General features: G+C 44.3%; 9 protein-coding genes and 2 non-coding genes across 15 annotated transcripts; 5 read left to right on the top strand and 6 right to left on the bottom strand.

The window, feature by feature from the left end:
* Nucleotides 1–436,464: 436,464 nt before the first annotated feature.
* On the top strand, nt 436,465–924,722 carry LARGE1 (LARGE xylosyl- and glucuronyltransferase 1). 5 transcript variants are annotated; one of them, XM_064491518.1, is made up of 15 exons: nt 436,465–436,584; nt 563,917–564,104; nt 660,128–660,429; nt 669,061–669,143; nt 683,369–683,492; nt 715,142–715,313; nt 816,860–816,964; nt 851,883–851,995; nt 853,835–853,960; nt 877,365–877,520; nt 893,517–893,680; nt 902,388–902,666; nt 916,910–917,056; nt 920,516–920,711; nt 923,117–924,722. In XM_064491518.1, exons 1-15 carry the CDS (start codon nt 436,493–436,495, stop codon nt 923,312–923,314), a joined length of 2,445 nt encoding a protein of 814 aa, XP_064347588.1. In that variant the 5' UTR covers nt 436,465–436,492; the 3' UTR covers nt 923,315–924,722. The 5 variants fall into 5 exon arrangements, with proteins under 5 accessions (XP_064347588.1, XP_031319013.1, XP_064347589.1 ...); XM_031463153.2 differs by lacking the exon at nt 436,465–436,584 and adding an exon at nt 438,632–439,132; XM_064491519.1 differs by lacking the exon at nt 436,465–436,584 and adding an exon at nt 439,156–439,404.
* On the top strand, nt 561,625–561,697 carry TRNAA-AGC (transfer RNA alanine (anticodon AGC)). Its single transcript has one exon. It is a non-coding gene; the product is annotated as a tRNA-Ala (tRNA).
* LOC116156593 (U6atac minor spliceosomal RNA) lies at nt 868,217–868,341 on the top strand. Its single transcript, XR_004140443.1, has one exon. It is a non-coding gene; the product is annotated as a U6atac minor spliceosomal RNA (small nuclear RNA).
* A 59,794-nt stretch (nt 924,723–984,516) lies between the features above and the next one.
* Nucleotides 984,517–990,041, top strand: LOC105097161 (protein HP-20 homolog). The gene is made up of 3 exons (XM_010989660.3): nt 984,517–984,628; nt 986,501–986,629; nt 988,447–990,041. The coding sequence occupies exons 1-3, from the start codon at nt 984,622–984,624 to the stop codon at nt 988,890–988,892; spliced, it is 582 nt and encodes a 193-aa protein (XP_010987962.3). The 5' UTR covers nt 984,517–984,621; the 3' UTR covers nt 988,893–990,041.
* A 2,589-nt stretch (nt 990,042–992,630) lies between these two features.
* Nucleotides 992,631–996,849, bottom strand: LOC105097160 (protein HP-25 homolog 2). Its single transcript, XM_010989659.3, has 3 exons — nt 996,732–996,849; nt 994,776–994,913; nt 992,631–993,603 (listed from the first exon to the last, which is right to left on the bottom strand). The coding sequence occupies exons 1-3, from the start codon at nt 996,772–996,774 to the stop codon at nt 993,152–993,154; spliced, it is 633 nt and encodes a 210-aa protein (XP_010987961.3). The 5' UTR covers nt 996,775–996,849; the 3' UTR covers nt 992,631–993,151.
* A 4,848-nt stretch (nt 996,850–1,001,697) lies between these two features.
* LOC105097162 (protein HP-25 homolog 1) lies at nt 1,001,698–1,008,131 on the bottom strand. Its single transcript, XM_031463148.2, has 3 exons — nt 1,008,009–1,008,131; nt 1,003,512–1,003,649; nt 1,001,698–1,002,340 (listed from the first exon to the last, which is right to left on the bottom strand). Exons 1-3 carry the CDS (start codon nt 1,008,049–1,008,051, stop codon nt 1,001,883–1,001,885), a joined length of 639 nt encoding a protein of 212 aa, XP_031319008.2. The 5' UTR covers nt 1,008,052–1,008,131; the 3' UTR covers nt 1,001,698–1,001,882.
* Nucleotides 1,008,132–1,021,937: 13,806 nt separating this feature from the next.
* Nucleotides 1,021,938–1,029,845, bottom strand: LOC135322521 (lysozyme C-like). Its single transcript, XM_064491523.1, has 4 exons — nt 1,026,897–1,029,845; nt 1,025,341–1,025,505; nt 1,023,581–1,023,659; nt 1,021,938–1,022,135 (listed from the first exon to the last, which is right to left on the bottom strand). Exons 1-4 carry the CDS (start codon nt 1,027,030–1,027,032, stop codon nt 1,022,069–1,022,071), a joined length of 447 nt encoding a protein of 148 aa, XP_064347593.1. The 5' UTR covers nt 1,027,033–1,029,845; the 3' UTR covers nt 1,021,938–1,022,068.
* A 12,772-nt stretch (nt 1,029,846–1,042,617) lies between these two features.
* On the bottom strand, nt 1,042,618–1,050,791 carry LOC116156478 (YEATS domain-containing protein 4). The gene is given in 8 exon segments (XM_064491522.1): nt 1,042,618–1,043,573; nt 1,044,014–1,044,101; nt 1,044,192–1,044,284; nt 1,045,849–1,045,943; nt 1,046,046–1,046,112; nt 1,047,718–1,047,775; nt 1,047,777–1,047,835; nt 1,050,404–1,050,791. Coding segments are annotated over 8 exon segments (588 nt in total). The 5' UTR covers nt 1,050,455–1,050,791; the 3' UTR covers nt 1,042,618–1,043,496.
* Nucleotides 1,050,792–1,056,795: 6,004 nt separating this feature from the next.
* LOC135322522 (lysozyme C) lies at nt 1,056,796–1,062,238 on the bottom strand. Its single transcript, XM_064491524.1, has 4 exons — nt 1,061,893–1,062,238; nt 1,060,351–1,060,515; nt 1,058,564–1,058,642; nt 1,056,796–1,057,115 (listed from the first exon to the last, which is right to left on the bottom strand). The coding sequence occupies exons 1-4, from the start codon at nt 1,062,026–1,062,028 to the stop codon at nt 1,057,049–1,057,051; spliced, it is 447 nt and encodes a 148-aa protein (XP_064347594.1). The 5' UTR covers nt 1,062,029–1,062,238; the 3' UTR covers nt 1,056,796–1,057,048.
* A 25,025-nt stretch (nt 1,062,239–1,087,263) lies between these two features.
* Nucleotides 1,087,264–1,092,681, bottom strand: LOC105097163 (lysozyme C-like). Its single transcript, XM_064491525.1, has 4 exons — nt 1,092,285–1,092,681; nt 1,090,725–1,090,889; nt 1,088,927–1,089,005; nt 1,087,264–1,087,476 (listed from the first exon to the last, which is right to left on the bottom strand). Exons 1-4 carry the CDS (start codon nt 1,092,418–1,092,420, stop codon nt 1,087,410–1,087,412), a joined length of 447 nt encoding a protein of 148 aa, XP_064347595.1. The 5' UTR covers nt 1,092,421–1,092,681; the 3' UTR covers nt 1,087,264–1,087,409.
* Nucleotides 1,092,682–1,100,865: 8,184 nt separating this feature from the next.
* LOC105106612 (lysozyme C-like) lies at nt 1,100,866–1,106,225 on the top strand. The gene is made up of 4 exons (XM_064491528.1): nt 1,100,866–1,101,208; nt 1,102,603–1,102,767; nt 1,104,479–1,104,557; nt 1,106,011–1,106,225. Exons 1-4 carry the CDS (start codon nt 1,101,073–1,101,075, stop codon nt 1,106,075–1,106,077), a joined length of 447 nt encoding a protein of 148 aa, XP_064347598.1. The 5' UTR covers nt 1,100,866–1,101,072; the 3' UTR covers nt 1,106,078–1,106,225.
* Nucleotides 1,106,226–1,120,676: the final 14,451 nt, after the last annotated feature.

Raw genomic sequence — 1,120,676 nt, forward strand, 5'->3', positions numbered from 1 at the left:
TGCTTTCCCAGTCCTCCTTGAACCTGAGTGCAGGCACATGACTAAGTTCTGTACAAAAGAGAAGGGCTACAGGCAATTCACGGTCACACTCCGGGTCTCTGCCGCTCACAGCGTTTAAGATTCCACCTTCAAAAGGCATCTGGGTAAAGACTATTTATTGAACACATGTGTTTATTTCTGCTCCCTCCGACGCTGCACTCAATTGACAGTAGGATTTCTGCCACAAGGACGCTAGGCTCTCTCCATCATCTCCCTCTGCCATCCTTAGCACTCCGCCCCAGTGCTTATCACCTCATGGTCCCAAGATGGCTGCCGCACTTCCAGACACCTATGTTTACATTACAGTCAAGATAAGACGGGGCCGCAAGGCTGAAGGAGAGGGATCAGGCTGTATTCTTTAAACTGATTTCTCAGACACTTTGCAAGGCCAGTACAGGCCCACGTGGCCACACCTGGCTGCAGAAAAATACAAAGAGGTGAATATTATTAGCTGCGTATGTTGTCATTCTTTCTTAGAAAAATGGAGAAGGTATGCTGGGTAGGTAACAGGTGTCTACCACATTGCTGTAGAAAAATCGTGGCTCTGGAAGACAGGAAAACATGTCACTGGCTGTAGCTATGACTTCGGCCAGATCAGATAAAGGCTCTGTGTCTCAATTTTTCCCTTCTGTAAAAAAATAGGCAGTGAGTGATATGAACCCCAGCCACGTCATGCAATTAACATTAGGGCCGAAGGCACTTCACAAAGTTTTTGCAAGAAAAAGTAGAAAGCTCTGCCTGTGTATGAAGAAGCACCACAGTATCCTATTATTCATTTTGATAAGGAGGCTCAGGAAGTGGACCACCATCCACGCAGGAAAATGTTCTCCCAGGAACGAGGGGACACGTGCGATGTGTGTGTGACTCTGCAGCGACATTTTTAGCATAAGCATCTGATAACTTGGAGTCTATTCCAACTGTAGCAGATAGGTTTGTTTTTTTTTTTTTAGCATTCAGAGATAAAATATGTATTGTTAGAACATATTGAAACCAGATTAATCTAAGGAATAACAATGCTGGAAGCATGAGGCTGTTGTGCTGGGAGCCTGGCGCCCTGGGTGGCTAAGTGAGCGGCAACAGTGAGAAGGGAGAGAGAGCTGATAATGCCTGTATCTGATGTGCGGGAGGCAGTCCATGGGGCCGCCTCCTCCAACAATTCCATTTCTTGCTTCATTTCCTGAACAATCCCGTCAGTGGCAGGGAAGGGGGCAAGCTGGCATTCTTGCTGCCTGCCTGCTGAGTAAAGCCAGGATGATTAATTTCCATTTGCAGAAGGCTGAATTATCTCTGCCCCCCACATGTGAGCCCGCATTGTCCTGTAATTTCTTTTCCCCTCCAACTTCATTTCAACACCGGTCTAGATGGGACTGTGGGCCAGCAAGCCAGGATCACTAAATGGCCGTGCCTTTGGGGAATTAGTATGTTTGCTGGAAGATGATATTCAATGCATCTTTATTGTTAATGGTAATAACAGCTAATGGTTATTGAACACTTACTATGTATTGGACTTCAGTGTGCATGATTTTACAGACGATTAAATTGAGGCATGAGAATTGTAAGTAACCTGTCCAATGCCTTACAGCTGATAAACAGTACAGCTGGAATTCAAATCCAGCTTTCTGATTCCTGTATCCTTAACTGCTATGCTATTCAGTGACCAGCTCTGGTACCTACTATGTGTCCGTTAGTTAGACACTGTGTTAGGCATGGGGAATATGGTTACTGACCTCGAGGAGACAGGCTTGTAAATGGGTGTTATAAATATTTACTGAAATCTGGATGGAAAGGAGACACAAAGGGAAATGGATAGTTCTAACAGGGAGGAAAGAAAGTATCACAAAGAAGGTGATGCGAAGGTGATGCTTGAGCTGTGTGTTATCGTGTATTACTGTATCTGAATCAAGAGCCCTGAATGTCATCCTTTCCATACTCCGAGTGGCCCTGTGACATTGGGCAAAGCGATTTACCTCTCTGAGCCTCAGAGAGAATTGCCTCGACCCTACAGCTGGGTGGTGGTGAAGTCTTGTAACTTTGTGAAATGTCACAGTTGTGTATAGCTGGCAGGCTTTACTGCTGCGGACTTCTCCTATGCTATGGGGTTGGAGGCTGGAGCAGGAATAATTTATTTTACAATTCCTCCTCCTTAGCTTTCAAGAGCTCCCCTGGCTTCTTTCTCTATTAGTGCATTTCATTCTGATGAGCAACTCAGAACCAGAAGCCTTTCCCTGTACCTCAGATAGAAGCCTGGTGTGACACCCTCAGGACAGAGGATGTTGTAACTGTCCACGCACTGATGTGAATCACCCATGCTGGCAGGTTGGGGCATGAGGACTGGCAGACAGCCTGGCCAACCTCCCAGGACTCCCACCTCAACTCAGTTTTGTTATTCTTTAATCTTTATAGCACATATTTTTAATAGGGACACATTTGGGAATTCATAAATTGATTCACTCAATCAGCAAAGATTTATTGAGTTCTAGCTGCATGTCAGGCACTGTTGTAGGTCTTGGGGATACAGTGGTCAACAAAACTGGCCAAAAAATTTGCATTCATGGGGCTTATATTCTCATCACAGAGGCGATTCCCATACACAAAATGCCAAGTAAATGGGGACCTGAGAAAACTTTTGTATCAGGCCTTCAAGGCTTCTCTATAGTTCTCTCATGGTTCATACTATCTTCTCCATAATCCTCCACACTGAACTTCCTATAGTATTTTGACAAGGTCCGGCCCCCTTTTGTCCTGGTTCTTCGTACATGCATCTCTCTCTGCCTTGCCTTCATTACCTTCTTACCTGGATAATTCCTCTTCCTCTTTAAAATCTAAACTTACAGTATTATACTGTATAGCACAGGGAAATATAGACAAGATCTGGTGGTAGCTCACAGCGAAAAAAAAATGTGACAACGAATATATGTATGTTCATGTACAACTGAAAAATTGTGCTCTGCACTGGAATTTGACAAAATATTGTACAATGACTATAACTCAATAAAAAATGTTTAAAAAAATCTAAACTTAATGTCACTTTAAGAAAGAATTTCCTGTACTCTCCCACCTTTACTCCACACACATCGTGGCATCTTAGATTTACTGGCTTTCTGTTTTAAGGACAATGCCAAGTCATTCAGACACTAAATTGATAGTAAAAATGTTGTGAACAGTTATATTCCAATACATTTTATAACCTAGATGAAATGGACAAGTTCCCTGAAATATACAAATGAACAAAACTGACTGAAGAAGAAATAGAAAGTCCAAAGCCATGTATCAAATAAATTGAGTTAGCAATTAAACCCCATAGATGCCTTCAAATGGTGAATTCTATCAAACATTCAAATACAACATAATAGCAACCCCACACAGTTTTCCTTACAAAATCCACAGAGGGAAAAAAATAAACCTTAACCCCTACCTCACAATATAAACTTATAATGGATTACAGACCTTGGTCTAAAAGCTAGAACTATAAAATTTCTAGGGAAATAAAACTATACCTTCATGACCTTGATGCAGGCAAAGGTTTCTTTGAAAGGACATCCATCAAAAATTCACTAGCCATAAAAGAAAAATATTGGAAAATTAAACTTCTCCCCAAAGGTACTGCTAAGAAAATGAAAATGTAAGCCACTAACTGGGACAAAAAAAATCACAATGTGTATATCAAACACAAGACTTATATCCAAGTAATAAAAAGAAGTTCCAACACTCAACAACAACAACTAAAAACATGGAAGCAAAGAAGCCAGACACTGCATAGAAGAAGACATATGAATGACTAATAAACACGGGTAAAGGGAAATGCAGGTTAAAACCACAGTAAGAAGCCACCACGCAGTAATGGGAATGGTTAAAATTTTTTTAAATAATAAAGGAGAGAAAGGAAGGAAGAAAGAAAAGAAATCTGATAGCACCAAATGTTGGCAAGTATGTGGAGTAAACACAAATTTCATTAATTTTGACATAAAATGGTAGAGATGCTTTGAATAAAGATCTGGCAGTTTCTTACAAAAGTAATCACACACTTACCCCAGAGTCTTCTGCAATTCCAATCACAGATTTACCTAGTAAAAAGAAAAATATATGTTCATATATATTATATAAATGTATGCAACGAACAAAGCTAAACTGTTATGGAAAAAAAAAATCCGAACAGAAGTTGCTACCTTGGCAGAAGGAACGTGGAGTATCGCCTGAGAAAAGGCACTTGGGAACTCTGGAGGGATGATTACAGTCCATGGTTTATAAGGATTTGCATCACATGTGTTTGTCAAAACTCAGAAAATAGACGCTTAATATTTGTGTGTTTTATTCTATGTTGACTTTACTTTAAAAGAAAATATGTAAAGAAATAGTGATTCAAGTTAGCAATACGTTCTGAAATATTTAGGGGGGAGTTGATTGACATCTGCAAGTTACTTTGAAATGCATCAGAAATAGGCTAGATTGATGGACGAATAGATTAGTAGACAAATAGATACATAATAAAGCAAGTAAAGTGTTAATGGTGGAATTTAGGTGGCAGGTATATAGGAATTTACTATAAGTTCTTTTAACTTTTCTGTATGTTTGAAAACTTTAATATTGGGAACAATTATGCTGAAGCAAAGAAGCCAGACACAAAGGAGTACAAATTGCAAGATTTCATTTATGTGAAGTCCTGGCATAGGCAAAATTGGTCTCTGTTGATGAGATCAGTGGCTGTCTAGGCTGGAAGGCAAGGGGAGTTGCCTGGAAGGGCAGGAGGGAACATTCTGAGTTGATAGGAAGTTTCTGTCTTCACTGGGGCACAGGTTATACGGGTGTATATATATGTCAAAATATTTCACACTGCTCACTTAAAGCGGGTGCATTCTTTTATTGTATCTGAATTCTAGCTCAATAAATGTGATTTAAAAATTCTCTCTATTACGCTATAACCAAGTGTCTGCCCCTCTTTCATGTGGAGCTGGGGGTTGGACGGGGGTATCTAATGCCTCCTAGTCTGTCTTCAGCCAGCAGAGGCTCAGACCTCCCCCTGCTCCTTCTGGTAACATCCTTCAGCTGTCTCATCCCTGGTGCTGAGAAGGGGTCTGTACCTAATGACAGAGCACCTCAGAGCAAGTCCAGGCTGGTCCCCCTCCTTTGCCCCCTGGGAGCCAGCTTAGGTGAGCTGTGTCAAGGAGCAGGAGGACACTGGCATACATCACCGCCTGGTGTGGGGAAGTGGGAGCTGACAAGAAGACGCCTTGAAGCCAGGGGTGGGACACCAAGGCAGAAGCGGGACCATCCATTCTGTGTACCACCGTGGCTTGGAAACAAAGTCCTTCCATCCACCAGTGAAAGCACATTCTTTGAAAGAAGTCAGCTCTGGGCTGGCTCTTTTTTTTTTTTTTAAGTCAGGGCAGCGTATTGAGTCCTCTCAAGTCCCTAGAATTCTTCTTTCCTCTTGGTCCTCTTCCCATGCTCAGGTAGGTTTTACTTTAGGACCACAACACATAAAGTGTGACATAGCCTTCTGAGGACAGCTTCTGGAGACTGAGGTAAGGGAAGCCACCTGCAGCGACCTAAGGATGCCTGTCTGTTTCCCTCCCGTCTGCTTTTAACCTCGGAGCATCTCATAATCTTCTGCAAGTTTATGTTATTTTTTGGTACCTTCCTTGGTGAAGTCGAGGTGGGGTGATACAAATTCATTCTGTAGCGGGACCCTGCCACATCTCTTTAAACGCCTGTGCTTCCTAGGAGATTGGCAGCATTTTGAGGGTGGGGACAGCATCCTGTTTCTCTCTCTTCCTGAACAGCCAGGCATAAGCCATGGTGCTGTTTACCGAAGGGGCATTATTTTCTGAGCATTGGCTACATATATTAAGCATCATTAGGGGACAAAATGAAGAGAAGACGTATTGTTTTTTCCCTTAAGGAATGTGTTCTCCTGTCATGAAGACAAAGCATTTCCACATAAAACAATTAGGAAAAAAACACAAGTGAGTACAAACTTGGCTCCTGGCTTCCTGACAGTCAATTTCCCATTCCTTTTATGGGAAGACAGAAATTAGGAGTGATGTGTGCAGAATGCGATTCTTGGGAACTTTGTCACAGAGGGACTGTAATTTGACCCAGCACTTGGTGGACCTGTGTATTTTAGATAGATAGGGAGGAAAGGGGGAGTGACTTCTCAGCAGAGGACTGGGTGTAAGTAAGGCTGGGAGATGCGCATCATTACTATTACTACATTGTTTATCCAGTTGAGACTTTGTCATCTCTGATAGACTTTCCATCTCAAATGCCTTCCAGATTTCCCATCACTCCAAGAGGCAGGCTCCTTTTCCTTCTAATCTAAGTTGTAGGATTGCAAAATCTCATTGGCAACCCAAAGAGCGGGGTTCAAATGCCTGCTTTGTGAGGACGTTGCTTGGTGCTATAGTCCAGAAGTTTTTGCACAGGGATGAAAATAATTATGTGCATGTACTATTTCCCCCACTGGAGTGCAGGCTCTTTGAAAACTGTTTCATGATTCATCTCTAAGACCAACATCCTACCACCAGGCTCAGAGCCACATACAGATTAAACACTCAGTATCTATTTGCTTTAGCAAAACACAAGTTATCAGAATTTAGTGATCAGCTTTTTTTTTTCCCTTACAGTTAAGCCCCTTGAGAGTAGGTTTTAGCGAAGAAGGAAGAAGGAAAGAAAAGCTTAGGTCCCCAGGTTTGAAAATATAGGAAGACACTGGTCATGGTGTAGGAGGTACAGTGCGAGGCATTAGAATGGACGGTATTAGGCTATAAGTGGGATTTAGGGGGAAAAAACACTGGAAGAGTTGGCTGTGATCACTGCTGCACCTAACTTCTGGAGTTGTTGAGGCTTAGTCCTGTAGGTAGTAAAGAACAAAGGTGTGTGTGTGTGTGTGTGTGTGTGTCTCATTAAAAATAAAAATAATTAGCAATTTCAAAAATAACCCTAAATAGGGCCAAAGGAGACCTGGATTTGAATCCTGGATGTGTTAGATTGCCTTAATGATCCCTATTTTTTGTGCCCCTCTCCCCAGAATCCACACCCTTTGTCATGACCCTTTGCAACACCCTCCTATTACAAATCTGGGATCAGGTATTTGATCTACTTTAGCCAACAGAATGAGGTAGAAGCAAACACGTTCCATTTCCAAGACTTGCTTTGGCCAATAGAATGAGACAGAAGTGAGCATGTGGCAGTTCCAAGACCATGTGCATGTTTCCACCTGTTCTCTTTTACCTATGCCATGGCCCGGAGCGGGACCTTCCCAGGCTAGTCTGCTGATCCCAGGAAGAGGATTAGAGACATGTGGAAAAAACCTGTCCAGAGCAGAGTCCTGCCGAGATTGGCCAACCCTTGGAAAATCAGCAGAAATGTTATAAATCATAAACGACTGGTGTTTAAGTTGCTAAGTTTTGCTGTGGTATGTTACATAGCAACAGTCAACTAATACACTGGCTCTTCCATATATTCACTGGGGAGACTTGGGCAAAACATTGACCCTCCTGTATTAGTCAGCTAGAGCTGCCATAACAAAATGCCCATAGATTGGGTGGCTTAAACCACAGAAATGTATTTTCTCACAGTTCCAGAGGCTTGGAAGTCAAAGATCAAGGTGCTGGCAAATTTGGCTTCTAGTGAGAGCTCTCCTCTCTCTTCCTGACTTGTAGGCAGCTGCCTTCTTGCTTTGTGCTCACATGGCCTTTTTTCAGTGCTTGTGCAGAAGCAGGAGGCGGGGTGGAGTGCGTGACCTTTCATGTATTTCTTCCTAGAAGGACAGTAATCCTAAGGCACCCAGCCTTCTCCCCTCATTTAATTTTAATTACTTCCTTAGAGGCCTCATCTCCAAATACAGCTATACTGACAGGTAGAGCTTCAACACAGGGATTTGCAGGGGAAACACAAACATTTAGTTCTAACATCTTTCTCAGGCTTTTTTAAATCGTAGGGGTGCCTGATACATAATACATATTCTATAAATATTTGTTGAACCAAGGAGACTGGACTGTATGATTTCTAAGATCCTTCCAAGGTGGTTCTCCCTTAATTTTTTTTTCTTCTTTGCCACAAAATCATCCAGACTTCATGTGAAAGGAGAAATTTCTCTTCTGTTGAAATGAAACTGTCAGTGAGTAAAAGGAGGGGCATGGAGATGCCTGACACTTACATGCACATAAGTATATTTAATCTTACTGAGAAAGGAACTCAACGATTTCATTCAACGTGGTTTCTCTAGATTCTACATCAGCTTTTGGCATATAGTAGATACCTTGATATATTTACAGAATATAAAAAGAAAAATAATGATTGAGTTAATGAGTCAAATAAGGGCTCAAGCCTGCCTGTAGCTATTCTCAGAGAATTCAGGGAAATGAGCCAAAATAAAGTCTGAGTCACTGGAGAGACAGGGTCTTCTGCTTGACTAATAGGAATTGCAAAGACGGAGACAGAGGAAGTTCTGAGCTGCCCTGATGGGTTGAGTTCCCCTGGGGCAGTTAACAACCCCTGCCTTCTTCCTCTGCCTCCCTTCCTGATTATCGTTCCTCCCGGATGTGCCACAAGCATGTCAGCTGCAACTTACTCCAAACCACACTCATTTCCCAGCTTCTTTCTCCCGAATTAATGGTGCTTGTCCTCGGTATCTGCCTAGCCGTCCAAGTGAGAGATCTGAGTCATCTGCTTCCCTACAATTGCCCCTCTGGAATGGAAAAATCCAGCTTGACCTTAATTACAACCACTGAGCTACTGTTTGCTGGGGCTTCACCAAGGACCAGGCACTGCTCTATGACGACAAGTGATCCCATCTAACCCTCCCAATAACCCCATGAGGTGGGTGTAACCTTTATGTTACAGTGAATAAACACAGGGTCAGAAGGGTTAAGTGACTTTCCCAAGGTCACAGAGCTGAAGGAGAGGGTTTGCACATTACCAGATGCACTTTGAAGCCCCTGCCCTTTCCAAGCTGTCAGCTTATCTCCAGGTCAGATGTTCCCTTCTCTTCCTTTTCCAGTGTCTCCATCCTAAAATTGGGCACTCACCTCTGCTCCCAGGCAACCTGTACATCTCTCTAGGAGAGCTCTTATCACACGAGACGCCAATTATTCATCTGCTCACCTGTGACATGTGGAAAACGTCTTATTCTTCCCTCTAGTCCCCATTCTCAGCTCCGTGTCGGGTCTACATAACACCTGCTCCAGAAATACTTTAAGAAATTAATTAAATCCTTACATTTCTAGTTATCAACTATGTTATCTTTCATGGAGTAGAGGGTTACGTCTTATACAAATTGTTCTTTTCTATAAGAACAAACCTTTCTAGCCCCCAAAATGTCCGTGGTTCTCTTCAGGCACACCTGCTATCAGACAAGAGGTGAAGATCTACCCTGACACCCCACCGGTTGGAGGGCCTGGAACTCCAAGGGTCTAGCAGCTCTTGAAAGGATTGCCCTGCCAGGGGATTCTTAGTGAGTCTAGCTGAGAAGGGCTAAGAGGGAAACTTCCCACCAAAAGTCTAAAGCAGTTGCAGCCTGTTTCTTTACTGCATTTCCCAGACCTTGTGCCCACCAGATATACTCTCAAAAAGCCAACAAACAACAACAAAAACAAAGAAAATAATAACCTTTGACTTCCTGTATGTAAAACATGGTTCTTGCTGCATACTTGTACCTTCCCTTCCTTCAATATCGCAGCTCAACTTTTTTTTAGCCGTTTCATTCTCTCTATCTTTTGGAATTCATGCTTGGGCACCAAGTAGACTCAAGAAAAGACTTCTGAAAAAATTGCCTGCTGTTCCGAAGAGGGAAAACACAGCAGGACAAGCCTGCTTTGCTGAAGGCGGGGTGGGGGGAGGCAGCCATCTTGACTGCCACCTTCTTCCAACATTCAAGTAATCCCTGAATTTACTTGGTAAAACACAAACCAGCAATTACCCAAGACAAGAAGTGAAGTGGTTTTATTTTTGCCTGTTTTTTTTTTTTTTCCTACACAAGAGAAATGACTCTCTCTCTCTCCTTCTCTGTGTGTGAGAGAAAAGATTTTTATCTTGCTCTCAAAATAACTAATCTTGGGCCAGCAGGACAAAAAAAAAAAAAAAAAAAAAAGCACTGCTCTGTTATATTTCGAGGATATTTCAAAGAATGGGTGGGGAACTGCTGATACAGTACCATTGGTGTGGACTGGTGAGGGCAGGAGTTTGGGGAAAATGGGTGTTTCTGTGGAGAAAGTAAAGCAGGGCTTACTTGATTGTCTTAACTGAGGCTTGTTCAGACTCACCTCTGCCCTTACCCCCTAAACTTCAGTATCTTAGGAACGTGAGTGCAATGACTTCTGAAACCCACTACCTGGAGTTAGGCCAGACTTCACAGGTTGAGTTCACAGCCCTCCAAGGGACTCTGATTCAGACATCAGTAACAGAGCTGGGACTTACCAAGCACCCTCATTTCTGACCAGCTGTCACGACTCAGGGGTTCTCACAACATCCTCAGATTTACTAATTTGCTAGAATGACTTGCAGAACTCGGGAAAACGCTAGGCTTATCCCTACATTGTTGTTACAGCAAAAAGATGCAAAGGGAGGGAAGCACAAGGTGACGTCTGGAAAGACCCCAGACGCGAAGCTTCTGTCGTGTGAGGGTGTGTACCCTCCGAGCCACTGTGGGCTATCACCAGTGAAAGGCGCTCACTGGTGCTTACTGGGATTTAATTGCAAGAGTGTGATGGATTGACTCATTGGCCATGTACATGAACTCAGTTTGCAGCTGCTCTATCCTGGAGGTGAGGCTGATGTCACATGGCACAAAGCCTCAACCCTCTGCTCACTGGCACGGCTGGTCCCCTCCTGAGTCATCTCATTACCATAAACTATCACCGCCAGGAGTCACCTTGTCAGCATATACTGTCAGGTGATCAGGTGTGGTCAGAGGTATTCACCAGGAATAGCAAAGGCACTCCTAGTACTCAAAAAATTCCGAGGATTTAGAAGTCATCGCCCATAAATGAGGACAAAGGCCAGCCAAATTCTTAATTACACAGCGAGGAAGCCCAGAGTCCGATGTTAAGTATGATTTAATGGGTTTTACCATTTCATCTCTCTTCAGTCTTTGTCTCTTCAGAGTGAACGGTCTGATGCAGGGTGCTGCCGACCCAGCGCGGGATTCAAGAGCCTGAATCTCCTCTCGGGTCCCCCATCTCACTGTGTGATCTTCGAAGAGTCTCTCAACTTGCTGAGTGAGCCTCAGTTTCCCCAATCACAAGTGAAAGCGTTAGACTGTAATCCATGACCTGCGTCAAGCGGGTGGCTCTATGGCTGAGCCCCGAAAGCCCTCTGAGACCCAATTTCCTCATCTTCAAGATAAGAGGGTTGGATTAAGTGGTTTCCAAGGTCTCTCGCTGAGCCAACAATCATGATTTTAGTACCGTGTGACCTTCTCAACATGTGAGAAGATGACTCACCCCTATTCCACGTTGCGACACCATTTTCCAGTTTACTGTTCTCTTCTTTCTCAGGAGGAAGACAATGGCTGGCTACCACCCTATCAGCTGCCCCTCACACAGACGCATGAGAGGATGCCGAAGATTCTTCTGTCTCAGCTCTGGGGAAGCGAAAGAAACAGAAGGTAGGAAACGGGAATAAATTGTTAAAGGCTGGTAACGGACCAGCCACGAAGTCATGGCTGGAAGAGTTTTTGTCCCCTAGATAGATATTAATTTTGCATTAAATACTACGTTGCAACATATAGGAAACCATTTACAGGAAAAGGGCCTCAATTCCGAAACGTGAGCATTTTCTAACTGTCAGGCGAATGTGTTTTTCTGGAAGCCCATGAACATTTTGTACTTAAAATGTGAAGTAAATAAAGACTGTATGATAATGCTGCTGATATTCTCCAGAGCAAAAGCAAGAAGTGTCCCTTTTTTGAGCTCCTAAAGCCCCCTGTTCCATGCCTTTGTCTTAGATGTTGGCAAAACAAAACAAACAAAGCATTTACTTACTAGTCTGTCTGACCCTCTGAACCAGTAGCTTATAGACTTTTTCGATCATACACCTCCAAAATGGGTATAAACTTTGAGCACATTCCCAAAACATGTATTATTTACTTTTAAATTACACGTCTTATTTTATTAAAATACATCTATTCTGCACAAAATAACAGGAAAAAAGGGAGATGAGTTAAAGACGAATTTATTTACAATAATTATATTTGACATGATGGCACAACAAAAATCTTGTTACTGTCACTAAAACATATCAGTATTAATATTTTAGTGAAGACTGTGATTCTATATGCTTTATTACTTTTGAAAATTATGATTTATCATAATGTGATACACCAGTTTGAAGATCTGGCTCAAAATCCAGTTTATTTTGATACTTGGTTTTATTGGTCATCGTAACCGAAAACCGAATAGTATGGGGTTCAAGTAGAAGAATGTGTCATTGGCTGGGCTGACTAAATCATAATAGTTATTTTCCAGTTATGCAAAGGTTTTTGTTCAAATCTGGCTAGTTTATTTTTATACTCCCTCAGATCCATTACTTTTCCTGCAAATAAAATGGGAGGTACTGCATTGTGTGGGTATTATATAGCATATAAAATATACGTAATATTTATTATGTTTATAGTTAATGTTTATATATTTATAATATACTTTACATTTTTGGAACAGTTTTAGGTTCACAGCAAAAACTAAGTGGACAATAAAGAGTTCCAATACAAGAAACAAGGGTTCCTTACACACGCTGTCTCCCCACTATCAACATCCCATACCAGAATGATGTATTTTTTACAATCAATGAACCTACATTAATGCATATTTATCATGCAAAGTCTGTAGTTTACATTAGGATTCGCTCTTGGTGTACATTCTACATGTTTTGGCAAACGTATAAATGGACCCACCAGTAAAGGATCACACAGAAGAGTTTCAGTACTCTAAACGTAGTTTCATCCATTTCTCCCCCAGCTCCTGGTAACCACTGATCTTTCATGGTTTCCATTGTTTTGACTTTTACATAATGTCATATACTTGGAATCACACAGTATGTAGCCTTTTCAGATTGGATTCTTTCACTCAGTAAAGCATTTAAGGTTCTTCCATGTCTTTTCAGGGCTTGATAGCTCATTTCTTCTTAGCACTGAATGACATCTCATTGTATGGATGTACCACAGTTTGTTTATCCATTTGCTTACTGAAGGACATTTTTGTTGCTTTCAAGCTTTGGCAATTATGCATAAAGTTGCTGTAAACACCTATGCTCAGGTTTTTGCTCTAAGTTTTCAACTCCTTTGGGCAAATACCAAGGAGCATATTGTTGGATTGTGTGGTTATGACTATATTTAATTTTGTAAGAAACTGTCAAGCTGTCTCATTTTCTATCATTTTCAATTTCCAATAGTAGTGAATGAGAGTTCCTGTTGTTCCACATCCTCACCAGCATTTGGTGTTAGCATTTGGATTTTGCCATTCTAATAAGTATACAGTTGTATCTCTTTGTTGTTTTAATTTGCAGCTCCCTAATGACTACGATGTTGAATATCTTTCATACACTTGTTTGTGATCTACATGTCTTCTTTGATGATATGTCTGTTCAGAGTTTTTATTCATTTTTAATCCTTATGTATAATTTCCTATTGTTGAGTTTGAAGATTTTTTTTTTAGTACGTTTTGGTACGACTTTTTTAGTACGTTTTTAGTACGTTTTAGTACGACTTTTATCAGGTATGTCATTTGCAAATATTTTCTCCCAGTCTGTGACTTGTCTTCTTGTTATCTTTACACTGTCTTTTATAGAGCAGAAGTTTTTAATTTTAATGAATTACATCTTATCCATGATTTAATTGATGTGGTATGTAAAAAGTCATTGTCAAATCTAGGGCTTTTAGATTTCCTTCTGTTATCAGCTACGAGTTTTACAGTTTTGCACTTTACAGTTGATCCTTGAACAATATGGGAGTTGGGGGCGCCAACTCTCTGCACAGCGTAACTTAGAGTCAGCCCTCCTTCTGTGTATGTGGTTCCTTTGTATCCACGGTTCCACACCCGCAGATTCAACCAACTGCTGATTGTGTCCTGTAGTATTTGCTATTGAAGGAAAAAAACCATGTATAAATGGACCTGCACAGTCCTAACCCATGTTGTTCAAAGGTCAACTGTATACTTAGGTCCAATTAGGTATAGAATATGATCTATTTTAAGTTAATTTTTTGTGAAGATGTAAAGTTTGTGTCTAGATTTTTTTTTTGATGTGAATGTCCAATTGTTCTAACACCATTTATTGAAATCTCTCTCTCTCCATTGCATTGCCTTTGCTCTTTTGTTGAAGATCAGTTGACTATTTGTACTATTTATATGGCTGTGTTTCTGGGCTCTCTATTCTGTTCCGTTGATCCATTTGTCTATTTTTTCACTAGTACCACACTGTTGATTATTGTAGCTTTATTGTTAAGTCTTGAAGTCAGTTACCAACAGTCCTCCAACTTTTTTCTACCGTTCAGTATTGTGTTGGCTATTCTGGGTCTTTGCTTTCCATATAAACTTTAGAATCAGTTTGCCAGTATTCAAAAAATAACTTGCTGGAATGTGATTGAAATTGTGTTGAATCTATAGATCAAACTGGAAAGAACTGACAGTTTGACAATTTTGAGTGTTCTTACCCATAATCATGAAATATTTCTCCATTTATTTAGTTCTTTGATTCCTTTCATCAGAGTTTTGCAATTTTCTTCATATAGATTTTGTATGTATTTTGTTAGAGTCATATCTAAGTATTTCATTTTTTGGTTGTACTCTAAATGGCATTGTGTTTTTAATTTCAAATTCCAGTTGTTCATTGCTGGTATACAGAAAAGCAACCGATCTTTTCATATTAATCTTGTATTCCACAACTTTGCTATAATCACCTGTTAGTTTCAGGAGCTTTGTTTGTTTTGTTTTTTATTGATTCGTTCAGATTTTCTACATAGACAACCATGCCATCTGCAAACAAAGACAGTTTTATTTCTTCTTTCTCAGTCTATCTAATAATTAATTAATGCATGCTCTTTGTAAAAGAATTAAGTGGCACAGGAAGCTATAAAATGGAAAGTAAATGTTTCCATCTCCTCTCATTCTCCAAAAGGAGCAACAGTTACTGTTTTAACTGTGTGTTACTCTAGTCGTGTTCTATGTATATATAGACTTTTACATGGTGTGCCTTTTTTAACATTACACAGAAATCTTATTATATATTCAAACTGCAACATGCTTTCCCCCATTTGGACATCCTGAGCTACATAAATCTACATTACTAGTTTTCCAGATGCATAGTAATTCCTTGCATAGATATACCATTAAATATTTAACGAGTATCCTCCTGGTAGACACATAATTGTTTCCTGTTGTTCAATGTTACACATAAAAGTACAGTGAATACGTCTGTATATATATTTTGTGTTCTTATGCAAGAATGTTTGCGGTATAAAATTCCTGGGATAAGAATTGCTAGGCTGAAGAAAGTCATATTTTAAATTTTGACTGAGACTAACAATTTCAGCTTTGACACATGAAAAGCTTGGAAGTCATCAGTCTTGTTCTTACAAGAAAAGCTGGACAAATTGAAAATCAATAAATTTTCTTGGATCTATCAGAGAACCGTGATCATGGGACCAAAAACCATCTTGAAATCTGGGCAGACACATCCAGAGAGACCTAGCCTGGGGTGGAAGCTGCTGGAGCCATAAACAAAGAAGCACTTCAGTGGGAGTTCTGATGAATTTCTGGAGGCAGAGTGTGGACGAGTGTGGAAGTGAGAAATTCCTGGTGGCTATGGTCCTGGCGGGAGGTGGGGGACTCCCTGGGCTTTAGCTCCAGGAGCTCCACCAGGTGTCACTGTTTCTTGCAAGGCAATCCTTATGAAATAAAGTCAGAAAATTTTTCATAAGAAATGCCTAATGTCTGGAGGAAAGACTGCCAGGGCCTTTTCCCAGATCAGGCAAGGGAATTTTTCTCACTCCAGAAAGAAAAATTTATGATAAAGAGAGGTTAGGCTTACAGTAAATTGACTGGGAACACTGTATCCAGGGAACAGAGTCAGGTGTGGGGGAAAACAGCTATATAATTGAAGAAAACACTGTGAAGTCACAGCTCTCGGGACATAGGACCAGTGAAACACTGATTTATATTGGAAGATTGTGGAATTCACCTCTCCCCCACACCTCATTAGCACAGTAACGGTATTTCAATAAAATAAGAACAGATTATAGCTAAAAGAGATAGAAGACACAGGCTCTCTCTGAAGAGTGGGGCTTAGGGAATTCCAAAGTAAACAGAGGAGACAAAAACATGGACATTAGAGGAATCTGAAGACTCTGACATCTATAATTAAGGAAAATTTAAACAATGACCAAATATTAGCCATATTTACACAAATCCTTACAGCAGAGACCTATTTTTTTCTGTTTCTATCACCCGATACAAAATACCTGAGTTTCACCAAAATTATAAGACTGGCCAGAAGGCAAGAAAATAAAACCCAATCTAATAAGACAAGTCAACTAACAGAACCAGACTCACATGATGCAGATGTGAGAATTATCAGACAGGGAATTTAACACAAGTATAATTGATACGTTAAGCATTCTAATGGGAAAAGTAGACAACATGAAAGAACAGATGGTAATGTTAACAGAGAGATGGAAAGTCTAAGAAAGAATCCAAAGGAAATGCTAGAAATCAAAGCATGGTAAAAGAAATAAAGAATATCTTTGGTGGACTCATAAGTAGACCGGACATGGTCTTGAACACGAGCCGATAGAATCTTTCCACACTAAAATGCAAAGAGGAAACAAAATAAAACAAAACAAAAAACACTCTAGAACTGTGGGACATTTTCAAATGTATGATATGTGCATACTGGATTACCATAAAAAAGTAAAAGTGAACTGAATAAAAGAGATATTGGAAGTAATGATGACAGAATTTTCAGATTAGATGATAGAAATATTTATAGGTATTATATATAAAGCTATTAGTAGACACACATATATTTCCTCATTCTGTTAGCTGAGAGGACCTTGAAACAAAGTCACCTCAGGAGCAAACAGAATACCTTGTACCAAGATCTTGGTTTTTAATAATGTTTTTAATAATGTTTTCTAATAAGAGGAACCAGTGCTCCTTGGAGAAGTGGCTGATTCTAAGACTGGGGCAGTGAATTTACAAGATGAGTCTGGGGCATCTTGTAGTTCCAGAAAATAAGAGAGTGTTTTTTGGTTTTTTTAAATACAATGCCAGAGGATGCCAAGGGGACGCAGGAGCCTATTGAAAGGGCTCCCAAAGGAAAAGCTACATTTTAAGCAACAAAATAAAGTGGCATTCTATTCGAAGTATAGAATAAAAATTTATGAATCCACACTGATGGAATGAATTATTGAATAGATAAGTGGAGGAGAAGAGACATAACTCCCACGCAGAAGAATTCCAGATAACTCACGCAGATAATCCACCTCAAGGAGTTGCAGCATCCCTCTCCTACCCTTAAGTGTGGGCCAAACATAGTGATTTCCTTCCCAAGAGTACAGTATGCAAAGAGAGAAAAAAGAATCCAGGGGAGAAACCTGACAAACACTGCTCTTGCCAGGTGATACAGGTTAGCATCATGAAGCAGGAATTTGTGGTGACAGTATGCACCCTTTATACGATGTGATGAGAATGGCATCGTATCTCTTTAGTCTTCCTCCCAAGAACTTGTCATCCCAGGCAAAACATGAGAAAAACATCAGAAAATCAGTTGAGGGACAGTCTACAAAATACTTCCAACGTCATCCAAAACAGGGAAAAATCAGAAACTTGATCATAGTCAAGAGGTGCTTCCGAAGACACGATGACTAAATATAATGTGGTGTCCTGGATGAATCCTGGACCAGAGGAGACACATTAGGTAAAAACTAAGGAAATCTGAGTGAAGTAATGACTTTAGTTAATGGTAATGGATCACTATTTGTCCATTAGTGGTGACAAATACACCTTAATAACGCTCAAGATGTTAGTAATAAGGGACAATGGGTGTAGGGTATATGAGAACTCTGTTCTGTCTTCTTAATTTGTATGTAAATCTAAAACTAAAAACTTATTCAAATTTTTTCATTGATGTTGACAAATTTCTCCACTAAAACGCATCAACAGACACTTCCACCAACTATGTGTGAAAGTTTCTGTTTCTCTGTACCCTTGACAAAAGAGAATATTATCAATCCTTTTAATATCTGTACATTTGAAAGGTGACAAATGATATCTCACTGCTTAAATTTGCATTTTTAAATTACAAACGAGATTTGGCATCCTTCTTCTCATTGATCGGCCATTTATATTTCTTTTTCTACAGCTGTATGTTGTTATCCCTCGCTCATTTTTCAAACTAGTTGTAGGGCTTTTGGTATGGCAAAAAGAAAAAAAAAAATTAATCCTTTTCCGTCATAGTTTTGCAACCTTTCTGCAGACTGTTTTCTTTTGATATTCTCTCTTCAAGTTTTTTAATATGCAGGAAATTTTAAACACTTTCGATAATCATCTCTCTCTTAATTTACAATTTTAGAGGTTTATCACACTTCTATTTTATTCTCAAATTAAGTCCCCAGTGGCTTGATTACAGTAAATGAGTCCCTTCAAGCTAGTCCCTAATTATTTCAGGTGTTCTTGAAAGGACGTCTCACACCGGTTCCCAGACCGCTGTCAGTTCAAATTCCTCCTGGGCTTTGCTTTTGTTCTTCCCCTGTTGTGCCACGTGTTTTCTGAAAGCCATGTGGAGACAGGTGCCTGTGTCAGTCCTGGATACACTAGCGCTCAAGACTGCTGTCCTTCCATCACGGCAGGTTCTAGTCCCCAGGCTGCCAGAATAGGTCAGTTCAGTACGATGGTAGAACATCTACCTTTTTGAAGTGCGTTTTGAAATTTGGTTCCTGTACACCTCTGGCCACTCACCAGTCATTCTTCATATCCCTTGCTAACTCCTCCCAACTTCCTGGTGATTAAATGCCAGATTAATGCTCCAGGACTCAGCCTTTGGCCTCTTCTCTAGCAACAATCATTTCTTGGATGGTCTCAGTTCCTTTCACGGCCGTAACTAATGCTTCCCAGTGCTACATACATATTCCCAGTTGTAATTCCACCTTGGACCTCCTCTTTCCTCTGTGGATTCACACATCCAAGCCTATTCAGCCTTCCCACTTGTTTATTTAATAACCATTTCGTAGTTCACATGTCCAAAACTGGACTCCTGATCTTTGCTCCCAGGCTTCAACAACTCAGTAACCAGGAACTCCATTATTCCAATGACTCAGGCCAAAATTGTTGGAGTCGTACCTTACACTTCATCCCACACCCCATACCCAATCTGTCTGGAAATTCAGTTATCTGTAACTTCAGAATATGCCCATAATCCAGACATTTTCCAGTACTCCTATTGATAATACTCTGACGGAAGGCAGCATCGTCTATGTTCTGGAATATGCTTAAGGCTTTGTCCCCTAGCCTCTATTCTCTATATGGCCACCAGAGAGATCCTTTTAAAACACATCAGAATATTTCACTTCTCAGCCTAAAACCCTCAAATGGCTTCCCATATTACTTGTTAAAACCCCAAACTTTACCATCGGCCTTGGGCTGTAAAGTTATTCTGGCCCCCTGCTATTTCTCGGACCTGGTCTCCAATAATCCCTTGCTTTCTCCCTGGGTTCTACCCACGTGAGGCTCTTTGCCAGTCCTTGAGTACACTAAGCATGCATCCACGTCAGGGCCTTGGCAGTGGCTGCTTCCTCCACCAGAACACTCTTCTCCACATAGCCCCGTGTCTCACTCTCACTTCACTAAGGTCTCTGCTGATATGACATTTCCCTGTAGAGGTCGTCTCCAAACCCCTTACAGTGGCAGCTCCCCTCACTCGGTCATCCTTTCACCTGCTTCATTCTCTGCCATCGCATTTGTTACCAACTGACATACTGTGGTTGTTTATCTGTTTATTGTATAACTCCCTCCACTAGAGTACAAACTCTATGTGGAACAGATATTTTATTATATTCTCAGCTGTATCTCTAGCAAAAAGTACATTGCCTGGTGCTTAGTATATACTCTCAAATATTTGTTGAATAAGTGAATATATCCCTTTATGTTCCTGGCAGCCATATATGAAGTAGACACCAAACTCTGAATCTGATTCCATCTCTTGTCCCCTTTTCCTTCTAAGCTGCAGCCATATTTGTGTCCCCTGGTGTCTCAGTGGCCAGCACACTGGACCACTTGATGCCTTTGTGATGAATAGAATCGAATTCCAAGAGCCTTGCAAACTGGAGCAGGGCCCAAAAAGAGCAGAACAGAACTCTGGGAGCAAGTTCAGAGTATGACACTGAGGAGAGTAAACAAAAGCTCAAAGTAGAGATGGTTAATGAGTAGCATTGTGCCAGATCTATGTCAGCATGGATGCAGATAAGTGAACAAGATGCAACCACTTTTCTGTGCCCCTTTTCCTTCCCCAGGAGCTCATTTTCCTTCTATTCAATTCCAACTACCAGCCACTCTTGGAAAAGGAGGCAGGACCACGTAGTGGAAAGAGTCTCAGACTTGGGTTAGAACCCTGCCTCTGATACTGAGAGCTGAATGAACTTGGACACATCATTTAATCTTCAGGAATGTCACTTTTCTCTCTGTAAAAGGCAGCTCACAATGACTACCTCTCTAGGTCTGTATGAGTATTAAATGAGAGATGGTAGAAGAAAACCTTACCATCCATACCCGACATAAAGCAAGTGCTCAGTAAGTGTAAACTGAAGCTATCTAGTTGGCAAGAATTGATCAACTTTGTATGTGACCTTACATTTGTTTACTTTATTTATGGTTTCAGCTGATGGAATTCTGGAAAGCTGAGGTCTGCTTTCTCTCTTTTAGGCTCCCCCCACCCCTCCTTCCTTGAATGTCCTCTTTCCTGATTCTCTGGACCCATGGAATTCTTACGTCATTCTGATTCCTCTACTCACAGGATGGTGAACTCTTGAGTTTTAGAAGAAAGAGAAACAAAAGAGAAGGTAGTTGGATATTTTTATCTGGAGAAATAGAGGAACCAATTCGCGCGCGCGCGCACACACACACACACACACACACACACACACACACAGCCCATGGTGATGGAGAAGGATGACAGTGGAAAAGAAGTGATTTCTGTATCCCTGCCTCCACATTGACTGCTATAAAAGCAGAGCTGTTTAACAGAGCCCTGGGACACCCCCTAAATGCACTCTCCTCCCTGTGTGGCATCAGCAGTTTCCATCATTAGGAAGCAGCAGATGCAGGTTAGGATTTAGAAGAGCATGGGCCCCCGGGGCAGGCAGAGCTGTCTTGATGAGAACAGACTGGGGCACCCTCGGGAGCTCTGGTTTCTGGCCCACAGGAGGGAAAAGGAGGCTTCAGGAATTAGATCTAAACCTGAATTCTGGGAGGAGGAACTGTCTCCAGCACCAGGGAAAGTTACCCTGGGAGTGACACACTTGGAAACATTAGAGAAAGAGAAAGCCACCTCCAGAACGTTCTGTCTGAGCTGCGACTGCGATTTTCTTGAGCTCCCCTCTGAGTTCCAACCCACTGCAGAATAATCCTCATGCTGATTAAGAAAAAGTTTTCCTCCCAGCATGGTGTCCTCACAAAGAACAACTTTTAGGGCCATAACCCTCTGTTTGAATTCCATCTCTGCCAGCCACTAGCGGTTGACTTGAGGAAAGTTACTTAACATCTCTGAGCCTCAGCTTCCTATGGATAAACGGCGAGTGATAATGTTTGTCTCTCAGAGTTGTTTAAAGTATCAAATAAGAGGGCATATGTGTAATGTGAATATGCAGTTGTTAATCATTTCTCATTTACATAGAGTATTTCCACATGGCAAAGCCACTTTCTCTTTCCCAGTTCTCGGAGAATTTCTGTAGTGTGGGATACAAATGTTAACCAAAGGGAATGTGACTTACATTCATTTCACTGGGGCTTCCTGCCTGTATTATTTCTCCCATTTTGCCACCTCACCGTGATCCCTCCTCCCCTCCTTTTCTCTTCAGAAAGATAATGTGGTCATCCATGGACCGCTCTATGCAGCTGGTCCTCCCCAAACTGCTCTCTTTTAATTGTCTTGTATTCCTCACCTCTGCTATCAACCAGGGAGTCCCAACTATTGTCCCTATAAATAAAGGTAATAGAGTATGCAGTACTGCATAATTCTTTGCTTCAACCCTCTCTTAATCCATTCTCCATATGGCCATGAGACTGCTTCATTACAAATTCCGAAGGCTCTCCTCTCCTAAAACCCTCCAGTGACCTCCCAACTGATGAAGACGTACAGGCTTTTACAATTACCTGCAAGGTCCTCGTTTGTTCTTCCCTCTGTTCTTCAAGTTTCTTCTCTAAGCTGATCAGCAGCTAAGAGTGCCAAGGCATGTCTTTCCTTCATTCGTCAAGCTAGATGGGCAACAGGAAAATTTTCCAGAGTAACCAGTTTTATTCCTCCACTTTTGTCTTAAAATCGTTTACCAATTTAGCTTTGTTTATTGGGGAACACTGAAGAAATTAATCTAACTCATGGGCTCTATATCCAGCTCCACCTCCTGGGATCTGTGTAACCTCAGGAAACTAAATCCCATCTTGCCCATTTTATTTGTAAAATGAAGACAGTCAGAGTACCCTATGTAAACCCCCAGTACAGTGCCTACCACTTAGCAGGTCATAAATAAATGGCAACTATTTTCTCTGCATTATATGGCAGAACCCAGACTCCTGTCCTATTAGGTAAGACCCTTTTTAATGTCATCTAAACCTACCTAACTCTGAGATTGAGCCTGTCTCTCTGTTCTAATAGACAGTGCTCTGCAGCTATATTTAACTTTCATTGTTTTCTAAAGAAAGTATATGTTTTCATAACTGTTTTCTTGGTCTCCATTCTACCTGGCAAGTACCTACTAAATCTTCAAGACCCCATTCAAAAATTGGGTCAAGATGGAAGGCTGAATTCACCTACTTTTTATAACTTTTGCATAAAAATCCCTTTGAGTGATGGAAAAGGTATCATAAAAGATAGTAAATATTGAACAGCACTGGAAAATGTAAGAAGATGTCATCGGTGGACCATAATTTTGATGTATATTTAAAATATAGAAAGCAGTCAGAATATCTCTATGTCGGGCTATCTGAGAAACCTTTTGAAAAACTCCTGAAAAAAAGTACTTGGAAATGATGGATAAAATCTTACAAGCATTCTTTCAAATGCATAGCTGAGCTTCTGAGAATGAAGGATAAATCTCCAAGGACCTGAAACAGAGGGAGACATGAAATATTCAAGCTGTAAGCTGCCACCCATGTAGAGACTAGCCCGGGAGCATTTGCTGTGCTTATTAACCAAGAGGTTTGAGTTTTAGTGGTTGTCACAGAAGAAAACAAGGCCTTTGGCTTTTTAAAGGTGAAAATTGGAACTGAAACTCTATATAAACCTGGAACCCTCAATGCGCAACACTGTGGGTAAAATAGTGTATTTGAAAAAATATCTCCTGCAACAAAGGAGACTGCGGGGTAAAGTGTCTGTCACAGCATGGGCTTTGGGAGGGGGAACATCTTCCCTGTTTATTTACAACCATAGCTGCTCATTGTCAGAAATTGAGGTTCTGAGAAACCCCAAGCACATCAGGGTCCCTCTAGTAACAAATGAAAATCTTTCAGGAGAGAAATGCCTTCAATTTAGGCTTCACAAAGTTTTAAAAGCTGGATATGCATTGAAGAAGATATTCAAGTTTAAGAAGGAAAGCATGTGAAAATGAAGCCAGAGAGAGAGATGCAGCAGAAAGGAAAAATGCCAGAGTGAGACTCTCAATAACTTCAGCTGATAGAATTACTGGATTCAGACTATAAATAGAAAATTAAAAGCAGAATCAAAAACATAGGAAACAAACACTATACGTTAAAAAATACAAAGTAGAATTGACAAAGAGCCAAATAAATCTTCTTAAAAATGAGATACACTTATTGAAATCAGTAATTTAGTAAATGGTTTTAAAAAGAGAACAGATACATTTTTGAAGTGGAATGAATATTGGAAAGTGTTCAGAATGCAGCACAGAGAGTAAAAAAGAGTGAGAACATGTAAAATACAGAGAATAAAGAGAGAAATTTATAGATTTCTAGGGAAGAAATTGAGAGAATGGAGGGGTGTGGCAATTGTTGAAGATATAATGGGTAAAAATTTCCATAATTGATAAAGGAATTATGTTTTCAGATTTAGGAAACAATGAATACCAATCAGTAAATTTTTAAAAAATCCACATCTGAATCTATGGTTATAATACCAAAGAACATGAAAATAGAGGAAATTTGCTAAAGCAAGAAAGAAGGAAGACAGAGAGAAAAATAGCTTTCAACCTAAAATTAATAGCTTATTATTTTTCAGGAAAACAAAACTGAGTTTATTACCTAAATTTCCTTACTAGCGACTGTCTAAAAACCGTATGTCAGAAAGAAGAAACTTGTATCCAGAGGAAGGCGTTAGATACAAAGAGCAGTGGGTAATTTAACAGATAAAGGTGATATAGAATTTTAGAAGTATTGTCTATATGAAACAATGATAATAAAAATGACTAATTTGGAAGTGAAAATATATGGGCTAAAAATAAAAATAATATGAATATATTCCAGCAAAATTCTTCTAAGTTCCTTGTAAAACTCTGTAGGTGATTGTACAGTTAAGTAATTTTAATGATTAGCACAAAAATAATAGAAATGTACTTGTGTAACTTACAAAAAAATTTTTAAAAACTGATCAAAAATAAGACAGGAAAAGGGAAAAATAACTATAAAATAGATAAAACAGAAAGCAAAAATAGATATTAATTCAAATATAAATGAATATACAAATATATAAGAATATACAAATATATAATATTTATATTATATGTACATTGTATCATATACAAAATATATATATTATTATATATATAAGACAATCAAATATATATGTGTGTGCATTATACACATGTAAATACATATATATGGAGAGAGAAATTGGATATTTATAGCTTGGTGTTATGGTTGGAACGATGTTTCCCCCAAAATTCATATGTTAAAGTCCTAATCCTCAAAATGTAATCTTATTTGGAAATAGGGTCGTTGCAGGTAGAAATGGTGACGGTGAGATCACACTGAAGTAGGTGGGCCCCCCATCCAACATGACCGGTGTTCTTAGAAAAAGGGTAAACGGTGACTCAGACATACACACAGAGAGGAGACATGTGAATTCTAAGGCGGAGATCAGGGTGATGCTTCTATAAGCCAAAGACTGCCAAAAATCATCATCAAAATAACCGGAAACTAGGAAAGAGTCATATTTTCTTCGCAGACCTCAGAAAGAAAGAACAAAAACTATTAACACCTTGTCTCAGATTTCTAGCCTCCAGAACCTTGAGACTATAAATTTCTGTGTTGAAACCATCCAATTTATGGTACTTTTTGTGGTACAGTTACAGCAGCCTTAACAAATGAGTGCACTCAGTTCTATGTGTTTTACAAGAGACGTGTACTTAAAAGATAAGTACAAACAAACACTGAAAGTAAAATCATCAGCCTAAACCTGTATCAGGTAAATTCTGGAAAAGAGAAACCTGGTACATTATAGTGATATCAGAATTTTAAAACTAACTTGAAAACCAAAGCTTTGTGTTAATAAAAGGATCCCTAAGTGATAATAAAAATATACTTCACTGGGAAAATGTGACAATTCTGAAGTTGTATGCATATTTCAGAGCTTCGTGCACTTTACATGTACCTTCACATACATACATAATTTATGATGAAAAATAAACAGAATTCAAAAATAAATGATTAAAAATTACAGTGAATAACCAGAGGATATTTTAATACACCGTTCTCAGTATTCAACGAAAAAGCAGACAAAAAACTGAGTATATAAAAGGAAAAAACAACACAATTGACAAAAAATTTGAGCAACATAATTGACAAGCTTGATTTATGAGTTCTAAGAACACTGACCCCCAACTCAAAGAACATACATTATTCTTGAGTCAACGTTTATAAAGATATCACATATGAAAAATTCACACAGTCAACATTTATGAAAATAAACAACTATCAGATCATAAGCTTAGTCTCAACAAATTTCCAAAAGTCATCACATGCATTGCCTTTCTTACCACAATGCAATTTAAATTAGAATTTTTTTAAAATTCAATATTTCAAGAAAGAGAAGGGACTGGAGCAATGTAAATAACACGTATCACACTTTATGGGATACAACTGAAGGCACAATTAGAACAAAAGTAATGTCCTTTAAAAATTGTGCTAGAAATCTGAACATTGATGAGATAAATATTCACTTAAGAATTCAGAGTAAAATAAAATGGAGTAAAAACAAAGCTGACCAGATAGGGGAAAAACAAAGATAAGAACATACAACCATAAATAGAAACAAACTTAAAATGTACAGGAAACTGATGCTAATAGCTTTTTTTTAAACTCTAAACTAATAAAATAGATAACCTGGCATGATTTATCATACAAAAAAGAGATAAGGTCTAAGTAAATAATATAAGGATGGAGTAGAAAAGAGAGACACATTTACAGATGGAGGGAAGATTCAAAAGATAAGGAAAAGAATGCTATTTAAAAATAGATTTTAAAAATTTTATTACTTGGACAATTTCTTAAATACAGAGAAAACATAGCTTACCAAAACTAACAAAAAGGGAAACAAATTCAGAACAGACCAATATCATTAAAGAAACTGAATATGAGTTAAAAAAAAAAACCACCACAAACAGATTTACAGGTAATTTCTACTCAAAGTATCAAGAAACAGCATTCCAATGTTATGGAAATTCTCATAGAGAAGTCAAACAGTGTTAAGGTAATAGTCTAGTTTCACTATATAAGCCTAGTATGCCCTTTATATCAGTATTAGACAATGATTCTGTGAAGATAAAGTGACAGGTCTATCACACTTAGAGGCCAAAAATGATCAAAATGATCAATGTGTCTTAGCAAATCAAACGTTGTATAAGTTTCTCTCTCTCTCTGTCTCTCTCTCTCTCTCTCCATCTTTCTATTTCCATAGACTCATAATTATGATAAAGTTTGGTTTACTCCAGAATACAAGAATTTAACATTAGATCATTTGCTTTTGACATTCACCATATTTAGAGATTATAGGAAAAATGTGATTATCTCATTAGGAAATGAAAAAATAATGCTAAAGATGAATACTCATAGGGACAAAATTCTTAGCAATTAAATTAGAAGAGAACATATATAATTTCATACAGTATATCTATAAAAGACCTGCAGAAAATGTCATAATTATTGAGCAAAACAGTAGAACCCATTCCTTATCAAATCAGAAATACGACAGGGCTCTCTGCTGGCACTGCTTCTACTGTGGTCCTTGCCAGTGCACAGCGTTGCTGCATTGCCCAATATGCTTTACGACATCAAAGGTGTTCCCTAGAGGAGTACAGAACTCAACCTGCATAGCATTACACTGAGGTTTTATTAGCAGAACTAGACAAGGAACAAAAAATATTAGAGTTGAAACTTCCCTTAACACCCAGATATTATGATTGCTAGTTTAGAAAATCCAAGAGACTCCATAAGCAAATTATTAAAATTAATAAGAGTGATTGCCAAGTTGTCTAGAAATAAGATAATCATACAAAAGATATTTGCCTTCCTATTCAGCAGCAATGAATAGTTAATTAGGTAATGATTATTTACAAGGAAGAAAATGATCAGATACTTGGAGAGAAAAAAATCTAAAGAAAGACCTTTATGATGAATATAACATCGTTTTAAAATATTGTAGAAATTACATACAAAAATGGGAAAATAGCCTGTGTACATTGATAGGATTAAGACTGTAAATCTGATTCTTATACCCAAATATAGGTAAACATTCAAATGATTCTAGTTAAAATCCCAGCAGAGTTATTTGTGGACTTTAATAAGCTGATTCTAAAATTTATTTGGAAAATTAATGAGCCAAAAATGGGCCTTTTTGAGAAAGAAAAACCTGGTGAAGGAACATGCCCTATCAAATACGAAACTAATTCTATCTATGTGCTATTTTGTTAAATATGGTATTTTAAAAGGAATAGACAAATCGAACAACAGACCAGGATAAAGAGCCTGGAAACAAAATTGAATAAATAGAAACTTAACAATTAAAATAGGTATTGCAGACCAGTGGAGAAAGGATAGTTTATTGAATGAAAGGCGTGGGAATATTTAACTGTGCATAGGGGGAAAATGGATCCCTAACTCATTCATAAATAAAAATATATTCCAGGTGGACTCAAGACCAAAATATAATAAGGGATCTTTTTAATCTTTGAAAAAAAATTGAGAAGACTGTCTATATAAACTTACAGTAGCAAAGTTTTATTTTAATCAAACACAAAACCATAGAGCATAAAGAAAAGTTACATTATATTACATTAAAATCGATAACTTCCATAAATCAAAGCTCACATAAATGAAGTAAAAGGACAGACCACAAATTGCCACAAGATATCTGCAATTCAATATGATTAATGTGAATTACTAACTAGAACATATAAGAAACTTCCCATCAACAAAAAGGTAAATTAATCAATAAAAGGTTAATTCACAGAGAAAATAACAAAATACCCAGTAAAATATGAAAAGATACTCTATTTCACCAATATTCAGGGAATTGAAAATTAAAACTACAAAATACCATTTCGTAACTGCCAGTTAAGTAAGATTTATTAAGGATGACAATACTAAGTATTGTGAGGATGTGGATTAATGGCAACTCTTAAATGCTGTGGTGGGACTGAAAATTGTTTCAAACACTTTGGTGAATGATGTGGCAATATCTGTTATAGAAGAAGATAAACATACTTGATGACCCAGCAATTCCACTTATGATTATAAGTCACAGAAAAACAAAATATCAAAGGGAAAGAAAAATAAGGCAAATTGGATTAGGCTAAATGAGAAACAAGGACAGAAAAAGTCAAATTTGGGGAAAAGCAACTACGAATGCTAAAGACAGTTTTCCCACAGAATCTCCAGAGAAATGTCAAGTAAGAGTGAACATATACAAAGATCTAGAGGGGAAATGGAGAAATAATCAGATAAATTAATTAAAGAACTAGATTTGAAACAGCTGCTCACTCCGAACTTCTCTCCCTTCTCCATATTGGACACCGGTGGCAATGGCTTTTGCTCCTGGGAGAAAGCCTTGAGAACCGGTATATAAACAAAGCAAGTAACTTTTCCTGTAAGGGCTCTTAGCACAAGTGTTGGCATTGGGGAAATAAACATAGCAGAGTCTGAGTTAAATATGTAAGAACATACATGCATGCAGAAAGAAAGTTTCAGTCTGGGGAACGTTAGTTGCAGTTAAGGTCTCCAACAAAGTAGTTGGAAGTATAGGTTTAACTTGGGAGACCTCAGGTGCTCTGTGTCCAGAGAAACAAGATAACAACAGCCAGATGCTAAAGCAGAAAAGCTTTACAAATGCACCTTTCCCCTCATTTGTCATCACTAAGGAAGTGCTCTTGTAATGTGCAGAATTTAGATTCATTGACAGGTTTATAAAGATATGTCTTTGATTCAATAACATGTGTAACATCTTCCACTATTGTCCAGTCTAACCTTAAACTACAAATAGGAACAGCTAAGAATCATCTAATACTTGAATAAACATGCACCTTGAAAGAGGCGTCAGACTGAATAATAAGAAAAATTGCCCCCCACATAAAAACAAATTATAATTGAGGATATAGAGAAAAAACTTCAGAGTAAATATAGCTAATATCCTCAGGGAGATTAAAAAACCATCTGCTATGAAATAGAACCACCGTTTTAGAACTTAAAAATAGGATAATTAGGAAAAAATGTATTAAGAGATAAATGGCAGAATATGAATAGCTGAAGATTCAATTAATGAGCTGAAAGACTGAACCAAGTAATTAGACTAAAGGTATAGTACAGTAAGACAAAGAGATGAAAAATATGGGAGTTAAGAGGTATTAAGAAGATACAGAACTTCCAATATCTACTTGTTAATATATTCAGAAGGAACAATCACAGGTAAAGGGATATGGTAGTCAGGATAATGCCTCCCTAAAGGTGTTAATAGACTAATCTCCAACATACATGAATATGCTATGGTGCATGATGCAGCAGACTGAATAATGGCCCCTCAAATATTTCCATGGTCTAATCCCCAGAACCTGTGAATGTTAGTTTATCTGGCAAAAGGGACTTCGCAGATGTGATTACGTTAAGGATCATGAGATGGGGAGATTATCCTGAATTTTTCAGGTGGGCCTGCTGGACTTCCAGTAAGCCTCATAAGAGGGACACAAGAGGGTCAGAGACAAAGGAGAAAGCGATGTGGCAACAGAAGCAGCGAGGGGAGCCGAGGAATGCCAGGAGCCTCCAGAAGCTGGAGAAGGTAAGGAAGAGAGTCTTCCTCGGAGCCTCCAGAAGGAACCAGCACTAGTGACACCTTGATATTTGTCCTTTAAGATTCATTTTGGACTTTTGACATCCAGAACTGGGAGATAATACATTTTATCATTTTAAGTCACTAAGTTTGGATAACTTGATAAGCAGTGATAGGAAACTAACACTCAGAGGAAAGGGAAACCAAGGCTATAGATAAATTCAAAACGCTGATCAGTTGTCCTTAAACATTTGGAAACCAATGTAATTCACTGTATTAACAGACTAAAAATGGAAAATTATATGATATCTCAAAAAAAAGAAGAAAAATTATTGTAAAATTCAATATTGTAAAATTCAATATTCAAATTACAAAATTCAATACTGTAATATTCAATATCCTGATGAAAACTCTCAGCAAACAAGGGATAAAAGGAACTTCCTTAATCCCATAGTGAGTACCTCTGGGAAACCTACAAGAAACACTTAGCACTGAAAGACTAAATGATTTTCCCCAAAGATCAAAAACAAGATAAAACTGGGCCCTCTTGACACTTCTACTCAATATTGTATTGAAAATTCTAGTCAGTGTAAGAAGGTGAGAAAAGGAAATAAAAGGAATCCTAGTCAGAGAGAAAGAAGTAAAGCCAAATTCACTGGTGGCATAATCATCTACATTAAAAAAACCATATAGACGATACAAAACTACCAGAACAAATATATGAATTTAGCAAGGTTGCAGGATGACGTCAGTATACAAAACCAATTGTATTCCTATATACCAGCAATGAGCAACCAAAAAATGAAATTACAGGAATGATACCATTTTAATGGCATCAGAACTACTTAGGGATAAACCTAGTACAGGGAAAAATAAAAAACCTTACAAAGAGAGTATAAAGAGGATGTATGTAAGTGAAGAGATGTGTCATAGATTGAAAAACCAAATAACTCAAACAGATTTAGATTTTTCCCCAAAATAATCTGTAGATGAAATACAATTCTAATAAAAATCCCCCCCAATATTTTTATAGTTGATTCTAGTATTCATATAGAAATACAAAGAGCCAAAAATGAGCAAAGCCAGTTTGAAAAACAAGTACAAAGGATTTAAACTATTTAACTTCAAGATTTATTCTAAGGCTACATAAATCAAGATAGATAGACAAATAGATCAAAGGATCAGCGTAGATTCTTCACAAATAGACCCACACTTACATGGTTGATTAATTTTCAATGGAGGTGCAAAAACAGTTCAGTAGATAGAGTGTATAGTTGTTTTTTTTTTCAATAAATAGTGGGAGAGCAGTGATCTATCTATCTATCTATCTATCTATCTATCTATCTATCTATCTATCTATCTATGTATCTATCTATCCATTATCTATATCTAAGAGCTTCTATTTATACTTTGCACCATATAAAAAATTAACTCTAAAAGGATCATAGAACTAAATGTAAAACCTAAAATGGTAACATTTCTGGAAGAAAACACAGAAAAATGATCTGCCATCTCGGGTGAGGCAAAAATTTCTTAGATACAAACCAAAATCATGATCTACAAAATAAAATATTAATAAATTGAACTTAATTAAAATTAAGAAGCTCTACTCTTTAAAAGATACTTTTTAAAACAGTGGAAAAACAAATTACTAGCTGGAAGTAAATACTAGCAATTTACATATCTGATAAAGAACTTACATTGATATAAAGACCCATTAATACTCATTAATAATAATAGAATAACTCAATAAATAAGTGAGCAAATGATTTAGTAGACATTCTATCAAAAACATACATGAATGGCAAATATGCACATAAAACAGTGTATATCAGTGGTCACAAAGAAAATATAAATTGAAATACACACAATAAGATGCTAATACGTATGTATTAGGATGTCTAAAATTAAGAAGACTGACCATATCAAATAATGATAAGGATTTGGGGCAGTTCAAAATCTCATTCACTACTGGAATCAATGTCACACAGCATAACCACTTTGGAGGAAAAATTTAGCAGTTTCTAAGAATCTACACATACACTTTCCGTTGTAACCAAGGCATTCCATTCCTGGGCATTTGCCCAATATATATAAAAGTGTGTGTCCATTTAAGACTTACACACTAATGTTCATAGCAGCCTTATTTGTAATAGTCTCAAACTGGAAACAATCCAAATATCCATCAATAGGTAAATGGATAAACAACTTGGTGTTTATCTACACAAATGACTACTACTTAATAAAAAGGATTGAACTATTTATACATGCAGTGGCATGGATAAGTTTAAAAATAACTATGAGAATTAAAAACAAACCAGACAAAATGGGGGTACATATAGTTGATTTCACTTATGTAAACCTCTAGAAAATTCATACTAATGTATAGGGCAGAAAGAAGATCAGTGGTTGCCAGGGGTAGGTGTGAGATGGAGAGGTGAAAGAGGGAAGGGTGACAAAGGGCATTAATAAACTTCTGAAAATGATCTATATGTTTATTTTCTTGATTTTTATGATGATTTCACTGGTGTGCACATGGGTCAAAACTTACCAAAGTGTACTCTTCAAATACATTCATTCTATCATATGTAAATTATACTGCACTAAAGCTGCTTAAATAAAAATATTTAAAATGATAGCAATGAATTATAACTTACTGAATAAAGTTTTAATCAGTTAAAATCAATTATAAATGGATAGTAAATCTAAATGGGAAAGATAAAACAATAAAGATTCTAGAAAATAACATAGGAGATAACATTTGTGACATTGAGATAGAGTTTTGTGAAAGTAGATGCAAAGAAACTAAGAGGGAAAGTTGGATAATTTGATTATGTTAAAATGAAAACTTTTGTTAACTAAAAGACAATATTAAAAAAAAAGTAACAAAGCAAAAAAATTAAAAAGTAACAAGGCAAGGCACAGAGTAAGGGTAGGTAGATAGGTAGGAGATAGATCTAAACAAAGAACTGTGTCCTAAATATACAAAGAACTCTTACAAAGTACTAAGAAAAAAATTAGTACAATGTTTTTAGTGGGGAAGATATTTTAAAAGGCACTTTACAGAATAGGCTACACAAATGATCATTAAACTGTGAATGAAAAGATGCACAATCTAATTGTAAAGGCAATACAAATTAAAACCACAGTAAAATACCACTACATACCCAACAGAAGGAAAAGCTGACCACACTAAGTGCTGACAAGGGACTAAAACTTCATACACTGCTGGAGAAAAAAGTGTAAATTGCACAGAAGCTTTGGAAAAACTCTTTGGCAACAGCTACCAAAACTGAATATAGGCATACCCTATACAAAGGATCTAAATAAACTCTATGCCTTTCAAATGCTTTTCTAGAGCTCCCTCTATGACCCGGGTGTGTATCTCTTTGGGTTTGTACACTCCAGCTTTGGCTAGACCTCTGCCTCATGGCCACACCTGGCTGCACTGTAACCAGAGATGGGGATCCTGGGTGAGAGCGTACCTGTTAACCAGCAGGCTGCCACTGCCTCGAATACTAAGTTTAATTGGTAGGCTTTATCTCTTGTCTGGTCTTTTTGGATTGGAATGCATCCTTGCTTAAAAGTTCCTGTGGTCCCCACAGCCTTAAAGTAAGCTTAATCTCCTAAATGACATCTAAGGCCTTCATGATCTGGATCCTGTCTACCTCTTTGTCCTCATCTACTAATTTCCTCTGACGGGACCTCTCCTGAATAATTTGCTGTTTCCTCTGCATGCTGGGCTACTTTACCCCCTGTGCCTCCTCAAATGCAATTCCTTCTGCCTAAAATACCTTTTACTCCCCTGTTGAGTTAGTGCTTATCCTTCCTGACACCTCCTTCAGGAAGCCCTCCCTGACCCCAGCACAGAACACATCCGCCGTCCCTCCTCGGGGTTCCTGCGTCACCTGTGTGCTTCCTCTCAGGGCAGCAAGCAATCCTTATCACAACAGTCTGCTTCATTGCTCTATATCTCTTATTCAATCGGGAGTTTTAGAGGCAGAAACTCTGTCGCTTATTTTTGCAATCACAGTCTCTGAGATAGTAGTTGCTAAATTAATGTTCATTGAATGAATAAAGGGAAAGAAGAAGGGAAAGAACATACCAGCTCCATAATTTCACCAAGCATAAGCCTCAAAACACTTGGAGAAGGCATTCATCTCCCACAAGATAAAGCAACATCTGGCAGGCATCTGCAAGTCCTCCTCCGTGGAGAAGCTTCTGGGAAATCAGAAATGCAAGTGATAAAAGGCTTGGGCTATTTTCTTCCATAGGGTATTCACTGAGCCCCAAGGAGAGCTACGGGGAGGGGCTCAGGGCAGCAGCCAAGCAGAACCTGATTATAGATCAGCTGTCAAATTCCAAAAGAAATCTTTCTCATGCTGGACAGATTGCTTGCTGAGGATCATTAACCATTTAGGACATATAGCATTTTTTTCCTGTTACATTGCTTTCAAACCTAGCAATATGAAAATGAAACCCCATTATGACAAAATCATCTTTCATTCATTATCGGAATCTCATCTTTCAAGTGTGATTAGGGAGAATGTGAGGTTGTCTCCCACTCTTCGAGTTACATCAGGATAAATAAGACGGTAACTTTGTTTGAGAGGTTCTAATGCAGATTAGGTTCAAAAGAGGTGGGCTCCAACTCTTTCTATGTATTACACACCTACTATGTGCAAGAAACTTAACATACATTATTACATCTATTCTTAGCATAATGAGATAGCTGTTATTATAATGACAAAAAAGTCTCAAAGAGCATCAGTAAATGGTACAAATTTGCAGGCAGTGTCAGAACCAAGATTTGCCATTAGTTAATTAATTTATTCATCCAATAAATAAATAATTATTGACTGCCTAATGTAAATTCTATCCCTGGATCAGCAGTGAGAAAATACAGTCACAAGACATAGTCCCTCAACCCACAGCACAGTAAGAAAAGGCAGGCTATAAATCATTAATTATAGTAAATTGGGGTGCTAGGGTACTATGGTAACAGAGAGTCAAGGAAGTCAGTTTGCAGATTATATGCTGGCTTCTTGGAAGAAGTGACACTTAAGTCCAGACCTATAGGGCAAGTTGGGATTACACAGATAAGAACTGGAGAAGGAGTTTTTTTAGGAAGAAAAACAGCAAGTTCCAAGTCCTGGGGTTGGGAAGACCATGGTGTGAAGTTTTCAAAATGGACAAGGGGGGAGTGGAGAGAAGGGGTGTTGAGAGTTGAGGCTGGAGAATCAGCGGTAGTCAGATCATCAGGAAATCTGCAAGTCATCGGACACAGCTGGACATCATGCTAACCACATGGGAATCCATGGAGGCGTTTCAATCAGGGAAACAGCCTGGATAATAAAAAGAACTGTGGCCTCCTCGGCACGTGCCAGGCACCTTCTAAGCAGTGTACCAGCATTAACACTTTAGCTTGGGTTGTCATACGATGTATTAACCAAATCAGGACACTTTGGGGAGCAAAAAGTAGCATTATTAATAATTATGCTGCAACAAATAGGCAAACTTGTTCCAAGCAAATCAGAATACAAGGTTACTCTAAATTTAATTCCCATAACCAACCCATGAGGTAGGTACTATCATTATCTCCATTTGGTAGATAAGGAAACTGAGGCACAGAGAGGTTAAGTAACTTACCCAAAGGCACAGCAAGTCTCTCTGATCAGTGACATTTCAGATTTGCCTCTTTTGAAAGTTTTTTTTTTCATTAATGTAACAAGTGATGATTGGTTTTCTATTCTATGCCAGGTGCTCAGAATATGGCAGTGAACAAGAGGGCATGGAGTCTGCGTTTGTGGTGCTTCATTCTGGCGGAATGGAGCTAATGGACTCAGAGAACTTCCAACTTAGGTGTCTAGAGGACAGACCAAGGAAGTAAATATGTAACATAAAGTCAAGCAGTGGTAGTTGCTAAACAGGGTCGTGAGACAAAGCAGTGGTTCTCAACCAGGAACAGTTTTGCTCCCCTAGGGAGCAATTGTCAATATCTGAAGACATATTTGATTGTCATAACTGAGGTGGGTGGTGCTGGCATCTACTGAGTATTGGCCAGGGGTGCTGATAAACATCCTACAGTACACAGGATAGTACCCACCTCCCAACAAAGAACTATCCAGTCTCAATGTCAAGAGTGCTGAACTTGAAAAACCCTAATACACACACAGACACACACACTTCATCACCACCACCACCGTCACAACTTTGGATCCCTGCCGATACCCTTGCAACCAGTCTACTCCTCCCAGCAACCAGGTATGCACATTCATTGCTTTCCAATGTATTACACAATTTAATTGTGATGCATTCTATTTATTTCCTGTCATCCCCTGCTAGAATGTAAGGTCTAGGAGGGCAGAGACCTTCATTTTATTCACAAGCACCTAGTACAATGCCTGGCACACAGGAGGAACCCAAAACATGAGCCATGAATGAATCCCTTTAATAAATCCCTTTAATTCTACCCAAGCCACATGGCAGCCAGACTCCCAAGCCAATAAAAGCCTTGGGAACATTTATTCATTCATTCAACTAACCATTAAGCCTACTAAGATATATTGAGTAACTATTTTGCTTTCTGCCTTCAGCTGGATATTGGCAAACCCTCACCAATTCATTTTCTATTCCCTCCTCATTTAGTTTCTTAATTTTCCCCAAACATGCAATGTTCTTTCAAACTCTGAAGGCTTTGCCCCTATGATTTCCTCTGCCCAATGAATAACAGCGAACACTTACTGAGTGCGTTGTTCTAGTGCTTTAACTGTATTTACTTATTTGGTCTTCATAACAACACAGTGATTTAGGCACTTTTCATATCCCTGTGTTGACAATGGAAGAAAACTGAGGCCCAGAAAGGTGAATTAAATTGCCTGATGTCATATAGCCAGTAAGTGAGTGATTCAAACACAGTCCATTTGATTCTAAAATATCTCCTCTTTTAACCACTATACAGCAGAGAAAGGCCCTTTCCTGTTCTTTATATGCCCCAAACCATATCTTTTTCTAAAGTAGGGGTCATGAACATAAAAGCTTTCAGGAATCTGGCAGGTAAGAAAAATAGGTGAAGGCATTAGATGAAAAGGAGTCGTAGGCCTGTAGTAAATTAGGGACTTACCCAGTTTTCCAACAAACACTGCATGTGTCAAGCAAAATGTGTTTCTGCTGGATTCAGTTCACAGGTTGAGCAACAGCAACACTGCTTCGGATACACCTCAGACGTCACAGTGTTATTTCCTCCCTCTTGGGGCTCCCAAAGCCTTTGTGTACTTAGCACTTCATCTGTGACAACACCGAGTAGGTTGTTAACACACAACTGACTGAGTGCAGAGACCTACAGTATGATGGGGTCCAAGCTGCCAAAGAGAGCGAAGTAGCCCGCCTTCCTGAAGCTTCGGTCTGGTAAGGTGACAGACCTACACTAATGGTCCTCATTATAGGACAGACCCCCTAGTAGTGCTCCATATTACAGCCACAGTGATGGAAGCCTGTCTGGGATCGAGTAGGGGAGCAAAGGAGAAATGGGTGAAAATGGTCAGTAAAGGCCTCCAAGGTCACGGAGGCAGAAACTGTTGAGGGCAAGGGCATTGCAGGCAGCAAGGACTAGGTCTTGGAGGTTTGAAGAGCCTGGAATTATCAGGGAAACTCAGAAATACCCATCTGGCCACAACTAAGGTCCTACAGGTACAAGAGTTTTGTTTGGATGCAAAATTTACCCTGTGGGCTAAAGAAACTACTGAAGGGTTTTAAGATGGCAAGTACCATGACCAAGAAGGTTAAGTACAAGATAATTTAAATGGGTGGGTGCGTCTGTATTTTTCTGGATGGGAAAGGAGGCAATGAACAACATTTGAGAACAATTTAAAAAATTTGAGAGGTGGAGAACATATGGAATCTCAAGGACTTGCTAACTGATTTGGTCCAGAAGAGTAAGAAATAGTCTAAGATGATGACCAGATTCCTGGCTTTAGGAGGGTAAGTGCATCGTACGGTTGTACCAGGATACAGAGAGTATGGTTAGAAGAGCAGGATTTGGGGAGAGACATTCTAAGTGCAGCAGAATTTCAGGTGCTTGAGAAGTATCTGAGTGGAGATTCCGAATGAGGCGTTATTGCATAGGTCTGGAACTCAAAGAACAACTCTGGGATTAGTTGAACCTATGAGAGAAGATGATTTCAAGTGGATGCAGAGTGAATAGAGGGGGAAAGACAGGAGCCAGGGCAGGACCCTGGGGGAACAAGAAAATATGAGGGGTAAGAAGAGAAAGATAAGGCTGCAAAAGCAGCTGAAGGAGGTATGATCAGAGACAAAAAGAGAATTACAACAGAAGGAAACCAAGTCAACATCATTGCAGATGCCAAGGTGTCCACTGCGTTTATCGACAGAGCGGGCAACGGTGACTTTGCCAGGGGAAGTGTCAGCCAATAGATAAGGAGATCTTGATTACAGTGACTGAATGGTGGTAAGTAAAGAAGTGGAGACAGCTAGTATAGACAGTTTTTTTAAAGAGCTTGGCTCTGAAGATGAAAGAAGGAAGCAACTGGAGGAGAACAGAATGTCTATGAAAGACATTTGAGTATGTTCCTCATCTGAGAGGAAGCAGCCAAGAGGGAAGAAAAGTCTGGAAAAGCAGTGTCTGGGTTGAGATGGGGAAGGCATGAGATCAAGAACACAGGTGGAGAATGTCCACACACAGGAAAGAGAAGACCAGTGAGCCTGGGAGAAAGGAGGTGTAAATGCAGGTAAAGAAATATTTCAGGTACCCCACCAGGAAGTGTGGGAAGGTCTCATCTGACACCATCGGTTTTCTCAAGGCAGAAGGAAGGAAGGCCTCCACTCAGGGTACCAGCTTCATAATCTCGCGGTCCACCTCCCACAGAGCTGCTTCTGGGCTTCTGACTCCTTGTATCCTTGTACTTCTTGAGGCAGTTGGAGGGCTTCTGTTGTCATAACAACAGGATGCGGCATTTTAATTAGTTCCTAAAGCATGTGTGTGTGTGTGTGTGTGTGTGTGTGTGTGTGTAGGCACAGATGGACTTGAATGTGCTAGTAAATGTGATGTGAATATGGTCTGCAGTGTCTAAGAGCGTTAGACTAGCTGTTTCTGTGATTAAGCATGTGGATAATAAGCTGGCAAGAGTATGTGAGTCATTTTTGTATGTTGATGTGTGGAGTTGGAAAGGCAGCACGTGGGGATGCACGTTAGCATGACGGTGCGTACCTGAAAGAGAGTTTGGTGTCTGGACGTGTGTGTGAACTATATGCAGGTTTCTGTGAGGAAGAGCCCACAGGTGCATGAGTTTTGAGTGTGTGCCAGTGAGTGAGAAGGTACATGTCTGTGTGTATATAGTGTGCTATCAAGTGTGTGAATGTGCATACAGGTGTGTGTGAGAGTGTGCATATGGGTCTGAGTGTGCAGGCATGGGTAGCTACAGAACCTACTGTTAAGGTCTTAAAGACCTTACGAAGACTTGTTAAAATTTTCTGTATGCTCCCTTGCATTCTTCATACAGACTTCAAATTTTATTCTGGCTACTTTCTTCTGTGTCACCAGTCCCTGAGCGCTGACCTTCACCTGGTTTCACCTGGTGTTAGGGGGAGTCACATGCTTTGTGAAAACCCTGCAGGTGCGTACATATAGTGAAGAAGAGCAAATGTAGATCAGAGCGAATGTGAGAACAGTGGCGTTGTGTGTATGTTTGAGTCTGTACATAAATTGTATGTGAGAGCTGACTTTGCTTTGAGAGAAAAGGGGCAGAGCTCAGCTCTCTTTCAATAAGTATTTCTAGAGCAAATTCTGTGTGTCAAGCTTTGTTCCAGATGCTGGGAAATGATAGTAAACAGAAAATCCAGTTCCAGTTGTCCTAAAGCTTACAACCTAGTGAGGTGTGACAGACCATAAATTAAAAAACTAATACATAACATGTAGGGGGTGACAAGTATTAAGAAGAAAAATAAAGCAGATAAGAGGGATGGAGAGTGATGAAACACACTCTTTTCATATGAGATGATCCAGGAAGGCCTGTCTGGGGAGGTCACACCTGAGCAGAGGTGGGTTTGGGGTGACGGAGCAAGTAATGAGGTAGCCAGGGAGTGTTCCTGACAAAAGGAGGGCAAGAACACCTCGGGTGGGGGGAAGGCAGGTGGGGTGCTGAGCAGGGCAATGAGGCCAGTGTGTCTGGAGCACGGTGATACAGGGAGAGAGCGGGAGGGGAAGGAATGAGCCACCGTGTGTGTGGCCTCACAGGGCATAGTCAGGACTTGGGATCTTATTCTGAGTGCACTGTATCAAGTCAGAGGAGAGTTTTATCAGAGAAAGTGCCATGAATTGAAAAAAAAATTTTTTAAGGAGTGCTCTTCCTGATGAGGAAGCTATAGCCAAAAATCCAGAGGCAGTGGAGAAGGTCAAAGGAGGTCAGGCTATGGACACACTGGGAACGCAGCTCAGACAGGCCTTGATGATACTGGGATGCAGTGTGAGTCAACAGGACTCCCAGGTCTCTGGCTTAAACCACTGGAAGGATGAAGGTACCACTTATGAGGATGGGGAGGAACACAGGAAGTGCAGGATTAGGGCTGGAATTAAGACTGCTATTGGACGTGCTAAGGTCAAGATGCTTGTTGGATTTCTGAGTGGGGATGTCAAGTAAGCATTGCACATATGAGTCAGCAGTTTGAGAAAGAGCTCTGAGGTGGAACTAGAAATTTAAGAGTTAACAGCCTATAGATGGTATTCAAAGCTTAGAGACAGAACAGAACCATGCAGAGAGCACTAGAACTGAGTTCTGGGGTGGGGAGTTGCCCCAACATGTTGAGGTCAGGATATGGCAAAAGATCCCACAAAGAACCTGAGAAGATGCCTCTAGGAAGGTATTAGGAAAACCATTTGATTCTGCTGTCCTGGAACTGAATGAAGAGAACATGTCAATGAGAAGTGAATCATCACATGTGTCAAAGGCTGCTGATAGACAAGTTAGATGAAGACTGAGCGCTGGCCATCGAATTTGGCACCATGGAAGTTATTAGCACTTTGACTTGAGCAAGTTCTGTGAAGAGGTGGGGCTGGCAGCCTAAATGGGGCAGGTTTAAGGGGTGCAGTATGCTGGATGGGGATAGACTCATCCCAACCTAGTCCTAAGGCAAGAGTCCTCTGGCACCAACAGCAGCTCTTGTGGTCCACTGACTGGGCGGGATGTGAGTGGCAGCTTGAGCTCGGCTCAGAATAAGAGGGCTGTGGATGGGGTTCCCTTTGGAGAAGGTGGACACGTGATGACATTCTCCCAGGGCTGATTTACAGCTCCGTGTTCAGAGTTGTCCAATATATGGTAATAAAAAAGAGACACTGTATAGAGGATCTGAGTTGCCAAGATCACCAAGTCCACTCTCTCTAATAGGGGAGGAACAAAGTCCCAGAAGGAACTCTATGACTGGGTTACCTCACATAGCAAGCCAGGGGGGCAGAAACTGAGGGCCTTGAAGGCTCTCAATGAGGTTTACTCTTTCTTCTCCTAGGTGGTAAGATTTCTGGGGCCAAAGGTCCCCAAACCAGAATCTCCAAAAGATTTTACCCAATGATATTGAACATCATGTTTCTGGAACTTAATTATTTCAGGCAAGTATTTGAATTCTACTAAAACATAAAATCCTACTGAATCGTCAAAGATTTACATTTTCTTTAGCCAGAGTCCTTTTGGTGTAAATGAAGAATTTGAGCTCAGTCTTTGACCAGGGGTGGACAGAGGAAGTAAGAAGGTCCTGCTCATCAATGACAGGATCACCGAGTTGGAGCAAGGATGGTCTGGGAGACCTAACGGAAAGCACCGATGTGCCCAGCATTTAAGTCTGCTTGGGAGAGAGCTCTAATCAAACCTAGACCGGGGCTGGAAGGCCTGGCCTCCAAGTCAGACTGCATCACTTGAGTATTATATGACCTTGGGCACGACATTTGTCCTCTTCTCATCTTTAAGACATAAACAATGATGCTCTATCAAAGGCCTGTTCTAAGAACTGATTGCTTAATCCTCATTCAACAAATATTCTTTAGAATTTTTTTTAGAACTGCTTGAGGCATTGGGCATAAACAGAATTGTGCTTTAAAATCTACTTTTTTTCCCCTTTAGTTACTTTCCACTTATTAGTAGATGGCCTTTGGTTGACTTAATGGAGGACCTACAGGTGGTAATTTCAAAATTCTAGCCTGGGATTTGATGTAGTTCACTTAGGAGCCAGAAGAGAAAAGCGGTCTAGCAGTGGGTCTCTTTTTACATTCCCAGAAATATCTACAAAATGCAACATGGGGCACAGTGACAAATGAAAATGTGAGGTCTTTTGTTTAGAAGTTACTAAAAATTTTAAGATGATGACAGCAGAGCATTGAGCCCAGCATGGAGCACTATGTCCAAAGGACCTTGTACAACAGCACAGGTGGTAAGTCCACCAAGACTTGCTTTCATGGAATTCTTGTTCCCAGGAAAAAACTCACCTCCTTAAGATATAAAATAAGGAAGAACCAGCAGAGGTTTTAATCGAAGATACTACAAGAAAATGGAAGGAAGGGAAGAGGAAAACAAATTCACAAAAAGAAAAACGCTCACCGGAAAATGTTGCCATGAAACATTGGGAAACTGTCAAACTTATGGGGAAGGAAGGGCGCCAGCCCATCTGCATAAAGATGTGTAATTTCTTTGTGGGAAAAAGTCCTTGAAAATTATGATGTAATTCTTACATAGGAACCAAACCATTTCTAGGAATCACTTTTAGTCCTTGGCCAACAGTCCTCTCCCAGATCTCAGCAGGACATGTAGGGCAGCCCCACACCACTCGAGACCCTTGTGCAGAACTTACTATCATGTTACAACTCCCATGAGAAGACTGGCTTCTTGGATGGTTTTCCCTTGTGCTCTGGGCAAACTCTTACTTTTGCAGTCTTGAGGTTTTTTTTCTTTTCTTTTCTACACTCCAAGAAATACAAGGAAAATAAAAATGTTATCTGTTATTGCTGAACCACTTTCAGATGGCCAGTTGGAAGGAGAAGTTTGTTCTTTGATTTTTTTTTTTAATGGACAGTAGGGCTGGTGAATAACCCATTGTGAACCTGGGCTTTGACCTTCACAGCTGGAGAAACTGCAGCCGCTTTTAGTAGCCTTGTGATCAATCTAACGACCTTTAATGGGACATTTTCTCCTACTCAGGCTGATAATCATACGTGGCTACCCCTCTCCCATTACAATACTGACTCTTCACTAAAAGAACACCTGAACTGTTTAGTTTTTCTTTTTGTGGGCTCCTTGGTTGCAAGTCAGAAATAAAGTTATGTGGCACATGCTTCTCATCAGTTCTTCTGAGAATTGTGCTTTAGACACTGTTTACCTCCAGCCCCTCTGTAAAGTGTGACACACTCATACGGCTTTGGAAAAACAAAAGAGGGCAATGAAGTGTCCTGCCATGGAGGGGGTGAGTGGTCCAAGGCGGGAGTGAGGATTTTGGAGAAGAAGAACCCACAACTGAAGAGAAGTTGCACCAGTCAGGACAACAACTGTAGTTAATATGAGCCTGGTATCATTCCGAGGGTTCAGGAATAGGAAGCTGGTTTTCTGCTCCCTGCTCCTCACCTCTGGACCACCTCCCTCTCCCAACATATGAGAGGAACTTGTTCCTGAAGGCGGAAAGACTGTCCTTCAACCACTTTTATGAAACGTATTTCTGATCATGTCACTCCCTTAAAATCCATCAATAATGTCCATTGTCCTTCAGAAGTCCTTCATAGGGCAGAAAAGTGTATGGTATGATTTGACTTCCGTCCACTTCTGAGGTTTCATTTCTCTACTTGCCTGTTGCCACATCCCTCAAAACTGTAACTCTCCTGGGAGCAAAAAATGCAACTCAGTTTTCTCTTCCATCTTAGTTCGTTAACTCTCTCATCTTTTCCTCATTGCCTTGCTTTGCAGGTGCTGAATGAATGACTGAATCTTAAAATACACGACCAGGACCAGCAGAGGAAAGAGCCCAGAGATGCCCTTGGTGCGGGGGTGACTTCCCCTTTCTCACTGGAAGCTGAGAGGCCTGCCATGCATTTTGAAGTTTGGCTTTGGCTTCCAGACCCCCAGGCTTCTCAAGTGCCACTTGATTTATTGCTGTTTGTTTCTCCTGCCTCCTCGAAGTGGCCCCCTCCTGCCTCTCCAGTTGGACATGAAACATCAGCAGGCAAAGGAGTATTTTCCTGACAGTAAGTGAATGAGCACTTCTCAGCTCTGTCCTCTTTCCTGCTTCTCCCAGGTGGAATGCAGGGCAGTGGTGAGCCACCTGACCACGCAGTCAGGGGTCACGCCCCAAGGAAGCCAGAGAACAGGCCAGATTCATGCAGGGTGCCCTTTACCCAACAAGGGCTCTGGAAACAGCCACAGGGAAACTGAGCTTGAGGAAAGTCAGCTCCATTTTCCCTCCAGCTCCCGTAATGTCAGGGGAGTGTTATCTCCATTCATTACTAAACGTCTGTTTAAAGTTTCAAAGTCATATATGAAGTTACTGCCATTTATATATCTGTGCTTTGGGAAGACCTTACATTCCCTGTGGCTTGGTTTCTTCATCTGTAAAATGGGACAAATACAGTATTTTTCTCAGCATGAAGAATAAATGAGTTAAAATGCATAGAGTGCTTAGAAAAGTGCCTGGCACATAGTAAGTACTAATTATTATTATTATTATTATTATTATTATTATTATTATTATTATTATTATTATTATTATTATTATTATTATTCTGTGTAAGGATAGCGTTCAGTTTAGATTGCTTCCACATAAGCCTATTGGACAAATTCTGCCAATAACAGGCTACACTTCCAAACTTGCAAGACAGCTACAGGCCTCTGATAAGTATCAGGATGCAGGCTTGGCTGCATGTGATGGAGACCCCAAACCAGGATGAAGGTTTATTCTTTCTCACATGAAGGTTGAGCTGAAAGAACTTCGCAAAGCCACCAGGAGGCCAAGATCTTTCTCTCTTTTCGCTCTGGCTTCCCTGGGGAGTAGCCACATCTGAATGGCCCAAGCTTCCCCCAGCACCCTCCCCATTTCATCCTGGGAGCAGCAGGAAAGAGGAAAGCAAGGCCAAGAATTGGAGATGTGGTCATCAGCTCTGCTGGCCCTCCACCGCTCAGGACTAGTCCTGAGGCCACATCTGAGGGAGCTAAACTCTGTCCACGTGCCTGGCGTCAAATTCCATGATTCTGGAAGAAGGGCAGGATGTATTGGGGGACAACGTTTCTGCCATACTTGGAGTTCACAATAGAACAACTACAAACTTCAGACATTAGGGCATAACCAGAGGCTCAGCAGCACACACTCTGGAGCCAGACTACCTCAGTTAAAATCCCAGCCTTGCTGCTCACTAGCTGTGTGACCTTGAGCAAGTTACTTGAGCTCTCTGTGCCTGTTTCCTCATTTGCAAAATGCAAAAAAATAATACTACCCAACCCATAAGAATTAATTATACACACAAATCTCTATCTAGTTTAGACTGTGGTCACTTTATAGTAAGCACTATAAAAATGTTTGCTAGTATTGCATTGGTGAACCCTTTATTTTTATAAACTCCCTATTTTTTAAATTAAATTTAACATGTATCTAACTTCTTCCAAGGCAACAGTATCCATGTGCCGATAGTAAATGAAGTATAGTGTTCTGGTTATATAGAATTTTTTTTTCTAATATAATCAAATTTATAATGACACAAATCCATAAATCCTAAAATACTATTTTGGAGGTTTATGCACGTGACACCTGCATCTTGCACATCACTAGTGCATGTGCCCACCACCTCCGGAAATAACCAGAAGACTCAGATTCCCATCATTTGCTGTTTGACCCTGGGCTGTCATTTCTCTCTTCTGACACTCAGTGAGTGCCCTGCTCTATTAAACCAGGAGAGGGTAAAGTCCTTCTCAGGGTGCGGCTGGGACGATGAGATGAGAGAGCGCATGGGAAAGCACCAAGACCTCGAGCCTGGCATGGGATAGGTGTGCCGCAAAGCCCAGCTGAATCTGAAACTCCCCAAAGACAGCTTCTGTCTTTGTTACCCTCTGAGAAGGGTCGACTGTGGGCAGCTTCTTCCTTTGAAGGCTTTTGGAGCGGAAGTAGCAGTTTTAGAAACCAATGGCCCATGACTTTCTTCTTTGCTGGATATAGAAGTATTTTCTTTGAAGAGGGAAGTACTGAATCTGCCATATAATGGTCCATTTCTTACAGTTCCTGTGAAAAGGAGGGCATACGGAGGTCAAGAGCGAGCAAGATGGCCTCCAAACCTGAGAATGTCCTTGAGACAACAGCTCCCTTCTGCCTGCCTCCCCACCTCCATTTCTTTTCCCGTCCTCACCTGTTCCCCAGACAGGTTCTGGAGATAGAATTTTCTTAGAACTGGGCGGGGGGGGGGGATCTCTATTAGAGACGCAGCTCCTTATCTCGACTCCTTATCACTCCCCAGCTCTCCCAGGTCTCCAGCTCATCACATGTCTCGTAATTTCTTTCTGCTTCTTCTTTCTTTATTTAAACTCCTGTGTCCTCATTTCTTGGATTTGCTTTGCAAGATTAAAAGGGAGTGAGTGTGCTGTCTTGAGACCTGAGGTGACATTTGGGTCTCTTCTTTTTGAGAAAGTTCAGCTCCTTTCCTCCTGTCTTCCATCCCTGACGACAACTTCAGATGCCAGGAGTGGCAAGTTCTGGATTTTAATCACTGCACTAGTTTCATGACTTTGGACACGTCAAGATATCGCACCTCCAAGAGGCCAATTTTCCTTTCTGGAAATCCTCTTTTCTGGGGGAAATTAAGTCAGGAGATACATTTAAGGGACCTAGCACAATTCCTGGAATGGAACAGCCAATCAATCAATGTTTTTTCTTCTTCTTTGCCTTCCTTTGGTTCTCTTCACTCCTCTTCTAATTCTTCCATTACTACAAAGCCGGTAAACCTTAACCACAAATCGCTGAAGTCCCAGAAACTCACAACTGGGGCCAGGAAAGGAGAGGAATCTATTTATTGTTGATGCTGATGAATATGATGCTAGGTTATTGAGTATCTACCTTGTGCCAGATCATTTTAGTACCATTTTCATATATATGAACTCACTTAAAATCTTCCCAGAACTCCTAAGACATAGAAATGCATGTCACTGGCTAGAGGCTGCAGACCTTGCCCAGAGTCACTCCAATTAAAAACGAGTAGTATTTGAATCTGTTCCCAAGTGTCTTTGGTGATTGAGGTGAATACACTTTCCACGACCTCATGCTTGGGTAAGATGATGGATCATTCTGGTCCACTCAGGAACACAGAAACTATTCCAAGTATCTAAAGCAGAGGAAATTTATCACAAGGAGTCAGTTACACAGGTGAGAGAAGAGCTGAAAGACCCTGCAGGGTTCCAACAGCTGCAGGCAACTCAGAGGTGCCAGCAGGAAAAAGGGGCTGCCACCCCCACCCCCACCTCATAAGGGCTTTAACCTTATGGGGAGATGAGGGAGCTAACAGAGGCCAGAACTGGAGACCCTCCAGTGGGAACTGCAATGGGGACTGCCCCGCAGGAGCTGAATACCAGAAGAGAAGATGCTAAAGCTGGAGATGCTTCCAGAAGCCCAGAGAAAGAAGCCCCAGCTTCTCTCCTCTGTAGTCTTCTTCCAGTGCCTCCCATTGGCGGAAACCACTTGGCAATGAAGGGCAAAGGATGGCGGGGAGGGTGTGGCTCCCTGGGTGGTGAGCACAGCAGGAGATTACCTGGGAGTGAGCTTTTGAGAAAACCATGCAAAGAACCACTGAGGTAGCCATGACGGAACAGGAAGAGAGATTAAAAGAGGGGCCAGTTAACATCGTACACCTACGCTGAAAGAGAGGAACAAAGGAAAGTGGTTGGATGAAGGAAGGAGAGCTCACTTTCATTTGAGGTGATTTTCTGCCTGTCTGGTTTGACTAAGAGTCTAAGATTAAATAGTGTTTTCTTTTTCTTCCAGAGAGATAGATAAAATGCATACTTCAGGGGAAGGAATCAGCCCAAAAGAAGTTACTGTAATAGGAAAACACCTGCACCTACTGGTAAATCTGGCACAAGTACTTGAAGAAAGGTTTGTTATGGAAACTGATGGCCCACCGCAGGATTGTGAGGAAGAGAGCGCTGCTCAGAGCTGGGAGGAAGGCCATTGTCAGGACCGCAGTTGGTGGTGGTGTGGGCTGGGTCCTCTTATGTTCGCTATAGCTTAGAATGGAAAAGGCTTGGAAAACCGTAAGAAGGCCACCCCAGGCCCCAGGACCTCCCGAAAATGCTGCAAGGACCCTGCCCCTCTCCCCTACAGGAAACGCAGCGAGTCTGCAGCCAGGAGCTCTCCTGCACTGTCCGTCCAGAAGGGGTTGCAGCCAGAGACGCAGAGCTGATTCTGTGTTACAGCTGGAATATATATCTGTCTGGCACTAACAGCACAAGGGGTAGAGAGACAGTCACTGCACTTTTTCTTATTTCTTTTGGTTTCTGTTTGTCAGTCCACATCGGGCATCTGCCCTTTTCTGCCCAGCAGGTAGACTGTATCCTGGGGCCGTGTTGTATTCTGGCTTCTTATTGGCTTCAGCCAATGGGAGGCACCAGCTGGAGCCTGAGGATGGAGGAGTGAGACATGCAGGCACTTATCTCTTGCTTCCTCCCTGCTGGCTTCAGGTAGCTTCCCTGCCTGAGATTACAGTGCTTTAAGTCAAAGGCAATAGCTTCTTATAGTTGCTAGTCTGTGGCTGCTTCCTCATCCCTTGCTGGTCCTCTCAACTCCACCCAAATTTCTGTAAACAATGTTTTCATTAAACTTTCTCAGCAAACTCTTTTGAGTGTGCTCTGTGTTTCCTGCCTGGACCATGACTGAGACAGCATCCCTAGGATGCTTGCATAGTCACAGAATCTCTAACAGGAGATCATAGAAAACCCAGATGGTGTCAGACATGAGAAGGCCCTTGAACATCACTAGGTCTAACTTCCTTACTTTGCAGTTGAGGGAACTGAAGCTCCTCACAGCTAAGTTATGGCCGGTGAGAAAAGAATCTTATCCCAGAATATTTTCCACAACATTACACCAATTTTTTGCCTTAAGTAAAAATATTTTTCTGTGCCAATTACCTCTTGTAAAACTAAAAAAAATGTGTCATCGCAGCAGAACTGCCTTACATAATATAGAGATTCAAAAAGCTGCTATTAAGCATAACATACACCGAATATAACAGCAATTTATGTTATGCCACCTTGCCGTGTTTACCCTGAAATTCTGCTTTCTCTTGAGAAACTAAGATGCACATTTAGGTGTGAATGTGGATGTGCCAACACACATAAGAAGATATATACACACACATATACTTACATTTCTTTCATATTTTCTGTATGCATAAGTACATACTCACAGAATTTTGATAAGATAATAAGATTTAATTATCTCATTATGTATGAAGATTTGAGGACCAAAGAAAATAAATGACTTCTTCAAGATTACATAGATAATCAGTGTTAGTTAGAGGCTGAGCCAGAATGGTGTTATTTTGATTTCAGTCTATTTTTTTTTCCACTAAATCATGTATCTTTTTTTGTAAAGGAAATTTAAATGGTTGAATAATAACAATCAACACTCCCATTTGTCCTTTTCTTTAAAGTGGTTGTAGAATCAAAAGTGTCCTTCCAGTGAAAAAAAAGCAATAATGAATATATGTATGGTCATGTATAACTGAAAAATTGTGCTCTACACTGGAAATTGACACAACATTGCAAAATGACTATAACTCAATAAAAAAATGTTTTAAAAAATTTCCTTCCCATATTCCATGTCTGTTTAGTCAGTGTTTCTTCTTAGTGAAATTTACATCTAGCATTATAAATTATAACCATTTATCGGGACACAAAATGGCAGGATCTTGATCATACTCAGCATTCACCAGCAATCAGCAGCCCTGGTTCATAAGGAGGAGGATTTGAGAGATTTCTCTCCAATCTTTGTTAAAGTGGACATCCCTGATGGTCTGCCCAGTTTTTAAGAGCTTTGTAAATGGCTCTCTCACCTCTAGGGGTGGTCCCCAGGAACTAAGTGTGTAAGGTGATTCTGTGTCTCTGGGCACAGATGATTAGACCAAGAGGTGGGACGTAATGGACTCAAGTTAGCCAACCAGATCCTCTTCCCCCAGGGATTTGGAAGTAGGAGAGGAAGACTCCTGAAAACAGAGAGGCGGAGAGAGAGGCAAAAGATGCAAAGTCACGTGGCCAGAAAATTTTAGAACTGTGATTGGCTACTATCCACCGTATGGACTGGCCAACAGAGAAACTGGACCCACAGAGCCAGAGTGGTAATATGGCCCCTGCTACCAACAGCTCCCACCAGGACTTGGCCATCTTCCTGCCCTGGGATCATGGTCCATGTCCTCCTGTATTAGAATACTTTCTACTTTTATTTTGCTTAAATTGTTAAGTTTGTTCCTACTATTTAAAAAATGCTCTGATAGCTCACACACCCTAAAAAAGTTCCAGTCAACTATGAAGAGAGCTTCCTTGAGGGACAAACCCAGAACTGCTGGGCTGAAAACAGACTCAGCATCAGTCCTGTGGGTCATGACACGTCTAATGCACTAGGTTTGCTTAGGTTGGACCTGCATGAGTTGGCTCAGAAAAACTCCAAGTCACTTGGATAAAGGGGGACTTTACTAAAAAAAATTACATTTTACCATAAGGGCATAGGGATACCCAAAGAGGTTAGGTAACCACTTATTGAGGGCTTACCAGGTGCCAGATACTTCCCACAAGTTGCAACACTTTGTTCCCCCAAAATTTATTTTTACTTCTCCCCACCCCTTGCAGATGAGAAAATGAGAGGCAAAGAGGTTAAGAAATACGAATCAAGTTAAAATCACAGTTGAGTGCTAGAGGCAAAACTTGGAGGCAGAAGACTCTACGCACAAGACACTGATTCACTGACGGGTCTCCTGCCTTAAGGAACCAGTTTGATCACTCTCCTAGCTTTCAGTTTCACCCACTCTCTAGGGCTGGCATCAGCCTGACATCCACACCCGCCAGAATTTCTTCCAGAGGCAGACAGTCCTTAGCACTTGGCCAGCCCAGTTTTGGCAAAGTCCAGCTTTGCCAATGTCAGACCTTCTGGAGGGCTTATAAAAACACAGGTTATTGGGCTCCACCACCAGACCATCTGATCCACTAGATCTGGGGTAAGACTGAAGTTTGCATTTCTAGTACGTTCCCAGGGGATACTGAGGCTTCTGATCTGGGGGACCACAGTTTAAGAACCTAGTCCAACCATTTTATTTGACAGGTGAAGATGCTGAGGTTCAGAAGGTGCAAGCAACCTTCACTGGGTCACACGGTGAGTAACGGAGCCTTATAACCCAGACCTGCAGCTCCTCATATCCTGTTTTTCATTTCACTTGAACATGCTCACACACTTTTCAGGGTGAACATCAAGGTAAAAGTAAGTATAACAGGTAATTTTTCAGTTTTTCTGGGCAAGAATGATTCAGGATGCCGTTTAGACCTAGAATAAAAGCTAGAAGTTTTGTTTCCTAACTTTTGGGACTATGTACCCTTTCCCTGTTCCATGAAGTTCCCTCTTTGGGATGAAAGTACTGAGTTATGTAAGGACCCTTGCACCTTTCAGTAGCAGGACGGGCATCCCCTCCCCTGAGTCCGTGTCCTCATCTAAATTCGGAAACTCTGCTATTTACTAATCATGAGTGATTTGACCAGTTTATTCATTTCTACGAACTTCTCCATCTATCTGTGAGAAGGGAGCAATCATAACTCCCTCACAGAGTGGCAGAGAGCCTAAAATGACCCTAAACAGTATCCAGCAGAGCCCCTGGAGGTGAGGGGGTCCTCCAGGACTGTTAGTTCTTCCCTCACTTCTCTTTAAAAACAGAATAAAACAGCTTGCAGAGTAAGAATAGAGTGTAAGGCCTTAGAGATCATCTCGTTCAGTCTAAGCATTTTGTAGATGGAGAGACAGAGGTATGAATCATGAAAGCTGGGTAGAACAGAGAACTTTTCAAGGGTCAGGTCGTACAATCATCTCTACAGTTGTTTTTGTTTTTGTTTTTCTTCCTAGAATAGAGTGTATTTACACATGCAGTGGCCCTGCCTGAAAGCTAAAAATTAGATCAAGTAAATCCTAGGTGCCATTAGACAATATATTAAAAAAAACACCTTGTAAACTGAAAAACTGAAGAAGATAAGTTACCTTTTTGGGAACCTTTTATGTGCCAAGCACTATATTACATTAGCTCCTTCACTTGTTTGATCTTAACAACAACACTGTGGGGAGGGTATTTCTTCTCTGGTTTGCAAATATAGGAGGAAAATGAGGCTTAGGGAGAGAGTGTGGCTGGCCCAAGGGCACAAAAGATAGTAAATGGCAGAAGCAGGACTTGAACCAGGTCTGTCTCTCACTCCCGAATGAATATAAAGCCTTCTTACTTGTGCTGTACAAACACTGTCGTTGTGATGCTAAAGATATACCAGGGACCACTTGACCATCTGGCACCTTAACAAGGGTACCATTTGCATGCAAATGCCCCATTTGTCAGGATCATTGGGTCTCAAAGTCAGGTCTCCTTTAGGGCCCTGAGAATGGGCAATTTCATTACAAGGGAAATGGAGATGTACCAGGACCCATGACATCCATCCACAGTCATTACCTGTACCCTACCTGTTGTGCTCCATTTGACCGCGTACACAGAGGGGATCTCAGATCAACAGATCAACGGTGGCTCGTCTGAACTGAGCACTGAGCAGAAAAGTCAATTACAGAGAAACAGCCAACACTTGGGAATATCTCCTTCCCGCGAGTTATCAGACCTTGACACACCCAGAGGGAACTGTAGTCAAGTTGAAGAGCTGTTACACTAAAAATGAATAGGCTTGTTAAATTCATTCCATTTTAGCCCTGAGGGGTAGCAATAGGGCCATGAGACGGAAGTTGCTGGGGGTCAGACTTGTCTTGACACACAAAGGAACTTTTCATTCATCAGAAGTGCGCGAAGATGGAAGAATGGATTTATAAGGCAAAGAGGTCCTTTTCACTGGAGGTGGATAAATACAGCTTGCATGAATGCTTTTAGGAGATGTTGAAGATAACGTTCAAGCAATAGGTAAGTGGTTGTACTATTAAGAATTTTTTCTCTTACAAAGGGACAAGCATTATTGCCAAGTAAGTTGGGAATACCCAAATCTTAGCCTCATCCCAGTGACCACTTCCCTGTTAGGTTCTTGAGGAACTTATAGAAACAGTGGAAAATGAAAAACAAAATGAATACTTTATGATTGATGGAGCCAGTGTGTTTCACCCCAAAGGAAAAAAATCCAGTATCACTAGGTTACAGAAAAAGCCTCATCTATGTACCCGTTAGGATTTCCACCTTCTTTCAAGCCCCAATGGATCTTAGAATCATAAGCTCTCTGACGTGCTGCACTGGCCATGAAAACAGAACGATGACAGGTTTGTCAGATGTGCAAGCAAGGAAGAGAGGAGAAGAGATCACAATAGCCAGGTGTTATGTGGGCTCTAGCTTAGCTTCCAGCCCAGCTGCGTGGAGGAAGCAGAGGGGAAAGACCCATGTACGTTTATGCAGTGTTTCGATGCGTGGTGACACTGTGCACTGCCAAATGTGGTACCGTGCGTGGCCCGGACTGTAAGATCGATCGCACTGCTAATTCCCCTGTCCTGGCAGAGGATTGGCAGGGGTGCTGCCTGCATCTTCTCCCTCTGACACTTAATGTGTGCATTGGACTTCACAGGGACCAATGAGGAGAAGGTGAACCTGGAGGATAATATACTAAGTGAAATAATCCAGTCACAGGACAAATACTTATATAAGTATGATTCCACTTATGTAAGCATCCAAAATAGTCCAATTCACAGACACAGAATGAATCGTCATTCCCAGCGACTAGGAGCTGGGAGGGATGAAGAGTTATCATGCAATGAACATAAAATTTTAGTCACCCTAGATGAAAAAGTTCTAGAGACCTGCTGCACAACGTGGGTTAACAATACAGCACCGTGCACTTCACAACTTGTTAAGAGGATAGATCTCATGTTGTGTTAAGTACGACAAAAATGAAACAAAGCAGAACACGAACAAAAAGACACCAGGAAACATTGGGATGTGTTGGGTACGTCTATTACCTCGACTGTGGCGATGGTACCACAGGTGTTTGTATGTGTCTAATTCATCAAGTTGTGCACATTTACTATGTACAGTTTCTTGTATGTCAGTTATACCTCAAGAAAGCTGTTCTGTATGTTTTTTTCTCTTTTTTTTCTCCACTCTTTTATGTATTTTCCATGCTTTCTACACTGAATGTGATTCCCAAGCTAATGTCATCAGTGTGAACTACACCTTCAAACTTCAGACTTGCATATTCGACTGCATCCTTGACATCTGTACTTGGATGTCTAATGAGTAGCTCTTTGAGCTTAGCATGCCCCAAACCTACTCCTCCCACAATCATGTTTGTCTTAGAAAATAGTAACTCCATCCTCCCTTTGGTTAGGCCAATTCCTGGAGGTCATTTTTTACTCGTTTCTTTTTACCACTAGCTCAGGTCCAATCCATAGCAAATCTGTTGCCTCTACCTTCAAAGTAGAACCTGAATTTGACCATGTGGTCGATTACACAACTATTCTGCAACCATCCACACTTCTTTCCCTGTGACGCTCCCACCTGCAGGAGAAGTTTTCCTCTTTGCCTTGTTGAACTCAGAAGCAGTTCTGTGACTTGCTTTGACCAGTCTCTCTTTTACAGCTGCCACTGTTTCAGATGGAAACTATCTTGCCAGCCCGCATCTTGGAGTAAAAATGACATGAGTCAGAGCCACAGACATTCCCCAAAGCACGTGTACTTCAACAAGAAATAAACCTTTGTTGTTCGATGCCACCTTTGTTACTGTGGCAACTCGGAGCCTATTCTGACAATCGCGAACCACTTCTGGTCACCTCTACCGCGATCACACTAGCCCATGCCTCCTTCATCTTCAGGAGTGAGGCGCAATAGCTTCCCTGTTTCTACTCCTTCCTCCTATGGTTTATTTTCCACAAGGGAGCTGAAGTGATCCTCTACATACGTAAATTGAATCATAACACTCCTCAACTCAAAATTTCCAACAAGTTTTCTTCTTACTCAAAATAAAGGACGACATCCGTGCAGAATTGTTTACAAGGTCCTACATGACCTTGTGGGTCATTTCTTCCACTCCCAAGTTCAAGATCATATCACTCAGACCTCATAACCTACTCCTCTCCCCCACCTAACTTAAGTCACCTGACCTCCCTGCTGCTCCCCAGACATCTAAATACGATCGTGTCTCTTAACCTTCGCACTTGCTGTTCCCTCTGCCGAGGTGCCCTTCCCTCAGATATCCCCCGGCTTCTCTCTCACTTTCTCTGCTTAGTGCAGTGCTTCTATGTCCCACAATTTACCTTTAAGCCTTGCTTCACCTTCTACAATTCTTTATTTTTCTCCGTAAGGTATATTATTATCTGGTCTACTCTACATTACTTTATATACCATCCATTTCCTCCGCCTAAAATGTGAGCCTCACGAGGGCAGGAATTTTGGTTTTTTCACTCACTATATTCCCCAGGGCCTCAACTGGTAACTCAGCACAGGAACAAATAAAATAGTGTTGAGTCAATGAACAAGTGAACTTTTTTTTATAACCAGAAAGAGTTTAAAAACACACACACACACACACAAAAATGAGTAGAGAACAAAGTATTCCTTTAAAAAAGCAGCTTAGCTGTGGAGGAGACATGTTCACATACTAACATGTCTCAAATTTAAGGGCCATATTAATGAATGCTGTCATATGAGTGGCATCTCTGATATTTTAAGCTGCCCACTTTGAGGTCAAGCGGCACCTTATGTAGTTAGCACGAATTTACTCATTTCTTGCTTAAAAATAAACTGCCTTAAAAAAAAAACAAACCTGTCCCTGTTTTGCTGACAACAACATTTAAAAATCAACTAGGAAAATCTGAAGTAAAATCTTACCCTATTTTACAGTTTGGTAGAACATTACCATTTTTAAAGATCTTTTGCATTCTTCGTCTTTCCTTGTTGAGGGGCCTTCACCCCATTTTATAGTTGGGGAAACAAAGGCTCTTAAGGATGCGGTGACTTGCCCAAAGTCACAGCAGAAGAGAAGTGGCAACACCAGAATTCGAACCGAGGCCCCCTGACACCAGGACCGAGGGTCCTGTTTACGCTCCAAGTTTATCGCACTCTGTATAAGGTACTGTATGAAATAAAATCACGTGAATTAAAATTCTTTGCAAACGGCAAAGCCAAAACAAATGCTTTTCCTTCCTTTCTTCTCCTTTTTAATTATTGCTGCTACTACCATTCACATGGCTTATTTTGAAAGCTGTGACCTCACTGAAAGGGTTCGAACAAAAGCATCTCCCAGGGTCTTTTTCAGCATCAATAGTCAATGATTTATTTTCCTTTAAGATCCTCTGGCATTACTAAATGGGCCTGGGCAAGTCCTTCCAGAAAGATCAAAGAAAAGGCTGTCAGGGAGGAAAGACAAACAGGAGAGAGTTCAACACCTCAAAAAAAAAAAAAAAAAAAAAAAAAGGTAATTATTTCAGAGCAGGAGAAGCCAGCCAACAAAAACACCACGCTTGAGGGTTTCAAATGAAAGTCTCTTTTCAACCATAGCTTTAATGGAAACCACTAATGAATCAGGGCACCTGGTAAGAAAGAAATAACAGCTTCAAAGCAGGTACGGGCTGGGCTGGATTATAGAGGCTGATCTAAGCGAGCAGGACAGGACACGGAAAGTTGGTTTTATTGTGCTGGGAGGCACCAGCGTTGAGCGTATCCATCACTTATTCATTCTCTTCAACAAATGCTTGTTGAAGGCCTACTATGTGCCAGGCATCACTCTTGAGATAATTCATTTTCTAGCTGTGAGAAGAAGCATGGAAGCTAACAGCAAACAAGCTAGTCCAGATGTGGTATCTCAGCCACCTCACTCTTCAGTGTCTCCCTTAAGCAGTAAAGGCTTGGAAGCTGCTACATGGGTAGATGCCTGGGTGAACTGACAAAGGTGCATTTGTTGGTGGGAACATACTCTGTATTAGTCTGCTGGGCTGTGTAACAAAGTACCACAAATAGAGTGCTTAAATGAGACATTAATTGTCTCCTGGCTCTGGTTCTGGAGGCTTGAAATTCAAGATCAACGTGTCAGCAGGGTTGGTTTGTCCTGATGGCTATGGGATTGTGCGCCAGGCTCTCTCCTCAGTCTATAGGTGGCTGTCTTCTACCTGTGTCTCTTCACATAGTCTTCTCTCTATGTCCAAATTTCCTCTTTTTATAAGGACACCAATCATATTGCTTTAAGCCCACCTTGATGGCCTTATTTTAACTTGATTACTTCTTTAAAGACATGGTCTCCAACAAAGTCACATTCTGAGGTACTAGGGGTTAGGTCTTCAACATATAAATTTTTGTGTGTTGGGGGAGGGACATAATTCAACCCATAACACGCTCCTTCTCAGGCAAAATCAGCCATGATAGGGAGTAGACAAGGAGGTAGTTTAGTTCAGTTGAACTATAATTTAGTGAAAGTCTTGCGATCCATCAGGCACTAAGATGCCTGGGACACGGCCCTGCCCTGAGCAGTAGTTACATCCACGTCCCATTGTTTCATGAGCTTCCCACTGGAAGCCAGGATCTCTGCTAGGCACTGGGCATGCAAATATGAATGAGAAATGACCCTAGTTCTCTAAGAAAGATATAGAAACAATGATTACATAATGAGGAAAATACACCTACCCCAAGGCTGAGACACTAGGGAACACATCACTTCGGAGGTGACAGCTGGATTAAACCAAGAAGGAGACATAGAAGTTACCCAAATGTGATTGAAGTGTCCACTCCTCTCTGCATCATTCCGAGTTCTCTAAAGACTCAGAACCAACAGAATGTGCACGTGTTTATGCGGATGGATAAAATCTACAAATCTATCTACCAAGAGATTGATTTTTTTTTGAGGGATTGGCTCACATGATTGTGGACGCTGATGAGTCCAGCATCTGCAGGGCAGACTGGCAGGTGAGATGTCCAGGAAGAGTTCATGTTGCAGCCTCAGTCTAAACATAGACCGAAGGCAGAATTCCCTCTTCCCTGGGGGAGGTCCGTCTTTTTTCTCTTAAAGAGAGTGGATGAGATGGATGAAGCTTGCTCACGCTGTGAAAGGTAACCTGCTTTATTCAGTGTCCACTAATTTAAACGTTAATCCCATTTAAAAAATACTTTCACAGCATCATCTAGACTAGTGTTTGGCCAAATACCTGGGCACTGCAGCCTAGCCACGCTGACATATAAAATTAACCATCACACTCTGTCCCCTGTTTAGTAGGGGGCATAGATCATACTTGCATGCCCTGGTCTTCTATGGGAGGAAACCATGGTACACCTTGCCTCATTCTGCTCGGCATCTGGTGGTCTTTTAGACCAGCTCACAAATGACCTGGGTGTTGCCAGGAGGCATCCTGACGTGGCAGGTGGTCATCTGATGTGTGAAGACTTTTAGCACCTTGATTACACTTACTCAGTGAGAGACGGTAGGCAGACAAGTTCTCAATACCCAAAGTGATGCTCCCTTCTGAGATTCCCAGAAGCTCCATGCTCAAAATTTGAGAGCAAAGAGCGTCATTGCTCTGGTTGATAAGACTACCCTGAGGAGATACCCCTTGGACTACAGTGCAGGCTTGGTTTTCCAATCTAGGACAGTTCCTAGACACCCCTATGTTGCCCCTCACAGTAGACTTGTCTCCCTACTGGCCCAGCACTTTCTCTATCCCTACCAATATTAGGACCATTCCCAAGAAACAAATACCACATCCAATTCATCCAATTTCTTCAGAACATCAATCACTAACCTGCATTAAATTAGTATGTTTTTCTATTTCCTTCACTAGAATATAAGGACCCTAAAGGCAGACCTGTAACTGTTTTGTTCACTGCAATTTCCATAGTATCCAGAAGAGCTTCTGGCACATGGTAGGCACTCAATAAATACTTGCAGAAAGAAAGAAAGAAGGATGGGAGGAATGGAAGAAGGGAGGGACGGGTGATCCTCAGACCCAGGACCACTTCTCCCTGACTCTCTCCCTCCCAGTGTTTTCCTTGGGGTCACATTCCCCTAGGCCTCTTCTTTTCTGACTCCCTGGCTCATTAGCAAATGAGTAATAATAATAGTAGTTACTAATACCTATCGGTTGTTCACTGTGTGCCTAGCTCCATTCTAAGGGCTTTATAGTGAATCCTCATAACAATCCTGTTGATACAATTATCATCTCTACAAAGAAACGGAGCCATAGAAAGATGAGTAAATTCGCAAAGGTTGCGGAACTGGTATACGGCGCAAAGCTTGGGTTCAAGCTAAGGGAGTCTAGACGCCATGTCCATCCTTCTAACTAAGAGCACTTGTTTTCTCTACCTTTGAATGTTAAGCTTTGTAGAAGCTTTCCTTTATGCCAAGTTACTCCACTTCCACAAAGATTGACAGAAGGACTTGCTGCAGCTCTGAAAACCCACAAACTGACTTCTCAGGGGGCCCCGGATCACACCTCCCTCCACGTCCATTGGGCAGCCTGCATTGCTAGGCTACTGCTATTGGGAGCAGTGGTCCACACATAATTATGTTCTAAATTGTACTGACACTGGGGAAGGATTTTAGGATTCCCAGGGTTTTTTATTCTTTTATAATTGAGTCATATATTTTGGTTTTATCTCCCAATAACATTTTTTTTAAGTATCATCATTCCTATTCTGTGGCCTATATTTGGCAAGCTATAATATACTTAATAGAAAAAAATGATTTTTGAACATTTTTACATATTACTCACAGTGCCTAAAACATGGCTGAGCACATAGGGCAGATGCTAAATACAGCGATAATTGTACTGTGACTCAGGATATTTCTGTCAATCCAGTTCATCAAGCTGTTAGAACCTAAGCATATTCATGCTGAATCACTGAACCATCTAACCCCATGCACATGCTATACTGAGTCTGGAATTACCCAACATTTCCCATTTCCTTTAAAAACTGAAATAAAAATTCCTTAAATTCCTTATTCAAATACTCTCCCAATCTGAACTATCTTCCATTTCCAGCCATGTATTTCACCAGGTTTACATATTTTCCTAACACAGCCTGTATTTTGTACAACTTTGTACTTCTCATATTATTACCTTTTCTTATACTGGCCATCTCCTATTTTTCTCAGTCTAGATAACTCCTATTTATCCTTCAAAACCCAGTTAAAAATAGTTTTCCCCATGTAGTATTTATTTGTAACCCTAGAGTTGTTTATTCCACTCTGTATTCCCATAATTTTTGGTACATAAGGTATTGATGGCGCCTAACATAATGCATTGTGATTTTTTAAACATTTTTTATTGATTTATAATCATTTTACAATGTTGTGTCAAATTCCAGTGTAGAGCACAATTTTTCTTATATATAAACATATATATATTCATTGTCACATTTTTTTCTCTGTGAGCTACCACAAGATCTTGTATATATTTCCCTGTGCTATACAGTATCACCTCACACCAGTCAGAATGGCCATCATTCAAAAGTCCACAAATGACAAATGCTGGAGAGGGTGTGGAGAAAAGGGAACCCTCCTACACTGCTGGTGGGAATGCAGTTTGGTGCAGCCACTGTGGAAAACAGTATGGAGATTCCTCAAAAGACTAGGAATGGACTTACTGTATGACCCAGGAATCCCACTCCTGGGCATATATCCAGAAGGAACCCTACTTCAAAATGACACCTGCACCCCAGCATCCATAGCAGCACTATTTACAATAGCCAAGACATGGAAACAGCCTAAATGTCCATCAACAGATGACTGAATAAAGAAGATGTGGTATATTTATACAATAGAATACTACACAGCCATAAAAACTGACAACATAACACCATTTGCAGCAACATGGATGTCCCTGGAGAATGTCATTCTAAGTGAAGTAAGCCAGAAAGAGAAAGAAAAATGCCATATGAGATCGCTCATATGTGGAATCTAAAAAAAACCCAAACAAACAAAGCATAAATACAAAACAGAAATAGACTCATAGACATAGAATACAAACTTGTGGTTGCCAAGGGGGCAGGGGGTAGGAAGGAATGCATTGTGATTTTTAAAAGGAAACATACTCATCCCTGTATCTTCAATATCTAAGGCAGTACTCGGCATGAGCTATTTTCATATTCGTGAAATCTTTTTTTGCGTGATTGCACGGATCTCATATCCTTTCAAAAAAATATCAAGCTAGTGAAGTGTGTCACATAGAATACCTTAATAGTCATTAATCAGAACTATTTGGACACCTTGGATACATATCCATCCAGTACCTTGAACTTGAACTTGACCTGACAATCAAGCACAAAACATTCCAGACATATTATGAATTCCAAAAACCCAGACAAGAAATGCTCATAAACTCCATGAGTTTCACCAAGTTGGATTCTAAGACCCAAAATGTGTTTTATTGCCAGCCTAAAGAAAGCAATTTTGAAAGGAGACTGTTACAGTATCTTTTAAATAGTCTTTTTTCAATAATAGAAGTAGTTCACACTATTTGCATAAAACTTGGAAAATACCATATATGAAGAAAGAAATAAAAACAAAATGTATAATTCCACATACCCCCCAATAACTACTATGATGTCTTTTGTCTTTTTTTCTTATTAGCATGTTATATAAAAAATTAGTGACAAAATTCAATGAAAGTGTTTACCATCCTATTCTTTTCACTTCATATATTTTGAGCCATTTTCCATGCCATTAAATATTATTTGAAAACATGATTTTTATGACAATACTATCTGCTCACATTTGTTTAGCTACCTTCCTCTGGTTGCACATTTAGATTATCCCTTTGTTCTTTTGCCTCTATGAGCAACATTGTGATGCACATGCTGTAACAGAAAGTTTTCTTCAATACTAGCTTATGGTTTAAGCAGGATAATCTTTTAAGGTTATAACTCATGCCCAGGGACTGTGTGGGTACAAATTTATGGACCATGTTTATTGGCCACACTGCTTTGGAAGAGCCAGGACCTAGGACAAGGAAGAGCTCGGTCACTGGCCGTTCCCTGACCTGTCTGGCAAACCTCTCAGGTGATTGGGTTGAGTGCATATGTGGGAGGACCTTTGATCGTAAAAGGAGGGCCTCCAGTCCCAGGATATCACATGGTGCCCTTAGAGATAAAACGCCATGTGATCAGCTTTAACCTCCTTCAGGATGTGTGAGATCTCAGTTGCAGGGCCCACTGACTGTTCCTACTTAGGACACAGGAGAATGCTGGGGCCAAACCAGAACTCTCTTGGACAAGAAACATGGAAGTAACCTCTGAAGCAGCAAAAATAGTTCAAGACTCCACATTCAAAGGGAGTGTCAACTCAAACCCAAGAAAGAATGGAGTCCATGTCCCAAAGGGAAGCTCCAAAGGCAGTTTGGTCAATTTGATGCGATGAACAAGGTCTCTCTGGCTCTGAGTCCTCCTCTGTACTCGAGCTCTCATCCTGGCTTTGCCTCTTGGAGCTTTCTGAGCAGGTAGATAACAACTCAATGCCTTAGCCTCCTTTTTTAGACAATAAGTAGTATCTACCTTGAGTTAGAGCTGTAAAGATTAGAAGGGCTTTATAAAAATATTAAGAACAAGGTTGTGGCATATAGTGCATAGTCTGCAAATAGCAAGAAGAAGAGGAAGAAAAGGGAAAAAGAGAAAGCAGAAGGGCGTTGTGTCAGATTCACTGGGAAACAAACTCTGAGATAAAGATGTGTGTGCAGGAGGTTTCTTGGGGAATGATCTCGAAACTGACGCGTCTGAGAGAGTGAGGGAAGCGGGATGGGACAGAGGGAAAAGGTGAAGCACTGTGACGTTGCAAGAGAGGCTGTGCCCAATCCCAAGGGGATTCTGAAGCTGGGATGGCCCTTAAGAGTTGTCCTGAATTTGCGGCAAGGTAGCCAGGCCCTGCTCCTGAGCAATGAGTCATTGGATGCAGGCTGGCTCCAGGGAGATGTGACCTTGGGTGAGGCAGCTCTCTTCAGCCAACAATCCCAGCATCTAGGGGAAAAGACTGTATCAGTCCTAAAGAGAAGATTTAGGTAGTGAACCATTGCATCCACCAAAGGAGAAAACCTGCTGTTTATCTAACACTTCTACTACGTCCCAGACACATCTTCACAATAAAGTGGAGTATTTTCAGTGTTTGCTCTGTTCAGGGCACAGTTCCAGTTACAAATATCAACCCACTTGCTCCTTAAAACAGCCCTATAGGAAGTATTTGTGATGAGCACACTCAGAATGATTAAAAGATTGACCCACTGTCACCCAGCAGGTGACAGAGGCAGGATTTGAACCCAGTGGTCTAACTCCAGAGTCTGGGTTTTAACCTCAAGGACAGTGAAAGATACTCGCTGCTCTGGAGGAACTCACTGTTTCATCAGCAGTGAGACAAATGCTTGTTAAAGGTGGTGATTAGTTATCCATCACTGCCCTGATAAATTACCATAGCAGCTTACAACAACACCCACTTATCTTCTCAAAGTTCCATAGGTGGAACCCTGTTGCAACATGGCTCCACTGGGTCTTGTGCTTAGTTCTAACGGGGCTGCAGTCAAAGTGTCAAGAAAGCTGCTTCCTTTCTGGAGGTTCTTGGCATCCACCTTCTTCCAAGCCCATTCAGGTTGCTCACCAAATTCAGTTCCTTATGGCTGTAAGACTGAGGTCCCTGTTCCCTAGCGGGCATCATCTGGGGGGCAGTGTTTGCCCCTAGAGGCTGCCTGCACTGCTCCTCCTGTATTCCAGTAGTTCCTCCTCTGGTAACAGCAGGCTGAGTCCCTCTCCTGCTTCAAATATCCCTGACTTCTCCATCTGTCATCGTTTCTTACTCCAGCCCTTTCTGTGCTTTTAAGGGCTCATGTGATCAGATTGCATCCTCTGATAATCTGAGATAATCTCCTTATCTTAAGGTCCATAAACTTAATTACAACCAAGTCTCTTGTCATGTGACATAACATACTCATTCACAGGATCCAAGGATTAGGGTGAAGACATCTTTAGAGGGAGATATTCTGCCTTCTACCAGCATCTAGGGCAACAGACACCCCAGGCTCTATTGTCGCCCACGATCTTTACCTTAATATCAGACAGAACTACTTTTATCCGTGTCACCGGCACCCAATAATGATGAGGGTGGGGCACACAATTCAACTGTCCGTACTGTTTTGGATCTTTCCCTGCTTAATACTTTACTACCCCCTATGCTCTTTAATTTGCCTGCATTTTGGGCTCCTTGTTTTTATCCTCCTGCCTTCAAACTCTGTCCTTATTCCTTATGCTTAATACAGAAGGGGGCTTCCCTGGTTGCCACTCATGTCACCTACAATAACAAGGCTCCTGTGGTTGGCCAGTCCAGGAAACGGCTCCACCAGACGGATCCTTCCTCGTATTTCTCCAAGACCTTCACTGCCTGGCTTCCTCCCACCTCTCCAGCTCCGTTTCACTCTGCTCCTACCTGCCCCCTCCCACCCCCGGAGGGTGGGGATAGTGTCTTATTCAAATCTGTAACCATAGCTTCTAGAATGGTGGCTGGTGTAGGGTAAGCAATCAAAACAAGTTTGTCAGATTTTGAATGGAAGGACGGTGGCTGGATGGATGGGTGAACTAAACGAATAAAAGAACTCAATTAGTTATGGGATAAGAAACATTGCCTTTTGCCAAGTGTGACAATTCATGAGTTAGGCCAGCAGGGTGAAACCCAAATGTATTTCCTTTGTAGTTTTTGTTAAACAAATATTTACTGAGTGCCCCTATAAATTAGATTCTACAGTAAGTCCTGTTGGTGATGAATAAGACATGCTCCTCGGCCGGGGAGCAGTTTACTTTCCATCAGGGAGTGTAGCTATGTACACACTTGTTTCAGTTTCTCTCCCCCGAGCCTCCTGACCCATCCTTTCCTCATCAGTGCTTCTGCCATTCTGCTTCTCCTTCCCAAATCAATTCCAGTACCCTGAACGATGCTGGCAACTCTTTAAAGGAAGAAATTTCTCATCTTAGGTTCGATTTTGGAAACTAAGTGTTAGGAGGGGTTTGAGAGCTGGTTAAATGTCTTCATGGGCAAGAAAGAGAATAGAAAAGAATGCAAAAGAATTTTGTTGTTTTGATCGTTTCATGCTCACTTTTGAGGTCACTTGCATTTAAACTTCCATTCTTTCTGGTGTCGATAAGCCAATTGTGGTGCTGGTTCCATGGTCAAACCAAATGAGAGGATCACCATGGCCATGGCAAAGCAAGAAGTCTGCAAGCTTTGGGGCCAGTGTGGCTGGAATTTTCTTGTTATTTGTTTTCTTTTTGTTGAGGTGAAATTCACATAACATAAAACTAACAATTTAAAAGTGAACAATTCAGTGACATTTAGTATATTCACAATGTTGGGTGACCCTTACCTCTATCTATTTCCAAAACTTTTTCATCACTCCAAAAGGAAACCCCATATCCATTAAAACCACTCCACATTCCTCCTCCCCAAAGCCCCTGGCAGCCACCAGTCTGTTCTCTCTGTCTCTATGGACCTTTCTGCTCTGGTTATTTCATTTACATGGAATCATATAATACGTTGCATTTTAGTTTCTGGATCCGTTCCCTTAGTGCAGTGTTTCTGAGGTTCCTATATACACGTTGTTGTAGGTATCAGTCCTTCATTCCTTCTTATGGAATAACATTCCATTATGTATATGTATATACCATAATTTGTTTATCCATCCATCCACTGATGAATATTTGGGTTATTTCTACCTTTTGGCTATTGTGAATTATGTTGCTATGAATGTGCATTTATGTTTATTTGTTTAAGCACCTGTTATCAATTTGGGGGTGTATACTTAAGAGAGGAATTCCTGAGTCATTCATATATATGTGTATATATATATATATAGATAGATAGATATAAATACACACACGCACACATATATATATACACACACACACGTATATACATACATATATAAATACAGAACTTTTTGAGGAACCCCCAAGCTGTTTTCCACAGTGGCTATACCATTTTATGTTCACACCAGCAATGTATGGGGGGAATCCCCAGTTTCTGCAATTCCTTGTCAACACTAGTTTTTTTTTCCCCATTAAATTACAGCTATGCGAGTGGGTGTGAAATGGTTTCTCACTCCTTACCCACCATGTTTCCTATACTCCATTTCCCATTTTTCTTCCAGTTGGAAAGCACTTATTCTTCAGAAATTTTGCCTCTTGCATTGCCAACATGGGCCTTACTGTCTCCAGGAAACTCCGTAGTCCTGACCCACTCCAGACTAAGCCCTTTTATTTTGCAGGGGTGCCTTCTGGGTTCTTACAAGGTATCAGAAGGCCCGAGTCCCAGTCTCTGCCCACAGCATACCAAGTGGTGGTTTAGAGGAGGCGACTTTAACTGGAGGAGTCTTAGTTTCCTTATCTGTTAAATACATAGGGATTAACATTCCTCGCGGGGTTGAAATGGGACTCAGATAGACTATGAGTTGTAAATGCTTTGTGGTGCTATTGTTATGACTATCTAGAAGGACTGAGCTATTTTGAGTGTGTTTCTCCAGCATAGCATCTGGAGAACAACAATAGAAGATCTAGCATGAATGAATGCATGACTATTAATATCATTATTACTGCACTGTGGGAATGTCACAGAGATGGACAAGATATTCCAGCTTTTCTTTAAACAAAGAATTGCAATAGATTGAAGTACATGCAAGCTGGAGAGTGCATAAATCTGGTCTTGCAAAAAGATTCCTGCTGCTCCTATATAGTGCAATTCTAGATCCATTTGCAAAGTGAGGTAGCAGGCTCAAAAAGCAACCCACTTTCCTTGTTTCTCCAGCCATATTCCTGACCTATTTTGGGGTGGGAAGGCAGGAGTATTATGGTCTTAGTTCATGGTCTGTCCAGGCCATGGTTTCGCATGCAGAACAGAAGTGCAGTCCTTTCCATGCATGGGACACACTTGGTCCTCATCCCCATTTGGTAAAAGGATCTCCGACCCCAGCTACCCGTATCTGATTCCGATCTCCACCGTTCATAATAGTTTAGCTTCAGGCTTACAACTATGGGCTCTCCATTATCTTTTTTTATGCCTTTGATCACAGCCATGTTCTCTTATTATTACATAAAATATTTTATCTATAATTTCTACACAATTGGATGAGAGAGAAGTTTCAGAACATTGTCACATCTCTAGATCCCTAAAGGGATCTTTATTGTTCTTCTACCATTTAATTAACCGGGGCTGTCTGGTTCATAACTACTCTCTCTCCACTTATAAACAAACAAGTAACTTACATAAAGTTTACTATGTTTGGTCTTTATAACAACACTACATGGTAGATGGTATTATTATCCTCATTTTACAGCAGAGGCATTAATTTGATATGTGCATGTGAAATTGCATTCTTGTTTTACTCTGATTCTCACTTCCGTTAAATTTGATGTCTGTACACACTATATGAGTGTGAGGAAGAGTGTGTGTGCGCGCACACACCCCCCTATGTGCACATACGTGCAACAGATATCTGCATATGCACACTGTAGATACACTTCTTGGTCAATCAGATGTTGAAAGGATCTCTGCTTAGAGCTTGTCAACGCCATCACTTACTTTTTAGCTGTTTAAATAGCAGCAGAATTGTTCACTTGTCTTTCCCACTTGGATTGATTGGAGAAATCAAGGCCTTTTCAGTGAGCCCAGCCTATCAGCAGGCTACAGAAGGGGTGCCTTTTGCCCCTTCCCATCCCTTTTTCCAGAAGCCAAGGAATATGGAGAGACAGGGAGCACAGAATCCGACAGTAATGGGCTGTAATTGAGTTCTGCGTTTGTTTTAACTGCCCGGGTGTGATTGCCTGTGAAAATGGTTTGATTTTATGCTCTTTGTGAAGCTGTGTCAAGCTCCATTTGAAATAACAAGGGCCTTCCCTTCCTTTGCTTCTGGCTCAGAGTGGGGAGGAGTGGAGTAGGGGAAAGAAAGGAGAGTAGGCTTCCAGGAGAGCTTGCGAGGGAAGGACTAGAAGCGATGGGGCGTGGAAGTGAGTGGGCAGATGGGGGAGGCAGTGTCATAGACTGCCCTCAGGTGACCTGCAGCCTCAGCAGAGGACAGGTGGAATCTGCACCTGGCACCTCCCAGACGTCTCCTCCAATCAGCAACGGTTCTGTGAGGACTAGGCAGGCAGGCATTTGGTGAGACCTGCTCCGTGTCTGTGTACAATGGTCAAGCATGAGGGAAAAGTGGGAGAGGTCAGAGGTGAGACATCCTAACTACGGCACCATAAAACCCATGCTGTTCATACTGCCTCGCCCTGGCTATTTCTTACAGAGGTAGCTGTGACGCCCAGTTCAGTAATCACATGTAGCTACTGAGCACTTAAATTGTAACTGGGCTGAGACGTGCTGTAAGCGTAAGATACCCACCAGATTTCCAGGGCTCAGTGTGATAAAAAAAATTTCAATTATCTCGTTAATAATATTTCATGCTGATTCAATGTCAAAGTGATAATGTTTTGGATATACTGGGTTTAATAACTTATATTATTAAAATTAATTTCTCCTGTTTGTGTTTTATTACTGTGGCTCCTGGAAAATGTGAAATTACATGTATGGCTCACATTATATTCCTACTGGACAGCGCTGGTCCAAAGACCGAATCCAGCCTGCTCCCCTAGGCTCCCGGAGGCTGCAGGGGTTAGCGCTGAGTTCCCCACATGGCAGTCTCACTCTGGCAACCCCAAATGGAGCTCAGTTTATTATATACTCATAAGAATGGTTTCATGAGCCCTTAATTGCTGCAGTGAAGGCTCAAAAATGCTTGATAATCTGATTCCAAGCACTGTCAGAGCTGCAGGAAATGTTGTGGGTGGAACTGGGGAAAACACTTAAGACGGCACAGGTTTCACAATTCCCAGGAAGGCACTTGCCACCTCTGCCGTCCACTTTGAGCCCTTGTCCCTCTTCCCTCCCTATAGACCACCATCATTCTTTCTTTACTTTTCCTTTTCTCTCCTAATGCTGGGGAATCAAAGCCAAACATTGATTGAATAGCGACCATGTGCTAGCTTCGTACCTATGGTCATCACACAACATGCCTATGAGATAGGCACCACTGTCCCCATTTGAAAGATGAGGACCCTAAGGCTCAGGGAGCTGAGGGCATTTGCCTGAGGTCACACAGCCAGTAAGCAGCAAAACTGGGACTCCAAGGGCAGGCGGTCTGAATCCAGTGCCGGTGCTAATTCTATTGCTTAACTCCGCCATTCTGTTTCCCATTTCGCTAAAACCATGTCTGGCGGTTCATTTCAATACCCTCTTCCTCACTCAGTCCAAGTGGCCCTGGGCCTCAGCTTCACAGGAGGCAGAACGATAGGACCAAGAGGGAGGTAGCTTTGTCTTACCTTTTGTAATAGATACATTGTCTTGCCTTTTTTTTTTTTTTTCTTTTTGATTAGTTGATCTCCTACCTTCATATTCAGGATGTGGAAGCTGAAGTGGGGGGGTTTCTGCATCCTGGGTGCCCACCTCCAACCTAACTGGCTTGCTCACCCATTTCTTGCATGCTGCATTCTTGCTGGTGTGACACTTCATCTTCTGTCCCAAAGCCTGGGATGCCCGGTGCCACCTCTTCTGGTATATCCTAGTCTATTCACCTCTAAGGCCCAACTTAAGTGCTTCCTCCTGTTGGAAGTCTTCCCTGACCCTGCTTAGCCAGACATCATCTCTCCCTGTATCTGTCTTTTGTTCTTTTCAGTCCTTTTCAACCTTGCATTTCAATGATGATCATGCTTCTCATCTCTCCTACAAGCTTTGGAAGGAAAAATAGACATTGTGGTGATTACACGGACTTTGGAGGCAGAGGCACTTGGCTTCATCTTCCGGTTCTGCCACTTACTAGCTCCGTGACCTTAGGTAAGTTGTGTAAACTCTCCACCTCTCGGCTTCTTCATCTTGAGATACGAACGATCCTTAATTTACGATAGTTTGACTTAGGATTTTTCGGCTTTATGATGGTGCAAAAGCGACATGCGTTCAGTGGAAACCATACTTTGAATTTTGAATTTTGATCTCCTCCTGGGCTAGCGACACGCGGTACAATAGTGTCCCCTGACGTCGGGCAGCTGTAGTGATCTGCAGGTCCCCACCGGCCACACAGCCACGAAGGGGAACAGCCAACACGCTTACAACCATTCTGTACCCAGGATATTCTGTTTTTCATTTTCACTACAGTGTTCAATAAATTAGGTAAGATTTTCAACACTTTATAAAATAGACTTTGAGTTAGATATTTTGCCCAACTATAGGCTAATGTAAGTGTTTTGAGTATGTTTAAATAGGCTAGGCTAAGATGTGATGTGCAATATGTGAAGTGTATTAAATGCACTTCTGACTAATGATATTTTCAGTTTATGATGGGTTTATAGGGACATAACCACGTTGTAAGCCAGGGAAGACCTGTACCGATATCTGCATATAGGTGTTGTACTAACATCTACATCACAGGTGTTGAACCCAGCTCTGCCTCTTACTAATCATTTGACTTTAGATATCTCCTCGAGCCTCAGTTTCTTTGTCCTTAGAATAGGAATAATAATACTTCTTTGATAGGTTTTGGGATTAAAAGATATCATACATAAATATATACACAGTAAAATATGACATAAAGTAGGTACTCATTAAATGTTTTATTGAATGAATTAATAAATTAGTAAATGGGGATAATGGTGTTCAGGGCCAGAGATACACAACAGATGGAATCAGAGTTATTTTTTTCTTATTTAAAGGCTACATGGGCATTTGTAGATATTGAAGATATTTACATAAGAATTAAAGAATAAGAACCATTTAGTGAGCACCTTCAATGCGCAGATATTTAAAAATAGTATCTGGTAACTTTATGAGACAATAATTATTACCCTCAACAAAGCTCTGCTCGATTTAGAATTGAAGCTCCCCAACAGTACATGCTGCCACTCAACAGATGGGGGAATTCAGGTTTTTTCAGAGTCAAGACACTGTTCATCTAAGTGATAGAAAGGAAGCTTAAAATAGCATAAGCCAAAGGGAACTTATGATTCGTATCATTGGGAAGAATATAGGTCTCTGAGAATTGAAAGAACTCCTGGAACCCTATGTTTGCCAGGAGCCCTAATTATACCCATTTAATTTCTACCTCTTGAAAGTTGCGTATTATTTACAGGCCAAATACAATGTCGTTTCTCTTCATTACTTTCTCTGTCTCTTTCCCTTGAAACACTAACTGCTCCATTCTCAGATTTCCCAAATACTTTGTTTATATGAAAGCACTTGCCACACTCTGCCTTATATCATGGTGGTACTTACCTTTGTATACACCTATAGACCAATTCAGCATCTTTTACATATTAACTGTTCAAATAGTTTTGAAATAGACTGATGGATAGATCAAGAGATGGCTTGCCAGGTACATAGATAAATGGGTAGCAGTAAGGTGAAGATGTAAATGAATGGATAGATGGGTGGATAACTGTGGGATGGGAAATATACTGATGGATAGAACTGTGGTTGGATGAATGGATTGAAGGATGGATGTGTGCAAATAAATGGATAGAGGGAGAAATTGTATTTGTGATAGATTGATAGACAAATGGCTTACTGAATTAGTGGATGTATGGGTGAATGGACAGATGGGCAACGAGATGGGTAGCTGAATGACTCAACCTACGCATTTGAAGGACACCTGTCCCTTTCAGGTATGCCTAGAATTTTAGTTATCTCTTGTATAAATAAAGTATGCAGCTGGCAAAATGTTCCTTAGTTGTATTTTTTACATGGTAAACTCTTAGAGGACATCAGAAAAAGCTGATGCCTAGTTTAGATGGAGTCTGAGGAAATGTTAGTAAAATGTTTACCTATTATGGTTTTTATATTACACATTGCAATGTGTCTGAGTATCTTACTGAAGAATAAAAAGAAAATCAAATTTTATACAAACACGTGACAGTCCATCAATTGACTTTACCTCCCTCTTGGATTCTGAGACTAATGCTGCCTGCTTTGACCAGGGAGGGAGAAAGAAGTTGGAGGTGAATGGAGCGGGAAGATGGACTAGTTATCACTCATCAGGTAAAACAACACTCCAAGAAGCAAATCCTACTTGCTCCCTTTAACCTACTGTCTGCTGCACTCCTGCCACCAGGTTCAGCTGCTTTGTCTGCTTCAGAATGAACAGAAACAAAGCTGTATTTTGGAGCTAAGTCAGGAAGAAAAGTCGTATGCATTCTTAGATTTAACGGTAGCACCCAAGCTCAAATCTGACTCAACTGGAACAGAGAGGAAGTATCACTACCTTGATATTAGATGTAATATGGTCAGAAGCTGTACAATAGAATGGTTACGTGTCCTTACAGGCAGGCAAATTTGGGTTTGTGTCCAAATTCTTTCTCTTATTGAGAGAAGGACCTGTGTTTTCTAGCACCATAGTCAACCAGGTGTCTTCTACCAGCTCCCCACTATCAACCCTCCTGCTGAAAACAACTGTAAGTGCTGAGTAAAACATTTTGATATCTTTTTGAATGCTTCTTTGAGCTGGCAAGAAGTTAAGTGATGCTCATAATAAGGACCTAGAGATATAAGATAGCTCTGAAGCTGCCTGGTGCCTGGAGGGGCATTTTCTGATCTTTGTGAAACTTAAGTTTTTGCAACTTTACGGGGCTTAGAGACAGAATACAAAATGCAGAGTCCACCCAAGACAAGAGGGCGTCTAACACAAGATCTCCTCAATAAAGCCAGGCTCTACAGGGCTTTAGTACACTTTAGTGTACAGGAGAATTAGAAATACACAACCTGAAGGACCACAAAGAAATTAGCAAGAAAAGAAGTTTACCCAAGAAACCTTAGCAAGGAGTGGAGAGGAAAAATATTCCGTGAGAAGTTATAAACACAAACCGGCCAGCAATACAAGGTTGCAGTCAGAATTCACTCTAACTGTTGAATGTCTAGCTAAGAATTTCATTTAAAATGGTCCTAGTCTTGTTTTCCAAGGCATTTGGCAGAAACCTAGGTCCATCTTCTCTGGAATAACCATCTCAAATTATGTCTAAAGGTAAAGTTTCAAGAAAAATGTGCCTATCTCAAAAAGGTAAAATATTAATAACTCTCTACAATGTTTTACAGGGTAGACCTAACTCTCTCCCTCAACCCTATAGTTAGCATCTTTCAAAATGGCAAGCTCTCATTTGACTCCTGGGTAATATAGCTTTATTTGAAAGAAGAAAATAGAATGGAAGATCAGAATAAAATTAGAATAAGAAGGAGTAGGGGAAGAAGAAGAAGAAAGGTACAAATGTACAGAAAGGAACATATTTTACATGAGTGTTACTGTATCGCTGGACATACATAGACTGCGACAATTTGAATTAATATAAATAATGCTTGAAAGTGTATCTTTACACTCAAATGTTTGGTGAGATTCTTTTTATTTACTTGAAATAATTTCCTAAAAGTATAATTACTGAATTGAAGTTACTGAACATTTTGGTGTCTGCTGATTCCCAATGGCATAACTTATACAAAAGAGCCTATAAAACTTCAGTGAGGCAAAATATAAGGGATTTAATGTTATTTTTATGAAAAGGTAAGGAAATACAAAGAGTAAGAAAGGCACTGAATTTTAGTGTGATTATTCACTAAATATCTCTTAAGCGTATGATTCTTATCAAGGAAATTCTAGCTGCTGGGGAGACTGCCATAAAGAAGTAGTCATAATTTCTGCCCTCCAGGAACGAACCACAAGTAAAAGGAGAGAAATAAAGAGTTGTGTATCCGTGCTTGGAACTACGCCAGCACATAGTGGATGTCCAAAAAACATTTGTTGAATTAAATAAACAGGTAAGCAGAGTGCAGTGATGCCACAATCAGGTTGTAGAAAGGATTTTTCAGTTGAGCCTAAGCAGGGACAGGATGCAGACTTGACAGAGAACTTCCTCAACCAGTTTCAGGGTAAAAACGTGGTGCCCTGGAACAAAAGGTGAAAGGTGAACTTCTGCCTTCTACCTGGAGCCTCATGCTGGGAATTCTTCTTGCAGAGACTTGGGAGGTGAATGCTAGCAGGCTTGGGGCAGAGGTGGACAGTGGAAGCACACGGTGCCTTGAGTTTGAGCCTTACTGAAAATCCCCAAGATGCAAGCCAGCATTCTGGGTTGCTAAACACCTGATGTCCCAGGAACTTGGAATTCGCTGTTTTCCACATCTGCACCACTCTTCCCCAAGATAGGCTGTGGTTTACTCCCTCACTTCATGTGGATCGAATGTCAGCTCCTCAGAGAGAATTTTCACGTCCCTCTTGAACTCCACACCTCTCCTTACCCTGCCTAATTTATATCCATTTGACTACCAGGTGACTACTATTCTTATTTGTTAATTGTCAACCTCCTGCACTAAAAGGTAAAAGGAGAAGATATTTGTCTTTTTTGCTTACTATTATAACCCCAGTGTTCAGAACAGGCGTGTAGTACGTAGCAGAATTTCTGCATAGTCAACAGTTAATGATGTTCATGAAAGACATTGTGTCCCCACCACAAAAACGTAGGAGAACTCAAGAAATTTTTGACGGTAATGGACATCGATTACCTTGATTGTGGCGATGATTTCACAAGTACGTGCATATATCCACACTCATCAAATTGTACACATTAAGTATACACAGTTTTTGTATATCAATTATACCTCAAAAAAGCTGTTAAAAGGAAGTTCAATACGTATGTGTTGAATTAATAAGTAAATAAAGGCGATTTTGCCTAAAAACCATCTTATTTAGCTACTTGGTTCTTGTAATAACTGCCATTCACTGAATGATTACTATTTTCAGGCACCATGTTGACTTTTGTTTGTGCATTATTTCATTTAATCACCCAAGAAACATATGCAATGAGCCCCATTTATTTCTCATTTTTTAGAGGAAAATTTTACAAGACAGAGAGGTTTTAAAATGTTCTTGGCACAGTGGTTTTTATTTGTTACTGTTGTTGGGCTTTTTGCTTTATTTAACATAAAGAGGGCTTTGTGTGTCACCTTGATTATATCACGTAGCAGCTAACATAACAGAGTGAGGTCATGGAGGGAACGTGGGATTTGGAATTGGGTCACCTGAATTCTTGCTCGAAGTGGAGGTAGACTCTGTCAGACTGTGGGACTTTGCTGGAGCCTCACTTTCCCCGTCCACAAAATGAAAGCTCCTCTCTGCCTCCCCTACTTCACAGGACTATTGCGAGCACAGTACAAATTAATAAACGTGAAGGTTCTTAGCAAGCTATAATTTGCTATACAAATCTAGCCATACATTTTTAGCTATCCCCTCAGGGGAACTAGGTCTGAAAGACCTGAAGTATCTGAGCTTCCAAGTTTATCTTCCTTTGCATATTTCATTTGCCTAACTTTGGTGGACAGGATCATTAATATTAATGTTCAGACTTCATGAATTATGCACCTGAACCAAGAAATTTTTCTTCTACCTTTCTCATCATATACTTCATCTCACAAGCCCAATGAACTTTTGCCACCAACAAAGATCCCACAGAAAAATGAAGACAGGATGTGTCCTTGGGATGGCAGAACACGTGGCCATCCCCACACTAGGCATCATTGACAGTCAGTGGAAAGTCTAGACGCCCTCCTTCCCTCCAGATGCCAGCACGCATCTACATTTCCAAGTGTTGATCTCAGTTTTCACAAAAATCCAGTTGGATCATTTGCCACCTGCTGTTTCAGGTGGAAATGAGGATGGAAATGACCGGAGGGGAAACCTGGGTGTACACTCAGTCAATGGCTTGTCTACAAGGTAGTGGCTGCCGAGGAGGCACATGGAAGATGTAACTTTAAAGGGAGAGAGGGAAGAACATATATATTTGGTAAATAATGATGATGATATCACATTTCCACAACAATCAACAGATGCCAAGGGAGACAGAAGGGAAGTACGTATGGTAGGCAGAACAATGTGCTCACCCCAAAGATGTCCGCATACTGTTGCCAGCACCCGTGAAGATGTTATTATACATGATAAAGCATTAAGGTTGCAAACAGAATTAAGGTTGCCTATTGGCTGACTTTAGATGGGCTGATTGTCCTGGATTATCCAGGTGGACCCAGCGTAATCAAAAGAGTTTTCAAATGGAGAAGAGGGAGGCAGAAGAAAATGCATCTCAGAGTGAAAAAGACTCAACTTGCCCTTGTTGGCTTTGAAGATGGAAGTGGGCCAAGAGCTAAGTGGTGTGGGCAGCCTTTAGAAGCTGGGAAAGGCAAGTCAATACATTTTCTAGAGCCTCCAGAAATGAAATCAGCCCTACCAGCATCTCGATTTTAGCCCAGAAAAACTCATTTTAGACTTCCAACCTCCAGAACTGTAAAATAAAAAATCTGTGCTGTCATCAGTCACTACGTTTGTGGCTATTTCTTACAGAAGCCATAGGAAAATAACACAGTGCCAATACTCTGATGAATGTCATCTAGAAGTTTCTTATCAGAGATTCTGGCTCATTGCCTTGAAAGCTAGAATACTGAGATACTAAATCAACCTGGAAGTTACAAGACCAAAGACATTACCCCTAGTGAAGCTGAAACCAGTGAGCTGAAAGATTTGCCTCCTCTCTGAATCTCCACTTATGTATCTCCGAGAGGGCTGGACATTGGTCTCCAGGGTTCTTTTAGAACTGAAACCAAAGTGTCCAGGAACGTTTTCCCTCTGTGGCTGGTGACCACTGTCCTGATGGGAATGGAACCACTCATGCGCCTGTAGAAGACTGAGGAAAAACACCAAGATTGTTTTCAGAGACAGTTCACAAGTATATGGGACATTTCATAATGTTGCTGTATTAGGTATTCACTGCTGTACAAAAACTGCCCCCAGACTTGTAGTTTAGGGTAAGGGACACCTGTTACGTCACAGTTCCTCTGGGTGAGGACTCTGGGCACACCTTAGCTGGTGCCTCTGGCTCCACATCTCTCTCTCACCAGATTGTAATCAAGGTGTTAGCTGAGGTCACAGTCAAGACTTGACTGGGGGAGGATCTGTTTCCAAGCTCACTGATGTGGCTGCTGGCCGACGTCACGGCCTCGCCAGCTGCTGGCTGGAGAGGTTAGTTCCCTGCCGAGTAGCCTTTCCATAGAGCAGCTCACCGCTGGGCAGCTGGCTTCCCTCAGAAGGAACGAGCCACAGTCTTAATGGGGTCTAACATCTGAAATGACACCTGATCCTTCTCCTGTAGTCTAGTCATTAGAAGAGAATCAATAAGTCCAGCTGACAGCCAACTGCCGGGGGCAGAGGATGACACAAGGACATGACCACCAAGAAGCACGGCTCATGTGGGCCATCTCAGAGGTGACATACCTCAGATGCCCCCTCTAATATGTAGAATGATGAATCGGTGAATATCCCCAACTATTACAAAGTATAATGAATTTGATTCTCACATGAGAGGAAAATAAAATCCTATTTTAGGATGGCTGGTTTGACCAAAAGTTAGGAGATTGATCTAACGAGGCTGGAGTCATGTCTCCAATCCCCTTGTGGGCCTCCACCACCTCCGCCCGGCCTGGGTCTGCTGAGGATGAAAGATGGGGGCCTTTCTGCTGTACTCTCAGTGCAAGCTGCCATCATTTCACACCTAGATGACTGCAATAGCTCCTTAATGGCCTATTGCCTTTTAATCTTGCTCCTTTTCAACTCATTTTCTACAAAGTAGGAAGAATATCTTTAAAATAAATTATGCTACTCTGCTGCATAATATCTTTCAATGGATCTCATGTACTTAGGGCAAAGCCTGAAATTCTTATCAACCTACAAGTCCAGGGTGATCGGGCAGCTTTGTCTCCAGTCTTGTTTCAGGCTTTTATTCCCCCTTGTTCCTTACCCTCAGCCCTTCTTCCAGTCCCTTGAACCCATCAAATTATTTCTTGCCCAGGCCCTTTGCACAGTGCTGCTGCTTCTTACCTGATACAAGTTTTTTTCAACTCTACCTGGCTAAGTTCTGCTTAGTTTAAATGCCGTAGCTTCCAGTGATGTAATTTGTAATTTTACAAGTGGTTTTCTTGTTTAAGGTCTCTTTCACTTGACTCCAAGTTTCAGAGGAGACAAATCATATCTCATATGCTCATCACTATATATCATCATCTTTAAAACATGCCTAGCACATAGAAGCTTGACAAATAGTTACCAAGGGAATGAAGAAAACACAGGAATACCCAACTCTAGCTGGAACAAGCCACATCTCCTTCCCATAGGTCTTAAAGAACTATATACACAAAGAAAGAAGAGCAAGACAGGGGAATTACATTAGAGACAGGACTCTAATAATCGTGTAGGATTTCTTTTTTCCGACACTTCCTAGCTCTAAATATAGCCTTAAATCAATCAAGCCAAAGGGCTACCATGTCTGTTTCCTCCCATTGTTCAAATATGTATCCTAATTACTTCAGTGAACCTAGAGGCCCCACAGAAACAGGATCCAGAGAAAAAAGTGTTTTCTCCATGGCAGAGAGCCAACCTTCCTAGGCTGCCCACAGACCTCCAGCCTAGGGCAACATCTATAGGACACGCTGTCTCTTGGGAGAAAAGAGAACAGCCGAAAAGGAGAGAAAGAGAGAAGTAAGTCTGTACCATCGCTGACTTACGGAAGGCAGAAGGAGAATGACATGTGCACTATCCTCTGAGTCCCTTGAAAGTTCTACCCATCAGGATCCTGGTCCTCATAAAATAGCCTGGAATAAGGCCGTTAACGCCAGCCTCCCCCTTCCAACTCTTCCTCGCGGACTGAGGTGGGGGATGCTGTGATCTTGACATTGCTACGTCTTTAGGGAGAACCCAAGATAGGAGCGGAAGAGGGATGGACAGGGACCCTGGACCCTTTCTCTTAGAGAACAGCAAGTTATTGGAATGAGGTGGTTCCTGGATGTGCGGAAAGCTGAGGTGCTATCTTGGAGATTTTACTTTTCCCCTTAGATAACGCTAACGTTTAAAGAGTGACTCCACGTTTATTAATCTGACCCCACAGCGTCTCTGCGATGTTGGTAGCTACAGGACTTTGATCCTATTTGAAAGATGAAGCAACAGGCTTAGGTCAGTTTTACTTACATGAAAACACTGCCTGCAAAGAAATATTTTGAAATAACTCTTTTTTTTTAAGTCTATGATCTTCTTTTAAGTGCTGCTTCAAAAAAGTGTTAGAGGATCTAGCTTTTTATTAATTTATGCACATATTTGTGAAAATGCTGACTTTGGTTGTTAAAGATCAATGTCTTTCCTCAAATATTTCTTTCCTCTTCTTCTTCCCCTCTTTTCCCACCTCCTCCCCTTGCTCTCTCAATATCTGCTGAATAATTCAGTCCTAAGTCTATTAGGTGGGGTACCTATGGGGAAGAGCGCTGCAGTCCCCCAGAGCCAGAGGTCCAGCCCGGGAGCAGGGAGGACTGCCCGGAGCAGAGTAACCTGAGCCCCACCAGGTAAGGAGGACAACCAGCAAAGGGGCAACCTGATGTGAAATGTCAGGACCTGGGGCATCTGGGGAGGCTGTGCACATCAGGGGGGGTCACCCCAAGTGTGGTGAGAGGGGCGTCCATAAAGAAGAGTAGCCCTCAGGGCCCAGGTGAAGTGAGAAGGGTGTCTGTTCATGTTGCCCAGTCTGGGAAGTGAGAATCTGAGCGGGAAGAAGAGCAGGACCCCCAGGAAGGGCCGACTCCGGGGAGTATCAAGTCGGGTGAGGCAAGGGGGTGTGCTTAGAGTGGAGAATTAGAGCATGAACAAAGTGAGGAGGGGGTGCCTCGCAGAGGGTCCCAAATCCCAAGAGTGTACTGATGATAATTCTCAAGAGTGTACTTACATGTGGGGGCAGCCCAGGGCGGGGGTATCCGAGACCCAGCAGGGTGAAGAGGTGTCCATACAGTGCGGTGGGCCTGCGTGGGCTGTTGGCATTCAAATGGAGTGAGGGGGCCATCTGCTGTAGGGGAGGCAGTGGAGATGGGAGATTTGTTGTGCCCAAGGGATTGACCAAATACGTAAATAAAGTAAGGACAGTGGGAACCGTTTGGAGAAGGGAGATACAGATATGGAAAGGCAGAAAATTAGAATGAAACTGTAGTGTTGAATTACAGTCAGGCCAAATGCATGGCCTTTAATATAGATAGACAGAAACAAATGGCAACGTGTGAATATACACACATAGGTTCCCTGGCTCTGTCTACCAAGGAGAGCTGGGAGTGACATCCCAGTAGCAATGAACACACCCAGAGCTCATAGCTTGGCTTCTCAATACCATTCTCCCCTGAAAGCAACCTGAACTCCCTGGGAAACAGCTTATTCCAGGGGTGGGCAGGGGATGTGCAAGATGAGACTGAAACATCTTGTAACAGAAAGAAATAATAGGAACATTTTCAAAGGGACCCACAACCCAGCTTGAGTGGAACCCCGCTGGCCAAATTGGGAACAACTTGAGTAATCAAATACGTAAGGATAATAACAGGTTGTAACACACTGAATAAAATAGAAAACCACTAATTCATATTGATAAAAATAACTTACAAGTGTGATGACAGTGGCATATTTACATAATGTCAAAGTACTTTCCCATAGAAAACGTATTTGTTACAAAAGGAAGAGTAGTGACTTTGCGGTGGGGAAGTCTGGCAGACTCCACCTTACTTAAGAGAGCAAGAAAACAAATGCGATCACCCACCCACCGGATGGGATGCAATGAAAAGAACGCCGCATCACTTCCGCAGCATTTCTGCCAAGGCTGCAGAGCCTCAGTCTAATCATAAGGAAATATAATATAAAACCAAATTGAGAGATATCCTGCAGAATAAATGACCTGTACTCTTCAAAAGTGTCAAGGTCATGAAAGTCAAAGAAAGATTGAGAAATGACTAAGGAAGACCAGAATTACATGAAACTTGATGGAATGCATGATTTATAAGTCAGTCTTTTAGGTATAAGGGAAATTATTAGGGCAACTGGAGAAATGTGAATGGATCTGTGGAGTGGATGGCAGTGATGTCTTCATGCTACCTTCCTGGCTTGAGTGGTATGTTGTGGTTATATAGGAGAATGTCGTTGTTTGTAGGAAATACACACTGACGTATTCTTGGGTAATTGGACATCAGGGTGCCAACTTACTCTCAAATGGCTTAGGGAAAAAAAAGTGTTTGTAGTGTGTGTGGTTGTTTTTTTTTGTTTTGTTTTTTGTGGTAAGTTTAGTGTTGTCTCAAAAATTTTAAAGGGTAACTGGAGGGGTAATGCTTCATTGGTTAACAAAAATGCCAAAGCCTTTGCTTCGACTGGAATTAAATAGTGATAATAGTTTATATATATTAAGTATTTAAGTATTTAAAATATATATACTGTATATATATGTATATATATATAAAGTATTTAGTTTATATATATTAAATATTTAACACTGCATTATTAGTTTGAACCATGTGAAACTGTCCTTTACGTAGATCAAAAATTATCAAATATTGGCAATTTCTCACGGTTCAAACTAAAACACTAGATTGGATTAAATCATTTGATTGCCAAAATGAAATTACTCTTGAGGATGAAAGGAACTCAAAAAGTTGTGGTACCTGCATGAGATTTCCTCCAGGGTCAGGGTGAAAACGAACCCACTATATTTAATATATATTAAGTATTTATGTTTACGCATAGTAAGTATTTAAGGCACAGCACTAGTAATTTACCTTGTTTAATGTTCTCATGAACCCTACAAATTACGGTTTCCAGATGAGGAAAATTTGATGAATGACACCCAGTTAGTAAGTAGGGGAGCAGGAATTCAAATGTGGGTCTGCTTGACCCCAAAACCTGGGCCCTAAGCAACTACCCTACATCATCTATATGCTGGTAGAAAAGACAGGAATCCTAGAATTTTACTGTGCCTGTCACTATGCCCCATGAGGTTTGAATTCTTTGTGCAATGTCATTAAAAAATCACATATGAGGTTTGATGTTCATCAAGCTCTGTCAGCAGCTGCCATGTTTAAATGATCCAATCCTGTGAGTGGTCAGTCAGTTAGTCAATATACTTTGAGTAGCTTTTTCCAGCAGAAAACTGACTTTGAAAGTCTCCCTCGCAGTAGTGATCACACACTGCCCTTGTAATCTATCTTTCTCAGAAGCCAACTGATAAAAATCTTCTAACAGGCAGCCAGGTTGTTTCCTGAAACTTCCCCTAATGGGCTCAGAAGAAGCTGTACTTTGCAGAATTGCCTGTGCTGTGCTGTCATTTCTGAAATAGAATGACAAAGGCTGGACTTGATCAAAAACTGTGTGTACGTGAAGCTGAATGCCACACGGAGCTCTTTCTGTTGTCTCAGAGTCTCAGCAGAAATCCCAAAGGGCTAGAATGTACAATGGGTGACATACACCCCCATATCCTAAAATGAGATGCCATATCCCCATATGGGATGTGGAAAGAACATGTTAAAACTGGTTCTGCCGGCAAAATCCCTTACCTCCAGCCTGTAAAAATGCTGAGTCGGGAGTATTGGGAGAGCAGAGCCCTTTGGAGAGGGCTGCTGGGATGTTACAGCGTCTTTCTTCCTCTTTCCCCTCAAAATGGAAGGAAGTGCGATACCTCTTGACATTAAATTAGATGATAACACAACATGGTAAACTGATTATACTTTAATAAATATATGTAAACAGATACAAAAAACTAGACTGTAGAGGGTTAGCGAAGCCACGGAGAGAACTGACCTCTATCCCTGGGGATTACAGGGCATTAGGAAAGGCGTGAGTGACCAAGCCCACTGTGAGTGGAGTTCTACTGGGTGAAATTCAACCCTTCACTGACGCTGGGGCAGAGGTGTGTATTTCCTTGCACCAGATATCAGCCATAACTAAGAAAGCTTTCCAGGAGCATCTCTGAAGAATTCTGTCCATGAGAAGTCTAGAGGCACCCAATGAGAGAATGCACTGCCAGAAGACCAAGGGCGGATGGGAAACACAAGACTGCCCCCCAGAGAGCACACTGGTTTCAGGAAAGGGATTTTGCTGATGGATGATCCCAAGAAAAGCAGACAAAAGTGATCCAGGAAGGAAAAGTCCGCTTTGACCGTTCACCAAGCCTAGACGCAACATCAGCTCCCTGCAACGTCAGCCACGTGAAAGTACGCCCCTTCCCTGATCCCCTCTTCGTCTGGGCTGACCTTGAACGTGACACAAGCAGCACCTTGCCAGAGCAGCAGGTGGTCAAGAGGAAGACAAGAAGCCAGCCACGGCCTCTGTCCTCACAGGGGGCCAGTTTACAAGCTGGCTTTACACTGCGTTCTTAGTTTGAATCACGTGAAACTGTCCTTTAAACAGATCCAAAAGCATCAAATATTGGCAATTTCTCATGGTTCAACCTAAAACACTAGGTTGGATTAAACTGTTTAATTGCCAAAATGAAAGTCTTCTTGAGAATGAGAAGAACTCCAAAAGTTGTGGTGCCTGCATGAGATTTCCTCCAGGGTCAGGGTGAAAACTAACCCACAGAGAAGTCTCAGAGATCAGAGGGAGAAACACAACGTACAGTCGCACCCACCAAGTCCTGCTCACCCGATGTAATGGGAACACGTATGATACACTTTCCTGTAGGAAAAAAATTACCTCGTATGTTCATGAATTAATATGGAAAGTAGTCATTCTTTGATAAACTGATTTATTCAATACAGAGTTATTGAGATACTAGCACTGTTTTAGGTTCCAAGAATGCATCCTGAGGTGAGCAAGACAGAGGAGATCCTTGTTCTCAGGGAGCTTATGTTGTTTTGGGAGGTTTAGAGGGCTGGTGACCGCTAGCAAAAACAACAACAACAACAACAACAACAACAACAACAACAAAAACAAACCCAGATCTTTCGAAGATGACCAATAAATATTGTGAAGAAAATCACTCCTGGGCATATATCAAGAGAAGACTCAAATTTGAGAAGATTCATGCACCCCAGTGTTCACAGCAGCACTATTTACAGTAGCCAAGACATGGAAGCAAACTGAATGTCCTTCGACAGATGACTGGATAAAGAAGTTGTGGTGTGTGTGTTTATACATATAATCTTTCACAGCCAGAGGTCAAAAAGTATTATTTAAAGCTGATAAATCATGTAACAGAAGTATATTTTAAAATATAAGAACCAACTAAAACAACCTAAATATCCATTGACACGTGCATGGAGAAAGAAGTTGTATTATATATAAAAAAGGAATGCCACTCAGCCATAGAAAAGAATGAAATAGCGCTGTTTGCAGCAACATGGATGGACCTAGAGATGGTCATACTAAGCAAGTTAGACAGAGAAACAATGTCATATGCTATCACTTATATGTGGAATATTTTTAAAATGACACCAATGAACTTATTTACAAAACAGAAAGAGACTCACAGACATGGAAAGCAAACTTACAGTTACCGGGGGGAAGAAGGGGGGAGGGATAAATTAGGAGTTTGGGATTAGCAGCCACAAACAAATTATCTACACAGTAGATAAACAACAAGGTCCTACCATAGGGAACTATATTCAGTAGCTTGTAATAGCCTATAATGAAAAGGAATATGAGCTGATGGGAGACCCAGAACAAAAGGAGTTCCCCTTGTGGGCAGGAGCACCAACTACAGTCCCCCAGTGTGCGCAACCCTTGGGTGGGGACAGCCCAGGGAGAGTGTGGCCTCAACATAAAAATGCCCCAGTGGGTCCTGAAGGTGTGACAACTGGGGACTGTCAGCCGACTCCACCCTTCAAGGCAGACTCCCTCCTGAAGGGAGGCTTTAGTGAGACATTCCCATGTCTGTGCCGACACCCACTTCACAGATGAGGCAACTGAGGTCCAGGGAAGTTGGGTACCCCGCCTCAAGTCACTCCATAATTGGCAGTTGTTATTCTAACCCAAGCCTATCCCAAACCAAAATGTTTGCCACCGCAGCAAAGGGACAGAAACAAAGCGATGTGGGTGAAAACGTACAGCACATCTGAGGTTCTCTCATTGGCTCCCCAGGGTTTTCACTCCCTCCTGATTTATATCTTCACAGCCTCACCCAAGCTTTATCTTTTAGTCTTTTCTTTCTTCTCCCAAAAGCCTCAGCTTCAGAAAAAGTTCACAGGCATGCGAGCATCTTAAGCTGTTTCCTGTCTCCATGGCTTCACACATGCTCTTCCCTCATCTGGAAAGTCCTCTCTTGCTCTTGCCTTCATTTGTAGCTGTTTATTTTTATTACCCATTTCGTTATTCATTATCCAAATGCCTTTTGCATTTGACCAAATGCCTTAAGTTCAGTGGTCTGTATATGATCCATGGTTGTTTCTTCATTCAGTGGTCCAGTCCATCATGCACCACTATGCATGGTGGTCGCATGGTGGTCCATGCATAGTAGGGTTCAGAGAGTATTTTTAGAATGAATGAATGAACCAATAAATGAATAAGCAGCTATTTCTACTACCAAGAATTATTCCTGGTCTTTGGCCTTCTTTCTTATTCCCTATGTGTGCCATCAGGTGAAGATGAAGGCTTTACCCAAGCAGCTCCATGAGATCATTGTAATAACCGTTTATATTGTTTACCAATACCCACTTCATCTCTACCTTGGGACACACAGGGATGCTTGCCCTTATTTGCCTAACATAAAGCATTAGGCTTACTTTGAACAATGAAATTTAAGCAGAAGTGGTGTGTGCCACTTTAGGGTGGAAGTGTCCCATTGCCAGGGCTCTCGTCTCCTGCCAAGGAGCATCACAGAAGCATGGGTTGCCGTGGAGATGCCTTAAAGCAAGACCTGGGATGGGAGCCCCCTACCAGAGGACAGCTGCTCTGGAGAGGCACCCACATTGACAGCAGATGTTACCAGAGCAGGAAGTGCACTTTGGTTGTGTCAAGTCATGCAACAAAACGTGGGATTTGTTTGTTACTCTAGAGAGTAACTTGCTGTGTTTTACCAACACAGGCACGATCTCACAGAACGTGAGAATTAGTGAATCCGTGGTAGCTTGCACATCCTCCCACATGTCAGATGTGAGCTTGTTCAATTTCAGATTCCCAGGTCCCATCCACAGAGATCTGAGATTCTCTAAGCTTGGGTTAAGGTTTAGGAATCTGTTTATCTGTTTTCATTGAGCTTCTGGTGAGTCAGATGTGCAGGCATGTTTAGGAATCACTGTATTACTGATTACCAATATGAAGTTCTTTATCATATAAAAGGCTTCCCCACTTGGCAGCAGGGACAGGCTCAAGGATGCCCCGTTGGTACTGGCAGAATCTGTATTGATACCACCGTATTTCTTCCCATTCTGCCACACTGCTCTGAGTCCAGGTTTCACTGACATCAAATACACGGCCTTGGGCAAGCCACTTCACCTCTCTGAGTCTGCTTCTTTGAATATAAAATGGATAATAAAGCCTTTCTAACTAGGTTGTTGGAGGAATCAGGATGGGCCTGAATCACACTCATCAAAGACATTCAATAAATGGTGCTTACTACCATGGAGAGACTGCAGTCCAGAGAAGCACATGAACTTGACCGAGATTACACAGCAAGTTTATGTAGAGGAAGAAAGAGAGCGCAGGATTGCTTCTGCTTCTCCACATCCTCCCTTGTGCAACTAAAGCAGGAGGTGGACCTTCAGGTAAGAAAAGGGCCTGGGCAGGTTAGGGAGAGCAGCAAGCCAGCTCTGCTCTGCGGGGCGTTGGGGCATGGCTGGCTGCCTGCCTGGCACATCAGGTCCCAAGTACCTGGTGCTAAGTGAAAACCTGCAGCCAGGCAGCAGGAATGCGATCTCTCTGCAATTAAAAACTAATGGCTTTTAAATGGAGCGGCTTCTTAAGCTGGCAAAAGCCAAGTTGCCTCCAGGTTGTCACAGAAGATGGAGAGAAAGAAAGTGAAGGTGAAACTTTTAAGCCCAATCCAAGAGCATTCATTTAAAACTGCCCCGACTCCTCCTTTCTTCCAGCCCACAGGCAGTGTCTCTCCAAAGGGTGGGTTAGGTTTTCTATGGGTGGAGAGCCCAGACCACTGAGATTTGGACCAGGCTAGCTACTTTCTTCACACCCAGCCAGTTCTGGGGCCTTCTGGCTGGGTTCAGTGGTCAGTCATTCACTTGACAGACACACGGAGCTGTCAGTTAAGGGCTGGGCTGGGATCTGTAGGAAAACCAGGATGTGAATACTGCCGCAAGAGGCCTGGCCCGCAGTTACAGCACTTAAGTTCTGCTCCCAGCTCTGCCAATTGCTTACTGTGTGACCCTAGGAAGGTTACTTCCCTTCTCTGTGCCTCTTCATCTATGAAATAGCAGAAAAGGCTGATTCATCATGTAATAAAAATAACAATAATAATAAGCAACATTTATTTAACACTTACCACTTCCCAGGCATTATTCTAAAGGCCTTATACTTATGAACTTATTTAATTCTCATTAGTCTCATTAGTCATTCCCATTTTACAGATGAGTAAATTGAGGCATAGGAAATTGCAATAGCTTTCTGCAAGTAACACACTTCATAAGCACCAGAGCCCCCATAATCTCAGCTCTCATGGTCTGGCTTTCAAGAACGTGCTCTGAAACACTTTCTCTCTCTAGGAGCTGCCCAGCCTTACCAGATCATGGATCCAAGGAGAGCTGGACCTCCTGTCCTCAGAGTTTTCTTCCTTGGTAGAGAAGCAAAACCATCACCATATTGAGCACAATGATCTGGAACAGACTAGACTGCAGTTTAGGGAAGAGAGAGAGAGGACGGGTCCTACTGGTCAGGGAAGGCTTCATGGAAATGCCGAGACTGGGTGCGGTCCCTGCCGGGTAGGCAGGACATAAGCAAGGGAAAAAGCAGTGGACATTTCTAGTAACAGACATGCAGCATCAAAGCCCTGGAGGTTAGAAGGCGTGTGATGTGTAAGCCAGAGAGCATGGCCGAGGAAGCCGTCACTTTTTGTAACCACCTGCAACAGCCCTGCACCATCCTCCAAGGCTCAGCTCCAGCATCATCTCTCTTCCCACCCCCTTCATAACCACCCGTCACCCAGCATGAATTTGGCTGCTCTCATCTCTGTACCCCTTGCCTCTTCTGCTGGACTGTGAGCTCCTTGAGGTCACAGTTGGGGCCTTGTATCTCTTTCCCCTCTCTGTACCCCCAGTTTACAGAGCCTGGTACCATGTGATAGGCACTGGGGGATGAATTCATCCTGGTGATAAGATTTACACCAGGTAAGATCAGGGCATGGTGAGCCCTGACTGGCTATCAAAAGAATTTGTATTTGATTTGAATTTAGACCAGGGGAGTTGAATGATCCTGGGCAGAGGAGTGACCCATAAAATTTGTGTTCTATGAAACCCACATTGGGTGGGTGGGCCAATATCTATTGCCTTTTCCATATGAATGTAAGACCAGAAGAAGAGGAGGGACCAATGACTCACATCCTATGAACCTTATGAGGCTATCGGTAAGGCTGAGGGTGATGATCATGGTGATGCTGACGGTGGTGCCAGTCAAGTCTGCCTTCTGGATGCTGTTCTTCCAAGAATCCTTTCCCCTTAACCAGGCATATTTTTTTTTTACTTCTTTTTCCATAGAATTTCTCTCTGCCAGCTCCTATTTCACTTCCAGGTTCTAAGACAATGACTTTCACATAGTAGGTTATGAAAAATGAGGACAGAAAAGGTGCCTTTTACAGCTTCCAGCACTTAATAAATTTTAGGTCAAACAATCTGATTGAAGATTTCCAGGAAAAATACTTTTTTTTCATATTACCCAGGTAGCCAATTTTAGCATTATACTATACTTGAAATTCAGTGGTTCTTTGTAGTTAATCAACTACCCTCCAGCTACATCAGAGACGTGGGAGAAGGAAAAAAGAAAGATGGATCCTAAACCTGGAAGCTCAGAAGTGCCCAGAGCATTTTTTTTTTCAAAAAGTGAGAGGAGATAGAACTTAAGATAAATTGGGATGGAGGGCTTTGAAGTCATTCAGACAAGGAGAAAGGTGTCCAACCCGCTCTAATCTCGGAGCTGGGCAGGAGAATTAGCAGGTACTTAGAGCTCTTATCAGCAAAACTAGTAAAGACAAGCAAAAGGATAATTCTTTAGAAATAACTAGAGAGAAAAAATGAGCCTAGAATTTCTAGTTGAAGAAACAGGGACCTGATATTTCAAATGAAGCCACCTGGACTTTGCGTCCTCGTGTTTTGGAAGCACATCTTACAGGTATCTAAGAAGATCTGCTACTCATTTGAGGGACCAGTTAAGAAGACAGAATTCTCTCTTCCCTTAACCCTATCTGTGTCTTTCTAGGTAATTATGGCTCCCGAGACCCAGCTGTGGAGACAGGACTTTTCATTAGGAAGATGCAGTGCAGCTTCAGGTCCCTGGAACCTGGAGGGAGTCCACACCTGACAAGATACACCCCAGTAGGATTGCAAATGGCATTTGCTCAAACATAAATACACCCCCCACTTGTCTCTCTGCAAGGCCACTAACTGCAGATCCTTCAAGTTCACACTCAGACGTTCACTACACACTCATGTGCAGACAGTACGCAGTCACACATAAAGCCGATCACCTCTACCAGCCTCACTTCGCCTCTTCGCTAACTTGCAGGTAATGAGCTACCGAATCGCATTCCCACTATCATAGGAAATTCCCTACCACCGTCCTACCAGTACTCATGAGCACAGACACCCCGCTCTCACGTCACCTCCCACATCCTTTCATTTCAAAAATTGATGCTACATCAGTAAACAAGGTAGACATGGGCTCTGCTCTCATGGAACTTAACATTCCAGTGGAGAGAGAAAGAAACACGCAATTATATAAATAAGATAGATTTAGACAGTTATCAGTGCAAAGACAAAATTTAAACAAGGTAACATACTAGAGACGAGAATTGTTGAGCAGGATCCGGGAACGCACACTCCTACCACTCATATGCACTACACCTCAGACCCCTCAACTACAAATAGCGCCACACGTGTACCTTCCACAGTTACATTTTCCTCTGCCACCCCATGTTGTCACCCACTAACCTCCCACATCTCATCACTTCTACAAATAACTACACACATAAGTCCTTCACTGCAGTGCTCCACCACACACCACCCATCACACACGTACCCGTTTACATATGAGTATACCAGCGTCGCAGTTTCACGCGCATGTCCCCCTCATCACAACTCCCCTCCTTTACCACGCTCTTCTACCTGGATATGCGCACACGTAATTCCCCACAACCACAGGACAGCTTCACCAACATGACTTCACAAGCACCGTACATCACAACCCTCTGGTACCCACGGACTGAACGTTCTGTCTACGCAAAGACACACTCACACACGCCTTATTTACACACAAACACACACAGCAGATCTTACATTTAGCCTCATTCTGTCTCACAAGAGAGTGCATCTGGTCTTGTTTACCAATTTGCTTTAAGAAATACAGTTCCCATTATTCCTCTCACCAGCCCCAAGAATCGTTTAGTCTGTGGTTGTGTTAAGACAGAGCTGGCTCTGATCTCAGACCAGATAGCATCTATAAACAGTGACAGGAAGAAAAAACAACAATAATAAAAAAAATCTTTATTTGGTTGAGACCCAAGGCAGGAACATTTTGCCATTTCCCTTGAAGTCAAAGCCGGAGGGAATTTGCCTCTTCCTTTCCCCCACCTCTGCTTCTGCACTTTCTTAGCTCTGCCACTGGCCGTTCCTTGTTGGGAACAAAGATAGCTCCAAACAGAGGTCTCCTGAAGCCAGCAGCGTAGGAATGTGGCTGACTCTTCAATGAGAGAAATACCCAGAGGCATGTCTGCCCACCAAGCTGGAGAGGTGGGGGTGCTGGAGGGGAGTTAAATGAGCCAAGGGGACACATCAGAGGTCGTTATCAGTTGTCTATTGCTTACTGGCTTAAAACAGCATCCACTCATCATCTCGCGGGTCTGTAGATAACGGGCCCAATGTGGTTCTCTGCTTAGAGCCTCAAAGGCTGAAATCGATGTGCCTGCTAAGCTCAGTTCTCACCTGGAGGCTCTGCGGAAGAATCTTCTCCCCAGCTCACTCATGCTTGGAATCGGGTTCCTTGCCGATATAGGAATGAGGCCCCCATTTCTTTGTTGGCTGTCAACCAGAAGCTGCGCTGAGCTCCTAGAAGCTCCCCCCTCCACATTCTATGCCATCTACGTTCCTCCATCACATCCCTCTCACACTTTGCATCCCAACCTCCGTCTCGGACCTCTAGACCCGCCTCTAAAGGGCTCACACGATTAGGTCAGGCCCACCAGGATAATCTCTCTAACTTAAGGTCAACTGATTTAGGACCTTAATTACATCTGCAAAATATCTTCACAGCAGTACTTATTAGTGTTTGAATGGCTGGGGGGAGGTGTGTGTAACCACAGGCTGGGAATCGGGGTCCTCCTAGAATCCTGCCTACCGCACCCTGACTGTTGGTATCTGGCTTATATAAATAGCTTACTTCTCCAGGATTTCCCTTGGCCCTTACTTAGCCAAACATCTCCATTTCCACTTTGATGTTAGCTCCTGGCTTTATTCCAGTCATAACTAATCACTACGCTGAGGCCTGAGAGTACACTCTCCTTTATACATTGAGCCTTCAAATATCTGGCAACAATTAGCTCACCCCTCCTAGCCATCATGTTGCTGCATCTCGCAAAGCCAGGGCCTTCCATTTTTCCCCATGAGGTCCTCTTCTCTCCTGGCCTGTATACTCTAAGTACCATGACATGCCATCCCTAAAATGACATTTAAAAGTCACCGAGTCCAAGCCTCCCCTTTTGCTATCGGGAAGCTCGGGTTACCAGGGAGATTACTGAAGGTCCAACAGCAGAGGGCTGTTAGAAGCACAGCATCCCTGGCTACTCCTGGTCCACGCGCCCTGGCGGGGATCACGTGAATCTCCCCACCCAGCAGACCAGGGCAGCAGTCTTGGTGCCAGAGACCAGAGGGAGAAGGAAACCGACACTTGCCAAATCCACTCCAAGTGCCAGACACTGGGCTGGGCATTTAACACGCCATATCCTAAATTCTCATAATAACCCTTGAGTTGGTGGTTCTCAAGGAGGGGGCAGTTTTGCCCCCAGAGGACATTCAGCAGCATCTGGAGAGACTTTTGGTTGTCACAACTCGGGGCAGGGGGTGGGTTCTGCTGGTATCTAGTGGGTAGAAGTCAGGGATGCTTCAAACATCCTACACTGCATGTGATATCTCCCCAGTAAAGAAGTCTCTGGGCAAAAATGCCAATAGTGCCAAGATGGAGAAACCTTGCTTCGAGTCAAAGCCAGCTATCCCCAGTTCATACGTCCCCACGATTCTCAGACTGGGCCAGACTTTTAGGCAAACTGGGCTATAATGATAGTGATTATCTTGGTTGTGTAGACTATTACATTCCCCTCCTCCAAGCTGAAAAGACTCCAAGTTTCCCTCAATGTTGTCTCATGTGTGCTCATAAACAGTTTTCTCTGCATCTGTCTAAAGGGACCCACCAAGCTTTCCTTCTACGTCAGACCTGCCAGTTGTCTCCTGGCCAGGACGGTGAACACCTGTGCAGGTGTATGAAGGTACTTCCTCCCTGACTTTGATGCTCCTTACCCAGCATCCTTCTCCTGAGCACTGCTACAGCCACTACCACCCTTGAAGTTCTAAGGTGGCACTCCTTTCCAGGAGCTCACAAACAGCCCCACAGAGGAACGTTTTCCTCTCCCCAGCCTTGCATCTCACTTGACCCTCTTGGCCCCCAAACAGGGCTGCCAGAGCACCAGTATCTCAAGTGTATTTGTAAATGACCACAGGAGAAACCATTTCTCCAGTCTCTGCCTGCATTGTCTCTTTTCCTAGGATCTAGATGCCAAGTTAGACGTCCGGGCTAAAGGAGCAATTTGTGAGATAAGCAGTGTTTGCTTCTCCCAACCCTCTTCCCCTTTGCCCAAGCACTAATGCTGTTCCTTCCACCAAATACCCTTTAGAAAGCAAGTAAACTTGTGAAAAATGCATCTTGGCATGTCTACTCCACAATCCCCTGTCACTGCCCACACTAGACATATTTCAGGCCAAATCTGGGATGTTTGCTACGTACCGAAGAGGAAAGTGAGACACAGAAAGCTCAAGAAATATACCTAAAAGTACACAACAGTTAAATATTGGGGCTAAGATTCTTTCAGGCTCCAAAACCTGTCCTGGGGGCATCTACCTATTTCTGCAGAGTTGGAGTCAGCTGCCTACTTTCTTCCTAAATGTGAGAGAATAGCATTTCCCTGTCTCCCTGAATCTACCTGTCAGTGACAAGACTCAGCCATCCTAAGACCGTCTTATATAAAATAGCTAAGACATTCCAGCTTCTCCTTCTCTGTGTCTTTTATTTCATTTTAACTAACATTTCTTTTCTTTATAGTATTTATCCTAAAATGTAGGTCCCATAAAAACAGTCATTTGACTTGAAATTGCTCAGCGTCACGGCAAGCCCCTGTCTGCATATGTGTTAGTTAGCTCAAGATGCCCCACCTGAGTTTTCTGAAGTGCATTTCAGTCTTTTTTCAAAACTTGGGTTCCTTCTCCTCCATCAGGAGAGCTGTGTTTTCACCTGGCTGGAGCCAAGTCACCCCACCTCCCCTTCACTGGAGGTTGAAACTGCTGCCCCATTGTTTCCCTGGCCTCCTGGTTGAGTGAAGTCTGGGCACTCCCTCCTCCCAAGGTTCTGCAGGCTGTTTCCCTCAGTTCAGAGAGACCTTTCTGGCTCAGTTCCCATGGGAACAGAGGTTCACATTGCTGAGCCTCTGTGCGGCCAGAGCACCAAGATTTCTCTGTGAAAACTCATTGCGACACACAGTGGGCTCCGTCAGCACTCTGGCCTCCTCCTGTTCTAACCCAGTGCCTGCCACCTTGCTGTGTGCAAGAATCACCTGAAGGGGGTCAGATTCAGCGGGTCTGGACTGGGAACCAGGAATTGGCATTCTTATTTATTTTAATTATTCAAACAACTCTGATACTTAGCCAAGTCTGAGAACCACCATTCTAACCAATTAGCAATCCTGCCAAGACATCCAGGGACCCAAGGCCTCCCACTAATGAAGGATAGGGCCGGGTAGAATGGTCCCATTGCCAAATCCAATTTCTTGCCTCTTTCAATTATTCATTCATTCACTGGTGATTATTGAGGACTTATCAGGAGTCAGTCACTGCTTTCAGGTAACACAGCCCATGGGGGGACAACAGTCTTCATCAAGAAAACAACTGTAGGAGCTCTCCACCCCTGGTCCTTTTACTGTGAGCAGTGCAATCCTGGGTCCAGAGCACAGTTCAGGTTTTGGATTTTAAATGCTGTGTGTGGTGCGGGATGGGGTGCAGGCAGTCAGGAGGGCAGGATAGGAGCAGCGCACATGTAGATGAGAGAGCCAGTGTTCAAGTGGAGCTTCATGGACAGTTATACAATTAAAAAAGTAAAGACCTTGGGCCAGCATGGGTCAGTGATGTAGCCGCACCATGAACAGAAGATTACAACTCATCCAATTCTAGTCAACTATGGTCTGTCAGGGAAAGCTAGTCCTAATTTCCCTGACAATCACAAAAGGGCCTGTTGAGAATCACTGGACTCACTCTTTAGAATGATAACCAAGTGCAATTTATTCTATAACTTTGTATATTATAAGCCACAAAGACCATTTGGTGATATCCTTAAAGTGATTTTCCTAAGAGTTATTAAATTGATTAGTACCACATATTTGTAGTAGAAAATGAGTTAAGCAGCATGTCAAACAAATTGTATAAAATACAGAAAATGAAGAAGGTATAAAGAAGAATACTAAAATGACCCTCAATTCTACTGCCCAGCTATAACCCTTGTCAAATGTTTGGTATATGTATTTTCCTGTCTCTCTCATATATACACATATATTTATTTACATTTATATGAAAATTGTATGCACTGCATACTATTTTGAGTTGTTTCCCCCATCATTACCTGTTTTCAGAATCACCTACGTCAAAAGTATTTAAATTTGAAGGCTAGTTTTGTGCCAGACACTAGGTCTGGCTCTGCAGATCTGAAGGTAGCAAAACACATGTGGCTGTCTTCTTCACGGAGCTTACCTTCTAGTAGGAGATAATCACTTACCAAGTGGAAAAATGTAAAATAACAGCTGTCATAAAAGCTATGAAGCCAAGATGTCTGATGCCAAGAGAGGGCACACCAAGCAGGCAAGAATGATGTGTATGTTGGGAGGCATGGTGTTGGGGAAAAAGTCATGGGCAGTGCAGTGGGCTGAACTGAGTACCCCCAAAAGTGCTCTACAAGTCCTGATGTAGCTTTACTTGGAAATAGCAGCTTTGCAGATGTCATTAAGGATCCTGAGATGAGATCCCTCTGGACTGAGGGTGGACCCTACACCCAACACCTGGTTTCCTTATAAGAGGAAAGACAGGAGATATAAAATACGCAGACACAGGGAATAGGGCCGTGTAAAGACAGAAGCAGAGACTGGAGTTAGGAAGCCCCACATCAAGGACTGTCAAGGGTTCCTCACCGCCACTGAAAGCTAGAAGAAAGGCATGAAGAGCTTCTCTTTCAGAGCCTCCAGATGGATCCAACCCCTCTGATACCTTGATTCTGGACTTCTGATCTCCAGAACTAGAAGAGAAGACATTTCTTTTGCTTTAGGCCCCCCAGCCCATGGTGGTTGGTTTGCGATGGCAGTCCTGGAAAATGAATACAGGGGTTTTCTGAAGGAAATGACCTGTGAGCAGACATCAGAAGGGTGGGAAGTAGTTATGAAGGAGCAACTCCAGGCGGAGGAACGAGGTTGCTCAAGGACCGCCAAGTGGGAGATAGATGGGTGGATTTCAGAAGCTCAAAGAAAGCCGGTGTGGCTGAAGAGCAGAACATGAATGGGAGTCTAAACAAGAGTCTGGGCTACCCACAAGTTCGCCTCCCGTCCTCGCAAAGATCAAGGTCTTTATGCAAAGAGCCATGAGAAGTCACTGGAAGGTTTCAGCAGGGCGGGGGCTGGGGCGGCTGGAGTGCGGAGAACAACTGATGGGGTCACTGGTGAATGCAGGAAACCAGGCAGGAGACAGAGCCCAGGGAAGAGATGCAGGGGAACGCTGACTGAGCAGGTAACCCTGTTCTAAACAGCTTGTATATATTATCTCATTTAATCCTCATACCCCTCCCCCCTTAAGTAGCAGGTACCCTTATCATCCCCATTTTACAGGTGAGAACACTAGGACACAAGAGATTAACTTTCGTTGTGTCATAGTGATAGTAAGTGGCAGAGATGAGGTTTGGACACGTCTGGCCCCAGGGCCCACCTTCTTGAGTATTAGCATAAATGAGGTGACTGGAAAGATGGAGAGGAATGGACAGACTCCAGAAAGTCTGCTTTAAAGGGTAAACAGAACTCAGGTAGAAGGAGGGCACATGAGAGGACGTTCCAGGAAAGAGAAGGAACATGTACATAATCAAAAGGGAAAGGTATGGCATATTCCTGCCAGGATGAGGCCAGTTTGCTGGAGTGCAGACTGTGGCTCACATCACGAAAAGGCTTTAGTTGCAAAAGTTGTCCCTAGGAAACTTCACCAGGCTTTACACTTTGGCTCCCTCCATAAAACATTTGCGGCCAATGCGCAATACCGAGAAAACAATGAAAGTGAATTAAGATCTGGGGGAGGAAGGCGGGGGCGATAGTTACCCCCTCCTCTTCTCTAATGAAATCTTTCTCCTCTCCATTTCTTCCTTCCCCTATTAAGAAAAGGGCCAGGAGACAACAGGCTGCAGAAGGTAAGTCAGGAAGCTGAACAGCAGCCCTTACTGTCCAATAAATCACAAAGCCCATCATTTGAGCTGCCAGAGAGCTTTTACCCGGGGTCTAGGACAGGGTGTACTTGTGCTCAGCCACTTTCTGAGATTTATTCACAATCTTGTTCCCCTGAAAGTCTTCCTCTCGTGACCCTGGGACCGACAGCTCGGTGAGTGGCCTGGCAGGCGGAGAAGGGTGGGGAGAGTGGAGTCACTCCAGGTCGTGGGACTGAAGATGCTCCCATAGAAAAATTCTTGCAGTCAAATGGCTGGAAGAGACCTCCGAGGACATCACTCCAAACGCTCCCCTTACGGACGTGGAAGCCAAGGCTCGGTGAGATTTCTCCTATGACCTTCCAGTGCATGGAGGGAGCGATTCGCTCAAGGCCACCTAGCAAAGGCCACCAAAGTGAGAGCCAAGGCTAAAACCCCAAGCAGATCCCTTTGAGCTTTACCAGAGGGTATCTGTATACGCAGCTGTGATGGTTATCTCCACTGCAGAATTACAAATTATATCTTAATTTTAAATTATATAATTATCTTCCCGTTAGGATGAGAATTTCCGGAGGTCAGAGACTTCTTTTTAATCCCCGTATTTTAATACACAGCATGTAATGGGAACTGAGTGAGCAATAAATGAGTGGATACATGAACAGATGGATGGATTGATGGATGGATTCGGGGAGATGCTTTCTTCATCCTGTTTCTTCCTCGGAATGTGATCTGCCTTTGAGATTATTCTGATGTTATCAAAGGGGCTAAGCAATGACTACGGTTGAACTAGAGAATATTGTAAAATTTAATGAATTTTTTTTTGACACCTTGATTTTTCCCTGGTCAGTAGGCGTTTCTCACAGGACTTATGTCCTCTTACATCTACAGATGTTGGGAAACTTCTGTACTACATCACCTGTTCTCTTCACCTGTTGCCTATATGCTGGATCTTTGATAAGAATTTGTTTTTTATCGAAACTTATCTGTCCTGTCTCCCATTCACTCATCTCTTCATTAATTCTTCCTCCACCAAAACAAACAAACAAACAAACAAACAAAAAGCAATCATCACCAATACCTTCCTCCTTCCCGTTGTCTAGATGAGAAATCTTAGGGTCACCTGTGACTCTTATCTTAAATTCAAGTTAAGTCATCATTAAATCCACCTGCTCCTCCCTCCACAGCATCTCTCTGTTTATTTGCTCTTTCCTATTTCTGGTCCCATTAACTTATTTCAGGCCCTCACTCCCTTTCCCCTTGCATCGTTCCCTTGTTTCTATTCTCTTACCGTGATTTGTTCAGCCTAGCACAAAAGTGGTTCTTTTTCTGGTCATAGGACTCACTCCCTGCCCCACACTTACACACATCTCCTCCCCTCACACAATCATACGTACAAATTCACACACACTTACACATATGCTCACATACACTCACATTTTCTCCCCCTAGGATTGGTTTCACCATTAGCAAAACGGGGTCAGGGATGACCGTTTCTCAGGGTTTGGTGCCATGTAACTGAGAAAAGTATTACTAGGCACTGTCATTTATTAGGTATTTAATAGTCGGGAGGCACTGCACCATGGTATTTACAGCATTACACCATCTATCGCTCACAATCATCCCAGAAGATAGCTTTCACCTTCATTTGATTAAATGAGGACCCTGAGGCAAAGGGCAGTTAAACAAGTTGCCCAGGTTTGAGGGGTGGATTCTGAATTTGAACCCAGGCAGCCTCTCTTGAGAGCCATTGTACTCAACGGCTGAAGAATACCATTTATATTTTCTATACAGCTCCTAGTAAACCTCCTGGCAACATTAGCTGCCCATTTAATATTTCCACTTGTATCCCCCATGGAAATGTTGACGGCACAAAAGTGGACATTTATTATGTTGCTGGATTGAAAGAAATTGGGGTTGGAACTCCCAGTTTTATCCAAGCTGGAGTAGCTTGTGTCAGACCAATCCTCTTGTCAAGAACAACTATAAAAGCCAAACCAACGCTGACAACAGAAATAACACCTACAAAAACAGCTGTTTGAGGGCTCGAGAGAGAGACCAAGGCAGCTGAGACACGAGAGAAGGAACGTGCTGATTTATCTGCCATGGGGAGTGGGGTGAAGGCTGCAACAGCAAAGCTTTTGGTGGTCTGAAGGGACTGGGGACACAAACAGTATGTATGTGTATGTATGACTGAATCACTTTGCTGTACACTTGAAACTAATATTGTAAATCGACTACATTTCAATAAATAATAAGAATTAATAGAAAAATTGGGGTTCGTGGTTGTTAAATCCTCCAGGACATGAGAGGCTGATACTCTCTAAGTATTCTTGTTCAAAGATTTCTTATATTAACGAGTTTGCTGAATGTGGACCTAAAGGTCTCAGCACTGACCGTCGGTGCTTCCAGTCCAGAGCTGCTTTGTCACTGCTAGAAGCAATTTGGGGAAGATATTTTCCTCCCATCACCTCCTACATGCCATCAGTCTCCAATTCCTGTTGTTTCTGCCTCCTTAATATCTCCCTAATCTTCCCTTCTTTCCCATCCCCAAAACCTACAGTTGCTGCCTCGAATTTCTCAGCTCTTCAACATCCCTCTCCTGGATTACTAACCCATCTCCCTGCCCTCGCTGCTGTAATCTATTCTTTGCGTGCATGCTAAACCTATCTTCCTAAAGCTAGGATCTCATCAAAAGATTCCTTGATTAAAAACTTTCCATTTCCCACTGCTCTCAGAAAAAGGAAAAAGAGTCCAATCTTGTTAGTGTGATCCAAAAGTCTATTTATGCCCTGGCTTCTGCAAACCTCTCTAGCTTCTTTTTTTCATCCTCTCATCCTCTGATCTGCTGTCTCAGCCTACTGCGTTTCTCTAGCCCCCATCCACGTATTTCCGTAATACTCCCTCTTCAGGAAAGAGTCACCCTTTACCTTCTGCCTTCACCCAGCTCAGTACTATTAGCAGTCATACCCAGCACTCGTAACTCTACCAGGACCTTCCCTAAGTGGCCCCTCTTTCCCACGCTTGTGGCTGCAACACATCACCTTTCCTGTGTTATCACAGCACTCTGTCACTCAGAATTTACTATGCCAGAGAGAACTGGCCAGCTACTCACTTCTTGCCCTTGCTGATCACGACCTTGCCAAGGGTAGAGCCCATGTGGTTCGTCTGTACATCTCAGATGGACAGCGCAGCTCTTGCCCACCACAGCCAGTATGTTTAAATGACTAAAAAAGAAAAGGAGCATGGAAAGAAATGTATATGATGGTATGTTCTTCCAGCTGCCAGGCTTCATTCAAACTAAGCTAGAATGGGCTGAGGGCAGAAGCAACTCAACAGGTGCGACATTTCTTTCAGGTCTTATAGCTCCCAGAAAATTACTTACTGTGAAATAAGGCTTCACCCAGGACTCTCTGGTTACAAGTCACAGAGGCCCAACTCAAACTAGCTTGGGCAAATAGGGAATATTATTGATCCACACACCAAGTCACAGGAAGGTCAGGGAAGGCTGACACCACGGAGTCTAAGCTCACCCTCTCATGATTCAACTTTTGTCTTCCAGCTTCACTCTCCTAGATAAATTTATGCATTTGGCAAGGGATTTGGGCAATGTTAGCTTCAGGCTGACATCTTTATAGTGCCCTTTCTACTTCAGAAAGGAGCTTTTCTTACTCTGTTTCGGTTCTCCAGTTGGGGAGTTCCAGGAAGGACTCTGATTGCCCTGGTTTGGTTCATGTGCCCTCCTCCCATTGGACTAATCACTCTTGTTGGGAATAAAACAATCTTATTTTGTCCAAAATGGGCTGTATGCTCATCTGTAGCCTGGGAAGAAGGTGGAGTCAATGAGAGGATGGCAGCTCTCCCTTTGGACCCTACGACTAGGGAAAGAATAGAAGTTCCGCTGGATGCCACTGCCATGGTAGCCAGGAGCATCACTGGAACTAGAAAGCCATGCCAATGTGCATCAGTGAAAATGGCTCTAGAGGAGGATTTGGAAAACTATGAAAGGGTGGTGTATCAATTTAACTATTGCTGCCTAAAAAGCAACCCCAAAACTTAGTAGCTTAAGATAACACCATTTAGTCAGTTCCCAGTTCTGCTGGTTGACAACTGGTCTTGGCTCAGTTGGATGGTCTTCTGAGCTTGATCGGGCACACTCCTGAATCTGTAGTCAGTTGCCAATCAATGAGTGGCTCTGTTCTGGAGTGCTGACTGGCTCAACTAGGGTGTCAGAGGTGATGGAGCTGTGCATCCCTCATCGTCCAGCTGGACAGTCTGGGCTGTTAACATAGTGGCTCGGCATGGTTCCAAGAGAATGAACAAAACTGTGAGATGTCTCTTCAGTCTGAGGATAAGAATTGGCACAAGGTTACTTTTGCCATATTTTATTCACCAAAGAAAATCACAGGACAGCCCAGATTCAAGGGGCGAGGGAAATGGACCCACTTCCAATGGGAAGGACAGGGAAAAGTAAGGAATTATGGCCATTTTTTGCAAACAACGTGTCATAGGAGGAGAACAGTGGGAGAGTAAGGGGAAATAGAAGGAAGTGAGGGGTTGACGTCTAGGGAGGATGGAGGAAACAGAGGGACTAAAATTATGAGTAGTGACCTGGGGAGACAGGGTAACCTGGTGGGATTTGAGGACCACAAAGTCAAGTTCAGGTGTTGTCATCTTGACAGCAGAGTCCAGAGGACAAACACGCCATGATCTTAGCTTCATGGCACCCAGTTCTAACACTGCACCTTTGATTTTTCACCAAGTGTTTCTTTTTCCCCCCTTGGCTATCTCTAGTAAGACACTGAGACTCTGCCTTGGCCCAGAGCTGCCAGGGACAAGAACAAGCCAAAGAAGAGAGTTTGTGAGTTTGTTTCTCTCCTTTTGTCTATGCATTTTGCTTTATAAAAATTAAAAAGACAGAAGGAAGGCAGCCCCTGTGTTCCACTCAACTGGCTGTTAGGGGACTCCGGAGGCGAATTAGCACTTGTGTGTTATGATGATAACATCTAGTTAAGCTAGCAAAATGGCCCCTCCGAGTCCAGCAGTGGAACTGGTGGATGGGAGCCGTCACAGTATCTGAGAATGCTGAGCACTTGCTCCTAACAGGCACGCTAGAAGCTGCAGCAGAGAGAAACTCCTTACTCAGGAGTTTCTGCCTGGGGCTAACATATGAGGCGCTGCCAGTGGAAGTGGGTGGCTAGAGGGAAGGTTGAGGAGTGAACCCTGGAAAGAGCTCACAGTTTGGCAACAACAACAACAACAAAAACCCTGTATTTGTGAAAAGTCATTTTTGCCACTTTCAAACTGGGTATCCTCGGGCAAGTCAGTCTCTGACTCACAGCCCCCACACCTGCACAATAAAGATAGTAATAATACCTGCTTCAGTAGAAGATGTTAATGATTCAGTGAGATAAGCTGGCAGTAATGCGAAAAGTTTAAATGCAAGGCATAGTTCTTGCTATTTGGAGTAAGTTGAGTTCTGTGTCAGAAGCACGATACAGAAGGAATGATGAAGTTTCTTCCCAGGGCTATAAAAATCCCCACTCCTATTCCATAGTTCCAAATAAATGAAAATTCTCTAATCAGAAATGTAAAGGAAAAGAGCTCACTTATAAATGGCACCCTGCACCATTAATCCCAGAGCCATCCCCCCCGTCAACATAATTATTCAACATGTATGACAGCATGGGTTGGGCTTGGACTGAACTGGGACCACTGGACCCACAATCCCAGGCTTGGGTCTCCAGAGCTCCGTCCGCATTACTGAAACACTGGAAAAGACACCTTGGCTGGAGGGATCACGGACTAAGGGCAAGCAAACATAGCTGAATTTAAGCCAATACGATAAACATTTAAAAATTTTGTCTCCTCTTAAAATATAAAGTCAAGAAATAGAACACGTACAACTGCACTAAAGAATCACTTACTATTTCTTCATGACTGAAGTCAGGGTGTTTTGTGTGTGACTAAAACACATCAGTAATGATGCCATTAGCACGCACTGCAACATCTGACAGTCACGCATATAGATCCTTGAGCAAATTTTGTGTGCAGTGAAGCTTCAGGTGCTAGGGAGAGAGAGATTTGAGGAATTGGGTGGGGAGGCATTAAAATGGTACCAAGTGTTTGAGCACAGAAGAGGGTGAAAGGGAGAGAAGGACAAAAGAGGATGTTCAGTGGAGTGAAGAGAGTGTAAGTTCCAAAGAGGACTGGGTATTTTCTGTTTTTTCTTTTCTTTTTCCTTTCTTCTTCTCATCATTTCCTGAGTGCCTTGGAATATGCTGGCACATAATATATTCCCAATAAATGTTTTCTGAATAAATGAATAAAATTAAATGAAGAGCAGAACACAAATCAGGTGGCATCCCATCCAGGGTGGAATATACATCAAAACAATACACTTAAGGAAAGAAGCTATTCACGATAGATGATACATCAGTTCATTTAAGTGAAATATCCAGAATAAGCAAATCTACAGAGATAAAAAGAAAGTAGTTTAGTAGTTGCCTAAGGCTGGGGGCTTGAAGGGAAAACGGAAGTGACTGCTACTGGGTCCAGGGTTTCTTTTTGGGATGATAAAAATATTCTAAAATTGACTGGTGATGGTTGCACAACTCTGCAGATATGCTAAAAACCACTGAATTTTATACTTTAAATGGGTGAATTGTGTGGCATGTGCATGGTATCTCAGTAAAGCTGTTCTGTAAAAAAAACCAATATATTTTGCATGCTATATTCCACCCCCAACTCCCGCCCCAGAACCTAAACTATAAAACCCCTAAAGCAAAGAGTTTGGCAGCAACATTTCCTCAAAGGAACGGGAAACAAGTCCTCCTACGCTTCTTCCGGGGGCCGTGTGTCTCTCTCATGCTCAGCTGGGACTGTATTACATGTCATGTGTCCACAGTTCCATAAGCCACCTGCCACCACTGTCCAGGACTTATGTGCGTGACTGGGATGGCGGCAGCTTCCTCGGTGTGAGATAAAATTAATGTTTTATGGCAAGATAAGAAAATTTTAAACAAAAAATCTCTGCCCTTTGGCCTCCTCTCTCCCCCATACTAGTGTCTGCATGATGCATTGACCAAAACTCCCCCATCTGCAGAAATACTCCCTCAACCGTAGAGAGCAACATTCTCCTAGCATCAGCAAGACAGCACCTTAAAGATAACATTCCTTCTTGATCTCATAAGGAGTCACATGACACTGCGATCTGGATTATGTAAACTGTCAATCATACACCGTTTGATTTAACGCCTTCTGTCTCAAAAACCTTATATAACTCTGCCTTGTCTTCTATCAGGCAGAACAGTCCTCAGAGCTTTCAGAGATGCTCTTCCTGGGTTATAATCTTCAAATCTGGCTCAAATAAAATTCCCCATTTCTTTCTTAGATCAACTGGTTAATTTTTTGCCGATGCTGATTTGTGTTCAGAAGCAGTACAAAGGCTGGCTGGGCTGCTCAGCCTAGGGAGGTCTATGGCTGGGGGACCAGAGAATACAGACGCACCAGGTGGGCATCTCCTTCAGTAAGAAGAGGAAGAGAAAGGACTGAGCTACTCCTGAGTACTTCCTCCTTTCCATCTCACCAAAGAGAAAAAAAATACAACTTCAGCAGAAGCAAAATATGGAGGAGAAGGGTGAGAAGCCAGGAGTGTTACACTAATTCATGTCCCCACGAATGGAAAGGAACAGCAGGAGCAAGAAGGAAATGTTCCATCTTCACCGTTAAGTGAGAGGACCTCTGTAAAACACACAGCAGAGTGTTTGACTCATAGTGGGCATTCAGTAATAATATCAGCAAAATAAAAGCAATGATAGTCACAAACATTGCACAGACAGTGCAACAGGTGCCAGAGACAATGCTAAGATTTCCTGTAGGTATTTGCATTTAATCTTCACAACAATCCTAGGAGGCAGGCATGATCAGTAGATTGAGCCAAGTGAATTCACCAATATTTTACTGTTGAATTTAATAATATCCCTACTTTACAGATGAGAAAATAATTCTGATTAATATTGTTGCTGTCAATGTACACTGCCAATTTTTGAACTCACAGAAGGCCCCCAAATGAAATTCAATGTAAGACACGTACCATGGTTTCTTCTTCCCTTAATGGGGCTGAATTTGCATTGGGTTACCCTCCCCATCCCATAGCAGCTCTCCTTGTGCCCTGGAGAATATCCAAAATTTGGGGGCAGGGAATCTTGAGTGGCTTGTTGTGCGCTCATCCTGGGACCCACCCTCATCAATAGTTCCACCAGTTGGGTGAAGATTTAGCACACTGAGCCAATGTGTACATGATACGGTGCCAAGAGAACTAGATGAGCAAGCATGATTCAAAAAAATATAATTTAGAGCTTCCATCAAAGTGACTAAATCCAGTTAGATTATAGACAACAGGAATAAACTCATCCATGAATGCATGTGTTCTTTCACTCAAAATATATTTATTTGTTGGGTGTCCACATGTGCCAGATATTGTATTGGATGCTGGGATTTGGAGATCAACAAGGGAGACAAGGTATATACAGTTGCTTTGTTAGCTTACACTCTAGTTCTGAAGATAAACAAGTAAAACAATAAGATAATTACTAACTGTGACAAGTGCTACAAAGCAGGATGAAACAGAGTGTAGGTAGGTGGAAAGGGGATCGTTAGCAGTTTGTGGTTTGTGGTTTGGGAAAGAGCTGTCTCATAAGAAGGAGACAGTCATGAGAAAGTGTAGGAGTAGGAAGAGCTCTCTTGTTCACAGCAGTACCTTGTTCCAGGTTCCTGAGCCGGGAATGGCCATGGTGAGGTTGTAAGAATTAGACCAGAGGGACTGGAGTGGAAGAAGGGAGGAGGAGGAGGAGAGTAGCAGGAAATGAGATCTAAGCAAGGACCAGTTTGCACGGGGCCTTGGTAATGAATATGAACTTAATTTCTTGTGACTAAATATGAATGAATCCCCTCAGGTTAAAAAATTCCCTCTTCAAATACTGGATGAAGGAGGACTGGAAGTGACCATGTGCTTCCCTAACGACTTAATGTTTGAATTATGCTGTGAGTCAGCATAGCGACAACAGGATACATCTACGGAAAGCTATTAACAGAGCTATGTTTTTTCCTTATAAAGAAGGTGAACATCTGGTCCCTCTGGGACACTCAATGCACAGCTGTGGTCCTGTGTTCAAACCTGAGAACCACACTTTCAAAACAGTATCAGCAAACTGAAGCACATCTGGAAGACGGAAAATAAAATCCAGAGGGTCTGTGAATAACGTGAAAGTGCAGGACCACTGAGCGAAATGTGGCTTCTTGAACTGAAGAAAAGGAGATTTGGGAGATGTAAGAAATTTGCGCTTTAAAGTCATCATCTCATTGAATCTATCCAAAGGCATTGTGGGGCATGGAGCATCATTCCCGCTTTCACTTTCCACGGGAGGAACCTGGCATTTAGGAAGATCCCCTATCTAAGATTTCATAACTGGTCGGTGACAAGGTGGGACTGGAGCACAGAACCAAGCTGGCGTTCTTATCACTACATCTTACTACCCTCAAAAGAAAGATGGTCATTTACTCATCATGAGCCCGAAGGACAGAGAGAGGCAGAGGTTATGTTTAGGCAGAAGTGGTCCCCAGAGAAGGAGGACTTCCTAGGAACGTCTGTGCTGTGTAACAGTGGGGATATACAGCATCACCTCAGGAGGTACTTGACCCAAGACTGGAAAAACTTTTGTCAAGGAAGCTGTGGTGGGATCCCACATGGTTGGGGCGGATGGACTTGGGCTCTGAAGTCCCTTTCAGCACCCACAAGATTCTCTAGTCGTGTCTTTGGGACAGTTTCCATTCATGCAGAAATTGTATGCTCAAAAGACTGTGGGTGGCATATAGACCAATGGAGTAAAAGTGAGAGTCCAGAAATAAACGTGTACATCTATGGTCTGTTGATTTTTGACAAGGGTGCCAAAAAAGAGAATGTATGGCAAATGCCCTCCTTCTCTTGGGCGTCTCTAGAGTTTGAGCCTCCCACTGCCTCATCCCTTGTAGTTCTGCGCAAGGTCATCTAAGGCAATGTGGAGCAAGTCCATAAGCTCTGATTTGACTCCTGGCTCTGTTCCCCTCTTGGACAAACAGTCCTATCTTAAGATGCTGGCTCAGGGATACTGCACAAACCCGTCTTCAGACCATATTCAAATCCATTTCACAGATTCATCTGGCCCAGATACAAGGCTGATGTCACTCTCGACCTGAGTTTCACAGAAGGAGGGAGGTCAGGAGAGTGGAATTTTCCTCTCTTCTTGAAGAAATAATCATCTAAAGTTAGGAGGAAAATCCCTACATATAGATTAATACAAGCATGACCACACTTCATGCAGCAACATTATATTACTCATTTTCACTATATATGATAAATCAGCAAGTACATTCATGCAACTTACATTCCACAGATGAGCAAACACATACACAAAAACCCCCCTACATGACACAATCATTCCGTACATACACATACACATCTTTGTGCACACCCCAAAGTCTCCATCTGCACAATCACAAGAAGTAAATGCATGTGCACTTTCAAATTCCCGCATACAAACGCGTGCACACACATAGTACAGTCATATTCATAAGTATGTATACACACCTGTTACTAACCAGGGCCATTAGTAAACTATCCCCAGCCTGCCTGATTTTCCTGCAGAATCAAGTTCAGAAACAGCCTCATCCCTCTTCCCCAAGCCCCCTACACATGGGAGCAGATGGAAGAACTGCCTGTGTCTATCAGAGGAAACACGGGCCCCCTGCTTGTGTACAACCTCATCTACAAATAAATGTAACATCACATTCACTAGTCCCCTGGTGCTGGGGATTAGTTAGGAGCATGGGTTGGTAATCTCTAGATAAACAATTACTCACATCCCCCAAATTGGAAGCCAGCTGGAAAAGTACGAAAAGGCCTCCCTCTTTGTTTTGAACAAATGAACCCTCTCTTCAAATACCCTTTAGCAGAAAAGCAGACAATAAGAAGCAAATGGAAGGCTACTAATCTCTATTTTATTTCATAAGAACAGTGTCTTTTTTTTTTCATTTCACAGAAAGTGTTAATGAAACTATAAAAGTTAAAATCTCGAAAAGCTTATGGACAGGAAGAGAAATAAAATTATAGCCACAGACATTCCAGCCCTAGACACGGTTTGCCATTCCCCCAAGTCTCAGTTTCCTCATCAATGGAATGAAATAAACTACAAACTCCTACACTGACTCCATTCAGACTCATACATTTGACTCCATTCCATGTCTAATGTCCTATGCAAGCAAGTATATATTGTAAAATGAATATCAGACTGACCTGGGTTTGGATTCTAGCTACACTGCTTACTGGGCGACTTCAAGCAAAATAGTGAATTTCACTAAACTTTGGAGTTCTCTTCTGTAAAATGGGGAACTGATACCTACCTTGCATGATTATTGGAGGTGGTCAGTCAATGATACAATGATTGTGAAATGCTTTATAAAACATAATGAATCTAAAAGCATTAGTTGTTTATTGACTTGCAGAAGTATCTCAGTAACTCATTTGCCATGTGTATTAAACTTTAAGATTATGGAAAATAAAGGTATGTAAAGTGCAGTGTATGGCACAGAAAAATTAAAAAGTGATTAATTAAATGAATTCCTCTTCTATTGCAGCAAGATTAGGGTACTACTATGGAGCTAAGATTACACACATAGTATTTTTATGACCTCTCAATCTTTTGTAGGGATCTTATTTTGTATCTGTATATATATTACAAGCTCTCTAAGGACACCAGGCAGCAAAAGCTATGCTTTGTCTTGAAAGTCAGTACAATATATTGAATCATGTGTCACAAGGTCAGAGATATAGCTCTGGCTTGGTACGTTCTGGATAATTCCAGAGACTCGCCATTAGGACTCTCGGGTCCTCATTTTTCTCATTTACGAGATGGCTGCTATTAATCTATTACTGTTCCACTTCATATGGCTATTGTGAGGATCACATGGAATAACCAATATGAAAGAACTTTAAAATGTATTTGGTTATTAATCAAGTCTGTGTCTAGGTCAGCAGATACTGCCTAAGTAGAGGCTAGGCTCGTTGTTTGAAACCTCTCAACCATGACCTCCTGGTCAATGGATTGCCTACACCAGCAGCTGGAAAGCTTTATCCATTAAAGGGTCAGATAATAAATACTTTATGCTAACTCAGGTAACACTGAGTATCTCTCAGAGTAAAGCGGGAAGACAGTGTCCATCGCACTCAGTCCTGCTGCTGCAGCACAAAAGAAGCCATAGACATTATATAAAATGAATGAAAGTGGATGTGTTCCAATGTAATGCTATTTACAAAAACAGGAGGTAGAACTTCTGATCTAGACAAGATGATGTAGGTCTGATTTTCCCTGATCCTGCCCCTTCAGCACAACTATAGATCCCAATCGTGACACAAAAGACATAAAAGAAAACCCTGACATATAGTAAGAAGAAAGCAAGCAGGCTTGGGACCCTAGGACTAGAGGAACAGAACAGTGGCTGGGCATCTTGTACCTCCTACCCAACAGAAGAAGGCCACTTAGGCCTAATGCTTTTTTACCCATGACCTGATAACAGAAAACATCTCACATAGATTCATTCCTCCTCTAGAGCAAATAGAAGACCCTCTGACAGCATTAAGTAAGACTAGCGTCACAGCGAGGTGCTCTTGTTTTCTTACAGGACCAGAGACTCTTCTTTTCTGTTGAGAGATAACAAGGCCAGCAGCAGAATTAGCAGGGGAGACTCAGTCACAGCCAGCTCCCAGCCCAGGCAGCCTATTTGTGCATATGGACCAGACACTCTACTCCCCTCGCCAGAGACACCAAGGCAAAGGAGGGGCACCAGTAGGAAGATCTCCAGCAAAGAGACACCTAACAGCTCCCTGCCCCACCCCTAGGAAGTCATTCCATCCCATCAGGCAGCACCAGCAGGGACAAAATGGAATCTTAGCAGCTTGGTAAACCAAGGAGACCAAAAATAACACTACAAAGTCACTAAAAATTAAACTTTCGTTGGAACCAAGGTCCAAAAAAGTTGGCTAAGACCTATACACAAAACCAAAATGAGATGATTGCTTGCTAAAATACAAGATTTAAGTAGAATCCAGTGTTTCCCAACATAATAGATGTAACTGATACGATAAAAAGTGCTGTAGGAAACAGAGACTCCACTCTTCAAGGGTGAGTGCAAAATCTCACAATCTTTGAGTCCAAGCACAGAGGCAATAATGTTCAGGAGCCCAAGTCACACTCACTTGCTGATCTTGGAGCACCCCCTGGAGAGGCAGGAGTCACCTAAGACTTCCCTGGGAACACAGACACTGGTAGCAGCCATTTTTTTGGAGCTCAGTCTACCATGAGCAATACATTGGAGTTCTTTCCTTAGCCTGTTAGCACCAGGGGCTTACCCATTAACCAGTGAACCAGCACCTGTCCCAGGACCCCACAGGCTGAGGAACCGGCCATGCTGGGACCCAGCCACATCCTCTAGACCTACATCAGCTTCAGTATCCCCTGAGTTGCACAAACAGCCACCCCAGGACCTGGTACCATCCACCAGTATGTCAGCAACCACCACACAAGGCAGAATCTGACAGCCAGCTGGGCCAGGGACCATTCCTACATACAAGTGCACCCACAGTTATTGACCCCACCACAAAGGAAGGGTCCACACAGCCCACATAGGGATCACCCTTAGAGGACATAATTATTGTGACCAGAGGGAAGTGTGGTGCTTTGCCCTGTAAGACATCTATATAAGACCCCTTCTTATAAGGGAAACATACCTGACCTACCTAATACAGAGAATTAGGCAAAATGAGAAGATTAAGAATACGTCCCAAAGGAACAAGACAAAACCTTAGAAGAAGAACCAAGTGAAGCTGAGATAAGCAATCTACCCAATAAGGAGTTCAAAATAATGATCATAATGATGCTCAACAAACTCAGAAGAATGAGAGAGCACAGTGAGAAGTTCAACAAAGAGTTAGAAATATAAAAAAGAACCAGACAGAACTGAAGAATGGAATAACTGTAAAAATACACTAGAAAAAATCAACAGCAGGTTAGATGATGCAGAGGAATGGATCAGAGAAAAAAATAAAAAGAATGTTTTAAAATGAGAGTAGTTCAAGAGACCTCTGAGACATCATCAAGCAGATAACATTCACATTACAGAGGTCCCAGGAGAAGAGAGAGAGAAAGAGGTAGAGAACTTATTTGAAGAAATAACAGTTAAAAAACACCATAACCTGAAAAAAGAAACAGACATCCAGGTCCAAGAAGCACAGAGAGTTCCAAACAAAATGAACCCAAAGAGATCCATACCAAGACACATAGAATTAAAATGGCAAAAATTAAAGACAAAGAGGGAATCTTAAATACAGCAAGAGAAAAGCAATATTTGCAAATAAAAGAATTCCCGTAAGACCAACAGCTGACTTTTCAGCAGAAACTTTGCAGACCCAGAAAGGAGCCTCATGATATATTTAAAGTGATAAAAGGAAGAAAAACTTACAATCATGAATACTTCACCTAGTAAGGTTATCATTCAGATTTGAAGGAGAGATAAAGAGTTTTACAGACAAACAAAAGCAAAAATAGTTCATCACAACTAAACCAGCTGTATAAGAAATGGTAAAGGGATTTCTCTAAGGAGAAAAGCAAAGGCCACAACTAGAAATATGAAAATTATGAAAGGAAAACTCTCACTGGTAGAGACAAACATACAGTAAAGGTAGCAGATCAACCACTTATAAAGCTAGTAGAAAGATTAAAAGGCAAAGTAGTAAAATCATCTATATCCACAGTTAAAAATACCCAAAACAAAAAGATATAAAATATGATGTCAAAAACATTAAACATGATTGGGGGAGTAAGAATGCAGGGTTGTTAGAATGTGTTCAAACTTAAAAACCATCAGCTTTATAGTAACCACAAGCCAAAAATCTATAATACATACAAACACACACAAAATGAAAGTAATCCAAACATAATACCCAAACTAGTGTCAAATCACAAGAGAAGAGAACAAAAGAAGAAATAAGGGGAAAAAAGAACTACTAAAACATTCAGAGAACAATTAACAAAATGTCAGTAAGTACATACCTACCGATAATTACTTTAAATATAAAAGGGCCACACAGCATGATCAAGTGGGATTTATCCAAGGAATGCAAGGATGGTTCAATATTCATAAATCAATTCATATGATATACCACATTAACAAAATGAAGAATAAAAATCATATGACCACCTTGAAAGATTCAGAGAAAACTTTTTACAAAATTTAACATCTATTTATTGTAAAAGCTCTCAATAAAGTGGGTATAGAGGGAGCATACCTCAACATAATAAAAGCCACATATGACAGAGCCATATATCATGCTTAATGGTAAGAAGTTGAAAGCATTACCTCTAAGATCAGGAACAAGACAAGGATGCCCTCTCTCACCATTTTTATTCATCATAGTACTGGAAGCCCTAGCTACAGCATTCAGACAAGAAATAGACAGAAAAATAATCCAAATTGGAAAGGAAGAAGTAAAACTGCCACTGTTTATAGATGACAAAATGCTATATAGACAATTCTAAAGACATCACAAAAAACTATTAGAATAAGTGAATTCAGTCAAGTTGCAGAATATAAATTAATACACAGAAATCAGATGTGTTCTATACACTAACAATGATGTATTAGAAAAAGAAATTAAGAAAGTAACCCCATTTAAAATTGTATCCAAAAGAATAAAATACCTAGGAATAAATCTAACTAAGGAGGTAAAAGACCTATACTCAGAAAACTATGACATTGACAAAAGAAATTGAAGATGACACAAACAGAAAGATTTACTGTCTCCATGGATTGAAAGAATTGATTTTGTTAAAACCATACCACCCAAGGTAATCTACAGATTCAATGTAATCCCTATTAAAATACCAATGGCATTTTTAACAGAACTAGAGCAAATAATTTAATAATTTATATGGAGGCACAAAAAGACCCTGAATACCTAAAGCAGTCATGAAAAGAAGAACAAAGGTGGAGTGATAACATTCCCTGATTTCAAACTATACTACAGAGTTACAATAATCAAAATAGTATGGTACTAGCACAAAAACAGACATATAGACCAATGGAACACAGTAGAGAGCCCAGAAATAAACCCACATTTAGATGGGCAGTTAATCTATGACAAAAGGGGAAAAGATATTTCTTTAATAAGTTGTGCTGGGAAAACAGGACAGCTACATGCAAAAAAAAAAAAAAAAAAAAGCTGGACTACTTTCTCATGCCATATACAAAAACAAAATCAAAATGGACTAATGAGTTACATGTAAGACCTGACACCATAAAACTCCTAGAATAAAACATAGACAGTACAGTCTTTGACATAAGTTTTAGCAATATTTTTTGGATGTGTCTCCTCAGGCAATGGCAACAAAAGCAAAAATAAACAAGTGAGACTACATCAAATAAAAAATCTTTCACGTGGTGAAGGAAAATATCAACAAAATAAAAAGGCAGCCCACTTAATAGGCTGTTAAATGTTAAAATTAACTTAATAGGCTTTTAGATATTAAAATTAACATTTGCAAGTGATATATATTATAAGAAGGAAATATCCAAAATAGATAAAGAACGAATACAACTCAACACCAAGAAAACAAACTATCAGATTTAAAAATGGGCACAAGACCTGAATAGACATTTTTCCAGTGAAGACATATAGATGGCCAACAGACACATGAAAAGCTGTTTGGCATCCCTTATCATCAGGGAAATGCAAATCAAAACCACTAGGAGACAATGCGTCACACACACCTGTCAGAATGTCTGTCATCAAGAAGACAACAAATAACAAGTATTGTTGAGACTGTGGAGAACAGGGAACCCTCACGCGCTGTTGATGGGAATGTAAATCAGTACAGCCACTGTGGAAAACAGTATGTAGGTTCCCCCAAAAACTTAAAAATAGAAGAACCATAGGATCCAGGGATTCCATTTCTGAGTTTTTCCCCAAAGAAAACAAAAGTGCTAAATAGGGAAGGGAGATTAAGAGGTACACACTTCCAGTTATAAAATAAACAATTCCTCGGTATACAATGTACAACACAGGGAGTATAGTAAATATTATTGTATTAACTTTGATGACAGGTGGTGATCATTTTGTAATGTGCAAAGGTATTGAATCACTATGTGAAGTGAAAATAATACAACGAAATGTAACTCATTACCCTTCAATTAAAAAATAAATAAAATAAAGTCGCCTAGACTGTACCCTAGAGATTTCAACTGTTTTACTCTTAGGCCCAGGCTTGCTTATTTTTCAAAACTTCCCAGGTGTTTCTAGTATACAAGAACCCTTGAGCCTTGAGCATAAAGTGTCAATCATTCTTGTCTTCTTTTTTCCCCCTTATCTTACATTTAATCAGACACCCAAACCTGGAAATATACCCTCAGAAAACTTTTAAACATTTCCCTTCTGCCTATCAAGACTGCTTTAATTCTGGCCTTCATCACCCATCACCTGAACCGATATAACAGCTCCAGACTGCAGTGCTAGTCTCTTGCTCTTCTCCTAGAAAAATAACTCCAATGGTATTTCTGAACTGCAAATCTGACTGTGGCATCATTCTTCTGCATCAAATCCTTTGTAAATTCCACTTTGCCTGAAAGAACACTTCTCTGTATTCTTGTATTTCTTTTGGCATATTTCATCTGGCCCCCACCGACCACTCCAGACTCATCTCCATCACACACACCTGTGTCCCTCCCGCACAAACAGCACTTCTCACAGTCCTCTGGACGTTCCTGGATTTCTCACTGCTTCATACCTCTGTGCGCACTCGGCCTAAAATCAACTTTTTAAAACCTTCTTCACTGGAAAAATTCCTACTTTTCTCTCAATCCTCAATCTTCTCAATGACCTCTTCCAGGAGAAGTGGCTCTTCACTTCTCTGTGGCCCTCTCCACAGCACTTTGCTCATATCATCTCTCTGCGCATTCATCCCCACACTCCATCCTATGTTTCTAAAGTCAGTAGCCAGGGAGGCTACTGGGTTACAGGACTTGGAACATAGCAGCATTTTTAAATGCTGAAATAATTGAAATAAAGAAATGAGCTCATTGTCACATTTTTTTTCTCTGTGAGCTACCATAAGATCTTGTATATATTTCCCTGTGCTATACAGTATAATCTTGTTTATCTATATGTTCATGTATAACTGAAAAATTGTGCTCTACCGTGGAATTTGACACAACATTGTAAAATGATTATAACTCAATAAAAAATGTTAAAAAAAAAAAAGAAATGGGGGTCAAGGTACCTGTTAGAACCCTAATCCTGCTACTCATTCTTGAATTTTGGTGTAAATATTATCTTCAGGGAGTCTTTTCTAAGATGCATGAATGAGGTATGATGCCTTCAGCTATTTCCCCAGCTGCACCATGATTTTTATATTGCAGCATTCAGTACATTTTCTCCTGTACTTCATGGTCTGTGTTTCCTGCAGGCTACCAGCTTGATGAGATGTGGGTCTGAAGTTTTGCTGCTTATTGATTTAAACCTAGTGCCTAATAGAAGGGAGATGCTCAATAAACAATGGTTGCATGAGTGAATGGATGGTCTCTGTCTAGGGATCCGTCTCTATGTACATAAATTATCTCTCTTTGCTTCTTACAGCAAAGATCTGCAGCGTCACTGTCTCAACATCATTTCTTAGCAACAGGATATACTATCTCCAAGCCAAATTGTTGGACCATCTGTACTCCCCTGACTTGGGAATGCTTTTGCTGCCTGAGTGGTGGAGAGGTGACAATACATGACTAATCTGCTTTGTCAGTACTTGGATGTGACATCACTCTGCCTACTGAGCCTACAAAAGTCAGCAGTTCCAATGGGCTTTAGGACCTGCTTACACTAATTACAGAACATACTTTTGTATAGGGAGCAGGAGAATTTGAACTGAATGTAAAGGATCTCAAGAGGGGAGGCAGCTTTGAAAGATGCGATGTTATCATCTGTGCTATACAAATTGAGTTTGGGTTGAAATATGAATTCTGTTTGCCTGACTCAAAGCCCCTGGTGAAAACATCAGTGTTACTGTAAAATACAGTGACACACTGGAGCTCACACGTTATACTGAGAGGCCTCCAATAAGACGGTGTAGCACAAGTGGTTCTCGTTTATTCTTTTATTCAGTGTTTGAGGGAGCTGCCAACGTAATAATAAATTCTTCTTCTCTGGAAGAGGGCACCAGATGAGTACAAAACAGCATTTTTGGTTTAAGAAAAAGTATGCATGTTGGGGATGGAAATCACTTTGCATTTTTTCAGTTCCTTCCACAGAAGAAGGAGGTGGTGCTAGAAAAATACACACTCATTTGTTGTCACAGTAGCTTAACAACAGGGACTCCACACTGTCTGTTTTTCTAAGGAAAATGGAGCCAATAGAGAGTTCCTGAGAACTAATAGCAAGATGGGGCAGGGACCAGAATGTTGAAATGGACCATCCCTCTTGTGACCAGTAAGGTTCTGGGGGACAGCACCATCAGAAAGGACAAGAGCATGTCCAGTCTGACTGCCAAGACACATGCTGGGTTTGTATAGAATGGGATGGACTTGATTATGACACTTAGAAAACCTAAATGAATAGTTTTTAAACTTTGTAAATTTAATTACTCCATAAGTTTTTTTAAAAATGTTGAGCATGCATCACCAATATAACTGTCCCTGTCTCTTTTTCACTTTCCACGAGCAAAATATAAACTCCATGAGGACGAAGACTTTGTCTTATTCACCACTGTATCTGAACAGCCTAGAACAGTGCCTGGGGCACAGTGAGTGCTCAGTAAGTAGTTGTTGAACAAAATAATAAACCTGTGAATAAATACATGTGTATTTATTTATGAATTATAGTCACATACTTAAACAAACTAATGCATATTCACGTAGTGAAATGTTATGCAAACTTTAATGCATATTACAAAAAGGAAAACTTTAAAGAAAAGAAAGAGACACAAATGTGAATAGTAGTTCTAGTGATTTCCCCATCCCCCCAAATAGTTCTACCATTTCACATTGGATATAAAATTATTTTTTGCTTCAGGGTGAATATGAATCACCAATGAAGCTTTTTTGAATAAATATTTTTATTCATCACTCCACTTTCTCTCCCCCCCAACATTTGCCTTAGATTCTGATTTAACAGATAACGCTTTGAAATTATATTTTACAAGTCCTGGAAAATTATGTTGTAGGTATAGTACTTGGAATTACACTATTCACTCCAGGTCCAAGTCTCTGGAGTGAGCCAGCTCTCCCTTCCTCAGTGATAAAGTTCTCTGGAGCCTGGTTTTACAAATAAGAAAACACACACACAATCCCCATGGGCTTGGTACCCCAAAGATCATGTTCAGTTACTGCCAACACATGGCAGAATCTAAGATCACCTACAGCTATGCCTGAGGTTGGGTACTGGAGGACATCTATCTCAGGACCATGGACAGCTCCTGGGAGCTTATCTGCTGCCCAACTCCAAACAGCCTCCTATGCATCATTCTCAGTTGTCTGCTGCCCTCTACCTGGGGAGTGCAGAGTAGTACATATGTCTATAAGATGCTGGAGCCGGGGATATGCTCCCCAAGCCCTCTACAACACTTGCAGTGCACTGTAGCGGTCTCTTAATTCCCAAATCTACCTTTGTTTCTTCTCTAGTTCTTTCTCTAGAATGCTCATGGCACTGACCAGCAGTTCACAGCAACATCAATAATTAATGGCCACATAGAACATCATAAAATGAACCAAGAAATGTGGGGATGAGAGAATAGCACCCCAAGTGGGGGAAACTGACAAAACAATTCTACTAGCATATATGAAATTTGTATTGCATGCTTGGCACTGTGAAGGAAGTAGCCAAATTAAGTATTGTTTTCATTTTTAAAAACTTCTAGATTTTTAAATAATTTTAGACTTATAGAAAAGTTACAAAATTAGCACTGAGTACATTTCTAATGTTGACAACTTAACCATAGGTCAAATACCATAATCAGGAAATTAACCTTATAGAGTATTCAAGTCTGACCAGCTTTTCCCTAATGTCCTTTTCCTGTTCCAGAGGCTAATCTAGAATTTCACATTCTATTCTTTATTAGTCATATTTTCTTTGTGTCTTTGACTCCGTGACATTTCCTCAGGCTTTCCTTGTTTTTCATGACTTTGATATTTTTGATAAGTGCTGATCAGCTATTTTGTAGAGTATCTATCAGTTTGGGTCTGTCTGATACTTCCTCATGATTAGTCTGAGGTCACTGACATTGCATAAGTTATCTCAGTGGCCAGAGCTAGGAAATAAAAACATACATAATACGTATCTAACTTATTTATCTATATATCTATCTGTATATATTTTAGAATCATAGTATCATACTTATATCCCAAATTTCAATCCAATGCCACTAAGTTCATTCTAGCTTTTCTCCTTTCCTTACTTGTAACTTTTTTCTCTGAAAAGATACCTGGATCTCATGAACTACTATTCACTTTTTGTGCAACAAAAATATACATGCAATAACAGAACTGTATTGCATACCTTATGAGAATACAGTATTTATGCACAGTTCTTTTTGTCTTTAACCTTGTAGTGTCCTGTTTTTAAAAAGAAAAACTGCTTTCCAAATGTACAGTATCTTTGATGTCAACTTATAGTGTATGTGTGTATGTTTGTGAGTGTGTTTTACTCAGTACCTTCCATAATTTAAATGTTCTTACTAGCCCCATTTCCCAAATGTAAACTGAAATTAAGCCAGTAGCAACAGCAGTTAATATACCAGATGACCACAGTAGGTGAGGAAACAATATGAATGTCACAGAGGCATTCTGTCTCAGACATGAGCTCCTCTCTGCTCTAACCACTTTCATTTGTATTGACACCTGCTCCACAAAGTTTAGGATTACTAATTACATATAAGAGCTTTGCATAAGCAACAGCCAAACCTTCTCCTGATCCCTGTTTTCCAAAGTCTGTGCATACACAGACATCTATACTTGCCTGTCATGGCACTTATTGCTGTCTATTAGAAACTATCTTTTTACTATTATGTCCCCATGTCTCCCCTACCCCAGACCCAAAGTCTCTGAGGACATAGATTTTGCCTTACTTGTATCTCCATCTCCATTGCCTCTCTTAATGCCCAGAATGGAACTGGCCCTCCATCAATCTTTCCTGAATGACTGAATGAACATGGGCCAGACTGGGGCTTCTTTGTTTAACCGTGTCCTTAAATCCCTGCAGCAGATCACCCAATGTGCTTGCTAAAAATGTTAACCTTGGGCCCTACCTGGAAATCAATAGACTGGGGAAATTCCCAAGGATCTGCATTTTTACAAGACACCCAAGAATTCTTACTTACTTTCAAGTTTGCTAACCACATGCACACTGGCTAATACATACTGACAAGAAGAGCTTGGTGGAATGGAGTTACCAGGGGAGGCTTTTTGAAAGAGGAGTTATTGTCTGATTTTTTTGAAGATGGACCTGACCAAGCCAAGCCAACCCAAGGCCAATGTACCCTGATAACAAAAAGGTTGATCACAGTTATTTCATGCCTTCTTCAGTGGTCTGGGAGAGTGAAGAAGCCTTTAGAAACTTTTTTCTCAGAAGCCACAACCCTTACCTATGTGTATGGCTACTGTTTATATGTAAATGCAAAAATATGTTCTGGGACCAGCTCTGTCACTAAATCTTTGAATAACCTTGAGAAATTAATAATAATAATAATAATAATAATAATAATAATAATAATAATAATAATAATAATAATAATAATAATAATAACAACAACAACAACAACAACTACTGCTATAGTAATATTATCATTATTATTATTACTTACCAAACATTAAAAATATTCGATATACATTGCTAAGCTTTCCATGTGCATTGTCTCTTGTATACTGACCTTAGACCTAGTTACTATTATAATTTATATTTTTCACAAGGACATGCAGATTCAGAAAGATTCAGCAACTTTCCCAAATTTGCACCATTGACCCCTTTCCTCATCTGTAAACTGGAAATAAGAACCCCTCCCTCATAGAGATGCAATGAGTTTTAAATTATAAAAGTTGCTGGGAAAATTTCTGGGTGACATGCAAAGAACCACTGACTGAACTCTGAGGAAAAGGGCTGGGAGTTGGAATGAGAGGGAGATTAACATTCCTTGTATATTATTTAATACTTCGTGAAATTTGTGTGAGCTTTCATTATAATAAATGAAAAAAGTAAAAAATGTTTAAATAGGATACAGTGAGAGAGAGTAGAAATTGGAAAAAGCAGAAAGCTGCTACCAATGCTGGACTGGAGGGAAAAAGAGAAGGGGTCAGTATCACCAGGGCCCAAGGATCAGAGTCATCAGCAGAAGCTGGAAACAAAACATGCTTGTGAGTGGAAGCTGAAGTCATTAAGGAGATATAGTTTCAAGTAGAGACAAGGCAGAGAGTGAAGGAAGAAATACTCTGGTTTGATAGATTACTTAATATTCAAAAATATTTACTGCCTGCCCCACCACCATGGGAAAAGTAAATTTTCCCACTCTATAACTTGCGTTGGCCAAGAGATACTGGCAAAAATGACACAGGCAGAAGCTTCAAATATGCTTTCACGGTTGGACTTGCTCACTGGCACTCAAAGAACATGCCCCGAGTAGCTAACTGGTCCCTGAAGAATAAGAGACATGTGGCGTAGAGCATGGAGGAAGGATGCCTCAGATAATGTGCAGAATTGAAGCACAGAGCATAGTTCCCTCAGCCACCACAGCTCCAAGCAGAGCTACCCCAACAAATCCATGGACAAAGGAGCTTGAAACAAATGCTTATCATAGTATGCCACCGTGTGTTGTGATTTCATGGCCATAACTGATGGATACACCTAGCTTCTCCTTTCCTTCTGCTCTCCAGTCCTTCACCATAGCTCCTACTGGCCACACCCAGCCAGAGGCCAGTTGATACAGGGCTGTGGGAAATACAGCCTCCCTGTGGTGAGATCACCTTCCAGGACGTTATCCCTGGCTTCTAGCTAAGAAATAGACCTACTGAGAAGCAACGCATGATGTGATGACAATGATGAGGATGTGATGATAAAAAAGTTAACATTTACTGAGCATTTAATATGCTACAAGAAGCTTCTTAAGTTCCTTACATGTAGTAATTTGACCCTCAGAACAACATTATGAGATTGGTGCTATTAAATATCTGTTTCTCTATTTTACCTGTAAAAAAACAATTGAGGCACAGAAAGGTGGCCTAAGATCACATAGCTAGCAGATGTCAAGGACAGTATTTGAACTCAGGTAGTCTGGTTGCAGAATCCACAGCTTTGACCATTACAGTATGGTGCAAAAACCTTGTGCTTTCCATAGCTGTAGTTAATAGATATGAGTGTGTGTGTGTGTGTGTGTGTCTGGCAGTGATGGAGGGGAGGGACTGGTTCCTAAAGCTTAATCATAAGCATTGTGAATTTACAAGCTTTGTTCACCTTGAGGAAGATGGATGGGGAAGAGGCGGCTGGGCTAGGGCACTGCATCTTGGAGCCAGGCTGATGAAACTGAGGCTGTAAATCCTCCTTCTGGAAGCAAACCCTTCTTCCTGAAGAGAGTGCAGCTGCGAAGCACAGGAGAGGGACACTGTCACCTGGAGTATAGACATGACTGACAGGGTCCTTCTCTGGGCGCCTGGGCAGCTCAGGGACAGATAAATGCAAGTGTGACAACAGTAGTTTTCTGTTCTCTTCTCAGGTGTAGGAGGAGGGAACAACCCAGGGGCTGTTCCCAGCAGCTTCAAGGGATAATGGGCTTGGATTTAGGTAAAACTAGGTCTCAATCAGGGCCCTTCCTCTTATCAGCTCTATGACCCTAGAGAAGTCATGTCATGTCTCCCAACCAGCCCACTGACATGGATGATTCCCCACGTGAAAACTAGATAATAATTACATCTTCTTCAGACGGTTGTCAGGGAGATTCAGTAAAATAATGTTCAATAAAATACCAGCTTAGAGCTTGGCATCTGGTAATGTTCAGTGCTTGTTGGAGACAAGCTCCCTCTCTCCTTAACTGATGGTGATGAAATGACTAATGGTAGTAAGTGGTTTACCTACGATCAGACCCCAAGCATCATGACAGCACATTCCGCAAGAAACACAGCTAAAAGTAAATGCTTCCCCTGATGTTAGAGGCGGTAGAGCCAAGAGGCTATGTACACGGACTTTGGCTAAAGTTACCTGACTTCTAAGTCCGACCCAACCACTCACCTGCTATGTGACTTACAGCAAGCTTGTTAAGGTCTTGAAGCTTTAGTTTCCTCATCTGTGAAATAAGCAGTAATACCAGTGTCTCTCCTGTCAGGGAGTCACGAGAGCTCACTGAGCTACTGCACTTATGCACTTGTCACAGTCCCTGGCACATGGTAAACTCTTGGTGTTCGCTACTTGTGCTCATCACGGTGCACGATATAAGATGCATTGATCAAAGGTGTGGGCTCTGGAACCAAACTTTATGAATTCAAAACCTGGTTCTGCCAGTTACCATTGTGTGATAAGCAGCCTGGGGCAGTAGCTCAGTCCTCCTGTGTCTCAACTTGCCCACCTGCGTCACGGCAATAACAATGTAATCTTCACGGAGGTTGCTGTAAAGATGAACGGAGTCGGTACGTGCAAAACACTCGGGGTAATGTCTGGCTCAAATAAGGATTCAGTAACCATTATATTGTCTGAATTTCTAAAAAGTATCTAGTTTGTGGGGGGTGGCAAAGAGCATTTTATCAGGTCATAAGATCACTGCATACAGACATAAAACTCACTCTACCAGGGCCATGAAGCAGAGATGACCAAATCAAATACCAACAAAAAACCTAGGAGAAAGGGGTTAAAAATAAGCAGAGGTTCCTGACTGGACAGGAAATGAAGTTAGGGTGTGGTTTTTAAGCTCTGTTAGATGGAAGAAAACATACAAATAATTGGATCTGCAATACAGAAGAAGTTCTCAAAAATTATATAGATATAATTTATATATTTTGCATACATGTGAACATATATATTTTTGGATATATAAAGTATGAAAATGTGGCAAAAAAGTAAAGGATTCTCTATACACAATATATGGGAGAGTTAAACTGGTCTATAATTATGAGAAGCAGTATGGTCTATAACAGACGTTAAGTAATGTTTCATTGAATGAATGAATGAATGGGTATTGGAGGAGTACTCGATATTATGAACTAATGATAAGCATGATCAAAAGAGCACAGAGACCACTGGTCTACAGAATTCTTTTCCAATTCCTAGCTCAGGAACCCAATCTCTCCCCATCTCAACTGCACCTTTACTTTCTCTTGTTCCTCCATCCATCTTCCTTCTACTTGTGGTTGTTCCTCATTCTCCAAACACAAGCTGCCTTGCTTCCCTCTTTGTTTGAGATATCCTTCCTTTTGTCTCCATTAATCTCCAACTCACCCTTTCAAACCCTATTTAAATGCCCTCCTCCTGGGAAATCTTTCCTAACTCCCCCAACTGCCTCTTTCCTCCTTGCTTCTCTATCACCTGATACAAAATTCTATTACAGCTCTGATCACAGTGTGTTGTAAATAATCCATTTCGAACCTGTCTCGCCCTTCCTTGCTTAACTGTGACAGGACAGTGCTAGGCACAAGGTAGATTCTAATTTCTTTTAGTAAAAAAAATGCACAAAATAATGAATGGATGGTTGGATGGATGGATGGACGGATGAATGAGTGAATGTTTTCAATTCCAGGGTGGCTTCCTGCCCTTCCCTTCCCTTCTAGCAGAGACCTCTTTCCCCTGACTGTCCCTGGAGGACTTACTGCATTATTGTCTCACCTTTCTTAATCTTCCCTCTTTGCATATCTAGCCTCCTCTTTATTTACTTTCTTATACCTTTCTCACCCTCCCAACTCTCCTCAACATCTCCCCCACCATATCCATACCTGATCTTCTGACCTACCTGTTTCCAAAATGCCTTTTCTGCATCCAAGTCTCAGACTGATCCTTAGCATCGCAAAAGTCTCCTAAACCATCTACCAGGCTCTTTCCTACTCAATGTTCAGAATTCTTGTCTGGCATCACCACCTCCAACAAGTCTTTTTGTACAACCAACCCAGACTCTTTAAAGAAGCCTTTCGGGATTCCAGTCAAGCTACACTAGGGCACCCTCATCCTCTGCAGCCTGGCTGTACATTCATTTCCACCTGATGCATTTGCAATGTGCCTGGAAATCTTCCCACTGCTCTGGCTCGGCTCCCAGGCTGCATGCTGCGACACAGGGAGCTCTGTGTCAAACTCGCAATTAACGAACTACTGTACTTAAGCTAATCTCAGTCTAATTAATGGCTGCTTGAGCCATCAGTGCTGATAAAGCAGAACTGTACCAGCTCAGGGAGCTCTGCTTCCTCCAGACTCAACCGTGTCAGAACAAGGATGTGGCACCCACCCAGCCTCCTTTAGTGTCCAGAGATTTCTTAGTTCAGTCACAGGGGATTGAGCATGAAGATGAATTTGCATTTTCCAGCCGTCTAGACAACTTGGGAAGTGCTCTCCTGGGGACCAAGCTCCAGTCGTTCCCCCACCTCACTTAAGGGTGACCTCAGAAGCCTGAAATACACACTGAAGTGTTTGTCCAGCAAATTTGCTTACACTTAGCCAAACTGACATTTTGCTGGTGAAAACTTCTCCAGATATTTCTATTCATTTCCTTTAAGGATTAAGGTAACATTAGCATACAGTTTTTAAAGTTGTATAAAGTTAAAACTTCCCATTAATAAAATATTACATGCTGGTCACAGAAGATTTAAAAAATATGAAAGAATGAGAGGCAACCTCTTAAATAATTTTGATACATTCCCCTACAGTCTTTTTCTGTGCAGTCTTTTTCTTTCTTTTTTCATTCTCAATGTTTGCATAATTTCAATCATTCTATGAATGCAATTTTGAATCTCGATTTTTAAATTAATATTTCCTAAGACCTTCTTTTGCCTGTTGTGGTTATGAACATGCATCTTGAATGTAAAAAAACAGTAATAGCTCATATTGAGCATTTCCCGTGGTCCACAGTGCATGTTACTATGTTACATGTCTTTTCAAACTTGAATCTGTACACTGATCTTGCAAGGTAGATACTATTATACCCATTTATGCACTCGGGACACTGGGGCTCAGAGAAATGAAAGGACCCTTCCAAGTTCACAGGGCTGGGAAGCAGTGGAGGCACAGTTGGAATTCAGATCTAGATCCCAAAACCTGCCTTCTTCTTAACCACTAAGCAAACTGCAGCTTAAAAACACATTGACCATTTTTCTCTACACTGATGGTCCTTGCACATTTTCATGCACATGCGAGAGAAAAATCTATTTAGATTTAATAGATAAAAATCTGTTTAGAGTTCAAGCATTTTGGGGATTCATTTTTTTTTTTCTTCTTAGTAGGTGGTTTCTAGCAAACAATGTGACAGCCGAGGCAGAAGCAAAACGGAATGGGAGCTGTATGGATTTCTCTTTGTCATCCACTGAAACCTCACCCTCAAGTTCACATTACCATTTCCCTGACTTTAGTATCATGATAACACAATCCTCGTGGCTACTGACATAACAAGGGCTTAGAGCGTGCAGATTTAGTTTGAACGTGAACTCTGTCAGTTGCTGTTTTCGTGGCCTTGAACAACTTACATACACCCTTAGTTTTCTCATCCACAAAATAGGAACACTAATGCCCATCCTACAAAGATAATTGCTTTGAGTCTTAAATGAGGATTAAATGAGTCAGTAGAGGTAAAGCAGTTCAGTCTGTCCTTACGAATCAACAGAGTCCTGTATATGCTATGTACTTCTTTCTGTATGACTTAACACATTTAGGGTTTTCGCTTTCCTGATAATACATATTACCATTCATTCAGTCATAAGTTTTTGTTTTTACTAAGTGCCAGTTCTGAGCCAGTCTTTGAGCTAAATTAGAGACACATGAAGATCAAAATTTTTGACTCCCCTCTGAAGTTTTCTCTCTCTCTTCTGAGAAGTCCAGGCACTCCTGCCTGAAAGCAGAGACAAGGAGAGAAAGCAAACCCCAGACCCCTGCAGTGGCTCCAGCTCCAAGCAGCGTAATGGTCCAGGAGAAGCAGGAGCTCTGCCAGCGCAGTGTCCCTCCACACAGCGGTGGTTCTGGGTGAGGCATTTGTGGCATGAGGATTCCCCAAACATCTATTCAATTGTTTGTACTAATCACAACTCTAGTCAGTGGTTTAGCCAAAGAGAGTGAAAATTGTTGGCCCTTTGTAACTCCCTTTATACATGGCTCAAATTCTCCTCCTCCTCAGCTCCTTTGTTGCCCCAGTGTTTGCCATACCTCCCTGGACCTGCTTCTAAAGTGGAGCTGGGTGGAATGTTGGTTACTTTATCATGGTTTATTTTGTCATGATTTATTTCATTAACATATGGATTGGATTCTTATTTTAATATCATTATCATGGGGTGGCTCTATCACCAGGACACAACTTTATTATATCTGTGCCTTCTGCTCCATTCAGACAAATTCTGTGTACACACACAGCTGATCTCATTTTTGTGATTCCAAGGATATAAACATACAGCAGTTTCTCTTTCTTATTTTCGGATGCTCCATCTGCCTATATACTTTTTTTCTACATTTCATTCCTGTATCTTATTCTCCTTCCGTTAACTGATATTGATAATCTTTCCTCATCTGATATAAAACATTTCCCTTGTGATCAATACGGCTTATTTAGCAGAGTTCACCATGTAATCGGGTAGATAGAATAAAATCAAATACATAAAACTTCATTAGCAAAAACAATCTTACATCTGAGCAGTATGCACATGGTAGAATGGAGACAGAGGGGAGTAGTTAATTCTGCTTAGAGTGATCAGGAAAGGCTTCTCAGGGAGGTAAAATCTGAACTGTGTCTTGAAGATTCAGTACGAGACTTCTAGACATCCTCCCAATCACAAAACAAACAAACAAACAAACAAAAACTCCTGAGAGGTTAGTGTAAAGATATGGAGACCTGCACCATGATGGACCACATAACTACTGGGTTCTCTAATATGGCTGGAGCACAGGGAGTGTGGGGTGGGAGACGGAAGATGAGAATGGAAAATGGGTTTGAAGCCAGATCACAAGGCTGCAGGACTCCACAGGGCTTCAAACTGTAGGTGATTAGAAGCCATTAACTAATAAGCAAGCAAAACAAAAATCTGTAATTAAAATACCGATCTTTCAGTGAGCCTGAAATAATGTGGCCAAGCCCTCTACACACATTTCATGAATTTCACGGTTAGAGGTTAAAGGAAATTAAATGAGACTAAATGACAATGCCATATGGTATTACAGTCAGTGATCCAGGAATGCCTTGACCCTGCATAGGAAACCATCCCAACCCTACCAAGAAGTTCTAATCCAGATAGTAAAAGAGGCAAAATTTAAATCCAGGTCTGACCCACTAAGTCTGCACTTTTAATCACGTTTGAGAAGGATTGCTGGTGATTGGGTGGGGAAAAGCTTGGAGGAGGTCGAAAGGAGAGCAGAATATTACTGCATTACTCGAGGCAAGAAGAACCTGAACTGAAGAAGTCACCATGGGGAGGAGAGAAGGAAAAAGAATGGAGACCCCCCCCCAAATGCCAGGATACCCACTGCCTGCTCAGCCTTCCTCTGTACCTACCACAAATCCAGAGATGACATAACAGCCCTCCTCAAGCTTCTTGTCACCTTCGATTTGCAACTGACTCTTCCTTGTTCTTCACGAATCATTATTCTAGACCCAGCTCGTGCTCTGCCTTTTCTAGCCTGGCCAGCTCCAGCCCAACACAGCCAGTTTCTCCTGAGGTCCTGTGGCACTGTTTGTGGAGTGATGGTGAATTGAGTTTTACTTTATCTTTGAATCTCCAATGCCTAGCACTGTATCTGACACAAAAAAGGCAAATGAATAAATAAACTCTGTACTTGAGTTTTCTGAGTTTAAGTTTCCTTGAATGAATGAAAAGGGGATGATAAGTCCTATCTCAGTGTATAATTTTGAGGATAAATGTGATTTTTTTTTAAAGGGGATAAACGTGTCTTGCAGGTTGCATTGTGCAATGTGCCTGGAAGGAAATAGTGTGGTTTTCATCACCAAGAACAACAGTTAATTTTATGTGTGGGTTAAGGAGCATCCATACTTGTGGTCCAAAAGTATTCTGAGTGTGTCTGTGAGGGTGTTTGGGGATGAGATTAACACTTAAATTGGTAGACCGAGTAAAGCAGAGTGCCCTCCCCCAGTGCAGGTGGATCCCATAAAGTCAACTGAAGGCCCGAATAAAACAAAAAGGCTGACCCTCCCCGGAATAAGAGGAGACTTCTGCTTGGCTGCCTGTGAGCTGGGACGTGGGTTCTTTTCTTGCATTCAGACTTGAGATGAAAAATCAACTCTTCTTGGGTCTTGAATCTGCAGCTTTCAGACTGGAACTTCAGCCGCAGACTGGGACTACACCATCAGCTCCCCAAGGCCTCCAGCTGGCCAACTGCGGGTCTCGGGACTTCTCGGCCCCCGTAATCACATGTGCCACGTGCCAGTTCCTTGTCATAAGTTCCTCTCTTCTCTCTCTCTCTCTCTTTACACGCACACACACACACACACACACACACACACACACACACATCCCTCTCTGTAGACAGATAGAGAGAGAGAAAGAGAGAGAGAGAGATCATACTGATTTTTTTTTTCTCTGCAAAACCCTGACCTACTTGACCTGGTTATTCCTAAGGTCAACATTTGACAATTCTTCTCTTCTAGGAAGCTCACACTGAGATCCAACCCATGATAAACAGAGTAAGAAATGGTACTCTGGGGAACTTGGGCAAACACAAGGTACGGGGACTGGAATGGACTGAGCATGCGGGGGTCAGGCAGGGGAACACAGCAAGGCCAGAGGCACAATCCAAATTTCGACAAAGTAAGAAACCTCAGAACGGTCCTCAAAACCAGAGCAGGAGCAACGGAAGATAAACCACAGGGTTGCAGTCTGAGGGTTCCAGTTTGTTAATGTCTGTCGCAATGGATCAGGATGCACTCGGACTATCTCAGGAAACAGCACAGAATGAGAAGGGACCAGACAAAACGGCTGGCAGGTAGCACAGCATGGGCATCTCTAATTCAACAGAAAAGTCTTTAAAAGATTCAGTGATGCAGAGTGAGTTTTAGCAAGTGGCTCAAAACAAGAAAGAAGAAAGGAAAGAAAGAAAGAAAGGAAAGAAAGGAAGGAAGAAAGAAAGAAAGAAAAAGAAAGAAAGAAAGAGAGAAAGAAAGAAAGAGAGGAAGGAAGGAAGGAAGGAAGAAAGGAAGAAAGGGAAGGAAGGAAGAAAAGGAAGGAAGGAAGGAAGGAAGAAAAGAAAGAAGGAAAGAGGGAGGGAGGGAGGGAGGGAGAAAAAGGTCAGGGTGGCCAGGGGCCGGTTTTTAAGTGGTAGCTACGATTTGGTGTGAGAGCAGGAGAGACGTGATGTCTTGAACAGGTCAGGTAAATTAAAGACTCCGAAGGAAAGCCTTGTCCTTGCTTCCTTCATTCTTAAAATATTTGAGCCTAAGCATTCACTTTTCAAAATAATTTCTGTCCAGAAACCTGTGCAGCCTGAATAACCCTGGACTTCAGTAGGGAATGAGTGCCTCCAATGTAGTTTTAAACTCATTTGTCAGCCACAGTCTTCCCGGAGACAAACGGGCTCTAAAAACCCTGGAAACACCATCCCCTGGCTCCACAAGGTCCCTGAGAGACGTGTCCTCGGACAGCAGAGATGCAGAGGAAATATGAGTGGAGTGCCCTACCTGAAAGGAGACGCTGATCAATGGGGTCTTGAATGTCCAGGAAGGACTGGATATAAACCACATCGGCCTTGCTGTAAAAGAGCATTCAGGGCTCTTGATGGAGGAGCCGCCCGACTTTGAACCAATCACAAAAGGCACAGGCATGATAAAGGACAGACTGGTGGATCAATGCTGGGTCTGGGCCAAGTCGGCTGGTGGAGCCAGATGAGGGTTACTCAATTTCAAGGTCACCTTCCTGAATCAAGAATGGTTACGAGTAACACGGTAGGCAAAGGGTGTGGCTCAGTGGCCTGGGCTGATCTCCAAGAATGTGTTTATTCTTACAGAGGCACCTGGGCTTCAGTAGCAAAAAGATTCTTTTCTTAAAGAATTATTTTTCAACACCGTTTACACCACTCTAAGCTATGAGAACTTTATGATTTACATAGCCTCTCTGATTTATCTGTTTAATAGAAATTAAAATGCTTTGGGTACAAACGAGAGAAAACCAACTTAATCAAGCTTAAGGGAAAGGGAATTTGTTGATTCACTGACTTATTAAAAAGTCCAGAAAAATACAAGAATTAGGCAAGGCCAGATCCTGCGGTTCAGTCAAAACAGTCAAGAATTCTGTTACTCTCTCCAGTTCTCACAAGAGTCTTTCCATATGAAGGAAAATATGACAGCAGGCAACCCCAGATCCACAGTTTATTTCCCATGGAAGTAAGTCCTTCCAAAAACTCCAGCAGAAGGTACTGTGGAAGATTCTAATTGGTCCAGATTGGACCATATTTCTATATCCCTAAGCAAATCCCTTTGGCAAGGAGAACAGGATATTTTTATTAAAGGAGAGACGTAAGAAAGGGTAGTGAAGTGGTGAAATGGGTGGTACACAGATAAAAGGAACAGATGCCTGTACTTGTTTCCTTTCCTACGTTTTTAAGACCAGATGAGATAACGACTTAAAAATCGGATTGCAAAGTGAAAATTCACATAAAAATTCCGAGCTGTCTAGCACTTAGCATAGGGAGAGTCAATGTTAATGTTTTATTTACCGGTTTCCACAAATAGCTGAGAAATAAATCTGGGATCTTTTCTTGAATTTTCTTCCCACATTGAGTAACAGAAAGATGCAGTTTCTGAAATAATGAGACGTGAGTTCAAATCTGAACTCCCCTCTGTTACCAGATGCGTGACCTAGGGCATGACTTATTAGCTTACAGGACTGTGAGGCGGATTCAAAGAAACACACTATGTGGAAGCACTTTGTAACCCAGAGAGCTGTGTGCAAACGTTACAGGAAATAGTCAGAGTTATGAAGCCATGTTACAGTACAGAGAGAGATGGGGAGAGTGCAGATGGCCAGGAGCTGAAATGTTTCCCAAAGCCCTGCAGGGAAGCTTCATGGCTTGAGGTTTGGAAAGGTCAGTGAGACACAACTCTCTGGAGTGGTCAGTTACAAAAGTAGAGGCAGCCGGAGGCAGTCACGGATGCCAGGGTCTTTTGGTAGATGCTTTAAGTGGAGAGAAGTCCAGGTTCAAGACTTCTCAGCTGGGCCAGCTTCTCTCCATCATCCTACATCACTCTGGTCCTGCAGCCCACACTCTCCTTCGGAAGAATTAAAAGGACTTCAACAAAATAAAGGCTATGCCGAAAGCAGAGTTTATTGTTACTATCTCATTATCCAATGGTCAAGGAACCCTGGATAGTCCTGGTCTATCCAGACCTGTCTTTAGAGGAGCTGGGAAGGGCAGGGAGAGAGAGACTGGAGATGAGGGTTTGAAAGATTTGGCTAGACTACACGGATGTCTCCTACACCAGACTCTTGGATTTAATCTGACCTGGTGATCCCTGCCAGACAGAGAAAAAGAGCAGCTCTGTTTTTGGCCATGCCCCACTTATAATTCATTGATTCAATTGAAGTACTTTATTCTTATTCTCTAAACATCCCATAGTATTGCTCAATGCTGATCTTTTAAAATTCAAGAAATCCCCACTCTGTGCCAGGTCCTATGCTAGGATCTGAGGTGTGAGAATGGGTGAGTAACCCATGTTCCCTGTCATCCCAAGGGGCCAAGGAGGTAAGAACAGTGCAGCACGATGGATGCTCTAACAGAGGAACCACAAGAGCGGTACCAAACCCCGTCCAAGGAGGCACTCCAAGAAAGCTTCCTAAAGGAGGTGACCATCAAGCAGAGCTGACTTATACAGACAAAGGAATGTGGGAAGGACATATCAAGGCAAAGAAATATAAGAAGCAGCATAGTATATACAGAGACTACGAAAAGCTGTGTTTTACTAAAGGGCAAAGTGAAGTAGAAATGAGTTGGCTGGCGGGGGTGGGGGTGGTAATAGCTTAAGGGTGTGTGGTGTGTGTAAGGAACATAGACCTTGTCCTGTACTTGTCAGGGAGCCACTGAGGGGCCTTACATGGAGTGCATGGTCTTATTTTCATTTCAGAATATCTTTATGGTGTCTGCATGGCTGATGTATCAGAGGTAGAGTTGGGTATAGGAAACAGAGAGCGAGAGCAATAACTCAGGTGGAAGATAATGAGGTTTTGAATGAAGACAGAGCTCTCGTAGGGATGAGAGAAGAGATTTAATTTAAAAATATATACGTAAGGGAAAATTGGCCAGACAGGCAACTAAAGGATTGAATGCAGGGTGGAGGGAGAGGACAGAATCAAGTATTAAGCCCCAGGCTTCTGACTGTGGGCATCGGTGGTACCATTAAATGAGTCCGTTGAAATAGGAAGGGCAGGCTTAGTGGGGAGCAGTCTGGGGAAAGATAGAAAGATGAATGTCACCAGACTAGAGGCGGTAGTTAAAACCACAGAATCGTGTGCTATTGCTCAAGGATAACTTAAAGACTGATGAAGAGCTAGCTGAGTACGCCAGGAATCCAAGATGTAAGGAAAGAAAGGAGGAGGTAGAGCAGATAAAGAAAAGAATGGCCAGAGAAGGAAAGGCAAAGAAGAGAGAAGCTTCAGGATGGAATGGAAGTGGTCATCATTTTTACCAAATGCTGCTGAGACATGAGGTGAAGTTCAGACAAGGAAGTGTCCTTCGGACGTGGCAATTAGGAAATCACAGATGAGAAGGGTGCTTGCAATTGAGCGTGATCCATTTAGGGGAGCCAATTAATAGCGTCCCTACCTTCCCAGTCTGTGGGCAGAACCAACTGAGAAATTGAGACAGAAAAATCAGATGGGAAGCAAAGGGGGGCTTAGAAGAAGTGTAGTCCGATAGGCTTGCTACTTCTGCTCTCCCCTGAGCTAACCTCCTCCCTCCTCGGTTTAGTTCTCTTGCTTGCAGAGTAGAATATGTCTGAGTGAGTTTACCGTGTGGATGAACAGATAAACCTCAAAGAAGGGGAGGAAAGGGCTGAGCCAGCAGGTTTCAGCTTTTTTTCCAGTATCATCAATCAGACGAGTCCATCCCTCCACAGAAAAGTGGAAGGAACAGTGAAGCTGCCTTTTTGGTAAAGCTTCGTTCTAGGAGGGAAGGAAAAGTTGCCTTCCTTCTTTGAAACAAATATGAGAGGGGAAAATAATGTTCTCCTCCAACACTGGTGGGGACGAAATCCAAATTTCAAGCCACTGAGGAGTGAATGTGAGTTTAATGTGGATGACTCATTCTGGGGACCAGCCGGGAAGGACAGCAGAGAGAGACTGGACAGAGATTTGAGTGACCGGGTCAGAGCACGTGGGTGTCCTCCACACCAGCCGCTGAGATTTTGTCTTACCTGCCCCGAGGCCATGACTCCTTGACTTCAATTGGCATTACACCCTGAGGCAAGAGAAAGGCCTCCTCACCTTGACCAAGCTGAATTAGCAGAGCTGGTCCTCAAGAGCACTCGGCTTGGAGTCAGAACATCTGGACTCTGATGCCAGCCCTTTTACTTACTTCTCATATCACCTGGAGTAAACCTTTTACCATTCTGATCCTCACATTTCTCATCTCTGAAACAACTGGCCATTAAAAAAAAAAAAATCTCATAGGGTTGTTGTTAAAATCGACTCAAATGGAACCAAATCAGATTAGATTAAGATCAGTAGGAGAATACACGTGAGAACGCCTCAGAACATTGCCCAGGTGCTCAATAAATCCTTATTGATCCTAAGTCTATTTACCAGCAGCAATGCTATTCTATAAAAGCATCTACGAACTACGACTTAGGACTATCATACGTAACAGTTAGCGTACTCTGGCCCTCCGGGAAGATTTCCTTTTTGTTTACGTAGAAGAAATACCAATCTAGGAGTCTGGCTGATTGCGCAGAGCACAGCAGTGTCTTGTCAGAATCACTCTTTCCTAGAGTTTAGTCACCAGCTTTGCCAATTTGGATCATCAATTCTGTCTCAGTGCCTAGAGGTAATGTAACTCAAAGGGATAGATTAACACTGCCCAAATTTACAAGAGACCTGGTATGTAACACAGGAGCCAGTGTATTTTTTAACAACTCTCCTGATCATTGGTGATAATATTCAATATGTTACATTTATTTACTTGATCATTCACTCAATGTTTAGTTTCATTCTAGGCTAGATATTTTGATTACAAAGATGAACAATAATGATATCTTCCCCTTAGGAGCTAACAGTCTGTTAGCAGACACAGGCATGCAAATAGATGCATGAAAAGCAAGAGATGAGTGCAAAATTCCAAGTCTAGGGACCTCAGAAGAGGAAAACCCTGCTTGGAGGAAATCAGGAGAGATTTGAGGGTAGCAGCTGCTTGTGCTGAGTCTTGGAGGGTTGATAGGAGTTTTTCAGATGGGGATGGTGGGAAAGAACACTCCAGTCAGAGGAAACTAGGCTCTGGGGACATGAAACAGCCTGCTCATTCTTGCTACTGTTCATTCCAGAAACAAGTGTAGTGGCAATGGAGGGGTGGATGCAAGTGATGGAAGCTGTAGTGGAAAGCGGAAAGGTAGATGCCACATCAGGGAAGACCATGGATACGAGGAGCTTGGACTCAGCCTGTGGGCACGGGTAGTGATGGGGAGGGGCTGGGATGAGCCAGTCTCTGCCTTCAGTCTCTGCCACATGTGAAATCAGCCTCCTGGGAAGTCACTTGCTGACCCTGATGTCGGAACACGCATACACCGATGACATTCAGCATTAAGAACATACAGCTCACCCCATTAGCGCATTTCTCAGTTGGTTTGCCATCATCATTTGGCAAAGCACCTGCCCTCCTCTTCCATGAATGAGGGGAATATTCTATGTCCCACTTGGGTAACCTGTTTCCATGAACAAAATCGTCTTTCTAACCTGTTACAGCATCGTTCAGCAGTCAAGAACACGCAGCCAGAGTGCTTACGTGTGACTCTGGCTTCTCCACGGACTAGTTGCTGGACCTAAAATGTGGGTTCAAGACTTTCATGCCTCAGTTTCCTCATCTGTAAAATGAGAGCTAATGTGACTACCTACCTTAAAGTGACGTGGGATTAAAGAAGTCGACACATGCTCTCTATATGAAGGGCTTAGTACAGAGCCGGGCTCGTGGGAAAAGTTACGTAATGTTAGTTGTTGCTGTAATATCTTAGCAATTAGACCTTATATTTAAAAGTTCTGTTCTAGGCTGTTAAAGACAAGACAGCAGGCCCAAAGCAGAGCTGCTTATGTTAAGTCCCAGGTCACCAAACTGAGACTTAATTACAGCCTCAGCTCTCCCAGAAAGGGCATCTTAAAACAGTCAATAAAGAGTTGCTTGGTGATCTACTTAGGTAATCTGCCTGATGGACCCCTGCCATTCCCTAAAGGAAAGCAACCTTGCAATAAGAACCCCCCCTTTTTTTTTCCTGGTATAACTTCCTCATTCCTGCTCTCTTCTGCCTTTAAAGTCTTTCATTTTGTTCAGTATCTCAGAGCTCCTTTCTATCTGCTAGATTGGATGCTATCCAATTCAAACTGATTTTTGCTCAGACTCTTAACAATTCGCAACATGCCTCAGTTTATCTTTCAACAAGACCCACGGGATTTCTCTAGACTCTGGGGGACTTTGTCCAGCATTAATTAAGGAGATTCAAACTGCGTAGGTTCAAGTCCCAGCTGTGGCCCTCAGTGTTCACAAAATCTTTGGCAAGTTACAAAACTCTGCTAGCCTCAATTTCCTCATTTATAATATAAACGCAATAATACGCACCTAAAAGGATTATTGTGAGCGTTTAACACAATAACGTCTATAAATGTTCATCTCACACGGAAGAGATAATTTCCTCTTCCGTTCCATTAGGAATCGGCTAACACTGATTCTTCCCTGTGACCCAAATAAGAAAATAAACCCAAATGAGAAAGAACACATAGGGAATTTCTGTCAAATAGGTTTCAGAGACGAAAAAGTGAGTTAAAACTGACTTTGAATTTGTCTTTAAGCTCAGTGAATAGATTAGTCATGATTAATCCAGACACTAATTTGCCTAAGCTGATTTGAAAATTGTGAAAAATGTCTTCTTTCTCATTGACCCTAAACTCCAGTCTTGGGCACATCCATCCCAGGTCCCTTTCATGTAGATAAATGGTGCTGAAATTGTACGAACTGTGATAATTCACCTTGGTTATAGCCTTTGAATTCCTGTACAAGCTGCTTTTGAAGTCCTAAAGTGTACATCTACCTGACCTGAAGAAGTGCCAGTTTGAAGATAACTTTGAATTAATCTAGCTGCCCTTCAGAGACACTCAAAACGAACACCTGCTATAGCTTCACCTAAGCGAACGTCCATTTACAAACATTCCTTTTGAAATTTACCCATCTGGGCAGCCAGTTTCTCACTGGTAAAATGAGGAGTTTGGATTATCAGAGGTTCTTAATGAAAAAATATATACATAAAATGGAAAGACGATTTGGGAGTTTATCAGTATTTTCAGGGTGGGTATGCTTTCTTCAAACAGTGCAAGCCTCCTGGAGATTCTGAGAGTTGCTTTCCCTGAAAAGGGAAAGAAGAGGAAAATGCAGTAACTCTCCCTCCCCTGCTCCCATTACTGAGAAACCCAGAAACGTGCAATGAAGGCTATTCTTGGAGGAGAATAAAGAGTATGGGGGGAGAGGAAATGCTAAGAACTATTGGGTTACAGTACTTTTGAGCACTTTGGTAAACCCTTGGAAGTGAGGCAGTTGAGAGAGCATAAGTTTAGATGCTGGAGAGGTGATAACAAACCCCAATTATATCTTTTGTTAGTGAGAATAAAAGGTTGTTCCAGGCTTAGCCTTGATGTCTCCGTCTGTAAAATGGGGATGATGATAACTATCTCACAGAAGAGTAAGGGAGAGAGCAAATGTAAAATCATAGTAAGTGCTCAGAAATGTTAGATGCTTTTTCTCTAACAACCTGAATCTATGATTCAATGAGTAGTGGTCACAGGCATCCATATTTTCACAGTGTTAGGAAGAAATTTCTAATATTGGGGGTCTCCCAGTAATGGAATAGGCTGCTTTAGAGGATTCTGAGACCCCCAACTCCTATTGTCTCCTGCAATTGCTGGAAATAGTCAGACATAGTCACAATAATCTGCTTTTATTGTCATTTTAAAAGATGATGAGATAGGAAGTTGGATTAAATATTGTTTAAGCTCGAAGACATTAAGATTCTTTAAACGTCACTTCTAATTTTTAAAATTCCCCAACGGATAAGCTGGATGCTTCTAAAGACATCAAGGTTATTCACAGGAGTTCACAGTGAGAACATCCCAGTGACCCAGAGAAAGAAGATCCCCAAATATTAGCTTGATCAAGGAAAGAAAGTTCTACTGACATTATTTAACCTCAGGGGTGTCTGCTTCCTTGAGACACCATCGAATTAATTGCTCTAAGTATGTCAAAATGGAAATTACTCAGTGTCACTACTGCAAACTGAAAAAAAAAAAAATGGACAGAAAAAAGTATTGAACAAAATGGTAGCTCATTGACATGACCCCAAAACAAACAGTTTCACTTCTTCCCCTCTGTGAACTGACCTGAATTAACTTCAGTGTTTATCAGAGGGAGGGCAAATAAGCCAAAGCGCCTTACAGGCTGCTGTAACCTCCTCTTCTTAGAGAGAAAGCAAGGTTTCAATTTCCTCATCTCCACAATAGGGGCAAACTTGAAAAACCATGTAGAGCTGTTGTAAGAATAATTAAGATCCATTTTTCAAATTGTGTGGGGTTTCTTTGATTTGTTTGTTTTTGTGTTTTGTTTTATTTTTGCAAAATGATACAGCCACTTTGAGAGACAGTTTGACAGCTTCCTATGAAACTAAATGTACTCTTAACATACAGTCTATCAATTGCATGCCTTGGTATTGACCCAAAGGAGTACAAAAGTTGTGTGCATACAAAAAACCTGTACAGGAATGTTCATAGCAGTTTTATTAGTAATTTCCAAAGTTTGGAAGCAATCAAGATGTCCTTCAGTAGGTGAACGGATAAACTGTGATATGCTCAGGCAATGGAATATTACTTAGTACTAAAAAATAAACTATAAAGATATGAAAAGACATAGAGGAAACTTAAGTGCGTATTACTGAGTAAAAGAAGGCAATATGAAAAGGCTACATACTGTATGATTCCAGTTATATGACATTCTGGAAAAGGCAAATCTATGAAGACAGTCAAAAGATCTGTTTCCAGGGGCTGGCTGGGATGGTGGAGGAATGAACAGGTGAGGCACAGAGGATTTTTAGGGCAGTGAAAACACTCTGTATGATACTATAATGATGGATCTGAGTTGCTATAACTTTGTCCAAATCCATAGAAGGTACAACAGGAGTGAACTCCAAGGTAGACTATGGACTTGGGTTAATTATGATGTGTCAAGGTGGGTTCACCAGCTGTAACAAATGTACCACTTTGGAGGGGGGGTTGATATTGGGGGAAGCTGTGTGTGGGAGCAGAGAGAATATGAGAAACCTGTCTACTTTCCTTTCAATTTGCTGTCAACCTAAATTTGCTCTAAAAAATCTTTTTAAAAATGTGTTTCTTGAGTCACTACAGTTCTCCTTTTGAAGAGGTTATGAAGAAACCAAACAGATAGTCTGGGACCTCTCACGCCACAATGTCCAGAGTAGCCCCATATTGACTCCAAGAGTTTAAGGTTTGAAAACCCTTAAACTCTTTCATTTATTCACTCAGCCACTCACTCATGTATACTTTGTTTTGCTATCTGCCAGGCACTGTCCTAGACTCTAGGGATACACAGTGGTCAAGACAGACAAAGTCCTGGCCTACAAGGGGTCATATTCTAACAGGATAATGCTTACAGGACTGAGGGGAAAATGGTTATTATCTTACTAGAGGACTGACTCTATGAAAACCAACAAGTTTGGCTGCCACTTGGAGAACGTGTGAAATCTGAGTCTGGAAGCCAAATCACTATGTCAGATTCTTCAAGAAGTTGTACCCATCTAGCCAAAAATGCTTTTGCTTTGGGGAAAGAGAGTTGCCAAATGGCAAGATGGGTTCCATCGGATAATCCAGGCATCCTTCCCTGAGTTGGGGCAAGAAGCCCACTGCTCAAACTAACTTGCCAAACAGCCTCTTTGTAATATGAAAAATTCACCACTCTCCACTATTTAATCATACGGCTGCTTAGTCTGCAATCAAAGGCTGTCTATGGATTGCCTTGGGGCAGTTTTTCCTAAGCATAGGTCATTTCTATACCACTTTCGAGATATTTTTCCCTCTTTTTTGCCATATCCAAATACCTTTATTATTATTATTTACTCACTATATAGATTTATGTCTACTCACATCATACTCAGATTTACTTAGACAGGAATCTCTGTTAATAAAAAACCAGAACCACGTTCCACAAACCAGAAGTTATACATAGGGAATAATCACTACTTAGGCACAATAATGTTATTAAACTCTAAAGTGCTGTTTACTAAAGATTTTGAGCCTGAGGCCTGCTATATCTTTGTTAAAATGTACTATAGCAAGGGTTAGAATGCTGCTGAAGATATGCTGACACCTAACTGGGACTTTCTGCTTGTCTTAATCAGAAATATGGACATTGAAAAACAACTAACTGTCTCAATTTGTCGCTCAATGTTATTTAATTCCGTGGCTGCCCAGCACCTAAATACATCTCAGGCACCACCCGTGGACCCAAAATAAATAGACTGCCAGATATCTCTCTAGCGAACATGGGCTTATTCAGAATCAGCAGGGAATTGCAATTCAGGGTCTGCAACCACAGTGAGCCATGTGCAAGTCCCCGCATGGCAAGGGAAAAATACTTTTATAGAAAAGGAAGCTGAGAGGGCCACTGTAAACAAGGACTCTGGCTTTTCATTGGTGAGTCCTTGCCTGGAAAGAAGAGGAGTCTTCCTGCTCAGCTCTGCTGTCATCGCAGGGTGTGAGAGCACCCCCTTCAGGTCTCCTGACTCTATTTAATTGAGTCTTCTTTGTATTCATCTTTTTATACACGTAAACTCATTTCAAGTCCCAGCAGTGTTGAGTGCCCCACTTTGGGAAAGCCATTTCAAGAGAGCTTGCTTTTCTGTAGACCTTAAATTACACTCTGTGACACCTCAGTTCTAGGAGACAAGCCCTAGATATGCTTCCAGGAGGGCTGGCTGTCCCTGGATGCCTGATGATTTCCTAGGGTGAGGGGGACAGCTGGGACACATGTCTCCCACCATCCAGCTGATTAGTCTGAATGTCTTTATATGGTGGCTAAGTCCCAAAAGCAGCAAGAAAAAGAGAGTAAGCACTAAATGTGAAAGTGATTTTCATTCCTTTGCTACCATTTTATTGGCTCAAACTAACCAAGTCACATGACCAAGCCCAGAGTCAATGGAGGAAATGACTTGTGGTATAAAGCCTTGCATGGTTTGGGGACATGCTCACCTCTCTGGTTTGTATCTGTAGCTAGACTCCCCCAATTCACCTCACCAATCTTCTTCCTCTAGGCTTCTATCTACCTCACTCCAACCCTATCTTATGATCTAGACTTACGGAATTAGTTGCATTCCTTATTGTCTCCATGTTTATTTGCACCTCCGGCCCTTTGCACATGCTATTTCCCAAGCCCCAGACACCTTTTTTTTTTTTTTTAAACTACCACCATCCCTCCTGTTTCTTGTGGCCAGCTACTGGTCATCCTTCAGCTTTAAATGCAACTTCCTACTGAAAGCTTTCTGCCAATCCTCTGAGACTGTGTAAACTTTTCCAAAAATGTGTTTCCATGGCACCCAGCTTCTGCCCTGTTACATAACATAAGAAACTTGTCTGTTTGCTTACTTGCATCCCCCACCAGCCTATGGGCTTTACAAGGATGGAAAGCATGCAGATTGGATAAGGAGAGAGTTCCTTTTCTGCGAACACGGCCCGTCAAATTTGTTTTCTCTAACCTTCCTGAGGAAAGAGTTCTCTAGAATAGAAGAAACTGGTCTGTTTCCTTTTTGCATTATGACGGTGTGAGAGCAGGAGAGCTCAGAACATCGAGACATGGCGTTTTTCCATTCTTGCTGAACTCATGTTTGGTTAATGCGTTAATAATTGGCTTCCTGAATTCGACCTGTTCTCCTCAGGAAACAGTTTACCTACCATACACAGTTACTCTAACATGCTCCCTGGGGATGTTCCTCGGATGGAGAAGAGAAGATTCAACTGCTAAGATGTTAAGAATTTTTTCACCTTTTAAAGCTCTTATATTTGTAGACGCAAATGGGGAAAAACTGACCCGTAGGGTACAACAATGAAGAGCAAGACTAGAACTTAACGGCTCACAGCCTTACGTCAACAGAGTCCTCAGTTCTCCTGCTTGCAGGACACGTGCTGTGGGGCAGACCCCAGGAGCACCTTGGTGAGTAAGCCTTGTCTGACCTCCAAGGGTTAGGAGGACATTTTGCTTTTGATCACACGGAACCCCTCACACACACACCATCCCACCACCATAAACATCAGCGTGGAAACAATAGAAATGTTCTCAAATTAGTCATCTAAGAAGAAACCTCTAAAAACCCATCCCCCCACACCCAGTGGTCATTAGATTGGGATGCCACATCTTGTCCACAATGTACAAACACAGCCGTATGCATAGAAGACTCAATAATCATATTATAAATAAATTGATGATGTTGGCCTACGGAAATATAAAGTCCATATTCAGGCCTGTGTTCAAGGGTGTAAAATTATGAACATAAGGCATATCTTCTAGAAGGTGCTGAACAAGTCTCTGTTGAATGAATAAATGAAGCTGAGGCCCTAGAGAAGGCCATAATTTCCAACAAACACGGTAATCTCAGGAGTCAGCCTCTTCTTGACATTCCTTCTAAAGTGAATGTTAATTATCCTTGAAATCTGATCCAACACTTTGTCTCTGATTTTTCTCAAATATGTGAATAGAAGAAAAAATAACGGGAAGGTCACCTGGGGAAATAAATTCTGTGACGGTAGGCTTTCAGAGAGAGATTTGATTCATGCTGGAACATCCAAGATGGAAACTTAGTATGTTGCAATGGAAGAATCGTGGCAATGCCTTTGGACAGCCACATGAGTCCTACCTGTTGCTTCTCACTCCCAACCGCTAACTTGGGAAGATGCAAGGCCATTATGTTAGAGCAGGCAGACAGCTAGATATGAGCAGAGAAAGGGACACAGACCAAATGGCAGGAATTGGGCAGAAAGGAGGGGCACGGGCCAAATGCAGGAAAACATACATCATGTAAACACCAGGGGTCCCTGGGCAGAGAAAGAAAAGTAGGCACCTTTGGGATAATAAGGGGCCACACCTTTTGGCCTGGAGACCAACAAAGAAAGATCAGAAAAGGCAGAAATTTCCAGTGTCCAAATGTAACCTTTTGCTCATTATGCCCTCATTTCAATAAAATTAGCCTTGCAGGTCAGAAGTGCCCATCATGCACCGACACCATGACACTTCCGATCCAGACTAAATAAGGACAAAAATCCCTCCTCCCTTTGGGAAGGTGGAGTTGGGATGACAATCAGGAAATACGACCCCAAGCCCTTCCCGCCTCAATGAATATTCCGCCCATTTTTACACACTATATAACTAACTTGCCAAAGAAACTCAGGGCAGCCGCTCACCTGAGCCTGCCCAGTCTCCCTTTGAGAGTGTACTATCCATCCTTTAATAAATCCTCACTTTACTTTTCTTAACCTCTACGTCTTGTCTCTGAATTCTTTCTGGGACGGGACAAGAACCTGGAACACTGGCTGGATCCACCGGCAACAATTAGAACATCAAGGCTGGGTCTGAATAGAAGCTAACTTGGCTCTGCGCCTTCTTCCGCCTCCTAAAGCTACAAATGCATCTCAGGGTGAATACGAGGACGGCACATGGCATAGAGAAAGTTCTGTGCTGCAGGCTGATGAACCTGGGTTCAAATTCAGACTCTCCAGATAACAAACTCTAGGAACTGCATACATTATTTCCCCTTCTCAGGTCTTAGTTTCCTCATCTGTAAATACCTACAGTAATGCCTCAGGTTGTGCTAAGCAGTGAAAGAGAAAATGATTTGCAATGAGCAGGGCTACATAGTAAAAGCTGTCATTGTCACTACTGTAAAGACAGAACTCTTGGCTACAGGAACTTAGAATCGAATCAGGAAGATCGATCCGTGTTTGAAGCTGGAATTTATGGAAACCCACACTCCTAATCCATCTGTTCCTTGAGTGACTGTCAGTTGTTGCTTGTCCACTTAGTAAATATTTATTGAGCCCCTACAATTGGTCAGACAGTTGGCACAGAGGGGATATCATGGCAGGAAGAAGAGAGACAATCACTCTTCTCACGGACCTTTTAAGCAGGGAACCTGCAGACACACGCAAACTGGATGTTAAGAGCTTCTTAAAACAAATTCCATTTGATCGCCTCCTATCTTATGCTTGAGTGCTATGATCGCTAGAGTTGTTCTAACTGCCTGATCTTTGAAGCCATAGGAATTGGCAACAACTGGGCAAACTATTTGGCTTTTCTTTTTTTTTTTTCTGGTGTGCTGATTTGATGTACGAGCCAAGGGGGAGGTTAAAATACTCCTGGCCATGGAAGGGATATGAAAAGACTGGGTGTGGAAGGACAACAAGGCTCAGGGATTACAAGGCTTGCCAGTCTGAACATTTTCATCAGCATTAAGAGTCCAGCTCAGAAGAAAGAGCTCCCAGGCTTTTCCCCAGACAGGCCCTTTAGACTAAAATTTTAGGAAGGAAGCCTTTGTAGGGGCAGGTACAGGGCAACGTGGCCTCTTTCTCTGAAGTCAAGACTAATAGAAAAGAAAACTGGTGACTCCTTCAGGAATGCAGATAAAGCTGAAGTCACCATCTTAGTGAGAAAGTCATGAAGGACTCTGAGGAATAGAAAAATGAGAGAGCTTGTGAAAATCAGAGCCTTTTTTTTTTTTTTAATTTGCTTTTTCATACAGATCAGAAGTAAAAACTCCTTTTTAAAAAGAGAGTGAAAAGAAGGGACTGTGTCTTTGAGAGAAGCTGAGAAAGGAAGGTGTGAATTGATTCTATTCCACTCTGCAGCCAAGCAAAAGCCTGGGTGGGGTCTGCTGCAAAGGTGACATACCTCCAGGGGCTCTGCTCGTGGCAGAGTGGGCAGAATTAGCTGTTTGGATGCTGATCTGGACCAAGGAAGGCAGCCTGGGGCTGAGACTCAGAAAGACCAAGGAGGGTTCACTGAATGAGGATTTTGGTTATAAAACCAGAGAAAGCCACCCCCTCGTAGAGCGACTCCCTCGTTTCACAGACGGAAAAGCTGAAACGCAGGAAGGAAGGTCAGTTTCCACTGACAAAGACTCTCCTTGACTCGATTTTAGTCAGTCTCCTTGGAGCTGCCTTCTTGAAAAAGCTTCGACCTTGGCCCCCCATCCTGTCTTAAAACACATCTACATGGCCCAGGTTTAGCAAGAATCTTGCTAAGTCACTTTGTCAAGGACCCTCTAACCTTGATGAGCCGGTCACCCTAGATAATCTGATCAAGTTCTTCATCCCTCACTTTTGATGTGTAAATCCTTGGCTGCCTTCAGCAAGAGTCCTGTTAAGTTGGTTTAGCAAGAATTTCCCCACTACTAGTGTCTCGTCTTAGTAATTTTCCATCCGTTGGACCCTTCACGCTGCTTATGGCTATAAATCCCCAGCTTTCTTTGCTGTGTTTGGTGTTGAGCTCAATCTCTTTCCCTTATTGCAACAGTCTTGACACCTATTGTGATAGTCCTGAGTAAAAAAGTCTTGTGCACCATTTTCGTAAGTGTCTGAATAAATTTTTCTTTAACATGAACTCTAGTGACCCTGCAGAGTAAGAACCAGAGCCCATGACTCCAAACCGTGGGCTCTTTCCCCCAGACACTCAGGTTTATAGGTTCATACCACTCTACCATAGCCTGACACAGGTCCCCTCCCTTGTGGATCACAGGCAAGCCTCACAGCAGGTCTTAACTACTTGCAAAATTTTCTGCTGCAATCCACTCTCTACAATGTGGGCAATGCAGTATTGCCAAAGCTTGCGTGACCAGATAAACTGATGGCCCAAGAGCAGGCTCTGTGAAGACTGAGGTTGAGCAATCTCTGAGTTTACATACTGGAGGGCTGGTGGCCGCATCTGGCCACGCCCTCAGATGTGTTTGACCCGCTGAGTATTTTTAAAAGAAGAAATTCATTGGCACATGAACAATGAAAATCAAACTGGAGAGTTAGCTAAAAGTCTAAATTATTTGCCTTGAGAAACATGGAACATCTGGCCATACTGGGCCAGCATTTCCAAAAGGCAACAGTCCAATGGAGTGAGGGGGCTGTTGTACCCCTAGATGAGGGGTGTACTCCCCAGTATGTCCCAGCTCTCACCGTTCCCTATTGCTTTACACCCACCCCACTCCACTGAGTTATTTTAACTGCCTAATCTTTGAAAGCATATGAGTTTGTAACAACTGGGGAAACTGGCTCTTTTTGCGCTATGTGGGATATGCAAGTTAAGGGGAAGAGAGGAAATGTACCTAACGGTGGAAGAGACATTAAAAGGTTGGGTAAGGAAGAGAGAAGAAGTTAGGGAAAAGTATCAGAAATGACTAATGGAAAAGTTTAACCAAGCAACGCACACCACTTTCAATAAAATCTCTACTTTTGAACGCTTTTGTTGTTTGCTTTGAAAGTTACAGAAAAGCACTGGGAGTCAACTAAAGACAGGCACAGCTCAAAAGCAGGGACTGCCTGGAAGGCTGGCCCTGTGAAATGTGGCCTGTGGCTCTTCCTGGTCACGTGATTCTCCTGCATAAAATCTGTCCTTCTTTCCTACCTAACTGCGGGCCCCTCTTGAGCAAGGACCATTCTTTTTTCTTTGCATCTCCAGTTTCTTTCCATCATTTTCTTGAGTAAGTCCAAGTTCCTGAGACTAGAACATAAGGGCGCCAAGATTCGATTTACTTCCCAATTCTTTTTTTCTTACCACTTCCTCCAAAGCATTGTAAACTCCATCATTACCAAAATGTTCACAGTTCTCCAAATGCACCTTATTCTTCCACACCCTCGTGCCTTCACATTTGATGTCTCCACTGCCTGCAATTTCAAAGCTCACCAAGCAAATATAAATTTTTTTTCTTCAAACCTCAGCTAAAGTATCTCCATGTCTTTGAATTAATCCCAGATTCTCATTTCTCCGCAGGCCAAATGAGTCATTCAGCCATCTTTGTGCATACCTGCATTACATCTATCCCCTTCATCATACTGTGATGTAGAGGATTATCGTCCCAAAGGTATTCAGAGCAAAAGATACTAGTAAATGTATTATTCCACAGCTCAGTTCCTGCTTGTTAATGTTCTACAAATGAAACATTGGTCCATGCATGCACTTTTGTTTGACCTTTAACTGTAGGCTGTCCACTGAATGGATGAGTATGTGGATGGATAAACACACACAAGGCTTAAGAAATGGAAAAATGATTCGTGAGGTGTCTTAAGGAAAACTGCTCCTCTCTGTGCCCATGTTGTCTTGGCTCCCACACACTGAGGCTGCAATCCTCCCACACCCAGACTATCTGCAGACTTAACATTCCTACCATTGCCTGACGGGGCCCTACCCCTGTGTCCCCCTAGCCCAGGCAGTGCTGCTGGAGATGCTACTGCTTGGCAGCCAGAGTGCCTAAGGCAATGTCTCTGGGTCACAGACTGTCCCACGCATGAGGCCAAATTAAGCCTCTGGCATGATTCTTCCAAGTATGCTTCATAATTGGACCAGCAGATGTCTTTGCCCTCTTGCCTGTCATTTTTCTTGCCATGCACTGAAAGCCTTCCAAAAGGGCTAGACCCTGCACTGGGGAAGTTCTCATTGATCAGACACTTGCACATTCTCTGGGGGTTTCCTTCCTAATTCCACGGGGCAAACTCAGTGCCCTCCCCCGGGGAAGGGACCCCTTCAGAGAGCTCGCCCCAACTTCCAGGAGCCTCCTTTAGCTCTCTGCTTCCTCCTCCTATTCCGTTATTTCTCATTTGGCAGGCTTGACTTTACTCTTGTGATTCTCTTGGATGCTTCTGCCACATATAGAGGTCTACCTCTCTCACTAGTCAGAGGGTTTCTGAAGAGTAGGAACCACCTTTTCTCATCTTGATGGGACCCAGCTTAGCACTGGCCAAAAGCTCTTCCTTAATAATTATTTGTTTCATTAATAATGGTCTTAAAACCTGGCATTTAGTTGTAATAATAACTATACAATTAATGATATCTACAATTTATTGAACACTGGCAGACATAAATTATGTCAATTAATTCTGCCCCAAATCCTGACGGGTCATATTATTTTTTTTCCATTCTCCAAAGCCAAAGCTCAGAAAGGGTATGTGACTTGCCCAAAGTCACACAGCTTAAAACTAGTACCCACTTCTTTGATTTGAACAAAGACCTGACATCAAAACACATCTGCAGAATGAATGCAAGAGTAACTATGTGAATGTCTGCATTTGGAAGTAAATAAACAAATTAATGGAGCCTAAATATGGCAGTGTGAGCATGATCATGTCATACCCACAAATGCTGTAAAATTGCACAGCCCTTGTGAGCTGCAGGTGCCTGGGATCTTAGAAGCAAGAAGCTCAGGTACCATTCAGTCTCCAAATTGTTGCCCGACTGATGAAGAAGGCTGAGGAGTTAGGGTAGGGTAGAAGGCAGGGGAAAGGAGGAGGAAGTTGACAGAATTTTGCTTTATCCTGTTCTTTGGCTTGACACACATTTTTCTCCAATTCAAAAAGAAACAAAAACAGAGATCTCTTTTGCCTCCCTCTGCTCTTCCCAAACTCTCACGCTCCTTCCCACAGGTCCACAAAACTATCAAATATCCACTGAAGTGGAAAAAAAGGAGAGGTTTTCTATACTTCAAGTCACAAGTTTGGGAGCACCTCTGGGGATGGCTCTTTCGAGAAGACTTGATCTGTCACCTCAGTAACTACACCATTCTCCACGAAGTCCCCCGGTGCCTCCAGCAGACATCGCTCTCGCTGGCGGAGGCGATCTGGGACCAGAGGATTCATCTTATTGACACAGGGGAGTGGGGACTCAGAGCCCTTTTCTGTAAGTGGATTTTGCTTGTGCTCTCAAGACGAGGGCTGAGAGGGGTGTCAAGCTTTCTTGCTAAGCACACTCTGTAGCTCCCCCAAAGACCTGGCCTCAGAGGCGTGGAGGTCGTGGGCCCTGTGAGGTGGGTAGCAGGACTCGAGGGCTTCCAGACTTCCTCAGGGACTCAAAAGTCCTACATTCTCTCTGGTCTCTCAGAAGCTTTCATGATTGCCATTTTCTCATCCTCAGAATGTGCTTCTCTGGTCTCTTCATCTAACCCATTGCTACCCAGACTTGTGGTTCTCAGCCCAAAGATCACCTCCTCCAGGAAGTCTCCCCTGCAGATTTGGTTACAGCAACAGAGTGGATAAAAGTGTGGCAGCTAGAATCCCTAGTCCTGGAGTTGTACCCATAACTATCACTTATGAGCTGTGCTCTTTGGGCAAATTACTTTACCTCTCTGTGCTTTAGCTTCCTCTTTTAGTATTAAATTGGGAGAGTAATGTTGCGAGCATTAACTAAGTTACAGCATATAAATCACACAGAACAGTCCCTGCCGTATAATAAGAATTCAATAACTGTCAGTTACTGCCATTATTATTATGATTTTCCTTTACTGCACTTTTGACACTGGGAGTTATTTGCTCACTACCAGCATTTGCTCCCAGACTTCAAGATCCAAGAGGTTCAGTGAGTGTGTCTGTCTTGTTTGCCGCTAAATTATGACTGCTTCGCGTGGCACATCAAAGACTGAATAGATTTTGAATAATGAGTGACTCAATCAATGAACTGAAAATCTTTAACCAACGCCCAAGTGACACCAGATCCCGCTAAGAATACTTATCATATATCTTTTTAAATCCTCAAAGCTTAGCACAGTTCCAGGCGTCTGATAGACAAAGAAAGAAATATTCTTTTGGATGGGCAAATGACACTTTTTTTTTTGCAAGGAGGTAGAAGAATAGTAGAAACGGGAAATGCAATCTCCAAGCTTGTGCAAAAAGGCTGCAAAGTGTTTGTTCTTGCAAATGCTTAACTTCCAGTGCAAATCATTTGGGATAAAGGGGCTTGCCATGTAGCAACCTATGAAAACATAGAAAAGAAGCACAGTTGTGGTTGCCAAGTGAATGTGTTTCAGGCAGGTGAGAGCCGGTTGTGCTGTGAGGGGGGAAGCAGAAACTAATACCTCACTACTGTAATTAGTGAACTTTGGCTTCTGCCCCTGCTGTCCATGCAGTGCTGGTCTGCGGAAAGTCTTCTCCCTGGTACCCACCAGGCGCCAGGCTAACAGGGGCTCTACCATCTTAAGATGTCACCATCTCAACACAAGACTTCAGGGTTTGCAGCACCAAGGGGATGAACACGGAGAATCACGCAGCCAGCAGTTCAGGGAAAGAAAAGGGGCCTTGGGACGTTTGGGCTCTGATTCTAGTCAGCGCCACTGGATCTGAATCTTTTGTCTGATTCCTAGAAAGCAAAAGTCTTTGGAAGTAGAGTGGGAGTGAAAAATGCATTATCTTAAAAGCCGGCACTAGAATTTTTCTCAAGGAGGAAATTGTCTTTTATAAGGGAAATACTTTAGGAAGTTTCTTGGGGTAGGAGGTGGGACTCTGAAAGCATGGATGTTGGCAGGAGCTCTGGGAACAAATAAGCCACTCTGCATGAGATAAAGAGACAAATATAAAGGAGAGGAGATCTCATTTGTTCCTAAGAAGGGGAAGATGGTTAAGAGAATCAGATGATGTTCTTGAGATCTAAACCACGCTCCAACTTTCCTCTCTTATACACACATCTTCAGAAAAGTTAACCAACACAAAGACAGCGTAATGTAAGCCTATTGTGCATGAATATATGTGGGCTGGGGAGGTTGAGGTCCTATCCAGGCTGACCACATATGGAACCAAGACACCATGCACTAGAGAGTAAGACATCCCATTCTGCAAGGAAACCAAAGACTAGTGCCCAAGGCAGCTATGAGAAACGTAAAGTCCCCTGGGAACTGTCAGAAATACAGCAGAGTACTTTGAATTTCCGGAGACTAGGATGGAGGCCAAAATACATCTCAGTTAGATCACAAAAGACAGGAAGAGTCTGGCTGGAATCTGGGACATCTATAAATGAAAACATTTTTTCTCTAATGTTCTGCAGTTGTAAAAATCGCACGCTAAAAATAAGAGAGTTCATGGGAAGAACGGATTGGGGAAAATCATTCAGGACTATTTGTAACCAGAGACTCAGAAGACAATCACAAACCTCGCACAAATACAGAGTTAAGGTTGCGCCAGCGAACGTGCCCAGACCAGAGTCAGTCCTCGGCAGCTTTACACCTGGGCCTTATGGCTCCTTGGACTAACACTTTCACCAAAATTAAAAATACGATCCAGGGGGTAACTCTTTTCCTGAATCCATCCCTTTAACGTGGGGGAAATGTCTCCCCAGATTCTCCAGAAGCTTAGCAATGTAGAAAGCACAGTAGCTCTTGAAGCCATCAAACTGGCCGTTACGTCTATTGGCGTGGCAGGGTCACTGTCTTCTGTGGCAAGCTCTTCCTTAATCATTGGAAAACTTGCTCTTTGTCATGTCAAAGCATTCATGTGCCAGGGAAAAACTGTGAATGAACTAACATGACTCATGCATTACACAGACATCATGCCCTTAACCGATCACATACAAGATAATTCATGTCAATGGAATGTGCTGTGGCAGAACAGACCGTACGGACTACTTGCTTCTCTCCATCCCTTCTTTGGCTTTTTAAAGGGGATGATGGAGACTTTGGGGCATCTTGGAACCAACTGAATCATACATTTGAAGCCCTGTTTACCCCAGGGAGCATCCCTTGCAACAGAGTGGCAGTGATCTCGGACAGAAAGCCAGAGGAGCCGTGGAAACCTGCATCTTAAATATTCTGTCACTCTTCCAAGACTGAGTTTTGTCTTAGAAATTTAATTATAGTTTCAGAAACTTTTCGTTGTTGTGTATTCATTTTATAGCCTTTTACTTATTCATTCATTTTTTATTAAATATGTATTAAGTGGCTGCTGTGTTTAAGAGAAGGAGACAAGATGTGAATATATATTAATGTGTACTGTTTTCTAGGCCACCTCTGCCTCTAGATTCTGAAATCACTTACATCAAATGTTCATCTCTCTCTATCTTTGCAGTCTGAGTCTTGGCCTGGCATAGAACAAGTCTCCATAAATCCTAGTGAATGAATGAATAAAACTACAACTTACTTATCTGGCAGTGAAACTCACATGCCTTGGATCCACAAGAGCCAAATTTGAATCTTTTTTCTACCCACACAGATAAAACTTTACATGTTACTTAACTCTCCTAGCCCCAGTTTCCTTATATGAGCAATGGGAACAAAAACAGTTGTGACAATTAAATGGAATAATGTGTGTTAAACAGTTAGCTCAGTGCATGGCACAATTTATACGCTGAATAAACGTTAGTTTGTTGTTATTATCATTACTATCATTTCAAATGTATGAATAAGACATGCACCTTGCCCTCAGTGTATATATATCAATAGCTCTAAATGACTCTAGATATCATTTAAGTAATCATTTTACTGGTGAGAAGACTGACTCAGAAACGTAGAATGATTTGCTCTAGATAGATTTAATAAAAATCAGTTAAGAAGTGACAGCACCGTGACTAGAAGGGTGTCCTAAATCTTATTGTAGACATGACACTTCCTTGAAGACATACGGTTTCATGTGTTTTTCCCTGAGTGTTGCTGGTGTTGCCCTGGAGACCTGCAGCAACCCCCAAAAAGATGGCAAATACCATCATCTTCATGAAGCAGTAAGTGTTCATTAATTTGCAAGAAATAGGAGTCAACGTAAACTATATTAAATCGTAGAAGAGGTCACTGGCTCACGTGATCAGAAAGAGTGAACATGACAGGCTTCAGCGTGGGCTAATGCAGTGGCTCTGTGATACAACATGAAGGGCCTCGTTTGTATCTGAGCTCTGCTTTCCAGCATCAGCTCTGCATCCTAGGGCTGGCCTCCTATCACGGTCACAGAATGGGGATAAGCAGCAATCTTATGTCCAGTAGAAAGCAAAGAGCTCTATCTCATAATCATCAAATAACATGGTGAACTCTGTGATGGCTGGACCACCTCCAAATCAGTCCAGGTAATGAGAAAAATTTGATGTGCCAATTGGCTTAGACTTATGGTATTTTCAAATAATCACTGTGGACAGCAAGGTGGAATTGACCTGATTGGCTTGGACCAATCAGAGCTTATTCTGTAGCTACGCCTGGGGGAAAATGCCACCCAAAATAGATGGCTGTTGCAGAGTGGGAAAGGAGGAGAATGGGGAGCTGACAAACTACACCTTGGTTATAAGAGAGGAGGACCGAAAGGGATGCTGGACATGTTGGAGCTATATTTAGAATAAGGTTTTCTTGATTCTCATGCAAGTGTGTTTTTTTTCTGCTGTCTGTTCACTCAGGAGCTGGGTCCATTTATTACGGATTCTATTTTTGCTCTCTGGGGTGAGTGTGGTATGGCTGCCAAAGCACTGACAACAGGGATGCTTTTCTCATTGCATCACTACTTGATATGTACTTGGTCTACGTGATGGTCTGCAAAGGATTAGAATGAGTTTGGAGGACCCCAGAGGTCAGAACAAACCTATGGTCACTGAGTGGATCTTATGGGAGCAGGTCAGTTAGAAAGAAGTACACAGACCTGGTGCTGTCCAGCTGCGGCTCCTCCGTTTGCCCATTCCTATCGTGACAGCCAGAAGATATCTAACCTCACCGAATCATTGAACTGCTGCCATGAACATCTTCTGTGTGCCTTTCAGTATTCATCAGTGTGCATTTATATAAAGCACACTCCTAGCTGTAGAAAGCTAGGTAGCAGGGCAAGCCCACGTTCAACTTCACTAAGTAGCAGAGCCAAGCTGTTTATCAAAGCAGTTGTTCCATTTTCCACTCTCTCTGTGAATGAATGGGACTCTTACTGTTTCACATCTTTGGCATTAATAGATGTAATGTTTTTTCAATTTAATATATTTATTTTGCCTTTCCCCAACAATACAGAGGTTACCAAATTTTTGTCATAACTTTTTCCTGCTCTGTGAAATGCCTTATTTTGCCTTTTGCTCATTTTCTGTTTTTATTTATTTTATTTGTTATTTTTATTTGTCTTTTTATTTGTTTCGTAGCCATTCATTATATATTCTGGATACTAATCCTTCCTTGGTTGTACATATTGCAGATGCCTACTTCAACTTTGTGGCACACGTTTGTGGTATCTTTTGATGAGTAGAAATTCTTACATTTAATGTACTTAAAATTGTCAAACTTTTCTTTATGGGTTGCCCATTTTATTTGAATCTTGTTTAAAAAATTCTATCCTTTCTGAGGTCAGAAAGACGTTCTCTTATACTGTCTTCTAATAATTTAAAACGTTTTCTTTCACATTTAAATCTTAGATCCATCTGGATGTGATTTTTACATGGGACATTCAGGAGAGATCCATTACTACATTTCCCTATGAAAAAGCACTTGTCAATATATATTGAAAAATAGGCCAACACTTCTATTGATCTGAAACATTGGCTTCATCATCTATCATGACTCCGTATAGGCAAGGGTATGTTTATGATACTTTATTGTGTTCTCTTGGAGTAACTGTCTCTTTTTGCACCAGGACGACAAATTACTAACTGTTATTGCTTAATAGTAAGTCTCGATATCTGGCAGGGTGAGTCTCTGCCTGTTTTTTTGGGGGGAATATCTTAACTACTAACAGGCTCTTGATTCTCCTTTATGATGATTAGAACCAGTGTATCATTTCAAGGAAGGTTCTTCTTGGGATATTGATTGGAATTTTAGTGAATTTAGAGATGAATTTGGAAGGAATTGACATGTTTCTGACATTGAGTTTTCCTGTCCATTAGCATAGTATCTCTTTCCTAATACTTGAAAATTCTTTAATGACTTTCATGTAACACTTAATAATTTCACCATAAAACTCTTGGGCAACTTCTCATATATTTTGGTGATTTTAAAATTTTGTACATATTATTGGTTATTGAATTTTCAACCTGACTGTTGCTAATGTATAGAAATGCAGTTGATTTTTGTATATTGATCTTTTATCTGGAAAATTTGCTGAACTCTCATATGCATTGTTAAGAATCCTCTATAGATTCTTCGTCATTTTTGATATAAAAGATCTCATCTTTAAGTAATTACACATTGATTCTTGGTTTTCAGTGCATTTATCTTTTACTTCCTTATATTTGTGTATAAATGTAGAAATAACTTTTTTTTTAATTCAAAATTTGAGAAAAGTTTCAATGTTGTCACAGGTGGGTGTGGAATTTTGATAAATTCATTTTTGTATCCATTGAGGCAATCATTTATTAATACTTTCCCTTTAACTTGGAATGTTATAGTTATAATAATATGCTTTTCTAGTCTAGAAACAACCAGGCATCTTTGGAAGAAACTCAACTTGGTCGTGTTACATAATGTACTTTCATGTTTATGGATTGTTGGATTTAGAGCATAAGTGTATATTTAGGAGTGAGATTGCTCTGTAATTTTCTGTTACTATAATAGCACAGTCCAGTTTTGACATTTAAGTTATGGAAGGCTTAAATAATTCATTGGGACATTTTTAAGCATTTAATTTACTTTTTAAAAATTTTATTGAAAATTTACGTATAGTAAAATTCATTCTTTTGGTATACATTTGGTATGGTTAATTTTTTTTTCTATTTCAGCCTCCTTATAAACAGACATGTAGTGGTATCTCAACCAGTGACTAATGGTGTTGAGTATCTTTTCATGTGCCATCCATATCTTCTTTGATAAAGTGTTCAGATCTTTTGCTTATTTTTAAAAATTGGGTTATTTGTTTTCTTATTGTTGAGTTTTAGAAATTCTTTATATATATACTTGTGTATATATATGATAAACAAACATTTTGTCACTCTTACAACACTGGTCATTCTTCAAGTTATGATTTCTTGCTCCATTATTATTTTTAGAAACCTCAGGTAGTTACTTTGTGTGTGTGTGTGTGTGTAGAGCTTTTAGTTGTAATCAGTGGGAGAGTTATGCTATCAAGAACTAATTGCATTTCAGCCTGCACCAAAGGTCAGTCGTTTTTTATTCTCAAAAAGTTTTCACAAAAGATTGGAATGATCAGTCCCTTTATGTTCCATAGTATTCACATATAAGACCAGCTGAGCCTCTGTGGGTAGATTCTAACTGCCCACGTGTTTTGGGCTGGTCGTAAGATCATTCAGTTGTTCCAGTTCTCCTTTAGCTGGTTTGGTAATATACCTTTGGGGGGGGGGAATTTGTGATTTTACTTAAGTTTTAAAATTTATCAGCATAGAGTTATTCGTGATATTCTTTTTTAAATCATTGTTTTATTTCTAGTCATGGCTCTTTTTTGTCACACCATTATTTATCTTTAGCTCTTCCTTTTTTAGGGGAGGGGCTTTATCTTGCCAGAGGTAGACAAACACTTTATTGTTTACAGAGAGTGACTTTATCTTCTTTTTTTATACATTTCCATTCTACTTACTCTCTTCCTGTTCTCGTCTTTATAATTGCCTTCTGTCTACTTTCTTTGGGTCTTTGCACATATTTTGCTTGTAACTTCTCTAGTTGGATGCTTGTTTCATTTATTTCTATCTATCTGAAATGTAATCATTAAACTTTATTCTTCCCCTCTATGTAATACTTTAGTTTTATTCCACATGAGTGTAGGTTTGTGATTAAAATTTTTTAGGATAAACTCTTGTATCTATTAGTTGTATATTTCTAATAGTCTATCCCACGGGGAAAACACAGCCTTTCTTTTGAGACCCCTCTAGTTTCCAGTCCACTGTACTAGCTCTGCAGGACCAGCACATGCTCTGTTGGTTTCCCCACAAGAAGAGTCTCTCTGTGTATGACAAGCCTGACCTTCAGCCTGTATCTACAGTGGCAGGACCCTTGGGGAATAAGTGGTTAGCAATTGTCAACTCACCTAGAAAAGACTCTTTTCTCTCTGGAATTTTTATTCATTTATTCTTTGCTTTCACAGACCTCAAATGTCTTTAAAAATGCCAGCTTTGCAATTTACTAAATTTTTTTCCAGTTAATGCAGTGGGAATATGAGCTTGTTACAACCTACGACATATTACTTAGAAGTAAAAGTCCTTTTTGCACATTTAAAAATTATTTATCCCATCCTTATGTCTCATAAATTTGTATTTCTAGTCCTGAGCTCTCTCCTGATTCTTGAATTCATAATTCCACTGCCCTCAGACCCACCAACATGAACACCACACTTACAGTCCTCACTCAGAATATCCAAAATGGAACCCCTCATGTACTGCCCCCACATCAGCTCAGTCCTCACATGCTCCCTGCCTCTGTTGATGGCACCACTATCCCTCCAGTCATCCAAGCTGTTTCTGCAAACACTTTCCATGCTACACAGTGTTAATGTGAACTGCTGTCTACTTACCTCATATCTTTAACCATAATGATCGGTTATGGAACAAAACCTTGACTCAAGATGGGCCAATCAGAATGCTTCACTGGGAATGTCATGCCTACATCTGAAATAAGAGGGCCTTTCTCACCTGAAAAGACATGTGTCTGTAGCTATTTGAGACCATGGTTCCACTCTCATGGGTAAAGCAGAGCTGAGAGGGGGATGTTGATGTGAAGAGAGTAGCAGAGATGGGGGGGGGAGAATCCTGTTGGCATCATTCTAGTCACCCATGTTCTCCTGTAGGCTAGGAAATGTCTATAGCCTTAACTAGTACAAGTCGGGTTTCTGTCATATACAACCAAGAGGGCTCTGACCTCAGAAGCAATTCAATACATTTTATTAGGCTTAGGGTGGAGCATGAAACTATAGCTAAGGGGTTAAAAAAAAGAGAATACTCCTAGAAACCCATTATTAAATGGGGGATGGATAAATGAGACATACTCTGAAAAATGATCATTCTGTGAATGCTACCAACAGAAAGTACTGCATGTGTCAGAGACGGGACAGTGCCCTTCTGCATAAGGTCATCTATGGAGGCTTCATGGAGGACAGAAGGAAACCATAACACAGGAGGCAGCTATGGACAGAGACAGTAATGACAGCGCATGTTAACTGAACATTCACCACATGCCTGATGCTGTTCTCAGTGCCTTGCGTGCAATAACCATTTAAATCCCTCAATAACCCTAGGAGGTAGGTAGTATTATTCTCCCCATTGTTTCAGGTGAGAAACTGAGGGACAAAGGGATTGGCCAAATGCCCAAGATGGCACCGGTAGCCAGCAGCAAGGTGTAACTACAGCCACAGGCAGGCTGGCTCTTCTCTTAGCCACTATGCTGTACTGCCCCCCCCACCCCCCCGCCGATGGTCAATCAGGCCTTGTAGCTGAAGCACATCACATGAGAAACATGATCACGTGTAAGTTCTTGGTAACGACTCCCCACTTGTTTGGAGTAAACATTCCTACAGAAAAGAAGTAGGAGATAAGATTGAAAAGCTAGTTTGTAGGTCACATCCTAAAAGCCCTTCATTGCCATGTGAGTCTGGACTCAATTCTGTTTTCCTAAGATCAATGCAGCTAAACCACGATCAAGCCACAGTGCAGGTATCAGTCTTCAGAGTCACCGGGCACAACTGCTGAAGTTGTGCACTGCACAAAGGCACCTAGGTGCAGGGGCCAGTGGGGACTGAAATCCAGCTTCAGAATCTCTCCAAATCAGGGGCCCTGCACAAGGGGTACCCACCTAGAGATTGCACCTTTTTATAATTTGCACAAAATACTATATGAACTAGCAAGGGCCTGGGAAAGTCCTAAGAAAACTGGGAAACCGTCACAGAGTCCATTACTGAGGCCATTTCCGGTGCCAGGCAATGAACTGGATGTTTAAATGCTCTGACTGTTCTAATCCTTCCAACGTGCAGCATGGTAGGTTATAACTTCCCATTGCAGACAGTAAGTAAGGCAAGGAGGAGCTATGGCACTTACTCAAGGCGGGGGGGCCAACATTCACGTCCAGGTCTCACTCCAAACAGCGATGATGCGACAGTCCTCCCACCCTACCTCTTCAACATCAGTATTACACAAAATGTCCACCCTTCGACGCCATGCTATTCGCATGCCAGTGACAGGGGAAAGCTAGCCAGCTAGTACCTGACCAGTCACACCTAGGACCAAAGACCCTGCTGAAACCTCCCAGGAGCCCAAGGAGGGTTAAGAAAATGAGCTTCCGGGTTGGAAAACCAGATGGAGTGGACTGTCGTTTGCTTTGAATCCCACCAGGAAACAAAGCACAGAAGACAGGTGAGCAGTGTTTCTGGCAGCAGACGAAAGTGAAAATGAAATCTCTTCCAAGCTGCCAACGTGCACCTCTCCTTCAGTTTAACAATATTGCTGAATCCGCAGCTGTGGACATGCCAGTTATGGTTCAAAACCCTTTCTGTTTTAGCCCCAACTCAGTCAGAATTAGCAGGGAAAGATTTTTATTTTTTTTTAAAGAATGCTTTTCGGTCATTGTCCTCCAAAGTGGATGTTAAGTCACTGTGACTGTGTGTGAGGACTGGTCAGAGAAGCCCCCGGAGGTTTTCCTCAGGTCAGTGAAGAGGGCATTTTGCCCCACTTCCACACCCTGGTCTTTAACTGGTACCTTCTTCAAAAAGATTTTTTTTCCCCTCGAATTTTTAAAATTTCAAACATCAAACACGGCCTCTGAGGAATCTGGTTGAGGGCACAGAATCCTTGCCGACCGAAGGGAAAAAAGAAATGATTTTGAATTAAGGAACTTACTCACGTGAAGAGATGCTACAATAAGACCTGCATACGGGTGGGGAGTCAGAGAACCAAGAGATTTATTCTAAGAAATAAGAAAAGGAATGGAACCCTGCCACTCCTCTACACTCTCTGTGTCATAATCTACACTTACTAATTCATTTAAACATCACAACAACGTGATTGGTCAAATACCATGATTATCATCCCTTTTTGCAGATGGGAAAACTGAGTCACTGAGCAGTTAAACAAATCGCTCAAAGCCAAAACCATTGGTAGAGCTCTGGCTGAACGCCCGGGGTTTGGACCAAGAGGCTGTATTCCTGACTACCATGCCGTATGGCCTCCTGCTGCTTGCTTTGCTTCAAGGGGCATTTGTGAAGACAGTTCTCACACAGCTGAATGGAAGGGTAGCTTCATGAAAGTACCAGTAATGTGTCATGGGTACACATAAGAAGAAGCTGGAGGCGGTGGAAAACTAGAGCAGGTAGATCTGGGCAGGATCTTGAGAAGTAAGTAGGACTTCTGAAGGGCTACAAACAAGAGGAGAGTCTTTTTTTAGATGGTTCCTCTCTCCTGAGCTCGGGTATACAACTTCTTTTTGAATACTTTGAATCTGGCCATTCATTGAGATTTCAACTCAACATATCTAAACCTGAACTTGGTAGTTTCCGTTTCCTTCCAAACCCACTTCTCTTGTTCTCTGCTTCAAATGGCAACCCCTCCATCCCCTCAACCACTCAACTTAGGAATCAACCTTGATTCACCTCCTCAATATCTCATCAACAATTATCCTGTGTCTTGCCATCTTATTTTAACAGGAGAGCTTGGTCAAAGGGACACACAGGAGCATCTTTGGGAAATTCTTCATGGGAGATACCCTGAGGTCAGTCCATGGAGAGCTCACGTAGGAACAAGTCAAGAGACTCAGTTTGTTAGACTTGTTAGTCACTAACGGCTGCAAAATGAACCCATCTTCTTGAGTCTCAAATTCCTCTTCTGCAAAATGGCAGGAGAAACAATAAAAAATGAAAGTTGATGTACTAAATTATTTCTAAGTTCCCTTTTGGTTCAAGCATTCCCTCCTTCTTTGTCTTCTGACCAGTCACTTGGAGGATGAAGAATCTGCAATAGATCCCACTTGGTCTCCATCAAGATTTAATTAATCCTTTCCCCATTCTTCAAAAGTTCTGAAGTGAGAAAGAGCTTGATGCAGCTGTGCATTCTGTTCTCTACAAGGTCAGAAGCCCCAGTGAATTGCCTCACTGAGGTCTTCTGGTCCCCATCCTCATTATCAAGGTTATTCCATTGGTTTCCCTACCCAAGACCAGGCAGCAGGTCTAAACAGCTTGAACAGAGCTTCGTTTTCTATAAACCACACACTGGTTCCTGCCTGCATCCCTCAGGGTGAAGTTTTCTCCCAAGACGAGACATCCCCTGACCTGTCTTGTCAAGCCAGTCACATGGGGAGGTAAAAAGAGAAAAATTCAGGTGAGAGAGAGAAACAAGTTTAAGACCAAACAAGAACAGGAGCATCAAAACTCCTCCAAACCTGAAACAAGAAATCACAAAATAAATAGGCACCCACGTGCAGTTAAGAAGTTGATTTTTCCATCCCCAAACGCTACTCTCTGCTTCTCCCAAGATCACAACTCAAGACTGTGTCTTTGACAAACAGGAAATTCTCCTTTGGAGTAAAATGAGGCAGAAGAAACCGTGAGATCTTCTTAGAAGTCAACGCATGTCACTATTTTACAGTCTGCCAACTTTGAAAAGGTAGGGGTTCAATCGATATCTGTCAAGTAAAGAATGGATGCATTAACATTGTAATGTTCTTCTCAACAGTATTTCAATAACAAAATCCATTTCAAGCCATCATAAATATTTGACCAAATAAAGCAAGATTTCTTTCTTTTTTCCCAACCACTTGGCTTTTGGATCTCCATTTTGTTTTTATTTTTGTTTTAGAAATCTGTCAGTTTAAAACATACTATCATTATTACATTCATTTCATTGACAAGGAAACTGAGGTTCAGAGAGTCCAGGCACTGACTGACAAGTAATAGAGTTGTGAGGAGCACCCGGGTTTGGATCCAGTTCTACCTGGTACCCTTCCCATCTCACTGTGAGTTGATAGGAGGGAATCTGAGCAAAAGTCAGGACCAATTGTTTTAAGTTGCATCACCCTCCTACTCTCTTGCTGAGAAAGTAGAATTTTACCTTCCTGCTTGGCTGTTCAGACATGCCTCTTAGAAGCTGCGTCAAGGAGGAGATGGTGCTTCTCGAAGGAGTACCCCTTCCCATTTCTAGAAGTGATGACTCTGATGCAAGGCTAATATCGCACCCCTGTGGAGTTTTCTTTTTACTTAATTGCAATTAAGGAGTATTTCAGCTGGGACTCCTTCCTCCTAAGAATTCATCTTAAGATGCTGAAAGTGCCATCAGGTATATTTTGTTATTCTCTTTCATTCCAAAGAGGGGTGGGGACAAAACAGCTTTCTCTCCAGGGGTACAGGATGAGGAGGAGAGGACCACAGTTCTACCCTTTTGCTCTTTCCGATCTCTATCACTGTAACCCAATCTAATCCACTTGTAGGTTAACGAAGTTTGTATACCCCTATTGATTCTTGTGAAGCCCGCTGGTCTTTCCAAAAGACTTGGGCCCAAAATACAAAGGCTGACGTCAACCTCTTAGAGATATCAGCATTAGCTGGCTTGTGTAGATATCAGCTCAACGGAGTGTAGGCAGATGCCAGCTCTCGAGGGAAAAAAAGAAGGAATGTTTCTACACTGCAAAGGTTTTGGTCTTCCAAATAATTGACTCATACACTTGTACTTTTAAGAGTTGCCATCCTTTAAAGATAATTTTTGTCATGATGTTTCAATGTCTGTATCTTGTCAAGGTGAAATATTGGTCAAATTACTGGTGGATAGTGCCAGTATTCATCAATTAATATTGATGCATATCACATCTGTACATATGTGCCCATGTACCAGCACACACAAACACGCACACACGCACGCACACACATGCACACACACACTTTAGCATTGTTAGAGAGGAAGTCTTATTCCTACGACCTGATGTTTCCTTGCACGTGAATTAAAACATCCCCGCCTCTCGCTGACACCTCACTCCCTCATCCTCTGGGTGCGACGGGCAGTGCCTGCTTTCACAGTGAGTTTGAGAAGAACCCTGCATGTGTAGACCCGCCTCTTCCATTCCTGCTTCTCTTTGGGAACGCCCTGCTCTCAACCATATGGTAAGTTCATCTGTAAAGTTCCCCCTCCTGCTGCTGAGACTTTTCCCACCCTTGCCTGTGTCTCAGGTGGATGGTAAGTCTGTTCACCCTGAAGCTTCGTATCAGGAAGCCCATGGGGGGCCACTCATCCAAGCCACTGGTCCACCTTTAACAATGCAAATACTTTGCTCATCATTCGCTGGATTCCTTTTTCTCTCTCAGTTGGTTCAGAACACAGGCAGAGGAAATAGGGGAATGATGTGTATTTACAGCAACAACCCTCAACAATGACAACTACAGTGGTCCTTCGGTATCTGAGAGGAATACATTCCAGGGCCGCCGCAGATACCAAAACCTTCCCATGCTCAAGGACCACAGTCGGCCCTCCGTAAACGCAGCTCCACGTCCACAGAACCAGGCAACCCCGAATGGTGTAGTGCGGTATGTATTCACTGAAAAAAATCTGCATATAATTGGACCCGCACAGTTCAAACCCATGCTGTTCAAGGGTCATCTGTACTTCTGTTTTCTAACCTGTGAGCAGGCAGCGGCTAAAGGAAGGGAGCAAACACTGGCTGCATTGATGGAACACAGAAGCGTTCCCCGGATACCAGTCATCAGATATCCCTTCCTGTAGTTGTGAGGGGCGGGAAGGGAATCCTGGCTTCCTGTCTGGACTCAGCCATGAAACCAGCCCCATCACACGACCGCCAAATAGACATTAATAAGCTTCCATACACCCCCGTGACCATATGCCCCTCGTGAGCACACGCCCCCCCGTGAGCACACGCCCCCCGTGAGCCTTCTACCGGCCCACTTTGCAGATCAGGCGCCACCTCTCTGGGCCGTACCTCCCTCACCTACGGCTGTGAGGATAGTAGAAAACGGCGCCACCCACCTCGTAGGGTTTCTGGAGAACAAAATGAGACAATAGATGAAAAGTAATTAGTTTCTGACACTCCAGCGGTCTCAGTAAAGGTTACCTGGCTGTGTTATTTTCTGTTTTGTTTTTATTTCACGTCATTACTTTTGACAATGAGGCCCAGCGAGGTTTTGCATCTTATACAAACATTCATTTCACAAACTGGCATCTGTTTGCTTTGACGTCTCACCCATCCGTCATCTCGTTATTAGCGTAATGCTGAATCAGCCTAAGTGGGCCGGTCTCCTTTTTATGTGAATGGTGTTACAGTCCTGAAGTTTTTTTTTTTTTTCAAAGTGATCACCTTTAATCTAGAGAGACAGGACCTCTCTGTGCAAGAGTTCAAGCTCAGTCCTGCACTGATTGATAAAGGTGGCAAAGTCACCAGCCTATAATTAATCACTCAAAGGTCAACATTTCCATTTTCTCCAGCTCTATCTCTGACGCGTCTGGGGTGAGGGAGGCAAGGAGCAAGAGAAGGGCCTCTTCGCCCTTTGAGGGGGTCCCACTCCTGTGAGGCCCCTGAGAGCCACAGCTGCAGTAAGAGCAGACCAGGTCATGAGGCAGCCGTGACTTTAAGAGCAGGTAGTTCAGACAGCCGGGGCACTGGGGCAGAAAGGGTACTGGCCTCTCAGTCAGGGGTTCTGGGTTCAAGTCACCTACCTGCCTCTGATTAGCTGGGTGAACACTGACAACAGAAGGGAACGAGCATTTCTGAATGCTTACCCTGCCAGGCAGCTGAGTACATGATTTCATTTCACCTCTCCACGAGGGAGATGCGATTCCCTTCCAGTTTACAAGGAGTGAAAATTAAGCTCAGACTAGTAAATGCTTACTCGAGGGCACACAGCTAGAAGATTACAAATATAGGACTCAAACCCTAGAGACGGGCCCATTGCCCTGCATCCTTTCATCACCAACATATCACACTTCTAAACTGCAAGATGAGGATGCCTTGACATCACCGTCCACTTATATGCTGCTCTTCAACCCAGGAGAAGCTCTGTGCTGTCTCTTCCGTGATGCTGCCTCTGACCCCAGCTAGGTGTTATGTCGCTTTATCCTTTACATGCCCGAGTTATGGTCAGTTAGAGGAATCTTGTCATTACCTCTGCCTCAGATATACTAGTCCTTTATAAAAACATTTTGCTTGTGCCTATAATGGATATAAATTATTAGGTCCTCCCAGAATTTTCTCCCTTCCACCTGGAACAGCAATTTCCTTTCCTGGAGCTTCTCTTCCTACAATTCCAGCCATGGTGGTCAGGAGACTGCTGTCTTCCTCCAAACCCTCTCTCCCGGATTACATCAAGTTCAAGCCAGCCAGTCATCTCCCATCGTTTCTCCACTCTCAGTTGATTGGTCCAGGCACAAAACAAACAAAGGAAGTAGCAAGACTGAAATTGGAGGATTCACTGGTGGCCATGTCCCATGCCAAGCAGAGAGAGCACTGGGAACAGACTGAAGCAGAGACAAGGGGATCCTGGTGGTGCTCAAATTTTCCACGTCCCATTTAGCTGCACCTCTACACTGCCTGCCATTTTGTAGTTCAGTTGATAGCAGGATTCCCTTGCAACAAATGCTACCTTTTGTCTTCTTAAATTCAGTTTGATTGTAAGTAAAATACCCTAATATAATATATACCCACCCCCTTTGGGGCATATATATATATGCAGGGGTAGTCAACTCTTGTTAGTCAGATTCCATATTTACAAATTTCACAGTTGCTAAAATTATTTGTAACCCAAAACCAATACACAGGGCACTTTTGCAGCCACTTGCAGATGTATAGAGGGATGAAAAATTTATTGGCCAACATGCACATACTCAGCTGAGGTTGAACAAAGCATGGGACTGTCTTCTTGTTTCAGCTCCTACTGTGAAGGTGTCCTTTTCAGTCTGTCTAGTGCTATGTTTTTTATATTTTTGCATTTTGGGGGGAATTTTGCTATTTAAAATGGCCCCCCAAGCCTGGCGCTGAAGTGCTGCTGAGCACAAAGAGGCTGTGACGTGCCTTATGGAGGAAACAGGTGCATTTGATAAGCTTCATTCAGACGTGAGTTATGGCTCCGTTGGCCATGAGTTCAATGTTTATGAATCAACTGTATATATTATACAAGGTGTATTTAAGCAGAAAAACACACACAGAACAAAGTTATGTATTGACTGATTGATGAAAATGTGACCAGAGGTTTGCAGGAATCCAATGAACCCTGTATTTCCTCTTGGGAATAGTGGCTCAGTATCTGTTAATTCAGTGTTTACCATGACTTTGCAGAATGTAACTACTGTGTGTGCAGAACGAGTCAACTGTAGATATAAGTACCTACGCACATATATTGTATGTGTATATATCATATATAATATGCATATCTGTATGTAAATATATATATAACATAACTAATGTGAATAATGAATGAAAATCAACTGTATATACATGTCAGTTCTCGTTACTTATGCACACATATGTATGTATGTAAAGAGAACATAACCACCATTACTATGTATATATATATGTGTGTGTGTGCATGTGTGTGTGAGAGAGAAGAGAGATTTATTATAAATATTTTCCAAAACTCCTTTGATGGGCAGGGACAATTTCCTACACATCCCTGACCTCTTTTCTCACCAGTACCCTGCTCTACTCTTACTGTTGAGTAAATAAACGTCTGCTGAATGGAAAGATGTTGATTGTCTCACCTACCTAATCAGATGCTGATTATCAAGCACCTACTGAATCACCAGGGACCATATATTATGGTTCATCTGCACAGAAATCCTGTGAGAGCAATCAAAACCACTCCCAATGAAGGAGAGCTGCTTATCCTGGGCCTGCCTGTTGTTAGGGGTGAGCTGCTGGAGGACAGGTGGACCCTGGTCTCTGTACCCAATTGTAGGCCTGGAGAGTAGCTTCAAGAGGAAGGTATGAAATAGACACACGGACTTTGTTTGTCTAAGTACCCGAGTTCCAGTCTTGGCTGCGCATTCATCAGCTGTGACCCTTTGGCTGGTCACTTGATATTTGTTCCATGAAATAGTCCTCTTGCTTTGAGATATGCTCTGGACAACCCCTTGGCCAGCAACCCTGAGCCGTGTGTCAGTGGGGACGTCCCTGCAGTCACATAGAGGAGGGGGTTCTAGAGAACGACACACTCTCAGTGCCTCCCCGATATCGACTCATGCAACAGGCAAGACGAGAGAGTTCTCATAAGACAACACAGAGCAGTCACCCAGCGAGGACTTTAGCCTACAGCTTGATACTTACACGACCAGAAATAACCCGCCAGAGTCAAAGCTAAAGTGCCAGCAGGGATGAAAGGAGGCTGAGTAATTAAAAACCTCAGTGAGGATTCTGCAATAAGGGGAAAGGTGAACTGTGCCATGGTGGGCAGAAGCTATCCTGGGGCTACTTTCAAATTAGGAGAACAAACAGACAACTCCCTGAGGACCCTTCAGTGATTTGGAGAGCCAGGCCTCCGTGGTCAGGCCTCCTGTGTGTGCCCAGGAGCTGCTGACTAGTCAAATCTATTTCATAAAAGAAAATAACTGCTTACACTTGACCTAAACACTTTTAGTTGGCAAAGCACTTTCCTTATATTGTCTCACGTTTGATTCTCTCAGATACTCTAGAAAGTAGGCGGTTTTAGTGATGAGGAAATTGAGATAGAAAAGTTAGATGAATCGCACGAGGTCTCCATGGCAGGGACGGGTGAGGCTGGGGCTAGAACTTAGGCCATCTGATCCTAAACCCAGAGCCCTTTCTGCCCACCATCACTGTCCCCACTAGACTTCAGGACACTAGGGACTATTATGACCATGTTCTCAGCTCCTTCCTGGGAGACAGCAGTGATGAGCCTAATTGCCCATATGGAGAGCAAAGAAACAGGATACTTACAAAGGAAGAAATACCTTCTCATAGAATAGGGGAAAATGTTTTCAAATAGTCCCCAGAGGATTCCAACGCACAGTTGGGGCTGAGAATTACTGGACGAGAACAGTGTTTCTCAAACTTTGGCATGCATCAAAATCCCCGGGAGGATTTGTTAAAACACAGATTGCTGGGTCCTACTCTTCAGTTTGTATGAAACATTCAAAATAGGCAAATCTACAGAGTCAGAGAGCAGTAAGCGGTGTCTGGGGCTCAGGGGTGGAAGCGGGGGAGGAATATGGGGAGTGACTACTAATGGGTACAAGGCCTTTTTATAGACTAATAATCATACCCTAAAATAGATTGTTGCAATGATTGTGCAACTCTGGGAATATACTGAAACTATCGAATCGTACATTTTAAACAGGTAAATTGTATGATATGTAAATTACATCTCAAAAAAAAGAGGAAAATTTGAGCAAATTTAAACAAAAACACTTCAAAAATAATTAATAATAATGTCAGAAAAAGAATCCAAGTCAACAATCATTTCAAAAAGTTCACTGAAATTTGATGAAATATCAATTCCAGAGTTAAGATTAAAAAAAATCAGACATTTTAAAGGTCAAAAATAAGACAAAAGTATGAAGAAACTTTTATATATTAGATGAGAAATTTATAAAAACAATTCTTGTGAATGATTTTAATGCACCTTTCTCAGCCTTTGACAGAAAGGATGTGAAAAGAAGAAAAGGGCATAGATTTAATAATTTAAACAGTATGAGAAAATTAATAAAATATATATAATTATATTAACATCAAACAGAAAAACACCTTTGTAAGCCTTCATGTGATGTTTACAAAATTTAATTATATAGTAGAAACTGTAGAGGCCAAATTCTCTGGCAACATTGCATTAAAGCTAGAAATTAATCGCAGAATGTAATCAAAACAATGGGAGAAAAATCACTTGGAAGTTAAACAACATTCTATTAAATAAGACTTGGTTCAAAGAAGAAATAACTATAATTACATGCTATTTAGAAAATAGCAAAAATGAGAACAATATTTATCAAAACCAATGGGAAAAGGTTACCCTTTACCTAAAGTCAAGTCCCTTAAAAGCTTTCATTATTGAATAGAGAATAATGTAATTAGAATCACTAAGCATTTTGTTTTTAAAAACTAACTAAAATAACACCAAAATCAACACCCAGAAAGGAGGAAATGATGTTGTTAAAAGCAGACATTTGTGAATTAAAAATAAATAAAATAGAATTCTTAATTAAGCTGTGGAAGTAATTCCTGGGGTCTAATAATGAGAATATGACAATGTCCAGAAAGACTTCTCGGAATGACATATGAAATGCTGGATAAAATATGGGGCTTGAGCTTTTACAGGCATGGTTCAGCTGGCTAGGGGGAAATACAAATCTTTAAAGGCCAAAAATAAAAAATTAAAAGAGCAAATGCAGAGAGATAAGTGAACCCTGTAGCACCATCTGGCCTCAGGACTTTTGTCATCCCCTGGTGGCCCAGAGTGTGAATTTTAAAGGATTCCATGTATGATGGGGACAAGACATGTAATCAGAAGACAAAACTTGGGACACACAGATGGGAGACCCTTGCATAAAGTCAACTCCCCCTAAGGGCAATGCCACTCGTGGTAAACTAAAATTACACACACACACCCTAAGAGATGATAGACAGGCAATATAGATTCTGGTCTCTCTTGGACTTGACTCAGGCTTATGTGAAAAAAAATAATAAAAACAAAAACAAAAGACAAAAGATTTCACCCAGGGAATCATTAACACCAAGTTTACACTCACAAGAGTTTTAGCTACCTTGACCATTGCCCTCAAAGACAAAATAAAAAATATAATGTCAAGTGTCCTGGAATAATAACCCCCTCTAAGCCACTGGCAGTAGCAAACACCTCTCTGGAGAAATATACCCTAAATTCACCCCTCAAAAATTCCTACCAATCATCATATGTTTTTGTATGTTTCACAAAACATCAGCTTATAATCATAAATCACAGGAGCTGTGGGAAAACTTAAGCCCCCATAATGTGAGACAGCAGAAGCAACTAATCATATTCACAATGACCACAGATGCAGGAATCATCAGACAGACAATATGTAATTGAATATATAATTTATTTTTAAACCAAAAGAATTAAAGTTATGCACTGTTCAGTGCAATCCCTATCAAAATCCCAATGGACCACTTTTTTTGCAAAACTAGAAAAATCCTTCCTAAAATTCATATGGAATCTCAAGGGCCCCAAATAGCCAAACACAATCTTGAAAAAGAAGAATAAAGCTGGAGGACTTAACACTTCAAATTTCAAAACTTACTGCAAAGCTATCAAATCCAGCAGCAAAATGAAAAGCATCATTCACAGCGACCAAGAAATGCAAAGATCACTTATGAGAAGATCTATTAATGCAACATTGCATATGAATATATTTAAGGAGAAAACAGAAACAACTCTAATAGAGGAGGAAAAGACAGTCGATAACATTCAAAGTACATTCTATAATCCCAAAATTTGGCTTTTGGGGGAAAATTATGAATCGAAGATTTTACAACATAGTAAGATTTTATATCTAAAACTAACTACTAACATTATCTTTAATAGTGAAAAACTAAAGAGAATTCCTCTTAAAACCATAGACAAAGCAAGCAAACAAGATGCTCATTGTCATCATTAGCATTTAGCATTGTTCTGAAAATTCTCAGTAGTGCAATTAGCATGAAACTCAAAGAAGAGCTATGATTATCGAAAAGATGACAAAATGATCACTTTGCACAATAATGCGTTATATTCTTATAAAACTCCAGAGAAACCAACTTTTAAAACATATCTTTTAGGTTAGTTTTATAAAATAATTTCATAGAAGGTATTGTTAAAATCTGTACCTTTCATACATATCGAGAATAATCCATGAGAGAATGACAAAAAAAACATTACATCACAGTAACCAAAACATAAAATTCTGAGGGAAAAAAAAACTTTTTGAAGAATAGGTAGGACCTATGGGATATACTCCAAAAATTTGCTGAAAAAAAAAATAAACATTTTAATGCACAGGCAAGAAATATTCATGTGTGAAAGATTTGTGCATTAATTCTTCTGGAATTTATGGGCTTAATGAAATCCCAATTACATTCCTAATGGAATTGGTTTGGAACTTAATTATTGGATTCTTAAGCTCTCCTGAGGGAGAAAGCAATAATAACACAAACAAAAGAGATTAATAAGAAAACTACTGAGAACTTTTTAAAAAGAGTGATTAGGAGAGAATTTTCTTACAAAAAAATAAATGAATCAAAACATACAACCATCAGAATTGCATGATAAAAACAAAAGGAGAAAAATCATTACAGGAGGGTGTTTGAGAAAGAGGGCTGGTTCCTAGTTGAGTAGGGGAAGTTCACAAATCAATGAGGAAGTGAGAGAGTGATTATTCAGGATATTTTATGGAAAGATTCACTATTGGGTTAGGGGAATAAAATTGTAGATTCAACCAAACCACTACACACCAATTCTGTGCTGATGAAGAGTTAAAAGCAGAAACAGACAAATCAAAAAATATACAAACTCAGAAACCCAGGGAGAAACTTGGGTGAGTGCTCAACCGCCTGCAGTCAGTCAGAGCCTCTCCATCAAGCCCTGCCTCCCTTCTCATTCTCTCCTGTTTCTAGCCCCTCTTGAAGTCCCATGACGCTAAGTGCTACGGCCTGTCTCTAGAGTTTCCCCGTCTCTTCAACCCAGCTGCCACTTCACCTGCCCGGGCCACTGACCACAGCAGTTGTCTCCAGGCATCTTCTGGTTCTGCATCCCTCCAGTCCATTCCCCATCCAGCAGTCAAGTGACCTTCATCACATGCAGATGTATTTGCCTTATTGCCCTCCTTACTCCCCTTCCTATCTGTTGCACTTACGATACATTCCAGAATCTAAAATCATGTTATCTGATCCCTCACAGCTGCTCCAATCCCAATCATCTCCTCTCACTCATTCTCCTGCTCCAGCTACACTGCCTTCATCAGTTTCTCTAAAGTGAGAAGCTTGGGAAGAAGATAAAAACAGGCAATAAAAGAAATAGCTAAAGAAAATATTGATGGATTTCATTACACAGCACCTTAAACACTCTCTACATAAAAATCATCAGAAGTAAGAGGATGAAAGATGATGAGTTGGAAAGAGAGGGATTGGGGACACACTAGACCAGGATTCAGATGCACTGCTACTTAAGGACTTTCCAATTAGTGAGATAAGAACAAGAATTCCAATTGGAACTTGCATCTGGAATATGCCCAGGAAATTCACCAAATAAATGCTTAAGACAGATAAACATGTGAAAGATTTTCTTTGTTAATTAGTCAAAATAAAAGTTTGAATTACAAGGTAGCATTTCTCACCTATTGCTTAGTCAGTAAGTACATTTTTTTCCTTTTTAAAAATGTTTCTATTGACTTATAATTTATACACACCAAAGTATGCAAAGTGTTCAATGTACATAGTTTTTTACATCCATGTACTCTCACCTGGATCAAGATACAGAACATTTACAGCTGCTGAGAAGCCTCCTCAAGCCACTTTCAAGTTAGTATCCGCCTCCTAAAAAGAAACCATTATTCTCACTTGTTTCATTAGTTTAGTTTTGCCTGTGGTTGAATTTGGCGAAAACGGAATTTTACAAAATGTCCTGTATCTGTTTTGTTTTGCTCCAATGTAGCAAACGCCTCAATGCATTTATTTGTTCTCCTTTTGGTGGACATTAGAGTTGTTTCAGTATGGACTTTGTATGAATAGATTTGCTAGGAATAGTCTGGTACATGTGATTTTGGTGGACTTATGTATTCATTTCTCCTAAATATAAACCTTGGAGTGGATTGCCTGGGTCATAGATTTGGCATATGTTCAGCTTTACTAGATGATGCCAGTTTCACTGTTTTTCAAAGTTATTACACCAAGGATTGATACTCAAGCCTTCTACAATGAAGTCTGGTGCTCTCTCACAAAACGTGAAAAGGAATGCTCCTTCCTCCTTGCCTTCCTCCCTCTCCTTGCATCCATCTTTCCTTCCTCCTTCTATCTCCCCCTCTCACCCCTTCTGTTTCACTCTTGAATCTCCCCACTCAACCTGTCCCCACCGCATTCCTCCCTCTCCCCGTCCCACTCCATTTCAGACCATTTACAGCTGGAGATGCTTCTGGCTTGAGCAAGCCTGTAAAATAGACTCTGTGCTCCTGGCATCAGCAACTGCCTAATTAGAGGCACAATTTGTGGTCCAGGGAAGTCTCCACCAGCCTAATGTGCCTCGCAGAGCTGCGCTTCTGCCCATAATTACCTCCAAATTCCAGTCAACAGAAGGGCAAAAACATCTGTATCAAGAGTGATGAGAAAGCCCTCGCCCAGGGTCCTTTGGGAGGGGAATGTAAAGGAGCCAGCGTGAACACGCGTTAATCGGGCCCCCCTTTACTTCCTCTGACAGCTTTTCAGCTCCTCCTGTTGCCTGTCTCCCTTGCCCGAGGGAGAGGACTTAGTTTCTGCTTCTGGAGCCAGTGTTTATTATTTAAATAGGAGAAGGAGAAAATAAGGCATGGACCATCGATTCTTTAAGTGTAACACTGAAGGATGTTGTACAGTTAGTTGGTCCCTAATCATTAAAGGACCGAGGTCCCTAAGTGATTCCCTTTTCCCCATAGACAGAAGATGGAAGTCTTTCCTTACAGTGACAGATCTCTCATTTACAATCCAATACCACCCATTTACCTCTCGCCTCAGCATCCAGCTGGTGGCAGGCAGTGAGAATCAACGGTGAGAAAAAACAGAAGTGGTTCCTACTGGAGTATTTCTACAGCCTAGTCGTGTGTTAATCGAGTCATAGTTCAACTATTTATTTAGTGACTGTTTCACGTTGGGAAGAGATGTAGAGGGCAGGAAGGCGGCGTCTTGGACAGGGGTGAGAAGGCCACGAAAGGCATCACTGAGATCTACAGAATGAGTGGGTGATGGGGTGTTGGAGGGCCAAGGACCAAATAGCCTGGAGGGAGAGGCTTCCATGATGGTGGGAGGGAAAGGGCCAGAATTACAATCAGGCACCAGAAATGACTGAATTCCCTGGTTGTTCCCACTGGAATATCATAGGCAAGTGAAGCGAGTTTCATTTGCTGGAGCGGAAGGAAGAGAAACACCATTCAACAGCCATCATTTCTTGACAGCTTACTATGCGCCATGCAGAAAAGGTATTTTCTCATTTAATCTTTACAGTTATCTTTTGACGCTGGCCCTCCTATGATCCCCAGTGTACAGAAGTGGAAACTGAGGCACAGAGCAGTTAAGTACACTTTACAAGGTTGCCCTATTAGTAATTTCTGAGCCAAGTGTACAAAGGATTCCTGTGTTTCTTTAGTAGCAAATCTACTGTTAGCCCAGGAAGATCCCACCCAAACTTAGTGAGGCAGAAAAGCTTCGCGGGGGCCCCTCTTTCCTGAGGCCAGGGTTGTTGGTCCCGACTTGGCCAGCCGACCTTCTGAGACACATTTACCCAAGGAATCCGGAGCAGCTCAGGAAAGGTGAGAGGAAGGTGCCCTGTAACGTGCTGGAGGGGCCAGCAGCACAAACTCCTGTACATTCAGCAAGGTGTCACCCAGTGCAGCAAGCATGACCTTACTCCACAAACCTCAGGCTAAAAAAGATTTCAGAATAGGTTCTTTTTCTGAACCAAATGCAATCTGGCTCCTAGGGCCATTAGCGGGTAGATCATTTCTCTTTCTAAGGTCACCCGGGAACTCAGAGCGACAGAATCAGTGCAGAAAATGTTGTGGGGAGCCCTGTTTTTAATTCCCTCCAGGCCCAGTGTTCCCATCTCCCTCTACAGAGGCTCGTACTTGTCCTCTCCATGGGTGCGCCAGCCCTAAAGTCCACCCTCAGGAGAAAAAGATGTTCATTCATTGCCCACTGGGGCGAGTGAAACTCAGCCCTCCATTTGCTACACGGCAGAAGCAGACATCACTCAGCACTTCCTAATGAGCTTAGGGAGAATCAGGTTATCCTCTGTGTGTGTGTGTGTGAGAGAGAGAGAGAGAGAAAACAAAAATCCAAGTACAATAAACTACTCCAAATATGAATACCAATTGTCTCAGCATATTGGGATTTTGGATAATTTTATTTCTTTCTCTATACTTTTCCCTCTTTCTAAATTTTATATGACTGACCTGTATCACTGCCATAATCAGAAAGGAAAGAATAGAAGTCCTTCCTCCCTCCCTCCTTTTTCTTCCTTCCTTCCTTCCCTTCTTTCTTTCTTTTTCTTTCTTCCTTCCTTCCTTTTCTTTTTCTTTCTTCCTTTCTTTTCTTTCTTTCCTTCTTTCTTTCCTTCTCCCCCCCCCCTCGCTCGCCCACTCTCACTCTCTCTCTACCCCACCCCATGTTCACTCAGGTCTGTATAATTGCACGGTTCCTTCCCTGAATACGAGCTCCTGGGATCCCACTACACTTTATGCTGTGATTTTGTTGCCTTCTGTCCAGCTGCCATGAGCGACCGCTGTTATTATCGCCAGCTTTCCTCCCGCCTCCCAGTCCAGAGACATGGGAGCTTAGAAACCCAGGTTCTCCATCTCATAGCTGCCAATTAGGTCTCAGATTGTGGTGACTGTGCTTCACGCCTGGAGTCCAGAATTGAGAGGGGATTTGTTGGTGCCACGGGGGTCTCCATTAGGCCAAGAGGAGAGAGAGGGGACAAGTGGGACAAAGGGAAAAGATGCTGCAGCGCTGATTCTGCAATTCTGTGTGTTTTGACAAGAATAATTTAGTTCTAATTACTGACAGTAATTATTTCCCGGCCCACAGTGGGAAGCTGCCGGCTTGTAGCTTTGGCAGAGTCCAAGGATCTCTTCTTGGGCAGTGCCTCTGTTGTGAAGCAGCTTGGACCCTGAGGACCTCCTGGTACAAACGGCTGAGGCTAGAGATGAAGGGGGAGCAGAGAGGAGAAAGTCCAGGAGGGAGAGCGCTGAAGGAGACCAGGCCGATGGCCAGAGCATCCCCATCAGAGCACCTGCCTGTGGAAAGAAGACTGGCCTCAGGGCCAGGAGGTGCGGAGGTTAGCACCCAGCTCTGGTGCTAACTTGCTGTGCAAGTGCGGACCTCTTTAAGTCTCAGCTTTCTCATCTGTAAAATGGTGATGACACCGCGCCAACTTCATAAGCTTGTCGTGAAGATTGAATGGAAAGTTCTAGAAGAGAGGGCCTGTGTAGGAGTTTGGCCTCCCAGCCCTCTTCCTACCGTCCTTGAGTTAACTACACCCCAACTCCCCCCACCTTCTGTTCACATGTCCCAGGGAGCTCCCCTCACCTGGCTCCAGTGGCCCCAAGCCAATCAGAGCACACAGCTCAAAGGCCCTCAGGTTCTCATATGAAGAATGTAAGCGTGCACATCAAGTTACAAAAGCCTGATGGAAATTGTATACGTAGCCAAAGTGAAGTCACTCAAGAAAACTGAAATGTCCAGTTTTCTTTCCTTTTTTTTTTCAATGTAAGACTAAAACTATATTCATTCAGTGTAAGAAAACTGATTAATTCATGCCCATCAGACGGTCTCTTATGGAATGTCTTTGGTTTTCAAAAAGCATGAGTACCAATTAATCATTACTTAGCAGATGCCCTCTTTTACATATAGCCTTCTGAAACATTCGATCCCGGGGGGAATACCTACAGGGCTGCTTGCATGTTAAAGAGGATGAGATCCTAATTAATTCCCCCTGCCTCTAACAATCTGTGAACATCCTGTGGAAACTGTAAGTCTCCTGACACGTGGAGGGGAGTGTTTGAGGGTTTGGGAGTGCAGCTCAGCAAACCGGAAACCACACTGTATCACCAGGGGGAGGAATGGCTAAACAGAGGGCACTCTGCTAGGTTTTTTCCACGGGTTTTCTCACCAAGGTCTCACAGAAACCTGAGAGGTAGCACACTTTACAGATTGGGAGACTGAGGCTTGGAGAGGTGAAGTAACTTCCACAAGGTCATCCGTAAGAGAGTGGTGCAGTCAAGGTTGGGAGGCAAGGCTTCAGAACTTTAACGGGGATCATGCCCAGAGCCAGTCGTGCACAGCTCCTCGAGCAGGCTCAGAAGCAGCAGCTGCAGCTACGTTCCTGATCCCTGGGTCGTTGCTCAGATGTTTTGCTGCTGGAGTCAATGGTTCTAGTGTTGGGACTTCTCAACTCCTCAAATCCTTGAGTGTGGCAGTGGAAGCAGCCCCCTAAGGTGGGTTGGTTCTGCAGCATCATTCTTGGGAGGTCTAGGAGCCCAGACTGCTGGCCACTCCCCTAACTCTTCCAAAGATTTTGAAAGATCCTAAAGCTCTGTTTAACATATTTCCTTCTGAAAATATTTACTATAGTGTCTGTTACCTGCAGCTGACTCCTGATCAAGTTAACACTCAACCTCACTCACCATAAACATGCTTCTCTTATCCATAACAGGAGGAAAGGAGATAGCCAGCGTGTTTGAACACAAAGCAGAGCTCTTCCATGGGCCTCATTTTCACTTTACCCAGTGGGTTCCATCTTCTCACCCTGGAATAGCTCTGACTGGAGTGAGTTCAGGGCTGTTGATTCCACTTCTTCCTTTTCCCACTTTGCTGCAGAACTGCTCGCAGAACACACTTAAGGAACAGTGATGCATCTTCTTTCTGAGATGCCCTCTAATTGTAAATCAGCATTTAGGAAGCCCTTGCACGTTTACAAAGGATTTAGCAAAAATATTTCTCTATCTGTTCCTTCCTCTGATACAGCACACCAGGTTCTGGAATAGAGCCTCAGGACTCACCTGAGGGAGGCTGAAAGTCTGTGCAACCAGACTATGAATGAGCACATTCTGGGAATCCAAAGGCCCTTCCAGCACACCCTCCATCTCTCCCCTGCTGGAAGGCAGCATGGTTCTCTGGAGCCCCCAGGCCTAGCATAAGCATTTCATATTTATACCAGTTTTCCATAAGATTATGCAACTGTGAACAGGTATTTAATCATCTGGTCTTACTGTTGCTTTGACTATAAAATTAGGATTACAATCGTACCTACTCCACAAAGACATGGTAAGAATTAGAGGAAACACTGTGTATACTTCCCTTAGAACTGGTCCAAACAAAATTAAGTTCTGTATAAGCATTCATAATTCTTATTGTTTGTTTAATTTACAAGGTGAACATTATTTCCCCACGTTACCTTTGAGGAATCTGAAGCTCAGAAAAGTGAAGTCACTTTCCTAAACTTTCTGCTGCCACTTCCTGTCTGTCAAACAGAACGTTGCCCTCCTGCCCAGTACAACACAAATGTTCCCTTCTCTGTGAAGCTCTTTCTCATACATGCACACTCAGGCGTGAACACACATACACAAACACACACACACACACACATGCCCTCTCCAGGTTAGAGATACTTCGTTTACTCTATTTTGTTCTTCTCGTAAGACTTAACACATTGTAGTATATAGTATATACATTGGAGTTTATAGTTAACAAGGGCACGGTTATCCCCTTTTATAAATTGCAAGACTCTACAAGACAGAGACCCTATGTTCTAGCATTTGAATTTGCCCCAGTGACTGGCATCACACTTTCCACATAATATATAATGATCTCAATATTTGTATATGGACTCTCAGTTTATATCAAGCTTTCATTTGGTCCCATCACTCAGCTCTCACTATTCTCCATGTGGATTGGGTGTTGATCTCTACATCTTACAAAAAAAAAAAAATGCTGGAGATAGGATGCCACATAATTCATAAGAGCGGGGATTTGAACCTAAGTCTGACCTCAAAGCTCGTGGTTTTTCTGATGCACGACTGTCACTTCCGTAAGAAGCTTTGGTGCGGAAAGGGATGGGATGGAGTGGGATGGAGTGGAGTACAGTGCAGTGGGGGAGGATGGGCTGGAGATGAAGCACAGCGACGAGAGGTGAGGCGAGGACAGCTTTGCAGGTAGACGAGTGTGCATTATCACAGTCAGACAGTAGCAGAGAACAGGACAACTGGACCACATTTCCACAATAAAACTACTTGTTCCCTGTTTTTCTTCAAGGCTGTTGTGAGAGTGAAATGAGATAAAAAAAAAAAAAGTGCTGAGGGGAAAGCAGTGCTCCCTGGAAACATAAAGAGAGTTAACGCTATCCCAGCGACGACAGGAGGGGACAGGCTTCTGGGAGCTCTCCCATGCAGTAAGTCCTGGCCTGGAGATGCTGACATCAGAACTATTGAGGGCAAGCAGCCACTCTCGCTCCTCTTACAAATGCAGGGTCCACTTCTCTTTCTCTCCCTGGAGTTGAGATGTGTCAGAACAAAAGCTGAGGACTAGACCCACCAGGCTCAGGTCAGCTCAAAGGAACCGGGTCCCTGAGATCAGCCTGGGTCCCATTTCTAGCAGGTCAACAAATGGCAGGAGTCCTGATGGGGATGACGTGGGGAATCTGAGGGGGGCCCATGCAGAAATCAGGACCATAGCTTTTGGTCAGCATCTGGCACCTAGAGCTAAGGCAGCAAGGACCCACTCCACCAGAATAGGTCACCGGAATGTCCCACTAGCAGGTGTATAAATGACAGAATTGACCAGGCTGCTCTTCCAGGAGGAAGTCAAGAGTTTCCATCTTCAAGAGTTTCCATCTTCAGGGTCCTGTGCCTGTCCCTATCCCCACCAAAACATAAAGCTATCCGTGCCAACTCAATTCAAAGCAAGTCATGTCCCTGCTTTAATAACTGATGGGATGTGTATATGTTATGGGATGGAATCTTAGATTCACATCCTGAGCTACATACCCCTTGCATTTTCAGACATTTCCAGACTCTGAGGATTGATTTAAATGAGAGTCCAAGGAGCATATGAGAGGGCCAATGATTAGCTACAGGGTGTGATCCAGGACCAAGGCCAGCCACTGATTTATTCTTTTTATTTTTCATTTATCAAACGTGACAAATAAAAGATTCTCCCTGGCTTTCAGGAGCTTGCACAAGACAGACATGTAAATAAATTATTATGTTCTTTGAGCAAAGTGCCATGCCACAGGCAAGCATGTTACTGTGAGGGCACAGAGGAGAGCATCTTAATCAGACTCCGGGGAGTGAGGGAAGGCTTCCAGGAAGCAAGGAGGCTTAGCTCGAACATTGTAGGATAAGAGTGAGTCCACAGGATTACTAAGAGGAAGAAGAAAGTCTGGGAAAATACTTACTACACAACTTGCATTTCCTGAGACTCTGTTAAGTGCCAGGTACTCTGCTAGTGATGGGGATGTGTGATGAATGAAATAAACGTGGTCCCTGGCTTCATGGAAATTGCGCCTAAGTACCTAACCAAAATACCGTATAAACTCTGGGTTGGCATGCCTGATAGTAAAAGGAATTTGAGAGAGACTTATTGGTAGCAAGGAATGGATGCAAGTCAAAGAAACAATGGAATCAAGGCTCCTAGGGATACAGTCAATGACTTTTAGTTTGGGAATTTGAACCAAAGTCCTAGGGAACAGAATGGTGCGATGGGGTGACAGATTGATGCTATAAGACTGAGTCTGAGGAAATAGCTCTATCTCTGTGTCTTTTGATTTAGAAACCAAAGCTTTATAACCCAGGGAGAGAAGGCAATACAGGTGGAATAGAAGGTGAATCCCAAGTATTCACTTGATGATTTTTGGAACAGAAGAAATTTGTTTGGCTGTTAAGGAGGTGGAGTATTATCTCCCCTCAGTCACCTTGAAGCAGAGAGACGATGACCTTTCAGCTAAAGGGTGACTTCGTGGTCTGGGTCAAGGGAGCAAGAGCTAGCAGGTGCTGGGGATGGAAGGAAATGGTGGGTGCAGCCATTGGTGACCCCTAGGAGGCACCTCATGGGCTCCTGCAGTAAGGGATTTAGATGGATGGGGTCCTAAGGGCTCCACGGTAGGGACTGAGCCGGGTAAGAATTTTGATGTGGCCCCAGAGAAGTCATGATACCCTAACTCAAAGGCCACCACCTCCTGTTCATCGAGATGCCCCTTCTTTGAGATCAGAACACCAGATCTCAGGCCAAGATCCCTTGAAAGACAGAATGGCCAAGAAGTTAAAGTGAGCCCAACTGACCAGTTTCTACACTGGTACCTGCATCTCCCTTCCAAAATGCAGTAAAAGGAATAGAAGCAAAACCAGGGACGTGTGTTGTGGACGGCAGGGAACTCTGTCACAGCCTTTGAGAGCTACATGGATTAAAAGCAAATGCCCCTCCCATGTTAAGCAGCCCTCTCCCCTCTGAGCTTCCACACTCTCCCTCCCACTCCTTCTGTTTCAAAACCTCTTACCTCTCCTTACTACCTGTGAACTTTCTTTACCTTACCTAACCTCACCGCCAACTGCCCACGTGGTGGTCAGCTAGGCTAACTGCCCCCCCCCCAATCCAGAACTACTCATTGTCCTCTGAAAGTCCTTTTCCAGCGGGTCTCAGGTCTGGATTCCCTGGGCAGAAGCCAGGATGTGAAAGGAGAGAGCAGGGAGAGGTGGTTTGATGCCTCACGCTCCTGTGTCAGCTTATTACATAGGACTTCCTGGAGGCAGTGTTTACCTGGGTAGGAGAACAATGGACAAAGAACCCAAAGACAGGATGAGTGGGAGAAAGTGCATCAAGGGTGCAGCATTCAGCCCCATTTTACAAGTGAGGAGAAACTGGGGCCCAGAGAGGCTATGTGACTCAGCGAACGTCACACAGTGCCCAACTGGCTGAACTAAGCTATGAATCCAAGTCAAATGTGAATTCCAGTTTTGAGTCAGAAATTACATTATGTCCACAATAATCATTCATTCCAGTTAACATTTGTTGAATGTTTACCATGTGCCATGCCCCTGCTCTAAGTATATTTCACATGAAATAAATCACCTGAGCCTCACAGCAAACCATGAAAATGTTAGCATTCTCCAAAGAGCCCCCAGATTTTTCAACTTTGACTTTCTGAAACTCCCTTGCTGCAGTCAGGCTTGAGATCAAAGCGGCCCCAGCTGTAAGGAATAGAGAATGAGAAGATACTGAAGATACCCTCAGAACATGGTGGGTCCAGGAAATGTGCTTAACTTCGAATGGGGACATCTTGGAACAAACAAGCTTGGAGGTCAGGAAGGAAGGAGAGAACTAGAGTTATGGATCAGACCCCACTTGCGCTGATTTACCCTTACCCCACTGCTGCCAGGATGCTCAGAGGGAGTGTCCAGTTTACTCCAGCACTTTAATCTTTCCACAGAAGGTGAAACCATTTGATCTGGGGTCTCTAGGGCAGTAGACTTAGCTCCTGACACTTACAATGCCCCTTTCATCCTCACAGTGCCCACATGTAGAAACACTTGGATTCAAATTCTGCTTTTCTCTTCTGAGCTGTGCAACCCTGGGCATGTTACTTAACTTCTCTGAGTCTCAGATTCCCATCTGTAAAACTAAGATAGATGATAAAGATGGTACCTAATTCAGTGGATAATTATGAGGGTTAAATGAAAAAGATGGTGCAAAATGTTTAGCATCATGCTTGGCACATTGTGAGACCTCAATAGACCATTGCTAAGGCATTATTTTTTTCTAGCTTTACTGAGGTATAATTGAAAAACGAAACTTTAATGTTTGTAAGGTGTACAACGTGATGTTTTGATACACATATATACTGTGAATGACTAGTACAGTAAAGCCAATTAACATACCCATTATTTCAAAAGTGGGAGAATGCTGTTGAAACAAGTTCCAGTTGGCACCAACTCAGGGATATTTCACTACCCCCAGATCTGCCGGGTTAGCCAGTGAGGAAACACCATATCCTTCCCCCCCAGCAGCTGCCACGCTACGAGCACCCCATCATGTGCTACCAGGTTCCACAGCAGTCAGTGGGGCACATTAGATGGGCGGGAGCATGTGGTCCCAAGGGAAGGACAGACATGGGAGGCGGGCAGAACACTCCAGGAGACATGATGTCAGAACCAAAGATTCTGGGAACAGTGCATGCTACAACGCTCACTCTGTCCCAGCTAGTTCCAGGACTCTTCCTCCCAGAAAGGTTTTAAAAAGAGAGAGAGAGAGAGAGCTCAAGGATTATTTTACTGACTTTAAAAGCCCTGACCTTTTAATCCATCCCTCTGAAGGGAAAAACGGTTGCGCTTCACAGTTCCTTTGGAGTCAGTGACCCTGAACACATTCCTTGAAACAGGCTCTTGTCAATCTATATACGTTCAAGTTAAAAAGATAACAAAGTGCTCTGATTCTGAGAACCAGCAGTCCTTGACAATTAAAAGGCCCAAAATGCATTCATCTCAAACTCTTCTCTTTTTGGATCCGAAGATTTTTCTTCCTATTTTTCATTCACTTTCACAATAATTCAATCAAGGCAACACCCTGAGCATACTTTCTTGTCCCGTTAGAAGAAAGTCTTGCAGAGAACACAAGTAAGAGAAGGGGGCCTCTGTTCTTAGAGATCTTAGCCCAGGGGCAAGGCAAATTCAATTATTCACCCCAGCAGTATTGTCAAGTGTTAGGACTGTAACAGTGAGCCACACAGACACAGTCTTTAACTGTGTGGAGGTTAAAATCTAAAAAAAAAAATCTATTGAAAATAGGTAATGGGAAAATCTAAAGTTAAATTCAGGGGACCAGATAGATGGTGAGGACAGGAAAGAAGCTGAAAGTGTAACTGGATGAGGCTGGTACCGAACCCAAGTTTGGCTGCTCGCCACTCAAAAGGCCAATACTCGAGAGGCAAGTGTCGGTGGAAAGGAAAACGTGCTTTATTCAGGTGCCCAGCAACCTGGGAAGATGGTAGACGAATGTCCTAAGAGCATCTCCAAGTTGCCAGTTAGGAGACAAAGGATTTAAAGGCAGTGTGAGGGAGGGGGCGGCAGGGTGCGTTCTCAGATTGGTTGGCATCAAGGGGAAGTTTCGAGCATCACCAATCTCTGGTTTCAACTGATCTGAGGTCTATGTGCCTGCAGTCAGCAATTCTCATCGGGTGGGGAGTCTGCTCCCTGCAAAAACAACTTAAAAATCTATGTCAGATCTTTATCTCTCAGGGAACTGGGAGTTCCATGACTCTGCTAATGAAGCTGGTTTATAGTCTAAATTGTTACCAGTTTTCCAGCCCAATTTTCTTTATTTCTACATCTTCACATTTCCTGAGCATTAACTCTTGAGCCAGGCTTTTGAGACTCAGGGGAGGCCTGGGAGACTAAAGGAAAAAGCCTTTTACTTTAAAGGACAGGGACACAGGGGCTAGTATGCAGTTGGAATCCCCCCTTTTCTTTGATGCCCCTCAATCCTGAGGGCAACAGGTGTTGGACAAGAAAGGGAGTAACAGCTTGGATAGAGGTTAATCATCAACTCGGCAGAGGCGTCCCTGCTGTGCACCAACTCTGTGACGGATGCTTTGCAAGTACTGTTTCATTTAATTCTACAAGGAAGGGGTAGAGGTTGTGCCACCGTGTGAGGAAACTGACTGACTCCAGATCGCATAAAGAGTATGGGGCAGAACGCAGATCTGAACCCAGGTCTCACTCCAAGTGTGTGTTCTTCCAGCAATCGGAGAAGTGCTGCAGGTTAAGATGCTGGATCCAGGGACCAAAGAACTGACTGGCTCCTAAGTACGTGGCGCTAGTGAAGCAAATTCTTCATGCGACACTGAGGGCCGCTGAAATGGACACAATTCGTCACAGACTGAACACGTGGGCTGCGCTTTCCTTGCCTCGGGAGAAAGCCTCCTGTTGGAGAGTTTCTGTTTCCAGCTACCCTTTGAGTGACGAGGAAGGGGCCCCCATTTGTTCATGGGGGGGGCTAGATGAGTTGCCTAGGTTTGCCGTAGCAAACTGTCACATGCTCGCAGTAACAAGTTTACACAACGGAAATGTTTTGCCTCCGAGTTCTGAAAGCCAGAAGCCCCAAATCAAGGTATCTGCAAGACCATGCTGCCCCTGAAGTTTCTAGGGGAGAATCTTTCCTTGCATCTTCTAATTTACGGTGGCTCTTGGTGTTCCTCGGTTGTGGCAGCATGACTCCAATCTCTGCCTCCATCTTCACATGGCTTTCTTCCCCATGTCTCTGTATCCTCTCTTCCTTTTTATAAGGATACAAGTCATTGGATATGAAACCTACCCTAAATCCAGGATGACCTCATCCTCATATCCTTAATGAAATACATTTGCAGAAACCCTATTTCCAAACAAGGTCATATTCTGAGATTCTGGATGGATATTATTCGAGTGGTCCTATTCATCCCACTACTGGACCCCATCATTTACTTCTATGTTTCATAAAGACAGATGTTCATCAACTCAGAACAGTTCTTTCTCAAGCTTCACATTAGGGTATGAGGGAAAAGTGGAGAGGACATGGTCCACACTGACCCGAAAAGTTTTTGTGTTGTTGAGAGCTGTAGTAGTGACAATATGGAATATGAGCTGGGAGATACTGCTTTTAGTATTAACCTCATTGTTTACCAACAATGGGACCTCGGATACTTTATTTAGCTTCTCTAGGAGCTCCATTTTTCAGATAAGGAAATGGAGGCTTAGAGAGCTTTAGAAGAAGCTAACTGCCACCAAAGATTTTTGTTATCTCTTCAGTAGTATAGGTCATTGCTTCAAAGTAGCTGACCAGCCAAAGGTTACATTTCAAGTTCGACTTTGATCCAATTGGGCCCTTTGAAAAGATCTTACTAATCGAATGTGTGTCACCTCCAGGCTGAGTTGGCTAAGAAGTGGTTATACCTCTTCAATCCTCTATTTCTCTGCATGCAGACTGAATGAAGAGGATTCTGAGGGTCTAGGAGAGGGTGGAGCCCCCACATGGGAAGGCCCCAGTTCCTGAGTCACCACAAGGAAGGCCGCCCAATAACAAGGTGCATGAAGGTCAAACTGTGAAGTGAACACGAAGTAAACCTCTATTACATATTCCTTACCTTTGAGACTTTATTCATTATAGCACATAATATCACCCTAAATGATACCCTATCCAAAGCCATGAAATGAGGGGGCTGAGATGCAACTAAAATCTTCCTTTAAGCCCCATAGTCTTCCCACCATATTTTCCTGTTGCAAAAGATGAAAAGGAGCAGGATCTGGACTCAGGCCAGAATCTCCATCCCAGAATCAAGATGAGCATTTGGCTGGAATAGACTTTCTCCTAAATCTCCCAGGAAATTAAGGCTGACGAATGCAGTATAAAGACAAGCCAAGTGCTAAAGGGGGTCACAGAGTGAAATTGGAAAGGCAGACCGAGGGAATCAGCATGGAGATTGTTGAGGGTGAGTTCAGGGCCAAATGTGGAGGGAGATCTCCACGTGGATGGGAGATTCCTCAGTTTGTGCAGAGGGAAGCGTCTTTGAGATGCAGAGTTACCTCTTTCAGACCTGCCACTTCCTCATCTTCCACAGACCCAAACCAACACAGAACAACTTTTTAAAGATGTTTTATTATTCTTTTAATAAACCTAAGTCTCTCTTCTCTCTCTTGCCACAGAAATGTATGGGCCTAAGGTTAAAAAAAAAACAAACCCTAACTACAAATTCAAACATCAGATATTAAAAGTCAACTGTTGGAGTTTAAAACATAAAATAAAAAGAACGCTTCTTGTACAGCACATGCCTTTGAAAAGCCTTTGTGTTTCCCATTATTGAAGTGATGGTATTTTATTCAGCCAAACATAAGAAATTTGCAGCCATTGTGGGATATCCAGAGGAAATTCCGGATGGAATTTTCTCTCTGAGATTAAAGGCATGTTTGAGCAAATGCTTAGCATTTTATTATACATAGGAGATCCCATCAGTGCCGCGGCTTTGTTAGGTGGTGGCAAGGCCTTTATTGCTGCATTTAATGCCTTGTGTTGTAATAAATGTTTTACATTCAGAGCACTAGATTTGAAGCCTGACGGACGTGATACTCAGGAATTCATCATAAGGTTTGGGTCTTTGGAACCCAAAAGAATACTCAAATCCAGCCACCCTGGCTTCAACCCAAGGAAGAGACCCTCACAAAGGACAATGACAAATGGGAACACTCAGTAAAATTTTATTATTAGTTGGGCTTGTGCCCAAAGCCCCATGCAGAGCTCTCTGGTAAATTTCGCTGGAGGATGAAGACCAAAACCTGGGTGAGGAGAGTTTTCTCCACCCCCATGGGACCAAACCCTACATGTTGAATGACAACATTCAAGCCTGAGAGAGAAAGAGAGGGCAGCGAGAAAAAAGAGAAGGAGAAAGAAACTGTTGTCATCTTAGTGCTGTCTTTGTAGGTGTGGTCACCCTCACCACCAGGATATGGAGCCGAATCAGATATCCTGAATGAAGAATATCCTGATGAAGAACTCCCGAATGAAGGGTGAAAGGAAAGCAAAGTTGCAAGGGGAGGGGAGGCAAATCGTTTGAATGCATCTCACACCCTTAAAAAGCTACCCTCCCTCCGAACACATCCCTCCCTCCTACCATTTGTGTTTCCTTGGGACACTCACTGGTCTTTCTCAGATGATTCTCCGGAGCAGTAAGAGGAATGAAAGTTTCTACAGCCATGCATTGACTCTACACAGATGGTGCCTCCTGCAGGTCAGATTAAAACAGGCCCTAAAGAATGGCTGGAAGGCTGGCTGAATGAAGATGGAGGTCAGGTGGCCCCAGCTGGAGAAAGGAGGATGACCAAGTGAGGAGGGCACAGGTCTGAGGGGGATTCAAGAGCAGGATGACAAGACCGGAACTGGAGTAAGAACTGAGATTCCTGGCTCAGAAGAAACAGGGGCCAGGCTCGCTCCGGGGCTGCAGTGCAGGTCACCAGGAGATGCTCAGATAGGCTAGGTAGCCAAGGGTTATCTGTTTCTCTCTGATTAAGAGACTGCTTAGTTTCAGAGCCTGAGGCAGGCCAGGCCTGCTTTGGGGACTAAATGGCCTGTGCTGCGGGGGCTTGGAGAAATATGGGGGCAAGGAGCCAGGCAGGTTTATTACACATTCCAGGTGCCAACCGACAAAGGAAGTGGAGTCTGGCAATCACAGGCCAAAGAACTGCCAACACTCTTGACAATCGTCGTTTGATTTAATTGTTCTGAGGCAGCACTGCTCAGCAGTAAATACACTTAGGAGGCTTGCAGAGGACTTGGACAGTCTGCTGGCCGCTGCGGCGTGATGAACAACTGAATAACTCTATCAGAAAGGGAGGGCGGGCCGGGGGAGGGAGAGACAGCTGTGAAGAGAAGTGTGCTGCCCTATTGTTCCGGCAGAAAGATGTCCGGGACTCAGAGCTCAGCAGTTCCTCCTCTGGGCCCTGATCCCTGATCTGGAAGTTTATTCAAGGCCATTTCTGTTCAGAGCTCTCTGTCCTGCCAGGGCTTTTGTAGGTCTTCCAAACACTGGGCACGTGCAAAGGGCTCTCCTTAACCAGAGCTGTTAAGTGAAGGCTATAGAAAGTAGCTGTAATTACTTATATTTGTTGAACATTTGTAATTTTCAGAGCACTGCCTAAGCGCTGCTTTCTAAGGATTATTGCATTTAATCCTCTAAATAACCATATGGATTCAGAACAATTATCATACCCACTGTTTAGATGAAGAAACTGAGGCTCGTGTATGTTGAGTAACTCTCCCAGGAACAACAGCTCGTCAGCAGCCCATCAGGAACTCACTCAATTGCCCACACCCCAAGCTACATTACCAGGTTGTCAGGAACCCAAGGGCCTGATGAAAGCAAATGTTTGGTGACATTCCCACTAGGATGCATTTGGCTGCAAGTAATAGATTGTTTGAGAGTAGCTTAAAGCCTGGGAGTGGTTACTATTTGCTTAATAAAGTCAGAACCTCATCAAGGCAAGGTCTCTGGCCAAAGTCCCTGAGGTTTCTTGGCCCTTCCCTTGTGGCCAAAATGTCCCGCCACAGCTGCAAGTATCACTTCCCACCTAACAGCTCCCACCCCATTTCTCGGCTCCCCTTTACAGTGAGGCTCTTCAAAATGATTTTCCATACTCTCTGTTTCCCCTTCATGTCCAGCCATTTTTTTCTGGAACCAAATCCAATTAGGCTATTTTTTGGCACCAATCCCACGGAAAGTGCTTCTTTAAAAGTCACCAATGAGCTCCACATGGTCCAGTTCAAGAGGCAAGTCACAGTCCTGATCTTACCCCATCAGCAGCATCTGGTACACACGACATCTCCCTCCTTTGTGAAACATGGTCTTGCTTTGCTTCCAGGACACCACTCACTCTTGACACACACCCCCCTTTTTCTTTGCTCACTCTATCTTAGTGCCCCCTGCTGGCTTCTCTCCATCTTTTCCAGCTTCCAGCTGTTGGTGAGCCTCAGGGCTCACGAGTTAGACCTCCATGTTCTGTAACTCATACACAGTCCCTGAGTAGTATTATCCAGTAAGGTTGAAACACCATTTACAAACTCATCACTTAAAATACATGTCTCCAGCATGAAATTCCAGGCCTAAATATAAAACTGACTTTCTAACATCTCCACTTAGGTGTCTCCAAAGTTCACATGCTGCCCCGAACAGAACTTTTAATCTCACTCCCTCTCCCGAACTCAATTCTTTCTCAGCTTGACGCTTCTCAGTAGAGGACAGCTCTACTCCTCCAGTCACTCAAGCCTGAAATACTGGAACTGTCTTTGCCTTCCACCTTGATTTACCACCCCACACCCAACCCATCAGAAACCTGTGTCGGGTCCATCTTTGGAATAAATCTGTACTCAGACCATTTCTCACCACCTCTTCTACTAGCTGTCTGGTCCAAGCCCCTATCACCTCACAATAACCCCTTACTTTTCTCTGTGCCCCCACTTTTGGCCTATTATATTACATTCCCCAAAGAGCAGCCAGAGCCATGTTTTAAACGCACAAATCACTCCTTAACTCTAAATGTTCTAATAGCCTTATTTACCCACTTCCCCTCCAGAACGTAAAAAACCCATTCTCTGTGCCTCACGACCTCTCTGATCTTAATTCCTAACACTTTCAACTTATCTCAGTGTAACTGTGGGTTCTGATTTACCAATAGGTTATGTAATTAATGTAGATAGTGACGACCAGAATTTTCAGTGAAATAGAATGAAATAGAATAGATAATATCAGGGTGCATTGTGCATGATAAAGATGAGCATTCTTTTGTGAAATTTTGATTTCAGTATGTGTATGTGTGCACAAATATGTGTGTGTGTACTAGTCCGAACAGAAAATTTATATCTCTCTGTGGGTCACAGTGCGAAAGGTTGAGAGCTAGCTCACTCTGCTCCCATCATTCAGATTCCTTTTTAATTTCTCCAACATGCCATCATACCACCGCCTGAAGGACTTTGCCCTCTGGAATTCTCCTGCACCAGATATCAGCTTTCTCACTTCTTTTCAATCATTCCTCAAGGTTCCCCTGATGAGAGAGGTCTTCCCTGGTCACATTGCATAAAATAGCATTCCACCTCTATCTGCCCTACTCTGCTTAATTTTTTTCTCATACTCTTCTCACCACTTGAAATACTGTAGATTAATTTTTTAAACTAGTTCATTGTCTGTCTCCCTCCAGTTTAAGTTCCATTAGGGTAGGGATTTTTCTGTCCAGTTCATTACTGTTTCCTGGCAAATAGTGGGGACTCAATAAATGTTTTTCAGATGAAGGAATTATTCAACTCCAAAAGTATCCTTTCTAGAGATGGGAATAAGGTATTCTCCCAGGGTATTCGATCTCTCTCACCAAGGGAAGCTCGGAGAAGCCGCCTTTGAAATGCTGGGTGAACTCATAGTTGGGAAGGAAGAAGCTAGACACCAGGGTGTAATCATAAGCTGAAAGCCGAAAGCTTCCCTAAATGAGTTTCTCACTCCGCAGACCCGAATCCATATTGGGCTCTGTGTCTGGACATCAGTTTGGAAGCTTCTTATCTGCCATCCCCAGCTTCTGGCTCAGACCCAGGACAGGCCCCAGCTCCACTTTAAATAGCACTGAGAGGTTAGTTGGTTCATCTCATATCCCATAATGTTTACTGAACATTTCTGTGTGGGGCACAGCTCTAAGTTCAGGGGATAGAGCTGTGAATAACATAGACAAAGTCTTTGTTCTGATGAAGCATACGTGGTAATAAATTTTAGAATAATTAAACTAATAAAGTGGCTTCAGCTTGATTTAAGTGGTGAGGAGAAAATTAAACAGGGTGATGTGACAGAGTGAGAGAGGGTGGAGGAAACAGGACAACATGAAATAAGGCCAGTTAGGGAAATCTTTCCCGAGAAGGCACGTTTGAGCAGAGATAGGGAAAATGTATGGGGTGGGTTATGTCACTGCTCTTCCAGACAGAGGCAGACCTTGCTGTGCACAGGTGTGTGGGACCGTTAAGAGTGGCCATGCAAGCTGAACAAAGCAATCGTAACAATGGGAACAATTATGATTGTTCCATGGCCTTGAGAAATGTTTGTCCAAACATTACTCTGACTTCCATCTGGAAATCTACAGGGAAATGAGAAAATAATAAAGTGAATGCAACAGTTCTATTTCCCTTCTTATGTATCCCCTCTCTGTGACAGGACTGTATGTTGCTGTCCATCCCCATTGGATTTGTTGAGGGCCATGGAATGTAACTTCGGAGCGAAGTTTTAAGAGCTAGCTCTTGGTTCGTCATGTGTCCCTTTCTGGTCTCAGTAGGTTCTGATCCACGTGCTGGCGAAGTAAGGTGATGTAGGACAGATGACCCCCGGTGCTCTCGCAAGTTTAATGAGAAACAAAGCTCTTTTGTTCAAAGCTAGCGGGTCCTAAACTACAGTGTACACCAAAAAGTAACCAGAGGGCCTGGTGAAGCAAAGAGATGGGACCCATCCCAAAGTTTTTCATTTAGTGGGTCTGGAGTAGAGACCAAGAATCTACCAAGTTCCCAGGTGATACTGATGCTGCCTGACCAGGGATTACACCTTGAGGATCACTGTTCTAAGTCAGTAAGATCTGGGGGTTCATTTGTTATGCAGCACAACTTAGCCTACAGTGAGTGGTATGGAACAGAATTAACCAGTGATGTACAGATACGCGGAAAGAGCGATTCAGGCAGAAGTTACTTCAGGGTTTGGACGTCTGACAGATTGGAATTATAACCCTTACAATGACTTATCGTGTGTCAGGCATTGTGCCAAGATTCATGAAGATGAGTGAGAGTTCCTGCTCTCCAGAAATTTATACTCTTGGAATGTCTATCTAGATTAAAAAAAAATGGCTCCTAATTGCTTCTGTTACCCAAAAGGACAATACCTATGACTCCTCTAGGTAACTTTAAACTGAATCAGGGTGGGCCAATAAGAATATTTCTCCCAGAAATTTAAAATTTGGTCGTAGATCTTCTAGTTAAGCCTGACCGATCCTTGCAGAAGATGGCAAATCAGGATGCTATTGTGTGGCCAAGGATAGCCTACCATGTGTAATGAAGAGTAAGAAAAGAAAGCCTTAGAAGGATAATTGTTCCAAGAAAAGCAAACATGTGAGCTAGAGAGATTGTCTTGATGTCTTTCCAGATCCTGGCTCCGTTTTTTGCCTAGGGCTCAGCTACTTCTTTCCCCTTGGGTGACATGAGATACTTACATATTTTTATAATGAAGTCCCCCGATCCGTCCGCCAAATTTTTTTTTACTTTTTGCTTTAGCAATCTCCAGTGGATATCTATAACTTACAGTCAAAGAATGATAGGAATGGAGTTTTTAAACAAAGAAATACAATAGGGTGTAAGAAGTGTAGTGGCACTAGTCCACTGGGTGTTCTCTGAATGGTCTTGATGAGTTTGATTATCCTAACAACTCCGACAAACACATTATCCTTATGCTCTAAAATTGCAAGATGGATGTAATTATGTGTTTCTTTGGCAGTGCCTACATACATAATAACTCACTAATTCTCATCCCCAACTGACCAGACACTGTGTTTAGACAGGATGCCACAGAGGGGATGGTCGGAGGTGGCATGTTCATTCTCAGAGCCAAGAAGGGAGTGGCCTTCGAAGGAAGAGACTTTATGTTACGGCTTTACAAGTTCCACCCCAACCCCAACCCTGGAAGTGTCTCCTGCTTGGTTTTAATAATTAACATAGAACCTACTCCGTGCACTAAAGAACTTGAATTCTTACCTCAATTCTGATGTGTGACATTATCTGCTGTTGGAAATGTTTGTTCTCATTTTCAAACTGAGGTCTGTTCAGCGCACATGCTACCAGTGGGATGATAGTGGCGTCTCCAGGTGCGTTCATGTCTTCATTTACCCAGCCAGCCAGCCAGTCAATCATCCACCTGTTATTCATGAAAAATGTAATTATCAGTCACCTATTCTAAGCCAGTCTTGTGTTGTTGATATGGAGACGCTGAAAATATAAACATAATTACAATACAATCCCTACCTTCCAGAAGTCTAAAGTCTTACGATAGTTAAGAACACAGACTTTGGAGCTTCTTCATTTTTAAAATGATGACTTGTTCATTTGTTCATCATAAATTATTTTAAATATTCATTGAGGTAATGCATGTAAATGAAGCACCAAGAATTGTCTAGTATTTAGTATTCTGATAAGTATTTTACATACGTATCTGTTCTTTTATGTTTAACCTGTCTTTGTATTTAAAATGGTTCCTTATAAATAACATATAGTCTGGTGCTCATTTTTTATCCAATCTGAGCATCTCTGGAGCGTTACACCATTTCCATTTAATGTAATCATCAGTATGACTGGGTTTTAAACTACCACATTGCACGTTTGCGTTCTTTTTATTCCATCTGTTCTTTGTTCCTTTCCCCCTCTTTTCCTGCGTTCTTTTGAATCAATTCAGTGTAGTTCAGTATTCCATTTTGTCTCTACAGTTGGCTTACTGACTATCCTTCTTTCCTTTATCTTCTTAGTGGTTGCTCTCAAGTTTACATTATACAACTTTAATTAATCACAGTCTGCCTTCAAACCACTGTATGTACCACTTCATGGGTAACATATGAGTTAGACCTTCTCCCTCTCCCCATCCCTTGTGCTACTGTGATCTTACAATTTCCTTCTGCATGTGCTGTAAGCCTCACAATATATTGCTACTATGTCTGCTTTAAACAGTCAATTAGCTTTTAAAGTAATTAAAAATGAGAAAAAGTATTTTATATTAATTCCAACATTTGCCAGTTCTGGTGATATTTATTCCTTTATTCCTTTATCTGGTGATGTTTATTCCTTTATTCCTTTACGCAGATTGAAATTTCTATCTGATACCATTCTCCTTCTGCCTAAATAGCTTAACAACTCTTGCAATGTAGTTTGTTCATAAACAGGCTCGGCTTTTATTTTCCCAATTGTTTTTGAAAAATGTTTTCATTGGATAAACTACTTTGGTGGTTCAGTCAAATACGTCACTCCAGCATCTCCTGGCTGCATGAATTTTGGTGAGAGGTCTGCTGTGATGGTTGAATTTGTCCCTCTGCACACTCTGTGTCTTTCTTTTACTCCGGCTGTTCTTATTTTTCTCTTTTCCAGTAACCAGGAAACTAGCAGTTGGGTAAAATCACAGATATGTCACGGCTGTGGACAGTTGACTCTGTATCATACCCTATAATATGCAGTCTAGGCTAATTGTGATCATTCTATCCCGTTTTACAGACATACTTAGCTATGGACATGAGCTCTGATTGCAGCCAATGAGATGCGAGAGGAAGCTAACTGGACAAAGCTTTCTGCATTCTTAGAGGAAGGGAAGGAGGGAGGGAGCGGGAGGTGGAAAGGGTGAAGGAGAAGAAGGAAATGAGGAGAAAGAGAAGGAGTAGATTTCTCCTCTCTGTTTATGTCTTTCTGTAGGATGACAATGGCTGAAACTAACAAACTGACTTAAACTGATAAAAACAATAAGGAAGTTCATCTCAAGAAAGCGAAGTCTAAATGTGGGAAGCTTCCAGGGTTAGTTGATTCCGTAACTCAACCATGTGATCAAGGACTCATATTTTTCCCACGTTTTTGTTCTGTTATTTCAGCATCTTTTGACTAATCCTTGGACTGACAACAAATGGCTACTCATTCAAACACATTCAGAGGGAAAAACAGTCAGAGGCTGTGCTGCCTCCACTTTCTTCTCTGCTCTGTTCCCCTGCCCTGCCTTCTTCCTCATCCTCTTCGTTCCCCTTCCCTCCCTCTCCTCTCCTCTCCCTCCCCTCCCCCTATTCCCCTTCCCTTCCCCTGCAGAGATGGCCCAGACAGCACTGAAGCCTCGGAGGAGGACTGTACTTGGAAGCCCTGAGGAAGGCCATCCTGCTGAGGAGGGCCATCCCAGAGGAGAAGGCTGCTGTGGCTAAAGCTAGGATCATCTCAAACGGATGCAGCTTTTTCTGGAGATGCTGCCAAAAGCAGAAAAACAGAAGGCAAATATAAAGCTTTTCCTCCTCTCTGACAGCATCTCCTTGTCGGCAAAACTGAACAGGAAGCCAGATGGCAGGGGCGTTCAGGAAATGTAATTTACAAAGGCTCCCAGCCTCAGCATTATAGAGAGAGGTACAGGTATGTTACCTTTACTAAAGAAAAATGGGCTGGGAGGGAAGAGATGATGATGGTGATGATGATGGTGATGATGATCTTGGTGATGATGATGATGGTGGTGATGGTGATGATGGTGATGATGATCTTGGTGATGATGATGATGGTGGTGATGGTGATGATGACAATGATGTTGGTGATGGTGGTGGTGATGATGATGGTGATCTTGGTGATGATGATGATGGTGATAATGATGGTGATGATTGTAATAATGGTGATGATGACAATGATGTTGGTGATGATGATGATTTTGGCAACAAAAATAACAGTTTCAATAAAAATACTAACAACAACAGCAGAATATTTAGCATTTGTGGCCAGGTCCTGTCCTAAGCACTTTGAATATATTTGCTTACGAGGGAGAAGGAAGGAAAAGAGGAGAAATCAGAGGTAAAAGGTGAAGAAGGAGGAAGACTACTGCTCTGTAGCTTTTCATCCCTGAGAAACTTCATTTGTCCTTGTTCTTGCTCACATCCCTCCTCTACACACAAAGGGGAAAAAATTAGCATGTGTTGGATGAGAAGCCAGGGGCTGGTCATGGTGCTGAGGACTCTTCACCACACCGTTACCTTAGCTAATGTTCACAATAACGTATGTTAAAGAGAGAAACAGGACAAGACAGGTTAAATAACTTGCTCACTGCCAGCAAATACCACAGATGGTACAATTTAATTCTTTCTTATTTTAGAGCCCTGGCTTCTTCAAGTTAAGTGAAAAGAGTAAAAGCTATTCTCACCCCGATATCCAAAACCAGAGCTCACACCTGCGCCCTCTCAGGAGGTTGCTTCCATCTCCCAGAAGCTCTGGGGCTGCAGTGTCTTTTAACTGGGAATCTGGGTGAGTCAGAAGCCTCTGGCCTGGGGCAAGGCACTCTGGCCTAAAGAGGCTTTGCTTTGAGAAAGGAGTTTTGAAGTTGACAATGAAAATAATTTCCCTGCTCCGCCCAATAGAGCCAAAAGAGCAGGCCATGAAAGTCTGTCAAGAAGAGTTTAAAAGAAAGAAAAATTAAAAGTGCTGCCACTTGTGTCATTTTTGTAAGATTCCCCATGTGAAAAAATGACACGAATGAACTTATTCACAAAACAGAGACAGACTCACAGACGTAGAAAACAAACTTATGGTTATCAGCGGGGAAAGGCAGGTGGAGGGATAAACGAGGAGTTCAGGATTTGCAGATACGAACTACTATATATAAAATAGATAAACAACTGTATAGCACAGGGAACTATATTCAATACCTTGTAATAGCCTATAATGAAAAAGAATATGAAAGGGAATATATAAATGTATGTAATTGAATCACTACGCTGTACACCAGAAATTAATACCACACTGTAAACTGACTGTACTTCAATTAAAAATAAAAGAGTTGCCACAACCTACCTCCTCCAAAAAAGTGGACATAATTCAAGACATGATAAATTATCTAAACTAAATAGTCCCAAAAGACCAATAAACCCTTTTTCCAGCTTTACTGGGATATTATTGACATATAACATATGTCCGTTTAAGGTGCACAGTGTGATAATTTGATATGCTCATACATTGCGAAATGATTATCACAAAAAGGTTAGTTAACACTTCCATTCCCTCATATAACTACCATCTATTTGTATGTGTGATGAAAAAGGTTAAGATCTATGCACTTAATTTTTAAGTATATTATACAGTATTGTTCATTATAATCACCCTCCTGTATACTAGACCCCCCCAGAACTTATGTTTCTGATAGCTGTAAGTTTGTACCCTTTGACCAACACCTCCCCATTTCCCCTACCTGCCAGCCCATGGTAACCACCATTCTATTATTTATTTCCATGAGTTAGGCTCCTTTAAACCCCACATATTAATGAGATTATGGAGTACTTACCTTTCTCTGTCTTATTTCACTTAGTGTAATGCCCCCAAGGTCCATCCATGTTGTCATAATGGCAGGATTTTCTTCTTTTATATGGCTGTGTAATATTCCATTATAGCTATATGTATCACAACTTTTTATCCATTCATCCATTGATGGACACTTGTTTCCATGCCTTGTCTATTATAAATGATGCTGCAGTGAACTTGGGGATGTAGCCACCTCTTCAAGATAGTGGTTTCATTTTGGCTATGCACCCAAAGTGAATCTTGCTGGATCATATGATCATTCTATTTTTACTTTTTGGAGGAACCTCCACAATGTTTTTTATACTGGCTGCACCAATTTCCATTCCCACCAACAGTGCACGGAAGTTTCCTTTTCTTTAAGTCTTTGTCAGCATGTATTGTTTCTTCCTTTTTGATATTAGCCATCCTAACAGATGTGACACCGTATCTCATTGTGGGTTTGACTTGCATTTCCCTGATGATTAGTGATGTTGAGCACCTTTTCATGTACCTATTGGCCATCTGCACGTCTTCTTCGGAAAAATGTCTATTTTTAAATCAGATTGTTATTTTGCTATTGAGTCCTATAATTTCCTAATATAGTTGATAAGGGTTTAATATCCAGTAGACTTTTTTACAAGAGCCATAGCTTTTAAGGCTTCCTGTGTATGGATGTCTTTGTTGGGAGAGTAGCAACATGAGCTGCAGTTAGTCAAGTTCATGTTAGTATGAATAAATTTATTGTCCTTTCCCAAGAGACCTCATTGGTGATGGAAGAGAACAAAGACATCCAGGCCCTGATGCTCAAGACAGGAAGGAAAAGGGACCACTGCATTCATTTCCCATTACTTGTCAGTTTCTATCACTGCAGAACTAATTATGACAAACTTAGAGACAGCACATTTATTATCTCATAGTGTGTGCATCAGGAGTTCCAGCATGCACTTCAGTTCTCTGCTCAGCGGTCACAAGACTGTGGTCAAGTCGTCCACCTGAGCTGGGTTCTCATCTGAGACTTGAGGTTCTCATCCAAGCTCACTCAAGTTGTTGGCAGGACTCAGCTCCTTGCAGTTGTAGGATCCACAGTGGCTTGCTTCTTCAAAGCCAGGAAGAGAGAGAGAGCAAAAGTTTAGAGCAAGCTGGCCAGAAAGATGAGCCTTATGTAATGTGATCACAGGATGTCCTATCACATTTGACATATCTATTGGTTAGAAGCAAGCGTCAGGGGTTGTCTACACTGAAGGGGAAAGACTCATCCAAGGGTGTAAATACCCAGTCGAGGACTACAGGGACCACCCTCGAGTCTGTCTGCCACAAGCCCTGGGGCTGCAGAATAGAGTAGTGATGAGATGCTGATGAGAACTCCCTGCTCTCTTAACTTTCTCTCTATCACGGACCTATCACTCATTTTTTTCTTACCTTGCCCTCCCACCCACCTGGGAGACCATGAATCAGCTCCTGAGCACATCTCCCAGGGTCCCACATGCCTGGAAACCACACCAGAAGTCTTTGCTTCTCAGGGCTCTCCTGGCAGATCCAGGAGCGGGAGGAAGGCCTCCAAGTGTTCTGTGTGCATCAGCGGATACATGCCTAAGGCCCCTGCACTAGGGCCTACTGTGGGAATGGAGAGAAGGGGTTAGCAGGTGATGAGAACCGACATGACTATGTTTCAGCCTCCTCCCCTGTCTAATCTCTTATTGACTGAGAAACGTCACAAGGAGGTGTCTGGGAGGAATTAGCACTAATCCCTTTCCAACCCTGCAGCGCCTTCACTCCCCAGCCCTCTCCTCTGCCTGGATGCTCCCCTGGGAATATGTCAATCACAGAGGATCCTGGGTAACCAATTAAGATGCTAAGTAACACGCCACCTTCAGAAATGCATTAGCCCTGGTCCCACCAGCACATTTTTGAGTTCATCACAATCAAGGTGAGATCTGGAGCATCACAAATGAATTAAAAGGCGAAGACGGAAGTGGGGGAGGACAGGCATGGGGCAGGGTTTCGCTTAAAAAGGAAAGGAGAGGAGAAGAGATAAAAGGGAAGAAAAGCAAAGGAGAAAGAGAGAGAGGAGGAAAGGAAAAGGAACTAATTTTTCTTTTAAAACTTAGTTCTGCTGCTATAAGCGGGGACAGACAAGGCCCCCAGGAACTTACGTGTAGTACACAGGTAGGCCTGCTAAAAGGCGAGATTCACAGTAGTGAAAATGTAGCAACAACCAATGGTCCAAGATCAGGGTCCTGCCAGTTAGAAAGAAGGCTGGTCCTTGTCTCTTGGGTCCATATTTCCCAGCACACAGCTTGATACAGAGGAGATAGTCTGGAAATGTTTGTTAAACAAACTAGTCTTTTCTTTCCTACACTAATGTTTAATCACGTCATCCCTCTCCAAGGTTCTGGTCACCCTATTTTCATTCACTCATCTGTCAGTTAATCCATTTATCAGATATTTATTGAGTGTTGTCCAATCTGTGCCAGCACTGTGATAATAAATAATGATATAACGGTGATTCAGATGACATGGTCACTTTCCCCGCACACCCCTGTTATTGGGCAGATATTCATAAAAGCTAGAAGGTGTTGTAAGTGATAAGTATTAGGTTAGGACCCATAGGAGAGGCATACATAGCCCATAACCCCTCTTTATGGGATATAGAGGATATTCTGGAGCTAGGTACACCTAAGTTCAGACTTAACAAGTGAAACCAGGCAAGGGGTCTTGGGACAAGGGTATTCCATTCAGAGAGAAGAGCGTGTTCCAAGCCCTGATGTCAAAGTAGCACAGCAGAGGGGATCAGCGTGGCTCAGAAATGGTAAGAAGAGGGACCAGGTACAGATTATCAAATATAAGAAGTACAGGAGTGTCTGAGATATACACCTGGAGGAATAAACAGGGTCAGACTGTATTTCGTATTTTGTTCCGAGAGCAACAGAGACCTCCTGGAGGGTTTTAGGCAGGAAACATGCCATAATCCAATTTGTATTTTAAAAGTTTTACCCCCAGCATAGAGAACAGATTCAAGGAGGTAAAACTAAAGGTAGTAAAACTAGTTATGAGGGAGACCGAGACAACAGTCCAGGTAAGAGAGAAAGATAACTTGAATGTGTGTAGTAGCAGAGGTGATGGGGAACCATGACGAGATTTTGGGAAAAGAACAACACTGACAGAACTTAATGGTCAATTTTGCATAAGGGAACTGTCAGGTTCCTCCTGATACCTCTCTTGTCCAGCTGGGTAGTTGGCGGTGTCATTTACTGGTGGAATAGGAAGGAGTTTAGAGGAAGACAGGGGCATTCATATATCCATGGGACATCCAAGCAGAGACGTCCAATAGATTTCAAGAGAGAAGTCCAGGCTAGAGGCATCAGCATACGGGTAGGAGTCAAGGTCATGGAAATAGATGAGCTTATTCAGGGAGATGTGGGTCCTGCAGCCATGCCTCACCCTACTTGTTCCCCCTTCCCCGGTCAGAGCCTTGACTCCCCACCCACACCAGAGGTTTGAACGTGGCTGAACTCCACTGAAACGGACTTTATAGCAGCTTGGGGCGGGGGGGCGTGAGGGGGGAGAAAGCTTCCTTAGCATTAGGTTTGGACAACAGAAAAGCTTTCTGCTGTTCTCACTGTGATTCTTAGAGCCAGAAATATGTATTTGGAAAGTTGGCTATTTTTATACTGCCTGTATTTGCTGCAATTATTTCCTTTCAGTTTCCCTCAGTGTTTGGTAAAACTCTCTGAAAATACCAGCCTGTCTCAGTTGTGTTAAAGGGACAGAGGAAAAGCGAGTTTTGTCAAGCTTGGGTTGGACTACTGAAAGGGTAGCTGTGGCCCTCAGGGGCTTGGCGTGGTGTCAGAGGAGGAACCAGCCAGGAAGAGACCCAGATGGAAGGTAAGACCCCGGGCAATGGAATTGGGAGCCACTTGTACATCTGACCCCTCTTACTTGAAGGTGGTCTTCCAGCCTGATTCTATGCTCTCCCTTGTTCTGTGAGATGCAGTAGAAGGCTGTGAAAAGCAAAAGGAGATTGGAGTCAGACTTTGATCCCCAACCTTGCCATTGAACAAACCGAGAGACCTGGGACAAGTGACTTAACCATTCTGAGCTTCTGTTTTCTCACAGGCAAAATGGAAATAATAATAACCTTTTCTCACAGGCAAAATGGAAATAATAATAACCAGCCTCGCAGTATTGATAGAAAATGTCTGCAAAACCCAAGGCACAGAGTAGGGACTTGATACACAATGTCTACTGTCAATATTATTCCTGTGAGTAGCCATAAGGAGTGAAGAACAGCTGAGGACTAGAATTCAGAATTCAAGGATGAGCCTAAAGGTGTTGAATCAAAGGCAAAATTGGGTCAACACTGGGGTCAAAGCCAGGCAGTGGATTCAAACCCAACAACTGGGCAGAAGGCAGCCTGTAGGAATTAGAAGCACAGAACAGAAAGGAGATAAGAGGCTCCAGCCTTCAGAAGATGCCAACTTGAGACCAAGCCATGCCCCAGGTTTTGCATTCTTGTAATTTTCCTTCCAGAACACAGGCCTACCTATCAGCTCAGTTCCCCTGTGATTGGAGGTCAACCCAGTGGCCAGAGGGAGCAGGTGCCTGGAATACACTGGGCATTCTGATGTTCCTTCTGGGATGTTGAAGTTATTGACCTGTTCACACTGTGCCCCCACTGCTTGCCAGTGACTCTGGGTGCCGCCCATGTGCTCTCTCTACCTTCTCCATCTGCTCTTTCCCTCATCTCTAAGAAGTCAAGCAGGACGAGACCTCAGATGCGTCCCCATCTGGGCACCTTTCAAAGATTGCATGAGTGACAGCAGAGAGCAACTTGTGGCCTCCAGCCCATTTCCTCCCCCTTTGCCAGTTGTCTCTGTTCCTCTTCCCACCTCCCACGGGAGGAAGTGGATGGATTACAGTCATTCCCCAGGAATTACAGCTGCAGAGATGACAAGATAGCTAAGAAGTGGGTATGTCTGCACGATTCTCTCCCTTTTTTGGTAGACATTTATGATGCCAGAGATGAAAGGGCTCACGAAATCACAAAACCCAGAGGTTGCAAGCTCAAATGCAGTCACCTCAATCCTGCGCTCCTTTGTCCCTGGGAGACAAGGTACCCAGGGACACAGGCCAGAGTGGTACAGTCTCCGAGGTGTATGCCAATCAGCACGTGGCATTCTCCTGTGGGCACAGGACAAGAGTTGTCACAAGAGAATGAGCTTCAGTAGCTGATAGATAAAAAGTCACGTCCCTGCTCCTGGATGCAAGTGAGGGACCAGGGAGCCCTGGGAGCTGTCAGCATGTATGTTATTGATGTGAGAAGTCAGCCTGGGATCAAAGCCAAACTAGAAAGAAGTAGAATCAAGACACCTGGGAGGCAAGCAGCTGCAGCCCCACACCCGTGGTGAAACCCGAAATGAAACAAACCCTGAATCCCGCTCTCCCTCGGGTTTCCTGGATCAGGGCCAGCTGGACACCTTAGTAGACTTTCCATTGCTTGACCTGCCACAGCCCCCTCATGATTTCCTACTTAGAGATTCTGCCTGTTCGAATCTCACTTTGGATCAACATGGGCCCCTGACAAGGAAGCCCACACTACCACTCTCTTCTCTGCACTCCATCTGGAGTGTTGACAATGCTTTGACCTTTGGAAAATTACTTAACCTCTGCATCTTAGGTTCTTTATCAGTAAAATGGGATAATGATAGACCTGCCTCCGAGAACGTGCTTACGCCAACACATGAATGCTCACGGCACTTTGGTACCTGTTACTGCAAAGACAGTAGTGGTAGCACTGAGAGGAGTCATATCAGGATTGGTAGCAGTATTGGTGACTCGAATTCTGGGCAAATTGTTCATTCTCTTTCTTGCTCTGTGGCCCAGGTTAAGTCGTTGGGGATAAGATCAGTTAACTTTGTATCCAGTATCTCCTAAGTCTGAGGAAGAGCCTGGGTCTAAGAGGGACCATGCAGAGGAGTCACCTGACTGATGAGGTGTCAGTCAAGTGGAGCGCACTAGGATGCGGTGACAAGAGGTGACAGTCAGACTGAGGTGTCTTATCAGAGGAACCACGAGAGGAAACAGCTGAAGAGTCAAGTTCAAAGCAAAGCCCTTATTGCTCATGGTTAGCCAATCCTGGCAAATGCAAGTCAACCAAGTCCTAAGGTGTAGAACCAGGTCAAGATTCAGGCACAAATTAGAACAGCTCACAGTGAAAAAAAATGTGACAATGAATATATATATATATATATATGTGTTCATGTATAACTGAAAAATTGTGCTCTACATTGGAATTTGACACAACATTGCAAAATGACTATAACTCAATAAAAAATGTTTAAAAAAAAAAAAAAGAAAACAGAACTGGGGTAGGACAGGAGGAAAGAAAGGTTCTGGGGGATGGCTATCTGGCCATGTGATCTTTGGTGAACTGGACTGCTTCCTCTAGACACTGTCACCAAGGGAGTTGGCATGTTCTCAGCTCCACCTTAATCGTTGTTGGTTGTGAGGGTCACAGGGATGGGGATGGAGAGAGCTAGATTAAAGGGTCAGGGTCAGGGTGGACAACAGCTACTGAGGATTCAGTGGCAGTTTCTGCAAAGCACCCATGGGTTATATAATTCTGTGAACCCTGCAAAAAGAGGGGCAATCATTCCTGTTATTTATTTTGTGCAATTGTCAGCCTCCAATGTGATCCTGAATTCTTCAGATGGCAAAGAGGTCACCAGTCTGCCTGGTATCTCCCTGATCAGCCCCTCCTCCTGCCACCAAGTCACTCCAGGTAGACAGAACAATTCTCCAGGGAAACCAGGAGATCTCACTTCCCTCCTTCATAATACAATTTGTATTATGATAATCCACTTGTCACATCTCACTTCCCCCTTCCTGCTGGAAGCGACGAGGGCCCCTCTCATTACATGGCTGCCAGGCTTGCTCCAGCCCAACCTGCTGCAGAACTGACTTGTCATGTCTACCTCACCATGGGGACCTGCGGGGAGTCAGAGCCTCAGGCAGCCGAAACGCCCGAGGGAAAGAGGACCGGCTGCCTGCGTCATTCCCCATCTGCAGCACCACGGCCAGCTCATTAACAAGTGCGATAGAAAGTGCCGTGGATGGAGAGTGCACAAGGAGGAAGGGGACCTACTTTTGAACTTAGAGCCAGGAGGACACGAGTTTTTGTAGGACATTTTACACCTTCCAAAACACTTTCTCACATTCTCTCGTGTGAAGCAGGTCATGGGGAGGTGATTATTTCTCTTTGCACAGAGTTAGCTGCCATGCCACAGGGGGAGAAAAAAAAAATCCCTGAACTCTGAGTCAGGAGCACTCGTCTAAGTAATGTCTCTGCTACTACCCAATTTGTGAATCTCTGCCGTCACTTAACATTTTCAGTCTTCTCAGCTCCAAAACTGAGGCAATAAAACCAATGTTAAGAGGACTTGATCAGATGAACATAATTTAAAAATGCTTTCTAAATTCTAAAGTGCTGTAAATATTGATCCATTATAATGATTCTATTATGAAACTGTGGCTCAAGCTGAAGTGATGATGTGTCAGCGAAGGGAGAGAGGGCAGCCGGTACCCTGGAGCCAAACTTCCCAAGTTCCCGTCTCTACCCCTCCTCTTCCTCACTCTGTGGCCTGGGGTAAGTTACTTAACTTCCTTGCGGATGCATTATTGCATCTGTAAAACGGAAAAGAACAAAAGCAACTTTGAGCTTTATTTTGAGGATTAAGTAAGACAGCGCAGGCAAAGCACACAACACAGAAGCTAGAATATCATAAAGTTTGATAAATAGGTGGTACCATAGTCATCATCATTATTCACTCCTAGTTACTAAACTACGGGATCAGAATCCAGAATCCATGATTCCCAGTCCAGTGCTGCAGAAGTCTCCCATCGATCTGATGCCTGTAATCACCCCGATCTCGGATCGGGGAGCACTGGCAACTGTAGTCTACCTTTCTGTTACTATAGACAAGAGAACTGGGGTTCAGAGAGGGAACTGAATTGCCCAAGGACATAGGAGGTAGGGATAGAGCTCAGACTTCAATCCAAGCTCCTGAGCTCTCAGTCCAGTGCACCTCCCACCCTTCTGCTGAGCCAGAAGCCCTCAGACCTTAAGACAACAGAAACTGTGAAGGACCATCTATCTATGTCTCGTCGCATCACTCATGTTGGGAGGCGGTCACAATGCAGACGAGGAGACAATATTGCTACTCCAGGGCCCTCACTCATCTCAGGTCTCCTTGGAAACTTCATGCTGAACACCAATGTTGAAGTGAAAATCTAAAGATTCCAAACCGAAAGGAGAAACTGCCTTCAGAGAAAGAAAAGTGAGAAAGGTAACTTATCAACAGGTACCAGCCATGCCAGAAAACAAAAGAATGGCCTCTCTAAAGCTCTGAGAAAAAAAAACAAAAAAAAAAAAAAAAAATTGTCAGTCTGGACCGAGAAATTTTCTTTCAAAACTTAAGGTAAAATAAAAACATTTCCAGACAAACACAGACTGAGAGGATTTGTGGCCCCCAGGCTCGTACTACAAGAAATGAAGTTTTTTTGGAGTGAAGGAAAATTATTCAGATGGATACATGAAAGTTCCAGAAGGAACAGACAACATTGGAGAAGCTAAGTTTATGGGTCACTAATAACTATGTGGATGGTTCAAAGGAACAATAATAACACTGTCTCATGAAAAGTACAACCTGCACTGAGGGAAATATACGGTAATAATAGCAAAACATAAAAAAGAGGGAAGTGGAATTAAGCTACAGTAAAGATGTAGCAGTGTCTGGATGTGATAAAAGTATTAACTGTAGGTACGCTATAATAAGTTTAAAAAGTGTTTTGTAATTTCTGGGATAACCACAAAAATGATGCTGAAAGATAGAAAAAAAAAGTTAGAAGAGGTAAAATGGACTAGTGAAAATCCATAATAAATACCCAAAAAGTAATAAACCGGGAGTAACAAAGCAAAGAACAGAATGGACACATAAAAAACACTAACACGGTAAATTTGATAGTCTTAACCTCAATTTTATCAGTAACTACATTACGTTAAAATAAATGCTCCAATTAAAAGATTTCCAGACTAGAGTAAGAAAAATGAGACCTGCCTATGTGCTGATTACAAGAAATACATTTCAAATACAAAGGACAAGTTAAAAGGGAAAGGATGGAAAATATGTATCATATAATATATAAACACTACGCAAAAGAAAGCAGGTGTGGCTAAATTAATACGAGAGAAAAGTAACAGTAAGGAAAGAGTTAGATAAGTGAAAAAAAGGAACCTATAATATAATAATAAAAGCCAATTCACTTGGAACATATAGCTATTCTCAAGTTGAAAGTACTTAATAATATACCTTTTATATATAGACTTGTTTTTATTGAGGTATAGTCAGTTTACAATGCTGTGTCAATTTCTGGTGTACAGCATAGTGCTTCACTCATACATGAATATACATATATTCATTTTCATATTCTTTTTCATCTTATAGTAAGCTACTATAAGATATTGAATGTATTTCCCTGTGCTATACAGTATAAACTTCTTTATCTATTTTGTATATACCAGTCAGTATCTAAACTTTAAGGAGACAGAGCCAATGGGAGATACAGAAAAAACTACAATAAGGGCTGGAAATTTTAACACACGTATCTGAGTAAAACATAGTGCAATCAGAAAAAAATAGTGAGGCTCCAGAAGATTGGAACAACATGACCAAATCTGACCAATCTGATCAAATGGGATACTTCCAAAAGTGCAGAATACACATCTGTTACAAGTGAATATGCAACATTTATCAAAACAGACTATAGCCTAGGCTACAAATCAAAGATTTCAGGGAAGGAAATAATTTAATGTGGATATTCTGACGACTATGGAGTTAAATTAAAACTCAGTAACAGAAAGATAACTAGAAAATTTCCAAATGATTGAAACGTAGGTAACACATCTCTAAATAACCCATGTGCAAAATTAAACTCAAAATGGAATTTAGAACATATTTTTATCTGAATACTAAGTATCTCAAATACTAAACATCTAAATTTGTGAAATACGAAGCTAAAGCAGGACCTGGAGGGAAAGTACATATTTACGGGCATATATTAGAAAAAGAAGAAAAGTGGAAAAATCACTTATCTAAGCTTCTAATTCAACAAACTTGACCCAAAAAACCCCACTAAATTAAGCTCAAATAACGTTTAAGGAAACAAAAAGAGAAACAGAAAATATTACAAGAGAATGTAGAGAAAAAAAGAAATTAACAAGATCTTTCCAAGATCAATAAGACAAGTAAAACAGTAGTGAGACAAGGAAGTTAAACAAACAAATTACAAGTATCAGGAATAAAAAGTTATATTAATACAGAATTTGCTGACATTTAAAGGATAAGAGAATACTATGAGCAATTTTATGTCAATATATTAATTAAATAGATAAAATGGGCAAATTCATTGAAAACCATGATTTACCAAAAATTTTCCTAGAAGAAATTGAAATTGTGAACAGCCCTACAACTACATGACTTTGCTGGCAGATCCTATCAGACAGTTGAGGAATAAATAATACAAATCTTTTAAAAACTCTTACAGAGAACAGCAAAACAGAGAATACTTGCTAACCTCCATTATAGTTCAGTGTAATCTTGTCTTAAAACTTTACAAGAACATTGTAAGAAACAAAAATAGAAGTCAATACCCTTCCTGAACAGAGAAGCAACAAGCCAAATCAAAATATAGGCAAAAATTGAATTCAGTGGCTATTTTGATTTATTCTAGTAATGCATTGAAGAAATAAATATCACATGAAACATTATAAAAATTGATGTCAACTTCTCTTGTAAATATAGAAGTAAAATCATAAAGAGCAACAATAAAAATAATACTTATAATTTAAAAATAATTACAGAAGAAGATGGAAGAGGAAAAAGAGGAGGTAGAAAAGAAAATTTCATAGTAGGATTTATTCCAGGAAAGTTGATTTTATATTCAAAAATCAGTCATATAATTCATCATAAACAAAAGAAAGACAAAAAATATGATTATCTCAAAAGAGAAAGAAAAAGCATTTGATAAAATTAAACACCCATTTGTGACTTCAAAATAAGGAAAAATTCAGTAACTAGAAATTGAAAAAAAAAGTTTTTAAATCTGATAAAGGGATATTGTCAAAAAATACCTATTTCTGACATACTCAGTGGTGGAACGTGACACTAGGAACAAGACAAAGATTTCCACTATCATTACTTTTACTAAATTGTATCAGAAGTCTTAGCCACAGCAATAAGGCAAGAAAATAGAAATAAAAGACATAAAGTTTGGAAAAGAAGAAGTAAAACTATCTTCATTCACAGAAAATTATTCACAAAATTATGTAAGTAGAAAAACCAAAAGATCCTTTAAGGAAATTACTAGAATTAACAAGTGCATTTAATAAAGTTAATGAATATTTGATCAGTATATAAAAATTAAGTGCATATTTATATTCCACAGCAAACAATTTAAAAATGAATGAAATGAAAAATTTAAACTTAAAAACAAAAACATTTACAATAGCATCAGACATACCAAGTCCTAAGGTGCAACACTTCCATACTGACCACTACAAAACATTGCTGAGAGAAATTACAGTATTTAGATAAATAGATAGTGCATATTTATTATTTAGAAGACTTATTACAGTAAAGGGGTCAACTTCCTTCAGACTGATTTATAGATAATGCAATCCCCAACCAAATGCCAGAAGGTTTGTGTGTTTGTATGTGTACATTGATAAGCTACTTCTAAAATTTATAAGTAGAAAAAAAATTACAGTATGCAAAAAAAATCTTGAAGGATTTGGAGGACTTCAATTGTCACATTTCTATGCTTACTGTTAAGCTACAATAATTATGAATGTGTGGTCTTGGTTCAGTGATAGATAAATGGAACAATGGCAGCTCACAGAAATTCAGAAATAAATCCTCACCTGCACTGCACTTAATTTATGTCACTGGTCTCAGTGCAACTCAATAGGGGAAAATGGTCTTTTTAATACATGATTGAAGCAGCTGTGTATTTATATTTTAAAAAAGATCTTGACTCATATTTCACCTCAAAAATTTATTTGAGGTGGATCACATTTCTAAGTATAAAAGGCAGAAATATTAAGTTTCTGGACAAATACATAGAAGAATATCTTGTGACCAGTGGAATGTAAAATTTTCTTAACAGGACAAACACTAATTTTCTAACTAATTTTCACAAATGAAGAAACAGATAATATGTACTTCACTAAAATTAACAACTACTATTTATCCGAAGAAATGATCAAAGAAGTAAATCGGCAAGCCATAGACTGGAGGAAATTCTCAATACACATATCTGACAACGACTCACATCCAGAAAACATAGTTTAAAGAAAACTTCAAATAACCACATTTAAAAGTAGGCTAAAAACTTCAATAGGCAATTCACAAATGAGAACACCCAAATAGCCAATAAACCCATGTAAAGTCGTTCAATATTGTGAACGTGCAAATTAAAACCACAACGAGACACTAGCTCACACTCACCAGAATAACTAACACTCAAAAGACAAGAAAATGTAGCTTCTGGGTCGTAAGTGACCAAGAAATTCTACTCTTAGTATGTAAACAAGAGAAATGAGCGTGTAAGTCCATCAAAGGGAAGTACAGAATTTTTATATCAATTTAGTCATAATAGCCAAATCCTAGAACTGATCAAAATGTCCAACAACAGAAAAAATGATGAAATTTAGTATGATAGGTATGAAATACTACACAGTAATATATATGAACAAACCACTCAAACAGAGAGCCACATGGATTCATCTCAAAGGTCTTAGACTGAATGAAAGAGGCCAGTAGTTTCCATCTTCTGACTAGACCCTCATGCATCCAAGTACACACGGTATGATCTCATTCACAGATATTCCTGAACAGACCAAAGTAATCTATGGTGATTAAAGTCAGAACAGAAGTTACCTCTGGGGTGGTAATGTTGACCGGGACCTTTAAGGGCAGGAAAGAATCTTCTGAGGTGTTGGTGGTTTTCTATATTTTGGCCAGCATGGCGGCTACAGTCATATACATATATAGGCATTCATTGAGTTCTTCACTGTATGTAAGTTAGACTTCAATAAAAAAGAGAAAGAAGTATTGAATTGCCCTTTCAAGTCCATTTTCCTGTTCCATTATCTTTCTCTTGTCAAATTGCAAGCACATCTGTATTTTATAGATACTAAATTTTGATCTATTAATGGTATTAAATTTTTTCAGATCTATTATTTATTGATTCTGCCCATTGATTTTGTTTATGGAATCTTTTATCATGCAGAGTAAAATTTTTATGTAGACAAATACTCTTCTTTTAAAGCTTCTGAGTCTGTAACTATGGTTAGCAAGTTCTCAAGGTCCCAGACTGGGCATGTATTTCCCTGGACATTCTGTAGGATTTTTATTCCTTCTTGTATATGTATATATTTAAATCTTTAATCTATATAGAATTTTTTGTGCATACTGTGTTCTGTGGATTGAATTGTGTCCTCTCAAAATTCGTATGTTGAAGCCCTAACCCCCAATGTGACTGTATTTGATAAAAGGGCCTATAAGAAGGTAATTAAGGTTAAATGAGATCATTAGTGTGGGAGTGTGACACTGTAGGATTAGTACCCTTGTAAGAAGAAACATGACTCTTGGGCATATATCTGGAGAAAACTATAATTCGAAAATACACATGGACGCCAATGTTCACAGCAGTACTATTTATAATAGCCAAGATACGGAAACAACCTAACTGTCCATTGACAGATGACTGGATAAAGAAGTTGTGGTATATATATGATACATATGTTTATAACAAATACAAAAAAGAATAAAATAGTGCCATTTTCAGCAACATAGATGAACCTGGAGATCATTGTTCTAAGTGAAGTAAACCAGGAAGAGAAAGAAAAATACCATATAATATCACTTGTATATGGAATATTTTAAAAAGACACAAATGAACTTATTTACAAAACAGAAACAGACTCACAGACATAGAAAATAAACTTATGATTATCAGAGGGGGAAAGAGGGTGGGAAGGGATAAATTGGGAGTTCAAGGTTTGCAGATACTAACACACGCATATAAAATAGAGAAACAGTAAGTTCATACTTTACAGCACAGGGAACTATGTTCAGTATCTTGTAGTAACTTATGGTGAAAAAGAATATGAAGAAGAATATATGTATGTTCTTGTATGACTGAAACATTTTGCTGTACACCAGAAATTGACACAACATTGTAAACTAACTATACTTCAATTTTTAAAAAGTTTGAAAATAAAAAAAAAAAAAAGAAGAGGAAGAAGAAGAAGAAAAGACATGAGAGAGAATTCCCACCAGAAACCACACCTTTCCAGGACCATCATCTTGAGTAACTTAGCCTCCAGAACTGTGAGAAAATAAATTTCTGTTGTTTAAGCCCCCAGTCTATGGTGCTTCGTCAGAAGAGACTAAAGATAACCTCTTATGGAAATCCATTTTTATTTTCTTCCAGATACATAATCAAACCCAAAAGATTTTAAGTAATCTTTCTTTACCCCACTGATTGAACTTCTCAAATATTTGGGGATGATGTTCGGATTCTCCATTCTATTACATGGATAAGTTTGCCATCTCTACACAAATTTCCACACCATGTGAAAGAATAAATACCCAGGAATAGCCATTTAAAAGAGAACACTGAGTATCAGGCTATACTATAAGGCTCCTGAAATCAAATTAGTAATAGTGTTGCCAACGGGGATAAACTGAGAAGTGTACTTTCACGTGTTGCTGGTGGAAATGTGAAGGCCACAGCGTTTGCAGAAATCAATTTGCCCAACAGCTATTAAAATACATATTCCCTTCAACAAGCCATTTCAGTTCAGGGTATGTACATACAGAAATGAAAGTGTAAGTACATAAGGGCATGAATCCTAGGGCGTTTACTTTAGTGTTGTCCTAAGTGGCAATGAACTGGAAATAAAGCGAATATGATTAATAGATCAATGGCTGGGTAAACTATGGAGCATTTACATAGAATATTGGACAGTCCATAACAGAAAATTACTTAAAGCTATTTGAGGACTTGGAAAATTTCCCAGAAGGAGTTGTTGAGTGAGAAAAGTAAGATTCATGAAAGACTGCATATTCTGCCCCATCTGTGTAAGTAAAACACCAACCAACTTCTGATATCTATGTGTATGTCCCTATCTACATACAATCACATGAACACTAAGAGAAATATGGACAAATTCAGCATAGGTTGTTAATATAAGCATACAGTGAGAGCAAAGGGGAGAGAAGGGTTAAGTATGTGGGGAGAAAAGGACCACGCTAAGAAAAAGAAGGTTTATGAGTACATTTACACATTTCTGTAAATTGTGTGCATGTGCGTGTGTGTGACTGTGTAGTGGAATACGTACAAAATCCTTTAAAGAATTTTCACATGAAAGAAAAAATATTGAAAATTAATAAACTGAGTTTAAGCACAAGAAGTTACAGTTAAACACCTGAGAAATAGACGATGGAACAGTAGAGGAAATATCACAAATTAAAGCAATAGAATATAAAGAGCTAGAAAAGTGACCAATAAAATTAAAACCTACTCATTTTAAAAGACTAATAAATTCAATAGATGTCTGGCAAGATTAATCAAGGAAAACGGAAGAAGGAGTACACACAGTAGCACGTAGAAATAGAGAGATGTCTGCCAAATGATACAACAGCTTGTCCTCAGAATCTAGGTTTGGAAGAGGAGTAAACTTCACTTACGCCAACAATTGAAACAGTGATGAAATTCGCATCCACCTTAAGAGTATCTATAATCATACGTGTAGCTACTCCCACACTACAGTGGGTTTACAATGGGAAGATGTGGATCAAAGTAAACATCCTCAACAGTGAGACAGTGAGAAACCAAATCAATTTCCAAATATTTATTGAAGGTTAACTCTGTGCCAAGCCTTGTGCTAAAAGCTTTTGTTTCTTTCTCCTCTAATCTTCAGAGCAATCTTGTAAGGTAAGAACTATTATTATTAATTCACCCATTTTTTTCAGTTGAGGAAACTTCAACATAAAGACTTAAATAATTTGTCCAAAGTCAAATAGTTTGTAAGTGATACGAGCTGGAATCATCCCAGGTATTCTGAACCTCAGTTTCCCACTTGTGGAAGGTGGCTGGTGGCCTCTATCTCACAGGGGAGGACTTCAGAACAAGGAGATCAGGAGACTACATTCAAAAACTACGAAAGGTGGATGGATATTACTTATAACATAGTAACTAAGAGCCCCCAGTCTTCAGAGACAGACAGATCAGAGTTCAAGTCTCTGCAACTGAGAAACTGTCTTGAGAAGGGGACTCTCTAAACCTCAGTTTACCGTTGCCAGACTGAGAAAGTGAAGACAAGTGAAGTTGCATTAAATTTGACTTCAGATAAACAATGAATAATTTTTAGCCTATGTATGTCCTACACAATGCTAGGAAAATAATTACACTGAAAAAAACTACTGCCCACTTGAAATTCAAATTTAACTGGGCAGCCTACATTTTATCTAGCAACCCTGCCTGAGGTTTCTTATCTGAAAAGATGGATAAGGTAAAGGTGACTAACTGCCCAGCACGTTAGTGTCACTGAGTGTGTTAGTGTCTCCAAATAGTCATCCTATTCTCCCTTACTAATAGAAGCCTCAATTGTAGCTGAGCATATAGCTACCCAAGTAAATGGCTACATTTCCGAACCATCCTTGTAGAACGTTGTGACTTAGTTCTGTCCGATGAACGTGACAGAAGAGGAGAGGGTGAGGTTCCCAGGAACTTGCCTTGAAAGTAAAAGGATATGTCCATCCTTGACCTCCTTTTCCTTCATCCTGTTTCACAAAACATGAACGTGATGGCTGGAATTCAAACAGCATCTAGACCATGAGGATTAGCCATGAGGCTTGTGTCTGTCCTAGGGTTTGCAGTCATAAGAGTTGGAAAGACTGGGGAGTAATGACCATTAACAGTGGTCCTTAACTTGGTTGCATATTAGAATCACCTGGGCAGCGTTTAAAATCCCCAATGTCCTGAACGATTAAATTAGAACCTCTGTGGGCATCTGTATTTCTAAACGCTCCCTAGGTTACGTTATATGGCCAGAGTTGAGAACAGCTGTCCTAAATTCTCTTCTGTGTTTCCCAAACAATGTCCAATGGATAACAAGTTTCACTATGCCTTTCCATGCCCAACCAATGGAAGTTATAACTCAGTAAGTTTTTGTTTTCACCAAGCACTCCAGAAGATGCTTATCTTCAGTCAGTTTTGGAAAACACTGTCTGGGTCAGTGTGTCTGGGTCTGTGCAACTAAAATTAAAATGATGATCAGAATCACTCGGAGAGATTTTTTTTTAACAACATTATTGAGGTATATTTTACATGCCATAAAATTCACCCATTTCACATGCACAATTCAATGATTTTTAGTAACTTTTCTGAACGGCACCATCAATCAGTTTTAAAGCATTTTCATTCCCCAAGTAAGATCCCTCATGCCCACTGACAGTTAATTCCCACTCCCACCCCCAGCCCCAGACATTTTCTGTCTCTAAAAATTTGCCTCTTCTGGACGTTGCCTATAAATAGAATCATACAATACGTGGTCTCTTGTGTCTGGCTTCTCTCACTTGGCATCGTGTTTCTGAACTTTTTTCACTTTGTCATGTTTTGAACTTTCACTTTGTCACGTTTTCATGATATAGCATTTGCCAGAACTTCCTTCTTTTTTGGCTGAGTGATATTTGGAATGTTTGTTAAAACCCAGACCTAGTAGTGGGATCCACCTCCTAGAAATTCTTATCCAGAATAATCTGCATTTCTAACATGCTCTCAGGTGCTACTGATGCTGCTGGTCCACACATCACACTCGAGGAGAGCATTGGTCCAGGAAATGCCAAACCATAACCACCTTCACTAACACACCTGTCTACTAAATACCATCCCCCACCCCCATCGTTATGAAGGGGCCCTGAGCATATGGGATCTTCCTGAGGAAGCTTACTGCTGGAAGTTGCTTTTATTTTTACTTTGTCATCTACTGACAAAGGTGTCACTGCAACAGAGTCCCCTGCCAAAATCTCGGAAGACATTTAGAAAAACAGAGAAATCAGATCATGGACACGTGGAAGCATTACATGTGTCCAATAACTGGGAAGAAAATATTTTAACTTCACTGATAATTTAAAGGATAAAAATTAAAATCGTATTACCCTATCAAATTCTCAGTGATGTATTTAAATATCAGATGCTCCATGTCGATGAGGGTGCGGTGAAATGAGTGCTCCCATGTACAGCCGGTGGAAGATTAATTGGTAAAACCATTTTGGAGGAACATAGCAATATTGTCTGTATCAAGACACTTAAAATGTCCGTGCTCCTTTCTCTTCTTAATTATATTTTAAAATTAATCCTAACAAAATAAACAAACACACACACGCATATACAATGCTGTTTGAGGCAGTGTTGTTCTTTCGTGTTGAAAAGCTAACTGCAACTTCAGTGTTCAACGTAGCAGGGAGAGGCGCTACTCATATTTTAATACATTCAATATGGTACGGAGGCCGAGTGGTGATTTTTTTGCTCCAACTTAGAAGAGTTCAAACCCCAGCCGCGGCAATTACTGGCTGCATAACTGTGGGCAGATCACTTAATATCGCTCTGCCTCAGTTTCCTCATCTATAAACTGGGTACAATAATATGACCTTCCTCAAATGTGTGATGGTTAATTTCATGTGTTGACTTGACTGGACCACAGGGTGCACAGATACTTGGTAAAACATTATTCTAGGTGTTTCTGTGAGGGTGTTTTAGGGGGAGTTTAGACTGAGTTAAGTAAATGGTCCTCCTGTAATGTGGGCCTCACTTGAAGGCATGAAAAGAACAAAGAAGGATAATGCTTCTCCAGAGAAGAGAGAATCCCTCCCACCTGACTGCTGTCGAGCTGGGATGCTGGGCTGTTTAATGTTCAACTCAATTGAAACACTGACTCTCCTGGATCTCCAGGTTACTGACTACAGAACTTGGGACTTGTCAATCTTCACCATCATGGGAGCTGATTCCTTGTAACAGATCTCTTTTAATAGATGATAGGTAGGTAGGTAGGTAGATAGATCAATCGATAGATCAAATATATATAATAAATGTGTTCCTACTGATTCTGTTTTTCTGGAGAACTCTGGCTTATACAAAATGGCAGTACGGTTATTCCTCAAAAAATTAAAAATAGCATTAACCTGTGACCCAGGAATACCACTCCTGGGTATATACCAAAAGAAGTGAAAGCAGAGACTCAAACAGATGTTTGTAGGTCCCTGTTCATAGCAGCATTATTCACAATAGTCAAAGGGTGGAAGCAACTCAAGAGTCCATTGATCAGTGAACTGATAAACAAAATGTGGTCTATATCCATACAATGGAATGTTATTCAGGCTTAAATGGGAAGGAAATTTCTGACACACGCTGCAACATGGCTTAACCTTGAAGACATTATGCTCCGTGAAATAAACCGACAAATACTGTATGAGTCCACTTACAGGAGGCACCTAGAATAGTCAAATTCATAAAAATAGAAAGTAAAATAGTGGTTACCAAAGGCTGCAGAGAGGGGAGAATGGAAAGTTAGTATTTAATGGTTACAGTTTCAGTTTGGAAACATGAAAAAGCCTAGTGGTGGATGGTGGGGTTGATTGTGGAACACTGCGAGTATACTTCATGCGACAGAATTATACACTTAAAATGGCTAAAATGGTAAATGTTATGTGTACTTTATCACAATAAAAAAAAATGAAAGAATTACTCACTTCATAGAGCCTCTGTAAGAAATAAATGACTTAAAATATGCAAAACGGCACACACAGTAAGCATGAAGTCAATGGTGTTTGTTTCACAAATAAAAAGCCCACGTATTTTCAAAGTATATTACATGTAAAACTACTCAGGAGAGGAGGTAAAATTAAAATGCAAAATGATGCATTACCTTTACAATTCCAATTTTGCTTGAAATGTTTTTAAGATCTACATATATCTATGCATAGAAAAGGAAGAATGTGATCAGGAGCAATGAAATGTTAACCTGATTTGTTCTGCGTGAGGACAGTGCACGTGATGTTTGCTTGCCTTAATATGTTTCTGATTTTCCCAATTTTGACAAAGGATATGTGTTATTTTTATAAACTTCACCCCTGAATGATGATTTGTGGTGCTGAAGGGGTGCTTATCTGTGTCCAATATCCTGTTGACACTTCCTTGTTAACTGCAGGTGCCTTTCTTCCCCCAGGAGGAGAGCCGACCAGCGTGCCATCTCCATGCACTGTTTATATCCCCAGACACTTCATCTGTGTGTCCAAGTCAGATCAAGGGTCTCTGTAGTAAGGACATTCCTTGGAGCATTTGCTCCACATCCCACCTTCAGAATAATTTTGAGAAGCAACAGAGACCTGGAGACTACAAATAGGAAATAGGAGTCAGGCAAGAAAGTTGGCTCCTGTCAGAGATGGGCAAACTTGGCACTTCCGTGTGTCTTCCACTTTTTTGTCAGTTCCAGAGACATCAGGGTACTCCCCCTACGTCCTGTATAATCAGGGCTTAGTTGGGTATCTCCAAGTCTGCACTAATTTCAGGGCTGTCTGCTGTTAATCACATTTTCTCTTGCTTTCTGGGTAATGGAGGATTTCAGAAGGAAAGCAAAACTCCAGAGAATGTCACATCACATCCTTCAAAATTTGGCCTTAAGTCTCATCACCTTGTTTCAGGTGTCCTACATCTAAAACATACCAGCCTCAGATTTTCCCCATCTAATGTGGGGAATGTTCACACCAGGCATATACTTTTATCTCTGCCCACACGTCTTCTGCCTTTGTCAAAATACTTCCCACTTTTCAAGCCCTGAATGGGTCGTCATCTTTGTGCATCCTTTCCCAACTCTACAGACAGGATGGAGCTCCCCATCCTTTGAGTTGTCAGGGCAGTTGGCAACCACCCAAATCATTCTCCCTTGATGTATCTCCCTGGACAACCAGAATGTGAGCTTCTTGAGGGCAGGCAAGGTACTCACTCAGCTTTGTAGTAGGAGCTCAGTTGATACAGATCAGATACTAAAGTACTCCGTTCCATTTCACCGTGGTTGTGACATATCCCCAATGGTATTCACAAGCTCGTATGCTAAATGGAGAGACTACTTTGCATGGCTGACAGGAGAATGTGAAGATCCAATAAATCACTGAAAATCTCTTATTCAGAAAGTTCCAAAATGATCCCAAGGGATCATGATAATAACCATGAACTTGCCTGACTCCAATGAAGCAAGCTGCGCCCAAAACATTGCTCTGGTCACAGCCTTGCTTTATCCTGCTAGAAATGGAAGCTTTTCAACTGCATTCACCTGAACAATTGAATGGCTCATTGCTTGGGAGAGGAACAATTGAGTATTCAACTGTTGGGAGAGGAACAGTTGAATGATCTCCATTGTTTGGGAGAGGACTGACTGAATGTTCCACTGCTTTGAGAGACGAACAATTGAACATGAAACTATTTGGAAGAGAAATAATTAGGCATTCCATTGTCCAGGAGAGGAACAATGTCATATCCTACTCCTTGGGACAACATTTAGGGACAGACTTTGACCAACTGAGGACCCTATTGTACCTAAAAGTTCGTTTCCAAGTCATTTATTTGTTTGGAACAGAGAACATTTTTACCCAGAGAAACAATGTTTATAATGATTTATAGATTTGTAGGTTGCCAGCGTAATATCTTCTCCCTCCTCAGCATCAATTAACTTTCCCTTGTATGTGAAGTAGAGGGCAGGCTTCGGTTTCATTTACACCGTCCCTCCACTTCTGATGGTGCATCAGCAAGGAAGTGTATCCCTAAGTTCAGCCCTGGATGGCGCATCACCTGCCTTCACTGCAAACGTGACCTCTTCCTTCACTGTCCCTGTCCATTCAGTCCTTCACAGGTAGAACACACCAGATAGCCAGCCAGGTCACTCTCACAACCACTCTACCTAAACTGAAATCAGTGTATTTGCATAAAAGAAAGTAACTTTCTAGGCCAGTCCCTCCTCAGGGTGTCCTGCATGGTACATTGACTCAAATATTTTGCATCCAAAGGTCAGTGTTAAATCTCAGGTTCCTAGAATCCATTGCTTTATATTTCTTATGTTCCTAGAAGTGGAAGTTGTACCATCTGCTCGGCCACTGGGACAAGATTTCAAAGCCTTCACTCCCTTTCGGCTGGTTGCCCTCTTCTAGGCACTGAGATATATCTCTGACAGTGACAATGTCCTTCAGATAAGATTTTAAATAAATCCTCCCATCTTCCCTTTTCTCCATTTTTATATCTGTGATAATTGTTTACAGAACTGGCTGCCGCAGTCACCCTCCCAATAACCATACCGGTGGGCAGCCCCCTCCCATGCTGACTCTGGGTTTGACCATGTTACTTGATTGACCAATGGGGTAAGAGTCAGTGTGATGCAAGCAGAGACCTGAAAAGTGCTTGTGTATTGGGGCTCGCTCTATCTAGTCTTAAAATTCTGCTATCACATGAGCAAGGCTGGTCTAGCTTGTTCAATGATGGGAGATGCATGGCCAAGTAAGTCACCCCTGTTGCCCCAACTGATGAGCTTTCAAATTCCAGGCGTATGAGTGAGGTCACAGATTACCCACGCAGTCACCAGTCACTCTGCCAGGTGACAACAGGCTCAGGAGCAAACCCAGCAAAGGCCAGCCACACCGGCCCAAACTGAAAGAATTAGCAGATCCATGGAATCAGAAGCTGAAAAGATGATTATTGTCTTAAGCCAGTGAGTTGTGGAGTGGGTTATTACACAGCAAAAGCTAACTGGTACAGTAACTGATACCTAAAAGTTGGGAGCTGCTGTAACTAAAATCTAAAACATGTGGCATTGATTTTGGGATCAATGGATGGAGCCTGGAGAAGAGGCAAGGGAAATGTTAGTGAAGATGAGGAAAACTGAGCATGCTGTTAGTGGCAACTGGAAAAGTAGTGAGGAAACTGCAGTAGAAGATGACCTGTGATATATATTAGTGGAACAGTTAGTAACTCTGTCATGTGTGGTAATATAGGACAGCAAATGTGCTTTTGGCCTTAGCAAAATTATTTCTGAGAATAATGTTGGAAAGAATCAGTTGGCTTATTTAGATGCCTGTGATCAGATGCAGGAAAAGAGAGGGTAATAAAAGGAAGAAGTGTTCAGTTTGCAAGCAGAATTTAGAAGACACAAAGGGGTCGGGTTTTGCAAAATTGTAACATAAACTTTTTTTTTTTTAATATCAGTCTCTTGGGCCAGTAAGAGATTCTTAAAGTAAGTAATAACCTCAAGGTAAAGGTGAATTAAGGATGTGGCTCTAACTTCATAAAGACCTCGGAAAAATTAAATGAGCTGCCTCTCAGACATTCTTAGCTAAAGAAAAGGGCTTAGAAGACTCTTAGGGAAATTGTCCCAGGGTTAAGACAGGCTTTATATATGTATGTAAGATAGTGGTCTTACAATCTGATACATAGAAAATCCACAAAGTGTTGAGGTACTTTTGTCAGTAAAAGTGCCATCAGCTTTAACTGGATATGACTGATATTGCTCAAATTGCAAGAAGACCTCTATGCTCCCAACTGTACATGGACATAAAACAAGCAGAAAAATCTACTCAGTTGCCAACACAGGCATTTCTTATGGAAAAGAAAGAATATCTCAAAAGGGAAGGCTGAGAGCCAAGATAATGGACCCTTGAAAACAAGAGACCTGGAGTCCCTCTCAAGATGTTAAACTGGGTGTTGATCAAGAACACTGATCTCCACAGGAGGTGGGCAGGGCAACAGTGGCCTGGAGGGATTTCAGAATTGCTAAGATTGCTACCTGCCTTCCATTGTTTTCATTTTTATGATTGCCCCAGGGACCAGCATTCAAAGAACCACACCCACGGAGCCTCATCCATATCTGGACATGATATGGATCAGGAGACCCTGGACTTTAATTCTGATGCTCTAATTCGATGATATTTTAGAGGATCCAGAGATGGGACAAGCATATTTTGCATGTGGGTGGAATCTAATTGATTTTGCAGGGGCAAACCGTGGTAGATTGTAAAGGTGGCCACAGATTCTTCTTTAAAAGGCTTGCACGCTGGGAATTTTCACTCCCTTGCTTCTCTTGAAACTTGCCATCATTTGAATAAGGCTGGGCTAGTCTGCCATGTGAAAAAGCCTGAGCTAGCCTGCTGGATGATGCCAGGCATGTGGCACAGTTGCCCCGGCTGCTCCTAGCTAGAAAACCACCAGAAATTTGAGTGAAGCCATCTGAGGCCAGCCAACCTGCCAATACCAAGTGAATGCAAACATACGAGCAAGCTCTGGTGAGATTCACTGAGTCCAGCCCACGCAAAAGATCCACCCATCAGAGATGTGAGCAAAAAACTGACATACCCCTAAATACCTATGGTCTACTATTAACCACCGTATCCGAATGGTACTGTAAAACCATCAGAATAAATTACACATAGTTTAATTTGGGAACTTTAAACACACTCCATCTATACTATGTACTTACCACTCCCCCTCATCCATTCAAAACAATGTTTCTGCCTTTATTTACCTTGAAGAAGCCTTGCCTCTTACCTGACTGTAAACCTCTCTACCAAAACATGTGACATGGTGGTTAATCACACAGGCTTTGGAGTCAAATTACCTGGGTTCAACTCTTAACTTCATGGTTACAAGTTCTGTGACTTTGAGTAAGTCATGTGACCTCACCACACTCCATTTTGTTAAAATAGGGATAATAATGGAACTCACCTCTAGGGCTGTGGGAAAATTACATGTATCAGTATGTGTTATCTGCTGACAGTGGTGCCTGGCATGTATTAATATTGTGTGATATCCGTTTCCATTATTTGAGGTCCAAGAAGAGTCTTAGCCAATGGCAGATCCCCCCTACTTCCTGGTGCTTTGAGTAGCAACGTATTTCTATAAAGAAGTAATCATTAATCGAAGATGTGGGGAATCCCAAGAACTAATCAGATTAGGGAGCGGATGTGCTATGTTCACAATGCTGTCAGTACAAGGTGCTTGTGCAGCACTTTTCAGGATCTGGGAATGTTCCTCAGCCGTTATCTCAACCATCTCTGCCACCTGCCCTGCTAAGTTCTAAGCTTAAAAATGGGTAGATGACTTTTTACACGTTAGTGCTGTTTTATTATTAGAATCTACCTTCCTGTGCACAGGAAATAAGAAAAAACCTGTTGTACCACCTCAAAGTTTGGCCAAGGCTGAGGAGAGCTGCCCCCACCGATGTCCACATCCCACCTTCCTGATGGAATCTACCATGTGACCTGTGGACTCCGCTTTTCACAAGACCTTCATCAAATCCCTGGACAATCAAGCATCCCAGTATCTTAGAAGGCAAAGTCACAACATTGCTACGTGAGACAAAACCTGGAAATGAGTCCTCAATAAGCTAGCACAGGTGGAATTTCCCTAAAGAGGGAGGAAGAAATAATGAAACAGTAATTCCATGAACTGAGGAAGCTGCCTCAATGCAAAGAGTCTTCTTCATCTCCTCAGACATGAGGTTTATCACTTCAAGTCACCTGTCGTGCCAGTAGGAATGAGTACCTTGAACAAGCGAGGCACAGTCTGTTGGTATCAGTGAACACCTGCACTGATTTAATCTGTCCTTCTTGCATCCTGCATATTTGTAAAATAGGATTCTGGATTGTGCCTCGGAATCTTCTAGAAGCCAACTAAAAATTCTGGTGCTGAGCTCAAGAATGTGCGTCCCTTGGGTGGGCGGAGCTTGGGAAGCTCTTCTTAATGACCTCCCCAGGTGCCCCTTGTGCACTCTGTCGTGTAGGTCAGGTGCTGACTTGGGCTATAATGACAAGAAGCACCATGAAGAGACTTAGGAAGTGAGGAAACAGAGTGCATCAAATATCCATTCTTAACAAGTCCCTCCTGCAGTTAGAGAGAGAAAGAGAATGAACATCTGCACAGAGCACTTTTTACATCAAGACCTGACACGCACAACCATAAACACACACGCTTAGCTGAAACAAAAGTTTCCTGAAACAATACTTACTGAAACTTCCCTACGCGACTCAAACTTCTTCAGTCTTTTTAGCATATACTTTTTTAAGAATACAGTCACATTAGAGTAAATTGTTTTTTTCCACCCAAAAATGGATTGCAAAAAGCACGGATGTGGAAGAATTGGGGTGGTGGTCATAGTGGAAATAAAAGCAGACAAGAATCAACAGCTTGCCTTTTTTCTTTGCAGTGAGAGCCAGTCCCTATGTTGATCAGAAACAGGATATAATGAAACCCCTTTCCTCCTCTTGCATCAGGGATGACTGTCTAGCTCCTTTCATGAAACGGATGTTGTGCATCCCCTAAGATGATTAAAAATCTTGGGAAAGAGGAATTGAGAGGAAGAATGGTAGTTAAGCAGGAATCCAACACACTGACCTGGGAGAAGTGAGTAGAGTAAGATGATTTTTGCTTTGTGGGGACTCAATGTTGTTTCTCATGTAGGAAAAACCCTTAGGTCAATATGAATCTGCAAAGACCATGAAAAGGAATAAATATATATATGTATAAATGAATCACTATGCTGTACATTAGAAATTAACACAACATTGTAAAGCAACTATACTTCAATTAAAAAAAAACAGGAGATCAGGATGACACCTGCACCCCAATGTTCACAGAAGCACTATTTACAATAGCCAAGACATGGAGACAGCCTAAATGTCCATCAACAGACGACTGGATAAAGAAGATGCGGTATATTTATAAAATGGAATACTACTCAGCCATAAAAACCGACAACATAACGCCATTTGCAGCAATATGGATGCTCCTGGAGAATGTCATCCTAAGTGAAGTAAGCCAGAAAGAAAGAAAAATACCACATGAGATCGCTCATATGTGGAATCTAAAAAAACCCAAAAAACAAAAAAACAGAGCACAAGTACAAAACAGAAATAGACTCACAGACATAGAATATAAACTTGTGGTTGCCAAGGGGGCGGGGGGTGGGAAGAGGTAGACTGGGATTTCAAAATTGTAGAATAGATAAATAAGATTATCCTGTATAGCACAGGGAAATATACACAAGACCTTATGGTAGCACACAGAGAAAAAAATGTGACAATGAATATATATGTTCATGTATAACTGAAAAGTTGTGCTCTACACTGGAATTTGACACAACACTGTAAAATGATTATAAATCAATAAAAAAAAAAGTTTAAAAAAATCAGGAGAAATTAAGTGGTGCATTGTGATCAAACACCTAACTTTCCACAACGTTCTTTTATTCATTCAACAAATACTTATTGAGTACCTAGTAGAAGGAGGGATAGAGCAATGAACAAAAAAGACAAAATCCCCTGCCTTCATATTCACTTGCTCATATTCCACTGGAAGAAGGCAGAAATCTTTAAAGTGAACAAAGTATTTAGTATGTTTAATGGTGGTAGGTGTTAAGGAAACAAGGAAGAAAGGGTGACAGGGGGTGTTGGGGCAAGGGCTGTAATTTTAGATAGAGGTGACCAGAGAAAATCTCACTTAAAAGGGCCTGTAGTGGGTAGAATCGTCCACCCACCTCCCCCGAAAAAAGCTATGTCCAAATCCTAACCCCTAGTACCTGCTAATGTGACTTTATTTGGAAGTGGGTTCTTGGAAGATGTAACCAAATTAAGAAGACACTATACTGGGTTAGGGTTGGCCCTAATCCAGTGGCTGTTGTCTTTACAAGAAGAGGAAAATCTGGACATTAAGATGGAGAAGAGAACAGCATGTGAAGACAGACACACAGGAAGACAGCTACGCGATGGCAGAAGCAGAGATCAGAGTCATACAATTGCAAGCTGAGGAAGGTCAAGGATTACCAAAAACCACCAGTAGCTAGGAAGAGGTAGAGAAGAACCCTGCCCTAGAACCTTCAGAGACAGAGAGTGGCCCTTCCAACAACTTGATTTCCGATGTCTAAGCTCCAGAGGGTAAGAGAACAATTTCTGTTGACTTAGGCTGCCTGTCTTGTAGGACTTTGTCATGGCAGCCCGAGGCAATGAATGCAACGGCATTTGAGGATATTTATGAAAGAGATGAGAAAATGCCCCATGTGGCTATCTGGAGGGAAGAGCTTTCTAGGCATAGGGACACCCAGTGCAGAGGCTCTGAGATGAGCACATGCGTGACGTGTTCAGTATGAGCAAGGAGACCGGTGTGGCTGGAGCAGGGTGAGCAAGGAAAGTAACAGAAAATGAATTCAGAGAATCAATGGGAGCCAATTCACACTGGCCCTTGTAGTTTGATAAAAATTTTTTTTTGGCTTTTACTTTGTGTGAAAGGAGGAGGGGATTGAACAGAGGGGTTACTGGACGTGACTTCCATTTTAATAGGCTTGCTCTGTCTTTTGCAAAGAGAATAAGCTAAAGTCAAGGTGGAAACAGGGAGACCAGTTAGGAAGCTGTACAAACAGTCCAGGAGAGAGATAATGGGGACCTGAAGTGGGATGTAGCAGGGTTGCTGGTAAGAAAGGGTCAGATTTTAAATATATTTTAAGGTATTGCCAATAGGATGTGCAGTCAATTGGCCCCCACGCTTGCCACCAGGCATCACTAATCTGCTTTCTGTCACTGTAGATCAGATTTACATTTTGTGTCTTAGGTTTTTCGCTCAGCAAAATGTGTCTGAGATTCATCCAGGTCAGTGAATTTGTCAGTAGTTATATTACGGTTAAGTAGGACCACTGTGTGGGTGTAGGATAATTTATGTTTCTGGTCAGCAGCTGATGGACAGTTGAGTTGATTCCAGTTTTGAGCTATTATAACTAAAGCTTTCAGGAAAATTCATTTACAAGTCTTTGTGTGGGCATATGTTTTCACTTCTCTTGGGAAAATGTCTAGGAGTGCTATGGCTGGGGAGGGGGATATGGTAAGTATATGCTAAATTTTTAAGGAACCATCAAACAATTTTCCAAACTGATTATATCACTCTATATTCTCATCAGCAGTGTATGATTTCCAGCTGATTCACATCCCTGCCAATACAAGGTCAATCTTTCTGATTTTAGGCATTCTGCTAGGTATGTAGCACTGTCTCTTTACAGTTTTAATTTTTCTTTTTTCATCTCCAATGTTGTTGAGTATCTTGTCACATGATTGTTGGCAATTCACTCACCTTCCTTTGAGGAGTATCTGCTCAAGTCTATGATTTAGAGGTATAAATATACGATAAATGACTCCTGCTTAAAGTGTGTAATTTGATGACTTTTGATATACATATATCTGTGAGACACTTGTAACTTTCCTTCAAAGAGTGTTGGACCTTGTTCCAGCAGGCATTTAAGTTACTGGATGATTGCCCATTCTTTCTGAGGTTTGCTTTGAAGCTTGGCTAGGTTGCATTTACAGTAGACTTTAATCCAGGATAGTTTATCCCTACTGCTAAAGCATGACTCCTCTGGGGTCTCTACTGAACGCTCAGTGTTCAGCTAGGACTCTCCACTCAAGCTAGTCGGAACTCCAATGTCTCCAGCCCTGTATAGGATCTGGGGATTATTTAACTTACAAGCTCCCTGGTTGTTCTTTGCCCGACCTTGCTTTTATACCCTGTGCATTTGTGAATGTATCAGTGGTTTGGTATTCATCAACAGACTCAAGAAAACCCACAGTCAGATGTCTGGAGCTTTCTCTTCATAGCATCCTCCTCTCTGATTCTCTGCCCTGCCAATTCCCGCTCTTGTCCCTCCAACTCTGATCCTTGTCTTCTCAACTTGGTAAGACTGTCATGTTTTGCCTGAGATCCCCCTTGCTGCATCAGGGTCTAAAAAGTGCCTGCATGAAGGAACCCAGGGTATTCATTGGGTTCAGCATCTCTCAGGAATGAGAATCTGCACTATCTCTTGTCCAGTGTCCGAAAATTGATTTTCCCCATATATTTTGTCCAGCTTTCTAGCTGTTTACAGCAGGAGAGTTGGACTAGTCATGGTTGTTCCATTATTTCTAGAAATAAACAAAAATCTTGTTTGGGCTTAAGTATCTTTATAAACACAGATTTAAATATATTTTATAGTTCTTACTCTCTTTTTACCAATACATGGCTCATAAAGGTGGCTTCCAAGTCTTTTGGACATAATGCCATTAAGCTGTAATAGCTTTCTGGGTTCTAGGAAGATGGTTCCAGGCTCATCTTAATATTTTGTCTGTCCCAGGTCTGAAATCAGACATTTCTACAGAAAGCCCAGGTTTCTTCTATTGGGAAGTGGGATTTGGAAACTACACAGTGGATATCAGGGGTACTTAACTGCTACAGAGATAGTCGTTGTATCTAGTACTTTTCAGTGGGCCAAGCTAGAAAATGAAAGTTTTGTTTCCTTTTTTCATATGAGGAAATTCATTATGAGTCATATTCAAACTTCCAAATCAAATTCAGGATTTAGGAGTTTTTATTTAATCTTTTCAATCTGACACCTATATATCTTTTCCCCCACATTCATAATTCTGGTTCTCAAGATACATACCAATATAAGCACTCATTTAATTTTTCTCACAATGTACACACGAAAGTCTCAGAATAACCATATCAACACTACACCAACATTATGATTACTGCAGATGCTTAAGTGTTTTTTATAGATATTTTTATCCACGTACTATATGCCACTAGAGATGTAGTCAAATTATTGTGTTTTGAAGTCACTTGAAATAATTCTCTGTTTGGCCATTGAATGCACAGTTAAATTCATTTCTTTCTCTTTGCTTTCAATCTTTAGAGAGTACTGTCTTTTAAACTTGATTTTGCTTTGTAATTATGTAAAACATCTTTCTGTTTCCAGAGTTGAGTCTATAAAGCAAGATATATTCAGAGATATTTAACTTCATCTCCTACATCCCTCATCTCATTTCTACACTGCCCTTTTAGGTATGTGGAACCTTTTTCATTTGTATTTTTGGTTTATCTTCCCAGCATTATTATAAATATGTACACATAGACATAATTTATATCTCACCTTTATCTTCTAAATTACACACACTTTTCTCCACTTTGCTTAATTTACTTGCTTTAGTCCAGAATATATTCCGAGATCACTCCATTGCTGCTTATAAACATGCTCTTTGTTATAGCTGTGTGGATAAACCAGAGCTTACTCAACTAGTGCCCTGTTGATGTACTACATTTAGCTTTTCCCACTCTTTCATACACCTTTCTTTTTGCCCAAGAATATTTTCAGATTCTCCTTTAAATTTCATGAAATCTTTGAAACAGGAATCTCGAAAGACCAGTTTGGAGGTAAACAGACGGTGAGAAATATACCCTGTTTATGTCTTATTTCAATTTAACAAGTGTTATTGATCCTGTGTTACGTCCAAAGCACTGTGATGAGTGTCACAGGGGACACCAATGTAAAGAGAACCATCCTGCCCTAAAAGGTCCCAAGTGAAAAAGAGAGAGAGAGAGAGACAATTAATTGTATAATAAGAGGCAGAATAAGATCAGTGTTATAGAAGAATCATAGATGAGAAGGTAAAGAAAACAAAAAACATGTGATGACTTATACCTGGGAAGAATCAGATACAACTTCATGATGGAAGAATATCGGCTGTTTGAAACAACTGCAAAAATTTTGACCAACATACATGGAGAAGGATGGAAATGCCAGGAAGAATTGAGGGCATGAACACAGGTGTGCTCGAGGGACATCAAGGGACGTGTGAAATGAAGCTGGGGTGGGGCTTGTTGAAAGGGAAGCATTCAGAGGTGACATACGGATAGCACAAAGTTATGGTTTGGGAGTCAGACACCAGAGTCCAAATACTGGATGTTCGCTTACACTCTGATCTTCAGCAAGTTCCCTCAACATATCTGTTTGCTTATCCTAGGCCTGTGGTGAATTATCCCTTGTCCGGCTGAGTCCTAAAATAGGATTCCACAGTGTCTGGCATAGATGATGACCACCTTCTTCACCCTGGACTTCTGAGATGACCTCCCCATTTTCTGAGCCAAGCTCCCTAGTCTCCCCACCTCTCCTGGGCTGCCTTTCTCCTAAGGATGCAGGGAGGAGCTAGTGGGGCAGAGGAAGCCTGGCTTTTATTCTCAGCACAGAGCTCTTCTTCCCCAGGGGTCCGCCTTCATGGTGTGGGGAAGTGTTGGCTTCCATGGCAACCACCTCCACCACGCACACATCCCTGCACTCAGGTCTCTTCTCCCAGACACCTCAGGAGAACTCTTCCAAGCTTGGGATGCTGGTTTGCACACAGCAACGTCTCAGCCATCCTAAGGTTATGTAAGCCAGAGGAGTTCCCCCAAATTGTCTTTCCCGACGCCAGCACATCTTACTCTTTGTTGCTACATCAAACTCCTTCAGACATTCTGATATAAAATTACCCTTCCTGTCTCCTCGATAACAAGAATATTGATGGCTTGATCGCTGACATTTTAACATGCATTCAACAAACACTTACTAATTCCCTCATTTGTACTAGGCAATGTTCTAGACACAGAGGATAAAGTCATGAGCCAAACCCCCAAATAAGGCTGCTATCAAGCACACGACATATGCCAGACATTCTGCTCATTACTTTATGTTCATCAGGTGGTTGAACCCTTTTAGCAAGTCTGTGAGATCAATATTTCTGTTAAATCCATAATATAGGTGAATACAGTGAGCGTTGGTTAGAGGAACTCACTTGATATCTGAGCTTGTAGCCTGCTCTTCCTCTGACTAGTTGTCCAATTTTACCCAAGTTTCTTATGACTGCCCTCTGTCTCAATTTCCCTGTCTCAAAAAATGGGGATTGTAGTAACTCCTTTCAGTGCTTTGTGAGAAATAAATGAGCTCTTACCTGGAAAGAGAGTGGAGCAGTGCCTGGAATATTAAGAGTATTTCATAAATGTTAACAATTATTATTATATGTTTCCAGACTTACGGTATGATAGAACATTCATTTGTTTAAACATTTGTCCCATTAGATCATGAGAGTCTAAGGATTTCAGTTTTGTTTTTTTCAATCTCAAGACCCTCATGTATGAAATGGGGTTATTAATGCCTACTCTGCAGCTGCGTTGCAGGATTGGAAGGAGTGTTTTACGTGTAAAGTACCTAGCACAGTTCTTAATCTATAGCAGATGCTCAATAAATTCCTATTATTACAAGTATTATTGTTATGAGTCTTATTACTATTAAGATAATTTTTCAATGACTAGGATAGTTCTGGTAATGGAGAGAGTGTTCAAAAACCATTCTGTGACTCAAATAGAAATAAGTGGAATAGAATTGATTCGGAAGCACCCTCTTTGCTCCACTGCCCAAGGGACCTGGCGGATTTCCATTGGCGCCCATCTGTTTCCTGAATGACAACTCATCACTCACTTGGGTTAACACTGAGCACTGAGGGCTTACCCCTGCTAACCACTTAAAAACTAATATTGGGTTTGCAAAAACTGCTTTTTAATGATCCTTAACAGCCCTCCAGAAAACCTCATTAGCAGGCGCCGAGTCACTTGGGGCTGGGCAGAGGGAGTTCCGCGTGTGTGGCCAGAGGTCGTTAGCGCCCACTTGTCTCTGATTGAAGGCAGAGCGTGTGCTACGTACAAGCTGCACAAAGACTCCTCCCCCGGGTCTCTGAGAGTCCCCTCTTCCTCCTCCGGTCCATCCTGTCTGGAGCGCTGGGGCTCAGTCACCTGCCAGCTGACCTGCCAGACTCCAGACTTCTCCCACACAGGTCCTCCCTGGCCCTAAGAGCTAAGCGTCATTCCTCTGCTCCAAAGCCCAGCACGGGTCCCTATGGCCTCTGCCACCAACTTTGAGCTCTTCACAGGGGCCCCTTCCCACCTCCCTCACTTGCTTCTTATGACTCCCCCACCCTGAGACCGTGTAAATCAAGTGAAGCAGGATGTTCTATCCCAGTCCACCATTTTCCCTGCTTCTAAGCTTGTGCACATGAAGTATGTCCTCCGGATTGCCACCGCTCGTGCCACAGTTGTCCCCATGGCAATGTGAGGGAGGAGAAAAGACTCGGCTTTGAACCCTGTAGATAAAGGTTCTTATCCTATCTTCGCTCCTAAACAATTCTTTACTGTCAGCAAATACATCACTCCATGGCCCACCTGTTTTTCCTCATTGTTCAAAATATTGCAACAGTATCGAAATTTAGGGCCAGATAATTCTCTGTTGTTGGGGTGGGCCTGTACATTGTAGGATGTTGAGCAGCATCCCCGGCCTCTGCACACCAGATGCCAGTAGCTGCCCCTTCTCCCCGGTCCTGACAATCAAAAATGTATCCAGGCATCTTCAAACGTCCCCTGGGGAGCAAAACTGCCAGCAGTTAAGAAGCATTGCATCACCCCGACTATAGGAACCTCTGTAATATTCCACCCAGGATACTGCAATTTTCCTCTCCCCATGTCTAATCCCTCTTTTAATAAAAAACAGCAACAGCAAATACTTCTGTAGCACTCATATTATGCCTTTCATTGTCCTTAAGAGATCCACTTCTGTCTGCTAATTTATCGTCACCTACCCTATGAAGTAAGTACTTTCATCGTCTCTGCTTTACAGATGAGGGAATAAGACACACAGAAATTAAATAATGTGCCCACAGTCACACAGTCAGAGTTCAGTCCCAGGCAGTGTGTCTCTAGATTCCCTCTTCCAAACCCATAAAGCTGCTTGAAATAAGCAGGTATTTTGAAATAAGAAAGATCAAGGTTTACATTCCAGCTCTAACACCTATGAGCTCCAGAGCCTTGGGCAAGTTGGATCTCTGGCTTCCAGCAATATGGAGATAATAATATTTATGTTGCAGGACCATTTGAAGCTTAAAAATAACATATATATAAAACTCCTAGGACAGGTAGGTCTGACCCACAGAAGATGCCCAGTGAAGAGGGATGATGAAGGTGGTGGTGACAGAGATCAAAGAGGAGCTGAGAAAGCAGAAGAGGAGAAACTGTAAAATCCTAGGAAAGAAGAAAAGATCAGTGACTATTTCCTTATATATCTCTCCCTGGTTCGGGCAAGGTCCGGCGTAGAGTAGATGCCATACCTCTGTCCTTCTAGGACCCCAGAGCGTGGGCTGGCAAACTGCAGTCCACACGCCAACCTGGCCCACCATTTATTGTTGTTAAGAAAGTTTTATTGGAACACAGCCCTGCCTGCTCACGTATTCATTGTCTATGACTGCTTTTGTGCCACAGTGGCAGAGTTGGGTAGTTGCAACAGGGACTGATGGCCCACAAAGCCAAAAATATTTGCTCCTGGGCCTTTTACAGAAAAGGTTTGCCTACTACTAACATATAATTTGAATTAGAAATCACAGAAGGTGAAGATCTCCAATATCCTCTCCTGGCTCAAATACATCCTGTGATTTTCTGAGTTCCCAGCTCCAAACTCACCTCTTCCATGTTACTTCTAAGAGACTTCCCCCAGCACGGGCTCCGCTCTCACTGCCCCCCTTGCACCCTCAGATGAAGGCACCATGCTATTCATGTCCACCATCTCTCAGTTTGCAGGTGTCTCACGACTGCTTCCAGCATGTGCTTCTGCAGACAAACTCCCCGGTGCTAATTCCATGCTGTTGCCAAGGGCCGCCCTCTGAAGCTTTCTGACAGCTCAGCTGTCAGCTTCCAGATTGGAGAAATGACATCAGCCTCGTATTCAGAGGGAAAAAAATGGGGAAAGACTCAGGCGAGCCCATAGGTGGCCCAACCCCTTCTGTCTTGATTTCCCCTCCATCCTTCCTGGGGGCTCCAGACCTGGTTGATCTCCTACGGACACCACCATGCCATTCACCAGCTATCAAAACTTCTCTCTGACTTGATCAGTTACAATAGGACAAAGCACTCTCTTAAGAAGAATTTAGACACTGGAGGGGAAGAATAAAACAAACACAAAAGTATAAAGAAAAGGAAGTTCTGAGTCCATTTTGCCTTCCAGAAATGAGTGCTCAATTTCTAAGTTAGCTTCCGACACCAGCTCTGGGACTCGGAGGCATCCCTCTTCATGAGGGAAGACAATTCTGAAAACAGGTTCATATGCTCTTGTCACTGCTGCAAGGCGGTTTGAGGAAGTGGGCACTGATCATCTGCACCCTCTGTCATGAGAAGCAGTCTCTTCCAGAAGAAGAGGGAGGGGATGGCTATTGAGCAGTGTTTGCTGTAATGAGTTACTACTATTCAAAAATACATAATAAAACATCCCATTCCGATATACAACAATGCACATTATTGTTTATAAATGTCAGCTACCCGGAGAGCCCACACTGTGAGCCTGTTTTTATTTTTGCTCCCAGACAGGACCCTATTTCTTTTCTTTTCTTTTTTTTTTTTTTGAGTAAGGAATTTATTGGGAGAATGCATTATAGCTTCTTTTTCTCAATTGAAGTATAGTTGATTTACAATGTTGTGTTAGTTTCTGGTGCACAACATAGTGACTCAGTTATACATATATATATTCTTTATCATATTCTTTTTCATTATAGGTTATTACAAGCTACTGAATATAGTTCCCTGTGCTGTACAGTAGGACCTTGTTGTTTATCTATTTTATGTATAGTAGTGTGTATCTGCTAATCCCAAATTCCCAGTTTTTCCCTCCTCCCCACCCTTCCCCCTTTGGTAACCATAAGTTTGTTTTCTATGTCTGTGAGTCTCTGTTTTGTAAATAAGTTCATTCGTGTCATATTTTTTTAGATTCCACATACAAGTGATATCATATGATACTCGTTTTTCTCAAGATGTTTCTTCCTCTTTGAAAGGCTTGAAATTTCTAACAAACTCCTTGGGTCACCTTTCCACAGCCTGGTGAGACTGGCATGTTGGCGATGAGAGAGCGAGGATGCTATCTGAATATTCACAGTTCCCATGTGTCAGACACTCTTCTAATTACTTTCTGTGTCTGATTTTATTTAATTCTCATCTAAACCCTATGAGGTAGATATGATCATCGCCAGGGCCAGAGGACTAGGGTGAAAAACTGGGTGCCTAGGGCTAAAATATTAAGGAGGCATTTGTTCTCGGGGCTGAGCCAGCAGCAGCCCTGCACTAACATAACCAGGGGAGTAGGTGCTCCCTTAAAGTTTACACTCTAGGCCCCTCACTCACCTCAGCCTCATCTTGGCCCTGATCATCACCTGATCAGAGAGGTTGTGACATCAAAATTACACTCCTGAAATTTGATAGTCTGCCCAACTCCAAGGAATTCACCCTTAAACACTGGATGCTGCTGCTCTGAGTATGTGATGCAGGCAGGTACCATGGAAACAGGGTGGAGGGCTGTTAAAAGAGTTGCGACCAACTGGTAAACTGGATATCTTAAAGAAACAAGACTCTACTTGATGGAGTGCTCATCCATTAAGGGCCACACTTTGACCACAGCTGAAAGAAGGCAGCTACCTCCCCACCCCTCCTGGTTTGCTGCCAATCCTACCCATCTCTCCAGCGCCTTTTGTTCCATTCCTCCTCGGTAGCAATTGCCTTCCCTCCCAGTGGAGCACACCTGCAAGTCTCTATAGCACTCCTGAGTCTCTCTTCCAGATAATTAATTAAAAATCCAAAATAGAGCATTACCTCACGCCTCCCTGGTGCCATTCAACAAGAGATCATTTCCCAGCTGGATAGCTTGTTGCTTGCCACTTCTTAGTTTAGACTTCCTGTGTGGAAAGCATTGAGGAAACAGAGGAACAGAGTTCTTGTCCACCCCCAGGTGAATTTCGCAAGACAGTTTGTCTAACTGTCCCTATGTTCTAGTTAATCACAAGAATCTGAACATAGAGAAAAAATCCACCTGGTCCCTCGAAAAGAGGAGAGTGTTCAAATAGCGGGTAATACTGGATTGGCAAGAACTCAGTGGGTTATATGATGTGTGAGACACTGTGCAAGTTTTTGCCAAGGACACAAAGACGCACGTGCTGAGGCTCTGCCCTCCCTCTGACCTAAACTTATGGGCCAATTAACACCTTCCCATAGATCCATCCTTCCAGAAATGTGGAGACAAATTGTTATTACTCGACTAAGGAGCACATTGCAAAGAGACATCCAAACCTACCCAGCCCCTTGCTTTAGCTTTTACTTCCCTGGTGAAAAGAAGTGGCATTTTGCTTTATTATTCAACAGTTAAGCCTCTACCCTCCACCTCTAATTTAGGAAGCAGGTCTCCGTCTCACCTCACCAGGCTCAGGAAGCTCCTTTCCTATCCCTGGGGAGACCTCATGGTGCAACGGAAGGAACACGGACTCTGGAGGAGTTCTGTCTAGGAAAATATGAGCTGAAGTAGGAAGGTCCCTCCTGGTCCAAATGTAACCTGTAGATGCTAGTTAACACTTAGATAGCATGGATCTTGTGCCAGGGACCGTTCTGAGTCCACACAGAAACTCTGTGATTTAAACACAATTATTATAGTTATGTTACCAGTGAGTTGAAATACCTCGGTCAAGTTTGCACAGGAGAGCTTGGTGGGGCCGGGACGGCCCTGGCAGCCCAGCGCGAGGGTCTGTGCTCTTCACTCCGACGCGTCACGCTTCTTGTACAGAATCTCGGAGATGAGTAAGGACCACAAAAATTAAAATGCAACTGCATTTTAAGGCAATAGGGGTAATTCTCAGGTGCCAGAAAGAGTGAATTTAAAGCAAAGAGGTGAGCAGGAGCTGAGGTGAACATCCAAATTGGGATTAGAACAAAACACGGGATTTAGGAGTTACGACTAGGGTTTTGATACCCAGCTCGGAACGGGAACTGACAGCTCATACCTGGGTGACCAGAAGAATCCTCCTGTCGCAGGATTCATAAAAACTCTGAGTAAAATATTTTATTTTAAAAAAAGAGAAAATTCTCCGGAAGTTAAAATGATGGGAAAATAAAGGAGTGTGGTCCAGAAGGGAAATCATCGTTTTCCCTAGGACTTTCAATTTCTAGTGGCCAGAATTCAGGTTTTAACAGCTCGTGCACCCGAAGAACAGTTGAAAAAACACAGGACTTGCTTAGGGTGAGAGCTGAGTCTGGAACTCCGATGAGAAGACAAGACTCTCAAAGTGACTTAGGAAAAACACATTTTAAAAAAACTTGTTCTCCAGAAGGCAAGGTTGGGATATTTGCTTATCTCTGGGTAAAGCAGACTAAAGCCTCCCCAAGAATCTCTACCCATAAACTCTACCTATCCACACATGAGTCTGGGTCCAGAATTCACATACGATATACAGTCCAAAAAATATCCCAAAACAAAGATACAGCTGTGAGTAGTTCTGGCAGAATATAAGCCAAATCCTCTTTTGAGGCACACAGTTTAAACTCAGGCCCCTGAGGAGTATTGTTGCAAAGAACACGCACACACAGGAACAAATTACACAATATGTAGAAGCGAGTCATTATGATTCAGATTGAAGACATGAACAACAACAAAACCCAAAATTGCAGAACTAGGCTCATACAGACTCTCAGTGTTGGAATTAACTTCGGGAAAATTAAAAATGAGCATATAATACTATATTTAACAAAATAAAATAGGATATTAAAAGTAGGACAAAAGACTATCTCTCCCCCTCAAAAAAAAAAAATTACTATCAAAATGGACCAGGAAATTTTGGAAAAGAATCAAATGGAACTTCCAGAAATAATAAATGAATAAATAATAATCAGAATCTCTATGAGCAGATTACACGGCAGATTATACAGAGATGAAGAGACTTGGTGAGTTGGAAGAGAGGTGTAATTAGTTACTAACATTGCAGTCAAGGGAGACAAAAAGGCAGGGACTATGAAAAAGGAGTCATGGAGCGCAGAGCAAGAGGTTCTCATAACCACCACTCTCGAAAGACTAGAGAGACCAAGTACATGTAGAAAGATTACTACCCGAAAAAAGTGTCAGAATCACTGAAAAGCACAGTTCCACAGGGTCCGGAAATCTAATAAATCCCAGAAAACAGAAACGCACGCTACTGTCAAAGGGGCTGCAGACTGACAGATGACTTCGCATCCATGAAAGTGAAAGCCAGAAGGTGATGGAATCATATCAAAAGTAGTGAGAGAGAATCACTGTCAATCCAGAACGTATGTATTCAGAGAAACCATCTTTTAAGAAAAAGAATAAGGGAGTGGGTAGAGCACGTGCTTGGCTTGCACAAAGTCCCCAGTGCCTCTGTTAAGGGAAAATTATAAATAAAGACATTTTCAGATAAAAAATAAATAGATAATTTCAGATAAAAAATAATATTTACTGTCAAGAGACCTTCATGAAGTATGAACTTCGAAAGGGGGGAGAAAAGGTGAGCCTCAAAAAAGGTGTAAGATACAAAGAGGGATAGTGAGGGGAAAAAAAGTAAATTCTGGAAAAGTAAATGAGGGTGAATCTTAACAGTTTAGAAATGAACACGGCAATAACATGTCTCATTTATGAGGTTAAAAAGACTAAAAATAGGCATCATTTTTATTACTGGAGAGCAAACAGCAGAAAAACATTCTACGATCCTTTTATTGTACAGAAAGATAATAAGGATAAACTTTAGATTATTTTCAGTTAAATATATGTGTTAAAACATCTCACCACGAAAAGAAAAGAAGGAGCTAACTTTAAGACTCAAAGATCTTAATTCACAAGATGGCACAAAAGGAGATGAAATTGGTAGAAAGATGGAAATTAAAAACAAAAAATGAAACATGTTCCCTTCCCCTGCTTGGAGAAGGGGCAATGAAATCTGCTGCCCGCCTGAGCTGTGGGAAGATGTCTCCACAGGATGTCTCTGTAAGTCAGGACATACGGATTCACAAAGGAAAACCGTTGCCAATAAACATGAGCTTGTCGTAAAAGATTACAAACTACATGAGAAATGTGTCAAGGAGAGTGAGCAGACATAGAAAATGTCAGAGTCACACCCCAAAAACTCTGAATGACAATAATTAAAAAAAATAACAACAGTACGCTGTAAGCATAGCACTGAGTTTTAGTGAAGTTACGCTGCCTTTCTAGGTTTTGGTTTGTTACATTTTACCCAACATTCTGACGTTTTGGAGCCAAGGCCAGGGACAGAGCTTTCAACTTAAGTATGTTTAAAATATTCAAAGAGATAAAAGAAGAAAGTCAATCATATAATAACTACAACAAATTGCCAACAGATTTGAAAAAGAACCAAATGCAAATTGTGGAAATTAAAGATATAGCCACAGGAAACAAATAAATAAAGCCTCAGTAAATAGACTGAATGGTAAATCTTTAACTGAATTTCAATTCTGCAACCTACTGAGTAACCCTAGTTAGGCAAATTATTTTATGTCTCCCAGCCTTAGTTTCCACATTTTATAAAATGGTCTATTAAAGACTCATGGATGTAGAAAACAAACGATGGTTACCAAAGGGGAAAGGGCGGGGTAGGGATAAATTAGGAGTAGGGCATTAACAGATACACACTACTATATATAAAATAGATAAACAAGGACCTACTGTATAGCACAGGGAACTATACCTTATAATATTCAATATTCAATACCTTATAATAACATAATAATGGAAAAGAATCTGAAAAAATATATATTCATGTATATAAATAACCAAATCACTTTTGCTGTATACCTGAAACTAACACTGTAATTCAACTACACTTTAATAGAATTTTTAAAATTTTTAAAAATTAAAAAAAGATCTATCAATAGCTATCTTATAAGGTTATTGTGGCATTTAAATGAATAATATACATAAAGTCTGCCACATGGTTAATCTCAACCTTGTTCCTTTTCCACATGCCTGCCTAATTTTTTTTTGCCTTGTATTTTAGTTATTTTTATACTTGACTTTTTCACTACCTGATTGTAAGTTCTTCACAAGATCTAATACAAAGTGCACTGAGAAGGTTTTGGATAAATAAAATTTTATGTAATATACGTAATATAAAACATACACAACATAAGTAAAGTAAAATATATCGGAAAATGAAGTAAAACAGGAAAACAAAGATCATTATGCAAACACACTCCAATCTTTTTTTTTCAATTCTGAACAATTGGCCCAAGTTTGAATGGATGGTTCCTGGCATTCAGCCACACTTATTAAAGTAGCTCAAGAATCAGCAACCTTTTTCTGTTAAAGACCAGGGAGTAAATGTTTTAGGCTTTGCGGACAACACAGTCTCTGATGCAACTACTCAGTTCTGACATTGCACTGTAATAGCAGACCATATGTAAGTGATCAACCCCGGCTGTGCTCCAGTAAGATTTTATTTATTAAAAAGAGGTAGCAGTCTGGATTTGGCCCATAGGCCATAGCTTACCAGCCTCTAAAGTAGGCTACTTTTTTCTATGCCCTTTTTGCCATTTAGTTCCTGCCTTTTCTCGTCCTTATCACGCTATATGGACATTATGAGCATACGCATCTGCTTCCGTTACTGGACTACACACTTCTCCAGGTTAGGCGCATAGGTGATTCATTTTTGCAGCCCCCAGGAGTAGCTAACCAAGCCTTGGCACAGGATAGGATCTCTATGCATACTGACTGTAGAAATGAATGCTTGAGGGTCCCCTTGAATCCACACCAGTCTTAGCATTTACTTGACTCATAGAACGTGACAGAAATGATGGGGGAGTGAGGGCTTCTGAAGCTATGGCATAAGAAATCTTACTGCTTCCTCTTGGGTTTCTTGGTTCCTGCGCAGCTATGTAAGAAATCACGCTGATCTGTGAGAGAGAACATTTGCTGAGATGACATGAAAAAGGAAAGTGACCTGAGTAAGACTGGATTTCCAGTCCTCCCGGTCAAGGCACCAGGCATGCAAACAAGTTATATTGGACCCTGCAGCCCAGCCCAGCCCAGCCATCAGCTGAAAACCATGAGTGATTTTAGGTGAGGCAACGTGAACAGAAGAATCATCCAGCTGAGCCCTGTCTGAATCCCTAGCCAATGAAGTCATGAGATATCATACAATGGTGGCCACTGCATTTTGGGGTGGTTTGTGATATAGCATCAGATTATTGGAACCCTCGGAGTTGTAATTATATCAAGGAGGTAAGCTCCATCTAGGTCTCTGGGTGCCTCTGTTTGAGAAGCAGTCTCCTCCAGGCAGTCTTGGAATTTTCTTGTCCCGTCCTTCACTTTTCCAGAGGGCTCTCCTGGCTTATGATGGCCTTGGAAAATCCTGCCTTCAGGATCCAGACCAAGCCTTGCAGATCCCCCAAGAAAGGCCTTTCTGGACAACTCCAGGCCATAGCCTGCGGGCACTTCCTTCTCTATAAATCAGTAATATGTATTTCCTGTGCCACCCTTTGGAAATCCTTACATCACTATTACATAAATTTTTGTTTAAGTCTTACCCAAGTTTTAACACTTTATGCTCCTATATTTGTGGGAGACTGGGCTGTCTGACTTCTGAGTTCTCACCCAGCTCAGCAGTTCCCGGGTTACATCTAGGACATCTGAGCTGCAGCCTCTGGTCTAGAATTGGAACCAATCTAGACTCTGCTCTAGACTCCAGTCAGCTCTAAACTTCTCTTTAGTGATACAGCAGAGGCAAGACCTGGAGCAAACCCCAGGGGGCCATTTGACGCACAGGCAGAAGCACAGTAGGTTGGTGGGTCTCCTGTAATCTCTGCATCCTGCAGTGACAGGTACCTGGATCCGGGCACAGCTGAACTCCAGGGGAGGGACCCCAAGTGGTGCTCTCCTTTTGCACTGGGTGGGCAGGAAAGTGACTTTTGCAAAGGGAAATACACATTCTGGACTTGTGTACTAGGCAGACTGAGGCTAGGTGCCAGATATTGAGAGGAACCCTGGGGATGACCAGACACCCAACACCTGGAGATCTTGAGAAGCAGGTGTCAGGCAGAGCCCCTCCCACTAGGGGCGGGGCTAAGATCCAGCTCACTGGTTGCCAGGCAACCTGAAGAGCGCTGGAGGGGTCATTCAGCCATTCCTTGGCCCCTTTCCCTTTACGCTGCCCCACTGGCTAAAACAGTGGTAAACCACCCGCCGCCTTCATGTTGCTGGGCACCATCCCCAGTGGAAAGCAGACAAACATGCTCTGAGCGTCTTGAACACTATCAAGAATTTCTTTTTCTCACACTGTGCATCCTTGAGCAGTCCTTCATGAATCCACGGCAGATGTTTCTCAGTCCTTTCATTTTCCTTTTTTAGAGGAATTGTAATCGGCTGTGCTTTAATTAGGATCTCCCTCAGGACACTCCGGCTTTCTTCCACACCCGGGAGGTTGCAGCTTCCTTCTTAGTGCACCAGGCTGATTAGATTTCTCAGTTCTCTAAAATTTGCTGTCTCGAAGCCTAATACCCTCGTAGTGATGAGGTCTGTTTCTCCCCTTCACCTCTGCGTATTGTGCTCAGTCCAGGCGCCAGTCCTGGGTAAGGGGCTTTCTCTGACTTCAGATCCCTTTCTTGGCCAGATAAGCTGGCCTGGCAGATGGAACGGCTCTCAAGTGAAGAGCTTTGCCAAAGGTGAAAGGTGCCCTCTGCACTGATTTGGAAAGTCCTCTGTGTAGCAGACTGGCACTCACCCCACTGGGTTAGATCTAATTTGCAGGGACCAGAATAAGCCTAGTACATGTTGTAGCTTCTCATTCATTCACAATCACTTCTTCCATGAATTTTTATGGGGCTCTTATAATGTGCAATGGAGATATAAACATGGTTCTGAATTTCTCAGAAATTATTAGCTAGTGGGAGAGACCAATAAACGGAAAGACAATTACATACAGTGTGGGGTTGTAAAAGGTGCTTTGCACAAAGTAGGACACCTAGGTGGGCATCTAACCAGCCTTTGGGGAATTGGGAAGGATTTTTGGAAAAGCAACGTCTAAGTTGAGATTTGAAGGGTAAGCAGGAGTTTCAGGCCAAGGAGGCTGGGCATGGGGTGAGAAGACATGTTAGAAAAGAGGAGCGTATTCTAGGCAAAAGGAAAACCCTAAGGCAAGAGACAGTGAGGCTTGTCCCAGGACCTGCAAATAATTCACTGACTCTGAAGTGCAGTAAAATGGGCAAGGAATTGAGGTGAGGTGTGTGTGAGGAGTGTTTGACAGCTAAAGATGGCATAGTAGGCAGAGGACAGAGCATGCAAGAACCAGTGAAGCAATCGGGAGCCGTGTTAAGTTACTTGCATTACATCTGGTAGCAGTGGGTCTCTCCCCCTTTACATCACTTCCAGTGTGGACTTCAGGACCCGGCACAGGGTGCCCGCAGGAATTGGGAGAGCGCATAGCTACTCACACCCTAGTTAGGGCTGGTTCTGGCTGTAGGTGCCGTCAAAACCTAAAACACACACCAACACTGCTCTTTGAAGCCTGCAAGCCTTCTGACAAAGGAAGCAGTCTTGAAAGGACAAAATGGGTCCAGCAGAGAAGTAAACAGAAAATACTTACAGCCTCAGTGAGCCAGGAGCTGACTGTCTTGGGCTATGGAAGAGGAAGCCAGAGTGATGGGCGAAAGCTGTTTGCAACTTTCTGTTGTCAGAAACACCCTCACTACATCCAAACATGGACCAGTAGCCCCTCCAGGTAGCCCCTACCGTTAATATTTGTCACAGATATATGGGTTGCCTTTTTTTTTTTTTTCATTTTGAAATTTTAGAGTTTATCTCAAAAACTTCTTGTTGGGCTAGAGGATCTAAGAAAGGAGAAACGGGGCAGAGAGGGCAGTCGTGTTTGTTACTTTTTGTCCAGATTCAGGGAAAAACAGAGGAATAGAGCTCTCCAGGGGGATCCAAGGTCAGGAGAAGTAGGAATTCATGGAGATCAGAGGTCAGAGCAGGACTGGACTTAGGGACCAGGATAAGAAAAGATTAAAAGGCAGGAAGACATCAGAAATTGGAAGTTGGCCAAAAGACAAAACCACAAAACGCCAGGAACAGACTGGACCAAACTACCAGATATTGAACATCACCAATTACCAATCAATTGATAACAACGGATAACATTATCACCAATGTTGGTAGATAAAGTCGTTATCAATGTTAACGATGATAACTATTATTATCGGCTGGTAGCGGTACCAGTGGTCACCATTGACGACGACAATGTGCATTTATCAGGCACTTATGGTGTAGCAGGCACAACATTTTCTAGAAGATGGATAGACAAATGCAGACACACTTGCATACATACATATACACGTGCAGTTAGATGGCTAGGTAAGTAGGTAAAGAGACAGCAAGACTGTCTCCTGCTCCCTCTGATGAGTAGATAAAACCTAATTACTTCAAAACCATAACTGAACAAAGTGCTTCCAAAGTTAATAAAGAAGGTTTATGTAGAGCAAGAAAGAGACACAGGCACTCTTATCAAATTGAAAAAATATGCTAGCACAAAAAACTGAATTTTGTATGCAGCCTGGGTGAGGACTTTTGCCATAATATTAACTCTTGCAGGACAAGGTATCTGATTTTTTTTTTTAACTACTCCAGGCTATTGAAGAAAAACAAGGGAATAAAAAGTCAAGAAGGAACCCAGGGCAGATAGTTCCCAAGTCTTTTCCTGACCTCACTTCAACCACCATGGTTTTCTGTCTGCCCCTACCCAGCCACAGAAACAGATGCAAGAATCTTGAGATGCAGAAGGAGGCTGGAAACGTGATAAATGCTAGGGAAGAATAAGGATCTTGAAAAAGAGGGGTGAGGAAGGGAGGAGGGATGGGGCTTTGGGAGAAAGGCAGGAATCTGCTTGACATTCTTCACAGGCTGGGAGATTGCAAGGGCGGCTGGAGGCTGGCAGCCGGGACTCGGAGCTGCTGTAAAAGCCCTGTTATCCAGAATGATGAGAACCAGCTAGTTGACAAGATGGTTAAAGATGAGAAATCTCTAAAAATGAAAGCTGCACATCTTAAAACTTTTGTTTCAACCCAAAACGTATGCATGCAGATTTGTCTGCCCTTTGCCCTGGGACCCAGATCTTTCTGTCCACGTGGTCCTGCAGATGGGATACCCCAGTCTTCCTGTATAAGCCTCCTTTACGTCTCAGTTTCTGGTTTCAAATCCTTTAAAATGAGATGCGACCATCGAGACCCACGTGAAGCAATCCAAGTGCAGAGTCCTTCTCCATTTTTACTGCTATTTTCCAACCACTGACTATTACCTCGCGCATACCTGATTGAACACCATTTTTAAAGGACTTGGCTTTTCAAAAATTTTCCAATTAATTTAACTTCGTTTTTATGGAAACACCGCTCTATTTCCTTTTACATGCACATTTTATCAACTTACATAATTTCTAATTAGGTTAAAGTAACAAGAGTTGCAGGATGTTAAATGGAATTTTCACTGTTGACCCAGAATTAGGCAATGTTAAAGCGACATCAGGTCGCCCACATTCCAAAGGGAACTGAGACTACTGGGCAGCCTCGCACCTCCTGGGATGTCAAGGGGAGACTGAACCCCAGGCCCCTCTCTTCTATATAAGCAGATCCCTAGGGGAAGGGATGGAATTCCAAGATGCCAGCAGAGTTCTCACAGGTGTATGTTTTTGTTCCTCCATCATGACCCAAGAGAGGGTCCTTTCTTCCTCCAAGTCATGAAAAGAGAGCTCTGAGGGCATCACTCATAAAGACTGAGGACATTTCACTCTTTGCTGAGATGCTGGGAATGCACCATATTTTCTGATCTTCCCCTGCTCCGTCCCTATTTGGGCAGAGGGAGAAGAGAATTAGGAAGAAATGCCAGGGCAAAGAGGGAGAAGCAGCAGAAGAGCCTGCACGCCCACAGCTGTGGCAAGGAGGAAGGGTCACGTGTCGGTTAGCGGACACTGCAGAATGTCGCCATGAACTGGGTCCAGGGAGTTGGCCACTAGCGAGGGGGCTTCCTTAGCAAAAGTCTATGAGTCAGAATACAGGGAATGAGCTGAAAACAGGCACTACATCTTAGCACCATGCAGCCGAGGGGCCCCCGCTGAGGACTGCACATATGTCCCGGGGACAGTCAGCATTTAAATGTCACCACACAAAGGGCATCCCTGGGAATCGGTGATGGACACAGCTGCCTTACAGCATGATTCATTTCTCCCCATCGCCAGTGTGCGTCCCGGGAGTTAGAGAGAGGAGATGTTGGTAATCACCGTGGAGAGAAGAGAGTACTTTTAGGCACTGTGTCTGTGTTTGAGCATAAATACACAGAGACCTAGAAATTTTTTTTTAATGTGGCAGACCTTTATAGGGTACCTACTAAGTAAGATACCATATAAAGTTATTAAGCATTAGAAGTGCTAAGTACCACTTTAAACACTTTAATCTGTATATACATTCATTTCTAAATATTCATTTGTATATAAGAATATAAAAGAACATACACAATGTATGCATTTTATCCAATAAAAGTAGAACTTATTTATTCAGGAGTAGGTACCCATGGCAGACACTGCTACCTGCTTACCCACCAACCAGCCTTCTTTCCTTCTTCCTTTCTAAGAGATCCTGATTTTATCCTGGGCAACAGTATACGACCCCCAGTTGGTGAATCATGATTGTTCCTAGCCAGTTCTCCTTGATACATGTCTATGCCTTCTAGAAAGGCAAAAAGGAACATGTGCTGGGAAATCTTCAGACAGGTTTTGTTTCTCTGATTAAAAAGACAGATCGCTGAAACCGCCCCTTCCCCTCTTCTTTCTCCTTGGATGTGGTTGTGGTCTCTGGAGCTGCAGCAATCATTCTGTATTTGTTAGGTGATAGCTGTGGTCATGAAAAGTAAATGTGCTAAGGATAGTGGAGCAGAAGGATGAAAAGATTCAACATCCTGGATGGCACTACTCAGTGGCTGAACCAGTAACAGTAACAAACTCCTTAATGGGGAGAAGGTGGGTGCTTAATCATTGCTTAGGTTTTATTAATATCCACCCTCAAATAGACTTATTCCTAAACTACTGCATATCAAGATTTAAAGTCCCTTCTATTTCGTTCAGTTGTGCATTTAAGTATATTATGTCAGTGGTAAAAATTGTATCAATTGTATATTAAGAAACAAAATAAGATTTGGAAGACTCAAAATAAGGTTTGGAAGGCTCCAAGTGAGTTCCTTCAGAAGAATAAGATATAAATATTACACTAACTATGAAAAGTAACTTCTATGTAATTAGTCAACCTCGAATAAGAAGGGATTCAATGACTTAAAAACATGATTCTGATGAGAAATATATATATCATCACAGGGTTCTGTCAGAACAAGCAGAATTATGTTCTCATTACTTTTCTGAGCATGACTGTTCTAATTATAAAAGGATAAGATTTAAAAACAAAACAGAAGAGATGTTCGTCAGTAGCTGGGTTTCTTGAGCAAGACAGAAAAAAAATGGAGGGGGAGGTTACTTAATAAGTGGAAGCATCACTTCAGTACTAATAGGAAAAAATAAGAAGATAAGTCACACTCCAGATTGATCTGCATTAACTTTTGTTACCCTGAGCCATCAGAAGTTCACTTGCACTGTGGTTTGTCAAGTATCATGTATGTGTCTCCCCCATTTGCTGAAGATGGGCACTCAGATCCAGGCTGGGAGGGGCCCCGAGTGACTCTGAACCATTTGGCCCTACGAGTCTCCTGAATGGACCACTCTTGATACACGAGTAAATCTGCTCTGAGGAAGAGAGTAACAGGACTTTTACATTTTGAAAAGCAGAGGCCAGAAAAATGTCTTGGTCAAACCTCTTTTGATCTCAAACGACAGAATCCAACTTAAACCAGCTTTAAAGGATGGAGGGGTAGCTGTTTGTGGCTCATTCAAAGGGAAAGTTGGGTAATTCCAGGGCTGGATACACAATGTTGACAGGAATCAATCCCCTTGTCCCCAAACTCTGCTTTCTATCATATTGACTTAATTTTCAGCCAAGCTTTCTCCATGCTGGTTGGACGAAGAGGGATACAGGGCAGAATCTCCTAAGAGCTTCTTGCTGGTGTGATCCCAGCCTCAAGGCAAGAGGAAAGAACGTGGCTCCCTTCCAGAAGTCACAACAGAAAGTTCTATAATTGCAAGTTATTGATGCCCAGATTGGGCCACATGCCCAATGTGTTGTTTGTTCTGCTTACACAGCTATAACGAAGTACCGTGGACTGAGCGGCTTACACAGCAGACATTTCTCACGGTTCTGGAGGCTGGAAGTGTGTGATCAAGATACTGGCATGACTGTCCTCTGATTAGAGCCCCTCCCTGGCTTGCAGACGGCCACCTTCTCACCGTGTCCTCACAGGGCAGAAAGAGAGAGGGCTCTGGTCTCTCTCCCTCTTCTTATAAGGATGCTGATCTTACGATGGGGGTCCCACTCTCCTGACCTCATCTAAACCTAATTACCTCCCAAAGTCCCCACCTGCAAATACCATCACATTGGGGGTTAGGGCTTCAGCATATGAATTTGAGGTGTGGGAGACACATTCAGTCCTTGATACCCATCCTGAACCAACTGCTATGTGAAAGGGAGGAGGCTATGCTGGGAACAGCCAAGCTCGTAAGTACCCTTCCCTGGGGATAGGGGTGAATTCAGCTCTACCTGAACCACACAGACTGAGTAAGTGAGGAGTGCTTTCCCAGAGGAGTATCAGGACGCTGTAATAAGAAGGGGGATGGATCCCTGGTAGAAAAAGAAATCAGGTTTCTTCTACAGATAAGGAAGGTTATTGAACTACCATTAACTGAGTGTGTTCGATGTGCTGAGAAAGATGCAGGCACTGTGTCTGTTAACTACACAACAACTTTCAGAGAGATGTCATTACCCCATTTCACAATAAAATCAGCTGAGACTCGGAGCATTTGGGAAACTTTCCCCAGACTCACGAAACTAGTAAGTAGAGTTTTGGGGACTCTACTGTGAATACGTCTCAACTCAAAGTGCCTACTCCCTGGGGTTCTGCCTTCTGTTGTGCTGTTTATAAACCCACCAGCATCACAAGCAAGTCCCTGCTCAGTCCGAGGGGGGAGTAAGACTGGTGCTTATTTGCTACATTCTTGGGACCGGCAGGTCATTTCAATGATGAGCAGAAAATTGAATGGGACCTTGGAATGGAGACACAGCTAGTTAATTGTGAAGAAAGGACACATTCAAAAATTATAAATACTGAATAGTCTAGCTCTATTAGAAATGTAGCAGGAAAAAAAAAAAAAACGAACTGGAATCATATATCCGAAAATGCTGAGTGAATGCGTCAGGGAATTAAAATGTAAGGAACTATTTTTCTCTTTATACTTTTCTGAGCTTTCCAAATTCTCTACCGTGAGAATGATTTGTTTTTAATCGAAGAAAAAAAACTAATTTTGAACAATCCTGGAAATAGAGGGTGAGAGAAGTTAAAATAACCTTGAAAATATTTGAATCAGTTTGAAAAGCTGGGAAAAGCTGGAAAAATCTTGTCAGGTTTCTGTGAATGATTTTTTTTGTTTGTTGTAAATGAAGCACTGGAGTTAATAGCAAATTCTCTGCATGAACGGAAGTGAATATTTTCATGCCCTCCGGCACTCAAGAGGCCAGCAGCACACAGTGGAGGTATATATATTAACAACCTGGACATGGATGCAAATAAATAGCAAGGTTGAAAAATCTGCTGACTCAGCCAGACTCCCAAGGTTGGCGGAGATGAAACAAGATAAACTCTGAGAACTCTTCCTGGGAGACCCAGAGCTTCTAGGATCACGGGTAAAAGGAGAGGTAAGCGGTGAACTTGAAGAAAGAAAATGCAATGGATTTTTTCCCCGGGATGCAAAGCCCTGGACAGTTCTCTGTAGGGGCTCCCTCCTGGTCACCACGTAAAATCCTTTCTCGTGGTGCAATTCAAGAAAAGAGTCTAGTCAGGGCCCCTCAGACCTTCCCGTCCATTACAGTTTACAAACCACTTTCTCATTTACTGTCTCATCTCACTCTGGTGTATTAATCCCCCTGGGTGCGGCCACACTGGAAGACTTTCCATATGTCCTGATGTTCAGAAGAGCAGAAGATCAGGCTCCAGGGAAGTGGACCTGGAGTCGGGTCCTGGAGCGATCTTGTCGCCTACAGATGCAGACTCAACAGTTTTCCAGCTACTGTCTAAAGCAGCCAAGCAGTGGGGGACCCTGACAATCAATGGAGACCGGGAAAGGAACAGTCAGATGTCTAAGCCCATCTGGACAAGAGTCAGAGTAGAATGAGTTTCTGTCTCCTGACTACCTGGATCTACATCCCAAATCCACCAGGTGAGTGCTTTGTGACCTGGGGAAATTCCATCCATCACGAGTGCCTCAATTTTCTCATCCTTGAAATGGAACCGGATAACACAATATGTTTCACAGGATGGTTGTGAGCCATGAAGGAAGTAATCCAAGTAAAGGAATTAGAACAGAACCAGGCACACCGTAAGCACCCAGTCTTTGCTGTTTGTACAGTTATCCAAGGTTAAGAATGAGCACATGTCCCAGGAGACCAAGTAAGACGACCTTAAGAGGAGATGCAGGAATTGCGGCTTCACTTCACTGGATAGAGTCCAGCTGTGACAGTAGGCTCAGAGGCCAACACCATGCCCTCTGGGCCGTGCCATAGCTGTCTTGAAGCTTCCAGAAGAATTTAACAAATACCACTGAATGCACAAACGCATGATGTTTCCTCTGCCTAAATTCAGGGTTGCCCCATCCTCCCTCATCACCGGCTCCTGAAAAGACCAACTTGAAACTCATATCAACGTTTCAGTTGTCAAGATGTGATTAAGCCTTCGGGAAGATTAATTACTGACTTTCTTATGCATTAACCCCCCTCCCCCGTGCTCGTTCCCTCCCCTCTCCCCTCCACTAAGCCTCTGAAAGAATCTAACATGATAAACAAGGATCTAATTAGCAACTTGAATTCCAGCTTAAGATCTTTTGTGAAGGTTTGGTCACAGACGCTGCTTTAATATCTGAGGATTATTCTTCCGCATCCAGAGAGACCTCAGTTACTTTCCTGGGCCTTTGAGGAATTTTCTCTCATTTGAATACTGCTGCCAGCTCCAAGGACCTACTGAGGAGTGGACCCAAGATTAGCTCTCTCTAGCGTTAGGCTTCCTTCCCCCTCCACTTACATCTTCAGAGGAAGCCAACTCCCCACACTCGAGTCTCTCTCAGTTGGGATGACAGGGGATGTATGGGTCTCCAGTGCTGCTTCAGGTAGGGAGAGATACAGCAGGGCTCTGGGTCGCTTGCTAACCCAAGGGGCAGTGTAGCTTTGATGGTCGAGGTACTCAGTGTGGCCGCAAGAGACCATGTTCCTTCTCTCCCCCTGCCATTCCCACTGCTCCGCCCTCATAGGGGTCCATACTGCCTCTTGCCTGGACCACATCTCTCTCCGCTCCACTCCCCCCCCCCCCCCCCGTCTTCAGTTCTCTATCACTTTCACGCTACAGCCAGATTCAGGGTCCTCAGTGCAGCTTGGATCACAACACTGTGTCCAGACAAAACCTTTACTGGCTGCCCGATGACCGAAGTCCAGAGTCCTTACTCTGGCATTCAAGAGCCTCCCTGCTATGGATCCAAACCATCATATCCACACGTCTGCTTTACCCTCACTGAAACCCCCCTTTCTAGCTCTCCAAGGTGTACACAGAGGCTCATTAAGGACGTCCTGAAATCAACTGAGTGTATTGTGACCAGCATTTTTTTATGACTCAAGCAAAATGGCATGGCTTTTCCTTAAAGCAGGCTCTGTGCTCAATCCTTACCCATACTCACAGTCTTTTCACACTGACCCTGTGACATAGGCGATGTGGCCATCCCTGTTTTACAAATGAGGACACTGGGGCTCGGTGAGTTTAAATAAGTTGCCAAATGTGGTTAAGACAGGCTTGAACCCAGGTAGCCTGGGGGCAGAGGCCATGTTCCTAACCATTATGCAATCCTGCACTGCATCCAGGAGGGTAACTGTTTCATGAAGGTCTGCTGCTGCTGAATATAAATGTATACACTCATGTGTACACTTAAGTGTAACAGAAACTGTGTATTACATTGAGTGCATGGTGTAAAATGTGTTTTACTGGGGCTTGTGGTCAAAATGTGTGAAACCCACTGTTCTAGCCAAACTGAAGGAGCTTCCAGTGGTTCCTCACACTTCTGTGCCTCCAAGCCTTCACCCACTCTGATCCTTGCACTCGAAATGTCTTTCCTCATCTTTTGCCACCTACGTATCTTCAGCTCAAATGTCATCTCCTCCACAAAGCCTTTCTTAGGGCTTCTCTCCAGCCCGTCTTCTAAAGCAGAAGCTTCTCAAGGACTTGAGTGTATTAATTTCCCCATCAGAACTCACTATCCGACTGACCAAGACTCATCCTCCCAGAGGTTTTCACGCTTCCTTCCCATCAATTTGATGGTTTTCTGGCATTCAGCTTCCTTCTGTGTCAGTTCAGGGCAGTGGGAAGAGGGGTCCCCAGACCAGCAGCTACAGCACCACCTGGGAACTCACTAGAGATGCCAGTTCTCAGGCCCCACCCAAGACCTACTGAATCCGAAATTCTGAGGGTAAGCAACAGGAATTTGTGCTCTAACAAGCCCTCCAGATGATTCCGACATTCACTCAAGTTTGAGAACCACTGGCTTCAGGAAAAGTCATTCTTATTCAACATCAGAGAAGAGTTTCGTCTATCAATCTGGGCCAGCTGACTGCCATGTGATACTGATAAGGACAAGGTCATGGGATCAACCTCATGAATGCAGGTCAGTGATATTTCTCACTGGCATGTTGAACTCTAACCCTAGCCATTGTGCAGGTGTAGGCTATTTAAGTCCTAAGAGAAACTACGAATGAATGCTTCAATGCTGTCCGCTGCTCAAGGCTAACTCGCAGCTCTAAATTACTGCAGCTCTGCCCCTGCTCATTCATGGAGCCAGGCGTGGGCCATGAGCTATCAGCATCAGATGTAGGCATTAAAATCAAAACCAGGAATGGACAAGGCAATGATTAGAGACCAAAAGAACTTGGGCAGAGTACCAGTCCATGAGGCAAAAACATTTTAGGAGTTATGGCCAAGACAGATTGCAAATGATTACAAAAGACAATGGAAGTCCACATGGGTTTAGGATGAGAATGAAATTTCACAGGACATGCAAGGTTGCAAAAACAACAAACGAAGAAGGCTCATTTGGGAGCTAGCTCTTGGATTCAAAAGCATTTCCATGGACATTTTGTATTTGGAGACTCAAATGCACATTCTAAGTTAAGAAACAAGATCACATGGTGAGGAAGTGGCAGAGATAGGATGTAAATCCAGTCTTTGCTGCCCCCAGCCTCCCTGACCTCAGGGAGCTGCCTGATCTTCTGAGAGCACCCCTCTCTCTCTCTGGTCCTCTTCCTCTGTGCTCCAGCCCCACGACCACAAATACCACCATGCCTGATCCCAGGGCTCCACACTTCCTGTTCCTTCTCCTTTAAGTTTTCTTCCTCTGGAGGTTCCCACAACTGTCCCTCCTCATCCTTCCAGTCTCAGATCCTATGCTGCTTCCTCAGAGGGGTCCTTTCTGACCACTCAGCCAAGCTGCCCAAATCAATGACCATAACTGGATGGCTTAAAACCACAGAAATTTAGTCCCTCACATTTCTGGAGGCCGAAAGTCTGAAATCAAAGTGTCAGCCAGGCCACGTCCCTCTGAAGGCTCTAGGGGAGAATCTATTCTGTGTCTCCCTCTCTTGGTTTCTGGTGGATGCCAGCAACCTTCAGCATTCCTTGGCTTCTAGATGCATCACACAAGTTTCTGCCTCCATCATCACACAGCATAGTCCTCTCTGTGTCTGTGCCCACATTTCCTTTCCTAAAAGAGGACACCACTCATTGGATTAGGGGCTGCCTTAACACAGTATGAGCTCATCTTAATTTGATTACATCCAAAAAGACCCTATTTTCAAATAAGGTCACGTTCATAGGTTCTGGAGGTTAGGACTTCATGTATCTGTTTGCAGGGGATGCAACTCAACCCACAGTAGCCTCAGATGCTTCCCACCCCGGTGTCTTATTTTATCATCTTCATAGCATTTGTCAGTACATGAAGTTATCCTATTTATTTATAAACATATTCATTGTCTGCCCCCTCCCACCCGCAACAGAAAGTAAGCTCCTTACAGCCAGGGTGCCCGTCTATCGTGTTCACAGCTGAATCTGTGCACTTAGACTGGGGCCTAGCACACAGGAGAGTTTATCACATAGTGACTGACTGAATGGCTTCTCCCCGCTGGGGTCTTTAATCACCTGGACCCACCTCCCCAATCACAGGGATGAATGTATGACATTGGCCAGCCAATCAGAACTGTTTTAAGGATAGATTGTGTAAGAGAGGGAGCTGTGCTCTTTCTTCTGAAGTTACTGGCTCTGCAGATGACAGATGGTCCTGTAAGGGTGGCCACGCAAAATAAGGAATGACCGATACATGTTTTAGTATAAGTACGTCCCAAATACTGCATGGGACAGACTTATACTAAAGCAGGTATTAGCTGTGTATGTGAGATTCACATCTAACTGGGCTTCTGTATTTTCACTTGATGAGTCTGGCAACTCTGTGATGTCAGCCTCAAAATGACAGCAGCCATGCCGGAGAAGAAGCTTGAGAATGAAGCTTTTCTAGAAGAAAACAGAGCCAGGAGGAAAAAGACGGATTCCCGGTGGTATTTTCCAAGTGCCCGGACCCAGTCTTGCCTAAATGCTTCCTTCACCACTGGGACTTCCCAGTGTCGTGGGTCAATAAAATTCTCTTTTTTTCTTCCCTAAACTTATATATACATATTTATATATATATATATATATACACACACACACACACATACATACATATTTATATATATATATATAAATAAATAAAATGTGTGTATATGTGTATATATATTCATATATATTTTCTATATATATATATATATATATTCTTTTTTAGATTCTTTTTCATTATAGGTTATTACAAGATATTGAATATAGTTTCCTGTGCTATACAGGAGGTCCTTGCTGTTTATCTATTTTATATACAATAGTGTGTATCTATTAATCCCAAATTCCCAATTTATCCCTCTGCCCCCTTTCCCTGTTGGTAACCGTAAGTTTGTTTTCTACGTCTGAGTCTGTTTCTGTTTTGTAAATAAGTTCATTTGCATCATTTTTTTTTAGATTCCAAATATAAGTGATATCATATGTTTCTCAAACGTTTTTGAATTAAGTTTTTGCCCCTTGCAAATGAAGGCATTCTGGTGAATGCACGTCACTTTCTAATCGGTGCCAACTCGTGGCTTCATGAACACCAGAAGTCCACGATCTCTCCATGTCCCTCCCTGTTTTTCTATCATTTCCTTCAAGGATCCCCGTTTCATTCTGGGTGGTCCTCCCTTTGTGTTCAGGCCACACATCTCAGCAGCCACTTGATGATCTGCATCATCAAGCCCGTCAAGATGCAGAGCAAGCACCGGTAAGGCAAAAAAACCTCTCGTGGTGATGCTGCTGGTTACTTTTCAGGGTGTAAATTCAATGCGTCATATTATGCAAATCAGGAGTGATGAATGAGAGGGACAGAGAAGTTGAAGAAGACAGAGAACCCCATCCTGCTGCTCCAGAAACTTCAACGGAGCCTCTGAAGAGACCTCCCAGTGCTTGGTCTGGGTGCTATAGGTTTCCCGAGCTGCAGGACCCCAGCCTTTTTTCCCCTTCTCCAGCCTCACTGCAAAAGTCCGAGAGAAGACCCCGCTGATCAAGCAAGAGTGACAGGGAAGAAGAAGGTCCACAGAGGCAAGGGGACACCCAGATGGCCTCACCTGCAGATGGCTGGGGCGTTACTCCTGCTGTGAACTGTGTCCCTTTGGTTCTAACAGTAAATCTCTTGCTGAAGTGGCAGACAGCTGGGGCTGCTACATTTCATTTTGACAGATCCTGATTTGATAAAGATCAACTCTCTCATTCCAGGCAGAAGAGAGGGAAAAGGCCAGATACTAACAAGCCAGTCCCTGAGCATCTGGGAAGGAGGGAAGAGAGAGAACTCATGGCCTTGCCAAGAGGTCATTCAAATGGCCATGGGCGAGGTCTTGAACTCCACTCAAATTAAACACTCAGCCTTCTGAAACAGTTTTTGCCAAGCATATACTTCATAAATAAAGACATTGTTTATTTATCCCCCAAATATTTATTAAGATTAAAGAATATACAAACACTGTGCTCTGCACTCGGGAACCCAATAGTGAGCCAGTGTAAACGTGGCCCCTTCGCCCTTGCTTCTCTGGTTGGGAAGATGGCTATTGATCAAAGAAATACTTAAGTAAATGAAAGCATTATTGTGTTAAATGCTTCCAAAGAGAGAAGCATGTAACATGAGAACAAATATGGGAGGTTCAACAGACTTCATTCAATATTCAACAAATATTTGTCGTGTCCCTGCTGTGTGCCAGACACCGTTGTGGATGCGAAGCAACAACCAGACCTTATTCGTCGGCGGTTTGGGATCTGTTTATGAACTGGAATTATCTACCCCCCAGTGCAGAAGCTCATCTCAGTCCCAGCTTGTGTACCGAAGGTTCCTCCCACTCCGTTGCCAGTTTCCCGGTCACCTCCATCCCAGAACAGACACTTTCCACACCTATTAGTTTAAGCCTGCAAAAGTCCAGGGTCTTCAATCAGTCACCCCAGGCTCTCGGGAAAGCAGAGTACAGGCAAATGAGAGCTCGAATCAGAATAGAGCAGGCTGATATTTGGGTTTTGGACTCCATCTGTGAGACGGGTAGAATTTAGAGAATTACACAGTAGAATTAATGTGGTACCCAACTGGTTAGCGTTCAGAAGCTCTGCACTTTGCTGATGATTCATGAGGTGGGAAGACTGGAACTTTAACTGCTACATATTGGCCTTTGCATTTTTTTAAAAAAAAATATTTCTGGCTGCCTATGGCTTCTCTCCAAGTGATGGTTTCTGGAAGAGTTTGACTTCAGACCCACCCACCACAGTCCGCTGAGAAAAACCCAGTGGTTGCTTCCTTGCCACACAAGCGCCCTGGCTCTTTCTATAAAGTATTCTGGTTGTTTGGCCCAGACTCAGAATTCTCAAAAATTTTGCAAACTTAGAAAGCATCTTGCAGCATCTCATGGGTTAGTCAAGTCCTTTGACTGATGGTAGAAACAACTCACTTCAAATGAGCTGACACAGCAAAAATAAAAGCGAGGAGGATGTTTTAGGAGGAGACAAGCATGACTTACAGAACCCAAGGGAGTAGAACGTCACTGGGCCCCACAAAGGTCTGGAACCAGAAACTGGGAAGCCAGTAGGGAGCAAGAGGGCCACAAGTCACCCTTTTCCCATGCAGAGTAGCTGTCTCTTTGCTCTGTGCTCGGATGGAAAGATGACCAACCTACAGTCCCGGCGTTTCCACATCCTTGCTTTCGGCCACACCAGAACTAGCAGTCCTCTTCCTCTGAAGTTCTAAAATGCAGCCACTCACTCATTTAATCGCACTTGTGAGCCACCTACCATAAATGCTTTGCAAACATTCTGTCATCGAGGTGAGCTCTTCAAAAACCCCAAATTACCATTACGAGGGTCTTTGGTGAGGGTCTGATAAGTGTCATTCCCTCCCACACCTGTGTACGGAACAATTTGAGGAATGAGAATATCAAAGTCAAAATGTTATTGGTATTGACTAAGGCTAGGCTGGATTATGTGAGTCATGTTTGTAGGTTTTCTAAAACTGAACCCATGCGTTTAAGCCTTACCCACTCAGACACAGGCAAACCTGCCGAAATTGGCCCAAGGCCCTAAGCAGAGATAAAGAGTCACTGCCTGGAAGAGCGGCTTAGAACTCATATACCCCAAGGGCAGCTCCCGAGAGGAGCTGAGAGCACTGTGATCCGTTTACTTCTTCTAAATTTACCAAATAGATAAATCACCTCGCCTCACCTCGGGCAGAGTGTCCAAAGAGGCAGAGAGTGCTCAGGAGGAGCAGAACAAATTTGTCACGTGGAAAGAAACATTAAGAACAGGAAAAGCGCTATTCAGCTCCAAATAATCATGTTTAATATTCATTCTCTCCCATTATCATTTAAGTTTTTTAAATCTTTCATTAAAAAGTCTGATTTTCTTCCTTTTTTTTTTTTTTTAAAGTTGTGTGGACATGTTTTTCTGCTCATATTTTGGAAAGTTTGGGATTTTGTTTGTCTGTTCTAGTGGTTTGCCTTTATAACTATAACTAGTGTGATGCTTAGTTCTCTATTCTTTAGCCAGAATCCATCAGCTCCCTAATAGGAATTGTGACAACAGTATGTTTTCTCTTCCTCTTACATCCTCTTTTTCATTCCCACCCAAGTTTAATTGATTCTTTTTTTTTTTATTGAAGTATAGATGATTTACAATGCTGTGTTAGTTTTAGGTGTACAGCAAAGTGATTCAGTTCTATGTATGTATTATTTTCCATTGTAGGTTATTACAAAGTATTGAATATAGTTCCCTGTGCCATACAGTAAATCTGTGTGTGTGTGTATATATATACTTTTTCATATTTTTCATATATATATATACTTTTTCATATTCTTTTTCATTCTAGGCTATTACAAGGTATGGAATATAGTTCCCTGTGCCATACAGTAGGATCTTGTTTTCTATCTATTTTATACATAGTAGTTAGTATCTGCAAATTCTAAACTCCCAGTTTATCCCTCCACCCTCCCCTTTCCCCCCTGGTAACCATAAGTTTGTTTTCTATGTCTGTGAGTCTGTTTCTGTTTTGTAAATAAGTTAATTAGTGCCCCTTTTTTCAAATTCCACATATAAGTGATATCATGTGATATTTTTCTTCCTCTTCCTGTCTTACTTGACCTAGTATGATAATTTCCAATTCCACCCATGTTGCTGCAAATGGCATTATTTTACTCATTTTTACAGCTGTAACTCACTTTTCTTATTCTCTCTTCCATGTCCCTCATTATGTTTTCATTCATGCATAGTCTACTTATGAGCCTTTTCCAATCAAAAGAACCTTCATTCCTGTGATGGATTCATTTTTATCTTTCTCTTCTTTTCCCCCCGAGTTCTGCCAGCTCATATTTAAACACTTTTTTTCATTTTACCATATTTTCTCTGACCTACTGTATGCTCACTTTAGACTAATTTTATGGAGGTGATTGTTTCATTGAGATTTTTTTTTACATAATGATAAAATATTTATTTTTAAAAAATCTGCTTTATAGTAATATTTTATAGAAAGAATGATGAAGCCTCAGAGCTTGGCTTGATCCTTAAATGAACCCAATCTTTCAACCAACCCACACTCACATACAAAGAAGACACAACCAGCACCACAAACTGCCTTGGAAATGCTCAAGACTCATGTCATCATGCCTGTATCCCTGTTGTCAGAACCACCGGAGTTCTCAGACCCTCTGGATGTCACTTACCATTTGGACTTTCATTCCCACATGGTAAAATTTATTATTTAATCTAACCACTCCTCTACCTTGCTTTCACTTCTGGAAAACTTAACTTCTTTGCCTTCTGGAACTCATAGCCCATTATCAGCAAAATCCCTTATAGTCTCACATCTGCTCTGAATTACCCCTTCCTCTTTCCCCTCAAAGTGAAGCCTGGCCCTAACTAAGGGCAATTTTTATCTCCTACAAGCTTCTCAGAGCTGGCTGATTCCCTCACCTCCCTCTGCACCTCTGGACCTGGAGATGTGGTGTTTACCCCACTCATTCATAATTGCTTTTTTTTCAGACAATTTTCACCCTTTTCTCCTTGAAAACATTGACTTTGAGGCTTATGCCATCATATTATATCACAACTACCCTTCCTTATTGCAGTCATCTATAGAAACCCGGATCAACCCCCCCATCGCTCAAAGATTTGGCACCTCACTCACTGCAACTCCCTAAACATCATTCTGAATTATTTCAGTATCATCACTTCCTCCTCATAGCATATTTTCTACGTTTCTTTGACCCTTCATTTCAAGGATCTCATTCTTCACCTAACTTGGTCTCTCGTTTTTATAATCACATGTAGTTTTTATCATTGTGACTAATTGCAGTCCCTCCTGAACTGTTTCAGGCATTCTAAGCCCTGCCTCCTTGGAACTTTCCAGTTCATTCTTTCCCAGCACCAATAATTGTTTAATCCAGTGAGGACCTTCCACATACTGATTCTACCATCATTTTACTGTCCCCTACTTCATACCCTTACCTCCTAGTTTATCCATCTCAGATTTCATGTTCCCTTACCTATATCTTCAAACACCCTGCCATTTTCTCCCTTTATTGTATTGGTCTGGATGCACGCGTGCTTGAGTGCACGTGAATGCGCGCGCACACACACACACACACACACATACACACTCGCACATGCACATATTTCGCCGGGGCTTACTTTAAACTTATGACCACTTCATTCATATGAGCCCTTTAGGAACACTCAACAATCACAGTAATTTTCCTTAGCGCCTTCATTTTCCCTCTCCCCTAGACAATAACTTTGCATTTTCTCCTCAGGTCTCCTTCCTTGTTTTGCTCTCCGTTGATTATATTGCTTCTGTTTCTTTGAAGAAATAGAAGTGATGCAAAGAGAACTCAGTTACGCTCCCCACACCACATACACGAACCTGCTAGATTTATTCTCATATACTGTGTCCGCTTCTGTTGTCAACAACAAACTACACATGCTCCTATTAAAAGTCAAATCCTTCTCCTGTGCAGGGGGTCCCATCCTGTCTCATTTAATAATTACCATAAGCATACTAACATACTTGCATTCCTTATATTAGTAAAGATACCATAGAGAAACAGAATCCATACAAGATAGATGATAGATAGATAGATAATAAATAGATGATAGGTAGGTAGGTAGGTAGGTAGATAGATAGATAGATAGATAGATAGATAGATAGATAGATAGATAGAAAGAAAGAGACTGATTATGAGGAATTGGTTCATGCAGTTTTGGAGACTAAGAAGTCCCACAGTCTGGCACCTGAGAGCCGGAGACCATGCAAGTAGGGAGAGCCACTGATGTAGTTCCAACCCGAGTCCAAGGGCCTGAGAACCAGGAGAACCAGTGCTGTGAATTCTAGTCCAAGTTCAAAGGCTTGAGAACCAGAAGCACTGATGATGTAAGTCCCAGCCTGAGGGCAGGAGAAGGTGTCCCAGCTCAGCAGTCAGGCTGGGAGAGCAGATTCTCCCTTCCTCCACATTTTTGTTCTGTTCAAGCCCTCAACAGATTGGATGATTCCCATCCGCCTTGGGGAGGGAAATCTACATTGAGAACTGCTTTATTCAGTCTATGAATTCAAATGCTAATCTCATCCAAAACACACTCACAGGCACACCCAGAAATAATGTCTAACCAAATATCTGGGCACTCAATGACCCAGTCCAGTAGACACATAAAATCAACCATCACACTTTTCAACTCCACCTTCCTGCGGCTCCTACCCCATTGTCCTGTTTCCCTTTATAGTAAAACTCTCGTTGGTCTTCCTCACCTCCCATTCTATCCTGATGTTATCCAGTGAGTTTTCGTCTTCACCCTTCCACATCCTGATAACTGTTCCTCTAGCCTTCAACTTGCTCAGGCAAAACCCCCCTGGCTGTCCTGCCTACCCTGCCTCACCTGCAGACTACTTCCTGGATTTAGGGTTTGTCTGTGTGAATTTCTCATTCAGTCCTATCTCCCCTGTTTCTCCTTAGGCCCAACTGTTCAGGGAAGCTCCTGCCATCAATTTACATATCAATTTCCGTAGTTCCAAATAAGGGCTCACTGGGGTTGCCCTCTGGACGTGCCATGAACTTTGGAGAATGTGTTTGGCCATATCCTCCTGAGGTCTGTAGCTGTGAGCATGCGGTCTGTTTCCTTTCCTCGCCTCATTTGAGCTTCACTGTGTAGGGCAGCTCCTCTCTATGTATTGTGGTTCAGGGTTACAGATGTCTCCTGGTTTCACTAGAGATCGAGCTTTTATTTCTTTCTACATAATCCTTGTTGCTTTGAGGGTGACCTCCAAGGGGAGAAAGGAGAAACAATCTCTCTCTCTGTCATTTGAAACTGGAAATCCCAAGGTACGTGATTAGTAATTTGCTTTTGAGAAGATAAATCTGGCCACAGTATTTAGGTTGGATTGGGAGTAGCAAACTGACAGGCAGATGGTCCAAAAAGAGGTGTCCAGGAGGCTTTTGGATGTTAAAGCTGGAAGAGGTTAGAGAAGGACTGAGCCAGACGGTGCCTTTAAAGATGCACCCACTCCAGTGTGCCAGTTGGGGCTCGATGGTAGATAACAAAAATGAATTCTGCTTTATTTTTTTTAAGGCATTTGAGACAAGGAGTCAAATGCTTGTAAAATCAGTATAAGGTCTGGAGAGGTACGTTCTAAGTAAGGAACGACCAGGAATGATTCTAGAGCACCCCAGAACTGGCTCACCACGGGAGCCTCTGCGACAATAAGGCTACTTGGGGAATCAGAAGGCCACTGTTCCTACTACCCGCTCCACAATCCAGGCCTCGGGAGCCCGATGCCCCGAGAGCAGATCCGGGAACAACCCACCTGAAGGGTGATGCGGGGTTCGGAAAGCCACCAGCAGGATGTTGACCCCTCTAGAGCCTGAGCGGTCTGGACACCGGCAACATAGACACTTCATGTATCCTGTCCCTTCCCACTCATCTCAGTTCTGAATCCAAGTCTCACATGTGTCTGACTGGCAACATTTTACATCAAAAACTGTACCTTCAACTGAGAATATCATTTTCACATCCCCAAAATGTCCAGTATAGAAGAGAACATAAAAGGAAAATTGCAGCAGATGGTGAGCAGAACTGCCTAACGTTGGTCCAACTTTCTTCTCCTTCCTCTTGCGCTCGCTTCACTGATGCTCCAGCTGCTAGCGTCACTGATTCCCTCAGATCCCTTTCCTTATTCCACAGTCCTCTCCCACAAACGTCTCTGTTCCTCCATACCACATACCATTACATTTGCTTATCGTGACAGTCCCAGGTGTTATTAACTCCCAGTTTATGGACAAGGACACTGAGGCCCATAAAAGGTGACAATTTATTGACCCAGTCAATAAATGATGGAATTGGGACTTAGCCTCATGATCGAACTCTGAATCCCTTTTGTCCTGTTAAGTTCAGGAACTTCTTTGACTATGTCTCCTAACCTGAGAAGGGCATCAGCCTCTCCTGAACAAGTAAAATAGATTTCGTTTGTTGTTGTTATTTTGTTTATTTTTTTAATTGAAGTATAGTCAGTTACAATGTCCCAGTCTTGCATATACATACATGTATTCATTTTCATATTATAAGATACAAGTTTGTTTAAAATCGTTCTCTTAATCCCTGTTTTCTCTGAAGCCTGGTTACCCTGTACCCCTCGCTGCTGCATTTCCAGATGGCGAATGCTGCTGCCAGCCTGGCTGAGGGCCACCCATAACGTCACTCTGTTCTTAAGGGGCCGCCATCTTGCTGGTTGCTGTATTTTGCTTGTGTGGGTCATTAAGTTTTCCCTCATTGGCAAAAGTTATTGATGGCCACTTGCTCCTGAATATCCGAAAGGAATCTTCTGGTCTCTTTAACCCTCAGGGCTGCTCAGTCTGTAAACTGACTGGGGCCCTCAGTGGCCCCAGCTTTCCCTGATAACCGTAACTTTCCTCCACAAATCTGGCCAAGTAAAAGTTCTCATTATTTCTGGACACGCCCCTGCTTTCATGCCTTTGTTGAGAACTATTCTGTCTGCCTGGAGTTTTCCTTCTCTTTCCCAATGCCTGGGAATCCAAATCTTCACTTATCTTACAAAATTTATCTCAATCAACCCCTTTTCCACAATATTCTCCATGAACTCTCAAGCAGTTAGAGGTAAGTTTTTCTAATTCTGAGCTCTTTTGACATTTCTATCTGTATCTCTCCTATCACATCGTGACTTTCTACTTGGTATTAAATAAATATGATGCAGGTTGAATTACTGGCCCCAAACCTTGTATCCCCCTGTGATAACATTACACACCTGCACTCTTGGCATGGCTAGATGTACTTGGCTTTGTGCTTTAACATGTGACTGGCTCTGGCCAATGGGATTGTTAGAGAATGTGATATAAAGAGAAGCTTGAAAAGGACTTGCATAGCCAGGCCTGTCTTCTTGCTTTTCTGCCTTTTGCTGGGGGAAAATTTAAGGGTAGATGTTGGTCCAAGGAGAATGGCAAGTGCAGGGAGCAGATTTGTACCCAAACTGCAGCTTGAAACCAAGCCTAACCTAGACAAGCCAAATCCCAGCTAACCCGCATCTACATAAGTAACAGACAAGCACCCAACAGCTCAATCTCTTCACCTTCCACAGATCATGCGCTCCTAGAAGACAAGCTTTCTATCTTACCCTTTGTACAGCTTTGTGACAACAACATCTAAACATTATAGGATGCTTACTATGTATTATATGAAAAAGCTGAGGTCCAGTAAGGTCTAGTGGGTCATCTAAAGTTACATAATGAAATAGTAATGGAGGAGGAAGTGGAAGCAGATTAGAGAGACGGACAGAATGGAGAAGGCCAGCGGGGAAGAGAAGTGATGGCAAATGGGTGTGGTTGGTGTCCTTCCATTGGAGAAGAGTGGAAAGACAGGGCTCCTGACCCTGGTTGCATTTGCCTGCATGTCTCCATCTTCCCTTCCTCTGGTGTCGGCTCTCTGTGATTTCAGTAGGGGTGACTCAGTCCTACCCTGATCCAGAAATGGGCACATGAGTCAGCCCTGGCTAATCACTGAAGTGCCTCTGGCCAAAGTGATGGGTTCAGGCTTGAATATCTGACTGCAGTAGATCCAATCATCATGAATTCCAGAACTTTTGCAGGAACAACTGAGAAATCATAGCTCTTCTTTTTTCCACAGGGATTATTACATAAAAACATAATTTAAGTCTGGAGATGTGAGACTCACTGTGTGAGGAAGGCTTATTTAAGGATGAAATCAACCCAACAGGAAATAAAGCCAGGAGGTGGGAAAGGAGTGGGAGAAGAAAGACTGAGGCCATTGTGTAAGCAGCTGGACCCAGCATGACAGAAATCAGCAACCATCCTCTCAGTTACGTTCATCAGTAAGCTCTCACCAGTGCAGATTCCCTGCCAATTATTATTGAAAGTGGCCTGGACTTGGACGAGACGTGCATAGTGTATGGGAACATATGCCCTTTTCAAGATGCATGAGCTTGGTAAGTCCCTTTATCTCTGCTGAACTTCTAAACCGAGGAATAATTGATATTCAAGGTCATTTCCTTTATGAATAATCATAATGATTTCTAATATTCATCTATCACTTGCTATCTGCCCAGAATTAGGCTAATGTACTTATGGTATTTGTTCTTCACAACATTTTATGGGGGCAGGTCCTGTAATTATGCCCATTTTACAGATTAGTAAACTGAAGTGCAGACAAGCAAGTTATTCTCTCAAGGTCAGAGAGCTGGTAAGTGGTTTAGCAAAGATATGAGCCCAGTGGTCTGTCCCCCACAACTGTGCTCTTAACCACAAAACCACCTGTGTAGTTTTTAAATGAAAACAAAACACTCTGGTGGACAGAGGGCAGGTGGTGGGGTGGAAAGAGCCCTGGTTGGGAATTAGGAGAATCTCATTCTAGTCTTAGCTCTGCCACTAAGTTTTTCAGCTCTGGATAAGTCACCTTCCCTCTCTGGGCCTCATTTATTTTCATTTGTTCAATGAAGGAGTTGGCCTAGATGCTCTGAAAATCATATCCAGTTTAAATATTTTGTGATTACCTCCACGACTATACCACTGGGTCAAGCAGGGCCATGCGGGGGCGGGCAGCCTGGAAGTCCCCGCTGCTCTGAGGGTCAAAGGTGCAGCATAGCACCCAAGGCCTGGGGCATCCAGGAGGCCTTTGGGCTCCATTTATTTGCATATTGTCTAAGGATGCTTTTGTACCACAACAGCAGAGTTGAGTGCCTGTGATCAAGACCATATGGCCGGCAAGGCCTCAACTAGTTACCATCTTTTCCTTTCCTGGAAAAGTGTAAGAAGATCACATTTATTTTCCTCTCCTGGCAGCTGATGTATTCAAACCACTGGCTACTGGGCCCAGAGCTATTCTCACCAAAACTTCCACTCCCAGTTCTGAGCTCTAACCACTGAGGACGACAACTTCCTGCGCCAAACAGAGAAATGTGATAACATACAAGCACCGTTATCTTTGAAGCAGACCTGGAGACTCCACCTAGAGGGTCTACTTCTCTTTTCTTTAGCACCTCAGATCCCTCCTGGTTCAGGGACTGTTGGCTCCAGCATTGGCCTCATCCCTCAGCAGCTGGGATCCTCCCAGGAAGAAACAGTGGGAGTTCAGATGTGCTGAGAGCCAGCACGGCCCTGCACACTGCAGGGGAAAGTCGGAAGCACCCTCTCCTAGCCATTGTAGCTTTTCCACAGCAAGCAGGCTGCCTGCTTGCTTTATCAGAAGGACATGGGGCCAGAGAAAGGGGATAAGCTTTGGAGGCATTGGTTCTAGTATCAGATCTCCGGTTAGTAGTCCATGATCTCGTGCAGGGCACCTAACCTCTAAGAAGTCTCAGTATTCTTATCTGTAAAATAGGAGCAACAGCATCGAACTTCTAGCGGTGGCTCTGCACTCTTTGGTCCCCACCCCCTTGGCCCCGCCCCTTCCTTATTCCTCTTTATGGACCCATCTGGATGGACACGGAGAGAACACAATGGAAATGCAGAGGGAGAGACTGGTGTGATGTACCTACAAGCCAAGGAAAACCAAAGACTGTGTTTGGTGGTCAGAAGCTAGGAAGGGGCAGGAACGGTCCTCCCTTGGAGCCTACAGAAAGAGAGAGCACGGCCCTGCCAACACCTTGATGTGGGATGTGTGAGACAATACACATCTGCTTTTTAAGCCAACATCTGTGGTACCCTGCTATGGCAACCCACAGAAACAAAGACACCAGCTATTATTGTTATGTGATTAAAAGGCTTATAGAATACAAGAGTGCTTTTATACACTTCAGACAACCCTCTGTTTCTGGGGTCCTTTGGGAGCCTGGAGAGAGAGCAGTCTGGTTTACAGAATCATAGGAGATTTTATTGGAATCATTCTTTTTATGACATCATGGAAACAAGACCATGAATATCTCCAGCCTGGTTCACTAGGTGAGTTTTAACTGAGGTTTACATAAGTCACAAAAAGACCCCTCCCTGCTCCTTTTCTAATGCCTCCTGGCTCTCATGCAGTTTCAGCCTAACTCCCATCACTACAATAAGCCATGTCTCACGACAAGCCACAGGAGTGTCATAAAGAGACAGGAAGAACCAGCCAGGCAGTGGAGCCTGTGTCCCCGTCTCAGAAGGCTTGTCATCAGAGGTCACATCCTAACTGGTTTACTTTCTGCATTTGCTTCTTTTTCCCGAGAGCTCTGAAAATCTTCCACATGGAATCAGACTTCAGACAAAATCTTGGCACCAAGTCTATGACCTAAAAACTTCCTCCATGTATTTTTCCATCCAACTTCCCCCTGGTGGTCATATCAACTGGAAGGTATATATCTTAGCAGACAGATGCATATCCAGAGTGGACGTAGTTGCCCATCCGGCATTCATTTGTCAGATTCTCCCTCTTCCTTTTCCATCAGCTGTGAGCCTCAGGAAACTCACCCCACTGAGTTCAAGAATAGGTCCGAATTGGTCTAAGTGTAGTCTCATTTCTGTGGCCAGGGGCTGGTACAGGGCTGAGCAGAACCAAATGCAGGGCCATAATGTGTGAGGGGAATTCTGCAGGTGGGCTAGTGAGAAAAATTTCCTCATTCCGTATCACTTTGGCAATTCTGGGTCTTTTGTGATTCCATGTAAATTTTAGGATTATTTGTTCTGGTTCTGTGAAAAATGTCCTGGGTAATTTGACAGGGATTGCATTAAATCTGTGGATGGCTTAGAGCAGTATGGCCATTTTAACAATGTTAATTCTTAGCACAGGGAACTATATTTAGTACCTTGGAATAGCCTATAATGAAAAAGAATATGAAAAGGAATATCTATGTATTTATATATAGTGTGTGTAACTGAATCACTATGCTGTACACCAGAAATTAGCACAATGTTGTAAGTCGACTATAAATTGAAAAAAAATTTTCCTCACTTAACCAAAGAGTTGAAGAGGGAGACAGGGAAGGGAAGAGAGAGGTCAGAGAAGAGAAAGACATGTAATCTCTTTTTTTTTTTCCTGAACATCCCTCTGTCTAAGGGTGAACACAGTACCCCGGATAGCAGGGGTGAAATTTAGAAATAAGCTGGATCCTTGATAAAAATATTGAATTGCTAAATCAACCATTTTGGAAGCCTGATATATTTTCTATTATAGGAACTTATAAATTTTCTTTATTATTGAAGCCAGTTTGAGTCAGTGTCTGATAACAGCAAAGGCATTTCAACAAATAAAATGTCATATATTTTTAAAACAAAATTACATTATTGAAAATAAAGTTTATCTTGCTTTTTCATTTACCAAGAGAATGCTCCTATGTCAGTAGATAAACTTAATAAATTTAATTTTATAGAGACATTAATTTATTTTGAAGAGACATCATAATTTAATTATTTACATATTTTGGATAATTAGATTTTTCCATTTTTCGCAATTACAAATGACATTGAAATCAACATCTATAAACAACCGTATTTAGTTCCTTAAGAAAGACTAGAGAAGTAGAATTTCTGGTTCCAAAAAAAAAAAAAACTTTTTGAAGGTTTTTGATAATTATTTTCTAGAAAGACTAAATCCACTTATAGTCCCATTAGTGTGATATAAGAGAACCTATCCCACCACAATGTAAATCAAAGGCAAGTTATTAAGATAAAAGAATAGTGTTCTCATCTTAATTGAAATGTTTGATTGCTAGTAATGCTGTATGTTCCTTTGTTTACTGGCCATATATATTTTTCTTCAACAAATTGCCCATTCATGCTCTTACTAATTTTTAAATTGAGGTTTTATATTTCCCTGCAGACTTGTGAGAGCTTTAGAACTAATATGTGCAATAAACTTTAAATTCATAATTTATTTTAGTCCTCAGAATAATTTCATTAGGTAGGTTTTGATTAAACCCATCTCACAGCAGAGAAGATACAGGATCAGAGAAGTTAAATAACTCTGTAGCAGTCGTAAAGGTGTGTTTCAAGTCCAAGCACAGGACACACAATACCCACTCAACATTTGCCATTTGAAGTGGCTCAGCGAGCACCCAGGCTCTATTCTTTCTCCTGCAGGTGAGCATTTGTACGTGGGCAATTGTCTAGTTCTCCACACAAAAGAGATGCTGGCAAATATAAGGGTGTATTTTTTCCACTAGGTATGTCTCCTATTCTTCTGATATAACCTCAGTTCCCTGAGAGTGGCATGTTTCCCACCGTCAGAATGTCCCCCAATGTGGTAAGAGTAGCAGTGAACACAAATGTTCCCAATGCATGAAGTCTGGCCAGTAACTGACTTCACCACCTGCTTCTTGCTTGCCAGCAACTGCAGGGGTAACTGCATGCCACGCGGACAATGACAGATGATGCAAGTGGTCATGGGACACTTTGGGCTCCCATTTTGGTAGAAATTATAAAAGTAATCCAAGGTGAGAAACTGGAAGGGGTCTATCAGGGTTGGGAACCACTGACCAGTGGTCTTGAAACTGCATATAAGAATCACCAGGGAGATTTTCAAAAACCCCCATGCTCCAGGCCACATTCAATACCAACTAAATCAGAATCATCTCGGGGAGTGGGACCCAGACATCCGTGTTTTTTGAAAACTCCCCACGTGATTCCAACATGCAGCCAAGTTTGAGAACTAGTGCTCTAGAATCACACTTCTTTTCTTTAATTTTTTTATTTTGAGGGGAGGTGATTAGGTTTATTTATTGTTTGTTTTTTTTAACAGCAGTACTGGGGATTGAACCCAGGACCTTGTGCATGCTAATCACGTGTTCTACCACTGAGCTATCCCCTCCTCCTTTATAATCACGCTTCTGATACCCTGTCTTGAAAAGGAAACCTTGCACTCAGAGATCCAGGAGGACGCCAGGAGAGAGAGAAGGAAGGAGGTGCTCAGGTAGAGCCTGGAGATGTGGTAGGACCGGCAAGCCCACGCTGGGTGGCTTCTTCACTGCCTGCCTCAACTTGAGGATGTCCTTTGATTTAACAGTAAGATACCTCCAGCGGCTTAGGCGACAGAGGTCGAGACAGTTCCATCTACCTTTGAGTAAACTCATACACTAGAAAAGTCAGCTCACAGTCTGAAGAGAAGGGCGTGGGTCAAATACTGAGGTGGGCCCTTGGCTTAAAAACCAAGTAATCGTGAGGAGATGGAACTTACAATTTTTTTTTTTTTTTAAGAAATCTCTCTTGAGCCCATGAGAAAAGATACAAGCTTGAAGCTGAAAGGACCCCGGGATCCTTCTCGTCGAGCATGGTATAAATAAAATAAAATAAAATAAAATAATAAAATAAAATAAAATAAAATAAAATAAAATAAAATAAAAATAAAAAGGGCAAACATGCTGAAGTAACTCCTTCTGCCTCTAAATACAGCGAACTCCCATTTCATCCTTGCCTCCTTTGATTCTTCTTTCCACCTCCACCGTGAGCCTTCTCTGGAGGCTAATTAAATGGGGGTTATTCATGCACAAATGTGCTTCATCATTTCTGTTATCCCAGAAAAATCTTTCTCCCCCATGATCACAATTCAAACTGTTGCCTTATCTCCCCTGGCGGTTTGATGTTTTCTGCTCCCTCTTTCCCATCATTCTTAGCAACATCACTCTGAAAACCCCCTGGTGCAGAGCTGGAGCTACAATCCCTAATTCACATACGAAGAGACCAAGAGCATTCCTAGGGCCGAAGTCTACTCCGCAGAAGAGCCGAGAAACACTGAGACACAAATGCGGCCAGAGAAATAGACAGCAGCTCAGAGACAACCAGAAAGCAGACAGATGCTCGGAGGTTCAAAGAAAGAGAAAGACGCAGAGATTCTGGGGGACGCAGAGACAGAAACATAGGAGGGATAGATTCAGAGTCAGGAACAGAAGGGCTAACTTCCACTGGAGGCAGGTCTTAGCAACAAAGCCTACCTGCCGACGGGGGGTGTTGGGGCATTTCCGCTGCCGAGTTTCCCCCTGTGCAGCTGTTGGGACTAGAACAGGGGTGATGAATGAGTTTCATTTTGTGTGCCAACTCCAACCGGTCGGCAGTCACTTACACACCATATTGACAAGGATTTGAGGCTACACCTGGGCTCCTAGGAAAAGACCACAGTGATGGATTAGCAATGTCTGCCCTGGATGTGGGTGATGAGAATTACAGCACGCATGCCAGGTGCTCTCCAGCTCTGAAGTTCATTGTTTCTAAATTCTAATTTCAGCTCTAACGTTCTATGATTCAATGCAACCATGGCGAAAATGCAAGATCTTGCCACTAAATGCAAGATCTTCCTCTAAAATTGTGACTATTAACTGCCATCATTGGGGATAAAGGGAAAATATGACAAAAGGAATATTTAAAGAGGGAACATTTGTGGTTTTTCTTCTTTTCTCCCAGAGCTTCTAGAAATATGAACACTTCAGCGTGCTGGAGGCTGCTTTTTTGCATCCCTTGGAGAGATGGAAAAGGGGAGACAGCTGGAAAAATTTAGGGCAGTTCTAAATTATTTAAGACCCTTTGCTCTACTTGTACTTTCCAAAAGAACACAGGCACCAAGGTTTGAGCCCCATGCACCCTGCTCACTCAATAAGAAATATGGACGCTTAGGCTGTGAAAATGAAATAATCACAGCGTGTGCTCAGAAACATCTGAAAGCTGAAGTTTAGTGATTTGTGTTTTACAGTTCGGGTAATCAGTCCTCCAGGAACTGAAATCTGTGAAGGCGTAGGGATGGCTGGCAAGGAGTTCAGACCCGTGGTGTTCAGAGGATGGGGATCTTGGGGGACACACTTCTCTAGTCTGAGGTCGAGTACAAGGCTGCCCCTGGGGGTTTAGCCTTCCTAGCGACCCTTACAGCAGAGGCAGCTCTGTAATGCGATGCTTTGGGTTTGGGAGTCTGGAAACCACTTTTAGATTCTAAATATTTCAGGAGTATGTTTATTTCTCTCCGACTTTCCCACTCATGCCTTCATCATCTTTCACCTCGACTCCTCCCAAGGCCTTTTATCTCTCCTCCTTATCTCTTGTCTTGACCCGTTGGTCTATCCTCAACCCTGCAGCCAGATTGATCTCTTCAAAATGTGCACTTGACCATGTTGCTCCCATTTAAAACCTCTGGATAAAATACAAGGTCCTGAAACTGCCCTAAGAGCCTCCTGATTCCCATCTAATACGCTACTGACACCATCACTGTTGCGTCTCCCCTCCACCGTGTGCTCTTCTCTGCCTTTGCTCCTTGGCTCATGCTGCTTCATCTGGAATGGCTGGTCCATAGCTCTCTACCTGGCTAGCTCTTTAGCCCCTCATTGTGCCCTCTTCTGCACAACATGACATTTATCATATTTGATTGATCCTGTCTCCTCCTCCAGACAGGATTTCCTTGACAAGAACCACATCCTTCTCATCTCTCATTTTTGCCATCTGAACACGTGCCAGGCACCCTATCTTTGCTGAATACAATGAATGAATGAATATAAACAAGGTACCTAACTTTTACAAGACTCACTCCTGTTCTTGAACGAATTTACCCAAGGGAAGTTATAGTCTATCTTAAAAAGGATTAAATCAAAGTCAACTTGCAACTTCAAATGGGTTATACTAACCGTCTACCTATCCCTTTTCTAACTAGTCTTCCCATTTTGATCATCTTCTTAGCGAAACATTACTCAGCTACCCACCCCCTCCCTCATCATGTGGAGTTATTGTTCCTTCTTGTGGTTTCCTTAACATGTAATTTTACATCTTTAACACGGGGTAAATTTTAATTTTATATATCAATATCAATATCAGTCTCCTTGGCTAAAATATGAGCTCCTTGACGGCAAGAATTGTGGTTGATTTGCTTTTGGAAAAAAAATTTTCACAGTGCAGACAGGAATCATCTAATACTTTTTAAAACAAACAAGTGAATTATTTATTAGAGTACCTTATATTTCTTGAGTACTTCCTACTTCTCACAACAACTCAAAGAGGAAGATGCCACTGTTAGACCTATTTTGCAGATGAATAAATTGAGTCTTCTAGGTGGTAGGTCACTTGTCTGAGGTTACATTACTCCCCAAACTTGAAGCTAGACCTGCCACACTATGTAGTGCCTCAGTGGATAGATGGATGGATGGATGGATGGATGGATGGATGGATGGATGGATGGATTGGTGGGTGGATGGATGGATGGATGGATTGGTGGGTGGATGGATGGATGGATGGATAGGCAAATTACCTGGGTTCTAAAATCAAAGGGAAACACTAGACATTCTTCACCACCTCTACTACCCCCAGCGCACAGTCATGATTTGAGAAGACTAAAAATTCCAGCATTAATTAAAGATAATGATTTTAGTGGAAAGAAGGGAAGAAAATCTGGCAGGAGAAGTCAATGTTAATTTACCAAGAAATGACAGTCCCTTAGTACCTGCATCCTTTCTGAAATTTTATTTTAAGTTATGGGGTTTAAATCTTTGTCGAGATTTCTTCGTTCTTTTTACTCCTTGAATATTACTTAACTTGTGTGTGTGTGTGTGTGTGTGTGTGTGTGTGTGTGTGTGTTAGAGATGAATCTTCTTCCTTTTTACAAAAGAAATATTGACTTTGCATTTTGTTAAACAAAATTATGATTGCACTAAGAAGATAAATGGATTTATCTGGTTTCAAATGCTGCTGGAAAACATTATTTCTTCCTGATACTTGACATTTTCCTGTTCCAGAAGGAATTCCCACTCAGTCTAATTACTCTCTCCTCTGCACTGGGTCTCCATCACTCATTAGTTTCCAGCTGGGTGATGTATTTACAGGGAGTTTTCTAATTACCTTTATTTTGTAGGCATCCTTACCTGTAGGTGGCCAGTGAACGCTTACCTAAGCCAGACTGCTGATCTCCACTGGCCATTGACCTAATAATACCTGCAATCTGTGTTCTCTCTCTCTCTCTCTCCCTCTCCCTCTCCCTCTCTCTCCCTCCCTCCCCTATTAGGCAATCAAGAACAAAGAGCCACACCATACAGTATAAAGAATATCATCAAATGTAAGTTTCTTAAAGGGTCAACATACTCAACATGAAGAAGGAGGGATTCACTTTTGAACTGACTCTTCTCAAAGCCTAAAGCTTATCTAGCGAAGGTCTCTCAGTCACGTCATCCTGGTGCACGCGTTCTCTGCGCTCTACCAGATGAAACCTCTGGCTGGTTGCTACCAACTGCCACTCTCGTGAACACATCAGCAGCTCACCGAAATTTTCAATAACTAGAGTGACTGTATAATTTCTCATCCACATTAGGGTACTTTTGGAGGTCAAAGGGGCACTATTATAATTACACCAGGAAGACAAGTGCAAACTAGGACTATCCCAAGCAGAAACCCTATCGATAACTGACTTAAGCATCCTTATGTTCCATCCCTTAACTTCTGTCTATGGTTTTCAAGTCCCACGAGGCTTTGTGATGAAGCTATGAGTCTGTTCTTACTGTGACTCTCATTATCCATCTCATGCATCCACCAGCCTCCTCACATCACGCAGGTTTACTTGACCACGACTGCCTGTGTCACGGAGTTCTCTCCTAGACTACGTGCCAGGTGATGGCAGGAGTTGGGTCTCTGTGTCACTAGCACTTGGCACAGTTTCCAGTATCCTGTTAAATATTCGTTTTGCACTTGAGCGGACAGCACGCACCATGTAACCTGATTCACTGGTGGCCCAGTAAAGACCTCTGGGTCACGGTAATAAAGACGATGGAAATTCACCCATTCACTCACTTCCCCGTTTACTTGAATAAGTATTTATGGAGCACCTGCTATACACACGCCTTCATTTGTGGACAAGCTAGCAGAGGGTGGTCTCGGCAAGTATGTTTTACATTCTATCCTAAAGTGAATCAACTGATATCATGTGGATCTTATGCCTTTTAGTCCCTAAATTTTTAATTTTCCATTTGCTGCTTTTGCTGTCCAAAACACTATGCCCACTTTCTAGGTATTAAGTTTGTATTTTGTTTGAAAACTGGGGCAGCGGGTTTTGATCCCGATATACCACAATGGGATAATATGATAGATTAAGCCTAGACAGTCACAATTAATTCCTAAACAGACTTAATTTAATTTCCCTTCTCCAATAAACCCGATTTACCTCAGAGGAGGTGTGACACGTCTGATTAGACACAGCGATGCTGAGAGCAGCTGGCCTTACAGAGGAAAGGGCTGTGTGCACCGAGCGATAAGAGATCAAAGCAGAGTGGGATTCCTCAGCGGTGTGATTAGCTGTAATTCAGCAGAACCTCCAGTTGGGTTGTCCCTCCAATGCTCTTTAACTGGAGAAACAATGATGCTGGGAGGTGGGTGGGGAAGGGGAGGCAGGGTCAACCCTCACTTAGCATTGGAACTGCAGGGAAAGAAGAGACTCGTTCAAGGAAGTAATTTTATAACTTTTGAATGCTAACTCAAAGTCAGAATTTAGCTCTCCAATGGAGTCCTACTGAGGAAAGAATGAGGCCAGTGCTTCCAAGATGGCCATTTTCCCCAAAAGTATTTAGAGAAAGTGATTTTTAAGTCAATGTGCAAAGTATTTTTTAATTGAACAGGCATTGATTAAGTCTCTACTAATGCTTGGGGCACGGAACTTTTGGACCACACTGATTAACCCTGGGTGTGGAGAGTAGTGAAATTAATAAGACTCACCAGTTCTTTTGCTAGTTCTCAAAAACTGTAGATGTTGAAAGTTGCAGGCTGTGGATTTCTCCCTCCAGTCACCATTGTTAATTCTCCCTGATAATTTGATAATTGCCAGCATTTATTGAAGCACTGATAACTGCTTCAGATATCTGAGATCTCATCTTTTACAAGGGCAGTTTCATCATCTTGCCTCTCACTCCTTTAGCATCCTTCCCATGACACGATAAAGACAGCTGACTCTGTTTTTAATTCTTGCTGCTGCCATGACAAGCAGTGCTACCTAACTTTTCTGAGCCTCAGTTTCTTCTCAGCATGAATGAGGATGATATAACCTGCCAAATGGAGATCAAATAAAGTAACTAACAGAAAGTAGCATCTAAGATGTTCTCCTTAGAACATAGTGTCTTTCTTTTCGAGAAGCTGCTACAATGACACACCGCCCACGAAAATATTTTGGACAATTTCCAGGTTAAGCAAGGAGGCATCACGATCAGGGGGTCCCAAAATGATAGCTGGAGAAAGAAAGACAAAAACACATCTTAATTGTGACTCTCTTGAACAGAACTGAATTTTAATTAAGCCACAAGATGGGAGACACCATGCATTTCCAGGCAATTACGGAACACCATAGGGGGTGTTGTAAAGTAAAAGGCTGCAGGCTGAGTGACTTCAGAAGTTCACCAATTCCACTGAAACACAGAGCCCAGGATGCCTTGTTGCTGACAGGGAGCAATATCTGTCAATGAAAATAGGAGAGAACTCTGGTGGCAAGACCAAGAGAGTCGTCAGAGGGGAAAGCTGGAGTCTTTCGTCTGAACAGAATGACCTAGAGCCCTTTCCATGTAGTGCTGGGCACACACTCCCACGTTCTTGATGGATAGATGTTAGTATCTTATCCACAGCCGGCTCTACTCATGTCAGCATCAGGTCCAGTGAAAGCAGGGCAAGGTGTGTAGGAGGAGGGACGCAAGACCTGGAAAGCTAAGGCTGTCTGGGAAGCTAGGACAATGAATCAGCAGGGAATAAGGAATCTTTAGAGGACTGGCAAAATTCAGCACAAATCTGGAATCTGGTGATGGAGCCTGGCACAGGTTCCTGAGTGGGAATGCTGATTATATTTTAGGGCTCATTCATTTCCTCAGAGCAATTCTATGCGCCAGGCGTTGTGCCCAGTGCTTCATATAAATAAAATGAAGTGTGGTTCATTATGCCCATTGAACAGAAAAAGAAACTGAACCTCAGAGAAATTAAATATATATGGTCAGGAATTTCTCCCAAATTTCACAGCCCATAAGTGATGAGTGAGGATTTCAATCCAGGTGTTTGATTCACAACCCACCCACTCCTGATTGCTGTGATATTATGAAATATAATGGATGCATTCAACCAGATTCAAAATTCAGAGGAGACACTGTCAAAAGGGAGCAAGCTGAGGTCAGAACACCACAAAGAGGGAGAGTGAGGCTATAGCGTGGGTCCAAAAAGTTGAACTAAAATGTGAAGGACCAAATCATTCTGTAAAGTCAAAGCAGTTACATCGTGGTCCAGAATGCGTGAAAGTAGGTATGTAGCAGAGGTCAAGATGCAGACAAGTAGGACAAGGAACTTTACCTTGTGTCAATCTCTGCCTCATCCTGGGAGCTTTTATATACTCCATGTTGAGAAGTACTATCCTCAGGTTTTTTAAACTGCTCCCTAGGGCGCTTCTTCGCCTTGTCTGCTTGGAGCATTCTTACTCATCAGTTCAAAAGCAGAGGCTGAAAACTGGCAGCCCCCAGCCTCCTGCGGATGGGTTTAATCCATCAGCACAAGGTTCTTTAAAAGGTTAAATCGAAACGCCTTTGGAGAGGACAGGAATTCTCCAGCTGCATGAAGCTCCTCCTCTCCCTATTGTCCTACACCTGATCACTTTAAATATTTATTTTATCCACCTAGACCCTGAGTTTGTAAGCCCAGCTCAGGGTATCACCACCTCCTGGAAGGTGCCCCTGATTCACTCAGTCAGAACCTTCCCCTCTGCTCCCCTAGCACCTTGCACCTAACTCTGTCACAGAGTTTATCACACGCCCATTATGCTGCTATGTTTTTCTCCCATGTCAGACTCTGAGTTCCTGCAGCACAGGCTCCCAGCCCTGCTCACTTCTCCAGGACTGTGTGGAACACAGAAGAAACTCCATAAATGGTAAGTGGGTGCATAGCTATCTGGGCCTTGGAGGACTTCCCTGCCAAAGCGTAAAATGTGAGGCCCAGGGATAGGACGACAGTTGACATGGTAACTCATTGGCTGTCCTCATAGAAATCGGTGCAGCCAGTGCCATTTTCAGCCAAAGAGACTAAGAGTTTGGGCCTCAGATGGCTGTCCTCTTGCCCTAAATATGCTTCTGATGAGAGCAGAGGTCCTCACCTTTGGCATAAATTCTCATAGCAGGAGCCATCCAGTGGCATTCCAGCTGGTGGTAACCATCCTGGAAGCCTTTCTATTCCCAGCTTCCTCTCTCAGAATGGAGACAGTTGGTGGTGCTCAGCTCACGTGATCCTGGAACAAGTGCCTCGTCACACACACACTCGTGCACACACACAACACATGCCACTCCAGACTCATCATCACCTAAGTTAGACTCATACAGAAACGGTGGGAGACAAACATAGCAACAAGTGGTGCAGCCCAGGAAAGAGCAACAGGCAGGAAGACGTAGCGGAAAAGAACCCTGGGCCACTAGGGAGGCTCGGGGCTGAGCCCAGCCGTGCCTCTGCTAACTCTGGGAACTAGGGCACGTCAATCACAGGGTGCAAGGGGAGATGCTGGGGGAGCACTGTAGGGACACAGAGTCCAATTCAAACTGCCTTGAATGAAAGGGGGTCTCACTGACACAGGTAACAGAAAAAACACAGGAGTGAACTGAACTTCAAGTGTGGCTGGATGCAGGTCCGTAGGCGATGTAATCGGGATGATTTCTCCCCATCTATCGGCTCTGCTTTCCTTTGCACTGGCCTCTTCCCAGAAATCTCAGGCTTAATTTTCTTGGGCTCAAGTCCAGCCCACAAGAGAAAATCTCCCTCTTAATAACCTCAAAAGTCATGAGATTAGCTCTGATAGATATTCGGGGTTTCATGATGGCACCTGGAGCTGCAGGTCAAGTCAGCTCACCTTGAACTTCATAGAGGACCTCTGGGCTTTGTCGTTGGTCCTGTTTTTTCTTTCTACAATTCCTCCTGAGATGATTTCATCTGGTCCTACAGTTTTAAACATCATCTCTATCCTGAACACTCAGTACATTCCTGTAGCTCTGACCCCTCTTTGGAACTCCAGACTGGTGTGTCAAACTCCCTCCTGCACATACCTCTACTTACGTATCTATTATTCATCTCAAGTTTAAATTTTCCAAATAGAATTCTACCCCAAGCCCACTCTTCCCCATGTCTTCTCCATTTCATTAAATGTCACCACCATCCACCAAGTTGCTCAAAACAAAAACTTAGGGGTCATCCTTAATTCCTCTCTATCTCCACACTCCAGTCCATCCCATTAGCAAGTCCTTCTGATGCCTCCTTCAAAAAAGAAATCCCACACAAGTGTAGTTTCATGCAGCTGCTATGGAAAACAGTATGGAAATTCCTTATAAAACTAAAAGTAGACTTACTCTATGATCCAGCAATCCCATTTCTGAGCATATATCCAGACAAAACTATAATTCAAAACGACACATGCATCCCAATACTCACAGCAGCACTATTCCAATAGGCAAGACATAGAAGCAACCTAAACGTCCATTGATAGATGATTGAGAAGATGTGATATACATGTACATACGTACATAGTTATACACACAATGGAATACTACTCAGCCATAAAAAGAATGAAATAATGCCATTTGCAGCAATATGGGTGGACCCAGAGATGAGCATACTAAGTGAAGTCAGTCAGACAAGGACAAATGTCATCTTATCACTTATATGGACTTTAAAAAATGATAGAAATGAACTTATTTACAAAACAGAATAGACTTACAGACATAGAAAACAAACTTATGGTTACCAAAGGGAAAAGCAGGAGTGGGGAGAATAAATCAGGAGTTTGGGATTTGTAGATACTAACTACTATATATAAAATAGATAAACAACAAGGTCCTAGTGTACAGCATAGGGAACAGTATTCAGTATCTTGTAATAGCCTATAATGAAAAGGAATATATATATATATATATATATATACACATATATATAAATGAATCACTATGGTGTACACCAGAAATTAACACAATATTGTAAATCAACTATACTTCAATAAAAAAAAAAAATACCTGGTAATCAGATCAACCCATTTTCTGAGAACTCCCAGTAACTAAGAGGTACCACAAATAATAACACACATAAAAGTCCAACCTTTTCCTAACTTATCCAAAATACTAGATTTATTCAATATGTTCTGTTCAAGAAAGTCTGTTGAGGTTAATATGGGGCTCAAATTCTGGGCTATTTAGACTCTTGGTTAAGAAGTTCAAAAGTGAGTTAAGAAGTTTGCAGGGAAGCTGCCATTAAGCGAGGTTGCACTTCTGTACCAATAAAACACACCGCAGTGTATTTCATTTTAGCATCAGAACACGTTGATGGAATATTTCCATTTCCCCTTTTTTTTTTTTAAACATACGAACACCAATAAGGATGGGTTTTTAAGTCAAGGTAGATATTCCATCATCCTGAAGGGGGCTGGTTTGATTTCATAAACAGAAGTTGAACTACTTAGAAGGCATGAACTAGATCATTCTCCTCCTATAAATACAACGGAGCAGACTAACCTATTTTCAGATGACATGACATCTTTTTTTTCTCTTCTACAGCTTGTATTGAGTCTGATTTTAAGAGCCGATGATCAACAGTGTGGCCTCATTTGCAATGATGAAAGGCTGAATTTTTTTTTCACTTGTTTACTCTCTTTCAATCAATTGCCTTGAGATTTTAGAGATAGCTTCATTGATTGCCCAAATCTCCCCATCCACTCTTCTATCAATACTGAGTTCAAGGGCACAGGAGGTACCATTTGTCTTATTGATGTAATTCCTCCTTCTATTTCCACTGGCCTAGCTTGGATCAATGTTATTAATAATACAATTGGTATCTTTCCAAGCCCTCCCCTCCCTCAATCCCCAAATACATTTCAACTTTAACCTCCCCATTAAAAACATTCACTCTTTCTCAGAACATTCTGAAAAACTGCACTCTCAAGAATAAACCCTCCCTTGATTGTCTCTGAGCTAAGAGTATTCAACCGTCAGCGGACGTTTTTAAAACTGCATGATGTACATAGGCAGGTACAGGCTTTGGGAGTCTCTGTTTCCAATGTTTGCATGTTATTTTCATTGCACAGGGTTTGAAAGTCCAGTTTCACTTTATCTTTCTACTATAAGCGATCATTCTTTTTATGTATTTCAAATCCCCCCCTTTTTTTTTATTGTAAGCTTCTTGAAGGTAGATATTGTATTTTAGCCACCTTCGAGTCTCCCCTTTGGTTTAGCAAAGATCTTGGCAAAGGAGACATTCAATAAGCATTTGGAGGATGCGTAAGTAAGTGAATTGTTAGGGTTTCCATGGGGGTGACTATGTTATTGCAGCTACAGATTTTGTAGAACGTGGATTCAGAATGAGTGAACTGCATCCGCTGGACTGAGCTTCTAAGAGACTGGATATCCCTCATCTCTGTATCCACAAGAATGAACAAGCACAGAGAAAAGGACAGCAACACTTTAAACTGAAGGTTACTAGAGTGAAAAGTTGCATGTAAAGCTTCTTGAATTCCACAGGCTGCTAGACTCCTTCCGCTGGGAAGAGAAACTTGATGAAAAGTACTTAATGGGTTCAGTGGTGCCCCTACTTCCCCAAAAGGTAAGTCCAAGTTCAAATCCATGGAACCTGTGAATGTGACCTTATTTGGAAAAAGAGTCTTTGAAGATGTAACTAAGGATCTTGAGATGAGATCATCCTGGATCACCCAGCGGGCTTTAAATCCAATGACAAATCTCCTTAAAAGAAACAGAAGAGGAAAATATACAGGGAAGAGAAGGCAACGTGAAGACGGAGGCGAGAGACTGGAGTGAAGTGGCCACAAAGAACGGGATGCCAGCAGACACCGTGAGCTGGAAGAGGCAAAGGAGGGTTCTCCCCACGAACCTCCGGAGGAAGTGCAGCACCTCTGGCTCCAGAGCTGTGAGAGAACTCATTTCTGTTGTTTTAAGCTGCCGTGTTTGTGGCAATTTGTCAAAACAGCCTCCAGAAACTGATACGGACGCTTACATTGAGTTCTGGTCCCGTTGAATCCTTTCAACTTTTAGTATTTTCAGTTTTTCAGATGAGGAAAGTTATAGCATGCAGAGGTGAAGTTCTGTTGGCCTCACATCTGGTCAGTAAGAGAGCTGAGATTTAAGCTAAGGCCCCTCTTGAATAACAGTTCAACAGATCTTCAATGAGACCAGGCTTCTGCTCCCAGCCCAGGTGAGGCTCTGGGGACACAGACGAAAGAAGGACTACAGATGCAAGCTCTACCTTTGAGGAGATTTCAGGGAACACACTACGTTACACCAAAGCCCATGTTCTGTCTTCTGTACATGCTGTGAATAGAAACTTAGAAGTTCAACCTACACACGTGTCAACTGTTCCTTCCCCACTTGGCTTTCCAACCTAGATGTCTTGTGTATCAGCAGACCATCGAGACTGTCTACTACAGATCCTAGATGCAGGGAAGGATAGGAGGAAGAAGAAAGAGAAAGGCAACCTACAAGGAAGTGGTACCCAGGGAGTGTTTCTGGGACGGAGGACACTGGCTATCTGGTACCCAGCTGGAGGCTCGTTTTGCCCTCTGGAGTGACAGAGGTTTTTTCAAAAACTATCTTCCTTGGGAATTTCTTCAGACATTGAAAACCAGCTATTATATCTTACCCATGTGAATTATTTTCCAAGCTAAATCTACCGTTTGGGTACTGCTTTATAGTTTATAAAACCCTTTTGCCATAGATTACTATGTTTAACCCTTCCCATAATTTAATGAGGTAGGAAGAGTTTTCTCATTCTGTAGGAGATGATATAGTTTCATGGCTGTTAAGTGATTTTCCAGGTCAGATAGGATCCAAACCTAAGAAGTCTGAATATACATTTTCCTACATCTGCACGTGAAAAATTAGGGGCAGAGACACTTTATATTAGAGAAAGCTAGTCCTCCAATGTCCATTCTCCCCTTCAAATTTTAGCTAGGCATGTGGCCACCCAAAATAAAAACATTTTTCTAGCCACCCTGGCAGCTAATTATGGCTTATGACTAAATTCTAAGAAAAGGAAACATGTAAAAGTTATGCCCAATTTCTAGAATAAATCCATACATGGAAAAACTATGTTCTTCTTTTCTCTCTGTCCTCCTCATTCCTAGCTGGAATGCTGATGAGTTAGCAAGATCTGGGCAGCTATTATGGACTATGAAGTGAAGGCTGTTTTGAGATGATGGATGCTCAAAAGGAACTGGGACCCAGGGATCACAGAACTGTTTTGTCCACCTTGGATTATTTATATTTACCTCCATTTACATGGAGGAGAATTAATTTTCACCCACTTTGTTTAATTTACTATTATCTTGAGGTTTCTGTCATTTTCTGCAAAACCTAATTTTAACTGATAAGCTTTCTAAACTTACAAAGAGACCAAATGAGATCAAAATCTCCTGGTTTTAGGTTCAGGTGATTTGCCAGTCTTTGAAATTTCCTAAAGCTGCTTTCACTGCCTGAAAACTGTGAAGGTGGAGGGACATTAAAAATCAGAATTGCACTAAACTGTAGAATAGTTATGAGGTGCTGGGATTTTGTTGAAAAAGAATATTAACATCAATATTCAGGCATTCTATTTCTCTTAGGTCATGCTACAGGTTGAATTATTGCCTATTAGAGAGACTGGCTGAATAACTGGGTTTCCTGTCACCGACTTATTTCATCCTCTTTTGGTACCAGCTTTATTGAGATATAATTCACATACCATTCAACTCACCCGTTTGAGGTGTACAATTCAATGGTTTCTATGTACACAGAGAAGTTGCAACCATCACTACAGTCAATTATAGCACATTTCATCATCCCAGAAAAGAAACCCATGCCCCTGAGCAGTCACTCCCCACTCCACATGTCCCTCCTCATTTCTAAACAATCACTCATCTTCTTTCTAGCTCTATGGGTTTGCCTATTCTAGACATTTCCTATAAGTGGCACCATGCAAAGTGAACTTTCTGCCTGGCTTCTTTCATTTAGCACAATGTTTTCAAGTTTCCTCCACATGGTAGCATGTATCACTACTTCCTTTTATTGACAAATAATATTCCACTATATCACATTTTATTTATCCACCCATCAGTTGATGGACATATAGGTTAGTTTCAATTTGGGGCTATGATGAATAACGCTGCTATGAACATTCCTGCTTCATCTCAACTTTGAAGAGTTTTAACTATTCCAGAGTTCTTATCGATAGGAAACTGCATTCTAGCGCTCCCTAAGTTGCAACTATTGGTCTTAATTTCATTTCTTGATAATTATTTTAGAAGACAAAATATGTTCCTATTAGTAAACTGGAGTTGTGTCTTGGCATCAGAGGAAAAAACAACTTGTCCCTAGGGTCAGAGGTTAATAACAGTAACAAAGATATTAATAACAACAACAACAATAAGAATAGTAGCTACCAATTGTTGAGACCCCCCTATGTATTTATCACTTTCCATTAATTCTGTTGATGCACCTTAATTTATTTGATAATTCCCCTATTGCAAATGGATTTGGGTTGCTCCCATTTTATAACATGGCAGTTAACACTTCAACAGTGATTTTCATCCGCATTTTTTTTTCTTTCATCTAGAAGTATTTGCTCAGGACAAATTCACAATTCTACTGGTGAAAAGGATAAACCTTCTTATGGCCTTAATGCTTAACTGCCATATTGATTTACAAAAGCATTTAGAAATACTAATTTCAGCATACTTTACCATCAGTGGGTGCTAACCTTTCAAGCTTTTACAAATTTAATCAGCGAAAACCTCAGACTTCTCAATAATGCCTTAATTTGCATATCTTTGATTACTTCTTTATTGTTTTGTTGAAGACTAGGGTTGGGTTATCCCATGGAGCCTTTGTGAAAAATTGGATTTAAATGAACACAAACTGTAGCCTAATATCCATATGAGCAACTGACCAAAGGGGTGATAACATGTTTGAATTAAAGGTGATTTCCTAGAACAAGAGGGAGCCTCGGGGGAATTTCCCAGAAATGGCTGCAAAACTCAATTCCATTGAATGTTTTATCTTCATTAATGATTTGGGAGAAAAGAGTAAACAACATTGAAATTAACCTCACAGATGGCTCTAAATTGAGAGGATTGTAAATAGCAATGAATAATGAGAAATTACATAGGGACCAGAAAGGTGAGAACTCGCAATACATAAAAACCAATCCATCCTGCAGAATAAGACTGCCAGTGCAGAAAAGCAGAGGCTTACATCCTGTACAAAAGTGAGGAGGTGTGCACGCCCACATCTTCAGACACCCACCTAGCAAAGGGCAAGCACCAGGGCCTCTCCCGTCCCACATGCAACATGCTGTCTCATCGCCCTGACCGCTCACACGTGCCGCTCCCTGTGCCTGAATACCTTGTTCTCCTTTATTTATCCAACTGACTCCTCTGGGGCTCCATTCAGACAGCAGTTACCGCCTCTAGCTGACCTCCAACCTCCCCCTCAACTTTCCTCTGCACTTTGGGGGTGTCCTGCACCTACAGCCATTTTGACAATTTGAAAACCATATTTTGGAGTCATGGAAAGATGGCTACTGTGATACAGCAGTTTCTGAATCCCTTCCCATGAGACCATACAGAGCAATGAGGGTAGCAAAACTAAAACTGCACAGACAATAAGTATCTACAACACAACCAAGTGATAAGATATCCTCATGAACACCATAATAGGGCCCCGTGAAGACAAACCACAGCACAGTATCAGCCTCTATGTATTGGGGTGCAGGGGGAAACCTGAGGACTGATGCCAGAAGAACCCACCCCCCAAATAATATCACATATTCTTTAAGAAGTGTAGCAAGTCAACTTGAGGATAGCAAGTGACACTGGGAGAAGTTTCCTCTATAATTTGTGAGTGAACACCTGGTGGTCACACAATGCCTGAAGGGACTGAAGCAGTCTGTGCCCCGTACTGGTCAACATACCCTACCCTTTCAAAACCAAGCTTTGCATTGGAGAAATCTTCTGGGGTATAGAGTTGATATTGAGCAGGACAGACACAACGGGAGGAAATGTCAAAAAAGTCCAGATAAAAGTGGACAGAGAAACAGTATGAAAATGAATATATGTATATCCAAGTGTGACACTGTGCTGTACACAAGAAATTGACACAACAGTGTAAACTGACTATACCTCAATTAAAAAAAATAATAATACAGTTAAAAAACAAAGTGGAGGGAGGAATTCAGAAACCATGAGATCTCAGAATTCATAAGGCCTTGACTATTTAACACTTCACAACAACAATAGAAAAGAGAACTCCCGAGTTCGAAGGCTAGAAATTCTATCTTGACAGTCCCTCTGATCAAAGAATGCAGAAAAAGAAATACCATGCAAAAATGAGAAAAACATTATGCTTAAATTCTGTATAAAATTACTATGAAAACAGCAAGGTAAAAGCAGAATAATGTTCCAATATATGATAAAAGAATGATCCTGAAAAATGTTTAAAAGAAACAAATGAAACTGCTTATAACCTAGTATTTCCAAAGGGTCTAAAAGAAATTAGAACCAATAAGAGAAGATATGAGCTAACAACATAAATCAGGATAAGAAAGACTGAAAAATGGGGTGATAAAATTCAGGAAAATTTTAGAAACAAAAGAAAAATAACACTTCAGAAATGAAGACTAAAATAGAAGAAAAAACAGAAGAGTAAAGAAACAACAGCTAATGCTTTAAAAGAAATAGAAGATGAAAAGGAGAAAAATTTAAATAAAAAGAGATAGAGAAATAGGAATTGTTAAAGGAAAGTAACAAATATAAAAGTCAAAGATGATCCAACATGTGTATAATTAGAGTTCTAGATGAAGGAAATCCAAGGAAAAGAAAGAAAACAAATTCTAAATCTGTAGCTTGAAAAAATTATCCTAAAATGTTTTTTATTTGAAACTTCATTTAAAATGGCACATTATGTATTAGGTACAATCAACCCATGTCAACCAATATAGATACACACTCTAGTAAAATTGTTTGACTTTAAAGAAAAAAGAAAAATCTTAGGGTATCCAAGCACAGAAACCAAGTCACTTATAAGGATAAGAATATCAGATTGTCATCAAATGTTTTGAGAGCAACACATTATGCCAGAGGACAATGGGTAACATATTTAATACATTCAAAGAAAGACACTGTGAATGCTGAGTGAATGAAGCCAGTCATGAAATACTCCATTTGTATGATTCCCTTTACATGAAATGTCTACAACAAGCAAATCTACAAAGACAAAAAGTAGATTAGTGGGTGCTGGGGCTGGAGGGAGGAGGGGATGAGGAGTGTCTGCTGATGGGTACAGGTTTTCTTTGGGGGGTGATGAAAATGTTCTGGGATTAGATAGTGGTGATGGTTTTACAACTTGGTGACTATACTAAAAACCACTGAACTGTACACTTTAAAAGAGGGAATGTTATGATATGTGAATTACATCTCAATGAGGCTGTTAAATGAAATAAATGAAAAGGGAGAGATGTGAGCCAAAGATTTTCCTATCTAGCCAAGCTGACTTTCAAACGGTTCTCATCAAGAGTACTAAGAGAATAGCATTCCCCTGAGCTCCCCTTGAGTATCCACTTGACTGTAAGCTTCAGTTAATCCAAGTCCCTGGAACATTAAATAAACATAAATATATAAAACTGTGTGCGTGTTTCTGTAGAGCTAAGAAAATTATAAGGGAGAGCGTACAGTAGGCACTGACTGTATGTTATGACAATGCCAACACAGCACAACTATAAAAAATGGGTGGGAGGAGAGGGAGAGTGCAGAGGCACTGGATTAAGCTGGTTGATGACAGTTATTAGCTGGGAATTAAAAGTATTCCTTCTGTGGGGGAGATATGAGAGGAGGAAGAACAGGCTGCTCATTAATTTACATTGCTCATAGCAGAGAACCAATAGACCATAACCCAAAATGAGGGGACTGAGGATATTAGCATACAACTGAAAAAAGAATAAATGAGGCATATCTCTATATACTGCTGTGGAGTAAATCCCAAAATATATGTTTAAGAGAAAATAAGAAAGTATCGAAAAGTACGTATAGTATGCTCCTGTTTATTAGGAAAGGGAGGTGTTTTTATATATATATATATACACATATTTCAATTAAAAATCAATAAAAGATAAACCACAGATGTTTTAATGGTTATCTATAAGGGAGGGAAGGACTAGGGTGAGAGGTACAGAGATAGAAGCTAGACTTATTTGAATATATCTTGTTTTATAGATTTGATTTAGAATTATGAATCATTTTATACAATTGTAAATAAAATTAAAAGTATTGGCTAAAAATTAAAAATAAATCAATGTAATAACAACAACAAAAATCCCAATAAGTGTGTTCAACTGGTGGCAGAGCCACACAGAGAAATAGTATTCCAAATAACTTTAAAGGACAATAATTTTAACCGTCCTTCCATAGTGAGCTATACACTAAGGATTTTTTAAAATACAAAATAAAAATGAACATTTTCAGTAATCATATTATTAGAGAGAGTATTGGTATTATTAGTTTGTTGTGTACGTAATAATAAAGCAAATTTCCATAATACTCTATTATTTCCAATTTTCATGCAATCAAGCATCTTCGAAAAGAAGGAAGGAGATGTAGATATAATACAGAAACGATTAAGGAGAAACCTTATAATCTTGGCACTGGATTGGAAACATCAGTATAAACCCATGATTTAGTGTCTCTGAAAAAATATTTCTTAGCACTGTCTACTGAAAATATCTAAAACATTGAAAACTCTAATAGCAGTGAGATCCTTAAAGCACAGACTAAAGTCTTGAAATTTCTTTTCCCAGTAAGAAATCAGGGCTCCTGGCAGAAACCACTGATTATCTGGAGCAGGAAATGCATAAGGTGAGCCTAAAGCACTATTAATATAAATTAATTATATGATTACTTTATATTATATTAACATTATTAATATAAATCAATATATATTGATATTAACATACATACTGCCCTACCAGAGTCCTAGGAAACTATCCAAAAAAGACCACCAGCACATCAGAAAGAATCAGGAACCAAGTCGATGAGACTTCCACTGGCCAAAAATAGGACATTGTGAGCATCAGGAGAAAATAACTTCTGTGGGTTAAAATACAGCAAATTTATTTGCACTTGTGAGTGCATAACAATGTTTTTAAAATGTAAACTAATTGATCACTATTGAAAGATATTAGAAAACTCAGTTAACTACTTTAAATTCCTGACTTCCTTTACTTCTAGGCAACCAAACAGCAGAGGAAAAAAAATGGATTTTTCTAGCATCAAGAATTCTATATTGAATTACTAACTCAAAGAATCAAAAAGGAACAATAAAATCAGAATGTTGCCATTTTGTAACCCCTAATTAATTGACAAAGGTAGGCATTGACCATTGTCACCAGCATCACAAAGAGAGACTGAGACTCGATGTGCCTCCTGGTGGAAGAGTCTTGTCAAAAATACAAAATATGAAATGAACCTGAATCTGATCAAGGCTTTAGATCCAGTTGCCCATTTATAGGAAATAAAGATGATAGAGAAATATTTTAAAATGTAAAATGTGGATACATCACTCCAATGCAGACTAGGGGAAGCAATAAAGACAAAAGACATAGTTGCAAGGAAGGGAAAGAGAGATGAGGAATACATTAGATTTAGAGTCTTAAAATATATGTCAAACAATCACAAGGTATGGACATTTTCAAACAAGTTATTAAAAAGAGACAGTTATGAAAAATGGAAATTTAAACACTACCTTAATGTTTGATGGTACTGAAGAATTATTGCTGGCTTTTTAAGATATGATAATGATACTGTATGTTTTTCTAAGAGTTTTTCTTTTGTAAAGATACATAACTAAGAATTCTGGGGGCAATCATACAATGTCTGAAATTTGTGTCAATATAATATGAACAAAACACACAATAGAGGACAAGCATACAGGTAAAACTGGAGAAGTCTGAGTAAGATCAGCAGCCTGTTTCAATGTTAAGATCCCAGTTGTGATATTGTACTGTAGTTTTTGCAAGACGTAACCGCTGGAGGGAAGTGGGTGAAGGGTACACAGATCTTTCTGTGTCATTTCATACAACTTCTTGTGAATCTACAATGATCTCAACAAAAATTCAAACTCAAAAAAATAATACAAAGGATGTTGGTAGAAGTATAGACAAAACAAGACTGGCAATGTTGGTGATGAATTTATAATTGCTGGAGCCGAGTGAGAAGTTCAAGGGAGTTCATTGTAGTATTTCATTCATATTGATATGTTTGTCATTTTCTATGATATAGTTTACATATATAAGTATAGTCAGTTTACAATGTGTCAATTTCTGGTGTACAGCATAATGCTTTAGTCATACATGAACATACATATATTCATTTTCATATTCTTTTTCACCATAAGTTACTATAAAATATTGAACATATTTTATATGTTCTATACAGTGTGAACAGTGTATGTGCTATACAGTATGAACTTGTTGTTTATCTATTTTATATATAGTAGTATCTGCAAATCTCAAACTCCTAATTTATCCCTTCCCAACCGCTTCCCCTCCTGGTAACCATAAGTTTGTATTCTATGTCTGTGATATAGTTTTAAGTACATTTATTTTTCATTTCTCTCTGTCTGTGAACTTTCTGAAGACAGGATTTGTATCTTATGTATCCCTGTTCCCAGCTATTTGCACAGGAGTTGGTTGAAAGTATGTTGGCTGCATAAACTCATGGTTGGATAAGTCATGGTTGGATAAACTCATAGAAAAATAGAATTATGAATGAGTGCATAAATATAAGGAAAAATACATCAAACTGGTGAAGGCTTTAATCCCGGATCCGATGCCAAAGCCCAATTTTACCAGTTAGTGCCAAGCTGAAGTTTTGGATATCAGGAGTATAGCAGACTATGAAACTGCTTACCAACATCTGATTCCCCACCTCAGTGGTGGATTATAATGTCATTGAAACTAGGTCTGTCATATAACTTGCTTGGCCAATTAAATATGATGAAAAGTCATTTGTGTCACTTCCAGAAAGATGGTTAAGAGATAAGTCACCAGAAAAGAGAGAAGGGTTGAGGGCTGGGGAGAGAAATCACCGTGTTCTCTCTCTTTGTCTAGGACAGGAAGAGAATTATTATTCCAGAAAGTGGAGGCTGCGCTCCAGGACATGTGTCCTGAGTAACGTGGAGCAGATACAGCAACTGGAGATGAAGATACAGAGCACAAAGGACTAAGCCTTTGTGTAGGACACCCCTGAGATTTGGGAGTTGCTATTTATTACATGATAGCATAGCAAAACCTGATAGAGGGTGACCGGGGTTTTGCTTTGTTTTATTTTAGCAAGAGCAAGAACAAAAGCTGGGCTTGCAGTTGCCCAGAAGAGCGTTGATGAGAGCATAAACTAACGGCGGTGGAAAGTGATGCGGCTGCGAGAGGGGGCAGCCGCAGGACTGGGAAGCGAATAGAGGGCATCAGGGAGAGAGAGATTCGAGGAGCCCATCCAGGGGTCCTGGGCGAGCGGTGTCACTGTCACGGGGAAAGGAAGCTCTGGGAGGCGAGGAGAAGGCTGTTACTGAAGGGGAAGATGATGACTTTGGTTTTAACTTAAAAGGGATCAAGCAAGACTGCAGATACACTCTTTTTTCCAGTCAGGCTGCTCAGTAAGCAAAGTGGAATCTCAACACAGACTTCGGGGGTCAGAAGGGCGGTGATGTGACTGAAGGTCCCTCCCAAGGTCATGTACCTGCCCCCCTCAACCTCCAACCCAGGCTGGGCCTGCAAAATCCCTGACAGGTGGGTGTGTCCCAGCTTCCCCACCTTCCCCAGGAAAGGCAATTTCCCTGACTTCTCGGACTCCAGCAGCGTCCGACAAGGCCCGTAGTCAGCAGGTTTTCCTCTTAGTAAGCAGGCAGCATCACCCCCGGGGTGGGCAGACCACAGAGCATTAATCAATAATCACTTTTATCAGGGCTTTCAAGATTTGGCACTGGAGATAGGGTTCCTGAATTTCTGGAGTCTTTCTGAGTTTCAACCTTGAAAAGGCCTCTTTCCACAAGTCCCTTTCCTTGTCAAAAGTAAAACAAGACATGAGAGGTCTAAGTCACACATCTTTTTTTGGGACCTTCCTATGGTAGCAATCTTTCACCAGTAGTGGCAATAATAATGTAAGAATTATAAAAATCATTATGTTTTTAGCACTTTATTACATCCCAGGTATTATGCAAAGGGAGCTTCAAAGACATGACCTCATTCATTCATGCAGCCCTCACACCAGCTGTATGAAGTTATAATAATGTGTTAGAAAACATTTTTTAAAAATATCAACACATTTACTCTACACAGCATCCCTGTGGTTGTATACGGTAGGTACTGTCCTCTTTTCCTCTGACGTACAAACAAGGAAACAAAGGTGTGGAGACGTTCAATTACACCCCCAGCTCACATGGCTAACCAGTGGTGGAACTGTTCCACTTCCTGAGTGAGGCAGATTCTGGGGACTACAGAAGCTGAGCAAAGTGTCAACTGTGGAGACATAAGCTTGAAAGAATCAGAGGTAAATTATTCTATAAAATAGGAGGAGAAGAGTGATGTGAATAGGGGGAGGAAGAAGATCTAGGAGCTGGAAGCCAAGACTGAGAAGTTGGAGCCCTGAGTGGAAAAAAGGGGGAAAACACATACACACACACACACACAATTGGTGGGGTATCCAAAAATACCAAACAAAAGGGTATTTCTTGCAGGGCAGAGCATATAAGACCTTTCTGAATACCCTCTACAAAATCTTTAATAAAGTATACATTGCTCACTAATGCTTTGAGAAGAGGACTATGTTGGGGGTATGTTATAAAGAGGTATTAAGTCCTGCTTGAAGGTTAGGGCAAGGCACAACCAAGGATGCTCAAAGCATTATGCTAAGTGAAGTAGCCAGACACAGAAAGACAATACCATACGGTATCACTTGTACATAGAATCTTAAAAAAAAAATACGTGGCATGGCTTGGGAGTAGATTATATCCCCTCTATCCACATATTATGGGCTGGAACTAGTCACGTATCTCTAACCAACCCGTCAGGATCGCCAGGCACTGTATCCTGCTCGCATGCCCAGGAAGAGGAAAATAAAACAAAACTGTGCAAACGCAGAGCATGGTCCCCGCCACTCTAAAGGCACAAGCCAGAGACCGTAGGCAGGAAAAAGTTCACCACCACAAGCTCAAGCAGCGTGCTCCCCAAATGAAATGCTGTTGACCCCAGCCTTGAACTGCCCACAGAGAAGCCAGAAATACTTTGGGAATAGAATCAGGATTTAGCCACCACTGGGTGTGAGAAAAGTTTGTGTAGCAGAGTGGGAACCAATGCTTTGAGCTCCTAAGAAGCTTTGCGCTTTAAATGTATCATCCCGTGTTATTCTCACAGCCACCCTTCAGTTTTAGAGACAGGGAAACTGAGGGTAGAAGAGGTTTGGGGGTTCTCACCATACGGACCCACCAAAGATCCAGTCGGTAAAGGTCTAAGTGGATGTTTAACGAAGCCATGTGGTTAAAACAAAAATAAAAAACCCTACAAGTTCTCTGTGAAGGTCTGAATTGTGGCCTCTGCCTCCCCCAAATTCTTGTGTTGAAACCCTAACCCCTAGTACTTCAAACTGACTGTATTTTAAGATGGGGTCTTTCAAGAGGTGATTAAGTTAAAATGAGTCCCTTAGGTTGATTCTTAATCCAATATATGTAGTAGGTTTATAAGAAGAGGAAATCTGGACACAGGCAGGCACACCCAGTGAGGCACGGCCATGTGAAGGCGGCCGCCTAAAAGCCAAGGGGAGGGAGGCCTCAGAGGAAACCAGCCCTTGGCCTTGGACTTCCAGCCTCTGGAACGGTGAGAGGATGCATTTCTGTGGCTTAAGCTGCCAGGTGTCTGGCACTCTGTTACGGCCGCCAGAGCAGACTGATGCCGTCTCCCCAGTTACTCTCCAGGCCACTGAGCCTGGCAGGAAGGAGTGCAAAGTGGGTCTTTCTAGTCCCAGCTGGCCTTTCCCAACCTCAGAGAATCCGACCTCAGTGAAGCCGCGTGCTGCCCACCCAACCCCATAAAAGAGCGGAAGCTTCCTTCTGCCCGTCCCCACCGCTGACCTCGACCACCCTACCAGGCACAAGGGGATCTCATTTGAGAAGCTGAGATTGTTCTGCTTACCAACTGGGTCGCCTTGAGAGAGTGACTAATCTCACAGATCCCCAGTTCCCCAATAAAGTGACGAAAATGGACGAGGCAGGCTAAATTGGTCTAATGTGCGTAGAAACACTAAATTCCAGGCTTGGTACTCATTCAGCCAAAACACCCCCACTACTAGGGGACTCGGGACTTTTCTCCTGTGAGTCATGACTAAGAGGCAGGGTTTGGGGACCAGATACAGCTGGGCACACAACCCTCCGTCACCATGACGTCCCCAAACTCTGCTCATCTGTAAAATGGGGACAATAATAGGGGCTCCTTCCCGGGACTCTTCTCAGCCCCCAAGTGAGATCTTACACAGAAAGCTCGCAGCACAGAGGCCAGCCTGTCATTGTGTTTGTCATCTACAAGGATATAAGAATGTTTGGTTTGGTTTTCAAATGCCTCTCCTTCCATTTCCCCATCACAGACTAGCACGTGCAGAGCCCAGTTGAACTCATCTGAGAGAAGGACTGTGTTTTAATCACCGGTCGGGCTGGTCTGTGGACGAGCCTCATCATGTACTAACAATTCACAGGGAACGTGATGGGGCCTATGTGTTTTGAAAGCATCCTTTTATTGGCTTCCGGGGAACGGATACCTCCTTACAGATCTTCATTTTAGAGATGTCTCTACTTAAAAGGGCAAAAAAATGTTCAAGGAAGGAGGATTATATTCTTGTTCTCAGACATTGTTCTGGAAAAGGAACAGAAACTGCTCCCAACAGGTCGGCATCGATACCATTCTATATTTAATGGCGTGGTTTGCTTTTGTGAATTCTTTATTAGCTGGTCATTTAGAGCATCATCGCTGATTGGAATCGGTGCACAGGGAGAGATTTTCTTGCCGTCTGCTTTTGAATCTTAATTGTAAGGCAGATGGAATGAGTTTGTGTACTGACCTGGGAATGGGTCTGAAGACATCTTTCCAGTGGCATTAAAAACAAACAAACCAGCCCACATGCAGCCTGGCTCCAAACTCAACGTGGGAGGTGGAAGGGAAAGAACACTGGACAGTCCTTCCTTGGGCTGAACTCTGGCTCCAGTGGCAAAGGGATTTGAAATCTGTGTCAACCACCAGACAGGCAAAGGCCAGCCACACTGCTTTAGACTCATCAAGCTTGTACTGAGCCCCTCGGAAGCACCCTGACCTCGATACTGCACTACACACCAACCACGCAACTCTGGGAAAGCGCCTTATTCTGTCAGAGCCTATTTACCTACCTGCAAACTGGGAATAATAATGCCTGCTCAGTAGAATTGCTCTGAGAGTTCATGAGCTTATGCATGGTAACTCATCAGCATAAATGATAATTATTGCAGGTGATATCAAGTGTCTACTATGTGACAAGTGTTTTATATGGGTTATCTCATGTAACACACACACTCCTATAAATAGGCATTCTTATTCTTAAAAATAAATAAAAAAAGAAAAACAGAAAATGTGGGCTTAAAGAAGGTAACTTACTTTCCTTGGTCTCAAAACCAGCAAGTTTAAGTTAGAGCCAGGTTTTAAATTCAGATCATTTGATTCCGAATCTCAGGTCTTACTTATACTGGTGTCATGGTCAGCGGCAGAAGCAGGAACACCTGGGTGCATCAGTAAGTAAACCGCAGTCCTGGCTCCCAGATAGCTTGCAGACTGATGGGGGAGTCGGCCATGTAAACACACAAATGACTAAACAATGTGTTAAGTACTGAAATAGAGTCACAGACAAACGCTGTGAACAGATAAAGGAGAGAGGCGCTTATCTGACTGGTGGGTGAGAACAGAACCACAGAGGAGGCAATATTTAAGGTGAGGAAACTGCCAGGCAGAAAAAGGGGTGGTGCAGGGAAGCAGGTGCAAAACCAGCAAATGACACAACAGATACAAGGTCAAAAAAAATCAGGGAAGGGTACGTTTTGTCCAGGTGAAGACAGACAGTCCAGTGTGCCTTCAGTGGATGCAGCATGAGTTAGGGGGCAGGGAGAGCTGGGCACGGGAAGGCTGACTGTGGCCAGATTATGAAAGGCTTTATGTATGGCAGGTTTGGGAATCTGTCCTGTAGAAGCCAGGGGTGAGTGGCAGTTTAAGTAGGACGACAAACGTATCAAATTGTTTCTTTTTTTTAAGAAAACTCTTCTAGTGGCAGTTTGGGGGTAGTGGAGGCAGTCCTTGAAATGGTGAAAAAAACTGAGAATTAAATAAAGAACTAGTGAGTGACAGACAAATGAGAACATGGTGTCAGCAGACTGTAGCTTACAAATCAGGCAGGATGAGTTCTCTGGTCCAAGAATGAAATGCATGTTCCAAAGACAGGGCATCATGTCTGCCTGAAGGTCAGACACAGTGATGGGGAGGCTTTAAAACGAGGAATGAAGGAGGGGAAGATGATCAGATAAAACCTTTTGCTTGAGGAAAATAAGAATGCATTAAGACATTCAACAAATTCTTATCACATGCTTATTCAATTACAGGCACTGGGGACACAGATGGACAAATCCCCGTAGTTCCTGATCTCAAGAAGCATACAAGTCAACACATGCGAAGAACACAGGGCACAGGAGGGTCCCAGGGGTCACATGGGAAAGACCTTGCAAAACACGCCCAGGTATCTCTCCACCATCCTGCAGAGCAGGCGTGGATGATAAGCAACTTGACCTGGTGGTCATCGCCCAGGGAGGTAACGCACTCCTGGAACATCACAGGTGCTGGTGACATAGGATTTGATCTAGGGCGACCAGGATGTAGGAAGGGATTCTGTAGATTCCACAGACCGAACGCTGGTAACCGGAGTGACAATGGAAAGCAGCTTTCTGTATCAACGTTAGAATAAGAAAGAACAGCCTGGCGCCATTTCAAGAACATGAGATTTGGAGTTTTGCCAAGCTAGGTTCTCTCTCCTGTTGAGTCTCTGCATGATCTTGATTGGTTATTTCATCTTTCTCCTGCTTCTATAGCCTCTTCCCCCAAGGTTTGTGGTGCGTCACACATGAAGGGACATTATGAAATGCCTGTTGAAGGGACTGGAACACAGCAGGTGAGTGCTGGGGTCTGAGGCATATCCAATATAGTTATCTCCACTCCCCACCCAGATTTCTAAACAAGGGGCGAAACAGAACACAAGAGTAAAGATAGAGGTCAAATATTACCTTATACTAACTGTCTACTGTTGCAAGACAAACCACCTTAAGATGTAGTGGCTTCAAAGCAGTATTTATTTTGCTCATCAAGCGGCCGCTTGGACACGGCTGGAGGGGGACAGCTGGTCTCTGCTGTACTCAGCATTAGCTGGGGCAGCTCGAAGGTCGAGGGCTAGAACCCTGTGAAGACTCAGTCATTTCCACGACTAGTAGCTGACGCTGCTGTCAGCTGGGACCCATGGCCAGGACATCAGCTGGTGTCCCCTCCATGTGCTGGCTTGGTCCCGTGACAGGCAGCCCCGGGGACCAAGGGGAAGCTGTATTGCCTTTTATGACTTAGTCTTGGAATTCATCTGGCATCATTTCTGCCATTTTCAGAGTCCCGCCCAGATATCAGGGTTGGGGACATAGATTCCCGCCTCTTAATGGAAGAGTATCAACATCGCATTGTAATAAGAACCCATGTGAAATGGGATATATATTGGTGCAATCATCTTTGGAAAATATAAACACCAACACATGCCAACCAGTCAGGCTAAGCTATGGAGAAGGGTTTAATAAAGTGACTGTTTACAAGGGTGCGGAAGAGTTTAGGAAAGGACCTAGACTTGGTTACCATGGAAGCTGTTACTACACCAAGGCTTGAAGAGATAGGGGAAGGAGGGGCAGCCTGACAGAGCCGCCGGCTCCAGGAAGGAATACAGCCAACCAAAGGCAGTCAGTATGGAGAGAGCCAAGGGAATAAACACCCCACCCTCACTCTGCTCCTTCCTCCTGATCTCCTTCCAGGCCCCCACCCCAAGTCTGAAACCAGAGGGCAAGGTAAGCTGCTGATGCAGGACACAGTCTGGGATGCAGCAGAGAACAGAGACGGGGAGAGTATGGCTTTGGAGGGGCAAACAAAAGTCATACGGTACCAAATCCATGTTGGAATATCTGGGCTTAGATAGGATTGCTAAATGGATAGACTACCTTCCAGGCTCTCAATCTTGAACTAGGACCAGCCCATCCATACGAAGTTGGCATCTGCAGAGCAGAGACATTCACCCTGGCCACCACCTCTACGGGCTGTGTGGGAGGAGGGAGGAGAACAGGATCGTATCAGTCCCCTTTGCTACCTTAGTCTGAACAGAAATGCAGAAATGGGGGTCACCAACCAGACAATTCACGCCACCACTCTGGAGGTGGGAGGGGTAAACGGGGTGGGGCTGGGGAAAGTCCAATCAAGAAATTGGGTGGGAGTAGAGGGGAGATCCCCCCCAACAGGGTTCAGTCATCCTCTCCCTCTTGTATCTGTCCCTTGCCTCCCACTGAAAGGAAACAATGACGCTAGGTTATGTGAGTGAAGCGCAGGGTAGAGACCGAGGCTTTTGTCTGCATTAAGCCAGCAGCACAATCCGTCAATTTCAGGCACATCAAACAGACCGATTTAAAACAAAAGACTTTTCATTGGATTTTTGCATGTCCCATGCACACAAATAATACGAGAGGAGACAAGCCATGCCTGAGCATCTCAATCTTACTCCGTCCCGATCCTAACAGGCCCTGACATTCTTCAGGGCAACTTTTCAAATAAACAGCCAGGAATGGACAGTAGGCAAATGCTTTGTGCAAACACCAATAATTCTCACTCTATCCTCTTACATATTGACATCTTCCAGCTGTAATCTTTTTTTCTTTTAAGCTGTTCTCCTCTGGGACAAGGGGAAGGGGCTCAGAAGACAATTTCAATGACAGAGAGCCAAAAAAGAAAGGTGACATGGAAGATGGCAGCCTGGTGGTGGCCTCCTCTGGGGACCTACCCCAGACCTCCCAGGCACAGCGGGTCATCTCTCCTTTTCCCTCCTCCCACACCATGAACCATACACGGCATCTCTCCGTTCGTGTGTTCTACCCGTCCATCCTCCATAAGGGTGGAGGCAGCGACCTGCAGACAGAGGCTGTGTCTTTCTCACCTGGACATATCTCAGTCCCTGGCTCATTACACATGAGGTGTTTAATAGCATGAAATAGGGTAGATTGGAGTGAACACACCAGCTCTGGAGATCATTGCAACACTCCCCCTCTTCTCCACTTGAAACACTTAATAAATGATACATGGGAAATTGCAGCGCAAGCAGTTAACGCCTGTAATGTACCATACTAGTCCGAGGGCTGAGAGCCCCAGCAGTCAAGACTCAGGGAATCCATGGTCGGGCTAGCACAGACTATTTCCGATCCCAGAAATATGGTACATTGGTTAAAAGCAAGATGGCCTTGGTTCAAATCCCAGCTCAACTTACTACTTAGCTGTGTGATTTTGATCAAGTTACTTACCCTCTCTGTGCCTTGGTTTCATCATTTTGTAAAGCCAGCAATATAATGGAATCTACCTCATAGAGAATCAAATGAGCCAACATATAAAAACTTTTGGAACAGTACCTGGCCCAGAGCAAGCACTATATTAACATTAGCTGCTATTAATATACATTCGTATTTTTATCATTAATGTTAGTAACTTGCATCAGGCTACAGCCACATTCTCCTGAAGTCTTAGAAGTGGAGAGCATCTTAGAGGTCCTGCATTCCAGCCACCTACCCCTGCACCTCTGATGGGTAGGAGGCTGACAACAGAGGGAATCAACATTTTTCAAACATCCACAGTAGGCCAGAACAAGTGCTGGGTGTTCAGTGCACATTGTCACACTTTGGTCTTTATGAAATTCAGTGGGGTAGGTGTCACTATTCTAGCATTTTATAGATGAGGGAATTGGAGTTCAAAGGGAAAGCTGCTTCTCGTCACACAGCCAGGAAATGTGGAGTTTGGATTCCCAACAGGGATCTCCATCCCCCAAGCCCTTCATTAGCCCTCTGTTACTAGAGTCTCGCCGTGCGCTCCAATCATTGTGCGAGAGCCAGCCTCCTGTCTCCTACCTGCTATTTCCTTGTGCTCCAATCCCCTCCACCCACTTTCATTTAATGAGTATAAAAATACTTTCCACTGATTTATTTATTCATAATTTTCTGAACACCCACATGTGCCAGTCACTAGCATGTGTGCTGTGGGTACAAAAATGAGTAATGCATAGTTCCTGACCATGGAGTCCACGGGACTGTTTCTCATGCCAGCTGAACATCCACTGGGCCATTTAATGATGAGACAGAGGAAGACGTGGACAACCCTTGGTCTAAACGTCCTAGACCAAGGTCCTCCTTGAAAACAGAACCTGGGTCAAGGGCTTATGTGCAGGTCCTTGTTCTGGAAAGTGAGCCTGGGGACAGGAGACTGAGTAGTGAGTCGTGGAAGGAGGAGAAACCCATCTGAGGGCATGATGCCTAATATCAAGTTGGATTCCTGGGATGCAGTTCCCTTGGTACATTAAGAGGAACCCTCTAGAATGCACCTCAGAATTATATACCAACATTTATCTACCAGCTCTGATCCTCTATGGTTCAGAGGTTCACCAAGAGGTGGTAATTGTCTTGCACTTCTAAATAGCATGTGTTTGAGTGCCAGGCAGGCTCCCCACAAGCATCCTCTACTGAAAAACCAGAGATGCACCAGGGCAGAAAACAATGCAAGTACATTCATCTGGGCAGAGAAGATGGCTTCAGTAATGGCTGGGACAAAAGAAGAACCAGCAAAATCAGCATCCCCTAAGAAGCTACAGTAAAAACAAATTCTCACGCCCCACCCCAGGCCTACTGAGCCAGACACCCTTGGAGAAGGCTTAGCAAGCCGAGTTTTACCGAGTCCTCCAAGTGACTCGAATGCACATGCAAGTTTGAGAACAGTCTATGGAATCACGGTGCAGGATACAAGATGTGTCTAACACAGTTAACTACACTTACCCAGAATTCTACCAACTGAAAGTTCAAATGACTTCAGATCTCAAAGTAGAAATCTGCAGGTCACCTTCAACTCTCTTCTCTTCCTCAACTCCCATGGCCAACACACTTCACCTACTACAATAACTTATCATCTAAGAAAGGGGGGGCAGAATTTGTGACCCCAAAATATGGCTCTTTAGCATAGGGATTATTTTGAGTTGACTATTTTTTTATGAAACTTCAGACATATGAGAAGCTGTGAAAAATCAGAGAATTATCCTTTTGTATGAGACATTTACATTTATAGGGAAATCTCCATTTGTAAGGTGACTCCTCTGTACCTGAAAGAGAAAAATGACTCTAAATCTCTAGAAATCCTTATCAATGAAGAAGGCATGACTTAAATCTGTATAACAGCCTTTCCCAAGTTTATTATTCTACTAACTCCCCATAACTGCCCACTCCTCACCCCAAATCATCTTTTGTCTTTGGAGGGAGATGTTATTTAAGGTGGTGGCTTGAGTCATTTTGGAAAGTTAGTTAGTTTTCCTGGGTCTCCCACATAGACAGGACAGGAGGTGTACATGTTATTAAACTTTTGTCTTTCTCCTGTTAATTTGTCTTCTGTTACAGGAGGGTCTCAGCCAAGAACCTAGAAGGGTAAGAAAAAACTATTTTTCCTCCCCCTCAACTACTTTTACACAAAAGAGACCACATGACCCACAGCCTAAAATATTTACTATTTGGCCCTTTGAAAAAATTTTTCTCTAACTCTGAAAATAGGGAGTCAAGAAATTGACCCACACAAATATGGCCGATTGATTTTTGACCAAATTGCAAAGGCAATTCAAATGATAATCTTTTTAGCAAATGGTACTGGAACAATTGGGTATCCAGATGCAAGAAAATGAACGTCTCTCTATATCTTGCACCTTATACAAAACTTAACTCAAAATAGGTAAGAGATATACATAGAAAACATAATCATATAAAACTCTTAGAAGAAAACTTCAGCAAAAACATCATGATCTTTGATTAGGCAAAAAGTTCTTAGACATGATAGCAAAAGTATGATCCACAAAATAAAAAATTTACAAATTATTCTTCATTTCAAAACTTCCACTTTGCAGAAAGCAATGTTAAAAGAGTGAAAGGATAAGGCAGAGAATGAAAGAAAATATTTGTGAATCATACATCCAATAACAACAGAGAACTTGTGTTTAGAATATATAAAGAAAGTAAAAAACTCAGCCATAAGAAAACAAATAATCTTTTTTTTTTTTAATGGACAAAAGATTTGAACAGACTTCACTGAAGAAGATATCTGGATGGCAGATAAGAACACAAAAAGATGTTCAACATCGTAAGTCATCAGGTAAATGCAAACTGAAATCATGAGGTATCCCTACGCATCTATTATAATGGCTAAAATAAAATTTTAAAAAACGTTGCCATTTCCACATGCTGGAAAGGGCAGAGAGCACCTGAGGCTTTTGTCCTTGGCTGTTGGGAAAGTAAAATGATCTAGGAAAGTATTTCGGCTGTTTCTTATAAAGTTGTAAACACACACTCACTGTGTGGCCAAGAAATCACACTCCTTATATTTACCGTAAAGGAAAAAAGACACATTCACTCAAAAACCTGTAGGTGAAGGTTGACAGCAGCTCTATGCAAAATCACTCCAAAAAACTGTACAGAACCACTGTGTCCCTCAGTAGGCGAATGGGTAAACAAACTATGGTACATCCGGAAAACAGACCACTGCTCATCAGTACAAGAAACAAAGCATTGATAGTCAAGACAATGTGGACGAATGTCAAAGGCATTATGCTGAGTGAAGGAAGCCAAGTTCAAAAAACTGTATACAGTATACTACGTGACACTTTGGAAAAGACCAAACTATAGTAATTGCCAAAGTCTAGTGGTGGGGGAGGGTGAGACCACAAAGGAGCAGCATGAGGGAGACTTTCAGAATCATGAGGCAGTTCTGTGCCATGGCTATGAAGCTGGTTACACAAATCTATGCATGTATTAAAACTCGTAAAACTGTACATCAAAATAAAATGAGTTTCACCATATATAAATTAAAAACAAACAAGAACAACCTCAACAAAACCAGAGGGTAGGCTCAAGGGTCACTTTATCTATTTGGTTCCCACCTGCAACTGTGACTGTGTGATTTTCAGCAAGTCACTTAACCTCTCTGTGCCTCAGTTTCCCAATTTGAAAAATGAAGATAATATTTTCTACCTCATAAAGTTTGGGGGAGGATTAATTGAGAAAATCATATAAAGCACCCAGACAGAGGGTGGCACATGAAATCAATGTAATAAAAAAAAGTTTAACTCTCATTATTTTGTCCAGTTGTCACATTGAATTTATTTGACTTTGTTATTCAAAAACTGATCTCTTCAGGGGGTTTGTACAGTAATTCTCACTTAATTTAGAATATCCTTATTTCTCATAGCAATGTTTCATCTGTACCAGATTCAGAAGGGTTTTCTGAATTTTTTAATTCATCCTTATAAGATCTTGAGTTCATCACTACATATTAAACTGTCTGTCTGTCTCCTGAGCTTCAAAGGTTTCTCAAGTTTCCCAGTTTAAAACAGTTTCAAGGAGGAAGTCAGGACTGAAAATTGGAGTCCGGAAACCAGGTGGTGTCCTCTGTTTAACGCTGCATGGTTCGAATTCTTCCCAGCTAGTCTTGAATACATTGATGGAGTGAATTGTGATTCTTGACACATAACAACAAATGACTCAGACGCTAGTCCCCAACCGTGGAATTTCCTCATTCTTTTCTTTCCTGTCCTGTGGTTCTTGAAATAATCTCTCTTTTGTGTGACTTCCATCCCCCAGCCCACAGCTTCCCACCAACCCTAACACTCTAACATAAGGGGATGATGGCCTTTGATAGGCCATTTTCATCTTCAAAGGACTAAGTGTCTCTGGTCCCCTTCACAAATCATCCTTAGCCTTCCTTAGCACATTTTCCACTGGAGATAATTGTTGTGACATGTCCTCAGTTCCTTTCTAATGAAAGTGGAGCGTAACCCAAGGCTTTTCAAAATTTGAACAAAAGGATTTCATCTCAGTCACACAGAACACAGTCATAGCCAGGTGTCAGTTCAATGGCTTAACAAATGTATACGGAACATCATTTGTGCCACGCATGACAGGAAAAAACGTGGCTAAGGACAGCCCCCTGGAGCCACAGAGATTCCCACATACTGCTGGCAAGAGCGTAAATTGGAACAACACTCGAAAAAACAATTTGTTGTTAATATTAAAGCTGACGATACACCCTATGACCTGGCCACCCTACTCGTGGGTACGTATCCCGGAGAACTCGTGTGCTCCCGAGAAGTGTCTAAAACCTTTACCAGGCGTTATTCGTTACAACAGCCAAACCAGGAACAACCCAAATGCTCACGAGCGTTTGAATGGATAACGTATCGCTGTATGTTCCCACAAAGGCACAGAAACGAGAATTAATTAACGATAGCTAAGCACAGCGACATGGGCGAGGATCACACTGTCGGAAAAAAGAAGTCAGGCAGAAAAGAGAACATTTGATTTACATAAAGTTCAAAAAAAGGCATCACCAAACCATACTATGGTACAGATGGTAAAGAAAAGGTAAGTATGGAAATGGCTGCCAGAGCACCAGGAGTTAATGGTCACTTCTAGCAGGGAAGGGAATGATTCATCAGGGGTGCTTTTGGGATCTCAGTAAGGATGTATTTCTTAACCTGGGAGGTTGTTTCATAGGTGTCAATGTATACTCATTTGACCATATATACATAAGTACATATATTTTATATATATGAGTATAAATAATTGAATATTACATATACTTATACTATATTTAGTATATTTATAATATATATATTAAATTATAAATTGACTATTATATAGTTATATATATATAGCTCTTATGCTTTTTTATGTATACTATATTTCATAATAAAAAAGTTTAAAAAGAGGTAAAATTAAAAGAGACAAGTGGAGAAACAGACTCCACCCTCTTTCACTGCATGCAGAAAGCATGGAGGAGCTATTTAAGGACTCTGAGAAGTAAGCTGCAGCAGGCAGAGGAGGGAAGATGAGAATCTGAACCACCAAACAGGAGGTGAGTTTGCCATCGCGTTTCCCCCAGGGTCCCGAAACCTGAATGCAGTGCAGCCTGAAGCCAGGAAGTGAGCGTCAGCAGGAACAGAGAGAGCCCCGGAAGCAGCTTCTGGTTGAGGCTCCAGGCTCAGGGACGCCAGCTGCTAGCTACACAAGGGCAATACGGGAACACTCGCTTTCTCCTCCTCTCTCTTCTCACATCCCCAGATCCCACGCGTACCGTGATGCCAGTGGCAGAGTCCCCTGTGGGAGTCCACGGGGGCCAAAACTCTGAGTAAGGGGATCTGGCTCTTTGATCTGGGCAATTGCGATCCCGAGAAAGGGGTGCAAATATTGACTGATTTTTTAAATGTGTTTTTATTTTTAAATAGTTTTAGGTTTACAGGAAAGTTGTGAAAGTAGCACAGAGAATTCCCATTTGCCCCATATGCAGCTTCTCCTATTGTTAGCATCTTATATTAGTCTCTCCTTCTCTGTCTTCCTGAAGCTTGGCCCTGGATACAGGTACAGCTAAGTGCTCGGTGCAGCAAAGTAACTACAGCCCCACTTTCTAGCCAAAAGAGAGAAAAGGGGACCTCAGGCAACTGAAAACTGCAGTAAGCATAAGGGAGACAGAGGAGCTCAGGAAAGTGACTGCAAATAGTGGTTTATGAATTCCTGTGCTCACACCCAAGGTGTACGTGCCTGGATCTCATCCTAACCAGCATACCTGACACTGAGAACCGGACCAACAGATACACCACTGCGTACATACTGAGACTGACCACTTTGGGGCTGCAGACACAGGTGGATCTAAATAACATTATGGAGATTTAGAAACAATTGATATTAGAATCAGAGACCACAGAAGGGGGGTTGGAACTTTCCACCTGAATCTAGCCAGACTGGTTTCCTGCTGGGACAAAAATGTTCTACAGGGACCAGAGTTGCAGAACAGACCACTCAAAATGTTCAGGATCTAATCCAAAATTACTCAGCATACCAATAACCAGAAAGATTTGAGCTTCTTTGGGGGAAAAACAGTTAAAAGAGGCCACAGATACTGGATTTATCTGACAAAGGCTTTAAAACAATCATTGTACAAATGCTCGAATAAGCAATCGTCAACAATCTGGAAACAAATGGAAAAATGGAAAGTCTTACTAAAAAATAAAAGATATATCAAAGAATCAAATGGAAATTGATAAATAGAAAAACTGAAATTTAAAAAAAACTCATTGGAATAAATTGCAGATTGGAGATGACAGAGGAAATATTTAGTGACCTTGAAGGTATATTAATAGAAATTATCCAATTTGAAGAATAGAGAGAAAAAGATTAATTAGATTATTTTCTTCATGTGCACATGGACTAATTACCAACATGGGCAATATTCTAAGCCACAAGACAAACCTAAATAATCTTAAAAGAATTGAAATTATACAGGATATGTTCTGAATTATACAATAATAGAAAGTCTGGAAAACCCCAATACAGTCCTTTACTAACAACAGATTTCTAATTAATCAATGGGCCAAAGAGGAAGTCTCAAGGAAAACATACATTAAGCCATACAAAAATATAACATACTAAATCTGTCAGCTGCAGCTAACGCAGTGCATAAAGGAAAATTTATAGTGTGAAATACCTGTGTTAGCAAAGAAGAAAAGTCTTAAGTCAATAATCTAAGTTTCTACCTTAAGAAACTAGGGGGGGAAAACAAGAGCAAGATAAACCCAAATTAAGCAGAAGAAAGAAAACAGTAAAGAGCAAATCAATAAAATGGAAAGAGAAAATCAATGAAACCAAAAAACTGTGTTTTGAAAAGATGAAAAAAAATTGATAAACTTCTAATGAGACTGACTATAAAAGACACAAACTACCAATATCAGAAATAAAAAATAAAATATCCCTGCAGGCCCTCTAGATAGTAAAAGGATAAAAAAGAATGTTATGAACAATTTGACACCATGAACTTGACAAATTGAAAGAAATGGACCCATTCCTTGAAAAGTCACAAACTTCTCAAATTCATCCAAGGTGAAATAAATAACCTGAACAGACTTAAAGCGGTTAAATAAATTGAATTCAGAGTTAAACTTATCAAAAAGGAAATCTCCATACCCAAAACAGCACCTCTACAAATTCTCCCCAAAATTTAAGGACTAAATAACACAAATTCCATGTAGTCTTTTAAAGCAAATATAAGTAGAGGAAACACTTCTCAACTCATTTTATGCGACAAGCATTATCCTGATACAAGGAAAAGTTCAGGGCTGGCAGGACAGTTTGGGAGTCAGAATGCAACAGCAAACAGCCATGCATGTAAAATCCACACGATCAGCTGAGATTACCCAAGGAGAACATGTCTGGTGGGAAGAACCAGGGCCCGTGGGGGAATGCTGAGAACCACAAGGGGCTGGCAGCCAAGAAGAGGGTCAGTGAAAGAGGCCAAGAAGAAGTGGTCAGAGTTGAGACCAAGAGAAGTAGTAGCTTCAAAAGGAAACAAGAGGTCAAGTGTAGGAAGTGAAGCAGTGTGAGTCAAAACAAGAAGACAGGTGCCTGTAATTAATGTCCACTTAAGAGTCTAGGCTCCCTAAAAGGGCACCATCGTGCACTGCTGGTGGGACTGTAAACTGGCTCAGGCACTGTGGAGAAGAGTATGAAGGTTCCTCAAAAAATTAAAAATAGAACTACCACACGACCCAGCCAATCCCACTTCTGGATATATACCCAAAGGAAATGAATACACGTTATTGAAGAGATATCTGCACACCTACATTTACTACAGCATTATTCTCAGTAGCAAAGATATGGGAACAACTTAAGTACCCATCAACAGATGAATGGATAAAGAAGATGTCATATATATATACACAATGGAATATTACTCAGCCATGAGAAAGAAGGAAATCCTGCCATCTGTGATGACATGGATGGACCCTGAAGACATTATGCTGAGTGGGATAAATCAGATCGAGAAAGACAAATACTGTATCATAGCCCTTTTACCTGGACTCTAAAAAGAACAAACTCACAAAAACAGACAGTGAAATGGTGGTTACCAGGAGCTGTGGGCTGGGGAAATAGGAAAGATGTTGTTTAAGGTGCATATTTGCAACTAGTGATAATTAACAGCCTGAGACCTACTGCACAGCACAGTGATTAGAGACAACAAATCTGTATTATAAACATTAGATTTGCTAAGAGAATAGATCTTAATTGTTCCCACTGCTGGAAGAAAGAATAATTATGTGATGTGATGGAGGCGTTAACTAACTCTACAATGACAATCATGTTGCAATATAAGTGCATCAAATCCATACAATGTACCTCTTAAACTTACACAATATTACATGTCAATTATATCTCAGTTTAAAAAAAAAAAAGAGTATAGACTCTAGAGTCCATCTCACTGGGCTCAAATCCTGGCTTCACTAACTCGGTACCTCAGTGCCTTCATCTGTAAAATGGGCTGATTACAGTTGCTGCTTCAAAGATGGCTGTGAAAAAAATGAGCGAATGGTATTAAACACTTGGCATAGTTGCCTGGCACAAAGAAAGTGCTCAATAAATATTTGCTGCTAGTATTTTAGCATCCTTCCTACTGAATTTCCTGGCAAGAATCAGACCTAACATAAGTGGAGGTAAAATGAGGTAGCAACCAACCCCTCACCTCAGCTGGTCTCACTGCACACACATCATGATTACCCTCACAGTGGGCTCTGGTGTCAAGAGAGCCTCACTCAGCCCTTCTCTGAAAATGTTCAGAGGGCACAGTGAAAATCCAATCGCAGATGCGACCTTACTTTCTGATCGTACCATGTGAATAAGTCTTAACCCCACACATAACGAAAAGACAGCGTGGTATTTACACAGGAACGGTAGGCCAGTTCTCCAAAGACAATGGCACTAGCCCTGGATTTTGCCACCGATGGGCTGCGTGATCCTGGGTAATTCCACTGACTTCCCTGAGCCTTGGTCCCTCCTCGGTACTGACACTCATCTTTCCGGTCTCATATAACATCTATACTGCTTGAGCAGTAAGTGACAGCAGACTCCTCCCCTTCCTTAACATGCCTGAGAATCACCAAGATGCAGCTGGATCTAAAGCTGCCAGCCTGAGACTTAACCTGGGAGATTTTTGAAGATCAGCAGGCCAGTGTGGATGACTGAGGCAGCAACCACATCACTCCACAGAATTTCAGATCCCCTTCCTTGAGGTCCAGAGGTTACCCAGCCTCTCTTCCATACTGCCAGTGATGGAGGTCTCACTATCCGCCAAGACTAACCCCCCAAAGCCTGCTCCACATTTGAACAGCTCTTGACATCCAAAAGTCCCCCTTTGGATGCAGAAATAGCAAAATCACCAGCACGAGACTCAGGGGACCTGGATGCCAGGCCAAGTCCTGACCCCAGTGAACTGTGAGATCCTGGACAAGGTACTTCCCCTCTTGGGCCAGTTTTTCCAGTCTATGGGAACCACCCAGGGAGATACACAAAAGCCAGTAAGTTTCCAACCAGAATACTTCGCTGCTGTTTTTGACAAGAAGGCTTCCCCACCTCCTTCTCTTTCTCTTTGCGGGATGGGGTGGAATTAATGCCTGTGGAAGTGTAGGTTTTAAAGCTACCGCGGCAAAAATGCTAGATGACAGTGACACAAAATGGGACAGAGGGAACTTAGTCTCATAACTGCTTCTCATTCAGCGGCACAGGAGGAAATCAACGCACTATCATTTCCCAATTATTTCTCCTCCTGAAGCTCATTAAGGCGTTCTCGATTCATAATCGATACATTAAAGTCCCTCTGTTTTGTAAGACAGTTCATCAATATTTTATGGTTTTAATAATTTGTGTTTTATTACAGAAGCAGATGGAACCCTACAGTACACATGTTCTCTAGATAAGACCGAGGAGAAAGAAAACCTGAGTTGCAGATTCTGGGCTTAAATCATCAGTCCTTTCTGGGTCCCTGCCTCCAAGTTGGAATTTTTGGAGGCAGAAGGGTGTCTAGGGGGTGACTCACCTGACTATACACTTCATGAAGGGAGGGACCAGTCCTGATTATTTCTGACCATCTACCATGAGGCAGGCATTACACTGAGCACTCGACAGGCATTATATCATCAACTCTTCCCAGTAACCTGATAACAGATTGAAACCGTAATGGAGTAATCACAGTTCAGGCGGGCAGCCATTGAGGATCTGGTCTCAGACACGTCCCTGCACCACTGAGAACCTGCCCTTTCTGACCCGTACCATAGCCAAGGGCACCATCAGCCATTTTCAGAATATCTGCTAGATGCAACCTTGTGGTCTCAAGGAACTCTCTTTGCAAATAGGCAACCACTTCAGACCCCAGCCAATCCTTGCTTACAAGAGCCCTTACCTCTTGCTAGGTCCCATCATAATTCTTGGCTAATAAATATGAAACTAACTGTGGTTTATGCCTTGATAAGCTTCCTCTATTTTGTAGTCAAGCAGAATAAACACAATTCAAGTGCTTCTTGAATCTATTCTTGGGGGGGGGGGGGCTGCAGTCCTAGCTAAGCTCAAATAAACACCTCTTTACTTCCATCAGGTGTCCGTTTCTGAAATTTTGGTTAACAAACCGTAGGAGGAAAGTGAGGCTCAGAGTTAGCAAGTAACTGAGCCAAGGCAGCACAGCCAGGAAACGGCAACACCAGGATTTAAACATGGTCGTCTGACTCCAGCATCCATGCAGTTAGTATCTTGCCATGCAATGGCCAACGTTCCTTCTTTTGGAAATGTTTACTCACTGAGCACAGACTTTTCTAAGCACTGGGGACGTTGAGATGAACTACACAGGCAGGGCCTGAACTTGTGGCGCTAGCACATCGGTGGGGTTAGACCACATGCAAGGAAAGGTTTTTAAAAATCAAGAGAACTCAGAACTTCCACCAGGGGCCATCTGATTCCCCCTGTGCAGCAAGGCTCCTGTAGCCCATTCTGCATTCCTAGCCAGGTCACAGCATGCCTTGGCCATCTCAGCCGCGCTCACGTGGTCAAGGGCAGACCCGGACTGGACAATGGAGAGACCAGACTAAGTTCCAAACAAGTACCCACCAGAGCTGCGTGTTTTGTTCAGCTTTCGTGCAGGAGTGTGTTTTCCCAACGAGTATTCTTCTGGGTGTTGAAGTTTCCCCAGTGGCTGTCATTCCCAGGGAAGCTGGGGTTACTGCAGCCAGGAGAGTTGCTTCCTTTGTAAGCACACAAAGGAGCTAGTGGAAACATTTTACTTTGGTTTTCAAGGTGGACATGAATATATAAAGGCTGATTTCACTATAATTTCATTATCCACTTACGAATCTGTCTCCCACATTAATTTCTTAAAACTTGAGATTAAAATTTCATTCGGTGATAGACTCCATTGCCTAACACAATGTGGTAGGTGCTCAATAAATGAATGAATGGATCAATGCCTGAGTTCAAAGCTGGGGGCTGTCATTTACTCCCTGTGAACTTTGGGCAAGTTACTTATCTCTCTGTGCCTCAGTTTCCTCATATATAAAATGGGCATCGAATAGTACCCACCTCATAGAGCTTTTATGAGGAGTAAGTGAGCTAACGGACCTAAAACTACTAGAAGAATGCATGAAACATGATGTGCACAAAATAAATGACCGTTTCCTGTTTTTCACAATAGGCATATAGTCAAGGTCATTTTCCTGATGAATATAATTTTCCTATTCATATTTTCCCAGTGAATATTTGTCCCATTCAGGATATGTTTCTCTAGGTATTTTAAATTCTAGGTGTGTTTTTTTTCCAGTATATAGTTTTCCCTGTGCATATTTTTTGAGAGGTCATTTCTTCTAGTCAATTTTTTTCTAACAGGCATTTTTCCCAGAAAAGCTACTTCTCCAGAGGTTATCCCCACCCTGCTGTGTTTTGTAATGATTTTTTCCAACTGATACTTTTTCCAGTGAATGTTTCCATGGTGAGTATTTTCACAATTAAAGTTTTTTTCCCAGAGGGTATTTTCCCTTTGGAGAATTTTAAGTGAAAATTCTTCCTGATATATATTTTTCACAGTAGGCACTTTGGCTAGACAGTCTGTGTTTCCATGGACAATGATATTTGTCTCCAGTGGTTGCTTTTCCAAATAGGCAACGTTTTCCCAGAAGTTACCTGTTTCTTCTTGGGTGTTTCCACCCAGAAGCATGATTTTCATTGTGAACTGAATTTTGTTCCCACCCCACCCCCTACATTAATATGTTGAACCCTAATCCCCAATGTATTTGGAGATGGAGCCATAAAGGAGATAATTAAGGTTAAATGAGGTCATAAGGGTGAGGCCCTGATCCAAAAGGGTTAGTGTCCTTATGAGAAGAGAAAGAAACACCAGGAGTGTGTGCGGACAGAGAAAAGGCCATGTGAGGAAATGGCAAGAAGGCAGCTGTCTGCAAGCTACAGAGAGCGGTCCCAGGAGAAGCCAGCCCTGCTGATACCTACATCTTAGACTTGTAGCCTCCAGAACAGTGAGAAAGTAAGTTTCTTTTCTGTAAAACCACCCAGCCTGGTATTTGGGTATGGCAGCCCGAGCAAAGTGGTACAGTCCCAAGTACATCAGATTTTTCTGTCTGAAGCCAAAACAGGGATAGCTGTTGGCTGCTTTCTGCTGGCCCCTCAAAAAGCATCCCTTCCTCACCCCACACTGAACACTAAGGTTTAATGCAGTCGAAGCAGAAAGTCTGTACTGGCCTATGGCTCGTTTGTGTGCTGATGAAAGAAAATACTGCCCTTAATCCAATTTGTTTCCCAGCCCTCAACCCTCCGTAACTCTAGCTCTGCAAAACCAGCTCAGTGTGTGCCCTGCTCCCATCAGTGCAGCCCTGAGGTTGAACCACAAGCACTGCAGACACATAAAGATCCTGAGGGGTGCAGAGAGGTGGGTGGAGTCCCTTTGCCAGGTAATCATTAGGGAGCCACCCCAAGAGTCCTCTCCCCAGGGGTCCACCCCTTCCACCCTGAATATGGTTCCAGAGAGCTGGATCTGTGGTTGGCGTTGTTCAGACTGTCTCCACTAGAGGGCTTTCAAAGGCCTTGCAGAAGAGCCATCTTATTCATACACATCGTAGACACTGGATGACCATGTACTAACACTATGTAAGCATAAGGAGAGGGGCTGGGAAACCAGCCAGAAAAGCCAGAGCCAGGCTGGTGGGTAGAGACCATATTTGAAGAAGATGTTTCACCTTCAGCCTGCCTGCATCACATTCTCAGCCCCCTTTCTGTAGCATCCACCCCCACTCAAGCCCACTCCCCACACAGGGCCTGGTGGGTTCTGTTCCTTCTGCACAACCACATATGAAAAGTCCTTTTACTCCCTTCTTATTGCTGTCCATTTTGTTCCTCAACAACAAAAATAATCAAAAACGGATTCATTCTGAAGTCCGAACAACTGGTAACAACGAGTCATTCACTCCTTCACCCCTCCCCATTTTTTCTCAAACAGTCTTTTAAAAGAATCGAAGCCTTAAAGGAATAAAGACTCACGATAGGGAATTTCCAGGGCTAGCTAATTGGGGGACGGATGATTGGCAAGTAGTGACACACCTGCTCTAGACCTCGCTCCAGCCTTCCTGCACCTGGGTGGATGCTAGAGAAACAAAGGCGTCTTGCAGGGCACTGGAGCAGCACCCAGTGGAGATCGTGAAGGTATCAGCAGAGCAAAGCAAGATGCTCTCACCCGTACGCAGCTCAGCACAGGGCACTCCACGGAGTGGGAACTCTGTGAAAAACACATTCACCAGGTGTCACAGAAAGAGCAGAGCCCCGTCCCCCAACAAGATGTCCACGTCCTAATCCCCAGAGCCTGCGGACATGGTACCTCATGCGGCAAAAGGAACTTGGCGGAGACGAGGTCATTCTGGATGCTCCCTATAGGCCTTGTCATCAGGGGACCCTTAGAGGAGGTGGAGGTCCGAGTCAGAGAGAGCTGTAATGTTGTGCTGCCGACACTGAACCCGGATGAAGGGATCATGAGCCAAGGAGGCTTCTAGAAGCCGGAAGAGACCAGGGACTGGATTCTCCGCTCGAGCTCTCAGGAGGAGCCCAGACCTGCTGGCACCTTGACTTCAGCCCGTATCAGGCTTCTGACCCATAGAATTGAAAGATAATAAGTTTGTGTTCTTTAAACCACTAAGTTGTGTTAACTTGTTACTGCAGCAAGAGGAAACTAGTATCTTAGGGCTGAAGCCACTGCCTTGTGAATGTGGAATTTTTCCATCAGCCCAGTGCTAACCCTCGGGTTTCCCATTCTAGTGAGGGGGTAGATTATCTAGGAAGCTGGTGATTGCAGTGGGTTGAATGGTGGCCCCCAAATAACACATCAAAGTCCTTATCTCTGGTTCCTCATATGGAAATAGGGTCTTTGCAGACGTGGTTAGGCTAAAGATCTTGAGATGCTGCTATCCTGGATTCAGGGTGGGCCCTAAACCCAATGACCACTACCCTTACAAGAGAAAGGAGAGAAAGATTTATGAAATAGAGACTCAGAGGAGGAGTCGGAGATAAAGGTGGAGTCAGAGATCAGAGTTCAGCTTCCTCAAGGCAAGGAGCACCCAGGACCACAGGATGCTGGCAAAGGCAAGGACAGATTCTCCACTAGATTCTTCATAGAGAGCTCAGCTCTGCCAACACCTTGACTGGGGTCTTCTGGCCTCCCAAACTGTTAGATAATAAATTCCTGTTTAAGTCCCCAAACTTGTAGTAATTTATCATGGCAGCCAAGATCCAGCTCAAATTCTACCTGGGTCAGCAGCCTTCTCCCCATCACCAGGAGGAATTTACCTCCCCCTCCTCTGGGGATCTCTAGTCCTGACTTGGGCAAAGGAGAAGACAGCCTGCATGCAGAGTAACCGCATACTATGGAGCCTCTCTGGAAATGCTCATTCCATCCCAACGCTACCCCCGAAGGGTCTCACAGCCCCCATCTTAGACCTGTAGAAATGGACTCGGAGAGGGTGAGCAGGTCAAGGTCGAGCAGCCTGCAGCTGGGCACAGGATAATGCTGTCAGAATTCACCCCAGCCCTCTGCAGGTCCTCCAACTCATGCTCTCCACGGCGCTGTGCACCACTCTGGGGGCATTTATCACGTCTGCCTCTGTGCTGAGTACTTATATCTATGTCTTATCTTTAAACTAGACCAAAAGCCCTTGAGGGACCATGCTGGTTTCAGCTTGAATCTCCCCACGCCTCTGACATCTAGCAGATGCTTATAAGGCATCCAGGAAAGAAAGATGTGGAAAGTAGGGGTAGAAGGGGGAATAAGGAAAGGAGAGATGAAGGGGGAAGGAAGAATGCGGGGAGGAAAGGATCAAAACTATACTGGGCACTTCCTCTTTTTTGTTGTTGTTCATGGCTCAGGCCCAGCTCTGCCTCTTTGTACCCTATGTGGTTCTGGCGGGCGTGTCGGGTGCTCACAACATCCACGCTCTCTTCTTCAGGGGCACAGAGTTAGAAAACATTGTCCAGTTGCAGCCACAAAACTGGGTTCCGGCTAGTGAAACATGAGCAAATGTGATACATGTCAACTGCTGCATCCAGCCCATGAAAACGTCCTCGGCGTGGTCCTCACACTTTCTCCACCTAAATGGAGATGTCTCTGGGGACTTGTAGCAGGGAGGAGCCGCAAAGTAGAAGGAACCTGGGTTCCCCAGGGACTGTATGCAGCAGAGCCCTGCCCGCCCGTGTGGGACTGTGACGTGAGAGCTTCACCTTGACGGCAGTAAGCCAAAATCTCGAGTCTTCACCACATCAGTTAGCCTACCTTGGGCCATTTACTGGCTCTGAGTCTCAGTTCCTGGATTAATAAAAACAAGGTCATCCTGCCACATCTAAGATGACTTGCCATAAAAAATCTACAGGTCTCTGATTTTCTCTAGAATTTAGTTTCAGGTTTTCGGGGATAAAAAAAACAAGCGTGTCCATCTACCAAATGGGCTCTTAGTGTTACGTATGTTACACTCTGAACAGATCCATTTCTTTAGTAATAGAACAGAAGATCCATCCAGAACTGGCTCATTCCAAAACAGGGTTTCAATTGACTGAGCCTTGGAGCATCTGAATCCCATAACATAAAATCAGTCAGCAATTGACTGAACTTAACTAATTTCAATTTGCAGGGTGGTTCCTGATTTTAGCAACATTTTTTTTTTTCCTATCACCCAGCTCGATGCAGCTGTACACCTACAGAAGGATGATTATTCTAAAACTCAGCTAAGAGAGCTCTCCAGGGTCCAGCCCACCTTGATGAAGCAAACAGGCATCTGGATCTCTTCTGTCTGGGACGTTTGGGGCACACCCAGAAGGAATGACAGCTCTCTTGCCAGGCTAACTTTATTCATTGTCGGTAATGAAGTCTTAACAAGTTCCCATGATACTGGCTGTGGGTGAGATTCACCAGCACAGGTGAGAGACTAAAGGTGGGTTTTGTTTATTTGGTGATGATGACTGAGCTTCCTCATGGTCCCTGCATTTCCCTGCTCGCCCCCTAGAGTTTACTTTCAACACAGCAGCCAATATAATCCTATAAAAACATAAGTTGAATCATGCCACTCTGCTGCTTGCAGAATTCCAAAGAACCCCATCTTGTTCCAAGGGAAAGCCAAAGTCCCTACAAAGGCCCACAAGGCCCTACATTTTCTGGTCTGACTACATTTCCTTCTCATCTCTTGTTGTTCCCTCCATCCAGCCACGTGTACTTCCTTGCTGTGACTCAAACACCCTAACCAGACTCCTGCCTCAGGGCCTTTGCACTTCCTGTTCCATCCTCCTGGAACAGTCTTCCCAAGATCTCTTTGTATCCATGGAACTTTCTGTTCCAACAGAGAGCTCTTCCCTGAAAATCCTATTTCTCACTGCAACTCTTCTCAGTCATTGGTACTGCCTATCTGCCTTCCTTGATGCTATTTTTCTTTGTGGCCCCTTTTACCCTCTGTACATTCTAGCTAGCACACCTGGGCTTTATGTTATTGTCCACCTAGTCTACCTGTCTATCAAATGATATTAGAGCCACTTTGTTATTAACATATCACATTCTGTGCCCTGGACAGGTGTCAATTATTGTTATTTTTATTGTAACTCTCCTGTAACTGCAATTTTGTTACCCGAAGGTGGAAAACACAATGCCATTGCCCCACTCTGAAAGCCAACCTGGGGAGGAGGAAAAATGTGGTGGGTCACAGGATCACTGAGACCCCCTTCACTCAGGGTTAGAGATACCTGGGTCACAGCAGAGTTTTCTAACCCAAGAGGTATGGACCCCCCATGCTTCAGAAGGCCTGTAAATCCCCTAAAACCACAGGCAAAAATGTGTTTGTGTGTGTGTAAATACATATATGCTCATTCGTTCTTCTCACAATACTTAGTTACCAACAAGTGCCAACACCTTCTTTCTGCTACCTCTTGGGTTAACAAAATTACAAGAAGAGAAAACAAATGTCCCCGCCCTTGTACAGCTTACATCCTTGTGAGAGAAGAAACATTAAACAAATACACATTTCTGTCAATAATAAAGCTAAGAGGCCAGAGAGTGAGCTGGCTGGCAGGTCACTTTTTCTGGTAACAGGAGCTGGAAGCTCTTTTTGAGAAAGTGAGCCTTAAGCAGAGAGCTAAACAAAGTAAGGGAAGGAGCAGTGCGATCATCTGAGAGACAGCAATCCAGGCAGAGAAACAGCAAATGCAAAAACCCTGAAATGAGAAAGTCTTGGCATGTTCAGGAGATGGGACGGAGGCCAGGGTGGCTGAGTGTGGTGAGTGCTGGGGAGGAGGGCAGGAGAGGAGGACAGGGAGAGTGAGGGCAGGGCTGGGTGGTGGGTAGTGGGGAGGCATGTTGCATCTTGCAGAGCAATGTGTGGACTCTGCTTTCGATTTCGCTGTGAGAATAATGGGATTCCCGCTGAGGGCTATGGGCAAAGATCTAACATGATCCGACGTGGGTTTCAAGTCTCCATCTGCTGAGTGTGGGACAGACTGAAGGGGGCAGTGGAGAGCAGGAAGCGCTCTTTGGAAGCAAATGCAGGGATCCCTCGGTCCGTGGATGGCTTGGACCACACAGGTGGCCAAAAATGTAAGAAGTGGGGTTGTCGGCTGATTATATGTAGCTGTATGTGCATTTTTTTTTTTGGAGATATGGTCTTTATTGGCCATCTGTTTCTCCTGACAGCCTAGCATGAATTCTCACTTCCCTTTGGTAAGTATGGAACTGTCCTCCAAAGTTCCCAAGCTTCCCCCAGCTGAGGGGCCAGCCCTGGACTCATCCAGATCAATGGGGCTCCCTTCCCTGGAAAACTGTGCCTTCAGTAAGAGGGACATATCCCTGAGATTGGAACATAATCACCCTGACAGTGGTGCCCCAAGTTCTCCCAGGCAGATCCTGGGTTTGCTTTGTTCGTATTCTTTTCTGATGATTGGAAGCGCCACTTCTCCTTTGCACCATCCTATTATATACATAATGTATATGAATATATATACACACAACTACATAGATGAATACAGTTGAGCCTTGAACAATGCAGGTTGAACTGCATGGGTCCACTTATCCTTGGATCTTTTCAAAAGCAAATACTTCAATAGTACATAATCTGGGTTGTCGAATCCAAGCATGCAGGACCACAGATATGGAGGCACCACAACTTCATACACAGAGAACCAATTTTAAGTTAGATGCAGATTTTGGACTGCGTGAAGAGTCAGCTCCCCTAACCCCAGCATTATCCAAGGGTCAACTCTACATACATACATACACATATGTGGATTCATATAGACCATGATATATTCTTCTACATAACTGATTATATTATTTTGTGTTTTGCCACGCTATATGTATTAATCCGAGTTTCTGTTGTTTTCAACCAAATAACTTCAGCTGCAGTCGGACACCCCAAGGGGTCCAGTACCCCTGAAGGTGCAGCATGGTGCTCTAGAGCTTTAGAAATCACATTGCGGTCTTCAGACCAGCATCAGCATCACCCTGGTGTTTGTGAGAAATGCAGACGTTCAGACCCCAGCCCAGACCCTACTGAATCAGCGTTGGCAGGTTCACAAAGTCCCCGCTGACTCCTACTGAAGCTTGGGGAACGCTGGGAGTCAACATGACGCGGGAGGAGGCTGCCAGGCCGGGATTCAGGAAACCTGGGTCCTACACTTGGTTCTGCGACTAAATAGTCAGGTGATGTTACCAAGTGTCTTTCCTTTTAATTCTCTGCTTTTAATTTTCACACTTCTTGCAAAAAAAAAAAAAATAGAGGAAGTAGATCTATGACCCACGCATTTTATGCCACCATCATGCTTTGGACATATTTATATTCCAGCACATGGCGTAAAACCTTATAACCCATTAAATGTCTGTATATCCCACTGGCTGGGGGAGGAAGCAGTTTTATTCATTCCCAGAGAAACACTGGCTGAGTCCCTTCCATGTGACAGGCGTCTGCAATGTTCTGAGATGATGACCTGTGTCTGAGCAACTCCATACTAGTTAGTGTTCAGTAAATGTTTTCAAACAAATGATTTAATTAAAGGATCCCTTTAGAAACGAATTAATGCATTGAATGCATAGTCTAAGGTGGTTTTAATTATTATTATTATTATTATTATTGAGAATGATATCTTTAGAGATCCCTCTCCAGTTCCAACAGCCCATGACTCTATGGAACGAGTTGCTTTCACTTACAGGGTTAGCAAGGATGGGTTGTATCTTCTGGAAACTGCAGACCCTTGCCTGATTCTTTTCTTAAAGCGATGCTATCGGCAGGTTATTCCGACCCACTCATGGAAAGCTTCTTAGAGAACAAGGATTAGCAGATAATTCACCTGCCTGGAAAAACAGGTGCTAAGTTCTACTTTATGACTACGCTTTGGGCTGGGGGTGGGGGGGGTGATAAAAGCAACTGTTTCCATGGCAACAGAAATGCACACATTAAAGAACATAGTGTCTTGCTTAAATCTATTTATAAAAGAGTGTGTAGGAAATACAATTAAGGAAACCAACAGCAGATGAAGTGCTGGGGCTCTGGCTTAATTGTCTGTCTTCCATCATTTAGCACTCAAGAAAAATGGGCTGTGAGAAAGGTTTGAGGGGTCAGCGCCTGAGGAGGAGTCACCGAGAGGAGCACGTGACTTCCCGCATCGCTGCAGAGAGCTGAGCGCCTCCACGTCCCTTGCAACCCCAAGCGGCAGCTCCTACCGCCCATGCCTGGCCCTGTTCGGTTTTTCAGGGCTGGCCAGAGTTGCAGGTTAGTAAGCCATCACCTTAGAAGCCTGATTTAATGGTTCCCTGCAGCTCACTAGCTGCAAAAGCCTTTATTGTTGACCTGAAACTCCCACCATGAGATTCCCAAAGCTTCGTTTATAAACCCGCTTCTTTCCCTAAACTCATAATGCAACCTGGTGCTTCAATGGTGCTGCTAACTCAACATTTTTAAAGTCGGCTGCCCTTTCTGACCAGCTCACTTCTGACCCATCGCTCTCTCTAGCATCCAAAACTGATAACTCCCACATCCTAAATCTGGCCCACTTCTTCTTTTCAATTGCCTCTTGCAACCTTTCCATCATCGTGACCCAAGATTGCACAAAACACAGCAGAGTCCAGCTGGATGCAGGTCTTCTAAGGACCATTCTTGGCTCTTTCTTGCGCCACATCACCTCTCCCACCACATACCCTGGTCCTGGGTTCCAGACCCAGGGAGTATCCAACTGTCTGAGCAAAACCTTGACCATGCATCTCCTGAACTTCCTAGCCAGCCTCGGGGGTCAGATGCTGGAGCAAACAGTTGTGGTGTTATTCCCTGTACAGCATCACTGGATGGGTTTAAGCTTCACCTGATTTTGTGGGAGCTGTGGTTCTGCGCCTGCCCTCTCCACATCCCGCTTCATGGAGTTCAGCGCCGTGCACGCAGGGTGTGCCTAACTGTCAGTGGTGACAGCTGGCCTGTCTCCTCCATCCTCTGATGCTCCGCAGCAACCTCAGATCCTTGTTCAGCCTGGACAAAGGCCGCACCCGGGGCACGCATGTGTCTCTCTTACTGATGACGAAGCCTGCTAGGGCCACCTGCAATGGCACAGACTCTAAAACAGAGCGAGACATGCCTCTGCCAGTCACATGGGCTAAAGATGCCCCGACACACCAAGAGAAAGAGAAAATTGTAGACAGAAACACGGGAATACACGGCGCCTTGCTGGTTCAGCGAGCTCTCCTGACCCTCTTCTCCAGAGCCCTTCTCCCTCCCCCCAGAAAAGAGTAAATCTTCCAACTTTTTTTTCTGTAATAACTAAAGATCAGGGGTGGCTGGGAGAACTTCACTCTCCGGCCATCTTCCCCAAGCCGAGTCCAGCTCCACCCTCGAACCAGCCAGGTGCTTGTTTGGGACTGGCAGGCACGACTACTACTGTACAGAACAGATACACGACAAGGTCCTACTGTGCTGTACACACAGGGAACTGTATTCAATGGCTTGTAGTTACCTGTCATGGAAAAGAGTATGAGAAAGAATATGTGTATATATGTATAACTGAATCACTCTGACGTACACCGGAAACTAATGCAACGTTGTAAATCAACTATACTTCAGTTAAAATGTTAAAAATAAGTTAAGTTAACTTAATTTAATAAAAAAAAAACTTCCCTGGAATGTGGGTCTCCCTCTCCCTGAATCTCTTTCCCACAAATCATCATTTGTTTGGCTCCTTCTCACCATTCCATTCTCACCTCAGTATAGACTTCCTGGACCACCCTCTCTCAAAAACCCTCCCATCCCAAAAAAGTCATCCCCTAATTGTTCTGTTTCCTTCAGGGGCGTTCATCACTGCCTGCGATTGTTTTGTTTATTTACGGCTCCCCTTACTTAACTTCTGTTTCCTCCACTTGGATATGCGTGGGTGGAAGCAGATAGCTTGTCTGTGCTGTTCACCGTGATACCCTAAAGCCCCAAATAATGCCTGGCATGAAGGAGGAGTTCAGCAAACATGCATCACGTGAACGAATGGTTGGCTAATATAGCCGAGTGGTTGGAACCACAGGCTTCAAAGCCTGACATCCTTGAGTGTAAATCCTGAATTGTTTAGGAGTCACCTGACCACGGGGCAGATCAGTTAACTGTCCAAGGTCTCATTTTCTTCATTGGTAAAGTAGAGTAAAATAGAGACATTTATCTCATAAGACAATTGTGAGAACTGAATGAGATAACACAGATCAAGCAGTGAACACATCACATTACTGTTCTCTTCCTGTTTTCCCCTGTTCTGTCTTACGATGCTCTTCCGATTACTGCTGACTAATAGAAGTTAAAATTCATATTCTATTCACCTATAGGAAGTCCCTCTTAAGGAGACTCTGGTCTAACCCAGTCCCTCCCTATTGCCATATTGAAGTCCTACCTCCTCACAAATTACTGTAAAATAAGGACAGAGTACCTACTATACTCAGGCAGTTGACATATGTTCTTTCTCATCCTCAGGGCACCCTGCCACGGACAGGGCGGACACTGACGACTGTCACACAATGTCCTTCTTTGGTGACAGAGCCTGCCCTGATCATCAGGCAAAGGGGAGCAAAGAGAACGTTTCTCAGCCTCTTTTCCTTGTCTTTATTTAAGTCAGTGGCATCTGGGCTTTTCGGTCCTAAGTAGCAAAACCTAATCCTAAATTTTCCCCCAGGCATTTTAAGCCCATGTTAGTGATTAACAACCAGAACCTGAGAAAGAATGAATAATTTGCCCAAGACCACACAGCTAAAAAGTCACCAACCTAGTATCTGAATGCAGACAAACTTCATCCCAATAGACAAGTCTATTCACCTGCAAGCTAGTTCTCAACTCGGAGCAGAAGGGAGCTCAGAGGGGCTTACCTCCAACCATCACACGCTAGGAAACCCTGGAGGAAGATGGTGGGAGATGCTGCAGCTGCCCAAATTCCATCTTCAGCTCCATGGCATACGCAAGTGGCATAGAGGCAAAGGTACCACCATGGCCATGGGAGTGGAGAGGTGGAGGAAGTACTCCTGGGCCCCCGTGGCCTGTACCTGTGGCCAAGGGACCAGGAGCACACCTACACGCTCCAGGGGGAGGGCACAGAGTTGCCCAGGGAAACAGCAGAGCAGCAGCCTAGCAGTGGAGCGAAGCGACCGCAGAAGCAGGTAACCAGGACCACGGACTCCAGCAGTGTCAGCCCACATATCAACCCATAAAAACAAAGCAAAACAAACAAACAAACAAAAGCCAGCAAAGAACACAATAATGAGCATGTCAAATGAATGCAGGAGCCACTGAACGAGCTCCCAATGGTGGAAGCTGGAACAGCCTGAGCAACAGAACGCAGTCCTGTCCGATTATAACCCAAACTATAAAATAAACGGCCATGAGTCTATACAAATCACTGAGAGAAGAAGTAAATGGGAGAGAAGAGGAAAAATTCTCCCATGTAGACAAATTCCAAATGATATTCAGAAACACTCCACCCTCAAACACGTAGAGCATGATTTCCCACTCTTTAAGTGCCAGCTGTGCATAGTGACTTCCTTCCAAAGAGGACAGTATGGAAAGTGGAGGGGATAAGTTTACAGTGGAGAAGCCTGGCATACGTGACCTTGGATAGATGATCAAGGTCAACATCGACAGTAATAAGTCACATTGACAGTGTGTCCCCTTGATGTGAAATGATAAAAAATGACACTTTACCTCTGGGATCTTCCTCCCCCAAACCCATAACCCCGGTCTAATCACGAAAGACACATGGGATAAATCCCAACTGGGGACAGTCTACAAAACATCTGACCAATACTGCTCCAAACTGCCAAGGTCATTAAAAACAAGGAAAGTCTGAGAAAACGTCACCGCCTAGAGGGGCCTATGGAGACATGATGACTAGACATAATGTGATGTCCTGGGTGGGACCCTGGAACAGAAAGACGACACTGGGGGAAACTGAGGAAATCTGAACAAACTCTGGACTTTAGTTAATAATAATGTATCAGAATTGGTTTCTTAATTGTGACAAATGCACCAAACTAATGTAAGATGTTAAAAATAGAGGAAACGGGATGTGCCGTGTATGGGAACTTTCTGTACTATCTCTGCAATAATTCTGTAAATCGAAAACTGTTCTAAAATTAAAAGTTTATTAAAAACACAAAACAGATGGCATCAGACAAAGTGTGCCTCAGGGCTCTGCACGTCCGTGGAGATACTCCGACCCACCTCCCTGCAGCAATTACCAGCAAGGAGCCCAAAGATTTGAGATGAATTCAAAGGCCCTGTCTCCCTCCTGCCCGTCACCTCTTGAAGGTCACCTAAGACATCCTCTCCCTTTTTACTCAGATTCTAACTTGCAGAGAAACAGGAGAAGGGCGGCGCTCTGAAAAATCAAGGAATGAAGTATCAGACCTAAAGAAGGAGCTTAGGGGAGGGTGTAGCTCAGGGCAGAGCGCCTGCCTAACATGCACGAGGTCTTGGGTTCAGTCTCCAGTACCTCCATTCAGAAACAAGTAAATAAATAAACCTAACTACCCCCCCAACACACACACACAAAAGTGAAGGAGCTTAAAACCAGACTTCCAGCGTGAGATACAGCTCAGTGGGAGAGCATGTGCTTAGCATACGCGAGGTCCTGGGTTCAATCCCCAGTTCCTCCATAAAGGAAAAAACAAACAAACATGATACTTTGATTATTGGATCAGATCCACCCAATGAGGAGACACATGGATGATAAGAATAGTCTTGGAAAAATAAAGAAGCTCCAGCAGCAGCGTGAGTGAACATGCAACTCCTCGATTCAGGGGGCACATCTGGGATTCTTAGGAATCTGTGAGCAGTGATCCCCTGCCCCCACAGGGCTGATTATAACCCCCCAGACCAGCAATCTCATGAGGTCATCCTAAGGCTGCAACCACGACAAAGGATATGCAGAGGCCCCATGAGAGTCCAAGAAAGAGAGAGCGTGGCAGCAAAGTACTCCCTACTTGGTAGATTTCCTTGTCATGCAGGATGGTCTATGCTCAAATTCACTCCACTCCAGTTTCAGGTTGTGAAGCCTGATGCAGACCATACTTGAGCCAGGAAGAAATCCATGCCTGCCTCTGAACCACCCATCTGCTGGAGAGATTCAGCTGATCCCAACTGAGGCTGGGGTCACTTTTCCTAGAGCAGAAGTCACTGGCGGTGTCAGCCCTGGGCATTCCTGGTGCATCCTGTAACGCCCTCAAGAACAATGCCACTGGTTTTGCTCCTTGTTTTCCCATGTCCACATGGGAAACTGGACCACCCATGGTTCTCTGCTTTGGGAGATGAGGCCTCGGGAGAAATATTTAATATGTAGCTAATTTTAGAAAAAGTTTGGCGCATCCAAACTAACTGATGTGGTGTGGAATTACAGAGACTTGAATAAGCGAGTGTGCGAAATGGGAACCATGGCTTGCTAGGGAACACTGGACAAGGAAATACAGCCAGTGGTGGGAAACCCACTCCCTGGCTCGTGTTCAGGAAGCTTGGCAGCCTGCCCGAAATTCCAAGTATAGAGAGGCGGTGGAAACCGGGAGCCCACAAACTCAGTCTAGACCCCAGTGTTTCTCCCCCTTCTCCCTCACCCCTCTCCCTGACTCTGAATCAGGAGACCTGGGGTGGAGCCTGTGAATCTGTATTTCTTACAAGCTTCTGGGTAATACTGGTGGCTGTACTAGGGACTCCAATTTATGTCACACTGAAACAAACCAGGACTGAGAAACACGGCTGTAGCCCACGGAGAATTACACACACACACACACACACACACACACACACACACACACACACGGAGTCTGATGGGGTGTGACCAGGCAAGAGGCACAAACATAACAGAAACATTCAGGGAGAAACTCAGCATCGCTACCCCTAACTCCCTAGAACACTGGGAAGACAGTGCAGCAGGGAGTCAAATCACAGAGACAGGAGTGTGGAGTGACTTGGACTGCAGGGTTCCAGGGGTTTAGTTCTTGAAGGGACCCTTCGGAACCTTCCAGTGTACAAGAGTGGAGGCTGAAAACACCCGGAGTCACCAAGAGGAATATGGGTCCCCAAAGAGGTAGGACCATGGACTCCAGTATGGAATTGGGATGTGTACAAGTAATTGGTCCCAAAGAAAGGAGTCTAGACTCAGTTACTAACCGTACTTTGAGAGAGTGCCATCCACAAAGCAAAATGCTTCCGGGTCTAAAGGATATGCCCCCAGAACCCCTGAAACTCCCCCTTAGTTGGTGTGGGGTGAAGGGAATTCCTAGGCAAACCTTGGTAATATTCTTGGGGGAGGGGAAATGCAAAATTCTGCTAAGGAAAAAACAGAGGGAGAAAATGTTTAGTCATTCATCCACTAAATAAATATTTACTAAGTAACTATCATGTGCCAGGACAAAGCAGTAACTAGACCATCTCTCTTCCCATCTTGGAGTCTATGAGTTTCCTCCCTGCCTATTAGGAGCATCCACATTGCCTGAAGACGTAGGCTTGTTAGAGAAAGAATGAAAAGAACAAAAAGTTGTGAGCTGTAGGGGATTTGCGAACAAAGGGTTCTCCCATCCTGATCTATGCATAGTTACTCATGGAGGCTTTGCCCCCAGGATCTGCTTTCCTGAGTTCAGAGATAAGCTTTGACCTAAATTGGTGGATTCAAAAGAAAAAGTGATTATACAGGGATGAAACTGAACACGTTGGCTGAAAAGTCAAGGTCCCACTGAACAGACGTAAGAGCTAGTTTCCTCCACTGTCCAGGTTAGAAGGTTGGTTAGTGATCACCTCCTACCAAAAGCTGCCCTCCCGGTGCTTGGGGTGTAAGCTGACGTCCATAACACCCATTCAAGAAGTGGGCCATCATCTCTTCTGCTATGCTTTTCTTTTCAGAGTAATTGCATGTCTCCTGCTCTTACTGAATCTTTTATTGAACACTTACTACATATTATGTTCACTGGGAATAGGAACAAAGGACAAGGCCCCCCTCTCAAGGGACTCACAGTCTAATGAGGAAGAGGACAAATAATGTGTCTGCAGTGGAGCAGTGCGATGTGTGGTATAAAGACATATTTGCAGAGAGGGAACTCAACTCATGTTGAGAGAGTTGCAAAAGGCTTTCTGAAGGAATTGACGTCTGAACCAAGATGGGAAGGACAAGAAAGACCTGAGCTATGTTATGAACGGAATTGTATTCCTCCCTCACAAATTTGTATGTTGAAGTCTGAACTCCCAACTCCCCACCAATGGGATGGTATTTGGAGGTGGACTTTTGGAGGTGATTAGGGTTAGATGAGGTCATGAGGATGGGGCCCATCATTAAGATGGGGTTAGCAGCTTTATAAAAAGAGGAAGAAAGATCACTCTCTCAGCCACGTGAGGACACAGAGAGACAGTGGCCCTCTGAAAACCAGGAAGAGAGTTTTTACCAGGAACTGAATTGGCCGGCACCTTCAACTTGGACTTCCCAGCCTCCAGGACTGTGAGAAATAAATCCCTATTGTTTGAACCACCCAATCTAGGGTATTTTTTTTTTTTAATAGCAGCCTGGCAGACTAATACAGACTAAGAACAATTGGAGGTGTTTACCAGAGAGTAGGCTCTTGTCTTATCACAAAAAGAATTCCGAGATGAAGACACGGAGGTTAAGAAAGTAAAGTGAGGATTTATTAAGTGATAGGATGCTCTCAAGGGGAGAGTGGGCAGACTCAGGTGAGCAGCTGCCCTGAGTTTCTTCAGCAAGCTGGTTACACAAGGTGTAAAATGAATGGGCAAAATATTCATTGGGGAGGGAAGGGTTTGGGGTCATATTCCCTGATTTTCATCCCAGCTCCACCTTCCCGAGAGAAGGAGGGAATTTTGTCCTTATTTAGTCTTGATCGGAAGTGTCATGGTCTCGGTGCATGATGGGTACTTCTTATCTGCAAGGCTAATTTTATTGTAATGAGGGCATAAGGAGCAAAGTGTTACAATTACATACTGGAGATTCCTGCCTTTTCCCTACCTTTCTTTGTCTGCCTCCAGGACACTTGTCACCCCAAAATGTGTGATTTCTTATCAGTCCAGAGGTTCCTGCTTTTCTCTGTCTGCCCAAGGATCCCCACTGTTCACAGGATGTGTGGGTCCCTGCCATTTGCCCCATGCTCCTCTTTCTCTGCTCGTATTTGTTATCTGTCTGCTCTAACAGAGGGACGAGCATTCTAAACAGCAGGAGCGGCACAGGCAGAATCCCAAAGGGATGAGTGCTTGCCATGTTCCAGGAGCTATAGGCACTTCAGGACACCTGAAGTACGTTGGTGCTAAAAGGGATGCAACAATGACAACGAACATTAGAAGTTGAAAACAGCAGATACCCAAGAGCTAACCTGCCAACAACCTAATGGGTATGTGCACTCAGGGAGGGGCAAGTCCAGCGAACACTGAGAGCCGGGTGCCCAGGGCAGGGAGTGTTGCTCAAAGGGGGTGTGGCAGCAGAGGGACAGGCACTGGCCCACAGCCCAGAATGGAATCCAGTACATTCCTGCTTTACATTCAATTATAATATGAGCATGGCCTTCCTCTCTCTTCTCAACTCCTTTGCAGAAGTTTTCTTTCCATGCGAAGCTGTTCAGGGACTTGTATTTGACTGAAGCTGACTGGAGAGGCCGTGGCTCTGGTCAGTGCACTCAGAGCTCATCCACGTTGGATAGATTAAAGCGCATATCGACCAAAGGATTCTGCGAAGGCCCCGCCAGGCTGGTTACAGAGAGGCCGTGCTGATGTCCTCTGTGACCCTTCCTCGTGCTGGGCTGTATGTCTATGGCAACTTTTTAGGCACTCACTCAACAGAAAAAATAAAATCATACACTGAAGTGGAGGCGTGATGTGCAAGAGAGAGGCACACGCATCTCTATCAAACCACTTAGCACCGCCAGCCTCAGCCACTTGCGACCAGAAACCACGGTGTGTTTCAAGGGTGGTGTTTAAAAAACCTCGTTCCAAGCACATACAGAAATCTTTTCTTTTTTAACAATTAAGAAACATTTTCAGATACTTTGCTGTAGTAGGGTATTTCAGAAACATTTGTGTCTTTAAATGCCAGATTCTTCAGACTGGTTATTGCACAAGTATGGAGAAAAAAAAAGATTTTGTTTGAAGAAATGTGTTTCAGAATGCACTCAGCCATAGTGGTTTGGCATGGGGGCTAATTTATTCTTTTTCTACCTTTTAAAGATACCCAGGAGTGCTTGGGAACTTTGAGGACCTTAATGCCCAGCTCCATGCCTCCACAGCCTCTTCTCTTGAAACTCAGTTTATCTACTATATTCAAATACTGTCAAAATGTCAGTAATTAACCAAACATGTCATGCCGTTGGGTGCCTTTGTTTCTGTGCTGCTCTTTCTGTGAATTTCCATCGCTGGTTGCCTGTTGAACCTCTTCCTACATCCTTTGAAATCAGTAGAGACATGACTTCCTCCTGACTCCCCAAGATAAGAAGTTACTCATTTCCTCTCTTCTGCACCCACACCTGTGAATTCGGTCAACCCCTGGCCACTCAAGCAGCAGAGGTGAGCTTCTGCCCCTCTCCTCTATGCCTGATAAAAATGAAGAGTCAGAACCAGCTCCAGAACGTGACCCTTTGCTCCTCATCCACCCCAAACACACATCTGCCCTCGCTCTGCCCCCGCTTATTCCAATGGAGCTCTCTCAAAGCTCAAGAGGGCATGTCCTTTATCTCGGGAGTGTCAGCTCTGTGTGCATTCTCTTGATGAACACAGGTGCATGGATGCACATGTAATGGTATCTGACAGTTATGGAGTGCTTTGTGCAATGAGCTTTTCTAAGTGCTTTTAGTGTCTTAACAGGTGGACTATTTCTTACTCTCAGTATTTATAGGACTGGGCTTATGGAGCGGGGTGAACCAAAGGATCAGCCTCATATTGGCCAACTGGCTAAGAATGAGGATTGAATTCTAGGCATTCTGATGAGCACTTAATAGAATTTTTGGCACAAAGTGCTGTGGGAGCACAGAGGATGGAGCTGCTGATTCTTCCCGGGGATCAACGAGAGCTTCACAAGGGGATGCCCTGTGCAATCACTGCATCTATGCCAGTGCATCCCAGACAGTAATATTTGGCTTATTCGTGCTGTGATTACATGGATGAACACTGAAGTGTAAAATATGCACCAATTTAAAGATAAGACACAGTAAATGTGGAATGTGGATTTGGCCAAAACTCAGACAACCCAAGGTATTACGTACAATTCTATTTGTTTAACTGATGGATACCATTCTGTCCTTACTATGAGAGGGTCACTAATCTATTGTTTTCAGATATTAATTAATTGATCCTCGAAACAGTTCTATGAAGTAGACGTTTAAATCCACAGGATGGAGGAACTAAGGCACAGAAACGTTAACCAGTCCACCCAAGCTCACAGAACTACCAAGTGGGAGAACCTGAACCCGCGCAGTGTGGGGCTAGAACCTACACACTCAGATATCACAGTATGCTGCCCACCACGCAGACACGCATGGGAAGACCATACGGTCAAGGGCCCCACGGTCCGTATCTCTTTTTTTTATCTCCACTATATATCCAGCTTTAAGGTTACAGCATGGCTCAGAATAGTAGTTAAACATTAAATACTTTGAATAAATGGATAATAGAAACAATGAAAGAGAACGCCTTTTGGTTGCATTGATTTCACCATTGTTTATATCTGTTTCCGTATTTGTCTTCCCTTCAGACCCTGCAATTCCTGAACATAAGAACTGAATTTTATTTATCTCAGAATTACCTCCTGTCCAGCATCTGTCTCTTGTGACATAGTATTTGTTCAGTAAATTCATTCATTCAAAAGACATTTACTTAGTGCTTCAAAACTATGGATCACATAATAGAAGCCCCTTAAATAGCCCCTTAAATGCATTTCAAAATTACCATTGTCAAAACTTGAACTTACACTCACTTTTTCAAAGACAGTCCTTGTGATGGAAAGTGAGTGTACCTGTAAATCACTCAACTTACCTTATGCCCATGTATCTCCCAGTGATGCCCACAAGAAAGAACACGGAGCACTCTCATCAGCTAGCTCATAACTCTTCTGACAAAATTATGTGATGGTTACCCTTTCAGTTATAATTAGTGATATTGTTCAGTAGAGGATGGTACAGAGTAGTGAAGGAAAAATGGACTTTAAAGTTAGACCTGCATGGGTTCAAATTTTAGTCTGCCACTTCCAGCTGTATGCCCTAGGACATGTGACTTCTGAAAAAAATGGAAATAATAATATCCACCTGCATGGGGCCTTGTGAAATAACATGTCAAGTGCTAGACACGAAACAGTCCTGAAATAAAAATTGTTTCCTTTAATTCCTTCACATGGCCCTCTATATTCATAAAAAAACCATCAACTTTACCAAAATTATCAACATAAAAAATTATCATATACATCCAAGTATTAATACAGTTATCTGACTGGTGGGATGATGGTCTATTCTCACTACTTTATATTATGATGTATTTCCTGAATCTTTTACAAAGTGAGTGTATTAATTTATTCTCTCACATGCACACCCAAAACCTTTGATTGTATTAATAATCAAAAATTATTAATAAGAAACACCTTAGCTAGAAAAGACATTACTTGCCAAAGTCTCGACCCCTTCAGTCAACGACTCAAGGAGTCTGGTTGTCCAGGGAGAAGACTAAGAGGGACTAGCAATTGAAACAGAGTAATAGGATTGACTTCCCCAGATACTTTCAGAGGCATTTTAGTGAGTTCTGTAAAAACTCAACAAAGGCAGTTCCACTGTACTGTTTCCTGAGGTGAGTGATGAACATCCCGGCAAAGTATATGTAAAATATTATGCATCTACGTAGTAGAATGATACAGTTCTCAAGACTGTGCATCCTAGAGCCAGACAGACGACTTCAGTTAAAACCGAGACTTCACATGTATTAGTTGTGTGCTCTTAAGAAATGCATCTAACTTCTTTATGCCTCAACTCTGTCATTTATAAAAGAGAGATAAGAATAATATCTACCTTTTAGGGTCATTTGGAGGGTTGAATGAAATAAGACATGTAGAACACTTAGAACAGTGCCCACCACACTGGAAGTGTCCAGGAAACCCTGTACACACAAGTATTAGTAGGGTTATCTGGGTGGTGGGATGACAGGCAATTCTCAGTGCTTTATGTTCTTATCATGTATTTCCTGAATCGTTTATGATGTGAGTGCATTAATTTATTCTCTCACACATGCCCAAAATCTTAATTTTGTTTTGACATGAGAGATTTTGTTTTGTTTTTTAACATTTTTTAGAGGGGAGGTAATTAGATTTATTTATTTATGTGTTTATTTTTAGAGGAGGTACTGGGGATTGAACCCAGGACCTCATGCATGCTAAGCACTTAAGCTATACCTTCTCCCCTAGAGAGATTTTTTTTTCCTAAGTGAGCAGCCTTTAATTCAAAGAGGTGAGAGAATTAAAGGCTTATATAGAGCCAAAGAGTAGAATCCAGAAAGAACCAACAATTAAAGACTGGGCGATATAGCCTAGAGCAATTTCTAGGGGGAAAGTAGCTGCAAAAGCCTTTTACTCGGTAGCCTGAAAGTGCAGTCCATGGGGGTCAAAACATCTTTGAAGTAAGATCCAAACTCAAATACCGGCAGGGGTTCCTTCAGGTGATATGAATGGGTATAGCTGAGAGGCTGTAATCAGTAGGGAGCGGGGAGAACGCTGGAGAAACGACAATCCACAGTTCAACCAAAGAGGGCAGCTACCACCTACTCTTGCTTGTGTGGCCATGTAGTTTCCAGGTCTTCTGTTTTTTTTAAAAAACTTTTAAGGGGTAGGTAATTAGGTTTATTTACTTGAGGCAGGACTGGCGATTGAACCCAGGACCTTGTGCATGCTGAGCACATGCTCTACCACTTGGGCTTATACCCTCCCCTCTTCCAGGTCTTGTGATTTTTAAAGAGAACTCAAAAATCTAGAACTTTATGTAAAATACCCTAAATTTTAAATGTCAGAAACTAAATTTTAAAAAATATTGAGAGCTAAACATACATGTCATGAAGCCATTAGTTTACAACCAATGCATTAAAAGCTCATCTCCATCCTAAGACATCTGTAGAAGCAGCAAAGAAAGTTCATATAAAAACCAACAACCAAAAGGAGGCATGAGAGATGCCCAGTGGATGGCAAAACAGAAGGAACAGAAGGACCTGAATTCCTGATGAGATTGTTGAGACAATAAATCAATCCTGGCACTATCGCTTGTGTTGTTAAAAAAAATGCATAAATATATATTTGATGGTTTTATGCAGTATGGGCCAGATTTTCTTTTACTTGCAGCCTAATGCATTCTTACGTACACATGAAGCAAAAGATCAGGAATAATCTAGAGAGTAGATTAATCTGTAGTGGTAGGGACAGACAACTGCCTCAAAAAGTTTTGATTTGTTCACTCAGTCATTCTACAAATGTTTATTGTGTAACGACACTTTGCCCTGGGCTAGACACCAAGGGTTCTGAGGACGAATCAGACTCAGCCTCAGTTGAGCATCTGCAGCTCATCTTCATGGACCAAAAGCAAAAAAAGGAGCTGGCTTAAAAGATGAGGCCATGTGACTGCGCTGCTCACAGGTGCAATCTAGAGGACAGTTTCATGCCAGGCAGGGTGAAGAAATAAATCTGTAGACGGGCCTTTGGCTGACTGCCAAGACCATGGAGCCTGTGTACAAATGTCAAGAACAGAGGGTTCCAATGGTGGCCCCCACGCCTTATTTATAACCATTTTCATCTGGCTGCTCTCTGGGAAGGCCCTGGCTCTCATCTCCTTGCCACTTTCTTGTACTATCCAATTTGACAGTATAATTTACAGTTCTCCCTTCTCAGATACTCTCGAGGCCTAAGAATGAGCAGATAAGCCGAGGAGACGGCTCGGGAGAGAACTCAGGGAGACTGGAGCGTCTGGGAGGACGAAACTGATTGGAAATCACTCCACCTTAGAGAGAAGAGCAGGAAGTTGTAATTCTCTGGGTCTCTGTCTGTATCTCCTCCCTGTAATCTGCCCACCAGGCTCTTTCTACATAGACACTAATGCCAGCTCTGGGGAAAGGCGGAAGCGGGTTTAACCATCTCAGAGAGTCGAGTAAATTAAAAAATGAGGGCCAGGTGTGTCCAACAGGAAAGAACGTCTTCTCCTCTTGTTTCTAAGTCCTTATGCTCAGAAGTGGCAGGTGGGTAGTGGCACAAAGGGCAGAAGAGAGAATTTCTTCCAAAAAGAGCCATATTCCCTTTTCCAAAGGCCCTCTCCAATTAACCCCGAAAGAAGAGATTTTCTCTCCTTTCTTCCTCAAACCAGAATTTGCCTGATGTGGCTTAAGGCTGGGCAGCAGTTAACTACTTAAAGCTCACAGAACACTGGTGTTAAGGTCCTATATATAAAGTTCAAAGACTCATAAAGTTTCAAAACTGGAAGTGAATTTAAACAGCATCCGGTCTACCCCTCCACCTCCTCCCATGCTTTAATCCACTCTGCCAAAGCGTTTATTCATTCAGCAAACATTTTCCTACTTTGTGCCAGGCACTGAGAATAAAACAGTGAACAAAACAGGCCAAGATCATTGCCTTCATGGGGCTCACATTTGAACACCAAGTGGTTGTCCTACCCTCAGTTTGCATAAGTGAGTGAGGTTTTACAACCTCTGGGGCCAGAACAGCCCTTCTTGTGCCAAGTCTGATGCCTACAAGGTTCTTCCGTCCATTGAACCAAAATACCCATTTCAGTCTTTCTCTGCACGTGCATTGAGCACCTACATATTTCCAGGGCATTTAGCTTGAAACTTTCACCTGTTCATCATTTTATATTCTTTGTAATTACTTTGCAAGGAAAGTATGATTTATTCACATGGAGGGGCAGTAATTAAGTTTATTTATTTATTTTAATGGCGGTACTGGGGATTGAGCCAAGGACCTCATGCATGCTAAGCACGCGCTCTACTACTGAGCTATACCCTTCCCCCATTCTCATCTTAAAGCTGGGAAGCTTAGCCATAGAGAGACTATGGGACTCAGCCAAAGCCACTCAATTGGCAGTGGAAGAGTCCAAACTGGAATACAAATCCTCCTAACTGAAATCATATCCATTGGTCAAAGGTGGCCCAGGACATCCTCGCTGGGTCCTGTCTGGATGGAGGAAAGAACAGCCCTTCTCCCTGCGATGGATTCTTGAGATTAAAGAGGGCTGAACCCAGCTGATGGCGATTAGTTCAAGAAGAGGGCAAAGAACATTTCTCCCTTCCATACCCTTGCTTGAAAAGGAGCCTAGAGAGAGGAACGTTCCCCCACTTCACTGCTTCCTAGAAAGAATCTTAGCAGTTCACAGAAATTGCAAAGCAATGCTCCCTTTGCCTGACGCTTGTTCTCAAGGACCCATTGAAACCTGCGGACCCATCCTTCACCAGAAAATTCTGTAGTCATCAGGGCCCCCTCACTGATGCTCAATTCATTCAAACAGCCTTTACCGCAACGCAGTGACTCAAATCTTGGGGGTGCTCTGGTCCAGCTCCGCTCATTTTGCAGATAGGGAAACAGGCTCAGAAGGGGGCAAAGTGTGGGCTGAAGGTAATGGCCAGTAGGTGGAAGAGTCAGGATCAGGGGTCAGGAGGTATAAAGAAAGTCTCAGGTATTACTTGGTCTGATGTCACATCAGTTGGGTTTAACTAGATCCTAGACCTGGCTCAGGCCAGCAACAGGGTCTCTGTGGTTGTCAGAGAGGGAAGCAGTGGCCAGAGGGCTCTGGAGTGACCCACTCCAAGCTGTGTGATCTCGGGAAAGTTACCCAACTGCTCTCTTCAGCATCTTCATCTGTAACATGTAGGTAACAATGATGGTAATACTACCTCTGTCACTGAGTCGTGAGGATTAACTGAGACACTCCAAGTAACGCACTTAGTACACATCCTGGCCCAGAGTGAGGCTCAGCAAACAGAGGCTACAGTAGTAGGAATCCCTGGCACGTGTGGAGTATGCTGGACAGCGCTAAACATTTTCCATGCATTACTTCCACTCATGCCTCCCAATCATTTTCAACCCTACTTCACTACAGAAGAAAAAACAGACTCACTTGAGGCAGATTTCAACCTAGATCTAGTCAAATTCCAGAGCCTGCGTACTTAAACATTACCCGTTTCTGCTACCACTGAGAAGGCACAATTTCCCAGATAAAACACTGGCCAGATCGACAACTTCCTGTCTGCAAGTCTGTCCCTCACTGACTAGGAACTCCCCGAGCACAGGGATTTACCCATTGTGTTCATTACATATCCCTAGAACCTGGTAGATTTGGGTGCTAAGTGTTTGCTGAGTAAATAGTTGAAAGAAAAATTGCATCACAGACATGTCACTTGGAGGAAGAGAATGAAGGTGAGGGACGGCTGTTCAATCTGCTCCTCCTCCCTTCCTCCCCGTGACTTCTCTCTCCCTCTCCCTCCTTTTCATTTTCATTACTGGAAAGATCACAGAACCAAAGCTTTGAAACCTATCTCTCCCCCTTAATCCTCCTATGTTATTTCTACTTCTGGTAAATTGATTTTTGACTAGGTGTCCTATGTCTTCACACTTCCTCTATAGCTAACAAGCTCCTACGCATCATTCAAAACCCAAATGATGTGCTACCTCCTTGGCAGAGTCTTCTCAGGTCCATCAGGGAATATAAGCTACTCCCTGGGCTCTGCAGGACTTTGGGTGGTGTTCAAAGCCCTCCTCTTGCACCTACCAAGTTTAAACCTTTGTTTGCCCCCAGTGCTGTATCTGCCCCCCTTCCCATAGTAAAAGCTACCTGAGGTCAAGGACCGAGTCTTCCTGTCTCTACCTCCAGCATCAAGTAGAGAGGCTGGCAGCTAGCAGGTGCTCCAAAAAATTTATTGAATAAATGAATGAATGAATGACCAGCATGTGACAGTTTTTTAATAGATTTGTCATTCTGAGGGCAGTAGCATTCAAACATTCAATAGCTATTTCTTTTTTTTAACTTTTTAAAATTTTTTAAAAATTGAGTTATAGTCCACTTATAATGTGTTAATTTATGTATACAACATAGTGATTCAGTTTTATATATATGTTCTTTTTCATGTTCTTTTTCATTATAGGCTATTACAAGGTCCCTATGCTATGCAGAAGGACCTTCCTGTTTATCTATTTTATATACAGTAGTATCTGCAAATTGGATAAAGAAGTTGTGGTATGTTTATACAATGGAATACTACACAGCCACAAAAAGAATAAAACAGTGCCATTTGCAGCAACATGGATGGACCTGGAGATCATCATTCTAAGTGAAGTAAGCCAGAAAGAGAAAAAAATACCATACGATATCACTTATATGTGGAATCTAAAAAAATGAGACAAACAAATTTATTTACAAGACCAAAACAGACTCACAAACATAGAAAACAAACCTGTGGTTACCAGGAGGGAAGTGGGGTGGAGGGATAAATTGGGAGTTCAGGATTTGCCGATCCTAACAGGGTGACTATCTATTGCACTTTTGTCAATAGCTATGTCTTAATGTCTACTCTGCCCTGGGTACAGTTCAAAGCACTGGGGCTAAAATGTTGTATAAGGGAAGAGAGATAAGAAGCACAGAAATAAAGAAACAAGATGTTAGATTGTGCTGAGAGCTATAAGGGAAATAATGCAAGGAGACATCAGAGAGAGTCACCAAGGTTTGTTATAAACAAGGGACCATGATGGCCACTCTGAAGACACAGTATTTAAGCAGAGACCTGAATAACCTTTAAAACAGAACGGTGACTTGAATCTGCCTTTTGTTGCTGGGAAATCACTCTGGCTCAGGTAAAAAGAATAGGTTTTGACGATACTGCAGGAGTAAACACAGGAAAACCAGATAGGAGGCCGTTGCATTAGTCCAAGTGTCAGCTGATGGCAGGTGGTCCAGGATGGACTACTGGTGATGGAGTGCAGAGGTGAGATTCAGGAAGCATTTCAGAGTGGGAAATCTACAGACCTTGCTGGTGTGACTGTTGCGAAGGGTGAGAGAAAGACGGGAGTGGAGGGGGGTGGTTGTTTGCACAAACGCATTTCTAAACTAATCTATTTCCATTTCTCCACTGCTTCTAGGGAGGACCCCTCTGCATTCACCCCTCCACATCCAGTGGGAGGCACTGGAGTGTGAAATCCACCAGCAAACCCAGCTGCCTTCTTCCTAGTGCCCCAACCCCTTCCTCGCTTGCCTCCTGCATCTCTCCCTCCTCAAAAGCCCTGCCTGCGAACTGCAAGTCATTGCTATTGATTTCTCCAGCAAAATGCAATTTGGGAAGCTGGTGTACTCTTTTTAAAAGCATCATTTGTACCCAGGAAAGCACTCCGTGGGGGATGATGGCTTCCACTGATGACATCTCGGGCGTGGTAGAGCGCTGTATGAGTCAACAATGCCAGGGGGTACGGAACTGTGACATTTCATGAAGTGCTGATTTCTGGGGGGATTTCGCGTCTTGGAGGGAAGTAACCTGAGCTAATCTCATGTCTCTTGGCCCTGTGAAGCGGCATTAATACTGCCTTTAAGTGCACACTAAGAGTAAGATGAATTGGCCAGGGTAAGTTTGGTAGATTATGTAGGCTGGAAGGTAGAAGGGATTTGTCTGTCTGTTCCTCTGCTATATTCCTAGAACCCTCTTGGCGACTGGTGAGTAGATGTTCCATTGCTTTTTGTTGAATGAATGAATTTCAAATGCCAGAAATATGATGGTGGAAGAGTATTTCAGGCAGAGGCAAGAGCATATGCCAAGGCAAGGAGCTTAACTTCATAGTCGAAGGATTTCCACTGACCTGGATAATGTGCTATGGAGCTGTGGGCAAACCAGTGCTGATCAATATTGAGAGCTGCAGCAAGACAAAAATTCTGGAAATGGAAGGGTTTGGGGGCTACTTCCCAGTCAGATCAACACAACTTGGTGCCTGCATGGAGGTGGGAGTTAAGTGAGGAAGGAATCCAAGATAAGCCTCATGCTTCTAGCTCATAAGACGAGACAGATGGTGAGCCATCTACCACAAGAGAAAATAAAAAGTGATTAGGAGTAAGAAAAAAAATGATAAATGCCAGTTTGGACCTGTTCATGTGGGTTCTTCTACACGCTGGGGTTGGAGACGTATGGTAGGGAGTTGGAAATGTGATCTGGGGCTCAGGAGTGAAGCTGGTTACAGAGGTACAAATTTGAGAGGTGCAGTGGTTTGAATCGAGTTCCCCCCAAAAGATCTGCCCAAGTCCTAACCCCTAGGAACTACAAATGTGAACTTATTTGTAAGTAACTTCTTTGCAGATGTAATTAATTTAAGGATCTTGAAATAAGATCATCCTGGACTTAGAATGGACCCTAAATCCAGTTACTGTTGTCAAAGTAACATAAAGGAGAGGGAGATTTGAGATACAGAGAGAACACAGAGGGAAAGACTATGAAGATGGAGGTAGAGATTAGACAGATGAGCCTTCAAGAAAAGGATGTCCAGTCATCAGCACCTGGGAGAGAGGCTTGGAACAGATTCTCCCTCAGAGCCTCCTGAATGAACCCTATGACACCTTGACTTTGGACTTCTGGCCTCCAGAACTGTGAGGGAATACATTTCTGTTATTTGAAACCACCTAGGTTATGGAAACTTGTTACCATTATGGTGAGGGAGGAGAGAGGTGGGTCCAAGGACAGAAATCAGGTGACATCAACCTTGAGCAGAAAACAGCATGGTGACTGAGAAAGGGCAGGCAGAGAGGTAAGACAAGACCTGGGAGCGTGGAGAGTCAGAAAGGCACAAGCTCCAGGCAGGAAGATGTGTTTCGAAGTGTCAAATTTTGCAGAGAAGACATATGGAATTAAGGCTCAGAAGAGAGTATCAGATTTAGCAATAAGGTCACTGATGGCATTGAGCTGGAGCAGTTTCAGGAAACTAAGCAATAAGTAATATGTGAGAGAAGTAAAATCAGGAGAGAATTCTTTCAAGAAGTTTGGCAAGAGCAAAGGGGAGAAGGTGGCCATGTCAGTAACTTGAAAGGCTGTGGAGTCAAGAGGAAAGGTCTGTAGGATGGGAAGAACCAATATGTCCAAGGGTCATGTGGGGACCAGTGCTGGGCAAGGCTGTCAGGGTAGGAAAGAGCAGAGAAAATGAAAGAGCCAGGATCATCTGAGAGCAATGGTTAGACATCCATCAACATCTGGGGTCTAGATTATAGAGTATTTCCTAGTATTGAGCTATGGTTGTTGGGAAGCAGGTACTCATGGAGAGGCACTATTCCCCAGCCTTCCTGGTAGCCCGATGGGGATATGCAATCAGTTCTCACCGAATAGAGTAGAGTAGAGGTGTTCAGAGTCTCCCCCAAGCCACGGAGGGTGAGAAATGGGTATGTCTTCCCCACCCTTTTATCCGCCATCTCCAACTGGATGCAGAGGACTTCACATCCCTAGTGGTAGCACCACAAAACTGCAGGATCCTGACTTCCTAAATCACCACTGCCTATTAATAGGAAAATTCACAGTGGATCGTTATATGAGCAAGAAATAGAGATTGTCTTAAGTCACTGAAATATGGACATTCATTTGTTGTAGCAGCTAGTGTGACTCTAATACAGACTGCATATTACCTGTGCATAGATCTTGTACTGCTGGGTGTCCACCACCTACCACAGAGCTCAACTCCTACCAGACCAGCCCACTAAAGACCATCTGCCTGGCAGCACCTGGTACCTGTCCCATCCTGGCTGAAGATCCTTTGTTCATTCAACACAAATGTGTTTATCTCCTACCATGTGTAGTACCCTGGGTAGGAGACAGGGATACAGCCATAAAAGTGATGGATCTCTGCCTTCAGGTAGTTTGTATTCTAAATGGGGCAGACAGAAACTAAACAGAGACACACATCAACACATAACATCAGGTAGGAAAATATGATGTGCTATAAAATAATAAATAAGGCAGAATAAAGGGATAGAAAGTGATGGGCAGGGTATGGAATAATTTTAAATAAATTGGCCCGGGAAGGCCACTTTGAGAATCTGACATTGATGAAGTTGACCAAACAAGCAAAGAAAGAGCTGCAGGAATGGTAACCAAACACAAGGAGCAGCTCATGCGAAAGCCCAGAGCAGAGCACGTGCTTGGAGCTTTGGAGAGCAGCAAGAAGACCTGTGTGGCCAGAGCAGACCAAGCAAGGCAGGGAGGAATGACAGAGGTGAGGCAGAAAGATCCTGAGGGGTCAGATTATGTTGGGCCACAGTGAGGACTTTGAGCTTTATTCTAAGGAACAGGGAAGTGCTGACCCTGCCTCGCCTCCCAGGCAGAAAGGATTTCTTCTGTCACTTCCCAAGAGCTGGCCTCTTCCTGGCAGACTTGTCCAGCTGCCAGGCCCCGGCTCCTGCCCTCCTGTTCCCGCCCTGTTAACTTGCTGTCAGCTCCCCTGGGCACTGAGCCGCCAGACTGCAGGCTGCATTTGCCAAGGAGAAGCAAGGCAGAGGAAGTGGCTATTTTTCATGGCGAGGTGACTCCTCTGCAAAGAAAATAAAGTTCATAGGCTTCCTAGGGGAGAAGCAGCACCCACGAGGCAGTGAGCACTAAGTCTATATTTGAGCTGAAAAACATGCAGACAGGCGGGCGGGAGCCCAAACACAACTGCTTATGCCTTCTGTGATCGCAGATGAGTAATTTTGCCTCCTGGAATTTCAGGAAGCTCCTCCAGCTCTGAAGCAGAGCCATTCCTCATACTAGAAGGCTGCAAAGATACACGTGAGGGCTTTGGGGCCTCCCCAGATGGAACAATTCTGAGAGCCGCAATACCTCGCCTTTGCAATCTACGCTTCCCCATGTCCCATCCAAGCATCCATGCTGCCCCGTGCTCACAGCAATTGAGGATGGAGCCTGGACAACTTAATTCTACAAAGGAGAGCCTGCTGGCTGTGAGAGCCGAAGTGTTATGAGTAAGATCACAAAGTCAGTGACAGGATTATTCTTGTGAACCACATTTTAAAGTATCTGTTCTGTTTTGTAAATAAATTCATTTGTATTATTCTTTTCAAGTCCACATGTAAGTGTTGTCATATGATACTTGTCTTTCTCTGTCTGACTTACTTCACTTAGTATGATCATCTCTAGGTCCATCCATGTTGCTGCAAATGGCATGATTTCATTCTTTTTGATGGCTGGGTAATATTTCATGCCCACCAGAAACTAACACAACATTGTCAATCAAATATACTTCAATTTAAAAAAGGAATCATTACTCCCCTGCTTGAAATCGTCCATGGGTACTTCACATTCAAACCCCTCCCCATGCCCTACAATGTCTTCTACCAGGGATCAGCTAACAGCAGCCCACCACCTGATTCTGTAAATAAAGGTTTATTGGAACATAGCCACGCTCACTCACTGGCATATTGTCTATGACAGCTTTTGCAGTGCAATGCGAGCACTGAGTAGTCACATCAGAGGGTGTTTGGACCACACAGCTGAGGTTATGTACCACCTGGCCTTTCACAGATCAAACATGTTGACCTTGCTCTTCAGCATCAGTCCAGGCCTCCCTTCCCTTATCCCTTCTGCTCTCCCTTGTACTCACTCTGCTCCTGGCACAAAAGCCTTCCTTCTCTTCCCCAAGCAATCCCGGATTTCCTGCCTCAGGACATTTGCACTTGTCACTCTCTCTGCCTGAAACACTTTCCTTCATGAGTTTCACTAGCTGGCTTCCTTTCACATTTCAGGTCTCAGATCAGATGCTGATTCCTCAGGGAGACCTTCCACAATCTCTGTATCTAACAAGGCCCCCGAGTCCTATCTCATAATCACTCTTTTTTTTTTTTTTGGTGGCATATATCACCTTCTAAATTATCTTATTTGTTGATGTACTTATTGTCAGAGTCTCCCACTAGAATAACAGCTCTGTGGAACAGGTATCCAGACAGCCTGAGTCACCATTAAATTCCTGGTATGTGGAAAGGTGTCTGACACATACTGGGTGTTTCATTGTCAAGTGCTAAATAAATGAATGAATCAAACTGATGGTTACCAGCAGGGAAGGAAGGTGGGGAGGGATAAATTGGGAGTTTGGGATTTGCAGATACTACTATATATAAAATAGATAAACAACAAGGTCCTACTGTAGAGCACAGGGAACTATATTCAATATCTTGTAATAACCTATAATGAAAAAGAATATGAAAAGGAATATATATATATATATATGTATAACTGTACCCTATGCTGTACACCAGAAATTAAAACAACATTGTAAATTGACTATATGTCAATTAAAAAAATAAAATTAATGAGTCAAACAATTAATGAGTAATCATAGCTGTCCTTTCTCTACATCAGAGTTTCTCATCCTTGGCACTGTTGACATTCGGGGCTGGATAATTCTCTGTTGTGGGGACCTGTCTTGTACACTGTAGAATGTTGAGTAGCAGCCCTGGTCTCTACCCACTAGATACCTGTAGCAACAGCCCACCACCACCACCACCACCACCAAATTGAAACAACCAAAAATGTCTCCAGATATGGCCAAATGTCCTCTTGGGGGAGAAGACATCATTCCCGGTTGAAAACCACTGGGCTGCAAGGTTTAAATTTGCCCTTGGGATTTAAACTATAACTGTAAGTTGTTACACAAGACCACAATCATTCCAGATTTCTAATTAATCGTAGCCATACCTACAGGTGACCTCTGCATTAGGGCCAGCTCCTTGATAAGTTGATGAGATGGCTCCTTTAAAGAAGTCTCAGCATTGTTTGGGAAACAAAAGTCCCAAGTTAGAAACCACTTCACTGTTTTCAGTAGGGAATGATTAATAACTGGGGAGCCAGGCGGTATAGAGCTACAAGTTATTACCACGTTCCAGACTGACATCAACGTATAAAGATGTTGTTGTGTTACAATGAGGGTGGCAGGGGAGGAGGCAATGTGGACAGAGAGGCTAAGGGGCTCTCTTGGGGATTTGGCTATTTACAGGGCATCAGAATTATTAATGTGAGTGTTTTGTTAAGTCTTCTTCCAAGACAAAAAGAAAAATGGATGAGAGCAGAGATGGAGCAAATGCACCGACTGGCAAGGGCTGCCGCTGATCTCTGGGGTACGCAGATGAAGGAAGGATATGGAAAGCCATTTAGCGATCTTGTTTTCTATGAGGAAAATGCTGAGTGCAGGGAGGCTGCTGCTGCTGCTGCAATCTGGCCGCTCCTGCTGCCTTTGATGTAAAGGCTGGTCAATGTGTTTTGCTCAGTTCCTGGGGAAGGAGTCTATTTTAATAGCCCTGGCCCTCACGGGGCACAGCTTAATGTGCCACCCAACAGATTCAGTCCTGCTCACCAGAAGGATGGTTGCCCTCCATCAGATGACCCCTGGGGCACCGTGGTGTCAAGCAAGAGGAAGGACTCAGATCACACAGGCTTCCCTAACCCATAAGCTGCATTTTCTGATGAAAGTGGGATTTGGAGGGGAGAAACTGGGCGGCCCAGTCAGCATCCAGGAACTAAGCCTGTTGAAGTAAGTGAATTTCTCCCAGACTGACTTCCCATGGGTCCTTTTCCTCTCTGAAAGCCTCAAGGGACTAATCCTGCCTCCCATTCCTTCTCACTGCTACCTCTATGTCTCAGATTCGTCTCCCAGCAAAGACTAGTTTCAAATTAGGATGTAGTCCTGGCTCCCAAATTTCATTGTGGAAAACAAGTTCTCAGTCTTTTCTTCCTAGGATGTCAGGACTGGGAAATAGAGGGGGATGAATTAAAAACAGCAAAAGAAGAGAAATGAATATAGTGGAGTATGTTGTTTTTTATTTATCTAGCATTCATTGCTCCTTCTGATTATAACACTCACATATGGGGGAGATCCACCACCCCCTAACTTTCAGTTCTTGGGATCTGAGCTATGGCTAGACTCAGCCACGCCAGATTCAGGGGTGGGCACATGGCCCAGTCCTGTGCAAATCACAGAATTCCATCTTCTGTTCATGGAAATGGGTGTACAGATGGATAAATGACCCAGGTCAAGCCAATCATCATTAATTCAAGTTCTTATGCTAAAGACTTTAGAAAAGATGAATGTTCCTTCTGCTTGGGTTGAGGAGAGAACGAGAAGAAGGCTAGGAGCTACTAGAAGCTGTTTTGTCACCTCTGGTAGGGAGGCTGCCAGTGGAGTCAGCAGTGAAAGGCAGCACCAGGAGGAGGAGACAGAACAACTGCATCCTGGTGACCACTTGATACAGTCATGCCTGAAACCATCCCTACATTGAACTTGTCAATTAGATAAGATATTCATTAATTAGAATATTCCTTTTGCTTTTCTTCTCAAGCATGTTTTGGCTGGATTTTCTATCTCTTGCAACAAAGAAATCTTGTATTTTAACTGACAAAGTTCCCAAACTCTCCAAATTTTACAGAGATATGGTCTTTGGTCAGTATTCGTTTTCTCTATTTCTTTTGATTCCTAAGCCCCTTTCTTAAGCAGTGGGTGGGTGCTTTCTTATATCTAAGAGTACTCCTTCTTTAATCCCAGTGCTGGAAGCTACTAAGTAAGTATTAATTGAACACCAGATATATTCAAGGCACCATGCTTGGTTTTTAATTAGGTTTTTTTCTCATTTAACTTAGATTATAAGAACACGTGATACATAGTCTTACTCACAATTTAAAGATGAGCAAATTGGAGTTCAGAAAATAGAGAAAGTTCTGTAAGTCATGGAGCTAATAAAGGACAGAGCGACTGTGCAAATCCAAGATGCCTTTTCTTGGCCATAGAAGCTCTCCTGCTGAAGCCCAAAGTTACAACTAGGAAGAGCACTAGATATGTCCTGCTGGATGACTTAAGATTAGTAACATCACTCACCATTTCAGCACTCACTACGAGCTCCAGCTCGGGGTTAAGCAGCTCGCCTGTAATATTTCTAATACTCACACTGCACTGTCAGATAGGGGTTGCTTTCTTTTCATCATTATCTTTTTTATGAAAGAAGATACTGAGGCTCAGAAAATGTAAAATAACTTGCCCAAGGTTATAGAGTTAGTTCAAGAGGAGATGAAATACAAAACCACAGAGACTTTAAGCCAATGCTCTCTCCGGTAGCCAAAGTTTCTCCCAAGTCTCGAGTGAGAAATGAACATCTTAAAAGCTTTGTTTTCTCCCACCCCCACGTATCCCTGATCCATAAGAGAAAGCTTGTCTTAGGAAATTCCGTCCTATGCCATCCACGTAAACACTTCCTGCAGGAAAAGCTTGAATCCCCAGTTAAAATGAGATACTTGGAGGCTGGGTTCATGACTTACACATCTACACACCCAGAGGCGTAGCAGGTGCACCAGAAATACCTACTGAAGAAATAAGGCCCCTCCACGCCGCTTCCATGCCTCTGGAGCCTCCATCTACACCTTTTCCCCAAGTGCGGTCCACGGAGATTTCCCCAGGAATTCTGCTAAAAACGCAGATGCCCAGATCTGAGCCCAGGCCAACTGAATCAGAATACATGGAATGAACAGATAAAGAAGGTGTGGTATATTGAATATTATATATACATTTAACATATATAAAGCACAGAATTTATGTAAGTTAGATATTATATAAAATACATAACTTATTATAATATATATTATATATATACATATGTATTTATTGTAATACATTATATATATTATGTACATATATTATATATACATATATTACATGTATATTATATATTATATATACATATAATACATGTATATTATATATTATGTGTATATAATATATATAATTATACTATGTATAATTACATATTATATATAACATTATAAGTATATTATATATTTACATATAAATATATGTACATATATTATATAATAAATGCAGTTATATATTTTAAATCTACATGAAATACCTATAATTATATAAATTATATATATTTAATATCATAAAATTATATTAAAGTATATATTATATAATTATATATTATATAATTATTATATATTATATCAATTACATAATTTATATGTTATATATAATATTCTAGTAAAGACATAGTCTTTATTTTGTATATAACATTCATGCTGAGCTCTGAAGGCTGGGTAGGAAACAGCCAGGTAAACAGGCAAACTGTTGCAGGCATAAGGACCAGCATTGCAAAGGCCTTGAGCTGGAAAGGTGAAAAGACAGTTCTAGAAACTGAAAGGGAGAGGCTCTGCATCTTGGAGAGAGAGGGTAGGAGTGCTGCCTTCCGAGGCTGAAGGAACACCTCATGGATGGTTCTGTACCCCACACTCGGGTTTGCATTTTGCAACTCTCAGCCCAGCTGCTTTGTACAGAAGAGAAGGAAAGCAGACAAGAGGGAAAACCAACAGGGAGGCAATTGCTATCCGAGCAGGACAGGAAGCTGCTGTGGACTGGGTGGTCGTAGACAGGGGACGCAGCAACACAGATGGAAACAGAAACAACACATCTCCGTGATCAATCTGATACCATGGTGAGGAGACGGAAGATTTGCACACGACTAGGTGGAAACTGCAGAAGAGACCCAGGCCTCTGTCAGGGAATGTGATGAGCCTGGTTCTGAAAATGCTGAATTCAAGCACACACCAGTCAAGGCTCAGTCATAGGCAACAAAAACCCCGCTAGCTCTTTGAAGCAGTAATGGATTTATTTCCCAGATAAGTGTTCTCTCTGCTACCTCTCACCCTGTATAACAAACTGCTCCAAATCTTGTGGCTTATGACAGAAGCCGTTAATTTGCTCACGGTTCTGTGGGCTGTCAATTTGGGTTGAGTTTGGCTGGGTGGTTCTGGTCTTGGCTGGGTCACCCTTGTCTGTGGTCAGTTGTGAATTAGCTAAGCTCTCTGCATCTGTTGGCTGAGTGTGATGAGGACACCTGGACCACGTATTTATGATCATTTAGCAGGCTAGCTTGAGCTTTGCATGTGGCTGCTGGGGGGGGGATGCAAAAGGGAAAATGCATACAAGGCCTCTTAAGGTGCAGGCTCAGAAAGGGCACAGTGTCACTTTGTCCCACTCTGTTGAGTAAAGCAAGTTACAAGGCCAGCCCAAATTCTAGGAGTGGGAAAAGACTCCATCTCTCGATGAGATAAGCCATGTAGTATATAGTCTAATTGCAAAGAGGCATGGATATTGGGAGGAATAGGGATAGTGGCCATTTTTGCAAACAATCTACCATAAGGACTTAAAAAATCACTGAAAATATTAGCAGAACATGTTCCATGCTGAGCCTCTAAAAATGAGTCTGCTCACCAGGGAAGCTTCTGTCCCCGCCACAATCAGGAAGGCCACACCGGGAATGCTGATTTCAAGAACACACCACTGGCATTGTGATTGCACAGTCAAAAAGCCTCTTGTGCTGCCACTTCAGCCGCAACACGTCCAGGAACCTGGAACCCCGCTGCAGAAAAATCCAACATCCCAGCTCCCGCAGCGAGACAGCGGCTGGTGCCTTCCAAATTGCACGCAAGTGCATGTGACTGGTAAAACCAGGTTTTCATCCAGATCCAAGGGAGTCTGAGAAGTATAATTGCTTTCCAACCTCAGTAGTACAAGAGGGTACTCTAGAAGGAATTTGGAATGAATTCCATGGGCTGGATCGCCACATAGATCTCGACGTGATTGTGAGAAGACCAAGGAGAAATGATGAGGAAGGAACCGAATAGAAACAACCATGGCTCCAGTGGGGGTTCTGGGCTCATCTGAGATTTGAACAAAGACCTGAGCACGGTCCAGGAATTCATCACTATATGCCAAGACCAAACATCCTAACCATTTATGGAATGTAGTTATCATCCAATCCCATTCCCACCATCTCAATGATCCTTGCATCAAGAGAGGAGTGGTAGAAATATTCTTAAATTACACTGAGGAGACCGGAGTCCAAACTTGTTACCCAATAGCTCACTGAACTTGACCACCCTGCTAGCTCCCACAACCTTGGTATTTTCCCCGGTGCAGTGAGGTGAGTAGGCTTTGTCTATACAGGTGAACTGCAAAAGCCTCTTTCAACAATAGAATCTACAAGAGTTCCTTGCTCCCATGCACAGGTATGATTCATCCTCCCCTTCCAGAGTCCCTCCGGCGAATGTACACTTCCCAGCAGGTAGAAGGGCTTATTCCTGGGAGCAAGGGAGGTGCTTTGGATGCCTGCCAGGCTCTGACCTGTTCCCCACTCCTGATGAGCAGCAGCCGTACCCCCAGCACTGGAATCCCTTCTTTCTCTTTCCCATTTCACTCTGCCTTCCTAGACAAACCCACCCCGTCCTGCCCTGGACCTGGTCTCAATCAGGGGCCAATTATAGGACATAATCCAATTGTCCTACAAGAGCAGCTTAATGGCTGGGATCTCAGCAAACCCTTAATCCATCAGACTCAGGCATTACTCAGGGACCAGTCAGATGGTTGCTAAAGTTGTTTGGGGACCACCACGCTTTGCCCTGTAGAGTTACTCAGTGGAGATAAAAACTCAACTGAGCTGAAATGGAAGAGAAAATCTAGAAATTCGGGAGTCCCATCTTTGTCTAATCAAAGTCTGTGAGAAAGGATTTAGCCAGAGCAGTCCCCTAGACATAAAAATGAAAGATAAGAACCCTATCTATATTTTTGGAGACCACGTATACAGCACTTAGCAGAATGGTCAGCATCCGGTGTTTTAGTGTCCTGACTATAAGTCTCAAATTGCTTCTTACACAGGAACTGACATAAAGATCCCTCTTTCCAAGCTCTCATCCAAAATTTCAGTCTTGAAAAGACAGTCTCTTCATTCCTACTCATCACCATCTCAAAGCCATCCTCCAACAACTGGAAGTGATCCTCCCTAATTCTGATCTGTTGGTGACTCCCCATTATGCTCCTTTATGTCATACATGAGACCTTTCATGATCCGGCCTCTCTGACCTCGTCTCTCGTTACAGCTTCCTCTTCCAGGCTGCACCTGAGCCCTGCTGAGCTGCTTCTGCTTTCCTGGAAACACCATCTCCTCTGTGTCTCCAGTTCCTCTGCACGTGCTTCTCCCTCCACCTAGGATGTTTCCTCACCCACCACCTCAGCCGTGCTTCTGGATTCTTCTAGCTCCCGCCTGGGAACTTTACCCAGGCACTACTGCTTCTAACAAGACCTCTTTGGTCCCAATAGAATGTGTTTCAAACCTCAAAACTGGGCTTCCCTTGTCCTCTTCTCAGGGGAGGAGCTCCTGAGGGTAGATACCACCATATTGGTTGCCGGTGTCTGGCTCAGAAGAGATACAGAGTAAAAGTTAGGTTTTAAAATGAAAATCAATTAATCAACGCATTAGGCAATCAATGCTCTCTGAGGATGTGAAGTGTTTTACTGAGTACCTCAGTAGTAGACCCCAATATAAATGAGCACAAAATTACAAGAATAAGACTTTGGATTCAGCTCACAAATGGTTCAAAAGTAACACTACTGTGCATTTTGGCCAGAGATGGGATCCCTAAACTCCACATCAACCCTGCTGGTCAGTTACTGGGGGTGTCCACAGAACAGAGTACAGAATAGGAGCCCAACCATTTCTCCAGTTTTGCCAACAAAAATTTATTGGGCAGTTATTAGGATTCAAGCATGGTTCTTGGTGCTGAAGATTCAAGGGTAAATATGTCTGACAAAAGCTGGGCTGTCACTGAGCTTGCATTCTTGAGAGGAGACACTGAATAGAGAAGTGAGCCCATAAATGAACACAAACTCTAGTGGATGTTAAGTGTGGCAAAGAAATCAAAACAGGACCATGGACACCTGAGTGACTGAGCCAATCTCAATTCCAATGACTGAGAAGGATGCTCAAAGGCCATGGAAGTCAGCCCCCGGGAAGCAGCCCGTGAGCCTGAGTGCTGAATGGTGGGAAGCATCAGGAGGCAAAGTTATGAGAGTGTCAGGTTCCAGGAAGATGGGGGAACAAGTGCAAAGACTCTGAGTGGGGAGCAAGTTTGGGGGCATTGAAGGGCAGAGAGGCAGCCAGTGTGGCTGGAACTCAGTGAGCAAGGTGGGCAGTGGGAGGCGCCGAGGGCCCCAAAGTCTGCAGGAATCGATGATGTAGAGCTGTAGAGGCCACCCAAGGAGTGGATTGTATTCTAAGAGCAACGGGACGGGATCAGAGGGCTGTAAGCATTGGCATGATATAACCTAACTTAGAAGATTACTCTAACTGCTATATAAAGAGGAGAAAAATGGGAGTCACAAAGGAGGAGAACTGAGTAGGAGGCTACTGGCACAGTCTAGGTAGGAGGTGATATGAGAAATGATGGGGTCTCTGCACAGTAATGGCAGTAGAATTGGTTAAGCAGCGGGCAGACTGGGCAGGGGGAGAGTTAGCCAACAAGACTTGCCATTGCAAGGGGTTACGGGGAATAAAGAGAATGACTTCCAATTGTTTTGCCTGAGCTTCTGGGTGGATTATGCCGACATCACCGAGATGGAGAGTTCTAGAAGAAAGACCGACTTGAAGAATAAGTGTCAACACTTTGTCCATGTCACATTCGAGACGTCCACATGATGCTGAGTTGGACATGTGAAAGAGATAATGGATACGGGAATCTGGATCAGAGGAAGGCCAGGTATGGGGATGATCATTTCAGCATTATCACCAAATTCATGGTTTATAAGAGCGTGGGCTGGATGAGGTCACTCAAGAAAAGAGCACACACAAGAAGAGGAGCCGGGACCGAGCCCAGGGGCACATCACCGTTTTGCAATCAGACAGAGGGTGACAAGTCAGCAGAGGAGAAGGAGGAAGCTAGTGAGGTGGGAACGAAGGCAGGAGAGGGTGCTATCCTGAAGCCAAGAGAAGCCCAGCACCTGTAGGTAAGGATAGGAAAGCCCAAATCAACCACCCCTTCTAGAAGGACATTCGATCAGTGGCATCTGTGGAGAAAGGGAAGCACTTACTGAGGAAATGGTGTTGGGTAAATAACTACACGATACTCAATAACCATGTCAGGCATAACAATTTGGTTCAAACAGTAATTACAAGCTAAAAAAAAAATCTCAGATCATGGTTTGAATTAATTTTGAGAGCTTAATCTGGAAAGCCCCAGACCCAGGGGTGCGCAGAGAGCAACTGGACAAAAGATATGAGACTCCGTTTCATCCTTTAGCTAATGTCTCCATAGTGACATTTTAAAAAATGCTTAATATTTAACTTTTTTAGCTTATAATTGCTTTGCAGGGCTTTTAATTGTAGTTGATCACTTGTAGTTTCAAAGTGAAATGAGGTGCTCCTGCTATAAAAGGCAGAAGAGCACCAGAGAAAAGAGAGGATTGATTTCAGACTGTTTAGATGCAGGGACCCCTTAGGGAGCTGTGGATAGAATTCAGGGGCCTATCAAATCGGATGGCAAAAAAAACGTTTCATCTTTACTTTCACTAACCTCTGATACCTGGCATTTCTTTCAGTGCCTTGGCCTCTGTCATCAAGAGAATCAAGGGCTTTCTCTATCACATTACAAGCTGAAGATGTCTTAAAATACTGTTTACACTCACCCACTACTTTGAAAGTGACCTGCCTCTAAATCTTAATATTTAACCTGTTAATGAAGAGGTACATACATTACTATATCACAGTGTTTATTTGTTTTGTCTCATCAGTGTGTTGATAACTGAATTTCAGCATAATTCCTTAGTACTTTCTGGTGTTTTACCTTATGCATTACTCTGAGCAGGGGTCCATACACCTCACCCGACCACCAAGGAATTCATGATGCAAAAAAGATGAGGAGACAGTTTACAGAGGAAAGTCTGGCTCCAGTGGGGCAGAACTGCTTCAGGAAAAATGGAGACGGGTGGCTCCAGAAGCAAACCTGATCCAGGAGAGAAGGTATTCAAGAAGGAAGACACCACACACAAGGAGAACCAAGCTAAGTGGAAACTGCTCCTCAGAAAAATCCAGAAAACCTCAAGTAGCTCTTAGTACACGGGGACAGCAAAGAAACAAACAGCCACTTCTGGACCTACCTGAGGCAGAAAAGCCCAAAGCAGCAATTCTATAGTAAAGGTTAAAAAAGACAATAGTGCTGGTGACGGACGATTGCATTCATGGTTTCCAATACGGAGATCCCAGATTCAGCAAACAAAAATTGGGGGTAACCAGTTAAATTTTAATTTCAGATAAACAAAGGATACCATTCTAGTGTAAGTATGCCCCAAATATTGCATAGGACATACTTATACTAAAAAGATTAACAAAGAATAATTTTTAGCTTAAGTATTTCCCAAATATTGCCAGGAACATGCTTATACTATGTGTGTGTGTGTGTGTGTGTGTGTGTGTGTGTGTGTGTGTGTGTGTGTGTATTTATACAAAATTTACTTACCTGAAATTCAAATACAACTGGTTGTCCTATATTTTATTTGCAAACCCTACCAATAAATCGTGGCTCCCAGCACCCACACTTTGGCATGCCCCTCCCCTATTGGCTCTGGTCATGTGACTTGCTTTAGCCAATAAAACGTCAGCAAATGTTAACACAGACAGAGACTTGATAAATGCTTCCTCAAGAGGTTAATACTTTTGGAATGCTGCTGCCACCATGTGAGGAAGCTTGGTTTAGCCTCTTTGAGGATGGAAGACACCATGGAGAGAGAAGCCCAGCTGGCCATTTGGCTTAACCCCAGCTGACCCTCTAGCCAAATGTAGTAGACATACAAGGGACCCAGGTGAGCCCAGCAGAACTGCCTGGACTGCCAACCCACAGGATTGTGGAAAATAACATATCATTGCTGTCTAGTCATGGTTGGTTACGTAGCAATAGAAAATTGATACAGTGCATCTTCTTACAATTCACTAAATGAAGATTTCTTGAGCACCTACTGTGTGCAAGCCACTCAAATAGGTGGGTGAGCTGCAATACCCAGAGTGCTGTGATCCACCTGCATTAGAATCACACAGATTACTCGCTAAAAATCCATATTCATGGACAGTCCTATTGAATCAGAACTTTGGAGTTGGACTGAGGCATTTGCATTTTTGACAAGCCTTCCTGGTAATATTTAATCCTCTTTAGAGCTTGAAGATTACTGCAGTAAAGAGATACGAATTCAGTAGACACTGCTCTGCCCTCAAGCTATGCAACCTGAGAGAGGAGACAGAGATACACAGGTAATCACGCTACAAGGCAGAAGGAAATGACTGCCCCAAAAGTGTCTAAAGGAAAACTCTATAAGTCACAGAGAAAGGTTAGATTAACTCAGAGAGGGAGGTACAAGAAGGCTTTGCAGAAAAGAAAGCTTTACAGCGAGACTTTACAGAGTGAGCATGGTCAGCTCAGGGTAATGGAAAAGTGCTGGAGTAAGAGTTTGGGTTCCTAGGTTTGGCTCTCAGCTAATAGTCACCATTTATTGAGCAACTATTATTTGTAAAGGAATGAGCAAGGCTCTTGGTACACACTCTTTTGAATCTTCACAAAAACTCTTCAAGGTAGGTACTATGATCCCATTTCTAAATGAGAAAAGAGGCTCAGAGGGGAGATGTCACTTGCCCAGGGATGCACATCCAGAGGTTGGAAGGGTAAGGATTTAACAACTATCTGCCTGACTCCATGAATTAGGTTAGGTACCTTTCACTGTGTCCCACTGCCACCAGCTTATCTTTCTGGGTTGGCCTCTGTTCCCTCACCTGTGGGATGGGACAGGACCCACAAGATAATTTCTGAGACCCCATTATTGGAGCCTAATCAACTCGACTCTACATAATGATTGTACTTGTGGGGTTGGGGGAAAAGGGGGTGCAGCAGCTAAGGAGGAAACCTCAGCCCTTAGGGATTTGCTGTCATGAATCTGCCTTAATCAGCTTGTGCTGCTACAACAAAATATTGTCATCTGGGTGGTTAGCGAACCACAGAAATGTACTTCTCACAGTTCTGAGAGCTGAGAGTCCAAGATCAGGGCGCCAGCATGGTCAGGTTCTGGTGAGAGCCCTTTTCTGGGTTGCAGACTGCCAACCCCTCTTGTGTCCTCACACAGCAGAGAACAGAGAAGAAACAAACTCTGCTGTGACTCTTATAAGGGCACCAATCCCACTCCTGAGAGCCCCACCCTCATGACCTCAACTTCATCTAATCCTAATTACCTCCCCTCCTAATACCATTCCATTGGGGGTAGGGTTTCAACATACAAATTTGGGGGAGACACAAACATTCAGCCCATAACAGTACCCAACCCAGGAGTACCAGCCACAAACCATCTGCCTGCCGCCTTCTTGAGGAAGAGAATGAGGGGGAGAGATGGGATGAAGGAAGGATTGCAAGTTAGAGGATAACTGAATGATTATTTGGGAGTAAGTGAATGATGGAATGAATGATTGAGTGGATAATAAGTCAATGAATAAATAACAGGAAACCAGACAGTTGAGGAAACTCTGGTAGAATGACCTCTAATTCGTAGTCAAATTAAAAGAAATATTGAGTGCTGGAGAGTGAGGAAAGACTGGAAATGTGTTTCTGGAAACAAGGAGAGGTTAGCAGGCATCAGCTAAGGCAAGGAGGCAGGTGGAGGGATAAATTGGGAGTTCAGGATTTGCAGATACTAACTACTGTATATAAAATAGATAAACAACAAGGTCCTACTGTACAGCACAGGAAACTATTCAATACCTTGTAATAGCCTATAATGAAAAAGACTATGAAAAGGAATATATATGTCTAACTGAATCACACGCTGTACACCTGAAATTAACACATTGTAAACTGACTATATTTCAATTAAAAAAAAAAAAAGACAAGGTGTGAATGAGTGGCAAGACCAACCTGTATAGCTTTGATCTTTGACTATCCAGGAAGAAAGGTGGAGAGGATGGAGGGGCAGAGGGGACCCAGCAGAGGGTAAAAGTATCGCCCAACCCCTAGGGTGGTGACGGCAACTCCACACTGGCTTGCCACGGAGTGAGGACTGAGTGGGGAGCATGTAACACTCCCTGCACAAAGTTCTGCCCACCGTGGGTGAGAAGTCACTAATTGATGAAGAAGGAAACAGGGAATGGTTCACTTGCAAAAGGTCAGAGAGGGCATTCAGTGGCCCAGGTGGTGGAGTGTTGGGATCATTCGATTCTGAGAGTGTGCAGGTTAATGTGATGGTCAAGGGTATCCGCCCATGCTGAGAGCCCTTAATTCTGTACTAAATGAAGTCAATTCAGATCATTCAATTAGCTGTGTTCTGAAGTTTTCTTACTCGGAAAAGAAAAAAAAAAATAATACTACTTTCATTTTATTTTGATTTCTGAAAAAATTAGCCTGGGCTCCAAAACAGTGCATGTAAGGACTTTGAAAATTATGAAGTGTTTTTAAGTGCAAGAGATTGCTTTGTTCTCTGAAGAAATCAGCCTTGAAAGAGAGAAAAGGAACCAACATTTATATGCCAAACACTACACCCAGCACTTTATAAACACCGAATCCTGTTATCTGTACGGTAGCCCTCAGTGGGGTCTTATTGTCTCCACTTTACAGGTAAGGGGATCCGTCCAGCAGCATCCAGCCAACCAGAAACTGAGCCCTGGGTTCAGAGTCCAGCTGGGGGCTTGCCTCCAGGACTGTGATTTGTGCACCATTGTTCGATGTCCTTTTTCAACGCACAACCCAGGGAGTTCACCTCTTCAAATATTTGCCAACTGAAGTACCTCTTCCATTGCCAAAAAGCATCCTATTAATTGAATTTGGGACTACAGTCTAGGGCCTAATATTTCAATATTATTTAATACTATTGCTTCCTCCTAGTGAAAAGGGTAAATGTAAGAGTTGGAAAGGAATGTTCAATCCAAACATACCCCTGACCAAGGCTCCCTTCCAACGGTAATAATGATAAATTCTGTTTATAGAGAATGCTGCAAAATTCCAGGCATCTCACGCTTAAAACATTCGAAACTGAAGCCCTAATTCTTCCTGAGGCTCTCCCACCCTTCACCCTCCTTCCCCATCTCAGTCAGTGTCCCGGGCATCCATCCTACTGCTTGGGCCGCGTTTAGGAGGCATTTTTGTTCTCCTTTCCTTCACCCTCAACTTGTTCCCCATGCAACCCTGAGTCCCAAACGCTATTGTTTTCTGCATCCTCACGGCAGCCTCACAGCCCCCCCCCCCATTCAGCTCCCTGCCATGGTTTTCTAACTGGTCCTCCGTTTCCAGTCTTACTCCACTCTGACTCGTTCCCACCCAGACCATCTTCTTCAACATAAGTCATCTTAAATTCTTGAACTAAGTCACCTGACTGCTTAGAGTCTTCCAGTGATCTGACGTTGAGTTCCTAGTATTGCACCAGCGTTCATTCTAGGTTCCGATAACAGGTGCACCATGGTTAACGGACAACGTCAACATTAGCAGAAGGTGAGTAGATGGTGTCAGGGAGCTCTCTATGTTATCTTTGCAACTCTAACTCTAAAATTATTTCAAAGTTTAAACAACTTTTTAGTCTTCCAGAGCTTTCCCTTTGACTCGGGCTAAAATTCAAACCTCTCCCTGCAGCCCACCTGCCTCTTGGACAACAGGTCTAGTTACCACTCATGCTCCCCTGCTCCATCTACCGCAGCTTCTTCTCCTAGAAAATGCCAGTCAAAAGTCCTTCCTCACCGCCAGCTCTTTGCAAATGCCGTCTTTTCTTCTGATCACTCCTTCCTTTGTTCTTCATGTTGCTTCCTTTTGGTCCTCGGGTCTCAGAAGAAGAAGTCTCTCCTGACTCCCCTCTAAAGTGGTTTCCTCTCCAAGTCTGCCTGCACCTGACTATGGGGTCCCTGAGGGCAGAGACCTGGTCTGTCTCATCACCCTCCTACCCCCAGCCTCTAGCACATTGGCTGGTACACGGAACATGCTCACTCGGAGCTCCCCCTTCATCCTCTTGCAATATAATTCCAAGATGTGTGTTTGGAATGTTGAATGCCTTCTGTCTCTGGAACCAGGATTTCCTTCCCAGGAGCACTGGCCTTCGGGATCTGGAGAAATTGCCTTCATCAAGGTATTATGGAATTAGACAAATTGTAGCATTTACATTCTCGGCCTATATTCAAGACAGTGGACATTGTGAACAAGGCTGATTTAAAAAAGAATGAGAAAAACCCCTTTCTGCACACTGTTTCTGGTCCCATGTCAGCCCTCCCCCAGCATATCCTGTAAAAAGAGTATGGAAAACACAATAGTGAGAGACGGAAGAAATAAGCCTACCATAGGGAACTTCATCTTTCATTCGGATGAGTGTGACTCAGGAGACATCCTGTCATCCCCTTGAAAGCTTTTGATACTGTGTAACCCTCAGCTCAGCATGTTAGTGCCTGGCTAACCCCTCCCCCTCCTCCCATATCCTAGTTCAATGGATGAGGCAAGTATCAAAGTTACAAAGATTCTGCAAGGAACAGCCTTCAAAACAAACAGTGCACCTCATGGTTCTGTTTAGCAAACAAGAAAATGCATTCCAAAGCTCTGTCACTTGATGGGCACTTTACAGCCTGCAAGGCCCCGAAGGAAGTGTTTTGAGTGAAGTCTTTGTCTTCCCTGCTCTCATTTGATCCTTCTTCATTGTTTTGTTCAATGGTGTCACCCAAATGCCTAGGACAGGCACATAACAGGCACTCAGTAAAGTTTCCTGTAAGCGAATGAACAGTCCTCTGACATAGGTATTGTTAATACCACCACTTTCAAGATGGAGACCTGAGGTTGGGGAAACTGACTTGGTCAACATAATGCAAGCAGAGAGTGGGGAACTTGGGTTGAATCCATGTCCAGTCTGAGATCGTGTGCTTTCCAATTTTTACAGCTAATCATCACAACCCCCCATTCCAATCCAAAACTCATTTTGGATACAAGGCCGTAATATTGTCTAACTCTTTTCTTTTTTTAATTCTTAATTTTTATTGAACTGTCATCAATTTACAATGTTAGTTTCAGGTGTACAGCAAAGTGATTCCGTTATGCATGTACAGACATATATTCAGTTTCCTTTTCATTATGGCTCATTACAAGAAATTGAATATAGTTCCCTGTGCTATACAGTAGTTCCTTGTTGTTTATTTTATATACAGTAGTGTGTATCTGTGAAACCCAAACTCCCAATCTGTCTATTGTCTAATTCTAAGGCACAAATGCTTAATAAACCCCACATTCTAAAAACAGTCACCCTCATACCCAAATACTTCTCTATTGACTTTCCAGATGATTGGATGCGCATGCTGTTCTGAATGAAAGAACAACCTCACAAAGAGACCTTTCTCCAAAATGGCATTTGCCCTTTATATTTGAAAGTCATCTGACACTGTATTTCTTTCATTAGTTCAGGGTTGTTGAACTTCCACTTACTTTCCCAATCTGCAGATATACCGGGAATATGTATGGGTTAGAAACTCCCAATCAGTTTTGCTGAGTGACCCGAGGATGGACACACTGGTTTCACTGGCGTTCTCACCAGGGTGCTGGTCAGAACTCAGGGGCGGAAAGTCTTAAGTAGCTCTGTAAAGCCAACTCATAAGGCTTCCTATCTTCATATGGGAAACAAAAAGCCACAGGGGGAAAAAAACCTAGTCAAGAAGGCAGAATGGGAGTCAGAGCATCTCTTAAAATGAAAATAAAAACAATGATAATAAGTGGCATTTATTGAACAGAACAATCGTCTGAGAGTATGATGAGAATGAGACCCCTGGAGCTGTGCAATATGGCCAACTCACATACGTGTCAACGGTATTCAACACCTTGCACAAATTCCATCAATTACTTCTCACAACAAACCTTTGTATAAATCACATCATTGTGTGCGATTTCCACTAAGGAAAGTGAGGCTCAGAGAGATTGAGCATCTTTCCCAAAGTCACACAATTACCACGTGGGAGAAGAATTTTTCTAACTGCTAAAAAGGTCAGCATGACTATGGAGATGTCCTGTGCATTGGTGAAATACACTAGACTTTGGGAGACTTGGATTTAAGTCTTGAGTTTGCAGCTCATCAAGTATGTGTTTATGGGCTAATCCTTTCCCTGCTCTGAGCCTCAGCTTCCTCATCTGTAAAATGAGGAGACTGGACCATATGGGCCAGTTCTGTGGGGCGGGGAGGGGTTGCTGCCTGTGGATAGTTGGTGTTTGGAAAACCAGAGGAGGGATCTAATCTAGCGTGGATTAAAGCAGAGAGAAGACAGAGGAGTCACAGGAGGTCATGTTTGACCTGGGAATTAAAAGAGAAGTAAGAATTTATTGGGGATTGGAACTTCCGGCACTGGGAACCACATACTCTAAGGGATGGGTGAGCGAGCATAATGAGAAAGCCAAGAGAAACTGACATGTTTGGGGAAAGGCAAGTGGATTGATGTGGCTGTGCATTCACGCAGTCAGTCAACATTTGTTGATGGCACGGGTGTATCAGACACATTCTAATTGATAGGAAGAGGTGGGGTGGGAGGCAGGGACAGTGAGAGGGAATAAAGAAGTTGAGTGAAGAGCCTACTGCGCTACAAGGAGGAAAGCAGCTTTATCTTGGAAACTGGTGCAGTCTAGAAGGACTCTAAGCGAGAGCCCCACACCATCACACTTGCACGATAGTCAGGGAGAGAGGACACAGTAGATGATCCAGGGAAGGGAGAGGTTGCTCTGAAATGAGGCAGGGTTGGGGGCTGTGGGTGGAGGCAGCGGTGATGGAGGTAAGATGGTAGATGCAAAAGATCTGCAAGAGGTGAAAACTACAACGTAGAACTTGACAATTGGTTGGGTGTTGAAGAGGAGGGGAAGAAAGGAATTCAGAGGATGGATAGATGGATGGTAGGTTTGTATATAATGTAGTTCATCTCTGTTTTAGACAAAATATTACTCATTTTTCCTTCATATTCCATAAAGAAGCACTGTCCTCAATATTTTCTCAAGTATGTGACCCCTTCATATCCAAGGTCATTTGTAGTATTCATATTCTATAACATTTTGAGCTACAGAATTACATTTAAATAATTTCCTGTGTTGGCCTATGAAAACCCAACGGGTTGCATTGTGAGTAGAGAAAGGTCCACTACACCAGGAGATGGGAAATCTCTATTCCTGCATCTTATTAATAGGGGCAGGGGAGAGGGGGTTCTTCTCTAGATCACTTCTCTCTTCCTTCACTCTTTTTTAATGTATGAAACAAAGTAATTGAGTTAGATGCTCTGGGAGCATCTATCAGATTCTAACATTTTCTATTTGGAGGTAAGTGTCTCCATGACCTTATCTGGAATATCAGAAAGTGTGCCTTGTTAAACGAACTTACGGTAACACGAACGTCTACCATTAACCTAGGAGTGCTATCTACTTAGGATAATTTCCTCCTAATCTCAACACCTTATTTCAGTTACCAGATTGCCTGGTTTCAAACTCAGCCCTGCCAACTACCAGCTGTAGAACCTTGGGCTGGTAACGCATCCTCACTACATGAATCTGTTATTTGTCAGAAGATATCTGAGAGAATAAACAAACGTATCTCTCTTAGAGGTGATAAAACAGGAAATAGTCACTGGATTACGCTTCAGTTCTTCCCAGCTCTCTCACTTCAACCGGCTCTCCTGCTCCCAGAGCTAGAAAGACTCTGGTCTTCCGTTACATCATAGCGGTTTTATAGACATCATGTTTACATTTTCAAATTTGATTCATAAAAACAACATTCAGTCTCCATAAATGGCCAGACCCAATCTTCAACCTTTTTTTTTTAACTTCAAATGAAGTTTGAACCATAATTTCTGCTTCCTGACCTGCCATATCACCTCAAAGTCCACTATAAACATAATTTTAATCAAGTCCTACCATAAAGCTTAAACCTTAAGTTTTATTTCCAGCTCATGCCAGACCTCTTTCTAAATCCACAAGAATGATAGACAGTCAAAAAGAATTAACCTTGGTATGAATGGATCAAGTACAGAAGAGAGATGATAAAAGGTAATTCCTACTAAGACACAATCTTCACAGGGGCTCAGACCAGGTTAAGAAGTGCAGAGAATCAGGGGTACTGCTCTCAGAATTGATATAAATGCAGAAAGACAATGCCAGATGGACACAATAATTAATATATTAAAAAGTCCAAAGGAAAAGAATGTGGAATCAACCATGTGAGTCAAAGTTCTGTTTTTGTTTGTCTGTTACCTTACGGTTTTCAAACAATTTCCATGGCAACGATGATACCCAAAACAGCATATATTGCTTAGGGTGTGAAAGACCCCACAGAGGTTAAACACCTGCACCAAATGCACTGAGGCAGAGCAGCAAACAGAAGCGCTCCCTCATCACCTTCTCCAAACTGAAACTCAGCAGACCACCAAAGATCCATTTCCTCTTTTAAAAAACCCATTTAGGCTGTGGCATTAACGCTGTGTGTTCGTGAAGCTAGAGAGGCACGCGGCAGTCTTCCAAAGCACAGGGAGACGGTGTGGCTAGGAACACCAGCTTGGCTAGGGTTTGTCGTCAACATAAGAAGTGACATTTATCTCCCAATGTGGGGCAAATTCAATCAGAGATGGCTTTAAAGGGCCATCCCTCTTCAAAAAGCTCTGGTACATACCTCCTACCAAAAGGAATGCTCTGCCCTCTACCTTGAAGAATCCTGGGTTTTCTCTGAATGGTTCATTACTTTGGAGTTAGGGGATGGGAAGGGTTTGAAAGATGTAGGACTGTAATTTATCAAGGTTTGATTCTGTGCGTGGAGAATTTTAACACCATTTCTGTGGCAGCAACCTCATGAGTCATTTGATGAATGCTTGCTTCTGACTCAGACATTTCCTCAACCTTCACATCCTCCTCTCCAAGCCTAGTTCCATGCAAAATCCAACAGCAAGTCCACTAGAAGCTACTGCTGGAGAGGCTGATGAAAAGGCTGGTTCCGCTAGATATAAACTGGAACTTAGGGAAAATTATGTGGTCATTAAAGGCATCTGCTTTGGGGTCACAGTTGGTAGCAAATGACAGCCAAGTGACTTGACCTTTCAGAAACTTGTTTTCTTCATTTGTAGAATGGAAATCATGATATTAACCCTAAAGGGCAAAGGTAAGTCTCAAATATGATGTGTGGAAAACACTCAGCATGGTGCATGGCATGGCATGTGGTAAACAAACAATGAATGGAAGGTACTATTGTATGTGTACAATGAAGAAAGTAGTATTCAGAAAATGGGCACAGCACCAGCCCTGTGGGTCCTCTAGACCAGTCACAAGCCTGGAGCTGTGAACACTCTACCAAATAAAGGAGAAAATGAGCGGGGTTTTCTATTGGAACTCCCATGAGCTTGATAACAAGGACCTCCTAACTTCTTATCCCCCGGACTGTTAACGCCTAGGAGCACAGACCTTGGCACATGGAAGATGCTTAATGAATATCTGAATGAATAAACGAATGAATCAGTCCAAAACCAACAAAGTGAAATAAGCCACCACAATAATCACATCAAACACTTGCACGGTGTTTACTAAACGCCAGGTACACGTGGGAAAGACATAAATAGCTTAGCTCATTTTATTGTCACATCAAGTCTACAAGGAATGTCCCACTATTATGCCTGTCTTAAAGATGATGAGACTGAGACACAAGACGGTGCTAATTTTCCCATTTCCACACAGATAATCAGTAGCAGAGCTGGAATTTAAACCCAGGCAGCCTGGTTTTTGATTCTGTACACTTAAATCTAAATGTATTACCTACCTCAAAAAAGACATTTGCTAATTAAAAAAACAGTTTATACTCATTTGGGGGAAATTGGAATGTACAGAGTGTTAATCTTTTGCTTTACTTCCTTCCAGGCTTTTTTCTACCCTTATTTAAGCAGATTATAACCACAGCTTACATACAAATTTACAGCCTGCTTTTAAAGGCTACATAATTAACTCTGCTACAAATCTCTTTGTAAAGAATTTTTGCAAAGTGAAAATAATACATATGTTTATAACTTGCAAGGAATGGTGTCCAATCCAAAAGCTGGAGTCCTTCTCAATCCTTTGGTCACAGGGACTCTGACAGAGCTTTCCTCCCAGAATTTGAATCTAGGATGCAGAAGCTAATGGTGCTGGGCTGATGTCTACACCCTGACTTTAAATGCTCGAGAGTATTCCACTGATTTCCATCTAGCTTTAATGTGCCCTCCACAATCTACTCAGTACCTTCTTCCCTCTGCTCCCCTCCACATCTCCCAGTTAGAGGTCTATGTGGACCACTGCTATTGAACATAGCAGAGGACAGTAAGTACTTGTTTTTCCCTTTGAGGTCTTGTTAGTTTATCTCCTGGGGCCTGTGAGTTACAATCTATAGAAAGTAGAGTCTGTATTCTTCAAAAGCAGTTAATAAAGTGTTACAGCTGAGCCTTGTGCATCCTTTGCCCATTGCTACCGTCCTTTGTTTATTAAGCCTTCCTACATGTTGAAAAGAATACACCAGGTGCAAGAGCTGGGAACTTTTATTTTCCCCTGATATTAACGTATAATATCTAAGTCAGTCCTCTTATTTCTCAACATTAATTCACCTGATAAAATATGGGCCAAGGTAGTGATTCTAAATTTGGCTGCATTTGGTTTAAATACGAATTCCTGAACTTTCTTCATCTTAACTAGTTGGCATTTCCAAGGGTAGGACCCAAGATGTTCTGTTTTTTAAAGGTCTCTCAAAATATATTTGATGGTCAGCCATATTGGGAATGACTAAACTAGGTCAAGGTATATACTCAAAGATAGTGGGCAGCAGGATTTCAATGGAAATGTTAGCTTTTTACATGAAAAATATTAATCAACAGAATGGCCATCATTAAAAAGTCCACAAACAACAAATGCTGGAGAGGGTGTGGAGAAAAGGGAACCCTCCTACACTGCTGGTGGGAATACAGTTTGGTGCAGCCACTGTGGAAAACAGTATGGAGACTCCTCAAAAGACTAGGGATAGACTTACCATATGACCCAGGAATCCCACTCCTGGGCATATATCCAGAAGGAACCCTACTTCAAAATGACACCTGCACCCCAATGTTCATAGCAGCACTATTTACAATAGCCAAGACATGGAAGCAGCCTAAATGTCCATCAACAGATGACTAGATAAAGAAGATGTGGTATATTTATACAATGGAATACTATTCAGCCATTAAAATGACAACATAATGCCATTTGCAGCAACATGGATGCTCCTGGAGAATGTCATTCTAAGTGAAGTAAGCCAGAATGAGAAAGAAAAATACCATATGAGATCACTCATATGTGGAATCTAAAACAAACAAACAAACAAAGCATAAATACAAAACAGAAATAGACTCATAGACATAGAATACTAACTTGTGGTTGCAAAGGAGGTGGGGGGTGGGAAGGGATAGACCAGGATTTAAAAATTGTAGAATAGATAAACAAGATTATACTGTATAGCACAGGGAAATATATACAAGATCTTATGGTAGTTCACAGAGAAAAAATGTGACAATGAATATATATATGTTCATGTATAACTGAAAAATTGTGCTCTACACTGGAATTTGACACAACATTGTAAAATGATTATAAATCAATAAAAAATGTTAAAGAAAAATATTAATCAAGATACAACTCAATAATAAAAAGACAACCCAATAAAAAAATGGGCAAAGGATCTGAACAGACATTTCTCCAAAGAAGATACACAAACGGACACTATAAACACATGAAAAGGTCTCAACACCATTAGCCATCAGGGAATTGCAAATTAAAGGCACAGTAAGATATCACTTTATACCCATTAGGATAAAAATCAAGAAAACAGCTTGCTGGTGAGGATGTGGAGAAATCTGAGCCCTCATACACTGCTTGTGGGAATGAAAAACGGTGCAGCCACTGTGGAAAACAGTCTCCCACTCTTCAAAAGATGATACACAGAGTTACAATATGACCAAACAATTCTATTCCTGGTTACATACACAAAAGAAATGAAAGCACATGTTCACACTGAATCTTGTACGTAAATGTCACAGAAGCACTAATGATAACAGCCCCAAAGAAGAAATAATCCAAATGTCTATCAACTGAGGAATGGATAAATAAAATGTGGTATATCCATATAATGAAATATTATTTGGTAGTCAAATAAAATAAGTACTGAAGAACGCTACAACATGTTTGAACCTTGAAAACATTATGCTAAGTGAAAGAAGTCAGTCATAAAGGATCACATATAGTGCGATTCCATATTTTTATGACGTTTCCACAACAGGCAAAGCTAAACAGATAGAAAGTAGATTAGAAGTTGCTGGGGGGAAGGAGTGGTGGAAAGTTGGGAATGACTGCTAATAGGTATGGGGTTTCTTTGAGGGGCTATAAAAATATTCTGAAATTGATTTGGTGATTATACAACTCTGAATACACTAGAAACATCGAATTATATACTTTATATAGATGAATTGTATGATATGCGAATTACATCTCAATGAAGCTGTTTCTTAAAAAATCAATCAAGACAATTGGCTCGGTCAGACAACTGTCATTGCATCATTAAGATAGCCAGATACATCAATCAGACATTTTTGACTCAGTCCTTTCCTTTGGACATGCTAACCATCCCCAAGCACAGTGTCTAACAATGGCAATTACGTATTTAGCTCATAAATCTGCAGGTCCCCTGGGTGGTGCCACTGTGCTTGGCTGACCTCTCCTGGGCTAGCTCATACGTCTGTAGTCACCTGGCAGTCATCTGGCCGGTTAGGGTGGTCTCTGCTGCAGTGATTCACTTCTGCCTCACATGATCTCCCCCTTTCCAATGGGCTAGTCCAGCTTTGTTCACATAGAGATAACGGAGTTCTAAGAGGATAAGTAAAAGCCTGCCAGACCTCTTGAGCCCTGGCCTGAAAGTGGAAATTTCACAGTCACTTCTACCACATTCGATTGGCTAAAGAAGGTCATAAAGCCAGCTGAGATTCAAAGGGGGTGGGGGTGTGTCACTGAAAAATCACATTACAAAGGGCGAGGATACAGGAAGTAGTAAAGAATTGAGGCAATTTTTGTAATCAATCTATCCCATAGTCTTTGGGGGCAATAAGTCTAGCTTTTAATTTCATATTAACCGTTCATTTTACAGGTAGCTTTAGACACATTTATTGCTGCTTCTTACAAAAGAGATAAGGCACTTGACCTTCAATCAGATTCTTTAGTTGAAATTAGATTTAAAGCTTCTTTAGGCTACCTATTTCAAAAAAAAATTTTTAAGGTTAAATACAAAGAGAGTATTCCATATTTATTAGCAGCAAGTGTCTTATAATCCAACCACCACATACTGGAGAGACTTGAGATTTCTCAGAATTAAAAACCATTTAGGTAATACCTTCCTTGGAATGAAAGCAGAGTACAGAAAATTCTTGCAGATCCAGTGTGATTCACCCCCTCTAATCCATTCAATTTATTATGACCCCGCGTGAGACCCGGGGGATATGAGGGTGAACGACACGCTATACACGCCTTCTAGGAGCAGGCTGAAGTGAAAACAAGAAAAGAGATGGTGCATCCTAGAGTCCAGAATGTGAGAGAATTTCAAGAAGGATGGATAGTCAGCGGCAGAGGACTGTTAGAGTAGCAATGAAAAGGACCCGTTAGGTTGGATCCAAGCTCATTCATTCTATGTTAGTCGGGAAGTCACAACCTGCTAGGCCCTCTGTTTAATGCCCAAACACAGAATTAATAAACCTCTTTGATCTCAAAGAACAGACCAGTGGGAGAAAATAGACGTCAAAAAATAACAACACAGTGTGAAAAAGCATTTCAATGGAGGTTATTGGTCTTCTTACAAAGTGTGCGTCCAATGGAAAGAGCGCGAGAGCATGAACAGGACGGCTGCAGGTTGGAAAATGCAGGAAAGATGAAGATAATAATTGAAGAGAAGAAGAAATCAGGGAGCAGCAAGAGGGAATGGTTGAATTCTGGGGAATTTTTGCTTTATTTTGTCATTGCTTTTACTTTTGTAGGTATTTTGCACAAATTTCAAAGTATGCTTGAAGATGATCAGAAGAAGCCAGTGAAAAAGGAAGAAAGGAAAGTAGACAGAGGACAAAAGCAATAGTGTTGCCTCCTAGAAGGGAACTGGATTCAGGACACAAGATGAGGATTTATTTGGAAAGGAGTGGGGATCACTTCTTCCTCTGAGCAAGAAGGAAAGGAGCAAACTTGGGCAAGTGCTCCTTTTTTTTTTTTTCCTAACTAAATTATCTGAACACGGAGAGATTTGTGTCACTTGGGGTCAAAGAGAGGCAATTTAGGGGGATTTACTTTGGATTCAAAAATAATTGCCGTTTCCAGGTCTTTCTACAGTTTACTGGAAGAAAACAAGACAGAATAATTGAAACTGGGAGCTTCCAGGAAAGCTATGACATGTGTCTGCTTAGCTATTCTTTTTTAGAGATGGATGTGAGGGAAGTTGAGAGAAATCATGGCAGCACATCTCCATGCTCTTGGTGGGGTTGGAACAAGGTCGTCTGTTGAGAGTAGCAGGGTGGACTGAAGCAGGGGACTTGAAGCAGTGATCTGGACCAACTGATGCAGAGGTGGAAGAGGGTGGCAACCAGGAGTCATCTCCCAAAATATTAGAAGCTACTGCAGAGGGATTTATCTGTGCTGAGATAGATGCTAAAGCGGTCATGCTGGTTTACAGGAAGCCTAATTAGGAAAGTTAATCATATGCAAAATTATCCCAATGAATTCCATGCCTCCCAAAGTTGAAGAGTTGTGATTTGAAGGTTGCCTGCTGTTTTGAATGCCGTATGCTGCCAGCTCTCGCTATTACAGCAGATAAGGGTGTCAGCGCCATAGCCTCCCTACATATAAATGTGCGGGGCATGTCACACTTCTCCCGGCGCCACTTGTCTCTAGGCCAGCTTGCTGCCTTTAAAACAGTAGTACTCGTGGCTGTGCTTGGAAGAACAGCGCAGCCAGACACGAAGGCTACCAAGCCCTTGACAATGTGTGAGTGATAAGTGCACCATCCTAATTCCTAAAAATACATACTCTCCATCCCCAAAACGTCAGCTCCAATACCTCTTATTAGAATATGCTTTCTTATCTGCCAAGAGGACAAATAGTTGAGGGAGAGAGTTGACGCTTTTATATTTTTCTTTCTTAACAGTAAAATTTAAAATGTCTGGACTGAAAAAAAAATTGGCTGACTACTTTATTCATAATCGTGATGTAGTAAAAAAAAAAAAAATCCCAGCCTAGGGTGTGGAGTCAGTTCTAGACTAGAAGGTCAGCTCTGTTATCTGGGGTCTGTTAAGTTTGCTGGACCTCTGTTTTGTTCTCTGTATTATTGGGCTAATTATACGTTCACAAATATGTGTGTAGAGTGTGCAGACAGACAATCGTAAGATGGGTGACTGATAGAGAAAGGCAGACAGATAAACAATAGAGAGAGATGATGATGACGATGATGATGGTGATGATGATGACAGATGGACAGATAGACAGACAGATAGACAGTAGACAGTGAAGGAGAGGGAAGAAGAAAAATGCACATGTTATTCAACGTACACCAGTTAAACTCCCTAAATTAAATCCACAATGTTTCAGTTACTAGCTCTGGGAACTTGGGAAAAATCTGCCTCATAGGATGGTTATGGGGATTAAACTCAATAATCCTATAAAATCCCTGGCACATAGCCACACTAATAACCAATAGTTATTGCATGCCTGTTCCATGTCAGCCACCAAGCTAAGCAATTTGTGTGCAGTAACCTACTTAACTCTCCCAACATCCCCACGAGGAAAATATTGCCCCCATTTTCAGAGGAGAGGATGAGAGTCCAGGCAGCATGTACAGCCAGGAGGTGATGCATTGCCCGACCCTGCAGCTGCCATGCACAAGGACTAGGTGGGGCTGGGGCTTCATGGAAATTAAGTAACTTGCCCAGGGTTATATGGGAAGCAAACGGTGAACCAATGACAAATCCAGAAATACCTGATATCTAAATATATTTGTCTTTTTAATCCCTAAACACACTCTACCATAGCACTGATTATTATGTTACGTAAATCAGGCTGGTTGAAAATCAGTTTAGTGTTCAGAAAAGTAAAGAAGGAGGGAAAAAAAGAACTGCTGAAAAGATTATCTTGACATGTCTCCCTTTCTTTTCTGACCCTCAGTCTCGGGCACTGCACAAATTCCATTAGCAAGCCTACAAAGCCAGCTTACACAGGATTTAAAAATTTTTTGCACTTAAGCTCTCGTTGTTCCCTACTCTCGATTAATTGGGTGTGGCTTGTCCATTGCAAATCCATCTGCAAATATCCCTTATTTCCCAACTAGTAGCTATTAGCCACTCTTGTTTCTCTGTCCTTTAGTGTTTGCTGAGGAAACAAAAGCCAATTTAAATTGTAGCCCTAGGAAATCTTAAACAGGAAGCCCGTGGGCTGCTCTGGTTCTCCTTACTCTGACAAAGTCCACAGCTGAAGGCCCAAGCCTCAGCACAATCAGGGGAGTGGAGACACCCATCAACATTTAGATAATCCAGCTCGGAACAGGTGTTGAGGCACCAGGACGCAGGCTCCAGCTTACTCAGGAGTTGTCAGCATCTCGCCCTAGCCTGTTCTTCACCAGTGACTTCAGCCCATTTTTCCAGTCTTTCTTAGAGTCTTCTCCAGACCTGGCTCAAATCCAGGGACTAAGAGCAGCATGACTGAAATAGTTGAGGGGCCCCTCTGTCCGTGGTCCTGAAATATCAATGCCTTGGCAGCATCCTCCTTCCTTTTTTTCAACACCACTGACTCCTGTCCAATCTCTGTTGGACATGCAGAACCAAGTGCTTTGCTTTGCCTGTCTTGTAAACATTTTTGATGAGGGAAAAGCTTAATGTTAGAAGGCAATATTTTGACCCATGCCTAATAATTTTACATAAAATTGTAAAATATCCAATTATTTAAAAATAAATTATTCTTTTATATTTTTAACATATGATAGTGAGTTTCTAATTGCTAGAGCTCAGTGGATGCATTTAAATCACAATGTAGCAGTATTATTTTAAGTAGCAATATTTATAATTCGCTGAAAATTACATTCTTGGAAAAACTTAAAGATGAAAATTTAGATGTCAACTCAAAAACTCTTGAGGGGCATACTATTATCCAAAATTATTTTCAGAGGTAATAAGCAAAAACATTCAGAGTCTACTGTTAAGCTAAAGAAGAGATATGATAAAGGAAAAAGCTGGAGGTGGAAAACTTTTAAATAATTATTTTTAAGTGTATGCTTATTTTTAAGCATCTGCCCCTCCCCAGCTATGATGGCAAACTTGTCCATGACCTAGAGAAAATCCACAGGAAAGTATCAAAGATGAATAATGCTACACAGACGCCCACCATGGAAGGTAGGCTCGCAAGCATGGAGTCTCTGTGGACATGAAAACTTCTCAAAGCCCAGGGGCTACCCACCACCTTCACCTCCTTCTCCCAGCCCTCTATCCCAGGTACCCTAGACTGCTAGATGTTGATCTGTCAGGCAGGAAGATTTCAAGAAGAAGGTAGTGGTGAACAGTTTCCTTCACTCCTACACTATTTAAACATATTTATCAATAACCTCTGTTCTAAGCATGTCCTAAGTGTGGAGGAAGGCTTCACTGTGACAGGTATTTCAGCTGAGACTTGAATGCCTCCAAGGAGCTGGAGATGGGAAAGGCCAGGAAAGAGTTACCTCGGCACAGTGGGCAACAAGAACAAAGGCTCTAATAGCTTAATTCATTTCAACATCTTTGACAAAAAGAAGGAAGACCAAGGTGGTCAAAACACAGTGAGTGGAAGGGAAAGATACATGAAAATAGGCTAGAAGTGTAGGGAGACACCAGATTGTGTAATGCCACGGTAAGGAATTTGCATTAATTCTAAGCATTAAAAGAAGCCATTTAAGTGTTTTGTTTAGGAGTAAATTCCTCTGATTCATGTATTTTAAAGATCATCCTGATACCCACATGAAAAATACATAGTAAAGGCTTTAAGTAAAAACAGTAGGTCTCTCTCCTCCTCTCTCACACACATCTATTTTTCTCTCCGTTGAAACTCCACTAAACTTATAGCTACAATATTTCATTTTAAGGCATACACTCAAAACAATGGCGAGCAAAAGGGAGCAAAACATTTCCGAAAGCTGAAGGACACATGAATATTTGTCAAATGACTTACCGGATCTGAGAAGCCAATGCATCTGCTAGAAGTAGGGAAATCTGAGAAGCAGCCTGACTTGGATACCAGAATCCTCAGGAGGCTCAGATTCGTGGAACTGGATACTCTACAAGTAAGAGACAAGGAAATCAAAGTAAGATTGTGAAAAATCCACTTACATTTTCAGATGTACAGCTCACCTTCCCCACACCATGTGGTTGAGTGCTTACTTTCTACCTTGAAAAGGTCAAGGGGTTTGTTTCTCTTGATAAGATAAAACAGAAAATCTATAGTATTGGACACATCAGTTCTATCTAAGGGTAGGGTTACCCAACTAAATATTAGAAGATTAAGTGAACATATGCATTTTAGATGTTGAAAATCTCAGGCACAATCTCTTTCCTAGTTCCAGAATGCTGGCATATACAATTTCTTTCTAGAAGCATCTTTTGAGAAGACATTAGGGGAAAAAGGTGTAAAGATGTTTAAGTACGTAACAGAGGTTGTGGAGAAAGAGAACAATGAAAATTAAGGGGAGAAATCTGAAAATAATTCCAGAATATACAAAAATAACATGATTTTCCAGATTTGAAAATTTACTGAATACTGAGCACAATGAATGAAAACAAACACAAATCAAGTGACATAAAAGAAAGTGCAAACATGCACACACCCAAAGAATGAGCAATCAAAAAGTCTTCAGCCTTCTTAACAGCAACACTGGATACTAAAAGGTAGTGTAGGGAAGATGCCTTTAAAATTCATAAGGAAATTTATTTCCAAGCTAGGTTTCTATACTTAGCTAAACTCTCAACCAAAAGTTAGTGTAGAATTAATCATTTTTCAGATATCCAAAGTCTTTTTTGTTTTTAAAAGTCCTTCTATGACTCCTTTCTAGAGAAGCTACTGGACAATTGACCCACAAGATAGATGGGAGTAATCCAACAAAGATGATACGGTTTATTAGCAACAGGAGATAGTCCCCAGGAGAGAGAAGAAAAGAATCCCCAGAATGGCTGGTTCCTGGGTGAGAGATTTGCCTCGAGTGCAAAAGGGCTGTCATGCTACAAGGATGGATCAGGCTTGAAGGCTCAGAGTATCACTTACAAAGATAAAAATAGACATAAATTTCCTAAGCTGTCTGTACATCTTGAGAAAAGAGGAGATTTAGATAAACAGAGAAGATTGAGGGATTGAATTACAGATAAGAACATAGATAGGTAAGCAAAAGGAAAACAAGCAATAGGTCTTGAGAAAGCAAAAGTTATGTGGAAAAGGAAAAGTGATCAGAATTTACTACGTTGCTCAGATGTGAATACCATTTACACAGCATGATAATACAAACATAGAATACTGATCTAACCAAAATTGTGATTGTTAGGAGGAATCCTAACAGGAAGATAGCAAGAATATGTATATATGGTAGAACCAATGAGAATTCTTAGATAATGTCTAAAACTGAGACAAAGCAACAAGATGCAATACAAGCTTGTCATTTAGAAACAGAGAAATAAATATCAAAATTATAAACTAAAAGAAATTGAAGTTATGGCTTCTGGGGAAAGGAAAGTTGAAAAAGAGAGACAGAGAACTCATGTTTAATGTAAGCAACTATTCTACCCTTTAAACAATATGCATGAATATTAGAGTTTTATTATAGCTAAAATTAAGGTACATTTAGGTTGAGCCATGTCATGTCCTAAGCATGAATTATACTCCTTTAATTTTGATGGCAAACTCTTATTTTTACTCCTATTTTTTTCCAACTCCTATTATTACTTTCGTTTTACACATGAGACGACTGAGGCTCAAAGAGGTTAATTAATTATTGTATGATTACAGGATCCATGCCACTCATACAGGCTGTGTTGTCAAATTTAGCTCTTATCAGAACAAGGGGTGATATTTTGGTATTCTGACTCCTTTGGGTTGTTTTTATGAATTTGTTCAAAACCCTGAAGAGGAAGTATAATACTCTGCCCCTAAGGAAAACCTCAAAAGCCATTGCTAAATCTTAGGTGATGGGTGAGGGGCTCAGGCAGATAGTTCCAGACTTCTTAAGGCAGAATTCTTTGTAGCAGCACTGGATACTGGAAGGCAGTAGAGGGAAAATGCTTTTAAAATTCATAACGAAATGATCTCCGAGCTAGATTTCTTTGGATATCTGAAAATTGATAGAAAATGTGGGATACCTGAAAATTGATTAATTCTACACTAACTTGTTGCTATTAAGAAGTCTGCCCTGAGAAGATTTCCTCAGGGAAACAGGGGAAAGACTGACCAAGGAGAGTGTGGAGTTCTGGCTTTATCCTCAAGGCAATGGGAAACCAGCAGAGGATTTAAAGTAGAAGGGGTAACGTAGACAGATTTGCATTTCAGAGAAAATCATCTGACAGAAGAGGGGATTGGAGTGCGGACAAGACCAAAAGAGGGAGATGAGTCAGAAAGCTGCTGCAGCCTCTCCAAAGTCAGGCTGAGAAGTGAGGATGGACGGATAGGTAAGACTCCAGAGATACTGGAGGAATTTCTTGATCTGACTTCCACCAGCTCTCACATTCTGCCCCAAACCCAAGCTAGCAATAGTCTTTTTCTTCTCAGAATGCCATTTTTTATTGATAATTCTCCTAGGGTCTTTACAATTTTCACCATTCTTTACAGTCATCTGCCATGTTTTACCTACCCAACTGGGACTTTGAGTCATCTTCATTTCCCCTCATTGACCAGGATCAGAGTTAGCCATAAGCAAATGAATTCATAGAATGGATTAATCTTTACAAGTTAGGAAAGAAAGATTCTGAGAAAATCAATGAAGGCTAAACCTGTAAGGAGAGCGGTAGCAGTTACCTACTGCTACATAAAAAAATCACTCCCCAAAGTTACTAATTTAAAACAGCAACCATGCTTTAGTGCTCACAAATACACAGGTGAGGGGAGTGGTTCTCTGATCTAGGCCAGGTAGGCCAGGCATTAGCCTGCATCAGCTGACCTCACTCATGTGTCTGTGGTCATCTGGCAGGTGGCTGAGGATAGTGTCGGCTGGGCGATGAGGACTCCTGGACCACACGCGTCTCATCATCCAGCATGCTAGCCTGGCCTGGTTCTCATGGTAGCAAGGCACGTTTCCAAGAGAGTAAACCGGAGCATGTGAGGCCCCTTGAGGTCTGAGCTCAAAACTGAAACAATATCATCTCTTCTCAATCCAGTCAGCCAAAGCAAGTTGCACAACCTGCACAAATTCAAGAGGTAAGGTAATAGAAATGGGAGGAGCTGACAAGTCACACTGTCAAGGACACAGAAATAAGGAGGGGTGGAGAAATCAAGGGGCATTTCTGCAATTAGCCTACCACGGTGAATTTCCAGACACAGCTTTGGCTGGGGCGAAATAATCCCTTACCAGCAGTGACCGAGACAGAGATCTGCTTAATGACTACAGAGGATGCTGATGATAATGAAGATGATGATGGTGTTGACGATGGTGAGGATGACGATGGTTATAAAGATAACACATTGCAAGTGTCCTTCTCCATGAATCTATAAGGTAAATACTGTTGTGATCCCCATTTTACAGAAATGGAAATTCAGTCTTCAAGCAGGGAGGTACCCTCCTCAAGGTTATCCAGCTACTAAGGTAACAAATAAACGGCAAATCTAGCAGCAAACACATAGCATCATCTTACGCAATGCTGGACAGCTGGCTTGGGACCCGGCTGCAGGGAAAATCTGACAGAGGTTTCCCTACGTGGCTGGGAACTGCAGGAGACATTTTTCTTTTCATCTAAATCTCTTTTTTTTTTTCATATTGCATCTTCTCTTCTCATCCCTCTTGACTATTCCTATTCCTGTTGAGTCTATTTTTCAGATTTAGTTCATAATGTTTTATAATAAAAGACTTTTTGTCTCTGCTGTATAGAGACATGGAGAGGATTAACACTTCATTTAATGTTTGCAAAAACGCCTTGAGCACCTTGGAATTAAATATGTCATGTGCAAATAAATAAATTAAGGCTTTAGAGCGGAGACGTTGGTCTTCTCTGAATTACATGCTCAGTGTCTAAATGCATGCGTGCACAGACAGCTGAAAACCTGCTGATTCCACGAGACAGGGAACTAGCCACCTTAAAGTCTGCTCTTTCACGTGTGGGATTAGAAGGAAGAGGTGCAAGACAAAATCCATCACCCACCACATTTTCTATCTCTATACGGAGGACGTGAAAATAAATAAAAACGCTTTCCTTAATGTGTGATAATGCAAGTACACACACACACACACACACACACACACACACACACACACACACACACACACACACCTCTTATACTTTTCATTCCTTCTTCTGTTGCCTCTCCCCAAAACTCCTCTACTTCTCCAGGATCCAACCAGCTGGTAGGTGACCGAGAAATGAGAGGGAAGTGGAGGGTCTGCTTTAAAATAGAGACAGCAAGTAGAAGTTTGAAGCTTACATGCAGGCAATATCTAGATTATTAGCACATTTTTATCTTGAGAATCAGTTTATTGATAACCTCTCTGGCTGCTAAGACACGGTTTCCATGCATACTATTCAGTCCTCGCTTCGTGACTCAGCTAAATATCCCCCTGAGAACTCAGCACGCATGGAAGGGAACCTCTGGAACTTCTCATTTAGTGGAAATTACATGTGAACTTAATATGCCTTTGTGGATTTCCTTGAAACCATTTAAAACATCTTCATGAAAAAGCCGTTTCAAGTCCAAAACAAGTGATATATGAATGGAGTTTTACAGTAAAACTTACAGTTGTCAAGTATATGGATTTATACTCAGATAAAGCAAATCAGACGAGAAAAATTCTCCAATGCACTCCTCCAACCTCATGGAGCATGTTTTTAATAAACTTTTTTAGAGCAATTTTAAGTTCAGAGCAAACTTAAGAGGAAGGCTCGTGTATTTCCCAGGTACTCTTTGACCCCACACATGCACAGCCTCCCTCACTACCAGCATCATTCACCACAGTGGTACATTTCTTACAGTGGATGAACCTGCATTGACACACCATCACCACCCAAAGCCGAGGGTTCACGGTGGGGCTCACTCTTAGCGTCGTACATTCTATGGGTTTGGAAATTTTTTAATGTCATGTATCTACCATTATAGTATCACACAGAGTGGTTCCCTCCCTAAATCATGGTACATTTTGGTGAATTATTTCCCTTTCAATGCTCTTGACTTTCATTTTGACCAGATTAGAGGACCAGGCAGGAGAACACATCCTCTGAGCAGCCCTAACCTCCAAACAGCATTAAAAGAAACAAGGGATGAAAGATGGACAAAGAAACAAACACACCGGGCATCTTGAGACACTGGTTAAAAAATTTTTCTCTGCATCAGTTCATTTAACCATCCCCATACCCTTCAGGGGTGGATATTTTTACCTGCATTTTTAATCAATGGGATTAAATATTGCCCTAGGTCACAGCTCTTAAGTGGACTGAAAACTCCTTGAGGAGGGGGCAGGGTCTTACTCATTCTTCTATCTCCCTGTACCTCACACAGGCCCTGGCCCTCAGGACATGTTTACTAAAGGAAAACTAAGGAAATGGCAGAAGCAGATTTGAAACCCACTCCTGCCAGTCTCCAAAATCTGTGCAAGTTTCTAATGAACCAACTTCCCTGTGTGTGTAAGACCACAGAGTCTTGGCGCAGGAAACACCCAAACCTGAAAACCTATTAAGCACTTCGTCTTAGTTAAGCTCCCTTCCTTCCTGAAAACGAAGCATCGTTGGAATGCATCTTCTTTGACAGTACAAGTAGTTTTCATACCTCTTCTACACGTGTATTCTCAGTGTTGCTTCCTACTGTCAGAGCCAGGTCCCTAGCTGGAGAAACTCCCAGTAGAGCCATCCATGTTTCTCATGGAAAGACCTTTGAATAAGATGCTTAAATTCTTGGCAAACTACCTATGTAGTTTTGAGAACTATATGCAGATAAGAAATTCTCCTTTTATTACTAATTAGGGCATTGGACCCAACCCTACAAACCCCGAGATGCTGGCGAATGTTTTCAGGACCGCAGCACCACCCCACCCACATGCACTGATCAAACTCAGAAAGTGGGATTTAGAAAAAATGCATTCCAAAGAGCATGAGTGATGATCATTAGTCTTGCTAAAATGAATCAGACTCACTTAGGGAAGTTATTTAAAATGTACACGTCTGGGCCTCATAACGGGAAATACTGATGCAGTAGGTCTAGGGTAGGGTCCTAAAATCTACGGTTTGATAAGGCTTTACAGGTGATTTTGATGCGAGTTTAAGTCAGAATTTGCAATAAACATAGACCTTTTTTTCCCCTCACAGAATGAGCTTATTTGAGTTTCTGATGTCTTTGCCAGAAAAGTCTGGGAACTTTCCTCAGACAAACACTGCTAAATACATATTGAACCCTTAATATGAGCAGGCATTCTGCTGAGCCTTTTTGAGTGGATTACTTCATTTAATCCTCAAAGCAAGCTCATGAGGTGGAAATTTGTATTGCAGAGGAAGACACTATTATTCCCATTTTACAGATGAGGAAGCTGAGGCTTAGAGAAGTAAAATAATTTGTACGAGGCCAGAAAGACAAAGAGGTAAAGCCAGAATTTACACCCAAGCAGTTTGATGCTAGGACCTATTCCCTTAATCACTTATGGCTGCTCAAAGACTTTCCGAATAAAAAGATAAAATACATAATTTTAAAACCTCATTGACTGAGCAAAAGGATTTTTTTTTAATCCTAAGCATTCCACCAAAATATTCAATTCTGTTTTTCTGGAGTTTCCTCCTATAGAAGTCTGAACTGGTTAAAAAAGATCTAGATGGGTGGGAAGTGATCAGAATAATCGGTTTAAGCAGAGCAAAGTAACCAATAAATTAGCCTGAACATGACCTTTCAGAGGTGGCCTTCTATTCTGTTCCTATTCTCTGGCCCTGAATGGTTGCCCGTTAATTGGCAGTTTGTTCTCCAGTCAGGCTGCCTGTTTCTGACACTGGGCAATGCATTATGAGATAATCTACCTTCTGTGACTTCACACGGTTCCCATGACAACCGTCAATGCCATTTCCCCGCAGAACGGCTGCTTCATTTGTTCCAAATGTGTTGCAGGAATGTAAACATCTTTGATAAAAATGTCCAGTAAAATGACAGTCCAAGCAAAGGAGACATGTATATAAATGACAAAAGGGAAACTATGTGTAATTACCCCAATTCCTTCCCCAGATTAAAAAAAGAAGGGTAGGATTTTTGCTGTTGTTGTGTTTTATTTTAACTTTTTTGTTTGTTGGGGGAAAAAGATAAGGAAAAGGTTTGTTTAACAAGACTCAGTTGAAGAGACACAACACTTCTATGAAAAGACCTTGTTCATTAAAGCTTTAGTTCATTAAAGCCGAGGTGGTAACATTTCTAGAAGCAACAGATCTATCAACCCAACCACCCCAAATGCAAGTGCTCACTCGGAACACTGTCTCAGGTAACCTAGACATCCCAACATTCAAAACCAATAATCCAAGATTTTCTTGGTCGATGGAGAGAGTTCTTTATTGTTAATTCTTGCTGGCTAGCTATCTGTGTCCTCTAAGTGAGCTCCTGAGGAAATTTCTCCAATCAAAACTTCAAGATGCAATCCCAAAGTAAAGGAAGTCAGCATCCAGATTTCTTTTTCTTAAGCTTTATGTAGGCGTAATTAATATACAAAAATCTGCACACATTTCATGCAGACAGTTTGAGGAGTTTGGACATACAATTTGATGGCATCTGTTCAGCGCTCCCTCTTCTTTGCATATGCTGTTCCTTCTGCCTTCCCTGCTCTTCCCACCTTCTAGGTCAGGCCATTACTCTTGTCTTCTTTCTGGAACTAAGTTCAAGTGTCACCTACTCTATCTAGCAAGATGTAGTAGGCAGAATTCTAAGATGGCCTCTAAGATTCCCACATCCTGGTGTGAGCACCTAGCAGAATCTCCTCCCCTTGAATGTGGGTTGTATGTATGAACAGGATGGAATTTATCTCCTAGTATTAGATTAAGCAAAAGGAAATTTATCCTGAGTGGGCCTGACCTAGTCAGGTGAGCTCTCAAAACAAGTTAACATGGGGCTATCAGTTTCAGCTTGGACATGTAAACAGCTTGAAAATTATCATTCCCATCCTTACACCAACCCAAAAAATCAACGCATTTTTTAGGCCTATGGGAGAACTGAAGTTGTAGGAGAAACTGTCACCCTAAAATCTGGAGACACAGTCTTGTGAGTAGAGAGTGGTGCATGAAACATAGTCCTTGCCTTCTTGGAGCCTGGACTGTGGTGAAAGACATAAATATCATGTAGATGCTTAATTTACAAACTATGGTAAGTTCTCTAAAGGGAAAAAACTGGTTGCAGTAAGAAGAACTTTCTAAATACTGGAGGATCAGAGAAGACTTCTTTGAGGAAATTGCAATGAAGCCGAGACCTGAAAGATACTTGTGGACTGGTGAGCCAGCAAGTGGGAGCAGAGAAGACAGCATGTGCTAAGGTCCTGAGAAAGTAAGGAGCTGGAAGGTTTTGAGGACTTGAAAACCACCAGTATGACAGAAAACCAAAGACAAAGAGGAAATCTTGAACGAAGCCAGAGAAAATGGCCAGCAGGGCTGCTGTGAGTGATGAAGGGGAGAGAAGCAGGAGGGGGATGTGGAGGGGAAGGCAGAGCTTGACGGTGCTGGGTCTCAAAGGCGGAGAACAGATGTTAGGAGTTTATGCTGAGGACTCTAGGAAGCCCTTGGAGGGTTTAAGCAGGAGGGTGCTGAGATTTGCTGTGTCAGAAAGTTCACTCTGGCTGATGGAGAACAGATCTGATGGGGGCAAAAGTGGGCCTGAGCAGAACAGTGAGGAGGTGACTCCAGAAGCCCGGGTTGGAGATCGAGCAGGCAAGAATGGTTGCCATAGATACGGAAGGAAGACCTGAGAGCAGCTCAGAGGCTGGAGTAGTTGGACATACGGTGGGTTGATGAGAGCATGAACGAATGGCAATGCCAAGGACGACACTCAGGTCTCCACCACCCTGGTTAAAAGCACCATTTGCCAAGGTGAGGAAGGCTGCAGGAGGTGCCCGCCAGTCCTCTTTCAGGAATGCACCTTTCTATCACTATTTCCTCTGCCTCAGACACAATTCCCAGCCATCATCGTCTAGCCAGCTCCTGCTCCACCTTCAGAGCCCAGTTCCAGTGTCACTTCTTCTGGGAAGCACCCCCTGACCACTTTGCCTTGTTGCTCTTCCTCGTCCCTGAGCTTCCGGGCGTGACTCTCACTGCACAGGGATGCGTGTCCATGGGCTTCCTTGTCCCACAAAAGCAGGAGCTTCTTGGGGGGAAAACGATACTTCAAAACTCTGTTTCCAACTAGTAGATATTTGGTACACAATAAAGATAAACTGCATGAGCAAATGGAGTGAAAATGTAAGAATGATTCAACATTGGGAACCACTGCTCCTCAGCAGACGGCCCAAGTGTGAGGAATAAACAAAACTCCTCTGAAACATGGGAGCAAACGCCTTTAAAGGCAAACAGTGAAGTTCATGCTCTCTACTCCAAGGCGGGACACCCTTGGGGGAACCGAGAGCCAGTTCACAGTTTTAAGAAGTCTGACTTTTCTGGTTTCTTCATCCAGAACAGATTTGTTGAAATTTATGGGAGTTGCCACTCTGACAATGAGCACAGAGCAAGAAAATAAAATGCACTTGACTGTTGAAATCAGGGCATTTTGCTGCAAAAATGCAGTGAGTGGTTATCTCATCTCCAGCCTGTAACAACCTGATGATTACAGATTTAAAAACAAGGTAATTGTAATAATGAGCATTTGCATTGCACTGCCCACATGCAAGACCCATCTTCTTAGCAAATGTATGAGAAATTAAGAAGCTTGCTTTCAAGGAATGATAAATTTTAAATTCTGGCGGTCCTGGTGGGTGGGGAGGGCACAGAACAGAGGGAGAGGAATACGAGGTGGAAGAGGACTCGCAGAGGTCTTCCCAGGTATCGGTGATGGTCTGGGTTGTAGTATAAGGGTGTTTGCTTATGGGCTTTTATAATTATATTCAACATTTTTATTTGCATGTAGGAATTTTAAGACACAGCTTGCTTGCCCAGGGTTACAAAATTATTCTGTGGCAGAGCTGGTTGGCACTTCAGTTCAGACTTGTGGTGATTCTAAATCTGGTGCCACCCCCACTGCTCTTTGGTTCCATTGCTGTAAAGCTAATGTCATCAGGAGCTATGTCATGGTGCGTCCAAACCGTATCTCTGTGCAACAGGGGTACCCCGAGGAGACGTGAGCATCTTCTTTGGTTAATAGTAATGATGCTAATGTAATTATTACTCTTATGGTTCTTATGGTTCTTTGCAGGGTATAGATGTGCACTGCTCCACTTTGTGTCTGATTTTATGTACAGAAAAATCATTCAATTGCATCACAACCACCCTGTGACAAGAGAAGTCGTATTGTTCCCATTAAACAGAAAAGGAGATTCAGGTTAAGTCACTCATAGGCTAGGTGGGATTGAATTCATTTCTGCCTGATTCCAAAATGCCATTCTAGCCACGAAGTCTCTTCTTGGTAGGTAGAAGGTCTCCACTCAACCTCTTCATGTTTCTTAGCAGTAAAGGATGGTGCGCGCAGGATTGCTCAGACCCTGAGCAGGCAACCACCGCGCCTGCTTACACAGGGGACGCTTAAGAATGGTTGTCGAGGTGTCACTTCAGCCAGAGTTTCCCACAAGCTGATTCATCACTGTGGGGTTCAGGTAAGCGCTAAGCATGTGGCTCGGGTTTGAGGTCTGGGCATCCTACTGCCTTCTAACCCTGAGGGTGAACATGCTCAAGCGGGCAGGCAGCAAGAGAGACAGACAGAGAACTGATTCCTCAAGAGGGCCCCTGAGCCCACCTACCCACACAGCCACCTGGATAAGAGAGGGGGGTTGTTGGGGTTCATGCCTTTGTAGTCACAGTGACCTGGACCCCGGGCGATCTGATGAGTAATTGCATTTAGTTTTTCCTTCCTTAGAGTGCTTTAGTGCTTTAGTGAAATGTGCTACTGGGAGTAGAAAGGGTGCTTATTCAAGACCAAGACGGTGCTTTCTGTGTTGCTCCCACCACCAGCGTTCATGAGCCCGGGCGCCACAATGGCCTTCCTGTCCTCTGCAGCACATCAACCTGATGTCTTCATGCAGCAGTCTCCAGTGAGCTCAAGGTCCAGCTCCAGGTCATCAGTGAAAGTGAGGAACCCTTCCTCCCCTCCTTCCATGCATGTCACATGGGCTGGTTCCCTCCTGGCATCATATGAGACACAGTCTCATGGGAGCATCACCCTTATGCCCTCTCACCCGGATCCCCATGACCCTCCTGTGGGTACCCTTTTGCCTTGCCACATCATTAATCTGAAGTGTTTAGGGTCATTTGCATCTGTGAGATGCTGTTATGAAAAGCAATTGAGAAAGTACTTAAAGTCCAAGATCTCTCACAAATCCTGCTCTTTAAGAGTCTCCCTCAAGAGAAGGATCACAGTCATCAGTTTCTAAATATTAAGCTGGCTTCCAGTCTACAGAATATCCGCTTACCCATTCCATTCCATGAGTAATTTCTTTTTTAATTTCATACAGCTTTCATGAAATGACTTTTTTCATTTTTAAAAAATTGAAGTGTAGTCGATTCACAATGTTGTGTTAATTTCTGGTATACAGCAAAGTGATTCAGTTATACATCTATATACATATTCTTTTTCACATTCTTTTCCATTATGGTTTATTACAGGACATTGAGTATCATTCCCTGTGCTATACAGAAGCACTTTATTTATCTATTTTATATATGGTAATTTGTATCTGATAATCCCAAACTCCTAATTTATTCCTCCCCCACCTCCCCTTTGGAAACCATGAGTTTGTTTTCTATGTCTGTGAGTCTCTTTCTGTTTTGTAAATAACTTCTCTTTGTATCATAGTCTAGATTCCACATAGAAATGATATCATATTATATTTGTCTTTCTGACTTACTTCACTTAGTATGGTAATCTTGAGGTCCATCCATGTTGCTGCAAATGGCATTATTTCAATCTTTTTCGTGGCTGAGTAGTATTCCATAAATATATTTATATTTACCCATAATGTTCACAGCAGCACTATTCACAGTTGCCAAGATATGGAAGTAACCTAAATGTCCATCAACAGATGAATTTTTTTTAATATATACACTTTCACACGGAACAAATCTCAGCACCTATCAATCCCCATCCTTGCTTTGCTTTTCTTCACAATTCATATCTTCTTTTTGACATATTCTATGATTTACTCATGTTTCGTTAATTAATTTCTCTTCTCTTACCTGCACTAAAGTGTACGCTCCATGAGGCAGTTATTATTTCTTCAGATATGTTCTCTATCCCTGCTCCTGTCTACCTGGGACTCCAATTACATCCATGTTATATCACTTGATGTTGTCTCACAATGTCAAGATCCCCATGTCACCAAAGCTCTATTCATTTTTTTTAATGTCTTTTGATTCAGTTTAAATGATTAGATCATTTCCATTGCTACATCTTCAACCTCTTTTGATTGTTTATACCGCCTAATCTGTTATCCCACCCAGTCAATTTTTCATTTTAGGCATTGCAGTTTTCATTCCCAAAGGTTTCATTTGGTTCCTTTCTAATATTTCACTCTCTTTATTGTGTTCATATTTTTCTTTAAATCCATGTGCATACTTAAAATATTTTTTCTTTTCATGTCTTTGGCTGATTATGTCATCATCTCTGTCATTCCTGGATCTGTTCAGATTGCCTAGTCAAGTGTTTGTTTCTTTGTATGCGAAAATTTTTATTGGATTAGATTTCTGTCTTCCCTTAAAAAATTCTGGGGGTTTCCTGGCAGACAGATATGTTACTTGCAAGTTTGGCTTCATTCTTCATAGGCTTGTTTTTAAGCTGTGTCAGGGCAGACCTACAGCAGCCTTTCCCCTGGGTCTACTCTATCCTCGCTACCAAGGTTTGACTCTTCTTGATCTCCACAAATTGCCCTGGGTGTTCCCAGGGCCTTTCCACCCCCGATGGCCACAATTCACATGTCTCCATCCCTGTGTAAACTCTAGGAATTCTTCAGCTTATAGCTCACCAGTCACTCTTTGCCCAGCCTCGTGGAGTTTCACCATATACACATGGCTTAGTGCTCAACAAAAGACTTGGATGGATTCCTACATAGATTTCTGGAGTTCTCTCTTTGTACCTCTCTCTCTTCACCCCCACCTCCTTCTCTCTGACTCTATGCCTCTTAAATGCTAGCCACTCCAACATTCCTGAACTCCAGTACCCCCCTCTTCATCTCTCAGCAAGACCACCATGCAACACCATCAGGACAGTGCCTCCAAGCAGCAAGCCAGGACAGTGGCAGGGATGACACTTTTGATTCACTTCTCTCAGGAATCATAGTCTACACTGCCTGCTATCCAATGATGAAGGACAGTTTCATATACTTCCTCCTATTTTCTAGCAGTTTACAGTGGAAGGCAAGTCTCGTGCCAGTTACTCCATCGTGACTAAGAACAGGAATCTCATCCCATTTTAAACTATTTTTAGCCACAAAATTCTCTTTTTGGATGAAATCTGTCATAGAATCACAGCAGAGAAGAGGGCTAGATATGAGAAATTTGGAGTGTCTCTGCATTTCAATCATGTTGTTGGACACAATTCTTTCATTATTCTGGAAACCTTATTGCTCCTCTGTAGACAATAAGTTTGAAAATCATTATCTTGACCAGTCTCCAAATCACTAGACCAAAGAAGGGTCAAAATGACCCTTAGGGAAACTAGAAAAAAAATACGAGGATTTATCTTTATTTTCAACTCATTTTTAAATTTCCATTTTGGATAAACGTTTTATGATTTTAAAACATATTAGAATAGTAATACATTCAAATACTATTTTATAAAGAAACATATGTAGGACAAAGGATGTGGGTTTTTTAACTAATAGGAGTACCTGATCAAAATAGCTTAAAGGCCTCTGGACTAGATCAGGGTCAGTAAACTTTTCCTGTAAAAAGCCAAACAGTAAAATATTTCAGGCATTGGTAACCATATGGTCTCTGTCAAAACTACTCAACTCTGCTTTTGTAGCAACGAAAGCTATATGTACATAAATGAGAGTGGCTGTGTTCCAACAAAATTTCCTTTGCAAAAACAGGTGGTGGGCTAGATTTAGCCTGCAAGCTATAGTTTGTCAACTCTTGGTCTAGGTGATTCCTGAAGACCTTTCCAGCAAGAGTCTTGTGGCTCAGTCTCAATCTACACACTCTAGTGGGAAAGAGAGGAGTATCTTTGACACCTCCAGCTCCCATATGTTCTTAAAGGATGAATATGATTTATACCACTTAATCCTAACCTTCCCACCAACATACACAACCTTTTCTTTCACAGCATTGAAACATACAGCAAAAACTCTTCAAAAACCATAACGTGGTTAACATTCAGGCACTGGAAGAAAACAGAAGTTAAAATCCTCATGCTACTGTGTAGAGCTGGGCTGTTTAATTGCTTCCGTGGCCAGCCATCCCCAACATGCATAATATGTGGGACTCTGACAGCGGGTCTCCTGCACTGATTGAAAGAGATAACACATTTTTTTTTTTACATTTTATATCTAGCATTTTAATTAAATTGTTTCAAATGAAAGTAACTAAAAAGCAAAGAATATTGCTTATAGACTCCCTTTTTGACTTATATTAGCTTTTCTGCAATGCAAGTCATTAATAAAAAGAAAAAAGAAGGGACACCATTTCAGTGAAGTGTGTTTTATATATTCTACTCTAAAAGTGAAACATAAGCATTTGAGCAAAATTAGACAACACCAGGCTAGAAAAACACTATCAAAATAAGCCATAGACCCACCATCCACAGTTGCTTTTAAAAGGTTGGTATATTTCCTTCCAGTTTTATTTCCCTGCCATAATTTTTATATATTTGTAACTAGATTATATACATAATGCTGAATTTTCATTTTTTTAAACTTTTTTTATTGATTTATAATCATTTTTTACAATGTGTCAAATTCCAGTGTAGAGCACAATTTTTCAGTTATACATGAACATGTGTATATTCATTGTCACATTTTTTTCTCTGTGAGCTACCATAAGATCTTGTGTATATTTCCCTGTGCTATACAGTATAATCTTGCTTATCTGTTCTACAATTTTGAAATCCCAGTCTATTGAAAGAGATAATACATTCGAGAGTGCCAGGCACAAAACTGGACACAGTAGGTACATAATAAGTGCTAGATTCCTCCTCTAGTTTTCACTCTGGCCCCTTTTGCCCTTTAAAGCAAAGAAAAAAAAATGGAAGGAGAAAAACAGGGTGAGGACAAAGGGAAAGAGAGAGAGAGTGCGTGTGTTTTGTTATTCCTTTGTCCTTCTCCCAAAGGTTTTCTTTCTTGTGCTAGGAAAGTGGGAAAGGTGCAGCTCTCTATGTCACACACCAAGATACCTCCCTAATGCACGAGGGTGAGGCAGGAAGGTAAGTCATGGCCGGCAGCATCTGTAATACATGCCCGAAGTGAGCAGTCTCCAAGACAAGGTGTCTACACCAGGGGTTTTGTGAAATGATCCAATGGGGCATAGGGAGAAAATGTTAGAACTTCTATTCATATTTATTTTTTAATCTCATCTTTTAAAAACTTCTATTTCTGGTAAGTTTTCTCATGTAACATATAACACTGTAGTACATTCATGTAATTTATCAATAATTATACATATATTAGAGAATGTGCTCAAAAAATGTTCCTGATTGTGGTACCTGATCAAGTAGATAAAAAGTTGGGAAGACCTCTGCTCTAGGGCTTGACAGGTATATTCAAACACATGCATATGTCAGGGGATTCATGAAGCAGCATTTTCTTAAATTTGATGCATCTTCTTGGGGGACACTTGTTCACAATTTTTTCCCATAACATTAAAACAAATATATACTTTGGAGTTGATTGCTGAATCCGCATGATTTTTTTTTTCTTTTTAAGTTTAAGGTTTCACATAAGACTTCTAAGAAATTGTGAAGGAGTGATCAGAGACCAGACCAGACCATTCAAGAGTATGGGTTTATACTCCTCTGTCTGGCAAATTAGAGACAGTTTGAGAAACAGTTCGAGAAACAGTTCTACTGCCAAAGGACCTACATGAATGAAGCTGGTCTTGAATTTCTGAATCCAACTTGTCCCAAATTATAAAGTGTGGGAGATGTTCTGGGTACGGACCCTGGAGACTCATATCACACTCCCAGCACAATAAAAACAACAGCTAGCATTTATTGAGCACGTCTCCATGACAGGTATTTAAGCTATATCATGCCATAACACCCTCGTAACAATATTATAAGGGAGTTGGTAATATTATCCTCCCACAGCTAAGAATTAGTGGTGGGCAGAATTCTCAAATGACCCTCAATGACCTATGCTCTTGTATGATCCTCTCCCCTGGAGTATGGATATGATCGGATGTCACTCCGGTGGTTCTGTTACATTACGCATCAAAATAGATACTTGTGAACATAATTAAGATTCCTAACAGGTCGGTCTGAGTTTGACCTGGGTGAGCCTGGCCTGATCAGGTGTTCTCTTAATAGGGGGTTCAGCAGTCACAAACTAAAGAGGTCAGAGAGACAGGTTCCTGCTGGCTGAGAAGAAGGCAAAGAGTTTTGCTGTGAGCTGCCCACGGCAGTTACAGGCTGAGAAACTACCAGTAGCCTCTGGGAGCTGAGAGTGTTGCACGGCCATCACTCAGGGAAAAAACAGGGGCCTCAGACCTCAAACCACAATGAAATGAATTCTGCCAACAATATGTAAGGACCTCAAATCTCAGCGGAGAATTGCGGTCCTGGCCAACACCTTGATTTCGGCCCAGTGAGACCGTAAACAGAGAACTAAACAGACTTGTACCTGGATTCCCAGCCCATGGAAATTGTAAATTAACACATCCGTGTGATTTTAAGACACTAAGTTTGTGGTAATTTGTTCAAATTATAGAAAACTGATACAGGAAATTAGGAAGGTCACATGAGCTTCCAGCTAACAAGAGATGGTACAAGAATTCAAACCCAAGCAGTCTTGGCCCGTTTATCCGCCCATTCATTCATTCAATACTGTTTCTGGTCTTGGAAATACAGCAGTAAGTAACAGATATTCCTACTTTCATAGAAATTCTGTTCCAATGTCTTTAGAACCCTTGTTTTTGATGCTATACAACACTGCCTGCCTATAAGCCAAAGGGGCTATAAAACAAAGCCTCATATCCCTACGTAGGAGGGAGTATTTCAGATTCTTGTAAAAGGGTGGGTTTTCCCAAAGAAGAGAATGGGAAAGGCAAGCCAAGATGAGTTCACCGAACCTAGTAAAAATCCCATATACTGCAATTTTGCTCTGGATTTCTTCTGGGACTTGGGGGGAGCGGTCTTTCTCATATAGACCAAAGCAAGTCAGGGTGGGGGGCTTCTGCCACAATGAGGTTATTGATTAATTCAACCTTATTTAATCTGGTTTGTTTCAATGTTTTTTTCCCCTCCTGATCAGGTTGTGATTTAAAAAAAAAATCTACTCAAGATAATTTACAGATCTTCCAACATAGTTTCATTTATTTATTTTTTTTAGATTTACTACGTTGATGCCAGTGCTTGGAGAGAATGGACTGGAAAGTTGACACTAGTCTTGGAGAGCGGCGGTTCAGCCACCTCCCCCTGAATGTCTCCTGCACACCAGTGCCCAGCAATGCGGCAACAGTAAAGGAAGTCTGTTGGGTGGCTACATCCTCAGAGAGACTGGACAGAAAAACTCATAAATGGGAAAACCTAATGATAGAAATCTTCACAGATGCAGGCATCAAGGTAAACCCAGGAAAGTCTATGGCTTTGGAGCCACCAACATCTGGGTTCCAATTCCTGCTCTGCCTCTCTCTACCTTAGTAAATTTCCAGAGTAACAATAGTAACAGCAAGAGCCACAATTTTATTAAGTGCCTACTGTGTACCAGGTGCTGCACCGAGCCCTCCGTATTTATCATTGCAATCACTGATGCAGTCGTGAATCTGGACGGTACACTGTCATCCTTATTTTACAGATAAGGACATAAAGCTCAGAAGAGTTCAGCAGCCCAATATCACCCAGCAAAACAGTGGAGGAGGTGAGATTTCACTCCAGTTCTGTTTAACTCCTCCACCTAAACTCTGACCTTCAATTTCCTCATTTATAAAATGAGTTTAACAGCCCCCACTTCGCGGAGTTGCGTGGAGGAATGAACGAGAACTTGTCTATAAGGTGCCTAGCCGAAAGATGGTGCTCAGGACTTGTTAGTTTCCCTATGGAAGCAACTATGGGGCTGCAGGAATCCTAGTAGTCTTCCTGGAGGAGGTGTGGTCAGAAAGGATGAATTAGACTCAGGGATCTTTTTTTTTTTTTTTTGAGTTCAAAGCCTTGAGCTACCTCCAAATGCCCAACTTCTCTGTTTTGCAGAACAGCCTCAAAAAAAGAGGCAACAGTGCCCTTCTTGAGAAGTTATAAGCTCTTTTCCATTTGAGTTGACAGAGAAATATTTATCCAGGGTTGCAAAAATCCTCCAGGAGGGCATTACATGAAAAAAAAAATAGAAAAAAGAAAGAAATTTCTTGCTGTATTGGAGAAGCAGAGCTTCCCTTTTGACATTTCATAAGGCATAAATTTGATAGCAACAGAAGCCCCAGAGATTCGCCGTTAGCTAAACTGCAGGTGAAGGCATATTGTGGAGGAGCTGGGGGAGTGCCGCATCCTTGCCTTTGTTTTCCTGAGCACACTCCTGTCTGCAGCATCTCTGGTACACAACTTCCCTCCCAAGGTTAACTCTCCGGGGACTCCAGCTTCCAGTTTACCCTCTTAAAAATGCATGGTTTAATCCATGCCCCTGGCTCCCTAGCAGAACCCATCCTGACAGCGCACAACTCCAGGGTCTGAATTTAAGCAATTTGGTGGAGCTCTCTGGGGCCTTGCCGGACCCAATTCTTATTGTTTCTGGCTGCCTTTTTAAAGTCACCCCCTTGCTCTTTGGTGAGAGGGAGAGAGAGCCACTGACATCCAGACGGTGACATTTGGACCAAGGGGAGGCTTTAGACAAGAGTGCATCTATTCAGTGCTACCAGGAAATCAGGGTGGGTTTCAATGAGACATTTGCTGCAACTGCTTTAAAATTTTTTTATTTTTAAATAACAATTAAGCGGAGTTCATTATCTGCTCCTCTCCGAGATGAATTTAGGGATCTCCTTAATTAGAGAGGGCACTGGCTTGCCCTCACACTTGAACCTTAGTGTACATGATTCACCTGTTCAATTTATTGAAAATACAGATTCTCAGCCCCTGGCCACCCCCAGGAAGGTCTGATTACATATGGTGGAAACTTTGACTCTGCATTTTGTAAGTAGGTGTGATTTTGATGCAAACAGTTAGGTCAACTTTGGGAAACACTGATGAAATACAAAGAGAAAGAACTCCGGAGTAAGAAAGCAGCATCCACTCTGATTCAAATCCCCACTAAGTCTTTAACTTGCTGTGTGACTTTGGGCATGTGACTTAACCTCTCTGGGCCTTGGTTTCCTCATTGGTAACTAAACCTCTGTCTCAGGGAGCCTGTCACCATTTGAATTCCTAGTCTACTGAATCTTAGGGTGGCAGAGAAAAGGGGACAGGAACCAACTGAGCCCCCGTGGTGTGCCAGGCCTGGTGACCTCACCCTCTCCAGTACTCTCTCAGCTAAGTATTTCCCCTTGCCAAGCCAAAGATGCCATGTTAATCTAAACTGGAAATTATCTTCAGGGCAGTGGCTTCCTAACCTGTATTCTAACACAAAATGTGTACAATCAGTTCAAGGCATGCGGTGGTTTTGTAAAAGGAAAGTATAGGTTATTTAATGCAATTCAGTTCATTTATTCAGCAAGCATTAATTGAGTTCCTACTGTGTCCCCAGCCCTGGGTGAGACCCGGGGGATCCCAACCCAAACGGGCACCAGGCTGCCCTCTGTGAGCTAGGCACACTGGCCTTCCTGGCTGGCCGACAGGGCGAGTTCTTTAGAAGCAGCTGGAGCAGACACGGCCCCGCTCATCCTGGGTTAGGACAGGCTGAAGAGCAGCTGTGCAGGAACATTCCCTGGGAGCCAGGCTGAGCCGAGTCAGAGCTTGGCTGCACTAAAATGCAAGCGGCTCAGGCCAGGTGAATTCAAAACACCTGCCTAAGATAAATAGCAAAATGATGATAATGTGGTATTTACACACTGGCATCCAGACTTCTTATCAGCAGTGCAGGCTTGTAGGGAGAAGGCCAAAACAATGGAAAAGCCATTTAGACAGGACCCCCTTAGCCAGGAGCACTGAGACATGAGCCAGCAGGGTTTCTCCAAATGGGGTCCCCAGGCCACTAGCCACACAACCACCTAGGAGCTTAAAGTGCACATTCCTCCCTCAGACACCGTTGGTGGGAATGTAAAAAGGTGCAAACTGGTGCAGCCGCTGTGGAAAACAGCATCACGTTTCCTCAAAAAACTAAAAATAGAACTACCATATGACCCAGCAGTTCTAATCCTGGGGATAGAGCTGAATACAACAAAAACACTAATTCAAAAAGACACATATATCCCAGTGTTCACAGCAGCACTGTTTACAATAGCCAAGACATGGAAACAACCTAGATGTCCATTAACAGATGACGGGAAAAAGAAGATGTGGTATATACACAATGGAATACTACTCAGCCATAAAAAAGAACAAAATTTTGCCATCTGTAGCAACATGGATGGACTTGGAGGGCATTACGCTAAGTGAAATAAGTCAGAAAGAGAGAGACAAATACTGTATGGTATCACTTACATGTGGAATCTAAAAAACACAGCAAACTCGTAAACAAAGCAAAAAAGGAGACTCACAGATATAGAGAACAATCTAGTGATTATCAGTGGGGAGAGGGAGGCGGGGAGGAGCAACATACTGGTAGGGGAAATAAAGGGCTTATTATGGGATTATATGAAATCATGTGTGTGAAACTTCTGAAAATTGTAAAGCACTAAAGAATTTAAAGAAGCTTTCATTCAATAAAAAAGTGGGGGGAAATTTAAAATTAAAATGAAATAGAGCTGAAACAAAATAATAAAATAAAATGCAGATTCCTGACACATTCTCATCCTCAACAAAATCGGCCAATCAGAGCCCAGGAGGTGGGTGCTGGTGAGCTGCGTATATAGCAAGCTCCTCCCCCAACCTGCTACAGCTAGTCTGAGAATTACTGGAATCTTGCTATCTCTAATCTGCATGGCTCTTGTCGTAGATGTGTCTTCCTCCTTTTTGTTATTAGTGGCAATTAAAATAATAATTGATAGTTTCCTGAGTACTTTCTATCTGCCAGGGAGTGGTCCAGGCACTTCACATATAACTCATTTTTATCCCCACAAAAACTCTATTTTGGTCTATTGCTATCCCTCATTTTACAGATGGGGAAACTGAGGCACAGAAAGGTTGGTGACTTGTGGGGAGGCAGCCAAGATTCAAACTCAGATCTGTAGATCACACATGAAAAAAATCTGACTCTTTGTAAAATCAAAATAAAATAAAAGCAAGATATTGGTGGCAGTTATTTTTGGGTGGTGGCAATACAAAGGAGTTTAATTTTTGCCTGTAAGCCCTTCTAATTTCTCTACAATAAATATTGTGAGTGTGAAAACAGACCTGGGTTCATATTTGTTATTCTGCCCTTATTTGCCATACGAATTCAGGTCAATGTCTTAATCGCATTGAAGTTCAGGATTTACATTTGTAAAATGGGTACAGTAATTATTATTGTCAGATGAAATTAAGATATTTTTTATTAAACAGATAGCTCAGTGCAGTTATGGAACTGGTGCCAAACCATATTAGGCTCCTTTCCTTCCTTCTTCTTCTCTACTATTCTCTGCCCCCTAAAAAGGCATCATTGTTTCACCTGTCACTAGTGATGAGCTGGAGTCCTCCTGCCCTAAGGGTGGTCCTGGACCAACAGCACCGGTATCCCTGGGGAGCTTGTTAGACTCTTGGGCCCCCACTCAAGACCTACTGAATCAAAACATGCATTTTAAGATCCACAGGTGATTCTCGCAGAAGCACAGGCTAGATTATTTTCCAAATGAAATGGAGTTACGCAGGGAATCAAAGAAATGATCTCTCGGGGAGCAAGAATGAAACATTAGAACTTCTATTTATATTTATTTTTAATCTCCTTTCTTAATGTCTGATACTTGCGTGTGTTTCACAACACGTTTAGCTGATTAGTACCAAGTACACACACATACACGATTTATAAGTAAACATGGTCCTGAGTGAAAAGGGCACTCATGTAACATCATCCCGTTGGCCCGGCAAGTCTCCCTATACCAACCTCCAGGGGTTCTGTTTTTTGAGTGGGGGGGGAAATGCCCCTTTCCCACTCCTGCTGTTTATTTTACTTTGGGTAAAGGATTCTCCATTTTGGTAATATTTCCAACCCAGGTCCTTCCTGGGAAGGGAAGGGTGATTTAATCACTTGGTAAATTGATAACCCAGCCCTGTTCTCTATCATCTTGGGGAGAAGGCATTTCACTCTTCCTTGCCACCATGTTCATTTTAAAGGGGCTACCCTGTCCCTGGGGGGGGGGGGTGCCCTGTGGTCACTCCCAGGCATAGCCCATCAAGTCTCTTGCCTGCCTTGTCTCCACTGAACGCTTGCCTGGCAAAACCCCAGTCCTGGGTCACCCCAGCCCTCAGCCTGCTCAGCGCCTTCCCCGGGAAGTGCTATGTGGCCTGCAAAAACACACACCCAAGCTGACAGCACTCGCCCTAAATTCACATCCACAGAACTCAGAAGGATGCTTATTCCTGCCTGACCCTCCTACCCTGTTTTCCTCTGTCAGTTACTCTCCCTCTGTCCTTTCCCTCATTCCTCAAACCTCCAAACTCTCCTTCACCTCCCCATCCTCAGCTCAGGATCTCTCTCCCATGCTTTGCCTTTTGAGTAGACGCCTGTCTTTTGCCAGGGCTGGTCTCACCTGGATTTTGTTTTTAGGTATTTCAGCCCTCTGGAATAAATCAGATCATCTCAGATTTTCTGCTCTTTCCAGCACACACAGCACTACTGGCTCCCTATCCATGCTGAATCCAAATGAGACAGGAAGGAAGGGCGCAGGGCATGGCCATTCAAGGACTAACACAGCAATTAGCATCAAGGTGGCAGAGATTCAACTCCTAGTAGACCTTGAGGTCCGAAATTGTGGGAGATTTGACTCCCAGTAGACCTTGAGCTTCATTTTATGCTCATTGTAATATTTTAGCATGTTAAATGGCACTCCTTTAGGCGCCAGGACCATTCTGAGGCTAACCACAAAAGGTCACAAAGTAGGCGGTGGCCCAATTCCTGGGCATCCAAGCCCCTTCCCCAAAATAGTTGGAATGATCCTCCCACTTGTTAACATATGAAGCTCATAAAAACTAGCAACATTGCACCTCGTGGCTGCTCTCCCTTCTGAGTGAGACGGCCCGCACTCTGTCTGTGGAGTGTGTATCTACTTCTACTTTAAGCTGAGCACCCAACCCCCATACCTCGTGGCCTTTCTTTCGCCTTCTGAGACAGCCTGCATTCTGTCTATTGAGTATGTATCTCCCTGATAAATCTACTTTTACTCAACTGTGACTCGCTCTTGAATTCTGTCCTGCACGAAGCCAAGGACTCACACTTGGTGGGGCACGTCCCAGAGACTCAACTGAGACCTGGGACACAGCCATCCTCTTGCCCCGTATATTTTTTCCTGTATCACAAACAGCACAGTTTTAGAACCTGCCATTTTCCCAGGCACCTTATTAATCCTCAAGGCATTTGTAATGCTTTAAAAAGAATTCTGCCAGCGGCATGTGACATGTGTGACAGGCCAGCACAATGCCAGGGCACTGTCCATAGTGGGAAACCCGGGAAGCAGGCTAAGTTCCTAGTCCAGCATCACAGGGTGAGTCAAGTCAGAGTTGGAGATTTTTTATCCCCTTCCTAAAGCTTCTTTGGCTAATCTAACCTGGTAGGAGGGTCTAACTGTATTCTAATTATAAGGGAATCAAAAAATACAAAATGCAAAGATTTCTCCCTGGTGCCCTCAAAATGAGTTTGAATAACACAGTCTGGTAGACAGAGATAGGCTAATTTCAAGACCCAGAATCCAGGATGAGAGTGAGGGGTATAGAGAGGTGTCAGCATTTTTATTCAACGAGACCTTTAAAAAGACCCCGATCTGGGCTGGTTGCACAAGGCTTTTAGATCTTCTGGGGCTTCTAAAGGGCCAGGCAGGCTGAGGACAGGCTTTGCAGAATCCCCTATTAGAAATATATATTTCTAGGCCCTCACCTAGACCTGGAGAATCAGACTCTCCAGGGTGGGATCAGAACATCTTTATTTTTAACGTACTCCTCACATGCTCCAGATGTACAGTTAGTTTTAGGTATCCTTGAGTCCTTGTCATTATGAATCTATTTATAGCTTAAAATGGCAAAGCTGGCAGGGGCTTAGTGATTATTTAGACCAACTCTTCATTTTATAGATAAGAAAACTAAATCTTAGAGACGTGTTCCCTGTCCAAGTTCTGGGACCCAGGGTGAGATAACTGTGGCCCATTTAACTTCGAGTTACAGTCCCAGACCTAATTTCAGTATCACATTGGTACCACTGAAATATTCTTGGAAATTAGTATTTTTAATGGCTAAAAAGCAAAGCCAAGTTTCTCATCTAGATTCTTCTATCCAACAAAGTAGGTAATTTAAGTAATAAGAATAGGCCTCCTCATACCCCATCAGACTCCAGAAAGTGATTTCTATCATGAATGGGGTTGGGGGAGTGCGGAATGCATCCTCTGAACCCTTTTTATATTTCTGCATGGTTCTTCAAGTACTGAGCAGAGCTGGTCCTGAAATCAGGTCTCCAGCTCCAGATGCAGCTCCCAGGAATGGTTTGCGCCCCACCTCTCATTGTCCCACTCAGTCAGATGGATGCCTGGGGCTGACTTGAGTCTTTCAAATCCTGAACAATCAGGTAACCTCCTTAGTCAGACCCTAAAAGCCACTCACCTGCAACAAACAAAGTGCAAATGCATTTGGCATGTGCTCTCTCCCTCCAGCAGGTTTGCAAACAGAGGCTGGACACACAAGGACAAATTTAAAAAGAAAAACAAAAAGCTCACATCCCACCCCCTTACCCTGCTGGGGCACAGAGGCAGCAGACAGGAGAACAAACAGGCCATTTAGTCGGGGTGCGAATGGGGAGAGCCCTGCAGAAGTTCCTACCAAACTCTCTCCCTCTGGGGACTTGCCCTGCAGTCTCTGCTTGAGCTGTGGGGCCCACGCCTGCTTATCTTGCTGCCAGCAAGCTGGCTGCTTTCCTGGCTATCTGCCTCCTTAAACTGACCAGAGCCTGCTGGGAGCCTCGAGCCCAGCTCAGTGCCCAGCACCTGGTGGGCACTTACAAAAATATTTGGTGTATTTTTGAACTGGACTTACCCTCGCTGCTGTCCATATGGTTCTTGGGCCGCTTCTGTCAGGTAGTTGGATAAGTCGGGGCACCGGGCTGATAGATGGAGGAGAAGGAAGACGGTCCAGAAGACGGCGGTATAACCGCCTTCAGCACAGAGAGGCTTTGCTTCCTCTAAATGAGTGCCAGCAAGAAACCCGTGAGACCCCCGCCAGCCACAACTGCGCCATAGTGAGGAGAACCTAACCGGAAGTGACCCAGTGATCATTGTCATATAGTTAGCACTGCGGTTTAGGGCCCCCCCACCTTGGGTTTTTCTATGTGCATTATGGGTAAGGACATGCGCAAAGGGGACAAACATGACTAAGCATTCCAGGGGCAAGAGCCGTCAATCATTCGAAAGACCACCTTTAAGCGAGGGTACAAGAGAAGGGGCAAAGGCAGACCGCCGCTTTTCCGCCCTTGGAACAGGCTGCCTCCCATTCTTGAAGGTGTACTTTGGTTGCTGGTAGGTGTACCTGGTGTCCAGGTTCTTGTCCCGTCCCAGAAGGAATTCAGAGACGAGATGCAGAGGTTAAAGTAGAGTGGGGATTTATTAAGGGACAGATAGTACACTCTCAAGGCGACAGCGGACAGGCTCCTGGGAGAAACTGCGCTGAGTTTCTTTGGTGAGTTGGTTATGTAGGGTTTTAAAATGAATGGGTGAAATATTCATTGGGGAGGGGAGGGTTTGGGGTCCCTGATTTTCATCCCAACTCCACCTTCCCAAGGGAGGAGGGGTTTTTGTCCTTATTTAGTCTTGACAGGAAGTGTCATGGTGTCGGTGCATCATGGGTACTTCTAATCTGCAAGGCTAATTTTATTGAAATGAGGGCATAATGAGCAAGAGGTTACTTTTGGACACTGGAGATTCCTGCCTTTTCCCATCTTTCTTTGTAGGCCTCCAGGCCTCTCATCACCCCCAAAATGGGTGACCGCTTATCAGCCCAGAGGTTTCTGCTTTTCCTTCTCTGCCCAGGGACCCCTAGTGCTTACATGATGTGTGGTTTCCTGTATTTCGCCTGTGCCCCTCCTTTCTGCCCAATTCCTTGCCCTTTGAACTGTGTCCCCCTTTCTCCACTCATATCTAGCTATTTGCCTGCTCTAACATTTTCAGTTTGCTGAATAAATCCTTTAAAATCTTTTCCTATGCAATGCACCATCACCCTTCTGGGTTCTTATCTTTCGCGTAAGACAAGGACTGAGGTCTTTTCTCTTCCCCTTTTTGAGTAACAGATTTTTCCAGCCAATAAAGTAGGTAATTTTTGTAAGAATAGGCATCCTCACAACCCATCAGACTCCAGAAAGTGATTTCTATCATGAATGGGGGCAGGGGGGTGCAAAATGCATCCTCTGAACCCTTTTTATATTTCTGCATGGTTCTTCAAGTACTGAGCAGAGCTGGTCCTGAAATCAGGTCTCCAGCTCCAGATGCAGCTCCCAGGAATGGTTTGCGCCCCACCTCTCATTGTCCCACTCAGTCAGATGGATGCCTGGGGCTGACTTGAGTCTTTCAAATCCTGAACAATCAGGTAACCTCCTTAGTCAGACCCTAAAAGCCACTCACCTGCAACAAACAAAGTGCAAATGCATTTGGCATGTGCTCTCTCCCTCCAGCAGGTTTGCAAACAGAGGCTGGACACACAAGGACAAATTTAAAAAGAAAGAAAGAAAAAAGCACATGCCCCCACCTGCGGCACAGAGGCAGCAGAGAGGAGAATAAACAGACCATTTAGTGGGGGTGGGAATGGGGAGGGCCCTGCAGAAGTTCCTACCAAACTCTCTCCCTCTGGGGACTTGCCCTGCAGTCTCTGCTTGAGCTGTAGAGCCCACACCTGCTTATCTTGCTGCCGGCAAGCTGGCTGCTTTCCTGGCTATCTGCCTCCTTAAACTGACCAGAGCCTGCTGGGAGCCTCGAGCCCAGCTCAGTGCCCAGCACCTGGTGGGCACTTACAAAAATATTTGGTGTATTTTTGAACTGGGCTTACTCTCACTGCTGTCCATATGGTTCTTGGGCTCCTTCCAACCGAATAGCTGGGGCCAATGTGAATTCAATTGGATTTTTACCCAACAAGCATTGAGTGCCTGCTATCTGCTGAAGCTGGGTTAGGATCAGTGAAATATATGCCCTCCTCACCAAGAGGCTGTAGTCAGGGGAAAATGGACACATTCACGTCATCCTTACATAAGGCAGCCTGTGATGAACGCAACTCAAAGGAGTGCAAAGAGGCAGGCAGCCCCGTGGGAGCATTCCTGCTTGACTGTCTCCTTTTTGATAGATATTTTGAACACATTTATTGAGGTATCACTGACATAAAAATTGTATATATTTAAGGTGAGCAACTTGATGTTTTCACATACATATACATTGTGAAATAATTGGCACATGCTAATTTACACATCTATCACCTCTACACAGTTACCGTTGGTGCGTGTGTGTATGTTGAGAAGATTTAATTTAAGCTCTGTCCTCTTGGCAAATTTGAAGCATACAATACAGCATTGTTAACTAGAGTCACCATACTCCACATAGATCTCCAGAATTTACTCATCTTGCGTAACTGAAACTTTGAGCCCTGCTCCCAGCCCCCAGCCCCCAGAAACCACAATTCTGCTCTTTGCTTCTATGAGTCTGACTATGCGTGATTCCACATATAAGTCATGCAGTGTTTCTCTTTCGCTGTCTTGCTTAGTTCGCCTATCATAATACCCTCGAGGTCCATCCATGTGGTTGCAAATGGCAGGATTTCTGATTTCCTTCCCTGTTAAGGCTAAATATTATTCCATTGTGTGTATGTATGTATTTCACATCTTCTTTGTCCATTAACCTGGCCAAGGACACTTGGATTGTTTTCGCGTCTTGGTTACGGTGAGCAGAACTTGGGTTTGAACTCAGGTCTGTCCGAGTCCATGTTCTTGCTCTTAGTTGCTGTCTCTCCACCTTCCCAGATTAAAGGGCTGGGTCCAGCCTGCAGAGAAGACAGTCTAGGGAGGAGACGGACGTGAAGCCATTACTTTTTTTGATTCCCCGTTACCCTTTGCACCTACCTGCCAGGCAGTTTGCTTTTACATTTAGGTAGCGTTTTAGAAAATTGAAACAAGAGCAAAGATTAACTACATGGCCCTACATCCTGCTCTCATCCCCAAACCCTGTAACTGGTAGAATATATTTGAAAAAGACTACATCTATAGCAGGGAGGGGAATCAGGAAAGGACAAGTGGATCACAGGATTATGGGAGACTGAAGGCAAATGGGATCTGACCACTAATGGAGGAAAACACAACCTGAAACACCTGCAGGGGCCTCTTCCAGGTTCTGGGGATGCTCCAAGGTTAGAGACAGTGCACATCTTGCACTGCAGGAAAGGGCTCTGAAGCAAACATCAGGGTGATTGGTTGGGGAGCCCACATTTTAAGCATCCAGGCACTTAGCCCTTTCTATGTCTTATATCCTCTTATACCAAGTGGTGAGTAGTGGAGGTGCCTGTCCCACCCTCCCATCCAGGCTGGAGTTATGAGTGTGGGTGTTTTGGCTAAAGAACTGAGATAGTGGCCAAAGATGTTTGGTAACACCAAGAAAGAATGGGGAGACCCCATCTATTAAAGAAAAAAATTGCCGAGAGGTGATTCTTGGGTCATGTCCTATTGTTTCCCCACAACTATCAGAGAGGCATGGTAATAAAAAGAGAAGCCACAGACAGGAAGCTAGGGAATCTCAAAAATAAAGAGGCATCTGACCTAAAATCACTGAACCTCTGAGAAAGAGCAACACCTTGAAAGATGTATATACCACCAGCCTTAGAGTGGAAGGAGATCCTGTCATGTGCTACAACACAGATGAAACTTGAGGACGTTGTGATAAGTAAAATAAGCCAGGCTCACAAGGACAAATACTGCATAATTCCACTCATAGGAGTTATCGAAAGTAGTCACTCAGAGAAGCAGAAAGCCGAAAGGTGGTTGCCAGGAGCAGGGGGAAGGAGAGCTGCTTCGATGTGCATAGAGTGTCAGTTATGCAAGATGACAAAGCTCTGTAGGTCCGCTGGACAGTCATGTGCATATCATTAATGGTACTGCACTCTACACCTATAACTGTGTTGAGGGTAAGTTTCATGTTAGTGTGTGGTTATTTTTTTACCACAATAGAAAGAAAGAAACAGAAAGGGGAAGAGAGAGAGAAGGACGGAAGGAAAGAAGAGGAAAAGAGAGGATTGATTCTTCTCTAGAGCCTTTAGAGGGAGAATGGCCCTGCCAACACCTTGATTTCAGCTACCTGACCTCCAGAACTGTGAGCAAACACATCTCTGTTGTCTTAAGCACCCAGTTTACAGCCATTTATTATGGCAGCCCTAGGAACCAACATAAGACGGAAACACCAAGCTCAACACATAGAAGAACTAATGCCTGAGGAAATACAAGAGGGGAAAAAAAAGATTTTAAAAGAAAGAAAGAGTATTTTCACAGGGACGAGGGAAGATATCCATGAAATAAGAAAAGGCTCTTAAGCGGTAAGACCCAATAGCCACCATGGATAACATTCTAAAACTCAAAACAGATCTGATAGTCTGAAGAGCAGGATGGACATCCACAGGGAGTGAAGCCTAGGGATTCTCCCAGAATGCTGTGCAAAAGAAGAAAAAGATAGAAAAGAAAGTAGATTAAGATACGGAAGATAACTTAAAGAGACCAGACATCTTCAAACAGGAAGTCTAGAAGAGTGAGCGGAGGAAATACAGGGGAAAACATTTAAAAATGAACAAGAAGACATTTCCCAGAGTTAACGAAAGACACAAGATTTCAGACACCATGGGCACAAGAATGATGAGCCTGGAATGGAGAAGATGGTATTTTGATGTAACAAATGTCAGTCCTTAGCAAGTGAGGTGCTCACAGGTAACTGGATGCCCCACCCTCACCCCTACCATTTCTATTAGGCTTATCCCTATATGGAAGAAGTCTCCTTTCTCTCTCATCTTCAATGCAACTTCTTCGTTACCTGAAATGCAATCAGTTCAGAATTCATCCTTGATTCTGGGCCAGTATTTGTGGTGTATGGAATTGGAAGTGCCCATTTCAGAAGAGGCCTGTGGTGTAATTAGAGTTTATTAGTCTCAGTAGTGTGTGTTCATCAGAAGTTCATCCCGTTTGACACAGTCTTGGCCCAGGATAAGCAAAGGCTTTCATCCCTGCCAAATTAGAGGGGAAATCAAGATAAGGAATCATCTCTGAGATTCTTTATTGCATATAAAATATGCAAAATGCTGAAAAAAAATCGTGTAACAGTCTGTTTGGGTAATACTGGAATGTATTTATTGGAGATGTTGACGTGAAAATGAGAAAATTATTGTTCATAAAGCAAAGTGGACTGGGGATTATAAGAACCTCTGACCACATAACAAAAATAAAGAGCTCCATACACCAATCAAGGTTTTAAATTAAAAGAGTATTAACCTGGGATGTGAGGTATCAATTTTGTAAACATGGTTCGGGGCTGGTGTTTAGTGAGGTCCAGTGTCTCTTGAGGAGTAAACAATTCACAGGATTATTTTGTGAATCGACTCTTCGGAGACAGAATCAGACAAAAGACGTTTTACTTAGTAAATGAAACATACTTAATTTGGTGTCTCATTCTGTGTCGGTCTGTCTTTAGAGGAACCCATATCAAGACACGTAACAATAGCTTCCCATCAATAATTCTTTGACAGTTACTATGCTACTGGGTGCACCTTTCAAATTTGTAATTAGGAAGACTTGGCAGATGGGACATCTTGATCAATAACATAGTCAATTTTCTGTTATGGAAATAAATGGGTATTTCCACTGTAAAAACATTTCTTTCAGTACTTCAGAACAACACTATTTATTTCCAGCAAGAATGTAACTAAGAGGAGGTATAAATGTTAGACAAATCATAGTAGGTGGGTACCAATCCTTTTGACTATACTACATTTTTGATATTCCTAGGAGGTGTCAGGTTTGCTCAGCAACTTCTTTGGAAGAGTTTTGTTCCTAAATTGCTGCCTCAAGTCAGAACTGGTCCCCATACTTATTTTACTGTTCAGCCAACCATGGTCACTATTATCGGAAATGGAGTTGGCCTTGGTGAAACGTGTGATGCAGAGGAATACAGATACAGAGCACAGATCTGGACATAAATCTTGGCCTTGAACTTGAACATCCTGCTGACACTCTCTGAACCTTAGATTCCTCACCTGTATGTTGGAGTCAACTAGATCTCTGTTCAAACCCTCGCCTTTCTACTTGCTCACTAGCTGGGGCAACCTCAACAGTTAAAGTAAGAAAATCTATATAAAGTCTCTAATAGAGTGCCTGAGACCTAGTTGGTCCTCTGCCCCTGTTGGTGTCCGTCCTTTCTTGAGGGAGTGCTGCCCTGAGAGAGTTCACTCTAGGATTCTCCAGCATTGCTAGCCTGACTCCAGTGCCTTTTCATCTCCTTGAGGGTTTCTCCTCTTCTACCCCCAGGCTCAGCAACGCACGCGCACCCGCACGCACACATACACAATTTTATTTCATTCCAGTCCCCAGCAATGTCAGATCTTCACTTTATTTTTGGCATCCGCTTCTCAGCCTCCCTTCCACTCCCACCAATTCCCGCATGTCAGCGTGTCACTTGTACTAGATCAGCGGGGTCCCTGGTGCCCTACAAAGCCATGAGGACCCTCTCTGGAAATCTGCTCAATGGACCTGCCCCCTTAGGAACCAGGCTTGAATGGGAGGCTTCCAGCATTCATGGGCTCACTTACCCCAATGGGGGCCAGACCTGAAGATGCCTAGAGAGGGAGCTAGGGGCCTCGGGAATAGAAAGAAAGACATTTTAAGGGTTTAGGGGAAAGCTCCAAATGGCTGCTTTCCTCCTCAGGGCGGATTGTACTTGCCAAAGATGGTTGCAACAATTTCTCCCATCCCACAAGCTCTTCTACAACATGACCTAGACTCTCCTCCACCAACATGTGGGGTGGAATTTTCCTTTGGAACCTGAGCTCATCTCATGACTTGCTTGTAACCGGTAGAATGTGTCTCTGTGACTTTCAGGACTGGGGTCAGAAGAGGCCAAGCAGCTCCCATCTGGTGTTCATGAACTGCTCGGTCTGGGCACACTCCCACCTGGAGATCAGGCACCGTGCTGTGAGAAGGCCATGCCACAAACAGATGCTCTGGATGCATCACCCCGGCCCAGGTACCAGACCAGCCCTCCAGCTGATCCCAGCTCCCAGGTATCTAAGTCACCACTAGCCATTTGGTTCTCCCCAAGTGAAGCCCCAGATATTGTGAAATAGAGACAAGCCCTGGCCTTGGCTCCTTGCCTGAATTCCTGATCCATATAATCTGTGAGCTAAACAACATGGTCATCACTTTACACCCGTCAGTGTGGGGTGGTTCATTATGCAGCATTAGTGACTGGAACACTCCCCAATGCATGTAACAGGTAAGCACGCGTATGCGCGTTCACCCATGGTGGGAAGTGGGGCAAATGCTGAAGAAGAAAGATCAACTTGCTAACTCTCTCTATGGCCCAGTTTCCCCATCTGGCAGGTGGTAAGCAGGTATGACGATGCTCCCAGCGCTAACATTCTGCTCCTGCGATCTCCCCTCCCTTCCCTTCCATTAAAGCCTAGTCTGAAATCCTCCAGGTTCTCGGAGTACACATGACTGACAACTCCCCAGCAGTAGTTGCATTTTAGGCAGCATCAAAGCCTAAAGGGAAAGGAATAAAGCTTTGATGGTGGAATGTCAGAGCCAGTGGTTTTTTTTTTTTTTTTAAGAGGATGAGGGAGACGAGGTTATCCTAAGTCTCAAAATCATGACAGTATTTGCATATCATTATGATATAAATGTTACATTAGACACAGTGGTCGTTACTTTACGTGGAGTGTTACCACGTGTTGATGTGCACTTCATGACAAGCGTTCTTCCAGGCGCCGCGCATGCGTTATCCCCCCACCCCAACCCCCCAGTCATGAGCGGTACCTGCCCTGATGCCATGGGAGAGAACAGAAGGAAACCTGTCCCCTGGGGCAATGAGCATGCTTGAGAATTCTACACTCAATGTGGGTCCGTTCAGCCCAGAGCTTTCCAAAGTGCACTGCAGTGAAACACTTACGTTTTATACTCTGAATCAAGATGTTCTGCTGATCAAATTGAATAATGTTAATTTCTCATTTGCAGAAGAAATAATGTGAGTAAAGAGGATTTCAGTTTTTCTCCCATTTTCTTTTTAACCTTTGACGTTCAGCACCAGTGCTTGCTGGCTAGGAAAATCAGTTCTAGCTCAAAGGAGAAGAAAATATTGAAGCAATTATGAAAATGGGCTCTGGAGACAGATCTGGGTTTGGAAAAAAATGAACAAAATTAATCAGCCACTTACAGCTGTGTGACCTTGGGCAAGTCACTGTTCTAATGCTTAATTCTGTTATCTGTAACATAGGGTACCTATAGTTCCTCCTTCACAGGGTTGGGTTGGGACTGTTACCGAAGGTACGTTCATGTGCGCAGCGCACCATGAGGCCAAACTGAAAGGTCGGAGTTTGGAGCAGAGAAAGGGTTATTGCAGGGCAGAGCAAGGAGGATGGGGTGGCTCACGCCCAGGCAAACCCTGAACTCTTTGAAGGGTTTCAGCAGAGCATATTTAAAGGCCGGTAAGGGAGGAGGGGGTCACAGGGTACACGATCAGCTTGTGCACAATTCTCTGATTGGTTGATGTGAAGTAACAGGGCAGTCAACACCATCAACCCCCAGGCGCCAGAAGGTCTAGGGCCACCTGCTCTCAATCATCAAGTAGTTGATTTTTTCCCTTTGGTGGTGGATTTTAGCATCTGAAAAACCCAGGAAATATACATGAGGTACTAGTATCTGGGTACTTCAGAAAGGAGCTATAGCAGAGGATATTGGGGAGGGGTCTATCCCGGGAAGGCCCCACTGGGTCCGGCTCCGTTATAGGACTAAAGAAGATTATGCATCAGGTAGGTTGCCTAGCACACATAAATAGTTCATAGAAGTTTGCTGCTTTTTATTAGTAAACTGTTCTTATATCACTGCAGGCAAATGCAAGATAGAGGCAATTTTCAGGGTGATTTTGGCCTGCCAGAGAAAGTCAGGGAAAAAGGGAAGTTGTGTGTGAGCACGCATGCACATCTGAGTTTTGCAGCTTAGATAGCTTCTTACAATAGAATGTCCAGGTTAGTTGTTTAATGTTCACTCTTCTTTTCTGATATAAAAATACCCTGGAGAAAAATAATACAACGAAGCAGGTAAAGCATGGCCTTGGGAGCAGAACAGAAGTGGGTTCTGGTCCTGGACTAGTCACTCATCTTCGCTGAACCTTGGTGCAGACACGTATTAAGTGCTCAACAAGTATACGTGGAACAGAATTCTAAAATGTTTATACTATCTACCTCTTTTCTTTTTGTAGAATTAAATGAAATATAGAGTGAAAGTACCTAGCTCACAGTTGCAGGTCAGCAAATGTTCATTTTTTGAATCCATATATTATTTTTTAAGTGCTTGACATTTTATATTAAGAAATGCCAAATTTCACCAGTTTTTTTATTCTGATAACTGTCAGTTCCTCTGTTTATCATGCAGATAACTGTTTTAGCTACAGAGCTGGTTTTACTGAATAAACTCACTCCGTTCTATCCAGACATTCTCTAAAACAACACACTGCAGGGCTATTCAGAGGCACTAAGAAGCTGCAGGTATTATCAGTCCTTATTCTTGTGAGGAAAGTAGGAAACACATCATTTTTCATTAACTTAGGAGATAGCTGAGTTTGCTTTTATCATGGGGACACACACACACACACACACCTCCTGAATACGGTGTCTCCTTATAACCATGAAGTCTGAGATGGTCATGGAATCATTAGACTCCCTTCCTCTGGAGATAAATTTAGCTCTCTGTGACTTCCTGAAAGAAGATCATTTGTTTCATCTTTAAAATTAAGAAGCAGTGGGGGAATGTTCCGGTGATTCTTTTTTTAATGCTCAGCAATTTCTGCTCTTCCACTTAGAAGCGACTAAATTCATGTCACATGACTCACCTTCCTGCTATAAATCTGGTGATCAATCTAAAAGCCCCAGTCTGCCAACCATTTCCTAGGTAACCAACCCCAAGTGACTTTAATGGACAGCCCATAAGAGGCAGAAACCAGCAAGAGAAAGGAAAAAAAAAATCTTATCATTCTGTACTTTTTCTCAATATGCTTAAATAATTAAAAACATCATCAAGAAACTAATCTATAGATAGAATGATATGTACAATATGATTGCAGAGTTCTTCTTTACCTTCATTGATTCACTCGAGAGGGGAGCAAACCATTTACTCAGGGCTTTATTTGTCCCGAAAGAAATTTTTTCTGACCTTTGAAATGAAGTTAGAGTTATGAGGCTAGATCTTGTTGAGCGGATGAGTTACAAGTGAGCATGAGCTAAATATTTGCAACAGCAATGACCTTGACGTTTGCTTTTAATCTGGAAATATTATAAACCGACTCTTTTCAGAATGTACGTTGGATTAAAGTTAGTAATTCAAGGAAACGTAAAGGTTAGAGCATCCTTTTGGGAGTTGGTCCTCAGTGAATTTTGGATCCAACATATATCAGTGCATGACCTTTGGAAGGGATACGAATCTTTCTTAGCCCCTATTTATTCATTTGTAAGGTGAGAGTAATGAAAATAAATTGTATTTCATCGAGTTATTGGGACGTCTAAATCAGGTAACAGAATAAACCACCTAGTGCAATGCCCATCACAGAGTAAGCCCTTAACAAAGGTTAGAAATAAATGAGAAAAAAAACCCCCACCATCTTGTACGTAAATATTCTCTGAGCATCAGACACTGGGTTAAGGCATGAAAATACAAGAGCAATAAAGAGTTAAGTGGCTCTAGTTGTAAGAAAGAAAACCACTAGCTCCGAATATCGTCAGCGACTTTATAATAGTAAACATATATTGGACACCCTCTACGTGCAAAACAGAGTAGCAGATAGAGAGAGAGCCAATGGGTTTTTAGAATCAGATCGAAGTAGTTTGAAAGGCTGTTTTTTCCTTATTAGCTATGTGACTGTGGATAAACAACCTACCTTCTCATCTTCAAAATGGGTACATCTATCAGGGCTCATGGTTGCAATCAACATAAAAAGACTCAGCAATCTTAATCCAAAGTGCAATTTATTAGAAGTACCAGGGTCACTTATGGAGTCAATGAAAGACCAGAAGACACGTTTGGAAAACTGGTTAAGGTTTGGAAAGTTCTCAGACAGCCAAGCAGAGGGAGCCACAGAAAGGCTGAGTGGTAGCAGTGGTCTGGTTAGAGGTCATCAGTGCTGCTGGCCCCCTGTCCTGAGGTCACTGGCTCAGGATTCAAAGTCCTTGTTTGTGACTGCTGCATGATTCACATGCTGCTGCTGACTCTGCCGGGATAAAAAAGACCTCTTCAGCCTCCCTTAAGGGAGCAGGATGCTACCTCCACCATGACCATGCATAGTGAGCTATTCCAGAAAAGGACAATCGGGCACCAACACAGCAAACACTCTCAGAGGAATAATGATACAAAATATTCCAAACTTGTGAGGATGCAGGTGTGTATCACAATGCTTGGCACATAGTTGGCACTCACACATTGGAAGTGATTGTTATTACATGTTCAAAGCGTGGCCTCCAGAATAGAGCAAAATTTAATTAACTACCTAGTTTGTGCCTGGTCCCATGGGAGGCTGAAGATGGACTAGTGAAAATATAGCTTCATGTAACGTTACATCTGCTCATAGTGAGATTACAGTGGAATGGGGAAAGCAGAGAAGTCAAAAATAATAATAGCAATTCAAAATAGCCATGATGAGGACCATATGCTCTGGGTAGGAGTGAAGTCCTCTGGATTCTAAAAGGAGAAAACTTTTTATTCTGTCTTAGATGGCTGGAAAAAGTGAGGACAGAAAAAAACAAAAGGAATTCCTTGCTGAAATGGTAGTGGTTGAGCCTGGAAGATACTCTCCTGTCCATCCATGCTGATTCTGTATATTCTTCAAGGCTCTGCCTTTAATGAGACAGCCTTGCTACTTAATCCAAAATGCAAACTGAAGGATTTGAATAGTGAAAAATTCTGGAATGAAACCTTCCAGGTGGGCAAAGAGTTGACAGTCAAAGACATTCTTACATTCTTTTTTTTTTTTCCATTATTAGTCATTGTCATCCTGACATCATTCCCAGGGGAATGTTTTTCCTCCTTAATTAATGGTCTGATGCAAAAGAAAGGTTTTTCTTTAACTCATTCATTCATTCATGATTCCAATAGATGGCCAACATTCATGGAGGTGACCCAGGCAGTACTGTTTCGTGGTTAAGCACCGGGATTGTGGAATCAAGCAGATTGTGGAATCAATAAACCCGACCTTTACTCCCCAAGTAACCTTGGGCAACTCTCTGAAGCCATTTAACTGTGTGTGAACCAGGGATTCACAGAGCAAACACGATTCTCAGAGTTGTGACCGGATGCACATATACTCTCTTGCAGGATGATAGGTGATCAATAAATGTCATAATAAATGTTGTATTATTACTCTAAGTGGAATGTGGTAGAACTGTTTTCCATTAGCAAAAGAAGGTAGCCTAGAATTTTCAAAATGCTTTGTTAAATACTAGCAGAGACAGGAAAGAAAGAGAACTCAAGAAATACAATGGTATTCAAGGACTAATTTCTGATTCTTCCATCACCAGTTTGTCCCATTTTACTGTTTCTTCATGACTGGCACCAAGAAAGGTGCTTTATAAACATTTAATAAATTATTAAACTAAAACATGTGTTTAATTAATCAGCGAGGTTTTGCCAGGAACATCAATCACCTTACACAAGTCCAAGGGATACCATTTACATATGACACACATAGATGGCAACATCATGCTTCAGAGCAGTGGTTCTCAAACTTAGCTGGACTTTGGAACCACCTGACAACATATAAAAAAGTAATAGTGACTTGAGTCCTACCTCCAGAGATTCTGATTTAATTGGTACAGGGTGTGTGGTCTGGGCAGTAGGATTTTCCAAAACTCCTAGGAGAATAAATTGTGCAGCGAAGTGTGAGAACCAGTTCTCCAAGGGACCATTGCATTCTGGGTGAGCACCCTGGATTATGCTTTAGGGTGTTCTGTTATTAATAGCTCAAGTCCCATGTTCTTGAAGATGTACAGTGGCAGGGAGCCGGGGAGTTGGTAGGTCTGCCTATGGTGATAATTTATTGTGGTAAAAGGGTAGAGAATTGAGGTCAGGTAGACCTGGGTTGACATCTAGGTCAGCTTCTTACTACATTGTGTAACCTTGGGCAAGTTACACTGGGGGCCTCAAAACTCAATGAGCTGTGGTACATAGAGGACCTGGGAGGAGGGTCAGCCCTGAATAAAAGGCGATTATAACTAAGGCTTCCCTGATTGTTCAACAGTGATCAGTTTTTCTCCAGCCTTCTCTCACAGTCAGTCTAAACAAGGAGTTAGCAAAGCACAATCAGTGCATCAAAAATAGTCGACCACTTGTGTTTGTAAATAAAGTTTTATTGCAACACAGCCAAGCTCATCACTTTACTTTATCATCTATGGTTGCTTTCAAACTACAACTGTAACCAGACAGAACCCTATTGTCATCATCAGTGACCATCTGATACCTGTAATAGTGTTTGTAACTGCTCAACTGTATGATAGTTTAAAGGGTTTTTTCTCATGCTCTTGCTGGCTGGAAAGGAGGGAGGCCTGGGTGGTCCACCCAACCCCCTTGTGATGCTGTGTGCAGGGATCATGCTCAGAGCCTTGCTTTTGCCTCCAGTGTCCTGCTTTTGACCCAAGTGCTCTCTTCTTGACCCCGACACCTCAGAGCGAGCAGTTAAGTGTTTTGTGCACCTTGTTGTTCATAGCTGCACATGTCTGCAGTTATTTTTAGCCCTTCGTGACTTCTTTGTATTCTGTTGTTCCACCTGCAGGTCTCAGCCTGTAGCAAGTGGTCTCAGGACTCAGCCTATCTGAAATACTAGGTGCATTTATCAACCTGACTTTAAACTGCACAAATTTTTCTCTAAAGCATTTTTCCACAGACCCCCTTCCTAAGACCCTTTGTTCCAGGCACAAGAATATTAGAAGAGTCCCAAAGCTGGCGGTGAGGGTCATACCCAGCAAAAAGAAGGGGATCATTGCTTTTGCAAAAACAAGAACAACTTTGCAACAATTTGTTGCCCTGTATGCAGTCTCTATGGAAACTAGCTCCACCTCTTGAATTCTCTAACTTTTACTATAAAACTCCCTGCCTTGTCTGCCTAGCAGGTTCACAGTCTTTGAGGCATTAGCCTACTGTGACCTCTTTTGCCTGGAAAACAAATAAAGCTGCCTTTTCAACTTCATCCAAAACTCTGTCCTCGAGTCTCAATTCAGTAAACGGGGTATGGAGGCCATGTTTCGGCAACACAACAGTCACACTGAGTAGTTACAACAGAGACCGTATGTCCCACGATGCCTAATTTTTTTTTTTTATCTCACTCTGCAGAAAAAGTTTGCCTGCCCCTGGTCTAATCCTTAGTTAAATACATTTTCTGTGCTGTTTATGATGGTGGAGATCTATTGTTATTTGAAAACCCCCTTCACCCCCCATTAAAATTTTAAGTTCTTTGAAGCTGGACCACCTCATGTAGTTTTTCTCTAATAATACTATTTCACATTCACTTCTTGCTTGTCAAAGAGCTTTGATGTGCAAGCTGTCATTTCCCACAGAGCCGAGTACAGTGTTGAGCAAACAGAAGACACTTGAAATATTTGACTGATTGATTGCCTTTGTCTGATTTATTTCCAGCTCTAAGCAATTGGGCCAATGGTTATTTTTATCACTGATGTGATGGGTCATGGAGACCATCACAAATCCCTATATCAAATGGGGATGGAATATTTCAATCCATTGTGTGAAATGGCTTTTTTGTAACGTTTCTGGTTGTCACTCGTTTCCATCCAAATCTTTTCTAAGCATTGTGTAATTCTTCCCACAAGAGACAGGGCTGTGTCTGTAGAAAAGAACAATGTTTAGAGTCAGACTTGAGCTAAAATCCCAGTGTGGCCACTTCCTAGCTTTGAGGTCTTGGCCATATGGCTCGTGTTTCAGTATCATTTAGAATCTAGACAAGTCAGGAACGTGTTCTTCCTTTCCCTCATATGTCTTAGTCTCACTTTTCTACCTCGCAGAGCCACAGAAACAACGGTTTAGAATTTACCAGTTCCTGGGGAATCATATTGGGTGAATTGTCTTTTTTCATTGTAGACAAGGGCAGAGACTGACCTAAAGTCAGGTAAATTTGCTAAGAAAAAACAGTGATGAGAAGCAATGTTCAAGGCAGAAGATAAGAGATGCTGAGAAATATACATGCCTATCTGAGAAGCTCTAGAGTGATGTGACGTTTCTTGTCATTGATCTGACCTACTTAACAGCTCTTCCATGTATGACAAAGCACTCAATAGTATTAAATATTCTATTTCTGCATGACGTGTAGTTAATTTTAATAATGTTTAGTTATTTTGTGCTTGTTATATAAGCCAGGAGGACCATCCTTTTTTTTTTTTTAAAGCAATTTAGTTTACCAACAAGATTTCATTATAAAAACAAGTTGAACATGGTCCAACTACTTAATATTATGGCTAAATGTAAACCTGATGTTGAAGTTTTTAAATGGGAGATCTATGTAATTATTCTGAATTAATTCTGTCTTTATTCCAGATATTGGATGCCCCTTCGTTGGAATCTTGTATTTACCGAATGCTTTTTTTCTTGGATAATTTATAAAAGAGCCTCTGAAGGGAATTATGTAGCTAGAAAATAAGACCAAGTGTGAAAGAGATGCTTTTCAACCATATGAGAAGATGGCATAGTCACTGCAAATCGCAGGTAACCAAAGGCATAAATTGTCTTCCCTACAATCATATGTTTGGCAGCAAAAGGGATTTTTATATTTATATTTGAATATGGAAGGAGCTTATATTATGAGAATTCAGGTCAAATTAGATAACAAACCATGAAGACTTAAACTTGAGCCTCCTTCAGAGCTTAAATAATGATAAGTCTTGGCTAATATAACAATAGTCTTTCCATGACACTGGTCTCATTTGATCATCACAGTGATCCTACAAGGTAGGCATGGCAAATATTAAAATCCCTAATTTATAGAGAAAGAAAGTAAACCTCAGGGAAAGCAAGAGCTTTCTCCACGCATACTACTGGGTTTTAAACCCATAACTGACTTCAAATCCTTTGGGGTTTCCAATCCTTTTAGATAAGCTCCTCAGAAGAGGGTCAAGCCTGGTCATAACAATGGTCCCGCATTCTCCCCCTCTGCAGAGTCTATCTATATGGCTTCTGACTTTTTGTTTTTGGTTTTGTCTCTCAATTCTAATCTGCATCCTTGGGAACCATTACAGAATTCAGCTTCCATTTGGGTGTCCTATTTCTGGTTCCTTGTTGTTTTAGGGAAACTATTCAGGACTACCCAACCTTGCTACAAGACCTGAATCTATTCCTCTCCACCACTGGCAGATACTGCCTGCTCTAATAAGGTGCTTTGGCCTGCAAGGAGTCTTTGCACTCCATTTACTCTGGGAGCCTATTTTCAGAGACTAATAGTAGAGGCTAGAGTTCTGATTGGGAGCCAGGGATTGAAGAGGATGTGAAGATGATGAAGGGGATAGTCTCTATCTGTAAGGCCACTAGAGTCAATTTTGGTCCCTATTGCTAGAGGAATAAGACAGATAGGATTGTTTTATTGAGAAACTTTATGAGACTCTTAGCAAAATCAAAACTGTTTTGGAGCCTTGTATAGAAATTTATTCAGCAAATATTTAATGAGCAACTACTGTGTATCAGACAATGTTAATGGACACCAAAGATACGTCAGGGAATGAAACAGGAAAAAAATTCCTGCTCCCAAAGAGCTTACGTCCCGGTGGGAGATGCAGACAATAAACATGAACTATATATGTATTTTTTTTTTTAGTCTTCCAATCCTTGAACCTGGTGTACATTTCTATTTATTTAGTTATTTTACTTCTCTCAACAATGTTGTATAATTTTTTAGAGTACAGATCTTTGGGTATATTTAGTTCTAAGTATGTTTTAAATGTTATTATAAATATAATTTTAAAATTTCATTTTCCAATTATATTCTGCCTACATATATAACATAGGTGATTTGTTTATATTGATCTTGAATCATGCACCCTTGTAAAATCCACTTACTATTTCTAGTAGTTGTTTTGTAGATTCCTTAGACTTTTCTATGTAAAAATAATCATGACATCTACAAGTAGAGACAGTTTTACTTCTTCCCTTTTGATCCTTATGCATTTTATTTCTTTATCTTGTCTTATTGCTAAGGCTAAGCTGTTCAGTACAATATTGAATAGATCCAAGATCGTGGAGATGTTTGCCTTATTCTTGATCTAAGGGTGGAAGAATTCAATATTTTACTATTAATTATCATGTTATTTGTAAGGTTTTTTTAAATGTGTGTTTTAACAGATTAGGGAAGTTCCCTTCTATTCCTAGTCTGCCTAGAGATTTTATTATGACTAGGTATTGACTTTTTTCAAATGTGCTTTTACATCTATTGGCATGTTCGTTGACTTTTCTTATATTCTGTTAATATTATCAATTATACTGAGTTTTTAAACACAGATATATACATAAGTATATATGTGTTATATACATACATTTTATATATATATGTTGTAGAATAAATGCTATAAGAAAAATAAACAATTTAGAGGGAATAAGAGGGAAGTGCTATTTCAAACAGAGTGGGCAGGAAAGACCTCTCTGAAGAGATAACAGTTAAGTAAAGATTTAAATGAAGTGATGGACCAAACTATGCAAAACCATGATGAAACATTCCAGGCACCAAATAGTAGAAAATGGGTTCACAGAGATAACCAGGGGCTGAATATACCATGTGCCCTTGGAGGCAATTGTGAGGAGTCTGGGATTTCATTCTGAGATGCTGAGGAATCTTCAGTAGGTTTTTAGCAAAAGCGCACCATGAACTGATTTGTGGTTTTAAAAGACCCTTCCAGCTGTTGTGTGGAGAATTGAATGTAGGTGGCCGGAGCGGCATTGGGAAGTCAGTCAGGAGACTGTTGTATCATGCCACCAGGGATTATAGCATCCGGGATTGGAATGGTAAAGAGGAGGTGGTAAAACGTGACCTGTTTTGGATTTTCTGTTGGATTGGAACCGGGGCCAGGGGAAAGTGAGAATTCAAGGAGAACTTGTAGAGTTTGGAGCCTGAGAAACTGGCCATAGAACGATGCCACTTATTGATGGAGGAGAAGAGGACTGGGAGATAAAATGAAGAGGTCTGCTTATACCATTTAGAAAATCACCTCTGTAGGTGAATCCAAAATAGACAGCTGGATACAGAATCCTGGAGCTCAGGGAAGAGATGAGAGTAGAGAAAGAAAAAAGGAAGTCTTAAGAATATAGATGACATTTAAGAATATAGATGACAGGGCTAATAAGTGAGTTCACAAAGGAAGTGAGAGTGAACAGAACTGTGTCCTGGGAAATTCCAAATCTTGTAGAGTCAGAAGGAGGAGGAAAGGCCAGCAAAGGAGGTTGGGAAGAAGCAGCCAGTCGGGGATAAGAGGGAAATAGGAGGAATGGGGTGGCTCAGAAGCCAAGTGAAGAAAGGATTTTGAGAAGGAAAGAATGATCCATTGTGTCCGATGCGCCTAAGAGGCCAAGTGAGATAGAAAATCAAAAATTAAGAGGCTTGGGAGTGTGGTGGTGACTGAGGTAACAAGGGATAGAAGGCATAATGGGGTCAGTGCTGGGGGTTTTGTAGGGGAAGATGAGGTACCAATTTTCATGATGGACCCCCTTTAGGGATTAACCTAGTGGACAGTTAGCTGTGGGAGGCAGATTGTCATGGTCTTACCAATTTTGGGGGCCTCCTTAAAAGCCATGATGGGTTATATTATGAGATGTCTCTTCCCACCCCTGCACAGAAGCCCACACCCCGAGCCCTGGAAGTTTGGAAGGGACTGAGTCACTCCACCCTGCATGGAGTCCAGAAGCGTCATGCTGAGTGTGGGGAACAGTGACAGCTGCAGGGATCCTGTAGCCAGATTCCAGAGTGACCTTTTAAGGAATTCACCCCCAAATGGCCCACATTCCTGCATGAGAGGATGTGGGTAGAGAGCATTCCAGCCACTGTAATTTGGGCATAAGTGTGAAGTGACCCCATCCTATAATCTGGGTGGTTGAGGCTGGAGGACATAGAAGTTAGAGGCAACAGTTCCAATATCGAGCCTCTTTGTAAAACCTTCCCCATATAACATACTTCTTGCTCCCTCTCTTTTAAAAAATGCAAACTTTGCCTTTTTGGAAAGCGTCCCTAGAGCAGCAGCAGTTCTTAACCAGTTAGATTTCAAAGGATGTCTTCACTTGCAGAGCTACCCAGAGTTGACGTGCCCACAAAGTAAGTTGGAACGTGGAGAGACATGGGGCTGTCACGTTCAACTTGTGCAAGATCGTCTGCACCAGGGCACCCAGGACAAGGAATCCTGTTTCTAATTTGAACTAAGGCACAGTTTGGGCTAATGGTGGTCCTGAGTGAATACGCTTGAAAGCAAAACCAGAGCATATGTCCAAGAGGCAGCAGAGCACTCTTCATCTGTGTAAAGTGGGAGGACACGGACCTCACTGGTGGAAAGAGAGGTGGAGGTGAAAGGTGGAGAAAGAGACCCGGTTATTTAAATGCTTCTAAAGGGTCAACCGCTTTTTTTTAACAAGTCTTTTCAAAAAAGGCAATTTACGATATTTTTATCTTCAACTCTACGTGGAGTGGTGGAGGGTCTCTCAACATCTCTTTTAGCTCCACTACAGTATTCGCTTCTCTGTTTCCCTTCCCTTTCTGAGGGTTAGGATGGTGGTGTAATTCATCTTGTATTCCCAGGACTTGACCATAAATGGACACGTGGAATATGCTTGTTGAACTAAAAACTGTGCAATATGCTGTGCGTTGAAAGTTTCAGTTCTAAGACAATTCTGAGCTCAGAGTTTTACTATTACAAAATCAGAATGGATACTAAAAATAACTAATTTTTGTCCAGAGCTCCATATGAAGTATTTTAGTTAACCTGCACAGCGTAGTCCATAAGGTAGATACTGTTATTGCCTCTCTCTTATAAATAATAATAGCAATAATAATAATAAATAATATACAGTGTTTAGTAAGTTCGAGGCACTGTTCTAAGCACTTTTATTTATATGAACTAATTTAATCCTCCAAACAAACCTTTGAGGTAGGTACTATTATTACCCCAACATTAACGGCGTGATAGCAGAACCGAGTTGTAATGAACACATTTAGTAAGTAGCAGAAGTTGGAAACAATCTGGCTCCAAGATCCGTGTGATTACATTGTTTCCCCAATATCCCTGGTCAAAATAATAAACATTCCAGGATTTTCCAAAACATCTGTATTGACTTCCATCCCCAAACCAAGATCATTCTCAACTCTGAATCCAAGAGATTCTGTGTTCTTAGGAGGAGAAAGAGTAACAAGAAAAGGGAAAGTGAGACTTTGAACATATTTAATCCCAACGAAGCACTGATGGGAGGGAAAAAAAAAATCAAGAGTTTAGAAATGTTATTTCAAAGCCTGACTGCACCCTTTCAACGACCCTCACAGTAAGTGGCCCAAGTATAGATTTCCCATTTGGTCATTAATACCCATTATCTCCCTCCCCCCAACAGACTTGCCAAATTTACTTTTAACTGCTCTCAGCACTGAGACAGAAGGGGGGCAGGATAATGAGTCTTCACAATGTATAATTATTATAAATGAGCAGAGATAAACTACACCTGTCAAAATAAACGATCAGCGTCCTGAATCACTGGTTTCTCCATTTACTGTTTTGTAAACTCGAGTTATTCACCTTTGCTAATTTCCCCCACTGCTGTTCCCACGATTTCTTTTTTTCCTGAATTGAGCCCCTAGAGTTAGCTCAGAAGGTGCTTGTCACCCCCAAATTCTTCTGAGGGTAAGAGAAAAGCTCGAAGTAAATGGCTCCTGCAGAAAATGAAAAACTAGTTCGAGTTCCCTGAAGGGATGTCAGACATGGGCTGGCTCACTGTGGCTCCGTCTCTCAACGTTCAGCCCTTCAATAAAACCCCCTTTTTGTTCTTTCCCTAAGGTTCTGCCAAAGTGACGAAAAGACAGTGGCAGCACAGCATAGAAGTCAGGCTAATTTTAAGTGTAATTGTATTTAAGAAACGTTCCGCCGACCGTGTTTTGGATGCAGAAACCCTTCATTCCATAATCTCTGAAGTTCAAATCCAACTAACAAAACTATTGACGGGTTCCAGGTCCTTGTGTCTATACTAGTATAAAATAACTGTCTCTGTGGTTTTTATTTACTCACTTTTATTTTTTGTGGGGGGAGATAATTAGGTTTATATAGTTCTTATTTTTAGTGGAGAACCAGGGATTAAAGCCAAGACATTGTGCGTGCTAAGCACACACTCTACCACTGAGCGAACCGCTCCTCCCTATGTGGTTTTTAATGAGGCTCCACTTATGTCTCTTTCCTGTGATTTTTGTTTCTTACTACCTGGATCTATTGGTCGGGATTCTCAGGATGTGAGCAACAGAAAAAAAGGAAGGGAGCTTTGTTGGAAGGACAATGCAGTCACTCAGCAAATCAGAGATGGAATCGGACAATCAGACAGCACGTCCGGAAATAGGGACACAGGACCTCCTAAGGGGATCGGGTCAGATTAATTTTAGCACCCTTCATTTTTTTGAGAGAGGACCTGATTGCCCTTAGAGAGCTAAGTGTCCAACTGCAGGGGCGAGTGAGCAGGATACAGCGAAAAGGGAACCTGTAACCAGAGGAAGGGAAAATAAGAACAAAAGAAAAGAAAAGAGAGAGCGTGCATCCTGGGTTTGGTGTGTTTCTCTGCACAAGGAACCCTCAGCCTTCTGGAATTTAGTTCCTGTTCCAGCACAGACCCTGGCCCAAGGCACATCTGTTTTCCTTTGAGTTCTTGAGGGACAAGCAGCTCTATGAAAAGGGCAGGTGGTGGTGGTCTGAACACGAGGCTGCTCAGACCAGGGTGAGTCCACAGACTTGCTCCTTATTGGACTGGTCTGGAGGTTCAGAGTTTAGGAAGAATAAAGACTGTGGAACTAGCCTCTGTTTACCCAACACCCTCAAAAATAGCTCTCACGCTCTCGCAACCCACTGGAGACCCTGTGGTTAACCTCGCCTTGAGGTAAATACAGGATGATATTCAAAACCTATAGTAACCTGCATAGCACAGCCTCCCCCTTCCCCCCAGTGCAGATCCAGACCCTGTCGTGCCAGGAATCAACCCCTTTAGTTGCCAGATCATGGGGCATCCAAAGGCTGCAGCGGGGAGAAGCGGGGGTGGCCAGAATGTTGGCAGGGGCCCTCAGGGGTCTCAGTACAGTACCAGCCGGTACAGAGCATTTCAGTAGGTCAATCCCGGCACAGACCAGATGCTCATCCCAGGTGAAGGTCTGCCCAGTCTCAGAGACCCCGCCCTCATCCCCATAGCTGCAGCCTCTTGAAGCCCACCCACCTGTCTGTAGCCAGTTCTCAGGAGCAGTTCTGGGAGCATTCTGCCCCAAGCCCTTTGTGGCGCGTCTGAATCGGATGAGTTGCTCCTGTTGGGTGTCTGGGCTCCAGTCCTATTCTTGAGCAAGAAACCCCATGGAGTGACCCATTATGTAGATACTATAGTCACCAGCTTCTGTTCCAATAATATGCCTAGGATCTCACTCCCAACCTATGACTGGGGCAAGGCCCACTCTGCACCGTTTTCCCTGCGGTTCATCCATTTGTCTGTTCACAAATACTCCCTGGGGATTCTGAGATGAATCAGAACACAACCTTTGCCCTCGAAGAACAAAACATCCTACTCGTTGAGCCTCACCTTATGCTGGAGGCTCAATACCTGCTCATGGAACTCTTAGAAAGTGACGACCTACGTGGCCTTTTGGTTTATTGCCGTGTCTAAAACTGCAGAAGCTACACTCTACCCATTTGCGGGGAAACCTGAATATTTGGGTGGTCCCTGCAGACTGGAAGACTTGGATATTAGGATGCAGCCTTCCTTCAGCACTAGGTGATGTTCCATTCCCCCCAAAATGATACTAATTTAGCTTTCTCCACTCCCCTCTCACCTTCCCCGGTCTTACTAAGTAACAAGCACATCTAGCTGAATCCCCGGTGTAGCACCCTAAAACTCCTCCTCAAGTTCTGGTTCATCGTCATCATCACCGTGGGGACACCTGTGTTCTCCCTGTTCCTTGGGAACACCAAGGCCAAGGGCTGAATGAGTCTGTGCAAAATGTTGAGTGTTCAGGTTTCCCCAAAGCCTCTGCATTAATACAAAAAGTATGATATTAGCTTAGCGAGGTCACCGTAAAAAAATCATCACCCAAAATAGGTTATTAATTCAGAAGATGCCTGATTTTGAGATGCCCTACTTTGTTACCCTAAATTTCAGACTTTGCTCTACCCTTAGGCATAACTAGCTACTGTATAGCTGTCATGGCGTTTGCAGAACACAGGGCATTGGAAGCCTTGGCTGAAATACGTTTGAGGATGTATTTGTCCTTCAGAGAGAGAATAACTCCCAAAAAGTCAAATGTCACCTACTGGTATCAGGCAAATTTTTCTTTTTATTCCAGAGGCAACCAGGACACTGGTGGAAACTGAACAAGCACCAGAATGTCTTCCTTCATTGGTTCTGCGGTGAAGAGAAACCTGCAAAGGTGAGTAGGTCTCACTGGATTGGCTGCATCTTGTCAGTGTCCCAAGATGTGAAGAAGAAACATTTCTAGTAGAAAATGGCCATTGACAGTCAGCCCTGCAGGAGCTCATCTCCCTGATGCACTCACACACCTGGACCTCAAGACCCAGTGCTGCTTGGTTCTGACCCTCTTTCCCAGGCCCTCTCAGTACATTGCATTCCCACCTGGTCCCAATCCCATCACTCTTTCCTGGTGATGGCCGAGGTTCATTTTGAAGGCTTAATGTTCCGTCACCGTTTCCCTCTTGCCTTACTATGACCTTGGTTGACATTCAGAAGCCATTTCCAGCTACTTGGCCTCTGGATACTGTGGGTAAATACCTTTTCCAATTCTTTTTGGCCACTGGGCACTAGAATGGTGTCTCCAGGAAAAGAGGATTGATAGGCAATCATTGTCACTCTCTTGAATGAGCTAACATTTATCTTTCCCATAAAGACTGGCCGTGGCACGAGGCCATTCGCTTCCAAAGAAACTGTGAAGTCTATTGCCTTTGTGTTCTAGCTGAGATTTCATGAGGTTTTGTGCAAAAACAAAACAAAACAAGAAACCCACCAGATTGGCTTCCCAAGTGGTGAATTTGGATGTTATGTGGACGTTGTGGCTTGTCTTTGGTTAGAGCAGCAGGGCCTCCCAGCTGGGTCTTCTGGCCCTGTTCTTGGCTGTTGAAACCTCTCAACAAAAGATACTCATCACTTTTGGCTATTTGGTACATTGTAGTAATTAGTTGGCAGTTTATGTGATTGATAACCGTGTTCTTAAAACAGATTATTTTCCCTTCCTGTCCCCTTGTCAAAAATTTAGGGTTTAATTGTTCTTTCAGAGCATTATTGAGAGAGCTGAGGAAGGGTATAGAACTCAAAACAAAACTGATGCCTATGTGAGAAATTTTCTGAACATATTCCATCATGCACCTGCTTACTGGGCAATGAAATTTGTTGGGGAAAATGTTTGAAAAGGGAAAGTGATTCCGAGACTCAACGTGCTCCTGGATTTAGTTGTTTATAAAAGCAAAGAAGAAAAAGTGGTGTTTGGCTCTGGTCTTTAGAAAATGTTGAAGTGAGACACCTCCATCTCACCATGTAAAGCTCCATCAAGGTATGTTTTAGTAGCAAGAACTCTGGACTCTGACTTACAGAACTAACTTCTGCCCCCAACACATCATGTGACACAGAATACATATTCATTCATTCATTCACAAATACTTATTGAGCACCTACTATGTGCTAGACCTCTGCTAGGCATCAAGAATGCTTCAGTAAGTCCAGTAGACACCATTCCTACTGTGAAGAGGTCATGTAAGACTAGAACTGGATCCAGCAAGATGGAGGTCAATAGTGACTTTAACAAGAGCCGTTTTCCATAAAGTACTAGTATCAGAAGCTTTTGAGGGGGTGGAAGGGATTGATTTAAAGAGTGACTGGTGGGTGAAGAACTGGAGGTAACAAAGGCCATGAAACATTTCTGAATTTTTCAATAAGGCAAACATACCTGAATTGCCCATGCTTAGGCATAGGTCAATCTCCCTCCCTCAAATATAGCAGATAGATAATGTCAAAATTAACCACTTGATGAGAGATTTCTCTCAATGGAGTTCAAATTTCAAATGGTTTGGATTCTGTTCTCCCAGAACAGAATGATTGTCACCTTAGCAAGGCTTAATGAAGAAAGGGTTTCCCTCCTGTGTCCCTCTTACCCTGATAAGATTCTCTACTATGGCTTTTGGCAGCTATAACATGAGTTCAGACTAAGGGCTGGGGTCTTAAACACAACTTTGCTTGGAGTAGATGCTCCAAGGACTGAGGATTGACGTGTTTGAAAATTATGTGGATGTTGGGTTAGTGCTGGGACGATCTTATGAGTACTCTTGGTGAAACCCTTTCTTGACCCGCAAGCCACTGCTCTATTTATCTCTTTCTTAATAGCAAAACTTCTCCAAATGCAAAAGAACAGTACCTGGAACATAGCAGACATATGTGTGTGTGTGTTGTTATTGTTGTTAGCAATACTGTTATTTCCAGGACTTAAGCCCCTTGTACCTCTAGTCAGGACTTCCATGAGGGGTGTCCACGTAATACTGGTAATTTTGAGTGCTAGGCAGGTGGTCCCAGAGAGCTACCAAACAGAAACACTTTCACACATAAGAGAATTATAAAAACTATGCAGTTGACATTATAGCTCCGCCTGGGGTGATGGAGAGGCCTGGGTGAATGGCTCTTGAGATGCATGTGTTGGGATGCATTCAGCTGCAAGTAACACATGACATTGATGCAACCAATCAAAACAGTAAGGGAGTTTTCAGATTTCAAATTGCAAGCATCCTGAGGTGAGCTGTCTTCAGAATGGATGAATTCAAGGTTTATTGACATTATTATGAAACCACATTTCTTCTAATTTTCAGCTGTCCCACCATATTAGCTTTGTGCTTGGTGAAATCGTGGTCCTAGACTGGCTGCTGCCACTTCCAGCCTTATATACAAACACCAAAATGTCCAAAGGAAGGAGGGGGCTGTCTCTTCTCCTGTGTTCCTTTTTGTCAGCAATGAAACCTACGCCCCAAAGCTGCAGCCTATTTCTCACATCTCATTGGCTAGAACTGCTTTAAGATGCATCTCTGAACCAATTTCTGGCAAGGTGTTTGGGTCTCAATGGTAAATTGAGAGTCATAAGGATTTCTCCTTGGAGCTGGGGACTTTGCCAGCAAGGATGAAGGGAGAATGGCTTTGGCAGTAGGGACCGCACACCGTCTGTACAGCAGAAATTCTGCATGACCAGCATGTGAGTAGTCTGCAGACTGCTTGCTTTGCTTTAGAGAGCTGAGGATAATCAGGCCTCCTGGGATCACTTTCCGTGGAAGGGTGTATGAAGTAGCCTAGGAGTGTTTTATAAACAAATATTTCACAATGAGCTGGTGTTCTGGGCTAGGAGTGATAAGGGAGCAGACTTGGAAATACTGTGTCAGGCTATTTCCTGCTGGACATGCATTTATGGCCACTGACCAAAAACCTTCCATGGACAATGGACACTCCAAACTTCCCTTAAGACCCTCAGCTGTCAGTTATGCTACAAATTTAGTGAGGATGGACAGTTTGATATGGTGATTTATAAAAAGAAATTTCTGTTTAGTCTTTGTCATTTCTGGCACAGAGCTCCTAAAACCCTTGGAATTTCCTAAGAATCTAAGAGAGATTAAAAGCGTCTTTTGTTATGTTAATGAGATGACTTTTGGACTGCACCTAAGGATGGCAGCTGGTTGCCAGGAAACCAACTGTGTTATTAGAAGGTTGGAAATTCCAATCCCAACCCCCTGACCTCCAGGGAGGAGAGATGGGCTGGAGGTCGAATATACAGCCAATGGCCAACAACTTTGTCAATCATCATCCCTCTTTAATTTCCACATCAAACGTTGGAAACTTACCTCCTACCAAGACCAAAATAATGGGGATTTCCCTAAAATAAGACCCATTACTACTATGACTGTCCTTTCACATACCTTATGTCCAACGCTTACAGTGGTATCTAAATTTGCTATTACGGTACCCATTTTAGAAAGGAAATTAATCAAGGCTCAAAGAGATAAAACAACTCACTTTATGAAGTTATGTAAGCAAACAGCTGCGATTAGGCCAATCAAGTTCTTTTTTTTTTCTTTTAGTTTGTAAATAGAATTCATATCTTTTTTTTTTAGATTCCACTTATAAGTGTTATCATATGATATTTGTCTGTCTCTGTCTGATGTACTTCACTCAATATGGTAATCTCTAGGTCCTTCCATGTTGTTGCAAATGGCACTACTTCATTGTTTTTTATGGCTGAGTAATATTCCATTGTGTGTGTGTGTGTGTGTGTGTGTGTGTGTGTGTGTATACCACAACTTCTTTATCCAGTCATCTATTGATGGACATTTAGGTTGCTTCCATGTCTTGGCTATTGTAAATAGTGCTGCTATGAACATTGGGGTGCAGGTGTCTTTTTGAATTAGAATTTCCTCCAGATATATGCCCAGGAATAGGATTGCTTTATCTTATGGTAAAGTCTATTTTTAGTTTTTTAAGGGAACTCCATACTGTCCTCCATAGTTAAGCCCATCAAGTTCTGATTCCCAGCGAGCATCCTAAGCCAGACCTTTCTGATTCCTAACTCTTTGTTATTTCCCATGATGGCACTCCTTTTTGTTAATAGAGAGTAAAAATCACAACGCGACACAAAACACAAAATCCAACATCAACAGCAAGCCCTTCCCCCCAGGGGAAGCACATCATCCCTAGTAGTAAATTTTGGGAGAATTTTCTAAACGGTGTACTTGCATAGGAAGATTCTGGAGGGTGAAAGATAATGTCCTCACCGGGAGTTTTGCAGCAAACGCAGGAGAGGAATGGGTTCTGCTGCTTCTTGAGGCAGCACCGCATCCTATCTGAGAGCGCAAGGGTGGGGAGACATAACACCCCTGACTTTGAACTCTGCCTCCTTCACTCGAGCCGTGGCATCCTGGGCGTGTTCCTTAATCTCTCTGAGCTTCATCTTAGTCTTCTGAGCAACAGGATAAGAATAGAACCGTCCCCTTTGTCATGAGAGTTGAAAAATAATGCATCTAAAGCACTTAGGGGGTGCAACGTCTGACATACATTAAATGCTCAACAAGGATTGGCTATTATTATCCTTGGGTGACCTTTGATAAAAGGCACAGGCATTCCACAGAGGAGCAAGTCAGCTCCGGGTTCCGAGGGAGGCTACAGTGAAGTGGCTGAAGCCTCACATGGGTCCAACTTGATCCTGAACCTCTCCTCAAGTGAATTAAGGCTGAGTTTCATTGTATTTTTTCCCACCGGGGATACAATAACATTCACCCTCCCTAATTCACAGAGTCATTAAGCAGACAAAGTAAGATAATGTATGTGCAAAAAAAAAAAAGCACCAGGAAAAAAAAGTTAAGCGTCACAAAGTTGCAAGGTATTGTTGTCCTTGTGGCTGTTACTGTTTCGGGAAAGCTTTTACCCTGGTAAATAATGAGACTTGCCCTCGAAAGCCCTTAAGGATGTAAGGTCCAAATATGTGACCAAAAAAAAAAAAGAAAAAGAAGTTTCAGGGATTTAAATTAGTCTGGCAAAAGGAAGGCTGAACAGGGTGATTTAATTATTTTTTGTATCTGGAATATTGCCTCCACAGGAAGGGTTGTGACCAAATCGCCTGGTTCCTACCAAGGTCTGAACAATAGGAAATTAGTTTCAAGTGAAACTGGAAGAGATTAGGTTAACTCTAAGAGGTTTTATTGGAGGGATTAAGATGTTATATGATAATGCTACCTGGGTAACAGTGGGGCCTTTCTAGGAGCCCAGGTGGATGCTTTGACCAACTAACGGGTTTATAAAATAAGATCATGGCTTTTATTCTAAAGGCAAGCAACTGACCGGCGGGGATCCCAGCAAAGCCACCATGACTGAAAGGCCATCCCATTCCCACTGGGAAGCAGCTGGGATGAGAGAGACAATCACAAACCCAACTCAATTTAGAGTCCAAGAACTGTGGCAGTTTTCAAATAATCCCCTGCTTAGGACAGGGTGTTCCCAGAATATGACCGAAGGATAGGCTACAGAAGGAGTTAAGTAGGTCTTCCGGCACAAATTAGAAGAGACAGGAAGACCATCACAAAGGGTGAAGCTGGGTTTCCCCCTCTCCCTTTAACAGAGGCAAAACTGAAGGACAAACAGAGTGGTAGGATATTGCTGGACAAAGTCCCAGAACTGTGCTGATGTGGGTGAGGATTAATTCACGCTGTGCTCAAGGGACCACACTGCTACGTGGCCATCCACTGATTCATCTCTTGTTGATTGCGCCAGATGCCCTCAACAGCTGTTCACGTCGTCTTCTCTTGAGGATGCTCCCTCCTGTTCACTGAGTTCCAGCCACACTGGCCTTTTCTTAGTCCCTCAGACCTGCTGCGTTCTCCTGCCTCACTGCTGTGCACGTGCTGTTCCTCCGACTTGGACTCTCTTGTCCTCACTCACTGCCTGACTTACTCCTACATCAGATCTCAGCCTCAACGTACTTTCCTTGGAAAGATCACCCTGAACTCTTAACTCCTTTTCCCCACTGTACCTGTTCCGTTTCCTTTGTAGTATTTCCCTAATTAACCATGAGGTACATATTTGTGTTTGTTTAATGTTTGTCTCTCCAACTACATCATTTTCTCTGTGAGAGAAGGAACACATTCCTTATTATTTGGCAAGAAGAGGAGACCCTCAGAAGATCTGGGTTGAACACATGGATGTTAAACTCAAATATCTTCAGTGGCAACATTTTCCACCAGCATGTAGCAAGTAATTTACCTAGGTTAGGCAGGAAAGAGTTAACTAATGGCCACAATAGTCTTCATGGGATGGTGAATCCACAGCAACAATCAGGCTAATTGTTAGGCTCTTCTGGCTGGCTTTGGCTTGGCTAATCCGACCACCAAATATGGTCTTCTTAAGTTCTTCTCATGTCCTATTGAAGTGGACGATTGTTCCCAAGAGAAGATGCAGTATCTGAATTCCTATCTGAATTCCCACAGCCTGCTTCCACTGGAACTTTCCACTGGATTATGTACTTGTCACTAAAGTTCAGCATCAAGCAAATCCTTCAGCAGGTGATGCGCATGAACAAAGGCCCTATGACCAGGCACAAGGAAATGATAAGCAGTGGTCCCCTCCCTCGTGAGCATGAAACAGCTTTGGTCCATCGTTGCCTTTTGCAACTTCTTGCAATACAATCGCATGGAACAGGGGGCCTCTCCATTGAGTTCTTATTTCTAGCAACTACACAGCTGTTGGTGGGGATGGAGAAGGAAACAGTCACGGGTCAGGTCAGTCACCTTTACTGAGCCAATTGAAGCAGCAGGAACTTGAATTCATAGACAGACCCTTTGACATAATTTCTACCAACCCCCAGTGTTTGACAGAGTCCAGGTCTCAACTAATGAGACTCTGAAAGATACCGTTTCCACGGGTAAAGGAGTATGGGAATGCGCAGTGGAAGGAAGAGCTGGGAACTGTCGTTTGCATACCCCGTCCTGTTCAGAGCATCAGAGAGCCAGGTGGCAGGGAAAGAGAAGACTGGTTCTCAGTCTAGCAAACACACATGACCCAAGTCAGCCGGGGGGTGGGAGTGGGGGGACACTGGGCCAGGAGCTGTTTGTACCTACCAATCTCTGTCCAGCTGTAGATCTGGAAAGCAGTTCCAAGCTACCACTCTGAGGCTTGCTCTAAGGGAAACCCATCATCAGCGTATTGGTAAACACCACATGTAGGTGAATTCCTTCTAATTTAAAGATCAACAGAGAGGAAACAGCAATTATATGAAGCCAATGAAAAGCACTGCAAAGGTGGGAGGGTATAGCTCAGTGGTACAGCGTGTGCTTAGCATGTACGAGGTCCCGGGTTCAATCCCCGGTACCTTCATTGAAAGTAAATAAACCTAATTACCTCTCCCCCCACAAAAAAAATTTTTAAAGGCACTACAGAACAAGGAAAAGGGAAGAAGAATCTACAGATTTAAGCAAAGAGGAATTATCTCAAAATGATTTACTATTGGAAGTAAAGTAATATTTTAGAACCCACTTGACATCAATAGAACTAGAGCAGAAAGGCCAAGATGCCAAGACAAAGAAAATGAAGTTCAAAGGGAGACAGATGGTGTAAAGAATTGTAAGGAGAATGAAAAAAAAATACAAATAGAAAAAATTAAAATTTACGATGAAGCAGTGAAGAACAGAAATGAACACATGGAAATGTGGATCAGGGGCAAGGGAGGACAAACCAGGGTAGCCCTCTCCAAAGGAGTCTATAAATAATTGGGGGTTAAAAATAATGACACGGTGAATGGCATCTATATTAGATGACACAGATAGAAAATATAGGGAGCTAGCCTGCATCTCTATCTGCCTCCTCCCCAGCCATTAGTCAAGGTTGTGAACAACCTTTAAAAAGCCCCTGCAGCTCTGTTCGAGCGGCTCAGAGATGCACCTCCAAATTCATCTCCTCGTCTGTGTTATGATCGCCGTAATTTGTTCTGGTGCTCACTCTTTACAGAGGCAATTTGGCATGGTAGTTAAGAGCACAGGCTCTGGAAATAAACTCTCTGTGTTTGGATTCCAGTCCTACTGTTCCTAACTGGGTAACCTTTGATAAGTTACCCTACTTCTTTGGGTCTTAGTAATCTCATCTGTAAACTGGCTACGATGATAATACAGGTGTCCCCCGCTGTCTAAAAGCAGAGCATTCCACAAGACCCTTCATAAGCTGAAACGGCATCAAGTGAAGAAATAATGAGCTTAGGACGCATCTTGCTAACGGATGCACAGGATGAAATGAGATAAAGCACAGGTGCTCACAGACAGTGCAAAGCTATGGTGGCCTGAAGCTGAGATGCTGAGTGTGGTTCCCGGGGAAGGAGCTTGGCAGGGGCCCCCTCTCCCTGCTTGGGGTGCATGCTGCCTCTGTCCAGGCTCCCTGCAAAACAAACGCCAATCGCTACTTTAACTTTTCACCTTTTTTTTTTAATAAAACTGAAAATCCTCTTTGGATTTCTTTTGGTTAACGAAAACAGGAACTGATACAGGTCTTTTATAAAAGAGAAGTGGCGTACAGTGCTTTTGAAACGTGGGGGATACCTGTCATCGTAACACCCTCATAAGGTCGAGTATGATTAAACAAGCTAATACGTGAAAGTGTTTTGAACAGTGCCTGGTGGACTGAAAAATCCGTGGCAAATCATTATTCAAGTCTTTTGCATCATCCCTGGTTACCTCTTCTCTATTCAAACCTGACTGATACTTCAGGGTTGACACTTCATTTGAGGCTTTCAAGCAAGGTTCTGGACTATGGGCTTCCCCTTGGCTCTACTTTCTCAGGCTCATAGAACTCTTGGGGACTCCCCAAACCCTGTCAGGGCTGGGTATCCCAGATCCCCATGTAGGGGAGTCAGACTAGAAGTATATTTTTGGAAAGGAAGTGGAATCAAGACAGAAGTAAACATAAGTTAGTAAGAAATATGCTCAGATTTACTTTGCGGAGGTAAGTTGGTTAACATGTAGGACAGGGAAAAGGCTGGTCTGAGAAAGCTACAGCTTTTAAGGTGAGTTTTGCAATATTCAGGTGAGAGATTAAGATCTGAGCTGAGGCAGAAACAGTTTGGATGAAGCCGAGGAGATGGATTTGAAGGATGTTTTGAGGGTTGGATGGACAGGGGTTGGTGACTGAGGAAAAACAGTGGATGAGTCAATGAAAAGTTAAGAATTTAACCCACCACCTTGTAATTTCCCCCTCTCTATCCACTTGACTGTGAGCCACTAAAAGAACAAGCACTGTCTTTGTTTGTATTAAAATCCTTAATGGTCAGCATAGTAACTGACACACAGTAGGGATTCAGATACTCTTTGTAAAATAACTCTGGATCCAACTTAGCTGTCCAGTTTCTGATCCCTTCAATAAACGCATCACTGTAGCCAGTCACACCTTCTGCTTAACATCTTTGTTGCTCCTCAAAGCTTGAAACTCCTTTACGTCTGCTCAAATCTCACCAAATCCTCAAAATCCAACAAGAACCTCCTGCTCTTAGAAATTTTCTGAAGACTAGATGAACCATGGTAATCTCTCTTGTTCAGATTCACAACACAGCTTAACTTTACTATATCTTTTGAGAAGACCCGTGATTTATTTATCTAATGTTTGCAAAGTCATTTAACTCCTCAGAGTAAATGCCTGTCTCCTGAATTGGATTTGGAGATGCTCAGTTGTAGAAACCACATCCATATTTCTTTCATTCACTTTCCCCATCACTCCCACCCCACAGAATGTGTAGCAAGGTGCTAGTGCGTGGATAGTAGTTATGCACTAAGCCATAGGTGACATGATTCTAAACACTCAAGTTACATTTTTAAAACTTCTTAAGTGAGCAATAAGAAAAATTATTTAAGATAGAAATCTCTGACTTTCTAGCAGGACTGGGTAAAACACTGTCAGAAACAGCCCTTCCCTGGCTCTCAGGTATGCTTTCATCTCCCGTGAAAGAGGAGACTAATTTGGGGCTTGGGTTTTGAGTTTAACTGGGATAACGATGACTTGCCCCATCCACACAGAGGTCATCAATCTAAATCCCCTAGTTCTGTGACCATAGCATCCTCAGGTACAAACATACAGAAATAAAAGCCAAAGGTCCAATTGCCGTGGTGAAGAAAAGAGCTGTTACAGGAAGTTTTGAGTCATCGGCAGTTCTCAAGTCAGGTTCTTGCCGGAATGTAGATCGTTCAAGGTCAAAGCGAAGGCTCTGGAGGCAGGATCCAGCCTGATAATAGAAATACCAGCAGAAACTATGGGATGGGGGTGAGGATGATTAAAAAACCAACCAAGCAGGCTGGGTCTCAGGATGTGCCTCGGACTCAACGGGGGATTGGAATGTGAACTAGATCCCCAGGCAAAGGAAAGTTGTCCTTCAGCAGACCAGCCCGTATGATGGGTAGTAGGTGGAGCGTGGGGATTGCAGGTTAATACTCACAGGGCAGCTAGGTCTCTGTTCATGCCAAGCATAAAATTAATGATTTCCAAGCCCAATTTCACTCTCCAGAGGAGAGGGAGCTCCTGGTACCCTTCCACAATCAGCTGCACTGCATCCAGGGAGTGAGTCTTCGGACCTAGATCTTTTTGTCTGTATCAGTTAGGATGTTTTGACGCAAGTAAGAGAAACAACTAAAACGTACATAGTAGGTCAGTTTATTGGCCCACATAGATGAGGTTCAGAGTAAGGATAACTTTCAGGGTTGGTCCTGCTCAGTAACTCAGTGGCATCATCAAGGGTCCTGGAGCAGGTGATATTAATTTGTACCCAAGAGCCACTTCCTCCCCTTCTTTGCTAACAGAACCCAACAATGTTGCACCTCCAGAAGGTGAATCACAATTAGCATAAGTCAATCCTAAGGAGGAAATATAGTAAAAGAGAAAGTGTTTTCTGCCTGTCTTTTTCTTTCTGCATTGGATGCTGGTTTGAGAACATGATGTTTGGAGCCACCACAGCCATCTTGTGACCATGAGGCAACACAGAAAGCCAATATGTGGCAGATGGCAGAGTAGCAGACTAGATATAAAGATCTTGGGTCCTTGATGAAACCACGGAGCTGCTGTACCAAACCTGGACTTGCCTACCTTGTGATTTCTCATGATGTGAGATGATTATGTAAGGTCCTAGTAGCCTGACATTCTGTTACTGGCAGCAGATAGCAATCTTGATACATATTGGGTGTTCTGGCTCTCTGTGCTCTCCTATTCTCAGTGTCAATTTTATCCTTTGTGGCAGTGAAAAGACTACAGCTTTGTATTTGTGGACCACATGGTGAAAGAACACTTTTGGTAGTCTAGCATCCTAAAGTCCCAAGAGTCACCTTGATTGGGCCAGACTAGCTTATCTACCCAGCCTTGCACTGATGATGGTGGTCAGGACTATGGAAGGCATTGGTTAGCTTACGCAGTTCAGGCTCTGCTCCTGGAATGAGGAATAGATAGGTTGGGTTCCAAATAAAATCTGGATTCTTGTAGCAAATGCTGTCAGTGTCTTGCTCATATCCCCTAGACCCACCGTGGGGATTACCTCCACCTTTGATGGACAGTTTCCATATACACTGATGGTTCCCTACCTGAAGCACCTGTTACTCTCTGCTGGGAGTATGCTCTGGCCAGGGAGCATGGAAGAACTCCTAGGAACTGACCGATTTCCAACAGTAACTCTCTTGAATGAAAGGATTTGGTGGATAAATATTCCTCTAGGTTTCCTGGCCCTTAGTAAGACAATTCCAAGTTATTCTCTTCACTTGTCCTGTCCAGCACAGTAGCCAGTAGTCATATGTGGCTATTTAAATGTAAATCAATTAACATTAGAGAAAATAAAAAATTCAGTTTCTAGGTCACACTAGCCTCATTTCAAGTGCACAATAGTCACATGTGGCTAGTGGCTACCATATTGGACAGGACAAATACGTAACATTTCCATCACAGTGAAGCATTTTTGGACAATGCTATTCTAAACAATTTCTCAGAGGGTCCTTATCAGAACTGAGCACCCACTGGCCATTTATTAATTCACTCCGTATTGGTCTTCCTCCCTTTCCTATTTCATTTCCTCACACTCTCACCAAAGCTTCCAAATAATCTTCTTGCCCCCAAATCCTTGTCTCGGGGTTTACTTTTTGGGGAACTCTAGTAACACAATACCCGTAGGAATAGAAAGGGAATATAGGATGTAGTTGACTACCAACACATGTCCTTTACAGCCTTGCTCCTCAAAGTGCAGTCCATGGACAGGAACTTGTCAGAAAAGCAGTCTCAGACCCTACTCCAGGCTGCTGGTCAGTATCTGCTTCTTAGCAAGATTCCCAGGTGATGTGTATGCACGTCGAGGTTTGAGATGTCCTGATCTACGGGACCCTTAGATAGACGGGGTTGGGGGGGGAGTTAAAACCTGATAAAATATATCTGCACAACCATGACAGTCATTTAAACAGAGTTTTTGCCTAAATGCCCCCAAAAGTATATGCTATCATCCTTTATTTCAGGACTTTGATGTCTTTACCAATGTTCAAATTTTTTTTTTCATTTTTGTTTTGAGGGTCTTGTGAGCCACTAGCTTGAGGAGACCTTATCTTTACTGGGGGTCGGGATCTCAGGAGAAAAATCTCATTCCATCCTGTAAGTTGACATCTTCAGCACTGATGTTTCCTTTCTGTCTCCAGAGGGGCTTTGGGTCCCCAGTGAAGCATTTTATCATAAGGTGATCAGGGTGCTCTGTACCTTGCAAGGTTTTCATCAGATGGACTTTCACAGTCAGTAAGTGAATCAGCTCTCTCTCCTAAAGACAATGGGATTCTCCATCTAGAGCCAGATTTGTTCTAATTAGCTGGCTCTGAGGGTTTTCAATGGCAAGTCTTCCGGAAGTTAATAATGCTATTTTGAGAATACCTGTACCTTGCCTGCTTAATGAACATGATGATGAGAACATAGACTACCTCTTATTCCACTAAGAATATTTCATCCCCATTCCTGTCTCATGTCTCAGTTCTAGGCTTGCTTTGTTTTTTAGTTAAATTATGTTCAAATCACACTCCCATGAGTGTTAATTTGGTGGCTTTTGCAACGTTCTTTATTTCTTTAGCTAGGAAGGAGCTTGTTCTCTGCTTAGCCCCGATGGAAGCATTTTGTTTTGCTCCAGAATGTCTTTTGAATATTGACCTCAACGACAGAGAAGAGTTTCACAGCCAGCGCTTAAATTTACACTTGAAATGTGTCTGGATAAGACATCTCTTGCAGATATTTCTGCAGTGTTGGTTAAAGGATAATTAGACTTCTCCATATCTGTGCAGCCTGAGTGCTGTTTGATTCTTGACTCTCATAAAGGACATCTTAACCTTATTTACTGGTAAGATGTAGGAAATCTATCATGTGGCTGCCAAGGATTTGGAAGTCCTGAAAATCTGATGGCCAGATATTGAAGTCTACAGAAAATTTGGGGCAACTTAAGGTATGATCAGACCTGACATTCCATTGTTTTGACAAATATAATATTACTTGCTGAAATATTGAAATCCTTCCATGTTGGCTGGTTAAGTGTCCTTAGCAGTAAGCACCCCCCCAGCATATTCTGCCTCACCACACCAGCTACCACCACGCTCCCCAAGGAATCCCCCCATGCCTGTCACTTCCATGTCCGCCACCATTTCACCAGAACCCACACTAAAGATTTAATACCTGGCCTGCAAGGTGCCTCCAGGACTCTGGTCCAGGGCCAGCATCTCTATGGTTAGCTTCCTTCCCATAAGTTGGCTAGTGGATGCCCTGATGTATAGGTTGTTTAAAATTTCTTCGTATCACCCCGTGAGGATTCATTCGTCTTGCTACCTAGCACTTGAAGATCATTCAAAGTATTCAGAAAATAGCCCTAAAATCTTAGAATGGAGGTTCTACTTGGAAGGGTAAAAATAATTGGGTTGACTTAAAGATGGTAGGAGTATGTGGCTACTTTCGTCTCAGTGAGTACAATATTCTTTTTATGCTGTATTTTTTGGAGGTGAGGAAAGAGTGGGACAACTAACTTGTTTACTCATGAGTCAAAATGGGACTCTGGTCTTTTAAAAACATAATGCCTGATTTGCCTCCAAACCTTTCCCCAGGCTTTTAACTTGTTTTTAGATTCAGTTTCATTTGGTACCCAGAAAAAGAGACCGGGAAAAACGGAGGTGAGAGCAGGTTTCTATTTCCTCTTTGAGATGCCTTTAGGGCCCCCTAGTGGCTGTTTTAAGACAGGTTTCTTACGATTAGGTCTCCTTGACCCTGTTTTTTAAAAAAGAGATCTTTGTGAATCTCTCCTGTGACAGGTGCAATAACTGTGAAAATAAATAGATAACAGTTGGTTTGGGCTCAATATTTTTTCACTTCTCAGTGCTTAGCAAAAGCAGTGCAGATTCCTCAGAAATAACAGATATATCACCTTACATATTTTATTCTGCATTCCTCATACTATATTATGCCATAGCTGAAATCCTTTGAAGACATTTATATCTGGTTCGCGTCAAAGGGCTGTAACTCAGAGGCAAGTACATCCTACTTTAGGAGATATAGGTATAGATAGAGATATAGATTAAAATTTCCCACTGGTGGGGCAAAGGAATTCTCTAAATGTGGGGCTTGACATGGTATTAACCGACAGAAGGGTTCAGTTTGTGAAATAATGCAATCTGGCAACATTCCTATCATTTACAGCATTAGCTATCCCACTGAGTTAAAAACACTGCAACACTGCATTGATGGAGCAAAGCTTTTACATGTTTAAGGTGGTTATTGACTGATGTAAGGAATTTTTGTGAAATCCCTGAATAATGAATATGTCTTCAGTATACCTTACTGATTAGGGTGAATATTGCTCCGCATCCCATCCCCGGTCTTATTTTTTTTTTTTCCTCTAAAAGCCAGTCTAGAGAATGCACCACATTTGGGTAATTATAATGGAGATATTTATTTTCCACGTGCTTATCTTTCAGTTTCTGATGTTATTCCATTATTTTCTTCTTAGCCTGTAAATCTCATGTCTTTCTTCCCTTCCTCAGTCACATTACCTTTATTAATATGGTAACGTATTGTAATAATACATTTTACACTACTAATGAAGTGAAGCAAAGCAATCAATAAAAAGAAAGCCCAAATTCTTGCTTTAACTTTACCCGGGTTCCGGGGCGGGGGTTGGAGTAGGGGAGGAGGAATGTAGTAGGAAGTAAGGACAGTCGGCTGTAAAAAATAAAAATGACCCCCTTGTTTTCAGCGCGTTCTAGAACAGAGCTCCACGTCACAGGAAGAAAGGAGCAGCTTTCGAGCTAAAAGGCTTAGCATTAAACTTTGACACTTTAATGGTCTCTAGGATATTAGATAATATTTTATCATATTATGTTCTTCTCCGACACGGTAATGGCATCCAAACCAGATAAGATCTCCCATCCCTGCAAACGTGCAGGGTAAGACTCATCCCAGCAGAGATAAGACAGCAGGACCCAAGCTTCGCAGTTAACTTATCCCGAAGCTCCAATGCAAACGTTTTTCACTTCGCCGGGGACGCTGCTGTGCAACCGCTACCTTCTCGCATTCTCCTCGGCGGCTCCGTCGGCCACTGAGATTAGGTAAACAGCGCTCCAAAACTGGGGAAGAGCGGGTGTTGGTGGTGATGGTAGAAGTTGGGGGGTAGGTGGGTGAGGGGGTCGCTGCTGAAAGAGGCTGCAAGGAAGGGTGCGGATGGGGGAAGGATCCCGGCTGGGGCAAGCTAAAAAGGCCGAGAGCTGGGTTACTTAGGTAGGAGACACGTCCGGAGCCGAGCGAGGGACAAACCTCCGAAGCCCTTGGCCCCGAGCCTGACCTCTAGGGAGGGTGGTCAGTGCGGCAGCTCCAGCTCGGCGTCCTTTTCTTACGCACCCCCTCCCTCCTCCACCCTTGCACTTTATCCCTCCTTTTGCATCCTTCCCCTGCCCCTTCCTAGAACTGGGGTGGGCTTCCCGCTGCCTCCTCTCTGAGTCCAAGGGCTAAGAGAGCGGCACGCGGAGGCGAGGTAGAGACCGGGCGGCCCGCCCAGTTGGGGAGAGGTTGGGGCCCCGGGGGGAAGGGGACCCCAGAAGACTTGGGACCGAGCTGAGGAAAAACCCGGGAGCTGGATCGCGCGCGGGAGCGCCAGTCTCCCAGTCAGAGTTGTCCATCCCTCTGCGTCCCCCTCCTCTGGGTTCTCTCTCCAGGCCTCCTCCTTCTAGCCACTCTCACATCCCCTCCCCCTTTGCCCGGGCATTTTCACCCACTCCCTCCTATAGAGGACTCTTGGCGCCCCACTCTCGTCTTTAGGACTGGGAGGCTGGAAGTCCATTCAGTGGGTCCGCTCGGGGTTCTTGCGCCAGGAGGGAGAGAGCAAGAATGAAGTCGAAACAGGGAGGGGGTGTGTTGTGCATGCATGGGGTGTGTGTGTTTGGGGAGGGGAGGAGGAGGGGGACAGAAATGCAGGTTCTCGGAAAGAATAGAGAGGCTGGGACGGCTTTCTTGAACACATAACCCCAAATGGTGCTGTCCAAGCCCTTCAGCGTGGCTCCCCGTAGCCTGAGCCTGCCCCATACCCTGTCCCTTTTCGAGAGAACGGCGACCCGAGTAGAAGTGGAGGCGGGGAAACTTCCTACTTCCCACGACGGGTGTTTTGTTCAAGGGGGAGTGGACAGGCTGCACGGCCTTGCGAGCCTGCAACAGTCTCTACGATAGCAGCTGCGGACCCGTCCCGTTTCCCTTCCCCCTCTTTCCGCGAGGCTCGCCAGGCCTGAGGCGCCGGGGTGGGGGGAGAAGGGCGGGGAGCTGCCGGCTTGCACCCTTTCATCCCGACCCAGGCCATAATCCCGGCTCCGGGTGTTGCTTCCGCCTGCGTGCGAGAGAGCTGGAGAAGTAGAAGGGAGGTGCCTCGCCTGGGGGCGGGGCCTAGGCGGGGGCGACCGCTTGGTCCGCGCGGCTGCGGCGCCTGCCATTGGCCGGCCTCGCCGTCACGGGGTGGGGGCGGGCGCCGAGGCGGGCGCTGGCCCCGCCCCCGCTCGGAGCCCGGCCCAGGCTCGAGGTCCCCCCCAGCTGCACAGACATGACACAGACACACAGTCACTGCAGCTGCTGAGCGAGCCCGGCGCTCTGGGCACGCGGCGGCGGGGCCAGCCCGGAGCCCGGACCCCAGCGCTCGCCCGCCCGCCCTCCCGCCGGCCCCCGCGCGGCGGCTCCCGCCTGGCCGGGCGCGGGAGGCGGGGATTGCGCGCCGGCTCCGGCCAGCGGCGCCGGGCTGCCGGAGGCGGCTGTAGCGGCCGCCCAGCTCCGAGTGCCGGGCGCTCGGGGAAGCCGGCGCGTTTCTGAGGCGGCGGCGGCCGAGGCCGGCGAGCGCTCCCGGCTGCAGCGGGGCCGCCCGCCTCGGTTCCCTGCACCCACCGCGCTGCGCTCCGCCTCCGCTCCGGTGACCTTCCCGGGGCGCCTCCCCCGGCCCCGCGCCCCTGGCCCCGCTCTCCAGGCCGGGGCGAGGCCCTCTCCAGCGCCTCCTCACCGCGGAGCCGCGGGCGGGCGGCGCAGGCCCGGGGGGAGGGGGCGCCGCGGCCGGCTGCAACCCCCCCCCGCCGCCGCACTCGGTGCCCGGCCGGCCAGACTGCCGCTGCCCCGCTGCCCCGCTGCCACGCTGCCGCCGCGCGGGAACCCGGGCGCCTGAAGCTGGGGGCGCGGCCGCGCTCGCTTGGCCGGGCTGGGATCGGGCAGGCCCTGCCCTGAAGGGGCGAAGCGGTGGGGAGCGCGAGAGGTGGAGCCGGCCCTGGCGGCTGCCCCGTGTCTCCCCCCAGTGCCCCGTCCCCGGACCCGGCCCAGAGGCGGACCCAGGCCCTTGCCCATGCGGGGCGCCCCCGGCTCGGAAGAGTCCCCGAGGCAGGGAGCAGCTCCAGGCAGCAGCGCCGGAGGGAGAGGAAGAAGGGACAGTGATCATCCTGGGCGGCCGAGACCCTCCTCGCCGCGTTTGCAGGCGGGGGCCTCCCTGAAGTCTGCGCTGGGCACCGCCGCTTGGACTAGGGCAGCGCTTGCTGGGACCCCGACCCGGAACCCCTGCGCCTCGTAGGCGCCGGCAGCGCCGCGGCGCCACTCAGCTCTTCCGCGGTCTCCCTCTGCCTGGCGGCAGTCACGGCCAAGGTAAGAGCCCCGGGAGTGCGAGAGGACCGCCCCGGGGACGCCCTGGTGAGCGGCGCTGGACAAGTTCTCCGAACCTGTAGCTGATAACCCCTGTCCTCAGGATGCTGGCGAAGAGGGAGGGAGTGAGGGCACATCCTCTGCCGCCTGGCCTGGGGAGGTAGAATTCGCCGAATTTCTGCTGTCCCCCAGGACCTGCCCCAGGACCTACCCTGCTCCGAGACTCACAGGCTGCTAACGGGGAGCATGGAGGAATTACCCGATAACACCAGGAGGTGATGTCCACCCCCCTTGCCCCGCAGCTTGCAAGCTGTGCACCTGTGCTTTGGGGGAACCTGCTGTGTTAGGAGCTGTCCCTCTTGGGCGATCCCCACCTGCCTTTCCTGGTGTGATGCTGTGAAGAACTTTTCTTTGCTCCTTGTTGCGGAGTTGAGGCCGATTTGGGGTGAGAGCCACAGCTTGCGAGTCCCTCTATTGGACAGAGCGGTTGGGTGGCAGCGATAGCTGTAGAGAGGAAACCCAACCAGCGTCAGTCCTGTTAGACAAAGCTGCTTGTGTTGAGTAATGAGGGACAGCGATCCAGACAGTCTTGCTAATGTCACTGTTTCTAAAGGGTGGAGTGACTGACTCCATAGTTTGTGTGCCCTTAAGTTATTTTGCTCGATGCCTTATTGCCTCCTCAGTCCTGCAAGCCTGTTCTCGTCTGTTTGAAATTTATTGAACCTATGAGCTTTCCCTGGAACCATCTGATTTTAAATGGGTCACTTAGGAGGGAACAGATTGTCTCTCTTGCATCGAATCCATCCTCCGGGTGACCCTGTTTAATGGGGATGGGTTTTTCTTCATCCGCAAGCTGATGTACCTCGGTTGAGCAGGTTTCTGGTGAATTCCGAATCTGTGAATTTTGGCACTCAGTCCATTAAAATGATCTCCTGAGGGAGCAAAGTAGCAACTTAACAGTTTCTGTGAATGTCACAAGTGCCCCAAGAGAGGGCTCAGGGCTCCTGCTTCCTTCATGGTGGGTGGGAGGGAGGAGAGGTGGCAGGTGGACGTTCACCTCCCCTAGATGCAGTGCCATCCTTCTCAGACTCGGGTGGAAACCCAAACTGCTTATCCACTCCTTGTCAGCAGTCACTTCAGGTTAATTTTCTTCCTCACCTCTCCTGCCTTCCCACCTCTGGAGTCAGTTTTGATAGACTTAAGATTAAAGGAAGGTTCTAAATTAGGAAAGGAGCAAGTGGAGATTTCTTTTCTCATTTCTCACAGATGGGTGACATGAATGAATTACTCACGGGCATGCTGAGTCCCCACTGGGGATTTAAAAAAAACAGAACAAAACACCTGGCTTTAAGGGTTCACACATCTCTTAGTGTACCTTTATTTTGCAAGAGTACTTTACGCCTTAGTGAAAATTGCTAAGGGAGAACACATGCTTATCAAGCCTGGCCCTGTTAATTCCATCCAGGGAAGAAAACTAATTGGAACAGAGAGGCAAAATCGTCAAGATTTAGATCTTAGTGGGTTCTCAACAGTGTCAGGGAAAGGAAACCCATCTCCCTAGTGGGAAAAAGAAAAGGTGGTATCACGTTGAAGTTGGCAGAAGTCACTACTAACAAGCGTGGGCCCTGTTACTTCACTTAATAAAGTGTGCTTTATTCGGCCATCAAAGGCTTCGTAGACTGATTCTCATAGGTTAACTTTTTGGTGTGGGATAATGCAGACCGCTTTCTTTTTGAAACATAACTAGAAGGGCCTTGCGAATGAAATGAAGGTGTTTTTGTTTTTGTTTTTGTCCTATTGTAGGTCTCAGGAGTGCTTCCATCTCTTGGGAAGGAGGTGAAGGTTTCTCTTGGTTCTGGGTTCCTGAGCTGTGCTTGAAAGTTGATGCAGAATGTGGGAGTGTCTCCATCCTTCGGCCACCTACAGTGGCAGGACACTAGGGGGGACTAGTTTTCTGTTTCAGCACTGATGAAGAGAACACTAGGACCTATGTTACAAAAGGCCGTGGTTTATCTCTAAGGCTCAGGAAGCGAACTTTTTGGTACCCAGTGTGCACTTGCAAGAATGAGTGGATTCTGAACGGTTAAGTAATGGGTCTGCCTACATCTAAAGTATCATTTGGGCAACTCAGAACAGGTTAACTGCAAAGTACCCTGTGAGACTGAAAAAAAGCTCAGTAATAATCTCTAAGTATATGGGGGCTTCACATTTCTGGGAGCCAGAACCTTTTGCACATTCCATCCTTTGAGCATTAGACCACGCTAACTTTTAAGTTCCCTGTTTTTTTGTTTTGTTTTGCTTTAAAGAGAGGAGGTGGTAATTAAGTTTATTCATTTATTTATTTTTAATTACTTTTTTTTTTTTTTTTTTAGTGGAGGTACTGAATATTGAACCCAGGACCTTGTGTGTGCTAAGCATGTGCTCTACCACTAAGCTATACCCTCCCTCTCCTCTGGGGGTTTGTAGTCAAAACTCCCCCTTCTGCTTTTGGGGCTGCACCTCCCCTGTGCAGTCTTCATAATATTGTGCTACCCTTGTTCTATATGGAGTCTAGAATTGACTCCTTTAAACTTACAATTTCTCACTGTCATCCTCTTGAAAGTACATACCTTGTGTTTGTACAGATGTAACATCACATTTGATAGTGTGGTTGCATGTTCATTTCAGATGCTCTCTCTGCACTTTTAACAGTATTAAATCATTAGTGTCTAGGTTTTCTCCTGCAGAATTGGAAGACAGTTCTCTTTCTGCTGAAAAACAAAGCCGCGTTGCCCAGGCTTACCCACTGTGGCCAAGTCTCATCAAAGCCGACTCCAGAGGTGGTGAGATAGGAAAGGTTGGAGAAACAGTCCAAGAATCCTGGCACAAAGAAAGGCGGATGTAGCCAAGATTTAGGACTTAAATTGGATTATTAAAGACCCAACACAGCATCCAGAATTAGATCCAGTATTTAGATCTGTGAACTTGCAAGAGTTACTACATTTCCCTGAACTCTGGGGTCTGTGATCCTTTACCCACATGTATTGAACATATTTAGGGAGTTAGAGGGGAGCTATCATTGTGGTAAAGGGGAAATGGCCAGCATAAAGCTTTATTTCGGCTATCAAAGGCTTCATAGACTGATTCTCATAGGTGCAGTATAGCCAAGGAGGAAGAGATTGGAACAGGAAAATACCGTTAAATTTGCCATTGAGCATCAACTAGTGAAAAATGGTCCTAGAGAAGATACGACCGTAATCTTAAAGCATGAGTGAAGCCTTGTGAATTTCATGGAAGCCGATGGCGGAGGTACTGTAAGAAGTCAAGGTGGGATTCTGGCCTTCCTTAGGGTCCATGAATATGATGAAGGTGTCCTTGCAGCCAGAGAGTCTCAGAGAGGAGGCAGCACGTGGGCTCAGTGGTGTAAGACCTGGGGAACTGAGAGCTCCAGGCACCCCACCACTGACATAGTATGGCGATTCAGCCGTCTCCCAGAGTCTGCTGGTTTTGGCTTTGCTGCTCGGCTCCAGAGCATTTGACATCGAGAGGTGCTCAGGTTCTCTGTTCCTCCCTGACCACACTGACATTTGGAGAGCAGTAGGCAGCAGCCAGTAAAGTTAAGGCTTAATTCAATGTATTTTAGGAGACTTTTATCCTTTTAACTCAACAAATAATAACTGAACATCAGTTGTGTAGCAGATACCATGCTCCATGTGGGGGCTACAGAGGGTCCACATTTAGTTTGTAGTCTTTTGCAGGGAGGCAGACAGTGAGCCATTACAATCAGCTCCTTTGGTACAGGTTTGTTGAGAGGATGAGCTTGAGTTTGCCAGGACGGTAGAATGGGAGGGAATCCCAGGCAAAAAGGGCATCATGGAAACCTTAAAGTCTGTAGCGTGAATGGAGAGTGGTCGGTAATGTGGCTGGAAGATGAGATGTTCTGGAAGAGGGAAGCTTAGTGTTAACAGGGAAATAATTTCATAGGATTCCTAGTTTCATGCTCCATGTAGTCAAGCTGTGACAAGAATAGTGCTGGATAAGGTCCAAGAGTACTGTTTGATTATCCCACATTGTTATTAAAAACAGAAAAAGAAATTTTCTCTTTTGTCCTTTATCCATCTCCACATAGCATTTTGCCTGTTCTTTAAAAAACTACTAGAGATGCAGATAAAGAAAGGGTCCCTTATCAACCATAAGTCTGCCCTCTTGTGTACGTGACTTCCATTCAGGGGCTTTCATTATGTGATTATGCAGCAGTGGGAGAAATGACAGCGTTACTTGACAAACGATGGAGTGTGGGGGACAAATTCTTCTCCGTGAGACCAGATTCCGTTTTGTCAGATTTGCTTCTGGGTAGAGTGATGGTTGCGTTTCACACTTGAACAAGGTTCTTGTGTTTGAATCAGTCCTGGCCCAAATTTCCTTTGCTGTTGGAAAAGGAAGAGTTTTATAATGGAGGATGGATGTGTGCGTGCATTATGTGTGTGTTTTGGGGGATGAGGAAACTGTATAGTAAGAATGAGAAGCAACAACGCTGTAACTACCGAAGAGGATGTCAGAGAGAATGGAAACCACAGTTGCAGCAGTCATCCCCAGGGTCAAAAATATCTAGTTTTTTAGAAACAGGAGCCAGAAGCACAATGGCAGAAGAATCAGCCTGTGTGTGTGTGTGTGTGTGTGTGTGTGTGTGTGTGTGTGTGTGTGTGTGTGTGTGTTGTTTCTATCATCCTTCCCTGAGTTGAGCTGAATGGGAGGCAGGGTGGTTTAAGTAAAATGGGGAGATCTGGGTTCTAGTCTTGCATCATCCTATGCTAACTTGCTGTGTGACCTTAGAATACTTCTTGACCTCTCTGGGCTTCAGGTGCTGTCTCCATACTTAAATGAGTTTTCTGTTTTGTAACTAGGTATGTAGAGGCCCAGAGAAGGGGCTGGCCTGAATTACTGAAAAGCTCAGACTAGTTAGGTTTTCTGGCTTTCTAGCTCTGAAATGGGAAGAGGTCCAACCAGTTGAAAGGTGTACTCTACCTTGAAATGTCAAGCATGCAATGCTGAAGAAAGGAATCAACAAGGCTTTGCTGTGTTGGTTGTAGATTCTGTGGAATTCTAGATTGCATTAGGACCTAGCAGTTAGGCCATTCCTGAGTAGCTGGCCTTGCTTGCTAACTTCTTACGTGTTATGGAAACCAGTGGGTTTGGGAATGTTCCCTATTTGAGAACTAATTGAGGGTGAAGTGCTTTGAGATAAAAAGCAATGCTGAAAATTACTATTATTTCCAAATTAAGTAGATAAAAAATGAGTTGACCCCTTGGAATTTTGCAAAGCCTGTACTCTAACTTGGGAAGGGGAGCCCTCTCATTTGGCCAGGGAGGTTACCTTATAAGGGAGCTATGGAGTGAGTGTGGAGAGGAGGGATATTGGGAAGAAAAATAGACGCAGAAAGCCATTGCATAGCAGTACACATCAGGGAGAATGCAAACCAGCTTAACCTTATGCCTCCTAGTTTGTGTTGCTAGAAAGAGGACTCCTCACCACTCTGGCAGTGATGATCTGGTGTAGAGGGCAGTGCTTATTGGAACGAAGAGGCTTGAAGCAAGTGTAATGTAAATATGACATTTGTTACATTATTATTTCAATATGGATGCTAACTGGAGGAATGCCCTATTTTAGAAGAATTTGGCTTATCGATCTGATTTTAAAAGCAAATAATTTAACACAAGTAACTCTTAGGGGTACAAAAGGATTTTGATTTTACAAAAAGGATTCAAGCCAGTCTCTTTTTTCATAGTGAGTTCTTGTGTCTCAAATTATTTGATTAACATAATCAGGACGGATACTTTTGGGAGCTTTACCTGTTACATAAAACCAAGGATTTTTCAGATATAAACTTTTCAGCGTTTGAACAAATAACTCACCAGATTCATCTGCCAAGGAGCCTCATACTGAGCTGTATTACAGAAAGGTACCCCTAGCAGTTACATGAACTTTGTAACCACTGACTGACCACGTAGTATTACTTTGCTGACTGACTTGCTGGGAGGCAGGTTGGTGATTTAACTTCCTGGAGATAGGCGTCCTGAGTCCCCACCTGCGTGAGTTCCATAACCACCCCCACATCCTACCTCCAAGAATATATCAAGAACAGAAGTGGTTTCAAAAGTAAATTAGGGAAGAGTTTCTCTAGGATTCTGAGTTTCCCTAGTTGCAGAAACACGGAATTAATTTTGTTCTGCCTGAGTATACAGTAGAGGCGGTGTGCACGAGACATTAGGGAAAAAAAAAAATCAAAATCACGTTCTCTGGCTGGCTCTTCCTTCCTCGCCAGAAATATCTAGGGCTTTTGGGGGTTTTTTGTTTTGTTTTGTTTTTTTGTTCCTTTATCTCTTCTGGAAGTTCCCGGAGAAGAATTGGTTCTAGGAATGAAAGCGCATGGAAGGCGTGTAAGGCTCCAGAGGTAATTTGGGGCAACCTGGAGTCGTGGGTAATCACAGGCTGGGGCTAGAACGGGAGTGCAGTCTCCCCGGTAATTTTAGCCTCTCTCGTCACATCACCGGGCTGTGCCTTGGGCGGGCAGCAAACGCAGATGGAGATGGAGCCCTGACTACTGGGACCAGCTTGCTCTTAACATAGTCCCTTTTTGAAGTACCAAGGCCAAGTGGAAAGACAGGACTTGCTGGTCTTTCCAGCTCCGCATGAGAGCATTAGAATTTAGGAGGATTTACCACAGAACATGGGCATGTGGGGACTTCATTCTTCCTTTTTTTTAAATAAATTTAAATTCAGCAGGGACTCACGAACTCTTCATTGTTCTTCTGTGGTTAGGAAGTGCCTTGGATATATTAAACACATATTTGTTATTATTAAGGTTAACATTTTTGTGGCTGACTGGGACCCATCCCCTCTCCCCTCTGGTTTCCAGAACAGTTGCAGAGATCCTTAATCTGCCAACACTATTTGTGTCCCAGCCTCCTCGACTGATGTCAGCTCTCATCTGGGAATGGTATTTCAGTGTTGCTTCAGGAGCCAAGAGGGGCACAGGCAGAGTGATAAGCAGGGTGGGGCTTTTCTCGCCTCCAGGAGTGGTGCCTGGCGCTTAGTGGGTCTGCACTGAATAAGTTGTTGTGTCCACACAGAATGATTGAGCTTTCTGAGTAATAGCCAGTTGCATTTCCAGCCCCCCCCCCTGGGATGCGAGTGATGGGGAGGGAGAGGTGAGTGGATACCGGTAGACTTGCAGACTTTGGATTCCTTCAGGCCTCCTCCGTCAGCTGTTATTGTAAAAATGCGAAGGACATTTCAGATCAGACAGATGAATTCTCTTAGAGATCATTGTTGTGGTTCAGACATTGATGGTTCTGTAAAAAGGCCGAGAAAGTACAGTACCGGAATGCCTTGTGTGTTTTTGTCCCTCTGAGTTTGCAGGGATTTTGACTTATCTGACATGAGATGGAAGGCTCTGATGCTTGTTCCCACGTTCATGTCAGGCTGCCTTGAAGGTGCCTGGACGAGTGTCTTAGGGACAACAGACCTTAGGATGGACTGCGGGTGATGATCTCTGTGGTGCTGGAGATGAATGTGGAGTGACTTAGATGTGGATGGGCCGGGCCTCCCACGTTTGGAGGCGGGGCCTTCAGGAGGGCGAACTCTCCTCTGCCATCTCGGCGTCTTCTCCCCTTTCTCCGTGGACTTGACTCGTTCCCACTTGGGCTGTGCGATTCCAGAAGCCCTCACTGATGCCTGCTCTGTGTAAGGCAGAGCTGCAGTGCTGAGAGGCCTCTGGAGCCGGGGGAGACCTTTGAGCCCGCTAGACCCACACCACATTTCACAGCTGTGGGAACTACGGCTGGGGAGGTAAAGAGAATCATGCAGAGGGCACGCAGGACCGGAACCCAGGCCTCCTGACTGCCTTGTGCAGCCAGTGGCTCTGCCTTCCCACACCCAGAAGGATATTTGTGTGTCGCTTTTGTGCCAGGGACTCTTCCATCGTTCTCTTCCATTTCATCCTTAGAGCTACCCCATGAGGTGGGTGGTCTTGCTGTCCCATTTTCCGGATGTGGGAGGTGAGGCTCACTCAGGTCCCACAGCCCTGAAGCCAGGAACCAACAGCTGTTCTCACTCCTCGGTCTGCCCTCAGTGCCGCCCTCGTCTCTGGGCAGAATCTCTCCTCCCTGCCCACAGACCCTGCTCTTTCTAGTCTGCATCTACTAAGCCAGCATTCATTCATCAGCCAACACCCACTAAACTCCCCGCTCTGTGAGGTCTTGGCTGGACATGAGGAATGCAGAGGTGAGGAGATCCCCTGCCTGCAGCAGCTAATAGCCTTGTCTTGGTGAGGGAGGTCAGTGCTAACAGAGGCGTGGATGGAGGGCTGTGGGCAGTGTCTTGGGTAGCATTCTGCTTGAGGGAGTAAAGGAGAGAGTGTTCGATCTGGGTTTCAGTGAATAGGAGACAGAATAGAGCCAGGGTGGGGGGAGTGGGCGTTACCTAAAACACCCCAAAGGCCTCTTCGCTTGGCGTCGTTAATGTCTTTATACTCTGCTTATTCCCTCCGTGTCAGCGCCTTAAAGCACTGGGACTCGGTTCACACCCATCCTGCTACACTCCTGAGCACTTAGGAACCCTTCAGTGAACATTTATTAAGTTAAATTGAAAGCCTTCTGTCCTTGCCCTTAAGCAACGTAGTTGGGAAAAAAAAATGTGTGATAAGTTAAACCACAATAGAAGATTCAAATGAACAGTTCATAGCAAACAGTGGGAAGGAAGTGGCAGTGCAGTGAATGGTCATGGCTCACGGGAGCCCAGCGTTGCTGGGAAGTCAGAGGTGGGCGTCTACTTTAGCTGCTGAAACTCAGTGGAGGTTGGGTTTGACTTGGGTCTTTGGACACAGGATAATTAAAATTTGAATAGAGGAATACAAGGGAGGTAGAGGGGCCAGCTTCGGTTAACAAATGCACAAATGTGTATTTTGGAGTTATAGAAGAAGTCGGCTTGGGTTTCTGTTAGCGAGGAGTCGGAGAGGAAGTTGGCGAGCTGGATTGGGGCTGTGGGCTTTTGGAGGCAGGGCGACTTTTGATTGGGAAGATGATGTGTTCAGAGCTCTGTTTTAGGAAGATGAGTAGCAGTATTGGGGCTGGATTGGAGTGGGGAGAGAGGGAAGCTGGGAGGTCCCCTAACAGGCTTTTGCACTTAATTCGTACACGAAGTTCTAAAGTGCGCTGGGCTCGAGCTGGTGCACAGTTGGATGGAAGCCGAGGGAAGCTTCTGAACTTTTCTCCAGCCCTAGTCATTGGTACTGAAGTCTGAGACGGTTTTCATTGCCCCCTGGAAAGTGACCTCATTGGAATAAAAGTCTGCTGTGACAGAAGCAGCCGTTCTTAGAATCACGCTTTCTTCCCTGGCTTGGCTGGACTTGGGGACAGGGCTTGGGGGACAGCGTCCGCCCTGGCGCCCCTCATGTGGGGTGTGTGTTCAGGTGAGCCCAGGGTTATAGAGTAACCTTTCTCCTAGTCCGGGATGACGGCCCATGAGGGATGTTATGTAGAAAATCCTTCCCTTCCTCATGAGGGGCCCCTAAAGCAGCTGTGGAGGGCTGGGAGGGAACTGCTTGGAGCCCTGGCATCTGGGCTCCGGATCCACCTTAATGCTGAAGCTGAGCTGTGCTTCCCGTGATGCAGGGTGGCCTTGCGGAGACATTACAGTACCCCCTTTTCAGAATTGTAGAGTGAGCCATTGTGGCTAACAGAATTTTTCCAATAGGATAGGCTGATTCCTCATAGATGGAGAGTCTTTCTTTTCAAGCTTTAAAGAATAGGGGGTTTTCTAGAACGTTCTGTGTATTTACCCTCACTGGCTCACTATCAGCCACTGGAAAACATCCAACTTCCTTATCAAGACACACCAAGCTTGCTGTGTACTGGCCCCTGCCTCTCTCTGCAGCCTCGTCTCTTGCTCCCCCCTCCCTCCTCCTACTGCATGCGTCACCGAACCCTAACTCATCATTTTTCTTCCTTTCTGATTATCACCCCTCCCCCCAAACCTGCCCAGCTGCGCACATACCTCTCCTTTTGCCTGATAAGCTCTTTCCCTCTTTATCTGCTTGGGCACTTCTGGTTTTCCTTCAAAACCCAGCTCAGGCGCTCCAGCCTTCAAGCTTTTCTCCTGATTCGCGGCGCTGAGCCACATCTCTCCTTGTACTGGCTTCTGCCACTGCGCTTTCCGCACTGTGTTCCCGGGGCTTCCGGCTGGCTGGCTTGCCAGAGTGTGGGAGCCCTTCAGTAAAGACCGTACCTTATGGCTCTGGGGACTCTTCAGTGTTTTACCGTGTGCCTGGATCACGCCGTCTACCCGATAAGTGGTGGGTGGTGGTGGTGATTTTGGATTTGCTGGATTTGGATTGAATTTGCTGGCTAGGCATAATGTAACCCTTTCTTGCTGATCCTTGAGTATTACACTGTACTCAGGGGTACCTGGAGGGGGTATGTATTAGCTTCCCAAGTTAGTCCCACATCTGAAGCATGCATGCCCCCTTGCCGATGACCAGGCGGCAGTGGGTCTTCTCTGGGGCCCACTGATGCCATCAAGGGAGATGGTATAGGTGGTGGGGTAGGTGGAGGAGATGGAGGTGGTGGAGGTGAAGGAGTTAAAAATGATGGATTTGGAAGTGGAGGAGGTGAAGGTGGTGGAGGTGGAGGTGACGAAGGGGATGGAGGTGGTGGAGGTGAAGGGGCCCTTACTGTTTCTCCAGATGAGAAATGTCTCCGGGCAAGCCCTCAAGTCTGACCCATCAAGGGGACAGGGAGGGCTTGACGGACCCTGTCGCTCCCCTTCTCCTGGTCTGTGTAATCTGCACTACTGTGTTGCCACAACCCTCACCCCCATCCCTCTTCTATTTGCTACCTTTCCTGTTTTTTTGCTGCTTTTCTCTGTGTTTTCCGTTTACTCAGATCCTCAGCCTCCTCATTCCCCTCCTCTTAGGCGCTTTAAACCCTGATGGAGAAGGTCAGTCCTTGGGAGGCATCGTCAGACAATCCAAAACACACCTTTTCTTCAAGTGTTTGATGGAAGGCCTTATCCTCAAGTGTTTTACTCTTTCTGGCTGCGGCGTTGGTCCCTAGCTGCTGACAGAGCCCTGGACTGTGGCTTCTGTTTACTAGGCTTCACACCGTTTCACGTTCCTAGAGATCCAGTAGCAGCACTGCAATTATAATTGATGGAGGAAGTATCAGGCAGTGATGGGGAGTGGCTCGGGAGGACTGGATGAATTTGGGCAGAAGCTCGGCGTCGGTGCCCAGAGACTCTTTGCTGGATAACCATGTGCTTATGTTGGAATATTTATTATTGCCTCTAGTATTTGTGAGGTCCATTTGGATTTTTATTACACTGCCCGTGTAAGCCAGGTGTTGGTGCTGCATGAATAGGTTTGCTTAGCGAATCATGCAGGAGTGATAGATGAAGCCTGGGCTTATGAGATGGTTCATGTGATCCAGGCACCAACAACGCTTCATGAACTTGCGCTTGGCATGGGCGCTGGCTGCTTGCTTCAGGGAGCCCTGCTGCTTTTCCAGCGGAGGTCTGACCTAGTACCCAACAAGGGATGCTTTCTGTGGCTCATGCTTCTGGACATTTTCCTTTTCCTTCTGCTCGGGTTTGTCCATAACCCCTGTTGAAACAGCATTTTTGAGCTCATTAAATCTGTTAATGTGTGTGTAATGCTTAGGACAGGTGCTGGGATACAGAAAGCACTCCATCAGTATCAGCTTTTGTCATTGTTGTTATTACGTGGAACCTCTCCACTGTTTCTCCCTCTCTCCCTTCTGGTGGTTGTGTTTGGGAAAATTAGAAGACAAACAGCTCCCAGGGATGGGGTTTGCTGGGGGGTGGGCACCAACTTTCTCTGTTCAGCCTCGTCCAGGGGTCTCAGAAAGTAATCACCTGAGGCCATTTTTCAAGGGCTCTTGGGCCACCCTGCTCCTTTCTCTCGCCTAATTTTGGGCTCTGGCAGGTAAAGGGGATGAGAGCCAATGAAGGGTACAGGAAAGGACTCTTAGCCAGAAGTGATGCACAGCATTTAAAATAACCGTAGCAGCAATCACAGGTGGTAACAATTATACCTCTCACTTACTGAATGCTTCTTACGTGCTTGGGGGATGTGCTTGGCATGCGTGGTGTTTTTTGATCCTCCCTGCAACCCTCTGAGCTGCACAGTTTCATTTTACAGGTGAGGAAACTGAGGTGCATTGAGGTTATTTGCCCACGTGGTGAAGCCAAAGATGGGAACCCAGTTCTGCTTCCAGAGTATGTCCTCTTAGTCACGATCCTGGGATCCACCAGCCCAGGTGTCTTGACACTGGACTACACATACCCCTAGGGATTCATGAAGACGTCCGTGGAGCATTGCAGGTGCAGAGAGTTTTCAGGGAATCAGTTTCCAGATTTTTGACCTCACCTATGGACCCTTCCTTGAAATTGACCCCTGCTGGGTCATGGTTCTTCCTTCTACCTCCATTTTCACAATCATGCATCCCCATTTTATAAAGTTACATTTCTTGTCCAATACTGATCTTACTTGGGTGAGTGGCTCTGAGTATGAAAACCGTAAGGGGCACTAAACAAAGGAACTGTTTGAAATAGGTTTGTGGAAACCTTCTCATCAAGGGAATTCGGCCAGGCTGCCCCTTGCCACATTCTCTTTTATCTGTTTAAACTTGGTGGTAGAAACAGGGCATTTGGGCCCCTGTCTCATGCTAAGGAATGGTATAAAATGTTCAGATCTTAAAAACAAAAAACAAAAAACTTGGCTTTGAAGTTTTCAAATGCACGATGGGTATCAGTTTGTTAGATTCTGTTAAAAAATATGATGTGAAAGTTTTATTTGAAAATGTTAATGTTTACAATATGCTGGAAATTCTATTCTTGGAAATTATTTAGTTGATGATGAAAACTTTAGATGGCAGCCTAAAAATAGGCAAGTCATTGTACAAGTTTTTCAAATTTCAGAATACAAGAAAAGCTTGAAGATCATTGTACCATACTTCCCCCTAAGATACTGAAGTTTGGGGATGGCAATTCTTAAGTTGTTTTCTGCCACAGACCCTTATGTGTACCTAAATATTTCTTTTTTCATAGAATTTCAGGGGCATCAGTATCTCCTAAGGCTCATTCATTGCACTCCTGATTAAGAACCCTTGAAATCATAGAGGATTTCAGTAAAATGTAAACATACTTTAAATTTTGATGAAACTTTTAAGTATGTAGCTAGATGTGTGTTCATGTGTGCAGAGTGCTTCAGTGTCTCAGCAGGGGCCGTTTCAGACATAAGTGATAGAAGCCCAGGTCACCCTGACCATAAAGGGGGAAAAAATGGACTTTATCTGCTTCAGTAACTAGAAAACAGAGGGAAGCTTCAGGCAGTGCTGGATCCAGGTCCTCAAGTGTCATCATGAAGTCCTTGCTCTGACTCTTGGCTCTACTCTCTTCTGTACTGGCATCATTCTCAGGCAGAGTGTCCCCTTGGGATGGCAGAGAGCATCTTCAGGAGCCCCAGGCTCACCTCCTGCCCAACTCACTATCACAGTTGAAGGAGAGCACCTTTTTCCCAGTGGATCTGGTGAAAGTCCTGGTCATGATCTGTTTGGAAGGACCACAATCACACCCCTGGACATAGTCCTGGGACGTGGGGTTCATCCTCTTTGCCTTGCTTGGAGAGGGGGAAAGGGGTCGTTCTCCAAGAGAAGCTGGACAAACAGAAAACCCCACTATGTTCAGTAGGAAGATTAACCTGAAGGTCTCGAAGGTCAAACAGACTACAGGCACCTTCTGTAAAACCCTTCACTCTCCTGAGTGTGCGTCCCTTCCACACACCACCAGCCAGCACTTTCACTGTTGCGGTACCCATCTGCCCATTGACACAGTGACGTTAGTGATGCCGTCTGTTCCCTGCCTTGATAATTCAAGTTTTTTAAGGAAATGCCAAAAATCCTTGACTTAATGTATTTTGTGATTTCTTTTTTTTTAAAGCCGTTAGTTATGCAATTAAAAAAAATTAAAAATTATGGAACTCCATCTGCGTTAGTATGCTAGGGCTGCCATAGGAAAGCACCAGAGACTGGGTGGCTTAAGCAAAAGAAATGTATTTTCTCACGATTCCAGAGGCTAGACGTCCCAGATCAAGGTGCCGACCGCGTCCTTCCCGACGCCTCTCTCTTTGGCTTGCAGACAGCTGCCTTCTTTCTCTGTCTTCACTTGGTCTTCCCTCTGTGTGTCTGTCCCAATCTCTTCTTATAAAGACTTCACTCATATTGATAAGGGCCCACCTCATGACCTCACTTAACCATAATTCTTTAAGGACCTGTTCTCTAAATAAAGTCGCATTCTGAGGTCCTTGCGGGTTGAGGCTTCAACATGTGAATTTGGGTGGGAAGGCGGGGGAGGGGAGCAGTTCAGCCCATGACACCATCTGTTGCTTTAACTCTGCGAATGGATTATATTTTGAAAATTAATATTAATGCACATGCCTTGTTTAAAACACAAATTAGTAACCCGTTCTCCTGTGCAAATGCAAACTAACCGTTTTGGGGATGGTAAGTTTGGCGTGGTTTGTTGCATGAATATACTTCCCCCTTTAATAGTGGTAGAGAGAAGACAGTGTCGAGGTGAGAGCTGGGGGTGAGTTTGTCAAAAATATCTCGTCTTCTTCACTTTTGTATCTAGGGGAACAAAGTTTGCAGGCGAGGGGTTTAACGAGTCACTTTGACCCGATGTCGCATCAGAAATCGCTTTGCATCCACAGCCAGGGCGCATCCTCTTTCAGCGCCTCAGATGACAAACCTGTCTCCTTTGCTGAGCAGTTGTCACTGTTCTCTTCCCTGCGTTAATTATTGTTTTAACATGGCTTGTGTGTTCCGTGTCTGGTCTGTCGATGTTTGTAATGGAACATCACAGCTGAAAAGATGTGGGGAGAAGGTAGCAGCCTGTCTTTTCATGTCAAAAAAAAAAAAAAAAAAATTCCCCACTTGAATTTTGCTTACCTAAAAGCCAGAGACTCTAAAACATGATGCTTTGGAAAGCTGTCTGCTCCAGGATGGGGTTGAAGGGCACGTATGTTACCTGGGAGGAGGAGAAGGTTTTAGAAAAACCCATCCACATGGTATTACCCCTTCGTATGCTAGTATGGATTGGGGTAACTGATTTGGAGATTGTTTGAAAACAGGTCACAGTCTGGGAGAGAATAGGACCCAGGAGCCAGAGGTTTTGACTGAGCAAAATGTTATTTGCATGTGATTTACTACCTCAGTTAGGATAAGGCACTTGCCTTCTCTGTGTTAATTAACTGTGGCTGCGGTAACAAAGTACCACAAACTAGGAGGCTTAAAACAACAGAAGGGTATTGTTTCATGGCCCTGGAGGCTAGAGGTCCGAGGTCAAGCTGTCTCCAGGTGTCCCCAGGGCCATGGTCTCCGTTGGCTCTGAGAGAATCCTTCTATGCCTCTTCTAACTTCAAGTGTTGGCTGATGGCCCTTGGTGTTCCTCCAGTGGTCCTTCCAGTCACATGGAGGCCTGCTCCCTGTGTGTCTTCACGTCATCTTCCCTCGTATGTCCAGATAACACCCTTTTTATAAGGACACTGATCATACTGGGTTAGGGCCCACCCCAGTGACCTCATTGTAACCTGAATCCTCTGTAAAGACCCCATTACCAAATAAGGTCACCTTCTGAGGTCCTGGAGGTTAGAACTTCCGTATATCTTTTGGGGGTCACAATTTAACTCATAATTAATTCTTCAAGGTTTATTTTTCCTCCTCTGGGAGATAAGGTCCATCGCCCGTTCCCACCGTCAACCTAAGTTCAAACACAATCACCTGAGAAAGCGCTCTAGAAAATACATCCCCTGGCTGATGGCAGACTGCCCTGGGGGACGTTAGATCTCTCTTATTCCCACGATATGGTATCCAGTGAGCATTTGGATCCGATACATGACATGTTCTGTGCAGTTTTTCAGTTGGAAGTCGGTTGGGATGGTGTGGGTGTTTGACCTGAACTGTGTGCTTGACCTGAACTGTGTGCTTGGTGGAAACTTGGAGCAACTTGCACGTTGGCAAGATTTGCAAGGGAAGTGCTACCCGGAGCTGTGCCCTCTTAGGAGTCTGAGATGGCTATATCCTGACTCCCTGGCTGCTCGCTGCTGCCCTGATGTTTGATTTGGATGTAAATCCTGAGTATCTGTCCCAACTCTTGAATCTTTCATAGAGAGCATGGGAACATGTAGTAGTTACGTTGGTTTCTGTTCAAGAATTATATTTTGATATTCCAAAAGAGGTTCATTGGGGCAGAGGCTAAGGAGTTTTTCAGAGTATTTTTCTCTTTGGCTTTCCCCTAATAACTTGCAGTGGCAAAGAAAAAAGCTACAAAATAAAACAGCCACAAACAGCCCTCAAAACTCTCACACTGACATTTGAGGAAATCGGAGTCTTTAACTTCCTTTTACTTACAGCATACGATGTGTTGCTGCCTGAATATGTGTGCCTGTGGATGTTTTGTCTGAGATGCTCAAAGCTCTGCAGAGCTCTCACTTTGTTGACTAAGTCTTGGCTCCCTTCCCATCAGCGGGACCAGAGTTTTTAGGGGCTGCCAGTCACGGATGCTGCTTGGTTCTGTTTCATTCCTTGATTCATTCACTCAGTGAACACGCAGTCTTCAGTCATCTGCTGAGTGCCAGGCACTGAGCTGGGCACTGGGGTGGGGAGAACGAGGCCCCGCCCGCATGGAGCTGTCACTCTGGGTGGTTCAGTTCACCTGGTTCGGTTGTCTCTCAGCTCTCCATCCTGTTTGCAGGCAATCTGCCTCCTCTGCCACTTGCCACCTGTATTCCAGGCCAAAAGCTACCCTATACCCAACACCATTTGGTGTTTGTTGGGTTGTTGCACCAAATTCTGCAAAGCCAGTGGCATCACTGGGTTAGGAGGAGTCCTCTTTCTTCCACTCCCAAGAGGCTGCTCACTGGGCTTTGATGATCCTTAAAACTCAGCTCTGTTTCCGACATGGGAGCGCTTGTAACTTTTTCCCCCCCTTTTCTGAATTTGAGTCCTTTACAGAGTATGTGGAGAGCTGGGCACCGTCGGGCGGGTTTTACGTCGGTGTGTCTCGGATGGGCGATGAAGTTCTGGGATCAGTTTTGTGATGTGGTGCTTGGAAGCGTTACCTCACAAGGAGTGTTCATTTTGTGGTGAGATTTTGATGTGCTGATTGAAATGGGGACAGCTGAAAGGACCATCGATGTCTCCACGCTACAAGCATAAGTTGACGCCATCTTACAGACGAGCCAAGGGTATTTGCCGCCTTGCTCACTTCTGATGGGGGAAGAGTGGAAACGGTCCCCGCTGTGGGTGTCTGGCCCAGCACGTTCTGTCCTTGGGTATCCGTCCTTCCATCCACGTCCTGATGGGTAACACTGGGAGAGGACTTGTTTACAGTGTTTAGAATACGCTGTCTTGGAGAACAACTCAAGGGATCGGGGGGCAAGAGAGAAGGTTTCTACACAGAAAGGAGAAGAGGGCACTGGGGGAAGATGTCTCCGACAGTTGTGTAATGGGTTTGTTTTGTCTTAAGATGAATCTTGTAACGATCTTGTTGAGAGAGAGACGGAAAGAGAAGTAGTATTATTTGGCTTAAAGTTCTGCACACCCCCTCTGCATCTTGTAGAAATGCAGAAACCTTGGGCTCCAAAGAGTCATGTGGACCCAGTGGTTTATTTGGCAAGTGGGACACTTCAGTCCAGGACATCAAAGGACCTGCCCAAGGTCACACTAACTTAATGGTCAAACCCAGGTCCCCTGACTTCCAGCCTCTTAACCATCCACTTCTAGTCCAGGCTGCCTTCCCCATGATCCAGTGTCTCTTTAAGCATGACGAAAGCCTGTATCGGGCATGTGGCTCCCCCAAAGAAACAGTATGGCTCTCCCCGTAATGGTTGGGTATCTTTTGGGTTATTCCAGCCTTGGCCACACTGATGCCAGAAGGAACACCAGGGGTGGGTCTTGTGTTTTAAGTGGGGTCTCATTGCTGCGATTATCAAATGTATCTTTTAAAGATGAATATAAAACAGCTACCCTCCCAAGCAAATCATAAAACAAATTATGCCCTTGCCACCCCGAACCGCCGAGAAACAGCAGGCTCTTCGTGGCGCGGAGAGTAATGGCTGCAATATTAAAACAATGATGGGAAAACCAGGATCCAACAGCTGAAAGGGAGGGCGGAAAACAGTCCCGTAATCCCCCAGGGATAATGGGTCTCGGCGACAGGCCCCTGCGATTTATTGTGCTTAATGTACTTATTTTTATTTGTCCCCTTCAACACGGAGCTTTGTCACCGAAGAGATTCGATAATGGCCTGTTTGCAGTCACTTAGACTCCATAATAAAGCGCCACGGTTTGGCTGTCTGGAGATCCGGCCAGCCTCGTTGGCACTCTCCCTCCGATTTCACCTTCGCTGGCTGAGATGGAGTGGATCGAGGCAAGGGCTTCTTTCCCGCCCTCGTGTGTTCCCATCACACCTCCCGTCCCAGCTGCCGCCGCAGAGCCAGGCTGCCTCGGAACCCCTTATTCTGCCTGTGACCACAGATTTCCCCAGGACTTTGTTTTCACGTACCACTCCTGAGAGTGTCCTGTTTGCAGTTTTTTGGGTAAGCCAAAATAAGAAGGCAGGCATAGATGTGGGAGGTTTTCAGACCGAATGGCCTTGACTGGAAAGCTGTAACACGTTCTGATCATGGTGACCAGCTGTTTTGCAAAGATAGGTGTGTCTCATTCAAAGTTGTGAGTGAGCCACCCTGAGGTTTTGTTTCAGCTTCTTCCCGGGTTTTGGGGGACAGGAGCTGGAAGGCTCCAGGGAGCATCTCAAAGAACCAACCGACTCCTTCCTACAGAACTGCCCCTAACCTCCCAAGTTTGGGGCAGAGGACTCCACGAAGCAAAAGTTAGGGGGAGATGGCTGGAAAAGAAGCTCCAAGTCTTTTCTGATGCGTTTCTTCCCATGAGGACCTCTCCTGGAGGACCACTGTCAGGTCTGGTCTGAGCAAGATGATCTGGTGTGTTGCATCCACACTCGGCCCCCATGGCGGGGCTGGGAGAGACTCTCGCTTTCGCTGTGAGCTTATCTGAATACCAAGAGAGAGCAAGTAAGTATCTAATTATAGAAAACTCAAAACAGCAGAACAGAAAAAGACTCCTTTCAAATGTGCAGTGATAGCAGCAGTCGAGTGCAAACTAAGGCTGGGTTTTGGGGGTGGACGGTGTCCCTGGGGCCCGTGGGTGGGGTGCTGCAAACGCTGCTGAGTTTGCACATTCTAGCAAGGCAGCGGCGCCGTTGAGGGACAGGTGGTGCCGACAGCGTGACACTGCTCTTGGGTAGTTGGGCACCCTTTCCTCTCCCTCTGCTCCTGTCAAGACTTAACAGACTCCGAAGCCACTCTTCCCCAATGTAGGCACACGTGGGCCTCAACAGTGTCCATGGTACCAGATGATCCAGTAATTCCACTTCTAAGTATATACTCCGGGGAACCGGAAGTAGGGACTTGAATGGGTACTTGTACACCCAGGTTGGTAGCAGTGCTATTGACATGAGGCAGAAGGTGGAAGATGTTTATGAATGGATGAATGGAAAAACACAGTGTGGTTATACCCATCCAGTGGAACGTTATTCAGCCTTAAAAAGAAGGGTTTTCTTTTTTGTTTTTGTTTTTGTTTTCTTTGTTGTTATATACATACATATGTATTTATTGAAGTATAGTCAGTTTACAATGTTGTGTCAATTTCTGGTGTACAGCATAATGCTTCAGTCATACATGAATGTACATATATTCATTTTCATATTGTTTTCCACCGTAAGTTACTACAAAGTATTGAGTATAGTTCCCTGTGCTGTACAGTATGAACTTGTTGTCTATCTATTTTATATATATATTAGTTAGTGTCTGGAAATCTTGAACTCCCAATTTATCCCTTCCCACTCCCTTCCCATGCTGGTAACCGCAAGTTTGTTTTCTATGTCTGTAAGTCTATTTCTGTTTTGTAAAAAAGTTTTTATGTCTTTTTTTTTAGATTCTACATGTAAGTGATAGCATATGGTGTTTTTCTTTCTATTTCTGGCTTACTTCACTTAGAATGACAATCTCCAGGTCCATCCATGTTACTGCAAATGCCATTTTATCATTTTTAATGGCTGAGTAGTATTCCATTGTATAAATATACCACAGCTTCTTTATCCAGTCATCTGTTGCTGGACATTTAGGTTGTTTCCATGTCTTGGCTATTGTAAATAGTGCTGCTATGAACATTGAGGTGCATGTATCTTTTTGAATTAAGGTTCCCTCTGGATATATGCCCAAGAGTGGGATTGCTGGGTCATATGGTAAGTCTATTTTTAGTCTTTTGATGAATCTCCATACTGTTTTCCACAGTGGCTGCACCAAACTGCATTCCCACCAGCAGTGTAGGAGGGTTCCCTTTGTTCCACACCCTCTCTAGCATTTATCGTTTGTGGACTTTTGAATGATGGCCATTCTGACTGGTCTGAGGTGATACCTCATTGTAGTTTTGATTTGCATTTCTCTGATAATTATCGATATTGAGCATTTTTTCGTGTGCCTATTGGCCATTTGTATGTCTTCACTGGAGAATTGCTTGTTTAGATCTTCTGCCTATTTTTAGATTGGGTTGTTTGTTTTCTTCTTATTGAATTGTATGAGCTGTTTATATATTCTGGAAATTAAGCCCTTGTCAGTCTCATCTTTTGCAAATATTTTCTCCCATTCCATAGGTTGCCTTTTTGTTTTGTTTATGGTTTCCTTTGCTGTGCAAAAGCTTGTAAGTTTAATTAGATCCCATGAGAAGAGTTTTCTGATACATGAGCCAACATGGATGAACCTTGAAGACATCATGCCAAGTGAAATAAGCCAGTCACAAAGGACAGGTACTTATGATTCCACTTATATGCGGTGCCTAGAGTAGTCAGGTTCACAGAGAAAGAAAGTAGAATAGAGGTTACCAGGGCTTGGGGACTCAGTGTTTCATGGGTGCAGAGTTTCAGTTTGGGAAGATGAAAAGAGTTCTGGAGATGGACAGTGGTGGTGGTTGCACAATGGTGTGAATGTACATAAGGCCACTGAACTAACTACTCACTTAAAAATGGTAAATTTTGTTAGCTATACCTTACCACCACGAAAAAAAAAGTGGTCCTCGGGGATCCCCAGGTCCTGATATTTATGGCCTTGTGTGGTCCCACCCACTTGGGTGTGAGTGGACAGGGCTCATGACTTGCCCGGCCGATACACCGCGGCGCAGGTGATGGGGCGTCACTCCTGTGATTACATTTGTTGGCTGACTTGCTGTAGGGGCTCTCCTCACTGGCTTGAGGCCGTTGGCAAAGAGCTGTGGGTGGCTTCGAGGAGCTGAGGGTGACCCCCTGCCGGCAGCCAGCTAGAAGGTAAGGCCCTCAGTCCCGCAAATACAAGAAAATGAATTCTGCCAGCCCCCAAGTTTGCAGGTGGACTCTCCCCTCGAGCCTCCACTTGGGGACACCTGGATTGTAGCCTTGAGAGTCTGTGTGCTGAAGACCAGCCAAGCTACGCCAGACCGCTGAGCCCCAGAAACTGGGAGAGGGTGTGCTGTTTCAGGCCGCCAGCTTTGTGGTACTTTGTTACGCAGCAGCAGGTAACTAATAGGAGCCTCAAAGGAGCCTTCTCTGAATTTACTGCATCCTCATTTTCCACCCTGGACGCCTCGGGCCCCCATCACCTCTTCTTGTCCACTGGGAGTGCATGCATAGCCTAGTTTTTATGTTGATGTTCAGATACATTTGTTGTTAGAGCCACTTCATCCTCTGGTTCCTTCCTGTTCTCTTGTGCTTTCTGGGTGCATTTTGAGGGGTGTGTCCCATCCTCTGCTGGTGGGAAGAGCAGTAGTTTTTAGCCCAGTGACTTGAGTCTTGAGACTCTGGGTACCAGTTCACCTATGTGCAGGTGAGCTTTCCTCTCCCTCCCTGACTTGCTCAAGCACTGGCTACACCCTATCTTGCCTCTCAGTGACAGTGCTCACTACACAAAATGTGGGTAATCTGATTTTCTGGAGTGGGTCTGATTTCAAATATTATCTGCCTCCTTTGTTATCCTCATAAACTGTGAAGCTGTCCCCGGTATTTTATTTTGGTATATAAACTTTTCTCCCTTTCAATAAATTAGTAAGAGCCTTGCCACTTCGAGGGACCGGCTGTATGTCACACACTTGATTAACGATTCTCACTGTGTCTTCCTGTCAACCCCAACGAGGTCGGATCACGGTGCCCGATTTCCAGAGCAGCGCACTGAGATGCAGTGGGGTTCACTTACTTGTCCAAGGTCACATGGAGCTTGTGTGTGTCCAAACCAGGATTGGAGCTGCAAAACTGAGCTCTAACTTACCTGGGCTTGCTGCTTTGGAAGAGTCCAGGAGTGTTTCTGCTAGATCCCCTGTCCCCGTTTTGCCTGGAAAATAGAGTTGCTGCACACAGGCCACCTGGAGGTTTCTGATGGTTCTTTCCCGATGGACCACAGGGGGACAACTTGCTGTTGGGGGCAGAGCTGAAACCTTAAATTAAAACAGGGAGGGAGACCACGTGGTCAGGAACAGAGGTTCCAACTGGGGTTAGCTGCCCTGGTAAGAGGGAGAGTGACTGGTCCTCAGCCTTGGCTGTGTATTAGGGGCATCTGGGAAGCTGTAAGATCTACTCATGCTGGGCCCCACCCCCAGAAGAACTGATTCAACTGAGTTAGGATGCAGCTTGGGCACTAGAGTAAAAAATTCCCCAGGAGATTAGCATAATTATCCGAGATACACAGTCCTGGAAGGAAGACCTTCGTGGGATGGCAGTTGGGCAGGAGGTGGAAAGACAGAGGCTGAGGAGGGGGTCATGGTCTCCACACACCCACATTTCCCCTTCCCCATATAGAGGCAGGCCTTGTGTGCTTACAGCCTTAGACTTGTGGATCCAGGCCCATGGAAATGGCTTCTAGGACCCAATATGGGGACCCAGCAAGGCAAGCGGATGGTTTACTATGGATTTGATAGATCCCTGCATCTCCAGTGCGATGAACTCACTTCTCACTCAACACACAGTGAAAGGGATGGAGGGGTTAGGACACGCACCCAAGAGGCCTTAATAAGTCAGCTGTTCATGTCTGCACGGCCTCTCTTTTCCCACTGCTTAGAGTTTGTGATTAAATCTGGGGTTTGCGGTTTTCCCAAGTCACTCAGGTACCTCTTGACAGCAAACGCTTCGTGGGCAGGGACCCCATATACGAGTCGGCTAGAGTGGAGGACGTGATAATTTACCTGTCCTGGGTGCTTTGTACAGCTTCATCTGATGATTGACTGATTTAAAAAGCTTTTCAAAGTTAAAGCCTGAGAACCTAAGGTCACCATGGGAGATGAAAAACTTGGTGGTTTCCCCCCATTTAAATACGTATCTCTGTTAACTCCACCCACCCTCCACCTCCTTGCTCTGTTTTTTCCTGTGTCATCACCATCTGCTCATATGCTGTGTAATATTCTTGATGGTCAGCCGATGATCACAGAGGTTTCTTGTCCCTTTATGTCTTGCACATTGAAGCCTCTCAATAAATATTTGTTGAGAGAATGAGCAAATGGTGGCTTGTAGCTGGTGTCAGCAGGACCCAGAGGGAGAAATAGACTCATCTAAGATTTATTTCTTTGATTGAGCCCTGGAAAGAACTGCAAGCTTTCCTGGGGCAGGAGGACTGGAGAGCCAAGGGTTAATTTTCTTTGGTCTGCCCTCTTGGCGCCAGTGTCTTCTTTCTCAATTAAAATGCATTTTTTTTTTAAGCAGTTACCTTGTAATGGAAAACGACATTTCAGCAGACTTCGGTCTTTTATGTCTTCTAAACCAAGCCCTTTCTCCTGCTGTGGCTTCAATAATGCATCATTTTATAAGTTCATGGACTTTAATGTGCTTCTGCTGAACCTCTAGTCTCAGCTAGGTAGTTAAATGAAAATTAACCACTGTAGGTTTCATTCAAAGTCACCTCTTCACCTTCTCCCTCTTCATCTCCTCCCTCGCCCACCCCACATATGTAAAACAGTCTCGCTTTTTTTTCTTTTACTGAGAGTGTGTGATGTGTTTGTGTGTGCATGTGGGTTCCCAAGTGTAAATGGATACATGGATTTATTTCACAGTCAGAGATCCATGAAAACATAACAATGTGTATACACAAATTCTTCAAATTCCACCTATCCAGCTAACATACAGTGGAGTCTAGGGACCTGTCGCAAACTAGTATTTAATGACGAGTGTTACTGATGTACCAGATTTAGGATTCACAAGGGCTGCTGCTAAATTGTCGTGTGTCTTGACAGGACTCTGAAATTTGCTCAGTATTCATTCATTCACTCATTCATTCATTCATTCATTCAGTCAGTACCTGAAGATTATTTTATATGTATGAGACACCTGGGTGGTGGATGTGATTCATTGTTTATATGAATGACCCCAATTCTTCACGCATTTCTGAATTCCTAGCCAAAGATTGTGGTTTTATATTTCTGCAGCTTTTGACTTGGGCTTCACCATGTGGCTTACTTTGACCTGAAGGATGACGCAGAGGGGATGGTGTACTAGGTCAGAGCCTAGCACTTAGAAGACCTTGAGTGTTTCTCCTTTTTTTGTCTTCTTGCCTCTTCACCTTTGCTGAGAGAACAGCATACCCTGGTAGCCTGTTGCCCAAGGAGAGGCAGGATGAGGATGAGAGACACTTGGAACAGAGCTGCCCAGCCAACCCCAGAGTCTTCAGTGAAAAGCCAGTCCCACCGTAGGTCGGTCGAGTCCCAGCTGACTTGCAGGTGCATGAGTGAAAATCAATGACTTGCCTCAAGACACTGCTTTGCAGGGTGATGTGTTACATGGCGTGATTATGCAGTCATTGGCTGGTGCAGTGGGATGTTGATATGATTCCTCTTTGATGTGCATCCTGTATGAAAGAAGTCTTGGTAAAGGGTTTGGTGATGGTGGTGGGAGGGCCAGGGCGGGGTTGAGAAAGTGCTGCCTGTCCTAAGAAAGGACTCGGTCAGGGGAGTTTAAGGAGGGAGAGTCTTCTGGGTGAGTGATCAGAGAAAGCCTCAGGATGGGGTGGTCTTTTGAAAAGATGTTTTAGACTACGTTATCACAATTTAGATTAGAGAAGCATTGACTAGTTTTCTGAGTTTAAAATATGTGATGTTTCAAAATTGATTTCTCATCAAAGCCAATGCATGATACCAATTTCCCATTAAATAGCTAATGACTTTGCTTTGCTTTCATTGTACCAAAAAAAAAAAGCCAAGACTTAAAGCTACTTTGGTATCAGAAGGCACCACCACCTCACCCCTCTTTGATAATAACCAGTATTTACAATGCTCATCACAAAGAAGTAACCAAACTACCAACCTGTATTTGGCTCCCTACTGAGTGCCTTGGATGCGCTTGCTCACCATGTGGGCATGAGTTCATGTAATCCTCATCCTCATCCTTACAGACAGTAATAGATACTAATGTTCATTCAATTTTCCAGGTAAACTAACCAAGCCAGCGAGAGTAGGTTCCTTGCTAAAGCCATGCAGTGACATCAAAGTCTCCTTCCACTCCCTGTCTCACCTGTTAGATTGACATCTTCTCCATTCATTTCTCTATCACTAACACATAGCATGAGGCTTGGCATGTAGTAGGTGCTCAAAAGATGTCTGTTCAAGGAAAATATGAATAAATCTCTTAAAAGGAATGATGGCGTCATTCACATCAGAATGGCAGTCGTAGTGTGGTTAAGGAGACATATTCTTGGACTGATCCTTATAAGACAATGAGGCAAGTCCGTGATGGAGAGAGAGGAAATATTTGTAAGTATTTGGGAGACCACAAAGGAGATGCCTTTGATATGACCTAGAAAGGTAACACCTTCTGGAAGTGGTAAACTCTGAAATGAGTCTCAAATGAGGAGTCTGAATTAGATAAGGGAGGAGCAGGTGGCCAGAGTGCAGAGGAGATGTGACTTTACAGCAGCCCGCGTGGCTTTTGGGACACGATGGCTGCTCGGTTATAAATGTTTATTGTTCTGACCTGTTGGATGAGGGAGGCACTGGCGGTGAACCTTCTGAGCTGCTGTGACCAATAAAACTGTGAACATTGGAATCTCTAGAGTCTGCTAACCTCTTTCTTTCCAGCTTCCCTAGTGCTGGTCACTTTGGGGAGACCGAGGCAGTGCAACGAAAGGAATTACGACCCTCTTTGTTCTAAAGAACTTGAGGAATTGTTGCCTAAGGAGGCTGGCTAATCATCAAGATGATGGTCCTCTTGAATCGTCTGAGGAATTCTACAGATAGATAGTAAACCTGAAATAGCCCATGGTAGCCCAAACCTTGAGGTTTTTGAAACTACACACGGAAGACTCCCAACGTGACCCAGATCTGAATCCCGGCTCCAGCATTTACCTGTGAGATTTGGTGAAGTTCCTTAATTGCTTCCTGAGCCTCAGTCTCTTCATCTGTGAAATAGGGATAAAGTCCACATCCTAGAAATATTATTCAGCCGTAAAAACGAATGAAATAATGCCATTTGCAGCAACTTGGATGGACCTAGAGATTATCACAGTAAGTGAAGTTAAGTCAGACAGAGAAAGACAAATATCACCATATCACTTATATGTGGAATCGAAAAAAATGATACAAATGCACTTATTTACAAAACAGAAACAGACTCACAGACATAGAAAACAAACTTACGGTTACCAACGGGGAAGGGATAAATTAGGAGTTTGGGATTAACAGATACACACTACTATGTATAAAACAGACAACAAGGACCTACTGTACAGCACAGGGAACTATATTCAATATCTTGTATGGACTTAACAATGAAAAATAATGTGAAAAAGAATATTCATGTATAACTGAATAACTTTGTTGTCTACCTGAAACTAACACAACATTGTAAATCAGCTGTGCTTCAATACTAAAAAAAAAAAAAAAAACCCACATCCTAGGGTTGTACAGGTTCATTTCAAAAAAATAGCTAGCATTTTTTTTTTTTAAAAAAAAAAAAACTATGTGCCAGGCACTCTTTTAAACCTCTGTATGAATGGATTTGTTTGACATTTAAGTCACAAAAAAAGCCCTGTGATAGGATCGACATGACGACGACCCCATTTTACAACACTGATAATTTGCCCCAGATTACAGGGCTGGTGGGGGGAGAAGCTAGGATTTGAACTCCCAGCCACATGCTCTTCCCCCCTCCCCTGGGCTGTACTAACTGCCTGGCGCACAGCAGGCACTCACGGGCCCCTGGGCCCCCATCCCTTCCATGTGCAGGGCCACCCACCGTTGTTGTCCCCTGGCCCCAGGAGGAGCTGGTGGGTCTGGAGGTGGGTGGGGGCTCCCTCTCAGCGCTGACGTGGCGGGGAATTTGTTGGCCTGTGTGTTTATCCTGTGGGATTGCACACGTGCCAGGGGCAGGGACTGTGTCTGCCTTCCTGGACCACACGGTATTTCTGGCATTAAAAAAGCCTAGTACCTCGTGCACACTGAGCACTCCGTAAATGCCCAGTGAATGGATCTACTTCTGTTCACATCTCTCCTCCTCCATCTTCATCACGCGATTCCACTCTCCACTCAAGACCTCATTTGAGAGGGAGGGTATAACTCAGTGGTCAAGTGCATGCTTATCGTGCATGAGGTCCTGGGTCTGATCCCCAGAATCTCCATTTAAAAAAAACACCAAAAAACATCTAATTGCCTCCCCACCAAAAAAACTTTTAAAAAGACCTCATTCAAAGGACCCCCGCATCTTGTGGTGACACTGGCAGCGGGAGCCTGTCTGTGACGTTGGTGTCTCATGTAAGTTGGTGCCTCTGAGCGTTGGTGGGGTCTCTTTTCCTACCTGTCGGTGAGCCCCTGCAGGACCCCGAGAGCCCACCTCCCCACATGGAATGTTCTCCATCAGCGATGTTGACATAAGTTGGTTGTGATTATGGGAACAGACGTCCCATTTGAGGAGAGCCTGGCTTCTGCCCTGCTGGAACCTCCAAACAGCCCGAAAAAAGACAAAGTTTATTTACGGAAGGCGTTTTGCAGAGTTTTCCAAAGGTGTCTTTGTCCAGCTCCAAAATCTCAAACTTATGAAATGGATGGACTCCGAAGCATGCGTTTTCTCTTCTCCCATCGAGAAGGATGTCATGAAGGATGCTGAGGAGTCCTGGGCGGTACACAGGCATCTGGGATGGGAGTTACCTTCCTGGGCCTCTGCCCCGGGAGTTGTCAGACGGCTACGCTCGCAAACCTGACAAGCCGGGAGGACGATGTGATGGAATAAGGATTGTTTTCATTTATATTGAATGAAGGGGCTGGAGGAAGAGCCCATGTAATTAAAAGAACCATGGCACTTCTAGAGAGAGCTCAGGGAGATTCTGAGAGGCAGGTGGTCCCCATCGGCTCACTGCGACCAGTCCTGCTTCAAAAGATGGGATTTTCTTTAGGGTCAGGCAAGACCTCAATTTAATTCGGACCCTTGACTCAGTGTGCGGCTGACTTTAAGCTGCTGAAAACACCACCAGCTTTCCCATCTCTTGAAAGGGTGAGATGTGTTTTCAAGGCTGTTGTGAGGACTGTGTGAGGGTGTATGTGAAGGAGCTTTTTAGGTGGGAGGGGCTCAAACTTTGGCCACTTTCTCACCACCATCTGTGATCCATAAACACCCTTGTTACATTGACCCACCAAGTGCACATCGTTTTTTGGCTTAGAAGGGGAATGGAGAAACAGCTGAAGATACTGCAGGGAGGGGTTTTGGGGGGATCATAGAAGATTTGGACAAAATGGAAGGGAAGAAGATGACCTTCTAGGAGTTTGTTTCTCAGGGTTCCTGCACGTTGTAGGTGTTCTCTTGAGTCACTGTTTTTTTAAATTGAATTTTGTTCTTCCATTTACATTTTTTTAATTGACATTTTCATGTCATTTCAAGTTAATCTAAATATCCTCTGGGTCACCAGTGTGACCCTGAGTCACCAAACACTGCTGGATTGGCACCGGTGAGTCAGTGCTTTGGCACCAAACGGCACCTCTTCAGTGGAGGGAAGCTCACAAAGCGGGCAGGGGTGAAGGGGGCGTCCGGGTGGTTTCACAGTGCTTCCAGCGTCAGGAAGGCATGAGGCTGGGGGCACCAGCCTCCGAAGAACCCAGCTGACCTGAGCAGGCTGCACGAGACTCCCGCAGGAAAGTGGTGGGCTAGGCTTAGCATCCATTATCACATTCAGTCAGTTGAAACTCGTTTTGATGTTAAACTGAACAAGAAAAAGGCACCTTGTCAGTTTGCTTTGCTTCGAGGTGTTTTAGAGCCATGAGTCCTGGGCACGTGTCCCTCATCTGAGGTCTCTTCTCTTGGCTCAGAATTCTGTTTCCTTCCCCACCACCCCCATCCTGGGCCACTCCTGCTCTCACCTCGCTCTCTATTTAGTCTTCCCTCAGCCGTCTCTCACCACCTCGCCCATGTCGAAACTTGCCTTCTGTGTTTCTAAAGACCTTTCAGGTCATTTTCCCAGTTGATTTTTATGGCTTACATGGGACGTTTTAGTTCATTTCTCTCTTTGGTTAATTGCTGGACTGGAAGCTTATTGAGGGCAAGGCGTGTCCTTTTGTTCCCGTCCGCACTGCTGTGTCCTGCACCGTTTAACCAGTGCCTGACACTTAGCACTCAGTGAATATTATGTGAATTTTTGTATTTTAATCTTTTACATTTTAATGCTCAAAAAATTGAAATAAAAACAATTTAAGGCAAAACAGAGTTCCTTGCCAACTTCTTTTCTATGCAGGTGGCTCCTGGTCACTCAAGTCTGAGGAACGTAGTGTAAGAGGGGTGGCCTTGGGGGGAATGGCCAAGCTCACGCAAAGGGAGAAGTAGGGATGTATTGGGTCCACGTGTCTTTGCCGAGCCCCAGGCTGGGGGCAGGGCTGCCCAGGGCAGCGCCCTGTGGATCAGAGAGGAGGGGTGCCGCCTGTCACTCACTTTGGCTGCTTGCTTACGTGAGAGGCTGATGGGGGAGTTTATAATTCAGGGTGACCCTCTCAGGGTTTGGTGTCTCCTGAAGGGCCCTCATAAGGAGCTGGGGCTTCAGAGCCAGGAAGGAGGTGAATCTGAGCCGTCAGGAAGCCTGGAGGCCGTCCCGTCACCAACCCTTGGCTTCTGGCGTGTGTGCCGCGGCTGGGATGATGACTTGCGGCAGGCCCGTCAGAGGCTGGGTGGCAGCCCTCAGCAGTGTGAGCCAATCGGGTGGCCCCGCGGGACAGTGGCATCTGGCCTTGGGGCCTCCCTGATCTGGCCTTGCCTGGCTCCCACTGATTGATTCCTTGTGTGGTGGTGACACACTGGCCACACTCACAGTGGCTCGGGTGCGGCCCAGGCCTCCCCGTGTTGGCTTCTCTGCCGGGGCGGGCTCGGTGCCGGGGCCTCAGGGGAGGTGTGGGGTTTGGTAAGTGGGCAGCTTCTCCTGGGCGGACTCGCCCGCAGCGTGATGTGAAGAGCACGCTCCGTGATGCCAGCAGAGGACCCGTGCGTGCGGTGGGCCAGGACCACGTTCTTGGCAAATGCACAAGTGCTTTCTTCAGAGTGATGCGTTCCCACATCCTAGAGGGACAGCTCAGTAATGATGAGTCGGTGGGAGGAATCCGTGTGGACTGAGGCCTGTTCTGGGGACTCAGATCCCCCCTCATGGAGCTGACACTCAGGTTGGGAGGGGAGAGGTGGTACTGTGAGCAGAGACCACCTTGTGGCACACCTGCCTTTAAATCTTTTTTTTTTTTTTTGATTCATCTCAGACATTTACTGACTGCTGCTATGTGTGAGGCACTGCTCTAAGTAATACACACGGAGTGATAGAGCTCCCTGTCTTCGGGGAGCTTATATTCTAGCTGAGGGAGACCGAAACAGACTAATACATGCAAGAAGTAAAGTGATGGGAGGGAGGGAGGTGCGCGTGTGTGTCGGGTGGGAGGGGGTTAGAGTTTGCAGGTGTTAAGTTGGTCACAGAGGATGCTCAGGAAAGGTGATTTGAGCACACCCCTGACAAGGTGATGAGATGAGTCATGGAGACTCACATGGAGGAGGCTGGGGTAAGTGCAAAGGCCCTGAGGCCATTTCTCAATCGCTAATTGAGAGACCACGAGGAGGGAGCAGAGAAGAAAGTTGTGGGGGATGAGGTCAGAGAGGAATGAGGGCCCATTCGTTGAGGCCCTCGTGGGCTGGGGCCGTTGGAGGAATGGCCCGAGTTGCTCATTTATCAGGGGCCCTGGGGCCACTCCTGTGTTGAGGATCACCCATGGCGAGCAAAGATGGAAGCAGGGGCTTTGATGTGGGGGGGCTTTGACTCAGGCAGAAGAGAAGGGTGACTCGGCTAGGGCGACAGTGACAGGTGACATTGAGATATGGTGATGCGGGGTCTCTATTGCTTACCTCCCCTGTGACCCTGGGTGAGCTACCTGCTCTCATTCAATTTGCATTTTCTAGCGCTGCCACAGGAATACTAAAACCTACTTCGCAGGGTGGTTACGAGGTGGCAGCCGAGCGTTGGCCTGACCCTGGAGGGGTACTTCCCCGCGCAGCCGGCGTTACAGGTTTCTGCCTCACCCCTTCCATCGTATCACGCAGGGAGGCTCTTACGTTGCTGAGCCTGAAATGTAAAGATAACGCCCTCCCGTACAGGCTCCTCCAGGGCCGGCGGCCGAGGAGATCTTTAAACAAGTCCTATCCCGACCTTCTCATGTTGCTGATTCGGCTATCGGGTCCCAGACTGACTGTTTTCCCATTTTCCACATAACTCATCCAGCTGTATGTCACGTCCCGTGGCCCCTGTGGCTTTGTGAAGAGGCCAGGGCGACGTGTGGTCCAACGGAGGAAAATTGGATTATGGAGCAGTAAATTAAAAAGAGTGCTAGATCCGTCTGTTGGAGTCCCCATACTTTTGGGGCTCCTGGAGTTCGAGGTAATCCTAGCAAAGAAAGTAGGATGACAGAAGAAAATAAACATTTCGGCGCCTTTCTGTGAGTGGGGAATGTGCCCCTGTTGGGGCCAGACCCAGATGGAGTCTCAGGAGTTTGCTGGAGATGCTGGAGGGAGGTCACCGAGTGCATTTGATTGTTCTGTGGAATGCATGGAACTCGTATCTGCAAAGTGCATTGTCCCCCCTCCTTTGTTAGTTTATGTGACAAGGGTCAGCATTGCTGTTTGGGTTTTACTTATGAGTGAGCCCCCCACTCTCCTCACGGAATTTCATCCTGGGTGTTTTTCCTAAGCTTTAACCATGTCCCCTGTGAGGAAGTCTCCTAGCCCTCCTGTGCCTCCGTCCCCGGCCCCTTTCTGACTGCTGGGGACAGGGGTGCCAGCGGCCTGGCAGAGGTGCATAGCGAATGGGCCAGCCTTAGACACAGGCTCAGTGGCCATAGGTCTTTATGCAGAAGGACAGGGAGCAGTGAAGGACAGAGGCGGCCTTGCTGGTGCAGAAAAGGCGTTTGGCTGGACCTGCTCTGGGGGAGACTGGGCTCCATGTCATCTGTCCATTCTGGTTGTTACGGGCCTGAGGGCTTTTGCAGCATCTGCTTAGCATCCTGGGGAACCGGTCCCAGAGGTGAGTGTGGATGTGTCCACACGCAGGGGGGTAGTCACTGACGTCAGGCCCCTATTTCGTCCCCTGCCCCTTTAACACCTTGTTAACAATACAGTGTCACTTGTTTCTTGAACCCTCCAGGCTCAGCTGTGGTGAACTGGACCCGGTAGATGGGTCTTTCTCAGAATGGGATCCATGGGTCTGTAGTCTGTGTTCTGGAAGAGGGAGCAACACTGTTTAAATTGGGGGGCTGCTGGTGAGGGTAGAGATCCGTGGCAGAGCGCGTGCCTAGCACGTATGAGGTCCTGGGTTCAATCCTTGGTACCTCCATTTAAAAAAAAATCAATCAATGAAGTGTGGGGCTTATATTTTTAGGATAAATAAAACAAAAGCTTGCCAAGATTCTGAGCCTTGCTCATTTGCACTTGAAATATAGTTTCATCGAATGAGACCTCTGCTTTTAAACCAGCTCCCCCTCCCTTTTAAAAGGGTGCGTTTATTACCCACGTTTGGGACACTTGGTCATCCAAATTGTTTTACCTTCCATTTCTCAAATTCCTCTCCAGGTGGTGAGGCTTCAGGGTCAGGCTTCCTACACAGGTGCTCACCTTCCCTTCAAATTGTCCACCTGCTCATTCGAGAGCCGAAGGTGACTTTACCTGGCGACACAGCACAGGAACCCCTGGGGGCTCCCGGGCTGCTGCGGGTTTGGAGCGGTTTGCTCATTAAGCTGGGCAGGAAAATGTGCAGAGAGCCTACCTTGTGTGAGGGACTCCTTTTCCGGCCCCAGGGGGCTAGTAACTGTGCTTCTGGAAACCTGGTACATGGGGAGGCATCTGGAATGTTAGACTCTCCATATGGGAGCCTGTCAGGATATGTCATTACAAGGTGGCCCGGCGGCCTCTGTGTCATCTTTATTGAATGTAAAAAAAAAAAAAAAAAAAAAAAAAAAAGCTGCTTATAAAGTAGAAGGGGAACAATTGGGAAGAATAACATTCATCCTTTGCAGTCAGCAGCCTAAAAAGTACATGGACATACGTAGTCTTTCCCTCTTTCTTCTGTCCTTCTACCTCTGTGTTCACTGCCCACAGAAGGGTGCATAGCAGGTATGAGTGAGGGAGAGAGAAGTACCTGTACCCAATGCCTGTATCCTAAGAGGGAACAAAGACCTTGCTATGAAAAGTTTTTTTCAGAAATGGGAAGCATGTTCTTGCTCAAGGTTCAGATGAGAACATCTTAACCTGTGACATCTGGGAGGGGAGGTGAAACTTCTACAGAGCAAAGAAAAGGTCAAGTGCACGAGGCAGTCCCGCAGTGACCAGAACCTGGCCAGTCAGTGAGCCAGGACACACGGAAGAGGCAAGACTGTGACCTTCGGGTCCCAGAGGGCGGGGATTCGGCATGACTCTTGCAGCGATGAGGAGCGAGTTGGGATGTGAGCTCTGTCTCATCCCACTTGGTGACCCTGGGCAAATCTGCAGTCTGTTTCTCAGATGAGCCTCAGTTTCCCTATCTGAGAGCCAGCATAAGAACAGCAGTCTCATAGTACCGTGCAAGGGCTCAGTGAGAAAGCACATAGGAGTCCACTCTGATACCTGTCTGCCGTGTAGAAGCCGGGGATGGCTGAGATTTTGACCAAGACGATTCTTCCATCTGATCTGACTTAGACCCAGACATTCTGAAAAATAGGGCCAGTCGTGCGTGGTCCAGGCAGCTGTGAGATATGATGTCTTTTGCTTCAGCTTAAACCTGGTTTGTTTTCCTGGCCATCCAGAAATGCTTTCATGGGCGTGTGGCTGGGCACACTTTGGAGTGCTTGATTAACCCAGCAATTAATAAGAGTGGAGAGGTGACAGTTGGTGTTACCAAGCTACAGTCAAAGTAACGCACTTGGCCTCTCTCCACGCAAACAGATTGGTGGAGGAATCCACCCATGGGGAGGACCATAGGAATACAGAAGAGGGAAGCTGGTGGGGAAGAGGGACTCAGAACAAAAACCGGGGTGTCAAGATGGGGGGTTGGTTATTTCATTCAATCAACAGACATGTATTGAGTGATGCTTGTGTGCCTGATACTGTACCAGGAACTGAAGTGGACACGTGGATCAGGCATCACGTGTCCCATGATGAGGCACAGGCTGTCCTGGAGGTAACAGACCTGTAAGCAGTGGATTCTGACACTTCAGGGTAAGTACAAGGTAGATGGTGTCTAAAGTTCATGGGTGACGGAAGGAAGGAGTGATTGGTTTTATGAAAAGAGAGAGAGCCTTTTTGATTTCACAGAAAAGGTGGTCTTAGCCAGACCTTGCTGCAGGAAAGGGGCACTTGAGCACAGGGGACCACAGGAGCCTAAATGAAGGGGGAATCTGTCGTTACAGGGACTGGAACTGAATCCTAGCTCTGCCACCTCCTAGCTGAGTGACCGGGCAAGTCACGGAACATTCCTGTGAGTCGGTTTGATTGTCTGTAGAATGAACATAAAGAGTCCACGTCTCATGGGATATTGGGATGATTTATTCTTAGTTCACATAAGGCACAGCATGCTTGGTTCAAAGTCACCTCTCCTGAATGTAATTTGGTGCAGCCACTATGGAAAACTATAGAGATTCTTTAAAAAACTAAAAATAGACTTACCCTGTGATCCAGCAATTCCATTCCTGGGCATATATCTGGAGAAAACTCTAATTTGAAAAAGATACATGCACCCCAATGTTCATAGCAGCACTATTGACAGTAGCCAAGACATGGAAACAACCTAATTGTCCATCAACAGATGAATGGATTAAGAAGATGTGGTGTGTATGTGTATGTGTATGTGTATGTGTATGTGTATGTGTATGTGTATGTGTATGTGAATGTATATATATAATGGAGTACTACTCAGCCATAAAAAGGAATGAAATAATGCCATTTGCAGCAATATGGATGGACCTGGAGATTGTCTTACTAAGTGAAATAAGCCAGAAAGAGAAAGAAAAATACCATGTGTTATCCCTTATATGTGGAATCTAAAAAAATGACACAAATGAACTTACTTACAAAACAGAAATAGACTCACAGACATAGAAAACACACTTGTGTTTACCAGGGGATAAAGGTGTGGGAGGGATAAACTGGGAGTTTGGAATTAGCAGGTACACACTACTATACATAAAATAGATAAGCAACAAGGACCTACTGTCTAGCACAGGGAACTGTACTCGATATCTTGTAGTTACCCATAATGAAAAAGAATATATTTATGTGTACAACTGAAACACTGTGCTGTACACCAGAGACTAAATGTGTGCTGTACACAGACACGTTGTAAATCGACTGTATTTCAATAAAAATAAATAAATAAATAAATAAATAAAAATTTGTTCGGATTCTCAAAACAAAAATACAAGGTGACCCCTCCTTGAGAGCCCTGAAGTACTGAGGAATCCCAGGTTCCTGGAGTGTGCCCTTCATAAGAAGGAGCGGAGACTGGAAATGTCATTTGGGGCCAGGTGTCAAAGGTGTTGGACTATCACACATCCTGATCTTATCTCTGCAAACGTTTACCCGCACCCCGTTTAAGCCTTGAGGTATCAAACAACTGTACCCTTTGAAACAGCCACCCACTGGTGGTCCTCGTGGCAGGTAGCTGAATGTTAGCTCTTCATTCTTTTCTGGGGTGGTAGCGTGGGGAGGCCACTGTTTTAAGGAGCAGACTTGGAGACAGGGGTGAATTAGTATCCAGTATTGGGAAGAGCTCAGCATTTAGCAAGACCTGGAGTCAGATTCTGACTCCACAGTTTGTAAGCCACACGCCCTTACACAAGTCACTTCATCACTTCTGGGTTTCGTCTCTACCTCCATGGAACTTGGTCTAAAATGTATTTACGTAGGAAACATTTATCTTAAGAACTGGGATGAAAATCCCTCTGAAAGAGGGAACTGCCTTTGTGTAGGAAGATACTTGGATAAGCTAGAACAGTGCTGCCCAGTAGAAATACAATACAGGGCACGTGCGTAAGGTTAAAGTTTCCGGTAGCGACATTAAAAAAAAAAAAAAGTAAAAAGAAATAGGTGAAGTTAATTTTAATCATCATAGGTCAGTCTAGGCAAAATGTATTAAAAAGATACTGAGATATTTTAATTCTTCGTTTCATGCCAAGTGTTTGAAATCTGGTATGTATTTTACATTTAGAGCACAATTCAGGTGTTCAGTAGCCACACGCGGTTGCGGACTACCTTCATGCACCCATGCTCAGAGACGACATGGCTCGCCTGGGTCTCAGGGCTTGAGAACAGATCTGTGACTCAGACCCGGAGCTGTAAGGCTCCAGAGCCTGTGCTCTTGACCGTTCCCTGTGTTTTCTTCTAGAACGTGTCTAAAACCCCAAGGTTGGGATGTTGAGGTTGCGATTGCTGGACCGAGCAGTATCCTGGGGCGGGTGCCGTGATGCTACACCAGCTTTATCCCCAGGGCAGGCTCCCGGGCCCCGGGGCTGAAGGCCACACCGCACCTGCCAGAGGGACTTGGCTGACAGAGCCCATCCTGGGTGGGGCTGGGGGGCAGGCCCGGGGCTGGCCGTCCCCACTTGCTGCTGACAGATGCCCTCACGTGCTGGCGAGGGAAGCTTTCAACGAAACAGTCAGATGGGCTTTTTCCCCCAGAAGTGAACGTGCTCTGTGTGGCCAAGTGAGAGCTGAATGCGCTGGTCCGCCCTGAGGGCGGGGCTGGGGCTGCTGCCTGGAGCGCCTTGGACTTGAGTGCTTGTCTGCGCTGAGGACGGAGCCGGAGCGGGTCAGGCGGGGAATGCGGCTGGGAGGAGGGCAGCCTCTGCCCAGCCTGGAGGCCCCTTGGAATGGTTGGAGGTGGGTGGACATATGTGTATTTCAGGACAAGGAGCTTCTCTCTCTCTGTCGTGTGGCCTTCTGCCCCCCCCCCCCCCGGTCGAAAGGGACAGGTGGTGGCTGTCATTCTGTCACTGGCCCCAGCCACGGAGAGATTTGCCAGCAGTTCTGGAGTGGAGATCCCCCCCGCAGCCTCTATGGCCCGAATGCAGCTTGACCCATAAAACGGCACACGGGCAGTTGCCGGAGCCTGGCTTTCTCTCCAGTATGACAGGAGTGGATAGCAGGCAGAAGTGTAAGCAGTTACACTGGGCTTGGTGCCTCTAGGACTGAAATTTAATTCAAAAAGACAAAATAAAATCACTGCTCTGCAGGGAATGTTTCTTATAAAACTAAAGCCAATATCATTATAATCCTAGCGAGTGAGTTGCTGAACAATTTACTCCTTGCCGGCCACTGGGCCTAATGTCAGAGACTGAATGGGGTAACTCTGGACCCAGACAATCTTGGGGTGAAGCCTGCATCTGCTGCTCAGCTGTGTGACCTTGGGCAAGTTACTCAACTTCTCTGTGCATCTGTGAAATGGGTTCACAACAGTCCCTACATCTTAGAGTTGTAGTATAATGGGTTAATGCATATAAAGCACTTAGCTCACTGTCTGACATGTTGAAATCTCAAGAAACATTCATATAATGATGACGATGAGGATGTGAACGGGGTCAGTCATAGGTGTTCTAGGCAGTTTTGTATTCTGAGTTGATAGACAAGGAAATGGAGACACAGACAGCGTCAGTTCCTGGCCCCGGATTTCACAACCAGTAAGTTGCTGAGGTGGAATCTGAACCCAGAGCTGCCTGACGGAATGCTTTCCAGTGAATGGGTGGTAAACCTATTACTGGCTTACTCAGGATTTATCGCCTAGAGATTACATTTATTTCAGAACAACCCCCCTCCCCCCCAAAAAAACCCAGTTCTGGTAAAAACAGGACAAATGCTAATTATTTTATGACTCATTTAAAATAATAAACGTAGCTAATGTCCATTGAGTGCATTGCCCCATCCCAGCTGCTCCAGCTCCTTTGCCTTATTGTTCGGGTCACGTCCTTTGTGAAAAAGTTTGGAGGTCAGAGCAAATCCGATGTGCAGCTTTTCTCGCCAGGGCTGACGAACATTTGTGGTGGAGTCTTAGGAGCAGGGACGACCCGCTTTCTCGTCTGTGTCTGCGATCTGTGTCCTTAACGGGAAGAGTGCTTGTCACCCCAGCTGGTTGGGCCCTCCTGACCCTCCGTCCCTCTTGTGACCAGTCCTCGGTGTCCCTGTCGACTCTTAACAAAGGACCAAATCAGCAAGGAAAGATGAGGTTTCGGGTTTGACAAAGATGGGACGGCACAGTGCAGCCTGTGGAAATAATACACTATTTTTTTCATTTAAGTTCCCTGAGCAGAGGCGGGAAAACTGGACCAGAGAAGAGGCAGAAGGGAGGAGGGAGAGAGAGAAAAAAATAACAATGTGGTGGAGGGTAGGGGAGAAGTGTCAGCGTGGGAGGGTGAGAGGGGAGGGGATGGGGCAGGGGTGGAGGTGGAGGAGAGGGGAGGTGCGGGGTGACTTGCACTGGATTTTTGTGACATGTGAGGATGGGGCAGGACTAGTGGGAGGCAGATCCTAGGCCTGCTGGGAGGGGAGAGGGAGAGGAAGAGCGTGAGATGCAGCTATGGGAGAACGTGTGTAGAGAATGTGTGTGAACATGAGACCTCGACAAGTTTTAGTGCCACCTGATGGAGCCCTGTGACGGGCAGGCGGAGGCCCACTGTTGGCCACGCAGCTGATCAGTGGCAAAGCTTCCTGGTCCCAGTTCAGTGCTCCCTGGCCCTGCCATGTCCCCTCGCAGGCCGGTGGGAGATGAGCTTGCTGAAGCTGGGCTGCTCTGTGGTTGGGTCTACAGGATTGCTTCCCGCATCCGAGCTCCCCAGGAATGCTGGCCTGGGTGCCGGAGCAGGGCACCGCCTGACACCCTTCAGAAAAGACCACACGATAAACTTCACCATGTCTCATTAGTCTGGGAACAGCACGAGCTCACGGGGGCGTGCCCCTATCGTGCGCTGCTCATGCCAGGGGTTAAAAAAAGAAATACTCCCGGTGATCCAAGGGCTTTTTGTGGGCAGGGCAGAAATAAGAAACCCACACCCAGAGTCCAGCCGTTTCAGGCGCTAGTTCGCCTGTCCCACTGAGGCTGGATTCTGGCGGCTCCAGGAGGTCATCGTGGCTGCCAGAGGCGGTCAGTTCCTCACCCTCTTGGGGGGCGGCCTCCCGGTTGCAGGGCAGAGGTGAGTGGGCATGTTTTCTGTTCAGAGGATCAGATTTTAATGGAACAGACTTGTTTGTTTTCCCAGCGAGGCCAGTTCCATGGCTTTTTACCATGGCCCCAGATTCACTGCAAGACGGCCAGCTCCCAGTGTGAGCAGGGCCTGGCCTCCCTGTGTACGCACTTTGCATTTGGTCCCCATGTTCCAGGAGTACTTGTTTCACAGGTGTGGAAATTCAGGCCCAGGAATGTGGATGACTTGCCCAAAACTTCTATGCAGCTTTGGTGGTGGTGGTGGCAGCAGTGGTGGTGGTGATGATGGTAGTGATGGTGGTGATGGTGGTGATGATGTTGATGATGATGGTAATGATGGTGTTGATGATAGTGGTAATGATGATGGTGATGATGATGACGGTGATGATGGTAATGATGGTGAAGATGGTGGTAGTGATGGTGATGGTGAAGATGGTGGTGATGATGGTGGTGATGATTATGGTGAAGATGGTGAAGATGGTGGTGATGGTGGTGAAGGTGGTGGTGATGATGGTCATGATGATGGTGAAGATGATGGTGAAGATGGTGGTGAAGATGGTGATGATGGTGATGATGGTGAAGATGGTGATGATGGTGGTGATGATGGTGGTGAAGATGGTGGTAATAATGATGATAACAATGAAGAAGGAATAGGATAATCACTGCTGTTTGCCTAGGCAGCCTGTGAAATTCTGTGACAGTACAGGCTGTGTTAGTAACAGCTGTGACTAATGTGTATTGTGTGTCTCCTCTGTGCTCTGCAAGGCCCTGAGCACCTCTGGTGCACTTGATCTGGGAACGATTCTGTAAGGCAGACGCTGTATGCTCCATTTACAGGGGAAGTGACAGAGGCTGGGTCACGTCAGAGCCTGCATGCTTTCTGCCAAGTCACATGCCACATGATGACCATGCCAGCTTGCTGTGTGTGGGGTGACCCTATGGGTGGGCGAGTGGCCAGCTGAAAATTGGTGATATGTCACTATTCTAGACCCTTCTTTGGCTCCCAGGAACCGTTGTCCCCACCTCCCTGACATACCTCCCACCACCCCATCCCCATCCCTTTTCCCAGAGCTGTTTTCTCCTCCTCTGTTGATACAGAAGTGGACTATTTCTATAGTCTAATGAGGGAAAGTGTTGCTGAATTAACACTAACCATCACTAGTTATCTATTAACTATGGTTATTCAAGGCTCTGACGCTAAAATAATATTTTCTGAAGGTAACCAATGACCTCTGTTCCCTTCATTATGGATTAGTCATCGTGAACACTGAATGTTGCTGCATATCCTGTAGGACACCTGTGGGTTCATGCAGTGAAAACAATCTAGTATTTTGGGGAAAAGTTGCAGAGAGAAGAAAACAAAGACGGAAAGAGGGAGGAAAGAAAGAGATGTGTGTGTGTGTGTGTGTGTGTGTGTGTGTGTGTGTGTGTGTGTGTGTGTGTTGGGGCATGGAGTTGGATTAGCCTAACAATAAGAAATAAGCTTGAAATTGAAGACGTAGTTCAGATGTCACCTGCCTTGAAGCCATGTGCTGTTTACCTGGGCAGATTTAGGCATCTGTCCTTGGTTCTCCAACAGCACCTCCAATGGCACCTCTGTTCTGACTTCAGATGTAAGATTTACCAAGATTTATGGCAATTTGACCATTTCCATGTCCTTCCTGGGCTGGGGCTGTGTCTTTTATGCTGCCTTTAGCTGACACAGTCCTGGCATATCGTAGGCACTCATTAAATGTTTACTGAAATAAGAAAAATAACAGTAATACATTTCTCCTGGTTGTACATAACATTGAAATAAAAGGAAACAGGTTCTCTTGAGGTTCTGGTATGCGTTGGAGTCCCTAGTGTATGCTGCTCCCAGAATAAAATTAGGCTTTTAAAAATTATGTCCTTGGAAAGTTTAAATATTAAAAAAATTAAACTATGTTTAAAATTTTTTTTTAAATGTTTACTGAAATGACTGAGTACCTAAGAGATTTGTAAGAGAGAAGCTTTATGTCACACTGCTTGCTTAGGATCCAGGTAACGTGGTTACTCCTTTCCTGATTTCTGTTGCCCATGTGGGCTTGGGTCAGTCTTATTTGCTAAAATGAACTAATTTAAATTTAATTTGAGCTAATGCAGTCTGTGCAAGCCACTGCTCATTTGGTTAATTTGTTTGTGTCGTCAAATAAGCAGTTGAAGGGCCAGCCAGTATGGAGCTTTCTATTGGGCAGGTGAAGAGAGAAGGATGTGGGCTTTGAAACCAGAGCACCTGAGTTCAAGTCCAGATTCAATACTCTTCTGTATCTGCACAGATTCTGGGCCTGGGTTTGAATCCTGACTCTACCTCTTATAAGCTGTGTGACCTTAGGCAAATTACCTACCTTTCTGTGCCTTACTCTCTTCTTCATTAAAGTGGGAATGCTTCCTGGGGTTGATGTAGGCTTAGGGTCTTTGTGGGGGTTAAGTGAGTTACTACATGTAAAGCATTTAGACTGTATTGGCATTTGTTATTGGCATTATTTGCTTTTAATTAAACTTCCATGTTCTTATGTGTTAAACCTGACTTTTTAGTACCCAGTCTTCATAGAATTACGATGAGGATTGTATTCGTTTCCTGTGGCTGCTGTAACAAAAGAGTATAAACTAGGTGGCCCCGAACGAGAAATTGATTGTCTCACATTTTGGGAGGTTGAAGTCTGAAATCAAGGTGTATCGCCAGGCCATCCTCCCTCTGAAAGCTGTGGGGTAATCCTCCTTGCCTCTTCTAGCTTCTCATGGTTTGCCGGCAATCTTTGGCATTCCTTGGCTTGTAGACCCATCACTCCAATCCTCTGTCGTCACATGGCGTTCTCCCTGTGGCTCTGTCATCACGTGGCCATCTTTTAATAGGAACGTCAGTCCTATTGGATTCAAGGTCCATCCTGCTTTGTATGATCTCATCTTAATTACAACTGCAATGTCCCTGTTTCCAAATTAGGTTGGTCCCACTGGGGTGAGGACTTCAACATACCTGTTTTGAGGAGACACAAGTTAGCCTGTAGCAAGGATGAAATGGGAGAACCCACTTGGGGCAGGGTGTTGGGGGTAGAGCCTGGAACAAAACAGTGTCAGTAAATGTTAGCCGTGCCTGTTGTTCTTGTGACCCTGTCCTCGTTATCATGATGCCTGCCCTTTGCTGGGTGGCCTTGGGCAGTTCTCCGGACATCTCTGAACCTCAGTTTTCCATATACTGACCGTGAACGGTGTGTCCCCTTGCAGGCGAAAGAGGTACTTGACCTCCCTGGTCTGCATTGTCTCGTCTCTGAAATTGGGAGGAAGGGACCGCCTACCCAGCAGGAAGTGAGGCTGAGCGTGTGCTGGTGGCCCAGGCACACGGGGCCTCCTGTGCTCGTCACCCCTCCTTTCCTGTTGGTGCTTCGTAGCTCGGTGAGGACGAGCCTGTGTAGGGGCCCTGCACAATAGAGAAGGCTCCTGTTCCCCTTACCACAGAGTCCAAGTGGCTCAGAGTCATGTCTGGTTGAGGCGTGAGCAGGTTTGGATTTTCCGGATCCCCCTGTTGCTTTGCAGTCAGGATTGGAAAAAAATACTGTTTTTCCATCTGGGAGCCAAGCAGATTTGCTCCCGAGAAGCCTGGATATCTGTGGAAGCAGTCCTAATTTTAGCCTTGTTGCACTTGATGCCAACCCCGAGAGTGCGGTGTTGGGTCAGGGCCCAGGGAATGGGGACGGTGAGCAGCCTGAAAGGGTCAGAACCAGCGCCAGGTAGCCAAGTGACTAGCGAGAGACGGGAGGGCGGAGAAATCTGAGTGGTTACAGACGGGCTGGGACTTTCCTCCAAGGAGAAAATGGGTCTGTAGAAGGGGGCCTGGAGGGATGGGCATGAATCAAAATGTGGTATTCTGAACTGAGGGCTCTCCCTCCCCTCTCCCCACCCCCCCACTCCCTGTCCACATCCTGTTCATCTTCAGGTGAGTTCGAGACCTTAATTTCAGCTTCTTACTTTAAGAATCAGCCACTTCTGCCCTGAATTCCCATATCTTTCGTAACTCCATGGACGCACTTATGGCCGCCCATTTAGTTTTGAGGTGAACCCACGTCCTTGCTGTCCCCCATTTGTTTCTGAGTCCCTCAAGGTCAGCTGTGGCCACTGTCTTGTCTGTATGCAGAGCCTGCCGTGGAGTGGACATGCAGAAAACGTGTAATGATCCCGAGTCGACATGTCTGGTGATCTCTGCTTAACCGAACCAGGGGCTGGGCTGCTACTAGAAAGGGGTATTCAATGAGTGAATATTGTGCAGTGTCCAGACGCACTTTGGATGAGAATGGAAGTTGCCTGTAATTCTGCTCAGGACATGTTGGGGAGGACCACAGCAAGCCGCGGCCGTGGGGGTGACAGAAGGAATTGACACAGACTGGTCTTGGCCATGCAAGGAGCATCACTCCCCTCGTGTGTCAGCCCCGCCCTCCCGGCCAGGTCAGTCCCTAGCAGAAATCAGCACAGAGTATCAAACACAGGAAGAACCTTAGGTATCATCCACATTTGTGTGTTTTGAGATGTGACTTTCAAGACAAGCGTTTTTTACACGAATACTTGGTTGGTTATTTGTTTTAATGTGTGAGATCTGTTAAAAGCACGTGTCCTGGTCCTCATGTAACCATTTGGCAGGAAGTCTTACATGGATGGCGGAGGTTGCTGGTACAAATTCTTGTACTGAATGTCCATATGCCCTGTGTCCTTTTCAGTAGGATGAAAAGCGAGGTGGTTGTAAAATTGGGAAGGTAACTGTGCAAGAGATTCCAAGGTGGGCCGCCCGGACCCAGTCCGGCCCCCTCCTTGGAGTGGTAAGGAGATGGGCAAGACCCAGGTAGACCAGATGGCTCTGGTAGATAGTGCCAGAACTGGGACCTTGGACATCTCCTCCTCTTGTCTGCCCACCTTGGCGTGCTAGACAGAATGTAAACTAGTTCCTGCCAAGTACAAGTTATCTCATTTAATCCCACTAACAATATTGTGAAGCAAACCCTACTTCCCCTTACTACACAGCAAGGCTGAGACTGAAGGGGTGGAAATGACTTGCTGAGGCCTGTCCGCTCGTCCAGTGATTCAACATGTCTCCTCCCACGGCATTTAGCTGTGTCAGGGAGCTGCAAACCTACCCAAGGGAGCTTTAGAGTTTGGGAATAGAAGCACATACAGAGGCGTGGTGCCATCTGCCTCCTCCTGGGAGAGCGCTGCCCACTGAGTCGGAGAACTGGGGCTGCATCCAGGCTAAGCTGCTCGGGCCAGCAGGCGTGTCGGAGGGCTGGGTAGGAGCTGTCTGGGCAGTGGGATGCCTCCCTCTTGGGCATTTCCGTGTCCAGGGCCAGTGAAACGCTGTTGGCCCAGGGGGAGAGGTGGATGCCAGCTCGTCTGTGGGTTCTGTTCTCCCCCTGGGCACTACAGAGGAGAGTGAGCTGGCCCTGCTGACCCGGTGAGTCAGAGCACAGCCCAGAATAGAAGCTGGAGGGCATGCCTGTGAAGGCTCTCTCTACCCAAGTCCTTAGGGTTTTAAGATTCATGTTAAAGATGATTAAGCCTTTCTACATAACACTGCTTGCCAACTGCTGTGGGATCATTTGTTAGTGTTGCCTGGCAACAGCTCTCTGAGCTAGCCACACCCACCGTAGGGTAATTCACTCAATCACCCAGGGCCCAGCTCCCTACTTAAGCATTTATGGGCCCTCTACCAGCCCCCTCCCTCCATTCATTCATTCATTCACTTTTATTAGGCACCCCCTTCATAGTTAGTTTTGTATTTGACAACATTCCCTTTTCATTGCTGGGGGTATTTAACAGGTGGTAAAAACCGGAAATGTTATTATTCCTGGTCTTTCAGCATAATCACTTATTAAACATTTATTGAGATTGTGAGCTCCATGAGGGCAGGGCCTTTGTTCATCTCTGTCTCCAGTGCCTAAAAGAAGGCCTAGCGTATAGTAGGTGCTCCATGAACAGTTGTTGAAAAAACAAGTGAACTCAGTGTCTGCTATGTGTTTGGCCCCGTGGGATGTGCTTTGCATAAAAATCTTTCTAATTCTCCCAACAGCCCATTCTGCACTGTACCTGTGTCTGCCCCCCATTGTAGGGTACCAGCTGGTGAGTGTTTACCATTATTGTAAGCACTTGCATAGCAGATAATCCTCATCATGAGTGAATGATGTAGTTCTTATTATCCCCATTTTACAGATGAGGGAATGAGGCACAGAGAGGTTAGATAATTTCCCTAAGGTCACACAGACTCTGTAGCTTCAAGCCATTTTTCTTTACCTCTGTGCCATCACTGTCTGGTAGAACTTTGTGCAGGATGGAACTCCTCTATATCTGCTCTGTCCACTAGCCACCAGCCACAGGTAGTTACTGAGCACTTGAAATGTGTTCGTGGGACTCAGGAACTGGCTTTTTCATTAAATTTTAATTAAAGTTAAATAGCCACCTGTGGCCAGCGACTACCGTGTTGGACAGCACACCATCTCTAAATAATAATGATCACATCCCGCTTTTATTGAGTGCTTTCTATAATGCTGAAAAATTGTAAACACTTTACCTATAGTCTGTGGTTTAAATTAATCCTCACAACCGCAAATGAATTAATGGTGGTCAGAAGTTAAGTACCTCTTCCCACCTCCAAATTTTACAGCAGGAACGTGGTGTAGCTGGATTCTAGCCCAGGGGGAGCTCTGCCTGACCCCAGAATTTTAAATGATCTCCTTGTTTTTCTCCCAGGTTTCCATGTGATTAGCAACGTGGATTGCCATGAAAAATAGGATTTCATTGTTCTAAGTGTTTTTTAGCCCCAAACTCAATACTTCCCACTGCGCTTCTTGGTAAAGGGGTCAACCCACATGCAGGCTTGCGAACTCACTCTTCTCGCCAAATGACTCATTTAGGTTGAAAACATTTATATACTTGAAATGGAATTATGTCAATGTCACTCTGAAAGGAAACAAAAAACAAAAAAACAAAAAAACAAGGTGCCAGTATTCCTTACCAGAATGTTTTTTAGTGAAAACAAATGAAACAACACCTACTTCCTGGTTGTAACGGTGATATTTTGAGGTTGGGCTGAAATTGTCTGCATCTTGCTGGGTGGGACAGGTGGCTGCAGCCTGTGGGCATAGTGATCAGATTTGATTGCTCCCAGCTGACCCTTCCCTTTGTGAGGGTGGGTGAGCGAGGAAGGGTGCTGTCAGGGGTGGGGTGACAGAGGAGAAAGCACAGGTCACTGAATTTTGTTCCACAATGGAGGTCAGCCATACTGGGTGACAGAAACTCATCTGACTGTGTTCTGTGTGCTGGAGCGGGGCTGTCAGCATGCCTGTGGCTCAGCCAGAAACTGAACTGATCTAGAGGCAGGGCCAGGAATTCAGGTTAGGAGCAGAACTGGGATAAAACTGATTGGGAGGGGCACATGGAGAGAGTGAGAGAGAGAGGCCGGAAGGATGAGACCACATCAGGAGCGCAGCCTGAGTTCAGGCAGCAGTTGTAAACCTGGGGACCACGGGTCCGGAGTGCTTTGGGTTCTGATAAAAAGGGAAAAAAGAAAAGTGGCCACAGGCCTCTGGGCAAGGCCTTGTTTTGAGGGCTTTGATTGACCAGTTAAATCCATATTCTTCTGGTTGCTGCCTCAAGGCAGTCACACAGCTTCCCAACCCAGCCCCATCTCTCTGTCTGTTTGTACGTCCATTCATTCACTTATCTACCCATCCATCCATCCATCCACCCACCCACCAAGCCATCCATCCATCCATCTACCAATCTATCCATCCACCCATCCATCCATCCATCCATCCATCCACCCACCCACCAATCCATCCATCCATCCATCCATCTACCCACCCACCCACCAATCCATCCATCCATCCATCCATCCATCCATCCATCCATCCATCCATCCATCCATCCTTCCATCCTTCCATCCATCCTTCCACCCACCAAGCCATACATTCATCCATCCATCCACCAATCCATCCATCCATCCACCCACCCACCAATCCATCCATCCATCCATCCATCCATCCATCCATCCATCCATCCATCCATCCACCAGTCCATCCATCCATCCATCTATACATCCATCCAGCATTTGAGTCTCATCTCTTTCCACAGTACTGGGGATAGTGTGGTGAACAAGGCACCCTCCCTATCCGTGAGGAGCTCATAGTCTTTTCTAGAGACGTGTACGTGTTTCTGAAGCAAGTAAAGGAAGGCTTTGATGCTCTGTATCCCAAAGCCAGCTCCTCGCTGGTGTAGCTTTCCCTAGTAACATGAAGCCAGTGTTGGTTTCTCTACTTCCCTCTTATCTTTGTCATATGTGATCATGTCATATGTACTTTGTGTCTTGTGCTTTGGGGTATTTAATTTATACTCAGTGTAGCACCTTCTTGCAGCTTTATGCTTGCCCTCCTGAAAATAGGGGCCTCCATGTCCTCCCTGGGATGCAGCTAAATTGTGGGCCCTGGTGGGGACTGTTGAGGTCAGTCAGAGCCCTTAAACCTGGAAGGGACCCTAACAGTCATCAGGGACCTGCAGGGTCACTCTCTGCTTTCTCCTCTCTGCCCTCCTTAGGTAAGGCCCATCTGGGTGGGTTACTATTAGGAACTGTTGCCGGTCAGTGGGAGAGGGAGGGGGAGCCCCGCCCCTCACTGAAGAGAAGTTCTCTGAAGCCCATGACACCTCCCATGCTTTACAGTAACCTGGAAAAAAAACACGTGGTGAATTAGTTCTGCCACATTATCAGGCGTGGGATTTCACATATTTACTTTGCATTCAGGTTAAACCGGAATCAAATGTGAGCACGCCTGACTTTTTTTTTGACTATGTAAAAGTTCCAGGTTACTTTTGGTGTCTTCTAGGTAAGGAACCCCAATTTACAATCTTCTGAAAATAAAGGCACCCCTACCTCTCTTGATTCCCAGTAAAGTTAACCTGAGCCTGGAATGGAGTCCAAGGCCTGGCCCAGACGCCTGCAGGTCGGGGTGGCCCCATCCAGGCATGGTGAGGTGTGCAGGAGGCCGTGGGGCAGGCTGAGAGGGCTGGGGCCCCCAAACTGCTAGAAGACAGGACCCCGGCATGATGGGGATTTCCTCTGTGTCAAGGACTTAGCTCATGTTTTATTTTAATTGTCTCAGTTACCCAGTGAGGCTGTACTAATCTCCACTTTAGAAATGAAGGAACTTGATAAGCCCAGTGAAACCCATTTTGGACTTATAACCTTCAGAACTGGAAGATAATAAATTCATCTTAAGCCAAAAAAAAAAAAAAGGACAAAATTGACTTAAAGAGCTGATATGCCCAAGGTCAAACAGCTTTTGAGTGGCTGATCTGAGACTTGAACCCTAATCTGTTGGCTCAGGTATGATGCTACTGTAAGGGGGTGGTGGGGACATTGAATTCCCTGCTGAGGCCCCATGTGGAGGGACTCCCCCTTTTTTTTAATTCTTATTTTTTATTGAAGTGTCATCTTTTACAGTGTTTGTTTCAGGTGTACAGCAAAGCAATTCAGTTATACATACATATATATATATATTTTTTTCAGACTCTTTAGGGAATCTACTATATTACATTCACATAATCTTGGAAAATTCAGTTGACTTTTGTGCCTCTTTTCTCGTCTATAAAATAGGTTAATAATAATAATAGTAATGCCTTATAGGATTAGTAAGGATTAAGTGAGATTATTGGGGTAAAACCCACACATCATAAGCCCTCAATACATCTTAGCTCTACTAGATAAACAGCTATAATAGTAACATTAATGATCATCGTAGGTTTGACCGTTTTTATTTCCGGTAACAATTTTGACTGTTATGTGGCTGGACTGCCCCTTCTTTGTTGACAGAGTTGTCGTTTCATTAATAAAGACACAGATCTTATAATAAGAAATTATATTTTACAATATCAAGCCCACAGGGACCATCATGGTAGCCCCTAGGAACACGTAACAGAGCTGGGATTTGAACCCAGGCCAGTCTTGCCTCCACGTCCCCACGCGGCCTCTCCAAGGGCCCCGGGGTCCTGTCTGCCAGTCAGTTTCATCTCCCACGGTCCTGGTGATCCTGCTGCTGGCAGCCACTGCATTAGGTAGTCCCGCCCTGGGTGAGTTTATAACCTAGTTGTGGGGATCCCACAACTGCTGGAGAAGGGAAGACACAGCAGGAGGTTGCCGTGCTACTCCAGGTTGGGCTTGAGTTACAGCTCAGAGATGGCTGTCTGTGCCCTTTCCTGGCAAAGTCCTGGTTTATTCCTGGCAGGGTTAGCAGTCACCACCACAGAGAAGCCCTCCCTGATAACACAGACCCTCCACCGCGGGCTCCTGGATGAAGTGAGTGGAGCCTTCTTTTCTCCTGTCACAGTTTGTGTGAACTTTGTTGTCGCCTTTTCCATCCTGTGTTCTTAGGCATTTGTGTCTCTTTCTCCTCCTCTGGCCGTCAGCTCTGGAGGACAGAGGACTGTGTCTGGGTTAAAAACGTCTGCTTCTTGCCCAGATCCGGTCCTCCTCTCCTGGGCCCGTGAGAATGTTTCCCTTTCCTGGCTCTTCTCCTTGAAGCAGGACCATGCACCGATTTCTGGCTGAAGGGGGGTGAGTGGAAGTTACTTGTGCACCTCCAGCTACCGCATTTATTTGTTCAGGAGCCCGCGGGGCAGGAGCAGGTGTTGGGAGCAGGATGGGGAGGGTGGCACCAAGCATGAGGTGAGGATGTCTGCGAACCCAGAGCTTCACGGCAGGGCTGAGCAGCCAGGCATGGTAGCGTGTCCATTCCACCCCGAGGACCCTGAAGGCTTTGCGAGATTGACCACCTGTCCAGGGTCCCACAGCTGGGATTCAAGTTCCGGTCTGACTTGTTCTGTGACAGCGTGCTGCCAGCGGCTGGTCCTGGTTTCTTGTGTTGTTACAATTTGATGCTTAAGGGGTGTGTGTGTGGGGGGAGGTGGGTGTGAGTTGGGGAACATTCAACAAAACTGCCAGGCTTGGCTCCCTTTTGCAGAGAGGGTGATGGTTGGCTGCATCCTTCCTCCAGGTTGGGGCTGTACCTGGCCACCAGGTTAACTGAGGGGAAAACGAGTGAGCTGTGATCTCTGTGCAGAGCCAGTTTCCCTCTCAGGTGGGGTTCCTGTGAGAAGGGCAGGACACGGCTGTGTTTACTAACCTTTGCTCGCTGCACGGCTGGGAACAGGGAGCGTGGGCCGAGCAGGAGGAGACAGGAGAGGGAGCCGCGGAGGAGGCTGCCTGGGTGATGCACCCCCCGCCCCCCCCACCGACATACTCAGGCTCAGGAAGCTTTCAAGCCACTGCTGACTCTGCGATTCGGGGAGGAAGGACGTGGATGCACCATTCCAGAGTGGCAGTTGGGGTGAGTGGCAGGCTGGTGCGGGGCATCAGGGTGGTGGCCTGGGGACCAGTCGCATTGAGTTTGTCCCCACTTTGTCCTGCTGCTTCCGATGAGGCTCACGTTTACGAGCACTCAGTGTATTCCAGGCAGTTTGTTAAGCCCTTTCCCATGCATTTATTCTCAGAATAGTCCCCTCTGAGCTCTGGACTCTCTGGATGCTGCTGCCCACTTTACAGATGAGGACCGGGGATGCTGGGTGACTTAGCTCAGGACGCTTGGTGTCTGAGTGGAGAAATCAGGTTTGCACCAGGACATTCTGACTCCACAGTTCCTACCACTGTGGTTTCTCTTCCAGGCACTTAACTTGTCTGGGTGACAGCCTTATTTCTTTTTGTTTTCTTTTTTCTTTTTTTTCTAAATTGAAGTATAATTGATTTATAATATTGTGCTATTTTCAGATGTGCTACAATGTGGATGAGTCATGTGATTGAGTTTTTTATATATATATATATTCATCTATTTTCCATTATAGGCTATTATAAGATATTGAATCTTGACCCCTGTGTTGTACAGTAAATCCTTGTTGCTTATCTATTTTATATATAGTGGTGTTAAGCCCATCCTCCTAATTTATCCTTCCCCCTGTCCCCTTCCCCCGTTAGGACGCAAATTTGCTTTCTGTGTCTGTGACTCTGTTCATGTTTTGTAAATACAGCTTTGTTTCTTCCTTTGAAAATGAAAACAATGGGAGGCTCAAATATTTATTTGAACACCTATTATGCACCAGGTCCTATCTTTAGATAATGATCATTATCTTGTCTAAATCTTGTTTCAAGCCCTGGGCTTAGATATCATTTTGTTGATTTAAAAAATATATATGTTAAACAATTTTTAATTGTAATAGAATACACATGAAAGATTTACCATCTTAACCGCTTTCAAATGTACAATTAAGAAGCATTAAACCCGTCCACGTTGTTGTGTAACCAGGCTCCAGAACTCTTTTCATCTTGCAAAACTGAAACTCCAAATCCATTCAGCAGCCCCTCTCCCTCCCTTCTCCCAGGCCTGGAGACCACCATTCTACTCTGTCTCTATGAATTTGTCTCCTCTAGGTACCTTGTATGAGTGGAATCATACAGAATTTGTCTTCTTGTGATGGCTTGTTTCACTTAGTCCTCAGGATCCATCCATGCTGGAGCATCTGTAGTGTCAGAATCTCCTTCCTATTTAAGGCTGAATGATACTCTGTTGCAGATATAGACCACGTTGTGTTTCTCCATGCATCTGTCAGTGGACACTTGGGTTTGTTTCTACCCTTTGCCTGTGTTTTCTCAGTTGTATTCATCAGTTGAGCCCAAGGTCACACAGGTTCATTTAAACCCAGGTCTCTGTTGGGTATTCAACGTCTGACTTCTTTTTATTTCTGAGGTCATCTAGTTGTAGGAGTTGGGAATTTTGATGTATGAGGGAATGGTGCTTCCTCTAAAGGGGCCACTGGAGAAAGTTCTACAAATGTTGGCTGAGGACCTTCGGGCTCCTCCTGATTCCTGGCTGCTGTGGTGCTGCTGTGTTTCTTCCTGAGCTTCTGCAGTGGCTTGGCAGGTGGTTCGGAGGAGCCCCAGGGAGTGGAAGGGGGGTGCCGGGGCGCACAGCAAGAGCAGAGGATGCCCGGTTTCCAACCCTGGCTCTGCCGCCCTGTGCGAGCCTGGGACCTTTGCTCCTCTGCTCTGGGCTCCGTTTGTCATCTGAAGAGTGAAGTTCTGGATGTCCTCCCAGACCTAGATGTTTCCCAGGCCCTTGAAATCTGGCCCCGTCTGGCTGGAGAAGTACGTTCACCGGGCTCTTGTTAAGCCTAAGGTGGCCTTGGACCCTTTTGAGTCCACACCTAACACTTTGCTTGGAAGCCAGAAGTGAAGGCTTTTTGTTTGTACTCCGTTGGTGCCCATCATTTCCCCAAACTGTTCTTCCTTTATGCACCGGCCGTATCCCAGTTTGTAGAGTTCTTGTTAAAAACTGTCTTGAGATGCTGTTCTGAAATGAGCAAGGATGGTACTGTAACGTGATTATCCTAGAGGTGTGAGTTTGCACGGGTGGCCCCCTTGAGGCTTGGTGTTTTCTCAAGGCCTGATGAATGGATAGCTCAGTCTTGGGGCTTAATGATGTCACAGGCAAGATCTCCTGTGGAATATGCCAGAGATTCTGTCCAATCCAGTCTGTCACCATTTGCTGTTTAAAATAAGTGTTCTGTTTCAGTAGGAGTGCGTTAATTACCAGTCGCTAACATTTACGTGTCAACAACTATAAGAAAGATTTAAATCAGCGTTTCCTAAGGGAAGTAGGTTCCCTGAGAAACTAACTGCCCTTGGACGCGGTACCTTTGTACAGTTGTGTGTCCACTGGGGATATTTACTGCTCTCATCTGCTGAGCTCCAGCAGCTGGGGGCTTCCTTGCTGTTTGAACGTCAAAAGCTCATAATGGATTTCCTCCTGCCCTTGAGGGGACTCTGTTTCTTTTGCTTCCAGCTTAAAATCAAGGAGGCGTGTGGGCGATGAGGTGAGCTCCCAGAGGTCAGCGAGCCCCGTGTGCCCCATGAACCTTGACTTAAGATGCTATTTCTGCCTTTGTGTTTGTTCTTGGCAAAACAAAAATTGGAAGAAAAAGAAAAAGCTAATTTCACACAGGTTCATCAGACAGCCCACCCTGGAGGGGCGTTTAGAAGCATTAGCCATTTGTAGAGCATCTGTCGCAGGCCAGGTAGGATGAGGAGCATTTTCAGAGTTCTGTTAAATCCCCACAAAACGTCCCTGAGTTCAGGGCTCGGTTCTGGTTTCCCCATCGCAGGAGACATAACAGCTTCCACTTGCTGGCTCGGAGGTGATTCTTAATCCCAGTTCTAGCGGGATTCTTCCTCTGTGTCTCGGCCTCTTTGCTGAGGGTTGGTAGATTTCCTTATTTGTCACTCCTAGGAGCTGGAGAAATCTCAGAGGCTTTGTTTCAGCTTCTTAATTTGGTCTGCACTGAGGCCCTGAGAGGGAAGCCACTGCTTAGGCCCTCCACACAGCTGGCTCTAGGAACGATTCCTGCCCTTCTTCTGTGGAGCGGGTGTGGCTGTCTGGCTGGAGAGCTTTTCCGGAGGAGCTCGGCACCTGAGAGCTCTTCCAGCCGTGATTCAGCACTCACGCTGGTCGGACCCTGTGTGTGGGACATTCTGGAATCTCTTCAGTGGAAGTCTGGCATGCAGCTCTCTTCCCTGGCTCCCCCCACCTTGGCTTCTAAAAACAGAGGCCATTCCTTGTGCGTGCGCATCACCCAGGGGCTGGGGTCCTCAGGAGGAGGCCCCCGGGTAAGCAGCCCTGAGTTGAAAGTTGCTTTTCAGACAATTCAGGCTGAATCCTGACTCCATCACTGATTCTTTGTGTTCATTTAATCCTTTGTGCCTCTGTTTCTCTATCTTTAAAACAAGGAGGGGTGAGAGTAACTCCCCATGGTGTTACTGCAAGGACTCAGTGAGCAAAAGCATTTAATGAGGGCAAGTATTTTTGTTTTACTCAGCCTTGTATTGCTAGGAGGGTACTTGATAAATATGCATCGAATGACTGAGTGAGTAAGGAATCCCCTCTCTATGCCTCATTTGCCCCACTTTGAAAAATGAGATCATGGTGTTGATCAGTGATTCTTAAGGAGGGGATTAAGAATCACTGGGGACCTTTCCCATAAGCACATGACCAAGCCCCACTGCTGAAATTCCGTCTCATTACCTCTGGGTCTTGGCACAGGCATCCTGAAAACAAGGCTTCCAGGTGATTCTCTTGGGCGGCTCTGGTTAAGAATGAGGGGCTCACTGGCCTTCAGGGTCTCTTTCCTGATTCTGTGTTGGACATGTAGAGCTGCTTGCCAGACCTCCACTGAAGAGGTTCCAGAATGTTCTCCATGCAGAGTCCATCCAGAGTGAGTGCGAAATCATGGCTGTAAGAGCTCCCAGGGGCCCGGCCCCTCTGAGAAAGCTTTCCAGCCAGACAGCCGTGTACCCTCCACAGAAGAAGGGCAGGAATTATTCCTGATGGAACCAGCGGCCAGCAAATCATCAGTGTCTTCTCAGTGTTCTCTCAACCCCTCCACCTCCCACCCATCCTTCAAACCCAGCTTAAACGTCACTTCCAGAAGGACCCCCTTGTCCTCGGATGGCAAGCACCCACTCTGCTGGATGCCCCATGGTCCTGCTTCTCAGCTCCTATGATTCCACCAGCTGTGTCTTCTTTATCAGACCGTGGGCAACTCGAGGGCAGCGTTACCCTGATTCAACATGGTGCCCCTCACAGCACCTTCCCCAGCCTCTTGTATCTAGTTGGCACATCATGTATATTTAACTATGTCACCAGGAGATACGTGAAAGGTGAGTTCAAAGCCAACCTCTGGTTTTGTACGTGAAAGTCACAGCTGTGTCTCCTGGGAGACGCCTTCTGTACTTGCTCAGATCAATGACGAAGGGCATCTTTGTTAGATTGGTTTTTGTTGTTTTGGTTTTTTTTCTTCTTAAATAAACCAGAGACATTTAGGGGGGAAAATGCGATTTACTCTTCCTTTGTAATTAGCCGTGTTGATTAGACTGTCTTTTCCATTTTGTTTCTTTTTTACTTTCCTGGAATTTATCAAGTGGCCTCTTTTCTGTGAAGGTTACCCTTCAAATGCGTAACGGAGCTTGATTAGAGCACTGGGGGTTTAACTTTGTGTTTTGTTTTTTTTTTAATAAGGACTATGATGGAGAGGGCTGATGTCAGCAGATGAGTGAAAGGTCAGCTCTCGAGATATAAAAAGAGGCCTTCTCATGAGAGACTGAAACTGATGCTCCAAGAATAAGTTTTGCTTTGTTTTGTTTTCTCTTGTTGGCTGCTGCTGAAGTCATTAATAGTCACTTTAATTTTCAAATTTGTTTTATATTTGACAAAGCCTCCTGACCAGTCCTTCATGGCTTGTCTTTCATATCCAGGGCAAGTTCTTTTTTTTTTTTTTTTAAAGCACATTAGTAATTGCATTCATCAATTATAACTTTGTTAGCTGTTTGATTGTATTTGGTTTTTTTTTCTTTTTTGTTTTTTTTGGGGGGGGATACAGCTAGGTTTCAGAGTGAATTCTAGAGTGCCTTGGTAGATGACTTAATCCCCACAAGAAACTGAATATTCTTATTCAGCATCTAAAAGGAGTGTCCTGTGATGCTGGGCTGGGTGCCTACTGCCTTCCTGCCTGCCTGGCTGGGATTAGCTGGGGAACACACTGAGAGCAGTTTCACTTTCACACCTGCTTCCTCTTGTCCACGTGAATCAGCAAGTGTTCTTGGGGCTGGGGGAGGGTCCCTGGAGTGCAGAAGGAAGTGCTTCCGTCCACCTATCCATCCACCCACCTACCCACCCATCCATTCACCCATCTACCCATCCATCCGTCCATCCGTCCACCCACCCACCCACCCATCCATCCGTCCACCCACCCACCCATCCATCCGTCCACCCATCCATCCGTCCACCCATCCATCCGTCCATCCATCCACCCATCCATCCGTCCATCTATCCATCCACCCACCCACCCATCCATCTATCCATCCATCCATCCATCCATCCATCCATCCATCTACCCATTCGTCCATCCATCCGTCCATCTGTCCATCTATCCATCCATCCATCCATCCATCCACCGAGTGACTGTTTAGTACCCATCCTCAAAGAGGATACAGAAGACATCCCCACATCCTGTGCTTGTGAACACGCTTCAGCACCAAGCTCTTTCTAACACAGCTTACGTGGGAAGGGAGGTGTCCTTGCTGCCCTGGGCTCACTTACTTTGTCTAAACACTGTGTGCTGTAGATATTATTAGGGATTGTATACACACACGTACATCTGTAAACATACTGGCTGTTTTGCCATTCAGGTGCAGCTATGGAACTAGGCAGCTGGAGTTTGAGAGGAGACCCTGCCTCTTACCAGCTCTGTGGTATTGAACAGGGACTTCACGTTTATAGCCTTGTGTCTACTGAATGAGGCGAATGGTTGTACTTCCGGTCTCGGGGTCACTGAGATAACGTATGAATTGCGCAGCACACAGCTCAGCTGCCCAGGGTAAACTCTTAGTAGGTTGGAACTGTAACGGGGGAAGAAACATTTTCTTCTACCCGGTTAGACTCAGTGGCCAGGCCTGTGAAAGAAACTGACAAAAGACAGATAAACAGGAGAAAAGGGTACACATTTTGATATTGGATGTTCAGAGTTTTACCTGGCACAGGAGTGGGGCAGGGGTGGGTGGAGACTTCATGGGAAGAGGAGAAAATCTCCAAAGAAGCAGCTAGGGTGGAAAGCTTTGTATACAGTTCTGACAAAGGATGATAGATCTGTAGAGAAATGACAAGATGAAGGAAAGGGGTTGCTGGGGTTTTTAGGGTCAGTAAATCGTGGGAAGGTCAATATATGGGGGATAGTCATGGCAGAAAAGGCTATGTAGCAAGGTTGGTTTATGTCCATTCTTCTCGGTGGCATCTCCATCTCTGATAAGGATGTTCTCGGGGACACCTTCATGGGGGAATTTATGCCCTGCTTTCAGGCCATAGGGAGTGGGCAGAGGCCTCACCCTGTGTCTGCTTTTTCTCAGCGCCTTCTGCTCAGAATTGACCTTACACCGGAGTGGCATCTTTTGAGGGGGCATCTTCTGGTCCCCTGCAGTACGGATGCACAGACGTGTATCGTAAGCCTGTGTGAGAGGGGAAAGCAGAGGCTCTTCCCCCACAAGTCTGGAGTCATTCCTGCTTTCAGTTCTGCACCAGGATGGCCTTAGGTCCTGTTTGCTGTTGTCAAGGCAGATTGTGACACAGAGTCACCTGGAGACCCGGGTGCCCCTGGCTCCATCGTGTAATTGCTGGTCGGTGGTCCTGGACACGTTCTCGGACCTCCCCAAGGCTCGCTTTTCTCATCTCTGAACTGGGACGAGGATGCTAATTTTCACGGTCACCTTCTCCGGGTCCTCGAGCCTCTGTTTACGTTGCACAGGGAGGCAGCCTCCTCTGGACGCCCTGCTTATGTCGCTTCCTTGCCCGGCATTCCCGGTCCCCTTTCCTCTGCTCTGTTTTCCTTTCCTTCCATAGCCCTTACCGCCCTCTAACATCCTGTAGGATTAATTTTTTTTTCAATGCATTATGTTTATTTTTAATCATTTGTTTGTTCCCACATTGGAATGTCACCTCATTAAGGGTTGGGGGGTCTTTATTTTGCACCGAGACCCCCCTTTGAAATTGCCTGACACAAACAGGTATTGCGAAGAGTTGAACAGATGACCAAGAAAAGAAAAAAAATGAAACGCCAGCCCCTTCTGAGCGCTGGCAGCTTGGAGCTGGGCTGGCTCTGATAGCTGGGCCCTGGTATTCTCCTGTTGGGCATGAGGAATTTCACAGCACACTGACGTGTGACAAGGTCACTGTGTGATGGTGATCAAATGAGACACAGACAAGGCCACTCCATGATTGAGACAGAGCACAGAGAAAAACAAGAGCACCGTGCAGTTCACAAAACTGACCAGACCGCCGCCTCTCCCAGGGCGTGCGAGGAACTGCTGTGTCTTCACGGGTTACAGCCAGAGCCCCGCTCTCTGCCTCCAGCCTCCTCCGTAAACCTTACAAGGATACCTGGGCGTAGAATTCCTGCTTTATGACTGCACCCACTAGAGCAAATCTATGCCTCCCCCCCTTTTTTTTTTAATTGAAATAGAGTTGATGTACAGTGTTGTGTTAGTTTCTGGTGTACAGCATCGTGATTCAGTATATGTCTGTGGGCTGCGGAGGTCCTGGAAGCAATCCCCGGTGGATACTGAGGGACAACTGTGTTACTAGCTGAACACTAGTGAGCAGATGTGTTATCTGCTGGGCCTGATTCTTCTAATCTGCAAAATGAAAGGCTTTCCCAGATGACTCACTCCTGACAGGTGTCACATTCTGTAGTTTCTGGGTATCACTAAGCACCGTGTCTGTTGTGCATTGTGGGGATTATAAAAGAAGTAGAAGCAGGAGGTGGCATCTTGAAATTCCCTCCTGGGCTGCCAGGCTTATTTGCTGTGTGGCCCTGGGTGAGATCCAGAGCGCTGAACTTCAGTTGTATTAACTGTAACATTGTGATAATGTTGGTTCTTCTTCTTCATCATCATCATCATCATCATCATCATCATCATCATCATCATCATCATCATCATCATCATCATCATCATCATAGTGTAACGTTTCTAAGAGCTTACTCTGTGTTACCTGAATCAAGCTCCCGTTAGTTCTCACAATAACCTTAAGAGATCAGCACTGTTATTACTCCATTAAACCCACAAGGAAATGAAGTCACAGAGGAGTTCAGCAACTTCCCTAAGATCACACAGCTTCGTAGCATTGGAACTGGGATTCAAACGTAGATTTTTGTTATGTTAAGTCACATATCATACTGTAACTCCTAAGTTCAAACTCCTAATCACCACACTTTAGTGAACTAAGGTGGTTGCTGCTTAACAGATGTCAAACCATGTTTAGCATGAACCCTGCTTTCAAGAGTGCACAGTTTAATTGCAGGACTAAGCCATACATACGCTTGTTGGTGGTTGAAACAAACCAGAATGTGATAGAAAGCAAAATACAGGGGTTGGGGTGTATGTGCCTCAAGTCATGAAGGTGAGAGAAAGGGAAAGCCTGGGGGACCGGGCTGATGGAGGAGGAGGTGGACGCCTCTGACAGGCAGGAGAGCGCTGTGAGAGTCGAGACCCAAGGTCTTGTCTTGATCTTACTACATGTGAACTCCTAGCAACTCTCATTGTGAGGTTCTTAATTTGTCAAACGAGTCAGTCATCTCTCATCTCACGTGAGTAGGTAACGCCTGTGAGAGCGCCTTGTAAGTGGCCACGTGCTGTGAAAGGGTAAGGCCGCCTCTCATTGTGGAGAAAAACAATCACACGCAGTGTCAAGGTGTTTCACGCAACGTGAGCCAGGTGTTAAAGTACCCTCCCCCCACCGCCCCAACTTCAGAAACCAGGGTTGCCATAGGAACCTTGTCGTTATCATTCAGCAGTTGTAGACTTGTTAGGGTGGAGTGTTTATTCAAGACCTGTTAGGTTACAGGTAGGGTCTTGGGAGTGGGCGTATGGTGGGAGGGGCCCAGGATCCAGCTGCTAAGCCATTTACCCTATCCCCTCCACTCTGAGTCAGCCTGAGTTGCTCAAGGATTTAAACTGGAAGATGTGTTAGCCAGATTCTCCTTCCAAATAAGATACGGAGGTCTTACCTGTGTTAAAGGCAGGAGGAGTTCCTTTGTGGAATTTCAGATCACGATGATGATGACAACGGTGATGGTGGTGGTGGTGATAGCAGTACCACCATCTCCCACGTGCTGGGTCTTAGATACCAGACGCTGTATTCAGCGTGAGCCTGCACTGCCTCATTTAGCACTGACAGCAAAGTCATTGTCATCCCCTTTTGCAAAGGAGGAAAGGAGACCCAGAGAGGCTGAATTACCCACCCACGGTCACTCGGTTTCACAGCCTAGGATTGAACTAGGTCCTTCTGACTTCAAGTCCCAAAGCCTTAAGACGGCCCCCTGTGTCCTCACGAATAATCCTAGAACGTGAGAGCTGTTATTTAGGGCCATCGTCTTCTAGGTGGGAAGAGACCGTTTAGAAGAGGGGAGGTCCCTGTTTGAAGACTGTGTTATTGGTGGTGGGGGCTGGGCTGGGGCCTGGATCTCTTCCTCAGTCCAGGGAGTTAATATGCCTTTTCTCCAGATGGATTTAAATATGTGTGGTTGTGGCTGGGGGGGTTCCTCAGGCAGAAGTGTGGGCCTCCTTTTATTTTTCACTTGCAAAAGACCTAAGGCCACAGATCCGGGGCTCCTATCTTGTCTCCCCCTGTGACCAGCCGTGTGACCTGGGGCTTATAATTTAATCCCTGTATACCTTTATGTTTTCACATGGGGAAAATTGAGATAATAACGATGCCAACACCATGGGGTTGTCATAAGAGCTACAGAAATTAAATATATTTAGAACTCTTGGCCCTGTGGCTACTATGTAGTGTGTTGTCAGTGAGGGCTACCCGGTTATAATGTATTCCATCGCTTGCTGGAAGGGTTAGTCCTCCCTGGAGTCTGTTCCAGTACGCTAGAGTTCCTGATTTTGCCGCCAACCCCCGGGCTCAAACCCATACTCCCTGGAAATATGGGTGCTATTGAAGATATGGTGAAGTCGGTGGGAGGCTGGATGGTGGAGCGGAGAGTTACTGGTTCATGAAAAAATGTCGTTTGTGTGCCCCGCCCATGCAGGTGGTTGGGGTGTCTGTGGAGTGGACCTGCCTGTGTCTGCAGGACCTGGAGTTTAGGAGACAGGTTTTTTTGAGGCAGCGTCCCATGCTGGGGTGACTCAGGGAGGCAAAGGCATTGCCTGGTGATCGAGACTAATGACACACCATCACAACCTCGACCAGAAATGGCACAGAGCTTGGAGGTCTCTCCTGCTTGTTTTTCTGTGCATTGTCTCTGTGCCAGAGCATGTGCTTGCTGGGTGAGTGGTCCAGGGACTCTCCTCCGTGCCGGGTGCAGATGAAGTAGAGGGGAGAAGCGGATGAAGAATTCGGGAGCAGAGTGGAAAAGGGTGGGGTGGAATAGAGAAGAAAGAAGACTGGAATTAGCCTTGATCATGGGATCAGCCCCTTTCATCCTTTTTGGAACGTTTAGGAGGTCGTGAATATGGTCTTCCAGTTTGGAGACCAGAAGAGATGTCTCAGATAAGGTATTGCCCATGGCTAGTTAGGGGGTGAATCAAGGACTTGAACCCAAGTCCCTCTGGGTGGACCCAGGGGACTCTCTCTGAGCAATGAGTTGAATACCAGTTTATTCAGGACCAGGGATCTTTAAATGGTGGGCATGCCTTTGGTGAGACCACAAGGATGAGTGTCCAGTGCCGGCAGCAGGCAAGGAATGCGGGGCTCCGTGGTCTCCTTGGGGCTTTGGGAAGAGCCCCTTCCCTCTGACAGAGGCAGAACCAGGGTCAGGCTGGGGGTGCGCCCCCGCTGTGGAGACAGGTGATAATAAGGGGCCTCTTTCCTTCTCTTCTTTAATCCTGGAGGGAATGGTTCTCACTTCGAGTGGTTCAGCGGCCCTTGAGGAGCAGAGAGGATGGAGTAGTGCTGCTGGCTGAAAGCTCTGAACGCCTGCCCGGTCTTGTTCCGCTGCCTCCTCCGGCCTGTCAGCCTGGTTTTAAAAATCACTTGGCTGCCATATTGTTCCCCTCCTGTGGTGTAAACAGAGTCGTCATGGAAAATTCTGGGGTGGCTGAGATACACCGGGTGGGAGATTTTTGGTTAGTTTTTTCCTGATAAGCACACACTTGTTTATACTCTGAGTTTCACAGTTAACACAAGGATTAGTATCCTTCTTGTGGTCTAAAAAAAAAGCCTACGGAGGACTTAAAAAAAGTCTGTGTTGCCTGATTTAATTTTGATTGCTCGTATCCCTGGCTTCTTTTATGGGACAATTAATTGACCTGTAAGGGAGTAGCTGCTTCTCGCCAGGATAAGTTCCAAGTCATGAAGTGGAACGGTGGCATTGATCGTTTGGGGTCCTGAAGAAGCTGCTACATGGAAGCAGGCTGCTAATTTTGTAACCACCAGTTAGCATTAGTGGGGGCGGTGGGAATGACTGGCTTGATTATTGATCAGGGAGGCGGGGGCTGTGGTTTATGCTCAGGCTGTTTGGGGGAGGAGAAGACGGATGGAACGGCTGAGTTAAGGCAGTAGAAGATAAAGTCATGTGGGGTTTTTGGCAGTTGTTAAAAAAAAAAAAAAAGACAAAATGTGAAGTGGTGAGGAATGGGATTTTCTTGGCTTTTCCTGATTTGTAACCCGACAGTGGAAAGTTTTAGGAGACTGGGGTGTATCACACAGCACGCCTGGTGGAGCCCTTGTGCGAGTTAGTTGGTGGTACATCACTACTTTTTGGAAATCCACCTGGTTTACTAGTTTTGCTTATTTCCCTGAGAACTATTTATCAGTCACTTACTATGTATGAAATGCTATTCTGGACACGTGCCAGAATTTAAGCTGCAATTGTTAACATGTTAAGTGGATCTTATTGAATTTTTAATTAAAAAAAACCCAATACTCTCATTATTAAATGAAAAGTTTCAGAACAATAGTGGGGTTTAATGCAATTTGGGTAAGAATTCAAAACTATAGCTTTCTGCATTGATGTATGTATGGACCATTTTGGAAGATACATAAGAAACTGGAAAACAGCCTGATATAGAAAGTGATCATTCATGGCTGCCAACAGCACAAAAAAGAGAAACAACCAGATGTTATGTGCTTCCTGATGGAACTTGAATCTGGTCAAGACCCTGGATCTAACTCTGAAATCACCAGAAGTAGAGAGGGCAGACGTTCGTGTTCAATGACAAACAGAGATTCAATCGTGAAAATCCAGGCAGTGGGAGACAAGAAGAATGACCTAGTTCTTCATCAGATTAAGTGTAAGAAGGAAAAAATAATGAACAGTGATCCTGGACGCTTGGATGTCAGATGATAAAAAATTCATGTTTTTTGTTTTCCTAGTGTGGTAATGAAACTGCGGTCTAGTTTTTCAGAATCTCTCTCTTTTAAATAAATATATTGAAATATTTTATAGCTAGATGGATAATGTATTGGGGATTTTCTTCAGAGTAATCTCAGAGGTATGGGAATTGGTAGGGGAGAGAGAAAACAAGACGCTGACGATGACTTGATGGTGTTGCTGCTGGGTCACAGGTGTATGGAGGATTCCCTCTTGCTTTGAACATATTTGACATTTTTCATAATAAAGTTTTAAATGAGGTTATCAATCTTACTTCTTATCCACTCCATTTAGAGAGGTGTCATAAGGTCCATTGTAAGTAACAATTAAAAGTTCCGATTTGATGTGATGTTAGAAAGATGCTGATCTAGTTTCCTAATGATCCCCTTCCCTGAGTTTCTAGGATCCTGGGTTTCCTCGCAGGGAGGGAGAGTGGCTTGAGTAGGTGCGGATCCATGAACTTCACAGATGCACTTTGATCACAGCTGTTCTACCTGTGTGTTTCTGTATCTTGGAGTTTCTCCGTAAGATTTCATTTGGGACAGAAAGGCATTTTTACTACTTAAAAACCGACCCCCTAATTTTATAAAACAGGAAACTGAAGCCCAGACAGGGACGGTGATGTGTCCCAATTCGCACAGCAGGCAAATTGCCGAGCCCCAACCTCTTGTTAGATGTTCCTTGCGCCACTCAGCCGTGCTACTGGTGACCCTGTAACCCTCCTGCACAGGGGCCTCCAGGAGGATAGGTCACCTGCATTCTGATTCCAGTGCTACTTCGCCCTGAAGTGGAAGCTGGGCTGACCTCATTCTCTGTGTGCAAAGAGCCAATGAGAATGTCCCACGAGAGAAGCATTTGCTGTGTGCTCCACGCTCCTCAGTGCTGTCTCTTACTAGACTCCTGGCTGAGTCCTCCTGCCAGGGAGCCTTGTAGCAGGAGGAAGACGTTGAATTTGGGGAATGAGCAGTCCCGTCAAGACTTGACCTGTGTTTTGAACACTTAACCATTTCTAATGCTTGTTTCACCTGCTGCTCATCTTTATTTGCCTCCAGTGAAACCTAGGCGCCTAGAACTCAAGAGATGTCCCATCCTTCAGGGCCAGGTGCACAGGTGGCTCATAACTAGAATCCAGGTGTACAGGGCTGCTTCAGTTAATTGAAGGTCTCCCCCTCCCCCTCACTTATCCAGGAAAAGAAGAGGGCAAACTAGGAGTATGAGGGAGTGTTGTAGGAGTTTAGAGTTGCTTATATATATCTCTTATGTGAATGCTGGACCACTGCCCCTTGAGTTCTTGTTAACTGGCCCCCAAACCTGCAGGGTAAGGCTTAACTCTATCAGGAGCATTTTGGTCAAGACTCGGCCAGGTTGGGCACGGGGAGAGGGTCTGCTGGGACGTATGGGGAGGGTGGGGGTGGTAGTCTGTTTGCATGCCCTTTGAATAAGCCCCCATAAAAATCTTTGATCTTCCTGAGACCACCCCTCTGCCGTTGCTTGCCTCTGGGGAGATCTCCTTTTCAGTCTCTTAGTTTGACGTTTAGAGCAAGGCTGTTTCGCGTTATGGAGTGTATTCAGAACTGAGTTTAGGATTAATAATCTTAATCTTTAATGAGGATATTCTGACTCTGGATTACGGGGATGGCTAAGACCCAGTACATTCTCCAAGGTGCATAATCTAACGGTTTATTGGAAACTAATGCATAAGAGCTCAATTTTATTGAGTCTTTGCTCCTTGCTGGGCAGCCTAGTAATGTTTTAGCTGTGTTTGGCCATTTAGTTCTTCCAACAGCCATAAAGGAGTGGCCATTAGTAACTGCATTTTACAGACGGGGCATTGAGCTCAGAGAGGCCCTGTAACTTGCCTGAGGTTGTACAGGTACTAATAAATGCTGGAGCTTGGATTTGACACTAAGGAGCTGTCTCTACAGCGATCACTGTTACCACTGTGCCCTACTGCCCTCCACTGTGTACGGGACAGGCTGGCAACCAAGGACGGTGAGCACAGCCAGAGAAATACGTGTCAGCACAGAGGTGGTGGAGAAGGAGGGGTGACCTGCCTTATGAGTGGGGGGAGAGAGGGAAAATCAGGGAAGGCTTCAGAGGAGAAGTGAAACCTGGGCTGGCTCTGGGGGATGAAGACGAGTCTGCCAGGCAGGCGAGGAGTGGAAATTCCAGGCCAGCGGAACAGCATGTGCAAGAGTCCTGAGGCACATATTCCCAATTTGGGGAACACCAGGTGATTTTGTGTGTGTGTGTGCTGGGATGGAAAATGCAAGTGGGAGAGAGCAGATGACATGCTGGAGACATTTTCAAGGGCAACTTCTGTTCTGCCCTCCAATTCAGTCACCACTAGCCACTTGAAAATAATTATAATAAAGTTAACTAAAACTTCCAATTCATTAACAAGTTTCTACTGTAAAGCACAGGGAACTATATTCAATATCTTGTAGGAACCTATAATGAAAAGGAATATATGTATGTACATGGATGACTGAAACATTATGCTATGACCAGAAATTGACACAGCATTGTAAACTGACTATACTTCAATCAAAAAAAAAAAATTCCGGTTTCTCCATCTCAGTAGCCCATGTAACTAGTGGCTATGATGTTGGACAGCACAGATGTAGACCATTTACATCATCACAGAAAGTTCTGTTGGACAACGATGGGTTAAATCGTCTTCTTACTTGGCACATACCTGGCAGACTGCACGCACCTGGTGTTCTGTGCCACCTGCGTGTGTCAGGTTTTACAGGGTTTGTCGTATTCAGTGGGAGAGCATGTGTTGGCTGCCTAGGCCCGCTGTGGAGAGTTGGGGGATGGTACGTGCCCTTAGAGGAGAAGTGTTGTGCAATTTCTCAAGGTATGAATACTGGTAACTTTTTATTTTTTACGCAGTGCTCAGATCAATATATACAAATCCCAAGAAATCTGTCATTTCCCCTCTAAGCCGGCAGAGCTACTGGTTTCATTAAAGAGGCAAAGGCAAATCTATTTTTAATTTTATTTTTTATTAAAAAAGGCCCTCTTGCTTGAGATTCTAATCTCAAACTGAATAATAGGTGTCATTTTAGAGTTGCAAATAGCCAGCGCGGTAACGTGCACTGATGGGACTTAATAAATGGGAGTCAGTGCTGTACATTAGTGGAGGGACAAAAGTAGGTCAAAAAGCTTTTCCTTTTTCCTTTTGAGTACGCTGTTCCGACTTTCCAGATGGTGAGGAGCCATTCAGAGCTATAAAGGGATTTGGATTTAGATAATGGTCTCACCTTGTTTAATTTTACAAAATTTATATTTTGTAAAAGGAACTTGGCTGTCTTTGAAGTTCTGCAGGCAGTCGATCAATATTTTAGAATGTTATCTGTGACTAAGAGATGCAGTTTGAAAGGCTTTTTGTGATTTACTCTCTATGTTTTAAAACAGTTTGCCACTATTTTTGGAGTACTCAGTTTCAGAGATTGGTGCTTGAGTCTTTCCTGATTTTGTCTCCTTGCATCGGTGTGACTTTGGTCAAATCACGTAGTCTATAGTGGGCACCTCTTGATTTTCCAACTCAGCATTCACTCACCCTGCTCAATTTTTCTTTGGAAATTCACCCTTCATCCCTTGAGCTTTGGTGGAGATGATGTACGTGACTTTAGGGTGAGACATGTGACTCCATTTATCCCTGACCACAGTAGTGGAGGTGGGCATGTAGCCTAGTCAGAGCCAATAAAAAGTGATGGGAATTTTACCAACTGTTGACAGAGGTATGTGTGTTCTTTTCCACTGGCTTGAACCTTAAAGGATGTAGCTGTGCACATTCTAGCTACATTCTACCTCACACTGTCTCTCCACAGCTTGGCATTTGGGAATGGAGTCAATCTGGGTAGAAGCAGAGCTCAGAAATGGAGAGAGAGTAGGCCATCCCTCAGAGCTAGATCAAACCTTACCTGAGGGGTGATCTATACATGAGCTTTGTAGATTATAAGTTACTAAATTCTGTGTTTTGTTTAGACTAGTTTTTTTTTTTTAAATCACTTGCCACTGGAAACCCCCATTTCCAATCTCTGTGAGACTTTTTTACACATTTGTAAAAGGGAAAAACAAGGAGTGTTTGTCCATTACCTAGGGTTGTAAAGTTGAAGGAAGGTGATATATATCCAAAAGCATTTTCAAAGCAGTAAAACCATGCTCAGGTATTAGATATCTGCAAGGGAAAAAAATGCGACAACTTTTCAAACCAAATTTTGACTTTGTATTGGTTAGAGAGCAACTTCCCACAGATCAAAGCTAACAGGAGAGATTAGACCATATTATAACACTTACAGTTTTCCCCAAGTGACTTGGGCTCCAAAAATAATTTTAAATGAATATACATAAAAGCAGTTCTTCAGGACGGGGAATAAAACTGCCGAAGGATTCTGTATTTATTTTTAGGATCATTTTTGTTTTTCTGAATTAGATCCTTTTTTTAGTGTTTGTGTCCTCGATGAATTTTCTTAGATTTTTAAGTGGGGGCTGTCCATTTTGAGGGGAGGATGCCTGTTTGGCACTGAGCTAGCTGTTTTGCCTCTGATATCATTACACCGAATACTTAGATGTTAAGTATGAAGTAGGAAAGAACCCCAGACCTGGTCGGTATGGGTGTGTGTCTCTTACATGGGATGTTTCCCTGGAGGTTTGCATCGCCTCTTAGCTTGTGTAATTCAGAGGCGTTTTAGAGACACATTCTCTCACGATCTGGCCTGTGGAGGATTTCATCACCCACAGGTGACTGGAATGAACAGTTTTATGTCACACGCAGCCGAAAGGGCCTGGACTTTGCATGGATCTGGGTTTGAAACCTGAAGTCTTCACTCGCTGGGGCTGGGTGACCTCATCTGAAAAAATGAAGGGTCCCAGTTCTTTACAGTGGGTTTCCTGTGCAGATTAAAAGGGGTGATGCGTGTGCAAGGGCCTCATACCTAGTAGGCAGTCAGTCATCACTTTCCTTTTTTTAAGTTCATGTAAATGAGATACTTTAAGGCAGTCAGTCTGGCCCCGGGGAAATGAAGAATTTTATTAAAGAACCACTTGGTCTCTCTAGCTTTCATCTTTTCATTCTTTAGGCTGCTAAATCTTATCCTCACTAGACGTTCTGTTCTGGGGATCTGGACAAGGTTTGGTAGAATGGTGAGAATGCTTTCTGTTTAGGCATGCTAAAATGTATTTGTTTATTCATTTATTCTTTCAACAAATATATAATTCATTCTCTGTCAGGTCACCTAGAGGAAACATCTTTTTCTTTGCTTCTAAGTCATTTCTTGATTTCCTGGTAGATCTGTGACCTGGGCTATTTCTGAAGCTGATCTGGGATAAAAGTAAAGTTGAGATAAAAGTAAAGTTTTCCAGCAAAATTTCCACCTTGGCTCCCTCTTTGGGGTTAGATTCTTCTGTCATGGAAGCAGTCTACTCCTTTCATTTTTCTTCCCCTGATGCCAATACAAATGTGGAGAGCGGTCATGGGGAAGACGAACTGGGTAGATGCTGCAGACAGCAACGGGGAGACCCAGCAGCTCTGGGGAGAGTAACAGGGAGCTGGGGAGGTACCCCAGGCAGGACTTCCAGCAGCTGGAGCCGTCCACCCGTGCGATGGGCAGTTGTAGGATGCAGTTGAGATCCTCTGCAGAGGTGTTTCATCTGAGGCCAAAGGACAGTTACTATTATTATTTTTTTATTGAGGTGTAGTCAGCTTGCAATGTTGTATTAGTTTCTGGTTCACAGAATAATGATTCAGTTACACATACGTATACATATTCCGTTTCATATTCTTTTTCATTGTGTAATTTTTATATTACAATTTTTAACACCATGATTTGAGATCTTTGTGGTTCTCTGAGTCACCGGAGACTGAGCAGAGGAGAGTCCAGCAGCCATAGTCCCGGCATAGAATGTCAGGAGGACCTTGACCTTCCAACCCTGTGATGAGATAACCACGGGGAACCATCGAGGGCAGGGGTTGGCCACCACCTGTTATTGTATAGCCCATGAGCAAGGGATGGCTTTTACATTTTTAGTAGTCCGAAAAAAAAAAAAAAAAGAAAAAGAAAAAAAGAATACTATTCCGTTATTCCGTGACATGTCAAAATTACATGAGATTTAAATGCCAGGGTCCGTAAGTAAGGTTTTGTTGGCACAAGCACACCGTTCATTGGCCCTTGTCTAAGGCTGCTTTCTGCTGCAACTGCAGGCTTGAGTAGCTGCGGCAGAGAACACATGGCCCCCAAAGCCTAAAATAATTACCATCTGATGGTTTGCGGAAAATGTTTGCTGATCCCTGTTCTAAAGTGGAAACTTCCTGACTCCTCGCACCATGAAGCTCCGTGAAAAATGATAATGTTTGCACGGTGCCTTAGCATAAACGGGAGATTCCCTGCCGGCCCAGGGCTGGAGGGGCAGGACCTCCGTACACCCGAAACCCCCGTTCGGAGACCACTCTGGCCTCTGGCTTCAGTCCCACCTGTGGCCATCTGACGTGGACGTTCTCAGCTGGGTCAGCTCTTCCCCTACGGCTCCTTGAAGAAGCCTCAAGACTCAGATGTTCACTGTCATCTACAGAACAGGCTCTCACAGGCATGCCTGCGGTTCGCAAAGGGTTTTCACGGATGCCTCTCACTCTCTGGTTTTAATGGCTTTCACAGTCCATCTGGTTCTGGTTCCCCATTTGAATTAACCTTTCTTAAAGGTGTTATGGGCAGGTACAAGAGTGTTTGCTGTTAAGAAATGCATAGCGTTGTTGGGGAAACGGGATTTATACATATGGAATAGAGGGTATTACAGAGACTGTGCCTTCGACATGACTGTTTTGGGACTCACCACATCCACGGCACCTGCTAATGGCAGTGACCTCAGCCTTGTTGCTGGGGCTCTCCTAGAATCTCTGCTCATTGGCTTCAGGGTGGGTAGCTGACCCACTGGCCGTTCCAGAGTCTGGGCAGCATCCTTTGTAGTAGGCCAGCATACAGACCTGTCACCTGATGTGATCATGGTGTTAGTTACATGCATGTTTTGAGAATCTTAGCTAGAAATACAGAGAGAAGCAGCCACTTGTTAACAGGAAATGAAGCAGGAGAGGACTTCATTCCTGTAGCCAGTAGGGTGTGCCTACTAAGGATGAAACATGCTTCTAGGAACACGAGGAAACAGACAATCCCCGCCTTCTTGGATGTTGTATTCCGGGGTAAGGAAATGTAGAAGAAATGTATTTTTTTAAGATGAGTACTATGAAGGAAATAATACAGATTGATGGGGTGGAAAGTGGATGGTGAGAGGGAAGGGTCAGGTGGTTAGGAAGGGTCTCTTGGGGAGGGGACACCCAAAGGCTGTGAAAAAGCTGCTATGCAAAGACAGGACAGTAGAGAGCTCTAGGCGGAGGGAACCGCAAGTGCAAAGGTCCTGAGGTGCAAGTAGGCGTGGCTTGTTCAAAAGACAGAGAAAAGCCGTTGAGGCTGAGATGGAGCAGCAGGAGATGAAGATGGAGAAGACAGGGCCAGATCTTACAGACACAGGGAGCAGCTGAACCAGCTCATGCCAGAGCCCACACTCTCCCAGCTGGGTCCCTTGTGCTGAGTGGGTTCTAGCTTCCAGCCCGCTGTTGCTTGCACTAGAGTTGCTGTTCTGAGGATCATGGGAGAACCTGTCTCCCTTCCGTCTTCTGAGAGTTCACAGGAAAATGCCGTTGTCTGAGCTGGTGTCGCTGAATCTTTCTATTTTGCAATCAAATACTCATCATAGCTAGTACTTGCAACATGCCAGACCTTGTCCTCACACTTTGCAGGGATTAATTTTTTTCCAATGAGATGATTAATACCATCATCTTCATTTTCTAGATTAGGAACCTGAGTCACAGAGAAGTTGAGTTTCTGGTCTTGGAAACCAGCAAGGGAGTGGAAAGGCTGGTGTTTGAACCCAGTGGCTCGATTCTGAAGCTGCGCTGCCACTGGAACATAGTGGAGACTTGTCAGGAGGTGGCACTTGGTGGCAGTAGGGGCATGTTGAACTGTAGATAGGTGTACTCAGGTGATATGGAGCTGGCCTGATGCATGCATATGAAGTTGGCAGGGGTTCAGGGTGTGCAGGGAAGCAGCCAATGGACGGAAAGAGAGGGAAGGACTTGTACTGGGTCCTGTTGGCCAAGAAGAACCTTCTGTTTCTCCAGCAGAGACTGCAGCTGGAGAGACTAACACTTAGCTGGCACCACTGCATGCCAGATGTTTGTTATTGTACTTAACCATCCCAGCACCCCCTGTGAGGAGGTGGCCTTGACGCCGTGTTACTGAGGAGGCAAGGGCTCAGAGGGGTAGAGAGCCCTGCTGAGGTCACCCAGCGAGGAGGGCACAGAGCCAGGGCTTTAACTTTTCAACTGTCTGACTCCTTTGTCTTTCTCTCCATCACACCAGCTCTGTCCCATCTGCAGGAGGCAGACTGAGGGAGAGGCGAGAGCCGGACTCCACACTGGTCTTTGTCAGCCTTTTCTGGCTGTGGTTCCCTTTGAGAGGCTGTTATGATGTGGCCTCTTCCCCCAACGTGCTTCTTTGTGCACGTGTGTGTGCATGCACACACACACACACACACACAAATTGAAGGGCTCTGCTGAATCCCTTCTGGGGGCCCAGAGCTCTGTTCCTGACCTTGCAGAGTCAAGGCTGGACTAGGGCTAACACAGTTGGGAGGAAGAGAGTGACTCCTGACCGTGAGCCTTATCTGGCTCGCTCTTGTTCATCTAAACAGTATAACTTGAACGCCTCGGATGTGTCGGGCGTGGGGCCAAGAAAACTTAACGCCTGATTTCATTTCTGTGTCACTTTAATGCTATGATTATGTGTGGGTGTTAGGATTTTTCTCTATTTTATGGTGTGGGTATTGTGATTTTCTCTGTTTTCTAAATGCTAGGACAAAGCTTAGAATTGGAGGGATTTATCCCGGCCAGGTGGGCTTAGAATCCTGGATTAAACTTACCTCGTAGTTATATGGATTCTCAGAGTAGTTGGGCCGCCGTTAGAACCAGCATGTTCTTAGCATAAATCAGCGAGTGCTGGTGGATACTGCCAGGGCCTCACATGTCCTTTCTCAGCTGCCTCTGGTAGGCAGCTCAGATCCGCGAGTCTGGGGGGCGCTGGTGAATTTCTGGTCCCGTCTTGAATGCTATCTGCTGCGTTCATTAATGTGACACTGAAAGCACCTCCCACTCAAAGAGGGTGTAGAAACATGAGGTCCTTGCAGCCCGTTTGTTGCAGGCGACAGTTTCCAGTCTGAGAAACCTTCCAGTCGTCCAGGGGGGTGACAGTCATAGAGGGTTTGCACTGACTTGCCTGCCATTACAGACCCCAAAGTGCAGAACTGTAAATGAAAAAAACACTGAAAGAAGCCACATGTTGTGTCAGTGCTTCTCCAGTGGTAAAACATTATCCCGACATACAACCCTTAATAAACATGTAACAGTAATTTATGCCTCAGCACCAGCCTTAAAGTGAAATTCCACTCCATCCGGTTTTGCAAGAATTCTCCCTGGCGGAGAGCGCTAGCCATTGTGTGAATTCTCATCTGGGCGAAGAAAAACAAATTCCATTTCCCTGAGCATGGATATTCTTTGAAATAGCCTGGGCCTCAAACTTTAGAGGGAAACATTTTCCCGCATAAGAAATGCTAAGTATATCATTTCTAAAACCACAGGCTTTGTTGCTAAGGCTTATTAACATGATAGAAACTTCTGCTCAGGGCTCATGACTTAACTTCTGTCTGATTTATTTTTTTCGTCTACTTAAAGAAGAGTGGAATAAATAAGCAATGCTCTCCCCTCCCTTCTCCCCAGCATTTTCCCTCTGAATATTCACTTTCATGGTTTAGGTTTTTTCAAAGGGAAACTTTAATTGTTTGGCTTCAATGTGTATAGTCAGAACTGTAGACTAGAATGAGGAAAAAATTTGCTTATATTCCCAGCACTGTCTAGTTATTTCTAAAGGTAAATATTTTATTTTGTTTTTTATTTTTTTATTGAGTTATAGTCAGTTTACAATGTTGTGTCAATTTCTGGTGTACAGCACAATTTTGCAGTCATGCGTGAATATACATATATTCATTTTCATATTTTTTTCACCGTGAACTACTACAAGATCTTGAATATATTTCCCTGTGCTACACAGTATAAACTTGTCTATCTATTCTATGTATATAAAGGTGGATATTTTATATTTATCTGATTATAGTTATCATTTATCTCCTATATCATCAGTCCTGTGAGAGAAGGGATTTCCTGTCACTATAGTATTCTTGGCACCCGAGAAAGATCTTAGTATATAAAAAACAAAAAAGCAAAACAAACAAAAGGTCTTAACACATAGAAGATACTCAGTAAATATTTTTGAGTAACTATCAGAATAATCAGGAAGTGGCAGAAAGAGCCGGGCTTCATTCTCTTGAACCTCAGTTCACCACTTAGTGGCTGCCTGGCTCGGGCAAGTCTGAGAAGCCCCGTGTTCTCGTGGTAAAATGACAATGACCGGGCATTGAGACTGATGCCTTGCGGGGTATATTAGGTAGGTAGGGCTGCGACCCCAGAGTACCACACACTAGTTGGCTTCAAATACAGGAATTCTTTTTCTCGCCATTCCGGAACTGCCCTTCCTGATAAGCATCCAGTCCCACCGGACTGCCCCAGTGATGCCGTTCGACCTCCGTTACTTCCTGAAAGTCCCTCCTGCAAGTGCAGTCGCATTCTGCGGCACTGGGAGTTAAGACCTCAGTGTCTGAATTTGCAGGGGCAGGAGGATGGGAGACACGGTGCAGCCTGTAATGCAGGGTTCCTGATTTGATCACACCTTGTAATTGGTAAGGTGCCATTCGGGGGTTTAGGCGTTACTGAGGAGTTTCAGATCTCATTGGGGAAATAATGTAATTAACAACGTGAAAGTCAACTCGCTCTGCAGGCTGACGTATTCTAAGCTCTTTGGCAGGTGTGGTGCTTTTGGGGTTCTGGGGAAGACGTCACCCCACCCCCACAGTGGGACATAGAGGGGTTTTCCAGAATGTGCTTTCCAGTTGAAGGTACATGTGTGCCCTGGGGCTTGTCAAAGCACTGGGGCCTGCGTTTACCCACCTGCGGGCAAGGCCACACCTCAGACACAGTTCCAAGTGGGCCCCCGTGGAGAGTTTCAGAAAACTCCCCCAGAACCACAGAGCATGTGCTGGAGTCTGGATGTGCGCCCAGGGAGTCTGCTCCCTGCTCTGTGCTCCTCTCACCTGCAGGGCTGTACTGACTCCAGGGGAGGTGTCCTGGACGCTCAGCCTTGCCGGCCTGGACCACAGGTGCTGATGCTGGAGGAGGCGGGAAAGCCCCTAGGAGCAAGTCTGCGGCCGCGGCTCCCTTATCCTCCAACAGCTGGTTTCAGGGTTCCATTGGCAGCCCCGAGAGTGCTCCTGTGAGCCTGCGGCCCCCCCAGGCTCCAGGCAGGCATGAGGTCCTGGCCCAGCAAGGAAAAGGAGGCAACTCCTAATGACCTTCCCACACCCCACTTCAGTGCAGCTTTCTCCCGACGCTTAGCGTCTTTTCAGCTCCACGGACCTGTCCCCTCATCTTCAGATGTGTTACTGGAGGAACAGGAAAGGAGATGCAGGGAAACGGTGCTCATATGTACCCAAATGCGAGTTCAGATACTGCCATACATATATATACACACACATAATTATATTTAATTAAAGTATAGTCAGATTACAATGTTGTGTCAATTTGTGGTGTACAGCTTAATGTTTCAGTCATACATATATATTCATCTTCATGTTCTTTTTTGTTATAGGTTACTACAAGATATTGAATATAGTTCCCTGTGCTATACAGGAGAAACTTGTTGTTTATTTTATATATAGTAGTTAGCATCTGCAAGTCTCAAACTCCCAGTTTATCCCTTTCTACCTCCTTCCCCCCCAGCAACCATATGTTTGTTTTCTATGTCTGTGAGTCTGTCTCTGTTTTGTAATTAAGTTCAATTGTGCCCCTCCCTTTTTTTTTCAGATTCCACATGTAAGTGATATCATATGGTATTTTTCTTTCTCTTTCTGGCTTATTTCACTTAGAATGACAATCTCCAGGTCTATCCATGTTGTTGCAAATGGCATGATTTTATTATTTTTTGTGGCTGAGTAGTATTCCATTATATAAATACACCACAACTTCTTTATCTAGTCATCTGTCGATGGACATTTAAGTTACTTCCATGTCTTGGCTATTGTATATAATGCTGCTTTGAACATTGGGGTGGATGTATCTTTTTGAATTAGAGTTCCCTCTGGATATATGCCCAGGAGTGGGATTGCTGGATCAGAGGGTAAGTCTATTTTTAGTTTTTTAAGAAATCTCCATACTGTTTTTCATAGTGGCTGCACCACACTACATTCCCTCCAACAGTGTAGAAGGGTTCCTTTTCTCCACATCCTCTCCAGCATTTATAGTTTGTAGACTTTTGAATGATGTAAAATACTGCCTTTTTACCACACTCTTCTCTTTTTTTCCCCCATATTCTTTTTTGTTTGTATTTTGTTTTGTTTTTATTGAAGTACCATCAGTTACATAATGTGTCAATTTCTGGTGTACAGCACAATGTCCCAGTCATGCATATACATATATATATATTCACCTGACTCTTCTTTTAATGAAATTTTTTGTCACTCCTTTGCTCTGTGTACCCCCAGCATCTCTGCCCACATGTGAGCAATGTCACCACCGCCACTAATACCATTTCCATCAGCACTACCTCCCATCACCATCCTTATCACCATCATTACCATTCTTATAATCACCATCACCATCATCACCATTATCATCAGCATCATCTCATCGCATCATCTCCAGCCTCTAGAACGCTTGCATGAACCACCACTTGACATACACGGACTCATGTAATTCTCTGACAGCCTGGATGTTAGTAACTTGTTGTGATCCTCACTTTACCTTTGAGGAAACCGAAGCACTGATGTGTACAATGTGTTGTCCCTGATTATACGGCTGATAACTGGCAGAGGCGGAATTCAAAACCAGGTCCCCTGGCACTAGTTTGCATCACTCCTGCCTCTCACAGAGGAAATGTGTCCCTGAGTTTCCTCACCTGTGAGCTGAGAAGAGGGACGAACCACAGCCACCCATTCCCTCTGCCTTGGCGTCCTCCCGGCCTTGGTTTCCTCTCCTCCCCCGAGCTCCCTGAAGTTTTCTGTGCTCATTGAATGTGGTCTGCTCGCTCAAGACAGTTGATTAAGCTGGACAACCTCTTTCTGTAAATTTCAGAGATGGAAGGTCCCTTGAAGACAGAGCGGCCGTGGGTCTCAGGCATTGAGGCTGGGAGCGTACACTACCACTTTAATAAATGAGCTGGAAGCACAGGTCGCCCCCAGCCAGAAGGACCCTGTTGACTGATGGGCAAAGAGTATGTTACCTGTCATGGCAGCATCATTCTTCACCTCCCACGGCCACTATCTTGGCTAAGTGCTTTTGCTCGGAGTTTCTCCATCTCCTCCCTTTCTGAAACAAGTCATCTGTAATCTCCCACGGTGGGGGGGGGTCCTCCCTGGTTTCCTGTTTTCACCCTCAGTGGAGGGTGGTTTCTTCCTGGGATGCCCGGAAGCTCTGGGGCTCCTGGCTCGGAAGGAGTTAAGTCCAGCCAGGCTTCCTCCTGGGAACCTGTCCCCGTGGATCACTGTTGGTTTTCATCTTCATTATCTTGAATGACAATGCTGTCAGCACCCGGGAGGGGTCCTTGAACAACCAGATGGTGGCTGGATTTTTCTGCCAGATCATCAGTTTTCATCTGATGGCAGCGCAGGTGCGGGGTGGGGGTGGGGGGTTGTTTCTCAGCACTCCCCCCGACTTCCACTGTTCAAGTACATTCCTCCAGGAACCCTTGAAGGGACTGTCAAGGCTGGGAGAATTCCAGAGAGGTAAGGTAGTAGATTCATTCACTGAATACATATTGACTGAGCACCTACTATGTGCCAGGAACTGCATTAGGCACTGGGGATACAGGAACGAGCCGAGCAAAGCCTCTACGCCAGTGGACCTTATATTCTATTGAACAAAGAAACAAGTCTGAAACAGGTCAAGTGCAGAAGGGCTGAGAAGGGAAAATGTAGCAGGTCAGAGGGGTCAGACAGTGACCGGGCCATGAGTGATGGATGGGATGTTGCTTTAGAAAAAGAGATAATTAACAGCTTCTTGGAGAAGGTAGCATGTGATCACAACACTGAATGAAATGAGGAAGCAACTTACCTAGTTAAGTGGAGAAGAGCATTCTAGAAAGAGGGCAAGGACAGGGCTCTGAGTGGCGTGATTAGCAAGGAGGCTCTGGTGGCTGAGCGTGGGGAGGGGAGGGTCACACATTGGTTTCATGTGCAGGGAATTCTTTCTCTCATTCTAGCATTATTACATTTCCTCATTCATTCATTCAGGGATTCTTTATAAAGGATGCTATTGATGTCAGGTGCTGCTTTAGACACTGGGGATTGAAAAGCAAGTGTACTCCTTTTGGGGACACCCCTGGGATACTGTGTGCTGGTGTTAAGGGCACCCCCAGAGTTACCATGAACTCGCTGTACCAATTCCTGGCCCTCAGGCCCTCCTTGTCATTCTCTTGCTTGCCTGTTGCATCTCTCTTTAGACGGCTTTTTCCTCTACAGAGAGTGGCCCCTTGTTGTAAAGGTATAAAACCCTTTCTTTCTCATCTCGACTCCCTTGTCTGCCGAGCTTCAAAGAAGAGCTTATGGAAAAGGCTTTTGCTTTCTCAGCTTGGCCACCGAAACCTGGCTTCTTACCCGCAAGCTGCTGTAGGTGCCGCCGTGGACCTGGTTGTCACATCTGAACAGCTCTCTGCCGTCCCCACCCTTCCTGAGCTCGCCAGCAGATCTCATCGCTCTGACGCCTCCATCGGTGGAGGCTCCCTCTCTGCACTTCTGGAAGAGAGCTGTCCCGGGGGCCAGCCCGCCCGCCCTTGGAGCACTCCCGTCCTGTCCCCTCCTGCCCTTCAAAGGCAGGTCGCCTCCAGGTTCTGTGGCTTTTTCTCATTTATGAACCTGCCCCCTTGGTGTGTGGATGTGTTTTCCCACCTGTCCCGCCAGCAGCGTTCCACTTCGTGTATCAAATACAGAATTTTTCATCTTCCCTCCTCCCGACGGCTTTCCCTGACTCTCCCTCTTTTGGTGAGTACCACCTTTGTCCCTCTCTGCCACCCCGTGTTTCCTCATCTACCAGAATTCTAGGGATTCTCACAGGACTGGCTCCAATATTCACCCCTTTGTGTCCATTTCTACCTCTTCTCTCCTCCCTTCCTACCCTCTGCCCCGGCTCCTCCCGAGAACAGGGCTCTCCAGGTGTTGCTGTAACACCCGCAGCTTCACGTGCACCTGCGAACTTGTTAGAAATGCACGTTCGTGGGCGCCACCCCAGATCACCAGAATCTGAAACTCTGGGACTGGGACCCAGAAATCTCTGTTTTAACAACAGCTATCGAGCTGGTCCAGAGGCTCCGTGACGTTTGAGAACTGGGAAGGGAGATAACGGCTTCCTTCGCAGTGTCCACGGCTCGTCTCTGCTCCAGCCAGCGGTGCACGCGATGCCAGCTTACCCTCTTAGAGAGCAGCCCTGATCTCACCCCTCCCCTCTTCACACACCTCCCGTGGCCCCTGCAGCAGCCACCGTGCGACAGGTCTGAGTTCACGCTGTCCAGCTGTGAACTTTTCATCTCCAGGCTCCTGGGCTGACTCAGAGGTTGCTTTTTTGGTAAATGATATCCCTTGGGAGAGATGCGCCTCCTTTTATGCCGTCAGTGGGTCCCATGTCTTTAAACACCGTGGATTTTTTCTGAGATGGGGAGGGAAAGGAGGGTAACAGAATTTTCTTTTCAGTGAACTCTTTTAAGTGTCCTGGGAGAAGCCATGGATTACTGGCGCTCTCGTGTGCTAGGCTGGGTCTTCTGGACAATCCCAGCCAATCACTTTCACTCCCGGCTTCCTCTTTCCACTTGGAGGGAACAGGAATTAGCTGATTGTCAAGGCTGATTCCAGCTTGGATGTTTTAGTTGTGTGACTCTTACTTGTTTGTTTGGAAAGGTTACATGTTTCTTGATTTTCTTAAAATGAGGTAGGAAGAGAACTGTAATAGGCTGAGAAATATCCCCCAAAGATATCAGATCCTGATTCCTGGAACCTGTAAACGTTAACCTTATTTGAAAATAGAGGAAAAGACTATTGGTGATAATCCTGGTGATGGCGGGGAGCATGGGTGAGGCGGGGGGTTTGCTAAATGCAGTCGCGCGTGTCCTTGTCAGAGGGAGGCGGAGGGAGATTCTCTACGCACAGGAGAGGAGGGGGCAGAGATTGGAGGCGTGCCGCCAGAGCTGGGAGAGGCAAGGAAAAGACCCCCCTCTGGAGCCCCTGGAGGGAGCACAGCCTTTGACACCTGGGTTTTGGACTTCTGGCCTCCAAAGCTCTAAGAGAATGGGTTTCTGTTCTTTTAAGCCACCAAGTTTGTGTTGCAGCAGACATAGGGGATTTTATCACAATTAAAAAAAAAAATTTAAAAGATGCTGTAAAAAAAGAAGAGAAATGGCTGCGTCTGTTTGAATGTGTCCTGGTCGGCAGGTGTGTCCGTTCTTGGCATCAAGGATTGTGGGTGTGGGGTGGGCGGGGTTTATGTCCTCAGCCTTGACCCGTCCCAGCTCTGTTCTGACCGTGTCCTAACCTCCCTGCTCTGCTTTCTCAGTCACGAGTGACCACTTTTGTCTCGCGATCCCGGCCGCTTCCTCCCCATCATAGTGCACCCCCACATCCACACTTGCTGTTTTGTTCTCACTAATTGCAGCCGAGGAATTTTGCAGCATTCAGTGCTTCTGGGAGGCGGGATTGATGGGCAGTGGGAAAAACCAAGTGGGCTTTGTCTCGCTGAAGCTGTCACCATCTCCTATCTGGAGACTTGATGAATGTCCCTCTTTGGAGTAGACTGGCCTCTGGGACGTTCCTTTATGAAGTTTCTCCTTCAAAGTGGGGGCCCCTCCATGGTTTTCTGGAGTAAAGGCCAGGGTTCTCTGCAGGGGGGACTTGGAGAACTGTCTGCAATGCTTAGACATGAAGTTGCTCATTTATTGGTCAACTCCTAGCATCACAAGTCAGAGTATTTTCAGACTGGTTCCTGGAAGTGACCTGATTCATTTTCCTCATCTTGTGTGTAAGAAAGAAGAGGTCCAAAGTGTTACCTCTGGGGCGAGCTCTGGTAGGTCTGGACATGAGCCTGGTCCTTGCTGTCCGCCTGTCTCCCCTGCCCCCAGGCTGTGCTCCGATGTGCTAGCTGTCCTTATATTTCAGTTTATGAACGGCTGACATTTATTGAGGCCCTCCTATGGGGCAGACACCACTATGAACATTTTTCCTAAAGTCGTTTAATTCTCATGACAATTTTATGAGGTCAGGGCTATTATTAGTAAAAAGTGTTTAGACTTTGTAATTGGTCAAACCTTTAGATTCTGGAACCATCCTTCACCAGTTAAATTTAAAGCTCATGTGTAACATGGGGTTAATAATGCCTCAGGCCCTCCATACATGTTTATAAGGTGGAAGGAAGACGCAGATGAGCAGATAAATCACAGACTCAGAGAAATACATGGAGCAGAGAAATATCCATCGATAGGATGTTAGCGAAATCCAGGGGCCTGGGTGTCTGATGTGGGCATGTGACGTGAACCTGTGGTTCTATCCTTTTCTAATCTGTGAAATGAGGGCAATGATATCCACCTTATAGAACTGTTCTAGGGATGAGTAATTTAAGTAGTAATTATTGAAGTGAAGTTCCTGCCCCGTGTACAACGGAATGGCATGAAATTAGTGAACACGGGGTAAATGGCTGTTGGTTTTGTTCACCGTTGGATAATGCAGATGAGGAATGCATTGTCACCGGGCCATGGGGTTGCCCTGCGGTGACTGTAAAGTCTTGTACCAAGATCTGCCCTTTCAACAGGACAGGCAGCGTGAAGTACCAATGACTCCGTTTGAACAAGGACATCTTGACCCCAAAGGGCAGCGGGAAGAATTCTATCCACCAACGGGCCTGGCTGGAAAATTCCTCACCGTCTAAGGGGAAGGCATCACGGGCAGAGGGTGCTCTTGGCCGCGTGCAGCTGCATCTGACCACGGTCACACTGGCTCTGGGCATGAGTCATTGGCTGTGTCCTCAGATGTGGAGGGCAAGGACGGGGACACGCCGCGTCATCGGACCTAACTGTTGGGGTGGGCGGAGCTCTGTTTTAGACCGATGGCTGGACCTAGTTCTTTCTCTAGTTACAAGTTCCATGTAAACTTGGGGAAGTTACTGTAGTGTTTTTTTTCCTGATCTCTAGCAAGATGGTTAACTTAGATGAATCGTATTGACTTCTGCTCTGTACCAGGCAGTGTATTAGGTTCTGGGAAGACAGGAGGAAGAGACATGGTCTCTGTTCTTGTGCAGCTTACAGCTCCTTTCAGACCCCATTGCAAGGAAGCAGCAGTGGCAGGTGCCCTCTGGTTCTGTGGACGTATTCTCACACACACACACACACACACACACACACACACACACACAGCCTTTGGGCAGCCAAGGTGTGTGTCATGGTCTGAGTATTATGCAATGTTCTCATTGGAAGGGCTCTTGGCAGATGACTCATGAACTTGCTTTTTTTTTTAATAAACCATTTATATTTCTCATGGATTAGGTTATGCTATTTATGTGAACAACCCGCAGATCTCTGTGGTTTAAATAACGAAGATTTATTTCTTACTCATGTAACACATTCATCTGCGTGTGGTATGGGTGTATGTGGAGGAGGGTCCTGTCCCACATGACGCTCTGGGACTCAGGCACGTCCCACTCCCTGGAATGTCACAGATCACAGTGGTCAGAGGGAGTTGGAGCCTGGGGCACCGTGTTCTGGCTCTTCGCGGCTTCTACGCGTAATTCCTTGGCCAGAGCTAGTCCCACAGGCACTGTTCACACCCAGGAGCTGGGGAAGAAGGTCAGGCCTACCTGTGACAGGGAGAAGAGGAAGCAGAGGATTCCTGACAGCCTGAAGGACCTCCACACTCTTCCGACCAGCTTTGTGTTTCAATTCCTCAGCTAGAGGATGTAACAAAACAATGCCCTTGAAAAAGGAGCTTGAAAAGCCAGCCAGCACCATGAATGACAAGTGACAGTCTGACCCGTAGGAGAAGTATAGGAAAGCTGTGTCCACCAGCTCTAAGGTCAAGTATATCTACTGCACTGGGCTGATTGCCTGGACCCCTTTGTAGCTCCCAAGGGCACACCTAATGCTGTTGCAGCTTAAGTAAAATTTAGTGCAGCACCGTTCCTTAGCCAGGCCCCGGGCCAAGGTCGGGGATACATGATTAACTGAGATCATTAAGAAAAATTTAGAATATATTTATAATATTGATTATAAAATCAGGGAAGTGTCTTTTCGTTTAGTTAAAATGAAACGTTTTAGCAATAAAAACTGTAGGATGTTTGTTACCTAAAAAAGTCACTTAAATGGTACCTGGGGAATTGGTGCATCGCTGTTTACAGTTTTCCGGTTCCTTCCTGTGCCGTTTGTAAGTGCTTAGTCATTTGCGCAGCCTTCAGTCTCCCTCCTTTGTTCTTGTTTTTTCTTGTTCATCATGCTCCCAGTTGTTGAGCATTTCCAGTAATGTATTGAAAACTGAGCTACTTTGATATAAGCACAGATGTGTACACACGCACATCTGTCTGCCTGGAGAAATACGGGCTTCAGCAAACAGAAGGTCATTGGGTGGGGTCAGAGAGGGTACATGGTGTCACTTTGTAGTGGTCTTGTCTGTTATCTCTGCTCTGTGCTCTTTATCAGCATGCTCTAAGGTATCCTTTTATGCAGGTGGTTGGAAAGAACTTCCTAAATATCTTTGGCTGGCTTTCCTGGAGAGCTTCACTACCTCATCCGTCAAATAAACATTTATCTGACATGGTTTTTACCCTTAAGGCATGGTGGGGAAAGAAAGGGGTCAGGCATGGCCCCAATACTCGGAGAGTTTACAGTTTTGAGATGGGGGGTTAAACTCGTATGTACCTACTACGCGCCAGGCACTGTTCCAGGCCTATTCTGGATACGTCATCTCTTTCAAGCCTACTGGAACCCTCAGTAGCTGCCGTTTTTTTCTGCTTTACGATGAAGAGATTGAAACTCAATGGAAGACCGCTGACTTTGTACGTGCCTACATAGTTAAGGGGCAGCATTTGTATATGAAGCTAAGATTCTCCGTTAGTTCCAGCTTGTGCTCTTGCCACGCCTGCCAGGCAACGCGAAGCAGTTAGTTCCCTAAACCAGAGCAGGCTCTCAGGAGGGCAGACACCTTTGTTTGTTCTCTTCACCATTGTGTTCCCACTGACTCTGTGAGAGCCTGGCAGAGACACAGTGATGACTGAGAAGGGCTCCTGCCTTCATGGAGCCTACAGTCCAGAGCAGTGAAACTGACAAGTAAATCCATCCCGTCAGCGCGGGATGTCAGTTACCAGGGACCTTGGCACAGAGCAGGGTGCGTCCCGTGAAGGCTTTCAGCGGGGTGTGGCTTTTAGACAGCAGGCATCTTGAGCAGCAGCCTGGAAAAGGACCGGAAGGGGCAAGTATGGAGGGAACAAGGCCAGTTAAGACCTTGAATGAGTATGAATGAGAAGGGGCTGAGTTCAGACAGCAGCAGGGGCGTGGTGAAGAAGTGTGTGGCGCTAGGGGTGTTAAGCATGGGGGAAAAGAAGGAGAGGGAAGAGTCTGGGAGGCCCTGCACATTCCTGGCTTGGGCAATGCAGGGGGTGGTGGTGGACCAGGAGGAAGACCAGGTTTGACGGTAAAGTTCATCCTGTTTCGAATAGGATGGAGACAAGCCCTGGTTCTACGTTAGCTTTTTTACTTTGGGCAGAATTCTTAACCCTCCGAGGCTTAGATTCCTATACTAACTGTAAGCGTGAAATGAAAGCATGCACATAAAGCACTTAAAATTTGATGTGTAAACACTGGCTGTTAATAATTATTAATAATTAACTAATAACTAGTGATTAATATGGATAAACGACAGCTTACTATAGTGGGGAAGTTAATATCTGGTGACCTCTATTCTCATTTTAAAGAATTGGAGCAAAGTGCAACAGGAGAAAGGAAAGGGAGGAAGGAAAAATATACTCAAATATCATTGTATTGTCAGGCTCTGTGCCCAGTCCTGTGCACTGTGTTTGGCAAGTTGTCATTGTTTAATTGTCACAGCCATCCTTTTAGGGTAGAAGAATGGTGCATTAGGTTAGAGCAGGCTGAGTAGACCCAAGAATGTAGAATGAGTCAAGATGTTTATTTCTCACTCTCGGAATGAGTATTTTGGGGAGAATATTGGCTGTGGGGGGGGCGGTGTCTGTGCTCCACACACAGTGACTCAGGCTGCAGGAAACTCTGTCATTGTCTGCCTGTGATTTCTAAGCTCTGGACTCTGGTGTCCAGACAGCAGAGGGCATGAGTGTGAGCAGTGAGGAGGGTCCCACATCACTGCTGGTTAGGACTTTGTCCTCTGGTCACACCTTGCTGCGTGGAGGCTGGGGACTGTCTCCACCTGCCCAGGATTTGGTGGACAGTTGTCACTCCCCACAAAGGGCCCCATGTGTAGGTGAAGAAACGGCATTTCTGAAATGCTAAAAACCTTCCTGAAAGTCACATAGATATTCACAGGGAAGGCAAGATTCATGTTCCTATCCATTCCCCCCACTGCACCCTCCCCATGAGAAATGTAGAAAGGCTGGTGAGGGGGGGCTGTGTGGGTTAAATGGAGTGGATTTACTGGGATTAAGTATTTAATGAAGTAATTAAGTAAATAATGAATAAAGGAGGGATATTTGAAGTTAAGGCAGTTGAGTCAACTTCTGGAGGATATCTGGGGCTGGGAGCTGGTCCTAAGGAGGCATGGTGGTCAAGGTTGTTAGCAGGGAAATGAATGACTTGGTAAAGCAGTGGCCCGTTAGAGTTGCCCTGGTTGGCGGTATAATTGGAAAGGGAGCTGGGTGGGGTGGGGGAACAGAGATGTGTTAGAGAACAGCAGGGGGATACAGAGCTTGTGGCCAGAAAGCCTGAACTTCAAAAAAAAAAAAAATCATCCAGAGCATGTGCATATGTGGAGTACCTGGCTTTTTCAGCTCTGCCATGCACATTATAGAACATTAAACCAATGGTGAGCTTTCAGCTCACAAACCACTGGGAGGAGATAAAATGTGATGTGATGGTGAGGCTGACAGAAATTGGCTGTTGTGATCAATACCTTTGGATTACAAAGACCACGGGGGCCCGTGTGAGCCTTGAAGTTGCTTGACATCTGGGATCGAGCTGCCGGTGAAATCGGTGAGTCCAGTTTTCTTCAAGCTGGTGGTCTTTGAAGTTGCTTTTGAGCGTGGGGATAAGTCAGTCTATCAACACGTACCGTGGTATTAGCATGTAGCGCGTGCCCAGATATTTATGGCGCCGGTTCTTAGGATGGCAACGGGAGATGGGAATGAGGTGTAACCTGCAGCCTTAGCTGGGATCCGGTTGTAGAGAGGATGCCCTCCCGGGGAATGGTTGAGGGTCTAATCAGTCATTTAGCCATCCCAGGGAGACGGAAGGCAAAGCCCTGGAGGTTGGGATGACCTGCGTTCTCATGCACTGGGTTCTGTGAGCCTTCGACAGGTTCCTGGGTTTGCTGGCCCTTGGGTGTCTTATCCGTTTAAAAATAAACAAAAAAGCACGGGCAAACCTTCTTTGTTTTCGTGATCCGGTAAGTCTTTGCTGTGTACCATCTGTTCAGGTCCACAGGGCACGGGAGGGTAGGACACAGAGCTGCTGCCCTCAAGAAGTGGAAAGATCAAGATGCATCCACGCGGGGGGCAAGGCAGGCTTCTCCAGGCTGGCGGCAGATACTTACGAGAACCTCCGTTGTCCAAGGCTCTTCTCTAGGGCCATCTGCCTCCCTGCCTGCCTGCTCTCAAGTCGGTTCCAGGCGAGCGCAGCCGCCCTGAGTTGACTCCCTCCCCTCCCTTTCTCGCCCCTCCTCCTTCCAGCTCTCTTTCTTCTTTTCTTTCCCTCTCCTTTATTCATTCAGAAAATACTTACCAAACACCTGTAGTTTATCAGGCTCTGGAGAGACAGCCATGAATGAGTTGACAGGATCTTTGTCCCCGTGGAGTACACGTCCCCATTGGTTTGGCAACCCGTCAACGAGTGAACAAATAAAGACGATGTCAGGTCTTAATCGGTGCCTGGAATACACTGCATTCAGAGGTGTGGTGGAGAGGGACTTGTGGGGGGCACGCTGTAGGGCAAGGTCTGGGCAGGCCTCTCTGGGGGGTGACAGGCCTCTCTCGGAGGAGGCAGGAGGAGCCGCCTCGTGACTCTGAGGGACCAACATCTAATGTGTGGGCAGAGGCTCGATCCAGCCTGTGTAGAACAGGAATTGGAAGAGCCTGCAGTGGGCGGACGTCTCAAAACTCTGGAAGATGTTGTGGGTAGATATTGAGAGACACGTAAGAAACCTTAATGCACCCCCCCACCATTTTTTTTTAATTAGTATCTGGCATATAATAGAAGCTCAGTAAATATTATGGATGAATGAGTGCACCCAAATATACCACCCGTATTTTTTTTAACTAAAAGACCTTCTCCCACTTTTTGCATTAAAATGCCCTGTCCGTATGAGGGCTGTTAGTCCCTACACATGGACAGATCTTGAAAACTACACTCTGACCCTGCACCCTGCATTGACTGAGCCTTGGAATCCCTAGGTTGGAATCCTGAGCCCTCGGTCCCTGCGCCCCACCTTGAGCAGGAGGAGAAATGCCATTTATTCAGCTATTATGAAGGGCCCTTGTAGCATGGAGAGATACTGATATCTGTGCTCGTATGAGTAATCCCCATTTTTATAGGTGCGGAACTGTCCAAGGTCAGATTGGTTGTGGAGCTGGAGTCTAAAGCTGTGAAGCCCTGTTCCCACCCACTACACCATGGTGTCCCCGTCCTGTTCCCCCCTCCCTCCTCCCCTCCCCCACCTCCTTCAGCTTCCGCCTCCGTCAGACGTGGATAATGATTTTGTCCTGCCTTACCACTGACCCCTCAACAGTATTGACCCAGCGGGAAGCTGTAGGGCATGACTAATAAAAATGATGGTGAAGCATTTTGCCAATAGAAGGTGTGCCGCTGACTGCTGATCCACGGAGGAGCCTGGCTGTGAGGGGAGGGTGGATTTATTAGGTGGCTGTTCAGCCAGCCGAATTGTCCTGCCCCCCACTTCCCCCACCGCCAAGTCAACTCTGAAGCCATGCCCAGCTCCAGCAGCTCCGTCCTCTCTGTTTTCGCTCTTACCCTTCTGTGATCTTTCCCTCTGTGGATCTGGTGACCCTGGGACCACTCAGAAGCGTTTCTGGTGCTTGGGAGTTGGGTTTGGTGGGTGCCATGCTGGGTGCCCAGCCATGGAAGCTGTGGGATCTGCCCCAAGGGTCTCCGCCTTCCAGAGAGTTGTGTGACATAAAGCTCCTTCTCTCTGGTTGAAGGAGAGGAAGGAGGCAGCTGGGGAGCCCACTACAAGGAGTCTGAGATGTGGGCTAGCACAGGGGTCAGGCGCTTGAAAGTCTGGAGCCCACCAGCCCTTTCTGGCCGGTGGACCTTGTGCAAGGTATTCATACTCTCTGTGGCTGTGAGATGGAGATGGCAAGACTGCCATCATGGCCTGACAGTTGGGCTGTTTTCAGCAATCAATGAATTTCTATATGCAAAGGACTCACAGGAGTATCTGATATGCAGGTACTTTAGACATGAGGGTGTGTGCACACGTGTATTCCAGGCAGAAGTATTAGCACCTGCAAAGGCCGGTGGTGGGCATTGCCCTTGCACAGGGTCAGCTGGGAGGCAGGGCTGCAGGCAGGTGCCAGGACGCTTGTGTGGCTGGCAGAGGGGGAACTTCTGAGCCTCCAGTGTATATACTTGACACTGTGTGTGTATGTGTGTGTACGCATGTGTGTGTACACACGGACACACATCTGACATCCACCCAGTGTCTTAGCTCCAGGGACGGATTGTGGTGGGTGAGGTCAGGTTGAGGAGGATGACATGAGTGATTGAGACGCTTAGAGGAGGGTGACAGTCCATCAGTCTAGCCTTTCCAGGAGAGCATTCTGGAATTTGAGATGATTGAGTGAGTCATGGAGGGGATATTTATTTTGGAAGTCAGACAGACCACTTAGTATCTTGGCCCTCAACAAATCTATCTGTATGTCTGTGTATCTATCTATCTATCTACCTAGATATCTATCTGTCTATCTGTCTACTTATGTACCTGTCTGTTTGTCTAATTGTTCATCTATCCGTCCGTCCATCCATCCATCCAACCTGTCTGTCTGTCTGTCTGTCTGTCTATCTATCATGTCTATCAAAGCCAAATTACCTCTTGTGGCTTAAACCACACATGAAATTCCAGATGCTGCCCTGCAAGTTTCCTAGATTTTTCACTTCTCATCTCTTTCCTACCCAGGCCACAGAGGGGGCGCTCCCTGAGCCAGGTCTTGAGTTTCCATCTCTTAAAACACTTTGTATTTGTGCCGGCAACCAAACGCCAGACCGTGCCTTTGTGTGCTCATTTAATGAGAAAACTGAATAGAAAAGAGGAAAAGTTTGGAGATAATTGGGCTCAGGAGGGTTGCCTGTTTTTTGGGAGGTGATGAGTGGTTGATAGTCTCATAAGAAGTGCTTATGATCTACACATGGTTCAGAAGCTGGATTCCTTCCTTCTGAAGCACCTCTCTCCACGGTTTTCATCTCACGGCAAACCCTCCCTGTCCTCTTCGGATGCAGAACTTGCATCCTTGGGGATGTGAACACACACACCTTCCAGCGCCGTCCCTTGTAGGAAAGGCAGAGAAAGAGCTCAGATCCTTGCTGCAACTCTGTGTCAAGGCTCCATTTTTCAGGGCCAGCCAGTCTCTTCCCTGAAGTGTGTGGGCCCTGGGGTTGGGATGGCAGACAGGTGCCTGCACTGTGTACATTGTTCCGTCCCCAAGATTCGGTCTTGGATGCCAACAGCTCTGTTTTGCGGACGTAGAAGCCACTGTAAAAAGCCAATCGCTCACCCACTTGTTGTGGACCAGACGAAGGCCACGCAGGGCTTTTCTCTGATGGCAGATTCTCCCAGCATCAGGAAAGGAGCAAAATTGGAAAATGGGCAGCGTTCACAGAGCAATTACTGTGCCCGCTGGTGGGGTTTACATGAAGAATTCCTGTGAGTGAATGAAGAACAGTGAGTTTGGCATTTGTGTTGAATAGTTGGACAGCTTGATATGGGAGCAGGTGAGGGGGGCCGAGGGCTTAGCCAAGGGGAAAAGGACCGAGGGAAACCCTCAGCTCTGCTAGCCCCTTCCTCAGTGCCCTCCCGGTCTCCTTACTGTCCTGGGAGAAGCTGGACATGTCAGGCCCCAGCTGCCAGCCTGCACCTTCCCCGCCCAGACGCAGAGGCACCCCTTTGGCTGGGCTGTGGGCGCCCATCTTCCTTGGGCTGTGCTCAACGTGTAACCAGTGGCAAACCGCTAAATCTCCTTCCCTTGGCATTCCCATTAGGGATTCCGGTGACTTTGGGGGGACCATGTGTCTTGGGGAAAGCAGCATACCATTTTGAGAGTGAATGTCTGAGTCTAAATCTTGGTCCTGTCTTTTAACATCTGTGTGTTCTTTGGACACATTATTTAGCTGCAGGGAGCTGCAGTTTCCTCATTCGTGGGGAAGGCAGTCTTCCGAAGGTGAACAGGTTACATGCAACGTTGGGTTGGTCACTGTATCATTCAGTGTTCTCCAGAGAAATAGGACCAGTGGGAGATATGGATATATAGAGAGAGGAATATACATATCTCTAAAGGCTTTACTCTCAGGAATCGGCTCGCGTGACTGTTGGGGCTGGCAAGTCTGAAATGTGTGGCAGGCTGGAACCTCAGGCAGGAGGCAGTGCCTTGTGGAAGCAGAACTTCTTCCCTGGGAGACCTCAGGTTTTGCTCTGAAGGCCTTCAACTGATTGGACTAGGCCCACTCACGTTATTGAGGATCCTCTGCTTTACTTAAAGTATCTGATTGTAGATGTTACCCACATCTACAAAATAACTGAGACTAGTATTTGCTTAGTAACTGGGGACTTTAGGTCAAGTTCACACATAAAGCTAACCATCACAGTCATTGTCATGGGCATGTCAAGAACCAAGTGCTGTGTTGGAGATACTGGAAAAGGGTCATCTGCTGGCCTGACACACACTCAGTGCCTTAGCTCCAGGGACAGATCGTGGTGGGTGAGGTCAGGTTGAGGCACTTAGAGGAGGGTGACAGTCCACCAGTCTAGCCTTTCCAGGAGAGCATTCTGGATTTGAGATGACTGAGTGAGAGTCATGGAGGGGATATTAATTTTGGAGGTCAGACAGACCAGACATAGAATGTTGGCCCCCGACGTATCTTCTTTCCCAGCCCGCATTATGGTCATTAACTTAAGCCTCAACAATGGTCTTTTTCATTTTTAACTTAAAATGGGGAAAAATAATTATCTTTCAGGCTTGTTGCAAGAGTGTGGGTTATCTCTTGCATGATTTAAACACTCAGTAAATAATCACTTCCCTCCCTGTATATCTGTTCAGTGTTCATGGAGTTGCTATGATGTGACATTTGTTTTAATCCGAAGATTTTCCTATAAGGGGTTTGAAGTTTGGGAGCATTGCAGAATGTAAGAGAGTTAAGGAAACCTGGGGATACCCATCAAGATGGGGCAGAGGATGGTGTTCAGGGATTCCTGTGTTCACAGTGAAAAGGCATTTCACCACGACATCTTTGAGCAGAAATGATGGAACATCCCCAGGCAGTGCTTTGTCATCTGGAGCTGAGAGCTGAGGTTGGGCAGAAGTGGAGGGTGGTTTCTCATTGGTTGTAGGCAGCTGGGACCAGCGGCGCATCATCACTTTTGAAGATGAGTGCTCACCATTCTCAGACCTGTTTCATGCATGCCCTGCTCTGTTAGGCAGAGGGGATCTCGCAAGCTAGACACATCTGGCTTCCACTAAGATGTGTGTGGTGGTGGTAGGGGGCAGTATTGGCACCCTGTTCTCTTTCTGGCCCTGGAACACTTGACTGTCAGAAGATAAACAAAAGAATCTGTGTGATGCTGCTCTGTTTCTACAAGCTTGACATCCTTACCTGGGACAGTTTGTTGCTTCTAAGAATGACACTTCTGAATGCAGTGGATGTTTCTAATAACACCACTGCAATAGACTGTCTGTGCGTCTCTCCCCAAAGTCATCACTATTAGGAGGTAGGGCCTTTGGGAGGTAATTATGATTAAGTGAGGGCATGAGGGTGGAGCCCCACGAATGGGATTAGTGCCCTTATAAGAGTCGCCACCACCTGCATTTCACCATGTGAGGGTACAGTTGTCAGGCTGCAGCCTGGGGCAGGGCTCTCAGCAGAACCTGACTGTGCTGGCACCCTGATCTTAGATTTCCCAGCCTCCAGAACCACGAGAAACAAACTGCTGTTGTTATAAGCCACCCCGTCCACGGTGCTTTGCTAGAGCTGCCCGAAGCCACTAAGACAACCACTGAAGCCAACGCTAAACTGACAGCCTGCATTTAGGTACCAACTCAGCACCACCCGATGGGAAAACAAACCAGAAAGCCAGCAGAGCCAGTCTCACGGTAAATACACCTGCATTTTATTTGTCTTTTTCTTTCTTTGACTGCTGGAGGAAGTTGTGAACTCCTTGAAGGACAGATGGTTTTCTTTTCATCTCTCTGCTTCCCTGTCTAGCGCGAGGTCTGGCATGCTGTCAGGCCTCAGCCATGTTTGTTGGATGAGTGAACAGACTGGGAAGAAGCGTGGTGATCCGTGTTATGTTGTTGGCCTAGATGGCTGTTGAGGCTTGACTGTGCTTCTAGAGCAAACTGCTCTACACGAAGGGAGACTCAGCCATGTACTGGCATCCCCAGAGGGGCATCTCAGAGGGTCCGATAGATGGACAGGCCAGCCCGGCAAGGCATGCACCGTCTGCACCCTGACCCGGCGGATCAAAGAGGAGCGTGTGATTGAGTGAGGTCTTACCGATGACAGCTCACCCCGCTGCACACTGGGAGGCTCTGGTTTGAATCCCGGTTTTCCTTGGAGACTTGAGTTGATGGAAATGGCATTGTGGTATGCAGAGCCTCACTTGGGCACACATCTGGGGGGAGTGATGACAAAGACAAGACAATAATGCCTAGAAGGGCCTTGTTCAAGACGAAACTGCCTGTCATAAGCTATGGGGAGGTAAGCTGCTCTGTTGGAACCATTGGAAGGCAGAGTAGGGCAGACACAATTCTCAGTACATTTCAGAGCCTGTTGGAACTTAGCATGGTCTTGACCTCAGGGACCAGCCCTAGACATTAAGTGCCCTTGAGAAAGAAAAGAAATGAGTTTTCAATGTCAATATTTCCATCTGTTAGTTGTTTTCTGCATGGGCCCATCCAGATTAAACCTATCAAAACAATGTCTAAAGGTCTCTTTTCATGGCATCATCATGTCCTCAAGGTTGACATCCCAGAGTCATCCCTAGAAACTTTCTCTCTCTCTCCAATTTCCCCTCTCCTTGCCCCCTCTCTCTTAGGTCATCCAGTTGAGCTCTAAGCTCCAGTTAGTCCATTCCCTCCTGATGCCTCCCGCAGGATTTTCCACCTCCATCTGTCATGGCCCTGGGTGGGGTTCCCATCATCCCTGGCCTGGTTCCTCCTCCCTGTGTCTCCTAATCCATCATTCTCGTGCTGCCACGGTGGTTTCTCTAAAGCCCAGAGCAGCTCATGGCAGTCCCTGCTTAAGCCTCCTTGAGGACCCCTCATTGCCTCCAGACAAGTCCTGAACAGCCTAATATGTATAAAGCTGTTTCCAGGTGGGCTTCAGCCTTCCTGGCCTGGGCCCTGCCTATCTGTACCAAATCTCAACTTTCCCATTCTCTAAAGCTGACCGTCTTCCATGTTTCCAAGATTTGGGAATTCTTTTTTTCACTTGGAAAGCGGATTAACATTTTCTGCCTATCCGGCACCTCCTTATCCTCCAAGACTTCAGGTTTTGTTGGTTGAGCCGAACTGCGTGCAGACGGTGACTGAGAAGCTGCTGAAAGCGGCACACTTCTGGGGAGGGCATTGCTTTCGTGTAGTGGAAATTCTCTTCAGCTCAAGCCGGGAGTGCCCCACAAGGGAGCCTGGTCTGTTCATGCCTTTACTGGCTCCGCTAAATTGTGTTTTATTAATGTGTGTGATTGAGCTGATGTGCTAATGACTGATAATTGCCTTAATGAGCTATTTGTGAGAAATACAGTAATACCAGTAGGAATGAAAGCAGACCCCACCACAGCTGGTGGTGTAATAGCCCTTTGGCTGACTTCGAGGAGGAGCAGCCTGCAGGATTCTGGCAGTTAAAATAAGGAAGAGGTCCGGAGTTCCCCACTTTTTTTGGAACGCCAGATCTACCCATCTTCCCCTCTCAAGTTAACCGTGAGCATGTCAGGAGGCTACATTATGAGGGGTAACAAAGCTCAGAGACGTACAGTGATCAGAGTTGTCCCCCTTAACACGTGTCCGTCCGAGATGGGTCACCTGTGGCTCAGCTCCGTGCTGTTTTCACCATGGGATCCAAGATGGTGAGGCCACCCCATCAGGACCATTTCTGGTCATTCTAGCAGAGAAAGGAAGGCACACAGCTGGTTCTGAAAGCTTCCTCTCCATCACTTGTGTTCTAATTTCATTGGCCAGAGGAAGTCTCATAACCATGCCTGGGCAGAGAAGTTCTGACTTGATGTGCTCAGAGCCTGAGAACTGATACTTGCGACCAGACTCTAGTCCACCAGACCAGGGAATATTGGTACACGCATATGTCTCGTGTAGTTGGGTTCTAGACGTCCATAGACAGATTTCATTCCCTCTGTCTGAAGCTCAGGAGTACCCTGGCGAAGGACACAGGTGTGGGATTTAGCCAGTCCATGGTTCAAACCCTGCTCACCACTGACTGGTCAACAGACATAACCGCTCTCGACCCCAGTTTCTCCTTCTGTGCCATGAGAGCAGCAATGCCTCTTACAGGATGGCGAAGGATTCCATGAGATGATGGGTCAGAAGGCAACTGTCATCTTGTCACAGTGAATGTCCCTGTCTGCCTTACGCTAGATCTCATTCAGCATGAAAGGTCTCAGTTTTTTGGGTGCTGACTATTGTGGTTTATTTCTGTGCTTTACCAGGCGGTAGCCACCCCACCCTGTGACTGTTGACTGCCTGAAATGTGGCTCACGTGGCCGGATCTTCAAGTTTCATTTAATCTTAATAATTTAAATTTTAAACCTGAAGGAGTGTGAAATGTTTTTCCTTTCCACACAAGTTTATTGTTTTTAGAAGGACTCCACTTACTTTAATCATTGAAAGTTTAGCATCCAAATTGAAATGTACTTCATGTCAAATATACGTCCGAGTTTCAATATTTAGGATGAAAAAAACCAGAACGTAAATGATCTCATCAATTATTTTTATATTGGTTACATGTTGAAATGGTAATATGTTGGACCTATTGGGTTAAAAAAAGATATACTATTAAAATTAATTTCACCTGTCTGGTTTTTTTTTTTTTAATATGGCTACAAGGAAGTTGAAAAAAAATTACGTATGTGGCTAGCATTATCTTTCTATTGGGCAGGGCTGGTTTAGAGAGAAATGTCCATGCCTCACTGGGATTTCAGTCTGGCTATCTGTCTGTCCATTTGTGTGTCTGTCTATTCGTCCAGTCGATATGTATTTACTGGCAGCCTCCTAGGTGTCAGGAGCTGTGTTACACCCTTGGGAACCAGTCCTGTCAAAACACATGGTCTCTGGGCTCACTGCTAAGCTGGGGGGATGGGAGCTAATCATATGATTGCACATTGGATGCCACGTTGGATGGTGCAGGGGGCTAGGAAGGCATGAGGCACAAGACATAATCTTTTTCATACCTTGGGTAGGTGGGTGAAGTTAAGGAAAGACTTGCTGAGTTCCACGATCAGAAGGAGGAGATTGGATGAAGGCGAGTCTCGGGTTTGGAGGGGTGTCCCAGGCAGGGCGGAGAGTGTGCTGACTCCCTCTGCTGCATCCTCGAAGGAGTATCATCCCAGTGCACGTTTCCCCCAGTGGACTCCGTCCATCTCTCATGTCAGATCTTAAGAATCCCCAGGATAGGGGAATTCTGGGTCTTGTTTATGTTTTTAATCTCAGAGTTGTGCAAAGTGCCTCCCTCGCAGTTTATAAACACTCAACAAATCATGGTTGATTAAATTTATACACGACTGAAGAAGGCTCATTATCTGGATTAGCCCCACTTGTTTGCGTCAAGCACCTTTAGGATGGGTGGGGAGGGGGCTGCATATATTTTCTTGCTGACTTCCCCCAGCACTTCAACAAGGCTTCATCCTTCTTTTTCCAAATGAGGATATGGAGGACCGGGGGGAAATGGGGTCAAGAGGGATAAATTGGGAGTTCAGGATTTGCAGATACCACATACTATATAAAATAGATAAACAACTAGGTCCTACTGTATAGCACAGGGAACTATATTCAGTACCTTGTAATAGCCTATAATAAAAAAGAATATGAAAAGGTATTTATATATATGTGTGTAGCTGAATCACTATGCTGTACACCAGAAACTAACACAACATTGTAAATTGACTATACTTCAATTAAAAGAAGAGAAGTTAAGACCTGATTTTGAAAGTGAACCCCCATTAAGCACCTACTATGTGCTGGTCGCTATTCTAAGCGCTTTGTATGGATCAGCTCATTTAATCCCCAGCAGTCCTGTGAGGCAGATACCATGGCTGTCATCCTGATTTGGCAGATGGTGAAACTGAGCACAGAGCAGCTGGGAAATTTAGCCAGTGTCACACAGCTTGGAAGTGGCAGCCCTGGGTGGGGTTTGTATCCAGGCAAGCTCTCTCTAAGGCTTTGCTCTTTGTGACTTCCTGTGGTCTTACCTGAGGCACCCAACTACCGATCAAGCTATGGTTCTGGGAGTTGCACGGTTTGAAGGTGTAAGGAAGAGGATTTGAGGCAGCCCTGCGTCTGTCTCCCTCTAAGCAGGGCAGCTGGCACCCCTGAGAAGCTTCAGAAGCCTGAACACTGCTCCAGGGGCCAGAATTCAAAGAAAAATCAGCTCTTTTCCCACCTTCAAGGAGCTTATAGTTGGGGAGATGTCATATGACAGATAATTTCAGTATGATGCTGTAGCCATGTTCCTAGAAAGTGTTCCCTTGAACACTTTTTCTGTTTGTCCTCGTCCAATCTGTGACTACATAAAGATGTGTTTCTGCTGAAGGTTCTGTAAGCACTGTGTCCCAAAAATGGTCCAGGTTCATCTATAAGGCCCTTGGCTGTCCAGGAGGCAGGACTCAGAGACTCTGCAGCGTTCTAAGGCATGTCTGTAGCCGAGTTTGCTGCAGTCTGGTCCTCCCAGAGCTCCTCTCACAGCTCCTCCAGGGAACCTGGCATGAGTCAGCTTTTACTTCTTCCTTCTCCTTCTGGATACAGCCAATTGACTCATTCATTCATTCATTCATTCATTCATTCCTCTCTCTGTCCATCCATTCATTCATTTAACAAACGCTTATTTTTGCCTACTGGCTTTTTTTTGTTTTTGGCCAGGCACTGCTCTTTGGTACGAGGAATACAGTGGTGAAAAACACAAAGACTGTTGTCATAAATTAAGTTCTAGTGAGGGGCAGGGAAAGAAGTCAGACACTAGGAAAGTCCCATATTGTATAATTCCATTTACATGAAATACCCAGAATAGTTGCTCTGTGGAGACAAAATCCAGCCCAGTCATTACCAAGGCCTGTGGGGAAGAGAGAATGGGGAAAGACTGCCCAGTGGATGGTGGGTTCATTTGGAGTGATGGAAATGTTTTGGAACTAGATAGAGATGCTGGTTGTGCAACATGGCAGATTGTTCACTTTAAAATAGTTAATTTTATGGTATGTTGCATTTCACTTGAATAAATTTTTTACAATAGTAAAAAAAAGTGCTAAGGAGAAAGGTGGACATTCGGCCAAGTTCATAGTGATAGTGACCATTTTAGAAATTTAGAAACATTTAAGAAAAGAAAGGGAAGGGAAATGGGGCATGCCTACAAAGGGTGGGGGAATGACAGAGGGAACCAGGAGACTGGTTAAGAAACGAGGACAGTAATTCAGGCAGGAGATGCTCCTGGCTTGGGCCAGAGCTGCAGTAGTGACACTGGTTGGCAGTGATCAGAATCGGGATGTTTTCAAGACCAGATCAACACACTGGATGTGGAGAGCAACAGAAAGACCGGAGTCAGTGGTGAATCTTGTTTCTCATTTGAGCCACTGGAAGGAAGGGGGAGGGGGCTTCGATTTACCCTAATGGGGAAAGTCACTAGAGTAACCAGTTTGGAAGAGGATGTTAGTAGCTTGGCGTTAGTCTTAGAGAATTAACGGTGCCTTTTTGATACCCAAGTGAAGACACTGGGCTAAGCAGTTGGCCATGAGCCTGGGGTCCCAGGGCAAGGCTGGGATGAGAGATAATCGATTGGGAGTTACCAGCTTGTAGGTGGCGTTTAAGGCCATGAGCCTGGCGGGGATAGGCCAGGAAATGAGTATGAACAGAGAAGAGGGGCCTGAACTTGGCCATACTCTCTCTGTGCTCTGGAAAACAGAATCTGGGCTGCACTGGGCTGGTTTAGTTAATTTTAAAAATTAAGGCAACAAGTTGCAGTCTTACTCTCAGGGGAAAGTAGAAGTAGGTTGCTCTGAGTATCAGAACCACACAGGTGTACAGCTGGCTGTCTGCAAATTGTTCCGTGGGCAGCGGTCCCCAGATGTGTGCATGGTCAATGTTTATTGTAGAAAGAGGCAGTGAGCCGGGCTGGGGGGTCTCTTGCAGCCCTTTTTTTCATGCATGTGTCCCTAGCAACTAAGAAATTATCTGATATTTAGAAGGTGCCAAATCCATGTTTGAGGAATGAATGGAGGGATGATCCTTGCCCTCTGTGCTTGGAGACCCAGACAGGAAGATCCAGTTTCACTATTTTATTGTTAACTCATGGTTTGAACCAAAGAGGCTTGTATATACCTTGTTTATTGCAGGTCGGGTCCACCTTCATGGGTTGAAAAGTCAAACATTTTGCATGTAGGGCTCCAAGGCGATTGTCAAAGAGAAATCTCCAACTGCTGTGAACAAAGGCAGCGTTATTGGAATCAGTGAATGACTTCCCAAGAAGACTGCTCTGGCCAAATTCATTTGATTGTATCCCTTGTGCAGAAGAAGTTAACTTAACAGACCAGACTGCTATCCATAGAAAGCCCTTGACTCCCATCTGAAAACTTGGATTTTAGGAAGGTGCCCACCTTTCCCAGAATTGAGAAGAGTCGCTCCCTGTGCTTAAACCGTTTGTAAAAACAATACAGTTTTGCTGAACACTTAGACTCCTTCTGGGAGTCCAGGCTTTTGGTACATGAGAGGCAAAGGATGCCCATCTGACCAGTCCCCAGTGAAAATGCTGGGCACTGAGTCTCCAAGGAGCTTCCCCTGTGTTGGAAAAACTCGTTGCTAGGTGAATTAGGTGCGTCCTCAGTGACTCCGTTGGGAGAGGACCCTCGAGCTTGTGCCTGGTTTCCTCTGGGCTTTGCCCATGTTCCTTTACCCTTTGCTGATTTGATTCTTCTTGGGTCTTTTGGCTGTAGTAGGTCATAGCCATAAGTGTGTGTGAGTCAATGCTGGGTCCCATGAGTCCTCCTGGAGAGTCATGGAACCTGGGGAACCCTGACACCCCCACCCCCACCCCCTTTTTTTTGGTTGTTTTCTTTATTAGACAATCATCTTACCGTACAGACTAATGAATGCCATTAGCATTTCCTGAGTCTCGCTCTGTACATAACACATTGTAAAACGTCCAGATCTCCAGGCGAGTTGACCTTCAGAAACCAACTCACGGTTCGGGGATGATGTGTTCCACTTATGGGGCACTGTTGTGAGCTCCAGAGATGATAGACATAGACAAATACAATCTCAATTTGATACTGAAAATTTAAGTTCTATAAAAGCAGAATTTCTCGAACTTTGGGGAAGTAAAGTGCTCTCCACTTCCGTGACGTAATGGTAGCTTTTATTACAGAGAGGTTTACGACGCTTGTCTTAGGGGAGTGACAGAAGTGACTGCGAGGTTCAGTAGAGTTGGGTGATTTGAAGAAAGAATTGCTCTTTCCTGGTGTCCCTTGCTTTTCTTTTTAATTTCTTTTTAAATTTATTTATTTTTTATTGATGTATAGTTGATTTACAATGTTGTTAGTTTCAGGTGTACAGCAAAGTGATTCAGTTATACGTATACATACATATATATTTTTTTTTTCAGATTCTTTCCATTATAGGTTATTACAAGACATCAAATATAGTTCCTTGTTCTAGACAGTAGGTCCTTGTTGCTTATCTGTTTTATATGTGGTAGTTTGTATCTGCTAATCCCAAACTCCTAGTTTATCCCTCCCCACCTGTCCCCGTTGGTAACTATAAGTTTGTTTTCTATGTCTGTGAGTCTGTTCCTTACTCTTCATTTAGTTTTCAAGTTTGTCCAGTTCGTTTAGTTTTCGAGTTCGTCTGCCTATCCATCCACTTCTCTGTCTACCCGCTCACCCACGTATTCATTCACGCCTCCATCCAGTGTTGCCACGAGGGTACAGAGTTGAGTAGGGTCCCTGCCCTGCTGGGTGTGCTCTAGGGTGAGGAAACAAAGACTTCCGGGTGGAAAGTGTTGGGCATAAGACTCCTTAGGGTCACACAGGAGCATGTGCCGAATTCATCCCGGTGGGGAAAGAGGTCGGGTGGTAAGTGAAGTTGTCACCCTACTGTGTGTCCTCAATTATCCGAGAAAGGGGGTCAGCCCAGGGGCTGTTCTCTGTCTCTGCCATCATGGCCATTTAAGAAACGCAAAGGGAAGAGAACCCTCTATTGTGGGAGTCCCCCAGAGGCTAATTTAAAATATTCTTTTCATCTGGGGTTAAGCTGGCACAAGGCCACCCGCTAGTATACAACTGGGGACCCAGCCATGTCCTAAGGCAGGTGGCTGTTCCCCTCCCTCACCTGCTGGTGGTCATCGAAGAAGACACCAAAACTGAGCGGTCTGGAGCGTCCCACAGGGCCTAAGTAAGAACTATTCTCGAAGTGGAATGGGTCCAAAGCCCCCTTTCTCGTGCTGCCTTTGGAATTCCGAGCCCTTTGCAGGGGGTATAGCGGTTATGGAGTCAGCAGCTGTGAGTCGAAGAAACCAAATTATAGATTTTATTTTTGGCTTTGCCTGGGGTCACAATTTCTTTTTATTCCTCATTTACTTTCTGTTTCAGAAACTTGGCTTGATTTCTGTGTGCAGAGCCTTCTTTGGGCATCTCTGCCTCCATCAACTCTTCCCTTTGTGCAGACGTGGGTGTGCCCGCATTTTTTTCATGTTAATGATCAGGCATCTGCTCTCAGGACTTTCCCAAGGTGGTCTGAGCGAAGGGAGGTATTACACATTTCCTAATAATAATAACCACAGCAAGCACTGAGTGTTGAGCACTGTGTGCTAGTGCTTTATATAGTTCAACTCTGCATTCTTAAAATAACTCAAGAAGCAGTGCTAGGATTACTGTCCCCGTTTTACATATGAGGAAACCGAGTCATGAGGGGAGGTTAAGGAATCGGCCCGAGTGCCTTTCCTAATCTTGGATTTAAAAAGGGCAGGAAGGGACACACAAAGCACAACTCAAAACAAACAAACAAACGCAGAGGATAAATTGGGCTTAATCGAAATGTAAAATGTTGCTTCGGCAGAGGAGTCAACAAAAAAATAGGGAAAAAGACAAGGCACTGACGACTGTGGACTTCAGGCGAGACTGACCAGGGCTCGGACTGTGTCTCAGGCTAACTTCTGGACTGTGTCCTCTTCCAGGTTGGGGGCTGCTCTCCCCCCAACCACCATGGTAATCAGAGCAACTCAGACACTCACGCACACATTCAGACACACACATGCACCCTGCGCCAGTCACTGGCACAGGGCTTTAATTACACTGATTGGAACCACAACACTTGGGGTGGTAAACTCCTCCCCAAACCCAAACAGCTGGGTGCTCTGGGACCTTTGGGGAGGAGGGAAGAGGACCAGATGGCTGTAGGGGCGGGGAAAGCAAGCAGACAGCAGTGTCCGGAAGTCATCGCGCCAGGCCAGGGTGGGGCTGCGGAGTGTCCTCAGGGGAAGGTGATGGAAGCTGAGAAGCAGAAGGGAAGGCGGATGGCCTGACTGAAGGGGTCTCCTTTCCTCCCCTGTCATCTGCCTACTTCTGCCACCCACTCATGCACCCACCCACCCCCACCTGTTTCTAGTGTTCTTTGCAGGGTCCCATTTTAACCAGCGTCTTCCGAGATGCTTTTAGAAGAGCCCGGGTCTTACCACGTCAACATTAAGGTAGAAATGCCCCCTCCCCTTCCACCTTGTCTGGGTCTCTCTCATTTCCCTGGGGTCTCCTACAAGAGGGGTTTTGCTATTTTTCTTTCTCTTAAGATTCTTGTATTGTGTTCTTCTCTGGCCTGATCATTTTTCAAGGCAGATCCAGTTCCTGACAGCTCTCCTCCTCTGATTTATTGTTTTGAAGGTTTATTTGACTTTTCTTATTAGAGTTTTAGGTAATTTGAGATGCCCCCTCCAAGTGTGTTAGAGGTCACGACTTCTTCCAGGTGCTCCCCCTCCCCGCCTTCTAATGTTTTTGCTTCTTAGCAGTTTGTTCTTTATTCCTCATTGAAACTGACCCTCAGAAAAGATTCCAAGAACATGTTAAATGAAATTAGATAATGCAGGCATTTATGTCTGTATTTCCTGTGTAATATTTGAGCATTTAATATGTTTTAAGCTATATATACATATATATACTTACTTAAACATCACAGAATTGCTATGAAGTAAGTACAGTTTTTATCACATTTTACAGATGATGAAATTGAGGCCCAGAGACGTCAGTTGACTTGCACAAAGTCACACAGCCTATAAGTGGCAGAGGCAGGATTTGAACCTAGGCAGTCTGGCTCCAGAGTCTACACTCTTAATCATTATGTCTACTGTGTATACACACACACATTTATACAACCTCATACACATATATCCATGAATGTATATGTAGTCATGATTGCTGCAAGAATCAAATTGGTTTCATCTGTGTACAGAAATGAACGTAAGTAACAGTAAATATTACGGCTAAGGGTTAACTGAATAGGTACTGCCTGCCGGGCACCGTGCTAACTGCTTTACTTGCATTATTGCACGCTGAGCTTGCTACTGTTGTCAGCCCACATTTTAGATGAAGACACTGAGGCTGAGAGATTCAGTAATTTCTACCAGGCGATCCAGTTGACAAAGATGGAGCCTGAATTTAAACTTCTTTAAAGATCAGTTCTCTTATCTCCTACACTGTTGGTGGGAATGTCAGTTGGTGTTTTCACTATGGAAAACAGTATGGAAGTCCCTTAAACAACTAAATATAGAGTTACCATAGGATCCAGCAAGCCCACTGCTGGGCATATAACTGGAGAAAACTCTAATTCGAAATGATACATGCACCCTGGTGTTCGTAGCAGCACTATTTACAATAGCCAAGACATAGAAGCAACCTAAATGTCCACTGACACATGAATGGATAAAGAAGTTGTGATAGACATAAACAAGGAATAGTACTCAGCCATGAAAAAATGAAATAATGCCATTTGCAGTAACATGGATGGACCTGGAGGTTGTCATACTAAGTGAAGTAAATCAGAAAGAGAAAGACAAGTACCATATGGTATCGCTTACATGTGGAGTCCAAAATATGAATGCAAATGAACTTATTTATGAAACAGAAACACTCACAGACATGGAAAACAAACTTATGGTTACCAAAGGGGAAGCAGGGAGGCATAAGTTAGGAGTTTGGGATTAGCAGATACAAATTACTGTGTATAAAATAGATAAACCACAAGGTCCTACTATATAACACAGGGAACTATACTCAACATCCTGCAATAAACCATAACAGAAAAGAATATGAAAAAAAATATGTATATGTATGTATAACTGAATAAGTTTGCTGTACACCAGAAACAAACACAACATTGTATATAAACTATACTTCAATTAAAAAAAAGATCAGTTCTCTTAAAACAGGACCCACAATTACTACAACCATTCACTGAGTCCTATTCCTTGGTAAAGACTGAGGCAAACACTCCTTATATGGTCATATGTCAACCACCCTCTGGTATTTTGGCCTCATGGGCTTCCTTCCACTCCCGAGAGTGCCCCTCCCACTTGGGGTGATTGAGTCTGGCTGCTGCGCAGATGAGGAAACTGCATTTAGGGAATTTGTGTGACTGCCCAAGGCGACACGGCAGGAAGGGGTGAGTTGGGTTTGAAGTCTCTGCCCGCAGAGCCGAGGCGATCAGCTATGACAGCCACCTGGTTCCTGTGAGATTCGCTGCTTCTGGGCTCCTCCCAAGAGCAGTTTTGACTGAAAAAACTTGGTCTCTAGGCAGATGCCTCACACTCCAGCCCGAGTCCTCAAGGCCCTGCTGGGACTGCTGGTGCTTGCATGATGCCAGGGCTTTTGGCCCCTCCCTCCTCCTCCTCCCTCCTTCTTTCCCACCAGAGACAGACATCATCTTTTGTGGTCCAGTATCTGGGAAAAGACAGCTCCACAGCATCCTTCAGCCTTTGCATATGATTCACAAATTCTACCCATGGGGCCCAGACACACACTTCGTGGACCTGAACGCAGGTCCTGGGAAGCTTGTGGATTTGTGAGTTTAGGAGGGAGACCATCACATCAAGCGTAAACTTAATCTTCCTGCTCGCAGCCTTACCATATCTGAGCCTGGATTGTTCTTTATTTTCCCTGCAGTTGTGAGAGAAAGAGGCCCTAGTGAAAACTTGGAAACCAAAATCAACAACAACAACAACAAAAACCCACAAAAAAACAGAAAGCAAAAGAGAAGCTGCCTTTATCAATTCCATTTTTATTAGTTTTTCTTTGTTTTTAGATTTATTTGCATAAAAGCTAAACAGTCTCACCCTACCCTTCTTTTCTGATTATAACAGAGAAGCAATAAAAAGAGAGTTTGGAGGGTAAAGGGGGCTTGCTTCATTTAAATAAGCAGAGGTCTGCAGAGATAAGGAAGTATGCAAACCTGCCAGGCAGATTAGAAGATGAGCTGGGGGAAGTTCTATGCAGGGAGAAGTTTCCCTGTATTCTCGGTGTGGCAGGAAGGACGGACTCTGAAACTGACAGCAGCCATCCGTATTCTGGAAGGAAAACCCTTCAGGGAGGAGAGGAGTTCGTTACTTCACACTCACAGCCTGCGCTGGGTTTCAGATTTACAGGTGGGAGTTGGGCAGTGCAGGCTTCCATTCCCGCAGTGGAATTGTAATAAAACGAAACTTGAGTCCTGATTTAAATAAATATGGGGGAGCTGTTGGGAGCTGCTGTTCCCTGGTTTGGAGGGTTCTTTCTGCTCAGTTGCAGGAGGCAGTACGGATGCCAGGCAGGAGCAGAGACGTGATCTCCTTCCTCCTTTAAATCTGGAAAAGGCTAGTATCTGTTACCAGACGTGGGCTGTTTTCCTTTCTCCCCTAGCTGTTACTTTTTTTTTGGAAGTCATCTAAATAAATATTCTGGATAGGTATTGCTGTGCAAAAAAGATGCAAACCAGCTTTTGGGAATACCCATCAATTTTATCTTATATTTTGCTGAATTTAGGTGGCATGTCAGATTGGTGCATCCTGTGCATGCGGGCTTTCTCAGTCTTTGTCATGGTCAAGGTAAACCTCAACTTTGGTCACCTTGCACAGAGGTACAGCCTGGTCTTTCATCGTCTCTTTGAAGGCAGAAAGATAAATGGCAGTCCCCGGGTGGTATGAGTTCTAAGTATTTCTGATGAGTTATGAATGCCTCAAGGTAAAGAACTACTTAGTTTTCTCTTTATTCACTTAACAAATATTTATTGGCTTTTGAAGCCGTTTGGTAGAGAGTTCCAAAGCTGAAAACATTTTGGGCTTGGAGTAAGAAGACGTGGTTTACATTCCTGCTGTCTCTAGCACGATTCAGCGTGTGTCCCTGAGTCTCAGGTTCCCTCTACAAATAGTTATTGAGTGGTTGCTTTGTTCCGAGTGCTCGGTCACGTACACGAACACGGCTGAGAACCAGCTGGACCCTCCATCTCTGCCCTCAAGAAGTTTACAGTGGGGCAGGGCTTTGTAAACTCTTGTCATTCCGACCTTGCTGTTCAGTGTTTGGCCACACCTTCTGAAAACCTCATTGTTTATGTAAATACATTATGGTAATTTAAGAAACCGATACCACTCTCCCTGAGTAGCAGATGACCAGACCAGCCATCCTCTCTGGGTTACAGTCTGGCCAGGTGCTGCTGCCAGCCAGAAGCGTGTGGTATGAATTCTCAGTTCCCCTTGTTGAGAGTTGGAGGGCAGTAAGGATATACTAGCGCCATATTGAGAGTTGAAAGGGGAGGAAGAAACCTTCTTACCAAGTCCTTTTGAACTAAAATGTGCAGATTTTCAAAACCTGAATTGAATGCTTGATTTTCTCACTCTGCTGGAACTGAGGTCAGCCTGATGGGGAAGGCTTCATCAAAGAGGTGACAACTGAGTCAGGGTCTGGAAGTCCCATGAGGGTTAGGAGTTGACACCTGATGGATAATTTGGAGGAAGGATATTCCAAAGGTCAATCATAAAATTGATTGTATTTGGTTTTGAAATGTCCATTATTTTACATATGTTGTCAAGTGGGGAAGTCTGAAATTCTAGAAATTAAAAGAAATTTTGAAAGAATATTGAGACTTCACCATGAAGAGTTGTTTTTAAGAATAACACAGGGAAAAAAAAAAATGTCCTGATCAATTTCCACCTGCCCTTACTTCCTGCTAAGGATGAAAACATCACCTCTTGGATTTAAGTCACCAGAATGCCTCATGGTCCTCATGCACTGAAGTTGGCCTCACCAGTGCTTTCACAGAGGTTCTGGTTAACTGGTAAGTCAAGGTGTTTCTAAGGTGTTCTGTAGTTCCTGTTTAAAACTGGGTGAAAAATATTATCAGCCATTATTTGAAAGTAAAGTGTGTTACTTACTTTACTTAGAAAGAACCAAGACCCTGCCCTGTTGGAACTTACACTCTAGAAGGGGAAGAAAGTAAAGAAATAAAATGACTCTGCAAGTAAGTGTATTTTGTAAAGATGGTAAATGTGAGAAAGGAGTGGTATTCCCTGAGCTTATGGAATTGCGACCAGCGGGGAGTTTAAGGGGTAAAGGAGAGGAGAATCTGGAAGGAAGAGGATGCTCTGAGACCCTCGGGAGGGAGTCAGGAGCGAGCTGGGGCTCCAGCCTCCCTCCCTGGTGCCTTTGTATAAGGTCAGAATATTTCCTACCATTTCCCAGTTCCTGGAAAAAAAAGAATCCATCTTTTCCTAGGTGACCTCTCCTAGCTCTGCAAAGTCTGAAATGAAATTCCAAGGGCTGTAACTGCGACTGAATGTGACTTGCTCCTCAAAAGAGAAGTGCCCTTTGGCTGTGGAGTAGCAATATTGAATCTTACCTTGATAACTCATGATGGGGCAATTGGGAGAGACATACATGGGGAGTACTTTATTATTCCAGTTGAATAAGAACCTTGGTGTTCCTTTACATGACACAATGAATGTAATAGTTAAAAAATAGAGTTATCCTTCCTACCAAGGGCCATATTAGAACTTGGTAAGAATTTGGAAAGCCACCTTCTTCATCTTCCCAGAGTCTGCATAGCGCACGCTACTTAACGCCAGAAATGGCAGGCTTCTTAAGGAATTCCTCATTTCCTAGTGATCCTGAGTTTTATCATTCAAAAGCATGTTTTTTCTACCTAAAGGATTTAAAAAAAAAAAGAGGAAAGAGGAAGAGTTGGCCTCCAGGCAATTTAGGGCTGCCTGTGGCTTCCAACTCGGAGCCTTTTAAACATTCTCTGCCTCTTTCCTTTCTTTTATTTCTTTTGCCGTCCTGCCCTGGTGGAGACTTAATACAGCATGCCTGTAAATATCTCCTCCTTGTTTGTATGGAAATAGTGCACAAATTGGATCAAATAGCATTTCCTTTTCCTCCTGACAGCTTGGATTTTTTTTTTTTTTAATCGCTTTGACAAGAGTCAGGGCCAAATTATCAGATCATCAGGGTGACCCTTTCTGTTCATCAGCCACTAATGAACTTAGAAAATTGGGATCTCATCTGGCAGAAAAACTCATTTTGTTTGACAAACAGCTTAAAAGTATTTGTAAACAAGAATAAATTGGGGTGTGTATTCTTTTTTTTCTTCCTCAACTGGCTGCATGAACAGAATGTGTGGGTTTTAGAGGCTTTTTTTTTTTTTTTCCTTTTTAAACTTCTCAGAGGTTTATAGAAACACACTGGATTTTCTTCACGTTTTAGCTCCTTCTGTTGTGTTCATTGTCAGCCTGGTGGACCGTGAACACAGCAGCCCTTCCAGAATTAATGGGTGAGGTGTGCTAGAAAGAATGCTAGAAAGTGTGTGAGATCTGGTTTGACCAGTTACTCATCCAGTGACTTTATTGAGTTATTACCTCTGGAACTCAATTTCGTAGTTCAGAAAATGGATAGTAAAGTTAAGTAAAATGATGTATATGCATGTATATACATCATGTTTATATGTTGGATACTGTATATAGTGTATATGTCACTATGTGAATATAAACTATATATGCATCTGTGTGCCTGATTCTGTGTGTATGTATTTTTTAATTTATATCTACATGTAAATATTATATTCACTTTGTCTTATTAGTACCTGCAACTATCTCCTGAAAGCAGACAGACGTCTTTGAGGTTTAGAAAGTCACTTTCATTGTAACTTTTCAGCACGTTGTATGATTTTGTATTGGCATTCCTAAACTCTGCAGTGGTTTAAAAAGCAAATTAGGACATGGGAGATCTTTACCTTCAACTTCTGTTCCCACAAATTGGGAGGAGCATTCAGAAATGCTTTAGTTAACCGCCCGGGGTCCCTCTCTACAAGCAGGACGTGTGGTGGAACACAGATGTTCTGGAGTCTGATGGCTGAGTTTCCATTCTTGTTGCATCGCTCAGCGGTTGTGCGATGTTGGGCAAATTGCTCGGTTTGCTCTTCTGTAAAATGGGGATTGTACCACCTAATTTGCTGGGTTGGATTTCCGTCAGACACCACATGGACAGCGTTTAAAATACAGTGCTTGGCACAAAGAGGCTGCTCGGGATCTGATAGAGAAAATAGTACTAGCCCTACTAGCAACATTATTGCTTTATTCATTAGCAATAAAAACAATGGTTGCAATTGTTAAACAAAAGAGAAAAAGCATTCTAATTAAAGAGGTTTTCTTTGGAGGGGGTCTCTCAAAGGAGTCTGGGTCAGCGTCACTAAAGAGGTGGTCCCCAAAGGATGGGTTGGAGGTTGTCCTGACTCGTCATGCACAAAAGGAGAAGAAAGGAGGAAGAAAGTGAAAGGTGGCTCAGCACTGATTGGTTTTGCTCACTTAAAGTTCCCTTTGAGTACATAGGTCCTCTTTGTCATCCACTAATGAAAAAAGACTCCCGTTCTCCCCCCCCCCCCCCCCCGCCATGCCCCTTCTTCCAGCAGAGCCTGGTGATCAGTAGCCACCTGGCACTTTCGAGCCTCCTGTACACAAGATTGTCAGAATCATGCAGTGGCACTAACATTGCTCGTCTTGTTTTAAGATCGTGTTCCCTCCTGCCAGCTAGATTGGTCACACACAGTAGGCTGCGGTGGATATTTGTCTGATTAAATTAACAGACAGTTACAACTCTTCTGCCTAGAGTACAGACTAGCAGACAACTCTTCTGCCTTTCATGGAAACACTCATTTCTCAGCCTTCTTTCTCTTTTCCCATCCCCCGGCTCCAGTCTGCCTTCTGATAAATCTCAAATGTCTCTTCCAAAATTGTTCTTTTCCTGAAAAAAACATAGTCTCTGTTCAAAGGGACTCACTCTCTGATGAGGGAAATCCAGACCCAACTAACTAAAATAGATTTTGCCGAGTGCTCTGATAGGAGACTTAGAAGACAGGCATTGGACTCCTTATATGATCTTGAGGACATGGGGAAACACTTTCTGTTTCTGTGGATTTGGACTGGGAGGTTCTTGAAGGATTTTTCTCTCTCTTCCATCTTGAAGGCCTCCAAATCACGAGTCTTTCTACATTTTGGTCCTTTAGACATTTTAAAAAATTACGTGTTGACTTGATGATGATGATGGTGATGATGATGATAATAAAACTGAAACAGCAGATCAGGAGAATGAGAATTCAGAATCTAGACTTAATTCTGTCCTTTACTCTCTGGATGACTTTGGACGTGTCATTCCCTTGTCTGAGCCCCACTTTCCTTATTCAGATAATTTGTATTGGATTCAAGAACTGCTCCCTGCTCCCTCCCCAACTTCTCTTTTAGGCTTACACCCAGTTATTTTGAGTCCATGGATGTATATGTTGATTTGCCTTAAATATGCTTATTCTTTAAGTTTCTTTCTCTTATCCATAAAGCTGGAATTGCCTTCTTTTTTTTCAGTGTCAGTACGCTAATAAATATAAAAATAACTAAATATATTATATATATCTAATTGTGCGTTAATAAAATAGTAGCATTTTTCTCAGGTACTTCTGAGAACAGATGAGACAATTCACATAAATTGTTTAGCAGAGGGTTTGGCACATAGTAAGTACGAGATAAAAATTCTTTGCTAAGGCAATGATGGGTCACCCTGGGTAGACCAGTTGTCTTTTGCCCGTGCAAACTTGTTAAATGAGTCATCCCAAATGATCCCAGTTGGAAGCTTCCTTGATCTTGGGATGAGGCCTCTGATATCTGCTCTCTTTCCCTCTTTGCCTTCACTGGTTTGTGGAACACGTCAGTGTGAAATTATAGATTTGGAAAAACAAATACCACGAGAGGAACAATTCGCCTTACCCCGCTCCCTTCAAGTGGCGAGGGAAATGAAAAACGTCCGAACTAAGACAAATGTGTCGGATACCAAAACCACCAGGCTATTGATTCTTAAAGCCAGACAGCAAGGTTATGAATTGGGTGATAAAAATGGAAAGCATTTAGCTTGCCTTCTAAGACGGGGACAGCTTTGTGTGTTATCACAGCTATTGGGTTCTCCTGACAGCCCCACAACTAATGAACTAGCACTTCTTAACTAGGCTGTTTACTTTGCGTGCTGCATCTGTCTAACGCGTTGTGTGAGTGAGATATATTGGAGCAATTGGATTTTTTTTTTTTATAGAAGCCTGGATGTCTGCGATTGAATCTGATTTCATTTGAAGGTGGCAGGAACGTTAGCTGAAAGTTCTTACCTGGAGCTAGACAAGGGAGAGATTGTTAGACGCCATGAATGGTCCTGCAGCCCTGCAGAAGAGGGAATTAAATCCCCGATGGATTTCGGGACTGATAGGCAGATGCTGTGTTCTGGGTGTCAGAGATCAGTCACGGAGCCTGTCATTATTTTTGCTGGCTCCCGAGGCCCAGACAGAGTGAGTGTTCAGGTGGGTCCCGGAGTACGTTGCTGGAACGAGATGTTCTGCAGCTTGGTTTCAGGCTCTTTGTCTCACACCATTTAGAGTGTTGAGACCTCTGGTAGAGTTCAGGCCAGCCTGTCCATCCTCCGGTTGCCTGGAGACAGTTCTGTGCTCTTTGACCCGTGGCCTCCGAGAACGGGGTATCTCTGACCCCGTCGAACTAAAATACCTCTTCCTGACTCTGCCTTGTGGTGGTTTCTTTTCTTGACTTTTGTGTGATGGTGAAGGTAACTGTTAGGGAATGGATTGTGTCCCCTGAAAAAATTCATATGCTGAAATTTCAGCCCCCAGGATCTCAGGATATATTCTTATCTGGAAATAGGGTCATTGCAGATGTCATTAGTTAGGAAATGATCACTGGATTAGAGTGGGTTCTAATTCAGTCTGACTGGTAACCTTTTAAAAGGAAAAATTTGGACCCGACGTATAAACCCATTCATGGGGTCTCCACCCTCATGACCTGACTACTCCCAAAGACCCCCACCTCCTAATCTCATCATATTAGGGGTTAGGGTTTCATTATATGAATTTTGGGGGATCCATTCAGTTCACTGGACCCATATATGGACCAGATCAGCAATTCATTAACAGAAATGTCCCCAAATTAAGAACTTGTCTATTGCCATGGCTCCCAGGCATCCACTTGACCTCTGGGCAGCACCTTCTCCTCCACCAACCTGGTCCTCACACTGTTTGTGGAGTTGTTAGTTTCCTTAAGTACGGATGCTGTCATTCCTGCTCAGGAATCTTCAGTAGCTCCCCGGGAGCTGTAGGATGAAGTTTGCGTTCTTCACTTAGTGTCCAAGGCCGTCCAAGTCCTGTTCCCTCCACCCGTCAGCCTTGTCATGTGATGGCTCTGGGCACCGTCCTCTGGAAGGAGTGGTTGGCTGCCATCCCCATTTCAGACATGCCCTTTCCTTTTTCCTGGTGGTCCCCTCTGCCAGGAATGACGGCTCTTTCCTCGCCAGCCTTTTGACATCACAGCATCCTCTTTGGCTAAGATCCGATTTTTTTTCTCCTGGGAACCCTGCCTCCCCTGGTCCTGTCTTGCATTCACATTCATGGGCTCTGTGTCTTTCCTCTGCGTTCTCATAGGGCTTCTCAAGGGTGGGGACCCTGTCATCTCCACCTCTGTATCCCTCTCCCCACGCCCCAGGCCTGGAATGGAGCATGTTCGCCCAGTGAACGCGGCCTGCGTGGAATCGATGAGTGGCGAAGAGTAGAGAAAAGGTAAAGAAATCACTGCCTTCATTTTCATTTGCCACAAGAGATATTTGCATAAAATCTCCATAGGCCTCTGAACGCGAGGGAAAAACAGACTCTGCAAGTTAGACACGTAATCCCCCACCAGTCGGGAGGACTGGAGTGCGTTTTGCATTATTGGCCCTTGTTACTTGCTTATGAGTGTTTGCTTAAGCAGAATGAAAATGGGAGCCAGGCCTGCCTGAATCATCCCCTTTCCAGCATGGAAATCAAAAGAACGCAGACCAAAACAGTCCGATGGGTGGCATCACGGGTAGCCTCGTGGATGTGATTAAGTGCTGATTTAACATTCAGAAGAAAAACACAAAAATCAGCCTTCCCGGAGTGGCAGTCTGACCCCAGGAAAAGTGTGTATCCTCTGGAAAGACTGATTTGCATTAAAGATCGGTTTGGCAATGCATTGTTCAAAGAGGTTAATGTTGTAAGTGGAAATTTTTGATTGCTTTGCGATTCTTTTTTCCCCTTTTTGCTCCTCCACCTGTGTCACCCCAGAGAGCGCTCTGTGCTAGAAGTGATATTTACACTGCCCACCTACTGATGTCCCATTAAACGTGAGTCCTTGCCCTTAAAAAGCAGAATCCAGGGTGCATGGTGTAATGGAAGGGGTGGAGATGAGGAAAAGTACCTGGGAGGCAGCTGAGCGCACTCCGCTTCCCCTGGCCAAGGGAGATGCCTTCGAAGGAGGAGATGACTGTGGTGAATTTGTAATTCTTCCATGGTCATGTGTCCCATGGAAGGATGCTCTGAGCTCTTGAATGAGGGATGGGTCCCCCCTGGAGAGGTGGTGCCTTAGACTACAGTTTCTCAGCCTCAGCCCTGTTGTCATTTGGGCTTGATAATTGTCTGGGGGATGTCCTGTGCTGCCTGGTAAGCTGTTTAGCAGCGTCCCTGACCTTTACCCACTAGACACTAGTAGTACCCCCATTGTCTCCAGTCTCAACCGTCAAAAATGGCTCTAGACATTGCCAAATGTCTCCGGGCAAGGGGCAAAATCATCCCCAATAGAGAGCCTCTGTTTTAGGCTTACTGTGTAGATCATCAGGAGTTAGTCCGGTAGGAAGAGGAGGCAGCAGGCGGAAAGGCAGGGAAGTGTGAAGGACATGGTACCCCTCATTCATGCGGTGGTCCTGCCCTGAGAGATTGGACTTGGGTGGGACTGGAGGGACTAGGTTGGCAGGACTCAGATCTCGGGGGCCTTGAATGCCACACTGAGGAGAGCACACTGGATCTGAAGTCAGAGGTCTTGGGGTTAATCCAGTGCACCTCTTCCCAGCTGTGTCCCCTGAGTTACCTAACCTTCTGAGCCCGGGTGCCCTCATCTGCGAAGTGGACTTTTCCCAGGTTGGTTGTAAAGACTGACTTTTTACGGCCACATGGAAGCATCAGTATGGTGGCTGGTATCGTAGTTGCCTAGGGAACGTCTCCCTCTTTCCTGAGCGCGCCCACATCCTCTCTGGTTCTGCCGCCGCCAGCTGGGGCTGCTGTGTGTCCAGCCTGTCTTCCTACAAAGCCACGAGGGCTCTCTGCCTCCAGTCCATTCTCAAGTCCATAGCCAAACTTACTTCCCTAAACAAGGTATTTAAACTTGAACTGCCTGACACCATGGCTCTTGCCCTCTTGAAGTGTGGCTAGTTCCAATGAATATATATTATTAACATACGGCGCACTGGATTTTGAAGGCTTAGAATGAGAAAAAGAGTGTAAAATACCTCATTGATGTTTTGTGTTGGGTACGTGTTCAAATGCTCAGATTTTAGACATGCCAAGTTAAATAAAACACATTCTTAAAATGAATTTCTGTTTCTTTTTACCTTTTTAAAGGTAGCGGTAGAAAACAGGAGGAGTTTTGTAAGAGTGGCTATGGTCTTTTGCAGGGAAGCATATTGATTCTTCATGGGAGAATCATTTCCTGGTGCTGAGTGTTGAAATATAATTCGTTTGGTGGGGCAACCCCTTTTTTAAAGAACAGAGGCCATCCCTTTATAAAGAGCAGTAACGTCTTGAGAGATGCGCTCAGCCCAGTTTAGTTTTTCCCGCTGGTAGATGTTAGAATATTCTTTCCTTTTTGCAGTACTTCCTTCACCGATTTGCACCACTTTGAGGCAGCGCCATGGCACGTAATTGTTAGTTCCCTCTCCCCTGTTGTGTGGGCTGAATGTCTGTGCCCCTCTAAAATCTGTATGTTGACTCCTGACCCCCAGCATGACGGTATGAGGAGGTGGGGCCTCTGGGAGGTGATTAGGTCATAAGGGTGGGACCCCCGTGAATGGGATTAGTGCCCTTATGGAAGAAACCTTGCAGAGCTCCCCCAACTTCTCTGCCACGTGAGGACACAAGGAGAAGGTGGCTTTCTATGAACCAGGAAGCAGGGGCCTCACCAGACTTGGAATCTACCAGCGCCTTGATCGAGGGCTTCCCAGCCTCCAGAACTGTGAGAAATAAATGTTTGTGGTCTAAGCCACCCGTTCTATGGTATGTTTGCTAGAGGAACCCCAGTGGACTACGACACCCTTCCCCACGCTTTGTGAATGTCGTAGCAAGGAGGTAGTAGCGTCTGCTGTCCTGAGAATTTGATCCGTCAAGCAGCTAACATTCAACTAATTCGTTTTAATGTCATTAATACTACTGTAGCATCTCACCTTGCTGTGTAATCATATTTTGGGTTTCATTTGCTCTCCCCCGATCCTTGCAACAACCCTAAGTGCTTGATATTGCCACGGGCCTTCGTGAAAAGAGATGGGAGCCTCCGGGGTATTGAATGACTTTCTGAGATCCTCCAGCCAACGTGCAGAGCTCCCTGTCCTCTGTAAATGCTGTGAGGCCCGCATGCAATGCTGGCTGTGCCTGGGGGTTTGTTTTTTAACATAATTAGAAATAAAATGGGCAAAAGTCTTAGGCCGGCCACAGGTAGTGTGTCTTGACTGCGGAGTTTGGGGAAGATGGGTGGTTGAAGACTGGGTCCGAGACCCTAGGGGGGGCCTCTGTCCTTGATCTGGGGCATCACAGTGGTTCTGAGGGCAAAAGGACATGTTTCCCTACAGCAGGAGAATTGGAGCTCACAGTGGGATCAAGACAAAGTAAGTTGTCTGGGAGGGACCCTTCAAGTCCTCAAAACACTGTGACCTCCACGTTGTCAGTGTTTGTTTCAAAGCACATTGCATGTGGTTCTTACTCCTGTAGTTCACATGATCAGTTTTTAAACAGTGCCTCTGAGGCCAGGTGCCATTATCCAGGTGAAGAAGGAGATGGGGAGTGCCAGTTGGACAGGCCAATAGGGATGGTGTTTTGGGGCCTGATGTGCAGAGAGGAGATGAAGGGAGGAAGTGACTCCAGGACAGGCCTTCAGGAGGGATGCTCCAGGCCCAGAGGGAGAGGCCCGATGCCTCATGTGTTCTCTTCCTCCTGGGGCAGAGAAGGGAGACAAAGTTGCCAAAGTCAGCCTTGCAGCAGAGACCTCAGACCTCACGAAGGGTCTCTAAGGGACACACTGTTGCCTCAGGGACCTACTTGAGATGCTGTGCGGATTCTGGTTCTCATATTACAGGTGGTGCCCAGTCAGACAGCTGGTTGGCAGGCTCCTGTTTCAAAGGGCTTCTGGAAGAACACTAGAGCGACAGCAAGGCGCCTGCTCACTGAGGTTCTCCCAGTACCTTCATCCATTCCTTTGTTCATCCATCCATTCAAGGGAAGCCTCCTCTGTGTCTGAATATAAAGCAGTCATGGATTTTGCCCAAGTGGAGATTAAAATCTAGTGGGTGAGGCAGCCATTAAATGAGTAGTCAGATAATTGTGTAATTCCAAAACTGGATGAGTCCTGTAAAAAAAACACCCAGGGTGTGGTAATAGATCAAATGAAGAGGTGTGGGGGGGCAATGCTTAGGCAGGGGAGTGTCTGAGAAGACCTCTCTGAGTTGACAGCTTTTAAAACCTAGAATTGAAGAGTGAGAAGGACTCAGTCCAGCAAAGAGCAGAGCGAGAAGCATTCCAGGCAGAGGGAGCACACGTGCAAAGACCCTGGGGCACATACCAGAAGTGAATGTGGCTGGTATAGAGGAGAATTAAAGGGAGAGTGGCCAGAGATGCAGCCCTAGGGAGTTAAAAGTCAAGCCAAGCAGGTCCTTGGAGGCACGGCAAAGAGCTTAGGATTTGAGAGCTGGGGGAAAACGTTGAATGATTTCAGGTGTGATCTGAGAGGGCTGGCTGCTGTAGCAGGGACACATGTGAGATGAGGCTTCGATTCATAAAGTGGCAGGAAAACTAGAGAGAAATGGATGTATTATTGGAGAGAATATATATTTTATTTTTTTTAATTGGGGTATAGTTGATTTACAATGTGTTAGTTTCAGTTGTACAGCAAAGTGATTCAGTTTTATATGTATATATATGGTCATATATATATTATATATAAATCTATTCTTTTTCAGATTCTTCTCCATTATAGGTTACTATAAGATATTGAATATAGTTCCCTGTGCTATGTATGGAAGAAATTTGTTTTTGTATCTATTTTATATGTAGCAGTTAGTATTTGCAAATTTTGAACTCCTAATTTATCCCTTCCCACCCCCTTCCCCCTGGTAACCATAAGTTTATTTACTATGTCTATGAGTCTGTTTCTGTTTTATAGATATGTTCATTAGTGTCTTCTTTTTTTTTGGATTCCACATGTGAGTGATATTGTATGGTACTTTTCTTTTTTTATCTGACTTACTTCACTTAGTATGATAATCTCTAGGTCCATTCATGTTGCTGCAAATGGCACTATTTCATTCTTTTTTAGGGCTGTGTAATATATATATATATATATATATATACACACACACACACACACACACACACACACACACACACACACCTTCTTTATCCAGTCATCTGTCAATGGACGTTTAGGTTGCTTCCATGTCTTGGCTATTGGAAATAGTGCTGCTGTGAACATTGGGGTACATGAATCATTTTGGTTTTTTTAAAATTCATTTTATATGTACATTTATCTATTTTTTGTTTTGTTTTAGGGGAGGTAAGTATGTTTGTATGTTTGTTTGTTTTGATGGCGGTACGGGGGATTGAACCCAGGACCTCATGCATGCTGAGCATGGACTTTACCACTTGAGCTATACCCTCCCCGCTGAATTGTTTTCAATTATAGTTTTCTCTGGATATACACCCAGGAGTGGGATTGCTGGATCATATGGCAATTCTATTTTTAGTTTTTTAGGGAACCTCCATACTGGGGAGAAAATACAGGGTTTAAAGGTAAAAATGGCGGGATTGGAGGGTGTATGAGTTTGACAAGAGGGCTCCCAAGTGTCTGGCCGGGGCAGTGGGGTGGGTGATGTTGCCCTCTGTGGCGGTGGGGCAGATCTAGGGAGGGACGGGTTTGGAAGGCGAAAGCGGAGTTGAGGTGTGAGGCATATGCAGCAGAGGAAGGTCGTTGTATGGGTGAATCCCAAGGTCAGAGGGGAGGCCGGGGCTAGAGATACAAGTGTGGGAGTCATCAGCCTAGAGATGGTTTTATAAACCATTGAGATGTGGGATCTGCCCTCAGTGGAGGAACAAAGATGGGTTCCCCACTGAATCCTGGAACACTCCCGGAACTGACTGTTCTGAAAAGAAGAGGTTTGAGGAAAACAGGAACGTACGAAATAAATATCTCAGAGGATAGGAGAGTGAGTTTTCCAGAGAAAGAGTAGTAGAATTTCGGAGCAGTTGGCCACCCATTTGACTTCAGAAATGAGTAAAGGGGACAAATCTGCCTGCCTGAGAGCGTGCTTTCACACCCTGACATTTAGCTTCCCAAGTGAAACCATGGATCACAGGTATGGTTGTGAACATCTGAAGCATCAGATTTTTCCAGGCTAGTGCAGTTGGAGAGAAGGAGGGCCGGGGAGATGTGAGTGCTTGCAGAGGGACGTTACAATAATGAACCATGACATCTGAGCCAAATAAGAGAAAACAGAAAGAGGATCTGGACCTGGATGAATACTGATGAAGACAGCCGGTGGGTTGGGGTTCATGACAGTGAAGAATTTGTGTGATGGCGGCCTGGGAAGGCGAGAAGAGGGGACTGATGCTGACATTTGAGATCCTGGGGTTCATGCTGGCATGTGGACCTGGCAGGTATTTTGAATTGGCCATTTTCATCATGGAATTAAGGTGGAGAGGTGGATGGAGGTGTGGTGAGAGCAAACGTCTTCAAGAATGAGAGGTGTGACCAGGACTTGCGGCATGACTGATGAGGACAGGGAGAACCCGGGGAGTCCCAGAGGAACCGTGGTCTTCCGTGGGGGAGGGCGGAAAGCTTTGGTAGTGACAACTGGAGTCCAGGAGAACAGAGACCCATGCCTTGAGAGTAGGGGACAGGCTTTTCCTTTGGGAAAGCAGTGGTCCAGGGGATGGCTGTGCTTTCTCTTAGGAGCTGGAGGTAGAATGAAGCAAGAGGAAGCTGAGGATAAAGAGAAATTTGTTGGTCGCAGAGTGGAAGTTCCCTGGGATTCCATCCTTGGGCTGGAGAGGAAGGAGCAGGCTGGAGCTTGTGTGAGGGGGTAGCTTGAATGATAATGAGCATCCAGGGAGACTGCTGGACTCAGTCATTGATCCTCTCGGTGCATTTTTATTGATCACCTCTTCGTATGCCAGATACTGTGGAAGGCGTCCTTCATCTACCTTGTTGTGCTAGTAACAAACAGAACAGCAGTGGCCAGAATGGACGAGGTGCCTGCCCTTGAGGTGTCTGCTCTGACTGGGGAGATACAGGCTGGTTCTCAGTCGTCTGTCCGGTAGCAAAGAACTGATTTTCTGTCTTGTTTTTGTTTTATTCCAGAAAATACTAGGATCTGAGTCTCAGGGTTTCCAACAACCAAATCAATCTCCCTAGCCTCTCTTAGTTTCAGTTTTCTTTCGTAAGATGGATTTAGTGATGTCTCTGTGGATCCGGTGCTGTTTAACCATTATTCACACATGCGAGTGTTTTTGACAGAGGTCGGGGTGAGTCGTCAGAGCCACCTCCAGTCCATAAGATGCTTCTGTTTAATTAGAAAAAGGCAATTTTCCTTCTAGAGACTCTGTGTCCATCTTCCAGAGAACTGTAGTAAATATGCCATTGAAGAAATCCAGGGCGTGAATGGTGCCCCCAGTGCACTGGCTTGTCGTGCAGGGTAGGGTGAGGGGGCAGGTAGGAGGGGTGGGAGGCCAGCTTTGGGTGTTAACCAGTTATTTACTAAATACTTCAGTACAGCCTCTCAAACAGTCACGCACAAGCGAATCAGCTAGGATCTTGTTAAAATGCAGATTCTGATTCAGTGGGGCCGGGGTAAGGACCTGAGATTCTGCATTTCTGCCAAGAATTCAGCTGCCACTGCTGTGGCCTCTGGTCCAGGCACCACACTCTAGGTTGAGATGGCTAAGTGTAAACCTTCATCTTAGATGCTAGTGGAAGACCTGCATCCTTTGCCCTTAGGATTTTGGTCTGATGAGGAGAGATGAAGGCACCGGAAATGATTCGAAAACCAGTAAGTCACCAGGAATGTGCTGTTGACACCTGCTGGAGTTCAGATCCAAGGGATGGATGGAGTGCTTCTGGGTCTGGACTTGCCAGAGAGGTCCCGCAGAAGCAGCCATGGCCTGAAGTTCCTCCTGAGGTCCAGCGTGGAAGGAAAGACATTGCAGGATGGTTGGGGGGTATTGAAGAGGATGGCTTGAGTCTAGCCATGAGGTGGGGATGTAATGCTACGTACAGTAATACAAATAGTGACCGATAGAGGGTCTGTCTGTTGTAGGGTCTGTATTATAAGCTCTTTGACCGCTTAATACAGAGGTGACAATGTGTGACTGACAGGATTCAGTTGATCTTCTAGATGGAAAAATTGGTGGTCCAAAATCTGTTGCAAACCCGTAGGCTCAGTTTGGGATCCTAAGTGATTCTGATGGGTTTCAGCCTTTGGGTTCCTTGGACTTTTTTTAATTTTATTTTTGGAGGCTATTTAGATTTTTATTCCCTCTTCATGTGCAGTGTTTGTGGACGCTTCACACATCTTGAACACCCATGAAAAATCATTTCTAGCACTCATGATGCTAATTAAAAGATAGCCTTGGGTGTTGATCAGAGATGGCTGGAACACAGCAGTGTTTGCAATGTGGGCCTCTGACAGGCATCGTTCAAATGATAACCAGCCATGCCTGGAGGATATATTCCCAATTAGGATCCTACAAATAGATGTTAACTCACTGCACCTAGTGCTGTAAACTGAAACTAACACGTATATACGACACTGTCTGCGCTGAGGTGTTTTGAATTGCAAGCAATATAACAAGAAGACATGGTGATTTAAGCTTGTAAGTATTTTTAAATGATAAAAGCAATGCATACTCCCCATATAATATTTGGGAAAATATATGTACTCATTTATTGAAATTACCCACATCCTATACCCAGAGATAACTTTCAACACTTATACCTTTTTCATGTCTATGTTTACCTAGGTGTTTATACATTTATATACAATTTATTACATTGGATTGAAGGATACTTGTGATCACATTTTATGTTCAACTTTGAATCCTGCTTTTCTGGCTTAACAGATCATGGTCATTTTTCTGGCTCACAGGGTGTATTTCATAGATGTGAGTTTTATTGGTTAAGGCAGATGGAGTAGATGTTTAGGAGGAGAAATTGAGCAGCTTGGTCAAGGCATTGGATGTTGGACTTGAGGGAGCGGCATTTAGAGGTGACCCTAGGTGAGGCAGTCTGCCTTTCCCTGAGGCAGGAACAGTTTAGAGACTGGTTTTCCTGGTTAATGCATCAACATTTGCACATGCTTGCGATGTAATTTCCAGTCCACCTCTGGTTTCTTCCTTCCTTTCTTCTTCCCGGGTTGATTCCTGTATTAACTTCCTGGAGGAACTTCTGATATAAATTGAGATTTTTTTTTTAATGTTTTTTTTTTTTTTTAAGTGCACAGAGGTGTCATTTAAAAGTCTAATTCATGAAGGAATATTTTTTACCTGCTGGGTTTAATTTCAGATGCCAGCGCTATCATAAAATGCAAACCATCCTAGACTCTGTTTTAAAACTTGGTACAAATTGTGCCAGTTGAAATTAACTTCTGCAGATGGAGAGAGGAAAGGAGGAAAATAAGTGTTTCAAAGAGTCTTAAAAAGTGTTATTTAAATATTAATGCACTTGAGTTCAGCTCCATATATATTCCGATTTTCCCCTAAAGTCTAAATTCTTCTGTAGCTTTCCAATTCTATTTCTGTCTATTGAACTTTTTTCTTTTTCTTTTTTTTTTTTAATGGAAGCAAACAATGGTGATATGTTTGACCCTGGGAAAGAAAATAATCAAATAATCATAAAATTCAATATGAAGGATTTAGGTTCCATCAAAAGGAAAATGTCCACTGGCAAAGTTGTTAGAATCAGTTACTAAAGGAGAGCGGAGCCAGAGGTGTCTCTGCCATAGGCGTGTGCAACCACTGGCCAGTTAATTCATCTTTCGTAGCCTTCGTTTTGTCATCCATAAGATGGGGATGAAAAATAGTCCCTGCCTTATAGGTTATTTTGAGAATTAAACAAGTAAGAAACATAGAAAAGTGTTTGACACATACTTCCTGCTCATTGTCTTTACCATTATTAAGTAAACTGTTTTAAAAAAAAAAGTCTGTTTCTGTTTTGTAGATGAGTTCATTAGTGTCCTCTTTTTTTCTTTTACTGTGCTATGTATATATTTTTAAAGTGATTTTATGGGGGAGGGGATAGCTCAGTGGTAGAGTGCGTGCTTAGCATGCACGAGGTCCTGGGTTCAAGTCCCAGTCCCTCCATTAAAAACAAATGAACAAACCTAATTACTCCTCAAATTAATTAATTAATTAATTAATTAACTTTTTAAAAAGTGATTTTAATGTAATGGTACCCCCTGAAGGAGAATTGAGTGGATAGATCCTTCAGATTTAAAACACCCGTTTGGCATGTCAGTCAAGACCTGTTTGTTGAGATATATTTTCTACCAAACCCTGTAGGGGCCGGGGAGTCTGGGAGTGGAGAGAGAGAAAAACAGAAGTAAGGCTGCTCTTTGGAAGAGAAAGAGGGGGATGGGTGGGAAGTCACCTCTGCCACATGCTTGATCATTTTTGCTAGTCACTTACTCTCAGGTGCTCCCATTTAAGCCTCAAAACCACCCTCCCAGACAGAGGGCACTGCTTCATTGCATAGTTGAACAAAATGAATCTCCCCCTGAGATGGGGGGCTTGCCAGAGTCACAGCCAGTTGAGTGTCACACCTGGATTTGCATCCAGATCTAACAGCACAGTCTCTTTCCCCATCACTCCCTCTTCCGAAGAGATCCCTGGCGTCTCTGTAGTTCTCTCGCTCAGGGCCGAGCAAAGTTTGCACGTAGGGCTTGTTTCCCATGCCCCCGAATGGGAAACTTCCCTGGGGGCACTTCTCAAGTCAGCATTCTTTGTCTAAAGGGCTTTTGCTTTCTCAGTGTTACTTTCTAGTCTGCACCCTCCAGCCCTGTGATCTTTCGTCTGTCCCACAGAGGGCCACTTAGAGAATCCTGTCGGAGCGCCTGCAGAAGGAAGCTTCGCAATGACAGCTGAGGCTGGCTCCAGGAGGCGTTTACTGCCAGCAACTTGCTGAACACAAATTCCTGAAGCTTGAGAGGGTCGCCTTTGGTTAGAATCTGATTCTATTTATTTGTTCAGCAGACAATTATCGGGCACCTGCAGGTGACAGGTGGTAGGCTAAGTCTGAGCCAATGCAAGGTGGATGGGGCGAGGCATCTGTCTTGTGGAAACGCCAAGACTGGTGGGAAGGGAGACACTTCAACCAGACCATCGTCACATGGGGTTTAAGGGCGACAGCAGAGGGGAGGACAGATGATGGGACTTTGCAAGGGGGCAGCTGAACCAGCTCTTTCTTGGCCATCCATTCCTTGGGAATCTGCAACTTTTCTAACTGTCTGGGTGGCAGGTTCTGCTCTGTGAAGGAGGCTCTTTGTGGACTTTTCTCTCCTGCATGCAGTGTGATACTTGTGTTTGGAGCTGGGAGAAGAGAATGTCTGGTCTGTTGGTTTTTAAATCTTCCTGGTGTGTCGCGTGACTTCCTGGTTAAATACTCAGGTGACAGATCACAAGCTCTCTGCTCCATCTGTATCGACCTCCTGCCTCTTTTAATCTGTCACAGCCAGTTCTCTGCAGTCTAAGGATTGTCCCTCTGCAGGCTGGTTCTAGGTTATCCGTCTGCATCTATCCGTTCCCTGCATCTTCTCATTGCACAATGCTTTTCTGGGCATCTTCTTGCATATTAAAAGGTGGAAGCTATTAAGAGAGTCCCTGTGAGGTTTTCCACTGTGATGGAGAGGCAGCCTCTTGCCGATGATGTTGAGGCCTCTCTGGTCTCCTTTCCTTCGAGTGTGTTGTCCGCCAGCCCCGCGTGCCTTTCACAGTTCTCTCTGCCCGAAACACAGACCTGTTCCGTCCCCTTGACCAAACACAAATCAGTCAGCAACTTCATTTGTTCTTCCCTTGGGGTCCGTGCAAGACTCAGTCATCACAGTCTCAGAGCTTTTTTGGATATTTTATGCTGGTCTTTCTTGTTAGACTCTGCTCTTCAAAGCCAAGCCTTGTGCGAGTCATTTTTGAAAACCCAGCACCTGGTTAGTGTTTGGTACATACAAGATGCTTACTAAGTGCTCCTTTAATAAGTGTGTTAGTCCAGGCTTGAAAACTCACCTGTACTGTACAACGTGTGTGTGTATCCATGTGGGAGTCAGAAAGAGAAAAAGAGAGAGAGAGAAAGAGAGAGAGAAGTCCCTTATAGTTTGTATCATCCTCCATTTGTTTATTTTGTAGAGAACGTTCTGCTCTCAGTTTCAGTAGACTACAAGACTGCAGCAACATCTCTTGGGATAGAAGGTTAACAGGAAATTGTAGATGAGCCGAACCGCTTTCAGGATCTGCAGGATATTTCTCTTCCGCAATTTGCATCCATTTACAGTGCTGAGAACTCAGCCCTTCCCCTTTGCTCTTCCTTGCAGAAAGTATTATGAGGGAGGCCGAGGACTCCAGGCTCCGGGCAGAGAAACGGCGCTGGGAATAGGGATTGCCACTTCTGAGAGGATGCTGGGAATCTGCAGAGGGAGACGGAAATTCCTGGCTGCCTCGCTGACTCTGCTCTGCATCCCAGCCGTCACCTGGCTTTACCTGTTTGCCGGGAGCTTTGAAGGTAAGAAGGCAGCTTTCCCAAAGGGAGAGGGACGGAGGGAAGAGAGAGGACACTGGCTGTTCCCGAATCCTAGGAAGAACCTCCAAGTCTTCTGATCCCAACTTCTCACTTCATAGAACAATAAAATACTGACGCCCAGTCACAGGAAAAGATGCGCGTCCGTTGACACGGGTAGTTGGAGGGAGTCAGTAACGGGAGGAGAAAGAGAGAAATACAAAGGCAAAAATAAGGTGTGCCCAGATGAAGCAGCATGGTGGAAGTTACGCAGACGTCAGGTTGCAGCTTTGCACGTGGAGCGCCGTGCAGATAACGGGGAAGAGGTTGGTCCCCCGGGGATTACTTCACTCTTCGCCGAACTAGATGTGTCATTCATTCTGTCATCTGTTCACTCGTTTATCTGCACATTCAACATTTTGCTGTTATCATTACTACTGCTGCTGCTAACAAGTCTGGACCTTCGGAGCGCAGTGGAGGAGACAGGTCAGCTCGTGAGCCCTGGACATTGCTGTCCATGGTACCCGTTAGGATGAGGCAAGCCTAGGGCGCTGGGGGAGAGGGTGGTCGCAGCTGCCAGCCGGGCTGGGTACCAAGATGTGCAGTGATGGTGATGGAGTGAGTACAGGGGTGCAGCCGAGGAGTCGCCCTCCCCAGACAAATAGCAGAAGCCCATCCCTGCCGCTTTCTCGAAATCCATCTGAACGGGGAGGCTCACCATTCCTTCAGCCAGCAGTTTCAAATGCAGTGCAACGTTTTGCGTCTCGAAGATAGTTTTCTAAGCTTCAGGGAGGGGAGGAATGGCAGTGGTGAAGATCACACTTTCTTTGTCTTTGCCCCCACACTTGAGTTAAAAATATATATCTCTCAAGTGAAAATCTGTCTCCAGGAAGTCACTACTGTGTTTCTAAACATTTCCTTTATGCATAATTTTATTGACAGCTCAAGGCTACCTTTTAATTAGGAGTTCCACTTCACTTTCTGAGATGTGCCCTGCGTTGGCTAGGCTGAATGTAAACGAGGTGGAACTCTGTGTCTGCACAGCAGGGGAGGGCCCAGAGCCACACCCCCATCACTTTCCTGCCCCAGACATCCCTGGAGCAGTGGGCTCAGGGTCCCTGAGCCCTGTGCCTGTTTCTGATTATAAGGTGGACAAGTGTTCCCTGAGGCATGTGCAGTGAGACTGGGGAGGCCTGGCCCCCAAGATAAATGGTGCAGTTTCCTAAAGAGGAGAAACTAGAAATGGATCCAGGTTAGGGAGAATTCATACCTGGCTGTGCTTAGTGGTGGGTTGATGTGAACTGGAAGGCAGCTTGCCAGCATCATGCTCTCTGACCCAGCGCTGGCTGACAGAGTGAATGCTCCTTGCCTTTGAATGATTTTATTAGACTGGCCGATAAATTGCATTAAATAGGGGCTGTGTGATGTGGGTACACGAACAGACGTGGTCTAGCTGGAATGATAAAGGTGGTGGATTTCTTTTACTGGGTATTAGTCCACAGCTGGGCCACTGCATTTATTTCTGGATGCTGCACTTTAAGAACAGTCTAGACAAGTCAGCACCTTTAGGAGAATCTAGGTGAGGGTGCCAACTCAAACCCTGTGTCACACCAAACAGCAGAAAGCATGGGGGCTGTTTACTTGGGAGAAGCAGAGGCCCCAGGTGTCCGTGGCCAGTGGCAGCAAACAGTCAAAGGGCTGTCACCTGAAAGAGAGAGTAAGGTCACTCTGATGGCCCCCGAATCTATGGAGGGACGTCACGGGGAGCCAGAGGTCCAGCTCATCATAGTCAGGGTCCTTCTGTCCGTGCTGGATGCGCTGCCCTGGGTGGGAGGGGAATACTGGGCACGAGAGAGGTGTGCAGGCGGAAGTGCAGCTGACGGGAGGGAGTGAGCATCAGGGTAAGTTCCACAGCGTGACCTGCCCAACCTGTCCTGACCCAGAAAAGGCTGAGTACTTATCAAGAGACAGGGGCTTCCTCCTTGGAGTTTCTGCCAGTTGCCACAGGCGTCGGTGCATTTCCAAAAGGACCCGCGGAGACCTTCCCTTCTTTCTAGTTAAACGTAACCACTTTGCAATCCATTTACTGACACCCTTGAGTTTTCTGTTTCGAGGCCAGTGGAGCCATCAGTAAGGGAGAGAACTGCTGCCTGGATTCAGGGTCTTGCTCTTCAGGATTTACGTGGGTTTATGTATTTTTCAACCCTGTTTGAATTTCGATGGATTGCCTGAGAGCAGAACCTAGAACTCACCCCGAGATGCAGATGCTCTCAGCATAAACTTCTGGACTCAGATGACACGCAGCAGCATGATGACACTGAGAGAGCACTGGATGGGGTCAGGGTCTCAGGCTCTCGAATCAGCTCAGCCAGGGTAGCTGGGTTACGTGGGGCACAGTCACACCTCTCTCTCTATCTCCTCCTGCTTGAAATGACTCTGTAAAAATGAAGCCCATCTATTGAAGTCATGAAATGTCCTACAAGTTTATGATTGTAAGCAGCAAATGTGACTGAATTAGAAATGACCAGAATCATCTTCAGTTGATGGGAAACATGACAGGAAGAGGGAGTAGGGTCATTGTGAGCTGTGCCGGAGTGTGGATCCAGGGTCAGTGCATAAGAGTTCTGAGGAAGCAGGCATCTTCTCAGCATAGGAAGGGACACCTGCTCTAACTCATTTGCCAGGTGTTGGGGTTCACCATCCGGGAAGGCATCGAGATCTGCATTCCCAGAGAGTGGCCTTTGGTTAAGGTTGCTAATCAGGGGAGGCTTCTGCCGGTGCTGTGACCCCCAGGTTCCTAAACCCTCCTGACTTCATTTCTTCCCAGATCCTCCTCGCTTCCTCCACCGTCTCAGTTAACATCCCCAGCCACCCCTCCTTCAGGCTCTAAGCTTTGGAGTCTTGTTCTTTTCCTTCTTCGCTCCCCCCATCGCTGGGCTGCCCTAATCTGCTGGATCTGACCTTGGCTTCTTGCAGCTGTGTCTTTGGCGTCCTCCCTTTCACTGCCTCGGATGCCCTGGCTCAGTCGTTCAAGTGTGCCCTTTGTGATCAGGATGGAGGCAGCAGCCGGCTCTCACACGTCATCCCCACCCTCCGGCCCCATCTCCTCACGCCCTCCGCACATCCTCCGTCCAGCCCTACTGGACTTCCCTCGACGCCTGTGTGCACTGCCCCCTCTGTCCTCTGGTCTTGGTCCATGCTTTCCCTCCCCATCTCGTCTTTGCTGGCTGACTTAGATCCTCCTGTCTCAGCTGAAGCGTGATTGCTTCTCACCCTTAACTCGGTTGGCGTCCTCTGCTCCACGCCCCACCCCCACATCCTAGTCCTTTCCCCTTCCTCCTACTCAGGACATTTGATTTTTCTTGTTTTTATCATTGTTGTCTTCACAACTGATGACAAGCTTCAGGAGGGAAGGGAATGTTTCACTCTGTTCATCCTTCTGTCTCTAGGACCATTTGCTGAGTGAGTGAGCAAAGGAACGTGACCTCTCCTGGCTCTGAGTGCTGACCGCTCTCACCACTGCCTCCCGGGTTAACTTCAGATGCCTTATTACAACTCTAGGGTCGTTCACAGACTTTCTCCCTTAGCTGATCATTTCTGCCTCCACCCAGGGGAGAGTGCCTTATCGAACACCCTGAGAAAACTTCTTAATTTTTGCTCCTTGTCCCTTCTGCCCAATATTCAGCTCTCTTTTTCCAAGAGGCTTCCTCCCAGCCCGCACCTTCAGTGCCCAGATTCAGTGTCATTTTCCCCTAAAGTCTGATCCCGTGTGGAGCCTTCTGTGACCACACTCACCAATGGGTGTTTTGCTTGTTTGGTGTCTTTCTAGCCATTTGCCTCTGAGTTTCCTGAGACAAGGGCTGTTTTATTCATCTTCACGTTCCCAGAGTTTGAGCATCACCCTAGTGGGTCCTTAGTATGCGTTGGCTGGAAAGGGTTCTGTCTGTTAAGGGCAGTGGGAGCCACAGGTAGACAAGGGTTCCTCCTGGTGTTCTAAGCATCTCTGATTTTGAGACCTCAGGATATGGCTCCAGGAACCTTACTTTCCTTGGGTTTGCGATGGTATTGCTGGGGCTTGAGTAATGCTGCTTAAACACACCTCCATTTGAATTTAGATCATACCTGTTATTTTCAACCAGAAAAATCGCCTTTTCTCGTGGGCATGGGAGTTTTATTTGCCTGGGTGTGGTGCGCTTCTGCCCATCAAGGAAATGGTGTTCAGCCGCTGTTGCATTAGCAGCACGTGGGAAAAGGGTGCTTCGCAGGCATTCAGAAAATTGTTCACACGTGCTGCCGTCCGATAGTTTATAACCAGCTCCGGGCAGACACTTCTCGCGGTCGGGAAGGCGGCACGGTGAGGTTGTGGGTGTTATTTAGAAGCACATGTCTTCAGAGGCTGCAGTGTTCTGTGCATTTCAAAGCAGTGTCATGGCCAGGCAGAGGATATTAATTTCTGAACTGATTGCAGCCTGCACCCACGTTTTGTCATTCTCGAAGCCTGGCTTCGTGGTTATTATCAATGCAAACTCCTCCCAAAACAAATGGTTTGAGAGTCATCATGATACATTTCAACAGAAAGAAATGAGGTCCTGACACCTGACCATTTTGAAGAGTTTCAGTGAGAACCAAGGAATTGTAAATTAAAGTGTTTTTTTTTTAATTGTTTGTTTTTGGTCTTTTTGCTTTATCCTTATGGGGGATCACGGGGCACATGAACAAAAGGAATAGGGGGAAAGGGGGGGGGTCTTTGATCCAGGCAGAGCTTGTTCTAAGATGACTGATTCCCCAGCCCTGCATCCACTCTCCCCATCCCTCAGCCCAGAGATAGTGCTGGGGGAGGTTTGTGAGCTCAGCCTGTGCAGGTGCTGGTGGACCATTTGCTAAAGACTCTGTTAGCCCCGAGGCTAGGCTGTGTGGCAGCTTTCATGGCAGCCAAGCCATTTTGCCTGCCTGCCAGTGTCCCGAATGTATCACTCAATAAGGATATTATGGGGTAGAAGAGCATGGGATGCTGAATGCAAAATGAAGTGGAGAGCATCTTATAGAAGTTTTATTATTGTTATTTTAATCAGAAATGAAGGGCTTCCTAGCCAATGCTTAATACACGTGCTGAGCTTAAGCAAAAGCCTACAGAGGATGAGGATGTGACAGGCACTGGCTGCAGACGGTGCCCAAGCCACAGGGCACACTGTGGCTGCCTGAGTCTGCTTCTTACCTTGGGCAAAAAAGGTCTTGGAATCTGAGAGGGCAATTGAAGTCTATCACGATTTTACTTGGTTGTGAGATGGTTGTGAAGGTGACCTCTACTTTTCTTAACACCTGGCTTTTGATCTTCAAATGATATCAGTGGTCCTGCCAGGGTGGAGAGAATGACCGTGATGTGTCAGCTGGCTGCATCTGCCAGAGGAGCTCAGGGTCAGAGTCTCGGACCAGCGTCAGGAAACCTGGTTTCAGCTCAGCCCAGCAGCCACCTTGTATGGGCTGCCTACGGCTGCCGTAGCAAATTACCACAAATTTATTATCTGACAGTTTCAGAGGTCAGAAATCTAAAATCAGTCCCATTGGGCTTATAAGCCAAGATGTTGCCAGGGCTGGTTCCTTCTGGAGGCCCCAGGGAAGAAGCCATCTCCTGGCCTTTTTCACCTTCCAGAAGCTACGTGCTTTCCTCGGCTCATGGCTCCTTCCTCCACCTTGAAGGTCAGAAATGCAGCATCTTCAAATTGCTCTTTCTGACTGTGACCTCTGCTTCTGTGGTCACATCTCCTTGTCCAGTGGTGACCCTCCTGCCTCCCTCTTGTAAGGACCCTTGTGATTATTTGGGGCCCTAAATCCAGGATAATTGTTCCATCTCAAAATCCTTAATTTAATCACACCCTCCAAGTTCCTTCTGCCATGTAAAGTAACACATTCACAGGTCATGGGGATTGGGACGTGGACATCTTTGAGGAACCATTATTTGGTCCTCTGTGCCCCTCCCCCGTCCCCTTCTGCACTCCCTCCATCCTGTTACTGTTCTTTAGAGACAAAGCAAAGGAGTGTTGTACCATTGGCTTTCTCGTACAGACCTGTTATCCTGCTCCAGGAGTTTTGGCTTCTATAATTTTAATTTGATATATAAATATCTAGCAGGATTTACCAGTCCTGAAAAAGGCATTGTATTCAGATGCATTTGCCTGTTCAAACAATTTTAGACCATAATACTTTGTCTATAATAGGTGCTTAATCTGTAACCAATGATAGGTTAGGGTTTTCTGAAAAGGCCGAGAACTTCTGCTCTTTGGGGGTTCTGCTTTCAAAGTGATTTCATATATTTTTATTTCAAATATCAACTTAACAAAAGGAGGGGAGGGGGATTTCATTCAGAGAGATCTGTTGATGGTTGAGTAGGTCTGTTAATTTTAAGTAAATGATAGCCATTTGTAGAACTACTTAGAATACTCTGGTGTTATCACCTAAACCTCTCTGTTCTGTCCCCAGTCATACACCAAAGAGAGATGTGTGTACGTTCGCACAAAAGACATGCAAAAGAACTTCACATCAGCACGTGGGACATGTCTGTCCCCAGTAGACATAAACACATAAATAGTGGCATATTTATATCGCAAAGCACAACAGACCAATGAAAATCTACTCACAGGTAGCGTTGAGTGAAAGAAAACAGACACAAAAGAATATATACCATATGGTCTCAAATATGTAGGCAAACATTTATCTAGGGGTACAGATGAGACTGGAACAGGACAAAAGGAAGACTTCGGGGTGCTGGTAACTGTCACTTTAACCTGTGTGATTATACAGGTGTGTTCATGTTGTGCCAATTCAGTTTTTCATTTATGGCTTGTTTGCTTTTCTGTACGTGTTTATTTTTTAAAAATCTTGGTGGATCTTGATCGTTTAAGTATCTGAATCTGAAGAGATTCTGTGGGGTTTGCATTCTTTTCAGATGAGAGGAATTTTATTAACCTTTGGGATTTACGAAGCTATGTCACTGTTTCGTTGTGAAATTCAGATGCTTTTTAAGCATGAAACTTTTCTTTGGGGGTAGATGTTTAACACTTGTACGTAGCCACACGTCCTTTTTTTCCTTCCTGGCAGACCTCGCCATTTGGACATATATTCCCCCTGTGAGGGTCTGATCACAGCTCTGACTTCAAGATCTGAAATTTGCTCAGAAAACCCTCATTCTGAAAGACTGTTTTCATCCCTTTGAAACAAGACCAGTATTCCTGCCAGAACTCTGGCAATGACATAGCTCCAATGAATAATTCAAACGATAATATTTCTTAACATGGTCACCAAGCCACCTTGGATAAATGTTCCCATCGGCATTAGTCACCATACCTACATCCTCATAAAGCCCTTCTGCCTGGGAAAGAAGGAAAACTTTTATTGTCTTGTAGGAGATGGGAAAGCACGGAAAGGTGATGCGCTATTGAAACCGTAACCACAGTGGAAGCCAGAACAATAGTGTCCGCCTGTTGCTTGTTAAGCAGAAATTGGCTGCAAATGACCTGCAGTTATGATGGGTTCAACCTGCCAACTGCCGTTAGCGGCTTTGAATGTGCTGTTTAACAGTTAAAAATTGGGAGCGTGCACATAAAAATAATGATTTCTGGCTTTCCTTAATAAAATGGAAGGATCCAGCAAACCAGAACCTCATCTCGTGATGGCATCCACTGGCCGGGGTGTAGTAGCTGCTCCTTTGCACAGTGAGGGAATGTTCTGGTCTGTCCCGGTGCCCACCCTCCCTGGTCGTCCTGTGCCACCCCACGCCCGAAGCGGAACTGTGAAGAAAGGGCCCCTGGCATTTGGTCATGTGACTTGCTGATCCCTGTCTGGCGTGGGTTAACTTTGAGTTTGGACCCTTTGGCTTACCGTCTGGGCCATGTGCTGGCCTAGGGGTTTTACACACTCAATCTCATTTATTCCCCCAGTCAGCTTCACACTTGTCCCATTTTGTAGATGAGGAAACGGGCTCAGGGATGTTCAGCTTTCTCTGGCCAAGGTCACCCAGCCAGTAAGTAAGGGAGCCGGCCCTGGAACCCAGTCTTGCTAGAAGAGACCCTGCACACTGCTGTCTGCCACCTACTGGTAGGTGACGTCTGACGTCAACATGCTCAGGTTTAAGGACAAGACGAACCCGGAGACAAGGGAAAAGGGGCCGTCTCGGAAGAGAAGGCAAACCATGTTCTGTGGCTGGCAGGATTATTGTAAGCCAATACAAGCAGAAAATTCGATTAGGCCTTTAATGCAATTTTGCATTTTGTTTCTGCCATAGACCCATACAATTAAGGGCAGGAATGGATGGTAGACTCATCTCGGCAGGCTTACAACCTAAGCAGATAAAGCCTTTGAAATCTACGCAAGGACATTATACAAGGCAGGGCCTGACGGTGGGGTGCGTGTGTCCCTCAATGACAGGGGACACTGTTGAAATCACAGAGTGACAATAGAGGAGCTGCCTAATGTCTGCCGGCGGGTGTCTCCGCCATGAGAAGGGGGACGTACGCTCTAGCTCATACATACCCCTGTTAACAGGCTGAACAGAGTACGTGTTACAGATCAGCAGGGTTAGTTTCTTCCCCTCTTACAAATTCCCAGAATGTTGGCAGGTCGTCCTGGGAGAGATGAAAAAAGATCACCCACCGGGGCTAAGTAAGGCCCCGGAGGCACATGAGGTCTAGAGAATGTGGCTGAACGAACTAAGCTCGTAATCTCAGCCTCAGCCAGTTTTTTTTTTTTTAATTCTTTTTTTTAAAAGTTTTTTTGGGGGGAGGGGTAATTTAGCTTGTTTGTTTACTTATTTATTTGTTTTAATGGAGGTACTGGGGAACCCAGGACCTCGTGCATGTTAAGCATGTGCTCTACCACTGAGCTCTACCCTCCCCACTCAGCCAGTTTTTTAATTGGAACCACCACCCAGTGGTCTGTGTCACCACTGATTCACTGCTGGTCATCGCCGTCTTCATTGTCAGTTTTAGTCAAGACAAAAGACAAATGTCCCATTTGTTCATGGCTCTCTGTATTTCCAGACTCTAGCAGTTGGAAAGCAGGGTGGGTAGGTGGGGAGAGGGCAGGGAGACTCTGAGACATACGGTAACTGTGGTCATAAATGCACCTGCAGCTGCTAATTGTGGCCCTGGCGGCCACGTTTGGAAAAAATGATTTCACTCAGATGAGCGATTGTGAGGACATTCAAGAGTCACAAAGAGAAAAGGACTGACCTCTGACACAATGTAGAATCACTTCTAGATCTGAAGGCTTGTCTGGTGGGGCTGTAGCTGAGTCCACACACCTGGTTCAAGTTCCCAAATCTCCCCTTAAGTGCTGTGTGTCCTCAGCCGAGTCACTCAGCCTCTCTGAGCCCAAGTTGTCTCCTCCAAAGGTGGGGATGCTGCTTCCTATTTAACAGGGTTTTTGTGCAGATGCAGTGGAGTTCATGGTGCTTAGCACAGAGTAGATTGACAGTCATTGTCTGTTCAGCTGTGCTCTCTGAAGCAAGGAATTGCTTAAGGAGTCAACAGAGTCCTGTTTCGGATGGCATGGTTGGGAAGATGCAGGGTTCCTTCTCTTTCTAGAGTAGGACCTTCAGAGAGTAGATCTTGGTCACTTTTGCCCCAGCAGAGGGCACTCCATTCTCCGTCTCCTGCCCATCATGAATGCTCTTGTTGGTGCAGAGCCAGCGTTGGGTGCTGAAGCTTGCAGTGACATCTTAGAAGGCACGTCCTCCTTTGTGCCAGTAGGTAGTGATGAGGGTTAGGTAGCATGACGACGTTGACCTCGAGCTTTCCCATATACATTTAAATTATCCTCCCACTGTCCCATCAGGGAGGGAGGGTATTCCACTTCACAGCCCTTAGGTGGGTTGCTCAAGGTGGTTCATTCCTTCGACAAGCACAGTCAGGCACTGTTCTGGGACACTGGGGACAGGGCTGTGAATTTCAGGAGTGTGTTGCCTCTTCTCAAGGAGCTCACTCCCCAGTGCAGGAAGAGGATGATTAACAGATTCACACTCTGCTGAGTGGTGATACAGGCTACAAAAAAGATTCAAGCAGGAGAGCTGATGGTGCACGGGGCAGCGGAGGGGCTGGGGGAGGAGCGGGGGAGCGGGAAGTGCTTTTGATACCGTGGTCTGGGCAGGGCTCTCTGATTGGTGACGTTGAAGCTGAGCCAGGCAGAGATGGGGGAAAAGCATTTCTGGCAGAGGGAATAGAGAGTGCTTTGATGCCTCTGCAGAAGAGCAAGGAGAAATCACAGCAGCCAGAGGGAGAGGAGAGGAGGGCTCATGGTGGATGCAGCCAGGGAAGGTAGCAGGGGCCCACCTCGCAGGCCTGTCAAGGGGTCTTGGAATCTGTGCTCTGACTTGCCTTTCCTACATCCAGTCTCCTCCTTGGGAAGCTGGCTCCTTGCAATCTGGACTTGCCTTGGGCTGCTAACCTCAGAGGAACCTCAGAGAGTATTTCTTCCTCCTGCCAGGAAGGAGGTCACCAGGATCTCTGGTTCCAGAATTGCCAGAGGATGAGGACCACCTGGGCATCAGTTGAAGTGGCAGAGGCTCGGCCCACCCTGGGACAATACTTAAGAAAAATAGTTCTGGAGCCCTGGCCCAGGTCTGCTAAATGGGATTTTGCAGGGGAGGTGCCCAGGTGTCTTCATTTTCAACAAGTGCCTCTGGTGATCCTGATCTTGGGGCCAGTCTGGGAAGTTTGACCTGGATAACGTGTAGTCTCTGGGGGGCTGATCTCAGCTCCCCTTCTCAGCGCCTGGTCTTGGATTTCATAACCATCAGCTTGGTGATGACAGCACTGATGGAGTGCCTGCTGTTTGTCTAACAGAGCAGCTGGCTTAATTCCCTGTTGCCTTTGACATTTAAATCTTAGTCCTCACATCAAGTTCCTGAGGGCAATTATTATTATCCTCAGCCACTGTATTGTTTGTGCTTCTGTTAATCACTTGTGTTGAGTTGCACCTCACTGACATAACGTACCTCCTCTTCAGACGTGTAGTGCAGGCATAGTGGTGCGTGTTACTGAGCGCCTGGCCTGTAATGAGGGCTGGATAAATTGTTATTATTACTATTTACTCAGATTTCTGCACCCTTCGGGTGGTGAGGCCTCACCTTTCTGTAATCTTCTTCAAATCCTTAAGCCTTTGGCACAATACCTGAAATAAAGTAGACGCGTAATAGGCGTTGGTGTGCCAGAAAGCAGGCTGATGTTAGCTACCATTTACGGAGCATTTAAATCTTTGACTTGTATTGACTCATTTGTTCCTCAGAACTGCCCTATAAGGTAGGTACGGATAGTCCCATTTTACAGATGAGGAAAACGAGGCACAGGAGAGTTCAGTAATTAGCTCAAGGTTCTGAGCTAGTAAGTGGTAGAGGTAAGATCTAACCCGGGCGGTCACGTTCACCAGGATCTCCAAGGTTCCATTCACCTCTTCAATTGACGCCATAGAGCTTCCTCTTTCCTAGTAAGTTTCCTCCCTCCTGCTCTGTTCTCCATGGAGATAAGGAAAAGTGGGTCATTTCCTGTGTATGAATAACCCTTGACATATACTTGGAAAATGTCCTAGTTCCAAACTTCTTTCCCAGGCCAAGTGGGTTCAATTGTGTTAACCTTACTTTTCAAATCAGTTTTCCTTGCTTGTCTCCTGGGCTTAGCTGCCGGTTGCCTCTGCACCTACTGATGGTTGGACCTAGACTTCAGGGACAGACAGGTGTTCTGAGCAGTGGAGGGAACTGGGCGGTCACCTTCTCTTCCCAGAAGCCGTACCTGTTTTATACTTCTTGGGATGCTGTGCCTGGCTTGCTCCGGGGCAATTTGGGTTCCAGAATTCTTCCAGTCAGCAGTCCTGGAATGAACAGAGGCGTACTTTGTTGGCCCAGAGAGGCAGGGCTCACACGAGGCCCGTTCTGGGGTGGCAGTGAGGGGGACAGGTTGGAGGAGAGAGGAACATCTCCCCCATGGCCTAATTTCATGTTTTGGATAAACACTCTGAGATGATTGACATGAAGGCGCAGATCAGTAAGGATCTCTGAGCGCAAGTATTTGTGAAATATTTGTTTTGTGTTCACCAGCCTCTGTTCATAGGGAGTCCTGCTCAGATGGCTCTTGGAGCAAAAAGGAGTCTGCTTTTCCCTTTGGTCCACCCCTTGGTCCGCCCCTCTGCCACAAGCTGTCTCTGCTTTGCTTCAGTGACAAGTAGTAATCAGAAAGAGACCCTTGAACTGCTTATTTTCTCTGCTTCTTCACTTGTTCTGTCCCCAGGTGAAATTCCTGGTCTCCTTTTGGCTGTGAGGAAATCCTTCCTTCTGTCCTTACGGATAGGATAGGATAGTATAGTGGAAGTTAGGATAGGATGTGATAATGAAAGGAAGTTAGCACTGGCCGGCGTTTGCTCTGTGGACTCTTCTAACCCAGCTGCTCTCACGTAGGACCTCCCATCTTCCCCCTTTTATAGATCAGGTGCAGGATGCTAAGAAGCTGCCCTAGGTCCCAGCGCCAGTGCGTGCACACCCGGCTCATCTGACTCGGAGCCCATGCTCTTAACCGCAGATGCGTGGCTCTTGCCTCCCTCCCCGCCTGCTTTCCCTCCTGATCAATAGCACATCTGTAGCATCTGCCTCTGTGCCGAGCACTGTACCAGTCACCCGGGAACTGAGTGAGCGAGAGGTTTTCCTGGGCACGGGAACACAGATGAACACAGAGGTCACGATGTGCTGCCGGTGCTCTGAGGACATGGTACACAAAGCACGGTGGGGCCCTGCATGGGCCAGAGGTCAGAAAGGGGTTCACGGACACGGTGATCCCGGGGCTGTTTTGAAAGGGCAGTGAAAGTGATCTAGGGCCCTTGAGAGAGCGTTTTGCCATTTGAGGGGAGTTGAATGAAACAGCCTGGGCAAGAGGGAAACTGGAAGACATCCCACATTGCTTATTCGAGAGGCGCGTCCACCTCCTCGGAGTGAGGACAGCGGGTCAGAGTGGGAGGGACATGGCTTTGCAGCAGCCAGAAAGCCCTAGGTTTGAGGCCAGTCTGTGTCACGTAGCGGCTCTGTGACCACAGGCACATCTCTCTCACCTTTTCTAAGCCTCAGATTTCTTATGGATAAAAGGGAACGAGGATGCCTTCCATAAGGATTTACTTGAAGGTCTAAGTGTGATGATTAATGTAGGCAACTGATAACATACTGGGCTCTCAGTAAATCGCAGCTACTTATTTTATGACATTTGTTTTTGATGAGGTCATTTATCGATAAACTTCAGATCTGCAATTGCAAATAAAATATAGCATAAAGAAATCCCTTGGCACATAGTCGTTGCCCAGTAAATATAAAGCCGAGGCTTCATTTGCATGCAGTTGGACTGGCCTCATGGCCACATGATGGAAAAAGCACAAAAGGAGAACAGAGCGGTTAAGTAATGGCTCAGGTTCACTCAGCTTGTACGGGGCAGGGCCCACTTTCTTGCTGGATCTTCAACAACTTTGAGTCAAGCCAGGACAGCACTGTATTCCTCGTAGAGAAAATGAGGCCCCAGAGAAGCGGGATTTCTTGCCCAAGTCACTCCAGCCATTGGCACCTAGGATGGACTTCATCACCAAATAGGCCCGTGGCCCGTCAAGGACTCTGTTTCCTCATCTGTAGGATGGGAATGATGCTGTCTGCCCCGACCTCCTGTAAGAGTGATCGTGGATCATGTGGAACAGCCCGTGAGGAAGAAGACTAGGAAGTATATAAAGGTGAGCTGGCCTGACGAAGGACATGTAGAATTTCACTTCCAGCTCATAATTTTCCAGGGCTCCCCTGTTGAGTTCATTTCCGTTTTCTAGAAATATGGAAAACATTTGGAAGCGAGACGCTATTTTCAGTCCACGTAAGGATGTAGAAGAGAAGTCAAAAGATGAAATGCTTCCTCCCTCTGAATATAACTGGGGTCTGCAGAGTAGAAGGCGGAGGCACTTAGCCCTGGGGGAGAAATTCTGAATTTATCTTCTTCCCCATTGCATCGTTCAGAGGGCAGCCTCTGAACTCACAGCTTTGCACTCCCAGCTCCTGCCCAGACTTCCACGTCCAGCAGCAAGGTGCACCGCCCTCCCCAAAGCCTTTTTCTTCCCGGTCATCCCTCTTTCCTGTGCAGTCCATCCACGTGGGCCAGGCGTTTAGAACCAGGTTCTGCAGTCTTGTTTTGCTTTCATACTGCCTCATCCACTTACTCACTCACTCAGAAAAAGCTAATGAGGGCCTGCCATGTCCCAGGCACAGTTTTGGGTTCTCTAGAAATACTCTGGTCGTCATAGAGCTTAGGAGTCAATAAATAAACAAGAGAATGACGCTGCCGAGAGCAACCTGCGTGCGCCATTTTGGATATCGTGGTCTGGAAGGACTTTGATGCTCAGAAGTGACATTTGAGCTCAGACCTGAAGTATAATTATGAGCGAGCTGTGTGGGGATGACACCCCAGTAAAGGGAACAAGCACAATAGCGCAGAGGCTGGGAAGGACTAGATGTGTCTGGAGGCCAGCAAGGCAGGGGTTGATGAACAAGAGGCCATATGGTCTGAAATGAAGCTGGAGATGGAGGCAGGTACCCTGTGAACAGGCCACTGAGAGGAGCGTGGATTCTTTTAAAGTCCACGGGCTGTCTGCCTAAGTCCGGGGACCGCATGGCCGGGTGTGTTAGTTTCCTGTGGCTGCTGTCACAGATGATCACACCCATTGTGACTTGACACAACACAGATTTATTCTTAAAGTTTTGGAGGTCGGGAGTCTAAAATCCGTCTCCCTGGGCTGAAGTCAAGGCGCCGGCAGGGCTGATTCCCTCCAGTAGCTCTAGGGAGCCGTGTGTCTTCCTACCCCCTCCAGGTTCTAGAAGCTCCTCACATTCCTTGGCGTTGGCCCCTTCCTCCACCTTCAAAGCCAGCAATCACATCATTCCAGCCTCTGTCTCCATCATTACATCTCTCTGACTGACCCTCCTCTTATAAGGACCCTTGTGATTATATTGTGCCCACCTGGATAATTAGGATAATCTTTGCGTCTCAGGGGCCTTCATTTAATAATATCTGCAAAATCCTTTAAGGCAACATAGTCACTGGCTTGGGAATGAGAAGGTGGACAACTTTAAGGGCCAAATTCAGCCAAACATACCAGGTTTACATTTCCAGACAATCTGGTGTCTATACTGAGAATGATCTGAGAGGCATAAGAATTTAGGCCAGGCCTTCAGCTAGGTGGCTAATGTGGCCATCTAGGTGAGCAGTGAGGTGACCTCATTGCAGGCGGTGGAGATGAGGCAGAAGTGGCCTCTGGAGATAGAGTTTGGAGGTAAAGCCTCCAGGTCTTGTTGGTGTTTGGGCTGTGAAGGTGAGATGTGGCCGAAAGGACCAGAGATGACTCCCAGGCGTTGATGGGAGCATGTAGGTGCCAGGTGGGGAAGCCTGGAGGAGGAGCAGGTGTCGGGCAGGAGATCAGTGGCTGGCTTGGGGAAAGAGAGAGAGTGTGGAGTAAAGATCTCACAGTCAGCGCCCCCAGCCTGCTCACATCTGGGTGCGAGAACCCTCGAACCAGTGACGTCCAGCAGGGGGGTGAGCTAGGAGGCCAGTGTCAACAATCTTTCCAGTAAAAAAAAAAAAAAAAAAAGATGCAGTATGGAAAACAAGATTGGGGTGCCTTTTTCATTTCCAGAGTAGACACTGTAGTGTAACTTTTATCGTGAAAGTGTGGTAGAAATAAAGCCGGAGCACCAGCCGTGGCTTTATCAGGCCTGCTCTCACGGTGTGCTCGGGCGGGGAGTGCATGCCTGGGTTCGAGTTGATTCTGCCGCTCACTAGCTGCGTGGCCTTGCCGCCGCCCTTGATCTTTTTGACCCTCAGCTCCTTCTCACTCTTTAAGGAGCGATTTCCACAATTAAATGAGCTAATATATGGCAGGAGCCTTGCATGGGTGGTGCTAGGTGTGCAGGGGTTGTTCAAGTGTTAGCCTCCTTTAAGGGATAAGGGATGGGTAAGGAGGTCATATCAGCAACAAGAATAACCACTAATTTATTGAACTTACTACACGCTGGACCCTGTTCTGTGATTTACACAGATTCATTCACTCAGTCCTCACAACCACCGTGTGAAGTTTGTCCTGAGAGGAGGGAAGAGGGCAGGGCACAGCCATTAAAGGAATGATACAGAAATGGAAGACAGGGCAAAAGCTAGTTAAAACCTGACTGGACCCAAGATTGTGGGAGATTCAACTCCCAGTACACCCTGAGCTTCATAGACGCTCACTGTAATATATGGACGTGGTAAATGGCACTCCCACAGGCGCCATGACAATTCGGAGGCTGAGCGTAAAAAGGTCAAAAGTGGGCGGTGGCCCAGTTCCTGGGAATCCCCACCCCTTCCTCAAAGTAGTTGGAATAACTCCCACTTGTTAGCATGTGAAATTACTGATCCCTTGAACACTAACCACCCTGCACCTCGAGGTCACTCGCTGTGTCTTGCCTTTGCATACGGCCCGCGCTCTCTCTGTGGAGTGTGTATCTCCCTGAATACATCCGCTTTCACTTTACTGTGGCTCATTCTTGAATTCTTTCCCCTGAGAAGCCAAAGACCCTCACTTGATAAGGCGTGTCCCAGAGACTCGCCCGAGACCTGGGACCTGGCCACCCTCTGGTGCCCCGTTTTCCTGCCACAGCCCTGTTATTATTACCCCTCACTTACATGTGACAAAAGTGATGTCCAGAGAAGGTTAAATTACTTACCCAGGGTCACTCAGACTCAGGACCCTGCTATCTGGCTCCAAGGACGGTGCTCAGCACGTGGAGAGGAACCATGTGATCTCTATCTAACAGAGAAGAAGACTGAGCCGCCGAGAAGTTAAATACAAAGACCCAGCGGGTCACAGGCTGTTGGCGTGTTTCTCATTGGTGGAAGGTTAAAAGCTGAAGCTGGTTCTGCTGGGTCTCTGAGTTGAGGGGTTGTTCTTGGTTCTGAGCAGAGGCTCCAGCTGGAGGGGCTGCGTGGATCCAGGCTCATATGCTCTTCCCTCTGCTCGCATCCTCCTCCTGGCCCTGGGTCTTGGAAAGGGTGGATTTTTTTGTTGCAGGGTTGCTGCCCTATTTCTCCCACCCAGCTTCCATTCCAGGTGCTCTGATTGGACGGTCTCAACATCCTGTTCCTCTGCAGCCCCTCCCACACCCCTGCCTGGGACTTAGTGAGGAATTACTGTCCTGAATGTGGGGGGCGCGTGTTGGTGCTTCAGCCAGAATCCTGCCCTAAGCACTCGCAGCCAGGCGGGGGCTGGGTGTGACTGCTGCCTCAGCGTTTCTGCCCTCGGCTCAAGCACACCTGCGCGTTTAGGGAAGTCTCGATTCCACTAGAGATGCTTGCAGCCAGCCCCTGGTGATGACCGTTCCATCTTCAGCCCCAGGTTTTTCTGTAGAATATTTACATTCCTGTTGGCCTGGAAGTGCCTTTAAGGCTCAAACTGGCTTTGGGTCTCTTGAAATCCCCTACTGTGCTTTGTACACAGTGGGAGTGGTTCAGTAGTGGGAGATGGTCCTGTATCAACCACTTTTTTAATTTGTGTTTTTTTTTTTCAAGTTGAAGTATAGTTGATGTACAATGTTGTGTTTAAAAAAAATTAAAAAATAAAAAATTTAAAAATTTAAAAAAACAAAAAAAACAATGTGTTAGTTTGTGGTGTACAGCATAGTGGTTCAGTTATACATATGTATGTTCCTTTGCATATTATTTTTCATTATAGGCTGTTACAAGGTATTGAATACAGTTCCCTGTGTTCAGGGAACTTTGTTGTTTATCTGTTTTATATATAGTACTTAGTATCTGCAAATCCTGAACTCTCAATTTATCCCTCCCCTCCCCTTCTCCCTTGGTAACCACAGGTTTGTTTTCTATGTCTGTGGGTCTGTTTCTGTTTTGTATATAAGTTCATTTGGCTCAGGTTTTTTTTTTTTTTTTTTTTTTTTTAGATTCCACAAATAAATGACATCATATGGTATTTTTCTTTCTCTTTCTGGATTACTTCACTTAGAATTTTTAACCTACCTGAGGGGTTCGTGTTGTTGCATGATTTATCAACTTTTTTTTTTTTTTAAGAGGATAGGTAAGCTGTTGTGTTGTTAAGACTCCAGTCTACAGGCATACCTCATTTTATTGCACGTGGCTTTATCATGTTTCACAGATATTGCATTTTTTTTTTTAACAAATTGAGGATTTGTGACAACCCTACGTAAAATCTACTGGGCACTGTTTTCCAACAGCATTTTCTCACTTTGTGTCAGTGTGTCACATTTTGGTAATTCTTGCAACATTTCAGACTTTATATTATGGTGCTCTGTGATCAGTGATCTTTATTATTGTAATTGTTTTGGGGCTCCACGAACCCACCCATATGAGATGGTGAACTGAATTTTTGAATTGACAACAAAGGATTTAGAATATTACATAAACTTAGTCGCTAAGGCAGCAGCAGGATTGACTCCCAATTTTTAAAGAGGCCCTAGGGGTGGGTCTAGCTCCGTGGAAGAGCGCAGGCTTAGCCTGCAGGGGGCCCTAGGTTCAATCCCCAGTACCTCCATTAAAAAAAAAAAAAAAAAGAGGCCCTGTTATGGGTAAAATGCTACCAGACAGTATCCCCTGCTATAGAGAAATCGTTCATGAAAGGAAGAGTCAATTGGTGCAGCAAACTTCTTTGTTGTCTTATTTCAAGAAATTAAAATTTCTTAATTTTAATTAAGCCCAGCCTTCAGCAACCACCACCCTGGTGAGTTAGTCTGTGACCATCACATTGAGGCAAAATTCCAACAAAAAGATTACGACTCGCTGAAGGCTCAGATGATGGTTAGCACTTTTTAACAATAAAGTATTTTTTAATTATGGTGTGCACATTGTTTTTTAATTTTTATTTTGTCTTATTGAAGTGTAGTTGATTTATAATGTGTTAATTTCTGGTATACAGCATAGTGATTCATTTATACATATACATATATATATATATATATATCTTTTCATATTCTTTTTCACTATAGACCGTTACGAGGTACTGAATATAGTTCCCTGTGTGACACATGGTTTTTTTAGACGATGTTCTTGCACACTTAATAGATTACAGTATAGTGTGACCATAACTTTCATATGCACTGAGAAACCAAACACTCCGTGTGACTCACTTTATCGTGGTATTTGCTTTACTGTGGTGGTGGTCTGGAACCCGGCGTGCACTCTCTCCAAGGTGCGCCTGTAATTATAAAGCTGGGGCAGCGAAGCCCCAGTGCTTGTAAGGCTGCCGCATTTATTCTGTATGCGTGTGCTTTGTGTCCCCGAGAGCTGGTTATTACACGCTCAGCACGTGCATGTGTTCATCAGACACTTTGCTGATGGCTTGTCCTCTTGCGTGAACCCCCAACCAGCCCCACCTCACAGCTGATGTTTTTCGTGCCCTTGACAAAGTGGTTCCAGTTCGCTCTGTAAAGCACGAGGGTCAAGCTTGTTTGGCACGAGGCCTGCGCTTCCAGGATTCTCCCTTTCTGATTCCGCATTTCCCAAACCCTTACGCCCAGTTGTCAGATGGTGTGGGATTTGGGGAGTCGGGAATCCTGAGCTCATCTGAGATGAAAATTCACCTGAGTTTGAGTGAGGGTGAGTAGGGAGGGGAGAGAGAGGAGATTTCCCCTTGCTGCCCTTTTTTTAGTGACCACCTTTGAGAAGGATGCCCATACTCTGAACAGGAGAGACCCGGTGCCCCCCATGCCTTTGTACATTTCTTTGTGATGTGAGGTTTCGTCTTTGCAGCTGGCTGATTTTCAGTGCCTCTTTGTTCCACCCCCGTGTTTTCCTGTTAGATGATGGGACATAGGTTTATTAAGGTCCCAGGGTGTACTTGATACTGGCCCAGAGTCTGAGAAAGACACGAATAAGCTTGACCCATGGTTGCGGCCCTCAGGGAAACTTGTTTCCTTATTGGTCTTACGGGACAATGACTTTGCTCCATGTGTTCCTTCGCTGAGGGTAGTGGGTCCTTGGAGGAAAGCAGGAGATGAAGTGATGGAGATGCTGTTATGGAAGTTACAGAATGGTAGGAAGGAAGAATTTAAGTCCAAGAGGAACAGTCTTTTTGGGGGATGGCTCCCAGTTGGAATCCACAGAGATTACTGTAACAGAAGCATATACGTCTGTCCTTGGGCATCCAGAAGGAAGGACTCTGAACTATTTGGGGACATCGAGGAGAGCTTCATGAAGGAGATGCCTCTTAGGCTGAGTCTGGAAGCATGGCTTAGAGTGGTCCATGGAGAGTGGAGTTGGAAGGTCACCTGAGCTGTCGTTGGCTGGAGTCTTGAGATTGCAAGGAGGTGACTGTCTGTCTGCTGAGACCACCCAGTGATAGCAGATGTGGTCTTTTAGACCAGCATGTTTAACCAGGTTGGTCCAGTGGTCTTAGGAGGAAAAGCACAACGTAGATCTGAGACTGCAAGGTCTCGTGCAGTGCCTTGGCCAGCAGGTTTCTGTTAGAACTTTTGAGCCTTGAAAAAATATTACCTTCATACATTCAGGGTGTTCCTTTCTGCTTCTGCACGGTATTGGCGAGGCAGTCTCGTCCCCTCCCCCACCTCCCTCCACGCCCCCGTCTTTGGCCCTCAGTGATTCTGTATTAATAGAAGCGATTAAGCCACCTCATCTCATCAGGGAGGAGATATTAATCTTCATCAGGCCCCAGGAGGAACTGCAGTTTTTTCCTACTCTTCCCTCCCCTTCTGCCAGGAGCTCAGGGGCTGCTCCAGTGTCTGTGGGAAGCTCTGTAATCTGCTTTTCTGCAGATGCGTTTCCAGGGGTCACTTCTCTGCCTCCCTCCCTCAGCCTCCCTGCGTCTGAGCATCGCACACTATCATTGAAGACCACGGTCAGGAGATGAAGGCGGGGGGAATGTCCCCTCGGATGGAAACTCCCAGCTTCATTGTCCTCACTGCTGCTGGGGAAATTAGAACAGGGCAGAGCCACAGCTGGAAGCGGCAGGCCTTCTGGTTTCTGAAATCCTATTCAGCCCTCGGAGCAGTACGCCAGCACCTGGGTGCCTTTTTAACGCTCCGTTTCTGTGATTAGCTGTGAGCTGAGGATGCTGGATGCCAGGGGACAGGGGCTGGAGGGAGGCTGGGGGATCACTCAGAATTAGGATGAAGAGGAGCTTTTTCCCAAAGCTCAGCATCCTGGGCTCTTCCTGCTTGTGGGAATCGACTGCCAGTAATAGCTCATTACACATTGAGATTCTCTTCTGTGCCGGGCACTGTGCTGACACAAGTAAATTACGTACGTTGATTCATTGAAGCCTCCCAGACATAGTTGCCAGATGTGTGTGGTTGTTCCCTTTTTCAGACGAGGACACTGAGGCCTGGGAGTTAAAGTGCCTTTATCCAGGTGGCCTGGTGAGCAGAGAGGAAACCAGATTCTTATCCTCGGTTTCTTGTCTCCTCCCGTCACGTTCTGCCCGCTGTACCTAGGAAAGCTGTACAATTGATCATCCAGACTGGAATGCTTTAAAGGATGAGAGGATGCTATAAATAATTAGGCTGGGATAGCAGGCATGAACGGGGATTGGTCCAGGGCAACTGAGAAGCTTCCACTACAACTGAGGTAGAGAGATGCTTTCATGCTCCTTTTAGAAGAAGGGATGGTGAGATGCATGCTCCGCCTCACCCCCAACTCCCTTCCATCTCCCCTCCCTCCAGAAGTCAGCCCAGGCCCCTGGGAGCCCAGCTGGCCTGCCTCATGCCTGGCAGGAGGGCCTGATCAGTTTGCTTCCAAAGGAAGGATCTCAAATAACCACTGCCCCTCCTGCTCAGCACGCAGCCTTCATGCCCAGACCACCTCTGAGGATCTATTTAACTCCCTTTCCTCTGTGGGATGGATTGGCGTTTTTCTTTTGTTTTGTTTTTTTTCTTTCTCTTTCAGCCTTTGAGCAGACCTGGGTTGGAGAAATGGTTCTTTTTCCCAGAATGGGCTCTGCTTGCCTTCCACCAGCAATCTTCCTACTCAGAGGGGTTCTCGGGACATTAAATTAGCAGAAAATGATATTAGCACTAAGAACCAAGCTCGATTACCTGAAATACGTGTATTTATTGTGAGGAGTCAGACGACCTCGTCTCTGCCTCCCTGTGCCTAGATCGTATCCTCACGCCGGATTCTATTAATGCCGTTTTCCTTCACTCTGGCAGCACTTCGGGTGTGGGGGAGGGCAGATTATCTCAAAGGCACAGAGTATATAGTAATATTATGTATCAGCACAAGGCGAGTTTGGATGTGGATTTTCCCCCTTGTAATTTGCCGGCTTTCCAGGCTGTGGTCCTTGCATGTGAATTCTGACAGAGGCCACCCTCTCTCCCTTCCCACGTCTGCATCTCCCAACCGTCTAGATGCATCATGCATCTAACTTGACAGATATTTTTTCTGCCTTTATTTTTGCCCCATTCTCTGCTTTTTCACTGTGTAAGCTCAACCTCAAGGCCCCTTGTACTTGAACTGGTCCCCAACTCACTGTCCCTGGTGCTTACTTGTCCCTCTGTCTGAGTGCAGAACTGGTGCTTAACATGTGCTGTAAGTGGAGCAGTGACATCGCTGCCGCATCAAGTCGTTAAGGCGTTAAATAATCCACGTGGAACACAACGTACAGAACCAGGCACGTAGCAGTGAAAGTCAGCAATTACATGTGTGACTATTAAATACTGGGGACATGACAGTGTCAGTACTCTGTGTGTCTCCCCCACTATAATGACAGTTCCTCTAGGGCAGGACCACGTCACTTTGTTCGGTTTGGTATCCCTGGAGCCAAATACAAGGTACACGGTATAAGTGTTCAATGAATTTAGTTGAGCGAGTAAGATAAGTCCCCGTGGGAGGTGAGGTTTTGATGAAGATACTTCAGTCCGCTGAATACCTGCGGGGCAGTGTGTGGCCGGGAGTGGGCACAAGACTGGAGATTAATTAAAAAGGGTTCTGGACAGATAAGTAGCAGATGACAGATGTGGGCAAGTCTGTTCCAAGCACCCAGGGTCATTTCAGGCTGCTGCAGATCTGAATGTGAGTGTTTCCTTGGTTGGGGCGAGGGGCGGGGGCACAGCCTCTGGGAAGAGGGGAAGAGGCTCCCTCTGACCTGTGCCACGTAGAGACTTGGTGCGTGTGGGGAGGTGTGGCTCTAGTGTTAAGGTGTGCCTCCTTTCTAGAATCTGGCTGGGTGTTGGGACAGTGAAACAAATTTTATGTGGATTACCATCTCCTCCAAAGGGAAACAATGAAAGTCAACTCAAAATGGATCCTAGACCTCAAATAAATGTACGACTCTTAGAAGGGAACATAGAATAAACCTCAATGACTTTGGATTAGGCAATGATTTCTTAGATACAATTCCAAAAGCACAAGCCAAAAAAAAAAAAATCAGACTTTCAGAATTTATGTCTACTGTGTGTCAAAAGAAACCATTCAGAAAGTGAAAAGACAGCCCAAAACAGAAAATATTTGCAGTCATATGACTGACAAGGGACTTGTATCCAGAAGAGATGAAGAACATTTATAGCTCAACAAAGACAAGGCAGATAAGCCCCTGAAGAAAATGGACCAAGGACTTGAATAGACCCCTCTCCAAAGAAGGTATACAAACAGCCAATTGCGCGTGAAAAAGATGCTCCGCTGTTGGTCACTGGGGAATGCAAATCACACTCACAGCGGGATACCCCTCACACCCCCGAGGGTGGTGATTGTCAAAAAGATAGAGAGTAACAAGTGTTGGAGAGGTTGTGGGGAAATCAGAACCCCCGTACCTTACTGGGGGGAATGTAAAATGGCTCTGCCACTTTGGAAAACGATTTGGCCGTTCCTCAAAGTTACACGATCACCCAGCAATGCTAGTTCTAGGTATATGCCCGAGGGAATTGCAAACAGATACTCCAGGACTTATGTTCATAGCAGCTTATTCATAGTAATCAAAAGGTGGAAACTACCCAAATGCCTGTGAATTGATGAAGGGATAAAACAAAATGTGATCTAACTACACAGTGGGCTCTTATTCAGAACTAAAAAGAAACGAAGAATTGATGCATGCCACAGTACGATTGGAATTTGGAAATATTAAGTAAAGAAGCCAGCCACAAAAGAGCATATTTATGATTCCACTCATATGAAATGTCAAAGTAGACCGTAGAGACAAGCGAGTTGATTAGTGGTTTCCAGGGGTTGGGGTGGGGTGGGGGTAAATAGGGAGTGACTGGGAGTGGATCCCCTGTTTCTTTTAGGGTTATGAAATCATTCAGGAATTAGATAGTGGTGATGGTTGCCCAACTCTGGGAATATATGAAAAGCCACTGAATTGTGTACTTTGAAAGGATAAATTTTATGGTATGTGAATTATATCTCAATAAAGGTGTTATTAAAAAAAACAGATAAAAATGGAGCTGCTCAAGGTACGACAGGACCAGGAGGCTCGGATTCCTTGTTTATTCTGGACCTCACCCCACAGGGTGTTCCCCGAGATGCCCTCACAGTTCTGGGGGGCACACTTTGCAGCACCTCTGTGGCCCTCTGGCTTGGGTATCCTCTCGCTCTAGGAAATGAAGGTGAGGAATCTCACAACAGCGAGAGGAAGTGTGGAGGTGTTTCTTCTTCCCTCTGCCCCTGACTCCCTGGCTGTGGGAGGGGTGTGGCCGCCAGCCTCCCACTCTAAACAGAAGTGGGAGAAGGTCGTCGTGATGACTGACCACTTGATGTGCAGATCAGTTCTGTGCCAGTGCGGAGGCCAGGGTTGTTAGGAAAGAGAAATATGAACCCCACCTGCCCCCTGACAAGTAGAAATGTGAGGGTTCAGTGGGCCCTCCCTGCCAGTTCTTGGGACAAAGAGGAACCAAAGGACAAAATTAAAAGTATCTTCATGTGGCCAAAAGAGTCTTCCCAAAGCACCACACTGTTTTAATCCTTTGCTTAGAACCTTTCTGTGGTTTCTCATCACTAGTAAGACGACAGCCATTGTCAAAGCCTCGGGTGACCTGGTCCCATGTTCCACACCCTGAGCTGTGTCACTGGCCTGCTTGTCAAACAGTCACACCGTCCCCCAGACCTCCATTCCCTTGACTGTGCCAGCTCTCTTCTCTGCTGTCCAGTCGGTGAGCTCGTGTTTGTCTCTCGAGAGCCAGCTTGTCATGTTATGGGTTGAACTGGGTCCCTCTCCAATGATGCTGATTGAAGTTCTAACCCCCTAATGTCTGTGACAGTGACCTTGTTTGGAAATGATGATCTGGTCAAGACGAGGTCATTAGGGAGGGACCTAATCCAAGATGACTGGCATCCTTGTGAAAAGAGGAAGTTTGGACCCAGAGACATGAACGAAGTGGACACACAGGGAGCATGCCATACACAAGCCAAGGAATGCCGGAAGCCACCAGAAGCTAGGAGAGAGGTGTAGGACAGGTTATCGCCCATGGCTCTCAGTAGAAACCAACCCTGCTGTTATCTTAATCTTGGAGTTCTGGCCTCCAGAACTCTGAGACAAGGCATGTCTGTTGTTCAAGCCACCCAGTTCGTGGCACTTTGTTGTGACGGCCAGAGGACACTGATGCCCACCGTCTTCCTGAATACGATGGCCTTTGTGCTTTTCTCCACCAAACCATTCACTTCTTGAGCCTTCTAGCACTTTTTCATTTGATTCTTATGCTTATTACATTGTGTTTACTTCTGTTTGTCTCTCTAAATAGACTGTGATGGTAGGGATGGTAACTGAATTCCTACGGCCTAATGGTGTACATGTCATACAGGAAGGAAGGATGTATGAATAAATGGATGGGTGGGTAAATGGGTGGGTGGGTAAATAGATGGATGGGTAGATGGATGCATCAAAAAGTCAGCCAGTCTCTTGATTCCCTGACTCCAAAAGAGAAAAGCCAAGTTCTCTGTATCAAAGTTTAAAGTACAAATTAACATTTGAAAGATACACATGTCATCTTTATTTGAATCTCTCTTTGGCACGTACTTCCCAGCGTAAATAACTTCGGCTGTGTCAAAAGAGTTCAGCAGTGTTTAAGTTCATTAAATTAATGTTGTCATTTTGAGTTGCCAAGCGTGTCGCAGGTTGTAAACTGTTCATCGCGTTTCCGTGATTCTGCAGTACTGTCATCTTCAGGAATGTGGGGTGTATTAAAAATAGAAGAGTTGCTTTATACCAAGAATCTTAGACCAGGAATTAAACAACTCTGTCTGCCGCTTAATGCTGTGTGGATTTTATTTTTCCATCCACTCAGGCATTCAGCTAAAATTTGAGTGCCAACTTTCTGCCAAGAACTCTGTTGAATATTAGAGGTACAGAAGTAAAAGCAATGAGGTATTTCTCTTAAGGAGCTTATAGTCTGGAAGGTATGCAAAATAAATGAAGCAAAATTTGGGTACGTAATTAAGTGGTATGGTAGGAGTTAGTGCAGGGTGCTGGGGGCATAATACTCAGTACTTATACGTACCCAGTCTCTAAAGGTGGTTGTCAGGAAAGGCTTGTCACAGGTGGTGATTTGTCTGGCCATGGGTGAGGGGGTGGGTGGTGTTCCGGACACTGAAAGCACATGCAAAGGCACTGAGGCCTGTGCAAGCCCACTGGGCAGGTCCCTGAGAAAGGGGCCACAGCGACAGCCAGCAGTGGCAGTAGCATGAGAATGAATGATGTGGCCTCTGATTGTGGGTAGTTTGGAAGTGAGTGCAATTGTTTGGATACAGAGGTTCCAGAGGACTTCTTAGAAATTCAGTCACATTCATTAATTTTTTTCTCATTTGCCAGAGATTTGCTTACTTTTCAGTTACCTGCCCACTCACCTGTTCATCCATTGACAGGATGCATACTATTCTGCACTCCTTTGGGTCAAGCCGATGCCATGCACTGGGCACCTGGCACTGAATCAGTCAAGCCTTACAGAACTTCTGTCTGGAGGAGACCTCCTGTTCTGTGCCCCTCCCCCCATTCTGTGCTGCTCCCCCAGCCTGTTCATTTCTCTCTAGGAACACTAGCCGCTTCCTCCTTGCTGCTCCTCCAGCAAACTCCTGCCTCAGGACCTTTGCACTGGATACTGGATTTTTTTCTGTGGCCCTTCCCTCTCGACTCGCCCTTCTCCACCTTGGTGCCCCTCAGCCTGAGCTGTATGGAGCACACCCACAGGCATGCTTGCCCCTAGTTTCCTGTTGGGAGGACCCTGGCAGGAGATCAGTGAGAGGGAAGAGAGGGAGGCTGGGGTCATTTCTTCCCTGTGCGTCCTTTCTGTGGGCACAAGGAATGAAGCCAGGAGGGCTATGGCTCCTGTGGGCGGCCCTCCCTGTGCACTTCTGTCACATCCCCAGGACCACATCCTGTCTAGAGGTGGCCCAGTCCCTCCTCTTACTAACCCTGGGCTTCTGCAGGGCTTGTAGTTTCCCTAAACCTGACTTTTATTCCAGTCTCTCCTCAAATTATCCAATTGGAGGATTCCATCTTCTTCCTGCCAGGAGTCCAGTGAGCTATTCCCTTTCCTGGAATATTTTTTTCCCCTTAGATATCCAAATTTTGCTCAAGTACCACCCTCTCCATAAGTTCCTTCCAACTGCTCTGCTTAAAAATGCAAGCCCATCTCCCATTTCTTATCTTTAGTTTCTACTTAATTTTTCTCCTTCGTACTTGCCACTTTCTAATATGCTGTAGAGTGCAGTTAGTTACTGTCCTTGGGTCTGTATCTCCCCCCAACACACATGCACATGGGTACACACACACACACACACACACACACACACACACACACACATACACACACAAACACATGGATGGAACCTTCGTGGGACCAGGGGTGTTTCTCTCTGCTGAGTGTTGCTGTGCCCTGGCACTGACACTTGTACCTGGTGGGTTCTAGGTCTCTGTTGTTACGTGTTGGACGGGACGAGAGAGTTAGGCACTAAAGACTGAGCTCTAATTTGAAAAGACACATGTACCCCAATATTCACAGCATCACTATTTACTATAGCCAAGACATGGAAGCAACCTAAATATCCATCGGCAGATGACTGGATAGAGAAGTTGTGGTATATATGCACAATGGAATACTACTCAGCCATGAAAAAGAATGAAATAATGCCATTTGCAGTAAAATGGAAGGACCTGGAAGTTGTCATGCTAAGTGAAGTCAGACAAAGACAAATAGTCATATGACATCATTTATATGTAGAATCTAAAAAAAAAATGAGACAAATGAACTTATTTCCAAAACAGGAACAGATTCACAGACATAGAAAACAAACTTATGGTTACCAGGAGGGAAAGCTGGGGGAGATGTGGTGGGATAAATTGGGAATTCAGGATTTGCCGATACTGACTACTATATATAAAATAGTTAAACAGCAAGGTCCTACTGTAGAGCACAGGGAACTAAATCCAAAATATATATTGAATGGCCTATAATGAAAAGGAGTATGCACAGGAATATGTATATGTGTAATTGAATCACTGTGCTATACACCAGAAATCAACACAACATTATAAACTGAATATACTTCAATTAAAAAAAAGTTCTATGGTAATGAAAATAAAAATTTTAATTAAAAAAAAAAAGACTGTGTTCTGTGTTTGTGTAGGTCCTAACGTGCTGTGACTCATTTGTTTCTCCTAACAGCCCTCCTCAGGAAGCCGGAAAAATGACATTTGATGTGTAGGAGCCAAGGTTTGGGGTCCGTGGCCATGTTCACTGTGTGTTCTGTCTGTTGACCTTCATCATGGTCCTCAACATCATCTCTTGCTTGGGAATGAGCTGTGAAGTCAAATCTAAACCAGGGACACCCCCACCTCTTGGGTCAACGGTGGCATTTTTAGCTGGAGTAAATGAAAAGCCCCTAAGATGCTGCTCTAGGGGGACAGAAGCCACTGGGTGCGGGAGGCCTGGTGGGTGATGGTCTGATTCGTCATATTCTGAGCACATTGCTCTCCTGTGCTTCTGAGCATAAAGATCTCTTTGATTCCCCATCTCCTACTATGTGTTGGTGAAAGTGTCTGTCCCCTGAAAGCTGGCACTTGACCCTTTCCCCATGACATTGTTCATTGTTCCTCCTGTTTCATCAGAGAGACCCTCATCTCAGCCCTTTGCCCTTCCTGCCCTGAGTGCATTTCAGTGTGACGGCTGAGTGCATCACTGTCCTCTGCTGGGGCTTGATGTGATCATCCCCTTTCTGACCCTTTATGCCATTATACATCTCCTCTTGCCTAATCTGCACTTGGAGTCCTGTGTATATATCATTTAATTGTATGGCAGCTCCTTTGGAAGAGGTGCGGGAAGCCATGTTTAAATTATAAATTGAGAATTATTTTTTTAATTGAAGTTCAGTTGATTTGCAATGTTGTATTTAGTTTCTTGTGAACAGCATAATGATTCAGTTACACACACATATATATAATTTTTCATTATAGGTTATTATAAGATATTGAATGTAGTTCCCCGTGCTATACAGTCGGACCTTGTTGTTTATTTTATATATAGTAGTTTGTACCTGCTAATCCAACACTCCTAACTTATCTCTCCCCCGACCCCTTTCCTCTTTGATAACCAAAAGTTTATTTTCTATGTCTGTGAGTCTCTTTCTGTTTTGTAAGTATGTTCATTTGTATCATTTTTTTCAGATTCCACATATAAATGATATCATGTGATATTTTTCTTTCTGGCTTACTTCACTTAGAATGACAATCTCCAGGTCCACCCATGTTGCTATAAATGGCATTATTTTATTCTTTTTGTGGCTGAGTAATAGTCCATTGTCTGTATATGTATGTATGTATCTATATATATGTACATATATGTACCATATGTGTATATATATAGAGAGAGATATATATGTCCACAACTTCTTTATCCAGTCATCTGTCCATGGACATTTAGGTTGCTTCCATGTCTTGACTATTATAAATAGTGCTGCTATGAACACTGGGGTACATGTATCTTTCCAAATTAGAGTTTTCTCTGGGTACATGCCCAGGAGTGGGATTGCTGGATCATACACTAACTCTACTTTTAGTGTTTTAAGGACTCTCTGTTTACTGCCTTGATCAGTTAATCATTCGTATACGTTGTTTTATGATGACACCACATAAAATGGGTTCCATTTCTGAAATAAAAGGCTGATTCCCAAAATTACTTCTTTTTGAAAACAATGAAAACCCCTGAGCTTCTGTATCTCTTATCCACGTACCAGACAAGCAGAGAAACCTGGGTATTATTTTGTTCACAGAGTTGAGAAAAATGAGGCCAGTGACAAGCCAAACACTCATTTGCCAAAGTCTGTACAGGGACCCCTCTCCCCGCATTTTGAATGTTCACTTTATGCCCGTCCTCTTTTCCCGAAGACCTACAACAGAATCTGTGTTCACTAACTGAAAGAAATCCCAAGAGGATATATGTACTTTTACAAAAAAAGGCAAAAAATGAAAATAGTGCATTCCATGTTTGTTTTGCTGTGAACCCTTATAGAGGCACTAGGCACCCCCAGCAGCAAGGGGGGTGCCCCGCCAGCTCATTCCCCAGGAATGACACTCGGCCCCCCAGCATCAGCTTTGCACTGTCTATGAGAAGGTGTGCCTCAGCTCAGTGCCTTTTGTGCATCCCTGAGCAGGACGTGTCCTTGGGGAACTGCTTCTTTGCTTTAGGGCATTGCAGCTTACAAACGGTTTCTGAATAACACTGCTTTCCGATCGCAAGCAAACCTGTATGTTCCCCTTTCCTTTCTTCTTCTTCTTTTGTGGACTTGGTATTTAAGCTTTGTCCCCCACACTCGAGCACCCACTGGTAGAGCTGCGAGTCCTGCGTCGTGTAGCTGGTGGGGAGGCCCGGCAGAACAAGCAAGTCTGGAATAGTCCACGTGGTGAGCCGAGGCGTGGCCTCCTGGGGTGGGAGGACCCGGGAGTGGGTCTGTCCTTGACGGTCCGGGACAACTTCCCATTGACAGTGTGCCTGAAATAAATCCCCTGAGGATGTTTTAATTTTCAGGCTGGAGTCTCAAGGCTGGAGGAGCCACCTACAAGTGTGTAAAAGAGTTGATGGGCAAATTCAGAAAACTACCCACGGAGCTGGGCTGATAAGGTCAGAAAGGGTCAGATCATATGAACCGCTTGGTATAGTCAGTGGGGGGCATTTCTGAGTCAGACTTGGATTTTACTTCAATTTGTTGGGACAGTTGGTGTCTCCTGTCAGGCCTTGTGTGGTCCAGGCCCATCTGCCCGGCCTTTGCCCCAGTCCTTTTTTTTTTTTTTTAATTGAAGTATAGTCAATTTACAATCTTGTGTTAGTTTCTGCTGAACAGCACAGTGACTCAGTTATACATACATATATATATTCCTTTTCATATTCTTTTTCATTATAGGCTACAGCCCAGGAAACTATATTCAATACCTTATAATACCTATAATGAAAAAGAATGTAATGTCCCCAGTCCTTTGGTCCTCACCCCTCTGATGTTTTCTGTGCTGGCCCTGCTCCTACCAGGCCTTCAAGTCTCAGCTCAAATCCCACCTCCCCTGGGAAGCTTTCCCTGCCCTTCCCAGGCCACAGGAATTCCCCATTTCTCTCCTTTTCTGAGCTTCTCTGCCTTTGTTTCCCGTGTTAGTCATTTAAAGAAAGGACCTGGTTTGAGGTCCCAGCCTTCTTGCCCAGAGGATCTGTGATCTTAGTCATGTCATGGTACCTCTGTGTCTTACTTTCTTCCTCTGTAAAATGGACGTGATGATAATACTTTCCAGGCAAGGAAGATAGACATGTATCTGTCTCCTTCCTCAAACAAATGAACTTGGCCTTGATCTCATCCCCATGAGACAGCATTCATGCTGGAGTTTGAAGCCACGGGGCCCAAAATGTACATTTCTTTTCATGTTCTGTGGTCCAGCTCCGTCCGATGTGCCACAGCGTGGTGGCAGAACAGGGCACTGACACACCCAGATCTGAACACTGGCCTTTCACTTCCCTGGGTTTTGGAAATGCTACACTTCCGAATGAGGGCCTTGTTTTCCTCACTGCAGTACATATGGAGGAACTTCCTACCGCTTGCTTTAATATGAAGACTGAATCAGGTTGAATGGATAAGGCCTCGGTCATTGCCCAGCCCCGAGTGGGCACTGCTTACATGACTTAAACCAGCTCGGGCTGCAGTGTTTGGTGTCTTAGAGCGGCCTGACATCCCTGGGTTCTTGATAACAACCACTTAACAGAGCTGTCGTGAGAAGTAGAAGGCATTTCTCTTCGCGGGGCCGGTTTGGGGTACTCCGGCTCGGGAAGCCCTCTTCCTATTCATCCTGTGGAGTTTCCCTGAGCCACCCTGACCTGTGTCACCTTGGCCTGTGTCACTGTGACCTTCAGGGAGCCTTGGTTCTGCTGGCAGCGTTTCGTCCTCACCGTGGTAAACTGATTCTGTTACCAGATTGGTCAGGTCCTAGCCCAGGCTGAGACCCTGCCCTGCCCCGGCCAGGGAAGTTCTTTTTCCGATCAAATTCGAGCAGGCAATAAGGGAATGGATACTGAAGCTGGAACAGCACCGGCTTTACTCACTGGCCAAAGAATGGAGAAGCAGGAACCTAGTTCACTAATCAACTTCTCAACCCAATGCGGATGGAGACACTGAATATATAGGAGGGTGGAGGTGAGAGGGAGGGGATTAGAAAGAGTAGGAGGAATATCCATGAGGCCACGGGTGTGGTTTGGACCTGCAACTGATACAACACGCTTTGCAGTCCTTGTATGGCCTTTTCTGGTTGTTGTCATGGTGACTGACCATCAACTGTCCTGGCGCTGGTGGGTGTGTCACTTCACATGCTAATGCATACAGTGAGCTTACAGTGGGGCTCAAGGTCCAGTCCTCTGCCATCTTGGGCCTAGTTGGTTCTAACCGGTTCTTGTTTTTTCTCTTTGCAGCTGCCTCCCGAAACCTAGATAAGAATGATTGGTTTCTATTCGAGGGAGAGGCAGGGGTATGATTCTGGGGCAGCAGCCCTGGTAACAATTCTCCCTACATTTGCTTTTCCAAATCCACTCACATCTCATCTCGAAACCTCTCTCTTTCCCTCACTCGTATTGCCTTAATCTCTTGTTCCTCTGCCATTAAGTAGGTATTGATTTGTATTAAGATGAGCATCAGGGTTTATTGAGTGGAGAGGTAAATATGGGCAGAGGCAGGTGGGGGCAGATTCTGCCCCCTCTCCCCGATCCTGCTACCAGTATGGTACCCCAATCTGTTGCACTGGGGGAATTGCCCACCTTGGGCCTCAGCAAGTAATGAACTCTTCACAGATGGGCCAGGGTAAAAGGAACCTCTTGGATCTTGTGTTAGAACATTCCCAGTCCTGGCCCCATGCTTGGCCCAGGGTAGATGTCAACACATGTTTTTTGGAAGGAAGGAGGGAGAGGCCAGTATCTAGTAAGACATTTGGTACTCCTCTTCTATGGGCAAAGGGAAAGGAAGTCAGGATTTCTGTGACGAATGTTGCCACCAGATTATATTTAAAACAAAGCTAATGTTTCTGCTCCAGAGAAGAATTAACCCCCAAAATGTGAAAGCTGGCAGTGAATGATTTTCTGTGTCTCCTGAAACTTCACAGTGGTGGGCACTGGTTTAGAGTGAGGAGGGGGAGTCCCAGGACCATGAGCCAATTCTTGGCAGAGCTTGACTTAGGGATACTTTTGGTCCGTTCCCTCATCTTTTCCCTATTTCTTGATTTCCTCATTTTTATCTCAATTTGTCTGCCTATCTGTTGCACTCTACCTGTCAGTCTGCTCACCTGTGTGATAATTAGAAATACATTTATGGTTTCTTCCTGCTCACAAGCCTTCCATGCCTCCTTCTTGCCTGGAGAACAAGAGAGTTGGGCCAGTTTCACATTTACTGCCCTCTGGGATCTTTTCTGTAACTTCTCTTTCCAACTCTGTCAAAGCAACCACCAACCTCAACTTCCACTCACAACTCCACCCCTTAACCTACCCTAACTTCAGCCATTAGAGTGGGGTGCCCAAATGCATGTGTCCCTCTTCTGTCTCTGCGCTGTTACTCATGCAGGGACCTCCTCCCTGGGCCAGCCCCATCCTCTCTGTAGAGTCCATCTTAACTCTTTCCTCTGCCAATACTGTGCCGTGTTCCATCTAGTCCAAATTACTTTCTCCCTCCTCAATATTGCCATTATACCTCTACCCATTGTGGGAGTTGTTACAGAATGCCTTCTGCTGTGACCCTATTGCGTGCTTTTTTGGCTGGGTGGTAATTAGGTTTACTTATTTATTCTTAGAGGAGGCACTGGGCCTTGAACCCAGGACCTCAGTTGTGTGCTTCTGTCCATCCACTCAATTCCAAGGGCAGGAACAGTGCATCTTCGTAACATCCAGCTTAGCGCCACACACATCATAGCTCTCAGCTTATTTGCGTATCATTGAAGAATTTTTAATATCGTCTTTGTCACATGTTTGTTCTCATTGTTATTGTCATCATCATCATGAATATCTTCATAGTAACTTAGAAGTGACAAAGTAATTTCTTACCCAGGCACTCTGTTATACTTCTGACCACCATGTATAAACTAGTGTGTCAAAGACAAAGATAAAAAATACAGAACAGTGTTGCATACAGGGCTTTACTGGTTCCCATTTAGCATCGAGGAAGATACTGCTCAGACCAAATCAGCCATTCTGTGTGCACAGGGGATGTGAAATCTAGAGTTCGTTTATCCTGACGCCACTTAGAGTTTTTCTATCAGGCCTTTAGGCTGCACTGACCACTAAGCTTAAAAGGAGCACCACTCACATTTATTCTGTGACTGTCTTGGTCTTTCTTCTGCCAAATTTGTACGATGCTCTTCGATTGGGGGCTCAGGTTTGACTTAAACACATCCCTTCTGGACACTTCGTGAAAATGTTCATGAATGCATTTCTTTTTTGTCCTCACAGCTTTGTAGCCTTCCACATTCTTTGCCCCACTTCATCCAGACCGTTAAGTAATGTGGGGAATTTCTAAGTTTATGACAACAAACAGCCCCCCATCATTGTCAAGAATTAGACCTATAAGACACTTGCATCTTCCAGTTCTCACGTCGTCTTCATAATAAACCTGAGAAAAACAGGTATTTGGGCCCACATTCTATGAATGAAGCAGTTGAAATTCATGCTTTGCTATGATTCAGTGACTTGCCCAAGATCACACAGCTGGAGAGCCAAGATTTCAATCTAAAGCCAGCAGCTCAAAGTTCAGAACTCTTTCCTCTTCCTAACACCTGATTGCAAAAGTCACTTTTGCTGAAAAAGCTCACTTAATCATACAAGTTAAGTGAAAGTTGTTTAGTTGACACCACACTGCTGAATCCTACTCCCTTCTGCCTCTGTTCTGTTTTCCATCAATGTTTGATTGGCCTTTGATGCTCTGAATTTCTGGTGTCAGTCCCTCACGAGGCACTCGGGAGGGACTCAGGAATTGACTTCCCGGAGCCAAGTGAGCGCTCTGCGTGGGGGCGGGAGTCCGGGGGACGAGCCTCTCCTTCCAGCAGCCCTCTGGCTTCAGTTGCCTCAGATTTCATGAGTGCCCATCTTCTGCTCTGCAATCAAATCACTCCAACCAACCATTTCACTCTCTTACTTAACCTCCCTGCCCCCACGCCCTCCATACAGTGGCATAGGACAGTGTAAACTTCTTGTGCCTGCAAGGATGTGTTCAGAATGGCCCCCGTCTGCCTTGCACCCCTGGCCAGTTCCTTCTCTGACAGTCTACTTTCCAACCTTGTATAACCACACGTTGTCTTTTCCAGCCTTGGACCTCCAGGTGTGCACTGGTATACCAACTCTCAGAAAAGAAAGAATCTTTAAAAGCCCTGAGATGTAGCATTGGCCCATTTCTGTGGTGTAAATTCTCCCACCAGTAGGAGCCAGCTCCAGCACCCTGGCAGAGCCAAGCCTCCTGGAATGCCCTCCTCTCCTCTCTTCACCTAGCTGATCCCTGGTGGTTGGAATTCAGTTTGATAGTTGCAGAAAAATCATTTGATAAAATTCAACACCCATTTCTGATAAAAACTCTTACAAAAGTGGGTATAGAGGGAACATATCTCAACATAATACAAGCTATTTATGACAAACCTACAGTGAACATAATACTTAATAGCGAAAAGTTGAAAGTCTTCCTGCTAAAATCTGGAACAAGACAAGGATGCTCACTCTTACCACTTCTATTCAACATAATACTGAAAGTCCTAGCCATAGCAATCAGACAAGAAAAAGAAATATAAGGGGACATGTGGATGACATGATACTATATATAGAAAACTCTACAGACTCCACACAAAAACTATGAGAGTTGATACACAAATTCAGCAAGGTAGCAGGATACAAGAGTAACATACAGAAATCTGTTGCATTTCTTTACACCAACAATGAAATATCAGAAAAGGAAAGTAAAAAAAAAAAAAATCCCTTTTAAAATCACATCAAAAATAATAAAATACTTAGGGATAAACCTGACCAACGAGGTGAAAGACTTATATGCAGAGAACTATAAAATACTGATTAAGGGAATTAAAGATGATTTAAAGAAATGGAAACATATCCCATGCTCTTGGATTGGAAGAATTAATATTGTTAAAATGGCCATACTACCCAAAGCAATCTACAGATTTAATGTGATCCCTATCAAATTACCCAGGAAATTTTTCACAGAACTAGAACAAATAATCCTACAATTTATATGGAATCACAAAAGACCCAAGACTCAGTTCAGATGTTGCTTCTTCCAGAATAATTTTCTCTACCAGCGCCCACCTGTCCCCTGCCTGGCAGAAGCTCTGTGTTTTCACTTGCCCCCTTGCTAACACTGGTTATAAATAGCACTCACCAGACTGTCTCATCATTGTGTGTGCTTGGACATCTCCCTTCTGTTTGCTGCACTCTGTGGGTGGGTACCAGCTGTGTTTTGATTCATCTCTCTAACCCAGCGCTAAGTACAAGGTCAAAGACATAGAAGATGTTCAGCAAATGTTTGTTGGGTGGAGGCGTGTTTTGACTTGAAAAGGACAGTAACCTTTGTACTTTGCTCAAGAAGTGTATTTCGTGTTGATGCAAGTTCTGATCCTGCGTGTTTTAGTTGCAAGACATACAGATCTGCTCAGGTTCAAAGAAGGGGCTGGTCATGTTATTTATGAGACTTGGGTACTGCCTAAAAGCCCAAGAGCAAAAAGTAGAGCTCAATTTTTACTTGAAAATTTTGGAATCAAGGCTTTTTCTTCTAGGCTAGGGGGGGTCATAGGCTCTGTCTAGTTCTATCTCCTCGTTTCTAGCTCTCCATCTTCCTCCTCTGGCTCTCTTTCTTTCTGCTTCCCCCACCCTCTCCTCCGTGTCTCATCATTCATCAGCTGTGTTCTTTCCCCCCTCCACCTGTCCAGCTTGCTCTGTTCTTTCTTCTTTTGCACAACACAGTATGGTCTTCCAGCCCCAACTCTATATGCCTATGAGCTTAGGCACCTATCACCGGTGAGAACTTGTCTTTGTGTGTATGTGCCTTCTTTAAAATTTCCCTGAGAATAAATATGGTTGGCTCAGCACTGCTGGTTGAAGCTCCCAGTCGCCATGTTGGATTAGGACTCCTTGGCTGGAGTAGTGGGGAGGGCAGAGGCAGGGTGGGACACACAGACAATGACAGACCTGTTGAGGACATTTGGAAATAAGGTGTTTTCCTCTAAAGGGTGCAGTTCCATTGTGAAGCTAGAAATGATGGTAACTTGGAGTTGGAGTGGGGTGGCCACTTTATTCTCGGTAAAATCGTCATGGATTGGGAAGGGAAAAGCTCAGTCCATTGACCATGTGGCCAGTCAGCTCTTTGTTGGCTTATGTTATTTCCGCCCAGTAAGAACCTGAGTCTATTAGAATAATCAGGGCTGCAGCTTCCATGATTGCTGCTGGGAGTCCAGTCAACAATTAATTGATTATCTTCAGCATGAACAGATTTTCTCTAAAAAGCCTCCTGTCTGTTTATTTTCTTAGCCTCATTCTGTGTCTTCTAACTTGTCCACCTCGTTCCCCCTCGTAAATTGGTCACTGTCTTAGGTGTCTCCCTGGCATCTGGTTTGGCTCTGCACAATGTGGTCTTCTGGTGAGCCAGCTGTGGTTCTGATGCGCCACGCTTTGCCAAGAATCCTCCGAGCAGGAAGATGAGTGTTTGTTAAGGTCTGCCTCTTGGATCGATACCTCAGGGTATTGACATCCTTGGGCATTTGCTATCTAGACACAGTCAATGTGCTAATAAGGGGCAGTGAACTGATGATAAATAGTGGTCCATTTGGCTTGATGAAGGAGAAGTACAGATAGTACCTAGAATTGTCTGTAATGAGATGAAAAAGGTCGTCTACACTGCAGTATTGTGATGGAAACTCTGTTTAAATGGCTTATATTACAAAGTATTGCAGGAACTGGGGGATGAGAAGGAGAAAAGCTTTTGGGTTGAGTTGGAAGGAACAAAAGCAGAGTCATGACAAATAACCTAGACAGAAACAACATTCGGTCTACTTGGAGAGGCCGAAGATAACATACATAGTTAAGGGGACTGTCTTTTGTGTATCAGCTGGGAATCATTTGGGTTCCAGCAGCAGAAAAACCAACTAACAGCGGGTTAAACAAGTAAGAGTGTGTTTATCTTGCTCTGCCAGCTCTCGGGGGAGGTGGTTGTTGGCGCTGGTTTTGTGGCTCAGTACCCTCAGTGCTCTGGGTGGGCATCCCTACTGGTCCTTTGGTCCCCTCATAGTTTTGCAAAACAGTTGCAGGAACTCCAAGCCTCAGCAATACTAAAAATTATCTCCTCCCCAACAGCCACTTTGGAAACATTTACCACCTACCCTGCCTATGTGTCTTGTAATCGTGGTAAGTAATACAGAGTAGAGGCTCAATATATTTTTTTGAGTGAACGTCACCAGATAAAATACAAAGCTCTTTGTTACATTTGAATTTCAGACACAAATTTAACAATTTTTAGTATAAGTATATCCCAAATGTTGCATGGAACATACTTATACTGAAAATATATTTTAGTTCATCTGAAATTCAACCCCAACTGGGTATAACTGTATTTTTATTTCCTAAATCTGGCAGCCCGAGGGCATACGAGTGACTTTGTCAAAACAGATTGGCCTCCCTTTCACAAAGTGAGGGCTACCTGTTTCAATTATTCTTAAGCATATGGGATGAAGTGGAAATTTGAGCATAGATTGTGCAAAGAGTTGGAACAACTTATCTAGAGGGAAACATGCAATTGGAATTAGCCGTTAGTGATGGAGAATTAACTCAAAATTAAATAAATTGTGGATGGTTTGTAACTCCTTAGAGAGATTTCTTGGTGTTGATTTCAGAGCAGTGAAAAGAAAGCCCACTGCCAGCTGGGACCCACAGCATGTCAGTGGGGAGGCCTTTGCTTGGTGACATCTGCCTGTGATCACAGGAGAGTTGTGTCTGAAAGAACAGCTACTTTAGCCTGGCGTGTCTCCTGCCACTAGGGTTTCAGATGGGAGTCTGATTTGTGATCTGATTTGCGATCATTGCCACATGTCACCGGCTGGGGGAGTTTGGGACAATTTCTGAACCTGGAACTCGTTTGAAATGCAAATTCCTGGACTCCGCTCAGGACCTGCTGCAGCAGGTGCCTCGAGGGTGTGCGGCCTGCAGGTTCTTACATTCCAGCCAGTCCTCAAGGTGACTGCCATGCCTGCGTACGTTGGGAGCTGCTCTTCTAGTCGGTGGAGGAACCGCCGCAGAATGTTTGCTTTGCATTTCGGAAACTGGGGCATCTGCAGTGTGAGCACAGCTGGCCCGGAGAGATTACTCGAAGTCTAGGGAATCACCCAGGTCTTAATTCCAATATCCACCTACTAACCTGCTCTTGGAAGGGAGCATTAACTCAGAGAAGCAAGATGGCAAGGAATCTGTTGTGCCTCCAAGGAGTAGTGGGGAGGGCTCAGTGGATGGTGAAATGTCACATGTGGTTGTGAAGATATGGGAAAAGTCCTGGGTGATAGGTAAGTACCCAGGGTCCTAGTCCTGACCTGGCCAGGAACTTGCTGGTCCGTTGCTTACTTCTCTACAGAACTGTTTCTGTTTGTGTAAAATGAGGATGTCAGAGAGAACAGCCTACCTCTGATGCTTTCTAGCCCAAGCTTCTCATGCAGAAGACAGGAGAGTGGAAGGTGGGCCTCCCACCACCTGAGCGTGACTTTCAGGTCCCCCTGCTTCCCATCTGGGCTCGTTCCTCTCCACGTTGTTGTCCCCCTCCTTTCTCTCCTTGACTTGTAGCGAGCTCCTAAGGATGTCAGAGAGGGAACCACCTGTGACTTGAATTCTGGAGGATGGCCTGGAGTGAGACAGGGGGCCCTTGGAGGACTTCTGAGCTGAGTTAACATTTCTAAACTGGAAGGCAGACAAGGTGATGCCGGATGAGCAGATTAACCTGCTGAGCCTCACTTTGTTCATCTGAGAAAAGGGCTAACAAGCCCAGACTCAGGCAGGCATGGTGACAGAATGAGATAAGGTATTGAGAGACTAATTCCCTCCTCCCCCCCCCCCCACTCCTGATAGGATCGTCCCACTCATGCCACCTCTGCCTCTTCAGAGGCTGATGATGGTCCACGTGAGGTACCACTCTGCATCCTTCCGTAGTCTGGGGTGGCTTCCATTGGAATTCAGGGGACCCAGGAGGCCAGAGTGAGGTTCAAGTGGGTCAGAGACCTGCGTGTGGTTGGCTGGTCTGGGAGGCTCCAGCGACGGTCCTGAGTGAGGACAGGTTGAGATGACAACATGGTTCATTTTACCTGGACAAAACTGTTTTTCCAGTTTCTTTTGTTTTCCTTGTCTTCCATTGGTTTATTACTCAGGTCCGTTTGTGTTACAGTTCCTAACTGAGCGTTTACAGGATCAGATCAGCTGTTGCTTGGCTGTCTCTCCAGTGTATTGTGTGGTGTCTTTTCTCTCCATTTTGACATTGCCCATTTGATCCTATGAAGTAGGTATAATTCTTTCGCCAGTTTACAGATGAGGCCACAGGCTTAGTGAGGGAAGGGGTATCTCCAAGGGTGCACAGGCCAAGAAGCCAAGATCTAAATATTTGGTCTGACTCCAGGGATGACACTTGAATTTTTCCAGACACAGATCAACTTTTTCATTGTCTTTGGAGCTTGTGATCCCATGTTAGTGTAGTGTAGGCCATTTCTGGCCTGTCCGTCACAATAGCAGTAGGATGTAGGAACTTCCACATGCCACAGCCAAGTTAGTAGGAGGGTAGGAGCCAGTCTCCAGTTGCCTGGACCAGTTTGCAAGATGGTCCAGTTCATCATTATTGACTGGTGGGCGTTGATTTTTAATGCTGATGGTCAAAGAGGAAGAGTAAACAGATAAATAGATTTACCATTTATAACTTAAGAAATTAATACCTAGGGGGAAAAAAGCCTAAAACAAAACCACCAGTTAGACAAGTAAGGAACTGTCAGATTAAATAGAATGTTAACCTGATTTGCTGTGTCCAGCCATGGGTATGCCAGCTGGTGTGTTGAAAAATAAACCAACAATACTTACGGTAATGAGTAATCTCCAAACTGTAATTGTGCTTCCAAAAGCCAGAGGTGGTGCCCCGCATTTGTATGCTAGAGGCACAGCCAAGGTGGGAGGTTCTTAGTGAAAGGCTGTTTGGGGACACATTTTAATGTGGTTGCAGAAGGAAGCAGAGGGAGTCCTCTCGGTTTTTTGTTTTTTCCCTCCGATTCAGGGGAGGCAGAGGGAGCTGGAACGTTTTTTAAAGCCAACTCCATCCATTTCTTTAATGATCAGCGGAACAGCTAACCCTTCTGGGACTATTACATATAATTGTTCTCTAAGCTGCATCCATTCTCCCTGGTCTGTAGATATATCTATCCCCTGCCTCCTTTTTAAATAAAACTGATTAATTGTAAGAAAATTGATATGAAATGAAGCTCCAAGCTTCTTAGCAAATCTCAGCCTTCGAGTGAAGGGATTTTGCTCTCAAGATGGAGAGGTTCATAAAGGGAAGATTTTTGAGGACAAACACAAAACAAATTAGCCGTGGGGATAGGCAGCTTAGGTGGCTGTAAATGTGTAGCTGTCATTGTCACCATCAGCAAATATTTATGACAGACCTTCTGTGAGTACAACTGCCGTGCAAGGCAAATTCCTAAAGGCACTAGACTCTGTGCCCGAGGAACAGAATTTTAACTTGACTCTGGTTGAAGCTGTTCAGGAGTGTTGGAGGCCAAGGGTAGTTGTTCTTCGTCCCCCTGTTTTTGCCTCTACTTCCTTTTTTTGTTTTAAAGACGAATATGTTTCTAGCTTTTGTTGCTGGTCTTGGTTGGTTATATGATACTCACGTGTGTGTGTACACAAACACACACACACACACACACACATTTCGTCGCTCCTTCCCTCCTCTCTCCATTCCTCTCTCCATCCCTCTCTCAATCGCTCCCTTCCTCTTCCCATCCCTCTTTCCCCTCCTCTCTTCATTTTCCTCTCTCTCCATTCTTCCATCCCTCTTTCCATCTCTCCATCCCTCTCTCCATCTCTCCCTCTCTCCCTCCTTCTCCTCCCCCTCCTTCCCTCCATTCCTCTCTCCATTCTCTTCTCCCTCCATCCTTCCATCCCTCTCTCATCTGTCAATCCCTCTCTTTCTCAACTGCTGTGACTCTAACCGCTCTTGGTTTCCACCTGTTCTCTTGTGTCTTGATCACACTTGGAGCCAAGTTGAGATTTCCTGATGTCTTTCCATCGATGATGGAGTGGAATATGCAGCTCACCTAGTTGCCCAGTGGTTGGACTGCCATTCTGCTGTGCCTCATAGCCGGTGGGTCCCTGGCATCAGTGAACACTCCCCTTAAAGGCCTCCAGTCCCATGAACCATCTGATGCTGCCTGCCTCAAGGCTGCTTGGATGCCCAGGAAAGGGCCATTTCTCTGACTGAGGCTGGCATCCTTACTGGTCCAAGGCCATTCATGCCCATTAGGCCTGGCATCCAGGTTCCTTGGCTTCCCTACCAAGGTAGCATCCACCATCTTGTTCCTCACCCCACAAGGCTGTTGAATAGGGTAGTGGGGGTAATTAAAGCTCTCTAGAGCCGAACTACCTGGGCTTGAATCTTGGCATTAGCTTCTACTGGTTGGGTGATGGGACAAGTTACTCTACTTCCCAGGACTTCAATGTCCTCGTCTGTCAAGTGGCACACCGCTAAATATGCGGCAGGCGTGGGCTCTCATCTTTAGTTTGTGAAATCTGGAAGAAGCAACTTTTATTTAAAACCCGCATTTCTGCTTGCTTTCCCCTACCCTGTGCTCTTTTCTCTCTGTCTGGTCTCAGGCGTTTCTGCTCGAATCATTTGGCTCCAGGCAACACGGATTTTTTTTCTGAATAGCACCATATGGATTAGCCCACTGTGGGCAACTTACCTCACTTTGCTACAGTAAGATGATCAATCCCATTCCTGGTTTCCAGAGCATTCCTCAGACTTCTGTTTCATTTAAATGAAAGAGTAAAGAATTTGGATTGAGACTGGCTGTAGCAAAGTATTGTAACAGAGATTAGAAACCTTTGAAAGGATCAGTCTAGCCTGCTCTCAGAGTCTCAGTTTCTGCACTTCTTCCTCTCTTGCTGCAGCTACGTTCCCCTCCATCCCCCTCCCTCTCCACCCCTCCCCCTCCACCCCTCCCCCACTACCCCTCCCCCTCCAGCCCTGCCTCAACCATCTCCTAGACCCCTCCCCATCCCTCCCCTTCCATCCCCTTTCCCCTCCATCCTCTCCCCCTCCATCCCCCTCCATCGTCCTCCCCTCTTTACCCCCTCTCTCCATCCCTCCCTCCCTCCATCCCTCTCCCTGTCCATCCCTCTCCCCGTCCATCCCTCTCCCCCTCCATCTCTCTCTCTCTCCATCTCTCCATTCCTCCATCCCTTGGCTCTAGCAGTTGATGAATTTGGGAGCCCTGAGGCCACATCTTGCCCTTGTACTGCCCCTTCCTTAGCACAGACTCCTTTCTCCCTTCTGCCTTGTTTCCACTTGTTTACCTTGTGAAACTGCCACAGGTCCGAGGAATTAAGTTGGAGTCAGGTGTTTCCCATCCTGTTACCTCTTGTAGCACCTGGCACGCTTAAGCCTGCTCAGTGCCTAGCAAAGTGCCTCATACACAGTAGGGGCTCAATAAATGATGCATGAATGACTTTCCAAAACAAGGGTTTGTAACAGTTTGCTATCAAAGGTCTTTTCCAGTTCTGTGATTTGTTGCTTCGGAAACATCTAAAGATTATAGCTGGTCTTTTGAGAAAATATAAAACAACATTTATATTCCATTCTTATGCCCACTGTTGGGGCAATGACTTCTTGTCGACATGTGCCCCTGGTTTTCAGAAATGCTGCTGTCTCTTTCTCTAGTGTAAGGACCTCCTCACCGCCCTTGAGTCATCATGCTTACCTTTGGAGCCACCTTCCGTGATTCATTCTCCTCCAATCAAAGCAGTGCAGTTGAGATGATATCAGTTGCTCAGAAACCTCTTGCATCATTTTATTCCTCTTCTCAGGATAACTGAATGGATTTCTGGTGCCCATTGTATCTGGTCTAAATACCTCAGTTGAAAGCACCATTCGTGGTCCTCCAGGAACCCCCTCACCTGTGGGTGTCAGCTCCATCTTCCTTCTCCAGACAGCCCACCTCCTTTTTGTCCCTTGTCCCATTATACATGATATGGCTTCTGAGCCTTTGATTTATACCATTGTTCTTCCCAACTTGTTCAACATTCTGGTGAATCCCTGTCCGTGGCCGTCCATTAGACCCAGACCTAGCTATTACCCAGGGCCAAGGCCAAGGTTTCCAGTTTTTGTTTCCCATTTGATTCTTTGATTCATAGATTGACAGTCTCTTGTCTCCCAAGAAGAGACTCTTTAAAATCCTAGCCCTATGTTAGTCACTAGGTATCCCTCAAAAACTAAACGTGTATTCATATAATCTGCCTTATACTGTTCTGCATTCTCGAATATTTTTTATCTCATTGAATTAGTTGTAAATGCCTTGCTGTCATGAGCAGTCATCTTCTGCTTCTTTAGAAATGGCCCATGGTAATTCTTTGCTTATAGAGTTACTGAGACATTTGTTGAATGGTAATGACATTCTCCAAATAGGAGCATAGACCACAGGGACAACAGAGTTAGCTAATGACAATGGCATATTCCTTCTCTTTTCCACCCAGCAAGGGTCTGGAAAGGGAAGAAAGAACATCAAAGCAGTGCTGGGATTAATTCTAAAGGGAAAGTTTAATTGGTCCCCGGGCTCTCCATCATCTGCACCTGGGCAGTGCCTGTTATGCTCAAGGGCACTTCCGTATCCCCGCATTATTCCTGTTGGAGATGCTGCCCTGATGTGCTGGTTGGGTGGGAGGAAGATACACGGTAGGGAAGAAGGGTACTGGATTAGGTCTGATGCAATCCTCAGCCATCAAGCAGTAGTAGTCCCAGTGTCACCTCCTACAGCAGAATCGTGGAATTTAAAACTGGAAGGGGTCTTTTAAGGTTACCTTGGGTACACTGGCCATTCATACATTCAACAAATATTTATCAGCAAACTGTTACATGGAAGGTTTTCTATTAGGCACCATCAAGAGGCTCTTGGGAAGCATGGAATCCAATTTGGAGAACAGGCATCCATCAAATGAGGGCTTTCTGAGGGTTGTCGTGATTCTGCAGTTGAATGGCTTGTAATGGAGGTTTTTTAAATATTGGTGCACTGCACTGGAGAGTGGGTAGCTAGGCCCCATCATGGTTTCTGGACACCCCTGAATAGAGGAGAAAGGGTTATAATGGTAAACAGTTACTGACTCAATGAAGGGCGTTCTTCACCTAAGTAGTCTTGGCATGCTTGCGTGGATGACTCCTGGGGATGAAGATAGACAGACCCTGGATGCGAGTCCCCTGTGTCACACTTTTTAGATCTGTGACCCTCTGGTAAGCTAGTTAACCCTCCTGAGCACAGGTCTTAGGCAGAGGCAGCTCTTTGGGAGTAGAAGGATCATGTTTTTAGAGGCCTGGAAATGTGGGTTTGAATCCTAGGTCTGCCACAAACGAGTTGGTGTGGCTTTTGAGAAGTCATTTACTTCCTGTGTGTCTCCTGCTCCTCAATGGTAATGAAGATGGTGGTGACTCTGATGGGTTGAGTTGTCCCCCCCCAAAATTCTTATGTTGAAATCCTAACCCTCAGTGTCTCAGAATGTGACTGTGTTTGGAGATGGGGCTTGAAAGTGGTAATTCAGGTGAAATGAGGTCACGTCCAGCAGGGCTGCTGTCCACTCTGGGCAGTGTGCCTGCCCTGATCCCGTCTGACTGTTGTCCTTATAAGAAGTGGAGGCTGGAACACAGACACAGACAGTGGAAGGACCATGTGAAGACACGGGGGGAAGGCGGCCGTCTGCAGGCCGAGGAGAGAGGCCTCAGAAGAAAGAAACGCTGCCATCGCCTTGATCTGGGACTTCAGCCTCTGAAACTGCGAGAAAGTTAATTTCGTTTGTTTAAGCCCCCCGGTCTGGGGTGCTTGGTGGTGGCAGCCCTAGAAGCCCAATACAGTGACAGTCACCTGGAGAGAAGGCACGTCCCGTGACGTCTAGGTTAAGGCATGTGACACATGGCGGGCATCCTGGTGAGACCAAGGAAAGTAGGCTTAGACTAGCATCTCCATCCAGGCCTCTGTGTCCACCTTCACGACCGCAGCCGCCTTCCGTGGCGCGCCTCCTGGCGGACAGACTCAGGGCCTGGCACACGGCCATGCTAACTAGATTCCTTTTAAAATGTCAGCTCCACGGAGGGTCAGCGTCTCTTGAATCTGCGGAGGCCGATCCCATGGCAGTGCCAGGCTCAGTTGAAAGCACTTTTTCTCCTCCAGGCCATGTGGTCGATGAGTCCTGAGTTATCCACCCTGGGAAACGGTCAAAGAAGCTTTTCCTAAGTTCCTACGAGGTGATGTTTGGGGCTGCGTTGTTCTCAGCACCTCTTCTCAAAGACTACGGCTCGGTCCAGGATGCACGTGTGTGCCTATATCCACTGGATGGGCCTCTGCTGAGCGATGCTACAGATGTTTTCAAAGCCAAGTGCACATTGATTCCCTCAGTCTCATCTCTCTGGCTTTCTCAGATGGGCCCACCACTGTGGATCCTTCTGGGGGGGGCATGCCCCCAAGGTTTGCACAGTGCTTCTAAGATCACAGTAGTGACATCAGCCTGTTGGGTGTGTGGGTCGCCCGTGGGAGGCAGCTCCAGCTGGAAACTAAAAAGAGAAACAAAATCCTCTTCTTTTCCTTCCCCCGGACTTTTCTGGATCTTTGCAGGTAGACTGGGCCAAGTAGGGAATTTACAAATTGACACCTTTTTTCCCCCAAGCAGCTTGATTTTTTTTTTTTTTAAAGTCCCTTTGATTGCAAGGAACTGGGATCAGGGAATAAGATGAGCTGGGAAGCCAGAGCTATTGGAGAAAGGCGGGCAGGCGAGTGGCTGGGGGGGTGATGCATAGGTACCCGGAGCCCTGGGGGCTTGGAAAATTTCACTTGTTCACTGCCAGTGTAGCCGTAAACCCCAGCAAGAGGAGCGCGATAACCATTTCCAGCTGTTAACACCTGGAGACTTCCTAAGTTATATTGAAAAAAGCATCTCCGGCAAGCCAAACTTGTCTTTATGAATTTTGTTACATCAGCTTGAATGCTTTTCCTACTTACTTGGGCGTTCCCTGCACTTGACTGATAGACACATGGTAAAACAATCAGGCTGCCTGTGCCACAGGGCAGGGGTGGTCCCGGGAGGTCTCCCTGTAGCAACTGGCAGGAGGGTGACAAGGAGAAAGGAACACCCCAGTCATGTCAGGACAACGAGGAAAGGAAGCCAGGAGTGGCTGGTTTTCCCCCTTCTCCCTCGCATTTCTTTATTAGTCATAACATCGTTCAGCTGGAACTGGCCTCGTGTGCCAATTCTGGATCTCCTGGAGATGGTCAAATTCTTACTTGAGAATGGAGGTCACAGTTCTTTTTCAGCCTGCTTTCAGCCTGCAGTATCGGCAGGATGCAGGCAGATGTAGGGTCTTGAAGGGGCTGTGGTGGTGGTGCCTTAGGGCAGAGAAGGGCCAAGCCATGGGTTTATGCCTGTGCATACTGAGAAACACTTCTAAGAGGGGTAAGTTCACTGGGCAAAATGATCTGGGACCCAGGTCTCTTGTCTCGATTTGCTGAATCACTTCCTTTCTTTAAAACTAATCCTCCATTCTTTACTAAGAGTCTCCCCTCCTCCCTCCAGAGTGGAGTCCAGAATCACACCATGTTGTTTAATAATTGTATTCGTGTTCATGAGGCCAAGACTGACTTGCCCCAGGTCACATGCTGGGCTGCCAGCAGAGCTGGGACTTGAACTTGTGACTTCTTTCCCAGCCTGATGCTCTTCCCCTTGTTCGGAGCTACTGCTGCTGCTTTCTTGGAGTCCTCACCTTTCTGCTCCCGCCTCTGCACTGCAGAGGGTGCCCCTGAGAGGGAGCCCTCCCATTCTCTCCGGGGCTCTGATGAGAAGGCCCCTCTTAGCCGTTGGTGGCCCGCACTGGGATGTGAGCTCATCTTTGTGATTCTCATTTGCTATAATGGGAAGCGGCTCTCAGAAGAGAAAGACATGCATTTGTCTGCAGCCAGTTGGATGGTGTTGAAATAAATGCAGCACTGATCAAACCACACACGGTCAGCACATCGCGGGGAGACGAACCAAAATGGAATTGCTGACTTTTCTCACCATCTTCTTTCGAAACCTTCCTTGCCACCCACCAGAGGAGGCTCACTGTTGGGACATTGTGACAGAAAACTTGGGTTTGGGAGACCGCCCTGTGTTCAGATCCATTTACTGAGAGCTGTATTTTTCCATTTCTAATCTGTGGAACTCTTGAGGGAAGTCACTTTTCTGAGCTTCACTCCTTTCATCTGTAAACTGGGCTGATTAGGGCCTCGCTCATGGATTTGGGGAGCTAAAATAATAGATGAACGTAAAGGGCTCTCTCTGCTCGATGCCGCACACGTGTTAGCATTCAGGAGGTCGGTGCGGTCCCCGTCAGTGGCAGCACCACCGTTACAACTGCCTCGTTGACCTGGATGGATGTGGGAGTGTCTGTAATAAAGTACCCAGTCTAGAACCTGGCCCGTGGTTACCGTTAATAAATGAAAGCCGTTGCAGGTGTGTGGAAGAGCTCGCAGATCTGAATAATTCAGCAGATGCAACAGAACTGAAAGAAGCCAGGACTTACATTCTTCTCCCAGCTCTGTCTCAAAAGAACTATATTGCCCAAGGCCAGTCATTTTCCTTTATAGGACTTCACGTCCCGCATCAATCCAGTGGGACCCACTGAGCGCTGGGTGACATTGAAAAGAGGGGGCAGGAAGGGAGGTGCCGAGCGCTGTGCTGGAAGGGGCGGGGCTGCGTCAGCGGCTGTCGGATCTGAGTTGCTGGTCACACCTTCGTTGCTCTCCCTGGAGATAAAACTGCCAGCCCACCACAAGAGCCAGAATTTGTGCTTCCCCTTTAACTCTGTCATCCTCTTTTTGTAGGAACGTACTGTCCCCAAATAGAGATGCTAAAAGGAAAGGTGGAGCTGGGGAGCGTAGGGCAAGTCAGAGCGTCACAGCGGAGCTGTTTGCAGCAGCCCAGGTGGAAGATCCTGCGTGTGCCCCGCGTTGTCAGGCACTTGGGGTGTTTTGAGATCACAGAGCCCCCGTGTCTGTGCGAATGCCAGATGCGTGGGGAGTGCACACGGCTTTCGATTTGCCAGGTGCCCCGTCGGGGAGGGAGTTGAGGGGCAGTGTGAGGCGACGACCCACTATTCTAACTGCCGTCCCGAGAGGGCGAGTGGGTTTCGGAACTGTTCTTCAGTTAGTTGGGCACCGCTCCCTGTGGGTACCCCTGCTTTGACCACAGCCAAGGCACTTCTTGGAACCTCTGCAGTGCCTGCCCTGTGGCCTCAGGGATCGGGTGGCAGTGCCAGAGCGAAGCCATCTTGTCCGGATCCGTGGCTGTTTAGAGGCCACCTAGGCGTTTCCTTTGGCAGCAAGTGACATTCGGCAAAAGGGCATGACTGGCAGCGGCCCTGAAGAGGTAGGTGTCGGGGTGGAGACGATGTGATGCACATCGAAGGTCTGGAGGGCAGGGAGAGGGGGTGGCTGCGGTTGTGTGTGTGAGGGCTGCCCGGTGTGCAGACACCCGGCAGAGACGTGTGCGGCACAGAGCAGATGGACGGCCTCCTCTGCCTGCTCTCTGATGGGCCTTGTGCTCAGAGAATGCAGCTCGGTCACCTGAGTTTCAAGGGTCCCCTGGCACCTAGCGTGTGCCAGGAGAGTGACAATCGTCCTTCCTCAGAAAATTCAACAAGGTAGTGTTCACAAAGCCTTTGGCCCCATGTGAGCACTCAATGTGCTGGCCGCCTTCCCCTTTCCTAGAGGCTGGGGTGAGGGGGGGATGTTATTTATTTGAGCACGTGGCCTTTTTAGACATAAGATAATCATCTGGCTAGGATTTGGGGAAAAAAAAACCCAATTTCCAGTACAGTCTGCTGTCCACTCGTGTGTGCGCATCCCTGATGGCAGCTCTGCAAACAGGCCTGCATGTTGGGAAACATCTGAGTAGAATTGGGAAGGCTGGATAGTGGTTATTACATCTACCAGTTGGTGATTCCTTCTTTTCAAAAAGTCGTTCCAGTCTCTGATAAATGAGATGAGAGCCAATAAAATGGAGAATTAGACGTGTGGTGATTCCTTAGATTTAAGATCTAAAAAACTGGCGATTCAGTGCTTCAGCACGGGCAGTCTTGAGATACCGTGTCTCTGCTTAATTTCCTTTAGCAACCTGCATGTGGCGGGCAACATGGAAATTCAGCCTGGTACCCAGGTCCTTTGCTGATTTGGCCCGTGGCTTCCCTCCTCAGCTGGTTTCATCTTTCTGACATTTTTCTTTAACATCCCTGAAGGTGCACCTCAGTGTATGTGTATCAGTTTCTTGTTGCTGCTATAACAAATTACCATAAACTTCATGGCTTAAAATAACACAGATTTATTCTTTTCTACTTCTGGAGGTCAGAAGTCCAACATCAGTCTCTTTAGGCTAATATCAAGGTGTTGGCAGGGCTGGTTCCTTCCAGAAGCTCTGGGGGGAGAAAAATCCATTTCCTTCCTTTTTTTTTTTTTTTTTTTTTAAGCTGCAGTTGGTTTCCTACATTCCTTGACTTGTGGCTTCTTCCTCCAGCTGTGAAGAGTCTTCCTCCAGTCTCTGCGTTCATTACCACAGTGGCTTTTTCCCTGATGCCGACTCTCCCTGCATCTCTCTTACAGGGATTTTGTGATTCCATCAGGTCCAGCCAGATAATCCAGGATAATCTCCCCATTTCAAGATCTGTAATCATACCTGCAAAGTCCCTTTTGTCATATAATGTAACATTTGCAAATTCCAGGATTAACACTTGGGCATCTTCAGGGACTATTATTCAGCCTGCCCTAATGGGTCCCTGCTATCTGTACGTTGTGTTCTTGCTCTCTGAGATGTGTTTTTGTGCTTTCTTTGCCAGGCTGACTCCTACTTACCCTTCAGAACCCAGCCTCAGGGTCTTCTCTGTAAGAAGATATTCTTGGGCACCCTCCCTCTCCTGTCCCATTGCTCTGAAGCCATGTGCCTCTCCTCCTTGCTTACCTAGCATCTTGCCCCTGTGCCCTGAGTGGCGTTCTCGCCCACTGTATTATAATAGTTTATCTGTTTGCCTGTCCCAGTGGTCCTTGCAGACATCGTCACTGCCTTCTTACCCCTACCATGGAGACCCAAGGCTGCACTTTGTAGGCACTGGTGGATGGATGTTCAGGGAACATGCCTCCCATCTTGAAGACATCCCAAGGAGAAGCCCTTTGTCCTGGCTTCCACGTACCCTTGTTGGCCTGAAATTGCATTTCCTCCTAGGAAGTGAAGTCCTTTGGGCTTCAGCCTCTCAAGGTCCCATGTTTTCCTGTCCCTTCAGCTGCTTAATTCCCTCTTCACTGGGCTGCAGTCGATTAGCCCGAGAGAAAGCGAATAGACAATTTCCTATTAACATTTATATTGCTTTGCTTTTCTGTTTCTTGGCAAGGCTCTGAGGACGGGGATGGCTGCAGAAAATGTTCTTTCATCTCAGTCATGTCCCTGTTGGGGGTTGGATTTAGCCTTTTTGCTGGGCTGTGGAGAAGAGTGGATGTGGTGGACTCATGAGCCCGGGAACGATTAAGGCACAGAAGTCAATCCAGAAACTGCAAGTTGATTCAGTAAACGTTTGTGGAGTACCCGCTGTGTGTCTGTGTGCATGCTAGGTCTTGGTGTCCCAGGATTAATGTCTAGTGTTTGTTAAGTGGGTAGTACGTGCCAAATGTTGTTCCAAGTGGTTTAATTCTCTCGCCTCCTTGACTTCATGAAACTGCCCTGTGAAATATAAGTCCCGTTATCTGAGTTTTACAGATGAAAAAATGGAGGCAGCAAGAGACTCTGGGGGGTGTGGGTGAGGATGCTTGGAAATGGTGCCCTCATTTTACCATCAGGCAAAAGGACTGGGCAGATCTGTGATGTTCTCAAGAAGAAGGGCAGTCAATGGAGAGGAAAATGGGGCGTGGGGGCAAAGGTGTTCAGCAAGAGGAGGAAGAACCGGAGTTCTGAAGATGCAAAGGAGGCTGATGGAAGGAGAATGGTGTGTCAGTGACAGTTAGGCTGGATAGTATATGACAGCAGGTCCCCAGTAACAGTGGTTTAACCAAAGGGAAGTTTATCTCTCTCACATCCATGAACTCATGTTGGCAGTGTGGGGTGGGGCAGTAGTTTAATGGTGTCATGAGATCCCAGAATACTGTCTTCCAGTCTTGCCATCTTCAGCTCTAAGCCAAGCTCTCAATATCCAGTATGGCGCTTGGACGTCGACGTCTTTGTTGGGGGCCAGCCGCCAACAAGAAGCAGGGAGAAGGCCAGAGTGGGCACACATCTCAGCGGGCAGACTGCCTCTAAGTGACCTTCCTAGAGTCCCCTGGCCACGCTTAGCTGCCCCAGAGGCTAATTCTCTGGCTGCTTGGCTCCTCTGAATGGAAGCAGGGAGGTGGATGTGGGGTGGCAATGTGGCTGTCTGTGCCACAAGTGGACTCTGCTGAGAACTTGAGTGGGGAAGGGATGTTGAATGAATCAGATTTTAGAGTACACCTGTGATGGCCTCTTAGACTGACAGGCTCTGAACCCACTCGTACCCTCTGCTTGACCTAGTTCCTGAGTATGAGTATCTCTCTCCTCTGTCTTAGAAAATCTGTGCAAAACCTTCTCACTCGAGAAATTCCAGCGCCATTGCCTCCTCCTCTGAGAAGCCCACCAGGACTCTTGAATCAGAATCAGTCTTCCATCCCCTGAACGGAGCGTGGTATTGGCACCTCCATTGGCCTGCATTTTATTCCAATTTGTATTTTATTTAGTCATTTGCACCTGTGCCTCTTCCTTAGCTTGCAGGGCAGCATTTGGCCCCCAGCATGGTGCCTGGCACAGGATGAATTCCCAGGACGTTTTAGTTAAACTTGACCGATCCAGCTGATGGCATATGGCAGAAGTGTTTTTCCTACAATGGAGCTCCTTAAACGCTAGTGTCCATCGAAATCAGCGGAGGGCTTGTTGTAACAATTCCCTCTCCCCTCAACTTCTGATTCAGGACTCAGGGAGCCCAAAGGTGTGAATTTCTAACAAGTTTCTGAATGATACTGATCCTCCTGGTCCCAGGACAACCCTTCGAGAGATTGTGGTCCTTGAGAAACACCCAGATTTTTTTTCTTTCCCCTAGAAGAATCTGCTATGTAAATCAGGTCTGAAAATAGACTTGGGGATTAAATACAGGGAAATTAAGTCAATGAATGAACCAGTGGAGAAATATTTGGGTTTAAGAGTGCCTTAGCATTTTGGTCCCAATTTTTTTCTCGAACAAACTTCCTGTATCACCTAATCTTAGATGCTGCCAATTACAAGACGCACCATTATTTTCTATAAAGCCAAGAAATTAAAAGCACTTTTAATTAAGCTGTGACACAAGGCTTTCTCATCCCTTTGAATCTTTTTTACTTATTGAAAGAGCCCTTCTAGACCTAATTGGATGGGTTTTATCGTATTTTACTGCTGGGCTACATATGAAGGAAAATGTGGTCAAACATGTTGGTTCAGGTATTTCTAAAACTTCTTCACGTTGGGTCTGTCTTTGGAATCCCCTGTCTTCTCGGTGTCATTGCCATCTGTGTGTTCTATATTGTCCTGTCCTCCACACCACTGAGAGCACCACATTTCTTATGAGAATTCTGCGAAGAAGGTGCTTGTGTCCACGTTGCAGCTCTGTGTTGCTAGCCTACTCCTGGGTCCTCTTTTGAGAATGCTGCCAACACATCTGACTCTCCACCTGCCCCTTCCCACACCCATTTGGTGCATGGGGTTGAAAGAGTGACCCCCCACCCACCCCGCAATTGTCTCCAGGATTTTCCTGGCAGCCGCTGACACCTGTTGTGCACCTGTTCTGAGTGTTATCACTGCTCTGTGATCTCCAGTAACTGCCGGAGGCTACTTGATTTCAGAGATATTAGAAGGTGAAAAACATTTTGTCCTAGAATCATTGAAAATTTTTTAAATGTCCACCAAGTACTAGGTGCACGTTTCACCGTCACGGTTTTACGTATAACCCATCTCAGTTAATATTCACGTTCGTTGTCTGAAGTCAGCATCGTGACCTCAGTTTTACGGATGAGGACCTTGCCAGCAGGTGATATTTGTTCACTCCTCAAATTTATTGAGCTCCTAAGATGTGTCACCATTCTAGGTACTGGGAATACTGAGGTGGAACATCCTCTGGGGGGATAGTCAGTGAAGAAACAGGTATGGTCAGGCGCCAATATCTGCAGGTTTCACATCCATGGATTCAACCAACTGTGGATCAAAAATATTCTAGGGGAAGAAACATTCCAGAAAGTTTCAAAAACAAAACTTGAATTTTGCCACATGCCAGTTACTATTTACATAGCATTTACATTGCATTGGCTGTTACAAGTACTCTAGAGGTGACTTAAGGTATTACAGGAGGCTTTGTATAGGTTATATGCAAACACTGTGCTGTTTTATTTAAAGGACTTGAGCATCGATGGATTTGAGTATTCACAGAGGGTCCTGGAGCCAATCCCCCACAGATACCAAGGGATGACTGGATATAAGATTGAATCATACAAATGCTATAAGAAGAAAAGTAAGTCAGGATATGCCAGTTATTAGGGAAGGCTTCTTGAGTAAACACTAGAGTGAAATGAGGGTACATACCATTCAGATAACAAAAGGATGCAGGTTCCAAGCAGAAGAAATTGCAGGTGCAAAGGTCCTGTGGCAGGAGTATGCTTCTCTTATTTGAGAAACAGCAAGCCTAGACAACTTTTAAATGCATGTGGGCTTCTTCCCACACCAGTTGTCCTACTCTCTGGGCTCCAACTGAGTATCTTACAATTCAGTTCTGTTCTGGCACTAACTCCTTGGAGTTAGTTCAGACCCCGCAAGTTAAGAGCTCAGTTCCACAAGACTGTTGTAATTTCAGATTCCAGGCACGTGTCCCAGGTTGTCACCTGTACTCCTGACCAACTAAGGGGTAAATTCAGAGGGTCTCCACAGCCCCCTTCTCTGGAACTTGGGAAAGTGCCTGACTTACTGCTCCTGGTTTACTGTTGAGAGATACAACTCAGGAACAGCCAAATGGAAGAGATGCATAGGGCGAGGTATGGAGGGGGCAGGGGTGACATACGCACCCTCTCTACGTATGCTCCTCCCAGAACCTGGATGTGTTCATCAAGCTGGAAGCTGTCTTAACCTTGTCACTTAGGGGGTTTTATGGAGCTCTCACTGTACAGGCATGGTTGACGTAATCATTGGCCATTGGTGCTTGACTCAGTCTCTAGCCCCTCTCCCCTCCCTGGAGGTCAGGAGTCGGGTAGCGCTGAAAGTTGCAGCCCTCTAATCATGTCCTGGTCTTTCTGGTGACCGATACCCACTCTGAAGCTTTCAAGGGGTCCCCTGCCACCACTCATCTCATTAGCATACACGAGACACTCATCATTCCAGAATTCCAAGGGTTTTAGGAGCTGTGTGCCAGGAACTGGGGACAAAGACCAAACACATGTTTATCACAGCAAGGAAACCAGTGGGGCTGGAGCAGTGGAAGCTCGAAAAAGTCTTGGTCGATGGCCCAAGCTGGGAGGTACCTGTGATTTACAGATCTTGGGGTTCCAGGTTCAGGGTTTGTCTGCAGGTAGGTGTGAGAAGCCACTTCAGACTGCATCCTTCTCTCCTTTCTGGAGTGAGTTTAATCTTTCAGGAAACACATGTCTTGATTAATTCAGCTCCAGTCATGAGGCACAGCAGTAAAAGGTGCTCATTGCTGTCACCGTTCTAGGAAGTCCCCATGGTGTCTTGTTCCTAAGCGGTGGTTAAACCAACCCAGGTAAGGATGACGGCAGGTGTGGGAAGGCGGGCAAAGAAAATGACATGGAAAGACAAGCATTTCATTCCCAGTGCATGTTCTCAAAATAGAACATGAGACTTTGAACTCTCTCTCCTTTGAAGAACATTGTCAAGAGAGAGACTCTGGCAGTGCAGTGTGGAAGAAAGAACAGAGATCAGGGTTTTGAACCCCAGTCTGCCAGTAATTAGCCGTGGGACTCTCCCTGTTAGAGTTCAGGCATGGACAAGACAATGCATGAGTTTAAACAGAAAAGGACTTATGGCCATTATTAGGTGCCTTGCAGAATTCTAGGAGAAGCTAGACGGACAGGCTGTTAACTGAGCTGCGAGGAGCAGTTCTCGGAACCACCCAGAACCAGATCTCCAGGGAAACTGCGGTGAAAAAGCCACTGGGACAGCCCTGCCCATAAGGACCACACCTGGTCTGCTGGGATCTGTCAGGGCACGATGGGCGCCCTAGTTTATTCATACTCAGGAAGTTCAGGACTGGACTCAGGGATCTGTGCAGAAGCCCCCCCCCCAAAAAAAAACCCCAAACATCTCTTACTCACGCTTGCCAGAAGAGAGTCGAGGGAGCAAAGAGCTGCCCTCCTTCATGGTGTTCATTTTTTGCATCTGCTGGTGGTCTGCAGCTGCAGGGGTGTCTGCCTGGTGGAAACTAAGTTCCACAGTAGGTGTCCAAGATGTAAAGGCATTCGGAAAGCATCTGATGTGGCTTTCAGTGTATATAGAGGCAATGTTAAAACAATCCTATTGTAAATGGGAGAGGATAAAGGGATGCAAAGGGAGGTAAAACTCTCCGCATTTTACTCAAACTGGTAAAATGTCATCCCCATAGGCACTGATAAGTTATGCAGATGGAATGCAATATTCAGAGCAACTACTCCAAAAGCCATACAAAGAGATACTTTGAAAAACACCATAAGCAAATCAATGGGATTCTAAAAAAAAAAAAGATGTTTGATGACCCCACAGAAAGGCAGGGAAAACCATGATGAGACGCCACCACAAACCCACCAGAATGACTAAAATTAAAAGGACTGACAACATCAAATGTTGGCAAGGATGCAGTGCAGCTGTAACTCACACATTATTGGTGGGAGTGAAAAAATGGTTCATCAGCTTTGAAAAGAAGCCTGATAGTTTCTTATAGAAACAGACACCTACCTTCTGACTCTTCATTTCCAATTGTAGTCAGTGCAAAAACTGCAAACAGCCCAGGTGTTCATCAGTAAGAGGATGGATAAATAAATTGTGGTATATTAATACCATGAGTGTATCACTCACTGAGCAATACAAAGAAACAGCTGAAATATGCAACAAGGTGGGTGGATCACACAAATGTTACACTGCAGAAGAAGACATACCCAAAAGATGATACACTCTGATTCCTAATGAACGAAGTTCTGGCACAGGAACATCCAAGTCATGATGAAAATGCATTTAAAACGTGGTTGTATATGGGGAGGGTGGGCAGAGACTGGGTGGGAAGGGGCTTGGCTATGTTACATCATCACCTCAGCTGTTCTGAATCTTAAAATGTGGTTTGGGTTATACAGGTGTGTACTTTAGTCAAAACTCACCCATGGTTGGTCTGTGCATTTCATTGTATGTAACTCTTTTGAACCCTAGTTAATGCAGTGGATACCAAGGTGGCTAGAGAATAATGGGCTAATGACTGACTTGCTATTTTGAAATGAATTAGAAAAAAAATGGGTTGAAAGATGGATAGAAGGATAGTAGGTATGATACAGCAAGTAAGGTAAGATGTTAATGGTAGAAAGTGGGTGTGGGGATATACGTATTCACTGTAAGATTCTTTTACCTTTATGGTATGTTTGAAAACTTTCATAAGAAAATGCTAGGAAAAAAATCTTAAAAAAAAAAATTAGGATGTGTTTTTCCCTCCTCTCCTGCACCAGGTGGCTGTTGGTTGTTAAGAAAGTCACTCCAGCTGCCGGGCACTACACTATGGGACAAGGATATTTTTTTCTAGATTGGATATAGAGCACAAAGGACTGAAAAATTTAGATGATTCAGATAGCTGGGATTAGAGAGAAAGTCTGGATATAGCATCCATCCACAGAAGATGCCCAGTAAGGACTTAATGTACTCTTCTTACTCTTGAATGACAGTCCCAAACTCTGATGTCTCTGAGTCCCCATCCCTGCCTCTCCACCCCAGAGTCAGTGCCAGCCATGCAAAGACTACAGCTAGCCATTTCAGAGAGAACATTAAGTATGAACTTTTATCATTGGAAGGGACCAAGGGAACTACCTAATCCTGTATCTTTTTGTATATGAATTTACCTGAGTCAATTTGGTCATGCAAAAGTCTTAGGTGATTTTGTAGGTAACAATAGTGGCCAAAACGTTTGAGGTGACATTGGGCTAGCTTTCCCCACTACACCCTCACTGCATGCATTAGTCAGTAGGCATCGAGTGATTCAAGCAATCTTAAAAATATTAGTGTCTTTGCCCTCTGTCCTTATGCTCCATCCACCACCTTGCAGACAGACTCGCAAGAGGCAAGCACGGTGTTACCATAGGGACCATGGGTCTCAGCCTAGTAGCTGACGTCCGACAAACAGAAAGAGGTCTTTCCAAACAGAGACTGGAAACAAGACTGCTCAGGGATCACACCTGGGATGGTATCACTCAGGAAAGCAATTCCAGTTGCTCTAGATTTCCAGTCTGTTTAAGGAAAGGAGGAGAGAATCTTTAGAATACTTGAGCAGGTCCACATTTCTTAAAAACCTTATCTTATCTCACCAATGAGCACTCTTTTCTGATTCCATGTGCCACTGAACAAGCTGCTACATCACCTAGAAAACCCCATTCCAAAATTGTCTAGACCCGGATGCTCGTAACACACAACCTACAGCATGCTTCCTGGTTGAGGTTTGCCTAGCAGAGTGCCTTTTGTTTAACTGTCTTAAAATATACATAGCATAAAATTTACCTCCCTGACCATTTTGAAGTGTCCACTTCCATGGCATTAAGTACATTTACAGTGTTGTGTAACCGTGACCGCTATTCATTTCCAGAACTGTCTCATCACCTCAAATAGAACTCTGTACCCATTAATCCGTAACTTCTCATTTCCCTTCCCCCAGCCCCTGGTAAGGTAACCTCAGTTCCACTTTAGTTCCATAAATTTGCCTATTTTAAGTACCTTGCATATGTAGAATCATAATATTTGTGCCTTTGTGTCCAGTTTCCTTTACTTGGGAGATGTCTTTAAGGTTCATCCACGTTGTAGTGTGTGTCGAAATTTCATTCCTGTTTAAGGCTAACACCCCATTGTGAGTATGTACCACATTTTGTCTACTTGGTCATCTTTGGTTGAATATTTGGGCTTTTCCACCTTCAGAGGATTGTGGATAATGCTGCTACCTCTTTTTCTTATTTTAATATCCAAACTTTATGGAAAATATGTATCTCAACGGCACATTCTGGGGGTGATATTTACATAGGGGAAATTTTTATTTGCCAAAAGCAAGGTAATATTTTAAATAAAATAATGTATTACCACTAGTATTAAGTTACAGACCAGATACAATTGGTAGAAAGTCAGAATCATCTATAGACATTTTGAGAAGCTTCCCAGCCTCAACAGGACGAGAATGTGACACTGGGATGTTGCCAGCACTGAGAAAGGCCACGTGGCCTTACGCACAGCGCATGGACACTGACAGCCACATGACGAGCATTCTGGTCGGGAAGCCACGTTTTAAGCAGTTTACATCCTCAGGATTTCTCACTTCCATACAGGTGTTTTATGTTAAGATGTCTTTATTTCATTTTAGGAAATTGGGAGGAGGGAGTTGGTTTGCATAGAATGCATTGTGAAGTTTTAATTACAATTTTAATTTATAATTTTAATTATAACTTTTCCCACTAAAAATGCATGGAGAATGGGCTCCCCGTTTGCTTTTTGGCACAAGAGCATTTTATTTTCAGGAATGAATTATTGAAATAACAAGACAGGAGCTTGCCTCCGAAGGTATGTTACGGAAACTGTAACACTCCTCACTTTGAAGAGAAGAACTCTGGGTGCAAAGGGAAGAAGAGTCTTGCTTCCCCCCAGAGTTCTTGGAGCTGCTTGGAGAAGAGCAGGGCACCCCCATCCCAGGCCATGGCTCTCCCTAATTTCTTAGGGGTCTCCCACTGTATCTGTGTTAGAACCATTGAAGGGACTGGCCCGGGTTGGAGGCTAATTGCTGACAAGAGTCATGGCCTTTGCAAATGCTTGTTAGAATCAGCCGGGATGGGCCAGGACCCATTGGGAAACTTAGGAGAGATTAATGGAGCTTGGCCAGTTTGTGTGTCTGAGTGTGTACGGAGATGTGTGGACATGAGCCGAGAGGCAGCCTTTTGCTTGCTGACTTGCCTCCTCTGGGCCTGTGAAGAGCCATCGTCCAGCCTTGGGCACTGGCTTTCTCCCCGCACAGTCGATATTTGCTGGTGAGAAATGAGCCCACTGGTACCACTGCGTCCGGTACTCAGCCACACCGGTTCCCTCTGATCGAAGACATGTGCGTGGCTTGTCGTGTTAGGGCGACAACAAATCTATTTTTAATTCCCCCTGCTTCCTCCCATCTTTTAGAAAAGGGTGAAGCCACTCTTCCTGACCAGCAACCTCTCCTCTGCCTTCTCCTCCCTCAAAATGTCAGCTGGATTAACATCTTGCAGTGGCAGCTGCCCCTGCATCTGCTAACACTGCGTGGTGGGACTTTGCAAAGCAATTGCATGGAGCCCTTGTGGGGTTTCCGTATTTATTTTCTTTTGATAACGTCCACAGCAAATTTACTCTGCTCTCCAGCCAAAGGGTGTTTCGTGCAGCTTCCAGGGCTGCACAGTCAACAGGGGCCCTCCCGAGGCGAGGATTCCTGGGTCTGCTGCCTCGCCGGCTCTAATGCAGCTTCTAGAACTAGGAAGGTACCCTCATTCTTGCTGAAGAGGTTCCAAGGCAGGGTGCGCAGGAGCCCCTGTTCTGTGCAGCGGCAGTGGCTTTGCTGGATGAATCCAAGACAGGGATGGAGGGATGGAGGGATGGATGTGTGGGAGGACCAGCCTGATGGGACCCCCTCCCCGTGCTGGCCTCATTGGCTAGAGGGACCTGCTAGGCCAGAGGGAGGTGATCCAAAAGCTAACCTTCAACTTCATTGCCTTTGTCAAGGTCTCAGGATCTCTCTACCCACCATCCTCCCACCCCCTTAAAAAATTTTTTTTAATTTCTTTTATTGAAGTATAGTCAGTTTATAATGTGTCAGTTTCTGGTGTATAGCATAGTGATTCAGTTATATGTATATATTCCTTTTCATATTTTTTTTCATTATAGGCCACTACAAGATGTTGGATATAGTTCCCTGTGCTATACAGTAGGACCTTGTTGTTTATCTGTTTCAAATATAGTAGTTAGTATCTGCAAAGTCCAAACTCCCAATTTATCCCTCCACCCTCTCCTTTCCCCTTGGTAACCATAAGTTTGTCTTCTGTGTCTGTGAGTCTGTTTCTGTTTTGTAAATAAGTTCATTTGTGTCATTTTTCTAGATTCCACATATAAGTGATACCATACGGTATTTTTCTTTCTCTTTCTGACTTACTTTACTTAGTATACAGTCTCCAAGTCCTTCCATGTTGCTGTAAGTGGCATTATTTTATTCTTTTTTATGGCTGAGTAGTATTCCATTGTATAAATATACCACAACTTCTTTATCCAGTCATCTGTTGATGGCCATTTAGGTTGCTTCCTTGTCTTAGCTATACCCCACCCACTTTCTCCTCTTCTTCTTTGGTGTCTTTGCCTTCTCACTGTCTTCTGTCCCACGTAAGGAGGCAAAGGTGCTTCTTCCTCCTTTTTCTTTTCTTCCCATGTTCTCCTTCCCTCCTTTCTTTCCCCCGTGGTCTCTAGTGAAAGGCGCATGGAGTGTGTTTGAATTTCACCTTCTTTGATTATCGGGGGTATTAACTTGAGTACCAGTATCTTCAAGGGTTAACTTGGGGATGCAGACACCTATATCTGCGGTTGTTGGGATGATTGGGTAATAGGAGCAGTCACTAAGACCAGTATAGCTCTTGCGTTTATAGCACATTTACTGGGTTTCCTTGTGCACACTCAAGCCTCAGGACCACCCGGGGGCAAGCCTGTTATCCTCAGTTTAGATGAGGAAACTGAGGCCCAGAGAGATCAGCCAACTTGCTGAAGGTCATATGGGTCACCAGCCTGCCTGGCTTCACCCTTCATACCATGACAGGATCACCTGTGGAAGCGTCTAGTGCGTGGGGAAACGAGGGACTGACATTTGTTGACCATCTGTGGGTGGAAGTTCATCAACATGCATGTAGTAAGTATTTCAAAGATTATTCATAAAATTTTTCTCTCCATTCTAATTATCTTTCCTTTTTTCTTTCCCTTCTCTTCATTCTTCTGCTTATTCGCTTCTCTTAGGGGTTTGGTCCAGCCCTCTTTCCTCTTCCTTTGGTCTTTTTGACTTTTTGGACTCCCCAGTATATTCTCCTTTCCCTTTTTGTCTCCCTAAATCTCTCCTCCCGGCCCTCTGTTCCACGCTGGATTTTTATTTCCTCCTTCTTTCTTCTGCCCTCTCTGTCTCATCTCTCTCCATTTTTGGATCTGTCTTGGTACTTGCCAAACCAAATGCCCAAACTCCAGCAGAGTTTGAAGTCAGCCCCCTGACACAGTGGGACACGAGCCCCGGGAGTCGTGCTCATGTGGGGCCTTGTGACCCAGGACACACAGGGGCAGAGGATGGAGGGCAGCCCCTTGAGCATCCATCTGGGTGCCCTCTCTCTATGTATGTATATTTTAATGGAGGTGCTGGGGATTGAACCCAAGACCTCGGGCAGGCCGAGCCCTCACTCTACCACGGAGCTCTACCCACTGCCCCAAGGATGTGTTCTGTATTCACTCCTGTTTGAGGAAATGGGCCCCAGGCAGAGGGGCGATCATGACTGCATGACTGTGGCTGAGAATTTAATCTCCCCAAAGTCAGGAAAGTTCTGAGACAGAACTTCTGCATTCCTCTTAACACACTCACACACATTCGCACGTGCGCACGTATGTATATTAAGGCAGTAAATTTGTCAACCTGTACAGTAACACACAGTTCTAAATACAGGCACAGTAGGAAGAGAGGTGGTTACTGTGGGAACTATAATTTTTAATTTACTGGCTTGGAGCTCTAAACCAGGGCCTGGTGCTTAATGTAGTGTTTTTACATTTGAATGTGTGCTCAGGAAAGGCATAAAACCTTGCAAAGCGAGGGCCAGTGTTAGGAAGAATCACTGAAGGAGGTTCAGGCTGGGGGTGGAGGAGGGGTTTAAAAATTAAGGATGTGCGTAGGGCCAGTAAGTGTGCCTGTAACAATGAGAAGGGAAGACAAATCCCGGAGGGCCCAGCTAATCAGCCTGGGAGGCTTAATGACCAGCAAGTCCATTTGCATCAACTAACTGATTAGGAGATCCAGGTCCAGAGAGAAGGACATGGCTGGGGAAGAAGCGGAGAGGAGCCAGAGGTCAGGTTCAAAACAATGCAATGTGCAAGGGATGTGGACTCCAGAAACCTGAGCTAAGGAGGTGATGACCACGCAGGTACTGCTTCCATGTGCCGAGTGCTATTCTCAGCCATTAAGACTCACTCGTTTCATCTTCAGTGCATCTCCATGAGGCAAGTACTCTCCTGGCCGCTGCTTTACAGATGGACATGACGTTAGAGAGAGCGGCAGGCCTAGTGTTTTGTCCCAGGCATTCGGGCTCTCAAATCCATCTGCTTAACTTGCTGTGTTTCACTGCATTTAAATCCTACCTTGGTTCCTTAATAGCTGTGTGATCTTGGGTAAGTTACCTAACCTTTCTGAGCCTTGATTTCATCCCCAGTAAAATGAGGACAGTCATACCTCCTGCATGTGGTTGTGGTGCATCTTAGGAAAAAATGAGCTTGTGGAAGTTCTCTGCAGGTGTGGCATTTTCTTATTTACCATCCATCGAGAGGGAAGTGGATTGAGGGCCCTTTTTTGAGGACAAATAGGACAAGAATTAGTATTGGAGTATTTTTACTTTTTAAGTGGCCAGCACCCAGGTTGGCATCAGACCTGCCTGACAAACGGGTCTTCTTCCTCCCTGCCATCTCCTTTGTCTCATCTTGAGGGGAGGCCATCAGTCCCATAGGCTCCCCCACCTCCCATCCTGACGCATTGTCCCAGCACAAGCTGTAACTGCGACGTAACGCCACCTGCTGGGGGTTCAGGCTGGCACGGCTTCTGTGCGGCTCTCTTGAGTGGAATAGACTGTGATGTCTTCTCCAACATCCATTCCCTCTGAACCTGTTTATTGTGCACCTACTGTGTGCCACCCGTGGTTCTCAGCTCTGGGGGTACATTCATGACTAAGATAGTGTTTCTGCTCATAAGACTTATTTTCCAGTAAGGGCAATGGATAAGAAATTCTGTCCACCGGCAATGAATGTTATGAAGAATAATCCAGATAAAGAGATGGAAGCTGAGGAGCTGAGTGGAGAGAGGAGTTTTAGATCAGGGAGGACTTCTTGGAAGAGGCTGTCTTGGAGCAGAGGGCTGAATGGAGTCAGGGGTTGGAACCAAGCAAGGATCTGAGGGAAGAATGTCCTGGATGGGAGGGAACCAACCACACGGGTAGCCATTCTGAAGCCGAACAGATTGACGTGCTCACAGGACAGCCAGGAGGAGGAGGTGAGAACAGAGGATTAGGCCGGTGCCAATGGTGTGAGGCTCGCAGATGCCAGTAAGGAGATTGGTTTTGATTCCAAGGGCAGCAGGAAGGCATGGTTATAAGGTTTCCAGATAAAATATAGGGTGGCCAGTTAAATCGGAATTGCAGATAAACCACAGATAAATGTGTAGTCTGGACACACCTGGGGATTCTGCATTTTTGTTTGCTAAATCCTGGCAACCCTCCATCACTGGGCTCAGAACAGGGGACTGCTATGTGGAGCGAGTGTTGGCCAGAGGGAATTTTGCAGTCAGGGGACCAGGAATGAAGGAGGCTGTCATCTCCCAAGACCGGGCTGGGACTGGTCTGGGCCATGGCGGTCCCAAGTGGAGGCGCTGAGAAGTATTTGGATTCGGGATATATTGTTACGCCTGTGGGAATTGGTAATGGATTGGATATGCCAGGAAAATGGAGTCGGGCGGACCTGAGCTGGTCCTAGTTCATGAGACGAAACATTGAGTCTCGGGGCCTGGGCAGCTGTATCCCTGAGCTCTGATGGGTGAATGATTCAGGGTCCCGCAGACGGAGAGCCATTCGCCATGGTTTGCTGTGTTTCTACACTTGGTAAATCTGTATGCATCCTGTCTGGATAGATGGGTCGATAGGTGCTATCATAGATGAATACATCATCTTTTGAGCACCTGCCCTGTGCCAGACCCTCCGCTAATTGCTCTCCACGCTTGTCTTCTTCTGTTGGAGTCTCCCAACCAGCTGGGGTCGTGCTGGGATCATCCGCATTTTACAGCCTGATGAAGCAGGCCATTTGCTTTATCGGTGTCGGGGCTGTTTCTCTGTTCTCTACAGGGTTGTGGGCACGTGAGGACCAGACCCTGGGACGTGGCTTTGATGAGGGCCGTCTTCCAAAGCTGTCGTCATCTCCAGGCCAGACTTGGAACCCAGTTCTGATTCCACAAGTTTCTCGAGCGGAGTTCTCAGTCTTTAGCGGGAATAGAAACCACCTGGCGGAGGGGGTGTGTGGGAAAAAAATGCACATTCCTGAGACCCTTGCCTGGGACTCTGGTTCAGTCAGACCCGGGTTGTGGCCCAGGGACCTGCATTTGGACAAACCTCACAGTGGATTCTGACGCCGTCATTTCTGTATCATGCCAGACATAGAAAACCCCCGTTCCCCAGGTGTCCCAGTGGGCGCGTGCTTGGATTCCATCATCTGGGTATTAGGGATGCAGTTTTGAATGCAGTTTGATGGCGTGTGTTACTCATACTCAGATTTTCAGGAATTTCCACGTGCCTTAATAGATGCTTCCGGGAGGCTCTGCCGTCAGCATTTCAGGCAGAAGCGCTTTGGGTTTCTTCTGCATATTGATGTCTCGTGTTTGCGCAGCACCCCCGACTTCCAGGGGTTTCCAGGCCCCCATCACTCCTCTTCTCATCTCCGAGACCTGTGCCAGCTGCCCCCCGCCACCCACGCTGTCCTGAGCCACATGTCCTCTCCCTCCCTCCCTCCTTGTGTGCCCAGTTTAAGGAGGGATTGTGGTTGGCTCTGTTTCTGTGGCGTGCTCGCTCCAGGGGGAATCTGTGCTGTTAGGGGTTTGGGGAAGCAATTGGTTCCACCCCAGGTATCTGGAAGTCATGGAAATGGAGACTTGAAATGATGGCGCGTGGGGTGGGTGGGGGCCTCAGCAGAGGTCAGATCGCACCTTAAGGAAGCGAAGGGAAAAGCTCAGAGCCTTGACTGGTAAAGCCGGAGGGGAGTGGGGAAGAAAGGCAGCGGGGCTGTGGGAAGGCCAATGGGATGGAGAGCCGTCATAGCGGAGTGTGCGGGGGTCACAGGGAGGAGAGGGGAGGTTGTATCAGGGGTCCTCTGCTTCTTGGCTGCACTTTAGCTGGCTTGGCCATGTTTTTCGTCATCCCTGGGCACAGTGATGAGAAATTTGTCATCACATCCACAGTGACCCCCAGTGAGCTAGGTCCTGAAATTCCACAGTTCCTTGTGTGGTTCTGTGCAGCCATAACTGTCCCTAAAGGAGCTACCCCCTTGCAAATAGGCTAATTAGGAAGGCAGTGACACACGAGATTAGCCCTCCAAGGAAAGGTTCTCAGGGGGTCCTCCCTGAGGTTTTCTCCTGCATCCGTCTTGTTTCTCGAGGGTAAGTTATGCCCTGTGGGCACCAGGGATGTAAGGCTATAAAACACGCGGACAGCCCGGGGCCAGTCTCGGTGCTCTCTTTGGCCTCTGTCATTGTATCGTGGTTCTCTTACGTTTCCTGTAAGTCTGTTGTCAGGGTGTCGGTGGTGGGGAGCTTGGGGAGAGAAATGGAACAGATGCAGGAGAGAAGGAATTCCAGAGAGATGGGACATAGACACTCCTTCCGCGGACACATTCTGCATTCACTGTGGGTACCGCCCGTGTGATGCTGCAGACTTAAAGGCAAGCACTTTGGGTTCTAAATCTTGCTTCGTGTCTTATTAAAGAGCTTCTCATTATGCAAGTATTATGTGAGTATCTCAGAATGGTTTACCCTCAGCACCTCCCTGCCCTCCTGGCATCCGTGCCAAAGGGCAGCCTTCAGGCTAGAGCAGTCTTGGTGCTGTTACGACTGCCACTGCCACCACGAGTAATGTGGAGATGGCCGTCGTGTCCCTGACTCCGCTGGGGCTTCACCTACAGTAAAACATCAGTTCTGTTCTCGTATTTCTGGACACATGCTGGGGCTTTTCACCAAGAGCTGCAGAGAGGGTCCCTGCTGTCCTGTGATGCACAGTCAGCCTGCTGGGAAGAGAGGCAGGCATGGTGGACAGTTCACTACCATCCCCGCCAATTAAGAGCCGTGCCACTTTTGGGTACCATGCCATTCTGTTCCTCAGTTTCCTCTCCTCCAAAACTGCAGGTAGTAACTGCATGTGTCTCATGGTGCTATAAGGATAAAATAAAGAATGCAAAGTGCCTAGCGTAATACTTGTTACGTGGGAGGTTAGAATACGTTACCTAGTGTAATTCCATCACAGCTGTTGTTACTATTCTGTGGTAAGTTGTAGCCGGGAAAGCTAGGGGTGAACTTCCTGCTCTACCTCTGCTGCCATTGTCACTTTGGGCTAAGGACTGCCCTCCTGAGTCCCAGCGAAACCAAACCACGTGTCTCTGGTGTTCCCCTGGGTTCAGGTAACAGCGGCCAGCACACAGCGGAGGGACTGGCCCACCGCTGGTGATGCACTTGTAGGTACATTTCCCCTGAGCTCCTGCTCGGTGCCAGGCTGTGGATTAGTTAGTGTAGATCCAGCGATGCAACGCTGCATGGTCTCTGGTTCCAAGCAGCCTTCTGTTTTCTGAGAACACAGATGTGACCAGAGAGGATTTCATACGAAAAGAAAGTTGCCGAGATGGAAGACGGCAGCGCTAACTTCTGCCTGCGGGAGTCAGAGGTCTTCCATGGATGGGTGTTGAGGGCTTGAGAGCTGTGTAAGAATTTCCCATCTGGGGGCAGTGGTAGAGGCCTGGGTGACAGGGACAGGCATAGGGCGCTTTGGTGAAGGATGAGGTGGAGGATGCGGGGTGGGGAGAGGGGCCACGGCCAGATCACAGGCCATTTGTTCTGTATAATCTCTGGGTGCTAAGTGTCTTCCACTTCAGTATCTCACCATCCCTTTCACAAGCCACACAGTTTTCCACAGTTTTCACAGACAAATATAATTTTCACTATAATATTACTTACATGTGCAACCTCTGAAGAGATAGCTCAAATAAACTTAACAGTCCAGTACATAGATTTAGATAATATTTCTAACAAAACTGCGAACATTCAAATTGTCAGCATGATTTTACTACGTCAGGTGATGCTATGTTATGCTCCCAGCAGAAATTCTGGGTGGACCACCGTGGCATAGAATCTGGAATGCCTGTGTGTCACGTGATGTCTTGTTTCCCTTTGTTACTTTCCTCTCTTCCCACCAGAGAGCCCCAAACCACTGTGCATTCTTAGCCTTTGTATGGTGTAACTGCATCATCCATGTATCCACTCTTTCTTCATTCCCTTCTCGTTAGCTCAGGAGAGTTGAGGTCGTGGGTATAGCCTGGGACTAGCATGCCCGTGATCACAGGTGCAGAAGTGGCTCCACTCTAAGGTGGCTGTCCCCATGATCCTGAATGTGCTTTGATGAATTTTTGAAAAATTATTCGCAGGGGATGGTAGGGAGTAGCTTAGTGGTAGAGCGGGTGCTTAGCATGCATGAGGTCCTGGGTTCAATCCCCAGTACCTCCATTTAATAAACAAACAAACTTAATTAATCTCCACCCTCCCCCCCCCAAAAAATATAAAAGTAAAATAGTTGGACAAAAAAATTTTTTTTTAAATTATTCTCAAAGTGAAAATTCCAAATTAGCCAACAATTTTAGCGAACACATGGAACCCCGCCCACCATTACATTGGAGAAATAGAAATGCCAAAGGGATTATGTGGTGGAAATCTAGTTGACAGAATCACTCTAATGTAGAGTGAAGGAATAATAACTATTTACTGTTCCACAAGTGATGATAGTTATTAATATTATGGGAAAGATTTATGGTAGCAAGTGCTTAAACTTTGCTTACAGGCCCCATTCTGAAAGCTTTCCGGGCGTTATCTGACTTCATCTTAACCACACTCCTTTGAGGTTGGTACTATTAAGTATTCTCTCCTATGAAAGATGAAGCACAATTTAGTTTAAGTCATGGTCCTAAGGACACAAGGCTGAAAAACAGCAGATCTGGGATGTGAACCTGGCCAGTCTGGCCCTAGACCCCTTGCTCCTGAAAACTCCTCTTTTACTAGCTACCTACTCAAATAACTACTGACCCATTTCCATTATTCTCTGCATGTGTTTAGGGGTTGACAACTTGTTTAAAATTTACTATTCAGAGCAATGCTGCTACCACTCTTTGACAGTTTCAGATATAAATCTACCTTAAAGATGTGCAATTTCAAATTATGCAATGTGATTTTTTAAGTGCTTTTCCAACAATGTAGATAATGAAGTGTGTTGGAACTGGCAGGTATCGTACATTAAATTGAGTGCAATTAAAACACTGTAATATTTTTTAATTAATAAGGAAAAAAAGTGGAAAAATCAAGAAATCTGAAACTGTCTTTGCAGCCTCCTCCAGCTGGTAACTGGGCGGGTGATGGCAGCGGGGGATTAGGAACACTGACGCTCTGGGTTTCAAGTGTGATGATAGTCACATTTAACACAAAGAGCACTTTGATTTCGCTTCTGTGTAACAGGCAGACGACATTTCCAACAACATCATCTTTTTAGTGTTTTTTTGAAAGCAGATGACAAGGGGGTATTTGGAGAAGACATCTGAGTTGAAATAATGACTTGCCTTCTGGGTGGCGTCTAAATGAGACATCTGAAAGTCAGGGTTCTCTGCGAGACGCCCAAGAATCCACGTCTTTCACACTCACGGGTGGGCTTCACCCTGTGCAAAAGGCACGAGTCTGTTCACTGGGACCCAGGAGGAGGGCACAAGTGTTCGAACTGCTTCTCATGTCCCTCCCAGAGGTTTGATGGGTGGGGTGAGAGCTACTCTCGGCTAATAGTTGCTGTAAAATCCAATTGGTACTTTTTTTTTTCTAAAGTCCTTTTTTTTTTTTTGGGTGGGGGGAGGAATTAAGTTTGTTTGTTTATTTAGTATTTACTTATTTATTTTTAACGGAGGTACTGGGGATTGAACCTAGGACCTCGTGCATGCTAAGCATGTGCTCTACCACTGAGCTGTACCCTCCCCCTGGTACATGTTTGTTGATCAAAGATCTCCTTTGGCCTCCCCCTCAGTTCTGGAGTTAGAAAGGTCCCGGTAAGACACCACTGATTGATTTTGTTGTAAACATGCCTGTACCTTTGAATTCACCTGAGCCTTTCCCCCAGAGCAGTCATCTCACCTGCCTGTCCAGTCACTCCTGGTGCTCACTGTCCTTTCTCAGTGCTCAGAGACTCAGTGCACAGAAATCCCGTTTTTTGAAAGGGGATGCATGGCCTGGAGCACATGGTTTTCAGTGGCCCAACTGGGGACTGTGAATAGCTTTAGCCTGGACTCAATATGGAGTCCCTGTGTACTAATTTTCCAGGGCTGCCGTAATAAAGTGCCACAAGTTGGGTGGCTTAAACAAAAGAGATTCATTGTCTTCACATTCCTGGAGGCCAGAAGTCTAAAATCAAGATGTTGCGATGTTGGCGGGCCATGCTTCCTCTGAAAGGGCCAGGGAAGATCTGTCCCCCGCCTCTCTCCATCTGTCCCCCGCCTCTCTCCCGGCCCCTGCTCACTCTCAGGCTTGTGGCAGCGTAACTCCAGTCTTTCCGTGGCCTTCTCTCGTGTGCGTGTCTTTTCCAAATTCCCCATTTTGTAAGGACACCAGTCCTGGTGGGTTAGGGGCCCACTCTACGGACTGTGACCTCATCCTCACTGGTTACATCTGCAGATGCCTTGTTTCCAAATACAGTCACCTTCTGAGGTACTGGGGGTTAGGGCATCAACATATAAATGTGGGGGAAACATAGTTCAACCCATAACAGCCTGTAGCCAGCGAGCCGCTGGCTTATTGATAGATATCTACATCCCTTGTTCATTCAGTGAAGATATGGGTGACTTACATGTGCCAGGCACCGTTCTAGACATTGGAGATGACCAGTGAGCTAAACCAACTCCTTGATCGCAGGAAGCTCTATCTTAATGAGAGAGATAGATGCTAAATTAAAAACCTGTCAAGTGGTGGGATGTGCTATGAAGACAAATGGGAAGCAGGTAGCCAGTGGGAGGTGGCATAGGAGGCTGTTTGAGATAGAGTGGTTAAGGCAGGTGTCATCTGGACCTGGCGGTATTCAGGCCAGAACTTTATTGAGTCAGGAGTAAGGTGTGGAGAGATCTGTTTTTAGATTGGTGTTTAGGCAGAGATGAGTGTTCCGTTGCACATGCATTAAACAGTTCATGTTTGTAGAATCAGTTCAAGAAGGTATTTAGGGAGGCAGGTTATTCTTTAAAACACTCTGGGAGTATCTGGGAGTGAATGCTGATAAATGCGAGATGGGAAAGCACATTAGGGTCAGTGCCTAGTAGAACTCCCAGAACCTTCTGTCACATTTTCTGAACATCGGCCTGGAAAAGCATTTTAGAGGTTTTGGGGGATTCTACCCCTGTTTGAATCTTGGATTCATGGGGTTTCAAAGAAACTCCACATCCATTCAGAGCTTCCTCCCACCTGGTGCAGAAATGAGCCTCCTTTTCTGATGTCTCCAGTGGGACTCTGCATTCAGCCCTCTCCTGAGCCACCTCTTGGACGTGCAACTCAGATGCCCTGTTTAAGATAGCCCCCTGGACCAGAAGCTCTGAACCTAGCGTGCTAGCCCATGGAGATCTGTACTCCTCTGATGCTTCTCCTGGCCCGAAGTGTCTGTGTCCCTAACCCAGTGGTTTTCAAGGCTCACTCCATGACAGAGTCATCTGAAGGGCTCTACAGATGGGCGATTCCCAGATCCCAACCCATATGTGCCGAATTGGAGTTTTGTGGGTAGGGGGCTGGCAGATATGTCTTTACAAAGCTCTGAAAATATTTCTGCTGTTAAGATTCACTGCCTAAAGCACTGAGATTATTTCCCCAGTGGTCAGCTCTTTTACTAGGAGGACATCAAGAAAAGAGATTAGATGGGGATGTCACCTCTGCTCCCACCGTGACGCCTTGGCCATCGTAATGCCAAACTGTCTCCACTGCGCCCCTTCCTCCCGGTGATTACGAAGTTCCTCGTGCACTCTGCTCGGGTTTGTGGAGGAGACGTCACCTCATAAATCACATACGCTCCTCAGATCTCAGCACATCATTAAGAAACACTGAGAGATGCAGGTCGGCTTGGAGAAGCTGAAAAAGAGAGAAAGCTCGTGCAAAAAGCAGAACTTGAGCAGAGATTTATCTTCTCATTGCCTAAGGATCATTTGGGCAGAGAAATCAGAGCTAATAATGAGGTTTCCTGCTCTGGCATCTCCATACTGAAATCCTGTATGAAGTGAAGAATTCTCGGCAATGCCGGATCCCCCCTGCTGCCCACCCCACATGTCTTGTGTTCACATTCAGGTGACTATTTATACTGAGTTTTTTATATCAATTGAGACACTTTGCTGCACCCATTCACAGCCCCTGTTGGAATTTACTATCAGCTTCTTTGGGTCAAACAGGTGCCCTTGCTTTGTTTCCTTTTCCCTCAGAGTCTGCCCTTGATGGGGTTAAAAGTCAGCTTTCTGCAACTGTTGACTATTATCCCTTCGCATAAAATAAGAACATCCTTCCCCACAACTGTATTTTTATGGTTTTGCATATTGGATTTTTTTTTATCCTTATGATTATTTTGATTGCTCTCATTTGGTCTCTCGCCAAGTGCTCCAGATTCCTCCCGAATTGAGTAAACACATCCCACTTCTTTTAAGTAATTTTTTGATTCCAGCTTGGCTTTGCGCTCCTGCCGTCTGTGTGCTCTTTCTCTCGGATGGTAGATCTCAATCATCTGTCCTTTCTTTCTGATGGTCAGTGTGTTTGCAGTGAACACTGTTGTTTCAGAGAATCGGCTCTCACCCTTGGCTCCGGCCGGCATTCGTCATGGTGTTGGGAATCACAGTCTGGATCCATCCTTGCCCTTGGCTGATTGGACTAAGAATGTGTCTGTGGCCGATGCCTGGCTAATCCCTGTGCTTGGCTGTGACCAGTGGGATGCTCTATCCCAAGACCTGGAACAGAGACATGAGGCATAAGCAGTGGGTCTAGAGCAGAAAGGGAGAGTGGCATCAGGGCAGTGGTACTGCGCTGGCAGGTGTACTTGTTCATGTGTCAGCTGGGGATGTGAAGGCGGGCACCTGAGAGCCAGCAGGGGACATCAGCTGGTAGAGCAGGGAGACTTCGGCAGACCCTTGAGGAAACCACAGATAAGAGAGCGAGGGAGGGAGGGTCAGTGAAAAAGGGACAGAGGGGGAGAGGGGGAGGGAGGGAAGGAGGGAGAGATGGAGGGAGGGAGGTGGGGGCAGAGATGGACGTGGAAAGACAGCTGCCTTGATTTCCAGTGGGTTCCCGGTTCCCACAAAACTCAGAGTGCTTTGTTCCTGTAAAATTTCCGTGTGTGTATTATAAATGGTCCTTTTTCCAGTTGGGCCAGTTTAAGTGAGTTTCTGTTCCTTGCCGCCTGAAAGATTGCAGACTGAATCCTGTTGGGAGCCCTTCCGTCTTGAGGACCGTTTCCTCCTGGCGTGGTGAAAAGCCTCTGATTGCCAAAAGCCCCGCACGCCTGGCTTCTGCTCCCGGCTCTGCCCTTTACAAGCTCTGCACGTTGTTTAAGGTCTCTGAGCCACAGTTCCTTCTTTTGTAAAATGGGGGCAAGTAACAGTTGCCTCACAGAGTAGGGTTTTATGAAAATTATATAAAACTTTGGGAAACATTTTAATTTCCCTTCTGGTATAATATCCAAGCTCTGTGATATCTCTTTGAAGAATATAAGGCTTGTTTTTTATTATTTTTATTGAGATATAGTTGCTGTACAATATTATATACATTCCAGGTGGACAATATAGTGATTGACAATGTTTAAAGGTTATACTCCATTTATAGTTGCTATAAAATACTGGCTGCATTTCCCAAGCTGTACAATATACCCTTGCGGCTTATTTTATATCTAAGGATTTGTACCTCTTATTCCCCTACCCCTGTATTGCCCCCTCCCCCTTCCCTCTCCTCACTGGTAACCACTAGTTTGTCCTCTAACCCTGTGAGTCTGGAGAAGATTTGTTCTTGACCTTCAAGGACAGGGCTTGGTAAATTATGGCCAGCAGGTCAAATCATGCTTGCTGTGCGTTTCTGTAAATAAAGTTTTATTACAACATAGCTTTATTTATAGACTGTCTGCGGCTACTTTTGAACTACAAATGGCACAGTTGAGTGATAGCTACAGGGACCATGTAGCCCAGGAAGCCTAAAATATTTATTATCTGGGCCTTTATAGCAAAAGTTTTCCAACCCCTATTTAAGGATCTCAGAGTCTTGATGGGAATTAATGAAATATCCTTCTACTCTTCATGTTGTATTATAGACTTTAGCATTTTGGGGGGAGAGGGGGGAAAGGGAGGTAATCAGGTTTATTCATTCATTCATTCATTCATTCATTCAGTGGCGGTACCAAGGTTCGAACCCAGGACCTCGTGCATGCTAAGCATGCGCTCTGCCACTTGAGCTATACCCTCCCCCCGACTTCAGCTTTTTAATTTTATTTTCTAGTTCTGTTGGTCTTTGATCATGTATTTTGACTTTTCAGTTACTTGTCTAGTACATTTTAATGCCGTTCTCAGTTCCTTCATTGTCTTTGTAAAACCATTTTTAGCTAGCTGGTTTTTTTTTTTTTCCCTTCCCTTTGGCTCTGTAACTGCATGATGGGTAGGCTGAGCCCGCTGGACACGCTCTCACGTGCAGAGAACCGCGTGTGGCCAGTGACATCGCTCAGAGTATTCTCCCAGCTGTAACTTACTGGCTCATGCTCCTCTGGTCTCATCTCTGGGATCTGGCTTCTTTTGGGGGAACCTCAGAGCAGTGACTCAAGTCTCCCAGCAAGTAGACTGAGCCCGGAATCCGCATGAGCCACTTTTTCATGTTTTGTGCCAAAAAAAGAAAAAAAAAAATCCTTTGTTACCAAAATATCACCTACAACTTAGGCTGCTGGTGTCTGCAATGCATAAAAACAGAACTGTCTTTTGGAATAAGAATTTAAATAAGTATTTTTAAAAAACCCAGAAACTCCAGGCTTCACAAGAGACATAATTTGGTGAAAGTATCATGGGTGTTGGAGACAGATCTTTATCCAAACCTCAGGGTCTTTCACTTGGCAGCTGAACGACCTTGGCCCAATTGCTTTAACTTGTCTTAGCTTCAGTGTACTGTCCTCTAAATCAGACAGAGTATCTACTTCAGTAGTGGGTTGGGAGGATTAATTGAGATAATGCGTATAGGAAATTAGGGCAACACGCGTTGTTTCAGTGTCCCAAACATATCAAACGCTGCTTGAAGTTAAGCAGTTCACCATAGAGCTCTTTCTCTTTGTATCCAGCAGTTGTTTTAGGGATTAAAGGAATAACTGAGCATGAGGTTTGGCAATGATACCAAGTGAAGAAAGGAGATGTTAACAGCCCGCCACTGGAGGGGTCGAGGCAGGACTTAAATTCACTGTAGGTCGACTACTTTTAGAATATGAGGCACACACACATAAACGCTAGATGATGATAAATTTGGTTTGTAAAGCATTCTGCACTCGACACTCTGTTTTTACTTGGGTTCAGTAGGTTAGGTGAAGTTGCCAGCCATCCTGCAAAAACCGCATAATGGTTTTCATCAGAACGGGTCTGGTTCTCACCAGACCTCCATCCCCACTCCTCAGCTGGACTCGGTCAACCATGAGGCATCCACATGATGAGTGGGAGATGCAGCCATTCTGAGAACTGGGGGAAAGTTCAGTAAAATTCAGGTGGAAATGGAGTTTGTGCAACGGGGAACTTTAAAATTCTTTTGTGTCCCCCAGGGGACTCAGTATGAAGGCCAAGTTCATTCATGTGCTTACGGGGCCCTCTAGGATCTGACCCACCTGCCTTTCTGGCATCTTCTATCGCCGGTCCTCACTTTGCTGTCAGTGACTTAGTCGTATGATGGGACTTTATGTCTGCTGTAAGTATTGTGCCTCTGGTCTCTGAACCACAGCTTTGCACACTTTCCCATTCCTTGGGGCCCTTGGTGTCCTGGCAACTTTTCACTCTGCCCACAGGCCAAATGAAAGACCTCACTATTACGCGTATTAAGTGTTTACATCCTAACTGTTTTGTAACTGCATGAGAAAAGAACACACAGCAACTGAAGGCAAACATGTTTTTATTTCCCTCTTAAATAGCCACAACTCTTTACTTACGGGATGTGTTTACCTGCTGGGATACACGACTTCTCAAGCCTTGGAATCAGACGGGGCACCTTTTACAACTTGATGATCACACTGTTGCTGCCTTTAGTCATAGAAAATTCTGAAAACTCAGCTTTGCAAAAAAAAGAAAAAAAATACAAAAGGCATTGAGCTGGTCATGGAGACAGTGCCCAGCAGATACTGAGAACGGCTGGGCTTCTCTGGAACTTTTTAAATGGTGGCGCCCCTGTGGGTTTACTGGGGCGCCTGGGCACACAGTTTGGGAACCATGGCTCTGAGCCCCTGCATATGCTGTTTCCTCTGCTGGAACACTTCCCCTCTCAAAATCCAGCTGCTCGGTGCTCATTCTTCCGCTCTCAACATGGATATGACGACTCCTCGAAGGTTCCCTGAGCCTTTAAGACTGAGCTAGGAGGTGCATCTACCTGCTTTGCTAGCATACGCTGTCCTGGATTCTACTGCTTTATCTCTTTGCACTGTAATTTTGTCTTTACTTCTTTTTCCTCCCAATGGGCTTTAAGTTCTTTGCGGGAAATGGACTGTATAGTCATGCTATAGTATCAAAGATGCTGGATAAATGTGCAAGTGGAATGAATGAATGAGTAAGTAAATGAGTGAGTGAATGAATGAATGAGTGAAACATCTGTTGGATCTGGTTCAGAAGAAGCTTGTAGAGTGGAGGAAATTGAGTAACAGTTCCAGGCAGGTTGACAAGTACAGGACTCTTCATTTCTATAAGAATGTCTTAAAAGAAGAAAGCCTCGACCTTAAGGACTTGCCGGATCTTTTGTTCCCCGTGCTCTCCGGCCCCTACTGCAGACCTCCCTGGGTACAAGCACAGAGGCTGCCTGAATTAGAATGCAAGTAACAGTGGAGGTCATTTGGATTCTTTTGCATTTAGTCATGTTGTGAGACACTGACCTATATACACATCTCTTTGGCTCAATAATTATATCTGTAACTTGCTTCCAATGGTTTGTTCCTGTCCTCTTTAGAGGGAAATATATTAAGTTGCCTGATGGCTTGGACTCCCGACATCCCGTAGCATGATGGGGAATACAGTCATGCTGCAGTCATTTAATCTCAAGGGGGTGGAGACTTGGGGCCTGGGGCACTGCCCCTTTCCTAGGGAGCAGAACTTGTGTTTTACACCAGAACAGGTGGGAGAGGTCACTCTCAGCCTCACCTAGCAGACGGTGGTCATTCAGGAGCCTGCACGCTGTCCTGGAATGAACAGAACATCAGGAGCCTTGTGATGACATGATGAATGTCCCCCACCAGGCTAAAATCACTCAGATGGGTTTTCAGAGCTCCGTGAACATTGTTTTTCTTGAGTTTTACCTGATCTTCATAATATGAGGATGATAATGCTATTATCTGCACAGATGCCTGTTTTTACTAGTAAATTAAATTACATAGTGCATGAACGTTGGCTGATAATAGTAGTAGTAATACTGACTAAGTCCTGCATATCTTCACTTGTCCTAGTCCCGTAAGATTTCCTGCCCCACCTCAGCCCACCCCAGAGGCTTTTTTAAAATGCATTTTCAAAATGGCCCTTTAAGGTAGACAGAAAGGTTTGCTCCCTGTTAATGGAGGCTTGGAGGGGTTAAATGACTTGCCCAAGGTCAGCACAGCTGGGAACCCCTGTGTCCTCGTCTGTGGTGGCTCCCCTGGTGCAAGGCAAGACCTGTTTCTCCATGCCTTTTCATGTCATTAAATTCTGGTACTCCTTCTAAAGTTATGAAGGTGGTAAGAAGCCACCAAATGAACATTAGAAGCAACTTCAGGAAATGTGAAATAGCACAAGGAGAATTCCGCTTTCCTTCCAGTCCTGCTACCAACATGCCCGGAGTCGTTAGGCAAGTGCCTGTGGGCCTCTGGGTCTCACTTGCCTCGTGGAGAGGAGGGCACGGTTATCCCTGTTCTACCTACATCACGTCACGGGAGAGACCAATGGGCTGGCATATCCAGAGATGCTCCAGACTGGTCTCATGGTGTCCCACCAATGGAAAAGAGTATTATTTTTATCAGAAACACATGGAAGGTTATTTCAAAGCCAGCATCCATGGTCGAGAGTAACTTGCCTGATGTAATCAAATAAATCCCTAATAAGAATTTTTACCAAGCCTTTATTTCATACCTAGCATGGGAAGCCTCTTGTGTGTTATCTTATGTATCTTCCCAGCAGCACCACGAGGTAGATGCTCAGCAGAAGACTTCCTAACTCACTTCCCCTTAAGAACACATCCAGTAACCAAGCATTTCCCCCATTGCCTCTGTCACAGCCCTGGTCACTGGCTTCTGCATGTGGAGTCTCCTGCCATTGGCCTACTTTCTGGCACCTTTTGGCACTGCTGGGTCCACCCGTTGAATTGTGTTCTTCGCAAAAGTCGTTTTAATAGACCATCAAGTCTCTTACAGCATCCCTTTACCATATAATTAGATAATACAATTGAATAATTACAGAACACAGTAAAATACTGCAGGAAGAAGCACTTCTATAAAAACACGCAGTGGTGTAGCTGTTGAATTCAATGTAAGCAAGGCAACTGAAAAATGGAGGAAAAGATAAAAATGTGACAGGAATTCTGTAGTCAGATTCCTTCACAAATACCTTTTACGTTTTCCCCTACACTTTAGAGATAGTCAAGCCGAAAGCATTTGGCAGTTTGTGGTTTCAGCAAGAAAGGCCATGTGGAATTTCACCCACTGGGCGTGTCCTTACAGAAGAGACCTTGACCCCATGTCAAAAGGTTGTCAAATGAAGGCATGCTTACAGGTTATAAATGAAAATAAACTGTTGACAGTCTGTATATACCATGAGGGTGCCGTGTAAGAGGGTCCTTGCAGAAGCTTTACTCCCATTTTACAGATGAGGGCACTGAGGTGCCAAGAGGATCACGAACTTAACCAAGGGTGTTGTTTCATCCTGTTGTCTGTTTCTGTCTTGAGGATGTCATGGGTATAACTTTAGACACCCTGTAAATTTAGACCTGGCAGCCTCCTTATCACCGTCACACCGTTAGCGCCTACAGGTGACACTGGTCTTTTGAAATCCCTGGTTTTTCAAGCTGTGCTGAGGCCAGTGTCCTTGCTCTACTCCTGGGTGCGGAGGTTTTTCCCTGTGTGGCATCCTTTCCAGTGGGAGGAGAGACAAGCTCAGTAACTTCTTTCCTCCTCACAAGCCAAGATAACTCTCCTAACAGAAGAAGCCATCAGATACTTGGAATTGGATGCTGTGTGCATTTCCTTCTTGCTTCTTTGGGGCTGAAGCTTCTTAATCGACAGGTGCCAAGATTGAAAAGTGTCAAATAGGCGGGGAGGCTGGAAGCCTTCTTTTTGGGGAAACCAATAACCGCTCCATCAGCGGGTAAAATAACCCAGGTGTGCCCGCGTGTGCCAGGCTGAAGAATGACATTCCTCAGGGACACATCGGGTGGCGGACTACATCCTTGTGAGATATGGGAAGAGAGGTCTCTTATTTGAGCTGCGGATTTTGACAAGTGGCGTATTTGGGGACGTGGGGTTTATTTCTGCTGAATATCCGGCTTGATGAGCACGGAGAGGCACAAGCGAAGCGGCCCGGGGAGCCCCGCCCACCCAAACCGCCCCTGCGCGCACAATCAGGAAGCGCTTCTTCCTCCTATTGTGGCTTCGGAGGGAAGTGTGCTTTACATATGCAAATGCAAACCCCAAGTTTCACTTAATAATTATCAGCTGGAGATTCTATTGATGAGCAGCTGGAGCTACTCATCAGGAGAGAAGCTAGGAGTTAACCATTTCCAGGGCCCCTGAGTTCTGTTGCTTCCGACCAGCCTCTGAATACTCTGGTGATTGCAGACAAAGCGTTCTGATTCCCCCCATTCTTCCCTTCTCCTGTCTGGCTGGGGTCTGGAGGCTGAGTCTTTTTGACCTCTTTAAGCAGCACGTGTGCATCTTTCCTCTGCCCCCACCTCCTCTCTGTTTTATGAGCTGCAGAAGGGAGAATAGATCCATCTCTGTTTGCAGCCATGAGATTGCTTATGGGTCCAGAAATGATGGCTCGTGTTCTCCCTGCAGTGGCTCTCCTGCTCAGGCCACCTAGGGCTTTTTTTTTTTTTTAAAGTTGAAGGATAGTCAATTTACAATGTTGTGTTAATTTCTGGTGTACAGCATAGTGATTCATTTACACACACACACACACACACACACACACACACACACATATATACATACACCTTTTCATGTTCTTTTTCATTATCGGCCATGACAAGGTATTGAATATGGTTCCCTATGCTATACAGTAGGGCCTTGTTGTTTATCTGTTTTATGTATAGTAGTTAGTACCTGCAAACCCCTAACTCCCAGTTTATCCCTTCTTACCCCTTTTGCCCCCATGGCAACCATAAGTTTGTTTTCTATGTCTGTGAGTCTGTCTTTTCTGTAATTAAGTTCAATTGTGCCCCCCGCTTTTTTTTTAAGAGTCCACATGTAAGTGTTATCATATGGTATTTTTCTTTCTCTTTCCGGGTTACTTCACTTAGTTTGATGATCTCCAGGTCCATCCATGTTGCTGCAAATGGAATTATTTCATTCTTTTTCATGGCTGAGTAGTATTTCATTGTATAAATATACCACAACCTTATCCAAACATGTATAGATTGACATGTAGGTTGCTTGGCTATTGTATATAGTGCTGCTATGAACACTGGGGTGCATGTATCTTTCTGAATTAAAATTTCCTCTTGATGTATGCCCAGGAGTGGGATTGCTGGATCACAGGGTAAGTATTTTCAGTTTAAGGAACCTCCATACTGTTTTCCATAGTGGCTGAACCAAACTACATTTCCACTAACAGTGTAGGAGAGTTCCCTTTTCTCCACACCCTCTCCAGCATTTATTGTTTGTAGCCTTTTTAATAATGGCCATTCTGACTGGTGTGAAGTGATACCTTATTGTACTTTTGATTTGCATTTCTCTGATAATTAGTGATATTGACTGAGCATTTTTCATGTGTCTATTGGCCATTTGTATGTCTTCATTGGAGAAATATTTATTTGGGTCTTCTGCCCATTTTTTGATTGGGTTGTATGGCTTTTTGCTACTGAGTTGTGTGAGCTGTTTGTATATTCTGGAAATGAAGCCCTTGTCCCTTTTAAAAGAGTGTCCTGATGGCATTCTTTTAAAAGGACACAGGCCGATCCCAGGCAGGGTACCCAGGATGTCTAGATCAGGACATCAGGAACCTTCCCCCTCTCTTCTTCTCCTTTTCTTTCTCCCGTGGGTGCTTGCTCTCTGGGACATCTGATAGGATGTGTGGGCTCCTTTATCCTCTTCGCCTGTTCTAGCAGTACCCGCGTAGAGTTCAGCGGGCTGTTGGAAATGGTTTTATGTGGATTCTCTTCGTATTCATCTTTCTGCAGGAAGTTCCTTACTGTCTTGATCCTGATTGAGCCTGTTCTGTTACTTGTCTCTCTTGTAAGTGTGGTATATGCAGGATATCCCCTGTTTGTCACATGGGAATGCAACCTTTATTTCCTGGAAAGGGCTATTTAGAAGCAGAAGGTAGAATGAAAACAGAATTGGGGGGGGGGGTGGAGGGGGTCATCAGTTCAATCTTTTCCTTTTTATTTTTTTATTTTTTTTAACGGAAAGTCTTAGCAAGTTCCTTAAGCTCTGTGAGCCTCTGTTTCTTCCACTTTAAAATGGGGACAATAAGGGAGGAGGGTATAGCTCATTGATAGAGCGCATACTTAGCATGTATGAGGTCCTGGTTCAGCCCCCAGGACCTCCATCAACAATAAAATAAAATAAAATGGGGACAGTAAAACCCACCTCAGAGAATTGGGACTTAGATAATGTGTGAGACTCACTCAGCCAAAGCCAAAGTAGGTGTTCGGTAAGGGAGCTATACCTGTCATCCTCATTTGAAACCCAATTTGTGTCATTGACCTGTGTGAGTAATTTTTGTCTTCCTTGCCTTAGTCATTTAAGGCATATATTGTAGGCCTATTACGTGCTCAGTTCTAGGCCCTGGGGATACAATGGTGGATGAGACATGCCCATCAAAGACTCTTGCACATTTACTAGAGAGTAGGGTCTTGTCTCGCACAGGAGAGAATTCAACAGCGAGCCACAGTAAAGTGAAAGCAAGTTTATTTATAGATGCACATTCCATGGACAGACTGCGGTCAGTCTCAGAAGTGAGAGTGGGCTGGGTGTGGAGGTGGTTAGTTTTTAGGGACTGGGTAATTTCATATACTAACAACTGGGAGGACTGTCCAAACTATTTTGTGGAAGGGGTGGGGATTTTGTGGGACTGGGCCACCACCTGCTTTTTGGCCTTTTATGGTCAGCCTTGGAACTGTCAGGGCACCTGTGGGCATGTCATTTAGCATGCTGATACATTACAATGAGCCTATAATGAGGCTCAAAGACCACTGGAAGTCACATCTGCCGCCATCTTGAGACTAGCTGGTTCCAACCAGTTTAGGTCACATCTTCAATGGCTATGTCATTCTTTTAGTGGTTGTGCCCTGCCCCCTTTCCCTCCTGTCTCACCACCCTTGAACTTGTATTCCAGGGGTGTAGATAGGCAAACAAGAAGGAAACAAATGTATACATGGGGAGAGTGTGGTGATGAGTGCAGTGGAGAAGGATAACCAGAGGAGTAAGAGAAGGACTAGGGCTGAAGGATGGGCAGGGATGGGGTTTCAGAGACTGGTGTACAGATGCTTCTCTGAGGCCTGGTACAGAGCAGGTTTCACAGTTAACAGCATGAAAGCCAACAGCAAGTTCAAGTCCCTAGGGTGGGACAGTGCTGAGTATATTGGATGCATCTGGAAGGCCGGTGTGGTGGTGGCAGAAAGAGTGAGGGAACATTCTAAGGTCAGAAAAATAACTGTAGCCAATGTTTTGTGGGGACTTGTAACCCCACGTAAGGTGTTTGGGTTTTGTTTTTAGTTTTCTGGGAGGCCAGTAGAGGGGTGGTCTCGGCAGGTTGGTGATGGGTCTGAGAACTATTTTTAAGTGTCATCTGGCTGCTGGATGGAAATAGATTGTCTGAAGCAGAGGGGCTGGTTGGGTGGCTGTTGCATGAGTCTAGGTGGGAAATGATGGACTGGAAGGGTAGTGGTAAGAGTTTGGATTCGAGGCGCACTTTTGGGTGGGGAGTAAATTAGGTATATTTATTTTTAGAGGAGGTACTGGGAATTGAACTCAGGACCTTGTGCATGCTAAGCATGCGCTCTACCACTTGAGCTATATCCCCTGCCCGGATTCGGAGTGAACTTTGAAGGCAAAATCAACATTCAGGTACCTTCCTAATGCCGTGTATGTGGGACCTGAGGGAAGAAATTCATTAACAAGCTGTACGTTTTTTGGCCTGTGCATTGGGAATAACAGTGATGCCGTTGGCTGAAGGAGTGGAAGTTTCTGGAAGGGGTCTCCTTTGGCTGGGGGGACATCACATAACTCCTTCGTCATTGCCCCTTTCCACAGTTGGTGGCACAGAAGGAGGCCCATTGCTTATAGACCTTGTGCTAGGCGCTCAGGAAACCAGTGACTCCATGTGGTCCCTGCCTTCCCTGGCTTGGCATTTGCCCTGAGCAGGTGCTGAGGGAAGATAAGTCCCAGTGCCAAGCCATTTCCCTAAACGGCTGCTACAGGTGTAGTAAGAGCCGTTACCTTGGATCCATGGTAGCAGGTTATAGGGAGAGGAATGGAGAGGCTCACCCACCCTGGGCAGATGGGAGAAGGATATTGGAGAGGCCGTGGTAATTCACCAGATGTCAAGGCCCACAAAGGGAGGAGCACGGACACTTAATGCTTATGCAACTTGCCAGTCCTGCCACCCAGGACCTTAGCCTAGGCCTTGCTCGTGTAAGGGCTTTGGGAATAACTCAATGGTGAAGACCATTGGTTCTCAGAAGTACTCTTCAGGGCCAGAGGATGGCGTCAGAAAGTACAACAGTTTCAGAAAGTCCAGGAAGCCTTGAATAAGGGTTTCCCCATGACAGACCCGCTCCAGCGTCCCCATCCTGAGGCCAGTACCATTCGTACAGCTTCGGGTGGGCCTCTGTCCTGCGAGGGGCTCTTCTCTTTGGGGCCAGGAGTTGGAATCTTGTCCTGGATCTCCACCATCAAGGCATCTCTTGGGTCCTCTCTTAGTGGTCCCTGCACCTAAGCCCTCGCTTCCTCTTGACTTGCCAAGGAAAAATCCTGGCTTTGCCTCACAATGGAGCTGAGCGGAGGGGCTTTGGTTTTATTCTTCTTGCTTTTGTGATAAGATTGGAAACTCCTTATAGAAAAATCTCCATTATCCCTGGAGTAGGACTTGGAGGAAATAACAATCCGTCAAAAGTTGTGATGGTAGGTTTTGCTTAAAAGGTATTAGCACAATATTTTACCCAAACATCTATCTTGCTGTTGGTAATGTCTTATCTTTGCCAAGTGCCCATCCTGATAAAATGCTATTTCTGTCAAGCTGAGCTCTTGATAAAAATCTTCTATCTATCTGCTCTTCCCCCCTCCACCCCATCTTTCCCAATAAAAACCTCATTCTTCACTTCTGATTTCCTCTGAAGGGCTGGCTTAGATTTGTCAGGAACGGGTGAAGAAAGGATAAGGGTTTTTCTTTTTTCTTTTTTAAAACATTGTTTCCATATAGATATTTGTGGCAATTGGAATAGAACTTCCAGTAAGTCAAAGCGATAAGGGGAGGGGGTGGCTGGAGGCTGTGAAGAAGTGGAAAAGGAGAGAAAAGGAGGGCAGTCATTTCTAGGCTGGGGGTGTTCAGGCAGGCTGTTGCTTGTTTTCTCTTGTTTTTAATTTATAGCGGAGCCAAGGAGGATAACATTGATTTAGGCGATGTGGCTGGCAGTTTATAGGAAGGGGATGCTACTGAAGGAACTGAAGGAATCAACCACATGCACAGAACTATTGCCTCCTTTTCTCTTTGAAAGGTGTAAGGATGTTCCTTACGCAGCTCCTTGTGCTGGTGGTTGGCCCCGCAGCCATCGCTAACTGTCGCCCGTGCAGGTGGAGAGCCCGAGATAACTAACTTTTTCTACTCCTCCCTCCCAACCTCCTTTTTTCAGTATCTCGTCGGCTCTAACTGTATCCTGAACATTACAGGTCAGAGGGCTGGCTTCTCCTGATGCAGTGCATCCTGGAGACAACCTGACATCCACAGAAGGTCGGGCTTGGACCGAGAGGTTTGCATGAGGGGCAGTGGCTTTGTTGCAAAGCCAGTTCAGTGTAGGGGAGAGGGGGTGCAGCAGAGGACCTGGAAAACACGATGCAAATCAAGCCAGTCCTCACTGACGGGAGACCTCCGGAAACACCAGACCAGACCAGAGGTGGGAGAGGAGATTTCTTTCCCCTCCATTAATCCCTTACCTGCAGCACAGAGGAAGGGAGCTTTTGCTCAGATTTGGCATGAGCCTGATCTCAGGTGCAGTGGCGGATGAGCACACGGACCACCATCACTGACATGGAGCATGAAGAACACTCTCTTGACTTTGAGTCAGGTTTTGCACTCAGTTTTCCTCTTTTACTCCCAGGCCATTTGTGAGAGTTCCATCCTCCAAAGGCAGGAGAATATCCAAGTCTGAGTGTGCTGTTTGGTTGTCCCCCTCCCTCCCCAGGAGGGCGAAGCAGCATCTTTTGAGTCTGATGCAGCCCAATTAAAGATGCACCCATGGGGGAGTAGAGCTCAGTGGTGGAGCATGCGTGAGGTCCTGGGTTCAACCCCAGTACTCCCATTTAAGACAAAAAGAAAAAAAGAAGATGCACTCATGAAGAAAGGCAGTGGTTCTTTCGGATCCTTTTTTACAAGAGTCCCTGACTCTTTTCCCTAGATCTGAATTTCGCCCTGACCCTCTGCCCCTGAAACAGGATGATTTGGAAGCACCGGGGACAAGAAGGGAGCAGAATGGATGGGCCAGGGCTTTTCTGACTTGTCTGGAGTCCTGCAGAAGCTGTTGCTTGCCCTTGAAATCTTCCGCCCTCTGTAATCCAAACCAGACATTAGCGTCAACACACCCCATTAAAATGTTTAAGTAAAATGTTCTTTTTGATAAATCAATAGGACCACCAAGAATGACGATGGGAGGTTTCTGGCCAGTATGCATTCACATTTTTAGAAAAGGATGGTTTTCCACATCCTTAGTGTGATGAATGTAACATTTTAAAACCTTGCTAAAGAATTATCCCCTGTAGCTTTCTTGATGTGAGTAAGATTTTAACTACCCCTCCTTCTCCCCCAAAGTTAAGCCTCAAAGTTTTACTGTAAAATAGGATTCTCCCCAGCATATATGATTGCCACTCTTGGAACATATTAGTGGGGTTTTATAAGGGTTACAAATATTTCATATAAAATAACACATTTATTGCTAAAAAAAAAAAAGATCAGTGGAGACATATGCAGTCATTTATCTTGAGTGCTGCCAAAGATAAAATTAAGAAGAAATTCCAGAATATTTCTGCATCAAGGGCCACATCGATGACTTGGGTGAGGATGTCCCGTTGACACTTTACAAAGGATACAATCATCAAGTTCCTTTTGTTTTTAGTTTTGATGTCTCTCCCAGTAAAGGGAACTATGTCCAGTGACCGCAGGTGTATGAAGTGTCTCAAGAGACTGTGGAAGGGGAACCACTGCTTTCCCAAACTCAGCCATTGGATGCTACCAGTAAAGCCAGGTGTCTTTGAGGCTGTGCAGAAAGTGACTGAAGCTAATGAATTAGCTCAATGGGGGCAGAGAGTGATCAGAGGTGACTGGGATGTGAGTTTCTTTGCTCCCACACACTAGCTGATTCTCCGGATTAGAATAAATACCACGTTTTCTTGGATGGACTGTAATGCTGCCCTCCAGTAGCTATTTGCTAAACCACCTGGTGATCTAAGAACTCAGCTGTGCTGTCAAGCCATTCAGTTTTCTAAAAAATAGAGCACTAAATGCACTATCCTTTGCCTTGTTTGTGACAATTTGAATGCTACCAACAAAGTCCTGTTTTTTTCTTGGACTCCTGGACATCAAAGAGAAATAAGATCAGCCGGATTTAGAAGCAGGGAGATTCAGAGATACTCTGCTCTGAGAACAGTAGTTCAAAGACCAAATGCCTCAAACTTTCAGAACTTAGAATATTTGTCCCCCCAAAATCTGATGCTTTGAAATCGTTGAACCTGAAATTTCAAGGGGCAAACCACTAACATCGTTGCTTACTAGGATAGATTTACTCCCATCCAGCTGAAACCCAGCCTTGGATACAGCCAGTTGGTGCTAAAAATCTCTTCATTTTCTTGACTTAATGAAGCTCATTAAGATGAGGTTGTGGAACATAATTTTACGGAGGGAAAATGGCAAATCGCAATTTACTGGATTGTGATGAAACAAATCCAGGCTCCTTTTCCTGGCCTGGTGGTTGTGGATTCTTTTTAGAAGCTTGTGGGGAGCTCTTTGCCCACTGTTGTGTTCAGTCTTTGCCGGAAGATCTCCAAGGTCTTTGCTGGAACTCCAGTTTGCTTTGGTTGCCAAAGATGACTTCCGGAAAATCACTTTGGGGAGCTCTGGGGTAGAACACTCCCTGTTTCCCCCACAACAAGTGAGCTGGCTTTTCATGTCATCACCCCTGCTTCCCTCCGCACAGCAAATCTGGTTCCACAGTTCCAGAACTTGGGGAACCTACCCCTGCCACCGCCCCAGACCCGTGTCTTACTCTGATGTGTAAACTGCCAAAGAGAGGGGAGCCTGGACCAGGGAAGCTGGAAGGTTCTTGCAGCCGCAGTCGTAGGGCCCTGCTTTGAGAAGAGCTCTCATCCTGGAAGGAGGGAGATGTTAGGAACACAAGAGCCCCAAGCTCGGAGGAGCTAGAAAACCAGGCGGGCTAGGTTACGGAAAGTGAGGAAGGCCCTGGGTGACAGGATGGGAGCTGTTCTAAGAAACAACAGAGACTCAGGCAGGGAAGCTGGGGCCCTGGGTCCGAGCAGGACTGGAACTACGTGTGGCAGCGATGCTAAGACCTCTTTGCGTGTCTAAGCCAGTTCAGTTCCTTAGATTTGCCTTAAAGAGCAAACAGTGTGATGGCAAGTGTGTCTTATGGTGTCTCAGCCTGAAGACTGGGGGAAATGCCAGGGCTTCTCAAGCTCGACTACACATGAGAACACAGGAGGGTGGCTGCTTTTAAAAATGCTGATAACCAGGAGGGCTGGGGTAGAGCTCATGCTTAGCAAGCACAAGGTCCTGGGTTCAGTCCCCATTACCTCCAATAATAATAATAAAAAAAAGCTGATAGACTCTAACCTCCAGAGATTCAGAGCTAATTAATCTGGGTTGTTTTTTTTTTTTTTTTTTTTGAAGTTTCCCAAGGGATTGTCATGGTAGCTAGGACTGAAGACAAAGACAGGAAGCAGAAGCAACAGCAGCAAACTAGACTGGACCTGTTTGGAGAAGGGCAAAGAGGAGGCATTGTGGTTTGCGGCAAATAGAGTGATTGATCTGGAGCCAGTGAACCGGGGTTCAAGGCTCCCCCTGGGCTGCTGGGATGACATTGAGCAAATCATGTGTCTGTTTCTTCTTTTTTCATTTGTCAAATAGGGATAGTGAGAACACTCACTTCACTGAAGTGTTGAATAAAAATTAAAATGAGCCGACCCAGCCTCCAATACTGGACACGTACTCAAGAGAAACTGACCAAGTGTTTGTTGAATTTGATAGATGACCTCGAAGCAGATGGAGCTGCACTGTTGAACTGCAAGATGTGGTGGGAGTGGGAACATCATTAAGATCATTATTCCTGGCCCCCGTGAGTAGGGCTCACAGGACCTCGGAGGAAACAAACCAAGGAGACCAATGTTCTAGAACAAGGGTCCACAAACCAGCCACGCATCTGGCCCAAGACTTGTTTTCATAAATAAAGTTTTACAGCAACGCAGCCACGCTCACGTGTCATGTGTTCCTGTGGTTGCTTTTCTGTGGCAACGCCAGAGTTGAGCGCTGGCATCGGAGACCACCTGGCCTGCTGAGGAAAACGTATTTACCCTCCAGCATTTACAGAAAAAGTTTGACGACCCCTGTTTTAGGATAAGATTTAAAGGCTGGTTTGGAGATGGAATGTTTGAAATGGAATGAGAAGCAAGTGCTTCAAACATCAAGAAGGGAGAATTGGCAGGCCCTGGTGACAGATTGTACGTAGGGGGGTTTTGCCATTTAAAGGTTAGGGACGCAGTGTCTTCCTCGCCGGTAGAATGATACGCGGCGGGGGGGCAGCCCTTCTGAAATCTGGGCATGAGTGCAGGATTGCGGTGTCTTTGACTAGAAAGATCTAGGACTGTCGCCACTGGCAGAAGCCAGTATGAGCCTCCGACATGGGTGTCCTCATGCCTCCCTTGATGAGCCCCAGAGTTCCGTCCATTTGCAGTGGCGGATGTCACAGTGCAAAACGCCCGTACTCCAGCTAGATCCGGAGAGATTCAGGGCACACAAATTGATTCAGATCATCACTTAGGACGTTTTGGATGACAAGTCCCTAATCTCTGTCACCATACTGCACGGAGGTTGATTTTCAATTTACCTTTTTTGTTCTGCATCTTAGATGTTTTGATTCTTAATTCAGAGCATTCATCTCAAGTGGATTCAGAGATTCAGATCCGATGATAAATTCATGTTTGTTGAGACGTTCTGGGGGGGGAGGAGGAAGATGTCGACTGAGATTTTGAATAATGTCTTGTTTGACATTTTAAACTCAAAAGTGGGCTGAACTGTGGATCAACACATAGAGGCTTTATGTGACAGAGAGATGCACCATGTGTACAAATAGACTGTGTAGATCTGAAAAAAAAAAAGAAACCTGGAAGGGAAGGTAATAGAAAATCAAAGGTAAAAGTGTTCGGCAATGAAGGATCCTATTCACCATTGTCTTTATATGTCCTGCCTCCAGCTTTGGTGGAAAGGGGAAATTTGAACATGTACTCTGATCAGGCCTGATGTTGGTAACACGCATGCCCACATGCCCACACCCACACCCCATGTCCCCATTATACATATGGGGACAGCGAGTCATGGAGAAGTCAAGCACTCCGCCTGAGGTTAATTATTAGTAGGTGGCAGGACCATAATTCAAACTCCGCTCTTTCTTATTCCAAATCCCCATGCTTTTATGACTCTCTTTGATGTGTTGGCTTTTCTTGGTTATCTCTCACTCTTCTCCCTGCAATTAATATTATAATGAGGCCGCTTTTTAAGTACAGTGGATCCTTGAACAGCACAGATTTGAACTGCACGGGGCCATTTACATGCAGATTTTTTTCTAATACACACATACAACAGCCCGGCACTATCTGTGTAGCTGATCGAATCCTCAGATGCGGAACCACAGACACAGCCAATTGTAAAGTTATACTTGGACTTTCAACAGCATGGGGGGGTCGGTGCCCCTAACCACCCCCCAACTGGTGTTCAGGGGTCAACTGAGCTTGTATTTTAAGATTTTGCTAGATCTATTTTTTCATGCTTTTTTTTTTTTTAAATATAGAGGATGCTAGATGCCAGTTATTTCCTTCATCCCTCCTTCAGATGCTTGTCAAGTACAGGCAGCATGCCAGGTCCTGAGGACAGAGAGACTGGGTATCGGGCAGTGGTACTCAGTGTGATTACAGACTGTTGATGGTCCCTGCTTTCGTTAGTCAGGGTTCTTCAGAGAAACAGACCAATAGGGTGTGTGTGTGTGTGTAAAGAGATTTATTATAAATAATTGGCTCATGTGGTTATGCAGATGGTCAAATCCTGCATCTATCTGCAGGGTCAGTCTGCAGGCTGGAGACCCAGGGGAGCTGATGGTTCTTCTAGTTCTACTTGAAGGCTGGCAGACTCAAGATCCAGCAAGAGCCAGGGTTTCAGTTCAAGTCCAAAGGCAGGGAAAACAAAACAATGTCTCAGATCAGAGGCTGTCAGGTAGGAGTAATGCACCATTACTTGTGGGGGCAGGGTCGGCCTTTTCGTTCTATTCAGGCCTTTGCCTGGTTGGACGAAGCCCACCATGTTAGGGAGGCACTCCAGTCTACTGATTCAAATGTTAATCTCATCCAGAAACACCCAGGGCGAGTTCGACCCCGCATCTGTGATGCAGGAAAACGGAAGTGGGGCGTGAGGAGGGCCTGTCCCAGGTCTCAGTTGAGCCCCTGGGACGTGCCCCGCCAGATGTGGGTCCTTGGCTTCATGCAGGAAAGAATTCAAGTTGAGTAAAGGTAGATTTATTTAGAGAGATACATACTGCATAGAGTGTAAGGCAAGAGAAAGGCAAGGAAAGAGGTGAGGGAATTGGGTGCTCAGGTTAAAGTAAAAGTAGGTACACACGCCATAGACAGAGTGCGGGCTGTCTCCAAAGAGGAGGGAGTGAAAAAGGACAGCCAGGCGTGGTGCTGCCAGTTTTAAAGGGCTCAGTAGCTACATATGCCTACAGGTGGGACCATTCCAGCTGCCCTGGGGAAGGGGCTGGGATTCCCAGGAGCTGGGCCACCGCCCACTCTTTGGCCTTTTTTGGTTAGCCTTGGGACTATCATGGTGCCTGCGGGCATGTTATTTATCACACTGTTACAATGAGCATATAATGAAGCTCAAGGTCTACTAGAAGTCAAACCTCTTAATCCTCAAGGCTAACTGGGAGTTGAATCTTCCACCATTTTGGTGTTAAACTGCTGTCATTCCTTGAGTGGCTGTGCCCTGCCCCTACCCTCCTGTCTCATCTGGACACTCCAGGGCCCAGTCAAGTTGACACCTAAAATGAACGATCCGAGTCCCCAAAGTGTTAGGAGTGGAACGAGGTAAGTACGGAAGTTGAGAGCAGGCATGTAGAAACTTCTCGAGCAGTTGGATGTGCATCAAACATGCGATCAACAAACCTGCCTTGATGACCAGGTATAGCCCAGTTTATTGTGTTCAAGTGATGGATGGCATGTGGGGCAAGCTAGGCACTAGGCACGTGGATTGGGCCAAAGGTTTATCCAAGATGGATTGGGGGAGAGAAACGTCACCGCTGACTGAGAAATACCTGCTGTAGGGAGCGTTGTTTCCAGAGGCCCTGAAGTCCCACATGGTAAGGCTTATAATGACGACATGGACGCAAAACAAGAGCAGCGCTCCTGGGAGAGACTGGAGCTCAGAAGATGCCACAGAGAAGTGCACACGTCTTCCAAGAGGGCAGGCTTTGTGCTGTCCTGACCCTCCCCCCGCCCGCCCCCAGAGAGGTAGGAGAAGCGGGACCAAAGGGATCAGGAACCAGAGAGTTGAGAAGTCCAAGAACACAAGTGGGAGTCTGGCTGAATTCACTTAGAATGAGCTGCGAACACAGCAGGGCAACGGGCCCTTCTGTCTCGACTTCTGGCCATACAGCTTAGAGAAGCGGGGTCCATTTGTATATCACCTACCCGCCTCCTCGGATGGGGTTGCAGGAACTAACTGATACCCAGTGTCTTCCAATGAGAGGCCAAGGGCCTGGGGCTTTGTGTTTCTGTCTCTTACTGAAGCCTCCCATCAGACTTGCGAAGTCAGCATTTCTGCTCCCATTTCAGAGAAGGGAAAACAAAAGTTCAAAGCATTTCAGTTAATCCCTCCAAAGACCAAATTTAGAGTTCCTGTTTGTTGTAAATTTTCCAGAGTTTCCGGGACCCTGGTGGGCTTCCAAAGCTCCCTGTGTTCCTCCCCAAATGTACCAAGGTCCTTTCAGAAGGAAGAAGACCTCGCAGGCCCCAGAACACCTGTCCCTCGAACTCGGTGCATAAATGTAGGAGCTTGGCCACGTGCAGTCATGGAGTCCTTGTTTCCAGTCATCACGATGGGAACGTGGCTTATGCTTTGAGAGGCTCAGTTTCGTCTTCCGTACTGGGGACACCGACTGCCGCCTGCTTGTGCTGGGATAACCCAAGACATCATCAGCCGAACTACCCAGCACCGTCAGATGCACAGCAGATACCGCACAAAGCGTGACTGCCCCGCCCTGCCCGCTGACAGAGCGAGACGTTTGTTTCTCCCACCCTCGCCTGAAGGGTCGATGTTGGCCGAGAAAACACAATTGCTGTTGCCGCCTTTTTCTTTTTCATTCTCAGTGAAACTGATTTGTTTTTACCAAACGGGGAGACAGGTTTCAAAAGCCTGGGTTGGAGCTTGTCTTCGGCCAGCTCGGTAACAATGCAACCTTAATCAATCTGTGATTTCACGTCGCCACACACTCGGCCTCGGCCTTTGATCTGTGGTCCTGAGCGGTGGAATGCAGCGAGTCATATTTGCTGCATTGATAGGAGAGGACCAGGAGCTCAGGCGTTTAACCCTGAGGTGATTAAGAGGGGGGAAAAAAGGAGTCCTGTTTGTGAAAACCCCGAGACACATCAAAAAGCCCTGGGCAGAGGCCGGCGCAGTAAGACAGCACAGGTGAAACCCGCAGGGGTGTCATTCATCACATTCTTTGATCCTCAAGTTTTGTGAGTCACAGAGACTCTCTGGGATGGTTTGCAAGCTCAGTGGGGTCTAGGCAGGAAGGAGAAAAACTCAAAGTATGGAAAAAGAGGAGTGTGTGTGTATGTGTGTGTGTGTGTTTTAGTAGGTGGCTGAGAGGGTAATTTTCTAGAGAAGTGATTTTTGCTTGGTAGTCTCTGAGACAGCTGTGTTGTAGCTGGATCCTGGGATGTGTGCAGCATGGAAACAGAAGAGTGACAGTTGTGGGTGTGTCTCATGTCCTTGGGGCTCCTCAGCAGTAAGCATGCATTGAGCACCTACTGTATACAAGGGGTTAAGCTAAGTATCGTTGGGAGATGAGGTTTTTACATTAATAATTTTTAAATCCATAAGTCCATAAATACCCTATTATGAAACTGCATTGAAGTGGAAAGTACCCAGGCTCGGCTAACAGAGAAACCCGAGTATGAATTCTGGTATCACTGTGTTGTGACTGTGTGACTTTGAGAGACCCACTTGTCCTCTCTGTGTGGGATTGTTAAATAGACTGTTTCTGGCACTCAGTTTAATGATTTTGCTCCTACTTCTTCCTTGTTGCACTTAATTATTTTATGTGTTGCATGGACACATGCATCCACCTTTCCAGTATTTATCAGCTATAATGATATGTTACCACAAACATAAGTAAGATCTAGTTTTTTAACAAAGCCATTTACCAAATCCAGTATGACAGGTACATATTTGTCATAGTGCTGCTGGTATTTTATCTGCAAATTGAGTAAGGCTGCCCCTGGGAGGTGATGCTTCTGAAACTGGGTTTTGAAGGATGAATAGGAGTTCACACAGGAAGAACTAAGTAAACTTAGTCATTATTAATATTTCTTTCTTTTTTTTTTTGTATCTTCTCTTCCTTTTTTGCCCTCCTGCATTTTCTCCTACTCCTTCTCCCCCTTCCTCCCATCCTTCTTCACCTCCTCCTCTATATTCATGCTTTATTGATAACAAGAGTATTTCCCTGGAAATGTGCCAAGTAGGGAAAAGACAGTGCATTTAATTAGGAAAATTATATTATGATTCTCTTCTCCAAACAGCATGTTAGCTGTGTTGTTTTTTTTTTTAAATCACCACAGTAAGTCATTCTGTTCTCAACTTTGTTCCCAGTTCAATCTGGCTGCGTTTATTCGTAACTCCCTTTCCATCTGCTCTCCCTTCCAAATGGGACTGTGAAAGAAGCCTCGCTGTGGAATCGTGGATGTCTGGGGTCCATGGAGGGGCCTGGGGGGCTTTCCTTCGGCCTAACTCTTCCCTGGTCTCTCCGCCCCCGCAGATGGGAAGCCGGTGTCTCTGTCCCCGCTGGAGTCCCAGGCGCACAGCCCGCGGTACACGGCCTCCAGCCAGCGGGAGCGCGAGAGCCTGGAGGTGCGCGTGCGCGAGGTGGAGGAGGAGAACCGCGCGCTGCGCCGGCAGCTCAGCCTGGCCCAGGGCCGCGCCCCCGCCCCGCGGCGCGGCAACCACTCCAAGACCTACTCCATGGAAGAGGGCACCGGGGACAGCGAGAACCTCCGTGCCGGCATCGTGGCGGGCAACAGCTCCGAGTGTGGGCAGCAGCCGGTCGTGGAGAAGTGTGAGGTAAAGAGCATCTGGAACCTTCCAGTGGCCCAGGGCCCCCATCTCCCACCCCCATCCTTTGCAAATGCCCCCTGGAAGCACGGCCAGCGGCCTGGAAGGAGCTGGCATTCTTGATTCAGATCTGGGCATGAATCTGGCTTGGTCACTGACTTTGCCTTCTGGCCCAGCAAATCATTTTGTCTCTCTGAGCCTCAGTTTCCCTGTCTGGGAAATGGGAGAGCAAGAAGGCCCACACCACAGAGCTATTCCAAACTGATGGAACTTGCTGCTTGTTTCTTTGTGGCTCATTTTGACATGCTCAGGATCTCGAGGCCCAGCTGTCATCCGGGGGGGGGGCGGGGGGCAGGAGGGCGGGGTCCCTGGTCCCTGTTACATAGCCTCTGGTGGGAGTGGTGCATCTGGCGCTGGGGCCCTGGTAGGCGGTTCCCCTGGGCCTCATTCTCACTTTAGTACCAGCTTCTGTAATTTGGAATCAGAGGCTTGCTCATCTAAAGCAATTGTTTGAACTTTTATAGCTTAATATCACCTCCCCACCAATAGAGTATGCTTGCTTTTTTAGAAATTCTTTGGTTGTTTGGAAAACTTACCCACTCCTGCCACCCCTGACGTCCCCTTATTCATCCATCCATGCTTATGTGTGCACTGAACATACACACACAGACACATACACATTTTGCTTCTTCCAGTCCCAATGGAGAAGAATTAGAGCACCCCTGTTAAGAGCAAGGCCTTGTGACACAGACAAGCCTGAGTTCATAGCCCAGCTCTGGTGGTTTCTGCTGTGAGTACACGTTACCTTGCCTCTCTGCACTTCAGATGTCATCGATAAGTTTCAGAAAAATAACACCTGTTTCATGGAGTATTTCAGAGAAGTAAAAGGGATGGCGGAATAAAGCCACAAATAGTGTCTGGTGTAGTGCACATTTTCAATTATGGGTGAATTTTTTGTTATTTTTAATTAGATACAGAGATTACCTGCTGTTTGTATATTCCATTTCCTGGCTGCGTTTTCAGAGTGTCAGACTTCCGACTCCCTGAAGAGAAAACAGTTTGTAAACTGTAATGCACTGTTCACGTGAATGGGGTTTTTAGTGACGTGGGTGATACTGAGTAATGTCATAAGGGAATACCGGGCTCATGGAATGGTGTCCACGCAGTTCTATGGAAGGTTAGCAGTCAGGGCGGAGCTTTGAGACTGGAATGGTCAGGGAGAGCCCCTGAGGACAGTGGGGTTTCCTCTGGACTCTCAAGCCTGGTTCAAGTGTGGGTTGGGGGAGAGGCAGAAGGGCAGATGGGAGACATTTGATGAGGAATGTTCCTGGCAGCAGGAGAAATGGAAAGCAGGCGTGGTCGGGCAGGAAGGCGCTCAGAACATGGTTGAGTTGGTCGGTCAGGTGAGCACAGAGGACGTGGGCTGGGAAGTGGCGGCCGTGTTATCATCATTCATCCAGCAAATACGTTTTGAGCCTCTGTTATGGGTCTCCGTGCTGGGAAATAGGAATGATGGAAAAAGAGACAACACTCCCTTTCTTCTGGTTCTTACGTTCTGAGGCAGGAAGGGAGGAGGAGAGGATAAACAAACCGAGAAACTCAGGAGATGTTAAATGCTGCACCCTCGTTCTGCCCTGACTCCATGCGAGGCCCAATCTCAGGTGCTTTTTCACAACCATTGCTAGTTTTATCAAAGATCTCTGTTTTACATCTTTGAAAATGAGGACTTAGTAACTTTAGCAAATTCCTTTGGTCCAGGCTGGTCCGAGGAGGGCCCAAATTGGGGAAACTTCTTTCCTCCCCCAGGTGAAGGCTTGTTTGATTTCTTACAGACTCTCTGCTCCTGGGTCATAGTCAGGGCATCAGTTAGAATTTAGGGTGTAGGCGGGCCCAGACGGAGGAATTCTTTTCCTCGAATGTGTTTACGTTATTATGATCAGGCCTATTTAAACAGCTAAGATCAAGGAGGTGAAAAATAGAAAAAGAAAAGGAAAAGGAAAAAAAATGGGAGGACAGAAGTGTAACAGAGGGAGAAAACAGAGGATTTCTCTTCCTGCTGTGGCCTGTCTGGCCAGTGCCTTCCTTCCCCTGCTCAGCTTTCTGAAGAGGGCTTCTGCCCTGAACGCCTCACAAAACAGTGTGGGCAAAAGACCGCTATCTGTCAAAGTGGGAGACAGGAGCCTAATCCTGGCTCCCTGCCTGCCTTGACGGCCATGTGGCATTGAACAAGTTACATCCCTTTTCTGTGGGTCGATTTCTTTGTTTGTAAAAGTGACAGATTAAAATCAAGTTCCTGCCTCAAACTATTTCAGTGGCGACATTGGCTGTTAGAACTTAGGGCTCACACTAACATAGTTGTATTAGCATTTGATTTCACTGTGATTTATCAGACATTCTAAAGTAACAATGGCTTTGCATCTTATTTCTCTTTACATGTAAGATGTCTGGAGGCTCTTGGTGTAGGGGTGTTAATGTCTGGGATGCAGGCTCCCTTTATCTTTCACCCAGCTTGCTTGACTGACATGTTCAAGGTCATCTCATGGTTGACTGACATGTTCAAGGTCATCTCATGGTTTTAATGACTATCAGAGCTTCAGTCCTGTCATTCATATTCCAGCTAGCAGGAAAGAAGCAGCATTAAGTAGGGGGGTGAATATCAGATTTCGTTAAGAACACATCTTAGAAATTTCACAACCTGTTCCTTTTACAACACGTTGGCAAAACCTCATTTAGCTGGTACCCTTAGCTGCCACCTAGCTGCAAGGGAGCCTGGAAAAGGTAGATTTTATTCAAATAAAACATGTTCTCGGTTAACATTTTGCTACTAGAGGGAACAGAAATTATGGTTACAGTGAACATTCTGTCAAATGAATAGTTACTGAACTCGGTTGTGGATCAGAATTGCATACCAAACATGCAAATTCATGAGAATCTACTGATTGAGACTCTCTGGAAATAGGACCCAAAATATAAGTATTAAAAATATATATCCAAATGATTCTGATAGTGGAAACTAGAAACCACTGCTTTAAGGCACAGCCAAATAAATGATAGGGGTCACTTTATCCCTGTGTTCTTTGAGAGATACAGTAGAAATATAGGAATTCAGACCTTGAGCTCATTAACTGTTACTATAACTTACTGTTTTAGCCTTTTGCGCCTGAGTTGTTTGTTGTTACTGTAATTTATTTTTCAGACTTTTGCACGTGAAAATTAGATTTTGTTCATTTGCTTTTCTTCTTTTTGCATGTCTTGATAATTTACTTCTTAGCCCCTTAATAAGTTTTTTTTTTTTGGTAGAATTCATCTGTGATGAACCCTGGGTCCTCTTCAGAGGTTCCAGAGATGAGTTACAAAGTCCTGACTTGCTGGCATCTTGTTTCAGTGTGCACATCTACCCAGAGATGCTGGCTTCATACCCATTAGCAGGATGCCTCTTCCGTTTCCATCACTGGGCATCTTTAAAGATGTTAGCGAAATGCCATAGAGGCAAACGAGAAATGTCAGTCAGTGGAGTCAAAATAGAAGCCTCCCTTCACCACCGCACTGGTGGTTACCAGTGCCAGAGCTAGCCCTGACACCCTGTCAGGGTGCAGGGCCTCATCCCCGGGGACCTTGCCACCACCTCTTGTCGCACTGAAACGTCTCTGAGGCATGACAAGTATTTCTGAAAGCTTTTCTATAATGATGCCCCAGCTGTCAGCTGAGATATGTGTTGAGAGAAATAACGGTCTGGCCAGTCCTGGGGCTCTCTTATCTTTTCTTAATTATGAGGCCTTCACACCGCTGCCCATTTTATTCTTGCATATTTCTGTTGTCAGGGCGATGCGGCTTCCGCGAGGGACAGGTTTCTGTGCACCTCGGGACTTGAAGCAGGATGACCCTCTTTGATCTCCGCTTCTGCCTGTGTGTGTGCGGATAGGTGTATTTTTCTTGCCTTTCTGGTTCAGATCTATTCTGGGTGTCAGCGAGGGTACAAAAATCACTGGAACTGGAGTCAGAATTCCTAACTAGGAACCTTGACTCTGGCACTCAGTAGCCACGTGACCTGGGGCAGTTCAGTTACCGTCTTGGCGTCGACTTCATTATTATAAAACGAGAATAATAATGTGTTCTTCCCAGGGCCATTCTGAGGATGAAATGAGGTAGCAAGTGGGAAACTAACTCTGTGTGAGCATCACGGGTGTTTATTACGGGTATTCCAGGCCCCTACTGCCGCCTGACACATCACCGGAACCGTAACGAATGGCTTAAAACCACACCAGTTATCTCATTAGCTCTTCTGGTTTCTGTGGGTCAGGGATTCGAGAAGAGCTTAGCTGAGTGGTTCTGGTCTGGGGGCCTCATGCAGTCGGCTGGTGGCCGGAGCTGGAATGACGAGGGCTGGAGTGGTGGGCCCTGGCCAGCATCGCTCCGCCTGTGGTGGACACAGGGTCTCTCCGTGTAGTGTCTCTGTGGCTCCTTTGGGCTTCCTCACAGCATGGCGGCTCCTGGGCAGCCAGCTGCTTCCATGGCAGCTGAAGGCTTTCAGTGCAAGGATTTCCGTGAGCAAGGCAGAACGGAAGCACCGTTAATGCCCTGGCCTCAGGCGTCACCTACTGGCACTTGTGCGAATAGCGTAGTCTATTAGTTGAGAGGATCCCCAAAGCCCACCCACTTTGAAGGGTGAAGACCCCTCACAACCACCACCTATCTCAGTGGGAGGAATGTCAAAGAATTATATTACATATTAATATGGAAAGTCAGGTGAATGGTACTCTGATGTCAGACCCTGCCTTGAGCCAAGTATCTCTTTCCCTCTAGCCCATGCTTTGAACTTCATTCAAAATGTAATAGTAATAAAAGTTACGTGTCCCGAACCCTGAAAGTGTGGTGACACCATGCTGAGACTTACGTGAAGGATTTAATCGGCGTGGCATACGTTCGTCACTGTACAGGTTAGACAGTTACTGCTGAGAAAAGGTAAAGAATTACTGCCGAGGCACACCGCCAGGAAGAGGCGGAGCTCCCGTTTAACCCTGGCCTCCCAGAACCCAGGCTTCGAACGACTGTGCTGGACACTGTGTATTCGAGCCCCTGGGACCCATCGGCTCAGAGCCCGGGTCCTTATTCTGTGCCTGGCAGGTGCCTCACCCTAGCAGGCTTCCGGGTGACAGTCTTGACATGGGGGTCATCTTTCACCTTGGGGGCTGTCACAGCCCTGTGAGGGTAATTACTTCTCTGTGGGTCTCGGCAAGCACCTGTCTGTTCTTTAAAAAGAAGTTGGGTGGTTTTAAATTGCCTTCCAGCTTGTGGCTGCATTTATCAGCTCAGGAGGAGTTTACCATTTTCCTTCAGGCTTCGTGTTTATAAAGCTTGACACTTCTTACTTGCATTTTCTGGGGCCCTAAGAAGCTCCACAGAATTTTGGTCAATTTGATTTATTTCTTGGCTTTTGCTCCATCTTCCAGGTCTTTACATAATCCCTCCACCGTGGACAGGCTTGCCTGCCATCTCTTCATACATCCCGTTGCTGTTGGAAGACACTGTCACAGCATCTGGGTTCACATTTCATTAGCCTCAGATGTTGTCTTTGGGACTCCTTCAAGGACAAAACTTGCATCCTAGACTTCATAGCTTCAAAACTGAAAGTTACCACGGTGAGGCCATACCTATGACCTTGTTCTTTCAAGGAACATTCATCCCTGTTCCTGGACTGTCCCCACTCCCACCGCAAGCCCTGCCTCCCCTGTCCCTCACTTCTGCTCCCACAACATTTCGGGCCACCCAGAGCTCTTCCAGGAGCACGTTCACGACACTCCAATTCTCTGCTTTCCCGGGTATCAGGGCGTGGCTGCTGCAGCCCCAGGTGATGAATTTATTCACGGTGGCAGGTGTACGAGATGAAACCAAAGAGATTGGAAAATTTTGTAAAATGTTTGAGAAGGTGCACGCTCGTGCTTACATTTAATGGGCCCATTTAAAAAAAGTCCCTGAGTCCTGGAGCCAAGACAAAGTTTGATATCTCGGAGGCCGCGCGTTTAAACATTTGTGATTCCGAGGAGCCTGATTCAGCCTGCTTTCACCCGTTCCCGCCCCCTCCCTGCTTGTGTCTCCCACGCACAGGCGTTTTCTTCGTCATTTCCTTCATGATTTAAATGGTGACAGTTGTGTCTACATTATATGCATTCATCCTGAGTCCTTTGGAGACAAGACCGGCGATCAGCCCTGCCGTCTTCATTTTACAGGTGGAGAGGTTAAGATGCGCAGAAATGAGATTGAGAAAGGTATCTTTGGCGCCCCGAGGGACCTGTGCTTCGCCCCACCCGCCCTCCCCATCCTTAAGACAGGGTGCCCTCAGGCAGCGCTCTCAGCCTCTGGGGCAGAGTAACTCTTTGCTGTTGGTGCTGTCCTGCGCATGGTAGGGTGTTGAGCAGTACCCCGTCCTCCACTCCAGATGCCAGGAGCCCTGCACACCCCCAGGAGTGACCACCAAAGATGACTTCAGACATAGCCAGATGTTCCAGGGGATGCGGGGGGAATAAATTACCCTAGTTGAGAACCACTGCCTTCCCGCCGAGGACTTTAGGGTCTTGGGTATTGGACATTGTGAGTTAATCGGTCTGAGATGGGACTGGGGCACAAGGGTTTATTTTAAAATCTTCTGGGTGTTTTTGGTGTACCAGCAGCAGGGATAAGAATCTCTTTTGCAGAATTCAAATCCCATCTCTCTCAGCCTGTTTCCCGATCTGTGACACTGGGGACAGTACCGCTATACTTGCCTCGCACAACTCTGAGACTTGCGTCTGCTTATCTGTATACAGTGATGACAAGCGCAGGGCCTGGAATGGAATAATTTGCTCAATAAATATTAGCTCTTAGTGGGCTTTTCATTCCTCTCTCTCATCTTCCTTCTTGGTCCCCGGGTGTAAGCGTGGTCCGGGGTGGCGGTTTGTGTACTGAGTGTGGGGGCTGAACGTGTCAGGGAGCCAAGAGGAGGGTGGATGGGTCAGGTCAGCAGCGGCCAGGTGGGTCCTGTTACACAGGGCAAAATGGGTTGTCCATGAAGAGGAGGGGCAGGTACCGGGGTGAGAGGATCTGAAAATCCTGCAGCTGTGGGTGAGCCCGTGATTTCAGGATTTCTCGAGAGAGGCACGAGAGGAAGCTGAGGGTCATCTTCTGGGAGGGAAGGTCCTTGGAGTTGGAGAGGGCTTGGAAGTGCATTCACTCTAGGCTCTCGGCTGGCTCATCCTCAGGATAGTGGAACTTCCCTTGGTGATGTCAGGAGGCGGGCGGTGAAGTAGACCTGGGAACCAGAGGTCGCGTCCTGGAAGCCTGTGGTGGGACCAACCAAGATGCCAGAATGGCACTGCAGTTGGAAGGGGCTGAGGAGGTAACAGGGAATCTGGAAGCTGTGCCGCGGGAGGAAGGACTGACCGTGAGTCGTTCTGAAAATGGAGACTCTTCCCGCGCGTTTCAGTACTGGGTGCCTGGGGGCCACTGCATGTTCTCCAACACTCCCAGGACACAGCAGGGCTGGAGCGGGTGTTAGGAGGCAGGTTTCAGTTCAGGGAAGGCTGTGATTTGGTCAGAGGGACAAAGCGGAGAGGCACAAGCCCTCTGTTCTTCGGGCTGTCCTGAGAGAGGCTGGGCGACCTCCTGTAGGGGTGCCTGAGTGAAGTACTTTCCAGTCTCTGTCGGGCTCCCCTGCTGGCTCCCACAGAGGATGATAACTGGATGGCATGAGGAGGGAGAGGAAAAAGGGACAGTGGAGGGCAGCCAGGCCTGGGGGAGGGGTACCCCTGCCTGGTTGCCCGGAGATCTCACTTGAAGAGATGAGTATCTTCGTCACCCGCCACTCATCACGGCACACTGACGCACCATGTCACCCTGTTTGGGAAACTCCACTCTAGAGGACGTTCTGGCTGTGATTGCACTGCGGCCTGCCGTGTTCTGCTCTTGGCATAGTTCCCTCACTTACTGTGGCACCCTGCAGGGCACATATCGTGACCCTCACGATGCAGTGAGTCAACCTGATGCTACATCTTTCCTGGGGTCACCTGGGCTAAGGGATGACTCCTGTCCGGGACCCACACTCCTGGCTGCTCGGAGGAGATGACCCCTTCACATCCCACTGATTCTGCCGTCTTCGGTTCTGTGCACGGTGTCCGGCCGGGGCCCAGAGCTGGTCACTGGTTCCTTTGCCCTGTTGTCGGGTTACCCCTGACCTGGGACGTCTTGTAAGAACACTTCCCACACTCCCTGAGCCACGACTTCTCAGTCTGAGGTCCTCCTTTGTCAGTTCATGCTTTCAGGGCGTATTTCTTTCTTCTCTCTTGTCAATGATTGTCATTGTCTCTGGGCGAGGGGGGGGCATGGGGCTCACTGTTTGCCTGTTTGAGCCAATTGTCATTTCCCTTGTCCCCAAAATGGAACTAAGAAGCACCTTAATGGTTTCCAAATGATGATGGTTCCATAAACCGATTAAAAAGGCCTTAATAAAACTGTCTCGAGTCATCCTTCACCGCAGCAGACGGTGCACAGTGTTTCCCAGTGATCCCAGCAAGAGATAAGGGCGCTTTTTCTCTTTCATGCAGCCAGCGGCACCAGGAGGGTCCTCTTCCTCTGTCTAACCGTTCGCCTGCTTTCTCTGCTTCCCAGACAATCCACGTGGCCATCGTCTGTGCAGGATACAACGCCAGCCGGGATGTCGTCACCTTGGTGAAGTCTGTCCTGTTTCACAGGTAAGCGTGACCGTTGTCCTCTGCGGGCTCACGTGTGTGGCTGCCGGCCTGCGCCTTTCCTCCAAGAAGGGTTAGATAAAAGCACTGTTTCTCATCAATCATGTAAGCTGCTGTGGAAATGTAATTTTTGTCTGAAGCCCTGGGGAGATTATTGTGTTAATAATGTTTAACAGCAGCGATTAGGTGCCATCTCGCAATGTTTAAAATTATAGTTCTTCGACCTGAAGGGACCTTCAAGGACATTCCAGATTTGCTACTTCAATTTCTTCATTGGTTTACCCTGCCTGACAGTCACCAGACCTCTGTTTACCCATCCCTGTTGACAGGTTGTGTTGTGGACTGAATGGTGGCCTTCTAAAATGTATCTGTTGGACTCCTAAACCCCAGTACCTTTGAATGTGACTATAGATGGAAATAGGGCCTTTAAAGAGGTAATTAAGTTAATATGAAGTCTTACAGGTGGACCCTCATCCAGTATGATTAGGGTTTTTGTACGAAGAGGAGATTAGGACAGAGGGACAGCCATTTGCAAGCCAAGGAGAAAAATCTTAGAAGAAGCCGACCCTGCTGACAGCATGGTTTTGGACTTACTACAGCCTTCAAAACTAGAGAAAATAAATTCCAATTGTTTAAGGCACCCAGTCTGTGGCATTTTTTTACGGCAGCCCTAGCAAGCTAATATAGGATGCTGACTCTATTCCAAGGTACCCACCCCACCTTCCGACACTTCTGGCCGTTAGAAAGCCTTACCTTATATCAAACTGAAATTTTCCAAACTGCAGATCACGTGATGATGTCCGTTGGCTCTGGCGCGTCATCATGGAGACAGTCACACAAAGGATAGTTCCCTCTGCCGCCTGAAAGTGACCTTCTTCTCCCGGGTCGTCGCTTCTCCAAGTTAAACCCCCACCATTTGCTTCTACTTTTTCCGGGGACTTTTCTCCTGTCCCCTCACTGTTTTGATTGGTACCTAGACATTCAGGGTGTGTCCAGAATTGAATCTGCAGCTCCCGCCAGGGTCCTCGGCTCTGTTCTCACATTCTTACCAAGGGTGTGGGTGAAGCTCTTCCCTCACCGCAGCCAACAGAATGGAAATGTGTCAGAGGACACGGCAGGACCCAGAAGGCTCTTAGCAGTAGGAACAGTCATGAAAAGCTCTCAGAGTTTAACTGAACGGAGATCACTGTAAAGTTTTCTACCCAGATCTGCTGTCAACAGCATAAACAGAGATGGGAGGGATGGTAGACACCCGAGACCTTTCTACCCTGTGAGAAACCGGGGTTCACCTCGTGTCCACCTCTCTCAGTCCCCCAACCAGCCCATCTGTTACCAGTGCCTCGAGGCTCTCCCTCCTGGGTAACTTTCAGTTCCACCCCTTCTCTTGGTCCCCACCGTGACTGGCATAGTTCAGGTCTGCGTGTACTCTCACCTGGACTTGTTCTTTGCCTCCCCGACCCATCCTCTCTCATGCTGGAATGATATTTCAAACAGGCAAGTCTGATTTCCTAAAACCTTTCACTGGCCGCTGCTTGTCAAGGGGAGAGAACTGAATCTCTTTACTGTGGCGCATCGACCGTCCAGAACCTGATGTCATTTCTCAGCAGTGTTTTCTCCCTCCTCCTTGCGGTTTTTTCGGGCTCCAGCAGCACTGCTCTGCTGGTAGCTCGCCACCCTCTATGGGGTGTGCCCTGCCTGGTTTTCATGACTCTCCTCTCTTTGCCCCTTTCTCCCCTCCTCACACCTTCTCCCCCATCCGAACCTGGCAAACTCCTTTTATCCTTTAAGCCTTTGTGTGGGCATCATTTCCAACAGGAAACCCACCTGTACCTGTCAGTCTGGTTTGGGGGTCCCCTTCCACCAGCCAGTAATACCCTGTGTATCTTTCTGTCATTGTATTTATTACATTGTATTTTATTTATCTATTCATGTTATGTCTTCTGTAGACGAACCTGGGGCTGATGGGGACAGGAGCTATGCCTTATTGTTCCCATATTCTCTGTATCTTAGCAGAGTATTTAACATGTATGATATGCTCAATCAATGTTTTACTTGTTTAATAAGTGAATCGAGGAGACTGCATTTTAATAACCTGATGACATATTTATTCAACCAGTTGCCTACTAGCCCAGACTTAGTTCAGTCTCACTTGCGTGCCACTATATACCTCAGTGATTTTGAGCAGGTCATTTTACTCCTAAGGCTGTAGTTTGTATTGGTTAGCTTTTGCTGGGCATCAGTTCACGGCGTAACTCACATGGGTGAAAACAACATTTATTCATTAGCTCGGTGTTTGTACTGAACTCACCTGGACGGTTCTTACTGTTCCCCTGATGTTCCTGCAGTCAGCTGGCAGGTTAGCAAAACATCTGATTCACGGCCCTCCGGGAGCTGGCGAGGGAGTTGGGAGAGGTGAGCAACCAGTGAATACATTACGTGCTCAGTTACTGCCCGGGGCTCTCGGGTCCTCCTGGGAGCTCTGTCCGGTCGACACTGGAATCTCAGGTGTACATCTGAGAAGGAAATGGAGGTGCCGAATCAAAAGGGGCCCTTTCCCACCACCCTGGCTTCTGTGCAACTTTTGACACTCTGTAGCAGTCACCTGCCTCTTGAAACCAGGCATGACATAGGCAAAGTATTGAATTAGATGAGTGGTCTTCAGCCTTCATGTATTTATTCTTTGTCTCCAGTAGAGAACTCAGGTCTCTCCCTGATTGAAAAAAAAAAAAAAAAAAAGCCCATCCTTTAGAGAAGTGTATAGACAGTCACTTATGCTATTTCTCAATAACAGCAAATTTTCAGGTCATAAAAACTTTTGGTGGTGGTGTGAGATGTAAATACGATTGCAATTGCAGTAGTACTTAAATACAAGCCTAACAATTTCAATAGCTGTTGAAATCGTAAGAATCCTACTGAGTACAAACTTTTACTCCTACGGTAACTGCAGCACAAAGATGTTAAGTTTAAAAATAGCAGTAGTTTTATTATCGGCTGCTGATGGCTTTCCATTCTTTCATGGCGGTGTGCGGATTTGAGAAGAAAGCAAATTCTCAGTATGTGGCTTGAAAATTCTGCACCCCACATCAGTGACTCCTTGATCTCCTTGGACCAAATGGCCAACTAAGTCCCTCCCATCCTTGAAATTCTACAAATGAGAATGATTATAAATTGATATGCTAGTGATAATGATTTGAGATATCAAGACAAAAGGACATCTGAAAGGCATTCAGCTGAGAAAGCCCGGCTATAAATAGCTTCATTGCTTCCAAAGCACGTTACAAGGATTAACTAATACATGATTACAAAATGCTTTGACAAATGAAGTACCTTCCTAATGTTAATAGTATAATAACAGGGCTGCAGGATGCTTCTTTTGGCTTTCACTGTTAATTACAGTAATTAGATTTATTTTTCCAGACATGATTTTTAGTAAAATTTCATTTAAGGTTTGCTTTGTTACATCAAATCAGTTTTGCTTCTGTAGCGCACCTAATGACAGTGGGCATGCTGTATTTTAAAAGATAGTGAAAAAAACCAAAAAGTGCTCTGGGCACTCTCATATGCTGATGCTGGCACTAAAACTTGCTATAACCTTTTAGAAAGAACGTTCATAATATTTGCCGAAGACCTTTACCCTACATGGCTATTTTAGGGATTCTGAAAGGATATTCCTAACTACAGAAAAAGCTTTTATGAAATATTTGCTTATAATTATAAGAACTTGAATAATACTTACAAACAGCAAGTCTAAATACTGGAACATCTTCTTATAGTAAACCATGTTCTTCGTTGGCTTTAAAAAGTGTTATAACGTGGAAATGTAATATTTTATGATATAAAATAAGTGACAACACAATTCAAAAACGTATGCATAATGTCATTCCACTATATAAATACGTGTGTGACGTGCATACATATACACGTTTACATGGGCAAAATACAGGAGTTGAAAGACTAGCAAAAAATACATGAAAAATATAATTTTTATGTGTTGTGTTTGGGGTGGTAGAAATAAACGTAACCGTGGTTTTGTTTTCTCTTTACATATTTTTCTTGGTCATCTCATTCTGCAACCTCTATCATGAAGAAAAAAGGTGGACGAGAAAAAATACAAAATATATGAGAGCAAAGGTTGCCCTAGTAGGAAACAGCACAATATGTGTCTAGGTCCCCAGATGGAAGATTGTATAAAGAAAAACTGGGGAAATGCATGTAACTCCAATCCCAGTTGCAGATAAACTGGGAAGTTTAGTTCTTCTTCAAGGAAATGGAACTTTTAGTGAGCGGAGGGGGAAAATACATATATATATTTACTTAGCAACGAAGTGCTTACCTCCTGGGCAGGAGGGTAGACCAGCCTGTGAAAATGTAATACTTGTTTGCTAGGATGATCTACTTGCTGTCTCACTGCAGCTCTGTTGGCAGGAAGAAGCTGGGTGATTTCCCTTACTTTGCATATCAAGCAGCTGGTTTTGATGCTTTTTTTTAACTTGTGCCCCTCAAGAACGTAGAGGATAAAACAAGCATCTTTGTGAAAAGTATCTGCCTCTAATTGTCTTATTGCTTATTCAGGCTTAAACTTGTTACAGAAACAGATTCTAGATTCTAAATGGAGGCACCTAGGATTTGAATAAAGCAAAGAAACAGAAGTAGGTTCTGGTTCTGGCCTTTCCATCTAGGAACTGGTGACCCAGAAAAGTCACTGTACTTCTTGGAGCTTTGGCTTGTTCCCCAACCTCTCACAGAGCCCTGTTTTGAATAGCAGAAGAGGTAATGGATGTGAAACATTTCTGCGTTTTATTTATTGAACAGGAGGAAGGTAGTTCTCACACTGCATCAGGCTCTGCTCTAAGAGGTCCTCAGATACGAATGCACTGAATGTTCATCTAGCTTCATGAGGGCACTACCGTTACCCCCATTTTACAGATGGTGAAACTGAGAATCAGTCTGTGAAGTCATGGCTCAGGGTCACAGGGAGGCTGGGCAGAGCTGGCTTTGGACGCAGTCAGTCTGACTGCAAAGTCTGAGCCCTTAAAAAGTTACACTTTGAGTGTCATGTTCTTAATTTTAATCATCATTTTGGGTGACCATGTAGACATTGGTGTCACTCCTGTGATCTCAGTTACCATCTTCTTTTGTGTTGAGTGTGAATCATAGTTTTAAAGGTCTGGACGATATAGTGTTCTAGTAAGACTTAAGAAAATGGTGTGGGGGTAAGAAAAGAAAAGGGTGACTATGTGAGGTGATGGATGTGTTAATTAGCTTGATTCCAGTGATGATTCCACAATGTATACATATATAAAAATATCACTGTAAATGTTTTCAAAATATTTAATACATACCTTAAATATATACAATTTCTATTTGTCAATTGTATCTCAATAAGGTTAGGGGGAAATAACAGGAAGGACATGTAATACCTTGAAGAGATAAAAGATCTATGCTGCATGGTCACACATGTGTATCTAAACCCAAAGAGAACAAATTCGTATAACTCAGGTGCCAAGGATGGGTCACTGTATTTTGGCCTTCATCTCAACTCCGTACAGTAGATGCCAGTATCCCCTCAAATGAGGAAACTGAGGCTCGGGGAGGGTAAACGGCTTGTTCAAGGTCACAGGTGAGTGAGTGATGCTCCTGGGGTTCCAGCCGTGATTCTGGCAGACCCTAGAACCCCTGCTGCACCTACCACACCGTGAGGCCTTTGATTTGCTCAGTTCTTCTCCATGGAGAGCTTTTCTGACAGGACACCGACTTGTCCTCGAATCTTCCCACATTGTCAAGGCCACTTGTCCTCCCTCCAACCAAGAGCTCAAACCGAAAAACCCTCATTCGGGCTGCTGGGTTTTTCTGCAGTGAGTTCCATTAAATCTCTTAAGTGTAACAGATTCACTGAGCATTCGAGTTGCTGTCACAGGCACTTTCTTTTTCTCAAATTGCAATTCCATTGTAAACTTAATAATTAAGGATTATTTCAGCTCAGATGCCCCTGCACAGCTTAACAGAAGCAGACCTTGGATTGCCTTCTAGGGTGGCTGTGGCACTTTTCTGACAAAATAAGAAAGGAAAAGCAAGGAGAGAGCTAAGGGTTTAATCATCTTTGCCTCTTTGTATTACCATATTTATTGCATCCCAACCTGGAACAGGGGAGCAGTTAGGGAAACCAGAGGCAGCAGGAGCATTGCTCATTATAAGCAAAGTCTGGCTTCCTTCTTTGTTATAAAAGTGTGATCTGGTCTGAATATAGAACAGACCTAACGTCTGCATTGCTCGAACCCAAGCAAGCTACGTGGGACCCATCATCCGGGAAGACGCGTCCTCGAGCTGGCCTGTTCAGGAGAAGCCTTTTCTCATGAGCTTAAAGCAGTGCTCCCAAAATACATATGGGAGTGGTGGTGACTGGAATCAAAGACTATTTTAGATGTTAGGCAGAATAAAAGTAAATAACATTGAATTGAGAAAATGATTCCTTCTGTAGTCCTTCTGAATGAGTTCTTACTGTCTTCAGTGGGTGCAGCTCACTTTGGTGTATGTAAATCAGTTCCTAACATCCGTCTAACTCTTGCCAATCTCCGTCTGAACGACAGAGTAGGGTAGAGGCTCCTGGACTTTGGCTGATGTGGAGAATGAAACACCATCATTGTTGCGGTTTGTCTGGAATTGTGGGATATTCTTTCAAGTGTGGGTGCAGTCAGGCTCTTTTTTGTCCTGATGAATTGGGTTTACTTTACAGCCTGAGGCCAGTTGCAGGCCTTGCCTACCTGGGCACTTTATCTGCTGTACAGCACAGCTCCCTAAGGAAAGAAGCCGCAACACAGCTGAGCAGACCAGGCCCCATTCCCCCTCCCAGACTCAGAGGTCAGACCGTCACTCCCGTCTCGGGCCAGTTAGGAAGTATTGGGATGTAATTCACACACCAGGAAATTCACTCTTAAAAAGTGTACAGTTAAGTGATTTTTCTTGTATTCAGAGTTGTTTCAACTCTCACTAATATCTAATATTAGAGTGTTTTCAGCATCTCATGAAGAAATCCCTCCACCCATTAGCAGTCACTCCCCATTTCCCATCCCTCCATCCCCTGGCGACCACTGACATTTCTGCTTCTGTGGGTCTGTCTAACCTGGACACATCAGTGTAGTCGTGTGCTGTTTGTTCTTTTGTGCTTGGCCTCTTCTAGGTAGCGTAACGTTTTCAAGGTTCATCCGTGAGTCAGTACTTCATTCCTTTTCGTTGCTTAATAACATCCATTGCATGAAGATATTACATTTCGTTTATTCATCAGTTGGTGGCCATTTGGGTGATTGCCACTTGATTATTATGAATGACGCTACTATTAAAGTTTGCATACAAGCTTTTGTGTGAATGTATGTTTTCTTTTCTTTTCTTTTTGTATATCACTTAGTGTGGAATTGCAGAGTAACTCAGCAGTGGTAACTTTATGCTTAATCTTTTGAGAAACTGCCAAACTGTTTTCCAAAGCAGCTACAGCCATTTTAACAATTGCACAAGTAACAAACAAGTGTTCCAGTATCTCCACATCCTTACCAACACTTATTATTGTCTTTTTTTTTTAAGCCATTTTAGTGGGTGTGCCGTGGTGTCTCAGAGTTCTGATTTGCGTTTCCCTAGTGGCTAGTGATGTTGAGCATCTTTTCCTACGGTCACTGACATTTGTATATTTTCTTGGAGAAGTGACTGTTCAGATTCTCTGCTCAGTTTTTAACCTGTTTAATTGTCTTTGTATTGAGTTGTGAAAGATCTTTATATATTATGGTTACCAGTCTCTTATCAGACATATGCTTTGCACATACTGTCTCCCATTCGGAGGCTGTCTTTTTCACTTTCTTGATGGTGTGTTTTGAAGCACAAAATTTTTTAATTTTGATGAAGAGCAGTTTATCTAGTTTTTCTTTTGTTGTTTGGGCTTTAGATGTCATACCTAAGAAACTATCATCTAATGTAATATTAAAAAATTTACTCCCACATCTTCTGCTAAGGGCCTCTACAGCCAACTTCTAGGTAATTGTGTCCGCTGTGAGGGAATTTGGATCTCTTTGGCAATTATTCATTTGTCCATTTATTCCTTCTTTCAATAAACAATTACTAGATGGTTATATTTACAAGGAACTGTTAAAAATCTGGGGAAAAGATTGTTAACAAAACGTAGCTCCCCATGCCAAGACTCCATCTAGCAGAGAACAGTTGCAAAAAATCTAAGTTTTGAGCCCTGAATTCAGTGGGAGGCGCTGAGGGCGTCTGACTCTGCGGAATGGCTTCCTCGGAGCCATGGTGTCTAAATTGAGAACAGAAGGCTAGAAGCAGTAAGGGAGGCAGCGTGTGGGCGGTTGTGGAAGAGTTGACAGCGTGAACACAGCCTGCAGAAGAACACAGCTAAGCCCTGGGACTGAGTCACGGCCAGGCACTTCCTAAGCACTGGGGTTGTACAGGGAGTAAACAAGAGAGTAGGTACTTTGTGAAAGCAAAGAATCTCTGCCCTAGACCACTCACGTGCTAGTGGAGGATGGAGAATATGGAGATTTCCACTTCTAGTGAGTGATAGGAAGAAACCAAACAGGGCAGTGGGGCAGGGAGTGATGGGGGGGGGGGGGTTGGATGGAGTGACCATGGAGGGCCTTCTTGAAGAGGTGACCCTTCAGTTTATTCCTGAAGGAAGGAGAGGAGGCAGTCACGTGCCGGTCTGGGGAGGTCCATGGCTGGAGTGCAGGAGGGAGTAGGGAGACGTGAGCTTGGAGAGAGCAGGGTGAGATCGTTGAACGTCCTGCTGATGAGTTAGACGGTTGGAATTGGGGCCGCCTTGATTCCAGGGGGCCCACGGGGGCATATGAAGGTGGGACCATCTGCTCGGCATTGGAGTCACAAGTGAAAGCTCGCGGGAGACCTTCTGGCCCACACTGAGGCGCGATGAAAAGTGGTCTGGGCCGTGTTTTCAGGTGCTTTCTCCGTGGCCGCAGGAGGTGCCGTTGACGGGACCCACGTTCTCGTGATGGTACCCCAGGTGGGGCGTTGGCAGAGCCACTCCAGGCGTTCTTCCTCCCCACGATGAGCCGCTGCTGGGCAGCCTGCGTTTGACTGCTGAGGTGGGGTCAGCAACCTGTCAGGGTCCCGGTGGTCCCCTGGGCTGGGGCCCGAGTGTCCTCTGATTAAGCATTTTCCTAGTTGTCTGAGGGAGCCTGCTGAGGCTCATTGCCCTCCTTGGCCATGCAAACACCTAGTTTAGCCCTGAAAGATGAGCTCCTTGTCTTTCTAAATTGACTCTCCCTTCTGGAGAGATACTTTAAATAGACCAGACGGAGAGCATGGAAGAGGGGGAAAGCCTTGTACCAGTGCCTGCAGCATCCTCCTCTGAGAGTCTGTTCCTCTCACCCACGCTGGTCCATCTTCTGCTCTGTAACCAGATTAAGCTCCTGAGTTACAGCTTTGATCTGCTGCCTGCCAAGCCCCCTGACCTTATCTGGCTATCCTCTCTCTCAGAGAAAGAAACTCAGTGTTTAGGAATTCGCACGCTCTGGCCCAGTCTGTCATTAAGACTACCTCTTTTTCTTTTCATCCTCCCCATTCCTGGCATAGACTAAGTGTTCAATAAACACTGGTTTGTATGATCCACTCAAATAAGACTGTGTTCTTTCACAGACACACTGTGGACTTTCCCACCTCTGTTCCTTTCCTTGTTCTGTGACATCGTGCTGAATGCCTTCCTCCCTCCTCCATCATTTCCCATCCAAAAGCCCAGTATACTTGCCACGTCGTCCATGGAGACGTCCTAGCTTCTCCACTGGCGAGAAGTGGTCTCTCCCACCCTCATATTCCTGTAGCTTGTGTGTTCCTCCCTGTGGAGCCGTCCTGTACAGTTGTGCAAGTTGTTCACTGTCCAACTCTAGGGATGCCTTCACCAACCATCCATGTCGTGTCTTCAGATGGCTTCCTGGGAGCTGTGCCATTCCCAGACTTGGCAGCTGTGCATGCAGCGTGGTGCCGTGGCACACCCGTGTTCTAATGTTTATGTGGGTGTTTGTCTTCTGTCTCTCTATCTCCGCCAGATGGAGCGCTGCCTGGAGAGAGGACTCTGAGCTCATCCATCGCCTAAATCCCTGTTCAGCCTCCCTTGCTGCTTGATAGCTCTTTGTTGGGTGTTTACTCATGCAACTCATTTGTGGTCTGTGGATAGAGGAACTAATGGAGGATACGTCATTTGAAAAGTGATGCAAATGCAGTAGAGAAAAGAACAGATTCATAGGCTCATGTTGATAAGAGTTTTCCTAGTCCATTTGGCAGCTACATGTAACAACATAGACTGGGTGGCACGTGAACAACAAAAATGTATTGCTTCTCTCAGTTCTAGTGGCTGGGAAGTCCGAGATCACGACCCCAGCATAGTCTGTTTCTGGTGGGTGCCAGCTTCCTGGTTGCAGACTGCAGACTTCTGTGTCCTCATGTGGCTGAAAAAGTGAGGTGTCTCTCTCTGTCTCTTTCTCTCTCTCTCTCTCTCTCTCTCTCACACACACACACACACACACACACACACACACACACACACACACACACACGGGCACTAAACCCTGTAGGTAGAACTCTGCCCCTGGGACCCAATCACCTCCCAAATGCCCGACCTCCCGGCACCATGATAGGCGTTAGGACTCAGCATGTGAGTTTGGACTGGGTAGCAACAAACATTCAGACCATACCAGTAGTTAACAGACATTAAAATCTTACTGCGTGCCAGGCATCTTGCTAAGCACCTTGTGTACATCACATGGCTCGATCCGCATGATGACCCATCATAATATTGCTTACTCACCATGATCGTTCCTGATTTGAAATGAGGAAATTGAGGCCTAGAGAGATGAAGTCACGTGCTTATGGTCACTCAGTGGTGAATGCAGCAGGGTTCCGACCCAGACGTTCTAGAGCAGAGCCCGAAACCTTGAACCATGGACGCAAGTGTACTGTCGGTGACTTCTACTTCTTCTGGTAACGTTAACAGAGACAGGGAAGGAGGGGCGTGGGCTGTCTCTTCCTGTTGTCTGAGTGTTTCTTGAGCCCCCACTGCTTGCTCACCTCTCTGCTGGACCCCGGGGATGGAGATGAAAAGATGGTTCCCGTCCTTGGAGGCCTCGGTGGAGAGAAGGCGCCCGGTGCTGGGGTTTGTATCTCGGTGCCTTGCTTTAGGTGGAAGATTTGCCTTTCATTTGAGGCACCGAGTTAGCAGGAAAAGGAAGGGTGAGACTGGGCTCACAGAAGGCTTTCAGGAGGAGAGGACTTACAAAGGGAATTTGGAAGGCTGAACAGGAACTCACGGGACCTCCAAGTATAGGGAGTGATAGTCCAGGGAGACGGAACAGCCCAAGCAAAGATACAGACAGGTGGAAAACATGATGTATTGGAGCAAATATGAGTAGCTTGGTCTGTTTGGTGTTGTTACCCCATGTCTAAAATTGTGTGGATAAAAATGTCAGTTGACAGCTACACAGATTTACCTTCACCCATTCTTGATAAGTAAGACTCCACTGCGGTTCCTGGGACGGGGGGATGGCTGTGCCCACGCTGAGGGCTGAAGGGACAGTCTGTCTTCCCAAGGACTGTGACTTCCTACCGCTGGCTTAGTGTTCAGGGAAGTCTATAAGCAAACACGCCATCACTCTCTCACGCCATCAGTCATCACTTAGGACTCCTGGCCACTTCTTACAGGGAAGCTGTAGGGCACACATGCCCCTTCCTTCTGGGCATAGACACTCTAGTGGGAGGATGTGCAGTGTTCAGGCTGTGGGTGCCATGGAGAAACTCTGCAGTGCTGATTGCTGCTTTGGGCCAATTATTCAGTCTCCCTTAACACCCTTGAGCACCTGTTATGTGTTTGGCAGGTTGGCCTTGGAGAGTAACTTCCTTTAAGTCCAGACTCATCTACCCAGCTCCACCTGCCTTTGCCACCATCGCCTTAAACTTGGTCTACCCGATCCCAGAACCTCGTCTTCCTCCAGTGTGCCTTTCTTCTTGTGCACCCCATCCTGGAGACGTCACCACCAACTCTAGAACCCCAGTGTCGTCATCTTCTTCCTCTCCATTTGCCCCCGTAGCCGAGATCTCTTCTCTTGAAATCCCTCTGGATTCAACATCTTTGCTGCTCTTCCACAGACACTGCCTAAATCAGATTCTCATTTCACTTTCCTTTAGTCTGCTAAATGAAGTGTCCACCCCTCATCCCCTGATCTGCCCACTCTCCATCACCCATCCAACCATGCAGTACATTTGTCAAACTCCTAGTGCTTTCCAGGCACTGAGCTAGACCATGGGGCTCCCGTTTGAGCGTAACTGGCATGATCCTTCACCTCCCTGACCTCACAGTCAAGCGGGCTGTAGACAAGAGAACAGGCGGTCACAGCCTAGGGATGGTACATGGTCCTGAGATGCTGTCCATTAGGAAGGGCCCCTGAGCTGGTCGTGGGTGGTCAGGGAGGAATTCTAGGAGCAAATGATGGCAGACCTCAAAGGTAAAGGCTGGTGAGGGAGAACCAAATGGGGAATGGAGAGTGTGAAGGAGGGGGAAGGAGGAGGAGGAAGGAAGGGACAAGACCGTGAGATGCCTGAGAGCAGGGATGGCGTGTCTTACCACCATGTCCCCAGCATCCTGTTCATCACCTGCAAGTAGTAGGTGTTTAACAGGTATTTATAGAATGAGCAAATGCAGGAGGGTTTCCTGCAGAGTAAACCATGTAGGTAAAGGCCCAGGTGGAGAGAGTGCATGGGGCCAGGGGGCACTGACAGACGTCTGCATGGTTGGAAGTTAACGCAGGGCTGGGGAGCGACTGTGCGCTGTACACGGGGCTGAGCACTGTAGGGCTGGTGATAGTCATCCCCCTGCTGAGCCGATGAAGTCCAGACTGCCCCGATGGGCGTTCATTGCTCCGCTCTAACCCCCGAATCCCTGCTGACCCTGTCCTCAACCACCACACTCTTAGCGCACCCTGGGCTCCAGCCACAGCCTCATTCCTCTCCTCGGATTGCGTCTCCTCTTCCTCTGCCTCCTGTCAAAGCCATTTATCCTGTAGGGCGCTGCTTCCCCCAGCTCTTACACATCCTTCTGAGCCAGTCCCGCTCAGCCCTTCTTTTTCTTTCCTCTCCTAGAACCTTGTCACCACATTCCACCTCCTGTTTACATTTCCTTGTGTTTCTATTTAACTGTCTCTCTAAATAGCATGAGCCCCTTGAGGGTGGGGGGCCGAGGTCATTCTCATCTTTCGATTTTGCAGAAGTGCCCCTTTGTGGTGTTACAATTTATGCTGTTACTTCTCCTAGCACAGTGGTATTTATGATGATAGTTCTTCTGGATTGAACTCTTGCTCTGTGCCTGGCAGTCCCTCAGGAAGGCATGTCTGCTGTCTGTCATTGTCCCACCTGTTTGTTATTGATATGCATCGTGTGTTGTACTTCTCATCTCATTGACCCAGTAGCCCAGAGAGGAGGCTTCTCAAAACATTTTGCAGGATGAGGCAGCAGCCGTGTAGAGGTGTAAGTGACATGCTCAGAGTCCCCACTAAGAGATGCCAGAAGTAGGCTTTGAACCCACGTCTGTTTGAATCAGAAGCTTTGCCCTTGTGTCATGCTGGCTTGTATTTTGGGAGCTGCCTCAGTATAGCCGCAGGTTGACTGAGGTAGAATGAATAAAGGCTTTAGAAATAGAAGCGAGGGCGAGATGATACTGAGTGGGGGGAGCCCCTGATGGTGCCTTCGTGGGTGCCTGGTTTTCTCTGGGGAGGACAGGACTCAGTGCTGTGCTGTGGGAGGGGGACCTTGCCAGCTCCATCCAGCCAGTCTAGAGACCTGACCCTTCTGGACCAATGCCCGCACGTCCAAGTGGTAAAGATAAAGCATTGGCCAAATTGTTACATATGCTCTACTTAGGATTTTTGGAAACACAGATGCCCTAATAACTGGTAGGACGGTTGGCTTGCCTCGGGTGTCAGCAATGATTTTCCCTTCTGTGGTCCTCGGTCGTCACGCCCCTGAAATCCTGACTTTGGATGAGACGTCTTCTCTCCTTGTCAGCTCTGACACACTCACCAGTACACACTGGTTTGGTAACATGCCTCGTTTACCTTCGCGATCGCTGTTGGAAACTGGCCACGTTGTTACAGATCGGTAAGAGCGCGTTTTTGTGGCCGGAATTCAAAGGTGTCGATTCTCCCTCCTGACTCCTCCTCTCACTCCCGCAGGCGGAACCCCCTGCACTTCCACCTCATCGCAGACTCCATCGCGGAGCAGATCCTGGCCACGCTCTTCCGGACCTGGATGGTGCCCGCCGTGCGTGTAGACTTCTACAACGCGGACGAGCTCAAGGTACTGGAGGGCGGGCGAGGCGCCGCCTCGGTCTCGTCAAGCCAGGTGCTTTTCTTGTTTGTGGTTTAGAAGACGGCAGCAAAGACAGACACCTCAGCTCCCACCTGGAAGGGCCCAGTCTTTAACTAGGGTGTTTACCACTGGAATCCGATTTTACTATCTGAAGCATTAAAGTGACCTCTTCTTTAGCACAGAATGTGCGTCGGTCCCTGTAGTTCTGGCCACCTGCAGAAGTGGCCACTGGCCTGGTACATATCTAAAGGAGGCCCATGGTGACTTTAATCTCGAGAATTTTGTTACCAAGTGAGGTCAGTACTGAACTCAGGAGTCTGACGGACCTGGGTTTGAATTCGTATATTGTCATTAACTGGTCATAAGACACAAAATAAATAAGCTATGCTTTCGCTGGGTCTGTTTTTCAGCAGCAGAAATGTGCTGACAGTACCAAGCTCACAGAGTAATTCAGAGGCTCAAACGAGAAAATGTGTGTGAAGGTGCTTTAAAGACTCTGCTGAGTAAATCTGAAGGGTTAATTGGGCCAGAAAGTTTCAACCAAACGATACTCATTTGACCGCATCATCCCCTTGCTTAAAATCCTCCCGTGGTGCCACGTTGCCTGCGTCTAGATTGAGTTCCACAGTTTGATTCAGAAGTCTTGCGTGTTCTGGCTCTTGATTCTTCTTCCCGTGTCATCTCTGGTCATTCCTGCAAATTCGCCTGTTACTCAGCTCTAAGAAACCACCTCTGGGCTCTCCGTTCTGCCTCCAGTGTTTGAGCCTTTGCCTATGCTTGTTGCTTCTACCTGACACACCCTTCCACCTACCTTGTCACAACCCCCACTCGTCCTTCAGGACTCAGCTGCCTGGCCACCTCCTCTGAGAACTTTCCTTGACTTCTCCAGGAAAGAGGACGATGTTTTCTATTCACTTGTCTGTCCGCTGCTTTAGTTTAGAACCCTCTTATTGGAGGACAGGCCTGCGGTGCATCTTATTCTTTTCCCTGTTTTTGGCACATCTGTTGGTACCTGTAACGCTCATGGATTTAACAAATTGCTCTTATTAGTGGAACCTGTAACTCTGCAGAAATACACGGATGCTCTATCTCCAATCAACTTGGGGAGGACTAAACACCTAGGCATGAGGCTGATTCTAGCAAATTGCTTGTTTCCAGCCTTCTCGAGCCATTATCTTTTCATTTCAGAGCCATAACGTTTTAAATAGATCACAGAGATGCCGGCCGGAGTTTCTGATTTTCCCATATCTCAGGCTCCGAGGTTGATCGAGATGTTCAGAATTTAGCCTTTGGGGATTGTCGTGGTAATTTGTGTGCCATTCCAATCTATTCTGAGCTAAAATTGATTAACGCTCTTTAAAAGGGAAAAACAAAATTTAGCAAATTGCTGCGCTAATTAAGGTGAAAGCAAGCCACCGTGTCTCCCAGGGTCTTAGCGCCAACACCGTGGGGAGAGGCAACGGAGACGAGGAGCAGAATGCTCATCCTCCTTTCTTAGAGCGGTCCTGTTCTCACGCCCCGTGCAAGCCTGGAGCCCCCAGCCTTTAAAGAAAACACCAAGTGGTTGGAGAAACCCCAACTTCATATCCTGTCTTGCCACTGAAGAACTATCTGATTTGGGTTCTGAGCCTTGGCTTCATCAGCTGTCAGATGGGTGGGATAGGACCAGCCCCCGAGGACAATGTTGACAGATACTGGGTTGAATGAGATGAGTCATGTAAGGGCCTGGCAGTGCCTGAAAAGCAGCAGGTTCTGGAAAATCCCTCATTCCCCTTTGCAGCCACAGCAATACAGTGTTAAAATCCTTTTGAGTGTAGGTCTGTGATGAATCCACAGGCAGTTTGGGGTTGAAAGGTCAGTCTCTGTGGCCTGTAACCTGCTCCTGGGCACCCCAAGGCTTCCATGGGGTCTTGGAGGAAAGGAGAGGGGTTGGGGGAAGATCAGAGCTCTGACTCCCTCGTGCCCATGGGAGTCCAAATATCCATGACTTTTACATGCTGGATTTGTGTCCATTTGAATGGAAGCCTCCGTGGCTTACAAAATAAGAACTAAAGATAATACACTCTGAGGTGTTCTAAAAGATGTCCGCTCCAGAGTCCTGCCCTTTGCTCTGACTTCTGCCGCCGGCTCTGCCCTGCCAGGTCCCTTACTTCCCTACCGCGTCTATATCTATCACCCACAGTCATGCGTCCCATGACTGCTGTCAGAATCCGGTAAGGACAGTGAGTGTGGAGGCACTGTGTTAAACATCATTATTCCATAATGCATGATAACAGTAGGAATAATGTGAACATAATTCTGCTCAGCAAACCCAGAACCGGGATCTGCCCACTCCCCCTAGCCTGGGCCTCTCCTGCTTCTGGCACCACCATCCACTCAGTTACTCATCCAGCAGCAAGAGTCTGCCTTTGATCGGTCCCCTTCCCTCACCTGCGTCTAACCACTCCAAGCCCTCCTTGTCTCTGTCTCCCTGGCCACCACCCTAGTCAGCACACGTGTGGTATGTTCCCCAGCACAGCAGCAGTGTTTTATCTTTTTTTATCCAGACAAGTCTCTTCCCTTCTCCTCTGCTCACTCCTCCTCCTCCTCCAAATCTCTTCTCCATTAGAAGCAAGAGTCAGCTTTCTCGAAAGCAAACCCAGCTGTGCCGTCCCCTGACTTCTGTGTAAAACCTTTGATGGTTTCCCAGTGCTTTTAGGATGGAGCCCACAGACCCTTAACTGAGTTGTGTTCCTCAGCACACTCTGGCTCCTGCCTCCTTCCGCCTTCGTCTTGTGTGGTTAGCACCATCGCCCACCCACTCAGTCTTCCAGTCTCCTGTGCGCCTTCCTTTCCACTGGGGCCGTTGCACAAGTCCTTCCTTCTGTCTGTTATACTCTGAGCCTTCTCTCCCTCGTTGCTGACTAATTCCACATTCCTGTGCTTAAGACTCCGTTTACTTAGGGGAACCTGCCCTGCCTTCATCATCTCACAGGGGCTCCTTTGTTGTGTCTTCTTGCAGGATCACATACATTTCTTTAGTAAACTCGCTGCAGAGTGTAAGCTGTCATGCCTTTGGGTAGGCTGGCAAATGTCTGTCTCTCCCCCAGAGTTTAGGCTTCAAAAGAACTGGGATCCTGTCTGTTTCTCCTCGCCCTTGTATCCCTAATGCCTGATGCGATGCCTGGTCTACGGAAACGTCTGCTTAATGAATGATACCCAGAAAACTCAGGGTTGGGTCCCTAAGAATCATAAAGCCATTAGGAAGGGGTTTCTTGGTCACTGTCAGGGTTAACCACAGTCCTGAGGCCGGTTGTGCCTCAGGGCACAGGCAGGCAGCCAGGTACTTGTCTACCAGCGACCCTGCAGTGGCAGAAATAAGGCGGCTGCATCTGTACCAGCCCCTTGTAAAGTCCCAAGAGCAGCCGAGGGACAGGTGAGTGTCCTTCCATGACAGGGACACTGGGGAGGGAGGCATTGAAATTCCACCCACTAGGGACGGATGACCACATGGCATCATGCTGTGTTCTGCACTCATGCTCGGGAAGCGTGCCGGGCGGTACCCTCAGCAGACACTTAAGACAGCCTCCCCCCGATATAGCTCTGAGAACTTGCCTGTACAGCTGTTGGAAACGGCGTTTCTCAGAACTGCTCCTGCGGGCCGCTTATTATATCTGTCAGCCCTGGAGGATGGAGTGATAGGGGAAAGGAAGTTATGAAGGATCAGTGCATGATGAAAAACGAACTGTGAGAAATTCGCCCTGGACTGGTACGCTTCCCTCCATAATGACCAATTAGTGTGGATTTGCAAATAGCGTTCGCTCAGCCTGCCCGCCCCCGTGGCCTGTGAGATGCTCATTGGTCTTTCTGATGTTTCCATGGCCCGTTCATTTCCGGCTCTCGAGTCCCCAGATCCACAGGCTACCAGGACGGAGTGCTCCCAGCCCCACTCCAGACACGCAGCTCCTGTCACCAGGGGAGGGAGGTGGAAGGAGGAGCAGGACGAAGACGCCACCTCCTTCCTGTGTGGAGCTCCATGGGTGGCTGCAGGCTGGCACTCGCTTCTCACAACAGCCCCGTGGGGTGAAGAGAGGGTATCATTACCTCCATCTCACAGGCAGTTTATAAATTGAAGCATGGAGTCAAAGGAGATTTGCCTTCGATCAGGCAGCTAATAAATGCCTAGAGTGCTATTTGATTTTTTTTTCCTTTTCCAAATGAAATGATGGGGGATACAGGACTGTGTAATTCACTAGACACGGAGAGGGGGTGGATCTGAAGGAAAGGTGGGAGCCATGGGCTACGGCCTCCAGGGGAGGAAGCTGGCACCGCTGAGTTGCACTTGAACTCAGAATTCCTGTTTTCGGTGATCTTGGACCCCATAGTCTGTGGTGTAATCTCTCTGATTTGTGGGACGCTTTCTCTCTCGTGTCTGCGTGGTTCTCTCATGGAGCACTCTCCGTAACTCTGGGGATCTGTCCCACTCTGCTCCCCATTATACATATTGGGAAACTGAGGCTTAGGGAGGTTAAATAACTGACTCCGTCCGAATCTTCCATAGCTAGTACATGACGGCGCTGGGATTAAAACCCAGAACCGACTCCGTGATCCACGTTCTTTCTCCTATGTTCTGTTCCCTTCTCTGTGGCCCAACTTTAAGCTGAGATACGATAATTGTGTCTAGACAAGGGTTCTCTGAGCTCTCGGTGGTGTTCTTTTTCTGGTTGTTCCTGAAGAACAAATGCACTAAGCATGACCCCTCCATTTAAAGGCCCGTGGGGAATGGAGCTTCCTGCTGGGGACAAAAGCATCTCTTCCTAATGATGCTCTGAAGATTGGGACGACCCTGTCACTGCCATCCAAGGATCATTTTCGAAACCAAACAGTCCTCACTCTGGACAGTTTGCCTTAAATCAGCAAGATATTCGCCAGTTTTCAGACAAGGCCCCGCATGCCCACTGGCCTTTGATCTTGCCCTGGTTGGCCCGGAAAGTCACCCCCATGCCGCCCCTGGGGCGAGGATGATCCCAAGCTCACGAAGGGAAGTGGCTGGGGCAGGGACTGTTTCATGATTCCCCCTGTCTAGCTGGAAGCCCCAATTTATCTCCTTTTCTCTTAGACCCGAGGCCTGCTCATTACTGGCATCAGAAGGATTAGGAAGTGGGATTCAGGACTGTGGTTGTAGAAAATATTGATGGTTGACTCTAAAAATTGGCTTCCTACTCATACTCAGTTGCCTTTGTACTGGTCCCTGTGGAGTCCTGTAGAGGCTCTCTTTGGATAACTGCCATCTTTCAGCACCTGCTGTCCTTTGGGACACAGACACCTATTCCTCCTCTCACTAGGGAGGATGGAGAAGCTGCTCCCTGCTTCCCAGGAAGACAGGCTCCCCGAGTGATGGGCATTTTCAGCCGGGAGGGACTGATGGGGATGGAAACTCATAGGGTTTCAGGGTTAGAAAGAAGCCCGTACTCACCTATTCTTTGACAAATGAGGCCCTGTGGGGCTAAGCAAGTTGTCCAGCATCTCACATACGATTTTTTTGCAAACAGTCCTCTTCCCCAAGTTGGGTCTGGGTTTCATGATCGCCAGGCCTGGAATATAGTTCACGGGGACCACAACGGCCATGGCAATGGCTGAGCTCCCAGTGTAGGGAGCAGACACCCCCATGGACTGGAGGAGTTCCAGGCAGACGTGGCCTGCAGAGGAAAGAGGAAAGGACACCTGGGACATGTCTCACTCATAGAGGGCATGTCCTGCTCTGCGACACCCTGCAGAAGAATGAGAAGTGAAGCAAGGTGCGTGTGGCCTTTGCGGTTGCCTCGTCCCGTTTCGCTGATGATACGGCGGCACTGAGCTTAACAATGTCTTGCCAAGCTGGAAGCTCTGGCTTTCCTTCACCGGTGAAGGCAAAATGCAGTCAGATGAGATCCTGTAATGGAAGGCATGGTGCTTGGCACATAGTAGGCCCTCAACAGATTCTGTTTTCTTCCTTTCCTCTTTGGTATAATTGAAGATGGCAGTGATTAGCCTCTTAAGCCTTTTTTTCCATACCCACCATGTCCACGCACCTTCTCTTCCACTATAACAGGAACAGATGACTGCTCATCGGAGGGTATGTATTTTCAGTTGCTTTTCTAGACAATTTATGGATTTAGACTCCTATTCCTTCTCTCCTTTTGGGTCCAGCATTAAGCAGGAGAGCTGGCTGAGGTTAAATATTAAGTCCGGGTCTAGAAAAGTTAGCATTTTCCCATTTCCTTCATTGCTTTACTGGTTCCTGTATTATCTGCCGATGGGAGAGCTGGTTCTGTAAGGCTGGTAGTGCTTTTCCGGCCTCTGTGTTAGCCTTTTCTCTCCGATAACAAGGACAAGATCACGGAACAGACATGAATAAGTGAAATGCGTTTGAAAACAGTACCTTTCTGTATTCAGAAGAGTGATCTTTGGCTTTTAAATATTAGACATGGAAAATTGTAGGCAGCCATCAGAAGTTGTAATCTGTATTAGAAAAGATCTTTCTGTGTCAATTGTACAATTCACTTTGTGCGCAGGCAAGCGTTTCTCTGTACAGCGGAGTGTCTTAATGAATGGGCCCTGTCCCCTTTTGAGAATCATAGAATCTTAATTAGGAAGGAACGTGGCATTCACCGGGCATAACCTTCCACTTTCTTCTGTAATATTCTATGTACATGGTCATTAATCTTCTGCTTTTGAGTACTTCCAGAGATAAGAGATCATTACCTCCCAAAGGACCTTGTTCCATATTAAGAAACTCGATTAGAAATGTCCACCTGGTGCTGTACTGAAATCTTCATCTATTGAATCCACCGCCCCCAGCCCCGCCATTGGTCCTGAGCCCTAAGAAAGACCAAATGTGAGTGTATATATCACCGTCTGTTAACTTGTCTGCCTTCCCCACTAGACTGTGTGAGCCAGGAGGACAAGACCTGTCACTTTGATCTCTAGGCCCAGCTTTTGGGATAAAACTTGGCCAATGATGGCTCCCAGAAAATGCATTAAGTTCTGTATTTGAGGTCTGCAGAGCGAGTCAGCCAGGTGTCAGGACTAGCGTCTCTCCTGTGTCCTCTCTTCATCATCTGCAGTCCTTCAGCCATAATCCAAACAGCAGTGCTGGGAGCCTAGCTGACACTTAAACATATCTTCCGCCGTGTTTGTGTAGTCAGTGGTTTCCGAGCTGTTGCCTTGCTTGAATGGACTTCGTTTTGTCTCTGTGTCCCGTGTCTGCCATTCTCCGTGGTTCTTCAGAATGTAACACTTGTTCCAGATCTATGTACGTGACCTGATTAAGTTGGCACGTGATCAGTTCTTACTCATGAGAGTTATTCTTAAAGGAAGAATCTTTTTTTTATTCGTTATAATTTAAATGTTTTTCTAAGGTGTACCCCGATGTGGACCACTGTCACTGGTTTCCCCTGGACTGAAGGGGCCCCTTTTGGTCCTACATGCATAGAATTCTTTTCAGGTCCTGACAGTTTTTCTTGGATTTCATCAGCCTCTGAAAGGACCATCCAATATCTTGACTTTCAAGTGCCTGCAGCCCTAAATTTTCATTAGCTTTTCACCAACTCAGCCACTCCATCTGTGGGTAACGTGCCCAAAAATATACCTCCTCTAAAACACTGAAGCTCTAACATTTCACTCCCCAAATCCAGCCTTTTATCCTTTCAAAACATTTGGACAAAAACTCCTGTTTTCATTGTAAAAATTTTCTAACCTCATCATAATTTTCAGTAAACTCTCTCCACTGCTTTCTCCCAATCCATCAAGTGCCTCTGGTCTCTCTCTCTTTTGTTTCTTTGGTCCAGCTTGTATTCCAAAGTCCATCCTTATAACTATACCCCTAATTCACTGAAGTTGTTTTTTAACTCAAGTTCTGGACCCGTAAGATCTGTGAGATGAGAGAACAGCACTGCCCCGAAGGCCAAGAGAACTAGATTTTAACGTCACTCTGACCTCGGGTTAACAGCAGCCTGCTGATGTGTTTGGAAAATTCCTTCTTAACAAAAGGAAACGTGCTGTTTTTATAGCGCAGGATTCTTGAAAAGGCACAATGAAATAAGGTGCATGAAAGCATTTACTTCAAGGGGAATGGAGAAGAAGGCCACAGCAAGGAAAGCGGGAAGGGACTAGTGGTCAGGAGGGGTAAAGGTGGGTCAGGGGACATAATGCATTTTATTTAATCCTAAACATTCCAGCGTGGGATCAGTGTTTTAAAAGTTACTAGTGTGACATCTTGCATATTTTTTTTTGTACTAAGTCTTCAAAGTCCAGAGTTGGGTTTATATGTCTCAGTTTGGACACGCTGCATTTCAGGGGCTCAGTGGCCACATATGATTGGTCGGTGGCTGTGGACGAGGAGTAAAGCTGGGCTTCTGAGGCTACCTTGTAATGCAAGGGTGGAGAGAACCAGTCTATGTTTGAAGAATAAAAATTCTCACTGTTACAATAAGAATGTCCTAATAAAATGTCTACAGAGTTTTGAGCAGAAAAGACGAGAGACCCCAGAATCCCAGCCAAGTTCTGCCATGTATAAAGGCAACAGGAAAAAAAAAAAAAAAGATGTCATGCTATGCAAGGACTCTCAAAATATACACCAGTGTATACTTCTTGTAGAAAGTATTATAAGTTATTTCCCAGCCAACCAAGAAAGTGATCAAAATGAGTATTCAGGAATGAGGAGGTCTTGTTCTAAAGGGGCAGGCAGGGTGTGCTGGAAGAAGTTACACATGGAGTGATCTGTAAATAATTGTTCTTAAGTCAGTTGCAGAGCTGAATGCAAATGCCAAAAGTTGTTCTTGAAAACATACAAGTAACCAGCTGATCACAGACATTTTAAAACAGCCGAGGAAGTGTGGGTTGGGTTTAAAAGCTGCTAAGCTTCTTGTGTTTTGTGGGGTAACTCAGAAGATACTTTGTTAACCCATCATTCTGAACACCCGGGGGAAGAAAGATAAGATGTTTCTGGAAAGCTCAAAGATGACTTCTGGTAAAGTTATAAATAGATTTAAGTCTAAGTTATTGGAGATGATTATTACAAATGAAGCAAACTCTATATAAAATAGATAGGAAGCAAAGAAAACGAGACAGAAAAAAAATAATGATGCTGCAATATTTGATTTCCTTGTGGGGGGAAGCTGAACCTTGACCGTCATTCTATACCAAATACAAAAATTAACTTGAAATGAATCGTACGCCTACATGCAAGAGCTATGCAGGCAGAACTGGTGGGAGAAAGCAGAGGAGAAAGTCTCAGTGACTTTAGGTGAGGCAAAGATTTCTTAAATAGAATATGAAAAATGCAAACTAAAAAAGAAGAATCTTGCTAAATTGGACTTCGTCTGAACTGATAGTTTTTGTTCTTCCAAAAGCATTAACAAAATAAAACGACAAGCCACAGACGGGGAGAAAATATTTGCAAAGCACATGTCTGATGAAAGATTCGTATCTGGAATATATTGAGAGAACTCTTCCAACAATAACAGAAAGACAAACGACCCAATTTAAAAATGGGCAACATATTTTAAGAGACACGTCACCAAAGAAGACACAAGGCTAGCCAGCGAATCCCTGAAAAATGCTCAACATCGTTGGTGCAAATTAAGATCATCGTGTGCCACTACTTCACAGTCACTGCAGTGGCTAAGATTACAAAGACTGACAGTAAGGAGTGTGGCTGAGAATGTGGATCAGCCAGAGCGCTCATCCATTGTTGGTGGCTGTATAAAATGGTACAACCACTTCGGAAAACCGTCCGTCAGTTTCTTAGAAAGTTAAACATATACTCGCAATATTGCCCAGCAGTTCCATTCCTGGGAGTTCCTCCAGGAGAAAGAAAAACGTACATGCTCACAAAAATTTGTATGTGAATATTCATAGCTTTATTCATAGGACTCCAGAGTCCGTCACTTGGAGGAAACAGTGGTCCACATATCCAGCCAACGAAACATTTGACCCGTGTAACAAAGTGCGTGAATCTCAGAAGTGGTACCCTAAGTGAAAAAAGCCAGGCACCCGATGTGATGTATGTATATCATTCCATTGATTTGAAATTCTTGAAAGCAGATCAGAAGTGACTAGGGGCCAGTGCTGGTGTGGTGGGGGTTGCTTTAAAAGGGACATGAGGCAATTTGGGGGACTGAAGACATTGTTCTATAAAGTGATTGCTATGGCCATTGGAGACTGTGATTTCGTTGAATTATACATTTAAAAGGGGTGATTATAATGTGTGTAAATTTTTTTCTCAAAGCTGAAAAGTAATGCCTAAAAATACTATTCCAGAAGCAAAACCAACATCATTTGTTTTAACAAAAATAAATGCTTTAAACTCTTTTATTATTGGACAGAACTCTGATGCTTGATTAAATAGTGGTGTCTTAACTATGTGCTTACTATCTCCAAGGAGCACACCTAAAATAAATTATAAAGTTTGAAAATAAAATTTGTAGGATATCTCAGATGTGTGGAGACAAACATGGTGCCGGTATGTTAATTGCAGATGAACTCAAGTATAATTAAATACATTTCATTAGATGAAATTGATAATTTTGAATTGATGAGTATGATTTCCGTAAGAGGGTGTAACAGCCAAGCTATTTTCCAAGCAGAACTCTTCCAAATATGAAAAACAAGGACTGGTGGAAAATATAGGACATATTCGGAGAGTTACAGCCACTAAAAAGGCAAATCATATTGTTAATGACAAAGTTTTAAAACTGTAATCAGTATCAATAGATGTCAAATTTCATATCAAAAATAGATTTTCAAGTGTTCATGAAAAAGCTTACTTAAATTGAGGGCCAAAGGGAACCTCAGTAAAATTCAAATCAGAAAAATTATAAAGGCCCCATTTTTGGCCACAGTGCAGTAAAACTACCTATTAGAAACAAACTTTTAAATGGGAGGCTCAGGATAATTGGAAATTAGGGGAGGTTTAAGAATTTTTCTAAATGCTTATTTAATCCAAAAGGAAATGAAAGCTAAAATTATAGCCTATTTTGAAAACAGCAAAAGAGGAACATTTCACAGTAAAGTTTATGGAATGCGCCCAAAGCCGTCACTGGAGATGTCTTAATAGCTGTCTGTGCTTTCGTTATTCAGAAACAAAGATGATGATGAATGAATCTCACATTCCACTTGGTAATTTCTTGGTGACAAGAAAATGGAAGAAAGCAGAGGGGAAGTACAGTGGACAGCAGAAGCCTGTGAACTAAGAAAAATGAAAAACAGAAAGCTGAAACTAAAACTTTGAAAGCTGATTTTATGCACAAGAAAATGGTAACCCTCTGGCAAGTCTAACCATGAGCAATGGTGAAGGTATTAATAAGCGAGAGAATGAATGTGTTACAGTGCGACAATACAGGTAGAAAATGGTAATAAAGTAACAAAAATAGCCAGCATTTCTTTGGTATTCACCACATAACAAATGCAGTCATAAGCATTTAACGTGGATTATCTCATTTAATTCTTGCAACAAAACAACCCTTTGGAATTAGTGCTGTTATGATCCCATTTTGCAGATGTGGAACCTGAGACTTCGAGACAATGTGACCAACACATCTGGGTTAGAAAGGGATAGAAACAGGAAAGGAGCCTCTCAGCCTGGCCATGGGTCTGGGTTTTAACCCTGCAACATGACCCTCTGTAAAACCCCTTGCTGATTTACGAAATCATTGAGGTGTGATCCTGTGTTTGCCTGAAATACTGTTTGCAGTTATTGCTGCCAGTTGCCTGAGGCACTGTCAGTCCTGATTACTTTGAATTAAATTCTCCCTTTGAGGTTTGTCAGACCTAACAGGTAGCCTGAGTTCAGAGCACACGCCATTGTGTGGCACGGCTTCAAGGTGCTAACTCTCCAGTACCACCTCCCCCGCCCCCAACCAGCAACCAGCTCCGGTTTGCCATTAAACTAAAGACCGGTGTGTTTCCTGGCTGTTCTCTTCTGGATGGTGGAGTTTATTTCTGGATCACCTTTATGCAGAGAGTGAGGATTTGAGGGGGGTCCTGACTTTATGCAAATGTCTTCTCTTGACTCCTTATTAAGCCAGACCAGGACCCTTATCCTTTCTCTCCTGCACCCCACCCGTAGCAATGGAAGCAGAGCTCAAGGGTTCGCTTCCCTTGGGCAGTCCTGGGGTTCAGGAATGACTTATAGTCTAATTTTGCAGCTTCGACTTGCTTTTAATATTTGTAGTTTTGCTTTCATGCCAACTTATGTTTTATGTATCTAATATATAAATATAAATATACACATATATTTATATTTCTTTCTTCCAGTGAGAGGGGTTTGGGATTACCTTGTTCACTGTGTTACCTGAAACAGATGTCTTCCCTCCCCATCTCTCATTTAGAGCTCAGTTTCAATCTCCAGGACACTGTGGTTAGCCCACCATCCTGTTAATTAATGTGGGGGTTCCCCTCCCATAGGTTGTGCTGCCGCCCTGTGCTTCCTTTGTCATGACACTTGTCATTGTATAATTATTTGTTAAACATCTTCCTCGTATAATTATTAAATACCCTCAAGGCTAAAGTATTAGGTGTAGGTCTGACTTGTCCACCACCATGTGGAGCCCACTGGATGGTCTTAACCGCCCCATTTCTATTGCTAGAGACTGCTTGCACATAATTGACTCTCAGTCAACATTTGGGTGAAAAAAGTCTTGATAAGGATGCTGAGGGTTTTTTTCCTCCACTCAGAGTCCCAGGAGCAGTTATTTCTCTCAACTGTGACTGTGAAAAGGCAAGAGTAGTATCTGAGTATTTGTCAACCCTTGCTTAAGGAAGAGCTAGCAAGCTGTAGAGAAATAGTGGATTATACAGCCAAAGGCATTGTGAAGATTGAGCATTTGGGAAAAGATCAAATAGAATATCTTGAGATAGAAAAAATAAATTTTGGATTGATTAAAGAGTTAAGCTGAAAACAGAACATTAAACAAAACCAGAAGAAAAATATGAAAATTTTCCTGTAGGGGGTGAGGAAAATTTGCATATGTCCAAGGGAAATGGAAAAAAAAGAAGTTGTCAAGGAAAACTCTGGTAGATTTGACTAATTAAGATGAGGGGAAAAAAGAGAAATTCTGAATGTTAATCAGCAACTGAAACAAAATTAAATGGCAAGTAATAAATTGGCAAAATTATACTTTAAACAAACATAGCAGATAATGTATAAAGCATTCTTACAAATCAATAGGAAAAATAAACAGACCAATGAAAAATGCATAAAGGATAAAAATAAAGGAATTCACAAAATAAGATAAACAAATGGTTAAAAAAAAACCTTATATATATATAGTAATATATAATAATATCACTAACTATTCAAAGAAATAGGGAAATCTGATTTTTATGTCTAAGTGACAAAGGCTTTAAAAAATGTATCACCAAAAAAAAATGTTAAAAAAAAAAAGTATTGCCTAATATTGGCATGTATCCACCAGGACTAACTCTTACAAAAGTGTCTGTTACAGACGAATGTCAGAATGGCCTTTCTTTTTCATAGTGTGGCAGTATTTATCAAGATCCTCTACAAATACATACAAGCTGCATGATGCAGAACTTCGTTGTCCTACAGAGATAGAAACAGAGTCATAAAATGTCACTGTGCTATGGTTTGTTTACCAGTAACACACATTAAACACAACTTAAATCCCAGCAGTGGCCAAAGGGTAGAGACATCATGGCACGTCCTCGCAATGGGACACACAAAGCTTTTCAAAAAATCACTTTTCTGAATAAGATTTTTGTTGATTTAATAACAAAGTTGAATGTTGCTTGAATAAACAAAAAAGGGGAAATACTTGGGATGTGATATTAAGCTTTAAAAAAAAAAGACACAGAGCTACTTCTCTTCAAAGTGAACACCATCCATACAGTAATGTAATTATTCCAGCAGGAAGAACATATGGTAACATTTAGTAGGTCCCCTCTGGGTACAGGGCTTCTAGTTCTCTTTTTTTGTTGTTGTTGCATTTGACAAAATTTCTCTAGTAGCAGAGTTTAAAAAAGAAATACATTTTTCCTTCTGGAAGAAGGTAGGGAAGAGGAAGAAAGGAAAGAGACAATAGGGACCTGAAACAGGTAACCGGAAGAGAAGCCTTGGTGGTGCCCCAGCGTGGTGGGCAGCATGGCGTGTTCACGGGTGGTGCACCGCGGGGTCCGGCCCGTGTGCCCAGGGGCCGTGGCCGTCAGGGCTGCCACCGTTCCTGTGAGAGGGGCTTACAGGTGGGATGCTGGTTGGTGGAGTGCCCAAGGACTTCCTGGGGCTTTATGTACGCTGACCAATCCACCCTCTTTGACTTAGATCCCGTCTGAGGTGTCTTTGTGGGACAGATAAGGGAGCCTAACGTGGAGACAGGTCATTAGGAACTCGCTTCACCCCGTTCTGTGCAGCTCCAGGGACACTCGCGTTATTTACGTGGTCGGAACAGAACTGGTTCATCCAGTCCAGACTCACTGTTCTATAGGGTGACAGTTCACCAAGAGAAGGTACTGGAGTGTTTTGGTTAAAATCCGTGTTTTTCCTAGTCTTTTCCATGATGATTTAGTATCAGTTAGATTGTGTTTGTTGCTAATGGGGGCAAAAAAAAGACCCCAGTAAAGATGCTTCAACAGCCTGTTTACTTTTCTCACATGGCAAGAAACCCAAAGGTTGACAGTTTCATGAGAGATGATGGTTGTCTTGGGGACTGTCTTGGGTTGCTCATGGTCACAGTTCACAGTGCTCACTGCAGATCCAGCAGCCATCTCCTCACGGGAGATGACTTATTCCTTATTCCTCTCTCTACCAGGGAAGGGATCTTCTCCCCCAAATCTCCAAGCAGACTTCTCCCAGCTGCGCTGGCCAGGACTGTGTCAGGTCTGCGGAGGAGACCGGGGCAGTGAGGGCGTGTGTGTGTGTGTGTGTGTGTGTGTCTGTCTGTCTGTGGGTTTGCAGTCTTTACCGTAGAGAATTGGAAGACTGGCTTTGGGTAGACAAACAACAGTCTCTCACACCACTCTTCATGGGTTTATCTTGAGAAGATGCGTATTTAGGAAGCAGGGATAATCACGGTCGTGTTTCTCTCCCTTCATTCTCTCTCTTTAATCTGTGGCTTCTGAGTTCACTGGTTTGGAGTTCGGCTGGAATAACTTTGTTGGGATTTCCCGAGGCACGTGGTCTGTACATGAGGAAGCTCCCAGCCCCTCTAAGACCACGGTGGATGGGCTGCCAGTAGTTGCATTTTCTCATTTAGCACGGGGCAGCTGGCTGGCTTGGAGAACCGGATGCTAAGTCTAGTTAATAACTAGCTGGATTCTCACCTAATAAAGAGGAAACAACTCAGGTCTGAACCTGGGTACAGATCAATCGGCAGATGAGGCTTTGGTGAACGCACACTGTTCCAGGAGAAATCAGATGCAGAAAAGATCATGTCTTTCCCAAGAATGTAGTGGAAACTAATGAAATAGGGAACGGTGCTGTGTCAGTAAGTTCTCAGCTGGAGAGTCGGAGACGGCTGCCCAGGAGAGACGGGACTCGGAGCTGAGCCCTGAGGGCTCCTGCCATCTCCAGAAGCGAAGGGGGAAGGGAGGGGGCGTTCCCCGTCAGGACGTCGTTACCAAGAGCAGGTGCAGGGCTTTTTATCTTGCTCGGAATTAATAATAGGCGTTCGTTGTCTAAAGAAGAGAAAGACGTTCCCCGGGCAGAACTCCTTTGCCGCTTGTGATCTGCTGAGCTTTGCTGTCAAACTTAATGCCCTTATCATTGCACTTCTTCTGTCGGAAAAGAAAGAAACGCATTTCTTTTATCTTCCTGGCACTTCTGTTTTTCACTCGTGAAAGCTACACCTTTTGGTAGTTGAAGAACCTCATAAACCAGATCACTAAAACTATCCCCCAGGACCACTCCGGATGCCCATAGCCTGTCCTGAAAATGGCTTTCACTATCCATAGTCAGTGTGTCCATCTTCAAATTAAAAACAGTTTGAATGTCTGCTATATGCAAAGTGTTTGAAAAGCACTAGGGGCATTTCCAAGGTAAAAATTGCGACTCTACCATAAAGGATGTTCATGTGGGGGAGATAAAGGTGTGCTGGAGTGAGTTACCCACGGACTCAGTGAGGTGGAGGGACGCAAGCGTAGTAGCAGCTGAGTGTGGCCTCCCTGGCCTTCCCTTTGGAAAACTGAACTTTGATTTTACAGTGCGCAGAGTCCACTTTAAAATCAATTTCCCTGACCTATTCAGTGCGTTTGAGGGCAGAAGAGGGGGCTGGATGGGATAGGCATTGTTGAATTCCTGCCCGAGGTTCTGTTTCTCTTATTTATTAGATAACTTGCAACAGAAAGCCAGCTCTGCCCTGTGGGGTGTCACTGAAATGAACAGGTAAGTCTAGGACCCTGATCTTAAGGTTCCCAGGTCCAGAGACCGAGTGACAATAGAGGCAGGGTGTCTTGGTGGATAAGTAGCAAATCAAGAAAGAATAGAATTTTTTAAAAAGATTAGAATTGGTTCACCTACTCCAGACTTACCATTTTATACAGTGACAGCTCCCAAAGAGGAGGTAGAGAAGCATTTTGGTTAAAAGGTGCATCTGTAGACAGCTCTTGTCCTGTCCAGGCGACTGCCTTGAAAGGCAGGCAGATTTTACCAGCAGACTCGACAGGGTTTGGGCCCGCTGGACATGGCCGTCAAGGGAGAGAGCGATCAAGTTCAACTCCTGGAATTCTGAAACAAGCTGGTGGGTGCGTGGTGGTGTTACCTAAGACGGGGGAAACTGAGGAAGGAGCCGGCTCTAGTGGGAAAAGCCAGAGTTCCGTCGTCTAGACATCCTCTTAGAGTCTGTCTGTCGGGAGTATGCTGTCTGTGACAGGAGCTGTCCAAAGGACAGAAATACTCATCCTAGGTGTGATGGCCCCTTCCCCCAACAAAAGCACACGGTGCTGGATTAGCAGGTGCCCACGTGTACCAGGAGTCCTGCCAAGAGGTGAGGCCCAGTTGGGCAACAGCTAGGTACATCCTGAGGCTGTGATCCAGCAGAAGGAATCCACGCATCCCTTTTTATGTAGGGGAAGCATGAGCGTGGTCTTGACCTAGTGAAGTTCACATCTGGGGCTCCCGCACGGGGGTGCCTGAGCTCAGGTGGGAGCGTTCAGGAGATGGCTGAGCAGCAGCAGCCGCCCAGCACCCGGGGCTCGGCGTCCTTGGTTCATTGTGAGGCTGAGTTCAGGATGAGGCTCGTCTGGTTGGCGGAGGAGGTGCTGAGTCTAGTGGGAAAGTGGAATCACTCCTGCTGGGAGCGGGGCATCCGTGCGCTCGGAGAGCGGGTTGCTGCCGGCCAAGGGAGACCCTGGCTTGAATCAGCCGCTGGGCAGTCTTGCTTGTCTCAGCTTTGTGTTCTTTCCTTTATAAGCTCCGTTTAATTCTCTTTCTTATCGGTGGGAGTTACGGAGTTGTCCTTTTTCTTCCTTTAAGTCAGGATGCTTGAGGACTTACCCTGATGCCCTTACCTCATTCCTAGGAGGCAGTTCCTTAATTCTGGATATTGCAGGATTTTCCAGTAGGTCAAACTGAGGCAAAACTTGTACCCTCGTCCCAGGATCAAATCAAGATCCTACTGTTCGTCTGCACGCATTTCTCTGAGTCTTCACTAAAACTTCCAGACACGGAAGTTTGCTGTTCTGGGCTAAATAATTCCTTGTCGTGGGGCCCATCTTGTCTGACGTGTAACAGCGTCCGTGATGTCTTCACGCCAGACGCCAGTACCACCCTTCCCCTCCAGTCGCAACAACCAAAAATGTCTCCAAGCATCGCCAGACGCCCTTTACAGGGAGAAACTGCCCCTGGGTGAGAACCACTGCACTGGACTCTGAAAAACTGAGGGTGGCTCCACTTTTGAGGCAAGCCCTGACTGACCTGTGATGCTTTTGATGGCGATGGGATGGAAAATTCAAGCCACTCAGTCAGAGACCAGCTGCATGGATTTACGTCTTTTTTAATTTCCAGTCACAGGAAACGTAAGTACCATCCAGATGTTCCTTACTGGACACGTTGCCTGGAGACCCCATCGCGATCTCCAGTCATAACTCTGTGACCTCATGTGGGCCGCTGAGGGGTCCAACCCTCTTTGCTCCCTAATTGAAACATGGGAAGCAGGCCAGAATTATTTGTAAACAAAGGTAAATTTGAATAGGAAACTTGAAAACATTTCAAGCTCTCACCCCTTGGTGCACCGTGTGACCAACTTGACTTTGGCAAAGGGTACACGTAGGCATCAAAATGTGAGTCTCCTTGTGTAAGAACAACAGGCACACTGGGTAAATTCCACCTGCTTCCCGCCGTCATGTCAGAGCCTTGCTTGGGGGCAGCACAAGGCCTTGGGCTTCATGGAAGTGATTTTCCTGAAGGTCCCAAGAGGTGGGTTTCAACCCCCCCACCATTCACTAGCTTGGAACAACGACGTTTTGAAGTGTTCGTTCCCTGTATGTAAAGTGGAGGTACGGATTCCTTGCTTGCTTGATGCACAGAATGATTTCGAGAATCAAATGAAATAAGAGATGTGAAACTGCCTTGTGAACTAGAAAATGCCCTGCATCCCTGATTCGTGCTGTCTTCACCATCCCCATTAGCGGTTTTGAAAGATGGATGTCTTTCCAAACTGACCTGCTAAATAGCCTTTTATATATCCCACTCCCTTGGCTGAAAACTTCTCCGACTAGGATATTTTCATTGGATTTAACCACTCAGCCAGGCTGAATGCAAGAACCCCAGTGGGTTTTAAGTCTGCTCACTCCTGGCTAAATAGTATGTTTGAAGAGGAAATAGCAAGTGATGATCAACATCTTATTCGTGGAGATAATGGCGCTGCGGCAACTCCCCTTTCTCATCCCCTATTATTATCAACATGGTGTTATTACCTAACGTACATTGTGTCCCAGAGTGTGCTTCTTGCCTTCACATTATGTATACATAATACATAAGCCCTACCCTCCAAAACCAGCCGTTATGAAGAGGCGAGAGGAGATCATAGGGGGTGGCAGCTGTGGGAAGGCACTAGCGTTCTGAGCTCCCTCACTGTGAGCAGACCTTTATTCTGCTTGTCAAGTCATGAAATACTCCTCATTCCAGATGCCGCATCAACCAGCCGCTCGTGAGTGCGGATGCGGTTAGGCACTCTGCTGGCTGCTTCCACATCCATCATCCCACGTTTCAGCCTTCCCGAACAACTGTGGATGGCTTTGGCTCCATCTTTCAGGTGCCGAGTCTGAGAGAGCAGGGGACCGACCCGACTCCAACTGGTGTGTTTAGACTCTGAGTCCAGGGCTCATTTCATTATTCCAGGTGGCATCCAGGTCAGGAACGCTTAAGTATTCCCACACCAGAGAATTAAACACAAAATAAAGTCTATAGATAGGAACTTGACGATATCCTTGCAAATAGCAAAAACGAACTCAAGGGACAGAGTTCGGTGGTGCTGTTCCCAGCCGGGAGTTAGCACTGATTGCTTGGTGCATTGCCCTATTGTTGGGGCCCTCAGGTTTGATTGCACAAAGGGATTGCTTGATGGTTTTAGAAACACAAAACAACACCTGGAAAGCAATGCCTGGGCCTCCCCTCCTGGATTGTGTATCAGCATCACTAGGTGTGTGGCCTTAATCAAGCCAAAACGAGCAGCGATGCCAGGCCCCACCACTAGATACCCTGAATTAGTTTTTCTGGGGCAGACCCGGGAGTGGGCCCAGGTGATTCTAATCTGGACCATGGCTCCCGCGGGTCTCCATCTGTGTTCTGGAGAGTAGTACCCAGCCTCCAGTTGGCCTTGGCTCTGGACCCTTGATAGACGGCATTGCTCACATAGAAGGCCAGGTGAGATTTTCTCTGGCACCCTCTTGAGGTGCTAAAGAGTAGACATTAAGAAGATATTATGCTGTGCACCAGAAATTGACACATTGTAACTGACTATATACTTCAATTAAAAAAATCCATTGTACAGTCTTCCAGGATCTAGACTTATTTTTCAAGCTTCTCTTTCTGCTTTTTTATTTGGGTGTCATTAAGACTTTTCTTTGTAGAATGCTACCGGCCGCATGCGATCCTGCAGGTGTTGGGGAAACACTTGGGCTGAGAAGGTCCAGGACTCTTCATTGGTTGCGTCTGCTGTCACTGTGTGGGCGTGTTCCTTTGTGCTGGAGATCTGGGCCCGGGACAGCAGTCACCTTCACCTTTTCTAATTTTACCTCCTACTTCCAGGTGCAATTAGTGTCTCCACCCCAAGAATTCTAGTAAGACTTTCTATATAGTTTTCACCTCCTAATGATCATTTCAGTATCTTACTCAAGTCAGTTTCCAAAAAGACTGAGGTTTTTGGATCGAGGCAAATCAGATTTTCAGTCCCAGTGCCTGCAGTTCTTGAACATTGTGTGATTTGCGTGATGTCTACTTTATTCAGATTATTGTATGATTTAAAAGATAATATTTGTAAATTGCTTATAGTGTCTGTTACACAGTAAGCAGTTAACAAATGTGATATTATAATTATCATAAATATAATAATACTCTTCCTTTTAACGGTGATCTAAGAAATAGAAACATTCCACATTTGTTTTATTTTGTTTTTTTTTCCTTAACATTTAGTATAGTGTTGGCACTCACAAGGAATATTTAGATAAAGAAATCATTTTCAGAATTAGGTGTTTTTTGAAGGAGGAGGATTTTAAGCATTAGAATTTCCTTTGATCAGTAGCCAAATGCCCAAGCGGAAATAAAGGCTTAAATGGAATTATTTTGTACCACATGCCACCATCTATAGCACTGTCTTAAGTGTGACATTCTTTTCCCTTCTGCCTTCTCATGTATGATAAATTCTAAATCTAGACAAGTAGGCAGCTACCCTCAACACCTGGTTTGCTTGACAACGCTTATAAATAGTAAGGACCTGTTACGGGGGGTGAATGCCAATGTAACTACAGTCTAAGTCATCTGAAACAGGCTTCAAGGACAAGATTAAAATATTTGAAGTTACACTCAAACCTTTATTTACTGTTTCCTGGATGCATTACAAGAGGCACCATCTTTTCAGGGGCGACGGGTGAAGAGGGTCGTCTTGGCTGTGAGCCAGAAGTTCTGACTGTCATTGACAAGGTTTTCCTTTGCACCTTTTCACTGCACCTGGAAAGTTTTGCCCTCCGTGTTTTGTGAAAGAAAACAGCTTTTAAAGCAACCAGAAGTTAATTAAGTGGCACCTATGGTTCATCCTCCTTAACACTCTTTACCTGCTTGGAGTTGCCCTCCCAGGCGTTTAGAGTGAAGTTGACCTGCAGCGTGGATCTCTGAAGCTGGGAACAGAGAGTGTCACCAGCAAAGGCTTTGCCTCCGAAGGATTACAAAGCCCTCTGAAAGTAAAAAGCACCTCATTAATGCAGAGCAGCGTGGTACCTCATTAATTGCAGGCTCCGAGGCTGCCCCTTAGATGGTCCCCTGCAAAGGAGGTGGTGACAGTGGAGAAGGCGTGATGGAGGGGGTGAGGGGGAGAGAATGGACAAAGCGCTACCCAGATCTCCCTCCAGATGAACTTGAGAACAGATCACTGTCACGTTTTGTGATTAAACTGCCTCCTGATTAAACTCAGGAAGGCAGGAAGAACTGCTCGACTCAGCAGATGCAAATGTCTGGATTCAGGTTTTTGGTTTATTTGTGTGCTTTTGCACACTTCTCTGTTTGTGGCTCATTTGGTGTCGTATAACCCTGTAGAGCAAAACTTATCAACCTTTTGAAAAGTTTATTATCACCATCACCCCAGGAGCCTTTTTAGATATATTTTTCCTAACTGTGACCCCATTAGATTTTAATAACAAATCATAGTAATATCCAAGATTTTTTTGCCCTACAAGAAGCAATTTTTGCTTTCTTGCAGAAAGCAAAACTTTTGCATTTTGAAGAATGAATGCTGAAGACTAAATTCATGATGAAGAAACAACAGGGTTTTTTTTCATTGCATTTACCAGCAAAATGATTGTCTCCATTCTTAGCAGGAGCCGAGTGTGTGTGTGTGTGTGGGTTTGCAGGTACATGTGACTTTTAGCTGGTTAAGCTGGGTCCCCTTAATTCCAAGTCCTGGGTTCGCTCCAGGTCACATTCTTACTCCTTGGTCACTGTGATGTCTTTCTGTAAACACAGGCACATACACACATTTGAAGACTGCAGATAAATAGATCGTGACCTGCACCAGTAAAACACCACACCATCTAACTTAGTGCTAGAACAGCATCACCAAAGCCACCTGGATGTCTTCCCATTCCATCAGCCTACCTCCTCCAACCCCCATCAGGATAAACCACCAACGTGAGTGCTGTAATAATGCTTCTGAAGTTTTCATGTCTCCCCAGACTGTACTGTGATCCCCTCAAAGCATTCATGCTGGTGTTTGAATGAATGAGTGAAGCCGGTTCACCAGTGTATTCCCATCACGAAGGATAGTTCTCAGTAAGCATTGCTGGTTTACACGTACTGTTTTTACTTTTTCAAAACTCTTCGCTGAGTGGCTCTGTGTGTCAGACTCCGTGCTAGGGAGACACACATAAATACACACTGTGGGCTGCAATAAGAATTGCAGCTTCTAAAAATATTAAGTCCAGGCTACAGAGGAGCTAATGCAATTTCCTCCTCAGCGCATTGAAAAATCTATTAGTTAAGAAGGCAGCAATATTTCAGGAAATTAAACCACTGTAACAGTCCAGTTCACAAATCAGAACTCCCAGTGCTTTGAAATGCTCCATTTCCTAACATAAAGTCCTGAGAGAGGTTTGGGCCATCCCCCGAAGCATCACAGAGCTAAATGGAGAAGGCTTCTTGCCAGGCGTCGGGGAGGACGGGGCTTTGTGGCCACTGATACGAGGAGGAAAGAGTTTATAGATCCACAATCACGTTCCTCTTGGTTCACTGTGCCTCTCTCTTCATTCCAGAATTAATTATGTTTGTGGAAGATGGTTGCTCAGTAGATTTCTGAATAATGAGCGTTTCAGGGGAAAGCCAGAGAGCTCATTTTTCGGCTGGGGTTGTATGTTCTGAATAAATATTTGTGGACGTCCCGGTGGGAACACTGTCACCTGTAAAGACAAGCTTGGGGCTTCCTACACGCTCTGCCTCCGAGTTTCCATTGTAGGAAGATGTGAAATGTGTGACTTAGCTCTCCGGTTGGTATGGTTACTTAGAATTTCACAGGAGCTGACCTAGAGCTGCTTGTCCTGAAACGGGATTTCTGACTTTAGAACGAAGAACAGCCAGGAAATCATCATGGCTTCACTGTCAAACCACCCGTGAGGCATCAGGTCATCTGAAGAACTCTTGGTCTTCCATTAACACTTTGTTTTATTAACCTCTGAGAAAGGTCCCCTCTCCCTGGACCTCCAACCCAGTTGAATTCAGGTGGGACGCGGAAGTTCAGGGCTATCCTGTGTCTTGTGTTTGAACAGTAAGTTGGTTGGTGGTCCAGTGTAAATGATGCAGCCAACAAGATCTTGGAAAGTCCAGTGCTTGCTGTATCTCCTAAATTAGTGTGTCTAAGTGTGTAATCTGGGGACACCTGCTTTAGGCTCCCAGGGGGCTCTGGTTAACGACAGCTTTCTGGGCCCTACCCCAAGCCTGGGAATCTGCATTTTCCATAGGCATCCTCCGAGGTTTTGATGCCCATCTGCTGCAATTCTGTTCATCTTTTTCTCCCCTGGGTTGCTAGAGTATATCCCCAAAATACAGTTGAGATGATGTGTCTTCGCTAGTGAGGACCTGTTTGTTTCCTCCCACCGTGTCTGGGTCGCTGCCCGGAGTTCCTGAGGGTGGCATACAGCAGTCCCCCACGTCTGACCCTTTCCTGCCTGCCTAGAGCCTCTTCCATCACTGACAGCTTCCAGCGTTACCGAGGTCTGTCACACTGTAGTTATTTTACATGTGCCCACACACACATGATCTTTATTTATATCTCTGTGCCTTCAGTAATGCAGATACCCCTCCCCTCCTGCCTTCCTCCCAATATTTGAGAAGCTCAACTTTCAACCCATTGGTCAAGATCCAGTTGAAGGCTCATCCTTTCGGGACATCTCTAAGTGATTATTCCCCCTCCCTTCCAAGCACCCCCCTTTGACTGTGCTTTTCCTAGATCGATGCCACACACATACCTGGAGTTTATCACAGTCCAGTTCTTAGCTTCGTGTTACAGACGTGGTGGCTGGTTTCCAAGATGGCCCCCCATAACCCCGTCTGCTGGTACTCACACCCTTGCCTAGTCCCTTCCCGTGATGCACAGGACTGACCTGCAGAATCAAGTCAGACATTGCAGAAATGATACCGTGTAACTTCGGAGGCCAAGTCGTAAGAGATGTCCTAGCTTTCTTGTTCTCTCTGGGATCACTGACTCTGGGAGAAGCCAGCCGCCACGTTGTCACGGCATCCGAACTGCCCTGTGGGGTGGTCCTGTGTGGGGAAGAGCTGAGGCTTCCTGCTAACGGCCGGCATCAACTCCCAGGCATGTGTGAGGGAGCCAGGCCGATCCCAGGCATTCAGATATCTGCAGGCTCCACCAACGTCCTGACCACAGCCTCAAGAAAAGTCCTGAGCAAGAGCCACCCGGCAAATGTGCCCCCAGATTCCAAACACAGTAACTGTGCAAGATAATAAATAATTGTTGCTGTTTTAAGCTGCTGTCTTTTAAGGTAACTTGTTACGCAGCAGTGGCTAATGAATATCCACTAGACCATGGACTCCTCGAGCACCGGCCATGTTTTATTCATCATGGATGCTGGTCCCCAGCCCATCCTCGGTACCTGACCCAGATTAAGTGTTCCATAAATGCTGACTTAAATGATTACAAGTGAGTTAAACTGGAGTATTTTTTTTTTTTTTTTTTTTGCTGGCAAGGATAAATACAAATGCGGATGACTTTATCTAGCAGATAAGAATCTCATCTTTTAGTTTTGATCTTGGTTCCAAATATCATTGGTGATAATATTTATTAACCGTTTAAAATAACAGCCAGTACTTAGATACAGCACCTGAATTTTCACAGTCCTATGGCGTATACGCTGAGTGTGCTTATTTTACAGATGAAAAGACAGAGATACATTGAGGTTTAATTACTTGCCCAAAGTGACCCAGCTAGTGACTGGTGGAGTCAGGGTTCAAACCTAGGTGGTCAGACTTCTGAGTGCGTGCTATTCACCAAATTGAAAGCTAATACGGAGCACTTACAACACTGAACCAGGCGCCTTAGTTCTCTTGCCTCATTTAATGCTTTTGCAAATCTCATGGGATGTATTTTGTTTTATTTTCTCTCTTCTACGGGGTTAGAAAGATGACCTCACCAGGACAGAGGTGGTGGAGTTGCGAGTCTGGACTTCCAAGCTTATACCAGGTTCACGATCCTCCTCCATGACATCACCCTGAGTCCCCACCCAACTCGAGCTCCCTGCCCTCCCTTCCTCAACAATTATCTTCTGAACATACAGGTTGGTTGCCAAGACGACCACTCAGAAACAACATGAAAGGCAGATAGGACTTTCCAAATGTGCTGCAGCCAGGATGGTTTCTTTTTATTTAGTTTTTAAAAATGGGTCAAGATGATTTGTCATCCACCAGGAAAATGTTGATTGTGGTAAGAAATGTATTTTGAACGATAAATATTTCCAGGATGATGAGGAAAGTTTACAGATCACCTAGAGCGGACCCCCCTAGGAAGGGAGCCAGATATGCTGCTGTTGCCCCCATTTTACAGATGAGGAAGTTAAGGTCCAGACTGACTTCAAAGCCAGGACTCCCCAACTCCACAGCCTTTGTGCCTGATTGCCTTGAACAACTGCTCCTTGGTGAATATAGACTTGGCCGGGTGGTGGCAGGGGTTTGTAGTAACTAACTCGAAGGAGTGAGAATACACCTCAGTGGGCCAGGGGCTGTGGGAAGGGTGAAGAAAAAAATAATATTTGCAGAATTTCAGAATAGAGTATCTAGGCCTGGGGCACTGAAATTTGAGGTAAGGGGAAGGACTTGGTCCCCACCCCCCAAACTTTAGGTACTGGAATAATGCTATCTGACCTTTCAACTAGTTGGAAGGAATTTAAGAAAGATAGCACATAGAAAGCTCTTATAACAGTGCCTGATACCCAGTGAACACTCAGCAAATGCTAGGTAGCATTTTCTATTGTTATCATTACGGGGCATCCCATTGCACCCTGGAAATCAGTACCTTTGAGAAGAAATGAGCATCATTTCCTGACAAGACCAGACTCTTTTCTGGCCTTCCCTTGCCTGTCAAAGGTCAGAAACTAGCATCACCCCTAAGATGTCACTCTCTTTGATGCTCCGTGTTTTAAGCACACACCTTTGGAGATGCGTCTGTTGTCCAACCCTCTGCCTCCATCCTCTGATCAGAATTCCTGAAAAACTTTTCTATGAACCACCCAGCCTCCGATGAACCCTAGAATCATTTGCAGCTCTTCAGAGAAACTCCCCTTGGGGTCCATTCCCCCGAAGAACTAGCAGCTTCAGGAAGGTGATTTTCCCCTTGGGAGCATCCCCCGCCCACCACTTTACACAGAAACCCTGAAAACCTGGGGTTGCTTATGCCATCTGGATGTAAGTACATGAGGTGGTATTCTGGAGCACAATTTCAGTTTTGCTAATTAAATCTTAGAACATGCTGCTTAGAATTATTATCAGCCATTGCAGGGATACTCATCTGTCCATTAAAACAAACCTAACTTTCATTCTTATTATTGTCATAGTCACATGAACCCTTCGGCATGTTTAATGGTGATGAATATGCTAGGATATTGCTCTGCTAGTTGGCGTTGTCTCTGTAGGATAGTCTGGGGTCAGTTGGCGTGGGGCCCTCTAGGTTTCTGCAGCTTGCTCCAAGGAGGGTCTTCTCTCCGATGACCCCAAGACATAATGTCCCTAGTTGGACTGAAGTTTATGGTAGGGTGGGAGTGAGATCAGTAGCAGTGTGGATTTGCACCAGGAGACTGCCCCAGTCTGTGATATGGGTGACCATTCCCACCCACTGTTCTCCTCCCAAAACCGAGGATGTGCTGTCTAATTTGGAGAGCCACCAGAGGAGGCTTCAAGTTTTCCAGTAGACCCCAGTTTGTGATTTATTAATCTTTTATATAGAAATATAAGAAAAGGTGATGGGTGATTTATTTCCCCAGACAAAACTATCTCCATTCCCTACTTCCCCTGTACTGTCAGAGGTACCATATCTTCTTGCCTTTATGAGGCTCCAAATCCTGAATCATCTGAGCCTGGATCCCATCCGTTAGGAGAAGGGAAGTGGGCTTTATAGGGACAGGGTGCTTTTTCAGTCCTTCCAGCAATATTGTGAAGTGAGTATTTTAATCTCTGTTTTATTTATTTCCTCCCTGATCTTCGTTATTTCTTTCCTTTTGCTAACTTTAGGTTTTGGTTGTTCTTCTTTTTCTAATTCTTTTAGGTGGTAGGTTAGGTAGTTTGTTTGATTTTTTTCTTGTTTTTTTTGAGGAAGGCCATTATTGCTATGAACATCCCTCTTAGGACTGCTTTTGCTGCATCCCATAGAGTTTGTGTGGTTGTGTTTTCATTGTGATTTGTTTCAATGTATTTTTTAGTTTCTGCTTTGATTTCATCATTGACCCCCTTTTTTTAAAATAGCATGTTTAGTCTCCATGCAGTTGTTTTTTTCTCATTTTCCTTTGAAGTGAGTATTTTACTCCCCCACTTTGCAGATGAGCTAACTGAGGCTCATGGTGGTTAAATGACTTGCCTGTGGTCACACAGCTTATTAGAAGTGGAACTGGTGCTAAGGCCCAGGCTCAGGGGTCCCCCAAGCTCTGCCTCTTCCAGTGGCCTGTACTGACCTGGACCCCAGCAGTTATGGAGGCCTCTGCTCCTAGTTGAGAAAATGTCAAAAGTAGCATTTGAACCCAGGCTGGGCTGACTCTGTTGTTACCACCGTACAAATGGCATCATCCCTGCCTCAGGGAGTTGCGTTTCAGAGCAGGAGAGAGGCTTGGAAAACTAGACACAGAGTGGTAGCTTTCTGTGCGGAGGATGGAAGCAGCTTGCATGGGGGCCCTCTCCGAGGGGATGACTGCAGGCTGTTGCCTTCCAGGTTGAGACTCAGAGGAAGAGCAGGATTTGGACAGAGGCGGGGAGAGCGTGGAACGTGCTACCTCTAAGAACAGGAGCCATTTATAATAAACGGATGTTTCTTTCCACATGTTCTTTCCCCTCATAGATTCCTTAGTTTTCTTTCTGAATACAAACTCGTCCAAATGCTTCCTTTACCTCTAATTGAACACTCTAATTTAATTGATTATGGATTAAGTTGGGGACTTGGGGCGACATTCAGGCCTGGGCTCATGTTGAGATTAATTTATACTTGTATTCCTACTGTTCTGTGATGCATCTGAGTGCCTCACACGTGTGTGAAAAATAGAGCCGGGAGTTGGAGCAATCTAATTAGACGGCTTAACCCAACGCGCTGGTGTTCAGCCTTCACCAGGCTTTCCTGCTTTGATGGTAACCAAAATAGATGAATAAGTTAATCAGAGGGCTGATTAAATAGCACGGCTCTGCAGCATGGGCCGATGATTGCCAGGCTCGCGTTCAGGCAGATTCTCAAGGGAAGGAAGAAACCGAGCTGGGTTTTAAAGGCCAAGGCTTACCCAAGGAAGAGCTTTATAAAACCCCCTGGAGGGAATTACCTGAGGTCCTCGGGCCTCAGATCTTAAAGTGACAGCTAGTCTGGAAGCGAACTCCAAAGGAGGGATAACATGGTTTGGGGAAAAAATGCCAGTGTTTCCCTGGCAGGTTCCAGCTATAGCTTTGCATCTTGCTTGCTGAGGATTGTAGGCAAATTACTCACCTTCCCTTGCCATCCACCCAGCTGTCCATCCATCCAGCTGTTCATCCGTCCACCCACCCACCCATCACATAGACGTCTGTGATGTGCGAGGCGTGGCACCTTGACCTTGCCATCATTACTTTAAGTGAACGATTGTGCTGTTGTATTAGGTTTCTCCCTCCAAGTTTGCCCTCTCTCTTCTTCACTCTGCTTTGTGCCTCTTGGGGCTGATACCTAAGTGCTGCCACCCTGAGCTCACTCCCTTGCTGGCTTCTGTTTGGGTTCGCCCAGTGGGTGCCCTTGCGGGAGACCAGTGGGTAGGAGGAGAGAGGAGCTGAGATCTCTCTCCCCGATCCATCCTGTGGAATTGTCACAGCAAGGCCATGTCCCTCTCCTGAAGGTCACTGCTCCTGCCAGGTGGCTGATTCATCTGGCTCCCCCTTCTCTGGATTCTAGCAGCTGCTGGCATTGGCTCTTCAGGCCGTGGGTGGTAATGGTCCCCTATCCTTCCCCTCCCCAAGTCTGCGCAGTGCCTTGTTCCTGCCCCTAAATTCTGCATTCACCTACACCCCTAGAAGTGACTGCCCTTATAAACGGCAGAAGCTCAGGAAGGCTGAGCAAACTTGTCCAGGTTGACATGGAGACTAACTGACAAGGCCCAACTCTGAATGCAGCTGTATGTGACTCTAGGACCTGTGGTTCAATGCTGTACTGTATCCAGGACCCCCACCTTCAATACAAAGCAGTTACAGAGGCATCGAAGTGAGGAGGGAGAAGCAGGAAGAAGGGTGGGAGCATGTATTTGCAGAGGGTCTTTGTATTCCAAGCACTTTTAATGTCCTTTAATTTCTACATCCACCGTGTGATGTAGGCAGCATCTCCATTTTACAGGTAAAGAAACTGAGGCTTAGAGAGATCAGCACTTCGTATGGGGCTGGAGTCCATGCTAGAACTTTTGTCTCTCTTCTCCCTCCTCCGTGCAGTCCAGGAACACGGTGACAGGGATCACAGACAGTGGATGAGTCTTTGTCTTGGTGAAGAGTTCTGTCCATCGGTTTACGTTTCCTTTCTTCTGGTCAAAAGTGCACTCACTTATGCAAAGGACCATTGCAAAACTGAGAATAAGGAGCAGATAAAATATTTTCAAATAAACTGGAGATGGCGTAATGTGGCACAGTTGTGGGAGATGGAACGGGTCATGTGGGTCAACACAGAGGGGATTTTTTCATAACTTCCCTAAACCAGCTTTGCGCATTCCTGTTTCCCACCGTCACCAGATCTTGATATGTTTAAAAATAATGCAATGCTTAGTTTTTCTTTACAACAGTAACAGTTGCTCATTTTAAAAAGTTGAAAAGTACAGATTAAATGTGTGTGTGTAATATATACGTACCTATATATAGAGAGACACACTGATTCTCCCATCATCCCCAAATGATTGCTGTTAGTCATTTGATGCCTACTTCCATTTCTTTTTTCCTTCTGCGTGAAGTTGGGTGGGTGTGTTTTCACGTTTGATTATACATTGTGGTTATTAAGCAAAAGCAATTTTGAAACTTCTTTTTTTTTTCTTTTAACATTAAGAAGAAATAAAGAGAAGCATATTTCATCTCCATTGTTTTTAGCCTTCCAGCGTATGCTATCAGATTTTTTAACTAGCATGTTTTAATTAACGGTTCAATTTCTCAGCACTTGGATTGTTGCTGTTTCTTCGCTTTTATAGCGTGGCGGTGAACACTTCCGGGAAGAAAACTGTGGTCTCTTGTTTTTAAATTTGACTACTGTTTTAAGGACAATGCCCTCAAAGTGGAATTATAAGGACGAAAGAGGGGAATAGTTTTTGGAATCTTGATTAAGTGACCACCTTTTCCATTAAAGGTTCCATTACAACTGTTAACTACTTGAAACTAAGAGTGCTTTGGTTCCAAGGAGATTCCCTGCCCATAGTGGTCTTCATTAGTGACCTGTACTTCTGGGAGCCTTCATCACTCCGTTGCTAGGTATTATGATGAGCCTTGGTTATTATTAATAATAATAATTATTATTATTATTGTTACCACGTGGTACCAAGGTGTGTGACTTGCTGATGATTCTGCTCACCTGTGGGACATTTGTTCCCCATCTATATCGTGAGGATTTCAGTGCTAGCTCCCCGTGGTCATCCTTCTGTGTGTGTATACCTGTCTTGCTACCCAGTGAAGAGGGCTGCATAGATTATGACCAGGTCCTTCTTGGGTGTTCCTCTGAGTTCCAGAAGAGTTGTGCAGCACCAAACTGCTCAATCACAGTTGTAAAAATAAAACAGATATGCACGATTTCAACACCACCATTAAGTAGTAATTTTTAATGACGGAGAAATGGAATATGACTTGAAGAAATGGATCTACCTAGAAACAGTTAGGTACCGGTTTATATATTCAGTCTGATTCAGTTCTTGAACTTTTATTTCTTCTTTTGTGCATACGCTGATTTTCTCCAATGAGCCTGTATAATTTCTATGCTAACAAAAAATCTTACTTTAAAAAAATCTGAGCTTAGTGTTTGCAGGTGATAATTATTTTATAAATACTACTTTCTCTCTCCCTTGATTCAGACAGGTTTTCTTCCAAAAAAAACTTCACATGCCAAACTGTAAATAATGAGAACCAATCTTTAAGAAAATATTCATTTATGTGCTCAACAGGTTTTTATTGGGTATGTTTTATGTACCAAGCACTGTTTATAATGGTGATGCAAAAAATTAATATAGAGATTTTTTTTTCCCTTTCTCCAACTCCCTCTCTTCACTGCCCTGTCTAGTCGGAAGTTTCCTGGATCCCCAACAAACATTACTCTGGGATTTATGGTCTGATGAAGCTTGTCCTCACCAAGACGCTTCCTGCCAACCTGGAGAGGGTCATTGTCCTTGACACAGACATCACCTTTGCGACCGACATTGCAGAGCTGTGGGCTGTGTTCCACAAGTTCAAAGGTAATTGCAGCTAATTTTTTCCTGGTGTCTTTGAAGGTGTTGGCGTGCCGAGAACAGTAATTGTCGTTTTTTATAATGTGAGGTCAGCCCTTAATGAGGTCATGCTAATGAAATGAATAAGGAATTACGAATATAGCTGCGCCTCGGCTCTACTGCCGTTTGAAACGTGTTAGAGGGAAACTGGGATGTGTTTGCCTTTCTTTAATACTTGAAGAGGGGAGGTCGATGTTCAGAGGGGGAGCCCAGTTGAGGATTGCTGAATGACTTTGTAGGAGATGGTATCAAATGTGTGTATTTCGTATGCAGATGATTAAGTGCTGACTTCCCTGCGTGGAGTCGTGCATTTATCAGTTTTGTCTTTTTATCAAATGGCACTTTGATTGCCAAGAAACCCTGTGAGGCGGTGGAGATGGGTATTGATTACAGAGTGTTTGAAAGTGTTCTTATGGCTTTGGTTTCATTAACGGTGCGGTTTGTCATTTTAAGGAAGGATAGAAGTTTGGCTTGATAAGACGTTCCTTCTGGTTCCTTCTTAGCTGTTACTATAGTTCTTGCCACTACCCCGAGGTGTGTGTGAGCGTGAGGTGGGGAGTTGTGAACCTGATGGGTGTACATAACTGGCGTGGATGCAGGAGGGAAGTGGCAGGCTAGCACCAACCTTGGACTGTCATTTTAATACCCCTCTTCCAGCTGTCTTCCTTAAAACTGCATTATTTTAAAAATTCTTCTCAATATTAGACAAATACAATGAGGGATGCATTTGGCAGTGAGATTTTTTTTTTCCCCCTCTAGCTTCTGTGTTTAAAATCCCTCCTGCCTCCTCTGGGTAGCTCCTTATCCTGTGAAGATGAAACACCACTTAGTGATGTTAAATCACAGCGTTTTCATAAACCACAGGATATTCCAGTTGGTTTCAGTTCCCATTCATGGACAGAGGAGTAAATTCCTCACTCACTCCAGTCGCTGCCTGCTTCCTTCTAGGGGCCTCCTTGCTCTGGGGTAATTGAAAAAAAAAAAAGGCCTCAGCGCACCATGGGGGGAGACACTCTGACCCTCAGACTCTTCCTTGTCAGGATCAAAATTTTCCTTACTCGTGTCAATAATGACACTAATAAAGATATCATTTAGCCAAACTGTTGAAAGCGAGTGTCTCAGCTTTCCGATCTCTTTGTAGAACGCTTGGATCTGTCCTTTTATTTTATTTATCCAAATAAAGAAATGGAAGCTTGGTGGAGTGAGGGTTCCACCCGGAGCTGGACCAGAATGCATGTGTGTATTGGCGACAGGTGCATCTCTTTCGAAGCCCCCCTGTGTCTACTTGTTTTTTCTGATTACATTAAACTCATTGGGGACAGTTTTTCTGTAACATTGTGGCATCACATCCCTATTTTCCTGCTGGTGTTCAGTACTCAGTGATGTATTTAGTCAACAGGCACTTACTGGGAGTCGGCTGGGAGTCCCTGGGTGTAAGGAGAAATCCACTGGGTGCTGGCTCTGAAGGGCTGAGCCGCGAAGGAGCATGAGAGTTACCGCGTCTCCGAAGGAGGCAGAGAACCCAGCTGGGACAGTGTCACAGGGGAGGTGACCACTGTGTTCCGGCTCGCCGGATGAGAGCAGTGGTTGTGCGCAGTGGACGACCACATTCCCCTCTGGAGTAAAGGGCTCCTTCCTGCAGCTGCCGGGAGCACTGCCTGCAGGCGGCCCTCAGCCCTTGGCCCCCTTGGGAAAGGTCTCAGGTGAAGAGTCACCTTGCTCCTGGCCACGCCCCCTCCTGAGGCGCCCCACAGCCTGGAGTGACTGATGCTTGGGGAATCCTGCAGAATCCACTGTAGCGTTCCTTGGAGTCTGCCTGGCAGCTCCCTTTCTCCCTCTGCCCCATCCTGCTTGTCCTCCTGCTTCACAGGTGCTGTCCCAAGAGCTCTCCCTAAATTAACCTCCTGTGTGCTCACTTCCATGGCGGGGCCCGCTTCCGGAGAAACCCAGCCAGCAGTGTGCATTTACAGCTGCAGGGCTCCCCTGGACAAGAGGTCACCAGAACAGGTGGTCACTAATTGCCACCTCGCAGCCAGGCACCACATTTCTCCTGTCCTGGCTAGGACCCGCCCCAGGGCTGGTGGGGCTCTGTCACCAACCACAACAGCAGTCACAGTCCTGGTCTTAAATGCCAGCCCCCTCCATCAGCCGTGGACGGAACGCTCCCAGGACTCTCGCTTCTCCCAGAGCTGGCCCTAGGATTTGGATTTGGATTTGGATTCGGATTTGGAGAGATCTGAGACTGAGGGCGGTTCCTGGGGGCAGAGCAGGAGTATGGGCCAAGGTCAGGGCAGGGGAACTTTGAATACAAGGAGTCGAGTTAATGGGCTGTGTTTTATTTGTTCCTACTTTCGTTGGTTTATTTCTAGCATCAGTCAGGCTCCCTCTGTGCAGAGGAATACATTAGATGCCGCTGTTAGAACAGGGGCGCCTGCCTTCAAGGGGCTCGCAAACAAAGCCTGCTGCGTTCCGCTTTCATCTGTCACCCACAGCGGAGTGTAGAAACCTCCAAGGTTTCCCCACGCCCACCCTAACTTTTCTGGGAAAATATGGAAGTGAGAAGAAAATAAGTTCTCTCTTCTCTTTTCCATATGCACACTTTTGTACAGGCTTTCGGGTGTGTGTGTGTGTGTGTGTGTGTGGTCATTTTTTCCCTAAACTGGAAAGATTAGAAGCCATGTCATGGAACAGAAAGAAAGTCCCTCAGGACAGACCCGTAAACGTAAGATGCTCTGATTCAAGAGGGAGCTTTCCCCTCTCAGAAAGGCGATCACAGTTGACATCTTCCACTGTGAACATTTTGAGCGACACTGCTGCAGTTTGGCCTCGTTGATTTTCCTCTGGTTGGGGACAGCTAGTTACCTGGGGCTGCAGCGGCTCCCATGTCCAGTCCCATAGCGGCTTGACTCCTCCGGGATGCTGTGAAATCCCCCTCACCTAAACTCGTTAAGTGGAGGAGTGAGTAAGAAGGTTTTTGGCAGGGGCTCGGACCATCCCCAGCCTCGGGCACCGGCACCTTCGTGTGTCTCTCGGGGCTGTCCGCGTGCTCCCTGAGCCCTGACTTCACCTGTGTGGCAGATGCCTCTCCCCACTGCCCCCAACCCCACCTCATCTGCATCCTTATCAAGCCTGCTCCAACAGCTGGAAGGTTCTCAGAGCCTCTGGTTCTTAACAGAAGGAATCAGACGTGCCATTGATGGTAGAATTCGGAGTCACCTATTCAGTCTTGTTTCCTGGGCCCCTACTAGCTGCCAGAGAGTTTGCCAACTGCTGGGAATATTGCAGGAATAAAGCAAGTTCAATCCTTATCCCTGTGAGCGTGTATTTGAGTCGGGGGAGAGAGACAATCAACAACAACAACAAATAAAATGTGTATTAGGCGGTGATTACTGCTCAGGGGGAAATGAGAGAAAGGAGACAAGGGATCTGTGTATGTGTGTGTGTTTTCATAGTCAAATAGGGTCATAATGGAAGGTCTTACATGAAAAGTGACATTTAAGCAAAAATCTGAAGCAGCTGAGAGGCCGAGCAGGCCGGCTCTCTAGGAGAAGAGGAATCGTGTCCATCGGGGAGAAGGAACAGCAAGTGTGAAGTTTCAGGAGCCACGTGGCCTGGCTTTTTTGGGGGCCAGGAAAGCATGCAGAGCGGAGCAGAGTGAGCCCGGGAGAGGGCGGGGGCTGGTGAGGGCAGATCGCAGATCACAGATCGCAGATCGCAGATCGCAGAGCTGTGGGAAGCCAGCGTCCAGCTTCGAGCAGAGGAGTGGTGTGACCTGATTTATGTTTCTAATGGATCACCCTGGGTGCCCTTTTGAGATTAAAAGGAATCACAGAAACCCTGTAGGAGATGGTAGCAGTCACCCAGGTGAGACGTGCTGTCGGCTCCAGACTTGAGAGGGGCAGAAGCAGGGAAAGACGTCATCGTATTGGGGCACCTTCTAAAGGCCGGATTGCCGGGATGTTCTGTTGATTGGATGTGAGGAGTAGAGAGATCGGAGTCGAGGATGCTCCCAAGGTAGCTGGAAGGGTGAGGTGACATTTGTGCGATGGAGAAGATAGCAAGACAAACGGGTCCTGGGGGACGGTCAGGAATTTGGTTTGAGGTGTTTTAAATTCCAAATACCTAATTGGACGTCCATGTGGAGCTGGGGAGGAGGCTGGCGGATAAAATGAGTACTTGCCAAGCAAAAGGGGATAAAAGCACTGCTTCTTAAGTACTTCTTCTGTTCCAGGCACTGAGCTAGACGCATTGCACATTTGAAAATGAAAATAAACGGGGCCCAAGAGGTTAAATAACTTTTCATGGTCAAAGGGCTGTTGCCCCAGGCTGCTGGGCTGGGGGTCTGTGCCCTCCCTGCTGCCTGCGGCGCCCCCTCCAGGCTTCCCCACGGCCCCGGGGGAGGGCACCTGGGAGGCAGGGTCTGCATCTCAGTGCAGGTGTGGCCGCCGGTGAGTCAGCTGGACCCCTGAGTGCCACAGTTTGACTGCATGAAAATTTGGAAATAGTATCTGATCTTAGCAGTCTGGGGAAGCTGCTGTAAAGGCTTAGTTAAGTGATGAGCGCACACCCGTAACGTGAAACTTTTGGAGGAAAGCCGTGCTGAATGTTCAGGACAGTCTTTCTCCTCATAAGGACAAATGCCTTTCCTTTAAGAAGGTCTTGTTGCCATGGTGCCGAGTTCTGGCCTGGAAGCGGGTGTTGGCAGGGTCTCGAGGCCAGGTGGGTGTTACCCTGCTTACCCTCACATCTCCACGGTGTGGACAAATGTCACAGCAGTGGGTGTTTTTTAAGGCTCCAACAGACTAATTCCAGTTCACATTTGTAAGCACTGATCCTGTGCCAACCACTCTGTTAAACACTCTCTGGGTAAACTCATTTAATCCTCACGGCACTCCCTTGAAGTAATTACTGTTAATGTTCCTATTTTCAAGATTTGGGAACCGATGGTTAGGGAGGCAAAGTAGCTTACCCAGCGTCTCAGCTCTTAAGCAGTGGAACTGGGATTTGAACTCAGATGGTCCAGCTCTAAATCCAACACTGTGCACCCTGCCCCCTCTCTGCCCGGAAGAGGAGAGGGTGGAGCTTAGTGTCTCTTTGGAGAAACCAAAGTCAGATGGATGAAAGAACTCTCAGTGACCATAGAAAGTTTGTAGAGGTGGGCCCAAGGTGATGCAGGCTTTTAGAGAGCAGGCATGGGGGCAGAATCAGAGGCATGAGGAAGTGTGGTTTTCTCTGAATTTGAGAAAATAAAACCTCAGTCTCCAGAATCCTGGCCCAGCTGTGACTTCCCAAAACATCCTCTTTAAAGTCGCTGTGATCCATCAAAGCCCCCCCCCATGTCCTCAACGCGGTCCAGTAGAATAAGCCAGGATCGGGGCTTCCCGCAGGGATTCTGTGACCCCGGGCAGGTTACTTGACTTCTCTGGGCCTCAGTGAACAAGGAACCGTACCAGCAGGGTCCTTGCGGGAAACACCAGATCACAGGCACTGTCTTTCACGTTCCGTTTTCTCAGGACTCCTGCCAGCGGGCATGGGGTGAAGGCGGAGGTGGAAATGCGTGTCTGCTCATTACCTGGCAGCTTCGTCCCCAAAGCCGTCGGGGCTGGGGTGGCTCCAAGTGTAAAGTAATGTAAAAGTGCTCAATACGAAGAACACTGGAAGTATCATTTTTGAAAAGACATTCGTAGAGCTTTTGTGATTATAATCACTTGCCTTGAAGGGGGTTTTAGATAATCTTCCTTTCTTTTTTCTTTTTCTTTTTCTTCCCCGTTCTTTTTTTAATTGAAGTATAGTCAGTTTGCAGTGTTGTGTCAGTTTCTGGTGTACAGCATAACGTTTCCATCATACATATACATACATACGTTCGTTTTCATATTCTTTTTCATTATAGGTGACTACACGATGCTGAATACAGCTCCCGGGGCTGTACAGTAGGACCTTGTTGTCTGTCTGTTTTATACACAGTAGCTAGTGTAGGTCCTCTTGGACCTGTCTTCAGGTCTCCTCTCTCCTTACCTGGCCGTGGCCTGCCCCTCCCTCCCTCCTTCCCTTCCTCCTCTCTGCCCAACTTCTCTCCCTTTGTCAGTGGAACTGGTGGAGTAGGAAAAGCTTTGCAGAGGAAGGCACCAAGTTTTAAATCCCTGCTGGTCTCCTCATCAGAGGATGACTTGGGGTGTTGGTTTAGTGTCTGTCAGCCTCACTCCTGCACCTGTACAAGGAAAATCCTGATGTCTTCTCGTAGTGATGTGAGGTCCAGGCAGTGGTCCACTGGTCCCCAGTGGATGCTCGGGCTGTGGGATTTCCTTTCACCTGTCCTTCCTCTTTCCTGTGTGAGTTTGTTCTTACCCACCCCTGCCCTTTCTCCAACTTCCAAATGAAGCTTCATGCTTCCCTCGCTTCAGCTGATATAAAAGGAAACAAAGAAGGCCTTTCAGGATGACCATATAACCAGCCGAAAGCCGCCCCCTTCGGCCCGGCCTGGTGTGGTCCTCTCCTGGGGGTGCTGGTGGCAGACAGAGCCCCGCTCACCGCACATCTGCTTCCGACAATTCCTAAACTTGAGAGACTGTTTTGCCACGGGGAAGAAAAACAGAAATTTTAAAAGCTATAAAGTCTGCCATAAAGTGCTGTAAAATGACTCCAGCTGTGCTGTGCGCGTGAGGGATGCGGTGTCGGTGCGAAGGTGCTGGAACTCTGCTGGGACAGAGCCGAGCTGTCTGTGGTCTTCGTTGTCCGTCGTAAGATTCCGCTAAAAGGCTAGGGCACTTCTTTTTCATCTGGGCTGTGGTGTCAGTGTTGTCCTGCACTCCTGGTACCGTGGGCTTCCTTCCTCAGCACCCAGTTTCATTCTCCAGTTCTCTTTTTTACCTTCTAATTCCTGGGAAGCTTCCTGTGGCCCCTTATCCTCCCTCCCTCCACCTGCTGCACACCTGTTGTCTGCCCTGCCTTCCACCGAGAATCCAGGAGCTACGCGCTGATCCTCTCCGGAGATGCGTCATGGTTCTTCCATCGACAAGCGGAGATGCTCGCTGTGGGGGGCTCTCGGGACTTTCAGTCCTGGCAAAATTGGGGAAGCGGTTTTAATTATTTTTCAGATAAACTTTGACATGGATCTGCCTTCTCTCGCTATTTGAGAAAAACTCTTTGGCTTGCCTGAGCCTCTTTTGTGTTGCTGTTCTGTGAACGTGGGGGAGCGGGTACAGTACAGTAATCACTGCCCCACAGGCTACGTTTGGTGGTTAAGTCGGCAAATGGCTCTGCCTTGCACAGTGCTTAACAAGTAATTCCCTTCCTTTCCTTCTGCATTCATTGTTTTCATCTTGTTTTTCCAACCTGAAACTCCTGAGAGCTGGGGGAACAGAAGTCTGCCTGCCCTGCCCCCTGCCCTCCACATTCTTTCAATCACCCATTCTTTCATCAGTTTGTTATCTTTTGAGCCCTTGGACCTGTCCTAGGTCCTGGGGATAAAACAGTAAGTAAGGCAGACCCAGACCTGCCCTCACGTTGCTAATTTCCATTAGATGCCTTTTCTGTGTCAGGCGCTGGGCTGGCTCCTTGGCCCTCAGAGGTCTTTAAGTTCCTTGCCCAAGACCAGGCAGTGAGGCAGTGGCAGAGCCTGGATGGAAGCCAGGCTGACCCCAGGCTGACCTCAGAGCCCTCGCTTTTAGCCACTGGATTCTAAATCCAGCTGAACACACAGTCACGTTAAAGTGCGGAAGGTACCTTGAAAGGCGGAATCCAGGGTGACGTGGAATCACATTCTGGGGAACGCGGTCCTGGCCAGGCGGGCTGGGAGGTCAAGGAGGCTTCCGCAGGGAAGAGGCATGGGGACCTCAGCCTCCGTGGCCCCACTTAGGGGGGCTGTCGTATCCAAAGACCTTAGGCCCAGAGAAGGTGGTGCAGACCCTGAAAGAAACATTAACTCTGCTCCTCAAACAGGCCAGGCGGCCTCTGCCTTTGGTCCTTTGCTCTGATGTCCACCTGCGGGGACCTCTTGGACCCCAGCCCTCTCCCTGTCTTGCTGCCATAAGTCCCTTTAAGTCTTTGCTCAAATCTCAGCTTCTCAGCCAGATTCCCTCCGACTGTCCCTTTAATCCTGCATCCTGAGATCCCATGCGTCCCGTCCTTCTCACCCTGCTCGCTTCATCTTTGTGACAGCACCCATCACCTTCTCATCCAGTTAATAGTAACTTACTGAGATGGCCGTTCCGCTCCCCGCAGTGAGCAGCACGGATACAGGTCCCAGGGACACGGCTGGCTTCACCTGGCTCCTGTGTCTTTCCTGCTGAGACAGAAGCACCACAAGGGGAGAGGCCTTGGTCTGTCTGCCTTGCTCCCGACGCCTTCCCAGCACCTGAGACAATGCCTGGCAGAGGAAAGGCGCTCAGTACATAGTTTCTGGACTAAATGAACAAATAAGGCATGCGATTCTAAAAATAAGGCCAGAGAACTACGAAAGGTTTTATAAGTTACAGCTTTGGGTTTCACCCAAAGGTAACTGAAAGACTGTTCAGAGTTTCAGGGACAGAAAAGGATACTAGATTTTCAGATTTGAAAAGGTTCCTTTGGCTGGAGTGTGGGATGATCTGAAATCTGAAGCAGGAAACCAGGGCCTTGGAAGAAAGTTCAGATAGTAGGTGGGAGGCTGGCTACTGCTGTGGTCCAAGCAAAATAGGATCGTGGCCTGAGGCAGGATATTGCCCTTGGGGGCAAGAGGAGGACCTGGATTAGAGATGGACAGGGAGGCTGAGTGGACCTGGGTGACAAGTTCAGTGTTGAATGTGCAGAGATAAAGTGACAGGTCTGGGCCTTACAGAGAAGTCCGGGCTGAAGCTGTTGAGGTGTTTCCTTTTAGGGATGAAAATAGAGCTGTTTTATTAAGATGGTCACACCAGGTTATGACAGTTTTCCTTTTCTGGACTTCGGGTGTAGAATCTGGGGATGCCAGCCCTGTGCCTCCCTGGCTGGATTTGCCGCGTTGTTAGGAGGCCAGTTGGGTGGTGGCAGGTGGGGATCAGCAGGTCCAAAGGCAGGGCGAGGTGTGACAGGCAAGCTGTGAGTAGCAAGGAGGGGGAGCAGAACCCATCAGAGGAAGGTCCCTGAGCTCACCCTGGATGTGTTTGGAGCCCCTGACCCTGCAGCCCATCCCCAGTGAGTGATGTCACCTCCTTCCCCAAACTGCCACTTTATCATCAAGCCAGCCCCTGAGTATTGGGTCTGTGTTCCTCCTGGGATGGAGCCAGACAGCCACACTGTTCCCCCAACAGGGGAGGCGGGGCTTCCGTGCATTGTGCGACGTGCCTTCATGCACAGGGACCAGGTCCTCTGTGAAGCGAGCTGGAGGACACTGAGGCTCATAGGGAAGAGGGGGAAAGACAGATTTCTAGAAGTAGCTGTGTTGTGTTTCTTTCCCCTCTTCCTTACCCAACTCAAGTGTCCACTCCTGGGGTGACAGGACAGAGACGTCCGAGTCTTTCCTTAGGGTTGCTCCCCATCCAGCCTCTCACCATCTTTATAACCTTGACACTCCTCAAATCTCTGAACCACTGATTCCTGCCAGCAAAGTGAGGATGGTAATGCGGTGAGGGTGATGTGTGATGATACATAGAAAGTCTCGGCGCAACACCTGACACCGCGTGAGCACTAACAGTGTCTCGCTGCTGCTCTTGCTGTCATTAGAATCATTTCGCCGTCATCGCAGTAAGGCAGCTGTCGACACACCTGAAAGATTCGGGTGGGGAGGATCTTTGAACTTAAAGGAGATGATAACAGTCCCCATGAGTAAGGAGAGCCCCCCATATATCCTCAATCACGATGAAGACGGGGGCCTGGAAGGAGGGTCACAAGCGAATGAGAGTCAGGATTCTGTCCTGATTGGAAAGAGCTGGCTGCGTGTCTCGGTGGGGAGAGCAGAGGCTGGGGAGGGTGACAGTCCCCCAGGGACCTGGGTAGAGGCCTGACTCTCCCATGCAATCTACACTTCAGTTTCTCAGGCTTAATGGGAACAATGTTTTGGAAGCAAAATATGTAATTCACCTGGTCCTTGGCAGGTAATTGTTATATAACCTCAGTTCTTTGATGCGAGGTTTTTGGTTCTTTTTTCCCCTACATTTTACCATTTCTGAAATTAACATGTAACTTACCAAATCAACTTGACTGATGAGCATTTTTTCTTGTGGAAAACATTTTGCTATATCCTACATTCAGTGGCCTCTAAGAATCCAGAGAATACGGCGTTACTGTTTTTATTGTTTCTCTAGCTTTTCCTTTTATCCTAGAGTGGTGGAGAAGAGAGTTGGAGGGTGAGTGTGGCTCTGGAATGGAAAATGAAGAGCTGAATTGGGAGGCTGATTCGAATCAGTGAAAGAGAGGGATCTTAGGGTCTTAGTGGTCTGCTCCTTAATCACCTTTTATTGTGTGACCACAGAGTCCTGGGACATTGTGCTCTTGGTAATTTGGGTAAATACCTTGCTTGTGTCTCACGTGTTGGAATGGTAACTACCTCCGGATGGGCCTGGCCCTGGCCCTCCCCTTGTGAGACTGACCACTTGTTTCTTGGAAGTGGATCTTTATCTATGTTGTGGGCATGGAGAGAGTGGAGGACAGGGGCTGTCAGGTCATGGAATGGAAACAGTTTGGATTTTTTAAAAATTTCAGGAAAAGCTACTGAAAAGTTTAAGGATTAAACCTAAAACTCCAGAAAGTTACTCTGCCCATTTCTCACTCATTCAGACACTCAATAAATATTTACTGAGCACCTACTTGGTACAAGTTTATGTTCTCTAATGCCCGGTCCGTTAGAAATTCATGGGACTAACTCATCCTTGTTGGAAAAAAATCAGATACTTCTGGGACCATTTTAGGGTTTCCTGCCATTAATGTGAACTGTTTAGCTAGATCGCTTCTCTGACATTTAGCTGATGTGAGCTGCCTTGAGTCAAGGAGATTTTGATCGTGAATGTTGCTATTCATGGATACATGGGAGGGGTAGCACTGTCCTAGGTCACTTCAGGGGAAGGGAGGGTGAGGGAGCAGATTGGGACCAAATTAAGGCACAAGAGACTTAGTGGGAGTGACAGTGAGAGACAGGTGCAGATCAGGTAGTGGGAAGAGGCAAGAAGCAAATACTTGTTAGAGTAAGTTTATGGAGAAGGACGAAGCCCATCTTTAGAATCATGTGCTCAGAAAGGAAACTGGTTTTTTTCTTTTTCTTGTTTATTCTACCAGTATCTGGGCCAAAGGGGTCTCCTAGGAAGGTTAGCTCTGCTTCTAGTTTATATAGTAAAATACAAATTGTATTTTGTGACAGCCAAGTAGTAACCTGATGGTCATTTACAGCTGTGTTCTCTGAGCAGTAATTCTGATTGCCAGGTGGAGGGTGGCTAATAAGGATTACCTGTAGTGTCTTTCCAAATTGTGCAGGTCCAAGGCCCACTCCCATCCCCCAGCAACACCTGGACAGCACCGATGCTCTGAGAATCATGACTTTAATGCAGAGTTTCTTTACCTCAGCACTATTGGCATTCGGGGCTGGATAATTCATTGTTGTAGGGGGCTGTCCTGTCCATCCCTAGCCTCTACTCACTACATGCCAGTTGTGACAACCAAAAGTATCCCCAGGATCATTAAATGTCCCCTGAGATGCAAAATCTTTCTCTACTGAGAACCACTTCCTTAGTGACCCACCATCACCGATAAAAAGGTGTAGGAACAGTCAGGTGATGATGGTGTTGGTGGTTTTAGCCATTTGATAATGGCTAGCCCCAAAGAAAAAAATGAAATCTGAACTTCCTACCACTTGTTTATTGGTTCAAATCTTGAAGGCCCCCTAACCATGTGCCCTTTGAATGACGTTCTGAATCAGCCCTGTGCTCAGGCGCCTACTATGTGTGCTTCAGACTTCTTCCCCTTCTGTTTTATGCTCAGCCCTGGCCGCCAAACTGATTGAACTGTGACTTTTCTCCTCTTCACGCCTACAGATAGTTGAATTAGTCAGTAGTGAATTTCCTCTTTCAGAAGATAAATAAATGCATTCATTCCCTTGTACCTGGGAGGAAATGTGATACCAAGGGGAAATATGATTGAATTGATCAGACTCAAGTGCACTGATAGCCATAGATTTGGGTCGGACCCACTGGAATTTATGATATTCCCTCGAAATTACAAGAAGAAACCAACGTGCTGCTCATCTACATACTCGTGAAGAGAGGGTGTCGGCGCGTGTTATCCTGTGACCGTCACAAGGACACAATTATTTTTTCCTCCCAAATGCATATACATAGATTATTAGCAGCACATAGTCTATGACAAGGACGGACGTGGCCTGTCAGGGAAGACAAATAGCTGTTCTCCTCCATGTGTTGTGCTGGGCTTGCCCATCTGGAAGAGTGCAGTGGGCAGACTTGTGTGTGCCGATTCCTTATTGTGATGGATGGAGGGACCGTTTAAGGGAACACTGTCAGCCAGCAAAGGACCGGGTAAAACCACCAGCTTCCCTAGAAGCAGAAGGATATTTTTTTCACACATAACCTTCTCCATTAGACAAGGAGGCTTGGGTTCCTGTTTTCTCGTTGGCTTTTTGATAGGTCTCAGGGACAAAGAAGGTATGACAGTTTGGGACATCTTTACTGCTTAGATGTCAAAAGATCATATCCTATGATAGCAAAAATTCTTATAAGATAAAAAAGAGGATTTCCCAAATCAGGCCAATAATCTTTTTTTTAATGATGTGATTCTAGGATATTAAAAAAAAAAAGGCACCCCTTGAAGGGCTTTGTGGGGTGAGGATTGAGGAGGAAGGAAGGGAGGGGTTTGGCTGGCAGTGATGGAACTTAGTTTTTCTTAAGTGGACTTTTAAAGTTTGGGGACAGGTTTTGATTTTACAGAAAAATGTTGAAGGTGGTGCAGAGTTTCCACATACCTTGCACCCAGTTTCCCTTATGATTCATATCTCACATTAATATGGGACACCTTGGGGGGAGGTGGGGACTGGCTTTGAGAAGATGTCTGGTACAGTCCAGACTGTGCAGGGAAGGCTAAGATGTTCCACATACATTAGCTCCTTTCATCCTTACAACAGTCCTGACATGTTCAATCCCCATTTTACAAGGCGAATCGGTGCTTTAAAAGGTTAAACAACATACCCAAATCATCTGAGTGATAACTGTGAGAGCCAGGATCTCACTCAGCCTGTCGCTTTCATTTGTCAGTTCATCCCACAGGTTTTTAAGCCCTGCTCCTTGTCAGTCTCAAAGTCAGTACTGAGCTGTAAGAATGGATAAGAGGACACACCTGCCTTCATGGAGATGATGCTCTAGTTGAGAGTTCAGAAGGGCAGACAAATTCTGAGAAAGGACTGTGGTGAGACATGGGGGGGTCATGTACCAAGCACAGTGATGCTGTCCTAGAGGGGAGAATTAACTTTGGGGACTGGGAAAGATGTCACCCGCAACATGAGATGCATAGGTCTTGTGGATTGGCTGGAGATGTCCATGTTGAAAAACAAAATGGACCAAACTCATGAAGCTGTGAAACAGCATGGCATGATGCCTCAACTTCGGGGGTTTCCCTAGGGCGGGTATATTTTATACAAAGAATCGAATATAGGAGGATGGATGGGGAGTGTGATGGAAGGTTAAAAAGTAGGCAGAGCTAGATCATGGAGGGTGTGGTGTGGCATGCCACACCAAGGAGTTTGGGCTTTTCCAGAAGACAGTGAGGATCCATAGATGTCTCTAAGGAGTAGAGTGATTCTAACCACAGTCAGTCCTCAGCATAGAAAGGTGATTGTACTGGCGAGGAGGGGATGGGTTGGATGGTGCAAAACTAAAAATGGAGGCCAATTAGTCAGCCATGTCAATAACCCGAGAAAGACATGGTCATTACCTGGACTGAGGCAGAGGTGGGATGCAGCAAAATTTTAATTTTAATCAATTAAAAATGAATGTCCTGGCAAGATGTAGTATAAGAGAGAAAAGATGTGTAGATGACCCTGGCTTCCCAGTTTAGCAGGCTGGGTGGGGAATATAAGAGAAAGCACAGACTTAGAGTGAGAAAATGAGTTCAGCTCTTTGACCTGTGTGATGCTGGGATAGTGGTGGTGGACGTTTAACTAGATAGCAGGTGCTTCCTCGTAATACACCGCACATGTGCCCCTGTGATAGAAATGCTTCACCTGCTCAGCTTCCACGTCCCCCTTCCACCAGCCTCAGCAGAATGCCCCTTTTTCTTTTGAAAACCATGTCTCTCCTTGCCTTAATTGGTTTTCAGTGTGCATAAGGGGCAGCGATCCCATCCCTGGCTGCAGGGTGAAGGGTGGGACCCGGTCCTGTCCAGCAGCGGGACGGCAGCCCTCTCCCTGGCTCTGGTGATTGCTTCAGGGTGGTTACGTGCGCGGAGCTGGGCCAGTCACAGCTAATAAGCATGGACCAAGGATTTTTGCTGGAACTTCAGGAAAGGATTTTCTAGTACAGCTGCTAAACTGAGGAGGTGAGACTGGAACTCCATCAGTCATCTTGCTACTGTTCGGGGGTCCCCAAGAGCACCCCGAGATTCAGGGGTTTGTTAGCAGGACTCACAGGACTCAGCATGCACCACACTCATGGCTATGACTTATTACAGCAAAGGGCACAAAGCAAAGTCAGCAAAGGGAAAAGGCCCATGGAGGGAGGTCTGGGGATAATGAGGCTCAGGCTTCCAGAATCCTCTCCCAGCAGAGTCCACATAGGACACACTTCATTCGTCCAGCAATGAGTTGTGGCAACATGTATAAAACGCTGTCCACCAGGGAAGCTCATTATAAACTCAGCACCCCAGCCATTATGGAAAACAGTACAGAGGTTCCTTAAAAAATTGAAAATAGACTTACATATGATCCAGCAATCCCACTCCTGGGCTTATATCTAGAGAGAACTCTAAATTGAAAAGATACATGCACCCCTGGGTTCATAGCAGCACTATTTACAATAGCCAAGACATGGAAGCCACCTGAGTGTCCACTGACAGATGACTGGATAGAGAAGTTGTGGAATATTTATACAATGGAATACTACTCAGCCATAAAAAAGAATTAAATAATGCCTTTTATGGCAACATAGATGGACCTGAAGATTATCATAGTGAAGTAAGCCAGACAGAGAAGGAAAAACACATATATATGGAATCTAAAAAAAAAAAAAATGACATAAATGAACTTACTTGCTAAACAGAAACAGACTCACAGATATAGGAAACAAACTTACGGTTACTAGGGGAAAGGAGACATGGAATGCAGGGAGAGTTTGGGATTTGCAGATGCTAACTACTGTATATAAAGTAGGTAAACAACATGGTCCTACTGTACAGCACAGGGAACTGTATTCAATATCTTGTAGTAACCTCTAATGAAAAAGACTATGAAAAGGAATATATATGTATAATTGAATCACTGTGCTTGTACACCAGAAATTAACAAAGCATTGTAAATCAACTATACTTCAATTAAAAAAAAGAAAAAGAAAAACTCAGCACCCAAGATGCTTTGGTGAGGGCTGGCCACGTAGGCATCCTCCAACACATAACAAAATCCCTGACTCCTGGAAAAAAAGCAGGTGTTTATCAAAAACCATGATGGTCACACAAGCAGCTTTAGATGCATTGGGCCATTCTTGCCAGGGAACAGTGGGACACTTCCTGGAACCCAAGTTCACCCATCACGGCCAAGGGCCAGCTTGGCCAGCAGACCTCTCTAAGGATAGTGGTCTCAGGCCAGGGGTTACCTCTTTCCTGCACAGCCAGTCTGTCTGAGAGTGCAAGCAAATCTGAGATTCGGAGAAGAGACACAGATTCCAGACTACACTGCGTTCCCATCTCTAGTTCCCAGCCATGCCCGAAGCAAAATTTCCCTTTTTCATTTCTTAAGTCAGTTTAAATTTCTGTCCTGTGCAGCCTTAAGAAGCATGCTGGCTGATAGAACCCGTTCGAAGTAAAGTAGCTCTCTTCTGACTCCTTGCCCGCAAGTCCCCATCACAGTGCCTCATCCAGACGGGTCCTCCTTCTGGGTGACCACAACTGGCGTGTGACAGACATCTGTAAATCTGGGGCACGTGAACATATTTCCTTTAGCACTTTAGAGGACTGCTCTGTCTGGATGGGAAAGGTAGATTTTGGAGCCTCTTTATCCACGAATGTGACCTAAGTTGAAAGTTGGATCTAGCTGAAAATCTCCTTCATCTTCCCTTTTACAAATTACTCCTCCCTGAAAAATTGGCCACTGCTCATGGTAAGCAGCGCCCCCAGCTCAGGCTCAGTCCTGGGCTTTCTTCCTGGTTTGGCTTCATTAACTGTGTCATCATTCATGCAGATTAGCTGTGTGCCTTCCTTGGACATCAACTGAAAAAGTCAGTGTTTGTCAACGTGAAGAGGTGACACGTTGAAAGCTGCATTTTCTTTCTGGTCTCGTATGGGAACAGTAGGAAACAGAGGAAGTTTTAACACGGCTTGACTGACATACATACGCATGTGTGGGAACTACAGCTGGAAGGAATCTTAGAGACGGTGAACCAGTGCAGTGCTTCTTGTTGCAAAGGTACAGAAAGATCCAGAAGGTCTTTAAGTTGTGTGATGGAGTTGCAGGAGGACTTAACTTGGATGCCGGTCCCTGTAGCCTCAGGCCAATCGCTCTCCTTTTCTGATCCAAGGATATCTATTCAGTAAGTATTTACTGAATGACTGGTGAAAAGATGAATGAATCTGTAAAGTAGGTTCGACTGGGTGGTCTCAATGTTCCTTTCAGGTCTGTGAATCTTACACAAAGTCACACTGTCAGGAACAGAGCAAGCACCATGTAAAGTATGAGCCCTTTTGATGTCTTTCTTGCCCTCACACTCTGCATTTATCTGCCAGCAAATCCTGCTGGCTCTGCCTTCAAGTATCCCAATCCAAGCCTGGCTGATACTGAAATATCGGTTCCAGTAGTCCCCTCTTATCTGCAGGGATGTGTTCCAAGACCCCCAGACTGAGGCTAGTACCAAACCCTATACGTACCTACTGATGATAAAGTTGAATTTATAAATGAGGCACAGTAAGAGAACATCCAAATTGCCAGCATCACTGCTCTTGTGCTTTGGGGCCATGATTAAGTAAAATGAGGGTTACTTGAACCCAAGTGTTGTGATACCGAGATAGTCCATCTGATAACAGCTACTGAGTGACTAACGGATAGGACACACGACAAAAAGATGTTTTATGGCCAAGGTGGGATGGCATGCAATTTAAAACTTATGAATTGTTTATTGCTGGAATTTTCCATTTAATATTTTCAGACCACGGTGGACCATGGGTACGGAAACCACAGAAAGTGAACCTTTGGGTGGGGGAGAGGATCCGGCTTTCTTTTGGTTCTACAATGCTCTTTTTTCCCTTTCTGCTCCTATGAAGGAGCAGATCACAGATGCCCTGCCGTCACCAAGGGGGCTTGCATCCCTGAGGTTGCATCCAGGCAGGAAGCACTATCTAAGGCAGGAATGCAGACACAGAGTACAGGGGAATGATGAAGTGAGCCCCCAAACAGACTTCCACGAGAATTTAGACCTCCTGAGAGTGAGTGGTGACCCACTGGCTCAGCCCAGCAAGAATCCCAACATGTAACATTTGGCTTCCAAACCCATGCTAGGTTCTAGCCTCTTATCTCTAGAGACAGGCTTGGAAGCCCTTTCAGTGGGAGGTGGGCTGGCTTTTGAATTCCTCTTCAAAATGGCGCTTTGATGCCTTTCATAGCAGCACACAGTAGGTGCTCACCTCAAATGTTTGTGTCCCTTCGGCATAGGACATCCCTTCTTATATATATATATGTTTAGTTTGGGGGAAGAAAATATATTTTCTTTGTAGAACCAGAAGAAGAGAACTCCAGACAGGACGGGGGGAGGCAGCATAAAGGTGGCCCCAGGCATTATTTTAATAGTGAAAGGGTTTCATCTCCAGAGGCAAAAACAAGAATTTACTGGACCCTTTCAAGAGTAGACTGCTCTGTCACGGGCATCATTAAGATTCACGGGATGGATCCACCTTCTGTGTGTGTCATGGATAAAACAGGGCGAAGCTATATAGCACACAAAGAAGACAAAACCCTCTTGGGGTCTCCGCTACCTAGACTTGAGTATTGTGAACATTTTATTGTGAACATAATGTGTGCATTTCCTTTCAGGCACTTTTCTGTGCATGTAAAGTTTTTAAAATATATAAATTGGAATCATATTATAGTAGCATCTATATACTGTGTTTTTTTCCCTTTAACTATGTATTACAACCTTCATGTTATGCACCAGGTCATTAGTTATGTGTCCTGGTATTCGTAATGTGGCTGTGTTATTATTTATCTATTCAGGCCTTCTATTTTGGATTCTTGGATTCTTGGGCTGATTCTACCTGTTCCTGGTGTTCTAAAGAACAGCAAAATGCTATTATAAGGCTCTGGCCCAAGGCTGCTCGCATACAGACATCTGTAGATGCGATGTCCTGCCCACAAAAAGGGTCAGATAGCCCTGTGTCCAACTCCCACCTTGTCTGAGATCTTGGATGAAACGGTTAATCTCTTCCGGTGGTACATTACCTGTATAAAACTGGGCGCCTTCTCCACCAGTTCCCCAAGGCCGGCCTAGGGATTGGACCAGATCACCTGCCTCTCTGTCCCCTTCACTTCTCCCAAATGCACTGTCTCTGCTCGGGCTGCAATCATCAGGGGAGCTCCTTACGAAGAAAGATGCCCAGAACCAAGTCAGAATTTCTGGTCTGGACGCTGGATACCCATCCTTTCCAAGCTCCTTATGTAATGCTCAGAGGCAGATGGGGTCGAGATTCATTGCCCAGAAGTATCTGACCCAGGATCTGCTGGCTCCTCCAACAAAAGAGACATTGTGTCTTGGCTGTTTTGTCCTGGAAGTGGTGGGGCAGGGTGGCATTTGGGAGAAGTGTTTGGAGACAGGATTAAAATCCTGGCACTCGTGCCTCCCAGTGAAATGTGCCAACATGTTTATTTTGTGTCAAAAGCTCAAACAGTGATCAAAATCCAACCCGACATCATAAATACCAGAAAAGGTCAGGGCTGGGCTGGTCGTGGGATCGAGCACACACGGCCGCGCTGGGACTGGCACTCGGTCAATTCCAAACTTTGAGCTGGTACGTGGTGCGGGGGGGACTCGCCCGGGCCTCAGGCACACGGCGCCCCAGCCACACAGCGGAGGTCCACGCGGCTCTGTTGTTTTTGCTGAAGGAGGAGAAATGCCATTTTCTCAGTGGTGGTTCCCCATGACTCATTAGTGAAGTTGGCATGTGGTTATTTTGTAACTTCTCTGCAAATATCCACAGAAAGAGAAAGGGAGTGGAAGCCGGGAGGTGTTCCTGTTTACTGAGCTTGGATCCGGGCCAGCCTTCCCCTGGCCCCAAGCCCACTGCCCACGGTGCAGCTGAGGGCCCTGAGTCACATGGCCACCCAGGAGCCAGACTAGGGATTCCGTCTCAGGTCAGCAGAACTTCAAATCTGACATTGTTTCCTCGGGGCTACACATGTTAAGACTTCAGGGGATGTAATCAGACCACTTCTGGATAATCAGACCTTGGTTGTGACAATCAGAAGGAAACCCCCGTGAAGGCTGTTTAAAGAAACTTACCACGCACGTTTGTCAGGCAGCCGAGGTAACAGAACAGGATGCACTTGGTCAGGTGCCTTCCCGCTTCGGGCTCGCATAGCAACCCCACCGGCTCCTTTAATAAAAGAACATCCCAGTCCTCAGGGATGGCAGGGGGGCGTGACATGCAGATGTCCGTGGACTTGGGGACCTTACCTGCCAGGCCTTGCTTGCTCTTTGTATCTAGGTGGAGACATAGGACCAACAGTACTTTTCACACCTTTTTGGCTGTATCCTATAGTAAGAAATTAATTTTACATCACAATAAAAAATGTGTGTATGTATATATATATACATACACACACACACACATACATCTGTACATATATACACATACGTATGTAGAGACTCATTACATAGATGTGCAGCTTAAACAAGAGTTTCATAAAACAATACTTAACCTTACTATGTTCCATGAATTTTTGTATTTCTCTTTATTTGATGTATTTTGATTTTTAAAATGCTTGTGAAAGCCACTCAGTTATTTTCACAACCCCCTAATGTGCGGCAGACTCTAGTTTCAAAAACGCTGGACTGGAAGGTCTCTTAAGATGCCTTTTCACTCCGTGTTAAGCATTCTGAAATTCAGAAAAGCTGCCAGGAGTGAGAGAAGAGATCATATGCTCATTTTCTAGAATCCACGTGCTGGAAGGGGCCACAGGGACATCATTTTGGCCGCTTCCCTCGCATCTGGCAGACCTCCACTTAAATGGGCCACCGTGTGTGGCCACCAGTGTCAAGCACAATACACACATAGTAGGGGCCCCTACGTCTCGTTTTATTCCTCTCTGTGTTCCCAGCAGCCAGTATGATGCTCAGCATTGGGCTCAGTACATTAATAGAAAAATGAAGAAGGTGTCCTAGTTCCCTTTTTTTACTTAACCTTTGGGGAAGGTTGCACAGTCTGCCTTTTATAATGCAGTCCACTTATTTATTTTCTTAATTAGTTTTAGTTTCATTCAGGAATGTGTCTTGAACACCTTCAAGGTGGCAGGTAGTGTTGGATATGGAAGATACTGAACGGTCCACAAAGAAAGGGATTCTTGCATAAATAGAAAGGGGGAGAAAGAAGCAGAAATAACTGCAGAGTTACATAGTTGCTGCTCATCTGAGGAGTTGACCAGAGTGCCGTGGGGGCATTAACGGTGGAGAACCAGCTCTGCTCAGGAGTGGCAGGAAAAGGATACAGAGGAGAAGCACTTGAGCTGGGCTTTGAAGGTTAAGTAGGAGTTTTCAAGAGGCCAAGTAGAAGGGAATTGCAGGCAAAAGAAACACCTTGGAAAACCCATGGAAGAATGGTCCCGAGGGTAAGTTTGGTGTGACTGGAACTCATGGTTCATGGGGAAGCGGGTGTGCAGGGTGGTTGAACTTGACCTTCAGGTACTGGGTCTGAATCCCAGGCCTTCCCCTGTTTACCTGTGGTGGAAAGAATCCTACCCCCAAAGATACCTTCATCCTAATCCCTAGAAGCTGTGAAAGTTAACCTGTGTGGCAAAAGGGACTTTGCAGGCAGGATTAAGTAAAGGATCTTGCTTGGGGAGATTGTCCTGGACTCTATGTGTGAGCCCTAAGTGTAATGGGTGTCTGTGATCAAATAAAAAATATATGTCTGGTCTTTGTCCCCATTTCCTGACACAGAGCTCCTAAACTCTTTGGAATTTCCTGTGTAATTGGAACATCTTTTATTCTAACAAGGCCACTCTTGGCCCCAAGGCAGCTTTAGGATGGGACTGATCGCCAGAAAGACCAAGGCATGATTAGAGATTTGGAACCATCAGCCACATACCGCCAACCTCCTGGGAGGGGAAAGGGGCTAGAGATGGAGTTAATCATCTCCACTGGCCAGTGATTTAATCAATCCTGCTATGTGATGAAACTTTCATTAAAAATCCCTAAACAATGGGATTCAGTGAAATTCTAGGTTGGTGAATCCAAAGAGGTGCTGGGAGGGTGGTCTACCCAGAGAGAGCTCGGATGCTCTGCACCCCTTCCCACACATCTGCCCTAGGCATCTCTTCCATTTGGATGTTCCCAAGTTGAATCTTTTGTAATAAACTGGTCATAGTCAAGTGCTCTTCTGAGTTCTGTGAGTTTAGCAAACTATTGAATCTGAAAGGCAAGGGTCGTGGGAACCCCCGACTTTCTAGCCAAGTTGGACAGAGGTGTGGGTACCCTAGGGATCCGATACTGGCGACTGGCATCCAAAGTGAGGGAATCTTGTAGGTCTGAGCCCTCCACCTGTGGGGTCCATGCTGACTCTGGGTAGTAAGGGTCAGAATCGAATTGGGTGGTAGGACACCCAGTTGGTGTCCAGTTAGAGAATTCACTGGTGAGAGGAAAACACCTACGCATGTGGTGTCATCGGTGTTATGAGTAAAAGCAGGTCAGGGTGTCCCTGGAGAAGGAGAAGGACATCTGACTGCAGAGAGAAGCGATATGATGATGAAAGCAGTGGCCAGAGCGATGCATTTTGAGGACCAAGAGCCAAGGGATGCAGGCAGCACCCAGAAACTGAAAGGGCGAGGAATCAGAGTCTCCCTCAGAGCCTCCAGAGGGACGCAGCCCTGCCGACACCTTGACGTTAGCCTACTAGGATTTCGTACTGACCTCCGGAACCGTGAGGGAATAAATGTGTGGGTTTTAAGCCACTGGGGTTGTGATAACTCGTGACAGCAGTTAGGAAACTAAAACAGTACCTAACCAGCCTTTTCAGATGACCTCACCTCTTTAAACCTCATGTGTAAAAATGGGGGTAAATGGAAGTAATCAGACTGAAGCAGCAACTACATAGGGTTCTGGTGACGATTTCCTGTGTAAACTTTAACATGGGGCTTAGCCACGGACTGGCACACATTAGGGCCAGGAAGCAGATAAAGATGAGAAAAGAGAAGCAATCACAGGTGGGTTTCACGTCGTACTGAAAGGGCTCGTGGACTTGTCTGTTTCTGGCTCAGCGCCGGGGAAGGGACCGCGTCTGTCCGCATCACTGTCTCCCGGTGCGCAGCGCAGGCCCCGGCATGTCCATCTATCTGTAATTAACTGGGCAGCAGTTGAACGCATGCTCTGTTGTGTTTAGAGGGTCTAAACCGGGGGGCGGGGCAACGAACAGCACAGAGGCTGCTTAGAGAGAGAAGGGTCGCAGGTGGGGAGACCCTGTGGCCCCCGCAGTGCTCCAGGTGAGAGGTGACTTCTCCTCTCGTCCGGGCGAAATCCCTTAGGCTGCACTTTCCAGCTCAGACCCTTTGGTTCTGTTCTCAGAGCAAAGGAACAGCTGCGAACTGTCCTCAGATGGTCTTTTCTTCACCGTTAATTTGTTCTTCCGCCTTCTCTTTCCAAGCAAAATGACCCAAATTATTTTGGCTTTCCCTTGTTCAGGGTGCAGAATTGCAGTCCCTTGCACAGGTCACAGGCCCTGGCCCAGTGGATGAGTTTGGCTTACACGCAGGGTTTAAGTGACCCACCAAATGCCTTTTTAAAAATGCAAATTATGAAGCTTTTTTTTTTTAAAAATGTAAATTATAAAACATTTAAATTACATTTAAAAATGTAAATTATAAAAAAGCATAAAACATTAGAAAAAAGTTTTTAAAAGTAGATTATAAAGTTATAAAAATGTAAATTATAGAAGAGGGCAGATTGGACACGTGAGCTAATTTTTCTTCCTTCCCAGAGGCCACGAAATTGGAAGGAAAGGAGTAAAGAAAAGACATAGTTTACAAGGACTAAGATAATAGGAAGAAAGAAGGACAGACAAGAGGCATCACTAAGTCCGGGAAGCAGAGTGCAGGTGGAGGGGTGGGATCTGGCCTCTCAGAGCAGCAAACAGGTGCATGGCTCTGTGACCCCAGACAAGGCTGAGCCCTGAGAGGTTTGTGGTACCCCCAGCACAGCATGCAGTGGGTCTGAGTATGAGGCGGTCGGTCGACAGTCTTAGATGAGAAACAGTGGGAACCCCAGCCCGCCGTCAGCCCCACACAGCGCTGGAGCTTTTGTCCTGGGACATGCTGCATCCACGGCGGCTCCGGACACAGCTCACCACGCACTCACGGGGCTGGGCCAGGCGCCGGAGTGAAACTAGGGAGATGACCTGAAAGTCTGCATCCTGAAAGAGAAGACCCCTTAGCAGCGCCTCCTCTCCTTAGTACTTAGGAGGTTCAGGCTGGTTCTGCATCCTCCAGACCGGAAACTGGGCCGTCTCTGGGGAAGCGACCCAGCAGGAGAGTCCGGCACTGACGTCTGGGAGACTCCATCCCTGCTGTGCTCATTTAAGGTCATTACTCTCAGTTTCCAACCCACCGTTCCAGACTCCGCTCTGTGATCCTGGGCTGGGACTCTGCTAACACATCAGTGTTGCCCGCGGCTCCTGGGAGGTTCTCCCCACTGGAGCAAGAGGGCGCCAGCGGGGGAGAAGGGTCTGCTTCTGCTTGTCCGCTGTCTGTTCTTGGCAGAACCGTCCCACCAGGGCTTTGTTGTCTGGTTGTGCAGTTCATTCCAGTCTGCAGCCCTGCATTGGGGTGCCCCCTTCTCAGAGGCTGGGTCCTTGTGCTGTGGGCTCCCCTTCTGAGCTCCAAAAGTCTAGCAGTCCTAACCCCTTCCTTGTATTGGCTCAGCCCTCTGGCAGTGGTCCCTGGCAGGTGCTATGCACGGGGTATCTCGGTATTGCCTCTTTGCTTTTACAGCGCCCCCATACCTGGCTAGCAGCACTTTATTAAGGTTCCTCTGTGTGGGATTCCTGTTTCCTGACTGTACCCTGATAGATGGACCCAGTAAAAGTCCATGACTTTGCTTCATCACCCTTTGGTGAAGCCCAGCACCTGTTACATGCGGAGTCCCAACCCGGAGCCTGTGGGGACAGAGATCAGCGTAACATGTGTTATAGATGAGGAAGATGGGACACGCGAAGACTAACAAGCCTGTGGAGCTCATTGTACAAGAAAAGAAGGACTTACAGAGGTTAAGACCAGTAGCCCATGATGGGGATGAAATAAAGGGTATATCTGGTCCTCCTCACCCCTGTTGTGTTCAGTTCACTTACTTAGCAAATATTAACTAAATGTTCGCTACGTCCCAAGCATATCAGAGTTTGTACACCACTGTTGCATCTAAGTTCATTTCAGAATTGGGCTAAAACAGATTTCTGGATCTTCTTGGTAGTCCTGAGACTTCAAGCCCTTCCTTATAACCCCCGCCTTGCAGGTGTGCAGCCTCTGTTGTGTGCATCCACTGGAATGCCTGGCAGGCATGAGGCCTGTGTCGTCTGCATCCCTTGGAAGGAAGACAGTCTTCTCTGTTTCTGGGCCTCTTGAGTCAACCTTGTATAAGCATAACCCCATGGCTGTCTTACTTCCTGTCTCTGATTTGAGTTCTGTCCTTGAGACCTTATAGCCGAGGTTGACTGAGTCTCCTCTGACTGTCCTTTAAGTAACTGAAGTCTGCTTTCACTGCTGCCTGGGAGCTTCTGTACTCCAGGCCAGATAGTCGGCATTCCTCTAGGAAAAAAGGATCCTGGTTTACCAGAACCTCTGCCTGGGGGCAGCAGCAGGCAACAGTCACAAACCAGCTTTCCTTACACTCTACCGTTTTCTAGCTTTATGACCTTGAGCCTAATCTTGGCTAGACTCCTCAAGAGGAAGTGGAGGTCACAGTGGTGCCTAGCCCCCAGGTACAGAGGAGATTAATTGATGTAATGTTATGTGAGAGGGTTGTACTTGGAGTGAGGGTCCCAGTTGTCCACAAGTGCAGTGTCTCTGGCTCGATATGGTCCAGTGTCAGGTTATAGAGGAGGAGGCGGCGATACAATCGGGACAAGCCAGTCTCCCAGAGTGGCTCATCTCTCGTGAGAACCAGATATCAGTGCCCTGTCACCACTGAATGCCTGGGTGGAGGGTCAGTCTCTGTAGGGCCTGAACTCCTGGTGTGCACACCGTGGTACTTCATGGCCAGTCAATAGGATACTGTCCTTCCAATCGCAGGAAAATGACCAAAGAACCAAATAATTGCACCAGAATCCTGAGCCCATCATGTAGGCTGATGTTTCTTGCATTTGAATGTACATCAAAGTGTGGCCCCTGGGGAGCTTTCAGATCGTGGTCCCCATCCTTGGAGATTCAGATTCTGTGGGTACTGGAGTGGGGCCTGTACTGTGGTGAATCTGATGCAGCTGTCTTCAGGTGTCGTGAGAAGGCAAATATGCCTAGCTTCTCAGTGCGTAAGTGAGCTGAACTGTGTAAGGCCAGAGAGGACAGAGTGCCTGGAAGAGGAGGAAATTTTCACCTGATTGTTCTGTTTTCATTTTTGGTTCAGCAGAAAAATGTAAAAATGGTGTTATTAGGAAATTTATCTGATAGCTTAAAAAAATGCCTCAGCAAAACAGTCTTTACAGACAGAAAATGCACATCTTTATTTTATCGTCTTCTAGGCCAAATGCTATTTATATCATTTCCCTTAGGAGAGCTTTTGGCTGCAGGTAACTGTGCTTTAAGCCATAAGGAGGCAGGGAGTCCAGTGCCTGGTCAGCAGCTCAACATCATCATCAAGACCCCAGATTCTTTCCATCTTTTTTCATTCTTAGCATGTTGGGTTTTTGTCTTTGTGCTGCTTGCCTCTTGGCTGCAAGATGGCTGCCATAACCCCAGACATCTTATCTTCTCCCCAGGGTCTCAAGCAAGAAGGAAGAAGCAAGGCCAAAATTCTTTCTCCAAGAGGCCCTGACTCTTTATTTAGGAGAAGACTCTCCATGGCAGACTTCCCTTTACCTTCCATGGTTTAGAAATTGGTCATAGACTGAATCTTGGATTCTATCACTGCTAGTAGGGAAGGGGATTACCATGACTGGTTTATGCAGATTATTAGTCAGACCCAGGAAACAGCAGAGGCCTGCCTTTCTTGAAATTGGGAATTTCCACCTGCCTGAACATAAAAGCTTGGTTCCTTTATCAGGAGAGAAGAGGGAGACTCAGAGAGGATAAGTAACTTTCCCAAGGACACACAGACAGCAAAGGAGAGTCAGTGGTCAGGTTTAGGTTTGACTCTGAAGCCTGTATGCTGCTTCTTTTGCCATCTGGCTTCTCATACCACAGTCTTCTAGTAAACCGCAGATGCTGTCTGTTCAGGCAAACCTTAGAAATGGCCCAGTCTTTTGCCCTCATTTCACAGAGGGAGAAACTACGGCCAACATCAGGGAAGCAGTTCAGCCCAGTTTCTGCAGCAGTTTCGTGGGTTGTGAACCACACTGCCTTTCCTGCCATCAGCCACACACATCAGGGCCACTTTCTGTCTCATGTGTACTTCATTGTCCACTGTCATTTTGGGCACCACATGCCCACGTGGTGCTCCTGACTGGATCCCATGTGGGTAACGGCATGTCCACAGTAAATGAGGAGGATAATTCTAGCTGTTGCATTTTGGTGGACCTTAGTGGTGGAGTTGTGATTACACTGGGCTGGTTTGACCTAAGGGACACATAGCAGGGGGAAGCGTAGAGAGCAAGGGGGTTGGTTGCCAAGGCAAAGGGCCATAATGACACTCAGTGGCGATGAGTCAGGGATTAGAGTGGGATCGCCGTTTCTTCTCCTGAAAAATACAAGTTTTCAACTTCCTCTTTGGAGAATTCTTTTTCTGGTAAGACATGACTAGTTAAAAAAAAAAAAGGATACTGGGGAAGGAAAAGAGAAAGAGGATGGCTTGCACCTTGTTCTTGGTGGGTATATAATAATTGTTGTAGTTGGTGAGTTTCTCCACCTTCAAAAATAGGGGTGATAATAGTAACTGCCTCTCAGGGGTGCCCTAAAGACTAAGTGACTCCTTGTAAGCTAAGTGCTTAGAACAAGGCCTGGTGTTTAGTAGACACCCATTAAATAATCTACTGTTATCCTTAATACTGGAAATTCTGCGAAATTTGACCCCCTAGAACCCATGGTTTGAAGAAGAAAGCAGGTACGTTACTTTGTGCGGAGGTCTGTTGCTAGAACCTTCCCCCCCCCCATATTTAATCCTTCCAACAGCCTGAGAGATCGATATTAACGTTCTGATTTTACAGAGAAGAAAATTGAGGGGACCCAGAAAGATGAAGCTATTTGTTCAAGTCCAGAAATATGCTGACACCAAAGCTGGTGTTTGCTCTGCTCTTCCAAACTGGAAACCCGTCTCCGCTGACAGCTGGCTGTGTCCCACCCTGGGGTGGGGTGTGATTTGTCATTTAGAAATGCCAGTTCACTCACTCTTCCTCCTCCCCGAATGGGCCTCCTCTCTACTCTTTTATCCTTTCCTTTGGTTATTGTATCTCCTTTTGGCCAAGGGGCCAAACAGTCCCTTTCTGTGTGTGTTGTCACCTTCCTTTAATGGGGTCAGCATCTGGGCAGGTGATCATCCACAGCGGAGCCTGGGAGCCTCAGAATCTGTGGCACTCAGAGTCTGGATCCAGAGCTGTCACATCTGATACCAAGACACGGTAAGTCACCTTGATGGAGAAAGACGACAACAGCGTTTAATGCTGATGCTCATCTTTGAGGGAGTCTGTGAACTGATCCCCAGCCTGCAACCACCCACCGAGAAAGAGTCATCTGAAAATGGCTCTCCATGGGAAGGATGGATCTCATCTGCCCTTCCTCTGTGCATCCATGCCGTCAGCCGCCTGGCCCTTGGGAGCCCCTGCCACGGGATAGTATCATTGTCATTGTCCCAGTGTTTCTCAGGGTTGTTCTCAGGACCACCAGCCAGAAGCACATGGGGCATCCTTGCTGGAAAGCAGATTTCCAGGTCTGGCTCCCCCGACCTACTAGGATTTGTCCTTGGGCTGTGTATTTTTAACCACCTCCCTTGGCGGCAGGGCTGTGGTCCTTGGGCCACACTCTGGAGAGCGCTGTGCTGAACTGTGAGCTGCACAGGAGCAAGCCTGTGACACCACCTTTGCATTCCCAGCACCTTGCCTGGTGTTTTTTTTTTTCTTTAATCAAGTGATGGCTTAATTGAGTCATTTGATTAATTAGTATACAAAGAGAACAGAAGGGATTTCAGGAAATGAAAAGTTCTGGTTTCCTAAGAGTAAAAGAAAACAGAATAAATCAAAGTTGCCCTAAAAGACTTGAATGGTCTATGTGATTTAAGGACTGTGTTTTGGGTTCTCTGCATGAGCTCTTCCCAGGGCGCCATGCGGTGCCGACGCCGTCCTGTGTTGCGTGCACTGCAGCCACTCTCCGGACCTCGTACTCTGCAGAATTTTCACCCCAAGCCAAACCCTTAGTTGGGGAGCCTCACTGAAGTGTAAACTAAGATGACCATCCTAGACTGGTTCCTCTGATCAATGCCTCCAAAGACCCCAAACCAATGTGAACATCACCCACTCTTCAAAGTGCATCCTTCTCTCCCGAAGCCAAGCAGGGTCCATCTCTCCTTTATGTACATGCCATCTGTTTCCAGAACAAACCTCTTTAAGAGCTTGCATTGCAGTCATGTAAGTCCCCATGTGCACCTCTGTCATTAGACTAGAAGCTCTTGAAGACAGAGCTTTAAGTGCTGTGGACAAAGTAGGCATACACATCTTTCTGGGAGGAATGAATGGTTAATGGAGTGAGTGACCAGATTCTGATGCCACTTCTGCTTCTTCGGAACTAGCAGACGTCATCTCCCTGCCTCTGGTTTTCTTGAATCTCAAAACATGAATGACTAAGCAGTGGATCAGGCTGTGAATGGAGGAAGACACTGAAAAGTGGGCAGAAGGTTCTTTGTTGTCATTTGTAATGTCTGGGATGGAGACCAATCACTTTAGCTCACCTTCCAAGTTGTAAGCATATTGGTTAACTTTGCTTCGATTTTTTTCCCCCTAATACTAATTTTTTAGCAGCCACTTATTTACTGGACAAGCTCTATTTCTTTTTTTTTTAATAGCAGCATTATAAAGATATAATTCATATACCATAAAATATATTCTCTTAAAGTGTGCAATTCAATGATTTTAGTATATTCAAATAGTCGGAGTTGTGCAACCATCGCCACTTTCTAATTTTAGAGTATTTTAATCACCCCGGATTAGATACCTCTTACCCGCTAGCTGTTCACTCTCCATCTTTCTCTCTCCTCCAGCCCATGGTAACCAGTAATGTGTCTCTAGAATTTGCCTATTCTGCATATTTCATCTAAATTGAATCATGCAACATGTGATCTTTCATGACTTGCTGCTTTCACCGAGTATAGTGTTTTCAAGGCTCTTCCATGTTGTAGTGTGTATCTGTCCTTCATCCCCTTTTATGGTCAAATCGTATTCCATTGTATGGATAAGCCACATTTTTTTAATGTGTTCATCAGCTGATAGACAGTTGGGTCGTTTCCACCTTTGGGCCACTGTGAATGGTGCTGCTATGAATATTCGCACGCTCAGGGTTTGTGTGGACGTATATTTTCAGTTCTCTTGGGAATGTACTTAGAAATGGAATCATTAAGTCATACGGTGACTCCGTGTTTAACATTTTGAGGAACTGCCAAACTGTGCCAAAGTGACCGCATCATTTGCAAAGTTCTATCTTAGACTGAGCTGTTTCGTGTGCGGAGAATACCAATGCTCTGTATCTTCATTGCATGCCAGCTAATCAGACAGGTGAAACACGTGACGAATGTGGAGCAGAGAGCTGCAGAATCTCATCACTGCAGCCACTCTGGGCACCAGGTCAGACCTGATGAGTGGGTCCAGGGCGCTGGGTTGAAACACAGAGGACCCCCGGTAAGAGGGGTCACCTGGGAACAGATGAAGTTGTTTACCCATGAACTAAAGGCAGGATACTATCTAATGGATAGCTTCCCATGCCTGGGGCCTGCATCCTAATTTCACGTTGTGTATCACTTGCTTTTGTTTTCCTTTATTTTCAGTGACATGCTGCAGAATTATTTGAGGAGCTGTTTCCTACAGCTTTCGACTTGCTTCCATCTCTCTCTTTTTTTTTTTTTTTTTTCCTTTGCACGGCAGTCACAATCAAGATTCTGAACACCTCTGGTCTCTTATTGGAGGTCACACTTTCCAGGCTGTAGATTGTGCTGACACCATGGCCCGGAGGGGGGGTGCTGGAATTTGCCTAGGAGGCTGTTTCACTGAAGACGTGTTTCCTCTGGGTCTAGATCTTAAAGGGTCCAACTGAGCACACGATTGCCAGAAGGCTGAGGGACCCCTCTGTTCTTGATGGAAGAGTCTGTTAGGAGACCTTCCAGAATGGGGTCAGGGTTGAGTCTTGTCCTCTTTCCTCCCAGCCCTAATTATTTCTCTCAACAGAGGTAAGACTTCGAGCTTTATGACAAGACTCTGCTTAATGGAAAGATTCTAGACCAAGATGAAACATCGAAACCCTCCCTAAGCCACAAGGGCTCTGTACTAAATTAACAAATGCTTAACCATCTCGGGGGTAGCAGCCCTGCTGTGCTTCAGACGAATTCTCTAGAGTCCCTCTTGCTGGGTTTCTTTACCAGAACCAACTCCCTCTGCCAACCAGAGATGAATTTAGTAGATAAACATGGGGGGAAAGGCCCCTGTACTGTGCCTTCTCCCATTGGGCTGAGCTCTCCTTATGACTTCTGTTTAACTTGAGAGTTATTTTTTTCAATCTCTGCCTTGCAAATTTTGGTAGACCGGTGGCTTCAGCTATCAGGGAGAGGGAAGGCGCCATCTCAGACCTCCAGGGGTCATTCCATTTCTTCACACCCACATTGGAGTGAGAAAAGAGACGGGCTGACCCTGAGACCTCTGGGATGGAAGACCATTGTCTGGCACCTGAGGTAGTTCTGGAAAGGGGTGGTTGCAGAGAATGTGGGAGCTCAAGAAAATGATGATGGGTTAGATGTGATGTAATCCCAGGAATGAGTCAGAAATCTGCTCTGTCTGCTCGAGTAAGCAAATTTTACACCTAATTCTATGCTTGGAGCACTAAAGGAGATTTCATATGATGAAAAAGTATGAAGGAAAAACTAAACAGATTAGAAAGAAAATAGTATTAGTGACTTCCAGGAGCTTGGAATTATGGTGGGATGCAGGGGAAGTGCAAGGGAGAGGCTGTGATTTTTAGAGGGCTGAATTAGGGAGATCTTCGTGGTGATGTATCTTGATTGCTGTGATGGTTACATGAATCTACACATACGACAAGGTGGTATATACACGTGGTACTCACATCAATTTCCCAGTTTGGATATTGTACTGTAGCTATCCAAGACGTCACCATCAAAGACATCTCTGTGATGAGTACATGGGACTTCTCTGCATTATATTTCAACTTCCTGTGCATCTTTAATTATTTCAAAAAAATTTTAAAAGACTTTACCCTGGGAGAAATCACTAGGAAATAGTGATGCAAACAGAAAACAGTAAATGATATGATAGACAGTGCAAATAATGGCATAGCATCTAAGTAGGTGTTACCTCTATTAGGCTTCTGACAAATGGTGACATTTAAAACAGGAGGGCAGCCACACGGTGGCTAATGTAGTGGCTGTCATTAAGATGTACCCAGAGGAAAATTCCTATGACTCATGTCACAGACAGTGGGCTAATCTCAAAATTATAGACAAAGAGCTCCTGGAAATTAATATGAAAAAGACCAATAACCATGGTCAAAGAATATGAATCGATAGTTCAGAGAGGAGGAAATACAAATGGTCCTTAAACATAAAAAGAGACTCAACTTCCCCTTCTCAAAATTTTTTTGGAAAGTAATGCAAGTAAAAAATATATCAAGATAGTATTTTTGGACTCTTAGGTTAGTGAAAATCTGTAAATTCGGGAACACATTCTGTTGGTGATGCCAGGGCCCCCTCGGGCTTTGCTGGTGGGAACACAAATGGGTACAGCCTGCTACAGACTCCTATTTGGCAGTCTTGACAAAATTCCTGAAATAGAGGCGGCTAACTGTTCACCAAGATTCATTTTCCCCTTCCACACTAATACAGATGCAGCTGGAAAGTGGCTTAGCAGACAGGAAAACACTTCCCAGCTCCCCTTGCAGACATACTGCGAGTACTTTCCTGCGGGATATGAGTAGAAAACAGTACATGCATATGCTCGTGAACATGTGTGCACATTTGCAAAAATGGCCAAAAGTTCTTCCCCTCCCTATGCCTGTGCCCTGGACCATGGCTTTGCAGCCCCTCCCATCAAGAAGAAGAATCTGGGCAGCCCTTGTCACTTGTTTCAGCGAATGGGACAGGAGACAACATGCTACATGCAGAGACCTGAGAGTGCTTGCACTGGGGCTCACCGTCCTGCTGCTCTTGGAAGCCTTCTGCCATGATATGAACAAGCCTGGGCGAGCCTGTCAGAGGGTGGGGGACCATGCAGATCGAAGCCCCTGTCACCTGAGCTGTCTTATGAGGGCTGGCAAAGCCATCATATAGTAGCTAGTGCCAGCTGATGCACCAGCTGAGGGGAGATGCTGAGCAGGACCAGCCAAGAGATCAGTCATACCCAGCCAGATCCAGAGCAGCCCAGCTGAGTCAGGCCACATTGCCCACCAGCACCTTCAAGCCACTATGTGTGGGGTGATTTGTTACACAGCAGTGCTAACTGATACAGTGTCCTACTTCTGGGACAAAATTTCTCAGAACCACAAATGCCCCCTCTGTGCTTCCTTTTCACCATGTCCTGAGATAACTTATAGTTCAAAGCCAGCAGAATATCATATTTTTCAGTTAGGCAGACAGTACCAGTAAATCCTCAAGACTCCACTTTGCTAGGTGCTGGGGACAGATGCCTCAAATTCAAGTTTTCCCTTCAGCAAAGGGGGACGCATGTGAAAAAGGCAGGAGATCACTGATAAGTGCAATGATGAGAATAAAATGGGAAGGTTGGTGTGCCTTCCCTAAATTACCAAGGAAGGGAAGTAGGTGTCCTTTTACAAATAAGGGAAGAGAAGCTCAAACAGAACAAGTCACAGAACAATGCCTTGTGTTTTGCTCAGCAGCCCACCAACTTCTGTCAGGCTGTGTTTCACAGAGCGTTGCTGAAGCCAGTGCAGGAAGATGCAGAAAACATTAGGGAGTCAGGCAGAGCCGGCTGGGATTAGAATTCAGAGATGTGGAAGCAGTCAGGGAACTGACCGTGGTTCTGCCCTGTGTCCAGGCGGGTGGTGTGCACAGGGCCGTGAGCTACAGATAACCCAGTCTGTGTTCTGCACAGAAAGGCCTGAGTTACCTGTGATGCTTGTTGGAAACAGGAGCCTGGAGGGTCCTTTCTGCACAACTGTGGGATCCAGGGAAGAATATTTTATCAACTCCGCACGTGCATCTCAGACCCACAGCAGTTTAAGAAGCACTGTAATAGGTGGACTGTTTCTTAGTCTCTTAGCTCTCTTTGGCTACAAGAGGAAGCCAGCCAGAGCAACTTTTTAACCCTCAGAAGAGAATGCTCTTTAAATGAATATCAGGAAGATGCAAATCCCCCTTTCCTTAAGAAAACTTGTAAACGTTCTCTTTTATGCCCAAATTAAAAACAGAATGTGGATTGGTGATGTAGCCAGTCCAGACCAGACCTGTAAAAAGACCTTCTTCTTCTTTTTTTTTTTTTTCCTTTGCTTCTAAAATATAAAGTTTCTTTTTTTTGGTTAAGTGACAGCCTTCCTTCAGTCGGGGATGTAAAAATAGCAGTGATTTAGAGAAAATCTTGGAAGGAATCTTTTTTCTTTTTCTTTTTCTTTTTTTTTTTTTTTTTTTTTTTTTTTTTGATCTAGGAGGTAAACTCCTCAGGGGTGGGAGACCGGGAGCTTGGAGTCTGATAAAGTGGAATCTGATATGGGACCTGCAGGATCTGCAGGGTCTGCTTGATTTTTATCAACTCAGGTAACCAGCCTCAGGGCCTGTAGCGGAAGGCGGGTTTCAGAGGTAACAGTGCCCCCTTCTGGCACAAGTGGATTTTTAAAGTGTAACTTGCAAATCCCAAGCCCAGTGGCACTTCCAGTCTCTGGGACCGGATCCGAGCCTTAGCTGGTCTCCTTTGGGGTGAGTCCTGCTCTGGGGTGTGTGTGTCCTCCACGTGTGGGCAGCTCAGGGGCCAGAGATCACAGTGCTAAGTGAGAAACTCTTCAGTCTTGGGTTTTCACTCACCATCCTCCGCATATCCATGGGGTTCTTCCTTCCTGCAGAAAACCAAAAACCCAAGTATCCTTTGACCGTGGTATCTGTTTATAAGCGAAACCGTCTCTTTTTCTTTTCCTAGAAACGTTGTAAGTAGCTGACTAAGTGGGGTTTTCCATTTGCACGTTTGCACGTCTGTGTGCTTCTTGCTGGGTGTATCAGAGCGCAATCAGAGTCTAAACCTTTACCGACGACCACCACCACATCCCAGTCCCCCGGCAGGTCCCCCAGGGTAGGTCTGGCACTTTCTTTACTACAGACTCACTTCTCACTCGTTGGCTCCTGTCCCCGGGGACTGCCTGTGGCTGGCTGGCCTGGGGGGGCCCCGGCGGGTAAACAGTACACAGGATGTGGAAATGGTCAACACGAATGGGGAGGCCCCATCTGCCTGGGCTCAGGTCTGAGTCTGCTGCTTACTGGCTGTGTGGCTTGGAGCAGATGAGTTAACTTGAGTAGCCCCAGTTTCCTCATCTGTAAAATGGGGATGGTAACACCACTATCTGACTCACAAAGCTCGTGTGAGACTCACATGAGTGCGTCTCTGCTACTTAGAATGGCACTTAGCAAAGAGTGCCCAGTACACGTTCGCCGTGACGCTGGCTCCCTAGCCTGAGGCTTAAAGCTACCCCGTGGCTGTCTTCTTGGCTCTATTTCTTCAGGTCTCTCCTTGGATCCCACTGCCTTGGGAAGAGGGAGCCCTCCATCACAGCAAAGTCGGTAGGGGTTGGAGTTATCTAAGACAGCAAGGGACATGAACTTTTGGTCTCATTTAATTCCACTCGTAATGTCTAGACTCTGATCTCTGGGGTCCAGCTTTGTGGCCTCATTTCTCCAGAGGAAGCCACCGTTATCGACCCTGACCTACCTCTTCCCCCTTAGGGTACACAGCACGTGTCTGATGCACACGCAGGGCAGGGGCTGGGCCAGCTCCCTGCAGGCAACCCCATTCCCAAATCAGGCCGCCTTATCTGGGGTCCACGGACAGACTACGACAATTCTCAGACCCTCCTCAGAAGTCGTGCAGAAAATTCATTGTGTATTAGGTGCATTTTTTTTGGTGGAACTGCTCCACAGAGGTCGTCATTGTCTCAGAGGGAAACTGTCCCAGAGGTTAGAGCGTGTCCATCATACTTGACTGGCAGTGATGGAGGAAGGGGAGCTGGCAATGAAGGATGCACTTGTAACCACTCCCCAGCTTTTCATCCTATGGTGGGCTCCCAAAGTAACCTAGAGTTGGCCCTCCTGTGGCTCAGGCTGTGTGGCCTCCAGACGGTAAGTCAGGACCTGTTCACCACTCAGGAGAACACGCAGAAAGGAAAGCCACATGCCACCTTCCAGAGCCGGGCGTGCTCATCAGCTCTTCTGAATTATCCACACGTCCACTCCCACTATTAATGTAGACAGGAGAGTTGGCAGCATTCTGGAGGCCCAGGCCCCAACACAAGAGTGTTTTTTTTTTTTTTTTTGAGGCTCCAATAAACATTTAAAAAGAAAATGATGGTGTCCCCATGGGCACTTCTGTGGGATTCTTGTCATCACTCTCTGGTAAATGGGGACAAAGGTGCTTACACAGAAGAAAGCTGGGGCCCTGCCCCCGGTTAATACAGGCCTTGTTCTTGAGGGTAATCTTGGTCAGTCCTCTGTGAATGGAAGAGCCAGGGGCTGGACCAACTTTGTCATTGGTGGGGTCCAGGGTGAGAGTAAATGCGGGGCCCTTTTACAGAAGTTGTTATGAATTCCAGAATGGTGACAGCAGAGCGCTGACCCAAGCAGGGTTCTTCTCAGCATGGGGCCCCGAGTGGCCACGCAGGTTACAGGACCCTGAAGCCGGCCGTGGCAGGGATGCTGGGATGTGGGGCTCCTCCCTCATCGTCACCGCACTTCAGCCCCCGGGGCTTCTCGCCCGCCGTGCCTTCATCACACCAGGCACACGCCCGGCACACTCCTGCGTCATGGCTTCGTACCTGCCATTCCTCTGCCTGGAAGACTGTGTCTCCAGATCGCCTTGGAGCTCACTGCCCCCTTTCCCCTGGGTTTCTGCTCAGAGGTCATTTAGCAGTGACACCTAGCCTCCCTGCTCACCCTCCCTGCACCCTTTGCAGCAGAGATGGGACTTTCATTATATATTTCCTCTTTTATTATTTGTTGCTGTTTTCACCCAGCGAAGCGTAAGGTGTTAGAGGGCTGGGACTCGGTTGGCACGGCTCCCTGCTCTCTTTAGAGCCAGCGCCTTGCGGGGCGTACACTGTGGCCCACAGGTGCATGCGGAGGACGCAGGTCGGGGGGCTTTTTGCCGGCTGCCGGAGGCAAGCCCAGGGGCACGGAAATGGGGAGGGTTTGCTGTCAACTCCACCTGCTTATCCCTGCCCTTCTTGGGCAGAAGCATGTCCCTCCTCCTGGTCTCCACTCTGGATGCCGTTCGTAAGATTCAGGACCCTGACCGTGAAACAGAGAAAGGGCCTTGTAGTGACAGAGGCTGAATTCATCACTGATTTTTGAGAATCTGCTAAAACACACTACTTCCTTTTATTATTTTTATTTTTTATTGAAATGTAGTCAATTTACAATGTTAGTTATAGGTGCCCAGCAGAGCAGTTCAGTTATATATATATTTTTTCAGTTTCTTTTCCATTATGGCTTATTATAAGATATTGAATATAGTTCCCGGTGCTATACAGTAGGACCTTGTTGTTTATCTATTTTATATATAGTGATGTGTATCTGTTAATCCCAAACTCTTAATCTCTCTCTCCCTCCCCCCCTTTCCCCCTGGTAACCACAGTTTGTTTTCTGTCTGTAAAACACACTCCTTTCTAAGGCGTGTTGACAGCTGCTGTGTAGCAGGACTCTGAGGGGCTGTGGGTTAGACCAGGGAACCCGATTCTTGACCTCAGGACTCTGAGAGCCCTGCGTATGCTAATACACATTGCATCCTACAAACTTACTAGGCCACAAGAAACGAGTTCACCAGGCCTCATCACAGGACACCACTGATCCGGGAGGGGTACCTTGGGACATGCCGGCGTGGTGGCAGCTGCACAGGCCTGCCCATCAGGAGGCTAAGTCCTTTTCTTCCTGAGCACTGCCTTCTGGGCAGATTAAGTCAAAGGACTGTAATTGGGAAGAACAAATCCGACTCCATGTTGGTTCTGTTTTGTTTTGTTTTGTTTTGTTTTAACTCTAACCTTTGGATTCTATTGCTTTTGCTACAAGTTAATCACTAAAGGGATGTCAGCTATAAGCTTAAATTATGCATAATGGCCAATCTCTGGGAACCTGCCTCCCAGGTAATGAGCATTAAGCTAAAATACCTTTGCTTAGCTCGCAGGAAACATCCTGACCAGGCCCACCTGTGAATGGCTGCAGACAGGAAGAAATGAACACATCGCCTCCCCGGAGGCTGACTGAAACCAGAGAATGTTTGACTTTAGTCCCTCCCTCTTTAGCGTAAAAGAAGCCTGAATTCTAACTCAGGCAAGATGGTTCTCTAGGACATTAGTCCGTCATCTTCTTGGTCTGCTGGCTTTCTGAATAAAGTTGCTATTCCTGGCCCCAACAGCTCATCTCTCGGTTTATTGGCCTGTCGTGCGGCGAGCGGTGCTAGCTGAACCGTGGTGACGGGACCGCCACCCCCTCTCCTGGGTTCTCCAGTCTGTAAAACGAAGGCCTCTCTTCTGAGTCTCCCTCCTGAACGTGTGCTGGGTGAGCCTGGACTTGCTCTCAGTGCCAACATTCTGGAAAAGACAGTCCTGGCTTCCTGTTCTCTGATCGCTGTCAAAATCAATTCATACATTCAACAGCATGTGTTGAGCACTTACCACAAGCCAGGGATTCTTTCGACCCCTCCAGAAACAGCAGTGGACACCAACAAACCAAGCCCCTGTCCTCTGGGGCTTGTTTACGTAGATGGCCAGGAGGAGCCTCCTGGCTGGGTGGGCTTCCTGTCTGTCGAGGTCCAGATGGATCAGTGAAAACTGGCAAAGCCGCTTGTAACGGACGCTGTGAAGGAAGGAGCGCTGGGACCCAGGGTCTAGAGACCCAGGTGGGTGTCCAGGCCTCACCACCACCAAGAGTGACTCTGGGATCAAGAGCTTGTGCTCCGAGGTCACCCTGCATGAGGGCCAATCTTGGCTCTACTGTTTGCTGAGACCTTGAGCAAGTAACTTCTCAAGGTCAGTCTGGTTTTGTTTTTGTCCTCGTCTGGAGGGTTAAGGGTAGGAAGCCCATCTGCCACCAAGGAGACACTGCACGTAAAGCTCCTAGCCCTGTGGCAGCCCCGACGGTGAGCCCGAGGGGAACTCGGGAGGCAGGCAAGCAGGCAGCCCCCTGCCAAGTCCTCAGCCTCTGCTGCCACCCCCAGCAGTGCCCCCTGAGGGGACTCGGGATGTGGAAGAACAGAACACCGGCCCTAAATAGCTAAGATGCAGAGCAAAGGAATGATCTCGATGAGCCCAGAATTCTGCCTCTTCCCATGCATAGAAAAGCACTAACTTCCTTAACTGGAGATGTCTGGCTTTCTTTAATTAACAGTGATCTTTTGATATTCCGACTACCGAGTCTTTGTTGCAAGAACTATTACATATCCTGGCTCCCCTATGTCTTCGGAGCAGAATCTCAGACCGAAGGGGCTGTCTCCCGGACTCGAAGTCCTCAGAAAGTTCTCCAAATAAAGCATAACTTTCAATTTTTAGGTTGTGCTTTTTTTTTTTTTTCCTTCAGTCGACAGCCAGGGCCTGGTCCATGCTGGTCACGTGACGCTGTCTGTTCCTCCGTGTTATCACAGCCTCAGTGACCCTGGGCAGGTCACTTTCTCTGGACCTCGGCTGTCCCTTTGATAAAGTGAAGTGTTTGTTTCGGACTCAGTTTCAATAGTGTTGGAACGCGGATGACTGTCTCTCCTCCACGTGTAGACTGGCCGACCGAGTGTGGCTGTCAGAGACGTCTGCATCTGTACGTTGGTCCGGGCTCACCTCGGAGATATCGCAGGCGGGTTCCAGACGACTGCAATGAAGCCAATACTGCAATAAAGCAAGCCACATGAATTTTTGGTTTCCCAGGGCATATAAAAATTATGTTTACACGCTCCTGTAGTCTATTAAGTATGCCACAGCATTATGCCTTAAAAAAAAGAAGTATGATTAAAAAATACTTTATCGCTAAAAAGATGCTAACCATCAGCTGAGCCTTCAGTGAGTCGTAGTGGCAATGTCAGAGATCACTGATCGCAGATTACCGTAACAAATATAATGATAATGAAGAAGTGTGAAATATTGCGAGGATTACCAAAATGTGACAGAGACATGAAGTGAGCAGATGCTTTTGGAAAAATAACCCCAGTAGACTCCCTCCACACAGGGTTGCCACAAGCTTTCAGTCTGTACAAAATGCAGTATCTGCTAAGTGCAATAGAATGAAATATGCCCGTATAATGTGTATATGAATATATATTATATCTGTGCACGTAAGTCTATGTGTATATACCTGTGCATATGAATGTAGGCATAATCACTGGGGCGTGCTCACGCACACACAACGCACGCACACACACACACACCAGCTTTCAGGTGTCCAGAGCTTTCTACGCTTCACTGCAACCTTGCGGCCAGGGTTCTAGCCCCTGGGACCGGCTGCTTTTTTGCATGTTGGAGTGCTCCAGGCCCAGAACTCCTGCCCCTTCCGATGCAAGAATCCTAGCAGTCGTGTTGTAATCCAGGGAGATTTTACTTCCTTTCCTCGTTTGCATGGTGTTTCTTTTATTTCCATTTGCAAGCTGCCTCTCCCTGCCCCCCTCCTGGCTCTGCTCCTCTGTCTGCACCACTTAGAATTTCCCGGGGCGGGAGCACCCGTTTCTTGCTTCTGGTCTGTGTCGTCCACCTGCCATTTGTAAGACTCAGGCCCTGGCCCTGTGACAGCCTGCAATAGGAACCAGAGTGCTGGACTTGCCCTGTGAGTTAGCCCATTTAGCACACAGAGGAATCCCAGCCAAAATTTGGACATGGGTAGCTTTTCCTATTGCCTTGAAATTAGTCTCGATTACCCTTAAATTATTGAAGATTGACCGCCATGCGAAGTGGCCTCTCCTTTCATTAATCTTACTAACCAGCTGCATTTGCAACAAGCCTTTTTTAATTTTTATTTTTTTCCTGAGCCAGCACATGACTCCTTTTCTGCAGAAAGGCTCGTCTCCTGCAGGGCCTTCTCTTTGATATTACTTACTTTTATGTGAGCATTTGATTAATGGTCCCATCAGAACATGTCCTGACAGCCTGAGTTCCTACCTGTGTGTCACCCACAGAGGCATCTGGATGCAGGGTTTGCATCCTCTGGGATCCTCGGGTGTTAGGCATCTCTTTTTGCAAAAGCCTTGGATGGAGTGAAACAGCACATCTGGCTCTGGCATTTTAAAAATGGTATTTTAAAAAACAGCTAATATGCTTTCTTATTATAGAATAAAGCATGCACATCACAGAATATGTCAGGGACTGGAGAAAATCAGGGGAGAGACCGAAATCTTACCTCTCCCGCTAGCTGGAGATCACCACTATTTGATCAGTTACTCCCAATTTATTTTTCTGCCCCTTTTTAAAGATAGTTGCAATTCTGGTTCTTGCTTTTTATTTTCACTCAACATGCCTGATCTTCATAACTCTCATTTTCCCTGGCTGGGTCATGTTCCATCTAGTGACACATCATCATCATTATTTTAAGACATTCTTCTTATTTTTGGCCAATCAGGATGTTTCTGACTTTTTTTTTTTTTTTTTGCTAGATTTAATTAAGACTTTGTTGAATTTCTTTAGCATGTGGCGTTCCTTCTTTCAGAGTCATTATTTCCTATAAATTAGCAGAATGTAATTTCTGGGTCAAAGGATTTGAATTTTCTTAAGGTTCTTAATGTATATCGTCAGTTTTCTCCTTAAAAGGCTTGGGCCACTTCATAGCGCAACAGACGATGTCAGAGAGAGCCTGAGCAGAGGTAAATTTAATAATGTTTTTCTCTCGTAATGAAGTTCTGCCCATGACTGATTTTTTTTCTTGAACAGGGTGGTTTTGATCAAAAGGGAAAAATAGTGGTTTTCAAAAGAATTATTTTAATTGTATGACCTGCTGCCAACTGGCAAGAAAATGATTCCGTTTCCTGGGTTTTAGTTTTCCTACCTGTGAAATAAAGAGATCAGATGGAATAGTGCATCATTCCATGCACTGTGGTCCCATCCGCGTGTGTGGGTGGCCGTTACAGTTGGACAGTTTGACAAAAGCATCTCCTCTGGTGGAGTCGAAGGAGGAAAGGCTGGCCGCTAAGTAGAAAAATGACATTCTGTTTCGCAGGGAAAAAGCAACCGTGACATCATTCAGATTTGTCTTACCAAGATGGAGAGGTGGAAGTGGCCTCACATGAGATGCAGGATGCCATGGAGACGGTTAGGAGGCGAGAAGATATGCTCCATGTGAACGCGTCCCTTGTACCGCGCCCTTCTCCACGGTGGAACGTTCCACCCCTGCCGTACGGGCTTGCAAACATCCCTGCTCTAGACTGGAGTCGTCCTCTCTTTATGGAATTAATCTCAGTGGTGAAACTTAATTCACCTAAATCCCTAGCCTATTTGAGAACTATGATAACAGCCAGAGATGCTCTGGGATTTATGATGCAAAGCTGATTCCTGCTTTTGCTGTCTGTAGTAGCAACGTGGATAACATGGAGAAAACCTCTTTAATTGCCAGGGAAACGCCACCAGCGCTGTCTGCGTCAAAACCTTCGGGCCTCCTCAACAGTGTAAAGGAGGCTCAACTATTAGCATGAAAGGTGTGAAGCTTCCGGACCACTCCATGTACAGGCACAAGGGAGGGCACACACAGGTACGACTCCCGTGCGTGGCACCGTCAGCGTAAGGAACAAGGAGCCGTAAAAGCTGCATGTGAAGATACCCGAGTGCAGCTGCCACATGTGGAAACATCTGTCCAAATGGGAGCAAAAATCTGGCTCCTCCAGATCGGTCTCATTAGTCATTTAATAACCCATCAGCCGAAGGGGAAGAAAGTCGCCTTGTGTGTGATGGCTGGCTTGACACTCTTGTGCTGTCACGGCCCCTCCACCCTGTTTTGCATGCTTCTGTGTGTGAGCCTGGCCTGCTTTCTGGAGTGCCCATCATCGGAGAGCCCTGGGTGTGCAGCACAGACTTCAGCTCAAACGCTACATGCATTTGTAACCTTCTGCAGGCTTTGGTCTTTGTATCCGTCAGCATATGGGCGATGTCGCTCACCAGCAGAGTGTCCCCATGACAGCACAGTGGTGCGTGCATGCCTCCGGGGCCGGGGAGCATGGGCACACATCTGACCTCCATCTTCTATTAGCAGAGTGGCATTAGCCAAGTTGTCTAGCCTCTCTGTGGCTCAGTTTCCTGGTCTTTAAAAGTTCCTAACTCACAGGGTTGTGCTGGTGATTAAATAAGCAGATGCGTGCCAAGTGCCCAGAGGGAGTGTGGAGCCCAGCGGTTGCTGTGTCCGCATTTGCTTGCATCACTGGCCCTGCCACGGGGGCCGCAGGGGCCAGGACTCACACCTTGACACTGCTTGGGTGTGGGGTGCTTAAGAGATGGCAGTGAGTATGCCCGCGTTTATACCCTTTATTCCTTGCGCGTTGTGTGCTTGTGGTGCTTTGCTGAATGGAACAATTCCTTCAGTTTATTCCCTAACCTGTTAGATAGGGGCCAGAGTAATTATTTTACTTTGTTATTGTATTCACACATTCACACATCTTTGGGTTGAAAATGTTCCTAAAGAGACAGTAGGGGATGGGTCCTCCCAGTGAAGCACAGGACGTTTTTTTTTTTTTTTCCTATTTGCCAAGTCCTCAGAGTAACTGAAGCCCGCTTCTCCTTTGGTCTCTTTGTGATTCACTTCATGTCAATGAAAAGCAGAATAGAGAGACTGTAAAATGCCCCGTTAGGTTGGGGGCAGGCAGACAATGCATTTCTAGCATCCCCGCCTTTCAGTGGACGGCCCCCTGTTAAATATAGCTCTGCCCACTGTGCAGTGTTGTGGGGGGGTGGCCGCTGTGACCCTGTTCCGGGGGTGGGACACCCGAGGCAGGAGAGGCAGAATCTGCTGCTTCGGCTGAGGTTAGGAGAGTCGTGGTGAGGCCAGTGGTTCTCAACAGGTGGCCCAGGGCCCGCAGCATCAGCACCACTTGGGAACTTGTTAGATAGTCACATTCTTGGGCTCCGCCCCAGACCTGCTGAATCAGAATTTCCTGGTGGCGGGAGGCGGGGTGGCTGCAGTCCTGTGCTTCAGTAACCTTCCCAGTGACTCGGACACGTGGGGAAGTTTAAGACCCAGTGGGTTGGGCAGAACATTTCAGGCAGGTGATACCTTTTGTAAGAACAGCCTAAGACCTGCCATCCTTGCTCTTTTTCTTCGCTCCCCAAGCGAATACATACCTGTGACCACACAATCAGAGCGGTAAATTGAAGCCAATTAGCAGCTAAGTGACTGCCAGCGCTCATCACCAGGGTAGTTGTTAGTAATTAGCACTAATGACTCCAGAGAGGAGAACGGTTGTGGTTCACAGACATCCCCACCATTTGAATTGACTCTGAGTTTTTCCTGCCATGTTTGTCTTTTACATTCAAACACCAACACGGTGGGATTGGCACTTCTCTTGAGACAAGATCGCGTGAAGTAGTAACACGTGGTGGTGTTTTCTTAATGCTTGCTAGAGTGAGACAGTTCAGTCGGGGTGTAAGCGAAGGGTGTGAATCAACCGTTTGGATGCACCCACAGTTACAAGTAACTGTAAGTCACTGTATAAGTGACTAAAGCCGTGGCAGGATATACCTTGTCACTTTCTTCAGGAAGCATGAAGTGGTGTAACAGCATGACAGCACTTGTTGGATGAGCTCACAAAATGACCGTTCTCTCTGAATTTTGTGAGAATACACCCAAAGAGACAGAAGGAAAATCAAGAAAGGGTCATTTTCAAATAGAAATCAAATATGTAAAATTTAGAATTATCAAAGGTAGGTTTTAGAAATCTCTTCTAAGAAACGTTAAACATTTAAGGATAGAATTTAACATGCCACTCCCATCCGCTTGTCCGCGAACGTGGTGTGTGCTGGAAGAGGGGAGCCCATGGCGCACCTCCCAGTTGGCAATGACTGTGTCTTACTGGCCTGGGGTTAACTCTCCCAACAATCTTCAACAGGGCTGAATTGAGTTGAGTGGAGTTGGAGCGAACGATGTCTGATTTTGGCTGTGTGCAGTTCTTCTGTTCAGCACAGATACCGTGTACTCCACCGTGATCAAAGCTCATCACTGTGAAAGTTTTTGAAGTTGGCAGATGTTTAGTTGTGCAGGGTCTTGTTAATTAGGAGAAGGAGCAAGTTATCAAAAGGAAGCCTGGCTGTTTCAGCTGTCGCCTTTCTTCCCTCAACCCAAAGGGATAAAATTAGGGACATTTGTTTAAAAAAAAACAAAACAAAAAACCTAGGGGATAAGGGGGAAATTTTGTAATTGGAAGGTTCACCTCTTTCAAGAGGTGACAGCTACTGAAAACTGCTAGATTATCCCATAGGTGCTGGGTTCCTCTACTGCATCAGTGCAAAACAGGCTGAAATTTCTGAACTTCCATAGATGAGAGAAGGGTGGTCCTGGACATGTGTCCATCAGAATACCACGCTTCCGGGGTGTATCCTTTAAAATTTTTTTTTTGTGGTAAAATATACATAACAAAAACCAGCATTTTAACCATTTACATGTTCAATTCACTGGCATTAAGTACTTTCACAGGGTTGTGCCACCATTGCGCCCATCCATCAATCTTCCCAAACTAAAACTCTGTGGCCATTAAACACTAACTGCTCATGCCCCGCTTCCCCCAGCCCTGGCAGCCACCCTTTAACTTTCTATCTCTATGAATTTGGCTACAAGAAGTATCTCCTCTCCGTGGAGTTGTACAGTATTTGTCCTTTTGTGACTGGCTTTGTGCATAAAGTCTTTAGGACCCATCCACGCTGTAGCCGGTGTCGCAGTTTCGCTCCTCTGCACATGCACTGAAGGACCGTCAGCATCCTGGGCCAGATGTGTAAGGCTCCTCTCTAGGCTGCCCATCAGCCTTAGGTACCTGCACACAGAACTGTTTGTGGTTGGCTAGGCTCACAAGCTCTCAGGTCTCTGTTGCCTTTGCAAAAGCTGACACCCGTGCCCAAGATGTGCCTCTCATCAGCCTGCTAAATTCCAGCTCATTCTTAAGGTTTCCCTTGGGGGTCACACAGCTAGGTACTCCCAGCCCTCTGTGTTTACAAGGATCACACCTGTGACACTCTTGTAATTGTCAATTCTGTGACACCCTCATCATTGTCAATTCCCGATCTCTTTCTGACTCCTCACTCCTGGTCCTTTCAGCCTGTGAGGACCCCGAGAACAGAGACCATTGTTCTAGTACCTTCTCCCCAGTGTCTGGCGCAAAGTCCTGCAGTCTGTGCTCATAACCTTTGTTGTTCAGACAGATGATTCTAGCAGCTTGCTAATCAGAAGCCAGAGAGCCCAGAAATTCTACTGGAATTTTTACTAATGAAGGAGATCTATTTGGGACCACAGGGCTTCTTTGTCCCGCTGCATTATACTGTTCTCAGCCCCTTCCCGAGGGGGATTTTGCAGGTGGAGTCCAGCCTGGGCAGAGGGAGGGGTCTCCTCCAGGACACGTCCGCACACGTATGCCCTTAATGCCAAAGTCCTGCCCTTTGGGGGCTTGAGCTCTGGCCTCAGGAGCTGTGTGCTTTCTCTTCCTGCTCCAGAGTTGTCATTTATTGCTAGGTTTAAATGGAAAATTGTTTCAGAAGCAGCAGCTGCCTCCCAGCCCTGAGTAGGAAGAGTATCTCTTTCTCTGATTCAAAATACATATATTTCACACAGCATGTACTATGTTCAAGGCATCCTGAGAGGAGAGGAGGTTTTTTGTTTTATTTTTTGCAGTGAGACCCATTCTCCCTTCAGGGAGGATCTAAACCCAGAGGAGGGTCAGGCAGGTGGCAGGAAGAATGCATTGCAGTGAGTCTTACAATCGAGCGAGAACGGCGCATAATTGTAAAGCAGAGAGGGTCCTTCTGCCCTGGCGTGGACATTCAGCTCTTCCTATGGTCAGGGCCCTGGGGTATCTGGGACTAGAGGACCCCCTGGCAAGGAGGGCAGCGTCCTCATTAGAGCCAGTGTAGAATGGCCGGTGCTTTGTAGAGCAGAGGGCAGGTTGCCCCAGGGGCAAAGTTGTTGTCAGATCCTTCTTTTATTAAGCATTGGTAAGTGAGGGAAGAGAAAGGAAATTGATTCCAAATGACAGGAACCAACAGATGATGCCGAAAAAGACACACTCTCAGCACGACAAGGCTTCCACGTGGCTCAGCGATTCATTGAACGAGGGCTCAAAATCCCATCTGGTGGACTCTAATATTTGAACTCTTACTATTATTTTTTTTTCAAATGTAGTTCAGGTACTGTAAAATTTGCCCATTTATATCTGGAGTACTATTCAGTGGCGTTAGTATATTCATAGAGTTGTGTGACCAGCACCACAATCTAAGTTTAGAACTTTTTCAGCATTCCAGAAAGAAATCTGTACCCACGAGCAGTCACTCCCATTTCTCTGCCCCTCCAGTGCTAAGTAACTGCTAATCTGCTTTGTCTGTATGGATTTGCCTATTTTGAATGTTTCACATAAATGGATTTATACAACATATGACCTTTTGTGACGGACTTCTTTGACTTAGCGTTACGTTTTCAAGGTTCATCCCTGTTGTAGCCAGGACCTGGATTCCATTCCTCTTTATGGCTGCATGGTGTTCCGTTGTGTGCATATATCACATTTTGTTTATCCATTCATCAGCTGATGGACATTTCGGTTGTTACCACTTGTTGATTATTATAAATAATGCTACCGTGAGTACTTGTGTACAGGTTTTGACATGCACATATGTTTTCGTTTCTCTTGGTCTGTACCTACGAGTGGAATTTCTGGGTCATGTAGTGATGCCATATGTAGCATTTTGAGGAACTGCCAAACCATTTCCCAGAGTGATCGCACCGTCTTCAGTCGCTGTTTTTGACTGCTTTTTTGAGTGCAGGAATCATGTCTTAGGTGTCCTGGGCGAACCTTCCCCAGCTCATCTTTCTAGTTCAGTAACCCACCTGGTGACTTTTTACTGCATTGCACAAAGCAGGAAACTTCCTGAAGCGTACCTGCTGGAGGGCTCAACTCTGGGACTCGCCACTGCTGTATCTTTGGGTTTTTCAATTATTCTTTCTCCATCAATAGAATGATTTGGTCAGAATTAGTGAATTGAAGGATTCCATGAGGTACAGGATAGAAAAGCCTGGCACAGAGCCTAGTGCATAGTAGGCACTCTTATTCACTCAGCATTTCTGCTTGAACTCCCACTATGTGCTGTCAAAGCACAGAGCAGGAACCAAAGGGGTAAGCACTGAACAATACAGACAAAATCCACACCTGCCTGCCTTCCTCTTCCCCTCTCCCCCTCTCCTCTCCCTGGTTCACTCTAGGAAGACTGGTGTTCTGTGTTTCTGGAGTGAATCATTCTCCCTTCCACCTCCGGGCCTTTACACATGCTCTTCCCTCATACTGGAACTTTCTTCCCAGTGTTCCTAGGCCAACCTCTCCGCCTTTCTTGGTTGATCCTGCGTAGCATTACAACCTCAGCCCTGTCATCACTGCTTCAGAAGACCCTCACGTGTGCAGATACGTTCCTCTGATTTTGCGCCTACACACAGACATCGCACATTGCCCCGTTGTAGCACCTATCACGGCTGTCATTTTACATTTATCTGCAGTTGTGTGATTCTCTGATTAATGTCCATATCACCCCACCCCCCAGCCTATAAGCTCCAGGAGGGTAGGGCCCGGGTGGCCATTGCTCATTGATCGCATCCCCAGCACCAGGCACACAGCAGTAAGCACTCAACCAGTGTCCAGTGATGGAACAAGTACCTGTTTCTTGCCCTGTAATTACAAACTGCCGAATATGCCTTGCTTGACGCTGGGAGGAGGGCACCATCTACATCACGCCTGGGCGAGCGGACGAGCCGCCCGCTGCCACGTCTGGACCGCCGTGTTCAATGTGAATACGCCATGATGGACAGCCAGGTGTCGAGCAGGTTGAGATTAAGAAGGACTTGGAGCCCTTCCTACCAGTTCCAGGAAAGAAACCCAGTGTGTGTGAGATCAGAGCTGAGGGCCGCCAGCAAGCAGTCAGAGGGAAACCAGCCCATCTCCTGCTCTGCACTAAAGTGAATTAATCCTCTCGTCTTCCTCCCACCTTGTGACCACTGCCGGGACTGATCGTCACAGGTGCATGCATCCAGACTACTGCCCCCTCTGGGGCTTGGCTCTTTCTGCAGCTGACACAGGGGCCACCTCCCACCCTCTCTCCAAGTCAGCATCGTCTGTTTCCCGCTCCTGCTGTCATGAGGAACAGCACCGCTCCCTAGCCCCTCTGCCGCTCACTGCCTTTGAAGTATAAGTAATAAACTTACAGATGGTGACAAGAAGAGCCTCATTAGCTTCATCCCTGACTTGGAGAGTGGCTCTAATCCACTCGCCTTCTGAGTCCAGCTCTTTAATGTATCATTTTCAATCCTGTACCTCTCCAGTGCAGCCCTGGGGCTTCTTTGAAGTGTCACAACCACCCCCCACCCCCCAGTCGCTTGATTTCTCTTTATGTTCCAAGCGTCAGTGCAGGGTCCCGGGCTGGGCCGGGAAGCCTTCTGTGGGCTCCCCCAGAAGCCTCCATCTTTTCAGTGGTCCGGTGGTGACAGTCTGCCCCTCTCCCCTGTGCTCGAGTCTCTGCTGAGGACATGTGACCCTCCTCCAGCCCCTCTAGGCATGGTAACTCTTCCTTTCATTTCACTGTGAATTTCCATTAAGCCAGTCTCTTGGATTGGCCTCTGTTAGCAAGTGCTAAAGCAATAATAGTAATAGTATTAATAACACTAGTAATAAGACATTCCATTTATTGGTAAAGCTGATCATTAGACTAACGGCTTCCTGCCTTATTTAATCTCCCAACAATCATGTAAGGAAAAGTAGTTTTGTTTTGTTTTCTAATTGGAATTTATTTGATTTACAGTGTTACGTTAGTTTCTGGTGTACAGTGTAGTGATTCAGTTATACATAAATATATGCACACATATGTATATTCTTTTTCATTAGAGGTTACAACAGATATTGAATATAGTTCCCTGTGCTGTACACTAGGATCTTGTTGTTTATCTATTTTATATATAATAGTTAATATTTGCAAATCTGGAACTCCCAATTTATCCCTCCCCCTGCCTTTCCTCTTTGGTAACCATAAGTTTGTTTTCTATGTCTGCGAGTCTCTTTCTGTTTCGTAAATAAGTTCATTTGTGTCATTTTTTAGATTCCACTTATAAGTGGTATCATGTAATATTTGTCTTTCTTGTTCTGACTTACTTCACTTAGTATAACAATCTCCAGGTCCATCCATGTTGCTGCAAAAGGCATTATTTACTTCTTTTTTATGGCTGAGTAGCATTCCATTGTGTGTGTGTGTGTGATATAAAATTTTCTTTATCCAGTCATCTGTCGATGGACATTTAGTTTGCTTCCATGTCTTGGCTATTGTAAATAGTGCTGCTATAAACATTGGGGTGCATGTATCTTTTCAAATTAGAGGTTTCTCCAGATATATGCCCAGGAGTGGGATTGCTGGATCATAGGTAAGTCTATTTTTAGTTTTTAAAGAAATCTCCATACTCTTTTCCATAGCGACTGCACCAAACTCTATTCCTACCAACAGTATAAGAGGGTACGCAGACTTTTTCTTTTAATTCCCATTTTACGGATGAGGACACAAAGCTTCAGGGAGGTTAAGTAGTTGGCCCGAAGTTGCATAACCATCTGCAGTTAGAATCAGGCCGAATGATGCAAGCACATGCGCTTAACCATCTTATAAGCCAGGAAGCTATGGGACTTTAACAGAAACATTCTGTACAGTTTGTATATCCAAATGGTCTCCCATGGGACACTCTGCACTTTAACAACACTTCCCCCTTGCTTTAATTGTCAACATCATGGTTTTCAAAGAGTGTTTGTTCCTATAATTGGACAGGTAAGATTAGGGGTTTGGAGAGACTGAGTTAAAGTAAGTGCCTTCCTAATTCCTTTGCTGCCTAAAGTGTTCCAAAGCTTAAATGTAATGGTCTTTAGAGAGAAGCCTCTCCCTCGCAGCACCTAACTTAGTACATGGCTTTACATCCTTGTCCTCAGGCACCTGCCCTTTGAGTAGCAGATGATTTCCCTCCACTCCTTGGGCTGCAGGCTTCCTCATTGACCTCTGGAGGAGGAAAGGTCCTAAATTTCACTGTGTACCATCTCGATCCCTGGCCCACCCCTTAGCCAGTTGTTATAGTTAAATCAGTGATTATGCTGATTGCCTTACTCAGACAGGGTCCACACTTTGAGCAGGGATGACAGTTAACTAAACTGAACGGTGGCCGCAAAATGGGAGAAGAGAGGAGATAGGAGGAGGCTGTGAGCCCTAGCCTTCAACAAAGCATCTCCCTTGAATTCCAACACCACATTCAGGGCAGACAGCCCTGGGCTTGGGGTCCACTCTGACCCCAGAGTCCACCCTGCTACAAAGCAGTAGCCTAATTCTGTGGAAGGACAACAGGCAAAATGGCATATCAAAGAGGCTACTTTGGATGTCCATCATCCCTAGAGTCATATTCAAAATTACATTTAAACCTCACAAGTCTCTGTTTTATGGTGGGTTTTATGTAAATAAATTTTTAAAATCTTTATTATCTTCCTTTACTACCCATCTTATTGACAAGGTTTAGAGGTGCATGAGGTGCTTGGCTTTTCATGAAAATGAAGTCAACTCCCTGAAAGGTATGCCAGCTCTTAGGTGTTGAGAACATGCTTTAGGATCTGAGGGCAGTTCTAAGACACTCGGCTGTTGTAACAGTAACTTTAACACAGCAACATCATTAATCTACATAACCAGCCTCCCAGATGACTATTCTGAAGAGGAAAATATCCTAATCATAGCTTGTTTTCTTCCTACTAAGTCCTTCTGAGGAGTTCTCGAAATTATTTTAAGAGAACAGTTCCACTAGAAGGATTGTTCCCCTTTATTTGAGGTTTAGAGAAAATGCCATCAGCGAGAAAGTTACACTTGACCGCCCGCACGGTGGGGCCAGAGACAAGTCAGTTCTGTCTCGGACCCTCAGCTTTCCCATCTGTAAAATGAGCACCCTGTAAGCCTCGCTTTGTGCCGTGGGCATCAGCTGAGGTCGAGGATCTGAACGCTCTGCTCGTTAACTGTATTCAGTTCAGTTATTGAGCAGAGCGTTAGTAAAAGCTTGGAAGTGATCAGTAATACATTGCGTTGATATTCACGCCTTGCTCTGGAAGAAGAGTTCCTCTTCTGTGTGCACCAGGTACTGCGCACGTGGTATGTTTTACGACATTGAGAAACTGACAGGAATACAGCCCTCTGCTTCTGGCAGTGATCCTGCATGAATCATCTCCGCTGAAGTACAGGGCGCTTTTTAGACATCGCGCAGAATGCTTATGACACCTGGCACTTCCGTAGCCCTTACTCTGGGACAGTCACCACGAGGCCGGCGTTTTATCACGGTCCTTAGTTTATATCGAAGAAACTGAGGCATCGGCTGGTTACTTCATTTGTCTAAGAAAATAGCAGAAGAAAGGTCTGAACTTGGCAGTCTTGTTCTTGAGCCTGGGGTTTGGGTCCTTCTCCACGTATCTCAGAATACTTCAGTGACAAAAGCAAACAAATAAACAAAAAGACATCATAAAAACAAACAAACAAAAAAGAAATCAAAGTTGAATTTATTATTTACTTACTTGCCATGCAAGGGAACACACACCAGTGAAAAAAAAAGTTTACGGAACAGATGGCAGGGAGAAAAGTTGAGAGTTTTTAAGTGCAAAAGGGGAAGGTGGGATCAGAGATGGAGTTTGAAAACTGCTTTGCGTAGGATGGAGTAAGTTCTCGGGTTTGTACAGAGCTGTTCATTGGCTAAGAAGGAAGAAAGAGCATCGCGTTAGATCAGGTTAGAGCTTGCCATGACCGTGGTCTCTTAACAGCTTCAGCTGTTCGGTTGTACTGAAACACAAACTTCAGTTTTGATCTCTCGCAGGCACCTAGGTACTGGTAGGCGTGCAGATTTTTCTTTTTTACGCTAAATTCCATGTACTTCACAAAGTGAACAAGACAGTCCCGGGGGTTGTCTTAGATTTCCAGGTGGGGGAAACAGACCATACCCAGGCGAGATAACTCAGATGGCGATGTGCTGTGAGGGATGAGAGGGGAGCCACAGGCTAAGAGATTGAGGGAGGCTGAGGGGTAGGAGGCTCCCATTCAAAGTCACAGAGGAGGAGAAGGTTCAGCTCAGAGAAGACACCATCCCTTGCAAGAGGAGGAGTGATCTAAGCAGACAAGGGCATTTGCAGAAGCCGGAGAGAATTTGGGATGTTCGGTGAAGAGAAAGGAAGCCATGGTCCCTGACGTATAGCAGGTGGAGGAGGGGGAGTCGGGGCTGGTTCACGGAGGACTTCCTGATGAACTGGACACAGGGGACAGAGAGAAGAGAGTAAATCCGCAGCTGTCCCTTGACGTGGGGCTTGGATAGCATCTGTGAGTGGAGTCTGGCTCACCCCCTGGAACCCCAAGGCACAGTCGTCTGCCTGAAGGCAGCACGGGGAGGGGATGAAGGGCAGTTTCCTGGCTTCTCATGGGCTTGCAGTGTAGTCCTGGTGAAGCCGATTAGCTCTCTTCGCTGTGATTTTGCATAACCTGCAGGTGTTTTCAAAGCAGTAGTGGCAGAGAGAAAGAGAACCCAATTCCTGGTCTTCGTTGCAGCAACTATGACTAACCTAGTGCCTTGAAGCAAGTTCTTTTTTAAAAATTTTTATTTTATACATATATATATATATTATTGAAGTATAGTCAGTTTACAATGTCACGTCTTTAATCTCACGTTGCTCACCTGCAAAATGATTATATTAGTGGAGCTACCTACCTGTGAGGAAAGTTGTGATTATCAATTGGAAAAACTGGTGGGAAAGCAGTTTGTAACAGTTAAAAAGATACAGATGCACGAGGCATGGATGTTACTGACCAACTGAAAATGTAAATAGCGGCACAGCATCTTAATATTTTGATGCAGTTATCATCGTCATCATCATCTACCGCTGACGGGACACTCGCTCTGTGTCAGGCACTGTGCTGAACACTTTGACATATGTTAATCTGTGTTGTATTTTACCAGCAGCTCAGCCGTTTCAGTCATTGGCACAACCCATCAGGCAGCATTTAACCAAGGGAAGCGCATCTCCACTGCACTTTGCAGCATCCCCGAGAGGCAAGTTTGCTATCTCCATTTGACGGGAGGGGGAATCCTGAGATGTGTTGGTTAGATTCAGTGCTCAGAAGCCTGCAGCCTGTAAGTGGGAAACTTCCAGATCTACACCCGGGGCTGTCTGTCTTCAAGGCTGATGTCTGACCACTGTGCAACACTGCCTCCTCTCAGCAGGCTTCTCTAGAGCTGTAAGCATCGCTAGTGTCTGCAGATTATCTAATATGCAAACTTGGCTCCCGGGCTGAAGAGGTTAGAAAGCAGGCTTCACATGAGTGTTTACCCTTGTGCCCGTGTTAAACTGAGAACGGGCATCACCATGCTCAGAGTAGCATCTTTTAGATGGGAACCTTTAGAAGGGGTTGAGCAACCGCTGTGCCCTCTGCAAACAGAAAGCATCTCATGCCTGCTACCCAGTCCGAAGACAGAGGGCCCTGGTCAGCGAACAGGTTAGGAGAGCTTCTTAATTGTGTCAAAAGAACGGGCACTGGTATTTATTAGCTTGGTGCTATGCAAATGTGGACCTCCCGGGGCCTCTGGTTAAAATGAAGGCCCCCGAGTCCAATTACGTGGATATGAATCCGAGCCTCAAGATGTCCTAGCCTGGGTCACCTCGGGCAAGTGGTTCTACCACTCTGTCCTCAGTTTCCTCATCTGCAGAACGTATATGACAGTACTGCCTACTCCACAGGGTTGTTGAGAGGGGCTAGTTGGGGACAACGCATGTACCTCCCTTTGGCCAATACCTGGACCAGCACTCAGAGTCAACTGTCATTTCCATCAAGCCAGGAAATCATGTCACTTCCACAAAAGACACTTACAGACGTGGGCGTGTACGAAAAGACCACGCCAACGGGGACACGCACTCGGGCAGAGATGATTTTCACCAGGATGGCAGCACGGAGGGGTCGTTTCTCAATATAGGAGAGCTCCACACACGTTACTCACCGGAGCCCTGCTAGTCTCCTCACTCACCCAGCCAGTAAACGTAATTTTGGCTTTGATCGGATACTTTGATATTTCCCACTTTGCCTGAAAATGAGACGTGAGCAGGCAGTGCGGTAGACTGTGTTGCCTTTAAGACAGAGGGCCCGTCACCCACCCCGCCACTGCCCTCCCTTCTCCCCTTGGGGACTTGCTATTATGCTGGACACTGTTCCAAGACCCCAGGACAAGGACAGTATGCCCTTCCCTGTGGTAATTTAAAACGTTATTTTTCTGTTAAAACACAAGTATATTACAAGATAAATTTTTAAATGCATACAAATGATTAAGATAAAAATTGAGACGTCAAAGAAATCACTCGCTGATTCAGGAGCAGACTCACGGGGGCCGTATATTCCTCCTCAGGGGATCTTTGGGATGGTGTTAGTGACAGAATCCGCAGAGCTCTGGGGACGCACAGCCTGGGCCTTCGAGCAGGTCAGCCGCAAGTCCCGGCTCTGCTTCCTGCTTGCTGTGTAGCCGGAGTGTGTTACTTAGAGACTCAGTTTCCCCTGCTGTGAAGTCAAGATGGTACTGCTTTCCACGTGGATGAATTGGGGCTGCATCAAAGGAGATGACCTGTGTGAAAGTAGAGCACGGGTCCCAGTGGGTGGGTGACGCCCAGGACAACTCCCCACCCTCCACTGGCTTAGCTTGGCGTTGAGGAAGTGGGAAGCTGAGTGGCTCTGCTCCCTGGGCCTTGGAATCTGCAGCCCGAGCTCCTGGCCCCGTACGCCTCCCAGATACGGAGGCTTTGTCTGGAGCTTGGAGTTTCTGGGTGCCTTTCCCTCACCTCTCCCTTGGTGACACGTTGGCTCATCTGTCACCTGCCAGTGGCTGATCAGTCCCCATCAGTCTTGCTCTTACCTGTTCATCCACCTGCTTCTTCTCTTTTCTGCCGTCACGCAGTGTGTACCGCAGCACTTCTCTGGTACCCGCTGTGTTCAGAACGCAGCATCTTTTGCGTCTTTCTAGTTGTCAGATATCCCACGAGACTCTTGCCGTCTGTTGAGCCCTGTTCCCCTTCAGTGGGTCGGGCTCCATTTCAGCAGACGCTTCGCATTCCAGCTGCCTCTGGAATACTTTCCTTTTGCCCCGACCTTGTCTGCATTTCATAGTAATTCTGCCACATCTTGAATGCTGCTGCTTTTCTGTGTCATTCGGACAATTTTGCTTAGTTTCAACCACGCAGGCAGCGACAGCCAACAAGACGAATGGATTCATACTATCTGAAAGCTTTTCATACCTCCCCAATGCTGGGCACAGAAACGGGGCTATGAACCTTGTGATTGAGTTCCAAGTTCAAATTAAGTGGCTTATTGTCCAGGCAAAGCCCTGTGTGATTTCCTCTTCACAGACAAAGACCTGATCTCGGGGGAAATGCAGCCAAGCAACACTTTAATTAAAAGGAAGTTTTGAGAAGATTCTTCCATCTTCAGAGTTTTCTCTCACCTTGAAATGAGCGCCCGGCATTGTCTTTTAAATTATTGAGTCCTGGCTGGCTGGGATAGCTCAGTTGAGAACACGCATTCATCTTTTTAACTACTTTTATCAGCAGTTCTGTCTGACCCTCCACGGATGCAGGTCTAGTGACCTCAGTCTCTTTCCACCCACATGCAGCTATATATAAAAACATAGTTCCTGCTTGGGTCTAATTAATAATTCTTGCGCTGTGTCTTACATAACCGCACAGAGGAGATGGCCAGCTATTTAGAAAGAGTATTTTCGTGTCCCCGAGCTTCCGGAAGTCCCTAAGCTTAGAAGTAGACACGGAACAACCATGGCGCTGGTAATAATTCCAGAAACTGCATGCCTGTGGTGTGAAGTTATGATTCTCTTAACTGCCTTGAGAGCTGGAGCTGTCCCCTCTTGACCAAAACATTCTGAGACCCAGAGACGGATCTGCCCCAGGGTGGTGCCACAGCCACTGAGGTAGGTGTAGGTACCAGTCTCAGGTTGATCTGGTGAGCTGCTGAGATTCTTTGCAGTTTCTAAAGGACAATATATAGACAACACAAAAGAGAAGAAACCTGAGACTAGCAAGGAAGGGTGCCCAGGAAGTTGGCGGCAGCGGAGGAAGGAGGTTTATGAAGCTCGGGGGCAGAGGGCCACCGAAATGTCAGTGCCATAGGCTCTGAAGACAAGAAGCCTCCCAACCATATTTGAGTGTGAAGAATGATGGAGGTGATGGAGACGGTCAGTAACCACCTCTAACTCACTTCGTCCCTGAAGGCATCGCAGACAGCTGTGCAGAACTCCCAGGACCTGTTGCACCCACTGTGCTGGCCTCAGCTCACTCTAGTCAGGGACTAACACCAGAAGCATTTCATTAACCTCCTGGGTAACAGTACATGGATGATTGTGGCTCCACAGAAATTAATTTCGATTCGTAATAATGGTAGCTATGTCCTGAGCAGTTTCCATGTTCTCGGCGCTGTTGTGAACACTATCTATCTTTTCATTGGAATGGCACGTCAGTCCTTGGTAGTAGATGAGTGAGGTGGAGAGAAAAGCCATCTTTTTCAAATAAAGACAAAAGGGCAGGGATTTTTCTTTCATTCTCTAAGGTAGGGAAGCCGGGCAGGCTTTGCAGTTGGTGTTCCTTGAAAGCTTCTGGAGTGAGTAAATGAGGCCTGATAGGATAGGGTCCCTGCCCTCCTCGTTTATCCATGTGAACCTAGCAGGACTAACATATGCCTAAATACATACACATAATGTAATATCGCATGATATTAGGTAAATCAAGGCTATTTGCAACGTAACGGGAGGACCCAGTTGAGAGAAGATCAGAAAAGCTCTAAGTACCATTGCGATCAGGGCTTGGAGGGGGAGGTGGCCATGTGTGCACGGTGGAGAAAGTACATCCCAGCGTCCATAAGACATGCCTGTCTGTAGTCGCTGCGTGTCCAGATGCAGCGACCTTCCCTGTAAGTGGGACGTCCCGTACCCCAGCCCCATCTGTGTGCTCCCATCTTCCTTCTCCTTCCGTTTCCTCCTTGGCACTTACCTTCATCTGAACTACGACAGCATCACCTTGTCTGTCGTCTCTCTCTGCCACCAGAATGTGAGCTCCTTCTGACGGTCAGAGCATTTGTCTGTTTCGTTGATTGTCTAGTCCCAGTGTGCATGACACAGCACGTGGTGAGTGTTCCGTGAAACTTCACTGTGTGAATGAATGACAGTTTCAAAGGACTTAATAATTGATGTAGTAGCTGGATATAACAAAAGGACCCCACCACCCATTTTCTGGCCTCTGTAACACCGATCCCCATTTGGCATCCTGTGTGTCTTAATATCTTTATGTATCTGCTGCCTGTCCTCTCCTATTACAGCGTAAGCTCCATGACACAGGGATCTGTTCTTGTTTTCTGTTTTCTTCACTGCTCCATCTCTAGTGCCTAATACAGGGTCCTGCATGTAGCAGTGTTTGATAAATATTTGCTGAATTGAATTAATGAATGAGGCTGCCCCCGGGGTATCGGATAGAGAAGGGGCGGTGAGGGCAGCGGGCTGGAGGAGTGATGGTGGTGGATTTGGCTGAGTCCGCAGTTCGGTTGTGCAGGGGATCCTGTCTCAGGCCCAGGCTTGTGATAAGCACTCTAGAGAACAGAGTCCTTTGTGGAATCTTTGTGATCACATTTGCATTTTACCAGGAGCACTGGGTGCAGCCTGAGGGAGGCTGGGAGCATGTCAGAGCACTGGTCTACTCCAGGTTGACCCTAGACCGGTGACTCCTTGCTTTTCGGAAATGACGCTAGATTATCAGAATTTAGCAGTCAGGGCAGATAGTAGGGGAGCTATTTGGCTTGTAGGAATGGATCCTGTATGACTTTTTAAAAATGTTTTTATTTTTGCTAATCAGTGAAAGATCTGAAAATGTCACAGCTCTGGTGCTGAATGATGCTGAACTGTTAGTAACCATAGCTACTCAGTCTGTCCTATAAAACCATTAAATGCCCCCAAAGCGCTTTGTCAGGACAACCCATAAATGAGGACAGCCTCGCCCGCTTGGCCCTGGCAGATTACTCAAAGCATGCCGAAATTTCACATGCCGCTATGTAATTGACCCTCATGCCCGCCTGTTGACTTTTCCATTTCTCCTCTCATAACTTACTCCCCATCTCCCAGTGCTGTCCAGTAGAACCTTCTGCAGTGGTGGAAACAATTGTCTGTGCTGTTCAGTAAGGTAGTCACTAACCACATTGGTCATTAAGCACTTGAGATGTGACAGCTATAACTAGAGAAGGAAATTTTAATTTAATCTAATTTTGATTCATTTAAATTGAAGTAGCTACATGTGGCTGGTGGCTATGGTATCAGACGGCACAACTCTAGATGTTTGAATCGACTCTGAAATTTCACCACATCTTTTGGGCACCATTGAGGTATTTAAGCCCAGGACTATCCTAACTGCTCCAGAAAAACCCTTTTCCTGGGAAAGAGAAATGGCAGTCTTTCTCCTTGATCGGGGGCTAATATGAGTTAGAACAACTCGGGTTAAATAAGATGCTATTTGTAAAAGTGCTTCACAGGCTGGCTGGCTCATAATAAACGCTCAATAAAGTGGCATTCACTTAATCCTCGCAGTAACCCCAAAGGGGAGATAGCATTATCTCCGTTTCGCAGATAAGGAAACTGACATAGAATTTTAAATCAAGTACCTGAGACGGTCCTGCAGCCAGTGAATAACAGAACAGAGGTTCCTCACCCCAGTCTGTTTGTGCTTTCCTGTATAGAAAGCCAAAAAGCAAACCGGTTTTCCAGATTTCAGTGCATTTTACCACCCTACTCTGCTGAATGAGGTCACCTCTTCACAGCACCAGCACAGACACTGCGTCTTCTGCAGCCCATTCATGCATCTCCCAATTCAATCCATATACTGACCCTGCAAGACGGATAGGCACTCTCTCTGATTATACCAGCTTGGCAACCAGAGGGAAAGGCCTATAAAACGAAGTGCTCTCCAAAGGTCCCGACTTGGGTAACTCATAGCCAGAAAAGCAGCCAGAGGGGTGTGTGTTGGAGGAAAGGACTTGGAAGAGAAAAGCTGGTAGGCTGCTTCAGAGAAACCATCAGACTAGTATAAATCAGAGCGAGGGGAATTGATGGCCTCCATCTCTAACTGGAGTTGGGTCCTAGGGGATTCGGCAGACCTGTGATGAGGACAGGAGACAGGTGCCTAACTCCCAGCTCCAGTGAACTGCCTCCTTCTCTCCAGTTTGAGTGAGATGCTTTACCAGCATTGCCTGGATCAGTGTCTCCTCAATAGGAGACGTCCCATAACTATCTGGCGAATGGATGAACAGGTGAATGAGTGAATCATTTGATGAGCATAAATCTACTGTTGCCCTAAAGCACTTTTCCTTTTTAAAAAAAAAAAAAAGTGTTTGCTCCTGCAAGCCTACAGCCATCTAAAAGGACCGGAAAATAAACTCAGACTGCAATCACTCATCTGGAGAGAATGTGAAAAGGAATATTTGCGTCTGCAATTCAGATCAGCCTTTTGATAAAAGTCACAGAATTACAATAAGATACAGTTATATAACCCAGTAGACAGATTTGATAGGGATCTCGATATATTCTCCCAAATGAGTTACGGGAGTTATAGCCGCAGCTTTCTGAAGATCCTGCAGCCAGGTTTGAGGAGTGGGAGCTGGAGAAACCCGCCCAGGTCCCTGCTCCCTATCAGAGGGGCGGGGGTGGGGGGCGCCAGGATTAGACGGACACCCGTTCAGTTCGTATAAGCCCTGTGGGATTAGTGCAATGTGACAGCTGCCTCAGGAGTATTTAAGGGAGATGTGGATGAATTGTATGAAATTCGCTTCCCTGCCTCTTGGTGCGCTTTTTCTCTCTCTCTCTGAAGTTACATTTAATCTCGTTGATGGGGTTTCTCAGTCTTGGCCGGCTGTCTCTCCCTGCCTCTTCTGTTTGGTCCTGCTGACTCTGTCATGGCGTCTCGGGTGCCCTCCATGCTTGGTTTGGATGCTCTGTTTGGGCATCTCAGGCTGATGAGACAATAGATAAAATGAATGAGCTAATCTAAATGAAAGCACGTTGTAAACTGTCAAGTGCCTTGCCAGTGGAAGAAGGTGGGTTGGGTGGGGTGGTCGTGGTCAGACACGCACCCTGCTTGCTTTCAGTTCATGTTGTTTCCTCCTTGGAGTCTGTATAACATCAAAGAATACGGAGATGGAAGAGCCTTTGGGCGTCAGGTGCACCCAGCCCTCTCATTCACATTAGCGAGGAGACGGGCGCAGGGCAGACAAGCCACGCACTCAAGCTCAGTCCAAAATTTAGCAGCGAAGCCCGCACTGGCTGCAGGCCTCCTGTTCTCTTCCTGTCCCCTGTCCCCTTTGCTGGCTGGAGTGCCAGGGAGCAAATGTGCGAACACCGTCATTTGTTCCTAACAGTTCTTTACTGTTGGCAAAGAGAAGCATTTGCTTTTCTCCAGATAATCTGGATTTATGCCTTCAGCATCCTTTGTCCTTGGGCACCGGGGAGAGAGCAACAAACAGAACAGACAAAAATCGCTGTCCTCATGGAGCTCGCATTGTCCCAGGGAAAACGCACAGAGATGTGTGTTAGGTGATGCTGCCTGCCTTGGTGAAAAGCCAGTCAGCACTGGGGAGGCTGGGAGCACCAGGGCGCCCGGGGAGAGGGGTCTCTGTGGGACGTGGGGGGTGTGGGTCAGAGAGGCCTCGCTGGTCATGTAGCCCTTGAGCTGATGGTTGAATATGGATGGTGGCTTAACTTAAAACCCACATTCAATAATTTGGCAGAAATCGGGACAAGATTTTAAAAAAATAAAAAAGCATCTACTTGACAAAAAGTCAATGAATATCCACTAAAGCGTTAACAGTGCTGATCCCTAATTCATAGGATTACAATGATGTCTGTTTTGTGTATTTTTTCTTTCCTACAAGGAATATATATTCCTTTTGTAATTAAAAAAAAAAAGAAAACAATGAGTCATTGATTATATTGTGGGGGGGGGAATATCACTGTAGAGAAGTGACAGCAAGCTAACATGGGTGTGAGTGAGAGATGCAGGGGTGCAGAGGAAGAGAGAGATTGAACAGGAATAACCAAATGGGGGCACAGCTTTTAGTCCTGGCACAGCGCCTGTTGACAGGTTTAACTAAAAGAATTTGGGAGAAGGAAAGAGCAACCATTGCGATGACCCTTAAAGTCAGCAAGAGAGGAGTTCCTGAGCCTCTACGTTGAGGCTCACGCAGAGCCTTCTTGCCCTCCCTTCCCTCCTCAGTTTAAGATGTGAGAGTCCTCTGACCCTTTAACATTGCTTCCACCTTTAGATGCAGAAACTCTGAGAAGATGGGAAAGAGGAATTTATCATCCTTTAACGTTTGTTTTCCAGAAAACATTATTCTCTTTCCAAGTATGATTCACAGCAAGATTTATTGAGTAAGTTCTGTTCCTGCACTTAAATCGTGATGACATTGGTTTTCGGTGGGGGAGACTCTTAAATAGTCATTAGGTTGAAACTCTTCAAGGTTAGGTACTGTGGCTCATTTTTCTTTGTCTCACCCGTAGCACTTAGCCCCATAAATATTTACTGATTTTGTTAGAAGGTTTGATAAAGTGAAAGAAACAGTGGAAATGCAGTAACTAATTTTTTAAACGTAGGGACATCAGAATCTCCCCAAATTGCCCATTATCCCAGTCTCTTTATTTGGCGAAGAGCGTCTTCAAGGAAAGAGATGTCTTTGGCCATCTCTGAAGGGTGTCTCTAGAGACACAAATGTAATTGTAGGGGCAAGGCGATGATCGTCAGCCCAGATCACTGCTTTCCAAGCTTAACACCCACTGTCTCTTCAAATGTGCTTGAGGGTTAAGAGAAAAGTAAATTGCCCCCATCTTGGCCGTGGGTCTTACCTTCCAAACCACCGTGATGACTGCACCCATTTCAGCAGACTGAAATTCACAGGGAGTGTGGCGTCCCTGGAAGACAGGCGCATCTCCCCTGCCTCTCCCAGAGGGTTGCGCCTTTCAGCTCTCCAACCTTTTGGTGTGCCATCCCCGTTTCTGACGAGAATTCTCAAAGCCAGTGGCCCACTGCCCTGCCTCCATCAGTTTAACTAACTGAAGATAATTTAATTGTTCTTTAACAAGGCTGGATCTTAGTGCCTCGTGGTTATAATTAAGACCATCAGCGATCATTATAAGCATCTATTATCCTGTGCAGTCCCCTCCGCTCTAGTTCCCCCAGCTCCTTCCCTGCCCACTCTCACCTACCTCCCTCTTTATTTAAGTGCCGAGAGCTTCCATCCCACAATTTCTCACCTGCCTCTTCACTGTCCTCATCCCTTACCATCCATCCTTTCCTCGTCAAGTTCCCAAGGTAGCCCCAAACTTTGCTGGACTGCTGGTTATATAAGAAAGCATTTCCATTAATACGTAACAAGTAAATATATTGATGTTTAATACTAATTAATTTAATGAGCTCTTGGATCTGCAAGGTGATTCTGGAAGTAAAAATGCCATCTTTTCTAAGAAGAGTTTGGTGCCCTCTGAAAGTGACCTTCCCCTGTCGGGGGGGGGGGGGGGGGGGCGTTTCTCTCTGTGCTCCGGCAGCAGCGTTACTGGCCCTCTGGTTGCTACCACATAACCCTTAATGCTGGAGGGTGACCTGAACCTAATGCCGACCAGCCAAGACTTTCAAAAAGATCGAAATCCTGCAATCGAAATGTAGAGGGGAAGCAATATTCATAAATAGGACATGAGAGACAGAACCACAGCCTGAAAGAGATGGAAAGGGACGGTGTCTGGTGCTGCAGGGAGGGGTTGGTTTGCCTCAAGACGGCCCAGCCCTGTCCTGTCTCACGCGCCATCTCTGCTTTGCTAATTTCCCAGCATCGCAGGAAAAGGGCGCCAGACCTGCCCCCACCATCCACCTGGAGCCCCTCCAGTGCTCAGCCTCCTGGTACGGCCACGGTCAGAACAACGGAGCCAGCTTCCCAGGATGCTTCCCCACCCTCAAAGTCGGACAGGGGTCTTTTATCTCAGCTGTCTGTGACCTCCAGGGCACTCAAAAGTTTATTGTCCCAGAGGAGGCTGCCACGGGCTGACTTTGCTAAGAGCGCTGGTGCGGTTTCTCTAGGACCCATTTCTACATTAATTGCCAGCTTCTGCCTGGGTTGCTGGTGGCTTTGAGGGGCAAGGTTTACCACCTTCAGGAAACTCCTTTGATCATCCAACAGATAAATTAGTGATACACCTGCAGTGAAGGGTGTTTTGTCTCTCTTGCTAGAGTATTATTTTCCCAGTAACTATTTGACAAATAAGGAGACAAGAACACTACAAATGAAAAATTGGGAGGATGGATGAGGAGAGGAAAGAAAACACCATTTTTTAAAAAAGTACTGAAACAAACCACTCCTTTGGGATTAGCAGATATGAAGTACTATATATAAAACAGATAAACAACAGGATCCTACTGTATAACACAGGGAACTATATTTAATATCTTGTAATGGCCTATAATATAAAAGAATATGTAAAAGTATATATGCATATAACTGAATCACTGTGCTGTACACAGGAAACTCATACAACATTGTAAATTAACTATACATCGAAAGAACGCTCTACGGAAAATGCACATCACAGATGAAAAATAATGGATCAATATTTCAATATGTAAAATGTTTTTACAAATCAATAAGGAAAAATGAGAAGGATAGGCAAAGGACACGGTTTGCTCCTCCCATAAGAAGGAAACAAGTCAACTGACACGTGAAGAATTCTACATCCCAAGTAATCAAAAAATTAAAAATGAAACTGGAATTAAGCACTGGCAGTACTTTGTCTACATAGTTCCAGTGACAGTAAAGATAAGAAAAATGTCAACCCTTCTTGCTGGAAGTAGTATAAATTGCAAAAGCATTTTTTGCAGGACAGTTGGATAAAACGTATCTAATTTTTAAAATACGCGTATGTATGATGTAGCCGTTTCATTGCTAGGAATTTATAAGAGATGGGAACAAGGAGGTCTTATTATTATTTATGATAAGAAAATATTTTAAACAAATCCAACTTCTGAAAACAAGGACTTGTTACATTTTGGTGGGTTCATGCAACAGAGTATTTTGGAACTGGTAAATGAAACTTAGACTCTTGCCATGAGTAGATGTCGGTGACACATTTATAGATCAGCTGCAAAAGTGGATTGTGTAATAATTCTACCATTATCCTATTTTTGTCAAAATATATATATATATATATATATATATCTGTATATCTGAACATGGGATTAAAGTCTGATTACATTCTAATATTGCCTGTAGGTGATAACATTACAAGTAATTTTTATTTTCTTGTTTATACTTTTTTCTGTTTTGCACATTTCACGCAAGGAAGATGTTTTTGTTTTGTCATTGGAAATGGAGGTACTATACATCTAAAGCTATTGGAAACATGAGATTTGATTTACTGAGATACCTTTTATGTGCAGCCTTTGGAGAATGTGTTCATTGTTTAAAAGCAAGGCCCAGCTCTCTACAACTGGAATAGGACTTCCTTCTGGAAAATACTGCCAGGGAGACAGAAAAGTCTGCTGTGGGCTCTGTGGGGCTCACCTGTCCTCCCTGGCCAGAGAACCAGAGAAACGAGCAAGAGATTTATACCCACGTGACTCCTTGTTCTTATCCGTTTTGATTAAAAAATACTTCAAGACATGAAACGGATGGGAAAAACCCATAAAAATTGTTTTACTGTATCATAAAAGTCTTATACTTCTGACATTGGGATCACTAAGGGATTAATTGATGCTGTCACTCTCTGCCTTTCTGTCCCTCGCTGGGATGGTGCAGCCCTGCTCCCTGACCCTTGAAGCCATGGGGGTGCTGTTCCTTCTCCCCGTGTGCTGTCTCCCCGCTGGGTTCGGTTCAGGCAGTACCCAAGGTCTCCGTAGCTCATGGAGGGCAAGGACCTTGTCTTGTTGCGTTCCCTGAATTTTGTACATTGCTTAGCCCACAGGAGATATTCATTTTTGTTACTGTCCCCCACCACTTATTTTGAATTGCATGAATATTAAAATACCCTAATAATTTGAGGGGGATAAACAGATCAGGAAGCAATCTGAGAGCAATTTGGTGTGTCAGCGAGTAGTCATCCTTTATAGCCAGTTTTCCAAATGGTTGCTTGGCTGAATTTATTCAGTCATTCATCTCCTCACTCAACAAATATTTACTTAGTTCTTTTGAGTGCCAGGCACTGTTCTAGTCCCATTGGACACAGAAGCTGCTAACAAGGGACAAAGGCGCTGTTTTTACGGAGTTTATGTTCCAGGAGCATTGAGGGCAGTTCATTCCCTCGTTCCTTCTTTTCCTTCCTCCTTTTTTCCTATCCTTCCATCCATCTACCATTTACTGGGTGTTCATCAGGGGCCAGGGGCTGTGCTGGGCAGGGGAGGACACCCATAAACCAAGACCCTACTTCTATTCTGAAAGAGCATAGAGGCTGGTGGGGAAATGAGACAAGGTCAGAGCTGTCCTAAGTGCTGTGCCAGGCACAACTGCAGGGCACCAAGGAGGGCACTGGGAGCATCCCCCGCCAGCTGCAGGTCACCTCTTTCCTGACCACAGAGGCATCTGCCATTATCTAATTCCTGCTGTGGTAGCTCACCTGCTCTGGGAGGAAAGGTGTGTTCATTGTTCAGAAATCAGGCACATAAATAAGTCAGGAAATGTCACCATGCTGCCAAAAGCAGACTGAGGAATAGTTAAGTTTCCCGGAGCAAATCACTGCTGACCTTGCGTGTCAGCATGCAGATAGTAAGGCTCCTTGGAGAAATTGGTAAAATCCTTGATGCCACACGTTGAGCCACTTGATCCATCCTGGGGGTTAAATGAAAGATGTCAATCTCAGGACACCCAAGGTCTAAGCCGCAAGGAGCATTCCCAGGAGAAGATGGCCAGCGATACTCACTCACACTTTTAAGTGCCAAATCAGTGACGCAGACTGTCCCTATTCCAGGAATCCCATGAAATAAAAAGGGGAAGAAACAAACCCACTGACGCCTGGTAGATCCCTCCCAGGCATCGTACCAGAGGATTCCATGCGCTATCTCACTTAATTTTCACAGAATCCTCTGACAACTAGAATGGTTGTTTTCACAGATGATGAAATTGTGGTTCAGAGAGGTTAATTGGCTTGGCCAAGGTCGCAGGTATCGACCTGCTAAACCGAGTTCCCAAACAGAACTGTCTGACGTCTTCATCCTCCTGTCATTAGGAAAGCAGCCTGGAGGGGAGGGGACCCTTTGGCACTTTGTTTGACGTCCTCTCCCAGCAATCATTCCATCCTGCTTTGTAATGCAGCGCTGTGTCCCAGACTGTTTTGCTGAACACAAGATGTTAATAGGTGTCGGTGGTTAAATGCCTTGGGGGGATGCTGGGTTAAACAGGTTGAAGGAGGAAGCTCTTCCGTGCCTTCAGTGCACCTCCATGAACTGTGACACTCGAAGAAGAAATTGCAGCAGGTGTAGACAAACACACGGTGCCATGTGGCACTGGTGTCCCATGGAAGCCAGTTTGGGAAGTATTATTTAACCAGCTTCTGATGGAGCTGCTGCTCCAAGAACGGCACCCGTGGTCCGTGCTCTCGCCTCTCTCTGGACTGTAAAGAGAGGTCAGTTTCCTTGTCCTCTTCCCAGTGCCCACTGACTTGTCATAGTTAGAATTTAATTAAGGTATGAGTGGGTGAGTGAAATGAGCCTTGACCTTGACCCCAAAGAAGGTAGAAGAAATGGTCGTAGACTTACAAGAGGGATTCCGGGAAAAAGAAGTCACAGGACCTGTGACTCAGGTGCAGGAATGGAGATGCTGGGTGTTAGAGAAATGGAGAAAGAGGTTTAGGGGAGGCAGAGGGTGAGTAATTTAGACTCTAACAATGTGGGATCCTTTCTCTGGGCATTTGGACAGTTATTGCTATAAAATGGACTGTGCAAAACTTCAAGAGACAAGTGGTGGTCAAGGCTTGAATTTTCCATTTATTACGGATTTACTGCAATTCTTAGCAATACCTAGGTCATAGCCCTACTGCTTCTAGTCCATTGCTTAAAGGGGGGCTTATTCAACTGAGCCCCAGGACTGGAGGGTCTCACTGACCTTTCGAGAGTGGGGATGGTGATATGGGTCTGTGGCTGGGGGAGTTGTGCCTGACTGAGGACTGGCTTCTGGGAGGATGTTCTGAGCTCTTCTGTGATTTTTCTTGGACATGAAATAAGGTCCAGTGAGGATAAACAGCTTTTTTTTTTTAAACCTTACTGGGGAGACTGATGGGCACAATTTTCCCCAATCTTTTGTTGAACCAAAAGAGCAAGCCTGCATGGTTTCTAAATAAAGAGAGATTTTTGACAAAGAATCTTTAGATGGTGTAATTATCAAATAGAAACTTCCAACAAAGGGCCCTTGGGAGATTGCAGAAAGTCCCCTTTCCTTACAACTGACAAGTAAATGCTTTCTTGGAAGGGACCCATTGGTCTTGCCTGACTTCTGCTTAAGTGTCATAATTACAGTCCTTTGATCCCCTCCTGATTCGTATTAAGAAGGAAGAATCTATACACTCAAGTGTCAGGATTTCTCCAGCCCCAGGTGGGGCTTTTTCTAAGGGTACTCCTAACAGCGTTCCCCTGGCACCAGTGGCACTTTGAAAACTGAAAGTCACAGCAAAGCTCTTAGCGCGTCTTTTTCATCTCTTTGAAAACTGTTTCCAGGAAAGTTATTTCTGCGGGACCTGAGAAAAGAGAGCTTGTGACAGGCTCATAAGACAGGAAATTGTTCCCTGTGTCCTAGGCAGCCGCGAGCATCCCCACTGGCCTTCGTTTCAAACAAGCTAAGCTGAGGAGTAGCAGGTGTGTTAGTCTGTTCCGGCTGCCTAACAAAATACCGTAGACCAGGTGGCTTAAATATTTATTTTCTCACAGTTCTGGAGGCTGGGAAGTCCAGGATGAAAGTGCCAGCGAGGCAGGTTTCTTATGACACCTCTTCTCTTGGCTTTGCAGTGATCGCCAGGTTACTCTGGGCTCCTGTGAGCTCTTCTTCGTATGTGCGGGGGAGGTGGGAGCGGTGGGGTGGGGGCAGGGAACGCATGCTCTCTGGTGTCTCGTATAAGGTTATTATAAAGGCACTAACCCCATCAGAGCAGGGCCTGCCCTCATAACTTCATCTAACCCTAATTGCCTCCCAAAGCCCCCATCTCTGAAACCCCTCACACTGCTGTAAGGGCTTCATAAAAGACCCTTGGAGGGATGCAAACACTAGTCCCTAACAGCAGGGTGGCACACCATGATGCATTTCTGAGCAATGTCACTGAAGCTTGATGACGGAAATCCTGTGTGTTATCCGTGCCCTGATACCGCCATTTTAGTCTCTGATTCTGCCCCTTTTTGTTCAGGACCTTGCCGTGAATTGGGGTCTGCATAATTACTACCAGTTATTCCCTGGGGGTGAAGGTGTGGCGCAGAACAGGCATGAAATGATGACCTTGTTTAAGTGAAAACATTCTCTAATAGCACCTGTTCAAGCTGTGGGTTCTAGATGGTGTATGGGTGACAGAAATGGGATTTCAAAGAATGGCTAATTGTTCAGTTGTGTAATTATATCTTAATAAAGTTGTAAAAAAATAATAATAATGGGTAACTGATACTCAGTATCCAGAATGGACCAGGAACCGGACTAAACATTTTTATCTCCTTGATTGGTGTTCAGAGCAATCTCTATAATGTAAATTCTGTTATTATCATCCTTACCAAACAAATGAGGCGGCCAGTTTTGAAGTATGCAACTTGGCCTTGACCGGTTGGGTGACGGAAGAAGGAAGGGATGAAATAGGAATTTGAACCCTGGTGGTCCAGCTCCAGTCCCCACCTTCGAATTTGGATTGGGCAAGATTTCAGAGCAAACTTCTAACAACACTGTTTTACATCCCAGAGCTCTGTTCCAGTGGGTCGACTTTACCATTTCCAATCCCACAATTCAGATCTTCTGCTGCTACTGGTCAAACGCTTTATGGTTCCCAAAGGTGGGTGCATATAAAGAGAGGTGTGGCTTGCATTAGAGGGCGTGAGGTCTCGGTAAGTCCAAAAGTTACTTTCAGAAACAGATGTCCCTGGCTTCTCACTCCCATTTGTCTGTCTGCTTTTTCATCCAGTTCTCCCTTGAACAGAATTGCTTCGAGCTTGCAAGTGAGCAGCTGTGTTTTGGGTGCAGGAGCTGTTGCGTCTTGCTGACAGCTGAGTTTCCCCTGGGGACATCAGCTCACCCGCAGCATCCTGCTCCTGTTCCACACACCTTCCTCTCCTGTAAGCTGTGGTTGACTTCCTCTTGTAACCACAACTCAATCTAACAGAGGACTGTTTTCTAGTTACTGCTTATTATCTCAAAGCAGATGCTCAAGGGGAGACTCAAGGTCACTTATCAAAAACGCAGAAGATATTTGTGTCTCCACGTCATAGAGCGTGCTCTCAGATTCATACACATAGAGGCGGAAGGGAGGCAATGTCACTACACAAAGCTTTCCAAAGGCGACTCGGTAGCTATTATGTCTCAGGAATCGTAACAAAGGGTGTCACCTGTGGAGTGACATTACCTTTTAAACGACAGGCTAAACACAATGGCCAAAAATACACATCTGAGGCCCTTTGGGTAAAAACGATTATTCAGATTTCATGGCGTTGAAGTTTCCGTGAAAGTCTGTGATGCTGTCATACTAGGATTCCTTTGCGGAAGCCTGGCCAACCTACTCGCCCCCTGCGAAGATGTGCTGGGGTGCTACTTGGCAGAAAATGGTAAAAAGATGGGATGTCTTCAGATTGTAGGGTGATGGGAAGCTGTGCCTTGGTATCAGCCACACATTTGAAGAGAGGACCATGAATGTGGGGTAACATTTGTGTAACTCTGAGAAAATGCCCTCTTCTTTTTTTCTTTTCTCCCTCGCCTCCCATTCTCTGAATAATATTTTTTCAGTAATTGTCATGTGCCAGGCACTGTGGGTTTAGGGGCATAAAGAAAAATAGGTGGTATGATTTTGAAACCACAGTGTACTTTAGTAGGTTCATGTTACTAGGGTGTCCAGCTCATCCCACTTTGCCTGGAACTTTGCCAACTTTGCATAAAAGCCCTACATCCGGGAATGCCCTCAGGACAGTTAGTCACCCTAGTGCTCGGCCTGGCCACCCGAGCAGTGCTGGGGTCATCCCAGGCGAGCATCCGCAGGGTGATTTCCCATGCGTGTGACTGTCACACGTGCAGACCGAAACAGGTGTGGTTGTATCGGTGGCTCACGTATTCCAAGCGGCATGGCTGCTGTTGTCATTATTTCACTAGATGACGGACAACTCTTGGTAAAATTCCAAACAAAACACAGTACCGTCTTCCCTCCACTCACGCAGCAGTGCATTGCTAGAAAATTCATCATATGTGACCATTTGCAGAAACAAATGTTTGGAGTTTGGATGTAGACTATGACTTAGATTTTATATACAAATGATTATTGGCATCCTTTTCACTCAAGTGAGTATCTCATGAGGTATTTGAGAGCCCTAAGAGGTGGAAGACAATTCTTTGTCGTGTGGAATTGCCCCATAGACTGCAAAATATTGATCATCCCATGACTTCGCCTTCTCCATTTAGCCAATAGCATCCTTCAGTCATAGCAAAAATTTGAGAAGAAATAAATATTTAAGAAGAGATAAAGTACAGCTGGACCCTTCTACTGTTCTTTTCTCTTCTCCTTGTTGTTTTTTTTCTCCTCCTTCATCAAGTACAAACTGTTGAAATTTTCATTGTGTACAACACCCGAGAGAATGCTACCAGCTACCACCTTTGTCTCCAAACAGTTTAAGGAACGCTCGGACATATAAAGCCACCTGAAAGGATCAGCTGTGAAATGACCTGTGGCATGAAGCTGGGAGTGTCTGCTCGCCTCCAGCTGCAGCTGATAGGTGGGGTGGATCTTCCCCCATGCCTTCTCCGGGCTCTCAGCTGAGCCTCCACTTCTCTTCTGGGGACCATAAAATCAGCCCAGTGGCTTCAGCCTCTTTTTGTCCTCTGGCCTGGCGACGGGAGGGAGGGAAGGAGCGAAGACCCATACCTGCTGGAGTGGAAGAGTTTCCTGAGTGGTCCTGTGTTTACTCTCAGCCCAGTTATTTAATAGGTTACATATTCGCAATTTTTTCTGAGTGAGACTCAGTGATGGGAAATGAGATGGATAAGACACTTGAAATTAGAGAAAAAGAGACCTGGAAGAAATTATTGAAGAAACTCATTGAGAATGTGAGCAGGTGCTTTGTATTGTTCTAGAAGCAACAGCAGGGACAATGATAATAACATAAAATAATAAAATACAATCATTATTATTGTTTTCATATTGATGGGATTGCTTTTGGACTTTCCAAAATCCATGTCTCGTTGCTAGAAGAAAGGCTCAAATGTTGAATCTCATCACATTTATAAGTCACTTGTAGAAACATTATCATATAGAGTGATCCCTTGGTATCCGTGGGGGATTGGTTCCAGGATTCCCTGCAGATACCAAAATCCTCCGATATTCAAGTCCCTGATATAAAATGCTGTAGTGTTTGCATCACCTCCACATACTTTAAATCATCTCTAGATTATTTATAATACCTAAAACAATGTAAATGTTATGTAAATAGTTCCCTGTGCATGGCAAATTCAAATTTTGCCCTTTAGAACTTTCTGGAATTTGGCGGGGTGGGGAGAGATTTTCTGAGGTTGGTTAAATCCCCAGACACAGAGCCCACGGAGACAGGCTGACGGTACAGTCCTCACAACCACCTGCTACTATCCCTGTTTCACAGTGTGACCTGAGGCTCAGTGGGAGGGGGTGACTTGGCCAAGGTCCCACCAACCAGAAAATCACTGACTCATATCCCCCAGCGTTGCTGCCACAACACTGCACTGCCTTGTACACAGTGGGTGTTTGTGGAACCAAATCTACATTGCGCATTAGGTGTGTGGGATGTACCTTGTGGGGTGGGGGGTGGAAGGGCCTGCTCCCCCTTACGGAAGAAGTGAAACTCAAACTAGACCTGGAAACATGGGGAAGATTTTGGAGGGGAGTGAGGGGCTCTTCCTGGGAGGTGAGGGAGGGGATGCCCAAAGGGAGCTGAGACCAAGCACTTGCATGTATTGACAAGGAGGGGAACTTGGAACAAAAGCAGCAGATTCTGAGATCTTTAAGGTCAGAGACTGTCCGTTCAGGTTTATAGTCCCAGGACCTGGAACACACGTGCCTCAGACAGAGTAGGCGTTCCCTTGAAGGTTGTATCGGCAGGTGGAAGCCAAGCCAAGGCGTTTAGGCTGGAAGCTGTCAGCAAGAGAGAACCTGTCTTCCTTTTCAAAAGCCCAGTGAAATACTGTGGTTTCTAATTAAGGGAACTCGCAGCTCCCGGGGAATGATAAACAGTGAACGTGGTATTACAGGACGAGCGATCTGGCAGTAGTGTGAGCTGGAGAAAGGGTCCAGTCGGGGGCAGGTCTGGATGGCGATCTGGGCTCACAGGCCATCACTCGGGAAGATGAGAAGAGGTGAGACTCCATGAGATGCTTCAGGAGGTAGCTTTGGGTAATAGAACTGAGCTTTATGGTGTCACAAGCCTGAGTTTGAATCCTGGCTCCGCCGCTTTCTAGCTGTCTGCCCCCAGACAAGCAGCTTCAGCTCTCAACCTCAGTTTCCTCACCCTTAAAAATGGGGGTTAAGATCTGTACCCCAGAGAGCTAGTGGGAGAAATAAAACAGATAATCTGCACAGAGCTCCTGTTTCTAGGAAATAATCAGTCAATGTTACGGCTTTTTGTCTTTCTTTTTCGCAAAGGGATTATTGATCAAAATTTGATAATCCGTTGAGTTCAAGGCCCCACAAGTGTTGCCTAAAACTGTTGACCGTGTTAGAAAAGTTAGGAGTTTGGGTTCTTGATATGTTGAAATTTGAGTAGCAGCCTAGTGGGGTGTCTGGATTGGAGTTGGTGACATGTGACTGAAACTCGGAAGAGATTTGATAGGAGTGAGTAGCTAAGTCCTCAGCAAAGAGGACCTTTCTGCTGAGGGTGACAGGATCAAAGCCCAGACTGCGGTCCTGTGTTTGGTGCAGTCATCAGCATCTCCACGCTTTAGGAAACGGGCTAATTCCATTCAATAGGATGCTTCCCAGGTGTTATTGTCAGATTCCTCACCTTTTGCTACAGCTGGTAAGATGGGCTGCATGTGGGGTCTCCCGTCGGAGCCTCACCACGACACAAGAGAGGCTAGGCTGAGCTACGCCAGTCTGCACAGACAGCTGGACCTGAAGAGTGAGGTTTTTGGCAGCTTGGAATTAAACCAGAGCCGTTCCAGATGTTGGAACCAGAGCACCCTGCTTTTCTGTTACTTTCTGCCCACGTAGCATTAAAATTACCCAGAGAGCGAGCACCAAGTAATGAAGTCTGGGTCACTCCCCGTCTGTCTCACTAAATGCCACTTGGAACCAGTGCCTTTTCGTTTGACAATAAAATCAATGAATGAAATATCACACAGTTGAAAGCGATGCTGTGCAGAATTCATTACGGGCGGCGCTGTGTTCCCAAGGATGGAAAGGCTTGGCCCTCTGTACTTTACTTTCCGGTAACATCAACACATCTACTTAATGAAACTTGAACCTTCTGTTAATCCTTCACCTTATTTGCTTTTAAACCTGACACCTTTGAACAAAACTCAGAAGGCCTTCTCTTTGGATTCTGCCTCTTTATGAATGAGCTGTAATAAATTAAAATTTAAAAAAGGAAAATGCATCAGTTAAGGGGAAAAGGGACTAGTTAATTAGGAAAATGGTGGATGAGATTAGAGGACTTTTTCTAATAATCACCAGGTTGCTATGCGCCAGCAGTTTCCTTTGAATTATTCTTTCCCTCTGAGCATCATCTCAGTACTGAGCACATTGAGCTGAGTGTCACAATTTGTACAGATTCAGAGACAGCCACGGAGTCAGTGGGCAAAGAAGGGTGGCTGAAGGAAGGGAGGGTGACTCCAGGCTTTTCCTTGGAGTTGGCACCTGCCCCTTGGAGCATGGAAGAGACCATTGAAACAATAATATCATTCCTTTAGAAGTGATGAAAAAATAGGATCAGGGTGAGAGAATGACCTCTAAAGGTCTGTGTGTGGCAGAGTGGGGAGAACAGAGGAAAATCAGGGGAGAGCGAGGCGAGGGCTGGTGGTTCTGCTGCCCTTTTGTTACATGGAAGTGTTCTTTCCTTGGGAAAGCAGGTATTTAAATGAGGAAAGGAGAAACATCTGGGATCATAGTTAAGTTCATGGTTCATCTAGGGAATACCTTCAGTTTTAATCCAAGCTTTCTTTTTTTTTTCCTTCAACAAATATTTATTGAGCACTTACTATATTCCAGACACTACTGGGCTCTGGATACATAATAACTCATGGCCTCCCCAAAAAAACTCCTGTCCAAGTGTGGAAGAGAGAGGAAAGAGAGCAGGCGAGAGAAGAACGAGACATGATGGGTGCTGAGAAGGGAACATAAGAGACTGAGAATCAGAGAGTAAGAATCTGGGGGCTGATTTGGAGAGAGGGCCATGGAGGAAGGCTTCTCTGGAGGAGGAGGCATTTAAGCTGAATGAGTGCATATATCCCTTTGTCAGTACCACATTATCTTTATATTATTATAGCTTTCTAATAAATCTACATCGCTGATCGTGCTGGTCCCCTCACCTGTTCTCCTCCCTTTTCAAAAACTTTAAAAAATTGAACTATAACAGAAATACAGTGCATGTAAGTATATAGCACAATGAATTATCAGTCTTGTATTCCCCAAAATACACATTTTAGAGTAAGTTTGTCACGTTCTATGCATGTATGTGCACACACACGTGTTGAGATTTAGATTGGAATTTTATGGACTCTATATCCATAAATCACTTTGATGAGAATTGTTATCTTTATGATAATGAGTCTTATCTATAAGCATGATTTGTTATTCTTTTGGTTTGTTCTTTAGTATCTTCCAATAACATTTTACAATGTTCCCCATAAAAGTCACACATCTTTTGTTAGATGTATTTCTAGTACCTAATATATTTTATTGACATTGCAAATGATATTTTAGTGTATTTTTTACTTATTGCTGGTACATGAAAAGGCAATTAACTTTTGTCATCCTGAAACCTACTAAGCCTACTAATCTTACTGATTCTAATAATTCATTGATAGACTTCAGTTTTTTTCATAATGTAGAGAACACCTCTAGTAATGTCTTTTACCTTGGAATTTTAATTAATTGCCATGTTTCATATTTGCCTTTTAGATATTTTTCATCTTTTTATCTTCAATATTCTTTCTTTTAAATGACATGTAGCTGGATTTTTAAAAAATCAATTCTGTATAAATATCTGTCTTTCTCCCAGGAAGTCTGGTTTATTTATCTAGATGGCTGTTACCAATACAGTTGGTGTTAGTTCTGCCATTTGATTTTGTGCTTCGTGTTTGTCCCATAGTTCCTCATTTCTCCTTTCTTACCTCCTATGGATTGATTTTGGGTTTCTATGTCTCATCCCAATTTTAACCTCTTCTAGGTTGAAAGTTACATACTAGGGATCTTAACCTGAGTATTTAACTTAAAGTTTGAAATGAGCATCTTCCTTCTCCTAAACAGTGTGAGAACTTTAGAATGCTTTATCCACCATCACCTCCTCCTGAATTATGTGCCTGTTATTTACAATATGCTTGTTTACTTTGTTTTGGTTCTGTTTTCATTCATTACACAGCATTGTTGATTTTTGCTTGGTATGTTTTTATCTGTAAATTGCCTCTTTTCTGACTGTTCTTTCTCACATTTCAGACTTTTCCTTCTGGGATCATTTTCCTTCTTCCCGAAATATATCTTTTAAAATTTCCTGTAGTGAGTGTCTGCTACTGGTAAAATCTGGCTTTGATTCTCTGGGAAAAAGTCTTTATTCTGCCACCCTGAGAGGTGTTTTCACTGGATCTACAGTCCTAGGTTGACAGTTACTTCCTCTCAGCACATCGAAGACATTATTCCACTCTCTTAGCGCTTACATTGTGTCTGCTGATAAGTCAGCTGTCAGTCACTTTTCACTTCTGCCCCTTTTACTTGGTTCCTTTTCAAATATGCCTGGTCATTTTTGACACTTTTCTTGTTCTTTGTTGTACTTTTTGGAGCCTGTATAGTTATCTAGTCATGCATAACAAACTATAGTAAAATTTAGTGTTCTAACAGTGAAGTTTAGAATTCAAACAAGTCACTTTATTAGGTCATAAGATTTCCATTAGATAGAAATTCGGGAAGGGCTCAGCTAGATCATTCTCTTGTGGCACCTCTCATGCAGTTGCAGTCATATGTCATCTTGGGCTGGATAACTGACTTTTTTCACATAAAAATGATACTGTGTTACGGTGTTTGTATTTTGGTTTTTGTTTGTTTTGTTTTCAGCTTCATTGAGATATAATTGACTTACAGCATTGTGTAAGTTTAAGGTCTACAACATGTTGATTTAGTGCACTTATATATTGGGAAATGATCACCACCATTGTGTCAGATAATACGTCCATTTTGTCATGTTATTACCATTTCTTTTTGTGGTCACAACATTTAAGGTTGACTCTCTCAGCAATTTTCCAATATATAATGCTGTATTATTAACTATGTAATCACCATGCTGTATGTTAGATCCTCAGAACTTTTTCATTCATTCTTATAACAGGAAGTTTATACCTTTTGACCAATGTCTCCCAATTTCCCCCGCCTTCCAGCCCCTGGTTAACACCATTCTACTCTCTGTTTCTATGAGTTTGGCTTTTTTCAGATTCCACATATAAGCACTATTATACAGTATTTATTTTTCTCTTTCTGACTTATTTAGCATAATGCCTTCAGGGTCCATCTGTATTGTCACAAACGGCAAGATTTCCCTCTTTTTATGGCTGAATAATAGTCCTGTGTGTGTGTGTGACATATTTTTTATCCATTCATCCATCAATGTACATTTCGGTTTTTTCCATGTCTTGGCTGTTGTGAATAGTGCTACAGTGAACATGGGAAAGCAGATATCTCTTTGAGATTCTGTTTTCAGTTCTTTCGGATATATACCAAGAAGTGGGATTGCTCAATCGTATGATAGTTCTACTGTTAATTTTGTGAGGAACCTCCATACTGTCTTTTAGTGGCTGCACCAATTTGCATTCCCACCAACAATGCACAAGGGTTCCCTTTTATCTGCATTCTTGCCAACACTTACTGTCTCTTATCTTTTTTATAATAGCCATTCTGAGAGGTATGAGGTGGTATCTGACTGTGGTTTTCATTTGCATTTCCCTGACGATTAGAAATGTTCGGTAGTTTTCATGTACCTTAGATGTCTTCTTTGGAAAAATGTCTATTCAGTCCTCTGCCCATTTTTTAATCAGACGTTTTGTTTTGTTTTGTTTTGTTTTGTTTTGTTTTGTTTTGTTTTGCTATTGAACTGTATCAAGTCTTTATATATTTTGGACATTAACCCCTTATCAGATATATGATTTGCAAATATTTTCTCCCATTTCATAAGTTGTGTTTTCATTTTGTTCATTGTTTCTTTCACTGTGCAGAAGCTTAATCATTCAATAAGAGTCCCCTCCATTTATTTTTTGCTTCTGTTGCCTATATTTTTGGTGTCATATCCAGAAAACCCTTTGCCAAGATCAGTGTCAAGAAGCTTTTCCCATGTTTTCTTCTAGGAGTTTTACAGTTTCACTTTTTATATGTAAATCCTTAATCCATTTTGAATTTAATTTTTTTGAGGAGTGTAAGATCGGGATCTAATTTCATATTTTTGCATGTGGTCATCCAGTTTTTCCAACATTGTTTTTTGAGGAGACTGGATAATTGACTTTTAAGATACACTGACCTAGCTGGCAAGTGGGTGGCTGCTGTAGGCCAGTGGCTTTATTTTCCCTCACTGGAGGCTTATCCACAGTGTATCTTGAGTATCTTCATGACAAATGAGTAAACAATGAGAGCGAGAGAGAGAGAGAGACTATGAATGAACCAGGCAGATAGAGAATGAACCAGCCAGAGGTTGTATCCTTTTTTATCACCTGAATTCAGAAGTCATATAGCATCACTTCTGTCACATTCTGTTCATCAGAATTAAATCACTAAAACGAATCATTCCGTGGGAGGGAGATTAGACTCTACCTGTTCGCACAAAGAGAATTCAAGCATTTGGGGATGTATTTAAAACCACCACCTATTTCTTGTGATTTATTTAAATATATTAAACACATCTGCCTTGTGTTCTGTATATAATAATTCCAATGATCAGTCTTTTGGGGTCGAATTCATGATTACTTCTGCACGGTTTGTTTCCTGATAGATTTTGTGTTTGTGACTGTGTGTATGTGTGTGCGTGTGCGTGTGTGAGTTCATGTTTCTTGGAAATTCATCTGTGGGAATTCTTGGAGGCCAGGTTTTAAAACACAGACCTCAAGAGAAGATTTGTATTTGCTTCTGCCAAGCAACAAGTTTCACAGTGGCTTTCAGACCAAAACGATACCACTGAACTCTGGCCCCCAGACTACCTGAGGATGGGGGGCCTAGGGTTAAAATATTCTCAGTGGAGACCTCTGTGTCATTGTCTTTCACCCGGATCCAAAGCCAAGACAAGTTTCTTACCGTCTTCTTCTATGGGGCTGGCATTCGACCACTTCACCCACCAGGGGTCTGACTTTGGGGGGATTCTGGATTTATGCTTTATTCTCCAGGTTGCTTTTGCAAAGTGCTAGTCTTCTCCTTTTCCTGTATTTGGCTCATTGAAACAAATGCTTCATGACACTAACAAAAGGCAGGTTCTGCAGCCTTGGCATTGCTACTGTCTTCAGTTTGCTTTTCTCTCTGGATTTGCCCTTTCTTATTAAATTTCCTTACTAATTCTGAAGTTGTACCTCATTTTCTTGTCTATTCATCTTTTTCCTACACACACAGAGACACACACACACACACACACACACATACATATATATACATCACCTTTTTTTGATCCAACATTTTTAGTCGTTCTCTACCAGTGTTTTATTTTATTTTTCAGGATATATTGCTCTCCATAGTGTCCGATAGGCATGTACTTAGGGAGCACTTTAAAAATTCAAATTCTCTGGTCCAACCCAGACTTAGCAAATTCGAATCTCATGAGATGGGGGCCAACTACATATATTTTTTAAAAACCTCCCCAGAGGCTCCTGATGCCCTCTACTGCCAAGAGATAATTATTATAATGAAGACATGGTCCAGAAGCAATGGAAGAGCTAAATTTGGCTCACAAAGTTGGGGAAGGCTTTATAGAGGAGGAAATTGCTTTTTTTTTTCCCCCCTTAATATTCCCTCTTATCCTCTGACTGCTGCAGTTAGCTTCCTGGTCTGTAAGCAACCCAGCATCACTGTCATTCCATGTCTCTGAACACCCCAGGGGAATCCGAAGGCAGCCGTCTTCTCACTGTGCGTGTAGCAAGGTCACGTGACTTGGCCTACCCTGTGGTGTAAGGGTCCCCAGCCCTTGCTAATGTCTGCCTAGTGCAGGGACTCAGAGCCACCGGTGGTCCAGCTTACAGAGCGAGCATCCCCCTGCATTGTTCTCCGGTCCTATTGAGGGTATGGAGTGGGCTTTCTGAATTAACAGGTAGAGCACAAAAGTCAGAGAATTTCAACCCTCTTCCCTGGACAGGAAGGTTTCTGCGTAGGAGACAACTTTTCTAAAGGTCAGGTCCCAGTCTTACACAATCTCAAGCTGTACCAAACCATGTCCAGGAAGCTTTGCATAGACTTTCACGTCTAGTAGATCTAGTGGACCACATCCCTAGATCCACTTTGGAAGGAGATGCTAAACAGTTCAAGAGGCATGCACATCTGGAGTCAGGAAGACCTAGTTTTGAATCCCAGCTCTACAACTTACTAGCAGCATGACCACAGGCAAGACTCTTCGATTTTTCTGAGCCTCAGTTTCCACTTCTGTTAAGTGGAAGGTAATAATATCTATCTACTAAGGTGATCGGAAAACTTAAGTGCCCTGTACAGTGTCTACTGGACACTTCTGTTTGTTATTTTTTGCTGTTGCCGTTACGGTTCTTAAAAACTCAAAGGATAAATAGGACAAGGATTATTTTCATATTTTCTCCTGTTGAGCAAACCTGATGTACACTCACTCTGCATACAAGTCAAGACCAGCCTTCTGTCTCTGCACACACACCCCAGGCTACAGAAGTTCCCAGACTGCAAGCGTGCAAGGAAAGCAGCTTCTCTCTGCCCAAGCTGCGTACATTCCGGAAGTTTGACTTGATCATATCTCCTGTTCCCAGTCTGCATCTTGCTCTGGCTCCCTTTGGCTTCCCAGTTCTCACCTGGCACATGATTCGAAATCTACAAAAGGTGACCGGACAGCGTGTTGGGTCCCCTCAGATCAGAGCTGCAGCTGCCCCCATGTAGAGGCCCTTTAAAATGATTCATCATGAGGAGCCCTACACCTAAGTTACTGGGTCCCCATCAATCACAAACCACATAAATGGAATGGAATTAGCATCTCTCAGGGACTAAAAAGTTGCGTTTATAACAGATCCCTCCATTTCTCTGATGCCTTTCATTCAGTGACACCTCAGTGGGAAGTTAATTGAAATGGAAAACGTCAGGTACAATGACAAAGAGGACTTTATAAGATCTTTGGGACTCGTCTACACTTTGATTTAGGCATAGATGTAGAAGTCCCAGGCAAAACACAGAACTTTATGTTTGAAACTATTAAGACAGTGCTATTTCTAAAATCTGCCTGTCTCTAAGAAAGATGAGAAAAGCACCCAATGTGGGAGCTATTGATGCAGCAAATAAGGTAGGTCAGAGTTCTTGGATCGTACGGGAGGTTTTTGGGTTCAGGTGGGTTAGTGATTACATCTGGGTCTTAAGCAGCTATGAAATAATTGACGGCCATAGACTCCGAGACTGTCAGAACTCAGTGGGGCCTTTGGGATTACCTCCTGGAAATCTTTCCCAGAAGTGGAGGGCAGGGTCTCAGAGCAATTGGGCCTGGCCTAGAACTCAGCTCTCCTTGCTTATTTCTGACACTGTCCACAGTAACTGCTCAGACTGTCACGAATCTGGCCATAATCTACAAACAAACATGCAAACGAATCATCACTGTATGGTAGGAGAATTGCCCCAAATGGAGGTATGTTAGAGCCACAGCTTCTTCTTTGAGTCGGAGTCCACTTTGGGTCAGAATTATGTGGCATTTTCCTTACATCGCCTATACCCTTAATGTTATATTAATATTAATATACGTATATATAACATAACATAATATAACATTAATATTAATGACATTATTTCCAATTCCAGTTATGGAAAGCAGAGTTAATATTTAAAGGCATCCTTCAAGCACAAGAATGCAGAATCCAGCTAGATTTTCACCACCTTTCTGAGTTGTCTAATTCAATAGCATTTTTTTCAGCACTCACCCTTATCAAATCTTTTATCTTTTCAAGAATTCAGTTCAGTTTTTCAGAGCAATAACCCTCTTATCACACTCATCACTAATCCACTTACATAATATTTACTTAGCAGACTTAATTGCCACACCAAGAGCTGGCGTAAACAGGTTGAGAAGCAAGTACCACTCGCCCTTGGTAAACACACAGCCTGATGGGTGAGGGGCCAGAGACGGGGTGGGGGGACGTGCTGGAGCAAGGCTCCGGGTGGACTTTGCTCTGCATGCTGTGTGCTTCAGTCAGTATAGAGTGCAATCCAGTCCCTCCCTTTCTGGACCCAGGAAAGAAAGAAAGGTGACCTGGTCATCTTATTAATGTAATGATGGTGGACCTTTTGTCAGACACACTCACAGTGCCTACCAGGAGAGAGTTCTTATCCGTGGATCACTTTTAGCAGCCCGGACCTGGTCTGTCTACAATTGGTAGGGTATCTTAGTTCACATGGACTGCGGTAACGCAGTACCTTAGACTGGGTGGCTTAGAAACAAGGCAAATTTACTTCTCACAGTTCTGGAGGCTGGGAAGTCCAAGATCAAGGCGCCAACAGATTTGGTGTCTGGTGAGGATCTCCTTCTTGGTACATGGATGGCTGTCTTCTGGCTGTGTCTTCAGGAAGGGGAAGGGCCCAAGGACCTCTCAGGGGTCTCCTTTATAAGAACGTTGATCCCGTTCATGACGCTCCGCCATTATGACCTAACCCTCTGCTAAAGGCCACACCTCCAAGTGGCATCAGCTTAGGGATTACATTTCAGCTCATGAATTTGGGGCTGGGGCACAAATATTCAGTCCATAGCGTATGGTAAACACTCTAATCAGTGGGTTTATGGGACATGGCTCCCTGGACAGCAGCACATAAATAGTGTGAGTGCTGGAGTATAAAATAGGGGCGTGTTGGCTGACACAGCTGCCTTTAGTGTAGTGATGGCAGATTCGTAGCTCAGAGGCCTTGTATGTTACATCTCATCTCCAGCGTGGGGAGGAATGGGGCGTGACGCTGGCCGTCCTGGCTCCTCTCCGCCTTCCTCGTGCCTCGTGATCACTTGACGCTAGGAAGGAGCTCTGGTCCCTGCAAATCTGACCCTTCATGTTATTTCAGTTGCTTAATCCAGTGCATGGATTAAGTGTGTTTCAGTGAAGAGAGCCTCTGATGCCTGTTCAAACTGCTGTGGGAAAAGGATAAGATGACTGGTTTTCCCCATTTTTCAGGTTTTGAGAAAACCCAGACATGTAGTAGAAACTTCGGGAAGTGAAATGTTTGGTCATAGGGACTGGAGGTCAGAACAAAGTTACTCCTGTGTGAGTTTAGCTAGAACCAATGAACAAACCAGGATCCAGGAGAGAGAGACAAACAGACAGACAGACAGACACAGAGACAGAATGAAGAGGCTGCTGGTCAGATGAGTCCGGGTCCAGGTTAATGTGCAGGGCCTGGTCCCTGGGTGATAAGGCTGAGCTCTTCTCTCCTGGGCTGTGTTTGACTCTCTGTGCATGAGCAGTAGCTTTATAGACTCCACCACCAGGGTGGGGTCATTCTGGTTGCTCTCTGGGAGGCTAGACTAAGCATGTGTAGCTGCCCATGTTTGGAATTCAGCGAAAAGACAGTATCTCAAAGCCTGAGCTCTCAGACAGTCCCAGACCTTTGTATGGTGACAGTGAAGTCAGCTTGTCCCTGGCCCACGACTAGAAGCTGGAAAATGGGAAAATCGTTTTCAAAAACTCACGTACAGCAAGTCACAGAGACCATGTAAGATGTTTAAACAGACAGGGATCTAATAGCACTGTTTGTACAAATACTCAGTGTCATTTGTTACTCATGTGTAGCCTACTTTATTTTATAAAAGATTTTAGGCAACTTTTCAGAAGAGATACGGTAATGTATGAACTCTGTCTTTAAAGTTGACCTCTGAGCTTTTTGGCAGTCTGCTCAGTCAGTTAGAGGTTTCTTGCTCCAAAAGAACATCTATCGTTTACTTTCAGTGGACTCGTGTTAATCCTGTTGTTTAGTTTTGAAAGGAGTTTCTCACCTGGGACCTCCCAGAAGGAATACCGACCTAGCCCTGCAGGGGGCAGTGTTCTCAGCAGCACCCCTGCTATATATGCATGCAGTGGAGCGTCTTATGAGGCTCTTCCGCTCAGCGTCCAGAGGGACAAGCAGGAGGCTGCACACGGGACTTGACCGCAGGAGCAGAGGGTGCGGCTCAGGTGCACAGAAGCCTGCGATTCCCCTGCTGGCCTTCGGACAGTCTGACACTGTGACTCAACTCTGCTGGGCGTCTGGAAGGTCCTACCTAGCAGATTATCCAGAGTTAATTTCTAGAGAAAGGAAAAAGAGCATTTTGGAAGCTATGATATAAATGAATTGAAATGGTTGTCATTTTGACTAAGGAAACAGGACGGGAAAGCTGAAGCCACCTTGAAGGGAGTCCCTCTCGAACCGCTAAACCTCTGGGCCGAGGGAGGGTCATTTTTCTGCAGTTTTCCGTCTCTCCCTGAGTCGGGCTTTCTTCCCCTCCTCCGATGGGTCTGAAATGTGACTCTGACATATGCCCCACGCAGCCACATGCCTTCCTGACCTATTCATTCTCAGGCAGCCCCGAGCCCTAAATAAGGAACAAATGTCATCCCAGGCCGACTTCCACCCGCCACTCCCTACAAAATCGGTGACCTTTTCCAGATCGAGCCGGCGACAACAGCTTTTTTATGCAGCCACTCACCTGGGACAGGTGCGCCCGAGCAGCCCCCACAGTGCCTTTCCTGGAGGCCTTGGCCCCGGAGCCTCCCTGTTCATCCAACACTCTCTCCTCCTTCCTTGGCATCCCACTGAGCAGGGAAAATTTCCTTTCTCCTCAAATGTCACCTCAGCTATGCTTTCCCAGCCGCCCCCCATCTTCTCTAGTGGAGAGCCCTGCCCCCATCACTCTCCATCCCTTCACCTGTTTTACTTTCCTGGTATGTCTTAGCACCACTTGGCCTTTTCTTATACGTCTACTTGTGGTCTAGCTCCCCCACTAGAACGAATGTGCTGCTGAGACAGAGACTGTTGAGTTTGGGGCTTTGTTGTTGTTGTTGTTTATGGCTCAGAGCCCAGAACAGTCCTTGGCACATAATTGGCACTTGGATGAATGCATGAGTGGATGGATGTATGGATGGCTGATGGATGGAGGGCTGGGTGGATGGATGATGGATGGATGGTAGGTGGATGAATGGATAGATGGGTGGGTGGATGATGGATGATGGGTGGATAGATGGATGGATGGGTGAATTTAAATTGAAATGCAGTCTCTGGCTCCTTATTAAAAGTGACTGCCCAGTGGTCCTCACATACACATGCATCCCTGCCTTTTGCTCTCCACCACCACTGACCAACCGACCATCTCTGTAACTTTGCCAGACGAAATTATTTTCTACCTTGAACTTGGAAACCTCCACGTAGTCTCTATCAGAAAGGATATCAAAACTGTTAAGAGGCAAGGTCTTGTGTGTTGTTATGGTTGGTGATTGAATGCCATGCCAGGAGAATACCATTAGTTGACTATTACGGGTGTGTTGTCCTTGGCTTGCTAAGAGAGGACTGTCTCCCGGGAGAATGGCAGTGAGCAGGCTTACGCAGGGTGGCTTCACGAGCAGAACCCGCAGCGGTTCACGCGGCACGTTCGCTGCTCAGCACGTGGGCATGTTGGGTGAGAGCAGTCTGTATCAGGGCCTGAAGGAAGCCAAGCTCCATCTGTACACCCAATTCCAGCTGTTAATTTCAGCAGCCTTCATTTCCAGGTTGACATGGAGCCAGCTGAGAAGCACAATTTTGTTAAGAAACAAGGGTTCTGGTCCTTCCTCGGCTGCGTGATCTTGAGAACGTCATCTCCCCTCGCCGCAGCTGTTTGATCTGTTGTACGGTGAAAAGATTGGCTGAGATGATCTCTAAGGTTTTTCCCGGTGTAGTATTTTTGATTGTATTAACATCTCCTATTTATATGGCTTTCAGATTTCCTTTTAAAGTCTGCCTTTGTTAGCGTGCCTCTCTAACACGCCTTCCCATCTTTTTGGTCAGGTGCTTTGTCTCCTTGATGAAACCGCAGCCTTTCCAAGGCGGAGAACCCTGTCTTACCTCTAGGTTTGGTACCCCGGGTCTAGCGCAAGGCCCGGTACTCATGCATTCGGTGCACAGTGCAGCCCAGCTCTTCCCCCTGCATCTGCTTACCTGTTGGTTGAGTTGTCACTGTATAGTGAGATGTCCCCAAAGGCAGTGAACCTGTGCCAAATTCACAAATCATCCGCGCGTAAGTTCTCAGCATCTGATCGCTCTTGCTTGCTGTCTCTGACATCTCTGAGATGCAGCAACTTCTTTTAATCTTCTCTCTTCTCCTTCTCCTTTAATTTCATCCCAGTAAAACAGCATTGAGGCTTCAGGGTCACACTCGGATCCCATTCCATCATTTACCACTTAGCTGTGCAAAACTGGGCAAGTTACCTTCCATCCCTGAGCCTTGCAGTTTGGTTACAGGGTTAAGTGCCTAGCATGGTACCTAAGAGGTACTAAATAAATGTTAGTGGTTCCCTCCCGGGCTCAGCTCATAGTGTCCCTTCCCCTTAGAGCTTTCCCAGCCAACCCATCTTGGCAATTGTCCTCTAGGCATCCTAGGATATGATACTTCTATTACTGTTGGTCTTGGAACATCTGAACTGACTTCTGCAAAATGGACTATAAAATGCTAAAACGTCAGGGAGCCTCATGGTGCCTACGAAAGTGTCTCCTCCTTTCTTAGTCCAGTGGCTGGCAAATAGCAGGTGCTCGATTCATGCTGTGTGCCGGCAAAGGCAACAGCACAGTGCGAAGGAGGAGCGCGTCCTCACCACGTGGCCTCGGGTCGGCCACAAGCCCTCTCTCTGCTTCAGCTGTCTCATCACTCAGACGAAAATCTTGGTCCCAGATATCCCCCAGGCCCTTGCACCTCTGATACCCTGTGCCGTGCTGCCGCACCAGGTTTTTACCAAAGTATGAAAGCCGCATCCTCAATGCAGGAGTTTCCCGCAACACAGAGGGACCTCGCTGAACACGGGCACAGCCTTCTTGCCTGAGCGGCTGTGCTCAGGTCACTGACGAGGATGCGTGTGGTTTGGGGCTCGCCCTTCTTCACAAGTGCGCTGGCTCCCCACCCAGGGGAAAGACCGGCACTGGTTTCTCTCATGCAAGAATACACATCATGATGCATGTGTACCAGGCATTTCAACCCAGAGTCAGTGAGAGGAGACTGGTTTCTCACTGAGGATGCTAAGGAGGTCAGTTACGAAACTCACCATAGAGAGATCATCTGGTGAAGGAAGGGTGGTGGCAGCTGTAATTAAATGGTGGTAAATATGGGCTTTGGAGTCAAGGCGGCTTGCCTGCAAATTTCTGGTCTAGAGAGATCTAACACAGTGACAGTCTAGGATCCCGTTGGCTCCACTTGACGCAACACCACGTGGAGACCTTCTGTGCTTTACAGGGCTGGGGGCAGCATGCACGTCCTCATTGTGGAAGACTCCTTCCCTGGCTTCTCCTCCTCCTTTGTTCAACAGCTAAGCGCTGGGAGGGCCCAGCCCTCCACCTTGGCCGTCTTCTCCATTCGCCTTTCCTGTGGATGAGCTCGTGTTCTCAAATATCATTTAAGATCCAGATCTGCCGTTTGGATCTCAGACGTAACCAGCAAAACAGAACTCTTGATTCCACCCAAATTATGTTCTATCCATATGTTGAAATACCCTCAGCTATGAAAAAGCATGTGATAATAATACATGTAACAATTCAGATAAATCTCAAAAATAGTATGCTGTTGGAATAGTTCTGTATCTGATGGTGATGGTAGTTACCTGGCTGTGCACAACTACCAAAATTTCTCAAACTGCACCTAAGATGGATGAATGTATTGAATTATATTGTACTTTGTTAAAGCTTGGGGAAGAAGGACTCCATAATTTCTAGTCTAAGCAACTGGGCAGATTGAGAGAGGGAGCTGTTCTTTCCTGACCTGGATGACACGGTTCGGGAAGAGAAAAAAAATCAAGATTTCAATTTGGGCTATTTAAGCCTGAGGTGCCTATTAGATGTTCAAAGTAGAGGTGTCAGGTGGGCAGTTGAATTTATGGTTCTGGAACTCAGTGTAGAGGGCAGACCGGAGATAATAAATTTTGAAGTTGTCAACGTATAGGTGGTATTTAAAGCAAGGGCCTGGAGGAGATTGCCAAGGACACGGAGAGGCTGGGGAGGCTGGGGAGGCTGGAGGCCAGGAGAGCCCGGGGGAGTGAGGGAGCCCGGGGCACCCCAGCATTTGTAGCAAGGACTCAGTAGGGCAAACTTTGTAAAATTATTACTGGCCTATTCCAGTGATTACCTCCCTGCTCGCTATGTGGTGATCATTTTCTGTTAAGGTGAAATTTACACAATTTTATGTAAGTAGCTATTTTTCAATGTGCAGTTTCAGTGGTGTTGAGTTATTTACAACATGATGCAGTTGACTCCTCTCTCTAGTTTTAAGATATTTTTTAATCACCCTGTCCTCATCAAATCATCATTCCACATCTCCCCTCCAACCATCTCCTGTTAACCTCTAATCTGCTTTCTGTCTTTACGGACTTGCCTGTTCTGGACATATCATATAAGAGGAATCATATAGTATGTGATCTTTTGTGTGTGGCTTCTTTGATCGAGCACAATGTGTGTGAGGTTCATCCAGGCTATGGCAAGTATCGTACTTCGTTCCTTTTCATGGCTGGATACGTTATATTATTGTATTATTATTCCATGTCTTTCCCCACCTTGACTCCAGAGCATGCACGAGTGAGTGGTCCTGCCTGAGAATGCCCCCCTCGTATACTCTCTTCCTCGCCTCCCTCCCCTCCTGCCTGTGCTGATTTGTGTTGCACCTTTTGTTTTGGTGCGGTCTGCCTGCTCCTTAGTGACACCCAGCAGCACCTCTTCTGCATCCCCCAGGACACGTACCTTAATGATTTCTTAAAGTCGCCCCTACCACCTCTTTCTTGGAGCCTGATTGGGTCCAAACACAAGCTAAGTTGTTGTTTTTCCGACATGAACATTCAGCGAGCAGGAAGGGAGCCCTTGGATGCCGTCCGCACTGTGCTGAGCCCCGGGACACCTGGGGTTACAAGAGCAGTGGAGTCTGCACCCTTTTCCCACACGACCCATCCCCTTACCAGGTGCAGGGGAGGTGAGCGCTCTCATTTCTGCCTCTCGGTGTGGCGCTTGGCCCGAGCACGTCACCTGCACACAGGTCCCTCAGGAGATGTTTGATGACTGTGATGTGTGTGTACAGCACTAACCTCTCCCCTCCTGTCCAGGCTTGTGTGTCTCTAACGTGATCTTTCTTAAAGAAAAGAAGAAAAGTGAAACCCTTGGTTTCTAACCCCACAAATCATCCGTTGTTCCTTTCCCGGACAGCAGCAAGAATGTTCTTTTCAGAATAGAATCCTTATCTCATTGGCTGCTTACTTACAGCGCCACCATACTGCTACTCCGAGGGGCGCTGTTCCCACTGTCTTCTTTGCAAATGGTGCTCCCAAGCTGTGCAACAGGATGGTCCTGCCTGCCTAAGACCCTTGTGTGTCCCACCTGGAGAGACCTCCTTCTGGGCCCCGCAGGCACGCCCTGCCAGCTTCAGCCTCGTCACCCCACTGCCAGCTCACCCTCCTCCCCGTGGTCTGTGTGTCTCAGTCACACTGGCCTTTAGTCCTTTGAGGGGTGTATTCCCCTGACACCCATTAATTCTCCTGTTCTCTGAAAACACCAGGTGAGAGTCTTTCCCTACCGCCTGCTGTCAGCATCAGACCCCGCGGGTTAGGGACTCAGACCCGCAAGACTGCATATACTTCAGACACTAGTCTCAAATGTTGGGTCCCTGGGTTACCCACGCTTCTGTTCAACTCGGCTCCAAAGTCGGGGGTTTCCAAGACCCCCCCCCTCCCAGGTAGGTTTGCTACTTTGCTAGAAGGACTCATGGAACTCAGGAAGGTGCTTTACTTACTGCCACTGGTTTATTATGAAGGATGCAATTCAGGCCCGGCCACATGGAAAAGATGCACTAGGCAGGGTATGAGGGGTGGACCATCCCCTCTGCGACCCACCGCCCTCCCAGAACCTCCGTGTGCTCCCCCTCTCAGAAGCTCTCTGCAGCCTGTCGTTTAGGGGTTTGCATGGGGGCTTCATCATGTAGGCATGGTTGACAGTCACTGGCCATCAGCAGTGAACTCAGGCTCCAGCCCCTCCCGCCTCTCCCCTGGAGGCGGGAGGGGGTGGAGCTGGAGCCGAATGTTCCATTCTTCCCATCAAAGCTTGGCTCTTCTGGCAACCAGCCTGCATCCTGAAGCCATCGTGAAGGGGCTGCCAAAGGATTTCCTCATTAGAACAAAAGATGTTCTTATCACTCAGGAAATTCCAAGGATTTTAGGAGCTCCGTGCCAGGAAGCAGGAGCAAGCACCAAATCTCCTTCTGTGACAGCTCAGCGCTCGTCCTTACCAAGCTTCCCACGGCAAGGTTTTAACACACACTGTTCCCCCGGCCTTGACACCCTAAACACCTTCCTTCAGACCTCAATGTAATCCTTATTTCTTCAGACGACCTCCTGGCCGTCGTCCCCTTGTGGACCCTGACCTCGCTCTGGACCCCTCCCTCTCAGTCCTTTCAGAGTCACGGCTCCACATTTGTCAGTGTGAGTGGTTGGTGACCTTGCCCTGTGGTGTGGCTGAGTTACGTTCCCCCAAAGTTCATACGTTGAAGTCGTAACCCGCAATGCCTCAGAATGTGACTGTACCTGGAGTCAGGATCTTTAGAGAGAGAGAATTTGGTAAAATGAGGTCATTAGAACGGGCCTAACATGAAATGAATAGTGTTCTTGTAAGAAGAGGTGATTAAGACACAGACACACGGAGGGGTGACCCTGTGAAGACCCAGGGAGAAGATGGCCGTGTACAGGCCCAGGAGGGAGACCTCGGAAGGAACAGCCTGCCCAAATCTTGATCGCAAACTTCTCAGCCTCCAGAACTGTGAGAACACAGGTGTCTGCTGTTTAAGCCGCCAGTCTGTGGCGATGGGTTAGAGCAGCCCTCACAGTCTCCTACGCACCCCAAAATTGAGTCCTTTGGGCCCAGGTCGCACAGTTCATAATTGGAAAAGCCAGATCCTGAACGTTGCCCTTCAAATCCTGCAAGAGGTGCTTTTTCTGCAACCCCACTGGGAAGGTTAGAGGACTGCTCCCAAGCACGGTTATTACTGATTCAAGGAGTGTCTGAGAGTGAAGGATCTGAGAGACGCCCACCGATTGTGTTTTTAAAAAGAGGCAGATCCAAGAAGCCCACGGATGGAGGTGACAGCCGGGTCCAGGCCGGCTCTGCTCCCCGAGCTGAGGCCGCGTCTAAGAGGTGAAGGAGCCAGCATCCTGGGAGCCCGTGTGATGAAAGCAGCCTTGGAAGAGAGCCCAGCGGCTGGCTCCGCGTCTGTCCCTTTTTAGTTTTTCCCATTCCCCGAGACCAAAGATCACGGAAGGAAGAGGAGAGAAATCATTATTTGAGATGGAGCAGGCGTTTTTGAACGTAAGTTAAGCTGACGGGGGCCCGCTCGGGGCTGACTTGGGGGGTGGGGACACTTGTTCCTACATCTCGCCAGATAGAATCGTCATCCGGAGGCTCTTTTCTGAGTCTCAGGCCTGCCTTCTCTGTTCTCCCTCAGTGCCCCTGGGTGGGCTGCGCTCTCAGCTCGGTGCCCTGGGATAAAGGCTGAAGGAACTTGGACTCAGAGTGCCCGATGGGGACCAGAGGACCCTGCAGAGCCCCAGACCCCTGCCTGCAGCCCCAGGAGGCGCCCAGGGCAGGAACAGGTGGGCTGATGAAATACACCTTGAGAGCCTTTCCGCCCATTCTGTCTGTGCCCTTCGGAGCTTTACCTGCTGCAGCCCCTCCCCTGGAGAGAGAAACGCCCTGCAGATTGTTCCTAACCACGAGTCTTGGTGTAAAACATGGGCTTTTGCAACAGAGAGACCTGAACACAACTCCAGCTCTGAGGTCCTTAGCCACATGTCTCTGACATTGACTTTCCCTCCCTAAACCTCAGTTTGCCTTCTGAGAGATGAGCCCTGTGCCCACCTTGTGGGGTTGTTGTAAGGGGTTCGGAGATGAGGCAAAGAAAGCACATATCATGGTGCCTGGGCAACGTGCTCACAAAGCAGGGGCTGCCCTGAGACAACAGGTTCCCCTCGGGGCCCGCTGTGCGCACACACACACAGCACACGTGCAAAACTAACGTGGGTGGGATGGTCCAGCTTGAGAGGATGTTGAGAAAAGGCATTGCTGGCCTAGAATAAAGAGACCTCATGATCAGGTCGGAAGGGAGCTTTGAGGTCATCAAATCCGGAGTTCTGCTCAGTACAGATAAGCCCCCTCCCACAGCATGCCTGCTCAGGTGACTTTCCGCTCCCAAAGGTCCCCAAGCCTGCCGTGCATCGGCATTCATAGAGCTGTCCTTTGCAGAGAAATACCCCCGGCTTCACCCCAGGAGAATCTGCTTCAGGGAAGTCCAGCTGGGACCTGGCAGGCGGCAGCCAAACCATTTGAGAAGCTTTTTGTAGAGGTCATACAATCGGAAAAGTCAGGACTAGGTCCGTTTCCTTCAGTGCGTGTCTCCAGCAGTTGGCGCATGGCCCAGGTCGCAGCAGGGACGTGGTGAATACCTGCTGGTCGGGGCTGATCACGCAGCCTCGTCTGGAACCCTTCCGGTGCTCGGAAGCTCCTCCCTGGAAATGCAGCTCATTTCTGTTGTGGTGAACTCCAGTGGTCTGGCTTGTAATAAGCAAAATCTATTTTCCTTCAATCTTCACTTGTAAAGCTTTATTCTACCTTTCAGAGTGACACTGATTCTAATTCCTCCCAGAAGGGATTATCTCTCAGCTACAGAGGTCAGTAAGGGTGGAGTGTTTTTCTCCAAATGAAATCAGGGTTGGCTGAACAAGGAATAAACTGGAGGGGTCGGGGAGCTTCATCAAGCAGCCTCCAGGAGGCAAAATGATTGACAGCAGGACCTTTTTAACTAGAGCCCATGGCTTCCAACTCAAGGACATGCTGTATAAATGCAGGGTGCATCAACCTGGTTAAGAGCCCCAGTGATGCCCGCGGAAATAGGTATCTTTACTATTTTACAGAGGAGGAAACTGAGGCGCTGAGAATTTGCCCAGGATTACCATTCACGCATAGAAGAGCTTGAATTTGAACTAGGTGAGAATCATATTAAAGTTCAAGGAGAGAAGAGGAGGCCACGTTAGGGAACCTCATGCACAGGAAAGACGTGGAGCGTAGAGTTGGTGGTGGAGTCCCAGCTCTTGCGTCGCCGGCGTGTTCCTCAACACCTCATTCCTTTCTCTGGGCTTCACCTGTCAAACTCGGTGGTCCCAGAATAATTACTAAGCCCTCCGCAGCTCATACAGACTTCTGTGATGCCCAGGGTGCATTTAGCTGGAGCCAAACCGGGAAAGTGGGAGCGGTGAGACGTGCAAGTTCAGAAACAGCCCTTTTTCAACCCATTCAGGGCTGTTTAAATCCCCTTTTATGCTGCATCTTCTCAGGAGATGTTTTATTATTCTGCACCCACTAGCCAGGGGCACCTCTGGCTGTGGAGCAGTACTTTTCAGATGTTTAGTAAACAGTAATGTGATACTCTGTGTTTTCCTTAGTATAGGCATCCTGCACTCAGACATGCATTGAATGGTACCATTAAAGGCTTTTCTATTTTAAAAGAACTTAATAGAATAAATACAAGGTTGGAAGAGCATTGTTGCTTTCTCTGCTCAGACCTAGTACAGCCCCCGGTTATCACATTTTCAAATTCGCCTGCTGGTATATAAGGACAGCTGGTTTGATACACAGCTGGGATTGGCACACTCCCTCTGTGCACCCTGGAGCTTTCCTGGGCGTGGGAAAAAGCACTAGAAGCATCCATGATCCGCGCTAGAGCTACCTGCTCCTGGAGTTTACCTGGAATGGTTAACTAGTACCATCCTCCACCTCACTGACATAGAGTTCTCCAGATGGGCTGGGTTGATGGGTTATAAATAATGTTTCTTTTTCATTCATTCATCCATTTATTCATCCGTCTATCCATCCATCCATCTATCCATCCATCCACACTCAGCTGGGCCCCAGAAGCATTAAACTTTTCAATCAGGGAAGCAAAATCATTAAATTTGAGCTTTTAAAATATTTCTAGGGCTGAGTAAAGCAAAATGGAATGGCACAGGGCCCTCCCTGAGGGAAAGGTGATCAGGTGTGACTCTCCTAAGGTCTCAGAGAAGGAGAGATGATGAGGGCAAGGATGGAAGAGCTAGGAAGGGGATGAGTTTGACAACCAGCAGGTAAGATGTGTAGGAGTTGATTGCAGCAGTGATGAGATATAGGAGGAGAGGAAGGTGTCAGGGTGGAGTCAAAGGTTCTAGCTTTGGTGACAAGTTGGAAATCGATGCTCCCAACCAGCAGAATGGGCAGGACTCAGGGCGTTTTTTAGGAGGAGAAAATTGTGGATTTGACTTTGAACAGTTTGAGTTGAAGGTTGTTGCGGAAACAGTCAAATGAAGATGGTGAGCAGATAGCTAGATTTAAGAATAAGAAGCTCTGGAAAGTAGTCTGAGGTGGAGATGGGGGGGTTCTCCCCCTACCGGTGGTATGTGGAGCCCTTGGAGTGGAGTCCATCATCCAGGGATAAAATGTACAGTAAAAAGAGGGGGCCAGGGATGGGAGTTGGGGAGCCGAGCATTGAAGGGGAGGCAGAGAGGAGTCGCATGAAGGAGGTGGGGAAGGAATGTTCAGAGCCGGGAGACTAGTGTCACAGAAACTAAAGGCTTCCAGAAGTTTCAGGGGAGCAGTGGGAAGAGCCAGCAGGGTGGGAGTTGGGGGAGCAGTCGGCCACATTTTGCAGAGTCCGGTCTGTACAGCTAGTGTCAGTGCTGGAATAGGAACACTTAGACTTTATGAACAATGGCCATCACGAAAGGGAAGGAGAGAAATGCCTTCAGTCGAGCATCCATCACCAGCCCGGGGGTTTGCACACATTATCTTCTTGGATCTGCACACCCATTCTCGCAGACAGGTGGGAGATTCTATCCTTGCCTTTTTACAATAAGGAGATTGAGACTCAGAGAAGTTACGCCTTGGTCAAGCAATACAGAGCTGGAGCTGGAACCCTGTTTTGCCTGGTTTTAAAACCCTTTGTCTTTCTGATTTACCATGCTGCCTTCCGCACACCTGGCGAGCGAATACCTTGCCTGCCCTTTCCACGTCCAGTGTCTCACGCGGAAGCATCATCATTCCCGGCTCCCCCGGAGCCTCACCTCCTGAGTGGCAGGAACCCTGCCTTGAGCCAAAAGCTGCGGAAGGCGGGAGCCAGGGGAGTTCCCCGTCTGGAGCCATCCGTCTACTGGCTGGTGACACCAACACCAGGGCCCCAGCAGAATAGCAAGCTTGTTCGCTCTTGTCTGGCTGTTAGTGGTGATGCATGAATAAGCAAAGAAGACAGCTTCATTTTCATAAGTTAACTTGCGCCTCGAGTAAGGAAGACGGGAAACAGTGCATTTAATCATAACCACCGGGCCAGCATGGAAAACAGTGACAAAGCCTTTTCTGTTCGTCCTAGTGTTTTATGATAACAACTCCTAAGAAGAGGAGACAGGCGGTGTGGAATGCAGAGGGAGGCAGCACACCTGGTCATCTCCCCAGGAGGAGTCCCTGGGATTTTACCTCTTAATAGGGTGACAAGCCCCGAAGTGTTTGCATCGTCAAGATTAAGGCTTTGGACTTTGGAGACCAGGGTGTCAATGCCACCTGGCTGATGAGCTGGATTGGCAGAGCTGCAAAAGATAATGTGTCTCATATGTGCTGTCACCGGGGACCAGAGGGGACGCTATGCCTAGAAGGGTGTTACAGGACAGCACTGTTATCAGAAAAACTCTGGGGGGGCTTGGCAGTTTGGAGGTCTGTGTGGAAGGGGCAGGTGCAGCCCGCAGTGCGGCAGGGGCTGTGTGGATGCCTCCGGCGGGGGCGGGGGAGGGGACGGGAAGCAGGCATCGCCCACTTTCCCCCGTCGAATCCATTACTCCCTGCCCTCCATTCGTCTGACTTACCAGTGTTTCTGTCATTGCATGTACCTCGCTGCTTCATAATTGTCTATCTGTCTCCTCCTAACTGCCTCTAGGGTGCTGGCTATGTTTTATTTGTCACTGATTCCTTACTATTTGTGTGGTATCTGACACACAGCAGACCCTCAGTTGATATTTACACTGAACCAGAGTCTGGGCAGAGTAAGGATTGTGTCAGCAAAGGCAGGGAGGGGGCTGATGAGATTGCAGATGCCTGAATACAGGCACATGGGGCAGAGTGCAGGGCCAGGGAATTCTGGGCATAATGCTAACAGCAAAGACCCACTGGACATTTTACTATTTTCCATGTACTGTTAATGGAGACGTTTGAATAAGCAAAGAACACAGCTTCTTTTTCACAGATTAACTTGTGCCTAGAGAAAAAAATGTTTAATTCTGAAGTATGAACTTTTTGTCAATCCCATGTTATTAGTGAATGACGAAACAGGCACAGAGAGGTTAAGTAACTTGTCCAAGGTCACACAGCTGCTTGCTATGTGAGGAGCCAGGATTTGAACCTGGGCAGTCTGGCTCTGCCATTCATCTTCTTCACCACTTTTCCTCAAGAAGTGTAGCATTGGAGATTGCCACTGAATTCTGCTGGTTTATGTGCAATTTTTAGACACCGACTGAGTGTGCTAAGGACCCTGCAGGTGAACATGACCACTGACTGTAGCAAGGACAGAGCTTCCAGGCCCTAATCAGTAATTCTCAAAGTTTAATGTGCATCCAGATTACCTGGGGATTTTTTTTTAATGGAAGTACTGGGGATAGAACCCAGGACCTCATGCATGCTAAGCAGCCACTCTACCACAGAGCTGTACCCTCTCCCCAACCTGGGGATTTTTTTTAATGCTGATTACTCAACCCAAGAGCCAGAATTCTTATTTAGAAGTGTTGTGTGAGGAGGGAATTCATATGTGATATTACTCCTACAGTCCAGGATCCTTTGAGATAAGATAAAGGAATGAGAACAAAATATCACGTTATTTTGCTCATAAAAGTTATATTGGAGGGTTTGACTCAGATGTGTATCTGCAGTGGGTGCCTCTATTCGTAATACCCAACCCAGAGCCGGCATCGCCCACCCCATCCCAGGAGGTGTGGGGCATCTGCCATCTCGTCTGGAGGGGTCCTGCCACAGAAAACTGACTCAGGGTGGTGCCCTGCCGGCACGCTGGCTCCTGGGAGAAGGATGAAGGAAGGGGCTAAGCTACCTAAACTCAATTCTCTCTGCAACTAACCGGGTCAGGTCACTCCTTCCGCATCCTTATGGGAGAGAAAGGTTGGGGTAAGACGCCAGGAAATCCCTCCTTCACAAAACCAGAGATGTAGGGGAAGGCAGCCTCCAGGTCACAGTTAACTTCCTAGTCGAGGCCCGGGCGTCTGCATTTTTAACAAGAAGCCCAGGTGTTTTCGTAGCAGATGGTCCTCAGACCACACCTAGAGAAACAAGGTTTTAGAAGGACCTCATTGTTGTGCTTGATGACCTCCAAAAAGAAAACCACGTGGATGGGCTCGCTGTCTTCCAAAAGCTGACGGATGAGCTTGAATGATGATATTTTTAAAAAGAGCCATTACTTACATAGTGCTTAATGTGTCCCAGCCCCTATGATTAGCCCTTACACGTGTGAAGTCATTTAAATGTGCGAAGTCACAACAGCTGTAAGAGTTAGATACGGAGGCAGAGAGAGGTTAAGTCGTTTTCTCAAGGATACACAGCTAAAGAAGTGGAGGGCTGGGAATCGGAAGCAGGCAATCTGATTCCAGTCTTCACCTCCGGCTACGCTGCTTGCATGTGGCTCCCTGTCCACGGACACAGACCCCAGCCATCATTTTGATCATCAACAGAGCCGCTGATGACTTCATACAAAAAAAAAGCCAAAATGAAGTCTTAGCAGCTGTTTATCATTTTGCTTTCTCAACCAATGGATAGTAACCTTTCAGCTCTCTTGGGGCAAAGTAAGGATTTTGTTTTCTTAACCTTGAAGAGGACTGGAAGACGTGAAAGGGCTGTGTGCCCCCGTCCTAGGAAATGCAGCCACGGTGCAAACTGAGAGAAGGGAAACTTGGTTGCTGTTCTCTGAGATAACATGCCTTAAGGTTAACCAGGCAAATTACTCCTTCTCCGGAGATTAAGACCTTGAGTTCAAGCCTTCCAGTAGAGCAACTGATATAGAAAATGCTTTCAAGCGCTGCCTGCCGTTTTCCATGTAGGCAAGGAAGATGCCAAAGATCCCACAGCTGAGTGGGAGAATGGGGTGACATTGGGGGATGGGGAGAGGGTGCAACGCTTTGCAGCCTCAGGGATGTGGATACACTTAAGCACTGACATAAGTGGTCTCCAGTCAGGAGAGGTTTATGCAGCGAATGTCATTTATTTAGCAGATATTTATTAATGCCTCTGAGTGTGTTAGATATTACGGAGTCCTTGCCCTTGGACGAATGGCGGGATGGACGTTTACAGATGAGCAGTGTGTGTGTGCCCGAATGTCACCCACTCTGTCCTTGACAGGACGTAAGTCAACTGATGGCAGGAATACCGGGAGGATGCTCTAGGTAGAGATGCCACCATCTCAGGCGGGAATTCGCAGGCGGCTCCGTGCTAGAGATGGGCCTGAAAGGATTACCGGTGGGGGCGGCAGGGGGCAAAGGCAATCCCCACCACGCGAGAGCAGTGCCAGGAAAACACAGAGGTGGGAACGCGAGCAGGAGAACTGTCCCTTTTCATGTGGCTGTTAGAGAATTCGTCTGAAAGAACACAATTCATGGAATGTCAGAATGTGAAGTGTGGACTTTCAGACAGCTGAAGAGTGTCCTTCCTGAAAGTCAGGTGGCCACCCTAAAGTCAATGAAACAGTCATTCCCCTTTGTCGGTTGTGAGCATGTGACACCCGTCACCCTACCAAAACCAGCGTGGCAGCGCCAACCAGGGGTCATCGGTGATAATGAACCTGCCCCCCCAAGGACCCCACATCCTCTCTGCATCCCAGCCTCGCAGTGGGGTTTATTAAATGGGCTCTCCAGTGAGGTCATTGCATCAGGACTCAGCGCACGGCTTTCTATGCTGAGGGCCCCATGCCTTTCAGATCTAACTGTTGTGCACGAACGTCCCAAGCTTGTTGCGGGCGGAATTGATTGGCTCTTGCGCATCCTGAATCGGTGATCTGTTTTTCTGAGGGATTCTACAAGTTCTGAATGTGATCATATGCGATGACAAAGTGGGTGGTAGTATTTTTCCTATGCCTCCAATTTATGTGTTTGTGTTGGAGTGATGATTTAGATGGGAGCTCGATAAATTGATCAAATAAATTACACCAAACCCACACACCATCATTTCAGGGAGCTGTCATCACACCAAGGAGGTTCTGTTTCACCCAGCGTGGTGTTCCCGGAGAACCGCTGTGTTTTCTTCACATGCTTCGGGGCTTCCATGCGGTCAGAAAGGGCTTTCTTTCTCAGGCTGGCCAGCGGTGTAAGGATCTGAGCTCCAGAAGGCATCAGTTAGCTGTGGATGACAATGACTGTTAGTCCTGTGACCTTTAACAAGTTGTTTAAACTTTGAGCCTTGGTTTCTCTTCCTGTAAAATATGTATTTGTAACTTCTACCTTAAACATTTGTCATATAGGTAAGCAATAATGCTTTGAGACGGTGGAAAGGATCTGGGTGTCAGATAAGTGTAGATTCATGCCCTGGCTCCACCACTAGTTATGTAAATCACAGTCCTACGAGAGCCTCAGTGTCCTACTCTGTAAAATGCTGTTGATAATAGTTGCAAGAAATGCCTCCTGCACCTGGCATGACAGGGTTGTCTTAACGGAAGATAGTTGATTCTGATGCCTTCTTGCCCTACTTAGAAGTCCTGAGCCCAGAAACATTAACGCTCTAAGAAATTGGGGTGAGTGGCTCACTCACCCGAGGTGCTGAGATGCTAAGAAATTGACCGAGAGGCCTGACTCATACCTTCGACGTTGGCCTCAGTACACGAGAGAGTGAGGCCAACGTCAAAGCTGAGCTCTGGGGACACAGAAGCAGTTGTTCCCCTAGAAAACACTCCTGCCTTGAGATGATGCTTCTTGGCACGAGATGAAGTGGACGTGAGAGTAAAAACGCTGCGGGAAGGTGGCTCTTCTCTGGGTGCTCCCTTCTCGTTAACCAGGGGTCCTTTCTTCCTCGCTGAGTGGGAAAATTATCTCTGCTCATGCTCCGAAAGCCAAAAATTACTATACATTAGGAAATAGTGTACTGGAACATTTGAAGAAGACTGTGTCAGTAAATAAATATGTTGCATGAGTTGAGGGAGGGAGGGAGGGATAGATGGATGGATGGATGGTTTGGGATTCTGGCTTTATCACAGATTAACTGGGTGGCCTTGGGCAAGTTAACTAACTACCCTGGGCAACCGCCATTTCTTCTCTGTAAAATGGGGATAATGAAAATAGGTGGGCTGCCTAAGTGTGAGAATTAAACACATTAATACAAAGTATGCGCTTAGGTCAGGGCCTGGCGCGTCGTAAAAGCTCCCAATAACGAAAGCTGTGTTATGATGACTTGCTGTTGTCACGGCTCCTGTTCAGTACTCACTGTTCCACGTGGCTGGGCTTCTTTTAAGACCTCTGCATCCTCTGTACTTCACAGGTCAGCAGGTCCTGGGCCTGGTAGAGAACCAGAGTGATTGGTACCTTGGAAACCTGTGGAAAAATCACCGGCCTTGGCCTGCCCTTGGGAGGGGCTACAACACAGGTGAGTCCTGAGGGTGGCTTGCTGGGGAGGGGGTGGGGGTTGCAAAGAGCGATGTGAGGACTCAGTGCTCCTTCCTTGGGGAGAGGCGGTGGGCCACAGCGTGGGAGAAGGCCGCCTGGTTGCCTGAGTTCTGCGGTGGACGGTACATAGGCTGTTGGCCTTCTGGTTCTTGCTTAGAGCTGCAGCTACAGGCATATAGGTACTGGGCCTGGCAGTCGGTGCCATTCTCACCAGAAAGCCCCTCCCCTGACCGACCTTCAGTCCCAGATCCACTGAGCGTCTTTGCGAGTGTGCCCTGTAGGTTGCTTGACTCCTAGAGATCATTCTGCCCCTTTTAGGTCCCCAGGATCTGCGTGCACCATGAGCAGTCAGGATTCGTCTTCTTTGTATAGGGAGGAAAGTAGCCAATGTCCTATTGACTTTTTTTTTTTAATGGAAGTGTAGTCAGTTTACAATGTGTAAATTTCTGGTGTACAGCATAATATTTCAGTCATACATGTACATACATATATTCATTTTCATATTCTTTTTCATTATAGGTTACTAAGAGATATTGAATATAGTTCCCTATGCTATCCAGTAGAAACTTGTTGTTTATCTATTTTATATATAGGAGTTAATATCTGCAAATCTCAAATTCCCAGTTTATCTCTTCCCACCCCTTTTCCCCTCAGTAACCATAAGATTGTTTTCTATGTCTGTAAGTCTGTTTCTGTTTTGTAAGTAAGTTCATTTGTCTCATTTTTTAAAGATTGCACATGTAAGTCATATCATATGGTATTTTTCTTTCTTTTTCTGGCTTATTTCACTTGTATGACATTGTCCAGGTCCATCCATGTTGCTGCAAATGGCATTATTTCATTCTTTTTTATGGCTGAGTAGTATTCCATTGTATATATGTGTGTGTGTCTGAGGACTTTTTTATCCAGTCATCCGCTATTGACTCTTAAAGTTTCGGGTCAGAATGACATAAATTCTGCTAACAGTTCATTGGCTAAAGCATGTCATGTGGTCATGCCCACCTTTAATGGGTGTGGCCAAGTGCAACTCTACCATGTCCCTGAAAGGAGAGAAGGCAGAAATATTTGGTAACTGGCACTACGGCGTACCACAGCCCCTAAACACCATGTGTCTGAAGTCAGATCTATTTTCTACCTTGTTGCTACTTCAAATGTGTATCTCCTCTTTTCTTTCTCTCTTGATACCATCCTTCATTCATTCATTCATTCTTTGTTCATCTCCTGCCTGTCTGATGCTTCCTGTGCACTGGGATCTATACTAGTGCCCCAGACACAGCCCATGACCTCATGGAGCAGAGAAACAGTGAAACTAGAACTACCTCCCTCTCTGTAGGCTCGGGTCCCACCACTGTCTACCCTTGACCTCCACCTTTGATCCCTACCTTTGCCTCTCGATCCTGCCTCTTCCCCTCCATCCTCTTTGCCACTTCTTTCATACCCTGTTCTCAAAGGATGCAGACCTGTGATCTGTATCAGGACTAGAATTGGAGCTCAGGGAGCCGTAGGGTAGGTGAGGCCAAGAAGGGCTGGAACTTGGCACCTGAGACCGGTGGTACTGGGTTGGAGCAGGGCTCTGGGGATGGCACCACCTGAAGGTGACAGGTAGCAGCCTGTCCTGGAGGCTAAGGTCATTCTATAGTAGGAAGAGCCAAAGAGTCACCTCTGAGAGCTGAGGGTCAGATTCCCCAGAAGTCAGACGCAAACACAGGGCCCCAGAGGCCGCAGGAAAAAGGATGAGAGTCAAACTTCCAGAAGGGAAAGTTCAGAGATCCGGTCCAAATGGGGTCAAAGCTGGAATCAGACAAGGAAAGAAAGGTCCAGGTCAAGGTCCTGAGCAGCCAGAGGTCAGGGAGCCCTGTATTGAAGGCCGGCCTTTGAGTTGGTGGACATGCTGATATTGGACAGAACATCCAGGCGTGCCTCATGGGATGTAATTCTTCCCCGCAATGCCTACCAGGCATTACTGGAAGCCTGTAGAGGTTGCAGTTGAAGAATTTTAACCACCAGCCCTTAGTAGACCCACAGCTGCATCCCCGAGGCTCCCCTGCTGGGCTGGGCTTTAACCCTTGAGTTGCTGGATGGAGGGGAGCTCTGGGGAGTGCCTGAGTTCAGGGGCTCAGAGCAGCAGCTCTGATTAGCCGGTTTGGAGGTATTTCTGTGTCTTAATTATGGGTAAGGCAGTGCCTCTGCATACCAGCTAAGGGCTGGCCAGGCACTGTGCTGGGTGCATTCAAGGTGGTAATCTTACCTCTTGAGGCAGGTGCGATTCTTGTCTCTGTTTTATACCCAGGATGCTCAAGCTTAGAGAGTTGTCATCTGAAAAGTAAGGCTGCTGTTAACTACTAACCTTCCTAGCTTGCACTTGAGTGGCTTTCAAGAATACTTTTTAAAACTGTGGAATCCTGGACTCTGCCCCTTGAAACGTCTGGGCAGGGGCCCAGGATTCTGCCCTATAGGAAGCCTCCAGATGTTTCTGGAGCAGAAGGTCCAAGGCTCTGCTCTGATGAAACGTGGCACCTGTTTCCCATTCCAGCCAGCTTCCCCAGGAACTGTTTTTTCAGTGCATTTGAGGTTGGACCCTTTAGGGGCCCACCGGGGCCAGTGGGAGGGCTCCCTGTGTCCCCTTTGATCAGTAAATGACCACCCCGCGTTGATCTCCTGTGCCCAGATTCTGGCACATCCACTCCAGGCTTTCGTAAGCCAGAGACACTCATGTTTGTCGGGTGGGAGAGAAGGGGCATCTCAGGTAAACCCTGGTGTGTGTTTAGTTCCCATCTTCTGCAATATAGAATGAAAGAAAATGTCACGTGGAGATAAACCGCAGTGCCTCCAGGACACAGCACTGGGGTCATGGTTATCTGCGTCAGACAAAAACCGCCGGTCATCAATCCGGGTTTGCAGATGGAAGAAAAATGGAGCACGCTAGGGAATTTATTATGACCTAAATGGCACGTCCCCTCCCGCTACTCCTCGTCTCAGCACGTGAGGTCAGGAGACGTACAGGGACCTCGACCCTCTCCAGCTCCTACTCGATATGCCAAGGCCGTGAGTTACCTCCCTTGCTGCTTCTAAAAGGGCAGAGCAGATAGGAAAGAGCCCTGTTAGAAGGGATGTGTCCGTTTAAATAAGCCAGTGACACCAAATGATCATTAGGAAAGGATTTATGCGACATCAAAATGCATCGGCTTTCACGATGGGGATTTGTTATTTTAAGACTGAGGATTGCGCCCTGATCCGTGGATGAGTCATCCAGACACTTAGATTCTCAGGGGCATCGAGGACGGCCCTGGAGGGAACCTGCCCCCTAAATCCCAGAGCATCTCAAGCCTCCAGAAGGGGTATGTCCAGCCAAGCCCCATGTGGAGCCTTGAGCTTGGTGCTAGGAAACCGAAGCAGGTCCAGGTTAGGTTGCAATTCAGCCATTTAGTCTCCTGGGTCCAAGTCGCTTCACCTCCTTGAAACTTGCTCCTCTCCCTTGTGAAATGAGTTAAATAACACCGGCACCCAGCGTGCGAGGATTAGCAAGGTCACCTGTTTAATGAGCTTAGCCTGTGTCCCTGTTGCATTTTTCTGCCGCTCAGTCTATCAGGCAATGGAATCCACCTGCTTTAAAAACGGTGGCGACCTGATTGCCTAGGGTTTGCTAAGGCTTCCTCAGCCCTAGGGTCAGAAAGAACCAGTACGTATTTTGCTTTTCCCCAAATATAATGCAGCCACCTTGCAGTTTTTCTCTCTCCACTACCTGGAAAATGTTAACTTTTCATATTATTTTAGATGCAAAAAAAATGACAAATTTAGTGTGTCTATCAGCCGTGTTCTACTTTGAAAATCCCCAGAAAAAGCATGAAATGTTTGACTTGGAGGCTCTGCCTTCATGACCAGTCGCTTTTCCGCCTTGTGCCTCTGGGAAGCTGCTCAAGTGTCAAGCCCTGGGTTCTTCATCTGTAATCTGGGAATGGTGGTCCTCCCCGAGCCCGCGGTGAGGCTCCCACGTGGTGGTGTAGCTACAGGGCACTGGTAAACCTAAGTGCTTTTGGAAGTTGGTTATTGTTTTTCTTTCTCCTCCTAACCACAGCTTAGCTGAGAACCAGTTTTCAAGAAATTCAGATTCAGCCCCATTTATCAGATTCAGCTGCATTCACCAGGCACCCTTCTAGGTACCTCCCAGTGCATCATCTTGGTTAATTGCTAGAATTATCTTGGATGGTAGACATTCACCTTCAAAGAGCCAGCCAGTTTCCCCCTCTTCTTTGTTTTTCTTTCCCAGTCTGCTTGCACGCAGCCCACAGGGCCCTAAAAGATCAGAGATCTGCCCACCTCGCCCACTCACCCAACTCCCGTCTTTCTGGAGCAGTTTACAACTTAATTCCGTATTAAGAGAGCTGGTAAGCCACAGCAGCTGTGAACCACCTGGCAGATGCCAGAACAGGATCCTTGCCATCTCCGTTCTGGTGAAATAAAGGGTAACTCCCACATTCTTGCACAGAGAGGTGTCCATTCCCGACCATTCTGTCAATGTATCGTGTCCTGGTGCGAGCAGCTGTCATTCACGCAGCACTCAGCTGTCTGCAGGGCTTTAAACAAATAAACAAACAAAACCAAGATGATGACAGTCTCAGAAAGATTCAACCTACTTCAGGTCATATGCTGACGGCGAATATCTTAAAAACAAACAGCAGCACAGAAGAGAAGGGGGTGGGGAGCGCTGACAGCAGCAGGTGTTTGGAGAACGAGTGCGGGAAGGCAGGTCAGAAGGGGGAAGATGGCGAGTTCAGGAGAGGTTTGCTTGTGCTGGATCCTGGGGGCTTCTCAAGGAGAGGCTGCCTCCTCCCTGAGACACATTCAGGACATGATATTAACCAGAGGATGCGTTTTAAGAAACAATTTAAAAAGAAAATGCATCCTGTTCCTTTTCAGTCCCCAAATTAGGCCAGAGACAGGCAGATGGAGACCTGGCTCTCCAGGGAGGGAGAGAGAGTTTCTCTAGGAATCCTTATCTGCAGAACAACAAAATTGGGACATTCAAGGACTGACTCACCTCTGAGGTTTGAGCAAACGGGGCCATGAAGAAGTAAGTGGAAGGTAATTCATGGTAAAGTCAGACACTGTGGCGAATTCTATAGGGGGAATGATTAAAGGGGCCAACTTTGGACAACTTGCTGAAGAACTGTTAAGGAAATAGCTTTAGTGGGGTAACTCCAAGTGTCGGGTGGAGGCCCGCCCTCGGCCCTGCCTCTGACACCCAGCCTTCTGCAACCCTGGACAAATGTTTTCATTTCCCCGAGCCTTCCTTGTCTCTTGGGCCAAGAACTAAGATCTCTTCATGCTCTGAAGGCGTACTGTGACTGGATGATTTCCGCCTGTAAGAATTACGTCCGGATCAACCAGACTGAAATGTAGTTTGTTCATTCAGCACATGCTACGAACTGCCTGTTATTTGGGGTAAAAAAAATGATTTTTTAAAATGTGATCCCAAGAACCTTCCTTCAAGAAGATGATTGTCTAGGAGAGGAGAATTTGCATGTCTACAAATAAGTTCAGTACAACTTGAGCCTCTAGCATGGTTGAGATGCGGAGTTGAACGTTAGCCCTGCAGTCACCCTCCCTGGACCAGCATTTTCTGGATGAATTCTAGAGGACATCGCAGGAGATGGGAATATGTGATCAGAAACTGGGGACAGAAAAGGTTGAGAAATCTGCATATTGCATCTCTCCCTTGGAGATTCAAAGTGCGTGTTGGCGTATTAGAGATCCTGGAAAGCCCAGAAGTAAAGCTGTTAAACCCAGTAGCATTCCCCACTCTTAACTTGATCCTTGAAACAAGTTTAGGAAGAACTGCCCGTACATTAATTCTGGGGTCGGGGGTTATCACTTTTTTGAGCTCTGTATCCCAAGCCCTTGGCTTAGAAATATTTAAATAAAGAGTTTGTAGAATAATCCCTGTGGAAGATGCTCGCTACTCTAGGAACAGTTCATCTGACACCACACTGAACAGAAGTGTCTACTCTCTTTTGTACCGTAGCTTCTCATTCATTTTTCTACTGTAAGGATGTACACATCATATCATTGCACTTTCTTAATCAGCATCCTACGTGTCGTTATGTATCTGAAGCCGGTCACCAGCCAGCAACCCTCCAAACCTTTCCAACCTGAATGACATGCTCTGGCTCTTATCAAACTACGAGGGTCTCACGCCTCCACCTGGACACTTCTGCCCACTTTTCTGCATCACTTAAAATGCCTGTTTAAGATGTCATGCTTCAGGCCCCAACCCCAAGAGACCGAATCTGAGTCTTTAAAGACGAGGCCAGGTAACCGTATTTTAAACACGCTCCCTACGTGTTCTGATGCACACTAGCCTCCTAGACCGGCTTTCGTGCTCGTTTGCCCATCAAGCTCCAACTGAACTTGAGTTCAGCTGAAAACTCTTTGCATGACCGTCCAGCTGAAGGTTCCCCATTCCACACTCCTGTGGTAGATTTACTGAGCCTAAAAACACAGACTTTATCTATGGTGAGTTTTATCTTAGGGAGGCCAATCTTTGTGTCATTTTCTTTGACTTCATTTGAGTTCTCAACTTAAGGTCAACCGCAAAAATAATGAAAATGCCTTCTGTTCATTCAGCCAGTGGCCTTGCCCCGTTTTTTGCTAACATGTTTGGAGTGCCTCTTTTATAATCCTGGAATAAAATTCAAAGATTACCTGTGTGACACTGTTTACCAATGTAATTTCAAAAAAAAAAATCAATAAGGTGCCTGTGCTCTGATATAAAGAAAAAAAAAGGAAATTAATTTACTAGAAAATATATTGGCCACAGCATGTCATTGCTCACTCTCGGCTGCAGTCGAAGACATAATGCAGTGAATGAAGTGGTGGGTGCTTCTGTGCCTGTGTTTGGGACAGAGCCGTCTGCAGTGTGACCGCTGCCAAGCAGGACGGTCCTGATGGGAGACTGGCAGAACAAATTCCATGAGCGGTGTTTGCTGTCTGTGAGACGTTTTCCAAACTAGTGAACAACTCTAGCAGGAAGTACCATCTCTTCTTGATTTGTATTCCAAGTTCAGTGTCTATTAAATCATGCCCCAAAGAAAGCACATTGTTTTGTAAGTAGTATTTTTCCCAGGCTCAGCTAGTTGTAACAATTATATACAAGTATAACATGGATGTCCAGGGGGCCCCATGCGAGGGGCAGGAATACCCTTCATCGTGCTGGTCAGTCCTGAGAAGGGGTTCTGTCCGCCCCGAGAGTCATGAATCCAAGGCAGACATCCAGCAGGCTGACTCACATGCAAAGCCATGACGTGCCCAAGAGCCCTCTGGAGTTTGGGGTCAGTGCCTAAAAGAGTGCTCCCTGCTCCCAGGGAGGATTCAGTCTGCCCGAAGTCTACTCAGCTGTCCTCCCGTCCAGCTACTTCTCTCTGCTTAACTTTTTTAATTTTAATTGAAGGATGATCAGTTTACAATGTTGTGTTAATTTCCGGTGTACAGTATAGTGATTCAGTTATATGTACGTATATATATTCCTTTTCATATTCTTTTTCATTATAGGTTATTACAAGATATCGGGTATAGTTCCCTGTGTTACCCAGTAGGACCCTGTTGTTTATCTATTTTATATATAGTAGTTAGTATCTGCAAATCTCAGACCCCCAATTTATCCCTCCACTCTCCCCTCTTCCCCCTGGTAACCGTAAGTTTGTTTTCTATGTCTGTGAGTCTGTTTCTGTTTTGTAAATAAGTTCATTTGTGTCACTTTTTGGGATTCCATATATAAATGATATCATACTCCATTTTTCTCTTTCTGGTTTCCATCACTTAGTATAATGATCTCCAGGTCCATCCATGTTGCTGCAATTGGCATTATTTCATTCTTTTTTAGGGCTGAGTAGCATTCCATTCTGTGTGTGTGTGTGTGTGTTTGTGTACGTACCACAACTTCTTTATCCAGTCATCTGTCGATGGACATTCAGGTTTCTTCCATAGTCTTGCCTCTTGAATACAGTGCTGCTGTGGATACTGGGGTGCACGTATCTTTTTGAATTAGAGTTTCCTACAGATACTGCTAGATCATAGGGTAAGTCAAATTTTCAGGAATCCCCACTTAACTTTTTTCTAAAGTTCGGTGATTTTATCCAAAGCTTGTCCACTTCCTGTCCTGAACCAGAGTCTCTGTTGGCCCTTGTGGGTTCACATGGAATAAATCTGCTCCCTCGTCCACCTGACGACCCCTTAGCTATCTAGGGGAAAGAAAGCAAACAGTGCCTCCCAGTCTTCTCTTCTGGTTCCCTGCACCTCTCTGATTCTCTGAGCCCCAGTTTATTCATATATGGAATGGAGATGGCTGGGGTTTCTACCTCACGGAGGATTGCTATAGGTCAGCAAGGTAAGAGAGTACATTTAATGTGGTAAGACAAGAGTGGGCATGTAGTCACACTCAGGAAATGCCGCAGCAGTTGCCTGTTGTCATCTGTTAAAAGGTAGAAAAAGAGACTACAGGAAGTTCAGCCTCTTACAGTGTTGGTCCCTCTGTGCCCTGGGAGCTCCTGTTTCGTTTTTCCTATTAACAGACAGCATCACTTATGTTCTGGAGGTGAACTATCCTGGGTTCGAGTCCCGGCTCCAGGATTCTGGGCAACTAGCAGTCTTTTCTTTAGTTACCGTATCAGGACAAGAAGGGTTTCCCTCTAAAAAGGGTTGCTTTGAAGAAGAAATGAGATCAGATTTGAAAAGTACTTGGGACAATGTCTAGGTCAACACATGTCCGCTGTTAGTACTTTCTCTTTCCTTTCATGTTTGAGGTTCACAGGCAGGGCGGACAGGTGGGGCTGTTCGGCGTTTTTGACAGTAACTCTGTCTTTTGTCCGGTGAGGACCCCCAGGGCTGAGCACTCCCTCCCAGCGCTCACCATCCACTTGTCCATTCATTAGGCACATATTCACCAGGCACCTTTCTAGGCCCTGGGGATGCCACTGACCAAGACAAAAAGGAGCCCTGTTCATGGGAGGTCCTTGTTGTTGTGGGAGAGAAGCCCGTTTTCCCCGTGTCCTGTGGTACCATCTCCTCCTGGGCTCCCGCACTCACCCGGCTCCAGCCATTCTTTCTTCCCTGCTGTGCCTAGAACTCACCTATTTAAACATGTGAGCCTCTCAGTCTCCAAGCTACAGCCTCGCTCTGCCCCCTTCCCTGCCTCATTCTTCTCCATCCGACCATAAGATCATCGCCATCTGACCTAAGATCAGTTTGCCCATTTTCTTCTTAATTTTCTGTTTCTTTCCATGAGGATAAGTTCCTCAGGGGTTATAATTCTGTCAGTCAATTTTCCCGCTTTGTCTCCTGTACGTAGAATCATGTCTGGCGTATGTTAGGCAATGAGTAAGTATTTGTTGTTGAATGAAATGAATAATTTTGGAAGATGGTGTTTTGAAGACAGTAGCAGAACAGCGGTGGCAGATTTGGTGCCCCAGGGGACGCGGGCAGTGTCCGGAGACATTTTTAGTTATCATAACCAGGGAGATGCTACTGGAATTTAGTGAGTAGAAGCCAGGGAGGCTGCCACCCATCCTGCAATGAGCAGGAGAGTCTCCTACAGTGAAGAACTTCCCAGCCCAAAACATCAGTAGTTCTGAGTCTGGGAAACCCTGACAAAATGTGATGGCTGGGAATCATGGCAGGGAATCGGAGTCTTCTAGAAAGAGCCATTTTTTTACAGAAGGGTTTTCTGAGAGAATAACACTTGAGTGCTGATGGAAGGGGAGTTGGCAGCCAGGCTGAGATCCAGAACAGTTGCATCCTAGGCAGAGGAGGGGAAGTGCAGAGATCCCCGAGCAGGAGTGGACCTGGATGTCTGCATTCCTCTCACATGGTCATGCCCCCGACCCCCTGCTCAGAGACATCAAATGGGCCTTCGCCAAGCCGCAGGTGATTAACCCCTCACCGACGCTCTGTATGCATTTATTGGATTCTCCAAGTGTTCAGAGTCAGAACGCCATCAGATTCTTCCCTACACTCCCGGTGAACTCTCTGACTCAATTAACACACTTTAGGGCCTTGCATCTTGTCCTGTTCTCCTGCCTCAGCTCTAGGGTTTGTAAAGGCCACTTGTAGCCCGGAGTGCATCCGGGCAAAGCACAGCATCCTGGGAAAAGAGTCCTCCTGGGCTGGTCTTGGCTAAATTCTCCAGACACGTGGTCCCTCGTGGCCCCTACTCTTCCCTGGGCACCCTGTTCAGCCGTGCTCGCCTCCTGACTGTTGCATTCCCACCCCAGGCTTCAGGCCTCTGCCAGCTGCTCCAACCCCCAATCATGTTACTTCCTCCAGTCTGCTCAGGTGTCATGTCCTCACAGTGGGCTTCCCGGACCGTCTGATCCAAAGTAGCACCCTCAGTCCCCCTCCTCTGATTTATTATTCTTCATGGCACTTCCCATCAACATCATAAAACATATGAATCAAATAAAAATATCACATGTAAAAATTAAATAAAATGTTGTTGATTCTCCTGCTGCCTATTTGGTAGGCAGAATGCCCACCCCGCCCCCCGCCCAAGATGTCCACACCTTAATCCCTGGAACCTGAGATTATGTTATATTATGTGGCAAAAGAGACTTTGCAGCTGTAATTATGGACCCTAAAATAGGGAGATAATCTTGGATTATCCGATGGGCCCAGTCTAATCACAGGACTCCCTAAAGGCAGAGAGCATCCTCTGTCTGAAAGCAGAACAGGCTGTGGCAGAGGGGAAGTCAGTTGGAAGTACGAGGGAGACTCACTGTGCTGTTACTAGTGTGGAGACGGAGAAGACAGAGTGACGAGGAATGCAGGTGGCCTTTAGGAGCCAGTTAAGCCTCCCAGCTGACAGTCAGCAAGAAGGTGGGGAGCTCAGTCCTACAGCCGCGAGGAACTGAATTCTGCCAACAACCGGATGAGCTTGGACTGGATTCTCACCCAGAGCCTCCAGATAATATCCAGGCTGGCTGACACCTTGATTTTGACCTTGTGAGAGTCTAAGCAGAGAACCCAGCCCAGCCCCTAGATTTCTGACCTATACAACTGTGAAATAATAAATTGATATGTTTTAAGCTACTAAGGTAATTTGTTGTGGTAGCAAGAGGAAACACACCTCTCTGTCTTTCCCCACCAAGACCAGTCTCCTTAAGGGCAAGGATCTTGCTTTGTTTACTCCTAAGTCCCCATCAACATGCAAAGCTCTCAATAAGTAATTATTGAATGAATACGTGAGTTCCAGCTTTCTGCACCACTGCCTTTCTGGGCGTGGCAGAGAGCTGGGGGAAGCTGCTCGTGGGAAACATTCTGTATTCCCGAGTCTTACAGTGTTGCCTACTCAGCAGGCCAAGCCCTCAGCAGGTACCAGCCACCTGCCATGGGGCCCTGCACCATGAGTAGAAATTGAAAATAAGATGTAGTCTCTGCTGGCACCACCATCAGCCCCGGCCCCCTGCAGGGGGTCCACTGTAGACTCAAAGATCAGAGATTACGGACAATTACGTGCAATGCGGCCAGCTGCTGTGATGGAGGGGCACGTCCACAAAAGGAGAGCTAGGGTGTGGAGGCCTGCTTGGAACCACTGAGAAGGGTATCAGAGCCAGGAGGGCTGCAGGTGGGGAGGGTGGGTTGGATGTTCCAAGACAACAAAGCAGGAGGGGTGGAAATACTTGGCAGGGTCAAGAGACAACAGATAGTTTGTCCATTTAGTTTAATCACGTGTGGAGTCTAGGCCTGGGATACAGGGCGTGCTGAAGTGCCCAAACTCTGCCTCCCTCCTGCCTAGGAGAGTGGGTGGCCTTGGACAGATCGCTTCATCTTTGTTTTAGGTTTTCCGTTTGTTTATTCTTTTGGGGTTTTTTGACCTGACTTTCCTCATCTGTAACATAGATGTGTCAATACAGACTCACAGGATTGCTGGAAAGATTAAGTAAATGGAAATACCTGGAAACCAGGAAGCCCTCAGGAAATGGTAGTTAAGACTCCTGGCACAGCCGTAGAGATGGAGCGGAGCTGCGTGCCAGGTAAGCAGTGAGGCTGGGAGCTGGACAGGTCAAGGTCTGGGTGCCAGAGAGGCAGTTCAGCTTTATCCAGCAGCAGCGGGGGTTTAAGCAATGCACGGCTGCACTCCTGGCCTCAGGGAGAAACCACCCTCATCCAGCATCCTCTTCCCTTGTTATTGTCTCCATTTATGTCTTGTCCCTGAACCAAGAGGTGCACACTGTTCAAACACGATGCAAAAGCTCCATCAGCAGGCCCAGGGCACCTCTCCCACCGCACTGCCCTCGGTGGCACTGGGTCGCCTGATGGACCCTGACGAGGCAGCCAAGTGCGAGTTTCCCCCTGCTCATCGGACTTGGTGGGTGGCCTCTAGTTAACTAAACTTAGCTGCTCAGGAGTTTTCCCAGCTGCATACTGAAAAGATGGCAAGGTCACCGCCCTCCGGAGCCAAAGCCACTGTTCTAGAAGAGCCCCCCCCCGTCCTCGTTCCCACTTCCCCCACCCGGTCTCGTGGGAGAGAACGTCCCTAAGTGCAAGGAGACTGCTCCCAGCTTCTTCCCTCCCTCTGAGACCTTTTCATGTGAACTGTTTTTCGTATAAGCAATTCTATTTCCTGGGTAGTTCTGACAATAGTCTCACGATTGTCCTCCCTCTTTGCTAAGTAAATCACAAGGCTTCTGCATGCTGGACAGGTGAAAAGTGAAACAAAAAGAAACTGAAAGCAAAAACAAAACTTTCCCACCGAGCTGGGCCTGCCCCGCAGCTGTCCAGGTGAGCTAGAGCAGCCGCATCTGTCAGACTGGAAAACTAAACACTGGCTGCTCCCCCTGGGCTTGTCCCTGATGGCTGTGCATCCTGGACTTAAGGCAGTCAAGCCACCTCTCCAAGCCCCAGCATCCTCTCCTGTGAACTGAGAGTCAGGATGCTGTCGTAGCCCCTCCAGGCTGCCCTGGCAGAATGCGATAGGCTGGGGGCTTGTAAACCACGGAAATGCATTCCTCACACTTCCAGGGACTGAAGTCCAAGATCGAGGTCTGGTGAGAGCTCACTTCCTGGTTCGTGGACGGCACTTTTCTTGCTGTGTTCTCACATGGTGGAAGGGGCTGGGGAGCTCTGTGGAGTCTCTTGGATAAGGGCACTGATCCCGTTCATGAGGGCTCCATCTGAATGACCCAAGTACCTCCTAAAGACCCCAACCCCTAATACCATCACACTGGGGGTTCCACATGTGAATTTTGCAGGTACACAGTCATCCAGTCTGGCATAAATGACTTTCCTGAAATGTCACAATTTTGCTGAGAAGATGAAAGGTACAGATACTGTGGAACAAAATGGTTGGCGGCAGCATCTTTGTAACACGTGAGCGCGCGTGTCATCAGTGCTGCTGCCACTTTGTTAATAAAGTGCTACCACCTGCCCCTCCCAGCCATTCCTCACTGTACCTGCAGCCAGAAACCTCTTCTCCCCGAGGCCAGTGACGGGCACCCTCCTTCATCCATGGGGCTCACTTTGTCTTCATGTTGAGAGGCTGGTGAGCAGTTTCAGAAACCCCAAGGCTTGATACGTAGGTCAGAGTGTTTCAGGGGACAAGTGGAGGTATCGTAAGGTACACATTTAATGTATATGCATAAAAAGTCCATGTAGAAGTGTATTAAGTGCCTGCAGTTAAACTGTAGCTCTTTTTGCAGAAGTTGGCACACAGTAGACCCTTCCGAAGAGTGGTCCAGTTGCTTTTAAAATTCCATTATGGGGGAGGGGAGGGTATAGGTCAAGTGGTAGAGTGCATGCTTAGCATACACAAGGTCCTGGGTTCAATCCCCAGTACCTCCAATAAAAATAAACATGATTACTTCCATCGCCCCACCACCACCAAAAAAAAAGACAAAACAAAACAAAAACAAAAAATTCCATTATAGACTTTGCCAGGTGTTCTAACATTGTTAGATGACTGCTAAAGATAGGACGTTTTTTAAAAATTACATATTAAAAAAACTATTGACAGCAGTCCTTATCCACATTTGTTGTAAAGGACAAATAGTGTAGAAATGCAGCGATAGCCTGGGATTGTGAGAACCTATTGTTGAACTTTCAAGAAATGGGAGAGGTCTGGTTGTTAAACACAGCCAGTATTAAAAATCAAATTATCTAAACTTACCATTAAATAGTTTTGAAAGCAAAGGAATACTCAAAGCTCATGACCTCCTAATCATTTTGCTGTTATCTCTGCTCTTAACTTTATTTCCATCTGCTGTGGTGGCTGTGGGCAGGAAGCACTGCGTGATGACGTGCGACTGCAGGTGGTTCCCCAGTTCTGGCAGTCACTATGTTGGTAGCTTGAAATCTGCCATGGTGGGAGTATTTACACCATGGAAATGGGCAAACGCTACGTATACATCAGGGCTTTTCTGTCTAGAGATCCTGTTAAACCTTAATCAGCATACCACCAAAATATACCACTGAAATATACAAATATACAAAACCCCTTTCTCCATCACGTTCCCCAGAGTTAAATACTGTTACAAGTTTGCAGTATACTCTTGTCTTTCCACGTGTGTAATGACCTGTTTCTCTCTGTATATGCATCTCCTTTTTAATTATTTTATGCCCTGCTTACTTAAGGATAAGATGTTGGGTATCTTTTACATTGATACATATAGTATTTTCTTTTTTCTTTTTAAGAACTGCATAGTTTTCTTTTCCATTTGATGAATGGACCATAATTTATTTCATTTCCTCTTAATTGGTCTTTTAGTTGTTCCGAGATTCTCCACCACCCACCAGTTATAAGCAACACCACCCACAAACATCCTTTACATTCTGCTGATGCAGTGAATTCTAAGAAATGGTACTTCTGTATCAAACAGTATAGAAATGTTAAATTTTTATGTTTTAGAAAATGCCAAATGTGTCAGAGGTCAGATAGGTAAAAATAGAACTAATATTTAAAAGTAAACTGTTTTAAAATTAAATAAGTGTGCATGTGTGTGTATGTATTTAGCTTATTTGTTTACTGTGCTGGGAACACAATCTGTATATTGCATAAAAATCAGTATTTTGCAGAGTAATGACTTAATGGAAACCTGCTATGGACTGAATTGTACCCCTCCAAATTTATATGTTGAAGCCTGACCCCCGCAATGTGATGGCATTTGGAAATGGGGCCTTTGAGAGGTGATGAGGTTTAGATGAAGTCAGGAGGGTGGGGCCCCCGGGGTGGGATTAGTGCCCTTGTAAGAGGAGACATCAGAGAGCTTGCTCTCTCCTCCACCACGTGATCACAGTGAAAAAGTAACCTTCTGCTCGCTGGGCAGAGAACTCATCGCTGGAAAGCAACCGTGCAAGTACCTGGATCTTGGACTTCCAGCTTCCAGAACTCTGACAGTTAATTTCTGTTGCATAAACTACATAGTCCATGAGATTTTGCTCTAGCAGCACAAACCGCCAGACACAGAACCTAGTTTTAGCCTTATGCGACGTAGGCAAATGGTCTCTGGCTAAGAGGCCCAGCCAGGGCTTTGAAGCTGTGAATGACAGACCAGTGGCCAAGTGAAGCAGAGCCCTTTTCTTGCTCTGGGTAACTCTACCTGGCTCTGGCATTTCAGCGCTGGGACTAAGTGAACTGACCTGACCCATTAGTGGACACAAGGGGTAAGAGTTTCCTGACAGTGTTTCTGCCCCGACTCTGCTGACCCATGGTTTCGGTGTCACTCACTCAAGTCTTGGCATGGTCAGAGCTAACAGGAGCCGTGACCCAGCCACCCAGATGCCTGTGCTGTTGCGTTTGCAGTGGAAGGGAGAGAAGGGAGGGTGCGATCCTCAATCTAACTGCCGTAAAGAAAATAATCAAGTATTCATTCAGTGCACGGTTTCCCTGAAGACATATTTATGGTGAGAAGAGGCATCTGATTCCCTGGAGGTCTCTCAAGTTCACAGTACCCATCTCTTCAATTTGACTCGCGCATTCATGTGCATTAGCTCACGTAATCCCCATTTTAGAGGCGCCAAAGAGGCACAGAGAGGCTAATTGACCGCAGAAGTTAGCAGAGCTGGTAAACCACAGGGCGCAGTGCTGACTCCTGCCTGCCTGCCGGTGTCTTCTCAGAGCTGCAGTGCTGGAGATTGATAGGGCGGTTGCTAAGACCTGCTGCAGGGGATTTGTCCAGCCCCTTCCCCAAAACACAGGACCTACTTTCTTAGCCCATGTGGACCATTTTATAACCATCCATGAATCGAGGGCCCAGTATTGTGTTCATATCACCAACTGACATTGAGCATTTACTTTGTGCCAAGCCCTGTGCTAAGTCCTTTTTCTGCTTTATCTCATTCAGTTCTCCCTACATTTTTTGGAAAGGTTTACACGATTTTTCAAAATCTTACATAATATGTAAAATGTGTATATATATCACATTTTCTTTGTCCATTCAACCTCAAAGGGCGTGTAGGTTGAGAATAATGCTGCAGTGAACGTGGGTGTGCAGATGTCTCTTCAAGTTACTGATTTAAATGCCTTCAGGAAGTTACCTGGTTTAACTATGTAAAGTGATGGATGTATTAATTACCTTGATCTTGATAATAGCTCTGCAGGGTATGTGTATATCAGATCATCATGTTGCACACTTTATATACAATCTTACGTATCAATAATTCCTCAGTAAAGTTAAATAAAACAAACCTTAAAAAAAAACAACCTTCAGAGCAATTGCAAGAGATCATGATGCGTAAACTCCCAGATGGAGAAAGCCCTGGGGCCACAGGGAAGAGGGGCTGCAGGGATGCCCCTCCAGTGGTTGATTTGCACCTCTGTTGTTGCCTGGATTATGATCCTGTACTTTCCCTGGGACTGACAGAGCTCTGCAAAAGAAAAAAAAAAGTGAGTGACATCATAGAGAGAAAGAGAGACTCCAGCCTCCCAGTCCGTCTCCTTGAGAGCTGTTCCTGGCAAACCACCTTTATGCTGGAACATCTGTCCTCCCCCTCCCCCACCTTGTCCCCCTGAGCCCTCAATTGCCCAATCTCCTTTTAGAGCATATTTGACATTTCCGCACAGCAGGGCAGCTGTATTTGAATCAGAATGGCACCAGCGATGCTGAAATCGGTTAGCAGAGCCCTGTGGGACCTGCTATGAGTCAGGGAGTCTCTGCTCAGACAATTATCTGAGAGCAGCCGCCCATCTCTGAGCCCACGTTGCCTCTTTGCTCCTCGGACCCCCCTGTTTCAGCACAGACCATGTGCCCAGCGTGGTACAGACTGGCTCATCTTCAGCTGTGCCCAAGGGAGGCAACAAAAAAAGTAGAAAACATGGCTCTTGTCTTCAAAAAAAAAAAACAAAAAAAACCCATCCCCATCATCAAGTTGGAGCAGCAGCCAAATATACCGAGGGAACATTTAAATCTTAATCTTATTCAAGGTCGATGTAATATCTTCCTTGTGAAGGTTTACCTGTTTCTGGCAGGGGTCGGTTCCTGCCAGGTTTAGCCACGACCTGCTTTTGTTTGTCTCAAGCGAGGAAGGGTTTTTACATTTTTTTAATAATTGAGAAAAATCCAAAGATAAGTATGCTTTGTGACACTGGACACTGTCATGAAATTCAAATTTCAGTGTCCAGCAATGAAGACTGATTGACACACAGACACACCATCCATTTTTGTTTTGTCTGTGGCTGCTTTGGAGCTAAAATGGCAGACATTGAGTAGGTGCAACAGAGATTTTTTGGGTCACCAGGCCGAAAAATATATACGATCGGGCCCTTTAAGAAGAAGTTCCTAGTGAAAGCTTGCAGATTAGCAGAAAGTGCGTGTTTGGGGGAATGCAGCAGACTGGACTCAGGATCTTCCCTGTGCCACTTGGCTTTCCGCTCCGGGAAAATGGAAAAAAGAAGATACCGTGACTAGGCGGTTGTGAGGATCGAACAAGCTGTTGTAAACATTACACAAAACCCACTGATCTAGAACTAGTGCTCAGTAAATATTGGTTACTTTCACCCACCTTAATTGTAGGCAGATGTAATTTCCAACCTAGACATTGAAGGAAGGGCAAAATTGCATGAGATCCGTTGAAATCTTCATGCCCTGCCTGTGAAGGAGGGAGTTACAGGTTGTGATTACTCCCTGAAGTCATTAACCAGGACTGGTGGGGATCGTAGGGACAGACCGCTCTGCGGAGGTGATGTTTCAGCTGAGACCTTAAGGGTACGTTGAAACTGGCCACGGGCTGAGCCTGGAAACAAACCCCGATATTGGCACTCGTTCGCCTTGTTCTGGAACTGACCGCAGGGGGAGGGGCAGGAGAAACTTGACACTGGGGAGTTAGGCCAGAGCTGCCCGAGCTGTGATAGGATGATCTGGAGTTTGGGTTTTGTTCCGTAACTCAGTGGTAAAGACCGCCCCCAGCTGAGAACGTCGGTGATCTCTTGTACATTATTAATTAGTAATAATTAATTCCTTTTTATCACTTCTCATTCAGTACAAATTTTACAGGACATCACCCCCCCCCCCCCCCCCCGCATTTCAGTAAGCTGTTTATTGGTGCTTTGCTATGCTGGGTTTGGACACTAAGAGTCACCCCCCACCCATGTCTGATCCTCTCTCCAAATGTTCATATGATTGTAGGACAGTGAGGGACACATGCCTAATTCTGTGTTCCAGCAGTGACTTAGATGATGGAACGAAGTGGACTTCATCAGCCATTCAGTATTCCTTACAGAGATGTCTGCATCATCTCCCCACCCCTCTCTCTGGCCCCCACGGCTCCTTCCAGCACACAGGTGGGATAGTCCAGATGGCTCTGGAGTGTGGAGCATGGCTGTTCCAGAACCTTCTACTGGTTTATCTTACCACCTTACTCTCCCATTTCCTCCCTTTTTTGGAACTGTCACCAACAGGTACACTCCAAAACTTGCTATAATTAAAGTGAAAAGCCTGTGTATGAGGAAAAGGTCCACAGACTTCTGTACACGGTAGAATTATCCCCAAGGGAAACTTGCCTCTGGAGAAAAGAGTTGTATTGTTGCCCCTATTTCACAGATGAGAACAGAGAAGTGAAGTGACTGTTCCAGCATCACACAGCCAGGAAGTGTCAGAGGCCAGATCCAGACCCAGGTCTGCCTGACTGCACACCCCAGCTCTTTCCAACTCCTGCTCTGGCCCAAAGGTATTAGCAAGTGGGCTGAGAAGGTAGGCCAGAGAGAACTTCCTGCTGCCAAGTCTGTGACATCTTGGCTATGACTGGGAGATGGACAGTCATTTAACACAAGAGTGGCGTCTTGACTTCCTGGCCTGATCTGTCCTGGCTACAAGCGGGGGCTGGACAGGTCCCACCCCATCCCACCCCACCCCCACCCATCCAGGACAAGCTAACTGGGCTCCCCCCTGTCTCTAGGACCTCTGTCTTTAACCAACTCATTTGCATGTATCAGAGCCCATTTGACAATTAGTCATTCAGCAAATATTAATTGAGCTTCTATTAGATGCCTCTGGGCAAGGCCTCTGTCTTATTTCTGAATTCATTCATTTATTTATCAACTCAGTCATAAACATTCTCTGAGTCTGTCTGCCAGGCCTGCCAAAGGCACTGGTGTTTCTAAGGATGACACCATCCCTGCCCTGGAGAACTCAGCACCTAGAAGGGGACTGCCGAGCAGCAAGATGACTAGTACAAGGGAGTAGCTTCCAGGTGGAGAGGGGGTGGGAGGTGGCCAGCTGTGCCGCAGGGTCCAGGCAGGAAGGCATCTAAAGAGGAGGCTGGGGAGGATGAGGAATAGAGCAAGTCAGCGGCAGACGGAAGCCTGAGGGGAAAAGAGCAAATTCTATTTAGCTAAATTAGAACTCAGAATGTCATGATTTTTCATTCTAGTTTTATTGAGATACAATGGACATATAGCGCTGTATCAGTTTAGGGTGTGCACCATAATGACTTGACTTAACGTACGTCACAAAATGATTAGCACACGTTTAGTGAACATCCATCATCTCTTATGGATACAACATAAAAGAAAAAGAAAAAAATGTTTCCTTGGAACGAGAACTCTTAGGATTTACTCTCTTAACAACTCTCGTATGCGACATACCGCAGTGTTAGCAATGTTTATCTTGTATATTACATCCCTAGCGTGGCGTTTTCTTGCAACTGGAAGTTTGTACCTCCCTGTGTCCCCTGCCTCTGGTAACCTCAAATCTGATCTCATTTTCTGTGGGTTTGGTTGATTCTTTGCCTTTTAAAGTATAATTCTGTGATTTTAAAGAGATTCAAAGTGGGTTTTGAAGAGATCCAATTATAAAAAGGCCCGAAGGTGGGGGGAGGAAGCCTAGCTTAGGGTGACTGCATGTCCGTAAACGCAACACGAGGAAGCCAGCAAATTCCTTTATTTTCTGATTCCCACCCTCCCAATATGGAGTCCATCCATCTGAGGTCCTCTTTGGTTATCAGGATTCCTGAGAAGTCACCCTGGAGAATTGCCAACCGGCCCTGTGTTCACCACGCCTCCCCTCCCCCACTTAACAGAAGCAGAAATTAGTCTCCAGGGGAGGAACTTCACCCTGCCTTAAAGAGCTCCTTCAAAGGATAAGGCAGTTGGCTCCACCTTCTCCCTTCCCTTCTTTCTGTGTTATTGAAAGCTGGAAAAGTTATCAAGGGAAGGACATTGATCACTCTTGCCCGAAAGCTTGAACCAGGGATAATTTTGCACAATCTTTTAAAATGACTGACACCACCACAAAGCTGGATTTAGTTCTCCATTCTCCCCAGCACTCAGTGCACGCCCCGCTAATCCAATTTACAGGAAATCCTCTCCCGCAAAACAGATCAGGCTGGCGGAGAGCAGATAGCCCGTTCATTAGCGAAGGTTCAGACCCCAAAGGGTTACCACGGCCTCCTTGCCTGCCGGCATCGCTTTCCAGTAGGTGGGGGGCCTGTGTGTGCCCACAGGAATAATGTTAATAGTCCTAGCTAACATTTATTGAGCACTTGTTATGAATGTGATATTTCAAATGGATTATTATCTTGTTTAACTTTCACCGCAGCCCGGGAGGCAGCGCTGCTCACGGTTCCTGCCATATATCAGCTCGCTCAGGGCCTTTGCACTTGTAGCTGATTCCAACGGAGTTCTGGCCCCGTATCAGCGTGGCAGGCTCCCTCGCCTCCTGCACGCCTTTGCTTACAGAGGATCCCCTTCCCAGAGAAGCCTTTGCTGACCACCCGTTGCAAATGTCCCCAGGTCCCGCACCTGAGTCCTCCTGCCTTTCTCTGCTTTATCATTGTCCTCACGCATCATCCTATATGTTTAACCTACTTCCTTTGTTTATTGTCTTCTCTTAGCATAAAGCCTCCCCGAGGGTAAGGATTTCTGTTTTCAGAAGGGGTTCTGGGACCTAGGAGACCCTCCACAGGTATTGGTTGGATGGAGAAATAAAGGTAGCATCACCATACCCATTTCACAGTCTAGGCAAGAGGAGTTCACAGCCACTCACGTGCCCCAGGTTCTACAGAAAACAAGTAATGGATCCAGGATTGCCTGCATCTCGGGCCTCCAAGTCTTGACAGCATTACAGTGCCAGCACCTGGCCAGATCCAAAGCCTCCTCTAGAACTATGGTTGTGCTGGGAAATAAGGAGACAGAACTGCCTACTTATCCCATTGAAATGTCCCAACGAAGTCGGCCTCGGTACAATAGGGAATCGCATTCATAGAAGAGCCACCTCCAGCCCCTCCTCCGCTCTAGGCATTTGCTCTTGGTAGACCCACGTCCCCCGAATTCACTCGAGTTCTGCATCAATGCAGGTCATTGTGCTTGTCTTGAGTAGACCTACTGTGCGCTGCAGACTTTTGGAAGCTGTGGGTGCAGAATTGGTCAAACACGGGTCTGCCTGCACATGTCTACACTGACTGTATGTCTTAACGTCACCCATGTAGACGGGGTTGCGTAGTGCTTTTCCGCAGCCAAGTTTCCTGTACTGGTCGCGTCATCTTATTGACAACGGTATTAGAAAATGTGAATTGCTAGTGTGAGTCTGGGCTAAACTGTGTTTGAATCCAGGTTCTTAGCATCCTGGTTACTTACTCGGTATTTCTGGGATGTCATAAGGAGCAGAGGTGATGGGCGTCCTTTGTGCAGTGTCCTCGTTATTATTAGCGCTGTTAGTGTCATCATTTATTAGTACTCAGCTTCTGAGTGGTAAGTTCAGTGCCTCCAGGTGAATAGGAACTTAGTTTGGGTTTTAAAAAAAATCTGCCCCAAGTCATAACAATGGCTCATTATTTCACTGAGACCAGCCTTTGTGTCAGTCACTGTGCTGAGTGTTGTGTTCTGTCTTATTTAGCCCTTAGCACGGTTCTCTGAGTCATTACTAACACCTGTTGTACGGAAGAGTGCACTGAGCCGCAGGGCAGTCCTCAGGTCACTGGGCCAAGGTCATGCAGCTAGTAAGCATGGAGCTGACATGGGGACTGACGCTGGACCCTTGCCCGTCACCTTTGCGGCGGGTCCCCAGGAGATCCGAGTACGGGACTGGAGAGGGGACTCTGTTCTTGCCGTCATCCTCGAACCAGTCAAGGAAGCCACAAAAAGTAGCAAAGCTGCTGTCAGAAGACCTTCCATTCAAGTCCCGGTGCTGCCACCGCGGACGCGTGCTGACTTCAGGAGACTGAGCTCACTTCTCTGGGTCCCGGTTTCCCCATCTACAAATAGAGGAGATAGATGCTGTCTAAGGGTCCTTCCCACCCCGTGGCCTCTGATTCAGGGAGGCGGCTCATCTGTGCCGTGTGCCGCAGGCCTACCAGAGTCAGCAGCTCAGGAAGAAACCCCAGCTGTGTGATCTCTCTGAGACTCAGTTTCCTCATTTGTAAACTAAGTGTAATCATCCCAGTGTCCCGAGAGCAGCCCAGGGGATTAAGTGAAATAACATGCATGTAAGAGTCAGGACCCCATCATCTCGTCCAATAATTCGAGGTGTTTTCATGAAGCGGCTGTTTGTGGGGTGAGTAGAACAGCATTGACGGTACCAGCAGGGAGACTAGCGGACGCAGCGAGCTGGTACCAGCTCTGGGCCCGGAGATGCGTGTCAGTGTGGTACTTAGCACCACAGACGGGAGGCTTCCACAGGGGAAATTCACTTTCTTATGATTCTGGAGGCTGGAAGTCCAAGATCAAGGGTTGGTTCCTTCTGAGGCCTCTGTTCTTCTCTCATAAAATGACTGTCTTCTCCCTGTGTTGTCACATGGTCATCCTCCAGTACCTGTCTGTCCAGGTGGCCTCTTACAGTTACTGGACATGCCAGATCAGGGCCCACATGAATGGCCTCATTTTAACTTAGCACCTCTTTTTTGCTGTTGTTGCTTTGAGGGAGGGTGGAGATAATCAGATTTATTTATTTATTATTATTTTTATTTATTATTTTTATTTTATTTATTATTTTTATTTGTGATTATTATTATTATTTTATTTAATGGAGGTACTGGGGATCGAACCCATGACCTCATGCATGCTGAGCACAACGCTCTACCACTGAGCTATACCCTCCCCCACTATTAACTTAACACCTCTTTAAAGACACGATCTCCAAATACAATCACATCCCAAAGTCCTGCGTAGGGGTTAGGACTCCCACGTGTGAATTTGTGAGGGATACAGTTCAGCCCATAGCAAGATACAAAGAGAAGAGCTAATGCTGCCAGAAACTTGTGAGAAGAGAACCATGGAGGGTGGCTGCCCAGTGGAAGGTGCTGGGGAGGGAAGACGGGCACTGTGGGGAGCACCTCCCATCTCGAGAGTGCACAGAGCAGGTTACACCCACCTCCCTCCCCAGTCCAGTCTGATGTGACGCTTCCAGCTGGGAAGCAGCGACCAGGGATCCCCCACGATTCGGTCTGCGAAGGCTGTGAGCCCTACATCCCTCACCAGCTGTTCTTCCAACGCCTGCTTCTTCGTGGAGCGTGTGAGCGAGTGAACGGTTGAAAGGTGCAGAGTGTACCCTTCCATGCGGGTTCACTCTGTTTAAGTCTGAAATCGCAGAAATGCTCCTCGCCGTTCTGTTCCCATAGTCCATTAGCTCGGCGTTCAGTCAGGCGCTAGCACCCGTTCAGCTGGTCCGCGTTGCTCGGCCATCCGAGCCGTCTCGCCCTTCCTGGTGAGCAAATGAGACATCATTTCGTGCAGTGAAGCATCCAGCCAGACCGGTAGGGAGACACAGGCTCATTATTTGTTAAAAAAAAAAAAAATTACTGTCTCCATGCCAACAAGCCGGTTACAGATCTGACTTCTGTTCAGGGAGTAGGTATTTTTCAGTACCTGATAGAAAGCCTGTGGGGCTCGGACCCCCAGGCAGGCTCTGTGGTGCCATCCTTCCTCTCCTCTTGCATCCACCTCTGGGTTTTCTAAGCATCATAATGGGCTCCATGTTGTTCAGTGGTCACTTTAAGACCAAAATCTTGGACACTCTATATTTTTCCCCCATATGGATTCAGAAATTTTTTTTTTTTACTGGAAGAAACAGGCTAGAGTCTTTATTAACTCCCTTAACTGTGGTGGCCTGGGAGTGGCCAGAATGTCTTTGCTTAGTGTCTGTTATCTCCTGCTTTCTGATGGACTGACCATGAAAGGCTGTGTTGTCTCAGAGCTGGTCCTGTAACAGATTCGATCTCCTGGTGGGTTTTCTGGGTGGGAGGAGAGATGGAACCACAGACCAGGGAGCATGGTTTCTGCCTTGTGTTTTTCTTATCACTTGCTGTCTAAAATGGGCAAAATCACTTTTCGTCTATGATTTAATGGTTATGTGGAAATGTGTCCAAATCTGGGAAATGGCAGTAGTAAGTTTGGGCCAGGACAGCAGCTTAGGGTGCTGGGGAATCTTCTGTGTTTATTTTAGAGGAAGCAGGTGGATGTGGGGTCTTGATACTTGTCAGTTCCCTAGGACCGCTGTAGTCAAGTACCACTAACTTGTCGCTTAGACAGAAATTCATCCTTTCACAGTTCAGGAGGCTAGAAGTCCAAAATCAAGGTGTTGGCCAGAAGCCACTAAGGGAGTCTCCTTGCTTGCCTCTGCCGGCTTCCTGGCTTATGACAGCATCACTCCAATGTCTGCCTCCATCTTCATTTGGGACATCCTAGAGAGGCATCCGACAGCATATGGAAAGCTAACCATGGTCTTCTTCCTTCTGTGTCTGTTTGTTTCCCTTCTCCACTTCTAAGGACACCAGTCATTGAGGGATGAGGGCTCTCCTTAATTTAGCATGGCTCTTCCTCACGTGATTATGTCTGCAAAGACCCTGTTTCCAAATAACACCCCATTCACAGGTCCCCGGGGTTGGACTTGAACTTATCTTGACTTGTGGTGCTCAGTTCAACTCATGACAGCACTTCTCCTAAACTTCTTACTTGCAAGCCTCTCTTGGGTTAAGAGCAACTATTTGTAGAATTGCCTCAGGTCTGCACAGTTGACCAGGAATCACCCCCCTCATTGGGCAGATGAGCCTAGAAGGGCGGAGGGAAGCTGAGATGACTTTAAACAGATTGACTAGAAAGGACTGGAGAGCTGGAGGAAGAAGTGAAGTAAAGCGTGGGGGGAAGGTGGGGTCTGAGGGGCTCCTGAACTTAGTTTACTTTGTGTTAGTTATTTTACCTTGACCTGCCCACTTCGCCTGTTTCCTTAGGGAAGTGATGGTGGGGGACATGGATCTGATAACCTTCTGGGGTTTCTTCGAGCTTAATATTCTTTGATTCCACCCAAAACTAGCACAATAGGCAGTGAGCACTGCCCACTGAGGAAAGTCCAGCCAGCACCAAGCGGTGGGTTTTGACCAGATGAATATATATAAAGAACTCCTGCAAAACAACAGAAAAAGGGCACTCATCATGATAGAAAAAATGAGCAAAAGACACTGCCTGAAAGAGGGTGCCCAGCTGGGCAACTCGCATCAGAAAAGGATCTGAGCTTCATGAGTCTTTAAATACGCAGATTTAAATACATAACGTGAAACTGCTATATACAGACCGAAAAATCTAAAATGCAAAAGGCAGGCAGTGCTAGTTCTTAGTGGGAGCCTGGACCAGGAGGAACTCTCTGGACAACCAGTGGGAGTGTGAACAGGAAGAACCACTTGGCAATATCTACTTAAGCTGGACACGGGCGCTCCCTATGACCCCAAAATTCCACCCCTAGGTTTGCATCCAACAGTGATGCATACATGTGACACCAAAAGACATGTTCTAGACTGATTTATCACAGCTTTCAAAACTGGCAACAACCCAAGTGTCCATCAGCAATATAATGGATAACTAGGGCGAGCTACATTCTTAGGCAAGGTAATGATGCAGCATTGAATGAACAGACTGCAACGACGTGCGTAATATGAATGGATTTCACAGACGTGGTTTTGAGCCAAAAGGCCACAAAAAGGGTGCATACTGCAAGATTCAATGGAACTATAATTCAGAAACTGATAAAACAAAACTGGTGATAATGGCAGGACAAAATCCCTGTAGAGGGATTTTAAGGGGGGTTCTGGTCTGTTAGCGACATTCTGTTTCTTGGTGTGGGTTCTAGGTACAAAGGTGAGTTCACTTTATGAAAATTCCTCAGACTGTGCACTTAGGCTCTGTGCTTTTCTAGATGTATGTTGTACTTCAGTAAAAAGATGACTGTGGGAAGGGATAAATTGGGCTTTCGAGATTTGCAGATACTAACTACTATATATAAAATAGAGAAACCACAAGATTCTACTGGATAGCACAGAGAACTATATTCAATATCTAGTAGTAACCTATAATGTAAAAGAATATGAGAAGAAATAGATGTATATATGGGTATGACTGAAACATCATGCTGTACACCAGAAACTGACACAACAGTGTGCCAATTTACTGAGTATACATCAATAAAAAATTTTTATAAAAGTCCTGGCTAAGAAGTATTTGCCAGCCACCAAACCCTTTATGTTCTTAGTCCTATCACAGTCTTGGCCAAGTACGGTCTGTCCAGGGAGAGGAAGAAGGGTGAAATTTTCTTCTCTTAAAGGACCACTCTCCACAGCATGAGATCCAAACCCACGCTCCTTCTGAGCCAACCCTGCCTGCCCAGAACGCACCTCTTTCTACTTCAGTCCCCATAGCATCTTCAAACTCTTGAGAGCAGGGACCACCATTTTTTCCATCTCTGTACACCTAGTGCCTGGCAGGTAACAGTCCCTTGATAGATCTTTATTGAATACATGAATGAGTGAGTGAGTGAATGACCACCAGGCTTTTATAAGATCTGAGCAGCCCTATATACTCCATCCATCCACATTTTCAGAAATCCCAGCAAAGTCAGAGAAGGCTTCAGATGGAAGGATTTCTGTTTTCTCTCTCTGATATAGAGCTTTCAAGAAGGAAAACATTTAAAAAGCAAGAAGTAGAACCTTTTAATTTATATGATCCAAAATGAATACTCAGTAAAATCAGCAGGAGATTTTAAATTAGGTTAATTTTAATAAACTCACCTCTAATTTTAATAAACTCACTCACTGGGTCATCAGGCATAAGAAGAGAACTCTAGTGCTTCAAAGCAGAAGAGGGGAAAGTCGAAATTATGTGGGTCATTGTCGTAAACATTGCCAAGATGAGAGTCTGCATCTTCCCCAGATCCTCCTGCACAGCAGCCCGCTCAGTGCCCAGTTAGAGTTTTGTTTCTCTGGGTCCAAACAGCAAAGCCACAGGAAATGTTAAAGGACCAAGGAACAGATCTTCATTTTCATCTATCAGCCCTTGCAATGTAGCTGGAGAGCTGAAAAAATGCAGATGGAAGCCAGAGAGGACTCCAGTGAAGCAAAAGGCAATATTCTACCCATTTCCTGGGGGAGAGAGAGGAAGAGGTCCTGGTAAATAAATCTAGAAAGTATTGGATGCAGTAACCACCTTGGAGATTTGCCATGCACATTGATAAATCCAACACTGTGTAATTTTATTTAACTCACTATCTCCTAAACTTATTTAACTTAGCCAGCCCTGCTTCCCACAACACCTGTTGACATCCCGCTGAATAGCATGGAACACACTGTGCAAAACACTGAGTTCAGGATAAAAGGTTTAATCTGAAACCTGCTCTGAATTGGTCTGAAGGTGTCAGGTAGCCACTTTTGGACCTCGGTTTCTTCTTCTGAATAGAAGAAGCACGTGATCTGAATTGACCCAGCCAGTCCTGTCTATAATTTTTTAGCTTGGCTGAAGAATGGAAACAGGCTACATGGGAAAAAAAAGAAAGAAAAGAGCGACAGAATCTCATCTTAAACAGCCGGTTTTTCCAATCACACGTGTATATAGACCACTATACTAAGACTTCATGGTAACCAGAAACCAAAAATCTATAACAGAGATACACACAGAAAAGAAAAAGGAATCCAAACATAATTCTTTATTGACACATTAGACCAGATGGACTTAGTTGATATTGACAGAGCGCTCCATGTGAAAGCAGCTTGAGACACTTTCCTGTCAATGGCACGTGGAACATTCTCCAGGATAGATCACACGCTATGACACAAAATGAGCCTCAGTAAATTTAACAAAATTGAAGTCACATCAAGCATCTTCTCCAACCACAACACTATGAGACTAGAAATCAACTGCAAAAAACACAACCATGTAGATGCGAAACAACATGCTAATAAATAAGTGATGGATCACTGAAGAAATCAAAGGAGAAATTTAAAAAAAATACCTAGAGACAAAGGAAAACAAAAATACAGTGATCCAAAACCTCTGGGACACAGCAAAAGCAGTTCTAAGAGGGAAGTTTATAGCTATCCAAGCTTACCTCAGGAAACAAAAGAAATCTCAAATAGCCTAACCTTACGCCTAAAGCAACTAGAGAAAAAACAAACAAAACTGAAAGTTAACAGACAGAAAGAAATCACACAGATCAGAGCAGAAATAAACGAAATAGAGACTACCAAAACAATCAAAAAGGTCAATGAAGCTAAAATCTGGTTCTTTGAAAAGATGGACCAAGTTGATAAACCTTTAGTCACTCACCAAGAAAAAAAAAAAAAAAAAAGGAGCCCAAATCAATAAAATGAGAAATGAAAAAGGAGAAGTTACAACCGACACCACAGAAGCACAGAGGATCCTGAGAGGCTACTATACGCAGCAGTACACCAGGAAGATGGACAGCCCAGAAGAAACGGACAATTTCTTAGAAAGGTACAATCTCCCAAGACTGAACCAGGAGAAATCTGGGGTCTCCCGCGTAATGCACCGCGTCTTTAGGATACAGCAGTTTCTTAATAAATAGTAGGGAACAATCAGCAACATTGTCACCATTTTTAGTCTGTTCTCACTTTTGCGGTTGCATTGGGAGAAGTCAGTATCTGGCCCATTTTAAAAAAAAAAAAGCACATGATTCTCTCTCTCCTCTTGGCTTCGGCATCCAGCATCCTTTCCCGGCCATCCTGGCTACCGAGCTGTTACTACATATTCAGTTTGAGAAGAAGAAACACTACCCTCTGATCCACAGATGAAACGCCCCACCACTGGACCAGATGTTCACAGGAGAAGCCTTTGATTTTTAATTTATTTATTCATTTATTTATTTAGTGTTGGTCTCGTTGGTCTCTCACACTCCCAGCACAGCAGCTGGAGGTAAGGCCATACAGCTCCATTGGGAGGGCCTTCAAATTCAAGGCGTGCTGCTCCCAGACCCGAGACCCCGACAGCAAGTATGGAAATGCACAGATCGCGCAGCAGCAAAGGCCAGAGTCAAGCTTTTGGGCACCCCCGTCCCCCCTGACAGCAGGAGAGCCGTGTCAGCATCTGATGTGGGGCATGCATTCCAGAGCAAAGCTGTGTTGTTCCAACTTGAAAGGGTCCCGTGTCAGAAGGAGCCACTCATCATCTTCACCAGCGTTCGCTCACACAGCCTGTTCCCACATTGCAGGCGGGCACGTAATGTGTATTAATTCTGGTGGAAATGAAGCAAGTTCCGTGAGTGAGAACTAGGTACCTTAGGGAAGAGTGTGGTTTCTGTTACTTTCTGTAACAGTTATTTATAAGCATGTATGGACCACTTCCTGTTTCCAAAGGCCTTCACGATTGTTAATTAGGGTATGAGTGAGGTCGAGAAGTGGTTGGAGTTTTTATTTCTCCCAGAAATGTTGTTTTTCAGCTCTTGTACCATCTGGGTACACACTCCCAACCTTTGAAGAAACAGGCAGTTTCTCCCACAAGTACGAATCCGTGTGGTCATATTTGTTAGTCTAAGCAGACAGACTCCTTAGCTGCTCAAGAACATAATTTGTGCACGTGACGGTCCTTGGGGTGGATCTTCTGTCCCTCATTATTGTTTTTTCTTCCCTGTGGGTTGTACCCGTTTAGCTGCCACATGCGGTAACCCCAGGGGACATCCTAATCATGCTGGTGGTGATACCTAAGCTGACTGTGGACAGAAGACTGAGAAGGAATACAGATCTGGCAATATTTGACAGGTTTTAAGTGTCCAATGCATTCCAGGTGCACAGGGGATTTTTAAGATTCTTAGAAAGACCAGTGAATTCAGGCTTGTAGATGAATGATCGGGTATGGACATGCATTCTCAATTAATACTCCTCAAGTCAATCAATATTTTGCAATATTGAGTACTATTCATCCTGTATGAGGCACTTTTATTTTTTTTTAACATTTTTTATTGATTTATAATCACTTTACAATGTTGTGCACTTTTATTTTTTAATGTCATGGAATCTTTACTTCAAGGTAGGACATCATAAACCATGTCCTACACCAGATACTGTTAAAGATATAATTTTTAAGTCCTTATAATCATCTTGGAATTTATGTGGATTTGTCCCCATAGTACAAATAAAGCACTGGGACTCAGAATCCCAGTGACTTTTTTTCCAGAGATATTGCAGTCAGGACTTAAACCCAGGGCTTGTGGTTCCAAGTCCAGCAGAGTTTCCGTGTTCCCTGCGCTCCCTCCTGTGACGGCGACAAAGATGCCTTGTTTCAGGCATTCATGCTTCTGCCTCAGTGTCAGGATACGGGGATATTTATTATATAAATAACCTGTGGTTAATTAAAGATTTATGAGCAAAGACAAATGTTTTCACCCATGCTGGACAACTTTATGCAGCCTCCTTAATTTTCATCTTTTGGGGAGAAGAGAGGGAAATGGATCATTAGCTTTTAAGGTCTGCTGTTCAAACGTGGTAGAAAATGCCTCCTGCCTGATCGACATTCACAGCCCTGAAGGGAGACGTCTGTCTTGCTTGACCTTCACGTGTGTAATCCTCTGTATCTTTTAGGTTTCAGTTTCGACATCGGTTAGTTCAGGAAGCTTTTCCCTAATGCTTCCCCGACCCCCAGATGGCAGTCGATTCCCTTGTCCCTGACTCCCGTGGTTCTTAACCACATCTCGCATCTGTCATTGTTTTGCATATTCTTGGTTCCCCGTCTCCCTTCCCTGTTAGGCCTTGCTCCCCAAGAACAAGGACTGTGTTTTACAAACTGCTAAGCCCCCAGTTAACTCAGTGAAAAGAATTGTAGGAGATACTCAAAACACACCTCTAAAATGAATTGTATATACATTATATTTCCCCTTCTGTGTATACTGCAGCGTGCTTACCGCTGAGAGCTTAGCTTCCATCCATCACCTGAAGTTGACCCCCGTTACCCATTTCGCCCTCTCTCCACTGCCCCTTCCCCTCTGATAACCCATACTCTGTTCTTTGTTTCTTCATGTTTGTATAATGCTGCACACGTGAAACCTACATAATGCCATAAGCTGGTGTTACCACAATACAGTTTTTAAAAAGCAAGTTTCAGTTAGGTTGCACGTCATAGGGGCTCGATACATAACTATTGAATGAGTGAGTTAAAGAAGAGACATGAGAGGCATTTTAAACATAGAATCCATGGGTCTTTGTCGGTGGCCTGGGTGTAAGAGAGAAGGAAGATGGAACAATTCTGAGATGTTTCTGGACAGATAGCACCACCAACCCAGCAATCCTTGCACAACTTTGGAGGCTCTACCCCACCAAAGCTCTCAGAACTGTGCCCGATGAATTGGCATTAGGATATTTATTGCTGCGTTGTTTATAAGGGCAGGAACACAGGAAACAGCCAGAACTTCCTTCTGCAGGGGAAATGCGCAAATAAATTGTGGTATAGTTATGCAGCAAATCAAGTGATTACGATGAATAAACAGGATACTGAAATCTTAACACGGTTAAATCTTAAAGCCGTAACATCAGGTGAAAAGTAAGTTAGAATAGAAAATGTGCACTATAAAACATACTAAAAACACCATATATTGTTTATTAATATGTACATAGAGAATAAAAATTAAAACACATGCAGAGAAATGAGACCTAGTCTCTCCAGGATGCTGGCTACCCTTGGGGAAGGGAGGGCTTGACTGAGATGGAGGAGTTTTTCATTTACTTGGGACGTTTTATTATAAACAGCAAATATGACAATAGATCAGCACTTACTGAATCAGGGCGGTAAGGATTTGTCCTGTCAGTTTCTGTAGTTTTCTGTTGGTTTGAAATAGTTCATGCTTTTTAAAAATTACATTAAAATCACACCAAGGGGATAGCTGGGTGCCTGAGCGAATGACCTCACATTGCTGACTGTAGTCTTCTGTTCTGGGCACCCCCTCTCTTTTCAACGAGCCTGGCAAACGGTGTGGAATCATGTCTGCCACTTAGGATGTGCCAAGTCTTAACACCATTTTAAAACCTCAGTTCTCAGCTCCATCTCCAGAGACTGGAAGATCTGCTCCTCACTCCTCTAGAGGCTTCAAAATATGCATAAATGTCTTTCATCGTTGTTTAGAGCTTCACCCCCACCCCTCACTGTTTCTGTATATTGGAGCATCTATCCCTAACACTAAATCTAATTAAAATTGGTTTCTGCAATAAGATTTAATGAAATTTTCCTTCACATGGGTGACTGGAATCTATTCTTTGGAAGCCATCACTATATTCTCTTGTTTTGTAACTTTGTACATTTTCCTTCCCTTTCTCCCCCAAAGAAGCAATCAGATAACACCCTTGTGGTGAATTTCGCTGTTTCTAAAATTCCTTCTGCGTCTGGGGAACACTTTCAGTGGTGTGCTGGACCTCGCTCCCCTGAGCTCAGGAGGGCCAGTTGGGCGCTTTTCTTCCCAACTGCTTGCTTGACGACATCACATCGGTAGCTTGAAATTGGCCACAGTGGGAGTATTTGCACCATAGGAATAGGCAAACACTACAAATCAGGTTTTGGGTTTTTTCCCCTCCCGGGAGAGCTGCTGGGTAAACATTTACTAGCCTCCTGCTAGGGGGCGAGGCAGCTTTCTGAGTTTGCAGGGTAAGTAGCATTTTCCTCCTTTTACAAACCAAAAGTCAGAAAAGGAAAAAGTTTAAGTGTCTGACTTAGCCCCTCCTCAGTTTCCCCACCTACAAAATAAGGGTGACACTGTCTAGCTGATCAACGTGCAAAAGAACCTAACAAAGCACAAGGGAGACATGCAGTGGATATGATTTGCTCTTCTGACTTACAAGTTCAGATTTCTGATATTATCCCATTCTTCCCATAACCATATATATATATATATATATATATATATATGTATTTTTTTTTAAATTTCAACTCTACCTGACCACTTTTCACTAAATGGTGAATATACTTTTTCTCCAAGTATGTGCTACTGCAATAAGTTTTAAAAAAAAGTCTCCGTGTTGACATTTATGTGTGATTTGGGGAATCAGTTTCTTTCCAACAGTCTTAGAAATGTATGTACCAGGTACCAACTAAGATCATTTTTCAACTGCCTGGAGTTTTCTCCACTGACTGTTCTGCTGAGCTCAGCCTCCTAAGCGGGATTGATGTGGGCGCCCACGGGTGCCACCATGCCAGCCACCAAATTAACTGCAGTGGCCTGCAGGGACATCCTCTCATCTGTCCGTGTGCTTTCTCTGCTCTCTGCTTCTGCTGGCTGCGCTCACCGACCTACTAGAAGACATTTGCTCCTAAGCCATTGGACGAAGCCAACATTTTTTTTTTCTTTTTAGACTTCTACGGTTATATTCACTAGAATAATCCATTTGGTTGTTTTAACATTTTTTAAAAATATGCAAGTGTAATTTCCCTTCCTACCCAAGTCCCCCATTCACCCAGGACCCTCCCCATAAAAACTAACCTCGGAAAAGAAGGTGGAGAGGAGGGGGGAAGTGGCCTCGGTCAGTTTCTTATAAACCCAGAGGGTCTTGGTGCGCACCTTGAATACCCAGTGTCAGCATAGCCTTCACTGTAGTTTACATCTGTGTTGATTGTGTTGGGCCAAAGAAGGCTATTGAAATCAGGAGCACTGAAATGAGCTCTTATGTCTCGTCAGTCTGTATAAAGCAAATTGGCAAAGACCTGCCGAGAATAAAGTCAGAGAGGATCTGCTTTTTTTTCCCTGTAAAGATAAATGGCATGTGATGTACAAACACCATCCATCAGCTCACCCTATGTAGGTTGTCACGTATCTGGGGAAAACAGGAGAGAATCTATGCTTGCAGGGACATACTGTGTGTCAGGTGCAATGCTCGGCTTTTTTGGGTGGGGGGGGAGTGATGGTGGTAGAATGTGCATAACATAAACCTGTCACCATCGTGACGTGTGGAGTTCGGTGGCAGCCAGTACTTTCACCAGGTGCTGCCATCAGCACCATCCATCTCCGGCAAGTGCAGGGCTCCTTTGCCCACCTCACTTGGTCCTTACAGCAGCCCTTGAGGTCTCTATCCGTGTCCCCACTGTGATGAGGATGTTTCAAAGAGATGGTTTAGTGTCTCATACTGAGCAACTGGCAGAGCCCTGGGTTGAACCCAGGTGTGTTCGTCTCCCAAACATGTGGGCGGGGATGCCTGGCTCTCTCTCTCTCACTGTCACTTTCCCCTCCCTCCAGGGGTGATCCTGCTGCTTCTGGATAAGCTGCGGAAGATGAAGTGGGAGCAGATGTGGAGGCTGACTGCAGAGAGGGAGCTCATGGGCATGCTCTCCACATCCTTAGCTGACCAGGTGAGTGGCCAGGTTAGAAGGTACCGTTCTTCCTGAGCACCCGGGGCTGTTTCCCAGACTTGCAAGTAGCTGGGTCTGCATGGCTTTTCCAGCTGCTTTGTGACTGTTTATGTGGATAGATCGGCCTTATACTTCCCAGCCTGTGACAACAGCACACTCTCCTTAGTTCATTCCCCTGGTTCATTCATTTGTTGGTTCAGCAGACTTTCCCCGCTCACTGTGCCTGCCAGGGACTGTGTTCAGAAATAGGATTACAGAGATAAATGAAGGACACAGTCCTTGGCCTCAGAGAGCTCCTGGTTTATTGAAGCAGTCTTATAAGTAAATGATAATTTGGTGTGTTAAGAGGAGGTGGCCATCTTCATCTCGGTGTAGGAGGCGCAGTGCCTGCCCCCTGAGATTCCTGAATGCCAAGGTGTATTTCCCAGACAAGATTTCATTTGGCTTTCTGGCAAATAAAATCGAACTTTTAAAGCAGATCCTTTTGCTTAGCTCTTATACAAAGACTCCATCCTCAAGGGAAATGTATTTAAATAGAAGGGAAAACCTCCTTGGCTGGTGAAACTAGCTTTTAATCCATGCAATCTGAAAAAGCCCATGAACTTTGCTAAATGATGAACATAAATTCATCAAAACCCCATATCTCATTTTTGCTAAGAGATGTGGGGGCCTGAGCCTTTGGCCTTGAACCTACCAGGGTCACATATTTAGATTTTGAGTTTCGCATGGTATAAATGACCATCTTGAAGTGCAGAGATTTCTCTGAGTTCTCTGCCTTTTATCCTTTCCTGTTCAACCAAAAAGCAAGCTCACCCTCTGTGTTTTTGTTCATCATTCACTTGTGTGATTCATTGAATTCTTGCAAAGTTTTCTCATCCAGAGGAAACAAGAAACTCTGTAGGGCTACTTCACTTTTCTTTTTCTTTAGCATTGTTACTGTTCAGTACTTCCCAAGCAGCCAGAAACTCATTTCCTTTTTCAAACATGAGATACGGTATAATGAATGAGTTAAAAATTACCCAGGTAGCTGTTTTAAACCTGAGGGGAAAATTGTCCTCCATTGTCATATTTCAAGTCAGGGCACAATGACTTGAGTGTATCCCCAAAAGCTAGCAATTGCATGTCCATGTCCAATGAGGATAGTTTATTCAGCCATCTCCTTCCGCGAAGGCCCGTAATTCACCTCCCAGCACCACCTGTCAGCAGCTGGTTAATAAGTACGGCCTCGTGTGGGAGCTTGGAGAAGAGCTGGAAAGGCTTCCCTAGAAAAGTCAGAGCTGGATTTGGAAATGGGGAGTAGTGTGTACTCGGGCACCCTGGCACAGGGACCCCTGGCACATCCATCATTGAGTCCACCCAAAGCCCCAGGAAATGCTGCTGAAGCAGTATCCGTCGTTTGTCTCAGGCCCTGAATGAGCAGAGCAACTTGTCATCACGCAGTTTCCTCTCCCGGAGGCTCAGGATGGATGACAGGGGCTCCTGGGTGAAGCGAGAAGAGGGACAGAGAAGTGACGTCATTTATTACATGCCAGCTTGGGTGGAAAAGGTGCTCCCTGTCCGCCCCCCCCCCCCACATCCCTTTGCTGCGTGATGCTGGCTGACGCCAGCAGGACCCAGGAGCTTCAGGTCAGCGTGGGACATTTCCCCCATCTCTATCCAAACATTATTGCTTGGTTTCTAGAGAGGAAAGGCAAGGAAAATGCCCTGCAGCGCAAGCCAGACTGTTCAGAGCAGGAGGCTCAAGAGAGATTGCGCAGGAGATGCGGTGCCGTGAGAGCCAGCCTCCCAACCTGAACCCATCTGACTGTTTTGACTGTGTCTCTGGCTTTTATCCTCCAGGATATTTTCAACGCTGTCATCAAACAAAACCCCTTCCTTGTGTATCAGCTCCCCTGCTTCTGGAACGTGCAGCTGTCGGACCACACCCGCTCCGAGCAGTGCTACAGAGACGTGTCTGATCTAAAGGTAGAGTAAGGAAGGCCCCGGTGGGCGCCCGCTCATCCCCCAGGTAGAGTGAGGACCAGTGGTGGCAGAGGGATGGGGCAGCACCCTTCGAGGGGGGTGAGTGGCTTGGAGTGCTGTGTGCATCGTGGGGAGAGAGAAAGGTGCAGAAGAGCAGAAAGAATGTGCTTTTCTTCTTTGTTTTGTTTTTGTCTCTCTGTCTTGTTTGGGCTTTCTGGAAGGGATAAGGCTTCCCAGCATAAGAGCCAGCATGTGTGGTCATTCTTTCAGCCACCTGCTGCTGGCTGTTTTGGATCATGTCAGCTCCCCAAATCCAGTCATTTAATTCAAACAAAAACATTTACTGAGGGCCTTCTCTGTGCCAGGTGCCATAGATACAGATATGAATCACTTGTTTTCTACTTTCAAATCATTCTTGGCATAGAAGAGCAGAGAAACACGTAAGGAAATAAATGTATAAAAAAAGAAAAATGGCAGTTGCTCTGATGGTTGTGGATTGAAGTGAGACGTATAAATGTCTTCATTCTACCTCAAGGAGAAGGGACAGGGACAGAAAAGCCTTCATCCTTGGTCTCTAGGTACCAAACATAGTGGCAGGGCCTGGCAGTAGATAGATGAAGGTGGCGGAGTGTATCAGTTATCTACTGCCATAGATAATGCTGTGTAACAAACTGTTCTAATAGGGGCTTAAATCAACAACCGTGATGAGTCTACAGGTTGGCTGAGTGGTGTCTAATAGTTTCTGCCTTAACCAGATGGATTGGCTGGTGGCTGGGGCAACTTGGTTCTCCTCCAGTGTCTCCCATGTCCCATCAGCAGGCCAGTCTGGCTTGTTCTCATGGTGAGGCAGAGGCAGGAGAGGAAGCCATAAAGCACACAAGGAAACCTTGAGGCCTTTTTGCTGATATCCGATTGGCCAAAGTAACTGTATGGCTGAGCCCAGAGTTAAGGGCTGTATCAGAAATCCCTCCCTATAGTAGAGAAGAAGTGAGGAACTGACCTCATCTAATTAAGTGACAGATCAAAGATTTGAACCCAGGCCTGTCTGATGCCAAGTGTATTTGCCCTCTGGCTGTAATAGAGCGGAAGTAGATGTATGTATCCATAGAGAGTTTATTTCACCTAAAACTTATGTCCATTGTCCAGGAGACCACATGGTAACAATAATTGCAAGTTTTAAAAAGGAAAATGGACCCCAAACCTTCCTTTTCTAATCAGTCAGTCTTTTCTAGGGTTTCTGGTCCATTTCCACATTGTGTGTGTATTATGTCTCATTTATTGTCACAATACACATGGTATTTTGTATTTTTCCACTGCTTAGTCATTCTTGTTACCTTAGTTGTTTTCAGACTTTCACAGATATAAATGGTGTTGTAACAAACAGCTCAAAGTTCACACCTTCTCAGGAGTGAAATCACAGAGTCAAAAAGAAAGAACTTTTTTTTAATGTACTTGAAGTTTATTACAATATATTAGAAAATATTTAAAAAGAAAGTGCTTCCATCATTTATTCTTTCAATTAGCATTTATGCAGTTCCTGCATAAATGTCACATACTTGTTAAACATCAGGAAAATAGATGAAATACATGGGACTCTTCCCAACAGTATCATGAACTAGAAGTTCAGAGGGGAGGAACATAAAACCAACCCGATAAGGAACACCTAAAATGCTGCATACAAAAATTTTGTTAATGTTTTGAGAGCATAGTTGATCAGTCCAATAAAGTACATGAAGTCAGCAGAGGCCAGAAAGCAGTGGTAAAGTAACTACAGAAGGTTGAGCAAAAAGCAGGGGCATCTGAGATTTTCTGGGTATTTGCAGATCCCTGTAGCTGGAAGCCTGCTTTAAAGGAAGGTAACTGTATAATTACTGTTCAAACAAGGGAGTGCTGTCATGAGTTCCGCTGGGATAACAGGCCTCAATCAAAATCAGGCAAACAGTATGTATACCCATTCTATTGAAATGCTATGTGTGGGAACTTGGGCCCCAACAGGAAAAAAGACAATTAGAAGACCTTAGCATAAAGTTAGGATCCATGAAAAGTGATATATTCAGTGGATAAACAGTTCAAACCCCCATGGTGTAGAAGACAAGAGAGATTGTTGCCTGTTCCATTCTTTGCTTTTAGTGGAACAAAGGAGAAATGTTTCCCCTGAGAATTTCTAATCTCAAGCCTGTGCCCATATTATTTGCAGGGGAGAGGGGGGCTAAAATTATATGTGTTGGGGCAGGAATACAAGGAAAGAAAAATGAAAAATTCCCAGGCCCTTGGAAGAAACAAACAGAAATCTGCTCTGGAAGAATACTCTCAAAAACAAGACTTCAGAATTCTTTAGGGAGAGTTTCTAGAAAAACGAGTCCTCAGTAGTCACTGTACACACAAGGAAATAAGCTACCATGAGAGAGAGCAGAAACTGCAGGCTAGAGAATTAAATCTCAAAGGCTGCAAGTATTAGACTCATCGGGCATAGAACATAATAGAAGCATTTGTATTGCATGAGAAATAAAAAAAGAATATTGAAAGTAGAGTGGAGGAACAAGAGATCTGCGAAGGTGAATATGCCTATTTAGATCAACTAGGACTTTTAGAAGTGAATAATATAATTACTGAATTTACAAATTAAATGAATGTGTTAAGCAGTAGATTAGACCCAGCTGAAGAGAGATTTAGTAAATGGGAAGAGAGAGCTGAAGAAATTCCCCAAAACACAGCACACTGAAAAAAAAAAGAAAGAGATGGAAGAACAGGGAGAAGTTAAGATATTGGGATATGTCTAGTTAGATTATCAGAAGGAGATAATAGAGAAAATTGGAAGCAAGTCATCATTGGATGGGATGGTGAATGGAAATTTTTCAGAACTGTTGAAGATATTCATAGATACAAGAAGAATTGTGTTTCCCAAGCAGTTTCAATAAAGAGAAAGCCATTTTTAGACCCATAGTAGTGAAATTACAGCACCTTAAAGAAAAATTATTTTAAAAATAGCCAGAGAGAGAAGATAGATTATCTACAAAAAAAAAAAAAAATTCCATGTGCATCATGAGAGTTCTTAGCAGCAGCAGTGGAAGCCAGAAAAGAGTAGAAAAACATCTTTAATATGCTCAGACACAATAACAACAAGTTTTATACCTAAACTAACAGTCTTTCAAGCATGAGAGAAGAGGACCTAGATGAGCAGAAATAAAGAAAATTTACCACCAACTTATGCAAAGAAACTTCCAAACGATGTACTTTGGAATCCTTTGGGAAATGATTCTTGTTTCAAGAAGGAATGTCTAACAAACAAATTAGAAATATGTTGGAACTCTGAACAGCTTCTAAATGTAGCGATAGTAGTAATAATAGTAATAATATAATTTGGGGGTTTACAAAGGTTGTACCTAAAATGTCAGACAGTGACATCATGTAAGTCAGGAGGGAAGTGATGAGAATTAAATTGAAGATTTCACTCTTGAAATCATTGTTTTGTTGAAAAGGTGGATAAGATATTAGCTGCTAAGCTAGCTATGCATGCTAACATTTCAAGGTTAAGATCTAAAAGAATTGGAAAATAGGACAGGGTGGAATAGAATAAGAAAAACCAAAACAACCAACCAAAATACCTCAATCATTTAAAAGAAAAACTATAATAGAAGAAAAGAAAAAAAAACAAATAAACGTATAGGAAAAGTAGGGGGAAATAGAAAACGGGAAATGAAAATGATAAATTTAAGTCCAAATATATCAATAACCAAATAAACTAATTTTGCCTGTGAGAAGATAAGTTGTCAGATTGGATAGGAAACGGTATCCAACTACGCTGTCTGCAAGAGACATGCCTGATACAAAACAACCTAGAAAGGTTGACGGTAAAATTGTGGGAAAAGAATATCAGGCAATTATCATCCAAAAGAGAACTGGGTAACTTATCTTGATACAGACGAAGCATTGATAGGTATAAAGATGGTCACGACTTAAAAACAAAAAGTTCACCAAGAAGATACAAGAGTTATAAACTCGTGTGCATGTCCCACTGTCGTGTATATATATGCAGAGCTGAACACAACTCCAGAGGGAGGGAGACTGACAGTTCTACTATCCTAGTAGAATATTTTAACATATTCTTTTCAAATATTGGAAGATCAAACATGAAAAAAAAAAAGATTTTAAAAATATGGAAGATTTGAAGTACACAGTTAAAAATTCTGATTTATTGGACAAATAAAGAACTTTGTGCCTGACAGAGATATATGGCCTTCTTAAGCTCTCACGGGATGTTTATTGAAAACCACGTGCTAGACCGTCAAACAAGTCTCAGTACATTTCAAAGAATTATACTAAGTAGCTCATGGTTCTAAATAGAAATCAAAATTGAAGCCGAAAAGTACTTAGAGCTGAATGAAAATAAAAACAGTACATGTCAAAATTAGTAGAATGAAAGGAACATACAGGGAAACTGACAGCCTTAAATGCTTATATTAAAAGAAAGCCTGCAAGTTAAGAAGCCAAGTTTATAACTTACAATGATATATGAAGAACATTAGAATAAATTCAAAGAAAGTAAGAGGCAAAACATAAGACAGGAACAGAAACTGATCAACAAATTCTTCAACAAATTCAAAAGGGACCATGAAACAGACAAAGCTGCAGCGGGACTCATTGAGAAAAAGCAAGCGAATTCACCAATAAATCAATCAGGAGACATACATTATTCATTGTCTAAATGTTTCTGAGCCAGTGATTCTTCTGAGTTCTAGGAATACAACAAAGACTAAAGCAAACACATGTCTCTCACTTGTGGAACTTTCGATCGAAGAGAGAAAGCAGAATTATAGGAGAGAATAAGAGAATACTGTGAACAAAATTGTATCAGTATGTTTGAAAACGGTGAAAGGAACATATTCCTAGAAATGTGTAATTTACCAAAACTGACTTCAGGAAAAAAAAAATACAAGGTCTGGATTATTTTCTAGTCATTAAACCTTCTTCCAAAGAAGACAGAAGCTCTAGATAGTGAGAAGAGAGACATTCTACCGGTTTCTTTTAATCAAAAGATATTTCCAATTTTAAGTCAGCTTTTCCAAAGAATAGGAAAAGAACCTTTTTAACTAATTCAATGAGGCCAGGATATCCTTGATACCAAAACCAGACAAGGAGATTACAAGAAAGGAAAATTGCAGGCCTGTCGCACGCATAAATACTGATGCAGAAATCTTAAGCAAAATATTAGCAGACCGAATCCAGCCATGTGTAAAATAGATAATACATCATGGCCAAGTCGGGTTTATTGCAGGAAAGACAAAGGGTGATCTAACATTGAAAAATCCACAAGTGTCATTTAGCATGTTAAGGGTTTAAAGAAGAAATACCATATAATTATCTAAATAGACGCAGGAAAATTATTTGATAAAATTAGATATTCATCTGTGACAAAAACTCTTATAAAGAGTATCTTCTGAAAACCTACAGCAAACTTTGGCTGAGCGTTTGCTTAGGGTTGTGCTAAATAATTAAAAGAAAAGAGTGGAGAGCCCAAGGGCGCCCACACACTGATGGAAATTTGCAGTATGCAGAGGTGGCATTGCTGGCCACTGGAGAGAGGGTACAATTTTCCCTAAATGGTATGGAAACATCTGATTATCTATGTTGAAAAAATGAAAATGGGTCCCTGTCTCACACACGCACAAAACTTACCCTGATCGATAAGAGACTTAAAAGTGAAAGGCCAAATTAAACACCTTTTAAAAATTAGGAAATTAGCCTATGACCTCAGGATAGGGAAGAATTTATTCAACTTAGACACCCAAAGCATACGTTGTAAGCGAAAGTTCAGTAAGTTAAACCACAGTGAAATTAATAACTCCATCAAAGTGGCATCAAAAAGAGAAAAGTTTCAACAAACAACTAACGAAGGACTAGTAAACAAAGTATAGAAAAATTCTTTATTATTATTAAGAAAAATGTGTAAAAGACAAAAAGTCATTTCACAGAATTACAGAGAAAATGACCAACAAACACTTGAAAAGATGTGCAACCTCTTTGTTAATCAGGGAAGTGAAAATTAAGACCACAGATAATTTCGCATCCACCAAATTGGAAGGGTGGTACCATCAAGTCTCACTTACCAGTAGGAACCCTCCTGTACTGTGGATAGGCGTGTGAGCGGAAACAAGCAAATTGGAAGAACACTTTGGCGCCGTGTTATAAAATTGAAGGAGTACCTGTTTTACAGTCTGGGGTTTGGATGTAATCGGTCGAACATTGAGAGGCGGATGCCTTCCTGGGGGCAAATGGCGACAGATTGAAGCCAGGCCCTGTGTCCTCATAATAAATGACCTTGTTTGACTAGGCAGGGGCACAGAAGGCTTTTAAACTTTCTAGTCTCATTTCCATATCAAAAATAGAAACAAAAAATTGCCACAATAATCAGTGCAACTAAAAACCTCGGCAGGTTCTTATGAAGGGAGGAAATTCCGATATACGCTACACCAGGGATGACCTTTGAAGACGTGCTCAGCGAAATACTCCAAACACAGAGGGACAAATATTGTATGATTCCACTTATATGAGATACCTAGAATGGTCAAGTTCATGGACAGAGAAAGTAGAATAAAGATTACTAGGGTGGGGAGTTTCAGTCTGGGATGGTGAAAAAGTCCCGGAGATGCCTCGTGGTGATGGTTGCGTAACAGGGTGAATGTACTTAAGGACACTGAACTATACACTTTAAAATGGTATATTATATGTATATTTTATTGTAATAAAAAAAAAAACTGGGAGTGGTGGTGGAGGGACCTTGGCAAGTGTCTTGTGAAATTGATTGTTCTTAGGAGAATTAGTGTGCGTTCCATTAAAGAAACCAGTCATAAGCCAGGAGATTTGGCATGACATCTGAGAGCCTCTAAATTGGCAGCTACAAAAAGGGAAAGAAGAAGCATCATAAATGAGAGGAGACTCCTCATTTGTGAACTTCCAACTTCCAGCTTTTGTAGATGCCGACAGAACTTGGTCTCCAAGTGTGAGTCCCATCGCCCACCACACGCACGCCGAAGTGTTCATGCCCCCGAATTTACTGAGTGGTTACTGTATGCCAGGCACCGTTACAGGCCCCAGTGATGCCACAGGAGGCTGAACAGACAAACTATCGGTCCCATAGAGCTTACGCGTTGGCGCAGCAGGTGGCTGTGCCTCTTTGGCATCGCTTAAGGGTTGCTTAATTGATGTCACTTTGAACCCATCCAACAACATAATCAGTGGACTCTCTTTGGCAGCCTGTTCTCTGTGTAAGTAGAGGAATTTCCATCAAATGGCAAAACTGTGAAGATAAGAGTTAAACCAAGTTTGATCTGTATCTTTGTAGATAAACCTAAAAAAGAATCCAGAGATCATTTTACCCACTAAAATCTTATCTAACAAAATCTGATGCAGAACCCTAAAATACAGGCGCTGTATAAAAGGGGAACTGCCCTGGAGGTGGGGCGAGGATTAAGGGACGAGGGAGGGAGGTTAGCAGGCCTGAGCCCCACCCTCTGGGTCCTGTCAGGGTCTGGACATTGACAAGGAGCCTGAAGGGCTGGTCCAAGAACACAGCATGTCTGTCAGTCCCTCCAGGGCAACCTGGTCTTCAGATTCCAGGTCAAGGTGTATCTTTGTCTTTTTCTTCTTACTGTCTGCCTTCTCTTCTTCCTCCTGTCCTTTATCTTATTTCATTCCTGGTGCTCAGCATCTATGAGGAGCCTCCTCTTTGCTGGCGGATTGTGTTCCTCCCTAGGGAGAATCCAGAGGTGCCTGAACTCTGCTCTCCATCAGCTCATGCTCTGTTGCTCCAAAGGGTAGCCAACCTGAGAAACCCACCTGCGGGACCCAGAGGGACCTGCGCTGGGTCAGCTGATGGAAAATGTCAGCATAAGCAAGAATCCTAAAAATATGTTAACCTTGATTGGCCTGTCTTTGGGGGCAAATCCAGAGCCAGGTCTTTTTGTCTGCAGATTGTACCGTATGAACACTTACGGCTCTCTCTCCTCATGCCTCCTCTGTGGTTCTCAGGGCCCTTTCCAGCCGAACAAGAATTTAAGGGCTCTCACAAAGCAACTGAAGGACAGTCCTGCATTTCCCTTTTCATAGTCTTCTCGACCATGCCTAATCCGATAGCCAATTTTTTTTTTTTAGGAACTTCTTTTTATCGAGTTGTTCCAGAACGTTTAGCTTGCCTTTCATGGAAATAGCAACTCTCACCTAATTCAAAGACTATTTCATTACATTTCTGATTATGTTTGAAGGACAGGTGGCATAAAAACCCATCTGGTAACAAACACAGCTCCCTCCTGGTAGCATGGAGCTCAATTGTGATCCCACTTCCTGCTACAGAGGAGTCTGCCCACCTCGGGCATCTAGCATGCCCTGGGTGTCGGCCGAGAACTCCGTGCTAAGTATAGGTTGGTTAAGAGACCGTGGAAGGGGAGAAGTGGTTTCATTGAGGAGGCAGGAGCCAAAAATACAGGCTTCTGGAGCCAAGCCATCCTGTAAATTCTAATGACAGTTCTGCCTCTTACCAGCTGAAGGACTTGAGTAAATCACTTAACCTCTCAGGCTCAGTTACAAAATTCTCGATAAAATGGAAGCCATTATTCTTGGCCCCATTCTCAGCCAGGCCCCTTGAGTGCGCCAGAGAAATGCACTTGACTTTACCTCGGTCTTTCATGTTGCAAAGACCTTCATTTTTATCTCTTCAATCCTAAAGCTGGATGACTCAGCCTTCCCTGGCGGAGTCTTAAATTAAAAGAGAAGGACCCAAAGGAGCATCTTTTTATTCCTTCACCAGGAGCACAGACTCAGGAGACCAGCAAAGGAGCTGTGTGCTGGCTTAGAGGAAGGAGATTGGGAGAGATTCCAGAAAGCAGTGCCCTGGCCCTTGAGTCTTCTGCAGACTGTTAGAAAAGGAAGCTCTGGGCAGAAAGGCTGGGCAGTGGCCAGGATGTGGCAAGCAGAGGGGTCCATCCTCGGGTCTGTAAGAGTCAGTGGAGCCTAGGGCTGTGTAAGTCATGGTTCTTGCCCTCGGGAAGATCACAGGCTATTGAGAATTAACCCGTAAGGAAACAGAAAATCCCAATGCAACCTGCTAAGAGCTGTGAAGTCGGGAAGTGAAGGGGGCTGACAGCAGGAAGAGGACCCGGGTTTAGACCGAAGTATGATAGGAGGTTCTATAGGAGGTTGAGGGTGAAACTCACTATTCACCCTCTTCTGCCCTCACGTCACTCCTCAAACACGCTTGCTGCTCCTCTCCCCAGTCCTCCCCCTCTTCCTCCCCAACATGCCCCTGGAGATCAGGGGGTGGAAACTCACATGCAAGTTAGAAAGAGTGAACCGGGGGCTGGGTAGGCAAGCAACGGCGTCCACCCCATTGCTACAAAACCACCTGCCCAAATGCACCAATCCCTGTCAGGGATGGACAGGAAACACATCTCAGGGGAAGCAAGCTGGGGCCAGGACCTCAAAGGATGAAATGGAGCATTCCAGGTAGACTGGGTAGGGATGAAGTTCCAAACGTGGCGTCACCTGATCTTTACAAAAGATTACTCACGAGGTGAATATTGTTCAGTCTGTTTCATAAGTCAGAAAATTAAGAATCATTTGGATTTGTCACTTCCTTGCCCAGAATCACACAGCTGAAATTTGAGCGCTTGTCTGTCTTACTCCAAGTCCAGAGCTCTTTCTTCTGACATGGGGTTGAGTTCCCACCAGAATATATTTTCCCAGGGTTTCGTCTTATGGGAGGTAATGATTCTATAGGTTTCTTCTATATGAGCCCTATTGAAATTAAATGGGTTTTCAAGTGCTAACCCCAGAACAGAGACCCTTAATATAACATTATCTCCTCGAAAGAATGTTTGATTTTTAAGCAGCAGGTGCGAAGGCTGAATTTTTGACTGCCATCCATTCACAGACTGGGAACTGAGTGCACGGAAAAGAAAAACCCTGAAGGAGAGAAGAGAAAGCAAGAGAAAACATGCCATCCGTGTGGGGGGAAATGATGTATGTTCCTGGAGGCAATCTGTAGCATTTGCATAAGCGGAGTAGCGCATAACTCAAGATTTAAAACATTTTATAATACTTAAAGAGGTGTCAGGTTCCGCATCTTTTGAGGAAGATGAGGGGCTACCGTGAATTTGCATACCGAGCATGCCTTACAAATGCCTGCTGCAGTGAGAAATGAGGCAGGGGAAACCAGAGAGAGGGTAATAAGAATGATGAATGGTAAGGTTGATCCTGGAGGATTAGGATGGATGGAAGAAGAAAAAAACAGTTGCTTTGGGGGAGAAGAGCTAAAATCTAGAATTACCACCTTCCAACCAGACCCCTCTTTCCTTCAGGCCAGTGCCTGTTTAATTTCATCGCATGACCCAAGTCCGAGGGCTCTAAGTGTTTTATTGTCTCTGCTGCGGTTGCTAAACCCGAGGAGTCCCGGGATTAAATATGAGGCAGCTGGCTTCTGTCCAAGTAGCCTGTCTTTTGGCACCAGTCGTTCTGCAGCTCATGCCTTGGGATCGCCCATCTCCCAGCAAACTGCACAGCACCCACTGTGCGCCAGGCTGCAGGGCTGTCATTCGGTTACTTAACCTCTCTTCACCTTGTCCTCCCCGGAAAAGCAGGGAAGTGATCACCACTCAACGGAGGAGATGCAAAGATCAAAAGAGGTGATGCATTAGTTCCAGGCTATGAAACGTGAATTAAGCCTAGTGTTATTATTAATCATCCATCAGGGTTGTCCCCGCTCAGTCTCTCGGGGTAATTTTCAGTCAGCTGGTAGGCAAAACACGTAGACAAGGGGTCTTCTTCCTTGTGCATGCTAATGCTCTCATTTCACAGACTGGAAACAGGGACCGGAAGAGGGAGGTGGCTTCCCAAGGTCAGGCACTGGCGTGTCGCGCATAGTCCTGTGCCCACACATTGTGCTGGAGAATGGCCCGCCCCGCGGAGGGGACTCTGGGTGGTTTCAGCTTTAGTCTTCTGTCTTTTCTCAACACTCACTCGTTCTTGGCTCATTTGGTAATTTTTGGAACTTATCTTCTTCGGGTGTTACTGATTTGAGTTATCCATCACTGGCTTTATGACGCATATCTGATGGAGCTCAGGTGCCTGTATTCCTGGAAACATCAACAAGATTCCTAGAAGCAAGGTGATGGCTCTGGAAAATTTGCCTGGCAGTAGCATTTGGTGGAGCATGTGTCCAAGCAGTTCTAAGAACTGTTAATGGGTTTCATTAAAACAGAGGGAGCTGGAGAGGGGATGGAGAGAGGGGAGTTCTGTGTACTATAAACTCTGCCATATACCATATTCTGAAGTCCTGCAGCAAGGAAATCTGAGCAATTTTATTGATTCTCCCCATTTCCCCCACGTACTCCATGTCAGCACACAGACCTGTGACCTGTGGTCATGGCATGCCTTGTGGGACAGGCTTCTTAGAAGCCCGCTGTAGGACACCCTTTCCTCAATAATCTGGGCTCTAGAAAGAAGAAAAGGATTTGGAGAAAGAAAAGCACCAATTAAGCAATATTTGGTTATCGTAGACATCAACCCCTGAAGTTTTGAAGAATGCGGAAATGAGGGTTTTGGTAGCAAACATTGTTTTTTTACCTCAAAATCCTAATAATGATGAAAACGATTTCAAACATTTATTTCCTAAAAGCTCCATCTGTATCACAGGTTCATTCTAAAAGTAGTTAGTTTTCTGTTCATGACCCTTGCACTGAAGGATCCAGATTCAGGTGTGAATTTTTGTTTTCTAAAAGCATGAGATAGCCTGCCGCCAAGAACCATTTTTCCGTAACAAACTGCATACATCATCTTTGCGTATGCCGTGTATTGTGAGTCCTTTGCCATGAGTTAACCAGCGAAGCTGTCTGTTGGACAGAAGATTTTCAGTGTCATTCTTCATGTCATTAGAAAGTATTGTAAAAATCCTATGATATTTTCCGTCTTGTCTTCAGAAAGTTAACCAAATCTGTGACATCTAATAGTACTGATACACTGTGGCTTCCAGTGTTTCCTCGCAAACTTGCCTATCGGTGATACAGTAAAGGAATTCAGTACGAGGTGCCTCCTCTGTGACCTTTCTCGGAACCCTTTTGTTGTTCCAGTTAAAGCAACTGTACCTTCAGTGCTTCCACATCTGCACTCTCCATAAAACGTTACCATCATTAAAGGAGGAATTCACTGCTCAGAACATAACTTCTCCAGGACATCTTTTCTTTATTGCTCATTGGAAAGATGTCCTTTGTGGATTTCATTTTCTAAACAGAATCTTGCAAACGTCATGAGATGACGAATCCTCTGTACTTTCCGATTTAAGTCTATAGCAAATCTCCCATGTGATTTGTTCTGATACTAGTTTCTTCAGGCTTTCATCATTTGTTTTCTAGGACTCTTCCCACAATATCTGCTGACAGAGGAATTTAGTTCGTTTGTTAGCACATTATCCTTTGTGCATTTTCCCAGCCGTTCTTGCCAGGGCAGGAAAAACCAGTATTTTCCTTACTCAATTTTATTATCTTTCGTTTTGATGTATGAAATCTCCAAAGAGACTGCAAAACTCTTTTTCACAGGGTTTAGTGAGACGTTGTAAAGTTCGAGACTGGCTATCGCCAAGACTTGAAACGTCATCAAAAATCGGTGGAGGCTTGTCTTCCTATTCTGGGTGCTTTGTTTTTCAATATCTTGCCAATCATGCATCTCTGTACTGACATTAAGTAACATCTCAAGGCATCATACACACTTGGGGTGAAGTTCTTCCGTAACAGTTGTGGTTGTACATCCATTTCTGAAATCATCTTGAGAATTTAGTATTTTCCATCATCTTCTTGTCAGATCGAATTAGATAGGCATTTCTACACGTGGGTGTGTAGCCTGGGAAGAGCTCATGTTAGGAGCAGAGGCGTCAGCCGAACTGCCGCCTTGCTGGCCACATGAGCTTGTGTTACTAACGTTCTCCGTCTGTCATCCCTTTGTAGAACTCTTTTTTGCTGTTGTTTTTAATATACACTTGTACTTGGAAGAATTTTACACTTGCAGAAAAATTGTAAAAGTAGTGCACAGAGTCGCACATCCCCCTCATCCAGTTTCCCCTGATGTTAACATCTTGCGTAACGATGGCGAATTTCCCAGAACTGACAAACCAGCATCGGTGGGTCGCTGTTCCTCAGCACTGGGCTCTAGCCGCATTTCCCCAGCTTTTCCTGCGTCCTTGGTCTCCTCTGGTCTCTGACAGTTTCGGTCTTTCTTTGTTTTCCATGACTGACCTTGATAGTTCCGAGTTGTGCACTGGTCAGGCAGCTTATAAAACATCCCTCAAATGTGGTTGGTCCAATATATTTTCTCATGGCTAGACTGAGGTTTTGGGTTTGGGGGAAGAATATCTCAGTAGTGAAGTGCCTTCCCCATCACACCCCACTGGCAAGGACCTGGCCTCACACACGGTACCACTAAGGATGCTGACCAACCATCTTTCCTTCGCTAAGGGGGTGTTTTCCAGGCTTCTTTCTCCACTGTGAAGTTACTGTGTTTCCCTTCCTACTTCCTTTTCTGGAAGTGAGGCACTATATCCACCCCACACTTGAAATGAGGAGGTTAAGCTTCACTTCCTGGGGAGGGGGTAGAAGTGACACATATTGTTGGGGTTCTTCTCTGTCTCTTTCCCCTATTTATATTTATTTCTTAAATCATTTATTCATAGCCCCGTGGACTCATGTGTATTTATTTTGCACTTTGGGTGCAATGTGTGACATTTATTTTAGTTATATATTATTATTATTAAGTCATATTAGTAAATGCACTACAGTAGATACAAACATAGCCAGGCACCTTTATGCCCCAGTCCATGTCAGCATGTGAGGGCTCTGTATCCTGCCCTCTGCATTGGCACAGTTAGATCTGGGTGCTCAGATCCCTCACTCTCTCCTTCTCTCTCTGTCTCTCTTTCTTGCTGCCTCTGCTGTTCTCTGTCACAGTGGGGTGACTTCAGGCAGCCCCCCAGCCAGTAGGGAGAGCTTCGTCATCCAGCAGGTACATATATGCACACTTGCACTCTTGCTGTGAGCCGGGCACTGTTCCAAGTACTGGTTGAATGTAGGGAAGCAGCCGGTGCAGGCCCCGCTCTCCTGAGCTTACATTCTAGTCCAGGATACAGATACCAAACAAGGAAACAAGTGATCAAATCGGTCATTTCAGGCAATAAAATGTGCTGTGAAGAAAGCTAGGCCAGGTCATGTAAAAGTGACTAGGGTGCTGTGTGAAAGGAGAGAAGGTTAGCGCTCCCCTTGACAAAGATGGAAGAGGCCCTTGGGCCTGACAACATGCCTACGGTTAAGGCTTTGCACCTACCTCGTGGCATCTAACCATTGTTTTTAAGTTCAGGAGTTCGAGATTTGTAGATATATATATATCTATATATAAAATAGATAAACAACAAGGTCCTACTGTAGAGCACAGGGAACTGTATTCAATACCTTGTAATGGCCTATAAAGAAAACGAATATGAAAAGGAACATATATATGTGTAACTGAACCACTGTGCTGTACACCACAAATTAACACTGCCTTGTAAACTGACTATACTTCAATTAAAAAAAAAGAGTAGGACACATGATCTCACACTGAAGAGAAAGACTCTCTTGCCTGCAGCGACTCTGGAAAACAACTCTGTGGACCCTTCATGGGATGCGTGCCCACAATGGTCAGGAATGACTCACTGGTCAGCCTGAGTCCTGTGCCCGAGCTCTGGCAGGTTAGGCCTGACCGATAGCCCTGTTAGAATTGCGGGAGGAAGGCAGGGTCTGGTTCTGTGAAGGAGAGGTGCACGGTGCACAGAAAAGCGACATTAGGCCCCTACAGAAGGTGCCTGCTGAGATCCTGGAAGCCAGCTGCCTTTGCAGGAGTTTCCAAGCAGGCAGTCATAGGGTGCCCACCCCCCCAGGGATGTTATTGACATCTCGCCAAACTGGCTTATCAAGCAGCCTTGGTGGAATCCCTCAGCTAAGAAATCCATGCTGATCTCTCGAGATGGAACCCACTTCCCTCTGTCCTCCGTGTCCAGAGATCAGTGGAGACACTCCCAGGAGGACCCTGTGGGGATTCTGTGAAAGTGACTAGAGTCTTGGTAATTCATGCCATAGAGGAAGCACGCAGGGCTTGCTACCGCCCATAGGTCAGATGACCATCAGGCAGCTTCATGGATGGTCCTTGTGCTGAATGCATCACTTTCCCACTTCCTTCTCTCAGAGGTCCATCAGGAAGTCTTCAGACGTACCAGAATCCAGTTCAAATTGATTGCTACCCCCATCTTACAGAAAAACAAAAAAACCCCAAAACATTGAACATGGGAAAGTAGAGCTGAGTCTTCTCAGATGCATGACCCTCCCAGCCCTGAGTGTTATTGGAGATTCCATTTTCCTGGTGTCAATTTTTTCCTCTCCTCAACCTCTACCACCTCAGGCAGAGAAAAATGAGAAATGTTACAGATGACGGAGCAAAAAATGACAGGCTATAGGACAGGGCTTCCGATGCATGCACTGGCCTAAGTCTCTTTATTTTCCAGATGAGGGAACTAAATCATCACTGACTTGCATTTGTTTTCTTCCTCTTTCCTAGGTAATGATGCATTTTTGTCTGGGAATTTTTTTTTTTTTCCCGTTGAACTTGTAAAAACCAAGGAGCAACAGGAACCCTTGTAAAAGGAGGCAAAGGGTCCCAGGGCATTTGTGGCTTGAAGTCTTGAGCATCAGGGACACTGTTTTTATTTAATAGCCGCTCCCTGGTAATTGTCAGGGGTGGGAAAGGAGAAGGGAGTGATGTAGAATGGAATCTTTAGCAGTTGATGAAGAAGGGAAAAAGTGGAGTGGATTCCGCTGGCAGTCGGCAAACACTGACCACGCCTGTCACTGTGAATGCAAGCGGGACAGACACAGGTCTTGCATTCAGGGAACCAACAGTCTAGGTTTTAAATACAGACTGAGAGACAGTGTCATTTTGGAGGAGAGCCCATGGGAACGGACTGTGTATTTTCCAGAGACCCACGCATGCTGAACGCCAGTCTGCTCCATGCTGAAAGCCTTTACGTCTCTCGTCTCGTTGAGCCTCTGAGGCAGGTGTTATCAGCGTTTCCTTTTAACAGATGGAAAATAGAGGTTCAAATACATTAGGCTGTTTGGGTGACCGAGTTGGGAAGAAGCGAGGGGGAGATTTGCCTCACTCCCCTGCCTGTTAGCGCTCTCCAGTCTCTGCCTAGTGTCTTAACCCTCCATACCGCTTACCTTCCTGAACAGTCCCCTCCAGGCCTCTCCTTGAGGTCCAGCCAGGAGGTGCCTGCCCCTGGCGTGGTGTCCCCTCTAGGCAGTGCTGTCGGTATCCATCCTCCCCTTCTGCCCTGGGCTGCCACACCTGCAGTCCCTCATTTAAATTCTTTTTTCTTCCTCTTTCCTTCTCTGTTTTCATCCAGACTTCCTAGTCGGTAAGGTCTCATGAAGTCTAAAGCCAGAATTTTTTGCAGTTTAATGAGCACATGTGAAATGCCATCATGCCCATCAACACATTAGTCCTGGTCTTGACCACAAATGGCAAGGCAGTTGCTGTCATGTCCCTTTTATAGGTGAAGGACCATCTCTGTGATGCTAGGCAGCAAAGTGCCGGCCACCGAGCAGATAAGAGCAGGAGCTGGGATGTAGGCGTGTCTGTCATCCCTTTCTACTGTGCATCGTAATCCTGAGGGTGACAAGGAAAGGGACCTGTGAGTCTATTGTCCTTCTCCTTGAAATATGAAACAAAGGAAGAGCAGAGGAAGCTCAAACTCCTTCAAGAGAAAATGACAAACTGGCCCTTACAGAAAGAAAGGGGGAATGTGTTTCTCCATCCTAGAGCCCACATTAATAGGGCTTTTATAACTGATTTGCTGTAGACAGACAGGATGTAAGGATTATTAAGAATGTCATCATCATGATTTCCATTCTTGAACCAAAGGGCAGCTATTGAATACTAACTACTTGCCAGGCGTACTGCACTCAGGAAGAATTATAAGTCCGGGTCCCCGCCAGCCCAGAAAGTCACATCCCAATGCTGCCAGATGCAGGCATGTAAATAAATAATTACAAGAGCATGCAATGAGTTCTGTAATAGAGTTAAGTGCAAGAGTGTTTAGAGCTCTGAGAATGGGCCCAGCAATTGCCTCAGCTGTTATATGAGGAATGCTTACAATGAGAATCAGAAAACCCAATTTGGAGTGGTTTGCAATAAAATAGGGGCTTTGAATTTCTTAGCTAAGAGTTCTAGAGTAAGTGGCTATAGAATTGATTTATAGATCAGTAATATATTGACCTCTCCCTCATAGTCACAGGATGGCTGTCATGGTTCCAGTCATTACATCTTTGTTCACAACAGAAAAATAAGTAGGGTGGAGGAAGAGAGTGCCTTATCTGAACCTCATGACTAAGAAATCAAATATATACTTCACCATGTGTCTTTTTGAGCAACCCTGGGTCACATGGCCACCCCTAGCTGCAAGGGAGTCTGGGAAATCAGAGCATAGAAGCATCACGATTGCTGGGATCTTAAATGCATTGTGAACCATTCACAGGGGCTAGAGATTTTGCAACTACAAAGTTAATGCTCTGTTAGTAATGAAGAATAGGGTGGAAAGACATACTGGGAGGCAACATTCTGGCGTGAGTGATCATATAAAGATTTACAAAAGAAGTACATTTGAGCTCAGCAAGCATTCATGTGGTACAGAAGAAATAAGGATATTCTAGGGGGCAGGGAAGGGGGAAAGGCATAGACAAAAGCACTGAGTCATGGAAGACAGGTTCAAGAAATGCCAGAAAGTTCTTTTAGCTTGAAGTTAGAATTGGAATTGTCGGTGGGAGCCAGTTTGCAAGAGGCTTCGCTGCCAGTCTAAGAAGGATAGTTTATTCTATGAGCCAAGAAAGTCAGTGGAGGTCTTGAGACACACACTCATTTCCCAAATATCTCTTATCTCAGGCATTTGGAACACATAAACTCCATTTTCTTATTCACCTGACACCTGCACACAGGTTCTGATTTCTTAGCACTTTTGCAGTATGAATTATTTTTATGAATCCACTGGGTTCCAAGTACTTTAGAAGCCAAAGTTTTGGCTCAACTCTTCCCATAGCCTTGTCCTTGTACCAAGGTCTTGTTTCTGTCTTTGAAATGCTTTTTCCTTCACCCTTGATAGGTGACAGAGTTTCTTTTTTCTCCTTTAATCACATTGGCTTCTGCTGTCTTCCCAGATGATGCTTAAGTTTCCTGGACAGTAGTCAATTTCCATCAATTTCTCAGGCTCATTGCAGGCTGACTCCAGGTCTGCACATATACTCAGTCTTTACGGATATTTCAGATCCAATCAGATCACACCCCTGGGGGCCCTGATGCCTGGCAGCTTCTGCAGCCCACCTGCCATGCAACCTGGATGCCTCCCTCTGTGCTTCTTTCCAAGCTGGAGGTTCAGCCCGTGTATCTGAGAAGTCCTAAGACACCTGGCAGCCTTCCTGTCCCAGGGATGGGTGCGGCCCCTGTATTGGGGAGGAGAGAGTAGGTTTCATTCCTGTTCTGTGATCTTCTGAAAATCTCATGTTCATTGCTATAAACAGAGCCATTTGATGATTACAGACCTGGGAAAAACAAGAGAAATTCCTAACGCCTCTCCCTCTTTGGGTTCGAATCCTGACTCTCCCACTTTCTAGCTGTATAGCTTGGGGCAATTTGCTGAACTTTCTTTAGCTGGAAGACGGGATAATGAAAACATCACTGGTAGTATTGAGTAAAGAATTAATGAGCTTGACAGATGAAGTGCTCGGAGCAGTGCTTGGCACTGAGCAAACATCCAATATATGTTCCCTGCTAATATTAATAATAATTATTATTATGATTCCTGTGCTAATGTGTCCCAGCCAGTGGAATAAGTTATGACCAGTTTTCATCACCAGCCTCATAGACTCACATGTACTTCCCAGCTCCTTGAGAAAATGTATTTCAGGCACCTTCCCATCTTCACTCCATCTCGAGTGTGAAAGCTTGTCAGTATATGTCACCTGCACCACCAGCTTGCTGCCCCCAAGCCAGCGATGATGGGTGACTCTGTCCCTCGAGGGACCAGGAAATGACATTTCTCAGCAGTCAGACATGCACTGATCAAATTATCAGCCATCTTAATGCTGAGTCTGTTTCTCAGAGGCAGGCTTGTGTTGTAGTGGGAGCGGCAGTGCCCCGGGAGACAGAGCCGGGCACGACGTCCCCCTGTGCTGTGCCTCGAAGCACTCTGCTTTCTCCCTCTGGGCCTTGGTTTGTCTACACCTGCAGTAGCCCAGCCCAGAGACAATCACCAACAACTTCTCTTGACCATCACTTTAAAAGCACACGTTATACTTATAATTGAAATCGGATGGTTTTTCAGCATCTGCCTCTTCCCCTCAGTCGTCAGTTCCAGAAAGAGGGTCTTGCTCTCCTGTGTTCATCTTGGCAGTCACAGCCCCTGCCAGTGCCTGGCACATCGTGATCGGTGCTCATTCTACTATTTGTTGCATGAATGAATGATGTGGTAGAAAGAAAAAGATTTGGGAGCACAAGAGGCCTGATTTTGTATTCAGATTGGCTGCTTGCTCACTGAATGACCCTGATTATATCGTCTGTAAAACGGAGGTGAAAATAGAAACAACCCTAGCAGGTTATTTTGAGGATTGAATACGAAAACACACACACAGACACATACGACAACAATCCTTGCCTATGTCTAGCATATAATGGATATTAGATAAACAATAGTTTTTACTGACTTCTCTAGAGCCTAGCACAGGGGGATGGAGTGTTCTACGTCATGATGATTAAAAACGAGATGGAAAAGGTAAATCTGAATATACATTAATAGACTTTGAGTGGGCATATCTGTCACAGGACAGCCAGGTTTATAGGGTTTTCCAAAAGCCCCCCTGGTCTGCCAGTGACCCCGCCACCCTCTCCCCCTACCTTCCTTTAACCTTTGCTGCTTTTTGTAAAACCCCAGCATTTTCCTGTAGGCGAGACCCAAGCCCAGATCCCTAGGCAGACATAGCCTGTTGAGGCGCAGTGGAATCAGAGATGCCTGGAGCGGGTGGGGAGCACCAGGAGAGCTGCGTCGTCCTCCCAGCTTTAGCCTGGCCCACACTCACCATGTGATCCTGGGCAAGCCGCCTCTCTCTCCCCTGCAGACCTCCCTCTTCCTGTCTGTGAAGTGCTCAGCCGTTGACACGGAACACCAGAGTGGTTAGGAACCTGAGCTTTCGGGTTCAGAGCTGGCTTTGGGTCTCCGCTCTGCAACTTCCCAGCTGTGACATATACGGGCGTGCCAAGTACCATCTTTGTAAAATGGACAGTGAAATTCAAATGGGCTCATTTGGAGCATTTAATGACACAGTGTCTCCAGAGTGCCTGGCAGATTTGTGTGCAATTTGTTTGTCTGGGGACCCATGGGCTCACTCTGATTTCCCCTTAGTTTAAGCTTCTCCCTGTCAAAGAAGTCCAGGTTCCCTGAGTCAGGAGCACATCCATCAGCCTGCCTGCTGCCTCAGCACTTGGCAAGCACCGAATCTTTCCCAGCAAAGATGTGATCCCCACGGGGTATGAGTGACACCAGCTCACATGCAATTATTTTAATGCGTGGCCCAGCACCTTCTCCTGCCTGGCTCGGGTGTATTCGCAGGGAGTCCTCTCTCCCCTTCCCTCTTGCACCCTTCCAAGGGCTCAGGAAGAGAATCACACCCTTGTACGGTCATCCTTCCCTGAAATGCAAATGCTGCGAAGTGGCCTTGGTCCAAGGAGGATCCGACGGCCCTCTCTGTCCTCTCTTGAGTGCTCGACGCCTGCTCCCTTCCCCACTGTGGCAGTGGACCTCCTGCAGGCAGGAGTGAAAGGAGGCAGAGCACACGTGGTACAGGCTGATGGGGGGAAGCCTGGAAAACCCCATCCTTGAGGGGGAAGAGCGCCCACAGAGATGGGATCCCCCTGACCTGCAGGCCATGCGCCAAGCATTTGTTTTACCCTCTCTTAACCACTTTGTGAAGGTGAGGGTTATGACCCTACCTTGCACGTGAGGAAATAGGGACTCCAGGAAATGCAACAGGGTGCCCAGGGATGTACCCAGCGCATGCGGAGCACAGCTGGGATTCAAACCTCGGCTGGTCTGATGTCCCGGGTTCTTGCTCTGCTGTTCCACCGTCGCTAGCATTGGTGGTTCAATGGTAGAATTCTCGCCTGCCACATCGCTGATTACGGGAGAGCTGGGGTGTGGTTTGGACCCGATAGGCTTCCCACTATTCACTTTGCCCTGAGAGAGGGCCTTGGTCTTACAGAGCAGTGCTCACCCAGCTGGCTTCAAGGGCCGTCACTGCCGCATGTCCCTGGGACCCGGAGTGAGGGCAGAGGGACATAGGTCTCAGACCTCTCTCTGGATGGCAGGCCCTGTTCAGGCTCCCACAGACAGAGTGAGGCTGAAGGAGGCACCAGGAGGCTCTGGACGCCCAGTTCCCCTCCTCAGCCTGGACTGTCAGAGAGGCCTTCCCTCCCACCCTGGGAGGAGAGAGTAAGGGCCATAGGGGCCCGAGGGGGCGGGGGGAGAGCCGAGGGGGCGGGGGGAGAGCCGAGGGGGCGGGGGGGGAGAGCCGAGGGGGCGGGGGGACAGCCGTGTTGCCCCTTTTGTAGTGTAACTAAGCATGAGACAGAAGTCTTCAGAACCTGGTTTCTCCTGTTCTCTGCAGAGCAGAGAAGAGAAGGCTTTTGAATCAGATTTATTCTGATCTATGTTTGAATCCGACCTCCAGCATTTACCAGCTTTGTGGCCCTGGGCAAGTTCCTTCTCCATAGTTTCTTCATCTTTAAAATTGCATTCCCCATTGGGGTCATCGTGAGGGTTAAAAGAAGACAGTGGGCATAAAACAGTGTGGAACAAGAGGCAGTCCACTCAGAGATGACTCCCCAACCAAGGGGGTGAGCACCGCCCCCTGGACATGACCGCTGACTCAGAACTGGGGTCCTGGGCCCCACTTTGGGCTCTCCCTCCCCACGACTCCCATCCTCACTGTTACAATCAGAGAAATCTTCCTAAAACCCAGAGTTACTCATTCCCCCCTCCTTAAAAATCCCCAGTGATGCAATCTGAGTTCAGAACATGGTCCCGGGGCCAGGATCTCCCCAGCTACGTCTCCCACCCACCCCGGCCAGGCCCGGTCTCCCCAGGAAGCCCCTGCTGGTCCTTCAAGCCCCAGCACAGGCATCACCTTCTGAGCATCCTAGAACCGCCACTTCTCCTTGACCCTCCCTCCACGATTGCCTTCTGTCGCCTGTTTAGGGACGTGTCTCCCCAGCAGACCGTGAGCCTGCCAAGGGCAGACACTGCCAACAGGGGCCCCTGGCCATCTCCTAGCTCGGTAGACTGCAGGCACTTAATAGTGGGAGCCAGCATGTATGGAGTGCTCATCCTATGCCAGGCACTACTTACATGTTTTACGTGTATTGATGAGTTGATTTTTTGCAGCGCTCTGTGAGACAGTGCATCCGTCAGTCAGACTGGTGGCAGAAACCATACCAATTATTTGAACAGAGAATTTAATCTTTGAAAATGGTAACTAGACATGAAGTGTTCACTTGGTAACTGTAACAGCAAAAATAGAAAATTTGCAAGGAGCAGTTCCCACCCCTGGAGCTGAAGGAACAGAGGGAGGAGGTGGGGATTATGATTATTACAGCGTGGGGCTGGAACCCGCACTCCATCTGAGGCAGGATCAGCAGGCAGCTCCAGGGGCAGCAGCACTGGCCGGGGGGACAGAAGACCATGATGCAGGTTCTCAGTTTTGGGAAAACTGCAGAATGGGTTTCGCTGCCAGCGGGAAGAAAGGAGATAGGGAGATGCTCACGGGAACAGGAAGCAACAGGCAGGAGTGCGATCCTTTTTCCTCCTCCAGACTCTGTCTCCCTCTCGTGGCCCCGTTGGCAGCATCTAACAAGGAGTGACTAGCAAAGCAGAAGCAGTTTGTAGAATCCTGGCTTCAGCGTCACCAAGCAGGTTTGGGGCTGAGAGATCAAAGCTTAAGCACTGGCCTAGGTGGGAGCTGTTACCATTCCCATTTCACAGATGGGAAAACCAAGGCACAGAGACATTAAGTAATTTGCCCCAAAGTAAATCACTGTCTAGAGCAGAGCCAGGATTTGACCCCAGGCAGTCTGGCCTTAGCGTCCCTGGCTCTAAACCCCTCTAGCCTAAATGTTGAATAAGTGAGTGAGTGAATGAATGAATGAGCAACCCCCAAAGAGCACTGAGACCAGTGCCCAGCTGTGGCTTCCCACCAGCCCAGGTTCCCCCGGCCTGACCGCCTCCTGATCACCCTGCCAGGTCATTCACTGGAACTCCCCCAAGAAGCTTCGGGTGAAGAACAAGCACGTGGAGTTCTTCCGCAACCTCTACCTGACCTTCCTGGAGTACGACGGGAACCTCCTGCGCCGGGAGCTGTTCGGCTGCCCCAGCGAGGCTGACGTCAACAGTGAAAACGTAAGTGGCCCTGGGGCTCGGCCACGCAGGGGCGGCCTGTCTGCTGGTCTGCTGGGGACCCCCCGTACTCCAGGCTACACCCCAGGCTCCTACCAGATGCCATCCCTGCCCTGGGAGCCCGCCGTCTCGTGGGGGGGCCGGGCACACCAGCAGGTCACTTCCGTGCTCATCACTGTGGACGCAGAGGAGGTCTGCTCCGCCCAGACGAGGTGAAGTAAGCAGGGAGTTTCCAAGCAGAGGAGTCAGGATGAGCGAAAACACCAGTGGAAGAGCAGACAGTGTCTCTCCCCAGCCAGGAGTCTCTGAGGTCTTTGGGGACACAGCACCCACATGAGAGACCCGGGGTTCAGGGTCAGTGCATGGGGTGGTACAAAAAGATTTTCACAAGTAACTGGCTCCATTAGGGGTTGGCATGGGTGAAGAACGTGTTAGGTAAGTGGTCACAGGCATAGCTGACATTTACTGTGTTGTCCTGTGTCACCACTGTTTAGAATTTTTTCATGTGTTATATCTTATTTGATGCACAGAGAGGTTAAGCAGGTTGCTCATGGGCACACAGCATGTAAGAGCAAAGTTGAGACTGATTTGAAGTTCTGAGGAGCAGGATGTGGGGAAGGAGGACACTACAGTGAACGATGCAGGGCATGTGGGGTCAGGCTGACCCAGGTTTGCCATTAATCTCTTCCAGTTTCCCCCTGTGTGTCCTGGGTCAAGTTACTCAACCTCTCTGTGCTTCAGTGTCCTCAACTGTCGGATAGAGATAAGAAAAAACTGTAATAGGGGCGTTCTGAGACTTTAGTGAGAAATTGCATGTCAAGCACCTAGCTCAGCATCTGCCATATGTTAGAGGCTTGATAAATATTTCCTCCCTGCCCTTTTCTTGACCCTCAGTATTAGATACAGAAGTAGTTGGTTCATTCAGTCAGTCAACAAACATTTACTGAAGGCTGCCTCATTCTGAGCACTGAGGATTCATAGGTGAAAAAGGACAATGGTCCCTGCTCTCATGGTGTGGATATTCCAGTGAGGGAGACACAATTAATAACTAGACGAACTATAGGAAAAATTATCAGCGGGTGGCAATTGCTATATAGTGACATATTAGTGAGCAGCTGGTTTCAGGGGTCAGGGAGGACTTCTCTGAGGAGGTGACACTTAACCTGAGACCCAGATATAAGAAAGAGACAGCCTTGGAAGAGGAGGAGATCAGGGAAATGCGAATCAAAGCCACAGTGTGGTATCTCCTCTCACACCTGTTAAGACAGCTATTATGAAAAAAAAAAACAAAAGATGCCAGGAGCTGGCGAGGATGTGGACAAATTGGAACCTTGTGTGCTGTTGGTGGAATGTAAAATGGTGTAGCTGCTATGGAAAACAGTACGGAGTTTCCTCAAAAAATTCACAATAGAACTATCGTATGATCCAGCAATCCCGCTTCGGGGTACATGCCCTAAAGAATTGAAATCAGGATCCTGAAGCAATATCCACATTTTCATATTCACTGTAGCAGTATTCTTTTCTTTAAATTTATTTTTGTTAACGTATAGTTGACTGACAGTGTCGTGTTAGTTTTAGGTGTACAGCAGAGTGGTTCAGTTTTACACAGACATGTGTATCCATTCTTTTTCAAATTCTTTTCCATCATAGGTTATCACAAGATACTCTATATAGTTCCCTGTGCTCTACAGTAGGTCCTTGTTGTTTATCTATTTTATATATAATACTGTGTATATGTTAATCTCAAACTCCTAATTTATCCCCACCCTTTTCCCCTTTGGTAACCATAGTTTGTTTTCTGTCTGTGAGTCCATTTCCAGTTTGCAAGTAAGTTCATTTGTAACTTTTTTTTTAGATTCCACATATAAGCGATACCATTTGATATTTGTCTTTCTCTGTCTGACTTACTTTACTTGATATGATCATCCCTAGGTCCATCCATGGTACAGCAGTATACTTAATAGCCAAGCTATGGAAATAACCTCAGTATCCATTGACAGGTGAATGGATAAAGGAAATGTATATACATATATATACACACACATACAATGAATTATCATTCACTCTTAAGAAAGAAAGAAATCTTACCATTTGTGATAACATGGATAGGCCTGGGAGACATGGCGCTAAGTGAAGTAAGTCAGTCACAGAAGGAGAAGTACTGTGTGATTCTTCATATATGAGGCATTGGAAATAGTCCAACAGATAGATGTAGGCAACAGAGTGGGGGCTACCAGGGGAAATGGGGAGTTGTGGTCAGTGGGTCCAAAGTTACAGGATACAAGATGAGTAAGTTCCAGAGATCTCTTCTACAACATAGCACTTATAGTTAATAGGATATTGTGCACTTAAAAAATTTTAAGAGGGTAGATCTCATGTTAAGTGGTCTTACCAGAAAAAAAAAAGAAAGAAACTTTTGGAGGTGATGGATATGTTTATCACCGTGAATGTGGTGATAGTAACGTGAGTATACACATATGTCCAAATTCCCAAAGTAGTTTTCAGTGTGTGTAATATTTTATCAGTAAAGCGGGGGGCGGGGGAAGAGCAAAGGAAGTACATTTCAGGTGGAGAAAGTCACTGGTGCAAAGGTCCTGAGGCAGGGCAGGTTGGAAGTGAAGAACTGAAGGGTGGCCTGTGTGCCCAGGGGTTGGTGGGGAGGGAGGAGCATGGGAGATGCTGAGCAGCAGGTAGGCAGGAGGCAGACTGGGCAGAGCCTGGAAGTGGATCAGAGAGTCAGAATTTTGTTTTATGACTGTTCTTATCTCAGGTGTCAGGGAAATTCTCTTAGGCTCCAGTGGCAGGGGAGGGCGTGTGTGGAAGCTGTGCAGGCACACACCCACCTGGCCCTTTATCAGGATGACTGGTCACACAGCCACCCCTGCTGTCTGTCATTTGGCCCCCGGGTCCCAGTGGAGTCTTCTCTGGCTCCGACCCTTCTCCGCATCACCCTCCATGCCTTCCTTGGGACCTGCCCTTCTTTACCACTGACAGTAGAGGCAAGAAAACCATTAAGCACTTGACCTCTGTCTCCGATTCCGGGAAGCATTTAGAGGTCTCGACAGACACTGTGTCCTTCTGGGTTTCCCATCAGTTCTCTTTACTCAGATCAGTCTTTGTCATCATCATCATCAATATTAGAGTGCACATTCAGCACGTTTTTCCCAAACATTAAATATAAACTCTTTTCCTGCTCCCCCCACCCCACCCACAGAAGAGGCTCAAATAAAAAGCCTTGCAGGGTGATGCTGTCAGTTACTGTCCTTATGGGTGAGTTCCTGGGGTGCACTGCTCAGGACCTTATGAAGCGGACTCCCCTTTTTTTTTTAATCTTTTTTTTTTTATTGAAGTTTAGTCAGTCTACAGTGTTATGTCAATTTCTGGTGAACAGCATAGTGTTTCAGTCATCCATATACCTACATATGTTCTTTTTCATTATAGGTTACTACAAGATACTGAATATAGTTCCCTGTGCTCTACAGTAGGACCTTCTTGCTTATCTATGTTATATATGGTAGGTAATATCTCCAAGTCTGGAACTGGAGATTGTCATTCTAGGTGAAGTAAGCCAGAAAGAGAAAGAAAAATACCACATAATATCACTTATATGTGGAATCACACACACACACACACCAAAAGACACAAATGAACATTTTTAACAAAACAGAAACAGACTCACAGACATAGAGGACAAACTTATGGTTACAGGGGGTTGGGGAGATCCCTTGAGAAATGACTCATCCACTTCCCTGGTGGGTCATCAGAGGGGAGAAGTCTTCCGGGGTCCTTCTCGGAATCTGTGGCTGCATTTACGTGCTCAGGAGGCAGGCATGAAAGCCAGTCATCTGCCGGGCGCTGTGCAGGATGCTGTGGTTGGAATTAGAGGCTGGCCCAGGCCCTGCAGAAGAGGCTTGCCGCAAACCAGTGTCAGAGATGGTGGGAGGGCATGTCTGGGTACCGCAGGCCCGTGAAGGAGAGCAGCCTTCTCGGAGGCTCACCGCAGCCGTCCTCCCAAACACCCTCCCCTTGACACTCAGCCCCCACCCCCACCTTCCTGTGCCACTGTGTACATCCCAGGCTCCCCCCACCCACCTTCCCAAGTCCTGGAGCACCCCGGCCCACCCCAGCCTCGGGGCATACTGGACTCAGGCCCTCAGAGAAGTCACGTGAATGCTCTGAGCCCCAGCCTCACCATCTGATAAATAACCGGGGACAGCAATGCCAGTATCATAATGCTTCATGGATAACTTATGTTAAATCACCAAAAATGGGACTCGGTGCCAGGAACACGGCGTTCACAGAGTTGGGTTTTTTCCACAAACCACATTGCCCGACCTGTGTGATCATAATCCGTTGTTCCACAAATGGGTGTTCAGTTTTTAAAAATTTTTTCTGGGAAGGCTTGGCAGAGTCACTTAGAAATCTGTGTCTAAAACGTGGGAGGGGCTGTCACACTTGCTCTGGATCCAACAATGCCAGGTAGGTTTCCCCACAATTAGGAGACTCTGAGTAGGGGGGAGAGGCCATTTGGTTGGCCTTTATGCCAAGAAGAGAGAGGAAGAAAGAAAAGAAAAAAGAAAAGAATGGGAGGCCTAAGATCAGGAAGTCAGGGGATTCAACTCTTCAGTAAGGAGCAGACTCCATTTTTGAGCCTTGCTCCAAATCGAGATGGTTTTGTTTGGGAGAACTCAGGCTCCAACTGTGGTGCAGAATGACAGTCGCTGATGGGGTCTGGCCTCTCCTGCCCCATAGTTTGTCTGGGCATCTCTCTCTAGGACCAGTGAGTTAGTCTATGGAATACGGCAAGCATCCCATAGGCATTAGTTGCTATAATTTGATTGGAGGAGCACTGGAGGCTAGAATGCCATGCATGAGCATTTCCCTCCCGCTTCCTCAGCATCCCAGCCCCCTCAGGCAAATCCAAGAAGCCCTGGGACCCCACAGAACACAGCTGGATAATCACGGATATCCTCCACCTCCTCATCCATGCGAAAATCCTCCTACAGCCTCCCTAACAGGCTTGCATCTGGCTTCTGCTGGAATCTTCCCAAAGACAGAGAGCTCACCACCTCCAACAGCTTAACTACGCTGTTGGGAAGCTCCAGATGTTAACCGATTCTTCGTGCTGAGGTGCAGTCCTCCCTTCTGGAAAGAATCCATTCATCCGAGTCCTGTCCTTCGGAACAGTGAAAAATAAGGACACCCGCTATGGTCCCCACCAGCCCAGCAGATAGGGTAGCATGCTTTCATTCAGTGTGTTGTTCGGAAGCCTGTAACCCTCCCCGAGCATTGTATTTATAAAGGGCTGCTTTATCATCAAGATAATAAAATTCCCTTGCTCCACCTCAGGGAACTTTCCAGGTAAAGGAAGCTTACCTTTTTAAATGTCAAACCATTCACATGTATGTCATTACAGATGTTTTATATTTTCCCAGATGGATGGGAATCTGGCTAAAGTGCACGCCCTTCCTTAGTAACCAAAGCGCACTAAACTCAATTTGCAATTTTTGATGACTAAAGTTGCATTGAGTCGGCCGAGGGGGCGGGAATTGGCCAGAGGAGGGAAGATGCAGTTTATCGTGGCAGGAAATGGCCTCGGACTCTTTGCTGCTTATTCTGCAGATTCCTTCCTGACAGCTGTCACTTTCAGTTCATCAGCTCGTGAACAACCCTTTCTGGGCTCATCTCCCTGTTTATTCTTCCCCTGGTGGCCAGAAAAAGAAAAGCCAATGGTATTAAAGCCAGAAAGGCCAATGGTAAAAGAATTATCCACTGTCATGTTAGAAGTTAAATTATGAAACATAGCAAAAGTCCAAAAAGTGAAAACAAAATACTGAACACTAGTGAGTTTTCACACTTATATATAAGTCACTAGACAGTGTCTGAAAACTTAGCACCTCCTCATCCCATGCCCACAGCAGACATCACTAGTTGATGACCCCAGTCATCCGTCTGGGCTCAGCTAAGTCACTAGACAGTGTCTGCAGATTAGCATCTCCTCATCCCGTGCCCGCAGCAGACATCACGAGTTGATGACCCTAGTCATCCATCTGGGCTCAGCCCCAACCCCAGTATCCTCGCCCAGACTGCACTCCAGAGAACCAGTTAACAGTCTCCAAGCGATGACACAGGAGATGCGGAAGTCCGTTGGGCATCCGTATACTAGACATTAGTGACTGTTCTCTCCCACACTGGACAGCTCTCTGTGCTGCTCTAAGACCTTTCTCTGCTTCTTCTAGCCTTTGATGATGAGAGACTTGCTTCCTGCAGGGAAAGAAAAGGGGAGATGCAACTTTAATCTTCACCACAGTTGAGGAAAGTAGGCATCACTAGTCACCTTTCAGGGATAAGGAAACCGACGCTCAGAAGAGATGTCACATGCTCAGAGTCAAGCAGCTCCTAAATGGTGGGGCCATGATGGGAAACTACCTAACTTTGAAAGGGCAGACCAGAGCCAGGCTTCTCAAGGGGATGTAGCTCCCTATTTAAAATAAACATAATGGGAACCACAAGTCATTCCGCTGATTCTTCTCATGGCTTCTGTTTATATCCTTGTTCTTCCTCTTTTACAAACCCTGCCAGGCAGTTTTTATTGTTATTTTTTAGAGGAGGACGTGGAGGCTCAGAGAATTGAAATCAGAGAGCAAGTTGGTGGCACTCTGGAACTGGTTGTCAAGCTTGACCCATAGCTGAGTAGTCTTTTCTCAGTCACTGAGAACACTCCCTGATCTAAAATTACAGCGCTTGCCCCAACCCCAGCACTGCCATCCCCCAGAGCCCCTGCCTTTATTCTCCATTGCACTTACCACCAACCAAAGAATGTACTGTATTCTGGGCTTATTTTGTTGATTCCGTCTCTCCAACCGGAATGTAAGCTCTGGGATGGCAGGGATGTTTCCCTCTTTCATTCACCAGTGTATCTGTATGTCTGTGAAAGACTGCCAGGTCCGTGCTGGGTAAATTTTGTTGCACAAATGAACAATTACAAGTCCTTGTCTTGAAGCATTTGTGGTGTGCTGGAAAGATCCCTGACTTAAAATCAGAAAACCTGGCCCCAGGACGAGATCTTGGACTTTGAGCATAACTCTTGCCTTCCATGAGCCTCAGTTTTCCCACCTGTAAAGTGGTCTGTGAACAAGCCCAGCCCAGGCTGGGAGGAGGGTTGAAGGGGCTGCAGGCCAGAGGAGGTCTCGTTACGAGCGTTGGCCAGAAAGCTCATCCCGAATGCCTTGTTTTCCAACCTCACCTCCGAAATGAAGGCTTCCAAGCTCCACCCCTCTTGCTACAAGGGTGATGGGCTGCCTGTGGGGTCACGGGTACTAAGCCCACTGGGAAGAAAAGACAACGGCACCACCATGGCTCAATTACAAGTTAAAAATAAGACACATATAAACAGATCCTGCAAAGACTTTACAGCACCGCTCTGTACAGCAATGCCAGGGAGCAGATGGCTCTGTGCAAACAGCTGGATCCCAGAGAAGCCCCGGAGAAAAACCGGAACGCGTTATTGCTCTCACGTGCGAGCCGCATGTCACCAGCTCTTTAATCACGCAGTGGGCAGTGGAGCCCGGGGTGGACAGCGCCCGGAGTCCCACGACAGGCTGCCAAGGCCAGCCTCCAGTGACCCTCCGTGGCGTGTTCGGTATCACAGCCAGAAGCATCCCAGCCTTTGCCCGGATGGCCCGCGGAGGGGATAAAGGAAAGAGACACAGGGTTAGGAACCTCACGAGATATGTCTGAGGCCACGGGCACAATCCACCTGGCACACATCCCTCCCTCGTGCCCCTAGGCTCCAGCTGTAATCTATCCACACGTGGCAGGGGCTCTACCCCCAGTGCATCTTAGAGCGGCCCCCTGCCCTCTTCTCCTTTTGGCTGAACCTTCCTCCTCTCACTGGCTCCTTGTGTGGTACATAAGAAGGCAGCTCTGGAACAAGACTGCATCACGTAAAATGTTAGGAATACTACCTATGGGATTTCAGGCCACTTCCTTAAACTCTCTGAGCCTCAGTTTTGTCATCTGTAAAATGGGAGTCAGGTAGGACTGAGTAAGATAAGACAGGTCAGGAGCTTAGATCAGTGTAGCACATAGCACATCCTTCACTGACTTGAGTTTTGTTTGTGTTACGGATGCACAGTTTTATAATTGCTAACTGGCTTCTTTGTTCCCCGACCCAGACTATATGAACAATTGAAGTGCAGAAACTGGCGTTCATTCCCCATTCCTAGAGCAGGGCTTATTAACTGTGTGTGATGTACTGATACCTGGGAGGGTGGACCCTGTGCCTTTTGTTTTGTTTCCTCAGAGCCTCAGTCAGTGCTGGGCGGACCCTCTCTAAACCTTCACTGAATGATCCTACGCCCATGCCTCTCCCCTCCTACGAAAGAATGAAAGCGGCCCATTGTCTGGCTTCCTTGGAAAACAGTGTTTGGGGTTCCTGGAACGTTGTTGATTAATACACACAGCAGGCAACCAATGAGCTAGTAATCTCTCTGTACCTATCCGTGTGGTTTAATAAAACTTAACCGCTTCGTGGAAACCACGGGGAAGAGCCCCGAATTAGGTTCCAGGAGACGTGAGTTAGAGCCCCAGCTCTTCTGAGCGCATCCCTTATGTCCCGCTTTCCTCATCCATCACCTGGGGGCAAGAGGCCAGCCCTGCCTGTCTCATGCAGATGCTGGGAGGAACAGATGAAGACATAGATGTCGAGGCCACTGACCGTGGAAACTGAAAGTGTAAAGCAACACTCTTGAGTGTTGTAATCTTACCCACCAGATGTTTCTACCCATTATTCTAAGGCATCAGAAGGACACATGACCTAAGAAGAAAGATGGCCTCAGAGACGCCTTACTTAGTCTGTTGTACTGTCTTCATCACTTACCAGCTCGAAGAGTGCAAGTAGCTGTGTTAGTTAAGGTAACACAAGCAATTGTAAAAAGGGCTTGGCAGGCTGGTAGTTCTTGACTCACACGAAGTCCAGGTGGGTGTTCCCGATTGGCACGTGGCTTTTCTCCAGACTCAGGGCCCAGACCCCTTCCAGCCTGTGGCTCTGCCCTTCACAGAGCATCCTCTACTGGAGGCTCTTGCTCTGGGTGACAAAGTGAAGACTGTGCATGAGACAGTCCTAAAAGTGCTTCCTGTAGCAGTCAGAATCTGCCCACATTCCACTGATCCGAACTTGGCCACACAGTTACCCTTAACTGCAGGAAGGTTGGAAAGGCTGTGCTGTGCTACCGGGAAGACCCGAGGACGTGAACACTGCTGAGCACGCCGAGGGGAACACAGGACTCAGTCCTCTGCAGTCCAGCACTAGAACTAGAAAGATCCCCAGAGGCTGATGAACAAGGCAGTGTAGTGGCTTGACGATGTACAAGAACTCAGGGGAAACACACCTGGGTAAGAATCTTGGTTGCTCTGTTCATTCATTGCATGACCTTGAACAAGCGGCTCAGCCTTTCAGATGATGACCATCTTCGTCCCTAGGGCTGGTAGCGGTCTGTAACCTGTGGAGACGATGTGAGCGTGAATGAGAAAGTGCCCATTACCTGCCCAAGGGAGCACCTGCGCCTGGAAGCCCACCTCTTTGTCTTGCTCTTGGGAGAAATGACTCGCTCAAGGTCACATGGAAAATGAATGTCGGAGGAATCAGGTCTTAGTGACCAGTTATCCCCATAGTGTTTCCTGACTTTGAACAGAAGTCCATTAGGCCAGAGCCCAGGGACTCACTTCCAGCCCCTCTCAGCCCTCAGGCATGACCAGCCAGCATCTCTGACCAGCCATCAGTCATCTCTGCCAGCTCAGAGGTCAATCTAGACCACTGTCCTTAAGGACAGGAAGAAATAAATGCAGCCTGCTTAAAGGCCATTTTCCCTTGAGTCCAAATCACCTATGCCTCAGCCGGCTGCCCAAAGAAGCAATTTAGCAAATGCATTTTATCTCAGGAGAAATCTGCCTTTTGTTTCTGTAACTTGCTTGTCGGGAGCCCCCTGCTTGCTCCCGGCGTGACTGGAGTGTGGAGTAGGGGAGCATTCAGACCCCACCAGCAAAAGCCACCACCCCGTCCAGCTCAGCCGCCTCCCTGGAGAAATTACCTGCGTGAAAAAAAGAGGCAGGTTTTAAGCCGCTCAGGTCTCCCCCTTGAGATAACATCAGCCATGCAGTCGGTCGGCAATAAGCAGTCCTAGATGAGAATGTGGAAAGGGTACATAACGTAATCATCATAACATTGCTTCGGTGTGCGTCGCGCTCTACAGTTTACAAAGCCCTTGTACATCCATTTGCTCATTTGAGAAAATTGCAAGGGATTACTAAAGTACAGAAAAGTGTAAAGAAGACAATAAAATTCATCTGTGAATCCACCACTCAGAGAAAAGCTTTGTTAACATTGTAATGCGTTCCCTTTGGTCTATTTTCTGTGCGCATTTTCTGTTTGTTTGTCTTTTGGCTGTTTTGGGATCATACTGCATATGCATTTTTATGGCCTGCTTTGTTCATGCAGCGTTGTCTCTTCCGCCAGCTCATCTGATCTGCACATCCATCCCCCAGGAGAAAAGTAATTGTGCTGTGAAATGTCCCTGGTGTGAGGTCCGAAGACTGGATTTGCAATCCAGACTGCCTCTCTCTAGCTGTAACGGGGAGACTGCTGACAACTTCTAAGCCCCAGTTTCTTCCTCCGTTAAACAGAGATCTGGGCTGAAGGATTAAATTAAGAAAGCAATGTACCTGATTTAGCACAACACCTGGCACATAGCAGGTGCTCGGTCCATATTAGAGCAAAGGTGCAAACCACCAGGTGGATAATAAACATCACATCAAAGCTCAAGAAAGGCATCTGGTTGGTCCAGAGTCCCATAGACCCTGACGTCATACGTCTGACGTCATAGCTGTTGTGTTTTCCGCAGCACTCAGTGTGGTCGATGGACAACAGTGTTCCCTAGACCCTATCCCTTAAGCACTGCGATGGCCACAGGTGACCTCAGGATGTGGTTGCTATGGAACCACATTGGTACCATGAAGTTCATAGGTGGAGGCTACTTATCCCCGGGGACTGCTGGTAGACCCTCCCAGCTAGGGCAGGCCATACCTTGGTAGCTCTGGGAGCACTTTCATTGGCCACTGTTACATTTCTTAACATGCCAGGGTGACAAGAACATGCTTGCTGGGCATATAAGGTACGCTCCACGGTCTGGGTTCAGCAGATTCAGAGATGGATGGGATACAGCTCCTGCCTTTAGGAGCCCACTATATGGGTGCTTTTCAGAAAACAGCTCTCAGAGCTCTTTACCTTGGAATGTGCCTGTGTTTGGGTAAGGGAGAGGAGAGACCCCCGTAACACATGCATTTCTCATGTTCTGGTCACTAATTTTCTCTCTCACATGAGGAGGATAAACAGCTTCTTTGAAATCTCATCAGAGAAGACCCTTTGCTCCACACGTACGTGCCTGGCCGTGCTCACTGTCACACATCCACACAGTTTCTCACACTTTCCCTCTTCCTCTTCATTCGACTGAAAGCCACGCACTCCTCTCGGCATATTAAAAGCACAACACAAAACAGGTGCCACCCTGCCAAACTGTCCTGCTTTTGCAAAGAACTTGGCAGCTGTTTATTCTCTAAAAGGGAATAATTGCTTGTGTTCTTTGGCAGGTTGGGAGAGAAAGGGAAGGTGGTATCAGTTGCTTACGTGTCCTGCCGGCAGGCAGCACTGTGGTTTCCAGGCATCCTTGGGCCCAAGGACTGTCTGCGATACTCATGAAACAGAAGACTAGCCAGCCCCGTCCAGCCCCTCCTTCCTGGCCTTCCAGACCCTTGCCATGCCTTCTCCTTCAGGTGACGTTTCAGGACATCCAGCATCCACCTAGGATAAGGGATAACCCAGAACATCACGCACATCTTGCGTGCCCGGCAAGCCTCTATTGGATTTTCTTGTTGCCATGTTAAGAAAAGGAACAGTGGCCAATGACAGTGCTCCTAAGAGCTATTAAGGTCTGGCCTGCCCTAGCTGGGAGGGTCTACCAGCTGTCCCTGGAGCCCTTTCCTAATTGTGAGAGCAGCCACTGTGGAAGATGACATCTGTTGAGTCACTCTATAAACGCTGTGTTCAGATGCAGTATCTCCTGGAATCCTCCTGCCATGGCATGAGGGAGCCACTGTGTTACCCCCATTTTACAGTTGAGCAAATTGAAGCTCTGGAGGGTTAAACAATGTACCCACTCACCCGAGATCACACAGGGAGGAGTGGGACAGAAGCGGTAACCTCAGCCCCAGTCCTGTGTCTGCTTCTTGACACAGACCTAGAGTTGACCTCTCCAGGTGACCTCCAGATCTCAAAACTGCTTTCTCAACTGTCAAATGAGCCTGAGTGTCTCCTAGATCCCTGGATCACCAGAGGGCTCAAAGGGAAGGGAATCAAGCCCTCCCAGCACCTTGCATGGAGCTAGGCACGTGCTTGTTTGCTGTCCAAATCCTTTTCAGGCATTACAGACCCTTGACCTACAAATATAGGAGCAACTAATGGGCTTAAGAATGACCCTCTTCAACCCTCCTACACTGTTGGTGGCTGTGTTAATTGGTGCAGCCACTCTGGAGGACACTATGGAGGTTCCTTTAAAAACTAATAATAGAATTACCATATGATCCAGCAGTCCCACTCCTGAGCATATATTTGGCAAAAGCTCTTAACTCAACAAGACACATGCATCTCAATTTTCAGAGCACTATTTACAGTAGTCAAGACATGGAAGCAACTTAAATGTCCATCAACAGATGACTGGAAAAAGAAGATGTGGTGTGTGTGTGTGTATATATGTGTATGTGTATGTATATATATACATATATATGTGTGAAATACTACTCAGCCATAAAAAAGAGTAAAATAACGCCAACTGCAGCAACATGGATGGACCTAGAGATTATCATACTAAGTGAAGTAAGTCCAAACAGAGAAAGACAAATAGCATGATTTCGCTTATACATGGAATCTAAAAAAAAAAATACAAATTTTATTTACAAACCATAAATAGACTCACAGACATAGAAAACAAACTGAGGTTACCAGAGGGGAAAGGGGGGGGAGGGATAGATTAGGAGTTTGGGATTAACAGATACATACTACTGTATATAACACAGATAAACAACAAAGACCTGCTGTATAGCACAGGGAACTATATTCAATTTCTTGTAATGAGCTGTCATGGAAAAGAATCTGAAAATATGTATGAGTATGTATGTCTGTGTATAACTGAATCACTTCGCTGTACACCTGGAACCAACATTGTGAATTGACTACACTTCAATTAAAAAAAAAAGAAAGAATTAAAAGAATGACCCCCTTCGAGGTATAACATTAGAGGATACAAAGGGAAAATGATAAGGCCAGGCTGTCACAGTGACTGCAGCCTCCTCATGTGCAGCAGATCTTTCTCATGCACACTGAGTACCTGTCATGCAGTGGACACGGTGCTGGGGACAGTGGTAAAGTGTCCCAGTCTCGCCAGAGAAGTTACCCTTAAATAATTTCAGTGCAAACGGACAACTGCTTTGGTGGATTTATGAATTGAGTGCTCTCTTGAGGCACAGAGAAGAAATGGCCTAGCCCTACCTGGCGGAGCCTGTAAAGGTTTCACAGAGAAGGTACCATTGATGCTGAATTTTGAAAGGGAAATAGAAGGTCCCCAGCCGGAGAAGAGCAGGTGAGCGAGAGAGGGCAGGGCGGAGAGGGAAGATGTGCAGTCATGGAGGTAAGGGAGGAAAGGCAAGTCTGGGGGGCAGAGGGAGGACCACTGGTGTGAGGATAGAGTATGTGGTTGGGATGGACGGGGATTGATGAGTCAGAGAGAGAGCATATGACTGTCAGCAAGGATCTGGGTTTATCCCTGCAGGTCAGAAGATACTGAGTTTAATCCTGCAGGTCAGAAGAGGCCACCTGGCTCTAAGTTTTTAGATGGAATGAGAATTCCAGTTTCCTGGCCTTTAAATCAGTTACCCTGTTGGCACAGTGAGAATCTTCACATGGGCAAGGACACTGAATTGGATTTGAAAGCTGAAGAGTATCCCTGCTTGAATCCTTTTTAAAAGTGAAAAATGTTAAAGGTAGCTGAGAATGTCTCCTAGATCCCTGGATCACGACCAATTCCCCAAGTGGCATTTGGAAAAATACGGGTGCATTTGGAGTTGTCCATGGCCTGTCTAAAGAATGGGCTGGAGCCCAAGAGGCTAATTGCCCTGTGAAATGTGGGGGAGGCTCACATAATGAAAAAGTACTCGCGCAAAATGCCAATGACATTATCAGTTATCTAGTGCTCAAAATCCATAAAAAGCTCGGTGGTGTACCGTGAGAAGGGTTTTGGAGACAGCTCTGCTGATCATGGCTGGGCTCGCTCACGTGCCTGGGGCAGCCAGAGACTCCTCTCTGCTCCAGGGGGCACTCCTCCGCTGGAGGGTTAGCCCAGGCATTTTCTCAAGAAGCAGGCACTTCATCTTGAGGCCTGGCCTCAGGACTCAGGCAGCGTCTTCCCCTCCATTCTGTCTGCCAAAGCGAGTCACAAGTCCAGCCCTGATTCAGGGTTTAGGGAAACAGGCTCTGCCTCTGTAGGAAGCAGCACCGAAAGCCACATGACAAAGGGAAAGGATGTGGGACAGGGTGAAGAATTAGTGATGAACGCAGTCATCTGCAGAGCAAATGTCTTAAGAAATAACGCTATAGCTCAATCCATCAAGGCAATGGTCTTAACTGATAGAAGGTCATAAAGAAGTGAGTGGATATACTTTCTTGTTGATTACTACACTATTGGTTTGGAGATTTAAATATACATATATATCTTCTTCTTGGGGAAATGTTCTGTTGCATTTAACCAGGCTAATAACTCTAGACACATAAACTTTAATCTATATTCAACTATATGCCATTATGTGATGGACGAGGCTCATGTAACAGAAGATATATTGGAAGCAACCATGTGGCCTTTGGCAAATTATTATTTTCTTTAAATAAATGTTATTGAAATACAATTTGCATTTGATAAATCCACCCATTCTAAGTGTGCACATGCTTTCACAAATGTGTACACCCCTATAACCATCACTTTGATCACAACATAAAATGTTTCCGTCACCTGAAAGGCTTCTCTCCTGCCTCTTCCCAGTCCATTCATTCTGCTACTGCACATCCACTGATCTAATTTCCATCACTGTCAGAGTTCTTTCACTGTTTCATTGCAGCTCTTAACCTGTAAAACAGGCATGGTCACACCTGCCTGGGAGGGATATGGTGAGGTTTACATGAGAGAGTTGTAAATTGGGTGACTGCGTATTGGCAGATCTGGAAACCTGTATATCTGTATCTGCTTATGTGAAATGCTAAGTTCGTAGTTCTCTGTTATCAGGACAGTTCATTCTTTCACTAGTTGGGTAAGAAGGAGAATAGTAGAACTGAATAAAGAACTTGTACCAGCAGATTAATGAAGTAAAAGACTTCAGAGTGTTAGAAGAGTGGGTACTGAGACTGATTGAACTTGGATGAAAATAAAGGAGAAGATTTGTTTGTTTGTTTATAGGTTTGTTTTGTGTTTCTTTCCAATGCCTAGTGCAGAGATTGAAGTCCTGTAGTTCTAGGGAGAGAAAAGCATCACACAAAGGTTTTCATTACTCTGTTCTTAGCCAGTTTCCCCCGTTACTTAAAATTATTGTGCTGGGTTGTCAAGGAAAGTGTTTTTTGTGTGTATAGGGAGTTTGTGGTTGCTTATGTATTTGTCAGTGCTGCCACCATCACTCTCAGCTCAGAAGGTCTCATTCTCTGATGGTGAAGCAGCTGCCCTTTATCATTACCTCTTTGAAATCAGATTAAATTGCAGAGGAAAATGAAAACAGGATCCTGTCCTCCTACGTTTGGCCCATCAATAACGTCCGATGGGTAAAAGACTAAGGGGAGGACAAGGCACAATGGACTGGCCCCTTTGGGGATTTCCTTCTTGTTCCCAAACCCTCTTTCCTACCTTTCAGCTCCAGAAACAGCTTTCTGAGCTGGATGAGGATGACCTGTGTTACGAGTTCCGGCGAGAGCGTTTCACCGTCCACCGAACCCACCTGTACTTCTTGCACTATGAGTATGAGCCTGCTTCAGACAGCACGGATGTCACCCTGGTCGCCCAGCTCTCCATGGACAGGTATGGCAGACGGCCCCCCATCCTCACACCGTGCCCTCGCTCCTGCCCTTCACCCAGTTGATTGGAGAAGGGAGAGACAGCCTCACAGGCTTAGAACTTTGAAGCTGATAAGGTGGGGCTTATGCTTCATTCCTCTCCAGCACCGGAAACCAAGGGCTCTGATGTTCTGGTGGTGGTGGTTTGTTTTGAAGATGGAGGAAGAATTGATTGTAAAAATTAGAGCTGTACTCAAATTCCCTCAAGGCAAGGGGGAGGTGTATTAGAGGGAGACACATGGACTGGACCCACAATTGCTGTTGGAAAGCAGTTGCTGTTTCTCTTCCTTATACGCATGTTGATGCAAGGATCATTCCTTGAGCTTTTATCAGGAAATACTGACATGATCCCCACCCCCACCCCTGTGTGGCTTACAGTGTATTGCACTGATTCTTGACCTTGACTGGGGACAAACTGAATCACCTGAGGGGCATTTAAAAACAAACTCATGGCCAGGCTCCACTGCAAACCAGTAAGAGTCTTTGTGGGGTGGAGACCTTGCGTTGTTTTAAATTTGCCATGTGCAGCCTGATTTGAGAATGGAACTGGTGGTATAACAAGAAATAATTGAGTCAAATGATTATAATTGTCATAAGTACTTTGAAGGAACAGAGACAGACCATAACAATGTCAAAGTGAGGGACCCTCTTTAGGTGGCATGTTGGGGGAAATCTTTCTAAGGAGGGGACATTTCTACAGAGACCTGAGGATGAGAAAAGGAGTCCAGCATGTGAATTGCTGAGAAGAGTTTTCCAGCCAGCTGAAATAGCAAGTGCAAATGCCCTGTGGTAGGAAGGGCCTTGCATACTCAAACACCTAATAGAAGGCCAGTGTGGCTGAAGCATCTTAGGGGCTTGAAAGGAAAGTGGCATAAGATGAAGATTGTAAACATTAGAAATGCATAAAATATTTCTATTTTATTCTAAGTGTGGTGAGAACTTACTGTAGAAATTTACATGAAGTTTTATACTCTGATTTACGTTTTTGAAAACATCCCTCTGGCTGCCAGGAGGTGAATGGATTCAAAGCCATTCAGTGCAGTGTTTCTATACTTGGCTGTCCTGTGCCTTCTGGCCACCTCGGCTGGCCAGCTTCCCCTGCAAGGTACACGTGGCCCACAGGAGCCGTCCTGGCCCCAGTTTCCTTCAGGTCTTTCCCCTTCAATTCCCACAGTTAGGGAGTTCGTCTCATTCTGTCTTTGAACCACTTTGGAGATGCCTGTCCAGCCTATGGATGAGAGCCCATGGGGTGGTTTTAGGTTTATAAATGAGTTAATGCTTGGAAACTGCTGGCACACTTAGTAAGTGTTCAGTAAATGTCGCTCATTCCTAGTCATGAATGACTGAAGAACTCGCAGACAGATGAAGGAACCCGCACTCGGACACGAAGAGGCTCCCAGAGAGGAAGCAGGCTGGGGGTCCTGGGGAGAGCGCGGAACCTGGCCTCCGGAGGCGTCCGGGAGTGATGCGCGTTGGGCGTGGTGCGCGCTGGGCGTGGCTGTGGAGGCGGGTCCCGCTGCTCATTAGCCAATGACGGCTCGCGGAATTAAATAGCTCCCTGGGCTGGCGGTTTCCTCGAGATGCACAGCTTCCAAGACGCCTGTGCAGAAACTCAGAGAACTTGCTGACGGTAGCAGGTGACAGACACACGATGGGACAAAGGGGCGAGCTTAGAGGTAGCACCAGCTCCGTCCTCCACCTGCTGTGTCATCGCAAGCAAGGTCTTTCCCTTCGCACGGCCGCAGTTTTCTCATCTCCAAAATTCCCGTGATCGCTCAGCAGACAGTCCGTAAGCATCTGTTACTGGTGTGTGCGTGCCAGGCTCCTGTGGGGCTGCGAATATAGAAGACTAGTCCTGCCTTCAAGGAATAACTAGTGTATTCAGGGCTCAGACCACGTGTTAGTTTTGTATTGTTGGTTAATAAGTCACCACAGATCCCACAGTGCAAGGAACATACATTTGTCTGACGGTGTCGTGAATCAGGAGCCTGGACACGTGTCAGCAGGCTCTCTGCCTGGGGTCTCAGGCCTGAAGTCCAGGTGTTGTCTGGGCTGCGATCTCGTCTGGGAGTCGGTGCACTTCTGGGCTCATTCAGGGTTGGGCAGAATTCACCTCTAGGATGCAGGTCCCGTTTCCTTGTTGGCTGGGGGCCACCCTCAGGTCCTGGTTGTGTGGCCCTCTGAGCGTAGCAGCTTCCTTCTTCAAAGCCAGCGGGAGAATCTCTCCAGTCTGTTGTATCACGGAATCACAGGAGCGATTTCCCATCGTGTTCTGGGTTCTGCTCGCACTCATGGGAGGGGTGATGCAGGGCAGATACACCAGCGGGGCAGGAGTCTCGGGGTCAGCTTCAACTTCTGGCTGCTAGAGGCAGGAAGCAGGTGCTGACGACAGGGAGAGGCTGAGAACCCCTGGCAGGAAACCCCCGTCCTGGTCAGGGCAGAGAAAGGAAGATACAGGGATTGTTCCCGAGGGAGGTAGAGGCCCAGGAGACTGACAGTAGAAGGCTCGTAGGGAGAGAAGGAGGTCTCCTGCGCCACCACATGGAGAGTGTCCCTGGAACAGAGAGGACACGGGGCCCCCTGGGGAACACATGGACGTGAGTGTGGGTGCTTAGGGTGTAGGTGAGGAAGAGGAGAGCAAATGAACTTGGCCGGGTAGGCGGGGTGTGGGGAAACCAAGAGAGGTGACCAGTCCTTCAGCTCAGACCTGTCAGGCTCTCAGGGAGAATCCAGGAGGGACTGACCTTGACCCGTGTCCCACGTTACCCCTAAGCTTCCTTGTCAGTCTAGGTGCCCACGCTCTCCCCCACCAAGCCTAGTGTACCTCAGCCCCCTGAGACGAGGCACCTGAAGCTCAGACATTCTGATCTGCCCAGGTGCGTGAGTTCCCTGTAATCCCAGGTTCCCATCTTTCAGAGCATCCTGGGCTTCCTTGGTCCCATTCATGCCTCCTATTACACATTCAGTGTATCCCCAAGACATTCTGCATCAAGATCAGTGGCCAGTGGCTACCTCCAAACTCTCCAAACTCGGGAGAAAACATGAGACTGTCTGTGAAAACCCTTGGCACTTAACCTTGCAGTCAGTAAATACTTGCTAGATCCAGACGTCTGACCACAGCGTCTGCACAAGGCAGGTGTTTAGGGGAGGTAAAGTGATGTAGGGGGAGAAAAAAAGACCTAGGTTCAAAGTCGAGTTGTACCACTTACTAGCCATGTGAATTTGGGCAAGGTACTTAGGGTTTTTGAGCCTCGCTCTACTTATCTGTGAAATGGCAGTAATATGGTCAAGTTCACAGATCACTCAGTTTTATAAAGTAAGAGGCTGGAAAATGCCCCATGGGAAGCAGGTGTGCCAAAAATATTAGCTTCTCTTCTTCCCTTAATGTTCTACCTTTATGCTGGCTGTGGGATTTGCTACCCAGAATTTATAATCAGAAGGAAAAAAAATGTTTAATTATTAACAACCCAAATCCATCCTTCTTCAGGCGCTTGTTATCAGCAAAAGGATAAGGCAGGACAGGGCCTCTCCTGTCCAAAGACATCCAGCCCGAAGCATCCTCCTGGCCAAGGCTGCAGGAGACCCGGCAGGACCTCCCCTCACAGCTAGCTGGCCCCTCTCCCATCTGCTGCAAACACTAACCTCAGATGCCTTCCCCTCCAAGCACACACATCCCCAAGCACGGCAGGCGCATGTTCCCCCCTAACATGTTGTGACAAGTACTGCCAACTGGACAATACCTCTGAGAACCCAAGGAATTCCACGCCCTAACAAGAGATGCTTAGCAGGACATAATCCAACATTATAAAGCAGTACCGCAAACTGATGAAGACGATGGAAATCCCCCTTCTCCCCCATCCCGCACACCCAATTATGATGCGGCAGGCTGACTGGTGCCTGTTGGATTGATTTTTAATTGAAGAAACATTTCAAGTGTGTTTGTAAACCTTTGAGTCAGAAGTAGGCCCTACGTGAGTGCCACAGCAAATTAGGAGAGCCAGCAGGCAGTGCCCAGTTCCCTCTAGAATTCCGTTCGGAAGGCATAAATGTAGCCTCGCCTGCCGCAGCCATGGGGCCGGCAGGTCTGCTCCCCGCCCTGCTCCTTGGGAGGGACGGAGGCTTCCCTCCCATCCCAGAGGCGGATGAGAATGGGTGAAAGGACAGAGCAGGCTGGCCAGGAGGGATCCTGGCCACCGCAGCCTGGCCAGCTGACCAGGAGGCGCCTGCTCTCTCCTGCCCTTGGACGAAGTTGTTCAAGCCCTAATGGGAGTTCCAGGGAATCGTGTGGCGGAGGGAGGGGCCTTCTGTCTGTCTTCTGCAACTCGAGGGGAGAGACTATGAACTGAGCCAACAGGTCCCATCCTGTAGAGCCAGGCTGCTCCAGCCGGCCATGCACCATCACTCGGGAGTCTGTGAGAATACAGATTCTCAGGCCTCACCCCAGACACGCCCAACAAGTATCCCTAGAGGGAGGCCCAGGACTCTGATGTCATAAGCCTCCCGCATGAGCCCCAGCCTGCTAGAGAGGGAAAGGGACTCCCTTCCTCATGTAACAGCCAGGGTGATATTTTAAAAATCTTTCCATCAAGTCGCATTATTAGAACTCTCTGATGATTTCACATTGCCTTTAGAATAATATCAGAGCTGCCCACTGTGGTCTCGCAGACCCACCCCTCCATGACCGAGCACCCGCCCACCGCCCAGCTCTCCTCTTCCTCCTCCCTTGCCCATCTGCTGTCCACACTGGTCCTGTCTCTTCTTCCTTGAACGTGCTAAACTCTGCTCGATCCCACAGGCTGTTCTATCTTCTTGGAAAGTTTTTCATCCAGGCTCTCCCAAGGCCGATCCTTCTCATTGTGCGGGTCTCGCGGTGAACTCTCCGTCTGGCCTTCCCTGGGCAGCCCTCGCCCTGCGTCCCGTGTCCGGTTCTGCTGCCTCTCTAGCCCTTCGTTCACCCCGAACTTACCTTGATTTGTTATCTCCTCCCCCCACTGGAAAGACACTTCAAAAGTGCAAGAACCTTGTGTTTCTTGTTTGTGCTAGGGCCCAGCCTGATACCTGCACCTTGCCGATACTCAGGAGTTATCTCTAGGCTGAGTGCATGTCTGAAAGGCAGAATTGGAACCTGAGGGGGAAATTACAGCTCTCATGTCCTGGGTACCTGCTGCATTTTCGATTTGTGCCAGACATTGATAGGGGTGAGTAAGGAGACTTGTTCACATGGTGGTGGTCACAAGGTTCCAAGGGCAGCTGGGGGCACCCCCCCACCACCACAACAAGCACTTTTTAATGCCTCTGCTTGCATCGTGTTCCCTAACATCCCATGGATCAAAAGCAAGTCGCAAGGCCAGCCCAGAATCAGTGTTGGGGAGGGTGCTACCACAGGGTGAGACGAGGGGGAGGAATGACTCGTAGCCATTCTGTAATGCACAAAGGTGTTGTTACCCCTGATATGCAAATATGGACATGTAATCCTGGGGATGCTGACGCCCTCAGAGTTCAAACCCAGTTCTGTCTGAGCCCAGAACCCATTGTTGCTGTCTGTACCTGCAGCCTGCCTGCCTTGCTCATGCACCAGGTTGGAGATGTCTGCCTTGGAGGGAGTGGGTTCCCCATTCCAGCAGAGGCTGAGTGGCCACCTGCCCGGGCTGCTTGGGCCGACTGACATTCTAGAATTCCTTCCAATCCCAGTCTTTGAGGTTTCGGACTCGACCATCTCCCTGCCTGCTCCCTTGCTCCTGCCCAGACCGTGTGGTACTTCCTGTCTTGGTAGGACTCCCTGGGGAAAGTCGGGCCTCTTTCTGGATCTTCCAGACCTCTCTCGGGCCATTCCTGAGCCTCTGCCCTCCTCTTCCCAGTGTAGGGGAGGGAGACAGCACGGGACAGAGCATCAGGCCTGGGGGTCCTGGTGTCAGGCCTTCCTCTTGTCCATCATGAGCTTTCCCGCAAGTCGCCCCTCTCTGAGGCTGAGCTCTTTCTTCATAACAGTGGTATCATCAGATGAAAAGTCTCCAAGATTCTTTCCAAACTGATAATCCTATAGTTGTAGAATTAATCTTTGTCTCTTGAAACAATCTCCCTTGGCCCAGGTCCTTGCTGGGCCAGGCGCTTTTTCTTCCTTCGTGAGAGACCAAAGAAAGACTCGGCACAAAACTTAGCGTCAACAAGAGCTGCGCGGGGACTTGAGGGACAGGTGTGGGGAGAGACAACCAGAAGGATGGAGAGCACGGGGGATCATGGAGGGAGACCCCCCAGAGAGACTGGGGAGGAGGAGGAGGAAGGAAGAGAAAGAATTGGACAGCCAGAGAAGAATGCATTCCTGTTTGGGGAGACAGGCGACGAGGACATCTTTCTCCACCAGAAACCAGTTCCTTTTGAATCGTGGTCTGGGTCCCGGGCACTGGCGTCAGGCAGACCTGGGAGTGAGTCCAGCTCCTCACTTGGGAGCTACGTGACTTGAAGGAAGTCGCTTCATCCTTGAGCGCCCTCACCTGTAAAGCAGGGATGAGCGTCTCCACTCTGTCTGTAGCATCACTGTGACTGTTTAAAGTGGTAACAGCCAAAATGTGGCCGGCACGTCATGAGCCGCAGATGAATGGTGGGGATTTATTGCATCGTGATCGCATTTTATGTATTATCATCATGACTGTGGACCTCAGTTTGTCACCGGTGTTCGGGTCCTGGCGGAAAGCTTGGTTCTAAGGGAGAATAGAGAGTTTGGGGCTGGTGGCAGGAGCAGACGTGGTTGTGCCATCATTAGTTTTTGCTCACTGAGTTTCCACGAAACATCGGGCACCCTTTCGTGTAATATCCACATGGATGTGATGTTCGTCACAGCAGCAGCACCTCTCTCCTGAGAAACCTAAGTGCTCTGTGTCTCTGTTCTCACTCTAAAGTCTTCACAGAGGTGGGAAGACAGGCTGGACCAGGTGGGGCTTGCTCCCTGCTTGGAAAACTCAAGACACAGAGTCAAAAACCACATCACTGGGAGAACCCACAGCAGAAGCTGACCTCTCATCACAGCCCCACGTGCCTCCGACATCCCGCTCCCTCCAGCAGCTCTGACGTCCACTCGTTAGAAATGATCCTTGCCCTGTCCTCTCTGGATCTCAGAGAATTTGTCGAAACAGCTCTCTCTTCTGAGTTCAGGGTCCTCCCTCTTTGCAGACAAGGAAACTGAGGTGCTGGTGGGATAACTCAGCATCCCCGATTCTCGGAGCCCAGCAGAAACCAGGGCCCTCGTAGCAGAGGCTGAACACAAATTTCGTGAAATCAAGCCTTGTGGTGAATGTAGTGCCGCTTTAAAAACTGACTCTGGTCACTTTGATGAACAAGTGTCATAAAGTATGAGAAATGGAGGGCATTTTAGCCTGATGAATATCCTAATCCTTAGTGAAACAGGAAGCCAGTCTAGGCAATACCCACTCACAGAATGAGAGGAAACTGAACGTCCATCACGAAAGCCATTGACACAGGACAGGTGTGCCCATTTTCTTTTGTTTAGAAGCGTGGAAATGCATGGGGTCTGTTTCCTGGTAATTGTCCGAATAAAGTGGGCTTGCTGGCTGGGAGGCTGCTGATTCTGTACCTCTTGCTGGGTAGGGGAAAAAAATTGAAATAGGCTTTTGCTGTTTCTTAACCATAGATTTTGTGTACCAGGCACTTCTAATGCCTCTGGGGGGAAAAATCTTTATAGATTCCTCTTGAAACATTTTTGCAGGACCTTCTCTGTTGGACACACCTCTTGTTTTTCCTTTGGGCTCCATTCTTCCCCTGCTCTCCTTGGCTCAGCGCCTCTCAGGTGGCCTTGCCTGGCGCTCTGGAGCAGTGAGGGCTCTGAAAAATGAAGACACCGTCACTCCAGGCTCACTTTTGTCCCCAACATTCACTTTTTTTACCCGTTCCCTTTGCCAAACACCCAGTAGTATTTTCTTCTCACTGTCTCCGAAGTCCTGTCTATACACATTTGGCCCAAGTTCGAGAACCAAAGGGGCCTGGACACCTAGAGCCCCAATTACTTGATTAGGAAGATGGGGGGAATGACAGCAGGGGCACAGGGTTTGGGGGGAGAATTCTGCAAAGTGTCTGGAGTGTGGTAATGAGTCGGTAATTGTCATTATGTCTCTTGTCTTTACTGCTTGTTTTAATGCTCCTTGTAACTCATGGCCTTAATTTCGCTAAATCTCCTACGGCTGGTCCCTGCTTTAGGGGCACAGTAGGGCTACTGTTCATCTTTGCTGAGACAGAAGGAGAGGTAGGGAGTTTCAAGCTGGAAGGGGATCTTTACATCATTTAGTATATTCTTCCCCACCCGCTGCTGAAAAGACGAGTCTGAAAAGAAAAGGCGTATAGTGGGATGTGACGCTCAATGTCACATCAAGATTTTCACATTTAGCTGGAAGCAAAGACTAGTAGCAGAAAGGTGAGTGTTTTTGTGCTCATTTTATAGGCAAAGGAACTGAGGTTTGGTGATTTGCCGCCATCACACAGTGGTTGATGTTTAGGGCAGAGGTTTGGATTTGGAGCTGGCTAACCAAGTGCTGAGGGAGATGGCGGTCTCCCAGGGGGCTAGCGGATGCGCGGGTGATGCGGGGACGCCACGCGGGTGATGCGCTTGATGCGGGGGTGATGCGCGTGATGCGCGGGTGCGTCACGTTTCCCATCTCCTGCAGGCTCCAGATGCTCGAGGCCATCTGCAAGCACTGGGAGGGCCCCATCAGCCTGGCCCTCTACCTGTCGGACGCCGAGGCCCAGCAGTTCCTCCGCTACGCGCAGGGCTCCGAGGTGCTCATGGGCCGCCACAACGTGGCCTACCACATCGTGTACAAGGAGGGCCAGTTCTACCCCGTGAACCTGCTGCGCAACGTGGCCATGAAGCACGCGGGCACGCCCTACATGTTCCTATCCGACATCGACTTCCTGCCCATGTACGGGCTCTATGAGTACCTCAGGTGAGGCCCCGCGGGGACGCAGGCTCGGGCGGGGCGGGGCCGGAACTCCCCTTAGGGTCGCCGTCTAGTCCAACGCCCCCGCGATAAATGGGGCAGCCGGGACCCAGATGGTGACAATAACGGGCCAAGTCCACCCAGAGATGACGGCCCTTGACTGCCAGGTTTGGAGGACCCTTACGCAAACGCACATCTTCATCTTTCTGATGAGCAGACCAAAACCCGGGTTTGCCTCCAGCAGCGGCAGCGGCAGGGCTTGGTCTAGGAAACAGCTCTTGTCTCCCAGTCTAATGCTCTTTCTATAGCGTCTATGAAAACAGATCGTCCCTCTTCCAGTTTTGGGTCAGACTACCTTCGTCTAACCCTTCTAAAAGATCACTACTGCCTATTCTATAAAACGAATCAGAGTGGTGGTGGCAGCTAACATTTACGGACGTGCTTGCAGCGTGCTGGGCACTGTTCCGAACACGTGCCGAGCAGGATTTCAGTCCCTCCCCTTGCAGTCCCTGCCACTGGCGGTATTATTATTATTATTATATCTTTATTTTCCCAACGGGAGACTGTAGGAGGGAGATGGGGAGCTGTGATGCCAGGGCTGCTCACCTACCAACGTGGGAGCCGGGGTCCACCTGCCTGACTCCGGGGTCATGTGCTTAATCACTATGGCCTCTGCCTCTGGGGTGCTCGGTGACCCTTTCCAACTCTCCCCACGTGGAGAGGCGGGCATCCAACAGCTGGAGAGCAAGCTCCCTGCTTGTGAACAGCCTCGATGGCTGTGTGGGGAGAGGCATTATTATTGCATAACAAATCATCCAGACTGGAAGGGGCCGTAGAATTCATCTAGCCCAAAGGTCCCCACGCGAGCAAACTTAAATCACAAGATGTAAATGGCCAATGTTCTTTAATCTTTTATCATTGTTGTCAGTGTGAGTTAGGTCTGCTCCCAAGTGAGTGCCTGCCTGCCTGATCCGGGTACCATGAGGAGTGGTTTGCACAGATTAATTGTCCTGCTGGGACCACACATCCAGCCCAAAAGGCAGGCATGGTTACCAGCCCCCCTTTTATTGTGGGGAACAGTGAGGCCCAGAGAAGCAAAGGAATCTACATTCTCAGGCTGCTCTAGGATTTGAGCCGGTGTCTGGCGGACCCCAGTACGCGTCGTACTTGTCTGCCTGCTCTGGGGTTCCTGACTGTCCCAAACAAGGCAGGGTCTGAATTCTTTCTCTCCAGTTCCCTTGCCCTTCCCACTTCCCTCTTTCTGTGTGTGTTCCTGTCTGTCTCTGTCTCTCAGTCTGTCACTCTCACTCTTCAAAGAGCTTCTACAGGAGTCTCTAAACTTGCACTCAAGCCAGGGCGCGGGTGTGATGTGAGCTCCATCTCTGCCCTGTATTCTCTGTCCACTGTCCGAGTCAGCTTTCCTTCCGGGGTTATCTTGGGATTTCAGAGCATCAGTCTCTCCCCTGTGAGCCGGTGGAGTCCCTTCCAGCATGTCTCTGTGAAGAACAGCAGGTGATCGACCCCTGGGCAGCATAACCCTCAGTCAGGGAGGGTGAGAGGTGGCTTCCCAAAGAGCCTAGACTGTGGCACGGAGCACCAGGATCCCCAACTCCTGACCCTGCGGGGCTCCAGGAATGGAGCAGTCCTCCAGCTCCAGCTCCAGCTGGGCCTTGGGATCCCAGTGTGTGGAGTGAGGGTGCCCCCGTGTGGCCAGAGGGTGCTCTCAGCCCCGGATTCCTGTAAATTCTGAATGGTCAGCAGTTTGTGGGATGATGACAGAGCTCCCAAGCGAACAGGTGGCGGGGGTGAGGGCTGCCCCCGACCTGCAGGAGAGAGGCTTCAGGGTTGGAACACAGCCCATCCTCCACCATTCCGGGGCTCTTCTGCAGAGCACTCGAGGAGACTTCCCTCCAGCTAGTCGAAGGTGAATAGCCCCATCTTAAAAGTCTGTGGGCTCTCCTCCCCCATCAAAGACGATTTGATTGTCTTGCCTCTTGGGCTTAACGATGTGAGAAGCATGGCACAGGAACAGGCTGTGTTCTATGCTGTCTCCCTACGTTTGATTGACGGAAGATGTCATTAACTGCCTATCATGACCTTACCCACCGCGAGGTAAGTGGTATTGCCCGCTAATTAGCATTTCCTTCCTGCAGTCACCTGAACTTTGAGTTGGTCTCAGCTACCTTATCACAGGAAGGTGTATGGTTTCCCTTGAGCGTTTTGAAATACTGCGAATTGCCCTGAACACTCCATTACTTTTTTCCCGGGCCCTGTAGACGTGCAGAGGCCCTGAGTGGAGAATACCTGATTTTGTCCACTTCTCAGTTATGTGCACATGTGCTTAAGTGCCCAGAGAAGCGAAGTGACTTCCCGTCTAGAGTGAAAATGTAGTGGGACTTTCGGAGTTTTTCTTCTCTTCCATCCACAGTATCCATTTGCTTAGTGGATATTCACAAGTCATCTTAGGGACCCCCGTATCTGTGAAGCACATGGGATCTGTGAGTCCCAGAGCTTTAGACCAACAGGAATATTTAAGACACAGATTCTTTAGCTACTGTGAGTGGGGGTGTCCCGTCCCAGTATTACGAACCTAATCTGGGATGGAGGCAGTCTGGGAAAGGATGGTCTAGAGAGATCTAAGTGGAGACCTGAAGGCTGAGCTGGAGTGAACCAGGAGAGGGGGTGATGTTCCAGTAGAGAGGTCCATTCCAGGGAAGCAAGGTGGCCGGAGCCCTGATGGGGAGGACAGCAGGAGATGATGTGGCCAGAAATGTAAGCCAGGTGGGTCCCGCAGGACTTCTCATAATATGCTAGGACTTGGGATTTTATGAGGCAGGGCGGCCAATGGAAAGTCGCTGAGAGAATGGCTTGATTAGCTGTGCATTTAAGGAAGGGCATTCCTGCTGCATCAGGGAAGGATCGCAGTCAGTAGGGCTAGAAGAGATGAGTTAGGGAACTGTTGCAGTCATTCTGGTGCGAGACGCTGGAGGCCCAGTGCATGGAGCAGCAGAGACAGGTAGATGGACCAGAGAGAGATTCTGCAGTGGAAATCATTAACTGTCTGCAAAGGAGGCTGAGCTTTGGAAGGGAAAACAAGGAACCTCTTTCAAATGTTGCCACCTGAGACTTACAAAAGCCTGTACCTGGAAGTCTTTGCCTACTTTGGTCTGTTTCTCATGCCGGCCCCTACTCTTGGTTTGGTGTACCCATGTCCTTCCTGGATTGAACAGGATGTCATGGCGTTGACTTTGTGTTTTATGGTGGACAGGGCATCGGCTGCAACCCAGGAATCCTGGCTCCCGCTCACACCCTGTGCTGTAAGGAACTGTGTGACTTCCAACAATCCTGTTTATTTCAACCTGTGTCCTCATTGTAAAATGAAGACATGGACTTCTGTCAGGAGTCACAAACCTAGATGCTTGCTGGGGCCAGGACCTTGGCCTAAAGGAGCCAAGAATAGGAGATCAGAGCCCTCATCTCAGGCAGCTGCCATCTGTTCGCTGCAGTTGCGGAATCATTGCTCTGGAGAGGGTAGGGGGCCAAGGTCTCTGTATTTTTCAAGAGGAGCTAGAAATCTAGATGCTCATGTTTTGGTTTTTAACGTTGACAAGTAACTTAAAAAAGAATTCAAACACTGTTGCGCATGTCTTCAGGATGAATGGAACCGTCCCACCCCAACTCCAGACCAGTTTGTGACCTCTGACCTCGATGATTCCTAGGTGCCAGAATTTTGAGAAGTGGTAAGGAAAACGATTCTATCAGAAGTCCCAAATAAGCATGCGCTGTCCTTTATCATAGGCATATAACCATATTGGCTCTCCGTTGGCTTAAGGAAAAACTTCCCCTGTGAGTGGGTAGATTTGTTTCTGATCCAGACACTAAAAGTAGGTATATTTGTGACCAGGGTTACGGCGTTGGTTGGGATGTGGCTCAGAGTACAGTTTGCGGTGGCAGCTGTGAGACACCCCCCCCCCCCCAGGGCTCCAGCAGACTGACTTCTTCAGCGTGGATATCCAGCAAAATGCTCCACCCAAGCTCTGTTAAAATATTACTGCTAAAAATGATAGTTGCAATTTATCGAGCCCTTACCTTGGCCAGCAACCCTGCCAGCTGTTGGTGTAAATCAGCTCTGTTCCTCACGCCCCTCTATGAGGTCAGTGTTATTACAGGTGACCGGACAGAGGCCCCGGAGAGGTTAACTGTTGGTGTCAGCAGGGGAAGGTGGGCTCCCCTCTGCAACAGCCTGCTCACTAATGGAAGGGGCTAGATCCATCTCAAACCCCAGGATACCGAAGCAGGCCGACTGGCAGCCCTTTGACCAGACTCCCCCCCCCCAAACACTTGCCAGTTCACTTTTTTGTTCGGAGCCTACTTGGTTACCAAAAAAAAAAGTTCAGCATCAGAGCCTCCCTGCACGATTGCTTAGCAACCAGCTAATATTATTATCAATTGGAAAATAATGAAATCAGTTATATGCATGGACATAGCTACAGAGTTTCACTCAACCCTCCCTCCCACCCCTTCACCTGTTTCTTCTAAAAAATGAGCTTGTCGATGTGCAGCTTTCACTCTTGGTTTCAGAAATGTCAATGGAGATTCAGCAGGTGTGGCGGAAGTCACGCAGACCTGCACTTGAACCCAAGTTTTGCCACACTTGTCCAGGATGTGACTTGGGGCGGCTGCCTCAGTCTCCCCAGTCCCGTTTCCTCAGTTAGTACAGGGGCTAATAATAGCTTCTTGCAGGGGTAGAGTCGGTGCTCAGCAGGGGTTAATTTTCTGTGCTTTGCTCCGTTCACTGCACTCTGAACAGTAGTCCTTTGCTGGGCTCCCGCCCATGACCCTCCCTCCACCCCCACTGCAAACTCTGCCACCTGCCACACAGCCTGGTAACTTCCAGTAACCATCTCGGTTTTTCTCCCTATGAAATAAGAAACTATATACTCATATTCATTCCAAAGAATACTGAGTGAGCACCTGCTGTGTGCCAGGCGGTGAGCTGGCCCCGGAATCACTCGGACCCACATTTCAACTTGGCATCTGAGTGCATGCTGAGTACTCCTTACTCAGCATTTATGTGACCTTGGGAAAGGTGCTTAACCCCTCCAACTGTCTCCATCTATAAAATGGGAATCATATTATTTCTTCCCTCTTAAGGTTCTGGCAAGATCCAATGTAATATAGTATTGGGAAAGCAGCTGGCACAATGCCTGGAACAGTCTACATTCCAGGGGTGCACATGGCGCGTCTGCCGCGGCCAGGCTCTGTGCGGGGGGCTGGGTTCCTGCCCTCCCGGGGTTTGCCTTCCAGGGGGCGCTCCAGCTGCAGGTGCTGCTGCTGTTCTCGTGATCCATCAAGATACAGTAAAAGATAAAGGATGGAGTAACTCAGAACAGAGACACAAGACAGAGCAGCTCAGACGCACGAGAAGATGACCCTGTGTGGGAGGGCAGGGGATGCCTTGAAGGCAGGTGATGGCTGAGGTTGGGCTTGAAGGAGTAAGAGGTGTGAGGGCGTGAAAGACCGTGGCGTGTCCCCAGGATGGCAGAGGCCTAGGCAGCCGCCCTCAGCTGGGACTTCCCGCATCACGAGGCTGGGGCTGGTTTCTCGCCTCTGTCACTAACCCTGCAGAATCTTCATCTTTGTTCAGCGCTCGAAGCTGTAAACCTCTCTGCTTTGCTTTGCTAACGTTGCCTGGCTTTCTCGGGGACACACACACCACGTTGGTCGAGACTGTATCCTGACAGCGTACCGGACTGACGCATTCCATTTGTCTTGGGTTCTTTCCAGGATGCCGTCTACCCTCCCTCCCCCGTCATGTCCCCCGGGGCACATAATACCTGCTCTATAAATACTGATTGAATGAGGGCAGAACTGTGAACAAGGCCAGGGACAGGTGGCGCCAAGTGAGGCCGACTGGCTGCTCGATGAGGGACATGACCAGGTGGCATTTCCTGGTGTGAATTCATCACTTTAATTCTACCGTAACATTTAACATTTATCGAGCGCGTACTATACGCCAAGCACCGATGCAAGCTCTCTCGCCTGTATTTTGTTGTTTAACCTCTGCACGGTTCATTTAACAGGTGAGGATGCTTCGGCGAAATAACATGCCCACGGGCGCGGCATTGCTAAGCAGACAGCTCGCTCATCCTGGGCTTATCAAAGGTGTTCCGTGCTTAACCTGTTTAGCGATCCAGCGGCTGGATGGGCGCATCCCCACCATCATCATGCTGGCCGAGACCATACTCACAGGCTGCATTTATCGAGTGCATTCTCTGCATTAGAGAGCTGTCTTAACTTCCGCATGAGATATTCCATTTAATCTGTACAGAACCCCACAGCCCAGCTCCTGAGAGTATCCCTGAGAAGACTATGGCGCAAAGATAGAACTTGCTGGAGAGTGTGAGGTGGTCAGTGTCCAGGTAGGGCCCGAATCCGGGCAGGCTGCCCCACTGCGGAGCTCAGGTTGACCCCCCCTTCCCAGTAACCACCCAGCCCGCAGCCCACCTAGGGCCAGCACATGGAACGCTCCCCCTGATGCGTAGCCATGATTGCTAAAAGTCTGGGCGGTGGGTAATTAAATCAGGATGAATAGAGATGTCGAGAGCTGCATGTGAGCCTGACGTAGAACACAGCTGGGAAAATCAGCTTTGCCTTTGTCTTGCATTCGTTTGCCCTGAAAGCTCATTCTTAGCTTCTCTTTCCTCCCTGCCCCTCCCTGCCGGACAGCCTCTCCCTCCGGAGGTGTTAATGTCCTCAGTGTGGGAACTACCCAGTCTTGCTGGGTCCCGGGAGCCTCCTGGCTCTCAGATGGCCCTGCCCATCTCTGACCTCATCTGTGGTGTCCGCCTTGTGGTGACACTCCCTGTAGGCGACCACATCTCCCTTCTTTGCAACACTTGGCTGTCGTCCCCGCACACCTCCTGGAAGCCTGTCTTCTGGGAACTCGTTTCCTGTGCAAGTGGAATGGAATCTGAGCAGACCGTGTTACCTGGCCTCCGTGGGCAGGGCTGGGAAGACAGGGCTGGGACGGGCTGGGACCCACTCGGCCTCCAGCTGTCGGTGCAGATGACAAGCACAGCTTAGCTCTGCCGGCTCCGCCCTCTCCGCCTGATATAGGTTGCTCAGTCCCGAGAGGTGTTTTTCAGATGATTTTCTCTTGCTCTGGTTGAAAGTCACACTTCTCTTTGAAGCCAGGCAGAAGAGGGGGAGGCGGGCTGCTGGAGACCCGGGGGCTTCTCGGGCCACACGCACACTTGTACATGCACATGCGCCCTTCCCTGCCCTTCAAGGTCATTTCTACCTGTGGCCTTGTTCGCCCTGCTCATGTTCTAAGAAATTCAGTTCCCCCAAATCCTGCATGCTTTCTTTCTTCCAGAGCTTTGCAAATACCTCGAACCCCCTCTCCTGACTGGCTAACTCCTGCTTCTCAGTAGAGCCCCGCTCTACACCAGAGACCCTTGCACGTCTGTCTCTGTCCCTGACCCCCGACCCCACTTCAGGCTCTGTCAGAGCAGGGGTTGCATCTGTCCACTCTGCTCCAGATTCAATATCTATGTCTGGCTTCATCAATATTCACTAAATGATGAATGTATTATCTTAGTTCTCTTAATAACCAAGCCTGTGAAGTATTTATTATCATCAAGATAAGGAAACAAAAAGCAGAGAGCTAAAAAAAATTGCCTGTGATTACACAATTAGTGAAGTGGTGGGGTCGGGAGAGACTCTCCATCGTCAGATGAGTGATCATGCCCTTCTTCTCACTGCTCAGCCCCTCTTCAAACGGGCGTCCCCTTCGAGACACCCAGCCTCACGTGTGTTGAAAATCATTTTAGTTGGCTCCTCTTGAAACGTCAGACTATCTGGCCATCCCACATGGCAGCGCCCGCATTACCGCAGGGGCTCCTGACCCGTCTCCCAGCCTCTCCCCGTGTGACACCACCATCGGCTGTCAACGCAGCAGTCGAGCGAGTCTTCTAACACGGAAAACAGATCGCCCACTCCCCACCTTAAAGAGTTTGGGTTAGTCTCCTGTTGCTGCTGTAAGGACCCTGGAAAGGGTCTCGTGGAGGTCAAAACCAAGGTGTCAGCAGGCTGCGTTCTCTCTGGAGGCTCGGCGGGAGAGTCTGTTTCCTGGCCATCCAGAGGCCACGTACATCCCTTGGCACATGGCCACATCACTCCAAGCTCTGCTTCTGTCATCCTATCTCCTTCTCTGGCTCTGACTCTCCTACCTCCCCCTTTTAAGGATCCTTACTATCACCCTGAGCCCACCTGAATAATCCAGGAAAACCTTCTCATCTCAGCATCCTTAAGTGCATCAACAGAGTCCCTTTGCCATGTAAGGTCAGATACCTGCAGGTTTCTGGGATTCGGGGGTGGGTATCTTTGGAGGAGGTGGGACTTCTGCCCGCTGCACCCTTCAGTGATCTCCAAGACCCTGCGTGAGCTGCTCGCTCCCTCCGTCCCCCAGTGCCTCTCTGTTCCTTATTGTGCTCGTGTCATTAGGGCCTGTGCCCTGGCTGCTTCCTTAGCCCAGAAAGCTCTCACCCCACATCACCGCGTGACCTGCTCCCTCACCTGCTCAGGTGTTTGCTTCAATATTCTCTTCTCCCTGAGATCCCTGCCTGGACCACTTTAAATTTACAATCCTTTCCCCACCTCTGGCGTTCCTGACATCCCACATCCAGCTCCATTCTCTCTCAGCAACCCTCACTTTCCAGCATACTGTGCGAGTCACTGTTTGTTCTCATGGGCTGTCTCCTCACCCACCCACCAAAATGTCAGCCCCACGAGGACAGGGATCCCTGCCTGTTCTCCCGACCAGGGAATCCCAAGTGCTTCAGCAGTGCCCGGCACAGAGTGGAACGGCGAGGAAATGAACCAGTGAGAGGACTGAGTGGGAAGGTCCCGCCTTTGTGACCGTGGTCAAGCTGGCCCGAGAAAGTGGGCGGCAGCTTGGCTGATGGCCAACCCATACCAGGTGCTTATCACCTGCCAGGCCCAGAGGAAGCACCTGACGTGCAGGAACCCACGCGAGCCTCACAAGCACCCTCTGAGAGGAATGCTGTTAACCCCACCATCTTTACAGACACAGACACGGTGGGCTGCAGACCCCCACCGCCCAGCCTCAGCCCTCGTCCTCACCGCTGATGATGTGATGTCACAGGGCCTCCTTGTGCCTGATTTCTTGGAGACACTTTCTCATAGTCTCTTCATGCCAGGAACCTGGGCTCTTTTCCTGGTGGCAGAGACCCGCCTCTCGGGCAAAGGATGGGGTTAGAAAGAGAGAGAGGGAGGGGGTGTGTGTATGCACACAGGGTTGTACACACGCAGCCAGCAGCCTGGATCGGTCTTGGAGTTTGGTCATTTTAAGCACCGGGAAGCCCAGCTACCTCACAATGTACCCTTGCGCGCTGTTTCTTGCACTTAGCGCTGAGCCCCATGGAAGCCTGCGGTCTCTGCCCGCATCCTCCCCCTCGGTTGGCTTTGGAAACCTTGCCGCCCACTCACACACCCCTGCTGCGCCCATTGGTTTTACCAGGTAGGAGCGAAGAAGGCTCTGAATTATCTGCATCCTTGAGAAAACTGAGGAGAGGCTGAGGCTGAAAATCATCTTAGTTGGCTCCTCTTGAAACGTCAGACTATCTGGCCATCCCACATGGCAGCGCCCGCATTACCGCAGGGGCGGAAAGATGCACAGGAGCGGAGAGCGGGGGACTTCAAGATCGTCATGGCCAGCTCGCGGGTCCGCCTGGTCGGCTCCACCAGGCTGGAAGGGATGGAGGTCCCCGGCAGAAACGCCTCAGTTGTTTTTGACCCGAAGAAGGACTCGGGGACCTGGCTGGAGCCTGAAATCTAACAAACTCTGTTTCCCATAGACAAGCAGGCCGGCAAGCCGGAAACCGGTCCTGGTTGTATGCAGTTGGTGGCCTTTTTGGAATCCCTCCCCCTCCCCCATTCCCTCGTGCCAGGCCCACCCCTGAGCGGAGCCAGGAACGGGGGAGCAAATTCGTTTACCCGTTATTCTGAGTCAGACACTGTCCAGCTCTAGAGGGATTATTTCCTTCCATCCTCACAGCGATTCTGGTCGGTAAGACGGGAGTATTATCTCTACTTTACAGATGGAGGACCTGTGGCTACCAAAGGTTTGGCGATGTCCCCAAGGTCGTAAGACAGGGTGGCAGGCTGCACTGGAACCCAGGGCTGGCTGCCTCCAGGTCACGGCGCCCCCCATGGTGCCCGCAGGATTCTGAGTGACTTCAGTAGGTACCTAAGGTTTCTTTTAAGAAACCTGAATCCTCAGCCCAAAAAGATTGTAGTGGGTTTGTGGATATTTTTGAAAGGGTCTTAGACAAGGGCAAGTGTGTCAGTGAGGATTCTGCAGAGAAGCAGAGCCACAGGATGGTTGGGTGGATGGAGAGGAAGTTGTTCTGAGGAACTGTGATGACCGGCAAGTCTGAAACCCACAGAGCAGGCCAGCAGGCCGGAAACTCAGGCAGGAGTTCTGTGCTACAGGTTTGAAGCAGAATTCCTTCTCTTCCAGGAGAGCTCAATTTTTGCTCTTAAAGTCTTCAGCTGATGGGATGAGGGCCACCCACTTTATTAAGAGTAAGAGCTTTGATGTAAAATCAGCTGATTCTAAATATAACTCACATCCACAAAATACCTTCGCAGCAACATCTAAGCGAGTGTTTGACCACCCAGCTGGGCGTCATGGCCCAGCCCCACTGACACAGAAAGTTAACCATCACAGGCAGCGACCATCATGTACCATCAAGTACTCAGCGCGCCGTGTGCGCCAGGCGTCACACCAAGCGCTTCCACACGCACGTGTGCTCTCTCTCATCAAAATACTTAACACGCGTGTGAACTCTGAGACTCAGAAGGGTCCAAGTGACTTGCCCAAGACGAGTGGTGGAGCCAAAGCTAGAAACCCAGTTTGTCTGATCACTACTACACGAGACTGCCTTCCAGAATCTTCTGTGTGATGACTCTGGATGAACCACTCTGAGAGAGCTGCTCAGCCTGTCGGGGATGGCCCCCAGTCGGGCCCTCCCACCTCACCACACTGCCCCTCAGCTCCCGGAAGATTCTGCACTTGAAACACTCCATCCCCTGCAGGGCTTGCTTTCCAGGTTAATGGTGGCCGCCAACCTTGCAGCCCTAGGTGGTCAACAGGCCCCAGCCCAGGAAGGATATGCGAGCGGGACACGGTGCAGGAAAGCTCAGGATGCCATTACCACCTCAGTGAACAGACGTGCTCAGAGTCGGGGCCCTGAAACCACTTTATGGCTGAAACGACTTCATGGGGTGGGGGGGCCTGTTCAGGGCATCAGTATCAAAACCTCCTTGAACTGAGGCTGAAATGGACCAATCTAGTGACAAATCCGTCTTCGCAGCAGTTTGCGTTTCAGTGAGATTAAAGGGAATTTGCAGAACACACTCCAGAATCTGACTCCCTCTGCAGAAGGAAATAAGGCTTTCTAGGACTCGATTTCGTAAGGCATGCTGCCGACTGGGTCTGGTGACTCTGGGCCTGAGATACGCTGGTGGTTTGGTCGTAAGCAACCAAAACCAGTGCTAGACACTTAATTAAAATGAAAAGAAATCAAAGGGGATAAATTCCTGCATGCTGTATCTTACAAAAGCAAAGCTGGATCTGGAAAACCACTACTTGAGACAGTAATTAACCCCGGGCAGCTCCGGACCCCTCTGCAGCAGAGCTTCAGAAGCTTCTGGAGTTCTGCTCGATGTTAGTGCCAGTCAGCTCTGTGATCTCATGTCTGCATCTGTTCAAATTTCCAAGAGAAACTGACTTGCTCAGCCTGAGTGTCTACACCTGAACACACGGCCCTGGCCAGGGCTTCATGTGGGACAGCAAAGATCAAAGCTGCCCCCGTGTACAGGGGCCATGAGAGAAGGAATTATCTTCTACTCCAAGAAGTGGCTTCTGTAATAACCTTGATTGTAATAGTAATTTGAGATTTACATAGCTAGAGACAGCCACATGTAGACTTCCATATCGAGAGAGAGAGAGAGTGTGTGTGTGTGTGTGTGTGTGTGTGTGTGTGTGTAGGACTTGCCACTCCCTTCCATTGCCTCCCACCCATTTCCAAAGCAATCAGATCTTAAAATAATTAGCTGCAAATGCAGTCTTGGACCCCAATTTAGCATCTTGAGACATTTAAGACAAGAATGTAATCACCAGGCAGGAGGAAGCTTTGGCTGTTTCATTCCCTAGCACAGTGCCTGGCACAAAGTCGGTGCTTGGTGATTGTTGAATGCATAACCCCTGCCCATCAGCCCTGGGACACCTTCCCTCCTCTCCCCAAGGGCTTTGTCATCTTGATCCAAGGATCTTCTTTAGACCCCTATGTCCCATCCCCAACACCCATGATCAATAAATAAGGTACAGACCTTTCCTGGGGGGAGGGTGACCAGCCCCAGCTCTGCCCGTGTCTCATGTAGGGTTTATATGAAAGAGATTGCCTGGCTGTGGACGAGGGAACCTGGGGTGTTTGAAAACCATGAAGTTACTGTCCAGAGAAAGACAAAGAAAGAGAGGAACGCAGGCCAGAACAGGCTGACTCAGACCTTTGGTCCTCCCACTGGCTGAGACAAGCTCACCCAGATCCCATCTTGGTCTCATCCTTTATGGAATTCCCGGGAAATAGTGGCCTGAGGGCCATATATCACATGGTATCTAATTAACTTAAGCATAATTGTAAAGGGTGGACTACAGATGGTGCTTGGAGGATTCTAACGTCGACTTCAGTCCCTCTCAACCAGCGCTTCTGCATGGGGAGCTGCTGATCGCTTCACCAAGGGTTGTTTCAGAGACCCGTCCTGGTTCTGACCTGCTCCAGAATCCCCCCTCACCACGTGTTGATACCAAACCTTGCGGTGGTTCTCCTTGAGCTGCCACTCTGTTCTCGTCCCACACTGGCCTGGATCAACGCAGTGACTTCCTTGGAGCATGACTGCTCCTTGCAGACCAGCCCCGGCCCCTGCGTACACACAGGCTCCAAGTTCTGTTGAGCAAAGTGACTTTGAGAAGTGACAGCAATAAGCAATTGTACGACTACAGAGGGCTGCTGCCTCCAGTAGTTTTGCAAAATGCCTTCAATGCCTTGCGTTACCCGGGAAGACCTCTGCTGTCTCTATTTCAAAGATAATGAACAGACAGCTCGGCTGGCCTGAGACCCCGAGGGTCAGTGGTCACAGCAGGAAGCCAGCATGAAGTACCAAAGCCACGGTCAAAAGAGATCCTGGAAGATCAAGCCAGGGAACAGGACAGCCCTGCAGTGTGATAGGGACCACTTGTTGCTTCACGCCTGCCGTGTGCTGGGTTTACCTCCCAGTATTAGAATTCCTGTTACCTTGTCCAGTCTCTCCCGCAGCTCAGAAGGGAGATGTTATGGCCCCATTTTAGGGAAGCACCTGAGGTCGGGAAAAACTAAATTCCTTGCACAATATGGCCAGATTTCGAAAGTGACAGAGCCAGGATTTATTTCTTGCCTGTGTTTATGCCAAGCCTCATGTTCTGTGACCCTTCTGGCCTTTCTCCCCTTTAAATGATGGCCACAGAGCTGGGCGATGGCAGACAAATCCGGAAGGCAAGATCTGGGTATCCCAGGAGCAGAGGGCCAGGTCCAAAGGCAGGAGTGAGTGAGAGGATGGAGACCTTCCCACCCGTAAGTGTGATACCGGGGCTGTACGTGTAGGATGCGGGCTGCGCAGGCTCTGTCTGGCTAGTTTGAAAGCCCGAAATCTGGAAGAGTCAAAAGATTGAAGAGTCACAGAGAGGGGACCCACAAATGCCCAGGTTGGTCATGATCCCATGAGGTAGATAGATGTCCAGTCCTCCCTTGTGGCTGGGGGGTGGACTAGGAGTGTGCGGCCAGCCCAGTGGTCCTAGCAGACTGCTCTCCAGTGAATCCCCGACACCTGGCTCCTGCACTTGTCTCCAGCGGGCACACACTGCAGAAGTGAGGGAGGGTCCCGGCCCCTCTGTCCACTCCCCAGGAAGGCCCCACCCTCTGGCCCAGAGACAGCGGGGCGCTCTGGTGGTGCTGGACCAGCTGCCTGGCCTCCCGGGGCCTCGGTTTCCCCATGTTTGAACCGAGAGGCTGACTCAGGCTTTCTCTCCCACCCCTCCCTGTGCCAACCACCTCCCCGCCCTGGTGTGGGGAAGGCCTTCGCCTGGCAACCCCAGGACCATGTGTCTGCCTGCCCTCTCTTTCCAGGAAGTCTGTCATCCAGCTCGACCTCGCCAACACCAAGAAGGCGATGATCGTCCCCGCATTCGAGACGCTGCGTTACCGGCTCTCTTTCCCCAAGTCGAAGGCAGAGTTGCTGTCAATGCTGGACATGGGGACTCTCTTCACATTCAGGTGAGCATCCCTCACTGGCACCCCCCCCGGGGGTGCCCGAAGCCCTTTGTCACCAGCGTTAGGCCATCTTAAGGCCAAGAAAAGCACTGCTGGCCTCAAACTGTGTGCTTGGCACAGCCTTTCTCTTCCCACCTGCCACGTGCTTTCTGTACAATTGTGACAGACCCGGGTCCAGGTGGAGGGACAGGAGTGCTGGGCGGGGGGTTCAGCTCATCTCCTTTTGTACTTCCCTCAGCTCAGGTTCTGCCCCATCTCCCACCTCTTGAGTCCTCTCTTTGGTTTGCTTGTCCGCTCGCTCATCTGGTAAGTGGGTTTCATCGTGTGAGCGCCATGGTGGCCGTCTGCCTTTTCCTTCCTTTTTTTTTTTTTTTCCTTTCTTTGTGAGCGGTCTGTTCTCCGAGGTCCTCAAACCTGGGCCAGGCAGCTGTAGCTTCAACAACTCAAGTCATCAGGGTGACTCCAAGTCATCAGTGGATGCAGCCACTGTGGAAGCTGCCTTTCCTCTTGCCCAAGTGACAGTCTCAAACAAACCCCTCATTTTCCTGGTTTCCTAGACTCCTAAGTCCTGCACAACCATCTCAGAGGAGTTATCCTGCCTCCTGTCCACAGTGCCCAGGGAGTCAGTACGACTGCACAGGTGGGAAAGGGTTCTGGCTCCTGGGGACAGGCTGCCAACACTCAGTGTGGCGCCCCTGCAGGAAGCAGGAATCCTGGGGGTCTCCTGGCAGAGCAGTCCAAAGGGAGAGCCATGTCTTCCATCGGCTCCTGTTTTAAAGAGAGGCTTCCATCTTGAACAGTGTGAGAATGGCCAGCACTCCCTTTGAGCTAAAAAACATACAATTCTAGGCAAGCTGAATTTTATTGAAAAGATCACAATAATAACTTCGGTTTTCATACCATTAAGTTACTAGAAGCTTCTAGAAGGTTTTTTCAAACAGACATTATTTTGTGAAAATATCTTTATAAGATAGGTTATTCATTCAACAATTCAGAGATGATCCCTTTTCACCTTTCATTCAGATAAAGAAACTGAAGAGTTGGGGGTCCTGGGGGAGCCAGGACTTAAAACTCCAGCCTTCTTTCTCCATCCAGAATTCTGGAAAGTAGCCTGAAAGAGTTAATACCCCACCAGCCAATCCTGCTTTCTTTTCGGAAAGAAATAATAACTACCACTTACTGAGTGCTTAACACGTGTCAGGCCCTGTGATCAGTCCATTAAATCCTCATCACAAATCCTTGAGGCAGATACATTGTCCCCATTTTGCAGATAAAGAAACTGAGGCTCTAAGAGGCTAACTGACTGTTCCAAGCCACACAGCCAGTCAGGGCCTGGATTCAGCCCAGGTCTGAGGAGCTGCCGAGCCTATAATCCTAACCAAAATACTGTCAGATCTCTGATCAAGTCCTGAATTTTCTTACCTGTGTTGAAGAGGCATGCAAAAATGGAGACTTTGGATGTAGCCTGATGACTGACCACCTGGCAAATTTCCAAGGCATCCTTCCTTCCATCTCCATCCCCAGGTGATTTAAGAACTCATTTCAAGGCCAACTTCGTGGGTGTGAGAGCTGGGGTTTGGCCTGCTGTGTTCATGATTGCTGCTCCGGCCAACAGCTTGCCAGCCGCCACGCCAAGTGCTAAATTACATACCTTCTCTCTGAGAAATTGCTTTTGTCACCTTCCCTCCAAATGATGAACTCTTAATGCTTTCCAGCAGCTGGAACCTACTCCCCACCGCACCTGGAATGAGAAACCATCCACACCATCCACGTCCTCCAGGGCAGTGGTTCTCAGAGTGTTGTCCCTGGACCACTAGCATCAGCGTCTTCCGGGAACTTGTTAGAAGCATCAGGGTCTCAACCCTCATCCCAGACCTGCTGGATCAGAAACTCGGCGGGTGGAACCTAGCAATCTGACTGTTACAAAATAGCCCTCCAGTGGATCCTGATACACACCCAAGTCTGAGCACCTCTGCTCAAAGCACGGTGCCCCAAGTCTCTTCTATAGCAGCGTCCTACAAAGCGTGCCCAGGAAACCTCGCTCATCACTGGTTTTTTTGGGAGGCTGATGTTGATGGCCTCAGAGAGCAAGTCCTAGAGAACCAGTGTCGACTGGTCTGAAAGTAGGTTCCTTGGAGCAATTTTCAGGCTGTGGCTTGTTTTAGTTAAGGGCAAGGTAACTGCAACCTCCACTTGTTCTGTGCTGACCGGCCACTGGGTGTGCCGTCAGTCTCCAGGCTGAGCCCACAGAAGCTGCCTGCCCACCCAGGGGAACAGAGCTGACCTAGCTGCCCCTGCTCTTTCCTTCTCTTCTTCCTCTTTTTCACATGAGAACAGGCCAAGAATTCAGGTTCTAGAAAAGGAGGACAAATAAGATGGCTATTGGTACCACTGACAGTAAGACCACCCATGAGTCGACATGTCTCAGAACAAACCAGGGGAAATCATGAGAATATCTTTATATTCTGAGGCTGTTACTGTATATCAGACATCGCTCTAAGTACTTTGTATGAATTAATTTGCAAAATGGTCATAAATCCACGAAGTAGGGACCATTCTGTGTCACCAGCAGAAAGAAGCACAACCACAGAGGAGGTAGGTGACTCCTCTGCATCTGTCAAGGGGCAGCGCAGACCCAGACAGGCCCTGAATCCCACCAGAACCAGTGTTTTTAACCACCTTGCTGGACTGGGTGGCAGGGAGCCGGCATTTGTGGAATACCCTGCCCCCCCGCCTCCCAGCACCGGGCCAATCTCTTTCCGCTTTCTCATTTAAGCCCCTCAGCAGTTCGCTGGTGGACACAGGAGGAAACTAAAGCCTGGTTTAGATGCTCTGCAGTCGGAGGTCCTCAGCGCCTAAGAGGAGGAGGTGATGTTTGAACCCTGGTCCAGTGGCTCCACTGTGCTGCGCTCTAAACCTAATGCGTATCCACAGCTGTCCTTGTGCCAGGCCAGTTCAGTGAAAGGTGTCAGGTGGCCAGACTGCCTGTTCACAAATGGAAAATCACCTCCTTCCCGGCCCGATTTTTGAACCACTCCCAACAACTCACAATGTCCTTCCTTTTCACCCTTCGTGAATGTGGCATTACTCAGCCTTGTGTTGTCCTTCCACTGAAGTGACCTTGGTTGTGGTAGGAGCTGCTGAATTGGTGGAGTGGCAGGTTCCAGTGCCTGCATCCTCCCAGTCTGGTCACCTCCCCCAATAACACAACTTACTGGAAGCCCACCTGCGGGCCAGGGACCAGCCAGCCACGCTGGATGGTTCTCTGCGGGTCCAGAGGACATCCAGCCTCAGTGTGAAGCAGCAAAATAAGGAAGCAGCTGCATCTCTGCCCAAAGTGGGGACTCAACCCAAACCCCAGCAAGGCTGTATCAGCACACACCTCTTTGTCCTCCAAACCAGCAGCATTCGGAGCTCAGCTCCCGTCCCTCCACCCAACGGCTTTTTCTCTGTATGTCCCAGGTACCACGTCTGGACAAAAGGCCACGCACCCACAAACTTCGCCAAGTGGCGGACCGCCACCACGCCTTACCGGGTTGAGTGGGAGGCCGATTTCGAGCCGTATGTTGTCGTGAGACGGGACTGTCCTGAGTACGACCGGAGGTTTGTGGGCTTTGGCTGGAACAAGGTGGCTCACATCATGGAACTGGATGCGCAGGTGAGAAGAGTGGAATGTTGGACCTCGTGCTCGGGGGGTGGGGGGGGGAAGGAGAGGCCTGGATCTTAGCGCTGAAAGGGCCTTGGAGATGAGAAGGCAGGTACTGAGAGGGAACAAGATGTGTTCAGGGACCTAGAGGGGGAACGTGGCAGTACTAACCCTCAGCGCTGCAGATCCCCAAACTCTTTCTTCTACCTTGGGTGAGAGTTGGTTCCCAGCCAGGACTCAGGCAAATGTGAGTGTCCTGGGACAAACCATTTCACCGCCCCCCCTCCTTCTTCATGCAACCCAGGGATGAAGACGAGCAAATGAGGACCATTCATCACTGGGTCTGTGAGTCACATAATTGACACAGAGCATTCTGGGAGTTTCATATCAGTGACACAAAGCATGCAGCTAAGGCGAAGCTACTGATTCTACCCTGTAACTGAGAGACGGATGAGTTTCAGGCTGCATTTAATCATGAAACCTTTCATTCAGCTCATACTTGCTGAGCACCTACTTCAAAAGAAACCTCCTGCAGGGTTCTAGTAGGTTAAACCAGGGGTCTGCAGTGCCTTTTTCTAAAGGTCCAGATAGTAAGTTGGGAGGGCTTTGTGGGGCCTTCAGGCATCCTTTTCAACCACTCAGCTCTGCCGTTGTAGTTCAGTTACAGCTGGTTTCTCAACAACCACTGTAACTATGTTCCAATAAAACTTTACTTACAAAAGCATGTGGCTGGCCAGACACACTGCGGCCTGGCAACCCCTGTGTCAAACAAACAGGAGCAAAGCTGCCCTGGTTCAGCCAAGAGAAGGATGCCTGAGCCCCTCAACCCCAGCCTTTGGTCTCTTGGAACGCTGTTCTCCAAGGCACCTCCTCTCAGAGCACAGTGCAAGTATTCCTCAACAGGACCATCCCAAAGTCAGGAGAAGCAATGGATGCTCAGTGCTGGCGGCCCTGAGAGTCACCTGGAGAACTTTCCAACAGTTCCATTGTGTTTGAGAGCAGCCCCAGGTGACCTGAATAAATATCTAGGGTTGCAAACCAGTGATGGAGATAGAAGGTTGTGGAAGAGTGTTCCCGTTAAACAACAGAGAGCATGACCTTTCGTATCCATGTTTCCAATAATCCTTGGGGGTGGTCCCGTGATGCTCACAGACAGAAACGCTGAGTCTGCCTTACTTTCTGCTGGAAAGAAATGTCGTAATCTTCATGAGTCCGGCAGTATGGTGAGGCGAACTGGTTCCACCAGGTTAATTCTTCCAGCACTGAGACCTGGGCTTTTATTTGTTTTCAACAGTTTTGACAGAACACTTGAAAATGTGTTGCCTCTTTTCCTTGCTTTGCCAGTAGCACATGCTAAACATAATTTTACCCCTTCCAGTGAGTTAGGGACGTACACCCCTGAGAGGTAATCCAGCCACACCTACAGGGGCTAGTGGGATCGGAAAGGCTCTCTGTTCCCACGTGAAGTGTCCCAGACAGCCAAGCTCCGGGAGTGCTTGCATTTTCATTTCATGGCTTTTCTCACTCTTTCCTCACCATCAGCTGTCATTTCTTGCTACTGTCAGCATTCCTCCATCTGTAACAGCTGCCTTTCCCCATCCTGATTTTTCCCTTGCTGAGTTGATTCTGATCTGCTCTGGGCTGCAAAACTAGATAACCAAGGTTTACCAGACATGCTGTCCGAAATTAGAGTACGTGGATTCTGAGTACAAGTGTGCTGGTTCTCCTTTGAGTGACACATCCTAAATTTACACCCCCTATTTTGGCTCCTCAGAGGCCATTCATTTTTGATCTGAGTTTCTATATTCTGCAAAGTGGAGAACACCATTTGATGGTGGGACTTGTAATAAGGCTGTGTGGGTGGGAATTTGGGTTTTCAGTTTGTTGTTTGTTGGGGCTTTTTGTTTGCTTTGTCTGTTTTGTCCTTGATAAGCTTCAGTCCAGTGGAGTTTTTGTTTTTTCCCCCTTTCTTTTAGTGCCCCCTCTTTTGTACTAATCTGTCAAATCTCATCAAACTCTGTGAGAAATCACATAAACAGACATCATTTAATTGCACAAGAGACTCTCGCATGGCTCGTGTCATTCTAGAGCAAACACGTGGGTGTGTACTCTCATTTATCAAGAACCTGTTATGGGCCCTAAGCTCTGCCCAGCATGAGCCATACATTATTGGTCATCTCGCAAGGTAGGTATTATTCCCTTTACTTTATAGAGGAGAAAACCCAGGCTCAGGGAAGCCAGGTAATGTGTCCAAGGTCATGGAGACAGCCCTGAGCTGTCCCCCTGCATGTGGTTGCGCTCTCCATGGTGCTGCCCTGTTTCTTGGTGTCACTCACATCATTCCTTCACTTAGTCAAGCGGTCTTCCGCCTGCGCATCCCTCATACAGGCGCTCACGCTACTCTCGTCTTCTCCCAGGAGTATGAATTCATCGTGCTGCCCAACGCATACATGATCCACATGCCTCACGCCCCCAGCTTCGACATCACCAAGTTCCGGTCCAACAAGCAATACCGCATCTGTCTCAAAACCCTGAAGGAAGAGTTTCAGCAGGACATGTCCCGCCGCTACGGCTTTGCCGCCCTCAAATATCTCACGGCCGAGAACAACAGCTAGCACCAAGAGGCCTGGCACCAGGGAGACATTCTGCAGTGGGAGAGCCCCGTGCTGCATGGGGCCCAGTCTTGAAACTCAAATGGAGCATTGCTTTTTTGGTTCATTTTTGTTTGTCTCTTTGGCCCAACAGAGCTGCCCTCTCTACAGAGATCTGGGACAAGGATCCGGCCAATCCCTCTCCGGCCCACAACCTGTCATTCCCAGAGTGTGGGAAAAACAGCCCATCCACATGGTCTCTCCGAGAGATGGGGCACAGAGGGGTGAGACGGAGCAAAAGGGTTATCCTTCCACAAAGCCAGATGACCAAGCAGGTCTTTAGGATGTCCTCATTGCTTTTAAAAAAGGGGAAGGTGGGGTGGGGGTGGGGGTGGGCAGCCATCCCGGGAAATAAAAGCAAAAATGTCTCTTCTTCAGAGAAAACTTTCTTCTTTGCCCTGAAATTTAGTTGAGTATCCCAGGGGAGGGCACACCAATGATCGGAACCAACTATTTGGCAAAACCCAGTGGGGACACTGTACCTGGCAGGACCTGGAGGTCGGATTGGTTGGTTCTTCATCCTCAAGGTCACCCTTGTTTTGTTTTGGGGAATTTTATTTCTTTGTTTGGTTTGGGTCTGGGAATCCCAAATAGAAAACCTGATCTTTTAAGGCTCTGAAGGAGAGTCAGCTGCCTCGGTGAACATCCCTCTGTCAGCAGTGGCCCAGCAAGGAGGCCAGGAGTCCTCGGCCACTATTTAAACATGGGTAGCCTTCTTCGGGATGATCACCGGGTGCCCCGGGACCTTGAATTCCCTACTCTGCAGGATCCAGGGGCTGTGATTGGGACTGTGGATATACAAAGACCAGCTGTTTCACAACCGGTCACGTTTTCTATTGGCTATGACTGACTCACGGGGAAAGGGCTTTAAAGGGACAGTTTCCACGCACGCAAAAGGTACGAACCTCGCAGGCCTTTAGAAGAACTTTCATCGTTCATGCGAGCCCAGTCCCGAAGAGTCACAAGTCCACTTGGAGACCTTCGGGAAGAATGTATTGGGCTCCTGTGGTATTGGCATCGGCTTCGCTGAAGCTGGGACGAGGTCACGACCTCAGGTTCCCTCTGCGACCTGGCCCAGGGTAGGCAGGCACCTTCGCCGTGACACAGATTGAGGGGACACTGGACTTTTTACCCATTTTCTTGAATCTTCGATATTAATGTCATGTTTACATTGATGAGAACAAGAGGCAGTGCCCTCCTCTCCGCCGGGCTGTGTGTGTCGAGTTGCAGGGTGACCAGCAAACGCTGCAGTCAATAAACGGAAGTCCCAACTGTTTCTTCCCCCGTCCCCACCCGCTCTTGTCAGGAGCTCCCGGACACACTGCGGTGTGGAGAGCAAAGTCGATAAACGGCAACCTTACACTTTCTCTTCTCCCACTGTGTTTTCTCCTCATTGGAACTTGAACCTCTTATGCTCCTTGCCTGAGGTTAGATCTCACTTCATGCTCCAACCTGCAAAGTGTTTTCACGTTTTCCATTTAGCTTCTGTCTCAAGACCAAAGCCAGATGTTTCCAATACTTGATGTGGGCTAGCACGGTAAATCGTAGTGATGGTCCTGATAAATCAGGAAATGCCGGGGCAGCCTGATTATAAGAGGCCCTCAGGGCACTCAAGTGCATTCACTCAAATTTACTGAAAATTTTAGGAAAACCGTTAGGACAAATCCTCACACCGATCTACATAAATTTACATACGTGTGTGTGTATGAATCTATCATAGGCATACATTACATATATACAGCATTTGTTATTACAAAAGGTATGCATGAATACTGTAAAAGTGAGGCATCACTAAAGGCTTCAAAGTCCATGTGAAAGTCCCCCTTGTCCACTGGTGGGCGGAGCCAGCACAGACCAGTTCACAAGGACTTTGGGTGCACGTCTCATTGCTACTCCTGGGTTCAGTGACGTCACCCACGTAGCATGAAATCATCCATGATCGGAGTGTTTTCACCATGGAAACCAGAAAACACCACAAGTCAGGGCACCACCAGCCTAAGAGCCAGTTGTCACACATCTACCAGCGCACCACAGCCCCTTCCTCCTCCCTGTGCACACGCACATGCACACACACAGGCACTCAGACTTCCTTCTCTAGAGAAGACCACTGCTAAGAGATGCACTGATACAGTTTTTAAATTAATCACTACCAGCTAACTGAGCCAAGTGAAAATAGGCCAGTAGCCCTAGTTTCTCGGTGTGGAAAATCAATTTTAAATTCCCTAAAGCCTTTTATTTTTTTTAATTTTTCATGGCCAGCCACCTGGGTTTCCCTTGAGTTTCTCTAGTTATAGCTGCGATCATATAATGCATCATCCAAATGGGCCACTTCCGCAAATGAAAGAAGGTGCTATTTACTCTGAGACAATAGGTATAAATTGGAAGATGATGTAGCTTCATGTACACTGAATTTATTAAACCCGGAAACCAACAGGAGAAAACCTCTTTCCCCAAAAACAGGTGCCTGGCACCCTGAAGCCCCTCTCACTTAAGGCTAGAGCTCAGATATTGTCTGGGGCCCAAGTTCAACACAGAAGCTGCCAACCCAGTGGAGGCTGAGGTCTGCAGAGCCAACAGCATGAGTTCCCAGAACTTACGCTGGGGACAGCAGCTCGTCGCCAGCCCCCGCTCCCGTGTGGGGAGCTGCGGCCACATGGGCAGGAGCAGCTGCTACAGATGTTGACTCCTTCATATCGGTTCCCTAGGGTAAAACAAGCCTATAAATGGGGCGCACTGATGTTTTCATGCTTAAGTAAACCAGTACCATCTCGGCTTTCAGCTGGAAGGAAGGAAAGGAGTCTCTCATTTAGCCCCCATAGTATTCAGTGTTCGGGAGAGCTGAGATTTATTGAGTAACCCCTATGAAAGGATATTTGGGTACATTAGCTCATCAAATTCTTGCAAAACAAAGGGGATATTACTGTCTATTGATGAGGAAACTGAACTCTGGGAAATTAAGTAACTTCCTCATGGCAGAACCAGAATTTAAATTCAAGCCTACTTGTTAAACCCAAAGCCACATAACCTGTCATGAGGCTGTCTTCCCCCATGAAAAAGGAACACATATTAAATATTGGCAGACAAGAGGATCTGAACTGACGCAGGAAGGTTATGAGATTCCTAGTCCTCCTTCATAATCCATCCAGTTACACACACAGCCTAGACAGCACCCTCTCCTCCAGGCTCCAAGTCTCGCTGTGCCCACGGGTTCTGAAAACTCATTTGAGACGGAACCTGGCAACCTACCACCACGTGTAGGTAGCTGGGATCAACTCTAGGGGGCGGTAACGGACTCCCCAAATGCTTCTCCTGGGTTATTTCCTAGATGACGGGGCACAGGTAGAGGCACTAAGCTTCCAGCTCCCCCTCAGACCTCAAGTCAGCACACTGCTTCAAAGTGATCTCTCTGCGCTGAGCTGATTAACAGAGGACGCATTTGCCGAACTGACTAATAGCTTCTTTGTACCCCATCCTGAAAGGACAGACCCTACTTTAATTTGATTCCTTTCAAAGACTCTACTGTCTTTGAGTTAAGGCCTTATTTGTGGTCACCAGGCCTTTAGGGAGCTCTGTGTTAGTGGGAGAAACGTGATTGAAATCCACTCTGACACGGCGCCTGCACACTCTTGGTGAAGACAGTCGGAGTGGCCATTTACTGAGCCAGGACTTCTATGGGAGTTGGCACCGGCAGGTCCTCACAGCAACGTTGTAATATAAGGAAGGCATTAGTACCCTTACTATTTAGCTAATGGAACCAACCGGCTCGGAGAGAAATTATGCTTTTTACCCGAAATCACACGGGTTGTTAATGGAGGGGCTGGAATTGGAACCAAGATATGGCTAACATCAGAAACCAATGTCTTTCCCCTATATGCTGTTGTCTCCTCATGTGATACTGAATTCAGCTTGGCTACTGTGCATATACAGTCATATCTTCATGCAGTTCATGGTCACAGGCTTTTTTATCCCTTGCTTTTAATGCTAAGGGTTTATTTTCCAACTTAATGCCATTAGAGTTTAGGAAATGTTGGTTATCTACCGAAGGCATCCTAGGAAGTTTCAGCCCCATAGGATCTAGTGTTGGGGATACCAGAGTCTTTGTCCTCCTTCATTTAACAAAAATGTTCTAGTAAGTAATTTCAAGTTCAGTTTATAATTTCAAGGAATGATTGTTGAGATCTGGAAGGAGACTAAGGGGGCGCCACCAAGACGTGGGATTTTGAGTGAATATTTGATGGATTTGGTCATTGGTTTCTTCCAACCCACTCAGATAGTCTTAAGAAACAGTATCTTCTGTAATGAAAGAAGGTCAGTCTGTGCTGAGAAAGTGTTTCCCAAGGTGTGGTACCCAGACCATCTGATCAGGGAGGCCGGGACGATGTCATGAAATGATTGACAGAGCCTGCCCAGAGCAGTCTCTTCAACAGAGTCCCGGGTAAGTTCTGCTGTGGTGGTTCCGAAGGAAGAAAGCCTGGGCTGCAGTGGCACCGGGGCAGTTTCATGGCACTCTCCATCATTTCTCCTGGATCTCACATAACTGAGCACCTGCTCCGTGACGGGCACACGAATCTGACAGGACACCAGGCACAGTCTGCTTTCACGTCATGCAGATTGAGCCAGTTAGCCGAAAAATAAACAGACTGTGCCAAGATAAGTCTCATCTTATTACACACATGTGAACATTTTAGTTCATTTTTAAACTTAGATTGCAGAAGAGTGGCAAGAGGACTACAAAAAACTTTCGCAGATCCTTCATTTAGGTTCAGCAGTCATTAACATTGGGCCACAAATGCTTCCTATCTCGCTGCCTATAATATTTTTTCTGAAACATTTGAGAGTGAATTGTATATGTCATGCCCTTTTAAAACCTGATTATTTTAGCATGTATTTTTTTTTAAAACAAAGACATTCTCTTGTAGAACCCCAGTGCAATGATCAAATTCAAAAAATTTAACATTGAGATGATACCATCATCTAATACACAGTCTCCATTCAGAGTTCACCAATTATTCTAGCCACGTCTTGGTATCAGTGACCCCCATCATTCACACCCCTAACCCCCAACCCTGATTCCAAGATCCAGTCCAAGACATAATGCATTTTGGTTGCTCATAGTCTCTCATCAGGAACAACGCCTTGGTCCTTTTTTGCACCTTATGACAGGGATATTTTTGAAGAGTACAGACAGGTGTTTCGCTGGCTTAGTGTTTTGAATGAGAAGTAGGTATACTTACTCAGGGCAATTCAGAAAATAGATATCTATGTACATGTGACTTTTCAAGTTTGTTAATATTAAATAGCATAGCAACTCTGAGTGATATAGCACATAAAACGTAAAATCCAAACATAAAAACCTACATCTATCTAATAGAGGAAGCTGACGAAGACCCTGTTTAAGCATGTCCTCTGACAACGATGTTCAGAGCTCCCGGTAACCAGTCACGGCTACCACGTGTGAAGCACGCACGTGCTGGTGGGCTGAACTGTTACTTCTGTTGCCTGTTGGAATCTCATGAAGGGAGGGGTTGTTCTTTCCCTAAGTGAGGAAACTGGGGATCGGTGAGAGGAAGTCATTGATGGGGCCACACCTCAAACACTCCCGTCTCCAAGGACTGTTCGCTTGGCTTTGGCGGATGGAAGTGAAGTGAGTATGGGATAGGGGGGCAAAGAGCGTGGGGTGAAACATGCTCCCCCTCCTTAGAGCCTAGGTCCTTTCCTCCTGCTGCTTGGTTGTCATGAACCATCCTGAGTAATGCCGGTAACGGTGAGTCCGGAGCTGGGAAGGAGGGGAATGGGACAAACATTTGCCGAACAGCGTACAACATACCTTATCTTATTTAATCAGCAACAGAAAGTATGATGCAGGTATTATCCCCATTTTAAAGAGAAGGGAGGGAGCAGAAGCTCAGATAGGTTAAATAAGAGCCCTGAAAACTGAACTCAGGTCTATGTGCTCCAAAGCTCATGACGTTGTCAGCTGTCAATTGCACTGTTTCCCAGGGATTCAGAATCTTCGCTTTTGAAAGAAACTTAATAGTAAGAAAAAACCTAGTCGTTGAGGATAGTTTGGTTTGGTTTGGTTTGGTTAATACCAGTGCTTCTCAAACTTTAATGTGCTTATGAATCAGTTGTGAGGATCTTACCAAACTCTGATTCAGTATGTACAGCCTGAGAGTCTGCACTTCTAACAAACTGCCACGTGCTACAGACGCTGCTGGTCAACGGAGCGCACACAGTAGAGTCTCTTCACAGCTTTAAGACTCAGTCAACTCTTTCCAAACATTTGTGCAGCCCTGACAGCATGTCCAGCAGTCATCACTAGAGACTGCAGAAAGCCCCCAACTTAAGCAAGTGATTGGTTCACTTAAAAAAAAAATTATTAAAGTTCAGCCACTGTGCCAAGTGGTAATAATTCAAAGATGAGTAAGACATAGGTCTTGCCCTCACAGACCCCCAGTCCAGTGGGGAAGGCCGAGAAGTATATGAATGGTAACGTTCTACAGGGGGATAAAGGGAGAGGAAGCCCAGGGTGTGATGGGAGCCTGGAGACTTACTCACTTTCCAAGACAGATGACAACTGGTAAAGAAAAATTATTGATTGACTCAAGACTATTGCTGTAGCTGTCAAGACACTCATGATAGTGGGGAGAGACTGGGCTCAACTCTGAGTACAGGGGAGATTTGTAGACAACAGGCAGAATGGAGGGGACTGGTGGATGGAAAATGACTAAGAGGAGGCAAGAGTTGGGGGATTCTTGCTAAACCCACTTAGCAGGATTCTGGGTGAAGGCGAGTCAAGGACTTCCACATCAAAAGGTAGGGGGTGAAGAATTTGATCAGATATCAAGAGTGATCAGATATCAACAGTGCAGCGGGATGGTTCTTACTAAATGGACATAGGAGGACTCTTTGCTAAGACTGGGCTGGGCTGCCCAAAGGCAGGATGGGGACCTAGTTGAAGAGAAGGCTCTGAGCAGCCGGAATAAGGTTTGATCAAGGAGAGAGTTTCTGTCCCACCTGAAGGAGGACATCACTAGCCTGGAGAACAAGAAGGCAAACTCGTTTACCAGCATGGAGACGCCTGAAACCGCCCTGTTTTTCTTGAACCTGATTTAGACTTGATTTCTCCATGAATAGGTTACAATATGACTTTTAGCCTGTGGATTCTGAGAGCCTTTACCTTCAGGATTAAATGTAGTTTGCAAATTTAGAACCACGCCTCTGACCTTGAACAAAACACCTCTCTCTCGGGAGCTCAGTTTCTATGTCTACAATGTGGAGCAGTAGATCTCCTGTGTCTCTGAACACAAATTGTTTTGGTTTCGACTTGCTGATAACGTCAGAAAGCACTGGGGTGGTCCTTGCTACGCACCAGTCACAGTTCTAAGTATTCTGTGTGTAGTGAGTTCAGTAGTTAAGTTAGTTTAAGTAGTAATCGAAGGTAGGTACTATCACTAGACCCATCTCAGAAAGGGGCAATTCAGGCACAGGGAGGTTAAGTAATTTGCCCAAAGTCACACAGTAAGTAGCAAAGCTGGAATTTGAACCCAGGCAGGTTGGCCCAGGGTTCACGTTCTTGACCACCGTGCTTTATGGCATCCCTGACCAGGGATGAAACAGCATGCAATTATAACAGATCCTTCATGTGCATTCAATATTTTTGGGGTGGGGTGTCCATTTTCTATTAATATATAACAACTTAGCACAAACTAGGTGGCTTAACCCAACATACACATATTATCTAATAGTTTCTGTGGGTCAGGAGTCCAGCGGTGGGTTAGCTGGGCCCTCTGATCAGGGCCTCCCGAGGCTGCAGTCAGGTGCCAGCTTTGCTGTTTCTCACCTGGAACTCAGGCTCCTCTTCCAAGTTCACTGTTGGAAGAACTCGGTTCTTGTGGCTGCAGGGCTGAGAGCCCTACTTTCTTGCTGGCTGCTGGCTCAGGGCCCTCCTCAGTTCCCAGGGGGCACCTGCCCTTTCCTGCCACGTGGCTCTCTCCACCACATGGTGATTTACTCCTTCAGAGCCAGCGGGGAAACCTCTCCCTCCTCCTGCTAAGACAGACTCTAATCTCATTTCCTTCGCACCTGGGCACGCTGACAGGACATCGGATACATAGCGACCTCACTGAAATTCTAGAACCAACTACTGCCTTGAGTTTTTGTTCGGGTTTATTTGGTTTTTTAATCCTTCTTTCATTTTGTTTTGTATTATGTCTTGGGTTTGGTTCATTTTTTTTTTCTTTTTTGTATTTTTTAATAAAAGAAATAGCACTTTTCACACGTTCTCTGGGAGCCACTTTTGAATCACAATTTGAATTTGGGACACAGAAAAATGGTCCCAATGCCTTCGGTCAGCAGTACCCTGAGATCACCTTAGGAGTGAATGTAGATACAGAAGAGGGTCTGATACGGAACCCAAAGCACTTCCGGAAGTTCCAATTCTCCTTGTTCTCTGGGAGTTTAGACATTGCAAAACCTTCATCAAGACAGAAGATAAAATGGAAGAAAAGCTGTGAGAGAATCAGTGACAACATCACGTGGAGGAACCTCCAGTTGGCACAACCAAGTGGTCACCATCCCTGCTAGGGGGTCTCCATCCTCCAGGCTAGACTAGACATTACTCGGGAGAAGGGGGCATCACCGCGTCCCATCCCTGGCACACTGTCCGGCACACAAAGGCGAGCTCAGGACACGCTTGCTGCACATTCCAAGATGTCTCAGAGATGGTACGGCTCTCACTTTGGGCGATGCCAGGCTTGGGCAATGCAGGTGTGGTACCCACATGCACTGGACACTAACACTTTATTTTGAAAACACTGATGTTTCTAAAAGGAGAAGTCTCTCCCTTCTATCCCAGACATCTTTACCCCTGAGCTCTTCCGTCACCATCTTTTCTCTTGTTCCCTTGTGTTCATTCTCTTCCTGGGAGGGGGGGGGGCTCCTTTTTTCTTAATTAAAGGCAACAACAAACATTCAGCCCCACAGGCACTGAAAGAAGGCATGAGCAGGAGCTCCCTGTTTGCTGCAAAGGATGGGCACAAAGAAACCACCAGCGTCAGTTGTGAGAAGAAATGAACACCAAGTACTGGCTCCAAGGCAGGTGTTTCCTCCCTGTATTGGCTGAAGGAGGTCATTTTTATAATGTGATCTGAAGGTGGTCCTTTGGAAATTGTTTTCCTTTAGAAAGAAATTGTATCCCAGCACCGAGCACCGTGCCCAGCACATAGTAGATGCTCAGTAAATATTTAGTGCCTGGGGAGCAATATATATATATAAGTAGTCAAGAGCTCAGACTCAAAAAGTTCTCATTTTGCATCAAGGATGGGCCACTACCCAGCAAGTTATTGTCCTTTTCTGAGACTCCATGTCCTCATTTGTAAAGTGATGACACTAAGGATCTACCTTCCAGGGTTAAGAAGTTTACATGAGACAGTACCTGGGACACAGTCAGTGTACACAGCTGCACGTGCATGCACACACACATACACACACAAAGTTGATCCTTTCTTTTCCTTCCATGTTCCCTGTGGTTTCTCTGCCCCCTTTCACAGATGTTTCCTCTACAAATCCTTGCAAGAATGGAGAAAGAAGGTCCTTAAGGCTGGACTCTGAAAGGCACCAGGCGGAGAGAGGTGGGAGGGAGAAGAGATGGGATGGATGGGGATAGGATATAGGGCTGCCAGGAAGTACAGAGGGAAGTGCAAGATACACAGAAGAGGAAAAACAGAGGGCCAACCCCAGTTGCCTCTCGTATTTTTAATTATAGTCCTTCCTGATGTTACATCACTTTACACTTTTCATATACATCGTCCCGTATAACTCACAAAACACTCTTGAGATACGGGCAGCATGTACATTTTTATCCTGATTTTACTAGTGAGAAAGTTAAAGCTTAGAGTGGTTAACCAAAGTGCCCAGGTTATATGCAGTCTACAGATTGAATGCAATACTTACCAAGTTACCAATGTCATTTTTTACAGAACTAGGACAAATAATTTCAAAATTTGTATGGAAACACAAAAAGTCCTGAATAGCCAAACAGTCTTGAGGAAAAATCAACAGAACTGGAGAAATTACCGTCCCTGACTTCAAACTATACTACAAAGCTACAGTCATCAAAACAGTATGGTAGTGGCACAAAAACAGACACATGGATCAATGGAACAGGACAGAAAGTCCAGAAATAAACCCACGCACTCATGGTCCATTAAACCACAACAAAGGATGTAAGAATATACAATGAAGACAGTCTCTTCCATAAGTAATGGTGGGAAAACTGGACAGCTACCTGTAAAAGAATGAAATTAGAACATTCTCTTACACCATATACAAAAATAAACTCAAAATAGATTAAAGACCTAAATATAAGACTGGGCACCATAAAACTCCTACAGGAAAACAAAGGCAGAACGCTCTTTGACATAAACCACAACAATTTTTTTTGATCCATCTCCTAGAGTAATGGAAATAAAAATAAAAATAAACAAATGAGACCTAATTAAACTTACAAATTTTGCACAGCAAAGAAAACCACAAACAAAACAAAAAAGCAAGCTACAGAATGGGGGGAAATACTTGCAAATGAGGCAACCATCAAGGGATTAATTTCCAAGATACACAAACAACTTATACAGCTCAATATAAAAAAATAAAATTAAATAGAATGGGCAGATGACCTAAGTAGACATTTCTTCAAAGAAGACCTACAGATGGCCAACAGGCACAGGAAAAGATGCTCAACATCACTAGTTATTCAAGAAATGCAAATCAAAACTATAGTGAGGTATCATGTCACACTGGTCACAATGGCCATCACCAAAAAGTCTACAAAAAATAAATGCTGGAAAGGATGTGGAGAAAAAGGAACCCTCCTACACAGTTAGTCAGAATGTAAATTGGTGCAGCCACTATGGAGGCCAGTATGGAGGTTTCTTAAAAACCTAAATATAGAGTTACCATATGATCTTGTAATCCTACTCTTAGACATATATCCAGAAAAGATGAAAATTCTAATTTGAAAAGATATATGCACCTCAATGTTCATAGCAGCACTGTTTACAATAGCCAAAACATGTAAGCAATCTGTCCATCGACAGATGATTGGATAAAGAATTTGTAATGTATATATATATATAATGGAATATTACTCAGCCATAAAAAGGATGAACTAATGCCACTTGCAGCAACATGGATGGACATAGAGATTATCATACTAACTGAAGTAAGTCAGACAGAGAAAGACAGATATCATATGATATCACTTATATGTGGAATCTAAAAAGTGATACAAATGAACTTACTCACAAAATAGAGATAGACTCATAGACATAGAAAGCAAACTTATGGTTACCAGAGGGGAAAAGGGAGGGTGGAGGGATAAATTAGGAGTTTGGGATTAACAGATACAAACTACTATATATAAAATAGATAAACAAGGTTCTATTGTAAAGCACAGGGAACTATATTCAATATCTTAGAATAACCTATTATAATATAATATATATATTAAATATATATAAATATATATATATATAATGTATAACTGAATCACTTTGCTGTACACCTGAAATAAACACAAAATTGTCAATCAAATATACTTCAGTGAAAAAAAAAAAAAAAAAAGCCCAGGTCTACATAAGAAGCAGAGTCAGCGCTGGAACCCAGGCCTGGCTCCAAGGCCCGTGGTCTTGGGATAACCCTTTGATGAGCCATTGGCGTGAGAGAAGCAGCTGGAGTGAGTGCTGGATCCAAGCGGTTCATCAAAAACCCACTCTCAGAACCTGTCAGCGTCGGCAGGGGCTTTACAAAGGGGAAAAGAAAAGGCTCTGGTATGCTGGAGGTTGACAAACAAAGGAAGCAAAGGTTGAAAAGCTTATAATAAATCATCCATGGATTCTCTTCAAGATTCCTGGTTGACTGAACAAAAAAACAAAAATGAGCAGACAGAACACAGACAGCAAAGGTGGCTCTAGACTGCTGAAGGGACGAGGGGACTAATGTGCACGAAGCAGCCACATGTACTGGCTCCTGTGCTGTCTCATTTAATCCTCAACCAGCCCTGTGACACAGATGCTACGATCCCCGCTTTTGTGCACGGGAAGAAAGGGTCAAGGAGGTGACGCTAGAGGCCCGCAGTCTCGCAGCTGCTAAGGGGCACAGCAGGTCTGTCAACTCGGGTCTGCCAGGCTCCAGAGCTCGTGCCTGTCCACTAGCACAAGCCCAAGGAGACCCGAGCGATTTCACATGGGATTTCTCAGAAAGGAATGAAAGAAGAGTCTGAGGAAGAGGTCTTAAAATGTTGGTTTGATTATTATTCAGGAATGATGAGGCCAACAGATCAGGAGATGATGGTCATTGAAAAGAGGGTTTGTTAGCCAGTGTTCCCAAGAGGAGGGGGCTCAGCACACCATGCTGGGCCACACAGGGAAGCACCAGGATTGGCCAGGAGGCAGAAGGAGGAGGAGGAAAGTGTAAGTAAGAGCCATTATTCTTCCAGGGGAAGGAACGGGTGAGGCAGGGGAGGCAGGCTCAGGATTGGCCAGTGTGAACAGTTTGTTGGCTCTGGGGTCAGGGCTTCTCTCCTTGTCTGGTACCTGGCCCTACAGTGACTGGAGCAGAGAAGTGGCTCAGAGTGTAAGAGGTGGCAGGGATGTGAGCTTTGGACTGGCTGATTTGCATATGGAAACTAGCTCTGAGAGGGACAGTCACTCCAGGGTCAGCAAAGTCCCCAGATGCCAGAAGGACATGATGCTTACTGATAAGCAATATTTAAACAAGCAAGCAGGTTACATCACAAACCTTCAAAGTGGCTAATAATGGTGCCCCTGGGTCTTCTCTACATTCTGGAACCAGAGAGTGGGACTTCATAACACCAGGAGACATTGCATTACCATCATGCAATATCATGCAACTGCATTGCATTGAGAAGTTGGGATGGCCATTATTTTGGGCACCCTGACAGAAAGTAATTGCAGATCAAATAACCCAGGTGGATAAATTACTTGGAAATAAATGAAATTAACTAGAATAAAGCTTGGTTATCCCTGCACCAGGAATATCAAGACATCGTGCACGTGTACAGTGCACACAAACCAGGCTTGCAGAGAAACAGGAGGCATTTGACTGCCTAGGTGGCCAGGAAAATAGGATGTGGCAAGGGATGGAAGGAATGTCTTTCCAAGTTTATTTTTTTGCCCTTTGGGTGGTTCATGGATATAAATAGAAATTGAATCTGCCTCCTCTATTACTTATCCTTAACATTATTTGACAGTGTGATTAGGGGTAAGCAACGGAAATAGGAATCAGATAAACCTTTCAGTATCTCTTAGGATAAAGATAAAATTTCTTATCATGGCTTATAGAGTGCTGTAGACTCTTACCTCCACCCCCATTTCTCACCTCATCTCAGACCACACTCTACCTAACTGCCTGAAAGGCCCTTGGCTCCTCCATCAGCTACCTGTCACTCATCCCTCAGTTCTCAGCTCTAGAGGCACCATTCCCTCAAGAAAGTGTTCATTGAACTCCCTGCTCAAGTCAAACCCCCAGACAATGTTCTCATCGCACCAAGTGCTTTTCCCTTGTGACACCTGTCATAGCTGAATTCTCATTTGTTTATATAATGACTTGTCCCATAAGGCTGATAGAGGTAGGCTCTAGCGGTAGGTAAGAACTGACACTGGTTATATTCACCAGAGTAACTCAAGACTGTAACATGTAGTGTGTCCTAAACAGATATTTGTTAGATGATTAAATACATGAATGAACTTGCATTCTCTCTTCAGACCCATCTCTGCCCAGCTTCTCATTCTCAAACAAATCATTTCCCCCTCTCTGAGCCTTCCTTTCCTCATCTGTAAAATGGAAGAATTTATTGCAGTGCTTTCTAAAGCTGTTCCTGATCCAATGCTGACAAGGGCTGTTGAAAGTGCCAACTAAAAATTGGTACTTGCCATCCACTTCTACAAGGATGAAGTCATGAGCCACTGCAGCCATTGACCTTCAATACATCCTGAAGGAGTTCAGGGTGGAGATCAGGAATGAGGCACTCTGTGCTCAGAGAAAACTGGTGGAACAGGCCTGCAGATAGATATTTTCAGGAGAAGATTTTATGAGCCTGAATTCTTGTATCCCCTCATATTTAGAAAAGCACTAAAATCATTGACAGTGACATCTGCTCCTTGTGAGTCTGCCTGAATGTCTGCTTGACTGTACAGGTCCCCTTCACTAAAATCATAGATAACACTGACGTTCCTCCCTGCCTCTTTGGAGCAGTTCCTCAGAGCTGTCCGAGATGCATCTCCCAGGCTATCGCCCTCATTTTGCCCCAAATAAAACTTAACTCACAACTCTCATGTTGTGCTTTTTTTTCCTTCCAGTTGACAAAAGACTTTCTGTGTCTTCAAGGGAGAAATGTTATTTCCTGGGAAATTCTGTTTCTTCCTTATGGCAAGGAAAAAGGGGCTTCTTAAAGATGTGGGAAGGCTGCTGGGAGAGAGGGTATCTGTAATGTCAAAGGGTGGTCAGGGAAGGCCTCGCTGATAAGTTCAGAGACTTGAAGTGAGAGAGTAAGATGTGTGGACCTCTGGGAAAGAGCAAGAGCAGTCAGGTAGGACAAAACAGCTGGTGCAAAGGCCCTGGGACAGCAGAATCCTTGGCAGCCTAGAGGATTAGTAAGAAGACAAGGAGGGCTGGAGCAGAGTGGGCTGGGAAAGAGTGATAAGCACTGAGGACCAGGAAGTAAGGATGGGAGGGGACGAACACACAGGGCCCAGGGAAGCTGTTGTGAGACTCTGGCTTTCACTGACAGTGGGCTAAGAAACCATTGCAGGGCTTTGGGCAGAGGACTGACATGAACTGAAGGCCTGAGTTCCTGGATGACAGTTGAAAGATTAGTTATTGTAAATTGAGCTTATATTCGCTACTGCTGTAAATTCTCTGGAGTTCCATTTCCATAAATTCATGTCATGCCATAAAGATACTGCAATTACTGAAGGAAACAAAAGTATATGTCATAAAAAAGATAACCTTGGGATTCCAACTACTCATTTCCTCACCTCCCTGTCCAATGGCCTCTGTGTGTACAGGATATATAAACACGCACCAGCTTTGGTGTAAACGCGGGCCTTAAATTTTGTCTCTGAGAATTATCAATTATAAGACTTTGAGCAAGTAATTGCTTAAACTCCCAGAACCTTGTTTGCAAAGTGAACACAGAAATATACCTTAATATATGAAGCATTGGGCCAATGTAACCGAGCAGGACCCTATTGGCATCAGTGACCATCCGATATCTACAATGGTGTTTGTAACTGCTTAGCTATATAATGGTTTAAGGGATTTTTCTCATGCTCTTGCTGACCAGGGTTAGGCTGGAGAGGAGGGAGGCTTGGTGGTCCTCCCAACCCCCTTGTGTTGCTGGTGTTGTATGTAGGGATCATGCTCAGTTCCCTGCTTTTGCCCCCAGTGCCCTGCTCCTGACTCCTTGTGGTTTCCTTGTATCCTGTTGTTTGAGCTGCAGGCCTCAGCCTGCTTAAAAGGCTAAAAGCATTTATCAACCTGGCTTTAAACTGCATGAGTTTTCTCTAGAGCTCTTTTCCGTGGAGTCCCTTCCTATGCATCCTTTTTTCTAGGTACAAGAATGTTAAGAGAGTCCCAAAGCTGGAGGTGAACTTCATAACCAGCAGAGGGAAGGGGACTGCTGTATCTGCAAAAACAAGAATAACTTTGCAAAAATGTGTTACCCTATATGCAATCTCTAAGGAAACTAGCTCTACCCCTTGAAATTTTGAATTTTACTATAAAGCCCCCTGCCTTCTCTCCCCAGTAGGCTCACAGTCTTAGAGGCATTAGCGCACTGTGACCTCCTTTGCCTGGCAAAGAAATAAAGCTGCCTTTTCTACTTCATCCAAAACTCTGTCCTCGAGTCTCAATTCAGTAAGCAGGGTATGGAGGCCGTGTTTCAGCAACACTGATGGGAAAGTTAAATGAAAATGCACAGCCAATATCCTTAGCATAGTACTTGGTGTTCAATAGATGCTAGTTTCCTTTCTCTCCCTCCTTTTGTGTGGCTGGGACAAGATTTCACATGGGAGTTGGTGGCTGGGGTTTGGGGCACATTAAGATAATGATAATAATATACACTTCAACAGAACTTGCTGATGTTTCTAAGCACTGGCACCAGACAATTTTGTGAGCTCTCCAGAAGAGAGATAGCTATCTCCCTTTTACATGGAAAGAGTACAGCCCAGCCAGTTAGAGTGGCTTGTATAGGATCACAGAGTCAATCAGTGGTAAAGTAGGGGTTTTGAGTTTCCCACTCCTGGTGCTTATTTCTGTGTTCTTTCCAACTACTTCTCTCCAGGGGTTAGCTTCAGTTTGTTTTAACAGTCAACCAATTTCCAAGAACGCCCGGGATCTGTGAAAGGTTTAAATAACAAAGGCAGTCCCCATAGGTGTTATCCACACCATGCCTAGGAATCTCTTTCCTTGTCCTCTAGATGTGTAAAAACCATATTTGAAAGATGAAAAGAGCCACGCATCTCTCAGTAGATTAATTCTGCTGGAAGAATTACAGCTGATAAATTCTTGACTTGCCTTGCTGACAGTTGCCTGCTCAGCTGGCAGAGGAAGCAGCAAGAACTGCAATTCTGGACTTGATTTAGATCAATAAGGAACCACTGAGTGCTTGTCTGGAAATGACAATGAACCCAAAGAAACAAGTCAGCATGGGGTGAAGGGAGGAAGCCCCTCCACCCGTCTCCCCAGGCTATAATCTTTGATAATGCGGATGTCAAATGTGAGGCAAAAAGGAAAAAAAAAAAAAAAAGACCTGATCCCAGGAACTGACTCTTCCAAAAAGCAGCACAGCTAAGACAGAAGATCCTAAAAATGAAATCTGACAGTACAATTTAAAATATTCTTAGCCAGAGATGAAAGAAAGAGACACCGTAAGAAATTAACGTGGCTGCCCACATAGGGTCTGTGTCTTAGGTGGGGCCCTTTGGGGTGCGAGTAACAAATCACTTTGAATTAACTTTAGAAAAACCAAATAAAGAGAATATATTAAAAAGGATTCTGGGCTAAATCACAAAATCCAAGGGCAGCTAAGGCTCTCTAGTGGTCTTGAATCTCAAACAATAAACTCAGATATGCAAGAAATACTACATCAGCGTACACCTTGTTGTGATTCATTTTGCCAGGTTGGAGGGATATAAAATCTTGGTTATTTGGGGACATCCTTGCCCACTTTTGTCCAAGGGGCACCAGAGAATAGTGGAAGTCTCTCCAGTCTCTGGTCAGCAAGTCTCAGTTTCCATCTGTTGTTCCATTTTTCCCATTGTCCTAGTCATTTCTCCCATTGTTCTAGTCATTTTCCCTATCATCCTCGTCTGTACTTCAGGTCTGGAAGCTCAGTTACTTTCTTGCTGAATCAGATAGAAATCAAAATGGCTGTGTACAAAAATAACAATGGCTTAAAATAGAAGTCTGTTTTCCCTCTCATGTTAAAAAAAAAAAAATCCAGCCACTTTTACATGGATGGCCAGATAAAATTTAGCATTCTTTTCTTAAAGAAGAAGGAAAGAATGGGAACTGGGAAGCTGCTAGCAGTCTGACATCCCTGCCATCCTCTGAGCACGGGGAGCTCCAGTGAAGCTGGGAGCAGAGTCCTGCTTCTGCTTCAGACTCAGGAGGCAGCCCTTCCCTCTGTGGGTCAGTCCATTCTCAGACACTGCTTCAGAGTTTGGCATGAAGCACTGCTCTTCCAGGCCATCCTAATCTCTACCCTCTACCTGGTCTGCTCCACCCAACACACACTATGTCCTCCAAGGTGCTCCACTCCCTCATTTCACCCCTAGGGGCTTATAGTCCTGCTCTTCAAATAGTTTCAGGCTTTGGATAAAAACTAAGATAATAAAAATAACTTGCACATACTTATCAGTTCCTTTATGACATGATGGTAATTGTTCTAAGGATATTATACTTATAGTTAACTTAATCGTCACACTAACTGTACGAGATAGGCAGTGTTACCCCTATTTTACAGATGGGACAACAGGGGGAGTAAGTCATCCGCCCAGGTTCACAGCCAGGAAGTGGTGCAAGATCCTTCCAAACCAGATGGCCTGGCTCAACCCACAGCCCTGCACTTCTCTGTGTTCTTCAAGCAGCTCTTGCCTTCTACCCTGTAACATGGACAGTCAAGGAAATGGGAGCAGGGACAAGCAAGAACACAAACTGGAATTTCAAAAAAGAATGCTGCCCTGATTGGCTAGGACCTGGAAAGTCATCAGGAGTTCATCTCCTTGATTCACTGTCTCTCATTCATTCTATGATTTGTCCATTCTCCTCTCTTACCAACTCATTGTGTACAGTCCAATGATCCTCCATTTTGAGATAGGAGGGAAGAGGGCAGGACATAACCACTAAAAGAATGACACAATTAGCAATAAGACGGCAAAAGTTCAACTCCCAGTAGAACTTGAGGGCCAAAATGGCAGGAGATTTGACTCCCAGTAGACTTTGCCCTTCATATACGCTCATCGTAATACAATAGCATGCTAAATGGCACTCCCACAGGCACCACTACAGTTCCGAGGCTGACCATAAAAGGTCAAAAAGTGGGTGACAGTCCAATACCTGGGAATCCCAGCCCCTTCCCCAAACTAGTTGGAATAATCCTCCCACTTGTTAGCATGTGATATTACCCTGCCCATAAAAACTAACCCCCACCAGCACTTCATGGCCACTGTCCCTTCTGAATAAGACGGCCCACATTCTACCTGTGAAATGTTTATCATCTAGGCCCCTCTGTCCCCTCTTGTGCCTTCAGAGACAGCTCACACTCTGTCTATGTAGGGTGCATCTTCTTTTCCTTCAACCACCCCAAGACCTCGTGGCCTCTCTGGCTTTCAGAGATGGCCTACATTCTGTCTATGGGGTGTGCATCTCTCTGAATAAATCTTTTACTCAACTATAGCTCACTCTTGAATTCTTTCCTGTGCAAAGCCTAGGACCCTCACTTGACAGGGCATGTCCCAGGGACTCACTTGGGACCTGGGACATGGCCATTTGCTCGTGCCCCATTTTCCTGTATCAATTTCACAACCTCGGAGGTCCCAATCTCTCCATTCAGGTAGCCAACCCAAGTGAAAATACCAATTCAGTCTTAGCTCCAAATTCCTGAGAGAGAGAGAGAGTCTGATTTCTCAGGGGTCCATCCTTTGTCCAGTCAACTATGGTCTAGGAGAATGATGACCTTGCACAAACCCTAAATCTGGCAGTGGGCTCTCAGAGAAAGGGAGTGACCTTAGAAAGTGTCTCCTGGGCTCTGTTTATAAAAAAGAAGCCTACGTACAAACTCCAGAGGGAGGGAATCATAGCCAAACAATGATGACAAATTACTGAAACCAAAAGAATATTGCCCGGAAAAGCAGTGGCTGGCAAAATTGTAAATAATACTACAAAGGAAACAGAGAAAGGCACAGACTCACTTCATAAGGCAGATCTTAGAATGTGAGCACATGAAAGAGAGAAAAGTAAATGATTCAACTCCTACTTTGCTTCACAGCCAAGGGGAATAATTCTAACAATAAATGGTAGAAATGCTATCTTTCAGCAGACACTTCCCTGAAGATGAAAGATAATAATAAAAGAGCACTTAATGTGCTTTAAATTCCCAGAACCAGAATAATTACATCCCAGGGCACAGAATGTATTAATAAAATGTATCTTATGTTGATGAAGTTGACATTTCTGCTCTTTAAGAAATGATGGAGGAGACTTAGGCTGGAAGACTGGGGGAAGGTAAATGTTGCTTAGTTTTACCAAAACAGTAAGAAAGAGGGCTTCTAGAAATAAATATTAATGAGTTTGAAACTAGAACAAGAAAAAAAACTGAGGGAATTATTTAAAATGTGGTAAACATTTATAACTTAAAAAGATAATTATTAGGAGTCAGCAATGTTTATTTGATTAATTAATTTATTCACTTGTCAAAACATTGATTGAGTATGTATACATGTGTCAACTGAAAAATAAAATGCACAACCTAGAAGTTGAGAATTACGTTTTATTCGGCGGACTTGCTGAGGACTTAAGCCCAGGAGGCAACCTCTTGGATAGCTCTGAGGGATTGCTCAAAAGAGGCAAGGGAAGAGCCAGGATATAAAGAAGTTTTTGCAAAAAAAACAGGTAGTCAAAACTTCAAAAGATTACTATTTAAAAAAAACAGACATCTCAAGTTACTGAATTTAGCACTTTTCTATGTATGGGAAGATGCAAGAACTTGGGTTCATTGAAGTCATTTCTTTGATATGCACCTTGTCTAGAGTGACTGTCCTGCTTTTCTCCATCCTGAAGCCCCTCAGGGTGCAAGAAGGGGCAGCTACAGTCGCTGATGGCTTGATGGCCATGACATCCTATGTTTACTGATAAGACAGGTGACATTCTTCGTCCCCACATGCCAGACACAGAAGTTATAAAAATATGTAAGATTTAGCTTTACCATCAGTCTAACAGCATTTGCTCTAATAATTCAGAATGAACTAGCCTCACTGTATTTTTGGATGCTTTTACCAGTTTGGTGGGAATGCACTTGGATTTCAGCAAGAGCTTGGAAATGAACTCCAACAGCTTACGAACAAGGTGGGGATATATGGACTGGCTGGAACTTGTTACATGTTTTCATAACTGGTGAAGTCACCTAGACAGAGGCTGCTGACTACTTGGCAGTCTTACCGCAGCGAGCTTCTCTGAGGCCCGGGCATTTTGTTTCCCAGCTGGTGGGGAGAAGGAATGAGATGAAAGGCTGTACAGGTTCCTGTCACCCAGGTGGGACAGCAATGGGGGAAACTGATCTGGAAACAGAGGCCAGTTTTGGAGTTTGAGCAAAGCTAAGTAATAGCACCCTTTTTCTAACCCTTTAAACGGGGTGAGAGATGTGAAAATACTAGGTTAAGGAAGAACAAAATTACCACTTTTACTACCAAGAAAAGGTGATATTGGTAAATGTGACACGCAGGCCAGCTGAATCCCTAATACTGAGCCCTATGACAGACAGATTCATCCACCTTGTCACAGGTCATGTCGGACACTGGCTGGATTGCCCATGTGAGAGCAGCCCCTGTTCCATGTTTGGCACGGTCCCGAGAGGAAACAGAGGAGGAAGGCAGTGGGTTACTCATGCCCAGTTTCTTCTTCAAAAACCACAAATCTCATAAATGGGAGTAGTTAAAGCCAGGTGTGTTGTAGTAGTTGTGCTACCTCCAGGCGGAGAGACCCATCAAGAGTAAGAAAGAAGTGTGTATTTCTTAACAACAAGCTCCGGAAGAAGCACCCAAGTGCCACACTCAGACGAACATCCTAGGCTATCTGACTGCAGAAGCTGGAGCAGTTGGCTCCAGGATATTCAATATGGTAGAGTATCCAGAGTCCAGGTAGTGAGCAACAGTGAGAAACCAGATTGAGTGATGGGTCAAAAATCAGTGATGGGGTTCCAACCCTGGGGAAAAAAGAAATGGCAAAAATGAGGACTGATGTTAACTTAGTCAACAGTCTGTGATTCAGGGTAATTCCTTATTCCAGGAGTAGGGGCTTTAAGAGGAGACAGAAAACTAGTCAGAATTTCTAGCACAATGCTTCTCAATTTCTCAGCATTTGCAGAGCACTTCATGGGCATTTGCTGCACACAAGGCACTGATTTGGGGTTACCTATAGCCAGTTTGATAATGAATAGCTCAACACATGTCCAAGTTCCACAATCAGTAGATTTCCTTACTCTTTACTCCTTCTAAATTGGAAGATCCCAAATCATAATTGTAAGGATGCTTAGATAATTCTGGATATTCAGATAAAACATTGATCCAGAAAGGACAGATTTATCACTGAAGATTGCTTTCCATGTTCATCAGACATGCATACATCATAGGCAAAGTTTTAACTTTCAACTAATCTTTCAACTTGAAAGATGAATACAATTCATTCTTGGGTTGAATGCATCTCTGAAAAATATGGTTTATGGCAGCATTTCAATTTGACTTTTCAAACATTATCAATAATGTATCATCAGTTTCTTCCTCTGACAATGGAAGAAAAATATTAGCCGTAAGGACTGAAGAGGAATTTGACACAACATTGTAAAATGATTATAAATCAATAAAAAATGTTTAAAAACAAATAAGGGTTGAAGAATTTCTTTACCATTTGGTCTTAAGAATTTCTAGTATCTTGTTCTGAACATTAGAAATTATAATCCTTTTGGTATGAAATGATAGATTCAGTTTATTCAAGATACTGACTCCAATTTTGAAATACAGCAGTGCATTCTAAGTAATTGAAGTAATCAAGTCACAGAGAAATGTTTTCTTTTTATGCCTAACTTAAAAATAAGAGAAGAATTTGTTTGTATCAACTCCTATGTGTCAGTATGAAAAAATAGAGTTTTGTATTCACCAACTATTTCTCAACACATCACCCTGAAAATATGCACAGAAATTGGCTATTATTCATCATGGTAAAAACCTCCAGTTTTTTCAACCTTGGATCAAGATTGAGAAGCATATTGTTGGCTGCTGATTAGCCTCTGGGAATAAAATATTCGGAAAAATAGGTGACAATATTCTGAGCCATGTCCTTTGAGCTCTTTTGCAGATGCTGAAACCCCACCAGATGGAAGAAGTTAACTGTGTGCTGCCCACAAGCATGTAGACCCAGACCAGTTGGAACCAGAAGGTTGATGTATTGACTCCCAATTACATCACCACCAACCAATCAAAAGAACGTCCACAAGCTGATCATGCACTCCACAACCCCCTTCCCTCACCCTGTCTTTAAAAACCTTTCCCTGAGAGCCTTCAGGGAGTTTGGGTCTTCTAAGCACTAGCTGCCTGTTCTCCTTGCTTGGCGCCTGCAATAAATGCCGTACTTTCCTTCACCACAACCTGGGGTCAGGAGATTGGCTTTACTGCGAGGGGGTGGTTGGACCCCAGTTTGGTTCCATAACACATGCACTACACATATTCAAGGAGCTGACTCATGTTCTGCATATAAGTGGGTTAAGCTACATGTAAAGCAAAGTATATGCTGGAAATGTACACCTAGTAATCTCTCTTCACATCTTTTTACAGTTGATAAAGTGTAATATTGGAAAGTGTTATTTGATGAAGGAATTTTGCAAAAATTTCACTAACTTTTTGACTAGTTCAACAAGCATTTCAGCAGTGGTGTGCCTGGTACGTATTTTGAATAATGCCTCTATAGTTTTGGACTCTTTTCTACATTTGGAAATACAACTCACTTCTACTAGCAAGCATTATTTGGAGCAAGGCCTTCAGGGGAGAAAACATGACTGGATTACCAAAGAGGTCACTATTTTATTTGAAAATGCTGCATCTCTATAGCTATCTGCCAGTATTTGCAAGGATTCAAAACTGACAGTTCCCTGGCCAGCAGTAGAAGCAAATGAATTGCACATTCAATAAAACACATTTCCAGATACTTATTATAACATTTTGCATTTAAACTTTTTTAGCTGAAGATTTATTCTTCACTCTGTGTTGTATGGAGACCTTTCCATAAGTTACATTTATAATGTTATTTTGAATTTCTCTTCACTCTACTGTATGGAGAACTTTCCACAACTTGTATTTATAATATCATTACAATTTTCATTACTTTTATGTTTCAAAGAACTACTTTTGAGTCAATGGCAATTTGCATAATTTAGCCCCAAGTGAGAGAGTGGTCTTGTCATCACTTTTTAAAAGATGATGGCACTTTAAATGTTGTCTTCATGAGGTTGCCTTAAAGAAATTAGATAAGATGTGGGAAGCCAGCCCAGAGCCTGACACACAGTAAGCAGTTCTATAAATGACAGTAGATTCCAAAGGAGGTGACTCCATAGGGGTAAGTGGGAGCATGCAGGTAACAGTTAGATAAATGACTTTATGCAATTTAATCTTCCTGATAACCCTACAAGCTTGGTTCTCCAGTCTCCTCACCTGGATGCTACAAATCTATCAGTGTTTACTTTGAATGTCACTTCTCTGGGGAAGTCTTCACAACTCTCCACCCCAGTCCCCAAACAAGGATTGACAGATAATTCTGCTCTATGTTCCCATTTAATTCTATGATTTCTACCTCATGGCATTTTCTCAATTTCTTGTTAATGCTTGTTTAATTATCTTTACTCCCCACTGGATTACATGCTTTATGAAGGTGGTGACTGTATCTGTTTTGCTCAATATTATATCCCTGGTATCTTAGACAGTGCTTGGTTTAAAACAGAGAGCTTAGTAAAGCCTGGTTAAATGAAGGATGAATAAAATTGGGGCTCAGAGCTTTTGAGATGCTAGAAAGCTCACAGTCTGTAAGTGGTAGGTGTCTAGGTCTACCTCCTCAAAAATCACCTGCTGATGCTCTAATGCCAGGTACCTGAGAATGTGACTATTTGCATTGCAGGGAATAGGGTCATTGCAGGTGTAACTAGACATGTTTAGACAAGGTCATTCTGGAGTAGGATGGGCCCCTAATCCAACAGGACTAGCGTCCTTATAAAACGGGAAACTTGGACACAGAGATACACACAGGGAGAACGCCATGTGGAGATGAAGGCAGAAATCAGCGCGATGCTTGTTTAAGATTGCCGAAGATTGCCAGCAAACCACCAGAAGCTAGGAGAGAGGCGTGGAGCAGATTCTTCTGCACAGCCCTCAGGAAGAGCCAACTCTGCCACCATATCAGACTTCCAGCCTCCAGAACTATGAGATCATGTATTTCTGTCCATAAGCCACCCAGTTTGCAGCACTTTGTCACAACAGCCCTAGCAAACTAATCCATGTTCCTAGAGTTTAGTTTGCTGCCTTGTTAATCGTTAAATTCAACTTATGTTTATTGAACACCATCGAGGTCTTCTACAATCATTTAGATCCTGTGGGGAAAACATAAGAAATGGGAGATGTCCTCCTTGGGGAATGTACATATGAAAAAAAAAAAAGGAAAACTTAATTCTTTCAGTTCCCAGAAGGAGTTCTGAGATTGTATCCATGTCAACCAAAATTATATAAGATTGCTTTAAAAAGTAGAAGCCAAAATACTCATTTACAGTGTGAATCTGTTTCCCAATAAGTATCATCCAGCCAACACATTTCTGTTTCAGTTAAGAAATCTACTTGGGAAGTGCATTAAGATTAGGAGATTGATCAGTGCATATAAAGTGACTTTGGATAATGAATATTTTTAACAAGTGCTGGGGGCAGAATGAGTCACCTGTCTCCTCCACATGTACCGTAAGTGAGTCAGGGTTCCCACCCACGAAGAGTACACATGGAGGTACTGACAGTGTCTACTCGTTATTCATTCCCTGATCTAATATTGATGGAGAGCTTTGTCTGTGCCAGGCACTGTACTAAGTACTGGAAATTCAACAGTGAGAAAGACCCAGTTCCTGCTTTCAGGGGGCACCATGCGATAAGTGCTGCTTTGAGGAAATGCAAGCTGTTGTTATGAGAGCTCAGAGAAGAAACATCTCAACCAGCCTTGAAGAATCAGGGAAGGTCCCTAAACTAACAGGATGGGGAGTGGGTGTGTCTGGGGGACATATTGTTGAGGTGGCAGTAATAGGATGTGCAACACTCCAGATTTAATCAAAGAAGCCAGTCTGAAAAGGCTACAAACTGTATGATTCCAACCAAATGACATTCTGGAAAACGCACAGCTACAGAGACAGTAAAAAGATCGTGGTTTCCAGGGGCTTGGGGGAGGGGGGAGGGAGGGATGAGCAGATGAAGCACAAGGGATTTTTAGGGTGATGAATTATTCTGTATGATACTATAGTGGTGGCTACATGTCATTATGCATTTGTCAAAACCTACAGAATGTACATCAAGAGTGAACCCTAATGTAAACTATGGACTTTGATAATAATGAGCCCATGTTGGTTCATCGATCATTCCAAATATGCCACACTGATGAGGGATGTTGAGGGTAGGGAAGTATATATGTGTGGGTGGGGAGGGCTTTATGGGAACTCTGTACTTTCTGGTCAATTCTGCTGTAGACCTGAAACTGCTCTAAAAAAATAAAGTCTATGTAAAAAAAAAAAAAAAAGAGTCCAGATTTGAGAGACAGCACGTATGTTCTTGGAGCTACTAAGGGCTCAGTATGGCTGAAGCAGGAGCGCAAGATAGTGAGTTTAAGTGAGGAAACCAGAGAGTTACGAAGAAGCTTTACCACACAACGGGGTGTAGACCACATTTAGCTGTTGGGAGACTTCACAACATGGCTATTCCCAGGAGTACAAGGCATCCCATGGAAACTGGAAATGAGAGTGCCTAGTTCCCAAGACAGAGAGGTCAAAACACTGAGCAGATAGTCTAAGGATAACTCACCCAGGAAGAAGGAGACGAACCATGAACTTGGAAAGAAGTTATGAATTGGTTATTAGAGGAGACGTAAGGCATCAAAGCAAGAGCTATTGGTACAAAGCTGAGCTTAACTGGATGACAAAGTGAAGAGTACAGGGGGTCCAGGCACAGAAAAAGCAGAAAACAAGTAGTGCCGAGACCTAGGGTGGGTTAGAAATGGACAAGAAAAGGGTTCATCCAAGTCGACGGCTTTTTGATCAACAAGTAAGAATATACACCCTCCCCAAACTTATCTACAAGTCCAATGCAACATCAATCAAAACCTCATTGACAAGCTTATTCTAAAATTTTTACATGTAAACACAAGGAATTTTGAAGAGCCAAAGCAATATTGAAAACTAAGGGGAAAATTGGCAGATTTACACAACTTGACTTCAAGACTGCATTATTGACATGAGGAGAGACAAATAGATCAATGGAACATAATAGTCCAGAGGTGTACCCACACATATATGGTCAATTGACTTTTGGTCAGGGTACCAAGTAAATTCAAAGGAAGACAGAGGGTCTTTTTAACAAATGGTGCAAGAACAATTGGATATTATTTTGGAAAAAAATGAAAAAGAGTTCCTATCTCAAATATAAGAATATAAAGAAGTCTTTCAAATCAATAATAAAAAGGCAAATATCCAATAAAAATAGGCAAAGACATCAAAAGACACTTGAAAATATTTATGAATGGGCAGTATGCAAATATTATTAGTCTTCAGGAAAATTTAAAAATAAATCACAAGAGAGGATATTTCAAACCCACTATCATGACAAAAATAAAAAGGACAGATAAAATCAAAAGCTGGTGATGATGGGGAGCAATGGAAACTCATACATTGCTGGTGGGAATGTAAAATGATATGACCATTTTGGAGAATGGTTTGTCAGTTTCTTATAAAATTCGACGCATATCTATATTATGATCCAGACTGTCCACTCTTAGGCATCTATTCTCTAGAAATTAAAACATATGCTCACAAAATGACTTGCAGATATATTTTCTCCTGTATCAGGAGAAATTTGCTATGTATTAAGTGACATTAGACTGGTGTCTGGAAATAATAATAAGCTTCTACAAATCTAAAGAAAAATGCAAACAGTACAAGACTAAAAGGTACAAAATTTTGAAAGGGCAACTCACAGAACACATAGAGATATTGTTAACTTACTGATAACCAGAGAAGTGTAAGTTAAAATGACTATGATATTTCACATGGTTGCCAAAAAGAAAAAAAAAAACTTGAAACAAAAACAAAACTCCAACCAGTTGATACTAAATGCTGGCAAGCCTGTAGATAAATGAGCACAATCATCCACTGTTGGTAGGAATGTAAATTATTCTAATTATTTTGGAAATGCGGCTGACAGTATGTATGTACACTCTTTGACCCAGAAATTTTACTAGGTGTTTACGCTTCCCCTTAATTCCAGCATAAATAGAATAATAATTTTTAGTACAGCATAGTAATCTCTTATAGTTTAATAAATATGCAGATCTGTCCCTCTTTTTCACTCCTACTAAGGTCAATTCTTGCCTTCTTTCTCTCTTCTTTTTTTAAACAGATACTTTATTTATTACTCCCTTAAGGGTAACTTTGACTTGGTGGATCTTACTGTTTGTTTTCTATTTCATTAATCTTCACTCTTACTGTTTCATTTCTTCCATTCTATTCTCTTTGGGAATTATTCTAGGCTTTCTCTTTCATCCTCTTGATTGTAACAGCTTCCTAAATTATTTTCAGTCTTCCTTGTCTCTCAATACATGAATTTACAGTTATAAATTTCCCACAAGGTACTGCTTTAGCAATGTCATAAAGTCTTCTGTATGTACTGGTTTCATTGCTATAATAGTCTTAATATTTTCTAATCCTCATTGCAAATTTTTCGCAAACCATGAATCATAAAGATGTATATTGTCCATTTCAAGTGTGGCTTTAGCAGTTTATATTTTGTTATTAATTTCTAATTTAATGGCACTGCAAAATATTTATTCTTTGGTGTTTGCTAAGTTTTATTTAAGGACTATTTTGCGGTCAATTTTTGCAATGGTTTCTTATGAGCTAGAACACACATTTATTCTCTTTGGTGGTGAATTTCTCTATTTGTCTCAAGTTTGCTTATTAGGTTGTTTGAATGTTCCAAATGCTACTAATCCTTGGTCTGTTCAATCTATTCATTTCAGAAGTGATATCTTAGAAACTCAGCGATTATGGATTTGTTACTTTTTCTTTGTAATTATGTCAGTTTTTGCCTTACATATTTTTAGGTTCCTTGGTTAGCCACTTACAAGCTCAAGATGTATTTTTGACCCTCTCATTCTATCCTCAACGTCTCTAACTTTTTATTTCGTATTTTCTGTCTACCTCCTTTTGTTGCATTCTGGATAATTTTTCCAGTTTGCTCATTCTCTCTATAGCTGTATCTAATTTGATTTTTACCCCAACCTCTAAGTTTTTAATTTCAGTTGCTATGTTTTCATTTCTTAAAGTTCTATTTGTTGCTATTTTGTAAAACTTGAAACAGCTTGTTTTGGCGGGGGCATCTCCCATTTATTAGTATTTTTCTTATTACTTTACTCATTTTAAACATACTCACAGCTCTTTTGACATTATTTATTAGTTCCAGCTTTGGGTAAGGGGATGATCATTTTTCTATTATCACATGTTCTCGTGACAGGTCATTTGCTCATGTATTTTGTCATTTTCCCCCCCTAGGAAACTCAGTGTAAACATGATTTGTTCACATTTCCTTTTTGTTTTGAGCTGGAAGGAGAGAACTATTACCACAGAATTATGAAAATGTTCCTTCATGGTAGGTTTACATATATTTCTTCTTGAACCCTGTGGTTTCAACTATCTTGGACTAATTTTATTTTTCAGTTCCAAACTTGGGCTTCTCATCATGCAGGAGGTATATTTAATTCCTACATCCATGCATGGCAAAAGCATGGGATTTTGTTATCTCGTGGATGACTTTCTCTCCACCTCATCAGCCTGCCACTAAATTATCTGGACAGATAGGAAGCTTCCTTGCCCCTGATGGCTGGATCTATAATGTGTTTATATGTAGTAAGTTCCCCATTAGTGGAAAAGTGTGGTGGGAGGATTTGTTGAGTTGGACTAGAAGATCATCATCGTCTAACTCTAACCAGTCATAGTAATCTCTGCTGTCTTATATTTGTTACATTTTTCAAAGCTTGTCCATATCCACTGTCTCACGTGACAATGAGATGCCCATAATTTGATGGTCTTTAAGCATCAAGCCTTAAATCTCAGATTCCTGGTAAACAGCTGGAGAACAAATTCCTGAGGCATGTTCAGAAGGCACGGGATGCTCGTATAAAGTCTCTCTTTCCAGTGTTTGGGACACGCTCTGTCTTTTCATACCTGCAAGAGCTGCCACATGTGCCCAGTTCCTGTGGTCTCCCTCTAGCTCTGGGCTGGAGTGGCCCTGGTGCCCTGTGGGAAGGAGTCGCAGCAGTATCCACCAACTCCTGGGTGGTTAATCATGGTTCCTTGATCTCAGCCATGACAGGAGCTCAGAAACTGTCAAATCTTTACCTTGATCTTTACATCCTGCTAAGAAAAAAAATCTAATATTCTGTCTGGCAGAAAAAAAAAAAAAAAACAGTGGAACTTGCAGGTTGAGGTGTCAGTTGTAGCCCTAACGCATGGGAAAATGTTGTTGGTTTTTTCACACCCCAACACTTGCCAAAGAAGAGACTGAGACAGCAAGGAATACACACACACACACATGCACACACACCATGGGTCATACATAGAAACAGAACATATGAATTGCTAAAGGGACAGGGAACCAAGCTGACAGTGGCTGAGGCTATTACTGTTTGGGGATACGAACGGTAACAGCAAATTGTATTTTCCAAAAATAGGCTTGACAGCATCTCCCATCATTCTTCTCTTCTGCTATGTGACTTTAACACACTCTCATCAGGAGGTGGAGTCTATTTTTCCATTCATGCATTAGTTTTCTGCTGTAACAACTTACCACAATTTGGGAGGCTTAGAACAACAGGAATTTGTTTTCTCACAGTTCTGGAGGTCCATAAGTCACAAATCAAGGTGTCAGCAGGGTTGGCTCCTGCTGGGGGCTCTGAGGGAGGATGTGCCCTGCCTCTCCCCTAGCCTCTGGTGGTTGCTGACAACCCTTGGTGTTCCTTGGCTTATGATGGCATCTCTCCAATCTCTGCTTCTATCACCACATGAGTTTCTCCCCTGTATCTGAATCTTTGTCTTAACTCTTATAGGATGCTAGTTATTGAATTTAGGGCTCACTCCAATCCAATGACTTCATTTTAACTTAATTCATGACATCAGCCAAGACCCCATAAAACAAGGTCCCATTCTGAGATTCTGCATGGGAATGAATTTGGGGAACACTATTCAACCCAGGGAAACCCTCTGGAATCGGGCCAGCCCTTGTCATTGCTTTGACCAGTAGAATATTGTGGAAGTGACTCTGTGCTAATTTCAAGCTAGTTTCTGCTTGCTGCCTCTTGGAATGTTCGGTTTTGTATACTCCCTGTTGGAACACCACCATCATGCTGTGAGAATTTCATGCCACTGCAAGAAGCCATATATAGGGTAGAGGGGCTCATGTGGAGCCCCAGTTGAGCTCCTAGTGAATAGCTACCAACCACTGCCAGCCATAAGAGTGAACCATCTTGGACATCCATCTACTGGAGCTTTCATATGACTGCAGCCCCAGCCGACATCTGACTGTAACTACATGAGAGATCCTTTTGTTTCTCAAGTGTTCCAAGTTTGTCCTGACCTAGTGGCCTTGGAACTGTTTCTTTTTTTCCCCAAATGACTTTTCCTTCAAGCACTCACATGGGTGGTTTCTTCTCATTCAGATCTGAACTCAAATATCACCTCCTCAAAGTAGCCACTCTATCATAAAATCCCATTTCCTTTTTATCATAATGTTGTTACCTGATATTTTCTTGCTTATGTAATTGTTTACTTGGATTTTATTCTGTACTTCCTCTCCTTCCTCTAAAATGTGTGCTTCATGCAGGAGAGACCTGCCTTGTTCACTGCTGTCTTCCTAGCTCCGTAATAGCACCTGACATATAGTTGGCTCTCGGTAGGTAACTACTGAATGAATGAATAAACTTGAAAGGGTTCTGGAGTCAAGCAGGCAAGGGTTCAAATCCCACCTGTAGCATTTATTAGTGTCCTCATGCAAGTTAGTTAACTTTCCTGAGCTCAGTTTCCTCATCTATAAAACAGGAATAAAAATATTCACCTCAAAAATTTTTGTGATTATTTGATGAAATAATTTATGTGTAGTGTGTACAAATCTCAGTTGGGAAACTCAGGCATTTTTCTGAATACCATTACTTAATTTTATCGGAACTTGGTTTTCTTACTGTAAGTCTCCTGTGTTAGGACGATAATCTCAGACCATTTGGGTTTCTCAGCTTCCTTTATGTTGTCACTAAGTGCTGGGCATGTGTGGTGTCACTAGTGCTCTTCACCGAACATTTCTACTTTCTCTCTTCCAGACACATGGCAGGGTTGGCCCCTTTGAAGACAGGAGTGACTATGTGATGCACATTGCCCAGTGAAATGTAAGCAGGCATGGCTTGTGTTGCTTCCTGGTAGGAGCATTAAGAGTCAGTGTTTGACAAAAAATCCTAAAATTTATATGGAATCACAAAAGACCCAGAATTGCCAAAGCAATACTGAAGAAAAATAATGAAGCTGGAGGCATACCTCTCCAGACATCAGACAATATTACAAAGCCAGAGTAATCAAAACAGCATGGAGGTGGCATAAAAACAGACATATGGATCAATGGAACTGAATAGATAGCTCAAATAAACCCACACGCCTACAGTTAATCTTCAATAAAGGAGGCAAGAATATACAATGGAGAAAAGACAATCTCTTCAGCCAGTGCTGTTAGGAAAACTGGACAGCCACGTGTGAATCAATGAAGTTAGAACAATCCCTCACACCATACACAAAAATAAACTCAAAACATCTTAAAGACTTAAACATAAGACAGGACTTGATAAACCATCTAGAAGAAAACATAGGCAAAACATTCTGTGACATAATTTGTAGCAATGTTCTCCTAGGTCAGTTTACCTAGGCAAGAGAAATAAAAGCAAAAATAAACAAATGGGAAATAATTAAACTTAAAAGCTTTTGCAAGGTAAAGGATATATAAACAAAATGACAACCTACAGAATGGGAGAAAATATTTGCAAACAATATGACTAACAAGGGTTTAATTTCCAGAATATATAAACAGCTTACACAACTCAATAACAAAAAAGCAAACAACTCAATGAAAAAAAGGTCAGGAGATCTAAACAGACATTTTTCCAATGAAGATATCCAGATGGCCAACAGGCACGTGAAAAGATGCTCAGTATCACTAATTATCAGAGAAATGCAAACTAAAACTACAATGAAGTATCACCTCACACCAGTCAGAATGGCCATCATTAAAAAGTCCACAAATGATAAATGCTAGAGAGGGTGTGGAGAAAAGGGAACCCTCCTACACTGTTGGTAGGAACACAATTTGGTGCAGCCACTATGGAAAAGAGAAGGGAGAGTCCTCAAAAAACTAAGACTAGATTTACTCCATAATCCAGCAATCCCACTCTTGGACATATATGCAGAGGAAGCTCTAAATCAAAAAGATACATGCACCCCCATGCTCATAGCAGCACTATTTACTATAGCCAAGATATGGAAGCAACCTAAATGTCCAGCAACAGATGACTGGATAAAGAAGTTGTGGTATATTTATATAATGGAATAGTACTCAGCCATAAAAAAGAACAAAATCATGCCATTTGCAGCAACATGGACAGACCTGGAGATTGTCATACTAAGTGAAGTAAGCCAGAAAGAGAAAGAAAAGTACCACATGATATAACTTATATGTGGAATCTTAAAAAAAAAAAAAGAAGGACACAAATGAACTCATTTACAAAGCAGAGACAGACTAACAGACACAGAAAACAAACTTATGATTACCAGTGGGGAGAGTGGGTGGGGAAGGATAAATTGGGAGCCTGGGATTTGCAGATACTAACTACTATATATAAAATATATAAAATACAAGGTACTACTGTATAGAACAGGGAACTATATTAAATACCTTGTAATGGCCTATAATGAAAAAGAATATAGAAAGGAATATATATATATGAATCACTATGCTATACACCAGAAATTAACATTGTAAATCAACTATACTTCAATAAAAATAAATAAAAAATAGATACATGCACCCCAGTGTTCACAGCAGCACTATTTACAATAGCCAAGACATAGAAACAACCTAAATGTCCATCAACAGGTGATTGGATAAAGATGTGAAATATACATAGCTCCATATACCCTATATATATATCAATAATCTATAACAATAAATATGAAATATATATATGTAACTGAATCAAAATGTTGTATACCAGAAACTAACAGAACATTGTAAATCAACTATACTTTAATCAATCAATCAATCAAGTCCAAGAACTAAGAGGAAAAGAAGAGTCAGTGTTCCATATGCCACAGTCTCATTCTCCCTTGGTAATTGTACAAGGAAACATTAGTATGGAGGTGTCAGCAACTGGACCCCTGAGCAACCATGCTGAGCAGAGACTCCTTGCTGACATGTGGTAGACACGTAGCATGAGCAAGACCTTTTGTATTGTTAGGCCAGCCTTAGCAAATTAGTACAACCATCTCTCAGGGTGTCCAGCTATGAGACTCTTTTCTTAGAGACCAAATCTTTGTGCCCCGTCTGATACCGTCTCTTCATCCTAGTCTGGGATCTCTTTTCTCATCTGCAATCCTGCCTCTAGCCAAGGAAATCTGCTCATGCATTCTCTGTCCCCTGGGGCTCCACACAACCTAGACTTTTCAAACCTGAGGCCAAACAAATAAAAACAGAGGGATGACTAAAAACATAGGATGTAGAATGGAGGCCAGAGGGAGGTCTGGAGGGGCGAGAAAATATATGACACCTGTCACATATGGAGGTTCCTAGCAGAGGCTTGGCATAGAATAAATGCTCTGCAAGTGGTCACTGCTATTATTTTATCATCATCCTCTCCATCATCATCATCATCTCCATCATCATCATCTCCATTATCATCATGTCCATCATTATCTCATCACCGTCATCATCCCCATCATCTCCATCATCATCATCACCACCATCACCACCTCGTAAGCTGTTAACAATCTGACTTAAGTAACTTCCTCTATCTGGACATTTACCACGCCTCCCCTCCACCCTCATTGTGTTCTCTCTCCTTAGAGCCCTTCAGAATTCCTCCTCCTTCTTTGCATGCTCAGTGTCTGAACCTGCCTTAGAAAACCAATTCCTGATAAGGGTCAACAACTCTTAGAAAAGTGAGAATTTAAATGAGTTGTAGTAACTCCGCATTCAAAGCACGTCCTAACTTGAAGCTCTGCAGAAGTTTCCAAGGCCAGCGAATCCCCTGCCCAGGTGATGAATGGTGCACAGATATACCACACGGGGCACGAGTGTGGGCTCCGGCTTCCTGCTCTCGGAAAGCTGGGTTGCATTTGGTGTGCAGCCACTTTCTCATTTTTCTCCATCATTTTGAAGCACGATCGCCAAGTCCTAGAAGACTTATGAGTGTAAGTCAAGCACCCTGGGAAATGACTACCATCACTCTCTCATTTTTCACCCCGCCTTTCCAATGAGCCCCATTCATCTGCGGCTTCCACGCCGCACACCTTCCTTCTCCTATTTACTGCTTTGTGTTTCTGTCAATTAGATTCCAGTGAGGCCACCATGTAGGATGCATTTCATCAAAATAACCATGACAAGAGCTAGAAGGGAGGAGCCAAAGTGAGAAAGCTGAAGGGTCAAGGCTTTCCAAACACCAGAAGCAAAACGGGACTTAAACTAATCTTCAGGCCATCCACTACCAGACTCACAGATGCATTGTGGTTTTATCTTGGTTATTTTTTTTCCCCTCTTTTTCCCTGCAGGTGATCATGACAGAGTTCATCCTTGCCCTTGGTCCCCAGAGGACGTGCACAATTTTGTCATTTGCGGGAAACATTGCATGTCAGTGGGTGTACCCCATTTTGATGCTGTTACAGTTCTTGGAACACAGCATCTGTACGATATAGAAAAAGCCACTTTTTCTCCATCACTAATATAACATTGGCATTTTGACAAATGGGCACCGATCACCAGGCTCGGCAACCGGCAGCAATCTGCTTTGCAGGCTGAGAGACACAGCTGTAAAACTCTGGTAAAAATCTGTTCTGTTGTGTTCAAACGCATTTTCAGTTGAGAAGCAGATTGGTGAGGAGGGAAAGGCGTGGTCTTGGGAGGTGGAGGGATCTAGGTTTGAATCCTGACACTTCTGCTCACCGGCTATAAGTGGTGAGCAAATTTTTTAGACATTTTCCTCATCAGTAAAAATGAGGAGATAAATACCATTCTTGCAGAGTTGCTGTAATGATTAGAGAGGACACTTTTTTTTAAGTGTCCAGCACAAGACAGGTGTACAGATGGTTTCTAGTAGTCAGGTAGTGAGGAAAGAACAGCAGCCATATTAATTATGGTTGTAGTAATGATTGCAGTAATCATAGTGTAAGGATTAATTAGAGCTGTTGTTGTATTCATAGTAGCAAAGTGATGAAAGTTGCTAGTTATGAGCCAGGAGCCTGGGGTTGTACCAGTGATAGAGTTAACAGAATGAGTGGTAGACTGAAAATCAAGAGACCTGATGTCTAGTCTTGATAGTTCAACATTTTTGTGAGTCAGTGTAGAATTAAAGAAAATTGGAAGATTTTATGGTCCTCTCCAAATCTTCATTTAGATGCTCTTCCCTTACTGAAATAACATATTAGTTGAACAGCAAATATTTCTTCCTTGTTCTGTGCGATCTCAGTGTTAATAAAACAAGAGGAATTCATGCTAACTTCCACTGAGCATGTGCCGTGTATCAGGAATATTTCAATATTACACATATTGCTTCATTAAGTTCTTGTAAGTACTCTATGAGCTATGTCTTAATTTTATTCCTATAGTTTGGTGTTGAGGCATAAAGCAATTAAATATCTTACCCAAGGTCACAGAGCTAGTGGTAGAATCGGAATTGGATCCTAGGAAACCCAGCTCCAAAACTTGTGTCTAAACCCTTTACCGTACTATCCTCCATCAGTGAAAGTTGTCACAACTTGAAGGGCAGGGCACATGGTTGGTATCGTGGAGATCTGCCTGTGTGCAAGCTGCTGTTACAATCTGTCAAGAGTGGTTTAGCACAGCTGAGATGCCAAGACCGAAGAATATATGAATTGCTTTTGTCTATTCAACCAGTCAATGAATCAACCAGCAAACAACCGATATTTATTGAATGCACAGTTCTTCAGATATGACTTGTTTTCAAGGGTTAATGAGCAGCCGAATCTTTTGGAGGGATTGGTCTGGAGAGCAGTGAAACATTATGTAACAGGACAGGATGCAGAAAGACCTAGGATGTCAAGCTAGATCTGAACTACAGACAATGAGGAGACAGACACCCCAACTCTCTCCTTCAGAGCACACTCTTCATAGTGATTGTGAACTTGTCTGTTTCATTCAGTACCTTGTAAACTGTTTGAGATCTATGACAATTTCAGTGTTCTCCTGAGCAGTCCAGACAACTATGGGTGTCTTCCATCAGAGCCTCCCAGGCCAGTTCAGTCACCTGCCCATAATCTGAGCCCAGCCCGTGTCTGAGAAGGGATTGACTCTCAGAGGTTGGAGTAAGTTAAGAACCTAAGATCAGCACAAACTTATCTGCCACGAGCTTCCTTTCTTTTTCTAGAAAGAAAAAAAAATGTTTATTTTTACTTTGGGGGAATTCTAGGTCAGTGGCTTACGCTCTGATTTCCAGGGTCCTTTTAATTTGCTGCTCCAGGAGGGCAAGGCTTGGAACTAACTGCTCTAGGATGCTCACCAGTGCAGTGCCTCGCCACTGCGCTTGCACACGAGAGAGCCAGCGTTAAGTTCCAGGACATCAGTTATTTTACTTAAGAACTTTGAAGGGATCATTCTTCAGTTCTCCAGTCTCTGTTGTTCGTAAAGAACTCTCCTATCAATCTACTCATAGTTCTTTTATAGGGTAGCCTTGTTTTCTCTCTCGTTGCTTTTATGGTTTCTTTTTGTCTCTGATGTTCAGGAGTTTTACTGTGATGAAGTTTTATGGATTGGGTTTTATTTGTTCTTCTCAGGATTCAGTGTGCCTTTTCAAGCCATCTTTGTTCATTTCAGACAATATCGCAGCTGTTATCTCTTCAAATATTGCCTCTCCCCCATCCTTTCTGTTCTCTGCTTCAATATTCATATCCTCTTTCTGAAATTCTACTAGATGTATTCTTGCACCTTTTTATGTCCTCATTAAAATAGCTCATAATTTTATTTCTCTGTGACACAATCAGCTTCATTTCCTTCCAGTTTACTGATTCCTTTTTCAGCTATATCAAATCTTCCATTTAAATCCACCATACTGTTTTCAATTTTAATGACTCTACTGTTTTAGTCTTCAAATTTTCATTTAATTATTTTTCAAATACATGTATTATTTTTTCACTCATGCTCCTTACTTTTTATGACTTGTTTTGTCTTTTTCGTCTATTTTACATATTATTTTGTATTTTTTTGGGTTATTTTCTTTTTTCCCATGTCGTGTGAGTACTAATTCTCCTCTTTATTACCTGAATTTCCCTCATAATAATTCTGTTGTTTAGTTTGCAATTTTAGATGGGAATTTATGTTCATATGATGTTTCTTCTTCCCTGTGGGAGGCCTGTGTATGTTGGAAGTGTGCTTACAGAGTGGTTTTGAATTTGTAGCTGCTAAGATCCTTGTAGTCACAGTAATTCCAAAATAAAATTTGCCTTTACTTCCTTCTTGGAGTTCTCTGAATTATGGTAATAATGTGAATTCAGTGAATTCAGATCACCTACCATCCATGCTTCAGGCTTGACATTTCTGTTTTTCATGATGACTTTTTCTCATTCACCGTTATATAGAAACTAACCTGAGCTGGAGAATGAAGTTGATCTCCTTTTCACAGATGGAACAGCACTTTGAGGCTCTCAGCATTGTGCAGGGGGCTCCATCCCAGCCCAGTCTCTCTCCCTTTCTCTCTCTCCCCTGTGCTATACAGTATAATCTTGTTTCTCTATTCTATATATACCTGTCAGTATCTACAAATTTCGAACTCCCAGTCTGTCCCTTCCCACCCTCCTCCCCCCAGCAACCACAAGTTTGTATTCTATGTCTGTGAGTCTGTTTCTGTTTTGTATTTATGTTCATTAATTTTTTTAGGTTTCACATATGAGCAATCTCATATGGTATTTTTCTTTCTCTTTCTGGCTTACTTCACTTAGAATGACATTCTCCAGGGACATCCATGTTGCTGCAAATGGCATCATGTTGTTGTTTTTATGGGTGAATAGTATTCCACTGTGTAAATATACCACATCTTCTTTATCCAGTCGTCTGCTTCTCTCTTTTATCTGTGTCACCGGTACCTAGCACTACAATTGGTGAATGCTAAAAATAACTCTAACATTTATTGAGCTCCTACTTTTGTGCTGAGCACTGCTCTACATACTTCACACATACAATTCCACTTTACCTTTACAACAAAGAACTGAGGCACAGAGAGGTTAAGTAACTTGCTGATGGTCACATAGCTAACAGGTGGTGGGGCCAGTATTCAAAGCCAGCCATCCTGATAAGTGAGCACTTCTAACAAGTACTTAAATAAACACCCACTGGATGGATAGGAATATGTTGAAGTTACCATTATTACTGTCATCATTATTAAGTTTGGAGAAGAAGAATGCATTTGAGGGAAATCCTCACTGACTGTGAGCAAATGGAAAATTGACAGACAAAAGAACCAAGAGGCAGGAAGTGTAGTAAGGAAGCAGTTCAGGCTGTTGGTGGGAATGTAGTTTGGTACAGCCACTATGGAAAACAGTATGGAGATTTCTTAGAAAACTAAAAATAGGCTTGCCCTGTGACCCAGCAACCTGACTCCTGGGCACATATCTGGAGGGAACTCTAATTTGAAAAGATGCATGCACCCCAATGTTCATAGCAGCACTATTTACAATAGCCAAGGCATGGAAACAACCTAAATGTCCATCATCAGATGACTAGATTAAGAATGCAATACTACTCAGCCATAAAAAAGAATCAAATAATGCCATTTGCAGCAACACAGATGGACCTATAGGTAATCAAACTAAGGGAAGTCAGAGAAAGACAAATATCATATATAATTTATATGTGGAATCTAAAAAAATGGCACAAATGAACTTATTTACAAAACAAAGACAGACTCACAGAAATAAAAGACAAGTTGTGGTTACCAGGGGGGAAGTTGGAGAAAGGGATAAATGAGTTTGCAATTAATAGATACAAACTACTATATATAAAATAGATAAACAACAAGGTCCTACTGTATAGCACAGGGAACTATATTCAATATCTTGTAATAACCTATAATGATAAAGAACATGAGAAAGAATGTATACATTATGTATGACTGAATCACTAAGCTGTGCACCAGAAGTTAACATAATTTGTAAATCAACCATACTTCAATAAAAAAATTTTAAAAAGGAAGCAGAGCAGGAATGCAGCCAGCCCCTAGGTTTACGTTCCAGTTAGAACTGCAGCAAACTGGTCTTTCTGTCCATGCCTGGCCCCAAGCACCTCACTTGTGATCATTAATAACTCATCTGTAATATCACCATGTAGATCCAATGCTCTGTATGGTGGGAAAAGAGTATATGTATTTTTAAGAGCCAGTTTGGGGGTCAAGTCCAAGCTCCACAACTTACTGCACCTCAGTTTTCCCAGTTGTAAAATGGAGAGAATGTATAACCAGCAGGGTTGTCACCAAGACCAAATTAGATAATGCAGCTGGGGGAGGGGCTCCCATATCCAGACAATATTTCTGAAGCCCTGATGGTGGGACTAGAGGACACAGCATTACTCTTAAGGTCCCACCGTGTTTGCTTGGGCTTGTCTTTGGGACTGGGGCTCCCCCTGAGCAGAAGGGGACCACTGCAGGGACGCGTGTCCAAGCATAAGAGCACTGACTAGTGAGCCAAATAACCTGGGTTAAATCCTGCTCTGCTACTTGCTGGCTGTGTGATGTCAGGCAAGTTACCCAGGCTCTCTGTGCCTCGGTGCCCTCATCTGTCAAATGGGGATCAAAGAAGATGCTACCTCATATGGTTTTTTATAAGGATCTCATGAGCTAATACCTGGAGAGCACAAGGTGACACTGCCTAGGGACCCCTGTGCCCTGACCACCAAGCAGATGCAGGAAGGCAGTGTCTCCTGTCAGGAGGCTGAGCAGAAGCTTTCCCAACGAGCCATTTGACATCCCTGACAACCAATGCTGAGGGAACTTCACTGGGAAGCATGGAGTATGGAATTATGCAGGTTTCCAGCCAGCTACCTGGCAGGAGCTCCCCTGCCCAGCAGGAGCCACACTCACCTAAGCATTTGCTGCCAGAGAAGAAAGCAATCTCTCCCCCTTCTCCTCAAGACAAATGACTCTGAATAATCATTCTGATTCATTTCTTTTGGCTGGCGGGCCTGACTGTCTTCTTTTGACAGGGACTGGCAGCCTGTGAGCCTGTGACCTACCTCTCCTGGTTCTTCCAAACACCAGCTTCCCTTGTCCCGTTGCTAACAAGTGTCACAATCTGAACTGCCTTCGACAAGGCCTGCAGGCTGAGATCAGACGCATTACTTAGCCGGCACCAGGGAGTTTGCTGGCCCTCAATTCAGGTCACGGTGGACCCTGGGACCTGGGACAACGTTTCCTGAAGTGTGACACTTCCGCCATGTTAATACATGACAAAGGAGTCTTTTTGATTAATTCCTTTTTGTTCTTCCCCTCCCTTTTTCATAAGGGCAAAGTACTGAGCAGAAGGGAGATGTACCTTATAATTTTAGTAAGTTTCTTAACAGTAGGAGGATGCTTGACACTTCTGCTTCTAGGTGTGTGTGGTGGGGAAGGTGTGGTGGGGAGTGGAATCCAGGGTCTCCCTCCTGTGGGAGTAGAGGAGAGAATAGGGCAGATCAGAGCCTAGAAGCCTTGCTCTACCCACAGCCGGCTAAATCTGTCCTGGAAATAGCAAGGGATTACATGCAGCTGTGTTTCTAAGAGAAGGAGCATGAAGGCTTCAGCTGAAGGATTTCCAGGAGATGAGGAGAGGAGAGGCAGGAGCCAGCGTGGGTCGTTGAAATGTACAAGACGCAGAGATCGACTTTTTCTGTGGCTGATCTTCTGCTAAACAGCACCTGACTCAGCACAGTCTACGCACAGCCTCAGTGCCATGCCCAGGCAATTCAAAACCCTCTAAGGTGGTAAGACCTAACTACCTGTTTTAGGTTCAGAGCGGGAAGAAAACCCAGGGTCATCGACAATTTGGGGTGGTCAGGACAGCAAAAAGCTTACGCCCACACTCTCTTCAAATGAAAAAGGAGGAAGGCAGGACCTCTGTTCCCGCCCCCTTCACCATATCAAGTTCTTTTATCTATTTGCTTTTTCTGTGCGGACTCTCCACTCCACCTCCCGCTCTTCCTTCAGTCTTTTTATTTGATGTTTTTTTCTTCCTTGATTTTTCCACGTTTTAAACAGCTTTTAAAACAAGACAGGGAGTTTGAGATTTGCAAATATTCATCACTATATATAAAAATAGATTAAAAAACAGATTTCTTCTGTATAGCACAGGGAACTATCTTCAATATCTTGTAATAACCTTTAATGAAAAAGAATATAAAAAACGAATATATGTGTGCAAACGCACGACTGGGACATTGTGCTGTATACCAGAAACTGACACATTGTAACTGACTATACTTCAATTTTAAAAAATTAAATAAAACAAAAACTAAAGTTAACAAAACAGGCATTATCGTTTTATAACCTAACCTCCGAGCTTCTAACAATATTAGCATAACCTCTCTCCCCAGAGAGACAGTCATTTCGAGAAAATGGCTTGAGCTGGCAGCAAACCCAATAAATTCCACGCTGCCTCAGCTGTGTGCGACCTCACAAGTCCTAAGGCCTTTCTCTGTCCTCTTCCATTAAGAGAGGTGAGCACTTCTCCCCAGAGCCCACTGTAGCAGAATTCAAGGCTGAATCAAATCCACCAACCATTGGATGACCCTAGCAGCCATCGGTCCTACAACAAGAATCAAAGTTATAGTGGACTTTGATCGGAAAGTAATCTCAAAGTTGTTTTCTCAGGACTAAGGCTGTTAGAGGAGAATCCTTCATGAAAGATGCCCTTGGGATTCCCAAAACTGTCCCTGGTGACAGTGGGGGGAGTTGGACCTTAACTGCTACCCTGAGCTTCAGACTAATTACCTGCTTCGAGGGCAGGGCGGACAGCAAGTCCAGCGGGCATGGGGTCTGAGTTCTGGTAGCTTGAAAGGTGGCCTCCAGAATCAAAAAGAGCAGAAGGCCCTTTGTGGCAATGGTTTAATGCTTTCCTAACTCCAGAAAGAACCCTAAGGAGTGCCGTCCAGCTGGGCTTAGGGAAACCGCGCTGGATTGGAATCAGGAAGATATGGAAGGTCTGAGGTTCCTTTCCAGATAAACTCCTAACTGGCTCAGACTTTTGTTCACTGATTTACACAGTCCTGCTGGACCCCCACTCTGTGCAGAGCACCACGCTAACTATTTGGAAGGAGACAGTATAGCACAGAAAAGAGTTTTACAACATTTAGCTCACACCCAGTTTTCCTGGGGAGGTTGTAAATAATGCAGATTATTGTCATAAGCTCTAGAGATTTTAATTCAGAAAATCTGGGGTGAGGTCCTATGTCTTTATCTCTTACAGGCACCTCAGGTAATCCTTGTAAAGGTGGCTCTTTGACAAGATTAGGAGAGACATTGGCTTTTAGTGATTGAAAGTGCAGATTTTGGATCTCATAGGTTCATGTCTTCACATTGTTCCTTTAATCAAAATTATAGCCTCTAACATGAGCTTCCCTGGGTTGGAATCCAAGTTCCACCTCTCATTAGCTGTTTGAATTAGTTAAGATAATGCCAACTGCTGTCTAAACTCTCAAAACTCAGTGACTTAATAAGTTTTTCACACTTAACGTGATGGTTTTGTGTGGTTATTTCTGTTTGGTGGGTGTAGTGAGAGCGAGTTTCAGGAGTTTTCCATTTCCTGGGTCCTTCTTAGAGTCCTCGGTATTCAGACGGCAGGTAAAGGCAGAGGGTGTAGAAAGCACACCCGCTCCTTTAGTGCATTAGCCTGGAAGTGACACACATCCCTTCCACTTGGACTTTATTGGTGAGAACTAGTCATGTGTCCCACTTGGATGCGAGGCAGGCTGGGAAATGATCACAGGCTGAGTACCTGCCTCCCAGCCATCACTCTGCGTTACGGCAGTGGAACATGAAGTCTGCAGACGGCAGCTGTCATCTCTGCTACACCGTATAACCCTGGCCAAGCTCCTTAACCTTTCACAATTTCACTGTCCTTGTCTATAAACAGAACTAATAGTTCCTACATTTCTGGGTTGGTAAAAGGACCATATGAGCAAATGAAGTATTATTGTATGCCCAGTGCCTAGCACACAGTAAGCACCCATTACATTATAGCTAGTATTTATTTTGAACCTTGCATTCAAGGAGCTCATGACAGGTATAGACAATAAGGCAGAGAGATGTAAGTATCCTGAGAAAGGAGAAGCTAGGATGTACTAGCTTGGGTACTTGGAAGAGGGGAGAGGTTACTTGCAAACACTGGAATCAGTGAAGACTTAAAAGAATTGATCTACGAACTGGGTCTTGGAAGATGGATAGAGTTTGTGCACGCTGGGGTAGGAGGGAGGGGCATTCCAGGCAAAGAATAGTACACATGGAGGCAGGACCAAGAAAAAAAGACAGAGGATGTGCAGTGGGCATTTATTGTCATTGGCGTATAGGTGAATGATGGTGACTTGAATTTCAGGAAAATAAAGAAATATTTAAAAAGCTGACCAAGAAGTTTTGGTTAAAGGAGAGGTCTTAAGAACTCTTTGGTTCAAGAATATTAACCTAACACGAGGTGACCGGGAAAGAAGGAGCTACAGGTGGGAGCCTCCCATAATGGTCCAGAGTTCTGTTTGTGGACTGAGATTATCCCTCAGGAACGTCACATCTTTTAAGAACTTTAGAATACTTAGAGATTTCTCGAGGCTCGGCTGGAAGAGAGCACAGAGCTACAGTGAGAAGTGCACTGGGGTGAAGTCAACAGACCTCGATTTGAATCCTGGACTCGCCTCATTAAAGGCACATGATCATTAGAAATGTACTGAATAAATTGAGCTATATTTTTTCTTGTCTCTATGGATTCTCAACTTTTCCACCTCCCTGATGTGCTGCAAGGAATAAATGCAGTAACAAATGCAGAGGCATTTGCAATTATTAATTGTAAAATAATTTAAACCTATACAGAGATGGGATGCAGCAAAATCAGGGCTAAGAGGGAAGTTTATAGCTATAAATGCTTTACATTCAAAGAACTGGGAGAGTGGCCTTGCTGGTGGTAAAGAAAGACGCAGAGCTCACCTCCTCCCACAAGCACACCAAAATCCCAACTCTCTGCAGAACCACTGATGAAAAAGACCGCAAGCTACCAGAAAAGTCCTTCTGCAAATAAAGGCTTAAAGAGGGAACCACAACTATATGAGAAGGAGGGGCGGGCTCATGATATAATCAAATCCCATACCCCCAGGTGGGAGACCCACAAACAGGAGAATAATTATATTGCACAGGGTCTCCCACAGGAGTGAGAGTTCTGAGCCCCACCTCGGGCTTCCCAGCCTGGGGGTCCAGCACCAGGAAGATGAGCCCCCAGAGCATTTGGCTTTGAAGGCCAGCAGGGCTGAATTGCAGGAGCCGCGCAGGACTGGGAGAAAGAGACAAACTTGCGTGCACCGGAACCCAGAGCAAAAGCAGTAATTTGATAGGAGCCTGGGCCAGGCCTACGTGCTGGTCTTGGAGAGTGATGATCATATCAGGGAACATTCAGCTCATTCGTGCCAAGACCCGGCCCCACCCAATAGCCTGCAGACAGCAGTGCTGGGACGCCTCAGGCCAAACGACTAACTGGGAAGGGACACAGCCTCACCCAGCAGTAGACAGGCTGCCTAAAGCCCAGAGCCCACAGCCAGCCCTAGACCTGGCCCTGGACACGGTCCTGCCCCCCAGAGGGCCAAGACCCAGCTCTACCCATCGGTGGGCAGGCACCAGCCCCTCCCACCAGGAAGCCTGCACAAGCCTCTAGACCAGTCTCACCCAGCAAAGGGCAGACACCAGGAGCAAAACTATGATCCTGCAACACAGGCCAGACCCTACCCTGGGACCAGCTGGCCTGCCCACTAGCAGGCCAACGCAACCTTCAGGACACCCTGGACCCCATACCCAACTGTGTGAGGATCTGCTCCCCGCCGCATGCCGCCCTCCCCCCATCGATCTGAAGAGAGCTCTGGGACCCCTGAGCCCCGCAGCCAGACTCCAGGAACCAGCTCTAACTGCCGGTAGCCTGGCACTAAGCACAGGACCCGGCTTCACCTGCCAGTGGGTGAGCAACAGCCCCACAGTCTTCAGGATCCTGACTCTGCCCACCCGTCAGCCAGCACTAGCCCCGAGGGGACCTCCTAGAGTTCCCCAACCAGGCCCCGCTAAACAGCAGCCGGCAGCATCCAGGGCCTGGCATCCAACCAGGCTAGGGGCCAACCAAAGAACTCTCTCAAGTCAACATCCTAACTTTATATCTCAAGGAACCAGAAAAAGAAGAACAAACTAAATCCAAGCCTAGCAGAAGGAAGATTAAAAAGATTAGAGCAGAGATCAATGTAATGGAGAATAGAAAAGCAATTTTAAAAAATCGAACTAAGAATTGGTCTTTTGAGAAGATTAACAAAATTGACAAATTCTTAGGCAGATTAACTAAGAAAAAAAGAGAAAAGACTCAAATAATCAAACCAGAAATAAAAGAGGGCATTACAACCCGTGCCACAGAAATAAAAAGGATTATAAGAGAATACTATGAACATTTGTATGCCACGCTTAGATTAAAATGGACAAATTTCTGAAAACACACAATATACCAAGACTAAATAATGAAGAAAAAGAAAATCTGAACAGAACAATAACTAGGAAGGAGACTGAATCAGTCATCACTACCCCCCACTCCCCGCCCAGCAAAGAAAAACCCAGGAACAGGTGGCTTCACTGGAGAATTCTAACAAATGTTTAAAGAGCTAACGTCCATCCTCCTCAGACTCTACCAAAAAATTGAAGAGGATGAAACATTTCCAAATTAATTTTATGAAGCCAGCATCAGCCTGATACTAAAGCCAGACAAAGACGATACAAGCAAAGGAAACTATAGACTTCATCCCTGATGAATATTGTGTTAGAGTTCTCCAGGGAAATCAAACCAACAAGATATATGCGTACGGGGAGAAAGAAATTTCTTATAAGGAATCGGCTCTACAATTTTGGAGACTGACAAGTCCTAAGAGTTGCAGCCACTAGGCCAGGAGATCCAGGAGAGCCAATGATATAGTCCAAGTCCAAAGGCAGGAAAAAAAATTGGTGTCCCAGCTTGAAGGCAGCACACAGGAGGATTTCCCTCTTACTGACGGGATGGTGGGATTTTTTTGTTCTACTAAGACCTTAACTGGTTGGATAAGTCCCATCCATGGTGGGCAGGCCAGTCTGCTTTACTCAATCACCCTACTCAAATGTTAATGTTATCCAGAAACATTCTTACAGATACATCCAGAAAATGTTTGTCCAAACACCCTGTGGGCGTGTGGGCACCCTGCGGCCCAGTCAAGTCAACACATAAAATTAACCATCACCATATAGCTAGAGGGAACCTTAAAAGATACATGCACCCCAAGGTTCACAGCAGCACCATTTAAAATAGCGAAGACGGAAACAACCTAAATGTCCATCGACAGGTGACTGGATAAAGAAGCTGTGGTATATTATACAGCGGAATATTACTCAGCCATAAAAAAGAATAAAATAATGCCATTTGGAGCAACATGGAAGGACCTGGAGATTATCATTCTAAGTAAAGTAAGCCAGAAAGAGAAAGAAAAATACCATATGATATCACTCATATGTGGAATCTAAAAAAAAAAGACAAACTTATTTACAAAACAGAAAGAGACTCACAGACATAGAAAACAAACTTATGGTTACCATGGGAGGGAAGGGATAAATCAGGAGTTCGAGATTTGCAGATACTAACTAATATATATATAATAGATAAACAACAAGTTTATACTGTACAGCACAGAGAACTATAGTCAGTATCTTATAGTAACTTATAGTGAAAAAGAATATGAAAATGAATATATGCATGTTCCTATATGACTGAAGCATTGTGCTGTACACCAGAAATTCACACATTGTAAACTGACTATACTTCAATAAAAATATATTTAAAAAAATTAACCTTCACAAGTTATGGAGTCAAAATTGCTCGGCAAACCAAATACAATAGCGCATTAAAAGGATTACACATCATGACCAAGTGGGATTTATTCCTAGAATGAGAGTTCAGCAAAGAAAAATCAATATAAATATACCAGATTAACAGACTAAAGGGGAAAAAACCCACAAGATAATCTCAGTTAATGCATAAAAGGCATTTGACACAATTAAACACTCATGATAAAAAAAAAAAAACCCTCAACAAATTAGTCATAGCAGCAGACTTCCTCAACATTAAAATGTCCCCACGTACGAAGCTAACGTCTTAGTGGTAAGAAACAGACGGCCTTCCTCCCAAAACCTGAAATAAGACTAGGACTCCCCCTCTCACCGCTTACATTCAACACCGTATTAGAAGTCTAGGACCAGGCCGGAGCAAATAGGCCAGAAAAAGAAGGCATCCAAACCGGAAAGGAGGAAGTCAAATTATCTCTGTTCACAGATGTCATAATCTTATATGTAGAAAATTGTAAAGATTTCACCAAAAAACGTTTAGAATTGATAAACAAATTCAGCAAAGTTACAGGACACAAAAATCAGTCACATTTCTATACACTAGCAATAAACAAACATGGGGCCCACAAACAAAAGATCTCCCCAAAGAGAACAGACTCAGAGCGGCTCCAGGGAGCCCAGACTGGCTCGCTTCCTGGAGGGGAATGAGCCCAGGTGAACCGGGTAGAATTTCCCATCCTGCGCAAGCCAGAATGGCTCCCCCTAAACGATACACACCGAGACACAAACAGCAAATAAGCTACGGTTGCACAAAGGTGTAGTCTAAAGATTCCACTTCCACCCCCAGACAAAGGCCTCCAAACAGATTGGCCCAGCTCTCAAAAGAGAGCAAGCCCGAAGCAGCTCGCCATGAGCCCAGAGCGGCTCACTTCCCACAGGGACTGAGCCCAGATGGAGCAGAGAGAATTCCCAGCCTGGGCAAGCTGGAGCGACTCACCCCAGGGCAACACTGAGTATGGACTGCAGCTCCAGACGGACTGACGGACGTTTCTTGGCTCCAAACAGCTCCGGGCAAGGCGGCTGGCGTCTGTCTGTCGGGGAGAGTCCCTCCCAGTTGCCCTGAGCGAAGTGAGCTCGGCAGCTGCTGGGGACCTGGGGAAGGGGCTGCCCCTGGCCAGCATCCACCTGCCACGAGCACAGACTCCTACACTGGCTTTGCCCAAATTGCTACCAAACCACGAGTTCATGTGCCTGAAGCACCCTGAGGCCAAGCAGACTGAAACGTGGGAGTTTGGAGCAGAGAAAGGTTTTATTGGTGGGCGGAGCAAGGAGAAGGAGTGGCCCAATCCCCCTCCTCAATTCCCCTGAGGGCTTCAGCTGCGCATTTTCACCGGCCAGGTGAAGGAGGGGCGTCCCGGGCATGTGAGCAGCTTGTGCTCAGTTCTCTGATGGCTGATGTTGAGGTAACACAGCTGTTAACCTTATCGATCTGTAGGCGCCCCAAGGTCAGGGGGCCACATGCTCATGATCATCAAGTAGTTAATTTCTTCCATGTGGCGGTGTCTTTTAGCATCTGAGAAACTCAGGGAAACATGCATGAAATATTATTTGGGTACTTCAGAGAGGGGCCACAGCAGAGGACATGGGGAAGGGGCCTATCCTGGGAAGGTCCCATAGGGTCCTGCTCGGTACAAGTTCATTAACTGAGACATTTCCAAGCAAGAAATGTTACATTTTGGTGCAACGCAGAGTTAGAATCTTCTCTAATGGTTTCGGAGATCTTCTGAATTGCAGCCCTTTAATCCCCACATAAGCCATTATGTGGCTCTCTTGTGCTTCTGAGATAATAAGGATAATGATTATTATTAGATTAATTTTCGTATTACACAAATAGCTCTTTCTCTGGCGGTGAAGTGAGTTCCTTTCCTAGAACTTACTGTCACTTCTTGTTAGCTTTCAGCTCTCTCCAGCCTCCGAGTTCCAGTATTTCTTCCCTCTCTCCTGATGACATTAATTTTCCTACCCCAATGGCTTTTCATCTGATTCCCCCACAACAGTATGTGTATATTTTCCCTATTCATTTATTCTTTCATTCAATTCATGTACCTCATAATATTAATCGTAAAATTCCCTGCTAAACCGTGGGGACACACAAACTAATAAGATGATCCATCACACTCCAGGACCTAGAGTCCACATGCAAAACAAATATATAAACATTGAAACACACAATCTAGTGGTACAGGGAGGAGGGCATGATGGGGGCAGAAATATACTAGTAGCTGACTTTACGAGGGATGAGCAGGTGGTGATCACGCAGGGCTGCAAGGAGCAGGCGGTGGATGCGTCAGCTGAGTCTCCCAAGAGGAGAAGGCGTCGGCAAGGCAGAGTGGGCGCGGAAAGCATTCTGGGAAAAGGAAGCCGCATAGACAGAGTCACAGAAACCCAAAATGCTTGAGATGCTGGGGGAAATAACCAGCAGGCCCGTGTGGGTCTCACCTTAGCGTGCATTTCGTCACCTCTGCTTGCCTTTCTAGCTTCCTCTCATGCCACTCCCCCCTTGCTACAAACAACTCCATCCATCAGTTAAAGGTGTGGACAGCTGTGGAAGCCTTCCTAACCATAGCCAAAAAACAGATACTCTTGGTACACCTGGGAATTGATTGAGTGATGGAGCAAGGAGTCATCAAAGGATCGTTGCTCGGCAGTTCCCTTGCAGAACACTGGGTGTGCAAACTTGTGGTTGCCAAGGGGCAGGGGATGGGAAGGGACAGACTGGGAGTTCAAAATCTGCAGATACTGACAGGCATATGCAGAAAAGATAAACAAGATTATACTGTATAGCACTGGGAAATATATACAAGATCTTGTGGTAGTTCACAGCAAAAAAAAAAAATGTGACAATGAATATATGTATGTTCACGTATGAAAAATTGTGCTCTACACTGGAATTTGACACAATATTGTAAAATGACTATAACTCAATAAAAAAGTTAAAATAAATAAATAAATAAAAAAGGACTAAAAAATAAAATAAAATAAAAACAAAGACATTTATTTGAAAAATAAAGAATACAATTTTTAAAAAAGATCATTGCTCGGCAGTTCCCCTGTGGAACACTAGGCGGCGCTGTTTACCCACCAAAGGGGAGAGGCTCGTTTCCAAGCCGTTTGTAGCAAGCATTTTCTTGGGAGATAAGACTCACCCGAGGTATAAGGCAGTTGGGCATCCCGCTCTAGGAGATCTTCTTGAATTGGGACAAATTGAAAAAAATCTGACTGGGAAGGAGAAAGAGGGAACCTGTCATTCCAAATTAGGATCTCAAATCATCTGGCCGCTCTCTCTCTCTCTCTCTCTCTCACACACACACACACACACACACACACACACACATATACACACAGAATTTAGAGTCTGTTTTTCTAAGTTCTATCTTGCCTGCTAAACTCTTCAGAGGTCCTTTCTTAGCAGCAATTTATTTTTTGAAGCCATCTTATGTTGCAAAAAAGAACTATCACCAGCAAAGAAAAAAAAAAAACAAAGAAAACAGGACTTTGGCTAATTACTGTTAATTGCCTGGCTGTCCAGGAAATTTCTCCTCCCATCCTCCCCACTGCCTTCTAGGGGACATCTCTGCTTCCCACAATGCCCCATCGTTCTTCTTCAAGGAGCCACTTTCAGGGAAGCTGGCAGGACCCTGGCGATCAGTCCCCAGGACAGCCAGATTTGAGGTGCTGATGTAAATGCTGCAGAACTCCTTGGCGCTCCCAGGCATCCATCACATTCTCTGAAGATGAAGACCCAAAGGAGAATGAAGCCAAAGGAGAAAGCGGTGGGAAGGGTGTCATACTGATTATTGAGCCGCTCTGTGGATCCCCGTTGTACTAGACAGCATCTTTTAGGTCCCGTAGTTCTCAGACACATTTCCAAAGGCAGGAATAAATATTAAGTCCAAGGAATTGATACGTCTTCCTTTATTTGCTTGGGATAAACACGTAAGCATCTGGCAACCTGGTCATGAAATGAATGGCTTCAAGTTCTTATTCAGAGAGTCAAGTAATGTCTGTTTCCCATTCTGGGACCTTTTTGCCTAAGAAAGCCAAGCTGGCATATGGTTTCCGTGCCAGAAAGAGGAATTCCTGTTCTAGCGTGGAAGGATGAGGGGGCCGCCTCGGGGTGTGCTGGGGCCCAGGAGGCTTGCACCATTCTCCCTGAACTCAGGCAGACCCTGCCCACTGTGGGAGGCAGCGCAGAAACTGGTCAGGGGGCGGTTTCTGCAGGAAAGATTGGAGTGGGGAGAGTATTTCTCTCTCTCTCAGCATCCCAGTGCTTCGTACCAAAGCACCTTGGCTCCTGATGCAATAACTACTACGCTTCTCAGCACGGCCACAGCTTAATCCTTTAAACTATACGTTAGATCAGGTCACTCCGCTGCTCCAAGCCCCTCTGTGGATTCCCATTTTCTTCACAATAAAAACCCAAGTCCTGATAATGGCCTTCAAGACCCCACAGGATCTGACCCTTCTCGTCTTTCTAACTTTCCCCGCACTCCCGGCTTCCTTCCTCTGTCCGGCCACACTGGCCTCTTCAAACACCAAAGGTGTCCACTCCCTCCTGCGCTTTGCCTGGAAAACCTCTCCTAGACGATAACAGAACTGTCTCCCATACGTCTTCCAAATTCTTGCTTAACATTTCTCTTCTAAGAACGACTATTTAAAATTGCACGCTGCATATGCCCGACCAACTCTACATAACCCCTAACCCATTCTATTTTTTTTTTTAATTTCACAGCAACCATCACCTTTTTTAAAAAATTGAGGTAATTCCAATATAATAAAATCACCTTTATAAAGTGGCCAATTAAGTGGGGGGTTTTATGTTTTGGTTTTTTTTTTTATTCACAAAGTCTTGCTACCATCACTGCTGTTTAATTCCAGAACAGTTTCATCCCCGCCAAAAGACACTCTGGACCCATTAGCAGTCACTCTCCAATTCCTCCTTCTGTCAGCCCCTAGCAACCACTGATTTATTTCTGTCTATATAGATTTGCCTTTTATGGGCATTTCATATAAATTTAATGATATAATATGTGGCCCTTTGTGTCTGGCTTCTATCCCTTAGCACCACACATTTCAAGGTTCATCCACACAGCAGAATGTGCCAGTAATTTATTCTTTTCTTGCCTGAATAATATTCCATTGTTCCACATGGAACAGAGGCAAGGTGTCTTCACAGAATCATACCCAAATTTCAGATGTAGAAAAGGAAAAAATGTTTAGTTGCTCAGTGTTTGTGTGCTTTGTTATGCAGCAAGGGCTAACAGACGCAAGTCCAACAGTGAAACATGGATTAAAGATCTAATGATTCACATATAATCTTTACTGGTTTCAATAATCCACAACAAAACTTACCTGGGTCCTGTAGCTGCTCATTAATTCTGTGTGAGACTCACTGTTCAAATCTACTGAGTAGGGAAGGAGAGAGAAGAGGGGACGGTGAGGGAAAAGGGAGAAATATTTTTCCTTGGATGTCAGACCCTTTTCTGAGGGGAGGAAATTACTTGGATTCAGCAGAGCCATAGGGCAGACAGAGAAAATATTGACCAGGAAGGCAGAGAAGTTCTTGCCACCCACAAAACAGAAACACTGTATGTTGACTTCATGTGGGTTCCCATACGCTACTGGATGGGACTTGCCTAGTGTGAACCAGGAGGAAGACGGAGCAGAAGGAGTTTCTCCTTATTTTTAATTTTTACACAGTTTTTACAGATTACACTCCATTTAGTTATTACAAAATATTGCTCTGTTCCCCGTGTTGTACAGTACATCCTTGTAACCTATCTTAGACCCAGGAGTGTGTCCCTCCCACCACCTCACCCCACGCTGCCCCTCCCCGCTCCCCCACTGGTAGCCACCAGCTTGTTTCCTGTATCTGTGAGTCTGCTTCTTTTGTTGTTATATTCACTAGTTTGCTGTATTTTTTAGATTCCACACATAAGGGACGCTATACAGTATTTGTCTTTCTCCGTCTGACTTCTTTCACTTAGCATAATGCCCTCCGGGTCCATCCATGTTGCTGTAAATGGTAAAATTTTGTTCTTTTGTATGGCTTTTATGGCTGAGTAGTATCAGTTGTATACATGTGTGTGTGTTTATATATATATACACACCACATCTTTGTCTGTTCATCTGTTGTTGGACACTTGGTTTGATTCCATATCTTGGCAATTGTAAATAACGCTGCTATGAACATCGGGGTGCATGTATCCTTCAAAGTAATGTTTTGGGGGCTTTTATGGATATATACCCAGGAGTGGAATTGCTGGGTCATATGGTAGTTCTGTTTTTAATTTTTTAAAGAAACCTCCCTCCTTCGACAGGAAGTATTTCTGAGCGCTATCCTCCTCTCCATTCATTCCCTCATCAAAGGTGGCTCAGAGAATGATTCATCAGCATATTTTATTTTTATTGTAATGTAAGCAATTGTTCACCCATCACAGAGACATTTACATCACTAAACTCATCTTTAATTGTGAAGGAAGGGCTGTGCCCCCGGAGGGAAAAATACCAGGATTAAATGATGGAGGCGGGGTTTGTGGACACTTACCTGGGCTTCAGAATCATTGTTAATTGGGCGTCTCTCAACCTCTACACACGGCTGGTTCTGCGTCATCACCCTCTCCTTCTTCCACACACACACACATAAAGGCTGGCACCTTTCTGTGCTTGTGAGAGATGGCCAAATACAATAGAGTTTAATGAACTTAAAGTTATCATTTTATTCCTTTAAGAGTAATGCTTGTAATATCCTGTTGACGAAAACTCTGCCTAAGCCAAGACATGAAGATAGTCTCCTGTGTATTCTAGTAAAAACCTTAATTATTTTATTGTTCCTGTGTATGTCTATACCTCTGCTGTGTCTGATTTTTGCATACCATGTGAGATAAGATACATCTAGGGTCATTTCTATGAAATAATAAGAAATCTAGGAAGAAGCAGAAGAAAGATATTTCTCACCAGGCAGGCCAGGAAACCCAGGAGGACCTGGGGGACCAGAAGGCCCTGGTGGTCCTTGGACTTCATAAAGCCCAGGATTTTCTGGATCTCCAGAGGACACCACAGCCATTAGCATAGACATGACCGAAATCCAGGCACCTGTATCAGAGAAGCAAGAAAGACAGACACGTGGTCAGTGCTGGCATTTCCTTTATGTTAATATGAATCTTATGTAATGAATTCCCAGGTAGAGATGGGACTTAATTTTCTTTGAAAGAAGAAAAGCTGTCCTGAAAAGTTAGACCTACATATACAGAAACGGAGGTTCAACTCATCTTTGAAAGTGTCCCTATACATTATGTACCAATGACATATATCCATCCATTTCTCAAAGGGCAAGTTTAACAGGATATATTTTGGTTTTTGAAGGGACTTGGCATGAACTTTTGGAGCTGTTCCAACTTGAGCAACTGTTGGAAGGGAAAAAAATACATGTAGCCTGAGATTCTATCTTCACAGTAAAGAGAAGCAGTGGATAATGCAATGATATAGTTTAATGGCCCTGGAATAAGACAATCTGATTTGGAACATACCTCAATGATTATAAGCCTTGGGGAGATGCATCACCTTTCTTAATTCTAACAACCCTAGGAAGTACGTACTACAAGCGTCTCCATTTCATAGATGAAGAACTCAAGGCACTGAAAGATGGAGTCACTTGTCTACACAGCTGTGGATGCAAACTCATGAACACTTAACCAACCAAGTTATGCTGCCTGGGAACATACGTATTTGAGACATACATACCATGTGAGAAAGGACTTCGCTCTTCTTACCAAGAAAGGTCACTGAAAATGGGAGTTAGGACATTGGACAAATTAAGCACTGTTGCAGGCTCTGAGGACTGACTGGGCTTCTGCAGCATTTCAAGCATCTAGACAATGAAGGCAGGTCAACTCTTCACACAGTTATGACCTCAAACATTCCTGCTTCTGTGAGAGTATAATTACGCATGATTTATTTGATGGAGCCAAGGTCCCTGGGAGCCTTGAGGAACATAAAACAGAATTTGGCTCCCATGAATAGAGAAGGAAAGGATTTCTTTGAGAAAAAAAAAATCCTAATAATCTGAATATTAAATACAACATGATCCTAGTTGTAATTAAAATCTAGCCTAGCTGGAGACATCTAGTTCACGCAAATAAGTAACTACTTATTATTGCTCACAACAATTTACTTCCCTCTAATATTTTATATCCACACCTTTTCCATACACTTATGCTAGGCAGAGTGTGACCTCCCCTCCTCCTGATAGTTTTTTATGCTTTCATAAGAGCCAAATGCAACCAAAATACTCAAAATTAAATTTAAAGACAGAGAATTACGGATGGGGCTGGCAGCACATGGATTTGACTGTGCTCAGGGGTAGAAAACCCACAACGCCTTTGAGAACAGCATGAGCAAAAGCATCACGGCCTGGATTAATAGACTCTGAGACTGCAATATACGTGGTCTTCTGACCCTCAACTCTCTACTAGTAGGAACCAGATGATCAGCCTGTTCAGCTGCCAAGAAGAGAATTTTTTCCAAATCTCTCTTTCAAAGTGTCCAGGGCCAGAAATGGAAACAGTACCTCCCAGAAAGAAGAGCCAGAACATATGGAGAGCAGTAGACTGGAGAGATCCTTTCAGGGAGTCGGAGAAGTTACCTACTTAAATAAGGATCCTCAGAGTAGCAGGACCTGGAAACAGTTGCCCAGAAGGGTTTCAGAGTTGCTTTGGATCAGTAATTGATACGCACTTCACTTTCTTTCTATTTTTAAATGAGAGTCCTTCACTCTCCTACCACTGTTTACCATCATATATAGGCTACAGTAAAAGATAATTTGTCTCTTTAATTCATAGGTCCCCATATGAAAGTCATCTGCATCAAGACGATGTAAACCACAAGATGGACTTCCAGCCTGATGCTATGAGGCAGTGAGGCTTTTGGAGAGTTTTTTGGGGGGGGTGGAAGAGACTTTAAAATTTGTGACTAAGATGGCAGACTGGGGATAAATTCAATTATTGGTTCCAAGATTCTGCCCTCTTCAGCTGTGGTATGATACATCCACACTCTTGCCATGGCCTCATAGGGAGCAGAATTACTTCCACACTCTTGCACTTTGGGGCTTGGTCATAGACTTACTTTGTGCAAAAAGATGTTAGAAGACATAACCCAAGCAGAGGCTTGAAATATGTTTGCATTGCTGGGCTTGTTTCTTCAACTCCAGTGATCTCTTTGAGAGTTCCTCTTCCTTGGTGGCTTGTATTTTTTCTCCTTAATGTGGACCCCAGATTGAGACACGTGGAACAGAACTGATCCACATTCACGTACTGGAGTGAGGTCAACCAAATGTTAGCTCAGCCTCGCCTGAATCAGTAAAGCTATTGCTGACCTGCAAACCAGTGAACCTGGGAACAAGTATGTGTTCTCTCAGGCAACGAAGTTTTCGGGTGATGACTTTCAAAGTATGTTTGTATTTTGATCAATTGATTTAGTCAGGTGGGCTAACTAAATCAACTGATTTCACTAAATATTTGATTTCTTATCTCTCCTGAGGTTAATGGATGGGTTAATTTTTAACCAGAGAGGATTTAGGGCAATTGGCATCCAAACTAGCTTCTTACCCTCCATAGACCTCAGGCAGTGAGTTGTTGACTCAAGACCAGGATCTGGATTGCTGAAGTAAATGGACTCTGCCTTGGATCTACTCCTCTTTCAGCCCATCCCAGCATCTGAATATGAACCCAGTTCCTCATGTTCCTCCTCCTACCTACAGAATAGGACCAGAGGTGTTCCTTGGGTTTATTTGCTTGGGTTTTTCCCTTGGCATTCACAAAGACAGAAGCTAGAGAATTAAAGAATGCCAGTGGGAAAGGCATGTAAGCTACAAGTCCTAGGTGGTTCTTGATTTTTGATGTGAAAAATTGCCACAAATTTAGCAGCTAAAACAGCATCCATTTATGATCTCATGGTTTCCATGGGTCAGAAGTCTGAGCATAATGTAACTCAGCTGTGTCCTCTGCCAAGAGTTTCGGTAGGCGACAATCAATGTGTCCTTTCTGAAGGAGAAAAATCTACTTCCAAGCTTATTCAGACTTCTGGGAGAACCCATGCCGTGAGGTTGTAGGTCTGAAGTCCCTGTTTTCTTTCAGGGTATCAATCAAGGACCATTCTTAGCTCTTGAAGACTTCCCTTACCCACGTTCACAACATTTGCCTACCTTTCTCTCTTGCCTTCCTTTTCTGCTTATAAGGGCCCATGTGATTACATCGGGCCTGTCCAGGCAATCCAGGATCACGTCCCTGTGTTAGATCAGTCGTGCCGCGTAACAGAACACAATCGCAGAGGTAAAATCACACTAACAGGAGGCTGGACATGAAACCTTCAGGGGCACGACTCTGCCAAACACAATGTGTTTTCATTTTTCTAGGATAAATACCCAGGATTGGAACTGCTGTTTCGCATGATAAATATATTCAACTTTATACAGAGCTTCCAAACTGTTTTCCAGAGCAGCTGTACCATTTTACATGCCTTCTAATATGTGAGAGTTCCAGCTGCTCTGTATCTTTGTATTACTAGTATTTTTTAAAATTTTAACTGTTCTAGTAGATGTGGAGTGATATCCCATGTTGGCTTTAATTTGTATTTCCCTAACGATTAATGATGTTGGGACAATTTTCAATGTGCTTGTTTTCTATTTTTTTTTTTTTCCTATTTTCCATCAGTACATCCTCTCTGGCAAAATGTCTGTTCAATAGGCTTGTTTGATTTCTTACTGTTAGGTTTAAAGAATTTGTTACGTAGTCTCCATACAAGTTCTTTGTCAGCTAGGAGATTTGCAAACATTTACTCCTAGTCTGTGGCTTTTCTTTTTAATCTCTTAGTATCTTATGGAGCAAAAGCTTTCCTTTTCCATAAAGTCCATTTTATCAATTTTTTTAATTTTATGATTTATCTTTTTGGTATCATGTCTAAGATCTCTACCTAGCTTAAAGCCAGGAAGATTTTCTCCTATGTTTTCTTCTAAAAGTAATACATATTTACATTTTACATTAGGATCTATCATCCATGTAGTGTTAATATTTGTAATAAGGTGTGAGGTTTAGGTTAACATTAATTTTTTTGACTACCAATTGTTCCAACATCATTTGTTGAATATTCTATCTGTGCTCCACTGATTTGGTTTTGTACTTTTGTAAAAACAAAATGTGTCGGTCATCTGTGGTTAATACATAGACTCTTTTATGTTCCACTGATGTATGTTCATATCCCTCTGCCAATACCACAGTGTCTTGATCACCAATCTACTGTATAGCACAGAGAACCATATTCAATGGCTTGTAGTCACCTGGACGGAAAAAGAATATGAAAAAGAATATGTGTATATATAACTGAATCATTTGGCTGTACACCAGAAACTAATAAAACATTGTAAATCGAAAAAAATGCAAAAAAAATTTTTTAATTATATACCAAGTCTTTAAAATAGAGCGGAAAAATCATGTGATCATGTCAATTGATCAGAAAAGTAACTTGACAAAATTCAACACACATTCATAATGAAAACTCAGCAAACTAGGAATAAAGGGGAACTTCCTCAACTTGATAAAAAAATCTACCAAAAAAACTACTCTTAATATCATATTTGTGGTCTGAAAATCATGCCTCGTACATGCATGTTCAGTTAGTTCTCTTCTCCGTGCTCTTGGTTCTGGCTGCAACTCCCATCAAAATACATTTTTGTAGCAAGGACTCTCCCTTACAAGAACTCTCTCCAAACAGAATTTTGGAGCCTGCATGGGAAGATGAGATAAATGTTCCCCCACCTCAGTATATATAAGGTCAAGTTCGAACCTTAGTTGATGGAAGAAATCCCTAACTATCATCAGTTACATATGTCTTTAGTACAGCATAGATTTAAAAAAAAAAAAAAATCCCCATTATATCTTATTTAAATGAAGAGATGACAACTGTTCAACACTCTGCTTGCAAAAATATTCCTAAAGTGAAGTTAGAGGATTCATTCACCTACATGTTCTGGGTCATTCACAGTCTTCTGGTCGGTCGGGCAATTCTATTCTTCTTTTTGACAGCCATCTATATGCCATTCGGCCTGTACTCTGGACAAGTAGGGGTTTACAGGAAAGCATCCAGAAATTATTCACTTTTGAATCATAGTTCACCTACTTTACATGTTCAATGCTGAGTCATCCCCTACCCCAACTCAGAATTAACTTCTAATTTCTTCTTCCTATAAGAATGTCTTCTTCCCAGACATTTGTATATTTGATGTAGATACTAAAGGAGATGTTTGATTCAAACGTTAGAAAATGGATGAGTTCATCAAAGTTCAGGGGCATAAGCACTCCAGGCAGAAAGAACAAAATAAGGGTAATGAGCAAGAGTATGGAGTGTTGCTTTGTATAAAATATAACATGTAATGCAAATATTTTCCTTATAAGGTTGTTATAGGGATAAAAAGAGGTAAGTGACCTGCGTGTTAAAACAGTAACTAATATTAATCAGCACGGCATGCTTTACATGTGCTTGACCATCCGATTATGTATCAATGAATTACTGTTGCTTTCCCATTGCACATTATTCTCATTGGAAATTGCCCTCCATTCTAGACTTTCTGCCCTGCATTTGGCTTCCTGTCCAGAAAATGGTTTGGCATGACTCCAAATCTGTGGTTAAATGTAAGGAATAAGTCTTCAAAAAGAAATCATGGGGAGGCTGTAAGTTCAGTGGTAGAGCCCGTGTTTAGCATGCATGAGGTCCTGGGTTCAATCCCCAGTACCTCCATTAAGAAATGAATAAGTAACTAAGCAAACCTAACTCCGTCCTAACCAAAGCAAACCAAAAAAGTGCAAATATATATATATATTTCAATTAAAAAAATTAAAAAAAAAAAGAAGTCAGAGCAAGAGGAGAAATGGACCCCTTATTTTGGCCTTATATGTGTTGACAGCTGCTCCCATGATAGACCTGCTGGAAAGGACACCTGAAAATGACAGGACTTGTAGTTGAGAACCCTACCCAGGCTGAGATCCAGATTCCCAAAGAGCAGGTGATCCGAATCACCTTGCCATTAAATATTAATTTTGTTGTTGTCCCAGATTGCACCAGGGGTAAATATTTGAAGAAGCAACTTTATACCACTTAGTGAAGGCCTTGATAGGGTGAACGGTGACAGGGGCCCAAGCCTCAGACACAGAGCAAGGCATTTCAGAAAGAAATCTGAGAGAAGCCCACCCCAGAGGAAAGACTTTGTCCCGAGAATGGCTGGTAGGAGACGGACGCAGGTTGTGGGAGGGGCTGATCTCCTCATTCAAGTACTTGCAGGAGAGTGGATGGAGGGTATCATTTTATTAATAGGGGTATGGATATCCGAGTGCCAAAGATGGGTTTTCTGACATTATTGCTCTGGGGGGAGAGGATAAACACAGAGAGGGAATGCCATCTAACTCATGATGCTTCTTGTGGGTTGCTGTGCTGCAAGCCTTGGCTGGAAAAGTCAAAGCCAAGGGCAGAGGGTTTGGAGAAACGACAGGGCAAGGAGGCTAGCTAATTAATTACCTAATTAGAATCACTTATGGGTAAGAACGCTGATTCTTAACTGAGAGTGCCTGGAGGTAGAATCTTGTCACCAGCTGTACCTAACTAGCAATCTGGTTAGGAATAAGAACCGCCTCTTTGAATCCCAAGCTACAAATCTGTCAGATGAAATAGGCACCTTACCTTGCAGGGGTATAATGAGTGGTTCTAGGCACTTTCTCAATAAGCTTCTTTGCCATAGACAACTGGACCACAAGTATTTCCTCTGCAAACATGGTTGCTCCATAACTAATTGGCCAAAAGGCCATTTTGCTGTAAAAGATAAAATAATGAAAAATAAAAGAGGGTCATTAAAAAGGACCTAATGAAACACAAGAAACGAATAACAAAATTGAAAGAGGCTTTATTGCGACATACAAAATATTTGAATACATTAAAACTGCTGTGTAGATTCATGACAATACTGTGCAAATAACTGATTGTACTCTGTAAGTTGTACCTAAGCACTTGTCTTAAAAGTCTTTCATAATATTTTGCACTTTTTTTTTTTTTTGCTTGTTGATTTGTCTCTTCTTTTGGCATTACATTTTTTCTTTTTCTGCTAAAATTTTCTCCTTTGTTAAGAGAGGTATCAGTTTCCAAATACTAGGATGCATATTTATGACTGAGCTTTGTGTTGTGTTGTGAAAGCCTGTACACGGGTTGTTCTTGGCATAGTCACATGTCACATGGAACGTTGATGAACGTTCCAAAGTTCTATGGGAAATGTGGGTTCAGCTCTGCCTTCAGATCACCCAGGGGTTTGCAAGCTGATATGTCATCATTTTCTAGTATAGTATGCAGTCTGGCTTTACACTCTCTTATTCCACACTTCCAGGAAGTTTTATCACATTTTTTCCATCAAGTCGATGTACCTAGTTGTTATCATCCACTGTTTTAAGACTGCCATGCCTACGTGTCTCTGTATGGACCATTTTAAGGGCTAAGATTTATGTAATACAAAAATGGGATTACTGCATCAGTGGAGAAATGAAACCGAACTGTCAACCAGTTATTTCATCTTTTATGGCAAAATTGCCTTACGGCCAATTAGTTATCTGGCAAAATGTTTGCAGCAAAGATGTCCATGGCAAGGACACTTACGGCAAAAACACTGGTCATGTCATGAAAACTTGATCGTATGGTATTTCTAGCACAATATTTTTTCCATGATAAGCATTCAATATATAGTATGCTCTAGCAAAAAGGAACTGTTTAATGATTCAAGAAATGTTATTAAGTGCTTACTATGTGCTATCAGTTCAAAGATGGATGAAAACAGAGGTTGAAGGTCCAGGATTCAGAATCACATTTAATTGAGTAATTATTACTATATATTATATGATAATGAAGGGGAGTTAACAAATTCTATCTAAAGTTCAGAGAGTCACATGCTCAGTTTACTAGTAAGGGTCAGGGTGACATTTGAGTCCACGTGTCTAATTCTAGAGATGATACATTTTATGGACCCGGTTGCAACTCTACCTATCCTGTCCTCATATAAAAACAAAACAAAACAAAACAAAATGGAGGAAAAAACCTCTCTTTGTTTCTCTAATCAAGGTATCGGGATATTGGTCAACATCATCTTAGTGGCAACTGCTGTCTTTGAGAAAGGAGGATGTGCTGGACCTCCCGGGGTACCGGGATCTCCGGGACCTCCAGGCCTGAGAGGGCTTCCTGGTCCCATAGGTGAGACATGTATTTCTTCCCTCTTATTTTGTATTCTTGGCAGGGAAGCCATAATCCTCATAGGCTCAGGAGGCATTGAGGATGAAAAGAATGTGGAAAAAATAATCAGCTGTAGGTTTGGGTCCCAGGGCAGGGTGGCCAGAGCCCAAATCACAGGGGACAAGGGAGAATGGCCCAGTTCCAGTACCAGGGGACTGTGACCCACGTGGGTTAGTCATGGTGGGAGCAGGGGCTAAGTAGAGTCAGCATCATGAATCAGACTGTCTGATAAACAGTAAGGAAAAAAGGGGGTTATAAATTTAGCAGGGCATCACACACCAGCAGAAGAACTGGATTTCATTGGGCAGTTAGAGCCCTAAACCTAGTTATTGTGAAAAGGATGGTGCCCAGTGAGCACCTGAACATGCAGCAGGAGTCTTCCTAGATTCCGTCCTGAGTGCCAGGACTCCCTTGCATCTTAATGAGACTAGACAAGAGGAGACGCTCAGGAAAGCTCACAATCGTGAGTAGTCTCTTGTGGGGCCATTATCATTGGTCATTACCCACAAGGATTAGATTTGGTAATCTAAAGATTTTCTGGTCCCCAGACTTAGACACTCAGGCCCTTTTATTTATCATCCTTGGTAAGATTAGAGTCATTAACAAGAATCAGTCCCACCCAAATCAGGGTGAGATAATATATAGGATCACTGACATCCATATAGGATCAGAAATCACATTGTTCGCCCTGTACTGTTCCATTTCCCAAAAGTATCCCAGGAAGTACAGAATCCTACCAAACAACCGGGGCCAACAGAATTAATAATAGCTAATGTATGTTTTCTTAACAGTTGATTTCTTTAACTGACAAATAAAAATTGTATATATTTAAGGTGATGTTTTGGTACATGTATACCTTGTGAAATGATTACGTTTTGGTACATGTATACCTTGTGAAATGATTACCATAATCAACTAGTTAACGTATCTGTCACCTCAGATAGTTACCATTGTGTGCGTGGCGGGGGATGAGAACATTTAAGATCTACTCTCTTAGTAAATTCCAAGTATACAATACAGTGTTGTTGGCTATAGTCACCACGCTGTCCGTTAGATCTCCTAAAGTCGTTCACCCTGCATAACTGATGCTTTGTCCCATTTGGTCAACATCTCCCCATTCCCCTCCTCTGTATGTATTTGAGTAAGGAGAAAAGAAAGAAAGAGAGCAATGGCAGGATGAAGAGAGGAGCTAGAAGTAGAATAACGTGCATTCTCACTATCCGGTGTAGCAAGAATCAGGAATTTTCAATGGATCTGGTCAACTATAGTCACCATGCTGTCTGTTAGCTCTCCAGAGCATACTCATCCTGCATAAGTGAAACGTTGTATCCTTTGACCAACATCTCCCCCTTCCCCCTACCCTTAGTCTCTGGCAACCACCGTTCTACTCTCTGCTTCTCTGTGTTCAACTTTTTTAGATTCCGCATATAAGTGAGATCATGACATAAAGGTTCTTCTGTAAGGTTTAATGTTTTTGGCCACTATAGTAAGTACTTTAAATGCAGTCTCATTAAGACTTCACGATAGCCATATGAGAAGTCAATAATATTATTTTCAGATGAAGAAATACAGCCCCAAAAGTTGAATTGACTTTAGCAAGTTCACATAGCCAGCCAATTTCAGAGATGTGACTTGTAAGCATTTAATCGTACACCAAAGATCACTCTCTTAACCATGATGTTATAACAAAAAAAGTGGTGGTTTCACAGATCAACTGAGGTATCACCTTTCTATTGGATGCTCTGAACTTCTTACTGGCTTGTCTCCATTTTCCCAAGGGGCCCCAGGTTTCCCAGGACTTCCAGGACTTCGAGGACAGAATGTAAAATGCCCATGCGACAGAAAGTCAGCCTTCACTGTGAAGCTCAATGGCAAGCTGCCTTCACCATCGAAGCCTGTCACCTTCACAGAGGTCCTGTACAACGCTCAGAGAGACTTAAACGAGGACACGGGGGTCTTCATATGCAGGGTGCCAGGAAATTACCTTTTCCTCTTTGATGTAGAGCTCCGTCACTGCAAGGTGACCATTTGGCTGATGAGGAACAAGAACCCTGTCTTAGAAAAGCATCAGGTCTCCACCAAAGAGTACAGGAATCTCTCAGGCATGCTGTCCCTTCCACTGAGCGTGGGTGAAACGGTGTGGCTAGAAGCTGCAGTGGAAACTGAGGAGCCCGAGCAAGCCACACTCACCATCTATTTCTCTGGTTTCCTAGCCTCCATATAACAAAGACAAACCCCTTATGACTCTGCTGTCTGAAGCAAGCAAGCAAGCAAACAAACAAATAAGTACACACCACATCTTGACCTCTTGGACTTTTCCTTAGCATTTTGGAATTTTGGTAAATAGATTCTACATTTATAGGAGGGAACAGGTAGATTTGATCACAGAGGAACTGGGCTTTAGAACTCTGTTCCAGAAGTCAAATCTGTTTCACTTAAAAATCACTCTTCTAATAATTACCCAGGCCACTCTGTCTCCTTGTCCCCAGACCCTACTGTTGGATGGAAACCCTTTTATCTAAGAGAAGCACACACATGGTCTCCCTTTACCCAAGCTACTTCTCCATCTAACTGACAGTTTCCACCATGAGCCCTTCCTCATCCCTCCAATTCTTTCCTCTTCTATCCTTCACTCTGCATATTCTGTCAAGTCCTTTTTACAGCAAAAAGGTTGAAGTGAAACACGTTGCCATTATTCCGCTTACGATAATGAAAGAATGACCCCTCCTTCCAAAGCTACAAAAACTTGGGGAAATATTGTATGATTTCAGGTAACACTAACTAATGAAACAGGTTAAAAGGGCTTGCTTAACTCAATAGAAATTTATTTCTCACTCATTAAAGTTCCAGTATTGATATTGTTGGCTGGAGGTTGAATTTCTCCTAAACAGTGATTCTGGGGTTCGGGTTCCTTTCCTCTCTTGCCTCTGCCGTCTTTGACATGTAACTTACAAGCTCTCCATTATTTCTGTATCAAGACAGCAAAAGGCGAAAGATCACAGAGAGTCGCATGTGAAATGTTTTTAATGGGCAAGGCCAAGAGATGGGTCACGGAATTTTTGCTTGCCTGCCATTGACAAAAATTCAGTTGTTAACCATCCATAACTCTACCTCCTTTGGAATTTTGGTGAATAGATTCTATACACTTAAAAATCACTCTTCTCAAAAATAGATTTAAAAAAAATTTCTTCTGTACAGCACAGGCAACTATATTCAGTATCTTGTAATAACCTTTAATGAAAAAATATGAAAATGAGTATATTATATATATATGCATGCCTGGGAGATTATGCTGTACATCAGAAGTTGACACATTGTAACTGACTATACTTCAGTTAAAAAAAAATCAATTAAAAGAATCACTCTTCTCATAGCTACCAAGATCATACTTTCTGCTTATCCCTAAACCCACATTACCGGCTGGAGGAATCCTTTATCATATTTACAAATTAAATGAGACAATTACATAGTCATTTAAAAGGACAATAAAAGCATTTGATAAAAACTGGAACTTACTAATAATTTTTAAATCTGTTAGGAAATAAAGAATAGAATTTTCTTAATCTGATAGTGACTACTGAAATCTTACATGTAGAACATTTCACCCTGGAAAAGTAAGCTTTCAGATAGTGGACCAGAATAATATGCCCACAATCACCAGTACTCAGTACTGTAACTGAGCCCCCTGGGCCCTGGGGGGCCTTCCCGGGGCAGACGCCTCCCCCATATCCTCTGCCATAGCTCCTCTCTGAAGTACCCAGATACTAGTAACCAAAAATGTCTTCGCTCATGCTGTAGCACCTGCTAGCCTGACTCTAAATTGCACATGTTTCTTTAGCGCCCTCCCTATCCCTCTTTGTTCCAGCATGCTTTGTTCCAGGCGCAGAAATGTCTAGAGATATGACTTGTTAACTCCAGGTGCAGAAGACAAACACCAGACCAAGGCCCATTGGAGGCGGAGGTCATGGTCTGATAACCACAGAACCAGGTGGCCCCATCACCAGGTTTTCTTGATGTCAGTACAATCGTGTCAAGGAGGAAAGAATGCAGCCCCTGCATGTTCACAGATGTTTATCAGAAGCTCTGTTTCTTGCTACTACCCCACCCCTGATCTGGCTCACAGTCTTGAGACGCTAGCCTGCTGTGACCTACTTTGCCTGGCAAAGAAGTAAAGCTCTTCTTTTCTGCTTCACCCAAAACTCTTGTCTCCAGATTTCAATTTGGCGCCAGGGCACAGAGACCGGGATTCGGCAACAGTATCACACTGGAGATGTCAGCCGTGGGGTAAGCAGGGAAAAAAGTAAGGCACATAAAACTGGAAAGGAAGAATCAAACGTTTATGACATTCCCAGTATGGATCTGGAAATAGGTTAACGCAGGTACTGTGAACAGCTTCTTGAGACTTTTGGGGACAGACCATACCACAATAGATTAATGGTAGAATTTTCCGTAAAAGTAACAGATATTCCCACTGATATTCATCCTGGGGAGAAATTAACGTCGGGGTGGAGACAACGCAGGCCCTGCATTGGGGAATGGCTGCATCTTCTCTTCCCCTTGGGCCGCAGGATCACTGAGATTTAAGAGGCATTGAGGAGAGACTTGGAGCAATGCAGCTTTCACTGTTTTACATCAGTTCCCTTCTTACGTGCTTTGGAGCAACTTCCTTACAGTTTTGCCAAATATTCTCCCCAACTTCTTTTATCTGTAATACTTTGAAGTGGCAAGAGAATGGTTTCTAGCCCTTGGCAAACTTTCCATGTGTAATAGAAAAAGGTACAATCTGTCCTTCAAATATGGAATGGTGATGTATATAAGTAATAAGATTTCCCTCCTGATTATGTTTTACTCAAGCATTGAAGGCATGTGCAAGGCAAGCTCACCCTCTTATCAAGACGGCAGGGAGAGGCGACCTCCTAACAGGTTAGCCAGGTGAAAAAATATGGGGCTAATTCACCAAAAGTCAATTTTCCAAAAGCCAGTTCAGTAAACGAGCTACGTAATGATTGGCCATTGTGTGTGTTTTAGGATGATCTATGCGTTTGCCTATGATTGTCATAATTAATCAGTTATTTTGTATCTGTTATTTAAATCAAGAACTTTAAAGTGGTGCCGCTAACTCTAATACAGACAAATAACTACAAATGGTATAAATGTGAGTGCCAGAAAGTTGAGGGTGTAACTGGACTATTTTCTGGCAACAGGTCTATCAGTAGAGGGTAAGCTTGTGACTAGGGACAAACCTCCTCTGGATTTTGACCCCTCGGTTCACCAGAGCTTCATCCAAGTGGGACAAAAGGGGCTTTGGGCAGCCGCTCCAGGGAACAGGGCGGCAGACAGCTGCCCGCATCGCTAAAATCATGTGTGTCTGTATTTCTTGCGAGACAAATGATGTGTGTACTTTCTATTACATTGAAAGTAAATTTCCACAGCGCTGTGTGGCCTGGTCAACATTTCCATACTCTAGAACCCTGTCAGTGTTTAACCAAAAGATCGTTAGTTCTGAGTAATAGATGTTACAATGTTTTACTCTCTCTTTCCTCTCTCTCCCACCATTGTCAGCAAAAGGAAATTAGTAGTAGAGATGTGTTTCTTTCCCATTGATGGGAAATGTTATTTTTACCCTCACCCTTGGACACACACACACACACACAGTAGCAGTCAAAAATAGCAAGAGTCAGTTTTGCATTTTTCATGTCCTTTCATCCCTATATAGTGATAAAGATGGTGGAAAATTGAATGGGAACATGTATCTTGAAAGAGGTTTGGAAGGATAAAGTGTCTTCCTTATACTGTTTACCATGAGGAGAGATTTCATATTCAGAAACAGCTAAAACTTTTGAAAAAACAAAATACATCCTCTCTAATCTTCGTTGAAATTTTTCAGAAATAACTCAAAAATACTGGCAAAATGATATGCCTCCCTCGAAGTGTTTCTGGATATTATAGAGTACCAAGTAAATTAAGACACGGCAGGTGAAACTATTTATTGAGGGTGAAGTGGTTGGAAAAGAGCATATATTTAATACATATAGTTTTATTTCCTTTTGCTCCTCTCCATGTCACACTGTAAATATCTGTTCATTGGGAGCTATGATCAAGACTTTTTCCCCCCCATCAGGTGAAAAATTTTCAGCCATAATCAACAAGAGGAATAATGGCTTTCCTGTTTCCCCCACCTCCAAGCAGTAGGCAGCTTCCGATCACTAATTGTTTCCTGACATACCCCTTCCCCAAAGTTTCTAGGATATAGCAGAGTACATGAAATGTGATGGAGTTTCAATAAGAAATTGTTGACCAGTTAATGGATTATAAATCTTAATTGTTCTTTGGGTTGCATTCACATTGGTGAACAGGGCATTCTTAATGGTATTCATTCAATGGTCTCACTTAAAAATATCTAAGGGGAAAGGGAAGTATTCTGTAGAATTTAGGATCACTTGAGGGATTTAAGTGTGCTGTTATCCCTTAGCCAGTGTAATTTCAATAGAGCAAATACCCAAAGAACACGCTTTGAATCAATCCTTTCTCAGTCTCTGCTGTGTCTTGCTCGGATTCCAGCCAGACTCTGTCTCCCGCGGTCAGCTGCAAGATGACATTTCCGGAAACATGCCTATAATTATCCTCGGCCCTGGCTTCCTCCTCGAGGATTTGGGTGCCATTCTTCATGAGCCCTAACTTCAGGGCATGCTGGAACAGCTCGATGTCAAAGCCAAAGTGGTACAAGCCAGGGACGCTGCAGGTGAACACGCCCGTGGTGAGGTTGAAGTGGTCCTGGTCGTTATGCAGGGCTTCCTTGAAGACAACGGGCTGGGAGGGGGCTGGGAGGGGATCACTCCGCTTCACTGCAAAGGCAGGTTTGGCGGGGGGTAGACACTCCTCAGTGTTTCCTGGAATCCCGGTTAGCCCTACTGGTCCTGGAAAGCCTGAAAACCCTTAACACCGAAGTAAACAGAAGGAGGTTGGAGGAGTTTTGAAGTTCATGCATTTCACAGCCCATACATTTCTTTCCACACTGCTCCTCCTCCCAATCTCACTCACCCTTCAAGGATCATCTTAAGCATCACTCTTCCCAGGAAGTCTTTCTCTCCTCTCTGCCATCACCGTAGCAGAATCCAGCATCTACTTTGATCATAGCATTTGCCACCCTGGATAGCAATCTCCCCCATCAAGTACCTATTTTGCTTCCTTAGTTAGACTATGAGCCAATGACCTACTTAATTTTGTTTCTAACGCACCATCACAGTGTCCAGTGTAGAGTTGGTAGAGTCAGAATATTCTTAGAAGCAGTGATTGGATAGTCACTTGAATTGCCCTTCCCGTTGATTTCATAGGTAGATCATATGTTTTTTGTTATCACAAACACCAATTAAGGATGACTCTCGGGAAACACTGGCACAGGGAAATCTAGGAATTGGATCATTCCAGAGATAAAAGGGGATGTTAGAGCGATGTTTCCTGAGCTGGACTGTGCACTAGTGTCTGCAGGGGAGACTGTGAATAATACAGTACCTTGGCTAATAGTGCAGTGACCTTCTGAATCAGAATTTCAGGGGGGTGAATCCAGGAAACTGCATACTAAACAATGTCCACAGATAATTGTGATGCACAATCAGGCTAGGAATTCCTGATGCAGGATCGAATTGGGATAGTTTCCAGCAAGGTTGAGATGGCAGAGCTAGTTCTCAGAATTGAGGGGAAATCTCCTAACACCTGATTCTCAATGGTCGTCTCCAATACCATTTGGCCCTTGAATTTGCAGGAAACTCACCAGTACCCGTATTAATTATGGGTGAGCATACAGTAACTGCCACTTTAAAGAGTGCACCAATTTAAAAGCTATCTGAACCGTCATTTAGGTTTACATGGTGGCGTCTTCAGGACTCATCCCTGAAGTTTTTCTGGGGTAAAAACCTCGTCACCTGTTTTAAGATCCTAGGTGCTTAGCTGTGCTTGGAAGTGGAAGTCTGCGGTAATTTTCCTCCAGAAAATCATTGTCTCAGTCGTTACTGTGGGAAACACCTGGGTAATTTCCACTGGGTTTATGGATATTTCAGTCAGAGAGAAAGAAGTGACCAATGCAATGTGGAGAAAAATGTTTTCTCACCTCGAGGGCCAGGAGGCCCCATGGGGCCGGGGGGCCCTGGAGGTCCGGGATATCCTTGAGAATCACAGGGCCCTTGAATTTCTGGAGAGTTGACATCGGCCACGGCTGATACGACAGACCAAGCTAAAATCCCGACACCTAGAGCAGGGGGTCAATGGATAAAAGTTCACAGAAGTTGAAAGTTGGTGCTGCTTCTCTTGAAGGATTATGTTCCCAGCACTGTTTAGGGCAGCAAATTCTCCCAATCACAAGAGCTAAGTATGAACTTAGTCATATCAGTGCTTTCCCCTTGCCCCCATCTTGCTCCTTGATGGGGTACAATCAGGGCCAAAGTTGATCTATAGGTCCCTTGTATTGGATGTTAATGCTGCTTATTGAAACTTGAACTTCTTAGGGCCTAGAGGTTTTCTCTAGGACACCCAAGCTTCGGTCTCTTTAAGTAAATGCTCCCAGTGGTATCATCCCTATGATGGTCGGGCACTTGTAGCGCCTACAATTAAGCACAGTGTTGCCTCAAAAACAAGCCAATTGGAAGTTTCATTTACTACTCACTGCTTATATCTGCATGGAAAACTTCTTTTCATTCTTAAAAACCAGTTCAGAGATCACTCATCTTGGGAAATACTCCATGACATGAGAAGACAGTCTATGAAGACGGGTGCCTCTCTTATGGGTAAACACTAGGGGAAATTATCCCAGAAGACTGCCATCCATCTCATCAACGATACATTGATGCAACAACTTGTTATGTGTAGTCGTTTAAGTGTTAACCTTTTAACTGGTAACATCTTTTTTATAAAAACTGTTTATGGAGATACTGTTTGCATACCATAAAGCTCTCTCATTTTTTTCCATTTTCATATTCTTTTTCATTACAGATTACTAAAAGATACTGAATATAGTTCCCTGTGCTATACAGTAGAAACTTGTTGTTTATTTAATATATAGTAGTTAGTATCTGCGAATCTCGTACTCCCATTGTATCCCTTCCCACCCTCTTTTTTCTGATTTATTTTGTGATTGCACATAAGGTGCCTCAATTACTCCATAAAAAAAGTTCAGCGTGTCCTCCCCCATCTTTGCAGGTGTATAATTATGTCCAAACTCATCAGGTTGGATACATTAAATACGTAGTCTTTTGCATGTGAATCATACCTCACGAAAGTGGTTTTAAAAAAATTCGAGAGGGAGGACGGGACAGTGTAGCAGATCATAACTAGATATGTGAATGGAAAATGTCCAAATCTTTTTGCTTTTGTAGTATAAAGACTAGGAACTCAAACTGAATACTGTAGAAATTAGAATTTAATTCTGTATTGTAATTAGTTAAATAGTGAAAGAAGTTAGATCATTTTCAGGAGACAAGAAGAAGACTACGGGGGAAAGCTGGAGGTAGAAGGGACTGAAAATGGGATCAAAACAGGAGAAAGTGACACAGGAAGAATGACAGCAGCTCTCCGATGGGTAGAGAGAGGAAATGAGTGGCAGAATCCGAGATGCGTGCAAAGAAAAGCCCAGAGACCCTGCAAGCGCCGACCTGCTTGATTGTAAGGATCAGCGGATTAGCATTAGGTTATGTGTCAGAGGATGGACATAGAAAACACATTGACAGTCCATAGTCAAATACGTAAAAATTTTGCATCATCTGCCCTTCGGCTTTATTGAAGCCATAATTCCCCTGTACTCACTTACATACAGCAGACCTACTTACATCTGGATGACACAAGCTTTGGCTCACATAAAACTTCCACTTCCGCTCCTTTCTGTTTGCCGTATCAGACTGGAAAGGCTGAAATGAATCTATCATTTTGTCCAGTGTTATGGGAAAATCGTGTCTCGGAATTGTTATGATAATAAAAAGAACTGCAGGTGATCACAGGAGACTGAACTTTGGGTAGTTCTGTGTACCAGCAGAGGGGGTCCAATTCCTTACCTGTCAGTACTGGTTACACTTACCGACAATTCCCATGGAGAGAGACCGTCCTCCTTCCCTAGGCATCCTGATGTAGAGGCGGAAATTGCTGTAATGAGTATGTCTTCAGCTGTTCTGTTCCTTTTCCACTTGTTTGCCTTTCAAAGGTACGGGGAAGATATTCTAATAAATCAGTTTTCTTTAATATTTAATTTTTTGGCTTATCTGAGGCCAATGACCTCAGCTGGTTTTCACCAGAGTAAAGTACAAGTTGATGTTCAAACAGAGGCTCTGTTTGTTATTTGTTCCTTTTTTTCTTTAACTATCTTTTTTTTTGAATAAATAAGAATTTTTTTTAAGGATTTAAACTTACCTCCACTACTGGTTCATTATCTTTACCTTTGATTTTATTGTTTTAGTATGCTTTTTCTAACATTTAGAGTATATATTTTCAACTTATCACAGTATAATTACAAATATTATACCTCATCATTTAATAGATAAAAACTTTAAAGCAGTATATTTTCATTTCCCCCCTTTCATTCTTTGCGGTATTTCTGTCATGTTTGTTTTCATACCTTCAAACTATCACAATACATAATTGTTTTTCTTGTTTGCAACAATATTTTTTAAAGTCAGTAAATGAGCAACATATTTCACATGGTTCCACAAATTTACTATTTCTGGTGCTCTTTATTTCTTCAGGTAAATCTGAGTTTCCTTCTTCACCATGATTTTTCAAGAATATTTTCACTGGATGTACAGATCCAGGCTGATCATCATTTTCTTTCATCGCTGCAAAGGTATACTTCTATTGTCTTCTACATTTCACAATTTCCTTGGATAAATCACCAACCTTTATTATTTTTTCCTTTAAAAGTAATATGCTATTTTCTCTGACTGCCAGATTTTCTCTTCGTATGATTATGAAATTAAAAATGTGGTGAACATTAAAAGGAGAGTATCATAATGTTTTAACAGTCCAACAAAGGAGGATTTGCACAAGTCAGCTCAATCATCTTTTCTAAGGAAGCCATTCTATGAGCATTCTCACTAGTCAACATTGTTGAGGGTGGTTTGAAAGTACAGATAAGTGGGGGAGAAGTAGACTCTAGTTAATAGGAGGTGCAGGGGCCCTCTGTGACTACAAGCATTGCACATTTGTGGACTAAAATGCTGTTTAGTTAGAGCTGTAAATAAAGGAAAGACTGAGATGCAAATGGAGAAGGATGGAGGAGACAAGCCATGCACAGCATCGTAAGCCAAGCAAAAGGATTGGTTTTCATCCTAAAGAAAATTGGAAATCATTAAAGGATTTTAAGCAGGGGATAGTATGACCATATTTACATTTTGCAAAGCTCCCATGGGTTGATAGGTAGAATGACTAAAATAGTATCACTTTAAAAAGATAAATGGGGCCAGAAATAAGCTAATTTCTCAGTTTTGTATACTTGAAAGCTATCCAACCCACAGATAGTCTTATTGACTTCACTACGGTTATTGAATCACTTGGGATTCTGAGCTTACTTGTTCAATTATTTATCCCTCCTCTGTAACATTTACTGAGGTCTAGTGTTTATTAATTATGTGTTTTACGTGTATACCTACATATAAGACCAAGTCTTACCCATTTTTAGGGATAAGTCTTGTTCATTTAACACAACAAAAAAAGGACTGGCTCATTTCTTTAAGGAAAGAAGAGTGATGGAGAATTACATAGAGAAGTGAGGAAGATGACAGACCCTAGAGAAAGCATAGCCACAGAAGAAAATATATAGGTTTTGCATGAGTAGGGAGACTACCAGGACGGGAAAGATCCCTCAGCTGGCCTGGACTGACATGAACTGTCAGAGTTAGGAATGCATAAATACCTGTAAGACCGTTAAATGAATTAAAGTTATCATCAATCTTCTGAAAAAAAATCTCGAGACCAAGATGATTTCACTAACAAATTTCACCAAACATTTGAAGAAGAAATAAACACAATCTTAAAAATTCTCCTTCAGAAAATAAAAAAAGAGGACAATTCGTAACTCATTTTTTAAGACCAGCATTGTCCTGATACCAAAATCAGACAAAGATAATATTAAGAGAGAAAACTACAAAGTCATATCCTTCCTGAACATAGATGCAAATATCCTCAATACAATTTTAGCAAAAGAAATCCGACAATATATAAACAGAATAACACACTACAACCAAGTAGGGTTTACTGAGGAACACAAGGCTGTTGCAATCTGCAGACCTCAACAATATTAACAGTTTAAAGAAGAAAATCCTCAGGGTCATCTCAATAGATGCATAAAAACATTCAACAAAAATCAACTTCCATTCATGATAAAATTATCATCAAACCGAGAATAAAATTGAATTTCCTCAATCTGATAAAGATTATCAACAAAAAGTCCATAGCTAGCATCGTACTTAACCATCAAAGACTAAATTCTATTTTCCTAAGATCAAAAAAAAGTAAGGATGTCTACTCTCACTCTTATTCAGCATAGTCCTACCCAATGCAAAAAAGCAATTAAAGGAAATAAAAGGCACACAGAATGGGGAAAAAATCTGTCCCTATTTGTAGGTGACATGATTGTCTATGTTAAAATTTCAAGGACTCTACAAAAGAAACTTCTAGAGCTAACCAGTGAGTTAGGCAAGGTTGCAGGACACAAGGTCAGCACACACACACACACACTCACACACACATCAGTCATATTTTTGTATACTAGAAGTGAACCACTGGAAATAGAAATGAAAAACACTGACACAACGTTGTAAAATGACTATTACTCAATAAAAAAAAATGTTCAAAAAAAAAAAAGAAATGAAAAACACAATACCACATATTATGGCTGTGAAAAAATGAAATACTTATGCAAAAGTCTAATAAGACGTACGGGAGATGAATGCTAAAAACCAATCAATAAGCCCACTCCTGGGTATTCATCCTAGAGAAATGAAAATCTATGTTCTTGCAAAGATCTGTGCATAAAAGTTCCTAACAGTTTTATTTGTTATAGCCCCAAACTGGGAACAAACCAAATGGCCTTCAATGAGTGAATGAATGGGTAACAAACTCTGGTATGTCATATAATGAAATACTTGTGAGCAACAAAAAAGAAAAAAAATTATTGATACACACAGCAGCTTCAATGTGTTAAAACACAAAATTCCATCAAGTAGATCTGAAGATCTAATTGGCTTTAGTAGGTGATTCCTGAATCACGTGGCATCCCATCTAGCAACTAGAAGATGCTCCAAGAAATGGTACAAAATGGAAGGCTCTTGTAGAAAGGAGGGTGGGGCAAAGAAGCCATTAGCAGAAGAATGGAGAGGGTTATTTGGAGCCAGGACGTCTTCTGGGGGGAAGGAAATGGTGAAGATCTCATCAAGCAAACTGCCTCTTCTTCCTTTGGAAGATGGAGGTGGCACCACGGGACAGACTACCTCATTGGTGCTGACCAGCAAATCCCCAAATGGTTGATTAAGATTACATTTCTGGGGAAGGTCAAAAGTGCAGCTAGGTTAGGTACTAAATCTAGGTTTGGTGTCATGGGCTTTAGCACAAGTGATACCATTTGGGGCCTGTGGGTTTTCTCTTTATTAGGTGGATTTTGAATTCATTGTTTTTCATGAAAAGGTCAATCACAAAGCCACTCAAATATCCATCAGCAGAAGAGTAAATAAGTAAATGGTGGTGTATTCATACAATGAAACACTATACATTTCTATACAATGAAATACTACACTACTGCTACCACAGTGTGGATAGAGTTCACAGACATTATGATGTGTGGAAAAACACTAGACACAAAAGATTTTGTATTGAATGATGTCACTCATATAAGGTCCAAGAATAGGCCAAGATAGTTGATGATGCTAAAAGTCAGAATAATGGATTCAGCGCTGCAGATGTGGTTGTGGGCCAGAAGAGCACCAAGGAGACTTCTGGGATGATAGAAATGCTCTCTACAGTCATCTGGATGTATCCATGTTTGTATGTGTACAAAACTAATTAGGCTGTGTACCTGAGAGTTGTGCACTTTACTAAAGTTCAGCTGTAGAAAAGTATACATGAAGTATATATATTGAAGTTTATAATTCAATAATAAAAAAGCAAAACCCACCAGTATTTTTTAAAGTCTAGTCATCAGTAGTGTAAGGTTGGCTTAGATCCTCATCACGATGTACAAAGAGCTTGATTACTTTTATCCTGCTTCATCGTATATTATGTGGCTTTGGTTTAATGCCTGCAAGATGGTTGTTGCGGCTGGAAGAACCGCATCTTCATTCTTTATAGAGAAATGGAGAAAGCAAAGGGCAGAGGCCAGAGGCCAAAGACGCAAGTCAGTTGAATTGCTCCCATTTTAAATGCTACTCCAGCAAGTATCGTGAACTTACATCTCACCAGAAAAGATGGTGTTTTCTACGGTCACCCTGAATGGAATAGAATCTCGTCAAATTACATTTTTGTAATCGGGCTTATTGAGGCAATGCAAACAAATTTAGCTAGAATGGAAATTAGCTGGAAGAAAGGATTATTGAGTAAGGAACTAACAGCCTGAAGGAAATTAATGATCTGAAAATTATGAAGCCACAGAAATTCCCTCACCTCTGTCTTTGGCCCTCTGCCTCTATTGCCACGTCACCCACCCAGTTATGCCTTTGGGAAATCATCAGATGGGAAGCATTTTCATTTGGTCTTTTAAACCAACTTGCTATCTCTGCCAGAGATATTTACTTCTATATTTATATCCTTAATTCCAAAAATAGATTTGAGACTTTGAGCAAGGTTTTTGTCCCCTGGAAGAGACCAAAAAAAAAAAAAAAAAAAAAGCAGGCTTAATAAAAGAACGGAATGGGGCTTTTTCTGGTGTATTCAATAGGAATCTGGCTGGGCAGCTTCCTATCTCAATCTTTTTTTTTTCCCCCCTACATTTTTGCCACTCAGGACCTTGAATGTTGGGAAATCACAAAAAAGAAATCGTTGAAATGTTGATGAACCATGAGTCTTTATTGATTTCAGTGATTGGTAATACATTCATTTTGTTCAACTTGGCCATTACTGATTTTGTGAGCTGTTCATCTTTTAAAAATTCTAGAGGAAATACTTGGCATGAGAGGAGTAGAAAGCTTCTTTTCTTAAATTCAGAGTTACTTGAGGGAGGGAACTATGCAGCTAACCCAAAGCCATCTTAATTTCCATTGATCAAAAACCCATAAAACACGGTTTGAATCGTTCCTTTTCCAGATTCTTCTTTGTCTAGCATTGACTCCAGCCAGACCCTGTCCCCTTTCTCCAGCTGCAGGATGGAACTTCCTGAAGCATGCTCATGGCCGTCCTTGGCCTCTGCCTGTTTGTCTCTGATCTGGGTGGCATTCCGTAGGAGACCCACCTTGACAACGTTCTGAGACAAGGCAATGTCAAAGCCAAAGTGGTACACACCGGGGACGTGGCAGGTGAACACCCCCGTGGCCAGGTCAAAGTGGCCGGGATGGTTGTACAGAGCTTCCTGGAAGACAATGGGCTGGGAGGGTCCTGGGAAAGACCCATTCAGCTTGACGGAAAAGGCAGACTGAGGTAGAGACGGGCACTTCTCAACCTCTCCAGGTAACCCAGTTTTCCCTCTTGGTCCTGGTACACCTGGGAGTCCTAAATTTCAAAATAAACAAGCAAACAAAATAGAATGATATAATTTAAGATTTTGTATTTTGTACGGTATATGAATTATTTCTTCCTTTCTACCCCTTTTCCCCTCCAACTTCTTTCTTCTCACTGGTCAAAGCCTAGCCCAAGTATCACTGCTTCCAGAAGGTTCTCCTGTCTCCTCCAGATTTAGAAAAGTTCTATCGCCTTGTACCACATTTGGTATTGATTGTCACCATGGTTATAAAGAATTACCACAAAGAATTGTAATCTCTCCTTTATGTGACTATTTCCTTATCCATACTGGGAGCTAGGGTCTGAATTTTCTTTCTAAATGCTATATTCAGTATCAATCATCAAATTAGCACTCAAAATATGTTCAACAAGTGAATAATTAAATGATGAATATGTGAATTGATCATCAAACATGTTCTGCCATGTTTTTTCTTTACCATAAGGCTGAATATTAAGGATCACTCTTGGCAGTTACCCAGACAAATCCAGGGATCATATCATAACAGAATTAAATGGGAATTTTGAACAGTGGTATCCAAACATGCCTGTTTCTTAGACCCAGTTGTGGAACACCATCCCACCCGAATCCCCCAATTATTCAATGCCAGTCTACACTGTGGGCCTTTCAAGGAATCTCTGAGGATGGAGACTAGGAAGCTAAATGTTAACAAGTCTGTGGATGAGTGATGCTCAGCCAGATTTCAAAAACCACTGCTTCAGAAGGTTGGTACAAGTGTTCAAAGTGGATGGGATCACCACGTGAGCTTAGCCCAGCGTACCTCTCAGCAGAAGACAAGAGACCAGGAAGCCATGTATCTGCTGCCCCATGTGCCTGATGTATGAAGCTCAGCTCACACCTACACCGTGCGACACCAGTGTGAGTGCTCTGCCCTAGTCTCAACGTGGACTGCACATCCCACATGTCCAAAGAGCTGTTTTAACATATAGATTTCTTGGTAGTTAGATGCTGTCTTAGTGGAAGAACATTACGACTCTTCAGGGTTGAGAAAAAGAGGGCGTAGTCATTTGTTACCAAGAAATGACTTGCCTTAATGATCAGTATTCTCATCAGATCACCTGGAAGATCTCAGTGAATCCATGAACATTGCCATCAGAGAGAATCTATGAGAGGCCAATAGAGCAGTTAGGTTTTTTTTTTCACCTGGAAGTCCAATTGGCCCTGGAAGACCTCTGGGTCCTTGAGGTCCTGGGGGTCCATGAGGTTCACACGGCTGACCATCTTTTGAAGACTTGACATTGGCCACAAGTAATGGGACAAATAGGGCTAAAATCCAGCAACCTGAAGCAGAAGAAAAATGAATGAAGTTTCAAGTAAGTTGGGAGATGGATCAGCCTCCCATAAAGAGACTGTCTTACAAATTTTGTCAAGTGGCTGCACGTTTTCACAATTCCAAGAAAATGATGTTATTTTGGTCTTTAGTTCCACCAAATGCCACACGTATCAATGCTGTGACTTAGCCAGAGAAGATCAGAAGGCACGCTGAGTTGAGATGATTTCATGGCGAGCACAAAATCCAAGAAAATCAGCTAATCCATCCTATTTGAAACCAATGCTGCTTTCCCAATCTCATGCGAACCCCAGAGGTTCTCTCTCGGGGACTCAGAGCCTCCTGCCATCTGTTGAGCAGTCAACTTTAAATAATTGGATGAGTAATCTTGTTCTTATGATGAATAAGCACCTGAATTGACCATCTTATTCTATATTGACTTATTGCTTTATTGTTTGAATGGGCTTGGAACAGAGAAGATATATGATGAATTGTTCTTTGATGGTGAATGAACCAATAAATACCAGATATTGAATTAGCCAACTACTCTTTCCCACTACCCTAAAATTTTTTACTTAGTCACCTTCATTCCACTTTGAAGTATCAAACCAATAAGAACAATCTGCTTGCATTATACTTGCTTCAATGAATGCACCTGTTGTATTTCCCCCGTTATGAGACTACCAGGTCCTTGAGGGTAGCATTAAATCTTCTACCAACCCTCAGTAATCAACTTTCAGGGGTTACAAATATACACAACAACTACAGGAAACACAAGCAACTTTAACATGAGTCATACACTCTTGAAAGCAGAGGGTTTCAATTCTTAAAGTACCAGTCAGTGATCACAACTTTTAGAATATCTTTTCTAATTCAAACAAGACATTAATCACTTTTTGACTTTAATTGATGATCCAAATGATGCTCTTCCAAAGCTGAAGACAAGTCATGAAAGGAAATACACTAATTTATGAGCGTATTTTAAAAGTCAGAGGACGTCGATTCAAATCCTAGCATTGCTACCTTAATGCTGAGTGATCTTAGGTCAGTCACTTAATTTCTCTCCCAGCTGTATCTACAGAATGATACTGGGAGCATGTGCTTGCCATGTTTAATAGTTTTAAAGTTTAAGAAGATTTGTGTATAGTCTTTGTATGGATGTCTAGCAGATAATTCATATTTCTTTATGAGTTATTTCTTATTAATTTTATTCTTATTGCTATCTTCCAAGCAAAGTGCTATTCTGATTTTAAAACTAGAGAGAATGTTAATGCAAAGAGTTTCAACAACCGATCACATGAAAATGAAGGACACGTCTCAAAACAATTTAAAAACAACCCTGAGAGAATCTTGAACAGTTTGACACATTCCAGTGTTTCAAGTTTCCCAAACTCCTCCACGAAACAGTGAGGGGCTTGGTAACCGAGACCTGGAAAAGGTGATGGCTGTACTGTTGTTACGGAAACGACAGGCCAGTCAAGAAACAAGCACCACTCGGAGGGTTGGAGTACTCAGATGTATTATGCCGGCGGGCTCAGAGGGGCTTCTGCTCCGAAGCTCTGAGCACCTCCAAGACGTGCGCGTGAGGTTTTATAGGGTAAAGTACAAGCTTGGGGTATTCGGCCAATAGGCATGGAACAGCTTTAGCAGCATCATTATCACAAAAGTGGAGGCAGGGAGGCAGCAAACCAACATTCCAAAGCCAGATATATCTCTTTGAAAATCCAGCTGGCTAGCAAAAAACCATGAACAGCAAACCAACACTAATTAACCTAGATTTACAAGTTAGTCTAGCAGAACTCAGATCAGTATTCGATACTTAGATTTGTGAGTTATCTTGTTAGCCCAGCCCAGCCTCTCCTTCACATTCCTAAACTTGTGAGTTATCTTGTTAGACCAGCCCAGCTTTTCCTTCACACTGTCTCCAGGCTTTTAAGTTTTGAGGATGAAACCAGGATTGAAACCCACATATCCAGACTCTCTGGTGATTTGTTCTTTCACACAAATACGATGCTGGATTGTCTATGTCTTGGTGGATAAAAGTGGGCCACAATTTTTGCTTACAGTCACTGCCTCCCCCATTCCATTCCATATACACACACATATTCATATAAACACACAAAGGCCACACAGGGAACTAAATTAAAATGATATATTCAATTGATTTTGCTGAGATGAACCAGCATTATTCTCAAAATTATAAGGCCAGGACAATAAACTGTAACAGGAAATCTTTCATTGAATTTATTGTAGGAAAATTGATGAGGACTTTGTGGTTTAACTTACTCAGTATCCATAAATGAAAATCCAGGAAAATTATTTCCTTTTGCCCTAAGTTCAAGACCCTCAAGAAAGAAGTAGGCGTGACCTTCGTACACAAAAAATAATTTGCATAAATGATTTTTAAGAAGTAGGCATAAACGTTACAAAACAATTTACATAAGTGACTACGTCTTTATCATGAAGCTTGGATACAAATTTTCATTTAAATTTCAAAACCTGTCTTGATACCTACACCTTATTTTCTCCGGTCTTTATTTTTGCCTACTTGTTTTGGGCTTTGCTATAATGAAAGGTTTTTTTTTCTTTTAAAAGTCAATACTCCTCTGTCTGTTTATATTGTCCTGTGAGTACTTGTGAATTCATGTAAACTCACTCCAGTTCTCTGCGGAATCAGGGAAAATTTGAGAGACAGAAGTGAAAACTAGATGTGCGTGAGGGTGTATGTGTGTGTCTGGCGGGGCTGGCAAACAGCTACAATGCTTTGAAAATATTGATTGGGAATTTTACATATTAATAATTAATAACAATAGATATTATCAAAATATACTTTACTGTCTTATCAGTTGATATTGTTGAATAGTAAAGGAGTAAAATTAGTTGTGTGAACGAAAAATACTGCAAACCATATCAGTAAACAAAGAATGCTGAAGCCATCAAGTCATCAGCGGCTGCCCCCACCCCCCCAGTGAAGACAAGCCTGCAGCCCAGCCTCTGCAGCCACTCACAGTGGTGCCCTCTGAGGGGACTCAGAATAAGAAAGGACAGGATACTGGCCCTAGATAGCTAGATGCTTGTCAAAGGAATGAATTCAATGAGCCCAAATGTTTGCTCCCTCCCATACATAAAAGAGTGCTAAATTCTTGAATTTGAGATGCCTGGTTTTCTTTAGGTAATAAATAATCTTTTATTGTTCCAACTACCTGGTCTTTGTTGTAAAGCTCCTATATATCCTAGCTCCTCCCCTACCTCTTCAGAGCAGTACCTCAGAGTGATCTGAGAGCCATCCCAGCTCGAGTCCTCCCGCCAAATAAAACATAACTCTCAACTTTAAGGCTGCGCATTTATTTCAGTCAACAGTTTGAAGACAATGAACAGGGATTTAAAGTGGGACATAATCAAGAGAGAGCTAGAAAGGGACTCAAAGAGAATAAACAGTAAACACACAATAGTCACAGTGAAACACATTTGGGGGTGAAATCAAGACAAAGAAAGGCAGTAACAGAGACAGATATCAAGAAGGAGAAAGAGAATAAGAAATTTTAACATGTAGAGCAGTGTGTTTTACTATTGGTTTGATCATGAGCATTGTAGTTTTAAATTTTAATGCATAATTGGAAACTATAAAGGACTTTGTTAGCATCCATTCTTTTGTTTATGTGATAATAGCCTTGATTTAATTTGAGTGACTGGACATTAATTTCATATTGAAAGCAAAGGTCTTGGTTCCCAGGTGACACCTACTCCTTCTCCGTTATTTGCAATATCCAATTGGCAGGTTTGAGAAAATGCCTTTCTTTTTGGCCAGCATTACCGGAAACTGCCTTCCAGGGTTGTTCTAATTTAAATAATAATAATAATAATAATAGAAATCACATGCAGAGAGAAGAAATGTGAAGGAAAAGCTGGCTGGGCTAACAAGATAACTCACAAGTCTAGGTATCGGAATACAGATCTGAGTTCTGCTGTACTAACTTGTAAATCTAGGTTAATTAGTGTTGGTTTACTGTTCACGTTTTTTTGCTAGCCAGCTGGGTTTTCAAAGATACATATCTGGCTTTGGAATGTTGGTTTGCTGCCTCCCTGCCTCCACTTTTGTGATAATGATGCTGCTAAAGCTGTTCCATGCCTATTGGCCGAATACCCCAAGCTTGTACTTTACCCTATAAAACCTCACACTCACGTCTTGGAGGTGCTCAGAGCTTCGGAGCAGAAGCCCCTCTGAGCCCGCCGGTGTAATACATCTGAGTACTCCAACCCTCCGAGTGGTGCTTGTTTCTTGACTGGCCTGTTGTTTCCGTAACAGAAAGTGCACCTTACCAACACAATGGGTTGATTTCATCTTGACAGACATTGCTAAGAACACTTACCCACGATGCTCATGGAGAGAGCGCTTCCCTTTTCCCCAGGCATTGAAGCTTTTTCACGGACCACCTCCTCACCTGTCCTATAACTAGCTTGTCTGCTTGATTTTGAAACATTATGGTAAATGGTTTAATAGATTGGTTTTGTCTCAATATTTGATCTTCTGGACTCTTGAGGCTGAAGTCAGGGTTAATTTTTAATCAGAACAGTTAAACATTGAAATACGTTTAGGACAGCTGACAAGTTGACATCCCAAGTGAGAACACCTCTGTCCACCCACCCCGCGAAGGCATCTCTTCTTACGATGGCCAAGCCTGGGCCCATTAGGCTGACGAGCTCTGGGGTATTCCCCCGCTCCTGGTCGTTTCTTTAACACCACCTGAGAGTCCACCTCTGACTCTTCCTGGACAACAGAAATATGAGATGGACTAGACTCTCATTTCCTTTACTCTAAACCCATAATTTTATAGACTGGGAAATTGGCCCAGGGGGAAGAAGTGACTTAGGTGATAAAATCAGGACTAAATATAGGACAATAAAGGCTTTTCTCCTAATTTAAGAGCCCAGGTGTCTTTTCTTCAACTTCTCTCCCTTACTATCAATATATCTGATAAATTCTTGCTTTGCCATAATAATCAACAGTCGACTGAAATAAATGCACAGCCTAAAAGTTGAGAGTTATGTTTTATTTGGCGGGAGGACTTGAGCCGGGATGATAGCCTCTCAGATGGCTCTGAGGGACTGCTCCGAAGAGGTAGGGGAGGAGCTAGGATATATAGGAGCTTTACAACAAAGACCAGGTAGTTGGAACAATAAAAGATTGCTTGTTATCTAAAGAAAACCAGGCATCTAAAGTTAAAGAATTTAGTGCTTTTCTATGTATGGGAGGAAGCAAACATTTGGGCTCATTGAATTCATTCCTTTGACAAGCATCTAGCCATCTAGGGCCAGTATCCTGTCCTTTCTCATTCTGAGTCCGCTCAGAGTGCACCATTGTGAGTGGCTGCAGAGGCTGGGCTGCAGGCCTGTCCTCACTGGGGGGTGGCGGCAGCCGCTGATGACTTGGTTTCAGCATTCTTTGTTTACTGATATGGTTGCAGTATTTTCATTCACACAACCTACTGACATCCTTGTATGTGCCCACCAAGCTCTCTGCTTGCCAAGGTGAACCGAAGTTAAAAATTTAATTGAGAGTGAGACCTTCGGAATAGCTTGGCAATCTTTAAAAAGCAACATAAAACTGGACAAAATTGCCAAAAAACAAACAATTAAAATTCTGGGAAATGACCAAAGTATAAAACAAAGTAAGAAAAGTTAACTAAGAAATATTTGTTCCAAAAAGTCCACCGAATCTCAGTAAGAACAGTGACAACCTATGGCATCTTCACCAGGGGTTCCTGCCATCTAACCCTCAACTCTGTGGCCAGACGTTCGGCCAAGGTAGGGCAGGCAAGGAGGGCTGGTATCAGGTGGGGCTGCCTTAATTTTCAGCAGTAAATGGAAAAGTTCATGCTCAGGGCACTGTCAAAATAATAGTGTTTTAAGTATCCAATGGCCAGGAAAGGCCAACATCACAGCTAGTCTGAGATCTTAAAAATAGTTGGGGTAAACAAGGAACCAACAAAATACTGTAAAAGCTGTTGATGGAATGGGACCACCAATAGGACGTTAAGAAGATCCTTATTATCCACGGTGGTCTGGAAAGCTGTGCAGGCTTTCCCTATTCTCTCTAGCTACCAAACTCCGCCTTCCATGATTGGATACACATGGTCCACCTCTCCTAGGGCACGTTTCTCATTGCCCCAGGCCATAGGTCCCCTCACCTGGCCTCCATCAGCCCTCTCCATCAGCGCTCCATTCAGCCCTTAGCCTGTGCACTGTGTGACCACTAATCTTTCTATTATTTATGAACAGAAACACAAAGTATTCATGTCTGAGCTTTCTCATCTGTCCTCACTCTTCCTCTGTGTTAGTTCTCTAGGCTAGTTGCCTGGTGAAAAATTACTGCAGACTTAGAGACTTAAAACAGCACCCACTTACCAGCCCACAATTCTCTAGGTCAGATGTCCAGCCAAGGTACGGTGAGGTCTCTTCTCAGGGTCTGATGAGGCTGAAATCAAGGTGTCAGCCAGGCTGTGCTCCCTTCTGGATGCTCTGGGGGGAAAATCCACTTCCAAACACATTGAAGTTGCTGGTCAAGATCAGTTCCTATGGTTGTCAGGCTGAGGTCTCAACTTCCTTGTCAAGGGTTTCTCTTAGCTCCTAGAAGTCACTGTCATTCCTTGCCACGTGGCCCCCATAGGTGGTTCACAACATGCTGTTGCTTCTTCTTCCAGGCCAGCGGGACCGCATCTCTGCCCTCTCTTCCTCAGTCACCAACTGGAGAAAAGCTCCTGCTGTGTTCTGTTTGGTTTCTTTGCTTGCCATGTAGTTTCTTTTTTTTTTTTTCAAATAATACATACTATAAATATAAACAAATGCACACTATGCATTTATATAGATTACAGTTTAAAAATTATAAATTATATATATTGATTTTAATAGTTATTCAATGATTTGTTTCTAAAAGGTTACAGCAATTCCTATCACCATCAGCAACATTTGGGAGTGTATATCTCCCCAAATCCAAAATAACAATTAAAGATAAGGGCTATAAATTTTTTCCAGCCTCTTTGGAGAAAAGTGATTGTATTATTATTTTAATAATCATGCTCATATTTCTGTGAAATTTATCATCCTCATACGTTTCTTGCTGATTTGCACTTACATAAGTTGCCAGTTCATTTTTTTAATTAATTTTCCTTTGGGGTTACTTTCCTTTCTTGTCCACTTTTTTGGGCTCATTTTTAAATGATAGATATTAATCACAGAAGTGACCATTTTTTTCAACTTTTCTTTGGTTTCATTGCCATGAGATTTTAATTTTAGAGGCTCAAATATATTTACATGTTTTTAATAGTTTCTGGGTCTCCAACCTTGGTTAAGGTCTCCCCTGCATGACATTGTACTCATAGTCCTGTAGATCACATTATAAAACTATTATTATTGCCACACTTCTGTGTGTAATGTGTCTAGAAATTTTCTTTTATTGGTTTAAGAGCAGGATCCAATTTTATTTTCTTCCACTAGGATACCTGGTAGTGTCGGTACCTTGTATACATTACTCACCGTTTTTCATTTGGTAAAATCACAGCTTTACTCCAATATAAATTATCATGTATCCTAGGATCCACTTTTGGACTCTATATCGTATTCCACTCACTCATAAATAAGTCAGTCCATAGCTGTGCCAACCTCATATTTGCGAAAACCCTCTGCTTTTAAAGTGCTCACTTGATTAGGTCAAGCAATGATCTCCCTTAAGTCAACATATATATAACATAACCTAATCCCAGGAGTAAACTCCGGCATGCTCACAGCCCTGGAAGTTACACAGGGCATGTACCCCAGGAGGCAGGGGTCCTGGGGGACATCTTAGAATTCTGTCTACCACACCCTCCAAGCTTCTCTCTCTGAAGGAAGAAGTTTTGCTTTTAGGGTCAGTTTCTGAACTCTCCTTCGTAATCTGAGAACTGGACAGATTCCCACCCCAAAGTAGCGAGAGATGGAGCCACACGTCCCCTCCCAGCAGGTGGCAAGATGTGGAGCAGGCCAGGAGCACAAGCTTTCTGGAAGTGTTACGGAAACGACAGGCCAGCCAAGAAACAAGCACCACTCGGAGGGTTGGAGTACTCAGATGTATTACGCCGGCGGGCTCAGAGGGGCTTCTGCTCCGAAGCTCTGAGCACCTCCAAGACGTGCGCGTGAGGTTTTATAGGGTAAAGTACAAGCTTGGGGTATTCGGCCAATAGGCATGGAACAGCTTTAGCAGCATTAGCATCACAAAAGTGGAGGCGGGGAGGCAGCAAACCAACATTCCAAAGCCAGATACGTATCTTTGAAAACCCAGCTGGCTAGCAAAAAAACATGAACAGCAAACCAACACTAATTAACCTAGATTTACAAGTTAGTCTAGCAGAACTCTGATCAGTATTCCAATACTTAGATTTGTGAGTTATCTTGTTAGACCAGCCCAGCCTCTCCTTCACATTCCTAGACTTGTGAGTTATCTTGTTAGACCAGCCCGGTTTCTCCTTCACATTCCCCCCTCTTGATGCTTTCACAACCCTAGCTGGAGTAAACATCATCACTTATCTGTTGCAGGGGCTCATAATTGGAGGCTAACATCTGAAGTTTTATAGCCTCTATCCACTCACTGACAAAGCGGGTCAGGAAGTTTAGGACATAGGGCCCAAACAGCAGAACTGCAAAAATCAGGAGTAAGGGACCTATGAACAGTGCCAGCCAGGAGGTCCAGCCCCAGGGGCCTGTGCATGGGCTTTTATCTAAAATACGTTTTCTCTTTTTACTCGGTCTTGTAACTCTTGAGTCATCCCTCTGACAATTTCTGATTGATTGGCTTAAAAACAGCACTCTTCATTTAGGAAGAGGCATAGTCCCCCCTCTTTGGCCTTAAGTAGGTCCAGACCCCTCCTGTTTTGTAAGATCACCTCGGCCAAAGAGTCAATCTGATTTTGCAGAGTTCCCAGGGTTTCTGCTATTCATCGGAGATCATGGCTGAATTCACCTGTAAGCTGAAAATACCAGTTGGTACATGGACCATTTGTCACCCGGTTCCATGCAGGTGCATTGTACAGCCAAGGAGAGTGAGGGCATTAGCGTCAATAACATCAGCCTTATGATTATCTTAGACATGATGCTGCAGTGATGGCACTAATTATAACAAGATATAAAATAGCTACCAGGATTCCATGGCCTATGTTCCAGTCAGGTGGGGCGGCGCTAGCTAGCCCCACTGCTAGTACGCAGACTAGTATAGCAAACAAGGAAAGAGTCAAGGGAGCACAAAAGAAATACATTTAACAGCTGTGTTGAGCTTTCCTCAAGCTTCGGCCGTGTGTTGACTAGCCAGCTTCCGGGTGTGGCTAGAGCAGGGCTTGTCAATTCTTTTCTGGTCCCTCTTGATCTTGATCTTGAGCGGGTCTCCCTGGACACTCTCAATTTTCCAGGGACCCTCTGTCTGAGGTGAAGTCGCTCTCTTAACCCTGGAGTGGTGGATCCAAGGGATGATTCCTGCAACTTTAACAGCTGTAGGGGTAGTTAATACCACTAAATATGGTCCCTAACAGTGAATAGCGGCATGTGTCACTAGATGGCCCCCTATTTGACAGGATCGTGGTTGGCAGAAATGGCGGGCAGTTGAGTCCCCAGTAGCCCCTATAATAGTCACCTTTTTCTTGGTGAGGGGGCTACAGGTTGGGTCACCACAGAATACTCTGCTCCTGTGTCTACCATAAAAGTCATTGGTTGGCCCCCTATAAACATCTTGACCTTGGGCTCCCGGGGGCCCAGGGGCAGGGAGCCTGGTCTCTCCTATTCTGAGTCGTCCCCAGCCTGTCTGATGTGATTACTGGCTGGTGGCTCCAGCTGATAAGTAGGTCTTTTGGGGGTGCTCTCTTCCCATCCTTTCTGTTTGGACACTCGTTCTTCCAGTGTCCTGTCTCCCGGCAGTATGCGCGCTGGTCTCGGCCCAGGGGCATCCATGGTCGGGGTCCCCTCTTCCGGGGTGGTGCAGGATTCTGGCTGAAGCTTGTTTTCCCCAGGGCTGCTGCAAGGAATGCGGCTTTCTGCTTCACTCGCTGGTCTGCTTCTCATTGGGCTTCCCGTTCTCGGTTTACAAAAACTTTGTTTGCAACTTCCAGCAGCTGTGTAGCATTCATCCCTGCGAATCCATCCAGTTTTTGGAGTTTCCGGCGTATATCTGGCATGATTGGGCTACGAAGGCAGCGTTGATCATCTGCTGGTTTTCTTGGGCCTCAGGATCAAAAGGAGTGTAGACTCGGAATGTTTCACATAGTCTCTCATAGAAGTCAGTGGGGGTTCCATCTGGCCTCTGGGTCACCGTGGTCGTTTTAGACATGTTAGTTGGCTTCTTGGCTCCTGCTCTTAGCCCTTGTAGGATGGCCTCCCGGTGCTCACGCAGCGCTTCTCTTCCTTCTTGGGTGTTAAAGTCCCAATCTGGTCTGGTGTCAGGGGCATGTGTCATGGCCCATCCCTCAACATCCATTGTGTCCCCAGGGGCTCAGCCCTGCAGCCATTTTCATGTTTTAGTGAGAATGCGTCTCCTCTCTGTATTGAAGAGTCAGAAGCAGCTGGCGGACATCTTCCCAGGTGGGCCGGTGAGAATGGAAGATAGACTCTACGAGGTCAATCATAGCCTGTGGCTTGACAGCCTGATTACAGTCGTCATATACCACCAAGTAGAAATCATCATGGGCTGGACAGAGACCAAATATTTGCATGACTTTGCAACAGAGACCCAAGGCTGTCCCAGCATCGCTTCGGGACTGGGCAGGGGCCGGTGTTCCCCGACAGTTGCCATGGAGGCGGTGGCGGCTGAGGTGGAGGCGGTGCCGGAGCTGGGGGTGGGGGGGGGGCTGCTGCTGCTGCTGCTGCTGCTGCTGCTGCTGCTGCTGCTGCTGCTGCTGCTGCTGCTGCTGCTGCTGCTGCTGCTGCGTGGCTTTTCAGAGTAGGAAGGAGTATGAGGGTGCCAATTGAGAAGGGCTTTAGTGCTAAAGGATTGGTAGCAGAGTACGGGGTGCCTGGACTCAACAGTCCCATTTTCCCCAACTTGTTGTGGCCCTTGTGTCTCCTGCAGCGGCATTTGGAGGGCCGGTGGTGCTGGCTTCCCGGCTTGTGCTGAGCAGACTCTCCTTCCTACGGCTCAGGCTGGAGTCTGGGCTCTGCCTCTGGGTCCTCAGGTTGGGTAGGTGTTGGTGCCCCGGGGGCATACGGAGGGGGTAGGCATATCTGTCTTCTGCGTCTCCCTGGACAATAGGCTTTTTTCTGTCTGTCTTTTTGGGCTGGACTGGCTGGGCTGCTAATATCTTGCATTGTCCAGGTCCATTTGAGCAGAACCGAATCCATGGGGGTAGAGTCTGGGCGATATTCAGCCAGGAGTCAATGTAAGGGAATTGATCTGGGTGGCCTGGGGTTCCAGTGATTATTTGATAGACCGCTCGCACTGTTGCTAGGTCCAGAGTTCCTCCTGAGGGCCACCTGACTCCAAAGGCCAGCCACTCAAGCTCACACAAAGTGCAGAGCCTGCCAGGGGTCATTCGAATTCCATAGTCTCCTGAGAACCCCTTTCTGAAATTCTTAATCATGCAGTCTAGAGTGGTGGGTTTCTACTTAGAGCCTCCCATTTTTTAGATGTTTGGGAAGGTAGCCTTTATATCTTTTCTTTCTTCACTCCTCAAAACACTGGAGTTCCCAGAGAGACCGCTCTCTTGCTGGGTCTATGAGTTGTTTGAAGGCTAATTTGGTCAGGGAGTCTGGGTTCCAGTCACATCTGATGTCTCTGGAGCTCAAGGCCTCAAGCAGTTCCAGGGACTTTCTTCATTAAATCCTCTCTATATTCTGAACTAATTTATCAGGGGCGTGGGACTGACGGCAGATGGTAAAACAAATGAACTAGAAAAGGGACCACCAAGGCCGGGCGAGCCCGGTCCTGAAGGAATTCGTTTTCTAAACTCGAGTCCTGGGGGCCTGGGGGTAGGCAAAAGAGGCACTACTTGGGTCTGTTCTGTAGGGGAACACTAAGTCTCGGGTGTTCTGTGACAGAAACAGGTAGGAGACTTTTTCAAAGAAATAGCATCCTAGCCTCCGAGGGCACAGGGGCGTTGACTCACTGGCTGTCTATGTCCTTTTCTATGTCCTGTCTATGTCCTCCCAGTGTAGCCACCCTGTGCTGGTGTCGCAGACAAGACAAGGGAAGGTTTTCGTTGCGTCTGCCTGGCCGCTCCCCTCGCGGGGATGAAGGTGCCTCTTAGCTTTGGCAGGTCAGTATAAGCCGCTGACTCCAATCAGGACCCTGAGGGACCGATACCGCCCTGAGCCATATGAGGTCACCATGGAACCGCAGGTTGGGACTCACTTGAACTCCGTAGCAGAATGCTGTGGAGCTACAAACTCGAGCCTGATAGCATGCTTCAGAGGCCGCTCATTCTCACACACACACAGAGGTTAACAACAGTCCTCCCACCAATCCCAGTATCCTGTTTCCTATAGGAGGGGATCCGCCTCCTCTTCTGTCCACTGGGACAGGACCTGATTCCTCCCAGGGTTTCCTACCTTGTCCGGACGGCCACCTGGTGAGTCTGTCCGTCCCTCCATGGAGTCTGGCTCTGGTTGTAGCCCAGCCACCCCGTGGGCCGAGTTGCCACCATGATGGAGAACCCGGAATACCGTCGGGCGGCCCCACCTCGTTCGCTGCTGGAATCCCGTCCCCCGGTCGGCCAGAGCCACCAGTCCAGTGGCTCAAGGGGCCGGTGTGGTTGTATCTCACTGGGGCCTCCAGAAATGTTACGGAAACGACAGGCCAGTCAAGAAACAAGCACCACTCGGAGGTTGGACTACTCAGATGTATTATGCCGGCGGGGTCAGAGGGGCTTCTGCTCCGAAGCTCTGAGCACCTCCAAGACGTGTGCATGAGGTTTTATAGGGTAAAGTACAAGCTTGGGGTATTCGGCCAATAGGCATGGAACAGCTTTAGCAGTATTATCATCACAAAAGTGGAGGCGGGGAGGCAGCAAACCAACATTCCAAAGCCAGATATGTATCTTTGAAAATCCAGCTGGCTAGCAAAAAACATGAACAGCAAACCAACACTAATTAACTTAGATTTACAAGTTAGTACAGCAGAACTCAGATCAGTATTCCGATAAATAGATTTGTGAGTTATCTTGTTAGCCCAGCCCAGCCTCTCCTTCACATTCCTAAACTTGTGAGTTATCTTGTTAGACCAGCCCGGTTTCTCCTTCACAGAAGGAAGTGAGGTCTGTGAACATCGGGACTGGAGGAAGAAGAAGTCAGAGGGAACGGTCTATGAGGGAAGGGATGGGCAGATGACAGCGGCAAGGTCTGGGCCTCCTACACGGGCAGGAAACTGAAAAGAGGCAGGAAAGAATCACGAGATTGACTTCAAGTAGATATTTGGTAGCAAGTCGAGAATGAGGAAGGGAACGGAGAGGAACAGGGGAAAGAGATTTTTAAAAAGTACTGCTTTGAGTTATAAATTCTATCCTCTGAGATATGCCTAAGAGAAGCCAGTAAAATCATAAATTTGCTTTTAATAATGTTAGTTACTGAACTGTCTTTCCTTAGATGTGACTCGGTGCAGACACTGGGCCCAGTAATACATCTTCCAGTTGCACATGGAGGTACCTTGTCTTACTGGTTAGGCTATAAAGTTACCTTATTCCCCAGAATACACGACCGAACTTAAAAACCAAGGGAAAAAGTGAGTATGCACGCATGTTTTGTGTGGTCTGCTCTCTCAGTTCACCAGATCCAGCCATTTTCTCTCATCTACCAAAAAAGATTTCTTCTCTAAGTATTCTAAAAGTGAGTATTGTTCACATTGTATTTGCATGCATGTGGGAGTGTGTAACTGAGTCACCTTTCATACTATATGAATCAAACGTATTGCAATTTAGAAATTACCAGGATTTGCCAACTCCTGATGAAGCACTAACAAGCGGGAAAACCCGGGGTCTCCAGCCAAGACCCCAGCACTGGTGTGTGGATTCTCACGGAGCCCCAGGCAGGGAGCACTGGTTTCCTTAACTGATTACGAGTCATCTGCCCCAATCCCAACCGTTCTATGTGTCTTAGATGGAAATATTGACCATGTTAGTATTTGCCTGACTTTGCCCCACAAAACAGCAATTTTGAATGGTTTAACCTACGAAAAACAGCGATATGCAGATGGAATCCCTTTCTTAGAGATGGTTGCAAAGTACAACCAGCTGCCTTGAACCCAGATGACTCTTCAGCAAGATGGTGGGAGGGTGGGGATGAATCTGTGCTGCTGACACTTTGACCCCGAAGAATTCTCCCAGAGTTCTTCATACGTGCTCTCAGTGAACCTCATGCGTGTGCTTGTCCCTGCCCACGGCACAAGCTGCCTGTGGCTGGTAACCAGAGCTATGTGCTTGGATCTCCACTCCAGCGGTGCATCAAATATCCTAAGCGTACAGGTTATCTACATCTACTCCCAAGTGTCTGATACGGTAACTATAGGATGAAGCTTTGACAATCTCATGCATAATCAGAGTTGAGAAATAGCTCATAGCAGTTGAAAAGAAGAAATGTCTTGCTTCAGCAATTTTGTCAGAGTCACCTGGGAAATAAGTTGAAACATTACAACCTGAGAGAGGAAGGAAAGACCAGTAGAAGCAAAAGGAAACAATCCCCACCTCTTGGATGGGCAACTCCTGTAGAGCCTGGGAGCTGATGGGCTTGGGGATCCCTGAGGGTCACAGGGCTCAGGACGTCCTTCAGACGTGATATCAGCAAGGACTGAGATGATGAACAGGGTCCAAATCCAGGAACTGAGAGCAGAGGTTACCAGTAGATTTGCACCTACAAAGGATACATTTTAAGGACAATATGGACAATGGGTACCTGGTTTCTCACTGTCATAGAAAGCAGTTACCAACATGGAAAAGGGGAAAATATGAATGAGCCTAGTGGTGTAGGATTGGAATTGGAGGTATTATGTGAATTCAATTTAAACAGATGGGCATAGAGATACATATCGTGTAAATATGCACATCCTCTAGCTTTGTCCATTGATGGGGCCTGGGAACAGTGACACCCTGGTGCCCAGGTCTTGTTTGTGAAATACCCTTCTCCACTCTGAGAAATGAGGGCTCTTTGGAGCAAAGGCTGATTCCAGGCTGAAACAGGAAAAGAACCAGCTAAACCTTGGAACATTTTGTGCCAGAAAACAAAAACAAGTGCTCAGAGAGGATGGGGACATGTCAAAATGACAGAGAAGCTAGCTTGCAGGGGCTCTAGTGGCCAAATCAGGGACAACGTGCCCGTCAGAATACATGACGGTGATGGATTATAGGTCATCATAATTTGATAATAGGAAGCCAGTGGTCCACTTGATATAATAATTAAATGCATTAATTGAAAATTTGATGAGGAACAATCTCAAAGTAACTTACCCTTTTCCAAATACTTCACAGCGGAGATGACTTGCAGACATCACCTTAATCAAATGATCAAAGTGAACGTCATCACTAACAGAACATTTCAAAACCACATGCCACCTGAGAAGACCCAAGGAGAGGAGCACGGCATCACATGTGTGGTGTTCCTGCCAAGGATGCACAGGCTGATCTAATCAGGAGAGCGTCAGAAAACCTCAGGTCCTTTTACAACACAGCTGGTTTACCATCTTCAACAGGGCTAAAATCAAAAGTCAAGGAAAAGACTGAAGAAATGATCTAGATGGAAGGAAACTGATAAAAACATGACACCCAAATACACCACATGATTCTGAATTAGATCTTTTTATTAAGAAAGACAAACGGGGACAGTAGATGAAAATGAATGGGATCTGATGATTAGGTGGCAGTAATGGATCAGTGTTAACGTCCTGATTTGTATGATGTTTTGAGGTTGTGTAGGATTTACACACTGAAGGACTCAGAGCCACTGGGCACCATGTTGGCACAGTACTCTCAAAGTGTTCAGAAAAAATAAAAGTCTCTAATATACTTGCAAATTTTGGGAAAAGTTGAGAGTATTTCAATGCCTTTAGTTTTTTGTTTTTTGGTTTTTTTTTTAGAGGGTGGGCAGTAATTAGGTTTATTTGGTTAATTATTTATTTCAGTGGAGGTACTGGGTTACTCCACTGAACCCAGGAACAAAATTCTCAATTCAGATTGTCTTCATTTTTAGCCATTTGGCATTCTGTTTCTTTTAAAATGTTACATTGTGCAACAAACAGTGGTTATTGTTTACTGTTTTTGAAGATGACTGAACAGATGAAGGCGTCACATGCCTACATAGATGAGACTCTGCCTAAGACCCACTTAAGATGAACCCAGGACCTCCTACATGGAAGCATACACACTTACCACTTGAGCTATACCATCCCTCCCTCAATGTCTTTTAAAAAGTGGGGGGGGGGGGGGAAGCCTCTGTTCTTTTGGAATTTATATTTCAGCAAGAAGACACAAATAAATACATAAGAAAAACATGTAGTCTAGCAAATGGTTACAGGCATAGAGCCCGGGGCCCTCCCAAAATTAGAAATTAAATAGCGGACAAATCGCCAGCCAGGGATTGAGGAGAAGGCATCGGTGAGGTAGGATGTAAATGAGAAGCTGAGGGAGAAAGACTTTTCTAGAAGGATGAAGTGGCTCACTTTGTCAGATGCTGCTGAGAGATCAAGCAAGATAAACAGAGAACAGGTGGTCCCTAGAGTTGGCCCCAAGGGGTCATGGGAGGAGTCACGTTGGAGCAGTCTTCAGCTGAGTGAGGAGAGCAGTCAGATTAGGAAGGGTTGAAAAGAGAAAGGGTGTGAGGACATGGACTTGGTGAATAGAGTTACCTTGTCCCAGAAGTGTTGCTGTCAAAGGGAGCGGAGAACGATGTGGTACTTGCAGGTTAAGTAGAGTCAACGGAGAGTTCTTTGTAAGAGGGAAGGATACCGGGGCAGTTTGCACAATGAGGAGGCTGATCCAGCAAAGAGGGAGAAACTCAGGATGCAGGACACACTCAGCCTCAATTGGAGGAGTGAGGGGGCTGCGATGGAGGTTGCATGTGGGGACACTGCCACTGGCAGGAGCAGAGGTCCTTCAACCAAGTTATAGCGGGGAAGGAAGAGGGGAGGGGCCCAGGGGAGATGTGGCCTCTGTTATGGTGGCCGGGAGGGAAGGGCTTGGCCTGAGATGCTCCTCTTCTCCCAGGGTACCCTGCGGCCGGCCATCTACTGAGATGAGAGCGGGGAGAAGATGAGTGGTTGGGCGTGTGTGCTGGGACTTTGAAGAGAGGAGAAGTGAAACAGTGCTGGTCACTTTGGAGAGTGGGGACTCAGACAGAGGGCTGCAGAGAAGTGACTCAGATGGCGGGCAGACTGGAGGGCCCATATGAGATCTGTGGTTATGAATTTCAAGTGAGACCTGTCAGCATGCTCAGGGGTTTCTCTCCAGCATTTTCCAGGTGTTTGGGTACGGGAAATACTTAAGTGCAAAATCATTTTTCCCAAGTATATACATACATATCTTTTTCTTCAAAGACACTAAATGGGTCTAAAAAAAGAAAGACAAGGTATGACTTGCAAAGCCTTTAATGATAGTGTTTGTGTTTTTTAACAGCATGCGTGATTTCACATCTGTGGTTAATTAGCAATTATTTCCATACTTGCAAGCTCATCTGCCTCTGAATTTAGTCATAATGCAGGAAGTTAATGAAATTAAGGAAAAGTAATCCCTCATCTAAACTCTCTCTCTATTTCTTGATCTAATCTCTCTTCGTGGTCAGCAAGATGCATGAAGGAGTTCTTTAAAAGGGCTAAAATAGATTGATATATAACTTGTGTGTTTATTTTTAAAGCTTCGTAAATGCAACCTTTCTAAGAAAACAGTTAAAGCAAAGGCCTCACACTTACTGGAAACAAAAATCTTAATTCAGATTGTCTTCATTATTAGCCATTTGGCCTTCTGTCCCTTTTAAAACGTTACATTACCCAACAAACAGTGGTTATCGTTTACTGTTTTTGAAGATGACTGAACAGATGAAGGCGTCACGTGCCTATGTTGGTGGGACTTTGCCTAAGATCCATTCAAGATACTCTTTAGTTATATTTCCATTGAAGATTGGCCAGTACTTGTATCATTCAAGATTAAGTCTGGGTTCTTTTTTTGATTAATAATTGAATGGGCTGCAGATGTATTTGATAATTACGATTTTAGACAAATGTTCACCAGCATTAGTTCTGTTAGCCAACCGAAAGCACTGTAGGCCTCATATCCAACAAGAAACACGTTAGTAAATATTAAGCCTCTTAGAAAAAAGACTACATGCTCCTGCATTTGTAGAAACATTATTTGCTTGAAAGAATGGTAGTATGACCTGTCACTTAAATGATGACTTCCTTGATATGAAAAAGAGAGAAAATAAGCTGAAGAAGGAAACTCCGCAGTTACAATCTGCAACCCACAACATACTTCCTGAGATCTTGGCCTCGGCATTTATTTTTCCATGCCACCCTGGAAAGAAAGATGAAACAAGCAGAAATAAGGTTAAAACATAGCTGCGTTCACTTAGTGTGATAATCTACCAGAAGCTAACACAACATTGTAAATCAACTCTACTTGAGTGCAGAGAATCTTAAAAACCCTAGAAATCTGCTAAAAGAAATTGAGGAGTAAAAGGGTAAGATTCTGAATCAGTTAAAGTAGATCGTTTTGAGGTAACACGCTTTTCAGCGTAAACCCGGAGCTGCAGTCGTCAATTCTCAGCAGCACAGTTTGGTCTTTGGCAATGTTCTCCGACTTGTCTCAGAACAGGAGGGCAAACCAGAGCTCCCCTTTGATGCTTAAAACACAGCGTGCTTGTAACAGGAACTAACAGAGTGTGGTAGGTGGCTTATACTTCAAAAGCAAACATACAAGAAACTCAGAAAAAGAGATTTGTGGATACCAGAGGTGAGGGTTGAGGGCGGGATGAGAGGTGGGGAGGAGGGACAGGGGGATTTGGATGAAGGCAGTCAAAAGTTACTACAAATTCCAACTATAGTAAGATAAATACTGGAGCTGTTATGTACAAACTGATAAATATAATTAACTGCTACATTTTATATATGAAAACTGTCAAGAGAGAAACTCCTAAGAGCATCACACACAAAAAACTTTATCTTCTGTTCCTTTAATTTTGTATCCATATTTCTGCAGGTGATTAGGTTCTTGTCTCCTGGTAGAAAGAATTCAGAGATGAGAAGCTAAGAAAGTAAAGTGAGGATTTACTAAGAGACAGATAGTACACTCTCACGGGGACAGCAGGCAGTCTCAGGGAAGTTACTGCCCTGATTTCTCTGGCAGATCAGTTACATAGAGTGTGAAAATGAGTGGGCGGAATATTCACTGTGGGGGGAAGGGTTTGGGGTCCTATTCCCTGATTTTCATCCCAACTCCACCTTCCCAAAGGGAGGAGGGATTTTTGTCTTTATTTAGTGTGGCTGGGAAATATCATGGCGTTGGTGCATGATGGGTACTTCTAATCTGCAAGGCTAATTTTATTGTAATGAGGGCATAATGAGCAAAAAGTTACATTTGGACACTGGAGGTTCCTGCCTTTTCCCACCTTTCTTTGTCAGCCTCCCAACCACTTGTCACTCTAAAATTTGTGACCCCTTATCAGCCCAGAGGTTCCTACTTTTCTTTCTCTGCCCAGGGACCCCTGTTGTTTACATGATGTAGGGTTTCCTGCATTTGGCCCAGGCCCCTTCTTTTTCTGCCAAACCCTGCCATTTGGCCTGTGTCCCCCCTTCTCTGCTCACATCTAGCTATCTGCCTGCTCTAACAGTCTGAGGAATGGATGTTCACTAAACCTACTGTGATGTATGCAAGTCAAATCATTACGCTGTATACCTTAAAGTATCCAGTGCTGTATGTCCATTACATCTCAATAAAACTGGAAGGAAAAAAAAACATACCATGCTCTAACGCCTTGAGGGTCCCTGACAACCCTCTTCGCACATTGTACGGCTTTAGTGATGTCATCTTGCAGCAAAACTGAAAAAGAGACGGTGAGGAATGAAAACAACGGTCATAGAAATTTCATTTTAACTTAACATTCAGCCAGTTTTATTCTCTTAAGCAAAGAGAGAACACAGATTACTTTTCAAGAGTCTATGTATCTACGAATGTTGAGAGAAAAATTTTTCTTCCTTGTATCCCATTTGGCATGAAATAAAGCATTCTGTTTCTCGTTTTCCAAAGTCATTGGAAGCAATGGAATTATTAACTAATATGATAGATGTTTCTTTTTTTTTACTAAACACTTTAAACAAATGAAGAAACAGAAACTGGCCCAGCATATTTTTGCTCAGTATTTCTACTACTGGAAAAGTATTCCTAAAGAAATAATAAAAACACACGCAAAGATGTATGCACAAGGTGTCTCATAGCAATTAATAAAAGGGGAAAATGGAAACAGCCTAAGAGCTTACCAGTAAGAGCTAGACTGATAAATGACAGAATATTTATGTAGTGGAATTCTAGTCATCTTTAAAAAATAATACATATTGGTATTTGTGACTTAAAAACAATTTTATGTGATAAAGAACAAATCGTAGAGTAGTATATAGAAAGCAATATCATTTTTGTTAAAACACACATTGCCTGCACATTTGTATGTGGGTAGATATGTGCATGACATCGCTTTACCTTCATAGACAAGTTCCATACATGTCCTGAAAGAATTTGTGTATACCAAGTTAGCAGTGGTCACAAATCTCTGGGTAGTAAGAATTTTCATTCAAGGACCACAAATTATTATATAATACAAAATATTTTAAAACAGAAGTTAACTGAATATAAAAGAATATTCTAAGATATTCATCTTCTCTATTAGAAAATTTAATATTTAAAAATTTAACAATAGAAAATTTTGCAATACTTCTCCAAAATTGTATACACAAAAGATTCCACATTCTAATTTTAAATAAACTCAGTAGAATATTTGCTTCACCCCAAAAGAACAAATCCATAAATTAGCTTGTTAGAATAACTATGATTATATAGGAACTGTATTTCTGGAAAGTGTAAACTAAAGAATTTAGAAATTAAATGTCATAATGCTTCTAATTCACTTTAAAATCACTCAGCCAAAAAAAAAAAATATATATATATATATACACACACACAGAGAAGTAAATAAGACAAACTGTCAAAAACTGTTAAAGTACATGATGGGTACATTGCTGTTTATTATACCAATTTCTATAATTTAGAACATTTCATAATAAAAAGTAAAAACAATGGTTAGAAAAGGACCACACATATTTCTCTTCCTTGATTAGTTAACAACTAACTGTTTCATTTTCTATAAAGGACTATAGATATAAAAAAAAAAAGAAGACCAAACCACCAAATTATCCCTAAACCTCCTCAGAGTAAGTCAGAGGAGTGCATAGTTCTGCACAGAGAGTCAGATAGTCCAGCCACAGTAAATTGATGGATCCCTCCAGAAACTTCTGTGTATCAGAGAACAGCAACCTTTCATGATAGGAGCGCTTTACGTTCTTACTTCAGGAATCAGGAGGAGGGTAATAAAGAGCTTCTGGAAGTTGAGATGGAGGTTTCCTAGGTCCCTGGTGACCCCATCAAGGCTTTATCATTTGTTCTGAATCTCTGTTCTTGTAAACATGACAGGACAGTCCCCGTGCCCACACTCAGTGTCATCTTGTCTTACCGTCGCAGTTGATGCCACAGCCGTTCACTGCTTTTGGAGTTTTGCCATCGTTACACCAGTAGCGGCTGTTGATCTGAAATATCCCGTAATCGGTGCTTCCGCTGCCGTGGTTGTAGTTTGTAGCTTTCGTGTTATAACTACTTTCCCATCTGGCCAAACACATCCCTGAAAAGAACTTACTTTTAGTAGTAAACAGCAACACCACGTGACTTACATTGCAAAGCATGTTCTATCAGGCAAATTCAATTTTACTAATGACTGACCGCCTTTGTAAGTATAAAGATGACTTTTACGTGTGAAGCATTTTAACACCTTAGTGCTAAAGGGCCCTTAAGAGAATTCTTTTGCTATCAAATCATTTTGTAATACTAATAAAACAAGATAACATACTTTAGAAAATATTAAACTAGTTGTTTTTCTATTACGCTTCCCCTGCTCCCATCCCTCAGGTAAGATTCAGCCTAGAAGAGAAAAATCAACAGAGTTGTTGAGTGGATTTGTGCTTAGCAGTAGATATATGATGATGATGGAAAAGTGCTTTTTAGTGGGGAAAATAAGGAATTTCTGGGAGGAAGAAGTTTTCTTATGATATCTAAAGGTGAATTTGGATGTCAAATTAGACCCCAGACAAGACCTGTAGAATGGAGAAGACTGTTCTGTCCACCCACCCACCCTTCCATCCAACCAGCCATCTGCTCATTTGCTCAGAAATACTTATTGAGGGGAAATGTCTGAATTCAGTCTGAAAAATACCGTGACTACATCGACAAAATTGGACTAAAATCAAGAGCAACTTTTACTTCGGGCACAGCTTGAATTCTGTGGCAGAAAGTGAAAACTACTTCATCAACTAGAGTGAGTAAGAATAATGAAACGTCCTTTCCTGCTGCATTTCAGGGATCCTCATACAAACACTGACTGAGGGGAAGTTGGGTCCTACCAGCCCCTGTGTTAGTTCAGCGGGGAGGGTAGAGCTCGGTGGTAGAGCGCGTCCTTAGCATGCACGAGGTTGTGGGTTCAGTCCTCAGTACCTCCGTTAAAAATAAATAAGTAAACCTAATTACCCCCCCCTCCAAAAAAAGAGTTCCACAGAATTTTTAAAATTTGCTGTTAAAACCCCAACATCATGATTAGAAAGGAGAAAAATACTGCATTACTCTAGGCTTGCAGAACCCAAGTTCCAAACTAGACATGGCTGGACTCAAATGCCAAGGGCCTGACAGAGACATCCCAGGTGCCCAAAAGTACCTTTCAGCCAGCCTTACGCGGGCCGCTGAGGGAACCGAACCCGCAAATTTAGTGGCACTGGAAGCATGGGTCCCGGCCTACTTAGAGCGATATAGAGTTTTGCCCTCCCATACCCTCAAACCTTCAGCTGGAACATCTGATTCTAAAGGAACAAGGTGATATTTTTAAACATTGTTAAGTGTACAAACCTTCCAAGAGAGTTTTTAAAAAGTCCATTCGCTCAAAGTCCCTTTCTCATTATTCATCCTGCATTACTATCTGTTCCGCCCCCAGCAGCTATTTGGAAGGATGAACAAGAGATGACTTACAGTCGGCCAGGCTGACTCCCCTGTAGCCATCCATTCCGAGTTTCTTCAGCTTTCGGGCCAGCTCGCATCTCTCCCAGACCTTGCCCTGCACAGCGACAGCGAGGAGGACGAGCCCCAGCACAAGGAGAGCCTTCATGGTGACTGAGGTGCCCGGACTGCAGTCTGCCCGGGGCTGAGCCGGCCCCAGTATTTAACTCCTTTGGACTTCCCTTACTCCTGGGGGTTCGGGAGCTCTACCCCTTGAGATTCGGGGGAAACAGGAACCATTTATTGGCCCACTGCCTTAAAATGTTTTCTTTCTTATGTTTGAAGAGGGATATTCTCGCATCCTAAGACTCACCTGCCGGAAAATAATGAAATGAGCTTGTTTAAAGTTATTGATCAGGAACAATCTGGATTAGCACTGCTGCCAAAAGAGAAACTTCCTCTTGTTTCGTAATGAATTTGAGCGACTAGAAATTTAAAAAAATGGAACGAACATTTTACGCAACTGAAAACGAGCTCCCATCTTTGATTAACACTCATTCTCATTAAATTGTTTTATGTGCCTTTGCTCTGGGGTCTTCATCTTTTTCAATTAAAATTTCCTTAAATACACTTTCCACAAAAGAATACGACACCCTGCCTGTTGTTTCCACAGGGACATAGCACAGCAGCACGCTGCTCAGCCAGATTCCTATACTAACTTCTTTGGATACTACTGTAGATTTTTAATTTCTAAATTAATGTTTTACTGTTGTAAATATGGCTCATGGGAACAGCAATCCTAACAACTCCTTTTTGACAAAGCCTATTTCACCTTTCTGTGTTAGAACATAAGGGGGTCATTATAAGGCAGGGAAACTTGTAATAAAACCTACAGATGAATAGCACCAAATGCCACCAAATACTACACCCCTTCAGCATAAGGATTATTTTGAACTGAAGGCAATTGAGAAGAAGCAGATCCAAGGAAATTTCTCTCTCTACCCGCTATTTGCCTGAATGCAGAACATAGATTTGTACAAATGTCAAACTCCAACAAGCCTAGATGCCTGTCGGCCCCAAGACAGCCCTGGAGGACACGACCTAACAGCCTGGACTGACTAGCTAGTATCTTCCACTGGTTTCTTACAGATTTATCTGCCTACAATTTGCGACCCTTTGAAGCTTAAGACCCTTTTTCTCTGTCATACCACTCTTGTAAAAATACATTGTTCTTTGATTAACATGTTATGTAGGTCTGAGCTCCAACCACCTCTTTAAGTTATTCATGCTTGCATTTCTTCCAAGTTTACATGAGACACGCATGTTAATACACTTATTTATTTTTCTCTTTTGTTATAGAGCCCACCAAAAATCTAAAAGGGTAGGAGGAAAAGTTATTTTTCCCTAGTGTACAGTTTCTGGTGGTGAGGATGGGACAGTAAAGGCTGGAACAATCCACTGTCTTGCGACATCACAGCTGAGATATGGGGTAACTGAGAGCAGACCCGCAGAAGGTGAGATTTCTGAAGCACATCCGTTTCCCAGATCTCTGTTTGCAGTGCATGGTCAAGAGGAGGATAAACATTTCTCCTTGTCTCCTCTTCTCCAAATTCACAATGGCAGGAGGAAACATTTGTACAAATAGCTCTCAAATCCTGACTTTGGTGAATTTGGTTTTGGTAATCCATGCCTATGGATGTTGATTCTTACCCTCCCAGAAAGAGTCATATTTTCCTTTGTCTCTTTTGTGTCATTTGTCATAAGGATGAGAAATCATAAGATGAGAATCCGCATTTGTCTTGTGTTATGTCCTGAGCCAGCTAGCAGCCTGAGACATGACGTGACAGGCAACTTGGTCCAAGCACGGCAGCTCTCAGGGAAGTGTGTCTTAATAAAGGGTCACCGACCATAAGGGGCCTGTGTCATCTCTTTGCGTTCTTGCCTTGCTTGTGCTGGGAAAATTCTCATCCCAGTATCACCCTCCTGGTAACACAGATTAGCGGGTCCATGATTTACGGTGTCTCACTTGTGGGAGGTAGAGGTTTCTTTGCCACCTGTGCCAATGAACGTCTTTGCTTTTTAAGTTGTCTTCAGACTGGCTCTGCATTGAGAGGGCTCACAAGGACACTTCTTGTGAACATGGTTAAGCATAAACAGCTTATTGTTTTGGGTTTGTTGTGTGTGTGTGTGTGTGTGTGTGTGTGTGTGTGTGTGTGTGTGTGTGTCTGGAGATAATTCGGTTTATTTATTTTTAATGGAGGTACTGGGGATTGAACCCAGGACCTTGTGCATGCTAAGCACATGCTCTACCACTGAGCTTTACCCTCCTCCCTGGCTTATTGGTTTTAAGCATAAAAAAGACCTACTTGTTCGGAGTCACCAGTAAGAGAGCTCTCGTCTTAAACAAATGCCTTATTGGTACCTATGGGAAGACTAGATTGAAAAGAAAGAAAGAGAGAAGAGAGAGAAATTGATACAGAAGAACATCTTGTGAGAAAAGAGAAAACAAAACACTTCCTTAACAAGATTAGGCAGTGATCAAACTTAGAAAAAAGGTCAGGATCTGCAGATGGCACTGAAGCAGGTGTAAAAGTTAGGTAAATATTGATAACCAGGAAATAGATTTGACAAAGACTCAGAAGATACACAGAAAATTTTGATTTGTTGTCCCTTACTCTGTAATCACACCCCACTGGTTCCAGGCCTTCCACACATTGGGACTGTTCTACCAAAAAAAATTTCTTGGACTACCCTTCTCTTAAAGGAAAGAAAAAGTTTATAGTAATTACACTAGACATCTAAGACTAGGCAAGTATGCCCCTGAGTTCATTCTTAAGTAAAACCTACACTTCTCCCTCAGTCCGTTGGAACTATTAACCATAATTTATCTTTGAAATGTAAGCATCCAAAGAGAGAATTGTTGGCAAACGCAACCATGGAACAGGAACAATAAAGGAAAAAGAAAAAGAAAATATAGATTTTTTTAAAAAGCAAACTGCTATTTGTTCTATAAGCTCTCTTTTCCCAAGATTTGTCTAGAGCCTTCGTATATTTCTATTAAAGACAAATAAAAATCTTAAAAACTCTTCTCCCTGGATATGGTAAAAGGCTTCAGCTATCGAGTGGGTAACCTTAACTTGTTCCATCTGCCAGAAACACCATTTAGATCCAACTCTTATTTTATAAGCTACTGAGTTTTGTACTGTTGTACCTGACATGCGGCTAAAATGTTTAAATGAAAGCTATAAAATCTGTTTGCATCTGTCTGTACGTCTATGTGTGTATGTTATGTATATGTGATATATTTCTCAATCTGGATGTTACTCTTAACAACTAACTTCTAAAAAAGCTTAATTTAATTGGCTTAAAGAAAATATAAGCACATATAAATGAAGATTAGTCAAATAAGTTCATGTTATCTCTACGAGGTGTTTGAGATTCTGTAACTGGAAATTCAACATAAGAACTAAATGTACAATAAAAATGATTTGCTCAATGTATGTCAACACGGCAGGAAAAGAAAACCCACACTTAGCTTTTTAGATTCTTTGTTTCTGTGATTTGTGCTACTTGCCTGGTTTGTCAACGAGGAAAATAACTTAAAATGATGGTTAATTTTTTAAATCTCATGAAATCCTCATGGCAATTCAAGAACAATTGTCAAGAACCCATGAATTAAATGGATGAAAGCGGGAGAAAACTCTGTAAATGAATTTTGCAGCCATGATCATGTTTCATAAAATACGGCTGCCTAAAGAGAGTTCCCAAATCCTTTTTGTAACCTTAACCTTAAACGATGGCTATTCATTAAATATCAATATCATTTCTAAATCAGAGAAAATACTGAAACACTAATTGCTAAACATAGGTTTAAGTTTACTTGTGTTTGGCTTCTTACTATACAGAAACTAAAGACATTTGGGTCCATTAATAACATGTTCTTTTTCCCACTTTAAAAAACTGTAGTATAAAAAGGCATACGTCTCTAGACATTACAAAATGATATATTCCTCAATTTGCTAATTTACTACACAATATCAATATGTGGCAGACAGTTCACAACTGCTTACTCCCAACTTTTTTGGGAATTTGTGTTACTAAAGGTTAAGCACTCTAATCAATATATGTAATGGAAACTACTAGAAATAATAAGGGTAAAGGAAAAAACTGTGTGCAAAGTATCCAAGGGAAGTAAGAAATATGTTGGTAGGGAAAGGCATGAGGTATCAGGATGCGGTTTTGTTAAGAGAAAGTAGAATCATTTTGTCCTAAGTTAGAGATTATTTAGAGCTTGTTTTAGACCAGGACAAAAGAAAATGAAGGACCAAACCTACGTGAATACAGCAAGTTAGGAAAAGAGAGAGAGAATGAGTGAGAGAGAGAAAGAGAGGAGGGATTCCTGTCTTGTGTGGTCAAGTGAATGAAAATGGAATGAATTTATGATATCGGTTTTTTAAATGAGCTTTAACAGCAGTAGTGTGCCGATGCTAAACTAGAATTTAATTTTTTCTCTTGGTTAAAAGATCAAAATTGTCCTGGATTACTGTGAAAAATTTTTCTTTACCTGTTAAGTAACTCGCCTGGGAAACAAGGATTCTGGGTCTTACAGAGATCATTAATTACTTGTGCTTTATGATCTTCATCTGGTCTTTGGTTACTTAAAAAGCCCAAGTTTTCTCAAAACTAAAAGAGATAAGTCTTTTTTTCCAGGTGCATTACTTCCTGTATTTGCCTTTGAAATACATAACTAAGTATTGTTTCATAACAGTTTGTGATCCTATTTAATCAAGGTTCAAACCTTTTGACATTTTCCACTCAGCTTCTTGGTGCCTATCTCTTAATTATACATAGTCAGCAACAGTTGCCAGATACTTGATGAAAGCCGCTATTGTGGAAGACAGATCAGAATAAACACTTGGAGAAGAGGAACTCAAAGGAAACAGAGGCAAGAAAAGAAGAAAGAAGAAAAAAGAAAATACAACTGTAATGAATATCTCAGAGAAGTAAGAGAAAATGTCACATCCATGGAACATGCAGGACTGCTGTATAATAAACAATCAGAGAAGAAAAGAGGAGCCCTTGTGATGTAAAAATATTACCATGTTCATAAAACATTTATAGAAAAGCCAAGAGAAATATTAGAGAAATATTCCCAGAAATACAATAAAAAGACAGAGATTAAAAACAGGAGAGAAAATATGAAAAAAAATAAATTGGAGAATAAATAGATCAAACATCCAATTATAAGAATTCTTAAAAGGAATATGTAAAAAAAAGGAAATGTAAAATAAATTCACAAAACTGAGGGACAGGTTTCCAGACAGAAATGACCACCAAGGACCCAGCACAATGCTATAGAATAAAATCCATATCATGCACACTATCATGAAATTTTAGAATTTCAGGGATAAAGAGAATTTTAAAATTTAAGGCCAACAATGTTAAACCTAGATTCTTATATACAATCTGTCAAGTGTGAGAAGAAAAAAACAAAGACATTCTCAGGGACCAAAAAACTTCTTTCTGCACCGTTTCTCACAAAGCCTCTGAAGGACACTTTCCATTTAAAAGAGAGCCAATAAGATAGAAGATGTGGGTTCCAGGAAACATGGCTCTAGCACAGGAGAGAGGAGAAGGAATCACACAGGTGTATGGAGTGAAGCCTGACACTCACTGACACCTGTGCTACAGGCTAATTGAAGCCAATCCATGTTGTAGCAGGAGGGGATGGGCTCCATGTGGACGCTGGGGAAATCCAAACTTAAAGATGGCCTGGAGTGTCTGCACCTATTGAAGGGAGCTTGGCTGAGACTTCTGGTAATGAATTAAAACATAAATAAGTATATGGAAAACTAAGCAAACAGAAAACTAAGGCAATTATTAATTCTGAGAAAACCAAAAGCCTTGAGTGGAAATACAGCCAAATTGTACCATCATATTAGACTCATCTGGGAGTGTTTGTGCCTGCGTGTAAAGGGGAAAACAGAGCAGGGGGAGGTGAGAGAGAGCTAAACCTGCATTTTCCTGGGTAGAAATAAATAGAAAATATCCATGGTTGAAAATGAAGAAATGGTAGAATCACCCTGCTCCTGAGCTATATGGCAGTAACACTAGAGTGTAGTTAAAGAAGCTAAAAATAGCTAAAGAAGTTAAAAAGGTGTTACCTCTGGTGTTGGGAATTAAATTAGAAAGGTTAAGGCTATTTTTCCTCATTAACCTTATAACAATTTAGGTGACTTTTTAAAATATGCACATGTATTTTGTGATTTAAAAGTTTAAAAATATATTGTGTATGAAAAAGAACTAAAAGACATACAATGAAATGTTCACAGTGGTTATTCATGAAGACTTTTCAGAAGTTTTATTTACTCTGTATTTTTTGGCATTTTCAAACTTTTCTTCCCTCAGCATGTATTTTTACTTTTGCAATAAACAAAATAATAAATAATTATACACACACAGAGGAATGTGCAGAATTAGTAAAAACAAAAAAAAGGTGGTTATTTGAAGTCCTAAACATTTCTCTAAGTGTATCAACTCAGCCATATATGTAGGAATATTCTGTCATTTAACTTGATCTTTCTCCTGTGTAGAACTATTGTACCCCATCAGTGGTTTCTCACATTTCAATGGAATAAAGTTAAATATTAATTTTCCCTGAGCTTCAGGAGCAGCATTAAAATGAACTTATTTACAAAACAGAAACAGACTCACAGACACAGAAAACAAACTTATGGTCACCAGGGGGAAAAGGGTGGAGGGGTAAATTGGGAGTTTGAGATTTGTAGACACTCACGACTATACATAAAATACATACACCACAAGGTCCTACTGCAGAGCACAGGGAACTATATTCAATATACTGTAAGGGCCTGTAATGAAAAAGAATATGAAAAGGAACATATACATGTATAACTGAACCACTGGGCTGTACACCAGAAATCAACACAGCATAGTAATCTGACTGGACTTCAATTGAAAAGAAAAGAATACAAGCAGCACTGAGAAACAATCCATATGCTGGATGTGTAAATGTCGGATGGTTATGGAAAGCTTGTGACACCTTTGTGAATTCTTTCTGAGTACCATTCTTTCTGTCATCTTTAAACTTCCTGGGTCAATGCAGTTAGAGCTTAAGCTGGATCTCATTTCCCCTTTTCACAGTATGAACAAATATCTCTCTTCCCACTGTGGTCAAGCCCCAACACAACCATTGGGCATTCAACACTGAGAAATTACATGAAGTGTAACTGATTTCTCAAACATATAATGAAACATAATCTTGTTTGCGAAGAGACAGCAGTGTTTCCTTTTTAGTGACTGCTTTCCATAAGAGTATTCTGATTCCATTTCTCTATTAAGTGTGACTTTGGTTTAAGTTACAGTATGATCTGTTTATTTGTGCCAATGCAACTGTGTATTTGTTAAATTTCCTTCACTGGGCTAGAAAACAGTGATTTCAATGTATATATGAGTTCTGGTAACATCACAAAATGCTGAGGGAAGAGAGAAGAAATTGTTGCAAAGAGAGGAGTAAGGTCATGTACTTGAGTTGTATTTTTCGCCCTCTCGACAAACAGTTTATTGCTGCCCTTAGCAAGTAAATGAGATAATACACTCACCCTCTTACTCAGAACAATTTCAGCGCACAGTGACCTGCAGGTGCTGCCGCTCTCCCTGTGGCATCACTCCAGGCTGTTGCAGATGTCGCCACACGTCCTCTCCCCGCAGCCCCCCACCTCCCGTCGCTGTGACACCTCTGTGAGCTGGCTGCTCGCTGGCATGGGAATGGTCTATTTCCAACTCAGTCAAATAGGAGCTGAACTCACACACACGGCACCACTGACACCTGGATCTCACAATGTCCCAACCCAGAGACAGTGAGGGCTGGTGTCAGTGTCTACACATTCAGCTTAGAAAATAGTTTCCTTGACGGCTGATTCACAATGATTTTCAGGAGAAGAGTAACTTAGCATGCTAGAAATGTTATACAGACATTGAATGGTAAGTGCTAACCTTCTAAGAAATGAATGGATGTATTAGCACCTAGGAAGTTAAGGTAATTTAAGTTTGCTAAGAAGTATACTATCTTCTAAAATAGAAAAATTTACACACACACATATACATACACATATGACTACTAATCTTTGTGAAAAACAATGAGAATAAAAGAAACCTGAATACAGAAACACTGCACTGAAAATATCTTCCTTGTGTAAGAAATTCTGCAAGTCAGATGTCCTCCATGTACTCTGGTGAATGAAGTCTGCTTTAGACCTGAATTTCATGGTGGGACTGCTGACATGGCCTTACCTCCGGCTTGTCTCCCCTCCAGCCCACCCTGCATCCAGAGCACGCCAACCTTGAATGCAGAGGACTCGCGGTTTGTAACACACAGATGCCGATCGCATGGCATGTACGCCTTCATTGTCCTGTGTTGAGCTGTCACATTGTCCTCATATTCACCCTGATGAGCTCTTTGAAGGCTTATGGTCCTTTAAGGCTTCCCATCTGCCTTCTCAGAAAGAAACACATTCATGTGTACAACGTAGACATTCAATAAAGTTGGTAATTCACCATTAAAAAGTGCATTCTATATCACTAATTATCAGAGAAGTGCAAATCCAAACTACAATGAGGCATGACCTCACACCAGTCAGAACGGCCATCATTACAAAGTCCACAAATGACAAAGGCCGGAGAGGGTGTGCAGAAAAGGGAACCCGCTACACTGTTGGTGGGAGTGTAGCGTAATGGTCAAAGGATTCTACACGAACGGCTGTATTGTGGAAGGAGGTCCCTGTCACATTTAGTTATAAACATTAGGAATTTGTTCATTAATTAATCCAATAAATAATAATAGCTGATTGAATATTTTCTATGTAAGATGCACTGTATTGAGGCTGAGGATACCAAGGTGAAAGGGCATGACTGTTTCCCTTTATAGGACGTTCAAAGCGACAATTACAATTCAATATAATAGTTGTTTTAATGTTGGTCTGCACAGAGGGCTGATGGGGCATGGAGGGGACCTGAAGTCCGTGGGGGAGAGACAGTGAAAGCTTCCCAGCATGTCAGCTAAATGAGAACTAGGGGAAGAACAGATTTTGTTTTTGTGGGCAGTTGGGTGGGAGACTTGTGACAGGGGCTTCCCACGTTTGGTTCTCCTTCTGGGCACATGGAGGATTGTAATTCCCTAGTCCCTTGAACCTGGGGGAGAGCTGTGTAGCTAACTTTGGTCAATGAGCTGTGGGCGGACATGATGTGAGTCACTTCTAAACCGAGACATGTAATGCTGGGGCAAAATCTTCCAGATTTTTTTTTTAAGGGAGATATATGAGAGATCATGGTATGTTCTGGAAATTCCCTTTCAAGTGGGGAGTAAGTGAAGAGTTTGGCAAGTGGGGGAAAGAATTTTTAAGCTATTCAAAGGGAATTCCATTTTAAATTGTAAAAACTGGCTGGGGAGGGAGAAGGAAACAAGGACTTAATGCCAAGACGTAAGAGGGTGGTGATCTTCCAGCTCTCTTGACTGTGCTCCACTTTGCAGGGGGGAGAAATGACCCCAGAACTTACCTCATCCTACCATTGCTGCTTTCCCGAGAAAAAAGTACTGAGCTTTTAGGATGAAATGTCATTTTTTTAAAACCAAAATTTGATTGGATTCTATACACACTTTCTTGATCATTAGGGTTGTGAATGATTAATATTTGAATCAAAATATGTATGTATCTTTAAATATAAAATCTTTAAATATAAATAAACCAAAGCATGGTGATATAAATAGACATATATGGAAAATTATAATTAAAAAGCAAAAAAGCAGGAACTGAAAACTATGACCCTGACAACAAGGCATCTTTTCAGAACATTGAGTTGATTCCAACTGTTTCTATAAGTAACACTGCATTCAGCCAGGCTTCCTAGTAAGGTACAGTTTAATCAGTAAATCCTATTAATGTGCTAATTTTAGTTAATTAATACAAAATTTCAGTAATGCTTGCTACCTCACTTAGGTGATCTTTAATAATTAATCCTTTGTTGTATATGCAAATGAAATATGTGGAATTATGCACCATTAGCCCACAAAAAAGTTTTAAAAACTTTCATTGTTTTTTTTTTTTTTTGGTCTCTTTGGGGGACTGTAGACTGCAAATCATCATATGAGAAGTTGCTGTTGCAGTCTACAAAGGAAATAATGAATGACCAAGATAGGAGAAGGTAGGAGATACAGAGCCCAGGAGGTAGATGAGACAGATATCAAAGGACCAGAGAACCGGGAGAATTTTTTGATTGCTTGGATCGCGAGAGATAAGGTAGAGGGAAAAAGCTAGCTGGATGTTTGGGTTTCTGGCAGGCCAGTTATGGGGAATTCAGGACAGTGAATGAACTTGAAGGAGGAGAGAGGGGGTAGGAGCTAAGTCCAATTATTAATATGTTGTGTTTGAAATTCAGGTGGATGAGTGTGGTAGGCAGCTGGATCTGCCCTTCAGTCTGCCCTCTTTCTTCCGAGCTCGGAGATCCCTTTCAGCCTCGCTCTCCATCCTCTGGTCTTTGGAGGACAGCTGCCCTTCTCTCCGTGAAGGTCCAAAAGGCCTCAGAGGGGTTTCTCTCAGCTCTGCTGCTCTGGGAGTTTGGGAGTTTGGGATTGGAGTCTGGATTGCTTCTGAGGTTTCCTGACCCATCACCAGACTTTGAAGGTTGGACCCTGGAGAACCCCTGGCGGATTTCCCTCCACTCTCCTGCCCTGCTCCTCTTGCCTCCAGGGCGTGGCTGCTTTAAACCTGCAGACGCTACACGCACCACAGGAGGGGATCTTTTTCAGCATTTCCTCTCTCCTCCCAACCTCCTGCCCACTTCTCCTGAGTAGGACTCACAGGGGAGAGTGAAGGGGTGGGTGCAGACTTGCTCTGTGGCTGGGTGTCCTTGGAATCTTGATTTGTCACACCAGCCCCTATATGTCCAGTAGGTGTTGACTGTAATTTAGCAGCTTCTCCTTACATCCATCTCCGGTGGGTTGGTCCTTCCTTCTGCTGTTTCTCCACTGATAAGAGCAGCTTTGGTCTCTTATTTTCTCGAAACTGCTCTTGATGTTCTGGAATATCTTTGTTTCTTTTCTTTCTATGTTCACTTGTGTCTTCAGCTCTATGAAGCATTTTTAAAAACTGTATCTGGCTTATTAATATGAGAGTGATAACCTTCTATGATTTTCTACAACTAAGTCAGAAGCAGGACTGAAACCTGTTGTTCATCATTTGAGAATTGTGACTTTGCAAATAAGTCTATTTATGGTTAAATGGGTAACTAAGGTTTAGAGAAGAAAAGCAACTTACCAAGGTGAAAAAATGGAGTAAGGGCTGTCTTAGCTCCAACTGCCATAACAAAGTGCCATGGACTGGATGGTTCAAACAAATTAAGTTTTATTTTCTCATGGTTCCACAGGCTGGAAGTCCAGGATCAGGGTGCCAGCATGGCCAGGTTCTAGCAAAAGCTCTCTTCCTGCCTTGATAACAGCCGCCTTCCCACTGTGCCCACGCATGTCAGAGACAGCTCTGGTGTCTCTTCCTCTTCTTCTCAGGGTACCACTGTCCTTGGATCGGGACTGCACGCTCAGGACCTCATTTAGCCTCAGTCATGTCCCTAAAGACCCTATCTCCACACACAGTCACATATGAGTTTGGGGAGGACACAATTCAGTCCATAGCAGCAGCCTGCCTGAGTTACAATCCCGAGATTCCATGGCCAGTCTTTCCAGGGTGAAGACCGAGAAGACAAACACAGGGTCAAGGAGCTCAGAGTCAGGGTATACTTTTAAAAGCACGGGCTTTTAAGTCAGAAAAGCCTGAGGTTCAGTGCTGGCTCTGCTCTAAAGCTGTGAGGTCGCTCTCCTGGGAGATGTGAGCGTCAGATGTGATCACATATGGAAAGCGCCTGTCTGTCTTGATCGCCCCTGTGGGATTTTAATTAATGGAGGTGCCTGAATGATGTCACAGTGCGGCTAATGTCATTGAAAGAAGACTGTATTGTTACTCACAGTTCCTAAGAGGAGGGGGCACATGGGACTGACCATGTCTCCTATGTGGTTGATACATGTAAAACCCCAAGACCAACACTGAGGGTTTATTTAGGATTTTCAGTTTGTCCTTTGGTTTTTTCATTTCATTTTGTTTGGTACTGTTTCTCCATTTACAGCCAAATAGTCTTGTGTCATTTGAAACTTTTGATGTTCAATGGAGGGAAGGAACTGAAAAAAAAAAAAAAATCAAAACCCTATCTGTTCTTGTCTGAGAGTAGGACATTCCCAGCAAGAAGAGAAAGGTTCCCGTGGTTCCTAAAGTCACCAAAATCCACATCCCAGATTTCAGCCCATTTGGTTGACGCCAAGGCAAAAAGGCATGGATGGAGATGATCAATTGCTATTTATGCATTTATGGATTGATTGGCTCTATAGCTATCCTGTGAAGAAGATGGCATCCTTTACATGCAAGGATTTATGCTAATACATCAGGGAAAATTAGAAAAGGCAGGGAACAGGAGTGAGGATATGAGGATATGCTCCAAACCTTCCCTCCTCTAGCTGAGCTCGCTGATCCAGCTGCTCTGGCCATCATGCCAGTGTATCCACTCCTTCACCACCTCCTGTTCCTGTCCAGCCCCAATTCCTGGCACTCGGCTCAGGAACTCACCTCCTTATAGGGATGTATTTGAAAATTCTGTGTTAGTTCCTGGGGCACAAGGGACTGGTCTGGTATCGCCAGCTAACACCCAACAGGGTACCCAGTTCAGGCCAGGAGACACTCCTGGGGCAGCACAATTTCCATTAGGCTCTTATCTCTTAGTACATACACGTATTTGACCAATGTGCCTGTGTGTAATCAATCTCCCAGCACTGGCACGCCATGGAATAGATGCCCCCGACGCAGGCTCTGATACCCCTCATTGGGCCATCCCTCCCCCACATCTGGACGCCCTCTTACTGTGCTTACATCTCTGACACACCGTGCTGGGCCACTCTCCTTACAGGAGGGAGGGCTGACATTTTTTCTGCTGTTTGTATTCACATTCCAAACACCTACAGCAGTGTCTATAACATGATACATGCTCAATAAATATCAATTGACTCTCTTTCTGATTATTTAGTATATTCCCTCATGTTGAGCACTCTGAGATTTTTTCTTACTCTCCAAGCACACATGATTCCAAGGCTCAGGTCTCAAGTTACATGGCTGCAGTGCACACACCAGCCACGGGAGGGCAGCAGAGGGCCCCAACACAGGTGCAGCTTCAGGCTTCAAGGTTCTGGGATCAGTTTGGTATGAATAAACGGAAAAGAGTATGGGTTTATTCTTCTCAGGATACTTAGAGGTGTGTGAAGAATGGGTCAAGGTGGGAGAGAGGGGCTGGAAGAGTGGCAGCTCAGATGCATCTAGATTTTGGACAAGCAGATTTTGGTTCACTAGGCCTGGAGGCGGTGCCAAAGATGCTACATTTCTCCCAAGCTCGCTGGCGCTGTCAGTGCTGCTGCTTCACCAGCCAGTTTTTAGTAACAAAGGAACAGACGGTGCCCAAGGAGCTTTTACACTAACTCTCTTCATACCCATCCTGGGTCTTATTTCTCCCTTCAGGGAAAAAGACATATAGCATATTAATCCCATTGTTCCTTATAGGTGTTCATAGTTTATGGACAAGTCCATGAGCTAAAGACTTGAAATGCCTCTGCTCAATTCCTGGCTTTAGAAGTTACGACCTCTGTGAACTCGAGCAAGTCACTTAACTTCTCTGTGCCTCAGTTTCTATCATCAAAATATGGAAAATAACAATGTTTGATAATGTTGTTTGAGTTTCACAGGTGACTGTGATGCTTAACTTGGTTTCAGTACTACTGCACTGTGCTCTGTTTGCTGTAAGTTAAGAAAAACAATTCATGCACTCAATGCATTCAGGAAACATATTTTCAAAGGTAACTACAAGCAGGACTTGAATGAGGCACAGGTATAGTTACGTATACAAGTGCTTAAGGAAGGGATTACACTTCAGGGAGGTAAAAGCTATGATAAAAATAAGCACCAAATGCTGTTCCCATAGAACAGAGAGAGAACCCTTAAGAGTGAATAGATCATAACATAAAATGGGTGTATGGGAGGGAGGGAGACAGAAATACGTTGATCATAAAATGCATGAGTTCAGAATTCCTTCCTTCTTCTGTCTATATAACTTGGAGTATAGGACCTCAAAGTTATCCAGGAGAAGTGGGACCAAGAGGGCTACCTGGAGCTATAGAGAAGTGCCCATCGCCATCAGAGTCTGCCTTTTCCATAAAGTTGAGTGAACCCCTCCTGAAGCCCCTCAAACCCAGTATTTTCAAGGAAGCCTGTATAATCAGCAGGATCACTTTAATTTGACCATGCAAGTGTTCAGTTGCACCACTCCTGGTGTGTACGGTTTTGACTTGACATTGAGCTGTGTCAGAGATCCGTGAAGATAGGACTCACAAGGAATGGCATCCAGGTCAGACAGAAGCAAGCCCAAGCTGAAGACAGCTATAAATGTGCTTAAAGATCTGTCATTGTGCACCTGGAGAAGGAGGACAAGTTCTGGCTGGAATTCAAGCTGCATGAAGCAGAATCTGAAAAGGGAACCACTCAACTTAGGTTCTTTAGCTATTTGTTTTATGGAAAATAAGATGGCTTGATATTCATAGCACTCCTCCCTTCCCCGTGTGAGTCTCAATTAATGAGCATAAATTTCCCCTCTCACACTTTTCCTACAACATCATAGAATAAGGAGAAGTCCATAAAATTGAGTGCTCAACTGAGAAAAGTGAATTTGACGGTGATGAAAGAAACACTGAAACAGTCCTGGCCAATGATAAGTATGTGAGAAAGGCTTCTGAGAAGTCTATTTAAACGGGATCTCACCTGGATTACTCTTTGACTCTTAGCTTTTGCCCTTTGTCCTTCTCCTTTCTTCTTCCTTGGTCTACAGTATAATAGTAGGAGCTGCAGCAGCCACGCTGTGATCATGAGAACTAAAACTCAATGCTAAACATCTATCTTTTTAAAATATAAAGCATATCCTATACCCTATGTTCTTTTTAACAAAATCAAGTTTGTCTTTCTTTTAACATAATTTCTTTTAACACCTCAAATTTAGAAATTCTTCCCTAACCAGGAAAGACAGTCTTTTTTCTAATTTTTTAAACAGCAGGTTAACTGTCATTAATTAAACTAGAATTTGTTTTGGTAACTGCTATGAAGGAATGATCTAAATTAAGTTTTCTTGCCGAAAGCTCATCTATTGTGCCAATACCATTTACAGAATTACCTTTTTCTTCCTTACGGATTTGATACTGTTGAGAAAATAAACTGAAAATAACACAAAACATGCAACTTACTGATAAAAGCTTCCCAAGGTTATAAAGCTCCATACAAAAGCTTTAACAAATCAAAATTAATGTATAGAAAAACCTTTTTATAACACACATTATTTATATTATACATAAATGTATTAATATTAGTTTTGTTGAAAACACAAAAATGTGGACACTTGAATTTTAAAAGAGAAGCTTCCTCTAAGAATTGGCCACATTTATGGGAGAAAGAAGATCCATAATGGAAAGAAAATGACCAGTAACAGATTACGGTAGCATATTGCTTCAGACCTCGCAAAGTGATCACATACGTAGCTGCTTTACGTTCACAACAAAGTAGACCAGGTAAATACTTTTACAGATGTAGAAACTGAAGCATAAAAATTTCAAATGAGTGTGATTTTAAATTTTAAACAACTGCCAAGTGACAAAATTACAATCAGTATTCAGATCTTTTAACTCCGAGTCACGGGTTTCATGAAAATACAAACAAAACACTATGTATAACCATTAATGGTCAGACAACAACCTCTTTCTCCTGTACATTCTCGTCCCCAACTCCCATTTACTAGATCCCTTCTCCCAGCCTACAAATAAACTGGTCTATTTCCCCCGGAAAACACCGCCCTCTTGACCTCATATCCTGCTTCTGCTACTGCTTCAAGGACTACTTTCCCTTCACAGCCAAGCTCCAAGACACAGCTGTCCACTGCACCTGTCCCCAGTTTCTCTCATCTCATTCTCTCTTGATCCACTTCAACTGACCTTCTGTCCTGACTGTTCTCCTTCAACTGCCCCCATTACAATCACCAAGGACCTCCACCTTGCTGTCACCCATTTCCTGGCTCATCTTACCTGACTTCAGAGGTACTGGATACAGTTAATGACTATTTCTTGATGTACTTTCTTCACTTGGCTCTAGGATTACGTGCACCTAGCTTTTCTCCCTTCACACTCATTTTTCTTTCTTAATTTCCCATGTTGGTCATCTTCATAATCTTTAAGTGCTGAAGTGCTGGAGTGCTCAGGGCTGTCTTGAACTCTTCCATCTTTACTCACTCTTTTGATGATACCATGTGGTCTCACAATTTACAAATCCATCTCTGTATTAACTTTCAAATTTTTATCTTTAGCCCAGACCTCTCCTTGAATACCAGACTTGGGGTATAACTCCCTTCTCCCTTCAAACGAATGAAAGATCAAAGAAATAACCGAAGGAATGGTGACAAATATCAACACAGGGTTGGTAAACAGGTTTCATTTTCATCTTGAATGCCAACTGCAAATGACAGCCAATAGTTGCATGAAATCCTGTGCACTGGATTCTGAGGCCACATCAGCTTAGAGGGAAAATACACCATGACTGATTAGCAGTGAGGCATTCTGGTTTTCACCATCTCAGCATTAATATAAAACTATATAAAATTAACATAAAACTGTCACAGTATAGCAAACTATAATAATGTTATGCAAAGTTCTTCAAACCAATTTTGTGAGTAAACACTAGTAAAGAGAAAATAATTGACTGACAGGTTAAGCAAGATTAATGAAAAGCTATGTTTAAATGTAATTAGTGAATAAAAGGCAAACAGTATTTCAGAGTATGTGAGGGGTCTTTACCATTCTGAAAGCAGGCCTACTTTGAGAACCATCTAAAACATCCTTCCTATATAGCAATACATATTTTGCCTTATAATTTAATAGTCACTAATCATACAATCCTTTCACCATTAAAGAATACATTATTTTTCAGGGTTAATTATGAGCTCATGGCACTTACATTCTGTTTCATGCTTACAGGCGCCTAAGGTAAGCTGACGAGATGTGGTTAATAACTGTTGCATCATCGCTGCTGGGTCTTGAAATATCTAATGGGATAGAATGAAAAAAAAAGCCCAATAACTTCAAAGTGTACCATTTAAGATGCTTTACAAACTCTCATCATTAAATCTGCTTACCATTTCATCACAGAACTCTGAAACCACTGTCTTCTTCCCCAGCATTGCATTGGTGTCTGACTGAAACAGCTTTAATAAATGATACAGGGTTACCTGTGAAATAAAAACAGACATGGTAGCTGTGCAATGGTTTTCATCATCATCATGAGACATCATCATTTCTGTAACTGATTTAGTAAACATACCATATTCAGGACCTTGTCTCAACAACTTACTGTGGCAGATCACCAAAATTCTCTGTACTTTTATTCTTCTATTAGGTATTACTATCCATCCACATCTACTAACTACAAATGTTTTGAAGAGGGTAAGGATCTGTTACAAAACATCTCTAGAGAGTGACTGTATATAAAAGTCACACAAGACACAGCTATGGAAGTTAAACCGGGGAATCACTAAGACATGAAGTCTTTTAATTATACAAGTGAAGTTAGATTAACGGTGACAGTTACTCTGTGAAGATTAAAGTTTACAAATCTACTGTGGGGAAAAAAGATTTAATACTTTCAAAAGGAATGACCAATATTAAAATGCTCACTGAGGGCAAGATAATTTCTCTAATGTAACAATAAGATTATTACACAAATAGTATAATAAACAAAAAGTTACTCAGTGCTAATTCACTTTGGCAAGAGCAACACGTCTTCAAAATACTTAAAGACAGATACAGCTAAGACATCAAAGGAAAAGCTTTGTAGCACGATGTGCGATTACTTGAGCAAAATAAAACCTAGCTGGTGAAACATCAGAGTTCATGTTGAAGCTGCAGAAACCTATTTAGAACCTCAAAGAATTTTCCAAAAAGTTACCTAAAATCATTATAAAGTGTATGCATCAAATGCTATATTTAAAGCAGTGTGAGGTCTAAGTGGGGAGGGTATAGCTCAGTGGTAGAGCATGCGCTTAGCATGCCTGAGGGCCTGGGTTCAATCCCTAGTGCTTCCGGTAAATAAATAAGTGAACAAACCTAATAACCGCCCCCCCCCAAGAGTGTGAGGTCTGAATGCAAATACTTGGGCTCAAAAACCAGCTCTGCCACAATCAGCTCTGTGTTTTGAGCGTGTGGCTTCATCTCTGAGCCTTCGTACCCTCATCAACCCCACAAACTGCTGAAGGGTCAAAGCGAAAGCCTGAAGGGACTTTTCACATTATCAAGTAACAATCTGAAGAAGAGGTCAAAAGATGAAAACATCAGTGGTTTTAAATAAGGATTCATGAATAAGATATAAAGCTGCTAGGACTGATGGGAGTTTGAAAAAGCAGTAAGACTGTTTCAAGGCCTTTTAACTAAAACACTGGATATTCCCATTTCAGAGATCCTATGGACTCAACCTGTTTATTACTAATAACCAAAGGATACTAATGACTTTTAAACTTTTTGATGTAGTAAGCATATGACTGCCATGATTTCTTTCAAATAACTGTTCACACTGTATCCCTTCCTTTTATACTTGAAAAATGGAAGAGTTTTGAAAGGCACTTCACTTAAAAATGAAAAATCATAACTCACGGCAAGATACACCACGCCATAAGCTTACATAGAGTATATCTGAATAACAATGCCAACATATAACAAGCTATTCATTAGATACTGTTCCATTTTCACAATTACTAAGAAAATACCCATTTTACATTTCCAAAGATTAGCATTACTCACAGGTCTTTCATTAGGATCAATGAAAAATATTTTGATGATTATTTCAAATTCACCCCAACCTGTTTCAGTAATTTCATATGGAGGCTTTGTAACAACTAAGAGAAAGAAAACATAAAACAATTATAAATTGTAAATTATTGATACAGTTTCCCAGCTCTTTTTAAATGTATGTGTTATGAATCAAAAAACTACTGTACCTCTTAAAGGATTGCCATAGCTTTCATGTAATTTAAATTGCATTTTCTTCACATACGCTTACATACCCTAAAATACAGAGGAATTAATTAGTTCTGCCATCCACATATAAAACTGGGAGAGAAATACTCTGAGTATATATACTAATTTTATAAAATATACTTCCCCTCAAATTTTATGGAAATCAATTTTCTAAAAACATGAATTATACCTCAGAAGTTTTTTTTATTTTAAATAAAGGAAGCTTGTGCTGAATTTTCATAACTCATAACGTATAGAAAATTACATGTCCCTAACTCACTTATCTTGCAAATCCTGTTTTTATACATCTCTGTAGACAATACTCAAATCAATTTTGATTTTTCCATGAAACACAGTACGTTTCCAATAATTTTAATAGAAATAACCACGTAAACCAAAGCAAATCTAAGAACTAAGCAACTTCAAAGAACAAAACTACACCATACAAAGGTCAACTAAACTAAGCGACCTAAAACTGCTGGATATAAAACCCCTCCTTTTCTTAATTTTATTGTGAAGCACAGAAACATATTCATTAGTTCCTGCACATAAAAGGGATTCTCCCTGTGAAGATGGCCTCTTCACAAATAATTCATTATAGAGAAATAGGAAAACGCAAAACAGAGTAAGTCACATTCAACAGTAATGTTCATTAATCTTTTTATTTGCTGCCCTCAGTTCAGTCACGGTTCTGCATGGCAATTTAATGTGTGGCATATTGCCCTTCCTCTCATTGACCTCTACATTTGTAATCCCTTAATTTATTAAATGTGGCTGAACATACTGTGGGGTTACATGGGGAGAAAGTGTATTTCAGTATTGGAAGAAATTCTGAATGATAAGTCAGCATCTCCACCCTTAAAACTTATAGAATTATTTTGAATATTTATTAAATTCATTCACAAAATGTGTCCCCTTGATAAATTAAATGTATGTCCAAAATTCTAGTCTCCTACATATAATCCAAAGTGTTTGAAGCAGACTGCCTTCATCATTATCGAGTTGTGAATTTACCCCTGAGCTATTAGCCACCGTTTTCATCTTTTAAGTAACACCTCGTCATGACATCTCTAAATGATTTTTCAGACTTTCCAAACAGTGACAAATGATTACAATGATAACATAAATTCTCAGTAGTCTTCTTGCTTCCACTGTGTTGGCTCAATGATAACTGAAATACAGAATGAAGGGTTTTCAATAGTTCATTCACTCAGTGCGTATTTGCTGAATACCTACTATGTACTGGCTGCATTCCAGGCACTGAAGATTCAGCAGCAAAATAAAATTACCAGCAGCTAGATTACATAACAGTTTTGTCTTTCATAATCTCTGGTCTTATTATCAAATTATCACCTAAATTTACTGTTCCTGAAACACTTGATTATATACTAGGTTACCTTAAGGTGTGGTGATTGGAAGACATACTGAGTTTCTAGCATACTTCTTGTTACCATAACTTAATTTTAATCAAAAAAGTTATTTGGAAAAATTGATTTCTACTAACAATTATATGAAGATGACAGCTTTTACTTTATTCCTTCAACTTGTTTATAATGGGTCAATTTTATTATTAGGCTACTATAATATTACAAGTTATCTTCAAGCAAAACAAACTGTAGCTTCAAAACAGTTTCAGGAAAAACAAGTACCTACCTCATTTCTATATGGCTTCACGTATACTGTCCACTGATGGGTGTGCCCATCCTCCTCTTTTCTTTCCAAAATATCGAGCAACATTACCATAAACTATTGGTTTAACGATAGTAACCCCCTAAAAGAAAAATAATTTCAATACCAATTAATATTGTATTGTTACCCAAATGAACAGAATGAGAGCTCTGAAAGCTTGTTTTAAGGAATGGCAGGCAGTCTAACAACCCAAGTTTGCTCCAACCATGGATTCCCCTCAACAAATCAATTCCAGACAATTATCCTTATTTCATATTATCATAAATAACACTAGATTAATTACAATGTTCCCATTTTGAAAATGTCTATTTAAATCATGTAAAGTACTTTGAGAGCTTTTTTGTTTTTTTAAGAAACAGAAAAGGGTCTTTAGTGAAAAACTAAAGTAAGGTCTGGATATGGTCATCAGTTTTGACTGCCATCACCTGCTGGTAATGTCCTTCGTTCTCATCTTACAGCAGTGTTTTCTAAAGCACAGCACAAAAATTAAAGGCAGTTTGGAAGAGGATTTTAGGTAGAATAAGGGCAAACATTTTCCCTTTATTACTGATTGTGTTTACTTTAATCTGTATTAGACAAACCATAACTATAACTAGCAATTCAAACCCACAATTTCAAAAATCGTAATGCATAGGAAAGGGCTTTAAAAATTGACAACCTGTTAAACATTACAGTTGGATTCAGATAATGATAAAGAGGCACTTGGATGACTGAGCTTGGTAAACACTGGATGATGGAATGTTTGCTACTTCTGTGCTCAGTTCCAAGATGTACATACATGTTACTCATCACATCTGGTAAGAGTAAAAGGCAGTGAGTTTTAACAGATTATGACGGAAAGAAGAGAGAAAAAGTTTCAAGTGAAGAGAAAAAGCTGAATGTTGCACATGAATCTGAGATCAATTGTTCAACAGTAATAACCTGAAGGTCAAAGAGCAGATACATCACACGTAAGAAGTGCTGGGCCAGTGTAATCAGCGGTTAGCAAGAAATGAGGAAGAGCGGTGAACAAATGGGAAAACTTTTCACTTTGAGTAGATAATTCACAAATAAACCCAACACCTTTTAGCCTAAAATTAGTTCAGAAGAAGGGAAGCAGTTTGGATGCGAACTTAGAAAATCCCAGCCAGTGCTATTGGTATTTTTGTGATAACCAAAGTTGGGGCCCCAGCTCCAAGGCCTGAATGAACACACAGAAGGAGCACTGCCATGCTGAGTGGCTAACAGATCCTCTAGCTGCTACAGCGTTGCTAGGAACTTGCAGAGTTCCTCAGAACACCCTCTACCTGGATGAACTTTAACTAAATTGTAAAAAGATGCTTACAAGCCCACATAACAATCAGCAAGGAGGAGAAATATGTCCCATATTTTAAAGTTTTACATGACTAACTCACACCCGTTTTTGGTGGAAAAGCTTTGAGGACTACAGACCTGATCTCAAGTCATTTTGGATTTGAAAACTTTCAGAACCCAACATGATTACAAGTAGAGAAAGTTCTGTAAGTTTGTCTCCAAAATCTAGCGTTGTAACACTTTGTTCAGCAGTACTTTCTGAATCAATCCAAAACCTGGCCCCAAAGCATGGGCAAATGTATATGTTAATGAAGCTTATGGCACTATGAATTTTACCCGACATCTCTCTCCCCTTCCATTAAATTTCGGAAGCTTTTTAAACTTTCGAAGAACTCCCACTTTGCAAGAAGTACTAAAGCACTGTGTATGCTAATTGTATACATAGTATAAAATCACATGAAAACAATGTAACATAGAGAAGAGATTGGTGCAAAAGTGGGTGATTCCTTTTTAAAGAAAAATTTCCTTTCTGCGATCAATCAAAATCAGAAGGGGTAAAACAGGTGTTTTATCGGAACCAGCTGGTCCTGTCGTAAAAAGTTAACGTGCCAGGGGATGTAAGTGGGAGGAAATGTGTCACAGTGTCAAACACTACGGTAGGCTCTATGATAACTTTTACTAGAAACAAAGAAGCTAACATGGACTCAATGTTCCCTATGTGCTGGGCAGTGTTACGTTCTTTGCAGGCCTTGGTTAGTTTTTCGGCTGTAGCTTTCGGGCTTTATGAACAACATGAACGTGGGGACGTTTTCTGAACTTTTCTTCCCTCGGTTCTTCAGTTGCTTGTGAATACTGGGGGGAAGGGGGGTTTGATGCTGCCTTTGTAAGGTTGCTATAGGGTCTGAATAAGAGAATCGGGTAAAGCGTTCACCTACTGGGCTTACTCAGTAAGTGAGTATCGAAAACTTGCTACTGTTACTATTCTCACAATAGGTGGGCACCCAGACCCCCACCCCGCCCCGGTTTCCAGGTGACCTGGGCTGGCAGCGGAGGAGCACCAAGCCGGGACCTCCCAGCCCGTGTTTCTTGGCAACAATGTCCAGCTCTCCCCTGGGCACCACTGATGGTATCTGATTTTTTGGCGGGGATGGAAGGAAGGCGGCGACGCGCGAGGCTGGGGCCCAATGAAACCGTGATGTTCCCTCTGGGGCTCTGACTCGCCGTCCTCCCGGAAACCGCGGTTCCATCCCGAGGCCAGAAGACGCGAGAGGCAACCAGCGGGCCGTCCCCGGCCGCGCAGGGAGGAATCGGGGCGCGAGCGCCTCTCCCGGAGCGGGGGCGCGGGCCGGTCACTGACCTTCACTCTCCCGCCGGAGTCAGGCCCAAATTCGGCCATTCTCTTGAACATATTGTCCTACGGAGAAAGCCGCTGCCGCCGCCAGGGAAAGAGACCGGGGCCGGCGGGCTCGCCGCTCCCCTCAGAGGCCCCGCTCCTCCCGCGCGGGCCCAGGAGGAGGGTTTCTGGCTGACGGAGGGCGAGTCACTGAGGCTCGGGGCGCTGAAGAACCGCCAATTCCTCACGGCGGGCGGCTTCCCGGAAGCCCATTCAGCCCCGCGCCGGTGGAGAGCTGAACCCAAGTGGCGGTAGCAGCGGCAGCGGAGCCGACGGCGACGTCGTGCGCAGGCGCCGACGAGCTCGCGCACGCGCGCACACTACGCACACTGCGCACGCGCATGGGGCTGCACGTCTCGGTCGTTTGAGTCTGAGGAGCCCGGGCATCTCCAGCCAGCCTGTCACCGCCACAGAACGCCTAGCTTCCTAATGACCGAGAAATTGGCTTTTGGAGGCAATACCTCGTCATCGCCAAAGCATTGCAATTCTAAAATGAAGTTCGCGAAATCTCAGCCACCGACAGCTTTTCATTGTCTTCATCCAGCCCCCTAGACCTCCCAGACTTCCAAGCTTGAAGCGCTGATTTCTTGTTTTATTTGCTCCCCTTTTCGTTTCCTTTCTACCTTTTCCACTCAGTTTAGATTCTAAGGCCCGTAACGTGACACAACCGGCCCCTCTTTGCCCTTCTGTGGTTCTAACGGCTTTGCAGGTTACCGCAGTGCCAAATTAATGATCCCCAATTTAAGCGAAGTATTAAGAGGTTCGCCCTCCCTTTCCTTCTGTTTTAAACTAGAAGCTATTCAGAACTTTTCGCTAGTCTCTTCAAACCGCCAACCCTCTCATTCTGATCAGGTGACTTGGCATCTTACTTCACGGAGAAAACAGACCTCCGTGCCCCCAGACCTAAATACGAGCTTTGGTTTGCCTGATATCCACCCTCCCTTTCTTCTCTTCTGTTCAAGAGGGAATCTTCTACTTTAAAATACTTCAGTCTGTGTTCTTGATCTCATTGTTTCTTGTTTTCTCAAGTTTTTGGCCCCATCAGCCATCTCCACTCTGCCCTGGGTTGCCACAAACCTTTAATTTGTTAAAAACAAAAACCAGTATCTGCAGGAGCACCATAAAGTGAAGCACAGCAAACTGTGAGTTTCCAAACTGAAAGATCCTTCCAAGCACCCAGGATAAAGATGACAGCAAATCCACATCAAGGCACGTCACCATGAACTTTGAGAACTCTGGGGATGAAGAGAAGATCCCACACAATTCCAGGTTGTAAAGACTCCAAAATCAGAATGGCTTCAGTTTGCTGACGAGCAACATTGGAATGTAAGGAACGATGGCGTTCTCTAGAGGCTGTTCCCCAGGTGGTCCCACTGCAATGGGCCACCTTCAAAATTCTGAAGGAAAATTAATTCCAACTTTAGTGTCCCATACCCAGCCCACTAGCAACCCAGTATGAGTGTGAATAGAACACACACGACTTTAGACATGCTAAAATCTCAACAACAAAAAAAGTACCTCTCTTGTTCCCTTTCTCAAGGAGACTCTGGAGATGTGGTCCAACAAACTGAGGGAATAAAATAAGAAGGAAGAAATTATGAAAAACAGGGAACACAGTGAATATCAAATATGGAGAGAAAAGAAGAGAATCCCAAAATGATGCTGAAAGAAAGAGCCCAGGATGATAGCCATGTATTAGACACAGACAGGAATCAGTCCCAGTTAGATTTGGTCAGAAATCTTTGGGAATTACTGCTTTAAAAAGATGAGATTGATGAAATTGTAGCTGCGTCTGAAGACCTGAGAGGAGACTTAAATGTAAAACTTAAAGAGTGGGAGATTAAGAAGTACAAGCTACTATGTATAAAATAAATAAGCTACGAGAAGATATTGTACAGCACAGGGAGTGTAGCCAATATTTTATAATAACTATAAATGAAATATAACCTTTAAAAATTGTCAATCACTATGTTGTTCTATAATATTGTACATCAATTATACCTCAATAAAGGAAAATAAAAGACGTAGCATTTGGGAGCTGAACAAATGACAGATAAACAGAAAGCTAAGCCAATTTAAGAATCATGACGTTATTAGCACTAGGGAAAATGTTGTATATCATAAGAAAGCATGACTATGTAAATACCAATTATTGATCATATATATATGTATATGTATATACGTGTGTGTGTGTATATATATATTTACATTATAAATACGGATTTTGGAGAAAGGTGCCATGTGTGATGGAGATGGGGGAGGAGGAAATAGAACTTAACAGTGGGAAACAATATCTTAAAATGGAAAAATCAAGGAGCAACATAAGCCTAATACTTAAAGCATGAGAATAAATACAAAATCATTAACATTAAGCTAAAACAGTAGAAAATTGCTGCATGTGAAGGAGGAGAAATTGGGAGGTACATCTGTCAGAACAAACCTTGTAAAACTATCTGACTCTGTAAACCTCGAGAATTGATAACATTGTTAAAATTAAAACTGATTTAAAATATAATTCATAAAATATAATTTGTATAATAGATGTGTGTTTAATTGAAAAACATTGTGTCTATGAATGACTTTAGTCACTCCCGATTATAAGTTAATATACATTATAGCAACTTCTAAGAAAATATTTTTAAGATGAGTCTGCTGAATAGAAGTGCAAGAAATGTGCTCAGGGCTTAGTTATAATTAGTGCCACATGAAGAGCTCAGTTATCATCTGGAACATCACTCTGCATTTCAAATAATATCCTGGGGTGAAATTAAGGAACATGGAATTGAGTTTCTTTTAAAAATAATCAAATATTGATATTGAATTTGTTTTCTCCCAGAATAAGGGTAGAAATTTGGTTTGGAAACTTAATTGTATTAAAATAACAGGTATAAGTACGACTTGATATTTGTCAAAAACACTAAGCAAAATCTCCAACAAACATTGCTTTCCCCCTTTGGCCAACTTTCGCCGTATTCTCTGGTTATTTCTTCCATCAGCCATCACTGTGGCGCTATCCTGGTGCTTCTTGGATATATCCCATCTCTGCATCTGAGCTGTCACTCTTCAAGCCTCTCTCCCATACCATGACAAGATCTTCATACGCCTCTAAACATCCTGATAAGAATAAATCTATCTTCTTTCCCATTTATTCATACCCAGATGATCCCAGAACCTCAAAGCCTGAGGCTGCACCTGTGTTGGTGCCCTCTGCTGCCCTCCCGTGGCAGGTCTATGCTCTACATTCACCTGAGTTGAGACCTGACCCTTGGAATCCCAGAAGCTGTTGTACTGCAATCATGTGGGCTCCGAGAGTAAGAAAAATCTCAGAATGCTCAACGTAGGGGAATATACTAAGTAATCAGAAAGCGATTCAACTGATATCTATTGAGCATGTATCATGTTACAGACACTGTTCTAGGTGTTTGGAATGTGGGTGTAAACAACAGTAAAAAAAATTCTGTCCTCCTTCCTATAAGGAGAGTGGTCCAGCGTGGTGTGTCAGAGATGTAAGCACAGTAAGAGGGAGTCCAGATGTGGGGGTAAGAGATGGCCCAATGAGGGGTATCAGAGCCTGAGGGGAGAGCATCTATTCCATGGTGTGGCAGTGTTTGGAGATTGGTTACATACAGGCAAATTGGTCAAATACATGCATGTAATGAGGATACATTTAAAGGATATTAAAGACAGTGGGTACCAGGTTTCTCACTGTCATAGAAAGCAGTTACCAACATGGAAAAGGAGAAAATTAGAATGAGCCTAGTGGTGTAGGATTGGAATTGGAGGTATTATGTGAATTCAATTTAAACAGATAGGCATAGAGATACATATCATGTAAATATGCACATCCTGTAGCTTTGTCCATTGATGGGGCCTGGGAACAGTGACACCCTAGTGCCCAGGTCTTGTTTTCGAAATACCCTTCTCCACTATGAGGAATGAGGGCTCTTTGGAACAAAGGCTGATTCCAGGCAGAAACAGGAAGAGAACCAGGGGAACCTTGGAACATTTTGTGCCAGAAAACAAAAACAAGTGCTCAAAAAATGATGGGGATGTGTGAAAATAACAGAGAAGCTATATTGCAGGGACTGTAGTGGCCAAAACAGGGACAGTGTGCATGACAGAATGCATGACAGTGATGGATTATGGCTCATCATAATTTCATAATAGGAAGCCATGGGCCTGCTTGATATAATAATTAAATGCATTAATTGAAAATTTGATGAGGAGCAATCTCAAAGTAACTTACCCTCTCCCAAATACTTCACAGCAGAGGTGATTTGCAGATATCACCTTAATCAAATGATCAAAGTGAACGTCATCACTAATAGAACATTTCAGAACCACGTGCCACCTGAAAAGCCCCAAGGAGAGGAGCACGGCATCACGTGTGTGGTGTTCCTGCCAAGGATGCACAGGCTGATCTAATCAGGAGAGCGTCAGAAAACCCTCAGGTGCTTTTACAACACAGCTGGGTTGCCATCTTCAAAAGGGCTAAAATGATAAAAGTCAAAGAAAAGACTGAAGAAATGATCTAGATGGAAGGAAACTGATAAAAACATGACACCCAAGTACACCACATTATTCTGAATTAGATCTTTTTATTAAGAAGGACAAACGGGGAGAGTAGATGACAATGAATGGGATCTGATGATTAGGTGGCAGTAATGGATCAGTGTTAACGTCCTGATCAGAATGATACTTTGAGGTTATGCAGGAATTACACACTGAAGGACTCAGAGCCACTGGGCACCATGTTGGTGATGTACTCTCGAAGTGTTCAGAAAAAATGAAAGTCTCCACTGTACTTGCAAATTTGGGGAAAGATTGAGATTATTTCAATGTCTTTGTTTTTTTTTAGCAGGTGGGAAGTAATTAGGTTTATTTACTTAATTACTTATTTCAGTGGAGGAACCCAGTACCTCCTCCACTGAACCCAGGAACAAAATTCTTAATTCAGATTGTCTTCACGTTTAGTCATTTGCCATTCCGTTCCTTTTAAAATTTTACCTTGCACAACAAACAGTGGTTATCGTTTACTGTTTTTGAAGATGACTGAACAGATGAAGGCGTCACATGCCTACATAGATGGGACTCTGCCTAAGATCCACTGAAGATGAACCCAGGACCTCCTACGTGGAAGCATGCACACTTACCACTTGAGCTATACCCTCCTTCCCTCAATGTCTTTAAAAAAGTGGGGGGAAAAAGCTCTGTTCTTTTGGAATTTATATTTCAGCAAGAAAAGACAAAAAAATACATAAGAAAAACATGTAGCCTAGCAAATGGTTACAAGCATGAGCCCGGGGGCACACCCACAGTTAGAAATTAAATAGCGGACAAACTGCCAGCCAAGGACTGAGAAGAAGACATCGGAGAGGCAGGGTGTAAATGAGAAGCTGAGGGAGAAAGAGTTTTCTAGAAGGATGAAGTGGTTCAATTTGTCCGATGCTGCTGAGAGATCAAGCAAGATGAACAGAGAACAGGTGGTCCCTAGAGTTGGCCCCAAGGAGTCATAGGAGGAGTCACGTTGGAGCAGTCTTCAGCTGAGTGAGGAGAGCAGTCAGATTAGGAAGGGTTGAAAAGAGAAAGGGTGTGAGGACATGGACTTGGTGAATAGAGTTACCTTGTCCCAGAAGTGTTGCTGTCAAAGGGAGCGGAGAACAATGTGGTACTTGCAGGTTATGTAGAGTCAACAGAGAGTTCTTTGTAAGAGGGAAGGATACCGGGGCAGTTTGCACAATGAGGGGGCTGATCCAGCAAAGAGGGAGAAACTCAGGATGCAGGACACACTCAGCCTCAATTGGAGGAGTGAGGGGGCTGTGGTGGAGGTTGCATGTGGGGACACTGCCACTGGCAGGAGCAGAGGTCCTTCAACCGAGTTATAGGGGGAAGGGAGAGGGGAGGGGCCCAGGGGAGATGTGGCCTCTGTTATGGTGGCCGGGAGGGGAGGGCTTGGCATGAGTTGCTCCTCTTCTCCCAGGGTACCCTGCGGCCGGCCATCTACTGAGATGAGAGCGGGGAGAAGGTGAGTGGTTGGGCGTGTGTGCTGGGCCTTTGAAGAGAGGAGAAGTGAAACAGTGCTGGTCACTTTGGAGAGTGGGGACTCAGACAGAGGGCTGCAGAGAAGTGATTCAGGTGGCCGGGGAGACTGGAGGGCCCACGTGAGATCTGTGGTTATGAGTTTCAAGTGAGACCTGTCAGCATGCTCAGGGGTTTCTCTCTAGCAGTATCCAGCTCTTTGCGTACAGGTGAGGATTCAGCAAATACTTAAGTGCCAAATCATTTTTCCCAAATATATACATACATATTTTTTTCATCAAAGACACTAAAAGGGTCTAAAAAAGAAAGACAAGGTATGACTTGCAAAGCTTTTAATGAGTGTTTGTATTTTTTTTAACAGCATGCGTGATTTCACATCTGTGGTTAATTAGCAATTATTTCCATACTTGCAAGCTCATCTGCCTCTGAATTTAGTCATAATGCAGGAAGTTAATGAAATTAAGGAAATCATTATATGCTTGAAAGAATGGTAGTATGACCGGTCACTGAAATAACGACTTCCTTAAGATGAAAAAGATACAAAATGAGCTGAAGAAGGAAACTCCACAGTTACAGATCACAACCCTCAACATACTGCTCCACATCGTGGCCCTCACAGTGGTTTTTCCATGCCACCCTGAAGAGAAAGATGAAACAAACAGGAATAAGGTTAAAACGTAGCTGCATTCACTTAATGTCTTAATCTACCAGAAACTAACACAACATTGTAAATCAACTCTGCTTGAGTGAGGAGAATCTTAAAAAGTCCAGAAATCCACTAAAAGAAATTGAGGAGTAAAAGGGTAAGATTCTGAATCAGTTAAAGTAGATCGTTTCGAGGTAACACACTGTTCAGCGTAAACCCAGAGCTGCAGTTGTCAGGTCTTGGCAGCACACTTTGGTCTTTGGAAATGTTCTCTGACTTGTCTCAGAACAGGAGGGCAAACCAGATCTCCCCTTTGATGCTTAAAACACAGCATGCTTGCAACAGGAACTAACAGAGTGTGGTAGGTGCCTTATACTTCAAAAGCACACATACAAAAAACTCAGAAAAAGAGATTTGTGGATACCAGAGGTGAGGGTTGAGGGCAGGATGAGAGGTGGGGAGGAGGGAGAGGGGGAACTGGATGAAGGCAGTCAAAAGTTACTACAAATTCCAGCTATAAGATAAATAAATACTGGAGTTGCTATGTACAAACTGATAAATATAACTAACTGCTAGATTTTATATATGAAAATTGTCAAGAGAGAAACTCCTAAGAGCATCACACACAAAAAATTTTATCTTCTGTTCCTTTAATTTTGTATCCATATTTTTGCAGGTGATTAGATTCTTGTGTCCTGGTAGAAAGAATTAGAGATGAGAAGCTAAGAAAGTAAAGTGAGGATTTACTAAGGGACAGATAGTACACTCTCACGGGGACAGCAGGCAGTCTCAGGGAAGTTACTGCCCTGATTTCTCTGGCAGATCGGTTACATAAAGTGTGAAAATGAGTGGGCGGAATATTCACTGTGGGGGAAGGGTTTGGGTTCGTATTCCCTGATTTTCATCCCAACTCCACCTTCCCAAAGGGAGGAGGGATTTTTGTCCTTATTTAGTGTGGCTGGGAAATGTCATGGCGTTGGTGCATGATGGGTACTTAAACCTGCAAGGCTAATTTTATTGAAATGAGGGCATAATGAGCAAAAGGTTACATTTAGACACTGGAGGTTCTTGCCTTTTCCCACCTTTCTTTGTGGACCTCCTGGTTGCTTGCCACACCTAAATTTGTGACCGCTTATCAGCCCAGAGGTTCCTACTTTTCTTTCTCTGCCCAGGGACCCCTGTTGTTTACATGATGTAGGGTTTCCTGCATTTGGCCCTGGCCCCTGCTTTTCTTGCCAAGTTCTGCCATTTGGCCTGTGTCCCCCCCTTCTCTGCTCACATCTAGCTGTCTGCCTGCTCCAACAGTCTGAGGGGATGGATGTTCACTAAACCTACTGTGATGTATGTAAGTCAAATCATTACACCGTATACCTTAAACTATCCGGTGCTGTATGTCCATTACATCTCAATAAAACTGGAAGGAAAAAAAAAAAACATACCATGCTCTAACGCCTTGAGGGTCCCTGACAACCCTCTTCGCACATTGTACAGCTTTGGTGATGTCATCTTCCAGCAAAACTGAAGAAGAGACAGTGAGGAATGAAAACAATGGTTATAGAAATTTCATTTTAAATTTAGTTTCAGCCAGTTTTATTCTTTTAAGCTAAAGAGAGAACACAAATTACTTTTCAAGAGTCTATGTATCTGTGAATGTTACGGGAAAACTTTTTCTTCCCGCATCCCATTTGGCATGAAATAAAGCATTCTGTTTCTCGTTTTCCAAAGTCATTGGAAACTGTGGAATTATTAACTAATATGATGGATGTTTCATTTTTTTACTAAACACTCTAAAACAAATGAACAAACAGAAACTGGCCTAGCATATTTTTGCTCAGCAATTCGACTACTGGAAAAATATTCCAAAAGAAATAATAAAAACACACATAAAGATGTATGCACAAGGTATCTCATTGCAATTAATAAAGGGGAAAATGGAAACAGCCTAAGAGCTTACCAGTAAGAGCTGAACTGATGAATGACAGAATATTTATGTAGTGGAATTCTAGTCATCTTTGAAAACTAATACAGATTGGTATTTGTTGACTTAAAAATAATTTTATGTGATAAAGAACAAATCGTAGAGCAGTATATAGAATGCAATATCATTGTTGTTAAAACACACATTGCCTGCACATTTGTATGTGGGTAGATATGTGCATCACATCGCTTTACCTTCATAGACAAGTGTGATACATCTCCTGAAAGAATTTGTGTATACCAAGTTACCAGTGGTCACAAATCGCTGGGTAGTAAGAATTTTCATTCAATGACCACAAATTATTATATAAACAAAATATTTTAAAAAATAAATTAACTGAATACAAAAGAATATTCTTAGATCTTCATCTTCTCTATTAGAAATTTTAACATTTAAAAATCTAACAATATAAAGTTTGCAGTATTTCCCCAATACTTTATGCAAAAGAGATTCCACATGTTATCTCTATTTTAAAATAAATTCTATAGAATATTTGCTTCACCCCGATTAATCAAATTAGCTTGTTAGAATGACTATGATTATATAGGAACTGTAGATTTTGAACGTGTAACCTAAAGATTTTAGTAATTAAATGTCATAATGTTTCTAATTCACTTTAAAATCACTCAACAAATAGTATATATATATACACACACACACACATAACAGAAGTAAATAGGACAAAATGTTAAAAACTGTTAAAATACAACACGAATATATTTCTGTGTATTATACTAATTTCTCTATTTTTCTATATGTTTAGAACATTTCATGATAAAAAGTAAAAACAATGTTTACAAAAGGACCACACATATTCCTCCTTCTTGATTAGTTAACTACTAATCCTTTCATTTTCTAATAAAGGACCATAGATTAAAAAAAAAAAAAAAAAAAAAAAAAAAAAAAAAAAAAAAAGACCGAACCGCCAAATTATCCCTAAAGCTCCTCAGAGTAAGTCAGAGGAGTGCATAGTTCTGCACAGAGAGTCAGATAGTCCAGCCACAGTAAATTGATGGATCCCTCCAGAAACTTCTGTGTATTAGAGAACAGCAACCTTTCATGATAGGAGCGCTTTACGTTCTTACTTCAGGAATCAGGAGGAGGGTAATAAAGAGTTTCTGGAAGTTGAGATGGAGGTTTCCTAGGTCCCTGATGACCCCATCAAGGCTTTATAATTTGTTCTGAATCTCTGTTCTTGTAAACATGACAGGACACCCCTGGGCCGCACTCAGTGTCATCTTGTCTTACCGTTACAGTTGATGCCACAGCCGTTCACTGCATGTGGAGTTTTGCCGTTGTTACACCAGTAGCGGCTGTTGATCTGAAATATCCCATAATCGGTGCTTTCGCTGGAGGGGTTGTAGTTTGTAGCATCCGTATTATAATCACTTTCCCATTTGGTCAAACACATCCCTGAAAAGAACTTATTTTCAGTAGTAAATAGGAACACCACGTGACTTACGTGGCAAAGCACGTTCTATTAGGCAAATTCAATTTTACTAATGACTGACGCCTTTGTACGTATAAAGATAACTTTTACGTGTAAAGCATTTTAACACCTTAGTGCTAAAGGGCCCTTAAGAGAATTCTTTTGCTATCAAATCATTTTGTAATACTAATGAAATAAGATAACATACTTTAGAAAATATGAAACTAGCTGTTTTTTCTATTATGCTTCCCCTGCTCCCATCCCTCAGGTAAGGTTCAGCCTAGAAGAGAAAAATCAAGAGTTGTTGCATGGATTTGTGCTTAGCAGTAGATACACATCGCTGATGGAAAACTGCTTTTTAGTAGGAAAAGTAAGGAATTTCTGGGAGAAAGAAATTTCTTACGATATCTAAAAGTGAATTTGGATGTCAAATTAGACCCCAGACAAGAGCTGTAAAATGCAGAAGACTATTCCATCCACACATCCATGCATCCAACCAGACATTTACTCATTCGCTCAGAAATACTTATTGAGGGGGAATGTCTGAATTCAACCTGAAAAATACAGTAACTATATCGACAAAATTGGACTAAAATAAAGGGTAACTTTTACTTCGGGCACAGCTTGAATTCTCTGTAAGAAAATGAAAACTACTTCATCAACTAGAGTGAGTAAGAATAATGAAACGTCCTTTCCTGCTGCATTTCAGGGATCCTCATACAAACACTGACTGAGGGGAAGTTGGGTCCTACCAGCCCCTGTGTTAGTTCAGCGGGGAGGGTAGAGCTCGGTGGTAGAGCGCGTCCTTAGCATGCACGAGGTTGTGGGTTCAGTCCTCAGTACCCCCATTAAAAATAAATAAACCTAATTACCCCGCCCCAAAAAAGAGTTCCACAGAATTTTTAAAATTTGCTGTTAAAACCCCAACATCATGATTAGAAAGGAGAAAAATACTGCATTACTCTAGGCTTGCAGAACCCAAGTTCCAAACTAGACGTGGCTGGACTCAAATGCCAAGGGCCTGACAGAGACATCCCAGGTGCCCAAAAGTACCTTTCAGCCAGCCTTACGCGGGCCGCTGAGGGAACCGAACCCGCAAATTTAGTGGCACTGGAAGCATGGGTCCCGGCCTACTTAGAGCGGTATAGAGTTTTGCCCTCCCATATCCTCAAACCTTCACTTGTTACATCTGATTCTAAAGGAACAAGGTGATATTTTTAAACATTGTTAAGTGTACAAACCTTCCAAGAGAGTTTTTAAAAAGTCCATTCGCTCAAAGTCCCTTTCTCATTATTCATCCTGCATTACTATCCGTTCCGCCCCCACCAGCTATTTGGAAGGATGAACAAGAGATGACTTACAGTTGGCCAGGCTGACTCCCCTGTAGCCATCCATTCCGAGTTCCTTCAGCTTTCGGGCCAGCGCGCATCTCTCCCAGACCTTGCCCTGCACAGCGACAGCGAGGAGGACGAGCCCCAGCACAAGGAGAGCCTTCATGGTGACTGAGGTGCCTGGACTGCAGTCTGTCCGGGGCTGAGCCGGCCCTGGTATTTAACTCCTTTGGACTTCCCTTACTCCTGGGGGTTCGGGAGCTCCACCCCTTGAGATACGGGGGAAACAGGAGCTGTTTATTGGCCCACTGCCTTAACACGTTTTCTTTCTTATGTTTGAAGAGGGATATTTTCACATCCTAAGACTTTACCTGCCAGAAAATAATGAAATGAGCTTGTTTAAAGTTATTGCTCAGGAACAATCTGGATTAGCACTGCTGCCAAAAGAGAAACTTCCTCCTGTTTTGTAATAAATTTGAGCAACTGTAAATTAAAAAAAAAAAATGGAACGAACATTTTACGCAACTGAAAACGAGTTCCAATCTTTGATTAACACTCATTCTCATTAAATTGTTTTATGTGCCTTCGCTCTGGGGTCTTCATCTTTTTCAATTAAAATTCCCTTAGATACAGTGTAAACAAAAGAACATGACACCCTGCCTGTTGTTTCAATACGGACATACCGCAACAGCACGCTGCTCAGCCAGATTCCTATACTAACTTCTTTGGATACTATTGTAGAGTTTTAATTTCTAAATTAATGTTTTACTGTTGTAAATATGTCTCATGGGAACAGCAATCCTAACAACTCCTTTTTGACAAAGCCTTACTTCACCTTTCTGTGTTACAGCATAAGGGGGTCCTTATAAGGCAAGGAAACTTGTAATAAAACCTACAGATGAATAGCACAAAATGCCACCAAAAACTGCGCCCCTTCAGCATAAGGATTATTTTGAACTGAAGGCAATTGAAAAGAAGCAGATCCAAGGAAATTTCTCTGTCTACCCGCTATTTGCCCGAATGCAGAACATAGATTTGTACAAATGTCAAACACCAACAAGCCTAGACGTGTATCGGCCCCAAGATAGCCCTGGAGGACACGACCTAACAGCCTGGACTGACTAGCTAGTATCTTCCACTGGTTTCTTATAGATTTATCTGCCTACAATTTGCCCCCCTTTGAAGCTTAAGACCCTTCTTCTCTGACACGTCACTCTTGTAAAAATATGTTGTTCTTTGGTTAAAATACTATGTAGGTCTGAGCTCCAGCCATCTCTTTGAGTTACTCATCCTTGCATTTCTCCCAAGTATATATGAGACACGCAAGTTAATACACTTGTTTATGTTTTTCTTTTGTTATAGAGCCCACCAAAAATCTAAAAGGGTAGGAGGAAAAGTCATTTTTCCCTCCTGTACAGTTCCTGGTGGTGAGGATGGGACAGTAAAGGCTGGAACAATCCACTCTCCTGCGAGACCACAGCTGAGATATGGGGTAACTGAGAGCAGACCAGCAGAAGGTGAGAGTTCTGAAGCACATCGTCTCCCAGATCTCTGTTTGCAGTGCATGGTCAAGAGGAGGATAAACATTTCTCCTTGTCTCCTCTTCTCCAAATTCACAATGGCAGGAGGAAACATTTGTACAAATAGCTCTCGAATCCTGACTTTGGTGAATTTGATTTTGGTAATCCATGCCTATGGGTGTTGATTCTTACCCTCCCAGAAAGAGTCATATTTTCCTTTGTCTCTTTTGTGTCATTTGTCATAAGGATGAGAAATCATAAGATGAGAATCTCCATTTGTCTTGTGTTATGTCCTGAGCCAGCTAGGAGCCTGAGACATGAAGTGACAGGCAACTTTGTCCAAGCATGGCAGCTCTCAGGGAAGTGTGTCTTAATAAAGGGTCACCGACCATAAGGGGCCTGTGTCATCTCTTTGCCTTCTTGCCTTGCTTGTGCTGGGAAAATTCTCATCCCAGTATCAACCTCCTGGTAACACAGATTAGCGGGTCCCTGATTTACGGTGTCTCACTTGTGGGAGGTAGAGGTTTCTTTGCCACCTGTGCCAATGAACGTCTTTGCTTTTTAAGTTGTCTTCAGACTGGCTCTGCATTGAGAGGGCTCACAAGGACACTTCTTGTGGACATGGTTAAGCCATAAACATCTTATTGTTTTGGGTTTGTTTTGTGTGTGTGTGTGTGTGTGTGTGTGTGTGTGTGTGTGTGTGTGTGTGGCTGGAGGTAATTCGGTTTATTTATTTTTAATGGAGGTACTGGGGATTGAACCCAGGACCTTGTGCATGCTAAGCACATGCTCTACCACTGAGCTTTACCCTCCTCCCTGGCTTATTGGTTTTAAGCATAAAAAAGACCTTCTTGTTTGGAGTTACCAGTAAGAGAGCTCTCGTCTTAAACAAATGCCTTATTGGTACCTATGGGAAGACTAGGTTGAAAAAAAAGAAAGAGAGAGAGAAGAGAGAGAAATTGATACAGAAGAACATCTTGTGAGAAAAGAGAAAAAAAAAAACACTTCTTTAACAAGATTAGGAGGTGATGAGACTTAGAAAAAAGGTCAGGAACCGCAGATGGCACTGAAGCAGGTGTAAAAGTTAGGTAAATATTGATAACCAGGAAACAGATTTGACAAAGACTCAGAAGATACACAGAAAATTTTGATTTGTTGTCCCTTACTCTGTAATCACACCCCACTGGTTCCAGACCTTCCCACACATTGGGCCTGTTCTACCAAAAAAAATTTCTTGGACTACCCTTCTCTTAAAGGAAAGAAAAAGTTTATAGTAATTACACTAGACATCTAAGACTAGGCAAGTATGCCCCTGAGTTCATTCTTAAGTAAAACCTACAGTTCTCCCTCAGTCCCTTGGAACTATTAATCATAATTTATCTTTGAAATGTAAGCATCCAAAGAGAGAATTGTTGGCAAAAGCAACCATGGAACAGGGAAAAAAAAAAAAAAAAGAAAAAGAAAAAGAAAAGAGAGATTTTAAAAAAGCAAACTGCTATTTATTCTGTAAGCTCTGTTTTCCCCAGTTTTGTCTAGAGCCTTCGTATATTTCTATTAAAGACAAATAAAAATCTTAAAAACTCTTCTCCCTGGATATGGTAAAAGGCTTCAGCTATCTGAGTGGGTAACCTTAACTTGTTCCATCTGCCAGAAACACCATTTAGATCCAACTCTTATTTTATAAGCTACTGAGTTTTGTACTGTTGTACCTGACATGTGGCTAAAATATTTAAATGAAAGCTATAAAATCTGTTTGCATCTGTCTGTACGTCTATGTGTATATGTTATGTATATGTGATATATTTCTCACTCTGGATGGTATTCTTAATAACTAACTTGTAAAAAAGCTTAATTTAATTGGCTTAAAGGAAATGTAAGCACATAGCAGTTAAGACTAGTCAAATAAATTCATGTTATCTCTACGAGGTGTTTGAGATTATGTAATTGTAAATTCAACCTAAGACCAAAGTGTATAATAAAAATGATTTGCTCAATGTATGTCAACACGGCAGGAAAACAAAACCCATGCTTAACTTTTTAGATTCTTTGTTTCTGTGCTTTGTGCTTCTTGCCTGGTTTGTCAACGAGAAAAATAACTTAAAATGATGGTTAATTTTTTAAATCTCATGAAATCCTCATGGCAATTCCAGAGCAATTGTCAAGAACCCATGAATTAAATGGATGAAAGCGGGAGAAAACTTTGTGAATGAATTTTGCAGCCATGATCATGTTTCATAAAATACGGCTGCCTAAAGAGAGTTCCCAAATCCTTTTTGTAACCTTAACCTTAAATGATGGCTTTTCATAAATATTGATATCATTTCTAAATCAGAGAAAATACTGAAACACTAATTGTTAAACATAGGTTTAAGTTTACCTACTTTTGGCTTCTTATTATAGAGACTAAAGACATTTAGGTCCATTAATAACATGTTCTTTTTGCCACTTTAAAAAACTGTAGTATAAGAAGGCATATGTCTCTAGACATTACAAAATGATATATTCCTCAATTTGCTAATTTATTACACAGTACCAATATGTGGCGGACAGTTCACAACTGCTTACTCCCAACTTTTTTGGAAATTTGTGTTACTAAAGGTTAAGCATTCTAATCAATATATGTAATGGAAACTACTAGAAATAATAAGGGTAAAGGAAAAAACTGTGTGCAAAGTATCCAAGGGAAGTGTGATATATTTTGTAGGGAAAGGCATGAGGTATCAGGATGAGGTTTTGTTAAAGGAAAGTAGAATCATTTTGTCCTAAGTTAGAGGTTATTTGGAGGTTATGTTAGACCAGGTAAAAAGAAAATAAAGGGCCAAACCTACATGAATATAGCAAGTTAGGAAAAGAGAGAAAATGAGTGAGAGAAAGAAAGAGAGAGGAGGGATTCCTGTCTTGTGTGGTCAAGCGAATGAAAATGGAATGAATTTATGATATGGGTTTTTAAATGAGCTTTAACAGTAATACTGTGCCGATGCTAAACGAGAATTTAATTTTTTCTCTTGGTTAAAAGAACAAAATTGTCCTGGATTATTGTGAAAGATTTTCATTTACCTGTTAAGTAACTTGCCTGGGAAACATAATTCTGGGTCTTATCAACATCATTAATTACACGTGCTTTATGGTATTCATCAGGTATTGATTACTTTAAAAACCCACGTCTTCTCAAAACTTAAAGAGATAAGTATTTTTTTCCAGGTGCGTTACTTCCTGTATTTGCCTTTTATATCTTCTATTGTCACTTTGGTTAAATACATAACTAAGTATTGTTTCATAACAGTTTGTGATCCTATTTAATCAGTGTTCAAACCTTTTGACATTTTCCACTCAGCTTCTTGGTGCCTATCTCTTAATTATACATAGTCAGCAACAGTTGCCAGATACTTGATGAAAGCCGCTACTGTGGAAGACAGATCAGAATAAACACTTGGAGAAGAGGAACTCAAAGGAAACAGAGGCAAGAAAAGAAGAAAGAAGAAAGAAGGAAATATAATTATAATGAATATCTCAGAGAAGTAAGAGAAAATATCACATCCATGGAACATGCAAGAATGCTGTATAATAAACAATCAGAGAAGAAAAGAGGAGCCCTTGTGATGTAAAAATATTACCACGTTCATAAAACATTTAATAGAAAAGCCAAGAGAAATATTAGAGAAATATTCCCAGAAATAGAATAAAAAGACAGAGATTAAAAACAGGAGAGAAAATATGAAAAAAAATAAACTGGAAAATAAAGAGATCAAACATCCAATTAATAGGAGTTCTTAAAAAAAATACACAAAAAAAGGAAATATAAAATAAATTCACAAAACTGAGGGACACAGGTTTCCAGACAGAAATGACCACCAAGGACCCAGCACAATGCTATAGAATAAAATCCATATCATGCACACTATCGTGAAATTTTAGAATTTCAGGGATAAAGAGAATTTTAAAATTTAAGGCCAACGATGTTAAACCTAGATTCTTATATACAATCTGTCAAGTGTGAGAAGAAAAAACAAAGACATTCTCAGGGACCAAAAAACTTCTTTCTGCACCGTTTCTCACGAAGCCTCTGAAGGACACTTTCCATTTAAAAGAGAGCCAATAAGATAGAAGATGTGGGTTCCAGGAAACACGGCTCTAGCACAGGAGAGAGGAGAAGGAATCACACAGGTGTATGGAGGAGTGAAGCCTGACACTCACTGACACCTGTGCTACAGGCTAATCGAAGCCAATCCATGTTGTAGCAGGAGGGGATGGGCTCCATGTGGACGCTGGGGAAATCCAAACTTAAAGATGGCCTGGAGTGTCTGCACCTATTGAAGGGAGCTTGGCTGAGACTTCTGGTAATGAATTAAAACATAAATAAGTATATGGAAAACTAAGCAAACAGAAAACTAAGGCAATTATTAATTCTGAGAAAACCAAAAGCCTTGAGTGGAAATACAACCAAATTGTACCATCATATTAGACTCATCTGGGAGTGTTTGTGCCTGCGTGTAAAGGGGAAAAACAGGGCAGCGGGAGGTGAGAGAGAGCTAAACCTGCATTTTCCTGGGTAGAAATAAACAGAAAATACCCATGGTTGAAAACCAAGAAGTAATAGAATAATGCTGCTCCTGAGCTATATGGCAGTAACACTAGAGTGTAGTTAAAGAAGCTAAAAATAGCTAAAGAAGTTAAAAAGGTGTTACCTCTGGTGTCGGGAATTAGATAAGAAAGATTAGGGCTATTTTTCATCCTTAAATTTATGACATTTTGTATGACTTTTAAAATATACACATGTATTTTGTGATTTTAAAAGTTTAAAAATATATTATGTAAGAAAAAAAACTAAAAAACATACACTGAAATGTTTACAGTGGTTATTCATGAATACTTTTCAGAAGTTTTATTTACTCTGCATTTTTTGGCATTTTCCAAATTTTCTTCTCTCAGCATATATAAATAATCACTTTTGCAATTAGCAAAATAATAAATAATTATGCATACACAGAGGAATGTGCAGAATTAGTGAAAAAACAGGGTGATTATTGGAAGTCCTCAACATTCCTCTGTATGAATCAACTCAGCCGTATAAGTAGGAATATTCTGTCATTTAACTTGATCTTTCCCCTATGTAGAACTACTGTACCCCATCAGTGGTTTCTCAGATTTCAATGGAATAAAGTTAAACATTAATTTTCCCTGAGCTTCAGGAGCAGCATTAAAATGAACTTATTTACAAAACAGAAACAGACTCACAGACACAGAAAACAAACTTATGGTCACCAGGGGGAAAAGGGTGGAGGGGTAAATTGGGAGTTTGAGATTTGTAGACACTCACGACTATATATAATATACATAAACCACAAGGTCCTACTGCAGAGCACAGGGAACTGTATTCAATATACTGTAAGGGCCTGTAATGAAAAAGAATATGAAAAGGAACATATACATGTATAACTGAACCACTGGGCTGTACACCAGAAATCAACACAGCATAGTAATGTGACTAGACTTCAATTCAAAAGAAAAGAATACAAGCAGCACTGAGAAACAATCCATATGCTGGATGTGTAAACGACGGATGGTCGTGGAATGCTTGTGACACCTTTGTGAATTCTTTCTGAGTACCATTCTTTCTGTCATCTTTAAACTTCCAGGGTCAATGCAGTTAGAGCTTAAGCTGGATCTCATTTCCCCTTTTCATAGTATGAGCAAATATCTCTCTTCCCACTGTGGTCAAGCCCCAACACAACCATTGGGCATTCAACACTGAGAAATTACATGAAGTGTAACTGATTTCTCAAACATGTGATGAAACATAATCTTGTTTGCAAAGAGACAGAAGTGTTCCCTTTTTAGTGACCGCTTTCCAGAATAGTATTCTGATTTCATTTCTCTATTAAGTGTGACTTTGGTTTAAGGTACAGTATGGTCTTTTTATTTGTGCCAATGCAATTGTGTATTTGTTAAATTTCCTTCACTGGGCTAGAAAACAGTGATTTCAATGTATATATGAGTTCTGGTAACAGCACAAAATGTTGGGTGAGGAGAGAAGAAACTGTTGCAAAGAGAGGAGTAAGGTCATGTACTTGGGTTGTATTTTTTGCCCTCTCGACACACAATTTATTGCTGCCCTTAGCAAGTAAATGAGATAATACACTCACCCTCTTACTCAGAACAATTTCAGCGCACAGTGACCTGCAGGTGCTGCCGCTCTCCCTGTGGCATCACTCCAGGCTGTTGCAGATGTCGCCACACGTCCTCTCCCCGCAGCCCCCCACCTCCCGTCGCTGTGACACCTCTGTGAGCTGGCTGCTCGCTGGCATGGGAATGGTCTATTTCCAACTCAGTCAAATAGGAGCTGAACTCACACACACGGCACCATTGACACCTGGATCTCACAATGTCCCAACCCAGAGACAGTGAGGGCTGGTGTCAGTGTCTACACATTCAGCTTAGAAAATAGTTTCCTTGACGGCTGATTCACAATGATTTTCAGGAGAAGAGTAACTTAGCATGCTAGAAATGTTATACAGACATTGAATGGTAAGTGCTAACCTTCTAAGAAATGAATGGATGTATTAGCACCTAGGAAGTTAAGGTAATTTAAGTTTGCTAAGAAGTATACTATCTTCTAAAATAGAAAAATTTACACACACACATATACATACACATATGACTACTAATTTTTGTGAAAAACAATGAGAATAAAAGAAACCTGAATACAGAAACACTGCACTGAAAATATCTTCCTTGTGTAAGAAATTCTGCAAGTCAGATGTCCTCCATGTACTGTGGTGAATGAAGTCTGCTTTAGACCTGAATTTCATGGTGGGACTGCTGACATGGCCTTACCTCCGGCTTGTCTCCCCTCCAGCCCACCCTGCATCCAGAGCACGCCAACCTTGAATGCAGAGGACTCGCGGTTTGTAACACACAGATGCCGATCGCATGGCATGTACGCATTCATTGTCCTGTGTTGAGCTGTCACATTGTCCTCATATTCACCCTGATGAGCTCTTTGAAGGCTTATGGTCCTTTAAGGCTTCCCATCTGCCTTCTCAGAAAGAAACACATTCATGTGTACAACGTAGACATTCAATAAAGTTGGTAATTCACCATTAAAAAGTGCATTCTATATCACTAATTATCAGAGAAGTGCAAATTCAAACTACAATGAGGCATGACCTCACACCAGTCAGAACGGCCATCATTACAAAGTCCACAAATGACAAAGGCCGGAGAGGGTGTGCAGAAAAGGGAACCCGCTACACTGTTGGTGGGAGTGTAGCGTAATGGTCAAGGAATTCTACACGAACGGCTGTATTGTGGAAGGAGGTCCCTGTCACATTTAGTTATAAACATTAGGAATTTGTTCATTAATTAATCCAATAAATAATAATAGCTGATTGAATATTTTCTATGTAAGATGCACTGTATTGAGGCTGAGGATACCAAGGTGAAAGGGCATGACTGTTTCCCTTTATAGGACGTTCAAAGCGACAATTACAATTCAATATAATAGTTGTTTTAATGTTGGTCTGCACAGAGGGCTGATGGGGCATGGAGGGGACCTGAAGTCCGTGGGGGAGAGACAGTGAAAGCTTCCCAGCATGTCAGCTAAATGAGAACTAGGGGAAGAACAGATTTTGTTTTTGTGGGCAGTTGGGTGGGAGACTTGTGACAGGGGCTTCCCACGTTTGGTTCTCCTTCTGGGCACATGGAGGATTGTAATTCCCTAGTCCCTTGAACCTGGGGGAGAGCTGTGTAGCTAACTTTGGTCAATGAGCTGTGGGCGGACATGATGTGAGTCACTTCTAAACCGAGACATGTAATGCTGGGGCAAAATCTTCCAGAGATTTTTTTTTTTTAAGGGAGATATATGAGAGATCATGGTATGTTCTGGAAATTCCCTTTCAAGTGGGGAGTAAGTGAAGAGTTTGGCAAGTGGGGGAAAGAATTTTTAAGCTATTCAAAGGGAATTCCATTTTAAATTGTAAAAACTGGCTGGGGAGGGAGAAGGAAACAAGGACTTAATGCCAAGACATAAGAGGGTGGTGATCTTCCAGCTCTCTTGACTGTGCTCCACTTTGCAGGGGGGAGAAATGACCCCAGAACTTACCTCATCCTACCATTGCTGTTTTCCCGAGAAAAAAGTACTGAGCTTTTAGGATGAAATGTCATGTTTTTAAAACCAAAATTTGATTGGATTCTATACACATTTTCTTGATCATTAGAGTTGTGAATGATTAATATTTGAATCAAAATATGTATGTATCTTTAAATATAAGACAAATATAAGATCTTTAAATAAAATAAACCTAAAACACTTGAAATAAATGGACATATATGGGAAATTATAATTAAAAAGCAAAAAAGCAGGAACTGAAAACTGTGACCCTGACAACAAGGCATCTTTTCAGAACATTGAGGTAATTCTAACTATTTATGTAAAGTAACACTGCATTCAGCCAGACTTCCTTGTAGGGTATAGTTTAATCAGTAAATCCTATTAATGTGCTAATTTTAGTTTATTAATACAAAATTTCAGTAATCCTTAGTACCTCACTTAGGTGATCTTTAATAATTAATTCTTTTTGTATATGCAAATGAAATATGTGGAATTATGCGTCTTTTTCTTCAACTTTTCTCCCTTACTATCAGTATATCCAATAAATTCTTGCTTTGCCATAATAGTCAGCTGTCGACTGAAATAAATGCACAGCCTAAAAGTTGAGAGTTACGTCTTATTTGGCGGGAGGACTTGAGCCGGGATGATAGCCTCTCAGATGGCTCTGAGGGACTGCTCCGAAGAGGTAGGGGAGGAGCTAGGATATATAGGAGCTTTACAACAAAGACCAGGTAGTTGGAACAATAAAAGATTGGTTGTTATCTAAAGAAAACCAGGCATCTAAAGTTAAAGAATTTAGTGCTTTTCTAAGTATGGGAAGAAGCAAACATTTGGGCTCATTGAATTCATTCCTTTGACAAGCATCTAGCCATCTAGGGCCAGTATCCTGTCCTTTCTTATTCTGAGTCCGCTCAGAGTGCACCATTGTGAGTGGCTGCAGAGGCTGGGCTGCAGGCCCATCCCGTGGGGGGTGGCGGCAGCCGCTGATGACTTGGTTTCAGCATTCTTTGTTTACTGATATGGTTGCAGTATTTTCATTCACACAACCTACTGACATCCTTGTATGTGCCCACCAAGCTCTCTGCTTGCCAAGGTGAACCGAAGTTAAAAATTTAATTGAGAGTGAGACCTTGGGAATAGCTTGGCAATCTTTAAAAAGCAACATAAAACTGGACCAAATTGCCAAAAAGCAAACAATTAAAATTCTGGGAAATGACCAAAGTATAAAACAAAGTAAGAAAAGTTAACTAAGAAATATTTATTCCAAAAAGTCCACCGAATCTCAGTAAGAACAGTGACAACCTATGGCATCTTCACCAGGGGCTCCTGCCATCTAACCCTCAACTCTGTGGCCAGACGTTCGGCCAAGGTAGGGCAGGCAAGGAGGGCTGGTATCAGGTAGGGTTGCCTTAATTTTGAGCAGTAAATGGAAAAGTTAATGCTCAGGGCACTGTCAAAATAATAGTGCTTTAAGTATCCAATGACCAGGAAAGGCCAACATCACAGCTAGTCTGAGATCTTGAAAATAGTTGGGGTAAACAAGGAACCAACAAAATACTGTAAAAGCTGTTGATGGAATGGGACCACCAATAGGACGTAAGAAGATCCTTCTTTCCACGGTGGTCTGGAAAGCTGTGCAGGCTTTCCCTGTTCTCTCTAGCTACCAAACTCCACCTTCCATTATTGGAAACACATGGTCCACCTCTCCTAGGGCACGTTTCTCATTGCCCCAGGCCACAGGTCCCCTCGCCTGGCCTCCGGCAGCCCTCTCCATCAGCGCTCCATTCAGCCCTTAGCCTGTGCACTGTGTGACCACTAATCTTTCTATTATTTATGAACAGAAACACGAGGTATTCATGTCTGAGCTTTCTCACCTGTCCTCACTCTCCCTCTGTGTTAGTTTTCTAGGCTAGTTGCCTGGTGAAAAATTACTGCAGACTTAGAGACTTAAAACAGCACCCACTTACCAGCCCACAATTCTCTAGGTCAGATGTCCAGCTAAGGTACGGTGAGGTCTCTTATCAGGGTCTGATGAGGCTGAAATCAAAGTGTCAACCAGGCCGTGCTCCCTTCTGGATGCTCTGGGGGAAAAATCCACTTCAAACACATTGAAGTTGCTGGTCAGGATCAGTTCCAATGGTTGTCAGGCTGAGGTCTCAACTTCCTTGTCAAGGGTTTCTCTTAGCTCCTAGAAGTCACCATCATTCCTTGCCACGTGGCCCCCATAGGTAGTTCACAACATGCTGTTGCTTCTTCTTCCAGGCCAGCGGGACCGCATCTCTGCCCTCTCTTCCTCAGTCACCAACTGGAGAAAAGCTCCTGCTGTGTTCTGTTTGGTTTCTTTGCTTGCCATGTGGTTTCTTTTTTTTTCAAATAATACATACTATAAATATAAACAAATGCACACTATGCATTTATATAGATTACAGTTTAAAAATTATAAATTATATATATTGATTTTAATAGTTATTCAATGATTTATTTCTAAAAGGTTACAGCAATTCCTATCACCATCAGCAACATTTGGGAGTGTGTATCTCTCCAAATCCAAAATAACAATTAAAGATAAGGGCTAGAAATTTTTTCCAGCCTCTTTGGAGAAAAGAGATTGTATTATTATTTTAATATGCATTCTCATATTTCTGTGAAATGTATCATCTTCATACGTTTCTTGGTAATTTGCACTTACTTAAGTTGCCAGTTCATTTTTTAAATTAATTTTCCTTTGGGGTTATTTATCTTTCTTATCCACTTCTTAGAGCTCATTTTTAAATGATAGATATTAATCACCGAACTGACCATTTTTTTCAACTTTTCTTTGGTTTCATTGCCATGAGATTTTAATTTTAGAGGCTCAAATATATTTACATGTTTTTAATAGTTTCTGGGTCTCCAACCTTGGTTAAGGTCTCCCCCGCATGACATTGTACTCATAGTCCCCTAGATCACATTATAAAACTATTATTTTTTTAACATTTTTTATTGATTTATAATCATTTTACAATGTTGTGTCAAATTCCAGTGTTCAGCACAATTTTTCAGTTATTCATGGACATATACAAACTCATTGTCACATTTTTTTCTCTGTGAGTTATCATAACATTTTGTGTATATTTCCCTGTGCTATACAGTGTAGTCTATTCTACAATTTTGAAATCCCAGTCTATCCCTTCCCACCCTCCACTCCCCCGGTAACCACAAGTCTGTATTCTCTGTCTGTGAGTCTATTTCTGTCCTTTATTTACAGTTTGTTTTTGTTTGTTTGTTTGTTTTTGTTTTTGTTTTTTAGATTCCACATATGAGCGATCTCATATGGTATTTTTCTTTCTCTTTCTCGCTTACTTCACTTAGAATGACATTCTCTAGGAGCATCCATGTTGCTGCAAATGGCATTATGTTGTCGGTTTTTATGGCTGAGTAGTATTCCATTGTATAAATATACCACCTCTTCTTTATCCAGTCACCTGTTGATGGACATTTAGGCTGTTTCCATGTTTTGGCTATTGTAAATAGTGCTGCTATGAACATTGGGGTGCAGGTGTCATCCTGAAGTAGATTTCCTTCTAGATACAAGCCCAGGAGTGGGATTGCTGGGTCACATGGTAAGTCTATTCCTAGTCTTTTGAGGAATCTCCACACTGTTTTCCATAGTGGCTGCACCAAACTGCATTCCCACCAGCAGTATAGGAGGGTTCCCCTTTCTCCACAGCCTCTCCAGCATTTGTCATTTGTGGACTTTTGAATGACGGCCATTCTGACTGGTGTGAGGTGATACCTCATTGTAGTTTTGATTTGCATTTCTCTGATAATTAGTGATACTGAGCATTTTTTCATGTGCTTTTTGGTCATTTGTATGTCTTCCTTGGGGAATTGCTTGTTTAGGTCTTCTGCCCATTTTTGGATTGGGTTGTTTACTTTTTTCTTATTGAGTCGTATGAGCTGCTTATATATTCTGGAGATCAAGCCTTTGTCGGTTTCACTTGCAAAAATTTTCTCCCATTCCGTAGGTTTTCTTCTTGTTTTATTTCTGGTTTCCTTTGCTGTGCAGAAGCTTGTAAGTTTCATTAGGTCCCATTTGTTTATTCTTGCTTTTATTTCTTCTAGGAGAAAAATTTTTAAATGTATGTCAGATAATGTTTTGCCTATGTTTTCCTCTAGGAGGTTTATTGTATCTTGTCTTATGTTTAAGTCTTTGATCCATTTTGAGTTGATTTTTGTATATGGTGTAAGGGAGTGTTCTAGCTTCATTGTTTTACATGCTGCTGTCCAGTTTTCCCAACACCATTTGCTGAAGAGACTGTCTTTATTCCAGTGTATATTCTTGCCTCCTTTGTCAAAGATGAGTTGACCAAAAGTTTGTGGGTTCATTTCTGGGCTGTCTATTCTATTCCATTGGTCTATATGTCTGTTTTGGTACCAATACCATGCTGTCTTGATGACTGTAGCTCTATAGTATTGTCTGAAGTCTGGGAGAGTTATTCCTCCAGCCTCTTTCTTTCTCTTCAGTAATGCTTTGGCAATTCTAGGTCTTTGATGGTTCCATATGAATTTTATTATGATTTTTTCTAGTTCTGTGAAATATGTCCTGGGTAATTGGATAGGGATTGCATTAAATCTGTAGATTGCCTTGGGCAGTGTGACCATTTTAACAATATTGATTCTTCCAATCCAAGACCATGGAATATCTTTCCACTTTTTAAAGTCTTCTTTAATTTCCTTCATCAATGGTTTATAGTTTTCTGTGTATAATTCTTTCACCTCCTTGGTTAGATTTATTCCCAGATATTTTATTACTTTGGGTGCTATTTTAAAGGGGATTGTTTCTTTACTTTCTTCTTCTGTTGATTTATCGTTAGTGTAAAGAAATGCAACTGATTTTTGAACGTTAATTTTGTAACCTGCTACCTTGCTGAATTCTTCAATCAGCTTTTGTGTGGGCCTTTTGGGGTTTTCTATATATAGTAGCATTTCATCAGCATATAATGACACTTTTACCTCTTCTTTTCCAATTTGGATCCCTTTTATTTCTTTCTCTTGCCTGACTGCTGTGGCTAGGACTTCCAGGACTATGTTGAATAGGAGTGGTGATAGTGGGCATCCTTGTCTTGTCCCCGATTTTAGTGGGAAGCTTTTGAGTTTTTCACCGTTGAGTACTATGCTGGCTGTAGGTTTGTCATATATAGCTTTTATTATGTTGAGATATGTTCCCTCTATACCCACTTTGGCGAGAGTTTTTATCATAAATGGGTGTTGAATTTTATCAAATGCTTTTTCTGCATCAATTGAGATGATCATGTGGTTTTTGTCCTTTCTCTTGTTGATGTGATGTATTACACTGATTGATTTGCGTATGTTGAACCAGCCTTGTGTCCCTGGGATGAACCCCACTTGGTCATGATGTATAATCTTTTTTATGTGTTGTTGGATTCTATTTGCTAAAATTTTGGTGAGGATTTTGGCGTCTATGTTCATCCGTGATATTGGCCTATAACTCTCTTTTTTTGTAGTGTCTTTGCCTGGTTTTGGTATCAGGGTGATGGCGGCTTCATAGAATGAGTTTGGGAGTATTCCCTCCTTTTCAATCGTCTGGAAGAGTTTGAGAAGGACTGGTATGAGTTCTTCTTTGTATGTTTGGTAGAATTCCCCGGTGAAGCCGTCCGGTCCTGGACTTTTATTTGTAGGGAGGTTTTTAATTGCTATTTCTATCTCCTTTCTAGTGATCGGATTGTTCAAGCGTTCACATTCTTCTTGATTCAGTTTTGGTGGACAGTATGTTTCCAGAAACTTGTCCATCTCCTCTAGGTTATCCAGTTTGGTTCCATATAGTTTTTCATAATATTCTCGTATGATATTCTGTATTTCTATTTTGTTTGTTGTAATTTCTCCATTTTCCTTTCTTATTTTGCTAATTTGTGCTCTCTCTTTTTTCTTCTTTGTGAGTTTGGCCAGAGGTTTGTCGATTTTATTTACTTGTTCAAAAAACCAGCTTTTGGTTTGGTTGATTTTTTCTATGGTCTTGTTAATCTCTATTGTATTTAATTCCTCTCTGATCTTTATTATTTCCTTCCTTCTGCTGCTTTTTGGGGCTTTTTGTTCTTCTTTTTCTAATTCATTCAGGTGGTGGGTTAAATTGTTTCTTTGACATTGTTCTTCTTTTTTGAGGAAGGCCTGTATCGCTATAAACTTCCCTCTTAGCACTGCCTTTGCTGTGTCCCATAGGTTTTGAGTGGTTGTGCTTTCGTTATCATTTGTCTCAAGGTATTTTTTAATTTCAGCTTTGATTTCCTCATTGATCCATTGTTTTTTCAATAACATATTGTTTAATCTCCATGCTTTCCTTTTTTTCTCCTTTGTTTCTCTGTTGTTGATTTCCAGTTTCATGGCATTGTGGTCAGTAAAGATGCTTGAGATAATTTCTATCTTCTTAAAATTGTTGAGGTTTCTTTTGTGCCCAAGTACATGATCGATCCTGGAAAATGTTCCATGTGCACTTGAAAAGAATGTATATCCTATTTTTGGGGGGTGTAATGCTCTGAAAATATCCACCAAATCTAGTTTTTCTATTGTAGTATTTAATTTCTCTGTTGCCTTGTTTATTTTCTGTCTGGAAGATCTGTCTAGTGATGTTAATGCAGTGTTAAAATCTCCAACTATGATTGTATTCCCATCAATATCCCCCTTTATCTCTGTTAGTAATTCTTGTATGTACTTAGGTGCTCCTATATTGGGTGCATATATATTAACGAGTGTAAATATCCTCATCTTGTATCACTCCTTTAATCATTATAAAATGTCCTTCTTTATGGCCTTTCTTTTAAAGTCTATTTTGTCTGAAATCAGTACTGCAACACCTGCTTTTTTGGCTTTTCCATTTGCATGGAATATCCTTTTCCATCCTTTCACTCTCAATCTATATGTGTCCTTCTCCCTAAAGTGGGTCTCTTGTATGCAGCATATTGAAGGTTCTTGCTTTATTATCCAGTCTGCCACTCTGTGTCTTTTGACTGGAGCATTTAGTCCATTAACATTTACAGTAATTAATGATAGATGTGTGTTTATTGCCATTTTGAACTTATCTTTGCAGTTGAATTGGTATATCCTCTTTGTTCCTTTCTTCTTCCTTTTGTGGTTTGGTAATTTTCCTTTGTATTATCATGGATTTTATTTAATTTTTGTGAGTCCTTTGTGAATTTTTGGCTTGTGGTTACCCTTTTTTGTAAATCTGTCAACCCATTACTATAACTGTTTTTATTAAACTGATAGTAACATGCTCTCAAACCCATCCTACTGTTAAAAAAAATTTTTAAAAGAAAGAAAAAAAATATTCTATATTTCCCTGCCTCCCTCTCCCACTCTCAGTGATTTGTATGTCTTCTTTTATAATTTCATGTTTACTTTATTTGTAATTCATGAGTTATCACCTTTCCAGTTGTGTGTTTCTCATTTCTGTAGCATCCTGCTGCTTTCCTATTTAGAGTAGCCCTTTCAATATTTCTTTTAGCATGGGTTTAGTGTTGCTAAACTCCTGCAGCTTTTTTTTTTTTTTTTTTTTTTTTTTGTCTGTGAAACACTTTATTTCTCCTTCTATCCTCAAGGATAGCCTTGCTGGATAAAGGATCCTAGGCTGCATCTTTTTTTCATTCAGGGCTTTGAATATATCTTGCCACTCCCTTCTGGCCTGTAGTGTTTGTGTAGAGAAATCAGCTGAGAGCCTTATGGGGGTTCCCTTGTAGCTTACTCTTTGCTTTTCTCTTGCTGCCTTTAGAATCATTTCTTTATCCTTGACTCTGGCCATCTTGATTATGATATGTCTTGGTGTGGGCCTATTTGGGTTCTTCCTGTTTGGGACCCTCTGAGCTTCCTGTGCTTGGATATTGATTCCTTCTTTAAGTTTCGGAAGTTTTCAGTCATGATTTCTTCAAAAACCTTTTCAATCCCCTTTGATCTTTCTTCTCCTTCTGGGACCCCTATTATTCGAAGATTGGGACGCTTTATATTATCCCATAGGTCCCTTATGCTATTTTCATTATTTTTTATTTGCTTCTCTTGTAGTTCTTCTGAATGGGTGCTTTCTATTGCCCTGTCTTCTAGATCACTAATTCGTTCCTCTGCATTATCTAGTCGGCTTTGCCCAGCTGTTAGATCATTCCTCATCTCTGTCAATGAGTTTACCCATTCTACTTGGCTCTTCTTTATAGCTTCAATTTCATTTTTGACATATTTTATATCTCTAAACACTATCTCTTTTAATTCCTTCAGCAATTCGATCACTCCTTTTTTGAAATCTTGATCTAGTAGGCTATCGATGTCTATTTCGTTGATCTTTCTTTCAGGGGATTTCTGTTGTTCTTTTAATTGGGAAAGGCTTTTCTGCTTCTTCATCTTGCTCATACCTCTTTGGCACTGTGGCTTATGGAGTATCAGTTGTTTATTTTGGTCCTTAAGGATTTTATCTATCTGATGCCTATTTAGGAATAGAACTTAGGAAAAAAAGAAAAAAAAATAGAGAGAGAGAAAGAATTTTAAAAGAAGGGAGAAAGAGGGTTTGAAAACAGTGTATAATGAATAATAGAAGAGTGAGTTGAAGCAGAGTATTAATCGGGTTGAGACGTCCTTTTGAAACCTTTACAAAAAAAGGGGGGTGGGGAGATGAATAGATGTATTTGAAACCTGTGTCTAATCAATAGCAGGCCATCAAAACCCAAGAGAAATAGAAATGAATTAAGAAGTAAAGATTAAGAGAGTAATAGAAAATACAACAGGTAAAAACAGATTTAAAAAAAAAGGGGGGGGGGTTTGTCGGTGTTCTCCTGGAGTCTGTGTGCTTTTAATGTGAAGTCTTTCTGTCTTCGTCCTGTTTTGGAAGCTCAGCTTGCTGTTTTCAGAGGCCCTCCGTTGGCGCCCTCTTCTGTGCTGCTCCCAGCACCTGTCGGCAAGCCGATCGCGCCTCCTCCTAACACTGGGTCAGGTGCAGCTCTCTGCTGTGGGCAGGCGGGTCGCTGCCCCTCAGGATGCCGCAGTCAGATGTTGCAGACTGGCCAGGTAGGAGGGCGGGTCGTGCCCCCTCCCAGCACCTCGGTCAGGGGCTGGGTTCCTGCCCGAAAGGCGGGGGGGTGGGGGGGGGGCCGCTCTCCCTCTACCTGCGGCGCCGCCGGTAGCTCCGCTGCTCTGTGCGGCTGCGCGCTCCGCCCTGGTCGGCGCTCCGCGGGTGGGCTTGGGGAAGACCGAGGGACAGCCCTGTCCCTGCTCCCAGCCAAAACCCAGCTCCTTGTTTGTCTTTGTGGAGCAAGTTCTCTGAGGGACCAGGATGGAAGGATCCTATCTGCCCTGGGCTGCAGGCCAGTCTCAGTCTGGCCTTTGAGGCTGCTAAGCCCTTCGGTGCGGATGCAGGTTTCGCCCCCGCCCCCGCCTGAGTGCTCAGCGCGGAGGATATGGCGGCTGTGTCTGAGCCCCGCCTCTCTTCCCCCGAAAACTTTCCGCGGGTTTTCAGAGATGGGGGTGTGCACCCTTCCCCCGAGAGCACATCAACCTTGCTGTTTTATGGAGGGCCAGGTTGTTCTGCCCTGTGCACCCACAGCCACGGCGCGCAGCCCCTTGCGTTCCCCCCGGGGCTGCCTCCGTGCAGCCACTTCCGTCCTCCGCCCGGATTGTGCAGCCTGGCCCTGCCCGCCGCTGCCGGCCTGCGTCTCAGGCTGGGTGTCGGGGGGAACGCTCTGTGCCCGTTTAACTGAGTTCTGTTAGTCAAGGGCTGCTCTGTACAGATCCGAGCCTCGGAGGCTCCCCCTCCGTCCCGCTGGCCTCTCAGTTGGAGAGGGGAGACCCAGCGAGCGAGCGCCAGTCCTCCTTTGCCGCTCCCTCCCCGCGGGACCGGTCCTGCGCTGCTTTGCCTTTTGTTCTTTCTTTTTTCCTTTTCTCCTACCAGATTTTTGGCGTCTTTATCTTTTGAAGAGGGCGATGTTCTGTCGGAGTTCCACAGGTGCTCTGGTTGGCTGAGTGGGTCTGTAGATGTGAGTCTTGGTGTATTTGTGGGAGAGGGTGACCTGCGAGCGTCCTTCTACTCCGCCATCTTCTCCCGGGACCTATAAAACTATTATTATTGCCACACTTCTGTGTGTAATGTGTCTAGAAATTTTCTTTTATTGGTTTAAGAGCAGGATCCGATTATATTTTCTTCCACTAGGATACCTGGTAGTGTCGGTACCTTGTATACATTACTCACCCTTTTTCATTTGGTAAAATCACAGCTGTACTCAAATATAAATTATCATGTATCCTAGGATCCACTTTTGGACTCTATATCGTATTCCACTCACTCATAAATAAGTCAGTCCATAGCTATGCCAACCTCATATTTGCGAAAACCCTCTGCTTTTAAAGTGCTCACTTCATTAGGTCAAGCAATGATCTCCCTTAAGTCAACATATATATAACATAACCTAATGACAGGAGTAAACCCCGGCATGGTGACAGCCCCGGAAGTTACACAGGGCATGTACCCCAGGAGGCAGGGGTCCTAGGGGACATCTTAGAATTCTGTCTACCACACCCTCCAAGCTTCTCTCTCTGAAGGAAGAATTTTTGCTTTTAGGGTCAGTTTCTGAACTCTCCTTTATAATCTGAGAACTGGACAGATTCCCACCCCAAAGTAGTGAGAGATGGAGCCACACGTCCCCTCCCAGCAGGTGGCAAGATGCGGAGCAGGCCAGGAGCACAAGCTTTCTGGAAGGAAGTGGGGTCTGTGAACATCAGGACAGGAGGGAGAAGAAGTCAGAGGAAACGGTCTATGAGAGAAGGGATGGGCAGATGAGAGCAGCAAGATCTGGGCCTCCTACATGTGCGGGAAACTGAAAAGAGGCAGGAAGGAATCACGCGCTTGACTTCAAGTAGACATTTGGTAGCAAGATGAGAATGAGGAAGGGAATTGAGAGGAACAGGGGAAAGAGATTTTTAAAAAGTATTGCTTTGAGTTATAAATTCTATCCTCTGAGATATGCCTAAGAGAAGCCAGTAAAATCATAAATTTGCTTTTAATAATGTTAGTTACTGAACTGTCTTTCCTTACATGTGACTCGGTGCAGACACCGGCCCAGTAATACATCTTCCAGTTGTACATGGAGGTAACTTGTCTTACTGGTTAGGCTATAAAGTTACCTTAGTCCCCAGAATACACAACCGAACTTAAAAACCAAGGGGAAAAGTGAGTATGCACGCATGTTTTGTGTGGTCTGCTCTCAGTTCACCAGATCCAGCCATTTTCTCTCATCTACCAAAAAAGATTTCTTCTCTAAATGTTTTAGAAGTGAGTATTGTTCACATTGTATTTGCATGCGTGTGGGAGTGTGTAACTGAGTCACCTTTCATACTATATGAATCAAAAGTATCGCAATTTAGAAATTACCAGCATTTGCCAACTCTTCATGAAGTACTAACAAGCGGGAAAACCCGGGGTCTCCAGCCAAGACCCCAGCACTGGTGTGTGGATTCTCATGGAGCCCCAGGCAGGGAGCACTGGTTTCCTTAACTGATTACGAGTCATCTGCCCCAATCCCAACCGTTCTATGTGTCTTAGATGGAAATATTGACCATGTTAGTATTTGCCTGACTTTGCCCCACAAAACAGCAATTTTGAATGGTTTAACTTACGAAAACCAGGGGTATGCAGATGGAATTCCTTTCTTGGAAATGGTTTCAAAGTACAAACAGCTGCCTTGAACCCAGTTGACTCTTCAGCAAGATGGTGGGAGGGTGGGGATGAATCTGTGCTGCTGACACTTTGCCCCTAAGAATTCTCCCAGAGTTCTTCATACGTGCTCTCAGTGAACCTCATGTGTGCGCTTGTCCCTGCCCACGGCACAAGCTGCCTGTGGCTGGTAACCAGAGCTATGTGCTTGGATCTCCACTCCAGCGGTGCATCAAATACCCTAAGCATACAGGTTACTTACATCTACTCCCAAGTGTCTGATACGGTAACTGTAGGATGAAGCTTTGACGATCTCATGCATAATCAGAGTTGAGAAATAGCTCATAGCTGTTGAAAAGAATTGAATCTTCTCCAACTGCTTCTTCTTCAGCAATTTTGTCAGAGTCACCTGGGAAATAAATTGAAACATTACAACCTGAGAGAGGAACGAAAGACCAGTAAAAGCAAAAGGAAACAATCCCCGCCTCTTGGATGAGCAACTCCTGTAGAGCCTGGGGGCTGACGGTCTGGGGGATCCCTGAGGGTCACAGGGCTCAGGACGTCCTTCAGACGTGAAATCAGCAAGGACTGAGATGATGAACAGGGTCCAATTCCAGGAACCGAGAGTAGAGTTTACAAGTAGATTTGCACCTATAAAGGATACATTTTAAGGACAATATGGACAATAGGTACCAGGTTTCTTACTGTCATAGAAAGCAGTTACCAACATGGAAAAGGGGAAAATATGAATGAGCCTAGTGGTGTAGGATTGGAATTGGAGGTATTATGTGAATTCAATTTAAACAGATGGGCATAGAGATAAATATCGTGTAAATATGCACATCCTCTAGCTTTGTCCATTGATGGGGCCTGGGAACAGTGACACCCTAGTGCCCAGGTCTTGTTTTCGAAATACCCTTCTCCACTATGAGGAATGAGAGCTCTCTGGATCAAAGGCTGATTCCAGGCTTAAATAGGAAAAGAACAAGGTGAACCTTGGAACATTTTGTGCCAGAAAACAAAAACAAGTGCTCAAAACATGATGGGGACGTGTGAAACCAACAGAGAAGCTAGCTTGCAGGGGCTCTAGTGGCCAAATCAGGGACAATGTGCACATCAGAATACATGATGGTGATGGATTATACCTCATCATAATTTGATAATAGGAAGCCAGGGGTCTACTTGATATAATAATTAAATGCATTAATTGAAAATTTGATGAGGAGCAATCTCAAAGTACCTTACCCTCTCCCAAATACTTCACAGCGGAGGTGATTTGCAGATATCACCTCAATCAAACGATCAAAGTGAGCATCATCACTAACAGAATGTTTCAGAGCCACGTGCCACCTGAGAAGACCCAAGGAGAGGAGCACGGCATCACGTGTGTGGTGTTCCTGCCAAGGATGCACAGGCCGATCTGATCAGGAGAGCGTCAGAAACCCTCAGGTCCTTTCACAACACAGCTGCTTTGCCATCTTCAACATGGCTAAAATCATAAAAGTCAAGGAAAAGACTGAAGAAATGATCTAGATTAAAGGAAACTGATAAAAACATGACAACGAAGTACACCACATGATTCTGAATTAGATCTTTTTATTAAGAAGGACAAACGGGGAGAGTAGATGAAAATGAATGGGATCTGATGATTAGGTGGCAGTAATGGATCAGTGTTAACGTCCTGATTAGAATGTACTTTTTGAGGTTATACAGGAATTACATACTGAAGGTCTCAGAGCCACTGGGTACCATGTTGGTGATGTACTCTGAAAGTGTTCAGAAAAAATAAAAGTCTCCACTGTACTTGCAAACTTGGGGAAATATTGAGATTCTTTCAATGTCTTTGTTTTTTTTGTTTGTTTGTTTGTTTTTTTAGCGGGTGGGAGGTAATTAGGTTTATTTACTTAATTACTTATTTCAGTGGAGGAATCCAGTACCTCCTCCACTGAACCCAGGAACAAAATTCTTAATTCAGATTGTCTTCACGTTTAGCCATTTGGCATTCTGTTCCTTTTAAAATTTTACCTTGCACAACAAACAGTGGTTATCGTTTACTGTTTTTGAAGATGACTGAACAGATGAAGGCGTCACATGCCTACATAGATGGGACTCTGCCTAAGATCCACTGAAGATGAACCCAGGACCTCCTACGTGGAAGCATGCACACTTACCACTTGAGCTATACCCTCCCTCCCTCAATGTCTTTAAAAAAGTGGGAGAAAAAAAACCTCTGTTCTTTTAGAGTTTATATTTCAGCAAGAAGAGACAAATACATAACAAAAACATGTAGTCTAGCAAATGGTTACAGGCATGAGACCGGGGGCACTCCCACAGTTAGGAATTAAATTGTAGAGGAAAGAGCTAGCCAAGAAGGACTGAGAAGAAGGCATCGGTGAGGCAAGATGTAAATGAGAAGCTGAGGGAGAAAGAGTTTTCTAGAAGGATGCAGTGGCTCACTTTGTCAGATGCTGCTGAGAGATCAAGCAAGATGAACAGAGAACAGGTGGTCCCTAGAGTTGGCCCCAAGGGGTCATGGGAGGAGTCACGTTGGAGCAGTCTTCAGCTGAGTGAGGAGAGCAGTCAGATTAGGAAGGGTTGAAAAGAGAAAGGGTGTGAGGACATGGACTTGGTGAATAGAGTTATCTCGTTCCAGAAGTGTTGCTGTCAAAGGGAGCGGGGGAACGATGTGGTACTTGCAGGTTAAGTAGAGTCAACAGAGAGTTCTTTGTAAGAGGGAAGGATACCGGGGCAGTTTGCACAATGAGGAGGCTGATCCAGCAAAGAGGGAGAAACTCAGGATGCAGGACACACTCAGCCTCAATTGGAGGAGTGAGGGGGCTGCGATGGATGTTGCATGTGGGGACACTGCCACTGGCAGGAGCAGAGGTCCTTCAACCAAGTTATAGTGGGGAAGGGAGAGGGGAGGGGCCCAGGGGAGATGTGGCCTCTGTTATGGTGGCCGGGAGGGGAGGGCTTGGCCTGAGATGCTCCTCTTCTCCCAGGGTACCCTGCGGCCGGCCATCTACTGAGATGAGAGCGGGGAGAAGGTGAGTGGTTGGGCGTGTGTGCTGGGACTTTGAGGAGAGGAGAAGTGAAACAGTGCTGGTCACTTTGGAGAGTGGGGACTCAGACAGAGGGCTGCAGAGAAGTGACTCAGATGGCCGGGCGGACTGGAGGGCCCATGTGAGATCTGTGGTTATGAATTTCAAGTGAGACCTGTCAGCATGCTCAGGGGTTTCTCTCCAGCATTATCCAGCTGTTGGGGTACAGCAAATACTAAAGTGCCAAATCATTTTCCCCAAATATATACATACATATTTTTTTCATCAAAGACACTAAAAGGGTCTAAAAAAAGAAAGACAAGGTATGAATTGCAAAGCCTTTAATGATAGTGTTTGTATTTTTTAACAGCATGCGTGATTTCACATCTGTGGTTAATTAGCAATTATTTCCATACTTGCAAGCTCATCTGCCTATGAATTTAGTCATAATGCAGGAAGTTAATGAAATTAAGGAAAAGTAACCCCTCATCTAAACTCTCTCTCTATTTCTTGAACTAATCTCTCTTCGTGGTCAGCAAGATGCATGAAGGAGTTCTTTAAAAGGGCTAAAATAGATTGATATATAACTTGTGTGTTTATTTTTAAAGCTTCGTAAAGGCAACCTTTCTAAGAAAACAGTTAAAGCAAAGGCCTCACACTTACTGGAAACAAAAATCTTAATTCAGATTGTCTTCATTATTAGCCATTTGGCCTTCTGTCCTTCTAAAACGTTACATTACCCAACAAACAGTGGTTATCGTTTACTGTTTTTGAAGATGACTGAACAGATGAAGGCGTCATGTGCCTATGTTGGTGGGACTTTGCCTAAGATCCATTCAAGATACTCTGGAGTTACATTTCCATTGAATATTGGCCAGTACTTGTATCATTCAAGATTAAGTCTGGGTTCTTTCTTTGATTAAGAATTGAATGGGCTGCAGATCTGTTTGATAATTATGATTTTAGACAAATGTTCACCACCATTAGTTCTGTTAGCCAACCGAAAGCACTGTAGGCCTCATATCCAACAAGAAACACGTTAGTAAATATTAAGCCTCTTAGAAAAAAGACTACATGCTCCTGCTTTTGTAGAAACATTATTTGCTTGAAAGAATGGTAGTATGACCTGTCACTTAAATGATGACTTCCTTGATATGAAAAAGAGGCAAAACGAGCTGAAGAAGGAAACTCCGCAGTTACAATCTGCAACCCGCAACATACTTCCTGAGATCTTGGCCTTGGCATTTATTTCTCCATGCCACCCTGGAGAGAAAGATGAAACAAGAGGAGTAAGATTGAAACGTAGCTGCGTTCACTTAGTGTCATACTCTACCAGAAGCTAACACAACATTGTAAATCAACTCTACTTGAGTGCGGAGAATCTTAAAAACCCTAGAAATCCGCTAAAAGAAATTGAGGAGTAAAAGGGTAAGATTCTGAATCAGTTAAAGTAGATCGTTTCGAGGTAACACACTGTTCCGCATAAACCCGGAGCTGCAGTTGTCAGTTCTCAGCAGCACACTTTGGTCTTTGGCAATGTTCTCTGACTTGTCTCAGAACAGGAGGGCAAACCAGAGCTCCCCTTTGATGCTTAAAACACAGCATGCTTGTAACAGGAACTAACAAGAGTGTGGTAAGGTGCCTTATACTTCAAAACCACACATACGAAAAACTCAGAAAAAGAGATTTGTGGATACCAGAGGTGAGGATTGGGGTGGGGAGGAAGAAGATGGGAATTGGATGAAGGCAGTCAAAAGTTAATAAACTTTCCAGCTATAGTAAGGTAAATACTGGAGCTGTTATGTACAACCTGATAAATTATATATATAATAAATACAATAAATTACATATATAATTAACTGCTACATGTTATATATGAAAATTGTTAGAGAATAAATCCTAAAGGCAACACACACAATTTTCTTCTTCTATTTCTTTAATTTTATATCCTTATTTTTGCAGGTGATTAGATTCTTGTCTCCTGGTAGAAAGAATTCAGAGATGAGAGGCTAAGAAAGTAAAGAAGGGACAGAGAGTACACTCTCAATGGGGCAGTGGGCAGGCTCAGATGAGCCACTGTCCAGAGTTTCTCTGGCGGGTCGGTTACATAGAGTGTGAAAATAAATGGGCAGAATATTCCTTGCAGGGATTAGGGTTTGGGGTCGTATCCCTGATTTTCATCCCAACTCCACCTTCCCAAAGGGAGGAGGGATTTTTGTCCTTATTTAGTGTGGCTGGGAAATGTCATGGCGTTGGTGCTTGATGGGTATTTCTAATCTGCAAGGCTAATTTTATTGAAATGAGGGCATAATGAGCAAAAGGTTACATTTAGACACTGGAGGTCCTTGCCTTTTCCCACCTTTCTTTGTGGACCTCCTGGTTGCTTGCCACACCTAAATTTGTGACCGCTTATCAGCCCAGAGGTTCCTACTTTTCTTTCTCTGCCCAGGGACCCCTGTTGTTTACATGATGTAGGGTTTCCTGCATTTGGCCCCGGCCCCTCCTTTTCTTGCCAATTCCTGCCATTTGGCCTGTGTCCCCCCCTTCTCTGCTCACATCTAGCTGTCTGCCTGCTCTAACAGTCTGAGGGGATGGATGTTCACTAAACCTACTGTGATGTATGTAAGTCAAATCATTACGCCGTATACCTTAAACTATCCGGTGCTGTATGTCCATTACATCTCAATAAAACTGGAAGGAAAAAAAGACATACCATGCTCTAACACCTTGTGGGTCCCTGACAACCCTCTTCGCACATTGTACGGCTTTAGAGATGTCATCTTGCAGCAAAACTGAAAAAGAGACGGTGAGGAATGAAAACAACGGTCATAGAAATTTCATTTTAAATTTAGTTTCAGCCAGTTTTATTCTCTTAAGCTGAAGAGAGAACACAAATGACTTTTGAAGAGTCTACGTATCTGTGAATGTGGAGGGAAAATATCTTCTTCTTTGCATCCCATTTGGCATGAAATAAAGCATTCTGTTCCTCATTTACCAAAGTCATTGAAAGCTCTGGAATTATTAACTAATGTGATAGAATTTTTTCTTTTACTAAACACTTTAAACAAATGAAGAAACAGAAACTGGCCTAGCATATTTTTGCTCAGCATTTCGACTACTGGAAAGATGTTCCTAAAGAAATAATAAAAACACACTCAAAGATGTATGCACAAGGTGTCTCACAGCAATTAATAAAGGGGAAAATGGGAACAGCCTAAGAGCTCACCAGTGAGAGCTACACTGATGAATGACAGAATATTTATGTAATGGAATTCTACTCATCTTTAAAAACTAATACAGATTGGTATTTGTTGACTTAAAAATAATTTTCTGTGATAAAGAACAACCCATAGAGCAGTATATAGAAAGCAATATCATTTTTGTTAAAACACACATTGCCTGCACATTTGTATGTGGGTAGATATGTGCATGACATCGCTTTACCTTCATAGACAAGTTTCATACGTGTCCTGAAAGAATTTGTGTATACCAAGTTACCAGTGGTCACAAATCTCTGGGTAGTAAGAATTTTCATTCAAGGACTACAAATTATTATATAATACAAAATATTTTTAAAAAGAAGTTAACTGAATACAAAAGAATATTCTAAGATCTTCATCTTCTCTATTAGACAATTTAATATTTAAAAATTTAACAACATAAAAAACAAATATAAATAAAAATTTGACAATATAAAATTTTGCAATACTTCCTCAATACTTTATGCACAAGAGATACCATATGTGACGTCTATTTTTAAATAAACTCAATAGAATATTTGTTTCACCCCAATTAAACAAATCCATAACTTAGCTTGTTAGAATGACTGTGATTATATAGGAACTGTGCACAGGAACTAAAGAATTTAGAGATTAAAAGTCATAATGTTTCTAATTCACTTTAAAATCATTCAACCAAAAAAAAAAATATATATATATATACAGACACATAACAGAAGTAAATAGGACAAAATGTTAAAAACTGTTAAAGTACATGATGGATATATTTCTGTATATTATACTAATCTCTCTAATTTTCCATACATTTAGAACATTTCATAATAAAAAGTGAAAACCATGTTTACAAAAGGGCCACACATAGTCCTCCTCCTTGATTAGTTAACTACTAATCCTCTCATTTTTTCAATAAAGGACCATAGATGAAAAAAAAATAAAAGACCACGCCACCAAATTATCCCCAAACCTCCTCAGAGTAAGTCAGAGGAGTGCATAGTTCTGCACAGAGAGTCAGACAGTCCAGCCACAGTAAATTGATGGATCCCTCCAGAAACTTCTGTGTATCAGAGAACAGCAACCTTTCATGATAGGAGCGCTTTACGTTCTTACTTCAGGAATCAGGAGGAGGGTAATAAAGAGTTTCTGAAAGTTGAGATGGAGGTTTCCTAGGTCCCTGGTGACCCCATCAAGGACTTTCTGTTTGTTCTGAATCTCTGTTCTTGTAAACATGACAGGACAGTCCCCGTGCCCACACTCAGTGTCATCTTGTCTTACCGTTACAGTTGATGCCACAGCCGTTCACTGCTTTTGGAGTTTTGCCATCGTTACACCAGTAGCGGCTGTTGATCTGAAATATCCCGTAATCGGTGCTTCCGCTGGCGCGGTTGTAGTTTTTAGCTTTCGTGTTATAACTACTTTCCCATCTGGCCAAACACATCCCTGAAAAGAATTTACTTTTAGTAGTAAACAGCAACACCACGTGACTTACATTGCAAAGCATGTTCTATCAGGCAAATTCACTTTTACTAATGACTGACGCCTTTGTAAGTATAAAGATGACTTCTACGTGTAAAGCATTTTAACACCTTAGTGCTAAAGGGCCCTTAAGAGAATTCTTTTGTTATCAAGTCATTTTGTAATACTAATGAAATAAGATAACATACTTTAGAAAATATGAAACTAGCTGTTTTTTCTATTACGCTTCCCCTGCTCCCATCCCTCAGGTAAGATTCAGCCTAGAAGAGAAAAATCAACAGAGTTGTTGAGTGGATTTGTGCTTAGCAGTAGATATATAATGATGACAGAAGAGTGCTTTTTAGTGGGGAAAATAAGGAATTTCTGGGAGGAAGAAATTGTCTTATGATATCTAAAGGTGAATTTGGATGTCAAATTGGATCCCAGACAAGACCTGTAGAATGGAGAAGACTGTTCCATCCACACACCCACCCACCCATCCATCCTACCAGCCATCTGCTCATTCGCTCAGAAATAGTTATTGAGGGGAAATGTCTCAATTCAACCTGAAAAATACAGTAACTACATCGACAAACATAGACTAAAATAAAGAGTAACTTTTACTTCGGGCACAGCTTGAATTCTGTGGCAGAAAGTGAAAACTACTTCATCAACTAGAGTGAGTAAGAATAATGAAACGTCCTTTCCTGCTGCATTTCAGGGATCCTCATACAAACACTGACTGAGGGGAAGTTGGGTCCTACCAGCCCCTGTGTTAGTTCAGCGGGGAGGGTAGAGCTCGGTGGTAGAGTGCGTCCTTAGCATGCACGAGGTTGTGGGTTCAGTCCTCAGTACCTCCGTTAAAAATAAATAAGTAAACCTAATTACCCCCCCCTCCAAAAAAAGAGTTCCACAGAATTTTTAAAATTTGCTGTTAAAACCCCAACATCATGATTAGAAAGGAGAAAAATACTGCATTACTCTAGGCTTGCAGAACCCAAGTTCCAAACTAGACGTGGCTGGACTCAAATGCCAAGGGCCTGACAGAGACACCCCAGGTGCCCAAAAGTACCTTTCAGCCAGCCTTACGCGGGCCGCTGAGGGAACCGAACCCGCAAATTTAGTGGCACTGGAAGCATGGGTCCCGGCCTACTTAGAGCGGTATAGAGTTTTGCCCTCCCATACCCTCAAACCTTCAGCTGGTACATCTGATTCTAAAGGAACAAGGTGATATTTTTAAACATTGTTAAGTGTACAAACCTTCCAAGAGAGTTTTTAAAAAGTCCATTCGCTCAAAGTCCCTTTCTCATTATTCATCCTGCATTACTATCCGTTCCGCCCCCAGCAGCTATTTGGAAGGATGAACAAGAGATGACTTACAGTTGGCCAGGCTGACTCCCCTGTAGCCATCCATTCCGAGTTTCTTTAGCTTTCGGGCCAGCTCGCATCTCTCCCAGACCTTGCCCTGCACAGCGACAGCGAGGAGGACGAGCCCCAGCACAAGGAGAGCCTTCATGGTGACTGAGGTGCCCGGACTGCAGTCTGCCCGGGGCTGAGCCGGCCCCAGTATTTAACTCCTTTGGACTTCCCATACTCCTGGGGGTTCGGGAGCTCCACCCCTTGAGATACGGGAAAAACAGGAGCCATTTATTGGTCCAACTGCCTTAACACGTTTTCTTTCTTATGTTTGAAGAGGTATAATTTGATGTCACAAGACATCACCTGCCGGAAAATAATTAAATGAGCTTGTTTAAAGTTATTGCTCAGGAACAATCTGGATTAGCACTGCTGCCAAAAGGGAAACTTCCTCCTGTTTTGTAATGAATTTGAGCGACTAGAAATTAAAAAAAATGGAACGAACATTTTACACAACTGAAATCGAGCTCCCATCTTTGATTAACACTCATTCTCATTAAATTGTTTTATGTGCCTTCGCTCTGCAGTCTTCATCTTTTTCAATTAAAATTCCCTTAAATACACTGTAAACAAAAGAACATGACACCCTGCCTGTTGTTTCAATACGGACATACCGCAACAGCACGCTGCTCAGCCAGATTCCTATACTAACTTCTTTGTTTACTATTGTAGAGTTTTAATTTCTAAATTAATGTTTTACTGTTGTAAATATGTCTCATGGGAACAGCAATCCTAACAACTCCTTGTTGACAAAGCCTTACTTCACCTTTCTGTGTTAGAACATAAGGGGGTCCTTATAAGGCAAGGAAACTTGTAATAAAACCTACAGATGAATAGCACCAAATGCCACCAAAAACTACACCCCTTCAGCATAAGGATTATTTTGAACTGAAGGGAATTGAGAAGAAGCAGATCCAAGAAAATTTCTCTCTCTACCCGCTATTTGCCTGAATGCAGAACATAGATTTGTACAAATGTCAAACACAAACAAGCCTAGATGCCTGTCGGCCTCAAGACAGTCCTGGAGGACATGACCTAACAGCCTGGACTGACTAGCTAGTATCTTCCACTGGTTTCTTATAGATTTATCTGCCTACAATTTGCCCCCCTTTGAAGCTTAAGACCCTTTTTCTCTGTCATACCACTCCTGTAAAAATATGTTGTTCTTTGTTAAAATACTATGTAGGTCTGAGCTCCAGCCACTTCTTTGAGTTACTCATCCTTGCATTTCTCCCAAGTATATATGAGACACGCATGTTAATACACTTGTTTATTTTTCTATTGTTAGTCTGTCCTTTGTTACATAGCCCCATCCAAAAACCTAAAAGTGTAGAAGGAAAAGGTATTTTTCCCTCCTGGACAGTTCCTGGTGGTGAGGATGGGACAGTAAAGGCTGGAACAATCCACTCTCCTGTGAGACCACAGCTGAGATATGGGGTAACTGAGAGCAGACCAGCAGAAGGTGACAATTCTGAAGCACATCCGTTTCCCAGATCTCTGTTTGCAGTGCATGGTCAAGAGGAGGATAAACATTTCTCCTTGTCTCCTTTTCTCCAAATTCACAATGGCAGGAGGAAACATTTGTACAAATAGCTCCTGAATCCTGACTTTTGTGAATTTGGTTTTGGTAATCCATGCCTATGGGTGTTGATTCTTACCCTCCCAGAAAGAGTCATATTTTCCTTTGTCTCTTTTTTGTCATTTGTCATAAGGATGAGAAATCATAAGATGAGAATCTCCATTTGTCTTGTGTTATGTCCTGAGTCAGCTAGGAGCCTCAGACATGAAGTGACAGGCAACTTTGTCCAAGCACGGCAGCTCTCAGGTAAGTCTGTCTTAATAAGGGTCACTGACCATAAAGGGCCTTTGTCATCTCTTTGCCTTCTTGCCTTGCTTGTGCTGGGAAAATTCTCATCCCAGTATCACCCTCCTGGTAAGGCCGATTTTTGGGTCTGTGATTTAACTTTTGGGAGATAGAGGTTTCTTTACCACCTGTGACAATGAAGGTCTTTCTTTTTATGTCATCTTCAGAGTGGCTCTGCATCTTGATGGAGCTATATTTCTTTGGGGACATCTCTTTTGAATATGGTTAAGCCATAAATGACTTACTGGTTTTTGGGTTTTTTAAAATTTGTTTTTGATAGGAGGTAATTAGTTTTATATATTTTTAATGGGGGTACTGGGGATTGAACCCAGGACCTTGTACATGCTAAGCACACTGTCTAGCACTGGCTATACCCTCCTCCCTGTCTTATTGGATTTAAGCGTAAAAAAGACATACTGGTTTGGAGTCACCAGCAAGAGAGCTCTCATCTTAAACAAATACCTTATTGGTACCTATGGGAAGACTAGGTAGAAGAAGGAAAGAAAGAAAGAAGGAAAGAAGGAAAGAAGGAAAGAAAGAAAGAAAAGAAAGAAAGAAGGAAAGAAAGAAAAGAAAGAAAGAAAGAAAGAAAGAAAGAAAGAAAGAAAGAAAGAAAGAAAGAAAGAAAGAAAGAAAGAAAGAAAGAAAGAAGAGAATCTGATATAGAACAAGAAAAACTCACTTCCTTAACAAGATTAGCAGGTGATTAGACTTAACAATGAAAGTCAGCAACTGCAGATGGCACTCAAACAGTTGTAAAACTTGTGTAAATATTGATAAATGGGAAATAGATTGGACAAAGACTCAGAAGATACACAGAAAATTTGGTTTATTGTTCCTTACTCTATAATCATACCATACCGGGTCTAGGCCTTCCCGTATGTTGGGCCTGGTCTATCCAAAAAAAAAAAAACCCAAAAACCTACTGTTCTCTTAAAGAAAAGAAAAACGTTATAGTTATTACTCTAGATATCTGATAATAGGCAAATATGCCCCTGAGTTCCTTCTCAGATAAGACCTACAGTTCTTTCTCAGTCACTTGGAAATGTGAATCTTGCTATATCTTTGAAATACAAGCATGCAAAGAGATAATTGTTGGCTAAAGCAATAATGGAATAGGAAAAAAGAAAAAAAAAAAAGAAAAAGAGGGAGATTTTTAAACAGCAAACTGGTATTTGTTCTATAAGCTCCCTTGCCCCAAATTTTGTCCACAGCCTTCATAAGATTTCTATTAAAGACAGATAAAAATCTTAAAACTCGTCTCCATGGATATGGTAAAAGGCTTCAGCTATCCCACTGGGTAAATGTAACTTGTTGCATCTGTCTGTACGTCTATGTGGGCATGTTATGTATGTGTGATGTATTTCTCACTCTGGATGGTATTCCTAAAAACTAACTTGTAAAAAAAATTCAAATTAATTAGCTTAAAGAAAATGTTAAGCACATATAAATGAAGACTAGTCAAATAAGTTCATGTTATCTCTACGAGGTGTTTGAGATTATGAAACTGCAAATTCAACCTAAGAACAAAATGTACAATAAAAATGATTTGCTCAATGTGTGTCAACACGGCAGGAAAACAAAACCCACGCTTAACTTTTTAGATTCTTTATTTCTGTGATTTGTGCTACTTGCTTGGTTTGTCAACGAGAAAAATAACTTAAAGTGATGGTTAATTTTTTAAATCTCATGAAATCCTCATGGCAATTCCAGAGCAATTGTCAAGAACCCATGAATTAAATGGATGAAAGCGGGAGAAAACTCTGTAAATGAATTTTGCAGCTGTGATCGTGTTTTATAAAATACGGCTGCCTGAAGAGAATTCCCAAATCCTTTTTGTAACCTTAACCTTAAATGATGGCTTTTCATAAATATTGATATCGTTTCTAAATCAGAGAAAATACTGAAACACAAATTGCTAAACATAAGTATAAGTTTACCTACTTTGGCTTCTTATTATAGAGAAACTGAAAACATTTGGGTTAATAACATGTTCTTTTTGCCACGTTAAAAAACTGTACTATAAAAAGGCGTATGTCTCTAGACATTACAAAATGATATATTCCTCAAGTTGCTAATTTACTGCACAATATCAATATGTGGGAGACAGTTCACAACTGCTTTGTTCTAACTTTTTTGGAAATTAGTGTTACTAAAGGTTAAGCATTCTAATCAATATATGTAATGGAAACTACTAGAAATAATAAGGGTAAAGGAAAAAACTGTGTGCAAAGTATCCAAGGGAAGTAAGATATATTTTGTAGGGAAGGGCATGAGGTATCAGGATGCGGTTTTGTTAATAGAAAGTAGAATCATTTTGTCCTAAGTTAGAGGTTATTCAGAGGCTGTTTTAGACGAGGACAAAAGAAAATGAAGGACCAAACCTACCTGAATATAGCAAGTTAGGAAAAGAGAGAAAATGAGTGAGAGAAAGAAAGAGAGAGGAGGCATTCCTGTCTTGTGTGGTCAAGTGAATGAAAATGGAATGAATTTATGCCATGGGTTTTTAAAATGAGCTTTAACAGCAATAGTGTGCCGATGCTAAACTAGAATTTAATTTTCTCTCTCTCGGTCAAAAGAAGAAAATTGTCCTGGATTATTGTGAAAGATTTTTCTTTACCTGTTAAGTAACTCGCCTGGGAAACAAGGTCCTGGGTCTTATCAAGATCACTAATCACATGTGCTCTATGATCTTCATCTGGTCTTTGATTACTTAAAAAGCCCAAGTCTTCTCAAAACTAAAAGAGATAAGTATTTTTTCCCAGGTGCGTTACTTCCTGTAACGCCTTTGAAAATTTTTATTGTCACTTTGGTTAAATACATAACTAAGTATTGTTTCATAACAGTTTGTGATCCTATTTAATCAAGGTTCAAACCTTTTGACATTTTCCGCTCAGCTTCTTGGTGCCTATCTCTTAACTATGCATCATCAGCAACGGTTGCCAGATGCTTGATGAAAGCCGCTATTGTGGAAGACAGATCTAAATAAACACTTGGAGAAGAGGAACTCAAAGGAAACAGAGGCAAAAAAAGAAGAAAGAAGAAAGAAGGAAATACAACTGTAATGAATATCTCAGAGAAGTAAGAGAAAATGTCACATCCATGGAACATGCAGGACTGCTGTATAATAAACAGAGAAGAAAAGAGGAGGCCTTGTGATGTAAAAATATTACCATGTTCATAAAACATTTAATAGAAAAGCCAAGAGTAAAATTAGAGAAATATTCCCAGAAATAGAATAAAAAGACAGATTAAGCACAGGAGAGAAAAGATGGGAAAAAAACTGGGGAATAAAGAGATCAAACATCCAATTAATAGGAATTCTTAAAAGGAATACATAAAAAAAGTAAATGTAAGATAAATTCAGAAAACTGAAGGACACAGGTTTCCAGATAGAAAGGACCACCAAGTACCCAGAACTATAGTATAGAATAAAATACACGTCATGTACATCATCGTGAAATTTTAGAATATCAGGGATAAAGAGATTTTTAAAATTTAAGGCCAATGATGCTAAACCTAGAATCCTATATCCAATCAGTCAAGTGTGAGAAGAAAAAAACGAATGCATTCTGAGATATGCAAGCACAAAAAAATCTTCTCTCTGCATCTTTCTCAGGAAGCCTCTGAAGGACACATTCCATTTAATAAGAGCCAATAGATAGAAGATGTGGGTCCTAGGAAACACAGCTCTAGCACAGGAGAGAGGAGAAGGAATTATCGAGGTGAAGGAGGAAGAGATGCCCGGCACTGACACCTGTGCTACAGGCTAATCGAAGCCAATCCATGTTGTAGCAGGAGGGCATGGGCTCCATGTGGACGCTGGGGAAATCCAAACTTAAAGATGGCCTGGAGTGTCTGCACCTATTGAAGGGAGCTTGGCTGAGACTTCTGGTAATGAATTAAAACATAAATAAGTATATGGAAAACTAAGCAAACAGAAAACTAAGGCAATTATTAATTCTGAGAAAACCAAAAGCCTTGAGTGGAAATACAACCAAATTGTACCATCATATTAGACTCATCTGGGGGTGTTTGTGCCTGCGTGTAAAGGGGAAAAACAGGGCAGGGGAGGTGAGAGAGAGCTAAACCTGCATTTTCCTGGGTAGAAATAAACAGAAAATATCCATGGTTGAAAACCAAGAAATGGTTGAATTACCCTGCTCCTAAGATATATGGCAGTAACACTAGAGTGTAGTTAAAGAGCTGAAATTAGCTAAAGAAGTTAAAAAGGGGTTACCTCTGGTGTTAGGAATTAGATGTGAAAGGTTAGGGCTATTTTTCATCCTTAAATTTATGACATTTTGTATGACTTTTAAAAATATACACATGTATTTTGTGATGTAAAAAGTTTAAAAATATATTGTTTAAGAAAAAGAACTAAAAGACATACAACAAAATGTTCACAGTGGTTATTCATGAAGACTTTTCAAAATTTTTATTTATTCTGCATTTTTTGGCATTTTCCAAGTTTTCTTCTCTCAGCATATATTATTACTTTTGCAATAAGCAAAATAATAATTATACACAACAGAGGAATGTGCAGAATCACTAACAAAAAAAGATGATTATTTGAAGTTCTCAACATTCCTCCAGGTATATTAACTCACCATATTTGTAGAAATATTCTGTCATTTAACATGATCTTTCTCCTGTGTAGAACTACTGTACCCCATCAGTGGTTTCTGAGATTTCAGTGGAATAAAGTTAAATATTAATTTTCCCTGAGCTTCAGGAGCTGCATAAAAATGAACTTATTTACAAAGCAGAAACAGACTCACAGACACAGAAAACAAACTTATGGTTACCAGGGGGAAAAGGGTGGAGGGGTAAATTGGGAGTTTGAGATTTGTAGACACTCACAAATAAAATATATAAACTACATACATAAAATACATAAACCACAAGGTCCTACTGCAGAGCACAGGGAACTATATTCAATATACTGTAAGGGCCTGTAATGAAAAAGAATATGAAAAGGAACATATACATGTATAACTGAACCACTGGGCTGTACACCAGAAATCAACACAGCATAGTAATCTGACTGGACTTCAATTGAAAAGAAAAGAATACAAGCAGCACTGAGAAATAATCCATATGCTGGATGTGTAAACGACGGATGGTTGTGGAAAGCTTGTGACACCTTTGTGAATTCTTTCTGAGTACCATTCTTTCTGTCATCTTTAAACTTCCAGGGTCAATGCAGTTAGAGCTTAAGCTGGATCTCATTTCCCCTTTTCATAGTATGAGCAAATATCTCTCTTCCCACTGTGGTCAAGCCCCAACACAACCATTGGGCATTCAACACTGAGAAATTACATGAAGTGTAACTCATTTCTCAAACATATGATTAAACATAATCTTGTTTGCAAAGAGACAGAAGTGTTCCCTTTTTAGTGACCGCTTTCCAGAAGAGTATTCTGATTTCATTTCTCTATTAAGTGTGACTTTGGTGTAAGGTTCGGTATGGCCTTTTTATTTGTGCCAATGCAACTGTGTATTTGTTAAATTCTTTCATTGAACTAGCAAACAATGATTTCAATCTGTAAATTAGCTCTGGTAACATCACAAAATGTTGGGTGAGGAGAGAAGAAACTGTTGCAAAGAGAGGAGTAAGGTCATGTACTTGGGTTGTATTTTTCGCCCTCTCGGCACACAATTTATTGCTGTCCTTAGCAAGTAAATGAGATAATACGCTCACCTTCTTTCTCAGAACAATTTCAGTGCACAGTGACCTGCAGGTGCTGCCGCTCTCCCTTGTAGCATCACTCCAGGCTGTTTCAGATGTCACCACATGTCCTCTCCCCGCAGCCCCCCACCTCCCGTCACTGTGACACCTCAGTGACGTGACAGAGAAAAAGGGTCTTGAGCTTCAAAGGGTGGCAAATTGTAGGCAGATAAATCTGTAAGAAACCAGTGGAAGATACTAGCTAGTCAGTCCAGGCTGTTAGGTCATGTCCTCCAGGGCTGTCTTCGGACTGACAGGCATCTGGGCTTGTTGGAGTTTGACATTTGTACAAATCTATGTTCTGCATTCAGGCAAATAGCGGGTAGAGAGAGAAATTTTCTTGGATCTACTTCTTCTCAGTTCCCTTCAGTTCAAAATAATCCTTATGCTGAAGGGGTGTAGTTTTTGGTGGCATTTGGTGCTATTCATCTGTAGGTTTTATTACAAGTTTCCTTGCCTTATAAGGACCCCCTTATGTTCTAACACAGAAAGGTGAAGTAAGGCTTTGTCAACAAAGAGTTGTTAGGATTGCTGTTCCCATGAGACATATTTACAACAGTAAAACATTAATTTAGAAATTAAAACTCTACAATAGTAAACAAAGAAGTTAGTATAGGAATCTGGCTGAGCAGCGTGCTGCTGGGCTATGTTCCTGTGGAAACAACAGGCAGGGTGTCGTGTTCTTTTGTGGAAAGTGTATTTAAGGAAATTTTAATTGAAAAAGATGAAGACCCCAGAGCGAAGGCACATAAAACAATTTAATGAGAATGAGTGTTAATCAAAGATGGGAGCTCGATTTCAGTTGCGTAAAATGTTCGTTCCATTTTTTTTAATTTCTAGTCGCTCAAATTCATTACAAAACAGGAGGAAGTTTCTCTTTTGGCAGCAGTGCTAATCCAGATTGTTCCTGAGCAATAACTTTAAGGAAGCTCATTTAATTATTTTCCAGCAGGTGATGTCTTGTGACATCAAATTATACCTCTTCAAACATAAGAAAGAAAACGTGTTAAGGCAGTGGGCCAATAAACAGCTCCTGTTTCCCCCGTATCTCAAGGGGTGGAGCTCCCGAACCCCCAGGAGTAAGGGAAGTCCAAAGGAGTTAAATACCAGGGCCGGCTCAGCCCCGGACAGACTGCAGTCCGGGCACCTCAGTCACCATGAAGGCTCTCCTTGTGCTGGGGCTCGTCCTCCTCGCTGTCACTGTGCAGGGCAAGGTCTGGGAGAGATGCGAGCTGGCCCGAAAGCTAAAGAAACTCGGAATGGATGGCTACAGGGGAGTCAGCCTGGCCAACTGTAAGTCACCTCTTGTTCATCCTTCCAAATAGCTGCTGGGGGCGGAACAGATAGTAATGCAGGATGAATAATGAGAAAGGGACTTTGAGCGAATGGACTTTTTAAAAACTCTCTTGGAAGGTTTGTACACTTAACAATGTTTAGAAATATCACCTTGTTCCTTTGGAATCAGATGTGCCAGGTGAAGGTTGGAGGATATGGGAGGGCAAAATTCCATACCTCTCTAAGCATGCCGGGCCCCATGCTTCCAGTGCCACTAAATTTGCGGATTCGGTTCCCTCAGCAGCCTGCGTAAGGCTGGCTGAAAGGTACTTTTGGGCACCTGGGGTGTCTCTGTCAGGCCCTTGGCATTTGAGTCCAGCCATGTCTAGTTTGGAACTTGGGTTCTGCAAGCCTAGAGTAATGCAGTATTTTTCTCCTTTCTAATCATGATGTTGGGGTTTTAACAGCAAATTTTAAAAATTCTGTGGAACTCTTTTTTTGGAGGGGGGGTAATTAGGTTTACTTATTTATTTTTAATGGAGGTACTGAGGACTGAACCCACAACCTCGTGCATGCTAAGGACGCGCTCTACCACCGAGCTCTACCCTCCCCGCTGAACTAACACAGGGGCTGGTAGGACCCAACTTCCCCTCAGTCAGTGTTTGTATGAGGATCCCTGAAATGCAGCAGGAAAGGACGTTTCATTATTCTTACTCACTCTAGTTGATGAAGTAGTTTTCACTTTCTGCCACAGAATTCAAGCTGTGCCCGAAGTAAAAGTTACTCTTTATTTTAGTTTATGTTTGTCGATGTAGTTACTGTATTTTTCAGGTTGAATTGAGACATTTCTCCTCAATAACTATTTCTGAGTGAATGAGCAGATGGCTGGTAGGATGGATGGGTGGGTGGGTGTGTGGATGGAACAGTCTTCTCCATTCTACAGGTCTTGTCTGGGATCCAATTTGACATCCAAATTCACCTTTAGATATCATAAGACAATTTCTTCCTCCCAGAAAATCCTTATTTTCCCCACTAAAAAGCACTCTTCTATCATCATTATATATCTACTGCTAAGCACAAATCCACTCAACAACTCTGTTGATTTTTCTCTTCTAGGCTGAATCTTACCTGAGGGATGGGAGCAGGGGAAGCGTAATAGAAAAAACAGCTAGTTTCATATTTTCTAAAGTATGTTGTCTTGTTTCATTAGTATTACAAAATGACTTGATAACAAAAGAATTCTCTTAAGGGCCCTTTAGCACTAAGGTGTTAAAATACTTTACACGTAAAAGTCATCTTTATACTTACAAAGGCGTCAGTCATTAGTAAAAGTGAATTTGCCTGATAGAACATGCTTTGCAATGTAAGTCACGTGGTGTTGCTGTTTACTACTAAAAGTAAATTCTTTTCAGGGATGTGTTTGGCCAGATGGGAAAGTAGTTATAACACGAAAGCTAAAAACTACAACCGCGCCAGCGGAAGCACCGATTACGGGATATTTCAGATCAACAGCCGCTACTGGTGTAACGATGGCAAAACTCCAAAAGCAGTGAACGGCTGTGGCATCAACTGTAACGGTAAGACAAGATGACACTGAGTGTGGGCACGGGGACTGTCCTGTCATGTTTACAAGAACAGAGATTCAGAACAAATGATAAAGCCTTGATGGGGTCACCAGGGACCTAGGAAACCTCCATCTCAACTTCCAGAAGCTCTTTATTACCCTCCTCCTGATTCCTGAAGTAAGAACGTAAAGCGCTCCTATCATGAAAGGTTGCTGTTCTCTGATACACAGAAGTTTCTGGAGGGATCCGTCAATTTACTGTGGCTGGACTGTCTGACTCTCTGTGCAGAACTATGCACTCCTCTGACTTACTCTGAGGAGGTTTGGGGATAATTTGGTGGCGTGGTCTTTTATTTTTTTTTCATCTATGGTCCTTTATTGAAAAAATGAGAGGATTAGTAGTTAACTAATCAAGGAGGAGGACTATGTGTGGCCCTTTTGTAAACATGGTTTTTACTTTTTATTATGAAATGTTCTAAATATATGGAAAATTAGAGAGATTAGTATAATATACAGAAATATATCCATCATGTTCTTTAACAGTTTTTAACATTTTGTCCTATTTACTTCTTTTATGTGTGTATATATAAATTTATTTTTTTGGTTGAATGATTTTAAAGTGAATTAGAAACATTATGACTTTTAATCTCTAAATTCTTTAGTTCCTGTGCACAGTTCCTATATAATCACAGTCATTCTAACAAGCTAAGTTATGGATTTGTCTAATTGGGTGAAACAAATATTCTACTGAGTTTATTTAAAAATAGAGGTAACATATGGAATCTTGTGCATAAAGTATTGAGGAAGTATTGCAAAATTTTATATTGTCAAATTTTTATTTATGTTTTGTTTTTTATGTTGTTAAATTTTTAAATATTAAATTTTCTAATACAGAAGATGAAAAACTTAGAATACTCTTTTGTATTCAGTTAACTTCTTTTTAAAAATATTTTGTATTATATAATAATTTGTGGTCCTTGAATGAAAATTCTTACTACCCAGAGATTTGTGACCACTGGTAACTTGGTATACACAAATTCTTTCAGGACACGTATCAAACTTGCCTGTGAAGGTAAAGTGATGTCATGCACATATCTACCCAGATACAAATATGCAGGCAATGTGTGTTTTAACAAAAATGATATTGCATTCTATATACTGCTCTATGATTTGTTCTTTATCACAGAAAATTATTTTTAAGTCAACAAATACCAATCTGTGTTAGTTTCTAAAGATGACTAGAATTCCACTACATAAATATTCTGTCATTTATCAGTGTAGCTCTTACTGGTGAGCTCTTAGGCTGTTCCCATTTTCCCCTTTATTAATTGCTATGAGACACCTTGTGCATACATCTTTGAATGTGTTTTTATTATTTCTTTAGGAACATCTTTCCAGTAGTCGAAATGCTGAGCAAAAATATGCTAGGCCAGTTTCTGTTTCTTCATTTGTTTAAAGTGTTTAGTAAAAGAAAAAATTCTATCACATTAGTTAATAATTCCAGAGCTTTCAATGACTTTGGTAAATGAGGAACAGAATGCTTTATTTCATGCCAAATGGGATGCAAAGAAGAAGATATTTTCCCTCCACATTCACAGATACGTAGACTCTTCAAAAGTCATTTGTGTTCTCTCTTCAGCTTAAGAGAATAAAACTGGCTGAAACTAAATTTAAAATGAAATTTCTATGACCGTTGTTTTCATTCCTCACCGTCTCTTTTTCAGTTTTGCTGCAAGATGACATCACTAAAGCCGTACAATGTGCGAAGAGGGTTGTCAGGGACCCACAAGGTGTTAGAGCATGGTATGTCTTTTTTTCCTTCCAGTTTTATTGAGATGTAATGGACATACAGCACCGGATAGTTTAAGGTATACAGCGTAATGATTTGACTTACATACATCACAGTAGGTTTAGTGAACATCCATCCCCTCAGACTGTTAGAGCAGGCAGACAGCTAGATGTGAGCAGAGAAGGGGGGGGACACAGGCCAAATGGCAGGAATTGGCAAGAAAAGGAGGGGCCGGGGCCAAATGCAGGAAACCCTACATCATGTAAACAACAGGGGTCCCTGGGCAGAGAAAGAAAAATTGGAACCTCTGGGCTGATAAGCAGTCACAAATTTAGGTGTGGCAAGCAACCAGGAGGTCCACAAAGAAAGGTGGGAAAAGGCAAGAACCTCCAGTGTCCAAATGTAACCTTTTGCTCATTATGCCCTCATTTCAATAAAATTAGCCTTGCAGATTAGAAATACCCATCATGCACCAACGCCATGACATTTCCCAGCCACACTAAATAAAGACAAAAATCCCTCCTCCCTTTGGGAAGGTGGAGTTGGGATGAAAATCAGGGAATACGACCCCAAACCCTAATCCCTGCAAGGAATATTCTGCCCATTTATTTTCACACTCTATGTAACCGATCCGCCAAAGAAACTCTGGACAGTGGCTCATCTGAGCCTGCCCACTGCCCCATTGAGAGTGTACTCTCTGTCCCTTCTTTACTTTCTTAGCCTCTCATCTCTGAATTCTTTCTACCAGGAGACAAGAATCTAATCACCTGCAAAAATAAGGATATAAAATTAAAGAAATAGAAGAAGAAAATTGTGTGTGTTGCCTTTAGGATTTATTCTCTAACAATTTTCATATATAACATGTAGCAGTTAATTATATATGTAATTTATTGTATTTATTATATATATCATTTATCAGGTTGTACATAACAGCTCCAGTATTTACCTTACTATAGCTGGAAAGTTTATTAACTTTTGACTGCCTTCATCCAATTCCCATCTTCTTCCTCCCCACCCCAACCCTTACCTCTGGTATCCACAAATCTCTTTTTCTGAGTTTTTCGTATGTGTGGTTTTGAAGTATAAGGCACCTTACCACACTCTTGTTAGTTCCTGTTACAAGCATGCTGTGTTTTAAGCATCAAAGGGGAGCTCTGGTTTGCCCTCCTGTTCTGAGACAAGTCAGAGAACATTTCCAAAGACCAAAGTGTGCTGCTGAGAACTGACAACTGCAGCTCCGGGTTTATGCGGAACAGTGTGTTACCTCGAAACGATCTACTTTAACTGATTCAGAATCTTACCCTTTTACTCCTCAATTTCTTTTAGCGGATTTCTAGGGTTTTTAAGATTCTCCGCACTCAAGTAGAGTTGATTTACAATGTTGTGTTAGCTTCTGGTAGATTATCACACTAAGTGAACGCACCTATGTTTTAACCTTATTTCTGCTTGTTTCATCTTTCTTTCCAGGGTGGCATGGAGAAATAAATGCCAAGGCCAAGATCTCAGGAAGTATGTTGCGGGTTGCAGATTGTAACTGCGGAGTTTCCTTCTTCAGCTCGTTTTGTCTCTTTTTCATATCAAGGAAGTCATCATTTAAGTGACAGGTCATACTACCATTCTTTCAAGCAAATAATGTTTCTACAAAAGCAGGAGCATGTAGTCTTTTTTCTAAGAGGCTTAATATTTACTAACATGTTTCTTGTTGGATATGAGGCCTACAGTGCTTTCGGTTGGCTAACAGAACTAATGGTGGTGAACATTTGTCTAAAATCATAATTATCAAACAGATCTGCAGCCCATTCAATTCTTAATCAAAGAAAGAACCCAGACTTAATCTTGAATGATACAAGTACTGGCCAATATTCAATGGAAATGTAACTCCAGAGTATCTTGAATGGATCTTAGGCAAAGTCCCACCAACATAGGCACGTGACGCCTTCATCTGTTCAGTCATCTTCAAAAACAGTAAACGATAACCACTGTTTGTTGGGTAATGTAACGTTTTAGAAGGGACAGAAGGCCAAATGGCTAATAATGAAGACAATCTGAATTAAGATTTTTGTTTCCAGTAAGTGTGAGGCCTTTGCTTTAACTGTTTTCTTAGAAAGGTTGCATTTACGAAGCTTTAAAAATAAACACACAAGTTATATATCAATCTATTTTAGCCCTTTTAAAGAACTCCTTCATGCATCTTGCTGACCACGAAGAGAGATTAGATCAAGAAATAGAGAGAGAGTTTAGATGAGGGGTTACTTTTCCTTAATTTCATTAACTTCCTGCATTATGACTAAATTCATAGGCAGATGAGCTTGCAAGTATGGAAATAATTGCTAATTAACCACAGATGAGAAATCACGCATGCTGTTAAAAAATACAAACACTATCATTAAATACTTTGCAATTCATACCTTGTCTTTCTTTTTTTAGACCCTTTTAGTGTCTTTGATGAAAAAAATATGTATGTATATATTTGGGGAAAATGATTTGGCACTTAAGTAGTTCCCGTACCCCAACAGCTGGATAATGCTGGAGAGAAACCCCTGAGCATGCTGACAGGTCTCACTTGAAATTCATAACCACAGATCTCACATGGGCCCTCCAGTCCGCCCGCCATCTGAGTCACTTCTCTGCAGCCCTCTGTCTGAGTCCCCACTCTCCAAAGTGACCAGCACTGTTTCACTTCTCCTCTCTTCAAAGTCCCAGCACACACGCCCAACCACTCACCTTCTCCCCGCTCTCATCTCAGTAGATGGCCGGCCGCAGGGTACCCTGGGAGAAGAGGAGCAACTCATGCCAAGCCCTCCCCTCCCGGCCACCATAACAGAGGCCACATCTTCCCCTGGGCCCCTCCCCTCTCCCTTCCCCCTATAACTCGGTTGAAGGACCTCTGCTCCTGCCAGTGGCAGTGTCCCCACATGCAACCTCCACCACAGCCCCCTCACTCCTCCAATTGAGGCTGAGTGTGTCCTGCATCCTGAGTTTCTCCCTCTTTGCTGGATCAGCCCCCTCATTGTGCAAACTGCCCCGGTATCCTTCCCTCTTACAAAGAACTCTCCGTTGACTCTACTTAACCTGCAAGTACCACATCGTTCTCCGCTCCCTTTGACAGCAACACTTCTGGGACAAGGTAACTCTATTCACCAAGTCCATGTCCTCACACCCTTTCTCTTTTCAACCCTTCCTAATCTGACTGCTCTCCTCACTCAGCTGAAGACTGCTCCAACGTGACTCCTCCCATGACTCCTTGGGGCCAACTGTAGGGACCACCTGTTCTCTGTTCATCTAGCTTGATCTCTCAGCAGCATCGGACAAATTGAGCCACTTCATCCTTCTAGAAAAGTCTTTCTCCCTCAGCTTCTCATTTACATCCTGCCTCACCGATGCCTTCCTCTCAGTCCTTCTTGGCTAGCTGTTTCCTCTGCAGTTTAATTCCTAACTGTGGGAGGCCCCCGGGCTCATGCCTGTAACCATTTGCTAGACTACATGTTTTTCTTTTGTATTTATTTGTCTCTTCTTGCTGAAATATAAATTCCAAAAGAACAGAGGTTTTTTTTCTCCCACTTTTTTGAAGACATTGAGGGAGGGAGGGTATAGCTCAAGTGGTAAGTGTGCATGCTTCCACGTAGGAGGTCCTGGGTTCATCTTCAGTGGATCTTAGGCAGAGTCCCATCTATGTAGGCATGTGATGCCTTCATCTGTTCAGTCATCTTCAAAAACAGTAAACGATAACCACTGTTTGTTGTGCAAGGTAAAATTTTAAAAAGAACGGAATGCCAAATGGCTAAACGTGAAGACAATCTGAATTAATAATTTTGTTCCTGGGTTCAGTGGAGGAAGCCAGTATCTCCAGAAAAGAAAAATAAAACAAAAGAAAAAAGCTAAAATCATTGAAATAATCTCAACTTTCCCCAAAATTTACAAGTATAGTGGAGACTTTTATTTTCTCTGACACTTGGAGAGTACATCGCCAACATGGTGCCCAGTGGCTCTGAGTCCGTTGGTTTCTAATTCCTACATAACCTCAAAATATCATTCAAATCAGGACGTTAACAGTGATCGATTACTACCACCTAATCATCAGATCCCATTCATTTTCATCTACTGTCCCCGTTTGTCCTTCTTAATAAAAAGATCTAATTCAGAATCATGTGGTCTATTTGGGTGTTATGTTTTTATCAGTTTCCTTCTATCTAGATCATTTCTTCAGTTTTCTTTCTTGACTTTCATGATTTTAGCCCTTTTGAAGATGGTAGACCAGCTGTGCTGTAAAAGGACCTGAGGTTTTCTGACGCTCTCCTGATCAGATCGGCCTGTGCATCCTCGGCAGGAACACAACACACGTGATGCCGTGCGCCTCTCGGTGGGTCTTCTCAGGTGGCACGTGGCTCTGAAACATTCTGTTAGTGATGATGTTCACTTTGATCGTTTGATTAAGGCGACGTCTGCACATCACACCCGCTGTGAGGTACTGGGAGAGGGCAAGGTGCTTTGACATTACTCCTCATCAAATTTTCAATTAATGCATTTACTTATTATATCAAGTGGACCCCGGGCTTCCTGTTATCAGATTATGGTGAGCTATAATCCATCCCTGTCATGTATTCTGACGGGCATGTTGTCCCTGATTTGGCCACTAGAGCCCCTGCAAGCTAGCTTCTCCGTCATTTTGACACGTCCCCATCCTCTCTGAGCACTTGTTTTTGTTTTCTGGCACAAAATGTTCCAAGGTTCACCTTGTTCTTTTCCTATTTAAGCCTGGAATCAGCCTTTGCTCCAGAGAGCCCTCATTCCTCATAGTGGAGAAGGGTATTTCACAAACAAGACCTGGGCACCAGGGTGTCACTGTTCCCAGACCCCATCAATGGACAAAGCTAGAGGATGTGCATATTTACATGATATGTATCTCTATGCCCATCTGTTTAAATTGAATTTACATAATACCTCCAATTCCAATCCTACACCACTAGGCTCATTCATATTTTCCCCTTTTCCATGTTGGAAACCCCTTTCTATGACAGTGAGAAAGCTGGTACCCATTGTCCATATTGTCCTTTAAATGTATCTTTAGTAGGTACAAATCTACTCGTAACCTCTGCTGTCGGTTCCTGGATTTGGACCCTGTTCATCATCTCAGTCCTTGTTGATTTCACGTCTGAAGGACGTCCTGAGCCCTGTGACCCTCAGGGATCCCCAAGCCCGTCAGCCCCCAGGCTCTACAGGAGTTGCCCATCCAAGAGGCGGGGATTGTTTCCTTTTGCTTTTACTGGTCTTTCGTTCCTCTCTCAGGTTGTAATGTTTCAATTTATTTCCCAGGTGACTCTGACAAAATTGCTGAAGAAGAAGCAATTGGAGAAGATTCAATTCTTTTCAACAGCTATGAGCTATTTCTCAACTCTGATTATGCATGAGATCGTCAAAGCTTCATCCTACAGTTACCGTATCAGACACTTGGGAGTAGATGTAAGTAACCTGTATGCTTAGGGTATTTGATGCACCACTGGAGTGGAGATCCAAGCACATAGCTCTGGTTACCAGCCACAGGCAGCTTGTGCCGTGGGCAGGGACAAGCGCATGCATGAGGTTCATTGAGAACACGTATGAAGAACTCTGGGAGAATTCTTCGGGGTAAAAGTGTCAGCAGCACAGATTCATCCCCACCCTCCCACCATCTTGCTGAAGAGTCATCTGGGTTCAAGGCAGCTGGTTGTACTTTGCAACCATCTCTAAGAAAGGGATTCCATCTGCAAATCGCTGTTTTTTGTAGGTTAAACCATTCAAAATTGCTGTTTTGTGGGGCAAAGTCAGGCAAATACTAACATGGTCAATATTTCCATCTAAGACACATAGAACGGTTGGGATTGGGGCAGATGACTCGTAATCAGTTAAGGAAACCAGTGCTCCCTGCCTGGGGCTCCGTGAGAATCCACACACCAGTGCTGGGGTCTTGGCTGGAGACCCCGGGTTTTCCCGCTTGTTAGTGCTTCATCAGGAGTTGGCAAATGCGGGTAATTTCTAAATTGCGATACGTTTGATTCATATAGTATGAAAGGTGACTCAGTTACACACTCCCACACGCATGCAAATACAATGTGAAAAATGCTCACTTTTAGAATACTTAGAGAAGAAATCTTTTTTGGTAGATGAGAGAAAATGGCTGGGTCTGGTGAACTGAGAGAGCAGACCACACAAAACACGCGTGCATACTCTCTTTTTCCCTTGGTTTTTAAGTTCGGTCGTGTATTCTGGGGACTAAGGTAACTTTATAGCCTAACCAGTAAGACAAGGTACCTCCATGTGCAACTGGAAGATGTATTACTGGGCCCAGTGTCTGCACCGAGTCACATCTAAGGAAAGACAGTTCAGTAACTAACATTATTAAAAGCAAATTTATGATTTTACTGGCTTCTCTTAGGCATATCTCAGAGGATAGAATTTATAACTCAAAGCAGTACTTTTTAAAAATCTCTTTCCCCTGTTCCTCTCCGTTCCCTTCCTCATTCTCGACTTGCTACCAAATATCTACTTGAAGTCAATCTCGTGATTCTTTCCTGCCTCTTTTCAGTTTCCTGCCCGTGTAGGAGGCCCAGACCTTGCCGCTGTCATCTGCCCATCCCTTCCCTCATAGACCGTTCCCTCTGACTTCTTCTCCCTCCTGTCCTGATGTTCACAGACCCCACTTCCTTCCAGAAAGCTTGTGCTCCTGGCCTGCTCCGCATCTTGCCACCTGCTGGGAGGGGACGTGTGGCTCCATCTCTCGCTACTTTGGGGTGGGAATCTGTCCAGTTCTCAGATTACGAAGGAGAGTTCAGAAACTGACCCTAAAAGCAGAACTTCTTCCTTCAGAGAGAGAAGCTTGGAGGGTGTGGTAGACAGAATTCTAAGATGTCCCCTAGGACCCCTGCCTCCTGGGGTACATGCCCTGTGTAACTTCCGGGGCTGTGAGCATGCCGGAGTTTATTCCTGGGATTAGGTTATGTTATATATATATGTTGACTTAAGGGAGATCATTGCTTGACCTAATCAAGCGAGCACTTTAAAAGCAGAGGGTTTTCGCAAATATGAGGTTGGCAAAGCTATGGAGTGACTTATTTACGAGTGAGTGGAATAGGACTTAGAGTCCAAAAGTGGATCCTAGGATACATGATAATTTATATTTGAGTGAAGCTGTGATTTTACCAAATGAAAAAGGGTGAGAAATGTATGCAAGGTACCGACACTACCAGGAATCCTAGTGGAAGAAAATAAAATAGGATCCTGCTCTTAAACCAATAAAAGAAAATTTCTAGACACATTACACACTGAAGTGCGTCAATATTAATAGTTTTATAGTATAACCTAGGAGACTATGAGTACAGTCTCAGGCGGGGGAGATCTTAACCAAGATTGGAAACTCAGAAATTATTAAAAACATGTAAATGTATTTGAGCCTCTAAAATAAAACCTCATGGCAATGAAACCAAACGAAAGTTGAAAAAAATGGTCACTTGTGTGATTAATATCTGTCGTTTAAAAATGAGCTCTAAAAAGAGGACATGAAAGATAAATAACCCAGAAAGAAAATGAATTGGCAGCTTAAATAAGTGCAAATACCAAGAAACGTATGAAGATGATACATTTCACAGAAATATGAGCATGCATATTAAAATAATAACACAATCACTTTTCTCCAAAGAGGCTGGAAAAAAATTTTCTAAGCCTTATCTTTAATTGTTAGTTTGGATTTGGGGAGATACACACTCCCAAACGTTGCTGACAGTGATAGGAATTGCTGTAAACTTCTAGAAACACATCATTGAATAACTGTTAAAATTAATATATATGATTTACAGTTTTCAAACTGTAGTCTATATAAATGCATAATGTGCATTTGTTTAAATTTATAATGTGTGTTATTACAAAAATAAACCACATGGCAAGCAAACAAATCACAACAGACCACAGCAGGAGCTTTTCTCCAGTTGGTGACTGAGGAAGGGAGGGCAGAGATGCGGTCCCGCTGGCCTGGAAGAAGCAACAGCATGTTGTGAACCACCCATGGGGCCCACGTGGCAAGGAATGAGGGTGACTTCTAGGAGCTAAGAGAAACCCTTGACAAGGAAGTTGAGACCTCAGCCTGCCGACCATAGGAACTGGTTGTGTGAAGGAAAAGCCAGGCTGGGCTAACAAGATGACTCACAAGTCTAAGAATGTGAAAGAAATGCCGGGCTGGGCTAACAGGAAAAGCCGGGCTGACAAGTTAACTTACAAATCTAAGTATCGGAATACTGATCTGAATTCTGCTGGACTAACTTGTAAATCTAAGTTAATTAGTGTTGGTTTACTGTTCATGGTTTTTTGCTAGCCAGCTGGATTTTCAAAGAGATATATCTGGCTTTGGAATGTTGGTTTGCTGCCTCCCTGCCTCCACTTTTGTGATAATGATGCTGCTAAAGCTGTTCCATGCCTATTGGCCGAATACTCCAAGCTTGTACTTTACCCTATAAAACCTCACGCGCACGTCTTGGAGGTGCTCAGAGCTTCGGAGCAGAAGCCCCTCTGAGCCCGCCGGCATAATACATCTGAGTACTCCAACCCTCCGGGTGGTGCTTGTTTCTTGGCTGGCCTGATGTTTCCGTAACAGTTGTGACCAGCAACTTCAACGTGTTTGGAAGTGGCTTTTCCCCCCAGAGCATCCAGAAGGGAGCACAGCCTGGCTGACACCTTGATTTCAGCCTCATCAGACCCTGAGAAGAGACCTCACCATACCTTGGCTGGACATCTGACCTGGAGAACTGTGGGCTGGTAAGTGGGTGCTGTTTTAAGTCTCTAAGTCTGCAGTAATTTTTCACCAGGCAACTAGTCTAGAGAACTAACACAGAGGGAGAGTGAGGACACATAAGAAATCTCAGACATGAATACCTCGTTTTTCTGTTCATAAATAATAGAAAGATTAGTGGTCACACAGTGCATAGGCTAAGGGCTGAATGGAGCGCTGATGGAGAGGGCTGCCGGAGGCCAGGCGAGGGGACCTGTGCCCTGGGGCAGCGAGAAACGCGCCCTAGGAGAGGTGGACCATGTGCATCCCATGATGGATGGCGGAGTTTGGTAGCTGTAGGAAACAGGGAAAGCCTTTAGGTAGGGAGATTGATCTAAGGACAAGCGGGAATTATCCTAGGGAAACAGGAATAGGCAACATGTGAAGATGAGTTGAGGGAAGAGAGAAAAGGCATGGCTCCCTTCCCCTTCCCTTTCGGCAGCTGTTTCAGACGACTCTCTGATCAGGTCCTGCACTTTCTTATTTCCAGGAATTTGCATGTGCCGCTTCCCCTATCTGCAACCCCCTTTCCCTTTTCCTCACTTGTCTTTCAAGACCCAGCCGAATACTCCTGCCCTGAGCACCCCCTAACTTCCCAACCTCAGTAAGGGCAACCCCAACCCCGAGGTTTAACAGGTCAACAATGGAAGCTGGGAATCCAATAGCCTTGCTTGTTTACTATTCCCCATTCAGTGAAGAAAGGAAAGAAACTCTTTGCTGTGTCAATCATCAACCTCAGATTTTAATCCTTTTGCCTAATTCTTATTTCTAGATGATGGGTTTTCTTAAAGTGGGGCATGCTGTAACTGGGCCAGGCTGGCAGCACTAATTCAGTAGAATCTGTAAGGCTGGAAGATGAGCTGTCCTAAGACAGGCTGGCTGCAGGCTCCCCTTCCTGGAGATGGCATGATGCTTCATAGCCTGGAAGTGTTCTGTGTCACATAAAAGGAGGGGCACACATCCCTCTGAGCAGGGGAAGCCTGGTGACAAAGGAGGAGGTGCCTAGGCTGGAAGCCAGATGAAACGAGGTTTGGTCCAAGCTTCACTGCTTGCCAGGTATGTCAGATCAGGTAATATCCCTCATCACTGTGGCTTTCCCTTCCTCGGTAGCAAAATGAACACGAAAGCCCAGACGGTTGTCAAGTTTCCCTCTGACCTTGGCCCTTTGGGTTTATCTGAGCAGCTCCCCAAGTGCCAGGTCTCCAAGCTCAGTCTCAGGCCCCAGCTGGCTGGTGTGGGTTGTTTAAGGTGGAGAAAGAAATTCTGATGTGGCCCTTCCCAGCTGTTGCTCAGTTGAGAAACGCTCCATCAGCACCCACTGACTGGGCACACCCACTGTGCCATGCATCTGGGAAACAGATGGGGATACAGAAGCGAAAGAAGACAGGTTTCCTTCAAAGACTCACTGTCCAGCAGATGAGGGTGTGGACAGAGGATGTGAACATCACGAAGTTGACCACTAGCACAACCTTTCGCTGAGCCCTGAACGAATGATACTTGCAAGTAGCTCAGAATGAGGAATGGACCACAGCATCCCACGTGGGCTTCAGCGGGAATTCGTTCCTGCTGCTAGATTTTCCCCACCTCAATCAGAAGTTTTGCTAATAAAGAGGTCAATGTGAAATGACCGGAGAGGTCAAAGTACATTTTCTTCCACTGATTCAACATTTAAGCATCCATGAAGTTCTTTCCAGACAGCAAGAGTAATTCAGGATGGTTATCATCCTGGAGTCTCCCCATAATTGAGAAAAAAAATAATTCACACACAATGATGGAGCCCACTCAACTGAGAAACCGCTTCGATACCAAGGGTAAGAAACAGAATAATTCCTGAGAGTTAAGTTTCTATTCGTATTATGCTCATCATCTCATGTATTTACCACAGTCAGCACTTTTGAAATGCCTTTTAACCATTTAAAAAATATTTATTTATTTATGACATTGCATTTTAAACAACACTTAAAGCAAATATTAAAATTCAATCACAGATTTAATATTCTCAAGTACCATGAGGCTTCATTTAATTTTATGGTTTTCTTCTTAATGAGATGTTTTTGCCTTCAGCCTTTTGATTTGAAGCTTTAAAAATAAAATTAAAATTAAAATATCAGTGGCGGAGGGTATAGCTCAGTGGTAGAGAACGTACCTAGCATGCACAAAGTCCTGGGTTCAAGCTGCAGTACTTCCATTAAAAGTAAATAAATAAACCTAATTACTTCCCCCGTAAAAAACAAAAACAAAACAAACAGAAAATAAATGAAGAATGAAATTTTAAAACTTAAGATATCATTATCACACATACAGAAGATGAATAAAACATTCACATACAGAAGACTGAAGAATATGTAAAATACATATAAGAAATACACATATGTATAACCAAATCCCCGTGCTGTACACCAGAAACTAGCATTGTACACCAACTATACTTCAATTTTAAAAAAAATGAAATAAAATAAAAATAAAAAATGTAAGAGGAAGATTCCCCCACAGTGGGTTGGAAATGCTGGGCTAATGTAAAAATATCTTTCATCACCACCTGTGACAAATAATAATAATTCACAATATTTACAGAGCCTGCTGAGCACCGTATGTGCATTATATCATTTAATCATCATGAAAATCCCCTGAGTTATGTACTCTTATTATAGTAGAAGTTAACTATTATGAAGGCATGTTTTGAAGTCAAACAATTTGTGTTAAAATCTTGGCTCCACAGTTTTTTGGGGGGTGGGGGGGTAATGAAAATGCCGAGATGATGGGATTGTACAGAGGACTGAATGACATTCTACCTGATCACGGTTGAGAACGATGCCTGTCTGATGCTTGTGTTTAATGCGTGTTGCTTCTTACCCACCCGTTTCATGGACAAAGAAGCAGCTTGGGGAGGGAAGGGCATGTTTCCAAAGTCACACAGCCACGAAGTTGCACATTCTGGGTTCAAAATCTGGGAAGTCTAACCATGGAGCCCAAGCTCTTCATCGTCAACCCAGCCAGGTTGGGTTGCTCCAGTGTGGGTTGATTTTTCACCTGCTTAACTCCGTTTCAAGGACTTTCCTGAGTTATGCACCCTAAATGTCCAGCCAGAGGGGAATGAGGGAATGAACATCTCCTGGTCATTGCCACCTTCAGGAACCTGTTAGTTCGTTCATGGATTCATCAAACATTTATTCACCTATGGAGCCCCTCCCAAGCGTCAGGCACAGTATTTTGCCATTTCACGTGAACTACCCCAGGTACTCTCCACCACAAAATGTGTGTGACTGTTCCCATTTTATCAGGGAGAGTTGATGCTCGGAGGAGTGAACAACATGTCCAAGACCACACAATTACTGTCAACTTCCCAACGTCCACTCCACAACATCTGCAGGGTTGGGGCTTCATTAGTTGAGCTAATCCTGGAAGTCAGATCCCCATTTCCAGAGGGAGAACCCAGGCTAAAGCCAATCAGTGAAGAGCACTCGACTGACTACGGGATTAGTTCAGAAATGAGCATCAATTTGAACGAAGCAGGTGCAAGGCAAATTTTTCTGTGGCTTCTACCAATATTGTTCTCACTCTATAGAGACTGAGAGTGGCAGAGGGGTGTTAAACCCCCTTGAGGACAGTGTTGGGAGGAGGTAGAGGGCCCTGCCCAGCTGCCCCTCAACGCCAGCTGCAGAGAGGGGCGGAGTCACCCTAGGAGAATCCTAGGGATGGGGCCAGCTTGACCGGCATGCAGTGCGTGAGACGTGGTTATATGAAACAAGGAATGATCGTGTACTGTGGGCACAAGGGTTGCTTTTAGGATACAGCTGGAAGTTTCAGGGCAATAGACTTGAGATCACACAAGGAAAATCTTTCTGACAGAATAGTTTGTCAGTGGGAGGATGGATTTGCAGAGTAGGGAATTCCTTCTCATTTGAGGCATTCAAAGAAGCTAGATAGGACCCTTTAACGTACGATGAAGTTTGACTCAGTGATCAGTGTGAACTGAATGGCCTCTGAGATCAGGTTTAGCCCTGAAATTCTGTTTTATAAACTTCCACATGCTGCATTTAAACATTTGTTATCACATTCTGCTATTTTGCATTACGTGTGCAAATCATTACTTACATAACTCAGTATGGATTTGCTAAGTGCCTGACGAAAGGGTTGGATGGTGTTTCGGAGAAATCATGGATTTGGAGTTTCTTCCAATACCAGTAAGCTGTGTTCATTTTGGTCAGGCTATTCATCTCTGCAACTCAACTTCCGTACCTACAAAGTAAACAGAGTAACACGCATCCTGTTGTGCTGCTATGAGTGTAAGTTACAGTGTGTGGGTAAAGCATCTTGAACAGAGTAACACACAAGGCGGATGCACATTTAACAGTAGTTAGTTTATTCCGTTCTCACACACGGTGCTGCCCCTTTGGAGTCTGGCCTTGAGGAGTGCACAGATACTTGTCGGGTAAAAGGCCAAACGCTACCTGAAATACTGTGACCCAACAGGGCAGAGAATCAGGGGTCGCTGATCCTTTCCCCGAGGAGAGGAGAACAGATTTTGCTTTGCTCTTCCGTAGCTCTCTGCCGCTTCTTTCTCTTGCTCTTCCTCTGGCTCTTCGTTGTTCTCCGCCTTCCGTCCGGAAGCGCTTGCGTGCACATCAGTGGCTGTCGAGCGCCCTCTAGAGACAGCAGCAGGATCTGTTCCACCGAGAGAAGAGAGAGTTTTCTCATCACTCAGTTGCTGGTGCAAGTGAAATGCGCCAGGATCAAGTGAGGTGCGGCGGGAGGGAGCAAGCAAGGGGGGTCCAGCATTTCTTAGCCCGTCCCTCCCTATCACTGCACTTTTCTGGCTGCTTGTATATCCAACCCCCAGTTAGATCTGAAGACAATCAGCCACCTGGGATTCAGGAAGACATTCTGTTCTGTTTCTGAGCACAGGTCATCACCTGGGAGGGCGTCCAATGGGACCACAACTCTGAATCTCTAGTGAGTTCTGAATAAGCCAATAACTCAGGTCCAGGGTTAATTTCACTAAATATGGTGCTGAAATTGCCTTCTCAGACCATCTAGGCACATGTCCTGTTTGATTATCAGAGGAAGGGAGAGAAGAACTTATTCAAGCACAGTGAACCACAGAATGCAATTTTAATTATAAAATGCACCTTCAGATATTTAATCTCCACTTTTTTCTCATACTCTTTTAAAGCTCCACATCGCTCTTGTCGCTCAATAAACCTGAGGAACAACAAATCTCCTGAGTGCGGTGGAGTGTGAGGGGTAAGGGAACAGGGCAGAGGGGCCTCGGGTGGGTCAGAATGAGGCGGTATGTTAAGGGTATTATCCTAATATACCAACAGCAAAGGCTCTTGAAAAGCTTGCTTTGAAGACTGCACAGGAAAATGTCCATGAAGGGTTTTGCAACTTTAAAGTTCCTTGCGGAAGTTGGCTGTCACTAAGAATGGTGTTAGTGCTTAGCCAAACATCTTGAAAATATGGAGACGGATTATATGATCTCCTCTATCTTACTTGCTATCGTCATAAAGTGTTCAAAATTGAAGGCAAAATGATTTTTTCTTGTTAAATATTTCTTAGCTTTTTATGGTTATGAAATGTATCATATTTTTATTTATATATAAATACAAGATATATATATTATACAGACTTTTCCCATCAAGGGGCAATTCTAAGGGTAAAAGGGACAGTAGTCATAACTGCACTGGTACAATGTGAAACAGCATTGGCACAATATACATAAACTGGGACTATGCCAATCCGTCTAGGACAGGTGTCCACCTTTTGTATAACATAAAATGAATTGTGAGGGCAGCAGCTGGCATATTTGACATATAAAAAACTTGACAAATGTCACTTTATTTCTATTAATTTTTTTATCTTATTCAGTAAACAAAAATTTACTGAATGCATAAAAGATGTGAACATATCAAGGAGATGAAATCTACAAGCTTAGATGGGTAGGGACATGAGATCAATTTATGGCAATGAAACTGACAATAATAATAATGGCCAATATTCATTTTGTGCCAGTGGAGATGATAAATTGTAACTGTTTCATTCTTTCAAAACATTATTGAGCGCTTCAATGTCTAATAATGGCCTATGGAATTAAAATGAAGAGCGAAATGAAAGTTGCAGCCTGTCTGTCATGGAAGTTGTAGTTTAGTTGTGTATACTAACATTAATTTAAGAATTTTTAAAGAGGCATATGTTAAATTGTAATAAATACTCCACAGGAGGGGAACTTGGTGCATTAAGGATGTAAGAAAGAGGGTCGTCCAATGAAGCCCAATCATCTTTGCACAGAAAGGCAGCCGCTGAGCCCTGTGAGAAGTCATAGGTGGTGGTGGAGGTGGTGGAGGTGGTGGAGGTGGGGAAGGTGGGGTGTGGGAATCGCAGGCAATGGAAGAGCATATTCAAAACCATGATACGGGAAAGACGATGGCAATGTGTGAAAATAAAATGTGTAGAGCAGAAACCCAGTGACCAAATGGAGAAGAGGAGGGAGAAGTGGCCAAAAAGTCTGAAACAATGGAAAACCACTGAAGGTGTTAAGGCACGTGTTAAGGTGATTATAACTGCATTTTAAAACTTCCTGTGACTGCCAGGTTGAGAAGTAATTGGCAGAAGATCTGGCTAGGTGTTGTCCATGAGAATGGAAACTGAATTAGCAGAAGATGGTCGTAGACACGGGAAAAATGAAAATTGATTGCGTAGGAACCTTAGAAGGTAAAACTGACAAGCTTTAATTGGACGAGAGAGGTAAGGGAAACAGGCTCCTGGCGTTCCTGGGTAGAGGGTCACGGCACTTATTGTGAAGTGGAGCAATCCGAAAAGATGAGGTGGGGAAAGAGAGGGAGGTCATGCATTCTGCTCCCACCCATGGAAACTCATTGTTGAGCTAATGGTTTTAACCATTGTGGGATAATTATTTTTTTCAGGGCTACAACTATCATTAGAGAACAGGAATTGTCTGTCTATATTTATGTATATTGGTTAGTTTAAGTCCCTCATGGGTAGAAACTGAGTTCTGCCCATTCCTATATGTTGAGTGACAAAACATCACTTGGTTCATTGTTGACTTTGAAGAGGGACAAATCAGGAAGAAAAAGGAATGGCGGGAGAAACAAATAGGCCCAGGGAACGCAAGCTCATGGTTATTTAGGGTAAGAAGTGACTTTGTATAGCAGAAATTTCACCTCAATGGCATAACTAAATGAGAAGTTATATGAGAAGTTTATTTGTCTCACACAACAAAATATCTAGAAAGAGGAAGTCCAGGGCTGACTTTCCTGTTTAAGGAAGATATTAAGGAACCAAATTTCCTCTATATTCATACCCACCTTGCAGATGGAGG

The sequence above is a fragment of the Camelus dromedarius genome, chromosome 11, assembly GCF_036321535.1.
Source record: "Camelus dromedarius isolate mCamDro1 chromosome 11, mCamDro1.pat, whole genome shotgun sequence".
Classification (NCBI taxonomy): Eukaryota; Metazoa; Chordata; class Mammalia; order Artiodactyla; family Camelidae; genus Camelus; species Camelus dromedarius.

What these genes read in the sequence shown, in the direction of transcription:
- LOC135322522 (XM_064491524.1), bottom strand. Translation starts at nt 1,062,028, where the DNA reads ATGAAGGCTCTCCTTGTGCTGGGGCTCGTCCTCCTCGCTGTCGCTGTG. An exon ending in GGGAGTCAGCCTGGCCAACT is followed by an intron (nt 1,060,516 to 1,061,892) that starts GTAAGTCATCTC and finishes AGTTCTTTTCAG; the next exon opens with GGATGTGTTTGACCAAATGG. An exon ending in CTGTGGCATCAACTGTAACG is followed by an intron (nt 1,058,643 to 1,060,350) that starts GTAAGACAAGAT and finishes TCTCTTCTTCAG; the next exon opens with TTTTGCTGGAAGATGACATC.
- LOC105097162 (XM_031463148.2), bottom strand. Translation starts at nt 1,008,051, where the DNA reads ATGCCTGGGGAAAAGGGAAGCGCTCTCTCCATGAGCATCGTGG. An exon ending in TCTCTCCATGAGCATCGTGG is followed by an intron (nt 1,003,650 to 1,008,008) that starts GTAAGTGTTCTT and finishes CTTCTGCTTCAG; the next exon opens with GTTGCTGGATTTTAGCCCTA. An exon ending in AGGGCCAATTGGACTTCCAG is followed by an intron (nt 1,002,341 to 1,003,511) that starts GTGAAAAAAAAA and finishes TTTGAAATTTAG; the next exon opens with GACTCCCAGGTGTACCAGGA.
- LOC135322521 (XM_064491523.1), bottom strand. Translation starts at nt 1,027,032, where the DNA reads ATGAAGGCTCTCCTTGTGCTGGGGCTCGTCCTCCTCGCTGTCGCTGTG. An exon ending in GGGAGTCAGCCTGGCCGACT is followed by an intron (nt 1,025,506 to 1,026,896) that starts GTAAGTCATCTC and finishes AGTTCTTTTCAG; the next exon opens with GGATGTGTTTGGCCAGATGG. An exon ending in CTGTGGCATCAACTGCGACG is followed by an intron (nt 1,023,660 to 1,025,340) that starts GTAAGACAAGAT and finishes TCTCTTTTTCAG; the next exon opens with TTTTGCTGCAAGATGACATC.
- LARGE1 (XM_064491518.1), top strand. Translation starts at nt 436,493, where the DNA reads ATGCAAACGTTTTTCACTTCGCCGGGGACGCTGCTGTGCAACCGCTAC. An exon ending in CGGTCGTGGAGAAGTGTGAG is followed by an intron (nt 660,430 to 669,060) that starts GTAAAGAGCATC and finishes TCTGCTTCCCAG; the next exon opens with ACAATCCACGTGGCCATCGT. An exon ending in TGTGTTCCACAAGTTCAAAG is followed by an intron (nt 715,314 to 816,859) that starts GTAATTGCAGCT and finishes TGTACTTCACAG; the next exon opens with GTCAGCAGGTCCTGGGCCTG.
- LOC105097161 (XM_010989660.3), top strand. An exon ending in AGGGCTTCCTGGTCCCATAG is followed by an intron (nt 986,630 to 988,446) that starts GTGAGACATGTA and finishes CATTTTCCCAAG; the next exon opens with GGGCCCCAGGTTTCCCAGGA.
- LOC105097163 (XM_064491525.1), bottom strand. Translation starts at nt 1,092,420, where the DNA reads ATGAAGGCTCTCCTTGTGCTGGGGCTCGTCCTCCTCGCTGTCGCTGTG. An exon ending in GGGAGTCAGCCTGGCCAACT is followed by an intron (nt 1,090,890 to 1,092,284) that starts GTAAGTCATCTC and finishes AATTCTTTTCAG; the next exon opens with GGATGTGTTTGGCCAGATGG. An exon ending in CTGTGGCATCAACTGTAACG is followed by an intron (nt 1,089,006 to 1,090,724) that starts GTAAGACAAGAT and finishes TCTCTTTTTCAG; the next exon opens with TTTTGCTGCAAGATGACATC.
- LOC105106612 (XM_064491528.1), top strand. Translation starts at nt 1,101,073, where the DNA reads ATGAAGGCTCTCCTTGTGCTGGGGCTCGTCCTCCTCGCTGTCACTGTG. An exon ending in CTGTGGCATCAACTGTAACG is followed by an intron (nt 1,102,768 to 1,104,478) that starts GTAAGACAAGAT and finishes TCTCTTTTTCAG; the next exon opens with TTTTGCTGCAAGATGACATC. An exon ending in CCACAAGGTGTTAGAGCATG is followed by an intron (nt 1,104,558 to 1,106,010) that starts GTATGTCTTTTT and finishes CTTTCTTTCCAG; the next exon opens with GGTGGCATGGAGAAATAAAT.
- LOC105097160 (XM_010989659.3), bottom strand. Translation starts at nt 996,774, where the DNA reads ATGCCTAGGGAAGGAGGACGGTCTCTCTCCATGGGAATTGTCG. An exon ending in TCTCTCCATGGGAATTGTCG is followed by an intron (nt 994,914 to 996,731) that starts GTAAGTGTAACC and finishes CCCCTGCTCTAG; the next exon opens with GTGTCGGGATTTTAGCTTGG. An exon ending in GGGGCCTCCTGGCCCTCGAG is followed by an intron (nt 993,604 to 994,775) that starts GTGAGAAAACAT and finishes TTCGGTGTTAAG; the next exon opens with GGTTTTCAGGCTTTCCAGGA.